The following is a 965,131-nucleotide window of genomic DNA, read 5'->3' on the forward strand; positions in this document are numbered from 1 at the left end:
TGTCATTTAATTCTCTTTTCAATTCTAGGAATCATGGTTAAACAGCAACACCGACTCTAGTATAGCTCATTTCAAATGATCCTGAAGTTGAGAGAGAAAGAGAAAGAAGGGAGAGAGAGAGGTAGAGAGATTAAGAAAGAGGACAAAGATGGGAAAGAGATCAGAATAAATGCAGGTTAGTAAATCTACTTGTCATAACATGAGTTTGTTGTTGTTGTTGTTTGATACCTATTAAACTTAAAGTTGTGTTGAGAGGTTTTGATTTCAAGTGTTTTACTGAACACAAGTATGACTCTGCAAAATTCCATATAAAATTTGAAGAGATCTAGAAAGCTATGGAAACAGCTTCTGAAAAAAACACGTGAATTCAATAAATAAAAAGGTATGTTGTCTTAAGGAGAGAAAAAGCTGCAATAAAAAGCAAACTACCACACTTTAGACTAATTATGGCAAAAATACCTGAGAACATTTTACAACTATTTCATTTATGTATTCCTCATGCTGTGTGTTTGGCATATTCAAAAACTAATTTCAGTGTACCACATTTCAGAAAAAGAAAGTTGCACTAAGTCAAAACACTTTGGCTCAACCTGACTTTTGTGTAGAACTGTAGCAAATGTTTCACCAAAATTGAATTACCATTTAAAGGCTTAGAAACTAACTTTGTTCCTATTGGATTTCATTTACTTTTGCGTGCCCTTTCGATTAAGGAGAAGGGGAAAATAAATAGAAATATGATTTCTAGTGTTTCTAAATAGTGAAATCCTTAGCACATGCCTCAGCAATAGCCACGGGTATATCACTAACTCATCATGACATGGTTTATCGAGAGCCACCGTGAAAGTCGATGCTGAGCTTGTGAGCCAAGATGGCAGGCAGCAGGACCAATCCAAGTCATTCAAGTTGCCGTCAATCCATAGCACGGTTCCACAGGTCTTGATAGATTGATAAAGTCAGCGGAAGTTATTACTTTTACTGTGCTGCTTCTTTTTTTCATACCATATATAGATATAGCTGAAAGTAAAAAAAATATAAATTGACACAAAAGAGAAAGAAGTTAAGAAAAGCAGTGAAATCTTTATGTTTAAATATGTGCTAAGGTGTCCTAAGACATTAGATAACTCCTTTTATAATTTTTTTAAATGTAAAACTCAATGATGTTATCAATAGTTGACAATCTGGAGAAAATAAATTCTACTCCCAAAGTATGTTTGAGACCTCAGGGTCCCAACTGTGCTCCGGAGCCAGTGTTTGGAATTTGCAGTCAGATGTGGTTTGAGTTCCACCTTTGTACTACTTACCTGGGTGGCCTTGGATAAAATAGCAGATTTATTACTTTTAATCTAAATGCTTTGTATCAGGTAAACATAACCTTGAAGTACCTCAAGAGCAAAGAACATATTTCATATTTTGCTTCATGCCTTAAGTTTTATTTCAAGGCAGAGAGGTTTATCCATACATTTTATCATTATTTAGAGAATTTCTAGAATTTAAAGCAGTTTGATCAGTCTTATAAATGTCACAGAGATATTGCCTTAAGCACCACTCATTTTCTTCCCTTCCTCTCACTTGAAGCCTTGTTATTCACCATTGCCCACTCTCTTCATGCCATACTCAGTTTTTTCTATACATCATTAATGTTTGGAAGTAGACAAGATTCTGGTTATTTCAAAATCGTTGTTCCGTCATTAATGGAGTTTGAGAGTCTGTTTTCCATGTCAAAAGTACAGTTTTTAAATGAGCACGTTGCTCAAACTTTAACAAAAAATATAAATCATTCATCATAATGTAATGTGTGTGTTGCTATGGACTAAATAATTTTGTGGTTAAAGTTTTACTTATAAGCAATTTGTACATATGCATATATATATGATATATATATGACACATGAATCTGTGATGTGAAATACACGGATATTGAGGGCTGACTGTAATTCCACTTATGTTATTTGATATTTGGTTTTGCAATATCAACGTATTCCACATACTGGAATTTCTCTATTAAAAAAAAAAAGACAATAGTAAACATTGGGAAACATGTTCCATACATTCATGGAAAAATATTTTCTTGGTTTTCAACTTGCTTTGAAAAATAATTGTTTTAATAACATTGTTCATTATCCAGTATGCATGGTTATCCACTATGAGAAAAATGGAACAAGATGATGGTTACACAGATGCAGGGTCTGAATTTTTTTCTGTCAGTATTAATGTGTGCACAACATCAAACATGTTATCAAATAATAATAATGATGATGATAAACTACTATAAATTAACAACGGGTGTAATGAGATTTGCATTTTCAATGGCTGTTTCTTGACTTTGTAAAGGAATCATTGCCTATTTGGATCCTTTAGCTCAGGGATGTCCAATCTTTTTCCAACGGTTTTTATCAAGGGCCATATGCAGTAAAATACACAAACATCCAGGCCACTCACTTGAGGTGAAGTATGTATTGCCTCACCTGGTTTATTTAAGTAAACTAAATATATTTTTGGAATTTGCTGCGGGCCAATTAACAATGGATTGCGAGCCACCGTTGGCCTGCGGGCCGCAGTTTGGACACCCCTGCTTAGCTGCTGACCCAAGGAAAAGCTTCTTTAGTTCACTGTGTCAATGGAAATATCATAAGGAAGTGGTTACACATTTCTGATAATAAATACTAGGCATAGCGATCATTCTCACATAAGAATAATGAACGTTTTTGTTTTCTCTCCTTCGGCTGCCATCTTCCCCAAACTAAAGCTAAGCAGGGTCAAGTGGAAACTGCTTCCCTTTATATTGGGAAAGAACTTTAACCAGTTTCAAACGATATTAAGAGAAAATAAGCTCTATTTCTTAAGGAATACTGTTTTTCGTTATTTTGCCCAGTGTCTTGTCATAAGAGTGGGTGGAACTTGCATCTGTTAATTTATAGTAGTTTATTATCATCAGTATTATTATTATTTGATAATATGTTTGATGTTGTGCACACATTTTCTAGAAGAATAGAAATAGCTCAGGCATGAACAGAAGCATAAGGAACATCAAAAAATTGAACTGTGGAGTGGCCTTTGTGCAACAGAGTTAGATAACGGTCATAACCTTTTTCCTAGCCAAATAACAGTCATAAGAGGTCACCTTCTTTGCGAATCATCACCCATCCCCTCACCCTCCAGTCACTGCCCCCTGCTGTTCTCATCCCCCCAACTCCAATGAAATCTATACTCCATTAGTTAGCCTTTAAAAATGCTCATTTGTACAAGTTTTTAACATTTGCATAATTCAATGCCATCCCCAGCCACTCCCCACCTACTTTGTCCCCAGAAATAACACATTTCTGTAAATTAAAATTACTGTGTCTCTGTATGTGTGCACACATGCAAAAGTGTTTGCATTTGCATGAAAGAAACAATTTTTAAAAAAGGAACAAAAACTGGAGAATTTTGCATTTTTGGTGGTTTTTTTTTTTTTTGTATTTGCGCAGACCATTTTAGGATTTTCAGTCTCAACAAAACACGATTAAAACAAAGAATCTAGTAAAATATTTGTGCATGTACTGCTAAACAATTCTAGCAATTTTATTAAGCAATACCTTTATTATTTTTTGAATATTCTTAACAGACTGGAACAAAACATTTTTTATTCAAAACAAAATATGCATACTGTACGCATGTCGCAGGGTTAAGTATGATGCAGAGGTTAAAGTTTGTTTGAACGAAAACAAATGCCTGGGGGAATTTCATAGCTATAAAGTTAATAACTAAATTTTGTTCGCTAAGAGGACCTTTTCTATGGTTTTCCTTCACTTCCCAGCTACACAGCAAACATATCTGAAGTGCACTTCCCAAGTGTAGTTAGAGAATAGGAAGGAATGTAAAGTTTTTTTTAATTATTTGTTTTGTTTGTTTGTTTTTTTTAAAAACAGCCCTTATTAACTTTTCCTTCCACTGATTCTACTGTAAACTCATAAAAGCCTTTTTTAGAAAACAAATTCATAGACACTCAGCGTGTGAAATGTTCCCACAAAAAGAAAAAAATACAAATAGAGCAACCAGATTTCTCCTCTTTTCTTCAACTACCTAGAGCATGTTAGAGTGTTAAAGTTTTTGCATTTGAATGAAAATGGCTAACCTATTTTTTTAAAAAATCTTCTTTTGTGATGATACAGAATTGCATACACTTTATACCTGGAATAATTAAAACCGCATGTTGGGGAAATCCTGGAGTAAAATTGGGTATATTGTGTATACTGCAGGTATTTGAGCATTTCTACTATCTCCTCCACAACAATAAAGAGGAACAAGAAGTCAAGATCTGTGCCCTCAGTCTCTGTTCTCATTACAAGGGCCCAAATGGGCCCCTGTGTGAGCTGCAACAGAACTGAAATCTCAACGAAAGCCCCCCTTCCAGGAAGAACTCCTGCTTCTTCACATCCTGAACCTAGGTGGCCACTCAGAGCCTCCTGATCAGCGAGAAAGGACTGGGCCTTGGGGAATGGGAGCTGGAGCAACATAGTTCGTAGTCGTTTGCTTTTATTTGTTTTCAACATAAAAATGTGTTAGCTGTCTGATTCCACCTATTACGGGGAACACTTGTTTGTCCAGCTGAAAAGTAACCCCCTCTGCTCCGTTGCGGGTTTGTGCAACAGCAGCTCAGAGGCTCACCAGAGCTTGCACGCCCATTCGCCATGGCCACATAGACAGAAGCAAGCGGATGTCTGCTGAGGGGAGAGAAAAGGGTGAGGGGAGGAAAGGCCGGGAAAGGCGTTGGTTCCTTAGGCAGGAGGGCGAGTTAGGGAATTTTTTTATTTTTTGTTGTTTTCTTTTTTTTGTCTTTTTTATTTTTTATCATTTTTTTTGTTGTTGTTGTTTTTTGCTATACCACGAGGTCATAGCAATCATTCCTCTAATAGAAACTGACAGGACATAGAGACAAAACTATCTGATGAACACACACAATGACTAGAAATATATATATAGAGAGAGAGACAGTGAAAAGACTTAGTTTACCTCTGAGAAACCATCCCCCAAAATAAATCCTGTATTAACAAGTGCAAAAAATAAACAAACAAATCAACCCAAAGCAAAAACCAAAGCAAATAATACCTCCAAACATTAAAACACAGTGTATAAAATGGTGTGAGAAATTGAAGTCACTTTACAGCCTTTTAGTCAATAAAAAGCTGTTTGTGTCCTTGTTTGGATTCAGGCCCATCTTTTTAAATGTTACCCTAAAGGCCTTGCAAGAAGTGACTGGAGGGTAAAAGCACCCAGTCTGTTACATCTTATAGCAGTTGCGTTTTCATGGTGGGCCAGCTGCTGCTCTGCTGACACTTTGTCCTTCGCTGTTAGTCCTCATTGGTCGAGCTTTCCTCCAGCGTGTTGATGCCTCCAAAGCTCAGCGCCGTGGCGTTCTGTGCTGCTGAGGCTGTGAGAACTGTATGTAAGAGAATCAGTACGAGAACACACAGTTTGAGTCTGCTGTTGCACAGTCTTGTTGCTGATGAAACTGTGAGCGACGTCCTGTGACGGGATCCACTTTTTAACACCGGCCCTTTGGATGGATTGTTGGATTGCTCTTCTCTCCTGACATCACAGCATTCTGGTTCATCATTGGTTAGAAAGGTCTGGGAGAGCCCTGCAGGATGAAGAAGGTGGACCGACAGTTAAAAGGAAAGGAAGACCTGCAGGAAGGAGTGCATAGTAGAGCGAAGCTGTTACTTTAACGTTCTGATCCACAAAATCTTACAAGCAATTCATTTTGTAAAGGAAAGGAAAGTCGATACAGTCTGGATAAATAGTCAACCATGCTCTCAAGCCAGCACTTTTAAGTTCCTCACTCTGTTCTTTTTATATTCCTGGTGGTCATACCATGAAAGTTCTGGGTTGTGATGAATATAGAATGAAAGATGTCATTAGGTCAAAATCAGAACCTGAGGTTCTGGATCAATTCAGTGATCAAGGACATGCAACCATCATTATTCTTTAACAGGAATGCAATTAATTAATGCAATGCATAAAGTAACATCAACTAGTTATGCTGAATGAAATAACCAACCAATCAAAGTATCACCGCTATAGGAACTGTGTTTACTAATCACTTCCTCTCCTAAACCTCACCATGTCTTATATCCCCTGTCCTGGTGAATGGGCATAACCATCTATACAGCCAATGGGTGACCATTTCCTTTTGATTGATTTTCTAAGTATTTCTCTTTCCAACCTTGTTTCTTGCTATATTATATATAATGTTTTTGTGGAGTTGCATAAGCCATTTTGTATCTTATTTTTTTCCACTGGACTGAAACACTTTTCTCACAAGTGATAGAATGGAATTTCTCCATAAATTTTATTATGTTACACCCAAGCTTGAAAAATGGAAAAATAAGGTATAGCAATTGTAAGGATTAAATAAGATTCTGTATGGAAAGAGCTTAGCTTGGTGCTTAGCACAGAAATACAACTTAAAATTTTGGCTACTGTTAATAAGAATAGCTATTAATAGTGTCTCGTGCCTCCACCTAAATAATAAAATCTAAAATATCTTTTCCCCTCTCTCCAGACTCATTGCTCAATGCTCCAGCCATCCTGAACTACTGGCTCTTCTCGGACTCCCCTTACCCCCTTCTGTATGACTGTCCAAGCTGCTTTTCCTCCTTGGAATATTCTCCATCAACTCATACACCTACTCTCCTTTATCCTTCAAGTTCAACTTACAGGAAATTCCCTAAGCTCACATGCCTGGCCTGCTAGTGCATTTTTTGTAACTTCAATAAAGCAGTTATTAACTTCAATAAAGTAGTTATTAACTTCAATAAAGCAGTTATTATTTTTTCTTTCAATCACAATTGCTCATATTCATGTCAATTTCCTAACTTATTTGTCAACTTAAAAAGCAAGAATTATGTATTTTCAGTTTCGCGTGCCCAATATGTAGCAGAATACCTGAACAAAACAGATTCTTAATTAGCATTTATTGCATGAATAAACTCAATATGTAGTTATTTAATAAAAAATCTATTAAATAATATACACTGTAATCTTCAGTTTCTTTTAAAGAAATGACCAGGATATCCTTATAATGATGCTTACAATATTCATTTCTTCTTAGGCATTCAAAGGTAAACTTCACCTTCGCCTAGGTAGAATATGGAGAAAAAACTGAATTAATGAGGTCTGCAGCTGCGACATTTTTATTGTATGATTTTATCATATAAGATACCTGACTGGTAGACTAATCAGTTATTGAAGTACACGTTTTCCAAAATTATATTCTACAAAGAAGAGAGTTTATAGGTAACCTTATAAGAATAGAAATTTAAGTCATTTAGATCAACATTTTAGAATATTAATAGTCAGAATACGTTTAACAATGCCATCCAAATAAGAAGCTCTTCCAAGGTTGTTGAGAAGCTAGCTTCCTGATCTATAATTTCATTTCAGAAAGGATAAGGCTGTTCATTCAAGCCAATATCTGTATTTTTCTTTTTGACTGACAAAATTAATACTCTATTTCCTTTGTCCATCTTTTTAATTGGTTTTTATTCAGAGTTATACATGCATATATATTAACAAGCAAATAATGTCACAAGATAGTTTACAAAAAAACACACACACAAAAAAAATCCTCCACCTCCCCATCCCAAATTTTTCCTTCTCAGAGTCAAATACATGCACCTCTTAGCTGTTTCCATATTTAGCAGCATTTTTATAAATAACCTGTTGTGTGCTTTCCTTGATTTTTCCTTTTGTAGCATTAGCTATTGACTTCTCACTAGAACGTGTGAGGATAAAACATTCCTCCTCCTCCTTCCTCCAGCTCATATGATCCCTTCCGCACAATACCCCCATTCCACCATGGTAGTCTCTTCAATATTCAGTATTTGCTTCATTAGGATCTTGTAAAAACAGTTCTTATCTCAGCCAAATAGTAAACTTTACTTTTCCATTCCTAACCCATTTTGTTTTTTTTCCTAGAGCTAATAACTATTTTACAGTTCTCTATGTACTTACTAATTCAACCCTATTTCCGTGTTCTCTCAGTTTTATCATCCTGAAGAAATATCTCCTGGAGCCTTTTACATCTGGACAGGTTGCTTAGCTACCAGCCTGAAAACTCAAATGAACCATCCTCTTGGGGATGCTTGCTGCCTCTCTCCCCTGGATTTCCTATTTCCTATTGCCTCCTTTCTCACTTATGGGTACCGTGGCATCTAGTACCTTCATAAGGAAAAGCTCATGGGAGTAAATTTCCAAGGCATTGTATGCTTAAAAATGTGTTTATTTTCCCACATGTTTTATTGTTTGGCTGAGTATGGAATTCTGGCTTAGCATTTCTTATCCTTCAAATTTATTCGTGTATCACTCCCACATTTAGTTTTTGGACCTCTAGGATGTGTACTTTAATTTTCTTATCTCTTCTATTTTATGTCACTTCATCCCTTTGCTCTGCTTTCTGGAGGATATGGTGAGCTTCAGCGTGTAATAATTTTGAGTTTTTTCTACCACATTTTAATTTTCAAAAGCTCTTTTACGTACTCTGAATGTTGGGTTTTTTTGTTTGTTTGTTTTGAAGTGACTGTTCTCATTTCCTAGTTGCGATATATTCTTTGATTTCTCTCAAATATTTGCAGTACTTTTATTAGTCATGCTTTATTTCCTCCCTATATGGGTTCTGTTCTCTCCAAGTTATGTTTTTTCCTCTTTGTTTCTCCCTTATTTTTTACATGGGAACCCTGCACATTCTTGATTGTCTGCCCACATGAAAAAGTTTTGGAATCTGGGCACCTAAGAAGGATTACTGTGAGCTGTGAGTTGCCCTGGAGGATGACCTGCCTCAACTGTTTAGATGGAGAAACTCTTAAAACTCTTTCCTTTAGGTTGATCAGATCCCTCAGAAAATATCCAATGGCTATCCAGGAGGGCCAAAGCCGGGCAGCCAGTTTTCTGAAAGCGAGATGCGAGAAGGCACTGGGATGCGGGAGGGGGAGTCTCAACTCTCAGTGTGTATACATTCACTTAATCCTGTTTTGGTCCCCGAACCTCAACTCCTGCTGGTATCACCGAGTCCAACCTCCTTCTCCTACCATCTCAAAAGAAAAAAAAATATTGTTCCCCTCCCACACACAAATACTGCAGGTCTTTTCTTTGGGGTGAGGAAGGGAAAATTGCTAGGTTGGAGAGGAGGGCATGAGCTATGGACGGCATGCCTGCTTCTTAAACAGATTTCCATCCAGTCTTCCCTCTTACGCTGTCAATGACTGCGTCTGGAGAGAGTCTTAGATGAAAATCTGGTTGACTCTCGATTTCCTCTCTGCTGATTCTAGCCTTCAGCAAATCCTTTACCATGCATCAATTCTCTTTCTAGTTTCTAGGAGGTATTTGGTTATTGTTTCCTCATTCATTCTTCTATCCTTTAGGATTTATGCCTAAAAAACAATTTCTTTTCTGTCGGTTTGCCTAGAAAACGTTACTGCCCTTTTGTCTTCATCATTCTGCTCTGTCTTGAACTCGGGACAGATGCCTATTTCTCTGTCAGATACATTTTTGAATAAACAAGGATAATACAGCCGGATGTGGTTTCCTGCCCAATGTGGTAGATGATGGGAGGCGGTCATCATCCAGGGGAACCCCAGGATATGGACACTGGCCCTTCCAACTGGCGATGCTGCCTGCCTGCAGGTGGATCCTGCCTCAGTGTCTCTCTGGAAACCGCCCTTGGCTGAGGATAGCAGCCTTACCCAAGGTTTCTCGGCCCCTGGGAAGCATCCAATAATCAGGGCATCTGAGAAGGGCCATCCCAGTCTCAGATGTTTTCCCATTGCCAAATCCTCCTTCCTGGATTCCATCACAAGTGTAGTTCCCAATATCCTTCCCAGTAAACCATTTGCACACAGACATGCTACGTGGGGAAGCCTACCTATAGTGGCTAATTCCTCCTCATCATTCAAAGGAACTAAAGAACATATTTCCAAAAGAAAATAATTTCTTAAACAATAATCTCATTACACAAATATATCAGTGATTGGTGTTAGGAAATAAAAAAAACATTTTCAGTTAATGAAATCTTGCTCTGATACATTGCTTACAAATATTCTTTTTGCAATATCTAATGAATCATTACCTGCTATTTGACACTGAATAATAATAAATTATAGCAATGATTATTCTGTCTTATAGTAACAACTTCATGTAGTTTTTGGAGGATTAACTAGTACAAATAAACTGTTTAGAACAGTGCCTGGCAGATAGTAAAATCTCACATAATATTCGTTACTCGTATTATAAGTTAGGAAGGGCTTTGTAAAACATCTAATTCAAATCCTTTTTCTGTTTTCAATTAGTTTAACCCACTCACAGAAACAGCTTATTTTTCACTGCTCCACACAATTATTCTAGTATGGTCTTTATAAATATTATTTAAGTGTAGGAAAGGCAAATATTCTCAGGAAATATCCTTACAATAAACACACAGTATTATTTAAATATAATCCTTCATTATCTCAGTAATTTACCTTTTACCATCTTTAAGTCCAAGCATATATGAGACTCATTTTTCAAATACTTGAACTAGTAATATACTTTATTTTTTCTGAATGCAAAAGTTTAGAAAACAGTGAAGTAAAAAGGAAGAGAATTACCCCAGATTTGAATTTGTTAGGATGAAAAAATAAAAAAGAAACTGCTGGAATTCGTTTCCCCCATTTTTTTTATTAATACAGACATACATATACACACACAGTACATGCATATAATATACAAATTTCAAATATAAAATTAGCATGTTAAATTGTACTTTACATTATTATTCTATATAATTTATTTGATAGTATTTATTTTATATTTTGCACATATGTTACCAAGTAAGATTAAATATGTATAAATATATATGTATATTTGTATATATAAATATATACACACAAACACACACACACATATAATTGTAGAGTTTTGAAAACTCTGGAACAGTTTAGATAGCTTGGAATTTATAAAACTTTATGGATATAATTTCTTTAAAGTAATTTTTATAGTTTTATAGTTTCTTTCATAGTTATTAATCTGTCAAGGTTGTTTTGTGTCAACTTCAAGCATTTGTATTTCTTTAACTTGTTTTATTGAGAATTTTACATTTATGAATGTAGAGTTATACATAATATTGTCTTACTTTAAAACTCTTAATTTTTCTACATTATCTTCCTCATTGTTAGTATTTTATTTCTATTTTATACTGCATAAGACTTGCAAGATTTTGTCACTTTTATTTGCCTTATCAAAGATACAGCTCTTGAACATATGGGTACTTATTCTTTGTTATTGCACTGATTTCTTCATTTATGATAATTCCTTCATCTTTTAATTTTCTTTTATTCTCCTTCTAACAATTTTGAATTGAATGGAACTTTAGTCATTTAAAATAACTTTTTCCCTAGTAGGTAAGACATTTATTGCTCTAAATTTCTATCTGAGAATAGCTTTGGCCAATTCTCTTATGTTCTCATATACAGTGATTTTACATATTCCATAATTCAATTTATATTTCATTTTATGTCTAAATGACTTAAAAGAGTGTTTTATTGCTTTATTTTCTCTTAATTTTAATCGTTTGATATAGTTTAGAAAATACTTTGTCACTAATTTCAAGTTTTATTTACATTGTTTAAGAATGTGGGCTTTGAAAACTTGATTTCCCCAATTGTTTTTTTGTATTAATATGACGTTATATATATTATGTAACATTTTCAAATGTTAACATTGATTAACAATATTTAGTTGCTAGCTTTATAATTTTGACTATTCAGAATGTCATTAACTGAAAAATGTCTTTTGCAACTGTTTCTAATAATCTTGCTTTACATATTTGGCTGTTATGTCAGTAGATACAGAAAATCCATAAATCTTCACATTTTTCACTAGACATTTACTATTCATTCTAGACATTTACTATTAATCAAGAAAATGTGGCATTCTTTTTTCTTATAAAGTGTCAGTTTTTTGTGTTTTTGTTTGTGGTGAAGTTTTGTTGTTTTTGTTCTTGTTGTGGTTTTGAATATTTTTTGTTTGGTACTGATGTAATCTCTATACATACTAGCACATTTGTCTGATAGATTTTTGTCTATTGTTTTAATTTTTCTTGATCACCTTATTTTATTCTTTTCTCTGTATTGTGTTCTACATCTGAAAGTTTCACAATGATTGAAAAGGAAAGTTTAACCTATTTACATGTATTTTAGATTTGTAGTGCCTGGTCTTGTTTTCATCAGATAATGATAATAACATTTCCAAACATATAAAAATGTTTGTTTGTATTTTACCATTCCTTTTGTGTTCTATCATTTGCTGTGTGAGCATATTTAAATGCATATGTTCACATAATTTATTAAATGTATGCTATTATTACTTTTACTAGAATTTTAAAAAATCACATGCATTTGAACATATATTTTGTATAATTATGAGGATCATTGATGAGGAAGTTAACAACATTTTACTTACTTCAAGTCCTTCTCCCTTTTTTTAGGGCTATCATCAGATGTCTTATACTCATTTATTGTCAAATTACTAACATTTTATGTCTTCCTTCCCTGTAATTATTTAAAATAGTTGTATTTTGCTGTATATCAATCTCATTCAGGGATTATTTGGCAATTAGCAGAAGCACACTGAAGCTAAGTTATGCGAAAAAACAAAAAAACAAAAGTAGGTGGTGGGAGGAATATTAGAAAAATTCAAGCCTATTTCATGAAATGAAAGACTGACAGTGTGCCAGGCAACATGAACAAAATTATGCAATAGTGTGACCATCAGAATTATGTGTACTGTCCACTGGAGACGCAGCACTGTAATTAATCTCTGTGTCCTACTGCATACGGCCCTCAACTGCTGTCCCCACCACTCTCACCCCCTCCCCCCTACCTCGCAGGCAAATCTTTGTTGTTTTTTCTTGTATATGGGCATACACGACTTCGTCATTTACTCTCTCAATCAGGATTGCTGGGTTCCAATGACACACTTCTTGGGAAGCAAATCTACTTGTTTTTCTCCTCCAACCAGCCACACCAGAGAGAGATTCCCACACAACACACATAGTTGCACATGTTTGTCTTTGAGAGAAAAAAGGTGACCTCAGTGTTTTATGTCATGGACAAATATGATATTTTCCCTCTTGGAGCTTGTAGGATTTGTCTTCCATTCTCCAAATTCAACAATGTTTGCAGTTTGGTCGCATTTCTAAATTTTGCCAGAAAGGGGAGAACCACTTTCATCTGCCAATAAGAGTTTCCGTAAATTGAGAAAAGAGATTTCCTATTATTTCTTTGTTTGTTTCTTACTTTAGTTTCATATGTTTTGTATGTTTTCAAGTTATCACATCCCCTCTTATCATTTTTATATTCTTGATCTCCACCTTGGATTGCATTCTTCAAGTTGACCTTCCACTTTGTTTTTTCCAACCTTTATGGTTGATATTGTATATGTATAACAAATTTGCAATTTTTTATTTGTTGCCATGCAATAATTTCTTTTATAAAATCTGCATCCATTGTTACGTTTTCCTGCCTTCCAGCCAAATTACCTTTTCACTCATCTCCCCTTATTTTAAAGTGTCTATATGCCCTTGAATTTTATTGAGACCAGATTCTGTCTAGCTACCCTGTAGTGATTTTCTCAAATATATGCTATCATTCTGCCTCTCAAACTCTGTCTTCCTTCTTTTATATAAAGTATATTGTATTAGGTTCCATATTTCATTTTCTGTGAGTTGAAGGCTGAATCAAGTTTCCTCCAGAAAATATGTGTAAGACCTAAGCACTAGTAGCTTAGAAGGTGACCTTATTTGAAAATAGAGTCGTAAGAGACTTCCAGTTAAGTTGAGGTCTTTAGAGGAGCCATAATCCAATGCGACTTTCTGATGGTTTTTGGTTTTGCTTTTGTTTGTTTGTTTTTATGTTGAGAGTGATTACCTTCATAACTCTAAATAATATATTCATGCATTTATTTTTTAATCCAGGGACTATAGATCATGGCTAATTATTCTCAACTAAGAAAGCTGGGTAGTTTCTTGTCATTGTAGTTCTCTCTTACCCCATTATTCCCCACGTTTGGCCAGCCATTGCTTTTGTTTTAAAACTATAGTTACATTTTCCCATGCATTTTTGTTCTGTATGTTAATTTTGAAAATTGAAAGTAAAAATAAAATTTTTAGAGTTCATTTACTCCCATTTCATTACAGTAATATTATTCAAAGTATTTTAAATATTAGGCAAAATAATCACTTTTTATACTTTATCAATTCATAAAATTTATGAAAATTTTAGATAGCTTTATACTTGAGTTATGATTCTCTTGCACATTTTTTCTGAAGTTTTAGTTGTTTTTTAATTGTCATAGAAACAGAAAAAGTTTTATACTTTCTTTCCTATATCACAAATTCATCCAGTTTCATAATCATAGCGATTTTGATGTTGTAATATGGACAGTTATTTTTGTTGCACAGATACTATCTTATGATTTGTTATTACTATATCATCAACATTGAAATTCTACAGTATACTCTTTCTTGGATTACTTTTTTGTTCTACTACAGTAAAACTTTAATTTTTCAGATGTGATATATGGAAAGTAAAGTTCCCAGAGTGTAGATATTTAATTAAAATAAATTTTATTCCATTTGAAAGATATTTTGCCTGGGTATAGCTTCCGACATTCACAATCTCTTTTTTCTAATAACTTTGGCAATATTACTTCATTTTGTCCTACTGTCTAGTGTTGTGGGTGAAATTCTGATTGTATTTGTTTCCTGTTGATGTTGTAACAAATTACCACAAATTTAGCAGCTTAAAATCACACGCAATTATTTACTCACAGTTCTGTAAATCAGAATCTAAGAGGGTTGACTAAGGTTTCTCTGCTTTGTGTTCACAGGGCCAAAATCAAGATGTTATCAGGACTGAGTTCCTTTCTAGAGCCCAGAGGGGAGGATCCACTTCTAAGCTCATTCAGTTTGTTGGCAGAATTTGGTTCTTTGTGCTTGCAGGACTGAGGTTCTGATATCCTTGCATGATATTAGCCAGGATTGTTCTCAGCGTCTAGAGGCCTGCAGTTCCCACTCCTTGGCTCAGGCTCCTTTCTCCATCTTCAAAGCCAGGAATAGCATTCGAGTCATTCTTTCTTCTTTTCTCTGACCTCTACTTCTGCCATTTTTCCTGCCTCTTACATGGTGTCTTTCTGACTGACTCTTTTTTTTTTTTAATTTATTGTGGTGACAATTGTTAGTAAAATTACATAGATTTCAGGTATGCAATTCTGTATCACATCATCTATAAATTACATTATGTGTTCACCATCCAGAGTCAGTTCTCCTTCCATCACCACATATTTGATCCCCCTTACCCTCATCTCCCACTCCCCAACCCCCTTACCCTCTGGTAACCACTACTGACTGACTCCTGTGCCTTCTTCTGAGCTTTATAGGGCCTGTGTGATTAGATTGGGCCCACCCAGATAATCAGGATAATAACCCCATCTCAAGGTCCATAATTTTAATCATATCTGCAAAGTCTCTTTTGCTATGTAACACATTCACAGGTCTGAGGATTAGCCCACAGGCTTCTTTTGGTGGTACATTATTTAATCTACCATACTCCACCCTCTGACCCCCAAAGATTCACACCCATGCCACATGCAAAACACATTCACCATATCCCAAGCTTCCAAAAGTGTCCACCCAATACAGCATCAACTCAGAGTACAGAGATCTGCCCTAAATCTCATTGGTTCAAACTCCCCAAATCTTTTATCTAAATAATCTAAATTAAGTATGGATATGACTCTGAGCATAATCCATCCTGGGATAAAATTTCTCTTTCTGTGAAACTAGAATGTAAGTTATCTACTCCCAACATACAATGGTGAGAGAGGCGTGGGCTAAGAGTTAGACATTCTGCTTCAAAAGGGGAGAAAACGGCAGGAAAAGGGGCCAGGGGTCCAAATCAATTTTGAAATCCAGCTTTACGAATTCCACTCGGTTCCTGGACCTGGCCATGATCCTCTGTGGTTCTCAGCCTCATCCTCTGGGCTCAGAGCTCTGTCCTCTGATTTATCCTTTCTTTTTTCATGAAAAGTAACAGATGTGTGCAACTAAGTAGTTTCATTAGCATGTTTCTTGCCAGAGAATATTGGGGGTCCAAGAGCCTTCCTTCATTTCATCCTGTCTCTGTTCCTTTCAGTCCAAGCTGGCAGTGTTTTCGCTGATATAAAATTCTCAATAACTCTGTAAGAATCTTGTCTGTGTTACAAGGATTCACTCCATTGGATAAGAAGCTCCTCCACAGAGACTTCCTAGAAAATCTGTTCTCTATTTTTTGCTACTTCTTAGATGGTTGAGGGGATCTTTAATCTTCTTAAAAGGCTTTTGTGTAACTTATACTCTGACTTTTCAAACTTTTTGAGGTATGGCAATGGTGGTACAGACACACCCTCAGGTGTTTTGTTTTGTTTTCTCTAAAACATGCTTTCCTGACAGCAAATTTATTATCTTTTCCTATATTGGTTGACTGAACATTTTCCCAAATCATCCAACTCTGGACTCTTGATGTTTAACAGTTCTCCCCATTTATGTTTCTCCTTTTGAATTTCATTATAAACAGCAAGAAAAAAATCGGGTCACACCTTGAACACCGCTGGGAAATCTCCTCAGCTATAGAGCCAACATCACCACTTAGCATCTCTGCTTTCCACATAACTGCATGTCACACTTCCGCTAGGCTTTCGGATACTATATATCGTTTGCAATTTCCATAAACACATTTCTCATTTCTTTCTGAGCTTTCACCTACAGCCTCTAATGTCCATATTTCTACTGGAAACCTATTCAAGAAAATCTGGGCTTTTTCTATCATGCCTCTCGAAATTCTTCCATCATCCCCCACTGCCTGGTTCCACAGCCACTTCCACATTTCTAGGCATTCATTACAGCAGAACTCCTGTTCTAGTACTGAATTCTGTATTCATTTTCTATGGCTGCTGTAAAAAAAAGAAAAAAAGGAAAAAAAAGTCACAGACAAGTGACTTAAAATGGCACCTATTTATTATCTCACAGTTCTGCAAGTCAGAAGCCTGGGTTGGTTTGACTGGTGTCTCTACTCTGGGTGTCCTGAGGCTGAAATAAAGTATTGGCCTTGATTATCCAGGCTGATAAAGGAAATTAGCTGAATTCAGTTTCATGCATTTGTAGTAGAAATGAGATCCATGTTCTCTTGCTGGCTGTTGACTGGAGATTCTCAATTTCTAGAGGCGCCCTACATTCACTGGATCAGGGTCCTATTCTCCATCTTAAAATCAAGCAACAGTGGGATGAGTCCTTCCCATGCCTTCCATTTCTCTGATCTCCCTTCTGCCTCATCTTTCTGGCCAAACCTTCTGTGTTCTGTGATTACATTGGGTCCACCTGATAATCCAGGATAATCTCCGTATTTTAAGATCAACTGATTAGCAATCTTAATTCCATGTGCAAAATCCTTTTTTTTTGCCATGTGATGTAGCATATTCATAGGTATAATATCAGGGGAGGTCATGGGGGCCAAAATCCTGCTTACCACACTGATGTTAATATTCTTGTCATTTCATTGAGAGCTTGAGTTTGTTATCCTTTTTGAAACCTCTTCAGATACTCCATATATCTGTTGTACTCTAACATTTTAAGAATATATGTCTGCATGTGGTTTTCTTATAGCTTCTTCTGCCGAGACTTCTCGATCTAAAACATGGTTGTCTTCCATTCTGGAGAACTTCCTTCGAGCATTGCTTTGATAATCAGTCCTTTCCCAGACTTCCACCTTTGTATTCTTTTTGGTTGGATTTTGTTTTCTCCGAAAAGCTTATATTCAGTGGATCCTGTTCCTTCTATATAACATTTTAATCTTTTGTCGCCTTCAATTTCAAGTTTATCCAAGAGGCAGAATTCTCCTTAAAGTGAATGAATAGGGATTAAGTAGACATGTTGCAGCTCCTTTCCTATGACTCCCAAAAGTCACTAGTAAGAAGGCTTCCTTACATTCATTTCAGTAGCTCATTCATTGTCTTTAGCAGGTAGATCCCTTGTATTTTTAGGCAAACAGCTCTATTATATAAGAAGGAATGGAGATGGCCAGTTGGCTCAGTTGTCTGCTGACAGTTTTAATCCATCAGGGAATTTCTGGTCTTTATGTTCTCCTGCTCTCTGTACTTCCCTATAAACAAACCAGGATTATCAAAGGGTCCTATTGATGATCCCACAGCAGAACAGTTCCCACCTCTGCTGTGGTCATTTTTATAGCCTGCTCTGAAAGTTCTCACAATTTGGGCTGTATTCTAAAGTAGTGCATCTGCCTTTTCTCTTCTACACATTTTTTTTTTTGAGTCTTTGTTTTAACAATGTCTCATTTTCTGAATTTCATTGCTTCTATGAATGTATCTCATTTTGTAGTTTTTACTTCAATTTCATTATAACTTTTTTAGAGACAGATGGGAAGTAAAATTTGGCTTCGGCTTGCCAACTTGAACCAGAAGTCACACTTATAGTCAAATGCAATGGTTTATTCATTATCAAGACAATTTTTTTGACATCATGTAAATCCTTAGTGTTTCAGAAAATAGTTTTTGAAATTAATGTTTCAACTTTAATATCTCTTCATTTTATATTTTCTACAATAGTGATTTCACATGACGATAACCTAAGATTTATTTATTTAGAAATAACTTACAGAAATAGAAAATCAGTGCTGGTATCTAAATTTTGTCCACTTTTTAAAAAATGTTAATAAAATAGTGATCGCTAGAGAATTTGCTAATTTTCTAGGGTTATTTTATAATTGAGCTGGTAAAACAATATAAAATTAGAGGTCAAGTAAAGAAGTCTAAAAAATTTTTTTTTCCAAGTTATAGTGACCATCTGCAAAAAGAATTAGACTTATGAATGTCTACATATTTATAGAGTATCATTTTTAAGCAAGGGCAAATATTAAGTATTTTTTAAGGTATACATTTTTAAAGGAGTGTTTTTTGTTTTGTTTTTTTTAAGAAGTGTTGTGGCAGGTATATCAGATATGCATGATGAATAAAGTCTGGCATCACTCTTACCTCTAACTTATATTAATAGCATTACATTACTTTTCTTTTAGTTGACATTGTTGAGAGTAAGGATCACTCATTCCCTCCATTCTGGTACTCTAGACACCTAGCAGGTTGTTTATTTCCAAAAGAACAATAAGTATTTAATGAGGGGAAAGAACCAAGGAATAATGCACTGATACCTTGAGTTGTAAGAGAATGTTTCAATGAAATGAATATATTAGATAACAAAGCACACTGAAGTAACCTAATGGTAAACTACAATGTAAGTACACATAGCAGGAAGAAAAGTGACACAGACTCTCAAGAACAGGCCATATAAGTACTTGGCTGCATAAAGACCACTACGAGATGAAAGCTAACTATACTCATACATTAGATAGAATATAGGTTGCTCTAAAAACTGAAAATGATACCAATTGAAATTAAAATCAAAGGCCCACAATAAAATGGCAGAAATATTCCATAGAGAATTCACTCATTCATTAAGACCATAAACTAAGTTGAGGAATAAACTGGACATTTGAAAAATTTTGAGGCTAAGCAGAGAATTTCCTCAACAGTGGGTCCTAAAGTTTTCCAGGATTTCAGTGGAACAAAGACTGTCTGCAGCCAGAGAAAATATAATCTAAACAGAAACCTAACAAGTGCTGTTAAATATCACATTTCAGATTGTTATTTTCCCCAAAATGCTTACAGTGATATTTTTAATTATGAAAAATTTATTCTAGAAAATAGAAAAGGAAACAGGTAATGGACAAAGAAAACACTCACCAAATATATCATTTGATTTTCCACCCCATCCCTAATGAATCCTTTGATGATCGCCTTCATGAAGACTTTATAGGGTAGTATGGAGGAAAGCCATATGGATTACTGGAGGAGAGGTTAGCACACTAAAATGCAGATGTTTGCATCTGCACCAACCATCGAAACAATGCAGGGTTCAAGGCAGTGGGGACTGATGGGAAAGAAAGTCTCAGCCTTCCTCCTATTCTGATAAGTTACCAAGTACCAGGGACTCAGGAAAGATAAAAAAATCTCAACTCCTTCTCTTCCATCACTATGAAGCAAGTATTGTTGTAAGATGCTTTCACTGTTCCAGTTGGACTGCTCTCAAAGAGGGAGAGAATGTTTAAAGGAATTTCATGAAGTACGTTGAAAAATCCACAGAAATTTGTTAAAGTGTGTCATATGAATGTACATTACAGGAGGATGTGAAAAAATTGGATCTCTCTAATGGGATGTTTCTGTGACTTCCTGTTGAGTGATAGTTAGTTCAGCATTGTTGCTCTAGAAGCCACATGCAGAAAATTGTATGTTTCTTGTTAAGAACATCACCTATTATATTCTATTTCTATTTATTTTTCTCTGTGAAATGGCACGGTAGGGCTCACATATTGTAAATCAGTGTCATTGTTTAGTATATATCCCAGTCTTTTTTTAATTTGGAAATCCTTGGTAACTAGGGCTCTGTAAAGGAAATATCCTTGAAAACAGGAAACTATGTAAATAATTCTGTGACTGCAGTATCTCAAACCACAAGTTGTAATTGAAGAGACAGTTTTGCTAATGCTTTGATCCATCAATGTATTTAGAGTATGAACAACATTTCCTGCTTTTCTTTCTAAAGAGAAAACCAGACTTTCTGTGTAATCATAGAATACATACAAAACGACGCCAATGTCTGTGTACACTCATGCATACACAGACACACGTTAATGGCTTCAAGGCATGTAAACACCTCATAAATAGACCCTGACTTCAAAAATATGCTTTCTTTTCAATGAGTTAAGGGAAAATCATTTTCCTAATTTGATGCACCAGTTTTTGAAACATTAAATGTGAACAAAAACAGTTGTGATTTTAATCAAAACGTTTTTACTCAAAACAAATGCCAAAAGTTAACTTGGTAATATACTGACTCTAAAGAAAAGCAAATATTCTAGAAAAGTTTGTGGACCAGATAAGAAAATCAGTCTCAACATTTTAGAGTCAATATTTGTTAAATTTGTTAAATTTAACAAAAAGAATATTAACTAGAATGATTAGCTACCTTTATTGGTCAGATTTGAATTTAATGGACTTCCAGTAGGTTCAATGTTTGAAGTAGGACATTCAAATGTAACAATTTTTTTAAAGAAATCACAAAAACATTGGAAGCAGTGACAGTAACGGCAGGAAGGTAGGGGTTTGGGGGATGGAATGTAGGTCCATTTGAAGAATCTATCAGTTTCAGGTGTACAGCAGATTGGTTAGACATTTATATAATTTATGCAGTGACCCCCCGTGATTATTCTAGTACTTTTTGAGCCTCAGTTTCCTGATCCATACAATAGCAAAAATAATACTGTCTACGTCATAGCAAAATACTTGGCACATTATAAAGTATTCAGTAAATAGTAGCTTGTGTTATTAATTGTGTTTATGTAATAGCGAAGTTCATACCTTAGCAATGTTAAAAAATATATATATATATGTATCATTCGTCTGAACGCACACTTTTGTTAAAATAAAGCTGTATTTTATAGTCACACACATTTTCCACTGAGTGAGATTCTGGCATGTCACTTGTCAAGGGAACGTCTCAAGCAGCAGCTTATCAATTGCTTATTCCCCTTACAAGGCCAGATAGAGTTGCATAATTATGATTCATTTCATCCAATGGCATCTTGAATTATTTCTATGATATTCCTCCTGATTGTTTCCCTGTGGGGTCATTGGTTTACAACTGGCACTGAAGAAACAAGACTCAAGCTTTAACACAATGCAAAGGATTCTAACAATGTGACTAATTAATCAAAAAATGAATATAAAGTGACAGAGATATAATACTAGGAAATCATTCTCTTTTTTACTTTAAAAAAAATAACAGAATATAACATTCAGTTACAATTCTTAGTTGAGTGACCTATATCTGTTCTTTATAATGACAAAATAGTCATTCTTTCAATAGTTGAGATATCTACTGTCTACTGCTGATTACATTTAAACGTACTGATTACACACATTGAAATGTGTGTGTGTGTATGGGTGGTGTGTGTGTGTAGGAAGACCTTTTAAACTGAGAAAATATGAAGAATAATAAAAATTAGTTTTTGAAGTTTACATCTCCCAGAGACAATACAATATAAACTGATGTGTTGAGAAGTTGGGCTCCTTGGGTCCCCTCCGCTTGACATTTACAGTGAGAAACAAGTGGTATGACACACCACCGAGGAGAACCTGTGTTGTTACCAACTTTCCAAGTTTTTGGCAATAACTATTAAAAGCCTAAAGCTTTTATGTGCTGTTTCACTTTCCAAGTCCAGTTCAATGAGCTGAAGGAAATAAAGCAGAAGTGCATGGAAATCAGTAGGCATGTATGTTCATCGTAGCACTTTTTATATAGCAAAACATGCAAAGACGTACAATTAGTAAGACACACGTCATTTGTCCTCATGCACTGTATTATGATGAAAATATTAAATTATGTATATTTAATAATTCGAAGCACTAGTCATGGTATAAAATGTTTTCTTCTTGGTGGTAGATTATGGCTTATTTTCTTTTTGCTTGTGTGCACATACTAAATGTTTAAAAATGATTAAGCATACATTTACTAATATAAATATAACAACAAATATTACTTTACAGAAAGGACATCGCTGTGGGTTTTTAAGATATTTGACCCAAGTGGTTACATTTTCAAAGAGAAGCATCTTTTCTTTGACATTGTTGGCGGCACAGGAACAGTAAGCCCTGCGTTTAAGATGAGGCTGCTTTGGGCTTTCGCTGGGCGTTTACCAGCAGGGCCCTGCTGGGAAATTCACAAGAGCTTCCTTGGTCTCCTTGGTGATAGGGATAGGTACTGTGTGTAGTGAGTAGCTGTTGTTTAGCTTAGGGACTATCCATTACCCCTTCTGGGAAGAGCATCCAGATTTTACTTGGGGGAATAGTCCTCCCCCAGTCAATGGATGCAGAGCAGGTGGGGCTGCTGAACCCCTCCCACAAGAAGGAGGGCGTCCGACTAACCTGACTGACCATCCCCCTGGTAACAGCGATTGCTCAATGGTGGGCATGTGCCTTAAGACTGCGGCTCCAAGCAGGATTCCTGCGCAAGTTATTTGGAAATGAGGTGATCTCTCTCTGCCGCGGTTTCTAAACTGAGAGGTTATAAATCTTTATCTGCTGGTGAAATCAACTAACAACAACAACAAAAATACAGTTCAGAAATGTTGTTAATACTTTACATGTTATGCCTCCCGTCTAGCATTTATTTATTTACTTCTGCAGATGAATATGTGTTTCTTAGGTTACGATCCACGTCTATTAATCCTTTTTCTACCACCATCTTCTCTTCTTGTTGAATGAATGAAAATGCAAGAGAAAATACTTAGGGGAAAGAATACAGACCATAGAGTTTTATATATGCCCACTATATGTATCAGACATTTCTCTCTAGTACAGCAGGTAGTTGGTAATAAAAGCAGGAAGAGTCTATGACCCTCTGGAGTCAAGCTTGTAATGAGAAAGTCATAAGTAAGAGAAGGTCAGCTACTCCAGTTACAAAACAAAGTACTGGTGAAAAGGAATAGTTCAAAAGAGCAATGAACTATGCTAGAAAGGAAGTCAGGTGTGTTTGCTTCTGTTGCTGGCCTTTGTGCAAACTTGGGGAAGCTATTTAATGTCTCTAATCTTCAGTTTTCTTATCTGCTAGATGTAATTGTTGAGCTATCATGTTGGACAAATATGAGTCAAGAAAGCCCCTTCCTGCTCCTTCACTCCTGCAAACATGTTTAAGTGGTCACCATATCCATTCTCAACAAGCCAGTCCAGGACCTCTCAATTCTCTTGAGCAGTCCAGGCCCAACAGTGAAGCCCACCCAAGAGAGCTGGGTAACAACTCGGTTCTTTTCAGCTCTAAATCTCCATGACTTTACACATGGAGACATTCCCATAATTATATGCTCACATTTGCTTCTTTTTGTGCTAATTGATGGAGCTCATGATATTGAATAAATTTCATTGATTAAAAGTTTCCCATGCTTTTAAAAGTTATCTCCTTATGGAAAGAATAATAGAAATGAACATAGATATAAACCATTCTTTTTGTAAGGATTAAAATTTGGAACTTGAAAGATACCCACAAATTTTGTAAAACTGTTATATAAAGCAATTAGTCTGTATTTCCTTCTAACACCATACAAGTGGGCTAGAAAGAATTAGAATAAATATAATTCCAAATAAAAAGACAATTTATCTAGAGATAGAAAGTTTATTTGGCTTGATTTTTTTTAAATTTAATTTTTAAATTTTTTTCTTTTTCTTTTTTTCTTTTTATTTTTTATTAGTTTCAGGTGCACAAGACAAAGTAATACTTAGACGTGTATCATTTATATCCCTCACACTGTGCGAATCCCCCTCCTCCCATCCACTACCCGTCTGACATCGCACAGAGCCATTACATTTCCACTGTCTCTATTCCTAATGCTGTACTCCGCTTCTTGTAAGTACATACATATACACATATATACATATATGTACATATACATACATATATATGTACATATACATACATATATATACACACACACACACACACACATATATATACACACACATATACATACAAACTTGTAGTTGACATTCATTATTGTTCAGCTTCAGCTTCAGGTGTACAATGCAGTGATCAGGCATCTACATCATCCCTGAGGTGGTCTCCCTAATGAGACAAGTGTCCATCGGATACCCTACAAAATCTTTACAACATTATTGATTACATTCCCCAAATTAATTTTCAGAACCCTGTGGGCATCTTGTGGTTACTGACTGTTTTCTAATCCCCTCACCTTCCCCCTTATCCCCACCCCCTTCCCATCTAGCAACCCTCAGTTTTTCCTCTATGTCTCCAAAACTATTTCTGATTAGTTCAGTCACTTATTCTTTTCTTTAGAGTCCACATATAAGTGAGATCGTATGGTATTTGTCTTTCTCTGTCTAACTTATTTCACTTAACATAATGTTGTCTAGGTCCATCCATGTTGTTGCAAATGGTAAGATTTCTTTCTTCTTTATGGCTACATAATACTCCATTGTATAAATGTACCACAGTTTCTTAATCCAGTCATCTACCGATGGGCATTTCGGTTGTTTCCATGTCTTGCCTATTGTGTACAGTGTTGCAATAAACATAGGAGTGCATAAAGTTTTTTGAATTAGAGTTTTGGATTTCTCCGGATAGATACCTAGGAGTGGAATTGCTGGATCATAAGGTAGTTCCATTTTCAGATTTTTGAGATACCTCCATACTGTTTTCCATAGTGGCTGCAACAATCTGCAATCCCACCAACAGTACACAAGCATTCCCTTTTCTCCACATCCACGCCAGCACTTGTTTGTTGATTTATTGATGATAGCCATTTTGACTGGGGTGAGGTGGTATCTCATTGTGGTTTTTATTTGCATTTCTCTGATGGTTAGTGAGGTTGAGCATTTCTTCATATGTCTGTTTGCCATCTGTATGTCCTTTTTAGAAAAATGTCTCTTCAAGTCCTCTGCCCATTTTTTAATTGGGTCTTTTGTTTTTTTGGAGTTGAGTTGAGTGAGTTTTTATAGATTTGTGATATTAATCCCTTATCAGATATATCATCGGCAAATATCTTTTCCCATTCAGTAGGATCCCTTTTTGTTTTATTGATGGTTTCCTTTGCTGTGAAAAAACTTTTAGTTTGATATAATCCCACATGTTTATTTTTTCTCTTACTTCCCTCGCGTGAGGGGATATATCAGTAAAAATCTTACTCCGGGTAATGTCTATGAAGTTTCTTCCTATATTTTCTTCTAGGTATTTTATGGTTTCAGATCTTACATTTAAGTCTTTAAGCCTTTTGAATTTATTTTTGTATATGGTGTAAGGAGGTGGTCCAGCTTCATTTTTTTGCATGTGTCTGTACAGGTTTCCCAGCACCATTTATTGAATAGACTGTCTTTACCCCATCGTACATTCTTGCTTCCATTGTCGTAGATTAAATGGCCATATAGGCATGGATTTATTTCTGGACTCTCTATTCTGTTCCATTGATCTATGTGTCTGTTTTTATGCCAGTATCATGCTGTTTTGATTACTGTAGACTTGTAGTATAATTTGAAGTCAGGTATTGTTATACCTCCCACTTTGTTCTTATTTCTCAAGATTGCTGAGGCTAAACGGGGTCTTTTATGGTCCCATATAAATTTTAGGATTATATGTTCTATTTCTGTGAAAAACGTAGTTGGTAGTTTGATAGGAATTGCATTGAATATGTATATTGCCTTAGGCAGTATGGACATTTTAACTATATTAATTCTTCCTATCCATGAACATGATATGTGTTTCCATCTATTTATATCTTCTTTCATTCCTCTCTTCAGTGTCTTATAATTTTCTGAGTACAGATCTTTTACTTCTTTGGTTAAATTTATTCCCAGGTATTTTATAGTCTTTGAAGCAATTGTAAATGGGATTGTCTTTTTAATTTCTCCTTCTGATGTTTTATTATTGGTATATACAAATGCAACTGATTTCTGAATATTAATTTTGTATCCTGCTACTTTACTAAATTCATCTATCAGCTCTAATAGCTTCTTGGTGGAGTCTTTAGGGTTCTCTATATATAGTATCATATCATCTGCATATTATGATAATTTTACTTCCCCCTTACCAATTTGGATGCCTTTTATTTCTTTTTCTTGTCTGATTGCTGTGGCTAGAACTTCCAGCACTATGTTGAATAGAAGCGGAGATAGTGGGCAACCTTGCCTTGTTCCTGATCTTAGGGGGAATGGTTTTAGCTTTTCCCCATTGAGTGTGATGTTAGCTGTGGGTTTGTCATATATGGCCTTTATTATGTTGAGATATGATCCCTCTATTCCCACTTTCTTAAGGGTTTTTATCATAAATGGCTGTTGGATTTTATCAAATGCTTTTTCTGCATCTATTGATATGATCATGTGATTTTTATTTTTCATTTTGTTAATGTGGTGTATCACATTAATTGATTTGCGGATGTTGAACCACCCTTGCATACCAGGGATGAATCCCACTTGATCATGGTATATGATCTTTTTAATGTACTGCTGAATTCTGTTTGCTAATATTTTGTTGAGTATTTTTGCATCTATGTTCATTAGAGATATCGGCCTGTAGTTTTCTTTTTTTGTGGTGTCTTTGTCTGATTTTGGGATCAGGGTGATAGTGGCTTCGTAAAAAGTGTTTGGGAGCCTTCCCTCCTTCTGGATTTTTTGGAAGAGCTTGAGGAGAATTGGTGATAATTCTTTTTTGAACGCTTTGTAAAATTCACCTGTAAAGCCATCTGGTCCACGGCTTTTGTTTGTTGGGAGATTGTTGATTACTGATTCAATTTCCGTGGTGGTAATCAGACTATTCAGGTTTTCTGTTTCTTCTTGAGTTAGCCTTGGAAGGTTGTACGCCTCTAGAAAATTGTCCATTTCTTCCAGATTGTCAAATTTGTTGGCATATAGTTGCTCACAGTAATTTCTTAAACTTTTTGTATTTCTGCGGTGTCCGTTGTCACTTCTCCTCTTTCATTTCTGATTTTATTAATTTGGGTCCTCTCTCTCTTTTTTTTAATGAGTCTGGCTAAAGGTTTGTCGATTTTGTTTATCTTCTCTAAGAACCAACTCTTGGATTCATTGATCTTTTGTATTGTTTTTCTGGTTTCTATTTCATTTATTTCTGCTCTGATCTTTATTATCTCCTTCCTTGTGCTCCCTTTGGGCTTATTTTGCTGTTCTTTTTCCAAATCCCTTAAGTGTGAAGATAAACTGTTGATTAGTGATGTTTCTTGTTTCTTTAGGTAGGCCTGCAAAGCTATGAATTTCCCTCTTAGGACTGCTTTCGCGGCATCCCATAGATTTTGGGTCATCGTGTTTTCATTTTCGTTTGTCTCGAGATATCTTTTGATTTCTTCCTTGATCTCCTGCTTGATCCATTCATTATTTAGTAATAAGTTATTCAGCCTCCATGAATTGGTGTGTCTTCCAGTTTTTTTCCTGTAGTTCATTTCTAATTTCATAGCATTGTGATCAGAGAAGACAATTGGTATGATTTCAATTTTCTTAAATTTATCAAGACTTGTTTTGTGGCCTAACATATGGTCTATCTTGGAAAATGTTCCATGTGTGCTTGAGAAGAACATGTATTCTGCAGCATTGGTGTGAAATGCTCTGAAAATATCAATTAAATCCAAGTGGTCCAATGTGTCATTTAAGGCTGTTGTTTCCATATTGATTTTCTGTCTGCAAGACCTGTCCTTTGTTGTCAGAGGTGTATTGAAGTCCCCTACTATGATAGTGTTACTGTTGATCTCTGTCTTTATGTCAGTCAATATCTGTTTTATATATTTAGGTGCTCCTATGTTGGGTGCATAGATGTTTACTAGGGTTATATCCTCTTGTCGGATTGATTCCTTTATTATTATATAGTGCCCATCTTTGTCTTTTAATATGTTCTTTATTTTAAAGTCTATTTTGTCAGATATAAGTATTGCAACTCCATCTTTTTTCTCATTTCCATTTGCATGAAATATCTTACTCCAACCCTTCACTTTCAGCCTGTGTGTGTCTTTTGATATGAGGTGAGTCTCTTGTATACAGCATATACAAGGGTCTTGCTTTCTTATCCAGTCAGCCACCTTATGTCTCTTGATTGGAGCATTTAATCCGTTTACATTTAAAGTGATTATTGATAGGTACATAGTTATTGTCATTTTTAAATTTGTAGTTACGTTGTTTTGATCTTTCTTCTATTTACAGAAGTCCTTTTAGTATTTCTTGCAATGCTGGCTTGGTGGTAATGAATTCCTTTAGCTTATTCTTTTCTGGAAAGCTCTTTATCGCTCCATCAACTTTAAATGATAGCCTTGCTGGATAAAGCAATCTAGGTTTTAGGCCTTTGTTTTCCATCACTTTGAGTATCTCCTGCCACTCCCTCCTGGCCTTCAATGTCATTTGATAGTCTTATGGGAGTTCCCTTGTATGTAAACCTCTGTCTTTCTCTTGCTGCTTTTAGGATTCTCTCTTTGTCTTTAAGCTTTGCCATCTTATCTATAATGTGTCTTGGTGTGGACCTGTTTGGGTTTATCCTGGTTGGAACTCTCTGCACTTCCTGGGCTTGTATGTTGGTTTCCTTCATCAGGTTGGGGAAGTTTTCGGACATTATTACTTCAAATATGTTCTCAATCCCTTGCTTCCTCTCTTCACCTTCTGGTATTCCTATGATGCGCATGTTGTTGTGCTTGATGTTATCCCAGAGGTCTCTTAAACCATCTTCATTGTTTTTTATCCTTTTTTCTTTCTGTTGTTCTGTTTGGGATCTCTGCTAACTTGTCTTCTAAGTCGCTGATTTGATCCTCTGCTTCATCTAACCTGCTGTTAATTCCTTCAAGTGAGTTCTTTATTTCAGTAATTGTGTTCTTTATTTCTAACTGGTTGTTCATTATGACTTCTCTATCCTTCTTTATGTCATCTCTAAGCTCCTTAAACATTCTTATCATCAGTGTTCTGAACTCTGTCTCTGATAGATTGGTTACCTCTGTTTCATTTGGTTCCATTTCTGGAGGTTTCTTCTGTTCTTTTATTTGGGACATGTTTCTTTGTTTCCCCATTCTGTCTGACTCTATGTGTTTGCTTTGATGTGTTAGGTAGATCCCCTAGAGTTCTTAGTTCTTGCTGGGTTATCTTATGTAGTATGTGTCCTTTATATTTGACTTGCACTACTTCGTTCTTCTCCTCTGCGTGTGCTCCAAAGGCGACTCTTGTGTTGTGTATATTGTCCCATTAAAGGAGATCTTTAATTGCTTTTCGCTTGTGAGTAGGTGGGGTTGACTCCTAGGCTGACTCGTTGTGAGACTTGGCTCTGCCCACCGCAGGGTGTTCTGTTGCGTGAGGGTTGACCACTTAAATGTGGTTTGGTCTCTATGGGCTCTTGTGCCTGTAGAGAATTCGCTCTGGGTTTGTCACTTGTAGGTCAAACTGGCTTTATTTAAAAAAAAAAAAAAAAAAGTTTCCCCCTTCTCAGTAGACTTGATTTTTTAGAGTAGTTTTAAGTTCACAGCAACATTGATTGAGCAGCAAGTACAGTGACTGGTAGACTTTCCCAAATAAAATTTCACTAAGTGCAGTTTCCTGAAATGAAGGGTTTTCTGACTCAGATTAAAAATCTTCTAATTATTGAACTATGAACTTGGACACAGCACACACAACAGCATTGAAATTGTAGTTCTAAATTCCTTCAAAAGGAAACTCATAAAATTTACAGAAATAATTTTATTTTATAATTAAAAATGATCTGTATAGGTTAATACTCTTTTTTCTTCATTATTACTTTCTCTACATAATTATTATCCTCTAAATCCTGTTGGCTGAGCTCTCTTGTTGCCTGTATAATTCCTTTTTATTGCTTCCTCTCCTATAATCCTCTAAAACTTTGAAGTACGAAAAATTTGTCTTCCCATAAGAGTTAGACATTATTCTATTCTTAAACAAACAATATTGGATATATCTGTTTTATTTCAAAATTGCCAGGCATTGCTCAGAGCTGCTGTAACAAAGTACAACAGGCTGGGTGGCTTATACAACAGAAATTTATGGTCTCATGATTCTGGAGGCTGGAAGTCCCCAGCGGGATGTTGACAAGGTTGATTTGTAGACAGCCATCTTCTCCTGGTGTATTTTCACATTGTCTCCCCTCTGTGTGTCTGTGTGCTCAAATTTCCCCTTTTCATAAGCACACCGTTGTGGGATGAATTATGTCCTCTACAATTGGTATGTTGAAGCTCTAACTTCCTCAGGAGTATATCAGAGTATATCAAAATGTTACCATATATCAAAATGTGACCATATTTGGAGATAGGCCTTTAAAGAAGTGATAAAGTTAAAATGGGGTCTTTAAGGTAAGCTGTGATCCTATCTGATTGGTATTCATATAGAAACAGGAAATGAGGACATACAGGTAGCTACCAGGGACACATACACACCGGGAAGACCATGTGAGGACACAGCAAGGAGATAGCACAGGAGAGAGGCTTCTGGAAAAACAAATCTCACCAACATTTTGATCTTGGGCTGCTGATTTCTAGAACTACGAGACAGAAAATTTCAGCCTAGCAAATTAATGCACACATTAATTAGTACTGGACTAGGACCCATCCTAATTAACCCATTCTAACTTGATTACCACCATAAGGACTCCATTTCCAAATAAGGTCACATTCTCAGGTACTGGGGGTTAGGCCTTCAACATATGAATTTGGGGGGGGGGGTTTGGGGTCACAACTCAACACATGACACTCAGTGTGGGGCTACCATTTAAAATGTAAATTCCATCAGATGAAATGTCCCATCATTACTTAGGCTTTTTTTTTTTTTTCAAGTCCCGGTATTCCAGTCACATTAGCAGGGTGCAGGATGATGGTCTGATTCAACATGAGTCTTTATAATGCACGTGACAAGAGGATGGAATGTGAGGGACAAAATGGCTTTAAAATGAAATACTAATGTTCTTATCTACTCCAAAGGGGAGATGTTTTGTTAAAGTGCATCTCTCAGCCCCCTTTTGTATAAAATCCTCATAATATCTCTGACAGATGGATACAGGCAGAAGGCACCTGGCAGTTCTGCATGCCGTTACCTATACCATCCTGCCTCCCCGAGGCTTCTCCCCCACCTTGAAGGGGCTCTTCTCACTTATAACAGGGACCCCCAGAGATTCCTTTGGGCTGTCACCTGTTAATTTATTCATTCCATATTTGTTTATTGAGCACTACGTGTCAGACACTTTTGTGGGCCCTAGGGATGCAGCCATAAACTACATGAGATCTTACCCTAATGCAATTGACTGTGAGGGAAAGGAAACAGGCCAGCCAAATTGTGGGTAAGTGCTATGGAGCTGGAAGTACCGGGTGCTATGGGCATATATGCTCCCAATATAGACGTGGGGTGTCCGGGAAGGCCTCATAATGGAATGATGGTTGCTGAAGGATGAGCCAGGTAAAGAATTGAGTGAAGAGTGTGCTAGGCAAAGGGAACACACACATCAGCTGGCATTTTGGAATGCTTGCTGGGTTTCCAAAGGAAAATGACGATCAATGAGAGTGGCAGGGGATGGTGGGGCAACAAGGGTCAAATCTAACTCCATGAAGGAGCTTAGGGACCCGCTTAAGGACATTAGAACTTGGATAGAAGGACACGATCAGAGCCCGGAATGGGCTGCATGACAAGTATCTGCCCAATACTAAATGCACAGATCCAGCTAGTCCACCTCCACCTCTTGGTACAGCGTTTACCCTCCAGATAACATCACAAATGTAGGAAATGATCCTTGCCGAATTTGACTTAATGAAAGATATCATCTAAATAGCCATCAATTAAGAACTGATTAAATTGTGATACATCTCTAATGGATAACTGCCAGTGGGAGAAGGGAAGGAGTTGGCTTAATTGTCATTCTTTAGTATCTTTCAAATTTTGTGCCATGTGCCTGTATTGCGAACTCAAAAATAAGTAAATACAATTTATTTAAGTGTATGACAATTTAAGTGTCTGACAACAAGTTCATGAACTCATTCTAGAAAAAGTGCTACATACCTCATTGTTGCATATCACTACGGTCACCTTCGAAGTATTCCCCTTGGGAAACTGCACTGACGCCAGCACCTAGTCCACCCTTCAAAGCGATTTTGGAACTCTTTTTCTGGAATGGCCATTAGAGCTGTTGTTGTGTTACCCTTGATGTCCTGAATGTCATCAAAATGTCTTCCTTTCAATATTTCCTTTATCTTCAGGTAAAGAAAGAAGTCACTGGGGGCCAGATCAGGTGAGTAGGGAGGGTGTCCCAATACAATTATTTGTTTACTGGCTCAAAACTCCCATGGGAGCTGGTGCATTGTCGTGATGCGAGAGCCATGAATTGTTGGCGAAAAGTTCAGGCCGTCGAACTTTCTCACACAGCCCTTTCAGCACTTCCAAATAGTGAACTTGGTTAACTGTTTGTCCAGTTGGTACAAATTTATATTGAATAATCCCTCTGATATCAAAAAAGGTTAGCAACAGCAGTGCAACAAGTTCGTGAACTTAATTGTCAAACCTCGTATATAATATCAGTTACTTTAGTGCCAGTGATGTTAGTGTGGTCCCATCATTTTAGCTTCTATTCGTGTATGTAGTTGGTGGCAACTCTATTTTCAAAGTAAGATAGAAAAGCAGTGGAGGTAGGGTAGGGGGACACAGTTAAAACGAATGTTCAAGCATATTCCATCGCAGGAGAAGAGATGGCTGTTGAGAGCTATTTTGGCTTTGAATCCATTTCCTGAAAAGTGGCCTTTAAAATAGGATCTTGTTGGTAGAAATGTTGATTTATCTACTTAGAAGCACATATAGAAGACTTTAGAAGGGATCAAAGGTAATAATAGTCTTTGATTCTTCTCAGTTCAGAAAGGCACTCTACATTTTTACATGATCCCTGTAAGAAGGATTCATGACGTCGTAGTCAGAAACAGATCTTATCTCAGAACAATTATTTCCCCTGTGATTGGATCTACTTTAATTTCCCTTGCAATGCTTGTTCCCAAAGTTGGAAGGAGGAAGTTGGACTTCCAGGGGCTTTCCGGGGCCAAGTACACTAAGAAAGACTGAATCAGGGCAAAATGCTCCCCAGTCAACCCCAATAAAGCTTTTTTCCTCTTCTGATAATGAAACATTTGGTAAAGGAGGGAACAAGAATAAGGTTACCATAAGCCCTGCTAGTAGGAACCAGTGCCTGTGGTGAAGTCAGTGCTTTCAGACACTCTCTGCCTGATTTGATCATGCTTTTGACAGCATACATAGGTCAAGGAAGGAACAATGTCACATTTGGGACTGAAAAGTAATACAACCAATAAAGTAATAAAGGCAACAATAACTGTTGTCTTAAAATAGCATTCTAGAAGTTTTAGTTTCAACCGGGCTTTGCATTATCCAGCTTTCTTTTGGGGAGGTTACACATTTATTTCATCCATGCTGCTCTTCCTAAATTGGACACACTCTTTTCCTTGGAACTGCTTTTAAAGTTAATTTTAAAGCCATGCTCAAAAACTGATTTTCAATTTTTAAACCTAAAATATTTCCTCTGATAATTACCTATATTATGTGAAAACTTGCTATATTATTTATAAATACATAATGCATTTTAATATAAATTATATATAATATATATAGCTACATGTCTCTGCGTTTATACACACACACACACACACACACACATGCACAAGCACACACACACTCAGGTAAATCTCTCAAAGCACAAAGAGAATGCTATGGAATATGAAAATGATTTCCAAAGAAAATTTCAAAACTTATTTTAAACAATGGATATAAAAACAGGAGTTCTAAATTTTACTGATTTAAAGAAAACTGCACACAAAGACATGTGCTAATTGTAAAAAGCAGACATTGTGATTATCTGATAAATTAGAAATTATGATTAACAATAACCACCTCATCTGGTAAATTTCAAGCCAAACTATTAAAAAGACAAAGTTTCAAATTTGAGAATAATAGGTTAATTTTCCATTTTAAAAATTATCGAATGCCTTATTTCCTCATGGGACACAAACATACATTTATGGCTTAACACAAATTAGAAGGTCATTTATATTCACAATATTATTTACACGAACATTTTAGAAACTTTCGTTCTGCTTTTAACCTTAACACTCATATATTCCTCTGTTTGTATGCAATCTAAAAAACTTGTTGACTAATCTGACTGAAAGTTAGCCATTGCAGCACATTTTCCAGACAATAGTGAGCCAGACAGTTCTCCTTTGTTTAACCAGAAAAAATGTTCTAGGTAGAAAATATGTGTCATGTTCATTTTTAATGCTATATGTGATATCCTGGACCCAGGACATGGTTGCTGAGCTGTTGAAAATGGCATTGCACAGAGGGCAGCTGTGTGTCGATCTTCTCTTTTACCTGCTGATGAACTTTCTGCAGCTGTATTGCAGTCAGGAAACATTTGCTTACAGGCTAATTTCAGGATGGACCGACTGGTCGTTTCCTGTTCCACGAGTGATACAAATGCTGGACTAATAGCCAGGAAATGTGGATCTATTCTTGTCTCTGCAATAACAGGTTGGGGGTGCGGAGTGGGAGGCTCTGTTTAACCCTATGCAAGAGTAACATTAGACTAGATGACTTCTGTAATTCCGCTTGTTCTAAAATTGACTGAATGTATAATAATGTGCGAGTATTGCAATGCCCAAAGCAGTTAGGTAGCCAGAACAGCTACAAGATGGGGATAAATGCTTCACAGAGATGTTTAATTGTAGGCAAAGTAGGTAACACCTTCACTAAATAAGATTTCACCTGTTCTGGGGAATCTCTCTTTGCCCAAATTATCCTTCTTAAATTGAATTTCCAGATTTAGAATTGTTCCTTTGGCTTACTGCTTCAACTGCTACCATGTCAAGTTGTAAACATATCTGAGCCTTATCGGTCAGGTAGAGTCCTGGGGAACCAACATAATGATGTATGTTTTATCCCTGTCCTTGCTCTAGTGAAGATCTCTAAACGTTTTGACTCAATTTCCACCTAAGCATGGACCAACCACCTCATGGTCCAGGTGCTCTGCTCCTCTGTTGGGTAGTATTCAAAAGTCTGGCTTGAGTAAAATCCTAGAGAGTTCAGAGAGGACTGGACATGTCTGTCACACAAAGTTAAGTGGCACTTTGGTTGTAGGTTAACACGCAATTGTGGGCTGATGTCACTAGGATCCTCCCCAGGTGGCATCAAAGAGGACAGCTTTCAGCTTTCCACCTGCAGTGCTTTGTTTCCTGGTGACTGGCCAGGAAATGGCCTGGGGCTCAGCCTTTCATGGCCCCCAGAATGGCAAACTCAGGGCTCAGTGTGATCAAAACTGGACATTTCTCAGGGCTGATTCAACTCCAGGCCATGCAAATGCCCCAGACATGGTTATCTCAACTCTCCCTGGTCTGACCCCTTTCATTTCTCCACTTAGATCTGGTATGGAGATGAAACGAAGAAGCACTACTTGAACTGTGTTGGGATTTACCCAAAGTTTGTCTAGGTGAACAGGTGTGGGAGGGGAGGGTTCACTTTACCAGCAACCCCATAGGTAGATGAGTTTATCCACAAGTTCTTCCTGGGTGTCTAGCAAGGATCACTCAGGACGATGTGAAGCCAGATGGCTCCTCTCTCCACGCGGGCAAGCATTCTCCACTGGAGCTACGGCACTGCGCCCTTCTGCAAGGCCCAGCAAGCTGGCCCAGAGGAAGCCCCATGTCACTCAGGATCTGCTCTCAACAGCCTGGTGGAATGAGTTCTCTGGAGGCTCGGCACCGTTAGCCACTTGTGGAGACGAAAAGCGAAACCTTATGCTGGGCGTGATTTTCCAACATTCACAGCTACTGGCAGCAGAATCCAGACATCCTCATTTCTACTCAGTTCTTTCCCTACATGAAGTCCCTCCTGCACAAGGCATATCGAGCTGTTGCGAATGCATCTGGAGGTGGAATTAGTATCAAATGGTAAATTTTCCTAATGTTTGTTTCCATAGCACCCGCAGCCTGTGGTGCTCTGCCACTTCTGTTTTCTTAATGTTGGTTCACTATTACAGGTAAGCAATCTCGAGTATGAATGATCTGAACTCAGATCTAAATATATGAAGTTGAATAAACCTCAAAGAGTACAGTGTTTTAATGGACGAAGGTGTCCCAAACACACAAAGTTACTATACTCTATGATTTTTTTTAAATAATCTATTTTCATATTTCTTTATTTTTTTCTGGTCATACCTTCTCCCTTCACATTTCTGTTTTGGCCTAATTTTTTAAATATATATTTATGAAAAGACATTTTGTATGACATCAAATTGTGCTATTATTTCCTCATTTTTTTTAAGAAATCCCTTCATTTCAGAAAATAATAAAACATATTCACACACTGAAGGAAATACAGAAATTAAAAATAGCATAGATGTACAAGTTTAAATCTATGGGTAGCAAATTTTTCTACTCCTTTAATGAGAAAATCTTTTATGTCATGTTATTTTTTAAAAATTCATTGTCAACTCACTAGTCATGTCAGAACTGGATTTTGCAAACGATCTTTCATAGTTGTGAACTCTCTCATGTGAATTTTGAGATACCAAACATTAAAAAATTTCTAATTTGATCAATATGTATAAGTATTTTCTCTCCTCTTTTCCCCTGAACACATTATTTGCTTCTCTGGCCCGCAGGGCAATGATTTCCTTAGGATCCTCTGCAGTAGGGCAGTCTTGCCACCAGAGGGCGTGAGTCCCCCATCACATCGTTATTAGGTCTGTCAGGGTAACCACCAACAGCAACCCACAGTATTTTCCCCAAGAGGCAGAAACATAACCTTATTCTTGTCACAGCTAAAAAATGAAATGCAGAATTTACATAGAATTCTTAAAAGGTGTTTTATCTCCATTATCAGCAACCCCCAGCGGACCAACTTTTACTCTTTTTCTTTCAATAATTTCTCTATGAAAAATGCAGCAGCAAATCATGTCTTGTCTATTTTATCTATCAATCAAATGGTAAATTTTCATAATGTTTGTTACCATAACACCCACAGCCTGTGGTACTCTGCCACTTCTGTTTTCTTAATGTTGGTTCACTATAACAGGTAAGCAATCAAGGATCTCTCTAGGGGATTCTAGAACAAGGCAAGGGAGTGTGCAGAGGGGAAACCCTCATAATTACCACAGTGATGGGTTGACAGCGTAGAATCCACAAATGACTCCACCTCCTCATTTTAGAGATAAGGAAACCAGGTTTCTAAGATAGCAGTGCATTATGTAAACTGAGTTTGAGAATAGAACCCACATTGAAAAATTTTAGCTCAATAATGACTAACATTAAATGACAAGTTACCCAGACAGTACCTCAGAATTCATCCCTCATTAATTTTTCAAACACTCCTTCAAAAATGTGTCAGTTTTATTCTTTAACAGAAAAATAAGAGGGATCTCGACGAAAATTCTTTCCTTTCTCTCCTAAAATGAAAGCAGAGCTAAACGTACAAGGAGAGGGCTCTTCTTGTCATCTGGGTTTGTGGTTAGAACATTTGGTCATGCCCTTCTGCACCATCCTCAGTCAAGGTCATTGTACAGCAATAGACATGCATTCTCAGAGATTTCAGGTGTTTTCATTAGTTACGGGCTTACTGAGGATCATAGACACATGACGTAGGAGATAATCAAAACATAAAAATTTTAAACATTCAAATTTAGGTCATGGGTAAGTAATGTAAGCATCAAAAAGAAATGATGCACTCAATATTGAATCTAATTACTCTTACCAAAACTATAAAAAAAAATTCCTGATTATTTAAAGAAATTTTATCTGTTCTGAACCTTCTCTGATCGTTTCACAGATCCCAAGGACTGAAATGTGTTTTGTTTTGTTTTGTCTTTCATGATAGCCTCAGTATATATATAGTAAAAATCTACGTGAGAAGAACTGGGCATCCTATAATTCCACATCTCTAAAAGGCTGGATGCAGAGGACTCTAAGGAAAAGTTATCACACCCCTGGTTTGTCTCTATGGAGAAGTACCTTGGACAACACTGATCCTCACTTGGACGGCAGCTGGCAATGAGCCGTCTGTAGTTATGTGTTTACTGAATACTTTTTTGAGATTGATTCTATCCTTCTGGAAGCTGTAAATTGGATGCATTTCGCATAGTAGGGAATTCACTGTAACTAAACACATTGAATTTGAAGGAAACTCCATCTATTCCTTGATGGATGATAATACCCCTGATGATAAATGATAACATTTCCAGCACATGAAATGGAAATAAAACCATTTATTATTTTTTGAAAAGAGGAATTACTGGAGGCAAGATGACCTACCTACTTGGTGAATTCCTTTTAATAGAATTGTGGTTAGTGATCGTCATTCTGCCATTTTTTCAGTGAGGAAGAAGTTCAACAGAACGGCTACTAATTGTGGACATGAAAAATTGCTAGGAGCTTGCCATCAAGTTGGCTTTAGGTTATCTGCAGCAAACTGGGAAACTAGGAAAAATACTTCTATTTCTCTACTATATTTCATCTAATTCTGCCTGAGTACAGAACACATTTCATTCAAAATGCATAAAGTCATCTGCGATAACTCAAATGTACTCCGAACTTATCTAAAAGGTGAGTTTATGAATCTTCATGTCCATCTGTAAGAGTTGAGCCTCTAAAAATTGTGTGATAATATTTGGGAACAAATATAAAAGTCTTACTGGTTTCCCAAGAAATATGACAAGTCATTTAGATCCATAGGTTTAACCAGTAGTCCCTGGGAGCTGTTCTCTGGCTTAACTTCTTCCTTGAAGGAGACAGTTCTGGGACCTGTTTTGGGACCTTCATCAGTAGTGACAAGGCAGCGAGTGATTAGCATCATTAGACATATCTTTCCTGTTCCAAGAGCCACACTCAAGGGACATCTGTGACCTAAGGTGGAAAATGATGGCTGCTAGTTATCAAGATAAATGGCAATTCTTCAAGGAGCCTGGGTCACACTTTAGAAAAGAGGGTCAATCTGAAAATTAGTACTTTTTTGTTGAAAAATTTTACAGAGCTTAGGGGTAAAATGCCTTCATAATTTATTCTGCACATTTTTGAGGAGTTTAGTAATAAAAAGAACATAAGCCCCATTGACTGTAGCAAAAGAAGTGCTAGGTTCCCCAGTATTCAGTGATGAGAGTCTCCCAGGAAGTTTCTAATGTTGATAGCATTTTTCTCTGGATCCAATGACAAATCTCTTTTCCTGTCTTTGAAAAAAGATAGGATATAGCTATGGCTATGAAAAAGCTGATTTTACAAAACTCAAAGATAATTAAAAATATAAGGTAGATGTTCTACTCATGTCCTGCAGAAAGAGATTAAATCTCATCTTTAAGCCTCTGATGGCCTTCAAAGCATTCAAGAAACAGGGATGAACATTCAAACCTATATTTTTAGATTCATACATTCAGATAAAAGATCAGGAAACAGGAGAAGGCAGGAAATGACAGCTACCTTACCCTTCATTTGAGGTCATTGTCTACTTTGAGAACCTGGTGAAAGCTACTGATCTTCTCTAGGAAAAAAATCTATATGCAGGTGAATGAACAAACATACAAACTACATAAAATTCCATGAATTTCTCCAAAGTCTTAAATCGCCATTGAGTTGAAAGCATTATCTTGAAGACTCTCTATTGAAAATTTTATGTGAAAGTCAAGTAATGTAATAGCCTATGTCTGGTTAATTTTTTGGCTCAGATTCAAAGGAAGAAAATACTAATATCCCTTCCTTCCTCCCTCCCTTCATTCTTCTCTCCCTTCCTTTCCCTTTTTCATTCTCTCTCTCTCTCTCTCTCTCTCTCGCTTTCTTTCTGTCTTCCAGCATAGAGGAGCTACATGATCTCATAATAAATCAATGGAGTAGCAAAAATGATTGGTAAATCATTTTACATCTCACAAATCACGTTCTTATGTACAGTAGCTATGGCCTATTGATGACATGTCTTGTGCTTTTCCCTTATCTGTAACCCTTACAGCAAACATGCATCAAGGTATTGCAATTACTAATTTAGTACTGAGGAGAAGGTGGCTCAGAGAGAATGCATAGTAAAAATAGGACGAGAGTGCATGTCTCCTAACCTTCAGTCAGATGTTCTTCCTGTAACGCTGGGCGACATAAGAAATACTCATCCAGCTTTTAGGCAGGTTCTTACTGGAAAACTTTGGTGGACTGTCTCTTGACCGCTCATCACCTGCACTTATGTATGGCTAATAGATAGAGATGTAAATAAGTGATCTAGAAATAATTTGATAAATTGTCGTATTGAGCATCTCAATATGTCACTCCATCTTAGAGGGGTTTCATACACTCTCATACAAGAAGAGGGGTTTCACGTCTCTTGATACTTATGATGGTGTTTTATTCTTATAACTTGAAAATGAAACAGGCCACAATCAAGCCATCTAGTTATAAGGACAATGCATAGCTCTTTCTTACTAAGAGAACATAGGGCAACAGCTCTGAAGATCACACTGCCAGGCAAAGTGTCATGTTCTCACCTGTCCACTCACCATTTATTTCAAAAAAAATAATCTACTCTTATCCTTTACATCTTATTCTATATCTAAGTTATACAATGCTTATAAATATCCCCAAATTGAACACTGGTATTGGTGTTTTGCCCAGTCTGAGTCGACATTGTTAATTGGAAATACAAGGTAAAATTGTACTTGGACTTAATTGTGTAGCTCTAATACACACACACACATACACACACACACACACACATACATAACTTAGGTAGACATTTCTTTATGGTCTTGATGCTTGCTTAAGATAAAATAACACTTCTCAGAAAACAGACTTGGGATATAAACTTGTCAACAATTTGAAGAAGAAACACGATTTTACTGGCCTCCTCATCTCATCTGTCTTTAGGTAATATGAAGGCAATGCAGGCAGAACCCAACCTCCTCTAAGTCATATTTAAGCATATCTAATGATTGCCGACATTTTGCCTTGAGAATTATCCTTTTACAAAGTTAATGATGGTGGTCACAGATCGACTCCAGATAAGGTGGCATTTCCAAATCAAGTGTTTTCAGGGCTTCTATGAAGGAAAGCGTGGAAAACTACCAGGCGCCTCAGCGGAAGGAAGCAAACAAACACCACATAATTAAACCACCATGAGAGGCTGGGTGACAAAACCCTGCCTGCCGTGCACTGTACCTGTACAGATGAAACTGGAGAGTCCTCCGTAGATGACTTCATCATTGTCGGGCAATATAAACGGACACCTCGTCTGAACCTCCAAACAGTATTGCTTGCAAGGAATTGTCTTTCTGCAGTTAAACTGTGCGACTTCAAAGTACTGGGAACACAGCCAGGCTTTGTAGACAATCTGAAAAAAAAAAAAAAAAAAGAAGAATCAAAAATAGGGCGGGCTGACAACAGTTCTGACTCTAATAAAGAACATGCTGTACTGAGAGAAGCATGCTGTGGTTTTAAGTGCATCACAAGAAAACTCTCATTTGGAGAAATATTGACACACTATTAGCTGCAAGTGATAAAAACGTAGCAAGTCTACAACAGAGCAGCCCATTATTTGATTGAGCCCTTAAGAGAATACAATATTTAATTTGGTGTAGCTCATGTGAAAAACAGTGGAGTTAAGCGGGTCCTGAAGTTTTCAAAATCTAGTGATATAGAAAGTAAAGGAGATAATGGACTGCGCCGATACACTGTAGTTCCTTATTGCGGTGTGCACGGTGAGTCGTTGTCTGAGCTGAGTCCCTCCGGCTATACTTCCAATGGACACTGGATGGCGCTGTGTCCTTTACAATGATGGCCCTGAGGCAGTGCAGACAGTGCCGCTTCCACGTAGCTTGAACTCCAGAAGCAGAGAACAAGTAGCAGTGGGAATTTACATCTATGGCTCACATCAAATACATTAAATATCTTATCCTCCGAAAGCCCAGAAACACCCAACCTGGGTGTTTCTATTAACATAACATACTGTGGTGTGGTTAGGACCACAGGAAGGAAACCTCATCAGAACCACAAAATGGACCTTGGAGATGCTGTGATGCACATGAATATTGAACTATATTTAATATAATAAAATGTGAAATGATTATGACTTCATTTGTTTTTGATAATTACCTAGGAAAATGTTGAAAAATATTTTTATAATATAATTAAAAAAAGCTGAATTTAAACTCAAATAACACAACAAAAGTAACCCATCTACATATAGTATAGATCTCTGATTTAGTTATTTCCAAAAACCTTGGTACCGATGAATTCTATTTAATCTGTTCATAGAGGTACTACTATTCAGGTAAGATTTCATCAACTGTATCCTACCAGACAAGTGAATGGTTTACAGTTAAATGCACACCAAAAAATAAATACTTGACAATAATAGCAAGAATATAATAGCTAGTATTTATCAACTTTATGCCCTGGTCTAAGCAAGTTACATACATTTTCCCCCTATGTAATTTGCAGCACACACATAGAAGATAACTTAGTCATTTTTTGCATGCAAATAATAATTAGTAATGAAAGTAAGTGAAAAATCAAGAATTCAAACCAACATTCTGTGGGCTTCCAAATCCTGAACTCTTCATAATTGCTTTGTTTAATTAGAAACATTTTTTTTAGAAGAACTTAAGAAATCACAAGGAAGTTTTCAGATTAATCTGAAATCAGCAGTAAATTACATGTGTCAATGTCCATTTGGTGTAAGGAAGATTGCATTAAATTTTTTTTCATAACTTTTTACTACTTTGATCAAAATGAAGCTTTACACTTTAATCAAAGGTACTTCAATGGGGTTAAAATAGGACACATGTGAAATTCAGATATAATTTTAGATAGCTAAAAGTAATTTTATTTGTTGTCATCAGTGGTTTATAATCACCATATGACCTAATAGGAAAATATACAAATAATTAGTATTCTTATAGGTCTTTTGAACAATGCACACTTATAAAAGTGTACATTGGAAACTGCACTAGAAATAATACTACAATAACTGAGGAAACCCCTAAGATTTGTTAATAGTGTGGGATGTATGGATGAGGGATATAGAGGTAGAGGTGATGGTGACGTCATGCCATCAGAAAGAGGCTTAAAGCATCAGACTCAGAAGAAGAAAGAAAAATGCAATGGTTTCCTAACCATACTTTGGGAGAAATTGAAAATATTTTTCAAAATACCATTTGTATTTGTGTAATATGATAGTATGTAATATGACATATCACATTTATGATATACACTGTGATCCAAGAGTGGTCGCTGCCTATTTTATGATTCCTGGTTTAGATTCCTTTTTTTTGTTTTTTTTTGTTTTGTTTTGTTTTAGTTTTAGTTTTTTTTTTTTTTTTTTTTTTTTTTTTAAGGAGCACGCAGCTCACAGTGCTCTATCCAACTGAGGTAACCAGCCATCCCCTAGATTTCCTTTTTAAGTACTAGAGAAAATTGAATGTGTTTATGTATATAGTTCTAACAACAATAAATTTCCATTACAAGGAAAGCTTACATTTTGCGCATTTCTGGGATTCTAAACATTAAAGTTATCTCTTTTCTGTTAATACCCCTGCAAGATTCCAGAAAATTACATGTATGTATTTTTCTAGGCCAGACCGTTCGCTCCATTTCTCCTCCCAGTTTGTTTTTGCACAATGATTCAAATTAAAATGGTTTCTGAATATGAAGTCACATCTTGTACCTATAAGCTCTATCTTAAGAAACAATCTCTCTTCTCTCACAGACGATGTGGTATCTCATATCGAAGTTTCTTGGGATATAAATATATACCTCCTCTTTTCAATTAGTCTCCTTAGCATCGCCCGACTGGAACAAATCCATTTTTATTCTATTTCAGCTATATTTCATGCTATTTCAGCTATATCTCCTTTGCAGATTTTCAACTTAAAAAACTACTAAGTCATCAAAGCAGTTTTTATAAATATCAAGTAGTAGTTTTAAGGAGAAGTGATCATGATTTGCAGAGCCACTAGCCAAATTCTGAATTATCCAAGAGACTATAACCTCTCTGGGCAGGTTTCACTGTGTCATCAATTCTTATGATCTAAGTCCTAGACTTTTGAATTGCAATGGAGGATTCCTCATTTGAATCTTACATATTTTCTAATTTTTCAGTTCTAGGGATGCAATATATCTGAAAGCTATCAGGGAAAAACTTCATGGGCAGAAAAAGAAAGGTGAGGTGTTTATTGCGGTCTTCAATATCTGAGGGGATTGCTGCTATGTGCAGATGCCAATAGCTTTTCAAATGTGAAATTAGAGGATAAAGCAGAGACAAAACAGACAGGTAAATATTGGTATGAAGAAGAGCTTTCTTGCCAGAAGAGATGTACAGAAATAAAATGGACTGTCTTGTGAGGTCCTGAGTTCTCCATAACTGGAAAAATTCAAATGGAGTTTAGATAACTCTTGCCAATATGCTGTGAGGGGGATTCTTGGGATAGGAGAGTGAAAGAAATAAATGAGTCTGAGAAATAAATGATACTTTCCACCTCCCTTTTGGAATTTTTTGAGGGAGGAAAGCTGAGAAAGTTGGACGTTTTTCACTGGCAGAAAACTAGAGAAACAAGATGATTAATTTTTAAAGTACTAAAGGATTTCAAACAAAAGCACCTGATGAAAAATAAATATACTTGTTTCCTTTCATAAGAACTCTGTGAAAAGGAAAATCAGAAATCTTTTTTATAATAGTTTGGCCTATCCTACAGAGAGAAATATTAGGTACTCACTTTTCTAGGTATCACAGAATGGTGTAAATGATTACAAGATGCAAACAATAATTTTGGGAAGGAACAAAAATGTGTATAAGGTCTCTGGTGACAAATGAATAGCTAAGCTACATCCACCCACACCCTTCATTGAGGGCTTGTAGAAGCAGTTAACGTTTACCAGCTAATTATGTTCATGAAGGACATTCAAATGAACCATTCACACACACGCTCACCTTTGCTCTGTACCCCTTGGAAATGACTGTGGAAGATATAAAAACTGCTTGGACTACTTCCCATCATACATTAATCAGAAACATTCTCAAGCTATAGTCTAGAAAAGGAACAGACTAAATTATTAAAATGACTTCAGTGAGAATATCAGTTTTACTTAATATTTGGGTAACTATTTTCTCTTTTTCTCTCAAAACATTTTCTCATTTGTTAGTTTTCCTCATGAAATCTTTGAGACCTGTTTGGGAAATATTTCACAAACAAAGAAACTGAGTTACAGAGAGAGTGTACATAGTAGCAAACAAATGGAACTCAGGTCTCTACAGGAGAGCAGTACTTTTTTCATTGGGAACTCTAGTAACGGGAACTCGTCTGTGAGGATGCAGAAAGTGATGACTACGTGAAACAGTCTGGATCTCTGCAGCCACCGAGGCGTGGCATTCCGGCGTGGAAAGGTCCTGTAGATTGCCTGGCTGAGTTTCTCCTGTGGAATTGGGGCCTAGAAAGATCAGAGGTGACGGCAAACCGAAATCCCTGACATCCAGGCCATTGTTTCAATGATGCACCACATATTGGAAGGCATCACCTGAGTAGTATTTATTCCTAACATACTATCTTTTTGTTGTTGTTCGTTTCTACAAGTCACTTCATTTCAGAACTGCACTTTTGAAACCTCCCTCGCAGTTCTGCAGAGAGAGCGGCAATGAGCCACCTCCCCATTTGGTCCTCAGGCTGACTTCTGGGTCTTCCTGGCACTCACTTCCCCTCAGTGATGCAGGCCTATTTGAAGGTGTGAGGAGCAGAGGAGTAATCCAAGGGAGCTGTGGTCTACTGACCTCATTCCCAGACTCTTGATAAAGAATGATTTTTTTAAAAAAAGGTAATTTTCAGTGTTCAGCAAAGTTTTGGTTCTAATGGTACAAGCATGTTGAATTGAAAATCTCGAGACATAGGCAAAGGGAGGGTTCTTTGTCTGCTGCCCGACTGTGGGAAGTGATGTTAAACTCTGGGGCTCTGGAAGGGCCTGCTTTCTGTGGATATAAGGATGAGCTTGAAATGGTCACCTATCTTATTTATGAGAAGTGATCCCCGGGCCCTGAGTAATCACGGTTGTCAGGATTGCCGTTATAAGTGACCGTCAGTATGCACCACATAAGGTTCTCATTACCTCTCTTGGTTCTGGAATTCCACATGGCCGTGGTTAATCTTGTAGAGAGCCTTTCACAAAATGCCTAAGATTAATGTTTCTCCAATATAGGCCCGAATTCTCATTTCTCTTAAATATATTTGCTTCCCTCTTCAAAATCTATATCTATGTTTTAGAGCTAGGTAGCAGCTTTATATTACAAATACATGTCAGCCTGCTAAAAAAAAAATCATGTCGGTTACAAGTTTTCATTAAGAAAAATGTCAGGTATTGAAAATGCTTGTCTTCACATGAGAAGGTTGATTTCCCTTTTCCCCCAGGTATTAGTAAAGGTTGACTCTTATTTATATTTATAATATGTATTGATACATTTTATGAGATCCTTTTCTGTCAGCTCTAATGTGTTAGTGGTCTGAGGTTTGAGTATGTGGGGGTGAAATAATTGGTTATATAAGCAATAGTCTCCTATAGCAACTGCCTCAGGCTAATACTCTTTGATGCATAACACATGTTGCTACAGTTATTAGTAGAGGTGAAAGTCAAAATGAATTTTAACACTCATAGATCGGGATGTCTTCTTTCTTTTATATCGGTGTCAGTGTCTGGTTAAAGTACACTGCATCCAGAAATTGCAAATAGTGATGTATTCCAAGAGGAAAACAAGGGGAAAAAAAAATCCCTGCCTGAGGATAAGCCAAGTCACCTGTGGAAGGATAGTAAGAGATGAACAGTACCCTGAGGACTAGGCTCCTTACTCTACCAGACTTACAATGTCAGCACATCTTGTCCTCCAGGACTATGTCTTGGCTCTGTTTCCTGAATAAAATGCAAATATCTTCCTATTTTCTTTTGGTGACTCACTTTTGGGATCCTGTTATAACACTTGGTCTACTCCCCTGAACTTCAGAACTCCCCTAGCTTCCTGGAGCTGCCCTACATTTCTAAGTCCACCCAAATCATTCTCAGTACCATTCCAGACACCCAGGATCAATCCATGTAAGAGAGAGAATTGGTCTGAAAAAGGTGGGGCTAGCCCAGGCCCATCTGCTTATCAGATGTGGTATCATGGAGTCCACAGATGCATGATGGTAAAGATGAGGAAACGCACGTCAACTCTACTGAGCTTTCTTTCTTTCTTTCCCCCCTTCTTTCACACCCCCCACTCCAGTTCAAGCCGTTGTTTCTCAGTTGAGTTGTGTAGGACACAGCTCCCTGGCCCATGCTGGGATTATGAGTCTTGTGCTCCAGCACCCCCCCCCCCCCCCGCCCCCGCCCCAGCTGAGGCAGTCGGTTGTCAGTCATTGGCCAGCTGCTCACAGTGGCTCACGGCAGCCCAGCTCCAGGGAGAGCTGTTGTTCACAATCTTAGCTGTAGAGGGCGCAGCTCGCTGGCCCGTGTGGGAATTGAACCGGTGACCTCGACGTTAGGAGCGCTAATGAGCTTTCTTGATGAGAGAATGGTCGCATCCACAGATGATTTGTGTGGGGCATGAAAAAAAGGGAAACTAGAGAAGAATTTGTCAGTGTGCTTATCCTCAGCAGTATCCAAGAGATACAAAGGCAGCTTAGTGTCTTGTTTCCTTAATACACATCCTGTACTGTGTGTGCTCCATGCCTTCCTTGTTTCACGTTCCTTTCCCTCCTCATCTCACTGTGAGTTGAGTCAGCCTGAACTGTTCCACAGAAATGGTTCTTTCTAAGCAACTTGGCCTCTCTGATGATAAACCCAACTGCTAAAATATTTTCTTATTTGACCTCTTGGCAACATTGAATGCTGTTGATGAAACTCTTCCTTGAAAGGCTGGCACCCCTGATTATGGGCCGCCATTTATTCTGGTTTTCCTCTTACCCTTTGGACATTCCTTCTCAGTCTTCATCTGTTGTTCTGTTGTTATTGTCATTTGTGTGTTTCCTTTTCCACTCCCCAAAATGTTGATATCCCTTAGGCCACTGTTCTAAACTTTCTTCCTACCCACTCTTTTTAGTCAATAGTCTGCTCTCATGATTCAATTACCGTCTTTGAAATGGTGAAGCCTAAATCTTTATTTCCAGTACATAGCTCCTCCTTCCCCCTCCCCTCTGTCTCAACACTCTAACATCTCAATCTCTACATGTCCAGAGTGGAATTCATCAGCTTTTCTTCAGGGAGAAGTAAGATGGGAGTCAGCCTTGACACGTCCTTCTGCTCTTTCCCGTAACTATTTAATCACCAAGTCCTATGAACTTAACTCCGAAATATCTCTAATACCTGTTCAAATCTCTTGATTTCTGTCGACACTATCATCATGCCAGCCATTACCATAGCTCATAGCTCCCCTGGATGGCTGCATGAAGGTACTCATGGACCTCTTTTGGTGCCTCAGTCACTAACTCCTTCTCCACCTTGTCCCGTACCCTTCAGCTAGAGTCATATTGGCAAAATTAACTCGGTTATTTCACAACTCCACTTCAATCACTCAGGGCCTCTCCACAGCACTCAGGAAAAACTTCAAACTCCTCAGCAAACTCAGAGCTTTGTAACCTTGCCCTGCTTAGCACGGTAGCCTCGTTCCTCTCCCCTCCTGTCCATACACTGCCCTCTGGCCACGCAGAGTGATGCGCAGTCACTAAATGTGCCAGGCCTTCCGTGGTCTTGCCCCCATGCTCCGCTTTCCAGCTCTTTTACAAACCTCTCAGCCTGTTGCTTTCTGCCCATCCTTTGTACCTTGTCTCCAAGCCTTCCCTGACATGAGCCTCTCTGAAGACGTTGAAGCGGACTCTTCCGATGGAGTCTGACACTCTTTCCTCCACCGTCTCCCTTACCTCCACTCTCTCCTTCCAGGCTCCTGCAAATGCTCCTCACATACTTTGGTATTTCCAGTGTCCTGGGTGAAATTGACCTTTCATGGAATTCTCATTGGAAATTTGTAAAGGTTTGCAAAGCACTGTCTAGTGATTTGGCCAATGGGAGACAGTCTACCTGGCTCTGACCGTGCACCAAGCAGAGACTCAAACCGTGAACATTGATGAGCCTCCAAGATCTTAAATTCTATGGATCCCTTTTGGAATGATCAGCTAACTCTTCTATTGGAGGCCAAATAAATCCTAAAGAAATAAAAATTTAAAAGCCCACTTCAAAAAATATATTTAAAAACAGTTAAAAAGCCCACTTCATGAACTAAACCTCTCTTTCCAAAGAGATACCACAGTTTAGGTCCCACGGCACAATATGGGGTTGGGTTGCAAGCAGAGAAAAATTTCCACACACAGAGGAGGCAGGCTGTAGGTTTCATGCGTGGAACTCATGGAAGGCCTGCAGAGTTTCAGAGGGAAGAATTTATTCTGAACTTGTTATTTGAAATGGACAAGCTTCCGGGGCTGAGATTATGACAGATAGATTACACTAACTTGTACCTTTCCAAAAAAGTTCTATTATACATCTAGAAATAAATACTAACAATAATATTAAGATAACTATGAATTAAGCTCACAGGTAGTAAATAACCATTTCTTTTGGTGTCAAGAAACATCTCAATCTCTTTTACTGAGCTGCTTTCACTGGGTCATCGTGTTCATGACACAGTGGCAGGAACTCTGCTGGTGAGCACTGAAGAGGAATGGAGCTCTTTGCCTGGAGACGACTTCTCGGTGTCAGCCATGGGTGGACATAATGGCGATTTCTCAATAGCTTTTTCTAAAGTAGGAAGGGACAGGAATAAATGAAAGCTCGCTTTGGAGGCGATCAGCCAACCAACATCTCAGGATTACTACGGTATTACATGTCACACGGTCCTCTAAACACACTGTTTATTTAAACCTCGTCTGCATACATATTATAAAAGAGCCAGAGATCTTATTAGCATGTATAGCTTTAGTGAGTGAACACTTCAATATAAATTCAGTTTTAAGCTCCATAACTTCAGCAAGTTGAGAATGCTGAAAAGGATTTAAAAAGTGGAAAATTAGTAAAGAAAGAGAATCAAAAGTGACTCTGTAGATAAGAAATATTCACTAAGGAAAGGAGAGGAGTGGATAGCTGGGACTTCCCTTATTTTGTAGGACTCGAAGAGGAATTCATGGAGTACTTAATGATTAATAAATGATTGAGTGTTACAATCCAGAATATAGAATATATTTATAAAACACCAATACATTCAGTAGAATTATAAGTAATCAGTAAATTCACTAAAAATGCAAATGTATTCATTTTTTCATAAAACTAAATAGACCACCTCACTCATAGAAACACACACAAAGGTGTAAAACACAAAGGTGTAAAGAAAGTTGATTCGTAGCTTTGTCATAGAACCCGACGTAAAATATGGAAAATTTGAAATAATAAAGTATAATTAGTTATCTAAAAATCTGATAATTTTACACAACCATATACCTTATAGAACAATTAATAGAATACAAAATGCTTTAGGTATATATCTAAATTTTCTACTTCTTTGCAATATTGTCAGGTTATTTCTGTACTAACAATGCATGACTGCAACACTTCTTTGCCAATATCCGATGCACAAGAATTTTCAGTTAAAACAGGAAGAATCTAAACAACAACAACAACAACAACAACAAAACAGTAAAAATCTATCTTTGCTCAAAGAAGGTACTCCTGCCACTTGGTTGAGTAGGCTCTTTGTATTCTTTATTTTTCCTAGAGATGCAGCGATTCTGGTTTTGTCATTACAGAGCACATGCTCAACAACTAGTGGCTGATATCATTACGGTTTTCTGCTTTATCCTAACGTGTCCTGCTTGTGAGGAGCAGGGACAGGAAGAGGTGACAGCGTCTTTGGTAGACTGTGAGCAAACCAGTGCCTTGGGCAGGCAGCAGTAGCACATGTCGCGTGGCCCTTGAAACATGCTGTGTATTTAAACCTGTCTGTACTGACTATCAGAAAAATGCCAGTGGTTCTACGAGACTTTATGTCTTTAAAAAGTCACAGAGTAAACATTTCAATATTCTAAGTAGGATGTAGAATTGTAGCCTGTTAACATGAAATAGAAGAAGCTAATTGATTTCTATGAATTTTGGCTTCAAAGATATCATTCATTCAATCTGTTAACCAAAATTATTTATTAAGAGCCAGCTGAGGGCCTGACAGTAGATAATGAGAGCAGGAATGGAGGGCGAGTTATAAATTTCATTATAAGGGCCGGCCCGGTGGCTCAGGTGGTTGGAGCCCCGCGCTCCTAATGCCAGCAGCCAACCACCAGCGACCGACGGCCTCAGCCGGGGAAGCGCAAGGCTCATAACACCAGCTTGGGCCAGGGAGCTGGGTCCTACACAGCTAGACAGAGAAACAGCAGCTTGAACCGGAGTGGGGGTGGGGAGGAGGCGGAAAAAGGGGAATTTTTTTTTCTTCATTATAATATCTGGCTAACAAAAATACTATTGTCAAATAAGAGACAGGGTGAGGTGTGCTAAGAAGTGTGTTGCTACCAGGGTGCTTTGGTTTGGAGGAAGTAGAAATCAGTGATGACCGAGGGTGGAGCGGGTTTCTGGAGGAGAGAATGAAACAGCCCATAAGAGAGAGTCACGTGGCATGTTAAAGAGAGGAGTGGAGTGAAGATTAGTGTGCCTGTGATACAAGAAAGAAAAAAGAGAGAGACAAAGGGTAGAAGGTAGACAGGAAAGAAGGAAGCAGGTAATTAGAAATGTGCTATATCAGTTATTCTGCTAGGTATCTTTAATGCATTATCTACTTGAGCTAAGTGTGATTATTCCAGTGTTACAAAGGTGAAAGCTAAGACTCAGAGAATTTTAGCAATTTGGCTAAAGTTTCCAGGGCAAAACATACCAGAGCCAGGCTAATTCAGGTCATTTTACCCTGCATCCCCACTCCACATCAAAATGTGTTTTGTTGTACACCACAGACAGTGAAGTATAAACAAATACTAATTTCCAATAGTTTATGTAGAGTTGTTTCTGGGTTGCAAGAAACATCTCTTTTTTTGGGGGGGTAAGCTTCAGAGATTCAAATATTTTCAACACTTCATGGATTATTTCATATCTCAATAAGATTATTTCAACAACTACTATGTATTTTGCTCTATAGTGAAAGATTTTTTTTAATTAAAGTTTATTGGGTGACAATTGTTAGTAAAATATATATATATAGAGAGATTATAGATATTTATATATATATCTTTATAATCTATATATCTATATATTTATATCTATCTATCTAGTGAAAGATTTTAGATACAGCAAAGGATCACAACGTTTGTGATCATAACACATGCTTGAAACTCCAAGCATGGTGACATGAGTAATACTATTGTTAATGAGAGAAGAGCCAGAATTATATCTGAAAACAATTCCCTTACACTGGAACTCACAGCCACCAATTAGGAAGCTTCTTTTTCTAGTCTGGATCTTACATCCTTCTCTCCTCTCTTCCCCTCCCCTCGCCACACCTCCGTATCCCTCCCCCAGTCTGGCTGATTTTTCTCTCAGGTGGACATTTATTCAACTATTAAATTATACAGCACTGACACTAAATTGTAAATCTGATGAACAGTATTTGCTAAACAATTTTCACTCTATCCATTTAAAGTTTTAGCATATTTCTCTTACATAATACTTATTTATAAGGTACACACATGAACTATTGTATTACGTGCACATTATAAAATATACACAAAACATTAGTAATTGCAAAGAATAGGATAAACAACAAATGTAAATAAATTTTAATGTTTTCTTGTCACACACCAATGGATCATCTTACATATGCCCTGGGTGTCCACACCCCACTTACGAGAAGTGTGGAAACTTAAAAAGAAATTGTAAATTTTGGAAGTAGTGAAAAAGAATCATACAAATTGTGAGATTGTGTTGTACAGACATTTAAAACTGAGCACTTGCTTGAATTGTGCAAGAAATTTTAATGAATTTTATCTAACGAACTAGACAAAACCAAAAATCATAATGAGGGTCTGTCTTTACTAATCAATTAATATTCCACCAGTGGGAGGACCTGGCTTCTGGTAGGACTCAGTTATTATTTTTAGATGGATGAGTTAGAGTGTGTATACATCAGCTAAAGGAGAATCTTAACAGCCGGTGAGCTGGCCTATGCAGTTTCCTCCTGTTCTATTCAGTCAGATTTATTTTCTTGAGCAACTTACCATCATCATCATCATTATTATTATTACTATATTTTTTTAAATCTAGAAATTAAGGGCATCCATTTCCTGTGATGCACTTTTTAAAGGCAAGCAGTAGAAGTTGGGCTAGTAAGTATAATTTTAGAGAAGCCATAAGGCTGCTGACTTTTAGTAGCAATGATAGTAGTGAATGTTACTGTTTCTTTGTTCTAGTGGGTGTGACTTAGCAGACTTAGCAGGGCAGGTTTAATATGTGACTGCTGATACTACATTTATTGGCATCTTGTAAAACTTAAGAAAACTAAATCATTTGTTGCATTCAATGAAGATACATGGCTGATAACTCCTTAAATGTTTCACCAATTCCTGGGGATGGCAGAATAGGGAAATGTTTTTCTTCCTGAATTGTTCTGTTTTTCAGTAAACATCAAGATTAAGCAAAATGTATTCTTTTAACGTTTTAAATCAAGTATTCAGGAAACACATGTATTCAAATGATAAAAATAAGATGTTTCAGGTAAAATGGAAATAGAGTCACTCATGTACGACGGCTTCATAATTCAAATTAAGGCAGTCTATTTGAAAGGTAAGACTTTTGAATTCCTCCCTAAAACATTTCCTAAGAACAATTTTTAACTGGGTGTTCCTTGTGTTCCATTTACTTTCAGAGTAAAAATATAATGCAGTTTATCTATTAGTATCAGAGGTGATGTGATATTAGTAAAATATAATGTATTCCCCCTTCTCTAGGTGGATTGTGTATATCTTATAGAAAAAAAGTGTCATACTTCACAGAATTAAAAATATAAATATTTGGGCCTTTCAACCCACCCCTGCACATGTTGTGCTTAGGAGCATAAAACACTAGGACAAGAAGAGACATTTTGTTCCTACTTGTGCAGAAACAGATACAGTACAGTTGTTTGTGGGCAGGCATGTCATCTTAGTCACCCTTATCCCATATGTCTTCTTTACCCTGAGGTTAGCATGCCATCAGAAATACTGCTTTGTTTAAGGTAACACCATATTCACTATTATTGAAAACTGTAATTAATGGAATTCATATTCAGTAATAAAATTGCTGGTAACAGCAGAAGGTGTTCTGTCAGAGCAGACAGTGGCTTTTGATATATTGTTCAGAATGAACAAGGCAGTATTTTACATTCAGAGTATAAAGCCTGACAGAAAGTACATAACTGTACTGAAATACGCATAAATTAAATTAAGAGTAATTCTTATATCATTATGTAAAATGTATCAGAACATGCAGATATTTCATGGTAAGAATTTCTATGCTGAGAATGCATGTTTAATATGCACCAATGAAACATAAATCATTGCATGTACAAATGAAACTTTGATTTTTGAATGGGAGAGATCTACTGCAGTCCAAAGCAATGCTGATGAGTAAAAAGCTCATAAAGTTTGTGTCCATGGCAATGCCTTCAAATGTAAAGCTAATGATTTGCTTCTATATGTTGTGTTTTGCTGTGCTGACTACCAGTCCCTGAAGTAACACCATTAATACATTTTTTTAAAAATTCAATTTCAAATAGTGAGGTTTGAAGATTACTTTAAATCAATAGCAATGGTAGTTTTGTGGCTTAGTGCAGATAATGAAAAATGTGTTTTCAATACACAAACCCCAAATTTAGTTTTGGTTAAAAAAACCAAACAAGACATTAGTTATTAGAAGTTTATCACTATGTAAAGTAGAGAGACTCTATAATAAATTGATATTCTATATGATTCCTCAGTAGAAAACAGCAACAACATAAAGAACAAATGGAAATAAAACATAAATGCCATAAATACAGCAATTTCATATCAAAAAGGGAAGATTTAGATAACATTTAAATTTAACCTATGGGGTTGCAATCAAGTATGTAAATGGTATAGAATTTAAAATACCTATTCTGAAGTCCAAATCAAATGAATTTATTTAACCTCATTACATAGGGAGAGCGAAAACACAAATCAAAGAACCACCATTTTCTCCATACTCTCACTGCACAAACACACACACACACACACACACACACACTCACACACACACACATTTTCTTTACAGTGGGTCAAATCCCATCGCCATATCAAGGAGAAAACACGTCTGCCTGTTCCCCTCGCACTGGAACTGAGCTATGCCTTACAAGTTAAAAATAAAAACACCTTACTCCTTTCCATATTTATGAACATTCTTTAGTTTTGTTTTGTTTTTCCCCCATGGTAGAACTGTGACTCCGACAGTCTTTCCATAATTTAGTCCCCTCCATAGAGGTTGTTTTCTTGAAGGTCAGTGAGCTGAAAGGAAGATGACTGACCAAGGTGAGTACCTGAGTTTAAACACATGCCACTGCTGAAGTAACAGAGCATCCAGAGCACGGACTGGAGGGAAGAGTCTGGGTGAGAGAGATCAGAAAGGGTGCTATTTGTACAGTAAGTAAAGAGATCAGAATATCCTGGCAAAAATACACTTAGGTTTTGTCCTTAGAATTTAAGATGGATGCTCTCCATTATTTAAAATCAGTTTCAGCCAGAAAATGCCTTTTACATTTTCTATTACAAGGGTAAAAAAAAAAAAAAAAGTTCATTGCATATCATTGGAATGTGTAAACATTTAGATGGAAATTGCTTCTTTTACAGTGAAAACTTACCCAATAACCTACTTCTTTCACATCGTACTCATGGAAGAGGCCATTCAAAAGGGCTCTTGTTCACTGTGGAATAAGGTGAGTAAGTAACAAAACATAAGATCCTCAAAGCTCCAATTCCTCTCTACATATATTCCATGTTACAAAACATAAATATTGTATACTTCTACACAGACTTTCACTTGAGTATAACATTTTTTCCCAAGATTATTTTTGTAAAAAAATTAGTTACCCTCAGTTGAGAATTACAGATGCCTCTAAATCCTGCAATTCTGACTGAGTGGGAATCACGTGATGTCTGCTTTTTGGTTGCCTTAATTTCTCCTTTAAAAATGGTAGTGTTCAATGTGATATATAGATGATGTATTACAGAATTGTACACTTGAAACCTATGTAATTTTACTCACCATTGTCACCCCAATAAATTTTAATTAAAAAAATAATAAAATAAAATCATGAACTCTTAACTGGGTTAGATAAAAGGTTATCTATCTTTGGCATAGATAAAAAAGAAAAGAAAATGGTAGTGTTGAGGCAATTTTTCACCCACTAGACTTTGTTAGGAGCACATGTTGATACTTCTAGAGACCCTTCCATGTCTAGTACGGTGCCTTGATCTATGGAGAGTTGTTGAATCGGTTTGATTATTGCAAGCTGCTCAAGAGGTTCAAGACACAAGGTGTGTAAAACTCCTTCTAAGGGAAACGTTTGGTAAACACCATGTATGTAGGGGGCTTTTAAACATCCAAACAATGATTAAGAATGAATTCAAACTGTCTCATCAAATAGTCTTGGTAATTACTTCAAGTTAAAATTCTAGCAAACTGCTTTTCTGAAACATCTTCTCCATTACGTAATTCAAGATTGCATAGTACTGGTGATGTTCATGTCTTGATAGACAAGAAAGTAAGTGTGGTTAAAACAGTCAAATCCCCCTGATACATGCCAGTTTTACATGATGAGGCTGACAATGAAATGGAAAAAAATACATAATTGAGAGATAAAGAGTCCTTTGAGTGAGAAAGATTCCCGGGAAGCCGTTTATTACTGGTAATGGGTTGAAGAAGGGCATTTATTTGTACTTAGCTTATTTATTTGTGCTTTAGTTGGTAATACCAACCTCTTGGATTTTAGGAAGGATAAAATGACCATATACGAGGTCAGACAATTAAGTTTGCGAACTCATCCTAGAAAAAGTGCTACATACCTCATTGCTGAATATCACTACATTCACCTTTGAAATACTCCCCTTGGGAAACTATGCACCAATGCCAGCACCTACTGTGTTTCCCCAAAAAATAAGACCTAGCTGGACCATCAGCTCTTTTGGAGCAAAAATGAATATAAGACTTGGTCTTATATTCATTTTTGCTCCAAAAGATGCATTAGAGCTGATGGTCTGACAAGGTCTTACTTTCGGGGAAACACAGTAGTCTACTCTTCAAAGCAATTTTGGAACTCTTTTTCTAGAATGGCCATCAGAGCTGTCGTCATATTACCTTGATGTCCTGAATGTCATCAAAGTGTCTTCCTTCTAATATTTCCTTTGTCTTCAGCTAAACAAAGAAGTTATAGGGGCCAGATCACGTGAATAGGGAGGGTGTTCCAATACAGCTATTTGTTTACTAGCTAAAAACTCCCTCACAGACAGTGCCCTGTGAGCTGGTGCATTGTCACGATGCAAGAGCCATCAATTGTTGACAAAAAGTTCAGGTCGTCTAACTTTTTCACGCAGCCTTTTCAGCACTTCCAAATAGTAAACTTGGTTAAGTATTTATCCAGTTGGTACAAATTCATAATTATTAATCCCTCTAATATCAAAAAAGGTTAGCAATATGGTTGCAACAAGTTCGTGAACTTAATTGTTAGACCTCGTATATATGTGAGGAAAAGTAAAATATAAGTAAGTCTTAATAAGACATTGCTAATGGTATGTGTTGGCAATAACCCTTATTTCAAAATGTGAGCTCTTTGTGTGTAACACATACTGGTACAACTAATCAATTGCCTTTTTATTAACTTACTCATTCTACCAACATTTACTAAGCACTTATTATGTGAAGAGCATATGTCAGATACATTGGTAAAAGGAGTGGTACCAGTATTGATCAATATGTGTATTTTGGTTAATTTAGGTAAACAGTGATATCAGTGAAGGTTAATCTCAAAGAATGATAGTGGCAGCTATAATCTATTATAGTGGTTCCCCCTTATCCTCTGTTTCACTTTCCTTGGTTTCAGTTACCCGTGATCAACCAAGGTCCGAAAAAATTAAATGGACGATATCAGAAATGAACAATCCATAAATTTAAATCTTATACCAACCCTCCGTCCTACCCTGGATGTGAATATCCCTTTGTCCAGTGTTTCCACACTATACGTGCTCCCTGTCCATCAGTCACTTAGTAGCCATCTCAGTTATCAGATTGACTGTCACAATACTACAGTGCTCGTGTTCAAGGAACCCTGATTTTACTTAATAATGCCACATTCACGTAACTTTTACTACAGTATATTATCATAATTGTTCTGTTTTATTATTAGTTATTGTTATTAATCTATTACTGTGAGTCATTTATAAATTAAACTTTATCATAGGTACGAATGTATAGGAAAAACATAGTATATGTAGTGTTTGGTATTATCTGTCATTGTAGGCATCCACTGGGGTCTTGGAACATATCCCCCCAGGATAAGGTGGGGGCTACTGTATAGCCTGTTTGAGAAATATGTAACAAAAAATAACGAGGTTGTATGGATTATAAACATAGCTCCTATCATTTTACTGAAACAGTCCCCTTATTGCCAAACTGACAGTCTAATTCAGTGAAACCAGGTCATCAAACATTTCTTTTATGATCTTAGAAGATCCTGCGCCTCAAAGACGTGGAAAGGTAGGAAGAATTCAGTGTTAGGAAAGTAGGGAAATAAGAGAAAGCAGGCAAGAAAAGGCAATCCCAGCACCACAGGAAAAAGGCTTAGAAGTTAAATGTATACCTCTGTTCGGGGCAGGGGGAAATTATGACATAAACCATTCAGTATGTTCTGTTGTCTCATTTATCTCGAGTATACTTGTATGCTAAAAAGAGTCCAGCCCTTTTGAATTGTGCGTATTATTCTTTGGAACGACATGCAACACAGAGAACAATATACAAGTTGAAGGGTTTTGGAGACTCTTGGTTGATGATGCTTTTGCTTGTCTGCCTGAAAAATCCTCCATTTCAGTTATGAAGGTTCTCTTCCGAAAAACTACCTGCTATGGTTCGGGCCAACCAGCATCATTGAAGCTATGGCATGTGGATGTTTTATATTATTTTCTAATACTGGTTTGTCCTTAGCTCCCAGGTTAATGCTATTTGAACTGGAGATCACGCAGATAAAATACAAACCATATTTTAGACCCACATACTCAATTATTTTGAAGTAATAGTAAACTTCGGTGAGCCTATTCACTTTGGATTTCACTTAGAATTTTTTAATAAGGACATAGGTCATGGAAAATACATGCTAATCTAAAATCAATACCAATCACGACGATGGGACTACGTGCTGCTGGAGGAAGGCATCCTCTCTCTGAGGACAGGGAGCTTGCATTAAGTCAGCCCTGTGATAATAAAGAGAGTGTCAGGATCATTTCTCATGCTGGGGGATGTGCAACACCTGCAGCATAATTAGGGACTCAAAATCTGTTTGTATTTTAAAAGTGATTTATATAACCGTTCTTATGCATCAAGGGATGCCTTTGTCTCAGCTGCTAACCTTTTTATAGCATAGTTCAAGAGAGCAGGGCAAGGAGTCCACAGCAGACTCCAAGCACGTGAGAAATCTGGAGGAAAGCTTGTTTACCAAGAGAAAGCAAAACTTCCACAGAAAAAGTGGCACACTGGACCCATGAACATTTATATTTTTATTCCTGGTGTTAAATCAATTCCCCTCTTTACACCCTGACTCCGGGAGCAGAGATTATTAAGAACACATTTAAGTGCTTAATCGGGTTTTGAAGGAGGTTTCTCCATTAACATTAATTAAAGTCTCCCTGGGCTCAAGAAAGCTCATTTGCCAGGTAGAGGTTTTTCAGGTTCACTCATCTTCCCATTGCTTCCTCAGCAAAACTATTTTTCTTGCCTCAAATTCCAGACTAAGCTTCCGTATAAGCAAGAAGCAAGAAAAAGGAAAAACAAACAAAGAGACAACTGTTCCATTCTGTGATGGCGGATTCGACACATTATGGAGAAGTCCCTCCTCATATGATTTTGCCCTTGAGCAGGAAGGTAATTAAGAGTTATGGTGAAATAATGTATTAGTTGCTGCTAAGTGCCTGCAGTTAACTTGTGGAGATTCAGCCTTCTATGTTTACGGATAGAAACACTTTTGAATTAAAATGATTATTTCATGAGAATGTTAATTCTACTAGGTTGAGCCATAAGAAATCCCCGACATCCAACCATTTCGATCTACACAAATGGCAATTTCATATGGTTCAATCTAATAAACTAGAAAATCTAGATTTTACACAAGAAGAAAAAATACACTCACAAAATTTAGAAAGACGTGTTTTTTTTCTCCTTCATCTCCAGATGCCCTTGAATATCAAAAGCATATCTGTATCTACGCATTTGTACTAGAAGAACCGAATGTCAGCAACTTTATCTTTGGTTGCCTTTGGGGTGAAAAAGCCTTTAGGTCTTTTTTGTGAGAATATATTGCCATTATTGAATTTACTCCATATGTTCATATACCTCTCTCTCTCTCTCTCTCTGCCCTTCAATATGTAAGGAAGAGTATAATCAAGTAGGAAAATTACAAACTTCAAGATAATAAATATTTATTGCTTGCCTGGTAAGTATTGTGAAGAATACAAAGACAACATGATGAGGAAAAATGGAAAGGGGCCACGGAAAGCTAAGTAAAAAGAAATAAAAGAGAAATACAGTCAGCCAGGCTAGGCAATAGAGAAAATGAACCACTGAGAGGGTACTTTAGGTACTGAAAAAATAGTGATAGATGCGTGTGGTTCTAGGCTCAAGGGTTTGCAATTTAGCAGATGAAAGCTAAGTAGCATGTATTTTGAAATGGAAAATTGGCAAAATGGTTTTTATAAAAATATTTGCCCAGGGTAGGGTAAAGAGGGGATTAGAAGAATGAATATGAGAGTTAAGACTGTCCCCATGACGCAAAAAGTTTTAAATAAAAACCTTCACATTCCCTCAATTATTTTTAGTTTTGTCTGTGTTATGTCAAATGTCTTCTACAATATTAATGATTTTAAATATTACATAGGTATAATTTATTGGAGAGTGAAGCCTTCTAGGTTGTGGCTCTCTTAATGGTTCATACAATCATCACATCACTTTTTTTATCCTATGGTCTGAATAACTGTGCATATTTGAAGTTGCATTAATGTCAGACTAGAAAAAAAATTGCCTTTATGTGGAGGAATTCCACATAAGAAATTGGTGCTCTGTATTTTTTACCTCTTGGCTTCTTAGCATTGCTATGAACCAACTAAGTACATTTTGATCTTACTGGTAGCTCTTCTATAAGATCTTCTGACTATAAAAAAATGTTTTGAGCTGTGCAAAAAGTTCTTTTCCATAAAGAGAGAGCTGGTGTGTGTGTGTGTGTGTGTGTGTGTGTGTGTGTGTGTGTGTGTGTGTGATTTTGAGAACCCAAACTGATTCGTGCATTTAAAAGAGCTACCCAGAACCATTTGAGATGGCATCAAGGTAAAAGGGAAAGAGAACTGAAACTAATAGATATCCTTCAAAACCTTTTAAATTTCCTGCCTAACTGATGTCTGCAGACAGCATCCCTGGCAGCAGCAAAGTTTTGATGTTTCGTCTCATGTGAAAGTAGTCTAACATTTTTAAGCAATTTTAATCTATTTTTATCTCCTAACAATAGAGTTCAAAATGGCTGAGTGTAAGGAAGTGTGTCAGAACAACTATAAAAGTTAGGGCACTTATAGTAAGCAAGCTTCACCAAGCACTATGATCTAAATTTAAACATTTACAAATAAGGTCTGGGAAGAATGGAGAGATATGTACGTCAGTATTACAAATCACGGCCATTTCCTCCTTTGCAGTCACCATTTACGTAAGCACTTGGAAATAAAGCCAAAGTAATTAGGTGGGAAAGGGCATGCCCTATCATTCTTACCATGGTGCCTGGCATCTACATTAGAGGATAAACAAATGGAGAGCTCAAAATAAGGGGAACAATGGAGCTAATCAGTGATGCTACCTGATCAGGAAATGACTGCCCCAGAGTATAGTCATCTTGATATCTAGATATCATCTTTGACATTATAGAGAGTACTAGAGATCTCAAATATGGGAGGACAGGGAGCAATGATGCAATGTTACAGATGTCTTCTATCTCTAAGATGCTATGCTATTTTACCTAGCATAAGCAACAAACCTAGAAATCAATTGAATGCATCATCCTAATCATGAACTGTCTTATCCAATCCCGGAAAAAGGGCCACAAAGGGCTCTTTTACCTGCCACAATATCTGCCAACTTGATAAGCTCACATTGCTAGATGTGTACTTAAAATTTAGGAAATTGGATTATTTTAATACTGTTTCTCATTTTGTCAGGGATCTAGGCTGATGACGAAGGCACTTACTTGGACTGGGTGCGCAGTACACAGGGAGACAGAGAGCTAAAGTCCCATGCAAAAAAAATGTGCAGAGCTCCTGGAAAACTAATGACACAAGCAATAAAAAGAGCCTACAGTTTTTTGAGCAGTTAACTCTTTTTCAGTTATTGTTCTAGACGTTTTGTATGCTGTAATTCATATTATCTTCCAAATAATTCCATGCCATAGGTGCTATCGTATCCCCATCCTTACAGATGAAGAAATTGAGACTCAGAGAAGTTAAGTAACTTGCCTAAGACCACACAGGTAATTGGTGTCCAAGCAAGACTTTGAACTGAAACAGACTATCTTCAGAACCCACATTCTTCTCTACTCTGGTATATTCCTTCCCTTTTGGAGAGTATTTTAAGTTCAAGGGGAAACTTTTTAGTTCTATGCCATTAAGAACTAGCATTAAAACAACTGAAATTGTTAAGTTGAAAAGAGATCTGCTTTAACTCTGAATTTTGAACAAGTGTAAATGGAGACAGATTCCTCTTCATGTTTTATTTATTTTGAAACCTCACATCAGAAAGATTGCACAGACAGAAAGAAACATAGAAATATGGGTATAGTGAAGGTGAGACACAATGACAAAGACAGGACACAACTAAAAGACCATGCAAGAGGGTTTCATAGCCATCTATAGCTAGTGGTATCATCTTTTTCTAGCGAGCAAAAATGACATGTTAAAACAAGAAGCATTTGCAGTTTGCTATATCTGAAAACAAGTAATCATTTAAAAGAAGGTACAACATTCACATTCCATAGTGAATGAGCCCACTAATTCTCAATGCATTTAACCTTTATAAAATCTTGAATTAAAGGACCTGTCAGGGTAGTAAAATAGATATCAGAGTGGAAAACATCCCCAACAGACAACTGCAGTCAAAATTTGGGGGCATGAAAAATGGACTAAAACACCCATAAGTGGTTTGCTTCCAGAGTTACGAAGACATATTTCTGTCTGGCTCTGCTACATGTTACATAAGCAGATCTTAGGCAGGAAGAGCTGAACAACAATCAATACTAGCTAAATTGAATTTAGTGCCTGAACAACTACATTTACCACACAAGGCCACATAAAGAGAGAGAAAAGGGGAGAAGAGAGAAAGCTTAAAATAACACACAAAGTGCTTTTTATTCCCAATATATCAAATAATGAAGTGAGTAAAAACTGTGTCCCCTTATATTTAAAAGTATATTTTATTATTGAAAGGTAATTATAGAATCATAGTCTTCATTTTAGAAACTACTTTTGCATCAAAACATCTACCCAATGAAGGAGTCTTTCCTTCTGCATCTTTTTTTCTTGAAAGTCTTTATCTAAAAATTATGTTATTAAAAATGCATACTTTTTTAATGTCAAGGGAAAATTGACTGTATAGGTATTTCAAAATGCAATAATGAATAAAATAATCATAATTAGAGTATAATTCATAAAAATATGCATAGGAAAACTAACAAATCACTTTTAAAAGTTATTTATTGTCAAAATAAATGACCAAAGATACCATGATTATGAATATCTGTAAAATGTCCCTGCCTAAGATCTGCTTATGTAACCTGTAGCAGAGCCAGACAGAAATATGCCTTCGTAACTAGTCTATTTGTAAAATGACAAAGAATAAGAGCTATCGATGATATATTATTATTATATTGTACCACATGAGCTTATTCTATTATTGCATTCCTTTTATTACATTGCTATTTGAATTATTACATTACTATACAAATTATATGATAAATAGGACAGCAATAGAAATAAACACGTAGACTGCTGAAAAGTCTTTAATTTTCCAGTGGTATGAACCAAGGATGGGTTCCAGTATTCAGAGTCTCAAATGAAGAATTAGACATTAGGGCCAATGTTATATTTTAAATGGATCCAGCACAATTAAATGGAGATTTTCGTATGTTCCATTTTTAAAGAAAGATAAATTCACATGCTTTTCCAAATGCTCTCTATCTTTCCTCCTTATGTTTTGAAATAAAGCAAATTTGCATGTGGTTAAAATCTAATGGAAAGGAGACTTTCCGCGGAGCTTTGGTTAGTGCCCTCTCAGAAGGAAAATCTGGTGCCTTTGCCTGCATCTTCCAACACACAGCACTGACACTTGCACAGCAGAGTCTGGACCCAGGGTGACTTGATTACCCTTTCACATGGGGTAACGTCCTTCAGGTGGCAGGATTTTCTGTTCTCTGCTTTAATGAGGATGCCAATTGTATAAACATTTAAGACAGGCTGGACAGCCAGCCTGGCAGGGCTGAGAGGTTGCGTTAGCCAGCCTGTGCTGGGAAGCATATTGGGTCATGTGGAAAAGCAGCAGAACAGGCTCCTCCAAGATCATCTGTTTTCTTTCACGGAGGGCTATTTGGCCTTGCTAAGAGCAATTGCAAGTGACTTTCCCTCGAGTCCCTACTACTGTATCCAGGCATAAACTCAGGGGGGAAAAAAAAAAGACATGAAGCTCTTCTACTCCTTTCCCTTGCTTTTAAAACTTTAAATGCCTTCCAACATGGTTATTCTTAAGAATTGGTCTATGACATCTCTATTTTGGGTAAGTGCAGCTTGACTGATTGACACCCAGACTCCCTTCCTTAGACTTCAGACAGACATGACACAATAATCCTAATGCTCGGCTTTCTTGAATGCTACAAGCCACAGTGCAGCTCCTATGCCCCACTTCCTCTCCACTTTCTCCATCTTAATGATGCTCATATCATATTAATCCTCACTTAGCCTTCCTCTGAATGTGGAAACCTGAACATCTTCCATAACATCCACCTTTTATTTTCACATTTTTGTCTGCATAATTCTGTTTTCAACTATTTTAATTGACTAACGTACTATGATACCATTCATTAATCATTTTATAACTTATTAGAAATCTTACTAGAAATCAATAAAACAAGCAACATTCATTAACAAAGTGCACTGCCTTCCTATTATTCAAATAATCTGTGAGAGTAGCTAGTTAATTATTATATATTTACTAATAATTCTGCTCTATTAAAATTTTGTGCTACATAAATAGTAACAAAAATATACCAAGTTTGTGTCATTTAAAACAAAACAAAACACTGCATCCAATGCAAAGTATGATTCAAAGAAACAGCATTTTGAAGAACATGTTAAATCAAATGTTTTTCAGAATTATGACAGAATTATATAAAATCATGAATAGTAGAAACTGATATTATTCTACTTAGTGCAATTAACATTTTATGTGGGTTTACTACATGCAAGGCATTAGTTAATATTATTTTCTTCCATGTTTAGGAGACATGTGAAGGCGTTCTCTTCACTTGTAAATACTATCATGACGATTGATGCCATTTTATAGAGACAATATAGCAGAAGAAAAGAACATGTCTCATATATGAATTCGATTGCTTTCTATCTCCTAGTTGAGCTTGGGAGCAATTTGCAGCAGGTCCCCAGGTCCGCTGCTTCCTTCTCCTCTGTCATCTACCCCGATGCCATCTGCTCAAGATGGCAGGAAAAGTGGCAAAAACTGAAGTCATCATGGCCTGCTATTGTTGGGTGATCTCTGCTCTGTGCTGGAGTTTGTACCAGATCACAGCATTCTCTTTGGTCTTAGATAGGCTGTCTGCAAACAGATACTGAGTAGGGGTATGGGATGGAAATAAAGGTCCAGGAAAGTATCAGAATTTCTCAGGCTTACAAAGTGGGAAGCCTCCATTTTCTTTATAGAGGAGTAGTTTAAAATGTTCCAGGATAGCTGCATTTAGCCAGAAGTCAGACTCTTCTGATAATGTGCACACCTCTTGTCAAGATAAAGTAGAAGAAAAGCATGGTTGTTTTCCCTGGCACAGCTCAGAGATAGCAGAGCCGTAAACTCCCAGGTTAGGAGAGCTCCCAGAACTCATAATACCTTTCATTTTAAAAACTGGAACACAGATATAAAGTGGTGTGTTCTCAATGCTACACATTAAATTAGTGGAACATAAACCCTGTATCTCATCTCTCCATTTAGCAGTTTAATTATATTTGACCAATATAATTATACTCCTGGTATACATTATACCATGGTATACATTATACATAATAATATATTTTCCTCTCATTTATTTTTCTGTCCTTGATTATTTCATGAGATATTATGATAAACACACACAAAATATAGAATTTATCCATTAAAAATAATTTAGATTAGCCGTTTAATTTTAAATTACAGAAATATTTAATTAAGTAGATTAAATATTTATTTAATAAAAAACGCTGGCGATAAATACGGAGAAAGTTAGCCTGTGGATAGTGAGTTCTGAAACAGACATTTAGAATATAAGTATGCAGAACATTAACGTTCTAAGTATGAAGAAAAACATAAAAATATTTAGAAATACTCAGTGTCCTAACTTTGTTGGAATAATCTCAAGTATATCCTCCAAATCATATATATATATACCTGGGTGAAAAGAGCTAATGGACGGTTGGACACACTGGTCTAGAGCTCAGAAGCGAGACTGTAATTTAAAATACAAATCTAGGAGCCATCAACACACACACTTATACACACGCAACATGAGTGTGTATGTAAAATCTCCCAGAAGAGACATATAAACATAATGACTAAATTTATTATCTTTAATCCAGAGGCTTATAAAAAGTATAGGTAGCAGTGTAAAGCAAGGCTCCTTTCCCAGGATGGAACGGATCAAGAAGGACCCTGACTGTTCAGTGGGTAGAATTTGTTGCAAGGGTCAAAAATCATAAAACATAGAGCCAGTATGGTACAGTGAGATACACATAGGATTTGAAATCCCAGTTGATCAACTACGTGGCCTTAGAGAAGTCACTTAACTCTTAAAACCTCATCTTCCTCTCAGAAGTAGATGAGGGGCACACAGAATAGTGTCCGTTAAGTCAATTCTGTTTGAAAGATGAGAAGGACATGGGTGTCGGGGCTTTTTTCCTAAAATGGATGGCTGGCATATTTGCAAGTAAAGAAGCAGTGCAGGTAAGCACAGATTCATTGAGCACTGCTTGCTCAGCAGTCACTCTGGTGGTTGAGGATGGCTTCTGCCTCAATCCACTGGGGAATAAAACCAGGACAACAGCTATTTCAGTATAAAGAGCCGTGGGAGCACATGTGGCCAGGTGTAGGCAAATTCAAGGTGTCTTTGTGGAGACGATGGCTCCTGAGCTAACTCTGGGATGATGAGTAGGTATTAGCCCAAGGAATCAAGAAGGAAAGGGATTTCCAGACAGATGGTACAAGAGCAACAATAAAAGTCATGGAACGATGTGTTTTTGTGTAGGCAGAATATCAAGCAATTTGCTGTTCTTGTAAATTGCAGGGCAGGCAGTGGGTTCCATGAAAACCAACAATCAGTCATGGAAACAGGACTTACAAATCATTCCAAAAATCTTGGACTTTATCATGTATTTAAAGATAAGCCACAGAATAATACAGGATTGTAAGAAAGGTGGAGCCTTATGCAGAAATGTTTTCGTTCGATTATTTTAACAGCTGTGTGGAGGATGGATTGAAATAGGGCAAGATTATAGAAATAACATGCAATATTCAGAAAGGGAAATAATGAAAGCCTGAACCAGGATAGTGGCATAAAAATGGAAAGAGGGAGATGGTTTGAGAATTTACAGAACAAAACACAGGACTGATGTAGGGCAAAAGTTATTAATTAAATGTGGAGAACAAACGTAAAAGAAAGGAATTTTAGATGGAGTATTGCATCAGTTTCCTGGAGTTGTTGTAACAAAGTTTCATAAACTGGGTGGCTTAAAACAGGATATTAATCTTTCACACTTCTGGAGACTGAAGTCCAAAGCCAAGGTGCTGGCAGAGGCATGCCCACTTGAAGGCTCCAGGGAAGACTGTTCCTGCCCCTCTCCTAGCTTCTGGGGTTGCTGGTAGGGCATCACTCATGGTGTTCTCCCTGCATCGCTGTGTTCTCACATGACACTTGCCTGTTCTCATAAGAAAACTGGTCATATTGGATTACAGCCCACCCTAATGGCTTCATCCTAACTTGATTTTATGTTCAAAGACTCTATTTCCAAATAAGGTCACATTCACAAGTACTAAGGACTTCAACATATGTTTTGGGGAAACATAAGTCAACCCATCACAAGTATTACATTTCTAGCTTAGATACATTAGTGCCATTATTGTAAGAGAGTATTAAAACATAATTTTGGAAGGAAGTAGATGAGGTTGGTAGGTCATATTGAGTGAAAAGAGCTAATGGGCACTTGGACCACTGGTCTAGAGCTTAGGAGAGAGATTGGGGTTTAAGATATAAATCCAGGAGCCATCAACACACACAAATATATGCATTTTCCCAGTAGGCATGAAGGGAAAGAACAGTAGCACAGGCTACTGTGTCTTTAGAAAGCACACAAGGAGAACCAGCCTCATTGGAGGTGAAAATCTACAGCACATTTCTATGTCAGAGAACATCTTTAAGAATTCTATGGCAATATAAATTGAATTTTTTGGGTTAGTATGCTAGAATGTTGTTTCAAAGTTTGAAAGTGTTTGAAAGTGTTGAAAGTTTGAAACTCTATGTTGAACTAGAGATATCCTATTTTTCTCACCTATTTTTTTGAGACTGAATTCAAATGGAAAAGGAGAGTGTTGAAGGTAATGACATCATAAGTATAAAAACTATGTGTCAGAATGGTTAATAGAAACTCTATCGTTCCCAAATCTTCCTCTGCTGATGAAACCACCAGGAGACGATTCCCACATGAATCACTCTTCTCTTCTTTACCTTTAGGACACCATTCTGTTTCTTCGTATTCTGTCTTGATAGTGGCTTCTTGATGACAGTATAGGTTACTCATCAAGACAGTCGGGTACTGAGGCACTCCCATGTCTTTCAGAGCAACCCATAGCTTTTCATGACTTACACAGTCAAAGGCTTCGCTGTAGTCTGTAAAACATAGACTAACCTTCGAATTCTTTGGAGCGCTCCAGTAGCCAATGAATATACACAATTAAATCTCAAGAGCTTATTCCTTTTTTGAATCCAGCTGGAACAGCCAGCATTTCTTGCTCCACATAAGGTGAAAGCCCTTGTTGCATCTCTTTGAGCATCACTTTACTTGTGTGGGAAAGTAGCAATGGTCCTAGAGTTACTGTACACCCCGGCATTTCCTTTCTGGAAAACTGGATGTATATTGACTGTTTCCAGTCTGTAAGCCATTGTTTTGTTTTCATATTCTTGTTAGAATTTTGACAGATTCAGTCTCTGTGGCTTGAAATAATTCTATTGTTATTCCATCTATCCCTGGTGATTTATTTTTTCCCAATAGTTTCAGGGCAGCTTTCACTTTACCTTCTAGAATTACAGGTTCTTGCTCATAGAAGTCTTCTTCAAAGGTGTCTGTCATTCTTTTGTGTCTTCTGTATAGATTTTCAGGATTCTGTTTCCACATTCCCTTTATTTTCCACTGGTCACACAATGTGCGTTCTTGTCGGTCATTCGGCATTTAGTCTGGGTTTGAATTTCCCTTTTATTTCCTTGAATCTTCTGGCAGGGATCACTTGTTTTTCCTTTTTTTTGTGTGTGTCATTCTTTTCTATCTCCTTACATTAACTATTTTAATCATTCTTTTGATCTCCACATGATAGCCCTGGAAAAGCTGTGTTCAGGACTCTAACCCTTCTTGTGTCACCTTTTTACTTTTGCCTCTCACTGACCTTTGACAATTTTTAGCGTTTCTTCTGTCATGCATCTTGATTTTTCTTTCCTTTATACTTCTGGCATTATCTTTTTGCATTCTTCCCTGATAATATTTCTAGTTTCAGTCCACAGTTCTTCTAATTCTTGAGCACTCACTTAGATTTAACAGTGCAAGTCTGTTTTTATGTGGACTTTAAATCCATCAGGAATGTTATTTGCATTAATTTTTGGCACTGTGATTCTTTTAGTTCTCTTCTTTAGCTTTACTCTGATGTTTGATATTAACAGTTTGTGGTCAGTACCACAGTCTGCTCCTGGTCTTGTTTTGGCAGAAGGAATACAGTTACTCCATCTCCTGCTTCCAAGTACATAGTCTATTTGATTTCTATATTGGGCATCTGGTGATATCCATGTATACACTCATCTGTTCCGTTTGAAGCATATGTTGGACAAGGTGGTGGCTTCTCAGAAATCCAGGAGCCTATTTCCTGCTTCATTTCTAATCCCTACTCTAAATTTTCCAAGAACATTCGACTCTGCTTTATTTCCTGCTTTTGTGTTCCAATCACTCATAATTATCAGCATGTCTTATTTTGTTATGTCATCAACTTCTTCTTGAACACTTGCATAAAAGCTTTCCATTTCATCTTCAGCCTCTGCAGATGGAGCATAGACTTGAATGATGGCTGTGTTAATAGGTTTTCCTAGAAATCTGACTGATACTATTCAGACCGACCTTGCATCGTAGCCCCTAATTGCCTGTGCTACCTCTTACCTCAGTAGTAAAGCCACTCTATTTCTTCTGAGTTTGTCATTTCCAGAGTAGAACACTTTGTAGTTGCCTGACTAGAAATGTCACATTCCAGTCCATTTTAGTCCGCTAACACCAAGCACTACAATATTTAGAAGTTCCACTTCTAACTTTACAATCTCCAGTTTACCATGGTTGATGCTTCTTACATTCCATGTTCTAATTGTACATGTTGTGCAGCTTCGTACTTTCCTTTCGCCTTTTGTGCACCTCAGCCGTTAGACATCCTTCCAGCTTTGGTCTAGTTGCCTCATTTAGCAACATTGCTAGTTGTACTTGATCTCTGCTCTTCCCCAGTAATTCCAACCTGGGAGTCTCATCTTTCAGCACTATATCATATGTCACTTGGACTGTCGCATCATTGGGTTTTCAAGGTAAGACAAAAAGGAAAAAAAAAGAAGAAAATATAGCAGTAGCCACCATTGCCCTCACTGTGTGTGTACGTGGGTCCAAACCACACGTGCTTGAGTCCGTGGTGCTGCAATCACCAAAAGCCTTCCACATGTAAGAGCCCCTGCAGGGGATAGTTGATTGAAATATGCCATCAGCAGAGCCAAAAGCATCGTTATCATAAACTGTGTGAATTCTCAACTTTTTTTTTTCATGTCAGATGTGACGATCAGCTGAACTGAAAAGTGCTATTGGTATCCTGACTGATCACCACCCAGTTACATCTCCAACACATTGGAATAAAATAATAAAGGAAGTTAGAATACTTGATACCGGTTCGAAATAATTACCTGCAATTTTAATAAATATAGAGAAGCCTACTTGATCAACACGCGGATTCTCTTCAGATCCTGACGTAGCAACTTATTACTCCGTATCCATCAGCATGTAACAGAACCTCTCCTCCCAGGCCCCATGCTTCAGTTTCTTTTCACGTGTAAAATGGGCTATTGGTGATACTCAGCTCATTGCTTGTTGTGAGGATTTAATGATTAATGCAAGAAGAGTCCTTAAAAGTATCTGGCATACAATAGGCGTCTGTTTTATTGTTGTTTGGAAAGCTTGCACAAATCCATGCTCTGTTACTGTATGCATGATCCTGTAAATCATCTAAGCATTCTAACACTGAGTTTCTTTGCCTGCAAAATGGGAATATCTATTTGACAGGTTTTATTGAAATTGGTAATATGAAAACCATAAATGTGAAGTGCTGTTGAACAGTGATTATTAGCAGAGGGCTGACAGAAAGCATTTCCCTCCCTTTTCCCAGACCACTTACCACATGTAACTCTTCTCAAGGCCCTGACAGAAGCAGGAAAGCGTATCAAAAAAGGAGTTTGACTGCTATATGTGGGAAGGCCTGCTGACTCTGCAAGATCTTGGGAAATCTTATTTTCCAATTAGCACTGCTCTTGCTATTGAAAAACCTCCAACTTCTTAAACCCTTGGATGAATAGAACATTTAGTCACTCACCCCTACTTTTTAAATTGGTTCAAAATGGCCTTTAGAGTCCGTTTCCTAGCTTATATTCCCAGCTCAGAAAAGTATGTAGCTATATCTTCAAAGAGGGTCATGTATGACCAATGAATGATCCTTGTTCAAAGACCTTCTGGCTCTTAGCATGGAATTGACCTTCCTCCTCCTCTCCTTTCTCCACACACTCCTGCGAACAGCCTGGTGTCCTCCCTGTGGCGGTGATGGAAACTGTCCTGCAAGGGCACCCTTGCTGTGAAGGTCCTTCCGTCTTCCTCTTCCATGCCCGCTCCAGGTGAGCGCCCGGCAGGAGCTGTCAGGCTCTGACAGCAAGAAAGAATGAAAGGGAAGTGTGGAAGAACAGCTAGGCACATTTGGTCCAGCGAGTTTTCTTTTAGTTATTTACAGAATAAAATAGCTTGTTGTTTTTTGCCAGTGGTAAATTACTTTTCTTTCATAATATTTCAACAAGTTGTGAATGATATGTTTTGAATTAACTTATGTTTACTTTAATTAATTGAGCAACATTAATGAACACAGAATTCATAAATAATTTAAAGTTATAGCCATGTGCGTATTATTTATGTCTCTCTATTTAAAAGATTCATTTTGCAGTATGACATTATGGAAACAAGACCACAGTAAAAAGATGTGGTTTTATAAATTCTGTCTCTATTTAAATGTGAGATCTAAGTAGATTATATGAACTCTCTGGGTCTTCTCCTAAATAAATTGAATTTATTGGACAAATGATCTCTCAACTATCTTCCAAATTTCGTTCGATTGGCAAAAAGACTAATAATCTTACCTGTCATCAACCATACTTCCAAAGAATATCTACAACATCTCCAACTTGTCCCTTTCCTCCTTAGACCAAACCACTCTCCCTCTCAGCCACCAAATTATATTCTGCCCCCCATACGATCTTATCACAGTGGGCTGGGAGTGTGACCCAAATTTCCGCATTCCCTGCTTCCAAGCCTGTGCTGCCCTCTCATGCACTGGGAATTACACCTGTTGTCTCACCTGTAAGACCTTGCATGATCTGACCACTGCCTAGCTCTCTGCTATACTCTTAGGTCTCTCTCTATCAAGTCTGCCACTTTGTGGTTGTTTTATATCTTCAAACAGGGTAAACAATTTCTGCATCTTATACATTTTCTATGCTGGAATGCCACTGCCCTGTCCCCCATCCCTTCCTTCTTTTTCTTCAGATTTCAGTAAATGCCATCTCCTCAGAGTGAGCTCCCACTGTTGACTGATTTCAGCTTGGCCCCAACCCTCATTTCCGTTCTTTCCTGCCCCGACTGGTTTCCTCTTTGGCATTTATCACAATGTGTGCAGCTTATGTCTTCAGGTACTTGATGACCTTGTGTCCCCACCCAAATCCCGAGCCTATCAGACTTAGGCACAAATCTAAGACCCTATCTGTGTTCATTTGTTGCCCAGTATGGAACATAATGTTTGGAATGTGGTAGAAACTAACTATTTTTAAAGAAATGAATGGACAAATAAATGAGCTGTGTACCTAAATCCATAAAGAGATAGAAAAAGGCCTTCTGATATTTAATGCTACCTCCCCTTCCAATCTCTGTTATTTTAAAGCTGTATTTTTATTTCTTTTACCTATAGTATTAGGTAAACAACACTGTATTTATGTATAAGCAGGGCTGAGATTCAGGCATCAGTAAACTGAAAGATACTTTGTTGTGGCTCGAGGAGGCAGCGGGGAGTGAGGGAAAGAGATGTGATATCCCCATTTGATTTCTATGCTATGGGTTCTGTGAGGCATTCAATTTTGCTAAAGAAATGCTATGTGGTTGAAGGGTCGTTCCCATTTGTCCCCTCCTCTCCCTCCCTAATCCAATCACTGAGGAAAAATATTGGATAAAACAATGCCAAAAGCTTCTGAAGTCACAAAAATCAGGTTAGGCTTGTGGACTATAAGAAAGTTGCCTTTGTTATTGACCTCATCAATTAAAAGACATCTAAAGGACTTTGCAACAATCTGTGCCATCATTTTGTGTCAAAATTTGCTATAATTTCCCCTCAACAGAAAGTCATTTCAAATCCTGCAATACATTATTCCACTGTTCATATTGACTCTGCAATGACACTGCAAAAAACCTGAGCCAGAACAACGCTATGATATTGATAAAATATATATTAATTGCTGTGGTGATTTTCTTGGAGGAAAGATGTTTCTTGTAATTTCTGATGGTCAAAGAAGCACACCATCAATATAGTATGTACTGTCCCTTTCAAGAGTTGTGTACTCGTGCCACTATTTCTTTATTTAAATGCTATATGAGCTTTATCATAGTGACCTAGCATCTTATGAGAGTAGATTCATTTTTCCTCTGAAAGACAAGAAAAGATGAATATGAATTTTAGTCTTAAGAAGACTGATTTGTTTATTCCTCTGATGGGGACTCTTCAGGTCAATGGTCAAATGGTTTTGGGAACTTCCATGATCTGGTTCTTACACATCTTTTGAGTTTATCTCTCATGCCTCACTTCCTTTAGACTGAGAGAGCCCCATTTCTATACCCAAACAGAGTCCTCATGGAGAAAAATAATATCTTCCTGCCTACCTCATAGTGCTGTGATTAAAATACTGAAAGAAAGTGTGTGGATAGTATATGGGACACAAATTAATAAATTATAAAACTATTTCCAATTGTAAGTTATTGTTAAAAAGTCAAAGGAAAGACATCTTCAGTCTTTGCCTACCAATTTTGTTTATCTTCAGTAGCTGCTAAGAGTTAACATTCTAATTCTAAATTACAATCAGCAGATAACAAACAGATAAGTACGCCTTCCTATTATTTATTTAACTAAGAGCCAATGGCCACACCAAGAGTCATTTGCACTATATGACGTATTAGCTGAGCAAAAATATGACCATTTTGTAATTTAACACTAACTTTAATTTATAAAGCAGGTATTATAATAGCTAGAGATAGCTATTTAATTTTGAGGTACAAGAATCAAAGAGATATGTTGTAGATGACAGCATGGGATAATTTTGCTCTTCATTATGGCTTTGTGACATTAAAAGACTATTTCTAAAATTGGAAACGTACTAACAAGCATCTGTGGAATGAAAAACAGCTATTTTTTTTTTTTTACAAAGTTTCTTATGTAAAGAAAAACCTGGTTTTTATGTTGATCAGTAGGAAGTCAAGAATTTGTTGAAATTTTAAAATTTACTTTTCATTATATTTCTAGTATAGAGTGAAATACAGATTCGAGTTTTATTTCATTAAGTTTTTAAAAAGTCATACACAATAAATTCTTGGGCCCTGGATCATAGTTATCATGGGCATTCAAGCCTCCTGTAACTAACATAAATTGCTCAGAGTTACATCTCACCAAGAAATAACTCTGATTTTTAAGTCATACATTTTAATAATAGTTTTGTCTTATAATTTATTCTTAGTGTAAAATAAATCTTAAGATCATTTTAACGATTTTATGCATTGAGGCCTTATATAGTCTTTTTGCTGATTTTCCCCTTTGTATCTTTTTTAGCTAGAAATGTTTGCCATAAAAGACTGAAATCACATCAAATTAAAAAAAAATACTGTTTGCCTATCAACTGTGCAGGAAGTAGTCATATTTTCAATATATTTTTCCAAAATAATTTTCTCTCAAAAAATTTAAAATAAGGAAAGTCTTTTTTTTTTGACATTCCACCCAAAGTCTCTTTCTCTCCTCGTTCAGAGATTTATTGCTTTAATGTGGATGACTCTCAAATCCTATCTCTCTGCCTAATGTTACTTTTCTTGTGGGTCTAGCTCCACATCCACAGAATGGAGCGTAGACATTTCCTCTCGGATGAACACGTACGTATCACCTCAAACTTGAACTCAGAACATATGAAACCGAATTTACCCCCTTCTTCCTAAACCAGCATCTCCTCCCCTCAGCTCTGCTGATTTTGCTGATAACTAGAGTATCCTTCTCTCATCCCCTCCATGTGCCTATCTCATTCTGCGTAAAGAGCGACATTCTGCTTCTCTGAAACCCAGAGCATTTTGTACAATCTTCATCTGTGTGTTTTTTAAAAATTCATTTTGAAGACATTGTTCAAGTGGTATGAAATATTTCACTTGCAGGTGTAAATATTCCTTACACAGACAAAAATCATTTTCTTCACCCTTGAAGACCCAGCTCTCTCCAGCCCATATCTTAGAACTATTTTTTACATTATACGTTAAGTTGTGATTTTATTATATTTAACAACTTTTTTTAAGAGAACAAAGCAAGCAGAGTTAGCATCTTGAGTATCAAACACAAAAAATTGAACTCTTGTTAGGGAATGCAGGATTTTTTTTTTTTATTCTTTCATCTTTTTTGCATTCTGTTTCAAATATCAAATTGATTTTGTAAAAACTTGTTTTGTTTTTCAGGTCAGGTCAGGGTGAAAAGTCACATAGAATTCTCATGGGGTAAAATGCATGACTTTCAAAAAGACTGTTCAACTGCATTTATATATTTTGATTCCTCATAAGTATCTACTGAAAATTATAATATCTGATCGGAAAAGATTTCTCTGTTCAGAATGGTTTTGCCAGAGTCTTTTGCCACTGAAAATACGAAGACCAAACAAGAGTATTTAAACATAAGAAAATTATGGTCTATATTTTTTCTGGAAGAAAATGCTACTTTGGAGATTATTTTTCATGATAAATTACCAAATATCATGCTTACACTTGGATATAGGAAAGAAGAAAGAAGGAAGTTTCATCTTCCAGTGACATTTCCCAAAAGTATAATAAATAACTAATTAAATGGTAACTTTCTGGATTAAAAAGTACATTTCTATGGCAATAGTTCCACACATTTATGAAAGTACTTCCATTTAAGAATTCTAATGTTTCCATTATAAGACTTATTTGTATGGATTTATTTATTATCTAAAAATTTACTCAGAGTTGCGACTGAACATTTCCTAGCCAGGGAATAAGTTCTTCTCACCCAAATTAATTTTTAATTAGTTTTGACCTTTTTATCTCCTTGGATTAACATGAAGGAGGAAAAGGAAACAACTGGAAATGGTAAAGTAAATCTAGATGAATTCTACCAATAATCTATTGGTTGAGATACGTAATAGCAAAATATTATATACGTCACTCCAAAATGTGATTTCTTATTCTTCTTTAATACTGACAGGGGCAAATTTTGAGAATCAGAATGATTATTCCATTTATCTTCAAATTTTATCTAGTGTTATCCATTAAATTAAAATTCCTTGCAAGATGGTAATCTATTTACAAGACAAAATCTATTTACTTGCAATATCTTAACAGACAAGGATAATCAATGTTTTTCATTATATACCCCAAACTTGCATAAGCAGTCAAAGCAAATGAAAAAAAGACAATAAAATTTGCTTATTTTTAAATAAATTCTGATGTAAAAGCAACTTTTAAGAATCATTTGTCCACATCCGCGCCAGCACTTGTTGTTTGTTGATTTATTGATGATAGCCATTTTGACTGGGGTGAGGTGGTATCTCATTGTGGTTTTTATTTGCGGATGTGGAGAAAAGGGAACGCTTGTGCACTGTTGGTGGGATTGCAGATTGGTGCAGCCACTATGGAAAACAGTATGGAGGTATCTCAAAAATCTGAAAATGGAACTACCCTATGATCCAGTAATCCCACTCCTAGGTATCTATCCGGAGAAATCCAAAACTCCAATTCAAAAATCTTTATGCACTCTTATGTTTATTGCAGCACTATACACAATAGCCAAGACATGGAAACAACCAAAATGCCCATCGGTAGATGACTGGATTAAGAAACTGTGGTACATTTATACAATGGAGTATTACGCAGCCATAAAGAAGAAAGAAATCTTACCATTTGCAACAACATGGATGGACCTAGAGAACATTATGTTAAGTGAAATAAGTCAGACAGAGAAAGATAAGTACCATATGATCTCACTTATTTGCGGAATCTAAAGAAAAGAATAAGTGAATGAACTAACCAGAAACAGTGTTGGAGACAAAGAGGAAAAACTGAGGATTGCTAGATGGGCGGGGGGGGGGGGGCGGGTGAAGGGATTGGAGGGCAGTCGGTGACCACAGGATGGCCACGGGGTTTGAAAATTAATCTGGGGAACGTAATTTAGCGGTTACCAGAGGGTAAAGGGGTTGGGGGTGGGAGATGAGGGTAAGGGGGATCAAATATACGGTGATGGAAGGAGAACTGACTCTGGGTGGTGAACACACAATGTAATTTATAGATGATGTGATATAGAATTGCACACCTGAAATCTATGTAATTTTAATAACAATTGTCACCCCAATAAATTTAAATAAAAAAAAAAGAATCGTTTGTGAAAATATATTTAATGGGAAATAATTGAAAGAGGTGCTTCAGATTGTAGGAAAGAAAACAATATTATACGCTAAGATCACAAATTTAAAGTACAGTTGAATTACATATACTTGAAAGAGATCTCTAGGGCTCAAGGGAGACAGGAATATCTGTTACTTTGATTGAAAGGGAATTTGACAAAATTGATGTAGCAAACAAAAGGTAATGATAATGAGAGGAGATTAGAATAGAAGAAGAAGGGAAAGCATGAATATTAAGAAATGATTGTGGGATTTTCAATTCACTGAGGCAGAAACAAATATCAACAACAAAAATCCTCCATTGGCTCACCCTGCCTGACATCCGTAATAGAAACGTGCTGAATATATATCAGTGTGTCATTATCCAATGGCTGAAGAGGTCACATCTGGGCATTTTGTTCCAATTTAGCACATCACAATAGCTTAGAGAAGAGGTGGAAAGGAACAGAAAAGATCCCTGACAATTATCAGGCATCTTGGGGAACATTCACATTGACAGGAGAGCTTTAAGCTTTCACCTCAGATGAAAAGGTACCCTAGCGAGTATATTAACGTCAGTAATATTGCCATCATTTTGCTGTAAGCAACAATGAATGGGTGAGGAAAATTATTTAGGAAGGTAAAGATAAAAAGAGGACAGGAAGAAAGCAGAATGTGGGCTCTTCACAAGGGAATGGGAGTGGAGACAAAAGGGCATAGATTAAAGGGAAAAAAGACCCAAGTATTCAGTGAAATTTGGAATGAAATTTTATACAAAAGCTTTTACTGCACAATATCCAGGTGCTCTCTGTGGAAAAAAAAAAAAACACACTTAGCACTCAGGCTAAAACCTATCATTTCCTGCTGAGGCCTTGCTAGTTAAGTTACCCAACGATTATGGCTTACTCTTAGGTGTTGTAGAAAACCACTGAAAGTAATCTATTCACAAACTTACATATGTGCAAAAATGTGGCTAATCAAACTTTCGAAATTCCCTGTAGCCTAAGGAAAAGCTAACAGTAAATCTTAAGTTGATAAAATCTTAAGTCTAACTTTTCCAATTATTTTTTTCTAGAGTCCTCTGTCCAATATGGTAGCCACTGGCCACATATGGCTTTTTAAATTTAAATTAATTAAAAGTAAATGAAATTTAAAAATCCAGTTTTTCATTTGCACTAGCCACATTTCAAGTTCTCGATAGCTGCACGTGTTCATATGGGAGAGCATAGATACAGAACATTTCTATCCTTGCAGAAAATTCTAATGGAAAAGTATGAGAAAAGTATGAGTTTACTAGAACATTTTGATAATATAAGAACTTTGAGTGTACAGATTAATGTACAGTTTTTTATCCTCACAATATGGGGTGCAGAAATAGGCAATTTCTAAGTGAATGATGTTTACACTGATAGATATGATTAAAGACATTACAATAACTACAAACATTTTTAAAAATGTTTCTGGAAGGCTGATTTAAGATGACAAGTATAAAACACAGAAATGTGCCTTGTTTACATGAACATATAAACATATATTTTCAAAGCAAAACATGTATTTTTAAAACAACAATAACATGTTGGGAGTTGATACATGTCAAAAAAAAATCTCAGAAAATTTCCTGATTCCAGAATTTGCATCTTTCTCCTTAGTCTTCAACCTATTCAAAGATTTCTACTGTATTTAATTTGAAAAATATTTAATATTTGTATAAAAATGCCAGAAAACTACTCAATTACTACCAAAGCACAATTTATCTTTTGGGATTTTAATGACAAAGATACGATAAGGAGATAATTTTATAATCAGTCACAGGTTTACAGTCAGATATTATGATGATTTATGGCAAGGAACTCTAGATTAAATGAAGTTAATTGAGAATCTATTTTCTCATTGAGGAATGGATCAAGAGGAACACACACACAAAATATTATTTTTAAAAATCACATACCAAATGGACTCTAAAATTCAGACAAATACAATTGCACAGGACAATGCTAGTGAATTGAGCCAAATCCAATTAATGCTCTTATTCTAATGAAAATACCAACTTTGAGGAGCCAAAAGATATTCAGTGCGTGACTGTAGGTTAGATAGTTCTGTATAAAATGAGGTCAGATACTTAAGATGCATCCTAAAGGGTAGTCAGAGTTCTTAAATAACTTTTCATGTATAAATGCTTTGATTTTACTTTGAGATTCAGAAGAGGCACACTATATCAGTTTTGAATACAGATATAGGGACATGGCCAAAACTATCATTTGTATTATGCCATAGATGAGTGAGACTTTTATTTTGTATTCTAATCATTTCCTTCTTTCCCTCCCTCCCTCTCTCCCTTCCTTCCTTCTATCCTTCCTCCCTTCCTTTTAGCATCGACGCTTTAAAAAACATATTAACAAATCATGTTGTCTTACAGTTTTTTCCTAAAAGTTTTTGTTTTATAAAAGTTGTGCTTTTGGAATTACATTTGTTAATCATAATGTTTGACTTTTGTCTGGACTTACTAAATGCAGATGAATGAATCACTTTCTAAACACACACCTGGTTTTCAGGGGCATCCTTCCCTTATAGATCACTGGTTCTCACCCAGGATGCCCATTAGAATCACTTGGTGGAGTTTTAATATAGAATAATGCTTTGCCTCCTAATCAGAACAATTACAACAGATATTGTAGGGATTATCTAGGGCATTGATTTTATTTTATTTTTCAAGCTCCTTAGTTAATATCACTGTGCAGCCAGGATTGAGGAGTATGGATGAGATAAATTTTTTACATGTTAGAATTACAATGAAATGTAATTAGAATTAGCAAAAAAAATTAGCAAAAAAAAAATAATAATAGGTATTATCACTGAGAGGAAAAGTATATTTATGTCAGGTAAGAGTTAGAAATGGAGGGCGGGTAGGAGGGGGTCCATAGTGCCTACAGAAAAAGCTCATAACTAGCTTTGATTAACTTCTGCCAGCCACATAATCTGTTTTTACAGCAGATGATAAGAGGTGGTCTGGAGCAAGATAAGGATATGAGTCAACAGACATCCACCCGTTTTAGGTCACGCCCTCCTGTGGAAGAACATGCACCACTTTTTCCGCCAAATCAATATGTAACTTCCTCACCCCACCCAGCAAACTATAAGTCCTCAGGACAAGAGCTCTCTCTCTTTTTCCAGTCGGCTCCCTTGCCCATGCCAGCTCTCTTCCTCCCTCCCTCTCCGCCCTCCCCACCCTCCAGTCCTCAAACTCTCTCTGGCCCTCTGAGCTCTCCTGCCCTTTCTCTCCCCCGTCTTTCCCCCATCTCCCCCCCTCTCCTCCACTCTGCCTAGGCCCATTCTCTTCCCTGAGAAGGTATCACTAATAAACCCTGCTTGCATATTAATCAGCTTTGATTCTTTGCAAGAAGAACCAACCGCCCATAACATTTACACAATAGAAATTAGCTAAAATCTATTTTCTGTTATTAACAAAAGTAAATTAAAAAAAAAAAGAATTCAAAATATGAGCCTTGGCAATAGTAACAAGAATTTTAAAATACTTTTGTCATGCAGGGTGCCATGCGGGGTCTCAGCTCCTGCTCCCCACACAAGAATACACGATATGGTGAGGCCAAAAAGGAAAACCCATGGAGCCATACATAGGGGAGTCATACCACTATATTCTCGCTGGTGGCTGGGTTAGAAACACAGGAAGCAGGAGCCACATGATCTGCAATCTGCCCTCCACTTCTCTGCCAACCAACAACCAACCCCCTAGCGTAGCCACAGCAGTTATATTAGTGGCTAATGGCTAACTGGTTATAGCTGATGGCCACCCAGCCACAGCAGATGGCCATCAGATTTCAGCTGCTGGCCATTTAATAACTGAGCCAGCACCTTTCCATGGGAGGCCGAGGCTTGGAAACTGCTCTCTGGGATTTGTCCCCACACTCCACCCTTCCAAGGTCTCGCCTCACAATCTACACAAGTGTCTTCCGCGAGGGTCCCTGTGTCAGGAACCCAACTCACGAGAAAAACTTCAGCCCAGTCCAAGTAATGTCCCAGGAGGTGTCCCTCAATGTCCACCTACTTTCTGTGCACAGCCAGGGTTTCTCAGGGTACCGCTAGTCTTTCTGGGCACAGCCAAGGCTCTCAGGACACCACCAGTCTTTCTGGGCACAACCAAACCTCCTGGGCACAGCCAGGGTTTCTCAGGGCACTGTGCTGGAACAATGGTGGCTCACAGCCAAGGTGCTTACATATTCTCCACAGAGGCCAATTGAGACACAGAAAGTAAACATCCCACACCCCAACAAGGGGTCTTCCTGCACTATAGTCTCGCTGGCAGCTGGGCGAGACACAGGAAGCAAACATCTGCCATCGGCCAGTTCCACTACATGGTGGTACGTTCCCAAGCAGTCAAGCAGTCCATCAAATCAGGGATGAAGGCACTGCAGCGTGCACAGGTGGCATCACCTTATCAGTTCCCCATAGTCCACACTCATTCGCCAGGGCTGCGCGTTGGCCTCACAATGCGTGCCCTCTCCAATGCGAGGGCTCCAAGTCGTCCCCAACCTGGGGGTGAGTGACGACCTTAACCTCACCCTCATCCTCCACTGAGGACTCAGCAAGTGTTTCCTCCTGGGACTACAAGTCCCGCATCTGGGCTGTTCCAGGAAGCACCCCCCAGCCCACAACAGCCACAACGACCCCCACTCTCTCCCTCTCTCTGGCTGATGCTGGTTGGAGAACCATCCACATCTTCCCACCCCTCCATGGGGGTCCAACTCCTGGGAACAGTGGCCACTGGGCACCACATATTGTGTGGGGGCCACACGTCTTCCTGCCCAGAGTCAGACATCATTCCTACCTGGCCGGAATCTTGCTCACCGCACCAGGTGTCCGAGTGGGTGGTGGCCTCGGTGTAAGATATCCACAACTCTAGGAGCCCATGGCAGCAGCAGACCACCAGAAGGATGCAACGCCTTTTATGGCCAAGAGGGTAGTGTGCCATCTGGAGGCTTGAGTCTCCCAGGCAGACTGCGCCTCCCGTTCTCAGTGCAGCTCCTCATGAGCCTCCCGAAGCTGAGCTTTCACATGTATAAAGTGCTCCATTACCACTTTAGAGATTCTGGCTGGTACCATACTCTGCTCGCTGTGCCATGTGTCATGCAGGGCCTCTGGTCCCGCTCCCCACAAAGATTGCAGGATATGGTGAGGCCAAAAAGGAACACCAATGGAGCCATAGATAGAGGAGTCATACTGCTATAGTCTCGCTGGCGGCTGGGTTGGAGATACAGGAAACGGGAGCCACAGGATCCACAACCCGCCTTCTACCTCTCTGTCAACCGACTCCACTTGCTAACTGCAATATATGCTTGCTAGCTTAGCCATGGCAGTGGCTAATAGCCGACCGGCAACAGCTCATGGCCAACTAGTCACAGCTGATGGCCATCTACCTCCCGAGCCAGCACCTTTCCACGTGAGGCTGACAGCCTGGAAACCGCTCTCCTGGCTCTGTCCCCACAACTATTTTTTTTTTTTTTTTTTTTAACTATGGAGCTAGAGAAGAGATTGCCAAAAAAGCTGAGATGACCATATCTTATCTCACATGCGATCTTAGTGACAGTTTGGATAGTAGTAACATTAGACTTGATGGGAGTATGTGATAGAGATATTGCCCATTTTATTTTCACTAACATCTTGTGCTATAATTTTCAGAGAGGATAGGAAAATGCAAAATACCATTGTTCATTACTTTGGGCACATTGTACAGCTGAATTTGTTCTCCAACAAACGCCTGCATTTCAACCTCTGTAGATGGAGTAAGTTTAGAAAGCAGCAAGCCCAGAAAGTCATTATCTCTGAGTGATCAGAAAAAAAGCCACTGAATTAGAAGAATAAGACAAGACACTTTCAATATTTTGTCTCAATTTTTAAAGATTCAAATTTGGTAAAAGTAGAACAGAACAATTTTTGCTTCTGCAGACAGCTGAGATAGACTTGCAGTCTTTCCCAATTATGCTAAGTGCTCTCATTAGAGATAAACACAGCCTATGAGCTGTGGCCTCAGGAGCCACTCTGCAGTGAGAGGTTACAAACTTTGATGTAGCTTCAAAGAGAACTATAAGCTGCAGGTAGGAGAGTAATGGAATTTAATTATAGAAAAGCCAAAGAAGGTGAGTTAATGGACAATGTAAGTTCAAATGTGTTGGGAGGGTATACTGATTTATTTGTATTCTGCTACAAAGAGGGACTTTCTCTAGTCACATGAGTTTGGGAGTTACACAGATGAAAGTTGAGAGAAAAGTGAGATTGTGATGTCTATAAATGATGTTTAGAATGTGTAGGTTTTAATATCCTGGAAATATCTTAATTCTATTATTGAATGCTTTTCCAAAATCAGTACATATTATTTTTAAGGGAAGATTTGGACTAATTCTTATTTACTAAGACATTTGAAATAATGAGTCTTTTGTTCTCTTTTTGTACCGATCCCTTCTCTCTTGTTTTATTTTTCTTTCTTATATCCTTTCAGAATTATTTATTTCTACTTATCAAGTGATAACTTAGTTTTGGGAGCCCTGAAGCACATCAATTTAACAACAAGTTAGACACCCAGCAGGTTGTTTCTGAATCCATTTGCCCATAAATCAAAAGAAACACTAGGTGACTGATGGCTAATGCTTCTTCAGATGGCAGGCACAATTGAGACTATTTTGCAGATTCTCACGTCTTCTCATCAGGATATCATCCACACATGCAGAAAACCACCTTACACCCTTCACTAAATTCCTGAATTCCACATTAAACTAGGGGTATATCCCTTCATCTTACCCCTTTTCAACTCAGTTTGTGTTTTCAGCATCTCTAATACTTATTTAGATGATATAATCTTATCATAGAATTATAAAATACTAATTCTATAGCATGTATTATAAACTGACTTATGAAACACTAACTCCTTAGCCTGATTCCTGCCTATTTCTATAACCTAATCTCCTGTCTCTATCTTGATTACTTCTCTCCAGCCACACAGGTCTTTTTGCATCTTTCCGAACATACCAAGCATATTCCTGACTCAACACCTTTGTGCATGCAACTCCCTTTATTTCATCATTTCCTTTCCAGGACCATCATATGTCATTTAATTTTCTGCTTAAATGATAACTCTTCCAAGGAGCCTTCCCTCTCAGCGCCCCAAGCTGTCTCTATATCCTTCATAGCTTATATCACCTGCCATCACATTGTATATTCTTACATTTACTTGTTTATTATATATGTCTCTACCACTAAAATGTAAGCTTTGTGATGTCAAGGATTTCATTTTGTTGACCACTGTATTTCCAGTGCCCCAAAGGGTATCTGAATATCACAGATGTTTAATCAGTAAGTATTAAATATGTTTAAACTATAAGCACACAAGAGCTTGGTAAGAATAACATGAGTTAACAATCATTGAATGGCAAGTGTACACAGGCAAAGTCTGGGACACTTTATGTGTTCCAACCATTTAATCCCTACAGTAGTTTTATAAGGGAGAAATTGTTCTCAGCCTCATTTGACAGAACAAAGATTGATGCCTTAGCCTGTTAAGGGAACACAGCTAGACATTAACAATCAGAATTTGAACTCAGGTCATTCCATTTAAAATTCATACTTTTAGCCTTACACTATACTGAAAAGCATCACATGAGAAATAAGCTTTACGTTGAGTGTTGAATATTAAGGAGAAATTAGGAGAGACCATGAAGCTGGAGGAGAGTTGTGCATGTTATAAGACAGGGATGGGGATAAATGGAGGGTTGGAAAGTAGTAGAAAAGGCTTAATGGAAGTTTCTAACACCATAGTCTAAAACTTATCATCAGACTGGGGAACTGTGATTTCTGTAGCCACCACTACCATCTGTAAAATACTGGTCCTAAAGTAAATAAGCCACCTAATCTTAAGTGATATGACATGACCTGCATAATGGGATTTTTTTGTTAGTCATCACTAACAGAACATTTTGTTTTGTATTTTTTTTTATCATTATTGATTTCAACCTCTCCAATGCATGTAGAGTATTGGGAAAATTATATTTCAGCCTTTTATAATTCAATCAAATAATACTATAATTCTAGTTATTGTTATTAGCATATTGGCTTATAACCTTCAAATATCCAGTTTAATTATATTAACTTAAAAAAAAGAAACCACACACACACAGTAGTAGTTAATAAATATCATTGGAGCTATAGAAGTCCATATTTACTTAATCTTTTCTTTTCAAAATTAGTTTGTTTCTTAAAAAATATGATTGCTAAACTCAGGACATATTCAGTTTATCTTAATTTTCTCATAACCAACATTTTACAAATACCCTTTGCAATCTTCTACTCCACAGGGAAGAGGATTATATGTAATGCATGGGAAATATCTGTCTACTTCATTCACAGAGCTGCAATTCCTACTTTAAAGCAGGAAAAATAGACAAATCTTTTAAAGATTTCATTTTTTCTCCCTGAACAGTGGCGTACTGGAAGGAATGAAACCCTTTCATCCTTTTCTACATCTTTGATCTTTTACTGGCAAAATGTTTTTGTCTTTCTTCATTCTCACCAAGAAAGATCTTTCATTTTTCTGTTCATCCCTTTATGTTTTAATATTTCCTAATACTGAAATAACTTTTAAGTTAGAGTGTGGGTTAATAGTCTTCTCTGAAGCTGCAGTGTTTGCTGCACAAAATAAGATTCAAATCCATGGATGGGCCCCTCATTGAGTAAGAGTAATATTCACAGCCTTATTGAGTCATTGGCTGACATCCTTACAAGGTTTAGGAAAGGCAGGAATGATCAACTCTATTTTACAGACACACATATTCAACTGCTATATAAACATATTGAAAGGACTAATCTAAAATGTACAATAATTAACATTTTCAAGTTCTTAATATATGCCAAGCACATATATTATATACAGTATCTAATGCTCACAACTTATAATGTTGTTACTGCTACTATTACTATTTTATACTTTTTTTCATTCTGTACACCTAGTAAGTGACAGGCCCAAGATTTAAACTTAAGTCTGCCTCTGAAGCCATCTCTTTAATCACATTTCTTTATTGTTCAAATAAAGAAGTAGAAGCTTATCAACTGATCAATACATTTACTGGCCATCTAATATAGGAAGGTGATATTAATATGCTAAGAAATTTGAGAAATCAGATATTGTCACAGGCAATAATGACCAACATTATTTGACATTGTCTGCTCAGTGCCAAAATATGCTTATAGGACAACAGGGATAGTCAGTGGTGCATGGAGCCTGTTTGTACTGGCTTGGGAAAGCCCATTGTTAAATTTTTTAAAATTCTGCAAACTAGTCAAAACAGACATTATTAAAAATTAAATTATATAAATTTACAATTAAATAATTTTTATTAGTAACAAAGGTGATAAATACTCAAAATGCATCACTTCTGGGAGCTGGGTGAAAAAAGTGAAGGGATTAAGAAATAAACATCGGTAGTTACAAAATAGTCATGGGGATGTAAAATGCAGCATAGGGAATATAGTCAATAACATTGCAACAACTACGTATAGTGTCAGGTGGGTACTAGACTAATTGGGCAGATCAGTGCATACATTATGTAAATGTCTAACCACTGTGCTATATATCCGAAACTAATATAATATTGAATGTCAACCGAAAAACAAAAAAATTTTTAAAAAGTACAAATTGACAGTTACCAAAGAGCTTTGGATATGTAAAATACAGCATAAGGAATATTATTAACAATATTGTAATAAGTGGTGTCAATATATGCTGTCAAGGGCGTACTAGACTTATGGGGAACCACTATATAAGTTACAAAAATGTTGAATCACTATGTTGTACACCTGAAACTAATATAACATTGAATGTCAACTAGAAATGAAAAATTTGAAAAAATTAAGTTAAGAAAAGAAAAAAATGCATCACTTCCTGATTATTTTACTGTTATCTGTGTCATTGAGGTTACTTACATTGAGTGTGTTTGGCTGGTAGAAATGTTGCCAATGGAGTGCTAGTGTGGGTGTCTTCTCAACTCCATGTTCAATGATATCACATTGGTAGCCTTCGATTGGCACGATGGAAGTGTTTACACCACAGAAATAAGAAATAGGTAAACAATATAAATTATGGCTTGATGTTTTCTTGGTTAGTCTTGATTGTTTTAGTCTTGAGAAAGTGATAGAGTAAATCTTAGTAAATCAAATTAAACTTAACAGTGCTTCATTTGTAATTGTCACATTGTGAGTAGCACAAAGGTTGAGGAAATAGTCTCCCAGTGTTCAAAAGCTCTCATCCAATCCAGAGAAAATGTTGCTCTCCCATGGACAAATGAGTGAAGTTTTCATATATGTCCTCATTGTATCACTTTCTTCTTACTAGTTAATGAACTAAAAATAGCAACCAACATTCATGTTGGGATGACACTCGTTTGTCAGTTGCAACCATAGTTTTGCAATACAAGAGTTTGCAAACATCAGCAAAAGTATTCTCTGAGTATCAATCGGCCAAGTAGAATTTATAACAAATTATATGATATATTCCTATTTGGTCAATTGTGTGCTATACACCCACTGTATCAGTGAAATGTACAATAAACTTAGGTAATACACCTATGCATACTCCTTGTGTCTGCTGTTGACCATTTACTAGGACACCCCAGGGTATGGCAGTAAATAACACAGTCGTGATCTCACTTTTTATGGAGCATAGAATTGTTCAACTAGTGATAGGAAATTTAAAGTACTTGATTAATCTAACATGTACTTAATGTTTGGAGAGAGTATCAGTGTATGAAATAGCTATCGTGAACACTCATGAGACTTCAAAATTATTCTTTCTGCATTTTTTCCCTTGATTAAATTGAATCTCATATAGGCTGTAGGAGAAATCACTGGAATAGTTATAAAGAACACAGAGCATCGCTTTTCTCTTTGATCTTGAGAAATTGCAGCAGGAAACTCTCTCCCATCTGTGAAGAGGCCAGTGACCTATTTCCCACCACTGGATGCCCTGAGGTGGCTAGAGGAACAGGGCAGCCATCTCTGCAGATTGAACCTTTGCAGCTGAGTCATGTGACTTGCAGAAAGTCTGGCTTTGGGAGATTGCAGGGATGTGGAGGATGGGTGAGGGGTAATGCAACACTGAGAAGAGCTTCTGAGCCTCCTGTGGACTCTGCAAGTCGTTCTCCTGCCTAGACTGCAATAAGAGGGAGAGCTTCACTCCAAATAACTCACGCTTTGCTGGAAGCATGTAGCAAGCTACAGAGCTCCTTTCCAAAGAGAAATACAGTTCTTTAGCAATCAATATATAGTGAAGAGGCACTATATATATATATATATATATATATATATATATATATATATAGAGAGAGAGAGAGAGAGAGAGAGAGAGAGAGAGAGAGAGAGAGAGAGTAAATATATAAATGAGTCTAGCCTAGTTCATACTGAACTGGAGTAGTTTTAGAGTAAGATGACTTGCTTCCCATAAGAATATACTTTTGTGAAACAACCTAGCACAGCAAAAGACTGCAAAGAAAGTTTGGTTCTGATTAGGTAAAATCTATAGAAATTAAATAATCTTAATAGGGTCTAATGAATTAAATGTGAGCATTATTTTCTATTTGAGGTATTTATTTATTTATTCATTTGTTTATGCATTCATTTATTTTAGGTTGCTAAATCAGTATTTCAGGTAAGAGGAACATCATTTCTGTTTGTTTGTTTTGGTATTACAATTCAGACTCCCACTTGCATGGCCTCCCTAAACATTTGAAATCCAAGTAAAACCAAATGTTCTATGTTGCTATGTCTCATTCCTTCAGCAACAGAGAGAGCTATTAGATAGTCTAAAGTCAAAAGATCATACTTAGCTTGACAGATTGGTAAAACCAAAATGGTGAAATTTAAATAGGATAAACACAAAGTCCTTTCCTAAATCTCAAACCTAACTGTGTAAGTACTTGAGGTGTGATTTATCCATAGATAATTTCATAACCTTGGTATGATCCATCAGGATGATGTGGACAGCAATAAGCCAGTCTGATGTCAGATTCTTGGAGAAGGGGACATTGCCAGGACAATATAAATAGCACAGATTTATTCTGCACTAGTGGTACTACACAATGTAGTATGTTCATTGTTATGCTTTATTGACAAAGTAAAAAGCTTCCAAAAAGCAAGGGGACCAGAATGACGAATGGTCTCTAAAAAGAAATAGGTTTATGAATAGCTTATGGAATGAAGAAGTTTAGATGGCACAGACATTGAAAGAAGTCTACGCTACTTCTCAATATTTTAAGGATATTCGTGGTGAAACAGGATGTGTGGCTCCATAACACAAAACTAAGAGGACCAGATGCTACCGTCTTGGAGTTACAATAATTTTCAGCTTAAAGGTGAAAGGAGAACTCATGGGAAAGCTCTCTGAAGTGCGAAGGGCTGCACTAAAGATGGAGGCTCTGAGCTCTCCATCTTTAAAAGGATTTAGGCAGAAAATAGATGATAATTTTGTAGAGGAATTTGGAGCCTCAAGACTTGGAATGGAAAGCATTTAATCCCTTTCCAAATATCATGTCTGGAATTTTATAAAGTCCTACTCACATGTCAAGAGAGATCATCATAGCAAGAGAATTGGGTTCTAACCCAGGTTATACAAAATGTTGAGATCAGGAAGCTATAAAAGGAAGTTGGCAAACAAACAACACAAACAGAGTGGGAGAAGAAGAGGACAAAAGCAATGATGAAACATATGTGGTCAGATATTGAAAGCCAATGTTGAGAACCAGAGCTAGAAGGTCCAAGGAAATAACAAGAGGGAATCTACAATCAAGGGAAAACAACAAGATGTCCCTGCGCCAACACATATGGAGGTAACAGTTGAGGAAATGAACACAGAGAATGGAGCAGGAGCCACGGGATTAATTTGACCTCAGAGCCTGAACTACCTCTAGACTTCCAGTTACTTGAGCAAATAAATCCCTTCTTACTTAACAAAAAGTTAATACATTTATCAGAGGAAAAACATCTCGACTAATTGTAGTTTCAAAATGGGAATTTTGAGGCACAGTTTTATTGGCATAAGAAATTTCCTCTTTCCCTCTCCGTTTCAACGAAGTATCAAGGCATGGGAGTCTATCTAGGTCACATGTATCTTTCCAAAATAGTTTGGGATCATTTGTCAACAACTAGATCACTAACTTCTGAAATCTAGATTAATGCTCCCCAGAGTTCAACATTATATCACACTTAACTCATTTTACACTCACTGTGTCAGATGTGACTTTGTATTTTATAAATGAATTTTGAAATAAAACAAAATGTAATATTTGTTTATGTCAATGCACTAATAATGTGATCTAACAAATCACATTTATTATTTCCTTATTTGCTTGCACAATTAGGACTCACCTTAAGGAATAAATGAAACTGAGCAAACTTCAACCTATTATTATAACAAATAAAGGAAGCTATCATGAGGACTATAAGAAAGCTACGCTATTTTTTTTTTCCAGATAACACTTATACTATACATCAAACCAAAAACAGCAGTCCCTTCCATGGGATCTATTTCCTCCAAATAATGTAAACAATTCCAAAAGGTATTGAACATAGGCACAGAAAACAACTGTTTCCCCCAGCAAACCAGATTTTGTCACATGCTGAAATTTTACATTATGATAGGAATAACTACTGTTTATAAAATTATATCACTTAGGCTACCTGACAGGGTGGATGCTCCTGACTCTCAAATATTTCCAATGTTATCAGGGAAAAAGTGTACTATGGGAGTCTATCAATTTGCATAGCCCTGGGCTCACTCTCTCACTCTTGGGCAAAATCACTTCATTGTACATGGGTCACCTCAATATATCATGAAAATCAAAGTGACAACTCACTTGACAATATCTGCTATAATTGTATTATCTGCATGTGGTGTCCCATGTATGAGTATTTGGGCAAAATAAAGAGAACTTACAGACTTGATGCTCATATATGGGGAAAGAACAAGGCTCTTCTAGCAAATGTTTAATAGTAGAAGCAATGGGTAGCAAAGCTGAGGAAAGACCAAGGAGAGCTAGGGTGACTAATCATTCTGGTTTGTCAGGGACTTCAGGAAAGTCCCACATCTCAAAAAACATTCCTAGCCAACCAAGAGGGCTGGTCAGCCTTGGAGGACTCTTCCTAAACTCTATATTGTGTGTAGACATAAGGCTCCCAACAACCCACAAAACAACAATATCAGCACACACATGCATACTCGTATGCATATGTATACATATATACAAGCATGTGTGTGTATGTGGGTGTGTGTACATATAACAGTTGACCCTTGAACAATGTGGGGGCACCGTCCTTCAATCCCACAGTCAAAAATCCTCATCTATCGTTTTACTCCCCAAAAACTTAACTAGACTTGGCTCTATCTGTGGTGGATTGGTTCCAGGACCCCCTGCGGATACCAAAACCTGTGGCTGCTCAAGTTCCTTATATAAAATGATGTAGAACAATGTATACAGTCGGCCCTCCACATCCGTGGATTCCTAACCGTGGTTGGTTGAAGGATTTGAAACCCACAGAGATATAGGACTGACTGTATTTATTGAAAAAAATCTACGTGTAAGTGGACCCACGCAGTTCAAACCTAAGTTGTTAAAGGGTCAACTGTATACAGATGTATACATATACATACACACATATATATCAGTGGACTCACGGCAAATATGTCCGTGACTCTGCCTGATTATTGCAGAACCATCTCGATTCATCGGAGTTCCTGAGCATGCAGACGACTGCATATTTTTATGGGTGGTATAGTCCATTTATTTGTTAATGGTCCATAGAATCCATCTTATTATATCTCTCTACTGTGAAAATCATTCTAGGCCTTTACTGGGATTGGATCCATGAGGGTAGGGCTTAAAACTTCCCTTTATACCTAACTGGCGCTCACAGCTACCTCAGAACAGTAGCTGATGTAAATCTTTGGGTGGAGTTAGGAACGTGGCAGATTTTAATTTGACTAATGCCAAGAGTACATTTGGCAGATTCAGATACAAAATAAGTCTAAGAAGGAAATGTGCTTTTAAGTTTTTTTCTCCATTCATGATATTCAAACCTCCAAATGTGAGAAACATGCCATTGTTTTTAATATTATCATCTTTATTTTCCATAAGGACTTAGTAGACTTTTTTTCAGTTGTGGTGATTCATATTAATTTTTTCATCAAATGTCGCCAAAAAATTGGTTTTTAACCATTAGTTTACATACACAAAAATTTGCTTCTCATCACATTTTAAAGATTGAATTCATTTAAGTGGTTTGTATAAGAAACCCATTGGATAAAGCATATGGTTCTTTGACTAAATTGAAATAACCATGTTTCCCTGAAAATATGACCTAGCTGGATAATCAGCTTTAATGCATCTTTCGGAGCAAAAATTAATATAAGACCTGGTCTTATTTTACTATAAGACCGAATCTATAATATAATATAATATAATATAATATAATATAATATAATATAATATAATATAATATAATATAATATAATAAATATAATACCGGGTCTTATATTAATTTTTGCTCCAAAAGACACATTCGAGCTGATTATCTGACTAGGTCTTATTTTCAGGGAAACATGGACTTAAGGAATTTTGTTTATAAATGAGTTAGTCGACTTAAATACCTCTAAGGGCTGATTTCGCACAAGGGAGGTGACCCGGTAGAGAGATGGGGAAATATGAATCCTTGCTGCTTTGTTTTGCCCTTGATCATCAGTACTGTCATTGCAAACTTTATACACGCTATCATTTATTGGACCAATGCCACTTTGTGAATTACACAAATATTACACGACGCCACCCTCATTTTACAATATGTTTTTGTAAGTATGGAGGCATATGTAATTTAAGAAAAGAACAAAAATGCCTTTTGCAGCAACCTCTACTACAGCGCAACATCAGTTTGCACACCCTGCTCTAAAAGGAACAACTGTGACTAATTTGAAGTTTATTTTTCCTGTTGCTTTTCTGTACATTTAAATGTGTATGCATCTGTGTGATGCCTGAAATATTTTGCAATTATCATTTTTAATGTATAAATAAAATCACATTGTATTTACTATTCTATTGTTCAATTTGATTTTTTGATTAATGCTGTCTTAGGTATTAATCTGATTATATAATGTTCATTTTAATGGATATGTGATGCTTTGTAATTTATTTAACCATATCCTGATCTCTGGACATTTGGGTAGTTTCTAATTTTACACTCTTTCAAACACTGTCACATTAAATAGGCTTGCACACATGTTTTTGTGAGATTCACGAAGAATTTCTACAGGCAAGATTCCTTAAAGATTACCTACCAGGTGAGAAGGCATTTAACCTTTTGAGAAATGCTGTCAAACACACCTTTGTAAAAGGTAGATATCATACACATTTTTATCTTGCCAGTTGCTTGATTTAAAAAAGTATTTGATTCTGGCTATAACACATATTTTTCTGATTATAATAAGATTAAACATCTTATATTTTGGCATGCAGTGAAAGCAGTAATAAGAGGGAAATTTATATCATTACAGGCCTATCTCAAGAAAGAAGAAAAATCTCAGACAAACACCTCACATTATACCTTAAAGAACTAGAAAAAGAAGAACAAATTTGAACCATTATTATTTTTCCCCATGAACTGCCTGTACTTTTTCCAACTTTCTACTGAGTTGCTTGTCTTTTCTTCATTGATTTGTTCAATTTCTTTCTATGTTATCCCCCACCTAGCCACAATACTAAATTTGGTTATTATTAATGTTGACATATGACTTGATTCTCTTTGGTTGATTGTAGTTTTTAGAACATTAATTCAACTGCTAAATGTCAAAAACCTTTTTAAACATTAATTTTAAATATGCCATAGACCTTACACTTTCTAAACCGAAACATGTTTAGAAAAATTATAACAATAACTCTGGTGTATGAATATGAGGTTATTTTTCCCATGCAATTACTATCTTGGAAATCTTATCATTTTTTTCACAAGGAAATGATATCAGCATAGACTAAATAATTTAAGTATTTCTAAGTATATCTTAAGAAGGAAATCAGCAGTGTTGCTTCAGCATTGAGAATTACAAAAATATAGAATGGATGCTATTTGGGTTTTCTCTAAGGTGTTGAGAAATCATTATTTCAGGTTCTCTCTCATTTATCCTAAGCTTCCTGGAAGTAGTATCAAGTGCTATACTCTATTTCCTAAAACCAGCAAGTGAGACAAAGAAACGTTAAACAGTCTTGCAAAAAGAATCCAACAAAAATAAAGATGCAGTAACCTAGGCAAGGTAACATGCAAATTCTATAAGCAAGCTGAAATATGGTATAAATCATCCTTCTTATCATTCAAAGTACTCCTTTCTATCACAGTGACAGCAACTTCCTGTCACACTTTAGCAATTTCGTTAGTGCCAGCGTGACTTTGTGATGGGTATAAATTTTCTCAGGTATCTTATATGTTTTTTTATTTAAGTGAAAAACTATACCTATTGTTTTAGTCTCCTAAAATTAAAGAAATTACACTTTAAATTATGGTACAAAAGGATACAAGATTGTTTATTATAAGTTAATAGTGCTTTGCCTATACCATGCTGGCAAATAGATATCTGCTTCTATTGTTGATGAACAAGGTTTCACACTGTGGTACAAACATCTGTTTTCCTTGTTGGCATTGATTTTTTTCTTACTCAGGTTATTTCTCCCATTTCTCTAAGTTTCCCACACTCGTGTTTGGCCTTCATCTGTAGAAAAATTTGATACCCGTGGCTTTATATATCTACTTTTAAACTATAAATACAGAAGTATAGTGTCATGGGGACAACACATCACAGAAGTGGACCAAAGTCAGCACATTGGAATGTAATTTCTAAATGTTAAAAAAAGAAGAAGAAGAAAAGAAAAACAGGATAAACCATGAAATATGATTATGATCAAAATCAGCTAGCTATGTGAATTATTAACGAAATTCCCTTCTATTGCTCAATGATAGCACTTTGCCTTTTCCCACTGGGTTAGATTCTAGCACTATAGTTAAACTCTGAACATCTTTCTCTCCGAGAGATGCGTGACCTTCGCACTGGGCTCCCCTGTTTCTGACAGGGTGTGTGCAGTACAACCCAGCTGGTATTGACCTTACAGCCCAACCAATTCAACTTCCTGCACCACGATATTTACTGAACATGTACTGCTTCAAGCCCTGTTCTGCCTCATTTTACCCAAGGCTTAACTGAGGTACATAAGTCAAGTATTTCACTGCAGGACCTGTCCTAGAACACAGGTTTCCCCAAAAACACTTGTCTTGTAGCCAAGACACCTTCCACGATGCTTTGTTTTCCCTTAGAATCCACCAGTCAGTCAATGAATGTTTATTGATTACTTACTTTGTGCCAAGCAATGTGACAGGAGCTGAAAATACAGAGGTCAACATAGAACTTAAAGTCTAGCTGGGAATGTAGATATCAAATAAAAGTTAACAATTAAGATACAGCCATGCAAAGTGATGCCAAAAGCACAAACTGAAAGAAGGAGGGAATAACAAGGAAAACTGCAGAACAGATGAATGGTTGCCAGGGGTTAAACAGGGAATAGGAGGGAGGTAGGCATGGCTATAAAAATGTCACACGAGGGAAACTCATCATGGTTGAATTGTATTTTTGTCTGTAATGGTGTATACACAAACTCACACATGTATTCAATTTATATACAAATAAACACACAGATGCATGCACAAATGAGTACAAGTAAACCTGGATAAACATGAATAGGATTGATGGATTTTATCATCGTTAATAGCCTAGTTGTGCTATTGGACTATATTGTGGGACTATCATTAGGGGAAACTGGGGAAAGGGTCCATGGGTCTCCCTGTATTACTTTTAAAACTGTTTGTGAATCTACAAATATCTCAAAACAGAGTTCAATAAAAAATGGGTGGTGGGGGAGTTACTAATATAGACTGGTGAATCACACAATCTTCCTAAAGAAAGTCAGGTTTAAACTAAGACCCAAAAGATGAGTTAGGTGGATGAGGCGAAGAGGGTACGGTGTTCTAGAAAAAAGAAACAGTGTGTTCAAAGACCCCGAGGAAGAAAAGCTAGACTGGTTGGAGGTAGTAAGACAAGGCCAGTGTGACTAAAGCAGAGAGAGCAAGAAGAGGTATCTCAGTGTGAGGGAATCTTAAGAGTAAGCAAGAGGCCAGATGTTTGGGGACATTGAAGCCATAGTAAGTTTTCTTTTTGTTTTGTTTTTTACTTTTCTCCAAGGGGAGAAATTGGTTTTAAGGAGAATAGTGATACGATTAGATGAGTGTTTTTCTATTACCACTCTGGCTGTAGAGTGGATACTGATTAGAAATCGGGGAAATAGTGAGTGGAAAGAGAATACTTGAGGATGCATAGCAATAGTGAAGAAAGACTATGAGTACCAAGTAAATTGATGGCAATACGGATGGAGAAAATGCATGAGTTTGGGAGGTTTTTAGGAAATAAAAGAAATGGACTTGGTAACTGGATATAAACTTGTGTCTTGCTGAGTGGCTAGTAATGTTATTTACTATAACCAGAAACAACTGATAAAAAGGTCAGGGTCAAGGGGTCAGATAGTAACATCGATTCTGGAAAGGCTTTGGAGGTGAGGATACTTACAGTATTTTAAAATAGGTCTCTGTGTAAAAGTTTGAATTTATTTTTATTTCTGTAAGTGAATTTCTGTGCAGCAGATCATTCCATAGTTCTGACACACAATAACTAAGAGTATCTGTGTAATCAATTATTATTTTTTTTAAATTAAAGTTTATTTTTTTTCTTTTTCACTATGTAGTGCCCTAAGGAGGTAACAGCAAATCACTCAAAGATGTAAGAGCAGGTGGAATGTTGGTTCATGTCAGGAAACTGGTACAGGAGGGAAGACACATCTGCAGAGTGAGGGAAGGTGGAGGGCACTTGTGATGTTTCTAGCAATTCTATTTTTTATATGAGGAAGACGTGTTCTTAAAATACCACTTTTAATTGTGAATTATATGTGATTATTTAAAACATGAAACAGATGGTCTGTATGATGCCATACAAATTTAAAAGTTCCTATTCTGAGAATAATGAAGCTATTTCAGTTTTCAGAATATTGAAAATTTTCTTTCTATTCAAACTCTTGGTCATTCAGTCAACTGAATTATTAATGTTTTCCAAGAACAATTTACCAAAGATCAATTTGATTGCAAATTCATTTCTTGAGGCAATACATGTACTATATACCATGCTAATTTCTTAAGTGAGACTAAAAACACAAATTTTTTAAAATACTTACAGAAAAAGAGTAAATATTTTGATAAATAGTCTTCCAAAGTTAGCATTTCAATTATTATAAGCTTTTAAGTAATCGGAGAGAAGATATTACTAATCACTATACACACTTTATAATTTATAAACTAGCAATGAGGAAATCAGCCATGATTCCTTGCCAAGACCAGAGAAGCCCGCTGACTTGGCTCCAGTCTATTACTTGTATTTCTTGCCATTCTCACCCTTGCCAAACACTCTTCAGGCACTCTGATCTGCTTTTAGTTCGTTAACTGCTAAAGTTGTTCCTAGACCTGACTCTTGCTCCTTCCAGAAGCAGAGCCAGTTCCTCTTAATTGTTTGGGCCTCAAATTATATGACATCCCTGACCTAAATGATATCTCCAGTATAACAAGTCAGCACACACTATTGATTTTCTTTATTGCAATTACCAGAAAGTTCTATCTATCTATCTATCTATCTATCTATCTATCTATCTATCTATCTATCTATCTGGTTTGTTTATTTTCTGCTACCTATAACAGCAGAGACACTGTCCTCTTTATCATCATTGTATCCTATAGACACAGTATAGCATTGATATGCAGAAGTTAATCAATAAATTATTTACTGAAGAGATGAAAAGAAGACCAAATAGTTTAAAGCCTTCGTTTTTTAAAAAAAATCGTAGGATTTTAAGTTTAAATAAGGAAGTTAATATTTAAGAGTAAGTTTAAGTATAAAATTAAATTATTTTAATGTCAATGAATTTCCTATGAAGTTTTAGTCAAGGGGAGAAATAAGGAAAACTGATGATATTGTTGACAGTTATGTTTTTTATAAGCATGGCCATATGGCAAGAAATGTGGGAGGCCTCTAGAAACAGAGGCAGCCCTCAGCTGACAGCCCACAAAGTAATAAACATGAGGAACTGGATTTGTCCAACAACCTGCATGAATGTAGGACAGACACGAACTGCAGATGAGACAGCCTGGCTGACACCTAACTGAGACCTTGTAAGACCCTGAGCAGGGAGCCTAACCTACAGGAATTGTAAGATAGTAAATGCGTGTTGTTTTCAACAGCTAAATTGTGTAATTTGTTAGTCGGCAATTGAAAAGGAAGATACAATTTTAGAGATGATCTGAGATGACAAGGTAAAGGCCTCTCTAGCCCTACGCCTGAGTGAGTGCGTAATAAATGCATCCCTTGCCCTCTTCTGCCACTGCACCATTTTTTTTCTATTTCATAAACCCTCTATACATCACACCTAAGGTCAAGCCTAAGCTTCATGCGAGTTATGTTTTGTCAATGAACTTTCAGAAATGTGAAGCAATACAAACAAACAGGAGGACGGATATAAATTTTTTTAAAACTGTGTTACTGAGAACAGTAATGAAGTCTCCGGAATCACATTTAGGCAGGTTTTGTACTTCCTAATCCTGTGCTTGAGTTTTAGAGAGCAACTGCATTACATTGCAAACCCTTTGTAATGAAATAATTATGGCAGTGCACACAGCAACATGAATATCTCAATATACTAATATAATCTTCATACAGATAGGTAACACATATGCACCCAAATGTGTACACACACACACACACACACACACACACACATCAAATATGTTTGCTGACAAAAATAAGCAGACCCCCAAAATTTCCAAGAAAAAGTAATTCACTGTCAGTATTTTGGGGGGGAGATATCTGTTCAGTCACATTTGAAGATTCCCTATGTAATTCTGTACATTTCTGTACAACTTTATGAAGTTAGTTTGCTTAATAATTCTTGTCTCGTATAATATAGTTCATGCAATGATGTTTAAGGATCATCATGAAGCTCTAAATCAATAGTAAGGTATGTTCTCAGTTCTTCAGTCCTTTAAGAGTTATATTTATTTGATAGACTATCAAAACCATCAAAAGCCCCGGAGAAAAATTTCAGGCAAGGAAACAAATGCTATAAATCATGGGTTACTTCGAAATGTCAACACATCTGTAGTGCTGTTAAAACTAAGAAAAGTTGAACTTGTGGCTGCCTAAACTAAGGAAATCTTGTTATAGCCAATAAAGAAACACTGTTATCAATGCAGAGATAAAAATTAACACTGCTACATAAGATACTAAGTAATACACACTTTAAACTGTATTACCTCCAATATAGAAATAAGAATAAGGAAGATATATATATATATATAGTGTGTGTGTGTATATATATATATATAGTGTGTATATATATATATAGTGTGTGTATATATATATATGTACACACTTTCATCAATGAGAAAGTATATGACACTAGCGCACCTTTGCAATGCATACAAAATTATAAGCTCATGGCATCAAGTAATATTTTTTTAAGAAGCCTTGAATTATTTACACAAACCAGTATCTATATTAAAACCATTTGATTAATAGTATTTTCAAATTTAACTTCCTTTTAAATGATGGCCAAGGATTGTCAGAAACCATGCCAAGAATCAGACCATCACAGGAGCCCACCCCAGAAGAGGTTATTAGAACATGTTGTTCTTGATGACGGAAAAACTGTTTTCAGTAGAATCATCTATAGCATATGTAACAGAGAGGTAGATGGATGAGAGAGACATCATGTACCAGATACTAAATAGAACATAGAAGGAGCTGCCTTTACATTGTGAGAAGGAATGTTGTGTCTGCAGAAAAAAAGGGGTTGAAGACATATAAGTACAAGGAGATACAGTTAGAAAAATGATGAACATCTGTATTTTAAAGAACAAATTGACATGCAGTGTTTAGAAATGGAATACTGTCATTGAGAACAGCATTGAATAGCTCATGAGACTAAGGTGGCAAAATGAAAGGAGCAGCAATCTCGGCCAACAGTACTTATATCCATCCATACGCCAGGAAATTGTAATAAGCTTTCACAACACAACACAATACAACAGTGTTACTCTGAGCCATGCAATTCCTTTAGATGGCCGGGTGTCTTTGGAGAGCTATCTTTGTAAACATACAACAGTATCACTTACAACTACCCACATGACCCTGAACCACCTGAGAACAATTGAGACACAAAGTTTTGATTTAGCAAGATTGTGACTTTTTAAAGTGGTTTTTCATTTCTTCTTTTCACTAACTGATTTGATAGATAACAAAATGGAAATTTCTGCCTTATCAGGCTTTTAAAATTATAGTCATCTTTTAATTCTTCTAAACAAACCATACCCAAAGTTTTGACCAATTTTCAACATATTGTATGAAGGATCAGAAAATGCTTACTTATTTGGGGGGTGCTAATTTAACTCTGTGATATATTAGGTACCAGGATGTTTTCTTAACTGCGTGCAGTGTTAATGAGCTGTATTTTGGCATTATGAAAAAACAGCGTAATTTACTTTAGGATTTTGTAGCATCAGTGTATAAAACATGTGCCTTTTCTGAAAGCTTGTTTTCCTTGTAACTGGGAAATATACCCTGATTTACATTAATTTAGAATTAAACTAGAATTAAATTTTCTAGTTTAATTCTAATTAAATTTAATTCTGATCAACTCCGCACTGAGTTCAAGTATTGTTTGCTTGGTCATGTGCAGCCAGAGCTATTTTATTCTTGAGTAAGCTCCTGGGTGTATTATGGCCTTTTGATTTTACCAAACCGTTTATTGGTTAAGTTGTATTTCTATCCTTTTTCTTCTGCAAAGTATTTGTGAATTTGTCAAACACACACACACACACACACACACACACACACACACATCAGGAGCATTTCAGTAGTTCATTGCTTTAATTGCATTTCTTTTCTTTAGTCATAAAATAGTTTTTTACAAAAATCTATAATGAGATTGACCTTAAGATAAAGGCATTAAATAAGTAATCACTGCGTTCATATACATAATATGTATGTGATATCATCAATTTTAACTGTGTACATTTTCTTCTAGCTAAAAGATCACATTCCCTGTAATTCCCTACAGCTAGCTATACAACAGATCTAAGTTTTCCCCAGTGATATAGACAGGAAAACTGAAATGTCCTTATAGGAATAGGATATGCTTTCTTTGTCTTTACCTTCTTCCAGCTGCTACGCAGGTAGATGCAACAGCTGACCTACTGGAGCTATCTTGGAACATGAACATCATGGAAAACACATGTGGGGCGACTGTTATACAGAGGGAGCTGGGGTCTCGGATACCATAAAGTCCTAATCGCTATGCCCAGTTTATTTAATCAGAGTAATAAATTCCTACTTTGCTTAATGCACTGTGGTATAGGTCTTTGTGACTTTCACCCAAACCTAATTCTAATTGGTAAAATATCAGGACCTGGTTACCCTGACACCTTGATGACTAGAAAGAAAACATTAAATAATGAATGGAAATAATTTTGTAAATTAATATAATAATCTTATTTTCAGTAGGTTTAAAGGGTCTTTTTATTTATACAGCTCTGGTTATTAGATTTACTGAAAAATTCCCACCATTGGATCAATAAATCAGTCTCACAGCACCACACAAAAATAAAAATTAGATTGAACAGTGTTCTTTGTCTCCATATTTTTACTCGGTAGACAAGAAAAAAGAAGCCACTGACACATTTATCTACCCATGTATGCAGATAAATCTAGGCAAATAAATCTAAGAAGAATTTATCTCCATACTATACAAAGTTTTTGAAAACTGAACATATAATGAACAATTATACGAAAATTTAACTGAAAAATTAACATATGATGTCATTAAGAGAGAGAGACGTTCAATTTGGTTACAGAGGAGAATTGCAAATATTGAGTTGGGAAACCTAAGATTTCTGCTGTCTTTCGGGGTACAGATTGACAAAAGAAAGAAAAATACTACAAATGTAGAAAAAATTATGAAAAAGAAGAATGGCAAGCAGATTTCCTGGGGAAATAACCTCCTTTTACCTTGGGTACATAACATAGCCAGGTTTGGCTTCTCTAGGAGAGAACAGGACACTTCCCAGAGCGGAGGTTCTGAGCAGGCATCCTGTAACCTCCCAGGATCACACAGGTGGGGTGAAGTGTTCTAAGCATACCCTCAACTGTTTGCAAAGTTGCATGGGTGTGGACCCCTGCATTTTGCTGGGGAGAGGAATTACGTGTTCATAGTTTCTCAAGGAGTCTGTGATATCAAAACAGTTAAAATGAGCCTGAATCTCCAGAGAGATTTTAATTTGTTTCTAAATTTTAACGAATATTTCACACAAACTTTTGTACTGGTGATTTTAAATAGATACCCAGAAAGCCTATCTCTACCCTTGCTACTGAACATGGTGAATATCTACATGAGAAAAGATATGCTACATTTCACACACTTAGGTAACAACAGAGCCATTTTCTTCTGTGGAACACCTAGCAACTAGTGTATTGGGAACGATTTGGTAATGGTAATACAATGGAGGAATACAGTGTGGTAAAAACAGAACAAGCAAACAAAAGAGTATAGTCACATTTTCAGGAGACATTACTTCCAGTCCAAAATATATTCCACCCATTCTCTGGGTTACAGAAAGTAAGTGAAGCTTTTAAAATGTGAAAGTGGCATGATTATTGTAATATTTTAGAAATATGGACTCTGGCATGTAAGGGAATAGTGGCAGTGAGATCAATTAGAAGACTATGATAGTGGAACAGGTAGAGTTGACAAAGGGCTTATCTGGTTGGAAGGAAAACAATGAGAGAGAGAAGAAGGTAAGGGTTTGAGAAATGTTGCAAAGAATGAATGACATAACAGTACTTAGCGATTGGTTAGATACGGAGAAAGGGAAAGGATTCAAAGACATTGCTTTCTTGATGAACCTGTGTAACTTATGACTCGGGATGAAGTGCCTTACACATAGTATAAAATATTTGATTTCAGCAAGAGATCATATGTATAAACTATGCACAGAGTTTCAAAGGTTGTATAAAAACACTTTTATTTGCTTTCAAATAGCTAGTGCCAGCTAACTCTCACTAGGCATCATTCTATTAACTTTTGTTTACCACAGTTTTTTAAAGAGGTAAATTATTTTAAAAATTAAAATTTCAAAAGTGTCTCTATATTTTTTCCTAAACATTTCTCTAAAGGTGCTATGAAAGTCGTATCTCAGAAGTTGTGTTTCAGTCATGTTTAAATGTAAATTATATATCTCTCCAATCTCCAAAGTAATTAACCATGTTCTATCCTAAAGAGATAGGAAAAATAAAAGCATAACCATTGATTCTGCACTTGTGAGACAAATTAAAACACATGTCAATCAATTTAGTCAACACTGCAGGTCTGTATGGACCCTCACCTAATTACTAGATGATGTATTAGTTATCTATTGCTGCATAACAAATTACTCTGTCAGAGTCCAGGGCAGCCTGCTCAAAAATATTCCACATGGCATATTGATTACTTTGAATTAAAGTTACTTGACAAGCAGCTGGTGCAAGCAGGGCATGTTGACACTCACTTGTCTCCTTGAATGCAGGAAATAAATCTCCCCTGTGAAGGAGGGTGGGGGGGCCGCAGGGGAGCTAAGAGAGACACGCTTATTCCTAGAGTTAAGGAATCTAGAGCCAAAAAGCTTGCATAAGCTTTGTTACTCCTTTATCATTTTACTGCCCGAGCCCAAACTCTGTTTAGATTCCTCAGTAATGAGCATGTCCTATTATTTCTTCACAAATTTATTTTTTCTTTGTCTAAAATGTGTAAACAGCTAACTGGTTCATCATTTTGGAAAGCATTGTCATTTATGATCTCCTGTGCTCATGTATCAAATTGGTTTCTCTCCTGTTAATCTGATCCAGCCATAAGAACTCAAGAATGGTAGAGAGGGGGATTTTCCCCATTCCTGACAACCCCAAAGCTTCATGGCTTAAAAGAGTAAACATTTTTCATATCACAATTTCTATGGGTCAGGAACCCATAGAACCCATAGTGTGGCTTAACTATATGCCTCCAGCTCAAGGTATCTCATATCTAATGATGCCAGGTAAAATACAGATTAAATTTGAATCTCAGATAAGCAATAAATAATTTCTTAGTATATGCATGTCTCAAATGTTACATGGAACATTCTTATAGTAAAAAAAGTAATAATAATAACAATAATAACCTGCTTATCTGAAATTCCAATTCAGCAGGGCATCCTGTATTTTTATTTGCTAAAACTGAACACGTGAGGTTGCAGTGAAGGTGTTGGTTGGGTCTGCACTGAGTCACTCCAAGCTCACTTGGTAGGCTTCAGTTTCTAATGGGCTATTGAACTAACATACTCAGTTCCTTGAGAGTTGTTGGTTTAAGGGTCACATTTCATTGCCACACCATAGACATCTCCATAGGGCTGCTCACAACATGACATCTTGCTTCCTTCACCATAAAAGATCCGAGAGAGAGAGACAGAGAGACAGAGAGACAGAGAGACAGAGAGACAGAGAGAGAGACACTAAAATGGAAAACACTGTCCTTTTCTATTCAAATCTTTTAAGTGACATCTTATCCTTTCTCCCATATTCAACTTATTAGAAAGAAGTCAATGAGTCCAGCTCACACTCCAGGGAAGGGGTTATACAAGCGTATGAACACCAAGAGGCAGAGATCACTGGGGACACCTTGGAGGCCACCTGCGATGGCATATTCCCAATAAATTAAATTTTCTAAGAACTATGTTCAGGAAAGCTTTTAAACACTATCTTATTTTCCCTTGGGTTGTTCCTTTTGCTCCTCAAAACATGTCCAAAACAAGAAACAATAGGCTATATGACCATACTAGATATAGCACATAATCAGCTAAATGTATTTTGTAGAATTGATGATGAAGAACAGCAACAAAATTGACATGAAAACTCATACACATGAATTCTGGATCCAATAAAAGTGATTTTAAGGTTTTCTGTAGGCCTACTTCAATACAGAAGGATGTTTATATGCCTCCTCTTTTGAAGATGATTAAGAAAACCAAAATATTCCATTTCATATGTGTATAAATATGAAAGAAAATTAAACCTTTTCCCCAAAACTGCAAGAGATAAATGCATCATTTATAAAGTTAAAAAGCCTAAAATTAATGCATTTGAGTTTAAAATTTAAAACATTCTATAATACAGAAGTAATCTTTTAACTCAGGTAGTCATATAAATAAGAATTTTAATTCTTAACTCTTTTTACTTAACTCTTTTTTACTAAACATATTGATGTCTCTTTTGATTAAAATGTACTTGTTAGGATGACCCTAACGAGTATATTTTAGTCAAAAAGCAATAAAGGAAGAAAAAAATATAAGAGAAAATCCCTTAAGAAACATATCCCAATTATATTATCTTCCTCTTAAATTATGCAAGATACAGAACATTGTATTCACATCCTAGTTTTTCCTTGGGTTCTAGGAATTTATTTGAGCTTTCTGATAATTTAAGAACACTTTTTTCTTTATCTGCGATTTAGAAATGAAATATAGTGGGTATCAGTCAGAAAACATCCAATTTATTACTTTAAAATTATAAAGTCATTTTTTAATTCATGCCTGAGAAGCATTTTGATTGCTATCGTTAAAAAAAGTCTTAATTATTTGTGCAAATTTCTTTCTTTACATAAATAATTATCTTAATTATTAATAAAGCTGTAATTTCAGTTAGCAAACACCATACAACTTTAAGAGTTAGATAATAGGCATTATTCTTAGTTTTGCCTCAATTTCCTTCTCTCAGGAAAGGAATAAGGACATTCATTTCTACTTTCCACAATTTCCTCTAAAAACTCAACTATCCAGAAGGGATGCTTTCTATCCCTTCTCTTGGTCAAGATTTAGCTGTTTTAAGTTATCTTCTGGTCAAGAAGAGCCATTATCGGTATCTAAATTTGGACCCTGGCTGTCAAGTTCTCATTAGCATTGCATTGGAAAAAGGCTACTTGAAGTCATTCATTCTACTAATAAAACTGGCTTTTAAAGCCAGCCGTTAAAACATATAAATATGTTTGCTAATTCTGGCTCCCTCCTCCATGTCCCCAGCTTCTACTGCTTCCCCCCATATTATCAACCAATTCATAGCATTTCTTCTACTCACCTGTCATTTTACAAAGCATCAGTGAGGTTTATGGAACTGATTCTTCACTGTGACATCAAACTAAAATGACTTTAAAAGAATACACAGGATGGTGTGAGTTTAACAACTGAAATGGATGTGACAGGCACTGGGTAAGTGTTTTACATATTCTGCCCCAGACACAGTCAGTCATGTAACCCTTCCATGAATCCTTTTAATTAGGTGCTGTTTGTCCCATTTACAGTACGTAAAACTTTTACTGTACATTATTACTATCTCTATGCTTTTGACTTTGCTGATTTAATAATAGAGGAGGAAAACTGGCCACAAGCAGCCAATGTGTTTCCCTTTTATACCATGATTTATGGGTAAGAACATAGTTTTTACAAGATGTTTACAAATGTATCACAAAATATCAGTTCACCAGTTAATCGTTGGTCACATTATGATCAGCTCATCATTCAGGCATATTTGTGGTTTTGAGGATACTTAACAGAGGGAAGAGTTGGTCATTAGCCAGATTGTGTCATGTTTTTTAACTCCAATTATTTTCAAAATAGATCTGGACTTAACTTTGATCTTTGCCTTTCCTAAACTCCTGGTCTAATCTAATGTTCTTCTGTTCATCTTCCACCAAATCAAAGCGAAAAAAAATTAAGTTAGAATCACTCCTAATAAGTCCGTATTATTTGATACTTGGTCATGATACATACACACACACACACACACACACACACATATTTATATAATTTGATTTGATTCGCTTTGATATAAATATATATATATATATGTATGTATCATGTATCATTTATATAAACAAGATATCAGACAGTGAACAATTCCAAACTTCTTGGAATTAGGGATTGAGGTGTTTTTGTTTTTGTTTTTCCCCTCTTCTTTCTGACACTCCTATATTCCTTGACACTCAATAGCACCGCCAATGTGATGACTAAGTGAATGAATAGTGAGTGAGTGAGTCTATCATGTTTCTCAAAATCAAAGACCCTAGAGCAAAAAAGAATGCCATATATTCTGAACATATTAGCTAATTTTGGATGCCCAATATTTTTTTATATAAATTGAATACACTTACCAGCTAATTACAAGACTTGATTTTTTTAAAAATATGATAATGATAGTGCTTTAACTGATCCTATTAAGCTACAAATGACTGTCTAAGAAGCAGAAGAGCTAAAAGAAGACCATTAAACTTTCAACACTTTGAATAATGTTTTCCAGAATACAGTGGAATTTGTTATCTGCTTTAAATAGTCTGCTAAACTTTCCATGATACACAAAATTTCGCTTTCCACATTGTCATAAGGTTACTAAAGAAAGTCAGGAACTAACACTGATTAACTGCAAGCTAAATGAATGTCATTTTTTCTCAACCGTCCGTCTGCCTGTTTGCTTTTCTTCAGGACTTTTTTTTACAAATCATCTGCCCTCTCTCAACCCTGCAATTTCTACATCAACTTCTAACTGGACTGAGATCAAGGTCTTCTTAATTTGAGCTCTCAAGTTTTCCCCCCCTTTTCTCAAAACATTCATCTACTCTTTACTTCCCCCAGACACAGAGGAAGAAATGACTGCCCTGTTCCTCAATCCTTTCTAATGTAAAATCATCCAGAGATGCTCTTGAAATCAACTCTTGCCAGTTCTTGCACCATCAATTATCCCATTATCTCTCTACCTTTTATCTCTCCATCTTACCCACTCAACTCTGTCTGTGAAATCCTTCCTTGTTCTAAAAATCCTACTCTCAATATTGTCGCTTTGCGACATGCAGTCTTATCTCTTTCCCCTTTTTTTTATCATCAGTCCCTACAATCTCTACTTGCTACCTTCATTTCCTCTCCACCTGCTCAGTAATGACTTGCAATTGACTCCCACAATTTAATAGAAGTTACTGCTTCCCAAGGCCAGCAGTTACCTTCTAAATGCCAATTAAAATGACATTTTCTCAATTCTTTTTCTGCTGTCTTCTACAGTACCTAAAAACTACTTTATCTATTTATAAATTTTGCATTCTCCAAAAATGAGCAATACTGTACTTTATGCTTCTGAAACTTCAAATTCTCCTACTGACAATCTCCAACTGTTCAATTTCCTTCTTTTCCACAGAAGGCCAGCTCAAATGTTTTTATTTGATGAAAATGATTCCTCGGTACTAAGAAATTTCAAGGCTCTCAGTTTTACTCTTAAACTTCAATCATGTTATTAGTTACTTGTATAAATGCTACATTTCACTTATACAGTGAATTGCATGAGGGCTGGTAAGCTTTAGATAGCTTTTTTATCTTTGCACCAATAGGGTGATAAATTGAGTCTCAAACACCCAGGAGTGCCCTATGTTGAAGCTGATTGACTGAATGATAAATACAAAAGTTTGTTGATTGATTAACTTCCAAAATATAATCACAGAACATACAATCAGAATGTAACCTATAGTTTAAACACCTGTATGATTGATGGCAAACTATTCTTAACATAAAATTTGTTCACACTAGCTCCAGTATCCTTTTACTTTGATGCAAACTGAAGAAACTTAAGAGACTTTATTTTCTGAATGGCCACTTTTAGGCAAATTGTGGCTAGTCAGCTTAAACTAAAGGGCAAATACTAATAACAAAGAGTAGTCTCTATGCCTGTTTTCTGTACCACTTGTGTATGGAAACTATGAAAATAAGAACTTGTATGCCAAACTGGAAAGTCTCACAACTAGAAATTATGTCCCTAATTTTTCTAATCAGCTAAGAGAATTAATGTACTCAAAATAGAGTATTGTAGCCCTTTGCATTAACAGTTTGCTATAAAAGTGCTTTACATTTGCTTAATTTAATATTTCCTATGAAATGTTCTATGGTGCACGTCCATCTTTTTATATCCCCATACACATGTAAATATAAAGATCCATATCCATGTAGGGGATGTACCCTTATGAATATTCATTGGTGAATATGGTAATTTATTCCAAAATATATCTATTGAGTGCCTGCTGCATGCAAGATACTGCTAAGTGCTTTGGGGATATAAAGATAAATTAGACAAAAAGCCTACTCTTATGGGACTCCAAATATAATAGGGAACATAAGAAATATACACAAATAACTCTGATACAAGGTTGATTCTTATGTCCTATAAAAGCATTACAGATGATATGCCATGGGAGTTCTTGAAATAATGAGGTTCTTTTCACAGCAGGAAGGAGCAGGAAAGGAATCAGAGAAATGTGGATTTTGAGCTGATCCTTTAACAGTTGGCATAATTTGAACATGAGGAGAAACTATTTCAATTAAAGGAAACAAAATGAGAAGAGGCAAAACAGGACATTTCAGGGTGTGTGTGGTCCTGCTATACAGGCCTTATGCAGAAAAGAAATAGAACACAGAGGCACAGCAAGAACCACCAAAAGTGATAGTAATTAAGCACTTGCGTGGTGATGAGGTATCTCTCCTGGCCTGCGCATATGAAGGCAATGGGCCTACAGTCCTGACCTCCTCGAACCTGACCCAGAAGGCTTTCACTTTGCACTGACTGTATTTTCCACTGAGCATCTCAGTGGAAGAAGAGGGAAGAATCAGAAAAAATGCAGACTCTGTCCTTTGCAACCTTATCTGGTGTAATACAACCTGACACTGCTGATTTGAGTAACCCTATCCCAACTTCAAGTTGTCATCATTAACACCAATATTCCATCCCACACAAAACTTTTGAGGTCAGACTTAAATCATATGACAAACAATGGAGTGAATAATCATACAATAACTGAGTGTTTCCAGTGAATGCCATCAGCTTCTATGCTAGGTGCTTTGAGTGAAATATATAATGCTTTCACTTAAGTGAGGCCTGGATTAGAGTTACAACTAAAAGTATGGCCTGGAGAGGATAAGGGGAAGGTAAAATTGGTGAACTTGTTGATTCATCAGATACTTGGTGTGGTAGCCAGCCTCCAAATTGGCGCCTAGTAATTCTTCCCTGTTGGTGGGATTAGTGCTCATGTAAGAAGAGACACCAAAGAGCTTTATCTCTTTTTCTCTCTAAGCATGAATAAAGAAAAGGTCATGTGAGCTCAGAGATTGCCACCTATAAACCAAGAGAACTTTTTGTCACCTTGACCTTGGACTTACAGCCTCTAAAACTGCCAGAAATAAATTTTTGTTCTTTAAGCCACTTAGTTTATAGTATTTTGTTATGGCAGTCGAATTAACTTATATAGTAACCCAATAGAAATTCTGGATCTGAAAAGTACAATAACTAAGATAAAAAAAAAAATTGTTAGAGAGATTCAACTGCAGATTTGAACAAACAGAAGAAATAACCAGCAAATTTGAAGATTGAACAATTGCAAGTATCCAGCATGAGGAGTAGAAAGAAAACAGTGAAGAAAAGTGAACAAATTCTAAAGAATTTATGGGAAACTATGAAATTAACCAATGTATACAATATGGGAGTCCTAGAAGGAAAGAAGACAGAAAAAAGAAATAAAAACTATTTAAAGAAATAATGGCCAAAACTTCCTAAATTTGATGACATAAATGAATGTAGACATCCAAGAAGCTCTAAGAATTCCAAGTAGTATAAACTCAAAGAGATCCACACTGAGACACTTCCTAATCAGTGTTGAAAGCCAAAGACAAATAGAGAATCTTAGACATTGCTGGAAGGAATATAAAATGGTTCAGCTGCTGTGGAAAATAGTTTAGTAGTTCCTTCAAAAATTAAAAGAATTAGATGACCCCACAATAAAAGAATTGAAAACAGGTACTCAAATATATGATATATGTGTACATACATTCATAGCAGTACTATTAACAATAACCAAAAGGTGGAAAGAACCCAAATGCCCATGAATTAATGAATGAATAAACAAATTGTGATACATATCACAATTTATTTATATAAATATGTATACAGTGGAATATTATTCAGTCATAAAAAAGAATAAAGAACTAATACATGTTACAATGATGAACTTTGAAAAAATTGTGTTAAGAGAAAGAAGTCAGATACAAAAGATCACATGTTATGTGATTCCATTTATACAAAATATCTAAAATAGATAAATCTATGAAGATAGAACACAGATTGGTAGTTGCCAGGGGGGTGGCGGGAGGGGTGATAGGAAAAAAATGATTAATGTGTGAAGGGTGTTACTTTGGATTGATGAAAATATTTTAGAACTAGATAGAAGTGGTGGCTGTACAACATTGTGAATGTACTAAATGCCACTAAAGTCACTGTTCACTTTAAATTGGTTAATTTTATGTTATGTGAATTTCACTTCAATGAATTATTTTAAAAATAAACATAAATACATGAACCATATTCTTAGGAAGCTGTGCAATGACCACCATGCTGCAGACTTTCTAAGAGCTGTTAGTCACTAAAAATATATGGTAACTATTGTCTTTGCTCCATCTCCACTACTATCCATCAACGTACACTGTTTGAAAAACTGTTCTGGTACAAATACACTGTTCAGTCTTTATCAGTGGAACATTATAGTAACTACAATGCCATATAGTAACCAATCTGGCCCTCTCTCTTTATGAGTTTGTTTTAAAAATACTTTCTAGTTCTGACTTTTCCCATTTTGCGGTGACACACACAAATCATACATAATGCAAGCTAGTGTGCTACTATACTTATTAATTGCTTTCTTAGACGTTTGGGTTGTTTTTATTTTGTTTGGGCCTCTCTGATACTACAAACGGGTCAAATAAGCAGTAAGCAATTCAGATTTCTTCCAGAATTCACAGGCCTGTGTTTTTTTTTTTTAAAGACAAGTTTATTACATTATATGTAATTCTGATGACCAAATATGAGCTTTGTATTCTAGCCTAAATGATCTGAAATTTGCTTAAATTGTACAAAGTCATTATTAATAAATTTAAGCTCTCTCTGTGTTTCTCGTTCTGTATTTTCACTGTGATATACGAATAATTCACAAGACTGGATCCTTGCCTTGTAAGCCTTTCTCTATTAATACTGTATAATGAAATACCAAATATAAAATTTTAATAACTAACTCTATGCTTTTATTATAAAATCCTGTCTAATCAAAATTCATGGCTGTTATTTAAAACAATTGAAGTCATAACTCAATTGACCAATATAAATCATATTTAATAACAGACTCGTCTTATGTCTTGGTAGGAAATATGTATGATCTGAAAACACTTTTTCTATGTGTAGATAAAAGAAAACAGTTGTACAGGTTATACTCTCTCTTAATCCTGGTACAAATTCTCTGTTAGCTATATTTTAAAGTTAAAATAAATAATACAAATGGCTAAAATAATTCAAAAGTAGTAAAAAAAATTCTATGTGAAAGAGAGATATGCCTTCATTCTCCTTAACAGTGTCTCATTAACTGTTAATAAAAAAAGTCTGTTTATTTTATCTTTATCCCATCCACCATTGTCACAAGACATTGAACTTTTTATTTTCTGCTTCAGATAGCTTCACTCTCTCTCCTTACTGAGGTCTTTGCTCAAGTGTTCCTGACTGCCCTAGCTAAAATAATACCCCTTCATTTCCCATCACTCTCTGAACAACGTACTATGCTTTTTCCTCCACATACTTTTCGCTGACACTGTATTATATATTTAAGTATATATTGTTTAGCTACCCACTAAAATACATGCTCCATGAAGTATCAAAGATTGTCCTGTTCACTGCTGAATCCTCAGCACTTAGAATACTACCTGGCACAGAACAGGTGCTCAGTAAATAATGAAAGAGTTGGTAAATGACTTCTCTTAAGCATTCTATATATTTTTTAATAATGTAAGTACTACGTTACAGAGGTATACCATGGTGCATCTTTATAACATATACTACATAAGTGTGTATACTCAAACACACACACACACACACACACACACACACACACACTCATGCACACCTATTGGGTAGGTTTGTTCAAAAGCATTTACTTATGGTGTAAAGACCAGTGAACTAGAGGATAATGAGATCCAAATTTGTGATCTTTTCAGGGAGTGTAGACATTTGAGTCTACACATGCAAATCCATCAGTCTCCATCTGCAATCATCCAGCTGAGAGCCATTTGTGGATAAAATGAGCTATTTCCTGGATGAATTCATCAGCAACACTACCAGAATAGCTTGGAATATACATGTTTCAATGACTAAAAGAACATTAAAGAAATATGGTCATCCCTATGAGTCACAAAATGTAAATGAATAGGTATTGAAGAATAAATGAATTTAAAAGACAAGCCATTTCCTAGGGCCAGCAGTCACAGTAATGAGCTTGTTCAAATGTGGGCAAGTGCTGACTATGATCTTGTCCAGGAATGTTCAGGAGAACAAAGGTGGCAGGTAACAGGATATTGGTATTTCCATCTTCTGATCATATAACGATGATAAGTCTAGGATAGAAGAATTACCCTAGATTCAGGGGATGCTTAGGCTTCAGGAGACTTCATCAGTAGCATTCCTGTGTTAAGCTTGTGAATTTGCTAAGTATTCCCCATCTCAGAAACTTCCTCATCATCCCACGACCCACAGCAACAGGAAACTGACATACTTTTTGCTATGAATTATAGTGGATGATTTTGTACTAGGAAACTTATTTTAGTGATTTAAGTAACCAGTGTAATTCTCTCTTCCCTTAAAAATTAAGGATAAAAGAAAAAAATGTATTTCTTGTATCAGTATTTTATTTTAAAATGAAATTACTGCAATTTAAGTAAACAAACTGATATTGAGGCATGCCTTTGTGTGATATATATCTATATCTGTATTTATCTATCTATCTATCTATCTATCTATCTATCTATCTATCTATCTATGTATGTATTTATGTACATATCATCTATAGTTTTTTTGATAGGCTGGTATAGATTTCTGAGTTTATTTTCAAATTTGCAAGTCATTGAATAAAAGGAAATATAGTGTCACTGTTAACTGACACATTTAGAAACAGTTATTAATCAAAGGTAGAGCGAGTCCTGGATTCCTCACTTGGGACTGAGACAAATTTCAGGAAATAAAGGTTTTGGCTTGCTCCTAGTTGGCTAAAGCTTATCCTTAATTAACTTCACTGTACTGTCACTGTCTCTCCTTAGGCGCTCAACATAGAGCACATATTTAGTAGTTTGATTATCCTTAATAATTAGTTCAAATATACAATCAAATATGTAAAACCCTCTTCCCTAATGCATATCTTTATTCTGGAAGCCATTCCGTTGCCCATTAGCTATATTGATATAAACCACAATGACAAATTATACCTTGAATTAGTGTGTTCCAGTTCATGATCTTAAGCACTAAGAGATAACAAGAAATAAAACTCCTCTCTTATGTGGTGTATACTGATAAAGGATAACTTGACATTCCTTCCAAAACCAATGATTTAAAATTACTCACCTCTGGATGAGTACCCAGAAATTATTTAAAATAAAAAGTAACAAAAATATTTACCAAAAAATATTTTATCTCAAAATATTTTATATATTTTACTTTAACAATTAGTAATATTCTAAATTTATTTAATTCCCAAATAGAATATAGGCATTAGGCATTTTATTTTATTATATAATTAAATAAGCAAGAATACAGAAATATATAAATGAAACCTAATATCTCACCATAGCTATTTTGTGTCAACTGGAGTATGATTCTTTGAAAAGTATGCATTGGTTTTATTATTTTTTAGAATTTCCCTGAGGATAGAAGATGCTCTTCATGGTTTATTCCTTCATAAACCAAAGGCCATGGACAATTTCACTGGGAGGCTACAGTTCTCATTTCCCTGCTTCTCACACACTGGAGTTTGATCTCCAACCTAGTAGCCAGCAAAAGGCTTCGGGGAAGAGAAAACACAACTTTATGCATACAATGGTAATTAATAGTGAGTCATCCTCAGTTAGGGCCCATTTAGGATTTCTTTGGATACTTGTGAAAAATATAAATTCCTTGGACTGGCCTTCAGAATTTCTGGAGTGGAGCCCAGGAATATGCATTTGTAAGAAGCAGCCCAGTTTATTTAGAGAAACAGGCTTCAGGGGAATCAAACAAAAACCAAACCAGAAAATATAAAGCATCTGGTTGGAAAGGCAATTGCATTTAAAGACTTGGACAACAAAGCCTTATTCTTTTATATAAAAATATACACAGATATTTTCTGCCTAGGAGGCAAGCTTAGCATACATTTAAAACAGAAAGCGATAGATTTAAGCCCCTCTTCGACCATTTTAGTTACGCCACTAGATGCCAAGAGGACTTGCTTAGTTTTCTTTTACCTTGAGGGAAACTCTGCAGATAGGTTTGAAAAGCACTCTAATGGTGTCTGCAGATGGTTACTCAGTTGTAGGGCTGTCTTGCTAACCTGAGAAATTTCTACTGCCAATCTCACCCTGTTTGGGACCATCCAGTCATGGAACATAGGGAAGAAATTGGCAAAGGAGAAAAATCACGCTGCAATGCAACAGATATGAAAACTAGTTGAATCACAGGCACTGTTTCTTCCTTTCAACATTCTTATTTTACATAATCCTTATAATCTTTGAAGGGTAGTGTTGTCTTTCCCATTCATTATAGCAAAACTGAACCTTATTCTAGATAACTTGTTCATGGTCACATAATTACAAAACAGTAGATCTAATATTGAAACTCAATTCTTTATCACTTACTAGCTAGGGAGCTATGGAGAAGCTACTTAATAATAACAATAACAACAAAAGTAATAGCTAAAATTTATTGAAAAATTCACTCATTTCACAAATATTTATTTAGTGTCTGACAGGTGCTGAGTACTCTTCTGAGCACTTTCCGTATCCTGACTATACAATCCTCAACAATGTTATCAAGAGGGTACTGTTATCATCCCCATTTTAAAGATGTGGAAAATGATGCAATGAGAATTCAAGAAACATGTCTAAGGCCAGTAAACTAGGAAGTGACAGAGCTGAGAATTCAAACCTCTCTCCATCTGCTATGTCCAAGCTCCTAAGTGTTTCTTTAAATTGCTTCTCAGTGTACCTGACTTCCATTAAACAAAGGGTCTGAGTAAAATACCTAACTCACAAGGCAATTGTGAGGATTAAAATGAGACAACATACAATTTACTGAGAAGAGTACTCAGAACAGGCCTTGCCGGTTACCATCCCCTGCACTGCATTTCTTTCAGGATATCTCCTGTCAGTAACATCTCCTCATATTCTCCCACTTCTTGGAGGTCAGTGGTTCAGGTACCATCACCTACTCAGTGTCCTTCCTCACAATACAACCCACCATCTTTTTTACCCTTAATGAGACAACTGGACTTCCTTCTCTATGATGTCTCGGCTCTCAGACTGTCTATTGCTTAAAGCCACTCCCCAAGCAAATCATTAAAACAGGACTGATAGATAGGAGGGGGAGGAGACGGCTGAGGAGAAGGAAAGGGAGGGGGAGAAGGAGAAGAAGCAGGACAACTGCTGAGTTTCAAATTGGAAATACGGAATTACTTTGATTTTGAAGTATTGATTTTTCAAATCAAATTTGATTATTTTATTTTAGAACTAAACATTATGGGCATGAAATTCACCCTGATCTGTCAAAATCTGGTTATTTAAAGAAACACTGTTTTAAAACATTCTCAAAAGTACTCACAGAAACTACTGGTTATCTCAGTTATTTTGTAAGTTGGTATTTTGAATTGTCAGTGTAAATTCCGAAACAAATTTTGACTGAATTCCTTAAAATGCCAGTTTAAAGAACTGAAAAGAAAAGCTTGCCAAAATACATTCTGAAAATTGTTAAGCAAAATACAGGGAACATTCAAAACACTGAAAAAAAGAAAGAAAAAAACACTGCCAATTTGCTATATTTTCAACTTTATGTACATTTCCTTATCAATTTAATAAGACATACACTAATGGGAAAAAAAAACAAAAAAAATTTGCAAAACATCATCAAATTAATAACAGTGCCCCAAACTGTATTTTCTCTGCCAAAAAAACCCTGCCAAATGAGTACTGGTATTGTATCCAATTGCATTTTCAGTTGTAATCCGTTATAGTGTTTATTTTTTAACTTCCTTTAAATGTAGCAGAAGAATAACTGGAAGATATACTAACCTAGCACTATTAAAAAATAGGTACAGTTAAATTTGTTCACAGCTTATTTTTGTAAGGCTGGCTACCTTTAAAAAGAAGATCTAGTAAATATTCATCAGTGAAACCAAAATCCTATGAAAATATAAGCCGCCTGGAGCATGACTAGGAGGGAGCTAGAGGAAAGATTAAGGAGGCTTTCATTGCTATCTTGGAAGCTGATATTGTCCCAGAAAAACAAAATTCATTTCATTACAGCTCTTCCTTCAAGTTGTTGGTTTCAGCGACACTGAGGAACTTTTTAAGAGAAAGCATTTCACTTTAAATTGACAAGCAGTGGTATCACTTGATCCCTAGATTTCACTCTTTTAGCAAAAAAATTTTAGGGAGTGACTCATCAAGCAATCTTCTGGTCATAGCAGTGTACAAATGTCAAGATCCTTATAGGGGAAGATAGAAAATTACCAGGTAAAAAGGGAATAAAAATATCACCTTAGAGTGTGGCAAGAGTGGATCAAAACAAGATAATATAATTGAAAGTGTTTGCAGATTAGGTTCCAAGGTAGAGTGGGGTCCTGGTAGCCACAGCTGTGCTCCAATGTCAAGGAGGAACCACCCACATAAATTACTGGGGCAGATGTCATCCTAAGTTAACACTCAGGCAAAAGATATCTGGGAAAATTAGAAAGTGAATATAACTTCATTAGTCACCACAAAGATCCACATAGACCTGAGTATTTTTTTTTTCATTGATTAATAGAGCTGTAACTGAAATGCAAATGAAATTCATATTGAATATCCAAGACCTTCTCAGTCTGCATAATGGGACTCCCTTCTGGGATTTTATTGTGAAATTCCTTGCGGGCTCTATTAAAACTGTCGTTTTTCACCCTTTCTCACTAAATGGGAGGCTCTGGGAGGGAAAAAAAAGATCATGTCTTTACATTGTTTTTACCTCCAAAGGACCTAGTAACACAAAATTAATGTTTGCTGAATGTTTTAATGACTACTTTGATAATGGAAAAAACAGTACTTTTCTCAATTTACCAATAAAATCCTTGAGATTTTACACAATTCATCTACCTGTCTGAGTCTCACTGCTCTTTCTCTCAAAGGAATTATATTGTTGAACTTCTGTGTCTCAAACTTACATAGGAGGATATCTGATCTCTGTACATTAAAAGGAAGGGGCGACTTTATCTTTGCATTTTACTCAAGAAGGTCAGCAGTTATTTCCAAAAGTCCAGATTCCAGAAAATGTAACTCATAAGAAAAAAGGAAGAAAAATCAAAGGATCTCAGAACTTCTGGGAAAAGGCAATGGCTATCAGAGCAACTGATGAAAGCAGGTCCAGCCTGGAAGATACAATTCAAACTTGAGTTAAACCCATTTATTGCATAATTTCCTACTTTAATAATCCAACTTATTTTTATATTTTAATAAGGACTTTTGAAGTTATTTAACAGATGACAACATGGAAAAGACCTAATGAATTGTTGAATAGATTATAGCCACATGGATGTGAACTGTGCATACATTAGGAGCAAAATGAGAAACAGGACACATTTATAAAGATCCCCATGGATCAACACAAGTCAAATAATGTTATCCAATTCTCTGAAGAATTCTTGAACAATACAAGGGAGCACTTATTACAGTAAAAGCCACCTGTTATCCACACAAATATGTCTCAAACTGTAGCCAAAATCTTTTCTATATTTATACATATACAGTGTATATTTATACACTGAAGCTTCAGCAAATTTAATAGATCAGGTTTTGGATATAATGAGTCAAAACACACATGCAGGTGCGCGTGCACACACACACACATACATTTATTTTTTACCTTGGAACAAACTTTAGACTTACAGAAAAAAATTACAAATAATAGCACAGAGATTTCCCATATACATACTACCCATCTAGCTTTTCCTAATGATAAGAAGTTACATAACTATAGTACAATTCTCAAAATCAGGAAATTAATTAACTTTGGTATCATACTCGTAAATAAATATTAGTTTATTCTAATTTTACCATTTTTTTTCCTATTGTCTGTTTTCTGCTCTAGGATTCAATCCAGGATTCCACATTGCATTTAGTTATCGTCTCTCTTTATTCTCCTTTAATCTGTGACAGCTTTCATTTTTCCTATCTTTCATGATCTTTACACTTTTTATAAGTATTGGTCAGTTATTTAGTAGAATGTCTCACATTTTGGATTTGCCTGATATTTTCTCATGCTTAGATTTGTATTTGGAAAGACTGCCACAGAAGAGATATTATGCCCACAGTTTCAGGCTCATCTGGTCTTTTCCCTGTCCCAGCCCTAGATTCAACCATTTCTCCAAAGAGTTTTGGTTCCTGTTCTTAGAAAATGGTATTTAGGAAAAGACTACAATTAAGAATTGGAAATGTGGGAGTTTACATTTAAACACAACATATTTACAAAAACCTGTAAAGAAAAATTTCTCTCAAATTGGATACAGACTTGCTTTGAGTGAACATTAACTTAATTAAACAGTAGTGAGTGTATTATTTATTAATACTTGTATTTGAGAGCCAAGAGATTTTACATGTAGATAATAGATTTAGGCATATCGGGTGGATCAGACAAACTAATGTGAACCTCATGCTAAAACTTAGTTTCACTGGGATTGGAAATATTTCAGGGAAAATTATTTATATATTACAGGAGTTTCAACAAAACAATAAAGTATATGTATGTAAGTGTGTGTGCATTTTTGTGTGTGTAGGATGGGTGGGGGAGAAGAGGGAAGACTCAAGACTCTGAAAACCTCAGTCAAATAGGAGTCGGGAAGAATTATCAACCAAATTGAAAAATACTTCATTTGTTGGAGAGAAATGAGAATTCTGATTCCAGAATGGGAGCCATATCATGAATGTATTCCTGTTAAGCAATCTGTGAGGTAAAGGAGGAATGTAAGTTTTTTAAAATACAATTTTCTCTAAATTCTTGCCGTTTTTTACACTGAAAGTACAGGACAGTCCCAGTTGTGCCCAGGGGTTCAAGGGGCCCTCACAGGGGCAGCGGCGATGTTCAGAGAAGGATTGTCCATAACAAGAAAAAGGTTTTGTTTCTTAGTCCATATAATCTACCCCCTCTGGGAACTCCCCTTAAAAGGTTTGCAGGGGCTAGAGGCCCTGCTTGGACAGTATGGCGTTATGAGTTTCAGAAATTTGGACATAAATACTAATTGAGTTCATTCTTACCCTCTTTATCAAGATTTGAGGAAGGACCTGAGGTTACACTATTAAAGGTTATGGTTTTAAATAATTAAAAATACCAATTATCCAAAGTTCCTGCTCTGATAATTATTCATGCTGTAGCCCTGTTTGCATCTCCACCCAGTGACAGAACCAGCTTTAAAATTGATCTAGAAAATTCCAATCCAGGATGGAGACACTACATGAATATATTCCCTGTATTTACGGCCTCAGGACCAAATTTAATCAGATGTGCTTAAGGTTTCATTAAACAAGATGAGTTATCATTCACACTTTTGCTTTAATCAAACTCAATTAGATAAATATAATAATTTATATTAATATTTAACTTAAGTGCAGGATGAGCATACTTTACAAATATACTCCCTTTAGTTTTATCATGTTCAGAGTAGCCACACTTAGTTCACTATGATAAAAAATAGAAAAATATTATTTTCATCTTAAATTTCATCTGTAAGCTATTTTCATGCTCTTTGAGTATTTTAACAGTTGCCATTTCCGTATTGATGGATCATGGAATTAAATAGAAAAGTACTGCATCTAAATGACAATGAAAACAATGCAGTTGACTTAATAAATAGCTTGTTAAAATGTCTAATATTCATGATGGTTTACCTCCCACTGGCAGTTTTAAAATTCATTAGCTAAAATATGGTCTTAACAAGAGGAATAGATTAACTGTTCAAGTGTTCATTTATTTCAATAAATCCCCAAAGTCAGAAGGATAAATATCTAGAGCAGTCAAAATTCAGGAGCATGTTAAATATCTTAAATTCACATTATGTAACAAATCTTTCTTGCATATTCCTAAATCTATCGGGTTAAAATGTTATAAAATGGGATGCCAGCAGTCAGTGTTTGGGATTTCTTGGTATTCTTTTTTATACATGTTGTGTTGTGGCTGATGTTTTTCCCCAATTACAAATTATCTATAAAATTTAAACAAGGCTGCTAGGTTTACCCCCCATCCTAATTCCTAAACTTACTCTTGTGGGTATTCACTTTGCTGCTCCATTGCAGATCTCACCTGTTCAACCTCCATCCATGCATTTGGTCATTTATTTATTCACTAATTCATCAAGAAAAACAGGACCACTGAGCACTGTGATGTGATAAACAAAACAAAACAAAACAAAATAAAACAAAACAAAAAAACATATAAGGCAATGCTTCCAATCTTGTAGGAAATATAAAACAAATGCGAAAATTACTGACATGTAACATAATCAGTAACATCAATAAGGCCCTCCAAAAATGGCCAAAAACCCCCCACAAAATAACAACAAAAAAAAACACTATAAAGAAAGAAAATACTTAAGCTCTGATATTACTTATTATGTGACTTCATAGAGCCACTTTTTTCTCACCTTCATTTTTCCTCATCTGAAAATGAGAATACTACATGATTTTATGTTTTTATAAATTTATTATTACATACTTATCCTGTGTCTAATTCTTAGAATGAAGTAATGTCCTACAAATTATTTTACAACACTTTCGTGTTCTGACTCTTTCTTTATTTTTGGCTACTATTCTTATAGTCTATATTTAACATTAGTTATTCTAACATATTTTACATAGTAAAAATAAAGAAAAAATATAACAACAACAAAAAAAACCCTCAGGCATTTCACATCCTATCAGCTGTGGACTAGCATGTAAGAAATCAGCCCTATAGCCAAGAACAACTAAAAAAACTGGAGGAAAATCTTAGAGCGTTACCAGTGATGTGAGAATATGAGGGCCCAAAATCTTTTAAAGATGGGAGGCACAGAGGTGGGCCCTTTATTTAAAACAGTTTCTTCCTTGCCCATTTTTGCCTTGAAGCATTTGCTAAACTATAAACTGTAACGTGCAGTGAGTAAAATGAGCAGTGATTGACAGAAGTGGTGTTTTGGACCAGATTTAGGCTGCAGGCTATAGTTTACCAACTTCTGATCTAGAGCCTCAAATAATCTTCTTTTCTTTTTTTTTACCTGAATTAAATGTACACAATACTTGTGATTCTCCATTTTTGGTTGTTGCTGTTTGTTTTATTATAGCCATGCTAGTGGGTATGAAGTGGGACTTCATTGTGGTTTTGATATGCATTTCCCTAATGACTGATGATGTTTAACATTTTTTCATGTGCTTGTTGGCCATATATATATATATATATATTTTTTTTTTTTTTTTTTTGGAGCAATTGAAGTCCTTTGCCCATTTTTGTTTGTGTTTTTGTTTTTCCATTGCGGGAATTCTTTATATATTTTGGATACTGAATCCTTATCAAAAATAGCTTGACAGGATAAAAAATAAAAAGTAAAAATAAATAATCGAGAGAGAAAACTCATCGAACTGAACATGTACGTTTTATGCACTTTTCTGTAGGTATACTTGTATTATAATTAAAATAGAAATGAATAGGTTAATAAATAAAAGCATTAGTATATTTGTGCCACAAGTGAAATTATCTTGATTTCCACTTTTCTTCAGATTTGAAATGTTAGCTATTATAGACATAGAATAAAAAATGTCTGAATTGTTTGACCAAATTTCTCAAGTTCCTAAAAGCCATGATACTCTTGGACTCAATATCATTCTCTCTTTTAGTTATTACAAACTCAAAGTAATCCTGTTTCTTTGTCCAAGATTTCTGTTTCTGCTACACTATTACATAACCCATTACCATAACCCATGCTAATCCTTTCTTGATGTTCAAAATTCATGAAGGATTAGCTGTTCTCAATAAATATTTTTCCTCCTGAACATTTGAATTTGGGAAAAGGCAACTCAAAAATACAGTGGATATTATTTTTAAACTGACCGAGAGTAGTTTTTTTTTTCCCCCAGGAGATATTCAGATCATTAAATAGTCTAAATACTATTGTATTTTTAGTAACTATACCTTAAAGTATTTCCTGATTTTATTTTTCACTGTCAGTATCCATTGGAAAAATAAATCAAAACACAACCTCTTTCTCTGGATTAAGTTTCCCCATTCAAGATTCACAAATAATTAGAGATATATTCACAATTTCCTATGACCATATCATTTTTTGACCATATAATTTTATCCCAGGTGATTCAGGAGAGATAGGAATGGGTAACTGTAAATTTAAAGATCAAATTTGGTTACACTGATATCTTTAATATTGCAGATATACTTATGTATGCAGGGGAGTATCACCCTCCTCAAGTTAGACATGTTATATTCATATCTGTTTCTATTGTTACAACTGGTCCCTCTACATTGAATTTGAGGTACTAATGAACATTGAGATATTACTTTTGAAAATAAAAAAAATGAAATTTAGGCTAAAAATGGAAAATATAGCTTTGAATTTGGGACTCATCAATAAACAGATAAGAGATAGAATTATGGAAAGAGATGATTTGCTGAGACTATACAGAGAGCACAGTCATGGTAGTGTCTTAAATTTGCACTGTACTTTAAAGAGCTTTATTCTGAATGCTGGACACAGGTTATTTCTACTGATGATGACAACCACCCTCAGAATTAACAAAGAAAATATGAAAATGCCCATTTTATAGCTGAAGAAACTGCAGCTTGAGAGATTTAATGACATCCATTATCAATATTTAAATTGTGGATCCAAGACTAGAATTCATTTTTCTTGTGTCTAGTCTACTGTTCCTTAAGAACCTTGAATAATTACACTTAGAACTAGGAGGAAAATCCAATTAAAGAAGACAGAGTGGAGTGAGACAAGAGACCCACATCATGCTGGTAGGCCAAGAGAATGGACTGTCAGTGAGACAGTGGTGATAAGATGTCAATTGCTGGAGAGAGTTCAGGTCTTTGTCAACTTGTAACCCTATGCAAATGTTACTTTGTATTTATCACTGTTGTTATTATTCCATGAACGCACTAAAGACCATTCGGTCATTATGAACACAGGCTAACTCCTGGAAAATAAATGACGGAGTCTCCCAAGGTCTTATTGGAGCCCTATTCTGAATACAAAATGATAAGAATTCAAATGAGGTCCTTTCCGCAGTCATAATCAGCTATTAAAAGAAATACAATGACTAGTTTTCAAACTAACAGCCAGTTGAACAAAATCAACACTCCCATTCAATCCTATGCCCATTTCCTCCAAGTCATAGCCTTATGCTTAACAATTAGCAGGTCATAAGTCAGCAAATCACACTACTATCTTCTACTTCCAAGTTAAAAACACTTAATTGTTTCTCTACAATGTGTCCAGGACTTTGCTTTAGAGACCAAAACAAAACAAAAAAAAAAGGCATAAGGATATATATTTTTTTTCTTTGCTGTCTTTAGGTTAACTGTATTAAAAAATAATAAATAAATCATAAAATCTCTTTTTTATCTCTTCCTTATCCTGAAAGAACTTCAGAGTATCAATTGTTTTTATACAAAAATAAAATTTAGGATGGTGTAGGTGCCTGACCACTGCAGTGTACACCTGAAGCTGTAGCTGAATAATAATTAATGTCAACTATAATTTAATATATATATATATATATACACATATGTATATGTGTATATATATATAGTCACAGGATGTGGAGTACAGCATAATGAATAGAGTCAATGGAACTGTAATAGCTATATACGATGTCAGAGGGGTAGTAGATTGGGAGAGAGGGGTTATCACTTTGTGAGGGATGCAAATGTCTATTCCAATGTTTTGTACACCTGAAACTAATATAAATAAATAAATAAATAAATAAATAAATAAATAAAATTTTAAAGCTAGTTGCCTATAGGTTAATGGGATTTCTAAAACAAATGGCATCACTATATCCACATCCTTCCTTTATTTATCCAAATGTTAATTTTATTTATTTGGGTTAAGTTTAAACATTTCAAAATCTTTTAAATGTATCCCCTTTGCATGCTGTAGATGGTACCATGAGAGGACAATGTTGTGTCCATGAAAAATGATAACTGACATAGTGAGGTTGTCAAAAAGGAGTCTGGATCCTTGATGACATCATTGAGTTGCCATACCAACCCATACATCCTCATTGAACACCACAAAGCAATGAAAAGGAAAGAAATACTGATTCACAGAGCCACATGGATGAGTCTTACAGACTTCATGTAGAGCAAAAGAAACCAGACACAAAAGAATATATAAATAAATAAATAAATAAATATATGTGTGTGTGTGTGTGTGTGTGTGTATCATATTTCTTTATATCAGAAATTCTAGCAAAAGGCAAAATAATCAAATAACCAGAATAGTGGTTGCCCCTGAAGGTTGGAGACTGACTGGGAGGTAATAAGAGGGAAATATTTTGGGAGAGAAAAAGTTCTATACTGTGAAAAGGTGTAGATTACACAGGTACACCATTTGTCAATTGTACTGCTAAGATTTATGCATTTTGCTGTCTGTAATTTTTACTTTTAAAACTGTGAAAAGTAACAAGTCAAGTGTGGGGAGAGAGTGGGTAGAGGTATAGATGAAGTAAGAATGACAGAACTGTTTATTTTTTTATTCAACAAACACTTATTAAGTGCACAGTATATGCTTAACAACGTTAAAACAACAACGATTACAATTTTATCATTATGAAGTGCTGTAACTGTTCTAAATCTGCATTGTGTGTTGTTAGGTACTTTAAAAAGAATGATTATGTATTTTTTTAAGCAGAAGAAAAGAGTAAGAATAAGAAGCTATTTAAAGTTTTTAAGAATGACAGAACTGCTGAAGTTGGATGATATCTATATGGGAATTTGTCAGTTCCTATTCCTTTGTATATGTTTAAAGTTTTCAAAAATTACAAAAATTAAAAAATTTAATTAAAATTTTCTTACTAATTAAAAAGTATATATATAATTAAAAATTAAATAAATAAAAATTTAAAATGAAAAGCTACCCTAAAGTGATTTTTCATTCTATCCAAAAAAGTTCTTTTGTTTTCCAATTAAATTTTGAAAATAAAGAACAGGTACTAGACCCACCAAAAATAACAAAAAACAAAAACACCCATGGTGTGACTTCTGACATTGACATATGATCGATACTGGACTGTATTAAAACCGAGTCACACAAATGTCCTCTACTTCCCATTTGTAGCTGACAACCACACCTGTGGATCACAACAATGGAATGGAAGTCAGAGTCCACTACCATGTTCCACACTCATGTTTCTGTGTGCATTTGGGCGACAATTTTGTTATCATTGGTATCAATGGTGATTAGTGTCAATGATAAAATCTGTAATTTTAATGACTTGCAAACACTCAGCATTGAATGGGAGATCATTTACAATTTGGGGAGCTAAGGAAAGAGGTCCTGACCCTGATCTGTCAAAACTTAACATTTTATTTTTGATCAAGAAATGATTCGCAAAATCACCTCACCTGATATTTCTACCATAAAAATTAGGAGCAGCTTCTATTTTAAAAATGCCATTTCTTTGCAATGTTAAATCTCACCTGAAAGTCCTGAGCTGACATTTTGTCCTTAGTAAAATATGTTTTTTTCATTTTTATGTCTATTTCTTTCTAAAACTCCCCTGTGAAAGCCTTGCTGTATCTGGAACTCTTAGTCACTTTGACAGCATACACACCAGTGAAGAGGTGAGGTGCCTCAGACCAGTTGTCCCCAGCCTTTACTGCCCTTAGAATCACCAGGGGAGTTTAGCAATCCCAGCGCCCAGGCCACACCCTATTAAATAAGATTCTCTGAGAGTCAGATAAACTCTCTAGATTATCTCAATATTCAGCCAAATTGGAGAATCAGCAGCTTAGAGTTTCTGTTGTGCGTTGTGCCCACTTCCCCCTTTACTAATAAGAATGTTTCCTTTTCTGTTGTTTGCCATGACAACAAAATTGCGGCCTCCATGAAGAAGATGCATATTTCTTAGGACAGAGATAAGAGGACAGAGAGAGGAAGTGGAAAGTTTTGGCTTGATTGCTTCTGTCTGGGCACTAACATCAGCAGAACAGCCCTGAATGAGGTAGAACCTACTTACTTCAAGTGAGATCAGTTTTCCTCAGCAGTCTGATTCCTTTGGATATTATTTACAGGATTCTTTTTTTAAAGTTATTATTAAAAGAAAAAGTTGTTGGAGCTATGATGGTGGACATTTAATTTGATGGCAGGAAATTAAGCAAGTAAATGGAATCAGTCTTGGAGCCCGCACTGTTCTTTATCGTTCTATGCAGCACTATAAATAGCAAATTCACCCTTGAACAATTGAGGGAATTAGGCATTCTCTCACACAAATAGAATAGTTTTATATCTAATAGTCAAAGAGTACTCCTGAGACATCTAGAAAAGAGAGATCCTCATCCACTTTATATTAAAATTTTAAGTGGACACACAAACTTGTTGTGATTAATGATTGTAGGGAGTTAATTACTCAGAAGCAATATATTAGGCAGTAACACATGATGCAATTTATAACTTGCATTAATGATATTATGGTTATCTTCTAAGAAGCGATTAATATTATGAGATATGTTGCACCCTTAGAATAATACTAATGTGTTTCGGGGGGTGGATGTGTGGGAAGGGCAATAAATATAGTACTTGTACTGCTACTGTCATTGAATGTCTACATTATTTCTTAGAAAACTGCTGGTAAGATTTCTGCATCACATTTCCTCTATTTTTCTTTGCTTTGTATCTATGCCCTTCTTCACTTTATTCCTTTAATGTCCCCAGCAATCATAACCAGAATCAAAAAAAGAAACTCAGAAATATTTGTAACAATAGGAAATATTACCAATAATTTCCCATCAATTATAACGAAAGAGACTCTCTAAGTTTCTAAAAGTTAATGGGTACAGGACATGAAATGGTAATTTGGAGTAAAGGAAATACAGACACCCAGTCATCTGTGATGACTGAGAAAATATTCTACCTCAATCCCTTTTAGATCAAATCCATGTGTTTTCTTTCCCTACAAAATGTTACAAAAATAAACAAATCCCACCATGCTATGGGTGAAACCAGCACTCTCAGACACTGTGGGTGTTAGAGTAAACATACTATTTTGGAAAGCAATTTTCAATACATATTAGGGCATTTTTAATGCTCCTTCCTTTGATCCACTAATTCTACTTATGGAAGCTGCTCCTAAGGAATTAACCCTAAATGCGAAAAATATTTATTGACAGAAATATTTATTGACCAAAATTACTTATGTTAGCAAAAAAGTGACATTCTAGAACAGGGATGACCCCCTAGGCTATTTTTCTCAAGCCAATACCATTTCATGGATATCCACACATTACTTCTCCCAATCATAGTAACCAGCCTCTTCAGACTTGAATTGTGTCTTATCTGTTCATTTCTCAATTCTGATAAATTTTTTGAGGTGTTGAATTTATTTGTCCTCTAATTCAATTTAAGGCATTTAGGCTTCAGATCAAATATGTCTTCTCTGCCTGTGTATCGATCTTTTACAAGAGCACCATTCTAATAGAAACATGTCTATTAATTTAAACCTCCTCTTAACTTACCAGGGAGTAGATTAACGGTGAGGATATCATCTCATTCATTTTCATCTCTGAAACGTTGTAGTTTCACCAAAAGGTTGATGTGTGAATAAATGACACAACAAGGAGCAAAAGAAACTTGTTTTTGTTTGGTGAAATGCTTTCACTGTGTACAGAAGAGGTTAGAAAGAACAGACATGGACATAGTGATTTCCAGAATGATGTCATCCTGCCCTTCTAATTTTTATCTCATATTCACTGGCATCCAGAGTTCTTGACCACTTGAATTATACCAAGAAATATTCCTGCTTCTAAATGCTGAAGAGCATGATCACTATCATTTTACGTTTCTCAATATTCTGAGAGAGAAACCCTGAGGCAAATAAGACTCTGAGATTGACAAGAGAAGGCAGAGTTTATTTGACTCAGGAAAGCGTGAGCTGACATTTAATGAACTGGCATCACCCTGATAAGAGGTCAACACATAAGTCCATAGGAAGAACAGGAGCAAGAAAGGTGAATCTGGGGAACATATTCAATTATGAATCAATGTTGCTTAAATTTAAGGTGGAAGTTTGTGCTTGGTAGAAAGAATCAGGCAGTTTTTGTGTGAACATTACAAAACTAAGTCTCAGTTAACATTCTGCTCACTAGGCACTGACTACATAGTATAGTTGAAATATATAGCAAATTCCTTTTGAAAGCACATTGCTTATTTAGTAGATTTGGTTATCAGGTGGCTCAAATTTCAGCCTCATATTCAATGGTTTTCTTTTACAATTATATTAATTTTCTGAGTTTTACAGTAGAGAAGTTTCCTTTAAAATAAAGACTTATAGCCATTGTATTTCTTCATTTTAAGAGCAGAGAACCTTGACAGAATATTTTAAACATTCCAGATGTCAATTCCACATGGCATTTTGATTCATGAGCTACCAACAAGTGGGGATGCAAATGCGGGGCTAGTTTTTTTGTGGGATTTGTTTTATTTGTGGTTTTTTTTTATGTTTGTTTTGCTTTTAATGTATTGATACTTTAGGTATCAAGATGTAATTTCTACTAAAACATTGAAAAAGAAAACATTTTATTTTCTTTTCACCAGTGATGTTTCATTATATCAAAATATCTCCATGAATTTAATTTCATCAAATACAAAGGAGGAAGTTCCTATGAAAATAAAGCTGTAATAAAGGCAACAACAAAAACCCCTGATTTTATTTTTATATTAAATTTTGTAAATATATCACCCATCTTATTTAAAACACAATGACATAGGCTTAAATTATTAAAGACCATCTATGGGTAAAAAGACTACTGTGAAATTAGAAAGTGTGGCCCAAGCAGGGGGGAGGAATAAATAAGGTATCAATCTGATAAAAAAGCAACACAGAGCCAGCCAAATATCCTGAATGACGTTATAACACTTTTTTTTTCAATGAAATAAGATAGTTCTTCTACTGTTCCCATCTCCACTATCAGTACTGTTCGTATTACTTTTGCTTGAAGGTACTTCATCTAAAATCTAAGTGAAAAAAAAAAAAAAGCAGTAAAAGAGATCTAGTGCAGAAAGATAGCTCCTGTTACCTCCCAGCATTCTTCTTTTAAAGATAAACATGTTTACCATCCAAGTTTAAACTATAATTGAAAGTGTATGTCAATTTCAAAAGAACTATCTGAAAGTAAAAGGGTTAATGTTGTTTCTCTAATCTGTAAACTGTTTGGTCTTAAAACGCGTATCTCAGAATTTACAAACTTTCTAATTAATAAAGTATCTATTAGTAATTATTTGGTATTCATTAGGTTTACTGTCTTAGAAGTAAACACTGTAGCATATTATTCAAAAAGTTTTTTTAAGACTGAAATATATTTAATTGATCATTGAATTACATGATAATCTCTGAGCAAATTCAACACAACTCAGTTTCCCCAAAAGAGCTGAATAAAAACCTAAATAGAATTAAATGGCAGACTTATGGTTTTAAGATGGCAAAGTTCAGACATTTCTAAAACTGCTTTCTGCACTTAGAAATCATAAAAATAAAATCAAGGAGAAAGAGCAGAAATACAATCTTTTATGAAATTGGGGGAAATCTAGAACCCAAACCCAGAACTGCAAACTATAAAAAAGTAAAAAAAGAAAGCAGATGGAGAAATGGTCAGCACAGAGAACTCTGAAGTAACGCCCAAATTCCCACCACCAATAATAGACTATCCAGTTAGCTTCTTAAGTGTCTCACTCCTAATCACATACACACACACACACACACACACACACACACACAATTAAATATCACAAGATATAGAGAAAGTTCCTTACTTAAGAAAACTGAAACCAAAACAAGCCAAAAGGGAAAACTTGAGAAAAACTGTTATAATACAGAGAGCAAAAGAAAATGCTGATACTACAAAAATTGGTATTTCCATAGAAATAAAAGGGAAAAAATCTGCATTCATAATATACAGGCTAAGTACTATGAATAGACACTAGAGAAGAAGAAAGACCTCTTGGAAATTTAAAATATTATACCTAGAATTTAAAAAAATCATATAATATTAGAAAGATAAAATGAGGAAATCTCCAAGAAGTAACACAAAAGAAAACAAAAGAAGGGAAATAGAAAAATGCCCAAAAGTAGGATCAAGAATAGGCATAAATAGCCAACTAATGGAAGCCCCCAAAATATAGATTATAAATAAGGGACAGGATTTTAAAAAGTAATATAAATGCATTTTCTAAGACTTAAGGCATGCATTTCCAAACTGAAAAGACTAATCATAACCAAAACATCAAGTGTTCAAACAAAACTCAATGAGAAAAAGAACGTACAACTGCAAGTCACAAGTATTCATTATTTACCAAGTTTGACCATCTTCTAAATAACTCTTACATCTACTCACTTTCTCTTGAGCCCCACTGCCATCCCCCCAGTAAGGGCCATCATCATTCCTATCCTACAACACTCTGCCTTCTAATTAGGCTTTTGGCCTCCAGCTGGCCTCCTGGAATCCACTTTCCAGCTGATGGTCTGAATAATCTTCTACAAATGCAAATCCTTTCATCTCTTTATTGCCTCAGGATAGTGTATTAATTCCTTAATGAGACTCTGCATGATGTACCCCAACTTAGCCCTTTTTTTTTGCTTTATTTTGCACCACTCTGTAAAAATCTCTTTCTCTCCTCCCTGTCATGCCCTTATCTTAATTCTCCAGAAAGACTGAATTTTCATTAGGTTCTACATTGAGTAATTTTCTTCTTTCCCACTCCCATTCTCTCAGACAGGATTTTCCATTGACTAAAACATACGCTGCATGGTTCCTCTGTACCTATTCTTGTCCCCATTATCTCAGCTTTAACATCATTTTTGATGAGACAAGTAAAGAGTTAACAGGAGCGAGCTTGTGGGCTAACAGGAACGAGTTTACACATTACCTGCTTGGCCCTGACTCCCCTGGCCAGCACTGCACCTACAAAGTGACAAGCACCTTGCATCCATCATAGGTGAGAACAGAACAGTTCCCAATCGCATCGGCAACCCCCTGCAAGCTGACATCCATCATAGATGGAAACAGGAGGGTTCCCAGAAGATAATTGTAACGGCAGCCCCCTGGCAGGCTGACAAGCACCCTACATCTTGCATGGAAAAATATAAAACCCCTGCAGTCCTTCTCATCGGCCCAGCTGTTCTCCATTAGACTCTACCCTGGTTAAACTTCATTTTGCCAGTATCTCTCTCTTAACCTTCTGTCTCCACAGCTCTCCCTCTCAGATTGCCCTGGCAAAACTTCTGCCAGTTCCAAACAGAACTCTTTCTCTCCCTTTTTGACTTTCAATAAATCTTATCTCTGGATACTCTTGTAGAATCTTGTAAATTCTTTTACATTTCTGTGAATGACCAGGGGTTAATTCTACACCAAGACAATTTTCTCTTGAAGACCTCCTATCTGTCTAGTTTTGATTAGGTACACACTTTGACATTCAACTGATCCCATTGGATTTGTATTGTCTTTTACTTGTTTATATTTCCCAATAGACTATCCACCCAGGAGGCACCTTGTTTATTTTTTTTTTGTTAATATCTCCAGTGCATAGCACAATGGAAACCACTTAGTAAACACTCAAAAATATTAGTTGAGTGAGAAACAAGCAAATGAAAAAAAGCTCATGCAATTCAGATAATGGAATCAAAGCAACACAATTACCAATTGGTAGAGTAAGGTAACTAGTTTGAAAGTACTTTCACTGTGCCCCTTCATTTTTCCATGACAATGTCAACTCTTGCTGTAGCTATCCTATGGATTGTCACACACTCCAAGGCATCCATGAGAATTCACTGCCCTCACTCTGAATTCAACTTGAACAAAACTAAAAATGTGACATTTTTCTTCAAATTGGCTCTTTTCTCAAAACTTTTTCTGTGTATCAAAATAGAAAATCTGAAAAAAATCAGGAGTTCTTTTGCTTTTCGTTTGTGCAAATACTCAGTAATAAGTTCATGTTTCCTTATCGATGTCTCTCAGATTCACCCAGCTTCCTGAGCATCTCTCTAAGCCAGACTCTCACTAGTGTGAGCTTCATGATTCCTTCACATACCCATGGTGAACAATGCTTACAAGTTCACTTTGTTAAAATACTGTTTATCACTGAGCATTTTTTTTTTATACTTAGGGGTTTGCAGTGTCTTTCTGTTGCATGCAAGCTTCTTCTTTCTGACTTGAAAAGCCTTCCAAAATCTTACCTTGACCACTTTCTCTTGGTTACTTACTTTGTCATATAATGTAAAACATCACAGGCAATTTCATACTGGCATGGAGCAAATGCAATCTCCAATGTACTTTACTTTTTCCCTCAGATTTAATTTTGAATATGTGTTTTCTATGCTAGAAATTAAATTCTACCAGGTCATCCAAACTTATCAAAAGTTAACAATGAAAATTTTTGCAGCTGTTTTATATATGTTCACCTTGAGTCTCTATTCTCTATTTTTGTTTAGTGGTGTTTAAAAAAAGTCTACAGCATCTTTTTTATTTTAATTTAATTTTATTTTTTTGCTTGCAATTATTTTTGCTTTTGGCTTCATCTTTCCAAAGTAATAGAAATCAGCATATTCTCTTCCCAATAAATGATAAATAAAATTGAAGATAAAAAAGTCTTAAAATAGCACCTAAATCTTTCATTAAGTCATCCTTGCAACTATCGCAACAAGTGATGAGTGGGAAGTACTAAAACGATTGCAAAAGGAAACACCTTAGTTTTTATTTTATTTTAGAAATATAAATAAAATATATTTTCTAGAAAGAGAGAAAACAAATTGCTGCTTTGTGGATATGGCACTTATCTAACATTATAGCAGAAACATTAGTAACCAAGAGTGTAATTCTGATTTTGCAATCATAACAGTTAGTTTTATGTTTAATGTGTTATCATCTACGACAAAACTTATTTAGCAAAATCAAAGATTATTTGGTAGTAGGGTGTGATTATTTGGAGTTAAGCTTATAGTCAAGGTAATGTTATAACTATTTTCTATATTTAGCCATCCCATGAATAATATCCTTCATTGAGACAAGGCCTCAAATAACGTTGTTTTGTTCTACATCATTTGTTATAATGGGGCCACTGTCTGTGCAGAGTTCGCACATTGTCCCAGTCTGCGTGGGTTTTCTCTGTATACTCTGGTTTCCTCCCACATCCCAACCATGTGCAAGGTGGGTGAATTCATGTGTCTAAATTATTCCAGTCTGAGTGAGTGTTGGGGGTGGATGCGAGCATGCTGTGTGATGGAAGGACGACCTGTCCAGGGTGGGTCCCCACGTTGCTCTCTGAGCTGCCTGGATAGGCTCTGGCCTCTTGAGACTCTGAACTGCATGTCATACGCAGGTTGGAAAATAATTATCTTACTCATTTGTATTAATCTCTCTTAAATGTATGTATAGCTCACATTTATTTCAATGTTTAATATTCTAAGTCATTTGGGTCTTTATTTAGATGTTCGGTGATGTTTTTGTGCCAGAAATATGCTATAGGAATGTAGGAACTCACTCTATTTATATGACTTAGCCTATGACGAGACACACACACACACACACACACACACTCACACACACATTCCCACATTTATCTAGAAGCTTTATGTTTGTCTAGAAAGAAAGAAATTAAGCAGCATAGTTCAGGGAATTCATTTTGCTAAACCGTCCCACTACTAACAGCTTAACAAGATACTAGAGGGCAGAGATAGGGTTCTGATCAGTACTGACTGATGTGAAGAAGAACGTGCCATAACATAAGGCTGGACCAACGAGCACACAGACTATTCATGAATGGGCTCATCAAAAACACTAAGGGCTTTAGCTGTTAAAATGACGAGTCACAGAAGAACACTGAAGTGACAAACATTGAATAAGATGCTATGATGATTCGATTTACATATTGAAAGACCACTCTGCCAGGATCATAACAAATGGTTTCCAGGTAAGACCAAAGGTGAGAGATTAATAAAATGACAATTGCGGTATTTCACGAAGAGATGACAAGGACCTGACTGAAAGCATTGGCAGCCAAGATAGATAGGATGGAATGGGTAAAGAAGAAACTTAAGGAGCGTACTCTGTAAGAATCGATGACTAGTCAGAGGTGAGGAAAAAGTGCTTATGATATGCCATGTATTGTTCTTAGAGGTGTATAAATATAAAATAACATAAATAGATATAAAATAAAATATAATATATATAAAATATTAAATAATAAATATTAATTCATTAAACTCTCATGACATCTATATAAGGTAGATTCTAATAATATCATCTGTATTATATAGATCAATAAATAGCAGGCTTAAATAGACTTAAATAACTAGCCCCATGTAAAGCAGTCAGTAAATGGTGGGCCCAGAATTAGCAATCAAGACAGTCTAATGCACTGTGTGTGTATAAAACCACTACACTCCTCCCTTCATGCTCCTCTGCTGACTCTCAATTGCTAAGATGATGCCAGAATTACAACTTGGTTAAATGGGTGAAGAGAGCTACCACTAATCTGATATTGGGAATGAAGGAGAACATGGACTGAAAAGTGAGACTCAGATACCAATTTAGAGTTTAAATTTGAAGTATCTGTGACACTACCAAGTTGAGACATGTAGCAGGAGCTTAGAGAAGAGAACACGACTCCAGATCTAAACTTCAAGCCTTGCTGGCAAATCTAAAGTGTGTGAAGATATAGATATCAAAGTGGTTTCTTAGGAAAGGGGTTCGGGCTTGTCCTGTGTAATGTTATGTATTGACTTCTCTAGGTTCAGTCTTTAAATATGTGTGTAAAAAATGAACCGACATTGATCAGAGGTAGGAAAACGTGGCCAATTTAGTCCTTTAAAATAAATCTGAAAACTATACAAAAGCTATCTGTAGCTTTTCCTTTGGAATTTTTTCCCCAGGTCTTGCCATCCCCTCAAGATAAAACTGAAAAGAAAACCAACCAACCAAACAAAATCACCTTTTCATGACCAACTCCTCTGCTACTCAGGGAACCCATATCTTCCAAACCTTTGAGGCATTTTCCTACTTCCCTACATTGACTCCTTAGTTACAGAGAATGAAGTCAAGGGACCCAAACAGAGTTGTTAATCATTCAGGGCCTGGGAAGCATAATAAAACATCAGTATCACATAACAAATTTTGGGACAATCAGGGATTTTTTCTACAAGCCTTCCATTATTAATGAATAATATTACTTAATATTGCAGGAATCATAGTTTCTTGGAGTAAGGAACGGAGGCTTCACGAACATTTAGTAAGTTATATATCCTGGGCTCACGATCGGTGACACTACAAGCCTACTCATGTCATTTCTACTGATTGCAAGTTTTCATCTTATACCGAAAGGGTGGATTGTATGATCTCCAACATTCCTTCTGGCTGTAAATCTCTATGAATATTTAATGATGACATTGTCTCCACAGGAACTATTGTATCTTTAAGAATATTATATCCTATCAATATTTATAAAAATATTTATGTGACTTCGTAGGCTAAGGATATTTAAAATTTAGAGAAATTTACAATATCATTGCTCACCGGATTTTAAGATAAATAGCAACAGTTACAGTGGATGCAGCAAATCTAGAGGACATTTATTCAAAAGGATGACAAGTGCTTTTATTTTTGTCGGTAATACATTCATTTTACTTTTCCCATCAATATTAACCATTCTAATTATGTAAGGGCCTTTAAATTTGAAAAGTGGAGTTTCAAGATAAATTAATGAGTTGAAGGGAACAAGCTGGGTAAAAGAACAGAACAAGCAATTTTATTTTCCTGAATATTAAGGCAAAAATATGAGAACATTGCAAGTGATTGATAATGAGAATTAATCAGTTTCGCTGTAGTTTTTGCAATTTTCACTGCGAGAAGAACATCTCGAACTCCCCTGGAAACATTAAATTTGCTTTGTGAATTGAAGAAAAAGATACACTTAGCAAGTTTGTTCCAAGTGTTTAAATGCTGATTTCAGAAATAATTAGTGAGGGACAGGATGTTCGCCAACTTTTCCTTTCTGGAAAAGTAGCCCATTCCATTTTTAGGCCACTCTAAAAAGGTTGTCCTCATCTTGAGAATTAGGGTTCCCAGTAATTTCTGGGGGCTGTTCCTGGTTCTGCATTTAGAAGTACAAGGACTTGGTCCATGATTTCTTTAAAATACACCCTGTCAGGTGTGTCTACAGACTTTCTACCTGTTAACACTTTTCTGATTTTTGTCAATATCCCTGCTTAAAATACAACTTCTAAAACTTAAAAAAAAAACATATATTCTGACAATTTCAATCAATTCAGGTAGAGTGAGATGTTTACCTCTTTTCCTGTCTTAATGGAACCAAATGCCTTATTACTATTTTTTCAGTAGTCATATCGCTAACCCTATTGGCTTATACTGCATACAGAGTTTTATTCAAGCAGGTGTCTTGTCTTGCATGTATGCAGATTTTATTTGAACCAGGCGTGATCTCCTTATTGACTTGTAGATGACTGTTATTTCAAATGGTTGGTGACCATCATCCAACCTTCCTATGTTTAAACCCTTTAGTACCTTAGTCCATTCAGCTTGGTATTCTCCTTTTAACATTCTCCAGACACAACTTCAGCTCTCCACTCACCTACCCATAATACGAATAAACATACTTATCTATATCTTATCTAAAAAGCTGTCATAAAACATTGTTGTATGCCTCATTGAAAACAGTAAAGACTCCCTAGAAAATAATCATTGGCATCATATGAGATAAACTGATTTTGGATTCTTGTGATGACTTCTTGTTTCTTAAGTAATCACAAACCAGTCACTCGATATGAGAGAATAAATATGGATCTATTATGCTACCTGATACCTAATGCTTCTTTTTCTTCCTTTGAATATTAGAAAAATATTCCATCTGTGATTTTCCGGAGGCTCCGCTCTAATCCTTGGTTTCTGGATGAATACCAAGAATTATTTTACTGCCGCTGATTTCACTAGCTCTTTTCACCTAATGTTAAAATGAGCTGTTTCTCTATTTTCAGGGTGCTCGTCTTTTCATGAAGAAATACACCAGGCAACTACTGACAAGCAAAGAACCTGATAATAGGTGACCGCTGCTCTGTGAACTCTGGCTTTCCAAACTTCCAGCAGCAGGATTCAAATCTATTTCCCAACAACATCGCAAATGCCTTCATGCTATACAACTTATAATTAGCTTTTAAAATAGTTCCATTAAAGAACATTACACTTATAAATCCCCAGGATCTATTAAACAGCTTTAAAAGCTCCACTTTGATTTTAGGACACTGAAACAATCTTGCTTCCTTTGGGGCTTTCATCTTCAAATCACCATTTTAAAATTTTTGAGGAAATCCATCCACACTGCTTCTGCATTTTCAGTCTTACCTTCCTATTGCTCTTTGCTGGGTGGTTTGGGGAAGCCTTATTTAGTTAGCCTTTGAGTTAGTTTCTCATTTTGCCCCTTTCAATTGTTTATCTTTGTTTTGAAGATATCATTTAAAAGTGTAAATTTAATCATTATTCCCTCTAGTTAAAATACCAATAGCTCCTAATTACTAATTTTCAGTTTTCAACCACATCAGATTGTAAGAGATGAAGATCTGCTTTTTTTTTTTTTATACCTCCAAAGCCTACTACAGTGCTTGTACTGTGGTAAGCCTGCAATAAATATTTGTCGAGTAAAATAAATGCACAATAACTGAATTATGAAAACATCATTGAAATTGTCAGTCACTTCTTTACAAATATGGAAATATTCTCTTAACCTATGATTTATTTTACATATCCTAAAATTATTCGTGGTACTTAATAAGTCTGTATTTTTCCTTAGCTCATTGTTTATCCTAACTTTCTTCCCAAATTTTTGTTTTAAACTTGAACTTATCAGAGAGATGGTTAGAATGTATATGGCCTTTACATACTGTATGGATTTTTTTTTCACCAGTAGGGGAGATAAAAGTGGCTCTGAAAGTTTATTTTTATTATTGCCCTAACACTTTGACAAATATTTTCCAGTACTGCCTATTATTTTTCTAATTAAGTATCTTATATTTTTAATCAAAGGTTTATTTCAAAATGTCTGCATTTAAAAATATTTTGCTTTTATCCATGAAAAGCTTTTTAAAACCCATTTTAACTTTTTCTCCCTGTAGATTTAATATTTTTACCTAAACTCACCAGATAAATTTTTAGATTTGCGTTTCTGGGTCTCTTTTAAAATGATTAACCTTGTAGTGAACTTTCTGTGTTCAGAAAGTTCTATATTTTTAAAATACAAAAAAGCAAACAAGCAGAAAACTCTGTTTTAAACAGTATTCAGGGCATCTGTGCATATTTAAAGGTACATTTCTATAAGAAGATCCCTAAATTCCAAAAAATAATCCTTATGCCAGGTAACATAGCATAAAGATGCAACTGTCAGTTAATCAAAGCATTCCATTTCTTCACCATATTTATACATTGACTCATGGAACATTGTGCATAAATTCAGCTGGTGTGTGTGTGTGTGTGTGTGTGTGTGTGTGTGTGTGTGTACAGTAGATGAACATGTAATCTCGTGAAACAGGGCCAAGTTTTCCTGAAGTATTTTCCACTTTTCAATAGTTTATATTACGTCTGAAGAAATCATTATTCACTGGAGAAAAGGTGAAGCTAAATGTATGGATACAGGGCAGCTGGGCCAAAACATCTACTGTCAAATAACTCAACATACAGGTATTATTCAATGCCACATAGACCACTTCTGCACTATGATATTAACAAAACCTGGAAGAGCTAATTTGCTCACTTTAACAATCTTAGGTGATTTATGTTTTTTGCCACTAAATGGACTTGCTGAAGCAACTGAATCAATTGTAAAGATGACTACTGCAATCTGCTCCATTCTGCCCAAGACAATCCCTTCAAAGGCTATCTTGAAATTGTCACTGGCTTCTTTACAAATATGGAAGTACTCTGTTAACATATGGCTTATTTTTCATGTCCTAAAAGTTTTCATGGTACTTAACAAGTAGTGTATAATGGGAATAGCATACGTACATGTTATTATACAAAATGGTATAACATAGTACGTTATAAATAAAAATAGAGTAAGTCAAATGGTGTAATATAATTGCCTAAAAATAGAATGCTTAATAATGAGATATCTTTCCCGAGTGTTTATGTTTTTTCTAAGTTCTTTCACTTCTATTTCTCAATTAATCCTTTGGACAATCCTGTTGAGACGTATTTTATACTTCTGATTTTACCAAAGAAAAATAATTCATAAAAAAAAAATAATGACTTCTGAAAAATCTATCTATTTTATAGCTGAGAGCAGAAAGAGAGTTTGAAGTCATTTTCTCTCCTTTGACTTCTAACATTTTATTTTATAGTAACTGCTAGCTTCTAAGAAAATAATTCTATTTATCATTAAACCATTTCACTAGCATCAAGTCACGAGGAAAGGAAAGTATTCAAATTTTCAAACTTTTTCTTTCTTTTTTTTTTTTTTAATGTGGTAGTAGAGATAATTTTGAAGGCTTAAAAGTGAGGAAGCGGGAATTAAAAGGTTGGGATTTTAGTCTCGGTAATGTAACAGCTTGGAAAATTAACATAAGTCATTTCTTAAGTATGCAAACAGAAGCAAAGTTTAATGTAGGTTAGACCTGCTTACCCAACAAAAACACTTTCTTCCATTCTCCTTCAGATAAAAAAGACTGTCCAAGTGTAGCTGATCTAAACATGGCTGCCCAAGCTTTTCCTGCCTGTGAGAATATTGCCAACCACAGGCATTAGAACCTTTATTAATTATTAGTTTCCAATGTACAAGGCATTGTGTTAAGGGATTTACATACATTATCTCAAACAATACCTAGAATGACTCTATTTTGTCCATTTTATAGAAATGAAAACTGAGACTTGTGTTAAATAACTAGCCAATTCTTAGCAAGGAGAGAAGTCTGGATTAAGACTCAGGTTCTTTGTCTCAGATCACACCCAAAGGACTGAGTAGTGTAACAGGTATTGTACGGCTTTTCCTATTAAAAGGAGTGTGGCAGATTTGTGGATTGGCTATAAAATCCTGCACAGGGGCTTCAGATCCTGCAGAAACAGGACATAAGAAACTAGCAGGCATGGAATTCCTGATCTTCACCATGGTGCCCCAGGCCTGGAGCCTCTACTCTAGGTCTAAGGTCCCAGGTGTGGCCTTGATCAGAGGATTCACCCCCAGGATCCAACCAGGCTGGCAGAATCCCACCACTGGAACACCTGCTCCAGGAGAAGCCTGCACTGATGGTTTTCACCATCAAGGCCCAGGCCAGAGGATTGGAGCTTGACTGAGCTTACAGACCGGATGGTATAACTCTCTTTATGCCAAGATGTTCACAAATATTTGTTTTTAGAGAGAAATTTGATTCCCCTGCAATATTCTACCACATATCAAAGTTGCAGGAAAGGAGACCTATAGTTCTTGCCTGACTCTAAATACTGGCAGCTGTAAAATCTATTAAATGGGGCATCTAACAAATGTCTTAAGTCCATTGGCTACTGATATCGTGGCCACCGACTTTCCCACACCCTGTGATGGGGCCTCTGATAATGTGTAAGAGGGGAGGTTTTGGATGCTGCCTTCTTTTCAACTCAAAGCTCTGTTGAACTATACTCATTTCAATAAAATTCATTTTATGAAACAAATGCAATATGAATGAGATCCCCATGTCCGAACTATTCTATAATGGGCAATATTCTAATAGGTTGTCATTCATATATTTTCATACAGCCTTTCTATCATCAGGTTTTGGTATAATTACTATTTAATCAAATGTCACCAAGTGTCCTAGATACGGTAATGTATCAGGCTTGTGAATAATTTCAGGTTGATGAAACATGATGACAGCAACACTTTTTAAACTTTTAACTTGAACCACCAGGCTTCAAATGCGTCTCATTGTGCATGACCTTACAAGTCTCTTCTCTTTACATATGGTGATTGCAATACCAGCATTCAAATGGCTAATAATTCATTCTAAAGTATTTGGGAATTAGCCTCAACAGCCATCAGACATTAATGGTTGATTTACGTGACTGCTGACTGTATATGTTACTAGGTACTTACCTCTGTCCTTGTCATTCCATTTTGATAGGGTGTCATCCCTCCACCCAACTCCAGGTCATACTTCAGATCTTAGCCTAATGGGATTTTCTCTTTCCTAATAACGCTTCTCCATCTTCCAACTCCCCAGCCCCTCTGTTCCTCCACCCCCTCAAGCTTTGGTTCAGCTCTGTTATATTCTCTCCGAGCAACTTGTAATTTCCCTCCCTGGATTTGTCACATTGTACTCCCAGTGCCTCGTATGCTCTAGGGTGCTTAAACTAAATTTGTTTTGAAGTTTGTACATTTTTTTTCTATAATTATCTAATTTACTTCAACTTAAACTCAGGAATCCAACCTGATATCAACCTGATATCAGAAGCCCTCACATAGAGTACTTTCCTTCCATCAGTCAGTTAGTACAGGGCATTTTAAAGGAAGAGCTTTGACACCACCTTTGGTGTCTCTGCTGTCCTCTTACTTCCATGGACACACAGTGTTTGGAGGAACAAAATGGATTTCTAAATGAACAGCATAATGCCTCATAAATCTTTTTACCCACGTTCTGGGAAAACAATTTTCTCGTCTTTTTTTTTTTCTTTTAAAGGAAGAAATAGAGGGATAAACTTGCAATCCACAGCCTAAGCCTCCACATTCACAGTAGGAAATAAATGAGAAGCACTCATGTTTACTGGGCTCATCCACACAGCACTTGCCTTCAGCATCAGAAATTTACCTCTTTTGCAGAATCTCAAGCAAACACAATTCCAGTGCAAATCAAAAAGAGTTTCAGGGACAAACACTTTAAGCCACTCTATCTACAAAAAAATATTAACTGGGTTTTAAATTAGAGATGTTTCACTGGTATGACATTTAACATATTAGCTTTTATAAATGAGGTGGAGCTTCTCAACAGGGCTGGATTATCAGGATCATGAGATATGTAATATTCAAGATCCAAAGTGTACCATAAGTATTGAGTGACTATATCCTTAAAATATTATTTTAAACATCAAGTTTTCTTAGAAACGGAAAATATGCCTTGTGGAATTTAGAAAAGCACAATTTTGGAATAAAATCTTAGTAGACATCAACGTTTGCTTTGATAAAAGACATTGAATTTTCAATGCAAGGAAGTCTGAAACATTTTTTTTTTCTGGAAATCCATAGAGCAAATTAATAATCAAATGATATGGAAAGGAACATTTCACCTTTGTAAATGCAATCTGCTGTCAGGCATCCAGGAAACATCATGTTCTGAACTAGGTAAGTGTTTTCCAACAAACCTCATTTTAAAATGTCCAGGGGCTACTCTCCTAAGAAAATGTGCCTTGATTCTTTAATTTACTTTTTGAGAGAAAGAAATCGTTCCCATAGGTTTTATTGCCTAACTTCACCTTTTGACATTTTAGAGGATTTCGTTCCTTCTGCCTTTAATTTCAGGTCTATTATGGGCTAAATGTTTGTGTCCCCTCTCCTCTTGTCCTATGTCGAGGCCCTAACACCCAAAGGTGGGCCTTTGGGAAGTGATTACCTTTAGATGAGATGATGAGGAGGTTGGGTCCTATGATGGGATTAGTGCCTTTACAACAAGGGACAGCCGAGAGCTTTCTCAAGCCAAACCCCACTCCCCACCCCTCCCCTCTTCCCTTCCTGATTTATGAAAATAAAGCAAGAAGGCAACTGTCAGTAACCAGGAAGAGAAGCCCTCGCCAGAACTCAATCAACGATACAGGCACCATGATCTCAGACTTGCAGCTTCTGGAACTATAAGAAATAAACGTCTGTTGTTTAAGCCACTCAGTCTGTAGTATTTTATAATAGCAGCCTGAGCTGACTACGACAATGCCCAAGGACTTGGAGAAGTCAACTTCGGGAACTAGAGATTTACTTTTTGCTTGAGAGGCATCTTTGTTTCTGAAAAACTCAAGGAGAGGAAGCTCAGTGAGCAGCGCCCAGGTACCCCTGCTCAGTGCGGGCTGTAGGCTCAGGCTTCCTGAGAGAGTGGAGCTCGAAGTCAGTCTTGTTGATTAGCATCATTGACCAAAGGCCTCCGCAGGCACTTCAAGGCAGTAGCTATTGTCAAAACTAGAGTACATCTGACTGGAATATGCATCACAGTACAAACCCAGGAGACTTTCCACCCCCAGAGGTAAAAGGAGCTGATCTGGTTATCCTGGCTCTGATGAAGAATTTGAGACTGTCTACTTGATAGCCAAAAGGAAAAAAATGTTGACAAATATGTAGACACATTGTCTCCATGATGCCTGATATTTAGTATCTACAAATATCAACATAATAATATTCACTTTTTATCTACATTATTACGATGAAACAGATGAAATTGTAGGAAATACTCTGAATCAAACTTATTTTCCTTTGATATCAGTTGGGGTGAAAAATACATCAAGGTAAGTAGGAGAAGAGTAGTTTATTTTTATAACCCCAAATGAAAAAGCATAAAATAAAAAGACACGGTAGATTCTGGGGCGTTAAGTATATTGTGCTTCTACCCTCTTCTCTCAACTGATCTTTTAAATCTGGAATTACAGCATGAGGCTTTTTCATAGACACAAGTTCTGTGCAATTTTTCAAGCCGTGGGCCTGTGTCACCATGGTTACACAGGGATACTGGATAAATGTGCTTCCAGCAATAATTGTTTCATATTTGTGTACAAACAGCTGAACTGCATTTTTCAATTTCAAATGTGATCAGTATAAATTCAAACTCTGTCATGAAGAACATCATAGAATGCTCCAAAGAAGAAGGAAAATGAAGATTTATGCTAACAAAATTCTCCTAATACATGAAAACATTCCGATAAACTTATCCCCTTGTGCTATATCCTTTTCTACTTCTACATCTGCCCATGCTCTACTTTCATAATGAATTTCATTAACGCCTGACTATAACCTGTATCATGAAATACAGAAATGTAAGATGGCCTAGAACTTACATAAAATATGTAATAGTTATAGTGATATAGAATAACATGGTAAGAGAACTATAGAAGATGATACTAAGAGCTTTAAATATCCACTTTTTCTAAATTGTTTCAAATAAAGTTTACATAACAATGGTAATGCCATCTGGAAACTTTAATTTTATAACATTGAACAAAAATATCTGTGTATTGATTTTATTTTTGTTAGCATTTAGAGGAATTTCAAACCTAATTATTTTTTCCTGATACCTTTCCCAGTAATGCAATACAAGTATTTTGAAGAATATAGAACAGTTGTTCAATTATTTGTGAAGACTGAGAAATAATTGGTTTATAACTAATAGAAATGACATAAGATATAAAGGTAAAGTTTTTGTGGCACGATTAATATTTACCACGTGCGTATGTTCACATTTTCCCCCTGATGAGATGAACCACAGAGGAAATTGAGTCTTAAGACCTCATTTCACACCTGGGGAAACTGAGGCCCATAAAAATCAAGTAACTTGTAGAAGTTTATGTAGTGAATTTATAGCAGAGTCAGTACTTAAATCTTGTTCTACTGATGGTTATCCCAGGCTCTTCCTCTATACTTCATCATAATATTACAATTACTTTTAGATAATTATTCATTAGAATATGATGCAATTTTTACATAATAGATACAATTTTCTTTCAACTAATAATTAGAGGAAATTATTATGCCTATCTTAAAGACTCAGAAAGGGTCAGACATTTAGAAAAGAAAATCAAAATGTTTATAAATGTTTTCATAAGACATTCAACTCATATATCCTCAAATGTTAATTCTCAGGGATAAGAACACCTGTTTCAAAAAACATCAAAATAGCCAATGAGAAAACAAGGGCAAAACTCATTAAGCATCCTATTTCTATTATTTATTTCAAAAAAGAATTACTTGTGAAATATTTTCTTTCCAAAGAAAATTGTCAGTAAATTTAAGTTAAATTGCAATAAAAGAGCAATTCTTAGATAGGGATACTAGTTTCTGGAATTGGTCCTTTGCAAATAATCAGATTCTTTATATAAAACAATCTACTACTTAATATATAAATTTTGTTAGGGTAGCAATAAACAACCTACTTTCAAAAATATTCATTTATTAGTTCCATAACAACTCTGGAATGACCCTTCCCACCCTGTACAAATTATGTAGTTCGCAGAAAGAACAAAAACACTTACATTTAACCACACTGCCACCTGGCATAGAGACAGAGAATGTAGACATGGAAGGGAATTAAATCACAACTGTTTAAATAGTGAAAAAAAAATCTCCAGAGGAGCAACGGGAGTAGAAAAACACAACATCCTTTTTATCCTTTTCAGGTGGCATCCTTTTCACCTACTGTGACAGATGGCTTTTCTCACAGCTACACAGAGGAGCAAAGCCCCTTTCATCACCAAAGATGAGGGGCCAGATTACCAGAATACAAATACTGATTCTTCCACTCATGGTCAAACTGAAGAACAGCTAAGATGTGCGCCTATTTCTACGAAAACCCACTGCTAAAACTGAATTCTTATCAGTATTCTAACATGATTTTTAAAACAATAACACATTAATGCAGTGCTACACCTGATAAAACTTTAAAACAAATAATAAAATAATTACAGTAGACTTGTTATCTATGGCTCTTGTGTCCTATTAAGATACCACAAACACCGAATTAGTGAATACTGAGCCATTGCTTCTTGTGGAAACTCAGGGTTGGGTTCCTGCAAGTTTCTGGCCAGAACATTTTCATCAATTAATCATGACAGAACCTTGTTTTATGTGTGTTTCTGTTTAAAGACACTTTATTTCATATATAATGTTGATTCATTAATATTGAACTCATGACCAACGACACTCACTTTGGCCTGAATGAAGCTTCTCTGACAGAAGTTTTTTGTTTTTGTTTTTTCTATAAGGCACATCACGGCCTTCATGCCTTGAGGAACACAAGACAGCACTTTAGCACTATTCTTGGGGGGCATTTTAAATGGTGAAATCACAACAAAAAACATTAAAAGATAAAACAAAAAAACCAAAAACATGGCACAAAATAGATCAGGAAAAGAATACTTGTTTATAGTATTAGTCCTAAAGCAAGAAGGCAGAGCATTGCCTGTTTGACCTCAGCTGGGAATGTGCCCTTTGGGTGACTCAGATTTTTCACTGCTCTGAGTGTGTCCCTGAATGACCCTGAAAGAACCACCAATATGATTTGGGAAGTTACAAAGAAATTTTTGAGAGTAGGTGAGTTTGCAAACACAGTATCAACAAAGAATTAAGATTGGCAGAATCTGAAAATGGACATCAACTACTTAAATACTTGAGATATTCTGAAAGGGTTGCTCCATAAAATGCCTACCAATATGTAGTATGCTAAAATGCAGAGCAAGTGAACATCAAAATGCTGAAGTGATTAGCTGCCCTTCCCTTCTTTTCTCAAGAGAACAATGAATGCTTCCCATCTGTAGAAGGGATCTCTTCTGGTTGATTTGGGTAGTATTTTATATCTATTCAAGAACTTATTGTGATTTTCAAATTTCAGAATTCCACTGATGAATAATTGAGAGAAAAGGATGAATCTTTATTTTTGTATATTTATTTACTTTTTGAGTTTCCCTTAAACAAAGGGAATGGCTTTTGTTCATTCATGCCAGGGTTTCCTTCATGAAGTTATCGTTAGAAATTAAGAAATACCTCAGCAAATTAAAAAACCCATATTGTGAAGGAAACTGGATATTCATTATTTTTGTTATATTTTAATTAATGTAAAGGCAGATCAAATTCAAGGAAATAAATATTCAACAAACTTTATTTATGTAGCACTAATATTTTAAGATTTGCATAGATGGATATCATTATTACCTGGGGAGATCTTCCCCAAAGAGAAACCCCAAAATATGAATGTTTTAAAAAATGCTTCCTTGATGAATCTGGTCATTTGATTTGATCTTTCTGTTGAGGACATGCAGACCTACAACCAAGGCTCAGCTCCTCTGATGGACCCTCTCTTTTGTATTCGGAGCCTTTTCCAATGCCCTCTTCATAAGCACACTGTCAAATGAGTTCTGACTCTCTAGAATATTCCTTTACATCTCCCTTGATTTATACATTCTTCCAGAAGTCTCTGTCACCCCTTTAGTGAAAGACTTCAGGAGTTCACCAGGTGTAAGACTGTTTTTAATCTTGAAAAAAGAAAGCAGGGAAAAACAAACAAACTTGTATTTAAAATTTGCAATTCTCACTAGAAATGGAGATTTCATTTACATTTAGGGTTCTGTGTTTTCGTTTTTTTTCCTTAACTTCTTGAATGGTACAAATTGAAAGCAATTGCCTTTCTATTTTGGGAGAAAATAATAAGGAACAAAATGCTAGGTTTGTTTACTAAGGTGTTGTTGAGCTTATCAGTTTTGTGGTGTTTTGTTTTGCTGGGTGAAACAAAAGCAATTTCCCTAGGTTTAGGCAGAATTTATGATGGAGACTTATATTACTGCTTATGATTGGCAGTGGTATTTTTGTTATTTCGGTTTCAAGATTTTGACAGTTGTCAAAGAGAGGAGAAGATGGAGAAATCTATCTTCTTTGCAAATCTTCTCAGTGGCAGAGTCAGGCTCAGGTCTAGTGGCATGGATTTGGAGAGAATACTGTTCTCCCCACATCTGCCTCAAAGACAGCATAGATGAGATATGTTCAGGAAAAAAAAAAAAGGCAAAAGGCAAAACAAACAACTAGAGAGACTATCTTCTATTAAAGAGAGAGAATAAGATGGAGCTAAGTAACTTTCATATCTCATCTTAAATACCTTAGAAATGAAAATTAGTGGCTTTGGCTATGTGAGAACATTAAATTCCTCAGGACTTTGCTTTAAATAATACCTGACAAACTCTATTGGTCACTGTCACTAAAACAGCAGCTCCTGAATCTCTTATACTATATGTAGTACAAATAAAACAGATCAAGCGTTTTGAAGCTATAACCAGTCTTCACCAGTCTTCAGAAAATTCTAGAGGAAGCACATTTAAAACCTCCTATTAAATCTCACAGAGCAATGAACTTTTCCTTTCCTTCATCTACAATTAAACATTTTGTTTTAATTTTCTACCACTTTAAAAATACTTTTAAAATCTCAACCACACAGTGTGTTTGTGACTTCATGGCTATCTCAAAATCTATAGCTATTTAGAAAAATAATTGATTGTTTCTTTTAACCTCAAGCAAGTCATACTCATTCTTTTTACCCCTCCAACCAACTATAATACACTTGTTTTACTTAATTAATAAAGATAAAATTTCCAACTTTTAACTAGTTCCTGTTTCCGTTTTATAAATTACATATTTCCAAATTTTAACTAATTTTTTTTCCAGTTTTAAAAAATGCATCTTTCAATTAAACCAGTAAACTCTTCTGGCAGAGAACTGTGGAATGCTGATGAATGTTTGGGGAGTGGTGATGGATTTTACTTCTTCCTCTTTATTGCAAAATTAGTTTATTATTAGCATTTAAAATCTACCAATAAATTCACGAGTTAGAAAATTGTATTCCAGAACCTTCTCAGTGCCAATATTAAAATAATTGAATTCATATATATATATATATATATATATATATATATATATATATATATATAGTTTATTGGTTGCAACTAGTGCAACAGCCACTGAGGTTGTAAAGTCATTTGCTGAAATAGTATAGAGGAGAGTACAATCTCTGTTTCCTAACTTATTGCCAGGAAGACAAGTTGGGACAACTCCTCACACACTATCAACCTACTAGGCCTCATTGTCCCTTTCTGCATTTATGTACTTGAACATGAACTTCATGTAGCACACAGCTGTGAGCAAAGCCCGTTATCAGTAGTAGTAGGAGTACTGTGTTTCCCCGAAAATAAGACCCAGCCAGACAACCAGCTCTAATGCGTCTTTTGGAGCAAAAATTAATATAACACCCGGTCTTATTTTACTGTAATATAAGACCAGGTCTATACTATACTATACTATACTATACTATACTATACTATACTATAATAATATAATATAATACAATATTGGGTCTTATAGTATATAATATAACATAACACAATACAATACAATACAATACCCAGTCTTATTTTACTATAATGTAAGACCTTTAATATAATACAATATAATATACTTTACTTTAATATAATATAATATAATATAATATAATATAATAAATATAATATAATATAATATAATATAATACCTGGTCTTATTTTATACCTGGTCTTATTTTACTATAAGACCAAGTCTTATATAATATAATATAAGACCGGGTCTTATATTAATTTTTGGTCCAAAAGACGCATTAAAGAGGATTGTCCAGCTAGGTCTTATTTTTGGGGAAACACTGTAGTTTTTTATTTTTTCTTATTATGAAACTACCCTGAACATAATCTATTGCTGAACAGGTTTACATTTTTTTCCAGTAGTCTAATTCAAGCAAGAGTCTTCTGAATGGGGAAAAAAAAATAGGTTTATAATTGAGCTTAATTTGAAGTGTCTCCAAGTCATTTTGTTTCTCCTTACTGTATTTTACAGTGACAACACGATCGAGAGAGAAAATTAGGAACACTTTTTGGAGTGGATGTTTCTAATCAGTATTAATGCATTCATGCATAATGATCAATTAAAGGAAAATAAACTAGTGTTATTCTTCTTTTATCCTAGATAGTAGGTTGTCCTGAAAAGAAAATATTTCCTTTTGTTCAGTATGAAAATATGTTAGAAGAAAAGGGCCTCTTCTGGGCATGACACCTACCATGGTGTGGACTAGATCTTGGAAAATATAAGTATCCGGGTGGTCAGACAAAAAGCCTAGGATTGGTCTTTTAAAATGCCAGGCATTGATGTGCCTGCCTTAGACATCAGTGAAATATGGAAATCATAATCCTACTATTTCTTTAGGCTTAATGATAGGTTGATTACTTTACAGCAGAACAAGACTTACTGTATAAATATTTACAGACTAAAACCAGTGCTGTATCTTCTGTCTTTCCATGGTAAGCTCTTTCTTTTTAGTTTATTGTGTATCTTTGAATTCTTGACAGTTGAGATGTATTTCAGGACTCCTCTCACTTAATTGCTGAAGTTTGTTGGTGTGCAATGTATTTCCTGAGTGAAATTAATGCTGGGAAAGAAGAGGAGAGGAAAACTCTGCCTTTGCATCACGCTTCCATCATGTCGTTTCTGTCCTTGATCCTGGGAAGCTCTTCGAGGCCATTGTTACTGCTATTTCTTCTGTGAAAAAGTCAAGTGCCAAGAGCTGAAAGTCTTGCACAGAGAAAAGAGTTAAGAAAAGTATCCAGGGATTAGGGATTGTGGATGCATCAGAGTACGGTCCGGTTAAAGACTGAGATCAGAGGGTCCAGACATCTGTACAGACTCTCCCACTTAATGGTTTGATTTTGAATGAGTTGCTTAATTTCCCTAAGCCTCAATTGTCTTATCTGTGCATGAAATCATAATGCCTTAGCAGATTGTTGAGAAAAATAAAACTAAATATACATGCGTACCACCCTATCACACACATAATAACCACTTAAAATCTTGTGGCAGCTATGGTTATGCTGGGACAATGAAACATTCAACATTGATTGAAAACCTAATCTGTATAGAGGGTCATATTTTATCCATTAGAAGATACATGCATTTTCGCATTTTAACATCTCTGATACTGGGATGTTTCTTAGCTATAACAACTTCTTAAATTCTAGGAAATACAGTATATTTGCCTACTTAATATAATAATAAAAATCTTTGCTAAATTTGAGCTCCTAATATGTGCTGAGCACAAAGCTCCTTAAATAGATAATTTGGCCTAATTCTTATATTAACTCCTGTGGGGGAGAGTCCCTTTCTAAAAGAGGTTAAGTCCGTTTTATTTAGTTGGTACTTAGGGAGGGAGCTGGAATAGGAGTTTGAGTCCAAGTTTGGGGAGGGAGGTAGAACTGGGTTGCTAATTAGCAACTGTGTGATCTTAAGAAAACATTTAACCCTTCACCTTTCTCACCAGTAAAATAACATAAAGATATTTACAATAAAGTCAGCATACTTAGTAGTTAAGACGTGAAGTTAGGATCTAGGTTCCTCGCCCTGGATTACTGACTTTGTTACTTACTACATGTGTGAACTTGGCCATTGACCTAACCCTTCTGAGTCAATTTTCCCATCTGTAAAATGGATCTATTAACTGATCAACACATCCTGGGTATGTTGGGAGGATTAGGTAAGTTAATATTTGCAAAGCTCCTAGAAAAGCGCCTGTCATGACTAAGCATTAGTTAAGATCTAACAAATAAAGCCATCTTAAATTCACAAGGAATCTAGTAACCATGATTTAAAAATCTACAATTTGTTTCACTTTGTTTTTTTTTGTTATTATTAGTAGTAGTACATTATTGTTGTTGGTTTAGAGATTTATGTATTGGGTTGATTTAAAATATGATGCTCTTTGAGAAACACTGGCCCAGGACTCCCCAAAAATGCTGTATAAAAATCACATCCAAAAGAAACAAAAGAATATGTGATTTCTACAGTAATGACATAGAGTCACGTGTAACTATTGGGGAACTACAAGGTTTATTGGCAGTGGGCAAGCCAAATCACTTATTTTTTCAAAATGACATATTCCATACTTCCCGTAATGGCAGAACATTTCTCAGCTAAGGTAAATGCCAAGTTTAAAGAATCAGCCATTTACTTTCTCCTTCATTTCCAACTAGATTTGCACTACAGGCAGAATCTGTTGTACTTTTGTCCTTCACAAGTTAATAATAGAAATGTTCCTCTATGGATCTAGTTCATGGTATGTGTGCGTGCACGTGCACAGCACACGCATGTATCCATGCCTATGAATATACATACATTGCCTATGTTCCACTGTAACTTCTCTTAAACACTTTCCTTTTCAATTCTTTCATTATAGTTTTTATTCTTTCATAATTCTGCTTGCTTTTTGAGGCTACACAACATTAAAACACAGTTCTCGATTTACCACGTAAAAAGTGCTAAGGGGAGGCCATCCCTGACCTACCTATTTCAAAGACATCAGGAATTCCTCAGAGATCTTGTCTTCAGGTAAGCCATTACCACACCCCATCTGTTATTCCCTCTTCCATTTATGTCATGTCATACGCATTCCTTTAAATGCTTTCCAGGCATTCTTTTATTTCCTTTTTATTTTATTAGGCTAGAAACTAAAATCTGAAAGGTAGAGAGTGTTTGTGGGAAGAAAGGAATTGTGTCTTTACTGGCAGCAGAATACAAACAGACTCATTATATTTGTAGGGTCTCAAGGGCCATGTGGTTGCATATAACTCAGGTGTCTCCTCGTTTCCTCTGTGACCATGGAAAGTCTATGTTTTGTCCATTTTCAGTATCATCATTTTAATATTTGCTTTATTTCCCTTATTTATGCCCTCGTAAATTCAATTTCAACAGAGTATGTTATTTGAAACCAATAGTCTCTGCCTCATAACGACGACAATGGGGCAGCTCCTGAACTATCACGTCTACGTGGACAGGACAAGTCACTCGATCATAGTCCTGCAGCCCCGGGACAGATCTGTGGTGACACAACACTAGTTGATTTATAGCATAGAAGTCAGGTGGAAAGATTCAGAAAAAGTTCTCTCACTGCCCAATCTTACTCTCTCCTCATATCTCCTTTCCTGGAAGACTCACACATATCCTTTCTGCCAGTACGCTGGATAATGGCAATGATTTCTGACACTTGGTACTAAGGACAACAAGGCCTAGACTGTATCAGAGACATAAACAGAACACGTCTTTTAACGTGACAGGACACTTCCCAGGAGCCTACCTTTGTAAAAACGCTTAAATATTTGGAACAGGGCTCCTATGTAGAAGAGTGCTTTTCACTTTTGTTGTACTTGAAAACCTATGATATAATGGAGTGGCATGAGAAACACAGTTAGCTCACCCAAATTGACCTAAATACACAGACTGTGTGTGTGTGTGTGTGTGTGTGTCAGAGACAGAGGCACAGAAGGAAAACACACATATGACAATGGAGGCAGAGACTGGAGCGATGTAACTGCAAACCAAGGAGTGCCAAGGATCAGCAGCGACTACCATAAGTTAGGACAGACACATGGGACAGATTTTGCCTCTGAGCCCCCAAGAAGGAAGCAACCCCTTATTTCAGACTTTTGGCTCCTACACTATACCCCTAGGGAACTAATACACCGCCTATGAGGCAGGTGCTGTTATTATCTTCTTTCTACAAAGGAAACTGGGGCATTGAGAGGTAAATGACTTGACTTGCCCAAGATCCCACAAGTGGTGAGTGCAGAGCTGGAATTCAAATGCTTCTGGGTCCATGCTTTTGACCACTCTGCTTCGCTGACTACATGAATGATAGGTGAAGTATTTTTAGCTTATGATTGAGAATTTAGTCATTTTTCAAGTAAAGTTTTGTTTTCTTGTTAAAATTTGGCTGAAGGCCATCTTCAGACATTGCTACAGATGGATACTTTCGTAAGTTCCTATCTTCACAGTTCAAAAATTTTGCTGAGAATTTACCATTACAAAAATGGTCCCCCTTAAAGCAGGCTAGATTGACAAGGCATGATTCTCCCCAAGAAGGGTATGTTCACAGGAGTTAATTGCTGGCTTTGAAAGAAGGCCTTCCCCCAGCCACTGCTCTTGATGTCTCAATTTCATGGAAAATAGTATAGCCCAATTTCTATGAAGTCTTTTATTGGAATGTAGCATTCTGTGCATTCAAATTATTGTCTGTTGTTTAACTGTAAAGTGATAACTTAGATTTTTCTCATGTTACTCTGGGTAATAGACCCATCTCTCTAATTTTTAGTTATAATATATATGAGGGTTATATTTTATTATGGTAAAAAACACATAACTTCTTTTTATAAGGATACCAGGCGTATTGGACTTAGAGCCCACACTTCTCCAGTGTGAATTTATCTCAATTTGTTGCTATAAAGACGTTATTTCCAAATAAGGTTCCATTCACAAGTCCTGGGGGTTAGGACTTCAAAATATCTTTTAGGGAGATGCAATTCAACCCATAATGAATTGTTAATGAAGATTAAATGAGAAGTAACGTCTGTAAAAGGTTTAGGCAAAGATATCACCACCACACCAAGCACACTGTTTGCTAAATAAAATAAAGTATATGTGGTATGCAGCAGATATGTACTGAGGCTTTCCCATTGAAATGGAAATTGACAGCGCCATTCCTATTTTTTGTAATGATTTTCAAATGCTTCAGAGAAGACAAATGATACAGAAAGAAAGTTGTCCAAAATTTCGTATATTAGGGCATAGTTATAATGTCTATGTGGATAGCTTTTCTCTGAAATTGTTAATGGTCAGGAACAATCTATGATTTTTACACTGCCACAGATTTAGGACTGTGATAAAATTTGAGAAACAATGCAGCCGCTGTTTCCAGTAATTTAGGACAACTGCTTATTTTTCTTCCTTTGGGAATTTGGGGAGAGGGAGTCACAATTTTACCAATGGGGTCTTTCAAATTATGCTTATGTTTGAGATTAGGTGACTAGCTTTCGTAAATCCTTCTCAATTAGGGAGATATATATATGTGTGTGTGTATATATATATATATATATATATATATATATACACACATATATATATACACACACATATACATATATATATATATACACACATATATATATATATATTTAAATCAGATAAAAAATGTGACTTTAATCCAGCCTTCCAGCCTAGATTACGTTCATGTTTCTACTAATGCAGTCACAAAGTATGTATTTTTTTCATATTTGTTTATGAAGAAGGAGTCCACAAAAGCCAGAGAGTGGACCTGGGAATGACCACATTTCTTTAGACTTATCAGACTCTTCTCCAAGGAACTTCTCCTGACTTGAGCTGTGGCCCTGCTCTTGACTTCCGGGGACAGCCTGTTCCACCTTCCTGTGGAGTCACCCATCTCTCTATGCTGGACATCAGGTGCTACCTGCTTGCCTGGGGGACCACCAGTCATCAGATGCCCTTTCCTCTGTATACCTCGTTCTACCTGATAAATCAAGTATCTTTTTGTACCTCAAATTTCAAGTGGACATGAAGTTTAAACCCTATGGCTCCCGAGAAGAGCAAACACAAATTTTGAGTTATGAAACAAGGTACACAAAATAGTCTGTGCAATTATTATAAGCCTATGACAAGCCCTACTTATCTAGCTACAACACACTTTAAAATTCCACCATCTTCTCTTTCACAGGCAGAATATCTATGTAGTCAAGTCAAATAGTGATGAGCATACAATGCCTGACCCTGAATTGAGGGGTCCTGTCCTTATTTCTGGGCTCTTGGTTAATAATAATACAGAGTCCAAATAGAAAAGTCTGTGTTTGAGTCAAATGAAAAGAAAAAGACTTTCTAATTATTAACCGTATCTCCGTAAGTAGCTGCAAAATTGTACTTATGCTAATAACAATGTATAAACTTAAACTTCAATGTCTGCTGAGCATGATACAATGATAAGAGTGAATTTTTTGTTGTCCATGAAATGTTCTAAGCTTTTGAGATATATGGTCCTTGTGATGCAAATGCTGCAGTCAGTACTTTCCCCAAACCAGGAGTTACTCTACAAGCAGATGGATTTGGTCTTGTTCATTTGTATCTCCTAGCAGAAGGAGGAAAAGCACCACCACCCATTCTCAGAAATGTCAAACATCACTGATATTGTTCCTGAGACACCCATTTCAGAATATTCCGGTTATTCTATTGGTTGCACTTAATTATCTACAAATATTTCTCAATGATTTTTACACTGTCTAGAACTAGCTTTGAATGTTGTTTATTTTATTTCACCTCTGTAGAAAACATAAAAGAGCTTCTCAATATGAGATTGGTTGATTGATTTGCCATGTGTATTTTCATTAGAAAATCACTTGTGCACTTTTTGGACCAAATAAGATAATTTAATTCATATAAATTATGAATCATCAGGCTTTTAAAAGAAGCATTTCATTGAAATTAAAAGGGTGAGTCTACTCAGGAGCAACGTTAACACTTCAACAGATACCAACAAATGTGCCAAATCTTTTGGGGAAATCTAAAATACATATAATAAACATCCTTTTCCTAATTATTAATGAAGAAAGTTCACTTATTTCATTTGGTGTCAAGTCATATAAATTCAGAGAAAGCAAGCATTTATTATTTTAATGATTTTTTTTGAATATGTGTGGAATGATGTTTTTAGATCATTTAAACATATATGGATAAAAATCAATGAACTCTCTACAATACATATCTTGTTTATTTCCATTTGCTTCTTATTAAACTTCTCTTCTGTTTTGGATGCTAACTCATCCTTTGTAAGCAGTAGGGCAAAGATGCCCAGATAGAGACCCCATTCCTTTTGCTGTTCGCTGCTAAACGAGATAATGGAAAACCCATGTAACTAGCTTTGTAAACTCAGACTTATTTGTATGTCATCTTAGGGGACAAAGAGTAATTGGGCACAGAAAGAGAATTTTCGAAGCAGAGGGTGGAAAAAGAACAGGGAGAGGGAAGCAAATTAAGTTACATGGTGTTCCAAGCAAGGATATGTATGGAAGTCAGTTTCCAACTTCAGTTTGAGAAATATTGGTCATGACAACCATTAATTTTGACAAAATGATGACAGGTTTTAGAATATATTTATTCTAGATTTTTCTAAAAGAGGAGTGCAGGGTGGCTGGTTAGCTCAGCTGGTTAGAGCACAAGCTCTGAACAACAGGGTTACCGGTTCGATTCCCACATGGGACAGTGGGCTGCACCCTCCACAACTAGTAGATTGAAGAAAATGAGCTGCTGCTGAGCTTCTGGAGGAGCAGCCAGATGGCTCAATTGATTAAAGCACAAGATCTCAACAACAAGGTTGCCGGTTCAATTACCACATGGGATAGTGGGCTGCGCCCCCTGCAACTAAAGATTGAAAACAGCAACTGGACTTGGAGGAGAATTGCGCCCTCCACAACTAGAGTGAAGGACAACGACTTGGAGCTGATGGGCCCCGGAAAAACACACTGCTCCCCAACATTCCTCAATAAAAAATTTTATTAACTGTAAAACACGGAGTTGGAGTGGGGGCGTGAAAGGTACTGAGGATGTCCACCGCAACTTGCTGCCACCCAAAACACACCTTGTATGTAAGTTCCCTTAATAAACTCATAATGTAATGAAAAAAAAACAAAAACAAAAACAAAAACAAACAAAAAACAAAAACAAACAAACAAACAAACAAAAATTTTAAAAAATAATAAAATAGTAAAATAAAAATAAAAGTGGTATGCAGAAGACGCCAACTGGAAATTGAGAAAAAATTTAAAAATGAAAGATTTTAATATTGTAGGCCATCTGTTTCTCAAACAAGGTGTTTTAGTGCATTTAATCATGAAGGTTCCTGGCACCTAAAAAAATTCAATGAAAATCTAGGATTAGTGGCTATATACCCTCTCTCTAAGGAAAGTCCCGCTTTACTGTGTCAAACTATTCTCTTTCTGAAAGCCTGTGATGTGGGGTTCTGGGTATCCACTCCTTTAAACAAATACACAAGCAGACGAAGTGCTCTTAACACAGGTATAGTTAGCAGAGTTTAAAACCTCAAAAACTTCATGGATTTTCTGTGAAGCTCTGTAGATGTGACCATTGCTCTGAGAGTAATTACATTTTAGTACTGGTACATGTGGGCAATTTAGTTCTCAAAAATAATCTACATTAGCTATTTTAGAAGTGGGTAGATTTAATGAAAATATAAACTCTACTGCACCACAGGGATGTTCAGTTATTTAAGTTTTCAAAATATAAAGGATCTACAACAAAACATGAATTTAAGTCTCGAGTGAGCGAGGTGCCAAAGTAGTTTCTTAACATAGATGCTTGGAGATTATTATATACCTACCAAGGAAACTTATAGTGCTTGGAAAGCAAAATTACAATTTGGGTAATCTTTATCACTTCAAAATTAACATCTGTTTACCCTCTTTTTCTAGTGCACATTCATTTGTAGCCTGCTGACTTCTCGACTCATTCCCTCTCCTCACTCATTACTTAGAACTCACGATCGGGAAAGGTGATATAAACATGCAGATGGTGCAATTTACTCCACCAGGGCAAAGCTTTGAAAATGAAATGACTTCCAATAATAATTGGCATCTGTGTTTTTTAAAAGTTCATAATCGAACACAAACAGAAATAAATAAAACTCATGTTCAAGTAAAATTCTCTTGTTAGTACCACTGGATAGGGACATGCTCAGTGGTCAAATCAACAAGGGCCAACACATTTCAATCAAACTGTCAAACTGACAAGAAACCTTTGATCAACGGTTTGAAAAACAAATGCCAACCAAACAAAATTCACTGATTCTTCTTTAATGAGGCCTTTTCTATGCTACAATCCCACTGGTTCACCAAATATTTGATGACTGCCATAGTGCCTTCATAAACACACAGTGAGAGACAGGAAGATGAATCAAACATAAAGTGGACTGATACCTAATAGAGAAAATAAGAGATGTACAAGAATAACTGATACGATATATAGAGTAGAGAAATATTATTTTTAAAAAATTATGGCAGATCTTTGTAGAGAGAGAGATGACTTTTGGTTGAGAGACCAAGGAAAAGCTCAAAAATGAAGTAGCTTTGAGGTATTTGCACAGATGAATGGAGATGAAAGGCATTTCAAGTGGAGGATGCCTTTTATCGTCTCCAGTTTTTCATTCACTCCTACAAAAAATAAATATTAGTGCCAAAGTCTTGAGACATAATCTGGAGATAATAATAGCAAATGATTCCTTTTTATCGTTTTCTTACAGAGCAATGCAGTAACATATGGGCATAAATTAGAGAACTTAGCTTAATGGTCCATCTCTTGAGGAGTTTTCAACTACACAGCACAGCTCACTGATACTTTAGGAATCATTGCAAGGCTTTCCATGGTCTGCTATGTGCATGCACAGTATCATTTGGTTTAATTACATATAGTTTTTAGCAGGCCATTTGGGCATTTGCAATAAGAAAAATAAATAAAAATAAATTTAATGTTAAATAAAAGAAATAATAATAAACCTACAGTGAACAAAAATAAACAGGCATGAATTATATATACAAAATGAATGTATGTACACATGTCTATACATATGTATATAAATACATATGCAAACATGCATGTGTATACTTATGCACATATAAATATATTTCTGTATGTATGTATCTATACATGCATGTCTTTTTACCCAATTGTTTTATATACCTATTATTATATTATTCAATGTTATTAATAATTAATAATATATGCATATACACATATGCTATAGTTATAATTATGCAATATATAATATATAATAATGTAGTTATATATAATATATAAATACTATATTATATTATATGTATATACATATATATTACACACGTATATACTATACTTATGAGTGCAGGCTCTGAAGCAGAAAACTGGGATTTGATTGCCTGACTTTATTCTTCGCTTACTATATTCAGAAAATTACCTTGCTTTTCTGAGTCTTAGTTTCCCCAACTGCCAAAAGAAGAGAATCATGGTAACTGCCATGGTGACAAAGCATTTGAGCTTCTGAAGATAAAGATGAGAAGCACTTTGCGATGGATGGCATTTAGTAAATGCTAGGAAGTGGACCCTCCCCTTCAAATATTAACCCCAGTTATTGCCTATGTAGTTATGTCATCCACAGTGTAAGAGATATGGAAAGCTAATTAAACTCCTTGTTACGGAGGTCTGAAGAAGCAACTCCCAGAAGCATGTCTTTTTAAAATATCTAAAGAAACAGTGTCAGGAATTAAGAATACAATGGCTTCTGCCATCACCAAGAGAATAAACCATATGTATGGCTCCCAAATCACTGAACACAGTATATTATGCAAGCAAATTTAGTCAGCATGCCTGAAGTCGGGCTTATGCCAATGCACAAGCTTGAAAACCATGACAACATGCATAATTGAAATGTTGACTTTGAGGAGTAACATGTATTTTTTTCTATTTACATACAGGTCTCTTCGGGACGGGGTGCAAAGACAGAGTAGTAACGAGAGAATGTTAACATTGCAACTACTTTTTATGAGCATTTCAACCACAGGAGCACAGTTCTTAAAGTGCCACTTGGTGTGAATTCTTGGTTTTAAAATCTGCTTAAAGTCCTGGACATTATTGGAGACCCTGCACAATTTGTAGGAATCTCCCTTAATCTTGCCTTCTCTACTCTAGCTAGGTGGTCCAGTGATTCCCCCAAACATGCTCTAAATAGTCCCTTCACTGAAATTGTGTTCACTACCCTCTCATTATGAAATCCATTCCCTCATTTCCTAGGTCAAATGATTCCCACTTTTCTCTCTCAGTCCCTTTCTCTTGCAGGGATTTCTCCCTGGACACTCACACCCACAGTGGACATCCGCACTTTGACATATTTACACTGTTCCATTGATTAGCTGTGTGTTGCTAATTGACGTATTTTGTGATTGTTCTGCCTTTTCTATTCGATTCTCAATATCTGAGTTAGTGTGGCCTGTTTTCCTATCCCTCAATGTTTAAAATAGAACATGTGATCTAGTTAGATTTATAACTGAAGAGTTGTTCAATAACAGCTGTGATGTCATTTTAATAAAAGACATAAAAGGAATATGCCTTTACAAATAGCTGATTTAATAAATATTAAAGAAGTATTGAATGTCATGTTTATAAAAATTATGAAATTCTACATCCTAAAAGGATTTTTTTTCCTTCCTTCCTTCCTTCCTTCCTTCCTTCCTTCCTTCCTTCCTTCCTTCCTTCCTTCCTTCCTTTCTTCCTTCCTTCCATTTTTCCTCAATGGCAATATCTCTCCACTTTAGTAACCAAATAAAAATGTTGCCACCTCTAGAATGTGGCATTTAATTCACTTTTTAGTGGGGTCGAAATCAAAGTGCTTTTAAATGTTCCAAATATTTTGTCTTCGTCAGTCTTCCATCTGAATGGAGCATGTGTTTCCTGCCAACAGTGGCAGAAGGAAACTATGTAACCACCTTCGATTTTAATTTGTTCATTTGCACTTTAATGAATAAATTAGTATGCCACATCAGTTCTGCTCCACTGTCATGATAAAACTTGCATTTATATAACCTGTAATCATTTTCACTATGGGCACAAGGGAGAAATTGATTTTTAAAGTTGACAACCACACATGTGGTTATGCTATTGTATAGATGTGAGAATTTGCAAATGACTTGTAGCAACATGCAAGAGATGAGTTAAAATTAAATGCATGGCAATAAAAATAATTACTTTGATGATGGTTGCTATGGCACTAATAAAAGGACAATAAAAGTGGGCACTTGTATGCATTCACAAATCCACAAATTGCACTGGAAATAAAATGAATTAGAGCCAAAGAAAACTTGTGTAAAGTTGCTAGTTATTTCTGACTCCATAGTTTATGAGAACCTCAACTTGATTTGAATTCTAACACAATCTCCACTAAACTATGGTGCTCAATCCCCAAAGAATTCAGGCCCCAAGTTGTTTTTCCTTTTCACTTCCATACCAAAAGCCCATTGGAATCATCAAAGCCATTTGGAGCCGAACTGCTAATGAGATATCTCATCCTTTTCACATTATGAAAATTGGGGGAAGCTTAGTTGTTATTTACCAAATTCAACCAATCTTGTTTTTTTTAATTATGAAAAGTTTTCAATATATAGAAAGAAAAGACAATAATAAGTGAATCCTCACATGCCATCACCCAGCTTCAACTCATACCAAATTATATTAGGTTGGTACAAAAGTAATTGTGGTTTAAAAGATTAAAAATAATTGCAAAACCCGCAATTACTTTTGCACCAACCTAATAATTGATCTATGTCCCCATTCATTTTTTCATACTCTGGATTATTTTGAAGTAAATACCAGACATTAGGTTAATATATTTTATTTTAAAAAACATATTTTAAAAACATAACCTCAGTATCGTTATCATATAAAATTAAAATAATACCATAATGTAATCAAATTTATCTTATCACTTCTTAATTTTTAATAGTTTGTCAAATCAGAATGTAACAATTGCAACAAGTTTATTTTTAAGTCTTTCCTAATCTATAGCGACTCCTCTTTCTCCCTCTCTCTCTCTTTTCTTTCTCTCCCTGCTTACAATATTTTTGGTTAATTAGCTACGTCATTTTTTTCCCTGTAGTTTCCTATAGTCTCACTTCACTGGTTGGATATGAGTGGTGTTCTTTAGTATGCTCTTTCTCCCACATTTTCTGTAAATTGGTAGTTAAATCTATATGTCTTGATCAGTTTCAGGTTTCATTTTTGAGCCAAATGTGTGTGTATTTATATATATTGTACTTTGTAGATCAATAGCCAAGAATGTGCATTCCTCACCAATTCATTGTCCGGCCCTCCATTATCCTAAGTATGTACTTAGAAAGGGAAACAAAAAAATACTTATTACTTAAATATCATATATATGTAGCTGGAAAATTTCAGGCACTGCCTATAAAAGGAAATGTCTTTTGATGCAAGCTTTGAAGCCTTCTGGTAGAGACTGCTGCAAAAAGCCCATGGAAGAAACAGGAAACATGGCTGATTCAGGAAACTGTAAATAGCAGAGAGTAGGAAATTTGGCTGTGTTGTTCAGGGAGAGTTTCTAGAACAGAGACATCTACATAAAGACAACAGATGCAGTAATAGATGTGGAGAAGACTATTCGAGGAGAAAGCACAGTGTGAAAAAAGAAGACATTAGAAAGAGGAAGAGCGTGAATTTAAAAGTTTGAAAGAGGAAAATGAGTAAAGAGAAAAATAAGGGCTGAGGAGGGAAGCAGATAAATCAGAAGATCTGGAGAAGAAATAGGAATAAAAGGTTCAAAATAGAGGATGGCACAGCAGAGGGCAAGTTGTATAAAGACATAGCAATAGGATTAAACAAGAAGGATTTAATATTTGTTGTGAGTCTGCAAGCTTTTATTTAATCTCATGACAGCCAAATAAGGGAAATATTAAGTTCCCCATTTGTAAGTGAGAAAATGAAGATAAGCAATTAGCAGATTGGGAGACATGACTGGTGGTCACCATTGTGTTTTGTTCTCTCTGCTTCTCGGCACAGTTTCTCATCTCCTAGGTATTAGGCAAGGCCAAATGGCTTGCTTTGGGACAAGGATGTGTCAGTGACTTCTGATGTCACTCTGGCTTGAAGCATTTAAAAGCCACTGCATAATTTCCCTGGACCTGTTCTGCTGTTTAAAATCCTAAATCCTTGTTATGAGATGGAACCGTCATTCCATGTGTATATAAGAGAGAATTAAACTCTTATTTTCTTAAGCCATTAAAATTTTAGAGTTGCTTGTTTCTATAGCATAACCTCTCCTATATAGAGTGATACAGCAAACGAGAAGGCTACCTGACAGTAGAGGAAAACCAGATCGGGTGATGGCTTTGATTCTGATATTCATGTAAAGAGGAAAGAATCGTTGTATGAATTTTCTAGGATTGCCTTAACAAAATACCACCAACTGGGTGGCTTCAAACAGAAATGTATTGTCTTACAGTTCTGGAGACTAAAAGTTCGAAATCAAGATGTGGTCAGGGCCAGGCTCCCTCTGAAACCTGCAGGGGAGAATCCTTCCTGGCCTTTCTGCCTTGTGGGTGTACCCAGCAGTCCGTGGCATTCCCTGACTTGCAGCTGCATAAGTGCAAGCTCTGTCATCACGTGGTGTTATCCCCGTGTGTGTCTGTCATCACGTGGGGTTTTCTTCTTCTTATAAGGACATTAGTTACATTGGATCAGGATCCATTCTAATAACTTCATCTTAACTGGATTACATCTGCAAAGACCTTATTTCCAAAAAGGCCACTTGCACAGGTTCTGCAGGTAAGGACTTCAAAATTGTTTGGGGGACACAATTCAACCCAAAGCAAGAGTTTTTGGAGGGCTGTGGGACTCCTATTCCTCTGCAAAGCACCGTGTGTTTTGTTACGAATTCTCCATGTGCGTTCATGTGCATCTCCACTTAGACTCAGGCACAGAAGAACCATGTTGAATAGGAGTTCTCATATGTACAGTAGGTAGAGTGTTTTTGTTATCTGTACATATCTTTATGCTCATGGTACAGGCAGAAACTCTAGTTTATAACCTCTTTCATAGAATCATGATGTTCCAAAAATTCAAAGACTTCATATATCAATTGGAATCATACAGTGGTAAAGTAAATCTTATCCAGAAAACAATAAAACACATGTACATCACTTGAATTTCTAGAAGGAGTAAATCTTTTAATACTGTGCATATTTCAAAATTCTCTAGTCAAGTATTTTTGTTTAGTTTGTCCATTTCTATTGAAGCCATCAAATAGTCAGATATTTCTATAAAAAATTCTAGTATTCCTACTAAGTACTAATCCTAGCACTTTACAAATGTCAAAAGGGACTGCCTACAATCTTGTTAAGAACACTGGATAAGGTTGATACATATGGTTAATTTGTTCAGAATGACATATGATTTTACTCTTGGCTTATGCAGGTTTAAGATCCACAATAAATGAAAGAAGTTTTGGTCTGATGTAAACTTAGCTCCAGTATTACAAATAAATTGGGCCTAAATACTTCTTGGATCAGAAGTAATTTCTGTATAGATCCATTATGTCATGTATTGTTAAACAAAGAAACATGTTTGACAAAGGAACATGTTAGATGGTAAAATGAGGTTTGAGAGAATGAGTCAACATTTTCTTTCTATTTCACCTGAAAGGTAGTCAGGATTTTAACACACATGTGGAAATAGTGTCAGACATAAGTAGCGGTCACCACTTCATGAACACCTGTTCGTAATAGCATGACAGCCTGATCCAGGACAATGTGATGTTGACATTGATACAAAGAGATGGTGTTTTTCATCATTCAGGTCTAGGGATGTTTTCTGTGAAAGGTTTTTTCTTTTTCTTCCCTTCATATCTTTGCCTCAAAAAGAGACCAGTAGCATGTTCACTTGAAAATGTTCACCACATGCTATATTATGATGGACATGGTTTTATTGTCCATCAGAGCAAATTTGGAAAGGCACAGAAAAAAACATGGGGGCCAAAAAAACCACTTCACTGCAAGCTACGAGTACTTTCCCAGGTCTTAGGTCACACGTGAGCTGATGGTTTACTGTTTTCCTCTTGCCAAAGAACCTTAATTATCCTCCAAAGTTCAAAATCATTCTCTCAAAGCTCTTTTTGTTCTAAACTTTTCCTCTGGCAGCTGTACAAAGGAACTTCGCACCACAAATCTACATTTCTCAGATCAATCTTCTTCCTTTACTGTAGAGCTTTCTCTCTAGAGTTTATGACCTGAGGAAACCTGGCAAAAAGTGAAGAAGCAGGAAAGAACGATAGAAGCATAGGTAACGTATTTATGATCTTTTGTTGTTCTGATGGTACTTAATGGATGCCAGGGGCTAAAGTCAGGTTGCTGGAAGAGTTGACCTCCTCCTGCAGAGACTTTCTGACTAATAAAGAGAATGAAGTCTAGCTTTATTTGTGGACTGAGTCAGACAGTAAACGGGCTGTTTAAACCGAGAGAGATCCTCTTCTGCAAACATCACTAATTTAACAGCTCCCCTGAGCTACAGCCTCTTTGGATTACCAAATGACCCCCAAACTACACACTTATATGTATTTTTCTCTACTCTTGTTCATTATTCAGCATTACTAGTCCCGCTAGACTGTGTATGAGCTTCCTACATATCAAGCACCTTGCTATTAGGCTACAATACATTAAAATTGGACATTCAATTAGCAAGCAACAATGGGATTATAACACCTCCCATAGTTCTGGTCTAATTTCCCCATGTGCTGAATGCAGCAAAATAAGTTCCACAACAAATATAGATAGCATCCTAAAGCACACGGAAACACTTAGAGTGACAATCAATCATGACTTGTTTTGATAGAAACAAAAAAGTCATTCTTAGCATGTGCAAAGGCTCAATCCAGAAAGTGAGCTGGTGTAACAGCCTCATTCATGAAGAACTTTTCTTCGACTAATGTTTTCTGTAAAATCTGGATTCACACATAAGGAAGTATGAACGGAAAGTGTGTTATGATTTTAATATAAAAATGCTAGCTTATGCAGAGAGTCATCTCTCCTATGATGAGAAATAATTTCAGATATCTAAACTGGAAGGGGAAATCATGATTATCTGATTTTCTGCTATCTTTCCCTTCTTTTCCCTTTTAGTCTCTGCTTACTATTAAGTTCTCTAATGCAAAGTCTGCTCTGAACCTGCAATCAAAAAAAGGTCTGCCTATATGGAATGATTAAGTTCATAATGAATATACCAACAAAAGGTCTCAGGCTAACTTATTTTTGAGGCAAGAGATTCTTATAGTAGCCATTATTTCCCCTTTATTGTATTCCTTCAATGACACATTGCCAATATACCTACTTTGGACCATAACTTTAACTGTCAACTGACTTATGCTTTGGAAGAGAGATTAAGCTGTGGTATAATGAATCCAAAATAACAAATATTGGATATTAACAAAATAACAAAAATAACATTAAATAATGCAGAAGTTTATATCAATTAATTAATTGTAAGCAATCCAGGCCTGGTCTGAGTTCCCAAACCATCAGGAACCCCAGCTCTTTCTCCCCTACTGATCTGTTGCCCTAAATATACAGTTCCCATATCAAAGCATCACATACATATTTGAGCCTCCAGAAAAGAAGAAATGACAGAAACATGGACCTCCCTTTAAGACACTTCCTGGATATTCCATAAATCTCTTTTATTTATATCTCATCCATCAGAACTTTTTATATGGGAAATGAAGCCTTTATTCTGGGCATGGCTAACCTCAGGGGGAAGAGAAGAAGGAACATTGGGACAACTAGTCTTTTGCTTAAGGATAAAAGTGAAAAAGCAAGAGAAACAAACTGAAAGTTCAGATGAAAAGGGTAAAGGGGGACAAATATATGATGACAGAAGGAGACTACATTTTAGGTGGTGAACACACAATGCAATATACAGATAATGTATCATAGAATTGCACACTTGGAATTTACATATTAACCAATATCACTGCAATATATTTAATAAAAAGAAGAAAGTTAAAGCAAGGAAAGAAACACTACAACTAAGTTGTATGTGTTTAAATTTGGAAATTAATAGGAAAAAAACAACACTGAGAGGATAATTATTCTTATCACACACTCCATCTCCATCTTACAATGCAATTCGGGAATTAATTATAATTATAAAAGACTGGGCTGTAAAGCAAACCTCTTAAGAGAGCTGTAGATCACTTTCTGCCATACCCCAGGCCTGTGAACCATCAGGCGGCACTTATTAAGTGTGCACAGGTTGCTCAGTCCTGAATTAGATTGACCTGAATATTGTTCCAGAACTCACATTGTCCTGAAGTCTTATTTCAGGCTGAGAAACTGGAGGACAAAGTTTTGGCCTCGTTTCCTGTTTGGATATATTGATCATGAGTTTCCTATTTGATTAGTGTCTCTCCTGCCTGGCAGAAGAAAACCAAACTAGGAGAGGAATTAATTACAAAGGTGTTCTGGATTTTGCTCCACGTGAAGGAGGACACACACACAGCTTGTGGCTTCATTAGGAGTCTAGGGGGCCCCAGGACAAGATATCGAGCACATTTCCCTGACATGACATTGTTACCATGGGTGGGAGTGTACCCACAGTGACACACATCCTCACACTCAGATTCACATCCCCTTGTGCAAAATAACAGAGTGTTTCATTCAAAACTATCCTGAAAGGCAAAGAGGAGAAATATTATCTGTCGATAAACTACTAGGCGAACATTTGGACAGGAGAAGAAAATTATTCAAATAAGTATTGGACTTAAGGAACTCAAGTAGACAACGTCACTGTGCAAAAAGTTGCATTAATATAAATAATCTTTATTTTTAAAGAGGTATATTTTTCTGAAGATGCTGTCTTTCATTTTGGTGCAACCATTATACTGAGCACTGTGGTTTCCTATGAAAAGTGTTAAATGACTGAGTACTTAATCTTATGTGTATAAAATATATGGCTCTGTGTACTTGAGATATAAACAGACATAAACTGGCTTTTCACATTTCATTGCAATTCTTAGAAAAGCTCATAAGTCTTTGCAGTTCACAAAGGGATATCTCCCTATACTTAGAGTTGTAACACAAATATAGTGGCTTCACTCCCAACTGAAGTCCATAGAAACCTTCTTATTATATGATATAGAATGCGCTTTGTATTAGTTTCCTGTGGTTTCTGTAATAAATGACCACAAACTTGGTGGCTTAAAATAACAGAAATGTATTCTCTCAGAGTTCTGGAGGCAAGGTGTCTAAAATTGAGGTGTTGGCAGGTCCATACTCCCTCCAGAGGTTCTAGGAGAGATTGCCTCTTCTAACTTGTGGTAGGTGAAGGCAATCCTTGGTATTCCTTGGCTTGGAGTCACTTCACACCAAGCTCTGCCTCTGTCTTCACATGACCTTCTCGTCTGTGTCTTCTCTTCTGTTTGTGTGTCTTCCATAAGGGCACTTGTGATTGGATTTAGCGTTCATCCAGATAATCTAGAATGATCCTCCTCCCCAAAATAATCTGCTTCTGACTTCACTCTGGGAGAAACTTGAGATTCCTGAGTTCTCAAGGAGAATTCTAGCACACCCTTGCAAAGATCTAGCTAATTATCCTGTGTTCTCAACACGACTACTCTCCAAGATTTACAGTAGTTGGCCATTCCCTGGTGAGCCAAAGTCTGTCCGTGGTAGTCAGAATGAACTCAGATCGACACAGATATCAATCAACCTGACTTAGGCTATTCTCTGCATAGATCTAATAGTGACTTCATAAGAAGAAAAACAAATGAAAGTTTCATAATTTTTGACTTCTCATTCATTAAACAAGTTATCAGCCACCCGATAAGCCAGTATCCCATGCAGAGTGTATTGGAAAGCAAAACAGCAAACTTGGAATGAAGAGATCATGATTTTAACCCCTATTCTCTGAGCTCGAGTTTTTTTATTGGCAAACCTATGGAAAAGTTCTGAAACAAGAATCCTGAGACACCATCACAGGAAACACCCCAAACGCAAAATGGCAAAGGTGGTACTTTATTAGAATAAGCATATGTCGTGCGATTGTCCTTAAACCTTTAACTATGGGAAAGTCGATTCAGCCAGAACAAAGATGTCCGTTTGAAATTAGTAGTTACGATTGAGCGTTGTGATTTTATACAGGCCTGAATATCCAATTTATGTTCTTGTGATTGTATTGACCCTGAGAAATCATGATCAAAAAAATTAATGATTAACTTTCCAATCCAGGATATTCTTTAATCAGGGAGAAATGGCAGAAGTTAGAAACTTGCAGTATTTATCAAAGGAAAAGGGGCGTCTGATGTGTTAAAACTTAATTAAGTTTTAGAAATATTTAAACATATCTTATGAAGCTTAATGAAGCTTTTCCAGACTTCCCCTATCCCGGATCCTACAGTTTGAAAATAACCTGACAAGATGACCTCTAAGAGCTCTTCCAGCCTGAGAATTCTGAGTCTGTGCATTTGTTCTCTGAGCTGAACAGGATACTGTTGAGGGAATTCCTGCTTCGAAGCTCCACAAAGCTCAGGGAATTCTCAGCGGCAAAAGCATCGGAGTCAGCGAGATGTTGGAAGAATAAATCGTTACAGATGAACTAAAGTCTCTGTTTCTTTCATCTTTCAGACTCATATAATCCCTTCTAATGCTAAGGTTTAAACAACGTACACGTGATTTAAAGGCCTTGAAATCTCCTTTCGATCCAATCCTTTTCTGACAGTGCTGCGATGGCTGCATTTCTATTTTAGACACACTTCAGGGTAAGATATGCAATGCCTCTATTGAAACAATAACTTGTCAGGGATTTATGACATCCAGCCATGAACATCCCAGGCAAACTTAAATATAAGTTGCAATTTGCATAATCGCATCATGCTATTCTCATATTCCACATTTATTTACTGAGTGCCTATTCTTTGAAAGGTATTATACTTATCTCTAAACTAATTTCTGCCCTCTAGGAATTTGAAATTTGGCAGAGAAGAAATATTTAATGAAATTATAACATAAAATAAATCACACGATAGATATCATTAAAGGCAATCGTAGAAAGAAACATGAATTAAAATAAAACCTCTTAGAGATGGAGTAATTAATCAGGGAAGATACTCGATTCAATGAGATATTGGGTAACAATCTGTGGGCATTCATCAGTTCCTTCAAATATGCCTTCAGAGCACTAATTTTGTGATCAGAGGTGTTTGGAAAGGTGCAACAGTAATCCCTGGGCATTTAGATATCCAAGGCACGAGAAGCTCTGAAGAGAATCTGCTCCATTTTGTTCCCCTCAGCATTTCTCAAACAAAAACAACCACTAATGTAACTTGCTCATTCTCTGCAATATCTATTACTTGAGCATCAAATACATCTGGATTGGTTCCTAACTCCTCCTCTGCGATCTTCTGTTAACTTAATGAAGTCATTTCATTTCTCTGAGTCTTGATTTCTTTATCTGTAAACTGGGGATAATAATGCATACTCTGATTTCTTTGGGATTAATTCCTACAATTATCAGAGTTACATAATCATTACTTGAATAATAGTGCATTCACATCAGGCATACAGAGCACCTAAGAGAGAACAAGGTTCTTGCTAGAAGGCCAATAAATGCGGGCTCTCTTCCTTTTATTATTTATTAAAGAGAAATAAGACCTAACAGGAAGGTCACTTATTAAGGATCGTAAATGAAAAGCAGACCGGAGACATGCAATTTCACTTTGAATAACAGATGATGGGGACCTTGAGCACGGAAGCAGACCCCAGAACAGACTGAACTCCCAAAATGGAATGGATCTGAGTAAATTAATTGAAATCCCGATTTTTAAGGGTTTCAATCTGAAGGACTGTTTAGTGACTAAATCAAGATGACAGATGAGAGCTGGGATCTGAATTCCAAACCTCGACTCACTCTGGATCATACTACAGCTCCTACAGCTGATGGAAGATGGATACTCAACCGGGTCATAACTCACTGGTCCAGTAGCTTTCCTAAAGCAGACCAAATAAGAAAAAGGGTGGGGGGGGGGGCTCTCCAAATTTCCAGGGCTAACTCATCTGATCTAAAAGAGACTCTTCCTATCAGGCCTCTTTAAACATCAACTCGGCGTTTCAAACAGCCACAAGGGGGCAACACTATCATCTTTTAAAACATTTTTCTGAACATGAGAGTTAGCCGGATTCACATACAAAATTCATACTTTCAATTTGTAAGAGCCAAGGAAATCTGGCTGAACATAGTAGAAGGTTAAGGTTATCAGTCCAGTCAAAACACCTTATTTTATTTACAGTGATTTCATTAATTGAAAAAATATTCATGAAAAATAGGCTGCAAGTGATGATCAGTATTTTAACATCATACTTAATATCCCCTAAAATGAAAAGTTCTTCCTCTTATCACCTAAAAAAATACATTTAGGATGCTTTCTTCTCAATGAAAATTATTAACTTATATTAAAATAATGACTTTTCTGACTTTCCAATGTTTCTTTAATTAGTATGTTTTCCAACAGTCTAGAAATTATGTCCAATATTTTAAAAATGTCTTAGCTCCAATCTTTGATAAGGTGGAGTATATAAATACATGAAATAACCCTGAAAAGGAGAGTGCATTTACCTGGGATAAAGCTGTTATCATACCAGTGGAAATGGAGGATGAAAATTTACCTACTTTATCATATATGGTCTAAACAACAGTGAAGAGAATTGCAGAACCGAGAAGGTGGATTGCACTGCACATTCATGGTCCCTGACCTCAGCCAGACCCTCCAAATGCCCGGCAATTGTTCTGTTTCTCTTGACAACTCCCTCCTGTTCGGCTCAGTGACGGTTGTAAAACCTCCTTTACTCTCCCAGCGACATAATGGCCAATCTCTCTATCCTCCCTTCCAGCTGATTAGGTTACTTTGACTCTATTCAGCAAAGAAGACAAAAACCATGGAAGGCAACTCACTGTCCCTGCAGTAAGCCCACTTACTGTCCTTCCCTGTTGTGACGGGAAAGCAGCCCTGCCTGGCACTGGTAGCCATACTCTTCCCACCTCTTTGGGATTTGGGGTTTATCAGAAACTAGGTCTGGACCTGTTATCTATCCTCAGGTGTGTCCTTTCTTCTGATGGAGGGCTTAGATGAGCCCTGGAGCCAGGGCAGTATGAGGACTTCATGGATTCCAGAATGACCAGGGGAGAGCTCTGTGTCTGGCACTTGGGAGAGGCCGAGTAACCAAGTTTTTTCTTGAGTCACAATGCCACTGAGCCCTGTGCCTGAATTCCAAAAGGAGGGTGGTGGAGAAACTGAAGGAATGCATTTCGCTCATTCACTTGACAGGTGTCTCATCGGTGGATCATAAAAAAAAAGGCATTTCAGAAGTTCACGAAGAAAAGAAAGGAGACTCTGAGACTGGGCGAAAGCCAAGGTCTTTTCCCTGACTCAAGGCCCTGGGTCCTATCCTCATTCTGTTGTTTCTCAAATTTATATGACAAAGAATAAAATGACCTGAGCGACAGGCATTGATTTATTTTTAAAATAATCTAGCAGATCAGAATAAGTTTTTAATAATAATATATATGTCCCTTCTAACTCTAAATTTAAGTGAGAACTGAATGCAGCTAATAGACACAATTTAGCATGTTAATACTCTTTTCCCAAAACAGACCTTTCTTCTCTCTCCTTGTTCTTCTCTGTGCTCTAGCTGATATCACATATGATTTCTTTGCTTGAAATTCATTTCTTTACTCTTTCTGCTTTTCTTTTGAGGCCACCTCCGAGTTTAGACAGAGTTGGAATTTAAAAAGTAACAGACATATTCTGGGCTGCCACGCACAGGAGTTGCCTGAAAGCTCAAAGTTATAACAGTTTTCATTTTACATTCTCTATGATGCTAAAGAATGATAAAAACAATTTTCTCCAAAGAGTAAATAAGAGGTTCTTACAAATTTAAATAATGCCAAGAAGTTCTGGATTTGTATATTTGAGATATATATGTATGAGCAATGAATGGTAGTTATTACCATGTAACTGCTTCCTCCCAGGTTAATAATTTGGAGATCAGTAAAAATATGTGTACATATTTGTAATATGGCTGATTTGGGTGGGTAACTACATGTTCAAATTAAACACACAAGGACATACCTCACCAAGTGCTTTGGAACATTCTGAAATAAAAATCCATTTCTAAACTTATGAGAATAAACTTTCTCTGATGATTGTTTCACTTTTTTTCTAACCACAAACAATGAGATTTTAGCACAAATTCTTGTTCAACATGATTAAAATATTTAGCTGAGTACTTAACAACCTGAAAATTCATTTGAATTATTGTCAGTGTTTATGTTAAAAAATATAGGTAAGAAAGAAATACAAATATATAATTAACCCTGCAAGAAATCTTAGGTAACACAATAGTTTTTTTTTTTTTTTCAAAATTCTTAATATTACTATTGAAAAATAAGATATACAGTCATTTACTCTTGTTTTGTTAATGCCAGTTCTTTGACAGAAAAATAAATGGTATGTTGATTATCTTGAAACACAGGAAAATCGGAGCTTGATATTTTAAATGAAAAATAAAATTAAGATCACATTAATTTAGGATGCTTTTATTCTTTGTAGCATTTGGCTAACAATGATCACCACTGTGGTTTGATATAAGTCCTCGCTAACACAACTCAGTATTGTATCACGAAAGAATAATTGTTGTGCTAGGTAATTTACAGGACCTCTTTCCCCCCCAAAAAAAAAATTATGTGTATAGACCACCTTGCATGTTATCAATTATTTTAAATAGCATAGCTCAAAAGATCACTTTATGTTCTGTTCAGTGATAACCCAGAAATAACCATAGTAGTAGGTTGTTAATTAATTATAGCTTCTCTTATCACCAAGGAAACGACCAAAAACAAATCACAATGATTTTAAATGTCCTAGTCCCAACCTGGGCCTGATTTGGTTATTGCTATAGTAACTCTCCATTAATTTCTCAAAATGGTCTAACATTTCTGTTTCATCGAAGCTGAAATGACAATTTATGAATATGTTTCCGACTCTGAATCTATGTCAGAGTTCACAGACAAATTTCAAGTCTGAGAAGCACCTTGGGGAAAAGCAAAAAGATCTAAAACAGAGGAAGTGGAGCTCCATACCCACCCCAGGATCATCAGGGAATGTCTGCCCTTGTTAGGAAGTGTTCCCACCATCTGCACAGCTGCACCATTTTCACTCAGGACTCGCCGTCAACCCACCTAGAGAATTCTCTTTCCTTTTCACCATCCCTCATCCAAGAAACCTTATCTGATTAACTGCACTCCAGCCCAAGCCCTTTCGTCAACATCTGCTCAGAACTAATTAAGCTTCAGACGAATGACAGGATTTAAGACAACCTATTACAGAATATACTTCTATTTAGAGAGAAATGATCATATAAAGGTTTATACTCAAGGCTGAGATGAAAAGTCTCTTAAATCGATAGGACATGAAGATGCCAAAAATGCCAAGACAGAGGTGAATAAATGCTCCATTGTATAGACCCATACTCACCTGTAAATTTATTATGAACTCCTTTTAAATTTCAAGAAAAAAAAAAGTTATATAGATGCCAAGGTTTTTTTTTTAGTGGCAGATATGGTTATTTTCTTCTCTATGATACTGAGAAAGTAATAGAATATTTTAAAGTTATAATATTGATACATAATAACTTATGTCATTATTTGTAGTATTTGTGAGTCATTAACTGAATATACCTACCAAAATACCAATTTTCAAAAAGTATTAGTATTTTTAATGTTTCCAGTTTTGCAATTTAAATCAACATAGCCTGAAAAACTCCAAATTTCCCAGCCTTTGCCAGATTTTTGCACACTTGAAATCTGTGTTTCCTTTATGGTTGTATTAAAACAAAACTCTGGTTACTTATTTATGTAATAGTGATTATGAAAACAAAATATAAAGGTAACTAAACAAATTGCTTTCAGGGAAAAAAATCTTATACAAAGATGGAATAAAAAGGAGGAGTTTGACTTGATGGCCTTAACAAATAGAATGGAAAATGGGTACATATTTGTGTGGCAAGGAGACACACAAGTTTAAGGCAATTCTGAGACTTCAAATAGGATGCAGAATTTAAAGCAATTCTGAGACTTCAAATAGGATGCACCATTCTGATCTCCTATCCTAAAATTTCCCCCACACCTCTTTCCCTACAAGAGACAGGGGTTGTTGTTCTCGTGATGGAATATTTTCCAGAAACAGACAAAGAAACAGAGAATTTTCCACTTCAGAGTAAAAAAGAAAGAATTTTGTCAAAAGATGGAGATGAAAAAGTGGATATGTTTTAGTGGTACTGCTTTCATTTCCTATATATTAACTTTTTAAAAAGGTTTCATTATAGAGGGGGATAAAACCTGAAGAAGAAAAAAAGATGAAAGAAGAAAGGGAATCTTAGCCCTTTCTGCATCTTCAAGACCAAGTTCTAAGTGGAAGTGCTGGGTGTGATAGATAATGGTGACTCCTGAAATAGTTTATGGGACATCTGTGAGTAGGAGAACTTCATAGGCTGTTGCCCAGACAATACTCTCCAATGACTTCCATTGCATTCAGAATTAAATGCAGCCTCTTTATCAGTGGTTACAAGGCCTTAATACTCTAGATCTTTCCTGATTCTTTAAGCTCATCTCCCATTATCTTGCCTTGCTTGTTCGCCTGCAGCGACACTGGTCTTCTTATTGGCTGTCAAATACTCCAACCGATCCCTTCCTTTCTTAAGGCCATCACCTTTGCCTCTCTCACACCTAAAATTATTTTTACATTTAGATCTTTATGCAAAGATCGTTTCCTTACAGAGGCCTTCTTTGACCACTGTACTTAAAATGGCCTGCCCTTCTTCACAATTAACTTCTTACGTTTATTTATTTCATACTTCTTATTATTCCTTGAAATTACATTGAATATTTATTTATTTACTTGTTGTCTATCTCTCCTATTGGCATATAAGATCTATAAGGGCAGGAACCTTATCCTTTTTCCAAGTGTATATTCAGAGTCAAGAACAGTGCCTGAACATAGTAGGAGTGACACAAATAGCTATTGAGCAAAGGAATAAAAATAAAATAATAGTATGGTGGTTTTAGGGAGCATCTGATCCTCTACACTCTCTACCATGAGAACATTTTGTATCTGGTCAGTCACCGCCTATGAGGGAAAAATAAATTGAATGACTACATAAATAGTTAATCTTGATTCAGAGTCTATCTGAATCATTAGATTAAAAAAAATGGAACTCTATCAAATGAATTACACAACTGGAATTTTCCAATAATTTGAAATAAAATAATTTAACAAATAAAACTATAACCTAATAATACTATTTATAATGGCATTTTTTTGGCTAAAAGTTAGTTAATTTGTGAGAGTCATGAAACAATAATACCCAATACTACTTCATGCCACTAAAATATGTTCATTTAACAACATTAATATTGTTATTTTCTATAATTTGTAATTAATAGTTTATAATCTTGGGTTCTTAAAATCATTAGCTAATGACATAAAAATGAGGTATTCATTAGGTATGCTAGATAAACTCAGAGTTGTTTCATTATATGATTTCACCTCATTTGCAAATAAAAACTCCATCTGGTGGTGTTCTACTAACCTGGTTAGAATTTTACATGCTAATTCAATTTACATAAACACCAGTCTCTGTGTACATATTCACTTGGTGTATTTAACATATAAAAATAATTGATTTTTGATCTTTTTTCTTTTAATTCTCCTAAAACTATCAAACTTTGAAGTCCAACATGCTCCAAAGCTCTACACGTTAAAAAAAAAAAATTCTTTTTCTTTATGGGTAGTAATGTTTATCCCGTTGTTGAGCTTAACAATATTTGTGGGTGATAACAATCATATTTGGGGGATAAAAGTCGCATCCTCTTACACTAGAGGAACAATTCACCTGACAACATTTGCTCTTTTTTTCCCAGGGACAACAAATCCATCGTATTTAAGTGGAGTCAACTTTAAGAAATGAAAAAACAGCCCTTTGAAAAATGAGTAACTTGGAAAATTAAGAAGCAATTCTAAAATCTGCATATAAATTATTTACCTATCTGAAAGAGAAATTGGTTGGTTCATTTTTAATGTACTCTGTTATTGCAAGTAATTATTATTTGCCTTTAAATTCAAGTTAAATGAAATTAAAAAATTAAAAGCACTTTATTAAACCAAGTGCATTTATACCTCAAATTTCCATGTGCCTCTATGGAAGATTAGATTTGGCCTCTCATTTTACTTTTTAGGAAGTCTTAGAATTTAGTACCAGAGCTATTAATAATTATCACATTTTTGAAGAAGCAAGTTACTCTTCTGAAGTTTTATTTGAAGGGGGAACAATTTGTTGTTATTTCTTTTTGTCCTATAATTTATATCCCTTTATAATTGACAAAATGAAATCATATTTATCCCCAAATTTTAAGTGAATTAATTGTAATTTAAATAAGTGAAACCAAGCAAAGCTTATATTTTAAAATCAGACACCGATAATATATGAATCTTTCTGAATGTCCTATATTGAGTTTTTAATTAACTTCCCCCTTTTTTAACATAGTTATATTAAAAACAAAACAAGCTGTGCCTTCTCTTGCACTAGAGAACCTCTCTTCATTGGCACTCATTTAGAAAGCATTTATTGCACATTGATTGTGCACTTCTCATCACATACTTTCCCTCGCTGTCCCCTCCCTTCTGTTAATGCCTGTAGCATGTCAGCAGCACCAGCCTGTCCCCACCACCCCCCACCTCCCTACCCACCTACTCTTAGAAGTAAACCAGGTGCTAATCTTTGGTCTAGTATTTAAAGCAAGAAAAGGTTAAGAAAGACCTGACTTCATCTAATGATTAAAAAATGAAAATAAACCAAATTGATAAACAATTCCACATAGAAAATATGTCAATTTTGCTTTCTAAGACCTGATGTAGTAACATGTAGTTTACTTCCCTGCCTGGGTTTGGATGTCAGTTCTCCACTCTGTTGTGGGACTTCAGGCAAGCAAATTATTCTCTACCTCTCCATTTGTAAAAAGCAGATGATAATATACATGTCTACTTTACAGTTATAAAAATTACATCTATAATTGAAGTAAAGTGGTTACATAGTTCTGGCCCAGATCGAGGGATAATTAAATGTTAGCTATTATTCCCATCATTATTATTCAAAAATCTCTAAAGTTAACAAAAATAATGTCTTATTTTTTTCATGTTCAGTTGGAAAAAAAAAACCTCCCTTCCCTCATTTTCCTTTATTTAACTCAAAGGCGTGTCTATGACCAGGAGAGGTAAAGCCAATGTTTTTAAGTTCCTGGAAATTAATTGCACTGAGAGTATCTTAAAAATAACAGGTTTTCATGCTCCCTGGAGGACAAGATCCTGTTGTGTTCAATCGATTGCAATCTATATATGCCGATTCTTAGAAAACAGTGTTAAAGGAGTAAATTCCTGATTTCCACATTCTAGTTCAGTTTATAGAAAATGCTATATTTCATTGTATATTTTAAAATTTTGTTCTTACTCATTAATTACATTCACATCGAGAAAATAACCTTTCTTAGTTCAATCCAGATACAGAATTAGAAAGAAATAATACCTATTGGAATGTGAATAGTCTTTCAGCTCACAAAATTAAAACAATATTTTCCAACACGGAGCCCTGAGATGGGTGAGGGTGCCTTAGATTGTAAGACCAGAAATTTTTCCAATTTTCCGTTTTGAAATAAAGAACGTTTCACCTTTAAATGACACAAAAATCACACTTCTTATAAATATAATTGAACATGTGATTATTTCTTTACATGTTCAGTCTTCTCAGTGAGAATTGGCTTATTAAGCTTTGCTGGCTAATTAATTGCAATTCAAAGACAGATATCTTTACTCAAAGTATATTTTCTTCAAAATTCTGTTAATGTAATTTCTAGATGATTTAAAAATAGTGTCTAAAGGCAATGTTTATAGACAAAACCCTTTTTGGTTGGTTCTCAGTCAAATTGATATCTTGATTAATGTTGTGCCACTTCTGTTCTAAGAGCGAAAAGATGGTGTGAATGGTATTTCTTCTTAAGTTTGTGAGCAATTGGCTCTCTCTCCTAACGAGGCTTGTGTACAACTGTTTCTACTACTTGGAAAGTCTCTCCATATTTCTTCTTTCTCTTTCCATTTCGGCTTCCATGACCAAGTACCACAGAACGAGCAGCTTACAAACAACAGATACCTATTCCTCACAGTTCTGGAGAACGGAAGTCCAAGGTGCCATGATGGTCAGGTGCTGAGGGCCCTCTTCCTTGTTGCAGACCACTGACTTCTCACTATAACCTCACATGGCAGAAACGGGCCAGACAGCTCTTTTATAAAAGCACTAATTCCATCAAAAGTGCCTCACCCCTCATGGCCTAACCATCTCCAAAAGGCCCCACCTCCTAATACCTTGGATGAGGGGGTAGGATTTGAACATATGAATTTTGCGGGGGACACAAACTTTCAGTCCCTAACACTCTCCTAAATTATTCGTTCTTTGTAATGTCACTGAATTGTTCCCTGCTCTGGGAAGATTTTCCTGAATCCTCAAGTCTAATTAGCTCTTGATTTTGAGATGAGTACTCCAATGATTGCCCTTATTTCACAGTAGCTAACTGTGAACTTTGACAACCATCTGAATTCTGTGAAATGAGGGAAATAGCTGGAGGACCTCAGAGTTTTAATATTCTAATGAAGTTCTGGTGATTCTATTGTAAATATAGCCACAGCATTTCACTGGCCATTTCCTAAAGTTATCTGAGCTGTTCCATTCAAGTGTTCTCACCTGTACCTCAGAAAGCACTTAGGTTTTCATGCAAAGAGCTTAGAGGTCAAAGGAAAGTAATATGAAATGATGGATATTCCAGGGAAGGGATAAGGACAAAGTTATCTTTTAAGTAAAAGTGGAATGTTAAAAACAGAGCTACACACAGGCGCTTCAGGTGGTAGTTGGCATCATGGAATGAATATTGAAACATTTTTCTCAGTCTGTAAAGACTTCATTTGATGTATTAGATTCCATCCCCTCCCCTCCAAAAAAATCACCTTTAGCAACAGCGTTGGTAGCTATTTCAAATAAGCATGATGACGATAGACACATCCCCGGGAGAGAGAAGAAAAACGCTTGATAAAGGGCATTTCAGCCTTTTAAAACGTCTTAGAGATTTGGACAAATCTGACAGAAATTAAGTTATTTTCTGGAAGTGATCCAAATGTGAACTTTTAAAACTCAGAGACATTTCAGAAATCTGTATTACTCCTTGTACGAATTGATTTGTCTAGTTTTGTGACCACAGGCAGGATAATATTTGACAGAGTTTCTGTCGCAGGTTCAACCCCCATTAGGCAAGGCTTGGTGGTCCCTTCATTCCTTCACAAAGCTGAAGTCTCCAGAACAAGACATGACTTATCTTCACACCTTTAATGGGCTCCTGTCAAGCCTGAATGACTGGGGCTCGCTGCTTGCCTGTCTACTGCTGTCTTATCCAATTGAAAGCACACGGCTAGATTAAAAGGGTGATTTCTGGGATCGCACACAGGATCTGTTCAGTGTCAAGAAACTGAATCCCCCCTGACTGTGATACAATTTCAAAGATCAATTCTAATCTGAGGTGAGATTTCTATTAGCTCCTGTTATAGCGGCCAGGCTTTCCCAAAATCCCTTGCTGAATTATACACTCAAAATATGTGTAGGATAAAAGATGCCCAATTTGCAAGTCTATGAAGTTAACCATTGGCCAACAGCAGTCCACATTTTGCATAAAATTGGCTGAAATTCATAGGTGTTTGCACTTCTGTAAAAAGCTAAGTCATTCTTCAGACCGATTAAAACACAAGTCTTGGCACCCCTAATTCATGGTGGAGGTACTGCCATTGATCTCATCATAGTTTGTCTCTCTTTTGTCCTTTTCTCTTGCTGTCTTCATTGGCACTCATTTAGAAAGCATTTGTTGCCCATCTATTGTGCATCTCTCACCACATACTTTCTCTCACTGTCCCCTCCCTTTTGTTAATGCCCATAGCATGTCAGCAGCACCAGCCTCTGTCCCCACCTCCCCGTACCTCCCTACCCACCTATTCTTAGAAATAAGCAGGTGCTAATCTTTGTTCTGGTAATTAAAGAACCAGTGGTAAAATGTAATGCTCCTGAATTTCTCTTATGGTGTTTAACCATTTATACTGTCGATCATTTGAAATCCACTCAAAGAGATTTTTTTCAACTCTGATCTCATGCAAGAAAATATACTGTCATGTATATTTTATTACCCAGAATACTTTATGTCTATTGACCAGGCTGCTGTGAGAAGATACAAAAGCATAGAAGATCTCTATTTTTCCAAAATTCTGTGCTAAAGACTCAATTCTCCAATACTTTGAAATATTTAAAACTACAGGGGACTGAGCTGTGATGCTCACGCATAAATCTGCATTAAATAAAAGAACTTGAATTTAATAATGAACTTAAACATGTTTGTCCTAATACTACCTCTGCTCAAATATATAAGAAATTGGAAAGCATGAGATAGTAATCATCTGATAATACATAAGACCTCGGTGCCATGCAAACAAATCAGGTATAGTATGACACAAGATTTTGCAACCTAATGGAGAAACTCTTCTCCTGGATAGAGACACTGTAGATTTTACAGCGAACTCCTTTAAATAATGTGCTCTTCATCAAGTAAACTATATTAAGAGGGAACGGTACCTACTTCTCTACACCTTCATCATAGTATGCATAGCATGTTGTGGAGGAAAGAAAGAGACCCAGCATCAGAACCCGTAAACTGCTGCAATCAGGGAAACCGTCGTGCAAGGGTAGCAAGATCATCCCAACGTACAAGGGAAGACTTCCCGAGAACTGTCATACAGCAAGAAATGCAAGAACATGCTATACATGACATTGCACATTCATATAAACTCTTCTTAAACTCATTATAACTGTAAATATCTTTAAAATATCACAGATCCCATGGTACCGGGAACAGTCAGCATAATGCAATTCTCTGGCGTAGGGGATGAAATGGTCCAGCAGCGGAGTCTTTGCCACACTGAGATGGCCATCCCCGCTCTTCTGTGGCAGCTCATGGTTTCCCTGATAGTTGGCATTCAGAGACAAACTGCAGCAGTGAAAAGTGTGACAATGCCTCGTAATGTATCGTGTTGCAAGGTTGCTCCCTCTGCAGACAGCCATGTGGCTCACTTCCACACTCCAGGAGCCTGTACAAAGTACTTGTCTCCTTCTAACACACTGTGACGGGTTGGATCGTGCCCCTTGAGAAGGATATAGAGGAATCCAAACTCCTAGTTCCTCAGAATATGACCTTATTTAGGGATAGAGTCTTTGCAGGGGTAGTCAAGTTAAAACGTGGTCATTAAGGTAGGCCCTAACCCGATGTATCTGGTCCTTATCAACAAGGGGAAATTTGGATACATGCATAGAGGGAAGACGGTGAGAAGATGCAGGGAGAAGACAGTCATGCACAGGCCAAGGTGAAAGCCTCCTTGATAGCCCTCAGAAAGAAACAATCCTGCAGTGCGTTGATTTCAGACTTGTTGCCTCTGAAACTGTGAGATAATAAATTTCAGTTGTTTGAGTCATCCAGATTGTGATACTTTGCTATGGTAGCCCCAACAAACTAAGACACATCCTATCTAGTTTATATGGCTATTTATTACATTATGATTTATTGTATGCCCATCCACACTTACATGCTCCCATGTAAATTCATGAAGGCAAGATTTTGTTCATTGGTCTATCTATTGTAAGTGCTTAGAACAGTGTCTGGCTTTCAGCACTGTTAATTTATTCAATTAACATTTATTGAATAAATGAATTATTTCAAGGGATAAAAATGTGTAATATTCATGTGTAATTTGATGTGACAGTTGGGGCTAAAAATTAAAGAAAAGGACTTGAATTTAATAGCCCAATTATTACTGAATATTGCCTCTAAAATGTGCCTTGTCAGATGTTTAACATGAAATGATGACTTCTAGGTTTGATTTTTTTCTAATCCTATCTCTACTTATCTCACAATTTCTGGGTGAGGTTAGTGTTTGGCCCACTTTGGTAGTAAAAATATAACTGCCAGTAGAAGACTCAAACGAATTCTTTGCTTTTGATTAAAAAATATAACTTGACATTGGAGAACTTACAACTTTTTAAATTCCTGAATTAATTAAACATCTTGAAGAATAAATAAGATGAAAAAAAACAACCCATTAGAACAGTAACAAATAAGTAATAATATTTAAAACCCTATGCTATTACAATTCACTTGAGGAAAGGTTGATTAATTGGTATCATTAATTATCCAAGATGAACCTTGGACAAGGCTGTCATTTTAAAGATGAAAGGGGAAGGCACAGAGAAATTAAATAAATTGTCATATTTCACAAGGAAATGGAGGCAAGACCACTAGTGGATTGTATTGAAGCAAAAATAGCAATAGGGCACTTGTGAAACCATCCCTTTTTGTACATGAAAAGACCAGAAGTCAAGTTATATCTGTAAGCTATGTAGAATGGGGCGGAAGAACTGTAAACAAACAAGCAAACAAATAAATAAGGTTTTAAAAAATATTTTTAAATTTGTTTTTCTTAATTAAAACTTTTTTTAAAACTTTTTAATTTATTTTAAGTGTGTTTTTTTAGGACCCACCAAGTCAAGTCGTTGTTTCAGTCTAGTTGTGGAGGGCACAACTCACACTGATCCATGCGGGGATCGAACTGGCAACGCTGGTGTTATGAGCAGCGTGCTCTAACTAACTGAGCTAACCAGCTGCCCCTTTTAGAGAATGGAAGGACATATAGACTGTTAACTGCATTCAACATTTATTCATGTTTTAATCACCGAGCATCTAAGATGTGCCAGGCACAATAATTAGCTCTGGGGACAAAATGTGAAGGAAGGAATGACAAATGACAAAGCTGATAATAACCACTACTTGGGTCAAATAGAATATATAGAAGTGTCATTGGGAAGCAACTCTTTCCTTCTCTTCACCGTCCTTTTAAGGCTCCTCCATGTAGGTAGTTTTTTCCCATCCCTGTGGATGAAACCCAGTTCGGGTACCAGGAAGTGTCTCCTGTTCTCAGACGATAAAACAGGTTCTAGACATTGTCACTCTTCAAGTCCTGGTCTCAAGGTTAGGAATTAAAGCCCCCAGCCCAGTGTAATGTAATAATTTTCAAACTTTATTTGAAATTGACTGTTCCCAGCTCTTGTCTCTCCCTTTCTCGTTTCTTGTCCTCCCTTCTTGCTGGCCTCTAGCACAGCACTCTTCAATCGGCAGGTTGATTGAAGGTGAACATTTCTTTCATGGGGTGTTGTTGTGGAATTTTCAGAGACTTTTCCCCTTCCGGTCCCTGGAGGTTCACCCCAGAATGCCCTCATCCGGGCCAGTGATCACTAGTCTAGCTGGTTGGTTGTGGGTTGCTCCCCTCACTCACCCCCACCCCAGCTGGGCATCTAGCAGTACCTCCAGCTTCTTTGCACTACACACTTTGTCCCTTCTGCTGCTCTATTTGACAGGATCTAAAGCAATCCCTTGCTTTCTGTATCCTGTACAGGCTGCATGCTAAACATTCAGGCATCATTTTCCTGTCAAATCTTGATATTTGACAGGTCGAATATCAGATAGAGACAGTCCTCTCATGCAGCTATTTTTCTTCATTGTCTCCAGAAGTGGCTGGACAGGCTCTCACTGTTCAGATTTTCCAGGGGGTAAAGGAGACACCAGTGGTCCTCTGTCTCTGTGTATGTGTGGTCCACAATCTCACTTTGGAAGGTAGCAACTATTGTCTTGGGCCTTGGCAGAATATGGAATGAAACAGTTCCATTTTAATATTCTATTATACTACAACTGCAAGAAGAGTGTAGCCAGAGAAGGCAGATGAATAATCCATGGAGGAGCCATGGTCCCAGGGAGGGGGGTGGGGTGGAGGACAGCACTGAGGGGACAAATAACGGCTCATTTAGGGACTGAAAGAATGTCAGTGTGTAGCTGAGTGTGGCAAAGTCCAGAGGAAGAAAGGAAGGACAGAATGGAGGGAGGGAGGGAGAGAGGGAGGGGAGGAGGTAAGGAGGGAAGAAGGGAGGGAGGGGAGGAGGTAAGGAGGGAAGGAGGGAATGAAGGAGAGTAGAGAGAGGGAGGAAGGGAGGGAGGGAGTGAGGGAGGGAAAGAAAGCCCATTGTAAAATTCTGTTATCCATGTTAACCTATTCATTCATTAAAGAGATTTAAGATTTGCTCTGATATTCTGGTTATCATAAAGAATTATATAGGAAAGAAGAGGATCTCTTAAGTTTGATTTATATCTTCTTCAGCTTTCAAAAGTTCTAGAATTATTTTTCAACGTGAGTCATTTTGTTAAGAAAAGAAAGACGAGGAGGAGAAGAAGGAAGAAGAGAAGGAGATGAAGGAGGTCAATGTTCCATTATCCCTAGTCATTTGGCTCCATGGCCATTTACCCAGATTTTATAAACGTTTTCAAACTTGGTACTTGATGGACGCAGTGGGACTGTAAAGGTCTTTGCTATGAGACTGGAGTGATTAACTTGCTAGGTGACCTGAAGCAACTGTCTAACCTCTCTAGGAGTCCCTGTCTTCCTAGGGAAGGAGATGATATTAATTTTCAGTAACTTCATGGCTCAGTGGACCCATAGCGTCCTCCTCCACTGGGAGAGCAAGAACGGAGACGATTAAAATGAAATAGCTCACAACAACAACAAAACAGATGACGATTATGTTTATGTAAGCTAGTAAAAGTTACTGATAATGTAATTAACCACAATATAAGAAAATAATCCTCTGACAGTCATTTCAGAGAAGTCAACAAGGGGATACAGCATGGGAGGTTTTTGTTTGTTTGTTTGTTTGTTTTTAAATGTTTAACCTTATCTGTATATAAATATGTGCATTTTAAGTCCAAGTTGATAGAAATTTAAAAAAATGACTTACAAAACATATCTCTATTAGAATTTCGGGTATCACAGATGACAAATAAATGAAAAAGAGACTCTTATCAAGATACGTGACTAAAACAATAAGTAAAATGCTACATGAGAAATGTAGAGATTGATAGTTGAGAAAATAGTATTAAAGTGGCTAGGTAATGCCTAACTGCAGCCCAGACTGGAGGAAATCTGGTGATAATGTAACGTAGAAATAACTTCTCACCAAAGATACTATTCAGAATTGTATTAAGCCCTTTAGTAAATTGTATCAGCCTTTTCCTTATTAGCAGTCAATTCAATACATCACTATTTTAGAGGCTGTTCATGTGAAGGTATTAATTAAAACTAGCAATCTCCATTTTACTAGAAGCCACTTATTAAGTAATGTATTACAACTGTACTGGGAAATATTTCTATAGCTTTCAGACTAACTCCTGCAGCGAATAACTAATGTACTTGAGAAAAATCTCACCAACTTCAATGAGACCTTAAAATAATGTGAGTTTTTTTGGTGTCAAAACTGTTCTTGTCAATGTGTAGACTGTACTTGTATGTAGTGTGGTCATATAACACATCATTCAAAAATGGGACACTTTTGAGAGGGAAGGTGGCGATATTAATAGCTAAACTAAGACAAAGGTGTGACCTTGGGGTCAACGGAGACCCATGTAAACACAACCTATTTGATTATGAGGTAGCATGGGTGGTGATATTGCAGAGACCAATTTCATTATGGAAGTGTTTCTTTAAGCATGTGTTTTGAAGTACAAATGTACTTAAAGAGATATACTATACTGTTAAAAATACTGAAACTTCAGGGTAAATGCCATTAGTAGAGACTTTTTTGCTATGCAAATACTTAAGATAATCTGAGACTTTCATCACAGAAAAAAAAACAGCATTTGGTTAATTATGGACGAGACGGCATTATCCAGAAATGCATGGGCCATGCTGAATGGACTTCGGCAGCCAAAAGGTGGCCTGGAAGGGACAATGGGAGCAGACACAAATGCAAGCAACAGGAAAGAGGGAATGAGGACAAAACAAACGACCAATATTTCCAGCATTTTACTCCAGCCAGCCAGCAACATGGCAGGGATGGGACAAGTGGAGGATTCCAATGGGGGCCTCTAGTGATGTCCTGCTCCATTACATTACACAACATAATTTTGAATTCATGTGCTAGGAGCGATACAAAAATGTAAGGCATAGATGCTTCCCCCACTAAAGAAACTAATAGGCTGTTGAGGAGCTACATGAGAAATGAGAACGTTAATGGTTTTCAAGACCAGCTTTTACATGACAAGAAACACTAATCTAGTTGATCAAGTTGATTGCCTTTGTGTTCATGGCAGCAGTCAGAAAGCCATTTTGTAAAATTGAGATAATGTGACTGACCACAGTACATGAGTTGGTTCCAGCGGTTAAACCTTAACTTTTGATGGCATTCATGCAGTTGACTGATGACCTTCCCAACACTGAAGTTGATCACAGTCATAGACCCAAGGCCACATGACTACTCAGAGCTTTCCAGGGAGGTTCAAGCAAATCAGGACCTCCTCCCAGTTCCTTTGGGAGTCCAAGGACTACGGGGCTTTGAGATTTATATCACCATGAACTCATGGACATGCCTTTCCGAGGCTTATCTCTTTATGCTATTGCTGCTTCTGTTGGACAGCAAGTGTGTAATTTCCTCTGAAACTATTCGTGTGCAAGGGCTGTCATAACAAAGGACTACAGATGGCTGACTTCAATAAAAGAAATTTATCGTCTTGCAGCTCTGGAGCTTAGAAATCAGAGATCAAGGTGTCGGCAGGGTTGGTTTCTTCTGAGGTTTCTCTCCAAGGCTTGTAGGTAGTCGCTCATCTTCTCCTTGTGTCTTTTCATGCTCTTTCCTCTGTCTGTTTCCAAACTCCTCTTCTCACAAGGACACTAATCATATTGGATTGAGGCCCACCCTGATGACCTATGTTAATTTAGTTACCTCTTTAAAGACCCTATCTCCAAATACAATCATATTCTGAAGTATAGGGAGGTTAAGACTTAGTGAGCTTGGATGCCACACCAAAATACCTTAGGATGGGTGGTTTAAACAGCTGGAATTTAGTGTTTTACATCGCTAAAGGCTGGAAACCCAAGATCAAGTTGCCAGCAGGTATGGTGTCTGGTAATAACTCTCGCCTTAGGTTGTAAATAGCTGTCTTCTTCTTGTGTCCTCACATGGTGTAGAGAGAAAAAATTCTGGTGTCTCTTCCTCTTCTTATAAGGGCACCAGCCCTATCAGATCAGGGCTCCATTCCTCTGCCCTCATAGAACCTTTGTCACCTCCTCAGAGGCCCTCTCTCCAAATATTGGAGTTAAGGCTTCAACACATGAATTCTTGGGGACACAATTCAGTCCATAGCAGACCGCAACATAAAAACTTGGAGGGAGACACAGTTCAACCCAAAATGGAAATAATCTGTTACCAAAAGAACTCTCCTATGGCTACTTTTACAGTCGGTTTTGGAGGAGTAGAGGAGAAAACACTCAGGGAAACTCCCCATGTTAGCTCTCCAAGTAGGCACAGCTGTGCTACCAAGAAGACCACATACGTACAAGGCTTTTTGTTTCAATCAGGAGAGCATTTCCATATTCCATCCAATGCTTAACGAACTTGAGGAGAATGAGCTTCTATGACTGACCATCAGGAAAGAGTGACAGAAAATGATCATCATGGCAAGAAGTAGACTGTGAGGTGTCATGGACACAAGACTCTCAGGTAAGGCCAGGTATGGCCAGGTAGTAATAACGTAGGGCACTCACGGAAAATATTCTGAAAAATCCCATCATTACAAGTTAATGAGAGAACTGGGATAAAATGGTCCAGTGCCATCATTGTTAATTTAAGGTATATAATATCAGAAAAGGTAGTGCAGTTCTCTTACACTGCAGTGGACATGGATTTCTCAGCAGAGTTTATCCTGCTTACACCCTCACTTCAGGAGTTCCGTGGAGTATGTGTGTGTGTGTTTGTGTGTGTGTGTGTGTGTGTGTGTGTGTATGAAAAATTACTTTTGGGTAAAGATTACAAAGTAGGAAATTATAAATATTAATTGATTAATTTATATTAATCATACTGTTTGTGTATGAGTGTGTGTTCATATATACAGAGGGTGCCAAAAACATGTATACACATTTTAGGAAAGGAAAACTGTATTAAAGTTGTAATAATATATACAAATAACAAAAGAGAATATAAGTCATGTTCAACTTCTGCAATTACAAGAGGTGCTCAAAGTGGTTACCATCAGCATCCAGATACTTCTGATTATGGCAAACTACTGCTTGAGCAACGTTGACCAAAGTGTCGACTTGTATACATTTTTTTGGCTCTCCCGGTATATACAGAAAATCACTGAAGATAATGGCAGAGGTTAAAAAGAGCCATGTGGCCCCAGGGGCATATTTGAAAGCTAGAACACTGCCCTTTGTGGAAGGTCTAACACCTGCGACTATAGGTCACGGGTCTGGTTTGCATTGCCCTCTACATCACACATATCGATCGATTGGCTTCAAGCACGGGGTCAGCCATCCTAGTAGGGACACTACTTCAAGGACTGCTGTGAGGACCATCCCTGAAGTTGGCGATTCCAGAGTCCGTCTGCAGGTGTCTGCTTATCTTGCTACCTCCACGCAGTACCCATAGTCGACTGTTTTCTCCCTGCCCCTCTTTTTTCTCTTCTCTTCTCTATCCTAAGAGATGATGAGAGGAGGTAAAATGAATGAGACATACTCCAGGACTCTACCTGTGTTCGGTGTGCTCCTGATGCTAAGGTAAAACTGTCTGCTGTGGAATGCCAAAGAATCTTGGTAAGACATTGAAATGCTTTGCAAACTCAATTGCACTGACCCTGTGTGTCTGAGTTAGACTGGTATACCCATTAATTGCATAAGCATTTCAGTCAACAAAAATAATTCCCAGGCACTCGTATGCCACTGGAGGCAGTCACCCAGGGTTCTACTTTCATTGTGTGTAAGCTGTTCCCTACTCTGCCAGAGTTTCAGTCTGTATTTAAACAACGCTTGGTATTAACATTTGGCTTCCTACACTTTGATTTTCAGAGCTCCCCAAAGACATGGCCTTAAATTCATCCCTTTGTTCTATATTTGTCAAATAGAATAACCTATTACAGTTTCCAATTTTAGGCCCTAGGAACCTAATCTCTGGCTCGAGTCTATTTAATTAGTGGTCATAGAAAGGAGGGGGATCAAAAAGTTACTTTGATGTTGAATATTAATGTGTCTCCTTATATATATAAAATTCCAACATCCTAAAAATAACCCGGGATTGGCATATAAGGCTTATGATATAAATGATGGCCATCTTGAAAAGTGGTTAAAATTGGAGTGGCTAATACGCTGTTACATAATTGATCCTGTTATAGATGAACTTGACTGATACTTATTCATTCTCCTCCACCAGCTTGACAATGTTCTAGAAGCGGAAAAATAATGGGCAATTCGTATTTCACCCTGCTTGTCCTTTTCAAAAAAAATAATTTGGTATATTTTTCCTCTAAATTCCATGGTAAAGGTTACAATTCTCACTTTAAAAAATACATTTTGAAGGAAGACATATGGAGTGCATTTCCTTGAAAAACGATTATGTTATTTCATATTTTCTTACTATTTTGGCTACTCATAGTAATAACCACAAAAGCTTAATTAGTAAAAATCAGGTTCTCCCAGTTATCCAATGGATTCAGAAGAGGGAGATTTTACCTTCAACCCAGAAAAAAAGGAGATGGAATTTTGCCTGATGGCAGTTGTGACTAATTCATTCATAACCATCCAAAAACAATCCCAAACAATACAGAACAGACAATATGAAAGGTAGTGTTTAAGAACATATACGACCTCTTGTGAATATTTCTCGAAACTTGAGTGAAAGCATTTCTAAATGGTGGTTATTCTTCTTGTGTGGATTAAATATACATTATAGCTGGTTTTGCTTGGTTGGAAATTTGTTTATTTTTCTCTATTTACTGCTGTTCACAGTACAAATTATGCCCACATGTCATTGAGGACCAGCAAACTTAGCATGTTAATATAGAATAAACAACTAGATACCCATAAGTGTCTTGCTCACTGACATATCCCTCTACACATAGTTGAGCACATATAAATGTGTGTGTGAACATGCATGTGTGTTTTAACATACATGAGTGTGTGCACGTATGTCTGTGCACATTTGTGTGTGCACGCAGGTGAGTGTGTGTGTTCATATAAATGAGCACTTAGTTTGGCATACACAACAGAACACCAACAATATAGTGAAATGTTCAACATTTATAAGTCATCCAACCTGCACTGTACTTCCCTAAAATAAATAACTGAAAATTTAAAAAAGAACAAAGCACACACACAATGGTATACACACACATGCACAATGCCTGAGAAATCCAGCTGGTGAAAGTAAACGTTCCCGCTCTTCTGTGTGCACAACCTCACTGCTCCTCAATCCCTATTTTGATAGGGATTGCTTTGAATTTATAGATTGCTTTGGGTCTAACCACTATGCTGTACACCTGAAACTATATACAATAATATTGAATGTCAACTGCAACTGAAAAAAATAAACAATTTCAGAGTTAATTAAAAATACTGATATTTTCAAATTTTGTGAGCATAAAACAAGAAAATGTAAAATGCATCTCTGATGAAGATTGTAGCCAACCATAATTTCAAAAATTAAGATCATATTTTAAAAAAACATTCTTCAGGAAAATACTAGGAGCATAGTATTTGGAAGAGAGGTGCCCAATATAGCAATTAAAAGTTTATGAAAATGTATCAAGAATAATTATTCTGTTTGTAATACTTAATACAGAAATAGGTTTTTTGAGGGGTTGTTTCATTTTAATATGAATGGATTTTGTTATTTTTCATTTTGAAAGGAATTTCATTAAAAAGGATTTTTGTATATAACTCTTTTACAAGCCACCAATATAACAAAATAATATATTGGGCCATACATACATCATTTTTAAATTACATATTTCTAGCATCCTCTTTCATTCTCAAAATTGTCTGTAATTGGACAACAAATTATATGGCTGATCAAATTTCAGTATACCTCTCTTTAATTTGTCTAAAATGTATTTTATCTCCTTTGTTAATTGTTCTTAGAACTCTAGTAAAAAAATAATAAAAAAATAAATTTAAATTTGCTTTTATTAACTGGCCTAACACAATCAATTTACTTTCTATGCTTAGGAATCTTTTATAGTTTTCTGAAGTGACAGAGTTTATGAAACCAGCCTTGATATGTCACTGTGCTCAAAAGTAGTTGACTGGGTCAGTTTAGATAAGACCTCACACAGACACTCTTTCCCCAATGAAATTACATATTTAGATACCTGGTCAAGTCAATTCCACTGAGCTACAAATATCTATATCTATATCTATATCTATATCTATATCTATATCTATATCTATATCTAACTATCTATCTATCTATCTATATCAACCTATCTATCTATAGACATATCTATAGACATATCTATAGATAGATAGGTTGATACAGGTAGATATAGAGGCAGAGATAGACGTAGACATAGACATAGAGGTATAGAGATAGAGATATTCTGATTTGGCTAACATGTAAATCTTTGTTGCGCTCAGGGAACCTAAGATCAAGCGTGGAATGCTAAAAGGATTTTATTTCCTTGTCCAGAAGTCCATTAGTGACTATACTGCCTCTTTTAAAATAAAATCTGAAATATCTTTATCACAACAAATACTGGAGACAGTAAAGCAAATTATTATTTTGTCAACTGGTTTTTGTATGACAGGCTTTTACTCTGACATGTTCATTTCCATGTCAAAAGAAAAAAATATTGTCCATCTCTAAAATAAACAGGTAATTTATAAATTATCCTTACACAACTGAAAGAATTGTCACTTTGAAAAAACAATATGGAGCTTCTTTTCCTGCTGTAATAATTGCCACTCTGCTCTACTGCATGCGACTGGAGATAAATGATTGTGTAATGCATTTAGGAAAGGGTAAAATCATAATCATACCCACATTGAACTGCTTGGGGTTAACAGGAAGTTTTTACATAAACAATTTAACTTTTTAATTGTTTCTGAATTAATTCATTAACTTAACTATTTGTTTATTTATTTTAGCATGAACCTGCATAGTGAGATCACACCCTTATCATTCCTTATAAAAAAGCATTTTAATGTCCATCCCTGTTGAGGGCAGACTCTCAGATGGCCCCCAAGGATCCCCACCCTCCTGGTATTCAGGTCCATCTGTAATCCCCTCCTCCTGAATGTGGGCTGGGATTAGCAAAGCTGATGGGATATCCCTTCTATGCCAAGGCTTCATAAGGCAGTGATTTCCCCCTTGCTAACATACTCTCCTTTGCTGGCTCTGAAGAAGCAAGCAGCTCAGCTGGAGAGGCCCATGCAGTCAGAATCTGAGCAGGGCCTCCAACCAACAGTCGGTAGGGAACAGAAGTCCTTAGTTCAACAACCCTTAGAACCTGAATCCTGCCAACAACCACATGAGCTTGGAAATAGATCCTTCTACAGTCAAGGCCTCAGATGAGGGCACAGCCCTGCCAGCACTTTGAATGCAGTCCTGGAGAGAGAGCACATGAGCCAGCTAAGCTGTGCTGGACATCTGATCCACTAACACGGGGAGATAACAGGCGAGTGTTGAAAGCCGCTAAATTTCCTATAATTTGTTATACAGCCATAGGTAGCTAATACAATACTTGACACTGTACCCTAGTTTTATTTGGGTTATGAAAGTCTAGTTGCTTTCGCTCATAAATATGTCACCTAGAGGTTTCATGTTTCAACTACATTTTCATTGAGAGATACAGAAGAGTATAGGTTTTGAAGTCAGACAGAGCTGAATAAAATCTGTGTTTATGCAAAGTATTTAAGTTCTCTTGGCCTCAGTTTTCTCACCTCTAAAAGGGGTTATACTATTCTTCCTTCAGAGGGTTGTAAGAAGTATATGAACTGACTGTGTTCTCTTAACCGGTTATCTGAAGTTACCATTATAAAAGTCTAGAGAAAACATTATAATCTATGATTGAAGATATTTTCCTTATTTCTGGCCATGCTGCCATTTTGGCACACTGACTCATCACGTTTTCAGCACAATCTATTGCCCCAACTGTTAACCTTCAGCAAAAGTATGTAAGAAGAAGTGTCCTTCTGGAGGTCAAAGTTTTCTCACTCTCAAGATATCCAGGTTCAGGTGCCTGCCCGCTGATGATTTAACCTGAGTTGATTCACTGCAGCTTCTCTGCACACACAGGACTGGTGCTCCATTTCTGACCCTACATTTTGCTTCCCAACATTCCTTTTTCTCTTGCTCTGGCTTTTCACCCTATTTCCATAATCCTTTCTGGTTTGGAAGTGGAGAAGGGTGATCCTGGAAATAATTCAAAGGAAAGCTTCTAATTCTTATACTTAAAAATTATTTTAAGCTTTTTAAAATTTCCTGATATTTAACTTTCCTATGTAATGAATGTGCTTACTGTAACAGAGCATATATGCAAATGGTGGGGATATCACTGATTAAAGAGCTTCTCTGCAGGTAAATCTGGTCAGGGAAAAAAAAGTAGCATGTCTGAAGTGATTAGATGCCAGGCTACTCCATAACTCTGTTTACTTGGTCTTCAAAATGCATAATTCAACATTTTAAATGTTCTCTGAAGATGAAAAGCATGCCTTTTTCATAGTGTATAAAGCATGCCCAATGTAATACTAAAGCAAGTTGCAAAATCAATCCAGCAAAGTAGGAAAAAGAGTGGTCAATAGTTTTAATAAATGCTAAGTACTGAAAGCAAGTTCTTCCATCAGGAAATCCAATACCTGTTTTCCCCCAAAGATCAAAGGAAAATAATGACTCACCTCTTCTAGAATGTTATATTTATGACTGAAATTATATGACTTTTTAGTCTTTTTTCTTTTTTTAAATCTGAATAACAGAATCTTATTTTTACTTTATATAACCGTATTTTTATATTATTTTAAATGTGGTTATACGGTTGGTCTTTGGCAAGGAATAAAAGGGAAGAATTACTATTATGCCTTAATCTTTTGAATTGGATAACATAAAAATAAGGCTGCAGATCTGTCAGTGTAAACAGCTGTTTTTATCTGGATTTCATCAGGGTGCAATCAATAACAATTTTAAAAAGGTAAAAGTTTATTTACAGATCTTTCTATAAAATACAGACATGAAAATATATCATTGTCATAACAAATGTAACCTTAAATTCCACCCTAAATTCCACCTTTTTAAAAGAAATGTGGAATCAAAATAGTTTCACCATCCCTTACCTCGCTCCAAGGTAGAACATTTTTCTCCTAATTAAAATTTAATTCTTACATATTATTTGATTGTGATTCTGTCAGTGTGCAATTTGCAACTTGGAGATAAAAACAATTCCTGAAACCTGCATTAACCGTTCCAGAATAGGAGAAATTTTAAAATAAATGGCCATTCTAGTGCCCCCAGCAGCACATTGATAACTTATCTGAATTAATGATGGCCTCAAAGAATTTGCTCACTGAGAGAATATGACTTATTTTTTGAAAAGAAAAACAAATATTTTACCAATTATTATAATGGTCAAGTAGAGTCCTGAAAAATGTTGAGTTTTAATTGACCCACAGACAGCAAATTCTGAAGACTAAACAATTCAGTTCCTAAGAAGGCAATTATTAAAAACAAACAAACAAAACAAATGTGCAATAAGTGCTTGTAAAAAGTTTAGGATATGTATTTCAGTATTAAATCATAAACAGGGATGCTAGAAACAATGTTAGAAAGTCAAGAAATTACTGTCTGTGTGTACTTCAGTAGGAACTACAAGTTTACTACGAAATGAGTCTTCTGAGTCCTATATAGCAAAATAAAATTGGGCAGAATCATGATAAGGAGTTTAAAAAGATGAATCAACAAACAAAACCCAACAGGAATAAGCTATCAGTTTTATGTTGAAAGGAGTTCTCAGGAACGGAGGGGTGGATGGCCCCTGGGTAGGCCCTAAGTGGTAATGTCAGATCTCAGCTCAGTGTAATAGGTTCTTAAAAAGGGCCTATCATCCAATAACCAATGTAGCAAAATACTGACAATATTCATTCAACATGCATCCAACAAATATTGATGAAATGTCACGCTCTGGGCTACGTGGGGGAGCCACAATGCTGCATAAAACAGGAATGATCCCTCATTGAGCTTATGATCTTGGGAAGAAATTAATCAAATCACCATATAAATAATGTAAAATTGCAAACTATGAGAAGTAAACAGAGAGGGAAATGTGGGAAAAAGTGAGGGTCTGACCTCTCTGAAGCAATCAGGGAAGATTTTCCTGGAGAACTACTGGTTGGACTCCACTATGAGAGACGAATGGATCTTGATTAGTGAAGATCATTGAGGTTCAAAGCAATGGTATGTGCCCAAGTCTCAGAGTGAGAGATGACCTGGGATTTAAAGAGCTAAAATGGTGGTAAATTAGATTAGTGAAATGGGCATAAGCAATAAGCTTCATGTATTGTCTCATTCAACAATACAACAAACAATGATTTCCATGTGGTTCTCATTATACACATGTGGAAACGAAGGCTTAGAGAAAGTTTAAACAACTTATCTAGTTACTCAGAAACTAAATTACAGATCTTGTTCTGATAACATCAATTAGTGTGCATTACATAAAGACACCGTACAGCCATATGGGAGAATTTCCACTCAAACCCTCACCTGTGGTGTATCACTGCCTTTTTTAGTGCCCCACCTCTACACATGCTTTGTTCTGAACAAATCCAACCATTGCCAATGTGTTACCTTTTCCTATATTTTGATCATCCTAGCATATAACAGATTTTTAATTTGCATCATCAGACGTTGAGAAAGAAACACACTATGATAGCAGATGAGGAGAGAGGATTATATATATATATATAGATATAGATATAGATATAGATATAGATATAGATATAGATATAGATATATATATATAATGAAAGGTATACATTAATTTCTATAAATTTCAAAATATAGGAACTGAAAGGTATACTGTGAGCTTTCAAGAACGCAGTTTTATGACAAATGTATGAAAATACTCTTTTGCTATATACATGTTTATTAAGTAATAATGTTCAATGCTTGCCAAGAAGAGGAAAATATTTAAAATATAAATAGATTCAAAAAATATATATTTTTTTAAAGTTGGGGTGATGGAACCATGAAGATCGATTCTCATTGCTTAATCCATTTAAATGATCTGCAGCAGTTGATTCCTATCCATTAAACACCTTTTTGACTTGGCTTCCTACATGCTATGTTCTGCTGGTTTTCTCCTATTTCCCAGACTTCCGTGATTCTCCTCAGCCTCCTGCTGAAGTGTCCAATATCTCTGGACATCTTGGAACTTTGGTCTTTTCTATCTCCACTTGCTCACATTGTGATCTCATGCAGGCCAATGGCTTTTGGCTGATGGGCCCTCACAATATCTCTACTCTCATCCTCTTCCCTGAACGGTAGACTTCTGTCTCTAAATGTCCATTTGCTATTACTGTTTGGCTGATAGGAACTTTAAACTGAATGGGTCCAGAATTGAGCTACAGATTCTCTTTTTCAAACATTTTCCTCCTTTAGTCCTCTGTGTCTTCTTGAAGAAGCCTAACCTTCAGATCGCTCAGGAGAAAAAATAAAAAGTCATTCACAACATTGCCATCACTATCACTCACCTAAAATTCTACGTCTACTCCCTCATAGGGAGCCTTGCTTTTTATGCTTGATATCCTACAGTAGTGCATTTCAGAACCAGGTGGGAAAGTTTACTTTGCATGTTGCGGTCACTTTACTAAACAAAAGAAAACACTGGAGTAGACTTAGCAACATCAAATGTGCTGTACTTTGTAAAGAATTATTTTTTGAAACTATTTGCTACAATTATGCACAACACACACACACACACACACACACACACACACACACACACACACACATATTTATACTGGGCCACAATGTAAAATGGATTTATCATAGTGGTTCATGATAAAAAACATTTGAGAGATGTCGCCCTACAACCTATTATCCACAGAGAGGCCAAAAGAAATATTTTCATAACCAAGTGTGAGCTTGTCACCCTCTTGTTCCACTCTCTCATGGCTTCCAGGAGTGCAGAATCTGTCATGGTGCACAAGACAGCAGGACCACGGCCCCTAACCCTCTCTGCATCCTCACCATTTATATGGCTATATTACTCAGCTCTGGGAACACTGACTGTTTTGATGTTTTCTAACGTACAAAGCACTGTCTTGCCTTCAGGTTTTCACACTTGCTCTTTCCTCTTCCTGGGATTCTCTTTCTTCCATACGCCCTCATAATTACTCCTCTGTTACAAGAGAGGTCTTTCCTGTCTACATTATTTAAAGTAGCAGCACCCACCCAACCTTTTAGTCTTTATTCTTTTTTTTCTTCATATCCACATTGATACATAATATTACGGTTTTTATTTGTTTAATTGTTTATATTATGTCTCCACCCATTAGAATGTTAATGCTTTGGGAACAGGAATTTTGTATGTTTTATTCACTGTTGTGCCCCAGTGTCTAAAAGAGAATATGTACCTGCCATATAATGAGTGTTCAAAAAATATTTATGGAATGAATAGATACATTTCATTTCAGCCTTATTTCATTGCAAAACCTGAACTCCTAACTTATATAGCTTTTCCATGCATTAGGAAAATTAGACACAAATTGAAACTGGTAAAAAAAAATGATGAGAAGCAATTTATGGTTAAATTTTAAAAGTTTAGAAGTTAAGATAAGAAAGAGATACAGGAAGCTGACATATGTGATATTGTTTTCATAGCAAGAAAAGAATTAAAGTAAACCCTACATGCTGGGCAGGTCGACATAGGCAGAGATTACAGCATTCAGGGAGAGAGGAATGATACAAATTTAATGATTATCATTTCTAACATAGCAGCTTATAAAACAATATTCAGAGTCTCATTTTTAATGATATACTTTCAGTATTAGCATTGCGAAATATGCAGATTTTTCTGCTTTTATTTTCAGATTTCCAGCATTATTTCTTTCCCCAAAGTATGAAAGTGAACATGGCAAAGTAAATCTGAATAAAATCTACTAAAGAATCAACTGGCTAATATGACCCAATGTGCGACCTAAACGTACACAGAGGTCTATCAAGCCAAGAGAACACATGTTCCACTGGGAAGATATTGGCCATATCCAGTAGCCCTGGATCCTTTATGAGGGCCTGGCCCTTATGAATTGGAATAGTTCCTTTCGGAAAGAATTGAAGAATCAAAACACACATACACATACACACACACACACACTCACACACACACACACACACCAAATAACAATTAAAACTCTTAAAACCATTGAAGTGTTTTCTGGGTACAGACTAGGGAGAAACACTCTAAATGTCTCAGAAGGAACAGTTCCAATATGGCACTTAGGCAGAGACAATCTGGATTTTGTGTCCATAAGTTTCAGAATATTTACCTGAGCTGTGCCTCATGTTTCTTGTTCAAAATTATAGAAGAGGATGTGTAAAAGATACAGGATGAATTATGGCAATTCTGCATTTATTTTGAAAACTATTCAGAGCTGCAAATTCCACCTGTATTGAAGACATTTGTTCTAGAAGATATTTTAAAAGATCTAGTCCTAAGGAGCTCCACAGTCATTTTCAATAATAGTAAGATTTGGTGGTGGAGGTGGTACAGCAAATTGAGAGTCCACCAACAGAAATGCTTAGAACTGGGCATCCAATTAGTTTAGGCTACATTTTAGAATGTGCAAGTACTATATTTCCTTTAATAGCAGTTACATCTCAGCTTTTAAGCCCCTAGGTATGGTTTTAGCTAATTCTTATGAACAAGGGATTGTTGGCAAGGAATGCAAAATTCAAAGAAATGTAAAGACATTTAAGGAAGGTTGTGGATTTTCCTTTGTGGCAGGGCTCATGACACATTTCTTCTGGGAATGCTTTGCTGCAATCCTGTCCAAAGGCTGAAGGGCAAATCTAAAACCTGAGCTTGATTTGAAATCATGAGTTTATTCCTCATTCAGACGTTCAGGTTTTCAACTCTTACTGTCAGCCAGGGGCTGTGCTAAGCACTGCAGATGGAGCAGCAAAAAGCAGCCACTGGCCCCTCCTTTAGGGAGCTCCACCACAGCCAGGAAGGCACGTACCTGGCAAGTGATCACAAAGACGATGAGGGCCTCCAAGAAGAGCACGATATTAGGGAACAAATGAAAGGAAGAAGAGCTATGCTTACTGAGCACTCACTGTGAGCTGTGAGTGCCCAACCTCTCCTGCCCCACACATGACTGCCTTAAACACCACATTGCTGCACTGAAATGGGGTGGCCATCGGGGTAGGTTCTCAGAAGTCACTGTTAGAAGATGAGAACAGCTAGACAGGTAAATGGGACTGGAAAGGAGGGGCCATTCCAGGCAGAGAGGAGAGCCTGAAAGAAGGTCCAGGCAAAATACAATAAACCTCCAGCAAGAAGTTCACTAGGAAACCTCTGCAGACTTAGAGGGGGTGTGGGGTGGGGGGACAGTGTCGTGGAGAAGGAAGCAGCTGGAGTTGAGGTCAGTGAGGTTGGCAAAGGTCCTCCTCTCTTTTCTATTTTATTCTAAGAACAATGTGAAGCGACTGACACGATCTGATCTGTAGTTTTAAAAACCTGACAATCCACAAAATTATTAGAATCTTTTCAACTCACAGTTTCACAGCTAAATGAGCTGGGAGAATCCAAGTGACAAAGACAGAAATAGCATTTAAGGTCCAGATTTCCACAGACTGACATGATAGTTTCCCGACGAACCTCAGTTTTCTCTGAAACAATGGCAACAATAACAGTGGCTAACCCTTATTAAAGATTTATTTATACCAAGCACCAAGCTAAATATATCACAGAAACCACCCCATTTTAATCTTCAGCATAATGCTATGGATCAGGTACTACTATTATTTTCATTTAATGGATAAAAACTTGAATGTTAATGACATTAAAAACAAACAAACAAACAAAAAACTTGCCCAGATTGTAAACAATTAGTAAACGATCATCCTGTTTTGGTATGCATTACCTCTGCTGCCTCTAGGGAAGCCATTTCTTGGATCATTCCATATTACAATTTGACTTGTGGCTGCCATTGCAGTATTATTATTGAACTCATAGATTGCTAGATACACTATCTTCACCAGCACCGTATATTTTCATAAAGGAGAGTAGCAGCATATTGCTTGCTATGTTTTTGTTCCCTGCAGCAAGTCACAACTGCTGCGTTCATATCGCATTTAATGCATTATGCACATCACTGTCACATAATGTTATAGCTACAACATAGAATCAGACAATTATTCAGTCAGATGTTGCCTTTAGGATACCTACAAAACTGTAATATCAAGAAGATGCAGATTAACCCATTAACACATTAACCAATGTGGTGTCCTGTTATGACTCTAGTTATAGCTTTACCACAAGAGAACATCTGGCATAATAAAGTCATCTTAAAAAGGAAGCAATGGATTTTATACTAGGAGAATCTACATTTTTAATAGTGAAAGAAGTATGTTTTAGTATCAGTTTAGTTTTCCAGCAAAAACACCCATTTTTCTCATTAGGGAAATATTATGAAAATAATTTCCCATTGTGTGTGATGTGCAAAAGCCACGTGAGATTTTTAAAAACTTAACCCGGATTTGTGGAATATATTAATAGTAATCTTCTTGCTAAAATGAGGAACATTTTTTCCAGAACCAGTTAGAAAGGAACACAATGCAAGGAAAGAACAATTTCTTTTCTGCCAAATTGAAAAAAAAGGCTTTGGCTTTTATGGGAAATATTTAACATTCATTACTGTAGAATTTATGTTTGTGTATTAATGTCATATTTTAGCAAATGGTTCTAAATAAATAAACTTGAAAATAATAATTAATTACCACATAATTCTAAGTGCGTGTTATTTGTAATGATAAAAAGGTTAAGTGCTAATACTCCCAAGTTATACTTTGACTACAAGAAACAAAATTAATACACTTAAATTTCATCCCTTAACAGGTTCTGTTTGCATATTACAGTCACATAACAAACATAGAGGCAAAAGCAAAACTCATTAATCTTAAATCATCTCTGTACAAATTTTAGATTACATGTGTTTAAAAATATTAATGCTATAAATTGTGGATATTAGCTAATTGAAAATAAAATTAAATATGTAAAGAGAGAATATACTTTGTTTTATATATATATATATATATATATGTATTGCAAAAACTGTTTTTCTCTGGTTTTCAATCTACTTTCTTTTCATTCATTTAAATGGGAATTTTGCTATACAGAAATATTTTTCATATTTTGTTTAAATATTTTAATTGAAATATTTTGTTGAAAATCACACATTAAAATAATTTATTGTAATAATGATAGACTTTAAAAAGTCTTCCCATACTAGAAATTATTTTTTAAAATCCCTACATGTATATTTATTATACTTTTATGATTTCACTTTTTGAATATTAACATTAATTTGGTAAAAATGTATGACATATAATCCAGTTTTCTTCCTTCTATCCTTTCATTCCTTTTTCTGCCTTTTTCTTTGAATTGTTATTTCAAATGGCTACTCCATCATCCCCACTGCATTTATTAAGCAATCGATATTTCTTTCTTTATTTGCAATTCCATGTATAATCTGATTGTTGTTGAGAGCTGTCCATTCTGTGCCATGACCTGTCTGCCTGGACTATATAACGCCCTCCTTATCATTTGTTTTTTCAAGCTCCTCCCCTCTTGGCTCCTCAACCAACCCACTTTCTGGCTTAATGTTTATTTGACAACAAAAGTCTTTTTCTTTCTCTACTACCTATGTGGAGAGGTTTACTGATTTCAGAGAAGTTTTTGTTTTTAATTATATTTCCCCAGTAAATGCCAGTGATCCAATTCCTTCCTCAAACCTTTGCTCTTTTGATCATTTTCTCATGTTTATCCCTCCATATGCAATTCAGAATTATTTTCTGGAGTTCAAAACAAATAGTGTTCGTAGATTTAGACTGAGTTTAAATTCAACATATGTATTAGATTTAAGATTAATTAGTTTTTGTCATACTGATCTTCACATCAAGAAGATAATGTTACTGAATTTATTGTTTTTCTTTTGTTTGCCCAAATAGTCTATATCTTTCCTTTATATAGATTCTGGATATTCCTTGTTATTATTATTGTTATTGTTTTAAAATTAAATTTGCAGACTATTTTTCTGGGATATATATATATATATATATATATATATATATGATATATATATGGGATATATATATATATATATATATATATATATATATATATACACAGAGAGTGCCAAAAACTGTATATACATTTTAATAAAGGAAAGAACTATTAAAATTGTAATACTCAATATATACCAATAACAAAAGATGAATATAAGTCACATTTGACTTTTGCAATTACAAGAGGTGCACTAAGTAGTTACCATCAGTGTCCAGACACTTCTGATTACGCAAACTACTGCCTGAGCAACGTTGACCAAAATGTACACTTGTATAAATCTTTTTGGCACCATATATATATACCATATATCATATATATGATATATATCACATACATCATATATATGATATATATGTAATTTTTAATATATGTGATATATGTAATTTTTTAATATATGTAATTTTTAATTTTGTAAATTTATTTTCATAACATATCATAAATTGGTAAATTGATGCACACAAAGTGAACTGATTTTACTGCAAATATGTATACAGGAAATGCATCTGTGAAATTCTCTCTGGCTAGCACATATGCTGTCTTCATAAACAACTGTGTAACTTTCTTTGATTATGAGAATGAGGGACCAGTAAGTAAAAAGAATAAAAAGATTAACCAAAGAATATATTAACTCTGAGACAGTAAAATTTTATCGGATTTTACATGTACTTCCAAATGCCCACCATCTAAGGGAAAAAACGAGGCCCAAAATGAGAGATTATTTTTTTTTTCTGTGCAAAACAAAGTCTTCTCTGCTTGGAAACAACAGTACATACTGTACTACCTAGGTTGAAACAGATTTAGGATTAGCGGTGGGCGAAAACTGGCAAGTTTTCCTTCACATGAATCTTTCTGACAACGTAGCAGATTTCATTATCCTGAAGGGGGAAAAAAAAAGCCTTGAAACTTTCTAAAGCAATAGAAGAATAATATTTATGACATCTCACCCAAATTAATTATTGTTGTCACAACAGGCAGTTCATTCTGAATATGTGGAAAATTAAATTGCATGATCGCACCATGTGGTATCATAGTTTAACCTTTCCTCTAATTGTAAATGCAGAAGAAATTAGGTCATCCAATTTTTCACCTTTTCATTTAAAAGCATCTGTAAGATTTTTTTGAAAAACATACACAAATTATGTGTTCCAATATGACCTGGAACCTTAGTAGGTTTCCCAGTTTCTAACTACAACATTGAGAAATCCCACTTGGGCACATAAACTCTGGAGTATGTGAGATTTATTATCTGACATCTATGACCTACTTGAAATTAAAGCCCAGCTTCCCAGTGTTTTCTCCAGCTACTTTGCACTTGAACTCTTCTATTTACCCTCCCACATATGCATTTTTTATGCCAGCATTTACATATTTACTTAAACTATTTCTCATCCCTGCACTGTCCTATCTCCACTTGACTTTATTCAACATGCCCTTGAACGGAAATCAGTCCTCATGCCTTGCCTATGAGGACCTGTTGTTGAACTGACCTCACCTCTCCAGGACTCTTAGGTTCCTGTCACTTTGTTGTGCATGGAGGCAGCTCATTCCACCAATCACCTGCCCAATGTGGGGAAACTTTCCTCTGATCATTGACACCTTCCATTACTGCTGCCTTAGTCACTCAATTTCTTACAATGGATCTGTGATACAAACACTGCTTATTTAACTCTTTTTAAAAGCACCTTTCTTTTTCTGTCATCTTCCCTAATAATGTAGAATTTATTTCCTGGGACCGGCTGGTAGACATTCTGAGAAAACCATCTCATATTATACTTAAAATCATCCTTGTATTTGGACCCCTGACCATTGTCTGTGCCTTTGAATATTGATTCTAAATTCTCAGAATGAGTCCTTTTCCTGTCTCTCAGGTATTAATCTAGTTTGAGCCCCAGATGTCAACCACATCAGACTTCCCAAGAGGTATCTCAGGCCTTTATAAAAGTAAATATCTATATCGTCTACATCTAACCACCCCAAATTTGTCTCGAGGAGCTTAGACACAGCTTACCATTCCATTCCATCTGAATTTCTATAATAATTATCATTTGTGCAATACAATTTTAATATCTAATTGAACCCTTTAACATACTTATTTAACCCTTTGTGTTTCTGTCTCCTTGACCCAATTGTAAGATCTATGAGGAAATGTGTTGCACTTATTTCTATCTAATGCAGTTGTATGAGTGTAGCTATGACAATTCCACCCCAGTCATGTCGTCCTTCCTTCCTCCTCTTTAGTAATGTCACCAAGATGTTAAAAAGACAAAAGAATTTTGAAGAATTAAAATATGGCTTTTTGGCTCCACCTCTTCTCTATTATATTTGAGGAATATACGTGCTAAATAAATGAAAATAAATTTCACTCATAATGGTTTTATATGTTCTCTACTAGCTTGGCCCAGTAAAGCTAAGCTATGGTCTTTAGTCATCTGACCTCTCTATGTTCTTTAGAGAAGATCCTGGTGATAGGCAGACCTGAAGATGGTTCTGGATGATTCCTGCCTCCTGGCACAACATGTCCTTGTGTAATCTCCTCCCCTTAGGTAGGGCAGGGCTTCTTGACTCATTTCTCATGAGGAGAATATGACAGAAGTGATAGGATATCACTTCCAAGATTAGGCTTGTGGGTTGGGCGCTCTCTCTCTCTCTCTCTCTCTCTCTCTCTCTCTCTCTCTCTCTCTTCCTCCTTCTCTCCCTCCTTGATCATTTACTTCTGGGGAAAGTCAAGAGGGAACCAAATAGAAAGCCTGCATGAGAACCTGGAAACACATCTTTTCCTGCTGGAGCCTTGAGATGACTGAAAACCCAGTCATACCACTAATTCATAACTGTAGCCACCAGGGAGACCCTCAGCTATAATCACCCAGATAAACTGTTCCTGAATTCCTGATCCACAGAAACTATGAGATAATAAATGTTTGTTTTTCTTGATTAAGTTTTGGGATCATTTTTTACGCAGCAAGAGATAACTAGTACAATCCAGTTGTCACACACATACATGTACCTTGTTTCCCCGAAAGTAAGACCTAGCCAGACAATCAGCTCTAATGCGTCTTTTGGACCTGGCCTAACATATTATATTATGTTAGATAAGACCCGGTCTTATAGTAAAATAAGACCGGATCTTATATTAATTTTTGCTCCAAAAGACTCATTAGAGCTGATTATCTGGCTAGGTCTTATTTTCGGGGAAACAGGATAATACCACTGAAATAAAGATCATTTATATATATATATGTATATATGTGTGTATATATATATATATATATATATATATATACTGTAAAAATGAAAAATAAGTGATCTAGTATCAGAATTCTTAACTTTTTTCCAAAATACTGTTTCACAGACATTGAATTTTATCTTCTATTGCTTAATGTGGAAAAGAAAAGCAGATAGTTAGAGTGGCACTTAAGATCAAGCTGAGTATATAAAACTAATTCTACTCATATCCAGTAAATACATAACATGAAAACATTAGTAGACTTTCTTGTCTTTTTGAGGAATGGCTAATTGGCCCCATAAGCAAAGCACAGATTCATTAAACTGCATATGTTCTCAGTAGATTTTTTTTCTTCATGGAAGTTTATGGTTGTTTATGGTTCTAATTTGAGTTTGTAGAATTGTATATGATTCATTTAAAAGTAAATCACCAATTAAAAAAATGATCAAATGAAAAGCAAGTTATATTATTTCTTTAAAAGTCTAAAGTATTGAAGCTACATTTGGGAATGAAAATATTCTAACACACTCTCAGTTATTGGATATATCTCACGTGCTTGTATCTAAAATCAGGCAGTTTCCTGCATATTTGCCATACGTACATTAGCTATAAAGTTAAGCCTCAAGTGTGCAGAAAAAAAGGATGTAAGTTTTCAGTTTTTCCTCTTTGTCTCCAAAACTGTTTCTGATTAGTTCATTCACTTATTCTTTTCTTTAGATTCCACATATAAGTGAGATCATATGGTACTTATCTTTCTCTGTCTGACTTATTTCACTTAACATAATGTTCTCTAGGTCCATCCATGTTGTTGCAAATGGTAAGATTTCTTTCTTCTTTATGGCTGCGTAATACTCCATTGTATAAATGTACCACAGTTTCTTAATCTAGTCATCTACCGATGGGCTCCAATAAATTAAAAAATAATAATAATAATAATAATAATAATAATAATAAAATAATAAATAAACAACAACAACAAAAAAAAACTCTTAAAAAAAAGGATGTAAGTTTTGAATTAGAAACAGCAGAGTTAAACACAAATGCAACTGGCTCTTGCAGGAGGCAGTAGTTTTCATATCTTAGAAGAGCTTCAAACATTGGAAATCTACTGGGTGACAGAATCTACTACTGAGGTAGAGGTGGAAGCCCCAAATAGGTGGCAGAACATTCAGATCCCTTTTAACTTCAAAAACTACAATTCAAATGAAATAATTAAATGGTGAAATACTTTAAATTTCTTTGTTTAGTCCTCCTAAATCCATTCCTTTCAAAATATTTAATAAACACTATATATAAAATATTTCCTTAAGACAGAAGAGGCAAAATTATAAAATGTTGTGGGAATACAGTGGCAAATGGAATAAGCTAATTATTAAAGCATTTATTTGATTTTTAGTATTAGTAAACATTCATAGTTTTTGTTACCTGCAAATACAAACTGCTCTTTAGTTAATTCTCTAACATTTGAAAACAATCAGAAGTCAACTTGTTACATAGTGTTGGGATAAAAGCAATTTTTTTACATGTTACATGTCTGGTGCCAAAGAGGACCAGCCCCAGTTATACTTGAAAAACTGTAAAAATTGAAAAGACAAGTAAAGAAATGGAAGTGAGTCTTGAATTTGTACTCTAGAAAGGCCTTTGGTCTCTTACTTTTCATATTCATTTTCAATTGCTATTAGGACACTGTAGTTATAGAATTCAACTTCATTGTTCCTGAAAGAGAATTATAAGATGAATACTGTTTCAAACTGATGCTGTTTTGAATTAATTGCTTGCATGTTTTTATCATCAGCAAACGTAATATTTTTTTCAAATTTGAAAAAAGAAATGGATGCAATCATTGAACTGTCTTAAATCCATACTTATTTTATATAGATGGTTTCCCTAATATACATTTTTTTATACATTGATAACATTATAAAAATAATTAAATGGTGCAATATGTTAAATTTCTTTGTATTACTTATTTGAAAAAGGTATTACTTATTTTCTTGAGGAAAATTAATTAATAAAATAATAATTAGGTATAAGGGAAAACAAAAATTACATGTTTTTTAATTAATTCAGATATTATCCATCTAGCTGATAAAAATTAATTCGGTTGAAGCTCATGTGTCTCTGATGCAATTCCTAGAGAGGCTACAGCTGACAAATGAGAGCCTAGTGGCCATCATCTAAAAGTGATGATTGCTACATATGTGGCTTCTTTCATTTCACAAATGTTATTGTCCCCTTAGGGTTTCCAATGGAATCCACTCAATACATTAATCCAGAGAAAGTCAGCCACACATACGGGCACACAAAGATATATTTGCATTTTTATATAGCTTATTTATTGTTAGCTAGGAAACGTTTTGTAACTTCCTAGTTTTGTTTTTTGTGCATTTCTCTAGGCCCGCCATCCAATATCTCCCTGTTGTTGTTTCTTTACTATTTTTATTTTAGGTGCTGCTTTAACTACTTTTGCTAAACAACACAAATAAAAAGTCATAAAGGAGAGTTGTGATTGGTTTTTATTTCATTAACAGACAACACTAAAATAGCTTTAAACACGGAAGAAAATACCACTCCTATGCCTACATACCCACCTTTCGGCAATGTGTAGTCTCTAATTTAAGCATGGGGAAAGAGAAACTTGACTATTTCACATAACCTGTGATCCGTGTTGAGATCTCAAACAGTCGTCTTCTTGGAGCTCTGATGATTTATAATTTTCCCGACCACAGATTTGTGCTGCAGTTTCTTTGTTGCTTCCTCTTTATTTATGTCCCAATAATCATTGAAAAGGAGAATTTTAACTGCCGGTATGTGTTACTTGCCAGATAGTCACAGTATTATACTTGTTTACTGGGAATATGTTGTGCTATTTAGGGATGTAAAATAGCTATTTAGTAAAAGAGGGCATTGTAAGTGAGAAAACAGTAAACTATAAATGAGAGATAAAACAAAGTGTGCCGAGTGCATGTTATTTCATTCTATGAACATAAAAGGTGGAGGTAGCGCTACACGGTTTTCACAGTGATCCTCCCTGGAGCTGCACTCCCCTGGGGGCATCACACATGTGGCAGGGACTGCTCAGCAAGGCCGCCTCAGTGGACGAGCAGAGAGCTCAGAAGCAGTGTTAATAAACATCACCTCAAGTGTGCCCTCTCCATCCAGCAGCATTCTCCCTTTTCGGTACACACGGAAAGTATGGTCCTGGGTAACATAAAAGGTCACCGTGTTCCTGGGTTTCAGCCCAATCTTCACCAAAGCCCTGACTAATACATAACTTGGAAAAGGCACACTGACAATACTGGGGGCCTTAGAAGCGGAGCAATACGATCGTATTTTCTGAAGGTGACAGGAAACAAGGCATCCTATTCTTTGGGAGGTCATGTTCCTTCTACGTTGCCTTTCAGTTTTTACCCATGAAATGTATTCCATGTACTTTATAGATACTTCTTATGGGAAGTACTACTGTTCTCGTTCATCACCATGGTTACAATCACTCTTATGAAAGACATTCAAGTTCCTCTCTACACATGACTGTATTAGGCATCATACAAAATATTAAACTCCTATTATCCTCCCCATTAGGAGTTTACTATTTGATACTGATAAGATTGATGTTACACTATATTCTGTATTGTTTTTAAGCCTTAGGATATCAACTGCTGTCAAGCATTTTACCTAAGTACATGTGTATGATGAAGAAAAGCTTAAACCAGCAAACCATTCATTGATCATACTTTATTTTAAACTATCCAGAAATATTCCATGACACTTTAACGTCTCATGAAACAAAGCTTAAAAAACTACTGCATGAATAATAATCATCACAGTTAGCACATCAATGGGCTCTATCAGGGTACATTGCTCACATCTTCACATTTCTGCTTTATATTCTCTTCACTGTGTCATGATGGAAAGTTGAATGTAATAGGCATTGCAGTGGCCCGCTTGCTAATCTCCAGAACCTGTGAATATATTATCTTACATGGCAACAGAAACTTCGCAGGCAGGAGCAAGTTAGGGATCTTGAGATGGAGAAATTATTCTGAACTTTCTGGGTGGACCCAATATAATCACAAAAGACCTTATACAGGAAAGACAGAGGCAGGAGTATTAGAGGAACATGTGACTATGAGAGCTGAGGTCAGAGTGATGTGATGGCTGCCTAGGGACCAGGAGCCAAAGGATGTGGGCAGCTTCTAGAAGCTGGAAAGGGAAGGAAATGAACGCTTCCCTAGAACCTCCAGAAGGAAAGCAATCCTGCTGACATCCTGATTTTAGCCTAGTGAAACCAATTTTGGTCTTCTGACCTCTAAAACTATAAGATAATAAATTTGTGTTGTTTTAAGCCACTAAATGAGTGATGATTTGTTACAGTAGCCATAAGAAACTAATACAGTGAGGATGTACTGACTCTGAAATACATCAGTTCTGTTCACATTCGGGATACGAATATGTGGACTCCTGCCTTGGGAGGCAGCTAGGTTCTGACGCGATTTCTTTTCATTCTTGACTTAAGAAGGGAAACCCAGTTTGGAACTGGAGTTATTTGAGAGTGGATTCTGATTAGCAGAGTTCAGGAAAGTTAGGACAGATAAAAATGGACAGATAATTTGGAGCAAAAGTTCCTAGGTCTAGGAAGTCCAGGATTTAGTTAGTGGAACAATGAGCCAGAAGCAGGAGAGGGAGCTTTGTGCAGAAGTACGTATCTGCTCAAGTTCTGCAATCCTTGCCGTGATACGGGTCATTAGTTCTTGGTCGAATATTCCATGTTTACCGGTGGGGAAAGCCAGTGCTCCAAAAAAGATACCTTTTTCACAAATAGCAAATATTATTTCAAAAGGAGAAAAAAAAACTTGAAAAAATACATTTTTCTTCATTTTCTTCTCAAGTGACAGAAGGAGAAAAACACAAGAGAGGGAAAATATGAAAATACGCATAAATCCAGCATTAGGCTTTCCTCGTATACTTCACTACTGTTGCTTTTGTCTAAAAATTCTGTAATATTCTCATATTGAATATTTTCAGCTCATGTGAAAAATAAAATCAATCTTGGAGACGTAATAACATTTCTAGCTTTGAAATTGCTCTGGAAAAGCAATAAGTTACTATTATGAATTTAGTTAAGACATATGGATAATTCTGTGTATCTGCCAAATGCTTTAGAATAATTTCATATGCTGAATATAAATCTTCAAATTATTTATTTGCAAGCTCTTTTTACCACAAAGCAAGATTGTATTATATGCTTGGGATGACTTGTTTAAATAGTTTCCAGAACAATTATTTTTACTTCAGAATGATTCTCAGTTTGGGTTGGTCTAATGTTTCATCATGATTCAATTCAGAGTATGCCCTTTTGGGGGGCAAAAATACCACTGAAATGGCACTGTGCCTGCTCTTTGCCTCATATCAGGAGATGCATGATGTTGACACATCTCATTACTGGTAATACTCACTTTGATTACGTGGTTAACGTCATATCTGTCAGGTTTCTCTGAAATGGTAAAGTTATTATTTTTTCTTTTGCAATTAATAAATATCTTACGGAAAGGTACTTTGAAACTATGCAAAAATCTGTTTCCACCTAATATTATAAGGTACTAGGTTTGGCATCTACTGACGCTAATTATCTGAAATAATTATTACTGGAGTGTATGCTAAATGATTTTCTATTGTCATCCCTTTTGTATGTAGTAGCTGTAATTCTCTTGTAATGAAGAAGACACAGATATTAATACCCCTAAAATCCCTGTATGATGTCCGGAGATTGGGGATACTGACATTTCTACTTCCAAATACAGTAGCCAGATGTATACCTCCTGCTGTTACATGAGAATAGTGTACATAAGAACAGAAGATGATAACAGGTGGAGCAGGACAAGAAAGGGAAGAAGAAGGGAAAGAGAAGTAAGGAGAGCAACAGCAAAGATTGGAAATTTCCAGTTTCCGAATTTCCAGTTTCCAATTTCCTAGTTGAGAAGCCTGGCTAACTCTAAACAAGCAGTGAAGAGATATTTGGGGTTTATCGTCTAATACTCAGATACACACATCATCACTGGTCCCACTTATCTACCTTCTCCTAATCTATTATTTCCTTTCTTTCAACATCCTATGAACCTTTCCTAATATTATGCTTCAGATAAAAAAATACTTGCTCAGATTAAATTATGTAGTCTTTCACTACATATAAACAAAAGAAAAACCCTCCCTTAAAGGGAAAAACAAATTTGAAATTACTATGTCTTTCCCCTGGACTGAGACACGCCCCTCAGGTTTACACTGCCGGGTTAATAGTATTCACCTATCTCCACCCACACCCAATAAGCAGTATAGGCTGGTGGCCTTTTCTCTCTTGTCTAACAGATGCTTTTCCTTGCAGATAATAATAGCTAACTAACATGTACCTGGGGCTCAATACATACACCATGGATACTCTCATGGCTGTATCCATAGTATTTCATTTAAAACTCCCAAGCGCAATATGAGGTAGGCACATACCGTCCCTACTATAAAGACAAGGATGATGAAGCAAACTAGTTTCAGTGACCCATGTAAATGTCTCATTGGTTGTGAAAGTCAAAGCAACCTGACTCTAGAACCCACCTCCTTACATACCACCTTCCTGAAGAGAAGGCCAATGGGGGCCTTTCAAATTGTCATCAATTATTTAAGAATTATTTTCTACCTATGTAGAATGTTAAAAATATCATTAAAAAGAGCTCCCTCACATCTTACTTTTGCTCAGAAAAATAGTCCTTAACAGTTTATTGGGAAGTATTCAATAATACACGCTGTGCAAGCACTGAATACTCACATCCAGCCATTGAAGAGTTACTGAGATTATCACCACTTTGCAGATAGGCTGTTGTGGTTTACAGCTCTGAGATCAGTTTCCCAAAGTAACAGATATATTTAAATGGTCAAGCCAGGACTTGATCTAGACTCACTTATTCTAAAATCTGTTTATCATCATTTTGCTATACTGACTAATAAGCATTTTCTTTACAGGTTTATCAGGATTAATAAGTTAGAAAGAGAAACAACTGATCTTCACTGATTCCAGAACCAGAATTGTGCTAGCTCAGTAGCCATGAAGCAAACACAAATACTCTGATGCCTCCAGAAGCTCCTGGCAAACTCCTTTTGTTTGACAATTTCCTGAGGCTACCAATCTTAGATGAATGAGGGTACGTCATGTCATTTAACAAGTTATTTTTAAAGAATCTCAAATTACTAACTGAACAGAATCATCTATATCCGTCAGATTCATCTAGATCTTGAGAAATAGTGTTTCTAACTCTAATAGAATTCTTTCACTGCTTCAACTTTTTTTTTTTTCCTTAATGCAGGCTTTTATTGTACAATCTTATCCAGTACTAGCCACATATCAAGTGAACTGGTATAGCTGACTCTTGGAGAACTTTCCAAAGTGATCTGAGATTCTTTCTTCCACCTGGAAATAAGCTGCCTCTTTTTACCCATACAGGCAGTTCTGATATACCATGTGTTTGTAGATTGCTTTTGTATATGACTAACAGAATAATATTTTAATTTAAATGATTATCAATGACTCTTTAAAAGCCAATTCATCTATCTCATCCCACTTGAAAAAAAATAGTTTGTGTAAAGCAATTAATGTCACGTTGGGGAGAAACATTAAAACATTCCAGATTCTAATTAGAAACATACCACTGATAATATACCATCTTTCAGTTCAATTACTAACTATCTCAACTTTTGTGACTTCTGTGAAAGGTCATTGGATTTTCAGAACTTCAAGGAATTTTAAGATTTCCCAAGTAATAAGTTATTAGCAGATCACTAAAATGCTCATTTACAAGTGCTTTGGTTTTCTACATGAAGAAATGAGACTTTGCTAGGTATATACCTCTCTATTCTTTAGTATTTCCCCATAAAAGGGACACATAACATATATATCCTTTCACTTATTAGTTACCAACTTTCTTATTCTTCCTGTTGGGTGAGAAATGAGTGTCTGCTGTCAGAAGCTCGCTCTGTTAGGCAAACCAAACCTTCTCTAGCAAATCAAAGTTGTATTTTGCTCCTAATTTTCCCTACTGGCAATATTAAGAAAGAAAGTTGATTGGAACAAAGTGCAAACTGCTATCTAAGTAAACTGAGAAAATAATTTTTTTTTTCTACAGACGAAGAACTTTGAAGCAATACTGGTTGAAGCAATATGCCTAACCACAAATCAAAAGAGGATGAAGACTCAGATACATTCTTTCTGTTGGTCAGTAATTTGCCATAAACAAGATGGATTTCTAAAGAGAAAAACCTTATCAGTGAATCTAGCCTAAAACACCGTAAAAGTATTTTCAAAATAGCGTGGAGAGTGCATGCATTTAATGTAAATAGTACAGAGGAGAAGAAAAGAGAATGACCAAATTAGGAATAGGCTATTAGGAAAAATTTGACTTCTTACTAACTCATATGTTTATTTATTTATTATTTTTGGAAAGAACATACTGAATAGCTTTGTACCAGAAACTGTTAGACATTTCCCTACTCAATCTCTTGCTCTATCTTGTCCACCACATAGCCGACTCTTCTTTCTGGAAGAAACATGCTGTACAGTAAGCTTCAAGAGAACAGGAATTGTTGAATAAATGAATAAATGTGGTGCAACATTTTAGAAAGTTTAAGAAACCTACAGGCCGAACAGATACTTGAACCTTCAACTGGCCAACATCAGGGCCTATGGGACTTTCACCACTCATCTTTGTAATGCGTAAGTGCGTGAAGAAGATTTTTTTTTCTCATATGGTCACAACGAATCATTGAATATACAGAAATTTAAAAAAAATACATGAAGACCATGTCAAAGGTCCAATCACATGTACTCGAGAGAAATTAGAATGCGCCCACCATAACTGCCTCAGTATTACAATTTTCCATCCTTGAAGTGGTAATGCAGCTTCAGAATTTCCAGATTTTTCCAAAACAAGCACTTCTAACACACAAGCCAAAGATGTTCATCAGATCACATCTAGAAACATTATTTATCTTTCTTAAACCACAAAGACTCGCTTCTTGGTAAAGCTTGCTCAGTGATAACATGCCATCATGAGTCATGAAATAATTCATGATTTAGGGTTTTGATATAACAGAATGAAATATAATACAGTTATTAAAACTAGTAAAATTTTAATAAAGACCACAAAATTAAGATAATATATCTCATATTATGTGAATCAAGTACCTGGCACATTATTTAACCTAAACAATGTTAGACAATTACTTCAATTATTATTATATATTCTAAATTTACACGTAGAGGAAATAAATAAGCAAAACTAAAATTGTCCAATGATGTCAGGATGGTGTGTTAATAGGTAGTTTTATTATAATTTTAAAAGTAAGGATGTTGACATTTCAAATAGATAAATACACACAAATGAAGCAGTTGAAATTTCTTTTTCCATTTAATAATTACTTTATTCCATGTAATATACATAATTATACAATTTTCCATTACTTTATAGAACAACCTTGTATCTAAAATATTTGGGGTTTTGTTTTCTTTTTTTTATATACTCTTACTCCAATTCCTCCAAAGCATTCTTTAGCTCTAGAGTGTAACAAGCAGAACATTTTATTTAAAATTTTAAAAAGCAATCTGACATAATTTTGTTAGAGATTATCTTAGTTATTTTGACTGTTTGGGGAATTTTATTTTATTTTGCCAAGCGACATACTACCTGAAGTATGTCGGTACACATTTCTTTGAATTTCATTTCTTAAAAGATGAACTTCTTAAGAAACAGGATGAATATTCAGGGAACAAGAGCTGAGTTACCAGCTATAGATAATAAGTTCTTAAATAATACTTCAAATCAGTCAAGTTTGTATGGAAAGAAAGAACAGGAAAAGATGATGGTAGCAAAAAGAGAAGAAAAAGATTTGAAAAAAGTTTTGTGACATCCGGGCTCTCTTTAATTAAAAAAATAAAAATTAGAAATTAAAGCAGAACCCCTGCCTTGTGCTTTCTCTTGGGCTTGCTCAAAGCTGGGGCTATTAGACACAGGAAATGGGGTTTCCTTCTCAGATCCAATTATGCATTTCCTCTGTGGAGTGGCCTCACAAGAGTTGTTCATAAACTGGCTGAGAGCTCTGTTCCAGGCATGCCAATTCTCCATCTCAGTACTATTAAAGATGGGAAGAAAGATAAAGCTATCTCTAAAATTCAGTATTCTAAAGGAAAATGTACTTCAATTCATCAAGCATGTATTTAATTTGAAATATTCCATTAGGACTATAGGACAAACAAACTTACCTACGGAGAAAGACATCCAGTTCTCTAAAGTAGAATAAAGTAATTGGCAAAACAGAATTACTGGGGAAGAAATAAGTGAAATTGGTTGGACAGATTTCTTAGAAGAGGGAATGCATGAGCTTATCTTTCAAGGAGTCCGGTAGAGCAGTATTAATAAGTAGAGCTGACTCTGCCTAATACATAGCACTCCCCATGAGCTGGTCCCTTGCCTTGAAGTCCTTCACGTCTATTAACTCAGGCTGATCTTTGTAACCGACTGATGAGGTCAGCAATAGTATTATCCCATTTTAGAGATGAGGAAACTGAGATTCAGAAGTTATACTCTGGCGGTGATCACACAGATTCTGTAATTACCTAAACATAACCAGAACTCTAGCAATCTGGACCTGGAATCTGGGATATTTACCAGCATCTATGCTGCCTGCTGTACTGGGAATCAGGAAATGTGGATTACCGACAGCTTCATGTCACAAGTCATTTCCTGCATCGCATTTTTATCACCTAAAATTTGAGAGGTATTTGAGACTGGATTATTTTTAGGCTCCTTTCCAGCTCTAAATATCTGAGGACAGAGCCTTCCAGAATCAGTAAACTGCCCAAGAATAGCTGCTGAGCAGTAAAATAATGCGAAATATTAGAAAAGAGAGGAACATAATGGTATATTGTTCAATTCTGGATTCTCAAAGGTCTCAGCAACTATTTTGAAAAAAACAGCATTACTTTAGCTACTCAAACTTCAACTCTTTTGAGGAAATATCAAGCTAAATATTTCATTATTAATTAATTGTTTATGGTGCTCCCCTGTTCTGTTATTTTAACAAACTATGTACGTTTTGCTGAAACAACATCAATTCTGCTAACAACAATCCTCCACCCTTTTCACTATTTAAAGAACCCTCCTTACAAGAGTACAAGTAAATCATTAGACACTTAAAGGTGAACTCTTCAGCATGGTTATTGAGTGCTGAACCCGGACCAGGCATTCTGTTGGGTCCTAATCATATAGCCATGTCTTTGGAATGCTTGCACACTGGAATGTTCAGGTATTTTAAAGAAAAGGACTATAAAGCGGTCAAAATGTTTTCCATGTCTTTGCTATGCTTACCTGCCAAATGTAAATTAGTATCACTTCCAGGTAGAGCACCAATTGCTAAAATAACTGAGGGAGAATGCCGAGGGCATCTGATGCCGCCCTAACATTCTGTTTAGACAATGCAGTAAAATCAGTGTGGGGTGATCGCACAGTTGGGTTGTTGCCATCCAGGAGAACCACAGTTTCACACATCCGAGCTCAATAAGAACTACACTTTAAAAAGCACTTAAACAAACACATGCTAAACTTTCCTATGTAAGAGCTGAGAGACCATATTTGGATTTAGGTGTTCAGTTCTGAGTCCTCATATTAAAAAAGACATCAATTTCTACAGAATATATTCATGTGAGGATAAATCAGATGAAGAGAGATTCTGGAATAGATTTATTCAATCACTTGTGCACACATTCACTCTGGGTGGTGAACACACGATGCAATATATAGATAATATATTATCGAAATGGACACTTGAAACATAATTTTACTAACCAATGTCACCACAATAAATTTGATAAATAAAAATAAAGAAAGAAAAAAGAAAGAAAAGCCATTCCAGTAGGAAATTGGAATATCATATTGATGAAGACAGATAATTCCAATAATCAGAATTGGATATAACAAGGCCACAGAGCTAATAGATGCTGAAGTTCCCAATAAGATGCACTTCAGTCTGACTCCAAAGTACATCCTTTAGTCGCTGTACTATTTGCTCTTCATAATGTGGCCCTCTTCACGTTGGCCAAGAGAATCTCCCACCCGGTAACACGCCCTATCGTCTAGCACCAGGATGTTAGTCTCTTGGTGTGCTCAAGGTCCCAGCTGACACCTGATGTGTCAGTTTAAATATCAGCGGTGCCTCCCAAACACACCTATCACACTCTGTCCCATTTTGGACAATGAATAATTTGGTCACTTTGCCTAGCCCCGTGATGCATTAGGTTTTAATGTATAACATGACTTAAACTGATGGGGTGTTTGCTGCTAATAGGAGAAAAAGTTAAGTAGGTTTGTGTGGTAGGTCCTTGGTTCAACGTATAAGAGTGCCAAGAATACTTAGCCATGCCTTTAATGGGTACAGGAGTGACTTTCTCAAGACTCCATAACACACCACCAAATACTGCAGAAAACTGCTTTGCACGTGCAGTTTTCACTCCATACAATGTCTCACCCCCAAGTTCTGTTTACCAGATTTCCTTAAGGGGGTTCTGTGAGAGAATTAAGCCCTCACGTCCTAAGACAGACAGCCATATACATTTAGGACAGTGGTAGTTATATGAAGCCTTGGAGGAACTAAAAAAAGTGGTTATTAACATCATTTTAGGTGTTCTGCAGTTCAAACAAGGAACCTCATTTGAGACAGTGGACCATTCCCAATTCCTTGATCGCATGACATTTTCAGCATTACATTCTCTGTTGTCACAAAATTCAGTGCTTCTCTATCTTGGCTGAATGCTGGAAGTACCTGGGGAGCTTGAAAATAATAATGATGTTCAAGTTACACCCCCCAAAATTAGATGTTCTGGAGTGGGGCACAGGCATTATTCATAGGTGCTACAAGCGCTCCAAGGATATTCCGATATGCAGTCAAGGTGGAGAAGTACCTCTGTGAATACACACATGTGTGAAGAAGCCAGCTATCGGAGGCAGCCCAGCATTAAACCGCTAGATAATGGGCGTGAATCCAGAATTCCCACGTACATTCAAAACTCTCAACAAGGTACTCGCCTTCCCTGGGGCCTTATGTGCTCACGAGCACCCTGCCCCCAGACTCCATCATCTATTTGTGCTGCTTTCAAATTTTCTTTGGGATTTCAACACTTTTCCCATTCAAATAATTTCAGATTATGATTGTTTTTAATTAGAACTTTGGGCAGTGGAGAAGAAATTTACCTTTCTGGAGTCACCTATCTTATGATTACAAATTAGACATTGATCTCCTACAATATTCTTAAGTCACCCCACCAGGAAGATCCTGCACCCCATCCCGTGGGGCTCTCAAGCTTGTACCCTCCTCCTGACTCTTCCACCCATCCCCTCTTTCACATCTTGATCTCTTTTTTTCCGTCTCCAGATAAACTCTTACGTCTGACCTTACAGGGAAATCTGACTATTTTCTTGTTTTGGACACGAGTAGACATCCATTTCTCAATGGTCTACCTTCACTTTTAAGCAAATTATAGAGGTACTTTCTAAGAAACAGCCTGACCCTAAGAAGAATTCTAGTACCAGTAGCTAATATAATAAAATGCTCATTTTGTTATATTTACTAAATAAATGAAAAACTGAATACATTTATTTTACTCTTGTATATTATAATAACTTTAGGCTGTAAAAGAGATCAGTTGTTACATAAAAATGACTGATAATATTCTAAGGTTAGATGAACTATTTCTTCTGCAAACAATTATCTTAACTTGTCTGATCCACAACTTAATTGGTCACAGACTTGGTTTTGAGGGTAATTTGTCCATTCTATCCCAAATTAGTCTGCTGCCAGAGTTACAGATTATGGAAAAGAGATTAAAGAGATAATTAGTTCTCTTTTTTCCTAGAAGAACACTTCCCATTGCTTCAAAATGGTTCATTTTGTGTCATGATAGAAGTGTTATGATCACTGATTATATACTATTGAAAATTCTTAGAGAAGTGAAAGAAGATTTCCCCAGAGATCATTTTCCATTTAGTGTATAAGGTTAAATAGGCCTCCAGATGCTCTGCTGAAATAGACACATCTCAAGAAACACACAAGCACCAATTTGCCAGGAGAGGTGGAGATAAGCATTTGGGAACTGCTTGTGAGGAGGACATATGATCTCAGGGTCAACACGCCTTGTCCACTTAAGACTATATGCCACGAGCAAATGGGAGCAAATTAGTTGTCCATTCAATGAGGAGACTATGTTAGAACATCACCAAAATGTCAAATGAGAACCAGGAACCCCATATCCCTTACCTACTAAAATACTAAAAACAAAGTATACTGACGAACTGCATATCCAATTTTAGAATTCCAGAACTATGTGTGTCGCTTTATGAATAAGAAATCTGGTCTCAGTGTTGTACAATCCTATTCTATATATTGAGTGGGAGATTATTTTGTTAACATGCAAAACATCTTAGAGTAGTCAATGAATTCCATGGTTTTGATGTCGGTATTGAAGAAATTAGGAACTTTATATCAATGTACTACCGTACAAGCTGATTGTCATTATCACTTGAAGTTAATGCTCATTTTACTCCTTTCTCAGTAGGTGAAGAGAAATAGGATCTTCACTTCACCTATTTGTAAAGATCCATCATCATAAAAATGATAAAATTGATGCTAATCATATTTGTAAAACATTTATAGGAGGCTATTTGGTTAGATTTTTCTTTCTATTCATTACACCTGACCAGTCCTCCTGCCCCTTTCTGCCCATTGGCTCGGGAATCCCAAAATGATTTATACTTTTCCAAAAATAAACAATAATAAGACGCACAGATACAATACAATTTGCATCACTGGGCCTAACTCATGGGGGCAGAGCTGTTCAGGAACATCAGTGTTTGAGGACACAGAGTTGGAAGTGAGACCACGCTTACTTTATATTCTAGCTCTGCCACTTACTAGCAAGGACCTCAAGAGAGTATCTTCTCCAAGATACAGTTCCCCTATTTTGCAAACATAGAGAATATTATATCTCAAATAATTCTTGTAAGGTTTTAATGCAATAAAAGAGGGCCTGACGTGAAGAGAGTGCTCAGTAAACACAGCTACTGTCATCAGTCTTCACAAGAGACTGGGATATATAGACACAGAGAGACACATGATCACAAGACATGAGCCTACCCTTTCTTCTGTGACATCAAACTTCTTGTCTCCAAGCCAGCCTAAAAATGGTGACAGTAACCAAATAACCAGTTTTCTGGAGACATTGGGTATGTTTAAAAGATGTCTTCCTCTGTAGGGTACTTGTTTTAGTTCATAATGGGGCTAGTTAGATTTGTGGGGGTAACTTTGGCAGTTTGTTGTCATTTATAATTTGGTCTCTGTAAGAAATATACGGACAAAAAGTCCACAGTGTCAAGGACTCCAGCCCCTGGAGAACAACAAAATTGGCACATTCACCTAATTCTGGCCCTAAAATGGATCATCGAGCTGCTCTGTGGGTTTGTGAAAATCTTTCCCAGCTGTAGAGCTGAAAGGATATTCAAAATAACAGTTCCTTAGATTGATTAGGGGAAAAAAAAAATCAAAAGTCAAGTTAGCTCAAAATGATGTTAGCAGACCCATTTTAGGTGTTTTCCCTCATTAAATTAAACACATGCAGCACTTTTACCTGCTTTTCTGAGTGATGAATCTATTAGTTTCTTAAATGTCTTCTGCATGATGATATAGGAATACAAGGTTTATTTTTCATCCATGAAATGATTACATTTTGTGTTACTTTGCTGACAAATCTAGCAGTTTCCATGTAGCTATTAACCCAGGCATTGGATACCAAAAACAAAAAAAAAAAAAAAAGAAAAAAGAAAAAACAAATAACAAAAAAATTGCAAAAGTACTTGAGCTTTTACTCTATGCAAACGATATAGTGTTCTTAAAGATGAAAAGGAATAACAGGAATGGCTAACAAGCTGATGTCTGTGCAACGGGAAATATTCAGGACTTCATAATGTAACTAAAGAGAGCAAGAAAGAATGAGAACAAGAGTGAGAGGGTGGAAGGAGGGACAAAGGGAGGAGAGAGAGAACAGGGGGAGAAGGAGAGGTAGACGGATGGGGGAGGGAGAAACAGACCTTCTGGAACCAGAACCACAATCTGATGAGAGAATGGCCACTTCATTGCTGAGAGCTCTGATGTTGGGGACTACAGAGCACGGAACTAGGAAGACGCACGGCAGCTTCTCTAACCTGCCTAAGACGGAACTTCCTTACTGAGATTCAGTATGGCAGTTTGCTAATGCTGTAGATCTCTGCCCAGCACTGCAGAGCCACTGGAGTTTTTGTCACATACAAACAATGCTGGGTTAGGGGTCACCTCATTAGCAGGACCATCTCCCTAAAATCAAACTAGATCAAAACTCTATGGAAGAGAGCAAGAAACAACAATTACAACAGTAAACAAGACAATTATGGCCAATGAACTTTGGGTACTTATTAATATATTTGTTCTGCAATGTATAGGGTCTTCCTAATATATTTTTAAATAACTGCTTAAACATGCTCTCAGAAACAAATTTTTGCAGTTACAAGTAACTCAGCTGATTATAATTAGCACAGAACATGATCCAAATAGGAACTTTGCTTTGTTGAAAAAAAAAAAAGTAAGTGAACAATTAAATACGTCTCAAATCTAGAAACTGAAAGAAAAAGGTAGAATTCACTAACATATATAAGCAGGATAATACATTATGACCAAGTGGGAATTATCTCAAACAATATGACGGGTTTAATATTTGAAAATAAATCTATGACATTTACTGTATTAGCATAACAGGAAAAGCATTTTGCGATGATTTTATAGTCAATGCTGAAAAGGCATTTGACAAAATTCAACACCCATTCATGAGAAAAACTGTCAGCAAACAAAGAATAAAAGGGAACTTCCTCTATCTGATAATGAGCGTCTGTGAAAAACTAGCGTCATAGTTAATGGTTAAATATTGAACCTTTTCCCAAGAATGAGAACAAGGCAATGATGTGCGTTCTCACTACTTTTCTTTAACACTGTGCCTAAGTCAGTTTTTTAAGAGAGACTAAAAACTGTACACCAACAACATAACCTTATCCATGCCCTGCTCATTCATTTTAAAGCATATTGTTATGCTTTTGGTGTTTGTATTTAAATTCAGAGACGGCATCTATTATTCATGAGTTGAGGGAAAGAGAGTTCATGAAACCCATAAGCGTAAACATAAATGTCTTTTTAAAAATTCACAAATATTTGAACTCATAGTAAGTATATTTAAAGCTTAGCAACCACAGTGCTGGGTGACTGATTCCTTTATTCTAACATAGCCTTCGGTGCTAATCTAGCATCAAGAGCCTGAAGACAGAGATCACATTTTTGTCATGTTCTATGATTCTCACCCTGAACACTTAGCATCATATCATGCCCATGTGGCTTACAGGAGAGTGATAATATCTAAAGAAAAACGCATACCAATTTCTTAGAAGGAAGATAGTGAAAGCATTCAGATTAGCACTAACACACCTTTTTCAGTCTTCCTCTTTACAGCTGGTTTTCACCAAGACCCAGGTTGCCCTGTTCTCCTTTTCCTGTTGCTCGGATGGACATGTTGGCTTGGGTCTTCACAGTAGATAGAGAATGACACCATTTTTCAAATATCTAAAGGGAACTTCACCTGCCCTTCGATTGTAATTGTAGAAGAAAAGGCAGTGTACATGCCTGGATAAATTCTCCCCCCTCAATTGCAAGGTTTCCCTACCTCATTTCCACATTCTCCCCTTCCTGTATTGTCTTCCTCTAATTATCCGGTTCACTATGTGCATTAATCTGCAAAACTCTCAAATTTGTTAGGGAATTTAGCTTTCAGCTGGATGGAGTTAAACCAGAGTTACTCCACTTCCACAGTATACTTCATGGTTTCAATTTCTTTGTCTCCTGAATCTGTGCTCAATAAGATACCTTCATAACGAGACCAGATCTTTGCTGCCAAAGTAAATGAGTTTCCATGGAAATAGCCTCAGATGATTCTGGGCAGGGGAGAGGAGAGGGAGGAAGGAATAAAAGAAAAGCATCTCACCCTTTCACTGTTATTCTTCAACTGTGAATGAAATTGCAAAACAAATTACACACCATTGACCATTAAAGAGGAAAACATGTACTTTATTTGTACGTTTTAATATCCAAACTTTTAAAAACAAATGCTTTCATTTAATATTTCAGAATATATGACTTGATCTAACATCACTGCAGTTTATACAGAAGCAGAAAATCATGGAAAGAAGAGCTACAAGAGGTTTTCTAGTTCAACACCCTTTTATCACAGATGAGACTTTAGAAATATATTTTGAAACTAAGAGATGTTGCATTAAAACACTACTTTCTGTAGACAACAGTGGATTAGCCTAGTTACTTGAGCTGAAGAAAGGGTTTTGTGGAATATAAATATATGACGGTGGTGGGGGTGGTGAGAGGAATATAAAAGTCGATACATCAAAATATCAACTGAATATAGTTGCTTTCATTGGAGGGTGTTAACGTCCGGGATAGGCGGCACAAGTAAGCGAGCCAGGAAAAGTCAAAAAATGTGTCATGTTGTTTCATTAAGTCAGCACGTGTTTATTTAGCACCTACTATGTACCCTGTTCCAAGTTGTTCCAAGTGCTGGAAAAGCAGCAGAAAACATTTTTTGTTGTTTGTTTTGTATTGTCTTAAGTCAATGATAGTGTTTAGACTGAGTGTTAAGAGAAAGAGAAGGGGATGGTGTGTTCTGCGAACTACCCGCATCTCTACTGCTGAAGCATAATGTGTAAAGGAGGCGTAAACGCTCGGAAATCAAGCAGGAAATCAAGCATTTGTTTAGTCTGCATATTTATTGCAATTTATTCTTAATTGTGAGGAAGATAACACAGAATCTTGCTTGAAATTGGATTTTAGTGAACTAACAAAATTCTATAAATTTAAAACCTAGGTATTTAAAGTCAATTTCTGTCATCATATTAAACTTGTTTTATAATTCTTGTGCTGTGTTGTTGTTCAAGGAACTCTTTCAGACACAACCTTATCTAAACCTCACATAAGCTTTTCAGTTATAATTTTCTCTTGGCTGCTTTTCTATAAATGAGCAGCTGCCCATGTCTTCAACCAATGCAACCAAGTCACCAACTTGTAGATGTCACCTAAAAGGTCCCTCCCCAAACCCCAAATTAATGTTTTCAAAAATTTTGCAGGGGAGTCTCTTAAGACTCCCTTCACATATCTAATTCAGTATAATTTCCATTTTCACCAAATCCCAAGAAATTCATTCTATTAAAAAAAAATCAGACTCATTGCACCTTTTACTTCTGAGATAATTTCTGTCAGAAAGAGAAAATTTTACATCTGACAATAGTGATGTATTCCATCATTAGTTTAATCAACAGAAGGTGAGAGTCAGATCAGACATAATTTGTCTGAAGTAAGTCAATAATTAGGAAACTGTTCTTCTCTACAATTAGGTTCGATCTAGGGAGAAATTTAATCTGAGGTAAATTAAGGCAATGTATGTATCATTGTAATTTATGCATAATCAGAGAATCACAGCAGAGGAGATCCAAGCAGTTTTGTAGATCAATATCCTCTGGTTACAGAGGGGGATTTAGAAATATATTTTGAAACTCTAAAAAATACTGACTAATTTCTATCTTTATATATGTTTGTATTAAAATTCTACCCTTAGTGGACACCAGTGAGAATACCCTAGCTATTTCATATTTAGCTTGAAGTAAACTAATTGAATCTGTTATGAGTTTCATTCTAAACAATTATATAAAGCTGGCTAGTCAAATCTTTTCCTGGTTATGCCTTTAATCCTATTTATAAGTTATTCATTTTTCTTCAAAATGTGCTGATCTTCTTATGAGGATTCTTTGGTATAGTTTGGAAAGGTTTACTTTGCTTAGAGTAGACAAAATATACCTAATATTTAAAAATCATAAATGACTTGAAATTTTCAAATGTAAACATTTAAGCTATTTATCTTAGAACACATTACTAAAACAAAACATCATCTTTTTGGGTCAGTTTTTTCTGAAGCTGTATGAGTTCATTTTTTTGTCACTTTATAAAAGGAAGTCCAACACTGGAATGAGTGAGACTGTGGTTGGAATTGGGCAGCAATTGGATTTTGTAGCTTGGGATTGGAAGAGTAAGTGGTATCATGGGAAGGAATAAATAATTTTTAAAACTATTATTTTAAAGACACAGTCTACAATTTCATTATTTAAGCCTAAAAAACATCACTAGATAAGGTAGATGTTATTCTCATTGTACCAATGGGAAAACTGAGGCTCCAGGATTCTAAGTAATGGATCCAAGCTCACATAATGAATTTTATAATCAGGCTTGCGTGAATGCTAATCCCTCTTTTCACATAGTATTCATTATTGCCTTTCTCAAAAAAATGGGCATTTCGTTAGCTAGGAGGGACTGGTGATCTGGTAGATGAGACAGATATCACATCTTGAAAATCGGAAAACATAGACTGTTTTAAAGAGCACTGAGGTGAGGCCATGGGAATTGAACCTAGGACAGGATCCTCAGAACCCAAGTGTTGGATCTGGACAGGTGCCATGGTCTAGAGACTATGAAAGCCCATGGGCCACCAGGTACAAACCTGCAGTTTGACAAAATCGGATTTACTGACTTGATGCAAGGAGGGAGGACACTCTAGAAGGATGAAATGCCACTCTATGAGAGCGAGGTGGGAAGAATGCTATCTTTTGTAAGGTCCAGTCCGACTTCAGGCGAAGGCGAAGGCGAAGGCGAAGTCGAAGGCGAAGGACTCAGAGTGAGGATCTAAGGGAAGCGAGATCAGTTCTGGATTGGTTGCTGCTTCTGAGTCAGAACTGAGAGGAGCAGTATTGACTAGGGAACGGGGGCCACCATGGAGCTAGGGCAGTTCAGCAGTTGTATATTCCAGTAATAGATGAAAATAGCCAAGTGGGCATGGGGCTTTGCTGGTCGGAAAGAGGGGGTGGTTATGGCAATCGTTAGCCACTGCAGGACGTTGGGAGACACAGCATTTCCTGTTCACTTTGTAGCTTAATCTGAGTCTGTGTTCTCAGCTGGATTCACCACAGGGCTGCTTTCTTTCCCTTTCAGTCCAGGAGCTCATGGAAATGAGTTCCAGACAGGTTTTACTCCTTCAGGGCACTTAGGAATACCATTGGTGTTGGTTAATAGCCAGAAGGGCCTTACATTCTGGAACTGGTCTAACATGAGCAAACAGAAGCAAGAAGGCAAGTAGTGAAGTGACAAGTTGGCCTGCCCACGCGATGTACCAACAATGGTGGGTTGGATCATAGCCCAGGCTTGGCTTTCAGCTTTTCAGGTCTACATACAAACCCCACTTTTCACCAAACCAAGAGAGAATGGTTTAGAGGGATTTCCTTGAGACTGATGATTAAAACCAAAACGCTGATTTAATATTTTACCATTAGATGTAAAACTACCAATAAGATTGGACAACGCGACTTGTACAGGCAGAACTATATGATAAGGTTTATCATAATTAGAAGGTTCCATTTTGAACACAGAATAAGTAAAGTTGGTTACAAGGATGAGAATATTTATGGCACCAGGTGAGATTGCCTGGTGAATTCATCTTGCCCAGGTAGAGCAAAGATCATGGATCAAATTACCTATCCTGAAATTTTGGCTCTACTCCTGTGTGACCTTGAATAACTTAATTAACTTCTCTGCGCCTCAGTTTTCTCTTGTGTGAAGGGGGGATAATAATCTACTTTAAAGGGTTGTCAGAAGGATTAAATTAAATAATATACATAAAGTATTTAGTACAAAAGTTGGCACAATAATATGTTAGTTGTTCTTATTATTCTTATCACTCGTGTTATTGTTATACATCTGTAATTCTGGTCAGCTTCTGTCTTGGACTGCTCTGATAGATACTGTCAATGATTTTTGTTTATTTTGTTTTTCTGTGATTTTCATTTTACTAAATTTACTGGCTGACCAATCTTTCTTCTACTTAACACTTTCATTTTTAAAATATGCTAATATTTCAATTTGGAAAATATAATGTCTTACTGGCCTGGAAGGCATTTTTTAGAGGTAATTCTGAAACTCTGCTCCAATTATGTACTGATGTTATCTGGAGTTGAAATATTAATGGGCAGCTATGCCTCCAAGTTCCCAGAGAGAGGTAACGATGGGCTGCCCTGAGTAATTTGGGGGAAGTTTTGAGTCCAGGTCTGGTCTGAGGAAATCCATCTTCCCATCCATCTAACATTTTTTTTTTCTCTTTTGAAGTTATTGTTCTTTGTACAGGTTCATTTACATCTAAATCATCAGCTCTGATTTTTATCTGTTTTAATTGTCAGGCTTCAGGTTAAGATTTATTTGAAGGAAGAAATTCACCAATACAAGATATTGGAAAACCACTGATCAAAATTATATGCTTTTATGATATACAGGTATATAAATGAAAACGTTACATGATGTGCGGTCCTGCCTAGATAAGGATTGGGTAAGTGCTTTCTGTTTTCTAGGTTTGTTCTATATTTCTCTGGCTAGAGAGAGCTACATATGCATTAGGCAATTCTGAAAGATAAAGGAAACACAACATTGGTCATCAAATACAGTTTTAATGTACCCTTGTCTCCTATGCAAATTGCTTAACACGAACAATGACATACAAAAATGAGAAAAGCCCACCTTGACAGAGCAAATGGGAGGACCAGTGGATGGTTGGGACTCAGTCCTTAGGAAAGATACAAAAGTTCCTTGGAGTCGCTTTTTGCCACTCTAAGGGCGCTGACTGTAGTTTTGTTCATGGCACATTTGATTTGAAAAGCAGGAAGCAGAAATGAAGAGAGCAGAAATGTAGATGTTAAGTGATTTTTTTCATTTCTCTCAGCACTAAAGAGTCCTTATTCATAATGTCCAACTCTATTTCCTTTTTTTTTTGGAGAACTGGAAGAATTCAAATTCATTGTCAAATCCTATTTATATTGTTGCCCTAGAAACCTCCACATCCATCCCTCATCTCCTTTCCTTCTCCTGCCGCCCCAAACATTTCTTAACTGAATCTCATGGTCTCTTAACTGAAAGATCCCTAAGACCTCCTAATAAATTTCATTCTGATTTTTCATTTTGAAATTAAGGCATCAAGACCTGTTTGCCGTGGTAGTAATTCTTCCCCCAATCCACCTCAGTTCACAATACTCAACAGAGTATCAAGGTGGAATAATCTTAGACTCACTCAGGCATAGGTCCATAGCAGTGTAGTTTAGTAGCTGTGTGGCACCTCTAAAACTCAGTTGTCTCATCTGTAAAGGAGGGATCACACCCAATTCTCAGGTTGTCATATGGACTAGATGCTACAGTAAATGTGTTTACAATACAGATTTTCTTTAAGAATATACAATACATTTCATTTATTTTTGTTATCTACATTCTAGGAAAATGGCAAGTACAACCAAACTACTTGGTAAATCGGATGCCAAATAACAGGTTTTGTTTCACATTATGAGAAAATGCTTTAATGGCTGTCAACTGAGGTTATTTTATAGAAAAAGGCCATTTCATATTCTGTCACTCTTCTGACAGGGGATTAAATGGAGTCCAAAGAACATCATCTAACAGGTAGCTAAAATGTACAGCAATGTAAGTAAGCTTTCAAAAAATGTATCATTGGAAATGTACAGCCTTGGGCCCAATATACCACATATGAACAAAAGAGTTTGAAAACTACGACATAGGCATGGATGAGTCATATTCCAGGGAGAAGTCTTGGGCTCTGGTAAATGTGAGAGGGAAAAGGGTTAGTCCATGAGTATATAACCAACCCAAATAATTGCAACTAAGGAAAAGTCCTCTGAGTCATGAAGATAAATAATCCCAAATTGAAGCATCCATAATTTTTATTTGGTTGTATTATATTATGCATGTACAAAGATATAACTGATAAAATTAATTTTCAGAAATAGATATTGCATTCAAGTGGTAAATCCATGTTGAGATAATGGCTAAAGTTTGAACTGAAACAGCAAGCTGACAATATAAACTCATAATGATGCAAAAGAGGATATTTTAAAATACTGTGTTTAAAAATGAACCATAGAAACATAAGTGATCATATTAGTACATAAAGATACAGCAAGATAGTGAAATAATGACGATTAAAAATAAATTTTACTGATGCATATAAGTTGTATAAAAAGTCAGTCTTACTGATGATTGAAAATGTGAAAGAATGTGGAGTAAATTTACTTCAATAAAGAAAAAAATCATTACAATGACACTGGAAACATCACATATAAAAATTTAAATGTTGATGCCTGTGAGAAAAATTATCATTCATAAAGAGGTCCAAATAGAGAGGTCCAAAAATTAGATTCTTTAATCTAATTTATTTATTTGCAATTATGTTTCACTGTCCTGTTATTCCTCTCTATAATTTTATTTCACGAATGTTATACAAATGATGGAGTCCTATAGTAGGTAATTTTTTTTTTTGGGGGGGGCTTTGTTTTCGTTTTTATTTTTTTTATTTTTATTTTTATTTTTTATAAATTTATTTTAATTTATTGGGGTGACAATTGTTAGTAAAATTACATAGATTTTAGGTGTACAATTCTGTATTACATCATCAATAAATTACATTATGTGTTCACCACTCAGAGTCAGTTCTCCTTCCATCACCATATATTTGATCCCCCTTACCCTCATCTCCCACCCCCCAATCCCCTTACCCTCTGTAACCACTAAATTACGTTCCCCAGATTAATTTTCAAACCCCATGGCCATCTTGTGGTTACTGATTGTTTTCTAAAGAAGAAAGAAATCTTACCATTTGCAACAACATGGATGGACCTAGAGAACATTATGTTAAGTGAAATAAGTCAGACAGAGAAAGATAAGTACCATATGATCTCACTTATATGCGGAATCTAAAGAAAAGAATAAGTGAATGAACTAATCAGAAACAGTTTTGGAGACAAAGAGAGAAAACTGAGGGTTGCTAGATGGGCGGGGGGGTGGGGGTAAGGGGGAAGTAGGTAAACTTTTGAGACTGGGTTTTTTTCACTGACCATAATTTCCCTGAGACCCATCCAAGTGGTTATGTCCATCAATGGCTCGTTACTTTTCATTGGTGAGTAGTGTTCAGCGGTGTGGAGGTATACTTGTTTGTTTAAGCCTTTACTCACTGAATGGCATTTGGGTTATTTCCAGTCTTTGCCTACTACAGATCGAGCTGTTATACCATTCCTGTAGAGTTTTTGTGTGAACATAAATTTTCATCTCTCTGGAATAATTGCCGGCTCATATGGTAAGTATGTGTTTAGTTTTAAAACAAATTGCCAAACTGTTTTCCAAAATGGCTGTGATAGTCTACATTTCCACTAGTAATGTATGAGTGACCCATATTCTGTGCATCCACCAGTGTTGGAGTTATCACTATTGTCTGCATTTTAATCATTCTGATAGGTGTGCTGTGATATATCATAGTGGTTCTAATTTTCATTTCTCCAAAGGCTAATGGTGCTGGGCATAAAAATTTACTTTTAATTTGAATTACCACATCCAATTCACGTGATTTATTTTTTAAACTGAACTCTTTATCATAATGCTTTAAAAAACATGTCACATTTATATTTGGGACAGGTTTCTTTCCATAGTTAAAAGGAATTTCAGTGTGTTCTTTTCTCCAATTCTGGTTTACAGTATTTTATGTTCTTACTTCCCTAATATTTTGGTTTGTTTATTTCTGATTTTAAAGTAAATTATACTCAATGGAGAAAATATGGAAAAAACTGGAGGAGGAAGAGATGGAAGAAGAAAAACACATGCTTGAAATCTCATATCCAAGTAATAATCCCTTCCACACACACGTGTACAAACATACACATACACACACACACACATTTTTACAAAATTGGAATTGCACTCTACCTCTGCTTTTAAAAAAATCTAATATATCATGATTTTTTTCCTCCATCATTATTATTCTGCATTATTTTCTTTGGCAGCAGAACATTTCATTTCATGAATGTGATATGATTTATTGAAGGAATTTCTGTTTTTCCATTATTATAACTAGTGCCATGATGGACAATTTTGTTCCCCTATGTTTGCAATATGGTATACTTATTTTTTAAGGTTAACGTCCTAAAAGAGGTATTATTTTCTCAAAGATTATGTGTAATTTATAGTGGTTACTCCCCGCCAACATTTTTTGTTTTTTGGTTTATTTATTTTCACGTGGAAATAAAGAAATGGTCAAGAGTCTAAATTGACTCAGTGACAAAGTCCTCATCGTCTACATTGTTCTATACAATTATTATTTATGTACCCAAGATGAAAAGTTAGAGCAATGCTAAATAACTGTGGAGTAAGTCAATTGTGCAGAGGCATTTATGCATTAAGAAGTCTGGCAATGTCTGAAATAACCACGTGACTCATATTGAGCCAATTGACATAGACGGCTCTATGACAGCAGAAACAGCAACTTTGTCCTTATTGTTGTCGCTTAGCACCTAGCAGAGTGCTTGACAAATAGTACATGGAAAACAAATATTTGTCTGATAAACAAATGAGGTACTATATACCATGTTTCCCAGAAAATAAGAGCTAGCCAAACCATCAGCTCTAATGCGTCTTTTGGAGCAAAAATTAATAGAAGACCCAGTATTTTATGTTATGTTATGTTATGTTATGTTATGTTATGTTATGTTATGTTATGTTATGTTATGTTATGTTATGTTATATTATTATATTATATTAAAGACACGGTCTTATATCAAAGAGTGTGTGTTCAGCCTTTTCATGAGCCCTTTCATGAGCAGTAATGTTTCCTGTATTCCCTTTTCCTGGTTTGCCAAGTGGGTTAAGTCAGGAGTGGCCAGCAGCTAAGTTATGAAGTAGCAACATTTTGCCTTCCAAGTTTCATTACTACTGCTACTACTGCTACTACTACTATTATTATTTTCTCATCAAGATCTCTCCCAACTCTGGTTGCCCTAATGCTGCTCTGTCCATCCTCTGCAGAATTCACACGAACTGGACCTAACTGTGGCTTCAAACTTAATTCCATCTCTCTTCTCCTCCACAAAATTAACCGTCCTGAGTCCAGTCACTCTGAGAAGCTTACCTCTACAAAGTGACAGATTCTATGAGACACATTCAAGTTTCTGCATTACTAATAGTAATAATGAGAGCTAGCATTTATGAAGCTTTCGCAATATGCTAGGCACCATTCTCAGCTCTTTACAGGTATCATTTCCTCTATTACTTTTTATAAGCCTCTCCGGGACTGTTTTTATTATTACCATTTTACAGAGAAAGAAACCGAGGTACAGAAAGTAGAAGTAAATGGCCATGGATCATTCATCTAAAAAGGAATAGATCACTCATTGTGTCTGCTGGATGCTCAATCACAGGGCAGCATTCACAGTCAGCTCTGCCTGCCTTTGAAGACACCTATCCAGTGTCTGAGCTCACAGCTAAGTTTTACAGTGTTCACAGCGCCTGCGGCATCAGGACCTGACAAGTGCAGCCACTGTTAAAGTGCAGTGGGCTCCCTGCACTTGACCTTGCCTGGGCTGCACATAGGAGGCATTTGTATGCTCTCGCTGCAGCCAGGAGCATTTAAAAGGCTTCCTATGCAACTCTTGGTTCTGAGGAACTCATGGCTGCTCTTTCAAACAGAGTGATTTTGACCTTCTGCCTTCTGCTTACCTCTTGCCAGTAGCCCCGGGCTTGAATTTCCGGGCTCCCTTCCTTTCTCATGCAGTGTTCATTAGCACAGCCCCTGACCCTCTCAGTCGGCCTTCCTGCTCTTTCTTGAGTTCTACGTCGCTGTGTGTCTTGGACTCACATTACACATAACTGGCTCTATCTTCTCATCAGGCCATGTCTCTGTCAACTAGTGTCCATTCACTGTATGGCAACTAATTGGAACTAATTTGGCCAAAAAGGCAAAAAATAATGCACGTATATCAAAGACATAATGTGAATTTTTAACAGTAGTCTTGTCTTTCCAGTACTTTAACCTAAGGAGAAATCCCAGTACTAGGAATTTTAGTCACACAGCATGGAAGGGGAGGACGTGAATTTTGACAGCTGGCTCCTTAGATCATTTCACTCTACCACAGCACAGAGTTGGCATTGTCCATGGAAGTATAGAAATAGAATATTAACATAACATTTACATGGAGGTACGGGAGGGATTGTGTCCAAGGTGGATCCAGTCCTGGATTGGTGGTCATATGCATGTGCACATATTTGCATTTTTTTATGTACTTTTCTATGCACTACTGATTCATTCAGTCATTGGAGGAACACACAATGAGCTGTTTTAGCTGACAAGGCATTTCACACTCTGTAATGGATCCACACTTGTGTATATAAGCAGCCCTGGAATTGCTTTTGAAAGAAAAGTGTCTGAAAGTGGCACAAAAGACTTAGGTGTTAGAGTCAAGGAAATAATGATATTTATCACGCCCCATGTATGGTCCATGCAGGCATTGCTTTACTCAAGCTGACATGACAGGAGCTGTAGGCCTTTTCCTGGCTGTCCTCTGAATGCCACCTGATCACCCTCGGAGCAAAGCTGTGCCATCAGAACAGCACAGGGGCTGCAGTGGGTAGGATCCGGAGGGTAGGCTGGATGCCACGTGAAACCAGAACGAGAACAGGATGGGAGACTTCCTCATTGTCCAAATTAGGGAAGAAAGCCTGACCTAGATTACGGACAATGGAAGTATAAAGAATAAAATGGATGAAAAAGGGAGATGTAACATTGCAAAGGGTGCACTGGCGGGCAAAAGAGATAAAGAAATTAAAAGTGACTGAGGAGGTTCAAGCAAGAAGACGGGTAAGATATAACAATAATTTTTTTTAAAAAAAGTCTAGGAAGATAATGCTCAAGCAGGTTTGCAAAAGTAGAAAAAGAGAAATTTGATTTTGAACTTTGTCGTCAAGAGCTTGGGGAACACGGAGGTCAAGACATCTGTCTTGCAGCTTAGATGAGCTACTGGTGCTAGAAATGTAGGTCGATGGGCAAAGCTGTGTTTAATAATAATCGCCATCATCCACACAGTTCTTAATGCGGGTCAGACGTTATTCTTAGTCCTTTAAATACAGTAGCTAATTTATCATCAAAACAACCTATGCAGTAGATCTCGTTACCATTCCACATTTTACAGATAAGTAAACAGAGTCACAAAGAGGTTGGATGCCTTGCCTAGTAAGTAGGCACAGCTAGTAAGTAGCCAGAGCAGACTGCCTCCCCTGACTATTCTCTTATTCACTATGGTACCTTGGCCATTTTGGCACCAGGAGTGTCCTTCAAAGTGTTTGTCCAGGAGGAGGCAGCCGTTGAAAGATAGTGATGGGAGGGTGACATAAGCCAAAAAGAGCTTAAAAGATGATACCAAAATTACATGCCTTCTACCATTTCTCTCCCCTGGACCACAAGCCCGGCTGCTACATTCTAGTGAGTGCCCTGAAAAGGACATCGATCTACGAGTTAAGTCTCAGATGTAATGTGATAGACAACATCATTAAGGGCAGAGTGTAGCCAGAAGATAAATCTTAAAGAACACCTACATTTGAAGGAATGATGAAAGCAAATGGAGTGAATGAGAAAGACAGGGGAGAATAATCGGGAAGGATGTGGGGAAATACGAAATGCCCATCACAGATCCTGGGGATTGAGCGGGTCCAGGAGGAGAAGGCAGTTTTGGCTAGTGTTGGAGACAGAAGGAAGAGAGGGGTAGTGAGGACCAAGAAGAGGACTGAATGTAGGCATTTGAAAGATCGGATGAACTTGAAGACAGATTTTAATCGAGCCATTTCTGCAGTGTGATTCAGGAAACCCAACTGCAAGGAGATGAAGTACAGAAGTAAGATGAGAAAACGGAAGCATTAAGTTTAGACGGCTTCCCAGAGTGATCCAGGCTATGGGAATGAGGAGGAGACAGAGGATTTTTTGGTTCAGGGAGAGGGGGATAGAAGGCAGAAAGGCTGCCCCGATTCCCCAGGCTCTGCGGCCTGAGCTGGTTTAAAACTGAGAAATGAAGTGAGGCTGGGCACTGCAGAGGAACCCCATTTGTTGCCAATCTCATTAGGCATCACTAATCATTATACACAGATAATTTGTGAGAAGATGAAAGAATCCAAATTCATGTTGCCAATACTAAATATTTAACTAATGGAAAATATAGGCTTTGAATTGGCTGTGAAAACCTCAAGCAATGAGCTAAATTTTAAATACTTTGTGTCCTAGAGATGATGTTTCATTTCCTAGCTGTACCAGACGGGGTGTGAGTCACAGCACAGGAAATAACACTGGATTTCACATTATTTTGCTTACACAAAGGATGTGGACCTTCTGAAACCAGTTGCCCTGTAGATGAAATGAAAACCCAAAGGGAGGCAGTTAGGACGACCGTGCTTCGCTGAGCCAGGCGTGCAGGCTGGGTCAGAGCTGTGGCAAGACACCAGGGACGGCGGGAGCGGCCAGCGCCGGCAGGCGGAAATGTCTGCTTCTCATGCCAGACACAAAGACCCCTCCATGAGATTTATATAACCCTGTAGACTCATCAGTTGGGGGCGAGGGTCTGGAATGGCTGTGAGTTAATTAGGTTCTCCTGATCTCCTTTCCTATTGATTATATTGTGGGTGTCTAAAGATATCTTCTTTTGAAGCACATTTGGTTAAATGAATTTAAAGCTTTGCCATGATATATTGTGTCCTGATCACTTAGGGTTCACAATCCTCAGAATAAGTAGCATGAATTAAACCCTGAGTGGGTGACATAAAGACAGCGGGCAATGTGAGCTTTATGGAATGACAGGGCATAGTGTCATTTTAAAAAAGATACAGCAAGAGCATATTTGAATAAATGCTTGTGATATAGGTTAGCCCCCTGCCTCTTTTCCTCCAACATTTTAATTCACTGTCCTCCTCGCTGGTTTTCTCACTTCCGCTTTACCCTTGAACATATCTCCCTTCCCCAGAAAAAGTATTTCCCTCTTGACCTGACTTTATCTGCCTGGTTTCTGACCAATTTCTTTCTTAAATAAACAAGTCGTGCACAAGTTGTTCCAATTTGCCACCATCTATGTCTTTCTCCCTCCTCAAATGGCATCTGTGTCCCTAATGCTCAACTAATATCATAGTGTGGAAGGTTAAAAGTAAACTTACTGGCCCAATTTAGTGGATTGTCTTCAGTCTTCGTTTGGTGTGCTAATTTCAGAAACAGGGTATAGATTTCACCCCGTCTTGCTTATCTTCTACTTTATTAATTTCCCTAATTTCACACTTTCTCTCTCTCTCCCTCCTGTCTGCCCATATCTATCTTTCTATCATATACAATGTATTTTATTTCCTTGGTCTCCTTACTGCCTCCTTCTTTTCTTTCTCCTCCTACTTTTCCTAGCTCAACTCTGCTCTTAGCCCAGGACTCCTCAATAGTCTTTTCCTCAAGTCCGTTTGTCTTGCTCTAGAAGGCAGAACTAGTGACCCACAGGCCACACTGACCTTGCAGATGTGCTCGTTTTGCACTGCCAAGTTTTCCTTAAGGCTGTGGTAAGGTTTTTAAATCGAGAAGCTTTTATACTCTGACATCTATTGAAAATGTGAAAAACCGGGAAATATTTCTGCCTGGCAACCAGTCGAACAGCATCCTTCTGGATGGAATGGGATGTCTACTGCTCACCCCACAGGCCCCTCCTGGAGGCTGTCCACCATTCAGAACATCTTCCTGGGCCCTGCAGATCCTTTCTCAGGACCCCTGTTTTCATTGTTGCTGTCGTTTGCCAAGAGTTACATCTTTTTGTCAGTAGCCAGATGAAAAAGATGTGTACGTTATTAGTAATACATTAGGTCTGACTAGTGAAAAATTTGATTAAAGCAAATTAAAGTGAAATGGGAGTGTTTTAAATAACACACTTTTTGTTTACTCGGCAATATAACATATTGTCTCTTAATTAAATTAAGTACTTAAAAGTTAGTGTTTATTAAAACTGTAAGTAACTTGAGACACTTCAAAAACTCTATAATTGAACATAAATGCTGCCTTATTTTTTTTTTTCAAATGTAGACTTGTTTTTTATAGTTTTAGAGTCACAAAACAATTTTGTGGGAAGTATCGATTCCCCATATACCCTCTGCACCCACACATGCACAGCCTCCCCCATTAGCAACATTGCCTGCTGGAGTGGGACATTTGTCACAACTGATGAGTCTACATTGACACATAGTAACCACCCATAGCTCATGCTTTACATCAGGGTTCACTCTAGGTGCTGTACATTCTATGGGTTACTACAACCGTATGATGGCATGCATCCACCATTATGGTATCATATAGAATCGTTTTGCTACCCAAACAAGCCTTCATACTCCATCTATTCATCTCTTCCTCCCTCCTAACCCCTGGCAACCACTGATCCTTTTACTGTCTCCATAGTTTTGCCTTTTCTAGACTGTCACAAAGTTGGATTCACACAGAAGGTAGCCTTTTCAAACTGACTTCTTTCATCTACCAATATGCATTTAAGATTTCTCCACATCCTTTCATGGTTTCATAGCTTATTTTTACTTAGCTCTGAATAATATTCCCTTGTCTGGAGGTATCACCGTTTATCCATTCATCTACGGAAGGACATCTTGGTTACTTCCAAGTTTTGGCAGTTATGAATAGTTTCTATAAACATTGTGTGTAGGTTCTTTTGTAGACATTAGTTTTCAACACATATGGGTAAATATCCAGGAGCACAACTGTCTCACCTTCTTTCTTCAGTGCTCTCTTTTTGATTGCAGGGTTGTCAAAAGGCAAGAGAATAGATTACAGGAGGTATGGGGACCTACTTCATTGCCACAGACAGTGAAAAAAATCCATGACAGAGGGTGGAAGGGCAGTTTAGAATTGCAATTTGTTAAGAGTTGCACACTTGAAACCTATGTAATTTTACTAACCATTGTCACCCCAATAAATTTAATTAAACACACACACACACAAAAACAAAAAACAACAAAACAACAAAAAAGGAGTTAGGGCTTTCTCTCTTCTGACACCACAGTCCCTGTTATTATAAGACAAACAAACAAAAAACCCAAATAACAATAACAACAACCAAAAAAAAAAACCACAAGATATTTTCCCACTAAAGCACAAACATAAAGGTGAAAGCAATGGCGAACATTTAGAACACACTGATACCCAGACTTATGTCACCTATGACACTTATCATTGCTTTTTCAGAATTTATTTCTTATCTGAATAATCTGTCAAACACCTTAAGAAGTCGTTTGGAACCAGTAGGAATCACTTATATAAATCATACATCTAAATGAAACTCTCTTCTTGACCCGTTTAGTAAAATAGTTAGGGATTCTAAACAATATTTCCAGGCTCTTTATCAGGCTTTCACTACTTAGTGTACAAATGGGGGAATTCTTTCTACCATTTGTGATTCCACAGTAGGAGTTTCATTTTCAGTGATGATATGTAATGTCTTGTAAGCTTTGAACTACTTTCATAGTCTCAGATTTCTTGGTGGTTTTATTTCAGGAAAATGAAACAGAACTTTTCCATGCTCAGGAGTTGTTTAACTCTAGGAAACTCTACATGGATGGCATGTGAGAAGGCTCTTCTTATATTGATATTTTTTAAAAAAAGATATTAAACTCACGACAAACTTTAGGAAGGGGTACCCTCCCATTAAAGAGATGAGCTATGATAAATGTGAATCTTCTCCTAAAAATGTCATCAGAAGGGTGTTAGAGATGCCCCTTGCCCCACTGAGAAGCTGTATAAATTAATGTCTTCACTCAGTTCAGGAATTTAAATGATAACATTTACACATATATGGCATCTGTTTATGTGAGAGCATAAGGCCACTATCGAAAGGAAGGAGACACATAGAAAAATCACTAGAAAGAGTGCTTTCGTACTTAACTTTTCCATTAAAATTGAATAAACCCTACTTTAATGTTAAAGAAGTCTATATCCCTACAGTTTATGGTATGATTTAAAGTAAAACCTTTCCATGAGGCAATGGCATGTTTAAGATATCCATAGAAGATTAGCATTGGAAGGAACATTCAAGCATTTGTTCTAAATCCCTCATTTGAATGTGAGGAAGCTAAAACCTGCAATGGTTTAGCCATGGTCACCCAGTTAACCAGTGATGGGTGCAGACCAAAACTGGTGTTCTCACTGGACCTATGAGAAACACCACATGTGAAATCAGGAGACAGTGAAAGAATACTGAGACTTTCAGACATTCAGAACTAATATTGTCACTGATCTAACTCCTGAGATAATTTGGCATCTACAAACACTGTGCTGAGGCCCGAGAATGTGTGGTAGGCAGGAGAGCAGCAGGAAGGGATTCTACACTCTACCTGGAACAATTACTAGAACACAACCTCACTGTTTAGACTCAGAGAATGCTTCGTATTTCATTGGCTACACTGGTAACTTCACCTTTACAGGCTAAGAGAAAATTAAAACATTTCATGTTTTTGAATAAAAGACATGCAATTTCTTTATGGCTCAAGGCTAAATGGGCAATTGAAGATAATAAGAACCGATGTGAACAGAAATCTAAGATAGTCTTTTACACAAATGTCCTAACATTTGTTTAAGTTTAGAAATCCCAATAAATAAACACTTTCCAAGCATGCTTCTATGGCTTTATTTTTGAATTTATTTTGCCAACCTCTGTTCACTTTAATTTTCCACACATGAACCTGAAAACTATGATACTCTAAAAAGACATATTCAAATGCAAACACAGATGTTGTTTGCACTTCTTTTTTTTTTTTTTTTTTTTTTTTTTTTTGGTAAATTCTTTTTTATGTTGTGTAGACCACATTGTTTAACTGAAAAATACTCTTCAAGCTCTATGGTAATCTCTCACGCTCTACACCCTTATCCTTTTACTGCTCTCAAAAACCAAAGCAGCAGAAAGAAAATAATACAGGGGAAAACATTCTGAATTTATGCATTTGTTCATTTGTTTTTTTGGTTCAAAACCTATCTACTTAATGCTGATTTCATGCTAGACACAATACTAGGGAAACAAAGAAAAAGTATACCCTATGTCAGAAAAACTGTTTAGTTCGTTGGGGGAAATATAAATAAGTGATCAGTCCTCACATGTGCATAATGAACATTATAGAGTCACTATGGCAGAGAGATAAAGAACACTTCATTGGATGGAGGGTAACAGAGAAAAATTCCAGCTCAGATAATACTTTAACTGGGTCTTTACCTACTAAGAGTGATCAGAAAGTAGCAATATCTCGTTGTGGTTTTGATTTGCATTTCCCTAGTGATTAGTGATGTTGAGCATTTTTTCACATATCTGTTGTCCATTTGCACCTGTTAGGATGGCTGTTATTATCAAAAAAAAAAAAAAAGAAAAGACAACAAATATTGGTGAGGATGTGGGAAAAAGGGAACCCATGTAGATTGTTGTCTGGAATGTAAAATGGTGCAGCCATTATGGGAAACGGCATGATGGTTCCTCAAAAAAACTAAAAATAGAACTAGCATATGATCCAGCAATCCTACTTCTGGGTATTTATCCAAAGGAATTGAAATCAGGACTCAAACAGATAGGTGCTCTCCCATGTTCCCTGTAGCCTTATTCACAGTAGCCAAGACATAGAAGCCACCTAAATGTCCACTGACAGATGAATTAATAAAAAAAATTGATATATACATATAATGAACTATTATTCAGCCTTAAAAAAGAAAGAAATCTCGACATTTGTGATAACATGGATGAAACTGGAGGTCATTATGCTAAGGGAAACAAGCCAGTCCCAGAAGGACAAATCCTGCAAGATTCCACTTAAAGGATGAATCTAACATGGTCAAACTCATGGAGCAGAGAGTAGAATGGTGGTTGCCAGGCAATGAGGGAAAGAGAAAATGAGGTGATATTAGTCAAAGGGTACAAAGTGTTGGTTATACAAGATGAATAAGTCCTAGAGATCTACTGTACAGTATAATGCTTATAGTTAACAATACTGTATTGTAATTTTAAACTTTTTCTAAGAGGGTAGATCTTATGTTAAGAGTTTTTATCACTGAACATAGTAAATAAATAAGAGAGTGGGAGGAAACTTTTGGAGGTGATGGGTAGTCTTACAGCATAGATTATGGTGATGGTTTTACAGGTGTACACTTATCTCCAAACCCATCAAATTATGTACATGAATTATCTACAGCTTTTTGTATGTCAAAAAAGAAATAAAATAAAATAGGAAAAAAACAGATCACGGAAATAAAAGGAAAAAAGAAGCAATAGGAAAAGGCAGTCCAGGTAGAAAGAACAGTGTGAGTGAGTGCCGACAGCCATGGGCTGCTCCAAACTGCGGAGGAGTGGGAAGTGTAAGGAGCACCCACAAGAATGATGGAGGGAACTAGAAAGAGGGCAGAGTGCTGCTCGTGTGCAGGAAATGCTGGTCTCCGGGGCAAAATTAATTTCAGCTACTTCTGCATGTTATGACAGAGAGGACAGAAAGGGAAGGAAGCAGGCACAAAGTGATATAAAACAGGAAGACATGTCCAGTTTTAAAAACTTCCTTGGACTTGAACATATTTGGGGGACTAATAAAGGAAAACTGCTTTGACTCACCCACTCTTAAAAAAATTAAATTAAAATTTTCTAAATAATATACCAATGGGGCAAAACCAGACACATGGAGATAAATAATAGAAAACTCAGGTCTAAGTTTTCATTTCTGGCCTATGACCAAAGTGATATTTTAATGTAACGAGAGGGATTATTTAATATTTGTTGCCAGCCTAATTTTTTTTAAATTAATAGACTATTTTTAAGAGTGGTTTAGATACAACACCAAAGACATGATCCAGGAAGGAAGGAAGGAAAAAAAAAAAAAAAAAAAAGACAAGTTGGACTTTATTAACATTAAAAACTTTTGCTTTGTGAAGACACTGTTAGGAGGATGAAAAGACAAGCCACAGACTGGGAGAAAATACTTCCAAAACACATATCTGAATAAAAGTATCCAAAATATACAAAGAACTCATAAAACTCAACAAAGGAAATGAACCCAATTAAAAAATAGGCAAAGATCTGAACAGCCACTTCACCGAAGAAGATACCCAGATGAAAAACAAGCAGAACTATTTTTAAAATAGATCTTTTCACTTCACACCAAAGAGCTAATAATCATAAACTGATAAAAACTTTTAAAGGAAAACATACAAATAAATAAAAAACCGTATTTTTTAACAGCCAAAATATAAAAGAAGATACAATAAAGCAACAGATCGTTAAATTGTACCGCATAAAAAACATTTTTCATCAGAGAGCGTAATAATACTGTATGTTTTTATGTTACAGTGCATTTACTTTCACTGACAGAGTTCAAGAAATAGTCTCACTCCAAGGCTGATATATGAAAGCCTTCTCAGCCTTGCAAGCAAGTTTTTTGTTTGTTTGTTTGTTTTGTTTTCTGCTGAAGCGAAAGTAAGTAAAGTCTCTTGTGTATAAGAATATCCTTTTTAGGCTTAACTTTTTTACCATTTTTTATGACATTTTTTTCTGTGCCTGTGAACCGAAGGCTTGTATTTTGGAACCAAATCAAATGTTTAATTAAAAAGCGAAATGAATATTCCTTTATATCTCACTTCTTTCATCGCAACCCCAAAGAGGCAACAGTGGGAGATGACAAGATGATATATTAAAAAGTTAGAAGCCCAGACATCTCCAGGGATTCACAAGCGCCAGATTTATCCCCAAGAGGCACAGCTATGTGGCCACCCCAGCCAGACTCTGCACCCAGAGGTACTGTAGGAGGGTAGCAACCAGGGTTATCAACTCTTTACATAACATCCAATTATTTTTTCTAATTTAACACTCATCTCAAAATTCTGAGACTTGGCACCTACCTCTAATATTATGAACCAACAACTGACATTCGGGGTATTATTTTATGCAAGGAGTAGATGTGCTCTGTTCCAATACGCTTGCTTTTTTTCTAGGCTTTTTGTGCTATAGAATGTGTTCCTGGGCATCAAATTTAATTTCTGCAAAAGGTACACAGAATTCTCGGGTGAAACAAAGCATTGATCTATTTTGCACCTGGCAAATCTCACGATAAATTTTAATATGGTGCTATTTTTTGCAATGTGGCACACATTGTCAGTCTAAATGTTTACAGATATTACAGTTGTATTTGGTATCATATACACCAGGTTGTGTATAATGATAATAAGAAGTTACCATAGGTTTTCTTAACGTGATTTTGCTTTTCTCCCAACTCATATGTCTCGAGGCAAAATTATTCTAAAAATTATTTTTCTTCTAAGGTTTCTTAACAGACTGTATCAAATTTAGCCTATAAATGCAAGGGCACTTTTAACTAATGACAGTATAATCTAATCACGGGTATTAGAAGAAAATATATGACACTGAGGTTGTTTTCAACATAATCCTATTAAAAATAATAACAACAATCAGTTGGCACATTAGAACACTTCTTTTAATATTTAATGTTGGACTTCAAGCCAGCTTATAAAATATGCAGTATGAAATCAAAGTATACTGCCTTGATTTTAACTGATCACCTAAAAGACCAAAATTCAGAGGATCGTTTTGTTAAAAGGGTCCATAACACAAAAACCTGAAGGCTACATAAAAACGAAAGCTATGGATTGCACCCCAAAGTTTCAGATTTACCCTTAACACTTTTAAGTAGAAATAATTTATATTACTTTTTTAAAAATTAGATTTAATAAAACTATTTTTTGAAAAAAATATAGTGTTCTCATCGAAGAGGAAACAATATTAAACAAAAATGTCCTTGTATTAATGAAAATTATCGTTAACATGAAGTAATTAAAATTAGGAGAAATCATGCTATGATTTGCATAAACATTCACATGCAGTATCATTTATGGACTAAATAGCTGTAAAGAATATTAAACTCGTTGTCCAGTTGAACAAAATAAGATTTACAAAAACACTTTAGAAACATTTCATCTCTATATTGAACTTCCAAAACCCTGTGTTCTACATATAAATACTCTAGACATCTCCCTTCCATCATCTCCTCTTCTTCCAGATAGAAAGAATAAGAAATGTATCCTTTTCCTGCATGCATATTTTGTCTCCAGCTACATCAGAAACATTTTAAAGAAATTACGTCTGTTTTCTTTTTATTTACCCATTTCATTTCAGTACCTAGTGTTCACTAGGCATTTTTTTCAAAACATGTTTTGAATGATGCTTTTCAGATCCAGTGGAAAAAAAATATTAAACGGAACTGAGTGAAGCAGTGTGGACTTACCCTCCCTCCGTTTGCCCTGGTCTCAAATCCCTGTCATTTCCAGTGATCTCACAGATTGAGTTTAAAAAGGGCAGTAGGTTAGTCCCATTCGTATCTTTTGGCATATGCACTTTTGGCAGCCACTTATTAAACATTTAGATATTTTCCTTGGTTTTGCCATACTGGCTTTGACTATTACATATCCAGTATTTCTGTTGAGATTGAATGCTTCCAAGGAAGGTTTTCTCTGTTAACTCACAAATGTGTGCATTTTGGCATTTTGTGTACCCCAAGTTAAAGTAAAGATCAATGTTGAGTTTCTTTGCTTTCTAACGTAACTGCAAATCACCAACAATCTTTGAAAAGCTCTCGGATAATTAAAGAAATACAAAATTTGAAGTGTGAAAAAATATAAAGTTCATATTTTGGCTGGTTCCCTAAGATAAAAGGAAAGATAAATGAAACTTGTTTCTGAATTATTATTATCAATTGTGAACCTATAAATACATAATGAATATTGCACACATATAAAGAAACGTAAGTCACATTAGGAGTTTCAGAAATACATTTATGTGTCTTTCCAACCACTCAACAAAAATTCAGTACAAAATGCTAAGTAGTGAGGAGGTAGAAGAAAAAGGCATGAGAAACTATTGCAATAAAACACAATGTGCAATGAAGGGTTAATTCACAGGCCCAGGTGGGCCAAGCCCTGCACATTCCAAACAAGGCCTGTTTCAGGGGGACTGGACCTTCACTGGACCTGGGGCCCAACTTCTCAGCCCCGAGAAGATCTTGCCTGATGACAGTGTGGAGGTATGTATCCCGGAGGCCGCGACCCACAGGTATCAGTGGTTTGACCAGAGAGTTCATGCTTACAATGCACCTTACAGTACATGCCTTTTGTTTGTTTGCCTGAGGCCCCGAGCTACACTGTATAAGTGGTTTGACCTGTGGACAGCTGGAGACTAAGTAACTAAGGTCAGTTGCTTCAGTGCTACCTGCCTCTACGACGAGCCCCCAATAAAACTCTGAATCCCAAGGCTCGGTGAGTGTCCCGGGCTGGTACCACTTTGTAGGTACTGTTTCATGCTTGGTGTGAGAATGAAGGCTGTCTATAGGAATTTTGGTTGACCCCTGGAAGCAGGCACTTGGTTTCTCCTAGGCCTTACCCTATGTACCTTTTTCATTTGCTGATGCGAATGTTTTTGTTCACTGTAAGAAACCATGACCATGAGTATCACAACTTTCCTGAGTCCTGTGAATCCTGCTAGTGAATTATCAAAATAAGGGTGGTCTTGAGGACCCCTGACATGGATATGCATACAGGTAGATAAAAGCGCAAACGGAGAGAAAATTCTCCATAGAGATTTATGGGTGACTTCACATAGAAGGAGGTATGTGATCTGCATCTTAAACAAGAAAGGAAGGGGACTCTCATTTCTGATTATCTATCACAGCAGAAATGACGCTTCATGATTTTACATCGATTATTTCATTCATTCTTCATAGTATCCTTGATGTAGGAATTATCATCTTCATTTTACTAGGGAAGAAAACATATAGAAGCAATGTATGTGAGATTTCAAGATAGGTCTGTTAGGCTACAAAGTCTATGCTTTTTCCACTATCCTGGAGGCATGGAGGCTCATCCTACGCGAGATGCTGAGGAAATTGTAAATATATGGGAAAGGGTATAGACGGTGTGGGAGAAAGAGTGGTGCTTGACAAAAAGGCGTGTGTGTCAAATTTTGAACTTTACTCTGCAGGTCATACAGATATAGTGAATAATTCGAAAGAGACACATTTTTTGTTTGTTTTTGCCTTCAAAAATGTATAAACTGAGAAGCATAAGTGGAGAGTGAAAGATAAAACAGATGTACAAGGATCATCCTATCGTGTAGTTGAAATAAGGTACTTATCACACATGACAAAGCAGTGTTATAGAGCTTCGAAATGGAGGCATGGTGCGGTTGTGAAGAGCAGAAAATCTTGATAGGTTAAGGAACATCCAATAGAAAATGGAAGAAGTGTTGATTATATTTACACAGGTAATGGGGAAAAGGAAAGGAAAAGGAATTGTCCCCCAAAAGCAGAGAAAATAGTTAATGAGCTCTTACATCAAACCAGAAACTGCTTGTTGTTGGCATCATAAGTAAGGCTCAGTTTCTTGCACTTAGGGAGCTCATAATCTAGTTGTGGAAAATTGCTGTGTAAACAAATCATTTCAATCATTGAGCACTGTAAGAAAAGAGCTATGAACAACATTCTATCAACTTTGGGAACAGGAACTACTAATTAAGCTAAGAACAGTACACGGCCTTCCTGGGTTCCAACCCACCTCGCTGACACCAAAACCCATATTCACATCCAGACAGATGGTTTCGATTCCCAACTTTACAACTAAACTAAGCTGTGTTATCTTGGACAAGTGACCCAAGTCCTATGTGCATCTATCTTCTGCAAAAGAGAGATACTTTTATTTACCAATTCACATCAGAAACTGACATATTAAAGTAACTGATGCACAACAATCAGTAAGTGACATTTGGCTATTACTGTTATTACATATGAAAATGAATGAAATTTAATTGAGAATTTTGACAATAGCCTAGATGGCATACATTGTTAGAAGGGGTAAGATTCAAAGTGACACCAAAGTGACAAAACTAGGGGGCTGAAAGAATGTATCATGCGGTGAGATCTGAATTCCTATGAGACTTACTTTGAATGTTTATGTCTTGATGTAAATAAATGCAATACGAAATTTTAAATGAGTGAAATAATCCAAGAATCATCCAATCGTCTCTCTTATACTGTCATTATAAGGTAGCCTTTTTCATTTTTCACAAAGGATTGACCACACTATAGGTCACACTTTGCCCTTTTTATTAAATTTACATTTTGGAATACTACCTTTACTTTGAACTTTTACAATTTTATTTATAGCATGAAATCGTAAGTCTGATTTATGATTAAAAAATATATATATAGCTTCTATCATTAAAAGCATTTGGAACATTGGTAAGCTCACAGAAGTTTTCAATTTAGATATGTTTTAATAAAAAAGGAAACAACATGTGGCATCTTGGTTTATTAAATATTTCCATGTTGTTAACACACATCATTAATCAAGTGGTATAGTTACTTAAATGTCTTTCTGTTTCCTCTTTTTCTTATCATTCTTTGTAAACATTAATGTTTCCAGTGTTTCCTCTGACTCTTTCTATACCACTCTAGTTCAAGCTCTGATTACACCGTCTAGCATCTGCCTGGTCCTCTGTGGTCTGTGGGAACCTTTATCACAGAAGATAGTGATCAACAAAGCGACTCAGACAAGAGCTGTCGGTTCACTGCTTGCCCCGGCACCTGTACTGTGCTAATGCATCCTTTATGTAACCAGCTTCAGTTAACGAGCTTCCGGTTTCACCAACAAAAACTGGGAACGGGATGTTTCCCCACACCTAAAATAGTGCCATGGCTGGTGATTAGATGGAGCACTGGGGAGCGAGTTCAAGAACGTAATGGACCAGGTAGTAAGGACAAGGTGGGGGAGAAGGGCAGGGCAGAAGGAGATGGAGGACTCGGGAGACAGATCTGGGGAGACTGTTGCCAAGGATCTCTGAATTGGGGACTAGAGCAAAAGGGCCAAGAAGAAATTTCTTGCTTCCAGGTAGTGCAATGGTGGTGGCCTCCCCCTTGTGGCCTAAGAACATAAGAACAGCTCTTTTTTTTTTTTTTTAAAGTTTATTGGGGTGACAACTATTAGTCAAGTTATATAGGTTTCAGGCGTACAATTCTGTAATACGCCATCTATACATCACATTGTGTATATTCTTTGAGATGAGATAAGAAAGACCATTGTGTTACACTGAAAAGGTGCTTTAGGTTGGGGAAAATCTCTGTATCATCAGGTTTTGGGGAATTTCTTGTAGAGGTTTTTGTTCTCCATTTAGGGTTATTTTTCAGTTTTCCCCCTGTTTGGGGGTTGTTGGGGGCAATGTGCAGATGGGGTGATGGTGTAGAAATCTGCTGCTTGTTTCTTTGAAATGGCTCTGAGAACTTGACTCTTGTCTCCCTTTCGCGTATGCTCAAGGTGTGCACTTGGTGCAGTTAGCTAATGATGCTGCAGTCGTTACTTACAGATCTGATTCACTCTCCCACCAAACTACATGAAATTTTGACCACTTTGTCTCTTAGGAAATTTTTTTATTCTTTTCATCTAGTACTTCAATATACTCTTTAAATATATGTGCAGGTCCTTTATATACAGTATAATATATGTTCCTAGACATTCAAATTTATAGAGCGGGCCACATCTTTCCACGCTGACATGGAAGGAGGTAAATCCTGGTGACATGTCTATTACAAATACAAAGGATAAATATCGATCTAAAATAGGTATAATTTTGGTACCTGGCATAGATATATAGTTTCATTACTGAAAGACTAAGGTAAAATATGTGTCTCCAGTTCTCTGAAAGAACTATTACTACTCAATATTCTCTCATTGCCATGTAAAATACATTAAATTTTTCACAATCCACCATGAAAGGATGGCTGCCTATTCCGTCCTATTAGCTATTGTTGAGTGTTGTTGTGAAATCAAGCTACTGAAATCCACAATAAAAATTCCATTACCTTCTAATTCTTATGGCATGAATTTTTAAGATTAATGAAAATAGTCCTAATTAAGAAGTTAATATTAATATCACATTTATTAGGTTGGTGCAAAAGTAATTGCAGTTTAAAAAGTTAAATTGCAAAAACCGCAATTACTTTTGCACCAACCTAATAGCAGGGGAAATAGCTATATGAGAAGCAAATAAGATCATTGAAATACTTTAAATCACCAGTAAAATTTTTATATGATTTAGCAATCAATATTCTGGAACTATTAAATTCAATTCCTTACCTCTGCTTGCTGGATGGAAATGCACTTGATTTGTTTTACAATTCAAAGAAGAAATGGACTAAACACTCTGGTGAGCTTCTGTGATTTTTGTTTCAATTTAATCCAATCCTAACTTTATAACTACATGAGGGAAAATGGGTACCACTATGCCAAAAACTTTGATTCCATTCAACAAATACTATTTACAGGTACCCAAAGAGAGAGCTGTCCATGTCTCTACTCTCATAACTCTTAATATTTGGAGAATAAAGTGACAGTAACCCTTAACTCTAGTATGTGGCAGAATAAAATAAATGCTGAGACTGTTCTGCTATAAATCTTTAGAGCCTCAACTCATTATCTGTCAAATTGGTCAAGAGAGGTTAATCCAATTAAAATTCTGTGTCTAAGTTTTTTCATATTATCACTAGTCATTATAAAAAATGTAAGAGAATAAAATGAAATAAGATGTGAATAGATGTCTATTTTTTGCAATAGGGTTGACCAGCTATAGTTTTAAAACTTCAAATACGGAACACCTAAAACTTGTGGACAAAATAAACATATAACAAACACCTTTAAACAAATTACTGATTGTATGAAATAGTAAGGAATGAATCAAATGTGTAAACACATAATTATAATAATGAGTGAGATGAAGAACAGGAATATGAACAAAACACCTTGGAAACAAAGAAGAGTGAAAATACTAATAATGAGAAGAAATAATTGTCTTCTATTTATATGATGTTGAATTAAAATACACATACTAACATGCACAATTAGGTACTGAAAATGAATCTATTTGATGATTCATCAATAAATATACAAAAGTGTGATTATAGTTAAAGTTATATAAAAGGTAGCATGTCTTGCTGAATTTTGAGCTCGGTTCCTTGATAAAATTTTTAGTGTAACATATGACCTTTGATTTCTCCCAAACTCGCTAAGGTCTTAGTTTCACAGATATACCTTAGTTTCACAGATATACCTTAGTTTCACAGGTTTTTAAAATGTGGTTTAAAAATCACAGTGATGAAAACAGTTTTCTAAGTTCCTTCTCTTCAACAAGATACTCTGCTTTAGAGTGTATTTATTATTTTCCAACCTGAGCTCCACATAAAATCCTTCAGTATATCATTTGACTTAAGCCACTCTTATCTAGAGCTTGCTGGCAAAGCTAGCATCCTGCTTGGAGATGCTGAGAGACAAGCCCATGGATCTCTAGGCACAATATTGGAAATTGATACCATCTAGAAAAATGGAACAAAAGGTTCTCATTAGAGAACCAGTAAGGACACTAGATTTTGAGACAGGAGACTAGAAAAACTGAAAGTTGAGAGGCAAACAAGATGATAGGCCACAAGTCATTGAAACCTACATTCACATTCAGCTATCATTCATTGAATACACACGGAAGTTACTTCTCTTTTGGGTTCCACATATAGCATTTTGTGTTCACACATAATGTCTTAATTACCACAAAATGATCACATGCCCAATGTTCTTGACAATGGGTTTATTGGAGATTCTTAGGATAATAAGAATTTACTCTTCAGTGTTTTAAAGAAGCCCCTGAAGAAGCAAGTAATAAACTAATGAAAATAAATGTAATTATAATGTAATTTTATTTTAGAAGCTGCTAAAAAAATTCTCAGAGAAAATATTGTCTCTTTCAGTTCAATGAAATGGGCACCATTAAATCAGAAAGCAATGGAGCTTGAGGGAGAAATTATTTCCTCACAGAACTCTTTATTGAGAGTTGTTCAATCAACACTATGTAGGAATTTACATATAGAGAAACACCTACCCAAAGCCTTCACTCAGTGCAAAAATACAAATTTCCCCTGTATTTTTCTCTAATAGACAAAGGAAAAGTAAAAATGCCAGCAGCAATGAGAAAAGAAGCTGTCCAATACCCTAGAAAACGTTAGCACAGGATGTCTTTAAGGATAGACTCATTGAGAAAAAGAAATTCTAGGTCTGCAGACAAACACATTCTTTTGGGAAATGAATCAGTACTCAGTCTACACATTGAGTTTGTAAAACAAATAGATATTTCAAAAATGAAAGCTTTTAGGGTTCATATAATTACTTTTGGGAGTGGCATCCTTGAATTACAGAGTAAGTTCTGTCTTTACAGACAGCAGTTCACTTTATGTTTAATTTGACACAAATTGCCTGTCTTGAGCTCTGAATTTTGAAATATAAATCACTTATCAAAGAAAGTGATTATAAAATGAGATTTCTGAAGTACCAAGCTGTGTGGTATAAAGTTATGATACACAGGTTTAGGTTTAGAATTTCTGATTCCCCCATCTGACCATTGGAACATTTTTTTTGTTTTCCTCATGCATAACCTGTAAAAAGAAATTAAGTTAAATTTTGGTTGCAAAAGTATATAACCCTGTCTTTAAAAAAAACAGTGATAATAACAAGTTAATCTAATCATTTTAACGTATTATAAGCAAATTGATGACCATTCTAAGTACTCTAAAGTATTCCTTTGATATCTGGACAGTATCAAACCATCTAAAACATTTAATCTTTCAAATAGCAGCGAATAAAGTGTAGCTAACTTTTGATCATTTTATTAATTTTGTTTATAAGTATGCCTCACTTTAAGTAGTTGGGAGTTCTGCATTCGGTCTCATTGGGCTCTGATCATAGATTTATGTGGGAATCCCTAAATGGATTCACATGGTAGAAATTTTCTGGTAGCAGAGACAACCACAGAGACCCTCTGCTGGGTCAATTAATACAAGTGTTCCTGTAATGGGCCAAGAGTTATTTAGAAACTCAGGGATCAATTAATTTGTAAGTCAACAAACAATTTTGGAGTGTAGCTAGAGCTTTTAAATGGACAGTAATTATTTTAAAAATACAAATCATATTATGTTGACCTTAAAAGGTATTTTCATATGATGCTTAAAGATTCACTAATGACATTTGCATCCAAAGAAACTGAGTCAAGAAACAAATCCAAGTGAAATGACCATTTTTTGTCTTCAATTTTAATTCCTAAAAAATATATATATATGTAGATAGATAGATAGAGAGAGAGAGAGAGAGAGAGAGAGAGAGAGAGAGAGAGAGAGATAGATAGATAGATAGATAGATAGATAGATAGATAGATAGATTCATCTTAACTCACTTGAGTCCAGACTTCAAAAGCCCATAAATATCCATCAGGGGTCCCCTTCTGAAACCCCTGAAAGGCTCTGTCATATGCTCTCCGTTAGCGGAGGTCATGACCCTAGCTTTGGTTGGCCAGGTGGTGACTCTGGTGGTTGACCAAGACAGCTTTAATGTTTCCTCCATGGGATAAAACTTCAGAGAGGCTTTTTCCTGATTCTAGGCCTCTAACCTCCCCTTGCTTTAGAGCATTCACTTTATAAAACCGGTAAGTCCTTTCTCTGCCCCTTTGAGACCTACATCTTTCTAAAAGCCTCTTGTCTTGTCTACAACCCAGGAATGTCTGCCTCAAGGATCTAAGGGCCATCCCTTTGAAATGTAATCAGCAAAGAAGATAGCATCCGATCTTCCCATCTTCCTTCCATCTCTGGGAAGGGAGGGACCCAACTCCTGCACTAAATTGAAGTAGCTACAAGTTGTAACAGTACCTTCTGTCATGGGCAGTTTACTTTTCCTCTGGGTGAGGACAATCAGCAAACTCACATAGCCTATTATTCCTGTTCTCTGGTTCATAAAACATTTCAGCCCTTTGTTTCAGCGGAGTCGAGGTCATACTGGGATTTGGCCTCACTTCCTTACTGCAGTAGCCTTGAATAAAGTGATCCTGGCCTGTTTAACTTTGTCAGGTACACATTTTGTTTTGGCATGCTCTTTCATTCATTCCTTACCCCAAAGGTATACATTTTTAATGCATAATTCAAACATTCTTGAGTTTAATGCAAAACTCAAACATGCTGGTTTGAAAGGAATGTTAAGATTTCCAAATGTGATTTTTATTTTTGGTTGGACCTTATTCTTTTCCTCAGGTATTGCATCTTAAATGAATTCAACAAAATCTAATTAACTATTGATTCAATAAATATTTGGAAATGATTTAAAATACATATAATTTAAATAATATTATTTGCAAATACAATGTATTAAGCAAGGTAAAGCACACCTATGTGAGTTTAAAGGTAACAATACTTGCATTTTTTACTGACTATTTAATAAGTGACAAGCATCACAACAAAACTCATTGCTATATAAGTATCTTATACAGTTATATTAAGTATTAAAATATGTATTTGATTAAGATGCAGCACCTTTAAAAAACACATTTGCTTGTCCCAGATCCTAAAATGAACTTTTCTTGATGGTTACAGTTCAAAAGTTTCTCTAGAGTTTCATTATATAGAGCACCTGGCAAAACTGGTAAATTAAAAATTCTTCACATCAAAGTCACTTTTTTATTCAAATGAGTTCTGAGTGCCAAAAGAGTCACTTACACTGTCAGTTCTAGCCTTTTTAGAAGACAAACATTCAAGTCAGTATTCAGGTGAGGACTAGCGACCCCACTTCTTGGTTGGTTTTCTTCCTCTCTACCCATCCCTCCAGCGTTTCAAAGCATCCTCAATATTTGACATCTGAATTGGAAGTGCAAAATCCTTAAGATATCTAATATATAATCAAGATCTGTCAATTCTGGGCTTTCAAAATTCTTGACACCATAACTATTAGTCTCTTATGAATAATTTTGCTTCATAAAATCTTTGTCTTGTTTTATTTTTATAGTCACATTAAAGAAATATCAATATTAAATGAATTTCCTATATTTTGAAATTTTATTTTATTATTTTAACCTATCTGTCAAAGGAGAACCATTCTCATTTTGTCCTCCTCCACACTAGCATTTTCTATAGCTACATTTATCACTGGTGTATGTTCTATATGTATCTACTTTCATAATTGTGACTTTTTGCTCTTTTTGGTGATTAAAATTGTTAAATAGTTAGTTTCTAAACTGAATTAAATTGTCTCGATGGGTTTTAAATGAGATATATTCCAGGAAAAATATGGAAATGGAGTAGTTAATGCTTCCTTTCTAATTATACACATCACTGATTAACATGCTCAATTTCAAGGATGATCTTATGCTCCTACAGTTTTAGCCTATTGCAAAACAGTATTTTAGACACACAGCCATGTGTTTGAAAATTACTGGTAACTTTTTTTTAAGTTAAAGTAAATTATTTTTCAAGACCTCAGGAAGAAATATTGTGGAAGGAATATCATTTTTTTTAAGTCATGCACAGTTATTTCTATTCAAATGCTCTCTCTCTCTCTCTGCCCCTTTCTTCTTCTCTCCCCTTTTCTCTCTTTCTAAATTTTACTTTCATAAAAAGTGTTGCAATACCAAGTATGAGAGTGAAGCTCAGGAAAATGAGCCATTTAAAGAATTTATGGTGTGATGTAGGGAGGTGGAGGGGAAAATATGTTTCCAAGGGTTTGAGATTCATAAAGAACCAAATACACTAATCAGTGGAGGGGTATTTACTCATTCATAACAAGGAGACAAAACTTTGAAGCCAAATTAATAATTGAAAGCTAACTTCTTTTAGCTGTATTTCTGCTGATGGTGTCACACTTTACAGTGGAAGGCAGTGAGGTTCAGTGAGGTTAAGCAGATGGGCCAGGAACATAGTGCTGATGAGTTGGAGGAGCTGAAGTTAAAACCAAGCAAGCTGATTTCACAGACCCTCTTTTAATAACAACACTAATTTTGCTTCTCTGGAGGTTAAGCTTACTCATTAGTTAAATCATTCATTTGTTAAGTCATTCATTTGATAAGTCATCCATTAGCTAAATCGTTCTAGCATGTCTGCCTTGCAGGATTTTGACACAAATTTGTTCTTCAGTAAAATTCCAAATTGCTACATGTCACGGATCTTTGAAGTCTCTATAGAATAGTTAAATCTGTTTATACTAAAGGTCTACTGTACTTTGTGTTCTGTCCTAAAAGGAAGTATTTTAGAACTTGAATAAAGATTATATGAGATAAGGCAAACTCTAGAGCTCTGAGTGTTCACTAAAAATAGGATTGCTATTAAATCTCTAATTTTAAATAAACATACTGATGAAGGCATTCTTATATGTTTTGGTTAATGTACCTGCTAATTCTACTACATTCTTTAAAAACATTCTGAAGTAAAACAAACAAGGGGGAGAAAGCTTTGTTTATTTGATACTGAAGGACTCCCTGGGTATTACTGAAGATGGTCAATATCAGAATGTTAATCCTCGTGACCATCCAAACAAATTCTGAGGCAGCATCTGGTTCTTTGAGGCTGAACATTTTCTCTTTTACTAATTACATTGAAACCAATCTGACAAACATACAACCATTGGATTGCTTGCTAAGCGTTTCATCAGCGTGTTAGAGGATAATTACATTATGATGTCATTGAGACCAAGAGAAAGCTACTGAAGGACAGTGTTCATTCCATACAGAGTTGAATGAATTTCATATCATGAAACTTCTCTCCAAAAATGAAAATTTCCCATACCTAAAATTCCTAATAAATAAAAGACTATCTTGAAATGTTTTGCTACAAAGAAATCTTTGTCACAGTAGTATGTGACAATCTCAGAAATGATTTAATAGTCTAAAAGTTTTTCCTACTGTTCTTTCAAACTCTTAACAGAAATAAAAAAGCCGAATGATATTTTCTTTTCTATTAAAAATAGGTTATTGTATAAAAGTATAAAAAAATGCATACAAAACTAACCATTATATTATTTCTGTCTAAAGCATGTAAACAAATATACTGAATTTAGTTGATCATGTAATTCAATTAAAAAGTATATATTAAGCATGTATTAGGTGAAAGGTACTGCTCTAGGAGGACAAAGGATGAAAACAACACTGTCTTCAGTCTACAAGTTTCTGGGGAAGCAGTTTGAGTGAAAATCCAAGGGGAAGACTGTGGGAAGTGCTTTGGGGGCGGTTAAAGGAAAGGCCAAGGGGCCTAACAGCAGAAGCAACACTTCTTGGAAGAGGTGATATTTGACAGGGGATCTGGAGGACGGAGAGTTTTAAGAGGAGTCCTCTGCTCCAGGACATTGTGATTTTTACATGGTCCTACCTGATTGCATCATTGAAATACCATGAGCTTTAGTGGAAGTACAGGGTGCTGACTTAAGTCATGAGGAAAGTATCTCATCATCCTATTTCTGCCATCTGCACGAAGCTGATGATCTCAGTGTGGTGGTTCATTTTATGTGATAGCTTGGGCATGCTATAGTGCCCAGATACTTGGTCAACACCTGTCTAGATGTTGCTGTGAAGGTGTTTGTTACATGACATTAACCTTTGAATCAGTAGACACTGGGCAAAGCAGATGATGCTCCTAGTGTGGGTGGGCTTCACCCAGTCAGTTCAATGTTTTAAGAGGAAAAGGCTGAGGTACCCAAGGAAGAGGAAATTCTGCCAGCAGACTGCCTTTGGACTCAATATTGCAACATCAACATTTCCCTGGTCTGCAGCTTGCCAGACTACCCAGCAGATTTTGGACTTGCCAGCCCCCACAACTGCATGAGCCAATTTCTTAAAATAAATCTCTTTCCCTTTCTTCATCTATCTATCTATCTATCTATCTATCTATCTATCTATCTATCTATCTATCTATCTATCTATCATTTGAATAAGAAAAAAAGGAATGGATAAAGACAGGGAAACTGCATCGAGTTTCATTTTAAGTAAAGTGGGACCCACATTTTATAGAACATGTGAGAAATAAACAAGTGTTTTAAGCAGAATAATGAATAAAAACTATACATTAAATGAATGTTCAGCAAGAGCTTAGGAAGTGGCCTAGAATAATTGTCCTGGGAAAACAGAGATATATTTTGGTCCAGATCAGTATGGGGAATGGATAGTGGTCCTACATGGGAAACAAACTGTGGGACTTAGACAAGCAAGGAGAAGAATATGAGTGAAACCAGTCCCAGAGCAGTCCCCTAGCCACAGTGGCAAAGTTCATTATGAACAGTGATTTGAAAATGTAAATCATGATCTCCTTCCCAATTAATATTTTGTCATCATCCTGGCCTCAGTTCCATGTAAGTTTCCGAGAAAGGCTTTCCCTGATTCGTGCTGAGGATAACCCCTACTGAAGGCCCCCCCACACACTAAATAGTTCTGGAGTGTCAGGGTTTACATTTATTGGTGGGATTATTGATTAGTGTCTACCTCCCAAACAGCACATGCGCTCCCATATATCATATACTGCACTGATTGTGTCTGTTTTTATTCACCTAATATCACGTTTGCCCATAGCAAGCATAGTCAATATTTATCAGTAATGAATGGATGAATGAATATGTACAATCAGCATAATGACTGCTTTAGTTAACTCAGATAAAATGCAAATATTTCGCATTCCATATCCCAAATTTCTTGAATTCTAATACAACTTTACCCATCACATCATAACATTTCTGTAATCTAGCCATGTAATAAAATCAATAACTTGTCATATTTCAATTATTTGGGATTTTTTTTTTTTTTAGTTATAACTGATAGTATATTGGGTTTGATGAAATGCAATGTATGCTTGGTCTTCATCTAATCAGATTTCTATCTGTAATATATAGAAAGCTGGTTTATTAAAGCAACTAAAGCAGCAATCATTAAAAGCATTTTGTACCTTTTTTATTTATAGACACAAATATATGACTTCAAAGAAACCACTCAACAAAATAGATCAGATTATTTTTAGAACTATAAATTTTTTTAAACTATGCCATTTTTGTTTAAAGAGCTTTGAACAAATTATTATTGTATTAGATCAGAATGAGATTACAGAGAAAAAAATGGGAGCTTCAACTTGGAACCTAATTTTTAAACTCTCACGCTTGTGACAGTACAACACTAGAGCATTCAGAAAGGATAACAATTTTATAAATAAAAATGTTACATAAGTAACTAAAAATCTTTAGCGTTATGAAAAGGTTTTTAAAAGAATATACACATAAATTCACACATTTATATGTGTATATAAAATCTTGTGAGATCACAAAAATTCTAAGGAATAGGTATTGCTGGTCTTATTATTATTACTATTACCTCTTTTCACAATTTTGGAGGTTAAACGCTTTATCCATAGTTCCACAGCAAGAAAATGGAAAAGCCAACATTAAATGCAAATTCCCTAAGTCTAAAGTCTATTTTCTCCCCTCAAACCACTATAACACCGTGCAGAAAGCCAAAAAATAAATGAAATTCATCATTCATTATAGCTTGCCAACAGTAGAAAAGTAATTGAAATAAATATGTGTCCAATATTCCGATATATTACAGTACTTCTGGAAAAAATGAATTATCTACGTTTTCCTGCATATTCTATATTCAATATCGAATTGAACTAGTTTTGTGTCCATCTGTGACTCTGTTGCTTTATAAACACTTTCTGGAAAATTACTTTAGGGAATGGCCATATTTTCAATCACAAGAACATATTGGATGTCTGAGACTTAAATTATTCTTTAGTATTTTGAAATCCCCAGAAGACCTTGGCAAGGAGAACTGCTGGTTGGTAGGGGAAGAGTGTGTGGTCTGGACTGAGAAGGACTTTCCTTTTCTTTCCCCCTTCTTTTTTCTTCTTCCTCATAGAGGTTAACTGAAGAACAAGAGAAGCTCTGCAAGGTTTTCTAACTACCTATTTTAGGATTTTTCATGCCAGCCAATAAATATTTGTTGAATGAATGCCCCTTTGAATAAACATGTCTAATCCAGTGGCAGCTCTCATTAACATCCTGAATGCAATACAGCACACTTAGTAGCAGGCAGGAAAACATGAGGAGAGCATAAGCATTCTGATGTTTGCGCAAAGTTCTAAACTGTAGAAGAAAGGTGTGATGAAGTCCTAAGAGAAGCTTTTTGTTTAGAGCAGCAGAAGGCAATCGTTATATTTCAAATCAAAACTCCATGGACATATAGGCAGAGAAAGTCTTCAGAGAAACTGGAATTCACAGTCATGATAATCCATTTTTAGTTTGAAAGCCTCTCAAAGGGATCACATGGCAGAATATTTGTCTTTAGGATGTTTCCAGCGATCAACATATTTGACCAGTGGCACATGATGGAATATCAAATTCCGCTTCTGTTTATACCTTAACAGGACTTGCGAGCCTCATAAACACTAGTTCACTCACATAGGCCTTAACAACGATCTTGTTTTTTCAGCAAATCTAAGTGTGCAGCCATAATATCAGTGTCATCAAGTAGGGTTTCATGGGTAATTGCTACCCTCCTTATAATGAAGGCTTTGTCGGTTGTGCTGTGTGGATCTATGTTCTTTGAAATGAAGGCAGTACATTTCACTGCTGTCTCTCTCAGTGATTGCCAATTAGTAACAATTAATTAGACACTTCACTGGCACTTCTGCTAGAGCTTCAACAAGCTCAATACTTGGAACCCATTAGTTCCTTTCACGTTTCCCAGCATTCTAAAGCTCCAGACATCTGCAATAACATCGATCTTCACGTTTTGTATGGTGGACCCACAAGTGCAAAGCAGTTTAGTGCAGGGCAAACATCTAAATGGATATAATTACTTTTTAAACAAGGAATCTACCTGCTGTAAACCATTTCACAGCCCAGGCACAGGACATATATACAAGAAAGTTTCTTTTTGACATTCTCATGTCCTCTGTCCAACCTGAATTTTCTTGAGGGGGATCTCAGAAGATGAATGCAGTATTTTCTTCCCCCTTTCATTCCAACCTTATATTTTAAGTCAGTGTCTTTGGATACCTAAGGGGGTCCAATTTTTTTATTATGTTTTCATAGAAGTAGAACGGTTTGAGAAATATTGTAACCGTTTTCTTAATATGTTTCATGTGACGAGTAACTTGATGTAAGTGCCTAAAAATATATCTATCCATAAACATTGCAAATCTTAATTTTATTAATAGTTGTACCAACTTGTAAAGAGAGAGAACTGATTATAAATAAAGTAGAAAATAATGCAGAGACAGAATATAAATTCTTCAAGTGCAGTAACCCTGCCTCTGTGGTACCCGGGATGTTCTCCAGGCCTACCACGAAGATGGCTATCCACGTCATTTGATTAGTTTGAAATCCTCTGTGGATGAAGAGTATCATCTACTACTTGGTCTCATACATACATCCCGACACATTTTGAATTTGAAGCAACTCAAAAAAAAAAAATGACTTATTTTTAAAGGCACAGACTTTCAGTTCTAGATGGACAATACTGATAACAGAAAAATTATCTGGGGATAACTAGGAGTGAACAAACCACTGATAATTTTCACACACAATTCCACAGACTTGGGAAGTAAGTATCCAGGTATCTGGATATGTCTTATTCCTTTGGGAAGTGAATATATTGTTGATAAGATACCTACTCGTATAAATACATAGGAGGTCTTTGTGGAAAAATGGGGGATTTATAACCGACAGTATGAAACTCTGCATACTTAAAGACCAATTTCATTTGTTCAGTACACATTAATGCCATGTGGTAGAACCATGGTGTTGGGAACGATACCAGTTGATGATAAACTCTGTAATATTTTATTATTTTTCCACAAGATGTCTCATTTTTAAAAAGGTATCATTATCTATATAAGCATCACCCACTTGGGGTTTTTCTCTTCAAGTTTATTATGGAGAAACACATTACAGCATAACAAAATGATAAATGATAATATAATGTACTGAGAGACTAACAAAAATGTTTAGTCCATTCAACTCAATTCCTGATTATTCTGCACGGAAAAATTATAGCATTCACTAGGCATTGACGTTTCCAGAAACAAGGACATCATGTCCCTAACTCAAGTAACTGATTTACCTCAGTGAAATTAAGCCATGTATCTTACGTACTCAACTTAAAAAGGCAATGCAACTCTCTACCTCAAAGTCAAGTATAACAAATGACTTATGAGTCTAAAAAGCCAGTGGATTACAGCTGGAGATGTTTGTTTTAAGAAGACAGAAAAAAACAAAATTAGGGCAGAGAAAATGTCCTGAGTCTATTCATAGCACAGTGTAACATCCAATCGAGATGGAACTAACCGAAAGGACATTTTGTAGAGTGGAGGTGGCAAATGAGGAGTTGTGATTCACAATATTTACAAAGGCATGAAGAGTTTCTGTTTTCCTCTGAAGGATCACATACAGATGACTTTGTCAGTTATAAGGAGTGACAGACACTGCAAGGAATCCCTCTAGGTGACTGACTCCAGGTCTGAGGATGAAAAGGAAAAAGTGAATGATATCTGCAGAGAAGGCACAGTTTCCAGGGGAGTACAGAATGCTGCACTTATAGTCAAATTTACAGGTTTAGAGGGTCCAGGGTGCCCTGTCAAGAAAGCAGAAGGTGCCATGTGAGTTAGAATAGCCTTGTCCTTTACCTCTGCAAAGATTAAGGATGCAACTATAGAAAGTAGAAAAAAATCATTGGAATTTGAAAGTCATCAAGATAACCACATCAGAAACCATTGCTTACACAACTCATTTGTCTTCAGTTTACCTCATATTTAACATTCCCACTTAATGCCACCCTCAGACACACATGCTCTCTCTTTTAGAACACTCCATACAGTTTTAGAAAACATGAAACAGTATGAAACTCATAGTGCACATTGCCTTCATTGTTACAAAGAGTAGCGTAGAGAGGAGAAAAAAAAAGAAAAAAGCTGAAGACAAAGATAAAATGTGCTGAAGTGAAGAAATGATAGGATTAATTATTTTAAATGGCAATAATAATGATTATTATTGCCATTATTGTTATTCTGATAAATGATGTCTGGGAACATACACCCTTTAAGGCACGCTGGTAGTCTTATTTTTACAGGCCTGTTTAGGCCTGTTTTAAACTTACCTGACATAGAGGACTGATGGGACCAGAAATAGTACCAGATTGATGGTCAAAAAACTCAGTTATCTGCTTTTGCCTCCACAGGTTTTCTTGTGCCTTCTCCCGTACCACTGCCCCCTTAAATTTCTCATTCTATAAAACTTCACTTTATGGGTCACCTCCTCAAAGAAGCCTTCACCGCCTTCCCCAATGTCTTGTTATAATATCCTATCCATCACTCTATGACAATTCCACAGTATTTTTATAATTGACTGTTTATTTGTCTCTCTCCTACTTTTCTGTTAGATTTTTGCTGTCTGTAAGTAGGGTGTTTTCTTAGATATTAAAAGGAATAAGGTATTTTGAAAAAGATTAACTTATAAGATTCGACTAATTGATATATACTTCACAGAGAAGCAACATTAGGTATTTCTGTAGTTATTTAGATTCAAAACTGGTTCAATCAAAGTCCAGAAAAAAAAAATTTCATTTTCTTTGAGGATACAACATCTGTAATCAAAAAGAGACAGCTATGGAAATGACTTCACAATGATATTAATGTGTAGAATAATTATAAAAAATGGAGCAATCTGTTATTAAAAATAAATATGGATGAACTGGAATTTATCACTGGAATTTTATGAAATAGAGGATCATCCACCATTTTATAATCGTTAGAATTGTTCGACATGCTTTCATAACCAGTATTTTACTTGTATAGTTTGATCTTCTCATGACATGCAGGAAAATATATTATCATTTCTATTTTCTGTATGAGGAAAACTAAAATCAGTGGTAAAGAGGTTTTCCTAAGCCAAGACTCAGTGCTGTGGGACAAACTGAAAATGGCAATAAATGGAGAGAAAAGACATGACCCAGGAAAATCTGCACACAGAACACAACCCTGAAAAGAAACAATGAAAAGTAAAATTTATTTTGAGTCTTTTACCAACATCATGTAGCGTCTTAAAACTAAATAAGTCAGGCCCTCGGGTCTGCTGCCATGTTAGAGTATTTGATTTGGATGGAGTCCCAGTGGGTGGAAAGTACATCACTTTGTTTTTACAAAAGGAACTGGTACGTTTATTCCACCTGCACAAATAATGACTGCAGCAAAGGGCACAGTGAGTGATGTTTAGAAATAAAGAAATCTAAGTATTCTGAGGCAGTGGGAAAAAAGGCAGATAAAAATAAAACAAATATATTAGAAGACACTATGGACTATGCAGGAAAAGGTATTGGTTGAGTCCATCAATATTTAACTACTCTGCTTATGTATAAATAGGTGATATTATGGTCGTTCTGAAAATTGATATAATTTGAGATTTGATTTTTAGAAATGCTAAAAGAAAAGATGAATGTGATGCATAATCAAAATAGCATCCATAAAGGACCAGGATTTACCTCTTACCATGGTTGAACTGATTGGGGGAAAGTGACCACAAGAATATGGATGGACAGAATAATCTGTTTTTGACAGTAAGAGGACAGATCAATTGCATGGATAGGGTAGCTAGCATCAACAGGCAGGTAGACAGAAAAGTTAATGGTATAATTATTCACTTGAGCGAGTCCAAATAAAAATGGCCTGATGTAAAGGGAAGCCTGTTGACTTTCTTGATAAAGGGACAAAAATAACAGAATGAAAGGACACACCAAAAATTTCAACGAAGCACAGAGACCTAACCTATGCCTAGCCACCAGCCTCTATTTGCACCATACCCACTTCTTCTACAACTATTGCCACACTGGCCTTTTTCCAATTCCTCTAAAACAGTACACTGCTTCTCACCTCTGGGCCTGTGCACATGCCATTCTTTTTCCCTAAATTGCATACTCTGGTTTAAATAACTCCTAATCTTTCTTGAAGTATCAGTTCAGTGGTCTTCTTTCCAAATCAGCCTCCTTGATCTCTCTGACCAATTGATCTCTCTGATCAATTGTCTTTTATACCACACCCTCACAAAATCATGGGCTTCTCCTCTACAACACTTATCACAGCTGGAATGATAAATGTTCTGTGTATACTTCTTTGAATAGTATTTGCTTGCCCATAGTGCCCTGTAAGATTTATGAGGACAAGAACAAAATCTTAGTTTTGGACTTTATCTGTGTTGGTCATCCCTGACTAATACAGGAGCCAGAATTTGTTCTAATCTTCTGGTTGAATTGACTTTGAACAACTTCATATCCATTCCTAAGGCCAGCTGCTCTTTTGCTGGAGAGTCCATGTTCCTCTTTTTATGCTAAAATTTCCTTCTAAATAAAAATAAACAAAAAACAAAGACTGCTACCATTAAAGACCCTTAGAAGGGAAGGAACCATAGGCAACATTTTGGGGATGTTTGTCTATCACACTCCCAGATCCCCTAGAATTACGATTCACTCAATTCATCCCATAAACCAGGCCACTCAAAGAGTTGCTGCAATCTGATGCCTCATTCTCTGGCAAACTCATTTATAATAACAGTAAACAACTGGTAATCTTCATATTTCATATATCTTTGTAACATTGCATTTTAGCAGGGAACAAAGACTTAAGCTAAAAAAAAAAAAACAAATGTTTGTGGGATTTCAAACCATTAATGCACCTTTTCATCCCCAAGCAATCAAGATGTACAAATTGTTAGGTTGACCAAGCCAAGCATTCTAATGTACCTGGTGAGTCCCATATCCCAGGAAACACCTTCCGGATGCGAAGCTCAAGAAATCAAAACTCATAGACACAGACAATAGTTTAGTGGTTACCAGAGGGTATGGGGGTAGAGGAGTGGTAGACGAGGGTAAAAGGGATCAAATATATGGTGATGGAAAGAAACTGACTCTGGGTGGTGAACACACAGTATGATATATAGATGATGTATTACAGAATTGTACACCTGAAACCTATGTAACTTTACCAGCAATTGTCAGACCAATAAACTTTAATTAAAAAAAAAAAGAAATCTATCTTTAGCAATGATGGCTGGGGAACAGTACAGAACTCCAACATTAACCTAGAAAATAGGAGCTGAAAGCAGCACTGTTTTCAGTTTTGAATGGGTATGGCATAAATGGTTCAACATCCATGGTCCCTGTTGCCATTTTTCCCCCAACTGCTGATGTTGACAACCATGATTTGTGTTTCACAGTGTTGGATAATCCATTGTACATCACTACAAGTGATAGAACTTAAGTGTACTGTAATCATGACAGTCTGTCTATTTCACCTGTGGCCTAACTGTTGTGCTTTGTATCAAGATAGTACTAGTTTAATTTTTAACATGATTGATATTATGACCACGTTGCCTAACAGCTCACATGTGAAAGCAAGAATGATTACACCCACGGCAACCCAACCCAGGCATCACTGAAAAAGAAGGCTAAACAATAGCAGTATTTTAATGACAGACTCAAGGACAAAATGGGATCGGAGAGGTAAATAACCAAAAGAGAGCATAATGCACAATAGAATTTGGGCAAGATGGAGAAGGGAACGTGAAAGCGCATATGGAGGAGACTGAATCTCCCATGTCAGCATAAGACAGGTATGTGTTTCCAAGTCAATCAAAAGATTCCGTCTCCCTGAAAGACACCAACATTCAATGACACAAAGAAGCTACTGAAGTAGTCTGTGTATACTGCACAAATGAACACACACTATCACACTCCATAAATAAACATTATCATGTCTTTCAAATACATTTTATCACCTCATTCTCTTGACGGCTCAATGAAACCAAGTAGAGCTCCATTTCCTGAATCAGAGACTGCCACTGAAATGTTCCATGGGTGAATGAAAGGGAGAATTTTGACAAGAGATATGTTGGCCCTTACAACATCAAACTGACTTTGTCCAATGCTTACTGTAATATATCAAGCGATGTGTCTAATCACAGCAACAAAAATGTCAAAAATGGTCTTCCTGGCTCTAACATAGTTTGCTCTGAAAAATAGAGTTTTAAATTGTCATCTTGATTTCTATGAAGATTTTGATGAAAGTACAGAAAACAAAAAACAAAAAATTGTTGGTTGTTGATACCTTGTCCAAATGCAAACTACACTTTGCTCATCTATCTGTATTATATGGCAGAAAACACTAATATAAATTTTGCCAAATTCCATTTAGACTATAAACTCTGTACTCCCTCCCACCCCCCCAGAAAATTAACCTTTGAAATGCCCTGTATACCTTGTATACAACACTGCTAAAAGGGGTGTAATCTGCATCCCTGTGATGCTGAGGCTTTCATAATGAAAGTTTTGGTCCCTCCTCAGTTGCCTTAAAGCATGCAAAATGACTTAATGAGATTTTTTTGAACTGAGAGCTATGGAAGGAGATCATACCCATAGACAAATGGTTATTATTGTTGTTAGTCATAGAAAAAATGTGAAAATGTTGATCTGCTATATGATTATACTTTCAGAGTGTGGAAAAAGAAGAATTTCCTTCACTAATTTGGAAATACACTGAGGATGAGAATAGAAAAAAAAGTAAAACATATATGTTGCGCCTCCAAAACTGTTTGATGACCTTTGAAAAGGCCAGGAGGTGCCTAGAAAGGGATAAAGTGCACCTGAGTTGTTCAATGCTATGTGTAAGCTGTGACAAAAACTCAACAGCAAAAGAAAAAAAACAACAAAAAACTAGGCTTTTTTTTTTGAAACAAGACTGCTTAAGAAGTAAATTAAAATGTTACCAGAAAAGGGCAAACTGATTTAACAATCTTTTCTCAATTTCTTTACTAAAATCGTAACTTATATGAAAACCAACTTTAATTTCACAAGTTAAAATTACCTTTTGCTTTCATGTTCCTTGAGAAAGAGCTGTTTCTCTTGTGACACGCAGTGTACTTTAGAGTATTTAAAAAATGTCAGGCATTTTAGGCACTGAGAGCTGGTATGATGAATTTATACATGCAAAGGACCTAATTGAGAAGCAGTTGGTCTACCAAAATAAGCTTGTAGGTACAAAGTGGATGGGTATTTTTGGAAAGCTGGAAATTAATTCCTACAAGTCTAAGAGCTGCTGTTGCTAATAAGTAAAATCCTAAGTACCCCATGCTCCAATGACTTTGGGGGGAGGATATTTAGCTTGATGTCGTCACATAGAGCGGACACCAGGAATCAGTGTCATGCAGGTTTGATAAGACCAGAACCGCAAGTGAAAATGAAATTTATGTTTGACCGTATTCAATTGTACCATGACACAAAAGAAAACAAGGATGTCTTCAAGGCCACAAGATTGTCCAGAAAAGTATTGGAGAAGGAAACAAAGAGTGAAAATGTCCTACTGCACTATGGGACAGAAAACAAGTTAGTATTATTTTTAATAAATATAAGCAGTATCTAATTAATTAGTCCTGTTTGTACATATTTTCCTTTCTAAAGTTCTTACAATTATGAAAGTTAACAATATAGCCTACAAATTTTAAACATCCAATAGTTTAACAAAAACTTAAATTGCTGTATCTAAGGACAGAAAGAAATGTTATAAAAATATTGTTATATTTCCTCATATATATTTAATTAATTAGTCCTAGTATTTAATTACTATTGACACTGTTAACTAGTCCTGTTGTTTTATTTAAATAACATCTGTAGAAAGAAAAGTAAATAATATGGAATAATACATCATTTCAAGCAAACACTGATGCTTTGTAATTTTGTTAGAGCATTAACACATGTGTAGAATCATTCACTATATATAATGCTGACATGTTTCTGTCTTATCTGATATAGCTGTACCCTAAGTGGTCTCCCTACAAAGGTGGTCACTCTGATCACCAAGGTCACCTGTCGTTCTCAGGACGAGTTAATCCCTCCACCTGATGTACACTTTCCTCTTAGATGATTTATGATTCACATCCAATGCTACTCTATCAATGAAGGCTTTTGGAATCAAAGCCATCAAAATTAATAACTCAGTTTCCCCGTAGCACTTCGGATATATAATTGGTTAGAATTATAGGTATTCTTGTGCAGGCAAATCTTCCTCTTCAACTATAGACAGTCCAGGGTCAGGGCCAGGCCTCAGGTGTCTTCTATAGCACCTCTCTTAGGTGCAATCCTTTAATTAATGGTGATTAAATGTGTCTCTTTTGCATCTGACAATTAAATGGAACAAAACTAAATCGCAAATCAGCATATCTACCACATGTATGCAGATAAAGTCAATAATTATAAACGTTATCTGTTTCCTGATCAGCATCTTTGCCCTTGTAAGAACAGAATGCTCTTTTTAATGAAGTACAACCATCTTGTTAGATTACCTTCCAAGTTCTGATTATTATCCAAAAACAAACAAACAAATAAATAAGAAAAAGCCAATCAGATTTCATATTTTATATTAGTTTGATGTTAGGTAGATGGGATATCATCTAATTAAAGAGATGTCACATAAAACACTCCTGTACACAGAATCTATGTGTAAACAACAAAGAAGCATGAAGAAAGTTGATCTGGTGATGGACTTATTCCTATATCAGAAGAGAGGGTGAGAAAATATTAATGACATGGCAAAGGAGTCAAGCAGATAAAATGTGTCAGACTGTAGAAAACTCAAAGAAAAATTTCTGTTGTTGAATCTATGACAGGGTAACTACAGGAGAAGAATTTGAAAGTCTTAGGAGAGAATTGTGAGAGCATAGAAACAATTTATGTTGGAGAAAATAAAAAAGCGCTGGAGATGTCTACTTCCAGATCATTGATAAAAATGGCTTCAGGTTTCTAAAAGTCAATTGAATTTGGGCAGCAGCATTTCAGAGTGGTAAGCAAGTTTTGTGCAGAAAGAGATATGGGACGATGATGACTAATGATCAAAGGGTAAAATTTATTGCTGCATTTTAAGAAGAAAAAAATGGTGGGAAGGAGATATTAGGAGAACAATGTGGAATTAAGAAATAATTTCAGACCTAGGAGATGCCTTGCAAATGAAACTATCTCAGTTATGAAGGGAAAGAAAATTAGTTAATACACACAGATTCTGAAAACATTAACCTGGAGTTTGTTTTTTGTTCTTGTTGCTATTATCATTTCAACAATGAGTTCAAGTTCTTCAACTAGAGAAATAAAAACAACAATCCTGATAACTGCCATACAGTTAGAGGCTTGAAGAGATGATTCTTTTAGGTTAATCAAAAACAAAACAAAAAAAATCTTTGGGAGAATAGTTAGAAGCAGTTTTCATTCATAACACTTGAATGAAAACAAATATATGTAAGAGAAATAGTAGTAGTAACAAATTTGTAAAATATTATTAGGGTTTTATCATACCTTTGTGTATATATGTACATATCTATCATGCAGACATACACACACACACACACAGATACACCTGCGATGCAGCTCTAATGACAACTGTACTTCAACAAAGAAAAAAGATCAACACACTTATGAATCAAACTGAGAAAATGCCTGATTTTTAATTATCTTAAATATCTTATCTTTAATTATTTTAAATATAAAATAATTTAATGCCAGAAGGATAAAAACACCCTCACGTATGGTCACTTAATAAAATTTATTAATATAGACCATTTAAAGGGCAATTCTTCAAACACTGAAAATATTTTTTCCCAAATGTTCTGAGAATTATAGATGCAGAGTTAACAAATTATTAGAATTAAAACACTGTCTTATATCAAAAGGTTATAAACAATATAGTAATTTTTAAGTCACTGTCTCAGAAGCAATGGAAATTCTCCCTTTTAGTTGGAAATTCTAGGTTACGGGATACATGCATGGTCTTAAGTCACTATTTCACATTATTTTAATTATGTGTGATTTTTACAGTATCATTCTGAAAATTGAGGATACTGTAAAGAAGACTGAGAGAGACCAAAGAAAAAAAATCAAAAAATTATTTCTTTATGCCTTGTTTTGTTTTTCCTACTATTCTTAATTTGACATATGCTTCTCTAATTATTTGACTTTTCTTTTATGTGCGATATTTTCTCTTTTCCTTGAGAAATAAGCAACTTCGGGGTTTTATTTATCTTACATCTACATTACTTACTATAGTTTTTACTTGTTATTTTCAAATAATATGCTTGCTGATAGACAACTCTATTGTTTCTCTGAGACAACTCATTATCTTTAAAACTGATCCTAACATTCCGTTTAAAAGGTCAGATATAAAAATAGCATTAAAATTATGTATCAATCATAACAGATCACACACAGTTTATAGGTCACCTGTATCAATTATTATGTATGAGGTTAAAAGTTTCAAACCAACTTCTCAGCAAGAGTATGGGAAGGCTTGATAGTCTCACATATATTAATTCTAAAGTAGACAGGGATACAAAAAAATACCCTATTATTTTGTTTTTGTGGTTGTAAAAAAACGTGTCTTAAAATGTCATTTTTATGCCTAACATCACTTTGCTGCAACTCTCATTTTTTCCGTTGCATTAAATATATCTATTTTTGTCACGTCCATTGTGTCATCTCCTATCTCGACATAAAGTTGTCTGCTGAGAATTAAGCTGCTGAAACAGCAAATATTTTGTACAGTGACTCAATAAACTGAAGTATTTAAAGAGAAGCTCCGTTATCAGAATGTCAAACATATCAGGTAGATGTGGTTTCATGCATTTACCAAGTCAATTTCCTCATACAATTTTCAGCATAGGTGTGTGAATTATTTAAACTGGCTGCTGATGGGAACATAATTCTACTTTTTGTTGAATGTGGTAGTTTAAAGAGGATAAATGAAATAGTGATTTACTAGAAAATAAGAGAAAAGGGATTTTTTTTTTTGCATCCTTTCATCTTACAAAATATATGATTTCAGGCATTCCTTTTAATGTGAACAAGACATTTCGATGTGTAAAGGAACAACTAACAATTTATCTATCCAACTGAAAAGATGGAACTTCTGAAAGGTATTTCATTGCTTTTCACATGAACAAATGCAAAAGAATTAAGGTTTGGTGCTCTCTTTTGGAGGAGGCAGTAAGAATCCCATTGAATTTAAAAGGACTGAATAAACCTTTTGTGATTTGCAGACCATATTTGACCTAAAACACGACAAATTATTTCTAGGTCCAAACTGTTAGCAGAACAATCTATTTGTACTATTGAGTACCTGCTGCATAAGGTCAAGTGTGCAAAGGATGCATAATGTCAAGTGATAAATAAGGCTTCCCTGCATTTTAATATTTGGGAGATTCTTATGAAAATATAAATATGATAAAAACACTGAGAATGCTTCACATTGATGGTGTAAAAATTATAAAAATACAGTTAATATCATTTTTTTTTCGGTTGCTTTTCAGAAAAAAACCTTTAAGAGATGTTTGAGGTTTCTAGGCTTCCCTTCATCTCTCCAGCACCCCATCCATTAGTAAACACAATCTAAATCTCCCTTATACTTTTCTGAGTTAAAGCTCTTAGAAAATTTTCATTTAAAGACATACATATTCTATAGCTCAGTTGTTATTAACTTAGAAGAGTAAGCTACTTAAATGGTGTTCATCTAAGATCATAAAACAAATAAGAAATTCAATGGCTTTGATGGGAATCCATCTCTAAGGGAATTCACCTGTTTCCACCTGATTCCATTTCTGCAGGTCACTTCCCATAGTCCCAGAGAGCTCCTTATCTCACACCTTGAGACTCTAGATGTACTCCTCCTTTTTAAAATCTCTGTAGGTATCATGCTTCTTATAACCATTTAAACAATAGAATGTCAGAAATTTCTTCTGACAATGAGATAAAAATGAAAGCAAGTACATGGTTAAGTCTAGTCTCCTCCCCTCCCTTTATATTTGTGCTTTTCTGTGAAATCTGACTTTCTAAAAGCTTTCAGAAAACATAGCTAAACTAATATGGAATTGTTATTTGATGAGTATTTTCTTTGTAAAGGAATTATAAACATGGAGCTATAGCTCGCTCATTTCTTATTTATGAAAATAACCATTTAAGGGTGCACAGGTAACAACAGTTTCGCTGCACTCAGCTGTGTGCTCTGAGGAGCATCCAGCCCAAGGGTGGCCCCTGGGTTAGTTAATTTGAGCAGGAGAATGCTGCTACATGCTCAGAGCTCTCCGGCCGAAAGCTGCCAGCGTATTGGTGGTGTTTGACTGCCAGTTCAAAAACACAAAATGGAATGCAATGCTGCTAAGTGAGGCAAACCCTCTCCCCGCCTCTTCCACAGGAAGCCCTCTAACCAGCCAGTTCTTTCATTTAGTTTTCCTGCCTGGTCCATTCTTAGAGGTGTTTGGAATTGTGGCCTTGAACAGAAGGCAGATGTGATAAGACAAAATACACCAACTTTTTAATAGATCGTCCAGTGGCTATTATTGCTCATTGTAAATTCTTTAAAAACAACTACTTCATTATCAAAAAGGCCCAATTATATAACTTTTCAGTTTCACAATCCTAATGGGTTTACATGGTTTGTAACCTGAAATCCAGTATTCTTGATACTGATATTAAAGGCCTCTCCAAAATCCGACCTTAACTTAGTTTTTTTGATTTTATACTACACTCTAACCTCATCCCCAAACTCCTGTTTTTATTGAGTACAATGTATATTTTTACTCACGCCTGTCTCTGCATTTTACCATCACTGTATATGGCACCATTCTAACTGTCTCTCTTTCGTCATTCTTCATGTCTAGGATAAAAGGTCACGCTGCGTAATGACACTTTGGACCCCCAGGTCTAGTTACTCCCTCACTATACATCTGTTTATTCAACACATACTTAGTAAATGTCTACATATGGTAGGTCCTGCTTTAGGCCCTGGAGACCCAGCGTTGAACAAAGCCGACACAGGTCCCAGCCTGCAGAAACTTTATTCTCTAGCAGGAGAAGCAGACTATATATAGATAAATCAATATGTATTTGATGTAACCGCGGGAAGCTATATGGACTATGGAGAAGAATTGCATGGGCGAGGGCATAGTGAGTGAGTGGAACTCAGAGCTCTGTGCAGCTGACAGCGTGGCAGGAGAGGAATGCCTGAGGTGAGGGCAGCACCACTAATGTAGAAGAATGTTCCAAGTAGGCAGTACAGCATGATAGAAAGCAGTGCAGAGAGAATACAGCATTGATTAGAAATGCTGAGGGCATAGGAGGCTTAAGGACAATGAGGAAGAGGAGGTGGCCTTCAGGTCATAGCAAAGAAGAGTGGATTTTACTCTAAGTGTGGAGGGAAGCTGAGGAGGGTTGAACGGGGAATGACATGATCTGATTCACTGTTTAAAAAAGAGCCCTTCAGCTGTTGTGCAGGAGGCGCACAGCAGAATCAGGGAGCACAGAGATGATTCTTGGCTGTGGTCCAGGTGAGAGGTGAGAGCCGCTGGGAGGAAGGCAGGAGCTGCTTTAAGTTCATTTTGTGTGGTATGTAGGTTGACAGACTGGCTGATGGACTGGATTAGATGTGCGGATGAAAGAAAGAGAAAGTCCCATATGACATCCATGTGTAAGACCTGACAACAGGGAACAGAGAAGAATTGGAGAACACTGAGCGAAGAGTGCGTTCGGTGGACAGTAGAGAATAAGACTTCTGTTAGGTACTTGTGAAGCTTGTGTCCCTCTTATATTCAAATGGAGATTGCCGAGAAAGATTTTGAGTACATCACTGGATATGTGAATCTTGAATTTGCAGAGCTGGATATATAAATTTGGGAGTTTTCAGCTTTGCTACATTCATATTATTGTGAGAATTATTTTCAGTCTTAGTATCTCAATTATATATGGACAAATTTGTTTTCTCACCATATGAAAAAATCATTAGAGAAAGAATATTATCTTCTGAATGGTTTACATAGTGATGTATAAATGCAATTGGATGTATAGTGAAGGCTCAATAGATATTGGCTGAACTAATGATGATAAAATTTAAGATGCAGGTGGTTTGATACGTAAAAATTTTTATTTATAAAACCAATTCTAAGGTCTTTCAAGAATGTTCAATGTTATTGGAGGGCAGTCGGTGACCACAGGATGGCCATGGGTTTGAAAATTAATCTGGGGAATGTAATTTAGTGGTTACCAGAGGGTAAGGGGGTTGAGGGGTGGGAGATGAGGGTAAGGGGGATCAAATATATGGTGATGGAAGGGGAACTGACTCTGGGTGGTGAACACACAGTGTAATTTATGGATGATGTGATACAGAATTGCACACCTGAAATCTATGTAATTTTACTAACAATTGTCACCCCAATAAATTTAAAAAATAAAATTAAAAAAAAAAAGAATGTTCAATGTTGTTATATTGACGTTGCTTAATAACAATTATGATATAAAACATCTTACCATACCAATTTTCAAATATAGAGATACTTTTTTGTTGTTATTATTTTTAATTTACGACATCACAATATGTGAGAAAGTTAAGACTCCATTTAGGCCAGGATGGCCTTTAAGTAGCATGAATTTAAGAAAATGCAGTCACATTTAATTGTGTTTCCCTGAAGTCAAATCATCCCATATACATTCCTACTCTTTTACTGAAAAATTCACTAGATTTTATCTCAATATAACAAAGGCCATATACGACAAGCCCACAGCTAACATCATACTCAACAATGAAAAATGGAAAGCTTTTCCTCTAAGACCAGGAACAATGTAAGGATGCCCACTAAATTCTAGAGATCTACAATAAAGCACAGTGCCTACAGTTAACAATACTGTATTGTATACTTAAAACTTGCTAAGAGGGTAGGTCTTACGTTAATTGTCCTTAAGGCACATGCATGCACCACACACACACACACAAATAATAATAATAATCATCATCATCATCATCATCATCATCATCATCATCATCATGGGGTAAAAGAGAACTCTGGGAAGTGATGGATATGTCTATGGTCTTGATGGTTATGTTGGCTTCACGGGTGTATGTTTATTCCAAACTCACTGAGCTGTATGTATTAAATATGTACTGCTTTATACATAATAATCATATTTTAATAAATTGCTTTAAAATATACTAGATTTAAAAAGACAGCACATACTTTTTAATCAAACAGCTTTATTAAGATAAAATTCACATATAATACAGTTCACCCATGTAATTGTGAATTACAGATTCACAATTTAATGATGTTTTAGTACAATTACAGAGTTATGAAACCACCACCTAAACCTTAGAACATTCTTGTCTCCCCCAAACATCAACCTGTACCTATTAGCAGTCACCTATATCAACTTAAGGTATCCACTATCCTACTTTTTGTCTCTCTCTGTTTTGTATTTTGGAAATCTCATATAAATGAATAACAAAATATGTGATTTCATGCAACTGGTCTCTTCCAATAAGCGTTTTTCCCAGGTGCATCCATGCTATACCAGGTATCAGAACTTCATTCTTTTTTTTGCTGAATATTTCATTCTATGTATAACTACCTTTTATTTATCCACTCATAACTTGATGGACAATTGGCTATTGAGAATAATGTTGCTATGAACAATCACGTATAGTTTGTTAAGTGGACATATGTTTTCATTTATCTTGAGTATATAGTTACGAGTTTGATCGTTGGGTAATAGTATCCTTTTTAAAAATCTATCTTAAAACTATTATACGGTTCAGAAACTATCTTTATCAGAAAAAATAATTTTTATTGGTAAAATATGAAATTGAAAGAACATTGAATTTCTAGGATATTGTCAACTTCTAATTGAATTGGGAGCTCTTTCATGGAGCATGCATAAAATATGTATATTCTTCATTCAACATTGAACGGATACATATAAAAATACTAAGCTATTTCTCAGGAAGGAAATCATTATTCAGATTGTACTAGAACTTCACAAATATAATTTTATGTTAAACTGACCTAGTTTAAACATTTTATTTGGAATTTCCTAGTCAGCGGGTTCTGTGGTAATTGTAGGTTTTTAACTATGAAAATGGCAGCAAAATGCAAAATGAAGATAGGTTTTCTTTAAATTTACTTGCCTTCAGTAACTTAGGATGTAGGATGTTTGTTTATAATTGGCTCCAAAGGATATACATGTATTTTATGTGCTAGATTTTTTTTTTTTAATGGCTGAGGAAAGAAAGTTACATGAGAAACAAACAACGGTTGAAACCAAGGGTCAATGAACCTGCTCATGCATGTTTAAAAGTCCAAGTCACCTTCTTTTTTTTCTTTTTTTTTTTGAATTTTCAAGTTGTCTTAATATGTCCAAGTTTTCCATTCTCTATAAAAAAAGCAAGGGCAGAAACACTCAGGACAATGTAGTTCATGCTGGCTGTCAAGCAGCCATTTTTCCTAGTGTGGTGAAGTTGCTTTGAAATCAGGAGTTTAGGTTCTAGGTATCTAAACTTCTTGGTACTGGGATTCCTTTAAACCACATATACTACATTTATGAAATAGTAGGGAATAATTATCACTCAATATTAAATAGGTATTTGAAGAGCCGAATGAAAAACCTAAATTAAAAGAAAAGATATGGTTAGCTGTATTAACCAGCAGACCAAAAAGTGCTCAATTATCTGGATGCTCCCAGAATGGGATGGCTGGACTGCCTGCCAGTGTCTGAGGCTTCTCTCACCCACATAGTCTAGCTGGCCCATTCTCCTCTGGAATTCAACCTTTTGCATAAAAACAGGATAGGGTTATTAACTAGACAAAATAATCATAAATTATACTGCTCCATCCTATTTAAAGATGTATCATCATGACCTGTGATATTGGAAATAATTGTAGGAATATTTGGCTTTTAATATAAGTATGAAAAGAAGTATTTATTGTTATTGCTTTATAATGTTCAAGGTGGTGAGCATTCATGGAAGTTCTGTTTAAATCATAACATCTTAAAAATACCAAATCAGTTCTTTATCTTACCTTGTATAATACAAATATTCGGATTTCTTAGCTCTGTCATAAATGCTTTAATAAAATAAGTAACATAAGGAGCTTATGAATATATCTATTATATTAGGTTGGTGCAAAAGTAATTGCGGTTTAAAAGGTTAAAAATAATTGCAAAAACCGCAATTACTTTTGCACTAATCTAATACTAATTATATAATAGATTAATGCATAGGTATATTAATTATATTAATATGGCACATTACAATATAATTAATTATACATTAATTGTAATTAATATGATATATTATATATTAATTATAATTAACTACTTATTATATGTATAAGGTTAATATACGGTCATTGTAATCACTGATGAATAATACTAACAAAGATAAGGAATTTGATAATAAAATGAGAGCTGAACTGCTTGTCTGGTAGAAGCTGTATAACTAACCAAGTGTGACTCTTGAGCAACTCATTTAATCTCAAACTTTTCATTTTGTCTATAACATAGAGGGAGATATATTAACTTTCAAAGCTTGACAATAAAATGTAGTTTTAGGTATTCTGACTTCACCATCCTCTTTCAAACTCATTCTGGTTTTTCCTTGAGAAGGTTGCTGAAAAGCAACACCAAAAATAAACACCTAAAGTCCAGCTATGTATCGTCACAGGTTTCAACTAGACAGAAACAATCCCCATTCATAACTGATGCAAAATCAGAAAGAAAAAGCCAACCAAATCAGCCTCATAATTGGAGGGCAGAGCTAAACAAACCCTTTACTAGTTAAAAAGCAAACAAACAAACAAACAAGAAAATAAGACACTTTCCATGCTCACTAAGTTAAAAATTTGGATTTGAGAAACTTTCCTTAGACTAACATGAAAATAAGCCTAACATCAAAATAAATTATCATTTGAAATTTATATTTTAACAAGCCTCCAAAAGGTAATTACAAATTTGAGATACCATATTTTCCCCTGTGTAATGCACACTTTTTTGCCCAAATTTGTGAGGAAAAAGTAAGGATGCACATTATACATGGGTAGTACTAGTTCTATATCTATAAAAATGTTTTTAATTCTTTTATTTATGCTTATGACTTAAAAGTGTAACTCTAGAAATCAATAACAATATCTGTATGCAAAATAATACACTGGAATATGATAATTGGTTTTGTTGAACTTATGACAAACTTGTAACCACGAAGAATTCTTGGCCTTGTATGATGCGTAAATATTGTAAATTTGTTACCGGTATATAAAGTTTCTTGTATCTTGTATCTGTTCTTGTGTTTTGTAATTATTTGTTACATAAAATTTCTTGTACCATAATATATTAAAAATAAATGCTAAAATTCCTTCATAATACAAAAAAAAGTACTTAAATGTAAACAAATAAAAATTTGAATTAAAAAATTAAATGAAAGATTTTTTATCCTGAAAGTTTGTGCCAAAAACGTAGGTGTGCATTATCATGGCAAAATACAGTATAGGTTAAAATTAAAACTTTATATATGTGTGTGTGTGTATATATATATATATATATATATATATATACACACACACACATATATATACACACACACATATATACACATATGTATATATATATATACATATATATACATATGTATATATATATGTATATACATATGTATATACATATATATATATATATGTATGTACTGGGGGTGCCAAAAAAATATATACAAGTGGACACTTTGGTCAACATTGCTCAAGACATAGTTAGCTGTAATCAGACATGTCTGGATGCATCAGGAGTTTTGGTTCTAGGTATCTAAATCTCTTGATACTGGGATTTCAAGCCACACATGCTATATTTACGAAATAGTAGGGAATAGTTATCACTCAATGTTAAATAGATATTTGAAGAGCCAAATGAAAAGTAAATCACTTTGAGCACCTCTTATTATTGCAGAAGTCAAACGTGACTTGTATTTATCTTTCGTTATTGGTATATATCGAGTATTACAATTTTAATACAGTTTTGCTTTCTTAAAATATGTATACATATTTTTGGCACCCTCTGTATATATATAATTTTTATTTTTTCTCAGATTCTCTGTTTCAATCAGAAATTTCTTGAAAATATACAAATTTAAAATACTGTTGCTGACACCCCAATAAATTAAATAAATAAATAAATAAATAAATAAAAATGGAAAAAAAATAATAAAATAAAATACTGTTGCCGAAATGATATATCAGATTATATCATTAGTTTATATATTTATATTTAATAGCATTATATGTACATATTACATAGTATCTTAGAATGTTGTACACATATACACATAAATGCACACACAAACATACCAGGTGCTCTTGGGGATCTTTTTCCATATTTATCTCCATCCCTGTCCTGTGTTCTGCTTCATTGAATTGACTGCTCAACTTTTCAGTATTTTAGTGCTTTAACTCCAGGAAATCTAAATAGTGACTAAGAAGCAAATTAGTAAGTAGGAGACTGTTGACTAAGTTTTCTGTAACCAAACCCTCACAACAAAGATTTCGGTATTAAAGAATTTATGTGAAACAAATTTAAATTGATATATGGGGATCAGACCAACGGAATATTTCCTTTTTGTAATATCCTCATTTCAAAGACACAATATTTGTTGGGCGGTCCTTGAGCCCTATGAACGTTCCATAATGTTATTTTTACAATGTTACTTCCAATTTGTTTTTTCAAAATTTCAACATTTGTTATTAGATGCAGATTCATCTCATCATTGCAACCAATAGGAAAGTAATACATTAAGAAGTAAATTGGCAACAATTAACCATTAGCCACTTCAAAAGCTTTCCTTACAACCATCAAGCAAAACTGGCTTTAAATGGACTCTCCTTTGAAATTCTTAAAAAATGGTTTAACTAAAGTTTAAACTTGCTATTGTTTTCCCATGATAAAATTCATATCCCTGCATAACACCTAATCAAAGCTCAAATATGTTTGTGATGATGATTTAAGTGATAATTATATTTAAGTGATAATATTCAGTTTCACTGATATTTTCACACCTAATTCCCATGCCTTTTTCTCATTAGCCCTTGGGGAAAATCAGCAATTAAATCTGTTTTACACCATGATACCCAAGGGCGGCCGCCCAACAGAACTTGTGAGTAGAAGAGGAATGTTCTCCCAGTTGAGCCTAGAATAGAGGGTTTTATTTCATTGCTTTCCAATGGAAAATCAGAGAAAATCAAGAACAGATTTGCATCAGAGGTTCATCTTGCTTTATGTCCTGGAGATTTCTAAAATGACACTGAAATAAAACTAAATTTTATCAATTACTTAATATTTTTCATACACTATGTTAAATACTTTAAAACCTGTTTAATTTAGTCCTTGACTATAATCCTTCAACATCAATATTATATACCCAATTTAGATGACAACATAGTTGAGAAAGAGAGAAGTCACTTCTAGATCTTAGAGTTTGCCCATCACTCAAAGCCAAGCCTTGCCATTCTGCTGGGGAACACAAAAAATTTCACAGGACACCAATATCATACAAGGCCACTGTGACTGTGACAAATCAAGAGCACTCTGTAGTTGTGTGTGAACACACACAAAATATGAACACTGTGCAAACCACAGATTGTCAAACACCCTTCCTTTCTTGCTGACGTGAGTGACTGCTGCTTTCTTACAAAGTACAGCTTCGTCTCACTCTGGTCTCCTCTCCTACTAGATAAGATTCATTAAGATCTCTATCATAGAATTCTCCATCCCTGTCCTGTGTCCTGCTTCATGGAAGCCTCCAGATCAAAGCACCTCTTCTTTAGCCCTCCCTGAATCACCAAACACAAACCTGAGGGCTACAGTATGTCCTTTCTAACACACTCCTGCTGAGATGCCCCATCCTTCCCCATGCCATGTTCTCTGTTGCTGCGACACATAATAGTCCAACTTGTTTAACTTCAGGTATGTTTCTGGTGATATTCAATGCCTCCAATGCTAGAGGGCATGGACATAGTAAAACTCAGGGAATTTTATTTTTTCAATTTATTAAGGTAACATTGTTAATGACATTATATAAATTTCAGGTGTACAATGTTACAATTCAGTATCTGTATACTCTATTGTGTGCTCAGCCCCAAAAGACTAGTTTCCTTCTCTTACCATATATTTAACCCACTTTACTCAATCCGCCCTTCCCCCGCCTCCCTCTCCTCTGGTAACCACCATTCTGTTGTCTGTGTCTGTGAGTTTGTTTTTGTTTTGTTTTGTTAGTTCACCTGACAGATTTTTGTTTAATATTCCACAGATGAGTGAAATCAATTTAAGTGGCTTAATCAGATGATATATATTTTAATTAACAGAAGCAGGTCTTAAACTCAGCTTTTCTATTATCTGCAATTTGTTGTGACTACGTCCTATTGTGGCCCAAGATTTATTATACATTACCTTAGAATATATACCATGTGACTGCAGTCATAGGAAACTCAAATACAGATTTACAGACAATTGGAAGATAAAAAAAAACAAAATCATATAGAGCTGGTGGGAGGAATTGGCAAACAACATTCATAGAGGGGGCGAAAACTTCCAAAAATGTGCAGAGGTGGGAATGAGTAAGAATGTTATAATAATGCCATAAATACCCAAATACCAATCAATTCTGACAAAACGATGAGTTAACAAGTCTATTACAGTGAAGACAATCTTAAGTGCCTTACATGGATTACCACATTTTTCTCATAACACCACCGTGAGTCAGATAACTATTTTATTCAGATTTTACAAATGGAGAAATTAAGGCATCGAGAAGTTACATACCTTGGCAAACATTTTATGCAGCCGGTAAATGACCACATTAGGATGCAAATTTTAGAACAATAGATAAAATAATTGCACATCTACTTATAAGATTTACTTTGTTCATTTTGTTTTTTATATATTGAAAATTGCATAAAATAATATAGTCATTTTAAAAGTACTGCAGTTTCCATCCATTTTCATAAAAACACTTATCTCTTCATCTGCATCTAGTATTATCCTGTTGACTCTTTTTCTAAAAATCTAAAAGTGGCTACCCAAAGACATCATCTTCACATCCCAAACGTCTGAGAGGCAGTAGTTTTGACTCCTTTGATGACTTTCCGGAAAGTCAAATGCCAAACCAAACAAAGGCCTGTATAATGTTAGAACTTGTGGTTCTCATTTTCCTTTGGAGTTATATATCTAAAGACATACTACATTGATTTCCAAAGTGATCTTTAGAAAAAAAGACAAACAAAAAAAACTTGTTTACTTCAATATCTAAAGGCTACCACTGTAGGAACATACCCCCAAGGAGTAAATAGCAGACTTGTATTAAATTTCATTGATTTGTGAATATCATTAGGTGACTATCATAATAGGTATCAAAACAGCATTGCTTGAATTTATTTAAAGCCAATATGTCTTTCCATTACAGTACTTTCAAAATAAATATTTAAAAGAATATATCATAGTATGAAGGACTTCATAAGGACTCAAATATAAGACAACACCAACTTTTTTGATGGAGTTTTTGGGAGAAAAAAGCTCTTCTTAATATTTGGACATACACCATATTTATTGATCACTGCGCACTTATTATATATCACTTTTCTAGACACTTTGTGGCAAAATAATTTATTAAACTATTAATTTGGTTAAGATGAAAAAAACTGTCATTTTTTACACTATTTTATTTTGAAAAAATTCAAAACTACAGGAAAGTTGCCTAAATAATATTTATGTTGTTCTTCTGCTATGAATCTTTCTCATTCTCTCATTTCAAGCCCTCTGTGAAATTTCTGTATTTCCCTGCCTTAGAGGAAGGATCTGTATTGTGGGAAAAGAAGAAACAGTTATTTAGGACCAGAGCATCTTGTTTTGTTTTGTTTTGTTTTCCCCCTGAAGTCTGAGCTAATTAAAGGCTTGTTGTTACTGTAATAGAGGAGACAAGTGCCATTGATGGTAGAACTAATAAGAGAAAGCAAACATAGTGCCTTAAGCCGAGGTGAATGATGAGGATACATGCATGCATGCAGAAGACTCGGGTTCTCTTCCCCACACTACCAGCTACCTTTCCGGAGGTGGCAGGTCACCTGAGGAATGGCTAAAGGCCTAACAAGGGATGATAAACCAAGAAGAGAATCGGGCCCAAGGCCGTCGGAAGCCCCAGGGCATCAGACTTTGTGGGACACACTTCAATGGACAATGGGCATGTTGGTGGCTGTTAGACCTATGGTTTGAGGAGCTCCTTCTATTTTTTTGTTCAGCAAAAATACCTTCAGGATTTTGAATGACCCCAGGTTTGGGAGACTGCTGAGCATGCTATATAACTGAAGCTCCAACTGATGGCTCAGACTTGATTTAAATAAATGTAAGGACACCTTTCTCACATACATGAATTGTTTGAGAAAAATTTATGTCTTCCACATGACAATGTGAAATAAAGTAATACACATTATTTTTATTTACCGAATCCTGCCTTTCTTCTCTCAGAGAGCTTAAGGGATTTGTTCAAGGTCACAGAGCAAGTGAATGGTTGAGCCTGTATTCAAATTCTTGTCTGTCCGATCTAACCCCCCAAATCTCCCCACTTAGCTGTTCACTCCACTTTGGCTGAATCATTGGATAGACACAATATAAAAATAGTCAGGCTAAGGAATTATATAGTTCATTGGTAGGTAATGAACGATGTGGTCAGATCTGACCTTGGTTTATGTAACAGTTATTTATCATATCATTCCTATGAAAAATAGGAATAGACCCTGTTCTCAAAGAGCTTCAGGAAGATTAAGCTGGTTATGTGAGCTGCCAGCTGTGTGGCCATTAGCAGGTTACTTCACTCCTCTGAGCAACAGTTTTATTCCTTTGCACGATATGAAAAATAGGTGTACCCTCTGAATGGAAGATTTGATGCTCAAATGCACAGCTTTTGTAAAAGTGCACCAGAATTATAGAAACGACTCTAAAATGAGAGAGGATGATGCATATAAACAATTGAACGGTATCTGGTACCTGAACTTTTGTGTTGACATTAAAAATAGAACAGTTAGGGTGAGAGATAGTTTGGGGAAAAGAGAGAAAAGTTAAAGATCACCAGAATTTTCTTCTCGAAAATGCAGACTTTTCAAACACTGAATATTAAATGTCAGTATACTGAGTGCTTACCACATGTCAGATACCATGGGAAGCCTCTTCCATCAATTAACCCATTTCATCCTTATAACAACCTTCCATGGTTGGTACTGCCATCGTCCCCATGAAATAGGGAAGGAAAGATTCTTCGTAAACCAGAGACTTGCCCCAAATCAGACAGTTTCACAATAAATGCTAAGTTTGAAGCCAATGATGTCCAGCCCAGCAGCAAAGCCCATATTCTTATCTGTTACTGTTACTGATGATAACCGGGTACTAAACACAGGTATGCTGTAACACAACCATTTAAACTAGTAGTTTAAGATATTCATTCCACATTCTTCTCGTCACCTTCACGGTGTGTGGACTGCATGCTCTCCGTGTCCCAGGCCCTGGGATAGCGCCTCTGGCAGACTCATTGCTAGAGTTGAATTGCAGTGGAAATGACCCCATTTTACCCACTGCATGAACACAGATTTAAGGAAGGAGGAATAATTTCAGGTCTCGGAGAACGGGGGAATAGGTAGCTCCATTGATTTAGAAGGAAACTGTATCTCAGGCATTGACTAGGGTAAGAAAAGACCTGAGAAACCCTCAGAAAGAGGAGGATGAATTGACTATTCCGCGCTAAGTAGACTGCAGAAGAGAGCAGCACATTCCCGATGGCCTAACTCAATGGTTCTGAGAACAAAGTGAAAGCATCCATTCTTTGAGTTGAAGCGACTGGGCATGACCTTCACGATTTAAGGAGAAAAAGGCTGATGCTTGATGCACAAACAATAGAGTCCCCATCCAGCTATCTAAAATGACAGAAAAGAACAATGAGCTGTCTGTGTTTGAGGACTTAGAAGTGGGGGGGGGGAAGTGCGGATTCCAGGATCAAGACAATATGAGCTACTCCATTAGTGTGGCAGAAAACAGTGTTCGAAAGAAAAGAGTGTGTATTATCTGCTTGCTGTTGCATCCCTATTAAATAACCCACCATTTAAAAAAGTAACTGCCATTACATTACAGGCAGAAAAACTGTTTTTCAACCTCAAGCACATGCCATGATATGAGCAAAGGAATTTTATTTATTTTGACAACTAAGTTTAGTTTTTCTAAGTTTTATTAATGTATACTTCTCCCAGAACTTAATGTCAGCCTTCAGACCCTGCATAAAATAATAAACAAACTAATTTAGGCAACCTTGTAGTAGTCAGCAATCATATTTAGGAAAAAAAGACTTTTCCATGGTGGTGGTTACCCTTTTAGGGTCTCCGTTACAAAAAAGACACATTGAATCTAGCATGTAAGAATGGTCAGCAGCCCATTCCCACTTTTTAAATGCACGTCACATAGAACTTTTCAGAAGCACTGTCCACTGAGATTTCTGACCAGCTAATGAGAGTTTTACTAAACATTAGGACATTCATTGATATTTTCCAAAATAAACATTTAAATTTGTGTTTTGTCAATTTGTAAAAATGGACAAGGGTCTTTAATAAACATCAGATTCCCAAACTTCTAACTTTAAATATTTTGAGCAATCTAAGATTGGGTTAATAAAGGTGTTAACATGCTGACATTCATGGGGGAAGATGAAGGGTGGTGACGAACTATAGTTGGAAAACACTCCTTCCAACAGTATGACACAGAAAAATAGTCCTCATTATTTTTCTATTCCTTCCTTACTCTTTAGTATCTGAATTTTAAGTAAAATTGTGTGCGTGTGTATTTCTGTATGTTTGTCTCTGTGTTTATGACTGAGTATGTGTGTATGTATATGTGTGCTTGTGTAGATGTACTGTGTGTGTGTGTGTGTGTGTGTGTGTCTGTGTGTGTGTGTGTTTTGGATTCTACTCCTACTGATCTTTATAACATTTAAGAAAATACTGTGCCCTATTTAGCACATACCTTTAACATACTGAAAGCAGAATTGAAAAGATCAGGTTTTTTTTTAATAAAATAAATATATACTTTTTAATTTTCAGTTTTATTAAGGTATAACTAACAGGAATTGTTTATATTTAAGGTATACATTGATATTTTGATATATTGTATAAATTGTGAAGTAAAGACCACAATCAAGCTAAGTAGCATATCCATAATCTCACATGGTTAACATATTCTATCCCTCCCTCCCTCTCTTCCCTTCTCTCTTTTTCTTTCTTTCTTTCTTTCTTTCTTTCTTTCTTTCTTTCTTTCTTTCTTTCTTTCTTTCTTTCTTTCTTTCTTTCTTTCTTTCTTCTCTCTCTCTCTCTCTCTCTCTCTCTCTCTCTCTCTCTCTCTCTCTCTCTCTCTCTCTTTCTTCTTTCTTTCCTTCCTTCCTTCCTTCCTTCCTTCCTTCCTTCCTTCCTTCCTTCCTTCCTTCCTTCCTTCCTTTCTTTCTCACTCTCTCTCTTTCTTTCTCTCTTTCTCTCTCTCAAATATTTTATTTTTCAATTACAGTTGATATATAATATTATATTAGTTTCAGATGTACAACATAGTGATTAGAAATGTATATAACTTACGAAGTGATCACACCAATAAATCTAGTACCCATCCAACACCATACATAGTTATTACAATATTATTGACTGTATACCTTATGCTATACTTTACATTCCCTTGACTATTTTGTAACTTTCGATTTGTACTTCTCAATCCCTTTGACTTTTTCACCTATCCCCCGCCACGGCCTCCCATCTGCCAACATCAAAATGGTCTCTGTATCTATGAGTTTATTTCTGTCATGTTTGTTAATTTATTTTGTTCTTTAGATTCCACATATCAGTGAAATCATATGGCATTTGTTTTTTTTTTCTATCTGACTTACTCCTTTCAACACAATATCCTTTAGGTCTATTCATTTTGTTGCAGATGGCAAGATTCCATTCTTTTTTATGGCTGAGTAATATTCCATTGTATATGTGTACCACCTCTTTATTCATTTAGCCTTTAATGGACACACAGGTCGCTTCCATATCTTGGCTAAGGTAAATAATGCTACAATGAACATATGAATTCACATGTCCCTTTGAAGGAGTGTTTTGATTTCCTGGGATAAATATCCAGAAGTGGGATTTCTGGGTCTTTCTTTGTCTCTTTTAATAGCCTTTGTTTTAAAGTGTATTTTGTCTGGTATAAGTATTGTTACTCAGGTTTTTGTTTGTTTGTTTTCATTTTCATGAAATATTGTTTTCCATCCCTTTACTTTTAGTCTATGCGTGTCTTTCAATTTCAATTGAGTCTCTTGTAGGCAGCATATGTAAGGGTTTGTTTTCTTATGTTGTCTTTTGATTGGAGCATTTAATCCATTTACATTGAAAGTAATTGTTGATAGATATGTAGTTATTATAATTTTATTGTTCATATTTTTAATCTTGTTTTTCTTCTTCTTAAGGAAATCTCTTTAACATAATTGTAATACTGATTTGTTGGTAATGAACTCCTTTAGAGAAAAAATATTTTTAAAAATTAAAGGAAAGAAAAACCCATAAAACAAAATATTGGTAATATTGGCAAATGCTATCCAGAGTTAACTTCTTCCTGAAAATTAGTGGAAATTGTTTTAAAAGTAGAAAAAAAAGAGGAAATTAAAACTTAATTTAAGCTTAAAAAAATAGTTTAGAGTAAAGCAGAATATAATACAGACAGAAGCAACCCCCAATCCCTGCACATAACGCAGAATGAAAGAGACAAAACGGAGCTGAGAAGGCTTGATAGATGGAAATAAATGAGTCTTAATGTTAGGAAGAATTCAGAAATAAAATAATTTTGTCAAATATAAAATGTCTCTTATAAAAATGTTATTTTTTATTATTTATTTTCAAGTCAAAGCATTAACTATTTGCATAAAAAGAAGAAAGAAAAGGAATAGAAAAGATTTAAATTGCCCCCAAATGTAAAATACATTGTTTTTATGGGGCTACACCTTCACATGGCTTTCATTTAATTGTTTACATACTCTCTAGAAGTAAGTTCAAATATTGGAATTTGGGGGTGTGTAGAAGCTGGGGGAATGAGAGCATTTTTTTTTGTGAAATTCCAGGTGCTCGTCTATGTACTTGGAAAGAAAGAAGCTCTCTGCATTACTGGAAAATGGCATAAGGATTGTGTTCTACAGAGGGCATGACAACAGGAGAAGGAAAACGAAGGCCTGAGCAAACTAAATGGGACATTAAAAATAGACATCATATATTTCAGTGATTCATAATAAATATTAGCTCAGTGGGACACTACTATAAAAATTGAATAGCAATTTTGTTTCTCCATTAGAAAAAATATTAAGCTATGGATGTAATTTTCTCAATTTTAAGTTTCTCTCATATGTGTGGGTGTATATATATATATATATATATATATATATATATATATATAGTTACTCCTACATTATTTCACTCATTCATTCCACAAATATTTATTGATTGCCTTGTGTGCCTATCACTTTTTGAGCACTTGGGATATTCCAAGTTACAAAGCATGATCACCTGTTCTCCTGGAACTTACATCCTCATGAAGAGAGACAAAAGATCAATATAAACACGGCAAATGAGTAAATATATGGTGTGTTGGAAAGTGATTTCTGCTTTAGAAGAAAAATTAAAAGTAGAGCCAGGTGGGGAGCTGCTGAGTGCTGGGGCAGGGCGGCCGATATGTCAGTCAGCAGATCATAGGCGGGATTGGCGCCTGCTATCACTTTATGCCAAAGGTGAATAAAAGAGGATATGTGAGTTAGCATGAAATTGTACATTTACTTCTTTTGGATTTTCTTCAACAGATATGCTTTTCAGATGGAATATCCTAAACAAACTTGAAAACATTTCAACATCATAGTGATTTATTGGGAAAGTAAAGTTGAAGTGGAACCATACAAGACAACAAGGACAAAGTGATTCACAGGAGAAATGAAAGTGGAATTGAAATACCAAGTGAAAACTAAGGTCACAGTGACCCTGTGGGAAAGCAAATTGGGATGAGGTTGAAAGGAAAACAACAAAGCAAACACACAACTAGACTAGCGCTCAGATCAGATGCAATCAAAGCACAGCTTGTAGCATAAATTTTAATGTGCAGAATTTGCAATGTGGCTTTGAAGAGTTTTGGTTAATGTCTGGTAAGAATCATTATGTAACGACTTATAATCTGTGTTTATAACCAATCACACATTACAGATAAAGTATAATTATTGTTCACCAATTGATCTCCAATAAGAATTTTAGTATTTGAGATTCTCAAAAAGAGATGAAAACTTTGGGCACTTAATTCCAATTTCTTGGGGGTACATACTCGTAGGCATAGATCACTTCTAACTCTGCACCTTCCTGAAATCGATCTGTCCAAGAACTTGCTAGAGACAGAGAACCTGATTCTCTTTCCATCTCCTTTTCACAATCACTCTTCCATTTTAGACACACAGAAAAAGGGCATCTCTCTCACACACTCTGAATCTTACTATGTGCCTTTCTCAACAGAAACCTTCGAGGGAACAAGAGAAAGACACAATTAGAAACATGGGTACAGGTGAGAAGAAAGCAAATTCTCCTCTGATTGCATCACAAATCCTTTTTGAATTCAAGGACAAAATAATATGTTTATCAGAGGACAACATGAAAACCTAATTTCCAAGACTAGGTCCTTATTTGCCTTCTTAATCCTATTGAATCTCTTGAATTTCATACCCTCCTCCTTTGCACTGAAACAAAATAATCTTCATTTTCCCTTTTATTCCTTAGACACTTTATGTCTCTTGCAGACTGCTCATCCTAGACTACCTCTTAGAGTCGGCATTTCTTCATTGTAGCTTAGTTATCTTCTCTCTCTACCTCTGCCTTTTAAAGGATTTACCCATTCTTCAGGCTATAGTGGTGAATATTTATCTTTGCCCTTTTACAGTATTTATTTATTTACAGCATTTTATTTGGGACTCTTCTTTATAGAGCACCTACAAAGTTAGGTTTCAGATAAAGTTTTTGTTTTTTTTTCCAGTTCGCATCTTCCTGTTGGGAGAACGCTGAGTGATGTTCATTTTTCTAGGAGATTTTCAGAATCCAAATTCTTTCAAAAGAAATTCTGGAAAGATGGCAAGTTGGAGAACTTTCAGAATACGGAGTCAGAAACTCAGCATGTCAAATACTAAATGCATTATCTTTTTCTCCATCTCAAACGATGCTTTGGTAACAATGACCACAGAGAAGTGTATAAGTTGGATGGAGGTTGGAAAAGAAGTGGATGTCAGAAAGATAAGGGGAAAAATCAATGAGATTATTCTTAAAATTATCCAGGGAAAGGAACAGAGTAGGAATAAGGAGGAAGGGATGTAATTCAGAGCTGCAGTTGTCAACCTTTGGTATTGTCCTGGATCATTCACAGATGGCAGGACACTGCTGTCAGTTATATCCTTCAATGCACGGAATGATTGTCAAGGTGGCGCAGGGGAGCAATACATGGATATTTCAGAATCTCAGTTCCAAAGTAACCCTGAACACCATTCCACAATGGAGATTTTCACATACAGATCCACCCCCAGCCTCTCTTGAGAATCACTTTTGCAGAGTCCCAGATGTCAAGTCTTGTCAGTGGTGAGAAAGGTAGAGCAGAAGAGATTGCATTGCTAGGGTCACTGCATTTAGTTTTCAAGTCTGGGTGTCAGGCAGATTGGTAGTTCCTATCATTGGAAATCAGAATGATGACTACATTTCAGATGAAAGTGAACTGTTTTTGTTTAAATTTTACCCCTAATATAAGGAAAGATTTTTTTCTTGATTATAAAAATAATATCTAATGAAGCCAAGGAAAATCAATATTAAAAAGAAGCAATGATATGTTATGTTGTATATAACCTCGTAGTTTCATTTCATATACTGTGTTTCTCCGAAAATAAGATCTAGCGGGACCATCAGCTCTAATGTGTCTTTTGGAGCAAAAGTTAATATAAGACCCGGTCTTATATATTATATTATGTTAGATAAGACCCGGTCTTATAGTAAAATAAGACCGGGTCTTATATTAATTTTTGCTCCAAAAGACACATTAGAGCTGATGGTCTGGCTAGGTCTTATTTTCGGGGAAACACGGTATAATGTAGGCATATTTTATATCAATAAATGTAAACCTGCAATAGCTATACAGAAATGCATTAATGAAATTACCTCACTTTATTTAGATAATTCCCAACTGATACATATGAAAGTTCTTTCAATGTCTTTGCTTTAAAATGATGATAAGCCTTGATTATACAAATCTCTACACGTATTTTTTTTATTCCATATAGTAGGACTGCTGTGTCAAAGGGCATGCCATAGAAACTTTGACAACTTGCATTTCCAAATTTCTTCTAGCTTTATTTTTCACCAATAATTCAAGAGAATTTCTATTCCAGCCCTCAGCAATAATGGGATTTTTCAAACACAGAAAGTTTAAGTTGTTGTCAGAAAAGTCAAGAAGAAACGATCCGATTGACTACACATGGATGCCTGGAGTTCAGTAAAGAGGCTGGAGCAGAAAATAGAGGCTTGGAAGCCACGTCAATGATTATTTGTTAGAAGAAGCCAAGACAATTCATGTAATTTTTCAAAGAAAAAAGTGTGTGAGGGAAGCAAATCGATACATATAAATTTCTATATTAACAACATGTCAACATTTGGAGGGCAAGAAAAAGGAGGTCTACAGAGGAAGTTAGAATGGAATGATCAACAAAATAGCAGGAAAATAAGAAGACAGCGGTGCAAGAGAAGACAAGGTGGAGATTGTTTTTCTCTTTAGAATACAACCTGTTGTCACCCCAATAAATTTAATTTTTTTAAAAAAAGAATACAACCTAATAATAATTAGCGCTTGAATCATTCTGTATCCCAAATCCTCAAAGCACTTTGCAGTCTAATCATTTGAATTTTAGAATACCTTTGGTAAGGAGAGAATAATTCAGTAAGAAAACTTGGATTAAAAAGAAATAAGATAAATGGCTTAACAGTTTACTTAACCTTGGCAATTTCAGGAACTCAAAACCTTGGGTTAGGAAAGGAAATGTTGACTCTCTTCTAAATGACTGTATATACAATATTTACACATTCTCAGTTTTAGATGATTTCCAGAGCCATAGTTCAGCAGCTGCAGTTTAAAAGCTGTGAATTTAAACACTTCAGTACAACAGCTGAGGAACTTGTTCTCAGAAAACAAAACTCCCAGGAGACCCAGAGAACGTCCCAGGATTAAAAGTTCACACCACCACTTCTGACTTTGTTTTCCACGTGCGGCTTTGGAGAGCTTAGCCTCCTGGTGAGTCAGTGAATCTTGAACAGTACAAGAAGCTGTGTGAACCCCCTTTTGCAAACAGTTTACATTTTAAAGTAATATACAGTCAAATTGATTTTTTTGTGTATACATTTCTATGAATGTAACCACATGTGTGGATTCCTGTGATAATCTTCCTAATCAGGATGCAGAACAGTCTCCCCCCACCAAATTTCCCTTGTACTTACTATTCCTCTCAAGTCACACAACCCCCTCACTCCTAGCCCCTAGCAAGCGCTAATCTGGTTTCTATCTCTATGGAGCTTCATCTTCACCAGAATGTAATACCAATGAAATCATAGTATGTGAGCTTTTGAGACTAACTTCTTTAAATTTCATTATGCCTCTGAGATGCATCTAAGCTATTGCATGTATCAATATTTCATGGCTTTTAACTGCTGAGTAGTATTCCATGATATGAAGTACCACAGTGTGTGTTTGTTCTTTCACCCACTAAACGAAATTTGAGTTGATTCTGGTTTTTCTCCATTGTGAATAGAGTCTCTATAAACATTTCTGTAGAAACTTGTGTGAACATATGCTTATTTTTTGCCTGGATAAATACTCAAGATTTTTTTCAAAAGAAAGGAGCAGGGTTTCTGGATCATATGGTTAAGTACATATTTAATTTTATAAGAAACTGACAAACTTTTCCAGAGTATCTCTACTATTTGGAACTTTTTAATACTATTTTGCTTCAGCAATATACAAGAGATCCAGTAGCTCTGCATACTCACAGGCTCTTCTTGATAGTGTCTCTCTCTCTCTCTCTCTCTCTCTCTCTCTCTCTCTCTCTCTCTCTCTCTCTCTCTCTCTCACACACACACACACACACACACGCACACACACATGTATATTCAATGTTAGTTATTCTAACAGGCTGTGGTATCTTATAGTGGTTTTAATTTGCATTTCTGTAATGGCTAATGATGCTGCACATCTTGTCATGTGCTTATTTACTATTCATAAGTCCTCTCTGGCAACATGTTTATACATGTTTTCTTCTCATATTTTAATTTAGTTGTTTCCATCTTATACTATTGGTTTGGAGTGTTCTTTGTATGCTCTCTAAACAAGTTCTGCTTTGCAAATATCACCCCTCCACCAAGTTTGTAGTTTGTCTTTTCACTCTTTAACTGTTATTCATAGATAGAGCAAAAGTTTTTCATTTCTTTTTTTTATCATGTCATTTTTCATTTAGATTTCTTTCTAAAGCTACTTATTCTCTGTCTCCATGCTTTTTTCTTGAGCATCCATGTACTTAGTTAAGCTGAAGTATATATGTTATTAAGATAATTTGACCTTAAAACGGTGACTCTCAGCTCATCTCTTCTGTGAGTATTCATCTAACTAAAAGCTTTTCCTGGGAGCAACTGGCGTTCCAGTTTCTGATGCCCTTATCTCTTAATTCTGTTTCAATTGATTATTTTATGTTATCTGTGTATCTCATAGCAGAAAAAAATGGGGAGTCCTTGTACAAGGTGGTTATTTGTGTAAATAATTTAATATTTATTATTCATATCATGCCTTATTTTCCAAGGCAACACAGCAAGCCTGACAATTTTTGAGGATTGAGTTACATTCTCACTACAAATGAGATTACTGTAGTAGGATAAACAGTGGAAAATTATTGTTTAGCAAGGGGATCCTAAAAGTGTGATAGGGATTTCTGTGCTATCAATATAATTGATATGACTTAAAGGTCAAAACAAAAGAGAATCTGAAATTACAGGCCTATGAAGAAATACAGCTCACGCCTCTGTGTTTAGAGAGCATTAAGACATTCAAAATCAATGGAAATCTATCTGACTGTAAAGTTCTTTTATGATTAAGAAACATATCTGCTACTCATAAGAAAATGAGGCAAGAAAACACTTTTAAGCATGAGACAGCTTGGAAAGTGTTTGTCTTCTAAAATGGCTAGATGAAATTAAATCGCGAACAAGTATAGTCTAACCTAGTTATGACCCAATTGATCTGCTGGAGATCCACCGAGACTCTTGAATAACAGCACTAAAAAATTAGGGCAGGCATGATGTGTCTGAGCTACAAGGCTCGTGATGTGTCTTGTGGAGTTTTCTAATTAACCCCAGTGAAATTTCCAACATGATTGTTCTATTGCCTTAAGTGGTAAGAATAAAACCAAAGTGTCAGAGAGGACTATGAGATGCTGATCTTTACGTGGGGAATTGCAGCTGCTGACCCACTGTCACAGGGAATCACTTTGATGTGTAGAAGGATGAACGGATTTGTGCTGATACACCTCTATGCTTAACTTGGCTCCTTTGTGATAAATTGTTAACATTTGCAAAAGGTTCAGAGGCCATCTGTGGGAACACGAACAGAAGAATGCCGATGGTCCAGGAAAAAACTAATGTCCTGCGAGCTCGCATAGATATGTTTCATTTGGGAAGTATACATCTTTAATTCACAAACAGTTACTTGAAACACTAAGCGTTACTTTTAATCACATATGTGCACAGGCATGCACGTGCACCCATGTACATGTTTTTCACGGCTAATAATTAACTACAGAATTTTTTGCCTCAATTTGAAAACTCTGGATTTTTCCTCTTTAAACAATAAGATTTATTATGTTTCAAAAATATTTAGTTTACTACAGATGAATATAAACATAAGTGATACTTTAAAATAAATAAGGTCATTACTAATATAATTGAAAGAACATCCACTAGTTTAAAAAATGCAAGTGTATATAAACATAAATATCCTTCAATTAACAGCAAATTGTGTGAGAAATATAGCTCAAAAGTATTCTCCGCAATTAATCTAGACAATAATACTATAATTTGCATGTCCATAATAGCAATTAAAAAACATGAACATGATTAGAATAATTTTCACAATCGGGCCAATTTGCTCATTTACATAATGCAGTAATTACAAACTTTACACTTATGTCATAATAAAATAAGTTAAAACTGTACACTCGTTAAGAAAAAGTATATAACCCTGTTTCCCCAAAAATAAGACGTAGCCGGACAATCAGCTCTAATGTGTCTTTTGGAGTAAAAATTATAGTAAAATAAGACCGGGTCTTATATTATATTATATTATATATTATATAAGACACGGTCTTATATTATAGTAAAATAAAACCGGGTCTTATAGTAGTTTTTGCTCCAAAAGATGCATTAGAGCTGATTGGGTAGGTCTTATTTTCGGGGAAACATGGAAATATAGTCTAACAGTGTGACATATCAGTTACTTCCAATCTTTAGTGGAATTATATGCTTTTTTAATTTAAAAAAATGTCCAGTTAAACAGGGATTCACTTCCAGAGTCCCTGGAACCTTTGTTTCTTTTTTAGCCTATGACATTATTGGAATCATCTGAGCCTCCAAAATCTGGCCTCTACCGACTGGCCTAGAGGATCAGTGCCCACTTTCAAAGATGTCAGATTCTGGAGGCATCTGAGGTAAATGTCCTGTTCTCCAGGTGTGTGAACCAAAGTTGAGGATGAGTTTGGGTCAAAATGGAGAAGACACTAAGCCCCGAGGAATCACCCCATCTGGTAAGGATAATATGTTATCTGCCTTCCTAACAAAAGCTGATGTTAACAGTCACTGATTTCTCTGGGATAGTCATTTATAATACTTTCATAATACAGATGTGATTCATGAGAATGTGAAGGACCAGGGCTCGATCACTTGTAATCAAACTTCTACCACTGTGGTGGTTCAAAATGTTAGAACACAACTTAAACACTGAAGAAAATTAAAGCACCACTAAATATTTAAATGAATACAAGTGGCACCACACCTTGCATCATGAGCTTCTGTATGCAGGTTGTGTGTGGCCCTTGCCCACGAAACCTTTTCCTCTTCCTGCTCACCCCTACTGACTTTTCAGTACCGATTCTACAGCTTCTTCCTATGGGGTTGCTCATCCCCACCTTTGCCCTCCGGCAGCCACTATCCAGTCACTTACATTCTGCTTTCTTTGCTCAACAAGGTCTCCGCATTGGACAGTGAGCACCCTAATGTCAAGGACTTTGTCTTAATCATGTTTGTTTGCTCAGTGTTTGCATAGGCCTAGCATGTGCTCCGCATTTGAAGGATGAGTACATAATTATTAAATAGCAGAGAAATGAGGACATAGTTCCCGCATTAATCAGTTGTATGGCTTTGAGAAGGCACTTAACCTCTCATGGCGTTCAAATAAAAAAGGTGATTAGGAACTGAGTAGGCAGTCAGGAAAAAGGAACATTCCAGATAGGGAAAGTAGATTTCAGAAACAGGGAGACATAGTGAGCAGGGTACAAGCAGAAGGTGCGGAAAGATTAGATGACTCAAACTTCATGCTTCCGACTTTCATACAACCCCGTATTTTCACACTGCATGCACTGAAACCTCTAAAGTATAGCTGCTCGACCTAATTTGGACTTCCAGATAAAAGGTGAGGAATACTTCCAGCTCTTCCAGAAGAAAGAGACAAACATGTGCCACCTTTCCTGAAATGCAGTGTTCAGAGATTCATTTTATGCAGATCTGGAATCAAGCTGTGACAGCCACGTGAGAAATGAACAGGTGTCACCTGAAGGATAAGAGAAACTCAGTAGATTCTGACAGTGACAGAATCTGAGAAATTAACCACGCTAGGGGTGCAATTGCCTGGTCTCTTAGACCGATATCCCTTCATGTAGAGGCCATGGGGTTTCAAGGTAGCTTTTCACAAAGGACCAAAGCCAAACTCATAGCGTGCCTAATCTAGTAGTCTCATCTATCAAGAAGAAGAGAATGACCAATAGCCAAGGGTAAAAAGCAAGGGTTCTATTGTCACCCCACAGCACTTTCCCACAGCTCACTCTCATTCAGCTACTCCAGGCTCCTTAAATCCCTCCAACGTCTCAAATCCCCAGACTCGAGGCCTTCACCCTGATTTCCTTTCATCCTGGATCACTCTCCCCGCACTTGTTACATGATCAGCTCAGTCTCACTCTTTATATTTCAGTCACCTGCTCAAAGAGTTCTACAACTTTATCTAGAGCAAAACCCTCCATTCCAGCAAGACACTCTCATGTTGTTCACTTTATAGCATATATTCCAGTTAATGATTATTTCTATATGTATTTGTTTTCCTATTTCCTGCCTGTATCTGTCACTATAATGTAAACTACAAAGAACCTGGTACGTAGTAAGTGCTCCGTAAAGAATAAACAGATGAAACATATCCAAGCAGAAAGAAGCAGAATTCAACAAATTCTGCTTATTTAAATTCCTAAAGTTGAAAGAAATGGCTTAAGGTTAAATGTATTTGGTGTGATTATTTTTATATATTCTCATAGCATGTACATGCATAAAATACTCATTCTACACCAAAATGCCAGGAGACAAATAGTACCTGTTGGAGAGCAACTGAGAAGCTATGCCTTGACAAAACAAGCAGGCAAAACAATATTGCAGATTTCCAAAGCTATGGGGAAAACATAATATCACTTACATTATAATTATATGAATTAGAATCCATTCAGAACACTAAGGCTAATCATCTATGAAAAGCAGCTGCCACTATACAAAGAAAAACAAATATTTCTAAATAATAAGTGACCATGAACTCTTCTCCCCATTCTGTCAGTAAAATTTCAAAAATAATACAGAAAACAGCATAAATGCCACAAATGTATATGGTCCTGTGAAAAGAATACTCCCATTTTTTACTGAATTTTTCATTATTTTTGTATTTTTATTATTATTATTTTTAACGAGGGCACAGCTCACAGTGGCCCATGTGGGGATTGAACCTGCAACCTTGGTGTTATTAGTACCATGCTCCAACCAACTGAGCTAACCAGCCATCCCTTTACTGAAATTTTTAGTGAAGTAATTGTAGTTGTGTAAAAACTCTTAAAGAGAGAACTCTGTCCTCTGCATTTTTATATAAATAACCTTTGCTTGAAGATATCTCATTCACAAATATTTGTCTTGTAGCTGAGATATCATCTTAAGGTACATTCTTGTAAATGGAATATACCGGGGGTGCCAAAACAATGTATACAAGTGGACACTGGTCAATGTTGCTCAAGAAGTAGTTCACCATAATCAGAAGTGCCTGGACACTAATGGTAACCATTTTGAGCACCTCTTGTAATTGCAGAAGTCAAATGTGACTAGTAGTCATCTTTTGTTATCAGTATATATTGAGCACTACAATTTTAATTCATTTTTTTCTTTCTTAAAATGTGTATACATATTTTTGGCACCCTCTGTATATATAATTCTTTTTAACATGGCCCTCAAGAAAGACTTTTGGTTAAATTTACATTGAACATTTCTATTTTCTATTTTATGGCTTGCCTTTTCGATATGTTTTTTTTTTTTTTCATTTTTCTATCAGCATGCTCATCTTGGTCTGAATTTAACAGGTATATATGTAGAAAATAATTGTTTCAGGTTCTCATTTGTATTTTAAGTTTATGGTGCTTTTGGACATGCCAAAATTTTGCGTTTTATGAAGACTTGATATTCTCTGTTGATTTTTTTTCGTTATTTTTATACTTACAAAGTTGTCTGTCATTTTGCAATCGGATATTCATACATTTGTCTTCTAGGTGATTAAGGTAGATTATTTTCACGATTAAGTTTTCAATACAGCTGATTTAGTATGCTGATAAAATTTAATTTTTTTTTCTTTCAGTTAGTTATCCAAGAAGCATTTGTTGAAAAATGTTTTATAACCTAACTAACTTACAAGCTACTTTATCATACACTAAATCCTTTTAAGTGTTCAGGCCAATAAAATTTCCTGTAGTCAACCAAGAACAAACTGAAAGAAATAGGAGAAATTGAACAGAAATAGATTCTGAAAAACTACAGATTTCCAAGGACCCATTTTTAGTTAAAACTGCATCATGTCCTTTGAAATACTGTGAATCCCCCCAATATGAGAGATGTGTTCCCATTCACAGATAAGTCTTGAAGAATCTATTAAGAATTTTCAATGATGTTTATTTCCTATGGATGAGCTGTCATCATGGACTATTTTGCTACTTACTTTCTTGATGAGTAAAAACCATTGCTAGTATTTTCTGTTTGCTACAACATTTTTCAAAAAAGTGACCATTCTAGTGGTATGTATATTCTCATCAATAAGCATGAAATTTATCTTACTAAATATTGAGAGTTTATCAGACTTTTGGTGTGATCTAGTCCAAACTCATACTTTGTAAACTACTGGAAAACTAATCAAAATGCATTACATGAAGTTTTTATATACCCATGTCTTTTGACAAGTTATTGAAAATGTTTTATTATTCCTCATAAATATCATTCCAACATTGATTTTTCTGTCTCATATGCTTAGCTCATTTATATGACTAGCTTTGGATATTAATGAAATTCTCAAGAACTTCAATTTAGAGAAAATATGAATTCACTAAAAACGCAGCAATTTAGAAATTGATTTAGAAACATAATCATATTTTTGTGCTGGTTTCTAAAATAATATTGCTTATATTGACCAAAGAGAAAATGTTGGCCTCTAGATAGGCTTCAAAAGTTACACTAATATGAGTAGCAGAATCACTAGGAAAACTACCTAAAAATGGTACATATAAAATATTTAAAATTACATGAAAAGAAATTAACTATAAATACTAAGTAGAAACTTAAAATAAGAATTTAGAAACTGGATTGCTTTCACTACATCCAATTGTTGCCTGTCCTTTGAATTAAAACTTTTAATCATTTTACCCAGGCATATATATTCCCATTAAAATATAGTTATAACCATAGCTTTTAAAGAGACCTAGTTTTGCCAATTTCTGTTTTTTTCTTGTTTTCTATGCATTTTGACTGTGAAGTGATCGTTAGAATTTTTTTTAGAAGTTTACACATTTGAAATGCATAATGGTAAATTTCTGATTATAGCACAGTTTCTTTAATGTGTGTTCACATATCTTTTGAATTAGAATTTGAGGGAGTATTAGAAAGGCTTTCCTTTGGAAAACAAAACAAAACAAACTCACCGAATAAAACAAACACCTCAAATTCCTCCTGTGTTGCATGAGGCTCTATGGCATAATCACGTATGCCTTCAGTTAGGGACTTAATAAGAGTTCAATACCTCTAAGGGAGTGTCTTCATATGTCATTGGATAAAAAGAGGTAAAATCGGTTCTTCAGATTATCTGATGACGTGACGAGTTGATTTTATTGGACAATGGGGAGAAGGAGTAAAGAGATCTACTGTTGTCTGGGCAAAACCAAGGAACTAAATATCCTGCAAGACAAAGGGCATCAAGAAGGAAATTCTTCACACAAAGGAGAGAGAGAATGAAGGGGGAGAAATGGAATGTGAGGGAACTCTCAAGTAATGGTTTCAGAAGTGTGGTCCTGGGACTACCTGTGTCAGCAACACTTGGAAACATATGAGAAATACAAGTCCCGGGGTCCCGCCCAGTCCTATGAATCAGAAACTTTGTGGTGGAGCCCGGACCTCTGTGGTTTTGACAAGTCTTCCAGATGATTCTGATGTACACTCAAGTTTAAGAACCACAAATGTGTTTACTTTGGAATTTCTGCCTCATCTTCTGATTATTTACCTCAGGGCCTTTTAGACATCCAAATGAGCTTTTTATAGAAGTACTTTGTGTGTAATTAGTTAACCCAATTTGGAAACTAACTTGAACATGTATTCCCTTTACACATGTGATTTGTGTTATAACTAAGATGTAACATTTGCTCTTTCTCTGGCTTCATTATTATCACTTGTTTACTTTGTGACTGGGTCACATTTTTCATCATTCCACTTGAGCGTTTTAATAGAACTAGCATTCATTTAACATCTGATTTCTACAATGTCAGGGGATTGTTTTCCACTTTGCCATCTCTACAGTATTTTATAGACTCATGTTAAAGATGACATTACTGGTTTCCTACATCAGGATGGCCAGCTCAAAAGTCCCCAGGGACCAGCCAGGCAATGTGAATGAGTGTGAGGGTTACACAAATGTGTCTCAGGATAACAACTGACTCACAATCCATTTGTTGAAATGACTGGCTTACATTCCAATTTAGCCACATGGCATCTGACATCTGACTTTATCAAGCCATTTAATAAATGCATCCCTTAGTTTTTCTTTGTAAAGTCTATTCCTTCCGTTTGACTCTTTAAAATGTTCTAAATCATATGACATATGTTTATAATGGCAGCTATTATGATTTTGTGTCTGCATTGTAATTGGTGAAGCTGAGACTCAAACCCAGTTCTTTCTGACTCCAAAGCAGATATTCTTCACTAGCATGGTATTACTGAGATATATAAATGCACAAGGTCTGAGTTTTTTTAGTTCCTAATGATAACATAATTTTAAGGATTGTTCTAGTTAAGGAATAGTTTCTTAAAATACCATTAAAAACAGGAAAAAAGAAGACAAAAACAGAGAGCCACCAGATTCATTAGCCCAATGAGAATTTAAAGTGTTCCTAAGTTATGTAATAATAATCACCAGCAAGGCAGTTTCTAAAAGCATTATGATTCTGCAGGCATCTCCCAGCAAAATAACACTGTTAGGTCATTCTTTGCCATGGTTGGGGGATGTTCTGTAGACCTTAACGAGGCGTAAATTGCATTCTCCATAAGTACAGCAGAGACTGGATTTTACATGGACTTCTGGTCCTCACAGTAAGGCTCTAACCCACTGAAAAGGAATATAACTCCAAATACTTCAGTATCTGCTAAAGCTGGAAATACTTAACATATAAAAAGCATTGTTAAATTTGACAAACCTAAAATAACTGCCTCTGAGTTTTGATTTAACCACTTTTCAGTATACTTCTTCATAAATAACATCTATCATAATCAAAAGATAGTATCCTAAAGTTGCTTTCTTGATTTCCTAAAATGAATATTTTACATATGTGTATATATGCTGACTAGAAGGTAGAAAAGACCTTTAAGTGAAGTGAACAATTTGCTTTTGTAAAGCAGGATTGATTGAAAGTGTGGGCGTCAATTTTCACAGTGACTGCTGGTCACTGAATTTTCAGATGTTGAATTCATTAGGGGTAAAAATCACTTAATCGTCTTTATATTCACAACATTTTATATAAAATAAAGTCATCCAATTTCCAAACTTCTGACAACATAGCAACCATTAATGTCAGGGAGATGTACCTACTCAGTGACATATACAATATGCACCGAAAGTGTTTTGAGCTATGCTTAAACAATACAAATCTAAAAATATACAAGCTTGACTACATGAACTAATTTAGATGATAGGAGATTCTGATTAAGGACCCATGAAAGCCAGTGGCATTCTTTTTATAAAGACAATTTGAATAACACTCCATTAGGATTTCCCCCTGTTAAATTAACTTTACAGACTTCTAATGGATTTCTTAATTAGACTTGTTATTAAAAAGAATATTAAATGAATTAAAAACAGCCCTGACAACCACTTGTAATAAACAAAAAATGAAAAGGAAGATTTATGCTCCTTACTTTTCTCTACCCAACCCAAAGCTTTTAATAATCTTCCAAATTTATTGCAATTAATTATTCAACTGTCAGAGAGAATAAGCAGCTAGGGTGATTATATGCATTTTGAAAAAGACCTTCTTGTTATTTCAAAGATGAGGCTGACTGCTGGAACTGCTGCTCTAGCCTTGCTCTTGAAGAGGTTGCTACAGCTCAGCTGGTCCACTGTGACAGAACTGTTATGGCTTCAGGATATTAATTTAGTATTTTCCAGATCAAAAGGGGGCATTGAAGCAGAAGAAAGGAATAGCGTTAATTCCAAACTCAAGGCATCTGAATGACCAATCTCTTGGCATTTAGAGAGAAAGAAAAAAAAAAATGATTTTTGTCTCCTGTGGACCAAACCAAGTCCCTGTATTTTCACTATATATAGCTTTAAACCTCTACTATGTACTCCATTTTTTTTTATTTCAGAGATATGTATATATAATTTGAAGTAACAGCTGCGAATGTTGCAGATAAAAGACTAGGTAGAACAAAAGTGATCTTATTAAATGAATGTCTTGACAATGAAGAGTTCTTTTGATGGATAGTACCTCCAAATTCCAGCCAACAGCCTGTAATAGTAGCGACATGACAGCCTACCAATATAAACATGGAACAAAAGATCAAGAAAGGGAAAATGGTAGATGTTTTCCCAGGATGAAGAAAAGCAGTAGGCTCTGCTACACTCATTCACCGATCCTCTATCCCCGGATAACTGCTTTGTCTCAATTAGATTTGAAGGCAGTAGCTCAGAGAATGAAGTGAGCGGCCGCCCTGTAGTGTTGCTTATATCTCAGCAAGAAATCAGAAGGATCCCTTGATAAATCAGAATACGGACACTCCCAAAAAGTGGCTATAAAATAAATTTCTACATACCACTTCTTTTTTACACTTTGCCCATCCAAATGCTTGAATAAAGAAGAAGGGGAAAAAATCAAATGAATCTGAAGCCAGCAGTCAGAGATGGCCTTATGTCCCGAAGCCTATGCCATTCACCAAACTTTTGAAGCCAAGCAGCCTAAATCAGCATGAATGCAGTTTCTCCTCCTAGGAGAATGAAAATGAAGTTTACCTCTCACCTTTATGTCTGCCATTAATGGAATTTTGCCAACATGAAGATGAACTAGGAACCCTACTGCATTTGCAGCTGGCATATTATTCAAAACCCAAAGAGCCTGACTTTTTAGAAAACACTGCATATGGGTTTATTAATTCTATGTAGCTAAATTGAAAATATGACTTGAATGTAATGACAGACATTAGTGGATACACAGCTATTCCATGACTGAGATATGTAGAGTCCAGACATGTCTATTCATTCCTTCAACAAATATGCACTGTAGGATGTACAGGCACGAAGAGTTTATTCCTCTCTGTACTGTCTGCTCCCAAGGAACTCACAATTTATTAGGAGACAAAGCAAGAGTTAAAATACAGTGAATACTATGGTTTACAAAATCATAGGTGCTTTCCTCTATACTCACAAGGGCATGTGATCTGGTTTCTGCATATCAACCTCCAGAGGAGATTATGTCTTAAAAGATGAATGTGAGTGAGCTAAGCAAAGACAGTGAGGGGTGCAGGGAATCCTGCAGTCTTGAGGAGAAGGCATCACTAGCACTTACTCTGTAGCAAGGATTTGGGATCCCATGGGGAGCAGAGATCTTTGTACCGGCCCCGTGAGTCTCCACTGCTGAGGGTTACATTAAGCTGATGACTTATAATAATTAAATAGGGGGAAAATGAACAAGTAGAGATTAAGAGGTTGAGCTCTGGAATCATATATTGGGGCTTGAATTCTGGATAATCCACTTGATAGATATGAGGTCTTAGGCAAGTTACTTAGCCTCACAGTCAAATAATGGTTAAATAAGAAAATGCGTGCAGAGTAGATGGAAATACATCAGACAGACAGTGTTGAATAAATGTTGGCCACTCAAGTGCTGCAAAGACAAGTACGTCTTTCCATGGGAGCATATGATGGGGCTATCCACTCCAATTTGGAGGAATTAGGGAAAGTTTCTCTGTGGAGGTGACATATGAACTGAGACCTGATAGATGTGCATAGAGGTGTGTATGCCGAGACTCTGAAAGAAAGGAGAGAGCTAGAAGGGGATGCAAGATAGAACAGAATTTTTTTTGCTTTCTTTGACAGAAAAGGTCTATTGATATTTGAAGTCACATGCAAAATCACCAAGGTTAAAAATAAGTTAAATGAGCCCAGTTAATAAATGTGCAAAGGATCTGAATAGGTAATTCTCAAAGGGGTATATACAAATAGCAATAAGCATATAAAATAATGCTTGACATTATTAGTCATCAGGGAAATGGAAATCAAGCCCATAATGAGACACTACCTCACGCTCCCTAGTAATGCCTAGAATTGAAAAGTCAGATGATAACTATTGGTGAAGACGTGGAGAAATCAGAACCTCATGCACATCTGCTGGGAATGTAAAATGGCACAGCCACTTAGGAAAATAGTTTTGCATTTCCTCAATTGTTTAAGCATAGAGTTACCATATGAACTAGCAATTATTCTCCTGGGTATATACACCAAATAATTTAAACAGCTGTGCAAACAAAAACTTGTACACAAATGTTCATAGCAATACTATTTACAATAGCTAAAAGGTGGAACCAACCCAAATGCCCATCAAAAGATGAACTGAAAAACAAATTGTCCTCCATCCATATAATGGAATATTATTCCACATTGAAAAGGAATGAAGTGCTGACATAGACAATAATATGGGTGAACCTTGAAAACATTTGCTAAAAGAGGCCAGTCACAAAAGACGACATGCTTTATGATCCCATTTATATAACGTGTCTAGAATAGGCAAATCTATAGACACAGAAAGTAACTCAGTGGTTACTTAGGACTGAGCTGGCAGTGTTGATACGGTAGCACAAAGGGGTAATAGCTAAAGGGTACAGGTTTCTCTCTGTGGTGATGAGAATGTTCTAAAATTAACTGTGGTGATGATTGCACATATCTGTGAATATGGCAAGAACAATTGAATTGTACACTTCAAATGTGTGAATTGTATAATATGTGAATTATATTTCTATAAAGCTGATTTCTTAAAAAAAAAATTAAGTTGAATTAGATTTGGCCCAAAGGTGTTTTCACTTTTGAAAAGAAAAAAATTTCAATATGAATATTTCCACTCAATCAAATCTATTTATTTCACATGTGTTTTTGGATGAAGTCCAAGGCCATAGATTTTCATTGATGTACCATAGTAATGGAAAATAAAAGTAAAGTAAAACGTAAGTTATTTCATACATATTGTTAGTAGAGTACACACTGATGATTCTATGTGGCTTTTCAAAAAAAAAAGTCAAATTATTAACTCTAAATTTTTTCTTAGAAAATACGCTGAAATATAAATTTAGACTATTAAAATATGCTATCATTTATCATTTAAATTCATGTTTTGAATACATTAGAAACCATGGCATTCAGATAGTTTATATTTCATGATAATTTATATAAACTTTCTTAATCCCTTCATCTATCGTAACTCCCTTTCTCCTCCCAATCTGTACTAACCACTGGTCTACCCATCACCTCGGTAAACACTATGGTTGTGAAGTTTCTAGTCTCTGTTTTCTAAAGAGCCACAACTCTCCCACTTACAGGTGTCAGTTGAAATTACCCTGCATATATGCTGATCAAAAACTATTCAGCGGACTTCCTGCATATTAATTTCAAAGTCAAATGTTTGTGTTTTGAAAAAGTGAACTGCACACTAGAAATATATTTAACTATTGTATAGCTACAGTATTCACATTTAACAGGGTTATCATTAAGTTTTTATATTTTGAAACACATAACAAGCATTGCTATTTTTCAGGGCACATAATGTGCTTAAATTCAGAATAAATAGTTCCTATATCAGATATCAAATTAAATAAGTAGAACTTAAGGTATGTTTAACATTAAACCCTGAAACTAATGTTACATTATACGTTATAATTCAATTTCAGCCCACTTTATTTAAAATAGTAACAACTTCAAAACAAAACGCACATATCATGAATTCAAGTCTGATAACTAAAATGCTGTGTAGGTCTTTTCATGGGGGAAATGACCCAAGTATGTCCTAGACCTTTTATTTGAAAAGGCACGTATAATCAGTCAATCATCAGAGATCTTTCTTTACCATATGTCTTCTTAAAGAAAAAGAAAAATCTGCCATACAAAGGCAGATTTTAGAGTTCTCAACCTGAACAGCATTTCAGAGTAGAAAGAAAACCAGAAGGAAAATAATCTAAATATAGTGGCAAAAAAAAAATAAAAGTATTAAACAATCTATGGATGATAAAATGAAAATGTATTTATTGTCAGTATATATGGCCAGAAGTGTTTTTAAAAAAAATCTGATAATGAGTGATGTTTCCAGTGAGGGAACAAGAATCTAAAAGTCAAAATAAAAACAAAGTATCATGATACTCAATCACATCAGAGTGAACCTTTCTGCTAGAAATAGATAATCGGAGTATGCAAACATAGCAAGCTATACGAACAGCAAGTTAAATTATGAAAAATCATTCTAAGCCAACTGTCTAATAACAATTTATAACATAAAGGAGGTGTGCTAACACATGCTTTTAGATAAGTGACCTCATATCTTCTAATATAGCCTCTGTGACATCCAAAGAGGGTAACATTTTGATTTTAACAAATCCTTAATTGGAAAGACTCGGCATTCCTGATGTTGTTTTAATGTGCTCCATATTCCCAGCTCAGAGATTTCTTTCCTTCAAATGAGTTTAGCTATAAGTGATAATAGATGTCTCAACTATCCAAAATGAAGAAAAACAGCAATTTTCCTTAAATTTTTTTCCACTACGATAAACAAAAGTGTCTCAAAGGCAAAACAGAAGCATGAGCAATTTCCAAAGTCAGAATTCCAGTTTATTCTAAGCCATTTCACTATTAAACTTAGACAAGTTGTGAGCCTAAGAATACGTAGTTTTGTCAAACTGGCCACAATGCCAACGTGGGCATTCACCAGCAATAACCTCTACATGACCTCTGCTTTATAATAACCTGTGTGTAGAAGCTTTCCCCTCTCAAATCCAAGGAGGAACATATTATTGACACCTGGCTTGGGGGAGAAAGAAGTGAATATGTGGCACATGAAAAGAGAATCATTCATTGAAATTTTTGAGCATCAACTATGTGCCAATAACTGTAAAAAGCTGGAGGGAGCTGGAGGTAAACAAATGGAGATCATCCCACTGTGGAAGACAGACTTGAACACAACTCACAATCACCCAATACATGTACAATGGCAGAGTGTACTGAATATCCTAAAGAAAAAATACAGGTTGTTATAGGTTGAGTTGCGTCCCTGCCACCGCCTCCTACCCATCCAAAACAAAAAGGTATGTTGACGTCCTACATCCCTAGTACCTATAAGTGTGACCTTATTTGGAAATAGGAACTTTGCAGATGTGATCAGGTTAATATGAAGTCATTAGGGGGGAGCCTAATCCAATATGACTGTTCTCCTTGTAAGAAGAGAAGAGATACAGAGACCAATTTACTCGGAGGGATGATGTGAAGAGATACAGGGAGAAGGCTGTGTGATGACAGCTTAAGAGATTGGAGTGATGATGTATCTACCAGCCAAGGAACACCAAGAATTGCCAGCAATGCCAGAAGCAAGGAGAGAGTCAAGGAACAGATTCTCCCTGGAGCCTACAGAGAAAGCATGGCCTTGCCGACACTGTGAGTTCAGATTTCCAGCCTCTAGAACTGAGAGAATAAATTCCTGCTGTTTTAATTAACCCAGTTTGTCGTACTTTGTTACAGCAGCACCTGGATACTAATACACGATGAGAGAGTATAGCAGGGATGCCTGAGCTTTTCACAGGAGGAAGAAAGGAAGTCAGGAAAGACTTCCCTGGAAACGTGAAGTTGGAGCTTAAAATCTGAAGGATGAGTAGGGTCAGCTAATAGAGTGGGGGATGAAGTTCGTTTCCATGCAGGGACCAGCGTGGTGTGAAGGCCAAAGGAAGCGAGATGTCTGATGTAGTCTAACTGAAAGGAGGTGGTTGTGGATGGCACCTGGACACAACAGAGTCAGCTTGGGTAATGAGGTGGGCCGGGCATGATCACAAGGACCTCATGGACAGGGAAAGAAACCCATGAGCGCACATCTAAGCAGGAGACAGATTCTATGCACAACTCTCTCCTCCCGTAAGTTCTAACACCATAGAATACATCACTGGCACATACAAATATCCCTAATAACTAGTTTGCATCTAGGTACGGCTTCTTCCTAGTAGCAAACATCTTTCTAGAAAGAATGATGTTGCATTTTTGCAGGCAAATAAGAACAGCAGCTGCCTTGACATCGAGGTGTTCACGGGCTCCCGGTCAAGCCCCTGAGGACATCTCTTAGCTTTCCCCAGAGTCCCCCACAGACAGTCTGAAGCTGCTGGGCCTTCCTTCTTCCTGGGGAGTTAAAGCCAACAACCCAGCAATACCTGTAAACTCCCACTTGGCCTCTGGTGTCCTGGGACCACTGTGCCAGTGAAAGCTATTGTCATTATCCATCTGCAGCTCTGCAGGCAGGCCTTATGGACAGAGGGAAAGTTGCCACTTGAACTTGGTGCTCTTAAAAAAACACCTACTGTGTTTGTCCTCAAGGCCAGAGGAATCAATAGAAAGATGAAGCACAGCGTGCTATGGTTTTTCAGCCTTTCCCATCCTAGGTTTGCCCAGAAAGTTTCTTAACTGTTTCTTCTTAATTGACCTCATGGGTGATAAGTGTCCAGACTATAAAGGCCTGAATTATTTCATTTAAAACTAGGATTAGGTCTCCTAGCTACTGCATTCATTTGTAGATCCATGTTCTGTATTGACCTTTTTATGTGCACTTCCAGGGGGCAAAAGAGCTCTAGCTACAACCTCAAGCACTGCAAATCACATCAATAATACTTCAGTGTGAGGCAAGTTAAATTACTTTGCTGTTTCTCTCTTTCTCTTTTTCTTCACTAGCTTTCTTCAACCTACCCACCTAGCCTTGCTATGTCTTAATAAAACTCTGAAGGCCAATATGGAATTAAAAAAATAGACAAAATCCCAATGATAGAGAATATAAATAAAAATATATTTTAGGAAAGAACAGAAATGTCAAATATATTACTACTATAAGAAAAAATAGAAATGTGGTAGATGACATCCAAAAAAACACAAACATACATATACATGTAATATATACAAAATATATATATGTATATAAAAATGGCATATATATGCATATATTTATATATTTATATCTATATCTGTGTCTATATCTATCTATATTGCTTTATACATCCCTATAGCAATTCCTGCAGCACTTGGTATGATTGGTACTTAATATAATATTTTCCATGTTATTGTATAGAGAGGAAATATGGTAGAATAATTTACTGTACAGGAAGGAAACATGGTAAAAGGATTTGCAGAAAAACATTGGCAGGCTGATTTTCTAATTCCAACTCCAGTATTAGCTGTGTGACAGTTACTGAGTCGTTTCATCTTTCTTATCATCTTAGGCTCCTCATTTGCAAGTGGAGATGATGATACCTGCCTCATAGTTTTGTTAACAAAATTAAATGATAAAGTAGAGCTCTTGGCTTAGTGCCTGGCACTTGGAAAGTGTCCAATAAATGATAGTTATTAATAATAATTATAATTTGTAAACAGAATTACATTTTAAATTGTACTATTATGGCATCAGAAAGGTAAGTCATATGTATAATAATATGGTTTTTAAAATTTATGTGACTTGAAGGAGAGAGGTGGTGAAGATATTGTGTTTTCCCTAAAGAGAAATGCTCTATCAAGCATTTAACTAAAATCCCAAAAAGCTGAATTCTGTTATGGAATCCTAGATTCTTCCATTTTACAATACTTACTAGAATAATATAAATTTCAATTATTTTGGGATTTAAGAGAGTCTATAGTAAATACCACCCATGGGTTATTTATTTAACAGTTGTTGAATAACAATACAGCTAATGATTATTGTGTGTTTACCACTGGCCAGGTACTATGCGAAGTACTTTACATAGATTCACTGAATTAAACCTCACTGCGGCTCTATAAGGTGGTAGCTATCATTATCCCCAGTTTATGGATGAGTTATATGAGTGACACAGGCAGTGAATGGCGGCCCCAGGGTTTCTGACCCACACGTGCTGTCCCTCCCTCTAGATCATCCTAAGTGCTCAACACGAGGGCCCACGTTAGAGCAATTTCATCTGGGGCTAACACAGATGTTAACAGAGTAGTGCATACACACTTGTATTAAATTGAAACACTTGTCTTGATCTAGCCTAAAATCCATGAAACCATTAGTAAAATACAACAATATGTTTAAAATCTAGATAGAAGAGCTGTGTCTGCAAGACCACCTGCAGTAGAACAGCAGGGCAAGTGATTATAGAAGAGGAAAAGTTCTATTAGGAAAGAAGAAATAATAGATGGCCCATTCTGACCGTTGTTCACTGTAAATGCCGTCCTCGACTTGGTGGCTGACATAGCGCTTCTTCCTCCTACACCATCCCCACTCCCTGGGAGGCGTCTCCTAAGACCCCTCCTGACTCTTCTGTACCCCTTCCTTGTTCCTCTTTTAGTTCCTTAACACATTACCTGTGACACTAAGTGTGCTATGTTACAAGTGCTGAAGATTGTGAGACTCAAAATATACCTAGTAGATGGTTCTTTAATCAAATTAATGCATTGAGTAAATGAAAGGTTAGCAAATTAATTTATATCAGGGAAACATACGGATGATTTAATAGACTCGCTTCCTTTACCTGAAGAATTTAGTGATTTGAAAGGCTTCTCCAAAAGATAAGGGAACCAAGAGGCTACAGATGTAAACTGACTGGGCTCATTTTTGCATATTGCTTGCTCATAAACAGAGGGTGTTGGGAACACTTCTTATAGGTACCCTAAAAACACTCCCAACTTCAGTCTTTCTAAGTTTCAGCCCCGCTATGCTGTAGAACATTCAGGGAACTATAACACGTATACTTGTAATTATTCTGGTTGTCCTACAAAAGGAATGAACATATGAAAAAGATGGATAATTATACTGTAGTTTTGTATTAAGCAGTTCAAGTTTTTAGATTGCATTTTCATCCTAGGGTATTTAGAATATGTTTATAGAGTTGCATCACATTTTTAGGAGTGAAAAGATGCATGTATTACCAGTGATTTACTTCCGTTTATATAATATCAAAACATGGTACACACTAATATTAAATAGACCTTAGAGGGTATAACCCATTAAATCAATTTCTACTTAAATACTCTGAATTGTTCTCCTGTAAATCAATGAATTAAAACTATTCAGTGACCCTCATTTCATTGTGAAAGGTTTAGAGGTTCTGTTCTCATAAATACAAACAAATGAATCTTCAACAATGTCAATATTTAGTAAATGCCATGTTTCCCCAAAAATAAGACCTAGCCGGACCATCAGCTCTAATGCATCTTTTGGGGCAAAAATTAATATAAGACCCGGTCTTTATATTATATTATATCATATCATATCATATCATACCCAGTCTTATACTACAGTAAAATAAGACCGGGTCTTATATTAATTTTTGCTCCAAAAGACGCATTAGAGCTGATGGTCCGGTTATGTCTCACTTTCTGGGAAACATGGTAGAAGGCAACGCAGACACGGTAAAAAGACAGAAAAGGTTCTGAGAGAAAATTCTACCCAATGTTTAAAGACAAGATGTGTTTCCTGGCCTATAAAAGCGAGGAACTCATTACCAAATCTTTGCATAAAACTGTCTTATAACATGTCAGAAATCCCATTGTAACTAATGCACTTCACTTCTCAAAAAACATCTTTTTGTTAGTGCCTTGAACAAACATCAATAATCCTATCCCACAACATGCCCACAGCTCATAGACTCCCTGGGTGTCCCCTAATACTCTTGATGGTAGATGTGTTGGGAGTTGCACTGTACTAAGAATACAATTACATTTTAAGCTAATTTTTATAGAGTATTTATTATGTTCCAGGAATTATAAAACATTCTTTACATGTATGATCTAATATTTGAAAAAAAACCTTGCAATCGTTTCTGAAGTTAACATGGCTTACTATATAGATTACTTTTATTTGAAATTTATCTTCAATTTATAATTTTCTATCCTTAAGGTCCTAGCTGAATCATCATATCAATAAAACATCACCAATCAAAATATTCATTGATTTATTTTCATTTAATGAATAAGTTAATTAAGCTTCATTAATTTGTACATACCTTATTTATATACTTAGAGCAAATGAGTACCTCACCAAAATTATGCCAAATAGAGGCTCTTTTGACTCTGCTTTCATTATAAGAAAGCATGACATGAGGATCTCACAGCCATGAAGAGTCACCATGCTTCCTGCATCCTGCTCTGTTACTTAAGTTCTTGCAGTTGTTCAGATGGGTGGGTGGACGTGGAAAGCATCCAACACCACGTAGGGTTTCCTGATGTACGGCAGAGGGTCTGAGCCAAATCCAGAGCCTGAGCCAGGCTGTGTCAAAGGGTGCAGCTAGAAGAGCTCTGGGCTTCTCTCTGCAGGAAGATTTGTTTTCAGCTTTTTATAGATTGAGAAGACAGAACTGTGTCTGTTCTTCTGTTCCAGTTCCATAGTCTTGACCAGAGGTTCTGGGGAAAAGGATACAGGGGAAAACTAAAAATACCCTTTTGGGGATTGATTTTGTGAGCCTGAGGGTTTCTTGCTTTAAAGAGTGGATGAAGGTCATTGCAGAGTTGAGCAGCCCTGTCCTGAAGGAAGATCATCTCCAGCCAAGGGAGGGCTGAGGAAAGACAGTGCAATTAGTCACCAAGAGTCTTTGCAGGTGGCGGAACAGGGAGGACTCCCCGCTGGCAGCAATAATACTTCTCCATGCAGTGCCCAGGTGGAAGTGGCATGAAGCCCAGGGACACTAGGAAGGAGCAGAAGCCGAGATGCGGAAGTGGATGCAGAGGTGTCCGGGCAGGCCACGGCCCCATCCAACTGGATCTATCATTTACACATGTTTTGACTTGAGAGTTTGAAATGCACTCTTCCTTTCTAATGGTCTTTGACAGTGGCTCACCATTCACATTTGCTGCCCTCAGTTTTGTATTTTGTCTGTGTAGTTCTTTCTCCTTCTCCAGCTGCCACTAAGGCGTAATGATAAACATTGTCATTCCTTCAGTGGAGGGAGGGTCTTCCCCTCTGCAGAATGCACAATCAGTTTGGCTTGCAGGATGTAGCCGGAGGAGTGTGCAGAATGCCTGAGGAGAGAGGAACTGATAGGCAGGTGGGAGGAAAGCCAAGGAGCTAAGTCTGCAGTGAGCTCTACAAGCGCTGGAGCCAGACAACAGCACAAAAAGGGCTGTGCGCCCCAACTACTCAGGGAGGCTGCCACCGATAGAGGCGTTCTCGCTCCTAAGCATTACAGGTAAAAAAGACAAGGGTGCCTGTAAAACAATCACTCTATGATGGAAGCGATTATTGCAACTCTCTAATTATTCCAGTTGGCAGCCACCAAAATAATCCCATCGATCATTTAGCGGGCTGTTTAATGATACTGTGATTCACAACTCCTAACCACTAGAATGGGGCTCTGGAACAGGATAATACAAATTTCTTCTTGAGAATTATCACTCAAAGTTTATTTTGTGAGAGGAGAAAATGTCTGCTTGTGATAAAACAAATTTGGGGAGCTGTCTAGAAACCCAAATTCACTTTGGATAACAATCATTAACTTTTCTCTACTTATTCAAATTGCCTTATTGTTCATTATGCATCATTCATCAGGCATCCTCCTAAGAATAATGAAAAATAATTGTGAATAATTGGGGGAAGCTCGTTTAAATTAGGAAAAAAAGTTGGCTTTATAGAATCATTTTAGAAGAAATTCAGTTTAACTACTGGCAGGCTTATAAGGTTATACAAAAATTAGTAGCTAGCAAAATATATTATCAAATACAAGCTCTGTAGCTCTCTTCCCGTTTGTTTTATTGTGGCAACGAGCATATAACATGGGATCTACTTTCCTAACAAATTTTTAACTGTACACAACAAATTGTTAACGAGGAACCAATGCTGTACAGCAGAGCCCTAGAACTTAATCATCTTGCACGACTGAAACTTCGTACCCATTGGACAGCAACTCCCCCTTTCCCCCTGCCCGCCACCCTGGCAACCACCATTCTCCATTCTGCTTCAGTGAGTTTGAGCACTTTAGATACCTCATATAAGTGCAGTATTTGTCCTCTTGTGTGACTGGCTTATTTCCCTTCATATCATATCCTCAAAGTTCATCCATGATGTAGCATATGGCAGGATTTCCTTCTTTGTTAAGGGTGAATGATATTCCATTGTGAGTATATACCAATTTTCTCTATCCATTCAACTGTCAATGGACATTAAAGTTGTTTCCATATCTTGGCTATTGTGAATAATGCTGCAGTAAACATGGGAGTGCAGATACTTCTGAGATCCTGATTGCAATTCCTTTGAATATATAACCAGAAGTGGGATCGCTGGATCATATCGTAGTTCTCATTTTAGTTCTTTGAGGAATTTCTATATTGTTTTCCATAGTTTGCACTGCTTTACATTCCCACCAACAGTTATGCAGGTCTCTTTTAATGACTGAGGAGAAATGATGTGTTGAAAATGTTGTAATCAAAACAAGTGCCCCAATATTATTTAAAATAATTTAGCTTAGGCATATTTTTAAATAACCTTTTTATACAAGTAGTTATTGAATATTCTTAAACTCTAAATCAAAAAAGTTTTATTTAGGTTTAATCTAAGAGGGTATTGTGTATTCCAAAAACCTAGGATACATTCTTGTCTTGAAGATTATTCAGGATTTATACTTAAGCGAAACTTGTTTTAGCTGAAGAGAATTCAGCCAAATTCTTATACATATAAGGTCTGTGGGAGCCATAACAATGTATTAATAAAAGAAAGGAGAGGGAGAAACAGGGAGAGTGAGAGGGAGAGGAAAAGATTATATTAGTCACAGATGTGGGATTGGTAACAGTTATTTTTGCTTATCTTCAAAACTGTGCTAACAATTTTTGTTTGCATATATGTGGAGAAGCTCTGGAAAATATTTGAATTGAAATTTTTTCTCATGTTTTATCTTTAACATTAAAACTCAAGAGGCCTTAGAGTGCCATACGTGTTGTTCAACAGTTCCTTCAGATTAGGTTCTGCTTATCTGCCAATATTTGATAGAAGAGGAAAGAGGAGATGGAAGAGAAGGGAAAGAAGGAAAGGGAGAAGAAAGAAGAGGAGGAAAAGGATGGGTAATGAGTACTCTCCCAACAGGCAGAAGAGAAGTACATTTACTATTACACTATTGCACGATGCAAATTTCTAGCCTCTGACATGCCTTATGTGTTGGGTTATGGTATAGTGTATAGCAGTTTACCTTCCCAAAAGAGTAAAGTGGTTTAATTAGATTTTTAAATATTGAAAAGAAAGTAATATCTGTTCTTTAATCTTTTTTATGGTCAGAGGCTTACTTGTTAACAAGAATATTGCTTTGCTTTGTTTTTTAAAGAACATTCATCCACTCATTCATATATTCATTCATTCATCTAAATGGAGTGCTGACTATGCCTGGAAACTCTTCTAAGTACAGTGGCTACTGCTGAAAACACAACACACACATGAATAAGCACATTCTGTACAGAGCTATTTAATTCCTCTATAGATACATTGGAGGGTGTAGTGATAATTTCACAGAGCTGAATCAAATTTGGGAGAAGATGGAAATTTGGGGAGAGTGTGTGAGGGGAAGGGTGTTAAAGGAGAAGCAGAGCCTGCTATTTCCTGGTTGTATCTCATCCTAACTGCCCCGCTCTGGGGTGTGGAGTAAAGAATCACCCAACTCACATCTCCCCACTACACGCTTCACCCGGAATATTTTCTTTTTCTTTAACCCTGAGACCTTTTAATATTCTTTAATTCAGGCAAAGGACCTTGATAGGCTGCTAGTGTTTATTTTACTAAAATTTTTATTTGACACATTTCTTTAATTACCCTTAATTGTACATTATACTTTACATATTTTGCCAATCGATTACAATATAAGTAAGCTATTTTGTTGTTCTTCTTTTCAAAAGCCAAAAGAACTTATTGAAATCATGCTAGTTGGTCAGCTACTCCTCTTACCAAAATGTGACCACGGATTGCCCTTTCTCCCAGCGGGTAAAGGCATAGGGATCCTGCTGCTGTGTTGTGACTGACCTACGACTGTCCTTATTCAAATGGCCCCTGTGGCCTAAGCATCAGCCCATGGGTAGAGACTTACTGCTTCACCACTAAATTCATTAGGACTAGAGAAATCAAGGATTTGCCAAGGAGCAAGTGGAGATTAAGTACGGGAGACTTACAGGTCATCAGTAGTTATGCAAATCATGTCTTTCCTCATGAACACCAAAGGAGATTTACCTGGAGTTGGGGTTCTTGACAATAGAGTCAATAGAACTTGGGACACTTTGAAACAAACCCAATAACATATGGACTTTGACCCTAACTAATCCATCACCATTATCATCATCATGCACTAAATTGCAGGCCATAGGTCTCTACCTGGCTAATTTTCCCTATATTTAATTCCTATATCTTCCAGGAATTATAGGAAATGATGCATATAAAGGTTTAACACAGATCCTAACATATAGTAAATTCTCAATAAAGTTATTTTTATTAACAGTAGTAATAGTAGCATTATTATCTCTAGACCCTGGGATTTGCTGCAGCTTAAAACATTAGATGTTCGATCATCCTTGGTCTAATTTTCTTCTAAATTTTTGTTATAGATTGTTGACCATCTAAATGGACTACATTGGGCGGAGCTCTTTTAAAGCAACATAAATGGGTTTTGGCTAATTATAGAAAAATAAATGTTTTGAAATTGTCTAGAAACTTGAGAAACAGAATTGGGATATGGGGTGCAATATGGCCCAAGTTACTGCCAAACAGAGCCCAAATCACTGTAGAACTAACAGGACACTTGTTAGGGACACTAGACACTGCATTTGTGCTGCCTAGCCCAAAGGACGGGGACTCTCCTGGCTCCGTGGTCACCTCTGCCCTAGAACATGGATGGTTATTCTTTAATTATTTTGGTTTCTCAGAAACATAGCTTTTATTTCAGATGGAAGAAAACATATTTTGTAGAACAGAACACTTGGGCACAGAAAATGTAGGGTCTTCTCATAGGACACAAAATCTGTGATTCCCAAATTCCATTCTAATATACTTTTTGCCATACCACACTGTGTCAGAAAATGAAAATAAACAAATGACTGAGATGGCTATGTTTGATGAATAGAAAAGAGGCTCCACAGTGACCCTAATCTTATTTATTTTAAAAAATTAACTTAATCAAAGTGCCTACTGTCACTATTGCATCTCTGGGTTTCTGTTTTTGTGGGCTGTGTTGCTGTCACAGTGTCCATTCATAATGGAAAAGTGATGGCATTCAGAAAGACTGTGTAGATGAAACAGAACCCGTATCCAAACCATACTGGCATGGACTCACTCAGGATACTGTACAAGCTTCCCCTGGGAAAACAGAAATTATTCAAATGTTGATGAAGATGGGTTTAGGAGGGGGAAATTAATTGCTCCCCAATATTGTAGAAAATTAGGGGTGGATCTGTGATTAAAACTTGGGTCTCTTCTTTCCTAGTGGAGCATTTCAATATGCTACATTTATCTGTAAATATAGTATTCTACATATCTTGAAAAAAATACTAATATGACCACATAAACAAAATGCCAAGAACAATTGTGGTTGCTTACGCTTATTTTCACAATAAGAGCATAACTAAATCAGCCCCTACGTTTGCCATTGGTTTAAAGTATGGCATGGTTTGGAAAGGGGGAGGTACTGGAAAATATCCCATGTGAAACAGACATCCCTTGGGAGGAAAACTGCGGAAGCAAATGAATAGAAGCAGAGAGTATAACTGTGTTCAAGGAACAGACTGTGTTATTGATCGAATGGTGGTACATAGAGAAGGCTTTGGGTGAGTGACCGCCAGAGCTTGCATAGCATGAATGGAACTGGACAGAGAGAACAATCCAGGAAAGGAATAATTCTTTAATTGCTTAAGGATTTTGCCTTACAAAAACAAAACAGTTGAGGGCAGCTGAGAAAGATACAAAGAATACAATAAAATGTAAGAATAACTGGAAGAAACAATGGGAACAGGAAGTTAGGTGCAAGAGAAATAAGATGAAATCAGGAGAAAAGTAAATATCCAACAATGCATGATTTGTCTTTATTAGAGCTCCCTAGCTCCAAAGGAAGGGAGGAAACATGATCAGACTTGGGAGTCACAGTGTGTGCAGAGGTGAGGCATACTGTCTCTGTGTGTCGTTAAGTTGCTGGGGGCGGGTCAGCTACTCAGCAGGATGGACATTCTTTTCATTGAGGATATAAAGGTCATGCAACGAACCATATGCTCAGCATTAGATCTATGTAAAAATGAACAAAATCTATGGGCCTGCTATTTGTATCATACTTCAATGTTCACTAATGGTAGACTTTTTGATTAAAAAGTAAAATTAACATCAATCTTTTATACAAGGAGAAAGGATAACGATAACTTGAAATAGATGAATGTTGGTGAGAGAAAAGGAAAAGAAAAGGAGAGACAGTGCAGAGATGGAATCAATGGTGATGGATATGGAGTTACTTGAGGAAGGCAGGAAGTCAGATTGTTCCAAGCTTCCACTATGTAACAATGCATGAGATCTGATTAAGCAAGGTACATATCACCAGGCAAATGACTACATTACGTGGGATTAGTGCCAAGTACAGAATGGAGAAAACAAGTTGGTTTGGACATGTTGAGCTTGAAAAGCCAACAGAATTTTCGGGCAGAGTTCATCAAACCTGCAGGCCTCTAGGAGCATGCTTTTGAAACTGGCAAAGACACGTGCTGGAAAAGGTAAAGTCAAAAATGGACTCCCAACAGGAAAGGAGTAGAGAAGAGGTGGACTGCAAAGTAGACAGGGTGGAGCTGGGAGGGATCTTGGGGGGAGTTTGGGGGATCTGGAGAGAGGAAAGAGAAACCTCTAAAGAGAACTAATACTCAAGGATTTTTCTGATGATTTTCTTTCAAAGATACTGCAAATCAAAAATACCAAAATACTGACATGGCATTCTGTGTTACTTAAAAATTACTTCTTCACTTAAAGATTAAATATATTTCATGTTTTATTTCAATACTTTTTTACTCTTTAAATTTTGTCTTTTAAAGGATCTGAAATGTATTTTTAAATGAAGTAAGGTTAGAGTTTATGTTATTTTAAATGAAGAGCAATTTCCCCAAACTATGTGTTTATTAGTGCATTCTTTCTTCTCAGGTCTTCACACACACACATACACACACACACATTCACACACATTCACGCACACACACACATTCACGCACACACAGACACACACTTCACGCACATACACACACACACAAACACACATTCACCCACAGAGGTTCCTGCACTCTGTGCTCTCCCAGATCTGTTGTTCTCAGCCAACACCTGTCATTTTTAAATGTCCATATCTTTATATTTGCTAAAGCACAGAAACAACTTTCTTAAAAATATAGCTTGAAAGTCTTCACTGTGAAGATTTTGTATACGGAATAAACTCCCCATTATGGCTGAAAGAACATTAGTTACTTGTTCTCAACATACCTTTTTTCTAGCCTTATTTCCTAACACCACCCACTGCTAAACACACATTTTGAGAACAGCATTTTAATTAAAAAAAATACTTCATGTAAGTCATGATTTTGTGTTATTAAATGTGCTCTAAGTGTTGTATGACCTTGCCAGTTTTTTTTTCCTGAACCATTTGAGAGAACAATACGTGTATAATGTCCCTTTAACCCTTAATATTCATTTAAGATCTTTTATTCCGAAGAACAGATATTTTCTCATATATTAACAACATAGCTATCAAAGTTAGTAAATGCAACCTTGATATCATAGTTTCATCTAATATACTAATATCCCACACTGCAATCTAGACACGCTCAGTGATGTTCCAATGATGTCCTTTATAACATGTCCCTGTTCTGATATAGAATTCATTCTAAGATTACTTACTGTATTTAGTTGCCACGTACTGTTAGTCTCCTTTTAATATATAATAGTACTTAACTTTACTTACTCCTTCATGATATTTACAATTTGAAGACCAACAGCAAGTAACTTTATAGAATGTTTCTTTGGGTTTGTCAGATGTGTCACCACTAGAATAACACATAACTGTGATTCTCAGGTTATCAAATCTGAAGGCACCCAGGGCGTCTCTACTCCCACTGTCGATGTCAATCTTAAATTCTACTATTTCCACTGCAGTTACCACTTTTCCCTTTAACAAATAACTGATCTGTAGGGAGGAACTTTGAGAACATTCAAATACTCTGCTCCTTATCACATTTTTAGTTTGTGAATTCCCAGGTATTATTTTTTAAGATTACCATCTTTTTTTGTACGAAACTTTCACCAGTCCCAGAACACAGCTAATTATTTTTTCTTCCGTGCTTCCAGAACAATCTGTGCATGCCCCTGCTATAGAACGCATTATAAGCATGTGCTTACATAGTTGTCACCTCCCTCTATTGACTTTTCAAAGGCAAGGGCAATATACTGCTGGCACTTATTTCTCATCTTGCAAATTAGTTACATTATTATTAAGGGAATGTTTGATTGAAAAAATCCTCCAAGTTTCACCACGTTAAATTAACAAAACAAGATGAAAAATAGAGCCTATTTTGTAATCCCTTGAATTTAAGCATATTGAATAAAATCTGACAATGACTGCCTAATAGACCATTAAAAAATAAAGAAGAGATTTTGTTACTTTGATTTTGCCTTTTGATCGTGGAAGGAAAAAATATCTTTTACTTCAGGGCTCACTGCACTATGTTGCTTGAGGACATGTATACACTTTCTCAGAATGGCATAAAACCTATAAAATTAGTATATTTTGGCATGGATTTAACCTTCACTGTCATTCTGCAAAACATGCTATTTTGAATGAGTCTTATGCTAGCATCTGCGCAGTTTTATTTCTAAGAGAAATGACAGTCAGATGCATATTTGTAATTTGTGTATTCCATCCCTAACTGCCACTCAATTTCGGGCTGCGTGACTGTCCTAGAAGACAGGAGATTGTAAACTTCGTAGTTCTTGTGCTCACACAGATCCCATCCCTGCTGTGCCTCTTCTGTTTTGTATGCTCCCCACCGCAGCTACAGCACTGGGCTTTGTGAAGATATCTGAGATAAATACAAAGTTTCCATTTTATTTTGCTCTGAAAAAAATTGGTTAAGTGCTATAGATCAAGTAAATCTTTAAAATCATAATCTCCTTTGTAGAGTCTCCAGGTATCAGCCTAAAAATACGAAGCTCAGAATCTTAATGTCATTTGTTTCCAAGACTATATGAACTTGTTCTTGAGACGTTTTTGACCATCCACCTCAATCCAGGCTGAAGGAGGCTACAAGGAGAAGTTAAATTGCTCCCTGCGCTGAAGGAGGACTGTGCAATAATCTGATGGAACAGGAGTGGGTGCTATGAGTTGTCTTTTTCATCTTACAGAAAATTTTACCTCGCAGCCAACTACAGACTGCACAGTTTCCATGTCTAGTTTCCGTTCTGTTCTGCCTCAGAACTGTCAACACCAACTTCTGAAATTTTGGAATTGGCTCTACTGAGAACTCTACAGATAGGCAGGTTTATTGACCTTTGAAGGTCTCTTTAAACAAACAGCTTGATCTGAGTGAAAATATGTTTAATCAGTTTTAAGCATTGTTTCTTCAAAATCAGATTTTAAGGAGCACAGAGTTAATTTAAGGCACATGACTTGACATTCGAGGTGTGAAAACACTGAATGCAACATAGTCCTTGCCTCAAGGTGACTAGTGAACTGAGGAAGATGACAACTTTATGTCAACTTCAGCTGCTGATTAAAATCCGAAGCCCTCGACTCAAAATCAGCCCTCCCAAATCTGTAGACCTAAGGACAGGCCACACCGCAGTGATCCATTTTGACAACCACAATCAGTGTACGTGTAGACTCCTACTCCTGAAAGAACGGGTCAAGGACCACCTGCATCATTCATGAGCTGGTTAGAAAAGCAGCATCTCAGGTCCAACACAGAACTTGGAATCAGAATCTACTTTTTCACATGTTTTTTTTTTTTTTTTTAGGTGATATAGATGCACATTAATATTTGAGAAGCACACGGTAGCAATGGTATTCTTTTATTTGCATTTAAAATAATGACATTAATTTGCAAAGTTGATTTCAAATGATTGAGGAGATTGCATTTGATGCTGCAACATATTCTTCATTTATTCCTATAAAGCCCTAGTGTCCCTTAGCTCTGCCCTTTGGCTGACAGTCTTTGAAGACAGTGCAGCTAAATAACCCTGTGCAGTTGCAAGGGAATCAAGAGAAAACATTATCATTCTGGTCACTGGCAGCGGCGCCAGCTGTTATGTAATTTTGTTATAAAGCTATTTCCTGCTACTGGAGGGTTTGAAATAACATTTACTTGTATAATTCTAATTCTATTTAGCTTATCCATCCGGGGCCAAATAAAAAGCATAAATTAATCCACAATGAATATGTCAGGCAGATAACCATTTTAAAATACGAGAGAATTAAATGTTATTTACAAATACTTTATAACCTTATCAAAATACCTTTCCAAAAATCTCTAAATATCTATTGTATGTCTCATATTTGACTCATTGTTGTTCATCAGAACAGTATTTTCCAAACGTGCGCAGTTCTTGGTACGCTCTGGAATATACGGGGGATCCTGGGAAAGAAGGAGCTGCCGAAAGAATGGAGATTGTGCCCATCCTGATGGGGGTTAGGGTAATGAGATTTCCTCTATTTTTGCACCCCAAAGGCTCATCTGTCAAATATAAATATGCAACTAATTAATTGTAAGGCCTTGTTAGCTCTAAGATTCAATGATTCTAAATTTACATTTTTGTTTAATTTCAAAGGTTTTAGAAATGCATACAGCTGTGAATGTATGAATGTCTGTGTGTGTGTGTGTGTGTGTGTGTGTGTGTAGAGAAAGAAAGAGAAAGAGAGAGAGAGAGAGAGAGAGAGAGAGAGAGAGAGAGAGACAGGCTGATTTATCAAAAAGTCTTACTTCCTCGAATTGGGAATCTTCATGAAAGAGGAGCAGTCTCCAGTCACCCTCCTAGGTCCCTCTCTGTCTTCTGACAGTGTCCTGAAGTCACCTTAAACCATGTCCTTTCCACAGAGAGGTTATTCTACGTGGTTGGGTCTTTGTGACTTCACCCTGGTTGTTCCTTCTCATCCCCAGTGGCATACAAACTAATCCTAGGGTCCCCGGCACCTAGTTCTTAGCACTTTGTTCCTGGAGGCTGGACCCTGATTATCTTCAGAGTAGTTCAGATACACATCCCACACCTGAAGCCACTTGGGACACTGAGCACTGCTACTGCCAGAGCCTCTACACATCTTCCTTCCCGCTGTCCTAGAGGGGGTCACCGAATCAGACTTAAGCTTATTCTGTTTGGGACTAGAGAGGTGTTGGGGGTAAGGGGACAGGGCTTCTCTTTTGGTCAGTTTTCCTAACTCACAGACCAGCCAGTGGCAGCAGGTCTCTTTATCCTTTGCATCTAAGACAGAGTTATTAGCTTTCTGAACCCAAACCCTCCGTATAGGTAAGGCTGTTACAAGGTTTGGAAGGCAGAGTTGACAGTTATTTCTATTGGTACCATGCATAACAACCCACCACAAGAATTCTCACATGTTCCCAAATCTAAAGGCACATTACAGATGTATTCTGGGAGCAGGATTATATATAAAAGCATAAATATGATTTAATTTTTACATTGGCCAATGCAATTATAGACGAACGCAAATGCTTACAAAAAAGACATTTTCCTTTTTTTTCATTTTACAAGGGAGTCATGTCTAAATCAGGGAAGAACAGGAAGGTGAAACTGGTTATGTTGACAGAAAAAAAATACAGGGAAATGTGCCGTTTAATGAAGTAGGAGAACAAATGGAAGAAGAAAAGGCAGAAGTAGAACAATGGAAATAGAATCCAGAAAAATATATACACGAATTATGGTAACTTGAAATATGGGCAGGAGGGAGGTAAAGGCAGGAACAAAGGATGGCGTATAAGTGTAGAAACGTACGAAAACAAGGGTTAATAACTGAGGAAAAGCTAGCATACCTCAGAGGGAGAAGAAAATGAGCAAAATCCAAGACAAGCAACCAATACAAAATGAATACAAAATAGTGTCATGTAAGAAGAAGACATAGAAATCCATAGATTACCAGAGGAAACAGAATAATGACCAAATATAAGGAATTATTAAAATGAAGGGGCATAATACAACAGGAACTTGAGAAAATATGCCAAGAAGGAAGCAATGTTCAAATAAAAACAAAACAAAACAGAATCCCTAGTTAAATAGACTAGAGGCACAAGGTTATTTTGTAAAGAAAGCATTCCTGGGAGTTGGAATACCTCCTTTCTAGGTCTAAATCTGCCCCAAATTCATTCTGTGACCCAAGCAAGTAATTATTCTCCATAGGCTTTGATTTCCTCCTCTGTAAAATGAGACAGTTATCATGATAAATAATGTGCATGTGTGCACACGTGTGTGTGCATACGTGTGCATGTGTGTATGTGTGCATGTATATGTGTGCACATGTGTGTGTATATCAGCATCGGGAAATGGCCTGTTTTCTTTTTTTCCTGTAGCTTATAACCTCTCGAGGCTTCTATTTCTTTCAATACAAGAATTATTAGACTTTTCTCCATAATCTGATTGTTCTTGAAATTGATGAATCTGTAATATTTTGCCCAGACAAAATTTTGAAATTCCCTGTGAAACTTTGCAATTGATTTTCACTAGTGATCTCTAGTAGCCTCTTACAGAAAAACTTTTCAAACATTTAAATTTCTTTTTAAAACATAAACAGTTTTTCTCAATCTCAAAAGTAACATAAGACTATGGGCCTAACTTTTCAGGTAAAAGATAATTCTATTTTTCCAGATAGAGGAAAAGAAGATACTTATATCATAACACATATGAATTGTAATTTACTTTGATGTAGGCTAAAGTCATCTTTCCTATTAAGAGGTAATTGTTAAAAGGAGAACTTCTAAGTGATAGGGAATTTTTTTTCAGCAACATTAAGCTGAGAAGATATTCTTTTCTCACCTAAAGTCAAGAATTGCTGCTATAAAAACATTCACCCTATTCAGCGTGATAGGGAGAATTTTATGAGAGGCATTTCACAAAAAATATTCACAATTTCACAGGCAAGGGGGGATTTTACAGAAGGCAAGAACAGAGCACATTCTGTTGGAAAGGAGATGTACTTGCAGCATTCCCCTCTGCATGTGTGTGCAATAACAAACATGCACATACATCTGCACATAAATATCCCAGAAACAGAGGTGAGGGAATCTCTAGTCACAGCCAAATGTTTCTGAACTTCAATGACAGTACGGGGAGCAGGTGCAAAGACGCAAGGCTTTAGAGTTTGAGCTAAGACCTTCAGAGTCCTTCAGTGCTGGCTGGGTCTATTCTTTTCTGGGCAAGGTGTAGGGTAAGAGAAATAACTGATCCGGGTAATCAGAACACCTACAGTGCTTAGCATACAATTGGTGCGTGAGGCAGGAACTTTCTGCCCCAAATATACCTCTCCTCTTTTGTCAATGTCCTCAGCTAAGAGACTACGGTTTCCAGTCACTCTGGCATCCAGGTGTGTGACTAAGGAAATGTGACTAAGTTGTGGTCCATGAGGTGTAAGCAGAACTTGTAGGTAAAGTCCAGGAAGCCTACTCAGGGTGCAATTAGCAAGGCTTCCATCCTTCCTGTTGCCTGAAACATGGACACTATGGCTTGAGCTTCTGCATCCATAAGATGAGGGTGAGGACAGAAGTTACTTGTTAGAATGGTATCCCAGAAAGACAGAAGACCATAAATACATGTCACTTAGGCCCCTGATAGAACAGCTTGGACTGCCTGCCTCTGGACTTGTACTACATGAGAGAGAAATACATTTTGGTCCTGTTTAAGGCCGTGTTGTTATGTTGGAGTTTCCATCTTATGCAAAAATACATGATCCTTAATGATATTGTGCTCAAAGAGATTTGAGATCTCAATTATATTGACCACATAGACCAATATAATTGTCAAACCGATTCTCTTCCATAGCCCCGTCATTCTCTGCTCTCTCACGCTACACCAATTTTCTTCAGTCACTTATCACCTGACATGAAGTCTTTATCATTTATTGCTCATTTGTTTGTTGTCTGTTTCTTTCCTCCTCACCCCAACTAGAATATAAGCGCCATGAGCACAGAGGCTCTTTCTTGAGGACTGGTCTATTCCTAACATATACAAAAACAAGCACTCAACAAATATTTATTGAATACAATTGATCTTATCTGGAACATATAAGGAAAAGACTTATTTGACACTGAAAGCACACGTTTGCATTAGAATCACTCACTGGAGATCATGCTTTGCTGTTTCATGTGAGGTGAGGCTTATAGATAAAACTGAGTGATTTGTTGGTAGCGGATCAAAGTTTCAGAATATAAAAGGCTCTATGGCCCTATTATTCTGCAGACCTGCACTTGATTCCACAGCTTGAAGCTCCTATAGGACACACTGATTCTCAATCTGCATATCAATGAACAGCCCTTCTTTAGCAAAGATGTTACTTTGAATTACAAATGGAAACTGGCACTCCAAGTAGAACTGAGGGCTGGGAAAGAAAGCCGGTATCACCCAGGTAAGCACAGAAGTTCTTGACAACTCAGGGATGGTAAGTGACCTACAGTTATTCTTACACTTGAAGTAACTTGCACTTATACTTATGTACACTGTCCTCAGCTAACAAAACTCATGGATGGACGCCATAAAGTTTTTCTTGAGATTTGGAAAGGTGATCTAACCCTTTTCTGCAATTTCAGTAGTGAGGGAAAATTTGAGACCTGAGTGGACCCAAGGCCCAATGTGAAATTCTATTTTCCACCAGCAGTAGAAAATTATTTGGATGTAGATATAAAAATCATTTGTAATAGAATGGAACCTCAGGACTGTGGTGAATTTGGGGGATTAAAAAAATTAGTACAGTCCAGGGAATAAAAGAACAAAATCTTAGATTCAAAGGGACTTCAAGGCCACCTGGTGGAATACATTCACTCTGCATTTGAAAACTGAGGAGCAAAGAGATGGAGTGAGTAGCCCAGGGCCGATCAGGTCAGTTAAGAAGCAGGACCAGGGCTCAGTCCCAAAAGGTCCACCCCTCCCTAACACCATCTCACCAGCGCCATTCTATGATGTTTAAGTTCAGCATAGATTCGCTGAGGCTCCATCGGATTCCTCTATCCACCCTGGAGAGCAAGATCACCTCAGAACACTGAGGACAACAGCACAGGGAAGGTCCATGAGCATAGCTGATGATGCTGGGAAATGTCAAGCAGTGGCTTATATTTCTCGATATAAATAATTTGCTGTTGTGTCCACATTATGCCATGTTGCCCTCATGAATATGGTCTACTTCCTCCACCACCTTTTGGGTGCCTAAGGAGCACTTTTCTCTATTTCTTTCCTTTGGTTAAAGACTGACAACTGACTGTCACTTTCAGCCATCTGCCTGTGATGGGGGAATATTTGTGAAAATACCAGATTTTTCAGTGTTACCAAAATAACAGCATTTGAGGTGATTTTTGTTTTCTTTTTTTCTGTAACACGAGCTTTGGACTCTGAATTCCAGTTTGGGACCGACATAGAATATAGTATAGGTATAAAACGAAGGTATGTTTGGGAAGGGGTGTATGTGTACATGTTGGTGTGTGTTCACATACACGTATGTATATGTGATCGTGTGTGTCTGCACGTGCAGATGTAATACATTTAGGGCCTGACTCCTGATCAAGAGCAAAGTCATAAATAAAAGAGTGACAGGACCAGACCTGATTAAATTCCCTGTCCTATTCACATCAGGAAATGAGAGGGCAATCTACCATCCTCTGCAACTATTTATTTAATGATGAAAGGGACTCTCTCTGACAGGTCTTATCATTGCAGATAATGATTTCACTCCTGTTAGACCAGACTTAAATGCACTAAAAAGTTCCATTTCAGACTACAACTGTTGAATTAGTAATTTGACATATTCACTAACATCCTTCCTTTCTGGGTCTAAAATTCCCAAGAGTGAAACAATTATTAGCCCAAAGGAGACAAAAATTTTCTTTCTTTATTTTTCTGAGAATTCTTTGCTTGGACTAAATTTAAAGCCTCCTACCTGTTAGAAAGTCTAAAGGGTCAGAGTGGGTAAACAAAGATGAATAAACCATGTTACTACTCAACACGGAGTTCACAGTCTAGAAGAAGACACTAATATAAAAAGATAATTACCATACAACTTGATATGCTATAGTAAGACTATGTACAAAGTCCTGCATTTGGGTCACCTATATAGAGATGAAAGAAGGGAATGATTAATTTTCTAGTTAATTCAAGGAAGTTTCCATGATCTGGATCTGACAGAACTGGGTGGAGCAAGCCAGGTAAAGAATGGGAAAAACCATTCTAGGAAGAGGAGATGAACTATAGTATCAGGGAGGTGTGAAATGGTATGCTGTGCATTAAAAATGACAAATGACAGAGCGTTTAGGAGGACGTAAGTATAGAAAATAAATATTTCCTAGTCTCAATTAGGGAATGACTTAACAACTGTTAAATCTTCCATGGATAAATCTTCTATGGATAAATGTTCACGTGAAAGTGAGTATACAGTGGAGAGTCCTACATGGACGACAGCTATATGAACTCTAAACCATACCCCTTATACAAATGAGAGGATAGGCAAAGCTTTCATAACGAAAGAGTACCTTCTCTTCTATGCCCTAAATAATATAAAAGTTTGTTATCTCTCATATAAAAGGCCGGGAGTGGGCAAACCAGGCTGGCAAACCACCTAGCACCCACGGGCACACTTAGCTGCAAGACGAGTGGGATGTATGTTCCACTTGGCCAGCTTCAGAACTACCAAGAAAGGGGAAATGGATTTGGAGGCAAAAACTAGCCATGTGTAATGCCACAAACTATTAGGTTGGTGAAAAAGTAATTGCGGTTTAAAAGGTTAAAAATAATTGCAAAAAACGCAATTACTTTTGCACTAACCTAATATTAAGGTTACAACACTTCCAAACTAAGTGATCTGTGATCTGGGAAATATATATTCATAACTTTTTTTGCAAAGTTCAGGGATGTACTGACCATATTGCTCCTCCCTCAATTTATTAGCTCTGTGATTTAAAAAATGTACTTCAATCTTCTTGCCTCTATTGTCAAAATCTTATTAGATGATTGGGTGGATTTGTTTGTCTCATTTTCTCTCCCTTCAAATACTTTATGGCCTTTGGTGTTGTAAAAACCACCATGCTCTTGCGACTCTCCTTTCCCAACCCCTTTACCTTCTTCACTGGTGTATTAGCCCAAATCTCTTCAACTCCCACCTCTCTGTGTGTTTTTTTGTTTTTCCTCTTTATTCCAGCCCCGAGTTTGGCTTTTGTCCTTGCCCATCTTGTTAGAAGATATTCGTCTTTCCATTAGTATCATCCCTCTTTTCATTATTAAATATCACTTCTTTGCCTTTAGATGTATCACCCTAATATAAAACTATTTGAATCTCCATTCGTTTAAAAATATCTCCTGCAGATATCACCAAGAAATAAAATTCCACAGGTGCAACACTGAATTGATGTTGTCCCCTCCTTAATTCTTGCCTCCTGATTTTAGTCATTGAGTGTCCCTCTGCAGTCACTGGAACTTAAAATCTGAGTCTCTGACTCCCTCCACTTATTTGCTTTTATTATCCAATTTAGTGACAAGTCACGTCATATATTCTTTTCAAATAAGTTCTAAATCAGTCAACTTGTATCTCTTGGTTGTTTCTACCTTTGCGTAGTATCTATGCTGCCTCATGTACCAGTGTCCCAACTGGTTTTTTTGACATCAGTCATGCTTTATTTAGTTAAACTTACTAATTTCGGACTATTCTCTTTACTAGTCTCTTTGATTGCCATCACTCTTCATTCTATTCCATTTAGCATTCTAATAGAGTAATTTTTCATCCTTCCTTGTGATCCTTTTGTCTACCTAGTATGCTTCCTTCTCTTATGCTTATTTGAATAGGAAAAAAAAAAAATATATATATATATATATATATATATATATATATATATATATAATTTTAGCTTTGAAGCCTATCTCAAAACTTATTCTATATTCTCTTCCACAAAAACATCAGCCCAGGTAAACATTCTAGCATTTAATTCATACTCATATATTGCCTTGTTACTTTTAATAAATGAAAGTCATATATATTACCTGTCAAATAAATTGTCATCTCATTGTGAAATCAATCATATTTATTTTTACCTTTCTTTGTTCCACAGCACATAGTAAAATATGTTATTGCAAGTCTATACATAATAAATATTTGCTAATTATGTAAGTAGCACCTGAATTCTGGAGGGATGGAACCATATGTGCAGATATTCAGATATGTACTGTCTGTTAGTAGCTTTATTATTGTCTTAGCTGATTTTTATTTCATTTCTTAACAAGTGTTATATTTGTACACTTTAGAATCTCAAGCCCCAAAAGTGCCCTAATTTTAGATTTTTCCCTTTCCTCCATCATCTACATCTAATCCATTTGTAAGCTTCACTATTTCTACTGTACTCCTTGACTACAATCAATTTAATCAAAGCCATTTTTATATCTTGTTTGAATGACTACAATTAACCTACTAACTGGTCATTAAGCTTCCATGCTGAAACCCTATAATCCATATCCTGTCTCATTTCTATTTCAGTATTCATTTTCCTAATCAATAGCCATTCAGTATTTACCTTTCTTTTCGAATACCATGCTCCAGCAAGTCCACCCTTTGCTCCTTAACATGTTTGCCTGGTTCCTACCTAAGAATTTTCCATTTGTTTCTCTCATTGCCCGAAATGCTCTGCCTCCATTTTGTGTATAGATGGCTCCTTTCTATCATTCACGTCTCAGCTCCAATGGCATCTCTCTGAGAGGTCTGCCCTGACTGACTGCTCAACAGTCACAGTTCCCTGGGTGTTCTTCATTACATGACTGGCTTTCATTTTCTTCATCACTCTTTTTACTCTCAAATTGTATTATTGTTTATTTGTTCAATTTTTCTGTGTCTCCTCTTAAGAATGTGTTTGATGACAGAAAGAACGTTTTCTTGTTGCTTGTTCTGTTCCTTGGGTCTGGACCTGTCCCTAGCCCATAGAATGCAATCAATCAATATTTCCCGAATACACAAAACTATTAGCATATATTCTTTCTGAGTTTGGAGGAAGAAGCTGAAAACTCTGGGGAATTATATTGAATGCACAGATTTTTCACCTCTTTCTGAATTATAACTAAACATTTTAACAGCGGAGGGAAAGAGTGCCAGATTTTGACCAATGAGGGCTAGAGATTTGGTGGAAATTCAGGAGTCAAAGAAAAAGCAGCGGAGGAACAAAAGGAGAGAGAGAGAGTCGCTATAATAGAAGTAAAAGTGCTCTTCACTGTGCCAGCCTGAACAGGAGCCAACAGACTCATTAAATGAGACGGAGACCAGAGAAAAACGGTCAAAACACGGTGAACCCAGATAAGAGCTAAGTAAAAGGCTCTGGCAGTAAAAACCGACTTGGAAATGATTTTTTCAAGAAAAATAGAGTTCCTTCTGTTTTGTTTGCGTTGTTTCTTCCTTGGAGGCATTTCGATTAGGCTAGGGCAAGCTAACCACTGACTCGGGACAGCATTTGTCAAAGGCTGGGTAATTGCTGTATTACTGTTTCTTCCTGATATTACTTGAATGGGGACACTTTTTTTTTTTTCATATATAAAACGTAACACCATTTAGGGCCCTGAAAGGGGGAGCAGAATAAACAGAGCAAAGCTCTGTAACTTGTACTGTACAGTAACTTGTACTGTAACTCGTTTCTGATTTAAACTTTTTGGATTTCCTACCTAGCACTGAACTTAATTATTATATATGCTTCAAATATAGTATCTATTCTGTCTAGAGTGAAACAATCAGAAGATATCGATGAGCTTTCAAAATCATAGATCTTGCTACTGTAACTAAAAACTAACACAAAAAACCTTGTGTAGTACAAGAAAATTGTGTAATGAGACAGGTAACTGAGCTATGAACAAAGTAAACAGATAATTCTAGTTCTAGTTGGAGCAAAGTTTTAATGAGACAAAATAAAAATATATTCCAAAAAATGTCTAGATAATAGATGTAATCTTGCAAGTACATGCTTGAGTACTACTGACTCTTCCTTCATAAGCAATCCTACACCAATTCAGACCCACGTTAAATAGTTTCCTATTTTCTATGACTCTATTCTCACCATCATCTTCTATAAATCCACCATAATGATAACTGTTCTTGTTCCTAACATTGCATCCCATGGCAATCATTCCCTCAATAGATCTCTTTGGGAACTTACTTCTCCTATGATTCATTTGCTGTCGAATTATAGGCTTTCTTCTAGCGATGTTTGTATTTCATTCTACATTGTCACTGATGTCTCCTATCCCATAGGGTGCCTAGCACAAAGCCGTGGACATGGTATAAATCATCTGTATTACATAGGAAATTTTAAACAAGTAATGGGAAGGATAATTTTGGTGACCGGATAGTATCTAAAAATTAATATGACATGACACCTGAAAAAAGATTCATTTGTCAAAGGGTCGTTAAGAACCTACTATAAATAAGCACTAAGGAAGAAACCAGGGATACAACCCTGAAGGAGGCATGAATTCTGCTTCGTCGATAGGATAAGACTAATGTGCACACACACACGTTTTGTAGAGAATAACAAACATGAAAATAATAGTGGGAATACAAGTGTTATGGCAGCACCGATAAAGAAGTTCCCCTGCATTTTCAGGGGAGCAGGAAAGACTTCACAGACAGGTAACAATTAACCTGGTCTCAAAGAATAAAAATATTCCAGGCCAAAAAGAGAAGCCTTGCCAAGCCATTGTGGACCAAGGGAAAATAAGGGAATGTCAAACATCCAGCATGGTGAGGTACAAGTTGACTTTGGAGCAGGAAGTATAATTGGTTATTGGGTCAGAATTTATAGACAATTGTTTCAACTTTAACCTATACTTTTAAATGTTTGTTTTCTTAAATTTTCGTTTAAAGAAATACTTAAGTAAACCTGAAGTTACATATACAAAATATTTCTTTTACATGTGAGCAAAATATGTGTACTCCAAACATGGAAAAGTTCATATGTAAAGACAAAAAATTCTAAGAGCAACATCTTAATTATTATTTTACTCCCTTAAAAAATATATATATGTAATATCCAGACAGTTTCCAATTTTTCATCTGTAATCTACGTGAGGCCAGAAATGTGTATATATTTGTACATATGTTCATGTACTGTTTTCTTACTTTAGTTTTGCTCTTGAGAAATCCAAATTCTTTTGTTTCTTTGTATGTCATTTCTTCCCCCTCTCTGGAAGATTTTAGAATCTTCCTTTCACCATTAATGGTTTGAAATTTTCCAAGAATATATCTAGGGTTGGAACTACTTTCATCATTTCTAGAAACATTTCTTGAATTATTTCATCATGGTTTCCTCCCTCTTTTCCATCTCTTCTTCTGAATCACCCAGTCTTTTATTATAGAAGGAAATAATGATTCTGAATTTGAAAGATACAATATTTATACATATAAATATTATAATATTTACAAAATAAAAATATACAGTTATAAAATATAATTTATAAAATGTAATTTTTATAATCTTTATTTTTTTGCAAGAATCACTTTAGTGATGTATTTCTCAATCTTAGGATCTGTGTATGTATTTTATGAAATAAATATGTTTTCAAATAATTTTATTAGCATACTTTACATAATCAAGTAAAACATTTTTCCTAACATATTTTATTTCAGATCAATTATAAATTATGAAGTATAATTTTATAAAAGTTACATGATCTTAGTTTCCACATAATAAATATTTTCTGTTGGTTGTGTGGCCAGTGATGATAAAATACGGCAAGAGTGAGCCATTAAAATGATCATTTTTAAACAGCCACTGTGATTTTAAGTCTAGTGTCAAAACATGCACCTTTGGGAATAAACAAATTGTTTGAGGCCTCGGTTTAATAGATAGTAAGAATACACTAGGTTAGCATGTATGACTATTGACATTCTCTTTCCTAAAGAGACTCTGTATTTTTCATCTGACATTAATGATAGATGTTTTTGGAAGTACTCAAACTTCCAGAAATCGTATGCAGAATTTTGTGTGTATATACATTTTGCAAGGCTGCAAATACATAGCTTTCATCATATTTTCAAAGCATTGTGTCCCTAAGAGTTGCTAACCACTGAAATATACTTCAGCTTTTAACCTCCACCTGCTTTGAAACTGGGCCTTTCCCTGGATTCAGGTTGTTTCTCTCCTCCCCTCATTATTCCCTTTGTCTCCTACTGAAGGAGAGAGGTTTTCCCCAATTGTAACAATAAAAAAGTTTCCCTTAATTCTCCATTATCTGTCATTAGAGATTACACAGCAATGAGGCCTAAGGACCATACAGGACATAGGTTACCCACTAAAATGTCCCTGGTACCTGAATTTATAGAACCTAGTTTTAATTTATAGATAATTGCTTAAAAATGAGCAATAACCTATTGGTTCTCCCATAAACAGCCCTCCCTTTCCTGTTTCTAAAAGGAATATGTGTATTTTCTTGAATGAATAGCACATAAAAATAAGGAAGTCAGTCAAATGAACATGAGATTAATATGTATCACATACATAAAATTAGACACATACCAGTCATTTACGAGATTTAATACGAACTGTAGCTTCGAATGTTAGATTATTTAAAGCTACCACTTATAAGCAAGATACTTACAAAGTAGAACAATTGAAAGTATTTTAATGCATGGTTGTGTGAGGAAATTAACTATTTTCTTCTAAATCTTGGATTTGAAGAACTCTTTTTTTTTCTGCATCCATTTATCAGTTCGTACCTGAAGTTTAACATCATAAATTAACCTCAAAGAAGCAGTGATCAATATGTCAAAAACACCAGTTAGAAGAGGCTTCTAAATTATTGCTTCTTGAGGGAATGTCAAGTATTAAAATGGCTCTCATTTTTTATCACCAAGGTAAATAATATTAAGCCCAACAGAAATATTAACTGAACAGCCAATGCTTTTAGTTTGTACTTTTCATTTATGATAAATGGAGAGATTCATTTCTGAAAGCAAGTAGGTCTCGCTATCATTTTCGTAGCTGCTCAGAAGGACGGTGTTTATGGTATGCATCGCTCTCTTTGAAGCCCACAAGCTGCGTGGTTCTCACATTCCTCCTACTGTGTGCTTGTTTCTTGTAGCACATTGTGTTATCAATATTATTAGTAATAGTAGCATTAGAGGTAGTGGCAGTAGTAGTAATACAGCTATCACTAATCGTTAATATCAGGCACTGAACCCCTTTCAAAATAGATTTTAAATAATCAATGTTTAAACAAATCAAGTAAAGAATCTCTTCCATTCCTCACCTAAAAATTGATACAAACAAATTTGGGAAATTACTAGACCAAATTTTGTACCAATGGGACAAACCAGTGGCATGGCTGGCATGACAGAGGTAAGCAAACCAGAAGTATTTGGTAAACCCAAGTGCTTACAGAAGAAAAGAAAAAAAATCTAATCTTGTAAGAAATATGAGATTTCACCTCTTCGATAAGGCCCATAATTTTATTTATTTATTGTTTGACAAGAGCCAACAGATTGTCAGTTTTCTGAAGAAGATCTCAGAAAGGCAAAGATATGACTTCTGAATTTTCTTTTCTTACCAAAAACCAAAACACAAAACAAAACAAAAAACATATATTGGATAAGATTCCATAGATGATGTTTTAGCCCAGCATCTACGTATTCATTTTGGCAGAGCCTTCTGTATAGTTGTTCCACTATAAGAAATTACCAATCATTTATCATCACCTATTTCCTGCTTGCTAGGGCCTCACACCCCAGCTGACAGCCTCTGCCATCTGTTCTTGGATCATAGTCAGGAACAATAAATACCTCAGAACAACAAAGCCATGCTCTTTGTGTTTATTTTTTCTGCCATTACCACATACCAACATCATAAACACACTGTATGGTACTTCATTAATTTAATCACTCATTTCACAAAACCCTTTCTATTGGGGAAACATATTAATTTTCTGAAATTTAACATGAAGAATGTATTTCACTACTTTTGACCATATGTTTAGCACCTAGAACATTTGCAGATGATAGAGACAGTATTAAAAGTTAGTACTCGAAGACTTCGAACACAAAAACTTAAGCTCTGGAAGAATGCTTGTCACCTCAGCAAGTGACAAAATGTGGTCAAGCAATAAAATCCATTTTACACTTACTGAGCATGGAAGGCTGTGTGTGAACAAAAGGAAGAAAAGGCAAGAAAGGAAATCCAAGGCACCTGATGAAATTGTGGTGCTCTGGGGAGAGCGCTAGAGGGAAGAACTAGCTTAAATTTGCAGCTACACGGAATCTTCAACTGTTTCTTCATTTATAAAGTAGGGGCCATAACCACCCTACCAACTTCACAATGTGGATATTAAGAGAGTCAAGTACGAAAAAATGTAGTCTTACTATCCTTTGCTAATGAAAATTCCAGGGATCCATGTGACTTCAAAACAAACGCATCTGAAGTTTGAATGTCCTAGGGGCAATCAATTCCTGATGGCTTCAAACTGGAAGCAATTGTTCCAACATGTTCCTAGAATAACAGTGTGTTATGGGTTCATTTCAAACTATTTTGTTGGTTACTTAAACAAATAATGGAATTTATCTGCTTATGGGAAGTAGGTTATTTATATGGTATTTTAGGAATATAATTTCAGAAAGTAGTCACTCAGAGATCATGCCTTTAAACAGTGTAGACCAATGTTAGTAACACCACCAAAATGCTACCATTCTTACATTCTACTAGTCTCAAGATCCTGCCTTGGTTACCTTTGGATTCTAAGATTTATGTACAGAGAAGAGAATGGATAAGAATTAAATAGAAAGAACTAGTGTGATGGTAGAAGGAGAAGCATGGAGCTTCTGAAATTTGCCATGATTCATCTATTATCCTAAGATACTTCTGCTAAGCCATGAAGTAGCAGTAGAGTGGATAATCTCATGAAACTCTTCACTTGAAAAAAAAAAAGTCTTAAACATGTCTCTCATTTCGGGATCTGTGCTCATGACTATCTGCTTCTTGCTCCTGGGTCTGAATAATAATAGCACTACTTAGATCCATATGCAGGGTGTTTTATAGCATCCAGATAATGAAGCTACTGAAGTTAACATGCTTCCCCATGGCTTTGAGTTTTGAGAGAGCAGGAGTGTGAGGGGGACACGGACATTCCACAGGATTAATAAACATTCCTACCTATGAATCGCAGGGATTGAGGTGCTTTTCTCAGCTATGCGTGGATGCTTCAGAAGCAAAGGTCTCAAAAACTACACAGTGCAAAAGTTAGTAATCTGTCTCTTAGGGAAGATCAGTTTACCAACTTAAAAATATACATACTTCTGAGCTCTACCTTTCAGGGTAAACCTTCCCTATTTCAATTGTGTTTTGCTTTTCAATCCCCATTTCTCTGTAGAGAAAATAAAATTTCAAATATCACTGTCACTTTTGAGATAGTAAGTGTTGCCAAATGCTCAATTCGGTCATGGCACCTGGGCAGAGGAGGGGATGAGAAAAACCAAGACAGTAGAATGGATAAAAAAGCAGGCAGTTTTATAAGTGGATCTGAAAAAGTGATGCATTTGCATCTGATATGAGGGGAAAGGGACTGCCAAGGTGATAAAAAGTGAATAAAATGACAGTCTGAGATTCAGACTTCTTCACAGCTTTCCTAGGGAAGCATGGGAGGTATGTGTAGATTTCCTAGTCAATATTCAAGCAGTAACTTTGATCATTATTGATAGTTGTTATTATTGTGCCTATTTTTACTTTCAACTGGGCTGGGCTGAGTCAAATAGACACAGAGTGTAGATTTATCACCTGAGTGCCTCCCTGATAGACTGTAAACCGCATTAGGATATGAGATCTATGTTCCTCTCTTCTGTATTTTCAGGGCCTGCACAGTAAGATGTGTTGAATAAATGAATGAATGGATAAATAAATGATCGAATGGCTCATAAAGATTTCCTTGATTGCTTTAATGAGAGTGTTCCCAGAGCCTTATTTAATTAAGCTATCATATAGTCCATCTTCAAGGGCTGCTTCCACAGTGCTCACAAGATGTGAGTACGTCATAAACATCCTCCTTTATTCTCACGGTGCTATCATCCTAGAGTTTCCAAAAGTGAAGTGTCAGTGGTAGACTGCTATTGACATACACACATTTTAGATGAGAATTAAGGTCCAAAGAGCCTTACGATAAATTAGTTTATCCAATAAGTTAATGGCCCATATCACTTCAAGCAATTTTGAGTCTCTGACTAGATGCGATTTGACATAGGGTAGTACATGGATACAATTCAGGGTCTGGAAAGAATGATTTGAGAAACATGGCCATGACAGCCTTAGATGTCTGGAGGCCATAAGGAACGCCCTAGATAACTGAACCAATTAAGCACATCTGAAAAAGGACAGGCCCCAATTAATTGGGCATGAAAAAAGGACCCAAGATATGATGGTTTGGGCACAAGTGAGAGAGAGTGGAATAATTAAAGAACCACTTTGCTCATTATATTGCTTTGATGAAGGCTCTTTTGGTATTTATAAGTCTGTTATTTGTTCACGGAAAAGGAAAAACAACATAAGTAAATTTTCCTTGAACAATTTCTGGTGTATAGCCTTAGCATTTTAAATTTCTATATCTGCATAATTTTGGCTGCCACAGGAAAAAATACGTCCTTTTAATTTATTATTATTTTTCTTCTGAATGGGGTATATTTGGCACCATGTCGATGGCATTCTGCATGTATATAAAACTGAATCAATCATATTTTCCAGGAATAAGAAGAGAGTCAAATCTTTAAATGCATTGAGGGTATGTGAACTTCCATAAATGCCAGTGTCACAACTTGATGTCATTTTAAAAAATAGATTAAGCTTTTAAAAATGCTGAAACCATCAACTTACTCAAAGGCTAAGGTACATTATTGCCCAAAATAATTTAATTACAATCGATTTTAATTGAAAATTTGCCTAAGATATTCAGGACAGAAAATAGCAAATAGATTACTGCCAAGATATTTTGGACCATGATTTTTGTTCATGGTTTTTCTAATTTGTGTGTGTGTGTGTGTGTGTGTGTGTGTGTGTGTGTGTGTGTGTAGTGTGGTAGTGTATAATGAATTCTCGAGAAGTCAAGAATCCAACGTCAATTTGAATTATCCAAATCGTTTTCTTTTTCTGCCTTTTGACATTTTTATGATTATTGGCTCACTAGGTGTAGTTAGGCATTAAAATTTTGGTTACTTTTCCAGGTTGCAAGAGAAGCTAATTCCAACTGTCTGATTTTTGGTAGCTTTTTACTAAATATCAAGTAAAATACTTTCTACTGTAATAAATTCATTTAGGGAAATAATTCCTGAAACATTGTGCGATTTTACAAGTACATTGAAAGAATGGCATATTTAGTTTTTGGAAGTTTTAAAATTTCATTTTATGAATTTGCTTTGATATCCATGCAATTATCAATGGTTTGAGGGTATATGACCTTGCCAGGATTTTTTTTTTCTTGTAAGGTAGAAATTGACTGGTATTTATACCTAAACATTAAATTGATGTTATTAGAATACATCTGCTATTACTTAGTTTCATAACATTTAATATAAATTTCTCTGAATTCTGTGTAATTAGGCTGCAATTGTGAAATGAAACATTAAAGTGCAATATTTCCAAAACAACAATTCATGTGTAATTAGATACTGATTAAGGAAGTAGATTATCTAGTCAACTAGTTTCTTCTTTGATTGCCTGATTTTTGGAAATTCCCCTGAGGCAGTGATTATACATGCTGTGATTGGGCTTGCAATATTTGCTAAAACTTGCAACAGCAGAAACAATGGCCAAACAGATTACAAATCTAGACTAGCTGGATCATTGACATCACAGCGGAAAAAAAAAAAAAGTAGCAGGAGGATTTTAGGCATTTCGACTATTTGTAATAGTTAACAGGATACTCTTTAATATTTACTTGAGTAAAATTAAATTTTCTTTCAATTCCTGTTCTCTGTTGGCAAAAAAGACACTAGAGATACATGAAGATTGCAATTATAATAGCCTTGTTAATCACTGTTTTGACAAATATTATTATGAAAAATACTAACCATTATATAGATGGAAAATGTTTGATCTTTACTTGTTATGTAAAGATAAATGAAAAGATTCAAAATTTTTAAATGAATAGTAGCAATTCCATGAAAATGACAACAGTCAACATCTGGCTTGCAAGGTGAGAATTTTATTTGTATGATTTCTTCTTTTAGGGAACAGAAATGAATTCACTAACCTCTCGATTTCCAAAATATTTTAGAGTTATTTAGAAAAAAAACAGTATAATGTATGACATTCAGGATAATTATTGTATTGTGTAACATTTTATTGCCTTAAATATCATGTACTAAATAAATCTGTTCATTGGTTAGAAAAAAATTGCTTGAATTATAGACTATTAACTATATAATCAATACGCCATCCTTATTTCTATTAATCAAAAGAGCAAAAGCACCTGTCTGGTTTACAACAGCACACAACACACTAAATATTTTGTATATTTGGTGATAACAAGAAATATTTTGAACAAAGACAAAAATTACTTAAAATAGATGGAGTCTTTCTCAAAGGTTAGGGACAAGCCTCGGTCATTCCTAACTCCTTTCTTTTTCATTTCCACATCTATCACTTGGGAACTTCTCTAAGCTATCTTTTGGTTGCAGTAAATGGGTATCACTTTAAATTGGTGTACGACTAATAACTCAGACTATGTTTCTCTTGTCACTGTGAGACCATGAATGAACCCAAGTACTTACTTCATGTTCAATTTTATAACTCCCCAACTCCATCACAATGACCCACCTTTCACTGCCTCCTTCTGCAATGTGCTTTTATCTTACAGATACCTGGAAACCTCAATATATTGGCTATAGTTGACTGATTAACTATGAAGTCATAGGGCTGGTGTGACTATTTTCTAAGCATACAATTATTAAACTATCATAAACTCCACTGTAGAGTTTATAAAGATTATTATAAAACTTACTGACAGAAAGAATGTGTAAACGAAATTGAGAATCAACTAGAAGAGACCAAACAGTGGGCTAAATGCCTAATGGGATAAATAACAATAGAATAACAACAGATTCCATCAGGATAATTCAATATTTCAGTGGTTCCAAAGTATCTTTTATATAACCAAAATATATTTACATCTTAGTAAAGTGATAACTGCATACTGAATATGAAAAGGAAACTGTTAAGTATGAGATGAAACTGAGTATGAGGTGAAATATGGATGCAAATATTCCAGAGAACTCTTCCCTCCCCCAACTTGAGGAAATGCAGTGACATATAAGTAACAATTTTCATTTGAGTGACCCAGTTTCAAGTCAATCACTTTGTGGCATTAATACTACCAATCTTTCCCCCTCTTCCTCTCTCTTGTTTCTTTCTCTGTGTGTTCATGTCTTTTCTGCTAAACTGATCAGTTGGGCATGTTATCAAATATTCCTACTGCCATTAATTTACATTAATTTACTGCCATTAAAATAACCTAAAAAATCTACTGATTAGAACTTAACGTATGAGAGAAGGAAATGAAAATCATAATAACAAAAATAATTCCATATATTCATATAAATTTATGTTTAAAGCATAATTTTCCATATAAAAACAGAATAGTATTGGAGTGACTCAAAACTCAGCTATTACAACTACCTCTGGAAGTTGGAAAATAAAAGTAAATTAATATTATTGATTTTCCTTTTAAAGAACACGTTGAAATGATGATTTCCCAAATGATGACTCTGTTAAAAGTTAGAAAATCTTGGCCAAAAAAAATAGTAGTAACTGAAATTTTCATATTCTCTGAGGCCAGGACCTTCTCATCTTTTACAATGACATAATTTCAAATGTTAGATGCTTCAGAAACTAATTAGCCCATTATCATTTCAACACACACACACACGCACGCACGCACGCACGCACACACACACACACACACACATACAGAGTTAGAAAACATTCCAGGTATGTGAGCCGCCAGGACAACTACTCATGTCCCTGAAATATAGTAGTGTCATAGTAAAGGGAACAGAAATTCTTCAGCCATTTAAAATCAAAACTGCAAACTACTCATTTTACAATCATCACATTGCTCATAATCAGGAAAAAATGTTTCCTTTTAATTGGAGTACATTGAATCTAGGACATAATGAGAACATAATGTGGCCCTAAGAAAAATTATTTTTGTACAAAACATTTTAAACAGTAAGAACAAATTCAGGGCATTTTTCCTTTCTTGTCCACAGACTTTAGTATATTAAAAAATTAGAAGGTTTCTCATATTTTCTATTGATTACACTAAATATAGCATTGAAGGAAATTTTTCTGTTACTGCCTAGATATGCTTTCCATGGCCCACCATCTTCACTGATTCTATTTCATTACGACCCAAAATTGTTGGTACTAAGTGTAGTCCCATGAGTGATTTAATTTTTATATAAGAAAAAATGGACTTATTTCTGATGCATGTTTTCTAATTGCCATATTTTCCAGATAATTACTTCTTAAGGAGATGAGTGCAAATCTTGATTAAAATGTCCAGTCTGAGATAGCTATCCCATGCATCATCTGTGACCATGAATGGTGTGAGAGAGAAAATGCAGAACAATTCCAAAACACTGAAAAATTAAGCCTTAGAAAACTCAGACTTTTTTCAACACCTTTTTTAACACAAAGAGAAGGAAGGCCCTTCTCTACAGACGTATGACCTGCCTGCCATCATCCTCTGAAATTCTCCCCATATTGTTATAGTGTACCACCTAGCTTTTCTGCTTATATTTTGGATATTTCTGGGGCTTCAGTATAGATAAGTAGCCATTAGCTACGAAAATGATAAACAAAAAGAATAATGTTAAAGACTGTAGAGTGGAAGCTGCTAAAACCCTGCGTGTGTGTGTGTGTGTGTGTGTGTGAGGCATCAGGCTCTGAAGGCAATAAGAGAAGAAATCTTCATGGAGGAGGAGTAATCTAAGGGAGAAAGCATTTAGGCAAATATAAAGTCACAGATGTCTTGCCATATTAAGGCCTCCATCAGTTTCACATCTGCAGAATAACCACACTATGTCAAAATGTCTACAGAAATTTAAGTGCTTCCTCATAGAAAAAGACAATTTTCTTTCCTGTTTATTGTTTTTGCTTCTCAAATTGAAATATGCTCAATGCTATACTTATCGGAAGGAAAGACATCTTGTCTGCCTGTTCTTTTATGAAGCTGAACTTGTAAAAGTTATCTCACGTCACTTAAAGTAACAATTTGCCCTGCTTCAATCTGGCATTTGCTTGAGATATTTTGATCTCTATTTAAATTGAGATAAACCTTAAATGATATTTTGCATATATTGAGGGGGCTACTTTTCATACTTGCTCTCTGAGAAAGTCAGAAGTGCTCTTTGAGATAAAGGGAACAGATTCTTCAAGTCAATCCTTGAAAAATTCTACCTATTATCAAAGATATTATGAAGCATCATGTAATTGTCTTAATGCCTTGTGACTTGTGTAACTCATGCACACATACACACATACATTCACACATTTGCAAATACACATGGCACTCTTGCATATGTAGACAAGGTGAATTATGGCAAAGATGGTTTAAACAATGCTTTTGGTACAAGATTTAGGAAACTTCTACAGTGAGTTCTCCTATCGAGCATTCCATCCTCCACACCATTTATTCCAAACTTTCTTTCATATAATAAAGACAGTGAAAATACTTGGATTTCAGTTTGTATATTAAGGTCCAGCTGAGACTATCAATCTCATACGCATGAAAATTCTTTCATTCCAGGGCTTTTGTTCTTATAAATAATAGAGGTAACATAAAAGGTATTGAACTGTGCCAATGGCTTGCTTCTAGGGAAAAAATACAAAAGCTTACAAGAGAAAAATAGTCAATGTTAAGTAGTTCAATACAATGGTAAACGAGAGCAGAAACTTATCCTGACTGAGACTATGAAAAATCTCCATGATTTTTTTAATGAAAAGAGCTTTTGATGCTGATTGCAAAAATAATACATAATTATTTTTTTAAATCAACCAATATAATAAAGAATAAAATATAAAATGAAATATATACAAAGCCCTATGTTCTATCACTTAGACAACTAATGTTAACATTTTACTATCTATCCAGATACTACTTTATGGACACACACACACACACACAAAATTTTTCATTGATGTGTAATTTCCTTTCTATTTAATTTTATATTATGTGCACCAGTCACTCTCAGTTCTCTGCCTTTAACTTTGTAACAATTTTCTATATTCTTTCTGCTAAATCCCCTTATCTTTCAATGTCTAAATATTTAAGTGACCCAAGGCTCCATCCTTAATTGTTTATATTCATCTTTTAGATAATCGTAGCTGGTCGCATGGTTTTCAATTAATTTATAGACTGAAATTTCCCAACTACACACTTCCGGTCCTGAACACTCCCATTTAGCACCAGCTTCATATATACAGTTGCCAAGAGAGCATCTTTACCTAGATGCCTGACGTGCACATTACATTTAACAGGACCAAAACCAAAATTCAGATCCTTCTTATCTCCAGAATGCTCTGCCCTAGTCTTGTCCATAAGCAAAACAAAAATTCTATTATTCCACATTCTCTGGCCAGACATTGCAAATGATGACTCCTCTCTGACAAGTGCGCTTTGGAGTTGACTAGTCCTTCTGCACAGGGTCTTCTTCCTCTATGTAAATGTTTATAAGGGTTTATTCCTTTACTCAATTCAGGTCTCTGAACAAATATCACTTTATCAAGAGGCCTGACTTGACCACGCTATCTGAGATAGCAGCCTTCTCATCCATTATCATTATTTACTTACTGTAGCTTGTTTTTCTTCTCACTTTTGATGATCTGACGTAATTTGCTTTCTCTGATTGCAAAGCCAAATGGTATTTAGGACTTTTTGTTATTTGTTTGTGTTTGTTGTTCTTTCCACAGAGACTAGAAAAGTACATGATCCAAAATAATTATTTTTCAAATTAAGGAATCAAATCACTTTATTTGTTTTATGGTATCCTACGAGTATAGTATGACTTTGTCACAGTTTATTTTACTGATCAACATGTGTGCTGTTTAGAGATTTTCACAACAAAAATGTTTCAGATAACATTGTTAGCCATGATTCTGAGCATGTGTGAGATAGCATGTCCAGATTATATCTAAAAATAACAGTATTAGGTTATTAGCATATCCAGTGTCGTATTATTAAAGTATTGTCAAATTGCTCCCCAAAGTACATAATTTTTCACTCCCTCCACCAGCAGTCTGACTTCTCATTTTTCCACCTCACAGACAATATTTGTCATTGTCAAATATTTAATTTTGTAAATCTAGTGACTATAAAATGTCATTTTATTATTTATTTTTACTTTAAATTAATTTCAAAATTATTAGTGAGGTTGAACATCATTTTATGTGCTCTTGTTTTTGTTTTTTCTATCCAGTCTTACTTTACATGTCAATTTTAACTGGTACAATGGGACAGGAAGCTAAGAAATGCTAGTTATTAAAAAGAAATCTAATAAAGATTTATGACTTCGTTCCTTTATTTAAACAAGTTGTATCAGGCAAATTAGGGTAATTATACATAGATATCTGCAAGTAGTTGGTAAGCCCTTGGATAATTAAGTAGATTATTAAAATATATAATTGTGTGCAAATAAGCAAATTTAAATAATTTTGAAGATTTTCCCAGTACAAGGCCTAACTCCAATATAACACATTATTATTACTCAAATGAGACATCATATCTTATGAAATATAATCACAAAAACTGTAGATCAATGTCTCAGTTGCTTATCACTTGGTCGTTAATTATAACAAATCAAATTCTCATCTCTGGTTAAGAAGCTGTAGGGAACTCATCCCTCTAGGAAATATTATAGATAAAAAAATTACGATGACATTCAAGGTTGAAGATTATGTGATACAATGACAATCAGAAGAAAGGTACCCAGTAATCAAATTTAATTATTTTTTTCTAGATAATGTGATAGTCTCCTATATAATTCTCTCTCTCTCTCTCTCTCTCTCTCTCTCTCTCTCACACACACACACACACACACACACACACACACACACACTTCCTCAAGACTGAAAAGACCCATTAAGAGGCTAATGCACTATTCCCAGTTGGACATAATGATGAGCTGAGCTGGAATGTATGAACAAGAATGGAGAGAGGGAAGATGGATTCCGGTCTAAATACTCCTTCTATAATACAGAAATGCAAATTTGGGAATTTGGCATAATCATATAGATTATTTTATTCACTTTTCATTTTCAGTTGAAGTGAGGCCTAGAGAAACGGAGTGAATTTCCTACAGTTATTCATCCAACTTCCCTTTCATCACTGTCTTTGTGCCCTTCTGGAAAGAATTAATCCAGCTTGCCTTTAGAGCTCTCTTCTTTGATTAACTCCAGTGCAATCAGTCAGCACTCACAGTTTATTAAAAGGTTTTGTTTGTTTGTTAACTAAATTATTAGATTACCTACTCATTACAATTTCTCAAGGTATATGAATATCCTAAGACAGCCAATGACTTCATCACACTTTATGAAGAACTAACACAATGCCTCATTCACAACTAATTGAAGGCATTTTCTTTTTTCTTAAGCAGTTTTGGAGCTTTCTAGGATAAAAACAAAACAAAACACATGCTCACACACTCATACACATACAAAATAACAACAAAAGAACAAAGAAATGGATCACCTTTGCCTGGGAAAGGTAGAACCAGTTGTTTCTTCATATAGACAAAATTTTAGCTATGAGTCAATTACACTGTGACATACAACCAGTGTCATTTTTCCCAGTCACAGTAATTACTAAGGCAGGTAGGCATTCCTTCCTGACCTTCTTCCCTCGCCCTACCTTTTTTTTTTTTTAAATGAGACAAGCTTCCCATTGCTTCCTTAAACATTTTTTTTTCTTATAGATCAACAACATGATTTGGGCAACTCCTTTAAAAGTTAAGGTTCATATTGTTGGGTTCTACAGAAAAGTATCTGAATAGCATTCAGTACATCTCGGTGTGAAACCCAGCTCTGCTACTTAGAAGCTCTATGCTTTTGAGCAAGTCATTTAAACTCCTAGGGCCTTAATGGGCTTATGTATTGAATGAAAAGATTGGACAAGATCTATAGATCATTCAATTCTAATCATGTATTACACCAAAAAGAAAATAAAATTGAATTTGAAATCTGTATGTTCAAATCATAAGAGGGAAGGCTTTGTAAGCATTATGATTGGAAAAGGCTGAGAATGAATTAAGTTTTTAGAGAGAAGCCATGGTCTGTACAATGTAAGGTACACTAGACTAAAATCAGATCTGAGCTCTATTTGGATGTGCCTCTGCTTTTATTAGCTTAGGGTCCTTGGCTCAGTCTCTCAATCTCCCCGCAATGATGAAATGGCGTTTTCTCATCTCTTAAAGGGATAATGATAAACCTATCATCTTTATCTCAAATATGTTTAGGCAGACCAGATGAGAAACTGTAATGATCTATAATACAAGCATTTATACCATGGTGACACAACTTATTAATACTTTCCTGTTTTTCTTAAATGTTACACAACAATTTCCAATTGTATTCTAGTGTACCTTGAAATAGTTGAGAGATATTTATAGATTTAACTTAATATTTAGTTTGATTCTATAAAAGGTTGAATTCCTAAATTATTCCTTGGTATTTAACTTTGCAATTCATAGGCTTACATCTGGAAGTTTTCAAGTGGATCCACCCATTTTACCAATGCCACACACAGCCTTGCAGAACCAAAAAGGATAAACACACAAAAACACATGATTCTCTAAGTTCATATTTCATTATAGAGTCAATAATATGTACATATTTCATAACCTATCTTCTTTAGTAATTATGTGGTAAATATCTTCATAGTGCAGAAATTCTTGGCAAAGAGACCTATTCAGAGGGACAAAGAACAGGATAGTTTCAGCAGCTCCCCTAATACAGATTCTCTGGTCTCAATCCTTTCTTGAAAAAGAAACTAGTTAACTCAAAATTGTTCCTTATTGAGATTAAAAAAAAAAGAAAAAAAGAACTCCTTGTTTTATAGAGCAATGTTAAAATTAATCTAAATGATAGTTTTCCTTTTTTCTTGCATATATATGCAACTTAGTAATTAGTTGTGAAATTTAAATGCTACTGAAATATTATTGCCAAAACATTTCTAATTAAAATGCATCCTATTCACATTTTTCAGGTGATTTATGGACTCAGGAGCCCATTTCCTCCTAGTCAAAAATCTATAGAGGCACCATTTCATTTCTCAAGAAAGATTGCCATGTTCTACCCAAATTTGCTCAAATGTGAGAATTTACTCTTAGGTTAATCAGAAATGTTGGTCAAACAAAAGAGATCTTTTCTATAATTTTGAAGCAGTAATGAGTTACTATTGCTGTTTTTAAAAAGACTAAAGTCATCAACCATGCAAATATCATAGTCTGAAATCAATTACACAGAGTAATTTTAAAATAGGCGAACATGTATCAAAAATAAAAATCGACTAGACCATATCATATAAAAATGATAATAGATCTCCTTTTAATAATAGATCAGTAATGAACATATTAACAAAGAGCCAATTTTAAATCTGACTATAAAAACTAAATTGAGGAAGAAAACAATAAAAACAAAAATCCTTTGACTTTGGTAGAGTTGACCAGTGAACCACAGTATCTGTGTGTGTTGCTCCATTTTCTGTGTTTCCATCTGTTATTCCAAATGTCAACAGAATTCTGGTGAATACAGTTATCTATTTTGAAAATACCATGCTTTTTGGATGTTTTGACACTCTGATGACTTACATTTCATAAACTGCGCACTGGGAGACTGTTCCATTATGCACCCAGAAGAGGGAGGTATACAGTGAAAGCTGACGATGGGGGCTACACCTAGGATCCTGCGTTTTAATTCAAATATCTTATTTTTAATTGAGGAATAAGTCACTCCCAATTTCAAATTGTCCAGAAATAAGTTTTGAAGACAGAAATGAATCATGCAGCTAAAATGTCTAAGCCACCAGTGAAAGCACTAAGAAATGCACGCAGAAATTACAGTACTAATACCACTCCTCCCCCAAACATTTTCTAAATCAGTGACCTTTAGAGATGATTGTACCCCTGAGAATTGCTTTCTTGCCAATCATCATCAGCAAAATACAAGCACACTAAAATTTCATTTTTTGCAGTTTAGGGGAATTGAAAAGCTGCATTTAAAATTGTTGGCCCTTAATCCAATAAATGTTTTTCTCATCTTTCCTACACACATTTAGATTTCAGTAGATTTTTTTTCCTTTTCTAAGAAATTGAGAAAAATGTTTTTCTCATTTGTGTAAGTAGACATTTTAGAAGAGTGAGAATCTAAATGATACTACTCAAAGAAATATAATTTCAATCTGAATTAGTGGATTTTTCATTTCCTGGGAAACATATGTGAACAAAACATTGCTGATTTCAGAAAAAAGTCTAGAATGTGTGCTACTTTACAAGTTTGTTATTCTTTTGGAAGACTTGGGTGAAAAGACAAATGAAAAATCATTCTCTCTAATTAAGGCTAGGGAGTGAAAACATGGGATAAAAAATGAGGCAGAATATGGCAAGTTGCCTTATTAATAATATTCTATAATATTTTGATTTTAGAAATTTAAGCCCTCGGCATGAAATTTATCTAAACTTTCTGTGCTATTTCCAAGCTACCTGGTGACAATGAATGTCTTGAAGGTCTAGTATATCCTTAATATCAGGGCTGAATTCTGGTATGGAACAGACACTGGCATTACCCTCCTCATCATCCAGTTAGCCGAGAAATACTAATAAAGCTATACGTAACGACGACGATAGTTTTCTCTTTCTGAATGCTTCCTATGTGCCACACCCTATGCTAATAAGCATTTTACATGCAGTTTCATTTTTTTTTAAATATACTCTAAAGTAGATACAGTATTGTTCCTATTTATAGGTGAGAAAACTGAGAATTAGGAGTTTCAGCATTTGCACTAAGTCACAGGACAATTCGGTTTCGGAGTCTGATCACAGTTGGCTCCAAAGATGGGCTCTAAGCTGCTTGGCCCTGCTATTCTCCAAAGGATGATTTTAAAAAAAGTGTGTTAGTCAAAGCATGACTTCCATTTGTGAAAAGGACATCATTTCATATAATCACATCTAATAGCATCCTGTGTTTTCCTTAAATCAAAATTCTAAGAACTTGATGTGCTTCTCTTCCAGGAAACCAGTTTAAGCTATTGCTGTTCGTGGCATTAAACACATAACACATCCTCCTGCTCCCTTTCCCACTTAACTGGGCATCACAGCCAACTGTTCCTAAAGGAAGGAAAGACATTCCCCAACTTTCCCGTTAACGGATTCAGGACATGGCTGCACAGATTTAAAACAGGTTCAATCATCATCTCATTATTAGGCCTATTACATACTATCATGCTTTTGTTTTTAATATTTCCATCTATTAGCTTTGACCATGGGTATTATTTATGGGTTTCATAAAGAAATGATTTGTTAAAGAAAATAAGATTCTATTACTAGGAAGGGAAAAACACTATCTTGTCCTTCTCAGAAATTTCCATTCATGTGCTATGACACTGCCATGTTCCACAGGCTGAAAGATGTTTTATTTCTCATTAGTGTGGTCCTTGAGAGCTAGACAAGGGTGTCTCCAATTAAGCAGAGCGGGATGGAGTCATTACTGCTGGGAAATATCCCCTCCACATAGTGAAACATATTAGTTGAAGAAAACATGTATTGAAACATTTTTTAGCAGACAACCTGTTCCCATGCTGAGAAGCTAATGCTTTTCCTCCTATGAACAAGCTAATTTCTTCCAAAAACACATGTAGACCCAGCCAGGCCATATCATTCAAATCATAATCCATCATGGTATACAACCTGGGGATGTCTGAATTTTAGTACTCAATAGTCAAATCTCCAACAGATTTCCTGACATACCCTAAAGAACATAATTCTTCATTCCTTTCTACACTGAAGGCAAAATGCAAACTTGAGAAAAATATGTTTTCTATTGTTTAAACTCACATGTACATGAAAGAGCCACCAAATGAGCATTTTGTAATCCTTGCTACAATTATAACTATGACATGGCTTAATGTTGACAAAGACCAAAGTAAGCAGTAGAGGTGGATCTGCTCCTCCCCAAGGAAACGTTGTCTATCTCCCTGTGAATTTCGTATTTCTTAACATCTTTTGAGAAGAAACATACAAAGTACATTTAGTAATAAATAAAAACAAAATACAAGTTAAAACTGTTAATTTATTAACACAAATCTTGTTTCCAAGCTGAATGGTCAGTTGGTTGGTTCCATATTTTCTCTGCTAAGAGTTTTCTCTGAGGCACTAGTGATTTAGATTTCTTTAAAATAAATTGTATCATCCTGGAAAGTGAAATAAATTATGAGGCTAGATTTGTTTGTATTCCATAGCAAGTTATTTCATAACTTTGCTCAATTAACAAGTGTACGATTTGAACTTTGCTCTGCCTCAATCCATTTATAACTGGAAGTGATTTCTCCAAGTTCCTCAGAAGGTTAGTTCTTACATTTTGTCTACAGTTACTAGTGAGTTTCTAGAAAATATTCATGGTCTGTGTTTATATTCCCAGCTTTGCCATGTTAAAGCTCCATGGTCCTTTGGAATTTTATAATACCCAGTCTGTAAAGTCTTAATCTGTAAAGTGGTTATATTGATATATTCTACAAAGAACTGTTGTATTCATTTAAAGTGTATGTCACACTGTGCATACTCAATAAATGACAGATGTTCTGTCATGCTGCTGAAGATAAAAGAGAGATATGAGTTAATTCCTGTATTAAGAATATATATAAACTTCCTGGAAAATAAAAATCTATTTTTAAAATAAAAGTTTACAAGAATAGGAAATGGAATTTGAATGTTACGACTAAAATTCTAAAACACACGTGCACGCATGCTTAGGTTTAATGTGGACATTTGATCCTAGGAACTGATTTCTTTCACTGTACCTCACAATTTGCCTATTCTTTGTGAAAAGTCGCCTAGTCACCTTGATGTCATCCCACTTAGTAATAATTCACGAGCATTTGCCAGTTTTAGTTCAACAAGAGGCTAAGCCTTTTGTTGTTATATATGTTGTAACTAGACTTTTTAAAAAAAATATCTCTTGCAAAGCCAACTGATCTCCTCTTTTTGGTTGAAAATGATAAAACTGAAAACAAAATACAAATTTGGTTTAAAATGGAATTCAAGTAAGCCTTCTGAAAACCTATCACAAGACTGAGCTCAGATAACAAGATGCTTACTCTTCCTTCCTTTCGTACAAAGCAAATGTCACTAGCTGCTACTTCATCCCTCCTTTGTAAAACAAATGCCAGACAAGCTGATATATGAGAAGAACGACAATGCTCTGCGGTCATCAGCGATAGTGAGAGAAGTAAAAGGATAAATCAGTGCCCATGCTTCCAGGACCTCCCGACTACAAGGAATTGAGCATGGCCAGTAAACACAATTCCAAAAGTACTTTGCTGTGCTCACTTTTCCCTGGACTGCAGTACAACTTGATTTGAAGTCAGATGCCACCCGTGGATAGAAATACAGAAATAAAACATCTAGGTATGGAAAAGTAAAAAGCTCTTGCAGTGCAATTATTCTCTGTGTGTGTGTGTGTGTGTGTGTGTGTGTGTGTGTGTGTGTGTGTTTAATGCATACCATGCAACTTAATAATTGTTAAGAATTGTTTTTAAGATAGAAATGCCAGGGCATATACAAAATAGCAAAATAAATTCATGACAAATACACTCAATTTGTCATGGGATTTAATAATCCAAACAAAAGAAATTAAGCATTTTAGATTTTAAATTTTGCTTCTTTAAATTTTCACATATTCATAAACCTCTAAATTCAACCATGAAAATTTAAAAATACCTGGCTTCCATTTGTGGGAGCAATCCAGGTATACTATATCTATGGTATACTCTATATCCAGGTATACTTTATCTCTGAGATAAAGCCCTGATGTCTGATTAAAGGAATCACTTAATTTACAATCCACTGATTGCATTGAACTGTCTTACCAGAGAATCATTAGTTACAATCATTCTGTGAAATTATTCTATAGTTTTCCTTTTCACATCAATGAGGAAGAACATAATGCTTCCTATAAACAAGTTGTTTGAATAACAATTTACCAGAAGTTGAATAAACATTTTGGTTTTATTTACCAAAATGTGAGATGAGGTAAAATAATTCTCAAGAATTAACAATAGTCTGACCATCAGCACAGCGAGTGGTGAATGGCCAGTCAAAAAGAGCTCCGACAAGGATGAGCCACAAAGAAGGAGCCTGGGGACATCACTGGGTTAGAGAAGGCGAACAATAAGGACAATGTCACACACTGAATAAAAAAATAAGGTGAGGCAGCAAAACCCGTTAGATAAAGCAGCAAGAATGACAAATGGAAAGGTCACTAGAAAAGCAAAACTATGTTGGCGGGGTTAGGTACCTAATTTAGGTGTTCGGATATTGATTTTATTTTTCCCTTTCATTTTTCTCTTTAGCATTCCTACTGCATTCTGGTCCCCAGTGTTTTCATGCTGCCCCCACTGCCTGTAATTTGTTCCTCTGAATCACTTACATACTTCAGAATTTTTGTGATCACCTTCCCTTGTCAAAATTTTGTTGTATCTCATTCTTAGAAGTCCTTAGTACAGGTAACTAAACTAATAAATGCATTTTGTTCATTTATTTATTCATTAATTCAACACATATTTATTAGAATATTCCACAATGAATAAAACAAGCATGATCCCTGCTCCTATCAAGCAAATGAAAAAGGAACACGAATGAATGAAAAGCTATTTACAGATTGTGGTAAGTGCTACAGAGCCCATAAACAGAGTGTTGAGACAGAAAATACAGGAGGGTCAAAAAAGAAAATGATTAGGAAAAGCTTACCTGAAGAAAGGAGATCGCAGCTGAGATTAGCCTACGCCAGAAGAAACCAGCCATTCACAGTGTGGGTGAAACATTACTAGAGAAAGAAAAGGAAGGTGGGGGCTGGATTAAGGTGGACGATCAGGGTTCACAGAGTCATAAGGTCTTGTTTGTCATCAGTGCAAAGCAGAAACCCTTGAGTTTTAAATGGAAAAGTGACATGTTCTAATTTAAACTGTAAAAAGATTATTTGGCCACTGTGTGCAAAATGAAGCCAGGTAAGAGTGGAAGACAAGAGACCACTGTGAATGCTTTCTCAGCTTTCCAGTTGAAAGAGATGGTGGTGGCAGGCCCGGGACACTGGCAGTGCAGAGCAAGGAGAGGCCAGATTTGAGATTCATTTTGCATGACTGGCTGATGCACTTCACATGCATCAGGGTTATGGGGAAGAAGATCGAGCATGAGAGTACAAGGGGTGGAGAGGAAACAAGATTGATAGTCCAGACATGGGCTAAGATGTGGCAACAGCGGAAAAGCTTGCTGACTTACTTCTAAGTATGTCTTACAGCTGTCCCCCTCCTCTTTCTTCCTAGTATTGTACTCTAGAAGATCTTCCCCATCCGATGTCTGGAAGGACACAAGGGGTGGCATCCGTCCTAAAATATTGCTTTATGTCACAGCAAAACTATGTCCCTCCTGAGGCTGGTAATCAGTGGGCATTTGGGCAGGAATGTAGCTGGGTGACAGAAAATTCAGACTGGGTTGCCCCTCAAGATGTAAAACTAATCTTTTGCACACTGCATTTTTCTTTATTAGATCATGACCAAATACATGACCTTTTACTTAAGTCGAATTTGTAAAGATGAGAAAAAAATATTAATCATCTAATGAATTCCAGTTTGAGAGAAAACCACAGCCTATTTGAACTGGCAGCTACTCAGGGATCAGAGTCCTGCTCCCTGACTTACATGCATGGATAACTTACGGAGTGACTTCCCTCAAGGTACAGAACAACCAGCTCGCGGCAGGCCTGGACACAAATGCAGGCCTTCTTCTTATTGGAGATCGTTTAGACTTCTCATGTAACCATAGGGAGATTTAACCAAAACAGTAACCAAAGCTATTTTTTTTTACCCCGGAGGAGACCAATAGAAAACTTTCAGAGATTCTAATGCTTGGACATTCTGTTTTCCTGTCCATATTCCCATATCATAAATAATTAGAAGTTTGGAAAGAAACAGGTGTGCTTCCTTTTGTGTGTTCATTATTAAGTAATCTGGCACACATCAGCTGAATATGTTTTCCCTGGCATTATCCAATTGGCTTTTTAGAGGCTTTAAAAGTGAATAATCCCTAATTGGGATGTTTGAAATCTGTTGCAAAAAAAACCTCCTCCAGAACAGGAAAAAAAAACGAAAAAAAAAAACAGGCCGCCAATCCTTAGCCAAGAAGCTTATCATTGAACTCCAAAGTACATATTGGCACCACAGTTTGATGGTGAGCCAGAGAAGGGATTGCAAAAGCACGGTGATGATTTAATCAACTGGGATATACCCTTGATTTTCAAAGCCATCAATACCTGAGCCACAAAGAGCCATCATACAATAATAGAGATAATCTAAGTGGTGGAATAATGTGCTGTTGTTTGAATGAGACAGGATAATCTCTAATGGAAATTCTAAGAGGAACAGAAAGGCTCTAGCCTTACAATTCAATAATTGAATGTTCACAAATCTTTAACAGGATTCTTTCCCAGCTAGACCTTCTATCTGCCACATCTCTTACATTTATCAACCACAGGGTGTCTTCCCCATCCGTGGGTTCCCTGGTAGATGGGCAGAGGTTTCTGATACTACCGCACAAAATTATTTTGTCACAGCAGTAAGAACGTTGGTACACATGTTCTCTTTTCCACGTCCACTCTTTGGCCAGTTAGAGTCTAAACGGCAACTGATGCACATATTTAGTAAACGGCACCCAACCATCTAACCACACCAAATACGTAGGCTACTAAATATTGAGTGCATTTCCAGTTCAACCATACTCTTCCTTTGATATCCCATTCCCAGAGGATCATGTGACACAGAAATGTGGAATTGTCTGTGCAGGGAGGGCATGATGGACGGCTGCACATCCTAACTCAAAGCTTCCCCTCCTACCAATTAGTCATCATTCCTGTGTGTCTCTAAGTTTTCCAAAATGTCTGGTTTATTCAAAGAGAAACTTTAGTCCTCAGTACTGGAAGTAATCCTTTCTTTCTGGTGCTCACTCTCTCGCCTCTCTCTCTCTCTCTTTCTATCTCTATGTCTGTCTCTGTCTCTGTATCTCTCTCTCTAGTTGCAATAGAAAGGACTCATGTCATTCCCCTCTGCATAGTTTGCATGGTACGTAGCTTACTGGGAGCTCAAATACAACGTATACTTCACTGATAGTCCCAGCGAGCATCGTTCTGCCAAATAGTACGTGATTAAGATCAGACCAACTCATAACCTTGAAAGTTTTGCTGCTGACCCATCCAACCACGGAAAGTATGTGATGTTCTGGTTGATCTTTAAGTTAATAATTACCTCTGCCTTAACTCTCCCTGCAATTTCATCAAATTCTTCCTCTCCTAAGTTACGGTGTTAGTGCAGCACTCTACTACGAGGTCGGTTGTTTATTTCAAGGTCCATAAGAATTTTATTACTATGTTTTTGATTTGATAAATATTTTCTAGTATTATTAAGATTCCTAAGGTTAAAAGAATTGTATTTAGAAACATGAGGGTGCATATCTTTTGTCAGTGACAGTGTTGAACTTTTTCTAATCTCTATCATGAAGCTGTGATCCATGAGAAACAACACAGTACAAGAATCCTGTTTGGTGAACTTTTAAGCTAAATTAGACAGACATAAAATTACAGAGAGAGTGCCGCTGAGTCATCAGAAGCACAGTCCTAGCAAAGGACAATCGTGTTTTCCAAGCCCGCTGTCCCCATTCCTATAACGTGCTTCTGCGAGCAGGCTCTCACTTTCAAATAATCACATTCTTCTTTTTTTCCTTTCTATGGTTATTAAGATACTACTCTCTGCTGCTAGGTATTCTTGTTCCTCAGTGACAATATACATTTAGCCCAGACATGTCTGAGTGTAATGCCTGGCTCTCTGACCTGTCACCCCTACTCAAATACTGAACACTCAAAATCCATGAAAAAAAAACCTGAGGCATACTTCCCGAGTGAGGCTACCTACAATGAAGGCCTAGACAAGGTTCTGACATCCTAAGTAGAAATCATACTGCACTCTAATCCCTCAGGTTCTGATCCAAATGTTATCCTCAGCCTCTATCTCCCTCTTTGCTCCAAGCATCAGTTTTGCCAAGTATAACTGGGAATGAAATTGTCCTCTACAGAGGAAATGATGCTGTGATTCGTGGACTGATAGTTTGAAAGATGCCCACGAGAGAATGCTTATTCTACTGATACTTCTGTCTCTCATGAATTTCTCCTGCCTATCTCAGAGGTAAGGTACAGAAAAGAGAAAAAAAATACTGTAAAAAACCCTGGGGTTGCTTTCACCCCAGGGATTTACAAAGCAATCTGCCTGGCTGGAATGTCAATGATTATTCAATGAACAAATCACTATTCACCAACAAAAATGATTTCATTTCAGACCCATGTCAGGTTAAGTCATTACTTTTTTTAGTTTTTATTTCTATTTTTTTTTTTGTATCCTTTAGACAGTGCACCCTATGGGGAATGCTTTTCAGAAACTATTACAGAAACTAGTCATAGCAGTGGAATTAGGAGTGATTGAGACCATCTATAGTGATTTTCTATCAATAAGAGAAAAACATATTGACACGACGTCATATATATGTGGGAAACAGATTCACAGCACCACGCACAATTGTAGAGATCATCAAATGAACCTGATTTGACCAGCAAAATCTACAGTATGCCATTCTATCAATACAAATACTGTATGATATTCCTTACATATGGAATCTAAAAAAGCTGAACTCATAGAAATAGAGAGTATAATGGTGGCTGTCAGGGTGGGAGAAATGGAGAAATGTTGGTAAAAGGATACAGACTTCCAGTTATAAGAGGATTACGTAAATTCTGGGGATTTAATGCACAGCATGGTGATTACAGTCAAGTAATACTGTATTATATGATTAAAAGTTATTAGGATAGATCTTAAATGTTCTCACCACAAAAAAGAAGGAGTAATTATCTGACATGATGGAGGTGCTAACTATGGTAGTGACCATTTTGCAACAGTGATGTGTATCAAATCAACAGGTCCTATACCTTAAACTTACACAATGTGATGTCAATTGTATCTCAATAAAGATGGAAAATTATTGTTTTTTAATGAAAACAAACACCTTATGTAATAGGTTGCCACTGTTGCTAAGGATATGCTCTTAAGAATGTAGTGGGTTTTGCTCCAAGCTTGATCATGATGGCTTGTGTCACCTGATCCTATAGCTTCCGCCTAAAAATGCACCGATAACATAAATTATAAAACATACACATATAATCAGCTATATATTAGTCTTTCTTTCAAGTTCTTATTATTATAATTAAGTTAGAGGGTTTATAAATCGTCCACTGTTTTGATATCTCCTAGCATGACTTCTTTCTTAGTCTGTATTCAAAGAAATATATAGCAATTTTTCTTTATATGCATTTTTTTTTTTCAGGAAAGTACTACTGTTTTTCATGCAAGATCATGTGTTTTGGTTGAATACCTACATCAGTCAGACAAGAAATATTTCCAAGCTTTGGAACAGGGTAAAGAAATTAGAAAATACTTTAATTCCCCTTGAGTAACTTCTCTAAAGTTACTCTTGTAAATGTTTTGAATGCTTAAGAATTTTACGTGCAAAAATTTTCCAAAGTCTTAAATTAAATATAAGTAAATGTAGTATCTGCACCATCAATATATGCATAGCTTGAGTCAACTGCATAAAACTTTTGTAGAAATGCAGTGCTATGGCACAGTTTCCGTGAAGTAAGAAGAGTGTGTGTGGGGGGGTATTCTCTGTGCTCCCCGAACATCTTTTAAGAATTCTAAAACATTGTAAATGGTCACAAATATCTACTGATTAATTAAACAAATGAATGGCCAAATATTAGAAGACAAAATTAGGAAAGACTTTCTGGACTAGATAATATTTAATCAAGAAATGGAAGGAAATTGCTTTGTACTAAAGGATGAGAAAGTATTTTCTAGGTGGAGAGAAAATGACATGCAAGAGCATTTTCAAGCAAGACAATGAATGAACACGTATATAGGGATGTACATAGTGTGTCATCATATAGCCTTTGTTGACTGAAGCATAACTACCATCCAGATGTGTAACAAAACAACCATAATATCATCAATTTCCACTTACATAATACTTTAACATTTGTAAAAGATTTTTGAATATTAAAGCATTAAGTCCTTAATGAAGAATAACTCTGTGATGAAGGAATAATCATCCTCATTTCACAAACGAAGAAATGAAAGATCAGAAATGTTACTGAATTACCTAATTACCTAAACGTACTTACAAGACGGTGGTAAAGATGGTATAAAAATTTCTTCTGATTTGCTATCTAATTCCCCTCTACGAAGCCATTATATATTTTATACAAATGAAATATACGTATACATTATATGTGGCTTTGGAGAGCAAGGGTGGGAAAAACATAGTAGACAATTATTGAAGCTCTTAAAATTCAAATTATTTATTATAATTCTTCCTTCCACAGTACATTGGAATTTCTTAGTAAAAATTCTTAAGATATCAGAGACATCTCAATCTGTAGTTCTGGGAATAAACAAACATAAAATATCATCTGTGTAACTATTTTTAGGCAAGTTATTATTTGTTTTGAGGTGGATAATATAATTTTTAAAGAAGTTGTAAAGCGTCTCTTTTTTAAAGTGAATTATATTATTTTGAATAGTAAGTAATTTATCCACAATCATTTAAAAAGCAAAATGATTTAATAAATTATAGAATAAAAATTTTTACTCTTACACAGATTTCTGTTGTCTTCAATCTTCATACTCACCAACCCATTCTCACCTTATAGTGTACATACCTCCCAACTGCTTTACACACACACGCACACGCACACACATACTCTTACACACTCACACACTCTCACACACTCATATTTCCCTCTTTATTACATAAAATGTAGCATACTAGACACATTGCTCTGTTTTAAAATTTAACCTATCCTGAGATATTTTTAAAATCAATACAACATTAACAATTTCCTTTTTTTTTAAATAGCTGCAGAGTATTTCAATGTGTTGATGTTTATGGATGGGTGCTGGGGTTCTTGCTAACTCTTGTAAAAATTTGAATAGTGAATTGTAGACCAGATATCATTAATTGTAAAGTTGAATTCACCCATATCTGTGGCCTTTGACCTTTAGCTCCCAGCCATCCCTCAATTCCTCTTTTGATCATCATGTTCTTTGACTGCTCACTCACCATCACCAGAAGCCACTTGTCTTCTCGGTAAAGAATGATGGAAAAAGAAAGTAAGATGAGGAAAAATGCTGAAGCTCCAGATTTTTGAGGTAAGTACTAGGTTATATTTTCAAGCCATAGTTAAAAGTAACACATGCAAATGTGCTAAACCATAGACCTTTACAAATCTCTATTTTTAACACATAGATTTTTTATGCATAATCCTCTGCTTTTCCCAGAATGCATCAATCACATATACATATGATTTCATTTGCCTATCAGGGCCTCAGGGTTATTTGTGCTGAAGAATAACCAACAATTATAGAGCAGACACAGAACTCCCACAGTATCACTTTTTCTTGCCTTTAAAGATTAAATTTCTACAACCGTCTGATAAGTTGATCCTAACCTATCTCCACTTGCAGCTTTATGTAGAGATAGCATTAGATTCATCTTCACCCAGAGGCAATGTAACTTGAGGAAAAAAATGGTTCAGTGTTTTTGATAAAAGGTCTAAATGGAGAGCATCCTAATGATTCAGAAAAGATGTTGACTTGCATTCAGCGGGAAAGGGCACACAGATATGAACCACTCACTCCAAATAATTAGCTACATCTTAAGTTATTAAGCAATTTATTTAATGTGAAGTTTATTATTTAAGGTATTGTATATCAGAGCATGTTTAAAAGAACCTTAGGGATATTGCAAAACAACATAATTTCCCGTATTTCATTTCTAGATATCTTAGTGCTACATTTCACGTGGGGTGCTGGTGGTCTAGACACAATGTTTCTAAGAAATCAAAGTTTATAAATGACATGCTAAAAAAAAAAAGTGACCAGGCCTCTTTTGCTCCATTTAATCCCAATGTTCATTTCCTCTTCATCATTCCTAATACAGCCTTCCATCTATCTTCCAGGCCAGGGAAATGTTACAGTTTCCCAGAAAGGGTAATATTTCTGGAATAAATGTGCTTTCTAGTCTAAGCTACGACATCAACAAAACCTGTTGAAAAGAGAAAATTCATTCCTACCTGACACCAAATAACTGTTTTGACTGATTATTTTCTCTGAACTGACAGGTTGTTTTGTTAATGTAGACACCAGCTTAGTCAATTTAGTGTATGAATGATACATGAGGGGTTCCATATTCAACGCAGAAAAACTATAGCTGTTCACTCAATGCCTAGAGTATCTTTGGTTCAGTAACATCTATTTTAAAAGTATTCACTATGTAGATTATAAAAGCCTTTTTAAAAAATCTGTTAATCTTATGCACTACATAAAATTGGAAAACAATGGCAATGTATGTTTAACAGATTTCATTAATAACTGATAAGATGGCGGATATGTCAAAATCTTCAAAAAATACACTGAGCTCCCACTTCTTGAATCTATCACAACCACAGACACTGTAAAGGAAGTGTATGCAAAGGTGCTCTTTGAAATGGTTATTTATAACTAAAAAGTGGAAACAATACAAATGTGCATAATAAGAAAATGGTCAAATAAACAAAGGCACATTCCCGTTCTCATTCTTCTCTACCACATACTGCAAGGATGAATTCCTAAAGCTGAGTCACTGTCAGAGTGGCATATCGTTTGTCATACTTCTCCACAGGATCCTAAAAGGAGCAATTCTAAAAACTGAGGCAATGTCGAGATGGTATAGCCAATAAAAACGGAATCAAAGCCTCAAGAAGGAGATTTTTGTCCACCATTGAAATAGTTCTAATCCAACTGATTCAGTGGTTTCTCTCTGTGCCAGTGAACTTGAGAATGTTTTAATTACCTGGAAGACATATTATTATTTGCCCAGGGATATGGGAGTAAGAGAGTGATTTTCAGAAAACTTATGAAAGCAAATGAGTACCTTGTGAACTTAAGCAGTGCACCAGCTTGATTCCATCATACTAATTTATCGGACCACGTATTATGAAAATGAACAGATTTCTGGAGGCTTTTTTCTCCTTATGATTATTATTAGAAAAGCCTATAATGGAGTCCATGACTTAACAGGAAGTCATATTCCTTTCGGTTGTATTCACTATGGGTGAGGGGAAGGCTGTCTTTCAGTATGTGGCAGGAAACCTTAATGAAGGAGTCCCTTTTGCACTCACATGTATTTTCTCTACATGAAAGCTGCCCGAATGTCAGCAACCAGTTCACATTCTTCCCTATGAACCTCGGAGTGCAATTTCCTATAAAACTTATATTTTAAAGCCAAACACATAGCGCTTAAAGAAAAATGCCGCGTAGAAAGCAAGTTAGAACAAAGAATCAAATGAAATGCGTCGATGGAGGAAGAACCGTAACTGAGGACTTCTCGGGGTTCAGAATATGCCCCTTCAGCAGGCAGATTATTTCGAACTGAAAACAACTGAAGCTCCAAAAGACTCAGGAAGAAATTGTACCTCCCCCTTCACTGCCTAAAAGTATTTAGAAAGGGAGCCTTGGCGGGAAGAGAATTATTACCAAATATGATAATTATGAAGAATAAGAACTGGGTGCAAGAGACTGGGGGGAATTGATCAAAGTCTGTCTGTTTGAAGTCCTTCCTGTATCTCACTGTCTCTCCATGGCATGACAAATGTGTTTACCAAACACTGGTTTTTCCATCTTCTTAAAAATGGTTTTCCTCTCCTTTGATGTCCCAGACCCCTACCCGCTTCTCTCCAGCTCAGGATGTCATACAAGCCTTGACTGCCTGACTGCCCGTGGGCCTCATATTCTTATGGAGCCCCCGTGTGTATGAAATTAAATTTGATTTTCTCCTGGTAATCAGTCTCATGTCAATTTAATTCTGAGACCAACCAGAAGAACTTAGGATGGTAGAAGAGAAATTTTTCCTCCTCAACACTCTATTTCTCCACGCCTTCTATTATTATTGATTCTCAGCTTAGTCCTAACAACATCCTGCTTTTCAGAGAGAAAGTAGAAACGTGAGTGCATTCAATGTAAATACCTTCCATAGGTTTGCTTAATTTTCCTTAAACTTGACAGTAGTTATCATCTCGGATTTGTTGTGACACTCAGCTCATTTGGACAACAGGAATGCAACGGTACAGGTTTTTATCTTCATTGAGAGTAAAACAGTGAAAAAAAGATAAAATGACTAATGAATGCAATCCTACTTTCACTTCTCAGTAATGTCTACATGGAATGCATAAATGTTATGAAGGTAAAATGATTCACTCATATTTCTGGAAATTTACAAGCTGTCGCACAAATCAGATTTATATTTCTTCAATGGCATGGACACCTTCCTCACCCATATGATTGATCTTATATGTTTGTTTGTTTGGTTGGTTGTTTTTTTAAATAAATCATCATGAGGGCCTGCTACCTTTGTAACAAACCCTTGACATCTTCCCAAAGCAAGGCATTTCATTCCCCAATCCCCACTTTCCCTTCACTAGGCTACCCCTTTATGTCATTATTTTCAAGCAGAATGTCAAGTGAGTATATTAATCGATCTCTTGCTGTTTTTTGAGCCTCAATTAGAAACTGAGGCCATTGGCAAAATTGTTAGAATTAACACGTTTCAATCAAAGCAGCCTACCCTTTACTTCATCTCCTTTTATGTAACACAAATGTCTGAGAAGCACTTCATCATTTTAACATTCATAAAATACGTTTCACATTATTAAAAAGTGTATTGATTCAATGTGCTCACAAATATGTAGCAAATGGAAAAGATAATTAGCTAAAATGAATTTGCTCAAGTGTTTTGCATATCAAAAGGTAACAAGGTTTTTCAGTTGCTTGAGGTAATTCACAATGCCCTTATTTAAAACGAGAGACTGCTAGAGTTTTAAGCAGTATTTTGAACTTTCTTTCAGTCACACTTTTTTACTCCTTCAGGAAAGGAGATCTTGTCTAAAGTGATACTGCCAATTTGCAAATGCTACAAAAAAGAAACCCTACTAAAAACCAAACAAACAAAACCCTGATTAGCTTTCCCATGGAATGCCAAATGACATACATATTATAAAATTATTATTCATGTTTTTACTACAAAATAATTTATTAAAAATGTGGGCAATCTTCAATAATCATGGCACTGAGATAGCAAAGTGTTACTGTAACAAACATATTTAACCTTGGGGTAAGAAGTGAGGTTTCTGTGTTCCTTCTCTGTGAATCTTCCCCTTACTGATAGGCTACCTAATTAAATTCCGTATCGCTTAGGACATCCCTTCTACTTGTACCTGTTATTATAAGCAACAGGGTACTTATACTCTGCCCTCTACTTCATAAGAACTTACTTGAGAAAAGTTGTATTTTCCACTTTCTGTTCCATCTGTCATACACCGAGCATAGAGTTGAATTAAATCCCGTAAGACTAATGTGCACTAAAGAAGGAAAGTTTCTAGACATATAATCAAAAGCCAAGTCAATTCTTTGTGAAATTCTCAGGTTTATATCAATGGTCAATATTGATTTTTATTTATGCGACCATTGACTCTAGGATGCTATTTTAGAAAACAATACTAATATAGTTGTAATCGTTAATATCTTATTCTACTCTCACCCATTATCCATGTGTTCATTCAGGTCAACACAAACAAAATCTGTGAAATGTATTTCTACAATTATTTATAAGAAATTTATAATATTATGCTCTAAGGCATGAAATCACATCACTGAAAACTGCGATTGAGGTTTTTGGCAATTATGTAAGTCCAATCAAAATACTCTTGATTCACAAATCTATAATCAGGCTTTGACTCTGCTCTTTTCTTTTGAGCTTCAGATCTATAGTTTTTGATTGTCTATTGGATATCACCTGTTGGTTAATGGACATCTTTTGTCAAAATCAGTCCATAACTCAGTATTTTCCCTTATTTTCCCAGCTGCCCTGTCTCTCCATCTTGATTGCTAATGGCATCATTCATTTCGTCACGAAACTACAAACACTGAAGTCATTCTCAGCAACTCTTTACTACATTAATTTTCAGCTGCTCAACAACTCCAATGACTTCTAACTTCAGACATAGATAGATAGATAGATAGATAGATAGATAGATAGATAGATAGATAGATATTTTATAGGAGGTATCTTGACTGGTAGGAGTGAGAAGATCTTGGAACACAAAGATACTAGTTAGGAAACTGTTAGACTAATCCAGAAAGTAATGATAAGATCTTCACTGAAAACAGAAAAAAATATGAGAATGAACACACACACACACACACACACACACACACACACACACACACTGTAGTAGATTATGTAGCTATCTATGTATCTAACTATCTTTGTAACTATGTATATATGCATCTGTCTATCTATCTATCTATCTATCTATCTATCTATCTATCTATCTATCTATGCCTCTGATGAATTCCATTCCTAATCAGACGAAGTCCATTCTCTTACACAACATGTACTATGAAGTTTGGTAAGCAGTGTGTCCACTCTCACCTCTATCTACCCTCTCTTTGAGTTTAATGCACAAACCCAAACAGTCATTCTGGTTCATTCATCACCCCTTTATGTACCATGAATTCTCTGACTTTAGCGTCTTTAGTTCATTTTTCTTCCTGAAGTCCTTCAGCATCCACATATGAATGGAAAAAATAAAAACCTCAAATATCACTCTCTGTCCAAAAATAGCATTAAACTACAGGCATTTCTCAGAGTACTAGAAAGCCATCATTGTACAAAGTTAACGTATCATTCTTATCCACTAGAATCCCTAAAAGTATGGATACTGTTTTATCATCTTTCTACCTGCTGTCTCTGCCATAGTGTAAGCCGTCAATATGCATTTGTTGAATGAATAATTGGAACAAAAATTTATTTTTTTGTTCTAATTATTAAGAGCTGATTTAGATTTTGTTTTGCATATACAAGTATGATCTAAGTCTGGCATAAAAAGGTAAATGTTTTGAGACAAAAAGGAGTTGTGAGATATGGTTTATAAAACATATAAGGTTTGTTATGTTGTGATGATATATTTTTAATATTCTTACCTCTGGGGTGATTGACAGATCAATTATTCAACAGAAAAGATGAGGATTCATGCTAGTCCATCAGGAATCTGAAGCAATTACCTCGATAACTCAAACCTCTCAGCTTTTGAATCTATGGAACCGAATGTTTAAATATAATGCTCTTCTGGAAATATTCTTATGTTGGAAAATGGCTTATTTTTTAGCTGTACTTTCCAATATTTTGAGAATATATAATTATAAAACCTGCCATATGCGAGGCTTGCTCTGTGTTCCCCTGTGTAGGGGGCTTATGCATGCCCCTCCCCAACTCCTTCCATGGAGGTATCGTTTCATTATTTTACGAATTAAGACCAGAATCTGAACATATAACATTTTAATACTATTTTACATATTTTAAAGGGAGAAAAATAGTGTCTAAGATAGCAGCTGAATAATCATCTTAATTTTGATTTTTTGTCAGTTAAAAAATGGAAAATTGCTTCCCAAATTTGGCAAATCTAACAGAAACAATGCCACGGAGGGAACCGAACACCGAGAATTTAGGCTGGAGATCATCTTCTGAATTCCCTGTTCCAGAAGGCAAGCTATGAACAAGCAGAATACACAGCAGGACTCACGCCTGCAAGTCGCTTGGCTGGAGGACTGCACAGACTTCAGACATGCACAGACTTGTTGGGGTCTTAAGTAGCAAATGATTTGTTTTCTTTATGATAAGTCCCCACATATCCTTGCTGACATCAAATTGAGGGACAACTCATCTTGTCTGATACAGATTATAGAGAGACAGAAATATTAGAAATATTTCACATGTGCTCCTTTCACTTTTCAAAGGCAATCCAGGACGACACAGTTCAGTCACATCACATTCTCACCTCTCTCTTTCTCTTTTTTTTCTCTATCTCCTTTTCGATTTCCCCTTCAAAGGTTTAGAAAAGAAAATACTCCTACATCAGATATTAGAATAACTCATGTCTTAGTTCTCTACATTTCCTACTATGGGTATAAAATTTAAAATTTATGTTAATATATTATTATAATAACAATATATGACAGCTAGCATTTGTATAGCATGTGCGGTTGTCAAGACATCTTTGCGTGGGCTATTTAATTTAAACTGAGTCTAATGTACCACGCTGGGTACTGTAAGTGTCTGTAATAGGATATGTGTATTTTCAATGCTTTGGTGACAAATGCTGTATGTATCTATCTTGTATCTATGCATCTTTCTCCATGTATCTATGTATTCACCTATTTCCATCTAACTATTCTCCCTCCCTCTCTCTCTCTCTCTCTCTCTCTCTCTCTCTCTCTCTCTCTCTCTCTCTCTCTCTCTCTCTCTCACATACACACACACACACACACATACACACGTTTTATTGGTTTATCTTTGTCTTTACCTCCTCGGGTTATTCACACCTTCGTATGGCCCTTCTATATTCTGGTGCCTGGGGAAGGAAATATAAATGAGGGTAGGCTGCAAAGGCCTGGGTTTGGTTGGTCTGACATCCGCAGAAGATCCCTTTCTGCATCTTCTTCACTCTCCTCTGTCCTCTGCTTTCTGCCCTTCCCTAGTAACCCACCTTCCTAATGAAACCTCAGCTTCTATAGTTTTCCACACATGGGCGTGCTCCAAGATCATTGATCCTCTCTTACTTTTTCTTTCTCTTACATATTTTAATGATTTCTTCTTCACCTTGTCTTCAACTGCCTCTTCCCGCTAATGTCACTTGCCTCTAACTCCCTCACCAAACCCGATAATAGAGGGTGAAAAAAAATTTCACTCTTAGCTGCTTACATCCTGAAGTTTTAAAGGCGAAATTTGACAGCAGTTTATACTTACTTTAAGACAAACTGAGCATAAACATTATATTCAAAATGAATGAGAGAATAAATGGAATATGATTATCGTATCATGTGCTGTGTAGAGAATGCCCAGAAAAGAGAAAATGAAAGCAGAAACTTTTATAACAAGCCTCACAAAACAACAACAACAACAACAAAACAACAAAACATGAAAGTGCAGGTGTATAGATCTCACTGACAGATTTCAATTAGTGCAGCTCTATTTAAACTTAGCACCTGTCTTCAGTGAGGATCGGCATGCAAAATAAGACACACATGTATTATTTTTAGGCAGGGAGATCTGGTAATTCTGAAATCATATCCCATTTAAAAAAATTTGGAGGGGGAGGAATAGGTTTTCCTTATAAGCCAAAGAATGTTTCAACAGCATATTCAGATGTTCAGACATGTATAGTTTGACCTAAAGGCAGATAATTTCCAAAGTAGGTGACATTTCAAGAAATAATTGTTTAAAGCTTTCCATGTATATAAAACACATATATAAAATACAGATATAAGAAATTCTGAAATCAATATCAAATGTAAAAAAAAATTAAATCAGGACACTCAAGAACTTTTAAGAACTATGTTGACACTGAACAAGTCACATATCCCTTTACTCTTCAGCCATCACACCTAGAATATGAATAGCTGGAATAGACATTTTCTGATGTCATTTCAAGTTCCATCATTCTACCACAATGCATCATTTTATAATCATCCTTATATAAGGATCATTCTCGTTCGGGAATGCTGAAACATTAGCCTATCACTAACCTTACTTCCATCCAATCCATTCTTTCCCTCCTGTGAAAATAAACAAAGGAAATCTCAGTTAAAATGGAGCCAGGAAGCCCTGATGGGGAAGCTTTTACACAAGTACCACTCCTTGCATAACCAACAGGAAGAAGGAAGATAAGAATTATTTTGACAAGGAAAGACATTTTTTTCTCATAGGAGTTCCATCTCCTGCTTTTAATAAAAGGAAGGAAAATCCCTCTCTTTCCCAGCAAAAATGTACTAACCACCGATTGCAGCCAAGAAGACACTGCCACAGTCTAGAACTCTTCTTCTCCAAAGAACTTGTATTCTAAACAACCTTCCCTAATTTCCTCCTAAAACCTAATAAAAGCTAGCTTTCCCTGTGTCTCTTAGGAGTTGCCTATGGCTCCCATAGCTTGCTTGTCCCAAATTGCAATTTCCTGCTATTCATAAATAAACTCATTTTGCTAGTAAAATAACTGATCATTTTGTATTTGAAGTTGACACTCCCGTGAGACTTTATGATGTGGACCTCATAAACGTCACATTATCACCTTCCTAAACCTCTTTTCTCATTTTTTTCTTTCTTCTTAAGACATTGAATAATAGTATAAAACAAATCCAGAAAACTGTCTTTTAAGTCTAGCATGGATACATTCGCCCAATGTTTTATATGTATATACTCTACATTTTATGTAAAATAGAATATTATACACACACACACACACACACACACACACACGGGGTGTGGAAAAAAATGTATACAAGTGGACACCTTGGTCAACGTTACTCAAGCAGTAGTTCGCCGTAATCAGAAGTGTCTGGACGCTGATGGTAACTACTTTCAGCACCTCTTGTAATTGCAGAAGTCAAATGTGACTTGTATTCATCTTTTGATCAGTATATATTATTACAATATTAATAATTTTTTCCTTTCTTAAAATGTGTATACTTTTTTTGGCAACCTCTGTATATCACAGAATGAATCAATTGGTCTCTCATTGTTCTAGATACTATGATGCTCAGTTATATGGTTTTTCATGTGTATTTACAGTTGACATTCAATGCTATTTAATATTAGTTTCAGGTGTATAGCATAGTGGTTAGACATTTATATAATTTACAAAGTGATCCCCCTAATTAGTCCAGTACCAATGGCACCATACATAGTTATTACAATATTACTCCCTATGCTATACTTTACATCCCTATGGCTGTTTTGTAACTGCCAATTTATACTTCTCAATCCCTTCATCTTTTTCACCCAGCCTTCCCAATGCCCCTTCCATCTGGCAACCATCAGTTTGTTTTCTGTATCTATGAGTTTGTTTCTGTTTTGTTGTTCATTTACATTGCTTTTTAGATTCCACATATAAGTGAGATCATACAGTATTTGTCTTTCTCTGTCTGACTTACTTAACTTAGCATAATGCCCTCCAGGTCCATCCATGTTTTCAAAAGTAGTAAGATCCCATTCATTCCTTTTTCATGGCCAAGTAATATTCCATTGTATATATATACCACATCTTCTTTATCCAATGATGTATTGCTGTGCACTTAGGTTGCTTCCATATATTGGCTATTAATAAAATGTCATTAACATCTGTGAACAAATCAGAAAACACATTTGTTTCTAAAACATGGGATGTTACATCAGAAGTTTAAAGAAAGGAGAAAGCCATAGAGCTTGGAGCAATGTAAATTATTTCTTTTTGGAGGTGGAGCTTCAGCTAAATTGTGAAATATTGACATAAGCAGAGAAGAGGAAAAAAACCGTAAGAGGTGGGAAAATGATAGGAAAAGAGATCGAGAGGCAGTTATTTCCTTCCTTCTTTCCTTTCTTCTTTCTTTCCTCCCTCCCTCCCTTCCTTCCTTCCTTCCTTCCTTCCTTCCTTCCTTCCTTCCTTCCTTCCTTCCTTCCTTCCTCCTTTCCTTCCTTTTCAGGGAGAGAAGGATGGTAGAGGTCAGGGGCAAACTCAAGGTGAAGAATGTTGATAAAATCAGAAAAGTCAATGATTCTCATCAAGGCAGAAGAGAGATAGACTAAAGGGAGGATATTCAGGGTCTTACAGTGTCTGCATCAAATGGTACAGTAACATTGAAGAGAAAAGGTTAACAATGGACTTGACATAGAACAAGAGAGTTACAGTTAACGAGAAAGAGCGCTGTTTCAGGACAGTGTTGGGAACAAGCCCTGTAAACAGCGTTAAGATTATGGCTCTACAAACAAAGAAAAGAGTAGTATGTTTGTAAATTAACTTTTGTTTTCTGCTTCATAGTTATCCAAATTACAATTATTAGTACATGTAAGCAATAATTAAGATGTTTTGACCAAATATGAATATATGAAAGTCTTAACAACTAGAGTTCCTTCTACAAACTGTGGGGCTGTTGACTGGCATATACTTGGAAACTCAAATTCTTTCATGTCTTGATGATTACCATTTGAAGCTAATGCAAATTTCTAAAATGTTCTCTGTCTTCAGTCCACTACTTACTGGATGCTTATTCTTGGACAATTCAATTAGCCATTCTAAATTTTAATTCTCTCATTCATAAAATGGGAATGGTAATACTTTCATGAACTGGTACATCTGTTTGAAGAATTGAACATAACAAGCTTAGAGGAAATTTAGCCCCATGACTGCCCCATGACTATTATCTAATGTTAGTTGTAATTATTAGTAGCAGCCCAAATGAAAGCAAAACCTATTCATTACACACTTAAATGATTGGCTTGAATACAAGAAAAAAAGCCTTTCTCAAATTGACAAGTATGTTTTGGTCTCCCCCTCTAGCTTAGAGTTATTAAACCTGTAAACCTGAATTTGATAGAGATGTTTGGGAAGAAAAAAAACATAAATGACATGTAAATTCACACATTTTTTGGAGATATGGAAGGGTAGATCAGTAGGAGATTCCAAGAATGAGTGCCCTAATTAGTGCAGTTGGAATCCGCACAAAAGGAAGCATAAAGCAGGTCAACTGAGTTCCTCCTACCTGGCTGAGAAGCACAGACTGTCACTACACCAAACTGTTGAATTGTTTAATCCATTAACCAGCATAACTGGATCCAAAAATCAAAGTCGCCAAACAAGAAATAAGCTGAAATGAAATATGGATGACTTTGCCCACATACCCATCTATTGAAAGCTTTTAAACAAATGCATGATTGTTTGAAATTGTCTGGTGCCCATTCTATAGAACTTGCAAAATAAACCAAAACATTGCTTCATTGCATGTTATTTAAAAAATTGACTTGTAGACGCTCAAATTAGAGGTTGACAAAGAAGATTATATATTTTATGATTTTCAGGAAAAAAAATGCTAAAAGATACACTCTTTTTCTTTTTTTTTTAAATTTCTGACTCTAACAGAATGAAATACCTTCATGACTCAGTGATAGTTTTGTGTATATTTTCTTATTAGGCATCATTTTATTTTGCTTTTTGAAATAATTGTGGCTTCTTTTTTTTTTTCCTTACACAATTTTGTGTGGTAAGAATAAATATGTTTTAAAGGATGAAATTATAGTAGCCTTTAAATGAGTCTTAATTTTATAATTTACTTAATTAGTAGTCTCTGTGTGTCTTTTGTTCAGAATACCAAAGTTATTTTTGATTTTTCTTAATATAGCCCAGTAGTCATAAATCTCTCTTTTTTCTCATACATATAAACAATAATGGATGAGTAAACCAACCATTGATTTTGCTGTGTTCTCATGAGAATTCTCTCCTACTCATTCATTCAACACATATTTATTGAATGCTTACTATGGGCTCGACTCTCTTCAAAGTGCTGGGGATACAGCAGTGAATGAGTCAGAAGGTTGTCCCTGCTTTACTGAGTCTTCCAACCTGGGATAAGGCAGAGGAAGAGGAAGGTGTTAGGTAATAACCAAGTTAGGCAATAACCAAATCATCACTGAATAAGACAATTTCAGAGAGCAATACATGCTTTAAAGGGGAGAAAAGAAGACAGGGTAATGAAATAAGGGGATAGTTGAGCAAGTTTCTAGGAGTCAGGGAAAACCTTCTCGTTCGTATTTGAAGAGCTAGAATTTAAATGAGTCAGAAGGCAGTGATTTGAAGATTTTGGAGAAAAGCTCTCCAGGCAGAAGGAATGGGCAAGGACCCTGGGGCGTGATGGAGACTGATTTTATAGAAGCACTACGGAGGTTGGTGAGACTGCAGAAGTGTCAGCTACAGGAAAAGGGATCGGTGATTAAATCACAAATTTTAGAGGGGTCAGGCAACAGAGGGATCAGGGACACTCATGTGGCTAGCAACTGGCTTCTATAGGCACACATAGTATGTAAAATTATTTCATTACCATGAGCTCAATAAATAGTTGCTGATTGATTACTGTTGGAACTGCTGATTGATTACAGTGCATGCCTAGTAAAAGCAAATTGTTCTCCTGAGACAAATAATGAAAAAGATAGCTGTCCGGTGGAAGAGATAATTTACCTAATAGAAGTGATTTGCTTTACTGGAGAGCAAATGGATTCCTTCTAGTCCATCCTCTATGGCAGCCAGACTGACCTGCAAGGCAAGTGTAACACAGAACACAGCCTGACCGCCGTGACCTGGAACACAAGACGTTGGCATGATCTGACCCTTTCCTACTTTTGTAAACACATCTACGTGTATCAACAAAGCTGCTTTCCTTTCTTTCCCAATGGTGCAGACGAATACATTTAGAGCTCCACAGACACGCCATGTCATCTGTGTTTCTGCTCACAGTACTCATGTATCTGGGGTGTTCTAACCCTATGCCTCCCACTCATGCTTTAAACAATCCGCTTCGGTGACATTGCATCTGAGAATTTCCCGCAATACCTAGCCTGTACTCATTTCTCCCTTCCCTTTCCCTTCCCTACTCCACTGTCGCTATAGCTGATGCATATTTTTTAACACTACTGTTTGCTTAGGAAGGTAGGTTCCCCTCACCAGCCCAGAGGCTTCCTCAGGACCCAGGCTTTGAGTACATACATCTTTGCGTCCCTAGCACCTAGGAACAAATTCTGATGGAGAGTAGGTTTTCAAAAACTAGTTAAAAGTAAGCGAGCTTTCTTGGCTCAGCACATCATGTCTCATACCCCAAGTGGAAATAAACATGCTCAGCTTCATGTACTCTTGGCATTCTTTTATTTTTATATATGTAGCAACCTATAAAGATTTGTATGAGTGGGACTGTGCTCTATTTATGTTGCTATTCCCAAGACCTGAGGAAGGTAGTTGGCACATCATAATTATTGAATATATAAATAATTTGAGAAGTGTCATTCAACTTATATTCTGCTTATTTTGAAACAGACATCATCCATGGTATCCTGGGGATTGGGGACACTCCTGTAACTGTGTGATAAGATAATCAAAAATCTTATGTTCAAAAGGACTAGACTCATTTGCTACTTTATTTATAATTTACCTTGCCTTCTTGTTATTATGGCATTGCTTTGGTGAGCGCAAAGGAAATCATTTAAAATTATAATTGGAAGATTCTTCTGCCAAAGAAGACGAAAACAAGTTTTCACGGTGTTGAAGGTTATAAACAAATTGTACGTCTCAACCACCAAGTACCACAACATTAGTCAGAGGAACAAAATAAAAATTACAACCTGCCTGAGATGACATAACCTACAGCTAAACTGATGAGAACATGGTTTATTTATGCAATGGTGCAAATATTTTTAGGATTTAAAAAGCGAGGCAGGGAATTTTAGTACATAATTTAAAACGAAATATTCCCGGATATATCCATTCCTTTGGTTTTACTAATTTTAATATAATGATAAAGTAGGAATGCATTCAAACTGTTTTAACCAACTTTCCTGGCAGCATTCTCATTATCTTTAATTAACGTCACATTAGTTTTCTTCATAAGATTAGGGATTTACAAATATGAAACCAAAGCAATAGTCTATAGGTATTGTTCAGAGTTAACTTTCATCCATCACTTCACGGAAATATTTATCAGCAAGGAAACAGTATTTGTGAAAAAACTCTTATAAGATTTTTTTTTCCTGAAGGTTTCATTTGCATGTTATGCCTATTCCTAAGAATAATGCTTTCGGAAAGAAATACATTTGACCTGACAATTATAATGAAAGATCCCCCAAAAGCTAACTAGTTAACAACATTTATTATAGTACCCCTGGACTTTGAGACAATATTAGGAACTGTGTGGTAAAATGAGAAAGATTAAAAGGCATAAAAACCTGTCTTTAAAGAGTCAGCAGTGTAGTTGGGGGAAACAAATATAGATTTGGGGATAAAATAACAGTGAGAGTAATAATAGTAATAATGGCTAAAAATGACTGATTCCATACCACTATAGATAGGAGTAAATGATTTTAAATCAAGGGCTTGGAATAGTACCCTATCAATATTAATTGATGTGGATACCTTTATCACACCTGTTTCACATATACAGAAATGGATGCCCCGGGTTATACCACAAAAAGTGGCAGAGCTATAGTCTGAATGCAGACGACCAGACTCTAAATCCTGAATTACTGACCAATACATCAGCACCTATAAAACGATACACAAGAAAGGAAACTGTATTGAAAGCTCCTCAAAGGTAGGGACCATGGATATATAGAATGTTTGCCTCTGCAAACTATATATCATAGTGATAAGAACATAATAAGTGCATAATTATTTAAAGATTATTTCACAGCACCAGATTCCATGCATCAGTTTTAATTTTCCAGGTATCTCCAGCTACTTTGGCATGAACATACTTTTTTCAGGAAATCTGGTCATGCAATTTCCTCTTCCTGCATGAGAACAAAGAGGACTAAGTCAAGTTGAAATATGGGTTTTCTAAATTTCTCCCTTGGTCTTCACACAATTTTTATCTCAGTTGCAGTCTCTTTTTAGTGAGGCTTCAACAAAAGCTGAGACTCTACTATGGTTGTAGGATAAAAATGGTCACGGGTCATCAGGAAAGACGTGGCTTTAGCATCCTTCCTCTTACATGCATTCACTTTCCTGTTTTCAGCAAAGATGCTATTTTGGCAGTGTATGTCTATGAAGAATATGTGAGCATATGTACTCATTCGTAATTAAATAATCAGTGGGACTTTCAAATTCTGTTGCTTAAATTGATCAGTTATTATCCCAGTCAAGAATCATTTGATAGCAGCTAGCTAACCCCCAAAGAGCTTTCTTTCAAAGATACAGAAATAGTTTATGGAGGCTAAAGGCAGTAAGTGTAGCTGAATCTCAAAAGAGCAGAACCAAAACCCAGGGCCCCAAGATCCCCTCAATTCTTATTGAGTTTGACTTCATTTTTCAAACTCCACACAGACTGATGTTGCCATTTCTCAAATGTCAGAAAATAGCCGGCAGCCCAGATTGACTTTACTCTCCATTCTGCGTTAGGCAATAACCAGAGTCACACAGTCCCAATTTTACAAGTTTGTGGATAACAATACTTCATCAGACATCACATCCTGGACTTCAGCTGGGGCCAACTCAGCAGGGCTAAGAGGAATGAACAATCTAGGAGCAGTTTATGAACCGGTTCTCTGTACACAATGCTTCTCAAATGTCTGTATGTTACAATCACCTGGGGAGCGGCAGAAACCTCAGTACCCAGTGTTCTTGGTACACCAATAGAATCCAAACACCTTGGGAGTGAGAATCAGCATCAGTAGCTTTTCTAGCTTCCCAGGTGATTCCAGTGTGCAGCCAACTAGGACACAATGTTGAAACCAAGTGAGATCTTTAGACCAGCTGCACCAACATTGCCTGGCAGCTTGTTAGAAATGCAGTATTCCCCCAGAACTACTGGATCAGAATCTTGACAAAATCCCAGGTGATTTTCATGCATAGCGGAAGCTGAGAAGCACTGCTTTAAACACTATCAGAGCTGGTAGGAATTCAATGCCATAACTCACGGAGTTGTATTTGCACTCAAAGTAAAACTTTCACTTCTTTATTTCCCTATGATTCAATTAATAAAGCTAAAACGTTGGCTTTGCCTGCATAATAAGTAAACATCTGCTTTGAAGTCAGCTTTTATGCACTTATCAACACATACCTATTAAGTCAATACCATGTGTCTGACACTGTACCAGACATGGTAGATTTTCAGTTTCCAATAAAAGAAAAATAGACTTTATACGGCCAGGACAGAAGATAGCGATCATTACGCACATTGACTGTTACTGAGCTGAAATTCATCTATTTTGTTCTTTCACAAAAATTGATTCCTAATCTTTTTCTACAAATATCAGCATATATGTCATGAACATAGGAATGAGGTTTGGCCTACATAAATCCCTATTTATTTATTTCTAAATGTGTACAGTTTCTGTGAAAGGACACACCAGTGCACTAAGGAGGGACAGGTGGGTAGACAGATCACAAAGACCAAAGTTAAGACACTGCTGCAAAGGGGAAATGAGAGGGGGCTGAGCCTACGTGAGTCCGTGCCTAACATTGAACACAGCCGTACCATGTCATTTATCACTAATGGACGCCCTATTTAATTGTTCTCATTATGTTTTACTTATTTAACTCAGAAGCCCTTTTAACTGTACTTGACTATAAGTATTGTGTTGTGCTCTTAAATTACAGGCATTTCAGGAAAAGGAGCTTATATGGAGACGTCGTGCTCGAGTTTCTACCTTGTCACAGTATCACATGTATGAGAATCTTAGCATGTGGAAGAAGTAGGGTATCTCAGAGCATAAGTCAGCAAACCTCATGTATCACAGCAGACTGGTGGATCACTGCTATGCCATTAAGTTTTGCAGTTTATTCTCTGCTTAGTGCACTTGGCCAAAGGATGGAAGGGGCTGCATTCACTGATCTAACTGCTGAGCCCTGGTGTGGGCGTGATCCGCCATAAGGAAGGGGTTACTTGTTTCAATTCCCATGATGGTGAAAACCTTCCTCAAAAGCAGAGTCCCATTAAATAAAAGCTGCAAAACACATTACATAATACATATTTTTATTCAGATGATTATTTCCATTGGTGGGGTAACCAACTGAATGACATTAGAGATAAAAGCTTTATATGCTTAAAGTATTAGCATAACTAAGAAGAAAGTCAGAAAGGAGAGTTAGCAAACCAACAGGGGTGGTTTAATAAACTATTCCCATTCAAAAATGAATATGACACAATTATGCATATTCATAGTTTCAAAGAATATGTAAGTTATAGGAAAGGCTTCCAATAAAATGAGATCAGAAAAACTCAGGAGATAAAAATTTCCATATACAGTGTGTGTGAGGCAAGGGAAGTGAAGATAATTTAAAATATAGTGACTATATAGTTAATAATAATGTATTTGTACACTTGTAATCTGCTAAGAGAGTAGATCTCAAGTGTTCTCACCACACACGCAAAAAAGATAACTATGTGACGGGATAGACATGTTAATTAGCTTGATCATGGTCATATTTTCGCATTGTGTATGTATATCAAACCATCATGGTGTACACCGTAAGTATATGCAGTCTTTATGTCAATCATACCTCAATAAAGCTTGAGTAAAAATAAAATATGGTTATTTGGGAAAAGGGGACAGTTAGGGGAATAAGTAATCTTATTTTCTTCTCTATGATTTTCTTTATTTCCAATGTTCAAATTTAATATACTGTCTTTTTATGATGAGAAAAAAAACATTTGCAATTTTAAAAGGGGAGAGGGTTTTCTGAACTGCATAGAAAGTAGCATCATGCCCCATGCCAAAAAACATTGGGACTTTGGAACTAAATCCCACTGTGGCCTTCCTTGCTCACTCGGCAGCCAGCAGCCATGGGACTTCTGATATTAGCTTCCTGTGGAGCCTCCAGGGGGATCCCAAGAGGTAGAGCCAGGGACGTCTGGCCTACCTGGCACTTGGATTTTGCATTGAGAAAGAGAGAAAAGTTCACAGTCAGGAGACTGAAACTCCTCCTGCCACTGAATTTCAGATACGTTTTTAATGACAGGTTTCCACAGCTGTGTGATAGCTTCTGCGGATACATGGAGCGCTGTTGCATGCTCAGAAGTACGCTTCTGTTAGTTCCCACTTTCTTAATAGTCCATCAGTTTGGGTATTATTTCCCTCTGTTTATATACATAGAAACTGATGTAACTTTTGTTGTTGTTGTTGTCAAAGGCTAAATGACCAATAAATGCCAGACACTGGATTTGAACCCATGTCTAATTAACTTTAAAACATGTGTCTCTTCCACTCAACCACCCCACACTGAGCTTACTACTGAAAGAATTCTAACTTTCTTCAGCACCACAGACCAGGGGAAAAAAGTGTATGAAAAGATACTTAGAGTATCGGTATGCTTTCAGTTTTGTTGTCCTGAGTAGCTTAATTAATAAATAACTGAAGACAGAATTCATACTGAGTATTGGGTTAATTTCTGTGTGTCACTCGTCTTTCTGGTTCCCTCATTCCTGGATCCCATGGCAAAATTCAATGCCAAGCTCCAAAAAGCTGCAGGAAGCTCTAGTGCTTTCTCTGCTCTCAGCAGCTGCTCTGAGCCTGAGTTCTTGGTCTCTTGTCTTCCATCAGCCAGAGGCAAATACCCCTACCAGAAACCAGAATGCAGCAAATCTGGCTCACGTCAATGTTTTCCCTTCTCTCTTGATAATGGCCTTTCCAGCTGTGACTGCTTCAGCAGCTCTCTGATGCTCCCAAATATTTTTTACAAATTTTATCTGACATTATCAGTCATTTTCAATAAGAGTAATGGTCAGCTGCAAGCTAGTCCATCACAACTGGGAGGGTAATTTTATTCTATAAATAGAAAACATTAACATTCCCTACCTTCTTCTCTTTTACACATGTTCCCTGGATAACTGTCAGCTACTTAGGAAAAAACAAAGTAACACAGAAGTTGTAGATGTTTAATAACCTCTCTAAATTCTAAATAATATTAAAGTGTTTTCCTCATGATGTAGTAAAATAAAGTGGCACACGATGGGATTATAGTCTTTTCCACCATTGAGAAGTAATTCCCTTAAAATAAATTATTTGAAAATCTTTATCTCCCTACTGCTTTTCATCTTGTACAATATTCTCCACAGTTAAAATGTCCAATGATTTGTTGATCAGATGACCTAGATTATTTCCTTATACTTAATTACTGAGTAAAGTATGTTTCTTTTTACATAAATTATTTTTCTATTAAGTAATGTATATTTGATTTTCAATAAAAATAAGTAATGCTGTACACATCAATTTGATATTTCTACATTTAGCTTTATTTAACCATGACATAAGTATAATATAAACCTCTTTACACTGACAGCTATCTTTAAGCCCTTATCAGTAAAATTAATGATGTTCATTCATGAATGCATTAGTTTGAATCTGAATGGTCTCAGTGGAAAAAAAATTGTATAGTGATTTTTATATTCTTCTAATGCCATTGATAGATATTTACATAAGCTCTTTAAAGATTTGGCAACATCTATTAAAAATGTAAATGTACTCAAATGTTTGCCAAGCAATTCCATTTATAGGAGTTTATTCCACAGATATATTTGCTCATGTGGACAAAGACATATATACTAGAATGATTATTGTAACTTTATTAATAAATCAAAGTTTGGAAATATCCTAAAGACCCATTAACAGGGACTGGTCAAATTATGTTAAATGTAGTCAGTGATTGGCTGTGAAGATTGAGGAAATTTGTTATGTGATAATATGAACAATCACTAGAACAAACTAGTAAATGAAAACAAATAGAAGGAATGAGAGGGTTAGGATGCTCCCGGGAAAAGCACACCATGAGCAAATCCCCCACCCCTATTCCAAACTGAAAGGGAGACTTACTTTTGTAGCATGTGCTCGTCAATACCATTTTGTTTTTTACCATATGTTACCTTTACTGAAAATATCCTACTTAATTAAAATAGGATACATGTAACCCTAGTTGATTCCTTTTTCAATTGTTGCATAGCATTCTATGGTACTTTTCTAAAGAGCATATTGAACATTCCCCTAGTAAAGAACATATAGACTTTCTACAAAAGCAGAATTACAAACTTAACACATCCCCCACGAAAGCCTTAATAAATGTAATAACATAAGTGGGATACTGTTTAAAACAAACTACCTTTTATTATAACAGAAACTTGGGCTTCAGGGTCAGAAGGTTCCATCAGTGAAAAGTTACCTGTTCTAAGCCACTTACTGCCGACTCTGACTTAAATTTGTCAGAAATAGCTTGGAGAGAAAAAACATATAAAAAGGGGTTTTTTAAAGTATAACTTAGAACTATTTATACTATGAATGTGTAGTAAGTGTTACATAATGCAAACAATTAAATATTTATATACCCCAAATGTGAAGTCATTGAGCTTAATCGCATGAAAAATGGAAACATAATGTGAATGTAAAACTCTTCTACCTAGGAATTAACTTTAAACCAGGAGCTTGGCAGAGTAAAAAGAAACTACTGTAAAATTTACTTGATGCTTATGGAATATGATAATTTCTAAATTATGTGTATTGTGCCAACTATTAATGATACAAATCATTAGCATTGTTTTTAAAATCAATAGGCTACCGTTTAGAACAATTTTAGGTTTACTGGAAAATTGAGTAGAGTGTACAGTCCCACATGCCTCTCCTCCTAAAAGGTCCTCTTTTAACATATTGCATTAGTACTGTATTTTGCCGTGTATAATGCACATTTTTTTGGTCCCAATTTGTGAGGGAAAACTAAGGATGTGCATTATACATGGTTAGTACTGATTCTGTACCTGTGTAAATGTTTTTCATTCTTTTATTTATGCTTATGAGTTAAAAGTATAACTGTAGAAATCAATAACAATATCCATATGCAAAGTAGTACCCTGGAATATGATCACCGGTTTTGTTGAACTTACGATGAACTTGAAATGATGAAGAGTTCTTGGCCACCTATGATATGTAAATAATGTAAATTTGTTAAATGTACGTAAAATTTCTTGTACCTTGCATCTGTTCTTGTGTTATGTAAAATTTCTTGTACCATAATATGTTAAAAAATAAATGCTAAAACTCCTTTATAATACAAAAAACAAGTACTTACATGTAAACAAATACAAATTTGAATTAAAAAATTAAAACGAAAGATTTTTTCCTCTGAAAGTTTGGGTCAAAAACACGGGTGTGCATTATACATGGGAGCACATTATACATGGCAAAGCAGTATATTTGTTGCATATAATGAAAAACATGTTACATTATGATTAAAGTCTGCTGTTTACATTAGGGTTCACTACTCGTTCATTCTACGGGCTTTCATGCATGTATAATATTCACAGTATCATACAGAATACTTTCACTACCCTAAAAACATTCCCTGTGTTCCACCTATTTTGTACCCTACCCCACCACACCCACCAAAAGAAACCTTGGCTACCACTAATCATTTTACAGTCTCCATAGTTATACATTTTCTAGAATTTCATACGGATGGAATCATACAATATTTAGCATTGTTAGACTGGCTTCTTTCACTTAGCGATATGTGTGCAATGCTCCTCCACGTCTGTTTGTAGTTTGATAGTTCATTTCTTATTAGCACTAAATAATATCCTATTGTATGGATGCACCAAAGTTTGTTTATTCATTGCCCTATTGTAGGACATTTTGGTTGCTTCCAAGTTTTGGCAATTATGAATAAACCTGCTATAAGCATTCCTGTGCCAGTTTTTTTGTGGATATGTTTTCACCACATTTGGGTAAACAGCAAATAGAGTGATTGCTAGATCATATGGTACATGTATGTTTAGTCTGAAACTGCCAAACTGTCTTCCGAAGTAGCTGTACCATTTTGCATTCCCACGAGCAATGAATGAGAGTTCCTGTTTTCCACATCCTTGTCAGCATTTGGTGTTGGCAGTTTTAAATTTTAGCCATACTGATAAGTATGTAGTGGTATCTGGTTTTAATTTGCAATTCCCTAATGATATATGATGTTGAGCATCTTTTCATATGTTTATTTGCCCTCTAAAAATCTGTGTTTGCTGAGGAAACTGTTCAGATCTTTTTGCCCAATGAGCTGCTTGTTTTCTTAGAATTCTTTGTATATTTTGGATATAAGTCCTTTACAGGTATATGTTTTATAAATATTTCTCCCAGTCTATGTCTTGTTTTCTTTCTTTCTCTTAATAGCACTGCTTTAAAATGTGAAAAAAAAAATGATATTACAAGCTATACCATGAACTAAGTTTGTCACTTTCCTTTCCACTCATTACCTGGGAATTTTTAATTTTCATTGTTCACGTAGATATTAAGATTCTCATAAAGACACTTAGTATTTTAAATCTGATATTCATATCAAGAAACATGAATACATAGACCTGTGTTTACACTAAAAACATTCTTAAAGATTACTCCTTGGTGTTATATGTTATACAATAAAATTTAAATTTTTTTTAATGTACTGACACTGCAGTTATTGTGGGATTTTTCCCCAAAAATCATATTTTTGTTTAAAATGATTACATCAGATGTTTCCTTTGTCAAGCATTTACACTTGAATCCTGGGTCATAGTGTTAATTATCTCATATACACTACTTTCCCTATGAGATATATTCTCTGAACACGGCATATATATTTACCTTTAGCCAATTCTCTTTAAGAGCAAATAAAATTTTTCACATAATAAGTTAATCGGTCACAGGAAAAAAAATATTCTGGAGAATTACTGGAAAAAATGTCAGGCTATGTTCAGTAACAGTTCAAAGGAAAGCTGTACTATAACTGAGAGAGCATAGGAGATTTCACTTTTTATGAAACAGGCTATCTTTTAGGAAACTGTATTTTGTGCTGTGCTGTGTTCTAGAGTCCATATAAAAAGATGATCCTAAGCACAATGATACAGGTACAGGCCAGGCCCTAGCTCTTAGCAGTCAGCTTGTCGTTTGAAATTTTAATTCTATGTTGCTGATACCTGTGAGTATTTTTGGTCCTTAAATTACGGAACTTAAAAGGAGAAGAACTACAGATTAAAAAGCAAACGTGGTAATGTACTCTAAATTTTAAAGAGATTAAATTTGCTCTGCTGATTCCTCCATTTTTATGAGGATTTTTAAGTCACCTGGTAAGCCTAGAACTGGAGGAGTTTGTGCTACGTGGGGCACATCTTGCACGGTTATTAATAATACACTCGATCTGATAAAATGAAGCAGACACAGATGCCTCCCAAGTTAATCATAGCATATGCAAAGGAAGGTCACTTTAGTTTCAATGAAGTCAGCAAAGTCTACCATCTGAAAGGACCAACTGTCTGGCAGTCTAACGGGCCCATTGGGAGAGTGCAATGAGGTTGCGCCACCTAGTGGCTGTTTAGAATTTAGAATCTCCTCCAACAAAACCAAATGATTCTAGAATTTAGAATCTCCTCCAACAAAACCAAATGATTCTTGGCAAATACTGCCTTTGAATAGTAATACATGCTTATGGAAATAATTATAAATCCATGCCTCATTTGATCCCATAAATTTATGAGAGAGAAGTAACATGAGTTATTGTCCCTATTTTATATGTGGAGAGAGAGAGAAAGGGACTTGCTCAGGTTCATAGAGTACACTACCTTTGGCTTCAGATATTTGATCTAGGGCCCTTACCATTGTCATTCTTTATTTGCACTAAGCAATAACTGGAAAGCAATGGTGACAGATCACGTCAGGGATGCTTTGAAAAATTTCAAGATTCTAACTCTTCAATGCCAAAATGTTGAGTCACCCATTTCAATTTTGTATTATTTCATTTGAATGAATATCTCATAATTTCGTAAGTATTTTGATGTCTTAGAGACCTGATTTGCTTCTGTGTGTGTGGGTGAAGGATATCCCTGAAACAAACAAAACCCAAATATTCAAGTATTGGGATTGTGCGTGCTGTAAGAATAATGAAAAATTTGATGGATACAAGTATTAAACAGAGATTTTAAAAGTAGCCTGCTCAATGCAGCAGCATATTAATTACCTCTGAAATGGAGTAGACATTTCAGCTTGCTTACATCTTTTCAGGAGAGGAAACACACATCCCACCCACACGTTCATCTTCCAGCACATCCAAGTGACTCTGCACAGAGCTGAAGCCTCAGCTTAGCAAAGGAGGCTCCTAAACAACTGCTTCACAACGCTGCATTTTCAACACTATACACTTGAAGATTACTGTCTCAAGGTCTAGGATCAAGTCTAATTGAAATAAGACTCAGGGTAGAATGAAGGCTAGAAAGGAGAAAGGATGCATCTTTCCATCCTGATGTTCAGATGTTCAGACAGGACTATAGAGATTGCCCTTTGTGAATACATCAAAGCTAATTTTAAACTTGGAAGTTCTCCATTTTGATGAATATGAGATTATAAACAAAAAGAAGACACAGCATGTGATTTTAAAATATATTTATAGATATACATATGATCACCTCTATAAATAGCTTGATGCCTTACTGAAAAAAAAACTGAGTTATGATGCAGAATACTATATATATATATATATATATATATATATATATATATATATATATATATATACACACATACATATATATTTATTTATTTACGTCATCTTCAGTCTGGAGAATCCACTAGTAAGAAGAAGCTCTTGGGTTTAAAGTATTCTGCAACCTAAGCTATTGAACAGCTAAGAATGAAAAAATTAATAGGCAACAATATATCAAATAGAAAAAAATAATGGCTATATTTGTTCATATCATAAAATTGATAAATGCATTTGAGACTTTTAAACTTTCTCCAGAAAGCATCTGTGTAGGCAGGGAATATCACATTCACAAAGACATTCTTTTCCTTTTTTTTTTTTTTTTTTTTTGCATGTTGAAACTTTGAGGCCATATCCCTTGGAACTTCCAGGAGTATTATTCCACTTCCATTTTTCTGCTTGTCCCTATCTTTATAAATTTATCATCCTTGCATTGTCAATAAAGGATTTTATCATTGGAATCACTTTATTATTTCCTTTTCACAACATGGAAAAAACCAATGATTAGAAGCACTGTACCATTCAGTGCCTCAGATCATCACATCCTGAATTTATCCACAACTTGCTGTACGTCCACTAGGTTCACTTTTTTTTTTCTTCATTACTTCTGCCAATTATGTTTCAACAGAGATATGAAAGTTGAAGGAAACTTTATTCTCTAAAGATTCCAGATTGGGAATAACTATGACATACCCCTTACTTGTCAGGAAATAAATTTCCAATACAAAAGCATTTTTTGGTGATGTAAACATTGCTAACACAATGGCAGGAAAAAATGGTAAAGTTGTCTTGGTTTGCTTCTAGTATCATTTCTAGCTTTGAGAATTAAGTTCCCCACTGCAGGGGGCCTCCATTCAATAGAATCACTGTACTGCGTTTCTTTGTTGCTGTAGACACTCAAAAAATAAATAACTGAAATGGGTAAAGAATCCTTAAGCCACGATTATGGTTCTGTTTCCATCTGACTCTTAGATATGATTGCTATACTTGGAAAATTAAATGAAAAGGAAGAGAAAAGGTTTTAACTAAGACTATCTCATAATGGAAAAAGGAACATTAAAATATAGCAGTCAAGTTGGGTAATACTCTACTTTATCCTAGAAAACCTAATAAAAATTACACATTGATTAAAAAACACCTAAGTCCTACCAGGAAATCCTTAAGACTCAGTTTCTTACGCTGGTGGACACCCCTCCATAATATTTTTTTCTTCACAGTTAGAAATTCTTGAATTGTGATTTTTCTATATCACTAATGATTATTTTGTATAATTTCTAGAAACTAATATGCTGGATGAAATTCAAATTCTTTAAAATAAAGACCTTTCCTTAAAAAAATAGCATTAAAAAATTGCATTTATCCTTAATAATAATATACAGCAGTCTGTTAAATGGGAGAAAATAGATCGATATTCACTAATTTGGAGCTAGGTGAGTGGCAAGTGTAGCCTTCACTAGTCTCAATTTCATCATAACCATCTAATCATCTAATACTTTCAGCCAATATGATAATTTTCATTGCCAACCAATTGCATGCATTTTAATAAGTTAGAAAAAAATCAGAATAATTTACCATTTATTTTTAAAAAGTTTTATCAGTTTCATTTTGTAAATATTTTTCCTGAAGCTAATGTAAGACTTTATAAAACGTATCTATGCTCCTGACTTGGCTGGATAAGAAAAATAAAGAAAAATCCAGTTCTTTGAGTTTAATACTAACACCATATAATTTTGGTAACTTTTGTCTCTCTAATTTTCAATGGCTGTCTCTCTGGAAATCAGACTGCTGGATGAAATAAGTACTTTTTTTTTAAGGTATGGAAAACTTTGCTTATATTTCAAAGCACTCTTGGTGATCATTTATTCTGCTGTTATTGTGTATACGTGTGTGGGAGACCGATGTGCGGTAGGGATCAGAGTAGCAAAAGAAAGGTACAGGTTATGAAAAATAAATGCAATTTTCATGTCTGTAAATACTTAAATACAAAGATGTGATGGTCAAATTACTGAAAAAGCAATCTCTAACCTCAAACTCTATCAAAAGATATGCTGCCAACGGGAATAAGATAGATGTAATAAAATCAAAATAAGAACAAAGAAGATAGGTGAAAATCAAATAGGCAACTTTTAGTGTGGTTCAAATGTCATTATTTGGTCAAGGCTAAATTTGTTAATGCTGAAATGAAAAATAATGGGTTTAAGATGATTCAAATATAATTTGCAGAAATTAATAGCACTAAATTAAATATATAAGTATACTTAATAATGTCAAAGTGAAAGAGCCCTAAAACATGAAGTACAATATATTCTTATTTCACTTAGTTAATTAAATTCCTCCATCAGAATGTCTTAATGTCAATCATTAATTTATTTGAAACATAATAATTTGAAAAATCCAGGTAATTTTGCATAATAAGCCTTTTAAATAAATGAAGCTTACTTCAAATGTGCTGTGCAATTTGAATATCTATTCAGAGTACTGATGTTGTTTCAAAATAGCATTTCATTTGCACAGTATCTTTTAGATTACACCAGTTAAATTTATTTGAATTGCAAAATTATTGTATGTATATAGCAACTCTATAGCTTTCTATTTTCATTTATACTTTTACCACAAATATCAGAAGGATGCTAGTGGCAATACAGTATTTGGAGACACATAGAAGTTGGAGTTAGTAAATACATTTAAAAGGAATAAGTATTGCTATATATAAACAAAAATATTGATGATTATTTTATGATGACAGTTTGTTCTCTGTAATCTGTATGCACTCTGCTATAAAGAAAATATTAAAATGTAAATAGGTATCAGCAAATGTACTTTAGCTCTCAGAAATTAAGCACCCCAAGTCTCTTTCTTTTTGGATTTTCTAACATACCTATTGCTTGCATTATGCAATGTAAACCTTTTCCATCTGCTATCAAATTAAGGGCATGGATGCGTCCACATGTACTTGTACCCTCAGCATGAAGCAAAAGAAGACACCCAGCATTGCCAAACGTTACTCCTGCCATAACACATATTGTTCTTTATGTTACCGCTGATTTGATGATTTACTTTGCCCATAGACTAACCATTGGTGAGGGTAAGACTGTATCTGCTTATTCACTATTGGATCCCCAACTCCTAGAACATCAAATGCACACAGTCAAGCCTCAATCAGTGTTTGTTGAAAGGAGGCATGAGTGGTTAAAATAAATCAGATATATGGCAGAAAGGTTAAATTAAGGATTTTGCATTAACTAAATGAGTTTTTCATTTGCAAAATAATTCATCATGTGCTTAAGGACCAAACGTCCTTTGTGAGATAAAAATAGAGAACTATTTAATTATTTAAAATGACTTTTTAAAGCATTTGTAAGAACATGGCATTTCAAGAAAAATAATCTATTCTGTTTTATTTTACCACATTTTAATTAAATGTATATATTTTGTATATTGCTATGTTATTCCAATAACTAACCAACATACCCTCTTTTTTTCCATATATTTTTGTAGGGGAGAAGGTAACTGGGAATTACCCAGTAGGGAATTCAGTTCACTGAACGTTTCCTGACTATTGAAAGAGAAAATTAAGTAAATTAGGTGATGGGAGAAATAATCTACTTGTTTTTACATTGGGGTGCCATTGTTGTTCCTGGCATAAAGTAGTTTTCTTTTTCTTTTCTTTCTTTTCTTTTTTTTTATTTTATTACAGATGAAGGTATAGAAATGTTGGAATCTGTTGCCTAAGCCATTAGCTCCATTCTTACTTCCAATGTATGTTGAGTTTTTCATATAGATAGACTATCCCTCAATAGAATTTATTTTGTCTACTTGTACCCACAGTGCACGCAGGAACAGAAATCCATGAGCGAGAACCTCCACAATCTAGATTCCTAGAGACCACCACATCTGCTCAACTGGAAACAATCCTCGAGGTATTTTCAAGGTCAAACTTACTTGCCTCTTATAAGCCACTCCTCACACATATGCACACACATGGGCACACACATTGAGGGAGGCAAATTATAAATAAAAATAAAAAATTCAGGCAAGTGAAAACATCAGTGCTCATTTTGAGGTGAGTCCATTTCTTCCCTGACATTGCATCTGAAAGTGAGAAAGTATCTTTCCCCCTTGGGGTACGGGACTGGCCTGCAGACAGCAGCTGCCTAGTTTTGTCACTGGTCGGTGGCAGGCAGGGGGGCTAGTCTCAATGCAAGACAGCAGGGAAAATAAGGTACTTCCACCGACTGCAGGTTCTACAGCTCACGCCTGATGGGCATCTCTGTGCCCTGACCTTGACCTGTGCATGTGTATTTCAAAGGGAATGAAAATCATGGGCTGACAACGAGCAGGGACTGCACAGTGACCAATGAGTAGGTCCTTCAGACAAGGAGGAGGTACTTTGGGATCCAAAATGAAGGAAAAAAATTCCTATGTGACAAAGGTGAGGAGGGAAGACGACATCAACAAGGTCCTCAAAAATCTCTTCCTTCATTCAAAACTCAGAAACTCAGAAAGCAGCAGTCTTATCCCTCCTCAACTCAAAATGAAATAATATAACATTAGTCTGAAAACTAAATAGCATCTCTCTCTCCTTCCCTCCCTCCCTCCCACCTTCCTTCCTCCTCCTCCTCCTCCTCCTCCTCCTTCTCCTCCTCCTCCCTCCCTCGCTCTCTCTCTGTCTCTCTCTCTGTTTGGTATAACTTGCACAGACAACCATGGTAATTGGAGGTCACACAGAGCTTTTCTTAGAATGGGCTCAAACTTCAGACACAGGGGTTATTTATTCCCCAGTTTTTGGCAAACCCTCAAGAAGCCGGAGATGCGATCTTGCTGAGTGTGTCGGCCTACACGCTGCCCACATACATGAATGAAAAGGTGAACAGCCTCGAGGACTTTGCATACACGTGGCATTAACACTTAGATTTAGTGAAATATTGTTGTGCTTTACATATTACAAACAAAACTAGTATTTATTAGCAAATCATTCTGTGAATTTTCTGTAGCCAAAGCTTTCTCTCCCCCTAAAACAGCATCTCTTCAGGTGGTTCCTCTTGTTAGTTTTACTGTGTATCATGTTGACAGAGCAGACCCACCAAGTCATTTTAATCATCGAGTAGAAGAGTTTTCCCCACCATATTCCCAGTGTCATAGACATGTCATGGTTTATTTATAGAAGCAGTTTAAAGTGAATACAATGTTTTTTTTTTTTTTTCTATTTACGTGAATCCTGAGCTATTTGTAAGGAAACAGTGTTCCTTCCTCATCACTGTGTCCTCACAGCCAGCGAGCAGAGTGCCCACTATGTGGGCATAACTGAGCAACTACTTAGCAATTAAAATGCTGTTTATAAATTAAATAGGTGGGGGATTTAACCTTGGAGAGGGGGCTCCAAAGCAATTTTACAGATAGAGTTAGCAAAAATAATAATTATATTAATAAAATGGCAGGTACTTGAAAATCAAGTAGCTATTTGCTTTGACTTTATACCTACTTCCAAAGATTAAAAAGCAGAAAGGAGGAAAGACAAGGGGGTGTAAAAGAATAAAGTGAATATGAGAAGGCTCTGTGGAATTCCATTGTCACCACCACTATTGTGTGTCTTTTTAAGTATCAAAACATATGCTTATTTTTATCTTCAAACTTCAAGTATCCTTTTATTATTTATATTACAAGCAAACTACGAAAGACACCAAATAAATAGTTGACAGCAAACTCAGTTCCTTACTTCCAATAAAAAAAGGTAGTTTGATTATTCATTGGATTATTATATCTGTATCTGTTGGTGCACTGTATTACATTTTTGTGCGTTTATCTATCATTAATTGAGAAAACTGCCTCTATAAATTCACATCTTCAGTTTCAAACATTTCCCTGGGCTTTAGACAGACACCTGCAATTTTTTTTATGTGCATATACAGTACATACTGATATTCTACAAGAACAAATATTCTCCTGAACTAAACTGATCACTGCTTTCCCCTGCTAGTGGGGAAGAGCAGCTCTCTCACCAAAGAGCAGCTCTTTAGAGGGTACTTTAGCTGACTTTTCTTTTTTTGGAGGGAGGCTTGTATTCTGTGTAAGTGTGAGTGTGTGTGTGTGTGTGTGTGTGTGTGTGTGTTTGGAAGTCAAAGGGACTGATCAATGATCCTAGTGAGAAGAGAAAGTGTGCCATGAGAGTTACAGACAGAAGGCTGCATTTTATTGGCTGTGAATTTAATGTGTCCATCCGTCCGTAGTTTTTATGAGTCTTCATCATTGTATTGTCCTTCCATTTCTGCCCAGTGACTACAACTGAGTGCTCTGAGGTGTGTGCTCTGAAACAAGAATCGATTACCCACAGCGACTCCTTCTACGGATGGCTCTCCATTTTGGTTTTCTAAAGTATCTGCTTAAACCTCATCCGATACCAATACCTAGAGTATCAATGTCATGCATAACTCTGTAGATTCCCCACCTATTGACTGATTTCCTGGTTCACCATGCCGTCTGCCATTTCAGACTTGCATCAATGTCATGTCTTAGAATATTGTTCATTTAGTGAGGGTTGTGGTGGTAAACGGTTCTTATTGGACTGAAAATATTTTTTACAGTGCCCTCCTTGAAACAGAATTTGAATGAGTACATACTTTTAAGATGTTCGTTACTTTTCCTGAGCACTTGTCTCCTGGTTTGCACTGATGAGTTAAGACAACGATTGTTAGTCTGACAGTGGTTCTATTGGTTTACTTTTAAGACTTTTTGTTTTGCAGTTTTGTTACAATATCTCTACCTGTGAATATCTTATTTATCTTTGTTGGGATTCGGTGAGCCTCCTGAATATGGGGATTGGGGGCTTTTACTGATTTTGCAAAGTTATCCTCTATCTTTGAATTTTTGCCTCCTGTCAATTATCTCTTCTCTCTTGAGCAACGTTCATTATCTTATGGAAGGGCCTCATCTGTCTTCCATTCCCATTCCTGCCTCTTGGTCTCTTTTTCACATTCTTCATCTCTTTTTCTGCTTTTCAATCTTTATAGCTCTCTTATCATTTTCCTTAATAGCTACAATTTTCAGGTAAGTTCGTATCATGTTTCAAAACACTATTCCCCAAACTGTACTTCATGTTGAATACAAAATTTATACCTTAGTTTTTAATAAAATGAACTGGCCCATTTATCTCAATCATCGGGACTTTTGAAAAGCCTAGCACCATTTTCAAACCCTGTTTCTTGTCATCATTTGAGTTCATTTGTGAAAAATCAAACTCCAAATTCTCACCTTGTCCATGGCCTTTTATTGTTCTAGACTCAGATTCCCTACTCTGACTGTAACAGTCCTTCGACCTCAAGGAAGCTTCTTTACCCTTACCCACATTTATCATTTCTTACCAGTATTATTAAAACAATCCCTGTGACCTAAATCATGCCTCAATGCTGGCTCCTCTCCCTTACTGCCACTACTATTTCTGTAACAAAAATGTGATTGTCCTTCCCTCCTCAAATTGTTTATTTAATAAGTCCCTATCACTTCATAATGAAATGCAAGGAGGCCCTTAAAAATCTAAAACTGGACTTCGTATCCAGTTCTTCTCGTCCACGTGCTCCACAATGCTCCATGTATGCAAACTGAACTATTTGTCATTACCAGCATACACCATTATTTTTCCATTTCTCTATATCCTTTCACGTTAGGTATTCTATTTGGAATACCCAATACCCTCAACTAGCCACAACTCAACATGCACGCGTACACACACACACACACACACACACACACACGCACACACCTTTCCTTCTAAATAACTCCTATTCATCATTTAAGAGTCCACTGAAGTTTCACTTCTCCCTAGAAAGCCAACCACACTTCCCAGGGTAAATTAAGATTCAATTATTTTTGTTGCATACCATCCCATTTATACTTCTAGCTTATAATTTGCACGTAATCTATTGTGTTTATCTTTCCCCCATTAGATTGCCGGTGCCTTATTGGTAGAGTCTTTTATCTTCCTGTCTTTGGTACCCAGTGGAGTATCTTCCACATTATTGGCATTAAAAAAAAAAGTCAAGTGAGTGAACGCCTCCAAAGATCATGCTCCTTACCCCTCAAACTATCAACATTTAACTTATTCTTAGAAACCCTCTCTCCCACATCTCTCCTACAGCATTTACTTTTCAATTTAATCTGTAAGTATACACTTTTGTTAGCTTTGGAAAGCAGTTTTGTAATTTGTTTTTATTTACTTTTGCATCTGCTATTCATGACATATTCAAGGAAGTAGAAAGACCCATTTGATGTCCAAAAACCAAACTGCAGTCATGTTTTTTCAAGAGACCAAGTGAACTAGGACTACAGATAACTAAATATAAAATGCATGATGCAGAAGCTTTCTAACAAATAAAAGCACCAGGCATATAGCACCTTAAATAAGAGATGCCACATAACTCAAGGATTAATTCAATTAGCTTTACATAAATGTTCTGTGAAAACTGAATTACCTCCCATCTTACAGGTTGAGATAACATCTTGTCATCCATCATCACCGGGAAAATCATGGGTTCCCCAGTCCAATGCACAATGAGGTAATTATGCCTAGCTAATAAGAAATGTCAAGGAATAAACATATTCTACTACACTAATTTTATACATATTCTAAGCCTGATGCTTAAATCTTGTTATCCAGAAGGGGTAAAAGGGAAAAAAAAGAAAAAGAAAAAGACGATAAAGAAAGGATAAATAAGAAATCTACATAGATTCCTTAAATTTTCTCAATTGTTCAGCCTAATCTATAATTTCATGATTTTGGATTATCCCCTGGCTATAATTTTTTGAAAACTCATATTGGAAAATTATTAACATTTACTTTTGTTCCAAGAAGGGCTTAATTTAAGAATCCCCATTAGGTAGAAATGGATGGTGGTGAGGTTACAAAACAAAAGCTTGTATCATTCCACTAAAATTGAATCCTTTGTCCTGATATTTTGGGGCATGGAAATCCTCTGACTCATGTTTTCTCTCCTCTCCCATACCGGCAACCACTCTTTTCATTTGCTTTACAACCCATAGCCTGGTCATGATAGCCTGGTTAGGGCTAATGATGAATGTGCTGAAGGTAACCATGGTGACAGGTTATAGCAGAAAACATCCACATACTATCCTGGGCACTGGATTCAACCAGTTATCCATGTAACTTACTTCCAGGATATGTCCCTGTGACAGAATAAAACAGCAAATAAAATATATCATCTAATAAACTTCTACATTTATTTAGCAGACTTTAAAAATTATTGAAAATATTAATAGTATTTTAACAGGGAAAATTAACTCTACAATCATGTAAAAAATAGCATAGGAAATATATGAGAATAATCCTTTTTTTTAAATGGGTTTGTTTTTTAGCCATAGTAATATAATTTCCTACAAATGTGTTTCATGCAGTTCTTAAGTATCATGTCCATTAAAAATAATTTGAAAATAGAATTAATGTCACTCAATTCTTCTTTTCATTACATTCTATGACTTTAAAGATTCTAAAAATTTAAATTAGTAAATTAACAAGAAATTGTTGTGCAAGATGTTATTATGTAAGATTTTTATTTTTAAGAAATAAGAGGACAGGAAATTTGAATTTATGAACATATTCTAATGATAATAAATTCTAATTCTAATAAATGATAATGAATACTATCATTAGTTGTAAAAAGATAATCTCATTTTTCAGGGGTTCAATGACTATGTATATAATTGAAAGCAGATTTAGCTCAACTAAACTAAGGCGATGCATTTCAGGATAAGTATATTTGAAAGATTTTAGAAATGAAAACAAACTTAAATTAGTCATTTTAAATTAATTCAGAATTCAATTTTTAGATATATGTACATTATTCACCTTAATATGTCTAACGATGCAAGTTTAAATGAATTAATTCATTAAATTAACAAAATATATATTCCCCCTCCCCCTTACTGTGACACTCAGTTTCAATGATTCCTTTTCACTGAAAAACAAATTATGCTGGTGTAATATAGATACGCCTCTTAGTTTCATAGTAATAAGCTGTTACACTAAAATGTATCGTGATATTTCATACTTGAAGAAGAGTGTTCAACTGTGTTTAGAGATTATAAATTTAGTGATTCTTTTCATAACTTAGCACATAAAATTCACTCATCAGTTCCTTAGAAAACAAATTTTCCTTTCTATGTCCAAAGGTAAGAGCCCTGAAGAGAAAACTGATGAGGTAAATTGTTTTATCCTATAGCTAAAACAGACCTTCAGAAGGTATGTAGTGGATATCACTACTGCAGGAAAAACACACAAACAGTCTTCAGCAAATAAGAATCCAGTTAATTTTTAATAATCTTCAAAGTAAAAAAATCCATAGAAACTAAACTACCAAATAATAGTCTTTTTCTAATGTATAACTGTACATACTACAATTTAACTGCAGTTACACATGTTAAATTCTCAGTATCATTAGTTCAGAAAATACATTACAGTTTGTTTCCGATATTCAGAAAACAATACAAAAAATTTATCATTATACTAAAAGCTTTTTTGAAAAAATATTTACCATTCTGTAAGACACTGCAGTCAGCCTTGGCCCTCATCTTTCTATAAAAACTATTCTTGACAATGGCATCCATAATCTCATTACCGAATTTAATAATAAATTCTCAATTATCTTTCTAGACCTCTCAGCATTTACACAACTAATCCTTCCTCCCCTTAAACACTTTTTTCATTTAGCCTCCCAGACACCACACAGTCCAGCACTCCTATTCATTCTCCATTTCCAGTTTCTCCTCAAGAACCAAACTTCTTAGTGTTGCAGTGGCCCAGGCCTTATCCTTGGTCCTCTTCTTTCTCTACACGCACTCTTCTGTGATCCCAACCAGCGATGTGGCTTTAAAAGCCCTCTGTATGCTGATGACTCCCAATGTCTCTAACTCAAAAATCTCTGCAGAAGCCTAAGCCCGTATGTTAACTGCCGACTTCATATCTACCAGACATCTCAGAAAAGAACATCCATGACTGAATCCTGACTGGCAAAGTTTCCTTCATGGCAGTGAGGGGGGATTCCACCCTGCCAGTTCTCAGCACAGACCTCCATTCTTCTTTTCTCACCCATATCCCATCTGTCCACATATCTGCTCTGTTGGTTCTCCCTTCCAGTGATACTCACAACCCAACCACTTCTCACTCTCTTCTCTTGTCTTGTCAGAGTCCTTCTCATGTCTCACTTGGGTCATCACATTAGCCTCTTATTTGATCTCCACTTGTACTCTTGCCATTCTCCCAGAAGTCCACTTTCAACATAGTAGCCAAGTCAGATCATGTCCCCCTTCTGAACAAAACCCTCCGTTGTTTCTCACTTCATTCAGAGAAAAGCCAACACCATGAGGATGACCTGCAAGACCTTACCTGGTCTTTATTCCCCACCAATCCCCAACCCCAAGTCTACAAACTTCTTCCCTATTACTCTTCCCTGAACAGACTTCTCTCCTACTCCACTCATCTCTAATTCATAGCTGGTTTTATATACTCTGCTTCAAATACCAACACAAGAAAACAGTTCCCCTGGATATATTAGATGGAGTTGTGCTGTCCTGCAGCTCCTTATTTTCTGCACTGTATTCTTTTAATCCAATGTGGTAGTCTGTATTCATCCTTACTTAACTTGACCCTACCATGTTTTTCTGTCAGCACTGTTGCAGTTTCCCAAGGGCACCTTGAATTTGAAGTCCATCTGCCCAGGTGATCCTGTCCTCCTTCTTCATACCCTACACTGGCACTTTGGTTTCACCAGCTGACAACACAGACAACTCAGGACAAAGCGGAACAACAGTCGGCAAATGAAACAGAAAGTGAAAAGAGATATCTGTAATCCAAGTTATCCGTCCCATATTTAGCATTAATTTTCTATACATAATATAAAAAGAATTATGACAACAAGCAAGCAGTGAGATTTATCATCATGTCTACTCCAAGACTGTGAAGGATATTTTTAAAGACTGACAACTGAAGACAGACAGACATTGTTAGTATCATGATAGATATTTTTCTTGCTCAAAGTTTTGTTTTTCACTATATGGGCACTATAAATATTGTCACTGACAGGTTTCCATATCAGCTTTGGCTGCAATAAAACTTAAAGACACATCTGTGGATTCATTTCTAACAAGTATAAAGTAACTCATGGCATGATGATTCTTTAGAAAACATATTTTCCCTTCCCTGCCCTACTTCTAAGATCTAGGCTGGACCCACAGTAAGGAATATAATACCTTATTGTTATTGGCGGAAATGTGTTGCTCTCCTACATTATTTTCATACTTATTTGTATTTTGTCTCATATTGGCATGTTGTTTGTGGTTCTGAAATTGCCTTATATGTTTTTAATTGTGGATAATAAATAAAGAAAAAAATACGTAAAGAGCGAGAGAATAAGAGACACTATTAAACCATTTTTAATAGATAAGCAATTGTACTTAAAATTTTTTTTTTCAGATTCCTATAGTATCATCTTGATCTCACTCTTCTTCCACCTATATTAATTGCTCAATAAAGGCAGTTTCAGCTAATAAATGGATACCCGACAATTTCATTGCATCTAACTTCACATTTAGGTACCATAAAATATATTTTTTTATTTCATCTTATCATCCTCCCATACCGCCCAAAAAAGTTTTACTTCAAATTACTATAAGATTCTCCCCTCCAATTTTACATGTGATTCAGTGGGAAAAGAGGCCCAATATCAGTGCTGGTTACTGGTTACTTAAAATGACAGGGAGATTTGGTTTTTGTTTCATTATTTATGTCATTTAACAATATGAGCCTCAGTTTCTCATTTGTTATGCAAGAATGTAAATTAGACGATTTCTAGGATTCTTAAAGCCAATGTGAAGATAGAAAAATAGTACAAAAGGAAAGTGAAATATTAATATGTTTGGTTCAACATATAAGTTTTCAAGCAAAATTTAGTGCTCAGAGTGAATTTTTAAAAATTTATTTCTTGTAATTTTCCTTTTAGAAAATAGTCACGTGTCTCTATCAGAAGCAAAATTAATTTGTGTAATTTCTATAAATATCTTTTCAGAAAATGTGGGGTACTAAAATTATTTGATGGAAAAAGAGTCTCCTAACCAAAGTACTGTAAATTTTAGAAGATAATTTGAATTTTTGAAAAATCTCCTCTTTATATCATGGAAAATATGTTCTTTTTTTATTAACGTTATCTATCTTTATATCATATATACAATTTAAATAACATCTTTAAAATTATAAAAATATATAGCCATGCGGAAATTTGTATCAATAATCATTTTTAAGCAAAAACGGCGAATCACATATTTAACTGAAAACTTACATTGGTAGTTAAAATAGTTTCCAATTTATTTTTTAAATTGTCCTTTCTAAAGATACTGGAGGATGGTACAGCATCCACTGCTGAACCATCCACCAAATAAAGACATATTTTATCTACCCAAAGAATAAACACGCAGGGTATAAAGAAAAGAAAACAGTACATAATCCTGTTCAGTTGTGCTTCCTATCTCAACTACTAAGCCATTTCTAAGATTTGGAAGGCCCCTGAACTGTTTCTCCCTTTCATACATGAGGCAGTTTCACTGCTGCTGTTGGGCTGGGTGGGGTCAAGGGAATGCCAGGGAGCTTGGGCTGCTGAGAGGTAGGACCCCAACTTCTCTAGTAACACTCCCCTGCAACACACACACACACACCCTGGGAAGCTACTGGGTTCTGTGTATCTGATACCCAAATAACTAAATCAATCAACCTTTGTTGGTTTGTTTCCATTTGCAAAATGGCGTTGCAACACTCAGAAGTGATTACATTTGGCAGAGGTCCCTGAGTTAATGACAGGCTCATTCCCTTCATCCCCACCCGAGGACCGACACACTGAGAACAGCAGAATCAGGAACAACTCTGTCCTGTGATAGCTAAGAGGTGCTCATGGAGAGTCCAGGCCTCTCTGCCCTTTGAGACTCCATGCATGAAACACTCCATTATAAATCTAACAGCTTTTCATTTATAATTTAGCCATGGCTCATCACCTACCTCAGAGGAATAGTATGAAATTTAATGAGATTGGGTCTAGAGGATACTATGAGCTTCTTGGAAGACAGACAGCCCATAAATAGTGCACTAAATATTGGAATGATCTCCTGAGTTCTCACTTTCAGATAACATTTTTTTTTTTTAAAAAAAGCTCTACTAGCTGCAAAATCAGAAATTCTAAGCCATATTCTAAAAGCCTTACTTTTGTACTTTCCTTTTCACATTTATACACTAAGATACTTTTTGGAAAACTTGATTGTGTGGCATTAATAATGTTTGTATTTTTTTATCTTTGTAACTATATATTCATTTACAAATCAATAAACATTTTGTGAGACCCTATTATATTACATGTTAGCACCATCCTAGGCCCAAGATATCCAGAAGAAAGGAAGGGGGAAAGACATGACTCTAGTTTTCAGGAGATCCTCAGTATAAATGGGACATGCTAGTCATACCTTCGTTTATGCATGATTTTTGCATTTTCACTTGCATTTACTTATTACTTTTTGAGTAATAACCAGTAATAATAGTCACGGTTTCAAAGATGGTGCAGAAAAGTTTATATCACAGAAAATGCTCGAACATTACAAAATGTTAGACTTTGAATATTACTTTAAAACAGCTTTATACATTTTCACCTCAGCCCCAGATTTAATCCAAATAAAGACAAACAGGGGCATGTGATGCTAGCACAGGGTCTTCGTGGAGCAAAAAACTCAATACCATGGGCCTGAAAGCGTCGGATTCCCTGAAAGAGCACCGAGCTGCCAGGTGAACAATCAAACATCTGTCATTTACAGCAGGTTTACAAGCTCAGTTTATGTGAGCTCATCACAGAGGTTTACCAACACAACCACGTTTTTTTAGAGATGAACTGCACAGCGTATTCCTCTCCCTCATTTCAACAGTGTTTTCTGTGAATGTCCGTGTGTTCAATGACCAATGTCCAAAAGCCAAAACAGCAGTTATTGGTCCTTTTTTGGAGAAAAGCTAGTGAGGAAAAGCAAAAGTGCTTTGGGACATAATGCCAGGCAGATGGAACAACAAGTACAATTCAAGAGTCCCATTTCAGCATCCACCCGCCCCCTTGCTGGCACTGCACAGTTTTATTATTCTCTCTAGGTCATGAAATTGTACAGATACTCAGACTTCAAATTCTCAGTGATGAAAGCTTGATTCAACTTGAATGATGTTTAGAATTATTTGGTCTCTTCCTATGATTTTTAATGATCCACAGAAAATGCAAAATAGTTGCTTTTAAATCCTCTTTTAGAAATGAATCCTTTGGGTTTCACCAGATGATGGTGCGCCATGATAAGTTTATGCTTCCAGTTTAGTGTCACTTAAAGTTGCTCATAAAGATTTGTAAATTGAAGACCATCTGAAGATAACTTGCTGGTTTGCATAAAGGTGAATCCATTATATATTATAGAAGGATGGATTTATACAGGTATCAACAAGGTGAATTTACATAAAATTCTGAACTGTTCCTAAAGAGAGCATGATTTTAGTGACTAGTAATCAGTCATACGCCTAAAAGTATTCACACACACACACACGCACATACACACATGCTCACAAGAACATAGGAAGGGTCAGACTCTCTTATTTATCCTGTCATTTTCAAGATATTTTAAGTGAACATGAGATACGGGACTTAAGGTCTCTAAGAAAGATGGGGCTACAACTCTACCACTTTGAGCCTCTGTTTTCTCCTGTAAAATAGGGGTAATGATATTTTTACCCCTTTGTCTTGTGGGGCTGTTGTTCTATATATCAAATGAGCTAATGCATATAACATGCCCAGTATTGTTCCTGCTATACAGAACGTGCTTCTAATGGTGAGTAGTTATATAACTTTGCTGTTCTACTGTTGTTTGCAGGACATGATAATTCTGCTAGTCACTAAGCCCATGCTCTCTTTAGGTGCATTTCAGAATTTTATTGAAATTCACCTTGTTAATGCCTATCTCAGTCCACCCTTCTATATAATAGACTGACCTTCATACAAACTAGCTAATTATCTTCAGATTGTCTTAGATTTACTAAGAAAACGCCACAAAAATTCAACAACCAACGACCTATAATTACATGAAAAAGGTGCCCAAACTCTTCAATAATCAAAGAATAGAAGCAATATTTCCTGTCCAGGAGATAGTGATACCCTAGAGGATATGCACCAAAATGTCAATAGTGTTTATTACTGTGATGGGAAATGCTTTGTGTTTTTTCTTATAATTTTCTGAACTTTAATTTTTCAAAAAAAAATAAATACATGATTTTTTAAATAATAAATAGAAAGAAATACCCTACTTCTGCTTTTAGGGTAAAACTGCATTGAAGATACAGACTTGTAGGTTTGTAGGAATTAAAATTAAATCAAGCCTGTGAAGCCCTAAACATGGTACCGGGCAGAGCAGGCATTCAGACAATGTAAGCTATTCTCCCTTTCTTCCTTAATGCTCCTGTCTCCTTCTTCTCTGTTATTAGTTTAATGGATTTTAGTTCTCAGGGAAAATGTTTTAACAAAAATAGTAGGGAAAATATATCAAAAAAACAAAACAAAACAAACAAAAAGAACAGCTCATTTCACCTCGCCTCTCATGTAGACAGCGGTAGAGCTTGTCACCTGCAACCAATTCTATTTCATCCTCTAGAAGATAGAGGGATGGTGGGTAAGCCACAGAAGTGTGGTGATTCTGCCAATCTTAACCACATTATCCTGATCCTGTTCCATCGAGATTAAAAAGACTTCAGTCCTTTTGCCAAGCTGGGCCCAGGGATATGTGAGCACAAGATCCCAGAGCTTGTCAACTGAAATAAACAAATAAAAATATCAAAGGAGAAAATGAGGTGGCAACCACAGCAGAAGTCATTCAGGTGTATGTGTTAGGGCTGATCCATGTGGGGAGGCAAGAAGCATGGAGACAACATGTGTTCTCCCCCCATTGGGGGCCAGTCCTATAGTAGAATGGGCAGCAGCTATTAAACGTGATCTGAAGAGTATCTACAGGGACAAGAGGCAACACCAACCCATCACCTAAGGTTCACGTCCAGATTCAGCATGGAACTCAGAGTCTAATCTGGTTTCCTGGCATTCCCTGCTCCTTGGTCCTGGTGTGACCAATGGGGAGATGTGAAAACAGAGAACAGGAACCAAAATCCTGAACAGAGTTCTTGCCTCCATTCTCTGCTATCCCACTACCCTGCACTGCAATCTGAACACGACCTACAAACAGAAGAGGCATGCCACTTCCTTCCGTTTTCCAAAACCCACATGATAGCAAATTCTCTTCTCAGAAACATAAGCATGCCATCAACCATCTTCACTAATGCAAATATCCCAGCCTCATTTTCCATTTCACCCTTGAGCACTTACTATTATCTATATTGTACTTTTATAACCAGAAGCTTCTGTTCACGCTGCTCCCTCTGATCTTTATGCCTTTGTTTCCAATTTACTTCTATTGGAATAATCAGCACTTATTCATGCATTCTATTTCTTTTCAAATAGCATTTATCTGGTCCATTCTACACACTTTGCAATATGGTGGGCCCTGTGCCTGCCCTCAGGGGGCCTAAAGCTGGAGACTGGGGAGAGACTGATAAAGAAAACAATTACAGTTGTGCATATGTGCTTACAATGCATGCATAACCAAATAAGGCAGAGGCCTGAAGGGACAATGAATAACTTTGCTTTAAATAATGAGACCATAAAACAAGATGTTCAGAAATAAAGGCGAGTGAAGGGCTTTCCTGATTGAGGAACCAGGGGAAAGTTCACGGTGGCAGGAGTAGAAGGCCAAGTGGTGCGAGAAAACATTGTCCAAGTTGCAGTTTACCTGGCTACCTTTCCTCCCTCCCAAACTATTCCAAAGTAAGCTGCTAATGGAAGCTTGGAGCTCAATTCTGAGGACTATTTTTTACCAGGCTGAGAAGATGGGCAAGAGGGAATCATATTTTGTTCAAAGCGCTGAGGCTGGTCCTGAGGGAGGCCGGGTAGAGGGAGGGACTCCGCAGCATGTGGGCAAGAGACAGAGAGGGACACAGACCAGCTTCAGTCAAGGGGTTGGGGAAGGTGGGACTGGAGAGACGTTTTTACACTTTTTTTAAAAGGTTCAATTCAAATAGCGCCTTTCATGTTAAATCTTCCCTTCCAGAAGAAAACCGGCGTTCTAGGCACAATTTCCAATAGCAATGTGCTTCTTCTTCTGTTCTGACATTGGTCCCTGGAACATTTTCAGTCGATTGGCACTAGCACTCGCCACTGGGGTACAGGCTCCTGGGTGCTCCCGGCCCCCAGAGCACCTGCTCAGGGCAGCGTCATCAGCCAACAGATGCTTGTTGAATACATGTGACTAGAATTGTTTAAATGGCTTCTCAATGGGGAAAACATATTCCCTTTATCCATTTAAAATGCTAAAGCATGTTTATCATATTGCATTACAACTTCTTCATCCTTTGTCTTATTCTCAGGAATCTCTAGAAATGTGAAAGTGTATCCTTAATCATACCAAAGTCCTAAAAAAAAGTGCTGACCACAGAATTCTGCCCAAGCGAAGAACGATTTTCAAAGTTAAAGTAATACTAAGGTAAAATTTCTCAAATGAGAAAAAAATAAAAGTCCCAACAATGTTAGCAATCACATTATAAATGTGTATGCAGAATCCTTAGCTTCATTCTCCCTCAATAGTTAACTCTAGACAACGAGTGATCTAACCCAATGGTCAGTCCAGAGTGTGTAAGATGCTGACGGATAAGGCCTCTGTCCTGAACAATTGGTTCATGTACAGGCTGGAAACCATGGCATGGCCGCTGAGCGATTCCTGCACACATGCAGTAGCGGCCAGTAAGAAGCCCCGTATTACGTCAGTTCTGTAACTCAGAAACCAGTGAAAAGACAAACTCTCTGACAGCAAGGCCTGTGACCTGAGAAATGACACTAACTACTGCCAAGAGGGAAGCCAGATACACTCAGGACTCCCTGTGAACACAGAGAAGCACAAGCGGGCACAGCCTATATCTCTTATCTGTATGTGTACTTTTAAATCCACAAATCTACTTTTCAGAAGAATTTCAGTCAGCTATTCGTCCAGTATCAGAATTCCTATTAGTGAAAACAGAATCATCATTATACAGTTTACAGAAGGGGTCATCTTGATCTGCCTAAGGTCCTTGGTGTAAATCTTTCAAGGGAAAAAAAAAAAGGTAGGTTTTGAAGTTAAAATTGTATTATGTTCAATTTTATACTAGGAAATGTTTATAAAAGAAATCAAGTGTACACAAGGAAATGCCATTGATGATTCCAGAACAACCAGTTGGTTTGAAAAAATAAAACACATCAATTGTTATGATTTGGGCATTTAAAGTTTAATTGAACTCTCATCTGGCATTGTCTGAATAATACAAACATTTCTTAATATTTTTGTCTCATTATTCAGTTTATTTAATATCACGTAGGTATTAGATATACTGAGTCTGCTGTGTCAAAAGAAGAAATATGTTTTCATAGCCCTTTGTCTGTTTTTTTGTTTTTTTAATCTCCCTAGCTGCCACCATTTGGTTTCTAATCACCAGCCTAATATTTTAAATACTGATATTTTCCCAGGATTCCAGTTTCTATTTCCATTTTGTGTCATTCTTTCCACACCCCTGGATCATCACATCTACTTGTGTGGCTGCATAGATCATCTATACTTTGGTTTCCCCTAATTATCAACCTTCAGGCGTCACCTCTTGGTTTCTCCCCTCATCTCTCACCTCATTTCTTTCACTGCCTCACTCTGCTTTCACTCTGTCCCCAACAGGTAGAGATTTGTACCTTTCCTGGTTTCTCCACGTGGGATGTGCATCTTACCCCCCACAATGAGTAACTCCTATTGATTAAGTAAAATAGTGCCATATGTCTTTTGAGCCCTTATTTTTGTGGCAAATATAATCATGCTCTCAGTTACTCCTCAAGTAAGTCCCCTTCCCTTCTTACAGGGAGATGTGGAGATGTAAGCGGTTTTGCAAGGTTACAGAACAGAGAATGAGGGAGCGAGGACCACAGCCCAGGCTGAACATCTGCACTGTCCCTACTGGTGACAACCTCGCTGAACCCAACACAGCTGCTCTCCTCAAGAGGGTGACCCCAGGCCCCACTAGATTTCCAGGTCCCTTCTGTGGACTTAGTTTCAAATTGTAAGTTTCTGTCTACCACCCCCTCACACACCCACTCTCGTACCAATAGAACCTGTAGTACTTGTCTTTGATAGTCAAGATTCAGCTAATTGTGCGGAACACATTCTGAAAGTATATCTGTTGCTGGACATTTAATGTCAAAATAATTCAATCAGATGAATACACCAGGAATCGTTTTCATGACAAACACAGGACTTAGTTAATATAAGTTCACTTGCCACATTGCCCTGAAGATGTGTGCAGTATCTTGTCCTTGCACTGTTTCGTGTTACAGGACAAGAAAACAAGTAATACCAAAGGTCACTATTAGGGACTCAATTCCAGGGGAGGCCAGGAATGCCACGCCTTCCTAGATTTAAAAACTAACTCACATTCTTCACTCTCTTCTTGCCACTAACTGCAGCTGGTCTGGTATAGGAGAAAGTCAGGACTTTCCTTCTCCGAATGAGGAACTACCTCCTATCAGATTTCTAGAAGGTCAAATTAGAAACTGCCAGCTACAGGAAGAATTTCAGAGCCTGTGAAGATATAAATGCAACACCCCATCTTGGGACCCTTTCTTTCCAAAAGTCACCAAGGCCTTCATGGAACCTTCATGGAATTTCACCCACTAACCCAAGAGACCTGGAAGAATACTCAGGCCTGCTCAGAGGGGTCTGTATTATTTGTTCCTTGGAAGTGTGTAATTAAATCAAACAAATTCACGCTGAGATCAAATGACCTTTCCAACCCTTACAATCTTCCCAGTACGTGTGCATTAAAAATATTACTTGTTCAGCCAACAGAGTCACAGAAACTGAGCAGGATCCAGTGTCTGAAGATAGAGATGGACAATCAGCTTTTTGGGAATTCTTGCTTGAAGATTTGACCTTTGGATAGTTTTAAATATTGAATTGCAGAATAGTGGAAAGAAAGGAAAAATCCAGGGCACACTTATTTTGGGCGTACTACACAATATAAAAAATATGTGGGATATTTGGAAAACATAAAATGATCTGTAAAGGCTGACTGGGTGAGGTGGGGCTTTCTTAGAGGGGCTGTCATGCCACATTTAGTCCCTATTCTTTGTCATGTCCACAAGAAGTTGTTACAACATTTTTAAATGAGGGGAGTTACATGATAATCTGTTAGAAATGCGATTCTAGCTACAGTTCAGAGGGAATTAAAGGGAAAAAAATATATTTGGAATATACACAATATAAACAAACAAACAGTATCCTAATACCATGTTTCCCCGAAAATAAGATCTAGCCAGACAATCAGCTCTAATCTTTTGGAGCAAAAATTAATATAAGACCCAGTCTTATTTTAGTATAATATAAGACCCGGTCTAATACAATACAATACAATACAATACAATACAATACAATACAATACAATACAATACAATACAATACAAGGTCTTATATTAATTTTTGCTCCAAAAGACACATTACAGCTGATTGTCAGGCTAGGTCTTATTTTTGGGGAAACATGGTATTTGTCATATGTGTGTGTGTGTGTGTGTGTGTGTGTATCTCACATTCTAATGTACACATATATACAGATACATTTTAAAATGTATAAAATACTGCTTGTTTTTATTTTTTGTTATAAGACTATAAAATAATTAGACTTCTAAAATCACGTAAATCATATTATAAGACTGAAAAATAATTGGACTTCAAAAACTATGCTTAGTAAAGCAAAAACATGGGGTTGAGGAGGAGAATAAAAATCCCAGTGATAAAAAAATATCCTATAGCATATAAAATACCTACTTGTTAAAACACGCTACAGATTATGAGACACTGCCTGAATTTGGGGGTCAGGACCACATATGACTAGATAGAGTAAATTGGACTACTAAGGCCAGGAATGTTTAAATTGGTATAAACATAATAGAGAAAAATACAACAATAGTTATCAATATCCTTTAAAAGGTTAAATGCTGTTTTTGTAACTCCACTCCTAAAATTGTGTCATAGGAAATAATCAGACTTGGGTACAAAGATGCACAAGCAATCATGTTAACAACAGTATTATTTATAGTATTTAAAAATTAAAAGTAAATTCAATGTTCAATCACAGGGGAACAGAAAAACACTTCATGGAAAATTCATATGATGGGCTATTATACAGACAAAACTATTCCTTAAGGAATATGCAAAGCTACAATAAATTGTCAAGTGAAAAAAATGCAAGTCACAAAACAACTTAAAATATGATTAAAATATTGCTTCAAGGGCTTTTCAATCAGGTTATTCACCTACTGCTTTTAATCATGTTATTCAGTCAACACATCCACATCTGTGATTATATGGTAAGGAATTAAAGTGTGAAATGTGAGATAATGGAAGGGAAGACAATCAAACAAACAAAACAAAACAGTAGAGACCTTTGATTGAGATGCCTTAAGAAGGCTTGAGTTGAATTTTCTAGAACACTTTGTGTGTTTAGAAAGAACACTTCTCTTCTTATGCTTTAACCTTTTATGTTTGTTTCTGCCCCCGTAAATTGTGGAAAATGTCTATACACAGCAATGGTCTGACTATTTTTTTCAGTGAAATCATGAATTTTCAGATTTCTTTATAAACCAAGACATAAACAATTACAGAAATCACAAAGTCCGTGTGTGTGTGTGTGTGTGTGTGTGTGTGTGTGTGTGTCAAAATGAAAAATATTCCTGGCTAGACTGTTTTTTAAGCCGGTGACCTTCTTGGAAGCATTTACAGAGCCATAGGGTTTACACATTCAGTTTACACTTTAAACAGCTTTCTCCTTCCTACCAAGGAACTCGATACACTGGAGGACGTTCTTAATGCCAGGAGTTATTTGTTAGCCTCGCATCCTGCTGCTGAGAAGGTGGGAAGGTGTGGTATCAGGGAGAAGGAGAGGATGTGGGCAGGAAATCTCCAGGTTTCAACTTCAAAAAGATTCTAGAATGATCCTTTTACTTTATATAAATGTTTCCACAGCTCCTGAGAAGTGGCCAGGGAGGTTTCCTAAAATAATGCCCTGCCCTAGACTGCCCTAGGGGCAAAGCCAAATCTGTGACTACAAGGAAGTCACCAACCTCTTTGAACGTCTGTTTCATCTGTTGTACCTCATGAGGCAATTCCTAATATATTTAGCAAACAACTGATGTTTGATACTTGTTTGTTTCCCTTTCTGGGAAGATCTTTAAGGCAGCCTAAATGATGACTGTGAGCTATAGTTTTCACTCACACACCATTTATCTGACTTTTATATATTCTGGAATAGTCTCAAGTTCCCATAGTTATAAAAAATATTCAAAAATGGTAATTTACCATTTTATCAAATCAATTTAATATTTGATTTTTCACAATTTAGTCAGTTTTTCCACATAAATAAATTTAGAGTAGAAAAATGCCCTTTTCAGACTATTTTCTTAACTTTTATTGGAAACTGTAGTCATCTTTAATTACAAATGACCCCACGATAGAACCTGGGCGGTTTTTTTTTCTTTTTTCTTTTCTTTATGAATTTCTCCTTAGGCACACCTAGTGCTTAGCACATAGTAATCACTCAATAAATATTTGCTGAAGGAATAAACGTCTGTGCCCTGCTGAGGGCTGGCAGAACCTGGGACTGGGTGGCAGGAGAGGTGGTTCCTGCGCCAGATCTCACAGCGCAGGTGACTCTCACCATTACCTTAATGTGTCACGGAGGTGAAAGCTGGCTAGAATCATGACAGAGATTATGGAATGCGACTCTTGAAAACCAATGAGCCCACTGAGTGAAGGGAGGCAGAGGGCATGGAGGGACCATGGAGGGGCCTCTGCACCCTGCCAGGACGCGTGCACCCGTCTCTTCAGAGACTGCCGCAGGTGCTTGCTCATGCCAGAGCCCCACCACCAAGGTCGCCCACAGCACCCACGAACCCGTGGTTCTGTACCCTCAGGTGTCCTGTGAATGTTTATAGCCCTGAAGAACCTCTAAATGGAAACGATGGATCTTCACAATGGAAGCTACACCCAGCTCACTGTTAGTGGAATTCACAGGGCACCTCAGTTTCACAAGAACTAGATTTCTTAAGCAAAGCCTCAGTACTCTGCACTGGGGTGTATGTGACTCTAGTGACTTCACACAGTTCCATCTCTGAGAAGCAAGAACACAGTGTTCACGCCTCTGCTTTTGCTCCCTTACTTTGAGGAAGAAGCGTAATTCCATCACTTGGGTGGACGTGGTACATGTGACTGTGTCTCCCCAGTAGCCATTGGAGATGTATGTATATATGTGCACATATATGTATTTATGTGTGTATGCATGTATGTATGCATGTGTGTATTATAAGATTGGCCATACTGACTTCAAATGAAATATGTGGGCAAAGTCTAATATATGAATGAGATAAGAGGGATGCTGATTTGGCTGACTCTGAGATTGGGGAGAGGCTACCAGATCTAACCCCTTGCTCCCTAAAAGGCCCTCAGGTACCTGCAGGTGGTTCCAGGGAGAAAAGTTTAGAAAAATGAATCACTATTTTACACAATCTCTATGATCTGTTATTCTCTAAATCTGATGATCAAATATCATCCTGAAGACAAGAGGGAGAGGCAGACAGCCCCTGGGGTGAGCAGGGTGGGCTGAGACAGAGCAAATGCAGGAACAAATTGTCCAAACCCCCAAAGGCTGGTGTAATCTCATGCCACCTAGCTCCTGCACTACCCTGTGGCGCCTATAGGAGGCCATCCCCTTCTGGGAGCTGCAAATCTCCTACTGCTTCTCCTGTTGTCAGCTTTCAACCTGCTTGTCCCAGAAGGCTTGGCTATTTGTAGATACAGGAGCCAGGCACGCACCAACAGAGAGGAGTAGACATGACACAGTGGCCTAAGTGATGGACTCCTCTTCTCCAGGACCCTGAGAAGCCTCTGGAGTCCCCTTCCGTCATCGCCCGTCCTAAAGTATGTGCATCCGACACTACTGTTAAAACCCTACAACCACGGAGTACCCAAATGACCTCCTGGCCATTTCACTGACAGACATTAGTAAATAATGCATCTGAAACAGACTGAAAAGGACAATTTCAGGATATGTTATAGGGTCTGTAATTGTTCACCCCAAACTTTCAAAACTTCCATATAAACTCAGATTCAACTAACATCTAATAAGCCTCTGCCATGTAAAAACCCTTCTGCCTTGTACAAACCCTTCTGCCTTGTACAAACCCTTCTACATGTGTGCATTTATTCCTTAAGCCCCTAACAATTCTGTGATGGAGATAATGTATTATTGTCTCCATTTTGAAGATGAAAGGAAAGACAAGTAGTAAAACGTGTTTTAAGAAGCAAAACAACAGCTAGCAAGTGTGATTTTGATGTCATCTGTAGGGTGGGATCTCCCACCTGCCTCCCTGGCCCATTTGGGAACCCAGAGCCTTGTACTTCTGCCCTCATCCTGCCTCCCTTCCTCCAGTTCCTCAGACAGGCCAGGCTCTTCCCCTACTGCCTCAGCACCTCACACATGCTATTTTTTCTGTGGGGACTGAGCTTTGTCCGACCTGCTGCCTCTGCCTGTGCCCTGTTGGTGCTCTGTGAAAATACTTCAGCCCCAGAGAGGCCCAGGACCTCCAGGCAAACCAGGCTTCATTCTCATCTCTCTAGTGGCTCCACGTTATTCCTTTCTCAACAGGTTTTTTTTAAAAAAACATGTAGTCATTTGCATAAAGAAGAGATGACTTATTTAATATCTGCTACTTCCGCTGGACTATGAACTCTGTGAGGACCAGACAATGTCTGCTTCATCCGCTCTGCACATCTGTTTAGCAGAGCTCCCCATGAGTACGTGCTCTATCGGCGCATGGATCAGGACGGCTGACTCCCGCGGAGTCTCCAAGCCCAGAGGAATTTCCAATTCACCACTGCTGCAAGTATGGCCCCAAACTATGTCCAAAAATATACATTTTTCCCAAATTAGAAGGTCAAAATTAAGCTATATTTAGGGTTAATTTTAGTAATAAATATTCTTTTTTTTCTATTTAGTTTTGTGAAATTGGTATCATGCGTAAATAGCAAATTGAATAAGCATAACCAGTGGTGTAAGAAAGCTCAATTTTATTTTGACTTTCTACCATCCCTTTAAAATATACGTGGTGGAGTAACCTTTCCTTTCCACTGGTAAGACTTCTAGCAGAGTCTCGGTGCCATTTCTGCTCATATACAATCAAGAGATAGGCTTAGGGTCATTTTATGTTGCAAAATCATCTTATTCTGTGATTAGAATCTATAGTTACAGGTGCTACTCTAAGGGCCAAAACTGACTTAGCACGAAGTCTTCCCTTTGCCCACGCTCAGGTGGGAGGCCGGAAGTGGGAAGGAGAACGCAGTCCTTTCGCTCCACGTGGCTGCATGGTCATCCTGTGTAGCGCGGTGGAATGTGAATGCTCGGTTCCCAGAGACGCCTGAGAGTAGCTGAAGTTGTCTCTCTTCACTGGGGCCCCTGGTGAGGCCTCTTCAGAGGTTTCCTGCTGGCTCTTCTCTCCATGGCTCTCTCATTCTATACAGATGTGTTTCTGTCCTGGGTGCTCACTTCGATTCTCACTCAGTCTCTGGGCTCCCAGGAGAAAGGCATCCTGTGGGGTCTCTGTATACCTGAGTGACAGGACCTATGTCACCACAACAATGGCCCTTGCCTCTATGGCCACATCATGTGCATGACAAGCACTCACCTACCTTTGTTCCAAAGACTTCAGCAACAGGCCAATCCTGTTACCACCCCAAAGCCCACCCTCAGCCATCTGTTCCCTAGATGGGCTACCCAGGGCACTTGGGACCCAAGCCAGAGCCCCCTCAACTTTCTCAGGTATGGACAAGCCACCAGTTCTCTGAGCCTTCCGAGTGCGGGGAACATACCTCACAGCTCACTGCTTTGCCAAACCTTCCCCCACCTCATTATGTTTATGGTAGGAAGTAGTAATCCCCTCCCACCTCATGACTTCTCTTCATATGGGAGGCAGGCACCTTTCTGAATCTCTTTTCTTATCCTTGACCTTGCTGAGTGTCTCAAAACCATTTCTCTAGGGTATTTCCTGTATAAAATGTGCAGAGAGGAGGATGTCTTTATATCACCCTGGCTTTGGTGTTTGGTGCCTATATATTGATGATGCCTTTGGAATCTGAAGGTGGACTCCATTCTAACATTTTGTTACAATCTTTTGAAGACAGGATATAACACCAACATTCTATTCTCAATAATTTTAGCTACACAGTATCTCTCAGAGAATGGATGAGTCTAAGTGGCATCAGAGGGGATTCAAGGAAGAACCAGGTCAGGAGGACTCCTGGGGGACATGCCGGGCCGGGACACTGGACATCTCTTCTCAGTGTTCCTCCGATCAAACTTTAACTCTGAGACACAGATTTCTACGATAGAATACTGTCAATAGCTTCTCACATTCGTGTAATGCTTTTAATTGGCAAGGTATGAAAACACATGTAATTGTAGTTTAGTTGTCTCTAGTGAATTATTTAGCCACCAATGACAAGAGATTTCAGGATACTCAGTATTTATTAATGAGACAGATGTGGGTAGATATCTTCAATTTGGTGCAAACTTTCTAAATAAAATATCATCTGTATCTCTTTGACTAGCTGGCATGAGTGGACCTTAACCCTGCAGGTCCCCAAAAGCCCATGGCTTCCTTTATTGCCTTGTTGCACTCTTTCCTTCCCACTGTTAGACAGGCCTTCATCCTCAGGCTCCTGGGAGTCTGGGAAACATGCCACCTACTGTACTTATTTGTGTGTACATCGTATCTTCCCTCCTGGTCAAAAAAACAAAACAAAAACAAAACAAAACAAAACAAAAAACTCCTAAAAGACACAAATTCTCATGTTAGCATTTTTGATTCTCTGAAATTACTAAAGTTAGGGAAGGGGCATGATGAATTTTGCTGAATATTAAATTATTTTTAGAATGTGATCAAAATTGATTCTATAGAAAAATAAGTGATAGAATTCAAGCACAGAATAATGACAACTTAAAATAAGGAATGATCTTTTTTTTTTTTTAAGAACATCTTTGTATATTAACTTGAATTCTTCTTGATGGATATATTTAGATGCAAAATTTGACACGAAGAGGCAGGGAAAAGACATGATATTATATTCTTTCCCAGAAATACATTCTTATGGTGAGGATTAATAAAACAATTTATGAATACCTTTAACTATGTTTCTATTCTTACATGATATGGGAATTTATTATTTTTTAAAGGGAAAAACTTTATCTTAACTGAAACGAAACTTTATCTTAACTGAAACGAAACTTCATTTCAACACATCCCTCTCAATCTTTAATGGGTTGATGGATTTCTCCATACATGCCAGATTCAAATTAAGGACAACAGCACAGAGGAAAAAAGATGAGTGATACAAGAAAGTAAAGTGCGGAGATACAAATGATTAAATCAGTCCATTTAATCATTTGAATCAGTTGATTCGTTTAACCAGTATATTTAGAGTATTTTAGTCTCTGCCAGTGGTAGCTTTAGCTTGAAGCTGTAACTTTTCTGAGCTATTGACATTCATATTGAATAGACAGGGATCCTCTCTCATAGGCTTACATTCTAGGAGGGGGAGCAGAAAACAAAGAAATAAACTACAAATATCATTGATGGTGCCATGAAGAACATACACACAGGCTGCTGCATAACAAAGTAACGAGTCAAGGGTGAATAAGCTGGGACATGATCAGATGGGGTGGTGGGGAAAGCCCACTTTGAAGTGCTTTGATCTGAGAACTTGAGAAAGCCTTGGGAATGTTTGGCGGTAGAACATTCCAGAACACTGTCTTAAAGTTGCAGGGTAAAAGTAAGTGTGGTATGTAAGAGAGAGAGCAAAAGAGCCAGTGGAGCAGGGTGCAGAGTGGGAAGACTGGTGATGGAAGTAGATGGGGTGGGAGGGTGGAAGAGGGCCCCAGGGCCCTGAGGCCAGGAAAGCATTTTCTTTTAACCATAATGAGGCCACATGAGTGGGGTCTAAGCAGGGATGTGTTTACAAAGTTTGCTCTGACTGTTGTGAGGGAAATATAACCTAAGACTGCGAGGATGAAAGCAGGCAAACACAGTGCCCTTACAGGAACCCAGATGGAATCTAGCCATGGCCCGCACTGGTGTGGGGGCAGAAAAAGGACAAACGTTGTGGAAGAATGGCTCGTTGATCGGGAATGAGGACAAAGAAATGTGAGGTATGAACGAGGCGTACTAGGGCCACATGGGTATCGGTATCATCATAAATGCCTCTTAGCTCTGCATAAGGTTTGCATGTTTATGAAATGCATCTACTCCTTTCCTCTTTATGATCATCCTATGAGGTATATCTCACCATTCCCTTCCTCAGTCATCCACGGCCTGGCCCAGGATCACACACACTGCCCTTTATGATAGTTTTCATAATTTAGCAAAAAAAAGCATTTTAAGTAATTTTGTATTCACAGAACATAAAAGTAACTATGAATTTGATAATGATAATTATAAATGTCCAATGATTTTTTTTCTAAAGACTGAGCAATTACAAAACGTATTTTACAGAGAAGGGTGATCAAAAATACACAATCTTTTCCTCCCTTTTATTTAAAATCACTACAGCTATTTCTGTTGACAGCAAAAGATTCTTTGTATTTCAAATTCTTTATACTTGGGACTTATATATGTGATATATGCGGATAAATAAAGAACTAATGTTACTTTATTTAAAAAAGTCACCCTTGCTTATTTAGTCTCTCCCCCATGGGCCAGATCTTCCTAGCACTGTTGTGTTCCACATTACCTCATAGGCTATTTAAGACCCATATTTATTTTACTTGACTCAAAGATACCAAGTAATTTCTTGAAGTTAACCACTATTTCATTTACTTGGCTTCTCTTCTATAATAAATTATAAAGAGATATGATTCAATTTAACATTATATAAACTCTCTGAATCTTCCCATAATATCTTCAAGAAACTATGCATTTCGAACCTAGATAATGAGTCACAAAATGAGTGGGGATAATTAATTACAGTGATGTGTCATATGTTCTTGTTAGTTTGGTACTCTTATCTACATAAAAAATGAGGTGTGTATAGCCACACTGGCCAATACTATAAGCACTAGTGACAGTAGCTATTTTATATTTGCAGATGAAATACGTAGTACACATACATCCCATGCAATATTTGCTGTTTGTCTGAAGTTACATTGAACTGGATGTTCTGTATTTTTATTTGTTAAATGTGGTCATCCTAGACTATTAAAATGAACACGGTTTAAAATGAAACGTAATGAGAAATGCAGATTGTCATTTGCACTAGCCATATGGCAGGTGCTCACAAGCCACATGTAGAATGTGGTTCCATGGACCTAGGACAATTCCACTGTTGTGGAGAAGTTTATTGGACAGCACTGGGAGAACACCTGAAATCCTCAAACCAAAAAGTAAGCAAGGAAGAAATACAACTTTAAAAATAGCAGTATTCTCCTACGACCTCCGGTGTAGCATTTTAACATTTTGGAAAAAAATAGACTCGTATGACAATTCTAGGCACTGTTACTGTCAACAACCGCAGTAACAGCTGACCATTTTGAATTGCTTTCTATGTAGCAGATGCTGTGCTACATGGCTTAACCACAGTAGCACATCATTTTCATTAAAATCTAATGATACAGGCACTGTGATCGCGACAGTACATCTCGCGGCTGTGAGAACTGTGGACTGCAGCAGCTCACCCACCTGCCCAAGGCTATGAAGCGGTAGCACCAAACCTCACGGCCCAGGTCCTAACACCAGAAGCGTGTTCCACAACCACTCTTCCCTACCTGAAGTCGCTCAGAGTTTGAAAACCTTTCACACAGGCATGAAGTAGGATTTCACCCCAAGTATTAACAAGCTTAACATTTACATTTAAATGATATGCTATTTCTGTTCACTTAGATGAGTGGTAAACAATCCCCAAAATACCAGCTATAGAAAAATATGTAACAGTGGTTTGAATGGTATCAAACAACTCACTTACATATGCATAGCAAAGCTCTATTCAACTGTTTTAGATTTTAAAGGGAAAAAATGAAGGACGACCATTCTAGGGGGCTATGTAAATAAAATGAAACCAGAACTTTTCTTTTTTTTTTTCTGCCTAAGATTTTCCAGGGAAAAACCCAGGGACGCCGTCAAAGGCAGCATGTCCCAATGTCTCTCCATAGCTCCTGTCCAGGGAACCCCAGGTCCAAAGGCCGGGGACTTGTTGCCAGAGAACCACGGAGGCACGTGCTCAGAGAATTCAGAGGTCAGAGGCAGAAGCTGTCAGAATGTGGCTCTTGGGTCTGGTGACATAGCTGCATTACCTAATGAAAATGTCACCAAAGCGAGGCAGAAAAGACTCTCTAAACGGAGGTCACAGGTGAGGATGATGTTAATGAGGAGAAGCAGGCAGGCACATTTTAAATGACGTGAAAGGACACAATGACACAGAACAAAAGGACCCAGCCTGAAAGGCCTAGAACTGTGTTCTGTCATTGGAGGAGGCAGGAAGGTTGATCAGACAGCTTGCTTCCCTGGGGATAATTTCTCTGTAGTCCCCTTGAAAACATCCAGAGAGAGGTCACCCTGCCAAGATTTACAACAATGCAGGACACCTCCCTAGGCTCTCCAGGAGTCAGATTTTCAATTCACAGCTTCCCCGCCACATCCCACCCCTACCCCCAGCCAGCTCTGTCTCACCTCTTCTTCTGTTTCTTATCCTTGGCCCGCTCTCCCCTTCAAGCTATCTTGCCTTGTCCTTTTTCTCCTTTCTTTTCCCTCCTCTGTCTCACTGGGTCCTACTGCTTACTTTTGATGATGACAATTTTTTACAACTTGTATGAAACAATTCACATTCTTGGACTATTCGTTGTTTTAGGAGCTCAGTGGAGAAAGAATCACACCGGAATTGAATTTTTGCAGCAGCTTTCTAATAAGTGAAATGAAACTATCTTGGTGCTAGGTTGACTATTAAAAAGAATATACCTTGATTTTATGGATCTTTGTCAAAACAGAATTTCAAGGGGTGGCCATGTGAGCCTAAACTGGAACTCTAAGACTACTATTGAAATATTTAATTAAAAAAAAAAAAAGAAAGACACGCAAGAGTCATAGCAGACATTTTTAAAAACTGATTTATTTGCGGGGGGGGGGGGATTTTGAATTCTCCATGCATATCTGGGAATGCAAGAATAGTGGAAAAAAATAGCTTTTCTTCTAGAAAAAGTCTTCAGATTCTTGCTATGTGTAAGTATATTAAGTTATGGTAACTGAAAACATTCTAGGTGTGCCTTTTAACTTGGTTTTATTTATTTGCCTCCATTCTCTTTGTAAATGGTAACCACCACCAAAGGTCACATCTAGTACATTATATATTTTATCATTTAAGTAATCAAACACTATAGGTCCCTGAAGATATAACTAAATGTTAACCTACGCCCTTTTGGAAGCAATTATTACTAAAATTTAGAATTTGAGTAGGTAAAATGAAAAAATTACGCAAAGGAAAATTTAAGAAAGAAAATAAACATATCAATTGCTTTTTGCTGTTGTGTTATCTGATGTAATACTCGTAGCAAACCTTGAAAGTAAGTCTTACTGTCCCAAGTTGACAGATGAAGAATGTGAGCATAGGGACGTTAAAGGAATTGTTTCAGGTAAAAACAAAGAAGAAATTGAACGGAGACTCAAATTCCATTCTGATGTGGTCCCAAGTCCACACTTGGTCCATTCTATTATGCTTTAAGGGTTAATTTAATCAATGTTTCAAATGAGAATATTCACAATGCCAGAAAAAGAGATATAGTGCTTCACCAAGAGGGAGAGGATGTAAATTAGGGAACTCATATTCTTAATATGCAGTTCACAGGTTCAACAGCATCTAAAAGTTTCCAGGATTTGATTTCCCCAGGGAGAATTCAATGTAGGACATTCAGAATGATAGCTTTTAAGTGTATTTTTCTGAGAAGCTAAAGTGGTTTTTGCATTGTCTCCTGGGGAATCAGTGAGTGGTTTAAACTAAAGAAAACATTCAAATTATTTTGATTAAGTGGAACAGATAAACTGTTTACACTGAGGGTGCTCATCTTATAACTTCAGTGTACAGTAGACGACTAGTGGGGGGGAAATTGTTTGAGACAATCCAACAAACATGGTCAGAAAAAACACTTTGAAGAAACATGGGAGGATGGGTGATTGATGCCACGCAGAATGGCCTCTTAACCAAAGGATCACATGCTGCAGTTAAAAGAAATAATGAAGAAATAATGAGTGGTAGAAATTTAATTATTCTTGCTATAAACACTTGTGGAGAATGTCTAACAGTCATGAAGAAGGTACACAAACAACATGATGGTAAGAATATAGGTCATTCACACAGATATTTTAAAAATCCACGTAGTTTTACATTAAGTCTGATCAAGAATTCATTATCTCTTTTCAGTTGAATTATATTCCCCCAATATTCATACGTGGAAGTCCTAACCCTGAGTACTTCAGACTGTGCCTTTATATGGAAAACAGGATCATTGCAAATGCAATTCGTCAAGTTAAGATGGGATTGTTAGGGTGGGCCCCTCATCTAATATAAAGAGGGGAAATTTGGGCACAGATGCACAGGCAGAGAGAATGCCATGGAAACATGAGGACAGAGATGGGAGTGATGTAGCAGAAGCCCTGGGATGCTAAAGACTGTCTGCAACCACTAGAAGTGAGGGGAGAGGCCTGGAACCACTCCTCCCTCACAGCCTTTATAAGAAACAAACTTGTTGATACCGTGAAGGACTTCTGGGCTCCAAAATAACGAGATCGTTTCTGTTGTTCAAGCCACCGAGTTTATGGTACTTTGTGGCTGCCCTAGCAGACTAATAAAGTATCCCAGGATGTGTTTCTCATCATTTTTTCTATAGAAATTGCATCAGATCATAAAGGCATGAACCCCTCACACTTTGAATTGGAGGTCACAGTCAAAGTAACGTGACTTGCTCCTCTGTCCCACATGAATCAGAGTTCTGCTTTTCTTAATAGAACATTTTTTTCAAAGTCAAACGATGCAGCATCGAAGTAGCAATGGAATAATGAGGAGGCCAGTATCTGAAATCCATTCATACTATACAATTTATTCTTAACTATTGTATAAGAATGTTATGCTTCCTTGGATGGTTTGTGGTGCGTTTCACATGGGTGAAAATAACAGAAACAGTACGTAAATAAAACAGAGTCAAACAGAGTCTGGACAAGACTTGGTAAAAATGTATGTTTCTTTAGAAGAAATTTAAACCACAACTCTCTAACCCCTCCATTATTTTGTGGATAAACTGTGGACAGGACAATGTCATATCTACATTTTTATCTTCACCTACAAACAGTTTTTAGCACATTGTACAAATACAATAAGTGTTCCTCAAGTCTGTAAACAAATGAAATAAGTCTTACAGACAATTCAGCATACTACAACATTAGCCATAATTATTGACATGAAAAAGAGATAAGCAGAGGTATTGAGATGTATAGGTAAAACATATTATTTAAATCATTCACCTGATGGTTTTGAACCAAAAAAGTTCAAAAATAGATAAAAAGTTTAATTAATTCCTCTTTAAGTTAGACTCTAGTGAGAAGGGTTTGCAGTCACTGACAATTTCTGCAACCCCCTTTTTACCAACATCCATACAGGATACCTGAATTTATTACATATAAAATGTAATAATAGTTTTTTTTTTCCAAATATCAGTATTGTGTAAAAACTGAATATGATAAAGTGATATATTGGGTATTACATTTTGATACAAATATAAAATATAACCAAGGACAAACATTTTTCCTTGAAAAATCTCAATTTTCTTGAGAAATCAAATCTAAATTCATTTTGTATTATTCAAATGTAGCCCAGTTTGACATAATCTAGAAATAATTTTAATTCTGGTTATTTACCCATTAAAGTGTTATATTTCCTATAGAAACCTGGATTATGTGAGTCTTAATTGTTTCTTTTGAGGTCTCCATCAAAATCAATTAAAAACGTGGTAAGACTGAAGCCAAACTATCCATTATAACTAAAAATTTTCTCACAAAGCTAACATATTTGATAATCTTAATTTGACACATATTTATGGCTATGCCAAATTAATAATGTCTATTTAATACAGAAGTATGGCTAAAAATCTACCTATTCACTATGTGCCTAAATAACGACAACAACAACAACAAACACAGCAGCAGTTCATAAACTTTAATAAAATTTCTGAGATGATGGAGTAAAGAACAGTACATGTCTAGAATAAACGAAACAGGAGAAACCTTTTCCACAATAAGAGTTGCATGGGAATCACCATTATTTTATATAAGAGACAAAGTTCTTTTAGTAAGTCATTTTTCTTTGTAATGGAGGTAAGGGGAAAATTAACTGCACTTAGTTCATCAGCTGAATAATTATCATTTACTGAATACTTTCTGCCATGTTGCTATTCTAATTGTTACTGCTTTTGACCATATTAAAGGTAATATAATAAGTTTCCCAGAAAAAAACATATAATAAATGTACATAACCGATATTAGACAATTCCATTTCAGAAATGCTAAAATGTGACTCTCAGATTCAAGAGCCATGGCCTTTTCTAAGTACTGGACTAGTTTCACACACTTACGTCATGGATCCTTGCAAAAATCTCATTAGGTAAAAATTATCACCTTCATTTACAGATGAGGAAATTGAAGAGGAAAAGGATTAAAGCACACATATAAGGTCACAGAAGTAGTAGTGATGTTGCCATCCACCACTTTATCACATGACCTGACTTCTTTGTACTTAAATTGAGAGACAGAACTAGATGAAGAAAGGCTTTCTGCTGTGAGTAGATTTACTCTATGTATTATAATAACCTGCAGCGGGGAGCAGTTCTTGTTAAAAACATAGACATGGGTTTTTCAAATAGATGCTGAAACTAGAAAGATTAGGACATGTTGGAGATTGTGACTCAAATTCTGGCAGATGAGGGTAAACAGGATCAAATATATGATGATGGAAGGAGAACTGACTCTGGGTGGTGAACACACAATGTGAGATATAGATGATGTATTACAGAATTATACACTTGAAACCTATGTAACTACTAACCACTGTCACCCCAATAAACTTTAATAAAAAAAAAATTCCATGAGCTCAGGAATTGAACTTCTCAGCCTCAATCTTCCTTTTAAAATCGATTGTCAAGTTATCTTTCACTTTCTGTTTCCTCCACAATGCTTCTTACTCTTCTACCTATTTTATGATTCACTCGTTTCTGGCTCTCCATTCCATTTTTAATTAGACAATTTGAAAGTTAAGGAAAGGCACATTGCATTTGCTTCCTATCATCTACTTATCCATCTATCCATCTATCTATTTATCCATCTATCTATCTATCTATCTACCTACCATGATTCCCCAGAAATAAGACCTAGCCAGACAATTAGCTCTAATGCATCTTTTGGAGCAAAAATTAATATAAGAACTGGTATTATATTATATTATATTATATTTATTATATAAGACCCAGTATTATATTATAGTATATTGTATTATATAAGACCTGATCTTACATTATAGTAAAATAAGAACGGGTCTTATATTAATTTTTTCTCCAAAAGATGCATTAGAGCTGATTGTCTGGCTAGGTCTTATTTTGGGGGAAACACGGTATCTACCTGTATCTCACTGAAATGTCAAAATCAATTGTGAACACGGTTGATCTGTATGGGAATGGGTTCCTGAGAATTCTGATGCATTTTACTTTCTTTTGTTAATGGTGGGGTTGAGAGGAATGGGGAGATCTGCATATAACAGAGGCTGAGACTCCCCAACAAACTATTTAGGTACCATAAATTACTAGTGATGTATCCATGTGACACAGTCATTTTGTTAACTTTTTTTAATTTTCTTGCTCAAGTCTCATTCTCTAGCTTAATTACATCAAAACAGTCTTGATTTCTTCAAAAAAAAACTTCTGTATAATCAAACTTTATTTTGAAAATAGTTACTTAACCTCCTCTGCAAATTCTCTGCTTCTGTGGCATTATTTTGGAGTTGGTTACGGATCTCAGCTCCCCATCTTACTTGAACTTAAGGAAGCACCTTACTCTCCAAGCCTCAGTTTTCTCACATGTGACACAGGACCCAAGATACCAACCTTTAGGATGAAGAAAAATAAAAATACAAAAGCACCTACCACATGTCTTAGAGTCAGAGCATAATTAGTGTATATAGATAGTTGGTCAGAGAGAGCCACCATGAATTTGGATGTATAAGAAATGTTAGGATACTTTTTATACCATAACTTTAGCTTTGTAGAAGACAGGCATCAAAACAAACCTAGAAGGTGGGAGTCACCTTGGCACAAGAGAGTATTCAGAATTCTCCTTTCATATATTTTCTCAACAAGCTAAAATACCACTTTAGTGGCAGATTCATGGTTCTGTACCCAAATAATTTTGCTTATTACTTCCGACTGACACTCCTGTCTAATTTAATTTGTGCTTACTCAAAACCCAGAATAAGTTCTTATTTTAAATACAGAGAATTTTATCCATCCCATTTTATAGATGAAAGAACTGGGGTTCTTGAAGACTAAAAATAGTACAGGTAGACAGTAAATAAATGAGTAGATGATATAGTTTTCCTAGTTTCTGGTTGAGTACTCTTTCTATTATAATGTGTATCCTTGGTTTATTATTCCAGTGCCCTCCTGATATATTATTTTATTTAGGAAGCCTATGCAATTAAGCCTGCCTTTATCAAAAGCATAAATAAGATGCAATTTTCAATACACTACCTGGTTCAATACGTTTTTGTGGAATAAATTAATGCCATTTTATGGTGGAAAATATGAGGTACATTTGCTTACCCATAAATTACTCGTAGTATGAGCCATTATGAGTCATTTTTGAGTCTGGGAGACTTAACACAGTAGGAAGTGCCAAGAGTGGCTCTGGTAAAAGTTATGCTATGTATAATTTACATTTCAAAACTTCCATTGCCTTGCAAATGTTAATCATGGAGAATACCCATTTGATAATGGATGACTCAAAATCTGATTTCCATTTCACAACTGAGAACTTCATGAAAATGGAAAGCAGAATGAACACAGACAAAAGAGGGTAGTATAATGGACTTGGGAGTCAGACATGCTCAATTTAAATACCAGCTCCACTGTCTACTTACTAGTAAGTATATGTGGGCAAAGTAGTTCACATCGCCAGGTCTTCAAGTGTGCAGGCATGCGTGTGTGTGTGCATTTTTTGTGTGTATGTGTGTGTGTATGTACCGTGTTTCCCCGCAAATAAGACCTACCCGGACAATCAGCTCTAATGCATCTTTTGGAGCAAAAATTAACATAAGACCCGGTCTTATAAGATCAGGTCTCATATTATAGTAAAATAAGACCGAGTCTTATGTTAATTTTTGCTCCAAAAGATGCATTAGAACCGATTGTCTGGCTAGGTCTTATTTTCAGGGAAACATGGTACGTATATGTATTATGTATTTGTGTGTATATACAATTTGTGTGTGTATGTGTGTGCATAGTGTTATTTCTGTTATATACATCTGAGTACATATGTACAAGTATATACATGTATGTATATGTACACACACACACACACACACACATCCAAGATATAAGAATTAATAATGTTTCATAGAAATGTTTGGGAATTTAAATTAGATGATTATGTAAAACAACCCATAGTGTTTATTATACAAAAATGTTCAATAAATAGCAATTATTATTTAATTTTTCTAATTTACATGGTATTCATAGTCAGAATGATTTCTATATTTTGCATGGGTTTTACTTTTCTAACTGACCTGGTTTTAATATTTTATATATTGTGTCTCTGTCTGTATCCTGCCTCTATTTGCTTTCTCCATATTCATGTACATTCTTTCTCTTCCTTACCTTTCCTGTAATAGGTTTCCTTCTCCCATATTAGCTCTTAAATTTTCTTTCTTTGTATGGGCAAGAAGTTAATATGTACAATGATCAATAATAAGGGATAAAGAAGCGATAAAGAATTTGGTATATCGAGGTAATTTTGATGAGTTTTAGAGAAAGTCTAAAAAATGATTACATAGATAGTAAGTTACCAGTCTAATGCCACATATCAAGGCTATAGAAACTAAAACTGGAAATATAAGAATCAATATGCCTAAGTTATAAAGTATCTAACACTACAGTAGAATGACTATCTCCAGGACAAATATTTATAAAAGTTGTCTGGTATGTTTTATTTCAAGCTACTAAATAATTCATAATGGCACTGGATTTGTTAAGAACAGCTTATGTGAGGACAATGATTATAAATATCTCATTTAAGTGAAAAATAAAATAAAACAATTCCAAGAGCTGTAATGAATGACTCGTAATTCACTTTAACCAAAATATTAATTTTTAATCTTACAATCATAATTTCATCTTGAACTTTAAGTCTTAATGTAGTGAAAGCTTATTTGTATTTTTCAGTATTGGGCCATGTTTTTCACCTATAATTACTTTCCTACCTTGAGCATAATCATTTTTCAGGCTTTAGATAAATACTCTTAATAAAAATCAGTTGCTTCTGCCCTGTCCTAACATTTTGTTGCTTTTAAATGCCTTTTATTTATCAAGTAAGCTCTCACCAAAATGTTTATTGAGGAGGAAGGAGGGGGTTTGAATTTTTTTACAATGTCTACACAAAAATGTAAAAGTAATAGGAATCATTTGCTACAAATTATTACAAATTGAAGTAGTATTTGAATTGAAACCCTGTTTTCTTGCATTTTATTCTTTACGCTAAGACTTCATGACAAACTATTTCAACTTCCTGTTAGCAAACAACTCCACTCTTCTCTAAAGTGTCTTTCACATAGCAGCAGATTCAAAATTTCAAAATATAAAACATGGGGGAAAGTACTCTCTATTCTGATTCCATCCACCCATTTTCCCAGTTTCCAGTTTATAATACATATGCAAATTAATTGTATATATAAAATCTCCATCCTTTTCATATAAATAGTATCAACACCATACACACTCTTGTGCATTCTGTTTTGTTTAATTTTTTTATTTTATTTGTTTCTTTGTTTTCCTTAATAATTTCTTTTGGAAATCTCCACAAGTCAATTGATAAAGACCATACCCATTCCTTTTTTTATAGCAATTAATTACCATTCCTTTATATAAATGTATCAGTAATTTATTTAACCAGTCTCCTGAGGATAGAAATTTAGGTTGTTTCCTACTTTTCTTTATTCCAAAAAAGTAATGTAATAAATATCCTTTAACATATATAATTTCTCAAATGTGCTGGTATGTCCAAATTGCTGGTCAAGGTATATATACAACATACATTCAGGAGATACTGCCAAACTATCCCCTAAAGGGGTTGTGCCAATTTACATATCCAAAAGCAATTACAGCCTACTCTTCATTCCTTTACTTCCTACTGTGTGCTCCCTGGCTCAGGCAGGGAAAATTCTCTAACTGCTCACTACAGTACTAAGTAGCGTCACTTTTCTGTTTGTCAGAAACTCTTCCCTCTACCCACAGCTGTCTCCCACATACCCCCATATGAACCATTACAATGCCCCAAATATGTATGTAAACCAGAATATACTCTCTACGACATGTTTACTTGTTTGTTTCATGATTAGAATCTTTTCAAAACCATTAAACCATGTAAAATATCATTCTCTGAGCTCAAGACCACAAGTTGTCTCCCCTCATCGACAGTGAATAAGATTTCTAGTTAGGCATAGGAGTACGCAGAATAAGGACTACATTCCCCAACCTTCTTTACAGCGTGGCATGGCCCCGAGTCTAATGAGATATGAGCCAACTGTAGCAGCTTCTGGGTCTTGCCTCCAAAGGCAGGGTGTGCCTGTGCTTTTTCTTCCTGCACTGCAATGCTGACACAGTGGTGGTGGGCATCTGGGTCCATGAGGATGTGGGATGGCACAGCAGTAAGACGGAAGGCGCCCAGGATCCTTGTGACCTCGTGGAGCAGTGTTGCTTTAGCATCTTGGGTTTTGACACAAGAGATAAAAAAATAATTCTACCTTGTTTAAGGTGTTTGTCATTTCAAGTCTCTGCCATTCATAACTGAACATATATTATAGTGAATACGCCTTCTTAAGCATACGCAGATGTAACCAATTTTTCAGTCAATTAGGAAATCAAGAATTATGGTAAATATTTTATGGAAGTAATGTTAATGTGACCTTTTTGGTTTGAAGACTGATTTTTGTCTTCCCAAGCCAATATTAATTAAACACCCTTAAATGAATCTGTCACTACACTCAATGCCAAAAAGAAAGAGAAGCTACTTGGAAAAGGTTTATTACTGAAAAACGTACTATTTTGATGCAAAAAGAACAAAACATTACAGAGGGCTAAACTTTGATTAGCAGATTTCATAGATAAAACTCAATTCTGAATTACCTTGCATAATTTTCTGTTCATAAACACCCTCTCTACAACTGGCAATTGAAAAGTCATGAACCTTTCCAGCCACATTCATGCTAAGCAAGAACTCCTACGGACCGTGTAAATAACTTGTCCTGGTGTGAGGGGAAGGAAAACAGGATGAAAGCACATTGGGAAAAATCATCACTGCTTCCTTACATCCAATTAAAACAGGTGTTCGTGTGCTCATTTCCATGGACTCCCACTGGCTGGGAAGGGGAGAGTTCCAGAAACTATGCAGCCATCTGGAGCAAACAGGTAAGAAAATCACAACTGGCTGTGAACTATAGTTCAAGGCATACACTGACCAACTCAGCTGGTCAAATGTTTGTTTAAAAGCAAATCACACTACATTAGTTACTAAAGCAGGGAAAGAGTAAGCGTATCCATACATATATGGAATTGTTCATGACACTGTCACTGGTGAGAATATGGAAGTTTGGCCTCAGACAGATTTGCTTTGTATTATGGTTCTTTCACTTACTATCTGAATGACATTAGCAGATTTACTAAATTTTCTTGACTTTTGCTTTCATTCTGTAAAAGTAATGATGTAGTAGTAGCAACTACCATAATTAGTACAGGCAACAGAAAGTTTAAAATATCAATTTCTATTGCAAAGCTGATTGTGACAACTATCCCTTATACACCCCTTCTGACTTACAATCTTGCTTCTCAGAAGCAACCACTAAAACCTGTTTTAATTGTTTCTTTTAGTATTTAAAGTTATATTTCTTTAAAAAAAATAGCTATTAAAATTAAGTTTTAATGTTTATACATTTTAGAAATTATCCACTCATTTTCCATTATGATGGATGGATATTCTGCCCTCTCAAGCAATATCCTAGTTAAAGTATTAATTAGCTTACACATCATATGACTATTTAAGTTTTGTTCCCTGCTGGACCCAAACACTGTAGTATGTATTGACTCTTTATACAACTTTTGTTTTCCTTAGAGTTAAATGGCTTGTTCCCAGACAAGAAAAAGCTAAAAAAGTTCATCACCACCAAGCCAGTACTACTAACTTGAAATGTTAAAGGGATTCCTTCAAGCAGAAGAACAGAAAAAAGATAAAAAATATGAATAATAAAATGGCAGCAACTACATACCAATCAATAATTGCTTTAAGTGTAAATGGATTAAATGCTGCAACTAAAAGACATAGCGTGGCTGAAGAGATGAGAAAAACAAAACAAAACATACATATGTTGCCTAAAAGAAGCACATTTAAGATGGAAAGACACATGCAGACTGATAGTAAAGGGATGAAAAAAGATATTCTATGCAAATGGAAACAAAAAAAGCTGTGGTAGCAATACTTTTGAGACAAAATAGACTTTAATACAAAGGTTGTAACAAGAGACAAAGAAGGACATTTCATATACAATAACCAAGCTATGGAAGCAACCTAAGTGGCCATCAATAGACAATTGGGTAAAGATGTCATACATACCGTGTTTCCCCGAAAATAAGACCTAGCCAGACAATCAGCTCTAAAGCATCTTTTGGAGCAAAAATTAATATAAGGCCCAGTCTACAGTACAATATGGTCTTACATAATATAGTAAATATATTACTTACTATAATATAATATAATATAATATAATATAATATAATATAATATAATATAATATAATATAATACTGGGTCTTATATTAATTTTTGATCCAAAAGACGCTTTAGAGCTGATTGTCTGGCTAGGTCTTATTTTCGGGGAAATAGGGTATATACAATGGAATAATTAGTCAGCCACAAAAAGAATAAATGAAATCTTACCATTTGCAACAACATGGATGGACCCAGAGGTATTATGCTAAATGAAATAAGTCAGACAGAGAAAGACAAATACCATATTATTTCACTTACATGTGGAATTCAAAAAACAAAATAAATGAAGAAACAAAACAGAAACAAACTCACGGAGAACAAACAGATAGTTACCAAATGGGAAGGGGGTTGGAGGGTTGGTGTAAAAGGTGAAGGGACTAAGTACAAATTGGCAGTTATAAAATAGTCATGGGGATGTAAAGTACATCATAGGAAATACAGTCAATAATGTTGTATTAACTACGCATGGCAGAAAATGGGTACTCGAGTTATTGGGGGGATCTTTTCTCCAGTTATATAAATGTCTAATCACTATGTTATACACATGAAACTAACATAATATTAAATATCAACTGTAATTGAGAAACAAAAAAAAATGTAAAGCAATGGCTTATCTCTTCATTCACATTTTTATACCTATCCATTGTGAAAATTTCCGAAAGACACCTGTAAATGCCTTATCAGTCTAATTCACTTATTTTCAAATGAACCAGATAATATATAAACTCTATTTTTGTTCTTTTTTTTTCTTTCTGTTTTTTTCTGGAGTCCTTCACCCTGGAACTTTTCCAGTACTGCCCCATATGGAACATCTCTTTCCTCTCTTCTCTATTAAACTTCCTGTTGCCTAATCTCATGCTTCCCACCCCTCCATGGTTTACTCCATTGTTTTGTGGAGCATAGCCTCTACAGCTTCACGATAAATACTGAAAGGTAAAAAAAAAATTTGAAAATTTTACATGTCCAAAAATGCCTTTATTTTTCTCTCACTCTTATTGATATTTGGCTGGCTATATAATTCCAATAAAAAATGTTTTTCCTTCAGAAATTGAAAGGTGTTGCTCTCTGTCTTCTAAGAGCTTCCCGTATAGCTCTTAAAACATTTAATTAAATTTGATATACTTGCATGAGACTTTTTTCTCTTTTTAAACATTGTTGGTTCTTGATATTATGTTTGGCAGTCTGAAATGTATGGCTATGTACCTTAGAGTTTTCCCCCCAAACATTGTTCTGCTTGAATGGTCGTCTTTTTAATCTGAAAATTCATATTTTCCAATTCTGGAGTATATTATTGAATTATTTCCTTCTTTGATATTTCATTTATTTTCCCTTCCTGAAATTCAAATACTTAGATCTAAGAATTCCTGAATTACTTAATCTAATTTTCTGATCTTTCCTGTATTATTGTCTCTTTCCTTTTCACTATACTTTTGGGAAAATTCTCTCAACTTTAGACTAAAATTCTTCTGACAATATTTTTCAGCAATTACAAGTCTAATTTCCAAGAGTTCTTTTCCAGTTCTCTGACAATTTATTTTGCATGCTATCCTATTCTCATCTCATAATGCAGCAGCATTTATCCTGAGCCAACTGTATTTGTTGTGGGCTCCCAGATTTTAGTGTCGGTAGGTGTTTTGTTTGGGATTATTGGGTTTATCCAAAAACAAATTTTATTATCTCTAGCTTTGGGAAGTATTTGCATGGCCACAGGCATTCTCGGGTAAAATGTTAACAAGACAGTAACCCCACCATTCCACGTGTTGAATGTGATATGCTCATTGTATTTTTCTTTCTAAAATTTACTCTAAAATTGAGATGACCTGAGCCCCAATTTCTCTGGCTCACTTACTCCAGAGAATAAAAGGAGAGGGAAGGGAAGAAGGGAGAAAGAATGTCTCCTGGCTGTTTAGGACCCTACCATTGGGTGTAATTAACGTGCACACAGACTTTCAGCCAGTCTTCCCATTGTCAGTCTCATACCTGGCCTATTGGTGCTTCCATGTCCTGACCTGGTCTAGGTTACAAACCCAGCTTCAAAGACATTCTCTGATTTAAACTTTATATCAGACATATGAAAGAGGTGCACATATTACTCCTTTTGTAGACAAGGAGAGAGAGGTATTGCCAAGGTCAAGACACTATACAATGGTGGTGGCAATACCCAAACCCAACTTTGTCCAACTTGGAAGTTTATATACTACCCTGTTTCCCCGAAAGTAACACCTAGCCAGAAAATCATTTCTAATATGTCTTTTGGAGCAAAAATTAACATAAGAACCAGTAATATATTATATTATATTATACCCAGTCTTATATTATAGTAAAATAAGACTGGGTTTTATATTAATTTTTGCTCCAAAAGACACAGTAGAGCTGATGGTCTAGCTAGGCCTTATTTTTGGGGAAACAGGGTATTAACCGCTATGTGTACTATCTCCCTAACAGATGTAGGACAGACGTGCCTTGCCACAGCGGGTTCCCTATGTATGTTGTGGTTATTGTTGGTTTTGTTTGTTTGTTTGTTTTTTAAGAAACCTAAATTTAAATAAATTCAAACCCACTGCAGTTAGCTCCAGGAAAGTGCTGGTGAGATGGGCATACAACATAGGAGAATACACCCGTCTTTGCAATATTGGCAGAGTACATAGCCTGAGGCAGTGAGTTGCAGAAAGTTCATGTGCCAAGTCTACAAGATGACAGTAGTGTGTGTATATGTGTGTGTACACATCTACACACATGTGTGTACATTTACAGTTGTAATCCAAACTGGATCACGCTTACACAGCGATGCCCACGTATAAAGCAACATGGAATTTGGCTATGAGCATAAGAGGAGCGGTACCAAACGTAAGCAAAACACTGGCTTAGAAAGAGACTCAGTGAGAAAGTAAAATAATTGTCCTTACAATTTATTCTAAATCCAAGGATCTAAAATTAAAGGAAAAAAAAAAGGTTGAATTAGTTACCAACCTCCGCTGAGGACAAATGGAGACAATAATGTCTTTCGGCATAACAAACGTTAAGTAGACGTTTTAGTGAAAATTCTTGTAGAAAACTTGTGAGGCTTTTAAAATTATTATTAGTTTTTTTCAATTGAGAGCTTGTATTTGGTCGTAGATGTGCAGTGGTGAGAAAGGAGGTAGCTAGTTGTCGTTGCAGCTGATACACACTGCGGATGTGTCAGGGAGGGAGAGAGGGCAGGCTGCTTAGTGCTGCAGTGGCTGAAACACGAACGAAGCTGTCAGAAGCTTCACTCAACAGGGAGTCTGAGTTTTAACTCCAGCAACACCACTGACTATAACATAGACATCTGGATGAATGACAAGTTATTCAGTTTGGGGACACAGTCTTAACATCCCACTGTACTGGAGAGAAAGAGAAAGCTGGACGTCGGCAGTATTCTGGAACAATAGGATGCAATCTTTAGTGGCCATGAAATGTCTGAAAAAATGCTGTCTTCCTACTCTCTACGCATGAGGGAAAGTCAAATTATGAGTCAGAAGAGTAGCCAGAACTCTGCTCCCTTCCAGACAGTATAAATTTTTCTTTCATCCTATATTTCTTTTTCTAGGAACACATGATGTACAGAGTATAAGACCAAGCAGTTCTGCAAGGCAGAATTCTTTGGTCATTACCTCAATAAGCCTAATAAGTGTTCCAAGTATACTTAGGTTTCTCACATGCATTCCTTGGAAACAGATGAGTTTTATCCTGAAAATATTTCATTGTCATATTTATTTATTTATTTATGCCTACTGTCCCTGAATTTAAATTCAGCATATAGTGCCGTCTATTTCATTTGGGACTTGAAAGCAGGATTAGTCCTGACAGAACAATGTTATCCAGAAAAACAAAAGAATGAATTTTATTTTTTTAAGTGGAGAAAATATAACCCTAGCCCCCCTCACAGGGAGCAAGCTGTACTAGCATGAATGCATGTCCCCAGACTGGTTCAACGACTTGATACACTGATGGTCTTCAATTCTTTGACCTTGAACTTTCTATCATCCAACCTAAAACATCAACAAGAAGATGCTTCCCTCTTTATAGTTTTCATTTCATTGGTAGTTGAACGCAATTGCTTAATTGTTTCACATACATGGGGAGAGAATTTTGTCTGCTGTTTTTTAAATGAAGTGCATTCATGTGAATATTTTGTCACTTGGCTATTCAGGTAGGCTGAAGTTAGTCTAATAATCCGGCAAAATTTAATTTCCGTGCTTTCTTGAGTCATAAAAGTGATGCATCCAGTGTCAGTGATAATGAGATGTAACCAGATTTTATGTATAATAGGACTTTTTTCATTATTTGTGGCTGCTTCATTTCAGAATCCTCTTTCAACATTTGAGAAATCCCGTACTTCTTAAGCCAGAGCCCACTCTCACCACCATATTGAAAATTCCTGATACTCACTTTCCCCTCTGATCCCACAGCTGGTGCACAGGCATTGGACCTGGGCTCTGCCAACCACAACCACTCACTCCCTACTTTAAACAGGAAGCTAATGATGCAAACCGAGAAGGAACATATAGAACCCAGAACTGGTTCTCGTGATGGTTTGCAGCAGCAGCAGTGCCCACTGTCCCAGAGATGGTGATGGCAGTGTCGTTATCTGGCTAGGTATTTGAGGAATGGATGGCATTGTATAGTTTTCTACAGGGTTAGCTGGCTTTCTTACAGCTTCTGTTAGCTACCTAAGAGCCTTAAATGCAACTTACTTTTATGCTTAAATTCGCCACATAATTGGATGATGTCAGCTGCTTGCAAATAAGAGCCCGGACTGATACTCTGTGTTTTCTGTTTGCTCTAATTTTTCAGCTTGGGAACTTCTAGATCAAGAAGACACAATGATCCTAGATTTTGAAAATGCATGTTATTCTAATACAAATAATTATAATCTCCCCCAAACTGTTTGCCTGAATAGGTGTAAGTGTTTTCTGGATGGCAGCAAAGAAACAATGAATGGAGGCAATTTGAAACCACGGTAGAAAATGGTTGTATAAATTTTTTATATAATGATGGGGATCTTTAAAAGTCATGGTAAAATTGGCTTCTAGGGAATAGTCTACCCTTTGGTAAAAATGTATTGCTTTCATTTTTCTCCATTACATCTAGAATCAGGATACTTGCTTGCTGGGGAAAAAGAGGGATTCTTCTTAGAGACTACAACTACCCCTTGAAGTCGCTGTCTTTCTTTTGGCTGAAAGTTTATTTTTTGGATATTCTCTCAGTTACTTGAACCTGATCTCCTGAAATAGTCTCTATCCCAAATACATGCACAGTCAAGAGCATTGCTATAGCAAACACCATATAAGCTATTGAAGGGAAAGAAAGATAACTAAGTCACGGTCTTCATCTTTAAGAATCTTACAGTATAATCTCAAGGGTAGGCTGAGTATTAAATTACATTAATAAAAGACATGCTTTCATTACCTTAAGAGAAATATATGCCAAGTATCTTTCTGGTTACCAGGCAAGGTGTGCTCTGCAGTGAGAATGGGGATAATTCACGGAATTTTCTATCAGGCCTCCAGATCACATGAGTCTGAAAGCCTTCAACTCTGCATGCTAACCAAGCAGCTCTCTGACCACAAATGTCCTTGTGTATAACTTATACTGTAAAAGAGACAGTCTAGATTGCAAATGTATCATTATAGTCTCTGAGAAAATGTCTCCTCTAGAGTAAAATCCTCTTGAAAATGCCGGCTTATTCATCAGTCTCTTATAAATTGGTTTCCACAAATGAGCAGCTAAAATTGGATCAATAGTCTTAATATACATATAGAATTTAGAAACTCTTCTCAGCCATTCCACCTTTTATGAAGCTCAGACTAAACATTTAACAGCTCTTTTCCTATTCCATTTAAAATAATTACTACATAAAATAATGTATCTTGCACAGCCTTGTGTTATTTACATGAACTAAGTGAGTGCCTTTCTCTCATTAGATATTCCAGAAATGTTTATGGAATTGAATTATGTATTATATTGTGATACTATACCAAACTTATAATCCTTCTTTCATAGGGTTCCCTTTAACTTAGCATGAAATATATGTTTTCATGAAGAAAAAAGCAGTCAGCTGTATAAGCACCCAGGAAAATGTCCATGAATACGTTATCAAATGTTTTCCTTTTCATCTTGGGGATATCTGTGTTTCATGAGGGTTTGTATGGTGGCTGTTGTAAAAAGAAGAAATATCTTATTAATCTATGACAAATCCCAGGGTGTTTAGCAAGAATTTCAAAAGCATTCTCAAGAGTACTTTTAAATACTACTTCCTATAGAAACAGAGAGACAGGTTAGAAGAGCATGTTTTTGTTATAACTTTTGATTTTTTTTTTTTATTCCCAATTAACAGGAAACATGTGCTTGGTAACAGAGTATTTCTAATAAAAACAATACTTTCAGTCTGCAGCCTGAAATAAAAGTGTATTGATATGAGACAATTTTAGACTGTTTTCAGAGCAAGAGAAACAGATTTTTATATGGACTACCTAAAATCACATAAAAAGGCCCCAGCCAGAATACACAAATAAGATCCTAATTATGTCAACCCTTTCCATGACAAAAAATAAAAAGTCCTTTGAACTTTTATCTTAATTAAATTACCTTAATCCATACATACTTTAACTATTTTTTAATCCTACAATAAACACACACTACAAATTATGCCTCGATTTGATAATAGGGATCTAAAAAAAAATGTCCAAATGGACTGGTGAATCTATTTAACTCAGATGTTTATATCTATATTTGGAGAATTTTCAATACCTGTACTCTTTCTTTTTCTGCTCTTCCCTAGAAGATATATTGAACACTGACAGTCCCAGAAAGGACTCAAAAACCAGAAGGAATGAACCCTAAACAAACAAACAGACGGTAATAACAGAAATAAAACAGGGGGAAATACAGAGCCTAAAAAAATGTGTTAGATGTGAGCCATAAATACAAACTAAGTTCGGTGATGCTGAATCAAACTGAGATCCAGGATGATGCACTGAGACCTTGAGAGCCATAGAAATTAATTTTGAAGGTTTTCTTTCAAGATTTGATTAACTAATAGAAAAGACAACGCAGAGTGATACAGATGTAGAAAAGCAGGAATATAAAATACAAAGCATCTTCCACAGCCCCAGCTTCGTTTCAGAGAGAATGAATCTTGCCAGATGGTGGACTACTATACTTGTAATTTTACTGAGGCATGTGCTAGAAGGATTTAAAAAAAAAAAAAAATGAAAGCACTGAAAATGTCACGCAGTGTGAAAGGCTTGTATGAAAAGGTACAGGGCTGTCTTTCAGCAGACTGTCTACAAAAGCTTTTCAAATTGTTGCCTCATAACAGCTGCAGTGGTTTGATTCCTTAAATTCAAAAGACTTTCTCTTGTATGCTATCAAAGACGGAAGCTGACTTGCTAACCCACAAACCAAACAGACACTGAGTCCTGAGGTCCACCTAGGCTTCATTTCCATCCGGAGATGAATCCTGTCCGGTATCCTAACCTGGCGCTGAGATACCTTCTGCTCTGGAGCAGGGCAGTAAGAGCTACAGTGTCCCTGCAACTGCAGCAAGGCCTTTCTGACCCAAATCCGCTGGTCAGACTGTGGCCACACAAGGGGCAGCCACCGCACGGCAGCCTCTAATGTTCCCTAGAATGACACTCTTAGCTGTATTTTTTAAATTTAATTATATCCTTTTAATTTCCGTTTCTTCAGAAGACAGAGCATTGCAAATATTGATCCTCCTTGGAGGGAAATGAATGCAAATAAATCGGTTTTACTTTGTCAGAGCACAAGTTAATAGGCCGTTGTTCCTGTCTTAATTCATTATATGGTATTTTCCCTCTCCACTATCTTTGAAGGACTCTGATATTTCTCTATTGAATATGATGATATAAACTTATAATGACAAGGGTGATGTTTATTGCTTGTGTGCTGCAGGCTAAGCACGTGCCAAGTGCCTGAATAAATGACCACATCCAATGCTCCCAACGGGATTGTATGGTAGACACTCTTATTCTCTGCATTCTGTAGATAAGGCAACAGAGGGTTAAAGAGATTAAATACATTATCTGAGATCACACCACTAGATTTAACAGTGAGTTATATAAGCTGGTGTTCTTATCACTGCTATCTTACCTCAGTTTGTCAGTGTAGGCCCTGATTACATAGTAAACAACATAGTATGGAACCAAGAGCATGACAAAATGGACAGTTTCAATGGACCAGCACATACAGTATGTGTATTATATATTTATCCGTAACTTTTCTGTACCATCATTTTTAAACAATGGCTCAAGTACTAGCATGACTCCATATCTGAGTCCTTCAAAATGTACAAGTTTCGTCCTGCATGGTAAGAAACATGATCATCGAGGTTAAAAAAATATAATTGCATAATGGACAGCATGCTGTATAGATTAAAGGAGAGAAGTGTTTTTAAATAATTAAATGAAGAGAATAAAAATCAAGATGGAGAGAGACACAGAACAGAGTATAGGAAAAGATCTCATATTTGGAGTCAGAAGCCCTAGACAAGTGTCCTATGTTAGCTTTTACTACCGGTGGAGTGAGGCATTAAGTTACTTCAACTCTATGGATTTAAGTGGACTTCTTATAATGAATTGATTATCACAAAAGCCTCTAGCAGCTTTGAATCAGTGATTACCAATTTTAATGTGAAGAATCCATTTCACAGATCATGAGCTATTATGATTAGAACACACGTGTATGTGAAAAGCTTAGAAGCAATGAGGTGCAAAGCTATCCTCTAGAACCATCTGGCTGAATACTTCTCCTAGCTTCTTCCCACCATGACAGTGGACACCCTGAAATTGCCCTAAATTATTTCTTCTTCACAATTTGGGCAGCTTCTGAATCTAAACAAAATATCTTTCTCTTTTGTGTAGTCATTTTCTGCTCTGATACTCGGAGTTTACTTCCTATGAGTTTGGTATAGATGTTTCTGTATCAACATTATTTCCTACTTTAAATTCCAAGAATGCAGGGATGGTATCCATGGCAACATTCGTTGCCTATGGTTTTGGGGCCTGAAAGAGTTTCGTATTATGAAATGTCTCAAAAATTAATCAGGTTCTTCGATAAAGAGCAGTGCTACTCCAAGCATGGTCACAGAGAGTCATGGTCCACAGTAACGTTTAAGTATGAAAATTGAGAGTAGTATAAAACTTTGTTTATAACAATTTGATAATGCCTGGCATTTCTATACATGATTATTGGAGTCACATTGTTGGACAGGGGTGTCACCTATTTGGGGTGTTTTGGGACTCAGTAATGAGTTACGTGTGGCATGAGCTTTGTATGCTCACATGCACGAGACCACCAGGGGTTATGATGCAAGAGGAAAAAGTGAGTCTTTCAGCAGAGATAGTTTGCAAAGCACTGCTCTGCAGCATGTATTTCTGCCATGGAGGCGTCTAGTGCCTTTTGTGCACCACTGTGGTTGGCCACAGTTGGCTGGATTGGCAGTGAGTGACATTTTTTGACGTTTTTGAATGAAAACAAAATCTCAGATGATTGAGATGCAGGGCTTCCTGCAAGGGCACAGAATTTTTTCGTGTAATTATAAGAATCATTCCAAAGAAAAGCAAATGGATGTATAAAGAATATGGCATGGAAAAGTTGAGAACTATGACTTCACTCAAATGCAGGATATAAAACTGAAAGTAATCAAGGAACAAGACAAATAAAGAAACAAAACCTCATAGACACAGACAACAGTTTAGTGGTTACCAGAGAGGAAGGGGGAGGGAGAGCAGAAGAGGATAAAGGGGGTCAAACATATGGTGATGGAAGTAGAATTGACTCTGGGTGGTGAACACACAATGCAGTATATAGATGATATATTATAGAATTGTGATATATTATAGAATTGTATACTCGAAACCTATGCAATTTTACTAACCATTGTCACAACAATAAATTTAATTTTAAAAAAAAAGAATATGGCATGCTAGCCTTTTTTGTTTTTCGGACTCTGCTTTATCACCGAGTTCAATGCATGGAACAGTTAACTCTGGGAAGCTAAAAGACTGATGATAACTATAAAAATTAGGGTGTCCATCTCTCAGGCAGTAATTCAGACCCATTTATGCCACTCTTCACGGCAACACTAATATCCTGGCTCCCCCTATCAATGCTTCCATCAAAGCCATTCAGATGTTCTCAGAGGCATCAGGCACATTTACACTTCTTAGCTGGAGTTATTACCAAGGATAAGAGAGTGCTGAAAGGTTCAAAATTCATCCATTGGAGTCTTTGCATTTGGAAAAGAGAACTTTCAATCACTCCAGAACAGTGCTCCCTAATTTCGGCCAGGTGTAAAATCCATGCAGCAGGAAAGAGTCGCAACATATTATATTTCATGGCACCATATTTCCCTCCGTCATCCACTCTGCAAAGGCTTGATCAGTGTTCAATACTGAGTACAGGAGAGAGGGAAGCTTGATTAGTTTCCCCTCGCAATCTCATGCAGGATCACAGTTTGTGAGCGATATGGGAGAGAAACTCTGCACTTAAGTCACAGACAAGTTATTTGGGCAACCTGCTTTCTCTACACTTCCTGAAAATGCAGGTGACACATTTGGAAATCTTTACGTGGCATTATGCTGGAAATACCTCCTTTCCAAAAGTGGATGTACAGTGGCCAACTGGAGACAGAAGAGGTGATTATATTTAAACATGGATATGTTTTCAGATGAAATTTCTTGAACAGCTAATAAACCCTTATAGGGCTCACATGCCTCATCAGAGAGTGTAGTGAATGTTATTAGGTTGGTGCAAAAGTAATTACAGTTTAAAAGGTTAAAAACAACTGTAAAAACCGCAATTATTTTTGCACCAACCTAATAAGTTCAGTAGGAAGGGAGTTCAGATATCAACTTTATTACTGACAGTGGTGAAGGGAAGAGTGGAGTGGTGAAGAGAAACTCAATTTTACACCTATTTTGATTGCTTGCTTTGATGGGAAAGTGGGTTCTGGAAAGGTAAGAGGGTCCAGGCTTACTCTGAATGAAAACGTTGAACTTGGAAGATTCAAGATCGCTGAATCTCAGAGGCAGAGGACAGCTTGAAGATCATCTATTCCCACTGCATATCTGTGCTGGAAACTGCTGCAGCGTCCTCAGCAGGTGTCCTGCAAGCTCTCCCACATCGCTCAATTCTACCATGTCGGTGCACCCTTTGGGTGAGCTCAGTTCTTCATTACAAAAGCCAGCAATTGTCACCCCAATAAACTTTAATTAAATATATATATATTTTCCTGTACCCTCTGCTCATCAATTCTAGTTGTATCCACTGGGACCAAACATCCCTCTTCTAAATAGAGATATTTGAAGCAGTCTGTCATGCTCTCCAGAGTCAATCCAATATAGTCTTAATCTACAAAATCTCCATGTGCAGTACCCTCAACAGCAGGATAAGCATCACCTTGGAACTTACTAGAAATGCAAAATCTCAGGTCTCACCATAAGCCTACTGAGTCAGAAACTCTGGAGCTGGAGGCTAGCAAGTGCTTGTTTAACAAACTCTGGGTGATCATGACACACACTGAGGTCTGTGAACTGCGCTAGAAAATCCTTAAAAGGAAGAAGCTGGGAAACTTGTGAGGCAGGCAATCAGGAGGGAGCAGAATGTGTTCAACAAGGTAGCTGGGGGGTGTTGAGTAAGAAAGCTCTATCTAGTGCCCAGGGTACTGCAGGTATAACCAAGAAGTGACAACGATGGTTGAGGCTGAATCCAGACAAATAAGAACTGATTCTCAGAAAGAAAACAAGGTTGTATCTTCTGCCTTTATCATCTCTCAAATTAGTGAAAGCAAGGGGAGGGTGAAGTAATCCCCTCCATACCTTCATTTCCTTCTTTTTACCCCAAATCCCAATCATGATTGTTAGTGTTCAAACTAAATGAGATAAATTACATATGGGACCCAGACCCTAGTAGGTACTCAGTAAATAGTATTATCATAATCCCTTTTCAGGTTACCAATTTTCCTTTTTCTCTTTTCTTTTCTCCACCAAAAACATTTTGCAAGAGCTATTATTTCTATGTCCTCATATCTACACTCTGTAACTACTTGACATCTGGCAACTGTTTACAGATGTTACCAAAAACCTTTTAGTTTCAAATTAACAGAGTTCCTTGCATTTTCTAACATTGAATCCTGTTGAGCCCTTTAATCTCTGTGAAATATTCTCCTAGCCGTTTCAACACGGCTCTGTCCTGTTTACTCACTGCTCCCATAATTGCCCTTATACTTATGTCTAAAGTCTCTTTTTTTCTATCTCCCATGAATGTAAACATTCACCATTCTTCCCTCTCTAATTTCCTCTTTTTTGGTAATGTAATCATGTTTACCACTTGGACCAGCACTTTTTAAAGAAATTCCCAAAATCTATTTATCCTATCCTGATCCTTTTCTCAGCTCCAAATCTGCATTTCTTCCTGCCTACTAGACATCTGTACCAGATGTTCCAGCAAACACAAATAAGTAAAACCCAGCTCCTCATCTCCTCCTGGCACCTCTAACTAAATCCCCCCTTTTGAATTCATCTTCCATTGCTGGTAATGGAATATTTTCTGAGGATCCAGACTTGAAAAGTCAGTCACGTTTTACTCATTTTTCCTCCTTTCCCCAACATTTACTCATGTGCCTCTACCCCACTCAGCCCTTTATCGCCCCAACCCAGACTAATAAAATGGTTCTCTATGGGCATGTTACAGGGTCTCCCTCATCAAATTCATTGTAAATATGGCTGCATGACCGAGTTCCCTGAATACAGTGGCATAATGTCTCTCTCCTGATCCCCAGTGATCGTCATGTACACACTCCCTTTACCCATGTCTCTCTTTGTTTCAAATGTCCTCCCATCCTCACCAACTACGCCCCCATCCCAAATCCATCCCACCTTTATGGCTTCTCCTATCAATCACCCCTTCGAGGGAGCTTCTCCCGCTGGCTTCCAACTAGACATAATTTTTACCCCATTGCACTCTGGTGCCCTCCATCCTGTGAACTTGCCAGTCCCTCGGCCTGCACATGGCTTACCTGCATGATTCAATCTCCTGGAAGAGAATAATGTGCTCTGCCTGATTTTGTAACAGCCATAGCATCAGGCATCATACCTATGAATATTAACAGTCCAGCAATGCCTATTGAATTGAATTTTTAAGTCCTGCATTTGACCACCTACAAGACTGCTGCAACAAATTAGCAAAATCAAATGAGGGAAGAAATTTGGCTGGGGAACCAGGGAGAGTTTGCTGTTTTCCCAAGCATTCCCCATCTGCCTGCATTGCAGTTCTAATCCATGTCCTTTTAATGACGGATCACTTTAGAGCAAAATCATGCTGAGCTGGGGGCGGGGGGCAGTGATTCCTCCCACTTTCTGGGTAAACACAGGTTGAAACACATCTGTTTACAGCAAAGATTGCATACATGCTTCCCCCCCCCATACAGGGAGAATAACCTAGCTACATCTGTGTACAGTCCAATCTGAACTGAACCCTGAGATAACAGGAGACACTGTTATCTAAATCCATTTGTATCTATATAAACGTCACTGCTTCTTGCGGGCTTTTGATCCATGTGTATCATGTGGATGTTACCTTGGGATTTGAGAACTGCATTATTTACTCTGAAGCAACTTGTCATTGGATTTCAACATATCTAAAAGAACATATAAAAAACAATCATAACTTTCGTATCTGGAGTAAGCATCAAAGACAGGATCATGAAAGTTCTGGCTATCACACACCAAACTGTACGAAATCAAGTTAACCTCTATGAGAACGATGTAGCTTCTTAGGAGACACAGTGTACAACGAAGGTGACTTTGCCGACACTTCGACTTCTGCCTGCTCTCTGGACAAGCGAGCTGGCCCCTCATCATCGTCCACTAGCAGCCACGAGTAAGGAAAACACGGTCCGGTCGTCCGCAGTGAGCCCAGAGGCCCTGAGGGGCCTTGGCAGTGCGGTGAAAACAAACTGTTGCACACTGAGAGAAGTAAGCAGTGCAGGCAGGCTGAGTCCCTACCTACAGACTTCCTAATTTTCAATGCTAGACTGCATTCCGAATACGGCAGTTTTAATATTTCAAGTTCTATGTGCTCCTGAAAAAACAAACAAACAAACAATAACAACAACAACAAAAAAAACTCTGCAGAATACAGCTCTTTCCCGTGTGGTGCAAACTCATCTCTCTTTCTCTCCGTACACACAGGAGAAAGCATGGCCTGGTCCCTCCCCGCGTGGCCCCATGCTGCAGGAAATTGCAGTAGGCTCATCCACTGCCTGTAAGGGATTTCCCACTTCAGAGTGATCCCACAATGTCTGCACACTGCTTCTCCGGCAGAATCCAAACACCTAACTCCGGGGATAGCCTCAATCTGCATGTTTGCTTCTCATTATACTAATCTTACTGCTGAGTAGAGGCAAGCAGAATATATAACATCCACCGCCCTGCCCCCCACCCTTCTCTCCTGTGAGCGTGGGGAACTGCAGCAGAAGATGTGTTCTGGTGACTGTGGATCTCTCATATATATTCCTGACATCGTTTCATGAATATTTTTCAACTTTCTCGAGATACATATGCATTTACAAGGCTTTTGGTGTGCTCTGTTTATCCACACACTCTCTAATGATAAATTAAAGAAGTCATCAGTGAGTGCTTTTTTTTTTCAACCTTTGAGATTTAAGGCCATTATAAAGTCAAACTGAAGCATTCAGGAATAAAAATATTCTGGTGGAATTGTATGAACACCATGAGCTAAACAGAGAGAGAGAGACAGAGAGGAAGGGAGGAGGAAGCAGTCAGGGAGGGAAAGAGGGAGAGAGAAAGGGGGAGAGGAAATGAAAGAACACTAAAGAATTCCTTACATGGCCTTATCATAAAAGGAAGTGTGGTGCCCACATCCTTTCTGTGTTCAGAGAGCCCAGACTGAAGAAAACAAGGAGAAACAGTCTCTGAAACCTGATGATTTGATAGTTCATGTCACAGGAATTTAGTAGGAAGCTCAGCCACCTGCCTTCTTGCTCTGGCTGTCTGACTTCAGTATTGCAGCACCAAAGGGGCAGAAGCAGTAGTGCCATTTGACTCAGGAGTGATTTCCTGGGGAGCCTCCCTGCAGTTCCCCTTACAACACTTATTATTTCCCTTCTTAAAATGTCTGCCCATATAGCTCTAGCAGCCGAGTGTGGCAGAGAGGCTTTGCATCCAGACAAAGCTGAGATCAAACCTGGGTTTATCTCGCCATGTGCACCCGGTTAGGCCCCTAAACCTCCCTGACCTGTATTTTCATCTGTAAAATGGAAGTAACAAAACGCCACTTCCGGGGTTGCTGTAACAATCTCAAATACTGCATTTAAAGCCTTCAGCCCCATCAGGTCACATTGTTACAAACTGGGATGGATTTTAGTCCATACTACCCCCTTGGAAAAACCCTATTATTACATAGTACATGGATGCCCTAGGCACATGCCTGGGGCAGACCCTAAAGGGTGACTATTATAATAATCACATGGAATTTAGGATTGTCTATGCATGTATTCATCGCAGGTTGTCAATATTTTAAAGAACCTTACAAGCCATCTAGTTAGAATTCACACTCAAAGCCGGAATTCCTTGTACAATAAACCTGATTAATTATTGCAATCATTCATAATATTCAGCCAACTTGTTGGGTACTCAAGAAGATGATAAATGTAAAATGACACATGTGATTTCTGGGTTACTTCTTTAGGAACGTCTCAGTCCAGAAGTCCTGGTTGCTTTTGTGATCCCTGACATTCTCATACATCTTTTGTCCTGCAATTCCCATTGCTAGATGTTTAGGTATTCCCCAGACCCTGAAAACACAGTCTAGTATACTAGCTCAAAAAATTTATTTTTCATAACCCCTTAAAATATATTAAATATTAAACTCCTTATACATGACCTCAAAGTTGGAAAGAATACAGCTTAGACATTCTGAAAGACGGAAACAGAAAACTTAATAGATCCTGTATATCTCCTATGTGCAAGGTGTTTTGTCGGCAGCTGTAAGGGAAGAACAACGAGAACATACCCCTGCTCGATGAAACCAATAATGAATGGCCTCTGTGAAACTTTACTGAGTGTGGATCATGTATAAATCAAAATAAATGATATCCTGGTGGCAGCATTAAAGATATATCAACTAAAATCTACAGAAAAACCAGTTTTGAATTGTGAAGTGAGTGCTGTTTGTTCTTGGTCTTTTATGTAATAGCAAGAGCACTTAACACTTTCAACACACCTCAAATGACATCGTTAAAACCAAAGCTCCTACCAACTAATCCAGTACCATATCCTTCATTACCTTAGCCATATCCAACTACTTCTTATCCATCATGTACCATACATTCGACAGTAGTGTTCTCTCTTAATGAGTTTCTGTCTCACTTTCTTTTTCTTTCCCTTTAGCCGCCAAGTTCAGTATGGTAATCTCTTACACTTGGCTTGAAACACTCTTTAAATATCCTGTGCTTTCATTCATTCAGCAAATAATTATTGAATGCCTAATATGTAACAGATACAAGTGACACAATCTGTCTTAATTGAACTCGGTGTGTATGTATACATGTATACACACACACACATCAACACATACATAAATTATGTGACAAGAATAAAGAGTTACATGGAATATTGTAAGAACACAAATTAGATTGGGTTATTCAACCTTTGAGCTTGCAAAGTCTTAATTGCACGATAAAAGATAGGCCAAACATGTAAATGTATGAGGCAGGAAATGCATTTCCTTGACTTGCTGAATGAATAATTGAAACAAAAAGTACATTTTCAATGTTTCCAAATGAAAAACTCTAGAAATTTCTCTAGGGATTATATATGACAGTAAGCATTATAGACCGGACATGAGTTGAAAATGAAATATCCCTAATGAAAACACAGAAGGAAATTACATCTGAAAACTAAAGCTTCATATTGCTATTTATTTAGTATGGTGCCTGCTGCCATTTTGAATCCTGTAACACATTTCTGCTCTCTGACTTCCAAAAAAGAAAGACACTTTCAGCTACTAAGCCTGAGGTTTCACCTGTGAAATGCATTTCTGAACTCAACTATCCATCTTGAATCATTTTGTTCATTCACATCATGAAACGCCTCTCCAACTGTCTCTTCCCTACAGCTTATATACGTATCAGAAATACTTATTTAATTGATTAATTAATTAAAAAGTATAAGTATGTCTTGGACTTAAAATTTTGCCAATTTAGGACAATCTTTCTTATTCCAATTGTCTTTATCAAAGTGCTCTTTCCCCAAATTCTTATAGAAGACATTTCTAATTTGCAGAGAACAAGGTAACCACTAGCTATCCTAAACACTGGAAAACTATGGAACTGTTTCCTATATTTAGGTTAGAAGTGGGGCTAGTCAGGTTCAGAAGCCATAGGCTTACAAAATGTGATTTCAAACAGAGAGTGAAATTTCTAGTGGTATGACATTCAAAGCAATATTCTTCTACCTAATCTTAGGGCTCTAAAGTGAAGACTTATAATTCTTAGCTTTACACCATTGATTCATTAAATGCAAAACCAACAAAACAAAACAAAGCAAAATAAAAATTTCCATTAATCAGTGTTTTAATTTAATGATAATGTCCATTAAATATAGAAGATACAGGTAAAGATGCTAGATAAAGTTACATTGTGTCTCTCTTCCCACCATATTTACTCCCACTCCCAAAAAATCATTTTAAGTTGTGTAATGTCAATATATTTCTGATATAATGTGTGTTTTGCTCATTAGGGAAATGGGGCAATTAATTAAAGATTTTTAACATATCAATATATTTAAATTTGATGTGACACATTCAAAGCAGAGCAAAAAATCTCTCTTATACTGCTGACTAGACCATTATGTACATAATCAAGTTGCAATTACCTTACACTTAATAAGTTGGTTCAATTCCCACAGTTACATGCTACCAGCATCCTGTGTGAATTGGGGTGGGGAGGAGGACTTTGTCTTATTTTATTTGTATTAACCTGATTCAGTGTGGTTAAATGATAGAAAACAGAATGGCACACATATGGCTTTATATATTTTCTTAAAAATAAAATCACAGCCAAAAATTGAATCTCATTTGCATTTGTATCAAATTAAACTCTCCTCCATAAAATCAACTTATATTAAAAACTGTCTTTATTGTTTGGGAAATACGAAATTATTCAATTAATGGGAGTCTTACTTTTCTCTACAGGTAAGACTGAAATACATTGCTTCTGATGTCCTTTAGCTCTGATTGTGAGGACATGTACGTGAGGGGGAGTTAATAGCCACTTCTATCAATGACCTATGGGAGAACTGGGCAGGTCTATCTGTCCAGAACTGACACAGTCTGTTTAATTTCTATGGTGAAGAGAATTCTTCACTGGAATAGAAATACCCAAATGATAACCCTTTTCACCCAACTCTTGGAAAATCACACCCAGTTGACAGTTCAAAAAGAGATGCAGATGAAACAGTGGGCAAGCGAGAATAAAATGGCACAAAAGACATGCGATGTCTTCTTTAGAGGATTTTCTTTGGCAAACAGCAGGAAGATTTGCAAACTAAGTCTCACACTTATCAACTGTGAACACACACGGACCACAGGAATTGAACGCACGACTTTTTAAAATTTAAATTAAACAATGAGTACCTAACAAGTTATTACTAATTTCAAGTACTATAGTTAAATATGTATTACATAGCGTATATGTTAAAAATAATGTATATGATATATACTATATATGATACATGGCTATCATTTATGTACATTAAATAATATACTTTATGAACACGTATTAAATTATATGTAAATATATATTATTTAATATACTCTATTGATATTTATTATATAAAATACTTATAATAATATTTATTGCTAATTTCCTATGAATAGTTCAAAAGTTGAGGTTTTTCAGAATCTACCAGAAATGCACGTTTTAATTATACAGTACCCCCAAATGCAGGGAGGGTCAATACATTCAAGCTTCAAAATCAACAGGGCCCAATATATATATAAAATTTTTTTTTTTAATGGTCCGTTGTAGCTCAGGTGCAAACAGAATAGACTTGGGGAGAAGGAAGAAAAAAATCGGTCCAACAAAGATCTAAGAAGGCTGGTTAAGCTAGCAGAGTGAAACTGCAAAGAATGCCAGTCATCTAATTTCAAGAGAAAAAGGCCACGTGAAGCAATTAAGCATTAAGTCGGATTTGTTCAGTGGCTTGATTTATCGAATTATCCATAAAATAATTCCAAATATCCAACCAGGCTTCACAGAAGGTTTTTTAATGTAAAGTGGATTCACATCTGGCTTGTGATCCACCTTTTGTTATGAAACTCCCATTTTTATTGTGCTTCAGAAAGAATCAAAATTCTCTTATAGATTGCTGTATTTATCAATATGTCTTACCTGTCTGTTTGAATTTTACATTGATAAATATGTATCCAAAGTTAAATTTTAAGCTGAATAATTGAGGTTGAAGAATAAAGGATTCTTTTTTCATTGGAGAACAGATGGCTGCAAATTAATTTGCGAAGACATACTATTGCTTACAAAGAAAACGCTTACAGAAAATTAAAGATTAAATGTGAGGTTTGTTTCATGTATTTCTTTTTATGGAGAAACCCAAGACTATTTTGTATCCCCAATTTCTCAAGAGTTCTGTCTCAGTCAATTTTCTTTCAAAGAGCTGTTATTCCCAATGTTTGTTGTTTTATGCTTTTATCAATTCTCGATTTTTATTTTTCCAAGCTTGGGATTCATGCCTGCAACATGGTGTAAACTGTTCCTAAAATTTCAGCATGGCAGAGAAGAAAATTGACAAAAAGGGAAAAATAAGACACAAGAGACTGCCCATGATAGCAAAGGAAATGGCATGTTTTAAGGCACAGACTTGAGATCAATGTGTCTTTTGATAAAAGGAGGTACATAGGCAAAGCTTGCCATGAGAAAAAAAAAGTGATAATACACAGAAAGAAAAAAAACTAAAATAATAGTGTAAACATGTCATCTGAAAAGATTAAAATGATTGGATACATTATTTCTCTGTCTCTATATGACTTTCTCTGGGCTGCTCCAAAATTTCTCCATGAAAAATATTATGGGTCTTGGGCACTTCTCATAAGAATTCCACAGGCTGAGGGGTTTCAGAAAGAACTTTGAAAAGAAGGCATTTGCTGTTTAGGCCACCAACTATACACTCAATTTGAATGAGCTGGCAAATTACAGCCCCATGTCCAAATACATCTGTTTGTATTGCAATGATGTAAGAAAATTTGTACATTTTTTAAATGTTTGCTAAAAAACAAACAAACAAATACACACATACACACAAAGAAGAATATGTGATAGAGACTGTACATTGACTGCAAAGCCTAAGGCCTAAAACATTTACTATCCTGCCCTTTTTCCGAAAAGTTTGTCAATCCCTGATCTAAGCCACTATTTGGCCTATCATAAATCTTTTTTTCTGCTTCATCCCTAATGGGTGCTATTTGTTATACATTACACATTGCTACTGAGAAAAAATATATATGTGAAAATATAATGTATAATGATGTTCTTAAGATGTTGAGTGTTCATGTACTTTTTAGTTTTACAGATGAGTTTACATACGAGTTTAAAATGAATCAGAGTTACTGGAACCACGCCGCTCCCTTTGGCCACATAGAGTTAGTTATATGTACACGGTGGACTTTGGAGGATATGTGCCCCGAAGAATTCACTGAATCTACCACAGGAATTTATTGACTGTCTAGTCCATGCAATGTAGTCAAAATAAATTAAATTTCCCAGATCAATAACACTCTTGGTCAATATAACAAAAGCCATTTCTATTGATTATCAATAACATCATCTATTTTCCAAGTCTGCTACTAAAGTTGCTGCAGGAAAGATCAAACACCTGTCTGTTCCAGGAAAAGTGAGAGAGCACGTTCATAAAGTAGACTTCTACATACAGCCTGTCTGTCAAGAATCTTCTCATTATTATTTTGCTTTAAGTAGTGATTTATTTTCACAGAAGTCAGCACAAATGAGTTATCGAAAATGTTGCTGATACACGAACGCTTTTCACACATTTTCACATCACAGGGGGATTCAGACTCAATCAACACTTTCCTATATAATGACTGTCCCATATCTTCCATAACATGAAAATTAAACAGGACTCTGGTTTGTAAATTTGTTTTCCTTTTTGTTGTGACTAACATTAGCTGCTGAGCTTTTTGTTTTGGGTTTTGGTTTTTGGTTTGGGGGGATTTTTTTTTTTTTTTTTTATCTGTAGTCATGACATAAATTCAACTTGGGACTTCGATTTAGTGTTTTCCCAGTATTTCTGTGTTCATTGAATTAATCCATTGGCTGGAGTTGAAAATGAGTCTCTAATAATCCCCAGGATTGCAATGTAATACATACTTTTCTTAAAAAAAAAATTTAGTATTACCTTGTACCAATCTATGCTGTCTCAGAAACAATTTTTAAAATGCCATATGGAAATAATTTTCAACGTATTTTTCAACAAAAAATGTTATATTTCTTTCATATCTTGGGGTACATGATAATATTGCGTAAAAATCAGGTAAGCCTCTTGAAATGACTTGCCACAAAATATTTACCTTTTATTGTCAGTCAGTAATTGAGTAATATAGTCTAAAATAGGTGCTAGTGATGATACTACAGGAACCAGGCATCATTCCTTTCTGTAGGCTAACATGCGCTGAGATGCTTCGTTTCAGAGTCTGTGCACAATTAGGGACACCTTAGCATGTAAACACTGTAAACTACCTCTGGGTTTTCAGCCTCAGACCAGTGCTGAAGTGCTTAGCATAACATACCACCTGTATGCTAATGGATTCTCATCTGAGAAATCGACTTGCGTGCCAAAAATGTTAGGCGAGCACGAGAACTATTCCTACAGTATAAATTACAGAAATTAGTACTATTAGAGAGTCTCTTGATATTATCTTTAATGAGGTCTTTCTTAGGAAGTTAGTATCCTGACTAGCTTTCCAAAAAACAAACTGTGGAAGGAATCTTTGCACAAAGATGTAGAAAGCATCCTATATCTTCACAGGAGATTAACTGAATTATATCCTTGCGTACTGTAGGAAATTTTATCCCTAAATTAATACAACAACAATATCATGACTCACTCTCAATAACAGCCTTTATGACATATGTGAATCCATAAAATGTTAACGCCTTGGCGTAATAGTTGAGAAAAGTGTACTTGAGGATTGAGGACCTACATATGAATTTATGCTATAGTAAATTTAAAAATTCCTAAAAGCTTCTCACTCCTGCTTCCTTTGCCCTACAGAATTCTCCACGGGGCTATTTGGCACTGTAAGAATCTGTATATATGGAAAAAAAAACAAACAAGGCAAAATAGGAATTAGGAATTCACTGCTGCCTAAACTGCCTTATTCGTCACAGGTTAACTTCTCACATATTACTTCCGTCATTTCTGGCAATTCTTGACTTTTTCTTAACTCCCTGGGGAGCAATTTCATTCATCCTTCCTCATGAAGCTTTTCTGGATTCTTTTCATTTGATTTAAACACTGTAGTATATAAACTGTACTGTATATACTATAAATATACACACATATATAGCAGCATCCACATGGCATCCATGTATGTAACATATATATGTCATACACATGCATACACATAGGTGGCTGTACTGATTCCGAACTCCACTAGATTTTATATCTGTATCGTGTGCAGTACGCACAGGGAGCTCTGCATTTGCTGGCAGTGCTTCGAACACTGTGGACACTTGAAAAGATGCATTAGCTACCAAAAAGCCAAGCCGTCCAACGGCTGGGCCAGCCTCACAGGAAGTCATGCCAAACTGGGTTTAGAATTGGCATTCCTGCCTCCTTCTCATCCGTGTGAGAGCAAGGGTGGTAGATAGGTTTACTCTCCTCCCATTTCCTCAGAAGATGGCCACATGATTATTCACACAGTAGCTAGGAGATATCCTCCGTAAAAGTGCAAGTAGTTTTTCTTAAGTGTTATATAGAACTAGAGAAGAGAGGAGAGAATCTGTGCCTCCGGTATTTATTTATTCTAACCTACTTTCTCGATAGTGACACTTGAGGCTTTCCCTCACCTTTTGCCTACTTTTGTTGTGATGATATATAGATATGCAACATAATATAAATCTATTACAGAAATAAAATAGATTAACAGAATAACAGAATAACATAGAATAACACATGCAACAGGGTCTAACCACTGCGCCATCCCCCCATGTTTCCTCCTTCCTCCAATAATGTGTATGCAAATTTGTATATAGCTCACCCATTCAGTAGAAACTTGTTTTTCCCCAAGTTATTTTTAGAGTTCAGAGAAAGGCAAGGGTGGGGGGAAACCATTGCTTGAAAATACATGATGCTATATTAATAGATTAACATGGAAATTCATGAAGGCAGCCCTCTGGAGAAGAAAAGGGACTCTTGAATCAAAAGCACCTTCACTCGAATCATCTAGAAATACTGGCCTTTTCTGTGGGTTAATAAATTATTCTATTAGGTTAAAAAATGCCTGGAATATTAATCCATTAGTCACTCATGCTGCCTGCCAATTTCTTCCATCAGATCGATGTCTAGTCCCTGGCAGCCTAAGTGACTCGGGGTATGTTGTTGAGGTTACAGCAGTAGGTCACAAGCCACTTTGTCATCACCCACCTCCCAGAACAAACCTATGTTTCACTGCAGATGCTCACATATCACCAATTTACTCAAGGGAGTAAATTTATATATAACAACTTTGAAGGTTACTGTTTATTCAGAATACTTAAATTTTAGTCATTCTGTCCTCTTGTTGAATTTCTACAGGCAGGGGCAGATTTTGGTCACATGGAAGATTTCAACAGCTTATAGTCGTACATTTTAGTTTACCTAGATGCATCTTTAAGAAGCAAAATTACATAAACAGACAGTGATGCATCTTAGATCTACCCCTTTTAAAAAACCAAAGGTGTGTTAGCATCAGCCTAAAATAGGGATATATTTGCGTTAGCTTCCAACCAAGAAAAGCACTTTTACTGATTCCTAATCTACATAATGAAAATAGATCAATGACAAAAACAAAACAAAAAACCTAGAAATAGCATGACATTAAAAGCCACCAGTGTTATTAGTAAAGCTTAATTTATATAATTACCTTTAGCTATCACGTGACATCAGAAATTGTTCCTAGGATACAGTTCATATCTATCTCACAGAAGAGGAAAGCAAAAGAACAGAAGATATGTACAGAGGACGTTGGTCTTGCCACCACGTTACTTAATTCTGTAGTACATATAGTAGTACCAGACAATGGTGACTCTTGCAATGTAATTTTGGGGAAGGTCATCATTAGGAAATAGCTATCATGTCACACTTTGAGGCAAGAGAAAACTCATGGCTCTTTCCTGTGCCTTAAAAAGCATTATGATGGAATTAAGGAAGGAGCCATAAGTTGATACAGGATGGTGAAAATATAATTTTTTTCTGCCATAATACCAGTGGTCTTATAAAATTCTTTTTCTTACTATTTTTCCAAGCTGTGTTGCATAGTAAAATCTATAGCCTAATGGAAACAGCTGTAGAACCAGGAAGCTGCAGTTTTTTTTTAACTCTTCCTGCCAACAGATAGGTGAGTTGGATAAGCTGCTGACCTCCGAGCCTCAGTTTTCTCATACCTGTAATATAGATGGCAATGCTATCTCATAAGAATATTATTAGAATGAAATAAAATATGTAATGTGTTCATATCACTAATGATGCATGAGAACTACCACTGATGGTACTCTCACTGTATGCTAGTAATTTCCATAAATAATATTACATTAGATTCTTCAAAATGAGTTTCCCTCTGCTTCCCCTCCCCCACTATACTCCAGGCACCATTTGAGGCCAAAGTTTAGACATCGCCCTGAATCCCCCTCTATAGGGGAAGGGAAACAGTAGCTGACTAGTAAACTAAACCCTATCTGAATATCTATGAGATCGAAGTCTATCAGTCCTGGGAGCAAAAACTTACAGGTGCAGACTGGAGAGCCTGCCTGCACATTGTGAAAACAATTTTCTACCAGGGAACCTGCTGGGCTGAATGCCCAGAAACATTAATAAAGACTTGATCCAGTTGCATGGACCCCTGGTGGAAAATAGGAACCCAGACTACATATTCTCATCAGAGTCCCCAAGAAAGAGGATAATAATATATTTTGGTTTTATTAAGTTTTAACTCCACAGATGACAACTAGACCTATGCAATAAAAGCGTACTGAAGCCAATATGCCTTTGTGGCAGACTAAGTAATGGGCATTTCTAGATTCCAAGCGATCAGGAATATGACATGGTTGGATGAATAAAACAATTTGCAGAGAATGGCCAAATGTTTTCAGCCAATATTTGAATTTTGGCAGCTTGCCTTTTCTCCTGACTTTAAAATGCTGACTAGCCACTTTGTCCAGGAAGATACTATGAAACCAGAAAGATTGCCTCTCCAAATTCCCCATCTGAATCCACATGTTTAACTTTTCTTTACTCTTAGATTAAGCTAGGTGAGGGGTAAGTATCAAAGGAGGAAAGAAAAAATGAATTACCTGCACTGCTTCAAGCAGACCCGTTTAGAAGCCATGATCATAAAATCATTTTTTTAAATAAAATATCAAATCACATTAGTAAAAACATTAGCTATTGTACAAACAGCTGTAGCCTTCTGCATTTGAATTCACATCAACAGTTTATAGTCCAAGGTTTTTCCTCCAGCATCCCCCTAACCACAAACCATTCACGATGTGAGGATATTGTAGGAACACAAGCCCCAGAATCTGAAAGTCGCGTCATTGCAGGGAATAGATAAGGCATTTACTACAATCTTGCCTAACAATGACAATTGTGCATTCTTGAACCCCTAACCCTTTTTGATGATCTTTCTCTACTCTAACTTGTATGCCCCTCTCATGGTATTTACCTCATTTTATCTTGCATCAAAATTATTTTTATGTTAATCTTATGTTACCTATTAGACTATGAAGACCCTGAGGGAAGGGATAATCCCAACATATTGACAATAACCATGTGCTGACTGGTTATATGATGTGACTTACAGCCCGATGGAATGGTATTTTATGACTTCTCTGACAATCTCGCCAAGTCTCTCTGTCTCTCTGTCTCTCTCTCTCTTTCTCTCTTACACACACACACACACACACACACACACACACACACACACACACATCTAATAAGCTGTATCTAACCAGTTACACTCTGTTGGTAAGAAGTTTGGACACCTTCATTAGAGTGTAGTGGCAGCTGTGGCAGCAGCATTTATTAGGTTGTGTAATGTTTCCTTGTTGGAGTTCACTTGTTGAATTGTTCACGCAGGTTAATTACACCCTCGCTACTGCTGCTGTCAGTAGGTTTCCCTGAAAATAAGATGCTACAATTCACAGGCAGGAATAAATCCACACAAATAAGCCGCAAACCTACTCATTCCTTTGTGCTTAGTTATGAATCTCTTTAAAATGTACCTACTGTTAGTTCTTTAACGTATAGAGCGCAGCCCAAAGTTACATTTTGCACTTCCACAGTTCAATTTGGATGTTAGATCACCATTCAAATTTTAGAGGTTTTAAATGGTCCCTTCTTGTCAGCTCAGTCTTGCTGCTTATACATTCTAGTCTTGTAAGCTGTTGCTTTTAGTTAACAAGTTATGAAAAAAGCCATAGTGAATCAAAGAGCTGTAGCTAATTTCAGGTATGAAAAGTCACCAATACGCGAGAAAAACAGAAGCTAAGAAAGAAGGGCCAGAGTGGAGGCCAACAATACCCTTCTCCAAAATTTAAAACAAAACACAATGAAAGCCACTCCTCCATATTCACGTCACTTTTCCTAGACTAACTTGGCAGGGGACTCCCAGGCAGTGAAGAAACCCTAATGGCCTGCCAACCATTGGAGCAGCTCTGCATTTCTAATTACACTTATTTCCATGAATTATAACTTCATGTTTTCTCTGTTCAACCAGTTTGGAAGCCAACTGAGAATCACATCAACTTTTCCACAATCTTCCTTTATTCTAAACATTAAAACATTATTATTGTCTTTCTAATCAAATTGCTAATAGCTGCGTAAGAGTGTATCATACAGAACTATCAGTAACCTCATTAGCCAATATGTAATTTCCAGTTTTCATGATTATTAGTAATGATTGCTTAAAATCATTTCACAGCAGTTTGTTGTTGTTGCTGTTGTTACATCTATTGTTTAGCTAACAATAAATGAAATTCCTAGGTCAAAAGTGATGCATATTTATAAGTTTACTGAGCCAACTTATTTTAAATAGTCCAGTGAAATGCAGAATTCCCATTCACTGAATCCTAAATAGCATCAGATATTTTCATTTTAAACCTGATTTTTTAAACTACTGATGGGGAAAATTGGAAGATCACTATTTTTAAAATCTATAAAACTTTGATAATGAAAGGTGATTCTTTCCCATGTTTACTAATAATTTACAGTTTCTATATTATAATCATTATTTTTCTTTTTCCTAAAAAAATTTGCTACTTTCTTGGAACAGGAGTCAAAATAAAACACTAAGTTCTATTTAGTTTCAGTGTACACTCCTGTGTAAATAATTTTCAGAGGAGCTGAAGGAACTAGAGTAGAAACAAGTTTCCTAATTATACTTGTAGATTTCTTTTTGAATTTTTCATGAGGATATCAGTTACCTATAAAAATATTGCAAATGATTCATTGTACTGTAGAATATACTGCCTAATGAAAACAATTTCCTTCTTTTAATGTAGAAGTCAGAATAGTCTTTCTGAAGAATACAAAATACATCCATGTATGATTTGGGTGGAGTAATCCTAAAACAGGTGAAGTCATTTGGAAAATACAAAATTTCTTCATATTCATAAATACAAGCATACAAAAAGCAGTAAAAATGGTTCTCAGTCAGTTTGATACTAAGGGAAAACATTAAAACATTTAAAAATAAAGGTCTTTGTACTCAGCACTATTTTATTGTGGAAAGGCAACAAAATGAAAATGTGAGGCACCACCACCTACTTATCACCTGCCTTATTCAAGTATTGGTTCTTAGGAGCAACTTGGTGATATCTTTGAAAACTATCATTAAAAATGTTAATAGTACATTTTTAAAAGATTTGTATTAAAAATATAGCTAAAATGCAATATTATATTACTTTCAGGTGTACAAAACAGTTATTCAATATTTATATACCTAAAGAAGTGGTCACTACGATAAGTCCAGCAACCATCTGACACCATATTGTGCTATCACAATATTATTGACTATATTCCTTATGCTGTACATTACATCCCCTGACTTATTTGTTTTATACCTGAAAATTTGAAACTCAATTTCCCCTTCACCTTGTCCCCCACTTTTAATTTTCAATTACAAATGACAATAATACATTCTTTTTATTTATGTCCAGTCACACAAAGAAGATACTATAATACTTTCTAGAATGTTCCCCAATTGATATTTATTTCTATACAAGGTGTGATCAAACAATACAGTAAATGTTTAAATTTAAAAAGTTATTACAGTAAAAGACACATTGCCATTAATCCCCCTCAAAATGCAGCCTCTTGCTTCGAACACACTTATTCCATCATTCTTACCACTTTCTGAAGCAGTTCTGGAAGTCCTCTTTCGTGAGTGGCTTTTGTGAGTGCTGCGCTGGCTGCCTCAATGTCCTGAATCATTTTGACTTTGGGAAAGAGCCAGAAGTCACACGGTGCCAGTTCCAGTGAATAAGGTGGATGAGGACACACTGTAATGTTTTTGTTTGACAAAAATTGCCGTATACCAGAAGGATGTGTGACATGGAGTGTTGTCATCATGGAGGATTTACAACACAGTTTAAAACACACATTCTCTCAACCGTAGCTCACACCCAAATGTCTACACCAAACAAGTTGAAATTTGTCACACAGTGTTATTAAGGTTCGACGCACCACTTCCTATATTGAAGATCCCTGCCTTTCTGTTGAACGGCACTTGGCAGCAGCATTCACCGTATTTTGTGATCACAATAGAAAGGCTCCATGTCACACATTGCTTCTGGTATGGCAATTTCTATCAAATAAAACCATTATGGTGTGGCCTCATCCACTTTTTTCATCGGACCTGATACCATGCGACTTCTGGCTCTTACCCAAAGTTAAAATGACCATCAAAGGTAAACGTATTGAATCGATTCAGGACATCAAGGTGACCATGACAGTGCAACTACTGTGTTTCCCCGAAAATAAGACCAAGCTAATCAGCTCCAATGCGTCTTTTGGAGCAAAAATTAATCTAAGACCTGGTCTTAAATTAATTTTTGCTCCAAAAGACGCATTGGAGCTGATTGCACGGCTAGGTCTTCTTTTTGGGGAAGCAGGGTAAAGACACTCATGAAAAAGAACTTCTACAACTGTTTCAGAAAGTAGCAAGAACAATGTGGTAAGTGTGTTAGAAGCAAGGGGGAATATTTCAAAATATCTTTTACTATAACTTTTTTTTTCAATTTAAACATTCACCATATTTTGTGATCCCATCTCGTATATGAAAGTTTGCTCTGGATAAGAGGTCACTGATTTCTATTCTGATTGGTTTTTATATGTTCCATAGACTTATGACCTTGATGGATAGCCTCCATTGGAGCAATTTCACAGTAACTATGGGAGCTTTAACATGATTTCTAATCATAGGCCCACACTATATCCAATCTCCCTGCTTTTCCCCATTCCTTGTCCCCAAACTCTTTTTCGTTTGCCTAACAGTCGACTTGGGTCAAATAATTAGTAACTTAAGAATATACAAAGAAATAGCAATACCACTTTGCTCAATAGCAATAGGTTATTAAGAGCTTTTCCCCTACAACTTTAGAATAAGCAAGCAAAAAAGCAGTTAAAAATGAAGTTAATGCGTTTTCAAAAGAACTGTGTACAACTTGCAAAGAGAAAACTAAAGTTAACTTGTATAATCAAAGAGCATGTTTGCTGAAAAATGTGACTGCAGGGATTTTCTAGTCATGCATTGGACTTGCTGATACTGACCTCATTGAATCATCAGGAACATATATATCTAGTTTATCATTGTACTAATGCCATACTGATTGTACAAAGCAAACTATTATTTATTAGGACCTACAGGAACTGAACTCTATAATGAATTTAAATCAGTATGACTTATTTATTGTATGTTTTGCACAGTTAATATTCCAGAAATATTTTTAAATTAATTTCAGTTAAAAAATAATATAGAAAACTATGTGTTTTCCCATTGGAAATGACAGATGCAGAATGAGAATATCCTGTTAAAAATGAAAAATAAAAAACACAGAATAAAATCAGGATAGACACAACCTGTGAGGTATCTGTGGATAATATTATATCTGCTCTCTGTTTGGGGATAAGAGGATGGAGATTTCAAGTTATTATTCTTGGTTTGGGCAATTTAATGTAGAAATACAGTTGATCCTTGAACAACACAGATTTGAACTGCATGGGTCCACTTATATGCAGATCTTTTTCAATAAATACCTGTACTGGTTTCAATCCATGGTTGGGAGTCCATGGATGCAGAGGGCAGACTGCATGCATTGTTCTATAAGGGACTTATTCAGCCTCAGATTTGGGTTTCCATGGGGTCTTAGAACCAATCCTCCCAAGGATACGAAGGAGCAACTTAAATTTTGGAGTAGTCAAATTTATACACAGATTTTAGACTGCATAGGGGTCGGTGCTCCTAACCTCAGCATTGTTCATGGGTCAACTGTACATTCTTTATAGTGTCCCTAATTCTTAGCATGGTGACATTCACTCATTTGTTCATTCTCTTAAAACTGTCTATCTTGTGTCTTGTTAGATCCCAGGCCCTGTGCTAGGAATTGTGGATGCATCCATGAACAAGATGGTTATCAGTGCTGCTCACACAGAGTCTACACACAGTGAGAAAGGGTTAGTAAACAAGGAAGGAAATATACAGAGGGATAACCTCTGTGCACACTGCTTAAGGGACACCTGTAGGCAAAACTTTGTTTGCCCACAGCTAAGTTAAAGAACCAAAAACTATACCAAGAGCACTTTTTTTTTAACGAAGGTAGTGTGGCTTCAGGTTTAAGAAATGTGCTGACAGGCATGATTTAATACGGCTGCCTTCTTATATATTCATGCATATATATGTGTGTGTGTATATATAGGTATATACAGATATAGATAGACATAGATCTATATATAGATATATCTATGTCTATATTGATCTGTCTATATATATATGTATCCTAGGTTATTTACTTAAGGCATTTTTCAATTATTGTATACATTTTAGGTATATGAATTCAATAAAATTGCCTCTCAAAAAAACCGTATAAAAGCAGTTAAGATAGGTGCTCAATAGCTGTTTCTTATTAATAAAAGCATTTATCTTCTTTCATATCTTCACTTTATCCACTAACCAAGACTTAACTTAATAATCAATTGATCATTTCCTTGATCAATTTATGTTTTTGCAAATGTATCTTCTAGGAGAGGTTAAATTATTTCCCAATATGTGATTACTATTTATTAAGGTTTCCCTGTGAAACAGGTAGAAAATATCCTTTGCCATATTTGCTATTTGGGAAACCAACTCTCAGAGAAAGTCATAAGAGTTCGTGGGATTCCAGAACCTCATGTGAATAATATTATAGATCTTGGAATTCTATGTCAAACGTTCCACTGATGAGTCCACACATATTGTGACAAATGAATTACCTTAATATCAATATGATTTTGTTGTATTATAATTACCAAAATGCTGCTCATATCAGACAGGAGAAACAGTGTCATGCCTGGCATACACTAGCAGAAACACGTTAAATGTACACTGAATGAATGAATGAACATCATGGTCATTGTCACTTTAGTCCTTGAATTTAATGATAAATGTTGATGTTCTCCATTTCCTTCATCTCCACACACACACACACACACATGCCTTTAAGCCACAGAAATCATTTACTTTCTTTAGTCTGTATTCTGAAGCATGTACTTTATCACTTGTTGAGAAGGGCCCATGTGATTTTGTTTCTTTTATCCCCAAAAAAACGGGCAGATACTGGTAGAATATCCCGCTCATTGGGCAAACGATTCGTGGACTGGTGATACATGCAGATGTTGGCAATTTATAAATAATCATGTGGACAAAGTAAGCACATTCACTAATATCTAGGATTCACCTAAGTTAGTAATAATTTGACTTCTGGGAAAGTAGGTTAAACCTACTTTCACAAACAAGTTTAGCTTTATAATTACATGTGTTGATTTTATTATACTTTACACATGCACCTGAAAGATTATTAGTGATTAATAACCCAATGATAGATGCTATGTAATTTCATAAAAAAATCAGTGTAAATTGCATTTAATTGATTTTAAGTACAGTTGACCCTTGAACAACATGGGTGGTAGGGGCACTGAAGCCCCACACTGTTGAAAATTGTGTATAACTTTTGACTCTTCCAAAACTTAAGTTGTCCCTCAGTATCCACAGGAGCTTGGTTCCAGGACCTCCCTTGAATCGTTTAAAATCCACAGATACTCAAGTCCCATATACTATACATAATGGCAGAGATCATTGCATACAGTTGGCCCCGTGCCTCTGCAGACTCCAAACTGTGGATCTAAAACAGCAGGGATATTTCTTGGAAAAATAAAATAAAATCTGCATATACGGGGACCCATGCAGTTCCAACCCTAACTGTACTGATAAATCCACAAAGTTTGCCCTGCAGGCATAGGGCAGACACAGTCAGTCCCACCCATACCCATTTCCCTCAGCATACACATGTCCCAGGCACACCACGCTTGCCTTCTATGGCTGCCTGACTGGCTCAGTCTGAGCTGGCCAGGCTGGGAGAGCTGGGGAGTTAACTTCATCTGGGTGTGGTCTTCAACCAGCCCCAAAGGGCACTTAGCATATAACTGCCTCAGCTTCTTCCTCCCCGGCAGGGCCTGGCGATGTCTTACAGATTCCCAGAGGATGGAATCTCAGTATCTCGGGGCGTTAACAACAACCTCCCTTCCCTGTCTCATCCTTCCAATTCTCCTGTAAGCGCTTCTTAAGATCAACTCCAGAATAAATGACTTGTACTCAAATCCTTATTTCAGCCTTGACTTCTGGGACAAGGACCTTACATTCTGGTAGGAAAGGGCACACTTTCATCACTGTAGTATGATATTAAAAGTAATAGAGGCCATAAAGGAAGTGCAGATCAAGTGCTATGGAAGCTCACGGGAGGTACTACGCTTAGACGAATCAGCTCAGATGGCACTTATAAAAGAAAAGAATCAAAAAAAAAAAAAAAAAAAAGAACCAAGTCCATGTTATAGGCTAAACCTTATTTGGGTTGAGAGTGATGGTTAGAATATAGGCATGAAGAAATTGAGGACAATTCTAAGAGAGTAAAAGTAACGAGAACCATTTGGAGTCCATAAAGCAGATTCCCGTGGGGAACACTGCGCGTTTGCGCGTTTCTGTTTGGCTCGCTCTTGGCTGCATGAAGGGGGTTAGTTAAGAGCATTGGTTGAACATGATTGACAAAGAATTGTGATTATTTTGTACAGATGAAAAGGAGCCTTAATCATTTTGTTTTAAAAGGTAAGTGAGATGATCAGAATGTGCCTTAGGAAAATTGATCTTTTAGTTGTGTAAAATAGAACTGGGAAAGGGAGTTGTGAAATCCTTATACAAGGCTAGTCCAGTAGTCCAGGTAGCAAACAATGAGGCACAGAATTAAGGTTACAACAGAGGGATTGGAGAAGGAAAGACAGAGGTATATATTAGACGAGGCCTGTTTGGCTGTAAGGCAAGAATGTGACTGTAAAAATGAAGCACAGAAAGTACAGCACACAGAGGCTTTCAGTCAGACAGATGTTGGTTTAATTCAGTGAGAGATCTCGGAGGCTCTTTCAGCCCAGTGAGACGAGTACATTTTTATTTGTAAGAAAAGAAGACATAGCATATAGGCTTGAGGCTTGGAGCAGATAATGCATTTAAAGTCCAGCAGAGTGAGTGCCTAGAGACCATTAAGCCTTCAATTAATTGATGGCAGTTATTGTTGCTATTGTTAAAGCATAATAAGTAATGTCTTTAAAAAATGATATTCCCAAGGCCAAAACTTAGCCAAGGATATTAACATATCAAACTAAAGAATTTACCAATCATAAGAGTGGTGCCATTTATCAGCCTAGAATGAATTACTAAATAAAGGAGGATGAAAGACAGATCTACAGCACGGTCCAGCACATCAGTCCATGTGAATCATGCAATTGACCCTGCTTCATCTGCTTCCATGATCTCAAAATAACCTTGAGATTATAATTTGGTGTCATGTGTAGGTCTGACTACAATAACACAAAATGCTGGCCATGCCAACTTGAGAAATCCACTTTCTATGCAAGTGGTATTTTTACTGAAGTTTAATAAATTCTCATTTGAGATTTATGGTCTCTTAACATGGTTATACTCTCAATATCAAGACAAATTCAAGTTTCTAAGAGCATAAACCTTAAGGTTAAACTGTAGGCTGAGAATAATTTAGCAAGAAGTATCTGTTTACATCTATGTTTGATTCCTCTCACAGTGCCTGGCCCATGGTGGCCCTAGACACTCCTGAATGAATGACTCAGCTGCACAGCTTTCTTCATTATATTTCACTTATATTCATAATCAGCTGCAGTGAGTATATTGGAACCATTATCAACTTCAGTAAGTCTCTTAACAAACATGACACTATCAATACTCCAATCCATGACGGGAAAGGTCTGTAGCGTGAAGTACCTAGAGTCAAAGGGATGCCAACACTGACTTTTCACTGCAACAAAAAACTCCAATAAAATAGAAACAAGATAACCCATGGTTTTATTATTTTTAAAATCGCTTCTGAAGCAAGAAGTTACTTCTAATATTCTATTTCCAACCTATGGGAAATCACAGAGCAAGACTAAAGGTGAGGTTTTTCCTGATACAGTGGGACGAGCACTTGATTGAGAGTTAAGGAACCAGGAGAAAAATCTGTTCTCACTTCTGTTACATACTAGCTGGGTGATGTAAGTCAAACTGCTCACACTCTCCAGCACTCAGTTTCAATAAATGTTCATGAGACTGTTGGATTAGATGATTGTGAAAGTCTCTCAAAGTTCTAAAATTCTCCCAAAACTGCTATTGCTCCTTAGCCAACACCTCCTTTTTACTTCATAGTGGATTTCATACAGATAACTAATAAAAAAATAAAATATTTATTGTGACCTATGTCTATTTTTCTGAATAAAAAACCCTCAAATCAGGGAATTCCTGTTCTCAAATATAGTACCAATATTTATTATTTATTATAGCCAGCAAGGCAGAGCAATAACTCAGATCCTCGGCTCTCCCCACGGTGCCTAATAAATATTGATGACTCAATCTGTGTCTAAAGGAAATAGATACTCTGTTGGGGGAAAAAGAAGTCAAGTTTCCTTTCAAGACATTACAGGAAACATTTTGTTACAGAACTTCATTTTTCACTGTTTAGCACTTCCTTTTTGCATTGATTTTTTTGAGATGGATTGTTCTTTAATTCATCCATGACTGCAAATTAGCAGTTATTCTCTACTTACCTATGAATTTTACAAAAAAAAACAAAAAACAAACAAAAAAAAACTATATTCTTAAGTAGTTATTTTCTACATCTTGCTGCAGATGCACTAATATTTTAAAGCTTCTCAGTGTTAACTGGAAAGGAACACAGTGTAATAGCACTTTACATAAGGCCTTTCAAGCAAACATTCATATATATCCCAATAATCAGAATGAATGAAGATTAAATATTTTATTCTTCATGCAGGCATTTTGCAATCATTTTGACACAGAACCAAGTTCTATTGTAAAAATTGTAGCTAAAAGACTAGCATGACTTCTACCTTCTTTCAAAACATTTGTGAACATATATAGCAAGATCCAAACCCAAAGGCACAATTTTGGCTTTCACAGAAAATCAGCAATGAAATTAAAACTGCTTAAGAATACACAATGCCAGGTTGTGTTCAACAATGTACAAGGTATATAAGCCCATCGCTGGTACTGTGTTCGAGCATCCATAAGAACATCTACAACCATAGAGTAAAGCTCAGGCTCACAATCTATGACATGCCAAAAATGGGGGTGGGGGGGTACGGTACTGAGATGCTTATGCCTGTATCCCCAAAGCACTACCACCTAGGATTTGTAAAGATATTTCTGGAACTGTCAGGGACAGAATCGGGACCACTAACATGCCTTAGCCAGTGTCTGAGATTCATTGCTGTTATTCAACACAAAACAGAGAGGATTTTGCTTTTTTATTTTTTATCCTCATTTTATCAACCCCTCTCTCCTCCTGCTTCCCGAGTTTGCTTGTGCCCGTTATCTTACACATTCTCTTCCACCTTCTACCCCCATTCTAGCCAGATAACTGGGGAGGTCTTGCCTTGCTCTGAAGGACTATTTCCTTTCACATGCTCCTGTGCTATACAAAACTACTATTATTTCAAAAATAGTAAATTCTTAGATCATCTTACTAAGTTCCAGATACTTTACTAAGTATTTTCCATATATTGATTTATTGAATACTCACAATAACTCTATAAAACCTGTACTATTATTATTGTCTCTATTTGTAGTTGAGGAAATGGAGATAGGAAAAGAATATACATACATCTTTCCAAAGTCTTTAGTAAGTGAAGAACCCAGGATTTGAACTCAGCCACTGTGGCTCAGGAGCCCTTACTCTTCACCAGGAAAGCCCACTATATCATTGTGTGATATGAATTCTTGAAAAATTGTGAAAATTCGTTGATACCTGCTTTACGTTTGACTTTGTAAATTATTTTTTAAAAATAGACAATATGTAATTAAAAAGATTATATGTTTTTTTTCTCTAGTTTTCTCTACAAGTTTTAATAAATCAGTCTTTTTCATGAGGTCATTTTCATACTTCTTTTCTTTGCTTATTTTTCATTTCCTTAAATTATCACTAACTGAGAAAGATATGTTGAAATCTCTCATTATGATAGAGTTCTGTAGGCCTACCGATTTTGCTTTGTTACCACATTAGTCTTTTTTGCTAACTGCATACAATTCTAGAATTATTATATCTTTCTGGTGAATTACAGTGAACTCAGATGGGAAGAAGAAAATTGATTAAATTTGTTCTTACTCAAGTGTGAAGAAATCTCCTCTTAAACTTTCCAAGGCCACTTATATTTTGAATCAAATGATTCGATAAATAAATAATATTTTTTAATTTAATAATCTAAATAAACCTTTTACTTGTGAATGTTTTCAAAAGTTGAGGATAAACCATTTTTGTGCAAAGTAATTTCCTGAACTGCCTGAATCTCCCCAGGACTTTGATCTCGAAGAAAGCCAGCTTCAGGATCACACAACTTACCTCCATCTAAACCACTACAGCTCCAAATTCTATCCACTCTATTTTTCTATTGCCTCAAACACCTAGCTTACTCAATAAATATTTTTTCCAATGGGCTCATACTTTTACAAGATGGCCAAACTCTAGTGTAAAACTAAAGTTTGAAAGGCAGTCTTGGGAACTAGTGGAGAGTCTTATATGCCCATATTCTATAATCCACAGTTATTATGTCTTTCATTTTTGTTAGACATAGATAACAAAAATTCTGCCATGTACTAGTCCCCTCTTCTGAAAAGTAACTCTTCAAGACAGTTTTCTGTCAAGAAGAATTCTGGAATTTTTTTACTCTCATGAGACATTGTTAAAATGTATATATGACTTTCTACTGAGACTGTAAGAAGTTAAAATTAAAAAATAAACAAAACTTGAGGTAAATATTTAATTCTAAATTTAATTATTATTGATTTATCTCCTGCATGCCATCAGCAGTACATTTCATAGAATGATGTTAGGTTTCATAAAATACTTTCCCTGTTCATATTCCCCCCAGACGAAAACAGGGTTTCACACGATGCAGTATCAAAAAAGTAAAAGAACACATCAAGTGTACAAACTGGAGGCCAGTAAGTCCATAGCCTATGGTGATAGGTCCTTCCAACATCAGTCAGGTTTCTTCTTATCTGTTATCTCAAGGTTATTTAAGACGTGGTCACTTTAATAAGAATTTCTCTCATAGCATGGCAGACAGGCTTCAGTCATTGGTTTCAGGATCTGCCTGGGCCATGTAGGCATGCAACTGGGCGTCGAGGTATCCTTTTGTTTTTCAACAAATATGCATCCAATTGATTGCCCAGCTGTTCTTTGGTCAGAACAGAGCAAGCAAGGGTATTTCTCCCTCGTCCACCAAGTCGGCCTCTGCCTCCAAAGCCCTCTCTTCCCCAAGCCATCATATCCCGACCTCTACCACCGATTCTGCCACCACCCAGAGCACCATGCCCAAGACCACCTCTGCCAGGAACTCCACAACCACAAACATCACTTCTTTTTAAGCCCATTTGGGGAACTATGGCTAGTCCACCTCACAATAGGTTTTGACCCTGGAGTGACATCCGCTCCCAAGTAGGGTTCTCATGGAGTGACCCCCACTTAGCCCTCCTCTGGACCAGCCTCTCTGGATTAGGGGCAAGCCTCATCCTCTGATGGCTCCCCCGCCAGGGCCCCTAGGTGCCGGCCTAAGGTGCCTGGATGTTACTCTTACCCAGGTGCTGCTGTAAGCTCTGCTTACATGTTAATGCTGCCTGCACAGAGGGTCTATCCTCCATCTGATGGGCTAGTCTTCTGTTTCTGGCACTGGCTAGCTGCTGCCGTTGCTGCATCGAAGCTCGGATATTCACTGGTGTGCGCTGTTTGTCCTTCAGCACATTAGTAAAGCGTTCATTTAGAGACATCTTGGTGGAGCTTTTCAGCACAACTTTCGGGGCCGACTGTGCTGCCATCTTTCAATCCCAAGAACTGAAGGAAAGGGATGCCAGTGCTCCTCCTGGGGCTGCCACCTCGGCTGTGGCAGGTGGGCCGTCGGCAGAACCTGAGTTGACAGTGGAGGGGCTGGGGTTAACTTCATGGGCGGTCGGTTAGATGCATAAGTGGTGGGGTGCTAGGTTAGCTGGTTGTTGTTGGCTGGCTGGCTGGTTAGCCGGCCCGCCTGCTCTCTCGGCCTATTCTTTCCTGCCTTTCACCTGTGCCATCGCAGCAGCTGCTGCCACCAACTGCCCTTGGAGTCCAAACACAATGGCTGCCCCTACTTTCCCTGTTCTGATTACTTATAAGGAACCTCTTAAGTGAACCAGTTATCAATTGGAAGAGGTCATGCTATTTCTGTTAAGTAACCTGAAGCATATGAGAATATTTTAACTGTACTTTGTTGTTTATAAGACACAAAATTCAGTTTTATTTCACATTTACTATGTGCAAGTGGTTGCTTTGCAGTTCCACATACCTTGTTTAACATAAGAAGCAAAATGAAAATCGCAACGTAATAAATGAGCAAGTCTTTACACTATAACTGCACTGGCTATTTTTGCAATGTATGGCATTTACTGATAGAGTTATTCTCCATGAGATCAGATTATTAAATTCCATATGTATCTATTACTGCCAAATCTCCAATGTCAACAGCACAGTTCTTTGCACAATGTAAACTCTTGATAAATATTTGTGAACTGACCCCAAAATTATTCTTATTATTTAGTCAAGAATAATTTTGAATCCGTATCATTGAATGCCCTGATATTTAATAATGTCTTGAATATTTATTTGAAGTTAGTGATAAAAATTAGAAATGTTTAGCTGGAATAGGGATTTCCCACACATAATTTGATTTACTAATGTTATTTGGTCTTTCACCCGCAAAGAATGAGCTGAGAATGAAGGTAAGAACGAGGGGAGGTATGTGAGTAATCTAAAGTCATCCAGTTGGAAAAGGCCATCTAGCCACAGGGGAAAGTGTCAAATAACAAAATATATGTGCAGTAGACATGTGCAATGCTATGTGTGGCACTTGGTTTGTGACGTGAGAATAAAAGATGACCAAAATAACGGCCCACATAGCCATTATTATACTTCCCAACATCTGATCATCTGACCCAGAGCATGGTATCCTTAGGAGAGGCTCATGGGAAGTCAATCTGGGAAAGGCTTCGGGGTATAATGGTTTTCTCTAGCTATAGCACACAGCATATTAAACCCTGAGAAACCTTTCTAACATTGTCAACATCATATTTTTGGAAAACTCTGTTTTAAGATTTTCTCTGAATTAATTTAAAAGGAAAGAATGTGTCATGGTGGAGAAAACGTTGTGTGGGAATTTACAGAGAAGTTCACTTCTATGTAGACAACTATCCCTCCCGCCATCGGAATTGCCAGAGCTGCCCTGTATAATAGAAATGTAATGCAAATGACATAGGTAATTTCAACCATTCTGGTGGTCACATTAAAAAAAGAAACAGGTGAAATTAAGTTTAATAATGCACTTTATTTCACATAATATATCTAAAATCTTATAATTTCAGCATGTAATCAAAATAAAAATTATTCCTGAGACATTCTACTTCCTCTTTTTCCATATGGTATCCTCAAAATCTTGTTATTTAATATTTGCAGCATACCTTAATCAAATGCTAATATTTCCAAGGTCAAATATACTTCTAGCTAAACAAAGATATGCTTAACATAAATTTATTTTAAACTGCATCAGTTTTTACAGCTAAATTGATTAAAATTAAATAAAATTGTACCAAAGCATCCCTTCAATCTCACTGGCCCATTTTAAGTGCTCAATAGCAACATGTGGTCAACAGCCCCCACATTGGAGAGGTCTAGAAGCTCAGCACATCAACTGCACAAAAACAGAGCCAGCTCAGGACAATGCTATCATCCATTAAGACTAGAAAACGCAATAAGATCGTCAAGCTGGCCAACAGAAGGATCTGTCTAGGTTTTTCATAAAGTAACCATGGCAATCTAATTTCTCAAGGAAGAGAAAATTATTCAGCCAATATTTAACTCATACCAAATTGAGTCACATCATATTTTTACAAGTCTCATCATAAACTTAATCCATTTGACATTTTATATCTGGATGTGTTTTGGAATGAAAGTGGATAATATGAATCCTACTCTTTATGGAAAAGGAAAGAAAAGAAAATGAAAATTATTCTTTGGGGCAAATCCCTAGCCACCACAACATTATTTTGGATTTCTTTAACATGAAAAAGGAAAAACAAGAAAACAAGGAAAAGCAGTGGACAAAACAAACCCACAAACAGCGATGTTATAGTACCAAGTAAAAATATTTTTAAGAAAATTTTTAAGAAAATATTTTTAAGAAATATTAGCTTTCCACTAAAATGATAATTATATTCTTCTCACTTACAATTCTAGTAAAGAATCACAGCTCTTACATGATATTTTATCAAATGTTACCATGTAAGTCCATTACAATAAAATCATATAATAAAATATTAAAAATCAGAAAGTAAACTTCTTTAAGTAACTTTTCATTTAGAAAGCTAAGGTGTTAAATTTGAAAAAAAAAAGATATTTAAATCTTGCTATAATTGCAGGACAAAAAAAAAAGCAACACAGAAATCCTCCATTAAAGACTACATCCTGGGGTGCATAGGTGAAATTCTGACAGGTGGCAACCTTAATTTGGAGGCCTCTTGAGTGAGTGATAAAACAGAGCAAAAACTGATTTATCTCTGTGAACTACAATGCTGAGTGGAATGTGCTATGAAGCATTCTAAAGCAGCAATTTCATTTTCTCCAGGACAAAACATACTTAGAAAGAAAAGCTGCTTTACCATAAAATAATCTATTTTGTAGACTTAGGAAGTTTCAGCTGGATGACATGTCTTAACCTTTCTGGAGTGGGTAAATTACTATAAGGTTCATAGCAAAACAGCAGAACATGCTCCAATAATATTTCACCTTGTTTTGCCCAAGGTAGAGGTAAAAGAGAAGTTCATTTGTATGTTTTATGGAGGCCTTCTTTCAGGTTAAAGATAATGATATACTGACATTGAAGAATATCTCTGTTTTGTAAAGAGCTGTGGAAAATCATTTAGATAAAAAAATAATAATAGCTATATGGTATCCAACAACTTGTCTTTGGATTAAACGCAAAAAAAACTAACTGGATTGACTATTTTACTTTAAATGTATCTATTTATTTGTCAATTATAAAGTTAGAGCAACTCATCTCATTGAAATAAAATAAAGTTGACCCTTGAACAACATTTGGGTTAGAGGAGCCAACCCCTCACATCATCAAAAAAATCTATGTATAACTTTTGACTCCCCCAAAACTTAACTAAAGCAAACCATTAACTAAAACCACTTAACTAAAACTTAATCATTACCAAACTCAAGGATGCTCAAGTCCCTCATAGAAAACGGCATAGAATAATTCAGCACTCTTCATCTGCGGATTCCCAACCAAGGATCAAAAATACTGTTTTCGATACATGGTTGGATCTGTGGATGTAAAACCTGGAGATATGGAAGGCTGACTGTGTATTTATTGGAAAAAATCCACGTACAGTGGATGGGTGCAGTTCAAACCCGTGTTGTTCAAGCATCAACTGTAATTATGCTATCAAACAGACATTGTTAAATTTTACTGATGTTTCTACTATATATATGTCACCTGCTGAATGGTATTGAATATGTACAAATTCAAACCCTATTAAGACACTGCCCTGTAAAATAGTTGTGTATCCAATGGTAAATCATGATGAGGAAAATAATGCAGAAATTGACTGATATACTCTATAAGTGGCTGCCCACTCCAATATAAACTTAAAAGAAACCCAGACTTAATGCTTTATTACTGACTATAAGCACATTATACATATATAATATATATTTATGTTACACATATATATTTTTGTATATTTACATTTATAATTTAAATTAATATCAAATAAAATTCATATAATCAAGACACTTAGAATTTTTGCATACGATAATAAAAACATAAATTTTAAATTTTGCAAAATACATTCATTTTTATTATTTTATCAATGTCAACTTTTTAAAAAACACTAATATATGCAGGAAAGATCAATCACTGTTATCTGGTACACAATGAAATAAAATTTTTAAATGAATTAAATTTAGTAATTAATGGTGTGTCAGATGTTTTGACTATCTAGCCAATGCTATATCTGATATTACACAACACTATCTTTTTCCTTTCTTCTAAAATAGATTGCCAGTCTATCAGTTTTCTAATTATCTTTCACCATTGTATTAGTCACCATTTAGACTTTGGCCATAATATAAGTATATTGGTTTAATAAGATGAAAACAGATTTTTATGAGATTCATATTTGCTTTTTTAAAGTCAGTTTATGTTCTAAAGCCTTTCAAAGAGATTTCAGACTCTAAAAAATTTGTTCATAGTCAACGCATCACCTTTTAAATAAACAGTCAACAAAAAATAAAAATGCTTTCTTCTGTGATGCTCCTTCCAGCCCTGGGCCGTCTACCTTTGCTTTGGATATTTGTCCTCTTATCCAAGGTATTTCCTAGTTTATTAACACATTTCTAACTTCTTTAAGTCATTATTTTTCTAAGTATTTATAGCCATTTTTCTAGTTTTTAACTGGCTTATGCATATAGATTCTTTCATTCATTTGATAAAAGGGCCTCAATCAATTCAGATTTTCTGAAATTACCAATGAACTTTTGTTAGTCCCTAGTTCTTTCTGACCCCAAATTAGTTGTTGAATTTCTTGGCAGCAAAATAATAAATCTTCTTTCTTGTTATTTTAATTTAAACAACAGTTTTGGTCATGGCAAAAACAATGCAGCCATTTCTTGAAAATGACAAACAGATGATGAAGAAATATAAGCTGTGTTTGCCAAAACTTTAAAAATTCATGCTTTTATTTTCAACTGATCTTTAACAAAGGTGCCAAGAGCATACAATGAGGAAAGGACAGTCTCTTTAATAAGTGGTGCTGGGAAAACTGGTTTCCACATGCAGAAGAATGAAATTGGACCCTTATCTCACTTCAAAATGGATTAAAGGCTGAAATGCAAAACCTGAAACTATAAAACTATTGGAAGAAAATCTTTTTGACATCGGTCTGTGCAGTGACATTTTGAATGTGATTCCAAAAACATAGGCAACAAAATGAAAATAGACAAATGCTAATGCATCAAACCAAAAAGCTTCTGCACAGGAAAAAAAAAAAACACAAAAATCAACGAAGTGCCAAGACAACTTACAGAATGGGAGTAAATATTTGCAAACCATACATCTGATAAGAGGTTTATATCCAAAATATATCAGGAACTCAAACAACTCAATGGCAAAAAAAAAAAAAAAAACAACTGAATTAAAAATGAGTAAAAGACCCGAATAGACATTTTTCAAAAGAACACATAGAACTGGCTACCAGATATATGAAAAGGTACTCAACATTAATAATTATCAGGGAAATGAAAATCAAGCCACAATGAGATATCACCTCATAACTGTCAGGATAGCTATTACTAAAAAGACAAAAGATAACAAATGTTGGAAAGGATGTGAACAAAAGGAAATCGTGGTGCATTATTGGTGGGAATGTAAATTGGTACAGCCATTATGGAAAACAGTATGGAGATTCCTCAAAAAAATTATAAAATAGAACTACCATACTATCCAGCAATCCCACTTCTGTATATACATCCAAAGGCAAAAAAAAAATCAGTATCTCAAAGAAATATCTATGCTTCCATGTTCATTGCAGCATTATTCATAATAGCCAAGATATGAAAACAACCTAGATGTCCATCAAAAAATGAGTGGATAAAGATGTGTGTGCATATTTTCACACATATAACAGCATATGATTCAACCATGAGAAAAAAGGAAATCCTGCCATTTCAGACAGCATGGATGAATCTGGAGGACATTCTGCTAAGTAAAAAAAAGTCAGACAGAGAAAGGCAAACATTATATAATCTCACTTATATGTGGAATTCAAAAACAAATGTCAAATTCATAGAAGCAAACAGTGAAATAGTGGTTGTGAGGGGCTGAGGCAGTGGCAGGGGAGTGGGGAGACGTTGGTCAAAGGGTCCAAATTTGTAGTTACGTAATGAATAAGTGTAGATATCTAAAGTACAGGCATGTTGACTGTACTTAATAATACTGTCCTCAACACTGAAAATGTACTAAGAAGGTAGATTTCACGTACACTTATCACACACCAAAAATTGAGACTGAGGGGACGGGATGTTAATTAGCTTGACGGTAGTAACCATTTCACTATATGTGCCACATGGGTACAGTCCAAATCTGTGCTGTACGCATGTATGTACACACACACGCACACACACACAGACGGTGCAAAACATGTATACACATTTTAAGAAAGGAAAAAACTGTATTAAAATTTACTCTGATGGTAACCACTTTTGCAAGAGCACCTCAAGGAATTGCAGAAGTCAAACATGGCTTGTATTCATCTTTGGTTATCAGTATATATCGACTATTACAATTTTAATACAAATTTTTCCTGTCTTATAATGTGTATGCATTTTTGGCACCTTCTGTGTGTGTATGTGTGTGTGTGTATATGTGTGTGTGTGTGTGTATGTAGAATCATGTTGTGCACCTTAAATATATACAATTTCCATTTTTAAAAACTCATTATTAAAAATGTTGAACAGATGATGAAATACAAAGCTGCGTTTGCCAAAACTTAAACCTGGCAGTGTTTTAAAAGTACATAAAACTGATTCGATTATTATTTATGTCAAGGCAAAAGAAATAAGATATACTATTGATACACAGAATACATTCTGTGAGGAGTGTTATATAATTTTCCTGCTCAATTTTTTTGACAACCTGAAGACATTGAAAATAAACTTTATAGGGATACATCACAATTATTTTTAAAGTTCTCAACAAAAGGCAATACTGGCTGAAAACTAACAAGAAAAAGGTGAACAAGGATGAATATAAAGTGTTGCTTTTAGGTTCAAAAGTTAATTGCACAAATAAAGATGTGGAGTAACAGGCCTGAGAGTTTCCTTTGAATGCAAGATGAGCAAACAGAACGATAATGCTGACACAAATATCTAACACTGTTTGGCATGGCCAAACAGGAGAAGACCACATTTCAAAGTACGTGTTCAATTCTGAGATGACATTTTTAACATAGTAACAAAACAGAGATCACATAGAAGAGTGCAGAGAAAATGTTGCTCTGCTGACCATGAATATATTTTCTGTAATCCATGTAAAACGAAAGTGAGAAAAATGAGGACTATATTGCACGTAGTATTGTTCTGTGTGGTAAAATTAAGTTCTCAGATAGCGGTTATTTTATTCTGTGATTATTTTCTTCCTACATTTTAAGTGAAATTTGTATTTTTATTTACATAATAAAGGTTAATTTAGGTACATGACAGTGATATATTTTTTAAATGCAATTATTTGACAAACCTTTGACCTGATTTGAATTTACTGGTCAGTCCAGTAGATTCAGAAGCCTTGGAACAATCCAAAAAAGGAATACCAGGGTACTTAGAAATTTTCTAAACACACACACACACACACACACACACACACACACACACACACGTGTATTATATCACATATGGAACATTTAAAGAATCTGAGTGTTTACTTAGAAAAACACCAAAGGTCTAAGCAGAAGGAAAGAATGTGTTCCCAATTTCCTAAGTTGAGGTCAGGAATAGACAAACAAGTAGATCACTATATGGTTTTCATCTAATTTCCAATTAACTCAAGGAAAAAAAGAGCTTACCAAAACTGTCTTGAAATACCAGTGAAGAAGCCTTCCAATAAATGAATTTCAACAAAACCTTAACAGAAACCAGAAGGAAAGAACTTTTGTCCTTTATATGAAAGTTGGAGAAGGTGGCTCTCAATGTTTTCATTCTGAGATCACGTGATTTTTAGTTAACTATTTTAAGAAGTGTCTTTTCATATCTGTCTTCTAAATTCACTTGAGTATTTTCATCGACCAATATTAACAAGAACAATACACTTACATACCTCAGCTATTAGAAAGGTGAGAAGATGTACATATTTTGGAGTAGTGGTGAGTAGAATTCTCTTTCTTCAATTTTTGGCAGTGCTTTTTGACTTTTTTTCATTTTTTTCTTTTTTTCTCCAACTTCTCTCCATGCCTCATCATTTTTTGTTTTTCCTGTTTTTGATCACATTGTTGCTTACAGTTAAAATGCTTTTTTTCTACCTGTTGGAGTGCCACATATCTTTCAAGGTTCAATTAAATACCAGTTCATCAAAAATGTCTTTTTGATTACCCCATCCAAAAGTAATCAGAAGCTCTTTTGTTGCATTTCATACTGAAGTGATTTCTGTTCAATACATTTTGCATACGAAATTATAAATGCCCAAAAGGCAGGAATTATTCTCTACTTATCTCTGTAACTGCCATAGCTTCTGTAATGAACTTAGGTTGATAGACAAAACTATTAGAGCTGCTCGAAATTAATTCTAAATATGCTTGAAAGCATGTGTGTGTCCTCTCCCGTTCCCTCTCCCTCCCTTCCCTTCCCTCCTCCGCCTCTCCCTCTTCCTCATGTAGGAGAAAGTTAGTCTACTGCAGAGGTAGAAATGACCCAAAGTTTCAGCTGGGAATATTTGTCTCAGAATATAAAATCTTAAGCAGTACAACCATGGAGCTCTGTTACTTACAATGGAAATCAGATACAGCAAATTCATTTGGCCAAAAATTTAAGTTATATACACTACTATGACAATCCTATAGACTTCTACATGAAATACAGATGTGACAACTAGGGACAAATGGTTCACTGATGAGAAAGACCCTACTTTCAGTGAGAGTTAGTCCTGTTATACACAGAGCAGCTAATGTAATCTTGCTTTTTGTAAGCTGCTAACAACACGATGTCTAATGTTTCCTTGTAATATTTCATTTGTGTGACTCTCCTATAAAATTCCCATCTGCCAGGTAGGAACTAAAAGAGAAGGCATTTTTATGAAACAATGGCAATGTTTCAAGACAAAATCCTAATTCATGTCTACGAAGAGTGGAGATTTCATAGAGACGTAGAACAACACTCAAACTTCAATGTGCCTAAAAAACATCGGGATGGAGATTCTGTTAAAATTCAGTTTTGACTTAGTAGGTGAGGGTGGCACCTGCACTCTGCATTTTTAACAAGTTCTCCCAGGTGATGCCAATGTTTCTGGTCAATGGACTGCACTTTGAGGAGCAAAGATATAGAATATAGCCTCATATTTAAATCAATCATAAGCACATGTCAAATGAGTTTAATGCCAATGCATGTAAAATACAAAATCATGGAGGCTCCACATTGTACATAAAAAAATAAAACAAATATTAGCCTAGGCAGGTCTGCACAGTTTCTGTATGTCCACAACTGTCATTATAAAAATTCCATCCTTTATGCAACATGCATGCTTTACTATACTGAATACCTCCAGGGATTTGTTACCATTTAAATTATTCCTGGTGGCTCATAAACTGTGAATATCAATTTCCCAAGCACATCATGGGTCAGCGGCAGTCCTAAATGGTGCAGGGAAAGAGGGTGTGTGAGCAGTGAAAGCAACAATTAACCTCAGAAAGAAGATCCACATTTTCTCTTTCACACAATAAACAAGGACAGGAGACTCATTGCATTGTGAAATTAATTGTTTGGCCACATTCAAAGGTTTAAGGACCTGATTTCCTTGTAATGACATTAGATATACTTGTCACATTAATCTTCACAATTAGTCTCATGAATTCTTTGATGCATTATTGTCATAAATTTTATTTAATAAGTTCATATGAAAGGCTACAAACTGACATGTGTGTCTTAACTTCCAGTATTTCCTCATTAGAAATATGCAAAAATACTTTGTAAAGGAAAAGATTATATGAGCTATCACTCCGGACTAAAGACTTAGATTAACACAAAAGCCTTGCCCTACGTAAGCTCTGAAGCGATTCAAGACAGGGTCCGTGCCTTTAAACAAGGAACAAGGCTGTGATGGGGCAGGTAGGGAGGAATGAGAGAAAACACAGGAAAGAATGAAACCTGCATGATCCGGCTGATAATGTGCGATGGCCTCGGTGTTAGCAACTAGGAAGGAAGGCAGTCCATGAACGTCATGGTGGGAAGAAGGGTGGGAGATTTATGGAGACGATGGACAGAACTTAACAGAGGCTTCACTGGGGAGAAAGCAATCTGGGGGAGATGAAGAGGAACATTATGGACAGCTTCACAGTCCAGTTAACAATTGACCTTGGTTTTGGTTCATTCGACAGCTACTAGAGAAAGTCTATTTTCAGAGTAAGGAGCTAGCGATCTATAGAAATGCAGTCCCCTCCTCTGAAAAACATTGAATTTTTGTCTAATAGATAGGAAAGAGTCATTGTAGATATAAAGAGTTTTGCATATCATTACTCCCAAAGTATCTCTTTTAACTGTTTTGAAAAAAGTAGGTCAATATATGCTTCTGTACACACACACACACACACACACACACACACACACACATTTTCCCCTTATGCAATTAATTAAATTCTTAGATTTGTCACTGAAGGATAGGCCTGTTCTAAGAGCTAATTTCAGGAGTTTTATTTGCTGATCAGAAAAATAAAGCATGGCTCTCATTAGTCCAGACCCATATTACAACTAATCCAAGGTGATACCTCATCGAGCCGGCACCTGCCAGATTAGGTGCTAATTCCAGCCCTTCCACTTTCACACAACCCATTAGCCAGCGTTCTACCTGTGATTTTTTCTGCCCTACCTTCTTGGCAGCTCTATGCATCCTCTTTGTTTGAAGCCTCGATTAGCTACCTTCAAATGGCACTTATTTTGCTCCTCTCTTTGGGACTCACTGCTTGGAACTGCTGATCACTTGCCAGAAGACAGGTCATTCTTACCAGAATGGTTTTCCTCAATCCTACTGGCCCTTTCCTCCATCTGTGTTCTGCTGAAACAGAGTCCATCCACATACCTCTATGCTGTTTATTTTATGTGTAACCAGAGCCGGTTACAATAATAACTTCTTTGTCATATTCAACATTCTAGAGTGTGAAATATCTATCTCATAATAATCTATAATTCAACTAAAATGCCAAATTATTTCCCTTCCAATCAACAACTATTCTAACATAGAAATATAAAATCAATATAATCAACACAAAATTATCAATAAAACCCTAATATAATTGTACAAACTTTTTTAAAAGGGAAATAATGTTCATATTTTTTAAACATAGGAAGTGGAGAAAATAATTTAAGCAAAATGTTCATAGTGTAGTAACTCTATTTATAATTTCTGTCTATAAAACTGAATCCCATCACATTCCATTCAATGAAAAGACAGGGTCACTATGAAGTTGCATCTTCAGCAGACACAATTAATTCTTTTATTTGCTTGCTTTACGAAGACACAAAGTAACACAAAAGAGACCTATACCAATTGTGCAACACTGGCAAATCCTTCTATAATATGATCGGGTTTGATTGTTGTTACAATTTATTATGGGTTGAATTGTGCTCCTCCAAAAAACTGTTTGATTTCTAACCCTTAGTACCTCAGAATGTGACCTTATTTGGAAAGAGGGTCATTGTAAATGTAATGTCAAGATGAGGTCATACTGGAGTAGGGTGTGTCCCTAATCCAATATGACCACAGAAGATGACCATGTCAAAACACAGACTCACAGGGAGAATGCTATGTGAACACAGGATCGGTTGATGTATCTACATGGTAAGGAACACACGGCACTACCAGAAGCTAGGAGAGAGACTGAGCAAATATATACATTTTACTGCATACACATATGTCTGCAGAGTCATTACATAAAGGTAAATTTCTCATTGTTTACTTCAAAGGTAAATTTCTCATTTTTTTCCCAACTAGATACCTTTAATTTTCACATGTATATGTGTGCAAAGCAAATGGAATTACGGAAGCCCTGAGGTGGAGGAATAACTCATCTTCTGGAGATCAAGGAAGAAGGATATTTTAAATCAGTGTGATGCTTGTTGGATCAGAGGAAAAAAAGGGCGAACAAGATGAAGAAAAATATGAGTAGAAGGAAGGGCACCATACCTCTTGGTTGGCAGTCCCCATTTATGTCTGCTGTACTAACTTGTTAAATTCCCCCTTCCACTTTCAAAAGTGTCCTGTTTCAATGATGAAGTATATTTTTACAGAACAACTAATCTAAAAACTACAATTTCTAGTTTTTCTTTGTACCCTAACTATTCTTACCTACAGCAAGTGACCGTAAAATGGGAATGGTGATATTCCATCCTTTCTGCCAAGGTCAGCTGTGAAGTAAAAATGACATGAGAAATGTGAACATGCTTTCAAAGTTTAAGTATTATTCAAATGTTAGACAGTTTTATTACAGCAAAGCATCAGCACTCAGTTGTGGGATGCTGTTTTCTTCTTAAATGTGTGCTATGCTTCTACAGCTATACCAATTGTAACTCATTTTCTTAGAGGCCATTGTAATTTGTTCCTGACCTAATTCTTTTGCACTAGTACTTGCCTCTGACTTGCTCTGATTATGGGGGGAAGAGAGAGAAGAAAGGAGCTAACATTTATGGAAAGCCTACATCATTACAAGCACCGAGCAAGGCACTTGACATATATAAGACAGTAAATGTCATCATTAACTGGATTTTCACTATATACCAGGCACTGTGCTAAGAAGCTTGCATAGATTAGAACATTTAATGTTCATCACCTATATTTGAAATGGTTACAACTCTTGTTATAAATAAGGAAACAGGGCCCCAGCGTATCAAGCAATAATATTTCTGAACATGACTTCCGATTCAAAACGTCTGATTCTGAGACTATTCTGTTCTTTTGAGCTGTATGACCTTGGACAAATCATTGAACAACCCAGTCTTCATTACTCATCTGACAAAGGGCATAATCATAAACTGACTGCATAGGGTTATTATGAAGATTAAATGAGTTAATATAAGTAAGGGCTGAAAAATGCCTAGTACATAATAAGCGCTCCGTAAATGTTAGGATGGCAGCTTGCTACTACTGTCATCAGTGTTGCAACTATTGTTATTATTGTCATCGTCATTCTCTTTATATGTCCAAGGGCACACAACCACTAGGTGACAAAATAGATGCAAATTTAGGTATTTTGAGTACTGATCCATCTATACAGTCAACAAGTATTTATTTAGTGTGTGCTGTGGTGCCAGGAATAAAATGATGGTCAAGACTGGATATTCTTATTTATGTAGCTAGTGACTGTAGTTGCTAAGGTTTCATATTCTACCAGAAAAAAATTTTTAAAGCTAATTGCTGTGATAGTTTGAAATATAAGGTACATATAAGAGAGCACAGGAGGTGTACATCTCCCACTCTAAGAGAGCCTTGTAAGCATATATCTAAAAGTTGAGTTGGAAGTTAACCATAAAAGGAGATGGGGACAAGTGTCCAGTCAATGGGAAGAACGTGGATGAAAGTCCTGAAATGAGAGATTGTATGGCAAATGGAAAGACTTATTGTGTAACTGTAGAGCAGGTTTTGAGATGGGTTAGAGACAAATCAAACAGCATAGTCAAGAGGCAGCTTAAGAAATCTTATAGAATGGTGGTTGCCAGAGGCTAGGGGAAGGCGGGAATTGGGAGTTGCTGTCTCAAGAGTACAGAGTTTCAGTTTTGTAAGGAATTTCTGAAAAAGTCCTGGAGATCTGTTGCACAATAATGTGAATATACTTAACACTACTGAACTGCACATTTAATAATGGCTAAGAAGGTAAATTTTATGTTACGTGTTTTTCACCACACTTAAAAATGTAATTATTATTTTAAAAAATAAAGTGTCATACATTTTCTTAAGGGGTTTTGATTGAATCTGAGGTGCAATAAGAAACCAGTACAAGGTTTTTAGAAAGAGAATTGAGACAAGCAAAATAATTACAGATTTTCCAACCTCTGTGTGCCAGCCTTTGTAGATACTGCAAAGAATAACAAAGAGCACACCTGTTTTAATACTTTTTTCTGGCATCCAACAAATCATTTCATATATATATATATATATATATATATATATATATATACACACACACATATACATATATATATATTTAAATCCTGTAAACATAATACAACAGAAATGAAAAATAATGTGAAAATCAGTATCTACATAAATAAGAGATATCCAGTTAAAATGCTCTTAAACCTCCTCTTTCTTCCTCAAGAATTAGTCACCAGTCAGACCTCATTGGATAAAAATAGCGACTCCAGTAAATTAACTATCACTGGATGACATCCTCCATATAATGTCCACTTACAGCTGTAAAACAGTTATTTAGTTGTCCTGTTATTATTTTCTTCAGACTAAATCACTGGTTCTCAGATTATGTACTTTCAGAACATCTGGATCTATACTGAGATTTTCCATAGTGAAATTAAAAAAAAAAAAAAAAAAAAGGCAGTCCTTCCTTCCCAGTTCACCAGGGAGAAAAATAGTAGATAGGATTGTTTCCATTTCAAATTTCCTTCAAATATATTTCTTAAAGCTCTGGGGTCTGTTTCTACTTGCTGAAACAAACAACATGAAACAACATTTATTAAAAAAATATTAAATAGATATTACCAGAAAACTTAAAAAAAAACTTATTAAATGATTTTTGTCATTGACTTGTATATTTGTGGTTATAATGACATATGGAGAAATATAATACGTTCTCCTAGTAAAATACTATTTTGTATCATTGAATTAATATCAATATTATATAAATTTATATAAAGACAGAGCTACTAGATATCCAGTCATCTGAATGAGTTTCCCCAGCACAGGCAAGAGGTCTACATTACTTGATCACAAGCTGCCCCAACCCTCTGACACCCTATCCTAAGTGTGTTACCTACCATTTTCTCCCTTCTGTTTTACACTGTACATTTAAGTTGATAACAGTCTTCACAATTCGATCTTCTTAGCTTGGTCTTCAAACCTTTCTGTCCCATGAGCTCTGGGAAAGCCTGCCAGGCCGCGTCAGTTGAGGTACTATAACATCAAGGAAATGTCCTCACTCGGGTGACTGGTTTGTTTCATTTCCCACTTTTTTCAGCCGAGGTGGAAATATTGTGGAACTTGGGCATTTTAGGAGAGGAAATAAATGGAAAGATACTGCAACACCACGAGGCCATTCTTTATTATATATGTGTGTGTATATATATATATATATATATATATATATATATATATATATGGCCTTTTTTATAATCTATAAATATGTCTGTATATATACATCTATATATCTATCTATGTTTATATCTAGATCTATTTCTATCAATCAATCAATCTCTCTATCTGTCTATCTATTTATCATGGGGGGGGGCAGAGAGAAAGACCAGGAAACCTTGTTATCAGTACTGTGTAAAGTATTCTAATAAAGGGACTCTGTCTCATCTAGGTGACAGTAATGTAAGAAAAATAAGGACAAGGAAAATCAAGTACATTTGACTTATTAAAACCAGCACCTAAAAATTACTGTGACTATGTCAAAATGGTCATTCTGTGTTTTCAAATATGTAAAGCATAATAGCTAATACTTAGAAGTCTCTTCTAACACAAAAATATTCATCAGATGACCAAGATCAGTAAAATCAGCGGAAACAGTGCAAAATAACCAGAGATGGATGGGGATATACTTTAGCAAAGCTTACAATTTCTCTAGCAAAATATTCTCTGTGTTGAGTACAACTGTATGTTCTTAAGTCAAGCCCTTTGGAGAGCTATGTTTGATTAGTAATTTTCCAGCCATTGGACTGAAAGAACTAATACAGATTATAAAGTGATTTGTTTTACTTGAGAGTAGTTTATGCATGGAGGCTATCCAGTCCCTATTTTTCAAGTCAATACAAATTATGGCGTCCTTAATACCTTCTCTCTAAAACAAGAGCTGCTCCTCACCTACTGAAAGAAATATCTAGAAGATATATGTGCCACTTCTCTGAATGAAGAGTTATAACTGAATGGAAAGAAAATATGCTGCTAGGATTAGAATACCACAGAAATCCCCACCACCGCACTCACAAGCAGCTCAGCAGAAGAGATACTGAAATCTCACAACTTCATTTTTCAGCTTTGTTGGGTTAATTGCAATTTACAGATTTTCGCTGCTCCACAAATGTTCAACAAACCATAAATACACATTTCCAAAGATCTGGGCATCATCAGAATCTGTTCTAAATGAATCCAGTCCAGTGAGGTTTCTAAATTTCCCCTTAAAATATTTATCTAACAACAAAATTCCAAGGCTCAGTATAGGTTAATGTGGATGAGACAGTACAGTTTGGTTATGTAAATAACAGCATCCTAAAGTGTCATATTATCTTGGTTCGTTATTAGAGCTCAGTACAGTTATATAATACTTATTTAGTTTCAATTATGCGTGTATCTATAAATGTACATGTCTGTTTCTGTACACACACACACACACACACACGGTTACACTGTTTAAGGATCGATTTTAAAAATAAGGATAGGTTTAAAAAATTAGGACAGATTGAAAAATGAAACTGAATGGTCTCTCATGAGACCATACAGTAAATAAAATCCCTGCCCCTCACTCTTTATGTTTGTGATAAATGAAAATAGGTCCGTGTTTCCCTGAAAATAAGACCTAACTGGAAAATACGCCCTAGCATGATTTTTCAGGATGACATCTCCTGAACATAAGTCCTAATGCATCTTTTGGAGCAAAAATTAATATAAGACCCAGTTTATTTTCGGGGAAACACGGTACCTTACTTGCATCATTTATAAAACCTCGTCTCACTAAAATATAATATCATCTTAGCTTATTTAAGCTTACTAAGTTAATAAATATTTAAACTAATAAATATTACCTAGATTTGGTTTTTTAAAAGAATGAAATATTTAGAGAATACCTATTATTAAGGCTTTATAAATATTTGAGGGACATCCTATGACTATGACAAATCATATCCCTTCAGGTCTAATCAACTAGCTGTTTTAAATTCCTCTTTATCTAGGTCACATTAGTCTCCTTTTAAAAAATAACTGTATTTTGGCTGGTCTTTTTCTTTGCTCCTTTTAAATATTAAAAAGAGAAAGAACATCCATAAGAGTTCCATCAGAGGCTACCACTGTTTACATTTGATGAGTATCCTTCATGTTGAGTTGGCAGGTGGGTGTAATTGGAGACATGATACAGGGGCAGCCATAAGGGTCCTTTCTGCAGTCCCCTTCCCTTTCTACTATGAGGGGCTGTGGCCACCTGAGAACCTTAGTAAATCTCACTGAGGGCCGTGTTAGGACGGTGATTGAGTATCATTCCTCGTGGTCAAGTACACGAAAGAGATGTCTTTCATATTAGACAGCAAACGATGGTTTAGCCGATGTGTTAGAGACGCTGCTTTGCAAATGAGTAAGTCGTAGGTAACAATGTGTTCACCAAACGTTTTCTTTTTAAATCAAGTGAAAATCAGATAAAGATAATGCATGCTTAGGTCACTAAAAATTAACTTTCTTTCAAATGAAATTTTACTACAAAATAGATCAAAATGCAGACCCATTAGCCTTAATAATGATAGGAGAAATACGTATTGAAATCTGTAGTTAATTTGCTGTCTTAAGGTACTGTCTGAGTCAGTATGTGTAAACAATACAGATTTAAATTAAGCAGATGGGTTGAGTGTTATACATGGTATTTTGGAATTATTGTCAACCTATGAGCAGATTTCTATCTGTCTAAGTAAAACAAGAAAAATCTCCTCTCATATTATAACGATATTGATACCTTTGTGTTAAAGCAACATTCAAAGAGTGCTGATGCAATTAAAAATATAAGACAAATTTCACTAAAATAAATTGAATGTAAGAAAACTTCTAAACTGCAAATTATCATATATGTATTCCATATATTCTCTTGAAAACAGTTGATGGAAAGGCAGAGAAAGTGGACTCATGCCCAATTCTTTGTTTTAAAGACCTCTGATTCATAAAAACAATCAACTGAAAGCTACAGAAGTAAAAGCAAATTAATTTTTATTTTCGTATTACAGAAAGAGCCAAAAAGCGACTCAGTTATCTTTCTTATAATTTTATTTTATATTATGGCTAAAGGAAGCGGGCAATTGACAACAAAAAGAATTAGAAATATGGAGAGATAAAAGAGTAAAAGAGCCAGAGGGAAAATGCAACAGAAGAGGAAGAAAATACAGATAGAGATTCATGTGTGGAAAAGGATGCAAAAATACCCCATGGTGTGGTTCCCTCACATAGAAACAAATGAATGTCACCCGTGTGCAGAGACAAAAAGTAACAAAATGGAAATCCAGACCACGTGACCTTTTACGGTAGATTTGCTACAGTTAAATTCACATTGTGTTTTATGAATAAATGGATTGTCACTTTCTGTTATTTGCCTTCAGGGCCAGATGAAATGAAGTTAAGCGCCCAGGTTTCCCTCTCCCTGACATACATCCAAATATAATTGGGCAGCAGAGGTGGACTCTAGCCCTGCATTAGTGTTCTGTAGCAATAACTGTTTATTAAATGCTATTCCAGTGTCCTAAAGTGCTCTATAATGGCTCACAGGATTTAGTTTTGTGGTCCAAATCAGAATATTCCAGGTCACATATCTATATATCAATTTGGAGACAAATGTATTCCTTCTGAGAAGTATCCTAGAATCGTATTAGCACCTTAAAGCTAGGGAGAATGTTATCAACTGCATCATGTGCTGTCATGTACTAGTGCAAGAGTCACACGGATGCCAACTAAAGGTCATTTCATGTAAATCATATACACAAATGTGTGTGTATGTATGTATGTATAACACCACAGTGCCATTTTAAGAGAATTTTTCTGTTTACATACCCTGCTCTGGTATATCCTGAAAGCACTACTAAATCTTTGCAGAGTGTTTTTCTCACTTTCATGTTTCTATATAAGAAGAGGTACGTTTAAAGAATGAGGAGACATGCATAGGGGAAAAAGACACTAAGAAAGCAAAGATACTCAAGGAATCATTGCTGGGCAGTCATTTGAGAGACTACTCTGAGGGCCTTCATCCACAGAGAGGACAAAAATAGGCAGAAAGAGGCAGATTGACCTGAATGCAAATCTCAGTCTGTCTCAACAAGTTATTTCACTTACTTGTGCCTCAGTTTCCATAACTGAAAATGGGGTCAATGATGCATACCTGTTAGGATTCATTTGAGAATAAAATAAGGCATACATCTACAGTTCTGTCAATAATGTATAGCCTATAGTAAGCACTCAATAGTTTATAAAATGATAGGTCTGACTGGCTACATACTGTATGTTTGTAGCAAGTTATTTTACTACTGTGATTCTTGGCTTTTATTCTACAAAAGAAAAATAAACACACCTGCTTATAACTGGGACTCCTTTTCAAGATTAGGGATAATCTATGGAAATATCCTGACATAAAGGGGGCACAATGAATTGGTATTACACAGTAGTTTCAAAAACATTTCAGATGTGAACAAAATTATTGACATTTATTGTTTTCTACTTATTGATATCTCCAGAAAGCATTTATTAAGAACAGGGATGGACAATTTGAATCATTCTCTAAACAGGTTTCCTTCCATCTTTAACACCTGATAAACAAGTAGAAGAAAATGAAACCTTTTTTGGAAGTAGGAAACCTTAAACTCCATATACCAATAAAATTAAGAAACACTAACTGATTGGCAGATACAGCAACTTCTTCAGAGTTTAGAAATAAATAATAGTGCTTAACCTTAAGAACTGTTCCATTAACCTTAATTAAACCAACCAGTCCCCCATTAGATCAATGGCTACTTCAGCTGAAGACCTCCTCCTGAGACTAAACTGTAGTGGACTGGGTCACTGCTTGGAAAATTTCATCAATGTCAACCCTCTAAATATCTCAGACCTCAAAATCTGCTTTGTTTGTTTGTTTGTTTTTTAATATAATTATGATCATCTCCAGCAATAGCCAGAGTTACCCAAGACATTATTTTGATTATTTCTGTTGTTTGGAGCTACTACCTTAAATTCAGGGGGAGTTGTTTTGTTCTCGTAATCCATTTAGTCTTGCATTATAAGGGTTGATGAGGGATATCACTTCATGTGATATATAGCTTTTGCATGCCTAAAGTTTTAAATATGAAAGTTATTTAAAATTTATGCATAGTAAATTATGCATAAATATACAGAATAAAAACTCTAGTTCATTATTCAAGAAGAGCTCTATATCTTAAGGAAATATATTTTTTCATATGTTATCTATAACTGGGCTTTAACTTCTGAAACAGACTTCAAAGTACCATGGTTTCACAAATACATAATGCAGACTGTCTTATCCAATGATCCTTCTAATCGCTTTCAAGCCATTATCCAATTATGCTTCTCAAAAGTGTAGGGTTTTCCAACAGCCTGTCTCAGAGTTGCCTTGTGTAATTAGGGAGATATGTTAATGACCTGGGTGAAATCTCAATGGGAACCTTGTAAAAGTTCTTTTGAAGGCTTTGTTCTCTAACTTTGACTAGTCAATTAAATCGTTAATGACCTAAACTTTTTTTACCCCTTTTACAGAACTTGCTGCTTCGTTTTTCACTGCATCTTCTTTGCTTCTGGCAATTCTTTTGTTGCTTTCTTGGTTTGGGCCTAAATTTTCTTTGACTTTTAGCAGTCCTTGTAGTCATTTGTCTTCCTCCTTCTGAGGACTAAGGCAGTTTGGGTTAGCTCTTAAAAAAAAAAAAAATCATTTTATAGGTATGTTATTTTTTTAAAGGGGAATAAGAGAATTTCATTTGAAAAATATGCTTATGATGTATTATAATATTTTATCTTGCAGTTTAGATTTGCTTTATGCTAGTGATTAAAGTTCAGAAAAATCTAATCAAAATATAAAATTAACACAGCATTTAATTTTACTTTCTGAATGTTTCCAAATCCCAATTTCTAGTTTTGCTTGAGACAATATTTTAATACAGAGTTTTTATTAGTATATGACAAGTACTTGGATTTTGATTGTTTTAAATGTTTTGTAAACAAACATAGATTTTGGAAGGTCTACAATTATAATCATAATTAATATATAACATATGTAATGGCTATCAAGTAAATTGAAGGTCGTTACAAACAGACACACACACACACACACACACAACAGCTGTTGTCTTAAAAGGCATATATATTGTTACAAAACAAAAGACAGGCTCAAAATGGAGTCACTTTTGATAAGCTCACCAAGACTTAGTACCTAATCTAATTGCAATTATAACCTCCCCCTAACTGGACAGTCTGGTCAGCACCAATGAGGTAATTTACCACAGAGGCTTTTCCACTCCTCAAAGAAGATGAGATATTCCTCCTAATTGGCCCCTTTTTCCCCCAAAAGGAGGTGACCTTGCCTGAAATAATTATTTTTTGTTTATTTGTTTATGACTTCCTTGTCCTACCTTTAAAAAACTGTTCCCTTTCTTCATCCTTTGGAGTTCCTTTCTACTTGCTAGATGGGATGCTGCCGGATTCATGAATTGTTCAATAAAGCCAGTTAGGTCTTTAAAACTGACTCAGTTGAATTTTTGTTATTTAAATATATATGTGTATAAATACAAATATAAATACAAATATAACATATGTATATATCATATTTCTATATATTAGTAGAGAATGTAAAAGAATATTGTAATAGGTAGACCATTTGGCTGATCTAGTTATGCATCAGTTATGCATTCTGGAGAGTTTCCAAACTTGAAAAAAATCCTATCCAGACACAAATACCACAGTGAGTATTCTATTTTCTGAGATAAATTCAACCTGAAACAGAAGTTCAGTGAGGTCTTGGAAGTGTTACATAAAATGTTAAGTGAAAAAAAAATTCCTTATTAACAATGCAGAAAATACATTAGCAAAAGATAAATTAATCTGAAAATTGTAGCAGCTTTACCTCAAATGTTTTCAATGACAAAATAAATTCTTCGGTGATATATAATCATGGGAAATACAACAATATCTCTTCTTGGGTCATGGCCTTGCATTATTAGCCTATTATAATAAAAGATCCAAGAGCTTCAATTCCTATGTGAAACACTTGTTAACAACCTCGAAAAGCAGTGTTCTATGGAACACACTTTTTAAAAGGTGATATTTAAAATTTATATACAATATCTCTACTATTTTTAATTGATCACAGTTAAAAATTATATTTACATCTTATGGAATGGAAAATTTCACGATAGATCTTCATTACCTATTACATTTTTTAAAAAGGTTTCTTTCATCGTATATTTGCTTTATTTAATAAAGATTAAATGAGTTTCTAGAATGTACTTTGCTAATAGGCACAGTTCTGACTGTTAAAGAGCTCAGTTTCATTAAAGGATAAAACAGAAGTACTGTGTTTTATTTAAGGTAAGCAGTATATTGGCCATGTATCTACAGAAGCTATTTGACTTCTGATATATATTTTATTCACATCTTTGACATATTCCACCTTGTTCATATTCCACCTTGATGGATTATTTTCAATTTTCTCATCAGAAACATGAGCTGAAACAAAGATAGCACTAGAAAATGTGAAACTATCTTGATATATATAATAAATCATAGTTCAGGATTATAAATCACACTCATATAATAAACTAGCTTAAAATAAAGCTGAATACAGACTAATGTCTTTCTTTAAAGCTACTATATTGTTATACCTTGAAGTTATAAATAAAATAATCTTGTGATTATTTTGACATGGGATGAACAAACTCAGAATTTTATTTAAAAAAAAATTCTCAGAGCCTTAATTTTTTTTAATCCTAATTATACCCCTCCATTTATCAATACGTTTTCTAAAACAAAACTTATCCTACAAAAATTTCTGTTGTATTTAATAAAAACATATTTGTGTGTTACGTTTTGATTTTCTTATCATTTAAAGATAATAAATGTCTACCTTGTCCTAATTTGGAATCAGTTTGTAAAGATCATTTTATGTTTTCAGTCCTGCTAAAGACAGTTTTCCCCCTTAAATGATCAATTTCAAGTAGTTTAAACAGTTCATTATTAACTTAATTAATTCATTAAATCATCCTGTTATGCTTTTCATCAACCATTAATTGAATGTCTACTATGCTACACAGTGGGCTAGAATATTTACCCCTTAATGAATGCAAGAACAGTCACTTACTTCAATCATTTCCCTTGACATTTCTAATGTATTTAAGAAGGCTCATTATGGTAGCAGTAATTGTAGTCAATTTAAATGTGTGCATGTTTATATGCATACATGTGTTACAGAGCTCCAATTCAGTATGTCATGCCATTCATTTTGGCGAATGGTTTGCAAATATTAGTGGAAGCTCCTGTCTTTACCAGGGACTCTCAACAGATTCAATACACTTTTAAATCCGTAGGAGAATGAAATCCATGTGCAATCACCAGTGGATTTCAAAAGCAATTTGAACATTTGATTTTTATTCTGGCATTTCCTTCAAAATTAGGAGGACAAAACCGCTAAGAAACTAGTCACAGATTTTAAAGTCAGAAATTCTATGTTCTTTTTTTTTTTTATCCTGACTATATGAACTATTTTTTGCCAAATTACAAACTTTCTGAGTCTAATTTTTTCATCAGTGAAATGAAGTTAAAAATACTTCTGACCTAACACACAGTATATCACTTTGGTTTTTACATTCTCCGCTGTTTACTAACTTATCCAACAAGTATTTATCGAGTTCCTATTGTATATAAAGCTTTGCTGCCAGGCAGTTAGGACAGAGTGTTGGAGAAACAGTTCTTGTCTTTGCCCTCATGGATTAATGGGAACAAACAGCTATTAAAATAGCCAGGCTTGGAAGGAGCTGAACATTTTCATCAAGGACCAGCCAGAAATTCCAATTTTTATACACTTTCCGCCCTCTTTTCAGAGTAAAGAGGGATATTCCTATAGTAGAATATGTCCATCTTATTTATATGTCTAGTTCAAAATAACTCAGAGACTGTATCATTACAGTTATTAACATAAATTCCTATGTCTCCCATTAGCTTGCCATTTTATTTGGGCAAGGAACACAAAACTCTACTCTAAGCTGGGCAATATTTTAGGTTCTTTCACATGTTATTTCATCTATTCTTTAAAACAATATGGAAAAGTATCATACTCACCATTTCAAAGATGAAGAAACTGAGGTTGGAAAGGCTGAATAATATCTTTGAGGCTAGTTAGGAAAGACTGAGCTAGGCTGCCATAACAGTTTGACTCTTATGCACCTGGCTTATAACAGTTCCTTAGTAACACTGACATAGTAAACTGCTCTAAAGTGACAGTTGTCCTTATTTTTCTCACATGTCAGTTGTACAATTTGCTGGCCTTGTCAGCCAGAGAGAGGAAGGACATGTAGGGTCCCCCATCAGCTATAGCTTCTGAAAGCAGTCAGGAGAGAACAAAACAAACTCACAAATTGACCTAAATCTGGGGCAAAGTCCTTTTTTTTCTGTTTTTAATCATTATTATCATTAGAAATATTGAATTTGAGGAACTCAGCAGGGTGGGAGGCAATACAGGGTAGTGATGGCTTCTCACAGATCTGGAGTCAGACAGCCTGGGTTCTAATCCTATCTCTATCACTCACCAACTGAGTGACCTTGGGTAAGAGTTTTACCCTCTCTGTTCTTCAGTTTTCTCATAGGTAAAAGGAAGCTAGTGATTGAACCTATTTCACAGGGTCGCAGTGAGGATTCAATGAGAAATTGTACGTAAACAGTTCTGATATATGGTAAGCTTTCAGTAATAATAATAATTACACAGTTATTAATCCCTAAAGAACAGGGCATGGGTTTATGCTACAGTATGTCATAATGAGCACAGTCACTAAACAATAGTTAAGTTTGACTCATGAGCTCTTAGACTGTATCATATCTTAATTTATTACATTAATTACACAAGCATTTGTTGAGTACCTACTGTGTGCCAGGAACCATGACAGATCTTATGGATACAAAATTGAGTTGGAAACAGTGAGTTCCCTTAAGGACTTGACAGAGTTTAGGACAAACAAAAATGTAAAAACATGCTTGAAATATGCTTAGATATGTCCTAAAATACAGAAAATTTCCAGATTCAATCATGGCCTAATAAAAATAGCTAATCTTTCCCGATGACTTTCTGTGTCTGGCAATTTGTTTGACACTTCACATAAAGTATCTTGCATGATTGTCACAGCATTCTTATGAGAAAAATATTATTGTTGTCTCCATTTTAAAGGTAAGGAAACTATGGTGAAGAGAAAATGTAATATTTGCTTAGACATGCAACTGGTATGTGGAACAGCCACAAATTTGCCTCTTGAGCTCTGTCACTTTATGGGGAAGAACTGTAATGGAAGGGAGATACACCCACCAATGCCTGTTTGGAATATAAATCTAATTTTATGTAAGGTATACGAAAGGAAGCAAAAGAGAGAGATTTTTAAAAAATGGACAACATAAACTTTAAAAGGCTCATAACATATTATATAGATTGTATCTAATGTATATGTAAAAAAAAATTGGTAAACATTTTTACAACATATTGCCACAAATGTTCTTTCTATGACTCTTGATGACATGGCGTGCTTACGTTTTTATCTTGATCAAATTCTCTGCTGATTTATTTGCTGATGAATTATAATATTTAATAAGATAGATTTAAATTGCACATTTTAAATCATAAAGAATTGATTCCAAATTCCAACATGAAGGAGACCTGGACAAATAAAAGAACTTGTTAAAAACAGCCAGGGCTTTTTTTGGGTGACTGCATATTTAACAGGAGTAAACAGAGAGGCTTGGCTGCAAAAACTCCCCTGCAAACTTAGGCTGCATGAACAGAAACACAGGATTCAGAACAAAGGAAACATCTGTCTCCTTTTATTCTTTGGTGTGTGGAATGTATTTGGAGCATCATGTTTAAATCCGGAACCATGTTTTAAGAAGGAACTTAATTAGAGTGTGCCCAGAGGAGGAAAATCAGGAGAGTGGAAAGTTAAAGTGATACCATGTGAGGAGTGATTAAAGGAATTGGGAAATACTGGACCTGTTGGACTGAATACTTGAGGAGGGGTACAACTGCTAATCTCACATATTAAAGATCTGAATGTAGGAGGGAAATTGGAACTAGTGTGACTCTTGATGGCTGACAAGAATCAATGGTTAGATGTTTGGTGAAGGCAGATTTCAGGCCACGGTTAAAACAGCAATGGGATATTTTAGTGGAGGAGTAAACTCCTTATTTCTGAAAGGGCATAAGTACAAGTTTTCTGTAGGAACAGGAGATGGAGCCTATAAACTTCAAAATCCCTCCCAACTCTTGCTGAATCCTCTTCCTTCTTTTATCTCTCTTCTTTAGGAATGTTCTCTGTCCAGCGTCCTGTTTCTAGGGGATTCTTTTTAAACAGCCAATGGAGCTCAACAGCTTCAGCTCTCACTATGCAAATGTCATCTCCTAAATCTATAGTTTTAACCACAAACTCTCACATTTTTACTTAAAAAGTTATTACTATTTAACTGTTCCTAATCTTACAATCTCTATAGACAACATGTCACCAAGTCCTGCTTCTTTCATTTTAGGTCAATAAGATTTATAAGAACCTCATTATTTCATATTTTAAATATTTTGGCTAAATTATTACAGAGATACAATAGTTTCACAGCTCTATGCTTTTTCATACATAAATCTCACTGGCCTTCTTTCATTTTTCATTTCACTATTCTTTTCTTATTGATCTAAATAAACATCTTCACATTTGCATTGTTACAGAATTAATTAAAATATCTGAGCTCATGTTTCCTCTTAGACCACTTCAACCTTGCCAATGTTTGCACAGAAAAGTCCATTTCGAATCCCATCTTTATTACGACGCGTGGAATGGTATCATCTTTTAAGTAATTTTCTTTTCTGTGTTTTATTGAGGGAATACACAGTGACAGAATGAACTTCATTATCTCTAATTCACACATATGATATTGTTTCCTCATCATGTCTAGTGACTTGCAAACAGTGATATTTTTCCATGTGCCTTTCTGCTGATAACGAGTAGAACAAAGAGGCCTAACCCTGTTCCTTCCTTCAAATGCTCTTCCCTTCTCACATGCCCTCCTATCCAAAACCTTCATAGCTAGCGAAAATACTGATTGCTAGCATGCCAAAAACTAGTTCTCTACTATTCTGACTTTTAAACTAGGTTTTACACTGACATTTTCATACATTAAGCTGATATCTCTCCACACTTGGATGATTTACTTAATCCTTTCAAGCTGCCTTTTAAATTCCTTCTCTTACTCCTTTTTCTACCTTGTCCTAAATCCTCAGGTAACTTCCTTTTACTTATGAAGCAGATACTGACAATTCTTCTTTCATTTCATGCTGGGATCTTCAAGTTGGACACCCTCTGTTGCAAAATTTAAAGCATGATTCACGGTCTTAAACCCTTTGGAAAACAAAGTTGTACTCATAAAACGTAGTATGGAATTTTTTTTTATTTTTATAGAAAATGTTATTTTATTTTATTGCTATTATTACTTTGTTCTCTATATCCAAAACATACTTCCTCCCCCCGAATTTATAATTGTTGTTGATTGTGTTGTAATTAGAGCAACATTTGTTCTTGGTGGTCCTCTGTACAAACTGCTGTTCTTAAATGTGAAAACTCCTGGCAGTTAGTTAATCCCAAGTTTGGCTTACTGTTTATATTTATAATCTTTTAACTATATGTATTTTGCCTTCTTCGTTTTTTTCTCTTAATTTCCATATCTCCTACTCCCCGTGCATCTAAACATTTTAACTTTTATTTAAGTATCTCTTCTTATTCAAAGTTTTTGGTTACATCCAACATTAACATTTGATCCCATTTTCCCCTGCCTTAGAGAAAAGTTCTGACTCCATTCAATTTCAACTCACTGATCTATAATACGAGAGTAATAAAATGATAGTTGTCAAATGAGTTAACATATTTGAAAAAAGTTTTAACTTCTGCAAAGTGTTATACAATAATGGCTATTACTACCGTGTTTCCCCAAAAATAAGACTGGGTCTTATATTAAGTTTTGGAGTCTTTTTGCCTCCAAAAGACGCATGAGGGCTTATGTTCAGGGGATGTCATCCTGAAAAATCATGCTAGGGCTGATTTTCGGGTTAGGTCTTATTTTCGGGGAAACACAGTAGTAACCATTTTAAATGGGATTAAATATAAGACCTGAAAGCATAAAACTCTTAGACGAAAACATGGAGAAAATGTTCTTGACATTGGTCTTGGCAATGATTTTTTTTGTATATAACATAAAAGCATAAGCAACTAAAGCAAAAATCAGCAATTGGGCACTACCTCAAAATAACAGCTTCTACACAGCAAAAGAAACAATCAACAGAATGAGAAGGCCATCTAAGGAATGGAAGAAATTATTTGCAAATCATGTATCTAATAAGGGAATAACATCTAAACTATATAAGGAACTCATACAACTCAATAGCAAAAAATAAATCAGTAAATAAAATAACCTAATTAAAAAGTGAGCAAAGGACCTGAAAAGACATTTCTCAAAAGAAGACATACAAATAGTCAACAAGTACATGAGAATGTCCTCAGTGTCACTGATCATTAGGAAAGTGCAAATCAAAACCACAGTGATATATTACCTCTTACCTGTTAGAATGACTGTCATCAAAAGGACAAGAGATAACAAATGATGGTGAAGATGCAGAGTAAAGGGAACCTTTGGGCACTGTTGGTGAGAATATAAATTGGTACAGTCATTATGGAAAACAGTATGGAGGTTCCTCAAAAAATTAAAATAGAACTACCATATGATCCAGCAATCCCATTTCTGTGTATTTATCCAAAAGAAATGAAATCACTATGTTGTAGAGATATATGCACCCTCATGTTCATTGCAACATTATTCACAATAGTCAAGACATAGAAACAACATTAACTGCCATTGACAGATAAATGGATAAAGAAAATGTATACAGGCACAATGAGATATTATTCATCTATAAGAAAGAAGGAAATCCTACCATTTGTGACACTAATGAACCTAGAGGGCATTGTGCTAAGTGAAATATGTCAGACAAAAAATGGCAAATATTATATGATCCCACTTATATGTGGAATCTAAAGCGCCAAACAGAGTAGACTGATGGTTGCCAGAGGCCAGTGGGGTAGGAGAGAAAGAGGAGATGTTGTTCAAAGGATACAAATTTCCAGTTTATAAGTTTAATAAGTTCTGGAGATCTAATGTGCAGCATGACAACTATTGTTAACAATACTTTATTGTGTACTGGAAAATTGCTAAGAGAGTAGATGTTAAATTTTCTCACCATAACAACAAAAAAAGGCTATTATACGAGGTGAAGGGTGTTAACTAACCTTATTGTGGTAATCTTTGAAAAATATACATGTATCAAGTCATCACATTATACACCTTAAACTTACACACTGTCATGTCAATTATATCTCAATAAAACTGGGGAAGAAAACCTTTTGTAATGTCTCCAATGATCCGAAGTTAGCTCTTTGAGAATGGAGACCAAAGTTTTAGTAATTTTTATATTTCTAACATTTAGAATATTTCCCATCACAATTTTGATGCTCATTTATTGAATTAATCAATACTGCTAGGTATTTTATCAATTGCATAAAATAGAACATAGTAGAAATGTCAAATATTTATCAAACTTACAGTGGATTTGTGGCTTACTTTTTACCTGTGATAATACTGCAAAATCCTTCTTATACAAGGGGGAAAATAACCAATATTGTCCATGCTAATATTATTATGCAAAAGACCTAATTTTATTTGTATATTTTTGGAACTAGAGATATCTCTACAAAAAAAGAAAGTCCATTTTTACTTCAGTGTATCTTTCCCACATTAATCATTCTAGGGCAAAACAAGGTGCTTTGTGAAAAGTACTGTATATATACTTGGAGCAGAGGCTATATTACACATGCCTTAAGAGATTTAAAAATCAACATCCAGGTGAAAGACAGCCTGGGTAATTTATTAACTTTAAAAAAAAGAATCTGACCTACATTTTGGATTTGTACAAAACTTTAATTCAGCTCACACCCAAGTTCCCACATGGAACTCTGTTCCTTTTCTAACTCCAGGTGCTACTCGAGTCTATCCACATCTGTTCCTCCCTCATTAATAATATTGTGCTTGAATTGTGTTTTAAGAGAGTGCTGTTTGGTCTGATTACTTAAAATGTATCAGAAACTCCTGTTAATTGACAGAGGCACAAATTTTCCAGTTGACTCGACCATTGTAGAAGCATAACCCATCTTTCAGCTCTTTTTTACAGCACTTCATCTGGGAATCTAATTTTGAGTTAGGTGCCTCTCCTCTATGCCTCTAAAAGCTTTATTCTTTTACTTAACTATTTATTTGATTAGATGTTGCCTACATTTACTGTAATCATTATGTGGACGATGAGTATATGTGTTTTAATCATTATAATATCTGCACTGCCTACCTCAGTAAAATTTGTTGAATGAATAAGTGAACCAAATAATTGACTAATCTATGACATATTTGTGGTTATTTTTCTGCACGAAACTGACTTAGTATGAGCCAAACACCGAAGCGGGGGCCTTGCATGTTTTGTTTTGTTTTTTTACTTGCTAGTAGATAATAAAAATAGTAAAGAAGGCCAAGTTACATTTCTGTGGACCAATTTTATAAGAAAATCTTATGAAAATCCTTTAACTGCTAGAGGTGAATTCATTCCCTCTTCTACACAGCACACCACCAAAGCTGAGCTCCTAGGAGACAGGCTGTCCTGTCTGAGAACAAATTCCACCCTACTGCTGCCTTCCCTTAGGGTAAACGACTGAGCAAACTCTCTTCCCAAGAGTCATAAACAGGTGACAGCTGCAGATGATGTATGAGATGATGAGTTACATGTGATATTAGGAAAATTTATATACATTAGGGTCTACATATATGTGCTTGATTTAGAAAAATAGATTACCATGAAGAGATGGCCTAAATAATGACTGCCCTAATTTGAGTGATGGATCTCAAATAACAATTATGATTTCTGAGCAACCAAAACAGGCAGTGGAGATATGGAAATTGTATGCTGCTAGTAACCACTGAAACAGCAATTGTCTTGTGCTGTTATACAAAAGCATGCACATTTATCAGAATAGCTGTTCCTAGGGGTCAGTTCGGGAAGATTTTTCCCAGTTGTAACTGACTCATATTTTTTCCCTTTATATAGACAGAAAACTTCTCAGATTGTCTAAAAGTGTCACAGACGAGCCAGTTTAAGCCTTGCTTTGATCAATATTTAAAATGAAATTGATAAGAGGTATCACTCCACTGAGACACAAAGAAGTGCCTATAATTGTTCTCCTGAACAGACTTGCCAATGGTTTTACTCTGATGGGAGTGGTTCTCAAAACCTACGGAGACAAACACTTTCCCTGGATGCAATTCTAGAAACTACTGCATCAATCAGAATCTGACAGGATAGAGATGGTACTCAAAGTGGGATAACGTGAGGAAACTGTATGTACAAAGGGACAATTGTGGGCAAGATGAAAAGACACCATAAGGGGTAGTGTAAAAGGCAGGGGCTAGCTTTTTCCGCGATGAACACCCAGAAAGACAAGAGGAGCAAGAGAAAGAAGAGAAAGTTCCAGAGTGATCTCCTTTGGAAGATCAAAGGCGTCTTGAGACCTAGCTAGGACAAAGCAACATCATAGGAAGGGAAGCAAGGAACGAATATCCTAACCACAGGCTCCTCCCTCCCTGTCATCTTCTCCTGAGGGAACCACTTACCTTACCTAGATGGTTAAAAGCCTCACTCAGCGAGTTTAAGGTAGATGGCACAGGTCCGCCTCCCACAGAAGACTGGACAATGGTGCAGAGTGGATCTCGTGGGACAAACAGGTTTCTGGTGTATCTGTCACCTTTATTTTAGAGATAAGAACACTGTATTCTAGAGAAGTTAACAAACCTACTTAGTAGAGATACTCTTGAAGCTTAATATACTCATTTCACACAATAATTCTGTCTCCCATCCTATGCTTATTACTGACCTACACTAAAAATCTATTGGGCCTTAAACTATTATGTACATCTAATAGTATTCCTTTATGTTATGTTAAACTGTCATCACTATTTGTTCCTGAGGATTTTAAAAATTATTTTAAGTGATTCTGTTGTCTTGCCATAACAGAAATATTCTTATGCTGATGAGAAATTCATACATATACATACACACCAATTATTTTGACCAATCTGAAAACTCCAGCCTTAAATTTTTCCAATAACAACTGCATATGGAAGAAAACATTATCATCACAATTTTATGAATGAGAATGTCTGTGTAAGTGAGCTTAGTCACAGATACAGGTTTCATTAGAAGCTCAAAGGCGTTGCAAATTCACATGAGCTGACTCCTGATTATGCCCTTTGTTCTCTTTGTTAGTCATAGTTTTCATTTTTCCAATTTTACAAAAAAAAGTTACCAGACTTATGTGACTCACGGTAAAGGAATTAAAAGCTATTGCCAATGGGTGTATGCCTTTTTATGAATTTCAAGGAATGGAACTCAGAGCTGACTGTACATTCCTATAACTAGTGTATCATTTATTCTAGTAAGTTAGTTAGTTAAATAAAGTATTTCCAAAGTTGCTTCTTCAGAAAAGAAAATACTACTCTTCTGAACCATGGTGCAAACTAACAAATGTAGCTCATGGGCTAAGTTATAAAATTACTCTTTCTGAACACTGTATTGTATCTCTTTATCAATGTGCATCTTCTAATGGAATCTTCCTAGGTGATACAATTCATTTTTTCAGACCATGTGGTTTCATAAAATTATTGTGATTCATGAAACTTTAACTCATATTTATACCCTTATCTCCAGATTGGGTATGCATCTGGCGACCAGCTCTGGTCACTAATTATCCCACGGGCATCTCAAAGCCAATATGTCTGTGTGTCTACTTCTCTACTTGTTTAGCTTGCCCAGTGGAACCACTATTTAAACATTTGGGTAAATCTGAACTCTGGTGCTATCCTTACCATTTAAATCTTCTCCTCCTCCCCATTTTAACCTTGTCTATTCTACCTCTTTATTTTGGTTTACCTCCGTCCAATCACCACTCTTAGCTGATCTTCATTGTTTCTCAACTGGATCCCTGCAACAGTCCCCTTATTGTGTCAGCTTCTACTTTTTCTTTTATTAATCTATTGTCCATATTTGGGCCTGAATGATAGTTCTTAAATACCAACCTGATCATGATGTTTTCCAAGTTTAATTCTTCTACTTGGGCCATTCATGGCCTAACTTCTCTCTCTGTTTTTCCTGCACTGGTGACTACAGGGTGAGTGTTGTAGAAAAAAATGCACATCTCTGAATGTGTTATAATCCCTACCTTTCTTCCTGAAATACTCCCTTCTCTTCCTTCATATGGCAATCCTTAGTTGAGCTTCCATATTTACTCTAGCCTTCTCCTCTTTTTAAGACTTCTGTGATTGCCTAGTTGGTATTCATTGTTGCTTTCATGTGATTCCACAGTATTTGGTGCATAGTTCCACAGGGTAACAGTTATTACTCAGCTCTAGTTCACTTGTCAATATCACTGACTAGAAGGTGAGTTCCAGAGAGTAGGCATTAATCTTAGGGACCTAATTTAGAGATGGAACATAGCTCTGTCAATCAATCAATACAGTGATCACATGATTTTTTTTTTTTTAATCATCTCAAGAGAGCTAAAGGACAGGGGTAGATGAGAAGCTGGTGAAGAAAAATTCAGAAATGTATGATAATTATTGAAAATGGGCCTGGACGTTGATTATAACAAAAAGAAAATACGTTTAGCTTAGGTACATTAATGGGACCTTAATTAAATTGGAGAGAAACCTGTGTGTCTGGCACAAATGGTACTCTGAATGGAGTAAGAAAACTGTCAGGGGTGACAGAGGGAGCTCACGGTCCGACTTAACTGCTCCCTTAAGTTGTCAATGGAATAGATGGAAGGCTCATCTGAACTGGACCAAGAGGAGAAATAAGACTTAGGAAACTGAAATAAAAGGAAGAAATGATGTGTGTGTGTGTGTGTGTGTGTGTGTGTGTGTGTGTGTGTGTGTGTATGATGTATCCATCAAATAAAATAGTTCTACCTAATATGCCAAATGCTATCCTGAATGTTTTACTTACCCTATTTTTATAAAAATTCCCAAACTACATCGACATCAAGCACATAGTAATAACCGATTCTGCTTCTATTAAGTAGATGCATGTTAAAATTTTTATATTAGTACTTTTTAATCTCACCTTCAAAGTTTCTGCCATTAATGATTCATAAGTTTGAATCAGACTTATTTTGAATCAATTTCTACTGCAATTTGAGGTTATAAAGTCTCTTCCACCTACATAGCCTATTATAAATTCTGGTATCCAGACACAACTAAACCCACTTCAGCTTAACTATTTCTTTAGTCTTTAAATTGACAATGAATCATTACAGGGTTTTTTGAGGATTTTTTTTGTAATTTAAGTCTTTAAAAGTTACTTGACATAATCTGAAAAAAAGATGAGCTTGAATATGAATTTAATTAACTCATCCTATTCACTCCCAATTTTAAGCATGGTAACTGATACCTAAACCATTGTAAACAGATAAGGGACTCCTCAGTGCTTTAAGATATATCCAAGAAAAAGAGTTAAAAATCTTCAACTAAATTATTCCCATAGCATTTTACAATCAACCTACAGCCAATTTATCTTTAACCTAAATCCACTGCACTGCAGCATTCCCCTTATTTCTTTTTCTATGCCCTGGGAAAGCAAAAACAAGCTTGTCACCCTTTCATTCAATCTGAAAGCCCTTGCTTATGTCAATCTTTTGACTGCCACCCCCGGCCCCCTCCCCCAGCCCGCTTCCCCCCTCCCACCAATCTAAACCATGGTTGTTTTCCTGTGAGCTTTTGACTACTCCCCTCTTGAATAATCTGTGTCCTTCTTTTCCCAGTACTGTTAACTGCTAGACTCCTGAACTACTGGTTAGAGAGGCACAGGAGCTGATAATGCTGATTATAATAGGAAAGTCTTTGTTCAATATTCATAGTAGCATGCGGTTTTTCTTTTTACTGTCCATGTTAAATGCATAACACAAAATATGTCAATATATTTCAAGATCATTTTTTCAAAAGTTCCCTCATCCACACGAAAAAAAAAAACCCTCTTAAATTCTGACAAGTGTTGCCAGTTTCCACAAGTATTCTTGGAATCTACATAATTGGGGTGGGGGGGAACCCTCACTATCCCTATTTTCCACCTATGGGACATTAGGAATAATTAGGGGACTCCATTACAAAATTATTTTAAGAATTTAAAATACTGTAAGGCAAACTTCTGTCACAAAGGAAGCACAGAATAATTATTTTACTTATGCTTTTTGAGTTATATTTTGAATGCTTGTACAATATATGCATGCCTAAAGCTATGTTTAAATTGAATCAGATAATTGGTTTAAGTTGTTAAACAATAAGGGAAAAAAATCTGTAGAAACAAGTTCTTCTGGCACTGAAGAGACACACACAAAAAATATTTGATTAATTTATTCCCAGTCATCTTACTGACTGAGAGTGTAACAATGAAAACAAAAAGAAGAAATAAATAAATAAAAGAGGCAAAATGAACATGCACATTAATTTCTCAAGGTGTTTATCTGCATATACAAATAATTATGAAAAAACCAGCATACATTAAGCAAAACAGGCAAAAATTAGCTAAGGTACTGTTAGAGTCCTGCATTTGCAATTTTTATTCAGAACTCAAGGGTAATTACAAACCATGCCTGTGTTTCTGGATAAAATTAACTACAGTCAAGTAATATTTAGGTCAATCTAATTTGCTCATTCTCAGGTAAAAAAAAAAAAAATCACGTTTTGTGAAAGAGGGAAAAACGAAACAAAGAAACACTGATCTGGAGAAGAGAAAAGCTTTAATAAGGCTCATCATTCACATGTAATTTATCCAGTGAGGCATCCTTTCCTCCATAGAAACCATAGCTCAACAAAGTAATGGAAAGTCTCACCAAATGGACTCGTCCATCCCTCTCTAGTCTAAGGTTTTCCCCTAGTTTCCCATATCTTTAGCCTTTCAACAAGCTGAAGTTTAAAATGCTAGAAAAAGGGCCTTTATGTGTTTCTGTATAAAGCGGTTCTCCTCACATACACTCCACGTTCATAAAGGTAGAAAGCTCCATTCTTTTCTTTCGACAAACTTCTTTATCTTAGCTTCACATCATACACATAATAATTATCATGATTATTATTCCTAATAATACTATGTTTCATACAGCACTTTACATTTTGCAATTAGTAAACCTAAATTATCATAAGTTAGTAATGAGTGAGGGTTTAACATGAATTTTCAAAATCCCATTGATTACAACATCCTCGAATATAAGACATTTTTCTTTTCTAAATTTCATCTCACTAAATTTCATCTCTTGTGCTGTGTCAGTACAAGTAAGGAAAAAGTCTCCAAACAAAATTGTCCTCCTACACTGTTGAACATTTTTTTCTTTGTTCCCTCCCTTCTTCCCCCTCCTTCTCCTTTTCCTTCTTTTCCTCCATTTCTCTCCTCCTTCCTGCTCCTCTCTTCTCCTTCTGTAGTATTAAAAAATCTTGTTTCTTACCTGTTAAATTTCATACCAGATTGATGACTGCTAGACTTAAAAGTATATCAGTGTTGATATTGGTGAGTGTCTTATTGTATTCCTATGCAACCATTTTTTAGAAACACCAAATATTGATAGTTAAATTATTTTTTACCTCAAAACATGTTTTAATGCTAACGTAAAATAATCTTTGTGTGTGGTAATTATGTAGATTAATTCTCACTAAACATATTTCTGTCTTAAAATTTAAAGTCGTGATTAATGGATTTCCTTTTACTTACCTTATATACTTCATTACTTTTAACTTTTTCAGCACTACAATATATTCAGTCTAGTTTCTAGTTACACCGAATAGCATTCAATTTGTTAACATTCATTCATCTTTCCTTGTTCTGGGATTACACCATTACAATTCTTAATTTTTTTTCTAGCCTAATAAAATTGTTTTGAGTGTTTTGCTTGTATTTAATTTAAGGGATTCTCTTTGATGTTACTAATTTTCAAATCTCTTTTTTTTTTATATGAACAAGTACTTGAGATGTGCCAATATGTGTTCCAACTCCATCTAAGTTTTCTGACACCTGTATTTTTTCCAATAATTACTAATAAGCTCTGAATGTATTCATCTCTATATTTTTAATTGATCTTTGTTGTTCTTTGACCTTCTCTAATTGCTGGTGTTACTTCTCTATGCTTTAAGTACAGTCCCCTTCCACCAATCACAAAATATCTTCCCTGTATCTTTCCGATGGTCTCAATCCCAATTTATTCTCCAATAAGCTATTAAAGCTATTGTTCTAAAATACCATTCTGACTTACATTTAGACTTACTTAAGATAACGTTTTAATGACACCTCTCTAATTATAGGATAAAGAAAAAAATTCCTTAGCAGGAAATACAAACCTGTGACACACGCATGCTCTTCCATTATGATAGTTCACAATACTTCCTATGTTCTTTTCCTATTCTGCATACAAACGTATTCCAACAGACCAAATGAAATGCATTTTAATAAAATGGCCCAAGGTGGCTACTTTTTATATATTTAAAAAGTTTGAAAGCAACTTGCATCAATTTAATAGCATATCTAGTTTTTCCTCAGCTTGAGTTACAGCAGACTCTGTGGGATTCTTTCAAAAGCAAGGCATATCACTATGCTTTGGAGAACAACATTCTTGGCCACAGAGACATGTGAATCCGTAAGAAAGGATACAGTTTTCCCTATGCTCTATGCTTCTGTCCATTCACTAATAATTAGTGAAAATCATCAATTGCTGATGACAGTCAATTTTAGCTTTGTGTGTTTTCTTGTCCTTTGCATGCAAAGTTATTTTTCAGAGGACATGGTTAATAAAATGCACATTAAATGTACATTTCCAATTGAGAATACTAACTTCTTTTCTCTAGAGATTAAGATATTTTTCATTCAAAATTGAAAAACTACTATTATTTAAATTAATAACACAACTTTCTTAATAGATGAGCAGAAATTTCTGAAACTATAGTTGCAAAACTCTATTATGTAATAGTCTTTTGAGAGAACACTATAATTATCAGTTTTTTCCTCCTTCTCTTATTGTCATGTTTATTACTTCTTTCCTTTTTCCTTTATTTCTTTCATTTGTGTACCTCCTGTCTTTCTTTTCAATTTTCCAATAAACTCTAGAAGCACATGAGCCAAGTGATAGTGCAATTTAAATTATTAGAAACAGTGTACCCAGAGTGGGAATTCTTTCAGTTTGGAACGGTTTTATGGTTCCATTTTAAGTATTTCTAAATAGAGTTTGCCAGTATGAGATAAAACAATATTTCTTTTCTGAAGTAAGTCTTTCTGACTAGTCTGACATTGAACGCAGCCCATAGTCTATAATGTCCTGGCAATAAAGACAAACAATCTGCCTCATAATATTGTGGAACAAAATGTAACATTTTCCCAATTAGTAATAATTGTAAAAACATAAATTATGGCCTTTTGAGCATTTTTCTATGCCAGGAACTTTATGTTTTCTCTTTTAAGCTCACAAAAAGTCTCCCATAACTAGCCTCGTTTTAAAGAAAAAAGCCAGCTTCAGAAAGCCAAATGTATTTCAATTCCCATAACCAGGAAATGGAAAGCGTTAGTCCCAGGGTCTTATTTATCCCTAAAGCCTGTGTTCCTAGCCATCTTCTACTTAGTGCATAATCCCCACACACCATCTCAGGGGAAATCCTGCAAACATGCTTTATACATTTACTGCGGTGCTCCAAGCACCGTCTGTTGAGATATGAAAGCATGCACTGCACAATCATTAGCAAATTATGTTGGTGTCGCCATCAGCCTCCTCTCATTATTTCCTATTCACAGTCTTGTTCATGGGCGGCTCAGCAGAGCATCCTTGTTGGCACTGACGTAAATGGGGCATGCCTCCAAATGGGGTAAAGCATGTGCAACGCTCCACATGCCCCACACAGTGCAGAGCCATGCTATATACTCTGTAAACACTAGTTTTCCTGAACCTCCTTTTCATCTTCCTTTCCCTGGCATATGCAAACATGGGAATGACGAAAGTAATGGAAAGAGTTTTATGTTCATCAGCTTTTCTACAACCCCAACCACCATCGTGGTTAAAGGCTAGAAGTTTGGATTCATTATTTACTCTGACAATTAACAGGGCTTGTTTGGCTTACAATAATAAATCCTAGGGCAGAAGGATCTACAGACTGATTCTTGGGTGCTTTTAAAATCAGAATTAACACATAGTAAAATGTTTTATGCAAAAAAGCATCAAGAGAATGCCAAACATTTGAAAATTGTATTATGATTAGGTCAGCAGATGAAAACAAAATAGCAAGGCTAAAAGGCCCAAATGTTGTTTAGATTCCCTTTACTTTACAGAGGAAGGAGAAACAACAGGTCAATCATCTGTGGGATTTTAGTTAGTTACATCTTTTTTGACTAATTATTAGAGACAGGAGAAAGCAAGGTAAATTGAAGGAAGTCAGAAAAATATAGGGAGAGAGGGAAGGAAAGGGAAAAAGGAAGAAAGGAAAGAAAGGGAGGGAGACAGAAAAGAAAAGAAAGGGAATACTTAACAATTGTTTTAAAGAACCAAACTGTGCCTACCACTTCTTTGGCAATCCCCACACTTGAAAAACATACTTTTAATATTTGCTGATTGACTGAAGTATAGAAATAACAAACAGAGAAAAATAAACGTTAAAAAAAAGGTAGAACAGTCTAAAGTTTTCTTTTAGGAATCATTCAGAGTTATACATTGCCTAACATGTGGGCGCAAGAAAATTAACGCTGCAGTGAAGTAGAAAGTTCAAAATACTTGACTTTCAAATTTTATATTTTGTAAAAAGTCCTCTTGAATTAGTTAATTGTTATTATTATTTTTCATATTATTTTTTTCCAGAAGCTCTCTCATGGTTTGCATTTATGCAATTAAGTGAGTTAAAAGGTAGTAAGGTAATTTCTAAATTACAAATTAAGTAACTTTCAACTCTTCCTCTTGGCTTCACTTGGATTAAGTTAGAATATAATGTGTCTTTTCTAAAATAATAAACTGTAGATATTTGGAGCAAAACCTTGATGGTTGCTCCAACAGAAGAATTATCTTTAATCCAACAGAAGAACATCACAGATATTAACAAATTATCTTACACTAACTCCAGTTCCTCCATCACATTTCAAGGAATTTGGTTTGCATAATTTATCTTGCTACAGGTTTTATGCAATTTAACAGTTAAACTATTCAAATGCCCTTACATACTTTCCCTCATTTGCTTTGACTAGTCCTGCAGTCATTTCTACACATTAATATAAAAATTAAAGGTATATCCGTACACTACATAGGATAATATTAAGGTATTTGTTAGAAAACCATTTAGAACTATAATAGTGTCATTTGCTGTCACAGAAATCTAGTGATTCTAAGGTGATTGAATGTAATTATTTCATTAAAATATTCCCCACTGCCTCCATAGCTAATTTTCTTTCCTAGGTACTCATGCATGCGAAGCATAGCAATAAGACGCCTCCCAGATATTTCAGAAGAGTAGATTAACCGGTACTAGGATGATGTCAATTTGTTTCAAAATATTTGCAATAAAGGTTTTAAACAGATGAGCGATTACTAAAGGGAGGTGGGCGCAATTATAAAACAGTCATAGGTAATGCTCCAGTACTTCTCTTGTGTACAAGGAATTCCGAGCAAAATCCAGTTAGAGGTAACAATAATATAGTAGATGGCTTTGCTGGACCTTGGCAGCTGTCAGTAGAAAATAAAGATCAGTACATTCCATTCCTTACAAAGTTTTTTCTAGAAAATGACTGCAGAAAATTAAAATCCTATATCAGGGGCCAACTAAATACTTGCCTTAAATTGTTGACATAATACTCAGGGGAAGTGAACAGATTTTAACTTCATATCCTTATTAACACTGATAGGGAGAAACTTCAAAAATGTTTTGCAAGGATGAACCAAGTCTACTCAGTCAGCTCTCTCTAAAACTGGCCATGAATACATGCATAAACTGAGCCCTCCTCGTTCCTGCTTTTTTCTCTTTCTTCATCCCACACCCTGCACTGTGCTGGCTGAATGAAATGACTGTGAATTACCCTTTTTGCCTTTTGCACATTTCATTGGCTGAAGCCTGTATCAGTGGTTTGAGGAACCATCTTTTTGCTCATGTTTTTAGGTGGGAATATGATTTAGATAGAACTTTTTTAATGGAAATTTGCATCAAATCTGTCTTATGCAAACATCTCAATATGAAAAACACTTCACTGCAAATATCTCTTGCTCTATTATCAAGGAATTCGTTGCTAGGTGTCTCCTCTCACAGATAAAGATTTGTATAAAAGATCAATATAGAGCGCCAGTTATTTATGTCATAATATTTATAATTGTTTTGTTTCAATTTGTAAGACTCTCTTTTTTACCACTTGGATAAATTTATTATTCACTTAGCATATCATAAATCGGTATGCTTTATAGATATCCTTAGAACAATATTACATTACCGCAAATATGAATGACAAAATTACTCTTCTCAAAACATGTCTTTGGAATATTTTCATTTCTTCTTTTATAGCCTACATCTAATTTATCTGTATATATAATTTATTTGTATATACTACAGATTGTTGAAATAAAAACAACTGTTACAAACAACACCCAAATCATACTATTTGCAAAATATATCCTCATAAATACCTTGCATATAGATTTTTGAATCATAATTTGCGAATGATTCTATAAATCTTAGACTTAGTAAAATATAAAATATTTTATATTTATTTTTTCTCGAATTCTTTTCTTGTTTTCTTTTTTCTACAGTCATCTAAAATTTACTCAAATACATATCGCATACAGACATGAATTTCTCAAGTGGAAAAGAGATGCACAAAAGAAAGCTTCTTTGAGGAAAAAGAGCATGATTTTTGCATATCAATTGTAGCACTTAACACAATGCTTAGCAGAGCATATATTTAATAAATTTTAGGGTGTGGATAAATGAATGAATAAAAGGAAAGTTGCTGAATATGCTAAACAGAATAAAAAGGGGAAAGCCATTTTTATACCATCCAGATTGTTAGAAATTTTATTAGTTCTAATGCTTGACTTTAAGATTCAGTATGATCATTTGTCTGATAAGCAGAAGGAAACAATCTTAGTGGAAAGTTGGTTCCAAATGACCAATAAACTCAATTGTACTTGCTAGTCAAGCCTCCATCAGCCCCCTTCATGTAGAAACAGAAAGACCTCTTAGATGGAATCTAACTTCCTGAAAAATCACCAATTTGGTGTCACTCAATCATACATACAGTTATTCAGAAATATTTACTAAGGTCTTCCTAAGTGCTAGCACTATGCTGCACTAAGGGATAACCCTCACAAGTGTAAAAGGAAAGGTTCTTTCCCTGTCAGATTTGAAAAAAGTACATGAGTTGTGCTTACTATTATAAGTACGCAAATGAACAGCCCTGAAAACTAGAGGAGACTGGATTTAGTTTGTAAATTATGTTGATATAAACTCAAGGGGAAGTGAAAATAACAATGACATCAAATCTCTAAATTTATCATTTCTAAAATTCACACAATTTGGTCAATATTTCCTTCAGAATCCTAGTTGATTTCCAGTAAATAATAATGAGAAACTGTTCAAAAGTAGGTAACAACTTTATGAAATCAAATTAATATTTTTACCGCCTAATCTGGATTAACAGTTTTAAAAATAGCTTTATACTATTCAGGATAAAAACCATTAAAAAATAGTTGATGAAAACTTTACATCATCTCTATATTTATTTTCAAAATATTACATTTGAACTTGGCTGCCCTTTTTCTGTGCATATTTTAATAATGATTTCCAGTACACAGCAATACTTTCTCCCAGAGAAGTGGGGAATTCTTTGTAATAAAAGTTCCCTTAGGAAAGTTATCTCAGAAATATAGGGATTTTATTTGTATTTATGGTTTTGATTTGTTTATCTATAAATAAAACAATTTCAAAACAACAAATTTAGCAAGCCTTTCAGAACCATTATATACTAGACACTTTCATCTGCACTAATTTAACCCCAAGAATAACACATGATGGACCCAAGAGGGCAGCACCGTGCCCAAGTACGCACAGGTGAAAATGGCAAAGCCAGATCCAAATACTTGCCCTGTCAGTCAGGGCTCTTTGCATGCACCATGGTGCTGATTCTATAATTCAAGTCAACTAGTGGTTCTTGGGACAGACGACCAAACATCCTAAATCTAAAGCACAAAGTGTTCACCCCCAAATCAGTACACTTTCGCTGCTCTGCTATTATGCTTGTCATCATAGACGCCTTTCTAGAAGTTTATGACGTTAGTCCTGATAGCTGAGGCTTTCTAATGGCTGGTTGAATGAGGGGTGTCTTAGTATTTCTTCTATATTCTCTAAACAACAAATAGTGTTGGGAATAATGTATGCATGGAATTGATCATTTTAGATTTGTATGGTATGCGGTACAGTAAGGATTTGAACTAAGGTGAGGCAATTTGGTAAACAGAGGAAGATGATCTGACAGAAATGGCCAGGGAAAAGCAGTGAAGAAGGAGCTTGAAGTTTCAAGCTTTGTTGCCTTGGAGAACAATGATAAAGGATGGTGCTCAGCCATTTCAAATGAATGTAAAAATTCCCCAGAGAAAACCATTTCAAAAACATGATGGCCATGTCTCAAATTCAGAATGTGTCTCACGGTGTTATATCTTTGATCCTAGTGGAGACAGAGAGAAAGCCAGGGTGTCCAGAGAGGTACCTGAAATATGATGGTCTATGCAAATGATGCAGATGTTGTGCGTATGCCTAATGTTTGCTTAGCTTTTCCCTCACCTAAATGTTTCTTTACCTCTGTCATTCATCCCGTGAGTCCTGCATAATACATTTTCTTCAATTCTCTTCATGCATGCCATCACTACACACCTCATGAATTCTTTGCCATAGGGATTGGCAAGACAGGTCCAATAACTCTGTTTCTGCTTTCTGAATGAGAATGAAGACACATGGACAATACATGATGGGAAGCATTTGAGCAGGAAGTGAATTGCTTTCCTTCAGGGAGGGGTTCACCTACAGACTTATCTCACTCTGTTGGACAGTCTGCACCAGAGCTCTCTAATAATGAGTAATGGTCTTGGCCTTGGGAGCTCATTTTAGGGGTGGTTTGGCTTTTCGAAACCCAGAGTGGCACTAAGCTTTCCTAAATTGATTGGATTTTGTTACCCAGGCCATAGTGTTTTGATCTTCTTCACTCTTAGAGAAGTTACTTTAATTGCACGGCTAGGACTACAGACACCAATGAAAACCTCCAACTAAGACTTCAGGAGCCACTGAACTGAGCAAAGACACATGGGCAAGTTATACCAGCTGATGGAATCGGCTTTAGTTTTTCCACACTTGCTTTTCTGCAAAACAAACTTTGTATACCCTCCATGGGAAACTCCTTCCTCCTGAAATCACTGATTCAGATATAGGGTGATGCCCAGTATTGTCCTTTTCTTCCATTATTTCCAAAGTGAGCTGGATTGTTTGCCTTGGCTCCAATCTCAATGGATTGCCTGATACAGAAAACTGATAGTTTCATTGACTTTTTCCTCTTCACAATCCAAGCATCACACAAAAATCTCCAAGTCCTGCCCATTCTCTCATCCCAATATGTCACAGTTGTGTCCTCTCCTCTACTTTCCTGGGATTGTCTTTCTTAAATGGAAAGTCAATCACACAAACTCCCTTCTATAAGCCCGCGCACTGATGTTAAACACAGCACAGGCTAAAAATACAGCCCCCACGTTCCTGTCCCCCAATTCCCGGCTCTTCTGCTTTCCCATCTTGGTTCTAGTAAGGACCCATCCAGAAAAGCTCAGAGCATTCTCAAGCTTCAAGACCCTGTATAGGCCTATCTTCTGTCTGGCATCTACTTAGTCATTCATTTAAAAATGTCTTCAGCATCAGTTAAGCCCAACAGACCGCTTGAGCGTTCTGCTGGGAGGCCCGAGTAAAAGGATCCGCAGGTTTTATTCTCCTTCCTTTCCACTTCCCTGTCCTTCAGGTGGTACTTGAGGGCCACTGTCCTGTCTGAGAAGACTTCTCCAGTCTGTGTCCCAATATAAACCCATGTCGTAGTATTTGTCAGCATCTGCAGTGGGATGTCCCGCTAACAAGTGAGCTTCCCAAAGAAAGGGCCGATCCACCTCAGCCCCTCACAAAGCCCACCATGCAGGGGGCACTCAGTACATTCGCACTGAACTGAATAGATTCTTTCGTCACCAAGGAAGAAAATCACTGCACTGTTGTGCTGTTCTCATGCAAGGACACTTTGAATGTTCATACATATAGGTCATTTTTAAAGATAACATATGTATTATATTCTCAAGCATTTAATTTGCAATGACAAATTAAGGTGTAATCAACTGCATCATGGTATCGCAAATGTGTTAGTTGTCTAAAAAAAGTATATGCATGCAGAATGTATTGCCTTGAACAAAAAATAAATAGAAATTAAAATATTTACTTGCCGACATAAAAAAAGTAAATATGATATTGTGGCTTACATATTTAATCACAATTCTTCTGCTTCAAATTACATTTTAAAGACTTAAGGAATTAAGTACAACATGGAAGAACAAATGTGATATCATAGTTTATGTACCATAAATGTAGCATAATTTAAATTATTGAATATATCTTTGACTTGGTGGGTGACCCTAGACAACCGACATCAAATCACCATTGAGACAGGCAGCTAAAAACATTAATTGAAATATGTTTAGAGAAATGTAATTTTCCTTGGTTTATGTTTTTATGGGTCCAATCGTGTAACATTTGAGATAGCATTTACATCAGACTGTAAGTCAATTCTATAGGTTATTGAGCCATTTTTTAAAGATTTCCAAGAGCTTACTATTATATATTATATGCATTCCTCTTCAATGTGCATATATCACCATCGATTTTCCCCTGAAGTGAGTCAAACCTTTCAGTGTCATTAGCCCTGGCAGTTATAACATATTTCTCTTTGAAGAGTTTTACTTGTACGCTCTATGTCATAGGTATAGACAGTATTCAGGATGTCCATGATACTTTTAGTCCTTGATAATTATAAAATAAACATGTTTATTTCCTACCCTCATAGGGGCTTTTTTATTCTTACAGATACAAGGGAGATGGGAGAAGTTCTAATAGACTGTAGATTCTATCCACCTTCTTTTGACCTTTTCTTTATTTCCATGCAGGGGAAAAAAAAATGCATGGTTGCAAATTCCTAAATTATACTCCGTGAGTAAATACACATTTAGTTGAGAAATGGTATACTTTATTTAATCCTACGTACAATTAACTCTTAAGATTAGTGATCACAGCAGTAAATTTATATATAAATAAACCATTTTTTATAGCCTTAGAAGCCTTGCATAAGCATTTTACAGCTATCTTCTTAATGAATTGGTAACAATTCTAACTCCTGTCAATTTTGGACTTTTAGTTTAACTAATGCCTATGGCTTCTTCTGGCCCAGATCCCTGAAGTATACAGGGCTGCTGATCATAAAACCCTAGGAAATGTTTCATGCACCAAATTAAAGGGCCAGTCCAAACACCTGTAGGTTTTAAGAAATAAAGTGAAAACAGATTGATTGCCTTAAAATACATCAATACTCTAAATAGATTTTATACATATATTTGCATATATATATGTATATATATGTGTATACACACATATATATACATATATATATATGGGAAACATTCAGAACGCTCACCCATTTTGTAACAGTTTCAGATTGCATGTATTTTGAACTACGCATATAAACCTCAAAGTGACCTAGAGAGAAAAGGAAAATATATGAATTTGTACAGGGATGACCTAGTTTCTCATACTAAATATTCTGCTGTGCTCCAGGTTCTTTTACTGACAGCTTTAAAATGCCCTCTGCCTTTAGGTGTTTCCTTGATGCAGTCATTGATGATGTGGTTTCATACTGACCTTTTTATTCAGGGAAGATGAAGTAGAATATATTGTATTACTCTTTGTAAAAATGTGAAAACACTGAATGGCTAAAAAAATTCTAAATCAAATTAAAGAAATTATCTCAAAAGAGAACTATGAGAAAGGAATGAATCCTGAGGCACATCAATTTTTTAAGTCAATTATATATTTTGTGCATCTCTTAATATTTCATAAAACTTTTAAATGATACTATATAAGTTTATGAGTTTTAGTCACCAATGGATTGTTCATTTATTATTAAATATGGTGTTAAAATGTGACATCTTGTCAGAAAAGCGAAAATGTCAGTGTACCAAGCAGATGAGAAAATCTGAAATTCACTTTGAGAGTATGTCTTACAAAGTCACTTCTTAATCTTTGACCTATCATTTTGACAGTTTCCAATAAAACTAAAATGTTGGCATTTTATCTTCTGTATGTCTCCAACCAACTACAAGTAATGAAAAACAAAGAGTTTTTTATAGTCGTTTTTCCTTTTTTTTTTTTTACAACCCCAAGAGTTTAAGTGCAAGAAATTAATGACACATACTTAAAAACTCCTGGCTCATCGGTGCTTTCTTTACTATACTTTCTTTCTTTTTTTTCAAAATCATTCTTATCAATGATGTTATTTTGCTAATAGACACTCTACAACTCTTTTTTAAAGTTAAAACAATGTTTGGTAGCTTCCTTTTATTTTCTATTTTAGTGAATTCAAACATGTGTTTAAAACTTTATTAAGCCTATAGAATACTTAATACTGACATGTACTTATAAAAGAACATAGTAATATATTTACTTTCTTTATTATTAATCCCCTCATGACTTTTTCTTTGTAAATTCAGTGATAAAATATTCGTATGATATCATGGATATGTGGGTCTGCTTACTCAGCTTCATAACACTTTGTATTATGGCAAAATGTTATTCTAAACATCTAATATATACTATGAGCATTAGGAATACAAACCATCACCATGTATAAACATACATTATGATAAATTATTGAATAATATTACTGCCCCTGTCTCATTCTGCAAAGGCTGACAAAATTAAATAAGTAAAAATAAGAAGTGTAACACTTCAAATAAATAAATGATCTATCAACATCTAAAATGCCACAAAAAGGTAGGAAATTTTTCAAAACTGATGAGCATTGATTTTTTAACAAAACAAAAAATCACGAAGTGGCTACTACATAATTCCCACCAAAGCAGCACTTGTAGGTTTTATATTATTAGTTCCACATCGCATTACCTACATATTTTAATAAAACAGCAAATGTATCCATGGTAAATGAACTCACAAAATTCAATATGGTTCCTTCCACACAAAAAAAAATGTATGCAGAAAACAAATGTCTTCTAGTGAGTTCTAGGCCTCCCTCGGTAACAAGCTGCCTGATTTAGGAAAATTACTTTTTCCCTTTTTAGGCCTCATTTAGTTTATTTATCAAAGGGGGCCATAATAATCACCTAATTTGCAAAGGGTACTATGGGACCCAAGTGCTTTTGCAGCCTAGATGTTCTCGTATATCCTACAGGGACTACCATATAAGGACTTCCATATAAATGATTGTAGCAAACAATATTTACAATGAAATGTTTATGATTTTTATTAAATGAACCTCTATCCATCCAATTCTTTTTTCTCCTGGAAAACATAAACTTCACTTAGTTTTTGGAAATTTCTTGCAAGATGTTTCCTACTTTTGGCTTAAGTCCGTATTTCTCTTTCTCCTGACTTCCTGTACAATCGCACCATTTTAGTTTCAACAGATCCCCTTGCTATGAATATCAACCATGAACAGAGACTCATGAAGAAATACAGATGGCTCATGAGAAAAATAACACTCAGCTGATAGAGGGAGAAGTCTTTCCTACTTCCACTTGCAGTTCTAGTTGTGACAGAATTCCCATTATACAGATGGAAAATACTCCTTGGATAAATCATGCGAACAGTGTGGGAAACTATGTAGTAAAAGAAAAGGCATTTGGAATATAACTTCCTGAAATCTCTCAGAATTTATCTCCCTTCTTCTGCCCACAATATTAACCATAACCGGGAATAAGTTCAAGAAATCTCATAAGGCAGGTCGAAATCAGAGTGTTTGTGACCAGATTGTCCAATTCAGGACTGACTCCCAGAGCTGGAAACAGGTGACTAATAGGTCTGTGAATGTGTAAGCCAATTTTTATTGATTAACAACAAGAACAAGGCTAAGAAACTATGGCTTCCGAAATCACAGACCATGCAAAATTTGCAGTTAAAAATCATACCAGTGAGACACAATTTACTGTGGGACTCTTCTCCACCAACGCAGCACGCTTGATGTCAAAATAAGAGGCAGAGCCTCACATTAGGAGCTCTTGCAGTCAACAGTCCACATTTCTCCTAATCACATAGTTTGCAAAGAAACAGAACCCTGATTCCAAATGCACTTTTCAATACTTCTTTAATCAGACTATGAATTTCCTAACAGAACATAAAATTATGTTTTTACCTAGACGTGAGCAAAGCCATCTAAACAATTTTTCTTCCCAAGCCACACATTCTATCTTCTTGTGTAATCACTGCTTTGTTTCTGAAGTTATCTCTTCCCTTCTCGGCATCCTCACCTCCTGCTCAATTACTGAGATCAGCAACTGATTCTGCCTCATGATAATGCATCATTTGAAGTCATTCCTGTTTCACTTACAACATTCTTACAGTTATTCAGGAAATCTTCAAACCCTAAAACAATCCCTTCTCCATTGCCTCTGACTGAGACACCCACGTTTATATGGGGTGTGCTCCCCTTTCTGCAGCAAATGAAAAGAGCTAACTGTCCTTAGTGGTCTTTGGCTGGTGGGCTTTTTCATTTTAGAGAATCACTGGATGTGCCCTCAATTTTTGAAAGACGTGTTTTTGCTGTAATCCCCTGTCTCATACTGGTTCTAAATACCATGCTTACTGATACCCTTACAGTAAATTTCCCAGGCAGGACTTTCACTCCCCAAGTGTGAAAAGTCTATGTTCATACAACTGGCTATTAGCGTATGTCTACCTGTACACTTCTCTAGGCAAAAAGAATTCATATTCATGTAAATGTCCTCATATTTCTCCTTAAGTTACACCTAATTTTTTTCTTTTATTCTAATTTTTCATCTTTACTCTGTCTCAAGGATGAAATCCTTCCATTTCTTTTCAAGGTAAAGTGCTCCCTGGTACTTTTGATCTTCTCCTGTCTATCCTTTCCTCTCATATCATACTGCTTCCTCCCCTTGTTAGCCACGGTCACGTCTGCTCCATCTACTAGGTCCATATCACACTATTACTCCAGCTAACTCTCTTCATCGACAAATTTTTCTGGAAAGTAATTTACATGTACTACATCCACTTCCTTACCAGTTCCTCTGTCCTAAATATGCACAAATTGGTTTTTTCTCTATTTCTCCATTTATGGAGAAATTGTTTTTTCCAAGATCAATAACCACTTCCCAATGATAAACCCACAGCCTACATTCTACTCAGTATCTCCACAGAATCTGACATTTGACCAATTATGGAATTATGTCCTTCCTTGCCCTTTTATGATGATTCAGTACTGCTTTTCCTTCTATGTCACTGACAATTCGTCTCAGAGTCTCTTTATTTCTCACTCTACGCTTAACCATATTAAAGATAATCTCACCTAGATTCCTGGCATCATTTCTCTTCTCTTCATGCTTTATATATTCACTTTCGCAACTTAATTTAATCACCTCTATGCAAATAATCCCCAAATCTATATATTGGCCCTCATGTCTACTGAATTGTATATTCATTTTCCAATAGCTTCTAGTATATGTATGCATGGATGTCCCGATAACATCTCAAACTGCAGAGAGATTAAACAAATTTATCATTTTTTTTCACCAACTTCTTCCATCATTATATTGGTCATTGCCATGGTCATTCATTTCATAATTTGAGCCAAGCCCTTATGGTTGTCTAAGATTTCTTTCTCTCCTACATTCATTGTGTTCAGTCAGTCACCTCTTGTCAATTGTTAGCTCAAAACTTCTCCCATCCACTTTTTGCTTTTGCATCTGAATGCCATTCTATGATCTATGTCTTCAGTGTCTCTCCATAGTTTGTCACATTGGCATCTGAACCAATCTTCCTTCAACCTCCTGCCTACCCATTCTATCTACAGCCAGACTGGCTTTTGCATAGTTCTCCATATATATAGAATTTATGTGTAATCACAGATTATCCATATATCATGTATATGTAATCTAACATATAAATCAACGAGCAAATATATCCTGTGATGTATGCTGACACATTACAACTTTATTTAGAAATATTTATCTATATAGTAGAATACAAAATCCTCCCTATGATATTCAGGCCTTCTGTTAGATGAGCTTTTCAGATGGTTCATTTTCTCAAACCAACACCCATAACCCTAGAGAATATGATCTAACCTCCAGGCCCACTAGAAAATTAATTGCTACTGAAACATGGTGTGCAATTTTATACTTGCTTTTTTTACTCATGCTATTTCCTCAGGAGGAATATTATTTCCCTTTTGCCCACTTAGAAAATTCTACTAACCCATCAAACCCCAACTTAAATGCCTTAATTTGTATCTGTCCCTGATTCTTATATCCACTTTCATTATATACTTATTATTCTCTATGTTACGCTTTTTATATTTTATGTTGATTGACATCCATACATTGGGCAAATATATTCCCTCTAGTAAATTATGAGTCACAGAGAACAGGAAATGAAACTTACTAATCTTTACAGCCATCTGAGGTCTAAAATATGCTTTTTGCTTAGGCAAAACTTAAATACCTTCACCTTTTTTTTTATTTACACCTTACATTGTTTTCACTGACACCTAGAAAAATTAATCTTAGAAGTTGGAAATTTTCATAAGGCCTGAGAAATAGAATTTAAGAAAGACAAAATATTTTAATTTTGGATACCATACAGTATTTTACACTTAAACATAATTAAGATTTAGGAAGTATAACTACCAACTGAATTTTGCTAGCATGGACACTGTTGACCTGCCTTAATGAATTAAATGTTTGGATTATAATAGTATTTATCAACTATTCAAGTGAACATCACTAAGACATTTGGAGATTGTTTATTCACTTAGATTAGTGAAAAAGACCATCAGAAATGGGTTCATTTGATTAAGGTGCAGAGAATATGTAACACTGACATATCTTATCCTAGGCCTAATGAACAATGTGATTTTTAGTCATGCCAATGAAAAAGCATTTCTGATGATGGTTATAAAGTTTGTGTATTCAAACTTCTGCTTATTAATGTATATTTGTCACCCATGGATCCATCCAGAACTTTATACAACATATTTAATATTTGGCATTTAAAACTTCTCATTGTATTTATTTTTCCCAAGCCAAAGCTTCTCTTTTCAAGGGGTATAATATCATGGAAATTTCTAAATAATCCTACATTATTAGGATTATTATCTCATTATCTCATTATCTACAGTATTATGAGATTTTAGAAAGCTTATTCTACCTGGGCCTTATTGGGGTAAGATTAGCAACTTTCTCAATAAATAATCATTGTGGCATAGGCATAGTCAAATTCTCATAAGCTATGAATTGTGAGCTTTGAATAAATATGCTTATTTGTATGTGTCACTTGCCCACAGAAAATTAGCACCATGAACAAAGAAACCAAAGGCATATTTAAGTTGATAAAAAAATGATTATTATAATCTGCAACAGCATTATGGGTCTTAAAGGCAGCTGATTTAGAAATACAAACTTACTATCTAAATAAACAATACATAAAACATATGAACCTACCTGAAGAAAACCAAATTATTTAATTCCTCCTATAGCAATTTCAGTTTGGAAAGCTCATAAAATGAATTTTGGGCAATCAAACTTGTTTCAATGTTTACTTGTGTGATTTTACATTTTCTCATAAATTTGGCTGTATATTAGGTGATATTTATTATATGATTTACTTATATTAAATTAATTTATTATTGTGTAAACAACTTAAATGCCCTCAACAGGTGAATGGATAAAAAATATGTGTCACAGCCATACCATGGAATATTATTCGGCAAGTAAAAATACAAACTACAAAATGATGGACCCTGAAAACACATGCTAAGTGACACACTCCAGGCAAGTCTGTAGAGACAGAGTATAGAATAGTAGCTGCCTAAGTCTGGAGGTATTGAAGAAAAATACGGAGTGCCTGCTAATAGATGAAGTGTTCCTTTTGGGAGTGAGGAAAATGTTCTAAAACTGATTGTGGTGATGGTTGCACAACTTTCTGACTATAGTATTCACCATTGCAATGTACGCTTTAAAAGGGTGAATCAGATAGATATGTGAATTATATAGCAATAAAGCTGTTATTTAAAAATATTTTTATTTCCAACAAAGTATTTGTGACTGTCTATACAACAAGGCTTATTGACCTATTTAGTGTTACATAACAATAAGCATTGTCTGGGCAGAGTTGGGGTGCATTAATCTCCTGAGGGGATCCTGGGAAGAGATTAGCTTGCTTTCGTTCAATTGGACACACTGAGTGGAAGGACTCCATATATTCTGGCTGTGTGAATGAAGGCCCTGGCGACACTGAGTATGCAGGGTTCTGGCATGCACGGGTCCTCCTGCTGGAGGCAGGTGTACGGAGGATGAGTCCCAGTCCCATAGAGCCCCTCATCAGGCAACATGGACCACTTAGTGTTGAGCTGCAGGTTGTAGAATTAGAATTGCTACATCTTCCATCCACTGGAGCTCAGGACTAGTCCTAGAAAATCAACTGAACAAGTTTGAGACTTCTAGTGTAAGGGTGAAAGCATCCAGCTATGTTCTTGCAGGAAGAGAATGCTGAGGAATTATAAAGAATGGCAGCTTACCTCCTGAAAGTCACACTCAACTGTTTTCCTTGTGTTTCCCTCATACTAGGTATGCTTTCATTGATGCATACTCCCATTGCACCCTGTTACTTTTTAACACTGATCACGATTGAGTAGTTTATTGCTCTGTCTCCTGAGCTTGCCACAATGTCTTATAGATAGTAGGTTCTCAATAAATATCTACTGAATAAATGGATGGATGACTTGTAATCACTTAATTGAATAAGTCCCTTTTTCCCACTAGAGTGTAAGTAATATGAGATCAGGGACCATATTTTCCTTGTTCACTGTGAATTTCCAATGTTAACACAGTAACTGGCACAAAAAAAAATAGGCACTCAATATATACCTGTAAACATGGATGATTCTATTGATAGTTATCATTTGTCAGATTCTACCTCAATAGTGTTTCTTGCATTTGTGTGCTTTTTTTCCCCCAAGTTTAGAACATCATCACCTCACACATACTATTTAGTTAGTATACCCAGTGCTCTAGAGACCTAAAGTCTATTTTATAAACTATGGCCAGATCTTTCTAAAGCACAAGTCTGTTTAAGTTCCTTTGCCACTTGCAAATATTAATCATTTCCTATTGACCACTGAGTAACGTTTGGACTTACTTTATTTTAGGAGTACACTACTTGTTCTCTGACACTACGTTCTCATGAAATAAATCCATAGTCTCCAAAATTCTCTCCCTCTCTTCCTCCATCTCTCTCTCTCTCTCTCTCTCTCTCTCTCTCTCTCTCTCGCTCTCTCTCTCTCGCTCTCTCTCTCTCTCTCTCTCTCTCTCTCTCTCTCTCTCTCTCTCTCTCTCTCTCTCTCTCTCTCTCCTTTCTTCCCTCCTTCTGTTCCTTCTCAAAAATATTTCATATTTCATTACCTGTATCTTCTTATGACCCTTGCCACTTTTTATTTTGTAGGGTTTCTGATGTGCAGTTACTTGTTTATATACTTAACTAAACTGGTTCTAGCTCATTGTCAGTTTCTTCTCCAACAATAGATTTATTCACAGGGAATCTAGAAGCTAAATTTTTGAAATACAGATTACGGACTTCCTGCTCAGATTATGAAATCAATGCCTTCTATTCCATGAAACCCAGCTCGGTAGAATTCTATGCCCCTTTCTTGGTCCAAAAAGACATTCAGACATTTACGCTCTTACTCATACACTTCTTTGGAGAAGACTGTTTATCTTATATTTCATTTGCATCATCTACATTTCCATGCACAATGCTTTTGCTTACAAGGTAAGAGTTCTATAAATATGTGCTTCATGAATGATGGATTGAGTGATATTTTGTGAATGCAAGAAGTCCCTACTCTCCCAAAGAAATTTGACAGTCAGCGAGACTCATCCCTAACCATATATTTTCATGATTGACTCTAATGGCCTGGATCACACTCAGATTTTTAAACTGAATGCACATGCAGATCTGACATTGACTTTGAAAGGTTTATTCCAGACTCTGCATAGTGCATCACACAAGCTGGCTAAAATTGCCCCCAGGCCTGTTACCTGCAGCTCCCTAGTTACCTTGTCAAGGTGCTGACACACAAACATATTTTTTTCAAAATCTGCCAGGCAGGAGCTTATGGTAGTCAGGGAGTCCAAAAGTCTAAATGACAATTTCCAAATGAATATTGGGAGAGTTAATCTATTTCCTCTTATCTACTATATAAATCTTTCTCTTCGTGCTCAAGGGCTTTACATTTTAATAGAAAATACATGTTTCCCAGTACTAACTGCATTGATATTTCTGTCACAGTGCCTGTTGCTTACAGAGATTTTCCAGTTCTAGTCTGCAGCTTAATAACCACAGAAGACACTGATTTGGCAAACTATGATGTTATTTCATGATGTAGTTCATAATCAATGTTAGAAACCTGGCAGCGAAATGCCCCTGCTATCTATTTATATGCCAGGTATTGGTGAAAATCATTCTGCATTACTTGTACTTACGTGTACTTTGATAAAATGCATATCATTTATTTTGCACACTCCTTCCCCTTAGCATTTCATCAAAAAGTAGGACTATAAGCACAAGCTACAATCATTATATGCACATGTGCATCACTGACTATGTGCTTCAATGTAAAGTATGTCTCTAAAACTGAAAACAAATGTCTCTTTAAGGTCTAAAGTATTTCTATGCTTAAGTATGATTTTTTTTTACTTATTTATTTGTAGTTTTAACATAATTTATCAACTTTTGGTTTATTATAGCAATATTTAAAAGAAACAGAATTTTCTACCTAATTTGCTGATAGATTGATTACCCCATGATATTCAACTACTGCAATATGAATTGTTTACTATTATGCATTTATTACCACTGAGCATCAATAATTATCCCTGTAGTTATATAAACACAAGGAGAAATCTAAACATGGATAATGCTGTGATTTCATCTTGATAACACTCATCCTAGATATGATGTGATGAAAGCATTTATTCTCTATTTTATTCTTTTCGAAAACTCATAACCCTAGTCTTATCTTGAGAAAAATATAGACAAATCTAGTTTGGGAACATTCTGCAGTATACCAGGCCAATGCTCTTAAAATCGTCAAGGTCATGAAAAGAAAAGAAATATTAAGAAACTGTCACAGACCAGGGGAGATTGGGAGACATGACAACTAAATACAATGTTGTAGACTGGATTGGATTTAATCCAGTCTACCACAGAAAGAGGACATTAATGGAATAACTGGTGAATTCCAAATAAAATCACTATCATTAACCATGTTAACAAAAAGGGCCGAAAGGGTTTACATAAATCATTGAATTTAATTTATTTGTGGAAATATTGTGACATTCTCCTTATGTTTCCTTAAATCTTTAAACAAGTTATCTTTAACACTATGATAATTCATCTTTATATTTGAACATATTTTCAAAGGACTATATGAATCAATTGACCATGGCAGGATATAATCCTCAAAATAACATCACAACAGATGTGGACAATGGTGACGGATGAACACATTTTTCTTTTGCCATACCATCTAAGCTCTCTTGTGCACGTAAAAGATTAATTGCAAAAGGGTCTTTCAGAAAATGTGCATGTGTATCATTTTGAAAGCAGTGCATATCCCTAGGAGGCTGGCTGACTTTTTCCTATTATTAGGAAAGCCTCTTCCTCTGTACGTGCCAGTGCACCGAGGAGATGGGACCGTCATGCCCACCTGCAGTAACAACAACAGCAAAGCCCAGTTTGCCTGCCATTCATTTTCACGGAAATGCATTTGTGTGGTGGAGCTGTGCTCTCCCACCGACTCAATCATTTGCCCAGTGATGAAAAACTATGTTAGGATCACCTTTCCTTCCCATCAGTAGTTGACAAGCATAGTCTCTGTATTAGCAGCATGGGCATCACCTGGGAACACCTTCAAAATGCAAATTTTGACCCACTGAACCAGAAATTCTTCAGGTTAAGCAGGGCATCTATGTTCTTACTAAGCCTGTTGGTGAATCCAGATCATGCCCAAGTGTGGGAGCCACTGCTTCACCATTAAGACAGTATAATGTGGAAACAAATGCTTCTGTGCCATCAACATAGTCATCGATGACGTCTCATCATTACAGCTACCAAATCATGAATACTGTTAAAGTCCTGAGCTTCTATTTATAAGCTTTTAAATGTATTTTCTTTATATTTTAGCACTAAAGTGATTGAAAATGTTCCAAGGTTTGGGCACTACAGTTAAAGGGACCCATAGCACTAACATTCTGGAAAGATATTTAGACTTAGCAAAATTGTTAAATATGAAAAAAGAAAAACAAAGAAAAATTCTGGCTTAAAAAGATTAACCCCAAAATTGAAATAGTCAGCTATTCTGCTATCATTAAACTATACATTTATGGTGTGTAAATATGAGCTTGTCTTTCTGAGGAAGTCTGATCTCTTCAAACCGGGTTTTAATAAAGTGTTTGCCATGTTTCAAGCGGTCATAAAAATAATTGAGTACTATTGCAGTCTGATGAGAATAAGAATCTGTGTAAATGTGCTGGACAACTGACCAAGGCAAATGCTGTTGTCAAGAGCATCTGTTTGGTTCTATCTACTGTGACAGTTCAATCACCCAAATTTCCTCTATCGATACCTACCTTTTCCCTCTACTTCGAATGGCCAGATACCTTGTCTGTTTGGCAGACCCCTCCCTTTCAGGCCCAGTATGGCTGTTACTTCTCTGTTGGGTCTTTAACAGTTTCAAATACATCAAAAGCTTCTTCTTAGGCGGTGAGGAAACTTCCAACTTCACAGCCATCACTCGTGTCCACACTACCGTCATCTCTCACCTGCATAAGTGACAATCACCTAACTCACCTACCAGGAGACCCTCTGCCCCGGCTCCAGCTGTTCTCCAAACATAACCATGACAACCCATTGCTTTCCCACTGTTTGGAAGCTGCAAACAGTTCTCGCTATGGCCAGAAGCCCACGCCTCCTGCTTCACTTTCCACTGTGTCCCAGTGTCACTGGCTTCGGTCAGCATTTCCTCCCCAGAGGGCCTTTGTATGTCTGCCTGAGATGCTCTTTCTCCATTCTCCACCACGTTATGTTGTATATGTCTTTCAAAGGTTAAGTCTTCAGAGAAGCCTTCTGTGACCTTCCTTCGATGTAACTTTATGTACGTTTGTGTGATAAGTATATAGATTTTGTAGATATAAAACCTGGGTTTGAATATTGGTTATAATACTTACTAGCTGTGTGATACTGGGCAACTTATTTAACCTCCTTGTTCTCAGTCCTGTCATCTATAGAATAGGAATAATAGTAATGCTTCATAAATCTGTTGTGAGGAATTAGTGAGTTAATACATCTAAAGTGTTTCTTGTACTGCTGGCATCTAAATGTTCAATATTATTTTTATGATTATTGCTCTTATTATTATCCCCCATCAGACTACACACTCCTTAAAGGAAGCTATTAGAAACAAGAAATAAATACAGTAAAGTTGCTGGCTACAAAATCAAAATACAAAACCCATTGCATTTCTATTTACTAAAAATGAAATTCCAGGAAAGAAATTTAAAACTAAATTCCTTTTACAATCGTAACAAAAAGAATAAAACACCTAGAAATAAACAAAGGATGTGAAGGACCTATTCACTGAAACTATAAGACATTTTTAAAAGAAACTGAAGAAGACACAAAGAAATGGAAAGACATTCGGTGTTCATAGATTGAAATAATCAACATAGTTAAAATGGCCATATTACCCAAAGCAATATACGGATTTAATGCAATCCCCATCAAAATCCCAATGGCATTTTTTTCAAGAAATAGAAAAGTCATCAGATCTGTAGGGAATCACAAAAGACCCCGAATAGCCAAAGCAATCCTAAGAAAATAAGAACAATGCTGGAAATATCACACTCCCTGATTTCAGCTTGTACTGGAGTGACAACAATCAAAACAGCATGGTACTGGCAGAAAAACAGACACACAGACCAGTGGAATACAGCTGAAAACCCAGAAACAAACCCACATATATATGGGCAGATAATTTTCAACAAAGGAGCCAAAAACATACAATGGGGGGGAAAAAAGCCTCTTCAATAAATAGGGCTGGGAAAATTGGAAAGCCACATGCAAAAGAATGAAAGTAGACTGCTATCTGTCACTGTGTACCAAAATTAATTCAAAATGGATGAAAGACCTAAACATAAGACCTGAAACAATAAACTGCATAGAAAAAAACATAGGTACTAAACTTATGGACCTTGGGTTCAAAGAGCATTTTATGAATTTGACCTGAAAGGCAAGGAAAGTAAAAGCTAAAATAAATGAATGGGACTATATCAAATTAAAAAGATCCTGCACAGCAAAAGAAACCATCGACAATATAAAGAGGCAACCAAATGAATGGGAGAAGATTTTTGCAAACAATGCCTCCAATAAGGGGCTAATAGCCAAAGCATATAAGGAACTCATACAACTCAACAACAAAAAGATAAACAATCCAATTAAAAAAAATGAGTACAGGACATGAACAGAAATTTCTCCCAAGAAGACATACAAACAGCCAACAGATATATGAAAAAATGCTCAACTTCACTAGCTATTAGGCAAATGCAATCAAAACCACATACCTGTTAGAATGGCTATCATCAACAAGACAAGTGTTGGAAAGGCTGTGGAGAAAAAAGAACCCTCATACACTGTTGGTGGGAATGCAGACTGCTGCAGCCGTTATGGAAAACAGTGTGGAGATTCCTCAAAAACTGAAGAATAGAATTACCCTATGACCCAGCCATCCTTCTCCTGAGAATCTAACTACAATATCTGAAAACATTTATCTGTAGAGAATGGTTTTTGTTTTCTCACCTTAACACATTAATATTACATGAATGGCTTTCAATAAACGCTTGTTGAATAAACAAATGCCTATTTCTCTTATTGTATTTAGTTCATATTAAAATAATTAAACAGAATTCTGTTTTTCTCCTCGACGGTGTGACTGATAATCGTCGGACCCACGTCAAAGTCACCTGCTTTGACTCCAGTACCTAACAGTGCCAGACACACAGTAAATATCTATTGAATGAGAGACCACATTGACAAATAAATGAAAATAAAGTATGACTAGATTAATCGCTTTACAATCATTTTGTCCCCTTAATTTCCTTAACTACTTGCCTTTTGGGTGATTCCACGGATTGAAGAGGCTCTAACGGAATTCATTCTCCATTTAGACAATTCCTGAGATTTGAGAACACAAGTAAGGTAAAGGCAAGAATAGAAATGCATGGGTCTGATAGTGTAGGCAGGAAATTCTGGACTAAACTAATCTGGATTAAAGGATTAGAATAACCTATTCCGATAGAAAAATCGCTTGTCTCTCAATTCTATTAAGCATGTGTCGATTCCTCCATTCTTCATACATCAGTGTAGGCAAATCACAGAGTTCAGGAAAAGAAGCCACAATCATAACTGCAGTTCATTTCTGATGAGAATCCTGATAAGCGTGTGAGTGCACATGTTTTCCAGCATGTGTCTATCGGGCCTTTCCATCGTTATGTAGTCCTGAATCATGCTTGCTTTGCACCAGTGCCCTTATGAATTTGGGTTTGCCACTTCAGTGGCCAGTGTCAGAAATGTGAAAGTAGAAGATAACGTAATAAATTGCTTTGCACCTCTCCTGAATACGAGGACAAATCCAAAACCACAAATCAAGTAGTTACATTGCTGTTGGTATTTATTTTCTTGTTTGTTTAGAGTCCAATAGTATTTTGGATGTTTACAAAGGAAAGGCAATACTGAGAGCAGTAAACTCATCATTCTCAAAAGTCAAATGCAACTGTTACTTCCTAGGATATAACCGGTATATTCATGGGCAGGGGAGATTTAGGATTTCTGCCCTATGTTATGAACTAGCTTTGTTGTTTTCATAAATAACTAAAAATCCACCCTCTTGATATTCCTTCAGCTGCAAAATGAGGATATTAGTTTACTTTGGATAATGTCCAGTGATTAAAAGCCTTTATCACTACAAATTCTTACCTCTCTATATATAATTTCTTGTCTCTAACCAAAAGAAACATGCTGTTTAATTGGTGAAATGCCATTTTTCAATATCAAATGTCTGATGACATTTATAAAATGCTGATGCTCCTAATTTAAAAAAAATAGATATCTAATTTTTTATCATAATCCTCTTTCGTTTATCTGAACTCTTACCTCTATCCATGATTAGGCCTCAATCCTTATGCACCATGTTAAAAATACAACTCACAGAGAGCATTGATTAACTCCCAAAAATATTATTTAATAATCAAAGCCAGAGGGATAATTAAAAGTAAATAAAATCACATACTTGTAGAAAATAATCGACTTCAGTTATTCCTCATATAAGCACTTCTCCACCCATGCAAAACTATGAAAAGAAGAGAAACCATGAACTTTTTAAATGAGAAGTTACCATTCCATCAAAGTCCAATAATGCAGATGTACTTTGACTTTAAATAGGATAACCTATTAAAGAGTAGAAGCATCTAGCTTATAGGCTTTGAAATATATCTACTTAGCTGGAGCCTGGAGTAGAATGTTTTCAAGTGAGAAAATGAGAGAGAGAGAGAGAGAGAGAGAGAGAGAGAGAGAGAGAGAGAGAGAGAGAGAGAGAGAGAGAGAACGCACTCATTTGAGGTCCTTGAAAAGTGGTCTTTCTGAACTAGTTCATTCCTATGTAGGTGCCAGATTTCTTCTGTGCGATCGCGCGTGCATATGTAGCCCCTACCATAGTTCAAAGTCACTCAACCAACAATACAACCAGAGAGAGTGTGCCTCAGGGAAGGCTAGCAGTTGAAAGCTGTCAAACACAGCATGAGGACCATGCACAATAGAAAAAGCAGGAATAATATTTGCATGCTTAAAACAGAAGAGCATGACCTAGAAAGAGCAGGATAAAAGCATCATCTATAACGGTCCTGTGTGAACAGAAAGATCCCAAGGGAGCTTCAGGCTGAAAGTGTGAAGCTGAAAAAATATCTTTCATAAAAGGAGAAGGCAGCTTATAAACACTTGTCAGAAAAGTAGGAAAGTCCTTTTAGAATTACAACTGGTAACAAGACTAAGGGAAAAGACCACAGTCAACTCACAGAGAAGACAGCATTTCCTTCTGGACAGGAGGTAGCCTTTGGATTCAGAAACATTTTAATTAAAATTCTGCTCCATCTTATTATGCATGTGACCTTAGGGAAACACTCTTAACTTTCACAGCCTCAGTTTTCTTATTGGAATCAGTAACATCAAAGGTCTCAGAGAGTTGTTAAAAGAAATGTAGTGGCTTTGAACCTTGCCTGACACATAGTAGGTGCTCAAAATTCTTAAGTTATAAGATAAACAAGACCTTACACACATGGTAGAAAATTATAAGGAAGAGAGCAAGTTAAGCATACTAAATTACATCAGAATTCTCCAGGCTACTAATCCACATAGATCCATTTATTTACAAGATTCAGCATTTACTCGTTTGGGAGCAAAGCTTGAAAACATTACCTTAAGATTTATTGATATGGGCTCCTAATACTACAAATATTGCAGTATACCTGTTTTAACCAATGAAATCAAGTATTATTTGACTCAGATATAAAAAAAATATATTTGTGAGTTATCTATTGAAGAATTAAGGTATTTTCCTAATGAATAAAGGGCGGCTTCCAGTATTCTTCTAAACTGCATTTGTAGACTTACGTTGCATTTTTTTTCTTTTCTTCTCTTTGCTAGATGAGGGTTTATCTAAGCTGAAGGAGCATAAGGATTCCTTGCTAGTGAGTAATGTCTTTCCTTTAGATGATTCCATGCAGGCAATTATGAATAATGTGTCAGAATGATAATTTGCTGCGGAATCACTGAAAACAGAACTATTCTTAGGCAATAAACCCAGGGTCTTCCCACAAGGATCCCTGGTCATAAGGAAGCATTAGAATGCCACAGCCAAAACCCACTTTCACAGGCGAGCACAATTATGCCATTCCTAGGCCAATTTATCCCATTTGCGTTTAATTAACTACTGTCCACCTTTTCGTTTGTTTTTATGTTGATTTGCTAATATAGTCTTTGCCCTGTGTCATAGTCTATTCAGGCTGCTGTAACAAACTACCAATGACAGAGTGGCTTACAAAATAACAGAAATTTATTTCTCACAGTTCTGGATGCTAGGAAGTAAGTGCAAGCTCAAGGTGTCCTCCGATCTGTTGTCTGGCAAAAGCCTGCTTTATGGTTTCCACGGCAGAAGGGTCAAGAGAGCTCTCTGTAGTGTCTTTTATAAGGGCACTAATCCCATTGACAAGGGCTCTGCCCTCATGTCCCAGCCACTTGCCAAAGGACAAACCTCCAAATACAATCACCTTGGGGATTAGGTTTCAATGTAGGAACTTTGGAGAAACACAAACATTCAGTCAATGGCTCCCTGCAAATCAATAGTCTGATTTTATTCAATACACATTTTAAAAATAAAGCATTCTATTTATAAACAGTCTGCTTTATTTTCCACAGACATGTAAAAATTTGTTAAATCAAATGTTTCTTTCTTTGTTCATATAGTAGTAAATTAAGAAAAAAACTGCTATAATTAATGGTTAGTTTTAATAAAATTGAACGTGAGAAAGACAAAGTTGGAAGTATCCTATGTGATTTCAAACTATACTAAACAGCTACAGTAATTAAAACAGTATGGTATTGCCACAAAAATAGACACATAGATTAATAAAACAGAATTGAGAGCCCAGAAATAAATCCACGCTTTATGGCCAGTTCAGCATAATTTTTTTTTTAAATATACATATGAATTTATATCTTTTATATGTGATCATTCATCACTAATAATCAAGTGTTTTAATGTCAAGAGCTATAGAAATGCTTAGTATACGAAGAACAGTTAACAATAAATCTATTTTAATCTCCATCAGATTTACTAAAGTACAATAATTTCTTATTACACATTTAATGATTTCCTGGTTTTTAGTTGTCATTTTTCTTGTTTTTTCTTTTTTTTTCCAACTTTTTAAATTAATTTTAGGTGCACAAAACAATGTAATAGTTAGACATTTACCATTTATATCCCTCACACAGTGACAACACACCCCCATCCACTACCCCTCTGACATCGCACACAGCCATTCCATTTTCACTGTCTCCATTCCTAATGCTGTACTCCGCTTCGTGTGTGTGTCTGTGTGTGTGTGTGTGTATATAATTGTAGTTGACATTCATTATTGTTCAGCTTCAGCTTCAGGTGTGCAGTGCAGTGATCAGGCATCTACATCATGCCTGAGGTGGTCTCCCTAATGAGACAAGTGTCCATCGGATACCCTACAAAATCTTTACAACATTATTGATTACATTCCCCAAATTGACTTTCATACCCCCATGGAAATCTTGTGGTTACTGACTGTGCTTTCTAATCCCCTCACCTTCTCCCTCATCCCCACCCTCCTCCCATCTAGCAACCCTCAGTTTTTCCTCTATGTCTCTGAGACTGTTTTTGATTAGTTCGTTCATTTTTTTTTTTTTTTTAGATTCCACATATAAGTGAGATCATATGGTATTTTTCTTTCTCTGTCTGACTTATTTCACTTAACATAATGTTCTCTAGTTCCATCCATATTATTGCAAATGGTAAGATTTCATTCTTCTTTATAACAGTGTAATAGTCCATTGTATAAATGTACCACAGTTTCTTAATCCAGTTGTCTACCGATGGGCATTTCAGTTGTTTCCATGTCTTGGCTATTGTGTATAGTGCTGCAATAAACATAGGGGTGCCTAAACCTTTTCATATTAGTCTTAGAAATACTGTTTTTTTTGGATGTGATTCCTACAGTAAAGACAACAATGGCAAAAACAAACAAATAGAACCATATCATATCAAACTAAAAAGTTTTTGCACAGCAAAGGATATCAACAAAATGATCAACAAAAGAAAAAGGCAACCTACTGAATGGGAGGAGATATTTGCAAATGATATGTCTGATAATGGGTTAATATCTAAAATATATAAAGAACTCATACAACTCAATACCAAAAAAACACAACAAACAAACAAACAACAACAACAAAAAATTTGATTTAAAAAGTGCAAAGGACCTAAGTAGACATTTCTCCAGAGGACATATAGAGGGCAAAAAAGCACATGAAAATATGCGCAACATCACTACTCATCAGGGACATGCAAATTCAAACCACAATGAGATATCACCTTACTCCTGTCAGAATGGCTGTCATAAAAAAAGACAGGAGATAACAAGTGTTGGTGAGTATGTGAAGAAAAAGAAACCCTCGTGCACTGTTGGTGGGAATGTACACTGCTGCCGCCACTATGGAAAACAGTATGGAGAGTCCTCAAAAAATTAAAAATAGAACTACCATATGACTCTGCAGTCCCACTTTTGGATGTTAGAAAAAAATTGGAAACACTAATATGCAAAGATGTATGCACCACTATGCTCATTGCAGCATTATTTACAATAGCCAAGATGGGAGCAGCCTAGGTGACCATCAACATGCAGATAAAAAGGGTGTGGCACACATATACAAGGGTATGTTACTCAGCCATAAAAAGAATGATACCTTGCCATCTACGACATCCTGGATGGACCTAGAGGGTATTATGCTAAATGAAATAAGTCAGAGAGAAACACAAATACCATGTGATTTCACTTATATGTAGAATCTAAACAACAAAGTAAGGAACACTCTTTGATACAGAGAACAACCTGATGGTTGCCAGGTGGGTGGGAGTAGGGGGACAGGTAAAAAAGGTGAAGGGGATTAAAAAGTACCAACTGCCATTTATAAAATTAGTCATGGGGATGTAAAGAACAACACAGGGAATATGTACAATAATATTATCATAACTACGTATGGTATCAGATGGGTACTAGACTTATTGTGGTGATTGCTTCATAAGGTATATAAATGTCTAATCACTCTGTTGAACAACTGAAATGAACATAATAGCATATGTCAACTACAACAAAGATAAATTTAATAAAAAAAGAAAACTGAACCAGGTAAATTTTGGCAAGGGCCGTTAAAAATCTGTCTCCTGGCACAGAAAAGATAAATTCTTCTGGGAATATCCATCCTCGTATATTTATTTGAACAAAACTGCAGCAGACAACAAGAGGAAACATTCTGTCCCTTCGTCAGAATCTCCTTACTGCCCCTCAGCTCGCCATTGCAGGCACTCAGCTGATGACAGAGGTTTTACGGGGTCCGAGCAAACCCAAGGGATCTCACATTATTTCTCATTTGGGCAATTTTCAGCCTAGTCGTAAAAGGCTCATAGCACTTTTATTAAACGACACAATCTTATATTTCTTTGTCAACAGGTTTTTACGAGTAATTAGAATCACAGTTCCCCTTAAGTACGGTTGGCATTCCAAGTGCTGTTATTAACACGTGGGCCCTACACATGTCATTGTGTGTGGTTCTAATCTGCAGTCAGGGCAGTGAGCACAAGAAGCGAAAAGGCCTCCGGTCAGGCTCCGTGTAGCAACTGCACCTGCATACATCAGTGTGTGCCACACATATTTCTATAACCCATCTAATTTCATCTGATGAAATTAAATTGCTCAGAAAATAAAGTGTTTTTTGAGAGCTGAACAGCAGAGATTTCTTTTTTTCCCAAGGAGAATACTATGACATAATTTAGACTATGTAGTGATTCACATTAAATTCAGTAAGACACAGTCACACACACACACACACACACGTACGTGCTTATAAAATCTCCCCGAACAACAAGCTTGATTTCCATTTCTGGTGCATTCGAATCCAACATCTCTTTTCAGAGAGGATTTACTTCTGCTTAGAGAAACAGATAAAACAATAATGGCTTAATGATTGGTCACTTATTCAAAAACTGTACAAGACAGATATAAATTCATATTACACTTCATAAGTAGAAACTCAATCTATATAAACAGGAATGTAGTTACAGATCAGCTTGGAGGGACAGTGCAAATTTCGCCATTTTGGTTATATGTATGTGCATCATTACCTGGACAAGACATTTCTCTAAGCAGATAGGTTATGTGCATTTTTTTTTTTTTTTGGTCCAAGGTTCAGTAAAACCTGTATCCATTGTCCCAACTTACAAGAGTTTTCAAAGATAGCTGGAGTGAAGATGCCCACTCCTTTTTTGTAGGTATGACTGTAGCTGGCCACATGAACAAAAGCATAGAAACAAATCTCAGAATGTATGGTATGTAAGCAGTACAGATTTTCCATTATTATTTGTTCAAAGTAAAGAAAAGAAAGACCTTTGGAGGGGGGCGGTGTCAGAATGACATGAAGGTGACATAAAAATACCTATCCCTACATCTAGCTTCCATATTGCTGCATACTCTAGCTAGGAAACAACCACTATTAAGTAGTGACCAATCCACTTCGAATAGCATTGCTTAGTCTTGTGGCTCTGAGAAAGTATACCATATTTACCATGAAAGCCATATGCATACTTCAGAAACTTGCTAGACCAAAAATACAGTGGTGAACCTAACATTTTAAGGTTGACATAATATGTGCCCACAATAGAAAGGAATTAAACTTTTAGAACCTAAGTTATTTGTTTTCTTAGTAGCTGTTGCATAAAACCGGGTCTTCGGATCCTTTCAGACAAAAGCATTGATATTTAAGGGGTCATGTTATCAAAAGGACCTCGTTTTTGCATTTCTGCCAACTATAATTATAATACAATTTAAAATAACTGTAGTAATTGTGAACCAAAATATTATCAATGCTTCAGAATAAATATAAAAGATTATGAGCTTACTCATAACTGAATTTTTGTTAGCAAAAATTATATATATAGAAATATAACAGATTTACATGCTTTTCTCCAATAGCAAGGTTTACATGTATATACTTTTTTAATCACTAATTTACTATATTCTATAAGTTTCATGTTCTGACATACGAGTACATTGAATTAAAAATATAAATAATTTATCTTTAACAGAGATGGCATATATTTTTCGATTCATTCACAGTGCCCTATGTTGAGAAGGATATAGTACAACATTGAGGCTTAGCAGCAAGGAGGAACATGATAGTTTGACAACCTATGCCAACCCTAACGCACAGAAGACTCCATTTACATGATCCCAAGCATATCATTACTACCCACGGAAACCCTCATTCAATAAGTACGAAAACGTCACTGACACCTCTTTGATCCACCTGCCCATGGTCCATTTCCCTTTCTACTTCCTCTTGTTGTGTGTTCAAAGCAGTCTGATTCAGTTTGTGGTGCGCAAATCGACAAGATGGATAATTTATACAACGCAGACCAAAATATCTGTTCCCAAAATAAAACTCCATACCCATTAAATAAAAGCCCCCATTTCTCCCTCCCTCTAGGCACAACAACTACCATTCTTTCTCTCCCTATGAATTTAACATTTTTGGCGTTAGGAAGACAGTAAACGTTTTTTGAATACAAATATGAATGTTATAGATGGAATTTTATTACATCTGGTTCAAAACAAGCTCTCCGCTATACACCGTGCATTCTTTAGATGCAGAATCACCTCCTTTATTTCTCCATCTATAGATTTTTTTTTTTTGGTAAAATTATTCTTGTTCATTCTCTTATTACATTGGTTACTTCTATATATTAAAACTAACCTTATACATCCCAATTTCCCAATCATGATGAACTATCAAATTTATTTAGCTTTTTTTGTATGACATATTTGACTTTATTTTTTCTTTATGTTCAATAGTCACAGCTTACAATTGTCTCAGATAGAAAAGATGTTAAAAATAACATGCTTTATGTAGTAAAGCAATGGAGGATCAGAAGATTAAATAATGAGTCAAAAATTTTTCAACCAATTAGTAAAAGTGTCAAAATGAAAGTGATAATTTCTGTAACCTAAATGTCCATTGATGGATAAAGAAAATGTGGTATATACATTCAATTGAAAAATATTCAGCAGGGAATCCTGCCATATGCAACAATACGGATGAACCTGGAGAACATTGTGCTAAGTGAAATAAGCCAGGCACAGAAGAACAAACACTGCACGATTCCACTTAATAAGGTATCTAAAACAGGGAATGGTTGTTACCAAGAGCTGGAGAGAGGAGAAAATTGATAATTGCTGTTGAACAGATACAAAGTTTCACTCACACAAGATGAATACATTCTGGAGACATGCTGTAAGTATAGTGCTGGAGCTGACAGTACTGTATCCCGCACTTATAATTGTAAGAGGATAGATACCATGTCAAGTGTTCTTACCACAATTAAGAAAAACTAAGAAAAGGAACCGAGATTTCTGACCCCCTTGTTATTTAATGCCACATAAGGCTTCCCATGACAAGCTATTGTTCCATGACACCATTTTACTTTATTCTCATAGTATTTATATTTTCAGTATTTTGCATAGTTAGGATATACTGGTTTTTTATTTATTTTTTAATAATGTCATTCAGGAAAAGATGTATTAACTCTGGCAACTTTGAGGAAGAAATTGCAAACATAATACTAAATTAGACCATTTTTGTTTTATATTTGAGTCAGAGAACATGAAACTGATTTTAACTTTAACTTTTTTTTTTTTTTTTAATAACAGTAAAGCTCTTACCATTGATGTCAAGAGAGTAGGGGAAAACGCAATGAATCATCTCCTACTTATCAGCCAAGCTGTGGATGGTCGTCATCAGGGTACTGGCCCAACAAGGGTGGCAATTAATGATGTACTAACTGGGTAAACAATTAATGGGTATAATTAAAGAGATTCTGAATCTCAGGCCTACATGTTACCCCAGACAGCTGGATCGTTTGCCTGGAGAAAAGCTTACTCTCTAATATTTGTTAAGAAAAACAGAAGCATTTCTCATTCCCATATCCCCTGGTTGGATGATAAAGATAACTTTCTCAGGAACATATACATTAAGATATTGCAGCTCTGCTAAGGTGTGGTATGCAATTTAATTTTGAAAATTCTGTCAAAACATTATTCATCTGTAACATTACTTTCCTAACTGTGGGATGATAATTTCCTGTATAAGGAATCAGACAGAAAGGTTCCTAAGGAAACGAGACAAGAACTCCAAACTAATTCCAGGTTTAATATGACAGCAAATGGCACCACGACAGAAAGGGAAGATAATTTCTGGGAGACATGCTATAAATGTTAGCCTTTACGGACTGATTTTGGAACAACACAGTGGTGATATGTAAGTTAGTATCTTCTTTTTTTTCTGCTTCTTCCTTTCATGAAACCATACAGTCATGTCTCATCCATAATGTCTGATATTGGTTAATTACTAGTTACTTATTTTTTTCCTTTGATGTAGCAAAGTATTACAAGATGGTTGCCCAGATATATTGTCTGGTTAAAAGTGGAGCACATGGAAAAACAGAAGAGTGCAAGTTCACATATAAAATGGCACATAGAAACATTTTTCTATTCTTAGATAAACAGAAAATTAAAAGCCTTAAAATCTCTGCACACATGTCATCAGTATCTTTTCCCCTCACCTTTATCCTCCAAGCTTTCTGCACTGTGAAAGCTAATACAAGTGAGCATAATTTACTTTCTAAAAAAGAGGGGCAATTCATCCATCCATTCACTCCCCCGAAAACAGGAGGAAGAAATCCTGATTTTGGGACTGTAGCTTCCCTTGGCTGATTCTGCCCTCAGAATGAGGGAACCAGGGACATTTGTCACTGAGTCTTTCCTGACACCAATTTTGAAACAATGGAAAGCACAAAACTGTATAGTTAGCCCATCCTAGAAAACTTAAAAGCGGGAACAATTTCAACAGGCCAGCCAGTGACCGAGGACTTAGCTTGTTATTAAAGACATTTTTGAAATATATAAATGACATAAAATATGTGAAATGACAATATTAATTAAAAGAGCTAGCATTCGCCCATGCTTGCTCTCTACCAGACTGTGTGCTTTACGCTGTTATTTTAATCATCACAACAAAAATCAGAACCCAGGAACTGGCTGGCACAGAGAACCAGCCTGACTTTAAGCGCAACGCAGAAGCAATTTTACGTACATTTTAGGAAATAGTTTGCTTGCAAAACTGTCTTAAATTATTTGTGTTTGATGCAAGAAATGCTTAGGAGAGCGTTGTACCTTTAAATAAAGGTGAATATTAACAGTTATATATTGTTATTTTCTTTTCAAATATGCCAATAAAGACACCATTAATACTGAGAACTTTCTCTCTGAAAAATGGATTAGCCCATTTGCTCATGAGATGGAATCCTTTTAAATTTCAAAATATTATGGTTTTATTTAGAAAAATAGTAAAATATACATAAAAAATAAGAAAATCAGGAATCCGTAATATTTTGTGCTAAATATCACTCTATATTTGAAGGGTATTTAAACTGCATTTTCCTAGCAATGAAAGTTCTGACCTGGCTTCAGAACTCCTTTAAAATCTACACTGATCAAGTGACCTCAGGCATGTTGCCTGCCCTACATTTATTGTTGAGACAATTTATGTGAAAAGCTTTCCATATGGTGAGCAGCCTATAAATGTTACTAACATTGGGGGATGTTATTCACAACCATTTTATAAACTCCTCAGTCTCAAAAAGCATCTACCAGGGGAAACACAGAGGGCTGGTACTAAGAGAGGGTAAGAGGAAGAGCAGCAGACACACACTCCAAGTTGCAAGTTCTGATTTACAGAATGAAGTATGTTAGTGCGCTGATCACTGCTTGTAGCAATAAAGGGCCTTTCCCTCCCACTGTCAAATGTACCTCCACAAGTTTCTTCAGGCATCTTACCTTTTAGGATTTGGGGTGAGTTCTGTGAGCACAGAGGATGCTACTTAGAATTGGTCCTAAAATTAGTGGGAAGATGCTGAGAAAGCAGAGAGACAGCAAAGTGTGAGATGACCTGAAACAGTCTGGGGAGGATTTCAGGCCTTGATTGCCCCACCAGCTGCACAGACTCTCCCAGGAGTCAGCATGATCAATGCTTCTACTTACTAGCTATAGCGCTTCACAGACCATCCAGGTTTCAGAAAGGACTTTTGATGAGGATGATGAATGTAAATATACTTTACCAGTTCTTTTCTACAAAAAAGAGCCTAAAAACCTCAAAGATCATTTCACTGAGGTTTCCCTGGGAAAAAACAGTTGTAAGTAACTTATATGGGAGCCTCCTTCATTAGATTATGCAGATTTTTTAAAAACATAGGTCCAAAACCTCCTGATAGAACCATGATCAGACATGTGCCATGGTCTGGTATTTATATTAGGTGCTCAGAATGTCGTGGAAGTAGCTGTGACTTCTGTTTAGATTGCACTTCCAAATTGGGTTGGAAGCCCAGTAGATTGAGCACAAGAACCACTTATGGAAGAATGGGGCTCTGAAGAGCTTGTCTTTGGTCCTTTCTCACATTGACTAACAAGTCATGCCATCAAACCATACATAGATCCTTGCTATTCTGAGTGCAAAAAAGACCCTAAAACAAACAAACAAAAAACTAACATCCTTCAGGATCACATGGGAGCTTGTTAGAAATACACTCTCTGACCCTATTCCATCAATGAATCAGAATCTTCATTTTAACGAGGTCCCCAGGAGATTTGCATATGCAATACAGTTTAAGAGGCACCATCCCAGAGTACATTTTCTTGAGCAATAAGGTAAAATGACATCGAATATTTTTATTTTTCCTTTTCAGCTCCAGTATTTTTTTTTGAAGTAATTGCTTACACCTTACAAAGCATCCTACATTTGAACATCATTTTATTTTTCCTATTCAAAGGGGAGGGGCACATTACTTAAAGGCATTTCAAATTTCATTGCCTGTTAAAGCTAATTGGTGGGAAGCATGCTTGCATGAATATGCGTCAAGGCTATATTACAGATCCTGTGTTACAGATCTAAGAGGTCTTAGCAAAAACAGTGAAGACGGCCAGAGTGTAAAAAGTGCTTGAGAGATCTTTTTAATTCAGGCTATCATTTAAATTCATGCCAAACACACCTCCACTCTAGTCTCCCCCACCCCCACCCTTGTGATCTCACTTGGCTTAAAAAAATACATGCTGTTAGAGGTTCCAGTTACTCCTGAGCAGGTGGGATGGTGACATAGAGCTCTTTAATCACTCGTTTTCAAGGAGTTTGCGGATGTATTCTAACATATGAAAGTCATTCCATGAAAGTTATATATGCAAACAAATCCTCTTCTATCACATTTTATTGGTGAGTAATTATGATGCTCTAGCAAGTGAAGAATTAACAGTACTACCCTGCAGAAAGAGAGCACACCAGATGTGTTCCCCACATGAGTCTGTAGGTGCCTTATCTTTGACTGAAAAATTCAGATTCTGGTTCTATGTTTGATTCTGGATCTTGCCCTCTCAGAGAGTGAGGATTCATGATAACCTCCTCCAGCACTCCAAAGTAAGTTAATAACTGCCATCCTCATGGGAGAAAAAGACTTCATTTGTAATAAGACTGTGGGTAAAAGGTTGATATTCAGTTGGCCTAGCTAGGTTAGTGCCTTGAACAATCCTTGTGACATGAAGAAGAAAGCAGTCTTACTGCTCTTGTTCTAGTCACCTGGTGTAAGAGCTTAGCTGTTATTTAAATGATGATCTAATACTATACTTTATCTTTGTTTCGATCCATCTTCCAAATGCCAATCTCTTTAACCTACTTAAAATCCCATTTTTCTCATGTAATATGCTTCTGCTTCCAATTTAAACTATTTGCTAGTTTATACATGGATAAAGTCTAAACTACAGCTTATTCTGAAAGGATCACCACTACAAACATTGCTGATCATTTGATAATGTGTATTGGTTCCAAGTACCACACAAGCACTTTCCATATACTACAATAGCTCAATTCACTCTCTAAGGTAAGTTCTATTATGCCCCATTTTACCAGTGAGGAAACTAAAAGAGAGAAAGTTTAAGAAACTCTCCTAAAGTCACACTACTAGAAAGAAGAGTTGGGAATTGGGAATCCAACTCTGGGTCCATAGTGTAAAAACGTGTACATGTTTAAGACAAAAATACCTCTTAAATACTACATACATTTTTCATGAGAAAACTTCATGACTCATAAAAAATTTAGAAGACAAGGAATGAATTTTGAGGACGAGGAAGAAATGCAGGAAATAAAGATGGTGAAAGGCCATTATTTTTAATGTCTTGTGGGTAACTTTAAGACTATTCTGTACAAAATGTAAAATGGTGAAACGGCATAGGATATTGTATTGTTTTCACTTAAACTTTTATTCCCCTTCCCTTTAATATACAAAGACAAAGACACAAACACAAATACTCTACAAATACACATACATTGTGAATTTCCTATGTTCTTGCATTGATTACATGAGATCTATAATCTCGCTGGACACGACACCTGCCATATTTTTTTTTCAATCACTTATTCACGCAAACTACATGTAACAGTCAAATCCCAAATAATAGTGGTTTCAAGCAGGCAGTTTATTTCTTACTTTAAAAAGGAAAAAGTTTGGAACTAGGTGGTCCACATTGGTTTAATGGCTCCAAATACTCATCGGGTTCCCTGGGTAAACTGCACTATCCTTAGGGTAACAGACTTTCCTCATCAAGATTCAAGATTCCTGCTGGAGCTGGAGGACATCACACTTGCAATCCAGGTAGCAAAAGGGAGAGATACAGGTAAAGGACTGTTCTTTCCCTTTAAGATGAGACCCCACTGAAAGATGACACTGAATTTCTGCATACATTTTAGTGGCTAATCCTTGATAATATAAATGCAACTGAGTTCAGGAGATTGGGGTTCTATTAGAAAACAGTAAAGAGAGAATAACTACTTCTCTGTAATTTAAGAGCCTACTTATCCTTATAGCTCAATTTAAGAAACACATCCTAAATAAAATCTTTCCTAATCCTTTCTTGTTGAACTTGACCTTTTCTGAGTGATTCACAGCATCCTGGCTTGGAATACAAATAGTTTTAAGCGATTTTGCTTCTCTCATTAAATTATATGCTATTGGGGGTGGGTTTCAGTGTATTTATTTATTCATGCATTCAACAAACATGAATGGAGTGACTTTTATGGTCACCTCCCTCCATGTTTTGCATATAGAAGATGTTCAATAAATATCTGTTAAATTATGGAATTACACTTAAGCAGGTTTCAAATAATGAAATTTTAACAGCGCTTAAAGCTTTACAATTCAAAGAGGGAGCGAGGCAATCTGGGAATGTCTGTGCCTCCATTTATTACTGCCAAAACTACTGTCCAAGGAGCTTGCCATGGAGCAAGAGCCCTGGCTCTGTCTGCCCTCAGGGAACCATCCCCAAAAAGAAAGGGCTGGTGGTAGACCACCATTTATCACAGTTGATGCCACTTGGATGTACTGTTTAGGAGTATTTTCATTTAAACAGAAAAATACCAATAAAATGCTTGAGGGGAAAATAATGGGAAATCCCCAGCATTCTAATGATTATGTAAGTAGTACATGTCATAGATGTTCTCTTTTCTACTAGTTCTTGGTTCTTCTCTTTGAAAATGACTCGGGGCTTTTACTGCCCACACAAAACAGAAATTCAAAAGAAAAGCTGTAATCTCTGGTAAAATTAAAAAAAAAAAAAAAAAAAAGAAAAGTCCAAACTAGAAAAAATAAAAATGTTTTCCTCTTTTTGTTTAACTTTGTTTTGCTTTGTTTTGCTTTTACACACCACATTTTACAAAGACTGTTTTAACACTGCCATGGGGAAAGCATATTGTTTGAATATATTCTGGGAAGAAGTGGATTGCATGGCTGTTTTACTTTTTATAATATTTCTTTCATGATTGAAGTATCCTGAAATCTCAAATATTCTTGCAAAAAAATACTTTTCACAAGCCATATGAAGAAATGTGCATCTATATTTAAATTTCTATCATTTTAGAACACATGTAGATAAAATATTGATGAATAGTTTGATATTAAGAATGAAAATACATTTATTTCTGGTAATATTTATAAAATCTTTCTTACCTATAACTTGATGAAACATCATATTCTTTTCATGTATACATGATAATTTTGAAAAAAATGTTCTCATTTTGAAACAATTTGACTATATATAGTAAGGCAGGACAAACAATAGATTATTATTTTTCTTTAAAATACCGATGTGTCATTAAAGTAAAAATGATCCAAAATTCATATACTCATATATACCAGAATTGGAAAAATAAATAAATAAATAAAAAATGATCCAGTTCATCATTTACTTGTATGCAAATGAGGTAAGCCTAGCTTAGGATAAGAAAATCAAAACCGAGAAAGATCAAATTACTTGTCCAGGGTCACAAAGAAATAGTGTGTCTACTATAGATATTTAGTATATTGCCTTTTTAAAATTCATTATGAAGCAATTATTATGAAGCAAAGATTATAATTTCTTTCAAAATCAAATATCTAGGTTAAAAGTATGTAACATACAAAGATTAAAGATAGAAATGGATACATTTACTAACAAATAATACTACTTGTTTAAATTCTCTTTGGTGTTGTTTGATTTATTTTATAGTGTCTCAAATTGTACTGGACATAAGTCCCTCACAATGCCTCTTAAAAAATGAAGAAATTAACATAAGAGTTTCATGGTTAAACATGTTTGGACATTCACAAAGCACAGTGCCATATGAAAGGCTCTAAATAGATGTGCCATGAAGAAATTAACTTTTTTTTTAAAAAAGCTAGCAATTCTCAGACCTACTTGAGCACAAAAATCCTTTATCTTTCAATATCTCTTAACCTCCTATGTAATTAGTCATTCCCCAGCACACTCTTTGGGAAAACTTGACAGCAACTTAATCCAATCTTGCCAAGTCTCTGGGAAAAAGACATCTGCCAGTGTGATATTTATGCCCAGATTTTAGTTTAGATATCACTAGAATACTCCCCCCACATGCTAATGAGCATTTGTGTACTTCAATAAGAGTACCATCCAGATATTCTCGGACAAGCTAAGGAAGGGCCATACATGCATGTCATCCAGGCCACTGATACTTGCTTAGGTAGTAGAAATACATTTCACATTTAACTATCAATAACAATGCTTAGTCGACCAATGGTGACTGATGCCTGGCTGCTTTATTTTACATGCCAACTCTATTTTATTTATCTAACAAATACTTCTCTGGCACTAACAATGTGCAACGTGCTTAACACTACTCTAAGTGCTTTAGTAATCTGGATTTACTTAATCTTTACAACAACCCCAGGGGTTATGTGCTATTATTACCCCTTATTACAGATGAAGGAACTGAATCAGAAAAGTTAAGTAAATGGCTGGAGGGTGTAGCGTTAGAAAATCTCTGAGACAACGTTTGAATGTAGACCATCTAATCTGACTACAGAGCTTAGGCACCATTTAGAGACCCATCCTTTCAATCTGTCTGTCTATCAAAGGAGATACTGTTAAATGACAGGAATTCTTCAAAGCTCACCTTGCCGATGGTCATCTTCCTATTCCTGGTGTGTAGCACAATTACATAAGCATGGATCTTACAATATTGATCTTAAAAGTACTGGAGCAAACTTGTTTGACTTTCTCAAAGAACTGACAATCACCTGAGAGCTTCCTACCAAAGGTTACATATTCTGACTTCCATATGGATAAAAATGATTAGTAAGGGCTGGCACACAAGTAAGTTTTAATTATTCTTCACTTTATTAATAATTAACTGAGTACAGAGTATGTACATGTTGTTATTCTCATAACTGTCATGGAGATATAAAAAGCCATTCAGTCAACAGCTATTTATGAAATTGCTACCATTCCCTAGAATTCTGCTGTTCAATATGGTAGCCACCAGCTGCATGTGGATACTGAAATGAAAATTTTAAACTAATTAAATTTAGATAAAACTAAAGACTCAATTCCTCAGTTTTACTAGTCACATTTCAAGTGCTCAGAAGACACACGTGGTTAGTGTCTATTGTATTGGACAGCAAAGATATCAAACATTTCTCTTATTGTGGAGGAGATTCTATCGAGCAGAGTTGCTCCTCAATAACCTCAGGTTAAATAATAAAAAAAAAAAAATGGTTAAGCACCTGAACTTCTTCTGCAAAATAAAGAACAGGATAACTTCACTAAAGAAATCTTGGTATTTTCCATAAGGCTTTTGAAAGACTATTTTATATTTAAGATAAAAATATAATAATACTTTAAGATTATAAAAGTAGCAATTTTGTGAAATTTAAATTCTGAAACTTGGTAAAAAATGAAAGCTTTGATTTTTTTTTCAACATCTACTTGATGTTTTTTTGTAAATGCCCAAATAATTGCCCATATGCATGTAATTTTCTAATTTTGTAACTGTTAGAGTTTCATTTGACTGATTTCACTCTCCTTTTCTCCCATTATAGCTCTGAATTGTACTAGTAATCTCCTCAATATATGAAATTAAAACTATATTAGCATAAGCTGTGGTCAGGCCTGCTCATGGAGAGTCCCGAGTGGATGGAAATAGAAATCTCCTAGGTCAAAACATGGGGAAGATGAGGAGAGGTGGCTCTAGTTCTTGCATAAGTCACATTTTAAGTCCCAGAATATCCTACTTACATAGGAGTATAAGGCAGTATAAATTATTTCTGTGCTGATGTGCTTGAAGGTAGAAAAGGTAGCAAGCCCTCAGATGAGTGGATGTGTCTCCATGTACTTTTCTTCTATGTACAGAAGGCATACAAGAAATCAACTATCTTGACAACATTATTTATATTTCAGAATGCTTATATTCTAATACTAGGAGCAAAAGCTACCTTGATCCAAGTCCAAGTCAAAAGTTCTCAGTAGACATCATGGTCTGGCCCATTACTATATCAAACCCATGATTCATTATCTGTCAGAGTTCTACATTGCAAATTAAGCACATTATGTGCAATGAGCCTAAAATATTCCAAACCATTGTAGGAAGCCCTAAGTTAAAATGGAAAACTATTAGGTACATCATGGTCTTCTACATTATTTTCATGACAAATGAACAGTCTCTTAATGTAAATCTGACTATTTTGGGGAGCTTCCCCACCTAAAATGTGACAGTTATCCAAACAACTCAACTGAGCCTAACAAATTTATAAAACATAAATGATTCTTTCAACAAACGAGGCTTCTGACATTGAGATATTCCAAAATTATGGTAATAATTAACATTTCAGATTGCAGAGAGAAAAAGTCATATATCTAAGTGGAGTAAGATGTACTTCTTAAATAGCATCATGTAAAAAATGGTTTACCATCCCATAGACTAATTGTATAGAATTTTTTAAAATAAATTAATCGAAAACAAAGTGCCCAGGAGGCTAACATTGAGAAATAAAACTCAGTAACTTTTAAAATAAAATCTGAGCTTTGTACCTCACAGCATATTAAATTTACTTTCCTCCTTGTTATGGGCATGTTTCTATCCTCCTCATTTTATTCCCTTTTGATAGATCATGCATTAAATACAAACTGTCTAATGAGTTTGATGAAGAATAGTATCCTTGAATACATGAATGATTCAAAGGTACTGGATGGATTTATGAAAAGTAAACTTGATTTATGAAAGGTAACTTTTTACCGAAAGTAAACTGGATGGATTTATGAACATTACATTACAAATAACTTCAAGCAAATAAGTATCTTTGCAGTAGGCAACCAATAAGTATGGCTGAATTTAGGAAGACTATGTCTATTTTATGTTTTTATATGCTGACTCTTACATCCTGATATCCCAGTCTCTTTTGTTTGACAGCTAAAATTAGAGAGCATCTGTTAGATACTAATATTTATGACTAGAAATAAGGACAAGCTGTTGAACAGCAAGTTGTGAGTAGCCACAAGTAAAATACAGATTTAAAGAAAATCTAGAAAATCAATAACTATACAATAGAATCTTATGAAATGGCCAGAAGAAAACTGATAATAAGAAGCATGAATTTAAACTGAGAAACCAAGTCATTAAGCCAGTTCTTTTTTTAATTTTTTCAGGATGTTAGTGAGAATTTGAAAATTCATTATTATGTAGGTCATTCTTAAAATACACTTCAGTTGGGGTTTTAAGGAACAAAATGTCTTGCCTCTGGATTCAATCTTATTAAAAGAAAATTCAACAATAACTATAACTGAATTCAATATTCAGCCGTTCTAACTGCAGACTAGTTCTTCCTACTTCATCTTCTTTTCATTCACCACAAACAATTAAAATACCTTCAGACCTTTAATAAAGCTAATCATAATACAGTAATTATATGAATCATGCTTTGATTTGAAGAAATCCACAACTACAGATAGTTTGACAATGGAATGAATATAGTTTGAAATGAAGAGATGGGTTCAACTTCTTCTTCCCTAATTCAAATAACATTTTGACATTGTGTTCTAGCATGGCTTCATCTAAAAACCACACAGAAAAAGACCTTAACCAAATTGTGTTTGATTTCCTCAAGAGTATAGCCTAAGGGTAAGTGTTTCTGGGAGTGACAGAAGATTTGGCTACTCAGCTTTTTAATTTTTTTTATGTGCATGGAATCAAAACTAGATTTTCTCCAAATGAATAATATCTATTCAACAAATATTTAGTGAACATTCATGTCCTAAGTGTTGTGCAAGGATAAATAATAGAGTCCTGGAGCTAATTTTACATAGCATATTAATTCTAAGCCAGTAATTACGCATAGGAAAAAATAAAAACATACACAAAGCTTAACAGTCAGTTCAGAATGTCCAGGAATTTTTTCCATTTATAGCAAAAGGAAAAATCCAGACAGTTTTTCTTTTTTAATCTTAATTTTGCACTAGTTTTTTTTACCACTTTGGCTTGACCCAAGTCCAGATGAAGGATTGCTAATTCCTTTTCATCCTTTAAATACCAAGATGACGCTATCGGGTAGCATATGCTTGGAATAATTTTTCAAATAGTAATGATGTATTTGCAGTGATCCATTTCAACTTCCTTAAGCAACCAGAAGGTCCCGGCTGCTATAGAACAGAATTACTTGATGACAAACAATAGGTGGAAGCTGAGGTGGGCAGGTCAGTGGCCAATCTTAACCTTACCCTGTTTCCCAACATACCAATATAACTTACTCCTCCCCATACAAAACCATGCCAGTTCCTCAACAAGTATAAACCCATAAATTAGAACATTATCTTCAAACTGTGTTTCCTATTTTCAATACTAAGCAACTGCTTTAATGAAGATCAAGGACTAAAGACAAAAGATGCAGCTCTCAGAAGAAATGTCTGGCATTCTGGAACTGGTGGAAAAAAATAATTCTTCTAGTAGGATCATAATAGTGGAAGAGAGAGTTTCCAGACCTCTGTTTATAAAGGCAGTTACCCTAAAGTGCCTTCATGGTTATTTCAAATCCCACTGTTGAAACCTTTAATCTGAATTCAGCTTTATGGGCAGCATTCCAGATAAATGAGATTTTATATGGATGGCTAAAGAGGCATATATGATTACTGCATTGATCTAAATAAATCAATCATATTATGAGAATTATTAGAAGCTACAGGTTCTAAAGATTCATTAATTTACCCTAAATATATATTTTAGGAAACAGACTGCATTCATCTAAAGCATTTATGTGACATTTATGATTCCACAATTATAGTGAATTTTTTAAATTTTAAAAATATTTCAAGGCAAACTTTAGAATTTAATTTTACACAGAAACAATTTTGGAAGAAATAAGAAGACTTGAAAATGACCATTTTCAACTTCTTTAATTAAAATTCAATTTTACCCATGTAGAATCGTGACTGAGAAATTTTATTATTTACCTATGTTCCCACAGCAAAATACATTTGTATTTAATAATTCTGATGTTCTTCTACATTTATAGTTAAATATTTATCAAATATTTGTTTTTAGTGACAACATAAAACAAAAACAAATGTAAGTTGTCTGAGACAATTAAAAATAGGTCTCTGATTATCTAAATTGTCTCTGATTATCTAAAGCATAATGTCTCTGAGGGATATTTAAAAGTAATGGATGTGCAAATAATCTCTAAGGTGGGCCCATGATTCCCCCTTTTCATCTTCACGTCCTAGTATAGCCTCCTACCCTTGAGTATGATCAAGATTTGCTTCCAAAGGAGTAGAACAGAGGAAAGGTGAGGAGTGCCATTTTTGTGATGACATTACATAAGCTTGCAACATTTGTTTTGCTAAGAAACCTTCCCCCTTGCTGGCTTTAAAGAAGCAAGCTTCCAGGTTGTGAGTTACCTGAGAGAGGGCCACATGGCAAAGACATCACCTGGACCACGGGCAGCAAATATCAGTTCCTCAGTTCCACAGTCAGCAAAGCACGAATTCTGACAACCACTTGAGCTTGGAATCTGATCTTTCCCTACTAGAGTCTCAAATGAGACCTCAATCTGTCCCATACCTTGACTATAACCTTGCTGAGGACACGTCTAAGCCATGACCAGACTTCTGACCCACAGATAATGTGAGATAATAAACATGTATTCTTTTAAATCTCTAAATTTGTGATGATTTGTTACACAGCAAGAGATAACTAATACAATGGAAGTCTCCATTTTTTTCTTTGCAAAGTAATAAAACTGAACTCAAACTGCTTTATTTCAATGTAAACTTCAAAAAGAAGTCAAATATAATATTATCTCATTTTTGCAATAACCCATGAAAAGTGGCCACCACTCTGTTGGATAAAAAGTCCAGTGAATCACTCAGAAAACTGGTTGGTATTTTCCTTCATGATCATCATTGAGGTCTTCATATTATACTCAGCAGTTTAGATAATGCTGCTTGCTCCTGATTATGCCATACCTAGTTTCTTAAAGTTAAAAGCCAATATTAAGGATTACTATTAATATTAGCTTTTAATTTTTCCCAAAATATTTCAGATAAATTGAATGTACAAATTTTTGCAAATGCTGTTCACAGTATTCCAGAGATACGGCTGGTAGACGCATAATCAAAGAAATGATGACTAATATGTGTTAAAAATTCACCTACTTTCTCCTAAAGAGCAGAAGAACTGGGTGGCTAAGAGAGAATGTCATAATTGCCCACTTGAAAATGCTTAATGTTATAAATGCAGAGTAAAGGATTCAATTTCAAGAGGACTCGTTCACTATGGTTTCTTAATTTAAAAAACAATTCAAAATATTAAGATTTCAACTGAATAACCCAGATAATTCAGCCTTAAAATTATTTTTTCCTTACAAATTTCAGCAGATGTATTTTGATGCTTTGTTTGGACAGTTATATTAGTTTCCATTTTATTTGCCACATATGGGCACACAGTGAAACATATCAGTATAATCCAATGAAAGCAGTAAGGAGCTTGTCTCTCCTAAATTCTCAGAGCAGTGGTGCTATTATCTCTCCATGGCATTGTTCACATGGAGCTTCAAAATGTATTATTTCAGTTATATTGTATGCAACTAGCTCATAGGCACTGTATCTTAACATCATATACCGCATAATTCCTCAAATGATGAATTGTGCACAAGAGTCAGTGCATGAATATTTGCTGCTAAATGAATTAAATGAACTGGCAGGGGAACATGTCATAATAACAGCTTCAATAACTATTTACCAACATTACTAACCAGAGAGAAAAAGAATTCAATAAAATATATGAGGCCACGTAGGTTTCTTTTACTTTTCTTTAGTTTTACTGAACGGAACCTCTCACATAATGAAGAGTCAGTCAACAAACTATTACTGAACACTGTCCTAGTTATCTATTGCTGCATAATAAGCCACCCCAAATTTAAAACAACCATTTTATTACAGTCTAGGATTCTGTGGATCAGGAAATCAGACATTGCATTATGGGGGTAGTTTTTCTTCTCCCTAAAGTATCTGGTGCTTTGAGAAGATTTGAAAGCTCAGGATGACTTAAATGGGTGGGTGCTGCACTCACCTGGAGGCTTCGCTCATATGTCTGATACCTGTTCTGGGTCAAAGGCTGGGTTCAACTGAAGACTGTCTACAAGAAAGCCTGCCAATGGCCTCTCTATATGGCTGGGCTTTCTTACAGTGTGGTGGTCGTGGGTTAATTGAGCATCTTACATAACAGCTCAAAGAACAGATGTTCCAGCAAACTGCATGGCCTTTTATCAACTATTTTAGAAGTCACAGAGCATCACATACACCCTCGTTTTTTGGATGATGCAGTCACAGGCATGTCCAGATTCAAAGAGAGGGCATCCTTGCACCTCTTAGTAAGAAGAATATCAAAGAATCTGTTTCCATGTTTTATAACCATCACAAGATCATCTTTTCTATTTTTCTTTCTTTGCTTCTTTACAGGTGAATAGACAAAAATGAAATAAGACAGAACCCCTTGTTTTAAGAGTATTCCCAAAATCTAATTTAATACAATTTATGTACATGTGTGTGTGTGTATACAAATTTCATTTTATAGATGTATCATGTAAATCAGTCACACATTGCTAGAAAACGTCTTTAAGGTTAAATTTTCAGTGTTTTCTTATTTTTTTGCCTTTTCAATGATCTACAATCTCTGAAAACCTGCACTGCTTCTATACTAAGCAGTGTGATAGAAAGCAAACATATAATAGTTGTTAAAATCTTTAGTTAGGAGTCCTGCACACTAGGCCTTTGTTTACTTATCTACAAAATGAAAATAATTATCAGATCTACTACTTCACAGGATTAAATAAATGGTCTGGTATCAACACTAGGTGCTAATTGTTAACTACCATTACCTGACAAGAGTAGAAAACTGCCCTCCAGCTTTGGGCATAAGTCTGCTGACTATCCAAGAATCAAATTAAAATTAATACATAAAATTGATTTAAATTACTTAAATTTGCAAAGATAGAGATATAGACTTATATCCAGCATTTTTCCTATACTTGAATTATTGACTGAGGTCAAATTTTCTTCAGATGACCAAAGGAGACACAGTCCTGATTTATATTTGTTTCAATGAGTAAGAGACTTTCCACAAAAAGCCCCAGAATAGTCATTAGGGACTTAGCTTCCCCCTTGTTTCATCACAAACACTAGTTCATTCCACAATGTGAAATACATAATCTTTTTGAAAAAAGATATTTTAAAACATTTGCCTGTGAATGATTTGAATCTTTGGAACAATTTGATCTGTGCAGATAATTTCTCAGATGATATAATTTTGCTGCTCTAGACATCCTTGCTAGTTATCTGAATAGAATCTTGTAGTAAAGAAAATATATATCTATAATTTTTATTCCAATAGTTGGATTAATCAAAAAGTTTCCATTCTGCTATCGAATAGTCTCTCTTAATTTTTATTTTTTCTGTTAAGTGGAAACTTCTCTCAGATTTTGGTCCACAACATAGTAGTTATAGTAGCTTTCCAGTTTCTTAAAATTCATAAACAAATCAGCAGAACCACACAGTGATATATTTTTCCAAAGTCTTCTAAACTTGGAAAACAACACTGGCTTTAAAAAATGCTTCTCTGGAAAGGTTCAAAGATGAATAGTTATTCCTTTCTTTAAATTACCAGATTAAGGAAACACACATTCCCACTGCAAGCTATGACATGATTATACTGCTGTTTATTACTTTTCATACCCATAATTACCCATAAAGACGCATGTACACAAATAAAACACTGTGTTTATATTTCCATATAAAAAGCTCTGTTGTTCAGAAACAAAGATATCAAACACCATATTTTATCAAATTGGTATTTTGTAATTATCTGATTTAGAGACTACTGGATTTGAAAAGGGAAACAGTGAACTGTTCATAAACAAGTTAGAGGGAACGATTTCAGGTTGAAATAGCAGGACTGTCCCAATTTCAAGGCTTTGAGTAAAATCTAATTTTCACTTACAGGTTTGAAGTGGGACCATTTGAAAAGGAAAATCTGCTATTGATATTTTTTTTTTTTCAGTAACAGATTATGAGCACAGCAGCCTTTCGATTAAGAGATTTACATGTCTCCTAATCTTGTTCTCATTAACATCTTGAAAAGGAAAAGCAAACATTCTCTAGGGCTTTCCCTCATATTCTTTCTTCCCTTACTTTAATAATCACCCTGTTTATATATTAACTTCTTACATATTTTTCATGTCCATATGAGTCACACATGATGAAATGTGTAATTATTTATTCTTTTTTTAGCTAGGTGCACTGTGGGATATCTTATACCTAAGTGCCTAAATTACTATTGCCATTTAATAACAGTGCTCAAATTATCCAAGAACAGTTTCCACTAAAGATCTGTTTTTAAAAAGTAACATTCATTTGTCCCCATAGTATGTTTTTATCCTATATAGTACACACACACACAAAAAATGTATGGCAAAATGCATTGCCAGAGGAAATTAATTACAAATTAAGTTATTGAAATGTTCTTTATGCAGCATCCTTTAATACATCTAGATTACAATTATCATATCCTTTGTAAATAATCACCGTGACCATTCTGTTCAGTGCTGACACTTTGGTCCTTGTGGTTCACCTGTTCATTCCACAACAAACAATGACAGCTCTGGAAAATGGCTCTTCACCATTACTTGGAGAAGTCAGAGGAACTTGGTTGAACAAGCCCCTTGGGAAATTCTCTGTAATAATTTACCATATTAAATGCATCATATGTGTATTGTCATGGTATTAAAAAAAAAAAAAAAAAAAACAGAATAGGATCATGGCCATACAAAATAGCTCAGAATGGAGACAGCTGGAGACAGCATTTCATGGACAAGAGTAAATTGTTATAATCAGTCAAAGGTAGGAAATGGGAACTCTCAGATATATATCATTTTGTGTTTTCCTTGCTCTATTTGCAGCATCAATTCAGCTACTTCATCTTTTCGTATGTATTTCAAATATCAGGCCAGTAAGATAAATTGATATATTTGGATGAAAATATGATTTTTTGCCTACACCATATCTATCATGAGTTAACTTTTCTAAAATTCATCAACTCTAGTCTTGACTTGGAAAAAAAGGCAATTGTTGAGTGCTGCATAGTGCCTTTCACTATGTAGCTTTAGTATTATTATATAATCAAGTTGTTAAAGAAATGCAAATTTGCACTGCTTCGATTTTGCATTTATCTGTTTAAAGTGAATACTGTGAGAATATTAAATATCCATCCACGTAAAGTGTGAAATTGGAGAAGTGAGCATCACTTCCTTAACAGAGATGCACCATATTTCTGACAAAGACTATTAGCCGAAAAAGTTAATTAACTTACTAGAAGGTAAAGGGGCAAGGGGGTGGTAGACGAGGGTAAACGAGGTCACATATATGGCGATGGAAGGAGAACTGACTCTGGGAGATGAACACACAGTGTGATATATAGATGATGTATTACAGAAGTGTACACCTGAAACCTATGTAACTAGTAACTATTGTCTCCCCAATAAACTTCAAGTAAAAAAAAAAAAAGTTAATTAGCAAAACAGTGTTTTAATTCTTTGTAAATTTACATTTGTTTCAATTGTTATTTGTTTTCCTTTTCTCTTCCTGTGTAGACACAGCCAAAATGGGAGATAGGAACAGCTGACAAACCGCACCAACTTTCAAGACCAGTGGGACCTAATGACAGTGCGCCCTCCGGCCAACACATGTGTGGCGCTGCCCTCTGCACAGTGTGGCTGCAGTAAAGCCTGACCCTTTGTCAGTGTTAATAATTACTCCTGCAAAGAAGGCCTTTTCAAACGTCTCTACCTTTAAGAAATAATTGAGGAACATAAAAAATTAATGTCCATAGCTTTAAGGAAACATTTTAGATGTTTATTATGAAAAAGTTCAATTTCTTAATGTCACATACTCATATGAAATAAAAACTAAAAATTTGAGGCTTATAAAAATCAATGAATTTTGTTAATTTCCCCAGATTTTGAAGTTATTTGGAAATGAGAAATTTATTTGCCAAAGATTAAATAAACAGATTTAAAAAAAAGAGTTTAGGTACTCTTTTAATATGGTTACTTTTGCAAAAAATAGATGAATAGACTCTTTGACTCCTTATAGGTAAAATGCATATGTATAATTGACCTGTTTCATCCAGTAAGTCCTAAGAACAAAAAATACAAAAATACCTAAAGATTGGATCAATTATTTTAATAACCTTGAAAAGCCAATTACTTGAATGGAGAAATCAAGTTCATGGCTGAGAAGTTGACAACTATGACAGTTGAAAAACCAAATAATCTATATTCATCAATGAAGCCAAACTATGCTGACAAGAACTTTGTTCACTCAGACTTGAATCCCCTTCTCTTCACTGGAATTTCCAGATACATTGAATAAAAATGGAGTTTCAAAAGTCTAAACTGAATGATATGAAAGGATTCATTTCTTTTCATAAATGATTTCTGAAATTTCAATATACATTTAGAAACTCATGGGACAAACAGAATGTACATGAAACTGGTCATAATTGCCAAGTTTCCACAGTCAATCAGATGTAAGGACTCCACCAACAGCAAGATCATTTGCATCTCCGTATGGTCTTTCTTCCCCCACTACTTCACTTGGACTTTGACAGGAAGCCATTGCCTCAGAGAGCACAGGTGCCCTGCAACTTCTGGCCTAATGGCCTATAACAGTCAGTCCAGCTTTTACAGTGGGGAAGGAGAAATCCTGTTTTGAAATGGTTTAGGAGTCAGCCCTTTGCAAAACATTTGTTTCTCTTTAGACAGATTTTCACAACTTATCTGGGATCATTCCGATTCCTCAGGTTAAATGTATTATCACCACCAGCACCTTTCATTTTGAAATGCCTCTATGAAACCAGTTCACAATCTCTGTCAGCAAGTGACCTAGACTAGAAGGACAGCTTTGATTAGAAAGCAATTATTGGATCAGAAGGACAAACTTGTCAATGTTTTCTACCAGCTCAGTGTCTGAACAGTAGGGAGAGTAGAGTGTTCCCGCTATGTAGTGCGGTGACTCTCTCTTCTCAGAGGAGCTTGAATTGAGAGGGTCACTACTTGCTAGCTACATTTTGTCCCACACCTGCTCTGTTCCTTTCCTCAGGGACTCCTTAAACTGTGCATATGTATCCCCATTTTACAGGATTTGGGAGGAAAAACACAGTGGAATCTAGGCCTTTCTGACTTGTAGCCCCATGCTCATTTCCCACACCAAAATGCTGCAACAAGTTTGAAAGAAGTAAGTTATATTTTATTTCTGGTGCCAAAGAACTTTATAGTCTATCCACTTCCGCTGTCATCTGCCCACATTCTCCCCACTAAAAGCACAAAACAAAACAGAACAAAAATACTAGACATGAACCATGATTTGTGACAGAGTGGACAGTATAATAAAGTCAAGTCCATGAGATTCAGAGCCAGATATTATTGGTTTTGGATCCTGGCTATGCCACACTTACGTGGGAGAATGCTGGCACACTTCTTACCTTCTCTAAGCCTTAGTCACCCCATTTGTTGAAGAAAGCTAATTTTGCCCGTAATATTGGACTATTGTGGGGAATAAATAAGATACGGATGCTAAGGTTACCGGTATAGGACTTGTTTATTGTAAAAACTTAATAAATGGATATAATTCCATGAGAATGGGGAATTTTATACAGTGATAACATCCGCAAAGAACTGGAGGGGGGGATGAATTAACACGTGAAAAGAAGTGCTACGGAACCAATGGAAAAAGGTCATATCCACCTTTTATCTCCCAGTCTGACCATGTTGTTGAGCCCTGCTTTGCTCAAGAGGATTATTTGAGAGTTTATAATAGTGATTGATGTGTTTGTGAACAGAAGAAAATAATTTCTATTTCTTGACATCAACAATAACAAAGAAATTTACTCATAAATCTATCTAACTCAGTTCCTGTCTATCTTCAGGATAAGCACATGCAGTTCATTCATTCTTTTTCAAAACTATTTAGACTGATAACAACACAAACAGGAAGCAGAGAAATAATTTAAAGTTGTGAACATTTTCCTTTTTAAAACCAAAGTACTATTACTAAGAGCAAGGTGGTAGGCTAAGAAAATACTTACATTTTCTCTGTAATGGAATTTTTTTCTTTGATGAAATTAGAATAAGTACAGTTTCACAATGCAAAGTTATGACTTCTGGGTACTTCATTTTATGCTAAAGGATGTTGGATGCAATATTTAAAATCATCTAGTCAACCTGCAGCACATAGATGCCCTCTAGGGTTATGGCAGATAGCTCCCAATCCACTTGTACATCTTCTGTAGCAATGCAGTCTGATTTTCTCTGGCAACCTTTTCCATTGTAACCTTTAATAGAACACTTTTCTCTTAGTAGGTAAGAGATATTCCTAAAACACCTACATACGAGGCCCCGTTCTCAACCGAGAGCCATTGGAAATACTGAACAGTAAGACTTCACTCACACATCACAATTTTTAACAAGTTGAAGAACCTTACTGCGTCTCCCTGTGTCTTCTCTTTCTCAGGGGAATCATGTTCCCATTCACGGAGCACAGCTTATAGCCTTTTATTTTACCCCACTTGTTCTTCTGTATCTTGGCACTTGCCATACTGGCCTTGTCTGTTAGCTCTAGTTCAATGCCAAGGCATCCTTTGACCCTACTTCCTCTCCCACCCCAATAAATAAAAATACTAAGCATGGCATAGTGGGTAAATGTGGGGTGGTGCAGAAAATAATTGGGACATCAAAACAAATACAAAGCCAAATAGCAAGAATGCAGGTCAGAGAGTTCCACCTTTTAATATGGAATGTAGGACACGTGACTTTGCAATGCCAAACAAACTGTATAACAGACAACTTTCCCCAAGATTAGTTTTACCCATTGGTTTCCTTACAACGATCTTTCCATTTGTTCTCCCAGAGAGGTTTGTGAACAAAAGTGCACAAGCTCCTTTAGAGTAATCTAAGAAAATCCACTCAGTTTAAAACTCAGCACATGTTAATCTTAATCTGAAATAACAGGAAAAAATTCAAGCTTTAGGAACATAACATTTTTGCTCCAGTTGAATTTTGTTTTCCATTTTATTCTAGCATTATTCAGTAATATAGAGAAGTAGATGAATGTAGAAGCAATAAAGCAGAGCAATTTACCATGCAAAATGCAAAGTCTGCTTACAAACTTCCTGTAAATGGGCATTGTATTCCAGAAAATTTATGACATCTCAAGTGGAGACTATATTAACTTTATGGATGCTTCCCACGGCTTTCCCCCGATGGGTTTTAATGAACTGCTACCACTTACTGGGCATCATCAAGCCCTACCTTAGGTACTTTTTATATGCATGGGAGTCTCTTAATTTCTCCCCCATAACCATCTATGAAATGGATACTAGAGTCCCTATTTTAAGTAACTTGGACTACGTCATATGGCTAATAAATGGTGAGTGATGCTGGGAGCTGAACCCAGTCTATCCTCAACTATTCTTTTAACTATACTTCTTTATTAGGGTTAAAATTAATTTCTACTTTTTTCAATTAAAGTTTATTGGGGTGACAATTGTTGAAAAAGTTACATAGGTTTCAAGTGTGCAATTATGGTAATAGATAATGAATTTCTATTTTTAAACCTTTCTATCAAACACATAAACTTTTTAAAGAAAACCTATAAAGAAATAGCCATGTTTAATTCAGTTGGTTCTCAAAATATGCCATTGAATCCCAGGGCAACACATTTATAAAAAAAATAATTTATAGTAACAAGTACTTGTAATTGTTGATGATTTCATATATAAAACCAGTAATTATTTTATATTACTTGAAAATAAGTTTTCTATTTCATCTAAGCATATTCAAATTGATCATTGTTTTTATTTTCTGAAATATTGAAATGAAAGCATTGCTCCTGTTTAAAATATAAACAACCAAAGGCTCTTAGATCTATAGCAGAATGTATAGATACAACCTCTCCTCCTCCCCAGGGCTATCAATAGATGGGAGCCCATCACCTCTCCTTTGGGATCTGGTGCCATCAGTAATTTTTTCTGAACCTGATATTTTCAATCTCATACTCTCATCTGGGTCCTAGATCAAAAGTTACAAATATTCAAAAGCTTATGTCATCATAAAATATTTATTTCTTTAAACTCACATCTTCCCATCTATTCCATTCTTTCTTTATTTTCACTGCTAACTTAATGAAGAGTAGTTTGAACTAGTCTTTATTTCCTCAACTCCTACTCATTCCTTAACCCTCACAATTTGACATTTCTCCCTATCATTCTATTGAAACTACTCTTGTAAGGTCAACAAATGTAATTGCCAAATTCAGTGACCTATTTCTAGGCTTCATCCTACAAATCCTTTCTTGAAGATAAGACACTACTGACTGATTCTGAGTCTCTTAAAATCCTTCCCTCTGCCTTTCACATCATCGCATTCTCATGATTTTCTTTCCTTTGCCTTTGCCTCTGTCTCTGACCTCCCTCTCCCTCCTCTCTCGTGCCCTTTCTTCTCTCTCTCTCTCTCTCTCTTCCTCCCTCCTTCCCTCCCTCTTTTACTTTCACTCTCATTCCTTCTTTCTTCTCCATATCTTTTCCTGGTCCTTTTTCTACGCAAACCCTTAAGTGTTGTTCTTCCTTAGGATTCATCTTTGGCATTCTCTCCATACAATCTGTTTTTTGGTTAAGTCATCTAATCTTTGCCCAAAGCTTCCTGAATCAAACCGACATGTCGAAAGTGAACTTCACACCCAAACTCCCTACTTATGTGGCGTAGTATATACTGGGCATCTCCTGATATTATCTCCAAAAATGAACTCCTGTTTCTTTTACCAATCTCAATTCCAACTTGTTCTTCCCCCTGTATTTCCTATCTCATTAAATAGTATCAACATTCACAGTCTCACATTTTATAAAGGTTGAATCACACCCTTCCTCTACTTAGCAACTGGTAAATTTGAGCTCAGAAATGTCTCCTGAACCTTGTCTTTCTTCTCCCGTTCCATAGCTTCTACAGTCATTTAGAATTTTCTGTCCAACATAGTAGCAGCACTAGCCACTTGGGACTATTTCAATTTAGATTAACTAAAATTAAATAAAATTTAAAATTCAGTTGTTAATTCACCCTAGTTCATCTTAGCCACTTTTCAGGTGCTCAATAACCACACACGGCTAGCAGCATAGGGTAAAGTATAAAATATTTCCATCACCACACATCGCTCTGCTAGAGAGTGCTAATTGAGTCATATTACTCCTAAGGAAGACAGCAGATTCTGAATTGGTCTCTCTGGCGTAAGTTCACCCTGTTCCAACCTATTGTCACACTGCTGCCAGAGCTAATTTTTGAGAAAAATAAATCATCCCAATGAATTCCTTGATTAAAATTCCTCTCTAATATTTTATACAGCGAATGAAATTCAAAGACCTTAGCACAGAATACATGATCCTTCACAACTGAGCACTAACATCTTCCCAAAGGTATTTCCTACAGCTCTCAACACATACCTTACTCAGTGTTATGGACGGAATGTATCCCCCCAAATACATATGTTGAATCCCTGATCTCCAGTATGACTGTATGTTATTTAACTTATTAATTCAGAATAAGAACTATCATAGATATTCTAAGTTTACTTCCCTGCACTAAAATCTTACACACATCCTTTATCTGCTCGACTCTAACCTGAAATCAGAAACCTAAGTGTTCTGCTGATTTATTCATTTTCATATCTCTTCCTCAGCCTTTGAAATGATGATCCTGGAATTTCTGGCCCACCTCCACAGGGACTCCTAAATTTCTGTCATGTTAGCTTGCTATATTATCTGTAAAATGGTATTAATGATAATTCAAAATAAAAATAAGTAAATATGGTAAGAATTTTAACCATTGTTAAATCTATGTGATGGGTATATTTGGGTTTATTATACTAATCTCTTCCTTCTTTGGTATGTTTGCAATACTCATAACAAAAGAGAAAAAGGAAATACATTAAAGAAATGAAATGAACTCGATCTCTAATACTACCCAGCTGTTTGACCTTGGAATAGTTAACTTTATGTCCTCACTTTACTCATCTATAAAATCTGTGATAATATCTCATAGAGATGATGTGAAAATTAAATGAATAGACTATTTTCTGACTTCTAATAAGCTCTAAAGCTTGTTTACCACTGAAGCTGTTCCAACACTTAAATTTCTGAGTGGTTCAAATCATTTTCTGCGATACCTAATACAATGCCATGATCATCCATTGACATCTTAGCTCAATATTCTTTGCAAATGAACGAAGTCAGTGATAGTTCAGTAAGAAAGAGATTGAGCGTTTTTGATGTGAGTGAAGATACAAAGATGAAACACTACTGAACTTTGGATTTCTCATGGGATATATGCCCTGAAAATGCAGCTTCCAATTGCCAGGAAATAACTCAGCCAAATGATAGCAAGAAGGTACACCGAGAAAAAAAGAGAGGGAACAGAGGGGTGAAGAGTCAGTGTCACAGTTTTGACTAGAGCCCATTTTCCCCCTGTTGCGGGGGATGGGGGTGCAGCTAACAAACAAAATCCCCATGCAGTTCCATAGAAGTGATTATTATATTCACCCATCACACATATGTGTGGCTATACTACTGCTACTGTACAGCTAAAATGAACAACAGTATTTACACAGATAGCAAACTTCTATTTTTTGCGGGATTCTTCTTGCTATCTGTGGTATCTTCTACAAGATTTTGTTTATAAATGACTGAATGTAGAAACAGACTATGGAGAGGAGGGGGAGGAATCAACTATTACCTTTTAACACTTTAAACATGCAAGAATTAAACACTTGCATGCATTCTGAACAATACATAGTATAAATCATTAACTATTTATTAGCAAAGAAATGCAAATGTTAATCGTTTTTGTTTTTAGTGTTACAGAATCAGAGTAAATTAGAACATTTCGTTAGAGAATTTCATTATTTGTTTTGTAATAATATTTAATTTATTACTAGGTAAAACTTAGTTTTAGTGTCTCACAGCATCTTATAATCTAAAATGTGAAAAAATAAAATATGAATGCTATTACAATCATTTCAAAACAGAACAATGATAAGATACTTCTGAAACTAATTCTTAAGCGTGGTAGCAATCTGTGATTACTTAGCAGGTTGCACCTTCATAAAACTATATGAATGATATACTAGTTATTCCAGTATTACAGAAATAAGTTAAAAAAAAACAACATGGCTTATAATTACAAAGAAAAAAAGTGTAAAAGCATTAGTAACTTGTTAGGCTTACTAAAGTGAATTGATAAAGAAAGAATAGACCCAGTTCGTGCAAAATACTGTGAAAAGCCAACTATCAAAGCAACTCAACTGTAAGGTTTTCTCTTAAAACTAACCAACTATGTTCCTTTGAAAAAGTTTAATCCATTTAGATAGGCTAAAATATGAGACAAAAATACTGAGGCTGGGGTTCCTCTAATCAAAATAGTTGATCAGTGTCACAGACAATCATTCAATTTCTGTCCTCATGCTCAGCCCATTACTGAACCCCAGTATAATGACACAGTTATGGCTAAAAGACAGCATCAATAGCCAATAGGCCCATCCATAAACATTTACAATTTTGGTCCTCTATGCATCTATCTACCTTCTCTCCACGTTCTCTTCAGGAATATCCCCTAAACCTTTCACCCATCTGGTGCACTTCTCATCTATTTCTTCTTTACATATTTGTTCCCCTGACTTCTAGCTATGTCTTATTGCCTTTATGTTTTAAAAATATTTTTCTGAGTTCCATTCTAATCAGTTAAACAAATGAAATTACTATGTATTACTGAGGCATACGTAGGAGCTGAAAGTCTTTCCTCATTGGTTGTCACTGTCCACTAGAACAGTGGTTCTCAACCTTGGACACGCATCATGAGGGAAAGTGGAAGACTCGACGCTTACGACACAAGCCAGACCAATGAAATCAGAATCTCCTGGGGCTGGATGCCTATTCAAAGGTGCCCAGGATATTTCAATGTGATCCCAAGCATCACTGACCTAAAGTAAATATTTACTGATAGCGAAGAAACATCTTTGCAGTGCAAATCAGTATAAACAACAAAATGTTTGGTTGACCTCAATGTGAGGTCGATGTAGTAGATGAAGATTAAAAAGGAAATTGGGGATTGAAATGAAAACAATTGGTCAGATAACTCAAACCAAAAGAGTATTTTGTTTGAAGTAGTTATCTGGATACTTGTTCTTATATATTCAATCTAGCATGAAAAAATTATCTTAATGGATTATGATTTCTATGTGGGGGAGCATGAGACTGAGAGCATTATTGATTTCTTTCCCTTCATATTTTAATTCATCTTGCACATGCAGATGCCAACCTCATCTAATTAAAGCAAATAAAACCAATGTATAACAACAATTATTAAAGCTTTGTGGTTGTACCCTATATAGCTACTAATCTGACCCAGTTATAAATCCAAAGTAAAAATACTCATTCTTTAGTCTATAAAACAACAGGCATCTAATATTAAGGTAAAATTTTGAGTGTTTCCCTATAAAAATAAAATACAGATCATAAAATTAGTCGTTGTATATGGAACAAAACTATGAAAAACAAAAATCTAGGTCATAAAAATTATTATGATATTGGTTTTAACCTTATAAATGGCCTTATTAATGGCTAAAGTGATTATCAGAATGGTGAGACTGATTTTGCAGAGAAGCAACTCAACTATAAAAACATGATTGAAAATAATAAAATGGTAGAATATAAAACAGGTCTGTTTGCATATGCATTCTACACTTCTGGTATTCTACACAGTGTCATAATATGTACGATAGCATTTAATCAACAGCAGAATAATATTTTATACTCAATATTTAAGTGAAAAGAATTGTTAGATATTTGATTTTATTTTTAAAACATTTTTCAAGAATCTAGAGTGCATGATAACAAAGTGAATTAAGAACTAAGAAATGCTCAAATTGCACATCATGTAACCCAAATTCCATGTTCTCAAACTGGTTAATGTTTGTGAATGGTTCCTGCAAACAATACAGAAAGCCTCAAGTATCACGATTGTTACATATGCCTAACATTAGCCAAGTATCTTTTCAGTCAGTGTCTGTTAAATAAAAATCATCAAAAGAATGTGCTTTGATATGAGATAACAAAAATAAAAATATGAGAATGCATATATTCTTAAGAGTATAAAAATTAGAATTTATCCTGTGAGAACTAAGATACAGATGATGTGATATTTATCTTGGAATCTAATCTCAAATCTTCTTTAACTAATCATCTGGCTTAAGGTACAGTAAGTAAGTAAAGCTATCAGTAACAAAAGTTTACCTGTAACATAGAAATTTATATTCCCTAAATATCCCAATTTCATAATCTATATTTTCAAGTATGCTAAGGAGCTAAAGACATATTTAAGAGAAAATATTTAATTTAAAAAATAAAACGTGTTAATAATATGTATATGTACTTTTGTAGCTAAGAATATTGCATATTTAAATATTACCAGCCAACTTGAAGATTATTACAAATTAGTCAGATTTGTATCATATATCAAAAATATTATTTTGAAGAACTCTGCAACCTACATAGAATTACTGTCATAACTTTTGCTACTTGATTTATGTAATATAATAGCTTGACTACGTATGAGCATAGGTATGTGCAAAAGATCTTCTTTATTTTTCCATAAATTACTTCCCAGGATAAATGTTTATATTTTTAAAAAATCAAGCCAGCTATTTTTCAGAAAATTAAAAAAATATTTTTGAGTGCAAATGATTTCTTTTATGTGTTGTAATACAAAATTTACTAAAGTAAATCCAAGGTGTATTTGATCTCCAGTGACTATGGACTCAAGGCATTAAGATTGTATCAGATTGTTTTTGTTCGTTCGTTTGTTTGTTTGTTTTTGCATAAGAGGTCAAAAAGCTCTTTAAAACAAGTTAAATAAAAATTAAATTAAATCTATTTCATTTTACACATATATGGAATGTGGCTTTTTTTAATGGGAGAGAGTATAAAACTAAAAGAGTATATGTCCTCACTTTTAAAAGTTATAAATCACTGCATTAATTATTTAATTATATATGAGTATGATAAAGTTAATATAGTTCTCCTAAAATATAAATTCCAATAATTTGTATAACTAATATGACGAAATGTATTCTATCTATATTTTATAAATACATTTATAAACTATTAAATTGGGTGTTTTCATGAATATATTACCAAGTCCAGAAATATAATGCATTTAATTTTAAAATAGCCTAGGCCTATGTGACTACTTTAAAATATGGAAAATTTTGCATAAAATGTATATCTTGAACAAAGTCTCTGATGATAATCATAATTTCATAATTATAAGTATGTTTGAAATAAGTAAAAGTGTTCAGAAAGAATCTCAGACACATTTTTCAGACTCCAAGTAGCATTTTAAACCATGTAACATAATTTGTAGAGGATATTTTTGTGACTTTTGCAAAATTATAAAATATATATTAAACTAAGGAACTAACCAATCAATTTGTAAGTTATCAACCAAGAACACTTGTACCTTAAATTTGAAAATGTTATTTTTGGAAACAGTTATTGTTGAATAAATGTTTGAAAGTTACAAACAACAAAACCAAGAAATAGCTACAAGATATCACAGGTCATAAATTCTGTGTGTGGGTTGAGAAATTCAAATGACTGTACTTACTTTGCAATGTGAAGAAAAAATGTTTCTAAAAAGGAGTTAAGATTTTTATAATGTGCTTTTGTGTATACAGTCAACAACTGCGACTTTATACAAAAACACAATCCAGAAGTATTTCATAACAATACAAGTTAGTTTAACCTACACTATACCTTACACCTATGATGACATAAATATAAAGTTGAGAATTACTTCGGGTCAAGAAGAAAATAAACATCTACTTATATTTAAAATTTGGATATTTGAACAAAGATATATTTGACATGCTTGTTTGAAAGATAGTCTACTATCAGTCTAAAGTCTACTGACCATACAGATTATCTCTTAAACACTGAACCTATGCAAATTGCAATTTCTAGATATTTCTATAAGAATTACATTCAGAAAAGCAGGCAGATTCAAATTATTACAAGGTACCACTTTTAAATATAAATAGTATACTGAAACCCTTGCAACATTTTTATAAGTAGTAAAATTAGGAGGTACATAAGTTTCCTTATTTGTCCTCATTTTTCCAATGCAACACAACTTGTCAAAATAAATATGTAAAAATCACACTAGTCATTCATTATTAACTTCTACCACTAAGAATAAGTTTAATCCCCATGCATGAGGTATAGTGGTACAGCTAAGAAAAATACATAGGAAAGTTTCAGATCCATGTATCCAGTGAAGTAACATTCTAAATTAATGTAACCTCAATATTATTGTTTTCAAAGAAGATCTGTTTCTGGTCTTGAAGTATGTTGACAAAGCAAGTTTAGTTTGAGTTTAGCTTAACTGTCAAAAGCACAACTAATCAATCCAAAGTAAAAACAGCCCTTGAACCATGTTTATTATAAATAGGTATCCCTTAGCCCAGTTATTTTGTCAAACATCACAAGGTCCTTTGGTCCATATTGCCCATATTTCCCCAGTACAAAGCAAGTGAGGCAAAATGGGGACAGTTGTTTTGTTCCTGCGTGGTATTGGGGAAGTAGTGAAGTGAAAGGAAAAGAGGGAATGTGGTGTATTATTTCTTTTTAAAAGCAATACTATTTTATTGTGGTGTTTAAGAAATTACCCTTGGAACAAAACATTAAGACTTACTGAGATTCTGTCATCATTTCCTCCCTACTGAAAGGTCACTGCTGTATCTTCATCTTCAATAGATCTCTTGGGCAAATCTTATTTCAGCACCACGGACAGTAACGCTTCTACTAGGACATGCGCCCCTGGTTGGTTGCATTGGTCATTTTTTAAGAAATTTGCATACACTTCTCCTTTGTCAATCAGCAAGGGTTACATCCATTATTATATTAAACACGAAGAGATTGAATATGATACACATTTTGAAAGAGTTCAGTATTTTTCATTCATAGCATAAAGCATTTGCCATTTAGTACTGGAGAGCATTCTGAAGATTCAAACTAATTATATAAGATCTCTGATAAAACCTAACAGTGATCATTGATCACCAGATACTTAATTAAATAATCCTACTCATATTGAGTCTCAGCTCAATAATTATACAAATGTCTAAGTGAAAACACACACACACAAAACTTATGGTGAATAAATTATCCTTAGGTAGGCCTCCAGTTTTCCAAATAACCAGAAATACCCCTGTAAAACAAGTAAAAAATTTTTTGTGCTTCCTACATAAACAACTACAAATACTTTCTCTTGTCCCTCCTTGCCAACCAACTTACTGATTCACTATCAGAGAGTTCATGTGTGCAGGTCCATCAGCCAAAACATACATGCCTGTCTCTGACTTCTGATTTTAGATGGAGTCATCAGTCCCATCACTGTCTTCCTAACAAACCACATTTAAATTCCATTTTTTTTAATAAAAGGTAACAGAGATTAAACCAATTACATATCTTTAAGAGATAGTTAACACACTAGCTTGATTATCTCAGAAGACCTGGGTCTTCCCTGATCTTCTAAGGATTCCCAGAAGGAGGTACCACCAGTCCACCAGCGATCCACGAGGTATTTCCAACTCAAGCAGCAAGGCAAGCTCTTATAAACCCAAAAACGACGACTGAAGAAAACCAGAGCCAAAAAAAAAAATTTAAAAAAACTCTAGAAGACACTCCAACCAAGCAAAACAGATAGAAAAGCACATGACGGGCAGAGAGAAAAAAAACAAACAACAAAAAAACAGAAACCACCGTTCCTACCTTGCAGTCCTCAGGACAGGATTTCACCGAGTACTCCTCCGACTGTAAATATTTATGGAGCACACTTTCGAACTCTTCGTATTTCTCCTGAGCGTGGTGATCGTAGTCTTGGTAAGCCTCGATGCATTGCCTGCAAGTGGTCCTCTCGCCGTCCTCCTTAAGCACCACATCCAGACTACAGTTCAAAGTGTTGGGACTTGACAACCCCGAGAACAACTCCCAAAGTGTGTAGGAATTACAAAACGAAAGGTAAAAATCCGACAAGTTCCAGAGCGGAGTTGGATGCGTCCCCCTCACCTGCTGCTCCTCCTCCCGGGCCGCCACCCCCCGACTCCAGTTCCTGGCGCACACAGCGTCGGCGCTCTCCACGGTGAAGCACTGGCCCGAGGAGGCGCCCTGGGGGTAACAAGTCTCCAGGCGCCACACGGGTTTGGCAGAGTTTCCTAGAAAAAGAGCTTTGCTCCGGCTGTTTCTGCCTCGGTTGCCCTTGCCGCCGCCGCCACCGCCGTCTCCCGGGGAGGGGGGCAGGGTGGGGGACGAGGAGGCGGAGAGGAGTCTGTGTGCCTGGGCGGCGGGCGAGGACTCCCCCATGCTCGCCAGGAGCGCGGGCCAGGAGGGCTCCTGCTGCCGCTGCCGCTGCTGCTGCCGCTGCCGCTGCTGCCGCTGCTGCTGCTGCTGCTGCTCCTTGTCCCGGGCCCGGGTCAGCTTGGCCTCGGCGCAGAACCACAAGTGATCAGAGAGCAGGACTGTGAAAAACAAGAGAGATGCCAGAGACAGTCGCCATTTCTGAGCCCTCTCTGAATCGATGAACGGTTTCTCGTTCTCCCGGGGTGCTGCCAACCAGATTTTTAAGCCGTCGTCATACTGCCGACACATCCAAGCACCCCTGGTCATATTTTGGGAACGCACAGCCCTGGCCGACTCCACCGTGAGGGCTCCTGTGCCGGTGTCACCGCAATATGCATTGACTTAAAGGGTTTAATTTCCTTATCCCCTCCTCCCGTTTCTTCTATCTCTCTCTCTTTCCCTCTCTCTCCCTCTCTTCTCTTCTCTGTCTTCTCTCTCCCTCTCTCTCTCTCTCTCTCTCTCTCTCTCTCTCTCTCTCTCTCTCTCTCTCTCTCTCTCTCTCTCTCTCTCTCTCTCTCTCTCTCTCTCTCTCCCTACATAAATATTACCAGGCTTTAGAGGAAGATCTGACTTGCTTCCGACCTAATCATCAGCCGACCACATCCTCTGTAGAGTAGGAAACAATAATGCAGAGAGAGAGAGAGAGAGAGAGAGAGACAGAGAGAGAGAGAGAGTGAGTCGGAGGAGGCTGGGCTGGTGGCCGGTGGTGAGCTGAGTGCAGGAGGTGATGATGGAGGTGGCAGGGTGGCTGGCGCTGCTCCTCTCACCCAGGCATTGTCAGAGCGCGGGTCCCCATGGCCCTGCTGAGGACAGCCCGCTCCCCCCTGCCAGGGGCATTCCGCGTCTCCGCTGCCCACTGACAGCGACCAGAGAGCCTCCCCAGCTCCTCTCCTCCTCCTTCCTTTTCTTCTTTCTCTCCTCCTCCTGCTCCTACTTCTTGCTGTCTCTCCCCGAGTCCGGAGCCTGGGCGGCCGCCGCCAGCAGGGCTCTCCCTCCCCCCCACCCCCCACCCCGCGCTCTAACTGCCGCTGCTGCTGCTGCTGCCGCCGCCGCCGCCGCTGCCGCAGGTCTGCCCGCGGGCGCCACCGCCGCCGCCGGGCTTTGACTGCTGACACCGCCTCCCCCGGACCTTGGGGCCGAATCGCCTGAGCTGGGCCTCCCGAGAGCCACAGTCATCTTCAGTCCCCGGCTAAGTTGCCGCCATCTTCGTCCTGGAGAAACACTTTTTTGGGGGGAGCGCTGGCTTTTGCGTCATCTCCTCCCGCGCCGAGATCTCTCCATCCTGGCGCATTGGCACCGGGCTCGGCCAGCGCGGAGGAGGAGGGCGAGGACGCACCGGGGCCGGGGAGGGGGGGGCGGGGGGCGGCTGTGCCCGCGGGCCCCGCCTGGGCTTCTGGGCTCCGGCGCTTCTTCCTTCCTTTCTGTCCCCTATCCCCACCTTTAGTCTTATTCTATTAGTACTGACAAAAGTCAGAACGCGAATGCATGACTGAGGGTGCTAGATCATTTCTTCAGCATCTTCCACTCTCTCTCTGCCTTTGGATAAGCCCGAGTTGCAGGCGGGCAGTTCAGGGTTGCTAATAGGGAGAGGGTCCGGATATTGCCCTCTTAACTAAGTAATGATCGACTTCAAATGCAAGGTTGGGGAATAGGAGAGTAAACACGAATTGGCTAGAGGATAGAGGAGGTGACATCTGCCTTGGGATCTCCATGTGCCTTGGGATCGCTAGAAAACTAGCGATCAACAACTACCAGTGCATTATTTTGTCAAATGAGTTTCGTGCCATATATAGAAGGGATGGTGTGTCTACATCTATATATGTCGCTGTATATATTACTGCGACGTATTTCATATTCGAAAGTAAAAATAAGTGTCCTCATATAGTCAAGAAAAAAATCAGTAAGACGTCGGATACCAGCGGTCAAAGCCTAGCCTCTGCTCCGACTTCAACGTGTTGACCTAGGATTCCTCCTTGCATCTGGAGCATTCCAAGTCCCCTTAACCCTAGCTCCGCAGGCCTGCGCCCCAGCGCCCACCGAGTGAGGCTTTGCTCTCCCCAGGACTTCCGCAGCAGGTCAACGGGCTGCCCGGGTGTCAGGCGCTGCAGTCCAAGCCTCTGGTGCCCCTTAGCGTTGATTCTCGGAGTTCCGAGAAAGCGACGGGCGCGCTGGGAAAACCTGGGGTCCCCACGATCCCTGCTCGTGCTGGTTGATGCTGTGGGTAAACATCAGTCTGGCTTTATCTAAAGACCCTGCTCACTCCACCCCTCACTCCCACTCGAGCTGCGGGAACAGGAGACAGCGCGAGTGCCAGGCGCCACTCTGTGCGCGCAACCCTAGCGAAGCCTTATCCGGAGCTCTCTCTGGCGGTCGCCTAGGAAAGTGGTTTATTCCACCTGGCAATCACTGTGTCATCGTCCTTCCCTGCTTTCTAATGACCCTCATACTCTGCGGGGTGCACATGCACGTCACATTGTCAGTACTGGGTGCCAACGTTCTAATAAATATCTTGAGAAACCAAAGGGATGGATCGTCCGTATTCATTTTGGAGAGGCGCTGTGGGTGTTGGGATAACAGAAAAGTGGGTATTTTTAAATACAACATAAAGTGGGCTTGTAGACGGAAGTGAGTATAAGGTCTGGCATTTTCTGTTGTATAAATAAATACATGTGAAAGATAGCAGAAGTCTGCATTTATGTTTCTTGATAAAAGATTTTGCAGAACATGAAAATGAGCATATAATATTCTCAATCCTGAAATGATTCTTTCTCCCTTTTGTTTTGAACCTGTTGGACCTTTGTGATCAAATATAGCCGTTCTTATTATAAACTCAGAGTGGGGATTTTTTTTGTAAAAGAATTTTAAAAGGAATAGTTCTTATATCTGTTATCTATTTTTCTATCTATCTTTATCTCTATCTAGATTTAGTTATTTAATACCTGGGTTACAGGATTTATTTCATACTTCTTTCTCTTATCTACTCCTTTTTTTTTTTTTTTACCCTGTTTCTTCCTCATTTGAAGATGCTGCCAGGACAGGTTTATATTTCTCTTGATGTCGCTTGTCTGTGTAAGACAGAACGGTCAGAAAACCCTTGACTAGGGAAGCCCACAGGGTGCCCCTGAGCTGGGACACACACAGAAAGCTCACAGGCAGGCCAGACCTAGTTTCAGAACACAGAGATGATCTGAGGGTGACTGGCTTTTTAACATGAAAAGGGAGAATCCACCACAGCCATTCTCCTACCCTAAAGGGAGACAGGTGTGCAAACTGGCTAAAATACCTAAATCGGTGACCACCTCCCACTGTGCACCACCTGACCACCACATAACCCGGCTGCCTTTGCACACCATGTGCCTCCAACCCTGGCAGCTTGGACTCACAGCTCAAGTCAAACCCGCTCCTTTTCATAGTGATTAATTACACCGTGGCTGGATCTAAAGAAGACCTTAAGTCCTCTTTCAAGACAAAAAGTGGCATAAGTCCCACTGAAATGAATTATCATATTTGTTCCTAAAATATAAATTCTTTCTTCCCCCAAGTCAACTATACTATAGTTTTTGACTAACTCCCTTCCACAACCCCACCACTCCATGTTCAGTTTCATCTTCAAAGTTCATGTCCACTAGCCTAGAGTTGCACTGTTAAGTGCTCTGGCTATTGACAGATAGACTCATTTATACCATGTCTCCCCAAAAATAAGACCTAGCCAGACCATCAGCTCTAATGCATCTTTTGGAGCAAAAATTAATATAAGACCCAGTCTTATTTTAATATAAGACAGGGTATAATATAACATAATATAATATAATAATACTTATATTAATTTTTGCTCCAAAAGACACATTAGAGCTGATGGTCTGACTAGGTCTTATTTATGGGAAAATACGGTAACTCCTAAGGGATGGTTTAAAGCTAAGGACCAACGGAGCTACTGAGATCAAACTATTAACAATTACTCTGGACAGTGTTTCGCAGCATTTCCTCTACTGACATTTGGGGTCAGATAATTCTTTGTTGTGGGGGTCTGTCCTATGCTTTGTATGAGGCTCGCAGCCTCCCTAGCCTCTACTCACAAGTACCAGTAGCAAACCCCCTGTCCCCAGTTTTGACAATTAAAAATGTTACCAAGCATTGCCAAATGTCACCTGGAAACAAACTCACTCGCACTGAGAACCACTGCTCTAAAAATACCTCAAAGTAGTAGTTACTTAATTCATATCTGCATAGGAGAAGTTCAGGCATCAGAAATAAAGCTATAATTTTTTCTTTAATTCAGCGAATTTATAATCAAAGAACTCTTTTCACCTAGAATCACCACCTCATCATACCTCTCTTGTTATAGAATATTTTTAAAAGTCTACAAAATATCCAAACTCCCTATAGACACGTGTCCCATTTGGGAGACCATCTCAGGGAAGATGTAGATGCCTGATCACTGTACTGTACACCTGAAGCTGAATAATAATGAATGCCAACTATAATATTTTATATATATATATACATACATATATATATATATATGTATGTATATATATATATACACATTTATAAAAGGCAGAATACAGCATTGGGAGTGGAGACAGTGGAAATGGGATGGCTCGGTGGTGTGATGTCAGAGAGATAGTGGATGGGGGGAGGGGGGTCCACAGTGTGAGGGATACAAATGATAAACGTCTAAGAAAAAAAAAAAAAACCTCATAGACACAGACAATAGTTTAGTGGTTACCAGAGGGTAAGGGGGGTGGGGGGTGGGAGATGAGGGTAAGGGGGATCAAATATATGGTGATGGAAGGAGAACTGACTCTGGGTGGTGAAAACACAATGTGATAGATTGATGATGTGATACAGAATTGTACACCTGAAATCTATGTAATTTTACTAACAATTGTCACCCCAATAAATTAAAAAAAAAATATATCCAAACTCTCTTAACCTCTCTGCCAAATACAAAGTTAAGGGAACAACTGACAATTTTCATTTAAATCTGACTATCTGAATTTTTCTCCATAATTCAGGTGAAAATATTATTTATTAACCGAATTGTTTATTATTCAGGCAACTGTCTGTTTGTACTTTATATGTGGACCCTCGACAATATATCATAAGCTAAACGTGTGTATGTCCATATATATATATATATATAATACAAGTACTGCATGAACATTTTAGAAAATTACAAAAAACAAATAAGCAATTTTAAAAGTCAGTCGTAAGTAATACCAACACCCAGATACAGTCATTATTTCCATTTTGTAGTATCTAACATTTATTTTATATTATAAATCCCTCTGTTTTATGACATTTACTAAACCAAATTTTTTTTAACAGTCGAAGTAGAAAGTATGATAGCATACATAACCACATTTATTAGATAATAATGCAATTTTCTCTTCAGTATTGCATTATTAATTTTAATCAGAGACACACAAATTCTAATGGTATCTCAGAACATCAGCATCTCTCTTTCTCTAAGTATGTGATTAAATCAGAAAGAGAACTAGGACTGGGGAAATAAAAGAAAGGAACAATATATAAATTAAAGGTCCATTACTCTCAAACAAGGCAAAGAAGCAAAGCTGGACTCTGTTATTTTTACCTTATTATTACTCATATCTAGTCAAATTATAATTGTCTCACAAAATATTTCAATGTTTAGTAAAAGTCTGATATACTGCATTAAAATAGTGTTTTATCTGATTTTTAAAAAATAATTAGGATAATAATATTTTCTACAATAGACCATACTTAATTCTTTGTTTTTAAGTAATCTGGACCTTGCCTTCTTCTAATAGTTCCCATGAGTTGGAATGTTTTAAAATACGACAGCTTTATGTGTACAGACCCTCTGGAAGTAAACTGTCAACATCCAATGTCACCTCTGCTTGTTCTATGTTGGTTCTAGAACGAACTATGGAGAATCTGAAATAAAAGACCATGTCTGGCCTCTTGAAGCTTAGCTAAGGGAAAGAGAAAACAAGTAGGCCAGCAACCACAAGACAGTGGAAAATGCTGGCGAATTGGCAATTTAGAAGACTCCAGAAGAGGAGAGGTGAACTCTTACCTGATTTTGAGAAGGACCAAGACAGGAAGGTATGAAGGGAACTGAGCAACATTAGGAAGGATTCTTGAAGAAGACCTCCAGTTTTCAAGGACTCTGGCGCTTGAAGGGGCTCAGGGTCCTGGAGGATCTATGGGTAAGTGGGCTGTGCTGGTGTGTGGGGAACACATGGGGAATCTGCAAGGAAGAAACTAGAGACAACAGCTGGGGCTCCATCACAAACAATATTGTAAACTGAGTGAAGGAAATCGGTTCTGCTGAAGGTGGTTGGAATTCATTGAGGAGGTTTAGATAGTGGTTTAAAAGTTCGTTTTCATTAATATCACTCTTCACTAAAATCAAAATGAGAAATATGTTCGAAGAAGGTGTTGACCAGATTAGTAAATGTTGATTCTTGTTAGCTTATCAGCTCAAATGTAGCACAGTGGAAAAGAAGAGCAAATAGTTTGGATGAAGTTTAGGTTTCATTTATCAGAAAAGGCAGGCTGTGGAGTCTAGAAACTCCTACGTAGGTTTTACCTAAGAGTGTGACTAATAGCATAGAGTAGTTTAATAACATAGGCACATTTCACAAAGCTGCTGACTAACACAATTGCAAATATTATATTGAGGGATATGGTATTGGAATGTACTTACTGTATTACTGTTCAGGTTGTCATTTATGCTTATGTCCTTCAAAGAATCCAAAGTTTTTAAGTTATTTGATTATACTTACTTTCATGGGAATCTGTATTTTTTTCCTATTTAAATAGCTAGATTTGTTATGCATTGAAAGGTAGATACTTTGCTTACTCTGCTTTTATATTTGAAAATCAATATAATATGCTTGCTTTCTCAAAAATTTACCCTTAAATCTACTAGAGTTAACATGTCCCAAATAATTTTACCGCAGAAAAGTCAAATCAAGAAGAAATATATTTTTTCTTCTAGCAAAACCACCACTTGAATATGTCTACTCCCTAAACCAAATATATAACAATCCTGATATACTTTCTTTTTATACCTTAAATGTCTTCTGGATACACAAAAATAGGCACATCCTCATTGTTATTGTGTGAGGCGTGATCAAAAAAATACAGTGAGTGTTTAAATAAAAAACAATTTATTAAAGTAAAGCACACGTTGCTATTAATCCCCCTCAAAAAAAAGTCCGCCTGCTTCAAACATACTTATCCCATTATTCTTGCTGCTTTCCAAAGCAGTTCTGGAAGTCCTCTTTCCTGAGTATCTATGGTTTCACTTTCACTGTCACAGCTGCCTTAATGTCTTGAATCAATTCAAAACGTTTACCTTTTATGGTCATTTTGACTTTGGGGAAGAGCCAGAAATAGCAAGATGTTAGATTTGGTGAATAAAGTGGATGAGGACACACCGTAATGTTTTCACTTGACAGAAATTGCCATACCAGAAGCAATATGTGATATGAAGCCTTTCTGTTGTGATCACAAAATATGGTGAATGCTGCTGCCAAGTGCCATCCAACGGAAAGGCAGGGATCTTCAATATGGGAGGTGGTGAGTTGACCCTTAGTAACAGTGTGTGATAAGTTTCAACTTGTTCGGTGCAGTCAATCGGGTGTGAGCTACAGTTGGGAGAAGGTGTGTTTTAAAGTGTGCCGTAAATCATCCTCCATCATGACAAAGCTCCGTGTCACACATCACTTCTGGTATGGCAATTTCTGTCAAATAAAAATATTACAGTGTCCTCATGATTTACAGCACACTTTAAAACACACTTTCTCTCAACCGTAGTTCACACTCAACTGTCTACACTGAACAAGTTGAGACTTGTCACACATTGTTACTAAGGTTGGACATGGCTTCCAGTATTGAAGATCCCTGCCTTTCTGTTGGATGGCACTAGGCAGCAGCATTCACCAAACTTCTTGATGACAACGGAAAGGCTCTGTGTCACACATTGCTTCAGGTATAGCAATTTCTGTTAAATAAAAACATTACGGTGTGTCCTCATCCACCTTATTCACCGAATCTGATACCATGCTACATCTGGCTCTTCCCCAAAGTCAAAATGACCAAGAAAAGTAAACGTTTTGAATCTGTTCAAGACATCGAGGCAGGTATCACAGCGAAACTATAGACACAAAAGAGGACTTCCAGAACTGCTTCAGAAAGCAGTAAGAATGATGGGATAAGTGTGATGGAAACGAGGAGATGTGTTTTTTGGGGGATTAATGGCAATGTGTCTTTTCCTGTAATAAATTGGTTTTTATTTAAACATTCACTGTATTTTTTTATTACACCTCATAAGTGAAACTAGATTACATTCTAATGTACATATTGATCTAGAAAAGGAATTTTGTGTTTTCAGGATTCACAGATAATATGCAAATTATTGACCAGCATATTAATATATTTTAAAATAAATTAAGCATAAAGAGCTAATAAAGAGTTGTCTATGTTTACCTACGAAGAACATAAGATTAAACCTTTAGCTTTTAAGTCTCCTACAGTTTGCTAATATAAACATCTCTTTAAAGATAAAAACAGATTCTAGAACTATCAGGTAACTGAGGGCTCCGGTTAATTACCTACAATGGTAAATATACCAGAGTCTTTCTGTAATTTTGATTGATCTTTTTTATTATTTATTATATTTATTGGGGTGACATTGGTTAGTAAAATTACATAGATTTCAAGTGTACATTTCTATAATACATCATTTATATATTGCACTGTGTTCACCACCTAGAGTCAGTTCTTCCATCGCCAAATATGTGACCCCCTTTTAACTCTTCTGCCACCTCCCCTCCTCTTTACCTTCCGGTAATTACTAAACTATTGTCTGTGTCTATGAGTTGTTGTTTCTTTGTTTGTTTGCCTTGCTCATGTGTTGCTTTAAGTTTTATATCCCACATATGAGTGAAATCGTATGGTTCTCAACTTTTTCTCTCTGACTTAATTCGCTTAGCATGATAATCTCAAGATCCACCCATGTTGTCAAAAATGGCAGTATTTCATCTCTTCTTATGGCAGAGTAGTATTCCATTGTACATACAGCGGGTGTCAAAAATGTATACAAGTGGACACTTTGGTCAATGTTACTCAAGCAGTAGTTCGCCGTAATCAGAAGTGTCTGGATGCTGATGGTAACCACTTTGAGCACCTCTTATAATTGCAGAAGTCAAATGTGACTTGTATTCATCTTTTGTTATTAGTATATATTGAGTATTACAATTGCAATACAGTTTTCCTTTCTTAAAAATGTGTATACATTTTTTGGCCCCCCTCTGTATGTACATCTTCTTTATCCAATCATCTATCAAAGGACACTTTGATTGTTTCCATGTCTTGGCCACCATGAATAATTTTGTAAGGAACATAGAGGTACATATATCTTTACAAATAAATGTTTTCAAATTTTGGGGGTAGATACCTGGAAGAGGGATGGCTGAGTCATGTGGCAACTCTATTCTTAATTTTTTGAGGAACCTCCACAATCTTTTCCATAGTGGCTGTACCAATTTACATTTCCAGCAGCAGTGTACATATGAAGGTTCCTTTTCCTCGACAGACTCTTCAACACTTGTTATTACTTGTCTTATTGATGACAGATATTCTAACAAGAGTGAGGCACTATCTTATTGTGGGTTTGATTTGTATTTCCCTAATAGCTAGTGAAGTTTAGGTTTTTTCATATATCTGTTGGCTGTTTGTATATCTTCTTGGAAGAAGTGTCTGTTCAGGGCCTCTGCCCATTTTTTAATTGGATTGTTTTGTTGTTGTTGTTGAGTTGTATGAGTTCTTTATATATATTGGTTATTAGCCCCTTATGGGAAGCACTGTTTGCACATATCTTCTCCCGTTTGGTTGGCTGCCTCTTTGTTTTGTTGATGGTTTCTTTTGCTTTGCAGAAGCTTTTTAGTTCAATATAGTCCCATTCATTTATTTTTGCTTTTATAATACCGTGTTTCCCATAAAATAAGACCGAGCTGGACAATCAGCTGTAATGCGTCTTTTGGAGCAAAACTTATTATAAAACCCAGTATGATATGATATGATATGATATGATATGATATGATATGATATGATATGATATGATATGATGTGATACTATATAAGGCCCGGTCTTATATTATAATAAAATAAGAGCGGGTCTTACATTAATTTTTGCTCCAAAAGGCGCATTAGAGATGATTGTCCGGCTTGCTCTTATTTTCGGGGAAACACGGTATTTCCTTTGCCTTCGAGGTCAAATTCATAAAATCCTCTTTGAATCCAAGGTCCATAAGTTCAGTTCCTATGCTTCCTCCTATTCAATTTATTGTTTCAAGTCTTATGTTTAGGTCTTTGATCCATTGTGAGTTAATTTTGTCATATGCTGACAGGTAGCAGTCTAGTTTCATTCTTTTGCATGTAGCTTTGCAGTTTTCCCAGGACCACTTATTGAAGTGGCTTTCTTTTCTCCATTGTATGTTGTTGGCTCCTTTATTGAAAATTATCTGCCCATATATATGTGGGTTTATTTCTGGGCTCTCAATTCTATTCTATTGCTCTGTGTGTGTGTTTTCTGCTAGTACCATGGTGCTTTGATTACTGTCACTTTGTATTATAATTTGAAGTTTGATTGATCTTGGCTTGACTGGGTTAATTGGGCAGAACTAGAACTTGCTTTCTATCTGCATACTTCCGATATACTCAGTGGCGTTCAAATCTTGGTGAGCAGAGAATCAAGTGGGGGCTTTAGTACTCGGGCACCTCCTGAGAGACTTGCTTCAGTAGGATTAGAGCTCCAAGGAAACTGCATTGGTAACAAGTTCCTCTTGGTAACTTTGTATAACCAATAAATCCTAGAAGGAATCCTAAGCACGGTGATGGCCCTGTTGGATAGAGCGGTGAGTGATAATCAAATGATACACATGCCCTATAATATCAAGATTCATCTGCAGAAAAATGCAGTGTTAAATAATATTATTTGTGATTAAGAGCACATACAGAGTAAAGCGCATGAACACTTTCCACGGAATGCAAATATAGTACACCACACATAACATTAAAAATCTCCATCATCATGATCATCATCATTGAAATTACTTATTATCTGCCAAACACTGTTCTAAGTATGTGTGTAAACACACACACACACACACACACTTTTGCAATTAAAATAGTGACAAAGGGAAGACATTTCCTTCAAGACACACAGAGCAAGGTCTTTATGAAAAAATGAACAGTTATTGAAAAATATAAGAGAAAATTTGAACAAATCTGCCTGTGTCTAAATAGGAAGATGATTATTATAAAGATGGAAACTCTCTCCAAATTAAATTAAATATGCTTGAAAACAAGGTGAGATTATTTTCCTAAAAGAAGTCCCTCATAAAAGAGGGAGCCACATTATCTTTGAATCCTTACAAAATACCTCATATTATGCGGGCTTCTCTATTTAAAACTTCTTTTGGGGCAGACACATTCCCTTAAAATAATATCTATCAAGATTAGTTTGGGATGCTTACAGAGTTTTAAAGAAGGTAAATTTAGTAATTATTTCTGGGGTAATGATTCTACAATAGCAAGTATTAGATGCCATTTTAAATAAGGATTTTAAAGATCATAGTGTTAAAACAACATAATAAATATTCATGTGGCCGTGGTTAAGAACATATTTTCAGAATTGTCACGATTTTTTTTTTGTTTATTTTTTAAAGAGAAAAGAACTGTCTCACCATTATACAAAAGGGTTCTCTGGTTGGGCACAGAAGTTCCCAGTGACGTCATCAGAGACTACCCAAGGGCTGCTTGTCAAGTGGAGATAGAATGAAGTTGATTGTGACAGTTGGTGGTTCTACTGGTGACCACGGTTCTGAGATCAAACACGCAGTTTGAAGAGTTGAATACTATTGTTTCATGGTATGTGAGAGTATAAAAAAGGTGTTTCAAAATTAATATATTACTTTATGTGCTACTTTAAATGTGTATATATAAATGGATACACAAAGTGTTATGAGTATACATTTTCTATTTAATTTCATTTTCATCCTTAAATTTGGTAAGTACAAACTTACAGAAGCTTTTTTGGGGATAAGCTTCTGATTAATCAAAGAGGATGGGCTTTAGACATACTTTATTTGGGTTTTCCTTACATATGGCACGAATATAGTTTGTTTAATACAGTTTCAATGAAAATAGGATTTTTTTTTTGGTAGAACCTTACAAGTTATAAATATTATCTGGAATTGTGAATTGATATTAGAATGAAGCCTTCCTGAATGTATTCCTGCAATATTTTGCAGCTGTCAGGAACGTCTGCCACACCTTCAGCTGACCTCATGGTGCTCCATCACAGGACTAACAGGAAAACACACCAGGCAGGGGATATAAATGGTGACTTACTCATTCCATGAACATTTGCCTCAGCCTCTGTCTCTCCATCTCTCTCCAGCATTCACAAAATCTCCACCTGGAATGTGGGTGAAGCCAGAGGGATAGATTTCAGAGTGCCACCCCTGGGCAGTTTAGACCACATATTATAACGCTGGTGCTTTTTCCCAGAATACCATCCAGGGAATGTGTCTGTGAAACGAGCTACAGACTTAATCATAAATTGTTATCAGAAACATCCACAGAAGAGTAGACTTTGATATATTTCTCTGACTAGTTCTCAGGCTTTAAAATCAACAGGGGTGGTAGTAGCAGAAATCAGACTCTCCATTGAGGGCTCTCTTCCTGGCTTGCAGACAGTGGCCTTTTCACTCTGTCCTCACGTGGTGGAGACAGAAAGGAAGCAAGCTCTCCAGTGTTTCTTATTATAAGGGCACTAATCTCATCATGAAGACCCCACCCTCATGACTTCATGCAACCCTAATTACTTCCCAAAGGTCCCACCACCTAATACCATCACATTAGTGGTTAGAGCTTCAACATATCAATATTGGGGTAACACAATTCAGTCCACAGAAACTAGCATATATTTACGATTATTAAAAAATATGAAAAAATCCAATAAAAGCTTAATAGTAGTTATCTCTGAGGGGTAGAACTGAAAGGCAGAGTAAGAACTTCTACCTCATATTATTTAATTAAAATTCACGTGTAATTCCAGTGATGTGACCATTTTGGCAGCATGTATTTTGAATATCCAAAATATTCCATCTCAAAAAACAAAGACATCAATTAGGACAGTGAAAGGAAAAACAATGGTGGCATATTCCACACAACTAGATGACAAAGAATCTCTAAAGAGCCTAGGAAATGTTTCTGTGAGACCAAGTCAGTATGAATCATTATCTGGGGGTGAGGAGGGCAGGATGTCTAGGAATCCACAACCTATAAATCCTACAGAAACCAATGTATTGCCAACCTCTATTCACCTCCAAAGAGGAGATGGAAATTTAAGTGTGGAAGCCCGAGAAAGCTAACAGCCACAGACACAACCAAAAGCCCTCAATGCTTTTAAGTTGCTGACAAGTACAAGAAGGCAGGAAGCGGGGCTTCCAACATTGCTATGTCATAACCAACCACTATGAGATTCAGACATATCTGCAAATATTCTCCAGAAGATGAGAGGGTTGTCCTGAGGAAAAAAAATAGACATGATCCAAACTGAGAAATGATGAAACACTAGGAGTGAGAATGAGAAAATGGTCAAATGGTCCAAAGGAGAGATGCCCAGGAGAAGCAGATCCAAGAATTAGTGGGAAGCAAGACAATGCCTAAGGCTGAGAGCCTGGCCCTGAGCAGCAAGGCCTCTGAGTCCTGGGGCTGGGGCTTGGGGCAGAAGAAAAAAGAACCATCCAGAGAAAGACCTCATTTAGAGAGAACAAGGAAGGGCTACCTGAGAGAGGTGAGACCATATTCTGAATCTTTCAGAAAAACAACAAAGGGGAGCCCAGAAGCAAGCAGGGAAATGGAGAAAGCCTCCCTAGCCCATTCCTGACCCATCATCTCATGCATTGGAAGGACAAAAGGGAAAATATTCTAATCCATAAAAGGTTATAAGGAGAATTACTAGCAGAAAGATTTTAAAAAATCTTATTAACATTTGACAGATAGTGAAAAACACATCAGAAACATGTAGGCACAAAGAGGATGGAAGTCTAGTCTAATATTTTATATTGATCTAGAAGAATTAAGAAAACAATCAAAGCTTTAAAATAATGAATTAGATTTTGGTCAATATGGTGGAGTAGATAAATGTTGTGCTTGCATCCTCCTGACCGCATCAAAATTACAACTAAACTACAGAAAAACCATCATTGAGAATCACTTGAAGTCTAGCTGAACAGAAGTCCTACTACTAAGGATACACAGAAGAAGCCACATCCAGACTGGTAGAAGGGGTGGAGACATGGAAAGGGATGTCCGCACACCCACGTGTAGCATTTAAAAAATAGGAGGCATATCTCAGCTGAGGTCCCCCGCAAGGAGTGAGAAATCCCAGACCCACTCCAGGCTCCCCAGCCCCGGGTTCCAGAACCAAGAAGAGAAGTATTCACAACTTCTGGCTCTGAAAACTGGCAGAGATTGCGGTGGAGTAACACTGAAGGCAGCTGGAATCTCAGGTGTTCTTCTTAAAGGGCATGCACACAGACTTACTCACCGAAGGACTCACTCTCTCTGAGCTCCAGTGTTGGGGCAACCACTGAAAAGGCACCAGGGACATATGGGGAGGAAATGAATTATCTGGCTTTGGAGTGAGGGCTGGAGGGGCAGCTTTCTCCCAGGCAGAAGTGCTGGCAGAAGCCATTGTTTGTTTGTTGAGCCCTCCCACCTCCCAGCTTGCAGACAGAGGTGGCCACCATAGCTATGTCTCCATCAACTTGACTAACACTGTTCACCCAGCCCTGGTGTTTCCCTGAGACCTTGCCCATCCCAACTTGCAGACCCACCCAAACCGCTTCAGTGGCTTTTCCATACAAACAGCCCATCTTGGATCATGCTGCAGACTTTCCTAAAATTTCTCAATGGTTCAAAAACCCCAAACAAGCAGTATCTGGCCTCGGCAGCCCCAACCCCAGTACTAGTGGCAGCCAGCCTCGGTTTACAGCTTAGCCTCTTCCAGGCACCTCCAAGCCCAGCTCAGGTGGAAGACATCTGCTGTAGATCACTTTGTGGATCATGCCAGGTGGCCCCAGGCTGTTCACAGGTAGAAGCTGAACTTGGTCTGCAGCAGGGCCCCTCCCAGGAGGCCCCCAGGGCCAGCACATGTAGTGGCTATCTTTGAACTGCACCAGAGCACCACTTGGCCATGTCCATGAATGACACACCCACAGGGCAGACTGGGCAAACACCAGAGCCATGCTAAAACGAATCCTGCTCTGTAGGATCACCCCTGCACAACAGCTCTTCCACTGTAGTCATGGCCAGCCCTCACAATCAATCAGCCTGAGGGTCAATCCTTCCAATCAATATGCAAACAGCAATCAAGGCTCGATTGCAATAGGAGGGCAAACACAACTCACACAAAGGACACACCTGCAGCACCCAGATCAAGTAACCAGGGAGACAGTGTCACTGGACCACCACAGGACACTTAGTACATAAGGCCACTCTACTAAGACCAGGAGACATAGCAGTTCCACCTAACACATAGAAACAAACACAGAGAGGCAGCCACAATTGGAAGACAAAAGACAAAAGAAATGTACCAAATGAAAGAAGAGAACACAGCACCAGAAAAAGAGCTAAAGAAAATGGAGACAAGCAATCTATCAAATGCTGAGTTCAAAACACTGGTTATAAGGATGCTCAATGATCTTGTTCAGAACTTCAACAAAAAGAGATAGTAAACATAAAAATGGAGACAGAAAACATGAAAAAAATGTCATAAACGAAGACTACAGTAACTGAATTAAAAAACATATTAGAGGGAATCAACAGTAGGTTAGATGAAGCAGAGGTTCGAATCAGGATATAGAAGATAAGATTGCAGAAAACACCCAATTAGAACTGCAAAAAGAATAAAGAATCCAAAAAAAACAAATGAAGATAGTTTAAGGGCCCTCTGGGACAACATCAAACATACCAACATTTGCATCACTGGGGTACCAGGCGGAGAAGAGAGCGAGCAAGGAAATGAAAACCTATTTGAAGAAATAATGACGGAAAACTTCCCTAACCTAGTAAACGAAACAGACATATAAACCCAGGAAGCACAGAGTCCCAAACAAGATAAACCCAAAGAGGCCCACATCAAGACACATCGTAACTAAAATGCCAAAGATTAAACAAAAGAGAAAATCTTAAAAGCAGTAAGAGAAAACCAGTTAATTACATGTAAGGGTGCTCCTGTAAGACGGTCAGTTTATTTCTCAACCGAAACTTTGTGGGCCAGAAGGGATTGGCAGGAAATATTCAAAGTGATAGAAAGCAAGGACCTACAATCAAGAATACTCTACTTAGCAAAACTATAACTTAGAATCGAAGAACAGATAAAGAACTTCCCAGACAAGAAAAAGTTAAAGGACTTCATCACCACCAAATAGCAAATGTTAAAAGGAGTTCTAGAAGAAGAAGAAGGAGGAGAAGGAGGAGGAGGAGGGAGAGGAGGAGGAAGAGAAGGAGGAGGAGGAGGAGAAGGAGAAGAAGAAGAAGAAGAAAATATATTGAAAATATGAATAATTAAATGGCAATAAATACATATTCACGAACAATTACTTTCATTGTAAACGGATTAACTACTCCAAACAAAAGATATAGAGTGACTGAATGGATAAGGAAAACATGCTGCCTACAAAAGACTCACTTCAAATTGAAAGATACATACAGACTGAAAGCAAAGGGATGAAAAAATATATTTGATGAAAATGCAAAAAGAACACCTATGGTAGCAATACTTATCCAGACAAAATAGACTTTAAAACAAAGGCTATAATAAGAGACAAAGAAGGACCCAGTAATCCTACTTCTGGGTATTTATCCGAGGAAACTGAAAATACTACTTCCAAGGGACATATGTATCTATATGTTTATTGCAACATTATTTACAATAGCCAAGATACAGAGGCAACCCCGGGTGTCCCTGAATGGATGAATGGATAAAAAGAAGGTGGTACATATATGCAATGGAATATTACTCAGCCATAAAAAAGAATGAAATTTTGCTATCTGCAACAACAGGGATGGACCTAGAGGGTATTGTAATGAGTGGAATAAGTAAGACAGAGAAAGACAAATGCCATGTGATTTCACTTATATGTGGAATCTAAAGAACAAAATTAATGAACAAAAAAAAACAGAAACAAACTCCTAAAAACAGAGCATTTTGATGGTTTCCAGATGAGCGGATGTTTGGGAGGATGGGTGAGGAAGGTGAAGGGATTGAGAAGTACAAATTGGTAGTTGCAGAGTGGTCACGGGGATGTGGAGTGCAGCATGGGGATTATAGTTAATAATATCGTAGTAACTATGTATGGTGTCAGATGGGTGCTAGATTTGTCAGGGTGATCACTTTGTAAGTTACATAAATATCTAGCCACTATGTTGTACACCTGAAACTAATACAGTCTTGTATGCCAACTGTAATTGAAAAATTTAAAAATATGCAAATATTTTGAAAAGTAAAAAACAAAACAACCAATCAAAATAGCAAAGTTCAGAAATGGTGTGGCTAACCCAAACTTAAAACATATTGTTGAATTATTTTGTAAATAAGTTCTCAAAAAATTGGTCCACTTTTGTTTAAAATTGGTTGGGAATCTTTAAACCAAGTATTCAGTGAATAGAACGGTAAGAAACTTCAGTTTTTGAATAACTAGGTAAACAGAAATTACTGAAAATAGCCCTTGCAAGCAAAAAGACATTGAAAAATATCCCGACAAAAGCAGAATTTAATTTTCTCTATAAGAATGATTTGGAATGTATTACATTGTGAGAAGATTATTTATGAAATTCCTATTTTAATTGGGTAAATTTATGTTCTAACTGGGACAAAATGAAACCGAGAAAGCCTATGATTTTCCAGCATATAAATTTGGTTAAAAATTCAAAAGAATCATAATAGAATTGACTGATTTAAAGTAATTTCCTTCCTGTAAATTTTTTTTCAAAGAAAGATGATCTGAATAGAGAGTAAAAGACAGTACCTGGAAATATTTTGGTAAAATAACTACATATTTAATATTTTTTAAACAGAAGAAAAAATCCTCCATCTAGCAGAAACAGCTCTGAGCTTACCAGGTAACCGAAAACTTGAAAGGAGTATTTTCACAAAGTATCTGAGTTTACAGAGAAAAGGCAATCAAATATCTCAAAAAACATAAAATTATTAACCACAAATGGAAATTTTTAAGATTTCAGTAAATTTTGTAACAAACTATACATTATAAAATCATACTGAAAAAAAATAACTTTATTTCTGAAAAATACCAATGACAGGCTATAATAGTGTAGGTAAGAAATGACTTTGTGAATATTACCATGGTTAATTATTCTGATTTTATTATCTTTTAATGCTGAGACTGAAAATAGATTTTAAATATTTACTTTAGTATGTATAATGTTGCTACAGGCTTGAAGGCTTGAAGGCCCCAAATTCAAGTTGAAACCTAACCCCTAATGTAATGGTATTTGGAGATGGCGCCTTTGGGAGATGATTAGCTCTTGAGGGTAGACTCCACATGATCAGATTAATGTCTTTATAGAACTGACCCCAGAGAGCAACCTTGCCACTTCTGCTGCATGAGGACAGTTAGAAAACTGTGGTGTCTGAACCAGGGAGATGGCTCTCAGGAGACTCCAAATCTGCTGGCGCCCTGATTTTAGACTTCCCAGCCTCCAACTATGATAAATAAATTTCTGTTGTTTATAAGCCACCCAGTCGGTGGCATTTTGTTATAGCAGTTGGAACAGATTAAGACAATTAATCATTGTATAAAAATATTATTTTATTTTCAGAAATAATTTTAAAAAATCATATTAAATAGGACTTTCTATAGGTTCACCAATATACTAAAATTGAGTTACACATGAATAAATAAATATTTCTAAAATTCAAATAATTTTATCTTTTGGTGCCTCCTTTCATTCTCATAAACGCCCCAGGTTGAAAAATAAATTATATGGTGACCTTAATTATTAAGCTATAGTAAGTAACATGATGTTGTATTGGATAACAAATATTCATAAAGACAAATGGACAGAATGGAAGGTTCAGGAGTAGAAAGATATCCATCTTATATGGATGCTTGGTTTATGAGACAGGTAGACATGCAAGACAGTTGAAAATTTTTCAATAAACATTTTGATAATTGATATCAATATATGGTAATGGGATAATTGTATTAACGTGGTAAACATGAAGGTCGACTCTAACTTTATAAAAAATCAACTGCAAGTTGACTAAAATAAGCTGTAAAAGGGGAAATTATAAAACTAAGAATAGGGAAATAATTTCCTTACTTAAAAATAGGCAGTAATTATTTAAGTAAGACACAAGAAACATTACCCATAATTTATATTTAGGCATCAATGAATTAGTGTCATAATATATAAAAACTACTTAAATCTGGAGACAGACAGAAAGAGACAGAGAGAGAGAGAGAGAGAGAATGGAAATAAGAAAAACACAAAACACATAAAACCCAAAACCAGTGTATGAAAGAGTAAAGAGGTACTTCAGGAAGAAGAAAATTCACATAGTTAATAAACGTGTGATAAGGTGCTAACTTCACTTATCAGAGAAATACCAAGGACAATGACAATTTGAAACAATTGTATGTCAACAAATTGACAAAAAGCTTTTTTTTCAATCTGACAATATCAAGTAGAGTGAAGATATAAACTAAGAGGAATTCTCAAACATTTCTGGTAGGAATGTATATTGAAACAAATGCTTTGGGTAACAGTTAGGCCTTGTCTTCTAAATGTAAAAACATGCATATTCTGTGACTCAGAAACTCAGTCACAGGTTCTAGAGAAATGTGCGCTCTTCGTATAGGATATACATATGTGATCACCACATTATTTACTTTTATTTTTTGTAGTTTCTTCTGGCTAGAAACAACAAAATATCCCATACACACTATAGTGGATAAACAAAGTATGGCCTATTCATAAATTGGAATATAATACATCAATGGCAACGAATATACCACAACTGCAATCAATACTTTGCATGAATCACACAAGTATACTGTTGAGTTAAATAAGCCAGTTAAAATATTGTCTGCTGTTTGATAACCATTCACATAAAATTCAAAAACAGACAAAGCCACAGTACATTGTTCAGGGATGCATACAGGTGGTAAAACTATTAAAAAATACAGCAACTAGATAACAATATCTCCAGTGGAAAAGGAGGAACAGGGCCACTCACCCCTCATTCTCATTCCAACATAAACTCTCTTGTAAAAAAGAGCACATCTGATTAAAGGGAGTGATAGTTTAATAGATAGGCCTAAACTCCAAGGAACCAATGAGATTCTATCTAACGATTTCTTAAAACTTCTGGGAAGAGAGAACAGTACTAAGCGTGGATCTGCTGGTGGCCATAATTCCTAGCAAGAAGAATGACTGTGTGATAGGAGATCCAAGTTGAAGAAAGCAGAGCTGAAAGAGGAATGTGGGACTGTGTGTTCAAGAGATCACCAACATTTTTGAATCTGAACTGGACAAAATGTATCTGAAACTAACTATTGTTTGAGCCGTTAAGTTGACTCTTTGCTTAGGAGAGTTTGAATTGATTTTTCTGTCCCTTGCAGCTAAAAGATCTAATATTCCATAAGTCATCAAAAGGTGACACCTCACAATTTCATCTTCTCATATACAAACCTGACTACCTATCACATGTGTAGGTGTACACAATTAATTAAATAAAAGCCAAATAGTTTATATTTGAAATGCAGGAAGCAAAGTAGGCTTTGAATCCAATTGTTTTCCTATAACCATCACTTATCTCTTTGGCACTGGTTTCTAGTTACTGTTATCACCCATGCTAGTCCAATCGTAGGTTACTATGATGTTCTCTTACTTTACTAATTAAAGTGTAACAAACACAAGCCTCACACATTGAGTGAAGTTTTTGATATCACACTTAGGTTTAAATCTATCTTCACTGAGATATTTGCCAATAAGGGGTTAATATCCAAAATATATGCGGAACACATAAAACTTAACACCAAAAAGACAATCCAATTAAAAAATGGGCACAGGCCTTGAATAGACATGTCTCCAAAGAGGACATACAGATGGCCAATAGACATAGGAAAAGATGCTCAACATCAATAATTATCAGAAAAATGCAAAATAAAACCACAATGAGAGAACACCTCACACTGTCAGATTGGCTATCATTAAAATATCAACAAATAACAAGTATTGCTGAGGATGTGAAGAAAAGGGAAAACTTGGGCACTGTTGGTTGGATTGCAAATTGGTACAGCCATTATGGAGGTTCCTCAAGAAATTAAAAATAGAATAAAAAACAGAATAGTCACTTAAAAATAGAACTACTATATGATCCAGCAATCCCACTTCTAGGTATTTATCCAAAGAAATCCAAAGCACAAACTCAAAAAGATACATGCATCCCTATGTTCAGTGCAACATTATTTACAATAGCTAAGATATGGAAGTAACCTAAGTATTCATGGACAGACAACTGAATACAGATGTGGTACATATATTCAATGGAATATTACTGGGCCATAAAAAATGAAATCTTAACATTTGCGACAACATAAATGGACCTAGAGGGTATTATGCTAAATGAAATAAGTCAGACATAGAAAGACAAATACCATATTATTTCACTTATATGTGGAATTTCAAAACAAAATAAATGAACAAACAAAACAGAAAGAAACTCAAAGATATAGAGAACAAACTGATGGTTGCTGAGGGGGTGGGGGGTTGGAGGGCTGGGTGAAAAAGGTGAAGGGATTAAGTACAAATTGGCAATTATAAAATAGTCACAGAGATGTAAAAGATGGCATACAGTCAATAATAGTGTACTAACTATATATGGTGTCAGAGGTATACTAGACTTATTGGGGGATCACGTGGTAAGTTGTAAGTGTAACCACTATACTGTGCACCTGAAACTAATACAATATTGAATGTTAACTGTAACTGAAAAAACACTTTTTAAAATAACAATTTAAAACAAAAAATAAATTTATAATAAAATAAATATATCTTCACAGATCACCACATTTGTGAGTCACAGCAAATTAATTAACTGAAGTTAATTGAAACACAATGTCCTCATGTATAAATAATAGTATTTGTTGATAAAATTTTGAGAGCTAAACAAAATATATGCAGAAGCTTGGAGTGAAGTGTTTAAAAGTGACTATTCTAGGCCAGTCAGTGTGTGTTCAGACCCTGGCTGTGTCTATAGCCATGAGACCACAAGCAGATTGGTGCTTCGATGTTCTCATCTGTAAAATTGGATAATAATTGCAACAAACTCACAGTATTGCTGCACGATTTAGATAATAAGAATGCTTAGGACAGTGCTTAACAATTAATAATTGTCCGATAATTATTTACTTTTATTATTAGAGAATAATACTTTGAAAGTACATGGCACATAATAAACTTTAACTATTAATATTAAACATTACTAATATCAAGTTTGAAAAATTAGATACCATTATTAATTCTACAGTCATTAGAGAATAACATGACATACTATGAATAATGTTATGATAATAAATCTGACAGGTAAAACTGGCAAATTCCTTAAAACATACCACTTACCCAAACAAACACAATAAGAAATAGAAAGCCTGAATAGCCTCATATTTGTTAAAGAAATTTAACTCACAATCAGAAAATTTTCCAGACAGAAAATTCTAGTTCTAGATGGTTTCACTGTTGAATTCTACCAAACATTTAAGATTAATGTCAATATTACAACATATTTTTCAGAGTACAGAAACTCTATGCCCTCACTTTCTAAGGCCAGCATACTTATGACAAAAACCTGCCAATGATATTACAAGTAAAACAAAACAGAACTACAGACCAAGACCCATCATAAACATAAAAAAAATTAGAAAATCAAATCAGCAATATATTGAAAGTATAATCTATGATAACTAAATAGGTTGATTCCTAAAATGCAAGTTTCATTTAACTGAAAAAAATCAATAAATGTAATTAAACATATTAATAGAATGAAGGGTAAAAAGCATAGAACTATCTCAATAAATTAAAAAAAAAATTGACAAAAATTCAGCACCCATTCATGATAAAGACTTAGCTAATCAATTAGGGCTTAAGGGAACCGCCTCAACATGATTCAGGGTATGTATTAGATTGAATGGTAGCTCCAAAAAAGACATTTTCATTTTTCAATCCCAGAAATTGAATGTCACCTTATTTAGAAAATGAGTTTTTGCAGATATAATTAAACTAATGTGAGATCATCCTGGATTAAACTTATCATCTCACAGTTGCGATGCTAAAAGTAGGCCCAAAAATCCAAGAGACACAAAGAGGAGAAATGTATTATACAGAAAAGAGGAGGCAATGGAACCATGGAGGCAAGGACTGGATTGGTGCTGCTACAAGCCAATGAATGCCTGAAGCAGCAAGAGGCAAGGAACAGAATGCACCCTTCAGTCTCCAGAGGGCGCACGGCACTGCCTAAACCTTGCTTTCAGACTTCTGGCATCCTAATTGTGAGACAATAAATTTCTGTTGTTTCAGTTACCCAGTTTATGGTAATACGTTAAGGTAGCCATAGGAAACTACTACTGAGTATTTAGAAAATCCTACAGCTAGCATCATGCTTTAATAGAGAACTATTGGACACTGTCCTCCTAAAATAAGGTACAGTGGAAAGTTATTTGAAATCACCACTGCTATTCATCATTTTAACCGGAGGCTGTAGCCAGTGCAATAATGCAACAAAATAAACGGCAAGACAAGGAAGAAAGAAACTATTTTTACCTGCATACTCGTACAACATGATTATGCAGAAAAGTCCACAATACATAACAAAATTTCTAGAAATGAAAAGGAAATTTAGCAAGCTTACAAGATACAAGGTCATTATAAAGTACTCAACTGTATTTCTGTATACTAGCAGCAAACAATTGGAAAATAAAGTTAAAAAGTTCCATTTACAGTAGCATAAAAATATAAACTATTCAGGAATAAATTTAACAAAAGGCATGCAACCATTGTGCCCTGAAAACACATCCATGAAACACTGTTGAGATTAAAAAAAAATCTAAATAAACCAAAATACGTTACATGTTCATGGACTGGAAGACAAAATTGTTAAAATGTCTAATGCCTTCAAATGTATCTATAGATTCCATGCAATCCCAATGAAAATCCCCATAGGCTTTTAAAACATACTGTTTAATTCTAAAATAAAAAGGAAATGAAAAGAATCTAGAATAACCAAAAATTGATTGTAAATCTATCTGAGGGATTTACGTGCCTGATTTTGAATTTCATATAAATGGAATTATATAGTGTATACCCTTTTGTGTATGGGTCAGTACAATGATTTTTAGATTCATCCATGTTGATGCATACTCGTATATCAGTAGTTTTGTAGTGAATTTTGAAATTCACTATAAAACTGAAGTAATCAAAGAGAGTGTAGTATTAGAAAAGGATAAAGCTGTAGATCAGCAGAACAGAACAGAAATGTCAAAGCAGAAAAGAACATATTTTCAACAAATGGCACTGAAACAACAAAATGGAGAATGGACAGACAGGAGAATGAATAAACAAATTATGTCATATTCATACAACAAAATGTTTCTTGCCAAAAGATGAAACTACTGATATACGAGTATGCATCAACATGGATGAATCTAAAAATCATTGTTCTGACCCATACACAAAAGGGTACACACTAAATAATTCCATTTATATGAAGTTCAACAACAACAACAAACAACTAATCTATACCCTGTTTCCCTGAAAATAAGACCAAGCCGGAAAATCAGCTCTAATGCATCTTTTGGATACTAAAGACCCGGTCTTATAGTAAAATAAGACCAGGTCTTATATTAATTTTTGTTCCTAAAGGCGCATTAGAGCTGATTGTCTGGCTAGGTCTTATTTTAGGGGAAACACAGTAGTAATAGAAATAAGAACAGTGGTTAATCTAAAGAGGATGAAGATTCACTACGGGGAGAAAATGGAACTTCCTAGTACGATGGAAATGATTCATATCTTGAATGGACATAGCAAGGTGTATTATATGTCAAAATTCATCAAATTTTACAATTTAAAAAATCTACATGAAAATAGTGAAATGAGAAAAATATTAAATAAGACATACATACTCAAATGGAGCAGGAAGAAAATGTACCAAGTTTGGCAATAACGTAGTATATTGCTTTAGAAAGGTCCTTCCATTGGATATAACCCCAAGTATTTCTTTTTTAATAAAAGGGAAAAATGCAGAAATGTTAGCTTGATATTTTGGTGTCATTTTTTCCATCAGAATATTGCTAATTTAAAATCTGCCGCTGAGAAACTTAAGTCAAAAATGACGGCTGAGAGGCTAAGAAGTTGAGCAGAGCTTTAGGTGGTTGCACAGGATTAAAGAGACAAAAATTAGATTGAGTACAGGACAAGGATCGTCTTCATAAGATGTCCCCAACCCCCAGGAGTTCTTTTTTATTTCTAGGATTGACCCCACGGTTACTGAAGTTTTTCAGGAGTCAGATGGTATGATCAAATGGCAAGCCTGCCTTTCTGTACTAGCTCCCTACATCTGAAACAAATCACTGATCTCCAGCCAGAGTTCAGAGTAGGGCAGGAAGCAACATAGAGCCCTCCAGGATTTCCACAGGGGTGGTCACACCTGTATCATCCCCAACTTCTGGATCCCAGCGGATGCTACTGATACTAATATCACTCTGAGTCTTGTTTTCTACCACTCAGTGCTGCCTACCACTCTGGTTTCTCTTGAATTAGCTCAATTAATTACAGAAATTTAGGGACATTCTTTAATCTCTCATGGAAGTCTCTTTTTTTAGGGGAGGGTGTAAAATACTTTATTCAATATACAGAGTTTGCTTCCACAGCAGTATTTAACCAGGGTTATTTTCTAAACTCCACATTATAGCAGAGGTATTTTCTGCAGTTCTTGCTATGAAGAACATAGATGTCAAAATTCTAGGAACTCTCTATACCATTACATACTAGTTCAAGTGTACTGTGCCTCAGTTTAGAAACAGAAGAATTTGAGGGTGTGCGAGCAGATATAATTCTAATGCCAGGCCCTGCAAGCTTTCCATTTACATCTGTCACTTCTGTCTGAGGCTTGTCATTTCTCTGAAATTTCAGTGATATATTGTAATACCAACTCAAAATTCTCCACTCCTTTTCCTGGCACTGCATTTCCAAAAATGTTTCTAGATTCTGGTAACATCAGTTCAGAACTGTATTTGAAAGCCAATCCCACAGCAGGTAACCAGCTGTGAAGGCCTTCCGTGCCAAGGAAAAGGGCTTTCATCACACTACGTGAGGCTTCCAAGACATCCTCTCCCATGCCTAAACAACTCTAATTTCTTGACAAAAGTTTTCACTCTCAAAGCTTGGTTACACTCCAATTTCCACATTTTCCTATCACCATGTGGTTTCTTAGCCTTCCTCTAGTAAAAACGCACACAGGGCTTCAGGGCCTGGTTATCCACCTGAAACACTGAGTCTTAAAACGTACAACTCACAAAAGTTCCATTTAAGACCCTAGAGAAGTTTCCACAACATCACTGACTTTGAGGTGGTGTATTAAGGGTCATCAAAGGTCTGCCTGATCTGTCTCAATTTCTGATTGCCTCACATCTAATGATTTAACAGACCTGGTGAGAGTCCATTCTTGATTCAATTCTAAGGGATGGTGTAATGCAAAAGATATCTACGTGTTTCACCTAAGTACAAAAATCTTATGTGAAAAAGTACACACCACTGAAGACTCCTAGATACTTCAAGTTCGAAAACATTTAGCTCTAAGTACCTCTTGCATCCTTTGAAAACCCAAACTGTTTCTAGAGTTTCTCTGAACTCCTTAATTTATTTTTTAGTGGTAAGAAAACGTAATCTTATTTTTTATCTGCTCTGCTTCTATGTCTGTGCTTTGGCTGCATTTCTGCTCAGCCTCCACAGCTCTCAATCAATGTGGCCTTTCCACAACCACAATATGGATATTGTATGTTCCTGAGTCAGTAAAAGTTTACAGGGAGGGCTCGAGGAGGGGCTTGATGAAGGAGTGCACAGCCTTCCATCATCTCTCTGGCTCTTTCCTACTGCTGACCTCCATCCCTAAAGCTTCCACCTATGCTCTGTTCTGGGTGAAAAACCCTGAGAACTGAGTGTATCTGTTTCCCCTGCTCTCTCTCAGGTGCTCGCCTCACCTTGGTCATCCTTCCAGAATTTTTTCTGAAGAAAATATTGTTCATTGACACTTCTTGAGGACCAAATATGCAAGAAGTTTTGCTTGGTGGGCATTATGTAGTATTCACTTATGTAATTTTCATCCTAGTAAGGAAAGTGTACTCAGTTCTTTATCTTTCCCTAATTTCCCCAGTCCAATTGTTACATTATTGTCTGCCCTGTTGACTATCTTAAACGCTCTTGCCAATTATTTCAAGGATACATTCTCCAGTATCCTAGATGCCTAAATTCCCCCTACTCAGCTGTCTCAGTGACCTCAGAACACACTGACCAACTCAAGACCTCACACTCTTACCCCATGTGCAATTCATTTTTTTCCTTTGGTGTTTGCAGTTCATAGAGGAAGAAACAGAATTGTGTTGGCTTGTTCTATTACATATGTATGCTTTCTAAATTTAATTTTGCCTTTTTCTACCATTTGGTAAATATTCTATCCATCTGATTCACTTCCAATCACAATTCTCAAAGTAGTTATTCTATATTTTAATTTTTCTACTTAATCTTATAATTCTTCCAAATCTAATTTTCAGTATCGGGACCACACTCTATATAGAGCTTCAAAGCAAACAGTAATAATCCCAGCCACATACCATCCTCTCTTCTGGAATCGTCACTGCTCTCATACCATTTTCAAATATTATCCTCTCTTGCCAGAGTGTTCTCAACCAGGAATACAATTTTTTTTTTCAAGCATTATGGGTGGTTGTATAAATTTAAAGAACTTTCTGGAGACCAGTTTGGCAATATATGTCAAAATGGAAATCGAGTACTACATGTAATTCAAAAATGGTCTTTTCCATGAAATAGTCTAACGGAAATACTTCTAGAAGGAGAAACATATGAGGATGTTCCTTAGAATTTTAAAAATAACAGTCACAAGTAAAGGAAAGAAAAAACATGATCTAATTACCTACATATGAAGAGACAGGCTATGCAAATTATGATGTGTACATATGCAGCAGAATCAATTTTGCTCAATGTATTGATGTGCTATCAAGTCTTGTAGTTCTTGTGATCCTGTGCAATATAGACATTTTTCATAGTTTGGATAACCAGCCTCCTTTCTGTTAACATCCTGGATACTTTTGGGAGACAATGGCCGCCTTCTCTTAAAGAAACCAAAGAAGCTTGATCTTCTTTTCCCCACCGGTATATAATCAAGAGGCACACATAAGGCAGTCTTGACCAGTTGAGTGCGGTCTCGCAGGATTTGGGAATTTGAGCTACTAACACTGGATGGATGGCGAGCACATTCGTTATGGTGTAGTGAAGACCATGACACTGTCCTGCACTGCCCTGTAGTTAACCACTGCCTGACGTTCACAGAATCCTTGTTTCCCATGCCTGGACGTCTGGCTCCCAATAAATGCATATTTTTCATGAATGGACACAGTAGATGAGCAAATGTATATATTATCTAGTGAAAAGACAACTAACAAATTTCTGTTCTATTTTGTCCATTTATTTCCTGAAAACTTTTTCGGGATGAGTCTAGTTAAATGTATGTTTCCCAACTCTTTAGTTTTATTGCAAACTGGTATCCGTCAGTTGCCATGCCCATTACATTTTGCTCTGTGAAATAGTAGTTCCCATGCATTTTTCCTGCTGCAGGCATAAATAAACACATTCCCATATGTGACACACTTCTCTGATATACTCAAATTTTCTATATCTAACCTTGCTAATTTTGTTGAGAAATCAATCTACATTTTTTTTTGTTTTTGTTGCCCACAAATCTTGAAGGAGCAGCAGTATTCATCCAAAATAACTGACTACATATTTCAATTATTTTTGTTATGTACATGTATCTGTTATGGGGCTTGCAGAACTTTAAGTTTCTTAGTTCTGCAACCCCCAAAAAAGATAAATACATTGAAAATCACATCTATATATATCACAGTCAAATTTCAAACACTGAAAATGAAGGAAACAATCTTAAAAGTGACAGAGAAAAAGGACTTCTCACATTCATGGGAAGTGCGATAAGAATGATAGCTGACATCGCATCATAAACAGGGGAAATACAAAGTTAACGGATAACCTCTTTAAAGTGATGAAACTAAAAAATACCAACATAAAATTCTATTTTCAGCAAAATAGCTGCACAAAATGAAGACTAAATACAAAAGTTTTCAGGGAGATCTGAGTTTTTGTCTAGTAGTATTTCTTTTTAGCCTGAAGAAGTTCCTTTAGCATTTCTTGTGGTGGGGTCCAAACAAATTTTCTCGGTATTTATTTAATCTGAAAAACTCTTTATGTTACCTTCATTATTATAAGTTAAGTTTATAAATTACACTTTACAGAAAATGAACAAATTTAAGTATATAATCAGATGCATATTGACAAATGTATGCACCATCTAACTCCCACATCTTTCAAGGTATAGAATATTTCTATCACTCCAGAAAATTCTTTGTACCCCTTTGACTTCAATCCCAGTCTGTTACCCAATCAATTTATCTGAGTTATGTCACTATATATTATTTTTTCCTATTCTGGAACTTCATATAAACAAGTCATAAAGTATGTACTTTTTTATTTCTAGATTCTTTGACATAGCATAATGTTTTTTGAGGTTCATCAATGTTTTCTAAATCAGCTTTTCATTATTTTTTTTATTGATGAGTAATATTCCATTTTATAAATTATGCAACCATTCACTTGTGGAAGGATATTTGGGTTATTTCCATTTGGGGCTATTATAAATCAAGTGGTACATATGTGTGCACATCTTCTTAGACATACATTTCTATTTCCTCTGGAAAAATACCTAGGAATGAAATTTCTGCATTCTATGGTAAGTGTATGTAAAGAAAATGCAATAAAATCCACCAAAGTACATTTTATTCTACTATTTGCAAAATATGAGAGTTCTAGTTGTTTCCTAGTTGGCCAATACTCTTTTTGATTGTAGTCACTCTAGTAGTTATGAAATAGTCTGTCATTATGATTTTTATTTGCATTTCCCTAATCACTAATGCATTTGAGCACATGTTCGTGTGCTTATTGGCCAGTCCTGTCTTTTTTGTGAAGTGTCCAGACAAGACAGGACTTATAACCAGAATACATAACCAATTCTTATAACTCAATAATAAGATAAAACCTCTAAAACAACAAAGGGCAAAAGACCTGTTCGGTCTCCTGAATATAGACATGGCTACAGAAGTCTAAAAAGGAACCACACTATCTCACAAGCTATATATAAAGTAAGGCATACAGTGGATTATCTGAAATGATGAGGGTATTTCACTGACAAGCTAGAACTCTTTCTTTATGTATCAGGTGTTATGATCAATAACATATCTTTTTTGTGTGTTGTATTGTCACATGACAATATTAAAATTAAATATTTGCCTGGTGCCTAACAGTCTGGTGCCTTTTAGAATATATTGTATTATTTACTACTAAAATAATTCTATAAGGACAAAGATTATTAGTTTTTCTGTTTTGCTTTTCTTTTTTCCTGTAAATTTGTGAATTCCCTGGGTCAAACAGGAGGTAATAATTTCCAGAGGAGTGACTGCAACCTAAATCCTCTGTCCTCATAAAAATGTATCTACTCACTATAACCAAATATTAAGTCCATTCTTGAAATAAAGTGCAATTTTTAACACACATGTATTCAAAACTGAATTTGCAAAGAGGAGAAAATGGGCAACCCTTACTCTCAGTCTTCATGTACCATTACATGCTTTTCTGCATGTTTGAGAGGAGGTAAAAACGCTACATTTAAACTTACTGCATTAAAGGATGGCTCTTAGTTTATTTCATATTAGCATTCATTTTCTAGATTTTCCTCTCTGACTAGAAATATCACTTGAACTGAACTCACCATGGCAACAAAACAGCTGAAGATTCTTACAGCTTGCCTAGTGAAGAAAAATACTTGAAAATATCCTTTGATGCTAAAATTGGTTTTGTTTTCACAGTACCACATGAAGCAACTGAGGATGAGGGATGCCACCATACATTTCAGATGAATTCAACCAGCAGGAGCATTGAGGATCTACAACAAATAAAAGGAAGGTAGAAAGGAAGACAGGGAGGGTAGGAGGGAAGAAGAGCAGGAAGAATGACTATCCCATGTTTATATACTTGAACACATATTTATAACATGGGCTCCCACAAACCATGCTTCATTTACATCACTGCACTCTCTTTGCTGATGGATATTTCCTATTTATCTGGCTGTCTCCTCCAATTAGACTATAATTTTTTTTTGAGAGCAGAGACCACTCCTTATTCATCCTTGAACAACCAGCATTCTTGCCGGATAAAAGAATAAATTAAGATTTTTATTACAAAATATCAAAAACACAAAAACTAAAGAATAGTTCACTTCAAACAACTTTAGAAATCTTGTCATGAAAGGAATTGCAAGAATACTCTTTTCCTTGCAATTATTATTTGTGCAATATTTGTGGCAAAACATGTTAATCAGGCTCTTTTCCTCTTTCTCCCAAGATAGGTGGCAAAGCCCTTCTGTCAAAGGGCATTGGCTCAGAGGGTTAATACCTGATTGAGTTAAACTAAACATTTGGAAAGGTAAATATTTGGCCAAACAAGTTAGGTAATAGATTATGAGGCTGCATTGAAATTATGATATTTACTTATTTTTTTTTGTGGTTACTTCTTGTTTATGTATATAACTGCGATTTGATTACATATCTTAAAAAATGGCTAAGTTGAAGATATGTATTTAAAAATGGTTTGCTTTGGCCCTTCCAACATCTGAGGGCACAACGAGAAAACTGTTGTCTATAAAGCAGGAAGCAGGTTCTCACCAAACATCCAATCTATCAGCACATTGATCTTGGACTTTCCAGCCTCCAGAACTGAGAAATGAATTTCTATTGCTTATAAAAAAAATCAAATTAAAAAAATATATATAAAAAGTTTGCTTTGTTTCCTGTGCAGGACAATGTTTCCTGAAAACTTAGTTTTCAGAATCTAATGGCCAGGTGGATAATTATCTGATCTTGCCTCCTAGTTATCAACAAAAACTGGTCTACATTTTGGGAGGTGTATCAGTGGTGTGCTGTTAAATGTTTAACAATAACAATCCAGGAGAGAAAAGAAAAGCCCATGTTTGTAGTGTTTGCCAATTTCTATGGTGTAAATACTTCTACCATGACCAATTTCAAACTGACAACACAATGTCACTGAATGTGGAGTTGGGAAAAATGTGCAGTAGTACACCATAATATATAGTAGTTCCGCCACAGAAACATCATAGTTATGAACAATCTCAAGAGCATAGATAGTAGTAAAATAGGTAATAAGTGATAAGTCTTGAGTATTGATTATTTTTGACTTATAGTTATTTAATTATAAGTTTACATAATTTAATTTGTAATAAAGGCTGTGTTAAAACTTTAACAATCATGTGTAATGGATCATGAAGTGGGCAGGAGCCCACCTGAGTACATCACTGGATCCTGGCTCTGTAGTTCTGTCTTAGATGACAATGGCCCGGGGGTATGTTACCTGATTCCTTAACATCGCACACCTTTTGGCCTGAGTAAGGAGGTATGCAGTCTTCCCTTCCTTGTACAACTGAGGCACAGAAACACAGCAGCAGACATGCTACGTATTGTCTCTGTAAAACTAGGATTATTGAGAAAAAGTAGAGGTAGAGAAGTATTGTGCAATGTCCCCATCTTCTCTCATTCTGCAAAGGCAGCTTGTGTTGGGCAGAGCTGACCAGACCAAGGAAGTGCACCAATAAAAGGATCCAATCCCCAGCACCAGTCTGTGTATTATAGAGAAAAGAAAGGAGGGAACATGCAGTTTACTATGTACCAATGGGAGCTTCCTTCAGAAGAAATAACCTTGTTTGAAAATAGAGCTTCTGGAGCTATTCTTCCATTGAATCAATTTGTACATGTTGAGTCAGATTCTGGTGTGCTCCTGATAGGAAAGAAGAAATGAGCCCTAGAACGTTTTGGATGTGCATTGCTTCACCCCACACCAAGGTAAGAGATTCCCCAATTAAGTGGACTTGGCTGTAATTGTTTCTTTCCTCAGGCTAGATTTTAGCTTTTTCAAGTCATCCAATTTTCCTGAATGGTGTAGAGCGATTCCAGAAGTTCTTGGATCTCTTTACGAGGTAGACTGTAGGGTTAAGGTCTGCTTGTGAGGCCTGAACTGCTTAAGAGAAGGATGACTTCACAGTCAATTCTGTGCCATTGATAGCCTGGCCAGAAGATAGAAAGTGGAAATGGAGATAACTGAGAGAGGTTCTGCAGAACCAGCAAGCACCCAGGAATGTAATGGGAGCATTGAAGGTGACCAGGCTTTATCAAGCTAAAAGGAAATGGGCTCCTTATTTTACTAGCTACCGTTTGTAGCAGAAATTCCAGCAGAATGTCCAGGGAGTGACTTTAACCTACTACTCTACAGAGAAGATCAGTAAAATTAAACACACAGAACCCAACCATGAATGGAAAACCCTTACTCTTCTGCTACCACGTGATGAAGCAAGCAGCCCCCCACCCCGACCTCCGCCCCCAGTCATACACCTGGGTGTCATCTTGTGCAGAGGAATGAGGATGGGGTAGTATTAGAGACTGAACATGTCTCCATAAGAGCACTGAGAAATTCCTCAAAGGACTATTTGAATTATCCCATGGGACTGAGTTTAATACATTAGGGTTAAATTATATTTTCCCATTTCCCAGTGGAAAGGCAACTCCAAGGGAAAGGAAACTATTTCAAATAAGAGAGAAGAAAAAAAGCTAAGTTTACGTTACACATTTGAGTCTGATATTGATAAATCCATGACTTTTCCATAAAATACTCTTAGCAATCCAAGCAAGATTCCATACAGAGGTGGTACCAATCTTAGTCCACCCACTTTTGTGTGCAAGACATTAAATTTTCTGTATTCTTTTAATACTGGAACTTATTACTATTTAACAATCCTCCAAACACTGGTGGGAAACCAATTAATATATCAAACATTCTCCTAAAAAAACCCAGTTATCTTCCATTTCTATAAATAAAATGAAATTCACAAAAAAGTCCATGACTTGCTCAAAGTCAAATGGCCATCGGGTAATAGAACTAGTATGTAGCCCAAGCCTCCTAATGCCTATTGTGATGTGTCCTCCCCATTTATTAAAAACACTTTCCATGCTGTTACTCATTTGTTCCAAGCCCAGAAATTCTGTTCTTTAAGAGAATTTACAGATTTCCTGCCTCTCACCAGCAACTCGTATATTTAATTAGTACTTTGAATCAGGTTTTGAATGTAAGATTTAGAATGACCAGAATCAGACGTCAGGGGGAAAAAAAGGGCTTCTTCATCAAAGTTCCTTTCATTTGTACACAATAAAATATTACCAAATAATCCAAATATTTTACCTGCACTGATTTCAAAGCTCTTTGCTGATGAAAGTACCTGGGACAAAAACATTTCAGCCAAAAGTATTTAAAGAGAGTGTTCAAATTCTAGATATATAATATCTCATTTTCTCATTTATTCTTGTTGCATTTTGATAGTCTTTTATTTCTTCTTTTTGGAAAGGTTTGATGTTTTTTTTTTGTCGATTTTTGTGACTATTTAAGGATGAATGGTCACTTTCTTGACTAGAGTCAATAGTAAGGTACAAGTAAATCAACCAGTGTTTATCTTAAAGATATAGATCAATAAACACTCTACTGGCAGGTATAGCCAAAAGATCAGCGATATTTTTACAGATAACCTAAATGTTTAGTCCTAAAATTCCTAACTTGGAGAAAACAAAACTGCAGATGACTGATGACAAGTGAATGAATAAACATCACTCTAGAACTCCTCGAAGCTTAAGAATCTGTGGTACGTCCAACTTAGTATATTAGGCCTTAGAAATCCTACTAGTAGTAAAACCTGAATCCTTGCCAGAGTACATCTCACCTGGACCTCGTGTGTTTCATCAATCTCTGAGATATCCTGTGTAATTCATCATTGGGCAATAGTGCCCTCAGACCTGAAGAAGTCCTCATCCATCACTCACAGACAGGTTGTACAATCTGGCCTGAATCAATTTGTGAATTTAGTGTCTGAGAACCAAGACAAGAGACAATTTTCCAGACAGCTGCAAGAATCATGTTTAAAATGCCTTCAGCGACGTGTAATATCCTTGGACTTGTGGATGGGCATATGGTCACTTGATAAAAAGGCATATTCTCTGTTTTCAAGATATAGATTACAGTATATGAAGCAAATCTTTTTATTCATCAAATTATCCAGGTCACCTTTATCATTATTTTGTCCACATACTTTGCCTCAAGAAATGTATGCATCGAATTACCTAGTACGTTTTTGTCTCTTTTTCCTTGAATTACCTGTTCTTGTTTTATAAATATTTATGATATTTTATCACATATATAATCACTGTTAGATTTTTGTTGTGGATTTCACACTTAATCAATTAAAGTTGCCCCTTTTTGTGTCCTATAATATTTAACAACTCTAAATTTAACACTGACTGATACCACGACTCCTGATTTCAAATTGTGCCTGGCACGCTTTAAACATCTGATTATTCTCAGTGTATTTGAGTCACCATTTTAGTGACTTATATACTTTAATTATATAAAGTTGCATTTTATTCTGTAATTCCATTTGGGAGTGTTTTTATTTTAGTAGATGAGTTGAAACAAAGTTTCTTGATAACTGCTGCTGTTCTTGGCTTTGTATTAATATTTTATGTAACGTTTCTATTTTTATTGTTTGTTTGGTGTTTTTTTAAATATATTGCCTGTGTTGTAGTGTTTGTGTTTTTCTTCTGACTGGAATTTTTATAATTTTGTTCTGTCGGTCAACTTTACAACTAAAACTTTATCTTATATACATCCTCTAGTTTACCTTTCTCTAACTTTTATCAATTAATTATGTAAGTCCAAAATGAATACCAGAACTATCTTTTAAATAAATGTGGAGTTAATAAATGATAATGAATAGCAATTATGTAGAATTATTAAGTTATTTTAATTATAAAGATTTCTTTCTACAAAGTATTATCTCTATAATACAAACATTGCTGATATCCCTGTACACTGTGTATTTTTCTGGAATCTCTGTAATCAGTTCTCAAGCTTAATAAACTGGATTAGACTAAGGAGGCTGGAAGTTGTGAATGAGGCTTCAGTGAATTTTGATACCATGAAATATGGTAGGTCTGAATAAAAATAACCTACAACTGTGATTGGCATAATCTGGTTTTCCTTGTTTTGCTGACTGCAGGGTTCTCCCTGTACCCATTTTTCTTTCCATTCCTCGCACCTCACTTTCCTCTTCCTCACATTCCTTACCTAGATGAGTCTAGGATATATTGCCGTTCCCCCCTTTTCTTCTTGCCTCTCGTCCCCCACACTTTGCATTATTTATTGAGCTACTGTGTCCATCACATTTAACACCACCTTCTAAAGATAATGTAAGAAAAATTATAGTAACTGAAGAGGAACTAGAGCATCATAAATACTCAGTCCATATTCAGGATAAACTGTGTTTCTCAAACAATTAATTCAAATGCTGAGGCCTTCAATTCTAATGAACCAATGGAGGAGCATTAGATTCTTTTACAATTGTTGCATATAAAGGCAAGAAGAAGGAGCTGAGCAAAACCATAATAAATATGTATTTTTTAAATATCTAAGCAAAGAACAAAAGGTGACTACTCAGAATTTTGAATCATTACTTTTGAATACTTAGTATTGCTTAATCAAAGAACCAAATAATATGCTTATTTTTGAGGAATAATATTTTTAGAAAAATAAAAATTGTATTCATTAATTCATTTATCCATCCATGGATTCACTAAATATAAATCAAATGCTAACAGTATTCTAAGGAATGATTGTCATGAATCTGAATATGACAGTCTTTCATACTTACCTATTTTTAATTATAAAAGCATTTAATGTATTTACAGAAAAAGTAGAAAAATAATGACATAGAAGAAAGCAAATAATGTAGTAGATACATAAGTAGAATTAAAATTTCATTCATTACATTATATACCCTTCCATTTTTTGACTCACATGAAAAAAATACACACACACACACACACACACACACACACACATATATATAAAACATTTAGATTTATAGATGCTTTCTTAACTTTTTTTTCCACTTGATCTAAAACACAACTCTTTTCCCATGTAACTGAATGGTTAACTTAATAGTTTCATAGTAATCTATTAACTAGATAGACCTAATTTATTAAGTGGCCCTCTATTGTTGGACCTTTAGACTGAGTCCTATTTTTCTGCATTATGAACAATTGCTCTACAACTTCTCAGATTGCAGTTTTTCTAGCAAAATTTTGAACTTAAACCCAATATGTAAATATCTATTTAAAAATTGTATACCACTTCTCATATCTGTTTTTAATTTATGAAGATAATTTAAATTATTTTTTCCAAAACTGTGTAAAGAACTGAACAGAAAATTTTTTAAAAAACCCATTTACTGAGAAAAAATTCTGTGTTCTCTTTGCAGTCTACTTTGATACTTTGCTAGCATGATTATGGAGTACCCTTCACTCCAGAAAAAATTCTGCTCTTCTACAGGGTGCAACTCTTCTGGGGTTTCTGCTAAATGCCTCAATGAACCACTGAGAATTCTCTGATTGATCTGCCCATAGTTTGCATGTGTTTTTACCTTGTGTTCAGCTTAGCGTTCCTTGGTCATTTTTTTACCTAGCATTTTTAATATCCACCCTTTTTATTCATGGCCTAGTACTCAACAGTTCCTCTACAATATTCTTGTACCAATCTCTAGAGCTCTTTCACTGTGAGACTCCTTCCTTCTGAAGCTCTGTCCCAAAGTTGAAGCTCCCTCAGACTTTCTAACTTCCTATCTCCTCCTCAATCCAATGAAAATGTTAGATTCTGTCTCCATGCCCGCTCCTTATGCTCCTGGTCCAAAAATTGCCTCCAGGCAAAAAGATGGATAATAATCACAGGACTCACCTCATTTGTTTGCTTTCTCTCAAAGATCACAGTCAAAGGGTATTTGTTATCCAATGTCTGAAAACAGCTGTTTCATGTATTTTGCCCATTTTTTCAAATTAGTTATGACAGTAGGTTAAGTCTAGTCCTTGTTACTCCAACATGGCAAGGACCAAATTTCTATCCATCTAAATTTACCTAAGAACATAACATTCATCGGACACATTTTTTTCCTTGCACATGTTATATAGTTTTATCTTTTGATCTTGCTTTGATGCCATTTCTTTTTGGTTAAAGAACTTACTTGATCAATTCCTTCAAAATGATACGCTGGATGGTATACCTACTAAGCCCTTGCACATCAAATTATATTCTTCTTTTGCCCTCATGTATGTGTGTGTGTGTGTGTGTGTGCATAATTGTGTAAAAAAATTGCAAAAATGTTGTTTGGTATGTATGTATATATATATATATATATATATATGTATATATATATACATATATATGTGTATATATATGTATATATATATACGTATATATATACATATATATATAGTTGTTTGTTATATAGTATACAATAAATATACTATTATTTTATGAATCTATATGTGTGTGTTTACACACACACACACACACACACACACACTCATATACATATGTACATTAGTTTTCATTCATATTTCCACTCTGTGGTTTCGAAGTTACTTTGCTCTGTTGACTGCTTTCTTCTCTCTCCTTTTGTAAGCCTTTGGGAACATCTCAAGAAAGAAGTGAAGAAGATAATTTGTTTTCTATTGTGTGAAAACAGTGACAAATGAAATAAGACAACTTAAAAGCAATCTTCTCTCTTGCAATAGTTTAAACTTGGTACCCTTCATAACCAAAGACCAATAGTGCTGGCAAAGGAAGAACAGAATTTCCCTGGTAATAACTCCTTGAATTCTGGTTATCTATTCGATGAATGGTCAAATATCATCAGAATGTTTCTTGTTTTCAGAATCACCAAATTTCTCCCACTATTTTCAAAATTTATTTTGAGCCCTAAGTTTGGCATCAATTCAGACCATCAAACTTTCCATGATAAAGAAATGACAAGATTAATTTTTAGTCACAAATTTCCCATGATAAAGAAATGACAAGATTAAATGCATGGGATGTTAAAGGTTAGTAGTTGGTCATTTATTAAATTATCATGGTTTTTCTAATCTACCAATAATTTTAATTGAAAAAGTACTTCCAGGATGATTTGCAGAATGTGATGACTGCCATTTAGTTTAATGAATAATTTCTGGTTGGGATACAATCACGGATGCAGGCTATTTAAGTGTCCCTTTTTCCCCTGTTCATCCTCACCATTAACTTTCTATGGCACATCGTTTGTGCTCCCAGAATACTCTAATAGACAGAACCCCAAATGGTTGATTGATAGGATAGATAGAAGAAGTAATTATTGGGAATATACAGTTACATATTTTACAAACCTTGCCTTATTTGCTTAGATATTTCCTTTTGTGAAGTAGATATTTCCTTTTATAGACATTAGAAAATTAAGAATGAGAGTAGGTAAGAAACTTGGCTAGAGTCACATCATTTACAAATTAGGGAGCCATCATACTCATTCCAATGCTCATTCTTATTTTCCTCACAGTTTAGTCAATCTCTTATCTTTAAATACTTAAATTCACCCAAATCTTGATTCTAGATCAATGTTCCTAAAGCATAGATCGAAGAATATTAGCCCCTGGTCAAATTCATCATGCATCCCATATTGCCTTCGAAGCTTTCTAAAATATGGTCCCCAACCCAGCCTTGTAGACTTACCTGCCACTCTTTTAGAATATATGCTGTATTTTCCAATCTAATCACTCTATTATTCCCTAGACACATTCTGGTCTTTCATTCCTTCATATTTTTCTCTGGAAAAATATAAAGCTCTCCTCTCCACAACTCTCAAAATTATTTCACTCTTTGAACATCATCACAAAACATACCAGTGTAGCTTATCTGATTACCTCTCATGTTTTACTGAACTCTTATGACACTTTTAGTTCCAAATTATATTATGAATATATGCTCACTCATTGTGTTTTTAAGTAACAATATTAAAAATAGAATAATTAAGAAATGCCTTAATTATTGACTTATCCATGTCTGAATCCATAAGGTTAGGTATTCTCTCTCCCTCATATCTTCATGTCCACATATTCTTAAACAGTATCTTCTTAGAAGTACGGATTCAGGAAATGCCTGTTAATGTCAGTTTAATTTAAAGCATTCCCTTAAAAATAAAGATAGGCTAAAAACCTATCTTTAGGTGTTTTTAATATTTCACGCTTCACTCTTTCACTCAATTATTTTTATTTTTATTTTAGTGATCAATGGCATCTTCAGAAGTACTACCTATTTCAAAATAAGGAAGAACTAGATACTTAAGCTTTTTACTTAAACTCATTTTTACTTGCATGTGAAATGTCCACTTTAATGATTTTACTTTAATATTTCATTGTATAATGAAATAAAGAAAATATTCACTACATGAAGATGGACATGATCATTTTGAGAGGAATAAAAGTCCTTTCATCTCTGAGGTCATACGAGTAAACATGTTTGTAAATCAGTTTGTGATAGTGTCAGATGGGCATCATGAGGCTTGGCTTCACGCTTTTTTTTTTTTTAATTTATTGGGGTGACAATTGTTAGTAAAATTACATAGATTTCAGGTGTGCAATTCTGTACTACATCATCTATAAATCCCACTGTGTGTTCACCACCCGGAGTCAGTTCTCCTTCCATCACCATATATTTGATCCCCCTTACCCTCATCTCCCACTCTTCATTTACTTTCTTCTTTTCCTCCAGGTACATAACCCAGAGGGTTTCACAGTTCCAGAGACATTAATGGGTGTTATCTCATCAAACCTTTGTGCCCGTCTGGCTGTGCATCTACCCCTTTTCCTTCTGCAGCAACCTTACAGACTACAATAATAATGTGATAGAACAAATAACAATTTACTGTAATAAAAGTTATGTGAATGTGACATTATTAAATAAAGTAAGAGTTACTCGCACACAGCACTGCAATATCATGACAATTTATCTGATAACTGAGACGGCTACTAAGTGACTAACAGACTGGTAGCATATACAGCACAGATATGCTGGACAACAGAATGATTTATGTCTGGGACAGAACAGAGCAGGAAAGCACAAGATTTCATAATGCTATTCAAAACGGCTGCAATTGGAAACTTCTCAATTATTTCTGGAATTTTCCATTTAATATTTTTGGACTGTGATTGACCACGGATAACTGAAACAAGAAAAGCAAAACTACTGATAATGGGGGACTAACAACCACGTGTTACCTTACACTGTGTAACCTTACACTGTGTACCTTGCACTGTGTAAGTGTAACCGTACACTGTGGTACATCCTTCCTATGTCTTCTTTCCTTTATTATAATTTAACGTCCACATTATCAATATAGTCCATTGTGAACATTAGACTTAATAAGAGAATGAATGTTAAATTCAGCACAAATCATGGCCAGCTTTTCCCAACAGCTTTGTAGGAAAGCAGAAAGAATGATTTTAGGCTAGTTCATGTTCTTCCTATTAAATAGAATATTTTTCCCATAACAAATATAATCATTGCTCCTTATAGAAAATGGATAAAAGTGTGAATAATTATTTTCCTTATTCTTACTAATAACAGAAGTATTTTCTTGAACATTTCAGTGTTTTTTATGGTCTTTTATGTGTATGTCAGGTCAGGATTTCTCTACAGCATTTAAAGAATAAAAAGTGACACTTTTTAATTTATGTAATCAAATAAACTCTGCCTTGAGTGGCTTCCTCTCAATGTTGAAGAGCAGTGTAGTTTTCAGGGTTCCCTATCAAGTCATTACTGAGCAGCACCTCAGTCCAGAAAGCCTGGGAGGCTTCCGGCCCCTGGTCACTGTACTGATCTCCTTATCACAGGGCCTCCCTCCCACCTAAGAGTATGAAATCTGTTGGAGAATAGACAGCTTCTCTAGAAATGCAACATCCTTTGAGCTACGCTCGGTCACCTCAACCCTAGGATCTCTTCAATTGGTTCCCATACTCATCCTTACCGACATTTTATATTCACACTTAGTTTGCAAGCAAATTTATAATTCCTAAAAGAACAAATTTTGAACATTTATCTGAGTTTTCAGGACGTTATCTTTCTCTTCTTCAAAAAATATACTTTTATAAATCTCCTGTTAGAGTTATCTAATTGATTGTTCTTGAAATAAAATCTTCCTTTACCAAATGCAAGCCTGTGGGTGCGTATTGTCCTGATTTCTGGCCAAATCCTCTTAGGTCTCTCGATGTACGGCACACTGGTGTGCAGTGTTCCTAAATGACTTCCCTGTTTCAGGAGGGTTTTATCTAGAGCCACTTTACTCCTCGAAATGAAATTATCTCCTGCCTCAATTGTCTGCGAGTCTAACATGCTGAGTGTCTAACATACATACATACATCGTATTACTATTGTCATAAGATAAAAATAGTTACTGAAAAAGAGAGCATCTGAGCGTTACCAACCTAACTTCCCCTCTTCATCCATCAGTCACTGAGAAAGAAATGTCAAAGACACGAAGTCAGTGGGCTTGAAGTTTCTGAGAATGATGAAGCAGCAGGGACTCCCACACCCATGCCAAGAGCTGGAGGGAGATTGATGGATTTGCCAACTAACAAAAGCCCTGTGAGAAGTAAATAAGGCGACAGAAACTGCTGGATTGATAGTTTGTGGAGGAAAGTGCAGACCAGAATGAAGGAAGGCTAGGACCAGGGAGGGGGCACAGGATGAAAGAGAGAGTTTTGGTGTGCTCCTTTCTCTCAGCAGCACTGCTGTATGAAGGTCACTGGCTGCATCATCTCAGTGTGGCACACAGTGGAGGGAAGTAATCAATCGGTACAAATTAAATGGCAGATATTTCAGCATTAACTTCATCCTCAATTTCTTTCCACACCTCAAAGGCAAGATAATTACAACTGAGGAAGAGCACCTTCGAAAAATAACCGTGCAAGGACAGAGGTGCCATATTATAATGCCAAATAATTGGTCTTGAGACATGCCTCCAAGCCCCTAAATTCATCACAAGGAGCATAAGATAGTCACAGCACTGCTCAAAACCCTTTGCAGCACGCATCATCAACAAGCTTACAGGGAAAAACTAAAAGACATGCTAAAAGCACAGCTATATACCGTGAAGGCAACACAGATTTGTGTATCCTCTCTCAGCCACCTTTTCCTCGGCTGTGGTCTCCCAGGTATGGTCTCCATCACCGCTCCCACTCCCACCTCCACCCCATCCCAGTTCTCACCTGTGCACAGACCTTGATCCAGTCAGCTCTGCGACGTTTTCCTCACTGAGGCCTTGATCACTGCTCCCTTGAATGTCCTCTGACAAGGAAGTTGGAGTCCTAGGGACCTCTGACCCCAGGTCTCCAGCCACAGAGAGATCATATTGGGGACCCAGGAAAGCACAGACTTCATTGCAGGTGGGGGGTTGCTCAGAAAGCTGGTGAGGGACACAAGGGGGGAGGCACCTCTTGCACCTGAGCACTTTAAGGGAGGACTGACTCCCCAGCGATTCCTGCCGCTTCCTTTGGAGATAGTGCCGTGTTGCATTATGGGAGCCATATGAAACCAGGAGTTTGGCTGAGGTTGCCGTTTCTGATAGGCCATGGGCTGGAACTCTGCGTGGTGAGTCGTGTTCCAGAAAACAGTAGACGCTGGGCGGGAGGGGTAGGCCCCAAACCACTCTAGAGGCAGGCTCAGAAGAGAGGAAGGCAGGCTCGGAAGTGAAGAAGTCAGGCGTGGTCAGCGCATGTGCTACCAAAACTGTGTGACATGTGCCAAGGAACTGAGGGAGACTGTGGGCACCTGAGGCTGATTTAGAGACTGATCTGTTTTAGGTCCCTATACATTTGCCTTTTCCAGAATGTCATATAAATGGAGCATCACGTTGTCTAATGAGTCCCGTTTATAAACTTTGATGCCATATTTGTAAAAGTGGGCACCTAAAGCTAGGAAAAGGCAGGACGTCTCTTTTTTGACGTTATTGGTGGTTTTGAGACTATTGTGAAACTGTGTTTGTTGGTGCAGTGTTGATGTTTTATGAGACAATGGGAATTACTGTGTCTGAGGGGGCTGTCCAACTCAAGATATGGGTTCTGGGTTCTGTCACTGCTTTGCCTCAACTACTTGGGTTTGCAACAGAGAAAATTTCCAGAGTGGGACACATGTTGCATTTTAAACGTGTTTCCCAGCAAGCAGACACAGAGTAGGCTAAGATAGGAAACTTAAGAGCTAGAAATGGCCTCTAGGCCTGCTCTGAGAAGACAAGATGTTGATGCCCAAAGATTAGGATAAAACCAGGCAGATCCCACATGGGGAGATCTTTTAGATGCATCTTTATGTTTCAGACCACAGCATCCTAAATCTGGCCACAGAAACCAGCTGTCAACTCAGAGGCAGACTCGAGGTGCCCTGTCACTTCTCACCAATTATGTGAATGATATGAGGTCAGATGTGGCCCTAGAGGGTGTTTTTTAACTTCAGACAGAGATCCAAGAAAAACCTGTGGTGGCCCATGTCCTTCTAGCGTCATTCCTCACAGATCTTCTAAGAAGGATTGCAAGATGGTGTAAGCAAGGGTTGCACATGTAAAAATGAAGGTTCAGGAGAGTTTAAACTTCTCTCACCATGTGAAAGCATTTTTGTTGTTTTTCTATTAATTGTTTTTAATATATATACATACTATTTTAAGTGTAGTTATGAGTTTTTCACAAATGTATAGTTATACCACCATCAAGATGGAGAACACTCCGTCACCTGAAAAGAGAACTTGTGGTGCCAGTTTGCACCGGATCCATCCTTAGCTACTGATCTGTTTGGGTCGCTGTACATTTGCCTTTTCCAGAATGTCATATAAATGGAGCATCATGCTGCCTCATGAGTCCTGTTTATAAACTTTGATGCCGTATTTGTAAAAGTGGGTAATTACATAAATCTTGAAGTGTTCTTATGAGTTTAAAATTTTGACATTGCCGGACAGAAAAAGTCAAGAACCATACAATTTCAATGATATGTGATATATAAAACTGAAAGTAACAAAGGAACAAGACCAAAAAAAATGAAGAAACAAAAACTCATAGACACAGACAATAATTTAGTAGTTACCAGACGGTAAGGAGGGAGGTGGGAGGTAGGCGAGGGTAAAAGGGATCAAATATATGGTGATGGTAGGAAAACTGACTCTGGGTGGTGAATACATAATGTGATATAGAGATGATGTAATACAGAATTGTACACCTGAAATCTATGTAACTTAACTAACAATTGTCACCCCAATAAATTTTAATAAAATAAAAAAATTTTGACATTGCCCAGTAGAGGAGTACACGTTATGCTTTCAAAACAGTGATTCCACTATTATGAGCTATGTGAACTTGAGTAAGACCCTGTGCTCAACTTTCTTCCTTTGCTGATGAGAGGAATAATGGGAACAAAGATCAAATGAGATTTGAGTCATAGTTACATTATCTCTGTACTGCTCAGAAAATATGAATTAGCACTGAAAAAAAATGGGGAAAAAAAGCACTGCTAAGTAAAAGATAAACAGAATCACTTTTACCAGGCAAAGTAAAATTAACAGAACATATAAGTGAACAATTTGCATTAGTCCCATTAAGTATTCTCAAGGAGATAAAGAGATATAAGCAGTTATAAGGATAGCCAAGGGTCAGTATTGTATTAATTTATTTTTATCTATTAATTATTTAATTAATATTGAGAAATAAAAAACTAATAGACTGGAGAAGTAAATTTCATTACAGACAAATCAATGAACTCAAAGTTCAGATTGTGATACATTCCTGAAAGGTGTCAGGCAGAAATAAAGAAGTAGATAATGCAAAAGAAAAGTTGAAGAATATTGAGGACAGACAAAAATGTATATACGTCAACATAAAATGAGTACTCAAGGACAGAAAAAAACAATTTTTAAAGGAATGTTATCTTAGAATTTCAGGACAAATGAAAAAACATTGCTAGCTGATTGAAAAGCTTCAGAGTACTCAAAGCATCATATCTAGAAAGATTTTTGTGAAATTTAAGCAAATGAAAGATAACAAATATGTTTCATAACTTCCAGAGAGGAAAGAAATCTAGACAGAAAACAAATTCCACTAGATCTACCTCAAATTTTCAGCCACAATTTTGATGGAAGAAGAAAATAAGTAATATTTTCAAGTATTTAAGTAAGTAACTTTGAAACTGTAGTTTTATATTCAACTCTCTTATTACTAGATCAAAAATTAAAATAAAGAATTTTTCAGGCTTTCAAGGTATGAAATGGTTTACAATACCAAAATCTATTTATAAACACCCTTGGGGAAAGTACTGAAGTAAGATGAAAGCAGTATCATAAAGGATGGTAGGAGCTGATGGAAGTAATAGTTTTATATAACTTAGTAAAATTTAATATTTTCTCACAAAGCAAAATAAAACAAAACGCAAGCAACAAATGTGTATTCTTAACAATTTAGATCTAACATTCTAGATGTTTTTTTATCACATATCAGCTAAGAAGTGGGGGTGGACTATGCAAAAATGGAAAAAGATCATGAGTAAGAGAACTGGTTAGCATGCTCATTTTGTTGGAGTGATGATAAGGACAATGGGAAACTAAAATTGGCAAGGAAATAATTTTACTATCTATTAAGAAGAAAAAGGAGTCCTGAGACCAAAAGATTTTAAGAATCATTACTTTTGTACAATACAAATGATTGTACAATACAAATGATTGGGCTGCACAAATCATTCTGCACGAATCTAAAAACAATGACGAGAGATAAAAAGCATGGTCAGAGAGATAAAAAGCATGGCCAGTTCATTTTTATAAAGCTGACAACCAAGAAAATTTAAAATATGTATGTATTGTTCAAGAGTACCTACCAGTTTGATAAATCCACAAAGAAATAGGAAGAAATGGTTATCACCAAAGTAAGAAGAGTGATGTTATCGTGAGCAAGGAATGGGAACAAGATTGAGGAGTGGCCCACATGACACTCCAAACTACCAATATATTTACCTTAGCGAAGGATTGGTTCATGGGGTTAATTTTGTTATTGTCATTTAACTTCACGTCATATACAGTACATTTCCCAACATATTTTTAAAACCAAATATTTATTACAGTTGCTGAATTTTCCCTGCTTACTGGGTATCAGCATACACATTTTTATAAGTAACAAACTACATGCTAGAGAAAATTTTTCATCGTTGCCAATAACCACAAAAATCATATGAGTGGAGGTACATTGTTATTTTATTCTGAGACATCCTTGCAGTTCTTCAATCTATGATGGGTTTGATGAGTTTGCAGCATGCATTTTGGTGTTTCAGATGCACTACCAAAAAACTACATGAAGTTGTCCAAGTGGTGATAATGTGATAGTGCTTGTAAGCTAAGGCTCACAATTATTTTGGAAACCAAAATATACACAGTAAAATATTGAGTGGTGGAAAAATAAAAAACATTTTTTGTTTGTTTTATCTTTGAACTTTTAAAGAGTCCGATGCAATCTAATGCTAAAAAGGTTGTTTCATACACTAAGAAAGTTATTCTTCTATTTTAGAATGATTTTCAAATTTAGTTAATGCTATTCAATCATTCATTTAGTCAACAAATATATATCAAACCCCCAACAATATCCCATTCACTGTGCTAACTACTTCACATATATCACTTTTAATACAATATTTAACGCAAAGGGATAGGTGTGATAATATGAAATTCAGGTTAAATTCCACGTTCACTATAGGCTGTTTTAAAATACTTATTGAATAAATGATTTGTGGTTGAAAATGAATGAATAAATAGAAATTGATCAAAATTCATCCCATGACTAAGAATTGCACCAGAACTGGGATTTGAGTCCACTGTTTTGTACCTGAAGCCTTTATGTCTGTGCTATCTTCATTCAGCACATACATGAATTGTACCTCAATTTCCACTTCCGGCTGTGATTTTTAGAACATGACCACTGCTATTTGCTTGTTTCTCCTGTTTGCATTCAGACTGCTCTATGCCTTAGAAGATTCATTTAAATGAATCAAGGTATTATTATCCTACTGTAAGATTCCAAGTGATGTCATTCTTTGTGGTTAGAGATAGATAATTGAGTCAGGGTAAAGTTTGTATCAACAAACACATAGAATGTTTGGGAGTGGTGGATGGATGTCTGAGGAAGGAATACATGTCTAAATCTCATCATAGCATTTAAAAAAATATATTTGAGGTGGCGATTTAGCCAACAGCCTAAAAATTTTAACTGATGTATGAAGATTATCTCCATAATATTCTGGCTTTTTCTACACACCACATTAGTGAATAACTGGGGAGATATTTTCACAAGAAATGTATTGAGGGGATATGAAGACAAACTGCCTACCTCCTTTTATGCTAAAGATACCAAAGGTTAAAAATGCAAATAGACACACTCCTTTCTCTACATACCTACAACTATGCAAATACAAACTTAGGGAAAGGCCCAATGTAATATGCAATGGAAAAGTAAATAAGCAAGCACACTCCCCTGAGATATTTTGTGGTTCAGTACTACAGGTCTTTCTGTTTACAAAATATTTTCACAGTGCTCGTACTGATCTTCATGTTTATGGTTTGCAGCAAGTTGTCTGAGTTGGAAGGCTTTTTTTTGTTTGTTTTTTTTTTGTTGTTGTTGTTCCTGGTGTGTTTTTACATAAAACTCACAGGAGACTACTGATCTAAAATACATATAAATATTTGTGAGAGCCTGAATGAATGTGGGTGATCTTTCATTATAAAGAGCAGGAGCCAGGATTGCAGGCTAATGGTTAATATACACTACAGGAAGGAAAAATAATCAAGAAATTAAATTTAAGAAGTGATGTATGATTATTAGCACATGTTGACTTGGAATAATATTCAGTGTTATTCTGGTTGTTGATTTTACTATTTCCTAAAGCATATTATTTTAGAAAGCTATTGCTTTGACTGTTTAAAATATCTTCTTTAGAATAAACAATGCTTACTTAAAAGTGTGTATGCCAAAATAATACAGTCTTCATTACGTATGCATAAACACATGGGTGTGTGCAGGAAATAATGTTGTACAGATAGACATATTCAATTTAGGAGCAAGGCATCAGCATTTTTCTAAAACGCAGTATCTCAAAAAAGAAAAAAAATACCATTATTATGTAATACACAAACACACTGACAATTAATTAAATGAACTTGTTGCAGTTATTTGCTAACATTTTTTTTATATCAGAGGGATTATTCATTATGAATTTATACCAACTGGACAAACAGTTCACTAAGTTTACTATTTAGAAGTGCTGAAAGTTCAGTTAAATGACCCGAACTTTTCACCAACAATTCATGGCTCTTGCATCACAACAACGCACCAGCTCACATGGCACTGTCTGTGAGGGCTTTGTAGCCAGTAAACAAATAACTGTATTGGAACACCCTCCCTACTCACTTGATCTGACCCCCAATGACTTCTTTCTTTACCCGAAGAAAAAGGAAATATTGAAAGGAAGACATTTTGATGACATTCATGACATCAAGGGTAATATGACGATAGCTCTGATTGCCATTCTAGAAAAAGAGTTCCAAAATTGCTTTGAAGGGTGGACTAGGTGCTGGCATTGGTGCGTAGCTTCCCAGGGGGAATACTTCGAAGGTGACCATAGTGATATTCAGCAATGAGGTATGTAGCACTTTTTCTAGGATGAGTTCGCGAACTTAAATGTCAGAACTTATATCTATATGTATATATATACGTATACATATATATCTGTGTACTTTGTGTGTATATATATATATACACACACATATATATACATACATATATATGTATGTATATATATGTGTATATATATATATATACACATATATGTGTATGTATATATACATACACATATATATGTATGTATATATATGTGTATATATATATATGTACTTTGCATACACACACACACACATATCATTTATATTTCACAATTGAATCATATTTGAATAGCTGGCTTAATTATGGCCCAATATTTTTCAGACATGTACCAAGGCCTCTGAAAAATATAAAAAATATTAGGAAAATGCATCAAATAGGAAAGAAATTTAAAGCCCATTATTTGGCAGAGATCAGAGTACCTCATTCACACTCGTCTAATGTGTCTTCCACACAGTTCTCACAGTTCTTTTTCTAGCATGAAAATGCAATTATGTCACTGTCCTTTCCAATTTTTTTCAATGCCTCTTTATTTTCTACAGTATAAGATAAAGTTTTCTTTTTATAATATGATGATCTGGTTCTTTACCTCTTACTCATTTTCTATTTCCTCAGCAGTTGGTATGTTTGCTTGGGTTTTGGTTTTTTCTTAATATGTTATCTTTTCGTTTTCTTCTCATAATCTATTTTGGAAGTTATCCCCCCATGTGATTTTGTAACACTTTTCTTCATTTTATATGCTTAGAAAGATTTGACAATAATACCCTCTGCCCTGCCCCAGAGGTGGGCATATGAGATCAAGCTCAGTAAGTCAGAGTACTTCATATTTTTGGCAAATATTAATGGTTTGTAAAAGAGAAAATGAGCCAATTCACTTCCTACACAGAGCGTTTACTATATATCATTAGAAAGGCAGCAATGACAATAACAATAAAAACCCTCATCCTGCAGGGAAGCTGAACTGATAGATGAACATTGTCAACTTTGGCTACTACTGTCTTTGTCAGCTCACTGAGAATGAAGCCAACACAGACGAAAGAAGAGACATAGGATAAAGATAAAAAGAGTCCAGATTATGTGATTTGAACCTCTGGATATTGCTGTTCGAGAAACCAGATTTGTTTTTTTTTTTTTTTACTTACAGTGTTTTCTTTCTAATTTGTATTAAAGTTACTGTGGTGACATTGGTTAGTAAAATTATATAGGTTTCAAGTATACAATTCTGTATTACATCATCTACATATTGCATTGTGCGTTCACCATCCAGAGTCAGTTCTCCTTCCATCATCATATACTTGACCCTGTGTCCCTTTTCTATCACCCCCCCCACACACACCCTTACTCTCTGGTAACTAAATTGTTGTCTGTGCCTGTGAGTGTTTGATGATTTTACGCATATGTGGGTTATAAAACTGAAAGCAGCAAATGAACAAGACAAGACATTCTTTTTAGTTATATGAGTAGAAATACTATTCCATTTGACCCTAAATTCAGTTGAGGCAAGTTTCCATCTTAGTAACTGATGGTCATTACTAATACATCTTTTCATCTGCATCACATGCAATATTGAACTCTTATACTTTTCAAAACAACTCATGTCATTTCACATTTCCACAGCTTGGCACAAGTTCCCTCATCCACAACTCTTTCCCATTGCTTCTCACCCTAGTTTAACCATTCTTCAATGTCTCACTTCTAAATGAAATGTTTTCTCCACTGTTAAGATTTCTCTGACTCCATCAAGAATTTACTTCATCTTTTTCTTATTCTCTTCCTGTACACATGACATAAATGGTGTACATTAAAAATGTCATTTTGTCTGGACATTTTCATAGTAGCTCCTATACAAGTTGAGGACAAAAATTGTGAATGTTAAAGCAAAACCTACTTTGTAGGTTTTATATATGTCCTGGATAAATTTATAGCCTCAGTTTTGGAGGCTAGAAATCTGAAATTAAGTTGTCAGCAGGATTATGCTTCCTCTGAAACCTGTAGGGGAGAATCATTTTTTGCCTCTTTCTAACTTCTGGTGGTTTTCCAGCAATCTTTGATGTTCTTTGGCTTGTAGCTCTAGCACTTCAATCTTTGCCTCAGTTGTCACATGGCATTTCTCTGTGTGTCTATGTATTGGTATGGCCATCTTCCTCTCTTGTAGGGACACCAGTCATATCCCTACCTTTTGAATCTCATCTTAACTTGATTACATATGAAAAAATTTTATTTCCAAATAAAGCCACATTATAGTATCTTCAGGAGGAGACACTATTCATCTAATAACAATGACCTTATTAAATGCATACAACAATAATTATAAATCTATGTTAACAGGAATACAGGGTACAAAGATGTAATATGGGATAGTAACAACATAAAGAGGAGGGATTCAGCTGCATAGGAACAGAAGTTTTATATATCATTAAAGCTAAGTTGGTATTTATTCAAATTAGTTTGTTATAAATTTAACATATTGTTTTAATTGTAACCCCAGGGTAACCACTAAGAAAATAACTAAAAACAAAACAATTGAAAAAAAAAAAAGGAAAGGAAATAGTACACTAACAAAAATCAATTAAATTATCAGTAGTTGTATTAAATATGAATGGGTTAAACTCTCCAATTACAAGGCAGATGTTGGCAAAAATGATCCAAATATATGCTCTATATGAGAAACTCACTTTATACTCAGAAACATATCAGTTAAAAGTGAATGGACAGAAAAAAGATACTTCATGCAAGTAGTACCCAATAGAGGTCTGAAGTGGCTTCTTTAATACCATATAAAAAGACTTTAAGTCAAAAATTATTACAGGAGTCAAAGAAGGACTGTATACACTGATAAAAGTGTCAATTCATCAAGAAGATATAACATTTGTAAATATGTACAGCAAACAGAGATCCAAAATATATGAAGCAAATTTATAGAATTAAAGGGACAATTAGTTCAACAATAATACTTGGATACTTCTCCAGGATTGGTCATATTTTAGGCCACAAAACAAGCCTCAATAAATATAGAATATTTAAATCACACAAAGTATCTTCTCCAACGACAATGAAGTGAAATTAGAAATCAATAACATAAAGAAATCTGGAAATTTCACAAATATATGTGGAAATTAAACAAGTTACTCTTAATCGATAGGTCAAAAAGAAATCACATGGGAAACTAGAAAATACTGTGAGATGAATGAAAATTAAACATAGTAATACTTATGACATACAGCAAAATCAGTGCTCAGAGAGAAATTTAAAACTGTGAATACCTACACTAAAAAAGAGAAAGACGGCAAATCAATTACTTAACCTTCCAACTTAAGGAACAAAGAAAAGGAGAGCAAACTAAACCCACAGCAGGTAGTAGGAAAAAAAAATGTGTAGAGTGGAAATAACAAAACAGAGAATAGAAAAACAATAGAATCAACATTGCTAAAAGTTTCTTCTTTAAAGAGATCAACAAAATTGACCAATCTTTATATAGACTAACCCAGAAAAACAGAAGATTCAAATTACTAAGATCAGGACTAAAAGCGGGCATCACTACTGATTATACATAAGTACAAAGGAATTAAAAAACAATTAAAATGCCAACACCATTCAATTGGGGAAAGAATAGTCTTTTCAACAAATGGTGCTTGGACAACTTGAAAGGCAAATGGAAAACAATACATTTAGACCCCATCTCACATCATATAAAAAATTAATTCAAAATGAATCAAAGATCTAAATGTAAGAGCTAAAACTGTCAAACCGTTAGAAGAAAACACAGGTGTAAACATGTGTGACATATCAATAAGGAACACTTTCTTAAATATGAAACCAAAAGCACAAGCAAAAAAAGAAAAAAGGATACATTGGACATCATAAAAATTAAAAGTTTTGTGCTTCAGAAGTCACTATCAAGAAAGTCAAAAGATAGCCTACAGAATGGGAGAAAATATTTGCAAATGATATATTTGATAAGGGTCAAGTATGTAGCATTTTGCAACTCAACAACCAAAAGACAACACAGTTAAAAAGTGAGCAAAGAACTTTATCAATAGATATTTCTCCAAAGAGTATATACACATGCCCAATGAGCGTATGAAAATATTCTCAACATTATTAGTCATTGTGAACAACCAAATCAAAAACTCAATGAGATACCATTTCATACTCACTAGGATGGCTATCATCAGAAAAATGGAAAATAAGTGTTGGAAAAAATGGGGAGAAATTGGAACCCCTATAGATTGCTGGTAGGAATGTAAAATTCTGAACCTACTAAAACAGTTTGCCAGTTCCTCAGAATGTTAAACAGAATACCCATATGACCCAGCAATTCTACTCTTAGATATATACCCAAGAGAATTAAAAACAAGTACAAAAACTTGTGCATGAATGTTTATAACAGTATTGTTCATAATATCTAAAAAGTGGGAACAACTCATGTTCATCATGCAATGAATGGATATACAAAAAATGGTATGTCCATACAAGAGAATATTTTTGGAACATAAAGAGGAATGAAATACATGTTCCAACATGGATGAATCTTGAAGACAATATGCTCAGTGAAAGAAGCCACACACATATTGTATGTTTCCATTTATGTGAAATTTCTAGAATAGGAAATTCCGTAGAAACAGAAAACAGATTAGTGGTTGCCAGGGGCTGAGGGCAGGCAGGGAATGAGGAGTGACTGCTTAATAAGTAAAAGGTTTCTTTGTGAAGTAATGGAAATGTTATGAAATTAGATAGTGGTGATGATTGCACAATATTATGAATATACTAAAAACCATTCAGTTGTACACTTTAAAATAATTTAAAAGGTGACTTTTATGTTATGTGACTTTTGCCTCAATTTGAAAAAAAAAAATTCCAGGTACAATGGAAGTGCACAATAGAGGTCTTGACAATTTATTTTAATGATTTCTTAGTTAAGTACTGATTTGAGGTTATTTCCTATGTCATCTAAATTTTATTTCCTTCCACTTAGCACAATTACCTATTTTGGGGGTAGTAACGTAAATATAATATAAGTTAATATTGATGTGTGTAATTACCTTGTCTTCTTTTGCCTACTTGAAGTATAAGATCACTCTAATATTCACAAATTAAGTTCAGCTTTCAGGTTTTTCAAATATGTTTGTTAAACTTCAGTAACAACTTTCTGTGAGTTTAGTTGGTCATTATTTTTTTCACCAAAATCTCTAAATTGACATATTTTTTAAAAGAATAAATCTGTGGCAAGAAATTGACACCCTGAAAATTATATATATTTATATATTCTTTTCCTTTTCTGTACTGTTGACAAAATCAAAATATTTAGGTAATGGATAAATCTAAATTATTTAGGTGACACTGACGAGAGACCCTGAAAAATCACTAGGGGTCTTTGAAATGTGTGGAAGAAAAAGAATATGAGAAGATTCACAGGTTTTCCAAGAAGATTACCAATAATGTAACCAGGATGTGGCAGGACAAACAAAACAAGAATGGCAGGCAGCCTATGTTCTGGGTTCTAGAAGGATGTAGAGGTTAGAGGTTCCAAGAATGCTTTTGTTTGTTTCTTTGATTTTTAATTGTATCTAGAAACAAATGTTTGATTTTGTGATTGGAAAGTGTCCTGAAGGAGATTTTTTTTTTGGTGAAGACAGTGCCAGAAAAACTTGGTGGTTAGTTGAGTTGATTGCTCAATTCCCATCTGACCGTCACATCTGGTAGCAGTTGCCATGGAAAAAAGAGAAGTAGAATAAAACCTAAAACATGAACGATTTTGACTTTCTGTTCCTCATGTAAAATTTGGTTGTATAACCTTCAAAAGACATCGTTTTTATTTTTCAGAATCAGGACAACATAACTAAAAAGCAGTCATGATGTGTCTTATACCTGACAGTCATGCACTGGCTTGTTTCACTATCCATGCTACGTCACTGATCAGTCGTGTCAACACTGCCGTGGATATTGTTCTGCCACAAATACTGTTCTGTCTGTACTTACTTTCCTTAAAATAATACTCACCAATTAATCAAAGGTGAAAAAAAAGTAGTTTGAGAATTTAGAAAGAAAAGGATCTATTTAATACAAGGCAAGATATCAATAAAATAAAACAAAGGAATAAACATTACCCTAATAACTTCCATTTCCATTGCTTAGGTAAATTTTAGAGTGCTGTCAGATGTCTTTTCACAGTATATTAGCAGATTAAACATACGAGAGTAAATGTAGCCAGATAAATGATTCTCTTTAACACACGATTATCTATGAAAAAATATGCACATACGCACCTTGAAACGAAGGACTTCTTCCCTGATATCCAGACTTTCATCTTCGTTTGAAAATGAGACAAATAGAACAGAGACTTTTCTAAAACAATATCGTACTATGAATGAACACTCTTCTCTTTCTATAATAGCACCTTCTATTTCTATTATGTAATATTGAGCTAAAAATGGGATGTAATGAAAAACCAGCTAATAGTGCAGCTTTGTCATGTTTAGGGGACTAATACCAACCCAAATCCTGTGTACGTTAGAGGGTGTGCGACTAGGTTTCCCAGCTGGTCATCAGTTCCACAGCACCTCACTGGAAGAAAAAGAGCATCACCACTTAACATTGTCAGGTATGATTCATAAATAGTAATTATTAGAAACATTCTTCATTGTTTACGACCATAAATAAAATATGCATTACTAGCAAGTCTGATTGCATCTAAAGCTACTTATGTAAAGAGAACCAAAAACACCCATTTTGTAGCTACAATGAAAGAAGTTGACATCAGAATAAATCTGAAGGGTCGTTTCAATTAGGTGTATGTGGTTTGATTAGTGAATTAAGGTCAATCAATCCTTATGCACACATGTGGATGGTTAGGTTATATCTTATAAGATATTCTTCCTATACGAGATATTTCTCCCTTCTCTGAAATGGCTATTTACTGGCAAGTGAACTCAGAGGACCAGATGGCCAAAGCCATACGAGATCATTAGACAGTTCCTGTTCAGATTTTGGACAACAATTAACAGAAGCCCAGCAGGAGTTCCCCACTGTTGCCCCCTAAAGGGTGGCTATTCAGCAGCATATGTGTTTATTTATACCAGCAGGCTCTTTTAATTAACAGCTCTGAGGTGTGCAGTTTTTGGAATTTAGTACAGTATATTAGTAAACTGGTCTGACAAGACCCAGTTATAAAGCATAATTCAAGTTGAAATTGAAGACAGAAGACAACAAATTGTCAAGAGGTCTAGTCATGGTACAGCTGGACCAAATATATATGTGATCCCGACAAAAAAAAGGCCTTTGTTTAGTGCCAAGTGTTGCAAAGGGTTGGTCCTGTTTTCACTCTGCCACCCCAATCTGGACAAGTTTACATCATCTGTGATCAGAGTACTGCCCTAATATTTGGAATGTTCCTGCAAATACGGAATCCATAATATTCTCCTCCCTTCATCTGCGAGTAGAGCCTTTATCAACTTTGATGTAGGTATCATTGCTGGTATAGGAGGGCCTTGTGATGTATGCACAACCTGCTCCTGGCAGTGGCGCCCTGAGGATCTGACAGCAATATTACTTCTTTATCCAAAAGATGGACTTGGTTTAATAAATGGCCTTTCCATGACTTGGAAAATCATGCATCTATAGGCATACCTTGGAAATACAGCAAGTTTGGTTCTAAACCACCTCAATAAAGTGAGAATCGCAATAAAGTGAATCGTTATCTTTTTTGCTGGTGGAGGGTCTTAACTTCAGTTTGTAAAAATACACATCTGTGAAGCTCAATAAAGCATAGCACTATTAAATGAGGTATGCTGTTCAATATTGAAAAATTGTGTGATTTTCCCTTCTTGGTCTTCACCTAATACTTAGCACATGAATTGTTATGGTTGAAAACTGATCCATGAGGAAACAGAAACATCATCTTCAACGTCAAATTTGCTATTGTGTGAGTCATTGAATTATGATTACATCATGAACAAAGTGGCCCCAAAGTTAAGAACTCCACCAAACATCACCATGTGAGTACTTATAAAGTATTGAACATACATTCAAGGTCTCCACAGGTAAAAATAATCAGTGATATTAAAGGTACAATCATAGTAATATCAGCCAATGTTCTAACTATTCGTTTTATGTTGGAACGTTTACTTAATTCCATCCTTATTTTGAAAGTACGTCTGAAAATCTTATTGGTTATCTGATCTTTACTCTGTGTATCTTTCTTTGATTTTTGAACATGAATTTAATTTCCATATTTTTCAAATTTAGTAGATATCCAATATTTCATTTGAATTGGTAGTAACTGTGGGAAATAGTCAAAGAAGATATTATTGTCCTTATTTTATAGGTGAAAAAGAGAGTCCTACAAACATCACAACATGTTAAGGGATTCCAATCCAGGATTCTGATTCTCTGGGGAATGTTGTCTGTAACAAAAAAAGGTGATGTGTCCTGACCACTTTCCAATCCCCCAAGCCTCTTTAAGAAAATGCAGTGTATCTAACTTCTAGGATATGTACAAATTTTCTTGAAGTATTATTTCCGTATTTTTAAACATAAGAGGAAGTGATGCATGGAAGATGTGTTTGAAATGTGTTAAAAATATTGTTAAAATGCAAATGGCATTCTACAGGTATACTGATTTACTGTTATTATGTGAGATAAGTTTTTGCAAGATTCAGCAGAAATATTAGATAAGTAACACTCCCATATTGTAATTCAAATGTGAATTTTCAGATTGAGTAAGAACCTTGTGTTGCTGGTTTTGCTTGAGATCAAGTAACAGTTAATGAGTTCAAGGACTAGAACAATAGGTGACTACATTACATTTACTAAATGGGATCCCAGTATTTTTACCACAATAATAGCAAATTTCACTTGATATATTTGGGGGAAGATGAAGTTTTAATTAACCATTAATATAAAACATAGCAGTATTGCTCAATATGAATGCTAAAGGACATAAATTTTTTGTGAGTTTATTTAAAAATCATACTGACTTTCTTTAAAAATAAACAATTTTAATCCTTCTCCTTTCTAGGGACCTCACCAAATCACTAAAAGCTGTAGTTACATGAATCATTTATAAAATGCTTCAGTTGAGAAAGCATATAAGCAAGAGGAGAGCAGTTACCTACCATAACAGTGTGTGATACAAGAAAAATACTGTTACTTGGGGTGTTAATGTGACTGATTAGATCCAGATTTTAAATTGCATTTGAGCAAGTCACTGTCTTCACTTAAAATGGAATGAATACTAAGACAATGTGAAGATGTTCTGAACAAATACACCATGTTAACATACCTGCTATAGGTACCTTACATTCTGTGCAGCCTGAACTGTACATGTTATTGTGTTTAAAAGGAATAGATGTGAAGAATGACACCATAATATATGTATGGTATTTGTGTGGCATGTATGGTAGGTATATATATGATGTCTCACATGACAGAAGAAAACTCTAAAATCTTACTAGGCTCATTAAAATCATACTTGTACCAAAGAATGATGATGAGACTTCATCTTGTAGTCTGTGATTACATTTTAAAATGCATTGCCTTGCATTTTTATAGATTCATTAATAATGTTTCACTTGGATAATGAAACAGTAAATTTTAGTCAAACAGTAAACTAATAAAAGTGAGAATACTATTTTATATATTATAGTGGAATAGTTTATATCATAGACTCGGAGGCTTTAAATACTGTTAGGAAGTTCAGCAATAATTTAATCAAAGTTATTTAACATCTCTGGGACTTCAGATTATTCATTTTAATTTAATAACTTAACCAAAAACCTTTAACTAATTTTGGTAGAGGAAAATTGGAATACAAGCCTTATGACTTGTTCAGTACCTTTTCAGCCACTATAGAGTATGTATGCCCTACATCCTGGGTTATCCGTTAATTGTTTGGGACCTAGGAATTATGTAAATCAAATAGCGTCATTTTACATTATATGCTTCATGGGAAAGTAATCCCTATACTACTGATGGGATACTAAATAATCTCATGTAGAAAATATATAACCAAAGATTCTCAATACGTCAAGACAATGTATATTTTGAAAAACAAAACATTTTGATAAAGTCTAGGTTTTAAGTGGAATTAACACTTTGCCAAATAGGTTCTGAACTTATTTTCCTTGTAATTACTCAATTAAATATTTGTAGTTAAATACATTTATTTGGAAATAAACATTTTTTTTTCATTTTTAGTAATTTTTATTTCTTACTACCATGTGTTAGAACTTTTAAAGACACTGTAGTGACAAAGCCTACTGTCAAATAGGCTTCCTGGAATTCACTTCCTCCATATTCAAAAGGAATTCGCTGTACTAATGTTAGTAATCACGGTAAGAAAATGTAACTTCTTTAAATTGTACCATAGTTATTAATTTTAAAGGCCAGAGTTCGACTGAAGTGACTACAGCTGATGGAGTTTAAGGCCGCATGAAAGATAAATAGAGGCTAGGAAACCACATTCAAAGTGATACAGACAAGCCTCAATTAAACAGAATTGCTCTGGATACAATGCATGTATGGCCATGATGGGCAAAAGATGTCTTTCACCTCAGCTAAGTTGTCTCCCGCTTCCAGCACAAGTGGCCTGCCATAACATTGAGCCTGTTACTCCCTATATTTGTTTTTATTAACTCTGGTCTTCAGGCCACTACCACTATTTCCTCCAAATTGAAACTGTGTTTTTGGGATGAGCCTTTGATTGTATCTGCCAGTCTCCATCAGATGTCCAGTACATTTTCAAGCACACATTTTCTGAGGTAGCTTGTAGAGCAATGGTTGGTTTGTAGCTGTTGTGATTGTGTTGGTGGTTTTTCATCCAACCATCTGTAGCCAGAGTCATATTAAGCAAAGCACATTTAGGAAGCGGTAACATTTAGGAAGTAACACTTAGGAAGAGGGTTTGCTTGTGGTCTATAGCATTTGAAAGGGAAGTGATGAAAGTTTCAGGTAATGGTCTTAAATTCTAACACTAGACCCCACCAAATGTTAGCTATCATCATCATCATCATCACCATAATTAAAACTTGATGATGATTACTAAAGGTCGTTTTGAATTCAAATCCTGGAGAACTTTAAGGCATAATAACATACAGCTAATAAAAACACCCTTTAAGCAAACTTTATCCACTGGATTGAAATACTGGATGGTAATTCCTCCTGATTCATGCTTAACTTTGGGGCTGGCTTACACTCTCATATTTGTTTCCTTACTAATGAACATGCTTGCATCTCTAAGACATTGTTAGATTCAGCTTCTCTAGTCTTAAATTACAACTCACACATTTTTTCTATGTGAAGCTATCAGACTTGCATAGGTTATATTGTATGGGACAGTTTGACTATGACATTTTTAGTTTTGTCTTAGTCTCAGGATGAATGGCATTATCATCGGCCTTTCTGTTGATTTTTGAGTATCTAGTTCAGTGATTGCTAACATGGCTATTAATCACAGAAGCACTCAGGCTCATATGATACAGCTATTTTCCTGCTGGCTGCTCATTTTAGCATGTCTTATGCTTAAAAATCTTCCAGAAATGAAGAAAAGTACAGCTAAAGTATATTGTTTTCTGTGAGAATTTTGGAGAAAGATGTACTGTAACTATATGGAAAGTATAAAGTAGAAAATTGTAGAAATTATTTAGAGAATAAAAGCAAAGCAATGCTATATCCAAATGACTGAAATAACACTCATGAGTACATTTAAAACTATTCAAAGCATCCATTTTCATTTTATTAACATCGTATTAAATATTTTATGGTTTTCTTCATTGTATGATGTCTGAATATTGCCCAAACTAAATCTGGTAGTGACATCAGCAAACCTATATTCATTTTATGAGGGACTTTACTCAGAAAGAATTGAAAACAATATGTAATCATTGAAAATGTACACTAAATTATCCTAATTTGTAAACATGCATGTTACATATGTTAAATCTTAGTAAGGTCCAGCTAGGTTTCAAAATCAGGAAATATGTACAGATTAATATAAATAGAATCACTAAAGAATAAATAAATCAGTTATGGGTTAAATTGTACCCCACTCCCCAAAACATGTTGAAGTCCTAACCTTCATTACCACAGAATGTGACCTCATTTAGAAATAGGGTCTTCCAGATATAATTAATTACATTAAGATGAGGTCATACTGGAGTGGAGTGGGTCCCAAATCCAATATGACTGTGTCCTTATAAGAAGCCAGCCATGTGAAGACTGAGGATTGGAGTGATGCATCTCTAAGACAAAGAATGTCAAAGATTGCCCACAAACCACTAGAAGCTAGGAAGAGACAAGAAAGGATCCTCCCCTAGAGGTATCACAGAAAACATGGCCCTGGTGACACATTGATTTTAGACTTCTAGCTCCTGGAATTGTTAGACAATACATTTCTGTTGTGCTAAGCCCTCCAGTTTGCATCTGCCAGTCTCCATCTTTCTTATAGCAGCCCTGGGAAACTAATATAAGATCCTTCATAAATAATTAGTAAATATCTACCAAATTGAATATATCTAAATATTTGTCTCGGGTTCAGCAACATTTTACTGATGATTTAAGACTTCTTGTTAATGCCCTGTTATGTAAAATAAAGTCATATTGATAACTCAATATAACAGGCCCATGGGTTCACATTGAGAGGTCAAATTATAGGCCCTTCTCTAATAGGTCTTTTAAAAAGAAAAAAAATTTTGATCCTTGTTAAGGCCCTCTCAGCAAGGCTCATTATTTAGAACAGAAGCCAGTCTTCAAAATAAGCACATCATTATTGGTAGTGAAAAGAGCAAAAATAAAAACAAAAAGTGCAGTGATGTGAGTTGGAAAGACAGGATTATTTACTAAAGAAGATGACTTCTGAGCTAGGTTTAAAGAATGACTATAATTTCATCTCTTCTTATGGCTGAGTAATATTCCATTGCATGTATGTACCACATCTTCTTTATCTAATCGTCTACCAAAGGACACTTTAGTTGTTACCATGTCTTGGCCACTGTGAATAATGGTGCAATGAACATAGAACATGGATGGATCTTGATATTATCATGCTAAGCAAAATAAGTCAGACAGAAGCAGTCGAGAACGGTATGACTTCATTCACATGTGGGATATAAAACTGAAAGAACAAATGAACAAGACAAACAAACAAGCAAGCAAAAACTCATAGACACAGATAGTAGTTCAGTGGTTACCAGAGGGGAAGGGGGAAGGGCGGATGGTGGAAGAAGGAAAAGGGGATCAGATATATGGTGATGGAAGGAGAACTGACTCTGGGTGGTGAGCACACCATGTGACATAAAGACGATGTATTATAGAAATGTACACTTAAAATCTACATAATTTTACTAACCAATGCCACCCCAATGAATACAATAAAACTTAGGGAAAAAAAGACTAAAAAAAAAAAAAGGAATGATTGCCACTAATCAATGAACAAGGAAGGAGGGAAAACATGAAAAAGAAAAATATGGAGTCTTCAATATTCATCCAGTTGACTTTATGCTTCAGTCACTCTGCACTACTCAAGATTTCAGTCTAGGTTCCGTTCATTTTCTGCTTTCACTCTTTGTAACATCAAACAAGCTGTAAGTGAATATAAAATAGCAACATATTGATAAAATCAGTGTTTCTCAAATGCAAGCTTCTGCAAAAAATGAAAAGGAATTGCAAACATTAGTGCACTTGGCTAGTTGGTAGCAGTAGAACAGATTCTTCTCGAAGATTAGTAAACGCAGGACACACACCTTCTCTTAACCTCCCTTCCCTGTGTCCCCACACCCACCTTCTCAGCAGCGCCCCACATAGAGACATTGCTAAGCAATGCCAATTCACTTTTCTGCTGACAAGGGTGTAGCCAGGAGTCCTATCTCAGCAGCGGAGGCCTCTCCCAGATAATCAGGGGTGGGGTGTGTGTGTGTGTGTGTGTGTGTGTGTTTGTGTGCGTGCGCGTGTGTGGCAGTAAAAAGGAATGTGGACGTCTATAACTAGATTCTTCAGAAGAGTTGAAAGGGATGGAGTAAGTAAGCATTTCATGGATGAGAAAAAGAGCATTGTTCCATATGAAGCTGAGAGAAAATAAATTCTTACTTCCTCAAAAATATAAGCTCTTCAATATGTTTGATTCATTTACAAAAGCTTTTGATAGCCTTTATGTAATTCTATAGCCACTAAACCATCATTAGCAGATGACACCAGCTTGCTTTCACAAGTGCATTTAATATAGCATACTTTATGGATTTTAGTTTCAAAATAAGTACTATTTATCCTGTCTGGCACCTCTTCCTCCTTCATCTTCTCTGATCTCAAAATGTCAACCGTGAGTGGAGTAGCCTTCAGCAATGAGACCTCTGGACAGCTGTTCTTCCCACTCAGCAGAGATACTGGTGTATGTCACTCTCGTGAGCTCCCTGGCAGAACAGATGTAGCACTTGATGGATACCACAGACTGACCTTTTCTAATCTTTTCATAAAAACCTGGTGAATTTATTATAATATCTGCAAGGAATTAAGTCAATTGAACAAAACAATGGTTCTGAGTTAGAAGGTGCATTAATCCCTTCAGCTGTTTGAGTACAACCACAGACAGGCACACATTTTTGTCTAACACTAAGCATGCAGAGAAGAAACATTTCAACATATGAGGACAATTAAATTAGAACTAATATGGTGAAGAGCTACCTTTCTTCAGATACTGTTTTCTTCATGGAGTACTGGCTACCTAATTTGCTGGGCCCATCCCAAAATAAAAAGGTGAGGCCTCTTGCTAAAAATATTATTGGGAGTATCGAGATGGCACCAGCAGAACATTAAACCAAGTGTGGGCCCCTTATGGGGATGGGCCTGTGTGTATGTGTAGGTCCTATACCCGTGAAGCCAGAACTGTTTTCTGGTCTTCTGTTAATGGTCTCTGTTTACTTCATCACTATTGGATTTAGGATTCTCATTTACCAATGAACTCTTCGCCTTTCTACCTTATGATGGATGGACTCTTTTTCCCTTTATTCATAGTTTTACTTGAAAAATGAGAAAATAAATTTTAAATACGGTTTTTAATTTATATGCTATTGACAAATTATTAGATTCTTCCTAGGCAGAAAGCATATCTAAAATACATTCATAATTCCATGAGTTAAAGGAAAAAGAGGACATAAATGACTTGAAAATTAATTATCATAATTTTAAATGTTCAATATATTGTAATAATATATTAAATAGTAATTCAGAAATGACCTTAAATGAAATGCTTTTCAAGTTATTTTTCATTGACTTACAATTCTGATTATCAACATTGCTGAGTAGAGAAATAATCTATTTCAGTTGGGCTATTAAATAATGCTACTGTGAGCATTCACAGGTAAGTCTTAATGTGGACATATAATTTTATTTCTCTTGGGTAAATACCTAACCCTGGAATTGTTGGATCATCTGATAGTTTTATGTTTGTCTTCAAAAAAAATTGGTAAAGAAATTTTTCGATGTGGCTGCACCATTTTATATTCCCCCAAGAAATGCATGAGGGTGTTTGTTTCTCCTCGTCCCTACCAACATTTGTGTTTGGCCATCTTTCTTAATATAGCCATTCGTGTAGATTTGAAATCGCATTTCATTGTAATATTAATTTTCATTTCCCTAATGATGTTGAACATCTTTTCATGGGCTTATCAGCCAAGCATATGCCCTCTTCTATGTTATCTTTTGTCCATTTTATGATTATTTTCTTTCTCTTTGAGTTGTAAGTATTCTTTGTAAATTTCAGTGATAAATCCTTTATCAGAAAAATATTTTGCAAATAGTCTTTCCAGATCTGTTGCTTTTCCTCTCATTTTTCTTAATGGTGATTTTGTTTAATGATTTCAATTTTTCAGGATCACAGCACAATTGAGAGGAAGGTATCCTATATATATCCCCTGCACCCACACATGCACAGCCGCCCCATTATTAACACTGACACACCATCATCATCCAATATCCATCGCTTACAACAGGGTTCACTCTTGGTGTTGTACATGCCATGGCTTTGGACAAATATATAATGACATATGTTCACTATTATATCATCATACAGAGTCTTTTCACTGTCCTAAATATCCTCTGGGCTCCACCTGATTGCCTCTCCCTTCCTCCTAACCATTCTGACAACCACTGATCTTTTTACTCCCCGCATAGTTTTGCCTTTTCTAGAATGGCTTCTTTCACTTAGTAATATAGCTGGTATCATACAGTATGTGGCCTTTTCAGACTGGCTTCTTTCATTTACTAATACGCATTTAAGATTCCTCCATGTCTTTTCATGGCTTGATAGTTCATTTCTTTTCAGTGCTGAATACTATTTCCATTGTCTAGATGGACCACAATTTGTTTATCCATTCACCCTTTGAAGGACATCTTGGTTGCTTCCAAATTTTGTCAATTATGAATAAAGTTGCTATAAACATCTGTGTGCAGGTTTTTTTGAGCACATAAACTTTCAAATATTCTGGGTAAATACCAAGGAGCGTGAATGCTGGAACATATGGTAAGAATATGTTTAATTTTATAAGAATCTACCAAATGTCTTCCAATGTGCTTATACCAATTTGCATTCCTACATACAATGAGTGAGAATTTCTGTTGCTCCACATCCTCTCCAGCGTTTGGTATTGTCAGTGTTCTGGATTTTGACCATTAACAGGTATGTATTAATGGTGATTTTTAAAATGAAAATTTTGAATATTGGTGAGGTCCAAGTTATCATTATTTGTTCTTTTATGGACTTTTTTTTTAGGGTCATAACTAAGAAATATTTACCTAACCCAAGGTGTCAACAATTTTCCCATATGTTTTCTTCAGGAGGTTTCATTGTTTTAGTTATTTTATTTAGGTCTATGGTCCATTTTGAGGTAATTTTGTGGGTGATATGAGGTATAGGTCTAAGTTTATCATTTTGCATGTGGATATCCAATTGTCCCATTCGTTGAACAGACTGCCCTTTCCCCAGTGAATATTCCTGGCACATTTGTCAAAGATAAATTGACTAGAAGTATAATTATTTCTTTCTGGGTTCTCAATTCTGTTCCATTTGTCCATATGTCTGTCTTTACTATCTTGATAATTGGAGTTTTTTATTAAGTTCTCAAATTGGTAAGTGAAAGTTCTCCAACTTTATCTCTTTTCAAATTGTTTTGACTATTCTTAGTTTTACAGGTACATGTAAATATTTGAATTAGCTTGTTAATCTTCAACAAAAAAAAGTACTGTAATTTTGATAGTGATTAAACTGAAAGTACAGATCAATTTGGGGAGAATTGCCTTCTTAATAATGTTGAGGCTTTCAATTCATGAACATGGAATGTATCTCCATTTGTTTATATTTTCTTTAATTTCTCTCAAAAAAAGTTTTGTAATTTTTAGTTTTTAGGTCTTCACTTATTTTATTGAACATATTCATAATCATTCTTTATTTAATGCTATTGTGAATGGAACTTTATTCTTAATTTCATTTTTGGATTTCTCATTGTTGATAAGCATATATTACTTTTGTAATAAAACTGAGAAAAGGCGAAACAAAATGTTCTGGCTGCTACACATATGGAGATGAGGAGGAAAAAACTCAGAAAAAAAAAGATCACAAATTAATATGCAAATGAATTCATGAAGCATGAATGCTGATTGAGACTATCTATATTATGGTTAAAGCAATCAGATTATTAAACACATTGATGTAATCCCCAATACACACAAAAAATTGTCCGGTTGAATTTTTTTTTTTTTTTTTTTTTTTTTTTTTTTTTTTGCATTTTGTCAAGGCAGCCCTATGTGACAACACTAATTTAAAATCACAAATTGTAATGCTTTGCCAGGTGCTAATTGTATGCTCTTGAGGAAGTAACTTTACTTTGCGGGCTTCAGTTTCCCTAATTATGAAAAGGAAGGTTATTTTAGTCTCTAAGTTTCCACCAGTCCAGTAATATACAAATACATGAAATGTGGGTGCTTGTACTAATTTCGTACAAACCAAACCTGACAACATTATGTCCATTTTGAAAAATATATATATATTCATTTCTGTCATTTAATCCAAGTTAAATTATGTAACCATAATAGATGAAGACAATTTTATCATGGTACTTTGTGATCCTTATATATTTAAAAAAGTTTAGACAATGTAGCTCCAAAAGTTAACTCAAAAACTAAACTGATGCAAAAAATTTAAATACCATAGATAATTTCTATTGAAGAATAAAAGAAGACCTATGTAGTACTTTAGAACATTGGTCCTTCGTTTTGAATTTAGAGAGAGGATTTAGTGGGTTTATACCACAATTTCTCCATCTTTTTCAATAGAAGGATAATTGCTAGTTATTTTTCATAGGCAGCTTAATATGTTTAGTGACTTAAAATTATTTTAGAACTCAAATGACTATAACCTATCAAGGACAAAATGTCCTAACATCACTTAAAGTAAAAATGAGGGTTTAGTTTATTCAGAAGGCTTAGAATTGTTAAATGAAGGGGTTTAAAGTAAATGTTCTCCAGTGGCATAAATCTTGACTTTCAGTCCTCAGAGACTGAACAGTGGACATTTATGCCATCATTCTGCATAATAAACAGAAAGCAGAACTTAGTTAATAATAATAATTATTAATAATAAAACTTGCTGGCTGGTAATAAAACATGGTATTCCTTGTAAAATGCGTATCAGGACCAGCCATTTTTGCTGAAACAAACAACCTAATTTTGCCATTTTGGTGTGGCTTCCATTCTGTAGCTCATGAGTTAAGTAAGAGCTGTTACTAACATGCCCTGAAAACCCTCATGCTGACCTTTTTACTTTAACTGACTTTAATTCTTGATATGCCTGGCAATAATTCAGAGGACAAAGTTGGTGTTATGATGGTGCTTAAGAACAGCTATGTGATTATTTTCGAAGAAACCTCTAGTATGGAAACTGAAGTCCATATGGTATGAAAATAGCTTAGTGACCAACAGTATAATCAATGCAAGTAGAGAAGAGAACATAAGCATATTCTAAGTTAAGTCAGCATCAAGGACAGAGTGGGGCTATTCAATAATCTTCTCCACGTACAAGTGGTTCAATCAGCGATCTGTTGCAAACTGAGGAGGATACACCCGGCAAGCAAAATGAGAGGTGGCAAGGTAAAGCTTAGAAACTTGCGTCTAGAAGGCCTAGGACTGCTGGCTACCACCCCTACCTCCCACTCCTGCCTAGTGTAACAAAGCAAGACTTTTTGAAAGTATGACCTAAGATAACTTCTTTATTTCAAGTTTCTATGAAATCGAGATAATAATTTCCAAGTGTCTCTGGCTCTACATCCTGAGGTTTTATGAAAGAGAGTGTCAGGTCCCCAGGGCTGGCTTCACGGGTATGTGACCCAGGAAGTAGCACAGGGGCCTAAACTCAGAAGAGCCCCAAGCTTAGTATCATGTCCTTCTGTTGTCATCTTAAAAGTTTTAATAACTTTTGAACAAGGGGACCTGCATTTTTATTTTGCACTGTGTTTTACAAATGTAGCCAATCCTGGGTGTACTACTTTTATTGAAAGTTTTAGGTCAAATTCCAGGAATAATGACAGGATTTGGAGAAATAACATCAACTTATGAATAAGATAAGATCAGAGTGAACCTAACGCAACCAAGAATTTTAATGAAGCGTGGCTTAAGAGAGGTGGGCAGCATTATTCCAGATTATGTAAGACACTGAGAGCTGCTAACTTATTGGAGGAAAAAGAATGATAAAATAAAAATGAAAAAGATGGCTACAAAAGATATTTTCAGACCAGTTTCTTTATACAGAGTAAAGAAAAGTCCTAAATGTTAGCATGTAGAATCCAGAAACACCTTAAAAGAACAATAAAATGACTAAATTGGAGTGAATCCAAGAATGCAAGGGTTTTATTAAATTTAAAAAATGCATTAATATAATTCATCATATTCATACATCTAAAGTGAAAAATAAAAAATCTCCATTAATACTGGAATTTCACTTTAAGATTCAAAATCTATTCTTTGTAAAAATATGTAATGATAAAATAGAAGTAGACTGATAAATTTTTGTTATATTAATAACAAAAACAACAATATCAAAGTCAATTAGGAACACTAAACACATCAAAAAAAGACTAAATGTGTACTAGTTAACATTGGCACACTTTAACATTCATTTGATCACTATCTTTTCAATCTGATGCTCTGTATTTATGTGAAACATTGAAATTTCTCCTATTTTATAAAAATTGTGCTGTTTCTATTTCCTATCATTCTGGGATCATTTTAGATAATTACATTTTTCCAATAAAATATTTATGTCACTCACATTAAAACATATATTAGTTACAGATTAAGAAAGTGATTCTATTATAGTTCTTTTAAATTATTCTTTTTTGCCATCCTTTTAACCATGTAGAAATGGTATTTAAGAGATCAAGTGTGAGCAGGTCGGGAAGGTCCAAATATAAGTTTGCATGAACTGGTGGCTTGAATGCAGACCAGTGCCCTCATGGGGAATTCCATAAGAACTATTGACTGAGGAATAAAAATGCAAGCCTCTGCAGAATCATGAGAACCCAGTGGGAAGTGGATTGCTCTATGGTTACAGCATTTTTGGGAATGTACCTGAAAGGGAGTGGTGAAGACAAACCTTCCTGGTAGGCAGATTTTCTAGCTGCATATTCCATTGTTCATTTTGTATGGGTTGAGAGATGCAAGGATTATGATATTGTGAAATATCCAATGTGAGGTACTTTAGAAAAGAAGAAAAAGGTGAAAAGTCATAGAAATTGTGAATAAAATGCATTTTATGGTAAAAGAATAACAATTTAATATCTGTGAATCACATAGACTTAAGTGTTGGTCCCACTTATATGCTAATCTGTGAAGAAATGTTATCTCTAAATTCTGTAAATGAACAGAATCTAATTTTTAAAGTTTCACTTTGGCAAAGGCTGTACATCTAAATTTTTAATTTTATTTCAAGCATTTAAAGAACAGATAGCTATAGATGCGTGGTGAAAATATTAAGGCATTCCATCTAGACTTAGAATTCTTCTATGGTCTTAATTTACGGGCCAATGTAAGGCAGTTGGCTCAAAATACGAATATTTTAAAATGATAATTTATTGGGTGACAATGGATAGTAAAATTACATAGGTTTCAAGTGTACAATTCTATAATACATCATCTATATACCACATGGTGTGTTCACCACCCAGAGTCAGTTCTCATTCCATCACCATATATTTGACCCCATTTACTCTCTTCTACCACACCTCCTTACCCTACATTTAAAAATAAATAAATAAATTTTTATCTAAATGAAATCCTGACAAAAACAAGAAAGCTTAAATTATTGCAAAGGGGACAATAGTTGATTATAAAGTCTTTGGGAGAACTATTTTGGAAGTAGAGTCAATATTTGACATGCAGAACCCACCCCCGATTCAGCTGTTCTGTACTATTCATAAAATCCACTGCACTAAGGAGGACGTGAACCCGGCAGGACTTCTTATCAGTGTATTGCCAAGCCTGAGTTTTTCATGTTAAAAAAAAAAAGTTAAGGAGATGGAAGTATTATACAAAAAAATGTTTTAGTTGATTATTTCCCTTTAAATTACCTTTTGCATTTTAGAAATTTGGAAAATAAATGGATCTCAATGATAACAAGTGCCCAAGATCACACACCTATAATGTGGCGGAATTGAGATTCAAACTCAGATTTGTAATAATGCAAAGCTTATAACCCTATTTTTTAAACATTTTTTTTAAAATGTCATACTTATAAAGATACATGCAGTTATAAAATGTTATAAATATATATGGCATACTATATGACATGTATATAACATACATATGTACACAGTTAAAAATAATATTAAATAATACATTTGTGCCTATCGCTAAGTTTAAGAAGTCAAAAATTAGCATTACTTTTGATGCCTCCTGAATTCTTCTCTAAAATTGCATCACTCCTCCTTCACTCAGATGTAACAAATAGGCTGTTTTCTTTTAGTCATTTCTTTGTTTTCTTTTATATTTTACTTAATGTTTAATCGCTAAAATGTATCTGTTTTTAAATGATGAAAGTGCTGTGTCTATTTTCATTGTTATACTGTATCCCATTGTCTGAAAGCATACAAGCTTACCTTAACGATGTTGTGGATTAGGTTCCAAACTATTGCAATAAATCAAATATCGCAATAAAGCGAGTCACAATTTATTTTGGTTTCCCAGTGCTTATAATAGTTATGGTTACACTAAACTATAGTCTATTAAGTGTGCAATAGCTGTACATCTTAAAAAAAGGTACATACTTATTTAAAATATTTTATTGCCAAAAAATGCTAACCTTCATTTAAGCCTGTTGGAAAAATGGTTGAAAGACTTAATAATTTACTAATTTGGTAGCTGTGACAACATGCATCTCTTTTTCAAATTTTATATTATTGAAATTGATTATCAAATTTTTTTTCATGTGATTTTACTTTTAAGGATTGCCAAATTGTTACTTACAGCTTTTCACATTTTTCTACTAGGTTGTTTATTTTTTCCCTAATGAGTGTAGTAATTCTTTATATCATAAATATTAAACTTTGTACATTTCCATGAGCAGCAGATTTATTTTCTCAGGTGTGGATAGTGTTTTGTTTGTTTCCTTAAGTTTTAATCTGAACTCATTGTAGATTTACATTCACTTGGAAGAAATAATACAGTATTATTATTTCCTTTATTATGATTTCCATGTATCCTTTACTAAATTTTACCCAATGGTAACGTCTTGCAAAACCTACTACAATATCACAACCAAAGTGTTGTCATCGATGCAGTCAAGATTCATAACATTTCCATCAACGCATGGTTTCTTCATGGTGCTCTTTTATAATCACACCCAATTTGCATATGCCCCCACCCTCATTAAGCCATGACAGCCACTACTCTTTTTTTTAATTTCTATATTTCTGTTATTTGAAGAATGTTATATATGGAATGATGCAATATGGATTTTCTGGAATGTAGTCCACCATGATGACAGAAGAAATCCTTTTGAAGTCTTTCTCTTCAAATCATCGAAGTTAAATTGTAATTGTGAATACTAAATCTTCTGCCTTTTTGCCTCCCACCAAGATCAAAAAATTTTGTGAAGTCTGAGATTTGATTCCAAATTGTTCAGAGTAAAAGTGGTAGAGTGGGGAATGAAAGCAAAGTGGCCATGAACTCATAATTGTTGATGATGAACGGGTTCAGAACAGGCCTCCCCAAGATGTGTTACTTTGGTGTATTATTTTAAGCTGAAGGCAATAGAGACCCTTCAGGATCAAGAGAAACTGCTATCTCCTCTCCCTTAAAAAATTTAAATTTGGAGCCTTGAGCATAGTAAGAGTTATCACCAGAAATAACATTTTATGGCCTATCTTTAGGGAAGGACAAACTTATAATTACTGAACATCTACTCTTCTTATTGTCCTGAGAACTACCCTCTTTCTGTTTGAAGACTCAGGGCATCTCAGCTCAGTCCTTAGCTCAGGATGCCATACGAGTATATACCTCATTTTACCTTTCTCTCTTCGAGCCTGTCATGTATGTGGGGTTCCTATAAGGACATACGTAATTAAATGTGGTTATTTTCTCATGTTAATTTGTTTCACATTAATTTAATTATTAGACCAGAGAAAAGAACCTAGAAATGTAGAGGGAAATTTCTTCCTCTTTCAACAATGAGTACATGGGGTTTCCTCACTCTATTCTTTCTTCTTTGTGAAATAAATTTGAATTTTTTCATAACAATTGGTTACAAATAAAATAATACTTCTCAAATCCTACAAGTCCAAGATTTGGAATATGTGAAATTGAATTCCTTTTAAATTTAGTACAGCATGAATAACCTTCAGGCTATTCATCGATTAAACATAGTACATGGCAGACATAAATGTTTATTGATAAAGAACATTATGAACAGCTGAAAACACTAAATAAAATGAACTTTTATATACAAATTAGAAAAGTCATCGAGTATAAAATATATAAGAAAATGAAATGATATGTAATTATCTAAGATGAATCCCTGAAAAATAGAACTAGACTTTGAGTCTTTATTTTTTTAATCTTTTGGTTTCATACGGAAAGAATATACAATAATGATGTCGTTACCAATTAGATGCAGGTTTTTAATGGAAATGCCATTTTTGCAACTTAGAAAAAAGACTAAAAATCTTTTTTCCCCCTTGAGCAACAAGTACCCTTGAAATAAGTAGAAGAGGAGGAGAAGTAGATTTCCAAATGATATTCTGAATGTTGTACAGAGGATGTTCTGTTCTAACCAGGTACTTAAGGAGTCTTTCCAGTCACAAGTTGAGACGCTAAGGGACAGAGTGAAGTGTATTGTAATAAAGCCCAGTGAGTGGTTCTATATCGCATTATTTCCCGGGTATATTTTGACTAGCAACAATATTCTATAGAAACTATCACACTTCATTCCTTATAATTTTTATTTCATTTCTTGTTATTTACTCTTAAGTAGTCCCTTAGGCCTGTCCCGAAGACATATCACAGGGAACCGAGGACAGTACAGAAAGACATACCCCAAATCTCCTGCTGCTTGCCCATATTGCAGGTCCTCATGTTCCTTGGATACGTTATTCCCCAGGCTGGTATGTGGTGACCTTGAAGGAATCTGCTATCCAGAATGCTAAAAGGAGCATCTCAATGTTGCCCTCAATTGTTGAAGATGTCCCTGCCCTCTCTGAATAGCAGGATACTGGACTGCCGCCATCTCCTCCCTCTCTGATTACTTTCTAAGGCTCCTCAGCTTTTCTTTCATTTCATCTTTGTCATGGTCCTAAATCTGTACTGTCAGAGGCAGAAGAACATATCCTTTCTACACTGTGGGAAAATTTTAAGGGCATGTAGCATGAGGCTTGATTGTTGATACATAAAGCTTATGAAAAGGGAAAGAAGAATGGCAGTCTTTAGCCATACAACAAATGCATTTTGTACAGTGAATTGTTTTGCTACAAAATTCTATTTTTCACAGCAGAAACTTTTTATTTGTATTCCTTCTATAACATGACTAATTTTCTCTGAAGGCAAACTTCCTGGGGCAACTAGGCCTCAATCATGCATTAATAAAGACATTTCACAAAGACACATTCATACTTCTCAATTTTTGTCTACTAAACACTTGTATTGAAAATTTGCTGTGGGTCAGTATTAAGTTAGTGAAATTCATGCTCAAGGTGAAGGGACAATAACAGTGGGATAAAAAATTAATAAGTCCAGAGTGGGATAAACACTAAAACCCAGGAGAAACATCTGCACAACTTGGATACTGAGATGCCTACAGACCAAAAATTGAAGCAAGACTTCTCTAAAACAGGGTTTATCGAAACCAGTCTTTATTACTTCAGAATGATGAGGTGAGCATTTTTTAAAAATTAGAACATAAGCACTCACCTTCCAATTGGGAATTTCAGACTCATGAATTTGGATTGGCACAAGATTCTGCATTTAAAAAAAAGAAAGTTCTCCAGATGATTGTAATGAATTGATTAATTAAAAGAGAAAGTTCACAGTTTACAAGAGCACCTACGCGAACACACACACACACACACATTTTTCCATTGCACTCCTACTTTCAAAATTACCATTTGTGTGAGAGAAGTGGAACTTTTTCAGGCATTAATAAAAAATGTCTTCGTGAATCCTTATAAAAGAAATAGTTTCACAATATGATAACTGTCTGGACAACATACATGTTTGAAAGTTAAGAGAGTGGATCCCAAGAGTTCTCATCTCAAGGAAAAAGAACATTTCTTTGTATCTATATAAGACGATGGATGTTAACTAGGCTTATTGTGGTTATTATTTCACAATATATGTAAATGAAATCCTTATGTTGTACACTTTAAACTTCCACAGTGCTGTATGTCAATTGTATCCCAATAACACTAGGGGAGGGGAAGAAACGTTTTGTGAAGAAACCATTTGGGCAACCTTTTTATTCTAGAGATTCTATATATGACACATGTGGTGTGGCAACGAACAGAAAAGATTAGGTAGTTCTCAGTCATTCTATTTTATGAGCAAATTTTTTACTAATACAACTTTTAAAAAATCTGTCCCCTTCCTTTTTCGAAGTCTAGTTCTAATTTGTCCAATAATAGCTATTGAGCACTAGAATGTGTATAAAATGCACGTGGGATGTCAAAGGTTTAATTTGAAAAAGTAATGAAGTATGTTTCAACAATGTTTACATTAACTACTTGTTAACATAATAATGTTTGGGAAGTTGGAGTTAAATAAAACATATCACGAAAATTAATTTCAGCTGTTTCCTTTTAATTTTTAAGGTGGCAATCGGGAAATTTTAAATTGCACATATGGCTCTCATTTACACTTGCCTTATATTTCTATTGGACAGCCCTGCTCTAGTATCTTTCTCTTTCATATCATGTTCACTTTTCCTGGGATATGTTAGATACATCCTTATGTAAACATCTTTATGACACCTAAATATAGCAATTAAGCACTATGCTGCAAGAAAAATCTTACTCGGGTGTTTTGAAAAGGAAGAAACACATATTAACATTTTTCCTAGATTTAGAAAGCATGAATCTTCTTTTAAATTATTTTAATGTCTTTATACATATATTGGCATATATAATCGTATGTGATTGCATGAATAATCAAATCATATACCCTTTTAAGTGCATTTATGCTTAACTTTCCCTTTTCCCTTCTCAGATTTTCTAGCCTCACCTCCATAGCATGTTAGCAAAGCTAATATGTAGTTTTCATATTTTCCATGCTCAGATAATTATATATGTGTATGCATATGTTTGTGTATATATGTGCATAAATGTATGCATTTGTCAGTTTTACCTTGCGAATACTGGGTTTGTCTCATGCACATTTTTCTGTTTCATTTTCACTCATACATTTGTGTTGCTGTCACTCCAAGTCAACTTGTAATGGTTTAACTAATGGTTTTCAATGGCTGCAGGAGTATTCCAAGATGTGAGTGCAATGTAATATATTTACATGTTTCTCTATTGATGGATAAGCTTTGTTTTTAGGTGTTGGTTTTTTGGTTTGTTTGATTGGTTGGCTCTTTCCTTTTTTTTTTTTTTTTTTGTTGGGGGGTACATTACAAGCAAGACTTTCATAAATACTCTCATACATGTCATTTTTACTTGGACTTTTATTTCTATGGGAAAGAATGCCAGGAATGATACTGCTGTCAAGAGATTTATACATAACACACCCATGCATATACATGTTATAAAATATGTTATTAAATAAATGTTGTTATTTTTCTTTTAAAAATAATATAATGATTTACAGTTCTGTGGTAATAGAAAGAATAAATTAATCCCAGGCAGAGAGAATACCCTTGTTCTTTTCAAATTTTGCTAGTGTGGTGAGTGAAAAGTCATACCCTTTACTCCTTTCATCACTGTTGCCCACGCTACTAATAAATTGGAGCATTTTGTTTGCTAGTTAGCCATTTGTATTTGTTTCTCTGAAAACTGACTTCAGACAGCATTCTTCAATAGAATTTTCAGAGATAACCGAAAAATCAGATTTTCAGAAATATTCTCTTGAAATGTAGTAACATGACTGAGAAACTGAATTTTTAATTTTGTTGAATTTTAAGTAATTTAAGTTTAAATAGCTACACATGTCCTCTGGTTACCATAGTGAACCTTGCAGACTTTGATTCCTATCCAATTTTCTACTTTTTTTAACTTGTAATTATTAGTCAGCACTTTGATATTATAGAAATTAACACTTTATCATCTACATTACATTTCTTTACATTTAGCTTTTGGTTATTTATTATATTTTATGTCTTGAGAGGGACTGGAGTGATATTGACAAATTTCATGCATAGATGTGTCTTTTTTTTAATTTTCTCAGTCAACCTTGATATGTATTCATGCTTCTATAAATTTAACAAATAGGGTAAGAGAGAGAGAATATCTTAACTAGTGATTTACTATTTTCCTTAATAAAGTACATTCTAAAACATTGCTTTTTTGTATTTCAACTTTTACTATTAGGTTGATGCAAAAGTAATCGTGGTTTTTGCAACTTTTTTTTAACCTTTTAAACCACAATCACTTTTGCACCAGCCTAATATTTAATAAATGCCATAGTTTTCACATGACTTCTTTCTTTCTTTTTATTATTATTATTATTTTTAATGGACCTTAATATCTTACTTTAGTAATTTTCACCTCTTTTTTTTTTTTTTTTACTAAAGCTATTAATAACCTGTTAGGATGTTAAATGAACCAATATAACTAAGATATGGATATTCAGTGTTTATTAACTCTCTCTAATGTCTTGACAATTATCCATTCATTAGAATATATTGAATATCAAAAAAAACCTATGGTTTGTTCTACAAATTAAATCACCATGTAAGCTACAAACTCACTTGTTCTAGCTCGCTGAGTACTAAATTGAGATTATGTGGTATTAAAAAAAAAAAAAAAATCCTTCCCGTGGGAGCATGACAACTGGCTGCAAGTATATAAAATGAAAGCAGAATGGATTCTGATTTAATCTCTTCTCTAACATACAGTGACTTTATGTGTGTCAGTCAGTTATGGAAAAGTTTTATTTTTATAGCATAGAAGCAATAAAAATAGGCCAATTGTAGTTTCTTTCACACTAAGAAAATTGTGAATGTTTTCACATATGTTTAAGATTTTGCTTGTGCAGAAGACATAATATTGCAGATTTTCTTTGAGGGTGTATTGCACTGTTGATTCAACAGACATTCTACTTATACTATTTGAGTAGAAAATTATTCTTCATTTATTTTGAATTAATGGATTGACATGTACCTCACATTTTATTGTTGAGGAAGTTTATTGTTTTTATTGTTTTAAAATATTTTGTATAAATAAATAATATATTAATTAATATTGTTAACATGGATTTGTAACATGGATTTCAGAAAACAACTAAAGAAAAGTGCCATTTACCTAGAGAATCTGGTTGCTTTTAGGACTTTTGTGCTAAATTCCTTATTAAAAATTTTTAGAGATTGCTTTTAGAATAAAACATAATCTCAAAATCTGTATGAGTTTGTGTGTCTGAGTCAAAGGGTGATGTATTTAAGCTGAAAGTCTCCACACTTATATAAGTTCCTTCCAAGTTCCTATACCTATGTTTCTATTTCAAAATCTGTGTGTGTGTGTATTTCTCTTAAAGTTGGCTCTCCAAATTATATAAGCTTCAAGCCCCATAAAACTTCTCCAGTATCAGTTAAATATGTTTTATAGGACTTTTTATCCTTAGAAAACAATGTTATCAATCGAAAGCATATTGCAAAGTATGAAGATATTAATATTCTCTGATACAAGCTATATAAAGCATCTCAAATTGCTACTTTATAGTGTTTTCTGGATTATACTTCATTTGTTTCTAGTCTTCAACCTCCTTTTTTTCCCCTTCAATGCTCTATTGATCAATAAAGCTATTGTCTCAGGCATCTGACTTCATGGTCATTTGGCATATTTTTGAATTTAATCAATTTAATGTCCCATCGTTTTTAGATAGATACATGACAGATCCAGGTAGAAAGTAAAGATTTTAGCAAGGAAAAGGCAAAGTTCACATTGACAGAAAACCCTACACTGGTTAAAATAACTGTAGATTGATAACAATTCTCTGGCTTCATAGAATTATTTCCTGACTCTTTAGTTGCAGGCAAGGAAATGAAATAAACACCTGTTGCAGTAAAGTTTTGGGCTGCTGAGGCTGCTTCTCCTCACCCACGAATCTAAACACATACACTCAGACGCAATGGTGGAAAATGTCTGAGGAATGAGTAGACTGGAATGCCATATACAGCTTTGCTCTTCTCTAAATGCAATTTAAATAATCTTGCAGGAGGTTGTAGTGAATTCATGTATATTATCCTCTCATTCTTCTGGAAACCAGATGAAATAACCATTTCATTTACTTCCCGGTGGAAGATCAACATTTTCTAACCACATTTCTCCATTTACTGATTTTAATATTAGTACCATCTCTAATTCTTTAGTGCAGCATTGATGATTTCAGTAATCCTGATTCCTTGGACATTTGTTATTACACCTGTTTTGTCAGATTATAAATTCTTATGTACAGTTAGTTTTAGGAGAGAGACACAGTAGGATGTCTATTAATGACATCAATTTATTGTTTGCCATAACCTTGAGGATTTGCAATAGAACTTAGACAAATAACACGTGTAGAATTAATTCTTAGAGGTTTTTGGTATGGTAGGAAAAATCTGTATTGTAAATAGATTAAATCCCTGCTCTGCTATTTATTTAACCTTGAGCAAGTTACTTGACTTCGATGATTTCTCATCTATAAAATGGGAATAATTTCAGCCTCCGTTGGCCACTTCATCTTCACTGCCTCCTTTGGACCAGGTAGGAAGTTACAGTATTGTGTCCTTGGATTTACTGGTCTGTCTTCAAGGTGTTATGGCTTTGAATGATAGTGGACCATTTCTCAAATCACTGTCTCCTGTAAATGATCCTTCCTCCTACCCTCTCTGACCCACACGGATTCCTCTCTCTGTTTGTCCAGGATCCTGGGAACATATTTTTGTTAAACTTTCTAAGTGCCTGGCATTTATTAAATTATCAAAAAAAAAATAACAATATTGTTATGCTACCAATATTTGTTATTCTTTCAGTAGATAGTTCCTCATATTAGCCAGGTTAAAACTCACATATCAGGTCCAAATTTGAAGAGCAAAGGATGGTACATATTGGTTTTAGGATGATATTAAAGTCACAAATCCTCTTTTCTCTCCAGAAATTATTGTACTCTGGCAAGACCTGGGAATGGTGCTTTCATGTGAGTAACTGAGAGGCTTTGAAGTGTATCCTTCCAGTCTCATGTTCCTCCCACACTACATTTTAGCATCTATAGACACCAATTCTACTGACAAAAGGCAAAAATAATCCCAACCTATCTGTCCAACCAATGGACAGATAACTGTTCACTCTAAACATCAGTTATTCTAAGATAGGGAAAAGTATTCATATTTAGAAATTGCATAATGAATGTAAATCCCTTATATATTTAATTTTTAAATATCCTTTTCTCAAGGGAAAATTTCAGCAAAAAGGAGCAAAGAAGACAGCAAAGCCAGATATTACATGTAAATGAATTATTGATTTTATATAGTAAAAGGTCTGCAAAAGCTTATTTACCCATTTTACGATGATCCTATATGTCTAGGTGTTATAAATAAGTCCCATTGTTGTATTCATTGTCTCATTAGTTCATTACAGGCACCTACGCTATGTGATGCACAGTGCTTGTCACTTTATTTGATTGTGTATCCCATCTGAGGGATCAGATATGATTTTTCTACCTATAGTGCACCTACATAGAATGAACATGTTACTTGATTCATTCCTCTTTTTAATGATCCCTATGTGCCCTCGTTCATTTCTACCCTAGTCCCTAGTCCCGAGTTCATTCTCACGCATGAATAAGTGATATTAACCTAGTTTGTCACCACTTTTCTACATAATTATGAGAGATGTTTGAAAGAGAACATGAAGTAAAAGTTGATTTGTGGCAATTAGGAATGGCCATTTTGTGCATCCTTTCATTCATTCCATCAAGAGATAAGCAAGATACTGTAATGCTTAAGAGTTTGGGCTTTAAAGTAAGATGGAGTTAAAATTCTGATTTTATTGATGACTTAATTTAACCCAGAACAAGTTAACTTCTCTAAGTTGAGTTGCCTCACCTGAAAAATTATACAAGGTGTGGGTGGCATTGTGAGAAAAGATGTTTACGTATGTTTCTACACAGTTAGGGCCAAGTAAGTTTTACTTAAACTTGGACCTGAGCTGAAAACAAGCCTCAGGTTTTAATTTGGTGCTGTATATACTGTGAGAACTCCAGAGACTGACTAACTCTTGAGTCACTCATTGACATTCCAGCTGGGCACGGTGGGAAGGCCCAGGACCATGTTACATCCTAAAATTGGAGACACCAGGCTTATCACTTCTCTGGGGAGATTTATTTACATCTGAAGAGTTAGAGTAAGACGGTTTAAGGCAGACTTAGTGTGAAAGGGAGAGGGAGACAGTGGTTTCTTTCTCCATTCTAAGCAGATAACATTTATTTTCCTCTGTTCCTTGCCTACAATACAGACATTGTACATGTTGGACTTTTGTCCTGGCTTTCATCACCATGGCCCAGCGATAAGAACCAGGAGACACAGGGGAACACCACTGTGGGTTGCTATGAAGTGAATAATAAAAAATCGCTCTCTGAACGAAAACCTTTGTGGGTGCATTTAGGACGGAATTAATGAAGAGGTCTATTAACAACATAATCACTTATTGCAAATTTTAAATCTTTTGACACATGAAAATGTTTATCACAGTATATAGTCCTCAGTTATTTCTAGCTATGATTGTAATCTGCTTCTTTTAAGTTTCTATGAGTGAAAAGCCATCTTTTAGGTGCTGCTTCATGGTATTTCCCATAGAAAACAGAGAAAACGACAGGGTTATTAAAAGTTGGCTGTATGAATTATGTAATTCCAAAATAAAGCATTCACGAGGTCTCATAGAAAAAAAGTCTGTATATCATTGATCTAGAGAGTTGTTTCTATACACTTATTTACACGAGTCTGACTGCTTCTCTGTGAGGCTATCGCGTGGATCATATAATTGCCAATTTAAATATTTGTATATGTGGGAAACTTCATACCATATTAACTTAATTTCGAGCCTTCATGCTACAATTGTTCCTATCAATAACATAATCTAGCAATAATAATACTGCCATTTTCTTAGGATGTAGCTCATACCATTAAAATATAAAAGGAAAATATGGGACACTAGTGCACAGCTGTTGTTTAAACAGAACAAGAAATCACATTAGCAATCAGGACACTTTAACATCCCAAAATGGTTCCAAGATAAATTTAAACACTTCTTTAAATACTCCAAGCCTTTGAAAGTGATAAAAGAGAACTTAAACAAATGAAGAATTAAAGCAACTTAAGGTCTGAATATAGATAATCACAGGGACACACACACATACACACACATTCACACACACACAATCCTCAATTTCCATTTGTAAATAAAATATTCAGTAAAGTTTCAACTTAAGCATATAAAATGAAATAAAACTCAGCCAATAGTTCTACAAATAAAGTTCTAAATGTAATCTTGTTCTTTGGGAATTAATATTTTTCTCCCCAAAGGATTGAAACTAAGCTGGCAGTGGCATGGTACCTATTCGAACACTATACATATATTGGCCCAATTGGCATTTGTTGAACTATCCATTGGTCTTTTATCATTCAGGTTTGCCTGTACAGTCTCTAGAGAACCTGTGACCCTTTCTGAGTCACAGAGGAGACTCGGAGGAGAGGAGGATGATTTAATATTTCCATGCCACACTGTAACTCAGGGATTCTATCAACATCCTGATGATCTTAACTTACTGAAATCTACGTTAGAACCATGAAAATTGTGTTTTCCTTGTGCACCACTGGATTGGGGAGGAATGGTGTAAGATGGCTTTGAGTTCATCCTTCTCCCTGTATGGCTGATCTCTCATCATTCTGTCTTCAACTCAAATCAGTTGTTCAATAGAAATTTCAGATATGATGGAAGTGTGCTGTATCTGCATCGCCCTACATTCTTGGAGCTATTGAGCCCTTGAAATGTGGCCAGTACAACAGAGAAACTCAGTTTTAAATTTTTATTTCATTTTAGTTGATGTAAATAGCTGCAAGTGATTAGTGATAACATGTTGTACAGCATGGGGTGGTAATAACAGCTCTTTAGAGCAAAAGGGTGTAATGGCTTAGACATAAAGTGAATAGTTAATTCGTGAAAGTCAGAGATGAAGAATAGAGATAGAAAAACTAGGGATTAGGTCTTCGGAAATGCATAGTTGGCATATATATATATAAAGTGTGAAATCAGTAAGATTAGTTTCACTTATTGAATGAAATTAAAAAAAAAAAAAAAAGCTTCAGCCAAGCTCTAAATTTGGAGAACAGGTGCTCCCGGTTCCTGGTAGTATAATGAATTCAATCTCTTTTTCAAAAACATATAAATATATATATATAATCTGTTTATTTTTTTTTAGCTCCTTTGTCTGATTTCCTTTAAAAAATGTTTGTCCCAAAATAACTTAAATAAATTCTTTGGACTTTTTTGTTTCATTTGTTTTGACATCCTCGTTTTACATCTGCTGAGCATTGAATTGTCTCAGCCAGCTGAAGATGTCTAAACTGCACATCATATACAGCATTACTTAACTAGATTTTGTTAACTGTTCTGCTAAAACATTAAATTTACACGAGTTAGTAATTAACGTAAATGCAAAAGTTGAAACACAAGAATGACAGAAATAAATCCGGACTTTCAAAAGTAGACTTCATTTCAAATATATTGTTTTCCCACAAAGAACATACAAATGTCACATCAGATATTTTAAATCTGGTTTCAAAAAATATAGACCACTTATCTATAGTCTACGTATGTATGTTTGTATGTTAATTTAACCTGTTAGTAAAGTAGAAGATTTAAAATGCATTTTATTCCTGTCATTTACATATAAAATTAGAATATGAAAACTCAAATTACCAAATTCCAAAAATTCCAGGGAAACATAATTAGGCAAGCTTTTCATAAATCTAAAAGCTTTGATAAAAACAGAAAAATTCAGTTTCCTGCTCATTTGAGAAATTGTGACATTATGTAGATGCAGCCTAAACTGCATTTCTTTGAAGTGGTGCCGCATTCGTTTCTTTATTTACTGTCTACTAACTGGCAGCCTACCAAACATCAGAGACTCTGTTAAGTACTGGGGATACTGCAAAGGACATAACAGTATTGATTTTTAATCCCAGAGAATTTACTTTTGCATTATTGAAAAAATAAAACCTGAAATTGTGTAGAGAGTTCACGCTATTTAGAAACTACCTATGAGCCTATTGGCAAACTTACGCTGGAGAAATATTTGCTATTTTTCATTAACATGACGGCAATCTAGAGAATGTTACATCACTACATATGCTACCTTAGCTACAATGCAGACAAGAACTCAATCAAAAATATTTATTAAAATGTTCCCTGGAGTTACCTTTAAAACTTCTGATAGTCCATCAAAGTCACGAAAATCTTAACCATTTCATTTTCTCAGATAATTCAAAACAAAACATTTTCAGGTTTTCAAGATTTCAGTTTCTACCATTCCAAATAAAACTTGCTTTTATCTCCCAAGAATTTTAATCTTTCATTTTCTGTTCAAGTAATAAGCATGTCTGCCAATCATGTGTTTCTAGCTTTGGAGAAAGCAATCAATGACCAGCTTGTTTGAAATGAAATGAAGAAAGAGACATAAAGAACTAATATATCTGGAACAATAAAGTTTCAAAAAAATAGCAATCAAATATGATCTTTCCGGGACATCCAAGATGGCAAGGTACATAAACACTGCCTGCTGCCTTCCATGAACAAATTCAAATTACAACTAAATTATAGAACAATCAACCTGAAGAACCATCTGAAGTCTTGCTGAACAGAAGTTTTATAACTAAGGATATAAAGAAGCCACATCAAGACTATTAGGAGGGGCGGAGATGAGGAGCTGGCTAACCCCAAATCTCTGTGTGGCGCTTGAGAACTGGGAGGAATATCTTGGCCATGGAGGTTCCCCCCAAAGAAACAAGGGATCCCAGCCCCACACTGGCCTCCCCAGCCCACAGTACTGGTGCCAAGAAGAGGAGCTCCCACAACACCTGGCTGTGAAAAACAGTGGGTGTTCCAACCATCTAGGTGTGTGGAAGACAGCAAGAAACCCAGGCAGCCTCTTAAAGGGCCCATTTACAGACTCTCCACTCCCAGGCAGTCAAATTGGGCCTTGGGGGGTGGGGGTTGTCGGAGACATACAGGGGGGCAGACTGAGTTTTGTGGCCTCAGGATGAGGTCTTGAGGACAGTCACCATTTCCCTTTGAGGAAGTCCTCCTCACATGCAGCTGGCAGGCGGGCACCATCTTTCCTGTGTTGAGCCCGCCCCCACAGGCCAAATATGAATCTGATTGGCCTGGTGAGCTCCACTGCTCCACCCTGCTGACTCACTGGGACCCCCCCCGCCCCAACACCAGAGGCACTTTCTCCAAGAGCAACCAGTCCCACCCTCCTTACACTCTTTCTTCAAAACTATCAGATCCCAGATGGGCATCAACTGGCCTCTGAGACTTTTGCTGAGTAGCTTCAGGCTCAGCACTAACACTAAACCAAAATGTACGCTAACCTGATGACCTCAACTCTTCCCACTTTAGTGACTCCCTGAGACCATGCCTCATCCAACTTATATAGTGCATGAGGCTTTCTCAGTGGCTGAAACTGAAGGGAGCTGGCAAGTGTCACCAGGCCTCGGGGTGTTCCGGCATGTGGTGAAGCTACCCCAGGCCCAATACTGGTGACAGCATCTTCGATTCACATTGTGGCCTCTCCCACATGACTCCAGGGTTAGCACAGGCAGTGAACAACTGTGGATCACTTTATAACTCTTACCAGGTCGTTTCCCCATCCAGTCACAGGCAGTGGGTGACTTGGGCCTGTACCAGAGCCTCTCACAAGTCGGAGGCCCCAGAATCAACATACTTGGAAGTTGGCTTCAGATCACAGCAGAGCACTGACCAATTAGCCCGACAAGTGATACACACAGAGGGTGGTCTCAACAGGCACCAGGGCCCACAGGAGTGAATTCCACTCAGTGGCATAAGCCCCCTGCATAGTAGCCTGTAAGCTGTGGATGTGGCCAAACCATACAACCAATCAGACTGAGAGTCAATCCCACCCACTGACATGCCAATAGCAACCAAGGTTCAACTCTAACAGGAGGGAACACACAGGCCACACAAGGGACACTCCTGGAGAACCCGGCACAGGCAACCAGGGAGACTGTGCCACAGGACACCTACTACATAAGGCCACCTGGCCAAGACTGGAAGATGTAGCAGATCTACCTAATACATAGAAACAGAGAGGCAGCCATAATGAGGAAACAAAGAAATACATCTCAAATGAAAGAACAAGAGAAAACTCCAGAAAAAGAACTAAACAAATCGGAGGTAAGCAACCTACCGCACACAGAGTTCAAAACAGTGGTTATAAGGATACTCAAAGAACTCAGTGAGAATTTCAACAAAGATAGCAAGCATAAAAAAGGATATAGAAACCATAAAAAAAAAAGAACCAGTCAGAAGTGAAGATTACAAAACTGAAATGAAGACTGCACTACAAGGACTCAACAGCAGACTAGACGCTAATAAGTATCATGCCTAAGTTATACATTACTTTCTACAGTTCAAGGTAATTTCTGACTCTAGCTTCAGTTCCGTTGTTCCTGCTCCCTGTCGCACAAGATTGGGGTACAGTCTGAAGGTCTTATGTCATGCCAAGGCAGGACAGGTAAACCACTTGCTCCTCAATCACTGATCCACAGATGAAAAAAGAGCTGTGTGTAGTGTCTAGTGGTGGAGCCCCGCAAACTCTCTGTGGTGCTCTTGGGCCACAGAAACCTCTGGTGAGGCAACATAGGAGGGACCATGGACATACCACGTGGGCATTTCTTCCTGGTGTCCTGCTTCCTGTCCATGTCTCTGTGAGGATTAGCAAACAGGCTCCGTCCCTGTGCTCTCACGGCATGCTGAGATGGCTCTCCTATCTCCTCCCTAGCCTAAGGGAATGTCCTTATTTCTCATGTGGAAAGTCCTTCATTTTTTTTCTATGAATGTCCTCAAAAGACTATCCCTTCTCTGTATCTTAGATTTTCAGAGTTGTAAGAGCCATTAAAATTATTTAATGCCATCATCCACTGTGATCTTCAGTTGTATATATTACAGTAATGCAAACATTGAAAAAATAAATCTCTGATGTGGGAAACTTGTGACGTCTTTTAGGGATGTTTCTTTAACTGGATGCTTTTAACAACACAGTTTTTTATGAAAATTTATTTTTACTGTCACTTGAATGATCATTAAAAATGTTCATATGGATTTCTAATGTGTTTCTGAGAATCACGTGAGAGTTAAGTGCCTGAGCTTGTATTTGTTTTTGTTATAGTATTGTCACCATTGCTTTATTTTAATTTTAATAAGCATGAGTTTGCTATTAATGTTATTTGTTTTTGAAGCATTATAATGGGGAAAAGTTTTAAATGAAGTTTATAAAGGGAGAAAATTATCTTGGTTGCTCCTAATATTAAAATGAATAAAAAATTCTATTAGTTTAAAGTGTTTTAGTTAACAATACACAGAATTTTAACCAAATAATACCCATTCTTTGTCAATTGAAACAGGTTTTACAGTGCTTATGGTCATGTAGTATTGGCATTCTTGAAAAACCACAAACTGATTTCCATCACACACCTTTGAAGGTTTGATTTTTAAATCATGACTTGTATTTATGATTACAAAATCAATGGTTGAAAAAAATCCACAAGGGAGTCACAGGATTCTAAAAACTCTATCATCAACGACAGTATTCAATAAAGACCATCTCTAATTCCTCTGGGACTTACGCACGTCTCCAGGGCTGTGAGTGAGTAGAAGTAAAACCAACAGTTCAGTGAATCTATTCTTCACATTTAGAACTTTCTGCCTCAGATTTTGTGAGTTGTCTAAAGCAACACTGTATCTCCTGAATGAATACAGAGAGACCAGGCATGTAGAGTGTCAGGCCAGATTCAACTCTGATTATTTATCTTGGCCGCTCGCTGTTCAGTGTTGAACCAGTCAGCTGTGAGGAGGGAATAACAACTAGAGGGGGTATCTATCAAACCTACCTTGTAGCAAGTTGATACTAAAGGTAGCCCTTTGGCATCGACTGGCTCATGGGAACCCCGATAGTTAGTAAAAACATTCTTTTGGCAAAAAATAGCCACACTTATAGTGTGAAAAATAACTACCTATGTTTTCACACTGGATTGGGGTTTTTTTGTTTTGTTTTTTTTCTTCTTCTTCCATGGTGCTACATCTCTAATCCCACATCCAGACTCTGGCAATCTAATTTCCTGCAGCATAAATACATGCAGGTTTACCTGAATGTTGGTTAGTTCATGAAGCTGATTTTGTGACATTCCTAAATATTCCTAAATCACGTACCAGAGGGCTTCTTAGGTCACCTGTTCCAAGATGGTCAATTGCTCAATTTTCTCTCTTACCGTCTATTGACATTTTAATTATTTTATTTTCTCCCAACAATGTATTTCAACTTTCCCCTCCACTCTCTTTTTATCCTCTGTATCAATACATCTCTATTTCCTCATCTGTAAAATAGAAGTAGTTGGATTAAATACTATAGAATTCATGTCTGTGTCAAGAACAGAAAACATTCGACAAGAATTTGTTTTTTATACCTTTAAGATTCCGGATTTAAACTTCACAGAAATAAAAATTTTTAGGAAAAAAAATTGTTTTTTCACTACACAAAGGTCCTAGGGTTTAAGAGTTATCATAACCATGTCTGTTAGCCTGATAATTCAGCCTGCAATTTTGGACTGAGGAAACATACCATGGATTTTATTTCTCAAAATTACAGTTACGCATAGTCTTTAGTGTTTCAGTATACCACATGGACCTTTTAGGATGGGTTACATCAATAAGGTCGAAATTTAGTAGCCACGTTTTTAGGTGAGGTGAAAATGTAAGCAAGTTGAAGGAAAACATATTTACCAGATTTGAAATTGCTCTCAGATTTCCAGACTATCTAGTTTCTTCTCTTCCTTCCAGAGGCAATCTTTTAGAATTCTACTCTTACCATGGCAATAAGTGTGTCCTTGCAAAAACACAGGGTTATCTTAAATCACTTTATTGCTCAAATAGATCATTAGAAATGGCGCTGTGGGCAGCTTGTTTTATTTCACATCTTCCTAACACTCTGTGTAGGTCCTGGCTGCCGCTCTTTGTTGCCTGACATGTGCCTCCCTTGGCAAGCAGGTCATCACTGAGTGCCTGTGTGTGAACAGATGGTGGGGAGCTCGATGGCCCTCAGTGCCCTCTCTGTTTCCTGGGATTGATACTGTTTGAAGTTTTTTTTTCTCTTATGCTCTTTTCACCAGCTGTAGGAAAATACTTCACTTCACTCTACATCACCCCTGTTAGAATCTGTCATGAAAATTTAGAGAACAGATAGAATTCCAGTATTGTGAAGCCCCAGTGCACGACTGCCACTTGCTTCTCCAGAGTGCCGCTGCCCAGTGATTTAACAGATCTGTTCCGACGTGGTGTGAACCTAACAAGGGAAGGCAATTGCTCTCTGAAAAGCTGTTGATTGTCTCCTCACACATCTCAAAAGTGTGATACAAATTAAAACACAAACACCTTCTTCTTTAGAACTCAATGTATTTATTACTATCCTATCCATGTGTATGCAAACACAAAAGTCACTCTTACTGCCCCCATGTTTGAGAAGTGCTGCATGTGTTACTAAAAGGCACCTGTCTGTATATTTGAGTAAGGGACGATGAAGCTCAGTCTTACAGTGTGTACATTTTGAATTAAATTTGAAAAATGTAACCGAAATACAGATGGGGCTTTTTAATATCAACCAGTTTGGAAACTAATAGCATAATTTTCAATATAATTTCAGCTAACACATTCCCAGTCTAAATGCCACGTAATACAACATATCCTGACCATCATTCTGTAACTACCTACTGTTATGCTAAGGGAAGTATTAGTGCCACTTCTATGCCTGAATCAGTCACAGTTACTAAATCAGTCACAACATACAGTGAGACACAAAAATACTGTGGTTCACAGTATGCAAAATAAAATGAGTATTTTAATATTCATAAAAATACTCGGGCATGACCCAAGCCGTATTTCTGAATGTTATGTTAATACAATGCCTGCTTATATCTTACTACATACCATATCATAATTTTAAATATTTAACTTTAGATCAGATAAGTGAAATATGCTGGTGAAAATAGCTTTAGTGTTCTTTTTTAAAAGTTTTATTAACTTTATTGGGGTGGCATTAGTTAATAAAATTATATAGGTTTCAAGTGCACAATTCTATAATATATTATCTATATGTTGCAGTGTGTGATCACCATCCAAAGTCAAATCTCCTTCCCTCACCATGTATTTGACCCCCTTTACCCTTTTCTACTCCTCCCCAACCCCTTTTCCCTCTGATTACTACTATACTGCTGTCTGTGTCTGTGAGTTTTTGTTTGTTTGTCTTATTCCTTTGTTGCTTTCACTTTTCTATCTCACATATGAGTGAAATCATATGGTTCTCAATTTTTTCCATCTGACTTATTTCACTTAGCATGTACTCCAGATTCATTCGTGTTGTCACAAATGGCAGTATTTCATCTTTTCTTATAGCTGAGTAGAATTCCATTAGTGTTCTTAATAACAATAGGTTGCTTAATGAATATCCTGGTAGCTGAGTCTTGGTGCAGATTTTCTCCCATCTCTTCCAAATACATCATCAAATTACACACATCAATCAAAAGGAAATGGAATCATTTCAATGTCTTATTCCATTTCTCTATAAAAGTCTACCGAGGAGGGAGAAGTATGCACTTGCGGCTGGAAAATATTTAAATCTCTTCCAACTGCAGGCCAGCTTCCCAGCTTCCCAGGGTCAGCAACTACTCCTGATACTTTTACATGCACCTGCATCTCTCAAACCTCAAAAATCCTTTTGCTTTCTATAATCACTCCCTATGCTTCATGTTAGCCATTCTACCTTCTTCTGTATATCCTGTCTCCAGACTCCTATCTTGTTCCTCCATGTCTACGTAGAGCTCTTACCACTTCTAAGCTTGAGATAAGGGGAGGATCTGAGAATTTTTAAATCCTATTTGTATGTTTCCTATAATATGAACACATTCATAATTTGGATCACATGTCACGCAAATATACATTGCACCTTCATAGTATTTCCTTCTTTCCCAAATAACTCACCCACTCATCAGACACCCAAGTGTACACACACACACACACACACACACATAAAAATCACTCTTTAGATTAGGAAACAACATTGCCAAATTAAACTGATTTTGATACCTTTTCCCACAGAAATTTCAACTGGAGATGATATGACTTCAAAGGGCATTTGGAAATCTTTGTGTCTATTTTTTGTTTGTTTGTTTGTTTGTTTTCTTTTCTTTTCTTTCACTGGTAACAAAGGCTTTGGAGCACAGTTGTCATCTAGTAACTTCACAGATGCAAAGAAACATTGCATCCAAATGTCAATCACCCCCTTTTAAGAAACACTGAGTTAGAACACCTAACATTTTATCCTTTGGAACATTCTACCATGGGCAGAAACGGGCTGGAGACAGCATTTGGTTCTTTACTTTATATTTGTATAGGAATAAACACAACCATACAAAACCAGGAAGCCCAGAAAAGAAAACTTGACAGGACTGGAATTTCAGAAATCCTTTAAGAATTGAAGAGCTGCAGCAGTATCTGAGAGAATAGAGAAAAAGGATACCAACTGGCTAGAACTTGGTCTGGGAAGTTTTTCAGGAGGGTAAGTAAAAGTATTTATACTTCACGTCCAACCTGTTTCAACTAATATTTCTTATTCTGGATAGGTGCCCTCCCTGGAGCTACGTCCCTATCTTATTCAAGTTGCTAAAAAGCGTAAAAGTAGTCTCTCAAAGAGATATAATCACTCCCATTTTTACTGTCGCATTATTCACAATAGCCAAGACATGGAAAGAACCTAAGTGTTCGTTGACAGATGAATGGGTAAAAAAGATGTGGTATGGATATGTACAATGGAATATTATTATTCAGCTATGAAAAAGAAGGAAATTCTGCCATTTTCAACAACATGGATAAAACTAGAGGACATTATGCTAAGTGAAATCAGAAAGAAAGAGAAAGACAAATACTGAATGAGCTCACTTATATGTGGAATAAAAAATAAAAAGTAAAATTCATAGAAATAGAGAGTAGAATGGTGGTTACCAGGGCTAAAGGGTAGAAGAGATGGGAGATATTGGTCAAAGGATATAAACCTTCAGTTATGTGATGAATACACTCTAGACATCTAATGAAAGGCCTGGTGACCAGAGTAGTTACTAATACTGGAAATTTGCTAAGCATTTCAGTATAAGAAAAAAAAAAGTTAATTATGTAAAATGATGGAGGTATGAATTAACTGGATTAATGTGATTGTAGTAATCATTTCACAAATTATATCAAATTATCACATTATATGACCTTGTGGACTTCAGTCCCCCACCCACCTCTCCTCTACCACCCATGCTGGTAGAAACTCCTGTAAAGAGAGGGGAAGGCAGGAAGTTGACCAGGAGCAGGTAATAGGGTGAGAAAGAAGAGAAGGAAGAGATAGTGAGAAGGAGACATGAGCACAGAGAGGTGACATGGACAATGACCTAGAAAAGAAAAACAAAACACGTGAAGATGATGCAGGCTACCGGAAGGAAAACCTGAATTACAGAAAGAAGTGAAAGAAAATACCACCAAACTGGGTTCCGTTCTAATCTTCTAAAAATGGTCATCTTTGAATAGAAGAGTCTGCCCATCAAGGAAACACCATTCCTGAAGATGATATAACACAGATAATCAAAATTAAATCACCACACAGCAAATTTCCAATGTGTAGAGAGAAAGAATCAAAATTTCTGAATGTATTACTTCTCTAGGCCTGCCATAAAAATTTGGGGTTTGAAACAGCAGCAATTTATAGTCTCACAGTTCTGGAGATCAAAATATATAGAGGTAACGACATTTCATGGCAAAGTAATAGGATGCCTTGATTTGGTTTGAGCCAGGCTCATCTTGATGTATTTGAAATATTATATGGAAAATATATACTAATTTTTTTTTTTAAGTTAGCATCATCAAGCTCTGAAAATCAGTAGGAAAGGAGGCCCAGACAGATATTTCATGCATTCCTAAAGAATCATCTTTTCATGACTTTTATCAGCATTTGTAGTTACTGGTAAATTCCAAAATATAAATATATATATATACATGAAATATATATATATATATGATATATGTATATATATCATATATACATATATATATTCATATATATATATGAAATTAAATATATATATGAAATTAAATCCTCCCAGGATATAAACATCTGTCCTTAATGCCATCCATACATATTCTTTATTTCCTGTTTGTCTGCCTTACAAACCATTTTCCCATTATTTCAGGGATTTTTCTCTGTATAAATCCTTCCAAACTGCACCTCAGTTCTTTCCTCTTTAGTGGTTGCAAAAACACAAAAACTGTAGTTCATTCTTTTCTAACATTACTGTATTATTCTTGCTGTCTAAAAGTATCTTGCTGAATTAGTCGTTTCATACATTTCTAATGACATGGTATATTATATTTTTACAAACAAAGCATACTATGTATTTATATTTCCAAACATTCAAGTGAGTAATTGAAATAGGAAGGAGGATAAGACAATAAGAAACCGAGATCTTACAGGGATAATCTACGTAGATACTGAAGACACCAAAATTAATACAAGAGAGAATAACAATGTGTGAAGTGAGAAAGAGTAAAACGGAAGTCTGTAGGTGATTATTATTAGTCCCATTTTCCATGAGAAGGAACTGAAGCACAAAAACATTAGTAACTTGCTGTAAAAGAAGTAGAGCCTGGATTGGAAATGAGCTCCAGAGCCCACACTCTTAACCCTTACCTGTCCACATACAAGAGTGCCAAGTTTGATACAATCCCAGCCACCACTTTCTTCAAGGGTAGATTTATCAAACCAGAAAGCATCATCACGACCAATAACTCTATGACATGGTATTTACACTTGAGTCCATACAGACTGAATTTCTTTCAATCCATTATTTTTCCTGGTGCTATGGCACCATCTTTGCATGCTAAAATAGTAAATGGCATGCAAACAATGTTAGTTAACAGACTGTCCTGCATTATGTGTAAAATGTTTTTACTCACAGCCACATAAGTGGATTGTGTCATAGAGGGCTCATTTGATTCCTCGCCCATTATACATAAATGGCTGGGCTTACATTTGTAAGTGTACTTATATATACCAAAACAGATGTGTGCATGATACAAAGTGAAAAAGGTGGGTTTGCATATGTAATATCTATCAGGGCCAACAAGAGGGCAGGTGGCCCTAGCTGGGGTCCTGAACATACTCCTGATGGCCTTGAGCATAAGCAGTAAGTCCCAGATTGGTTTCCATCCACTATGTAATTCTTTTTTTTTTTTTCCCCTCAAGCCAGACTCTTACATTTGTTTGGTTCACAGTGCTATGTAGACACTCAAACATAAAAATATAAAGATAGTTCAGTAAAGCATGACTGCATGTTTTGCTGCATGCATATATAATTTATTTCTATGTATCTGGTTATAAAGTTTTATAAGTATTTATCATTAACTCTAATCCAAATAACCAAGAAATCCTTCCCTTATAATACATTTTGAAAGTCCTCTCATATCTCTGATGCACATTTCTGAGAATAAGAAGTGTTTGTTTCATGAATGCCATAAAGAGTAGGTCAAAGATAGACTAAATCATAGAAACCAGCTTACCTGACAGAATATTATGCTTTATTCCAGAAAAACTTTATGAAAATTCCAAGTCTATTTGCATGTTTTCTAATATTGAAACCAAAGATTGCAAGACTTTATGTTTGCAACCAATTTTAGAGCATGTCAGGTTAGGTAGATTTGACTTTACATGAGAGTCCAAAACATGTTATTTTTTTATATTTGTCTTTCTTTCTTCTAACACAATTAAAAAACCTCTTGCTTTCTTCACAGTAATCAGAACATAAAATACTACCTGGCATTCCAACTGTAACTCATGGGGTTTCTTAGCATGTCACTACAAGGCTCTTGGGAACTCTGCAGAAAAGTTGGAAAAAATACACTCTGGTAAAAATCATTAAAAGGGAAGAAAACACACAGTTCTTTGGCTTGAATCTGTGCAGGGAATGTTATGTGTTCAGGATAAGTTCAGTGAAAGAAAAACTCCAATAGTATTTTAACTAAGAAATAACTGTCCAGCCATTCTCTGTTTTAGAGAAAGTAATTCTGTCTTTTATTTCACTTCTCACTAGCACCTCCTCTTGGTGAGAATATGTGGCATTTTTCCATCTTAAGATTGCAAAACTCAAAAAGAGTTTTACTTTGTTCTGTCATGTCTGAAATGCTTATCATCTTTGACATGGAGAGGGAACATAGATAGCATGGTGGTTAGAAGTTTGTGCTCTGGGATAGACAGATTGTATTCAAGTCCTTGGACAATTAACCATTCTGTGCCTCAGTTTCCTTACTGTTCAGCATAGGGAATAATGACAGCACTTACTTTGTAAACCTTTCATGAAAACATAGCATTTGGCAAATAGTGCCTGGTACTTACAAAGCACTCAAATTCCCATGTCTTTATGAATTTCTATGTGTTTGCATAGACAGGCACAGAGCAAGGCCGTATTTCCTCTATATTTATTGTTCTTTCATAACACGGTTTAGAATAAATGAAAGACTAATTTAACACCATCTACCTGAACTGTTCCTTTGTACAGTTCTATACTCTGAGATGCAGCCTCTTGCCTATAATTAAAAGAAAATGTGTCCAGGGAAAAAGTGGGGTGATAATGGGTTGAACTTTTCCATTAGGAATGAGCTACTTAAGTTTTCTAGGCACATTGGAGCTTTCTAGTCCCAAAATATGTATTGGGGGCTTGAATACATCTTATGCCTCACCATAGTGTCATTATTTAGAGATGGAAAAGTAGCAGTTAATAATTTGTTAGTTGTGATAAGGTGATGTTTTTGTGCAATTATATGTTTTGTCCTATGTTCAAACAGTGTTATCAATGAAAAACTTTGTGAGTATATGTTAGAAATTTGAGTTGCAATGTCTTGCAATGTATCAAAAAATGACTATAAAATCAGAATAACGACAAGAATGAGCTACTTTCCCCTGCTTTTCATACACCAAGTAAAACAAAGAATCATCCTGAAACACTAGATCCTACAGACCAGGTGACTAAAACTGCCATGTCTGTAATTGGCTGATTAGGAGGATAAAGGAGACTATATTGTATTCAAGAGTAGCTCTTTGTGGGTCTTTTTGGCATTGGGTTTAGAGACAAGATTTTCTTAGCAGCTCTCTCTCTCTCTCTTTCTCTTTCTCTCTCTCTCTCTCTCTCTCTCTCTCTCACACACACACACACACACACACAAACACACACACACCAAAAAAAAACCCCACAGAACACAGGTCAAAAGAGCCTTTTCTATTATCTGTGGTAATTACAGTGGGAGTTTTGTACTTCATGTTTCCTTTTCTAAAGAACAGGGAGGATTTGGAACTGGTAAGTTAAAAGCACACTGATTTTATATAGTACATCAAGACCACTAAACATGAAGCCATTTCCCGAGACTGATCTTTCTTTTGTACTTAACTTTTTAAAAATGGAAACATACAATCAAGAATTCTAGCTTCAATATTTCAAAATAAGAGTTACAACAGATAATTTTGCTGAAATGGTTAAAATATCATTATTTTTTTATTAAAGTATAGTTGACATGTAATATTATATTAGTTTCAGGTGTGCAACATAGTGATTGGACATCTGAAGTATCTTATGCTGTGATCACCCCAATAAGTCAAGTAACCATCTGTCACCATGCAAAGCTATCATTGTGTTATTGACTATATTTCCTGTGCTGTACACTACATTTTGTGGCGTATTTATTTTATAACTGGAAGTTTGTACCTCTTATTCTCCTTCACATTTTCACCCATCCTCCCAGCCCCACCCCCCATGGCAAATATCAATTTATCCTCTGTATCTAACTCTGCATCTGTTTTGTTTGTTCCTTTGTGTGTTTGTTTGTTTGTTGTTTGCTTTTTGTTAGGTTCCACACCTAAATGAGATCATACAATCTTTCTCTGGTTGACTTATTTCATTTAACATAATACCCTCTAGGTCCATCAGTGTTGTCACAAATCAAGATTTCATTCTTTTTTATAGCTGAGTAATAATCCATTACATATACGTATACGACATCTTCTTTATCCATTCATCTATTGATGCACACCTAGAGTGCTCCCAAATAACTTTTAACAACTATCATGCCTGCCAGAATTTGACGTAAAATTGCCAAGAGTTATTTAAGTGTTCCTTGTACACAAGGAGCAGTATAATACAATGAATTTATGTGGCACAGAAACAGAAAAAAGAAAAAAGAAATGGAGTCTGTATTTTCCTTCTGAGGTAGAACATAATTGAACTGTATAGATTTCTAGCAATGGTTCTAAAACTCAAAGCTGCTCCAAAAATCAGTTTTAAACTTCGGATAATAAAATAAGCCATAATCAATTTTCACTTGTGTTTAAAATATCATGGAATGCAGATAATAGTCATTGCATCATACATCTCTCCATATTTGTAATTCTCCCCAGTTTTCAAAATGCTCTCAATCATACTGTGACAGAAAAAGACATTTCTTGGAATAGCTTATATCTGGTTAATAGAATAGGCCTTTAAATTAAACTATGGTATTAAAAATTTGTGTAAAACTAACGTCTTCAGAGACAACTAAAAATACAGTAACAAAAACCAATCTAATGGTACAATTGTTTAAGCCTGTACTTGGATTTAACTGTAATTTTAAAATCCAGGTTGATGAATCATTTCTTTTCTTTTGAACCATTAGAGTGCATCCTTTGATGCAGTTGAAGTGAATATCCCATCTAAGTTGGCTTATCCTGTGCTCCATCGAATAAATTGGGACATATTAACAGCAGAGGCCTTCCCAAAAGTCCACCTGTTAGCTGAGATTTCCTTTCTAAGATTAATCTGGAAATAGTCTTTAAGGAATTTTCATAAACATCTTGATTGAATTTTATTTTTAGTTTAAAACTTTCTCTTTTATTATTTGAAAATAAGTCTGGTTATTTTCCTTCAAACTCTGGGTACTTCACAGTGGTTTACAAACACAGTTTGCCTGGGTTTTCTGCAAAAAGAGAAAAATGATGTAAAGGCATATTCATATTTACATAAAAATAAACTAAATTCATTCTGCACTGATTATCATTATTTACCCTAAAATCAAGAGTTCCTGGCATGGGTTGTAATTGTATAGAAGAGCCCTCAAGTGAAACAAAAGCTTTGCTAGCATCAGGATGTTACAAACGTCTCTTGGTGTCTTACATATTGTCAATGATTTTAATGTTATATTAAAATTTTCTTATTTTTATAACTAATATGTTCTTAATTAAAATAGATTTTTTAAATTATTACACTTCAGAATTAAAGTGAAAATATTTCTAAAATTACACCCACCTAAAAATCTAAAGCCCTTGTATTTTGTTGTCATTGCTGTCCATTTAAGTTTCCATGTTGAGTTGATTTGTAGAAAACAGAATTGAGAAATCCAAAGGAAAAGGAAAAGTTATCAGTGAGATGATTACATTTTTTAAAAAAGAAAATAGACAAACCGTATTTGTACTCAAAATATTTGCTGAGATAGCAAAACTTTCACATTTGGACAGTCTTCACATTGGACATAGGCTCATACACATTAAACATTGTTATGTCTTCTTGGAGAATAGACTCCTTTATCATTATGCAATACCCCTCTCCTTCTCCCTGACAATTTTCTTTGTACTAATGTATGTTTGTCTCCAATTAATATAGCAACTCCAGTCTTCTTTTGATTAGTGTTAGCATGGTGTCTGTCTCCATTCCTTTACTTTTAACTGATCTTCTGTCTTTAAATTTTAAGTAGGTTTCTTGTAGACAACATATTGTTCGGTCGTTTTATTTTAAAACTCTGACAAGCTCTCCCTTTTAATTGGTGTAGTTAGACTGTCCACATTTAAAGTGAATATTGATATACTTGGATTGCTTTCTAACCTGTATATGACATATTACAACACTCTGGTGAGATTCCTGAACATAACACCCATGCAAGTGTGGGGATTACCCAAGATAATAGCTCCCAGGTGTCTTCTCATTTATGCTAGTCCACTTTTTACTTCGAGCATTGGGTCAAAGTTACCATTTAAGCATTCTTACTGCTTAAATTTGTGGCTCTAGCAGGCTATGTTCCAGCCAAGCTGCTCTCAGCTCTGATTCTCTGCATTTGCCTATCTCTCTAGATTTTGAAGTGGCCATTCTCACGGTGACCTCAGTCTTTGATGGGCCCCCACAAAACCATTGTTTACATTTTTCTTTAACTTTTTTTTTGTAAGGACAGGACTTCCAAGATCTTTACATGCAGAGCTAAAACAAGAAATCCTGCTATAAGGCTTTAACATTTAAATAATAATTGATGTAATCTACCACATAAAAGAACAATGGAAATAATCACCTAAAGATGGGGGAAAAAACACCAATAAAACGGATTGGACAAAATAAACAAACCTTTGTTGACAAAATATTTTTAAATAACCCTCAGAAAACTATCAATTAAATAGAATTTCCTAAATCTGATAAAGTAAAGGGTATTTATGAAAAACTACAACTAAAATCATAATTACCTATGAAATATTAAACATCTTTTCCCTAAGTTCAGAAATAAGGCAAGAAAGTCCACTCTAACTGCATTTATTCAACATGATACACTAGGTCTAGCTAAGACAATAAGGCACAAAAAAATACATATGTTACTACATACATAAATGCATACATACATACATATATCAAAAAAAGTAGATCTCACTAAATTGGTTAATAGATACAAAGCAATTCCAATAAAATATCAGGTATCCTTTTTACTTTTGTAGAGATTGACAAGCTGATTCTAAAACATAAATGGAACGCAAAGGATTAGAGTAGGTTTTTGAAAATTTAGAAAAGAATATTTGATTTCACAATTTACTGTAAAGTTGCAGTAATAAGGATATATGGTATCAACACAGAGGCAGATGTCAATGAAAATGAATGAATGAAAAATCTACAAATATACCCCAAAATATATGGCCCTTTTTTTTTTTTTTACAAAGACTCCAAAGTACTTGACTGAGGAATACTTTTCAATAAATTCAGTAGTCTTGCAACAACTGATATCCATATCCAAAAAAAAAAAAAGTGTGTGTTGGGGGGAAGAAGCAAAGAAGAAGGAAGGAAGGAAAGGAGAAGGAAGCAAGGAAAGAAGGGAGGGAGGGAGGGAAAGAAAGAGGGAGGAAGGAAGGAATTCAAATATCAAACTTAAAGAAAAAATTCTAAACACATGGTAGATCTAAAAACAATATTGAGAGGATATATTTGTGTGCTAGTGGCAAGCAAATAATTCTTAGGACTCAGATACCAACAACCATAAAAGAAGAAAATGATAAATTGGATGTCATCAGAATTGAAAATTCTTCATTAAAAGACACTATGAAGAAAATTTAAAGACAAGCCACAGATAAAGAGAAAATACTACATATATATATATATATATATATATATATATATATATATATATAAAATTTAGTCGTATATATAACAAAAGACCTGTGTCCAGAACATATTTTTTAAAATCTTACAACTCTATAATAAAATTATAAAGACAAATAATCCAATTGAAAAATGGGCATGAGGGAATTTGAATTGGGTAGTAGTGACATATGTGTATATTTTGGTCAAAACTCATCACAATGTGTATTTAAAAGCTTTGCATTTTATTGTACGCAATATGATGAAATAGATAAGTGCCATTAATACTGTTCATTTCACTATTTTTTTCTAATGTGAAATTGAACATACTAGAAATGAATTGGGTTAAATATTTTAACAAAAAACTTATTTCTAAAACTAATTTTCTATTTTTTATATTTAAATATGGTTACACTTGAATACAGATTTTACTGCTTTTAGGTGTTTTCCATGGTTAATCCTTATCAAAATATTTTTAATAATGTTCACTACATTCTATCTCCTAAGAGAGATATCTTATCATTAGGATATATCATCATATTTCCTAATTCTTCTGTCATGTAAATTGACATTTGGCAACTAATCTCCCTACGTAGAATTTTCCTAAGTTTCTCTCTCTCTTTTTTTACTTTCACTTTAATATCCCCTAACTGACAATAACAGAATCTGAGTAAAAGGAAAAAATCTTTAAACTATCTTATTAGAGAAACATGTGCTTCATAAAATATTGCAATGATGGGAACTGAATCAATCATATGAACCTTAGACATAATTAAAGAATACATAAATTTTCATTAAATTATTCACATGTTTTTAGAACATTTTGTTTCCCTTGAGATACCTTTGTTTTACTCGTGTCAAGGACTAAAAATATTTCCTGACAGAATGTATGAGGATATACAAGATCTGACAATTAAGTTGGCGAACTTGTAGCAACGATGTTGCTAACCTTTTTTGATATCAGAGGGAATATTCATTATGAATTTGTACCAACTGAACAAACAGTTAACCAAGTTTACTATTTGGAAGTACTGAAAGTGCTGCGTGAAAAATTTAGATGAAAACGACCTGAACTTTTCACCAACAATTCATGGTTCTTGCATCACAACAATGCACCAGGTCACACGACACTGTCTGTGAGGCAGTTTTTAGCCACTAAACAAATAGCTGTATTGGAACACCCTCCCTACTCACCTGATCTGACCCCCCAATGACTTTTTTCTTTACCCAAAGATAAAGGAAATATTGAAAGAATTTTGATGACATTCAGGACATCAAGGGTAATAACATGACAGCTCTGCTGGCCATTCCAGAAAAAGAGTTCCAGAATTGCTTTGAAGGATGGACTAGGCTCTGGTGTCGATGCATAGCTTCCCAAGGGGAGTACTTCGGAGGTGACTGTAGTGATATTCAGCAATGAGGCATGTGGCACTTTTTCTAGGATGAGTTTGTGAACCTAATTGTCAGACCTCGTGTGTGTGTGTGTGTGTGTGTGTGTGTGTGTGTGTGTACTATTATAAGGAATATATATTTCCATTATACCACAGGGATCTAGTGAGAAATCTTTTCAAATTTTTGATATGGCTTACATGTATTATGTTTATAGCAATTCTCATATTCTGACTTAGTTCAAAATGGAAATACAGTATTATCTAATTTGCTATAGTCACTAAGCAGTCCCTACCATGGGGAACTCACAATCCATAAGTAACAAAAACATATTCAATTTAATATGGTAAACATTAGCACAAGAATGTGAACCAGCCGTTACAAGAGTGTAGAGAAAGAAAAGGCCAACTGCCTGAAACCTAACTCTCCACTGGGCCGTGTTGGCTCCTGCTGACCGATTTCCCTTATTATCTAAGTACCCACAAACACCTCTTTGATCACTCATTTAAGAATCTTCAGCAGGACTGAGGACAAGTTCATTTGTCTGTGGATAGTCAACTATCTTCTGACTTCTTGGTTCAAATGAAATCTCGTTTCTATTAAAACATTCTAAACTTAACAACTGTTTGCAAACGTAAGTGATGCAAGTTGTATTTTAATGCGTGTTAGCTGAAAAGGCATATTGTATATCAATAATACTTCAAGTTAGTATTTATTACTATACTTAAAATGGCATCTATATTTATTAGAAAAATGTGAGGAGTGTGTGTATGTAGGTTTCGGTTTGTGTGTGCTGGAGGCGTATAAAAGATACTTGCAAGAATTATTTAAAATCAATGCTAATGAGGTAGTCTCTGTGATTAGGGGAAAGAAAAAGTTGACAATGACTTCTAAACATTAAGGAAGAATGCAAGTCAATGAGGAAAAAAAGCAGTAAAATACACAAGCACATTCAAACTTCCTCCTATAATTCTGGATGATACATGCTCTTACAGATACTGAGTGTCAGGCACTGGGTAAAGAGTTTTTCTCACTCATTACCTCATTCAATAGAGTGGAAAGGGTAGAAAAATAATACCAGCAAAATAAGCACTACATGCAAATATGTAAAACATCTATTACACGGTAGAAGGAGTGAACTAGTAGGGTTTCAGACTTAGGTTTCAAAAAAGAAAGAGTTATTTAACAATTTGACAGATAAAAATAATAAAGCCATACCAAAACAATTGACAAAATACCTATAAGCATAATTATTACAACTATTTTTAAAAAGGTTGTTACGTGTTATATCAGATTTTAAAAATATGTAGACATACATTTTCATTGCAGAAATTTCTTGATATATAAAATACAATAATTTTGAGACATATACAAATTATGTCTATTTTGTATTGTATATATAACAACATTATACATAACATACAAAATATAACAAGGATATTATGTGAAGAGATTCGGTAAGTCTGGAGTAAGGCCCATCACTGTTATTTTTGTAAAATTCCATGGGTAAGTCTGATGTGCATCAGTAATTGGGAATATCTGGCAGAGATGATGCTACATTCAAATAAAATAAGTATCGTGATGGCCAAGTAAGAATTTTAAAAAATGACTAATTATATGACTGATATCATGCTACTGATGTCACCAATATCATCAGGCAGTGCAGCCACAGGACTCTGATAATCCTATTATGAACAAATATCTAGGAACTTCCTATAAAATATAGGATTTCTGAAATATTTATAGTAATAACTTTTTTTTCCTATGAGGCTCAGCATCTCTTCTGATTTGACGAGTCTTCCCATGCAATTATAATAGTAACATATTATATAAACCTAATTATTTCCAGCACCTCTCTTTTTACCAGATGAAAGGACAGATCTTTGTGATCCTCCAGGGCCCCTCTCAGAAACCTGAAGTTATTTTACTTTTAGGTGTAAAAGATATCCCGGACATTACAATTTTTATAAATCTAAGATTCAGTTTGGCGATCCAAAAATCAAAACAGGTGCCGTGGGAAATTTGGACATTTGATTAAGACAGCAGCATGACTCTGAGGCAACATCTAGTCAGCTATTTAATCAAAACAACAATAAAACATTTAAAAATAAACCCAGCCATTTCATTAGGAAAAAGAAGATACCTCAGAGGTGTGCAGAGCTGAAAAAGGATGGCACTCACATTCTACAGGAAAAAAGCAAAACAAACTGAAAATTAATGACTTGTTTTGAGCCTATCAGAGAATTAAAGCAACAGGACAGAAATAATACTCCTGAATTCTGCAGAGACCCAGAAGCCTGAAGAAAAAAAACAAACCTAAACATTTGCTTAAGGGCAAATACATCTGGGTGCAATATAATTTGACAGGAAATTTAACTAGAAAAGTTTAACAAACTGCTAAAAGTTGAATGTAAGCTCATGTGAGAGTGTAAAGCTCCTGGAGGCCACTGACCTAGAGAGATTCTCATGTTTCTGTGGGCCATTGTCCCAGGACACTCCCCAGGCTCACTCAAGGAAAATCAGAAATAATCTATCCCTCCCTCCTGTTCACCCCACTGTGAAAATCCACCCAAACCCACCCCCTCTTTCTCCATTAGAGAAAATACAGATTGAATCTGCAGGAGAGGGCAATGGTGACATTTCCACTGCAGTGGAGGAGGGAAACAGAAGCTAAGACTGAGACTCGACACAGACTCATTCCTCTTATCTCCCCTAAACAGGAAAAGGCTAATCTGCAGAAAAGGAAAGAAAAAAACATAGTCTGAGGACACTGCAGCTGGTGGAGGAGATGGAGGTGGGGGAAGAAGTGCTACAACTCTAGGAGGAGCAGGGGATTTTGTGGACACCATATACCCAGGATTCAGGTTCCCAGAATTTCCCCAAATCTCCAATCTAGTAAGATACAATAATGAGCCCACCCCTTCTGCCCCCACCCTATAACCATGCTAAAAATTAGGGGAAACAGCTGGAGAGCTGCAAAATGAAAACTCTCTCAAGGGAGAAACACAAACTGAAGACAGAACACCGACCTGGGAGATGAAACCAAGATATCACTAGAAGAACTGAAAGTCTGTAATGTTCATAACAACAAATTTCCACTCCAGTAACTAGAGCAACAACAAACTTCAAACCCTGACTAGATGAAAACAAACCCCATACTCAAGGCATGGCAGAAGGAACATAGCACTTCCCTCGGTATCTACTGTCATATACAATATGTCCACCTTTCAATACCAAATTACAAGGCATACCATAAGGCAAGACAAATATAGTCTGAAGAATCAAACTAATCATTATAACCAAAACAGTTATGAAACAGATGTTGAAAGTATCAGACAAACAATATACATTTCTGATTAATATGTTAAAGGGTATAGAGAAAGTAGATAACCTGCAAGATCAGAAGGTAATTTCAGCAGAGAGACAGATATTACCTCTAACAGTCAAATAAAAACATTAGAACTACAAAATAGTCAAATCAAAATATTAGAAATACAAAACACAATCACAGAAACTATATAGGTCTCTTCAGTAAACTTGACATAAAAAGAACATGATATACATCAGAAAATTGTATCTAAACAAAGAAATGAAGAGTGTTGGAAATGAAACAAATGAAGGAAAATAAAATATTTTATCATATTTTAATTTCTCTAAAAGTAAATCATTTTTATAGAACTAATAGTAACAATGTATTGCGTGATCATAGTATATGTAAAAGTAGAATGTATGACAAAATTGGCATGGGAGTGGGAGGGAGGAGTTAGGAATATACTACCATGAATGTCTTACATTAAACTTGAAGTGGTATAATATTTGTAGATGTACTTAGAATTTTTTAAATTGTATCTTTTAAACCCTAGGATATAATCTTCTCCTAAATTAGAGTGAAACACTTCATGTGCTTTTCTCTATCCTAATTACTAGAATTTTATTTGCATATGATTTTTCTCATAATAAAATTATTATCATGAGGAGAAAGGGTATTCTCTGTTCACAAACAGTTATAGCCTGAGCTCCATCTAACTAAACTATAATTAATCTGCTCCAGCAGATTAACGTATATTCACAGTTCATTTCATTCTGTCTTAGTCTGTTTGGGCTGCTTTAACAAAAATACCATAGACTGGATGGTTTATAAGGAACATAAATTGATTTAATACAGCTCTGAAAGCTGAAAGTCCAAGATCAAGGTGTCGGCAGATACAATGTCTGGTGGGAGCCACTTCCTAGTTTATAGATGGCCATCTTCTTGCTATGTCCTCACATGGCAGGAGTGAGGGACTCTGGTTCTCTCTTATAAAGGCAATAATCCCATTCATGAAGGCTTCATCCTAATGACCTAATCACCTCCCAAAGGTCCCACCTCTAAATACCATTACTTTAGGGGTTAAGTTTCAACATCTGAATTTTGGGGATACACAGACATTCAATCTATAGCACATTCTTTTGCAAAATGTAAATAATCCATAACTTCATCATCCTAATCTGTTTCTCTACACTGCCCTGTTGGCCAATATACCTTTCCTTAAATACACTGACTTAATAGATTCTGAAATGACTAGTTAAAGCTAATTTTTTTTCCTGAAAATCCAACATTTTCTTTCTGATCATGCTACCTTACAATATTAGCTATCCTTAATTGAATCTCCTTAGCAGAGGTGGCCAGAGATGCTTTACCGCAGATCTCCTTGAAGAGAGAGGATCTCACAGTTAGCTCCAGTGTTGACCATTTGAATCTGCACCAGGTTTGTACGGAGGTCATACTTTTTCTGGGTTGCTACCAGTCAATGAATGAACATGGCAGAGGTACTAGTGCCAGCCCGTTCCTGCTCGACCTGGGACCCTTCCAATGGGCAACCTTTGCTTGGGAGCTCCATTGGGAGCAACCATTGAACTGAGAAACTGTGATATGACAGTCTCCCTACTCAACCTGTTCCTCTCTTTCCGTAGTGGTGGTGACATGACTCATAATCTGAAGATTTCCCTGCTGTTTTCCAGTTCTTGACAATTCCCCATTTATTTGTACTAAACATTTCCCTTAAATTTTTTTAATCTCATCATGGCATCTGCTCCTTAGAGAACCAAAAGTTACACACCACCATGTGTTAAATATACAGCATTTATTAAAGCTAATCTTCATAAGTATTACCATCACTGTTTTACAGTGATAAAAATTACTTCTAGATAATTTGAATTTAGTTCTGCTTGGCTCCAAATTTCATACTCTTTCTACTATATAACACAACCTTATTGACAAGCATGGTCTCCCAAGAGGCTCAAATGATGATTGGAATCTTAATCACATTTTTAGGCAAATAACTGTCATATGTATTTGTGTATCTCCCAAATGAAGTACTATATCAAATCTAATTTGATTGATTATATATGTGTGATCTGTCTCAGGTCTATTAATGGTATCATCACTTTGAGGAAAGATCTCAAAAGTATAAAAAATGAACAATTCCATAAAGTACAAATATAATCCATATACACTTATAAAATATAATTTAACCCCCTGCTCTACCACTTCTTAGAGATTTTCAATTTCATATGAAAAATAGGTCACGTATCAGAAATACTAAGACATTTTGGTACCTAGGCAAAATGGAGAAGCTTTTAATAATAATCTAAAATCCTGAATTAAAAGGCCCTTGTAATGCAAAAAGATAAGATTTCAGAGTATTAGGGTAAAAGAAATCTATAATTGTAAGTTGTGATTAAGAAGTAAGATTTTAATACCTGGATTCACTATGCAAGAACAGAGCAGACTTTTCCATCCTGTAAAATCTGGCAAATTTCGTACAAGATAAACAGCAGCGCCCTTGCCTCCAAAGACAACTGAGGATGACAATGAAAGTGTCAAATTTTCCACCATTAATTACTCTTAACAAATGAGCACACCAAGCTTCTTCAAGTACCGGGCATGGGATGTGTTTTAGCTGGCTCTTTTATAAATGACAGACTGCTCTTTAATTGAAAAAAAAAACAAAAAAACAAACAACTAAAAAGCCATGATGAACATTAACATGAACCCCGCTTTAGAATGCTAATATCTTCTAGAGGGAAAAAAAAAAAAAGTCTTGAGCTACTGTCCAAAGACTAGCACAATAAGAATTCATATTTTAGCATTTTACTCACTGAAAGAAAATGTACCACTATATTAGTAATAGTCACATAAGCCAAAATTTTAAAACTCTGACTAAAATGGAAAGAGGCATCAAAGTGGGTTGAAAAATATGACGGCTCAGGAAGAATACTAATTGAAGCGTTTAATGGCTCAAACCATGAAAACAAAGGGCATTTAATACGCATATAGAGCAAACATTACCATTAGTTCAATATAATAAATATAATAAGGCTGTCTTATTCAGAAAAGATTATTGACTCATTACTAATTAGTACTATTTTTTACCAGTAATAATTTGTATGGATCTTCCCATGATCTTAGTGACCAAGTATAAGTGAGGTTGCTATACCTTGTGACACCACTTTTTCATTATTATCACCATCACTATTGTAACCATGACCATCTCAGTCCTAAACCTACGAGACACAACGTAATTTGCAAAAGCTAAGAGTCACGGCCACTTTAGTTGTTCAAGTAGGCAGTTTTTCGGCCTCTGTACTTAATAACCTTTCCCCTACCAAAAATAATCAACTAGAACACAATATGCGAGGTGATCCATTAGTAGGAAATATGCAATGAAATATTTAGGAGTAAAAGGAGCATTATGTCTGCAACTTACACTAAAATGGTTGAGAAAAAATAAAACAGATGTAGTAATGTTACTATTTGGGGGACTCAGTGTGAAGGGTATCCAGGAATTCTTCATACTATTATTGTAAATTTCCTCTAAGTTTTTAATTATATCCAAAAAATTTTAAATAGTTTGTAAGTAGTGTAAGAATTGGCCACTTTTAATAAGTATGTAGCTAACAATAATAAGTTTTACCTGATGACTAAGAAGGTGTCTCTAATTGTTTAGAACCTTGCCTCTGTAATAAAATGAATATTGATTATTACTGCACAGAAATACAAGAATGAAGAGACATTATGTTTTTATTAAAGATTTCTGACTTATAAGCATTTTGGTTATTGCAATCTTGTTTTAATTACTAATGGTATCAATAATAAGAAAGATAATATTAATTGACTATGAATTAATATGCCAACAGTTGTAAATAGACAGAAAAGAGAAGCAAATGTGTGTTAGATATCTGCTCAGCTTTGCATTAGATATTATAATTTTATATGTAATCCTGCCAAAAACTCCTATGAGACATTTGTTGCTAGACCTATTTTACAGATGAAAATATTGGATGCTAGAGAAGTCATTAACTTTTTCAAAGTCACAGGCATTAAAAAGTGAACTCGGAACTTCTCAGACATTACCCGGAGTAAGATTTTTACTGATATACACCCTCGCGCGAGGGAACTAAGAGAAAGAATAAACATGTGGGATTATATCAAACTAAAAAGTTTTTTCACAGCAAAGGAAACCATCAATAAAACAAGAAGGGATCCTACTGAATGGGAAAGGATATTTGCCAGTGATATATCTGATAAGGGATTAATATCACAAATCTATGGAAAACTTACTCAACCCAACTCCAAAAAAACAAACGATCCAATTAAAAAATGGGCAGAGGACTTGAAGAGACATTTTTCTGAAAAGGACATTCAGATGGCAAACAGACATATGAAGAAATGCTCAACCTCACTAACCATCAGAGAAATGCAAATAAAAACCACAATGAGATACCACCTCACCCCAGTCAGAATGGCTATCATCAATAAATCAACAAACAACAAGTGCTGGCGCGGATGTGGAGAAAAGGGAACGCTTGTGCACTGTTGGTGGGATTGCAGACTGGTGCAGCCGCTATGGAAAACAGTATGGAGGTATCTCAAAATTCTGAAAATGGAACTACCTTATGATCCAGTAATTCCACTCCTAGGTATCTATCCGGAGAAATCCAGAACTTCAATTCAAAAATCTCTATGCACTCCTATGTTTATTGCAGCACTATACACAATAGCTAAGACATGGAAACAACCAAAATGCCCATCGGTAGATGATTGGATTAAGAAACTGTGGTACATTTATACAATGGAGTATTATGCAGCCATAAGGAAGAAAGAAATCTTACCATTTGCAACAACATGGATGGATCTAGAGAACATTATGTTAAGTGAAATAAGTCAGACAGAGAAAGATAAGTTCCATATGATCTCACTTATTTGCGGATTCTAAAGAAAAGAATAAGTGAATGAACTAATCAGAAACTGGGAGACAATGAGGAAAAACTGAGGGTTGCTAGATGGGCGGGGGGGAGTGGGGGGTGGGGGGGAGGGTGAGGGGATTGGAGGGCAGTCGGTGACCACAGGATGGCCACGGGGTTTGAAAATTAATCTGGGGAACGTAATTTGGTGGTTACCAGAGCGTAAGGGGGTTGGGGGGTGGGGGATGAGGGTGAGGGGGATCAAATGTACGGTGATGGAAGGGGAGCTGTCTCTGGGTGGTGAACACACAGTGTGATTTATGGATGATGTGATTCAGAATTGCACAACTGAAATCTATGTAATTCTACTAACAATTGTCACCCCAATAAATTAAAAAAAAAAAAAAAAAAAAAAAAAAAAAAAAAAGTGAACTCGGTGTTAAGCAAACTTGTATTTTCCTTCCAGTTCTGAACACTAGATAGTATTAATATTACAATGTGTTTGGAAAAAGAAGTGGATACTGTGCCCTATAAGAGACAGTTAAAGGGACTAGAAATATTAATCCCTAAGAAGAGAAGATGTGATGTCCATGTCTCTGGAAAGATAGGCAGGGTTTGAATAAACAAGAGTTTTATTTTTGCTAACCATTGTTAAAATATTCATGAAGTTTTTGTTGGTTAAAAAACAATGTTGATAGTGTGATCCCGAGAAAGAAGTTATAACTAAGCAGGTAGGGGGAGGCCAGAATGAACGCTGTGGTCTTGGATTAGAACCAGAGGCACCAGTATGAACCCATGTCTATTTTTATCTGTGTACACAAATAGATAAATGCCGAAATAACAATAGATCTGTGCATGTATAGGTTATTTTGCATCCACAGGAGCTGTGTGAGCTGAGAGAGTGTAGAACACTCAGCACCTGATTCTTGGTTGGATAAATACCATTATCCACAAAGGAACCAAAGCAGGAGGAATGGCTGATTCTATGGGTAGGACGGGGGAAATATAAAATGATCCTAGACTTATGCTGGAAACTAAACAAACACACAAAATGTTGGAGATACGTCAAAAAGACACAGGAGCCAATTTTAAAAAAGCTCCCTGAGGATAAATCTGAAACAATGTAAGCAACAAAATAAATAAAGTGGAATTGGTTTATATCCCTAAGTATAGAAAAACATATATGACTTCATATTATTAAAAGTGAACAGGAAAGGAGGGATTTTCTTACAGAAGAATTCCCAAATAACATATGTAGTTGTTCCCTATTCCAGGAGATGGAACTTAATTCCCCCACCGTAAAGAGTTTATTTACAAAATGAAAACAAAACAGAAAACCCAACCCAGGCAAATTATCTACTGTTGTTTTCTATATATTGTCATCAAAGATTTAAAAAAAATTTACAATGCTAATATACACTCATCACTCAACAATATTGTACAAAATAACCTCAAAATGTGGATTACTTTCTCCATTAGATCAAAATTTTATATTCACCATCTAAATTGGATTTTAAGCTGCCTAGAGAATTTTAAAAGAAACCCAGATACTGGGAGGAAAATGAAAGACCAAGAGGAAGATGGTAGTATCAGCTCCAACTTGTTTAAGAACAAAATACAATTGTTCTTTCCCAGAGTGGGTGTCAGTGAACATAAACAAGTAAATCACACCAGAGAAGAACTTCAATGACAAGCACTTCGCATGCAAATTGAAGTACTCTCAATTTATAGTGGTAATTTATGCTTGGCAGGACTACTTTTGATTAATCCTTACTTGAATTTCTAAAGATCCCAGGACAGTGAGTTGCCAAATTAACATTGCATGTATTGCATTTTTCAAGATACAGTGCATTTTTCACAGAGCTGGGAATTAGATTTAAAGACAGCATTCAGTGAAAGGAGCTTTTTAATTGGTCTGTTAATTTCCTTAATGAAAATTAATTTCAAAATAGTTAAGTTTTTGCAAATGCTTATTTTTTGTCCTATAAGAGGAAAATAAGTACCAAAGATGCAAAAGAAAGAAAAGACTGATATCCAGATATCATGAATAAATTGGCATTCTAAGTCAACGGTGCTTGATAAAGCTAGTTAAATAGTAAGTCTTCCTTTGTGATTGGGAATGACAGGGCTGGTTATTTAGAACTAAGGAGGATATGATAGCTTAGTACCTCCAGTTAGTGTTATTATTTTATTGAACCTGGAAATAAGGTCTCAACTATGCACTGATGCGTATTCCTACTGGCTAATTTGAGCAATAGTGTCATCTGCACAAACTAATAGTATGTTGTTTTAATCCTAGTAATTTATTTCTGTATTAGGGTTATCAATGACTGCTCAAGTACTTTAAAATTAATACTTTTAATTGGCCGTATATAATTACCCATGCCCAAGGTAATGGATTTGTAATATAATTTAATCCTCTGAACAATTCCAAGGTGATGTTTTCGATTCCTATATTTTTACATTTATTCTTTGTGTCTAACATTATATGTCTAACACTATGAAAACAGGTTGAAATAAATCAAAGCATTAATAATAGGCTTGATATGCTTTTGTCCTATAATTTGGAATTGGGAAGACTCATTTAAATCCCTTAAATGATTATCAAAGGCTTTTCACTCTTGTCATAGAAATGCAATGAAGCCCAATACCATTCATTGTAGGGACTTTAAAGCCCTGTGAGTGAGAAGATATGCATCCTGAATACTCAGAATTTCTGAGTGCATACTGAGCTCCTCTTACACTGGAAGTCAAGAGAATTTGAAAGCCTAGATTTATACTGCAACTCTCATAACACTGAAATGTTGTCTAGGGTTTTCTTCAAACAATGGGTGGCATATATGTGCGATATATGATAACGGTCTGTCTTAGACTAGATATCTTACATCACAGATTTCTCGTGAGCAGAAGCTACTGTTCACGTTTGTATGACGCAGCCAGTGCAATGCCTTGTGCAAAATGACCATTTGTGTTTGTAGACTTGAGTTTAGCAAAGGCAAAAAGAAACATCCCCCAAAAAATACTATGCACAATTTTAAAAATCTTTAATTATGGCAGTCCTAATGAAGCCCTGAAGATTCACAGATTCACCATAAATATTACCCACAATTAAGGAGTTATAAATTCTGCCCACTAATGGCCCTGGATAGGAGGGAATATGGATAGTGACTAGGAACAATTATGGCAAAGGGCATCATGATTGACAAATAATTTGTTGCAAACCTATGGTAGAATACGCCAGAGGCAATTGCTGCCCTGTAGCTCATCAGCCAGGCTTCATCAGTTGGCTTGGGTTAATTCAGTTTCTTGACATCTAGTTCTTTCAAGAGGTTATTTTTGACATTGAGTGGCTTTGTTCTACACTTTAGCAGATCTCTACCAAGGTTGTGTCTTCATGTATAATTTGATGTTTCTAAAATGAGAAAATACTCAACCACTCCAGTAGGGAAAAAGAAGCTTATATTTTTATTGTCACACATTTTGATTATTATCAAATCTCTTTGAAGATATTTTTGCCCTTTCCCCTACTTTAAATGTGTTGAAAATACAAAATTCCATTTTTTCTGTTTCCTTATATTTATTGTATCCCTTTATTTTAAAACATGTTTCCATCAGTTTGAAAGCAAGGAAAGTTGTTATTTTCTGCCTACATAACATTCATGCAATTCATTGTACTTTTATAAAATGAGTTTCCTTCTCATTAATGTTATTAAGTATAGTCTTATACATTCTTACATAAACGGAGCTAACAAATATAAGTGCCATGTGTATGCTATGCAGTCAGGCTATAAATGGATGGCCATTTGTAAGAGTGGAGGGATCATATAGATTAGATTTCTCTATTTAGCATGTTAATTAATCACATTATTAGTTCATTTCCTTTCATTAAGAAAACTCAAATCACTTGATATAAGATTTAGATATAAAATATAGGCCCGGGTCAATATTCACATCATCACCAGACAATAGGAGCAAAGTAGAAATCCATCATCAAAACCTATAAAAAACTAATTTAAGAAGAGAAGTTCGCACAAAATGTAGGAGGTAAAAGTGAATATCAAGGTTATGGAGCCATTGTGTTGAACTGTTCTTACTTTCTGTGTTAGTTAGCACTCTTTAGTTTCAGGTGACATAAACCCAAGACAGATTAGCTTACATAAAGTAAAAGGAATTTTTTGGCATGCAGCTGAGCAGTCCTAGAGCTCTGTCGTCTCCAGAGGTTAAAATAATCTCATTCTCTGGCAGGCTGCCTTCATGAGGTGGCCAAGAGGCAGACAGGAAGTTCCTGCTTACGTCATCCTCCTGGCTAACAAGCCCAGGGAAATCAAAATTACATCCCTCCTGATTGTCCCAGCAGATGACCTTGGAAGAGTCTGATCAGTTTCTCGTGGGTCAAATGCTAATATGTTTAATAATTACTGTACACCAGATGGATACAGGACTTTTGTGAACAGTTCTCACCTATGTCCAACTCTGGCGCAAGACTGGGAGAAGAGTCCGAGCTATCTAATCGCTGTGAAGTGAATGTTACACAGGAAGGATTGGCTTGTTACCGAGGGGTATGGGGTTCGCCGAATAGAACCTGTGGTCTACTTGTTCTGCAGCCAACTGTTGGCCACACAGCCTCTGCTCAGAGGGCATATTGGAGCACACAGCTTTCAACACAGGCCCTGGAAGAAGAGTCACCATCAACAGTGGGCAGATATGTTGAATGTTCAAGGTTTTTATTTTAGTTTCTTGATCCTAATCTCCTCTGCTCTTATTCTCAATTTATATGGGCTTTATCTGCTTCTTTTTACCAATTTCTGTCATTCTGATGCCAGCCTTATCTTCTGATTTTAACTATCTCTGTTCTAGGGTCTCATCAAGAATGGCCAGAGATCCTTTAATGCACATATTTTGACAACATAATCCATTGTTCATTGTTTTAAATATTTTCATCTATTAATACTGCCATTTAAGGGTCTTAGAGAGTGAGCTACTATCTTACATTAGCTTCAATCCCCGGAGCATACTGAATCACTGTACAGTTTTGTGTTCTTGTCTATAAAACAGACATGATCTTGGCTTTTAACTGAAGTAGTGGAGTATTTTGTGGTCTGTCCTCCTAATACGCAAAGATTACTCACTATTCAAATGTCCAAATTTCTCCTCTGATTTCCCATACCCTAATGGATTATTCTTTCTAGAGTCTTACTGCTTCGTGTTTGTATATAAAAGCCTTCCTGCTGAATGGTTTGAATCTGCCCTTCAGCATTTAATATACCCCTGGGTTTATAGAGAACAATAAATATTCTTTGAGTTTTACCTTCCTGAATGCTAGCTCTGGGCCCTAGCTGGCACTCTGGAAGAAGTCTTTCAGGCATGGGCTTCCATAGGCTGGCTACAGATATCAGGTGACCTTAAAGAACACTCAAGAATCCTCTCAATGGCATACCTGCTTTTCTTGGAAGGCCAAGATAACCAACAGTGGCTAGTTTTAAGTGTTATAGCTTTTCTGACTCCTGGTGGTATCTCAAAGCACTGTTAATGTTTCCCAGAGTAACACTCCAATGAGGTCTCCTCCATGTGATGGCATCTTGGAAATTTGTCTGTATTACTGGGTATTGTCCAGTTCAGAGACAGTGTAGTGCAAAGAGCGGAATATCTATGACCAGCAGAATGTCTGGGTGATCACTCAGGGTGCTGGGCTGGAGCTAGATCATCCTTAGGATACTCTCTGAAATTAAATTCTAATCTGTAAGAAACATAATATGTGAACCAATGTATATTTTTTCCAAATTAGCAATAAAGTTTTAAATTCAGTAATCTGTATGCTATAGCATGACTCAATCATTTTTGAAAGGCCTCAATGATTTTTATAAATAGGTACATGCATTTTTTAAAAAAATATCTGGATACTTTAAAGCCCCTTAAAGAGTAATCAAAATAGAGGAAACATAACAAGTCTTGAGAAAAGAACACACTCTAAGGGGAACATTCACTCATTCCTTAAAAGGTAGCCATACTGCCCTTGAATCAACTCTCAGAACTTAACAAATTCTGTCCATAAGACAGTCCACATTTTCATGGATACATCATATAGTAAATTAATTAAGAGCACTTTCAGTTCTGTAAAAAGAATTCATATAAATTATTTTGTTGGGACAAACAAGGAATAATTTTCTTGAAGCTAAAGAAGTAGCTCCTTTATAAGTGAAGTAAATTGTCAGAAGAGAAACTGACACTGTCTATACTGACCTGTAAATAAAACCACACAGTCTTTCCTACATGAGCAACTTCTATAAGCATTAATTTGACTTAAACTTGTTTTAAATCAGAAATGTAGAATGTCATACCAACTATAAAAATACTTAATGAATTTATATATTCTTCCATAATTATTTACACTCTAGAAAATATTCATTATATTTCAGGCTGACTTCATTCCCTAGAGGAATGACGGGAGGGAGACGGTGTCGTTATGATGACCCACACACATCTCCAGGACCGCATTCACTGCAATTCCTTACACTAGAAGGACTTCACACAAGCTAGAAATAATTTGACTTCAGCTTCTTTCTAAACTTCATACTAGCTTATTCTCTCATAGTGTTTGCTGCAGGAAAGTGAATCTGTGAAGTTATACTTAACATAACTTCTCCATCAAATGCAACAACATCTTGGCCATTTTAAGAAAACCTTGTGAAATTAATTTGGTCGACAGAAAGAAACTTAAAAATAGTTGATTAAGTCAAGAGTCAAAATTGCAAGTTTTTGAAATATATTGATTGAAAGTAAAGACTGAACAATAAGAATCGTTCTATATTTAGAAACGTACAATTGATAGGAGAAGATATTTATATGTGTCATTTGTATTTATTCTTGTTATACACAAATAAAAATGACTCAACTATTTTCCAGTGTTAACTGAAATTGAGTCACTATGTTTTAGCAATCAGCAATCAACTATTATTCGGGTGATTATTATCAAAAGGCTAGACTGACTCACATAATTTTTACCAATCAAATTTAATTCAAGTCCAATCACATATATTCTGTCACATATAAAGTTGTTGGATTTGTTTTTCAAGTTTCAATTTTCTCTTAGCTTACATATATATTTTCATCAATTCTAATATATTTGTTCTTATTTTACCCTCTCAACAATCAGATGCATCTTATCATTGCCGCATATCAGAGTTTAGGTGGCAGTGCATTTTCTTTCCTAGTGGCATATAACATAACAGTGTAATTTTTAATTGATGGCATCTTAGTTTTCCTGAAATAAGGGAAGTTCTCCATTATCCACACAATTAAGAAGGAAACAGAAAAATCTGGTGAATAGAACACTACAGGGGTACATATCATAGGTTCATTTCTTGTTATTATCATTTGATTACTCTATAATTTTTATACATAAAACTTGTCTGAACCTTAGTTTATCAAAATATAAGTGGGTTAGGATGAAAATTAAATGAGACAAATGAAAGTTTTTTGTTTTGTTTTGTTTTGTTTTTGAGGGCGCAGCTCACAGTGGCCCATACCGAGATCGAACAGGCAACCTTGGTGTTATTAGCACCATGCTCTAACCAACTGAGCTAACCGGCCACCCCCAAAAGCATTTTAATTTTAGTAGGTATTCGAAACATAGTAGTTCCCTTTTTTCTATGATTTAAGAAAAAAAATACACTTCTTAGAAAAACCAATTGTAATGTCAATAAAACAATATACCCTGTTTCCCTGAAAATAAGTCCTAATGGGAAAATAAGTCCTAGAATGATTTTTCAGCATGACATCCCCTGAACATAAGCCCTATTATGTCTTGTGGAGCAAAAATTAATATAAGATCCGGTCTTATTTTCGGGGAAATATGGTAGTAAAATAAGAAGAATGATAATTATTGTTATAGGAGTTGATAATTTCCCTCTGCCTTGGTTTCCAAGTGGAAATATACCCCCTTAAATTTCCAGGTCTCTTGTCCCACTGCCTTTCCTTCTCCATGGAGTTTGAGAGAGTTATCTGATTGGTGGGAGACAGTCATTGTTCTTTGTTCAAGTGGTGGTGACTCCCTAAAAGAAAATCATGGCTCTGCATCATTCTTGGGCCCTCCTATAGATCACTGGGGAAGCAATATCAATGGTGGAATAGCAGTCATGTTACTGAAGTAGTTCTGTCAGAATAGTTGCTTCTAGGAAATATGATTTATCTGTGTGAGTCAGCATAGTTCATCTCTTCAGCATCCCTGAACTAAACTTGGTTTTGGGGAACATTTTCTTACAGTTCTGCTCATTTCAGGTTTGATTCTCAGTGTTATAAAGAAGAAAGAGTATTTTGACTTCAGATGAGTCCATCTTTAGGAAAAGAGTTCTTGCTCAAGCTTCTAAATCAGATATTGGACATTACTGTACTCTTTCTCTCCCTGTTTTTCCTCTTATACTCCTCTTCCATGTGGCTTCAACCCAATCTTAGCTGCTTTTAGCAGCTCTTCAGCACGTTTTGGAATCTGTGGTCTTGACAGAAATGGAAATCTTTTTTTTTTTTTTTCAATTCCTTCTTGCTTTTGTTTTGTTTTCAGGAGAAAGGGCAAAATCTGACCACTCTGCCCCATTTCTTCTGAAAGTCACCTTTTCCCATACATCAATTTAAAGTTCCATCTTCATAGTGAATCTTCTATGGCCATTCTCTGAGAGATTTTCTGATTATTAAAAAACCTGCTTTCAGTCTCTATTAGTCAGGGTTCTCAGAGAAACAGAACCAGTCGGATATATATAGAAGATTTATTATGAGGAATTGGCTCACACAATTGTGGAGACAGAGAAGTCCCGTGATCTGCCGTCTGGAAGCTAGAGACCCAGGAAAGCTGGTGGTGTAATTCAGTCAGAGCCTGAAAGCCTGCATACCAGGGAGCCAATGTTGTAAATCCTAGTCTGAGGGCCGGAGAAAATGAAAAGAGATGTTTCAACTCAAGCAAGCAGACAGGGATCACAAGGCATGAATTCCTCCTTTCTCCACCTTCTGTCCTATTCAGGCCCTCTAAGGACTGGATGATGCTCTCAGGCATTGCGGAGGGAAGTCTACTTTCCTGAGTCCATAGATTCAAATGCTAATCTAATATGGAAATACCCTGACAGACACCCAGAAATAATGTTTTATCTGGGCACTCTGTGGCCAGTAAAGCCGATATATAAAATTAACCATCACACACTCCTCAAAAAAATTTACTCTAAATGAGGATGTATATGAAATAATGTCACTGCAATTATGCACTAAACTTGTAATACTAACCATAATGAAAAAGAATTCAGTAAAGGAAGAAGCTACTTTGGGCTAGAGAAAGGAGTGCTTTATGGAGGATGCTGACGTTAAGATTTTCTTGAAGAAAGAAAAGGATGGAGAGAAATGGCTTAATAGGAAGATGACACTACTTTAAAAGTGCACATTGAAATGAAACTTGGAAAGCCAAGTGACTTTACTGTAATTATGGAAATAATAATTTATATTATACAATGCTATAGAGATTTCAAAAGACATTTCCATATAATATTTAAGGAGTCCAATTAAATTCTCCCTGGGAATACATATATACACAAAATTTGGAGGTTTATTTTTATGAGCAACATGGTAGTAAATATCTTTTGTGTTTAAAAGCAAACTCGTTTGTATTTAAAAGCAAAATCAGCATACCTAACAAAATGTTTTGAATATGTGTTGAGGAAATTGACTGAAGACAATGTTTCCATGGGATGGGAAAGTTTGGTTACACATGAACTTTTGTTATAATTTCTTTTCACTGCTGATATCTACTTCAGTGATTAAACATACTGTGTTTCCCCGAAAATAAGACCTAGCTAGACCATCAGCTCTAATGCGTCTTTTGGAGCAAAAATTAATATAAGACCCAGTCTTATTTTCGTATAAGACTGGGTCTTATATAATATTACTATAATATAAGGCCGGGTATAATATAGTATAGTATAATATAATATAATATAATATAATATAATATAATATAATACCAGCTCTTATATTAATTTTTGCTCCAAAAGATGCATTAGAGCTAATGGTCTGGCTAGGTCTTATTTTTGGGGAAACACGGTATTTTTCTTAAATATAAATGCCTATAGTAGTTGTCACCCTCTTATTGGGCAATCAATTGCCCAAATTAAGATGCAGTTCCTTTCCAATCAATGAAGGAAAATTGGGCTGTGCATGAAAAGAGATCTTGTAGCTACTGGATCTATCAATATAACCCTAAGAGTTTCTTGTTCCATCTAACTAAACCTTACTCCAAACCTTGCTTGTTTGCTGTGGGTCTTAGTAAATCATATTCCGGGCTCCACTTTGCACATCTAGTCAACTCTACCAACAGATAACTTCTCCAAATCTTAAACTCCAGCTCTGTTTCTTGGCTGCAGGGCTCATTTCTCATTTTGGCCTGGACTCCTATCCATAAATTGATCACTTACTGGCAATGCTCAGGGAATCCCCAAAACCACACAAAGATCTCCCTTGCTAGAAATCCTTGTGCAGAATGAAGTTTTCAGTGTTTTAAACATGAATTTGTAAACCTCTAATCCAAAGTTTTCACAGGTTATGAGGATTTGGGCATTAATAAAGTAAAATCAGAGAAAATTGATTCTTTGTATCTTCCCTATTTTCTGCTTTTTATATAAACCTATGTGCATTTTGTGTTGTCACTAATTCTGAGACTCTTCACAGTGGTAAACTCCTATTTTATATTCACTGACTTAGATCCATGATGCTCAAAAGAGTTGTTTCTGAAGAGCTTCAATATAGATCAGTCTTAACTCATTCTCTCTTCTTATTGCCATTGCATGTGGCAAAGTTGTTCAAAAAAGAATATTTAGGACCTGGTGGCTGGCCCCACCTCCACAAGATACAGAGATTTTTTTTATAGTGTACAATGCAGAGTTAGCTGATGAGAGTTAATCCAAAATCGGCTGTTTTTTTTATTTTTTACATGTAGTATACATTTTTTTCTTCTTGTTTTTTTCTTTTTTTCTTTTTCTTTTTTTTCCAATTCCTTCCTTTCCTTTTTCTTCTTTGTTGTTTTTGTTGTTGTTATTGTTATTGCTATTGTTTTGTTGTAGTTTTTGTATTTTTGTTTGTTTTGAATGTTTGGTGTTGTTATATATGAGTGTACATGGTTTTTGGTGTGGTTGTTGGCTTGTTTTTTTCTGAAATTGCCCTGCATGAGAGCCCCCCCAAGGGTCACCAGAATCGACACACTCAGAGGCCAGCTTCGGACCAAACTAGAGCGCTACCTTGTTTAACCTGCAAGCAGCACACCCAAAGGGAATTCTCAACAGGCACAAGAGCTCAGAGGGGCAAAGCCCTTGCACAGAGGCTCATACTCTGTGGGCATCGCCAATCCTCATAGCTGCTCAGCCTGCGAGTCAATCCCACACACTAATAAGCCAAAAGCAATCAAGGCTCAATTACAACAGGAGAACACACACAGCACAATAATAACAAGTGTTGGAGAGGCTGTGGAGAAAAAGGAGCCCTCATACACTGTTGGTGGGAATGCAGATTGGTGCAGCTGCTATGGAAGGCAGAGTGGAGGTTCCTCAAAAACTTAAGAATAGAATTACCATATGACCCAGCTATCCCTCTCCTGGGTATATTACCCAAAAATCTGAAAACATTTGTCCATAAAGATATATTGCAGCTTTATTTACAGTGGCCAAGACATGGAAACTACAAAAGTGTCCTTCAATAGATGATTAGATAAAGAAGATATACACACAAGGGAATACTATTCTGCCATAAGAAAAGATGAAATAGTACCATTTGCGACAACATGGATGGATCTTCACATTACTATGCTAAGAGAAATAAGTCATAAAAGTCGAGAACCATATGATTTCACTGATATGTGGTATATAAAACTGAAAGCAACAAAGGAACAAGACAAACAAATGAAGAAACAAAAACTCACAGACACGGACAATAGTTTAGTAGTTACCAGAGGGTAAGGGGGGAGGGGTAAGGAGCAGGTGAGCAGGTACATGGTGATGGAAGGAGAACTGGCTCTGGATGGTGAGCACACAATACAATATATAAATGATGTATTATTAAATTGTACACCTGAAACCTTTGTAACTTTACTAACAATTGTCACCCCAATAAATGTAATAAAAAACACTCACACAACACAAAGGATGCCTTTGGGACACACGTACAGGAGATTAGGGAGACTGAACAATTCAACTAAAAGGACACATACTACATGCAAAGGTCTGACAACTAAGTTAGCGAACTTGTTGCGATAATGTTACTAACCTTTTTTGATATCAGAGGGATTATTCATTATGAATTTGTATCAACTGGACAAACAGCTAATTAACCACGTTTACTATTTGGAAGTGCTGAAAAGACTGCGTGAAAAAGTTAGGTGACCTGAACTTTTCACCAACAATTCACGGCTCTTGCATCATGATAAAGTACCAGCTCACATGGCTCTGTCTGTGAGGGAGGTTTTAGCCAGTAAACAAATAACTGTATTGGAACACCCTCTCTACTCACCTAATCTGGCCTCCAATGACTTCTTTCTTTACCTGAAGATAAAGGAAATATTGAAAGGAAGACATTTTGATGACATTCAGGACATCAAGTGTAATACGACAATAACTCTGATGGCCATTTGAGAAAGAGTTCCAAAACTGCTTTGAAGGGTGGACTAGGCACTGGCGTTGGTGCAAAGCTTCCCAAGGGGAGTACTTCAAAGGTGACCATAGTGATATTCAGCAATGAGGTATGTAGCACTTTTTCTAGGATATGTTCACGAACTTGATTGTCAGACCTCATATACAGACTCACGGGATGTGGAGTACAGCCTAGGGAATACAGTCGATGGTATTGTAACAGCTATATACGATGTCAGAGGGGTAATAGATTAGGGGGGCATCACTTTGTGTGGGGTGTAAATTTCTAACCATTACATTACTTTGTACACATGAAAGTAATAAAAAAAGATTTAAATTAATAAATATTTTACATTTTACATATTTTAATGTACAACTGTGCTTTTTATTTATTTATTTATACATTTTTATTATATTAGTTTCAGGTGTACAAAAGAACATAATGATTAGACATTTACATCCCTCACAAAGTGATAACCCCCCCAATCTACTACCTCTCTGACAGCATATAGCTGTTACAATTCCGTTGACTATATTCCCTATGCTGTACTTTATATACACACATAAATTATAGTTGACTTTCACTATTATTCTACTTGAGCTTCAGGTGTACAGTGCAGTGTTCAGGCATCTGCACAATCTATGAATTGTGCTTTTAAAATCAAAGTCATCCAATTTCTGACATGATTGGATTTTCAAGATCTGAAGATGTCTGGCTAACCGAGGAGGTTTAATAGATCACTATTTTTTGCAGGTAAACTGTAGGGATCACTGAGAATAATAAATTCATAGAAATTCATTATGACACAGGGAAGAATGTCCCCCAAGTCAGTTATTTATTAATAAATTACCATTTCATACAAAATGCATTTATCATATAACCAAAGATCAAATGAAATTGTTGTATTTTAATCTTTGGGAAAACACCACAAATGGGTCTTGCTTTTACTGGCTTATATTTGTCAGACTCTGTTTTAGTCTCACAGATCACCATAAGTAAAGGCTCATTCTGATACACTGCTTTACAAGTTGAAAATTAAGACTAAAATCATTTCCTCATTAACTATAATGGTGATGTTTGTTTTCAGAGTTCTGTTATATGTGATGCATTCTTAATCTTTAATAATTCTGTCATCAGAAGAATATCCAGAAATATTTTAAAAACATGGTAAGAGTTAAATGTAGAGTGGGTTTATTTGTACCTATTTTTAGTTGTCATGTCATTTTCCAATCATTACATTTTCCAAATATCTGCCTGATTCTCATGCTGCTAATGCTTATCAGGAAAACATTTTTTTTTTAGAAATTTAAAGGATATTTTAATGTTTTTATAGCCTGAACAAATAGATCACCCACTCACAGTTCTTACTAATTGATTTAATGGATATGTAGTGAAGGCATGTATGGTGTGGGAATTGTGACTCAGACATGAGTTTTAGAGCAGGTTAGAATAAATGAGTCAGTCTTATGGGTTAGACTGGTCTCAAAAGATAGGTTTTGTTTGTTTGTTTTTACGCTGCATATAGGTTATCAGTTATGTGGACTTTCAGCAAGAGTAATATTGCCACCTATGTACTAGAATATTTAAACAAAGGCAACACATTTGAGTGCTCCTTATATGAATACCTAGAAGGGAGCAGAGAGATTGCCTGGTTGGACAGAAGTGACAAATGGATCAACATTTAGATACTAAAATACAAGTAATTAAGGAAAAGTGAAATATCTCTTGTAAAACTTGGTATAAAGATAATTTGTCTCGAAAAAGGGGAGATTTTGATGGAAAATCCTAATTCGGAAGACAATTCTTGTCTTAAAATTAATTAAAACAAAAAATTAAAATAGAGATCATAAGATTAAGTTTACATGTGGAAAATCTTACAAATCTTATTTTAAAAACTTCTGCATGTCAATACATATTGGGAAAGATTTTATTTATTAGGATTTGTTGGGATAAATGTGTGAATCAATAGAACTACACAAAGCAACTGAATATTTTAAGGAAAATATATTCTGGTTAATACAATTTTTGGACATGTGGAAATTAAACTAAAATGGTAAAGAGGCAATGATTGCACAGTGTTCACAATCTTGCACCCCAAGGGAGGGTGAGGACTACCTAGGGAGTTGAGGAGCCTTGTGGGCAGGGGCAGGGACTGAGATTCATGTGGAGGAAAAACAGCAACGTAGGGAATTCCATCGATTTCACTTACTTTGCTCCAACATTGTCTTTTCAGGTATACTTCTGAGATTCATTTCCTAATTTTCATATACTTGAACTCAAATAACAACAACAACAACAACAACACACACACACACACACACACACACACACACACCCCACATACACCACATGCTGCTGTTTCTTTTCTGGGGGTTGTGAGTAATAGAGACTAAGCTTTCAGTGTGGCTTTCTCAGAATAATGTCTGACACAAAACCAACGCTTCACTGCTGTTGTTTCTGTGAATATGGTTTTCGACATTAGGCATAATGTAGCAAACGAGAGAAATTCATACTTGGAAGTTAAAGATAATGACCCACATCTATATTAAATGATGTGTTACTCCATAATTCATTATGTTGTTAGAGACCAGCCTATTTTATGAGGCCAATATTTAGAAATTTAATACATTTAAAGAGAAACAGTCTATATCATCCATGGTTTCAAATGTATGTCAATAAAATGTGTTTTTTTAATTACACTTTTATTTTCTTTAGAATTATGTGTAATCTAACCTTTTAATAAGATAAAAACATACTTCAAGTTCAATTTTCTCCCTGCCAAAATGAAGTAAAAACTGTTAGAATAAATATGGCATTATCATGTAAATCAGTCATCACATTAATGAGTGGTAGTATGGAGAGTAGCTTACAGCATAAAATTTTGTTTCAGCAGAACCGAGTTCAAGCCTATTTCTACCAGTTGGTAAATGATGAGTCTGAGAATATTACTTAACATCCTTAAGACTCAATTTTCTTTTATGTGAAATAGAGATGACAACAAGTACCTTGCAAGGTACTTGTGAATAGAATAACGTACTTAAACTGCTTGGCACAGGGCAAGGAACATTTTAAGTTTTGATAAATGATATCCAATATGCTGTTATTGCTTTCCTTTTTCTTCCCATCCTAGCAAGCCAGAGCCTGATTATCTTTTCTCTTGGGAACATTGTTCATAAAATGAAATATCAACAAGCATGGGATCTGAAGTCTGAGTGTGGAGAAAGGCGCGCTGTTCTTTTTGAGAGCTCCCAGATGATCCTAATGGGAAACCAGTGGCAAGATCTATGACTTTCTGGCATTTTCAGCAGAATGAAAATCTCCCATAGTGTCAACTACTTCTGGGTCTTCACACAAGACTCAGATGCCCAGGTGAGAGAATCTTTTTACATTAGTGTGGGCAATGTCACCATGCTGAGGCCAGCGTTCCACTGACTACTGGACGTGGAAAAGACTGTTTCCCAAAGAAAGGGATGCTGGACAGACCGAAAACCAGAAGGGCACTCCAATACCCCAAAATAATTGGAGGAGAGCATTTGGGGATTCCATAAGGGAACTTCATAAGATTATGGAAATATTCTACATCTTATTTTGGCTGATGGTTACTCACCAACCTGAATGCTTAGTATCTGTGCTTTTTATTACACATAAATTTTAAATAAATACATAAATAAATAAACAAATAAATGACTTCATGGAAATACCTCAGTGACTCAATTAACCTGCAATAGTAAAACATAATCTATAATCAGTCTTTCAATAGTGTTTTACATCACAATCTATTATTCAACAAAATGAAAGAGGAAACTCAGAAGGAAGAGACAAACAGTAGTTTCTTTCGGTATTTTTTTTATTTCTAAATTCAAGTTAATAGATAAAAGATTAAGAATTCCATACACACATACATTTATAAATGAAATAATGTACCTGCAATATTTAGGTAATCACTTTCATTTTCTTCATCACTGTAAGTGGATACACTGTTGCTAGTGCTTTATAAAAGAGGCTTTAATTTTAGTATGTTAAAGTAGTATATAGATCCTTTTTAAATTCTAGTCTCCTGTATATCTTTTAAAAAATTGTTCCTTAGAATAGCATTATAATTCTCATTCCAAGATGAGAAAACAAAGTGAATAACATTTTAAATGGTTTAATAAAAAGATAGAACTCAAATGGTTTTGTTCTGCTATTATATTTCTATAAACACAGTGTTCAAGAAATTTATGCAAATATATGGTGATGGAAGGAGAACTGACTCTGGGTAGTGAACACATAATGCAATATATAGATGATGTATTATAGAATTGTGCACTTGAAATCTATGATGTTTTATTGACTATTGTCACCCCAATAACTTTTAGTTAAAAAAAGAAGAAATTTATGCATCATTATTTCCTATTCTGAATAAAAATGCAAAAAATTAAAATACACTGAAAAGTCTATATTTGCTTGTACATTATACCTTTATTCCCTTTATGCTAGAGTCCTATTTAGTCCATGTATTCTGTATAACTCTTAAAAATCAAAATGTTTATTTGTGTAGCATTATTTTTATATTTGAACGGTCATCCACGTATATACCCACACCTCAGTACCTCTACATGTATGTCCATGTTTTCTATTTTATAAACTAAAAATAATTATATGATTGACTAATTTATATACTGTTTTATCCACTAAAATTTACTAAGCACCTGCTATGAGCTGAGCACTGTGTTTGAATATATAAAGAAATCATAACCGCATAGAAATCCCAGTCTAGAAACACTATTACTTGTTTTGAGAAACAGGTGGGGAAAAAATCTCTAAGGCAATAACTTAAGTAATAAAAATTGTGAGGGAAATGATGAAAGACACTCGAAAGTAAGATAATGGAGAGATAATTCATGAGTAATGAATGGTCATCCTAGAAGTAGAGAGAGAAAATGCCAAATGATATAGAAAATTAGAGAAGTGAAAAAAAAACACCTAGGATCTGTAATTTGAAAGGCATCCCCAAATCCCAGGACAATTGTGGAATCAGTCTTATATAATTCCTGAATTCTAAGCATAAAGAAAATACAGTGCAACTTTGCGATGGGAAAAATGAGAGGATAAAAATGAAATCCAGTTCTTTATAGAAAAGCCTGATAGCTAGATGGCAATGGAACAATATTATAAACTTTGGAGAGACCAGGACTGGAACCAAGAATACTGTGGCAAGCCAAGATAGCATCCATCTGCTAGTGCAAAATAAAGATAGTCTTGGAATTGCAAAGTTCAGGAAGCATTCTGCCTGAGCTAGGCTTGGCTTGTTGGCTCTTAGCCAATGCCCTTCCCTTCCCCAGGGTCTGCGTCTTCAAACCAACTTTCCCAGACCCCCTCATCAGCTGGCTTCTCAATAGCTTCTGATAATGGGAGATGCTGACAAGAGATTGGCAAATCACCAAAAAAGAGAATCTGGGATCTCTCTTCTTCCTCCTCTCTGCTTCCGGTTGCATCCCTGGCTGACACTGACTCCTCTATGGTTCCAGCTCCCTCCACAGTTCTGGCAATAATACCGCCTTGTCCCCTGATCCTTCCAGCCCTCATGGAAATAGCTGCTGCTTGCTAATGCTGATCAATGGGCTGCCTCTTCTCCTCCCACACCTTTGTCACTAGTTTCCTGTGATTGGTCTCTCAACTGCAGAACTGCCTCACATGGGCTCTGTACGCCATCTATCAATATTCTAAGTATTTAAGAAATAACCATCGAATCAACGCAGATATTTCAGGGAATACAAAGAGGAAGAAAGAATGGAAGAACAATGGGTCTTGCAAAACATAGTTAAGCACTAATGGATGATGATAATGAAAATGAGAATTTGAAAAATCACTGTTACGTAAAGCTTTTTAAAATAAAAGAGATGTAAATAAGGGTGAGTTTCACACCATCCTGGAAATAAATAATTTTAGGCTGTCTTAGAGAAAAGAGGAGACAGGGAAATTCAAAGTATTCTTAAGATTTCATTTTGGAACTGGGAGGTGATGGCAAGTGAATGTGTGGGGGAGGTATGCAAAAATGATTTAACATTGATATGTTCCCATAAAATAGGAAGAAGCTTTGGAAGGCACACTGGAAACTCCAACTTCACAGGAGGAAAAAAAATGATCCAATCCATGAAAATAGGAGCAAAAAGGAGAAATAACACCATAAAATAATTAAGCGTAAGTGCTACTAAAGATTTAGAACAAATTTGTCACTTAGGATGCACAATGTCAATGGGTCATCTGACACCTAAAATGTCATCTTACAGACTCGATTGTAAACAAAAATAGCTCTCCATTATTTGCAGAAAACGCCACAAAACAAGGTGACAGATAAAAGTTTTAAGTTAAGTGGATGTCAAGGGCACATGGAGAAAATGAAAATGCAAAGAAAGCCCCAGATGCAACGTTCACATCAAATAATATAAAACTCAGGCTGAAGGCATTACATAGGGCAAAAAGGGCTAGTATATGTGATTTCAAAATGTGTAGTCTTCAAAGAATAAACCTTTATGCCTCAACCATCATGTCACGTGTACACACACACACACACACACACACACACACACACACACACACAGGAACAGGAGGCCATAAAACAGAGATTTGATCACGTTTTTGTTGCAGACCTAAGTCTTTGCCAAAGCTGCTGATGGAAGAAACAGAATAGCACATTAGGTTTCTAGAATAAGGCAGCAGCTGTGCTAATAAAGGCGATGGCTTTCTGAGCTGAGGGATGAGACTAATAAAGTAGATTTCTCTTGGTCTCTTGTCTCTGCAGGCTTATTAAGTGAACGTCAAATTTGCGTCAACGTTACAAAGCTCCTGAGAGTCACGGCCTGGACTTGGGTATCGCTCCTCACGCCATCCTCGCCTCTGGGAGCACACCTTCACGGTGTGTATTCTTGCCTGCAGGAGTGGTGTTAGATTAGAGTCCAGGGTATCTAAGGTCTCTTCCAGTTCTGTGATTCCAATATGTGGAAAAATTTCTGCCAGGTGGTTACTATTCATAAAACATATGACAGCATATTCTCAGACTTTTATAATGTATAGTCTTCTTTTATGGGGAATAAAAATAATTTCCTGGTACTTGGATCATGTAGGGACTGAAATCTGCACAACCTGGTATAAATCGCTTACTCTTAATAGTCTAGGCATCTATACAATCAAAAGAAAGTATAAAATAAATGTAAACGGAAGTAGAAAAGTAAATTTATTTCAAATCAACAATATTTATTCAACTAAATTACTTTGTTGAAATTAAATGACAAATGATTACTTTAATAATAAAGAATACATATTTAATACTGAGGAAGATATTGTCCTAAGTCTAATTCTATTTTAATATTTTCTTCCATGTTTGTTTAAATATACTAATATAGAAAATGCCTATTTGCATTGGTATGTTTTATAAAATTTTAATCAATTTAAGACGACTACTTGAACTAATCAGGCTTTTCACTTTAGTGAAACAGCCGTAAGAACTTCTATAATGCTCATTTTAGTTAGCATTCACTTGTTACTTTTGTACTATTGTCCACTTGAATATAAAGTTTGTATGGCTGCATTACCAAGTTCTGCATTTTGGGGGTACATATTGTAATTACTGCCACTATCAGGAGCAGAAAAAGTCTCCATCAAGAAGGAACTATTGACAAATATGTCTGCTCACAATATGCAGGGGGCAGTGTGTGATGGCAGAGGTTGTTTTGAACTTACTAAGCCTCTGCCAGTGAGAGATGTGTTATGTTCCAATTTCTCTACCACTTTTCTCAAATTATTGCAAAACCTCACTCCTACAGTGAATCACAAATGTATATATGTGGTCTTTACCTGCAATAAAGTTAAACACAAAGATAATTATTGGAGTGGAAATAAAGAGCTAGGACTCTGTTACAGACAGTAATGCAGACAATCCAGAATATATTTCTATTAAACGTTTAACGAAAGATAAAGTCAAAACACAACGTGAAAACAAGGAAAACCTGAAGGCCTCTAATAATGTTTCCTGGACCAGTGGGGGGTTTGGGAATCACAGTTTAAGAAAAATGCATTTTGAGTACAATAGCTAACAAAACTATGAAAGTCCTTTTCAGAATGCACTTTTTTTTAAACTAGGAAACTAGTGGAAGAAGCTAAAAACTTTATGAAGGTTCTAAATAATCCTATCATCTGTTGCTACACTCTGATTTTCTTACAGAAAATATAACCTGTACAAGATAAAGCTAAATTTTAACTTGTGGTTTCCAAAATTGATCTAGATGAGAAATAGCATAAATATGTAGAAACATCAGATATTCTCTCAGATCCTTGTTTTACTTCACTTATTTATCTAGTCAGCTGCTTTGAAGCAAGCAGGAGAAAAAAACCTCTTTCATTTCTGCCTTTCCTCAGCGTGCAATGGCGATGTAAATGAGCACAACATTTTCAAAGAGAAAAGAACAAGGAGACAGAGAAACACCAGCGCATGGAAAGTGAACTAACTGGATAACCTGCTCCCCTGCAAAGAGATCTGGCTGTCCCTCTAAAATAATAAGAAGGTAGAATTTTTTTTTAAAGTTATACATTGCTGGTATTTTGGAAAAGATCAATGTTTGTCAGCATGATATTTGCAGAATTTGAAAGGAAATGTTTAGGTGTACCATCCTTTCAATTAAAAATGGATAAAAATGTTAATGGACAAATGATCATGGTTCAACTTGTAGGCATTCCCGTTAGAGCAGTCACTGTCTTCATGTGACAACTAAAAAGATTTATTTGATACCTAGGAGCTTTGAGATCAGTTCACTGTAGTTTCGCAGGGTCGGGGGGTGAGTAAACATTTTAAGAACACTGAATTCCGAATATTTTTAATTTAGAGTTCCTTAATGATTGTTTTCTTAAGATAAACTTCTGTAATTGTACCTGGAATTAAATCATTAATTATTGAAGTAGGAAGGAACATTAGGCATGGACTAGTCTGAACTTCAGAGCTGAGCCGGCCTCAGGGAGTATAGCCTGGTTGTGAGCAGATGGGGATTTTCATGAGATGAAGTTTGGGGTAAGGTATTACTTTCATGATTAATTGCAGCATGGCTAGAATTAAAGGGATTCACCTTCTTAAGCCTCATTATCCTTATCCATAAAATGTGAATGATAGTATCTATCATATGAGGTTGCCAGGAAGATTAGGCCAGATATGAGCAAAAAGTACACTGCATATGAAAAGTGCCTAATAAATGGCAGCTATAATTATTAATGCTTGAAATCACATGATTAATTACTACTCTACAATGGCATATGCCACAGAAAACAGGTTCTCCAGGTTATTACCCCTATGTAAAACTAACCGTGACAAACTATTGCAGAAAGAACACTGGATTAACAAATTACCTATGCTTTTGTCTTGACTTTGATATCAACTCTATGTGATTTGGGGTACATCACTCTAACTTATCTCAATCTTGTTTCCCATAATTAAAGCATAAGGTAAGCCTATGTTACCTGCAAGTGCCTTTCTAGAGATAAATGGATATCACCCACTTTTGTCCGCATTCCTAGTCTCTGAGTAATATGTAGACGGCTCACAGCTTTTATACAAGGTAGGCGTAGAGATTGCTCTTGAGTTGACACAATGCTATAGGCACTAATGGAAAAATGACTGAATCATGCCTTTGCTGTTCTCTATACATTTTCTATTGCCCTGTAAGACAATCCATCAATAATAAAAAAATTACTATGTGACAACCATGATGAAGTAAGTTGATGTCCTTGGGTCCTTTGAGTGACCCACATTTGAAAAGGTAAACATAGACATAAGTAGAAAACTAACTTTACTCAACTTTAAGCATAGTTTATGACGAATAGTAGGTGCTAAATTCCTGCTGAGTGTATGAATAAAAGAAAAAGAGATTGAACATTAACTATTTTGAAGATGGATAAGACTTACATAATAAGGAGACATCCAGTGACAAATAAATACTTCCTGTATTTCTGTTCTGTACTATATTTCATTTACAGACACATTATTCTTTAATTTTATAGTCTCAGTCATTGTTAAGTATTTATGCATTTCATAACTCAGGCAGATATGAGAGGATATATGTATATAAGTAAAGTCAAATATAACCAAGAAGAAAAGAAAGAAAAGCACAAGTAGTAGAAAGTCACTTTTTCCTAAAACCTTTTGGAACCTTTAAGCTTGTGTTTGAACTTTAAATTAGTTCATAAGTTTAGATCATTTCTCTACCTGAAATGCTAGTCCCCCTCATCTCTGATAGTATATGCAAGAAAGAAGAACTGAGTATTTCACAATCAGGTTTTGGTGATGATTCAGGGCTGTATCATATACCAGCCTGACACAAACCTGTTACAGTCCTTTATCATTTTTACAATTCCGTATCTGCCTTCTCATCAGCTCCTTGCCATGGACGCAGTATGGTTCAATGAGACTGTCCTTCCTAATCACTCCCCTTTCATACACTGTCTTTCAGCCGTAAAAATGTCTTTCCTGATCTCTGAACACATATGTTCTTTCAAGCAATTTGTCAGAAATGCTCCATCACTTTTCTGCACTTGGAAAATGCTACCCACTTTTAAAAATCTCTGTGTATTATTCTGTTCTTTCCTCTGCTCCCTCACATATTTGCTAAGACCATCCAGTAGAGCGCTTACCGATTCATACTGTAAGGCATTTTCTTATATTGCCTGTCTAATTTAACTGCGCATGAGTCTTCAAAGGCACAATGGATCATTCATTTTTTGTATGGTAATTTTGGTTGAATCAAATGGATTTAAAGACTCTGAGTTTCTCTAAACTTCCAACAGCAAATGTAGGTATGTTCCAACAGCAGGAGACGTTAAAAGGGAAAATGACTCCAGAATGACAGGAGGTTCTCCTAATGAAATTGTGAAGCTGTACTAACATATGACCTTACTAAGGGAAAAAAAACATCCTCTATTTGAAAAACCTTATATAGATGTACAGGCTATTCTCTAATGAATTAAGATACCAATGGGTATGTATACAAAATGGAAAATAAATAAGAGTGGAGAAAAGATGAGAACTCAGCAGTAAGGTGATTTACTCTGGGGCGCTATACTATCCATGGAGCTCTATTCCTCTATTGGGAAGCAAGATGCGAAGAGAAACTGCAATGTCCACCAGACCACAGAATATGTGTGCTGAGACAGTGTCACTATCCAAGGAGGCTGATGGCAGTGATAAGGTGTATCAATCAGACAAGTAAAAATTTCTCAGTTTCATGTACTCCCAGTGGTAGTCATTAGGACCTTGTCAGGATCTGCAATACAGGGCAGATGGAGAAAGAGATTAGCAAAGGATAGATTGGTTGATAGAGTCACAACCAAATGAGTTAGTTGGAGGCCCATCTCCATCAAGGTACAAGAGTGCAAATCAGGGTCTGGGGAGATCAGTTATTGGATTAGGGAATTATAGAGCAGGATATTGAGAAGAAGTGCCTATTGGGTGTTCACAGATATAAGGGAGTAGAAAACAGAAGAGCAAGAGATGCCAAGCTTAAACAGTCAGATTAAGTTCTCCTCTCACAGATGGAAATAGTGATTTTAATGTATAATTGGCTGTTTTATCTAGGACCACTAGCAGAGTAATATCAGGGAAGATAAAAACAGAATGAATATAGGTCAACCATGCAATGTGACTACCATGGACTATTTAATCCTAATCTTCATTAATGAGTTAATTAATAGAAATATATTACCTAGAGTAAAACGTGTGATTAATACTCTATATTTGAACTCTCAGTTGCACGTCAACCATGTCATGTTATGTTCTCAGCATGCATGTTTAGATGGAAAAAGACACAGGGACATATTGAATGGATTAGTAGCCAGAATACAAGATAACCTCAAACCACGCTATATAAATGCAACGTTATTTTTAGCCAGAAAGGAAAACATGAATCATGATAGCACTATTTAAATGTAGACGAAGGACTAACTCTAGATTTTGTGAAGTTGGTACAAGTTGGAGAGAGTTTATAGTCTGCCTAAATACAAAGACCTTTGCCCTTTTCTCCAGCAGTAGAGCTGCCCAAGCAGAAACAGAATGATCTGCAGAATGCATAGTGTTATAAACACACTCATTGGTGAAATATTTTGTTCAATATGTTAATAGGTAAGAAAGAGATTAGAATTATCAACTCAGTTGTATCTATGACTTTTAAAATCAATTCTGTTATTAAAAATACAATTAAAATTATATTGTTAGCTGGACTCCTACACCTTAGGATTTCTTACCTTTTCTGTCTTTTTACTACTATAAATATTCTCTTTTGAAATTATATATTCAAAGAGCTGTTACTGGCGAGTGCGAACAAAACTGGTTTTCATATATTGATCTAATATCCAGTCATATTGGACTATCTTATAGATTCTAAAACTGTGTCTATAAATTCCTTGGTTTACTTCCTATATACACAATTATGTAATGTTAAAATAATGATTTTTTTATGTCTGCTTTTCCAATTCTCATAAATTTTATTTCTTTTTCTTGTCTTACTCCACTCTTTATAGTGAATGGAAGTAATAAGCACAGCCATGTTTCTCTCCTTTCTTGTGTTAAAGGGAATGCTTCTAATATTTCTTTATTAAAATTGGATGAGATAAGGGGCTAATATCAAAAATACATAAGGAACTCATACAACTCAACAACAAAAAATCAAACAATCCAATCGAAAAATGGGCCGAGGACCTGAAGAGACGTTCTGCCAAAGAGGATATACAGATGGCCAATAGATATATGAAAGATACTCAATATCACTAATCATCAGAGAAATGTAAATAAAAACCACAATGAGATGTCACTCACACCAGATAGAATGGCTATCATCAACAAGACAAATATAGTAACAAATGTTGGAGAGGCTGTGGAAAAAAAGGAACTGAAAAAAAATATACTGTTGGTGGAAATGCAGATAGGTGCAGCCACTATGGAAGGCAGTGTGAAGGTTCCTCAAAATATTAAGAATAGAATTACCATATGACCCAGCAATCCCTCTCCTGGTATATACCCCAAAAATCTGAAAACATTTGTCCATAAAGACATATGTGCTCCAATGTTCATTGCAGCATTATATATGGTGGTCAAGATATGGAAACAACCAGTGTCCTCCGATACATGATTGAATAAAGAAGATGTGGTATATATACACAATGGAATACTATTCTGTCATAAGAAAAGATGAAATAGTGCCATTTGCAACAATATGGATGGACCTTGAGATTATTATGCTGAGCGAAATAAGTCAGACAGAAAAAGTTGAGCACCATATGATTTCACTCATATGTGGAATATAAAACTGAAAGCAACAAAGGAACAAGACAAACAAAGATACTAAAACTCATAGACACAGACAACAGTTTAGTGGTTACCAGATGGTTAGGGGGGAGGGGAGAGGTAGAAGAGGGTAAAAGGGGTCAAATATATGTTGACGGAAGGAGAACTGACTCTGGGTGGTGAGCACACAATACAATATATAAATGATGTACTACAGAATTTTATACTTGAAACCTATGTAATTTTACTAACCACTGTCACTCCAATAAATCTAAGTTAAAAAATTTTGTCAGTAAGGGTTGATTCAGTTGCAGGAAAAGAAACCACTCAAACTATGTTAAGCATAAAATTAGTTAATATACAGTGTTGAAGTAGGGTACTCTTGACTGTCATCCAAGAAAATGTATACATATCCTAATTTGACATTCCAAAACAACTTTCACCTAACTTCCACCTTCCAGATCTTATATAAATTTATCCAATTGGAAGAACTTAATTCACTTTCAGAACCTTACCAATGAGAGAGGGAGGGAGGCATAGCTTTTAGGTTTCAAGTCTCTGCAAAGACTTGCTAGAAAAAGACATGCTGAGGGCTAGTCTTGTGGTTCTTCACATTTATACTACTCTCCCATGGACATGTGCACTTTCAAACAGTGTCATCTTTCTTTACATTCCCCCACTTACTTAAAAGGGAAATCTACAGTCCTAGCAATCAATCACTGCCCACATCTCTGGATGATGTTCTTGCCTTTCTTTCCTTTTCCAGGTCAGTCATAACCCCACCTTACTATCCCACAATCTAAGGACTTAATTAAATGGCTAACCTTTATCAATAATTCTTTTCTTCAGGCTGTTAAAAAAGGGGAATAGGAAATTCTTTAATTTTTATCAATATATGCTTAAGAAAGCAAAAATGAAAATAGAGGTACTTACTAGATTCTTAGTTTCTGCAATTTACCAAGAGATTCTTATTGACATTTAAAATGTGTTCTCCCTTCACTCATTTAATGTTTCCATTGCCTCATTCAGCATCTTAGCTGGATGAGTTCTTTCTCTGGGGGGAGGATCGTGATGGGAGACCCAAATCTTCATTTCACAGCATCTGAGCCCCTAATGGTCTTGCCTGTATGGATTAGCTAAAGTTTTCCATGAGTTTTACCACCAAACATAACACTAGAATGAGGTACCCCAAATGATTCTCTAGCATTCTCACACATTTATCCTATGGCACATTGCCAGAAGGAGCCGTACTTCACCGTGTTAATCAAGATTAATAAGCCCAGCTGACATAGAATATTTGGGGGCCTACTGGATCAATGGCATGAGGAATCCAAAATGGCAGGTGGCAGTCTTAATGGAAACATAGTTATTCCTGTGATCAATCAGCTCTTCCTTATACCCTAGACTTCTGACATAGCAGATCCCAGATTTATGGTGATAGAAAATAAGTATTTTGCATATGGGCCCTTTGGTGTAAGAATGACAGGTGCTATTGCTTTTCTGTCACCCCTGGGTTCCTGATCCAATGTTCTGGCTATGGAAGAGACAGCATTATTTCTTCATTGATCTTTCAATGCATATACTATGCCTTGTAGGATACCATTCCACATTCACAAGGTATTTTCTCCCAACTGATGATGTAACCGGATTGTCAGTGAGCCAGCTGCATCTAACAATTGGGTGCATGGCACAGGTGAATGCCTTGGTATGAGTCAATTGCCTCATTTATTTTTCCAGTTTTTAAAAAGAGAGAGAAAGAGAGGGGCTGACTTGATCAGAAATAATGTTGTATGGAATACTCTGAAAGAGAATAAGGCATTCAATACATTTACAGTAGTAGTCCCGGAAGAGATATAGAAGACATGGAAGTCAAATCCATTTTCAAAGTATATGGGTTACACTATAATGAAAATGAGCCAATGGAGGCAACCGGCCTCTGGGTATCTGGTGTCCCCACAAGAGAAGAAAGCCATATCAGGGGATTGGTATCAATCTCTGCTTTGGTAGAGTGTGTCCTTATTAGTGTTGTGGAATGTAAGTTCATATTATTGAAGGCTGTATTTAAGTTTATAAACTTATGAGGTCTTCCTTTGGTTATCTTTTATTTATTTCTAATAAAACTGCATTGGGATCAGATAATGTGTGGTACCAGTAATTTTTTTCTGACATTTGTTAGTACTGACTTTATGACTCAGCCACAATTTTTATAAATACCTTATGGTGCACTTGAGAAGAGTTTGTTTTATGGATACATATACAAACAAGGTTAGATACACATGCTAGTTTTAACTTTTTAAAAAGTAAATATACTATGAGCATTTACCTATAAAATTCCAAGATGTGTTAGTAAAAATAAACCTTTTAAACTTTAACATGGAACTTGTCTGCAAAGTTTTCATAATTCCTAGAATATTCTTTAAGACATGCTGCTTAGGGACTCATGGATATCATACACTGAAAAGGAGTCTAACTGTAGAATTATCAATTTGTAAAATTTAGGAGCCTTTATAACCATCCTGTGTTATATTTGTTTCTTGTCTCTGTGTCTTTCTCCATAGAATTTGGCAGTGAAATCTTTACAAATAGAGAGCGCCCTGTGCTTCTTTTCTAGGGCATCAATGAGAATGAGGAAAGAAGAGATTCATTCTACACCAGGCATGGAGAAGATCTGACAACAAAGAAGAAGTATAAGGTGCTGGCTTTTGCAAGGGGAAAAGTGGCTGAGTTCCCTTGAGTTGACTGGCAGGAGGAAAGGAAAAATATGGGGATCCAATTTGCAGAATTAGTTTTAGGCTCTATCTTCTCTGCTTGGAGTCTCTAGGAGAGAGAGAAATGCATTCCAGTACCACCCTGCACAATTTAGCAACTTGACTAACACCCTTGTTGGGAACCAAGTCACTGAATCCTGCAACACTTCACCCAGATTGCATAAAAAATGAGCCCACAGGCATCTGCTTAATGGTCTGAGGAACAACGCCCTTAAATTTCCTTGAAGCCAGTGTTTGATTTGAAGGACGGGAGGCATAGCCCTCAATGTCTTAGAGAGCCCTTGATTCCACAGACGGTTGATCTTTCCAAGGTTTGATTAAGCATTTCACAGTGACATTCTCATTTTCATCTTTGCACCAGGCTTTGCTGACAGTGCTCTGGATTAGATATTTGCTCAGAAGCCATTTTTTAATTTTAGAGTTGTTTGGCATCTGGAGAGCTGGGAGCCTGCCAAATTAACAAGTCACGATTTATTTTTGTTGAAAGTCCTTCCTTTACGTATCCCTGTCCTTTCACATTTTATAATAGTCAGCAGGAGCAACCAAGTAACACTTGCAACACCCTGGCCGGAAACCTCCTCAGCTAAATCACCCAGGAAATTAGGTATATTTTCTACCTTCCACATACTTGCAGGTAACAGCGTTGGCCCTTGTATCTCTAAAATAACAAGCCCACATGTTGTCATTTCAGATCATAGCTCCACTTATTGAATACAGGAGAGATTTTAGTTTCTAAAACACCACATTAAATTTTCAGTATTACCTGCAGTACTTCAATCCTCAATTAATACTGCCATTTCCTGCCAATGGCAAAGAGGAAGAGGAAATGGGGATGGGGAAAGAAGGAGATGGGATGGGTTGGAGAAGCAGCAGACCAGGTAGATGAACAACAAATGGAGAAAAAATCACTTAAAATAAAACCCCTATGCTTAGCATAATATTTACTAGGGTCAGTGCAGAATCTAGAATAAATGGCTTTAATCATTAAGATCCCGTTTTATGCCTTAGCTCCAGATCTGTCATTACCTAACTGTACAACTTTAAGAACATCAGTTAAGCTCTGAGTTTCCAATTTCTCTTCTAAGAGATCAGGACCTGTAATGACCCGTTGGTTCTAAAATCCCGAACTTAGACTACCTTTGGAATACTTGTGCAAGGAAGAAACTATGCATTCCTCCTTACCCTCAGTGTCTGAGGATGATCAACTAGCAGAGAACTGCACAAATCAAGCTGCATGATTCTTGGGTCCCCTGCCAGCCCGAGGTATGGATATCACAAATGTTTTTATGTTCATATTCAGGTGTGGATATCACACGTGTTTTCATGTTCATTCATATTCAGGGAGACATGATGCTGTCACTGTGTTTTTCCTGTTTGCTCAGATTTTCCATCATTACAGTTCTTCAGGTTGAGCTGTATTAACTTTGTTCACTGTCACCTGTTAAAGAACATAATTCAACCAAGTAGATTTGAAGATCCAGTTGGTCTTATTAAGCTATCCATGAATTGGACAGCATCCCATCTAGCAATTAGAAGGGGTGCTCCAAGGGGTTGTACAAAATGGGAGGTTTTATAGGAAGGTGGGACAAGGGAGCTATTAACAAAAGAAAAGAAAGTATTATATTTAGCCCAGGACATCCTTTGGGGGGAAAGGAAACAGTAAAGGGTTTTACCATGTAGATTTTTTCTTCTTTTCGTGAGGGTTAGTGAGAGAGCCCGTGTGATAGATAACCTCACTGGTGTTGACCAGATTCCAGACTGGATGATTAAGACTATATTTCTGGAAGAGGTTGAAAGGTAATTAGGTCAAGGTACTAAATCTTGGTTTGATATTATGGACTTTAGCAGGGATGCGATTTGGGGCCCATGGTTTTCTCTTCAACACACCAGAATCTCATCTGCCTCCTTATTGTTTCCTGCTAGTTGATAATAGATTGCTTAGTAGCAAACATATATTCTAACACTTAGAAGACAATGGATGTATTTAAGGCCATATCATCAATACTATTTTTATCTATGCAGAGAAAGAAACATTGGAAATATTGTAAACCAATGGAAACCATCCTGGGAAACCATAACAAAGGAAAGTCCATACAGAGAACTGCAGTATCTCAGAGACGGAAAGAAGAAAATAGATAATGAAGTAAGTTGCCTTTTATAGAAACCTATTAAGTATTAAATAAGCATACAAGGGATTTTCTCTGAACTCCTAAAGGGCTTCTCATTCAACTGGCATTTATGCCAAATTTATTTATATCATTAGCTTTATCGTGAAGTGTTATATTTATGCAAGTACATTTTAAGTTTCTTAAGGATGTTTATTTTATGTACGCAATCCATACGTGTATCTTCAGTTAATACTAACAATTATAGTTTATGACTTACTATGTGATGCATAGTGTGGAAGTCAAAAATAAATTTCAGGGTTTCTAATTTCAAGAAGCCTACAGCCAATTGAAGGAGAGTGTCAGGTTAGTGTATGAGGTTATAAGTCTCATTGGTTCCTGCACCAAACATAGGTCCTGGGTGAATTATTGGCCACTTGCTCAGTGATTTCCTCATCTGTAAAAAGGGATTTATAATATCTGCCTCAGAGTTGTGAAAACGACATCAGTTAAATACATGTTGTGTACGGAACAAGCTTGGTAGTCAACAACCATGGAAATCCATTCTGTCTTTCCTAAAAACATGAGAACTGCTTGTTTAACAAGCATTTACATAACGCATCTGTGCCAGTCAATGTTATGAAAGCTTCAGAAATGTCAATGAAATCTTCACAAGCGCCCTATGAAGAAAGCATTATTATCGACTCGTTTCCAGAGGATGACATTGAGGCCCAACAACATTAACAATGAATTGCAGAGCTCGCACTTAATGCCACCAACACAGCTTCATATGCTGTGTTCTTAACCAGGAGGTGTGTGTGCTACCTTGGTTTACAAAGCCAGGCATTTGTCAGAGGATAGTCTCCTAAAATAGTCTGACTTCTAAGATGTAAGTAAAAATTGAAAATTTATGTTTTTATTTTTAATTTATGATGAGATTGGACATTTTTATATTTACTTTTCATTGCACATCTTTTGAAAATCTCTAAATTTCCTTTTTTATTAATTTATTCATCTATTGTTGATTTGCTGTACATATTCTCCACTTATAATAAATTTTGGCTGTCCTACAAATATGCATTTCTATTCAGTCATTCAACAAATAGTTATCAAGAGTTTATTATATGTAAAATCCGTGTTAGACACTTGAGACAGAAGGAAGAAGCATGTTTTGCCATTTGATGGATTAAAGTACTTAAAGGCACAAATATTTAAACAAATTCACATGTTAAAGCGACTATCAGTTTGATCCTCTGAATCTTCCTTTCTTCATTTACTACCTAGCTGGGAGACACTGACAAAATACTTAACATCTCTTTCCTTATTTGTAAAATTAAGGTAACAATACTATGTAACTCATGGGGTAGTACAAAGAACTCACTGAGGAATTCATGAAAAGTGCCTAGCAAGAAGTAAATTGTAGTGAATTTTACCTACAGATTAGGAGACTGTTTACAACTAAACATAAGACACAAGTTAACATAAGAAACAATAAAAGGGAAATTGGAAGTTTAATGCCCCATGAGTGTTGGGGCTTGTAGGTTGAGGAAGTTTTTACCACCAGAAATTCATGTGAGGAAGAAAAGTCTAGTCTGAAAAAGATAGAGGGCAAGGATGAGAAACAGTAATTTCAGTAAGTTACCTGAAACACTGGCCATTTACAGTAGAAGGAGGACAGGGTAAAACATCACAGTATATTGTGATATTAGATTAAGAAATAGAAAATATATACATTTTATATTTATACTTATTCTCATATTTGTATTTATTGTTCAAACTGAAGTATTAAACACTGAGAAGTAGAGTTTTTCCTGTTGGTGGTTCTATTCATGTGGATTTAAAACTGGCACATTCTTTAATAATCCTTTATAATGATAATTATTTATTTGAAGAGAACTAGAGTGATAGAGATATAACTTTATGGAGATCAACACCTGAAGTCATTAAACAGATTATTAAAATGCGTCAGTGGCTGTGAGAACAGTAAGACAGACAATATCAATGTCATCGCACGGGTATCCCTCCCACCTGTCCTGATGAGCACTGGGAGACAACGAACATGCAAACACTTCCACAGCTACCTCTTTGTCAAGGCCATACACTCTCACAGGATTTGGATCATTTCATTACCACTTTTGATAGAAAAGGTAATAATATCCTTTGAACCTCTCATAAGGTTAGGATGTTAGGATTTTATTTTTAATTCCATTATGCTTATTTTCAGAAGAGGCTCAGTGTGTTGTCCAAGGTCACACAGCTAGTAAGTGATAGAACTGGGACTCTAGTTGTGATGTTATTTCCACAACCTGACAATGCTTAAGTGTGTGCACACATATATTCACACACACAAACACACACACACACACACACACACACACACACACACACACACCATGATTTCACAACAATGAAGTAATCAATGCAATAAGCAAAGCTCCGGAAGTCAGCAACCCCAGAGGGTAATGCATTCATAATACCATCGACTCTTATCCCGGATAATGAGGCAGGGATTGTGTCCTGCTCATTCCCACTCCCTTAATTTCTTCTATGTCCTCCTAGCTTCAATTTCTTATTCTATAATCTGATTTCCTTTTAGCCCAATTTTAGTCCATAAGATTTTCTGTAGCAGAGTGAGAAACACTTGAATTTTCTAAATTTCTGCAGAACATAACTCCAAAATACAAGAAAATTGCAGTGGTGGCTTAGAAGAATCATAGGTTATAATGTATACAACTTGGTCTATACATTTTATAAGCTTTATTGAAGTATAATTAACCTACAATAAAAATGACCGACTTTAAATGCACATCAGATGAATTTTCCAAATGTATACAGTCATTTAACTACCATCACAATCATGATAGTGAACTTTTCCATAACCTCCCAAAGTAACTTCAGTCTCCTTTGCAGCCAATCCCAGCCACTGTTCTGCTTTCTGTCATTAGAGTTTTGCTTTTTTAAGAATGGCAAATAAATGGAATTATAGAGTGGATAGTCTTTTGGATCTGATCAATCAATGACATTTGAATGTTTATTAAATTTAGAACCCAGAACCGGGGGCTTAATTAGCAGAATGGATAAGGTTTACAATAGAGACATTCACACACACACACACACACAGCTGTGTGTGTGTGTGTGTGTGTGTGTGTGTGTGTGTGTGTGTGTGTGTGTGTGTGTAGAGTGGGCCACTTATGTTCTCTGGGAGGATGAAAGAATGCTCCAGACTAGATGTGACATTTAAACTGTGACTTAGAGGAAAGACACATTTCAGGCAGGAGGAACAACCTGCATGAGAGCAGAAATATGACAGCTGATTGTGTGTTTAGGGAAAATAATGACTAATTCACTTTACTCATGATTAATTTGTGATTTATTTATCATAATTCATTATGATATTTCTGAAACATTAAGAAGTTAAATGTTCATTATATTCCCAAGCTAAAAGATATGAGATGGTTAAAAAATGTCCAGTCCGTGCAGCTGAAAAAAGAAACATATTCTTATCCTACTTAATATTATTATTAACCCCTTAATTATCCCTAGTTAAATGTTCCTTAATGCACATTGACTTCCATTTTGTGAAACCGGAAGCATACTAAATTAATCAGCACATCTGGGGAGGCAGCTGAAATAAAGACACTTTCTTCATTCTGTTAGCTCTTGTCCTGCTGAGGGAACTCGCTTATGTGCCCTTTTCCTCAATGTTCCCTCCAGCTTCATTTTCATGAGCTTTCTTCTCATCCTGCATCCCACAGTTTGCTACTGACATAATTTCCTCTTGCTTTTATTCTCTGAGGTCAAAATTTGTATTTGCATTGTCTCTTCCTTCTACCAATCGTTCACATCCTGCTAAGGGTAGGGTTCTGATTAAGGGCCATTCATGATTAGGCTAAAAACGTTCTCCTTATTTTTTTCCTATCTTTTTAACATACAATGCCATTAAAATACAGCTGAACTGTGTTCCATTCTCTTATAGTTTAGACCAGAAGCTAAGCTAACATGTGTTCCCAGATATTCTTAATTCTAAAGTCAAGTTCTTAAAATAATCCCAAACCGGGTCTAAGATGAACAAGAAAACACTTATAGCACCTTAAATGATAAATAAGGCAAAACCAGACTCTTGTTGACATAGCACATTGCAGTACTCAAAGATTTATGCAGTATTATTAGCATCTTTACGTTACAGCAATGGTACAGATATAAAATAAGCCTCTTGGATTTGAGAAAGTTACAACCAAGGTAAGCAACAAGAAATTAAAATATGAGCCCTAATCATGAAATATGTAGATAGTTGATATTAATAGTATAGATATAATTAGGTGCTTAATGAATTTTAAGAATAAAAATTGTTGCAGTCCTCTGTGAAAGGAAAAAAGTCACTTTTGGCTGACATGTGATGCACAAAATTGCTACACCCTTCCCTAAACCCTAGACTATCAAATGCAAACGTTGCTTGTGCCTGAAGTCACTGTCATTTTAGTTTGCCAGCTAATTAGTGTTTTCTCCTCCAACCGTGGTTATGTAGGGGATGAAGGAAAACTAACATTGAAACTATCCTTCAAGTCTGGCACTGTGTTCATAGTAACTAGATATCCTTTGAAATTCAAGTTAAATAGACTTAAAAACCCATCTCAAGTCCCTAAGGAGTTCTACATGCCCTCCTACTGGTAATTAGGGGTGAGATGGGTTAGGAGAGGAGTGATTTAGATAGAGTATTATAAGCCTTCTCACTGTGATCCCTTGTAATAGACTTGGGAACTGGCCTCTCATTTGGTCCAGTGTGGGGTTCAATCTATGTGTCCTGGATAGGTGCTCTCCCACAGGATGAGTCTCGGTTAGCAAATCTATTTTTTTCTTAAGATCCTGTATTCTGTCTAACCTGAAATAGCAGTGTGATGTTTTGCATTCTGTAACAATGCTGGTGATTTGTCTCAATATCTAGCATACTTTACCTGATCAACAAATCAACTTCTTGTTTGTCAAGTAACCGTTATTTAGAAGTCATTACCCCAACAAAGTCTAGTTAAAGTCAGTGAATACAATAAGGTAATCCTCAGCTTTCTAGCCTCATCTACAACCATTTTACCCTCCTCCTATATCAAACAGTTAGGGATTTGTATTCATATACATAGCCATCTTGCTCACAAGGCTTTGTTCAAAAGTCTTCCAAAATTTAACTGCTTACATGGACTCTCTTAAGGTGCAGACATGATGTCATTTGGCTAGTGATTTCTTTCTAAACCCTGCAATGGATTGAGTGCCATTCCCTATCCTCTGAGCAGATCATCAACTGAGAAAAACTATACAATATTAAAATTATCTGTTTGTATACCTGTCTCTTCCATGAGCTTATAAATTCTCCATATCATTTCAGATTTTTGCAACATGTGATCTTCAGGCTACTATATCTTTGGATACATATAAAAAAAAAGACCCTAAGATTATAACATTTTATTTTGCTTTTATTTTTTTAAAGTTTATTGGGGTTACAATTTTTAGAAGTTACATAGATTTCTGGTGTACAATTCTGCAATTCATCATCTATAAATCCCATTGTGTGTTCACCACCCAGAGTCAGTTCTCCTTCCATCACCATGTATTTGATCCCCCTTTACCCTCATCTACCACTCCCCTCCCCCGTTACCCTCTGGTAACCACTAAACTATTGTCTGTGTCTATGAGTTTTTGTTTCTCATTTGTTTTTCTTGTTCTTTTGTTGTTTTCAGTTTTATATACCACGTATCAGTGAAATCATATGGTTCTGTACTTTTTCTGCCTGACTTATTTTGCTTAGCATTATAATCTCAAGATCCATCCACGTTGTCACAAATGGCACTATTTCATCATTTCTTATGGCAGAATAGTACCCACATAAATATGGACAGATAATTTTTTGACAAAGAAGCCAAAAACATACAAAGGAGAAAACAACAGGCCCTTCAATAAATGGTGCTGGGAGAATTGGAAAAACCACATGCAAAAGAATGAAATTAAACTGCTATTTTGTCATCCTGTGCCAAAATTAATTCAAAATGGATCAAAGACCTAAACATAAGACCTGAAACAATAAACTACATAGAAGAACACATAGGTACTAAACTTATGGACCTTGCATTGAAAGAGGATTTTATGAATTGTCTTTTGCTTTTAATTTGTGTCCCCAAAGCACCTTGCATAGTTCCAATGGAAAATGGGTACTTAATATAGATTAGTAGATCTGACTTGAATAATGAGCTATATTATAATAGGGTTGTATTATATCAATAATTAAAGTTTTAGTAAAATCCTGTGACAAAGAACAAGGCTAATTCACCCTAGAAAGGGCACAAAGCCCTTGATAATGACAAGATTAAAGGCCTATTACTATTTCAGGAAAAGTATGATCATTAACATTTATCTATTATTTCTTCTACTTTTAATTCTATGTCACTTTAGGACTTAATGTGTTAGCTCATGAAATTCAATTTTCCACTTATTTGATGTTTATTTGTAGGATATAAATAACAGCAAATTTTGAGCTTTAGGAATACAGGGTCCCTTCTCTAAAACAGAATAATCATGTGGAGAAGGAACAAGGGTGAACTACAAAGCGTCTATACCTTAAATAAAATATGTATGTATTTGAGGGGCAAAAATCTGAGTTAAGGAATGACACTTAACAGAAATAGTCAAATGGGGAAAAGATGTCTCTTGAAAAGAAATAACTGAAATAATGATAATCATGGATGAAATGATGAGTGAGACTATAAAAATAATAGATGTTAGAAATAAGCTTTAATGAAGTCATTAAAACAGATGATCTATAGGACGATACATGTAATTCTTGGTTTGTCTGTTATTTCACAATAGGGTACTATCTGCTTTCTTGTAAGTGAATAAAATGTAATTTATAGACCCGAAAAGTCATTTGCAGAGGGTCTACTATGATGAGAATATATGTACTTTTATCAAGAATAGAGTGATGATCAGATTATTAACCAGGCACAGGATTGTTTTCACTATTGGTCTCTCTCACACTATAATTTCTACTTGCTTTGCTCTTCAAGGACACATATTTCCTGAAAGCTGCCAATTGGCAGACCGCACACTCAAAAGCACACTTCAAATTAGGTCTCGTATACGTTGGTTGAGGAAAACACTTACTGTTCAGAGGAAAAACATATCATTGAGCATTTAATTTTATTAATATCGCGCATCTGCTTGATTTCCCATCTATAAAGGCATTTATTAAATTACAAGGCCAAAAATATATGGTGTTTTGGCAAAGATTTGTTCATATCTTGGGCCTCAGAAACCTTTTATTCCAGTGGAATCTTAATATAATACAGAACATTCTTGGACAGTAGCATGAGTAAATTCATTGCACAATTAGTATTTGTAATTTCTAGCTCAACAATGCAATCATTCTTAAATACCTACTATACTTCATCAAGGTGGGTCCAGTTTTTGACACTTGCTCATATTATAATAGGTTGGTTTGAAATATTACCACAATCAAGAGAAAGGAGTAATGCCCAGCATGCTGGCTATAAATTACTAATTTAGCAAAAGCTATTATCATTATCTCTCAAAGACTTCTCTGTGTGTGGCCCTGAGCTAGGGACTCTGTATCCATCTTCCCAAACTCCTTCATATGACTTCAGTAATAGCCACACAATTAGGTCCCCATATGGTTAAAGAGAATCAGCATAATGTAGCCAAATTAGCCAGGCTAACATAGAATACCTTGTAGAAGATAGATGGAATAGGTATACTGAGTGTGTGTGTGTGTGTGTGTATAAACTTTAAAATATTCAAGCATTACTATATAAATAAGCAATGCATGTATGTACAGTGAGACAAATAATAAAATTAAAATATGATAGTATTTAAACTATATAAATATTTTAGATGCATTCATGCTAATTTAACCTAACATTTCACTAAAGCATATAACTACTCAGTGATGCTTTGTCAACCAGTTTTCACACGACATGACTCCATTCTTTTTTTAGATAGTCTATTTTAAAGTATCATGCTATTCAAATGGAACGTCCCTTGGTTTCCTAGAATTTATAAAGTTTTACTGTTCGAATAGAATGATTGCAATAGAGTTATGAAGAGAACACAATCTGGAATCAAAAGACCTGGATGGAAGTGCATCCTGTCACTGTGTAAATCTTAAAATCTATATTCACATTCTCTGAGCCTCTCTTTCCTCATCTTTTAAATGAACTGATTAATAATATTTATAGGATTGTTGGAAAGATTAGATAAAATTATATATGAAGACTGTCTCAGGACAGAAATGGCTATCGTTACTGCAGACCATTTTAAAAATCCAACTGCTAAAATAAAAGGCAGTTATATTGTTAGGTTTATAACCTGATGAGGCTCTGAGTATTTTAATCTAATTCTAAGAAAGAAAGCAAGCAAGAAAGAAAGAAAGAAAGAAAGAAAGAAGAAAAGAATGATTACATTGCCCATAATCAAACCCAAGTGAAAGGGCAGTGACTATCCTACCCCCACCACGGTGCAAGCGGCTGTGTCTGCCAGGGGATGGCCTCTCTGCCCAGTCACCTCCACCACCCACTCATGTCCAGCTCTATTTTTTCCTCACCCACTCAGCTAGTGCTTCCCATTTTACTGAACCTGTAGTGAACTTTCTGACCCTACTGACTTAATAGTTTCAGATATGATCCTGAAACAGGAAAAAGTGGAGAAGCAGAGAGAATGTCAGTATGAACATTCAACAAAAGAGAAATAATAAAAACAGAAATTTAAGCATTGTAAAGGAATCAGGAATTGCTTGGTGAGCAGAAAAATCATTGTGGGTTTTATACATGCTTATTACAAGATGATAGGTGTGTATTTATACCAAGAGTACACATACAATACATAGATAACATATGGATACACAATAGTTTCTGCTGGGTAAATTTCCCATTGAAATGAGAGGTATATGGATTTTCCTTTTTACATCAAAAACTTATCAATCTATCCAATGATATCAATGAGCAATTAGATCAGAGGTTTTCAAGCTTCTTTAAGATGAAGTCAGAAAGAACTAAATAGTATTCAAATTGCCATCCTGACAATTTTTGCAGAGCAAAGCATGTTATGGGAAAGTATCCTAGTTATTAAAACGCAATTCAGAGCTAATAACACTTTTCATAAAAACTGATTGCTACCCAAGAAGGGATTATGGTACTTTTGTTTTCATTTAGAATAATCTTACCTCATATATATTTGCCTAAATGTCTTTGTATTCTGAAGACAATTTCATTTTATCTGATCAAGTTTCCTTCAATGCCTAGAATTACTTAAGAAATTAAAAATAACAATGACATATTCCATCCTGAATAGTGTAGAGAAGTTCCTGGTTAGAACTGTATTTGATTTTTTCCAATGGTATGGGAAAAAAAGAGTGCAAATAGTAAAATTCAGTTGGGAACAGAAAGCCTGGCCTATTTAACCAAAACCAAATTTAATTGGACTTAAATTTGTAGTACAATGAAAATTACTTAGTAAACCTAAAGAAAATACTGTGAACAAGAGGAGATGTAGGAAATAAATGATGCCAGCAGGATTTGGTGGACAGAAAAGAACTGATGTGATGCTCTTGAAGGTCCTTGGCCGCTTCCAGGCCCTGGAAGGGACCCTAGCAATGTGTTCACAAGGGAAAAGCTTTTCAATAAAGAAAACTTAGAATAATTCTCCCCCTGGCTCCCCCAAAATAGCCTTCTTGGATTCTCACTTCACATTACACTAAAACAGATTCCAGAAAAATTCTAGACTCAATTCAACAAAACACTAGGCTTTTGATTAAACCATCCAATAATTTGAAGAAAATAAAAGTGAATCTTTAATAAACCAGTTGGAGAGGACCCAACGAACTTCAAAGTAATTCAAACAGAAATCCCAAAGGAAATTACCTATTTGGTGAACTTGGCTGAATTTAAGTCTGGATGTTTCCGACAGAACACACCAAGCCAACCACAAAGGTAGTTCACAGTGAGATTTGCAGATGATCAGCTACCTAGCACAGCTTCCCATCCTTCGAGAACCACTGTGCCCACGTGACTGGGGACAGACTGAGCCAAGCTCAGCTGCAGGGGTAGGAGGAAGAGGGGCTGATTGCCTTAAACCACTCAATGAGGCCCATTCCTGGGTCACAGCTGCTGGTTCAGGGGAAATCCAGGAACCAAAGTAAACAATGAAATGTGAGACAATATTTCCTAAGGTCTTCTGGAAAAGGGAAGCTCCTTTTCTTTCCACAGAAGATATTGAGAGAGAATCTCTCTCCTCTTCTAAACTATGTGATGTGAGAACTGAGGTGAGGAGCTGTTGAAATCAATATGCTGTGACTGGGAGGGAGAGTGAGTGGTGAGAGGTTCTGCTGCACCTCAGAGAGAGAATGGAATTAACACGAAGTGAGGCAGAGGGAAGAGTTTTGATGAATCACGGTCTTGGGTACATTGTTTAAGTTATTACATAAAGGCTCTCCTCATGCCAGATTTTCAGTTTCAAACCCAGTAATTTACCTTTGCTGTGTAAAACAGTTCAAGGTGTGTTTTCCAGACTTACAACACAAAACATTCCAAATGATGCATTTTTAAATTGATGTTCTCTCAAGGCACTTTGTTTTTTTCAAGAAAGGTTTTCAAGTCATCCTCAGACAGTCCCCAAAATATAAAAATCCACAGTAACACATCAGGAAGTAATTCTTTATAAATAATTCATGATGGGACTCCGCTGAATATAATCCACCCTAGTGCACTTAAGATGGAAACTGATTTATAAACAATTTATGTTCTAACGTGAAAGGAATAGCCTTCATCTCCTAGAATTTCACTGTGTGTAAAGCTGTTTTATATATATTATCTCATTCAATCTAGGAAACCAAAAGAAGCTTACATTGGCCAAGATCCCAGGAATATGCTTTTAGAAAGAGTTGATGTCTATCTTAGTCCATCTGACGTTCATATTGATTCATTTTGGAGTTCTCCGTAGCTGTGCAAATGCCATAAACCCAGAATTACTGGATTTTACATATTCACATATCACCATCCACTTACTCGTATCATATCTCACAAAGCAGACCCACAACATTTTCTGGTTGATGATCACTGGTTCTGTAACTCTACTTCCAAGTGGGAAGATCTTGGGCTTGTTGGGAGACAGACTGGGTTTGAAACTGCCCACGTTTACTAAATATATAGCATCTGGAGAAGTTACTCAAAACACTTTGGGCCTCCGATTTATGATGTGAAAGTGGGAATAATAAACACCCACATAACAGAGCTTTGAGCACCAAGCAAGATAATTCCTTTTTCATTCTTTCATTCTTCCTGTAACTTCTCTTACCCTCACGATTTCTTATTTCACAAAAATGTGCACATTTTCATATTTTTTAAATTTATGTTTGATCATTTCATTCCCATACAATCAGTGACTGCAGAATGAAACCTGAACTCCATTTTCAGGACTTCCAAGATAATCCACGATCTGGCTCTGGACCACCTTCTGAGTTCCTGTAACTTGGCCACCCCTGTAGCCATGTGCTCTGGAGGTAGAGCCTACCTTAAAAGGGCCTGAGTGTTCCCCTCAGCAAGACTCAACAGTAGTCAAGTCTCTTCTTACTCTAGGTCCTGACCTCTCTCTTCTTAGAGCATTTACTTTAGAAAACGTGTGAATTCTTACTCAGCCTCTTTGTGATGTACACAGATCTTTTTAAAGCCACTTACAAGTTTTACAACCCAGGACTGTCTTTCTCAAGGACCTGGCAGCCATCCCTTTAAAGTGTAAGCATCCAAGACGATAATGCTCCCATCTGTTGGAGGGCAGGAGCCTGACATTGGTGGGAGCTTTGCTCCAAGTGATAAAGAAGCTACAAGAATGTTAACTTTTCCTTTAGGTGAAGCCAATTAGCAAACACAGATGGCCTGTGTTCTTCCTCTCATGCAGTGCTTAAAAATCTTTCCATCCTGTGTTGCAGCAGAGTTCAGTTCAGACAGAGTCTTGGCTTCTCTCCCGTATTGCGACAGCCTTGAGTAAAGTCTCCCTTGCCTGTCTGCTTTTGCTGGATGCAATTTTTGCTTTGACAGTCCACCAATGCAGTGTGTGGTTATGCTCATGACTATCTTAGCCCATGTTCTCTCAACCTAGAACAATTTTCTCTCTTACCCACAGTTGTCTATGCATCTTTATGTCAAAGGGTTTATCATGTGGTTAATTGTGCTTGCTTTAAACTTTTCCTCACTAGGACTAGGAGCCACTATGAAGGCAGATACTGTTTTATTCAAATTTTTGTTCTTACAGGTTATCCCAATATTAGATGCTCACTGTACCCTCAAAAAGTGATTGGTATCTATCAAGCAGAATAAACAACCTCCCATCAGACCAAACAGACTTTTAGCCTCTTATTTTATTGAGCTTGAACAAGTATATTAGAGCCCAAAAGGAAGTTGGAGGTCAGAAGGAAAATCCCATAAACATACTAGTATCACTGCTCAGCAAATAACAGTTTGACAATGATGAAATCTTCAGAGGAAATAATTGTGTTCCTGAAGGGGGCCCTAGCATCCCAAACTGCTTAGCATCTTGATACTAAAGTACTCAGAGGTTCCACTGGTGACTGTTAATCCACATTGAGCCAGCAAGGGAATTGACAATTGAAAAGTATTTTTCGAGAGAAAAAAAAAAACATCAAAAACATTCATTTAAAGCTTTAATAAGGCATCCCAGAAAAGCTCAACAAGAGTTAAATTAACTTCAATCTATTATCTTTTATTTTTTTTCAAAGGTAGACAGGAAAGCAGCTTAGATAGAAAATAAATTAATTTTATACAACTTTAGAGGCTTCACATGGATATTAGCCATGACCTTGAGAAGGAATGTTGCTTTTATCTATTTTAGAGTGAGAGTAGCTGAGAAAAGCTAAAAGTAATAGTGGGAAAGATAAACTGAACTACATCTAACCACTTAAAAATCTTGACTAGAGGCATGTACTAGTGAGTCTAAGATAACATAACTAGCCTCTTTCATATTACATGACTAGTCTTTCTGAGTAGAGAAAAGTCAGTTTACTTTTTCAGCAAATTATCCTTTAGATAATATACTTCTGGATAAATATATAGAACTTTTTCCATGGCTATATGTTAGAATATGTTTTAAAATAATGTTAACTTTGGCAAAAACTTCGTGCATTCCCAATGCACTATGCATTTGCTAAGTTGAATAGTTAATGTTTTGTCCTCAAATATCTGACGTTTCTCTGAAATTTGACACAATCTAATGTTCTCCTTAAAAATGTTGTCTTCCAAGTCCATCTGTATCAATCTATGTCTCTCTCTCTCTCTCTCTCTCTCTCTCTCTCTCTCTCTCTCTCTCTCTCTCTCTCTCTCTCTCTCTCTCTCTCTCTCTCCATATATTTAAATGTCTCCTCAACAAATCCTAATGTCTGTTCCTCAATCAACTCAACCTTCAGTATGACTGAATTTCCTTCTCTTGCTGTTATTTCTCTTTCTAGGTTGAGTTTGTATGGCTGTTGTCCAAGACTGGAATTATTGTCCATCCTTTATCTCTTTTCTCTCCTGTATCTAACTTTTCTCCTAGGCCTACAGATTTTGCTTTGTATCTCTCACAACTGTTCTCTCCTCTCCATCCTCATTGCCAAAGGCTGACTTTGTTCAAACTCTCATTATACATTTTTCAAAGGTCTCCTTGACACTATTCCTTATCATCATCCTATCCATCCATCCATCCATCCATCCATCCATCCATGTATCCATCCATCCATGTATCCATCCATCCATGTATCCATCCATCAATGTATCCATCCATCCATCCATCCACAATACTACTACCTGAACAAACCTGAAATGTTATTCTGATCATGCTACTATTCCATGTAAAAAGCTTCAATAGCTTCCTATAACTTATATAATAAAATCTAAGTTCTTTAGTAGATCTGTCAAGATACAGTATTGCCCAATTTTTAATCTTCATCTGCTTTCTGTCTTCCCATTCACGATTTATGCAATAGCAATTCTGGGCTACTTATTTTGCAAATACACTAATATGGACAGAACATTTCTGTACCCTTAAAATCCATATGTTAAAGCCCTTATCAACAATGCGATGGTATTAGGAGATGGGGCCCTTGGAAGGTAATTAGGTTTAGATGAGGCCGGGAGGGTGGGGTCCCCATTATGGAATTTGTGCCCTTTAAAGGAGAGGAAGAGGCACCAGAGCTGCCCCTCTCTCCATGCACTTGCACCAAGGAAAGGCCGTGTGAGCATATGGAGAAAAGGTAGCTGTCTAAGTCAAGAAGGGAGTCCTAAACTCTGGTGTTGTCAGTTTGGGGGATATTAACTATTCTGATAAGTGTGTAGTGAGATCTCATTGTTTTTCATCAAGTATGATATTAGCTGTAGATTTTTGTAGTTGTTCTTTATCAAGTTGAGGATGTTCCTTTCTATTCCTAATTTTCTGAGAGTTTTTTATTATGAATTGGTTTGGGAATTTTTTCAAATGTTTTTTTCTACCTCAGTTGGTAAGATCAGAGGATTTTTCTTCCTTAGCGTGTTAATGTGGTGGTTTATATTAACTGATTAAACTATATCTTTTCACTAATGACATTGCATACTAAAGAAACACAAGACTCTATTTTGAAACAGCTAGAATTAATAAGAACTTGAAAAGGTGGATATATATATATATATATATATATATATATATATATATATACACAATAAAAGTGAATCACTTTTGTGTATTTCGTTAATAAGTACCTAGAAATGAACACAGTGGGAAAAAATATCATTGACCATATTGACAATATTATAAGAAGTCTTAGGAATAAATTTAACAAGAAAAGTATAAAATCTATATAAGAAATATATGTAACTATTTTTGAAAAACAAAGAATACAATTTGTTTTAGCTCTTCTGGATCTCTTACTTTTTCATAAAAATTTTATGATCAGCTTGCCAATTTCTGCAAAATGGCAGCTGGGATTTTTATAGGGATTAGATTAGATCTGTATATCAATTTAGGGCATATTGCCACCTTAACAATATTAAGTCTTCAAATCATGATTTGTTTGGATTTAAATGTACTGCATCACTGTTTTATAGTTATCCTACCTGTGCTGTGTTCTTTTTGCCTTTTTTTTTTTTTTGAGAAGTGGGAATAGTAAACATTTTTACCATTTCATATTTCTCTTCCTTTGTTTTAACAGTTAACCTTCTATTGACTTTTTTTTAGTGATCATTATAGATATTACAACATACATGCTTGAGTTAGTAAGTCTAGTAAAAATGAGTACTTTCAATTATTCCCAAATCTTAGAACTCTTCAACTCCATGTATTCTCTCTGTTTGCAATTTTTGTAATTGTAGTCTGCATTTCAATTTTACATATATTTTCAATTCCATGGATGTTACTACTATCATTTGTACAATCAATATTCATTCAGATTAACTCACATATTTACTCAATTCAATATTTTTTATTTGTACTTAATGTATACTCTTCTATATGGGATAATTTTCTTATATATACGATCATTGTCCTTGGACCTAATGAACTCAACTTAGCATTTATTTTAATAAAGTTCTACAGGCAACAAATTATCTCAATATTAGTTTTTCTGGGAATACCTATTTTATCTTCATTTATTGAAAGATAATTTCACTGAATTATAGAAATCTTAAGGGCAATTATTTTCTTTCTGCCTTAAAACATATTGCTCAATTATCTTCTAAATTCTATTATTTCTGTTGAGAGATCAACTGGAAGTTTTATTGTCTATATTAAGGCAATGTGTTGCTTTCCAGTTCTGTCCTTAAGATTTCTCTGTTTGGAATTTTATTTAACAGTTTTACTATGATAAATTTAGGTGTGTTACTCTATATTTATCCTGCTCAAGTGGTATATTTTCATCTGTGGTATATTGTCTTGCATCAGTTTTTTTAAAGGTTATCATATTATCTCTTCAGATATTGTTTCCACTTTATTCAAATACTATTTCTGCCCTATTCTCTCTCTTTCCCTTTCTAACTTCCATTACATATGAGACGTTTTCATCATTCATTATGTACTTTTCTGTATTTTATAACACTTTTATATGGATATTTCTAGTGAGAAATCTTCCCTGCAGCTGAATACAATCTGCAATTAAAGCCATGTATTTCAGTTACTGTATTTTTGAATTGAAGATTTTTCTTGAATTCTGTTTAATACACTGAAATTCTCTGGTAAAATTCTCTATATTGTCATCTATTTTCTGGAACCTAACAATCACAGTTATTGTAAGGACTGCGTCTAATAAAGTCTATTATCTGGATCACCTGTAGTTCTGCTCCTATTGTTTGTTGTTTTTCTTTTCTCTGCTTTTTGACATACTTGGTAATCACTGGTTAATGGCGGATATTTAGTATATAATAGAGTATCTGTGTGAACACTTTTGGCAAACACTTAGAATAGAGAAAAATCCTCTTCATTCAACCTGGAATTGAGTTCTGCAATATATACATGTATGTCTTCCACTTGGGTATGATTTCTCCCCAGTCTATGACTGTAAGAGTATACCTCCTGGTTTTGAGGTGGGTTTTGAATTTCAGACTTCCAAAGTTATGGTTGATTTCTTGTTTACAGTTTTCTTAGGATGCAGCTCTTCAGGCATTCATGGATCCCAACTAAGAGTCTGGGATGTCTTATAGGGTACCTCCTCCTTGGCAGGCCTGAAATTCCAGTTCATTTGTGTAGTCTGAGGAATTTGCCTCCCAAATCCTAGCTGGTTTTGTAGCCTAAATCTCAATTTTAGTCTCTCAGTATTATTTAGCTGTTTATTCTCTCCCTCCAGTTAGAAAAAGGATCTCTGCTTGATTTCAGCTTGGCTAGTCTCTATGTTCGCCCAGGGCTGCTATGAAACCTAGGTAAGTGGTGCTTGGATCCAGCCAAGATAAACCAGGTGCCATAGGAGCTGGACTTTGTACCACTCCTCCCACTAGAGCCAGTCACTGGATTCCTACTGGGCACAAAGAACTGTGTGACATAAGGTTAAGAGGAACTCAGAGTTAAATAAAACATGTCCTCACCTCTCAAAAGAATTTACAATCTAACTAGAGAAATAACTGCTACACCAGAGAGTTGACAATGTCAAGAGAAGGCTTTTTGTCACATTGCTTTTGAAACGCAGGCTGTTATTTATTCCAGCCTCTTTGACATTTTCCCTCCCCACCGCATTTCTCCTACTTATACATTCTGCCTCTCCTTTGGTCAATATTGACATTAGTCCAATAATCATTTTTGAAAAGAGCCCAGAAGGGAGGGGCACTCTCCAGGTTTTAGAAAACAAGATAAACAAATACACAGAAGGACAAAAGTGAGGGATGTACTGAAAGAATGAATAGTCAATACTCCAGGGTGAGAGTGAGGTTTCAGAAAGAGAGGATATTAGCAGATATAACAGTAAAAATTAAGTGAAAACATTGAATAAAATGTCATCTATAAACCTGCTTCCTCCTCTTATTATTCACACAAAGAATAGAGTTATGGGTACAAATATTCTGTAAGCTCTGTCATGGAGTTACCTAATCTACTTACAGCACAGACCAAGCAAGGCTGAAGAAATCATTTGGAATTGAATGGAGCTGGGGGAGAACAGAGACACAATAAAAATTGATTCCCTTCATAATGCTCCAGACCCAGCACCTTCTCCACAGCCCCGCCTTCTTCTGTGAGATTTTGTGTGCCCACACAAATTTCTCTTATTTCTCCTGCCCTTACAGGCTACCTTTCTTTGCCCTACATCAGGTTGCTCTGATTTGCACCATTTAACTCTGGGTCATCTTGAAATCTCAATTTCTGTCCTACTTGAATGACTTCCAGTTTTATTCACTAATTTCTTTATTTCTTACTGGATAACTCCTTAATAACCTAGTAATTTCTCCATCGCTTAACAATTATGTTTAATATTCAGGTCTCTTTTCTGAAAACTCATCATATTTTCTCTTATACTTTTAATTATAATCAGTTATTACATTTCCAACAATTGAGCAACGTGATACTGTGGATAAAAGACTGGTCATTGCAGCCAGACTACCTGGTTTAAAATCTTACCTTCTCCACTTAGTAGCTGTGAAAAGTTGGCAAAGTCCCTGCCTCAGATGTGTTGCTTGTAAAACGGGCACAATAATACCGACAGAAAGGTTGTTGTATTAAAAAAATGATACATATTGGGGCGGCCGGATGGCTCAGTTGGTTAGAGTGCGAGCTCTGAACAACCAGATTGCCAGTTCAATTCCCACATGGGATGGTGGGCTGCACTCCCTGCAACTAAAATTGAAAACGGCAACTGGATTTGGAGCTGAGCTGGGCCCTCGACAACTAGACTGAAGGACAATGACTTGGAGCTGATGGACCCAGGAGAAACACACTGCTTCTTAATATTCCCCCCAAAAAAATTTTTTTAAAGTAATAGAAATTATATATTTTTAAAAAGATACATATTGACCGCTTTCAACAGTGAGAGGCATAGCTTTAGCCCTCAATAAATTTTAGTTATTTTTATTATTATTGACCTTACTATGCTATGCTGTCTCCATATTGAAAAGTTATTTTCATTGTTTGCATATACATACATGTTACTTTTACATAAAGGGAGAAGGGGGAAACTCAGTCACATTAAAAAGAGAGAGAACCAGCATGTTGGAGCTTATATTTTCTTAGAGGCTATTCTGTGCTTATGCGATATTATATGCTGCCACCTGCTGGAATCCTCAGGAATTGTTCCTGTCGCATGAGGTGGTGATGAACCTTGCCATGTTTGACATAACTGCCCATTTACACAAAATAAAGAACGTTAAATATATTACTCACAGTACGCATTCAACGAATATTCATCTGAGCAATTCTCACTAGGTGGCTCTGTGAATCACTAAATGTGATCTTAAAACTCTCTGAAAGGCTGTGTGGTCTGCAAAAGACAATGTCAATGTGCTTATGAACTTCCTCGTATTTATGATAATGACGATAAAGGTTCTCTTGGTTATGAAATGCACACTTCAGGGTTCTTGTAATGAAAAGTAGAATGTTAGGTAAATGTGACATTTAAAAGGTTGTATTGTAAATAAAAAGGAATTTAAATTATGATCTCATAAAACAATTTTCCTCGTTATTTAAATATACTACAGCATAAAATGAAGAAAATAATTAAATAAGTAGAAGACACTGAGATAAAACAATCAACAATATCTATTTGGAATGTTAAGGAAAAGAAAAAATATATTTTCAAAATCCTTCTGTTAGTTCCCACTAGTTAGCAGATTTTTGTTTCACAGAGTCTAGAGTTCCATATGAGAGCCATACTTTTGCTATATGTGATGGCTAAGCTTTGAGCCAAAGTGAGAGATAAATTCATATGGAAGCCCAGAAAATAATATGGGAGGATTTCATAAGTAAGCTTAGAAAATATAACTCCTCATGATTTAAAAGTGCTTAAGCTCAAAGAGAAACTTAGAACATGTGAGGTCGCTCACATTATGAGAAGTTAGAGACAGTAAAGTACCTGTCCCCCGAAGGTGAAAAACTCCAAGTCGTAGATGTTGATGCATTTCTAAAAGTTAGTTTTATTGGTGAATTAGTACATATCCCTTAATACAAGAAACTCATTAAATACTGGATCCTCTGTCTAGAAGAAGGAGCATCATGGAAGAAAATGTGACAGCACTATTCCTAGCTTTCCTGCTGAAGAGGTCTTGTCATCTGAATATACCTCGCCCCATTCAGGACCCTAGTCTATATCCTGTGGGTATTTGTACCTCATGGTCAACATGTTTGGTGTCAAGAACACAAGTATGAGTAAAAGTCATATAAAAGCCATAAAGGTCTCAGAAAAGTTCTCATGTCCATCATACACACACACACACACACACACACACACACACACACACACACACACACACACACATCGCCAGACCCCTGAATCTCTTTCTTGGACCTCTTAAGTTTAAAGAATCCAGGATCATATCATGTGTAAGGAACTTTCCAATACTAAAGTCCAAGTAGTAAATGTGGGGCATCGTGATGGTTAATTTTATGTGTCAACAGGACTGGACCACAGGATATCCAGACATTTGGTCACACGTGATTCTGGGTGGGTGTCTCTGTGAGGGTGTTTCTGGGTAAGATTTACATTTGATTTAGTACACTGAGTAAAGTGGATCACTCTCCCTAATGCGGGTGGGCCTCTTTCAATCCATTTGAGATCTGAATAGAACAAAAAGCCTGGGTAAGTGGAAACTTTGCTCTACCTGAGTTTTTTTAAGTTGGATAATTGCTATTCCATTGCCTTTGGACTTGGACTTGGATTGGGATTTACACCATCTGCTGTCCTGGGTCTCTAGCTTGCTGACTTCAGAATTTAGGACTTCTCAGCCTCTATCATCATGCATATAATGTTTATAGTAAAGCTCTTTTATATATATTCTGAAGAACCCTGTGGTCGGTTATATAAGAGGATGAGAACCCACAATTCTGGACTTGGGAAGCTGGAAGAATGACATAACTTAAAATGGTTGTGTGTATTTCCTCGTTCATTGCTATCCAGATACAGGTATGCAAGGACAGACACACATACCAAAAGACCTTTCTTTATGCCATCAGGAAGCCTCAGAACTTCCACACAAGGTTTAGCAGGGTACACCTGTGTCCATATATGAAGGTGGTAATTGAAATACACGTTTATCAGAAACAGGTCTGTCCCACTCAGGGTTCCTATTTCGTCTGACTCATCAAGTAATGGTTTGTGCTTCTTATCCTTCAAGAAGTTGCCCCGATTTACTCCTAACTTCCTGTTTGTGGTCTGCTGTGAATCCACCATGCACCCATGTGTTTATGGCACTTTTGGGTCCATTTCTAGACTACAAAGTGAGAACCTGACTGCCAAATTCTACCATATAAAAGCCTTCCTTGTATTTGGCCACTCTGGTCGAAGACTATGTTTATTCTCAGGTGACTTGTGTCATCATGAAGAAGCATGAACTGAGAGTCAAGGAACATCAGGACAGCCAGGGGCTGCTCTTCTCAGTGGGCACTTATCTGGAGCATTCAGGAGGGATAACTGAAAAATAAATGTGGCCAAACTTCTTTCAATTATTGGATCACCTTCAATACAACAGACACTTGTGTGAGATACATATGTATGTAGATTTGCATACATTTTAATTTTAAATCTGACAACAACGCTCAAAGACAGTATTACAGATGAGGAAATGGGCTCAGAGAGTTTAATATCTTATTCAAAGTCATCTAGGTATGTCTGGCACCAACAGCCCCCCCCCCCCCATTACATCTATCCTCATGGCCACATAGCTGAAATACACGAGGATAGGATCAAGTTCTTCTGTTTTTTATCCATTAATGTTTTAACTTCACTGAGGAATAGATCTAATATTATTAGCCAACTAATAATAGATCTAATATTATTAGCCGAATTTGAATTTGTCACAAGTAACATGTCTATAAATACCAAATAGGGTGATTTCTAATAAATTTGATTGATTTGTTTTTTCTGTCAGACACTGTATCCTTGAGCTTACTTTCTTTTTTAGTACATATTTTTTAAAATATCTACTAAAACACCAAATGACTTAATTTCTTTTTCTAACTTGTTCATGCTAACAATCAATGTTCTTCACAACTACAATATCATAACTAATTTCCAGGTTTATAATTTCTGAGTAACCTGCTTTCAATGAATTCATTGAAACAGGCTTCTAATAATAAAGAAGGTTCTCGTTTCCCTTCCTGTGGTCTTCCTTTCTATATCCAGTAGCTCCCCATCCCCAAGACACAAGGGCCCACATAAGGGTCATAGTGGCCAATCTTATGTCTTTTGCCATCATGGCTACAAATCCAAACTTCATACATTTATGTTTCCTGCCTCAAGAGATGCAATCCATAAAATGACACTTTAAATTTAAATTAATAAAGAACATTATGAGATTCCATATGTCTTCATTCTAGCACAGTTGACAACACATTGTCATGTTCCAAGGTCCCCTTGCCCTTAAAGTTTTGATTAAAAATACAAAGTTTTTACTTGTTACTGTAACAGAAACTTTGTTTTGAATTGATTACATAGGTATTAATAGTGTCACTTTTCCAAAACACAAGAATAAGCAGAACTGATGGTTTTCTAAATTAGTCCTAACTTAGGGGTATTATGGAGATGTTATTATGCTCTCTCAAGATGTCTAACAAGCTTTGTGCTCTTCTTTTACTGTGTCATTCTCTAATATCATCAAGAAGTCACTCTTCTCTGTATGGAGGCTCACAGTCCTCGGCAACGATACCTTCATAATGTTACCTCATTTCCTACCTAAAAAGAAATTGATCCCTTTGGAAGCAAAGCTTCCAGCAAGAAAAGTTTTTGTTTGTTTGTTTGACATAACATTGGAACAAAACACTATAGCACTTGCTGAAAGTGAAAACAAACCTCAGATAAATGTGTGGATTACTGGGCACCCATCTTTGTTATCCTCACTTTCACCTTTTCCTTCCAGGTAGAGTCACTTTCATTTCTCTCCAATTTATTCTCTCCATTTTAATAAAGAGAGACTAAACTAATAATAAATAGTCCCCAAGGATAATGGCTCTGCACAGAAGTTTCTCAATCAAAAAACAAACAAACAAAACAAAACAAAAAAAAACAGTTCAAAATCTGTTCTCCTTGTGTTCATTCAGGATCTGGGTTTCTTTCACCTGTGGCTCCTCTAAAGAGCAGTAGGTAAGAAGTGAAGGTGGAGTGTCTGCTTCTAAAATGTCTTGGTTTTGCAATGCTGCACATCACTTGCACTCACATTTTATTGGAGAACTTGTGATATGGTCACACTTTCATGCTGAGGGGCTGGGAATTGTAGCCCCTAGGTAGGTAGTTGCCTACCAGCTACAATAGTAAATTATGAATGGAGAACATGAACTGTGGTTCCACTACCCATTCCTGCTACACTCTGCAGACTTGCCATTGAGGAAAATTTACCCTTAGAGATTTCATTTCCAGTAAGCTACAAATGACTCCTAAAAACCACTCCTTTTCCTCTCCATGGGTAATCTTGTTCTTATCTGAAATCAGAACACATATCCCTAAATGGAATTAGATTTATTACTTAGAAGGTAGAAAGGCGTGGTGATGTGAACGTCAGAAAACCTTCTGAAATTCAGCAAGACAAGCAGCTGACTTCCAGTTGTGTATAGAATAATCATGAAATATTAGATTCTCAAAACTGTGTATGAAGCATTCCAAACAGATATCCAGACCACATAGTTTGATTATGGGGGTGAACATGCTAATAAAAGCTAACATAATCCCCATAAATATAACTCCCTACAATAGAATTGCTTTAATTTTCTACATGAACAACTAGTCTACCCACAATCTAGGATTTAAGCTTAGACTGTTCACACAGACACTTCAGATACCAAAGAAAATACCTCTTTTATTACTGTTGTGGCCTGATTCTAATGGGCATGTAATTCTCCCTGATGCAAATGGGAAGTGAATTGCCTTGTGAGCCCTGAATGGGAAATGTGGTCCTCACAGAACATTATTGCCCAGCCCCACGCAAACATCCCAGTGCAGGCAATTATAGCATCTTGTCTCATATTATACAAAAGGCAACAGAATCACGGTGTCATATTGAAATATTCAGCTTAATAACAAACGAGAGCACATTTCATTTGCTTTTGTGCATTTTTTACTTACTTTCACTTGTTGATGTAAAAAAATCTCAACTGTGATGATTTAATAGAAATGGAAAATATTAAAACACTGAGTTTCCACAATTTGAATTTAATACCTGCACATTATGAAATTCCATGACTACCTTTAAAAGTCAGGCACACTGTGCATTTGAACAGGCATCAGAGCTTTTCTTGATTTATGTATGAATAGCTACAAGTTCTGAAGGCCAACTAAATAGTTTAAAGACAGATATTTATTACACCACAAGACCTATGTGATATATTTTCCTGGAGAAATTTTAGAATTTTCTTAAATAGATGAAAAATATCCTTAACATCATATTTGAATGACACCTTAAGTATATTCAGAAATAAAGTGTGACTTAATCATATGACATTTTTGCTGGAAACATTTGGGGAGGACAATTTTCTTGATACACAAATAATAATGTAGAGACTAAAACAGGCATTGGAGTTGTCCTTTTCCCTATGTCATGGGTTAAAATATGGCTGTGCATCAGAATGACATGGAGAACTTCTAATGCTACAGAGCTAGGTTCTATGCCCAGAGTTTCTGATTCAGTATGTTTTTTTGTGGAGCTTGAGAATCTGCATTTTATTTAACAAACACATCAGGCAATTGTGATGTAGCTGGGTCACAGATTTGTCGATCACTGATAAGGATTTTGAAAGATTTAGAAGAGTACTTCTCAATCTTATTGTTCATACAAATCATCTGTTTCAAACGATTGTTGTGACTATCAAATAAGAACACATAAGACTTTGCACATTGTGAGACTTTATATTAAATACGATACTAGATATGATTGTTTATATTAAAGGCTTATGAAGAGTTAGAAAAAGGAAAAATGTTCAACTATTGGAATACAACTGCAAGCAAACTGAATGTGGATGCATAGGGAAAACAGACACTAACTAAAAGACAGGTGACGTACACCAAGGCTTCAAGCTCGTGGGGCATGCCCATTTTAACTGCTGAAAGACGAACAACACTCAGCCTTCAAACACATAAGCCTGTTTCCACCCTTCCTACTTTCCAATGTATTCTCTGCTATAGGACCAGTTAGAATTTTCTAGCAAGCCAGACTGAATGAATCACTCTCCTTTTAAAATCCCTCATTGACTTGTCATTGCCTTTAGGATGAAAGTAAAATCCTCAACAGTATCTGTTGATGCTCTTCTCTTTGCCTGGGGCCCTCTTTCGCCACCCCCAAGTCCCATGTACATTAATCACCATTCCCCAATTTAGGCACCACTTCCTCTAAGAAGCCTTTTTTCAAGACTTGTGTTTCCCCAATGCAAACATATTCATACTTTCTTGCTTATTTTTCTGTGTTCTCCTTTAAGTCTGTAACAATGAAGGCAAGCATTCTCATTGTCTTGATCACTAATCCTCAGCAGTTACATCATGCCTGGTCCACCGTTGGTGCTCAATAAGTATTAGTTCTACTGATAGATGAATGGATGGGGAAGGAAAATGTGGTATGCACACACACACACACACACACACACACACACACACACACACAATGGAATATTATTCAGCCATAAAAAAAAGAATAAAATCTTGCCATCTGTGACATATGGATAAACCTTGAGGGCATTATGCTAAGTGAAATAAATAAGACAGAGAAAGAGAAATACCATATGATCTCACTTATATGTGGAATCTAAGGAAACAAAACAAACTACAAAACAAAAGCCAAGCTCATAGATACAGAGAACAGAATGGTGGTTGCCAAAGGAGAGGGTTGGGAGGGGTGGAGGGCGAAATAGATAAAGGGAGTCAAAAAGTACAAACTTCAAGTTATAAAATCACTAAGTCATGGGGATGAAACGTACAGCATGGTGACTATAGCTAATAACACCATACTGTATATCTGAAGGTTGCTCCTGGGCCTGTTGGGGCGCTCCGACCTTTCAGCTTGACTCTACTACTAGTCTGTGATCTCATTCCACCTTTCAGTGTCCTTATTATTTGGTGAGGTCATTCCTCCTGTCAGTCAGTCAGTCTCTAAATATCTATTGAACTCTGTGCTAGTCATCAGGCTGGCTGTTGGGAAAGTAGGAGGAGAGTAAGCCAGCTCTGTCCCACAGGACCTGGAATGTAACAGAGAGTGCATGCTGTTCTCATGGAGTATGGAAAGCTTTACAGATCTGCTACTGGTGTCACTCAAGGTGACCTTTATTATTCTCTTCTGTACAGTCCCTTCTCATAAAGAGTTTGAAGTGGCCTTGGGCTGGGTGACCTCCCAGTGGGCCAGCCAGAAGCATCCCCCCATAGCTGAAAAACAACTTATATCCCAGGGTCCATACAACACCCTCCTTCCTCCCTCAGGGTGTTTACTGCCTACCAGGACACCGTATGTGACTCTGGGCTTTTATGTTCTATTTCTTTTATGTTTCTATTTAATTCAAGAGATTTCACTTTGGGGTACAGCTATTATTTCTCATGTGTCTCCTCTTTTCCCAGAGTGCATCAAGCACTCACACAAGAGAATATGTAGAAGATCTCCACAAAAATATATGTTGCTACCTAGGTGAGAAGATGAAGAAATTCTAGTACCTTCATGGTTAGACTTCAAACCCCATGTCAGTATTAAACGGTGGACAGGTGATCTCCACAGAGAAAACTAATTGAAGGCAGAGCTTCTAATAATTCTCCACCTATTGATTCTGACCTCACCCCCACTACGTCTGAAACTGAATAAGCAGAAACTCTCCAAGTTGCAATAAACTCGTCTCCAAATTAAAGAAACAACATTTGGTCAACAGGAATATTCATTCATACTCTAATTACCTTTTGGTAATTGGAAAAAATCAAGAAAACAAAGAACAGTTGCTCCTTATGACCAGTAGTTCACCCAGGAATGTACAACAACCCAATAAAATACAAGGTGGGACCTAAGCAATAAAGCTAAATGTTTTAAATAATCTAACATGTACTAGATAAACTGTGTTCTACAGCTGCACAGTGAAGTTAGTGAACTGCAGTATAAGAGAATATAAAATACTAAAGAGATTGGGAGCAATTTAGAGAATGCATGAGTTAGGAATTGGAATAAAGAATGATAAAGCTGTTTCTGAACTAGAAGCTCTCTTACAAGAAATGTGTAGCGATACATATTTTTAATGTCAATTATTCAGGGCAGCATTCAGGCAATGAGTGATCCAGAATCCCGATAACATGATGTGAAATCAGAGTGAGTTTAGAACTTCCACTTCAAGAAGAAAGGAAACAAATATTTAGTCTGTGCACAAAGGAGAGAAAAATATGGTGAACGAAAACAAAACAAAACAAAACACAAACTTGGTCTCCAGTAGAACCTGATCTAGAAGAGGAGCCAGCTGGCGTGACTATGGTAAAGCAGGGCATGCTGGCCAGATGAACCGGCCCTTCAACCCCAATGAACATGTTTATGTTGGGCAAACCAAATGTGGTGCGGCAAAGCTACAAAACTGGTAGATATATTTTTAGAGTGCTGACATTTTATGCCAGGAGCCCGGGCACAACACTATTGAATAAGGCTAACGGATAACATTTTCTGGCCTACTGACCAGATACATTTCTACTAAGTCCTTTACTTGTATTTTCGTTCCCTTCTTCTTCCCCAAAGCCCTTTAAAGTGTGCATTCCTAATACTCCTATTCCATGCGTGAGGAAGTTGAGTCAGAGACAGGCCAAGCATTTTCCCCAAAGTAACAAGTGGGACTTCCATCCCAGGTGTTCTGACTGCAAGGTCCCAAATTTGAACCATTTCTTTGTACTTCCTGAAAATTTTTCCTTGGTCTCCAAGGCTGGATGAGATGCCTCTCCCATGTGCTCCTTTTCATCCTGGGTCCCTCTACTTGTTGGCCTGACCTGGTTCTGTCTTTCTATTCAACAAATCTAGGAACTCTTTGAGGTACAATAAATGTCTTATTGTTGCATCACAAGTGTCAATCACATACCAGGCCCATAATTTATATTTACTGAATTATTGCTAGACAAGCCTACAAATCAATGGATATTAAAAGAGAAAGACTGCCAGCCCAGTGGCTCAGGCAGTTAGAGCTCCATGCTCCTAACTCCGAAGGCTGCCAGTTCGATTTCCACATGGGCCAGTGGGCTCTCAACCACAAGGTTGCCAGTTCAATTCCTCGAGTCCCGCAAGGGATAGTGGGTTCTGCCACCTGCAACTAAGATTGAACACGGCACCTTGAGCTGAGCTGCCTCCCAGATGGCTCAGGTGGTTGGAGCACGGACTCTGAACCACAAGGTTGCCAGTTCGATTCCTCGACTCCCGCAAGGGATGGTGGGCTGCGCCCCCTGCAACTAGGGCAACTGGACCTGGAGCTGAGCTGCGCCCTACACAACTAAGATTGAAAGGACAACAAATTGACTTGGAAAAAGTCCTGGAAGTACACACTGTTCCCCAATAAAATCCTGTTCCCCTTCCCCAGTAAAAAAAAAACTTTAAAAACAACAACAACAACAACAACAAAAAAAAAAAAAAAAAAAAAAAAAACAAGAAGACTGAGAAAAAAAATTTGTTCTTGACCAGTAGGTGGCAACAGTGAAAAGCTGGCAAAAGAATGACTCTGAGACCTGACCAGGAGGCCTTCCGTCTGGGGCTACCAGTTTTCAGAGGAAGTCACTCATTATATTAATAAATTTAGTTACTCTTCTCTAGATGCCTTCCAACTTCGCGGCACCCTTTTCCACCACCAGAAACTAGAAATGGTTTAATTATACCATTTGTAATAATATTTCTGTTGGATCTATTTTCCCACTAGTCTAACTTGTAAAATATTTATTTTCAAGGAACTGATAAAAGGGTTTATATATTTACTTATCTAATGAAGCTATAATTTAAGTACATATATGATATATGCTCCGATTTGAAAGTATACTTTCCTATTCTTGAATATTTTTGGTTTAAAGAAATTCTGCCCATAACCACAACCTGATACTGGAGGAAAACAAAGTTATCCAAGACTAGAAATCATTATTTGTACTTAACAAGGAAGAAGAAAATGAATGTGAACAATTTTCCCTTTAGATTTAACCACAGTTCAAACATTCTAGAATAAAGAGCACTCTGCGGTAAAATTAAGAATGTTCCTTCCACAATTATTTATCTACAGTCTCATTCCTTCTAATAATAAAACTACTTAGACTAGTGCTTGTCAGAGTTTATAGTGCATATAAAACACACAGCGATCTTGTTAAAATGCAGCTTCTGATGCAGGGGACCTGGGGTGGGGCGAGAGATCCTGCATTTCTAACAAGCTTCCAGGTGAGGCTCATGGTGCTGGATGATGGACCACAATTTCAGCAGCAAGGATGTAGGGTACAATTACGTTCAGCACTTTCCGGACAAGAATAGCCTGTGCCCGTGTGTGTTAATAGGTATCTGATGGCCTCCAGTTGAATCTTAAGAGTATGAATATTTCTTAATTGTATTTTGACTTATCTTAATACACTTAGATGAGTTACTAAATTTTTTTTTTGGTAAAATCAACCATTTCCTGAAATTCATATTACATCTTTTCCTCAATTAATCCAAAGTATAATATTCTAGCTATCCATTGCTGTATAACAAACTTTCCCAAAACTTAGTGGCTTCAAACAACAGTAATTTCATTCTATCTCACAATTTTGTGGGCCTAAAATTGAGGCAGGCGTTGCCTGAGGTCACCAATGATATTCAGTTGGCAGGTAGTCTGATCACAAGGGTCCCCGGTGTCTTTGTTGACATGTCTAGAGCAGTGGCCAGAAGGCTGAGCCCATCAGGGTTCCTTTGCAATTCCATGGTTTCAGAGCCTCTCTAGATGGCCTTATCTGCAGGGCAACTGGACATCTTACATGTTTCAGGCTTCAAATCAGGTGAGAGCTGCCGCCCACTTAAAATAGAGGCATGGCATCACTTCCACAATACTCTATTAGTGAAAGCCATTATAGGCCAGGCAAGGTTCCAGAGAAGTAGAAACAGACCCTTCTTCTGAACAGGAGGAGTGTCAGGGAACGTGCAGCCATCTTGAACCTCCCACAGTTAGCTAATATCAAAGAGCAAATCAATGTCATGGAATCAATGCACATCTGTGTATTTGTTGGCAGGGATAGAAAGGATTGGCATATTTATATTGATCTTTTTCTGTATAAAATGAGTCATATATTAAAATTGAATTTGTGTCTCTCTTTGCTTCACTTGACTATTGTACGCAAGATAGAACACATTTAGGTTTGCAAATATATTTACTCATATTGAGAAATGTATACAATCTTTCTAGGTCTCAGTTTTCTTATTACTAAATTGAGAGTGAGAACTTACCTGATTTCCTAAGGCTCCTTAGAACTCCATGATTCTAAGATATTTAATCTGTCATCTCATGTAATATAGTTTTAGTTGTTTTTTTAATATTTAATGTCTCAAAAGTATATCAAGCCAAACAAAAATGTATATATGTGTACATGTATATATTATTACACATATAATTACCTATTTATACCCTCTCTGCCTTGTCTTTATTTCCAGCAAGTTCTTCAAGAGCTTCTGCATAATTTAAGTACTGCTTATTTAAAGATTTACCACTTTAATTATAGACATTCTCCATCTTTGAAGATCCTTTAATTGGCATGTGAGATAAACATACCTGCATGTTAGTCTTAGGTTCTGATGGAAATGACATGCAATTGTGCTGCCATTTTTTACTATAGGACTTGACTGGTGTGCAGACACTTAAAAAAAAAAAAAACTCCTTTATATGTTTAGGGAAATAGTACAGCTCATTCCAGCCCATATAATTTGTTTATATAACATAATTTTAAAGCTTACGTAAAACATCCTTCAGTGCAAATTATCAGTGACTATTTTAAATCCTTTAACCTTCTCATAATTCCTATAAAGCGTTCTCTTGTAATTATAATTTCCAAAAAGTTAGAACATAAAAAATCTCATCTACCACCTTGAGCCCATTCTAAAAAGGGGTGATAGTGAATATTGGGTTGGCATTAAGACCTAGAATAGACAGGCAAAAGGGTTTTGTTATCGTAAAAATGTCAAAATATCTAGCCATTTAAATACACATTGACTTTTCAAAGGAGTAAAAAAAAAAAAATTTGTAACGCGGGATTCAAAAATAAAAGGGCTGGGATTAGGAGAACGTCTTCAGATTCATGGATGCAGGCAAGAAGCAAGATACCAGATGAGAATAACATACCAAATGAAAGAGGAAAGGATTGGGGGAGGAAAAAACCCACGCAGAACAAGAGGAGAAAATATGGAACTGAGCAGTCAATGCCAGCCAGAGGTTGCAGGAGCCACACAGGAAAAGCAAATGCTCATGAAAAGCAGGGACTGGAAGCTCCAACCAAGGTTTGCACACAGCACGGCTGCTGACAGTATCATCCATCCTTTTTAGGCTGTAAAATGGATGCCTACTTAAGGTAGTTCTTAAATATACATTGTTTTATCCCCAAATTTGGAAAGTACCTGTGATGGGCTAAATTGTTCTCCCCCAAAATGCATATGATGAATCTCTTTAACGCTTTGTACCTCAGAACATCATTGTATTTGAGACAAGTCTAAAAAACAAAGTTGATTTTGAAGAACTGAGGCATAATTTGAGTGTTGTAGAGGAGGTAGTGGTGAATAGGGGATGGGGGCTATTGAGGAACAGAGGAGTATTTTTCACACCCTGGAAATGATGTCTTACGGCCTCTCAGTCCCAAGCCATCATTTTTTCTAACGCTCTCGCTTCTGATTTTTACTTGTTGTCTTTAATAGGCAGAGTCTGTGAGCTAAATATTTTTTGTTTACCCGAGGATGCTAAACTGCACCAAGTCATTAAGCTCATCCTACAGGTTCCTGAACGTGGATTGAATAAAACCAGAATCATACGAGTCAGTTATAATGCAGTTGATATACATTGCTAGCTTCATAATTTATAGTTCCTGTCACTTACATGGAGGACACCAGGAAAATTTTTACTTATTATTTTACTTTATTCTGATATATTGTACTACAAAATCAGTTCTTTGCTTAAAGAAAGTAGGGGGGAAAATGTGTATGTAAGGCTCATTCTCATAGTATCCTACTCAGTATTCTGGGCCTAGCCATCACTTGCAATTGGACTTCATAGCCAGAGGGACTAGAGTTCAGGTCTAGGATACTCCGGTCTCTGTCTGGTGTCAGTAAGACCATGAGGGAATTACAACTAGATTATACCTAACAACTTACAATAAGAATAAACCTTAACTCCTGTTTCCCATTAGTAAAAATTTGTGAAATAAATCAATCATTAGAAAGGAATACATATCTAAAAAATTATATTAGCCAAGACAAAAAAATGTACATATGAGTTCCAATAGAGAGAAGAATAAGATTTCTAATTTTAGTGATCAGGCACATTTTTAAGTTCATACTAATTTCATTTTACTGGAACTTTCCCCTCAGTACACAAGTACTGAAAAACTTCGAAAAGCACAAAGAAAAGAAGACACTCATAGTTACTGCACTTACATATAATTGGTATTCATATTTTGATATATGATCTACAGTTATATTTTTCTGTGCATTGAAAAACGATTTTTAAATCGTGCTGTATTTATCATTTTGCATACATTATGTGTCATTAAATCTTCTTCCTTTATAATTTAGTGGTTCTCAATTATATCATTATATATGAAGCACTCTTTTTTACTTAACCATTTAGATTGCTCTCTACTTTTCCTATTGCAAATAATATTGTGATGAGCATCCTTGCACATATGTCATCCATATATATAGAACATCATTTTGAAGAGTGATGCTAGCCAAAAATTACATCATGAACAATGTAACTCCCTCATCCTCACTACATTCAAATAAATGAGTATGATTAAAATTATGCATATCATCTTCACCTCTCCCATCAAGTATCTGATGGTAACTGATAATTAGCAATTGCTCCTACAGTGATCTAATTTACATTAATTAACAAAATCAAATACAGTTGACATTTATTGTCCTGTTGAGTGAATCATGAGTCTGGCAGCTGCTATTACCAAGGCAGGTATTTGTTCCTGGCTATTAACAGATTGTCTGAAAAAGCATTTTGTTGACTGTGTTCTAATGAACTAATTCTAAGGAACAATGTTATACCAAAAAAAAAAAAAAATACATCACCAAATTTCTCTGAGAAAAGTTTAAACTGATTTTACATTGGGATTTCCTATACAAAAGGGGAAACTCCCTCAACTAAATTCATATTAAAAGAAAACCTGGATACTCTGGAGAATAGACATTTTAAGATACATTATCAAGGGGGAAACATCTTCTCCAAGTATTTCTTGTGCTAATGTTGGTCAGAGAAAGACAACACTGCTGAATGGAAAGTAGATCTACATCTATTTGGCAATTACAGTGCTGTCTAATTTTCCATCTTATCATTAATCTAGAGTATCCATTTAGAACAAGCCAGATCTTTCCTTTTTATCTATATTTACAATAAAAGGATCAATATCCAAGTGTGTTCACTGTCAGTGCAATAATAACACTGAAAGAAAGCTGTGGGTCTCTGTTATGATGAGATGAGTTTCTTAGAATTAACATGTATTTTTTAAAACAAACAAACAAGCACAAAACATAGTTTGAACTTAGCTTGGCCTTCATGCCAAACCAAGTAAATTTAATCATTATAAAAATGTGTCAAGAAAATAGTCAAGGCTTTTTAATCTGGGCTACTTCAAGCAAACAGCATCCTTAAATTAACTCCAACAAAACTTCTATGTGATTAAAATGGCATTGTTCATTTGCGTACTTTTCAATAAACAAAAACATTTTTACTTTAAAATACTTGATTACTACGTACTGAATAACTAAATATGACATAGTTTTTGAATACAAAAATACTGTTTAATTTGTTTCTTCCAGGAAGATGCTCACTGCACAGTCACTAGGCAAAGCAATTGTATTTCCTTCATCTCTGAATACTGTCATGGCATAAATATTGGAAAACACTAAGGACTATGGTGATTATAGTTCGTGTGAACAGGTATTACATTGGTTGGTCCTGTCTTGTTCTCAATAGGTAATACATAAACATAGCACAAAATTTAGAAGGTATACATAAGTGTAAAGAAAAAAATCTCTTTCTTACCCCGTCTCCTCAGACCCTCAATTGTCTTCTCTAGAGGAGACGCTCTGACAATTTCTGTGCAGTCTTCAAGAGATGATAGCATGTAGAAGCATTTTAGTGTATGCATATATCTCTCTTTAAAAAAATACTAATGGTAAAGGACTCTCTACACAGTGTCCTGCAGCTCCCTTTTATTTTTTAACATGGAAATGCCTTGTTCTTTTCTAATAATTTAATGTTGTTATGGTCTGATATGCTATCATTCAATCAAACTTCTGTTAACATTTATTTCTTCTCCTTCACCACAGTGTAATTTTGACAGCATAGTGTAAGATCAAGAGATATATCAAAATTTAAAGACATTTATCCTTGGAAATATATCTTTTTGTATATGTGTAACAACATATGTAAGATAAATCCCTGGAAATTAAATAACTTAGGCAGAGTATAAATTCATTTAAAATTGTAATAGGTATTGTCATTTGTCCCCATAGAGAATCAGTATATACATGATATAAATATAAATATTTGCATCAAGAAAGCATGACAATATATCTATTTTCTCTATTTTTTATCTATACAAAATATCATCAAAGTTTTGGTTTGAAAATTTGATAGCAAAAAGGAAAACACAATTAGTTTGTCTTTGTTATGGATGAGGAGAATATCTTTATGTAACTTTAATAGCCATTTATTTTTTTGACATATCATTTATGTCTTTGAACATTTTTATATACAGTTGTACTTCTTATTTATTATCTAGTTTATAGCCTTTCTTACAAAAGCTTTTCATAAAATAGAGAAAAAAGTCATTTTTTCTATTTTATTAAAAATAATTTTCCTACTGCGCCACTTTCTTTGAGTTATTTATGTTGTTTACTGCAGAGTATTTTTATAAATTTTATAAATTAAATTTAGCAATATTTTTTTCTCTGGCCTCTATTTTTGGTTTTGTTTTTGTTTTCAATACTTAAAACACCCTTCTTCTAAATTTGTAGTATGTGTATAGCTTTGTTTTCTTACTTTTCTATATCTGGTTTATCTAAAATATATTTGGTTTAAGCAATGAAAGAAGACTCCAAGTTGATTGTTTTTAGATGATTACACAGTTGTCTCGAAACTATTAAATAATCCATATTTCTCCCAATTGACATGAAGTGTTACCTTTATAATACACTGAAGTTTACATATGTGTTCCATCAGAATTGGGCAAAGCCAAATCCCACAGCTCAGACTTATGCCTCCACAAAGATAGCCAACCCAGAATTATCTCAGTATGTCACCAACAAATATTTCTCAAGGTCGATGCTGAGCTAAGGATAACTGACAGCTACAAGTTAGACTCTCTGCCATAACAGGAAAATGTCACATTAGGTAAGATCAAGAGATATATCACAATTTAAAGACATTTATCCTGTCAAAGAATAAATTTTCTTTTTGGGACATGTTTTACACTTCATACCTAGAGAAAAAAAAAACATATTGTATGGACCCAGTATCTTGCTTTCTTCAGATTTTGGCAAGTCATTTTATTACCTCATTTTATCAGACACAGTCCAAATTACACAATTGCTCATGGGCCAAACTGAATCGTTTACAAATATAAGTAATACATTTTTTTCCTATGGACAATTTTTGTTTCTCCATAATCATTGAAGTTGTGTCATGGATTCTACACCTCCCTTGCTACATATAGTGTTGCAAAATTAAAAGAAATTTACTCATCCCAAAGCAAAACCTATAGTTTTCTTGATCTTAATGAGCCAATTTATATACAGTCATATCCAAGCTATGCAAATTGGCTTAGGTCCCTGATGCCTATCTTTCTCATTATAAAAGTTCCAACTTATCAAAAATAACTCAGTATCACTCAGGTCTTTGAGGCTTTCCCGTGTTAGTGAACAAATACGGTCACAGCGTAAGCCTTCCAGAAGGTAATTAATAATACATAGCATTTATATAGGACTTTACATCTTCAAAGGACTTTGAAAACACTAATTAACCCACACACTAACCCTTTTAAAGGAAGTAAGTAGGAATTAGCATTCATTTTATGAATGAAAAACTGACTTGTAATAGAGTTGTGATTATGCAGCATCTAAAGTAGTCCCAAGTAATATAATGTCTTCTCTCATTACATTTCAGATGATTCTGGAATAATTTTTCTCATTCTCAGCACTGTTGACATTTTGGTCTGGATAATTACTTGGGGGGTCTTTTCTGTTCATTGTAGGCTATTTAACAGCACACATGACCTCCACTCACTAGATGCAAGTCACACCACCTCAATCTTCACAATCAAAAAGTCTCTAGATATTGCCAAACTCCTGGGAGGCAAAAAGCATCCCCAGTTGTGAATGACTATCTAGAAAAAAGGGCAAAAAACTAATTGATCGTCCTTGTCACAAGGTTTTCCCTTACAAATGCCCTTCGATTCTCCAATTCAGTTTCAGTCATTACTATATATCACAGAACCTCAGCAGCTAGTATTATTCCTTCTCACATTATGTACAAAAATAACAACTGATATAACATAGTGTCCTAAGCATTGTTCTAATACAAACCCACACATGCACATGCACACACACATTTAGTCTTCAAAGCAACCCTATAAAAAAAGGTACCACTATTATCTTATTTTATACAGGAGGAAACAAAGGCAAAGAAAATTTGCATAACTTCCACAAGTAGAGAAGTCTAGATTCAAACTCAGGCACTTTGGTTCTTGGGGCTTAACCACTAAGCTATACATGTAAGTATGTTTTTTCCCAGCAGAGAGTATTTCCACAGTGGACACTGTTAATTTCATATGTGTCAGTATAAAATCTCTAAAAATCAATGCTGATAGGGAAAGAACAAAGTCTCAAAAAAGAAAGGAAAGAGGCAACACTGTGTAGCTGTACTCTAAATATATTTATGAGTTACTCAATAAACACAAGATACACAAAGCATAAAAGGTTCACATAGCACTATTCATATCTTCAAAGAGCTAACCCAAAACATATCAGATAAATGATTATGAGGCACAATATAAAGAACACAGAATTTCTAAATCCCTGGGTGGTAGAGAGGAGATTCACCATGACTAGGGAGCGAGAGCAGATCACGTAATAAAATGACATATGAGCTGTGACTTTAAAGATGAATGGGATTTTAAATTTAAGGATTGTCGTAACAGGTACTCAGAGAGGGCATTTCAGAGAGACGAAGCAGGATATTCATGGAAGTAGAAAGGATGAAGTGTAGTAAGTCAGTTTAGCTGGAACTGGCTAAGCAGAGAGATAAGATTAAAAAATTAGTTTGAGGCCAGGTTATAAACGTATTTAATCAATTGTATTTTTTCCAGTAGGCCTTACACAGCAAATGAAGAAGGAGAAGTAGTTCTGTAGTGCCTCGTATGCACTAAACACTGCTGAGCACTTTGACATACATTACCTTATTTAATCATTGAAGGGTTTTAGAAAGAAGAGAGCATGATAAGATGTGCATTAGTTATCAATTGCTGGTGTTTTCACCCGGAGGCTCGACTGGGAAAGCATCTGCTTCCCTGCTCTGTGGGTAACAGCATTTGTTTTCTTGCATCTATAGGATCCATGACAGCTTACTTGTATAAAGGTCAGCAAGGGTGGGGAGTGGAGGGAAAGGGAGGGAGAGGCAAGGAGAGGGAGAGGGAGAGGGGAAGGAGAGAGACAGGCAGACAGACACAGAGAGAGAGAGACAGAGAGAATGACTGGGGCACTTCGGCTAGTAAAATGGAGACTTATACAATGTAATGTAATCAGAGACGTGCCATCTATCACCTTTGCCATATTCTATTCATAAGAATCAAATCATAGGTCCTGCCCACATTGAAATGGAGGGGGTCTGCAAGGATGTGAGTACTAGAAGGCAGGGATCGTGGGGACCCCCTTATAATCTTCCCACCATGGTCCATCTTCCAACCCTCAATGAGACACCTCCTCCCTTCCATATGCAAAATATATTTCCCCCTCCCAAGTTTCCCAAGAGTTTCATCCTATTATAGTATCAGTACAAAACTCATCATGTATATCAGGTTCAGGTACAGATGTGGTTCCTGGTATATAATCTATTGAGTCTAGATCTCTATCTATGGACCTGCAAACTGAAGACACAAATTATCTGCACCCCATGCACCTAATATGCAATGGTGAGAGAAGTGAGATAACACCTGTAGACATTCCCCTTCAAAAGGGAGGGAAATGAAAGGTAGAAAGGAGTTTTTGTCCATAACAGTTCTGAAATCCAGCTGAGTGAATGTTGGGAGCTCCTGGACTAGTTTTCAAAGCTTGGAAGTACTTCTCTGTGGCTCTTGATTCCACCCTCTGGATTTATGGTTCTGCCCTCTGAGTGAATCATCTCTTTTTTCCATGAAAGAAGGCAAGTTTGCAGCTCAGTAATCTTCTGAGACTGCTAACTGCCTACAGAATTTAGATGGTTTTCCCTCAGTCTCTTTTCATTATATACGCCCTCTGTTCCTTTTAGTCCAAGCTAGCAATGTTTCTGCTGAAATAATTTTCTCAAGAATCGTATGGGTTTCCTTAAGTGTTCTTTCCACTAGACAAAAGTCACACAACAACAGATCTATGCAAGATAAGACCTTTTCTACTTTGGCCTCCTGCTGAGATGGCTCAGAGACAAACAACATACCTCACCTTTCTACAGGCCTTATATTAATAGTTTGATTGAGAGGATGTCTTGTGGAGTTGAATACTTTGGTTTTTATGTATTTCCAAGCTTAGAGCAAAATTTGCACAATCACAAATTCAGCTATGTCTACATGTCACACTTTTGAAGCAATTTCTTAATTTCAGAAGCTTTGCTATCTGGAGAGGTTGAGAATTTTCAAAATCATCAACTTGTGGTAACTTTTTGTTTAACAGACAAAAACAGATTTTGTTTAAATTCTTTTGCATTTTACTATAAGCAGCAAGAAACCAGGTGGCATTGGCAATACTTTGCTTGGAAATTTCCTTAGCCATATGACCAAGTTTATCACTGTCGTGCAGGGCAGCCTGCGGGGTCTCAGCCCCGCTCCCCACATAAGAATGCACGATGTGGCTAGGCCAAAAAGGAACCCCCATGGAGCCATAGGTAGGGGAGTCATACCACTATATTCTCGCTGGCAGCTGGGTTGGAGAAACAGGGAACAGGAGCCACACAATTCTCAACCCTCACTGCGCCGCTTGCAGGCTCAGCCACCATCTTCTTGCTAGCCCCCATTTGCTGCTAGCGTAGCCACGGCAGTTATATTAGTGGCCAATGGCTCACTGATTACAGCTGACGGCCAACTAGCCACAGCTGATGACCATTTGATCACAGTCGATGGCCATTTACTACCTGAGCCAGCACCTTTCTATGTGAGGCCAAGAGCCTGGAAACTGCTTTTTGGGGCTCTGTCCCCACAATCAGCTACAAATTCCCTTTTTCTCATAACTGCAGGATACAATTTTACTAAGCTTCTACCACTACATAACATGATACCCCTTCCTCCAGTTTCCAACCATACCTTTTTCACTTTCTTTTGAGCCCTCATTGGCAGCATTCTTGAAATCCAATTTCTACTAACAGTCTGCTTTGTAATTTCAGCTTTCTCTACTGTGCTCCTCAAATTTCTTTCAAACTCTACCACTATCCATTCTCAAAGACACTTTTTAGGTTTATTAAGCAGCAGCTACTTCTGGCACCAAAAATCTGTATTAGTTTTCTATTGCCACTTTCTCATCTGAAGGATAAACCAGGAAACCACCACTTCCCCACTCTCATGATTGCCATAGGCATTCAGTTGTTTGAGGCTGTGCAATCCATGGCCACTTTTTCAAAGCCATCAAGGAGAGAGAAAGAGAAACTATTTCAGCTGAGTCTCCAGATATAGTGGAAGCAAGACAAGACACTCCTGTTTTGTTCAGTCTGAACACCTGAGCATAATTAAAATGGTAGTTTTATACCATTAAAGTTTGGGTTGACTTGCTAAGCAGCAATTATAACTGGAACAATATTCATAAGTCCAATTTTTGTTTTTTAATAAGTAAATGTATTTCAACTTTCTTTAAATAAATTATTAAAGTAAACCATTGTTTGTTGACAGAAATTTTAAGATAGCATACAATATCCCATTTGGGAATGTATGGTTTATTAAAATATGCTAAAATTAACTATTTCAGCATTAAGGATATGTAAAAATATTTCAATTTCACAATTATTTATTTTTGTAAATTGTACTTCAAAAAAATCAAGTGGATTTTTAAAAAATGTTTGTTTTTTCTATGTGGTTAGAAAAAGAGAACATTTGAAGTTATAATTGGCAAGTACTACTTCACAAATAAATACATTAGCATTATGAATAGTGCTCCATTACCAATAAATAAAGGGAAAATTGGAGGAAGGAATCCAAGATGGCGAAGTAGATAAACACTGTATCTACATCATTCCATGATACTACAATTAAATTATATAACAATCAACCTGGGGAACCATCTAAAGTCTAGCCAAACAGCAGTCCTATACTAAAAACGTAAAGAAGTAGCCACATCGAGACTAGTAGAAGGAGCAGAGGCACGAAATGGACCACAAACCTCCCTGTGCTGGTTGAGAATCAGGAGGGCTATCTTGGCCGCAAAACTTCCCCTGGGGCTGTGAGGGACCCCAGCCCCCCACACCAGGCTCCCCAGCTTGGAGTATGCATGCCAGGAAGAGGAGTCCCCATAATATCTGGCTTTGGAAAACACTGGGGATTCTGACCATGTGGGTGGGACAGAAGACTGTGCGAAAACCATACATCCTCTTACACAGCCCGCACACAGACTCAGTCACTTGCAGGCACTCACCTTGGGCTCCAGGGGAGGGACGGTGACTTGGGGCGTGTCAGAGACATACAGTGGGCAGACTGAGGTGTGTGACTGCAAGGAGAGGACTGGAGGACAGTTAGCATTTTCCACTGAGGGCTACTTCTCCCAGGCAGGCAGCAGGTGGGAGCCATCTTTCTTGTATTGAGCCCGCCCCCACAGGCCAAATCTGAACCTGACTGGCCTGGTGAGATCTGCTGCTCCACCCTGCTGACTCAGCTGGGATCCCACTCCACTCAACTAACGCACTGCCAGAGGCACTTTCTTCATCCCAGCCCATCCTGCATTGCATTTTTTCTTGGAAAACTATCAAAGTCCACAGGCCCCACATGGGCAGCGACTGGCCTCGGTGTGCTCTGAGACTTTTGCTGACTCACTCCAGGGTCAGCACTGACACCAAACCAGAGTCTACAGTAACCTGGGGGCCACTACTCTTCTCACTCCAGTGAATCCCTGATACCCTTCCTCATCCAACTCGAGTACCGCACAAGGATCTATCAGTGGCTGAACCTTAAGGGAGCCAGCAGATGGCAGCAGGCTTCTGGGCATCCTGGCTTTTTGCAAAGTTACCCCAGGCCTGGTACTGCTGGCAGCCATCCTCAGATTGAAGTATGGCTTCTCCCACGCTCCTCCAGGTTTAGCACAGGCAGCAAACAACCACGGATTGCTTTGTGGCTCCTACTACATAGTCCCTGGCCAATCACAGGCAGTGGCTGACCTGGACCTGCATTGGAGCCCCTCCCAAGAGGCCCCAGAACCAACATACTTGAAGGTTGGCTTTAGACCGGAGAAGATCACCACCCAATTAGCCCCAGAAAAGGCAGCCTCAAGAGGCACGAGAAGCCTCTGGGGTGAATCCCACTCAGTAGGGTAAGCTTCAAACACAATAGCACATAAGCTGTGGATGTGGCCAAATCCCATAGCCAGTCAGCCTGATTGTTAATCCCACTCACTAATGTGCCAATAGCAATCAAGTTTCAGCTATAACAGGAGAGCACTCACAACACACAAAAAGGACACTCCTGGGGTACCTGGCTCAGCTGACCACGGAGACTGTGCCACTGGGCCCCACAGGACACCTACTACATAAGTCCACCCAGCCAGACAGAGAGACATAGCAGATCTACCTAACAAATAGAAACAAACACAGACAGGCAGCCAAAATGAGAAAACAAAGAAATGTGTCCAAAATGAAAGAACAGGAGAAAAATCCAGAAAAGGAACTAAACTAAATGGAGGCAAGCAAACTACCAGAGACAGAGTTCAAAACAATGGTTATAATAATGCTCAAGGAACTTAGTGAGAACTTCAACAAAGAGATTGCAAGCATAAAAAGGACATAGAAACCATAAAACAGAACCAGTCAGAAGTGAAGAATGAAAAGCACACTGGAAGGAATAACCAGCAGACTAGACGAAGCAGAGGATCAAATTAGCGATTTGGAAGACAACATAGCAGAAAACACCTAATTGGAACAGCAAAAAGAAAAAAAGAATCCAAAGAAATGAGGGCAATTTATGAGACCTCTGTGACAACATCAAGCATTACAACATTCACCTCATAGGGGTACCAGAAGAAGAAAGAAGGCAAGGGATTGAGAACCTATTTGAAGAAATAATGATTGAAAACTTTCCCAACCTGGCAAGGAAATAGACATACAAGCCCAGGAAGTGCAGAGAGTCCCAAACAGGATGAACCCAAACAGGCCCACACCTAGACAAATTATAATTAAAATGGCAAAGGTTAAAGACAAAGAGAGAATCCTAAAAGCAGCAAGAGAAAAGCAGTTAGTTACCTACAAGGGAGCTCCCATAAGACTGTCAGCTGATTTCTCAACAGAAACATTGCAGACAAGAAGGGATTGTCACAAAATATTCAATGTAATGAACAGCAACGATCTACAGCCAAGAGTACTCTACCCAGCAAAGCTATCTTTTAAAATCGAAGGACAGATAAAGAGCTTTCCAGACAAGATAGAGCCAAAGGCGTTCATCACTTTCAAACCAATATTACAAGGAATGAAATATTCTTTAAAGGGAATTCTTTAAGATGGTAAAACAAAATGAAAATTACGAATAATAAAATGGCAATAGCTACATATCTATTAATAATTACTTTCAATCTGAATGGATTAAATGATCCAATCAAAAGACATAGGAGGGCTGAATGGATAAGAAAACAAAACCCTTACATATGCTGCCTACAAGAGACTCACTTCAGATTGAAAGACACGCAGAGACTCAAAAGTAAAGGAATGGAAGATGTTTCATAAAAATGGGAATTAAAAAAAATTTTTTAAACAGCTACAGTGGCAATACTTATACCAGACAAAATAGACTTTAAACAAAGACTATAAGAAGAGACAATGAAGGACTCAATGATCCCATTTCAGGGTATTTATCTGAAGAAAACCAAAACACTACTATGAGGGGACCTGTGAATCCATATGTTCATTGCAACATTGTTTACAATGGCCAAGATGTGGAGCGAGCCTGGGTGTGCATTGATGGAAGAATAAATAAAAAGGAGGAGGTACATATATACAATGGAATATTGCCCAGCCATGGAAGGGAATGGGTTTTTGCCATCTGCAGCGGCATGGATGGACTTGGAGGGTGTGGTATGGAGTATATCAGACAAAGACAGACAGATGCAATGTGATTTTGCTTATATGTGGAATCTAAGAACAAAATTAAACAAAACAGGATAAAACTCACAGACATAGAATGTACAAATTAGTTGTTACAAAGTAGTTATGGGGATGTAGGGTATAGCATAAGGGGTATAGTCAATAATATTGTAATAATTACGTATTGTATCAGATGGGTTCTAGATTTGTTGGGATGATAGATGGGAAGGGGTTGGGAGCAGGGTGAATAAGTTGAAGGGATTAAAAAGCACAAATTGGTAGTTACAAAATAGTTAGGGGACATAAAGTACAGCATAGGGAATATAGTCAATGATATGGTAATAACTATGTATAGTGCCAGGTGGGTACTAGACTAGTCAGGGGGATCACTTCTTAAATTATATAAATGTCTAACCACTATGCTGTACACCTACAATTAATATAAAATAATATTGAATGTCCACTGTAACTGAAAAATTAAAAAGAGGGAAAAGGTGGAGGGCAATAAGTGGTCCAAATTTCTAGGCATAACACAAATTAAGTCATGGGGATGTCATGTCCAGCATAGGGAATATAATCAATAGTATTCTGACAGTATGGTATGGACAAAACCCCTTCCAATTCCAGTGGCTGTTCTCTCCAGCCCACTGTGCTTTCCAATAAATACCTGCTGACTATTTATGCAATTTTTGGTTTTCTCAGGTCCCAAAGATGCCCATACAATCCCTCTGCTCTCTTCACACAAATGGCAATATCATGCAAGTCTTATAATTCACCTGTTTATCCTCACCTCTTGCATGTTTGGTTTCATGGGGATTCCTTGTTATCTGGTCCTGTTGTAAATATCCTGTGGGTTTTGGGTTACTACCTAGTTGTTCTGTCTGGGAATTTGTAGAGATTAATAAACTATACTCCCATTGCCACCATCATGCCCAAATTCTGAAAGCTATTGGCTTTTTTGAAGCATTATCACATTTAAGAAGCCTCCTTTTATTTACTTAATTTTGTTTCTTTAAGGAAGAATGCTGTTGAATTTCATATACCAATTTTTATTGTTGCCTTTAATCCATTAATATGGTTGCATGACCTTGTGTATTTTTAAATATTGGATCATCCTCACACTCATGAAAATTGGACACTACTTAGAAATACTTTATTGCTCTTCTCCTTGCAATAATGTTTTTTAAAAAAAATGTTATTGAGATATTTTTCAATGGGAAATTCTGCAATCAATAGTTATTTTTTTATGTAAGTAATTTTATCTAGACATAATTTACACAGCATAAAATGTGCAAACCATAAGTTCAAGGGTTTTGAGAGATATATATGTGTGTGTATATATATATGTATATATATATAAACACATCAATCAAAATACATATTTTCATTATTTCAGAAAGCTCCCTTTGCTCTTTTCCAATCAATACCCCTCCCCAGTGTTCTGATTTCTATTACCATAGATTAGTTTTGTCTGTTACTGTATTTCATATAAATGGTATCATACAATACGTACTCATGGGCACGTGGCTTCTTTCACTCAGTAATGGGCATCCATACGTGTCACTGTGTGCATCATTTGTTACTCTTTTTTGTTGTTGATGATGAGTAGAGTTCCACTATAAGAATATACCATAATTTACTTACTCATTCCCTTGTTGAAAGACACGAGTTGTTTCCAGTTTGGCTATTATAAATAAAGTTTTGAACTTTCTCAAGCCATTTTGTAAACATAGCTTTCCCTTTCCGTATATAGATATGTAGAGGTGGATTTGCTGAGTCACAGTGTAGGTATATAACTTTATTTAAAAATTACCAGTTTTTCAAAATGACACCATTTTACTCTCTCACTAATAATGTATGTAAGTCCTGGTTGCTCCAAATTCTGTGCTATTTTTGTTAGATGTCAGTATTGAGGTTATGAAATCCTAAGAAATTATTTAGAAAGACTTCCATCTTTTCTCTATGCTCCAAAATGTTTCCAGTATCTATGTGATTATCTGTTTCTTTAAAGGCAATCTCTCTGTGACATGTCACTCAGGAATCCCCAGCATTTATTTGGTTAACCTGGCTTACTAGGGGGTGTTCCTGTCACCCTTCAGTGTTCCAAGCACATCTCTTCAGAAAATGATGATCTTTTCTTGATGGAGGCGATGTGTGTGTGCTCCCTTAACAGAATCTCTAACAAGCTCTTAACATGTATGGGATGTAGCAATAAAGAAATCAGACTTTATTTTCTTAAGAAAATTATATATGCAATTTTAAGAGTGAAAAGCCAGGAAACGAAACTAGCACTTTAGACAATTCTTTAAAAATGCGGTGTGAAAAATAAAATTAGCAAGAGAACATAGGCTTGTTTAAGTGTTGAGAGAGACAGCGTCTAAGGAGGGAAAATCAGGAAAACAGAGAGAAAAGGAATCATTGATTATTCTCCTTTCCCTCTTACCCAGTAAAATGTAAAATGAACGAAGGCAGGGATTTTTGCCCATTTTGGTTATTGCTGTTTACCCCCAAAATTGAAACAGCGCCTACAGCTTACGAGACACTTATATTTGTGGATGTTTCAACTTAGAAAAGCCGGGGGCAGGGGATGCTATGGACTGAATGTTTGTGAGCACTGGACTACAAATGATGAAGCGCTAATCCTCAGTGTGATGATATTTGGAGGTGAGGTCTTTCAGAGGTAATATGGCTTAGGTGAGGTAATGAGGGTGGGGCCTCCATGAAGTGAGTAGTGCTCTTGTAAGATGAAGAGACCACAGCTCAGTCTCTCTCCACCACATGAAGATATAGCAAGAAAGCAGCCCTCTGTAAACCAGGAAGAGGGCCCTGACCAGAACCCAACCTTGCTGGCACCCTGATCTTGGACTTCCAGCCTCCAGAACTGTAATAAATGTCATTTAAGCCACCCTGTCAATAGTATTTTTGTTGTATTGTATTACCTTGAACTAAGACATGAGGAATCCAGAAATTAGCCTTAGACAGGAGCCTAAAATATCTTGCTTAAAATTCTTCAATGCACATTTCTTGAGCACCAGATAAAACGCATATTTTGCAGGGTGGCATTTAAGATCTTTTAAAGTCTATCCTAACCTATTTACCTCTCACACACACAACTAAATCTGAATTATTGTATCCCCTCACACTTTTGTGCTTTCCATGTCTTCATTTATAATCTCCCCTCTGCCAGGAAACACCCTCCATACTACTATGACTGAAGAAATTCTACATTATCTTTCCAGAATCCACTCACTTATTAACCCCAGGGGAGAGGCCTAGGTAAAAGCAGCAGATAAAAGCTAGAGAGCTCTTCCCGTATTCTGGGTGCTGTCATTCTGTCCTCAAACATCCTGAGTGACATAGGTGTTGTTTCCATTTGAAAGTTTAGAAACTAAAGTTCCAAGAGGTTGTGATTTGCTCAGAATAATACCGATAATCAGTTAGAACTGGGATTGAGAGCCAGGGTGACTTGATTCTAAAGCTTTTACTCTTTTTTTTTCTCTACCATATGGCTTTTGGGGCAATCCATTATTCCCTTAACTAAGCTAACACATCTTTTCTATTCCAATTATCTTTCTTCCAGTATACTGTGAGTTCTTTGAGTACAGACTGCCTTATTCAGTTTTTTACCCAAAGGATTATCAGAGTAAGAATTTACGGGTGTTATACATTGTTTGAAGGTGAATGGTAGCAGTTGTTTACATAATAGCTCTAGTGCTGAAAGAATTCCATATTAGCTGTTTTAATGCTGAACTCAACCTATCTCCCCAAAGTGAAGATTTCAAAGGTCCAAAACAACCTTGTTATCTCAATTTCAGGCAAAGCACACGTGTATAAAGCAGCTACTCTAGACACCTGACTTTCCAACAAGATACCATCATCCTAAAGAAATGAATGAACTCTTTCAGGACAGTTGTAAGTCATAGGGATGCAGAAAAGGTCGGTGGAGTTCTTGAACAGTTAATATCTCATCCTGCTTTCTTGCAAGAAATCATGGCCTCAGAGAGTAAAAGCAGAATACGTTTTTCAGTCTTCTTTAAAGGATTTTTATTTTATAAATATTACAACAGTGAACAAAACATCGCAAATGTCTTTGTTTCAGAGTTTATATTCGAATAGTAGAAAATAAAGTGGGGATGGGGGTGAAGGAAAGTATGACCAAAGACCTGAACAAGGTTCAAAGGAAAAATAAGCAGACCAGTTTGACTACAGTATGGTGAGCAAGGGGGGGAGAGGTCACTGGTAGGAAATGAAGTTAGAGAGCTAACAGATGATGTGGGATCATGTCCAACAGTCCATGTTAAAGACTTTGGAAGTTATGAATGATGCAGATGTGATTTTGACTAGGAGAATAACATGAGTTGTAGCTTTAAAAGTAAAAATTTTGTTGTGGAGAACAGACAGTAGTGAAGTATGAGAACAAAGAGCAAGACCTGTTAAGAGGCTCTAGTCCCATGAGTAATAGGAATGGAAACCATGGTTATTGGTAAGAGTGGTGAGAGGTCATATTCTGAATGTATTCAGAAGCTGTATCCAACAAGATTTACTATGTACTAGACGTATGAGAACAGATGGAATCAAGGACTCTATGGTTTGTGGCTAGAGCAGCTGGGTGAACAGAATGCACCATTTAATGAGGAGAGGAATACTGGACCATAAGTTTGTTTGAGACATCAAGAGTTCTATAGGTAATATTTGTAGATGAAATTATGTAAGATTACTTCAAAATAATCCAATGTCGGTAAATATGCAAAAAGACTTATCATTGATAATTGTTGAGACTGAGTGACGTGAACATGCAGGCTTATTATACGATTCTCTCTTTCGCATTTAAAATTCTTCTATAAAAATCAATATTAATGCTTTTAATAATATGAATTTTTAAAAGAATGGTTATGGTTAGACACTTAAATTTAAGAGGCTCTTCAGACTTCATATGGAGATGAACTGGAATTCATCAAAGATATCAGGGCTAAAAAATAGTGGGAATTATCAGCATATTTAAAGCCATGGGACAGGATGAGACTATCTATGGAGTGAATAAAAACAGAGAATAGGTCCACTACAAAGAAACTGACCTCTCCAACATTTAGAGATGAGAAAAATCTAGAGGCATTTTTGCCATGATTTTGCAATGCATATTAAGTCACTGGAAAATACGTAACTTTGAATAATTCCATTTCTAGGAATGTATAAGAAATGAATAGGAATAGTGTACACAGACTATGGAAAAGGTTTATTACAAATGCTCAGTAGGGAAAGAGAAGGTAGGGGGAGGTGGCATGATGAAACAACCTAAAAGTCAAACAACGGGCTAGCTGGATACACTACAGTACATTCAATGGAGTATTGTGCAGCAATTAAGAATGATGTAGGTATATTTTAGTGGCCTGTATATAGTCTCACAATTCATTAAGTGACAAAAGCTAATCAAATAAAGCATTTCAGTTTGTTTTATACTTATTTGTTACACTGTAATGTAAGTGTGTTTTGTACTTTACATTTTCCTTACCATTGATAACCTAAAAGAGTAAATGTTATTCTCTTTGGTGGTAAAATTATGCACTGTTTTTCGCCACTACATTTAAATGTATTTTGTAATTTTTCTCAAAAGACATTATAAAAATACACAAATGACCTTAAGTAAGAACCTGATTTGAATTAATCAAAAATTATATTGATACCATTGTATTGACAGCTGATTGAAATAACTATTATTATTTTTTAAAAAATCCCATATGAAATTATTTCAAAAGTATTATTAAACATTTTATTTAAATTAAGAAAAATAACAAAATTACATTAATTTTTCCCACTGTTTGGATAACATTTCTGATTACTTACAACTAACCTACATACAATTTCCAAAGTACCAAATTCCAAGTATTTCAATGGTGTCATGAAAGCATATTTTTCAAAATGTATAGGCTGCATTCCAAAATTCAGTATATAAATCCAAACACAATATATACTATACACACTGACTTTAAATAACCTTAGAATAAATAAGTCATATTAAAAGTCAAAGCAATTTACTTCTCTATAATGAAAGTTATAACACACATGCCATTTGACAACTATTCAGTGGATTATATCTAGAAAAATTACTCTGTGGACATCACTTATTCTAGAGTACAAATTCACATAAAAACACTCTCTTTAGAAAAAAGTTAAATGTGGGCCAAGTACCTTTAAAATCTCAACATTTTTTTTTTGTTTTTTTAATCAAACTGATCTAATTTTAAGTATTTATACCATTAAGTCTTATTCCACTTCCCCTAATTTAGCTAATGACATTATTAACAAGGTCTTATTCATGAGCTTGACCTTAACCGTAAAAAATAAACTTGTTTACATTTCATATTGAAAAGAATTTGTCTTCCATTTAAAAGACCTATTTTTACAAGTCAAATTGTAACAATTCTTTTTTCTTACAATGCTTTTATTAGATAAAAACTTATTAAAATTTTGATTTGATTTTAGAAAATCCTGTTTGGGTCAATACTATGACTTTAAAAGCTTATACATGTATTTTATTAATATTTGAGTCCAAATTCTAGATTTCTATAGGGATATCATATAACACCTTCTCTTTAAACTGTTTATTTCATCTTAATTACAAAAATCATCAAATACTACACTGCTAAAAGAATGTCTTCTTTCTTGGCTTTGGGTCATTGTCTTTTCTATCTCAAAAGTTAAAATTATTGTTTTCCTATATCGACCAATACTGTTTAAGCAGATTTTAAGAGATAAACATAAAATGTAGTTTAGTATTTTATCATTACTATTATTGCAAGAAGTCAGCCACGTCAGAGGCTTTCCTCACTGGAAAAGCTGGTTTTAAAGCAAATATTGACATTCCTCCTGTAATACACATTTGTCTATTGAATCAGTTACCCAACCTTCTTGCAGAATTTTAAACTTTCTCTTAAGAGTTCTTCGAAAAGCTTTAAAATCTACAACACGACTATGATCCTCCCCAATGATTACATGAGACACTCCCTCAGTTAAACAAGAAACCACTTTTGCTCCATGAAATCGAAGCTCTAAGGCTGTGATAGCTAATCGTGTTCCCTCGATTTTGGTACTCAAGTCATTAATAACAGTATACAAGTCCAAATAAATGGTGTGGTGTCGAAACATACTGAGAGGAGAGTTGTCCCAGGAATATCGATGTTCTAAATCAGCAATCACAGGAGCCATTTCTTCAGGAGTCTGTTCATCAGCATTTTTAATTCCTGAAAACACTTCCTTCAGTTGGTTCAAATCTGTGTCAACAAAATAACTATCGCCGTAACAATCATATTCACGAGCAAAATGTTGTTTTGTTGATGGGCACATGTGAATCATAAAGCGAGGCTGCCATGGCACACAGCTTTTGGTCTTAAAACACTCTAACAGCCACTCAGGCTTAACAACATCATGTTTATTGGATGAAATTATATTTTTCACTCTGATGTTCTCAGACCCTGCAATAACACAGTATGTGTCTGGGCCGGGATTTTGTACTATGTAACCACCAAGTTCTGCAATTCTGTTCTCCAGATCAGGCTTCGGATGGCTGTCTATTCCATTCATAACACAAAACTCCACATCTTCAAATGTATTGGAAACTTTGTTTACGTTAGAGAGGTTAGGTGCTTTTAAGTGCTCGATAATTCCAATAACTTTCTTAATCTTTGGGGCAGCTTTCCGCTTTTTTTCTTGTGGTTCATCCTCACCACCTACATAAAGGTGTTTAGATGCAAGCTTTCCAGATGCTTTCCCTCGAAGTTGTTCTAAGTCATCGAGAGTCATGCATTCATGCCACTCTTTGTCTTCTCTTATCTTTTCAATTCGTGGAAAACGCAAAGTGCAGCCAGTTCTATACATTTCACTGGGGACAATCTCTGATGCTTTAATCTGAACAATGACAGATTTACAAGGTTCAATGTACACTTCTGGCTTTTCTGTTCCACATAAAATGCTACTTGGTGGAGCTTTTTTATGAAAAGGCTTCCAATATTTGGCCAATTTTAAACCCAGATCATACAGTTCTTTCATGGTGTAACCCGAGCCAACACGACACAGAGTATGAAACACTGAAGGTTTTTCACTAGAAGGGGGTTTCTCTGCTACAGCACACAAAAAATGAGACATCATTCCACCCCGAGAACCTTTACCCCAATAGCCCCCGACAATTATGATGTCCAATTCATCCATCAGTCCATCTACATACTCTGGTTTAATTTTTAACCATCCTTCACCTCTTTTGTCTGGCTTATAAATGGATAGAGGATGTTTAACCATGATTCCCTCTTCTCTGTTATCTATTGCTTCATTCAGAGCATCAATTACTTCGTTCTTAGTATGAGCTTGTGTTTTTTGCACTATTTCTATTCTACCTTGTATTGGTGTAAAAATATTACTAAGAATTTCATACCTCGTTCTCAGGGTCTCACGTCCTAGTTTTTTATTATTGACCATCAACACATCGAAAACACAATAACAAGTTTGCAGATCAGAATCTTCTACCATTCTTTTAATATCAAACTTGTTCCCCTTCTGCATAAAAGTTTGTGTATTAGGATTATAGGCCATCATCTCACCATCAAGGATACAGACTTGTATATCTGTTTTGAATGCCTTATGAATGAATGGTGTAAGAGAACCTTCTTGTGGAAAGGCACCAAACTGTTCTGTATATTTATATCCGTTTCGGGAGAAGTATTCGTACACATCCCCATCTTTGTGCATTTGCATACGCTCGCCATCTAGCTTGGTTTCGATGTAGAAACTCTGATTTTTCATGTCCTTCTCAATTCGCTCAATATCTGCTATTGCAGCAAGCATTGGTTTAAAGGGAGAGAATAAAGTGATAGAAATATCAGTGAGTCCTACTGAAGGGTCATGCAGTTGCCTGCAGACTTTTTCCAGGTCTGTGGTGACATTATGCAACTCAGTAGCATCATTATGAAAAACAGAAAATATAATTTGGTGACTAAAACCAAGCTTTAAGTCCTTTACAATCATGCGTATAAGCCACTTCTGTTCAAGTGCTGAACTCTGAGTTATAAGCTGAAGAAGACTCTTCTTTACTGAGTCCTTTCTTTTGGCAGAATTATTGCTGGCAATCGAGTCTAAAATGTCATTTACTTGCTGTATGGTTAAACTTCCTTTCTGTAAACATCTTGGTTTCAATACAAAGTATGCAATCATTGCAAAGTCTCCAGCATCTCCACGAGTTCCAGTAGGTGTTCTATAATTTAAAAGTTTAAGAGCATCTTTTCCTTCTCTAGGTAAATTGAGCAATTCAATATAAAGCTTGGCAAGCATAGTTTCTTTGATTCCATAAGCCATTCTCTCTCTTTCTAGCTGAGGAAGAATAAGTCTCATTGCTGGATAAAAAGAGTCTGTGACATCTTTTTCATTCTTATGGAGGGCACTGTGAAATCTTCTCCAAGAATCTAAAAATTCCCTGAAGTGTCTGATTTTGTCTGCACGTCCTTTACTTCTCTGTATTCGTTCTAAAGTTGAACATAAATCTGCAAAAGGAACGTGAGATGCAACAGTTTGCGAAGTTTGTGAGGCAGCCATAGAAGCGATGGTGAATCTTCTGGTTTAACTAATAAAACAAAAAGAGAGCAACTTTAAGTAAAAGATAAAATTCAACTAAATATTTAATGTCAAGACCTTACAGAAAATGCCTAGTTCACAATGTTTGCTAAATGAAAATAGATCGATGCTATAAATGCTATGAATAATGTCTCTTTTCAATCTCTACATTTAATGATAATTAGTTTACCTCCATTCTATTTAGTATTTTTTATCAAAAGTATCACTAGTCCCATTCTCTGTGTTTACAACAGTAAAATTAATAATTCAATTCTTTCTCCCTACATTGCAATCTCTACTGAAATTATTTATTCCATTTATTTAGCACAGAATGCAAAAGATGATGGCTAATAATGATAACAACAAAAAGCCTAACAAATAAGGCTCAATTCACTGTATTTCCGGGCTTCTGAGGTGAGACCTGGCCTTATATTTCTCCTCTTTTTTTCCTCTTTGTCAGACTTAGCATTAGAAACAAACTTCTTAAAACAGATGTGTTCAACAAAACTCACTGAATTGACATTTGGCTTTATAGGAAGTTTGAACCCCTACAAAACTAAGATCCTTAACAAAAAAAAAAAAAAAAAAAAAAAAAGAAAAAAGGAAAGTAAAAAGGTACCTTCTTCTTTTAGACAAACAAAGCCTACATCTATGTTTTACTTTCACTTCTTCACTGCTAGCTATCTATGCCAAATCACTCTGGAATTCAAAATCCAACTCAAAATATCCACCTCACAAAATCCTCACTTGACCTATCTCTTTTAACTGTATTTTATCATAGTTACTTACAGTTTTCTAAATTTAAATTCATTGGTATGCTTTTGTTGTTGATATCCCCATGCTAGTTACCCCCACCATGACCTCCATTCACTGACTACAAATGAACCAGGCACTGTGCTATGAGCAAATACAGTATGTTTCTTCTGCCTTACGAATGAATGCATACATCCTGTAAAGAAAAAGGCATACAATGGGAACTGATTATAAAATGCTAAGTGCTTTAACAAAAATAAAAACAGCAAAATGTCATGAGACAGAGCTTTTCACTGAAGTACCTTCTAGTGTGGGCTCTGAGAAAGATACCTGATAAGAAAGGCTCCTGGTGGCTAACTGGGCTCAAATTTAAAAAACAGCCTAGCAGCTATTTCTGCACAGGGGTCTCTCACACAAACTGCAATTAACTGTGATGCCTGCAGTGAACTGCCTGCCTCCTGCACTGAACTGCCTGCCTCCAACACTAAATTACCTGCCTACACCGTGTTCCTGACATCTCAGCCAGTCCTTCTCTTTAAAGGAATTCCTGGAATTGCATTTCAACCAACAGGACTGAGCCTTTCCCCATCCAATAGGAGCTATGCAGCTAAATCCCCATTAGCATGTTCACGAACCAATCAGAGCAGCTCCAGTCTGACAGTAAGGACAGTGCCTTTTGGACCAATCAAACTGTGAGGATTTGGAGTCATTTGCATGAGGATAGATGGATCAGAGATCAGGGGTAGGGACTTCTGCCTACCTAAGCCAGCTCTCTTCTGGGAGTGCACTTTCCCTTTCCCCCAAAGACTGAAGACTGCATTCCTGGGCAAGAGCTAAAACACCGAAGATGAATCACCAAAGATGTCTCACTGGGCCAGAGCAGAGCACTCTAAGCAGAGAAGGGCCATACTACTTCATAACTGAGCTGCAACACCATGGAGCTGTTCCACAGCGATGCTGTTCTCAGTCATGCTGTATCACAATTGACCTGTTTGCACTGAAGTTTTCTTCTTCACAGCACCCCAAATAGGGGATTTCTGTTGGTGCTCAATTGACACCAACGACCATCAGTTGACAAAAGAGAGGAGATAAAGGCTACCTTGCTGGGTTAGGGTCTAGAATATTTCCTAAAGCAGTCACCACAAGTGTGAAATTTCTTTGCAGTTTTAAATATTCATGCAAGTTCTATTACAATCTATAAGGTATCAGAACTATTTTAATATGCTTTAAACTATGTAACACTAAAATACGCTAATTTTTCAAAAGGAGACTTCAAGTAAAAATGTGTGCTTCAAGAATATAAACTGTTTTTATCCTGTGGTTTCAGACACCTCCTGGTACATCCCATGCAGCCCAGAGAGCCCAAAGCAGTTTCACAGTGGGCTGGGTGCGGGGGAATCTACAGTAATGCAGAGACCAAAAATTCCCCACCCAGCAACAAAAATAATAACACACACGATCAGGACAAGGCAACATTATCTAATATCTAGGACAAGAAAAGGAATGGGTAATTACTATACCACGTTCACTAAACTGTCAGTCTCTAGAATTGTGCCACCAATACCTGGGGAGACACAAGCTTATTTGTTGAATGAAATGCTAAATATCTAGAGTTGAGTTCCTGGGAAAGCATACTAGGAAAGGCCAGGAGACAGAGACACAGACAGACACACAGAGACAGACAGACAAACAGACAGACAGACACACACACACACACACACACACACACACACACACGGCTGGTGGTATTTAATTTGGTTAAAAACATTCAGCAGCTGTGGCTGCACTGGGAAAGGTTCTCAACAGCCATTTGGTGGTCTACAGGGAAAAAAGCCACACTTTTCAGTCTAATTCCTGACAAAGAAAACACACCTTCTACTGAGCCAGTTAGACCAAGAGATAAGCCCCATGAGGCAACATTCCTGAGATTTTTATCTGTGAATATAGTAACTGCTTCCCCTCACTGTGTCTCATTTGCATAACTGACTGCACCACCTGGTTATGTATGTTCACTGTCCTACCTCTCAAAACATGTTCCCTCAAGCAAGTACATTATAGCATATAATGCTATATTTATAATTTATATATAATGTATGTAAAATGATGTGAAGGGATACTTCTTTAAATGTTCAAGTTTTGGTATACAGTTTCCAACCTACCTATAGAGTCTATATGGTCTCAAAGTTTCCCTTAAGTCCCAGGCAAAAAATTTTGTACTAATGTTGAACTGTAGCGATGGGTGTGGATACGCATACAACCTAAGGCTGCTAGATAAATAACAAGGATTCCAAAATTAATCTAAAATGACTTAAACATTTGAAAATTATTAAAATTGTATCAAAGGCAAATATTAGGATTTCCACTGCTCTTTACATGCTTCGTAATTTGATTTTCTGGATTCTAAGGGTTTTTTTAGCTGATGTTTTCAATTTGTGAAAAAATAAAACAAGGAGGTTTGTAGTTAGGGCTCAGGCTCTGGAGTCCAATAAATCTGAGTTCAACTGTGGACTCTGTAACAATTGCTGTGCAATATGGGGCAACAAGTTAATTTCTCTAAGATTCAGTTTCCTTAAATGTCAAATGGGGTTAATAACTATAGCAATTCATATGAGAATCACAACAGATAATTTACATAAGGTGCTTTTAGTAAATCTTTAATCAATTTTGGTACTATAATGCTGTTGATCCAAGCAACATTTAAAATATATTACAAAGTATTAAGCAGATAAGAAGGGAGAGGGACACTTCACTTTTTGATAACCATAAGCAAAGCTTTCAAAGAATGAATACAAGTTATTAGTACACAATAATGGCTCATCATCCATTCAGCTGCTGTCTACATCTTCAGCTGTGTCCTGAAGTGACACAACAAAACACACCAGCAAGACTGTGAATATGGGAGATGATTCAACGTTATTTTATTGGTGAGAAAGTGACTGGTACAATTGAAGTTTACTTTGTGCAACCCTGGACAAGATGACGTGTTTCCTATGAGACAAAGGGTTTACAGTAGCCTACCTTCAACCGCACTTTGTGACATCTGGGGAAAATTTCAGCTGAAAGAAATTAATGGTTTAAAAAAAAAAAAAGCCAGAAGCCAGTGAGAACCAAGCAGTTAATGAAAGATTAAGTGTAAGAAGAGAAATAAGGTAATTCGTTCCAAGTCTCTTCTTCCAGTTCCACCGGTACACACTCGTACCTGCAAAATCAATGGAATGGTCCACACCTCTCCTCTGCCTCCACCCCCCCGCCCCCCAAAAAAATCTTCAACGGATCGCAGAGGAATCCTTGGCACTGGGCAAACCCTGTTACTTCTCTGAGCCCGAGGGTCCCCATTTGGTGGGGGTGTGGCATTCGGAATCAAAACGTACGCAATTAAAGCAACCACCAACACGGTTCTTGAGAGACAAACGCGGGAGAAATTCTAGTTCCCTTGCCCCACGTCCCAGGAGTGGGGGTCTGGTTCAAGAGCCTGAACCAAAGACCTGGTTTCTAACGCAGCGCGGTCCGTACCCCTCACTGAGGATCAAGGGGGCGGAAGACCTGAAGGGCTTTCTGTTTAGAAATAATACTTATATACATGAAGTTTTAAGGCCGACCATAAGCATTTGCAGGACTGAGAAGACGCGAGATGGTCCTCTCCTGCTTTGGCCACCCTGGCCCACTTTCCGCCTGCCCAGGCTTCACCTCTGGCTCGCCCCGTGGACTCCGAGGCCCCTCCTGCACCACAAATCTCCTACCTGACGCGAAGCCTCAGGCACCGCCACCAAATCTGAAGCCGGAGTCCAAAGGACGGATTCCGCCAGCTGCTCCAAGCGCAGACGCAGTCGCCACAAGGGTGGGGGAGAGGGAGGGGCTGTGAGGCCATGACGCCAAGAAAAGGACGTGCGCAGGCGCACCGCATCTGCATGCCGCTTGTGAAGCCGTGACGTCATAGGGAGGAAGTGTGCAGACGTGGCGACTCTCCGGAGAGATACTAAGAAGAACCTTGCTAGGGTGTGTAGGACCTGAAGCTTCTCTCCTGGCAGTGTAACTACAAACAATTCACAACAGCCTCCCAAAGCAGCAGGTGCTTTTTGTAAAAGGTTGACTCACTAGAGTGGATTTCGTCGCTGCCTGAGACCCAGGAACACGCTGTGCATTGACTCCTTCCTTAGACCAGGAGCCTGAGCCCTCTCTCTGCTTGGCCTGCTCATTAACAAGTGACAACCTCTCGGTTCTGTTCGCTGTATGTAAACGGTGATACCAATACTCATCTTGCTGGTTGGTTATGAAAGCGTGGGTTGAAGAAGGCATCTTCCCTCCCCAAATGTCTGCTGTTACTTAAATGGAAAAATTGACTTTGCAATATTGACTAAGGTCCTTTCCTACTTATTTTTCATGATGGTACAACTTTGATGTGAGTTCTTATCTCTTAATACAGATATAATACATAATTCATAATAATACATAATATATAATTCATAATATATACATAAACAGTTCAATGCCCAAAAATCAACCATGGATTCTTCTAGTATCTGTTCAAGGAGTCAAACTAAAGTTATTAGGCAAACCTTTATTGAGCACCTGCTATTATATAGTAATTGCCCCAGGTATACAGGATAACGAGATGAAAACAACTCTAGTCCTTACGTTTCAGGAGCTGTTGATTTCTACCAATATTTTGTTATTTTAGCCTATTTAGTCCTTGGTTCAGAGAATCAAAGGGTTTTCATTAAGTATCTCCTAGTGTTGCTATGATTATTAGTTTATTTATAGTTTATTTATTAGTTTATATATAGTTTAAGTAGTCTACCGTAGTGCCTGGCACTTATTAGGTGATCAACAGGAAGCTTTTATCAAGAGCCTGGCTTTGACCTGGAGCTCTCCATGTGGTAGCAGAAATCAACTCTGTATATATAAGACAGTCCACAGAACAGGGAATGACCAAGTGAGGGGGGGCAGGTTTCTGTAAATAAACTGTCCAGTACAATTTAGTGCCCAGGGGGGTTGACAGTGAAGCTAATGAAGTTCCAGCTTCAGGGGCCCATTTGTGTGGCCACTTCCAAGGCCCTGAAAGTGGCCCTAGCAATGTTCCCACGGTCTTGTGCTATTGTAAAATTTGAAAAAGTAAGATAATTTTGCATCCTTTTTCTTTAAAAGGACTCTAGAAGTCTTCCAAGGTCCAGGCCTCAGAAAACCTACGTCCACCTGCGATGGTCCATTCTGACAGGTAGGAGCAGGCTGGGTTGGGGAAAGACAAAAAGAGAAAAATAGGTATGCAAGCGCTTTAAAGTACAGAACTCACTCCCATAACCCTAACAACTCTATAAAGCAGACACACTTTCTTCTGTAAGAATTGCATCCGGCAGAGAGATCTGGTGGACTCAGACCTCTCACCCCCAAGCTTCGGCCTCCTAGTGCCGGGTGGGCGGAGAGGCCCCAAGATGGCACACCCCCATGCAGCAGTCAAGCCGAACCCAGAACGGGAATGGCCGCGGCCAACTGCCGATGTATCTTGCCCATCTCGGCCACCGTCTCGGGGACTCCCTTGTACGCGGTTTCTGCGCATGCCCGGGAGGGGGAACCCGGTTCCCACTGCTGGGAGAAAGGAAGAGAGCAGGTGATGTGGGAGCTGGCGGGGGTATTTGCCGGCGACACCGCGTGTGGGCCGGAAGTGGAGGAATCGAGAGCGGCGCCGCAGGATCTCCGGGTTAGACTGTGGCAACCGCGGCGGCCCCTCGGCTGGAGGACGATGAGGAGCGACAGAAGCGGCAAGGGGGGACGCTGCTGCGCGGCGCCGGGTGGCGTGTTCACGGCCGACTGCGCACCTCGCGAGCTGGTCTAAGTAAGTGCGGTGCGGAGCCGCCGGGTCCGCTCCCTCCAGGGGGGTCGTGGGGTAAGGCCAGCGGGGCCTCACGGGCGCCCTGTTTCCGAACCACCTTGCCAGGAGTGCGGGGTTGCGCGTGCAGGGCCGTGCCGGACTGGTTCCCCGCCTCGTCGGCCCCGGAAGGAGCCAATTCGCACCCTCGCGAGCTGGGGGGAGAAACCCAAACGAAAGCCCATTGTGGAAACTGAGGCGCGCCGATTACCAAAGGCCCTCTGGTGCCCTGCGAGAACTGGTGCCCAGAACGGAACTTAGAACCCTATGTCATGGCATGCACAGACCATTACTGAGAAACCATCCACGCCACCCTCGCTCTCCCACACATAGATGAAGAGTGAAACAAAAATCTCAGCTCCTAGGTCTGAGGGATAGAGTCGTAGCCCAGATCCATTCACGTCACAAACATTTAGACCTGCGAATTTCATGGCAGGAAGTTTTGAGTGTTTGAAGAAACAGCACGAGAGCACCCCCATACAATTGAAGTCAATTTTGCTGTAGATTTTTGTCAACATTTGTTTTGACAACATTTATTGTGCATTCAAAAGTGTTTTACTTAACGTTATTTCACAAGGTCTCATAATGAAGAAAAAGTCTTTTATTCAGCAACTTTTACATATGTTTACCATGTAATTGTAACTGAATAGAAATACACAAAAGGATGTGGACTTCAAGTTTTGATGTTTGCTTTTCATTGATCCATTTCTTTCATAATGGATTAATACTTGTGTACATGCTTAGATTAATGACATACCTTTTACTAAAAGGCTAAATTTCATTCGACTAAATTAGAATTTGTGGTTGTCCATCAAGTGTTATATCATAATTATCCTAAGACATAGACTGCTCAGTTAAGTAATTGGTATAGAGACTGTGCCAGGCACTGCTATTTACTAAAAAATACAGAGTTGAATAAGATGGAATCACTGTTATCAAGGAACGCAGAGTCTGTGTAAAGCAGATAAGTTGAACTATACTAGTAAGTGGCACCTCATTAATGTGTACAAACTACAGAATATGGGATGATAGGCAGTAGGGAGTGGAGGTCCAGGAAAGGCATTCTGAAGGCGATGCTACCTGAGCTGGGTTTTGATAGAAAAATAAGGCATTACCCTCATTATTTCCTGTGTGCAAATACTCAGGTATTCTCCATTAATTCTTATCCATTATTTAATCCAAGTCTAACAGAACTTCTAGTTATACTTTCACTCATTCTGTTCTGATAGGTATTAAATAGCTTAAATTTTATCCCAGAAAACTAGCTGCATTTATGACAGTATGTATTACTTTGATGTCAGCATTTTTTCAATTATGTGTTTCATTCCCCTTTGTACATAAGAGGAGGCATATGTTTAGAAAGGCTTAAATAAGTTGGCATAAGGCACCTAGCTATTAACAAACCAAGCCCCAAACACTCCACTGCACCACACTGCCTCCCATTGATAGTTACCGTATTTTGCTGAGTATAATGCACACTTTTTTGCCCAGATTTGTGAGTGAAAAATAAGGATGCGCATTACGCATGGGTGGTACTAATTCCGTATCTATATAAATGTTTTAAATTTATTTATGCTTATGAGTTCAAAGTGTAACTCTAGAAATCAATAACCATATCCGTATGCAAAATAATTCCCAGGAATATGATAATCAGTTTTGTTGAATTTAAGACAAACTTGCAATAACGAAAAGTTCTTGGCCTTGTATGATGTGTAAATATCGTTTACCATACATAAAATTTCTTGTACCTTGTATCTGTTCTTGTGTTTTGTAATTATTTGTTACATAAATTTCTTGTACCATAATATGTTGAAAAATAAATGCTAAAATTCCTTTATAATAACAAAAAACAGGTACCTAAATGTAAACAAATAAAAATTTGAATCAAAAAATTAAAACGAAAGATTTTTTTCCCCTGAAAGTTTGGGCCAAAAACGTGGGTGCACAGTGTACACAGGAGCACATTATACATGGCAAAATACGGTAATTTGGAATGATGGACGCAAGCCAGCTTATGAATAGCTGTGCATACAGATCTTGATACACCACCTGCCTTCTCAGGCACACCTGAGGCCCCTTGCCTTCTGAGGATTTACTAACCAAGTTGCCCTGGGTTAACAGTGTGACTTTGACTTAGCTCTGGGTACTGGAAACTGGTCAACTTAACATTTTTCTATGATCTCCCTTCTCTTACCACTTATCTCAAGGAAATCTATTTCTCTTTCTTTGCTTTTCATTAATTTAGAACTCTGTTACTCAGAGATTCTAAAATCATATTCTTGTTTAGTCACCTCAGGAATGTCTGAAGCCCTTATATACTCTTTTTAGAATACACTAAAGAAGGTTCTAATTCTGCTAATTAAGATTTTTTCCCTTCAAATGATAGACTTCTAATACATTATTACATTTTATGTTACTGTTTTATATAGGTGTTCACTCCTTCAGCAGTACATTCTATTGGAATTGCAAAGGTTTAGTTATTTGCAGAACATGAACTGGAATTTCATGCATTTATGACCTGGTCTGAGAGTCTTATTTCTTCTGTAATATTGATTTTATAAGAAAATCAATTCTAAGTTTTCTCTATCTAGTTTGTAGTAAGGTATTTAGAAAATTATCCCTTTTAAGTTGGAAACTTCTGAATTTCATTATTCTTAATTGTAACATCTATTTTGCATTGTTAGCCTTTTAGATTTTTTTTTTACCATTTTCTTTCATATAGATATTTATAATCTCAGAATAAATTGTGATTGGCTTTCATAGTGATAATGATCTCATCTTTTTTCTGTCAGTTGACTATATCAGCCAAGTCGTCTATGCTTCAAGTGAAGGGAAAAGCACAAAAATGCTACTACATTGCTGCCCAGTATGTTTGACATATATGCTCAAGCTGATTTAAATGCCAGTTTAAAATGCCCTGAACTATTCAATTACTCTTCAACATCTCCATAGGCAGTTATTGTTCATTTGTCCCATAGGACTATTAATACACACTTTTTCATTATTAATGACATGTGGGTAACCATTTCGGAAATAGATAATTCATTCTGTGGTGTCTCCAACACATTGATAGCAGCTATTTGTGTTTCCATTTCAGCTGTGCAGCTGGCATGGTCTCTTAACTTCCCAGTGCTTAGCAGAAAAGGAGATATATTCACGCAGGAAGGCTGAGTCTGAGTTCTGTATTACTGTGTATGATTGTGTTTGGAAGCTGTGAATTTTCCCAGAGTCCTTAGTGAGCACCATGGAATACTCATTCTTCCCGTGATATAGATGTTAGCAATGACACATGAATTTGCTTTCCACTTTTTATAGTCTTCACTTGAACCTGCACATTGTTCTGTCACTGGTAGGTATGTTTTTCAATATATGAGCACTTTCTATTTTTAAACAAGGTGTTCCTGAAATTATCAATTTGAGATGGACTTAAGGGCCTTTAAAAATAATAGTTCACTTATGACTTAGGATATTTTTATTTTACTTATAATTGGTTAACCTTTAGTTAAATTGTTTTTGGGGAATTCATATTTAGTTCACATATAGGTGAAACTTTTTGTAGTTTTCAGAGACCACAAAGATTTTACCTATATGTGAATTAAATATGAATTTCCCCAAAACAATTGACAGCATCAGTAAATTAATATACATTGCAATACAATGTGAACTTTTGCAATTAAAAAATAATTAGAATAACTAGCATTTACTTTTGGTGAGACAGTTCTGACCTTCATTAAAATATAATTTTGTATGTGATTGAAAAAAAATTTATAATTTTTGGATAAAATATTGCTGGGTAAAGTGATCTGAATAGATTACCAACGTCAGAGGGAGAGCTATAAAATTCTTTGGCAAGGAGGAGGTGAGTTGTTACTCTAGACTTGGAATTAATCTTTAATGTACTGTTTGCCATCATTTAATTTTTATTGGAGAGAATAACCTGAGTTCTGGTAAAGCAAAGAAAAAACACTGCCAAGTTCATGGAAACACATGACAGTTCCTTGTATATTTATTTCTTGGCTTTTCTCTCTCCCTTTTCTTTAATTACACATTCCTAAAACATACTATGTCTGTTGTTGTACTATGTCTGTCTGTTGATAAAGATTATTTAACTGAAGTTATTTTCTGCCCTTAAAAATGTTACTTTGCTGATAGTGGTCTGGGAAGGAGACTGAAAATATCTGATGAATTACATATTTTACAAACCTCAATTGAAACATAAAGTTGCTACATCGGTGTACATCAGAGATTTCTGAAGACCTGTTTTTAATCTCGCGTGCTTGCTTACATCTCTCACTAACTTTTCAATTACTGTTAAGAGCCACACAACCAAGGCCACCAGCCTTCTACTGTAGTAGTTAGTAAAGACAGTATTATTTATAATCGAATGCCTATTTTCTAACTCTTACCTTTCATTTTTCTATCGCCTGTAAAATAGAATTTGTGAGACCTTGGGGATTATTTAGGTAATCTCTTCGTTTAGCAAAAGTAGAAATTCAGATCCAAAGTAAAAAAGTGATCTGCAAAGATACCCATTCGAAATGGATCACACCACATTGAAATGTGGGCTTGGCTGGTGGTCTGAGTAGGAGGCAGCACTCACTGGGTAAAAGCCTCACTCAGAGCCTAATCCAGGCTCACACGTCCTCTGTGAAATTTGTCATCTGTCTCACGTTAGCTGTTTTTATTAAAGATACTTCTCTTCCAGCACCTAGCAAGCTTCAGTAACCTATGTATAAATATATATTATAATGCACAGAAGATTTAATGTAGTACATCATCCTAAATTTGAAGGAGACAAGTCTCAGGAAAAAAGACAATAAAGTTATACTCTAATTAGGCAGTATGGAACAGTGGTTATCAAACATTTTGTTCTCAGAGCCCCTTTACCTTTTTAAAAATCATTGAGGACTTCAATGAGTTTTTATATATAGAGATATTTATTGTTAGAAATTAAAGCTGGGAATTCATAAAATACGTAACTTTGTCACTTCAAAATAACAGTGAAATTCATTACATATTAACAATATGCAAAACAACTGGGGAAAAATTAGTAAGGAGTATGACATTGTTTTACATTTTTGTGAATATCTTTAATATCTGCTTAATAGAAGACTGGTAGATTTTCATGTTTCTGCATTCATTCTTGTAGGTTGTTTTAGGTGAAATATATGAAGAAAATCAGGCTCACACAAATTTGTAGTTGTAAAGGGAGGAGTATTTTAATAGTCTTTTCAGATAATCATGGATATTCTTTGATACTATTCCAATATTTAAAAGGTGATAGTTTCTTGAAGGTCACTTACATGGTGGAACCTGAAACCCATATCAAAGAACTTTTTGTCTGTTAACATTAAAATCCATTGTTTTATCTTATAATGAATTTTTTATCCCTGCTTGATTTTGTGACATCATTTATTGGTCATTTGGAAAATACTAGTTTGCCATGTTAAGCAGATTCTTCCAAATGTTGATAGGTTTAATAGGTTACCAAAAATCTCACTTGTCACCAGAATGATGCCATCAGAAAAGTCTGTAATCCTGGGAAGCTGTTGGGAACTTCATTGATTTTTTCAGAAAATGTCTGCCAAACACCTAAGTTTGAATAACCAGTTCGTCAATAGTCTTTTTAAATAAAAAATGGTGCTACCTGAAAAAGACAGCTAGCTCAGCTCACAACTCGAACATGTTTATTTCATTACACAACACCTAGTGCTTTATGTTGCGTGTCCTCTCCATTTTGTCGAAATTTGTCACACAAAAGGTTTAAAAGATGTGTACTCAAATTGAAATATAATTAATAATTTTAACTTCTTCAATGCCATTCTTAAGTACAACTGGTTACCACCACCACCACCACCACCACCACCACCCCCCTTCCTGGAATTCATGGTGATAAAGAATACAATGACTTCTCCATTTTGGTGCCACTACCATTGTTGCTAAGGCACCAGCAGTTTTACCCACCTCTGGTTTTACACCATTAGTGCAAATGTCAAAGAGTGAAAAGGCAAATAGCCTGTTAGTATAATTATAATATTGATCTCAAAGACCTCTGGAGAAGGTCTTGGGGACCCCAGGGAGTCTGCAACTGTCTTTTGAGAACCACTGGCATAGATAGATCTTGGGTTTAATAGGGACCTTAAAGTTCATCCAGTTCAACTGCTCTACTTTCCTCTATACTGTCCTTGTCAAGTATTTATTTAGATTATGCTTGAATACTTCCAGTTCCCATGAATAATTGTGCTAAACGAATAAAAACATAGACAGCTATTTGATGGAAAGGAAATCTTAACCCTGGAGTTGTACTTTGTTGTGTTTTTAAAATGTTTGCATAAATCTCCACCTGGTTTCTATGAGTAATGAAGCATGATGAAATCCAGAGATTACTAAACTTACACTGTAAAGGACACATAGTTTAGGTTTTATTTTTCTTTTCCTATATTTAAAGACAATTGTGATCCTTTATTTGATTTCCTTTGTCATCTATAATTATATAAATTATGTTAGACATGTACAGTTATGTGAGTATATGCCCATGTCTGTTTCCTGAGTAGATCATGAGCTACTTAAGAACAAGGATTGTACATTTAGAATGTTTAAGTAGTCTATAGTGCCTAATCACTATGATTGGCAGATATCTGTGGCATTGCCTTTAATCTTTAAATAGTATGGTAGAATGCACTGGAATCTGATGAGGCTCTGAAGCCAACCGTGGGGCCACTTCAGTGGTCCAAGCTGGGTTTGAGAACTGCCTGGGGACTGTGGTTCTGAGTTCTGAAGACTCTTATCATTGTAGCTGGGCATAACTTGAGTACTGATCTCTGTTTTTAGATTTTTTTAAATCATCAGCTTATAGAATAGTTATTTAAATATTTGTCCTTAGAAATGGAACCATTTGCAATCCTCCAAGTACCTGCGCATATGAGGTGATTGAGATGAGTGTGCCCATCACTCAGGTCACTTACGCTCAGCTAACACTAGCCAACATGATGGTTCCGACAGCTTCACAGCTTTAAATTTTTATAGCTATGTTTTTATTTTTAGTCTCAAATTGGCTGTTGTATAATTATAATGGGCTAATACTTAAAGACAAGAAGCACATGGAGCAAGCTAAGCTGCTGTCAGTGATAAGAGCTATGAAAATACTAAAGTAACATAGAGTACAGAGAATACTTGAGACAGGGTGGACACATTAAGCCTCGTGGCTAATGTTTTTTGTTTCCCTACATTATGAAATACAATACATATCATTTTCCAAACGGAAGTTTATCGGGAACCCTTTTGTCAATGAACATATATTAATAGCTCAGTGAATCTATTCAGTTAATGCTATTCTAACGAACACACAGATAACAGCAGGATCAAGACCCACATACAGCTCCTCTGATCCTAAATACAGTTTTTTTTTATAGCTTCCTCATCTGTAAAAGTGGAAATAATAGTACTTATCTCATAGAATCATGGTGAAAATTAAAGGAGCTAATTCATGTAAAACACAACACAGGGCTTGGTATACACCCTCTGCTCGATAGTAAACAAAACAAATTAGTGAGGACCATAAAATTTTCAAGATGATATCACTAGATCTGTCAGTTGCATTCATATGATCAAGGACTTACATATATATGTATAAGTATAAGATGTTGCTTATACTTCAAAACCATTCTTTTAAAAGGAAAACAATCATACCTACTTTGTCAATACCTTATAATAAAAATAAATCGTGGTTTCACTAGATTTCTTGACAAGTACCACTAATGTCAATATGACATCTCTATCCACGTTACGTAAAAAAAAAAAACAAAAATTATTTTTCAGGTTGACTTTTTTCATTCATATACAAGACCTGTGCATGTTAAAAATAATGTGCCTGTTTTTAGTTTTAGTTTGTGTTATATATTGTGACCCAGAATCAAACCTATGTTTTTAAAAAATATATTTGTTTACACGTCATGTTTTTTTGTTCATAATTAACATAAAGCGTGTAAAACATTAGGTGAGGAAGAGAATGTGTTTAGTTTTGGATAAGTTTGAGACATCAATGAAGCATCATCAGGTACTCAAGGAACAGAAAAATTGAGGTTGTAGACAGAGTAGACCTAGAGAATGGGAATAATTTATATACAACTGTAATAGTTGGAGCTGTGTGCCATCTGAAAGAATGAAATCACTGAGGGAAAGAAGGGAAGTGGACAGGACCTTGGAAAATGCCTAAATTTGAGGGTAGATCAGAGGGAGAAACAGGAATTTGAGTATACTAGAAGCTGAGGAAGAATCAACGTTTCATGCCCCTTAAGGGTATGATGTTGCAGTGTTAATTAAGAAAAAGCCTTTGGATTTATTAGCAATTGAGGTTTGCTTTTTATGAGTGATCATTAGGAGAGCTCATGCATCAGCTTCTCAGATAGTAAGTACCGTGTTTGCCCAAAAATGAGACCTACCGGACAATCAGCTCTTAGGCGTCTTTTGGAGCAAAAGTTAATATAAGTCCCGGTCTTTATATTATATTATATTATTATATTATATTATGCTATACTCGGTCTTATATAAGACTATAAGACCCGGTCTTATAGTAAAATAAGCTGTGTATAATAAAATAATCTTATAGTAAAATAAGACCGGGTCTTATATTAATTTTTGCTCCAAAAGACGCATTAGACTGATTGTCCGGCTAAGTCTTATTTTTGGGGAAACACGGTAGTTAAGGAGTTGCTGGGCGTGGTTAAAGCAGCAGATAGACAGGTTTTAGAGACATTTGACATGTGAGAGCTGGTGTGGTAATAGGGCAAAGGCAGAACTGAGTGATGGTAATAAGGTATTTAAGATGTAGGTATAAGGTTAAACCCCTAATGATAAAGTAGAAGAAGCATGAGAGAGGATTGGATATTGGGTGACTAAGATTCTGTGTTGTGTAAGTTTAATGTTCTTTTCCTCTAAGCTACTCTTCTAAGTATAAATCTCGATTCCACCTTGAGTATATTAAACTCGCCATTTATTAACTTTTCACTCACACTAGTTTATTGACAAATAATCATAAATGGACAACTTGCATACTGCTAGCTGTAGAATCTGCAGTGGATTCTATTAGAGGCAGTGCTCATTTGCATTGACTATTGCAACATCTGAATCTATGTGCAGTTGTTTTTATATCTCAGCGCATGGCTCCAGTAATTGTGTTTTGCTGATAACTTCAGCAAATTTTGTAAATAAAAAATCCTTCTTGTACTGTTTGCTTGTTCCAGTTCCTTTAAGAGCATGGAGAGATATAATACAGATCAGGAAGCAGAAATTATTGGCAAATTGGGTTATGTAAAAATAAGGCAGTCAGTGAACTGAGGTCTCTTTCTAGACCACCAATGTGCCATAATGTATTAAAGAGAAGTCTCTCTCTCTCCCTCCCTCCTTCCCTCCCTTCCTTTCTCTCCCTCCCTCTTTTCAGAGCAATGTTTATTAACCTATGCTTAAAATTGCCTTCCATTTGATGTTCCCCAAAATGAATTGACTTTTATTCTGACTGTCACAGTTTAATAGTCCATTGTAAGATTATGTTTATTTATCACAAAGTCATTTAGTTAAGGTGACTTTTCAGGAATGCTTTATGGAAAACTGCAAGTTTAATCCCTATTTTTCCTAACCAATAATAGACTTAAATATTCAATTTTTATGATTTTACTCTTAAACAAATATGCCCAGTGCTCAGAATACAGTTATGTTTTCTTAGAAGTCTAATAATTAAGAATATTATCAGAATATTACTGGATTTCTCGTTTAAAAAACATTTTAGTCTTGAGTGTGTGTGTGTGTGTGTGTGTGTGTGTGTAAAGTGGTATACTACCCACTAGGGGATACAGTAGTGAAAAAGAGAAACACAGTTCCTGGACTTATAGATTTAAATTCAGTATTATATCTTGATATTAGAAATTAAAGAGGCTACTTAAAAAAATAATTTTTCGGGTGTGGCCGGTTAGCTCAGTTGGTTAGAGCGTGGTGCTAATAACACCAAGGTTGCTGATTTGATCCCTGCATGGACCACTGTGAGCTGCGCCGTCCTTAAAAAAATCTTTATAAGTTTTCATAGTTTGAAAATTTTATATAGATTTAATCTATATATGTGTGTGTGTAGTTTGAATTTTAAAATATGCCTTGTCTATGTACTAGGAGCTTTATATTTAATCTATGTTGGCAGTAGTTTTTTTTTTTAAATTGGGGTGACAATTGTTAGTAAAATTACATAGATTTCACGTGTACAATTCTGTATTACATCATCTATAAATCACATTGTGTGTTCACCACCCAGAGTCAGTTCTCCTTCCATCACCATATATTTGATCCCCCTTACCCTCATCTCCCACCCCCCACCCCCCTTACCCTCTGATAACCACTAAACTATTGTCTGTGTGTGGGGAGCCATGATTTTTTGTTATTTTAAAAGCCTTGTAGACTGGCTCAGTTTATGATTAACTTGTTTTAGCTTTTAAGACATTATCTCTGTCTGTTTTTGGAGGGTGCTTGCGAGCTGCTGAGAAAGTAGGTGGGAGTGACCGGTTCTCGGACACTGAGGACTAAAGACTAACAGGATAATTGGTGGGCTTTGTCATGAGATAATGACTTTGGGAAAGTTTCAAGGATTTTGTAGTTTGTATGTAAAAGTTATAAATTTACTCTTAATGAGATAATAGCATTGAGGTTTGTTTAGTAGTTTCTGCTTTTCTGTGTTTTAGGTAAAAGATAACTTTCTGTGATGTAATACATTCCTTTATCTGCTGACTGTTAAAACTGCACGTATTCTTAGGGTATATAAACGGTGGTAGTAAATAAAGCCGGTGCTTCAACATCACTGAAGACCGGCCGCATCATCATAATTGTGAGTGTCTTTATTTAATTCCCACTCCCCCTTTCAGGTTCTTCGTTGATTCGTGGCTGCTGGTCGGCCACATCTGTGTCTATGAGTTTTTGTTTCTCATTTGTTTGTCTTGTTCTTTTGTTTTTTTTGGTTTATATACCACATATCAGTGAAATCATATGGTTCTCTGCTTTTTCTGTCTGACTTATTTCACTTAGCATCATACCCTCAAGATCCATCCATGTTGTCACAAATGTTCCTATATCATCTTTTCTTACCGCCGAATAGTATTCCGTTGTGTATATATACCACAACTTCTTTATCCATTCATCTGTCGAAGGACATTTTGGTTGTTTCCATGTCTTGGCCACTGTAAATAAAGCTGCAATGAACACTGGAGCACACGTGTCTTTATGTATAAATGTTTTCAGATTTTTTGGGTAGATACCCAGGAGAGGGATTGCTGGGTCATATGGTAATTCTATTCTTAATTTTGAGGAACCTCCACACTGCCTTCCATAAAGGCTGCACCAGTCTGCATTCCCACCAGCAGTGTATGAGGGTTCCTTTTTCTCCACAGCCTCTCCAACACTTGTTACTATTTGTCTTGTTGATGATGGCCATTCTAACTGGGGTGAGGTGATATCTCATTGTGGTTTTTATTTGCGTTTCTCTGATGATTAGTGATGTTGAGCATTTTTTCATATGTCTTATTTGCCATTTGTATGTCCTCTTTGGAGAAATGTCTCTTCAGGTCCTCTGCCCATTTTTCAATTGGGTTGTTTTTTTGTTGTTGAGTTTCATGAGTTCCTTGTATATTTTGGATATTAGCCCCTTATCGGAGGCACTGTTTGCAAAAATCGTCTCCCATTCAGTTGGTTGCCTCTTTATTTTGTCGATGGTTTCTTTTGCTGTGCAGAAGCTTTTAAGTTTGATACAGTCCCATTCGTTTATTTTAGCTTTTACTTCCATTGCCTTTGGACTCAAATTCATAAAACGCTCTTTGAACCCAAGGTCCATAAGTTTAGTACCTAGGTTTTCTTCTATGGAGTTTATTGTGTCAGGTCTTATGCTTAAGTCTTTGATCCATTTTGAATTAATTTTGGTACATGGTGACAGATAGCAGTCCAGTTTCATTCTTTTGCCCGTGGCTATCCAATTCTCCCAGAACCATTTATTGAAGAGGCTGTCTTTCCTCCATTGTATGTTTCCTCCATTGTAGCTTCTTTGTCAAAAATTATCTCTCCAAATTTATGTGGTTTTATTTCTGGGTTCTCAGTTTCATTCCGTTGGTCTATATGTCTGTTTTTCTGCCAATACCATGCTGTTTTGATTATTGTAGCCCTGTAGTACAAGCTAAAGTCAGGGAGTGTGATACCTCCAGTATTGTTCTTTTTTCTTAAGATTGCTTTGGCTATTCACGGTCTTTTGTGGTTCCAAACAAATCTGATGATTTTTTGTTCTATTTCTTTAAAAAATGCCATTGGGGTTTTGATGGGGATTGCATTAAATCTGTATATTGCTTTGGGTAATATGGCCATTTTAGCTATGTTGATTCTTCCAATCCGTGAGCACGGAATGTCTTCCCATTTCTTTGTGTCTTCTTCAATTTCTTTCAAAAATGTCTTATAGTTTTCAGCATATAGGTCCTTCACATCCTTGGTTAAGTTCATTCCTAGGTATTTTATTCTTTTTGCTGCAATTGCAAAAGGAATTGTTGTTTGTATTTCTTTTTCTGAGATTTCATTGTTAGTATATAGGAATGCAATGGACTTTTGTACGTTGTTTTGTAGCCGGCAACTTTACTGTATTTGGTGATTGTTTCTAATAGCTTTTTGGTGGAGTCTTTAGGGTTTTCTATATATAGCATCATGTCATCTGCAAAGAGTGATAATTTAACTTCTTCATTCCCAATTTGGATGCCTTTTTTCTTTCTCTTGCCTGATTGCTCTGGCAAGGACTTCCAAAACTATGTTGAAAAGTGGAGGTAATAGGGGACAGCCCTGTTGTGTTCTGAACGTAGAGCAAGGGGCTTCAGTTTTTCACCATTAATTATGAGATTAGCTGAGGGCTTGTCATATATGGCCTTTATTATGTTAAGGTATTTTCCTTCTATACCTATTTTATTAAGTGTTTTAATCATAAATGGATGTTGTATCTTATCAAATGCTTTTTCTGCATCAATTGATATAATCATATGATTTTTGTCCTTTGTTTATGCGATATATCACATTGATGGATTTGTGGATGTTGAACCATCCTTGTGCCCCAGGGATGAACCCCACTTGGTCGTGATGAATAATCTTTTTAATGCATTGTTGTATTTGATTTGCTAGAATTTTGTTGAGAATTTTTGCTTTTGTATTCATCAGAGATATTGGTCTGTAGTTTTCTTTTTTTGTGTTGTCCTTACCAGGTTTTGGTATCAGGGTAATGTTGGGGCCTCATAAAATGAGTTAGGGAGTACTGTCTCTTCTTCAATTTTTTGGAAGAGTTTGAGCAGGATTGGTATTAGATCCTCTTTGAAGGTTTGGTAGAATTCACTAGTGAAGCCATCTGGTCCCGGACTTTTGCTTTTGGGAAGGTTTTGGATGACTGATTCAATTTCGTTACTGGTGATCAGTCTGTTTAGATTTTCCAGTTCTTCATGGTTCAGCCTTGGAAGGTTACATGTTTCTAAGAACTTGTCCATTTCTTCTAGGTTATTGAATTTGGTAGCATATAGTCCTTCATAGTATTCTTGGATGATCCTTTGTATTTCTGTAGTGTCGGTGATAACTTCCCCTTTTTCATTTCTGATTTTGTTAATTAGTGTCTTCTCTCTTTTTATCTTAGTGAGTCTAGCCAAGGGTTTGTCAATTTTGTTAATCTTTTCAAAGAACCAGCTCTTTGTCACATTAATTTTTTCTATTGTCTTTTTGTTCTCTATTTCATTTAGTTCTGCTCTGATTTTTGTTATTTCCTTTCTTCTGCTGACCTTGGGTTTCACTTGTTCTTCTTTTTCTAATTCTTTAAGGTGTAACATGAGGTTATTTATTTGTGATTTTTCTTGTTTCCTGAGATAGGCCTCTAATGATATAAATTTCTCTCTTAAAACTGCTTTTGCTGCATCCCAAAAATTTTGGTAGGATGTATTTTCATTGTCATTCGTTTCTGTGTATCTTTTGATCTCTCCTCTAATTTCTTCTTTGACCCAGTCGTTCTTTAAAAGTATGTTGTTTAATCTCTATGTATTTGTGTTTTTTCCTGCTTTCTTTTTGCAGTTGATATCCAATTTCAAAGCCTTGTGATCAGAGAAAAGCTTAGTATGATTTCAATCTTCTTAAATTTACTGAGGCTGATTTTATATCCCAATATATGGTTTATCCTTGAGAATGTCCCATGTACATTAGAAAGGAATGTATAGTCTGATGTTTTAGGATGAAGTGCTCTATATATGTCAATTATGTCCATTTCATCTAATGTGTCATTTAGGGCTGCTATTTCGTTATTTATTTTCTGTTTGGATGATCTATCCATAGCTGTCAATGATGTATTTAAGTCCCCTAGTATAATTGTGTTTTAGTCAATTTCTCCCTTTAGTTCTGTTAGTATTTGCTTGGTATATTTCCGTGCTCCCTGATTGGGGGCATAAATATTGATGACTGTTATGTCTTCGTGTTGTATAGTCCCCTTTACCATTATGAAATGTCCATCTTTGTCTCTTGTTATCTTTTTCATCCTGACGTCTGTTTTGTCTGATATCATTATGGCTACACCTGATTTTCTCTTGGTACAGCTGCGGTAGTTCCAGGATGCAGTGAGCTCGGAGCACTGAGCTAGGTCTGCGTCCTGTGCATTCCCGCGCGGCTCCGTCTCCACACTTCTCCTTTCCCTCCTCCCCTGCTCGTGCGATTCCCCCACCTTTAGGTGAATTCAGTAGTGGGCCTCTTCGTCTTGCCTGTCTGCTGTGCAGGGAGTCATTTGTGGAGTTATTGTTCGATTAGTTGTAAATTCCAGGGGAGCTTTACAGAGGCTCACCTCACACCGCCATTTTGATCGGTACTCAAAAACAGTAGGTTTTTTTTTTACAAGAACTTTGTATGATTTGAAAACTGAGTCAATTCACTCCTGATTATCTAGGTTATAAAAGTGCTTTGCCATGCCCTTATGAGATTTCTGAAATTTTTTCTTTTATTCTAGGTGTGTGGTAAATTCTGATGTTGATGTTAATTTGAGCAGGACACGGTAAACAGTGTAGTAGTACAGTTAGAAATACTAGTCACAGAAGCAAATAAAATTAATGTATCTATAGCATTTATAAATGCTTTTCAGAATTTCACTTACTAATGCTGACTACACTTACATGTAGGCATTTTTAAGTTCTCATTCTACTGGGAAAAAAAATTCATACTGCAAATAAGTGATAAATCCAAGATTATTCCGTAGATACATGAGTACGGTAGAGTAGACTTTGAGGCTGGTGGAATTTTAATGTTTTTTTCTACTGTATCACCAAATAACTGATGTTTGAGTTACTCATTTTTTTGCTACCTCTCACCAATGATTTGCCTGACTGTGAAAAAAACAGTAAAGTTTTTCACTAAGGAAATATCTTAAATAGTATCTTATTTTCCAAGCAGTACAGTGCTCTAGTGTATTTGTATTTTTATATCCTAAACCTTGTTAATCCTAATCATTACACAAAAAAACTTTTATTTTGATGTATAAAGTTAATGCCAATGTGTTTTCATGTTTCCCCAGTACAGCTTTTGTGTACAATGAAAATCATTCAGATATTGCTTATACTTTAAAAAATAAAAATAAAATTAAGTAAACATTATATGAAACATTTAAGTGACCAGCTGTGTTGTTGAGACCTATCCACCACAACGAAAGAATACAGAGTAGACCTGTGTAATTTAAGCTGTTGATATATGGCCATCATAGATTGTGAAAAGCCTTCGTTATTGACCTGGAATAATCATTCAGTATTCAGTGTAATTGACTTACTTGGCTGCTATAGTACTGCTCTTTCAATCTGGTTTTTAACCAGGTCTGATACCTAGTGCTCAGGTATTGCTTCTGCTATAGTTTTTAACCTTGGATTTTTGTTTTACCTTACATACCTGGTTTTCTCTAACTTAACAGTGCTCATTGTAATAAAACTTGTTACAACTGGGTGGCAGTATTGATTTCGGAGAAACTTCAGAAAAACGCTATGCTGTTGGCTTATGTTCAGTCATTTGAACATGAATTCAAATTTAAAAATCTATGTTTAATGAAATAGTAAATATGTTTAGTGAAATAAGAGTGAAAAATCAAATCTATTAAATTATCTAACTTACCTGTATAGCCAATCTAATTTAACTTGATTTTGTTTTTTCAGTGTTTAAGCCTAACATGATAAACTAAAATGCCCCTTTTATTAGCTTATGTCATACAGTACAATTTTAAAAATTGGTCATTAATGATTATTAAATTTAAGAGTAACTTCTTTGCGATAGTTTTGTCAGTAAAAGAATTTAACATCTTTTAGAACTTGATAAACATATACAAGTAAGTAGGTGACTACTATATAATAAAAATTGTAATGTCTCTCACCTCTTGCCTTTTGAAGACAACATGCGTAGCTTTTTTGTGTGATAAAAAATTGACTTTTGATAACTTTTTTCTGTCTTACCGGTTATATTTTTCAGCAGTGTTTTTAAAAATTTCTCTCCAGTATGTAATTTTCCTCATTAGTCTCTGGTTCTCAAATAGAATATCTGTTTCTTTATTTCACACTTATACCCCAAGTGTTATGGCCCAGTCAAAACGATTGATGTTAACTTACTGGTAAAAAATTGCAATAAGGACTGTGTAAATTATTTTGCATATTTCCTGATATTAGTAATCAAATTTATTTTTAATTTCATGTGAAAGACAAATTAAGGGACTTTTTCTTTAAAATAATACAATATTAGAAACTAGTGGTTAACTTAAATTATTTTTATTAAGTTTAGCTATGAAAATCTCCAGATAGAAAGGAAAATGTGTTATTCTTTCTTATCCTAGATTATTTAATTATAATTTTTTAATGTGTAAAAGAAAATTGACAGTATTATATTAGATTAGTCTTGATAGATTATAATCTGTTTACCTGTTTAATCAAAATTTCCCTCAACCTACCTAGCTCAGTGAGGCTGTAGGATACAAACTCAATATTAAAAAATCTGGTGTGTTTCTATATATACTAATAACAGAATATCAGAGAGACAAATTAAGGAAGCTATCCCATGTACAGTTTCATCAAAAAGAATAAAGTTGGAATAAATTTAACCATGGAGATGAAAGACTAGTACACCGAAAAAATGTAAGACATTAATGAAAGAAATTGAAGAAGACACAAATAAATGGAAAGCTATTTTATGCCCATGGATTGGAAGAATTAATATTGTTAAACTGTCCATACTACCCAAAGCAATCTATGGATTCACTGCAATCCCCATCAAAATTCCTATGGAATTTCTCACAGAAATAGAACAAATAATCCTAAAATTCTGTGGAACCACAAAAGATCCACAATAGCCAAAGCAATCTGGAAAAAGAAAACAAGTGGGATGCCTCACACTCCCTATATTCCAAAGCTGTTGTAATCAAAACAGTATTGCATTGGCATAAAAACAAACAAATAAATCAGTGGAGCAAAATAAAGTGCTCAGAAATAAACCCACACATATACAGACAATTAATTTACAACAAAGAAGCTAAGAATATAATGGGAAAGGACAGTCTCTTCAATAAATCATTTTGGGAAAACTTGATTAGTATCTTACCATACACAAAAATTAACTCAGAATGGATTAAAGATTTTAATGTAGACCAAAACTGACAAAACTAGAAGAAAACATAGGTAGTAAGCTCCTTGATATCTGTCTTGGTGATGACTTTTTGGATCTGACACCAAAAGCCAAAATAAACAAGTGGGACTATATCAAATTAAAAAGCCTCTGCACAGCAAAGGAAACCATCAACAACATAAAAAGGCAATCTTTGAATAGAAAATATTTGCAAGTCAGATATCTGTTAAGTGTTTAATATCCAAAATATGTAAAGAACTCACACAGCTTAACAGTTAAAAAAACAAGAAAACAAACAATCCAGTTAAAAAATGGGCAGAATTTCTGAATAGACATTTTTCCAAAGAAGACATATGGATGGTCCACAGGTACATGAAAAGATGCTCAACATCTCTAATCATCAGGGAAATGCAAATCAAAACCATGAGATATCACCTCACATGTGGTAGAATGGCTAGTATCAAAAAGACAAGAAATAATAAGTGTTGGCAAGGATGTGGAGACAGGGAACCTTTGTGCACTGTTGGTGGGAATGTAAATTGGTACAGCCACTATGAAAAACAGTGTGGAGGTTCCTGAAAAAATTAAAAACAGAACTGCCATATGATCCAACAGTTCTTCTCTTTATCCTAAGAAAATGAAAACAGCCAGTCCACTTATACCCCTGAGCCTCTCTGTTTTCTCATATAAAAAATTGGGAACATGGCATCAACTGAACTTTTCTACCAAAGCAAAGAGAGTACATGAATGAAAGTACCAGGCAGTAAATAAGCACTTAAAAAAAATTAATATCATTTGATGACTTTGTGTTTCATAAATATAGCACTGGAGGGAAAAAGGAGACTGTTGACAACAGACGAGACAAGGGGAATTAGAACAACCAGTATTGTGGATGGATGGATGTAGGCTTCCAAGGATTCACCCTCGTACCGTGATTTATTACATCATCGATCTAACTTTAAAATCAGAGATGTATGTTGAATTACTGATTATGTCTCTTTCTTTCCCTTCAGGACACTTACAGAGAACTACAATGGAAAAGTCTTGGATGCTGTGGAACTTTGTTGAAAGATGGCTAATAGCCTTAGCCTCGTGGTCTTGGGCTCTCTGCCGTATTTCTCTTTTACCTTTAATAGTGACTTTTCATCTATACGGAGGCATTATCTTACTTTTGTTAATATTCATATCAATAGCGGGTATTCTGTATAAATTCCAGGATGTATTGCTTTATTTCCCAGAACAGCCATCTTCTTCACGTCTTTATGTTCCCATGCCCACTGGTATTCCACATGAAAACATTTTCATCAGAACCAAAGATGGAGTGCGTCTAAATCTTATTTTGATAAGATACACTGGAGACAATTCACCCTATTCCCCGACTATAATTTATTTTCATGGGAATGCAGGCAACATAGGTCACAGGTTACCAAATGCATTGCTTATGTTGGTGAACCTCAAAGTTAATCTTCTGCTTGTTGATTATCGAGGATATGGAAAAAGCGAAGGAGAAGCAAGTGAAGAAGGACTCTATTTAGATTCTGAAGCTGTGCTAGACTATGTGATGACTAGACCTGACCTTGACAAAACAAAAATTTTTCTTTTTGGCCGTTCTTTGGGAGGAGCAGTGGCTATTCATTTGGCTTCTGAAAATTCACATAGGATTTCAGCCATTATGGTGGAGAACACATTTTTAAGCATACCGCATATGGCCAGCACTTTATTTTCATTCTTTCCAATGCGTTATCTTCCTTTATGGTGCTACAAAAATAAATTTTTGTCCTACAGAAAAATCTCTCAGTGCAGAATGCCTTCTCTTTTCATCTCTGGACTCTCTGACCAATTAATTCCACCAGTAATGATGAAGCAACTTTATGAACTTTCCCCATCTCGGACTAAGAGATTAGCCATTTTTCCTGATGGAACTCATAATGATACATGGCAATGCCAGGGTTACTTCACTGCGCTTGAACAGTTCATCAAAGAAGTAATAAAAAGTCATTCTCCTGAAGAAATGGCAAAAACTTCATCTAATGTAACAATTATATAATTTTCTTTTTGATTGATGCACTGCGTTTTAATTTGTGCAGAATGATAAAGAATGTTCCTTTCTACAAGTATGTTATGTCTGTACGTGTCTGAAGAGTGACATTAAACTTTGAAAGGACTTCAGTGCTCTTTTAAGATGATCCAAATAGTTTTTTACATTTGAAAAACTATAATTCTTGGGATTATTTCATACATTTTCATCAAACCTTTTAATGTGGTTATATATCCATATCTTTAGTTTAATATGTCAGTATAATATATTCAAAAGTTTCCTGTTGCTAAAATGGTATACTTTACATGATAACGTAGATTAATGGCAGGGTGTAGAAGGCAAGATATAAATGGGAAACCTTTGGATATTGCTCCTTTAGTAAATATTGGGACAATCATGGTAAGCGAACTTAGTTCTGTAACTGCATTTTTCACCTTAAAATGAAATGCATGGTATTTATTCCTTGAATTATGCAATGCAATGTTTTTATTGTAAATAGCACTGGTCATATACCAATGTATATGGTAACCTGGGTTATATCTATTTTTATGTAAACTATTTTGTTTTTGGCAAGAAATGAAATTGAGGCCTGTGTGCAGGTTGCCATTGAATTTTGCTCTGGTGAATGCTGAGATCCAGCTTTTTCTTACAAATAAATGGGACCCCACTTTCCAATATAAATGTACTGTGTTTTGTTAGGTACAGTCTGGATCATGGCATGTAAAAATAGAAATTTAGAATTTTACTGCAGCTTTGATGTGCATATTTGAACTTTTTAACATTTGTAATTTGTGTGGCAAAGAGAATTTTAGCTTCTATCAGTTTCGTAAGTCTACAGGTGAACCACTAATGGCAGTCATAATGAAGATTATAACTTATGTAAAAATTAAATTAGGAAGCCTTATCATTACATAATTGTACATACTGTTTCACAGAAATTCCCACATTTGATTTTTAAGCCCCAGTATCTTAAGTATATCTAATCCACTAAAGCCAAGATATAATTTATTGAACTTTCTGAAAACAAAAAATATAAAAACAAAAGGAAAAAAAACTATGTTCTTTGGTTTCAAGTTTCAGTTACGAAATAGAACTGCATCAAAGGACAGTTTAAAGAAGTCTTATTTTCTACATATAGGAATGTGGGGATGAAGGCACTCTAGAGCTTTTTATCACAGTTCTTATTACCACATTTGACAATTAAATGGCTATCAGTGGGAAGTAGTATTTAGACATACAGAAAAGTAAGAAAAATCTTACTTTAAAAAAAAGTGATCCCCTTAAAAGTGCAGGATTTACTTTGAAAAAAAAAAGTGTATATATATATATACACACACACACACACACAAGCTGTGAGGCATAATTGTGTTGTTTCAAGCAGTCCTCCAAAATTAAATGTAATTGAGCTCTACATTGTTATGTCAGCTTTAAAATATTTTCAATATTTTAGCTATATTTATTGGCTTAGAGCAAGCAGCTAGAGCAGAGAAATAATGGTCAATAATTTTGACCTTAATTGAAAACTCCATGGAGATAGGGCTAGAAATACTTTTGCCAAATAACATTTCTCATTCACTTGTGTCAGTATCTAGAAAACAATAAATTATAACAAGTATGATTAAAGGATAATGTTTTTCTATAAATTATTGTAAAGTTGCTTTTAAAAAAATTTTTGGTAATGCATATCATGGAAGGTGTATTTTGTATGTATAATTTCACCACAATTAAAGGCTACTTTTCATCTTGTCAATCATTGCTATGTAGAATGACTATCCTAAATAGTAATGTATTAAAAAGAAAAAAGTTAATCAACAAAATATATTGTATTTAGACATGATCTTACATTGTACACCCTAGACTTGTATCATTCTTTAAAGTTTATAAAGTACCTTTTTAAGTTTTCATGTAATCATTTAGTCTACTGCACTATGGAGAAATTTATCAAATTTAGTTGTATTACGCTGGTGAAGTATAAAAACTTTTTCTTCATCAGTGTTTCATGCTTTTTTTAATATATACTCCAGGTTTATGAACAATTACTTTTTTTTTAAAGCCAGGACTTCAAAAGTTGTAAAGTACTTGCATCCCATCCCTACCTTTATTCTCTTCTTTGGGGTAAGGAGCCTTTCTTTCTGCAGCAAAGGGAAGAGGCAGTTTCTAGGGTTGTAGTACATCTTTCCTAGTTTCTGTATTTGACATTATTTCGTTAGATAGGAAGGGAATAGAAAAACTCATATCGGGACTATGAAGCCCATGGCATCATTTTTTTTTTCAAAATGTGTCGGCCAACGTGTTTGATGTTCATGTGAATTCTTCATGAATCACTTCTTCATTTTGGACTCATAACTTAGTGGGAATAGAAGTGTGTCTGTCTTGTGTATTAATTTCTGGCTCATTTATGCAAGAGCAGCTATGGGAATTTCTGAATGAATTTTAAGTTATTAAGCTACTGTAAATTTGGAAATACTTGAATGATTTTAAATATGGCAAAGTACAATTCATTTAGATAAAATTCATTATTTTAAAGGATTATTGGGGGAATGGCAAAAAGTATATTGTAAAATGTGGGAAGAAATAATGTGTAGAAGATAAAAGAATACTAATATAATAGAGCTAGAAAGGGAAATGTGATGTATTTCTTAAATACAGATCTAGGAAATAATTAACTGATAGGATTTGTGAAAAGGAAACATAACAATGTAAAACATTTAAACAAGGCATTTGTAACATTGACTGGAGCATCTGGTATTGCAACTACCCTATATTTTTGCGAAGACTTTGACGGTAAAATCAATATTTTTATTAAAATTCTGAATTTTGTTACAGAGCAGCTTAAATTTATTTTTTCATGATGAAATGTAGACATGATAATTATCAAAGTCCCAGCTTTGATAATGTGTCACTAGATTAATTATATTATAATCTTCCTGAGAATTCATACCACTTGATGCTTTCATATTCATTTCTTAAGCTTGTAAGACTTGGTTTGAGGTAGGAATAGGTTTGGTGGATTTAAAGAGTGATGATCATACTCAGTTTTACATGAAGTGTCTTGCAAGCTCATAGTTCTTATTATTGAGTTCCTTAATCTAGGGAGGTTAGGAGTAAACAAGGTATACTTTTAAAAAGGATGTCACAGAGTCACTTTTTAAATTAGGTCATGATTGAGATGTACTGGAATCCTTCACTGACCTCTCCCCTCTGTTTTTCCATTTATGTTTGACAACAATTATGGAGGAAAAAATAATTAGTCATAATGCTTTTGAGTTGTCCTCTTAAATTTATGTATTTTCCAATTACTCAGGTAAAGCTGGAAATGACAGAGCACAGACAACTATTTTTTAAATAATAAAGTAGAAAAGGAAAAGCACTTCTGTTTTTTTATATGACCACATATGCACATAATCTTAGCTAATCAGAAATAATACATTCATTTGTGTGGCGAAATAAATTCATTCATCCTATTAGTAGTCAACATGTTTTTTTTTGCCAAATGGCACAAAGATACCTCCATTTATATTTTGTATCTTAAAAATGTAGTTTTAAAAATAAGACTACGTGTAAGAGACACTTTTTTGACAAAAAGTGCCATATATACCTATGTAATGGGTGAGTATGTGTTGTTTAACATAATTTATAACAATTTCTGTCAGTACAGCATATTCTGAAAATTCAAGTTTTCAACCTATTCAGATACATTCAGGATAAAATTAGTTAACCAATTTCATAATGTAAATCATATTTTTGTTGCCGTATTTCATTTGAAACTAATAGAATTTTAAAACTCAGATTTGAATGTTATAGTACATTATGTGCTAACCATGGCAAGCAAACATTTACATTTGTTTTTTACAATAAATTTATTTTAAAATATACTATTTTTCTGTACTGACATGTAATAAATTGAAACATTAAAAGTTTGATTAATGTCTTAAGATAGTTTGTATTCAGTCTTTTTAAAATTCTTTTCTATTAAACTAAGTTATATGGTAGAGCATTAAATTTTCCTTAATGGGTAAATAAAATTCCCAAATTTGTACTGAAATTAATGATTTTTATTGTAATGGCGTGGATAAAAAGAAGTTAAGTTTGTGTTCCCTTTCCTTCTATTATCCTCCCACATACATTTAATTTAGTGTAATATTAAATATTTTCTATCTGTGAACGACTGGTGAATAAATAGGCCCCAAAGCATTTGCTCAAATAAATTAATCCAGGAAGAAATAAATTTTAACTTCATAGTTATGTTGCCTTCAGATTTCATAAAATGCCTTCTTTCATTCTCTGGTTTGGGAAATTCTCTGGTTTGGGAAGCTGTTAAAAAATGACCTTATATTCATTCAACCTTTAGGGGTCTATAGCTTTCTTCCTTGCAAGAATCTTACATGTTTGAATAGTGTCGGAACCAGTGGGATGACAGGAGTATGTGAAAACCTTAAATAGCCCTTTGGAAATGAAGAATTCACTTATCTGTGACCGTCTTTCCACGGGTAGATCTGGTGGGAAGTAGGATCTCATGTACTTCCCTGAGAGACCAACCTAAATCTCAAGGTGAAGTTTTTAGAGCACTAGTTCTTATTTTCAAAAGATATTTTTTTCACATCTCTATTTCACTCTTCAACTGTTGTTTTATAGTCTGTTAAGTCCTGAAGGTCAAGAACAGTTGGATCTGATTAGAGAATATAACTCCTGCCTTATTAAGTGCAAGAGAGGGAAAAAAATACTGTGTTTGAATACCTACAAGTATAAGGCCCAAGTGTAGAATGTGTTGATGTTATTGAACCCATACAACAAAATTTTGATTAATTTGCAGTCCCATTTCTTAATAAACAGGTTCAGAGTGGTTCAGTAACATGCCCAAGATTACCGAGAATGGAGCCAGGATTTGAATCTCTCCAGTTCTAAATCTAGGACAACTACACATTGCCTTATTTATTCAAAAAATTTGAATTTTTTTTTTCATATCAGACTAGATTTAAGACGTTGAAATGGAATTAAAAGTAGACCAGTGTGGGGACAGAGCCAGGAGTGTAGTTTCCAGGCTCTCGGCCTCACGTGGAAAGGTGCTGGCTCAGGTAGTAAATGGCCATCAACTGTGATCGGATGGCCATCAGCTGTGGCTAGTTGGCCTTCAGCTGTAACCAGTGAGCCATTAGCCACTAATATAACTGCTGTGGCTACGCTAACAGATGATGGTGGCTGGCAAATGTGGATTGCACTTAGCAAGTGAGATTGGCAGGCAGAGAAGCAGACGGCGGATTGCGGATCATGTGACTCCTACTTCCTGTGTCTCCAACCCCAGCTGCCAGGGAGCATATAGTGGTATGACTCCCCTATCCATGGCTCCGTTGGTGTTCCTTTTTGGCCTCACCGTATCCTGCGTTCTTATATGGGGAGCAGGAGCTCAGCACCCTGCATGACAACCAGTTTTTCAGGAACACTCCCACCTGAGGAATTGACTCTGAGTTGAAAAATTAGGAATATTATGCAGTGAACTACTTTTGTTTGGAGTAGTTAAATGATTCCCCTGCAGGGAAATCTAGAAGTTAATTAAGACTTATTCTCTTTCCTTAGCCTTTTATAGATAACCTAGGCTCAATAAATCTGGAAGTCATCTTCCTCATAAAGTGAAACTGATGCTTTTGAAACTGATCTTGCTGTTTTTTTTTTCCAGTATGATTTATTTTCCCAACCTTTCTACTTGTGTACCATGCCCATCTCTGAAATTACAACGGTTAACATTTTTATTGAATGCTTGTTATGTGTCCTATTGTTCTGACTCCTTTTTGTCATTTATTCTTGATAACTGAATAGTCTGTTATCTGGTTTCTAACTCCCCTGATCCCTCTTCTTGGTCTCCTGTTCTAACTTGCCAGATAATCTTCATGCCTTTTCCTACCGAAGGGAGTTTAATGACTGCATTTCTCAGTAGATCAAAGTCAGATTTCTTGGTCCACAGGGTCCTTCACTAATTAAACTTAATCATGTTGTAAAAGGTATCTCCTGTTTCTCTTCCATGAATAAAACTCATTCCTCTTCTGCACGTTTCCTTACACCCAGTGCGTAACCTTCAGATCAGATGTCCTCACTCAATAGGCTCTGAGCCATAACCCAAATTCATGGTAGCTCTTAGCAAGTTTCTCCCCTTTCGAAACACCCATCGCCCTCACTGTATTTGGTATTTTCATACTTGATTATATTCAGTTCTTTATTACACGCTTCCCTATTTCCCTTTTGTGTGTCTTGTTACTGCAATAAACGAAGATCTGGCAGAGTGTCACATGGTTCTTTTCTTACACAGCACCTAGCACAGTGCTAGGCACCTCATGGTGCAAAATACATTTTCTGTGTAAAATAGGCTCACCGATTATAAAGTCCAAACTTTTCCTTCCTTCAAAAGAAAAAGATGCACAAAGGCAATTACTGTAGTATTTTATATTTCTTAAAGGTTGAGACCTACAATGGCAACAAACCTGAAAGGGAAGTTACAGACCAAACCAATGATTAAAGTACACAGATCGGAAGTTACCCATGTGATTAAATCACTGTTGCGTATGAGGGCAGCAGTAATTGCACAGGATATATGCCACTTGTGGGTTCTAGCTTAAGCTGAGCAGATCTCTACAGAGGATTCTTGAACTCACTTTTACCTCAAAATACATATCCTGGGACTAGAGGCCATGAAAAAGGCCAATATGTCATAGTAAGTGCCTGTGACATCTCACTGGTTTAAAAATAAGGATAATGATAAATTTTTAAAAAGGGAACCACATGGACACAGGGAAAAATATAATGGAAGAAGGCAAAGCTGGGACTGAAACACTATCATCCACAGTAGATGTCCCATGCCAAGGTGTTCTTTGGCCTTCTACTGATGTGCCCTGACGTTCTGATCATTGTCTTATCCTCCACCAGTTCTACTGGTTACTACAAGGCTTATTAAGCTCAGCTGTTCTCTGTTCCATAACCACCCTTAGTGCTTTTTGTTTCTCTCTTTTTAAGAGTATTTTACCTTTGTCTCTTTGCTCAGCTTAAGCTTAGTTTATATATCACATACGAGGTAGGACAATAAGATTCTCAAACTCATCCTAGAAAAAGTGCTATAAACCTCGTTGCTGAATATCACTACAGTCACCGACGCCAGCACCTAGTCCACCCTTCAAAGCAATTTTGGAACTATTTTTCTGGAATGGCCATCAAAGCTGTCATTGTATTACCCTTGCTGTTCTTAATGTCATCAAAATGTCTTCCTTTCAATATTTTCTTTCTCTTCGGGTAAAGAAAGAAGTCATTGGGGGTCAGATCAGGTAGTAGAGAGGGTGTTCCAATACAGTTATTTGTTTACTGGCTAAAAACTTCCTCACAGACAGTGCCGTGTGAGCTGGTGCATTGTCGTGATGCAAGAGAGCCATGAACTGTTGGAGAAAAGTTCAGGTCGTCTAACTTTCTCACACAGCCTTTTCAGCACTCCCAAATAGCAAACTTGGTTAACTGTCCAGTTGGTACAAATTCATAATGAATAATCCCTCTGATATCGAAAAATGATTAGCAGCATCATTGCAATAAGTTCCCGAACTTAATTGTCAGACCTCTTATATTATGTATTACATGTATATTTATAGTCGATTGTTGACAAAAGTGCCAAAACAACTCATTAGTGAAAGGATGGTCTTTTCAACAAATGGTTCTATGTCAAATGAATATCCACATACAAATGAATGAATTTGTACAAAACTCAAAATGGAGCAAAGACCTAGAAGAAAACAGCTGCAATCTTTTTGACCTTGGATTAGGCAATGGTTTCTTAGGTACTACACCAAAAGCACAAGTGATAAAAAATGATAAATTGGGCTTGTAAATTTTTTTTAATTGTGCCTCAACATTATCAAGAAAGTGAAAAGACAACATACAGAATGGTAGAAAATATTTGTAAATCACATATAAGGGACTTACATGTTTCTAGAATATACAAAGAACATTTACAACAACAATATAAGACAACCCAATTTAAAAATGGGCAAAGGATTCAAATAGACATTCTCCAAAGAAGATAGACAGGTGGCCAATAAGCACATAAAATGATAATGTCATTAGTAATAAGGGAAATGCAAATCAAAACTGCAATGAGTACTACTTCATAGCCACTGGGATGGATATAATAAAAAAGATGGACAACAGAAAGTGTCAGTGAGGATGTGGAGAAATTTGAGCACTCACATTGGTGGGAATGCAAAATGGAGTAACTTCTTTGGTAAAACAGTTTAGCAGTTCTTAAAATGTTAAAAATGGAGAGCATATGACCCAGGATTTCTACTCTTTCCCCAAAAATAAAACCTAGCTGGGCAATCAGCTCTAATGCGTCTTTTGGAGCAAAAATTAATATAAGACCCAGTCTTATTTTACTATAAGACTGGGTCTTTAATATAATATAATATAATATAATATAATATAATATAATATAATATAATACAGGGTCTTATAATAATTTTTGCTACAAAAGATGCATTAGAGCTGACTGTTCAGTTAGGTCTTATGTTCAGGAAACATGGTAGGTATATATCCAAGAGCATTGAAAATATATATTCACACAAAAACCTGTGCATGATTATTCATAGCAACATTACTCATAATAGCAAAAAGCGTATAAACAATCCAAATGTCCATTAAGTGGTGACGGAATACATAAAATGTGATACCTCCACATGGTATAATGTTATTCAGCAATGAAAAGAAATGAAATACTGACAGATGCTACAACATGGATGAACCTTGAAAACATTATGCAAGGTGAAAGAAGCCAGTCACAAAAGACTGTATGATTCCATTTATTTGCAATATGATCCCCCAAATAGGCAACTCTAGACAGAAAGTGGATTTTTCATTGCCTTAGTTTAGGAGCATTGCGGGGAAATGGGGAGTGACTGCTAATGGTTACAGGATTTCTGTTTAGGGTGATGAAAATGTTCTAAATGTGATCAATCTGTATAACAACTGTGTGGAAATAGTGAAAATCATTGAACTGTACCTTTAAATGTGTGAATAGAGCTGTATGCAAATTGTATCTCAACAAAGCTGTAATGGGTGAGGCCTTTTAGGAATATTCTAAGTAAAAAGTCTTGGATTCAAGTAATACTAGTGGATCTGGAGAGAAGTAGATGGATTCATGGTATACTTAGGGTGTAACTGGTGGGGAGGAATGCAGGATAATACAGCATTGATACTATATCTTTGCCTTTAATACCTGGATGATTAAGAGAACACAAGAAGTTTTGAGAAGAAATACCGTGAGCTCAAGTTCATAATGAGTTTGAAGTGCCGATAAAGCAAAGTAATGAACATTTTTCATTCTTTTCAGCTGCCCAGCAGCACCTGCCCTTTGCTTTGGCAAAGATGAGCCAGCGATGGTCTCCCCACGTGGGATGCTCTTCTCACAGCTAAGATGCAGATTCTGTCCATGACCCAGACTTTGTCAATCAGACTTACGGTGGAGGCTGCTGACATGGAAAAGGAAGAGTACATCAGACCTATGCTAATATGGGCAGTAGCCATGAGTAGCAGCAGCACCCTGATGCTAATTTCAGAGCCTCAGCACCTGTGGTTCCAAGTAGGTTCCCAAATGTGTGAATGCAAATGGTGGTACAACCTGAAGGATCTGTGCCCAGAGGGAAGAGCAGTAGTATTTTTATGGGCCCAATTCTGCATTGTAGAACCTAGAATCGAGGAATTTGGACATTTAAAGGATAGGAGAATGAGAGATGTCCCTAGATGAGAAAGAGAATGAGATGTTTGATTCAACTCTTTGCAGAGTAGCTGGCACTTGACAGTTTGGAACCAGGTTTGTGACCTTGTTCAAAATTTGAATGAACGAATTAGCTAATCCTCAGTTAGAGAGCTCCTGAGGATGTTGAGTGTTAATTGCTTATGTAAATACACATGGGTTATAAAATTTGGTGTATAGTATCATGGTGAAAAAGATTAGCAAATTGGTGTTACAGCAAAGAACAGTTCTTTTTATTACAGTGCAGAGTCCACGGGAATTAAAGGGGGCAGAGACTCTCGGCTTTGTACTGTTTACTCCTGATGGAACAAGAAGCAAGACACCATTTTCTGAAACTTTTTTAACAGTCTTAACTTATAATCATGTTCCCAACATGCATTGTAATTTACTATTTCTCTGTTACTTAAGATTTATTCATGAATTTTGGTCATCATCAACAACCTTCATTGCTATTAGATTACCACACCTTTATTTGCTTAATAGTGTCAACTCCTCTAGGTTAACTATAAACGTGGTGACAAAGTTAATTCTTACATTTCTTTTTTTCCTTAGCTGGATACTTCAAGGTGGCAGAAATGAACATATTTATGATAAAGATAAAGGAGTAAGAAAGAGGGGATGACATTCACACTTAGAATTGTGTAATTGTAACCACTCATTGGCCAAAAGCAGAAGATCAGGGCAGTTTTACAGTATTGACTCTTGTTACTGTAGTGGGGCGGGGAGAAGAGGGGGCGGAGGAGGGAGAGGGAGAGGGAAAGTGGGGAGGGAGAGGAAGAGAGAGGCTATTTATGTTGGCCTTTTGATTCTGTTCCATTGACTTCTCTGTCTTATTTCAGTACCACTCTGATGGATTTGAAATAATTTAGTGCAAATCCTCAACATTTATTCTTTTTCAAGATTTTCTGACTATTCAAAATCATTTGCATTTCCATACAAATATTGAAATCAGCATGTTACTTTCTTTTAAAAGCTTATGAATTGATGAACTATCAATTTGGGTCAAATTTATCTTTAAAAATATTCATCTTGAGGCTTTCTTTAAGTTCTCTCAGCATTCTTTTTACATTTACAGTTTGTTTTCAAATAATATACTTCTTCATGTAAAATTTAAGAACCTTTATATGATATACTAATGTTATCCCCCTCTTGCCTTTGTGCTAGTTTACTCATTTATTTTGCTTCTATATGTTACTTTCACACCAAAAACTCAATTGTAAATGCGGTGTTAGAACAAGAAATAATGGCTAAATCAAAAAGCTGTTTTTTTACACCAACTCGGTGTCATCATTTTACTTTTTGGGAAAAGGATTGTTATGTACATGGACAAAAGACTGAGGTGCCACCTCACCTCCAACATTTGCTTTCCACAGAACAAAAAGATGATTGATCTTTTATTCCTTTTTTGGGGGGGCGGGGGGTCACAGAGTTTTCATGCCTACACAGATGTTGAAATAATAAAATAGATAACCGTTCACTCGTCACTTATATTCAAAATTTGCTTATGTTTTTTTTCCATGTTTGCTTCACTTCTCTGTCAGTCAGTTACATTTATCATGTATCTTTTCTTTTATGTTGAACTATTTCAAAGTAAGTTGCAATTATGACAACACTTAATATTTCAGTATACATCACCTAAGAATAAGGACATTCTAAATCAGCACAATATCAGTATTATACCTAAGATAATTAAGAATACAATTCCATCTACAATAGTATTAACATAATAAAATAAGAATAAACTTAACCAAGTAGGCAAAAGACTGTACACTGAAAACTATAAAACATTACTGAAAGTAAACAAGACAAATAAATAGAAAGACATTCCATGTTCATGGATAGGAAGACTCAGTATTATTAATCTGCCCTCAGTTTCTCCCCAAAAGTCATTGAAGTTTTTTTTTGAACTAGGCTATTTATCTGGTTTGTACATTGCACTTGAGTTTTATGTTTTGCATTATAGACCAAACTTAGTTTGATGCAAAAGTAATTTTTTTTTGCAATTATTAACCTTTTAAACTGCAATTACTTTTGCACCAACCTAACATAATAGATAAAACATATACAAATATTCTTAAAAATTAGAATGGTCCATTAGATAAAATAAAAATTTCAAGGAAAAACAATGTCTCAGTTAAAAGAGTGTCTGGAGGCTCAGAAAATGGAAGCCAGTTTGGCAGTAAGTCCTCAAATGACCAAGGAGACGGTGACGCTGAGAGTGTGGGTGTTAAAGCAGATGTGTCACAAGAGAGTATGTAGGTTTATTTTGCTAACATGGGTTGATAACAGTAACTATACAATTAATCCAACTAAGTCCCCTGATCAACTCAGCAACCTCCTACTTCTGATTTTGCTTCACCAGGTATTTGCAAATGAATCAGCATATTTGAGAATATTTGTTGATCAATAAGAATTGTTTATCTATAGTTTTATTTCACATGTTAATAAGTTAACATGCATGTTATTAAAAATAATTTAGAAGAAAAAATATATATAACGGGAGTGCCAAAAAAATGTATACAAGTGGACACTTTAGTCAGTGTTGCTCAAGCAGTAGTTCGCCGTAATCAGAAGTGTCTGGATGCTGATGGTAACCACTTTGAGCACTTCTTGTAACTGCAGAAGTCAAACGTGACTTGTATTCATCTTTTGTTATTGGTATATATTGACTATTACAATTTTAATAATTTTTTCCTTTCTTAAAATTTGTATACATTTTTGGCACTGTGTGTGTGTGTGTGTGTGTGTGTGTGTGTGTGTGTATACTTTTATTTTTCTTTGACCCTGGTTCCTGACACAGAGTTCCTAAATTCCTTTGAATATCCTAGGTGGTAGCAGTGTTTTTGTTCTAATCAGGTGATGGTCACTGCAATGACAAAACAACAATTAGAAGCTTGGAATTTTCAGTTCTACCATCAATTCTCCAGAGATGGGAGAAGGGCTGGAAGTGGAGGTAATGATTGATCATGTCTAATGAACCCTTATAAAAATGCTTAAAATAGGAGGTTTGAAGAGCTTCTTGACTGGTGAGTGCACGTGGATGCTGGGAGAATGGTGTTCCTGAAGAGGGTGTGGTAGCTCCACACCTCTTCCCACCTACTGTGCCCTACACATCTCTTTCATCTGAATGTTTATGTGTATCCTTAGTCATATTCTTCTATAACAAACTGGTAAACAGTAAGTAAACTCTCTTCCTGAGACGTGTGAGCTGCTCTAGCAAATTAATCAAACCCAAGGAGGGGATTGTGGGGACCTCTGATACATAGCCAACGCATCAGAAGCACAGGTGACAACCTGGACTTGTGATTGGCATATGAAGTGGGGTGGAGACAGTCTTGTGGGACTGAGCCATTAACCTGCAGAATCTAACACTAGCTCCAGGTAGATAGTGTCAGAATTGAAATGATAGGACATCCAGCTGGTTTTGCAGAGAATTGCTGATGGGGGAATATGCCTACACATCTAGTGTCACAGTGTTGTGAGTATGGCGGTAGTGTGAGAGTAAAAGAGATACATGGAAGGAAGACTGAGGTTTTTCACAGGCAGAATTGAGAAAATTTGCCAATCAATGAATAAGAACTGTCTGTAGCTTTATTTCATACTGTAAATAAGTTATCATTTATGTTATTTTTTAAGTAATTTTTTAAAGCTTTAAAAAATGTCCATAGTTCATCATTAATCAGGGAAATAGCAATCAAAACTACAATCACATATTACTTCATATCTGTTAGGATGGCTACTATGAAAAAAATAGAAAATAACAAGTGTTGGCAGTAATGGTGCAAAATTGGAACCTTTGATCACTGTTGGTGGGAAAGTAAAAATTGTGCAGCTGCTATAGAAAACTGTATTGAGATTCCTCAAAAAATTTAAAATTATCATATGTTTCAGCAATTCCATTTCTGTGGATATGTTCAAAACAATTGAAAGCAGGGTCTCGAAGAGATGTTTGCATTTTCATATTCATTGCAGCAATTACTCACAATAGCTGAAAGATGGAAGCAACCCAAGTTGATCACTGAGCAACCCAAGTTGATCATCATCCATCACTGATGGATGAATGGATATGCAAAAATGTGGTGTTGTATTAGGGTTCTCCAGAGAAAAGGAACCAACTGTGTGTGTGTGGGTCTGTGTGTGTGTATGAAGATATATATGTTGCAATAGAAGTCTGAAGGTCTGAGAACAGGGAGAGTTGATGGTGTAAGTTCCTGTCTGGAAGTTAGTGGGCTCAATACCCCAGAAGAGCCAATGTTTCTGTTTAAGTCTGAAGGAAGAAAAAGACCTAAATTCAGGCTCTGCATTCAGGTAAGAGGAGTTTCCTTCTGCCTGAGGGATCGTCAGCCCCTTTGTTTTATTCAGTCCTTCAATGGATTGGATGAGGGCCACCTACATTAATCACAGACATATTAGATTGGTGCAAAAGTAATTGTGGTTTTTGCAATTATTTTTAACCTTTAAACTGCAATTACATTTGCACCAACCTAATACATATGTGCAATGGAATATTTTTCAGCCTTGAAAAGGAAGTTAATTCTGACATGCTATACATGGATGAATCTTGAGGACATCGTGCTAATTAAAATAAGCCACAAAATGATAAATACTGAATGGTTCCACTTATATGAGATTCTAGAGTAGTCAAACATAATAGAGGCAGAAAGTAGTATGATGGTTACCAAGGGTTGGGGGAGGGGTAGTGGAGTTGTTAGTTCAATGTGTATAGATGTTCAGTTTTTTAAGATGAAAAAGTTCTGGAGATGGATGGTGGTCATGGTTGTACGACAGTGTGAATGTGCTTAATACTACTGAATTGTGCACTTTAAAATGGATAAAATGGTAAATTTTATGCTTTGTGTTTTTTACCACAATAGGGCCATAGGAGGCATTGCAGGCAAAGGATAGCCCTGGGAATCAAATGCCTTTCTCTGCACTGATTAGAATGGAAGAGCCCCTAAAGAAGAGTTACTATTTTTCTACAGATGATTAAGATGAGACATGAGGGTGAAGTGACCAAACCTAGTCAACAAACTATAAGTAGAACCCAGATTTTCTGAGTGCTAGCCGGGCTTGTTCCACACACTCTGCTGCCTTCTGCAGCCTGGGGTGATATGTACATCCTCTTTGTGCTGCAAAATCCATGACATGCAGAGGTTTCCCAAAATGAAATAGGTCTTCTTGTCTGGAATGGGATGAGAATTACCAAGTCAAAGGTCAACTATATTAAAGAGAAATTGAAGAGTGACTTTAAAAAAAAAAAAAGAGTAAGGTAGAAAATTTTATGTGATGTGTACTTTAACCCAAATTTTTAAAAAGTAAAAAAAAAAAAAATATTGTCTACAGTTAATGATTTAAGATGAGTACTATTCTGAAATCGTAAGGATTTTAATAGTTACTAGCAAAGTGTGGTTTATACTTTATTTATTTGATTTGACTTGTGCTTGGTTAATTATTACAAGTACTGCTGATTGATAAACGATAATGAAAATTTCACGTGAATTTTGTACTGCATTATGATTGCTTTTCCTGAGTGTGGAAATACTAACATCGGTCTGGATTCTGTTTAATTTTTGAAACTATTAGAAGCTCATTATTTACTTTAAAATACATGAACAGCTGTAGCTGTGAAATGAGAGATTATGCTTTTGGTTAAAATCCTGGAAATCACCTTCTCCTGTTTTTTATACTAGCAGTAGAACAACGAGGCTTATATTTAAGAAGAATAAACAAAAAAATCAGCAAATTCATTTTGAATGCAAGAAATTCAGAGGTAATTGACAATAAGTACAATTGATGAATTCTTACTAACATATGAGTCATGTTTTATGACTGACCGCAATTATCTAATACAGCTTTTATAATTTTTTCTATAAAATTACATTTCTCTTGGGTGATTAGACTTGGTAATAAAACGATCTGAGAACAAGAGAGTCTTTAGCTTTATAGTTTGAGTAGCAGGAAAACACAAGACGTTACTGTTTCCGAACAGACGACTAAACATAATGGAATTTAATCTCATGTGAGACTACATATATGTGTTCTTTTCTATTCTTCTCTCCCAATGGATAGATTCTTAGCAATAAGATTGTTGAGTTGAGCTATGTATGTGTTTTCCATGTTACTAGGTATTGTCAAATTGGTTTCAAAAACAACTTTATTATTTTACATTTTTGAAAGTGTAGCCTTTGCTCACATCCTAACTAGCAATACAAAATTAATAGTCACCAATGCTTATTGTCTTTATTGATGGTTTTTTCACTTTGTGTATTGGATTATTTTATTCTGTTTCTAATTTCTTCAGATGAGCATTTGGTTCTTTTGAATATCCTTGTATTTTGATTGTAGTTTTGTCTTTAATGCTATAATTTTATTGATGAGTATTGCCTTTGCTGTTTTAGTATAAATTGTTTCCTTCTCATTGGTTTCTAGGTAGTTTCTAATTTCAGTTTGGCATACCTCTTTGATTAAAACTTTACTTGTGAATCTATTTTTACATTTTCAAGTAAACAATTCTGGTCAACTTTTGTAATGATTCCTTTTTTATTAAATTGTATAATCAGTGAATGTGATATTTCAGTTATCTGTTGCTAAGTAACAAACCACCTTAATTTCATGTCTTACGAGTGTAACAGTGATGATTTGTTATTTTTGTAATTCTGTGGGTTTTCTGAGTGGTTCTTCTGCAGTTCCCTCTCAGCACATTCAGGTGACTGCATGCATCTGGCAGCCATGCTGGGCTGGAAGGGTCAAGATGGCCTTACTCACATGTTTGGTAGTAGATGCTGGGACACTTTGGTGCTTCTCCATGTGTCTTCTCATCCCCCAGTAGGCTAAACTGACTTTCTTATATAGTGGTCTCAGGGAAGCAGTCCAAGAGAGTGAAAGCTGAAACTGGGTCACATCTGCCATGTTTTACTGCTCAGAGCCACTCACAAAATCAGCTCAGATTCAAGGGGCAAGAACATAGAGAAATCTTTTGATTGGAAGAGCTACAAAGTCACATTGCAAATGGGCTTCCACCAGAGGGTTTGTTCTCACAATCTTCACAAACTGTCCCTCACAGCAGCCTGTAAAAACCTCTACCTTTTTGAGTTGTTAATGTTGATTAAATTTTGTAGTATTCCTTGTCCATTTGAAAAAAAAAAAAAGATGTTTTAATAAACACGAGTCATTATATTCTTATCTTTTTTGAACTAAATAATATAATGTTAAATAATATGGCATTGAGATCATAAAGTTAAAACCACAGGAGAAACAACTGGAAATACACAGAGAAAGACATTAGTTGTATGAGACATTAGTCCATCTCTATTAGTCTGTGACAGACCACATAAACAAAAAAGAAGGATATTGAAGATTTAGTAAAGTTGTACCTTATTTTCAAGTATTTGTGTTATATTCACACAATGGTAATATTATTAATTCACAAAAACTCTAATTAAATTTTATAAATAGAAATAGTGAAAATGTTAATGCTATACAATAAACTAGAAATTAGTACAAAAAATGGAAAAAAATGCCTGGAAATTAACATACACCTGTTAAAATGACTCTTGAGTCAAAGTAGAAATCCAAACCTAGTTATCAGAATTTTTTGAAAATATTAATAATAAAAACATTACATATCAAATATGTTTGAATTTCGCTAAGAAATGCTCATATTCCTATGATCATTTAGTAGCCTATATTTATATGAAATAAGAAATGAATGTTTAAAATTTAACAGAAGAAGTTAAAATAAAGAATAAAACAAGAAAAGTAGAATGAAGCAAATCATAAAGTAAAATTACCTGCGATTATTTAGACAACAATAACAAAATAAGTTTTAGCTATCCTTTCATGAAATAAAAGAAGTCACAAGTACGCAATTAAAAAGATAGCTACAGCTACACAAGAAATTGAAAATGAGATAAGAAGCTGTTTTGCATAAATTTATCAAAGAAATTTTGAAATTGTTTGAAATGAATGATCTTACATAACAGAACTTAAGCTCCATTAGCAGTTTTCAATTTTTCATTTTTTTCTTTTGTACCTCCTGCACATAGAACATTACTGAAGAAGTAAAACGTGAGTGTCCTTCATCTAGCAATTGCTTTCCCTGCTTTATTGTTTCATTTCTGTTGTACACATACACACACACACACACACACACACACACACATACACACACACACACACAAAGTATGTAAACTTCTATTTCCCCATATTACTGCAAAAAATAGTTCATAATACCCTTACTATCATTTTAACATCTGTAATAGCTCTAGAAATGTCCCATTTTTCTTTGTTAGTGCAAATTTATACATTTTTTTCTTTGTCTTCCTAAAGATTGTCCATTTATTTGTTGTTTCAAATAACCAAATTTCCTCATCCTCTTTATTATGTGGTTGCTTGCTATCTATTAATTTCTTCTCTTCTTTTTATATTTCATTTATCGTCTTAATTTGCTTTTACTTCTTTAATTTTTTAGCACTTTGTGAATTGTATGCTTAGGTCATTGTTTTCCACTCTTCTTTTCTGAAATACACAATTGGAGCTGCTATATTACTCGTTTTAAAAATAGCTTTAAATGCATCTCACAAGTTTTGATATGCTTTATTTTCCACACATCCCACAAATTTTGCTATGTTCAGGAATTTCACCAGGACTTTCTTGGGTCTATTTTTCTGAGTTTCTACTTGGTGAAGCACATGGTGAGCACTTTCAAACTGCAGTTTCAGGTCTTTCATAAATTAAAAAAAAAAAGGTTTGTTTGTTTTTTCTACAAGTTTTTAAATCATGGTCTCTTTAATCTATCCCTCCCCTATTTTTTTAATCTATCCCTCCTCCTATTTTTTGCATGTTAGGCCTATACTTTGTTTTTAAGATTTTACTTCCACTTTATCCTGTAGGCCAATAATTCAGATCTCAAAAGTGACCACCCTTTCCTTCATTTTATTCTATTGAATTGTTTAATTGGGGAATTATGGGAATCCTTTTTAGTTCCTAAAAAAAAATTCCTGCAATTGAATCTTTGATTAATTTTTAAAATTCGAGTTGTCTCTGTCACCTCTGTTTTGTGTATGTATAGGGGGATTTTTGCGTTCTCTTTCTTTCTGTAACTGCTGACATCTTCTAAAAATCTCATTAGTTGTTTTTACCACCAGAGCTGGTGCATTCTTGTCCAACTGGTGACAAATCAAGTCATCTCTAACCTGATAAACTGGCTTTGTACTCACAAGGAAACTTGTAGTCTACTGATGAGGCATTCAGGGATGCTTTCCTTTCCTCTCATCTCTTTATATTCTCCCAGCCTTGGGGACTGGAGGACAACTCGACTCGTCTAGTTCCTTTGTGCACTCAGAGGTCAAGGAAACTTGGCACACTCATGTGGGGCTCATGGGAATTACCCCTGGAGCCCACAGATTTCTGCTCACCCGTTCATTACAGGATCTACTGAGACTCCAGTCCCAGATAGGATACTACGTCACCCCAATAAATTAAAAAAATAAAATTAACGTATAAAAAAAAAATTCTTACTTTGGAGGAAAAAGCCTCACTTCATTTTTCTTTCTCTAGGGACAATTTGAATCCAATGTCTTACTAACATCCAGTCTCTAGGCTCCAGGCTCCCTGCAGTTTGGCTCAGGAAAGATAGATAACTATAGGAAGTTATCTGAAAGGAAGGCAGGAAAGAGAAAAAAAAAATGCATTTTTTTCTCAGAATACCCAGAGCTTCCTTTGGTTTTTCTTTTATTTGAAGTGATTCCTTCCTTACATGGAGACCCACAATTCTGATTTCATATTTTCTTTTTTTGAAAGAGGTGCTGAATTTATTCTGGGCCTACATAGAAAAGACAGATCCATTAAATACATTAAATACATCTCTATGAAAAACACTTATAAAGATGCTGTTTTCTTAAGTTTCCTAATACTACGAAATAACTGAAATTACCAAAAAATAACTTTATAGCAAAACTGAAAATAAAAGTCTTTTTAATGAATGAATTAGTCTTTCTAGCAATGGATGCTTACCTTTTCTCTTTACGCTGTAGTTTTTAAAATGTTTTTAAAAAGTTTTTAAAATGTGGACATTTGAAAAAAAAAATCTGAAACATTCAAAATTGTTCTGTACAAAGTCCTTTAGTTGTAGGAATATAAATATCCTCAAACTAGAAGAATTCATCAGTATGTCTTTGTGTGCATTGTAGACAAAGAAGGGGCCACATACTAAACCTGACAAGCTCAGGGGTGGCCTGCATGGCAGGCCCTACAAACTTAGAGACTGAAATTAACCACATAGGATGGTCTGAACATAAAAATTCCTAACTAAAATCGGGTCATGGATGGTAGTCACATCCTTGTTCTGTAGCTTCCTTGACAAAGGTCAGTCTTTACCTTAAGTGAGCCTGTCTATTGTCTTTTGGCATCTAAGATAACATACCCTTGGAAAATCAGAGTAATCCCTTTTTCCAGACCACTCAGGGCACAAGCCACAGCACCAGAGCACCAGAAAACAGAACCCCTCACTGTTATCTTGTTTCCCAAAAACAATCTGTATGTGCTGTAAAATGTTAATTGTTAAGTATCCTGTGCCCACCAATGTAAAAGAAATGTGTCTCTCCGTTTTAATTTTATTCAATCCCATCGATATCCCCGCTTTGCCCTCTCCCACCCCCTTAATCTATCACCAATGGATTTCATGTAACCCTCCTTACATCTTCTTGTTTGATTGTAATGTATAAAATAAGCGGTGAAACTGCCATTTTCTGAAGCATTTTTTTAATCCGTTGAGATTTTGCTTCCCGGCGATTGTCATCAGTTTGGTTCAAATAAACTCATTAAACTTCTCTACAGGTTTGGACATTTCATACATCGACAGCATTAACATCTAATCTTGTGTCAAAATGGCTTAAAAAATAAGGAAAAAGTATTACTCAATACAAAGAAGTACCGAAATAGGGAACACAAAAAATAGATTAAGTCAGCAGAACAATGGCATTAAAGACCCAGATTTCTTCTACGACCCTGCTCTCCTATCCTCAGCCTGTCAGCCTGAGCATCACAGCAGTTGGTCAGCCAGCAAAGTTCTAGGGTGTCATATGTAGATGTGTGAGAGAGCAAGAAGAGTGTCTTTTTCTTGTGTTTCTCTTTAAAGATGATGAGCCTCTCAAGAGACTACCCTTTTATATCTGATTGTTGAAAATCTCACTCATTCGTCCACGCTTAGCTCCTATTGGCAACATGGATGGAGTCACCAGGACTACACTGCGATGAGTAAGACTAAAAGCGTGCAATCCGTCAGCATCCCACAAAGGTGGACATCTAAACAAAATTTGTTTCTAGATTTGCAGCAGGAAAGAATCTGTTAAGATGGTGAAACAAAATTGGGCATACAGATTTGTCTGACTTCAGAGCCCGCACTCCTAACCCTTATCGTTTTACTTCTCACATTCAATGAGCATAATTTTAAAGTAATCGTTAAAAATGTTTGAAAACTCTGCTTTATTAATTTTCAAAGGCAGAGAGAATTTCACAATTAATATTTCCTGCATGGGTAGAATTACTTTATCATTTCTTCCAAGGTTTTTAAGGTGGTCAAATCTGACCAGGTATTATTTGAGTGTTCCTGTGTGTCAATGTGTATTCTGTGTGTCTATATATGTAACTTAGAAAAACCCATTCATGGTATACGAAATAGATAGATGATCTCCTTGACTGACATATGGTGTGTCCATCTTAATATTAATGAAAATATTATGTAAATATTATAAAGGTAATGAACGACTAAATTATATTTTTGTTGAAAATGCTACTGACTAAACGGAAATTTCCTTGTTTAATTTTTTTATTTATTGAATTTATTGGGGTTAATAAGATTTTATAAGTTCCAGGTACACGATTTACGTAAAACGCCACCTGTTTATTGCATAGGGTGCTCATCACCCAAAGTGTAGTCTCCTTCCGTCACCATGTATTTAACCTCCTTTACCTTCCTCACCCTCCCCTCACGCCCCTTCCCCTCCGGTAGCCAATACTGTTGTCAGACAGAAATTTATTAAAAACACACTTCAATAAACATTATTCAAGAGCATTAAATCTGAGAGCAGTTACACAACAAATTGGGGACATATTCACAAATGAACACTGAGTTCTTACCAAGGTGGATTTTTTTTTCCAACAGTGAAAAACACTTAAGCTCCAGTAAATGCATACATACTCCGCTTTTGCATATAACTATTAAGAAAAAGAAATCAACATTACTAGTCATGACACTTTTTTGTATAAGAAATGATCAGAGCTGTCTAATTTTCAAAACATATTGTTGCTTCACAGTTAAATTACACAGGGTGATTAGCATTTAGCCTTCCAAATCAAGTTTCACTAGAATAACCACTGACTACATATCTATTTCTACCACAAAATAATATAATTTTTTCTGAAATATAATAATTACTTGTATCAAACTATTTTTCGTATTCTGAACACTTTAGGAAGCCATCTTTTCCTAGATCTGTTGATCTGTTTTTAAGTACATGCATATATATATATATATATATATATATATATATATATATATATGAATTATTGTCTCCATGCTTGAGTGGTCCAAATCCTTGTGAAACCTTTCATCAAAGAAAGGGATATAGCAGAGATTTTCCAAACCTTCTAATTCTTCATAATACTATTAGCCAGAAGTTTATAATTAAGCATGTTGAATATTTTTGAGGTTGTCAATATAAGAAGCAAGCAGTCAAAGAACGGTTGTTTGTTTCATACTGTGGTTTAGCCTCTTGGATAAACTTAGAACTTAAATTCTTTTCAAATGTACCTTCACATGTTCCTAAATGCCTACTCCTGAGTGGGTGGGACAAGTAATATGGTATCTCCATTCGTTTATTAAATTTGGTATAGCTATATTACAGAAAGTTTTACATTCGAGCTGAGAAAAAGAAGTGGGTAAAAAGTAGCTAAAAACTAACAGAGACCTCTTTGTGGCTCAGGTATCATAGCTTTTCCTCCCTGAATAAACTTGTGGTTCAGTGTGTTATTCAATGAATATGGACATGCTATTCATTTCACAAAATTTCAGTTGAATTATTGTCAAATCATTTCCTCTGCAGGAAACAGATCCTTGATTTATGGAGTGATAACTTCCTTTTTTTCCTCTAGGTAAGACATTCAAGAGCACATGAATTCCATTCAGTTATCTACCTGTCTTCAGAGAAATTTAATTGTGTGATCACTGTGGAGGACATGCAAATGGCAATGACTGCTTCTCCATGCCTGGGTCAGGGGGAGGCCTCTCTGCTGCCTTGTGTGGAGGAAACACTAGCTCTTTTTATGCTCAGGGTTGCTCACTGCGTGATTCAAAATGGAGTATTTGTTTTAAAATGGCTACATAGAGCCTGGTCAGTGGCTGTCTTTTGAGCCCGTCAGGCATGAAGGTCTCTGCCCAATAGGGCACTGAAGGCAGAGGCAGTTCCCTGAAGCAATCAAATTCTGCTCTCTCTCTTCAGAACTTTTACAGTCGATTATAGAAATGAGTGGCCCATCAGAAGTGGAAGCATGTTGACTCACAGAAAGAAGCAGTGGCTGCTGCACCCTGAGAGTAGCTAGTTTCTATCACTGCCTTGAATTCTTTAATTTCTGCATGATTTTAGGTAATATTAATACACACACATATAACCTGAGTGAGATTCAAATACTTTCAGTCAAAAAGGTTTAATTACAATCCCAAACTAATGCTTTTTTATTTAAAAAAAAAACAAAAACAGGAACATTATCTAGTATGTGTCACCCTGATTGACATGGAAACAAAGACTGTGACAAATGACTTGTATTACGTGACGTCTGATGCAAAAGAGTTTGTATACTCATTTATAGAACAAGACCTCAGAGATTAGAGAACAACTAATTTGGAGGACCAAAGTAATCATTAAAACATTTTTAACTTTTTAAAAGGTTTTTAAAAGTCATTTAAAAAGGCCTTGGAACTTGCAAACACAACGGAAACAAAGAACAATCCCAACAGGTAAAAATGAATAAAATGGAGTCAAGCTTAGTGAGATAATGAGGAAACGGGAACTCATGGGAGGGTAACTCAGTTGACACCTGGTAAAGGTGAAGATGTGCCTACTTTTCAGCAGGTGTTTGCTTGAGAAACACCTTGCAGATGTTACAAGGAGACATATACAAAGATGTCTATTGTGGCACTGTTTGTAATAATGAAAATATTTCACATGATAAATGAGTGAAACATTTCATTCGTATAATGAATGAGTGATACATATTTAACGTAATGAATGAACACAGTGAATGAAAATGAATAAAAAATGGAAGCATCTTAAATGTAGTTCTACATTCCTATTAGCCTCATTACAATTCTCAGGGACAGTTATCATCCCATTTAACAGATGAAGAAACTGAATCACAGAGAGGTTACATATGTTGCCAAAGAAAAGTAAGGGGTAGAGCCAGGATTTGTACCCTGGCTCTGGAGCCCGTATCTTTACTTACATTATTTCTGTAACTTTCCTTTTGAAGAGAACATAGAAATGTGGGGTGAGGGAGAGCTCCACAGTCTTAGCACCTACGGGAGTTGTGCCTAGCCAGGCCTTGGCAGGTGCTCAGTAACTCAGTTCTTGAAGTGTGAACTCCTTACATGATATGTAGGTGCTAGGGGTAGAGCAGCCAGAAACCAAGAATGTCCAGGAGCCTGGTATTCAAGACAAGGCATGATTTGTGTCCCTGCAGCAATACCCAATCCAACAATAGAGTTTTAAAACTAAAGGGACCCTGGGTTGAGTCAGGTTGTTTTGTATACATGTTAGACTGGGGCAGAGGCAACCTATGGGCTCATACAGAGGTGCTTTAGAGAAAGAGCAGTTCATGGTGGGACTAAGGTATTTGGAGCTGGAAACAAGGTGATTCTCCTCAAAACAGTGTCAGACTGAGTGAGGACTAGCTCCAAAAGTGGAAAGAGCAGAGGTGGGACCCCCCTCAGGACGAGTTATCCTGTGGGTAACTGACTCCCAAACAGTGAGTCTCAGAAGGAAAAAGCTTTCCCTTCAAAATGTATCCCCCACGTGTAATGAACCCCTGTCATAATTTAATCTAAATAGGCTTGCAAAATTTAGTCACATTCTTTTTATTACATTGCGAAGATAATAAAGAGAATACTCCCCAGTGGACTTCCGTGCCTCCCTTGAGGACACTTCGTTTTGTTTCCTACTTGAGGGCTGTTAATAAATCACTCTCCAGCTGAGTATAGTTCAATGCTAAAGCACTTAGCTTATCTGACCTTCACATTAATTATTTTTATTACACAAGCAGGAACTTGAATGTTCGTTTTCCCCTTCCCTGCAAAGCCATGTAGGGCCCCATGTAGACCCAGTTCTCTCATGATGCAAAAGGGGGAGCTCCTTAAGCACCTGCGTAGCTAAGTTCCCTCAAGTGTGCTGATCCAAACCCAAAGTTCCGTCAAATCAGTAGTTTTAAGGGGCTCGTTTGTGAATGAGCATTTTGAGATGCCATTAAAATTCTTACAAAAACTGAAAGTGAAATGAGGAAGACTGATTGAGCAATCGACTAGAAGGGCAAATGCCAGGAAGACCTATCATACAATAGGGGCAGCGATGCAGCAGGACAGAGAGAAGAAAATTCAGGAGAATTCTCCTGAGGGCAAGAGCCTAGCGGGGCCATGTAATCAATGTAGGACATCAGCAAACACAGATAACAGGAAATGATCCATTCCCTGTGGTCACTTATTCTAAAGACCCAAACCTTCAAAGCACAAGGAGTGAAATGGATGACTCCACAGAAGGGGAGCAGTCACGCCTTTCTTCTTGTCTTAAGGGAAGAGAAGAAATGAAAGTGAAGGAGTGTGTCTCCATCCTCCCCCAGAAGGAAAGTCCCTCTGTCCGATTCTCCAGAGATGGAACGCTGCTGGCCGTAACCTTGCTGCTGGCCCTGATGTCCTGCTGCCTCACGGTGGTGTCTTTCTGCAGGGTGGCTACCCTGCAAGCAGAGCTGGGGAACCTCCGGGAGGAACTGCGGGGGCACCCAGCTGAGCGGCTGCCAGGTCTCCCCCAGGCAGGAGCAGCAGCCCCCAGGGCAGCTGCGCAGGAGGCTCCAGCTGCCACCGCTGCACTCAAAGTAAGTTGGCAGCAGCTGCAGCCCCAGCACAGTTTCCCCAAAAGGCTGCCTCCCCCACCTCAGATGTCTTTGCCATAACTTGGAATTTTTTTTCCTCTTCTTAGGGCATCCTTGCAGCACCAGCTTTAGGAAACAGCAACTCCAGTCAAAGCAGGAGGAATAAGCGTGCCACTCAGGGTCCAGAAGAAACAGGTACGTTTTGGACACAGAAGCATTTAGGTGTCAGGGATCCCACCGTTCACAGGTGTGCAGGATAGCATCGGTTTGGGGGAGTGAGAGGTGAACATAATCTGGAGACTGCAGAATTTCCCATCTAAACCAGATGTGGCTTTCCCGCAAAGCCGGAGCTCTGACAGATTTAATAGGCTGCACAGCACGTTTTGTCCTCCAATGAGCAGATTGTGGGGGTAGACGTATTTATCTGTGCCATACTTTAATTCTAGAGGAGGAAAAGGGGGCACATCTTTTTCCTGAAATAGATACTTCATGCCTATGTCAGAAGCATTGTCCAGCACTCCAGGAAAAACCACTGCATGTTAGAGGAGAATTAGATTTTGTGGACCAAGGTCACAGAAGGTCAGCCAAAGACAAACATTTCCTGAGGGTGCATTGTATGCTGTGAAACCAAGGAAAGATTATAGCCCAGGCAGGTGTGTGTTTGTGCTTTATTTTGTTTCTTGATTTAAAATGTTTATTTTATTCACACATACACACTGATTTTAAAGCTTTTCTTCAATGTATGCTTTTCTAGGAGATCCACATATTCATAATCGTCTTGAAATGCTGCTTTAGTAGTTTCTGCCTCTCTTCACATTTCACTTGTTCCACAGATTTTTATAGATTTCCGAAACCTCAGATTTGGTGAGGCCTCCCAAAATGCTCAATTCCAGTTTCATTTCGAAGATGAAGATGAGCATTCGCATTGCATTAACGATCACAATTGAACAGATCCTTGGCATGACGCCGCTTTTATATTGAAGAACACTTTTTTGAGCACCTAGAATATGCCAGGCAGGAATGTATTAGGATAAGTATTGTCACACCTACTATTTTCTTTAACCTTCACAGTGACTATGAGATAAACAGAACATGTGTAATCATTTATATATATATTTGTACTTCTGAAGAGAAGTGCATGGGAAACATAGAGATGGGTATTCAGGTATTCTTCTACCAGACCCTCTACCCCGCTCCTCCTGCCCCACGCACACGCACATTAGCTGCTCTGACTGAACTTATTTTCACTAAATGCCTTATTCATAAAAAGTATTTTTTATTTTGCAGAACCATATTTTTATCTGGTTATCATATCTTTGTATCAGTTATCAGAAACAGTTGGTTTTAAACATTTTTAAACTAGGAAATACTCATATTTTTACTATAATTTAACACATCAATTATTTTTATATTTTTCATTTTAGCATCCATGTTTTTTACATAATTGAAAAAAATGCAACATGTATATTTTTGTGTTCACTTATTGTTGCACAATAAATATTTTCCCTATTTCTAAGTAATTCTCACATATCTATATTAGCTTATTAATATAATTATTTAACATAATCATTTCTAATTTCTTTTTGCAGCAGTGGAATATGCCAAAATTATTGTGCAGATCTCTTCTGTTTCTGAGGAATTATATGTTCAATATAAATTCCTTAGATGGGATGTCTGTGATAAAGAGGATAAACATCTTTATCACCCTTGCTACCTATTGCCATTTTGCTTTCAAAATGAGTTATAAATGTATGCAATTCAAATGTAAGTTTTCCACAGACTTACTACATTTTATCTTTTAAAACTTATTTTGGCTAGTTCAGTAGTTGTAAAACAGTATCTCAAATTTATTTTCTTCTTACAAATAAGAATTAACTTCTTTCCACATATTTTGATAACTTCTAATTTTATCTTTTGCTAATTTATTTATAAATTCTCTCTTTTGTTTCTCCTATTTTTTATAATTTTGAATAAACTCTATATTAGGCATATTAATTATATATCAAAATTTTGATGTAAATATTTTCACAATATTTTGCTGCTTTTTAAAACTTGTACAGAGATTTTTGCATCTGTATATTTTAATGTGATAAACTTTTACTTTGATTTTCTCTCATACATCAAAACTAAAAATATGTTTGTTCATAACCTCTTAAATAGGCATTGTATTCTCTGCTATTTTGACTTTTTAATAATTTAGTGTTTTAGTTTGGTATTCAACTCATTAATCCTTCTGGCGTTTACTTTGGTAAGTCATGTCATACCAGCTTTAACTTCCCCTTTCTTTGATTTTTTTTCTTCCTAAACTGCTGCTAAATATCTCAAAAAATTTTATTAGATTATTCTTTTTAACTTGTTTGAATTGGAAAGTTTATTAAGTTTCTCAGGTATAGTTGAACCTCTTTGAGACTTTTTTCCATTGATTTATTATTCTGTTTTAAATAAAATATTTTAAGTAATTTTATAATGTAATGAGCTTCAATGTCTAGTAGGTTTAGGATACCTCAGTCTTCTTCAACCTTCTCTGCTAGTATTCCCCTGCCTCTAAATTTTAGTTTTAAAAATAAACCTTAATTTTCCTATTGTATAGAGGATATAGGATACAGCAGATTTAAGCAGTAAAGGATTGAATAAGAAATCAATAACTCCTTGAGTCCCAGTTCTCCAAAATATCTCTATTAATATTTTCAAATTCTTCCTATGTGCAAAATTTTACATATCTATGTTTTTATAGCATCCAGAAATTTTATACTGATAAAAAATGTCCCCAAATAATTTCAGATTTTTATAAAGTTGGAGAATAACAGAAAATTCTAACCTAGTAAATAAAAATTTACCCACTTTCCACAGTCCAGATGTAACCACTGTTATCACTATGATGGTTTGCCTCAAATTTTTATAAACTTTTAGTATAGTATATACTATGCTATACTATGTGCCATCATTTCATATCTGTCAAAAAAGATTCATAGCTAAATAAAGTAAAGTATATAGTATATATAGTACATATGTATATAGATATACTATATAGTATCTATATATAGTATATATATATATATCATGTATATATAGTGTATAGTACATATGTCTACATGTCTATATATCTCTTTCTACGTATATACTCATAACATTTATAGATCTGAGATGGAAAGTTTGAAGATGCAAGCCTTAGTGACTGGTAATATATGCTATTCCTTGTCAATGAAATTTGCTTGAATATTATTTATTATAGGTACTATCCTTTTCTGCAGGGAAAATTTACTTGTTTAGTACTACTCTAAAATATTTACTCAAGAAGGTAACTATGATTTTGTTGTTGTTTGGTAGAGTCATTTTTCTGGAACTGAGAAAATTCTATACAGTTTGAATCTATGCAGCTTTCTTTGGCTTTTGTTTCTATTCTAGTTATTCTGATTCATTTTCAGTAAGACTCAAAAACCGTAGGTTGTCCCTTTTACTTTTGAAGTGTTCATTTATGTTATTTATTAATTGTCTATATACATGTTAGAACCATTAACATTTTTGTTGGAATTTAAAACTGTAACTCTGAAAAGGAAAATGAATTTTCAGTGTTTAATATATATATTCAAGAATGCTTAATATCTCAAGAATGTTTAATATTGAATTTTAAATTTCCCAATAAGACATAGTTTTTCTAATGTAGGCTTCACTAATTAAATTTAAAAAGTGTTGCTATTTTAGAGTTTTAGCATTTTCAAAAAGCTTGTTAAACTGTTTAAAAATGTACAGTTTTCAATAAATCATACAGCATTTGATCTCATGCTTCTTTATAAGTCACATAAACATACTATGGATGTATACTTAACAGAATTATAATATTATTTTAGATTTTTTCTGGAATATTCTGTTTTCCACATACACTCCTCAATGACAATGTGCCATCATTTCATATCTGTCCAAAAAAGATTCATAGCTAAATATTGCTAAATAACACACCAGAATGTTACCTATTCTCATTTTTCTATAAATCTAACTCAAGTTTACCAGCCACTTCAATGTTATTGCATGTATATTCAGTTGGTAAGTAAATTGCTGTGTGTTAGGCTAGAAAGCCCTACCTGCCCAGCATACAGCAAGCCTAGTAATGCGTCAGTATTTGGTACTTATTACGTATCACCTAAGAAGGCTGTTTTCATTTGTACAACTGTCTGTACAGCTAAAGAATAGAGACTTCTGTGGTCTGGCTCCTTTTTCTTCTTCTGTATATTCATCATAACACTTGCACGCAGTATTCTTTGAATATTTGTTGATTGGTTTTGGGCTCAATATGAAATAAGATAAAATGATTTGAGAATGATTTGGCATCATCTTGTGTGTGGGGGATTTTCCCATGTTTCTTCACTTGTCAGGTCTCACTTACAGGCCATCTTATGCAGTATTTTAACTTGACATTTATGGATCTTGAGATTGTCATCCTAAACCAAATAAGTCAGACAGAAAAAGTCAAGAACCACATGACTTCACTCATATGTGGCATATAAAATTAAAAGCAACAAACAAACAAAAAGTCATAGACACAGACAACACTTTAGTGGTTACCAGAGGGTAAGAGAGAAGGGGGAGTAGAAGAGAGTAAAGGGGGTCAAATATATGGTGATGGAAGGAGAACTCATTCTGGGTGGTGAACACACAATGCGATAGATAGATGATGTATTATAGAAACGTACACTTGACACCTGTGTGATTTTACTAACCAATGTCACCCCAATACATTTCATAAAGATTAAACAAACAAGCAAAAACCAAACCAAAACAAAACAAAAAAACTCCCCACAACTAGTTAACCAAAGAATGAGCCTAATCATAAGACAGAGTCCTAGGGAGCGTCTGGAAATACCTTGCCTCAGATGCTTTTGATGCGCCAGGTACAGTCACTATTTGTGCTAAAAATTCATAGTAAAGCTCCCATGTTCAGGAACCTCTTTAACTACAATTTCATGGATTTCTGGGTTTATTTAATGCTTTCTTTTTCTTTTTTTTGAAGTATTATTTACATATGATAAAGGGCTCACATCTTAAGGAACGCAGCTGGGTGAACATTCATATACTGACAGCAGTAGATGCAGGGACCACCATCAGCCCACATGCCTCCTGGCTGCTCCTTCCCCTCCTCCCAAGGGTAAATGATGCTTTTACTTAATCGTAAAATTTGCTATTTTGGCTCCAGTTTTGTTTTTCTTAATTATGTTTTGTTTCAAATGAAAGCCTTATTAAATTTTACGTATTTCATAAGATAATTTCTGATTATAGTATAACAAACAGAAATGTGGGGAAATCCAGGATCAAAGAATTGCCAAATGGCTCATATTAGCCAAATATTCACTTTTAAAGTGTATTTGGAAATATTCCCAAGTGTAAAAAAAGAATAACTAAAGTGATAATGGCTTTGAAAATATTACCCATTAAAATTTCTTCAGCAAAGGGGTCATGATGACCCATGTTTTTAACCCTTACCTAATTATATGCATTTTAAAAACCTAAAGATAAGCATCATTAGAGTCCAGCAAGAAAATGAATTATTTTAAATGGGTTCCTACTGAACTGAAACAATTTATTAATAAAATCAGGTGAACTTTGTATTTTTGCCTTGTTATTCAGTACAGAATTTAAAAGTTATTAGAAATCATGTGTTATAGATTATAGAAAGACAAAAATTATTTTTTGATATTTTTTTATACTTGTCTCAATTGTAATAGTAAAATAGTGGTAAAAACATGTGCAATTCAAAGAAATATAAAAACAAGAGTTGGAGAAAATAGCCCATATTTTATATTCTCAATATTTATTGTAAGGTTTTGACCAATCTACTTTGTTATTTTTCTCCATTTTTTAGTTTGGAATTATTTTTAGAGTTACAGAAAAGTTGCAAAGGCAGTGCAGAGAGTTGCTATATACCCCTCCTCCAGTTTCCCATAATGTTAACATCTTACGTTACCATGGTACCTTTGTCACAACTAAGAAACCAACACAAGGATTTAACTAATAACTAAGCTCCAGACTTTATTTGAATTTCACCAGTTTTTCCACTAATGTCCTTTTCATGTTCCAGGAACCACCCAGGACACCACATTGTATTTAACAGTTTTTAAATGAGTTTTGAATATAGTACACATAAATTAACACCTAATATTGGAACTTAAGTATTTCTCTGGAGTAAACACTTTTCATTGTTAAAAGTAAAAATATCAATACTATTTTTGAGTCTTTTTTTTTTTTTTTTTTGAAATTCATAGTCCATCTCCTGTGCATGGAAAGATGGGATATCTGAGGGATCTCTAATGTCCAGTCTTTGTTTGATTGACATGTCTGGCTCAGCTGTAACTTACAAGGCTGAAAAATGAGTTTTGAAAGCATAAAATGTAGGACTCAACCATCCAGTTTGTACCAAAATTAGGCTAACTGGAGCCTCTTACCCAGTAAGGGCGTGTTCCTTCCTAGAACAGAAACAGCTGGCTGCTGTCATGGTGATCTTTGACCAGACTGTTATTCCCCTCCCCACTCCCCCGGTTCGATAATGAGAGACACTTTTTCTTTTCAGTGTTGCAAGAGTTGGCTTCTGTTCAATTTCCAAAAAAGTATTTAAAATGAAAATTGTGACCTGACAACCAAATCTTTGAACCCTGTTCTTGTCAAGTTTAAAGTTTTGGGAAATAGAAGAACCAGAAAACAAGACAGTTAGTGTAGCCAAGAGTGATACTGCATCTCTTCCACGTATTCTGCAAGGCTTCTAGGTTCCCAGAATGTTGGGTGTTGATCAGAATACAAAACAAAAGTGTTCTGCCTATCTGAAATTACATTAGAGGGAGGTGGAAAGACACAGAAAATAATCAATAAATATAATTCATGAGTAAATTATCATATTAGAGAATGGCAAATACATTGACTACGTGAAAATTTTAGGACAGGTTTAAGAGAATCAATCATGTGAAGGGTGAGGGTAGGTGAGGAAGGGATGTGTTTTTTATTTCAAATAGGGAGTCCAGAGCACGTCTTTCTGTTTTCTCCTTGAAAGCTCAATAATTCTTTATACTTTAAATTTTTTTTTTAAATTTGTAGACATGGGCATTTTATACATAAATTCATAATGTTGAGTGATATGTTCTCATAAATAATTTTGTAGGAATGAATAATATGAGTTTTAATGTTTAATTATGTTTGTTATATTTAAAAGAACTGCATTGGGCAGCTGTACTTTTGTTATGGATTTTCTTTTAAAGGGTATATCCATTTCCAAAGAGAAAAGTAACAGATTTTCCTCAAACTAGAGTAAACAGCCACTATACAAAGCTCTGAGTTAGGCACTCCAGAATATACAGAAAAGAGAAGAGAGAACCTCAGTGATTAGTATGTTCCCTGTGCAAAGAGAAGAGAGAAACTAAGTGATTAGTATGCTCCATGTACAAGCTCTTGGTTATGCCATGTCGATCTGATATTATTCACCCTCTCAATACCCCGATTAGGTGGCATTATTGTCTTTATTTTAGATGAAAGAGTTGAAGCCCAGACATGGTCAATTTCTCCTCTCAACAAGCTAAATAAATATTCAGTTGGAGAAACTAAACAAGATTCGTATAAATTTTAAGATAATAATAAAATACACAAGCTCTTTAGTCTTTAAGAAACCCATGTAAATTAGGGCTCCAGTTGATTTGGGCTCTGAAATAGATATTGTTATTTTCATTAAGTAAGAAAAAATATTTGAAAATTATGTGTCAATCTCATGATTAAAGAGCTAATTGGTTTGAGAACTAGTGAATTCATTATCTATTGACTAAGAATTCTGAGGTTTTTCCTTTTTTTTGATTATGCAAGCTGTCTGTATTTATTGTTGAACTAAGACACCAGATTTGAGAAAATGTATTGGGTCCTATAGTGGCCTAGATTATTACTAGTGTTATTATCAATGAGAGAGACAGCTACTTATGGAATCATAGAATGGTAGTAGTGGAGATCACAGACTAAAAGATTATCTAGACTACGGTGGAAAACAGCTAACCTGGGTTTTGAAGATTGAGTAGATTTGGATAAGAGGAGAATGTATCCCAGGGTATAGGAAGAGTAATATAACAGGAAATAGAAAAAAAACAAAACAAAACAAGAAGGAGCCTTATGTTAGTAGGTGCAAGAAGCATAGCACATACCAACATCTTGACATTATCCACTTACTCTTCTAAATTTTTAGATTTTTGCAAGTGCTGATTGATTGAAGTGTTGTTACAAGTTCAGGCTTTCCTCTCCTCCTCCTATGGCTAGACTGTTTGAGATAGGGGAAATTGAAAATAACTGTTTCATGATAGCTTCTAACTCTAGTCATGAAGTCACACAGCAACTCATCCTTTTTTTTTTTTTTTTTTCTATCTGCTGCTCTAGAGCTTCTTCTGGGAAATAGTGAGAAATTTTAGAGAACTAATATACCACCATTTACTTTAAAAAATATTATAGCATGCTACAGTTCTATGGATGAAAATTCAAAAAACTTATTGAGAATTATTTGTTATGGAAATTTTTTTTTTCATATAAACTTGGGTCCAAAGGTTTATTGTTAGAGGGTCCAGGAACAGGTTTTTTTATTTTTTTTTCATGGAAACATTTTTTAAAAAAATTATGGAACCTATTTTCCCTAAAGCATTAATTTAATCTATTTTAACATATATTATAAAGTTGAATGTAACAATGGTTTTTACAGAATTATTTGGAAAGGTTGAATGTTATGAAGTCTCCTTTCTTTCCTAAATTGTTCCACTGATTTTTAAATTTTGAGTCTGTTGTAAACCAGATACTGCAGATTTCTATATGATTCTTCTTAATATCAAGTGACTCCCAGTCTAGGGGGAGAGACAGTTAAACAAACCATTAGAATGTATAATGGAATGTATATCGATATACATACCATATTTTGCCATGTATAATGTGCACTTTTTTGCCCAAATTGTGAGGGAAAAATAAGGATATGCATTATACATGGCTAGTACTAATTCTATATCTATATAAATGATTTTAATTCTTTTATTTATGGTTATGAATTAAAAGTGCAATAATAGATAAACAAATTAATTTATTAAATGCTAACATTTCTTTATAATACAAAAAACAAGTACCTAAATATAAAAAAATAAAAATTTGAATTCAAAAAATTAAAACGAAAGATTTTTTTCCCTGAAAGTTTGGGCCAAAAACTTGGGTGTGCATTATACACGGGAGTGCATTGTACTTGTCAAAATACAGTACGTATAATGTGTAGGGGGATCAAATGTTTAGCTAGAAGGATCAAGGAAAGAGTTGATATTTGATCTGAACCCTGAAGGATGATTGCGCTTTCACAAGATGGAAAGTGAAGAATATTTAGCCACAGGGAATGGCAGATACACAGTCATGGAATTAAGATGATCTCCTGTTCTGAGAAAGTGTGTTTAAGTACAGCTGTGTAGGTGAGTAGAGTTCATGAGGCGGTGAAGTAGACTTGATTTTTGTATGCAAGGGAAACCCGCTGAAGGAATTACAAACATTAGAAAGACAAAATAAATTTTGGGTTTAAAAAGATAAATCTGGAGAAAATGCAAATGATTGACTAGGAATTCTAGAAAAGAGAAGAGGCCCAACTTGTACGCTGATGTAATTGTCAAGAACGATGAAGATAAAGATCTGAACATAGGCTACCATGCTCCTCATCCTCTCTCTCTTTTTTTTTTTTTTAAGATTTTATTGGGGAAGGGGAATAGTGTGTACTTCCAAGTGTGTACTTTTCCAAGTCAAGTTGTTGTCCTTTCAATGTTAGTTGCGGAGGGTGCAGCTCAGCTCCAGGTCCAGTTGCTGTTGTTAGTCGCAGGGGGCACAGCCCTCCATCCCTTGCAGGAGTTGAACCGGCAACCCTGTGGTTGAGAGCCCACTGGCCCATGTGGGAATCGAACTGGCAGCCTTCGGCATTAGGAGCACGGAACTCCAACCACCTGAGCCACCAGTCCGGCCCCCATCTTCTCATTTTTTATCATGCATCCCTTTCTTTCTCTCTCTCTCTCTCCCGCTCCCTCTCCTTTTCTCTCTCTCCCTTCCTCCCTTCCTCTTCCTTCAGCCATACTTGCTGTGTCCCTCCAACATCATCCTTTGCATATACTCATGACTATTAATTTGTTTGGAATGTTCCTATCCCTTTCTTCTGACTTTAAAGTGCCACCACCATTCATTGAAGCCTTCCTGATTAATCAAATATCTGGGCACACTATCACATATAAATGCAACTTTAATTCTGTTTTTATGATATTGATTCATGCCTGTTCTTTTTACTATATTGTATGCTCCAGGTGGGTACGGATTGTTTTTCTTTTTTCATTTTTTGATCTATTCCTAGCACAATACATGACATAAATGTAGTGCTTGGCAAAATTGCTGAATGAGATGAATGTGAGATAGAATATAAATTTAACGAAAGTTAAAAATTCAAACATTAGAACTTATTATTTGAATTTAAGATTGAGGATGAAGGAAGAAATCAGGCATGTTTATACACTTTCTATCTTGGGCAACTCAGGGGACAGTTACATGTCCACTAATAGAGAAAATAGAGGAGTAAGAGGTAAGTGTGTGAGGAAAATAAAGAAATAGATTAGGGCATGTAGAAGTTGAGGTGTCACTATGGCATCCAGAGAGAAATGTCCAGGGGAAATTCAAAATGTAACAGCCAATTGTGTAACTTATTGTTACCTTTCTCCAGATAGTCAAGTGTATTTCTATTTTTGGTTTTACCCTCCTTGACTTCAGACATATTTGCATGTTGTGTCATGAAGTTAATATTCTTCACTGTTAAGTTACTGATGTCCAGTTACTTCTGAGTATACATCATTAAAAAAGAGAAACACTCTAAAATAATGCAAAAAAGTCATGGCAGAAGAAAAAACCATTTCTTGTGGAGATGACAATGCAACTATAAAGTTAGTAATTTAAAATTAAAATATTTGATCAATTGTAAAATGAAACAACATTAGATGAAGATGGTGATTTTTTGGGTTTTTTTGGTTTCTTTTTTAACTCTTGGTGATTATGAGGCTATGCAAAGGGCTACATATCCTACATTGCTTTAGGCATAGGACATATTACCAGTGGTATGATACATTACAATGTCCAATTAATGCTTAAAAGTCTTTCTATATACATATGCACACATAGAAAGTCTTCAGTTCAAATATTTTTCTTTACTTCTATCAGCTATAGTTATTTCTGTTTTATTTTATCAACTCCATTCCAGCCCTCAGAAAACTACCACCCCTCTCTTATTATAGTGATACTATCTTTCTGAATTCCCCAGAATTGAAAACTTGAAAAAAATGAGTTTTTAATTCTCCTTCAAACACCTATGGTCATTAGTCACAAACTTTTTCCATTATTTTTTCCATAATTTATTTTGGATGCTCCATTTATATAATTGCATTAGAGACCAGATCATCCTTATATTATATTTATTACCAGTCAACAGCTGAAACTTTGCTTTCATTCTCCTTTTATGGCAACTCATTCTATACATAGACATATGTATGATCAACCTATATCAGACAGACCCATCTCAAGATTAAGAATTCCTAATTTTTTTTCTGTTTTCTAGTAAGTCAAGTACATACTTCTCAATCTTGCTCTCTAGAAATTCTTTTAAAACTCTCAACTCCTACTGGTTTCATAAGTAACCACCTAAGCAAACTGCTTATCATTGATCAAATAAAACTTTATAATCCAGTTTTCCACACCTAAATTCTTGTATTCCCATTCCAGAAGAAATATTTATCCCAAAACAATGCTTTCTTTAATTTCTTCATTGACTTATGTCCAACTTTAGGTAAATATTTAGATCTTGAAAGGATTTCCCCTAATTAAACTTTTCTAGCTGGGTGAATGAGAACTACAAAGAATTAGTAGGTATAGGTCATATGGATATGGCAAAAGTAATACGAAAAGCTCTGTTTTTTTCATGGGAACCATGCATGCATAATCTGCAATAATTTCATTATTTATGGTCATTTATATTAGAATTAGCTTTGTTGAAATAATGTATAAATCAACCAGATTCCAGTTTGAAAGGGTTTTGTCCCAATACAGAAAACAATACAACAGATATTAGCAGTCCCATAAGCTTTCAAATCCCTTTTCTGATTAAATGGTATGTCAATATTATACTTAAGAAGGTAGTTTTCAAACCCAAATGTTTTTCTTATGGAAAATATTTAAATGCTATTCTAATTGTGAAGTTGGTTGTATTTTACTCTGTCAAATATTGAGCAATAGCAAATTGGTTTTTTTTCTAAAAGTTTTTGTTTTAGGGATTCTGTTTTGTAAACTATTTTTGCCCTCGACATAATATTTTGTTTTGAGAAGACTTTACACAAAGTTTGATATTATGAGTAAATTTTTCTATGCTTTCGAAGTGTACTCAAGATTAATTATCCGTTTCACACATCACTATATATATATATATATATATATATATATATACATACATACATATATATATTTCACATATCGTGTGTGTGTGTGTGTGTGTGTGAGTCTCCCCATCAGACACAAAAGTATGCTATTGCCTTGCTTTGTTAAAAGATAAACTGTCCTCAAATTCTTCAAACTCTTCCTCAAATTCCCTTCAATTGTAGTAGAGGGATGTGTGAGAAACTTACGAAAACCAAACACAATCAATGAATATTATAATTGTTATCAATGCTGTGTTTCTTACATTAGACTATGCATTCTCAAAGCTCTTGTGGTTGGGGGGCCCTTGACACATTCTCTGTTGCTCGGGTCTGCTCCTATTTCTTTGGAGTGTGCTTTTTCTCTTAACAAACTGCTCTATCACCACTTTTAAAAAAACACAAACAAAAACTCTTGTGGTTGGATATCTATGCTATCGGGAGATACCAAAAAATAGTATTGCTCTTTTTTGGCCCACTTTTGTGAGTAATAATCTATACTCTAAGATCAGATCTGGAGAGAGTCCTAAAAGGCTAAAATGAAGGTAAGTTGTTAATAGGTATCAAATTTCTTAAAGGGAGAGTTGAAAAGTGAAGAGGCAAATAGCACTGATAGGCTGATGGGACGCGAGGAACATCTAATGGAGAAAGTCATGTTTTTATTTTCAACAAAACTCCTTGAAAAGCCCAGTGACTTTTTCTGGAATAAGGAAAAATAATGAATATGACTAGCTTCAGCGAGTATAATTCAAATATTGTTATTGAACTGCCATTTTGATATTCCATTTTCTTTTCTGAAGAGTATTTCTTGAAATAAACTTTTCTCTCCATAATGTATTTTCTTCTAAAAGTTAGATTTCTGCTACTACATGATGGAATGGACCATTGTTTTTCAATGTGTAGCTTGTAGCCAAGTTTTAGTTACGCTGCTGAGATTAAACTTCAGATATTTTCATAATGGCTTGGTAGTGTCGAGGCATCACTCATTTAGTAAAACTAATTTTGTCTAATTAGAACACGTAAGTCTCCTGTAGGAGTTTTGGGAAAACAGTCAGGGAGAGGGTTAATTGAAATAGGAAGCAATGCAGTCTAGTATTTCTTTGGTCTCTGTCAGCTTCATTGGGTCTTGGTGCTCTCATCGTGTCTGTCCTTCATTATGTTTCCAGTTTGTTTGGTTCAATACTATTAGGAACAATAATGCCAGCACTACTATAATTAATAACAGCCAAGAGTGATTTTGCAATTATTATATACCGTGCATAGTCCTGAATGCTTCACGTGCATTATCATTTAATCTTTATAATATACGTGCCCACATATTATGAAAGAAAGATGGAAAATTTGGAAGTTTGACTTTGACTTTTGTCAACATCCTGTTCTGTTTTGTGTGGAGGAAAGATTAGAGCTTTACCTACTCTGATTGACCCTTGCATCCCTCACAGAACTTATCATGGTGCCTTGTAAGTAGTAATTTCTTAAGAAGTATTTGTTAGAAAAATAAGAACATATTTAAAATAGATGATGGCTATGCTATATAGTATTGTGCCCTTCAGATTTTAGCTGCTTTGGATGTTTTGTTACTTCTTTCTTTAAAGCCATCCTTATTCACAGCTGTTCTGCCTGTTACAATGTTTTTACATATTTTCATAGTAGAAAGTCTACCATAGTAACTGCATTAATGAGTCACATTTTCTCTATGGCTACCCTTGTTTCACAAATCAATTAAAGAAACACAGAATAGACCCAAATGTTCTGCTCCTATCGAATTTATCAGATTAATGTAAAAATGTGTTGGAAAACTTCCGTAGTTATAAAGGAATTGCAGTTTTTAACATTATATTTCCACCTTTAAATGCCAAGGGACATTTCTTAACAGATTTTCTTATGTGATAACTCTTTTTAACACTATTCTTTTTAGGCCTGTGCATTTGCACAACCTCAGAATACAATCATTACATCTGTTATTCCATGTTTTAAAAATTAGAAAATTTTTAGTTAATCAGCTGAGGCAGAAATTCTAGACTGTCTGAAGCTGTTAAAATGTATACATTGAGAAGCATGTTTTTAAAGTATTATTTCAAGTCTGAAGAAAACACTTGCTACATAAAAAAAATCTAAACTAATATTTTCTTAATTTAAAATAGGCATGCTTAAGTTTATGTTTCATATTTTCATAGATGTTTACTGCTTTGCTTTCTTTTCCTACAGACACTGTACTTATTTTGCTTTTACCTGAACGCATTTGTCTTTAACAGAATAGTTATTTATTCCCTTGAATATTCTCTGGAATATTCTATTGTGCATGCAATATGTGATATGAATGGAGGTTTCCCAGAAACTTCACTGATTTTGCAGTCTCATGGAAATCTTCCATTTTATTTTTAAAAGATGTTCTCTCTTTCTCTTTTCGGTCCAAATATTTTACCAAAAGCCTGATTAGCTCCAGAGTGAAACAAATGTGGTTTATATTTTGGCCCTGCCACCTTCCACCTCAGGTTCTGAACAAGTTGTTTACATTTTCCAAGACTTAGTTTTCAATATGTTATTTCTAAGATCTTTGTAAGGTTGCCTGAATTTATATCAGCTCAATAAATGTTAGCAATTATACTTTTGTTTTTAGTAATGTTAATGGTAGTACTTATAGTACTAGTGAATCATTATTACTGTTAGATTTTTTGAATCAAAAAATCTTTTTAAGTTGCACACCTGAAATCTATGTGATTTTGCTGACAATTGTCACCCCAATAAATTAAAAAAATAAAAAAAATTAAAAAAAATCTTTTTAGTATAATCTGATAGTTTGATTGGCTCTTGTATTTGACAGACTTGAAAAATGAATAATAATGACTAAACTTGCTTTCTATACATAACATTTTAAAGCCAGTTAGGTTAAACTATAAAGATAATATATATACTTACTGTACTTCAGCAAAATGTAGAGTTTTTCTACAACATGAATTTCAAGTAAAAATTGTATTTCAAGTACATTATGTTAAAAATCTGTTGGTAAATTTCATAAAATAATTTTAAGAACAATATACAAGCTACAGAGGAAATGTAATAGATTTGGTGTTACTGGAGATTGGGTTTGTAGCTTTGTGTTCTCAGTCATCCTTAGTTCCCTGACTATTTCTATTGGAGTAACTAAAATGATACATTTTTGCTTTTCAGTCACTCAAGACTGCTTGCAACTGATTGCAGATAGTGACACACCGACTATACGAAAAGGTAATAAAATAGTCCCAGTAATTTTTTCACTTTGAATTCAGTCTAGTCCAATCACTTGTAAGTTTCAAGTCCAGACTGTATTCAAACTTCATTTCAAATCAACTCCCTACCTGAAAACTATTTGTAGTCAGATGTAAAATAATAAACTTAAATTTATTCAAAAAAGATTAGGGAATAAATATATAGGCTTATGTAATATTTTAGAACAGAATTACCTTAGAGACACTAATACATAGAAATTTTAAATAATAAGCATATGAGAAAACAAAATCAATACTAAAGCAAGTTCAATTTTTTATTATTTATAAATCATTTTGGCTTTCATAATGCCTCAAGATCATTTTTGCAAACACTAATTTTCCTATTATATTAAGTTGTAGAAATCATAATAGGATGAAGACAAAACTGAACATGTCATGAACAGCTTATATCAATTAATTTATTAATAAATATATAATATGTACAAATAAATAAAACGTTTTATTTTAGAAAGTTCAATGTGAAATTATTGCCTTTTATTTTACATATAATGGTTAAAAATATCCAATGTCACAGTTACTGTGTGGGCATTGGGGCTTAGCAATGACTAAAACGTGTGTTTCCTCACTTGCATGGAATTTACCTTCTGATAAGGGAAAAACAGGAAAAGAAATAAGCAAGTAAAATGTAAACTGATAAAATTAAATGCTGTGGAGAAAAATAAAGCAAGCGGGGGCAAGGGAATATTTAGGCTGTGAACCACAAAAGAGAGTTCAGAAGTGTCAGGAGCTTAAGCTGGAGCCAAGAATGGGGAAAGAAGAACAAGCCCAGATAATGAATTGGGTTGACCTTTGTAATAATTCCCAGGAGTGGTATTTTCCATCTGTATTTTTCTATGTGACTTTAATTCTTTTAAATGTAACACAAATATTAAACTACAAAATTCTATTATTATTTATTGCTCTGCATTTTCTAAAGTCATATGTTTGCAACTTTTAATAGGCAGCAAACTGTTGCCTAAGAATTAAAGTTAAGTCAGAAGACCCTAAGGACTAAAGATAAAACTGAAAAAATATAACTTGGAAAAGATTTGTTTTACTCATTTGGCCAAAAACAAAAATGTTGTACATCACACAAAAAGATACAGCTGTTCTTCCATTGTGAGAGTGAATTGCACAGTGTTATGATCTTCCTGGTGCTCTCCACCAATCCAGGGTGCTTATCTGGGTGCCTTGCCCTCGGGACTCATGGGTTGGCTTTGTGATGCCAGCAAGCTTGGAGCAATATGTAAATGTAAGTGTGCATAGGCATTTTAGCGCTGCTGCTTTACTGCGCCCCATACATTTTGATATGTTGTGTTTCCATTTTTATTTGTTTCAAGATATTTTTTGATTTACCTTTTTATTTCTTTTTTGATCCCTTGATTGTTCAGGAGTGTGTTGTTTTAACGTCCACACATTTGTGAATTTTCCAATTTTCCTCCTGTTATTGATTTCTAGTTTCTTGTGGTTGGAAAGGATACTTGATGATTTCAGTCTTATTAAATTTGTTAAGGTTTATTTTGTGCCCTAACATTTTTATTTCACATATAATGGTTAAAATCCTCGAGAATTTTCTTTGTGCCCTTAGGAAGAATGTATATTCTGGTTCGGTAGAATGGAATATTCTGCATGTATCTCAATTAATTTGGTCTATGTTGTTGTTCAAGTATGCTATTTCTTTATTAATTTTCTTTTGGATGATCTATCCATTAATGGGGTATTGAATTTTCCTACTGTTATTGTATGGTTGTCTACTTCTCCCTTAAGAGCTGTTAGTATTTTCTTTATATATTTAGGGTCTCCTATGTTAAATGCATACATATTTTTATTTTATATCCTCTTGATAAATCAATTCATTTATCATCATATAATGGCCCTCTTTGTCTCTTGCGGCAGTTTTTGGCTTTAAGTCCATTATGTCTGATATAAAAATAGCCACTTCTTCATTTGCATAGAATATTGTTTTCGAACCTTCACTTTCAGCCTGTGTGTGTCCTTAAAGTGAGTCTCTTGTAGGCAGCACATGGTTGGATTATTTTTTAAATCTATTCAGCCACTCTAGACTTTTACTTCTCCCTCCCCCACATTTTGTTATTGATGTGACAATTTACATATTTTTGATATTGTGTATCTATTAACAAATTGTTATAGTTATAGTTCTTTTAATATTTTCTCTTTTACCTTTTATACTAGAGTGAAAGTGATTTACAACTCATTTCAGCCATTTCTTTCAGGTTGATTATTAGAGATTTGTTTTCTTTCTTTGATTGTGTTATGCTTTCTTGATTCTTCATGTTCCTTGTAGATTTGCTTTGCTGTCTTTGCATTTGAAGAAGCATCTACCTCTCCCAGTCTCCATGGACCGATTTTCACAGACATATTCATTTCTCAGCAGTGCTTGTTGTTAGCCATTCTAAGGCAGGGGACAAGACCCCCTTTGCTTCCTTTCGTCCCTCCTGGAGGAAAAACATCCATTCTTTGCTTCCCCTCAATCATGAAAAAAAAATGATGGCTATAAGAAGATGCTCTCCCCTTTACTTTGTTTTTAACTGTATCGGGGCACCAAGCTCTTCTGGTTGTTCAGTGCTCAGTATAAGGCAAGATAGAAACCAGCTCCACAGAAGGCACTATGAGAGGCCATGAGGCCCAGTACACACTCTAATCTCACCATCCATCCACGAGAGAATCATGAGCTGAGTCAAGCTTCTTGGTGCTGAGCTCAGTCTGTTTGGGGGAGGGACTGATGTGAGACAACTGAAATTGCTCTTCTTACCCATATAAATACGACTGCTTCTTAGTTCGTGATCCTCTAGAATGCTTCTACTTGTTAGCTCAAATCTGAATTTCTCTTCAAGGTATTTTAGCACCAATATTATTGTTAAATCAGTGTTTCTGTGGAGGGATGATGTGTAAGGCTTCCTGCTTTGCCATCTTGCTGACATGTCTCTCATTCAGAATTTCAAATGTGTCATCCTACTGACTTTTGCCTACATGATGTCAAATGAGAAATCAGCTGTAAATATTATGGAACATCCCTTGTACTTGAGGAATTGCTTCTCTCTCGCTGCTTTTCAGATTCTCTCTTGTCTTTGTCTTTCCTCTGATTAATTATAATGCATCTTGGTGTGGATTTCTTTGAGTTTGTCCTTCTTGGAATTCATTCAGCTTCTTGGATGTATAAATTTATGCTTTCTTCAAAGTTGGGAAGAGTTTGGCCATTGTTTCTTCAAATATTCTTTCTGCTCCTTTTTCTTCTCCTTCTGGAACTTTCATAATGCATATATTAGTCTGATTGATGGTGTCTTACATGTCCTTTACCCTCTGTTTACTTTCTTTCATTCCTTTTTCTTTCTGCTACTCAGACTATATACTTTCAATTGCCCTATCTTCAATTTTGCTGATTCTATCTTCTGTCTGCTCAACTGCTGTGTACCCTTTCCAGTGTATGTGTGTGTGTGTATATATATATATATATATATATATATATATATATATATATATATATATAAAATTTCAATTATTTTACTTTTCAGTTCCACAAGTTCTGTTTGGTTCTCTTTTTTAAAATATTTTTTTTTTTATCTCTTTACTAATAGTGTCTATTTGTTCAACGAAAATTCTCCTGTTTTTAAAAAAATATTTTTCCTTATTTTTAACGAATATGTATGTATATACTGTAAGCAAATATTTTTGTTTTCTTTTTCCATGGTTTCCTTTAGCTCTTTAAACATATTTAAAAGATGCAGTCTTTGTCTATTAAGTCCAATGTCTAGGCTTCCTCAGGAATGGTTTCTGCTAATTTCCTTTTCTTTTTCCTTTGAATGATCTATAATTATCTGTTTGCATGCTTTGTATTTTTCTTTGAAAATTGAACAATTTGAATATTACAATGTGGTAAGTCTGTAAATTATATTTTCTCCCACTCCGAGGGTTTGCTGTTGACTGTTGTGGACTGCAGTTGTCTATTGAATTTTTCAAAAATATTTTGCTGACTGTTTTCCTTATTCTATGTGGTCACTAAAGTCTTTTTCTTCTCTCTCTCTCTGCAGTCAGTCCAATAGAGATTTTTTAAAAAAGTCTCCAGTCATAGTAATCCTGACAGAGATTCATTTAAATACCAGGGATGAAACAAACAAAAACTCCCCTTTTCTTAGCAGATTGGCTCTGAGCTGGGTACACTCCTTCAACATTTAGCCAAGCTGCCAGCAACTCTGCCTTAGACTTCCCCTCTCACTTGTGCAGGAACCGAAGATCAAGTACAGGTGGTAGATTAGGATTTTTTCAGGTATCTCTGAGCATGCCTCTGGCTCTGGGCATGCACGTTGTATTACAGATTCCTTGGTGTATGTGGTAGTGCTTCAAAGCCCTTATTCCTTCAAGTGTCTTCCTCTTTAATCTCCTCCTTCTTGGGCTTTTTTATTCAGCCTGCTGCCTGTCTCTTCAGCTGTCCCTTGTTCCAGGTGGCTACAAGTAGTGTATGTCTTTAAAGCTTTTGATTGACTACAGCCTGGGGAGCTGCTTCCATCTGAAAGGAGCCTCTAGGTTAGTCAAAGTGCATAGCCATAACATTTTGAGAATAGGGTGAGTATTTCACTTCCTGGCACCAGCAAGGTGCCACCTAGAACTCAGGCCACCATTTCTATGTCTGGAGGATGGAAGATGCTAAGTGAGTAAGCAAAAATGCTACAATACTTTCTTATTGAAATTTAATGGCCATTTTTTTCCATTAAGCACTCCCTTGGTACTGTAATTTTTTTACATAAATACAGATTTTATATTTCTAAAAATGTTAACTCTATTTGCCAGGTTAATTGCTGCTTCAGTGAAGGGATTTACTTTGAGAGTTCTACTCTGCCATTTTCCATAACATAACTCTGATATCTATAATTATACCTTTAGACAATATCTGTTGATTGTCTATGACAAAATTAACATGATTCCTCTTTATTCTGTCTATCCTTCCTGTCCACCATACTTTTTTTTTATAATAATACTATATTTCTTAATTTTTATCTATGAGGTCTGACAATTAAGTTCGTGAACTTGTTACAACGATGTTGCTAATCTTTTTTTATGTCAAAGGGATTATTCATTATGAATTTGTACCAATTGGACAAACAGTTAGCCAAGTTTAGTATTTGGAAGTGCTGAAAAGGCAGCGTGGAAAAGATAGACGACCTGAAATTTTCACCAACAATTCATGGCTCTTGCATCACAACAATGCACCAGCTCACACGGCACTGTCTGTGAGGCAGTTTTTAGCCACTAAACAAATAAGTGTATTGGAACACCCTCCCTACTCACCTGATCTGGCCCCCAATGACTTCTTTCTTTACCCAAAGATATAGGAAATATTGAAAGGAAGACATTTTGATGATGTTCAGGACATCAAGGGTAATACAATGACAGCTCTGATGGCCATTCCAGAAAGAGTTCCAAAATTGCTTTGAATTGCTGGCATTGGTGCATAGCTTCCCAAGGGGAGTTCTTCAACGGTGACTGTAGTGATATTCAGCAGTGAGGTATGTAGCACTTTTTCTAGGATGAGTTTGCAAACTTAATTGTCAGACCTCATATTTCCACAATCATGTTGATAGTGGAAGTCTCTTATTTATTTCTACTTTTCAACATAATTATTTCATAGAGGCAATGATGAAGTCTACTCTTAATCACTCAATAGAATTTGACATTTGATGACTCCCTTTTTCTTGAAACACATGCTTTTCTTTGTTTCTCTAACCATATTCCTGCCTTTTTGGCCACAACTTTTCAAACACTTTTGCAAATTACTCTTAAATGTATCTCTTTAAGATTGATGTTCTTTAGACCTCTGACACAGTTCCATTTTCTAACTCAGTACATTAATCTCAAAACTCTATCAATTATTTCTCATAAATTATAATTTGCATTAATCTATTTCTCTTCATTCCCATCTCACCATCCTAGTAACAAACCACCAGCATCTCTCACCTGGTTGGTTTTCTTGCCTCCAGTTTTGCATCTTTTCTTACCTGGAAGCCACATAGTGGTATTTCTAAAACAGATATAATAATTTCTCTCCACTACTCACAGCCCTTTAGGGATCTCCCGCTGCCCTTCAGATAGCTCAGTTTACATGGCCCTGCCTGCCTGTCTTCTGTTTTCTATTCATTTTCCTAGCCCTACCTTATCTATGAAGTAAATCATATGAAGTATATGATTTCTGCGGATTTCAATGCCAAATTACATTTGTTTTATACCCCCCAAAAAATCACTATTTCTTGAATAGGTTTACTTAATCTACCTTAAAAAAATATATTACCATTATCTTCTCCCTTAAAAATATTTCCAGCATCTCTAATATAATAAACGAGAAAATCAAGAAAAGTAATCAAATGTGATAGCTATGACATTTGATATGTGATACCTGCTCTCTATAGCATTTATTTTTAGTTATTGAGGGAGGTAAGACTGGAAGTATAGATATTTGGGAGGAAATTTCATATTCATGAAATAGAATAAAAAATAAATATTAATGAAATACATCTTTCAATGAAGTTTTAAAATTTCACATAAAACTTTGTCATATCTATTCTTTTAAAAGCAGACATTTTCAGATATACATGTAAATTATTTTCACATTAATACTGACATTAATTTTATTTTATTTCACATATTAATGTACATAATAATTTTGTTAAGTTTTCAGAAACATTTAAATACAACAAGTATTTAAAGCTGAGTGGAGAGGGGAATTTAAGCTTTATATACCAAGGTACATCTATATTTTAGCTGTTGATTAACAAAAATAAGTGTTAATACTCTTGGACTTTACTGCCAAGTTCTTAAGTATCTCCTATAAGGAGTGGTGTATGCTAGCTTAGAAAAGCATTCTACAGAATAGGTATTTACTGCATATTTTCTTGTGAGCACTTATCAGTAGTCTAACTAAAATGCTAAAAATATATGTTAAGTTTTAAAATGTAGAAACATGTTATAATATTTATGCTTAAGTTTATCATTGCTTTAGCTTTTAATTTATTTGTTAGCTTGTTTTCTTAAAGGATTTAACAATTTATTCAGCAGCACGTATTATATTGGGTGCATAACATGTGCTAGGCTTTAGTCTCAGCATTGGGTTTACAGCTATGACTGTAGCAGAGCCACAGCCTTGGCCTTAGGAAGTATAATCTGTGTGTGTGTGTGTGTGTGTGTGTGTGTGTGTGTGTGTGTGTGTGAGTGTATATGCATGTGTGTGCAGTGGGGGAGAAATACATAAAAGACAGAACATAAAACAAGTAAACATGTACTCTCTTTAATAAGAATATTTCCAACAAGTAATAATGGAGAAAATAAAATGGAATTAGCATTGCTAAGAGAACCACTTAAAATGGAGTGGGGGCCATTGAGGATGTGGGGCTATGCACCTGTCCTGTCTCAGTTCTTAGAACTATTACCAACCTGTGGTTAAACTCAGCTCAAGGCTGAACAACGAACATCCTGGATCCATGGTTACTACATGGACAAGTATGGACTGGACTTCCTCCTCACTATGGCGACCAAACCATCTTCATTCTTCACCTGGAAAGGAACCAGTCCACTTTAACAAACAGCATCCTCCATTTACTTCATGGGCCTAACTGATCCCACCTGACCTAGCCAACATCCTTCTTCTACATGGAGGACTGTGAGGAGAACAGCTCTTATGGTTTTGCCCTTTATAAACCCTGCCTTTCTTTGTTCCCTTTTGAGGTTGCTACCTGAATCTGAGGTCTGGATTGCAATCTATCCTTTGCTTAAATCATTGCTTTTTATTCTTTATTATAGCCTAAACTTACAGTTTTGGTTAAGATAAGATATGATGTATCTTATTTTACAATATCAAGAGAAAATAAGAATATAAACCTAAAAACTACTTGTTTTTCTTTCTATTCTGACAATACAGCAGTCGGATTGAGTAAGAACTGGCTCACTACTTTTTTAGAAGTAAGTGTGGTCTAAAGAAATAGGAAATCAATGCAGGAGATTGCAAAAAAAGAAAAAAAAAGAAAAGTAAATAAATATCTCTAGCCAGAATGTAGACAAGCAGTTTCAGAAATGTCTTTTACTTCATTTCAAGAGTATATACCATCTCAGTGATGGAGGGTGTTCCATTTCCTAAAGTTTCCATAACTAGAAAGTAAAATGCTTTTAAAAGACAATTGAATGCTTGCGACTAATTGCATAGTACCCTGCTATTTCAAATTATTTTATGTTTAAAGTCGAACTAGTTAATTCAGATATTTGCTTTATGTCTGCTGTGGGCAAGTCATCATTTTAGGACCTGGGGAAATAGTAGGAAACCAAACATAAATAATTCCTGAATTCAGAGAAGTTAGAATCTAAGATGTGTGTAGTTTTGAAGGGAAAACAAAAGCCCTCTTTGGTCAGAGCATAAAATAAGTGTCATTACAACCGTGAGACCAATTGCCTTCCGAGTCATGAGTTTGTATTTTATAATCATAACAACTACGATATTAATCCTCCTTCATATTTTTCAGTACTCTACATTAAAAAATGCTTTGGGCACATGATCTCAGTAAAACTTTAAATCTCAGTTCTTATAGTCTTTTCACTGAAATAATCTATAAAAACAGGTCATGATGAGTTTGCCTGTGTTACTCATAATTGCGGAGATCTTTTATTCATGGGCTCTCATCATCCAGTATGCCACCAAAGGGTTTTCATTTGAGGAAAGTGTTTCTCAGAGACCTTCTTTGGAAATAGCAAATTGGGGTAATCAGGCCGGCCGGCCCCATTATTGGGAGAGTTCACTCCCTGAGGGAGGCAGTGATAGAGGTGGTTCCTGAGAATGCTTAGAGGAGCCAGGAACAAAGGCACTTTCAAAGAGCTGTGATGTCCCCTCCTTCCTGCCTTCCTCTCTCCTTTCTCCCTCACAGTTCTCTTCTGTCTACAGTAACTGTGAACTCATAGGGTTGCCATAAGGAATTGTTTCATTTTAACCTGAATTCACAGTGTAATTTACTTTGTTTGATCACTTTGGGTTCTTAACTCCTCAAAAATATTCAGAAAAATATGTGGTTCTTGTTTTATATTCTTCCCTTGAGAATCCTAATTGGGAAAAGTTCAGATATGATGGGTTTGCCCTGGGGGCACTACTGAAGTAGGTACATACACATAGCAATTGTGTTTATGTATAAAAGTGAAAGCATTATCAGCAACGTATCCTAAGGTGCCTTATAAGAAAATCCTCAGGGGAAAATTTTCTTTCATCTCAATTCTACGAGGTAAGCTGTTTTATTTTTTGAACTTCCAGCATATTGTTTTGTGGAGTCTGAATATTATTATTGATTTTGTTTTCCTTTTTGTTATAACCGAGGTGAAGCTTGGGGACACACGTTGTCCAGCACTACCAATTACATAGAAAACTTTTATACCATTTTAGACTACCACAGTTTCCTCTTCCTATTCTATCTTCTCTCACCATTTCTCTAATGTTCTATTCATTTATTTTATATCCTTTTATTAATACTTATCCACATTTCCCAGTCTAGCTTTGGGGTTTGCTGTGTACTCCAATGTTTCCTTAGTAGTAAGAAGTCCTGTAAATGTTCACTGTGGATTCACAGGAAAGGAGTGTTTATATTCTCTCTCTTTTTTTTTAATTTTATTTTTTAATTTATTGGGGTGACAATTGTTAGTAAAATTACATAGATTTCAGGTGTGCAATTCTGTATCACATCATCCATAAATCACACTGTGTGTTCACCACCCAGAGTCAGCTCCCCTTCCATCACCATACATTTGATCCCCCTCACCCTCATCCCCCACCCCCCAACCTCCTTACCCTCTGGTAACCACCAAATTACGTTCCCCAGATTAATTTTCAAACCCGTGGCCATCCTGTGGTCACCGACTGCCCTCCAATCCCCTCACCCTCCCCCCCACCCCCCACCCCGCCCACCCATCTAGCAACCCTCAGTTTTTCCTCTTTGTCTCCAAAACTGTTTCTGATTAGTTCATTCACTTATTCTTTTCTTTATATTCTCTTAATTGGTGTTGATGTCCATCCAAAAGCACTGTATTCTGGCTCAGCGATTTGGTCCCCTCTTGCCAACTCATCTCTGTAGCTGCTGTCTTCTCTCTGCCCCTTAATCCACTTGTGAGCACCGTGGCTTCCCTGTCACTCCCCAAATAAAGTTCGAGGGATAATGGAGAATTAGTGTACTGAACAGAAACCACTTCAACTTGACTATTACAGACTGTTCTCACCAAGTTCCTTGACCATTTCGCAGTAAAGATTATGTCTTAGTAGCTGTCCTTGCTCTCCTGATACCCTGTCCTATTGCTGTGTTGGGAGGGGGCTTGCTTTCTCCTGATACCCTTGGCTAAACTCTCCACATACTCATCGTTTCTTCGCTGGCAACCAAAGAAGAACTGAAAAATCTCTACTGTGTGTTACTCAGAGACATTTTGTACATTTTTTTTGCCTCAAACTCTGCCATCTAGACTAGACTTTATTAGGAAAATTGCGGAATTACAGAAGAATGAGAGAAAAACCAGACATTTCATCTGAAGTGTTTGCTCTCAAGTTCCTGTATCTGACAGTTGCCTGGGTTAATATGTAAATGACAGTGGAGAAAGCAGTGGAATATTGTGATTTGTCTTCTTTTCCTCTTTTTTTTTTTTTAACGATGAAATTCTCTTCTAAGTTTCAGACTTAGTTTAGCAACTAAGCAAAGGTGAAAAATTGTTTTTCTCAGTTTCCTGTCTTATAAATTGTTCTCTTCCCTGTAGGAGCCTACACGTTTGTTCCATGGCTTCTCAGCTTTAAAAGAGGAAGAGCCCTAGAAGAAAAAGAAAATAAGATATTGGTCAAAGAAACCGGTTACTTCTTTATATATAGTCAGGTAAGTTCCACCCTCATTCTGCCATCACTGCCCGGTACTCCCATCTGTGCTCACTTCTGACCAAAGTTCTTTGGTTTGTTTCTTAGGTTCTGTACACCGATAACACCTTTGCCATGGGACACCTAATACAGAGGAAAAAAGTCCATGTCTTTGGGGATGAATTGAGTCTGGTGACTTTGTTCCGATGTATTCAAAATATGCCTGAAACACTGCCCAATAATTCCTGTTATTCCGCTGGTAAATAATAGTTCTATATAAATAGAAAGAAAGACATACCTAAGCTTGTTGTGTGGTTTTTATTATCTTGAATGATAAGCTAGTCTGTTTTAATTGTGACAGAGAAAGTCATTACTAATAGGTTTATCATTTGTACATACATTTAGGAAGGGCAGTAACTTCGTAGCAGTCAACACTGAAAACAATTCTAAGCTGTATTTTTTTCACCTTGTAATAACAACAGTAATAACAGAAGAATAACAGAATAAATATCATGTGCCAGGCACCTTTTTCTGCACTTTACCTGTGCTCGCTCATTTAATCCTCCTGTTTAATGGAGATGGAATCTGAGACATAGAGAGGTAACGCATATTGTCCTGGGTTGCATAGCTACTAAGTTCCAGAACTTGATTGAAGCCAACCAGTTTGACTCCAGAGGGTGAGCTACCAAAACTCTTCTTTACATGCTATGGAAGAAATGCCCTTAGCTGGTTTGGGGGTCAGTTCAAGTCGCACGATGGCTTCTCTCTCACTTTCACAGAGGTGACATCTGGTGTATACGGACAGATGCCTTTGTGATGTGAACATGTCGGAGCAAACCAGCATTTCAACTCAGGGGCAATGAAAATAGGGAGAGAAAAGGGAAAGAGTAAGCTTTTTTCACTTAAGTTCTGTTTTAGCTGCATTGCCAACACAGCCTTTATTTTGAGGGGTAATTTCAAATTAATCAAGGCTAGTATTAGAAAAAAAAAAGTATTTTTCTTAACACATTTATTCTTCTCTGGTGATTTGGACAAATCCATTTAGAACCTTGAGGAATGTCTTCTGTTCCAGTGTGAATGAAACACAGGATTGGGGATTTGCTGCTCAACTTGAAGTACCATATTTCAAAGGTGTTTACCTAATGAGTTAAAAAGGAAGGAAAACAGCTCATAATAATAGAGGTGACTGTCATTATGGATCTGCAGCCATAAATAGCCTTCATGGGGTGATGAGGAAGTTTGTTAAATTGGAATTCCCTAATTTTCATAAAAATATGCTTCCCTGCACCCAGTGGTGACTAGTATTTTGGTGTTACAAAATACTTAAAAATGGGAAGGCTACTCCGATCTCTTATTTATTTATATTCAAAGAACTCTTTTTTAAATTTTCTAATCTTCTCCTCCTCTCATGTTTACTTTCTGGGCCAGATTTCCTAGATGCCTTACTTTTTAGAATAAATAACTTGACTTTAAAGATATTTCTCAATGCTAATTCCTTAGTATTATAAATGAGAATAATTCTGTAGGAAATTTCAGATTTGCAATTTTAATCTGTTCTGGGGAGAATTTATTTAAAACCATTAAAAACTACACATTAGTATAAATGCATAAAGAACTTCCATGATAACCTCAAAAAAATTAAAATAGCCCATTTCAGGAGCCCAAATAATACTAAAGAATCTCTTTTATACACAAAATTGAATCTTATTATTTAATTAACAAATTGAATATGTTTTTTAATATAAAAAGAGCTCGTTGCTATAATCTGGAAGAATTGAAATAACGAATAACTCAGTGTTGGAATTTTAAATAGAGCCTATTTTTAAAAGTAGTTGGTCCACACCAACTATTTTGAGAGTTAATATTACTTAATTCCTGTGATCTATAGCCTTTGTCAAAATATTAGATTATCTTTAGTCTCAATGATAATGACTAATCTATTCAACAAATACATTCCTTTTTTTTTTTTTTTTTTTTTTTTTTTTTACTATTTAATGTAATCATCAAATGCTTTGCCAGTCCTAGAAAGTAATACTTCTTTTGTTCGTTGTCTGTCTTGGTCATTACAAAAAAAACAAGATCCTTGGGGACAAAATCTTTTGTCATTCAGATCACTGCTCTGTGCATGCCTAGAAAGGTGTCTGGTATATCAAAAGTGTTCAATAAATAAACACCAACTGACTGTTGCTGGAGGAAATCCCGGTGCTTTGGGTGTGATGATAGAATAGATGTTAACAAGATGTGTTTATGTAAATACATTTTTACTGTATGTTAATGAAACAATGTAACTACTTTTTAAATTGATACAGTTGACTCCTGAACAACTCTGTTAGATGTGCAGAGGTTGGTTGAATCTGCAGATGCTAAACCTGCAATGCGGACTGGGAGTATATTTATTGAAAAAAAATCCTCACTTAAGTGAATCTGCACAGTTCAAACCTGTATTGTTCAAGGGTCAACTGTCACTGAAAGTACTGACAATTCAAGTACTATTTTGTTAGTTTTTTTGTTTCTTCTCCTTCCCTCACTTCTCCTCTTTCTTTTCCTTTATTTTTATTTTAAAATAGAGTCAGGAATTAATTAACCTGATATACTGAGTATAGTTCCTGAATTGTGTTTTGTATTCCTGAATCACAGAATAGAATACATTATTGTAAATTAGGCACATGCAGATTTATTGGTTAGTTTTGAGAAGCTAATTACTGTGCTGCTTTTGATTATAAAGACAAATTGTAAGGAAACATAAAATACAGAAGGCTATAAAAAGTAATCCAAATGACTCCAAATCCCATAGTCTGGACTCTAGCGAAAAACTATGTTAACACATGTACTTTGTTAATAAATGGAGTTTTGTTTTTTACTTTAATACTGTATATACTTTATATGTACATTTAAAAGTGTATATATATGTGTGTGTGTGTATTTTTATTTAACATTATTATGAAAAGTTTCTTTGTCAATAAAATGAAGCAAAACCATTTTTAACTATATAAGCTTCCACCAAGGGATTTACTTAACAATTTTTCTTAAACATTTGGTTCCAGTTTAGATTCTCCATTTTATAAACAGTAGGGGATAAATACATTTATATCTGTTGTAACTCCCTCTGCTTATTTCTTTTAAGTCTCTTTCTCCTTCTTCTTCTAAGCTAGTAGACTAGTAAGTAACTCATTTAGAACTCTACTGGTGTAATTTGAACTGTGAATGCCTACATTTTTCCCCAAAACAAAATAGTTTTACTTAATATTCCTTTTTTTTCTTTTCTATTGTACAACTACTTAAAGTTCTTATAAACCATTCTTTTCCAGGCATTGCAAAGCTGGAAGAAGGAGATGAACTCCAACTTGCAATACCACGCGAAGATGCTAAAATATCACGGGATGGTGATGGCACTTTTTTTGGTGCATTGAAACTTCTGTGACCTACTTACACCTTTTTTTGTGGCTATTTTCCTCCCTTTCTATGTACCTCTAAGGAGAAAATACTTAACTGGAAATGCCAAAAGAAGAAGAAAAAAAAGTTAACCATAGCCTTTTCTATGAGCTATTTGTTTTGGTTTTCTGAAACTAGACCAAACAGGAAATTTAACAGTCAACCACAGCCAAAGGGTGTCATGTGAATTACAAGAAATAGAGCCCATTTAAGGAAAGATAGAATTAGAAAGACTTTTCACTGTAATGCCATGTTGAACAACTTAGTCAGAGCTTCTTGTCTTGGAGGAAGCATAGTATTCAAAGGGACAGTAGTCATTTCTTCAAAAACAGTATTCCATTATTTACTATGAAACAAGTGCCCACATCTGTAAGATATTTGGGAAAACTTAGGATCCGTCCTCTATTTTTATGTTAAATACGTCCCTCTCCTATTTCAGTTAACATGGTAGAAAGTAAAAAGAACAAATTATAGAAATCTTGCATTTGCTACATGAAAAAGTAATTAAAAGCTTCAATTTAAACGTCATATTAAAGAATTGGACTCAAAATAGGATATAGATATTATTTAAGTCTGTTTAGTTTATTTCAAGTTTGCAAATTTTATCTCTAATATTGTATATTACCTGATGGAACACTTCCAGACATTTTTCACAGGTGGGAAATAAGTCTCTTATGTGTTTATACAAATGTGTATTTTCTGTAGCTAATGTCAGTTACTTCAGAAACTTTATAGGCTAAATCCAATTCATTCATATAAGCATTAATTGAAAAAAAAACTATAATTGTTCTTATGTAAAAATAAAATCTCTAATAAAAGTTAATGAATACATTTATAATAATGTGATATAATTTCCATTTATTAATTTCCATTTCCTATCCTTCTGTTTTAAACTGCTGCTATTGTAGTTCACATATCCCAGCCTTTAAAAAATACGCATGTTATTAGCTTTACAGAAGTTGAGGTTTAATTAAAGTTCTTGGCATCCTGAAGTATGTTATATGACATGTGCTGTTATAAAGATTGCCATATGCCAGAAGACATCATCCTAACTTGCAGCTTATAAAGAGTCATATTCAAGAATGCTATAATTCTTATCTTTTATTACATCGATATCCCTTTTTTTGCTTGTGTTTTTAATGTCATCAGTTTAAAGAGCTTTTACTTCATTAAACAGTTTACTTCATTAGTTTACACAGTAACTGGGAGAATAGACCTTTGGTCAGCATTTATTTTCCCCAGTCTATATGAAAATATTTTTAGATATATTTTTCAAAACAAAAGGGATGATTTGTATTTTTGTATCTAAAATTAAACTTTGTTTAAAACTGATATCTAGAATTTTGGTTTTTTAGTTAAAATAAAACATTTTGCAATTTGTTTTAAATATTATAATTAAAAATAAATGATAGGTAGAGTAGGAGTTTCAATATTAGAAGGAGGTGAGTAACTTTTTCAGTATTGCTGCTAACTTGGATGGCCAAATAAAAATTTTTAGACCCATTTGCCTCATTTTTTGATGGAGTTTGTCTAACATCACTCATCTTTTTGTTTCTCTCCACCTAACTACTAAATGTCATGTTAAAAATTAGGTGCATAACAGTAAAGTAATGTGTGTTAGGGTATGACAAGAAAGTTTTTGAGATCATGAATATTTTACATATTTCAAAAAGGGTTTGTACACATCTGTACTATATTTAAAGATATAAATTAAATATTTCTTAGAGAATAAGGTTAAAAAAGATACTATATTTATAATAGGCTTGCCCCCTAATCTTATTATAATCTGCAGCTTGTACCATTATTCTTTTTTAAGTGACTTAACATATTTTGTCAGCAGATGTAGAATTCAGCCACATAAAATATTTTTTTTTTGCTTTATTTTTTCCTTTAATTTACCAATTTTTTAAAACATTTTTATTAAAAATATAGTTAGCATACAATATTATATTAGTTTCAGGTGTACACAATAGTTATTCAACATTTATATACCTAAAGAAGTGATCGCCATGATAAGTCCAGCAACCATCTGACACTGCACCATGATATCACAGTATTACTAACTATATTCCCTACGCTGTACATCACATCCCCATGGATTACTTGCTTTATACCTGGAAATTTAGACCATTTATTGCCTTCCACCTTCCCCCTTACTTTTTAATTTTTCAATTACAGTTGACATTCAATACAATTTAATATAAAGTTTAGGTGTACAGCATATGGTTAGACATTTTATTATTTAAGAAGTGGTCCCCCTGACTAGTCTAGTACCCACCTGGCACTATACATAATTATTGCCATATCATATACCCTATACTTTACATTACATTCCCATGGCTATTTTGTAACTGCAAATTTGTACTTCTTAATCCCTCCACCTTTTTCACCCTTCCCCCCAACCCACTCCCACTTATCACCCCAATAAATCTAGTAGCCATCTGACACCATACATAGTTATTACAATATTATTGACTATAATCCTTATGTTACACCCTACATCCCCATTAAATACTTTGTAACAACCAATTTGTACTTCTTAATCTCTTCCTCTTTTTCACCCCCAACTCCCCTCCCATCTGGCAACCATCAAAACATTCTTTGTATTTATGAGTCTGTTTCTGTTTTGTTCAGGTTTTTTTGTTCTTTAGATTCCACATATAAGCAAAATCACATTGAATCTGCATTTCTCTGCCTGATATACTCCACTCAGCCCAACACCCTCCAGGTCCATCCATGCCACCACAGATGGCAAGAACCCATTCCCTTCTCTGGTGGAGCAATATTCCATTACATATATGTAACACCTCATCTTTATCCATTCTTCTATTGACATACTCTCAGACTGCTTCCACATCTTGGCCATTGTAAACAATCTTGCAATGAATATATGGATGCACATGTCCCCTTGAAGTAGCATTTTGGGTTTCTTTGGATAAATTCCAGGAAGTGGGATTACTGGGTCCTTCTTTGTCTCTCGTTATAGCCTTTGTTTTAAAGTCTATTTTGTCTAGTATAAGTATTGCTACCCCAGCTTTTTTTTTTTTTTTTTTGCTTTTTTTCGTTTCCAGTTTCATGAAATAACCTTTTCCATCCCTTTACTTTCAGTCTGTGTGTATGAGTCTCTGTAGGCAGCATATGTAAGGGTTTTGTTTTCTTATTCATTTAGCCACCCTATGTTTTTGACTGGAACATTTAATCCACTTACATTGAAAGCAATTGTTGATAAATATGTAGTTATTGTCATTGTATTATTCATATTTTTTATATATTTTTTCTTTTTTTGTCTTAAAGAAGTCCCTCTAACATTCCTTGTAATACTGGTTTGGTGGTGATGAACTCCTTTAGCTTTTTCTTGTCTGGGAATCTCTTTATCTGTCCTTCAATTTTAAATGATAGCCTTGATGCGTAGAGTACCGTTGGTTGTAAGTCCTTGTTTTTCATCATTTTGAGTATTTTGTGCCAGTCCCCTCCGGCCTGCAAATTTTCTGTTGAGAAATCAGCTGACAGCCTTATGGGAGCTTGCATGTAGGTAACTAACTGCTTCTCTTTTGCTTGTTTTAAGAATCTCTTTGTCTTTAACCTTTGCCGTTTTAATTATAATGTGTCTTGGTGTGGGCCTGTTTGGGTTCATCTTGTTTGGGACTCTGCGCTTCCTGGGTTTGTATATCTATTTCCTTCACCAGGTTAGGAAAGTTTTTAGTCATTATTTCTTCAAATAGATGTTCAATCCCTTGCTTTCTCTCTTCATCTGGTACACCTATGATGTTAATATTGTCCCAGAGATCTCTTAAACTATCTTCATTTTTGGATTCTTTTTTCTTTCAGCTTTTCTGGTTGGGTGTTTTCAGCTACCTTATCTCCAAATTGTTGATTCGATCCTTCCTTCTAGTGCATTTTTCATGTCAGTTATTGTATTCTTTACTTGTGACTGGTTCTTTTTTTATGGTTTCTGTGTCCTTTTTCATGCTTGCTATCTCTTTGTTGAAGTTCTCACTGAATTCCTTGAGCATCCTTATAACCATTGCTTTGAACTCTGTGTCTGGTAGGTTGCTTGTTTCCATTTCATTTAGTTCTTTTTCTGGAGTTTTCTCCTGTTCTTTCATTTGGGGTGTATTTCATTGTTTTCTCATTTTCACTGCCTCTCTGTGTTTGTTTCTATGTATTAGGTGAGCCTGCTATGTTTCCCAGTCTTGCTGGTGGCCTTATGTAGTAGGTGCCCTGTGGGGCCCAGTGGCACAGTCTTTCTGGTCACATGAGCCGGGAGCTCCAGGAGTGTCCCTTGTATGGCTTGTGTGTGCCCTCCTGTTATAGTTGAGCCTTGATTGCTGTTGTCATGTCAGTGAGTGGTATTGACCTTCAGGCTGCCTGTATGTTGGGTTTGGCCACATCCACAGCTTTTGGGCTGCTGTGCGTGGGGCTTACCCCATGGAGTGAAATTCACTCAAGTGGGCTCTGGTGATTGCTGAGGCCACCCTTTCTTGTGCCACTTGTGGGGCTAATTGGGTGGTTGTCTGCTGTGGTCCTAGAAGTATGTTGGTTCTGAGGCCTCTTGGGAAAGGTTCCAGTCTAGGCCCAATTCAGCTATTGCCTGTGACGGCCCAGAGAGTACCTGGCAGGAGCTACAAAGTGATCCGTGGTTGGTTACTGCCTATGCTGTACTTAGAAGTGCGTGGAAGAGGCCACTCTGTGAACCAAGGATGGCTGCCATCAGTACCAGGCCTGGGGTAGCTCCACACACAGCTAGGACACTCCAAGGCCTGCTGCCACCTGCTGGCTTCCGTAAAGTTTAGCTGCTGATAAAGCCTCCTTTGGGAAGCAAATGGAGTGAGGCAGGTTCCCAGTGAATCAGCAAGGTGGAGCAGTGGAGCTCACCAATCCAATCAGATTCAGATTTGGCCTGTGGGGGCGGGCTCAACAGAGGAAAGATGGTACCTGCCTGCCGGCTGTATGAGAAGAGCTCCTCACACAGGGAAAATGGGGACTGTCCCTCTAGTCCTGGCCCCAAAGTTATACAACTCAGTCTCTCCCCGTATGTCTCAGACGCCCCCAGCATCACCGTCACTCCACTGGAGCTGAAGGTGAGTGCCTGCACGGGCCCTCTAAGAGGGTGCCTGGGTTTTTGGCAGCCTTCCATCCCTCCCAGACAGTCGGAATCCCCACTATTTTTCACAGCCAGATGTTGTTGGGGCTCCTGGCACTAGTGCTCCAGGCTGGAGAGCCTCATGTGGGGGGCTTGAGTTCCTTGCCCCTTTGTAGGGAACCTCTGTAGGCGAGATATCTCTCTTGATTTTTAGCCACCAATCGTGGGTGTGGGACTGGCCTGTTTCGCATCTCTGCCCCTCCTACCAGTCTCTACGTGGCTTCTTCTTTATATCCTTAGTTATAAAACTTCTGTTCAGCTAGACTGCAGATGGTTCTCCAGGTTGATTGTTGTATAATTTCGTTGTAATTTTGATGTGTGCACAGGATAAGACAAGCACAACATTTATCTACTCCGCCATCTTGGATCTCCTGATCTACGTAAAATGTTCTTAAATCTTATTTTACTTTCGTTTTAAACCAGTGTTAAAATGTGAATTCTATCATCCTCATATGTGAAATTCCGAGGAAAATTAGAGATTTTAGTTAAGTCAAAGTTTACTTAGATATTAGGAAATAGAATTAAGATTAGGTAAATACAGTAGTGTGGGGATCTCCACTGCAGCAGTAGCTGCCTGAGTTTCTTTTTCTCTATCTTTCCCCCATTTATTTTAGTAAAAACTGGTGTCATATTGGGATTACCTACAACAAAACATTTATAAAGTTTAAGTGGGTGGGTCCATCCAGATACTCTTATGTTTTAAATCTGAAATCAAGAGTTGTGATGAATAACTACTTGAGGGTATTAAATTGTTCCCTTATGTGGGAACAAAAAAAATTAGCACAACATCCAGAGTGAAACAATGTGCAGCCCTAACTGGCACCAGAAGAAATCAACTCTCCTCTCTAACCCATTATGCAAGAGAAGGTCTTCCCAGTGTGGTTTGTTATGGGTGCAGAAATTTATTGATAGAAGATACAACAAATCTATTTGTAATTTGAATTATGAATTAAAAAATATTACTCTAAACACTTCCCTGCCCTAGGAGAGAGGTTATAAACTGGTGAACGACACACCAACGCAGCCAGCTGCTCTGTTTGGTTTGGCTCCCATGTTGCTTTACAACTCAAAAAAATCTAGACTCATTACATGAAACAGGGCATTTAAACTTTCAAAAATAGAGACGTTTTATTTTAAAACATAGAAGAGTGATGTATAATATACATGCAATCGAATACAAAACCTTAAGTGTACAGCTTGGTAATGTATGTTTACAAAACTGACCTTCTCCTTTAGTCACCTCCCAAATCTAAATAGGGAACACTGCCAGCAGCCCAAAACCTTTTATGCTCCTCCCTGTCTTTAAAGATAATCACCACCTGACTTCTATCATCAAGGAAGAGTTTTGCCTTTTAGAACTTTGTACAAATGGTACCTCATGGGATGTAGTCTTTTGTATGTACTATTTGCCTTTATGTGCTCACCATTTTGTCTGTGAAATCCTTCCACACTGTTATACGCAGCAGTAGTTCATTCTTGTTCACTGCTGAATAGAATTTTATTCTATGAGTATGTTTGTCCATTTTACCCTAGAAGAGCTTTTGGTGTCTTTCCAGTTTGGGGCTATTATGACTTATGTTTCTATGAATATTTTCTGAAAATATCTTGAGGAACCTATGTACATATTTCTGTGGGATCTACACCTAATAGAATTGGAATTATTGTGACATAGAATACACATATGTTCAACTTTAGTTAATACTGCCAAAAAGGTTCCTGAATGATGAACCATTTATTTAAAATCAAACCGAACTGGGCTACTGGCAACAATTGACTGAACTAACTTTTTCTACCAACAGCAGCCAGGCAAGCACTCTCTGCTTTGCTGCAGACTCTGCTGACTCTCTTTGTCCACTTGTTATCTGTCTGGCCCTGTACTGGGATCCTGGGAATTAGAAGATATAGTTCACTCCTGATGATCTGTGGGTATGTTCACCTTTATAAATTAATCTTGTAAATTAGAATACATTTGATTAACTTTTACAAATTAATCATGGTTAAAAGAGGGGTTCAAATCTCTAGACTGGCTTATATCAGCAGCTTCTCCTTTCGGGTTCCTCTTCTCCTGTGGGCCAGACATAGATGTGAAGGGCTGACACGGGGCAGTGAGCATATCCAAACACAGGACATCCCTGCTAAGCCATGCCCAAACCATCAAGAAGTGAACACAATTTTATTTTAAGCTCCATTTGAGGTTTTCTTTGATTTCCTCATCTTCACCATCACGATTATCCAAGCTGACTGAGTCTTTTGAAGTAATTTCAGGCTTGTAAAAATATACAAAAAGAACAGTACAAGGAAATCTCTTACACTGTTCACTTTTATTCCCCAATGTTAGCACCTTGCAGTACTAGAATCAAAATCAGGACAGTACCTTTGATACAACATGGTCTTAAATGTAAGTAATAATCACGCTTCTCCTTGGTATTCACTATAGCCAAACACACACACACACACACACACACACACACACACACTACAATTACAAAGGAATATTTGAATATAGAGCTGTCCTTTGGACATGCCTCCTCTGCAGTAGCAGAGGTTCCCACACTCCAGAAGGCCCTATTTTTAGATTAATCCCCTGTTGTTGCCATTCTCAAATTTGAAGTGGTCTCACTTGAAGATACTATGAGAGAGAAGAGTAGCGGATGGTAGTTAAGAGAGCATCTCTAAGGCCATGCCCCTGGAATTGAAGTCCTAGTTCAGTTTTTTACTAGTTTTATAATTTGGGATATGAAGGTAGTAGTACTGGTAAACTCATGGAATTACTATGAGAAATAAACAAACATGTTAAAACACCTAGTATTGTGTCTGGCACATTATAAATGCTATTGCTTAAAAGACACACATACCCTTAGCCTTATTCACACAGAAGAAGAAGGGTTTGGATTGGAATTCAATAGAAGGGAAGAAATGTACACGGTTTGGTTTTATTGTCACAAAAGATCTGAAAGCTAAATTGGCAGGAAATTGAGGAATACTTGGTTTGGTTGTTTAGTTTTAGGATGTCTTGGGGAGAAAAAAGAAAAAGAAAACAGCCCCCCTAGGATTGGGAACACCACTCTGGCCCTTCTTCAATTCCCAGAAGGCCTCCTCCCTCTACCCAGCAGTGCAAATGAAAAATAAAACAAACAACTCTGAGGACATCCTATCCTGGAGGCTAAGTATTTCCAAGATATGAGACAGGTGGGGCAAGAACTTCAGTGTGGGAACAGAAGCTCACCCTAAGTTTAACCTCAGAGGAGTAAAAGGGAACCAAGATTCAGGAGATCAGGTGGGAGTGGCCAGGAAACAGAATAAGGGGGAATTTAATGAGAAAGAAAATGCCCATCAGGAGATTCTTTCCCGGGCCAAGGGATGTCCATATGAGAACAACATGCAGGTGTGAGCTGGGGATAAGTAGGGTAGAAAGATGTGCTCTGGCCACACCCCTCAGGATCACCTCTACCCAGCCTTCATCTAAATGCTGGGAAAGAATTGATCTTCCTAAGAATCCTCATCAGGGAGGGAGCATACTATCAGGGTCCCTGGTCACCCACTGGAATAGCAACCACACTCAGTATGAACAGGGCTGTGTGGGTACAAAAACACAGCCACATTTTTATTTTCATTTCAGATAAGTCTATTGCATAATACATGGCAATTTGACTCTCTTGGAAGTTAGAACCAACTGATTAATTTCTTTCTTAAGTGTAAACCTCAGAGTAGACAGGGTTGCCAGATTAGAGTCCAAAAATCACAGTTTAAATGTACAAGACATTTCTAAACAGCATCCAGACTGCTGGGAAATCTCCTCTACCAACTTGGAAGTGTGTCACCCAGCCTCAGAGTAAACCCCTCCAGAGAAGACAGCCTGCTTTGAAGTCCATGTCTCCTGTGGGAAATGAGAATGTGGTCTGTACATTCAGAGATAAATCTTACCACATTCCAAGAAAGGAAATCTAGCACTTAGTGTAAATCCCTTTTAACCTGCATTATCTGAGTGGATGAATTACAGGGTGAAGTTACCGTGCTGAGATCTGGCTGCCTGCCACTTAAAAAAGTCAAAAATCGAGAGACCAGGTTGGTGGCAAGAAAAGCAGGTTTATTTAGAATGCTGGCTTTCCAGGAGGATGGCAGACTCCTGTCCAAAGGCCATCTTCCCATTCCTAGAATGGTTAGAATGTTTTATAAGTACACAAGAAGAAGCAGAACAAAGGAAAGGGGGAGTTAGTCATGTGATTCACCTGGGAGAACATCTCCTGGGGTCCAATTCTGCAACAGTTATCTCGAACTCGGTCTTATGGGTGACTTATATGTCATCTGACAGAGAATCAAAGTCAAGAATTGCAGCCTAGTTGCCAGTGTCTGGAGGGCTGACTCAGTTTCTGGCAAGTTAGTGTTCTGCTCATTAGCTAGGTAGATTAACAAGGTATGCATGTAACCTGGGGAAAGCAGAGCAATTAAATCCGACAGTGAGGGAGAGAAATAAAGAGAAAACAGCTGAATAGCAAACTATGAGGTGAATCAAGCTATCGACTAAGTTATTGATTTCTTAAGTTTTACCCTTACAGTTAAGTCCAGCCACTTGTAAGAGTTTGGGAAGCTGCTGTAATTTTCATTTATGAAACTCATGACTAATTGGGGAGTTCTATTATAGCTGTTGCTAATCCACATCTGTCTTAGGAAAGGTTGATTGCCTGCCTTCCCATATGTGGTGAGAGAGACTGTGGGGACAGAGCCAGGAGAGCAGTTTCCAGGCTCTGGATCTCACGTGGAAAGGTGCTGGCTCGGGTCACAGCCAATGCTGTGGCTAGTTGGCCGTCAGCTGTAACCAGTTAGCCATGAGCCACTAATATAACTGCCGTGGCTATGCTGGCAAGGGTTGTTGTTGGTTGGTTGGCAGAGAAGCGGAGGGCAGATTGTGCATCCTGTGGAGCATAGTTCCTGTGTCTCACCTGGCCACCAGCGAGACTGGGGTGCAGGAAGACTCCTTGATGGGGTATTGGCGGATGTTTGCTTTTGTGTCTCGGCCAGCTGCCATCGAGAATATAGTGGTATGAGTCCCCTATCTATGGCTTTGTTGGTGTTCCTTTCTGGCCTTACTATATCCTGCGTTCTTGTGTGGGGAGCGGGAGCAGAGACCCTGCCTGACAGAGACCCTGAATTTCCTGATAGCGAAAAATAAAAAAACTGCCCAGTAATGAAATGTAAAGTAACTAGGAATTTCTATACGAGAGAAATAAATATATAAGAAAGACTCCCCTTCTCCAAAAGAAGTCAGAAAAGATAGAGAGGAAGAGGAGGAAGAAGAAAAGAAGGAGGGAAGGGAGGAAGGGAGGAACATTTTCAATTTTTTAAAAGAGCTATAACATGCTAGAGGGTAAAATTAGAATCGATGGGTAGAATTTACAGATTTTGTCCTTTTTTCTTTTTAAGCAACTTTATTATGGTGAAAATTATATACTATAAAATTTACCCATTTATAGTGTAAAATTCAATGATTGTTTTTAATAAATGTGAAGAGCTGTGCCTAAAGTTACAGAGTATAATTAAAAATATAAAGAACCTGAAATTATATTCCCAAGAAGGAAGAGGAGGAACTTATAGGAAGAAAGAGAAGGAAAAAAAATACTTTATTTGAGGATATATTTGAATCATCCTTTTTATTTTAGAATGGTTTAGATTTATAATAGGTTAGAAAGGTAATACAGAGAGTTACGTATACCCTTCACCAAGGATCCCCTATTGTAAACATCATACATTACTTATATTACATTGTCACAACCAGGAAACCAGCACTGGTACATTACTGCTAACTGAGCTTCATACTTACTAGGATTTTATAGGTTTTTCCATTACCGTCCTTTTTCTTTCCAGGATCTAGTTCAGGGTATCTCATTTAGTTAGTTGTCCCGTCTCCTTTGCCTCCTCTGGTCTGTGACAGTTTCTCAGACTTCCCTGGTTTTCACGTTTCTGGAATTTTTGAGAAGTATTGAGCAGATGTTTTGTAGGTTTGGGTTTGCCTGATATTTTTCTCATGGTTAGAATGTAGGTATTATGCCTTTTGGGGAAGAACACCAAACAGAGGAAGTGCCCTTCTCATCACATCAAATCAGAGATAGATGATCATCTGGAGAGGTAGTGTTTGCGAAGTTCCCAAGAGATCATTTTTAAGTTCACATGTTTCTCTAGTCATTAAACTATTTAACTGTGCATGCTACATTAATTTGGAAACAAACCCCCAAAATGTTCAGCCTGGGCAGCATAGCAATCAATGCCCTGCCTTTGCCTTGTTGAGATGTTGTATACATGTATAACCACTAGAGGGAAGCACTAGAACAACAAAAATGAACGGCCTACATGAATCTTAAACGCAATTAACCGGATTGAAAAATAATAAAAATGATAAAATCAGCACGTGGACCTGTTCAGTGTTTCTTCAAACCGTATTTAACTTCTAACGAAAATTTGAAATATTACAATTTCTTTTCTGTCCTATGTGATGGAAGTTGATTCCTGTTGAGTTGTAAATGGCTTACAAACCTGGTCACTTTGACAAGTTTATAGTCCCCAAAATTTGGGGGCAAAGAGAAGAAATGGTGGCAGGGAGAGCCTGGAGAAGGGCATGTTGGAGAACAGGCTCCGTCCTCATTTTGTCCAGCCCTTGTAGAAATCTCTTCCCATCTCTGGCTTTTTACCAGCAAATGGTTAGTGACATATTCTGATACCTATGCATAGAGCATATCCTCTACTGCTGTTTAATTTTTGAACTAGATACATATCACTGCACTGAACTGATTTTTCATGTATTGTCTAATTTTTAACTTAAAAATATTAATAGACTATATTTAGAGCAGTGTTAGGTTTATAGAAAAATCGAACAGAAAGTTCGGTGTTCTCATAACCCAATCATCGCAACCCCAGCTTCGTCGTTGTTAACATGTTGTGTTAATGTGGTAAATTTGCTATAATTAATAACCTGATCTTGATACATGGTTATTAACTGAAGTCCAGAGTTTTCAGTAAGGTTCATTCTTGGTGTTGCATAGTCTATGGGTTTTGACAAGTGCATAATATCATGTATCCACCATTACAGTCTCATACAGAATCCTGTCACTGCCCTAAAAATCCTTTGTGCTCCACCTATTCGTCCCTCCCCATCCCACACCCCTGACAAACCCTGATCTTTTTATTGTCCGCACAGTTTTGCCTTTTCCAAAATGTCATATAGTTAGGACCACATAGTATGTGACCTTTTCAGACTGGTTTCTTTCACTTTCAGCATGACTTAAGGTTCCTCCGTGACCTTTCGTAGCTTGATGGCTTGTTTGTTTTTACTGCTGTATAATATTTAATTATGTGGGTGCTGCACAGTTTGTGTATTTACCTACAGAAGGACAACTGAGTTGCTTCCCAATTTTGGCAATTATGAACAAAGCTGCTATGAACATTTGTGTGCGGACTTTTGTGTGGACATATGTTTTCAAGACATTTGAGTAAATATCAAGGAGCATGATTGCGGGCCCGTATTGTAAGATCATGCTTAGCGTTCTAGAAACTGCCAAACTGTCTTCCCAAGTGGCTGCATCATTTGCATTCCCACTAGCAATGAATGAGAGTTCCTGTTGCTCCACGTCCTTGTCAGTATTTGGTGTTGTGTTTCAGATTTTAGCCATTTAATAGGCGGGTAGAGTTATCTCTTGTTTTAATCTGCAATTCCCTCAACTCATGATGTTGAGCATCTTCACATGCCTGTTTGCCATCTGTGTGTCGTCTTTGGTGAGGTGTCTGTTCAGATCTTCTACCCACTTTTAATTGGTGTGTTCACTTTCTTACTGTTGAATTGTAAGAGTTCTTTGCATATTTTTGATACAAGTCTTTATCAGATATATGTTTTTCAAAAGATTTTCTTCTTGTCTGTGATTTCTTTTTCTCTTAAATCTAATTTAATGTTTGCAACAACTCTGTGATGCAGAACTACTATTTTTTTCTTTTAAATCTTTTCTTTTTTTATTTTTATTTTTTAATTAAAATTTATTGGGGTGACAATTATTAGTAAAGTTACATAGATTTCAGGTGTACAATTCTGTATTACATCATCTATAAATCACATTATGTGTTCACCACCCAGAGTCAGTTCTCCTTCCATCACCATATATTTGATCCCCTTTACCCTCATCTAAAACCCCTCTCCCCCCTTACCCTCTGGTAACCACTAAACTATTGTCTGTGTCTATGAGTTTTTGTTTCTCATTTGTTTGTCTTGTTCTTTTGTTGTTGTTGGTTTATATACCACATATCAGTGAAATCATATGGTTCTCTGCTTTTTCTGTCTGACTTATTTCACTTAGCATTATAATCTCAAGATCCATCCATATTGTCACAAATGGTCCTATTTCATCTTTTCTTACCGCTGAATAGTATTCCATTGTGTATATATACCACAACTTCTTTGTCCATTCATCTGTCGAAGGACATTTTTGTTGTTTCCATGTCTTGGCCACCATAAATAAAGCTGCAATGAACATTGGAACACATTTGTCTTTATGGATAAATGTTTTCAGATTTTGTGAATAGATACCCAGGAGATGGATTGCTGGGTCATATGGTAATTCTATTTGCAATTTTTTGAGGAACCTCCACACTGCCTTCCATAACGGCTGCACCAGTCTGCATTCCCACCAACAGTGTATGAGGGTTCCTTTTTCTCCACAGCCTCTCCAACACTTGTTACTATTTGTCTTGTTGATGATAGCCATTCTGACTGGGGTGAGGTGATATCTCATTGTGGTTTTTATTTGCATTTCTCTGGTGATTAGTGATGTTGAGCATTTTTTCATATGTCTATTTGCCATTTGTATGTCCTCTTTGGAAAAATGTCTCTTCAGGTTGTCTGCCCATTTTTCAATTGGGTTTTTTGTTTTTTTGGTGTTGAGTTGTATGAGTTCCTTGTATAGTTTGGATATTAGCCCCTTATCGGAGGCACTGTTTGCAAAAATCTTCTCTCATAAAGTTGGTTGCCTCTTTATTTTGTCAATGGTTTCTTTTGCTGTGCAGAAGCTTTTAAGTTTGATATAGTCCCATTCATTTATTTTAGCTTTTACTTCCCTTGCCTTTGGAGTCAAATTCATAAAATACTCTTTGAACCCAATGTCCATAAGTTTAGTACCTATGTTTTCTTCTATGCAGTTTATTGTTTCAGGTCTTATGCTTAAGTCTTTGATCCATTTTGAATTAATTTTGGTACATGGTGACCGATAGCAGTCCAGTTTCACTATTTTTCATGTGGCTGTCCAGTTCTCCCAGCACCATTTATTGAAGAGGCTGTCTTTTCTCCATTGTATGTTTTTTGCTTCTTTGTTAAAAATTATCTGTCCATATTTATGTGGTTGGGTGGTCCATTTTAGAAGGAGGGGTCATAAATTAGAAAAAGGGGTCTGAAAAGCAGCATTTCAAAGGCGTGTTAACCTAGATGCACAGAAATAGTGCACAGGGCTTCCTTAAGGCAAAGATAAGCCTGGAGATGACTATCCACTATGACCTGCCCAATTAGGAATTTATGATCAGATGACCCTGTGAGGTTATTGTCCATAGAACCCCTTTTTTACATCTACAATATGCTGCCAACAGGAGTGGAGAGAGGTCCCAGGAGGAGATGCGAGATCTTCCATCAAGTGCCATATGGCTGAGGAAAGAAGTGAGAGTGAAGGAGACATTTGTGAGTGTGGAGTGAGAAGCCACTTTGCAGTGGTTCAGTCAGGGGTGAGAGTTGGGAAAAACAGAGGGAAGCCATATTGTTTCAAGCAGTTTGATGACAGACAACCATTTTTAAGCAATTTGGTGATGAAAGGGAAGCAAGAGCCGTATATGGAGGGGGCACCCCAGGCATGCACACAGGCTGAAATCGCGGATTGGAGAAGGACTGGTTTGAAGATAGAGAAGAGGGATGTAATGGTCAGAACTGGAGAGGGTGAGAGGGCGTGGAATCCAGAGTAAAAGCAAGGAGATGGCTTTACAAACTGCTTCATCAGAGGCAGGTTAGAATAATGTAAAATCAGAGGATTCAGTAGGCCAGTAGAAAGAGGAAAAGGAACGTTACAGCCTGAGAGACTGTATTTTCTTTGTAAGGTAGGAGATGAGTGTGCTGACTGCACAGTATGCCAGATTCGTAGCTAAAGGCTCTCACCCTCCTTGGCCTCTTCCTCTCAGAGTCTGTTCTCAGATCTCTTTTTTACTGTTTAAAAACAACCTGCCCCATGCACTACCTGATTTCTCTTGCTGGCAGTGGGTCTTCTCTCTCTCTCCTTCACTCTCACTCTCCACCCTTCCTCCTGCAGCACAAGTGAGGGAGAGGTTTTGCATTCTATTGCTTTTTCAACCATCTTCTCCCATCAAATCAAGGTGAAAATTTAGAGTCCCAGTGGCCTTCTTTGTTAAAGGACTTAGTGGTTCTATTTTCAAACAGTTTAATAAAGGCAACAAGAAGATTGGTTTTAATACATGATTTAATAAACTGTTTTCTGCACTATCCACAATGAGGATAGCCCTTCCTCTACTAGTCCCACCCGCCCCACCTGCGCCATACCCAAACACCCTCACTCTCCTGTCTGTGAGCTACACAGGAATCTGAGAGATACTCAACTGCTCACAGCTTCCTTGTCTCCCCTATGGCAAAACACCTCCTTTAAATGGAATATTTGCAACTCCTATTGAAGTTCTTGGTGTGAAGCTGCAATCAAGCTTAAATGATCATAACCTTCAGTGTTTTCTGAACCAAACTAATTCAATGCATGGTAGAGAATACATTTACATCCCTCTTTCCTTTGATTTCTAATTAGCTTTTGACTTTAATAATGAATTAAGTTTAATAGACCCTGAGCTAGAGGCAGCCTCATTGAATTTCACTTACTTTTGTTTGAACTGGACTAGCCATGCATCACTAGGTGTAAATGAATTTATCTGTATTGTGAATTGTATTAATAATATACTATAAAATACTAGAATTTAGTGATTTTGCAACTAATATCTAGATATATTATCATTTTAATGATTGTGTCATTCATATTTATCTTGGAGTTCCAAATCACCACTTTTCTTTTAAATTGAAGCACCAGAGCAAAACATTGTGGTAATTCAGGGTCTATTTAGTATTTCGAGGACCAGACCCACTTTAGTCTTTAGAAAAACCTTCTATAAATCTTCACCCACACACTTTTCTTTGAACTTACAAGCTATGAATGAATAATTGTGGAGCAGTAAATATATGTGTCTAAAATGGCAGTTGGGTGTGGAATCACTTGTATTTCACTTGGATCAGTAGTATGTCTGTTTGCCTAGGAATTCACTTCCTTTGCCATGAAGATTTTGCATCTCTCTCCCTGTGGAGCTGCTTAAACCTTCTTTGGAAATGATGCAGAACTTTATTTTTACATATTTGGTGTATCTCACTACATTACCTTGTAGAGCAGGGTAGTGGTCTGACAGGAGCATGGCACGTGGAGTCCAATGGAACTGTTTGAATTCCAATGTGTTCATTTTAGATATACATTCTTGAACAAGTCCTCAACTCCCATGAGTCTGTTTCTTGATGTGTAAAACCAGGATAGTAATCTGTACCGAGGTGATATGGGAATCAGAGATAAATGTATAAAACATGTAGCTTTGTTCCAGCCCATGCTGCGTATGGTAATTACGTCTCACGTGTGCCTCTGGTACTAGGCTGATGCTGAGCAGGGCAGAGGCTGTCTCTATCGTACTCACTTTTCTATCCCCATTGCTTAGCACAGTGTTTAGCTCATAAAAGGTATCAGTTTATGTTTCATGATTGAGGAAATTAATTATTAAAGGGATGAAGTCCTTTATAAACTCTAACTTAAGAAAATCTGGAAAGCTGCACAATTTCCACTTTCTTTCCCTATACCAATTTCTTTCTATACATTACACCAGTTTGTTAAAAAGATGGAGGCTCTTTCATTATGCATTATCTAAGGTCCTATAGAGAGAAGTGAAATATTTTTCACATCTCAAGTAAATAGAATTGAAATGCTCACAAAGAATTGAAGTATTCTATGTTGTTTCCTGTATACACAGTTCCCACTCTGTCAACCCAGAAGTTCAATAGCACTTTTTATCAATAAGCTAGTAATAAAAATGATGCCAGATAAGTCACAATTCAGATAACAAAAGTTTAATGTAAAGGTGACATTGTTTTCTTTCCTTAGAGATAAATCTTTGTGAGAGATTAGGACTTCTATTTAAAAATGTGTTATTTATTTTCTAATATCATGCTCATACAAATTAAATAATGACCGTTGTTTCTTCCATTTCTGTTCTTGGATTCAAACATCATAGGAAAAGGCTAATTGGTAATGTAATATAAATGTCTACATGTTTTAATTAAGAAGCTTAGAGTATTAGATAAGCACATGGCTTATTTTTCCCTCTTCTGTTCATGCGCCATCTTCTTTGGAGATTTCTGATAATGATGGGAGCCTCCGTTTAATTTCTACTAAAAAGAACTAAGTCTTTACCATACAAAGTCCCAGAAGCAAAACACAACAACAACAAAAAACAAAACAAAAACAAAAACACTATAAAGCTGACCTTGTACAAAAGCTACCTGGAGGCAGTGGAGGGAGGAGAGAAGGAGACAGACCTCTTTCTGCTCTAGGAAATCAGGAAAGAGCTAGTCAAACGTGACTGCTGAGGAAAGTGGGGAATCCTGAAAGGAAAGGGTGTAAGAATGGATATCCAAAATCTGTCCACCAACATCTCTGACTGAACCCCGAAAAATGTATACAACGAACAGAGTCAAAGCACATAAGCTAAGGATAAGATACGTGAACTGAAACCTGAAGCTCTGCAGAGATCAAGTTTGCAGTTCAAACTCAGCTAACATAATGTTTACACAATTACTGAAATTCACCAACCTATCTACCTAAAATTATAAATGCCATCATATGTAAATTTTTCCTTTAAAAATGAGCGTAAATAAGGGTCAGAGAAGCCTCAGTTAACTAAAATTGAGAATTTTGTTTAGTGTGTAGGCTCAACTATTTTCAACTCATTTAATCTTTTTTTTTTTTTAACAAGTAACTTCAAAAGAAAAGCACCTTACCAAATTATCTTTTTAAATTTTCAGTGTAGGTTTTCCTTAGATTCAAAATTTGTGGAATCATTTTATTTCTCTTTATATATTTATTTATTATTAGCATAATTCTTCTGGAGACATTTAAGCTTTATTCATTTTCATTTTTATTTATTTTCTCAGATTTTGGTTTTATTATCTTCAATGTCTTATTTTGTCATATCCAATCAGTTGTCTCATTACTTAATGAATTAAACTTTTTCTGAGACAGATATATACCTGTTGGAAACTGACATAAGTTGCTTTGGTCATTGACAATTGCCATATCATTTTTGGTGGGCATCAGTAGTTTCTAAAAAGCGCAGGTAGGTACCCCTGCACCCCAGCCAACTATCTACCAGGACGTATGCTACAAAGAGAGAAAATATTGTATTCTAGCAGTCAGTTCTCTGTCCTTTTAGGTACTTCAATAAATAGTTTGCATCATAGATTTCCTCAGATTTAAATTCAACAATATTCTGAAGTCAGGATGCACCCAAATTTTGGAAGTTGTTGGTCACAGTATCAACTAGAGCTTTAGAGCTTTGGTACCATTTTGGAAGGTTAAACTGCTCACACATCAAGATTTTATACATGGTCTTGTAAGAGTTGAAACTAAAACTATTTGAGCAACTATATAGTGTGAAACCACTCATTTCTCCAATGAAATATTATTTGAAACAGTGCTTATGCTAATCAGCAGTCCTCCAGTGCAGGTACAGAGGGTGTTATTCAAAGGGCTTGCCAAGACCCTGGGATCCTGACCAGGGTCTTCCCATTGTAGGAAATACTGTGGTGAAGGGGGTAACACTGAAAGCAGGCTCACGGCTGGAGGAGACCATCATCCAGAGCTGACCAGCTATGATAGGAAGGAAGATGCAGGCAGGACCGCAGAGGCAGGGGTGCCGCTATGAGAACGAGCATAAGAAGGCGTGAGGGCAACTCAAAGTAAAAGTAGGAGGTTTGATTCTGCTTGTTAAAAATACGGGAAGAGACATCGCTCCTTTTGCTTGGAGCATTTTCTTTAGAAAACTTGTAGGTTCTTTCTCTGTCTCTTCGAAATATACGCACATCGTTTTAATAGCTAAACTTCCCAGTTTCACAACCCTGGAAAGTCTTTCTCAAGGACCTGGGAGCCATCTCTATGAGATGTAACATCAAGAAACATGGTGACACCATTGCCTGTCTATAAAGATTGGAGTTTCTTTTTTCTTTGTATCAAGCCAATTTGCTAACACGCATGGTCATTCCAATTACCAAGTGGATTTAGGATGAACTGTGTGTGACAAATGGTGCTGTCAAGTCCTGTTACTCAGGACTAGTTACCGTTTATCCTGAGAACATGTATGTAATGGATTGATTGCGTCTGTTTGGGTACATAAGACAATGAAATTGCTTTCTGTCTTTGCAATTTCTTAGCAGATTACTTGTGATGTGCATCCCATTTTGGTTTAATGCTTATTCAGTAATAAGACTGTTTCCTATCTCTTCTGACTTTGTGGAGAGGATTTCTGGGTTGGATGAAGATTTTGTTTTAAATTTTATTTCCCTGCTAAAGGCTAAATAAAGCTTGGGGAGATTCTTCATGATTTCTTGGTTATTTTTACTGCAGCATGATGACGACAAGAAGTGTTCTTCAAACACTTTCTCTTTGTTTATAGAAATATGATTTATTTTCTAGCAGGTCAGCATATTGACCCTCTCACCTCTGGTGTAATATTTTAACTTAGTTGCCCCGTCCAGTAACTGCTGACATCCCTGATCAAACTAATTGTTTTCCTATCTGAGCCCTGAGACTTGAGTCTATATCCCTATGAGTCCATAGGTAATTTGATCAATATTGTTTAGCCAAGTGTAAACTGGATCCCAGGACAATTTAGTCAAAATAATAATGTTACAGATAATTAACACATACATAAATATATTCTTTGACTAGTGATACCTTTGGTGCATCATTGGAGTTTTGCAACTCTTTCTGTCTTTAAATATTTTCATCCAATTTTCAGATCATTATTTATACCTTCAATTTCTTCTTCATAATTTTTCTAATAGATTTAGCTCTGTTTTTAATAGATTGAAGTTAAAAAAATAAAGTGATTTCTCCCCTGCCCCAAAGAACACATCAGAATATTAACTACCCAGAGATAATCACTATAAAGACTCCACAATTCTCAGTGAGTGAGCATCTGGGGTTTTCCATATTTTTACTATTGTAAAGAGAGCAAAGCAATAATAAAATAATATACATTTTAAAAAGTTAAATTAGGAAGGAATAAAGTAGAAATCCCTCTCCCCAAATTCTTAATAGGACTTCGGTATTTTAAGCACTAGACTTAAAAGACAAACATTCTTGGAAGAATATTCATTTTCAATTAGGCTTTTCTGTTGAACATCGTACTTTCAGTCCCATAACAGCAAGCCAAATTGCTTTGGCTAAATTGCCTTCAGCCTAATCGTATGCTATGTCTTAACACAGGGCTTTGGGTAGCCACTACCAATTAATTGGAGTGATTGTCAAGGGTTCTTTTTCATTAAAGAGATTGTCTTTAGGGATAAATCAACCATTTGCTTGGAGTAAGTTGGTAAGAAAAAAAAATTAGTATTAAGAAACAGTCTCCAAATTGCAGGGCATTCCCAATATTCTGTTGCTTATTTAAAAAGTGTGAGCCTTTCGTAGCACCTAAAGAAACAAGCCACTTGATATAGACACTAGGGAGAGTAAAATGTTACTGACCGGAAATCTAACTTCCATCATTAGAAAATTATATCAAAGACACCTCCTTCTGAGAAGAGGGAAGGGGCTCACTACAAGGAAAGTGATGATTTATTGAAGCTTATTGTGAGCTAGAAAGATTGCAAATTATTTCACCTTTCAATATTTGAAGAAATACTCTTCTTTATTGAGCATTACACTCATGTTTCACTGGCTAATACTCTCATGGCTTAAAAAAGATGAATGTGTTTTTCTAGGTGGCTTAATTTATAGCAGGGAACAGTGGAAGGCATGAGAAAATTTGGCTTCAGTACCATCCTGGTCTTTAAGTTGGAATGTAAAATGCTGTTGTTATTTCCCCCACAGTGATTACCACTAGAGGGGGTGCAATGACAATGCCTGCTTCTCCATTCGAATCTTCAGTGCCTAAAAATAGCAAGCTTTTCTTCTCAGGAACTGCAAAACTATAACCTCACTCGCTCATATAATCTATAAATTGTCTTTTGAAACTGAGAAATCGGTCATTTAATTGCCATTGAATGTTTTACCAATTATGTTTCTTGTTAGCCCCTCGAGCTGCCCGCACTCCTTCCTCTCCCTGTTGCCTCTGTTCCATGTAGTTCCTTCCGAGAAACATCAGGAAATGGCTGCATTGTGGAGGTAACTAGTGGTGGCAGAACAGTGGGTAACGTGGGAGTGCTGGCAATGTTGGAAACCAAGAATAGGAGAGCATATGATATTAATATCCTAATATTTTTACCTAAAGGCTAATGAAGGGAGACCTGAGCCCTAACATCTCTAAGCAAAGATAAATTTTGATATCTTGTCAATGCTGCCAAGGTGAGAAAAGGCAAGATGGAAATAGAAATACAGGAAGGAACTTTCATTTTTGGTTGACATTGTAGAAGCAGAAATGACACTTTGCTTTGCTTCTGAGATGTCTAAGAACTTCAAGTGCCACAGCTGTCAGACAAAAATACTGTGTACCTTGGCATGAACCAAAAATAGCACATCACCCTTACAGGTTCTGGTACCCAAAATAATAAAATCTTGGCTATTTTGCATAAATCTAGACTTCTAGCAAAATATTTTATCCCCAATGTTTTATATGCTAGTGTTTGAAGATACATCATAAACCTATTTAATATAACTGCTTGAAAAATTGTTGCCTTCCGCCATGAGCAGATTAATATAAACTATGTTTGGGAATTTGCAATTGTTAAAAATATTTGTTGTTTTATGTTTGGTCCTTTTGAAGTCTGGCTCTCCCAGAACTCTTTGTGAAAAAACATTTTCTTTCATTTTCTAAGTAACTCTGCTTCTGAATTTTCCTTTGCAACTTTTCAACACACACACTGCTTCCAAAAATGTTTGATAAAGAAGAAACCTTGCTTTCAGGAATAATGATGGGGTCTTGATGTAATACACAGATGAGTTTTCCCGTTGACCTATTTAAGCAACATCTCTAAGTCTTTTCACTATTTCATCCCATCAAAAAAGGTAGGAACTACAGTCTGTAATTCTGTAATATTTTCATCGTGAAATATTTTGCCAGTTGACCTCCAATATCCATCATCCCTTTCTTTCATAGTAACAGAAGTTTTCAGTGGGTTAATTGCTTCTCAGAGTAATATTACATCTCACATAAGATATGAATGTGACCATTTGACTTAGTTCTGGGTAAAAGAACGTCAGCAAAAATGTTGAGGGCAGTGTTGGGGAAACTTCCTTAACAGAAACCTTGCTTATGCTCTTCTTCACTTTCTTTTTTACTCATTACCACTGCCTGCTAGCTGGAATATAATCACTATGGCTTGTGCGAGAGCAATAGTTTTCATCCATGAGGTAAATTTAGAAAAAATCATGCCCACCTGAGAAATAAGAATCTACCAACCTGAGGTTGTTTTTGAGTATTATACCGACTGTTGACATACCATCCCTGGATTATTAGAGGAATAATCAGTTTCTATCTTGTATAAGTTACTGTTATTTTGGATATTTTATGGATTAAATTGTTTTCCCCCAAATTCATATGTTGAAGCCCTATGCGTTTCTTTGACTGAGGTAGTCAAGTTAAAATGAGGTCATTAGGTGGGCCTCAGTCCAGTTAGCTTGGTGTTCTTACAAAAAGGGGGAATTGGGAGGCAGGGACACGCACAGGGAGAATGCCACGAGAAGACACGCAGGAAGCAGGTGGCCACCTACAACCCCAGGGAGAGGAAGGGAACCGGTTCTACCTCCCAGCCCTCAGAACAAATCGAGTCTGTCCACAGATACCTCTGTCTCCAACTTCTGGTCTCCAAGACTGGGGTATGATGAATACCTGCTCTTTAAGTCACCCAGCCCAGAACACTAATACAGGGGCTGAGTAGCAAGCAGGATTTTGTCAGGAAAACAGAAATTACTGTTTCAAGTTGAAAGGACTTAATACAGGGAACTGGGGTTATGGAAACGTAAAATGCCTGAGAGAGGGAATAGAGAGGACAGTGGCTGCTAGCTTCAGGAAGTCAAGAATGGCAGCTACTGAAGGAACACACGACTGATGATCTCAGCTACCTACGGGACTGACTGTGGTCATTTTCTGAAATATCCTTGGAAGCTGCAGCTCCCGTTGGCTGTTGAAGCTCACAGAACAGCCTGCTACTAACAAAACAGTAAAGGTACTGCAACTTCCATGATTCAGATTCTCCAGGCAGTACCCTCAGTGGTAGAATATAAGTTCATATTCTGCCAACAAACCAGGAAATGTAGTTTTTAGGCTTCCAGCCCCTGTTATACAGGGAGAAAATGGACAAGGGCAGGAATATTCCTGTGATGGGAACAGAAAATCCAGCACAGTCTTATTACTCACAACAAAAATAATCAAACTTAGTACACATATTATATGTCCAATGAAGAATTGGGTGTTCCCTTCCTCACCATGTGTCCCTTTAGCAGTATTTATGAAGTATAACTATAGTGTAAATTTCAAAAGTAAGCTGCATATTCTTCTACTCAAAGGGCAGCCTTTGAATTCAATGAAATCTGGGGTTGAATTCCAGATCCTCCATCTCCTAACTGCATAACTTGGGAAATTTACCTAGGGTCCCTAAGCTTCCTACCACATCTGTAAAATGGAGCTAATAATGTATACCTTAAGTAATTGTGAGCATTAAATAAAATAAAATATGTCAAATGACTTTCAGCTTAGCTCATCATAAGTGACAGTAAATGTTAGATATTTTTATGATTGGGCTGATTTAATTCATTACTTTGATTTCAAATTAGTTATTTATATGTAGGTAAGACTGTTGCGAACTCCCGATGGTCAGGAATTTCCATTTTCTATCTTAGCCCAGTGAGCAGCACAGCATCTAACACTTAGTTGGCACTCGATAACTATTGTTGCTGAGGTTATTCTTAGTAAATCATATCTAGTTTCTAAAAGTTTTCAAAATAATTTGAATTAATTCAACCAAGAATTCATTCAATAATTTTAAGGTTAAACCTATAGATCTTCTAACATTCACTTGAAGAGCTGAAGTCTGATATTCTTATATTCCTATACGCAAAGATATTTACAGTACAAAGTGGTGAAATTTTCTAAAAGGGATTAAGTGTTGGGGTAAGGAGAAGAGTGGCATCAAAGTAACAGGAGTGTTTAAATCTGCCCAGAAAAGATAAAGATATTTGTATAGATTATTCCTCCTATGAAATGTTAAGAAGTTTAACATTTATCTTGGAGGCAATGGGGATTACATAAACAATTTTAGTTTTGAACAGGTAGTGATATTATTAGTTTTCCTTGTAAAAGTACCTTGGCAGCACCGCAGAAGTTGGTTTGTCAGGGTGAGAGAGAACACTGATTAAGAGGGCCTGAACTTGAGCAGTCATGGAGAGGAAGGAAAAGAGTAGATGGGCAGAGAAGATATTTAGGAAGTAGAGTGCCTATAAATAATGGGCCTTCGTCAGGTGCTGCAGGCCCACTGGCTTGAAATAAAATAACTGAGAGAGGCAGTAACTTGCACAGCGAGAATAGCTTCTGGGTGTAATCATGGTATGCCTTCCTCTAGCCTGTAACTGAAAAAAAGCCCTAAGTCTGCAGCTCTGAGCTTCTCTGGCCCATGAAGGCTACCCTGACCCCGGAACTCTCTGCAGACTCCCTAGAGGCCTTGAGGAGACAAGGGACCACTGTGTCATCCTAAATCCTTGGTCATGTTCTTTATCCTCTGCATGGCTTGTTCATTGGTTTTGTAATAAGGTCAAGTGGAAGTAACCTCACTCCACATGAAGTTGCCACATCCATCCTGCTTTAAGCCCTGCCTCTCTCCTGTTGTTCAGACACAAGCGCTACTATGTTGTAACAAAATTGACTAAGATAAGAACATAAATTTCCAACACAATTCTGCAATTAGATCTTTGTTGCCCTTGCTGAGAGCAGTCTGAATGCTGCAAAAACATCAGGTTGATTGCAGGGGATGGAGAAATGCGAGGAAGACCAAGACACAGGGACATTCAGTGCATTTCCCTTCATTCAACAAGCACGTCTGTGAAAGAAAGGAGAGCGATGAGGCAGAAGCATCATGCAAACATGTCGCTCGCTTCATTTTGTCAATCCAAGTATTCTCAGATGGATGGCACTTAATGCTTTGCTGTAAAATAAGCCATGGATTATATGATTAAGTATGAAATTCCAGTAAAAATTGTCTTCCCTCTCATTTTTTAAATTGCCAAATTACTCCTTGGCCATCAGTAGTCATAAATCCGTACATACAAACAATAACTATATATATATACACATATATATATATATATGTATATATATATACATATATATTTTATATAACAATAAAAATATATCTATATAACAATATGTATAACTATATATATATATATATATATATTTTTTTTTTTTAGGACATGATCTCACATGAAGTAAGTGAGCAGTTACATACTTTGCTGTGGAAGACTTGTTTCAAAATATACCTCCTACCTCATCTATCGTAGACCAAAAAAATCCCTCCAAACTAAAAAACCTGGGCATACAGGGCAACAAATCCTGAAAAACACCTTAGTAGTAACTGGGAAATACCACATTGAAAACTAACCCCCCACTGTATTTTTTTTTTTCTTTTCAGTGGAAGTTTTTTAAAAAATGGTTGTAGGTCTAGAAAAAAGAGAGAGAGAGAGAAGATAGTAGAGTTCTTACATATGCTGCATCATGTCACAAGTAATGAACCAGTATTGATGCATTAGAATGAACTATATTCCATAGTTTATTTAGATTTTGATAGTTTTACCTAATGTCCTTTTCCTGTTCTAGGATCCCTTTCAGGATGTCACATTACATCTGGTTGTGAAGTCTCCTTAGGCTCATTTTGGATGTGACAGCTTCTCAGACTTTCCTTGTATGTGATGACCTGGATTGTTTTGAAGAACGTTACTCAGGTATTGGGTACGATGCTTCTCTATTGGAATTTGTTTGATGTATTTTTCATGATAAGACCAGGGTTACAGGTTACTGGGAGGAAGGCCATAGAGATAAAGCACCATTTTTATCACATGATATTGAGTGTACATATTATCAACATGATTTATGACTATTGATGCTGGCCTTGATCACCTGGCTAAGGAAGAGTTTGTCACATTTCTCCACTATAAAATTTGTGTTTTATACCCTCTTCCTTTAGAAGAAGATAACTAGTGTTTACACCACATCTAAGGACTGGGATGTGCTTAACCCTTTAAGGATGGAGTATCTACAAAAAGTATTTGAAATTCTTCTGCATGGGAGATTTGTTTCTTCTCCCATGGTTATATCTTGCACCAAGAGTGTATTTCCAGCTATCTTGCATCTCCCATAGTTTCTGTCTTATAAAGGAGTTGATGTGTTATTTAGTGCATCATGATTCATACCTCCTCAAATATTTAAAATTGTTAAGTGGTATTTAATTTGTTTCATTTAACCTTTTTGATTCAAATTCTACTGTCTGTTGTTAGATCACCACCAGACATTCTCACTGTTTCTAGTGACCTTATGTATTTTGCATATCCTCTCGTTTAATCCTTCCTGAGTCACTTTGTTTTAGGTGTGTCTCTGTGTGTGGCCTGTAGATGGCTCTTACTTTGTGAACCAAATTTAAAATATTAATATGATTGATATAAATCGTCTCAACTCTGTCATTTTATTTTTGTTGAATTTGTTGTGCTTTCCATTATGTAGTTTTGCTGAAGTCATATTTGTGTGGTTTTATTGGTTCTTCTTGTTGATCTATATAGTGTTTTGGAGGACGTGCAAATTGATTCAGATTTAAGTGCGTGCCAGTACCTCAGTTACCCAGAAGTTCTCCACCAATATTTCCTTTTATCCTTTATCTTTCTTTTCTTGCTCTCAAAAAAAAGCTATAAAAAGGCAAAATAGCTTTGGGATGTCCAAAATAGATACTTTGATTTTTTATGTGTTCTCTGTAAAATAATTAGTAAGGCTTTTAATAAAGAAATTAAAATGCATCTGACATTTTCAAAAAGCTAATCATGATAAAGGACATTATTTATATCACCTGTAAATTCCAAGTATTAATATGCAAATTTAATGAAATTTACAACTAAAATTCCAATAGAATTTATCCAGTTTGGAATAGGATGAAATGATCTTAAAATTTACACGAAAATGCAAATCTCTAGATAGTCAAGAAAACTCTTCTTAAAACCCGTTTAGCACATTTTAGCAAATACTATAAAGCCAGTGGAATCAACTCAAAATGGTGTTGGCATAGTGATAGATAAATAGATTAAACAAATAGTAAACCAAATAATTTTAACCATACAGAATCCAGAAATACAGCTCAGTTTACATGAGATAAAACGTTGGTGGTATTTTAGTTCAGTGGAAAAAGGGTGGCTTATTTAACAAATGGTGCTGGCCGAACTGCTCATCCATATGAAAGAGAATATTTAAGACCACAGGAGCTAAGAGTCTCACCAGTGGCCCACGTGTCTGTGTGTATGTGGCCAGAAGGGAATGACAGTGGGTAAGTCTGGCAAGTGAGGAGTGAAATCCAGCCTTGCAGGAAAAGTGGGGAATCATTTTTTCTATTAAAGAGAAGAAAGACAATCACATATATGTTTGAAGAAAAAGTTGGCAGAAATGTGAAGAATTTGTTAGAGAGGAAAAGTTACAATGTGGAAGGTGGCTAGAGTAAGAGGGTTTGGGAGGAAAGAGGTGGAAACATGAAGGGTTTTAAGAATCAAGTGTAGAACTCTGATAATTGGGAAGGCAACCCGTTAAGTCACATTTGGCTTGCTTTATCACGTTGCCTCGAGTCATTGTCTTTCCTGCCGTCATGTGGGGTCTCTGGTCCCGCTCCCCACATAAGAAGGCAGAATATGATGAAGCCAAAGAGGAACACCCACGGAGCCATAGATAGGGGAGTCATACCACTATACTCTCACTGGCGGCTGGGTTGGAGACACAGGAAACAGGAGCCACACGATCCGCAACCTGCCATCTGCTTCTCTATCAACCAACCAACCCCACTTGATAGCTGCAATCCGCTCTTGCTAGCTCAGCCACCATCTCCTTGCTAGCCCCCCATTTGCTGCTAGCATAGCCACCGCAGTTATATTAGTGGCCAATGGCTCACTGGTTACAGCTGATGGCCAACTAGCCACAGCTGATGGCCATTTGATCACAGTTGATGGCTATTTACTACCTGAGCCAGCACCTTTCCATGTGAGACCAAGAGCCTGGAAACTACACTCCTGGCTCTGTCCCCATACCTGCCATATCCATTTCAAATGCATATATTTCTGGTCTCAAGGTCTTTTCTTTCCTATTCTACAGTTAATAGTGATCCAAAGAACGGAATTTGTGTTTAGCCACCAACAGTTTCTCTAACACCACAGTCGAGCTCTTTTTCAGTTCCTAGAACCAGCTTTCATCACACTGACTTCCCATTCTTTTTATTGTAACCAGTTTATCTCCTTCTGATCTCCAGTAAAATACTCATATAAGGGAAACTAAAGATCTAATGGTTCCAAACCCAACCCAGAGTGTTCCCAAGCATAAGGGAGCACATGTAATCAAAATACTGCGTTATGTCAGCAAGTCTTGTCACCAGTTGGCAGGGTTGTGTTTCTATCTGCAGCTTGTATTCAGCTGTTGGTTGTTTGAAGCAGCAGGTGAAAACCAGCTGGGAAACAACAGACCTACAGCTGTTTGACTAAGATGGCTGAGGTGTAAATCTTTTTCAAAACAAAGGCTAGATTAGATTTGAAGTCCATTCAAACTTCATAATGCAAAAGATCTTTGTGAAAACACAGAACATAAATGAAGATGAAAGCAATTGTGAAAATAAATGTCTTTATGTTACATGAGGATTTCTGTTTTATGGTCTGCAAACTATACCATGACTATTGGCTTGGAAGATCTAGGGAGCAGTATGTTTTTCCTTCTTCTTAGGTTCTATATCATTACTGTTTATTATTATTATTATTATTATTATTATTATTATTATTATTATCATCATTACATTTGTTTATTCAGTAAATACTTTGTTCCAGGTATCCTAATAAGAGTATTTCTCACTTTATTCTTCATTTTCAAGTCATTTATTTTATCCTGAGAAAATCCTATTTTATCATCAAGATTATGTAATTTTCCCATAGACACAGCTAGAAAGTGAAAAATTTGCAATTTAACTCAAGTGTGTATGACTGCAAAGAACATTCCCATGTTATATTTCCTCCCAGAGCAACAAATTACTTTGAATAGAGAAAAGTCAGAGTCATTTTGGTAATGCATTTTGCCTTTCGTGCAAACTGCTTTTGTGCCTATAACCTTAATTTAATTGGATAAAACCAATTATTTTGATGTGAGCACTGAATCTGAAGAGGTTGAAATTGTTTTTAGCACTTTTCCTTGTACCCTGACTGACCAGATTTAAAATATGATAGTCATTAGATGATTATTTAGGACAAGTTGCTTAAATTTTCTAAATCTCAGTTTTACTCATCTGTAAAATGGGTTAAATAAGAATATTAAATAAGAATAGATATTAAAATATCTAGAGACCAATAGCCATTAAATAAGCGACAATCTCTATCATACTTTCCCTCTCAGCTCTATGGTGTTGTTAGATGCCTAAAAGTGTACACTTTGCATAGCGCTCTTCTGGTGAGGATGGCCTTTAACACTCAAAATAAATATCTAAGTGTAGACTTTTAGTACTATGGTAAGTAAAGAGAAAAATGGTAAATTGTAAGATCTTGCAACATTCTCAGATCTCAACAAATTGGCATCTGCTTCTTTAAAAATGTTGTAGAAAGATAAGTTTTGGCTAGTATTCTTTCACAAAATTGGGCATTTTAAAAAATGGAAGAAGTGTTTGAAAGGGCAAGAATAGGAGAAGCACGTAGAGAGGTTACAACAAAATTTTTTGGAAAAAAAAATACAAAAAATGGTAAGAAAATTATGAAGAAATAAGATCTAAACCATTAAACAAACAATTTTAAAACAAAGCTTTGAATATTGTTAGTGTTTAATATTGTCATTTTAGTCTCTTGAGGTCATAATATTAATCATAATTTTTAATCCATTTGGTTTGATATAAATCCAGTAGTCAATGCAGATTATCTCAGCCAGAGAAGAAAAAGCTGGAGTGAAAATCATGGGTGACCTTTAACACTGAGGCGCAGAAGCTGGGTGCTTTCATTGTTAAAAGACAAGAGAATAAGAGGAGATCCAGAGAATGCAGCATTCAGGTTCTGTTTTTCCTGAAAGTGACAGATGTGCATTGCAAATATCTGCTGAGCGAGATCATGCAATTCTTTCTCCAGAGATTTTGGTATGGCTTTGCCAGAAAATAATGCAGTATCCTACTATCACAGCTCATCCTCTTGCCCTTAGGGGATATAATTCTTTTTTAAAGAGTCCGAGTTTTATTCTGCTACATTTCAAAGAATTTGGAATTCTATAGGAGAGAGACCGTCATTGCGCCTCGGCAATTTGTTAGATTGAAAATAGAACTCAAAATCTCTGTCAAGTGCACCTCTTTCTTAGGTAATCCCCTGAGAGCCATTATATTTAAAGTCAAAAGAAAGCCACAGATGCATTTAACCTCTGGCTGGTGACTCTAAGAGTTTTGTCAGCTGAGTAAGGCACTTATGTCCAAAGTGATATACACAAGTGTTCAAAACTACCTAATGTCAAAGAAGACAAATTGTTGGAAAGAACTGACATATTTTGAAATTCAATGTACAGGAAATAAGGTAGTAAAAAATGCCTGTCATTGGGTCTAGGTAATTGAAGAATCACTGAGTTGAAGCCTGAACAGAAAGAAAGAAGGGAAGATGAATTTAGCTTTCCTCTTCATCAATATAATATTGACAGGGTAACTAACAATATAGCTCTTGGATGAAAAATTGTAAGTAAAGCTGACAGATACACTGGTAAGGTCTGCTCGCTTGCTTTGTTCTAGTGAGTTACCTTGGGAGCACATCAGCTTTTATTTAAAACATGAAATAGAAAGTTGGAATGCAATAGTTTAGTCTAAAAGCTTCACATGTCTCATTTCATCAACAATTACTTTGAATGCATATGAGATGTATATTTGACTCATAGTATTCAAAATGGAAGAGACATGGACTTTCTTTTTAAGGAATATTTTTTGGGGGCGGGGGTGCTAACTTCCATCTCCACAGAACGTACTTGGCAGGCGTTTGTTCAATTTTAATGTAGCTCTTCACTTGTGAGTGATGGGCAAGTAGGGAGTGATTCCTGTGGTACTGTTTGACTCCCCTACATGTTCATGTTAGATTTTGTGCTTCTGCTACAGCTGAAACCAGAAGAAGGGTCATGTAGAAGGGAATATTTACCCAGGAGGTCATGATGACCCCTAGTGTGGGCAACTAACTGCATTATTAGTATTGAGCACATCTCCTGAGCAACAAGCGGTAAGACCCTCAGAGGAAGGTCACCGAGCACTTCAGCCATTTGAGAAGTGGTTACAGCTTTGGCCTCTTGGCAGTAAGGACCTCTGTTGTGCTTTTCTATTTCATAGGAATGCCATGTTAGCTAGGACAACTGTCACTGTATATTCATATGTCCAGTCTCCACCCTAGGAAATGTGGTGTTTTTGCTTCTTTGACTAATCAAAGAATTGTTTTGCAACTCTTATTGATAAGAAGATGATTCTGGAGTCACAGGAGACAATCCGTGTAATAATACTTTGCTCCAGATACTATTTTGTTTTTGCTATGGGAAGGACAAATGACATGAGATCCACTATCAACAAAATTTTTAAATCTACAACACAGTATTAACTGTCAGCCTAATGTTACATAGCAGATTTCCAGAACTTAACTCATCTTCCATAACTAAAACTTTAAGATCATTGAACAGCAACTCCTCACTTTCCCTCCCCGGGTCCTGGCACCCCCCATTATATTTTTGAAACATAGCAGATCATGACACAGCCATGAAAAGGGACATGCAGTCTACGTCTTCAGGCTATTGAGTTAGCTGATCAAATGAGTGGACCCAAAGAAGAGTCAACTTTGTTTACTTGTTCATTAATTTAACTGAATGTACTCCCTTGATTTGCTGTCTTGTGTTACATGTATAAAGCCACGATCCTATACCTCACTACCTAGACCGCAACCCTTGAAGACTCATCCTTAAAGCCATGTGGGGAATTCTGAAACAAATTTGAATTGGTAGCGTGTTATGTGTCAGCCCTGTTTTAGTGTTGGGAGATGTAGTAAGAAACAAGACAAAAATTTCTGCTCAGGGAGCTTATATTCCAGTGGGAGGGATAGACAAAAAGCAAGCTGGATAAATAAAGAATATACAGTAGTATATATAATAGTAATACAGGCTTAAGAGAAAATATAAAAGAGGGAGGGGACAGATGAACTGTTGCAGTGGAGCGAAGGAGTAGGTATTTACATTTTAAATAGCATGGCCACAGAAGGCTCAGAGAGTGACGTTTAAGTTAAAACTGAATGAAGTGAGGGAGTGGGCCATGTGGCCAATAGGTGGGAGAGCAGAAAGGGAGTGGAAAGGTGCTGCGGGGAGGGTGCCTGGACTGATAGGGAACTGGACACCTGGAGTCAGGAGAAAGAGGGGGAGAGTACCAGAAGGTGAGGTCAGACAGGCAATGGGAAGCCCGTTAGTGTAGGGCCTTGTAAGGGATGGAGAGAAACTTGGTTTGTACTCTGAGATGAGAACCTCTTGTAGAGTTGAGCACAGAGGAGTGACAAGATATGGCTAATGTTTTAGTAGGTCTGCACTGATGGCTGTATTGAGAATATATTATCAAGAAGTTGTGGCCAAAGCAGGGAGAAAGTTAAAAAGTTACAGTGATAATTAAACCCAGGTGAAAATGACAGCCTTGACCAGGGAGTTGGCCACTGGGGGTGTTGGGGGGGAGAGGAACGAGGGAGGGGAAATAATATGACTCACTGCTCGTAGGAATGTAGGGTGTGAGAAGAGATGACTCAAGAATGAAAGTGTAGGACATAGTTGCCAGTGTCTGAGATTGGGAAGATTTATGAGATGAGATTACATTGGTGGGAATATATTTTACATTGGTAGAAATTTGCTTTTGGACATACAGTTTTGATGCTAACATAATTCCAAATAGAGGGGCCAATAGATGGGTGGACGTATAATTTCTGGAGTGTGAGGAAGTCTAAACTATAGATGTAAATTTGGGACTTATCAACAAACTAGAGAATTAGTAAGATTTTTCAAAAAGCCTAATCGGAACAGGTTCTGGGGCACAGACTGGAGCAGAGGGTTGGCTAACCTGGAATTTCCAGAGCAGCATTTCAGATTTTTCACTGGTGAATCTATGCCCCAATTGCCTTCCCACCCCCCCCAATTCCTATTTTCCCCACAATTGAGCATTTTATTTTTCTCTTAATTGCTTCATTCATTAAAAGTAGTTTACATTACCAACTAGACAGTAAAGGTTTTTGCTTTTGTTTTTCTTTAAACAAAGGATCTTTTTTGTACAAGTCATAAGAATTTTAGAAACTTAGTATGCATTCAATAAATACCTTCAAGACACAGTAATTTTGTAATCATGAGTTTTTTGTTGTTTTGTTTTGTTTTTTTTATCTTTTACCAGAAATGATCATAGTCCTAATTTTAGACTGTTGTTATAGGATTCTAATAGAGATGAGACTACTGAGGGCATATTCATGATTTCAATTTGCAGAAGCGTGTGTTGGTGATTACTTATTGACCCTACCATAGAGGTACACCTGTCACTTGTATTAGGGTTTACTTATTTGCAGAAAACAATAATTAAAAAAAAAAAAGAAAAGAGAGGGCACCCAATTTCCTTCCTAGAATTTCCATAATGATAATTATCTTTATATTTTGACTCCTACCTCCTTTATTCAGAGAGCGTAATGCTAAAAATACCATCTGGGACAGCTGGGTAGTAGATTATAGAAACTACAGCTGTTCTGGAGTAAACTTTTGATTGATGTCATCCAAGGACCAGTTGTTAATTACCACCATAACAAAGGTTTTCTTTTTTAAAAACTAAAATGAAAACTGAAGAATTAGGGCTTGCATATAGCATGGAATACGTTAAAAATTCTTCCCAGTATTATACTATACTATAATGAAGTATATAAACAATGTGTCTACCTAAAGTGCCACTGGAATTAACAGGGAAAGCCCCAATATATGTAGCATAATTGCATAAGCTACTAGGGATAGATGTAGTTGGTAAGATAGGACAAAAATCTTAAGTAAATTTATAAATTGCATTTATAAGACAGTGAAATACGTATGGCAAACATAAATGTTGATCATTCTAATTCATTCAGTCATACTGAATTGAACTGGCCCTAACTTAGTGCTTTCAAATAACGTTTAGTGAGCACCCATTGCTACATAGGTACTTTCACATTTATGATCTCACTTAATCCTTGCAACAATCTTTAGGATGTGTATTATTTTCCAAATTTTATAGGTGTGGTGACATATGCTCACATAGGCCAAAGTATTTGCTCCAAATCATTCATTAATTTTTGTAGATTTACAATAAAAAATTAAGAGTGACAATTTAAACATCGAATTATAAGGAATGCAAACTAAGGACAAAGGAAGTAATAGAAATTTACATGCAGTGATCTGCAAATCTATCCATACTGTGGAGTAGACTCCCAGTACACATCCTCCCAATAGTGGGTCAGAAACTTCACCTACATACCAGAGAGTCAGCACATTTAAATGAAAAGACTGTGATTTTAGAATCACAAATAGACTAGCACTATTTTTACCTCTAAATGGAGGCAACAATGGCATCCTGCGAAGCACATTATTAGGTAATTGTTTTCATAACTATAAAATATAGCTTAGAAGGCATTTCAACAACAACAAAAAATTAAGAATAATACCAGTCCTCATAAAATGTCCATATATTTGCTCTGAATTAATTCCTGCTAATGTATTTTTTTTTTTTTTTTTTTTGCTGGAATGTTAATGTATTTAGCTAAGGCAGAAGTTGGTGTAGAATAATACAATAAGGATTTTCACTGAGTGCTCCTTCACTTCTTTTTCACTGTCCCTAACTTTAATGGATTTGGTGGTACTGATGACAAATGTGAGGAAAAATAAAAATATAAATCACAAAATGGCTCTTAAAGTGAAAAATGAAGCTCAGCCCTCGTACATAATAAATGGTTGACCTCTAATTAAGGCTGGTCAGACAACGCCTTCCTCTTTGTCATACCTCACATACTGGAACAAGTGTGACCCAGTGGGACATTATCACTTTGACTCCTAACCTTTGACCCCTCCCTCTGCTCTCTGTCTACCAACTACATGACCCAAAGTCTCTGTGGCCAAGTTTCCCACTCTATTGAAAAGGTAGCATCCTTTGTCCTTCCTACAGTAGTCCCCCTCATCCGCGGTTTCACTTTCCACAGTTTCAGTTACCCATGGTCAACTGCTGTCAACCGCAGTCTGAAATACTAAATGGAAAACCACAGAAATAAATAATTCATAAGTTTTAAATTGTATGCCTTCTGAAGAGCATGATGAAATTTCTCACTTTCCAGCTCCTTCCCGGCAGGGACATGCATCATCCCTTTGTCCAGCGTCTCCACAATACTTGCCCATTAGTCACTTAGTAGCTGCCTCGGTTATCAGATCGACTGTCTGTAGTATATCAGGGTGCGTGTGTTCAAGTAACCCTTAATTTATTGTTATAATTTTTCAAATTTATTATTAGTGATTGTTAGTAATCTTTTATTGTGCCTAATTTATAAATTAAATTTTACCATAAGTATGTATGTATAGAAAAAACATAGTGTGTGTGTGTGTGTGTGTGTGTATATATATATATATATATATATATATATATATATATATATATATATATATATATGGTTTTGTACTATCCCGTTTCAGGCATCCACTAGGGGTATCAGAAAGTATCTTCCAGGAATAAGGGTGTACTACCACACTTCTTAAGGATACTGCGAAAATCAAATGAAGGAGTACCAAAGTGAGACTGGACTCGTATCTCTGAGGGGTGGTGGATAAGCAGGGCTTCTCTCCATTTGCTGCACATTTGAATCACCTGTTGGGATTTAAACATTCCTGAAGCCCAAGCCACACTGCAAGCCAATTTAATGACAGACTTTGAGAGTGGGACCCAGGCATTAAGCATTAATACTTTTTTAAAAAAAACAGCCCAGGGATTCTCCTGTGTAGCCAAGGTCGAAACCCATGGCATTGGGGCCTGTTCAGTATACCCCTAATGCACAATGTGCTGTCTTTCTCAGATGCCCCCACAATCGCTGATGGCAGACTATGGGGCCCAGAAAACCACAGTTTAGATATACCATTACTCACACCAAGTGTTGTAGCCCTCCCTTTAATAGATTGGTACAGATTAGAAAATAGTATCAACTAACTGACAACTTGAGACCTAAACAAATGAGATACAAAGGAGGTGTAGCATAATGTTTCGGAGGTGAGCACATATTGCACAATTGTTTCCCAAGAGGAAGTTCAAAATACAATTTATCTAAATAATGAAATTTATTCAATTTGTATGCACATCTCAAGTTTGAATATTTTTTTTAATATGGAGGGTGTTTTTAAAAAATATTATCCCGAATTTAAGAAGTGGAGATAGTTATGATATAAAGAGAATATAGAATCAGATGTGAAATCAATGATTATAATTGTGCTCTTACTAAGTAAATTATTCTTTGGAGGGATATAGCAGGCTGTCTTTATGGCATTAAATTTTTTAAAATTTTATTTTCTAAAAAAAATTATTCACTCAATCCTTGAGTGTCCAAATAATCTAAGAAGGTTTTAAAGAGGTATTTGAAAGAAGCCAATTTATGTTTGTGGAGTCAGCCAGCAGCTACCTATTCATCAATGGAGCAATTAACAGTTAGCTGTCCCATTTACAAGACAGGAGTTTAACAATGCTATTTCACAGTCAATTGGAATTACTAGGAGAAACAATTTCAGTGTAGACTTTGCTTTCCCTCTTGTCATGATTCATCGATTACAGCAAGAATATTCATGGAAAAATGTATAAACAGCATAAATGTGACCAAAGAGGGTTGTTAATTTTAGGACATAAATCTGGAGGAAGTCTATCATTAATCTTTGAATTTTACTTTTTGGAAGCCTTAACAAGACAGTAATCATAGTAGCAAGTGCTGTGTGCCTAAGACTTCGTGTTTACACATGTTCCATGAGAAAGGCAATGCAGGGTTATGAGCTGTCATAAATCCATCTTACATTGTCTACTTACTTGTCATCCACACACCTGAAATCTCTCTTTGCTCTGAACTGAGACAAGCATATACTTAAAACTTATTTAAATAATGCAGATTCCCATAATTGAGAAAGACTCTCTGAGTGCCAAGTTTTATTACTTGTCATCATCACTTTGAGTGATCGGATAACTATTGGGGAAGTGCAGGACAATGGATGCATCGGAAATCCTAGTTTTGCTACATCCTATGAAAGTATGGGGGTGCGGAGGGTATTGGAATTTCCTGTTGGGAAGAAGAGTATTGCATGATCTATATTTCTATTCTAAAAATATAAAGAGAGTTAGTGCAAATTTTGTTCAATAACAAAATAGTCAGCCACCTTCTCAGGCAGAAAACAAGACTCAGGAAGTCTGAAATAGTATGAAGGGGATTCCAAGCAGGAGTAAAGCCAGCAATGGTGTGGCGTAGGCCTGCCTAGGTGTGCAAACCAGATGAGGACACATGTGAGGGGCTCTTAGGAAAGAAAAAGTCTCCTTTCTTACCCTCTAGGTTCTTTGACTGGCCTAATAAATGAACATAATACAGGTCAACAGGAAAAAAAAACAAATTTAATTTTGTTATGTATAGGAGCCCCTTAAAAATGTGAGCTGTTCTCTGGTAGTCAAATATTTGGGGATTATATGACATCCCGAAATAAGGAGAAGGGGTAGGAATCTGGGGTCTCAAAGAGAAGGAAGACAAATCATAGGAAGATGAGAAGAGCAGATGTTTGATAAGTCTTTCTGATAGAACAAGTTATCATTGGTAAAAGTTCTCTTCCCGGTACAGGCTCCCTATCTAAATTCTTTTAGGCAGTTTAGGGGGGAGATAAAAAGCTTTTCCTTTGTCTGTTGGGCCTTGTCTTTAGCTTGAAATAATGCACATTTCAAAGCAGCGCATCCTGGGGCGCCTGTCCTGAACCCCATCAAGCAGAGTGTTGGAGTGGCAGCTCAGGGCATTGACTGGTGTGAGCACATCTTGCACCTGCCAAGCTCAGGGCAGGGTGACTGCACCAGCTGTGTAGCATCATGGTGGCAAAGAGCTGGACAGGGACAGGGAACATGCTCAGGAGGGCTCATGGCGGGGCTGTGACAAAAGAGCAAGCTGTTCGAATTGTCACGAGGCCTCTGGTATTGTTTCAAAAGTGAAACACAGAGCACAGCAAGGAATCAGAATGATTTTATTTTGATGAACTTGACTTCTGCATCCACTATACTAAAATATTTACAGAGAACAAATGTATCTGTGAACATTTTAGGCTACATGCAGTACACTACCGCAATTCCACAAGAGAATTCAGCAAATGCTTAATCAAGTGACTAAGTATCCCGTGTTCAGTGTTTGGGTTCAAGTCCTGCACTGTCGCTTCCCAGATGTGTGACAATGGCATTACCTTTCTATGCCTCAATTTCTTCATGTGGCAAATTGAGATTATGCTAGTCACTACTACGTCATAGGGTTGTTGTGGGGATTAAATACATTTATTCTGAAGAAAAATGCTAAACCAGAAAATAATAGCAGCCATTCTTTTCTCAGAAGTCTGTTAACCAAATAGACTAAAGTATATATCCTCATGAAATCGTTAAGGTTTTTCCATCCCAGCCCCTTCATTGGGTGAATTAGTTCAGGGGCAGAGGTATGGCTCTCAGAGTAAACTTCAATTAACGGATTGAATTCATCTCATTACCAGCAATGCAGCAAAAACTTGAAAAGCTTTTTCTAAAATATAACTAAGATAAGATTAAACAAGTTACACATATGTTTAGGAAAGCAGACAGTGCAGAAGCACTTAAAATAACAAGAAATGATATCCTGATCCAATGTTTCCTCACTCTCAGGCTTATTCCCAAAGCAATAAATTCTTTTTTAATTGGAATAATAACATACGTGTACAGAAAAAGGCATACATTATCAATGTTTGGGTAGCTTTTTACAAAGTGAACACACCCATGTAACCACCACCTCGATCAAGTAGAAGCACCGTGTCCAATACAGAAACCACTAGCCACATGTTGTCATTGAGAATTTATAATGCACCTAATTACGAAAATGAGTAATTGCTTCAGTTATTGGACAACTTTTGAGTACATTGGAAACAGCTTGAGTATGTCAATCTACAAATCTATTTGTCAAATTTACAAAGTCAAAGTACAGTTCAAGAATTTTTGTTGAAAATCAGCATTTGAATTGAGGAGGGCTATAAGTGTAAAAATAACTGATTGCAAAGAGTTAGTACAAAAAATGTAAAATATCTCAATAATTTTTATACTCATTTTCTGTTGGGTAAATGAAACGTGTAAAATAGTTTTGTCTGTTTCTTTTTACTTTTTCAAAATTTGGCCACTACACATTTTAAATCACACATAGCTTACATTTTATTTATTTTGGCAAGCACTTTTCTAAAACACTCTTAGTATCCCTCACTCTGCCTCATGTCCATGCCTCACTAGTAGTACATAGTAGTTAGTCCTGTTTATTGCTCTTTAATATTCTATTGTTTGGAACACCACAGTTTATTTACCCATTCTACTGTAAATTGTCCTTTGCATTATTTCCTTTTTTTTTTCTTCCTGATATTTTGTTCTAAAATAGCCAGATTTCTCTAACTTTTCAAGGATCCAATTTTTATGGAATTTCCTTATCTTCACAATTTCCACATGCATGTTATTCTCCACTCCTCTCTTGAGCTCATTTCTTTCCTATAATATGTGGTTAAATGCAGTCCACTGCAACCACCATATACTTTTCTGTTCTGCTTTCCAAACTTTTCCACAGATCCACACTTCTCAGGCTATACTTTTACCAAATGTTTTTTTTTTTTCATTTCATAGCATAAATTTCCTGCAATCCACCTTGCAAAACTGTATCCTGACCACTATCCTATTGCAATGCCAGTGCCACACCTTTTGGATTTGTACTGCAACAACAGCAGCTCAAGTCCAGGTACCAATTTCTATTTTAGTCAGAGTGTCTTAACTGCTGAAAAAAAGCCCTTCAATCTCAGCTTAACATAACAATGGTTTATTTCTTGTACCAGCACAGCATTGTCTCAGTAGTGGGTGGCTGTGGTAATACATGTCTCAGTGGTATGTCCCAGAAGAAAAGGAATAACATAGGTAGTGATGAGCCCTGACATTCTCTATGTCAAAGTCCTTTTAAATTCCCCATGGTGTCTTCCTATTGAATTCTTCTGCCCTTGAATTTTAGAAATTATTATGTGTTACTCTTTGGTAATTTACTCCCCTCTTTTATGGAAATTAGTATAAATTATAATTTGTAGCTCTTGTATTGATAGTCTATGTCACTCATCTTTTCCTCTCACTTTTTCCTTTTTCATTTCTTGAATTTGTATGTACCTTTCAATTAAAGTTTTCTTTCCTCTTGTTATTTTCTGTTGCTTGAGTTTCTTCCTGGGCCATTTTGTTTTTTGACCTCGGATTTTTTTTCTCCATATTTCAGAGGTTCTTAAAATGACTTTGATTCCTCTATTGTTCACATTAAAGGAAAAGGTGACAGAAAAGCTAAATAGAAACCTGTATTTGTTGGTGGGCTTATTAACTGATAGACTTCACTTTGTGATGGTTGAAAAAGAGCCAGGGCCCTCAAATATAAAAAAATAGGTCATCTTTATGCTGGAATTCTAAAACCATCTCCATTTTCTTTATTTTCCAACCAAAAATGTCTTCGGAGAATAACTCAATAGTTATCTGTTTTGTCTTGTTTATGCATTAAGTGTTACCTGAACACATGTGTTCTGTGTGTTCAACAGTTTTTAGAGAAAGTCTCTTGATTATATTCTAGTCTGCTTCTTCTCACACTTAACACTTCTCCTGAGTTCCGTCCAGCAGGATTATTGTTGCCCATGTCCTCTGAGACCATTTTCCAACCTGATTCATCCATCAGAATTCCTGTCTACACTCTGTCTTCCAATACTGGATCGAATCACTTATTCTGTGATGGCCCATACCCATTTCTCCTCCTGTTAGTGTGTCTGTAGATTTTTCTTAATTTTCACTTACATTATTTGGAAAATGCGAAAATATTCTCATTCTTTAATTTGAACAGAAGTTCCAGGTTGTTTCACTTAAATTGATCCAACAGAGGATACATCTTTTTCTGGAGGTCAATTGAGTGGTAAGATAGAATGAAGAATCAGAATGTTGTAGAACATTAGGCAGAATATTGATTTCACTGTTCTATACAAGGAATGTGGGGTTTGCCAATAGTACCCTACTATATTCTGGTGCTTTGGGGCTCTTTACATGTCTAATTGAACTAAAAGCTTTGTTTTCATAGAAGCTCCAGTATTAGATTAATTTCAAAAGTCATTTCATTACATTACATTTTATTTGGAGGCTAGTAATAAGTATTCTCTCTCCTCAAAGTATATGAGTCATTTTTTCAAATAGATTGATTATTTGGAAGAATACTCAAAAACTCCAAAATCTCAATAATTAAAATATGATCCACAGCTTCATTGATGGTTGTCGAATATGAATTGTTACCAAATAATTAACAGATAGGGAGTGGTTACTTGAAAAGAGATCAAAGCTATTCTACACTATAGAATAAATTTTGGGATTAGCTCTTCTAGCTAACACTTATTAGATGACAGATACTTGGCTAAGGATTTTTACGTGAATGGTCATGTTTAATTCTCTCAATGGTCTTATAAGGTAAAATTATCATTAATTCCAACTTAGAGATGGCAAAATTGACTATTGACTTAAATCATTTTAAAAAGAAAGATTATATCTCCAGATCAAAAGGAAAACCGTCATTGTTTGTTATGTTACCAGAGTGACAGTGGTATGATTGAAGGAAAGACATAAACACAATTAAAGAACTAAAATTTTGTTTGTCCAATGATTGGAAATTTTATAGAATATTATACAAAAGACAACTCAGAATATTCACAATGGAGATGTATGGGTTTGCCAGGTCTCACACAATTTTCCAGTGCTTATGAGAATTTTGTCACGTACGAACAACAACCCTGACGGTTCTGGAGACCACAAATTATGTATATCCCTGCATGTCAGACACAAATAACTGGTGCAAGAAACACCCAGTGTATTCTCAGATCTTTACTGCAGAGGTATGGCTCTCAGAGCAAATTTAAATTAACGGACTAAAGCCAAGGTCAGTTCCCAGGTGTATAATCTTGTGGTGGACCCAAGTTTCAGGCCTGCCTGAGGTCCCTAACTGCACATGTGACAAGCTGAAGGCATCACATAAAATACTTTCACTCTATTTTAGATGGATGCTGCCATCAACCAAGGCTCTAAACCTAAATTCTACTCTCTCTTTTACAGAAAGGGAGATTAGGATTCTAACACATGTTAGAATAATTCCTCGACATTACCTCATATTTTAAAGAGAAGTAAAATGTGAAAAGCTTTTTGTCAGTTTGTGATGAGGTGACATTGAATACAGTACATAAGAATCACCTAAATTAACAGGGTACATTCTGTCTTTCATATCTTACGCGTTGGGAAACTCTGCTCAGCTATACTGCTTTTAACCATTGGCTAGTGAGTAGCAAACTACCCAGTTAACCAGTTGGTTACCAAGTGTTTTCTTTTTTTTTCTTTTTCATTTATATAAAATAAAATTGACTTTTCATGTATACAGTTCTTTGAGTATTAACACACGTGTAGATTTGTGTAATTACAACAGTCATCCCCAAAATTGTCTTCTTTTGTAGAAAAACTTTCTATAGTAAGCGTTCAAATTGAATCATGTGCATTTTCTTTTCCTTTTTAAAAATTGTTTTGGCTATTCTAGTTTCTTTGCCTTTTTGTATAAATTTCAGAATCAACTTATCTACATCTACAAACTGACTCAAGAATTCAGATCTTCAATCTTGCTTCATCTGCAATCATGTTTTCTCAACACCGACTCTCTTTATCCCGAGACTCCCAATTTGGAGACTCCAGCTTCAGTTACTGCCATTCTTTCGGCTGTGTTATGTCTTGTATTAAAAAGTATATCATGTTTTTCTAGAACTCTCTCAATGACTATTATCTAGAAGTTCTAGCTGAGAAGGGAGACATTTTCCAAAAGTCACTCAGTGTTTGACACCCAGGTCTCTGGGTTCAGCTCTTCATCTTTAAGACGCTTATTTTCTAAAAGGTTTGGAAAGAGAGGGAGGTGAAGCTATTAGTATAAATCAAATATTAAATTCACTGTGGTTTTCACTTATCCCAGAAATGAACACCTATTTTAGTAACTGTTAAAGAATAATTGTTAATTATTCAATTTATTAAGTGAGAAAGATCAGTGTTGAGGTTTTTTTGTTTTTATTTTTGTAAGTACTTATTATAGACACACATTACGTGTAACAAATGGATATTTTGACCAGGGATTCCATGCTTGTGAGTGTGGGTGCTCTGTCTACAACCAATCCAACTTTCTTTAAAGAAATAAAATGTTATATCTCTGTTTTCCCAGTTTGTTTCTTTTTTATTGGTTTGTTTGTTTATGCTTTTATGAGGATTGGCTGGTTAGGATTGTCAATGAGTTAAGTCCTACCCTGTTTTAATTTTAATACCTAGTGTACATATTCACAAGACATGCATTAAGGAACAAAAGTATCAATTTGAAAACCAAAATTTGTAAATACATTATATTGATACACTCTGAACTTGGCTAGGGAACAGTTTGGCCTCAATTTCCAGTTAAAAGTTTGATGCACCGAAGGCTCTATCCTAGTATGCTCCAGCTCCAAGTAGCTGAGAAGTTCCACCTTCTAGAACTTCCATATGGATTATATACAGTTGTCCTACTCTTTGAACTTGAATACAATGCTGTGTTTGGTTGGGAAGAGAAAAGCCGATTCAGGAATCATTTATGAAACACAGGCATTATAAAACACAGATTTCCTCTGAAACTCACTGGGACCCTGGGGCATGATACCTTCTGGGTGGAATTGCTAAGGCTAAAAACAAAAGTGCCCTTTCTGAGTGCTTAGCTGAATTGTTTCCACAGTAATTACTTTAATGGGAGGACAATTTCACTTCCTGTGAACTACAGCGACAATACAAGATATCTGGCTAGATAATATGAGTCAGAAAATGGGATGTAAAATGCATACAATTTTATTTCCCCAACTATCACATCCTCCTCTAAAATTTTCTTCCTTGAAATCTTTACTGTCCCATCCGAGCAGTGTATTTACAGGGTATCTTAAGTAAGCTGGAGTCTATTAATTGACTTAGAGAACTACTGTATATTTTAAGAATTGGAAAGATCTTACGTAGTTCCATTCAGATCTGTAATGCAGTTATATCAGGTTTTCTCCACTGTGGCAGTATTTACATTTTGGGTGGAATAATTCTTTGTCATGGGGCTGTCTTGTGCATTGTAGGATGTGAAACAGTAGCTACTAGCACTGCCACCCCCACCTCACAAGTCACGAATATCAAAACTGTCCCCATATGTTTCTAGTTTTCTTTGAGGGATGGGGAGCAAAATCCTCCCCAGCTGAGACTGAGATAATGGTAGCATTGAGCTGTGACCTGTTTTAGCAGAGTTTGTGACTTCAGGTTGGAAACAAGATTTGTTAAACTAAAGGAAAAAATCACGTTTCAGAAGAAACGTGTTAAAGTCAGCGCAATGAAGGTGAGCTATAAAACGCATTGGCATTTATATTAAATAATGTATTGAAATATCCCAATGCCATATAATTTTCTGAAAATTCCAATATCTCTTTAGAACCACGGGTTACATAAAAATTATGTGTTGCCCATAAGTGTCAAATTTATTTACTTCTGTGATTTATTTTTGCTGTGAAATATTTACTTTTCTGCACGGACAAGTTTATTTTCCTAGTTTCTGGATGTTTCTATTTTATGCTGAATTCGGTGGACTATTATTGAGCAGCTATTTGTGGAACTGTATGAAAATCCTTGAGTCATTTTATTTTAGAATCACTCATCCTCATATTTAGTGCTGCAATTTTGTGCAGTTCAGTTATGAAATGAATCTATTCTTCCAGTTATTTTAAACTCATTTACATCCCTCTAAGTACCTCAGCAGGAAGTCTTTAATATTCGCATGCTATTTTTCTGTTTTACTTTGTTCATCTTCCTATAAGAGACTAGTAACTACTAATTTATCTCCTTCCCTTTCTATTGTGTGTTAGGTAAACTTAGAGACCCATTGTTGTTAGATTTTGTGTTTTTTTTTGGATTTTTGTTAGACTTAAAGTGGAGAATAGAATTATTTACTTGAGATGGTAAGAGAAATTTTTCATCCTAAAGCTATTTAAGATTCAAGAGTATGACTGAAATGCAATAGTATGATTTGTTTCATGATAATTCTTTATTAGCAAGTAAAATATTTTAAACAATGCCATGTAAATTTTAACATTTTCATTTCTGGTAATTCAGTAGTGATAAGAAATGTTTTCATAATTTCAAAAAGTGTTTTCCATTGCAGTACAATTTAATTATATTAAAAATATAAAATTTTAATCAGTGCTTTTTAGCAATTGCTTATTAAATGATATGAGAAAATTGGCATTAAAATAAAACATTTATGATCCTGGAAATCCAGCTAAAAACGGTTATTTGTTTCTTTGAAAATCATTGTTAACAGAATTGTAAATAATATGTTGACCCTCTACATTAGCGTTTGTCACTAGAGGCGTAAGTCATCTTTGCACTATCTTGGCGAAGGTGACATTCCCCACTGCATTAGACACACTGACTTACCAGTGACGGCCAGTGTGTGCATTGAATAGCTCCACAGCTCGAAAACAAAGACAGCACACATGCCCGAGTGGAGAATGTCAGTTAAAAATTCCTCTTTACCTGAAAAGAGTAGCACTAATTTCATTCCTTATTTTGGGTTGCAAAGTTTAGCAAAGGAGTTTGTTAATGGCCAGTAATGATGGCATTTCCTGAAGAAGTCACTAAACTTTAAGCCAGTGGCCCAGGAAAGATATAAAACAATAGATACTACTAGGTTATGAGGAGGGTGGTTTGGTTGAAGTACTATAGGCCAGTGGAAACCACTTATACTCAACAGTAGGAGGGATCAGAGTTTTTCAAAAGTGTATTTTGGGCCCACTTTCAAATACTACAATTTTTGGTGGAATATCCGAAGGGATTAGCAGTCTTGAACAAAACTAAACTAGTGCCCAGAAGTGACAACGTGCATGTATATTATATAAGTCCTTACAGTACCTGTCAAAGCACCTACAAATAGACTGTTCTCCTATTTGCGTCTTAGCACTTGCCGGTCATTTAGGTAGAACTGATTAGTGCACTCACATTGCTCTCTTATACATCCATGGACAAAATCAGAAACGTCCCATGAAACAGGAGATCTTGCTTGGCAGTCTGCTTGGCATTGCTTCCTGCCCCCTTAGCTCACAGCCAGTTGTACCAGCTCTATATTGTCTCACAGGATTTACTCAGGGAAATCTAGCTGATGTTGTTCTATAATTAGTGTAAGAAAACAGAATTTACATTTTGATTACGTTTGGCAGCATACCTGTGATGGAGGTGTGGAATATCCTTGGGCCATGTTAAAAGGCCACAAGCCCCTCATCTTGTCAAGCATTAGTGAACATGGTCAGTCATCATCCCTTCTCCACCCCCAGTACATGCAGACATTACCAATCAATCACTGCACTAGCCTCAGTGAGGGCTGGGATCAGAGTCCTTCATCAAACAGCTCCCAGGGCAGCTAATTCATTGCTAATTTATCAAGTTGGGACTAAGTGTTGAAACCTTTGCATCATCCTTATTCTAATTCCCTCTCTGCCACTGACAAGTGATGTGACCTTGAGACAACCGTGCCCCTTGGTCTTGACTTTTTCATTTATAAAATAAAAGGGGGCTCATTTTTCAATTCTATCATCATTAGTCTGACTGGAAGAAAGAAGGTGGAATATATAAAACTGAGGTTCTTCCAATTTATAATTTTATCATGAAAAACAATATTAGATGGCCTGTGAGAATTTGAATTTTTCACTTGCCTTACTATGACTTATATGTGAGATTACAGTAATACAGAGTATTACAACTCTTAAAATACCATGTATAACATTTCTGTTTATAAAGCAAAGTCAGATTATTACCCAGAAATTATTTCTTGGTGCTGATCAGGAATTCTATAAGGCCAACTAACAACAAAACAATGCTTTTTTTTTAAAGAACATATTTTTTCCAGCATATTTTTCTAAACATTTTCAAATCTTAGTAATTAACTCTAGCTTCCAATTACACTGTTTTTAGCACTTGGTGTTCACATGAGAGCAATCCAACCAAAATTCACGTAACATACGGAGCTGCAGATGTTACGGAAAAATAAGCCCAAGAAGCCTCTGACGTTTGCCTCCTAAGTCCCAGGTACAGTGACTAAAACACCAAATTAAGGGTTGTAATCAGTTTTCCAGTTATGTAGTATGGAGAGCCTTACCATTAACAGCAATTCGAGAATGTAATAAGCACTCTCTGTAGAGATGGTTAAACTTTTGCAGGGAGAGGCAAAACTGTACTTACAAGGCATGACATTATGGTGCTCAAAACAACAGCCTCTTAAGATACTGTCTTGGGCACTTGTGTGACCTTGGGAAGCTATGGAACATCTTCATGCCTTGTTTTCTTCTGAAAAGGAGACAGCACCTATCACACAGTGTACTTGTGTGGCTAACTTGAATAACATATGCACAATTCTTAGAACACTGTTTGTTAACCAGAAACAGCTCAACAAACGTTAACTACTAATATGAACAAAGGAAAGTGTTCCAGTTAGGTGTCCCCTGTTGTGGACTGAGGCTCCCTGGCCCACAGCCATAGCACCGTAGAAACTACCTCCAGGATTTCATCTTCCTCCGAGGACCCCTGCTAAATTTTGGCATCTGCATCAGTGCAGTCAGTGCTGTGGACACGTGTGAACTCATTTTGGGGGCTCATGAAGCAACTTCAGGGTACAGAGTTAGTGCCTGTTGTATATTATGATGCTACAAGCTGGTCAAGAGCTGCCTCCAGATCCGTCTGGAAGGCTGCAGTGTCACAGATTCGGACACCCTGAGGCAGATCAAGGATGAGGAAGCCCATTGTTCTTCCATTTCCCCCTGGATTCAAAGCTCTCAGTTCCAGCTGACATCACAGTGCGGCTGATTAGGAGCCAAAGGGATTCCCTATTCTGGAGAGCTGTTCCTGTTGTTTGTTTGGCTCTCTTGGGTGAACCTCCCTCTACCCCACCCCCTCACCACCAGTCAGTACCTCTGCAAAATTGACCTGTCCTATCTTCCTACTGTAAGACTGGTCACCCTTCTCTAGAAGAACTTTTGTGTTCTGATTCAATATCACTAGGCACAAGTCAGAAAGAATCCAATGATGTCTGGTCGCTGGGACAACTCCTTTGCTGCTGCAGTTGTCTTCAGGCCCCCAGGGCCCACCCTTGGTTCAACATCATCATGAGAAAGGCAGGGTTTCTCGTTTATAAGTGGGAAACCAAACTTCAGCAGCCCTAATACAATGACTGCACACCAGTCCGGACTGACTACAACCAGGAGCTCTGGCAATGAACCAGTGCATCAGGATTATTTCAAATTTTCTAGGTATCTGGTGAACAGCCACAGCTGAAAAACACTTAGTGTTTAGAACCTTGCTACCTAAAGTGTTAAATAGGCAAGAAATATTTTATTCAAGACTACTGCAATAAGGTAGAGAAGCTGAACTCAAGTCTGCTGAAACAAAAGTTGGGAGGGTTTCTAAGTAAAGGGGTGAGCTAGTGGAAAAGGGGTGAGCTAGTGGAAAAGGACCTTAAGGGGCAGGTTGGTCAATGTGATTAGACCATCCCTGTTTGCTAACTGTCATTGATTGGAAGGGAGGCTCCCAACCCACCTCACAGAAACTGGAAGATAATGTGGCATCTTTCTTAATGATTGCATTTCAAAGGGATGGCTCCCAGGTCTTTAAGACTCTCCTGGGTTAGAAAACTACCAAGAAACTTTCAAAAAGATTTATATGTATTTCAAAGAGGGCTCCGTGTAGGAAGAAGTTCATGCCCCTGTCAGCAGTTTGGTTACTGCTCTTCTTTCATTGCTGTTATAGTAGAATTTCAAGGTCAGGGCTAGGACTGGAGCCCCAATGGTGACCTAGCCATCTTCCTCTTTCTCATTTATCTTTCTTCTTATTATTATTCTCTTTCTCCTTCTCCTTCTCCTCTTTCTACTCCTCCTCCTCCTCCTTCTCCTCCTTCTCCTTCTTCTTCTTTTTATACCAGAAAACCCCCATAGATGGGGGTTCTCTACTCCTTTTTACCTCGGTGATGGGCTGGTTATATACTTTACATTTGGCTTAGCAGAAAGGAGTGGCTCTGTTTTGGCCTTAAAACTAAATCACATCACCCACTTCATTTATGCTAGAACCAAGTTTTAGACACCAGATTAATTAATTAATGTTAAAGACTTTGATTTTCCATTTTTCTTTACATGTATCTCTTTTGGGAACCATACAGAAAGAAAATATGATGCTTAGGAAAGAATTCTCACATTCCTGGTCCATAAATTTATTCTTTTTAATAACTTTTAAACACTATATTCACCACTTAACAAAAAGCCAGATTACAGTGGACTGAAGATAAATGAGTGAAGGAATTGGCCAAAGTCAATGAAGCCCCTTCTGCCAAGAAGTTTGGCCAGGAGAGTGGGCACTCCTTCTCCAAGGGCTTTTTTTGAGGACACTGATGACTTTCATTTGATATATTGAATCATAACTGTCAATCATTTTACTTCACCTCCTGGTATTTCATACTGACCTGCTCCCACTTTATTTTGGTAAATCATTCACACACCTTCCAGGATACAAACTTAGAAGTCTTCTACATCACTTTCTTTCTGTAGTCTTAGCATCCAGTCAATCATCCAAATCACCCAATCACCCAATTGTGACTTTTCATTGTAAGTGCCTTACAAATTTCTTCTCCCCTCTCCACCTGCACTGGTGTGACCTCAGACTGTGCCTTCATCTCCTCTGACTTGGTTCATGGATGAGCTTCCCTGTTATTTCCTTAACACATTCTATGTCTCTCTCATCAGTCCATCTCCACAGTACCAACAGAGTAATTTTCCTAATATAAAACTAGCTTTGCCAGGTGTAACATTGGGAGAAACTGGGTAAACGATACATTGGATCTCTCTGTGTTATTCCTTACAACTAAATGTGAACCTACAGCTGTCTCAAAATTAAAAGTTGAAGTAAAGCATAGCACCTTCTCTTTTCTTATGAGATTCTAAAATATTTCCTAGTGGTTTTCAAAGCTCTTTATTAATGAGCTTCTTGCCTTCTACTACAGTCTGACCTCCGGCCACATTCTGTCATTGTACTTCTTATCCAGCCATACTGTACTACATGTTGATTCCAGAATCTTCCACATTCTCTCACACTTTGTCTTGGTGAATGATGCTCCCTTTGGCTTGGGATCCTCTTCAAGTTTGAAAAGTTCCTTTTTATCCCTCCAATCTCTGTTCAGATGCTGCTTTCTCTGTAGAGCCTTTCTAGGTATCCCCAAGCTGACCCGAAAGTTTCATATTTATAACTGTACAGCAATTTCTATATACCTCTACTTAAGTTAATGTTTTACTATAAAATAAATGTTTTATTTCCATATCTCCCTACCCACTAGACTGTAGGTCCCTTGTTAACAGGAACAATGTTCTTTTATCTCTGTATTTCTAATAGCTGAGACAAAACAAAGGACAATAAATATTTTTTTATGTGGATGCCTGAATCCTCTTCTTTGCTTTGATTGACAGATTCAATTTAAGATGTATTGATGTCCCCAAATGTCACTAAGTATTTATTATATTTCTTTTTTTTAGACATCGAATTTCATTTTTCAACATTCTAACAAAGGTTTATGGGAATATATATTCAGGAAGTAGTAAAAAAATCTAAGGAATTCATGCAACATTTATTGTTTTAAGGGTAACATCATAGGGCATTTAAACCTTTCTTTGTTATTGTTATTATTTTTTATTATTAGTTTCAGGTGTACAAAAGAACATAATGATTAGACATTTACACCCCTCACAAAGTGATAACCCCCCCAAGTCCACTACCCATCTGACACCATACATAGCTATTACAACATCATTGACTATATTCCCTATGTTGTACTTTACATCCTGTGACTATATATATATTTCACATTTAATATTATTTTATATTAGTTTCAGGTGTACAGGGCAGTGGGTAGCCAATTAAATAATCTATGAAGTGACGCCCTGGTAAGTCCAGTGCCCATCTGACACCCTACATAGTCTTTACAACATTATTGATTATATTCCCCAAACTGTACTTTACATCCCTGTGACTGTTGTGTAACTACCAACTTGTACCTTCACCTTTCACCCATCTTCCAACCCTCTCCCATATAGCAACCATCAGTTTGTTCTCTGTATCTATGAGTCTATTTCTGTTTTGTTTGCTTCTTCTTTCTTTAGATTCCACATATGAGTAAGATCACGTGGTATTCGTCTTTCTCAGACCGACTTATTTCACTTAGCATAATATCTTCTAGGTCACCCATGTTGTTGCAAACGGTAAGATTTTTTATGGCAGAGTAATACTCCATTGTATAAATGTACCACAATTTCTTTGTCCAGTTGTCTGTTGATGGGCATTTCAGTTTTTTTTCCATATCTTGGCTATTGTGAATAGTGCTACAGTAAACATAGGGGTGCATATGTTTTTTTGAATTAGTGTTTTGGATTTCTTTGAATGAATACCCAGGAGTGGAATTGCTGGGTCATAGGTAATTCTATTTTTTTATTTTTTGAGGGAACTCCATACAGTTTTCCATAGTGGCTAAACCAATTTGCATTCCCACCAACAGTGCAGGAGAGTTCCCTTTTCTCCACATCCTCTCCAACACTTGTTGTTTGTTGATTTATTGATGACAGCCATTCTGACAGGAGTGAGGTGGTAGCTCATTATAGTTTTTATTTGCATTTCTCTGATGATTAGTGACATTGAGCATCTTTGCATATGTCTATTGGCCATCTGTATGTCCTCTTTGGAGAAATATCTATTCATGTCCTCTTCTCATTTTTTAATTGGATTGTTTGTTTGTTTTTTGGTATTGAGTTGTAAGATTTTTTTTATAACCTTTGTATGTTAACTCCTTATCAGGTATATCGTTGGCAAATATCTTCTCCCATTCATTAGGATGTATTTATTTATTATATTTCTAATGCTTCTTGTCTATTCTGAAAATTATGTGAAAGTTCATGAAAAATAAATAATCTTTTGTGCTTACCATAAAAACAGTTTAGATAAAAATATTTAACAAAATATTATGTCTTCAGAACATAGTTTATATTCTAAACTCTTATGTCATATAAATCAATAATAAGCTGATTAAACCAATTTTCCATGGATATTTTATGTGAAAATATGAAAACTATATCAGAGTTGCCATTTTTCATTTAACTTGAAAATTTTCATACAGAATAATGAGGTATACCATCATATTTATAAGCTGTACAAGGATTGGTGATAAAAATATTGAGAATTAAATACAAAAATAAATAATACCTCGAGTGCCTATGCAAATTACCTTAAACATTATCTAAGGTATTTAAAAGTATTAAGGTATTCAAGTATTTAAACTTTCATTGTGGATGAAAAAGGATATGACCTATGAGCACAAATATCTGGTCAGCGACATAGGTGTAATACAAGGTAGATGATGCAGTCCATTATCATAGCATGATGACGAAAGACCTTGGCCATCAACTAGCCACTCTTTCTACAATTTGGTTTCCATGACATTCCACGTATGAGATAAGACTGATGTTTTGGGGAACCCCTGTATTCCATCCACTTGGTAGATATATTTTTATGTCAGTTTGAGTTTCAGTGATATCTGTATGCTGGAATGTGAAAACTTCTGGGTGCACTAACAGTCAAATTCCTAAGCCTGCAAAATGAGCACCAGAGCTGGAATTGGGTGATTATACCTGGTTAGCTCCTCCCTAAGGATGCTTCCTGTTTGGGTGACCAAAAAGAACTGTCCCTAGTGAAGCTTGATGTCTCTTCACAAAACTTTTTTTTAAAGCAAAAACAAGGATGAGCATATATCTATGGTGGTTTTTTGGGGTAATCAGAACAATAAAAGTGAAATTGAGCAACACAAATTAAATCAAAAAGTTCCCATTACTTTAATTTATTATCATATTGACCACATACCAGGATAAGATATGAGATTATAGTTATTTCCTTTTTTTAAAAAAATTGGATATTAAGAATGAAATATATCATGCATTAAATAAGTATTTTACAATTGAATACTTTGGATTTTGGAAAAGGCAATTCTGTTCAAATTAGTTTATATAGAATAATGGTTTCATTTAAATTAATGAAATTCCTTATATGTGTTTTTAATATAATTTAAATCCAAACACAATAATCCTAATGGGTCAGTTTATTATAACCAATCATTGGAAATGAACACACACTTTTTAAAAACATAGCCAATAGTTCTTTACAGAGTGTATCTGAGTGAAAAACATTTTGCTATTGCTTGTATTTGTGTAAAAGTAATTTCATATAGACTATTAAAACTATTGGTGAGTGATATTTGCGAAAATGAATCAACTTCTTTTGAGGAGAGTGGCATACATATGTCATTGGAATATGCCTGGTTGACAAGACTCCGTTGTGTTCTGTGTAGTGCAAGAACTTATTAAATGTACACACTATATGTATGACTAACACACACACACATACACACACACACATTCCCTGTTACATCCAACCCAATGAAGGTTATTAAATATAAGGTGCTAAGTTTTGGATGTTTAAAATAGTCAGTGAACTGAAAAAATTAGAATAGATCGTTGTTAGCTGAGCTACATGTTTTCACTTGCATGCAAATGAAAAGGGGTCAAAATGACTCTTAAAATATTCTGGGAGTGGTTTTGGACGTTTGGTATTATGAAATAGATTAGAGACTTATTCAAATAATGGAAAGTATTAAAATGGATATCCAAATTGCTAAAATGAAAGGTGTCTCTCAAATAAATGTAAAATAAGCATAAGATCTGTCCCTTTATGTCTCTGTGGTTTTTACCAAGTTCTTTATCTCCTCTGAATCAGTTTCTTTATCTTTAAAGTGGAATAACCAAACTTCAATGCTTGAGATAGACACCCCTCTCAGGCAAGCTCCTTGACCACTTATGATAGAGAAAAACCCCTTTACCCTATGCTCTGTGTCTTGCAGAGTTCTATTATTGTACTTAAAATGGTTAATTGATCTAGTACCTAATCTACCTTCCATTGAAAACACACACACACACACACACACACACACACTCATACACGGAATTTAAATGGTTTGAAAGAAATAAAAATTCTTACTGTATTTACTGAATTAAACAAGGCAACTCCCTATGTTTTGGGCATTATTTGGATCAAATGAAAAGGGCAGGTTCCTCAGAGAAGTTATGTGGATTAAATAAAATCCTTAACGTCCATGTAGTGAATAATGCTTGACACAATTTAATGCTCAGTAAAATGTAGTGTTTTTATTTTAGTTTCCAAATAGCACAAAATAACCAGATCCCAACTCAACAAGGTTTCAGAGGAAGCAAAGTTCTGTAAACCAAATCAAAATAATAGCATCATGGGCATAAAAAGCAAAATGCATGAATATGCAAGGGAACAAAGCCTTGAGTTTCACAGGAGATTGTGTATGTTGGCATTTAGGACAGCTCTTGCAGCAGAGTAAATGTTAAATTCATATTATAAACATCATTGCCACCCTCATTGCTGCCCTCATCATCTCCTCCTTTGTCTGGTAACCACTATCAACTTACCAATAAATATCTATGAAAAAGTAAAAATCTTTTATCACCATTGAGGACTGTGGCTGACTGTCAACTCAATGACAGAATATGGGAAGAACTAATTCTAATGATAAGGTCGATAGTAGAGGGCGAGAAAAACCTATTCAGCTCATGCAAGATCTTGACTTCTTTTCAGGAAACACACAACACCTGAAAATAAGTAGGATGGTATTTTGTATCATTTCCAACATCTTACCTGTGATTCAAAGACCTGATGAGGAAATCATTAAATTCTTCTCAGAAACAGCAAAGGAGTTAGAGACACTATAAACCTTAAAAAATGACTGTACAGAAAATAGGGCCAAGTGGCAGTAGTATAGTGTATTCTGAGTCATGTAGAACCCACAGGAAACAAGACCCACAGGAGGCAGAGAGGGAGAAGCCTGGTAGCAAGGACAGCGGTACATCTTCGTTTCTGTGTGCTCCAGTCTGCTCCCTGTACCAGAAGTGGTGGGTGGAGGCTGGGGCACTGGTGCATCTGTGTGAGTGGTGAAGCGGGGCGACTCTGAAATAGAAAATCAGAGCCTATTATTGTGTGTTGAACCTTGGAAGTGGACGGGGGCGTTTGCACCCTGATCTGCTTCCCAGCAGTAGATTTGAGAAGATTCAACCATGATTAGATAGAAAAATCAGGGCACAAAACTCACTTTGAATTTGAAGATGCGTCAAATATTAGTCCTTGTCCAAAGTCGAGCATAGAAATCAACACACACACACACACACACACACACACACACACAGAGCAAAGAAGAACTATTAGGTTGGTACAAAAGTAATTGCAGTTTTTGCAATTATTTTTAACATTTTAAACTGCAATTACCTTTGCACCAACCTAATATAAACAAGTACTGCAAAATATATAAGAGCAGACAAAATGGAAGGCTAAATTTACAACGAAGATATAAATGTTCTGACTTTTGCTCCTGAGATTACAGTCTCAGATCTATACAGGCAATAGGGAGATGACGTTCATGACTGAATGATGATCCACAGTGCAGATGATGGTAGCCATCTGAAGCCCACGTACCCTGTCCCAAAGGGAAATGAGACACTTGGCCCCGCTGATTGTGCTGGGTGGGAATAGGGGCTCAGGGTCACACACGGAGGGTGTTTAAATAAGACTGAATCCCCACTTTTTATAGGAGCTGTCCCAATGTTCATAGTATTGTGTGGGCCAAACGAAACATATCCATGGGCCACAGGTAGCCAGAAGAGCCAATATATAACCTTATTCATGCTCCAAGCAGTGCATTCAATATTTATACCTGAAAACATTAGAAACACATAAACTTAATTACCATAAAGGTAATATTTTACCCTTGGATCCTGACAGCATAAGGAGGCAAACAAACAAAAAAGCAAACAAACAAAATCCTTGTATCTGTAAAATTAAGCCATAATCAATTAGGTTCGTCTTTCAAACGCAAACTCAGTTCAACACTAGGCCATCATAAGTATCATAAAATAAATCTCTCGTGACAGCAAAAGAGCAGGTAGTATAATTCATATCCATTCCTGATATATATTTTTTAATTAATTAAGTAGGACTAGATGCTTCTTAGGACACTTCTTAGGACAAATCATGAAGGTGAAAAGAAAATCATCCATGGAAAGGAAAACATTTGCAAAATGTGGTATATACATACAAAGGAATATTTTTCACCTGTAAAAAGCATTGATATGTTACAACATAGATGAAATTTGAAAATAATTATGCAAATTGAAAGGAAACAGACAAAAATGTTTACATATTACATGATGCCATTTATATGAAATATTCAGAATAGGTAAATCCATAAAGACAGAAAACAGATTTGTTATTTCCAGAGACTGAAGGGAAGGGAATGGACAGTGATTGCTGAGGATATAGAAATTTGAGGGGTAGGCAATGACAGTGTTCTATACTAAGATTGTGGTGATTTTTGCACAATTCTGAATATACTAAAATCCACAGAATTGTACATTTTATGTATGTGAATTATACATCTGTAAAACTATTATAAAAGATAAAGTTGGTTATGTTACTATGATGATAAAGTAAATAAAGTTAGTCAAAATGAAAATTTGGTACATAACAATTATGTCCAAATAAACTTAAGTATTTTCTTGAAAAAAAGAATCACAATGTTGATAACAATGTCCTTCCAATATTGTTCACTGATCAGGATTTAAATTTACCATCAGATGAAAATGAGTCAGAAAGTGGGCAAGGTTCCTCATTATCTCTCTTTTTTTATTAGTTCCATGTGTACAAAACAATGTACTAGTTAGACATTTACACCCCTCACAAAGTGATAACTCCCCTCCCCTAAGCTACTAGCCCTCTGTAGCTTAGAGGGCTTATACAGCTGTTACAATTATACAGCTGTTACAATTCCATTGACTGACATCTTATACAGCTGTTACAATTCCATTGACTCTATTCCCTATGCTGTACTCCACATCCTGTGACTACACACACACACACACACACACACACACACACACTGAATTATAGTTGACATTCAGTATTATTAAGCTTCAGCTTTGGGGAATCTAATCAATAATGTTGTAAAGATTTTGTAGGGTATCAGATGGACACTTGTCTTATTAGGGAGACCACTTCATGGATGGTGTAGATGCCTGACCACTGCACTGTACACCTGTAGCTCATTACTTCTTAAATGATGAGGGAGTCAGCTTTCACAGGCTACAAAATGATTCTGAAATAGGAGCTGTTTACAAGAGGTCTTTGTGCAGTTCATTGATGATCAATCAGTTCAAAATGGTCCATAAGAAACTTACTAATATAAACATTTTCTCACAGGAAATATAATGGAAAATTTGCTGATAATTCCTGAGCAAGACAAAACCTATTCAGAAGATAACTTTTTGTTGATGAAGAGGGGTCTTGCACAAAATAAGTGTGTGTTGAATCTTACTTAATAACAGAAAACTGCTTTGCAAATGGGAGTAAGAGATATAAAACCTGATGTGCAGAATGCTAAGACAAATGAAGATGAGGCAAAATTATGCACGTTCACAAAAGGCAATATCTGGAATTATTTTACCAGACGAGGCAAAATTATGCACGTTCACAAAAGGCAATATCTGGAATTATTTTACCAGATGATTCAAGTGAGAAGGAAAACACTGTAAACGATAAAGCAGAATCTAATATTGTGGTTAACCCAAGAACTGTTAACAAGAAGGAAAAACAAGACATTTGTTGAATTTAGTTCTTTCTGGGTCTTCACTGCAGTTCAAGGTCCATTCTAATCCATCTGTTAATCAATCACTAAAGCAGAGAGAACAGATGTCTTAATTTAAAGGACATAATTTCTGAAGTCTCTGACTTCAGATCTCAGAGTTGTAATAAAATTGAATCTATCCACTGTAATTCACTACTGTTGATTCATAGAAAGACTGTAGAAAATCACCCATTCAATTGAAAGTATGGATTAAAGAAAAAGAGCCTTCAAATGTTGACCAAAAAATAAAAAATGAAGTCAGAACAGAAAGATGTTTCCTAAATGGGGAACTTTAACAAAGGGTTGTCATCTCCTTTTCTTGCCAAGCCTCCACTAAAATGATATTAAATAAGAAAAAAATATATAAACAAAGTGTTGCAATGTGGCCCACAAACTGTGTTGCCTGTATGTACAATGTTTCAAATTAGGAAATCACCTCCGACTTTGACCCTTATCCTCACTCTGTAAAAACCTGAGGCTGTGGTTGAGAACACCAAGTTGAAAGAGAAATTTCTAAATTTCCAGAATAAAATGTACCACAGAGGGATGAGAATCAAAAGCATGAGCTTTTTCTCATTAGTAACAATACGAACTTCAAGTCAGAAGATTAATGCCTGCGTAATTATACATAATAAAAACTTTTAGCTTAGAATTTTGTTGCAGCAAGACTTCAGTGAAATAATATTTTAGAATAAAATATTTCATATTATGAGGAGTCAGAAAATTTATTCTTACTCATCTTTACTTCAGAATGCACTCTGAAAACAAGTGATAGTCCCCCCAAGTAGAAGCCATCATTTGATCCAGGCAATATTATAATCCCTTTTAGAGTAATAATGAAGGTACATAAAACAAAAACAGACAGGTAGTGGACATAGAGAATTTAGAAAGCAACAGAACAGAGAACTCCAAGAGAAAGTTATACTGAAAAAAGAATATGTGAAATTTCTGAAACTATATTTTAGAATTTATAATATCTAATAAAACAGTAAATGCAGATGATGCAAGGAAGAAAAAGTAACCAAGCATGAAAGATATAGTATTTATAGTAATTAGAAATAGTTTGGGAGAAACAAACAAAGGCAGATATACCAACTAACAATAAAAAAAATACCTCTAGATAATACGTGCTAGGTATGCAGGTAGGTAGATAGACAGACAGATAAATAGATAGATAGATAGATAATAGATAGATGATAGATAGATGATAGATGGATCAATGGATTAATGGATAGAAAAAGATAAATATAGTAATATAATTCAGAATAAGAGAAACTATGGAAAAAGAATGTTGGTGACCATAACAATTGTTTAATTGTTAATGGGAATAAAACTGAATACCTGTGAGAACTGTCGGTTTTGAATAAAAATATTATAAACCATAATAGAACAACAAAATTATATAAGGAAGTATAGATTCATGGAGGGTCATAGAAAGAAATATAAGTATGTTAATTACTATAAGAAACATAAATATGTTAGTTTCTATCAAAAAAATCAATCAATAGTGTCTGATATTGAAACATAGTTTTAGAAAACCAAGAGAAAGACTCCAAATTCTTAAATATTTTTGTAATACTTTTTGCTTATCTTGATAAAATGTATTATAAACCCATATCTTCTCTGGTAAAGAAGTATTTATCTCAAGTTCAGAACTTTCTTTAGTTTCATTTCTTTTTTCTTCTGTTAAATTCAAGTTATATAAAATTGTATACCGTTTACTTAAAAGCAGCATTTTTATTAAGGAATTTATTAGTAAAAATTCCTGGCTTAATAGTAATTGTCAGATTGATCATTCCAAAATTGAGAAATTTTTATGTGGGGACATCATCTCTAACTTTTCAGGGCCATTCAATTTTTGGACACCTTTCATTTCACAGATTATATTTCTAAAGTAAATTCAAGTCTGAGATATCTGCCAAAGGGTAGAGAATTTCATTGCAGATTGTCAGTGATAAAGTATTTTGAGTGAAGAAGTTATAATTATAGAAAATGATTTATCTTTATTTTAGAGGCCTTGTGTTTCTATGGTGTCATGTTACTCATCTTTCCAGATGATGAGAACTTTGGTCCATCACATTCTTGTTTGATTTTTGTGACATCACCATATTTTTTCTATGGCTTCTTTCCTTAGGAGACTTGTTAATTGATTTAGCAATGTGAAAACCTAACTTCTGGTTTTATGGTATTTTTAAAGTTTCAGTCACATAATGATGGGTTGATTTAAAATGCTGTTTACCACTAATTTGGTCAGTTCAACAGACCAATGGCAGATCTAACTTTAAAAATATCATATAATTGCATTGCTTGGCACTGTGATGAGCAGTAACTCAATTATTTTTACTGATTCCCCACCTTTTAAACTTGTGACATTAGCATCATGTTTATCAGTTACAGAAAAATTTAGATCAGTTTCGTTTTACATTTAGGATGTGTTGATACTACATCTGTGTACATCTGCTAAGATGAAGAGTTATAATATTTCACAGATCTTTCAACACGAATTTAAATAGGTGAGGAGTCGAGTTTTCAATCATCAAAATGTCTAGGATGAAATTTGTCTAACTGGTAGACATTTGTTTATAATTTTAAAAGAATTTGGAGATATAAATTGACATGCATTGGAGCCAAGAAGAAATTATAGTCAAGCATATATTGATTCCATGTAAATAAAGTTATTTTTAAGTTTCTTATGTTTTCCTCTAACTAGAAAACTATACACATGCACACACACACACACACACACACACACAGACACACACATTTGGGTGTGTAGATATTTTCTGAGGTAAAAAATATTCATTTTTTAATTTTAGGTAAATTCAGCAATGACAAAAATCCCAAAGTCATAAAGACAGGGATCCCATTACTTCTAATTATAGTCTTATGAAATATCACATTGGCCAATAGAAATGACACCAGTTGTAACTGTTGCTACCAAATGGAAGATTGACAAATTTGACTGTATAAAAATTTACAACATGTGTATAGAAAATGATGTCAGAAACAAAGTAAAAAGATATGGCTTTCAATTTGGCAATATGAACAATAAGAAAAGATAAACAACATTCCCACTATATAAAATACTGAAAAAAAATGCTGAATAATACTTTCAGATTCTTTTTAAATGCATGTCTAAGCACCAGATAAATACAAAAAGTTCTCAATTTCAAAATTTTCCAAACTACATATCCATAAACGTAAATCAGCACCTTGCCTTGGGAAAGGTACAGGCCAAATATTTCCCCCCAAATGCATCTGTAACCACAGGTTGTCCTTCCCATTGTTATTCGGACCCAATGGACACCACCTGTGTACTTTTAAATTTTGTGTGTGTGAGGATGGTGGGGGGGGGACTATCAACTGAGCTAACTTTATGGAGGGTGATTTTTCAAAAATAATCAAAATAAAAAGTGCATGCATCTTTTGAGCCAGAAATTCCACCTCTGGATTTATCTACTCGTTCAGGTACACACAAAGTATCTTCAAGGAAGTTTTTAAAAGTAAAACACAAAGAAAAGAAACAACTATATGCCCATTAATAAGGGCATAAGACTATAAATTAAAGAACAACCGTTTTACAGAATAAGTAATGAGCAGCTAATAAAATAAAAGAATTGAGTCTGGTGTGCTGTCATGAAATACAGCCAACCAGCATTAACTGAATGTATTGTGAGCTCATAAGTAAGTATGTATGTGTGTTCCCTACAAAAAATAAATTTAAAACATACACACCATTGTTAAGAGTGGTTACCTCTTAGAAAGAGTAGATGACATTTGGTAACATGATGGCAATTATCATTTTAATAGTTTAAAATAAATCAATTTCTTTATTTGACTTGTTTGGTGTGAATTCAAATTAATCAAGATCATGACGAAAATCACCTGTGTTCCTTGTCCCTCCTGTTTTCTGTTATCTGAGACAGTGACAGAAACACTGAATATATAAACTCTATTCAAGAAAATAATTCTGTAGCTTAAAAAAAGTGGAAGCTGGAAGTAAAATAGTATGTATAAGTAGAATATTGAAATCAACAAAATTCAACCCTTTTATAGCATGAACCTCAATCTATAAAATCATGTCAGCAAGGTATAATATATATGAAAACGTTGGACTCCTAGCAGAAAATAGAAACACCAACTTTATTTATTTTCCATTCCTGAAGCAGTGTGTATTTCCAGTGTCTTACTGAGCATCAAGGCAATGGGGAAGCCTTTCTACTCTCAGTCTGCCTGAATCATGCCAACCCACACAGTTTTCTGGGCCCTGTGAGCCCAGTGGGCATCCTAGAGGATGCTGGGGACCCACACTCCCACCTTCCTAGGTACACAGACGTGACTCTATCTGAGTCTTGTCACCTGCAGGGGCTCCCATATGCCATGCAAGGAGGCATGGAGGCAGCAGAGCCCCTGGCCAGGTGACCTTGCTCTTAGGACTATAGATCTTGCTCCTTTTCTTGGTGTTCTGGGACTCCCCATCACCCCATTTTCTGTCTCTCAAGGCTTTCCTCCTGTCCAGTACCATCTATAAAAGTCAGGAGACTCTCTCCAATGGGCTTAGGTTTTTATAGTAGATGAGAAGAGACAGACTGCTTTTGCTTTCATCCCAGCCAAAATCCTGGGAGGAGGGATTTATAAAAAAATTACAAATGCTGGCTACTTGCTCGAAATGAGGAGACAGAGAAAATTACAGGAAGTACCAAAACAATGTACTATTTCAATAACTTATCTTTTTTATTGAAGTTTATTGGGGTGAAAATTGTTAGTAAAGTTACATAGATTTCAGGTGTACAGTTCTGTATCACATCATCTATAAATCCCATTGTGTCTTCACCACCCAGAGTCAGTTCTCCTTCCATCACCATATATTTGATCCCCTTTACCCTCATCTCCCACCCCCATCCCCCAATAACTTATCTTGACCACATAAAGAAAGTAGATGTAAGCAAGTCATATTTGAACCACATGAAAATTCTGTTAACCTAAAAATAAAAGGCCAATGTGAGAGAGAACAAACATTTATTTGAGATCCAAAAGAATAGCTATTCTGGAAGCACTGACTCAGGCAAAAACCAAATAATTCAGATTGGAAGGTGAAGGCATAGGGGTTTTATGAGAAAGGGAAAGGGAATAATTACATGAATAGAAGGTACAAATAAGCTAAGTTATTCTCTAGCTATACACTTGGTACTAATTCTAAAGAATGTGTTTAATTTCCAGTCTGGTAGTCAGAATGTCTGCTTTCCTGTTAGCTTTACAAACACTTTGGAATACAATGTTGGTCTGTCCCAGTCCAAAGGTTATTTTGCCCAATTCAAATATTCCAAAGGTTTGAAGAGTAAGACAGCCAAGACAATTCCTCTAGGATGAGAGCCGACTCCATTTTGAAATGGCTGTTTATATTATTTTTCACAATGCTAATGACCAGAAAGCATCAGAGGAAACCGAGCCTTCTTGTCTAATGTAAAATCAAATTTTAAATGAAACCATGATATCAAGTTAAGAAAGAAAGGCATGTTCTTCCTGCAGCTAAATGGTCAGTCCTGGCCGGGTCTAGGACAGAGGTGCAATGGTCTGGGAGGGGTAGAACCTGCATGTGACTGCTCCCTCTGCTACACCACCTGACCCTCTCATACACTTGGCAAAGTGCATCTGATTCGCTTTTCAGCTCTAGATTTCCAAGTGGAGTTCATCTCTGAACCTTTTCTCCCCAAGGAACTTCACATCTCTTGGCACACACATTAAGAAATACTGCTGTGCTGGCCAAGCTCTGCTATCACTGTCTTTCTGAGAATCAACGCCTTTGCCTTATTATGAGAAATTGATTCCTGTTCAGCCTTAATAAATAACATACCCGGAAATGACCACTGTGTCTCTATAGAATAATTTTTTTAATTTTCTGTTCAGTTACAGTTGATAATCGATATTATTTTGTATTAGTTTCAGATGTAGAGCACAGTGGTTAGACATTTATATAATTCATGCAATGATCCCCTATTAGTCTGGTACCCACCTGGCACTTTACATAGTTGTTGCAACATTTGACTATATTCCTTACATTATACATTACATCTGGTGACTGTTTTGTAACTACCAATGTGTATTTCTTAATCCCTTCACCTTTTTCACCCAGCTCCCCAAACCCCTTCCCCTCTGGCATCCATCAGTTTGTTCCCTGTATCTATAAGTCTGTTTCTGTTTTGTTTGTTCATTTATTTTGTTCTTTAGATTCCACATAGATGTGAGTTTATATGGTATTTGTCTTTCTCAATCTAACTTATTTTACTTAGCATAACACCTTCTAGGTCCATTCATATTGTCACAAATGGTAAGATTTCATTCTTATTTATGGAATATTTTTTTTCTTTTAATTCAGAGAAAACTATCAGCAGAACAAAAGAGTAAAACCATATAAAAATTAAAAGACTTCAAATACTGACAAAGAGCATCTTTTGGTGTTAACACACAAATAAGTCTAACTGATTCTAAATTAAAGAGGGAAATTGTATATTTTAGGATTTTTACTAATTTAAAAATATATGCCCGTGCCTTTCCTTTAAGAATTTAGCTAAAATTAGTTTCTTCTCCATGCATAATTTGAATACATTATAAAAATACAAGAATAATTGCCCTTCATACAATAAATCAAATTTACATTTCTTTTCACTTCTTATCTTTTTGTTTTATTATTTTTTTAATTTTAAGGTGATAAAATGGATGCTAAATTCTGGATCCAGGGTTACAAAATACTACTAGCTATAGCCAGACAGATTATGATAAAAATCCCTGTTTCTTTCTGCAGCTTATAAAGATTGCTGAATTAAAATATAGTTCACATTACACAGCAAGTAGAGCCAATCTAGCAAAAGCCTTATCAGTCTCTGTACAAATAGGAGCTGATTATATTGCTGTAGATAGACTTTGATGTGTGGACGTTTTATATACACTCGAAAATCTTTGTTTAAATTGAAATGAACAGGAAATCAGAAATATCTTATCTGGTAGTAGGAACATGCTAATCTTTAAAGTGCTTCTGTTTTTATTTTTATCATTTTAAAAATCACTTTCTAATTAATGTTTCAAATGCCTGGCCTGTTAAAGTTCTTAAACACGGGAATTTAACAATTTTTAGTACAATGCGTTCTAAACAAACAATTTACAGTCAATGTATTTATTGATAACAGTCACAACAGTCTTATTGAATCTTTTTTCTTGCCTTATTGACCTCTCAGGAGAGCCAAGGTGAGTATGCCATTCTTGGTCTTACCCACCTGTGCCTTCCGATGCAAACCTGCTGAGAGAGTGGAAGTGGAGAATCAGGTGTTACCTGGTATTCAGCACCCCTTTTAGAAAACTGATTCAAAGCATAGTTTATAAGTATGGAGAAATCCCTGCTGCAGAATACTTTAAGAAATGCCAAGTAATAATTCAATAGAAGTTTATTGATTTGAGAAACGCTAAAAATAAGTGAGCGGTATAGTTCATTTGGGCATGAAAGTCTTTTCAGTGCATGAAAATAATCATTGTTACCAGTATACATACACTGTACAAAGGCTTTATGTATATCAGAATTGTCTGCTCCCATTATGAAAGCAGTCGTAATGCTCGCATAATAATGATTTACCACGAGGGTGATAAATCATGCAAAAACAGCATAATGAAAAAAGGGTCCAGGGTAGTTTTGTTATTTGGTTGGTTTGCACAATGTGTTATTATTGTTATTATTATTATTAGTCATAGTAGTAGTATTAAAGAGGGAGGAAAGTCATTCAAGAGGTGAGATGGAGCCTCTAAATAGAGTTGCTTCTCTGGTACAAGGCACTGTGCACACAGTAAATGAAACATTGGGGATACCCCAGCACTTTAGGTCAACACACATAGTCTCAGACACTCTTCCAAGACAATATAAGATTCCGTAGGAAAGATTTTTGTTTGGCATGTCATTCACCTCAGTGCCTAGAAAAGTGTTTGGAACATATTATAATCTCAGCAAATGTTTGTGAAATTAACAATATGCATTTGGGGCACGGTAAATTTTTTTTAAAAGATTAAAATTATTTTCATTTTTCTGTTATTTAAATACATCATAGAATCATTTGAGAGATATCTGCTATGCATTTTCCCTATGCTGGAAATGTTGGCCAAAACTCTACTTTGTGAGCTCTTTTCTCTTGCTTATCTAGCTCTTTGATTAACTAGGAAAAATTAAATATCTACAATTGAACAGAGAAAATATTTAAAATCCATAAGAAAAATTTTAAGAAAATAGCTTCCCTTTACAAAGAAATTAATACATTATAACATAGTAATATACCAAGGGAATAAAACATCTTGATACAGGCTGAGAATCTAATTGATAAAATTCTACATCATTCCTGATAAAAGCTATTAATAAATTAGAAGTTTATAAGTGTATATCTTAAATCCAGCATGATTAATGTTAAAAGATAAGAAACATTTTTATTAATGTCAGAAAAAAAATCAAGAACACTTAATACCATTATTGTTCTTTATTGTTTGGGGGCAACTAGCTAAAGTAATTTGTTTAAGAGAATGAAAAAAATTGTGATAAAATTTTAAATCAAGAGCACACAATATTATTTGCAAATGATAAGGGAAAATCCCAGAGAATGAGCTGAATATGTTAAATGAAAAACAATAAGAAAATTTAATAGGATGATTGGTTGAAAAATTAACATATAAAATCATTAGGTTGCGTGTATGGAAACAATGTGCTTTTATAAATATAGTGGATTAGAAGTCTTAATTTCCAAAAGCAACATTAAAGATAGCAGACCAGAAAAACAGCTGTTTTCCATTTTACTCAGGGTTGGACATACAAGTAATTTTAACAACCTCTCCTTACCCCACATCTTTAGACAACGATAATTTGCAGTTCCAGGATCACAATTCAATCTCTATTCACTCCCATCCCAGAGATAAACTCTGACTGTATATGTGGCTTTAGTGAGAGAAATTAGTTTACATATCTATCAAAATATTATATACAAATGTTCATAGCATCTTTAATTATAACAGTTCTAATCTGGAAACAACCCAAGCGTGCGTCAACAGGAGAATGGATAAAAAATGGATTTTTTTTTTTTACCTTAAATTGTCAGATTACACTCTTTTTTAATTAAAATTTATTAGGGTGACAATGGTTAGTAAAGTTACATAGGTTTCAAGTGTACAAAACTGTAATACATCATCTATATATCACATGTGTGTTCACCACCCAGAGTCAGTTCTTCTTCCATCACCATATATTTGACCCCCTTCACCCTCATCTACCACCCCCCAACCCCTTACCCTCTGGGAACCACTGTGTCTATGAATTGTCTGTGTCTATGAGTTTTTGTTTCTTTATTTGTATCTCTTGTCCCTTTGTTACTTTCAGTTTTATATTTCACATTTCAGTGAAGTCATACGGTTCTCGACTTTTTCGGTGTGACTTATTTCACTTAGCATAATAATCTCAAGATCCGTCCATTGTGTCACAAATGGCACTATTTCATCTTTACTCATGGCAAAGTAGTATTCCATTGTGTATATAGGTACCACATCTTCTTTATCCAATTATCTATAAAAGGACACTTTGGTTGTTTCCATGTCTTGGCCACAATAAATAAAGCTGCAGTGAACATTGGAGCACATATATCTTTATGGGTATATGTCTTCAAATTTTTGGGGTATATACCCAGGAGAGGGATTGCTAGGTCATATGGTAATTCTATTCTTAATTTTTGGAGGAACATCCACACTGTGTTTCACAGCAGCTGCACCAGTCTGCATTCCCACCAACAGTGTGTGAGGGTTCCTTTTTCTCCACATCCTCTCCAACACTTGTTACTATTTGTCTTGTTGATGATAGCCATTCTATCTGGTGTGAGGTGATATCTCATTGTGGTCTTCATTTGCATTTCTCTGATGATTAGAGATGTTGAGCATCTTTTCATATTACAATTGGCCATCTGTATGTCCTTTTTGGAGAAATGTCTATTCAGGTCCTCTGCCCATTTTTAAATTGGGTTGTTTGTCTTTTGTTGTTGAATTGTATGAGTTAATCATATATTTTGGATATTAGCCCCTTATCAGAGGCGTTGTTTGCAAAAATCTTCTCCCATTCAGTTGGTTTCCTCTTTGTTTTGTTGATGGTTTCATTTGGTGTGCAGAAGCTTTTTATTGTGATATAATCCCATTCATTTATTTTCACTTTTACTTCCCTTGCCTTTGTGGTCAAATTCATAAAATCCTCTTTGAACCCAAGGTCCATAAGTTTAGAACCTATGTTTTCTTCTATTCAACTTATTGTTTCAGGTCTTATGTTTAGGTCTTTGATTCATTTTGAGTTAATTTTGGTACATGGTGACAGTAGTCTAGTTTCATTCTTTTGCATGTGGCTTTCCAATTCTCCCAGGACCATTTGTTGAAGAAGCCCTGCTTTTCTCCATTGTATGTTTTTGGCTCCATTGTCAAAAATTATGTGTCCATATTTATGTAGGTTTATTTCTGAGTTTTCAATTCTAATTCATTGGTCTGTGTGCCTGTTTTTCTGTCAGTACTATGCTGTTTTGATTATTGTTGCCCTGTAGTATAAGCTGAAGTCAGGTAGTGTGATACCTCCAACATTATTCTTTTTTCTTAGGATTGCTTTGACTAATTGGGGTCTTTTGTGGTTCCATACAAATCTGATGGGAATTTTTTCCCATTTTTATATAAATTCTGCTTATATAATATAATACTACAGAGCAATGAAAAGGAAAAGTAAATAATAATTCCTACGTGTAACACAGATGAATGTCACAGAAGTAAGGATTAAAGAAAAAGTAGACATAGAAGAGAATACACTATATAATTTCGTTTTATAGTATGGAACAAGATGAGGTGAAACCAATACATCATGATAGAAATGAGAACAGTGATTGCCTTCAGGATCCAGATATAACTAAGAAGTAGCACAAAAGGAGTCTTCTGGGTGCTGGAAATGATCTATGTCTTGGTCTGGGTGATAACTATATAAATATATATACACACACAGATATTACATATGAGGTCAGACAAGTTCTCAAATTTGTTGCAACAATGTTGCTAACGTTTTTTGATATCAGGGATTATTCCTTATGAATTTGTACCAACTGTACAAACAGTTAACCAAGTTTCCTATTTGGAAGTACTGAAAAGGCTGCGTGAGAAAGTTAGACGACCTGAACTTTTCACCAACAATTCATGGCTGTTGCTTCACGACAATGCACCAGATCACACGGCACTGTCTGTGAGGGAGTTTTGAGCCAGTAACCAAATAACTGTATTGCAACACCCTCCCTACTCACCTGATCTGGCCCCCAATCACTTCTTTCTTTACTTGAAGATAAAGGAAATATTGAAAGGAAGACATTTTGATTACATCAAGGGGAATACAAGAGCTCTGATGGCCATTCCAGAAAAAGAGTTCCGAAATTGTTTTGAAGGGTGCATTAGGCACTGGCATCAGTGCATAGCTTCCCAAGGGGTGTACTTTTAAGGTACCGTAGTGATATTCAGCAATGAGGTATGTAGCATTTTTTCTAGGATGAGTTTGCAAACTTAATTGTCAGACCTCATATATATAGATTGTAGTAATTGTTAAAAATATAGTGGATCTGACTAAAGATTTTTTGGGAGTTCTTTATATTGTTCTCCAGTTTTTCTAAAAGTATAAACCTATTTCAAAGTAAAACCAAAGTAAAAATTAGGGGAAAAAAATCCCCTTGTTTTCAATCCCCATGTTATGAAAAGCAAATAACAGAATCCTCCGTGATGCCACCGAGCTCACTGTTTGCTGCGTCAACATGTGAGTTTCACCAACATAACATATCCATTTGTGTTACAGGAGCCAGGCACTGGGAAGCTGGTGACTGCTGCAGACATGGACCCTAGCTTTTTTGTGCTTTATATGCAGGCCGTGATGTTGTTCTGCTGACAAACACAGCCTTTCTTTAGTATTTGCATGTCAAGTGAAATGGATCAGAAAGCCTTTAGTTTTTAGATGAAGCTAAGTAAATAAGATCGTATAGAGCCTGGTATACATACCGTGTTTCTCCAAAAATAAGCCTCAGTTAAGATTGTCAGCCAGACGGACACATTTACCGTGTTTCCCCCAAAATAACACCAGGTCTTATATTAATTTTTGCTCCAAAAGACTCATTAGGGCTTATGTTCAGGAGATGTCATCCTGAAAAATCATGCTAGGGCTTATTTTCCAGTTAGGTCTTATTTTTCAGGGAAATAAGGTACAAAGCGTGTGTGAATGAGTATGTATGTGCAATGCTATCTCTATATCTCTCTTGGCTTACCCATGCTAAATGTGTATCTAACTTGGTTAGATTTCACCTTAACCTCGATAACAACTGATGATTACCTGGTAGCTGCTAACCAGAGATGTAGACAGAGTAAGAAAAAGAACTTAGTCTTTCTAGGACTCCTGGACAAATGCCAACCCTTTCACTCTCACAGATATGTCATAGTGATTTCTCAGAATCAAGCATTTTCTTTTGAATCACTAGCCCCCAAGTTGACATTTCCAGCGCAGGTCAGTATACTTGTAACAGGATGTTGCTGGGTTTTGGCAGAGGCCCTAAACTCCAAGCATAACACAAGAATAGCAGTTGCCAAGAACATACATGTGCTACAGGAATGCTTGGAGATTGTCAGTTTTTCTGCCAGCCAGCCCATCATCCACCTTGTAGATAAAAACGAGATGAAACGAAAGATACTAGAAAGTGAGAAAGTTGTTGGAGTCCTGTGGCATTTCTCTCGCTACATGTGTGAGAGGGTAGGGGGGCTTCCCTCACCTAACATAAGGTTAAATGAGAGGGGGCTCTAAGAGTACGTTTTAGAGGGTTGGCACGTGCCCAAGGAGTGTGAATCAGAGCAACGGATATTTGGCTCACACCCAAAAAGCAAAGGGGCTGTGTAGGGACCAGTTAACACTTTCACAGGGAGAGAAAATGTTTGAGTTTCAGAGCCGACCACTGCCATCTCTTCAAACTGGCTTCTGGGTCCTTTCAACATTTTCACCATACTTGGAGCAGTTCTGTTTCTTCCAGCAAAACACGCTTTTTCAGGTTCATCATGTAATTCTTTTGGTTCCATCCCTAAAGCCAACCATTTCTCCAAAAAGCCTTGGTTCTTTAAGGTAGAAAATGGGTACTAACTCTGCCTATTTTATTGTGGTGTTACTACTCAGTCTCTCTCAGTAGACAGAGCTAGGGGAACACACACACACACACACACACACACACACACACATTTGTATTTATTTCTATATCTAGCTGCATGCATTGAAAACCATGAGTTCACACTGATACATGCAACTCCAATCCATCAACACAAGAGGTTTATTCTAGTCTTCTCATTTTCCATTTTTGTGACTCCCTTCTCTGAAAAAAACAAAACAAAACAAAACAAAAAAACTAGTTCTAATTATCCTTAAGTTATTTACTCTTTAAATCACTCTCCATATATATTGCCAATGTCCTGTGTCCACTGCTACCCTCTTCCTTGCACAAATCCCTCCTCTCCTGTTTGAGTTTCAACCTCCAGGCGAGGCTTTCTCTCAGGGGAGACATCTTCTTCCCACTGGTGGTGCTCTGACACTCTGTGACACACCACTCCCTCCCATTTGAGTCCTATCATCATACTCCAGCTCTGAACTCCCTCTCTGGGCCATGGTGGCTGCCCATTCTCCACTGTTGGAACAAATGGCTACCTTGCTGTAGCTCACATAACGGCATTAGGCTTGAGTTGTTCAGCATTGGAAGGGTAGGAAGGAGGAAGACGGAGACGTGGTAAGCAGTTTTAAGTAGCAGAAGAAATAAAAACACAGGGCTTTCCGTTCTAATTTGCTTGCCCTTCAAAGAACTCCCTGGTATTTCTCCACTTGTAGAAGCTAAAGGGCCTCAGTTGGCTTAATCTAGTGAAGCATGAAATAGCCATATGCTTTAATGGGTTTAATGGTTCATTTTAGGAACAACAAAACACTACTTAGGTTTTTCTTAAAGAGGTGTTCAAATTGAAGAGGCTCATTCAAAGCATCAGTTACTTAAGTTATTTCCAATATTTTTCTCAGTGAGTAATGCTTCAACAAACAGTCTTGTAAGAAAAATCTGATAATTTCCCTAGGATAAAGTCCTAGAAATGAAATAAGTTGCTGGTTCAAACAGTGAATATTTTCGTGTGTGTGTGTGTGTGTGTGTGTGTGTGTGTGTGTGTGTGTGTGTGTGTGTTTGTATGTGTATGTATCTTTATAGTATCTTCATATATATAATATATATCCCTAAAATATACCCGGTTTACTATATAATATATAGAAAAGTAAAGCTAGTAAATAACCATCTCATAACACAGAGAAAAGAGTTATATACCTATATGTCACATTTAAATACATTTATTCAGAGCACATAGAACTGTGCCTCACACAGAATAGACACCTCATAAATTTATGGAACAATTGGTGTTTCACATATAGCACATTATATATGTGTGTGTGTGTGTGTGTGTGTGTGTGTGTGTGTGTGTGTATGACATTTCGTATATACCACCTGCAAAATATATATTGAACATACATATGAAATATATAATGCTTTGCAGACTCTGCCCATATATCCTCAAATCCCTTTGACATTTTTTGTCCATTGGCTCCCAGTTTGTTTTTCTTTCCAGTAGCAGTCACATTCTCTTTCTGGCAAAGGGCTGCCTTCAGCCTACTGGATGTTTCTTTGCCAGTATGTAGGGAGGTCATGGGTGCCTGGGTCTATAAGTGCCCTAGGAAGAAGCCTGTAACTAAGGATGGAGTGGGCGGGAGGTAGAGACAGTCCAGCCCCCTTGCATCTGATTGGGACAACTCAATGCATAGTACACAGTGACTAGAGCTCCCTACAGGGCTGTCCTAAAATGACCCTCTGTGACTGCTCGGTACTGCCCCCTTGGTTAGCCTTCACTTCCCGGCCCCAGTTCCCTATTTCCATCACTGTATTTTCCTGGAAACACATCCTGGAATCACTTTCACGTGAATATTCACCTCTTTGTCTGCTTGCGGGAGAGCCCATGTAAACTGCTTTTGAACCTAGTTTTTCCACACATATCTGTATATTGTTAAAGAATCTTCACTTGGAAATATGTTAAGGTATTATTTAATGATGCAGACTATTCTACCATTCTACAAATTAACATTTAAAAATGGAAAGCTATTGGATATTAATATTAATTCTAAATTTTCACCTTTATAATGTTTCAGTATACATCATTAATATCCAGAACTTTGTGAACTGTTTTTATAATTTCAGTAGCATATGCTTTTAGACGTAAAATGTTGAGGCAAAGGGATTATATTATTCAAATGTCTTTGATGTATATTCACCTCCATTAATACAATACTAATTGTCTGGCTGTGTATAAAAATTCCAGTGTGCTCAAACACAGTTAGCACTTTTATATTTTAAAATATTCAAATTTTTTAAGTGTAACATAGTATTTCAGTTTTGGACTTCTTTTATTATTATTTATTTTTTTGTTGTTGCTATTTTTAGCTTTTTTTCAGGTAATTTTCTATAGAAGATTATTGCTTACTTTCTAGGTTTTCATTGATTTGAAAGAGTTTTAAATTTATTAAAGTAATAATTCATTGTCCCTTGTATATGATGTAAATATTTTTATTTGCTTCTTAATGGTTTTCTTTGCAATGAGAGATATAGGAGATAAAGGAGTGAGTGTTTTAAAAATCAGCGTTGAGTGGTGCTTAAATAATCTTTCCCCATCAAAATGGTATATAAACATCAACTTATATATTTAAAAAATAATTTTATAATTATTTTGATATAAAGATGATATAAGTATCTGTTGTTCTCCCAAATGGCCTAGTTTTTATAACTCTGTTGAGTCTATCTTTTCCCTATTGATTTGAAATGACACTTTTATCATATACTAATCCTTAAACATACTCAAAACTGTTCCTGAATATCTTCTCTGTTCCAATAATCCAGTGTCTGATCTAATTTAATTATTGCAACTTTATAATATCTTTTGATATCTTACAAAGCATATGTAAGAACTTTAGAATCATATATATTTTTAGAAAAAAAAAACACTGGAATTTCGATTGGCATTGTGGGAAATATATAGGTTTTAGTAGGGAATAAGATGATGTCTCTTATTTTTAATATTCTTCTTTTATGCCTCTAATAAATTATCATTCTAGTAAAATGTATAATGTCACACAATATTGGTCAAATATAATTTTACATTTTAAAAAATTTTATTTTTTAAATATTTTTATTAAAACATAGCTAACATGTAATATTATATTAGTTTCAGGTGTACACCATAGTTATTCAACATTTATATACCTAAAGAAGTGATCATCATGATAAGTCCAGGAACCATATGGACACCGTACCACGCTATTACAATATCATTAAGTATATTCCCTATGCTGTACATTACATCCCTATGACTTGTTTTATACCTGAAAATTTGGACCACTTATTGCCTTCCACCTTTCCCCTCCTTTTTAATTTTTCAGTTACAGTTGACATCTAATATTAGTTTATATTAATTTCAGGTGTACAGCATAGTGATTAGACATTTGTACATTTAAGAAACGATGCCCCTGACTAGTCTAGTACTCACCTGAACCTATACATAATTACCATGTTATTGACTATATTCCATGTGTTTTACTTTACATCCCCCTGACTGTGTTGTAACTATTAGCTTGAACTCCTTAATCTCTTCACCCATTTCATCCTGCCCTCCAAATCCCTCCCATATCTCACCCCAACAAATCTAGTAGCCATCTGCACCATGAATACCATGTTTCCCTGAAAATAAGACCTAGCTCGACTATCAGCTCTAATGTGTCTTTTGGAGCAAAAATTAATATAAGATCTGGTCTTATTTTACTATAAGACTGGGTCTTTAATATAATATAATACAATACAATACAATATAATATAATACGGGGTCTTATATTAATTTTTGCTCCAAAAGATGCATTAGAGCTGATGGTCCAGCTAGGTCTTATTTTCGGGGAAACACGGTAGTTATTACAATGTTGTTGACTACATTCCTTATGCTGTACCCTACATCCCCATAACTACTTTGTAACAAAAAATTTGTACTTCTTAATCCCTTCCTCTTTTTTCACCTATACTCCCAAACTCCCTCCCATGTGGCCACCATCAACATATTCTCTGGATCTATGCGTTTGTTTCTATTTTGTTTGTTAATTTTGTTCTTTAGATTCCACATTTAAGTAAAATCACATTGCATCTGTCTGGCACTCCACTCAGCACAATACCCTCCAGGTCCACCCATGCCTCCACAGATGGAAAGAACCCATTCCCTTCCATGCCCGAGCATTGCATATATGTACACCTCCTTTTTATCCATTCTCCCATCAATGCACATCCAGTTTGCCTCCACATATTGGCATTCTAAACAATGAAGCAGTGACTAAATGGATGCACACGACCCCTCAAAGTAGCATCTGGTTGTTTTCAGATAAATACCCTGAAGTGGAATTACCAGGTCCTTCTTTGTCTCGTTATAGATTTTTTAAAAAGTCTATTTTGTCTTATATTGCTACCCCAGGTTTTTTTTTTTTTATTTCATTTCCATTTGCATGAAATATATTTTTCCATCCCTTTACTTTCTATCTGTGTGTGTCTTTCAATCTAAAGTGAGTCTCTTGTAGGCAGCATATACAAGTGTCTTATTTCTTATCCATTCAGCCCTCCAATGGCATGTCTTTTGAATGGAGCATTTAATCCATTTACATTGAAAGTAATTGTTGATAGATATGCAGTTATTGTCATTTTATTATTCATAAGTTTTATCTTTTTTTTTCCCTATCTTACTCATAAAAAAGAAGCCCCTCTAACATTGTAATTCTGGTTTAATGATGATGAACTTCTTTAGCTTTTTCTTGTCTGGGGAACTCTTTATATGTCCTTCAATTCTAAATGATAGTTTTTCTGGGTAGAGTAATCTTGGTAGTAGGTCCTTGCTTTTCATCATGTTGAATATTTTGTGCCAATCCCTTCTGGCCAGCAAAGTTTCTGTTGAGAAATCAGCTGATAGCCTTATGTGAGCTCCCTTATAAGTTACTAGTTGCTTTTCTCTTGCTGCTTTTAAGATTCTCTCTTTGTCTTTAAACTTTGTCGTTTTAATTATAATGCGTCTTGATGTGGGCCTGTTTGTGTTCATCTTATTTGGGACTCTGTGCTTCTTAAACTTGCATGTCTCTTTCCTGCACCATGTTAGGAAAGTTTTCAGTCGTTATTTCCTCAAGTAGGTTTTCAATTCTTTGCTTTCTCTCTTCTCCTTCTGGTATCCCTATGATACAACTATTGTTACGCTTGATATTGTCCCTGAGGTCACTTAAACTATCCTCATTATTTGGGGGGGAGGGGATTCTTTTTTTTGTTTGTTTTTTTTGCTGTTCCAATTGGGTGTTTTCTGCTACTTTGTCTTCCAAATCACTGATTCCATCCTCTGCTTCATCTAGTCTGCTGGTGATTCCTTCTAGGGCATTTTTCATTTCAGTTATTGCATTCTTCACTTCTGAGTGGTTTTATTTGGTTTCTATGTCTTCTTTTATGCTTGCTATTTCTTTGTTGAAGTCACTAAGTTCCTTGAGCATTCTTATAACCATTGTTTTGAACTCTGTATCTGGTAGATTGCTCACCACCATTTCATTTAGTTCTTTTTCTGGAGTTTTCTCTTGTTTATTTCATTTGGGACATATTTGTTTATTTCCTCATTTTGGCTGCCTCTCTGTTTCTATGTATTAGTTAGATCTGCTATGTTCCCCCAGTCTTGGCTGGTTGGCTTTATGTGGTAGGTGCCCTGTGGGGCCCTGGCACAGACTCCATGGTCTCTTGAGCCAGGTGTTCCAGGAGTGTCCCGTGTGTTCCTTGTGTGTGCCTGCCTGTTATAGTTGAGGCTTGATTACTATTGGCACATCAGTGGATGGGATTGCCCCTCAGGCTAATTGGCTGTGGGGTTTGGCCATGACCACAACTTATGGGCTGCTGTGCAGGGGGCTTACCCAAATGAATGGGATTTGTACAGTGGGCTCTGATGCCTGTTGAGATCACCCTTTGGGTGTGTTGCTTGTGAGGCTAATTGGGCGGTGCTTTGCTATGATCTAAAGCCAACCTCCAAGTATGTTGGTTCTGGGGCCTCTTGCAAGTGCCTCCAGTGCAGGCCCAGGTCACCACTACCTGTGGCCAGCCAGAGACTACCTGGTAAGAGCTACAAAGCAATCCATGTTTGTTCACTGCCTTTGCTAACCCCAGAGGCATGTGGGAGTGACCACACTGTGAACCAAGGATGTCTGCCAACAGGGCCTGGGGTAGCTCCACAAAATGCCAGGACACCCCAAGGTCTGCTGCCTCCTTCCATCTCCCTTAAGGTTTAGCCACTGATAAAGCCTTGTGCAGTACACAAGTTGGGTGAAGCAGGGTCTTAGGGAGTCACTAGTGTGGGAAGAGTTCTGGTCACCAGATTAATGTAAATTCTGGTTTGGCGCCAGTGCTGAGCCTGAAGCTACTCAGCAGAAATCTCAGAGCACACCGAGGCCAGCTGCTGCCCACCTGGGTCCTGCAGACTCTGATAGTTTTTTAAGTAGAGTGCAAGACAAGTGGGGCTGGCTGCTCTCTCCAGCATTTCAGGAGTTGTGTAGGGCAGGGTCCCAGGGAGTCAGCAGGACAGAGCCGCAGAGCTCACTAGACCAATAGGATTCAGATTTGGCCATGTGGAGGTGGGCTCAACACAGAAAAGATGGTACCTGCCTGCCAGCTACTTGGGAGGAAGATCTCCTTTCAGGGAAATGGTAGCTGACCTTCAGTTCTCAACCTTAAGCAATGCAACTCAGTCTACCCCGTTGTATGTCTCCAAAAAACCCTGAGTTACTATCTCTCCACTGGAGCCCATGCTGAGTGTGCCTGAAAGGGAGAGAATCTGTGCACAGGCTGTTTAAGAGGATGTCTAGGTTTCCTGCTGCCTTCCATCCCACTTGGATGGTCAATATCCCCACTGTTTTTCACACCCAGATATTGTGGGAGCTCCTCTTGCCAGCACCACTCCTCTGGGCTGGGGAGGCCGGTGTGGTGCTGGAGTCCCTCACTCCTCTGGGGGAACCTCTGTGGCCAAAATATCCCTTCTGATTCTCAACCATGATACAGAGTTTTGGGGCCAGCTTATTTCATGTATCCATCGCTCCTACCAGTCTCAACATGGTTTCTTCTTTATATACATAGTTATAGAAGTTCTGTTCAGCTAGACTTCAGATGGTTCTCCAAATTGGTTGTTGTGTAATTTAGTTGTAATTTTAATGTGTTCACAGAAGGAAGTAGGCATAGTGTTTATCTACCCCACCATCTTGGATCTCCTCATTGGTCAAACATTTTAATGTTAATATTGTTTCTATTTTATTTTTGTTCTATTTTAACTTAACTTTTTTTTTTTTACTTATTGTTGTTATAAAGAAAAATTACTGATTATATGTATATAAATTTTAACCAATTTCCTTATTGAACTCACACATTCTTTTAATCATGTTTCTTCGACCAACATTACTGCAACACAAGATGTGATATTTGGTCCAGATGTAGACTAATCATACCATTTGATGCACAAATGAAGCAAGTAAATGGCTAATACTGAAAGGTATGTTTATATCTTTTGCTGTTACTCAAACTGCAAACTAGATTCAGTCAAAAGTGAATGACTATGATATTTATCTTACAAAAATAAGATTAAGGCTTATAATTTAAATACTGTATACACTGACTAGCTGTGTAAGCAGCTCTCAACACCTCTGTTGGAAGACAAAGCCTGCTCCTAGAATTATACTCCCATTTTTGCCTTATTCATCTATCCCCTCATTGTGTAGCTTCTCAAAACAAATAAATGTCCACATTTGATTTATCAGTAAGATTCACATGTTTCCATTTTGTTTTAATTTAAAGTAGGACAGATACATGGAATTTAAGAATGCAAGAGAAAGTGAGTTAGTAAATAACAGTGCCAACAGATACTTGTAAGAATTTTGAAAAGCTAAAAAATGTAAGCATCCTGGAAAAACTAATAAGAATTTATTCCAACCAGGCTGCTTTGTGATTAGAAATGGGATGTTGTTCAACTTGAACTTCTGCCATTGGGAGGGAAGAGTGAGTAAAATCTTTTGAGATGGATTTATATTGGCTTAGGTCTAAATTGCCACTGAATAAATTGTCTGTGAATGAATTCAGTTCTCATCCCTATCCTGAAACTTCAATGGACTACACTGATTTGTCAGCAGATGAACTTCTGGTTCTATTTGACTTTCAAGTATATCACAAGTTTCTGTATATTGCTTGGAAATACTAGTTGCCCTATATTTTCCCCAATTTTCTGCATTTTTTTTAACCTAGAGCATTTTATTTTATAGAAAAACTGTGTTATTGTAGATGTAGTTAGTTATTAAATTTCTGTCTCTTTGGTATTTGAATCGTAGATGGATATACATGCCACAGCCCCATGAAAAGGTGTCTTTCAGTATAAAACAGCTGCTGGCTGAAATTTCTATTACTATAACAGAATGAGATTAAGCACCACATTGAATTTATATTTAGATAACCTTGTCACATTCCATTACCTAATTCTAAATAGTTATGAATAAGTGAAAGCCCCCACTGCCCTTCATGGATTATGCCAATGTCAGGGGGTAAAAAACACAACATCTACACTGAATTGTGCCATTATCACATTGCCTTTAGCAATTCTCTGATTCTATTTAAAGAAGATTGATAAGCTAGTCTTAGATTTTTTTGTGGGATCAAAAATTATCACTGAGGCTTCTTTGTTGTCATATGGGTTAGAGTTTGGACTATGCAAATTTGAAATTTCCATTCTCTCAAATGAAACTATTCTTAATTGCACAGCACAGATGCTTATACTCAACACAGCAGTCTCTAGGAGCCAGGGCAGTTGTGTAACAGACATGGAGACCGAAGAGAGAGGTTTATATTATACTCATAGACCTGACTATTGAACAGGAACTACAAAGACTAATCATGGCACTCTTCAACAAGCTGTATGAGTATACTTTGAGAAAAATCACCCTTCCAGCAGCATACACAATAGATATTATAATCACTATAATTATCTCTGAATATTGAGAATGGCAATATTAGCTCAAAAACTAATTTTAAAATAAGGCAGTAGTTTTGTTTCTGTTTTTGTTTTAACATGCTAGATCAGGGACTGGAAAACTACAACCTACAAGCCAAATCCCAATGTTTTTTTTTGGTGTTTTTTTTTTTGGGAGGGGTTGTTTGTTTTTTTGTTTTTTTGTGGTTTTTTTTGTTTTTTGGTTTTTTTTTTTACAGGGTCCATAACTACAAGTGGTTTATATATTTTTAAATGGTTGGAAAATATCAAAAGAAGAGGAATATTTTAATGTACATGAAATTTATATGAAATTCAAACTCTAATGTCCATAACTAAAGTTTTATTGGTGCACTGCCATGCTCATTTGCTTGCGTATTGTCTATGGCTGCTTTCAGGCTACAAATGCAAATGGTTCCTATCAGTAACTGAATCAGTCTAGATATAGAACTCTGTGATTTTCCTCATCAAAGCTTTGCCAAAAGGTATGTTTGCAGATCACTGCTTGTGTCTTCATGATGAGTTGAGCTACAAGCCATGTCAGCTGGGTGGCTAATTAATTACAGGGGTCTCTTTGTGTTCTGGCAACTCAGAAAATGTCACCAGGTGCTGCTACAGAGGGAACTACAGCAGCAGAGGAGGAGTTAACAGTGGCTGTTATCAGAAGCAGTTTTTAAGCCCTTTTCCTTATAACCAAATCACTTTGCTATGATTAGATGAATAGTATATAAGATCATGATCCATACAGTAGTCCCCACCCTGTTATCCTGGAGGGATATGTTCCAAGTCCCCCAGTGGATGCCTAAAACTGCAGAGTGTAACAAACCCTATACAAACTGTTTTTTCCTATCCATGCATACCTATGATAAAGTTGAATTGACAAATTAGTCACAGTAAGATATTAAGAACAATAACTAATAATAAAATAGAACAATTACAATAATACATATACGGACAGAGTCCCAGAGAGCAGTTTCCAGGCTCTCGGCCTCACATGGAAAGGTGCTGGCTCGGGTAGTAGGTGGCCATTGGCTGTGATCAGATGGCCATCAGCTGTAACTAGTTGGCTATGAGCTGTAACCAGTGAGCCATTAGCAATTAATATAACTGTCAGGCTATGCTAGCAAGCACGGATTGCAGCTAGCAGTTAGCAAGCGAATTGTGGATTGCAGATCGTATCGATCCTACTTCCCGTGTCTCACCTGGCCGCCAGCGAGCCTGGGGTGCAGGAGGACCCTTTGTTGGGGTACTGGCAGATGTTTGCTTTTGTGTCTCGACCAGCCGCCATCGAGAATATAGTGGTATGAGTCCCCTGTCTATGGCTCTGTTGTTCCTTTTTGGCCTCACCATATCCTGCGTTCTTGTGCACGGAGCAGGAGCTGAGTTCCTGAATTACATATACCATAATAAAAGTAATGCAAATATTTTTCTTTCAAAATGTCTTATTGTGCTGTACTCACCCTTCTTCACTTGATGATGTGAAGTGATAAAGTGCCTTATGAAGTTGCGAACTTAAAAGAAGCACTTCATCACTATATATTTGATCCCCTTTACCTTCATCTACCACCTCCTTCCCCCCTTACCCTCTGGTAACCACTAAACTATTGTCTGTGTCTATGAGTTTTTGTTTCTCATTTGTGTGTCTTGTTCTCTGAGGGGGGAAAAAAAACTTTTTGAAGAATAAGTAGGATCTATGGGATACACCTAAAAGTTTGCTGAAAAATAACAATAAACATTAACATATTTTAATCTTAAAAAAAAAGGAAGCACTTTATAACTTCTCTTTGGTGTGTTCAAATTGCCTGCATCACTACTCTTGTGCTTTGGGGCCACTGTTAAATAAAATAAAGGTTACTTGAACACAAATACTGTGATACTCAGCCAGTGGATCTGGTAACTGAGAAGGCTACTGAGTGACTAAAGGGAGGGGAACATATAAAGTGTGGATAAAGAGATGATTCATGTCCTGGATGGGACAGAGCAGGACAGCTCAAGATTTCATCATACTACTCCCTACAACACCCAATTTAAAACTTAGAAGTTGTTAATTTCTGGAATTTTTCCGTTTCATATTTTCAGACCACAGCTGACCCTAGGCAACTCAGAAACTCAGAAACTGAAACCACAGAAAGCGAAACCATGAAGAAGGGGGGACTGCATTTGCGTCTTTGCCTTAGAAAGTAGTTACTTCTGACTCACCAGTCTTTCCTCAGATTTGCAGATATGTCATAAGCGTACATCTCATGGTGGTTTATTCATTGCACAGGTGCAGTGAATCCTGGTCCAGTACTCATCTCCCTGATGTAGCCAGCTAGTCTTAGGTTCATTCCCCAACTCACCTAAAACCATCGGCAAGTTTAAGCAAATGAAGTTGGGCAGAGATTAAACTTCTGCCTAGGCTATAACACCCTGTAATATTGTCATTTACAATAAGAAGTATATATCTGGTAATCCTTGAGAAACAACTTCTGGGGTCTCCACACTGAAGTATAGATGCCAAGAGCACAACATGCAAGGATTCATGGGAAAATTCAAAAGAGGGCATTCCAATTCCTTGTTCTTTTGTGGATTATCAATTTCTTATCACTGTTGGTGTTCCTATGTTGATGAATTCCATGTCCATTTAAAAATTTCTAAAGAGAACACTAGAGAATCATCCCAGAAATAACTTGCCCAACCCCAAACACACACCTTTCCGACCCAGTGCAAAAAGGAACTCTGTAAAATCCACAGAGCCTCTGCTTGATTTTTCATGGAAGAAATCTCAAGACTTTCCAAGGAAGTCCCTTCCAAGTTTCATTATCTTTAGTTATTAGATCTCCCCAATTTTTTGCAACCCTGAAATAACAGGATTAAGCATAATCTCTTTTCTATAGTATGACACATTGACTTAATCGAGGCAATTATGGTTCTCTCAGCTTTCACTTCCAGTTCAGCATTCCCCTTAACTTCAGTTCTTCCTAGTAAAGCCCTATTTTCAGATGCTTCTGCAGCTGGACCACCCTCCTTTGGACAATTGCAGCCTGTCACATTTATTATGGAGTAGCTCAGAACAGAAATCCCTTGTACACTAATTATACCAGGTCTCTTTTAGAAAGACCATTGAGTATTTTGCTTAATTACACACCTTCTCAGCACCTGTTTTTTGGCAAAACATTGAAAATGAACACAAAGGCCCATCAAGCTGATGCCTTTTTGGCACAGAATTTTTCTCCTAAACTTTTTGTTAATTTACGGTGGAATCTGTAAGAACTTAGAACACACTCTTTCACTATTTCACAAAAACATGGTGCAAAGTACCCTTTGAGGTAAAAACAAAATTCTTTTCAAGTTGCCTCAGCCTGTGTGGTACATTTTATGTAAGTAAGATAAACTAAAGAACTAAAATTAGTTCAAAATTAATTAGTGTAGAAGAGCCAAACACAAATAAATTCAACTGACTTATGATGTACTGATTTCAAGACAAGTTACTACTTGAAGGCTTGCAGGGATTAACACTACACTGAATATTATGTGTCTTTATTTTTGGCTGGGAAAATAAGAACAAACAGCAACTGCTTTGTTTTTTCTCAACTAATCCCAATTTAGAAATTATTGTAAGCCACACCAAGGAAAATAACCTAATGTTTAAAATGGAACAAGTGAAGTTAAAAACACACACAGGAAATAGCAAGGTAATGTTTAGCCTGAATAATTCTAGTTAATAGATCTAGGGACCAACAATACTGATCACAGTTGATCAGCAGAGAGGAAAATGCTTGCTTAGAAAGCTATGAGCAATAGTGCTGGAAAAGACCTGTCAGATTGCAAAATAGATAGGAGTTTGCAATTGGAGAATAGGCAAATCCGGTGTGACTTCAGCTATATCCAAAGAATCACCATGCCCTGAGGTATATATAATCCTTCCGTCTGTCACACCAATGAAGCTGGAGAATTCTAAGTAGACAGAAATGAACTTTACATCATTCAGTGTACCTCAATGTCATAGAGATGTGATAAAATTTGAGGGATTCAAGACCATGAATATCTGAAAAGGAAAAAAAAATGCTTAGAAAATATTGTAACAGAAAGGAATCTCCATGAATATTCCAGCCTCATCCTTTATGTGTGGTGGAAAAAATAGTGAAGGTATTTTTCGAGGGATGTTTTTTCAAGAGCACAATATTATGTGACTCATTTAATTGCGTGCAAATGATAGATTCAGACTCAGAGCATAAGTGATTTGCATTCCTATTTCTAGATATAAGGCTACTACTTGAAAATATTGGACAGATGTAAACAGGAAGGAGGAAATGGGTTGATTCTGTGTATGTCAGAATCAGAGTTGAAATTCAGAAATGGCATCAGATTGAGAATGCACGTGTTACAAGAGAAGTGGTTTAAGTATTCTGCCTTATTTCAAATATATAGCAGCTTATTTCTGTTTTCTTTAATATCACTAGGCGCATTGTGCAAGACAGATGGCCTTCATGGCCTGCAATGCCAACATTAGAAATTCCCTGCTCAACTGTAACAATAACGTCCTTTCAAATTTTAATAACACCTGTCACCCAGGGGACTCATGACCCTCTTTGAGTTTCATTACATGCAACATTTCATTAGGTTGGTTGTCTGTTTTGTTACATTCTGCCAGGGAAGAATCATATTAAGGTTGTGCAAATTGACTAATATTGTGATTCAAATTAGTTATTTTTAAAAAATCTTGTGTAATAATTGGACTCAAAATTCCTTCCACATTGATTCATAGTGTATCTAATTACTGTATTTTAATTTCTACTGAGCTGCATCTTGACAATTAATGTATTTAGAAAGTGAACACTAAAGGTGCTTTACCTTTCAAACATAAACAAAAAAGAACGTCTTTTCATGTACTCACATGGACATGGAATTTTTATTTACAGTGAAATCTATAAGGACTTTGAATTTACTCTTTCACTAGTTCACAAAAACATGGTTATCTCCATGGAATACAATTTCCTTGGAATCGAGAGCCAAAGGAAAGGGAGCTACCAAGGTTACTCACAAGGGGATATTTAATGGGAGAGTGGGACTATGGATTCACTGAACAAAAATATTATCACTGAAGGATACAGAGGGCAATTGTGTCTTCACATCACAATATGACTTTTATCAATTATAATTGTTCTGTTCCCGTCACCTCCTACTGGCTATCTCACCCTTCTTCCAAACACCCCAGGGTTTATTTTTTCTTATGTTCAGGATAGACCATAATCGGATAATGAATATAGTATTACAAGTTAGTACTTGCTTTGAGCAGAACAAACACTTATCTGTATTCCATTGATATGGCTAATATTAAGTTCAGAGAGTCTTAAATATTAATACGTTTGTGTGATTTATCTAAGGTATCTAATCAACTGGTCATATCAGTCATTTCATTGAAAGTGTAAAAAGTGACCTTGACTCTTTGATTGATTAGTTTTGTCAATTTTCCACAGGCAACTTGAATTAAGTGTTGATTGAGGGTTTTTGGCAGCTTGGACTGGATTCTTTTTTCCTTAACAGTTCCACAATAATAGCAACAAAATAAAAATGGGCAGCTAACATATATATGTTATAACCATACCAGGCATAGTGAATGCGCATTCTGCCCATATTAGTTTAGGGGAATCCTATCAAGTGGGTGCTGTTACCATCCCCATTTTAAAGGCGAGTAGACAGAGGCACAGAGAACTTCAGAAACATAACCGAGGCATGTAGGCATTAGATGGAGCCAGTGACACTCTTAGTACTATGTTATATCAACCATGGAAAGAACATTAACCCAAGCACCACAAATGGCTTCATTTCAAAATGAAGTGAGGGCCCTCTTGTTTAAAACTGATTAAGAATTTAATGGCAGTAACAGCAGACCATTAAAACAAGACCTGGGTCCATAAGTTTGTGGCCCTGTGCAACTGGGTAGGTCTCCCACCCAGGAAACCACCTCTGCCTAGAAGCTTTAGCTTCCACAGCTAGAAAAGAAGTGTTGACCTGCAGTAAGGTGCCCTGACTTTCACTGATTCTGTGAGGATAAGCACTTCCTCACCTGATCCCCATTTCTGTCACTAACATGGGAAAAAGGTGTCTATTTCCTGAATCAAATGTACAACCGGGAGTCACTTACAAGGAGTCACTTAGATCAACATCAGCGCATGAACTTAACCTAACCTTGTAGGATTTTATAGTTTTTCTCACAAATCAGCTGAGGAAACCAGGCAATTGTCAAACACCAAATCTCTTCATGGCATCCCTGGACTTCCTGGTTCCCTTGACTCAGCTACACTGACCCAAATAAGCCAGAGGACCTCTAGGCAATCACCTGACAAAAGCCAAATAACTTCTGTATTAATCCCATAAAAATCCCTTTGTTTGTGAGCAACTTGAAACTCACTGTTCCTGTAGCCTTAAATTTCCTGGCTTGCAAGTTGAAAGCCTGGCAATAAATGCATCTTTCTGCTTTGTTTCTTTAATATGCAGAGTTTAGCTTTTTGACATAACAAATACTTGACTAATTTTATTGATTTAGATAAAGTTTGGTTTCATGATTATATCACATTCTGTATCCATATGCAACCCCAAAATTACCTTAGTTGATCCTTTTATTGCATGCATGTGCACAAACAAGCATACACCCACACATTTTTCTCTATGTATATTGCCACTATCGAAATGAATCTGATGCTTTTCCCCTAAGTATGAAGATTTACACGTTTCTAAGGAAGATAAGACTCATGAATCACCTATGCTGGTAGATTATTTACAAGAGCTTACAAATTGTTTGTTCCAGAGCTTCCAACAGTTTATCTATTTCATGAACACTAGTGACAGAGAACTGATGGTTTATAGTCATATTTACTTCTTAACTTTTACAAATCAAGAAACTTCAAATTTATTCTTTCCTCATTGTATATATTTTGAGAAATGCAATTTAGAATTTTTCTCATGAAAAATATTTAGTTTATTTATATTGGATAGTCTTGCTTGTGCCTGATATCCAATTCAAATCTCACATCCAAAAGATTAAAAGTGACAATTGCTCCAGATTCTTTGTTTTTCACTTCATTTCATGGAATCATGAATTCTCCATCTGTCCTCTTAAGCTAACATTTCAGGACGCCTCCCACATACCAGTATAACCAAAACACTTATTACACAGCTTAATTGCTCCTGTCATCAGTACTAGAAATAGTAAACATCACTTGCATTGCAAGAAGTGTTATTTTATGCTAAAATTTTTTTTAGATATCCTAATTGGTGTTCTAAATAGTCTTTAAATAATGCTTTATATCTTATTCTGTTAAAGTAAAAAATTTATCGAGTATTTTACCAATCTTCATCTGACTGCTAAAAGCGAGTTCTTCCCCATGCATACTTTTAATCCCTACACCTATGTGAATCTACTCCTCATATTTATTTACTCTTTACCCCTGAAATTTCACTTACAGAATTACAGAAGCAACAAATTTTGGTTGACAAACTGCAAGATAGTGCAAGTGTTTGACTTAGAATTAATTCTACAAAAGAAGGTATATGAACAACAAGCAAAACTCCCAAATGATTTATAACATTGAGTTATTTGTATAATGAAAAGAAACAGGCGAAACTCATTTCACCTTGATAATAGAAAGAATAAATTTCAGTGTAATACTGACAAAAGATAGTATTTTTTAGACCAACAGCATGTTCTTACTGTTGGCTGTGGCAGACAGCTACCAAGATGGCCCCCAATTGGTTTGCAGAACAGCCTCCTCTCTCTTTCTCTCTTTCTTCTTCTCTTCCTCTTTCTCCTCCTCCTCCTCCTTCTCCTCCTTCTCTTCCTTCTCCTCCTCCTCCACTCTCACATCACTCAATCTGGTGGAAGCCAGTTGCCATGTTGTAAGTATACTCTGGCAGCCCACGGTGAGACTTTTGTGGCAAGAAATAGACATCTCTGGCCACAGCTAGTGAGGAACCAAGCCCTCCTCACAACCATGTGAGTTTAGGAGCACATCCTCTAGCACTAGTGGAGACTTGAGATATCTGCCTCCTCAGCTGACTGCAACCTCAGCAGAGATCCTAAACCAGAACCACCTGGTTAATCTACTGATGGTACACGATCCTCAGACACCATGTGAGATAATAAATGTTGTTTTAAGCAGCTGAGATTCAGTGGTAATTTGGCACACAGACATATATAACTACAATGACCCAATATTATTGTGAGTAGAAAATAAAGAGAATAAAATCATGCCAAGCTATAACTATAATACCATACATTTATTTCTATTTTGTGTTTTTTTATTTAGAGTTGTCTATTTTTATCAGTTTATAAAATAGTTAAATCAAGAATGAACAAATTGACATAGAAATAATTATATCGATGGCTTAGACATAATTTTTTCACTATGCCAAAACTCATCTGACAGGCTTTTAAAGCCTTCTTAAATCTGGCCCTGTCTTACCTATTTAACTATTTTCTACCACTTCTTAACAGAGTCTAGTGTCTAGCCAGACTTCATTCTGTACCAGGAAGACAATAAGTCTTCAGCGATATCATGTTCTCACTTCTTCATTCCACCATATAAAATCCCTACTCTCCTTCAAAACACTGTTCAGATGCCACTCTGTTCACCTTATGGAGAGGCCCCCACTCCTTGGACCAGATTACTCAATTTTGCACCTATTGCAAATCTGGCTAGTTTATATGCCTTTCATTTAATATGTGTTAATTTTTATTTCTCTTTAAGAGGAATTGAGTATATTCAGTATGAATATACTTGCTTTATGTAATTAAATTCTGGTGGGTTAAAAGATGCATTATGAGGAAATGACAAACACATACTGTATAGTGCTTTATCATTTACCAGTAACTTTTGTAATATTAGCTCCTTTAGCCCTCACAACAACTCATTCAGCTAGGATATTGTTACAGGCTAAATTGTGTCCCCTACCCAATTCATATGTTGAAACATAACCCTCAGTACCTGAGAATATGACTGAATTTTGAGACAGGATCTTTAAAAAGGTAAAAGTAGGTTATATGGGTGGGCCTTAATCCAACACAACTCATGTCCTTACAAGAAGAGGAACTCAGGACACAGACATGCACAGAAGGAAGACCATGTAAAGACACAGGGAGAAGACCACCATCTGCAAGGCGAGGAGAGAGGCTTGATCTCTGACTTCTAGCATCCAGAATTGTGAGAAAATAAATTTCTGTTCTTTAAGGTGCCCAATCTACAGTACTTCATTATGGCAGCCCTGGCAAATGAACACGGGCATTTCCATAGAGATGAAGCCATGAGGTTAATACCTTCTTATTGAGGAGGACACCTGGGAACTGAGTCCAGACTTTTGACTCTGTACAGGTCCTGGGTCACTTACACACTTTGATCTTTAGAAATAAAAGTTTATTGAGTATGTTTTGCCTTTATTTTATGGTCTTGACTTTAGGTTAACAGGTTCACCTTATAAATCTTTTTGTAAATAGAGTTAAGTCAGTTAGGGCCAAGCATAAAACTTGTTTAACTGCTTTGCTCATAATGAAATCAACTAAGATTTAAAACAAGCTGATTCTATAGTGCTTCAATTATATTTGAGGACAGTGGAGGTGAAAAAAAATCCACTGTATGCATATTTTTTCTATGGAAAAAGCATGTGACATTATTAACATCTTCCACCCTGTTCTTTAATTCTAACCATCATTCTAACACAGATTTATAAAAAGCAATCTACTTGGAACATTTGGAACATGGAAAGGTATCAGAGATTAAGTGGCATGGTGTCTGGTATTTGTTTTCAATGTGGGGAGGCAGATGAAATAAGACTGGAAAAAGGTTAATACCGTAGTAGTTCACAGTGAATAATGAACACATGTCATTCATATCACTGTTGTGTATTATTTGTGTAGGTGTATGTGGACAGACACAGATATAAAAACACAGAGAAGCAGAAACAGATATAGAAAGTTAAAATAGAAAGCCGTAGTATTAGGCAATCGGGGCTTACTGTTAAGAAGAAGAGTAGCCTTGGGACTTGAGGCAAGGACAACTTCTCGCACTCTCTTTCAAGTCACTCTAGGACCTCTGCAGCACAGTAAGAAAGGGACCCTCTGTTTAAAAGGCCAGGAGTGAGGCAGGCAACTCCATGTTAATTTACCTACAACTGAAGGAGAATGATATGTTATTTCTTCCAGCTCGGGCACAGACAGTTCTCTTCCTATTGCCAGCTTGCAAACAATATCTTCTCTTATTCATTCCTAAAGTCATTTCTTTATCAAAAATATGTTAAACAGCTGGCATGTGCCAGGTACTGAGCCTGCAAAAGCAAACTAGATAGAGTCTATGTCTCTAAGGAATTTCCCATCTAATGAGATGTACAAGGAAATACACCATTTCAATGCAAAATAATTTATGAAGAAATTACTCTATGCTGAACTTGAGATAAGTTGATAAGATTCTTGTACTAAGGGCATTCCCAATTATATCAGTGGTCTATGCCATAACAACGCTGAGTAATAAATGACTCTGAAGTGCAATAACTTAAAATCGTTAGCATGCATTTAGCTCATAAGTCAGCAGGTTGGTGATTTAGGCTGGTCTCAATTGAGTGTTTCTTGTGGTCTCAGCTTCCGTTGCTCATGTCTGGAGTCAGATGCCTGTGACTGAGCCAGGATGGCCTCCGCTGAATTGACTGCCTTCTACTCCACGTGTACCTTGTTCTCTAGTGGGCTAGCCTGGACACAGGCTCACGGTGGCGACAGTACAAGCGAGCAAGATCCAGCACACTGAGATTTTCAAACTCTTGCTTGCATCACTTTGCTAAACACCATTAGCCAAAGCAAGTCACATGGCCTAGCCAAGCATGAGAGTAGCAGGACATTGCAAAGGGCTGGAGAATCGGGTCATTGCAGTGATCCATCTACCACACCACTCTGGTGCACAGCACACTGGCCACCATCTCGGTTCTCTCATCAGCTCCCAGAGTGGACAATGGTATATAATCATGTTATCAATGAATAGGGGCTATTTTTCAATAACCTAATAAAGCGGCTACAGATCTAAGGAGCTGTGTGTTCATGCTTTATTCAGGGCCTAGGATGTATCATTGAAGCTGCAGTATCTCCTTGGGAGGTTCTGATAACCTGTTGTCCCCTTTGCTACACAGCCCCCCTGCCCAACATTGGACTCAGCTGCACATATATCAGAAAGAGTAAAGAGTTCCGCTGTGCAGGTGGGGTGAGGCCAGTAGGCAGAAAGGGCCCGGCCACAGCTTCCAAGGATTCCATCACTGACTTACCTACAGCATCTTCAGATCCTGCAAGGGCAGCGCTAAGAAGCTCTGTCAACGTGGGAGAATTATACAAAATCACAACCACTTCTCTGTAACCAAGAAAAGAACACTGCCATGACAACGCCAAACTAAATGGGTGTCCTAGAATGCAGGGGGCCCTTTATTGTCTGTAAATCCTATAATTGGCTGAAAGGAAACAGAATGAGAGGGTCTTGGTAAGGATTCATCAGAATAGCAGATGGGTCATTTGTCAGTTAGGGAGAGGCTAAGTGATGAATCAACTACAAAGAGAGAGCATAGGTAACTGCCTAATTTCCCCTAGAATCAAAATCAGGCCAGTAAAGGGAAATAAGCATTTCTAGGAGAATTGCAACTACTCAGTAGGTGTAATTACACATGGAAGGAGCATTACATATTTTGGATTCTTGAAATAAATTTGGTTTGTTTCAGAGTTAACTCTGCACTATGGATTACATATATATGAAAATTTTAAATATTTTATATAGTACATATTTATATTTCATATATAAATTTTATACTTATATATGTATATGTATATATATATATATATATGTATATTCACACACATATGTGCATGAGAATTCACTCAAATTAACCATGATTCTTAAAAATCTCTTTTAGTATTTGGGTAAAATAAACTGAACTGAATTACCCAAAAGTAAACATAGTTCTCTCTCTCTCTCTCTCTCAACATATTAGTGTATCAGGGAAAAATCCATTGCCAATATATAACTACCATAACTATATAGCATGGTGGTTAAGTTCATATTGTTTATCAGTTGTGTACACTTTGCTAAGTTACTTTATCTCCTTAGTCTTCATGTGAGGGTCTACAAAATGGTGATATTAACTACACTTAAACATAAGGTTGCTATGAGATTTAACAGACTTAACACATGTAAAAAGCTTAGCACAGTTCCTGAAACATTGCACTGGAAAGCACTGTTGTAATCAAGAATCTTCTATTAACTTAGTGATTCTGAGGTTGAAATCCCCAACATTTAGTTTAAATAACGTTCTTTAAGTGCCAACTCTGTGGAAAGAATTCTACCAGACTGTGGAGGCATATAAAAGACAAAGCACTATTCACTCTGCTCTTAAGGAACTTACAAGCCAAAGGAGGTTGTAGTTACATATGAAAATCATATAACATAATGAGATAATATAAAGAAACACATTCCTATGGAACCAAAAAGAATTGTGATCACAGATGGCTAAGGAAATGAGGGTGAGCATCTAAGAGGCGGTGGAACTTCTGAGGTTCCTTGCAGGGAAAAGAGGTTTTGAATAGTGACAAGGAAGAGAGAATTCCAAGGCACAGAAATAACTTTAGCAAATTTAGGGAAGTTGGAAAAATCGTGCATTTATGTTGTAATAAGCTCACTAAAATGTTCAGAGAAATGAGCTCTATGATGTTATTATAGTTTGTGCCATATAATTTACATATATATGAATTCATATATAATTCACATCTAATTATAATTAAATAGTAATTATGAATATTTTCAGAGTCAACACACACTTTGATGATCGTGTGTTGTCTTCAGCAATATTGAATACTTGCCATAGTCAATGAATCCAAACACCATTTATTTTTCTGTTAATTCAATTAACATTTATGTTGTACCTACTAGGTGCCAGGCATTACAGTAGTGATTTGGAATACAAAGAGATGCACAATTTAGTCTCAAAATGTGTGCAGTGGGTAGAGAGAAGATGATTTTATCAGCAGGCCTTTATAGTGCCTGTGAGATGTTCCTATGATAGAGGGATGCCGTTCTCTTGAGCTGGGAGAGCTCCTACCCAAGAGGCGAAGGTAGCTGAGGCTATGAGAGAGGTAGTGAAGAGGGCAGAAGAGTTTCTGGAAGAGGTGACATGTGGGTCCCATCTTTTGTGATAAAGAGGAATTAGATAAAGCTAAGGAAGAAGGGGTCTTTCATAGCAGAGAATGGAATGGGCACAAGTCTGCAGGTATGAGAATAACAAATTGGAGGTATTACAAGTTGTTCGTGGAACTTAAGGGTAAAATAAGGATGGGGGCTGGTGAGAGTTAAGGTTGAATGATAAGCAAGGAAAGGCTAACTAAGGGCCTTACATGTTATGGCTAAAGAGTTAAGAGTTTTATCCTGAAGGAAGTGTGTCAGATAGGACAGAATAACATTTGCATTTAGAAAGACACAAATCTTGCAGGTTGCCTGCAGTGTAGTTTAGGAAGCAGAAGGATAAAAGAGAGCATTTTGCATTTTTTCCTTTTCCTTCCTTCCTTCCTTCCTTCCTTCCTTCCTTCCTTCCTTCCTTCCTTCCTTCCTTCCTTCCTTCCTTCCTTCCCTCTCTCTCTCTCTTTCTCTCTCTCTCTCTCTCTCTCTCTCTCTCTCTCTCTCATTTTTTGAAGGGAGAGACATTAGTACTTTTAAACACTGATTGTAAGAAAAGGTGTGTAGAAAGACAGATGTTGAAAAGCAGGCCAGAGTGGGATAGCTGGTGGACCGAGGATCTGAAGACTCCAAAGGGAATAGGATTCTGAGGGTGAAAGGGTCAATTCAGATGAGAGAAAAGCCATCATCTCCATTACACTGGGGTGCGCTAGCTGGAGGCTAGGATGGGTGCAGAGGTGCACTTCTAAGGGGTGGTGGGAAGAGAGACCCGCACTGTAGGAGCAAGATGTTCCTGTGAGGATTGGTTGTTTGCTTTCTAAGGGTTAATACCCAATCTGTTGGGTTTTGCACACTGTAGTCCCGAATTTAATGAAGAACAACTAGGAGTCCACCACTGCTCTTATCGTTGACTTTTCCAAAGGCAGAAATAGACCTGCCTGCATGGTAGGAAATGTTGTTTATTTAATTAACCAAGGAAGCCATTTTTTAATTGTTTATGAATTGCAAACATTTGGTCAATACAATATCATGTATGTTTTAAATTTTAAGGTGAGGATTGGGTCAAAGTATATAATTATGAATTATAATGTATATAATTTTAAAATTTGGTAGATTATTTTTTCTTACTTTTTCTCTGAAATTTTTACTGATATTTGTACTCACAGTAACAATGCCATCAATAGTGGTGGCTGTGAGTTCCTAGAATTTCTCCACTTCGTCAGTATGGGGTTTATTTCAGTTTAAACTTTTGTTGATAGTGAAAGTCATATCTGACGGTTACTTTCAATTTTGTTTTTCTTCCCGTTAGTAAAGGTGAGCATCTTTTCATATATTAATTATCATTTTAACATGTTTTAATGAATTAATTGATTATACCTCTTGTACTTTTTTACTGTCAATTTTAAATCCTCTTTTCATTTTAAGAAAATGGCCATTTTCTCTCACTTGAATGGTATATATTTGCTCATTTTTGTCTTTTACTTTATCTCCCCAACATGTGCTGCATATTTAAATTTATTAATGCATTTTAACATCCCTTTCGGGAGGTATTATTATAAGTGATATTTTTCTTTCAATTAAAGATAAAACAGAAAACTGTTTTTGTTTGGCTGTATTAATGGAATCAACTACTTTGTGACTTGCATTTAGTAGTTTTTATTATATTATTGCATTTTTACTTAAGAGTTGTTTTTTTCTTCATTTGATTCAGTTGGATTTAGGTAGTTATACCACCTGCAAATAATAACTTTGCCACCTTCTTTCTAGTTTTATAATTATTTTCTCTTCTTTTCTATCTGCATTGACTAGTACTCTTGAGAAAACTGTGAAGTGACAGTGCTGGTAGGGGCCTTCCCGCCTTCATGTGGCCTTAACAGAACTGCTCTTAAGATTTCTCCTTTAAGAAGGATGAAGAGTTTGATTTCACATGTGTTCTTCTCATCCAGAAAGGACGTATTTACTGTTCCCATTTTATACAAATCCTTTTCTTTAATCGTTCATGGTGTTGGAATTTTTCAAATATCATTTCTGCATCCACTGAAATGACTAGGTAGTATTTTCGTTGAGATTTATATTAATATTTTACCTATTCTTTAACTATGATTGCATTACTGGAATAAATCTCTTTTTGTGGGGGCTGGAATTCTTCTCATGTATGTTGGGTTCTATTTACTTTGCAAGATATTCTCATGTGGCTGTGCTTTCTCTTTTATGTTACCGAAATTTCTTCAATCCTCACTCAGCCCTTGTGTTGCCAGCAACTACTGGGAGGAAATAATGGCCTCTCTTATTTTGCCTTGGCCTTTTAAATCTGTAGTGAGACCCTCTTACTGGTGGGCTTGAAAATCTGAAGTCCTTTAGGGAAAGAGATACCTAGGAAATGTGCCTCCAGGATTCTTCCTGCCGGTGGAGATAAGACTTTAGAATGTGGTGGTGGTTTGGCGAGAGCAGGTAAGAGACCACCTGTCACTATTGTCAAAGAATCTTCTTGTAATTTTCCTTTCCTGTTTTATCTCTTTTTAAATTTGAAATCTCCAGCTTATTGCTTTTTGTTTTTATATCATTAGTTCTTTTCTTATCTTCTCCTTTGTTTTATTTTGACATGTTTTTACTAAATTCCCAGGAAATGCCTTAATTTAATTTCATTCATTCTTGTTCAGTGACATAACTGGGTAGGTCAATGAATTTTATCTGAGCACTGTCTTATCCACATCTTAAATTTCTTTTATAATATATAGCCAAATATATGTGTCTTCCCTTCTACAAATACATGTCCTTCAGACATCAGCAAAGTAAAACCAGACTCTGTAAAAGGAATGAGAGTAAGCTTCTCAACCAGTGCCACTGGAGGTGTGATTTGGGACAACCTTTTCTTTTTCTTTTTTTTTAATTTGGCTATACATATAAATGCATGATAAATTTTGTCTTTTAATTGAATAACTACAGTTATAATTTATCCTAAGTAGGTGATTAGAGATGCATAACGAGCTTTATATAACAAAGATGTCAATCCCAGTTCTATTTACAAAATTTGGAAACAGCAAACATGTCCAATAATGGAACAATGGTTAAATATAAAATTTAATACATGCATGAGATAAAATAAAAATATATTTTGTTCTAAAAATATTACTAAGCCATTAAAATTTCATGGAGAACATTTAAAGATATAGAAACACTATTATGACATATTTTAAAGTGAAAAAAAGAAGGTACATTTAGTAAGATCAGTATGTCTCCAATTTTATAAAAGAAACATAAAATATATACCAAAATATTTATAATAATTATTTATGGGGGTTAGAGATATAGATAAATTATACTTGTACTTCTTTCTCAAATGTTCCACATTATTCATTTATTTCTTTTATAATTATAGAAGGAAAAAATAAACAGTTTCATATATGTGAGACTAAATAAGCCCAGTTTAGAAAGGAGCCTGGGTATACAACTCACCGTATAAAAATGTCTGGAAAACAGCCTGGAGTTGCTTTTTATCCAAAGCATAAAATCTTTAAATCTTCTAAGTCTCTTGCAGTGATCAAATATTTAACTTGCAAAATTATTCCTCAGCGCACGCATGTAATTGTCAACTGAAATGATATACCAAGTAAATAGATTGTAACTGAAGTATATCAAGTAAATAGGAGATATCTGGACTCATGTTTATAAGAAAGAAAGTAGATACATATGTTTTGGAACAGGAAAGAAAGAAGTACCATGCTTTCTTATTATTAGCTGGGCACGTTTCCAGAATATTCATAGGTATTATTCAGCGACCCAAATGATTCATGGGTAAGGTTAAAACTATGAGCCTGAGTTAGGAGGGAGATTTTCATCAGATAAAACTATAAAATCAATTTCAAGTTAACATTCTGGATTAAAATTTTTTTTTTTGAATCTCCATCTACCATCTTTATTTTTTTTAATTAAAGTTTATTGAAATAAAAGAAACCAGAAAAGTACTTAATGCTGAATCAAAGCTGTTCTCATGAATACTATGCACAACACACGTCAAAAAAAAATAAGTCAGTGTTACTTTGGGCACTGAGTGGGTGGATGGGGCTTCTTTTAGATCTATTTTAATGAATAGAAAAAGAAAAAAAAAGAGGGATTATTTAAAAATGTGTTTGTATCCTGTTTTTGGAGACCAAATGGAAATTATTAATGTTTGAAAACATTTTGTAAATTAAAATTAGACCGCATGAATGAAATTTATCTTTCTCATTAAGAAATGTAGTTATTTTTTTCACAATCTAATTCACAAATAGACATGGACTTCCCTAATTAACCTAGCCAAATCAAGTCTGTGTTGATAATCTCCAACAAAACTGCCTTCTTTCTTTCTCAGTCCTACCAAAATGTTAATGTTCTTCTTTCTTTCTTTGTTATTTCTCTCCCCCATTGAGAAGTTTCATCCATGAAAGTACCTTGTGTACCACTTATGAGTGCTTATGTGCTCAGTACATATTTGTTTAATAAAAGAAGAAATGAATAATCATGATGCAGTCAGTGTTATTTAAAATTTATTCAGGTACTCAGTTGTATAACTGGAATATTTTAATCTTTTCAGTGGAAAAGTAATTTCAATAACAAGAAAAAGAAAACTGGTTTTGAAGTGTTTAGACAGTGTAAACTTTCTTCCATTTTTGCCACAATAAAAATAGTCACTCTAAGGCAAAACCCTCATATTTATCTTTGAGTGGAATTATAAATTAAGTCATAGGAGATAATTGCTTATGACTCACAAACTAACAGTTTCTCTTAGACTGCAGAAGTAATAATACTTTTTATAATACAGAGAGGGTGCCAAAAAATGGTATACATATTTTAAGAAAGGAAAAAACTGTATTACAATTGTAATACTCAATATGTACTGATAATAAAAGATGAATACAAGTCATGTGTATACATTTTTTTTGGCACCCCCCGTATTTTAAGAGTAATAATGAAGGAGTGCAATTGGAATGTTCTTACTTTAAGCATAAAGTCTATTCTAAACTTCTGTAATAGTTATTTTGTTTCTTTTTATAAAACAAGTATGAAAGCATGACAGTAAAATTGTGGAACTTTCAAATTATATCTTGTTTTGAAGGCTAAGCAATGGGTTTATAGAAACATTGCATCTTGAGATTTTCTTTTCATCAGCGGCTCTACAATTTATAAAATTCCTGCTGTGTCTCTCAATTTCAAGTAATTACTGAGAGTCAATTTGGGGTATTATTTAAAAACATTGACTTGATGTTTGGCTACCCCAGTTTGGAGTTGTGTGACTTTGGGCAAGTTGCATCTTTCTATGTCAGATTCTATATAAAATGAGAATTAGCAGTAGTGGCTTCAAGTGAGAGGATTAAATGAGGACCCATTTGTGGGTATAATTAGTACAGAATCAGCATATAGTAATGTTGTTACTTCCACAGTTACTGCGATGATTATTATCATTATTATTACTTGATTCTTTAGGAGGTTGCCATTGACCTTGAGAGCTGACTAGATGATCAAGGAGCACGTGAGGTGAGCGACATTTTCACTGATATTACCTCTTCTACTGGTAGAGACTACGGCAGCCAAGACTCCCAGGGAGGAAATGAAGTGGTCTTTTTTACCCAACATGTTATTTCAAAAAGAGAGACTGTTCCAGTGAAAATGAAAACATTTTCAGTAGTGGAGAAGTAGATAGCAGTGGAATTCAACCTGAATTTGTAGAGCTTAATGATCATTTTGTAGAGTCCAGGAATCCTACAGTAATGATACTAGTTCACATACTTAACTCAAACCAGACATGTTCTGAGGGCTTCATAAGTATGAACTCATTTGCTCTCTTCACAAGCTTAAAAGGCAGTTGCTATTATTAGGCCAATTTTACAGATGAGCAAACTGAGGCACAGAGGACACTGATTTTAAGTAGCAGCACTGTGGCGTCATAGAACGTGCCCATACCCAGCACACTACAGCTGAAGGCATGCATTTAAAAACACCCATCTCAAAAACAGTGCACTAACAACACTGTTTTTACACATGTTGACCCAGAAAATTTCTCAGCTCAAAGTATCTCAGGGGCATCATGATATTTGTTGGATTCTTGTAATACCTTACTTTTCTTCTGAAAATTGAAAATCTCATGTAGTATTTTTCCTTCACTCCATAATTCATTCTGTATAGTGTCTGCCCCTATGACATACCCTGACAGTTTCATGACTGGTAGCTTAACTTATTTCTTACTTTTTAAATTAATTGTTGCTTGAAGTATTTCTCAGTGTCATGCCTATGACAGGCCATAGATGGACCTTTTTCTCTAACAAGAAGAGCAGGCCTACAGACAAGTAAGAAATGAAATACAGAAGTAGCCAGGTTGTACAAATATGGCAAGCAGGAAGCTGACGAAGTGCTGCTAGGTACCTGCCATCTCTCTCCATAACTTCAGCTAAAGCGTTGAAAAGGCAGCCATGCCTGCAGTTCCCAGGTTATCCAGGATTGGGGAGATACACCCTCCCTGTGGACTCCAGATGCTACCTTGCATCCGGTACCAATTTGTGAAAAGGAGGAATCACATAAAGCTCACACACGATACCATGTACTGTAGATCTTCCTGGAGATCCTTTGTACTGTTTTCTCCTTGTATTATGTTTGATTATTATAATACTAAGTGAAAGTAACCATGGTCAAGTTTGAGTTTTTGTTTTTGTCAGTCGTTGAACTGAAACCGGACTTTGTGATTTGGCCTTGATCAAGACCTTATTTCCATTCTGACTTGAATATCATTAAGTGTTCTACCAAAAGGGTAAGACAGGTCTTTAATATAAATAATTGATGATGTCTTTAAAATATTACTTCCATACATTTGTTTTCATCTTCAAGATCCATCCATGTTGTTGCAAATTATATATACTATTTTGTCTTTTCATATGGCACAGTAGTATTCCATTGTGTGTGTGTGTGTGTGTGTGTGTGTGTGTGTGATTGGATAAAGAAGATGTTATATATATATATATATATATATATATATATATATATATATATATATATATATATATATATATATAAAACAGGACACTGGTTGTTTCCATGTTTCCATGTCTTGGCCACTGTAAATGAAGCTGCAATGAACATCGGAGCACATATATCCTTATGGATAAATGTTTTCAGATTTTTTTGGGTTTATACCCAGGAGAGGGATTGCTGGGTCATATGGTAATCCTCTTAATTTTTTGAAGAACCTCCACACTGACTTCCACAGCGGCTGCACTAATCTGGATGCTACAGTGTATGAGGGTTCCTTTTTCTCCACAGCCTCTCTAACACTTGTTATTATTTGTCCTGTTGATGATAGCTATTCTACCCAGGGTGAGGTGATATCTCATTGTGGTTTTGATTTGCATTTCTTTAATGAATAGTGCTGAACATCTTTTCACGTGTCTATTGGTCATCTGTATGTCCTCTTTGGAGAAATGTCTATTCAGGTCCTCTGTCCATTTTTTAATTGGATTGTTTGTCATTTTGTTGTTGAGTTGTATGAGTTCCTTATATATTTTGGATATTAGCCCCTTATCAGAGGCGTTGTTTGCAAATATATTCTCCAATCTGGTTTGTTGCCTCTTTGTTTTGTTGATGGTTTCTTTTGCTGTGCAGAAGCTTTGTAATTTGATATAGTCCCATTCACTTTTTTTTAGCTCTTACTTCCCTTGCCTTTGAGGTCAGATTAACAAAATTCTCTTTGAACCCAACATCCGTAAATAAATTTCTAAAAAAAAAAAAAAAGTTACTGCATGGTCCCCTCTCTAATCCAGCAATATCCATCTCAACAGGGATACTTTTAAGACTGCTCAAAAATATTCATTTTTGGTTCATTCTCCTCACTAAACCATTAGCTAAAGGGTGTATGGACGTGGGGGAGAAGACTGCATTCCTTCAAGTTTTGAATAATTACCAAGTCCAAAGCAGAGAAATAGAGTATCAATGGAGTGACTTCCAGCACATCCAGCTGTGCTCTGCAGACCTGCCTATCTGATGCCACTGTCAGGTATTACCAGGTATTATTGTCAGGATTGCTGGCATTATCAACTCTCTGTTCCTTTTACTGAAGACCCAGTAGATGGCCTGGACCCTACAAAACTTGGTGTCAACTTGCTGGAAACCTTTTAGAGCTAGAAATTCCTACCAGGACTGGAATTTGGGAGTTCTATGCATACACATTATATGAGAGACTTGCTAAAATCAAGATAAAGCATATGGTTGTGGTCTACACTATCAGTATTATAACATTATTAAGAAAGGAAATATTTGTAGTTTGGCACGCCTCTTTCTTAGAGAACCTGCTTTAGTTTTGGTTCTATTTCTTTTTACAAGTAATCTGCTCATGGGGAAGAAATTGATCCTTTTCGACACATTGAAATAAAATTTACATCTGACCATATTACATCACTGTAGTCACTGTATTTTTAATAGTTTTTCATTCTTTTGTTTTATAGTCTTTTTAAAAAAGAGCAATTAAGAGGAATTTAAGAATAATTAATAAGACCAGACAATTTTAGTTGTGTAAGTTTAAAATCTTAAGGAAATATGCAGAGACCCTGGCAGTGTAATAAAACATTATACTAGAAAAGGCAAAATATAATTAAAACAAAAAAAAGTAATTTACAAATGACTAGAAGAGGAAAAAAAAACACCGCTGATTTTACAGTAAATAGTGGAGTTGAGCCCTAGTGGAGAACTCACTTTGGCATTTGGATTAGAAACCCTGTGAACCTGTTGAAAATATGGGTTCCAACAAATAACGAAAAAAAAAAAAAAAAAAACTTAGGATCTGAAATGAGTGTTAACACTTTTGTAAATCTGCCAAGATTCTCAATACAACTGCCAAAGTTTTGAAAAGTTCAGAAAAACACAGCGGAATTGCTAACATGCATGCTGCATAAATGACTATTCATTGAATGAATGCTGTAGCTTATATGTGACCGCTTTCCCTGGCTGACTAATATATCAAGCATGGTACTTGTTTTGTGCTCTGAAAAACTTTCTCCATTACCATAGTAACCTCTGCATGTTGGCGGAAGCTGATGTCATCCAAGGTATTATTCATCCTTGGTGAATTGATACTTAGAGTGCTAATAAGTCTCAGGAAGATAAAAAGAACTAAGTATACATACTGGTTAAACATTACTTAACCCTTTCACCCCACAGAGTTCTCAAATGCCCACTGAGGGGATTACTGAGGAAAATTTAAAATGCCGGCTGTGCTCAGGATGATTATATAACAAGGGTACCATTAAATTATAGCTTACTTTGCACAGTAGATTTGTATTGTTGTATTAGTCTGTTTAGACTGCCATCACAAAACATATACAGTGGGTGGCTTAAAAAATAGAAATTTATTTTTACACAGTCCTGGAGGCTGCAAGCCCAAGATCAAGGTGTTGGAAATTTTGGTTTCAGGTAAGGACACTCTTCCTGTTTTGCAGACAGCTGCCTTCTGGCTATGTTCTTACGTGGTAGTGGTAGAGGGACAGAGAGAGTTCTGGTGTCTCTTCCTCTTCTTATAAGGACACCAGTCCTGTTAGATTAGATTGCCACCCTTATGACATCATTTAACCTTAATTACCTCCCTAAAAGCCCCATCTCCAAATACAGTCACACTAGGGGTTAGGGCTTGAACATATATATACATTGGGGGTGGGGGGCACAGGGGGACACAATTCAGTCCATAGCAATCATCCTACCTCTTTTATGTTCAAAGACAAACCTTAAATAGTACATTTGCAGTGGATATATGGTTCTTATTATTTTATTTAAACAAGAAGATAAGACCAGGTTTAAGTATAATAAAGACCAAGGTAATCTTGTATGTGAAACTGAACTGATCACTATCATTGTAAATATATCTCTGCATCTATATGCTGTAATTGTGTGTATACATAAATGTATGGAAGAAATATTAAACATTCACGAGAATTTAAGTACAAGAGCAAAAGAAAAGAATTGCTACATTCAATTTTATTTTGTCCATTAATGTAAATTAAAATATTCTCCTGTATGAATTTCAACTTGAGTTTTACACTTGGGTTTGACTTCCTGTGAGACGTATTTATTGAAGTATTCACAGGAATTCTAGAAGTTAGAAGCTGGACTGACTCTCCACTTAGAATGTGCACAGATCCTATCACCAGTATATTCTAGGTAATGAAAGACCTGATTCAAAATATGCTTTGGGAAGAGTAGGACAATTAGTGATACACAATCACAGTAATTCCCAACTTCACTGAGTCATTCAGTAAATGTTTGTACATTTGGTAAGTGGGCAATGACTTTCTGGGGAGAGAGAGAAAATGTGTGAGAAATGGAGGAAAAAATTAAAGATGAATTTCAGGAATAGCAAGCAGCTGCCTATGTCTGAAATAAGGAATAGTCATTAGAGACTACTTCTGTCCGAATGTTTATGTCCATCCAAAATTTGTATGTTGGAAACCTAATGATTGGTATGATGGTATTTAGTATTAGGAGGTGGGGCCTTTGGGAGGTGATTATGTCATAGGGCAGAGGCCTCATGAATGAGATTAATGCCGTTATAAAAGAGATCCCAGAGAGACATGTGAGGACACAGATTCCGTGACCTGAGAGAGGGCCTGATCAGACCATGATCTTAGACTTCCAATCTCCAAAACTGAGAAATAAATTTCTGTTATTTATAAGCCACTTGCTCTGTGGCATTTTGTTCTAGCAAATAGACTAAGACAGAGGCTAATGAGCCCAGAGGGGCCTACAAGAGCCACGCCTATAGGACTTCATATACTCAGATAAGAAGCTCGGCCGGAACTCTACCAGAAGCCAAACAATGAAGAGTTCTATGTTGGTGGATATGGGATGACAAAGTTTTATTTTAGGAAAATAACAGATAAAATGTTACAGGACCTTGGCCTTACCTCCCTTAACTTTTCTTCACAGCTGATCCCTTCATGCTACTTAGATCTTATCTTAAATATCATCTTTAGAGAGGCTTTCCCTCTCCATATAATCAAAAACTCTTTGAAAAAAACTAACCAGTCATTGATATTTTATTTGTTAGTTGTTAGTTTCTTTGCAGTGTTTGCTTGTGTTGGGACACCCCAAACCTCACTAAAATGAAACTTCCATGAGAGAAGGGTCTGTGTTTGTTTGGCCATCATTGAGAACGAAGTTTGGTACATACTGGGCAGTCAATAAGTATCTGCTGAATGAAGGAATAAATGAATGTGGGCAGGACTGGTGACAGAAAGGCCAGTAAAAACCTATGTCAATAATCTAAACAAAGAGGGAAGAAACTCTGAATTAATAATAGGGAGGGGTGAATCAGAATATACAGATTTGAGAAATATTTAAGATACAGAACCAACTGAATTTGTTGACTAATTGAATATGGACAATGGCTGTGAATTGTGGCATGGTGATGGTGCCTGAATGGGGATAGGGAACCACTCAGGGGTGGATGTGAGAGGAAGGGACGGAGTTGATGATTTAATTTCTGTTTGGGGAAATCTGCTTTTTTAGAGTGACAGGATCTAAGTAGAAATGACTATCAGTAGTTGAATATACTGACCTGACTTTAGAAAAAGTGAGCTAACACAGGAATAAATTCCCTTGGATTTGATAGAGATTATTGGTGACATTGGAACGTGTGGTTTTAATGAAGTCGTAGAGATAAGCACCATATTTCAGTGGCTTTAGAAGTGAACAGAAAACAAGGTGGGAGATACACAGTGTTAAAGTACAAAGAGTAAAAACAGCAGAGAGTGATAACTCAGTCGTGTTGGTCAGCGCTTAGAAGACAATTTCCTGGGGCATATTTGACTGTATTTACAGGCAGACAGAAAATAACCAGTGGAGGAAAAGAAGTAGAAGATAGAGGAGACAGAGACTTTCATGGAGTTAGACCACAGAAAAGCAGAAATTCTTAGAAAAGAAACAGGTATTAGTCTTGGAAAGACACAGTCTAGGATGATAGAAGTTCTCCCAGGCATCTTCAACATGCAGCCACCTGGATCCGCCTCACGTTGTACAGGCTGTGCTGTGAGCAAGGGTGCTTAGCATTTAGGGGAGGGGTTGGGAAGTTCTGTTTGCCAAGTTTTGTGCTTTGGTGTGATGGTGCCTCTCAAAAGGAGACCTTGTAGCATTTTGGGTATAATGTTATGACACTTCTCCCGAGAGGAAACTTTTTAAATTCTCTCAAAATAAAAGAATATGAGTGGTGATACATATAATAAAATTTCACATTTTACTTTTCAAAGTACTCCTGGATCCACTATTTCATTTGGTCTTCATAATATCCCCTAAACAGTTGTGCTGTTATAATTTTGCAAATTCACAAACGAGGAAAATGAGACCCAGATGAGAAGTTTAATAGTCTGATCCAGGCAACATGATTATAAAGTGACAAGCCAGATTAAAGTCCATGATCCATTAAATCTTAAGCGATGATTTACTATACCATCGGTAAATATTACTTAAAAACAACGTTTGCTGAAGAATTATAGTATTCTCTAACATCTTTGCATTCTCTCTTTTCCATTTATATTGGAAGGAGAGAAGAATGATAGGCATGAAGAAATAAAAATTTTGAAATTGAGCCTGGGCTAATAAAGGACTTTTTTATGCCCTAATGACAAAGAAAAAATAAACTATTTAGGGCTAAGATATTAACTTACAAAGTCCTGCAATGAAAAAAAAAAGTTGTATTAACGTAGACATTAACAGAGCTTATGCAAAACACACTGAAGATTATCCTGGGCTGAGAATTGGCCAATATTAATTACAGAGGGTCAAATTCTGGTTACAGTTAAGAAAAATTAACAGGGAACTGGGTCTACCCTCACACATGAAACAACTGAAAACCTGGATGAAATATATGAAACAATGGTTTTCAAGAAGTTGGGCATCAGACAGTAAAGGAGAGTGATCCCTGAGAAGTGGGAAGAGGTGAGCCTGCTAAACGATGCGGTGCAGGCAGGATAAACTAGGCAGAGCCTGGCACACTGCCTGGCTTAAGAAGACTGACAAGACAGCGGAGAGTCAGGGTTAACAACAGGGGCTAGAGTTCACGTGGGAGGACCTTGGAGAAGAAAAGAGCATATCTCCATATGCTGGAGACATGCAGAATGTCCCCACTGAATATTCTGAAGAGTACTGGTAATTACATGGGTCTGAGAGGATTACCAGGCCAGGGAAAGGGCTACCTGAAAGAATTAGAGGGAGCAGTCCTTAAAGCTCATTGAGGTCTCAGGAAGAAGAGTGTCTGTTTCTACAAGCCAGACTTTAAAATGGATGAAAAGTATTGAAGGGGTTTGAGCAAAGGAGAAACAAAACCTAACTTGGATTTTCAAAGGATCGTTCTAGCTACGATGTGAAAATGGACCATAATAAGGGTAAAAGTATCAGAGATTCCATTTATGAGGCTGAACAATCCAAGTCATAGATAATGATGGTTTGGACTAGGTAATAGCACTGGAGGTAACGAAAAGTGAGTAGATTCTGTCCGCAATTTGAAGGGAAACCAACAGAATTTGTTCATGGATTACATGTACAAAAGGAAGTCTCCACGTTTACTCTTAGGTGTTTGGCCCAAACAAGTGGAGAAACAGTTGCCTGCCCTGCACTTTAATGGGTGAAAGTAGAGGATGACATAAAACAGCTTTGAACAAATGGGCAATGAGGAGCAGGTTGGAGATACTCACATATCACCCAACAGACGCAGACTTGTCTCATGGTATTTTCATTCTTATGGGGAAACCTCAGTCTATTTTAGTAAACCTAATATCAGATTAGTCAAGGCACTTTCTTCACAGTGTGGGAAAATAGAAATCATTGAACAGAGCAAAGTCTTAAAAGATCCCTACCCTACAATACAAATGACCCAGTAGGTCTGTAAATTACCATTCACAGGAAAAAAAAAAAAAATCTGAAACAACTTAAACCAAACATGAATTTATTTTGTAAATCAAATTCGCTAACTTTGGAGTTTCACAGCCACGTAAGAATTAGTTTTAAGGGGAAAATGAGAATATTGTTGCATGCCTGAGATACCTAAACCTTCTTGCTTAGTTTGTCTGCCTGTCCTAGACTGCTTCGTTTACTCCTCCCTGTGAAGAGCTACAAATCACTTAAACAAGGACCCCTGTTTCAGGCTCAGCTTCTTGGGAGCTGACCTAAGACACACCAACACACAGCCTTTTCAAGAGTTTAGACATCTGATTGCCTCAGAAAGAAAGCACCGCTTTTTATTGTATAAAAACTCGATGAACAAAGAAGAGAAAAATCACTTTAACATTGTCGCTCATAGATCACCACTATTAACATTTATATATATATATTGTGTCTTCTTTTCCATGTATAAAAAAGTGTGCATAGGATTAAACTACACCACTAGCTATGCCATATTCACTAAACAATAAAGCTTAGACACCCTTCTCTGCCATTACACATTTTTTCTAAAGCTTTATTTATAAGGGATGAATAGAGTGCTATGATTTGGGCAATTGAAATAGCAGCTGGGGTCACACTGCTTCCTAAGCTGAAGATAAGATTGGCTCAAAATCCCCATATAATAGATAGTAGAAAGTTCAATGCCCTCACTAGGATTTCTGTAAATTACTAGGGGTGTTATTTTCTCACTGTCACTCCTGACTGTATGCTCAGGGTCTGACTGTCTCAGATCAGATCTCCGTGTCTACATTGATCCACATACAAATTTCAGGCATTTTCTTTAATAAAAATACCACAGAAGGCATTTGTGTATGTGACTATCGAGGATTTGGGGAGATGGAGGAGTTCATGTTGCTGCAACGCAAACAGCCTACGAGTAATTACTAACATTTTTTTTTAAAAAAAAATACATCACTGCTCTTAATACTGTTCTTGGTTGAAGAAATTTTTTTAAAGGCTCCAGTTTCATACTTTTTTTCGCAGTCTTTATCTCTGTTCCTGCCCCCTTCTCCTCCATTTCTGCATGTTCACCCACTTTTCTGCCCCCCCCCCTTTTTTTCCCAGAGCAAAACTGAGTTTCTGCCTTTTACTTTCAAAAAACAGTTCAACTTTAGGTTGTGTCTGTCCCTGAGCTGAGCTGTGGAGCTTTCTTTGAACATTCTCTGACTTAGAAGATAATCCTTCTATTTCCACATCTTATCTAGAGGCTTGTTTAGAATTCCTTCCATTTTCACTTCATATTTAGGTGAGGAGGTCATTCCCATTTACATAATTCCTCTAATGTTGAATATTTAAAATGTTTCCACTTTCTTGCCGATAGAAGTAACTCTATGATATATATCGTTATGGCTAAGTCTGCACCTACATTTTATATCTTCTTATTCTCGATGCCTAGAATGAGGATTTCTATTTAAAGTGTGGGAACATTTTTTAAAGCTTGTCATACTTACTGGCAACTTGGTTTCTAGAAAAGATCTACCAATTTGTACCACCATTAGTAGTGTATGTGAAGACCCTTGTTTTCTCTAGATGTTCTAATTCTTTTTTAATGTTTGACAATCTGATATTTGAAAGTATTTCTTTAATTGCCGCTATGCTTGAATATTTTTCCCATATGTTTAGTGGAAGTATGAATTTCTTTCGTGAATGGCTCTTTGGTCTCTTGGGAGCTCTTCTTTTGAATTTAATTATTTTCTTATTAATTTTGAAAAGCTCTTTGTATATTTAGGCCACTAACAACCTCTTTTTCAACTGTTCTGTTTTTTTGTGGGTTTTTTTTTTTTTTTTTTTTTTGGTCTGTTATGTGTCCTACAGTTTTTTAAACCTGCAGACTGAAGTGGCAGTGTACAGAGTCGTCCTGTCCTTTGTTCTTCCTGGGTTTGTGATGTGATCTGTGGTCTCTAAGGTGGCCCAGTGTCCCCTGCTCTGGGGCCCTTGTGTAATTCCCCCTCACTGAGGGTAGGCTGAACTGTTGATGTCCTTCTGTGGAGCAGAGCATGGCAAAAATGATGGACTATCATTTCCAAGATTACATAAGCAAAGGACTGTGACTTCCCTCATCCTCTCTCTCTCTCTCTCTATTTATCTCTCTGTCTCTGTCTCTGTCTCTCTCTCTCTCTCATGTCTCTCTGAAGGGAAACCAGGAGACAGCTCTGTGGAGAGGGCTATGTGAGTGAATTTGGGCCTCCCCAAATTGAGCCTAGAGATTACTGAATCCTTGTTCATACCTTGATTACAGGTTCCTGAGATAAGATGAGTCAGAACCACCAAGCTAAGCCGCTCCCAGTTCCTGATTCATAGAAACAGAGATAATACCTTTTTGCTATTTTAAGCTGCTAAATTTTGGAGCAATTTGTTAAACATAAATATTATAGATAATTAAAACAGTGGTTATCTTAAGAAACCCTAAAATTCAACATTATAAAAAGTTCACCTACAATTCATCCTAGTTCTGTTATGATTTCACTTTAATAGTTAAATGCTTAACCCATTTGGAATGTATTTTTGCAATGGAGAGATTACATTTTAAAAGAAAAACAGATTGTATTTTCTTTTTCCTATAAAATTAGGATTACACTTCTCTATCTTCATTGCAGGATTCTGTATCAATTAAGTGGGAAACTGAAAATGCTTTATAAGCATAATTTTAATACTTTTTGTTGTGATTACATACAATAAAAGGTAAACCTTTTACAGAAATGTTTGAATCTATTACATATTATATTGATCATGCCTTTCTTTTCTGTATTTTTGATGCTTTGGAATTTGGGGCCCCTGATCACCCTGAAGGAACTGCCCCTCCCAGGTTTAGTCACTTTCCAGAGATAGATAGTAAAGGACTCCTTAGCAATCTACAAG

General features: G+C 36.0%; 4 protein-coding genes, 1 non-coding gene and 1 pseudogene across 7 annotated transcripts; 3 read left to right on the forward strand and 3 right to left on the reverse strand.

Annotated features, from left to right (window-relative positions):
* Nucleotides 1-3,347: 3,347 nt before the first annotated feature.
* Nucleotides 3,348-577,822, reverse strand: NALF1 (NALCN channel auxiliary factor 1). Of its 2 annotated transcripts, XM_033105165.1 has the most exons (4): nucleotides 576,281-577,822; nucleotides 41,885-42,056; nucleotides 7,074-7,119; nucleotides 5,482-5,619 (listed from the first exon to the last, which is right to left on the reverse strand). In XM_033105165.1, the coding sequence occupies exons 1-3, from the start codon at nucleotides 577,172-577,174 to the stop codon at nucleotides 7,097-7,099; spliced, it is 1,089 nt and encodes a 362-aa protein (XP_032961056.1). In that variant the 5' UTR covers nucleotides 577,175-577,822; the 3' UTR covers nucleotides 5,482-5,619; nucleotides 7,074-7,096. The 2 variants fall into 2 exon arrangements, with proteins under 2 accessions (XP_032961054.1, XP_032961056.1); XM_033105163.1 differs by lacking the exon at nucleotides 7,074-7,119 and having other exon boundaries at nucleotides 3,348-5,619; nucleotides 576,281-577,552.
* On the reverse strand, nucleotides 474,155-474,899 carry LOC117021795 (chromatin target of PRMT1 protein-like; annotated as a pseudogene).
* A 171,443-nt stretch (nucleotides 577,823-749,265) lies between the features above and the next one.
* On the forward strand, nucleotides 749,266-749,403 carry LOC117021868 (small nucleolar RNA SNORA53). The gene has a single exon (XR_004422953.1). It is a non-coding gene; the product is annotated as a small nucleolar RNA SNORA53 (small nucleolar RNA).
* An 18,620-nt stretch (nucleotides 749,404-768,023) lies between these two features.
* On the reverse strand, nucleotides 768,024-776,484 carry LIG4 (DNA ligase 4). Its single transcript, XM_033104961.1, has 2 exons — nucleotides 776,361-776,484; nucleotides 768,024-771,877 (listed from the first exon to the last, which is right to left on the reverse strand). Exon 2 carries the CDS (start codon nucleotides 771,847-771,849, stop codon nucleotides 769,114-769,116), a length of 2,736 nt encoding a protein of 911 aa, XP_032960852.1. The 5' UTR covers nucleotides 771,850-771,877; nucleotides 776,361-776,484; the 3' UTR covers nucleotides 768,024-769,113.
* Nucleotides 776,485-776,556: 72 nt separating this feature from the next.
* Nucleotides 776,557-798,862, forward strand: ABHD13 (abhydrolase domain containing 13). Of its 2 annotated transcripts, XM_033104885.1 has the most exons (3): nucleotides 776,557-776,848; nucleotides 777,766-777,835; nucleotides 797,161-798,860. In XM_033104885.1, exon 3 carries the CDS (start codon nucleotides 797,181-797,183, stop codon nucleotides 798,192-798,194), a length of 1,014 nt encoding a protein of 337 aa, XP_032960776.1. In that variant the 5' UTR covers nucleotides 776,557-776,848; nucleotides 777,766-777,835; nucleotides 797,161-797,180; the 3' UTR covers nucleotides 798,195-798,860. The 2 variants fall into 2 exon arrangements, with proteins under 2 accessions (XP_032960776.1, XP_032960775.1); XM_033104884.1 differs by lacking the exons at nucleotides 776,557-776,848; nucleotides 777,766-777,835 and adding an exon at nucleotides 778,203-778,450 and having other exon boundaries at nucleotides 797,161-798,862.
* A 24,721-nt stretch (nucleotides 798,863-823,583) lies between these two features.
* On the forward strand, nucleotides 823,584-854,180 carry TNFSF13B (TNF superfamily member 13b). Its single transcript, XM_033104617.1, has 6 exons — nucleotides 823,584-824,100; nucleotides 824,205-824,292; nucleotides 839,733-839,789; nucleotides 850,586-850,698; nucleotides 850,785-850,935; nucleotides 853,985-854,180. Exons 1-6 carry the CDS (start codon nucleotides 823,750-823,752, stop codon nucleotides 854,095-854,097), a joined length of 873 nt encoding a protein of 290 aa, XP_032960508.1. The 5' UTR covers nucleotides 823,584-823,749; the 3' UTR covers nucleotides 854,098-854,180.
* Nucleotides 854,181-965,131: the final 110,951 nt, after the last annotated feature.

Source organism: Rhinolophus ferrumequinum, chromosome 4 (assembly GCF_004115265.2).
Source record: "Rhinolophus ferrumequinum isolate MPI-CBG mRhiFer1 chromosome 4, mRhiFer1_v1.p, whole genome shotgun sequence".
Classification (NCBI taxonomy): Eukaryota; Metazoa; Chordata; class Mammalia; order Chiroptera; family Rhinolophidae; genus Rhinolophus; species Rhinolophus ferrumequinum.

Coding starts and splice junctions, on each gene's coding strand:
- LIG4 (XM_033104961.1), bottom strand. CDS start 771,849: ATGGCTGCCTCACAAACTTCGCAAACTGTTGCATCTCACGTTCCTTTT.
- NALF1 (XM_033105163.1), bottom strand. CDS start 577,174: ATGACCAGGGGTGCTTGGATGTGTCGGCAGTATGACGACGGCTTAAAA. Junction 42,057..576,280: donor CCTGTCCTGAGGACTGCAAG/GTAGGAACGGTG, acceptor TTTTTTTTTCAG/ATTGTCTACAAAGCCTGGCT. Junction 5,620..41,884: donor CTCCAGTTTCATCTGTACAG/GTACAGTGCACG, acceptor TTCATCCTGCAG/GGCTCTCCCAGACCTTTCTA.
- TNFSF13B (XM_033104617.1), top strand. CDS start 823,750: ATGGATGACTCCACAGAAGGGGAGCAGTCACGCCTTTCTTCTTGTCTT. Junction 824,293..839,732: donor TCAGGGTCCAGAAGAAACAG/GTACGTTTTGGA, acceptor TTTGCTTTTCAG/TCACTCAAGACTGCTTGCAA. Junction 839,790..850,585: donor CACACCGACTATACGAAAAG/GTAATAAAATAG, acceptor TCTTCCCTGTAG/GAGCCTACACGTTTGTTCCA.
- ABHD13 (XM_033104885.1), top strand. CDS start 797,181: ATGGAAAAGTCTTGGATGCTGTGGAACTTTGTTGAAAGATGGCTAATA.